Source organism: Kogia breviceps, chromosome 11 (genome assembly GCF_026419965.1).
Source record: "Kogia breviceps isolate mKogBre1 chromosome 11, mKogBre1 haplotype 1, whole genome shotgun sequence".
NCBI classification, from domain to species: Eukaryota; Metazoa; Chordata; class Mammalia; order Artiodactyla; family Physeteridae; genus Kogia; species Kogia breviceps.
Window position 1 is genome coordinate 608,064 of NC_081320.1, and position 1,146,708 is coordinate 1,754,771.

The following is a 1,146,708-nucleotide window of genomic DNA, read 5'->3' on the forward strand; positions in this document are numbered from 1 at the left end:
TCCAAGGTCATGAAGATTTACTCTCATGTTTTCTTCTACGAGTTTTATAATTTTGGTTCTTGCAACTAGGCCTTTGGTCCATTTTGCATTGATTTTGTATATGGGGTGGGGGGAGGTAAGGGTCCAACTTCATTCTTCTGCATGTGGGTATCCAGTTGTTCCAGAACGTGTGCTAACTGTGTGGGAGAAAATACCTGCAAACGATGCGACCAACAAGGGTTTGATTCTAAAATATACAAACAGCTCATACAACTCAAAAAAAGGAAAAAAAAATCAAAAAGTAGGCAGAAGGTGTAAATAGACATTTCTCCAAAGAAGACATACAGATGGCCAATAGGCACATGAAAAAATGCTCCACATCACTAATTATTAGAGAATACAAATCAAAACTACAGTGAGGTATCACCTCATAGTGGTCAGAATGGCCATCATTAAAATGTGTGCAAATAAATGCTGGAAGGGGTGTGGAGAAAAGGGAACCCTCCTACACTGTCGGTGGGAATGTAAATTGATGCAGCCACTATGGAAAACAGTATGGAGGTTCCTCAAAAACTAAAAATAGAGCTACCATATGATCCAGCAATCCCGCTCCTGGGCACATATACAGACAAAACTATAATTCAAAGAGATACGTGCACCCCAGCATTCACAGCAGCACTATTCACAATAGCCAAGACATGGAGGAAACCTGAATGTCCCTCAACAGATGAGTGGATGTAGAAGATGTGGTACATATATGCAATGGAATATTACTCAGCCATAAAACAGAATGAAATAATGCCATTTGCAGCTACATGGATGGACCTAGAGATGATCATACAAAGTGAAGTAAGTCAGACAGAGAACGACAAATACCATATGATCTCTCTTATATGTGGATGATAAAATGAGACCCAAATGAACCTATCTACAGAACAAAAACCGACTCACAAATATAGAAAACAGACTTGTGGTTGTCAAGGGGAAGACAGGGGAGAGGGATGGATCGGGAGTTTAGGATTAGTAGATGCAAATTACTATATAGAGGATGGATAGACAAGGTCTTACTGTACAGCACAGGGAACTGTATTCAATAGCCTGTAATAAACCATAATGGAAAAGAATATGAAAAATATGTATATATGTATGTATATACGAATCACTTTGCTGTACAGCAGAAATTAACACGACATGGTAGGTCAACTATACTTCAGTATCAATTAGTTTGAAGGCACTTTTATAAATTAGGTCTTATTTCTCTTGTCCTTTCATCCTGGGACAGATGTATAACAGAAACTAACCTGGATTACTCCGCGATGAACTCATATCACACAGAATTTTAACTGTTGAACGAACCATGAATACCAGTTACACCATGGGATGTCCTGATCCAATATGTAGTTTGTAAACCTTGTAGCAAGACTGCAGAATCCACTAAATTTGGAATTCAAACTGAAATGAAGCCACCTGTCCCATGACTGCTCCACAACTAGTTATACAACATCCATTGGAAACCATATACAATCAAATGAATGTAGATAGAAACAACTATAGCCTTCCTTTTTTTTCTTTTAGATGAAGATGGTACTTAAGGCGATGTCTTGGGCCATTTCAGGGTGTTACTCAATTTCCTGGGTATCTCCCATGCACACAGGAGGTACACGTGGTAGTTAACTTGTTTGTGCAACTATATGAAGGTAGTTAATACCACAACACTATATACGTAAAGTGAATTAAATGCTAAAGTCATGTTTTGTATTTTTAATGACAATGGAAAAAAAAGTGTAGTGCTGATATTTGTTACAAAAATGAACATTAAAAACCTTCTTAGTGAAAAAAGCCATACAGAAAAGACCACCTAGATCCCATACTCATCTTGTCTGCTTCAAATCCATCAAGGTTGTCCAAATGAGGGGGAAACTCAGTAATGGTTCCAGAAAAAGAAAACTGGATCAGGATGGAAAAAGACATTTTCACACAGTTGGGACAGCAGGTGAAAGTTGAAGTGGGGCTGAGTATTAAATTATACTGTGGACATCAGGATTTCTTCATTTAGGGAGTATATGCTGGTTCCTTGGGCGAAACACACTGAGCATTTTGTGTGAAGTGGCGAATGTGAGTACTTTTTGCCATGATTGCAACTTTTCTGTACATTTTAAATTACTGGAAAGTAAATTACTGTTCTAGACAACCATGTCAGTATCGTGCCAGAAAATCAGAAAAGACAGATATCAAATTTTGTTATAGAGGCCAAGACTTACCCAGATCAAGTTCAACCAAGGTTGTGATACTTATTTCCCTTGTAGGAGTCCGCATGGTATAAAGAGGCACCGTGGGAAGAGTATATTAGTAGCTACCATGTCTTGGGGTCCTGTGGATTACCTGGGGTGCAGTAGAAACTGTGAGATTTTAGTATTGCAATTTTTCACATTACTTCAAAAAATATGTTAAAAATAATTTCAGTAAAGTTGCAAACTATGCAATCAATATACAAAAATCAGTTTTGTTTCTATACACTAATAATGAACCACCAGCAAGAAAAATTAAGAAAACAATCCCATTTACAATTCCATCAAAAAGTACGAACTATTTAGCAATAAATTTAACCAAGGACATGAAAGACCTATACACAGAAAACTATGAAGCATTGATAAAGGAACTGAAGACACAATAGAAAACAATATTCCATGCTCATGCATCAGAAAAAATACTATTATTAAAATGTTTATTCTACCTAAAGCCATCAACAAACAGTGCCAGGAAAACTAGACACCAGACTCCAAAGAACGACACTGGTCACCATCTACACTGCACGTAAAACTAACTAAAAGCGCACAGTATTCCACGAAAACCCTTTCTCTCCCGAGTCCCCTGAAGACGCACCCCACCCCCCCAGCAGTCAGCTGCACAGGAAGATTCTCCACACTTGCTCATTTTTTCCTCTTGCGGAGTCTCCTCACCAGTGGTTCCCGAGAAAACCCAGCTCCTGTCAGTGTGGACAATGCCTCATGGTCCAGAAACCTAAGCCCCGACAGGAGACAAAGCTCCTGTCTGCTTGTCACGGAGCAAAGTCTGTGGGCAGGGTGCACCTGTGCCCCCAGGGGCAGACAGGCGGGTCCGGCGCCCCCTGTGGGACGTCAGAGAAGTGCCGGGAGCGCCGCACTCACAAACCCACAGGCCTCATCCGGAAGGCTGTTCTGCTGTATATACTAAGTTTGGAAATCCAAACTGAAACGCAGCCAAGTATCTCACTGTATCTTCTCAAAAGATGGCTAAGGAGCAATTGATTACAAACCATATGTAATGAAATGAATGTAGACGCAAACTTGACAACTTCAAACAAAATTCACTCAAAATTGCCCATAGACAAATTTAAATGACCAAACTATAAAAATCCTAGAAAAAAAGATAATCTACATGACTTTGAGTCTGGTGACCTTATTCAGAAAAACGGAAGACAAACCACAAACTGCAAGAAACTATTTCCCAAACACATATCTGATAAAGGATCTGTACTCCAGTTATGCCAACAACGCCATTAAAATTTGGTAAAGATTGAAACACACACCTGGCTCAAGAAGATAAACAGGCAGTAAAGCATACAAGAATATACTCAGGATGCTGGTGGAATGCATGTACAACCAACTTCAGAGACAGTTTGGCAGTTTTTTCCAAATCTAAACAGTCTCACCTTAGGATCCAAGAAGTGTACCTCTTGTATTTAGACAACTGCTTTGAAAAACTGTGTTCAAACCAAAACTAGCATCAAGTAATGCACAGCAGCTCTATTCATAATGGGTAAAAACGTAAAGATGTCAGGATGGCCTTCCGTAGATGAATTCATAAGCAAATTAGGGCACATCCACGTCAAGGGGAGCAGAACACACCACCCCAAAATGGGCCCATTTGACAAAAGGACTATTGGGACTGATTAAGAAACAGCAGAATCGTTCAAAACCAAGTAGAAAATGCCCTTTTAGGAGGGAAATGTACATTTATTAAGGATATCTCCATTTGTAAGGGTATGTCCCTCTCTGGACCAGGATTTGGTCTAACTATCAAGAAAAGCTTGTTGGTACTTCCCTGCTGGTCCAATGGTTAAGACTCCATGCTCCCAATGCAGGGGACCAGGGTTTAATCGCTGGCCAGGGAACTAGATCCCACATGCTGCAATTAAGAGCCCGCATGTCACAACTAAAGATTCACAGGCCACAACTAAGACCCGGTGCAGCCAAATAAATAAAAGTTAAAAAAAAAACTTGTCAATGAAATAGGCCTGGATGTAAATCTGTGTAACAACCATACCCTTGTTTACTGGGCTTTGACCAATAACATCCCTTAAATGGCTTCCTCCATTCCCTAACATCTTTCTTTCGTTCTCAGCAGAAGATAGCATTTAAGCTAATGGCTTGGGCCATTTCGGGGAATGACTCAGTTTTCCTGGGTATCTTTCAAGTATACAGGAGGTATGCACGGTATATATTAAACTTCCGATTGTTTTCTCCAGTTCGTCTTTTTCATTACAAGAGAGATCTCAATAAAGAACATAGAAGTGTAGAGGGAAAATTATTTTTCCTCTCATATACGTGCAATGCAATAGTATTCAGAGATATAAAGGAGTGGACCATCAACCCGTGCAAAAAAAAAAAAAAAATAGATGCATCTAACACTTACATTGCTAAGTGAAAGAATCCAGTCTGAAGTGCTACACACTGTACGACCTCATCTATGTGACATTCTAGAAAAGGCAAAACTGACAACGGTAAACAGTTTACGGAATATGTGGTTGAAACAGTCCATATGATACTTTAGTGGTGAATAATTGTCACTATGCATTTGTCTACACCCACAGAGTTTTTACAACCCAACAAGTAATTTACAATCTATTCAAACTTAGCTACTTAGGATATGAGAGTGTCAAAGACTGGAATGCAGAATGTAACAAAGAATCTAACTGATTCAGAAATGTATGAAAAAACTCACTGTTGGTAGCGGGACAGATGGGCTGACCTGAGTTAACTTTGGAAATGTACACACTCTGTAGGCCAAAGACAAAATGTGCCATACATACACAGGGGACTCTATGTTATTTCCCATGAGGGGTAGTAGCTAACGGTACTGAAACTATAATATCAGTAATCGAATGGAACAAGCGCTTAATTGAATAAATGACAAATGGTGGAAGCCAGGTTTCTTACCACTGCAGTGGGATGTTACAGTCAAACAAAGGGAGAAGGTTACAGTAGCCATGTCATAACAGATCAAGTTGGAAATATCAGTATAAACTATCTTTAGCCTACACATAGTTCCACATGGAAATCTTTATGTGTATAGACATAGCCTGGGATACATGCGTATATTTCTATGTACTGTCAGCTGAGCACATTTAGCTCCCACATGTAAGTTTTTAAAACCACTCTCTAATAAAAAGAACAAGGGCTCTTTGAAGAAAGGGCTGATGCTAGGACTGAGACGGTAAATATAAGAAACAGGATAACCTTAAAATATCAGAAAGTAAAGAGGTACCAAAAATTTTAAAAACCCACAAAAGAAAAATTATGTAAAACGAAAACAGGAGGAAATGGAAAAAGCTCTCAACAGCCAAAGCAAGAATTAACTAAGCAGTCTAAAACTGTAATGCTGGATTATAACCAAAAGTTTACAATAATTATTCACAGGTCCAAACTGGTAAAAATAAATTACATCGTTTTTGATGAATGGTGTTAAACAGAAATCTCCTATGCAGAAAGCCTCTCAACATATATATAGCCACTCAGCTGTCCATCAAGGATGTGAAGCTAACCCCTCTCTCCTCAAGCATGGGTTCTGCATTATGACTTCCTCCTAAATAAGACACACAGGATGGACACGGGGAAAAAATTAACCTCACTGTGGGAAAACTTGACAAACACTACTTCAGCTGGGTAACCAAAGTTAAGAATATAAGTGAGAAGCTTCCTTAAGAGCCTGTCCTCTTGATATACAGTGAAGAGGAGTCACTTCACCTCTGTGATCTGCTTTCTCAAAGCCAAGTCTAACCACGACAAAATCACCAAGCAAATCCCAGTGCAGGGCAGTCTACAAAATACCTGCCAAGTCCTCCTCCACACTGTCAAGGTCATGGAAACCAGGAGAGTCTGAGCAACTGTCAGAGCCCAGAAGACACTAAACAGACATGATGACCCCATGTCCTATGAGACCCTGGAACAAGGAAAGGTGTAACAAAGGGAACATGAATGGGAACTTCCGTTAATAGTAAAGTATCAATATTGGTTCATTATTTGTCATGATTCTGTAGAAAATTAGACAGGAAAAATTAAACATCAAGTAAGAAAAACCTACTGTAACAAACTGGAAATCTACAGGAAATGGGGCATTTCTTTGTAAAAAAACCACATTACCAAAATGAACCCTAAATTAAGGAAAATACAAAAAGACCAATGAATCACCGAGGAACCTCTCCCCCATACTGGTTATCCTATCACTGTTCCAGGGTCTCCCTCTCCCGGGACAGGGAAGGAGCAGGCACAGAGCTGCTTGGCAGCTTCCCTAGTATATGACCCCACCCGGGGTCTTCACCTCCCCCAGCCACGCCTACCCAGTGAGGACACCTGAGGAAGGACCAGGGGTTATTGATTCAGATGTATCAACCAGGACTTCTTCTCTCCCCAGCCACTGGACACACTTACGGAAGTAAAATAAATGAGTATTTATCGTCAGGGTAGAAATGCATTAATACTTGCAAGTGGCAAGTTGAAGGATGGGACTGGATCTGGCAGGTCCCGTGGCTCACACTGTCTCAGTGTGACCTTGCTTCTCTCCACACCTTTGTCCTGCTCAGTGCCTTTGGGGGACCCCATTCACAGGCACAGGCTCTCGCACTGCCCTTGGGCCAACAGCTGTTCTAGGCTGGCAACCACTCACCATCCTTTTTCCGAGAAAGAGTTTCTCCTTTTCCTGGATTCCAAGAAAGTCATGGTTTTAAATGCCTTTGATCTGGCTTGGGTGGCATTCTCACCCTTGACCCATCACCAGGAGATGGAAAATGGGACTGGCTAGATGTGGGCTGTAAACCCATCTTCGAGCTGGTGCAACACGCGCTCATCCTTCTGGAACTGTCTGGACTGGAAGCAGGTGAGATGTAATTCCCAAAGGAAAACTGAGGCACTTGGGCCTGAGAACAGACGCTGGCTTGGAGAAAGCAGCAGATTCTAAGTCAATGACAGCCCACTGCACAGCACAGAATCTGACACAAAAGGAAGAAAGGGGTTCACCTAGGGTCAGGGCTGCAGCTACTCATCCAGTGCTCTTCCTGTCCTCCCAAGACGGCAAGAAGTTCTTTCACTTGCTGAAAAGTCAGGATCATTGGTGGTGGTAAACGCAAGTCTCTTTCCTTGGGCGTCAGATCCTCACATCTCAGCCCATGTGCCCTCAGAAGACACACAGACTTCATCCCTGCCCCTGAGAGGTGGGAACCCTTGAGCTATGCTATCTCCCTGGCCATATTAACTACCCATCCCTGAAAAACAATACTGTTCCTTTTCCAGTTTCTTCTCTCTCCTTTACGAAGAGGAAGAAACCAAATGCTAAGGTGGTAAGGAAACTCGCGTGCCATGAAGTAACGGGAGGCTCAAGAATTCTTCCATGCCATGGAACCCATAATTGGCAGGCTTTCCAGAGGCCACATGGATGTATATGGCTCTCCAAGACAATGCAGTCTCAGTGTGAACCTCCCATTTGGAAGTGCAGTTGCTCCCATATCTTTGATTCCTAATGAATATGCATGTCAAAAGTTTCTAACGACTGAAAGGACAAAGGACTGCAGGGCCACGGTCTGCTGTATGGGTGTTGTGTCAGGGACACACTCCAATGTTTAGAGGATTATTACTTCTCTTGGCAGCCTATGAGGCTGTGAGGGGGAGGCCTTTTTCTCAACCACATGCACCTTGGTAGTTGCAACTTCTCATAGGAAGGTCTACACTGCCCAGGTAGCTCTTGAATCGCCCGGCATCATGGTCAGCTCCGTAACTGTCCATGAGGGCCTGACTATGCCCAGGCTGGACTGAACCAGAGGACCACAGATGCCCGCCTGGCGAGTCAGAAGTCAAGGGCTGTCCTGCCTGAGACTTGATCATCTCTCATGCCCACTCAGATGGGACAAAGGATGCCTCCAGTTCCAGGAGGGCCCCACCGGCCCTTAAGAAGGCAGCATCCGGGGGCTGGCAGGTCACTGCACCCGGTCCTGTATAAATCCACACATGTCCACTGAGCGCCCTCCTGTCTGGGCTGCGCTGGGCCCTGGGGCTCCCCAGGCAGAGTAGGGTCAGCATCACCCTTCCCAGGTAGGAGGGCCGAAGGAAACCATGCCTGACTTCTGACATGCTCCTCAATCCTTGACAGAGGTCGAGGTGGATAAGAAACAGTCCGAGACAAGAACAGACATTTCATTCTTCTCTCAGAGCGCAGGACTGGGGGGAGGGAGGCCAGAAAAACAGTTATTGACCTCAGCTCCCTGACTCCTGTCTGACCCTGGGCAAGTCCTATCCATTCTGGAGGCTTCAGAGAGGAGGAGTGGGGTGGGCAATGAGGGCCGATTGTGCTTAAACCTAACTCTAACCTTTACCCTAAGAACCCTAACCTCTAACCGTAACCCCCTAACAACCCTAGCCCCAGGCCCCTAGACCCTCACCCCTGACCCCTAAACTCTAATCCCTGACCCTTTAACCACAGCCCTCTACCATGACTCTCCAACAATGACCCATAACCCTAAACCGTGACCCCTGAACCCTCACACAGACTCAACCCCAGGCCTAAAGCCTGGCGTAGTGGGTACCGAGGGATGACTGTATGAACTCTCACAGAAACCAAGGAATTCAATCTTCCTGACCATGAATTTAGCAACGTTTTTTTAGATTTGACAGTAAAGAAAGAAAAAATAGATAAATTGGATTTCCTCAAACTTACAAACCTTTGTGCATCAAAAGAGGCTATCCAGAAATTAAAAGACAGCCCACAGAATGGAAGACAATATTGACACATTATATATCTGATAAGACTCTCTACCTAGAATATACCCAGGACTTTTACAACTCATCAACAAAAAGACAAACAGTAACTTTTTTTTTTTTTTTTTTTTTTTTTTTTTGCGGTACGCGGGCCTCTCACCGCTGTGGCCTCTCCCGTCGCGGAGCACAGGCTCCGGACGCGCAGGCTCAGTGGTCACGGCTCACGGGCCCAGCCGGTCCGCGGCACGTGGGATCCTCCCGGACCGGGGCACGAACCCGCGTCCCCTGGATCGGCAGGCGGACTCTCAACCACTGCACCACCAGGGAAGCCCGAACAATAACATTTTTGAAACAGACAAATGGCTTGCACGGACTGCTCTCCAGGCAAGACATACAAATGGTCAACAAGGACACGAGAAGCTGTCAAGCATCAGTAGTCATGATGGAAATGCAAATTAAAACCCCAGTGTGGTGCCCCTTCACACACACTAGAATAAAAATAATTTTTAATATAAATTTTTAAATATGTAAATAAAAACAACAAATGCTGGCAACAATGTAGAGAAATTGGAACCCTTAAAAGTTACTTGTGGAGATGCACAATGGTGCAGTCTATGTGTTCAAAACTTTAGCATTTACTCAAAAATATAAAATATAATTACCATGTGGTTCAACAACTCCACTCCTAGACATATACCCCCAAAAACTGGAAAATAGGCGTTCAAACAAAAACTTGTACACCCATCATTCATAGCAGCACTGTTCCCAATAGCCCAAGGTAGAAAAGATTTCAATGTCCATCAGCAGGTAAACGGATAAGCAAAATAAGGTAGATCCATAAGCTGCATTACTCTGTCATATAAAGGAATAAAGTAAAATTCTACAGCCGCTGTGGAAAACTGTATGGTGGCTCCTCAGAAACGTGGAAAACGTATGATCCCTTGATTCCGCTCCAGGGTGTACACCCAAAATATTAGAAAGCGAGGACTGGAACAGACATTTGTACCCCGTATTCATAGCAACATTATTCACAACAGCCAAAAGGTGGAAGCGGCACAGCACATCCTTCAGCAGATGAATGGACAAGTACAGTGCAGTATATACACAACGGAATACGATTCAACCTTGAAAACTAAGGTAATTCTCACACATGCTACAACGTGCATGAACCTTGAAGTCGTTATGCCAAGTGAAACCAGCCAGACACAGACAGGACGCACGTTGTATGATTCCACTAGTATGAGGTATCCAGATAAGTCAACTTCAAAGACAAAGTAGAATAAGGTTGCCAGGGGTTGAGGTGAGTTAGGGTTTAATGGCTCTGGTTTCACATGGGGAAAATAAAGCTCTGGAGATGGAGGGTGAGGATATCTTTACAACAATGTGAATGTAATTAATGCCACAGAACTGGATACTTAAAAATGGTTTCAATGGGGCTTCCCTCGCGGCACAGCGGTTAAGAATCCGCCTTTCAAGGCAGGGGACACGGGTTCAAGTGCTGGTCCTGGAACATCCTGCATGCCGCAGAGCAACTAAGCCCGTGAGCCATAGCTACTGAGCCTTCGTGCCACAACTACTGAAACCCATGCACCTAGAGCCTGTGCTCCACAACAAGAGAAGCCACTGCAATGAGAAGCCTGCACACGTCAACAAAGAGTAGCCCCTGCTCGCCACAACTAGAGAAAGGCTGCGTGCAGCAACAAAGACCCGACACAGCCAAAAAATAAAATAAAATAAGTTTTTAAAAATGGTTTAAATGGTAAACTGGAGTATTTTGTGAAAGTGGAAAACTTTATACTGCTATTTAAAGTTTTTTTATACACTTGAAATTTACTAGAAAACAAAGTACTTATCAAAACCACCATGTCATACCACGCCGGAAACACAGACATCAAACTCTGTTATAGAGGCCAAGCTCTACCCAGATCCAGTTCACCCGCAGTGGTGATGCTAATCAGCCCTGTAGCAGTCCACATACTACAAGAGGCACCGTGGGAAGGTTACATTGGGAGCCACTATGTCTTGGGTGCTGAGGAAGACCCGGATGTAGCTGAAACCGTGGGATTGCTGAATTCTAGTTTTCCACATTCAACCGCCAAAAAACTGTTACAACTAAAACATGAATTCAGTAAAGCTGCAGGATACAAAAAAAGAAAAATCAACGCACAAAGATCATTTGCGATTCTATACGCTGATAAGGAACCATCAGAAAAAGAATTTTTAAAAAATCTCACTTACAACTGCATCCAAAAAGATAACGAGGAGTAGATTGAACCAAGGACGTGAAGGACCTGCACACTGAAAATGGAAGACACTGATAAAGGAAACTGAACAGACAAAAATAAATGGAAAGGTACCCCGTGCTCATGAGTAAACAGAATACTGTGAAGATACGCATTCTAAGGTGGGACTTCCCTGGCCGCCCAGGGGTCGGGACCCTGCACTCCCGCTGCAGGGGCCGCGGGTTCCATCCCTGGTTGGGGAACTAAGATCCCGCATCCTGCATGCCACATGGTGTGGCCCCCAATTTTTTTAAATTAAAAAATATGCATCCTAGCCAAATTAATGTACACATTCAATGCAATCCCTACCCAAAGTCCAATGACATTTTCCATAGAAACAGAACAAACAATCTTAAGTTGTGTGTGGAGCCACGAAGGACCCAGAAGAGCCAGAGCGACCCTGAGGCAGGAGAACGAGCTGGAGGCATCTCGCTCCCAGACTTCACACTTCGTTACGAAGCTACAGTCCCAGCGAAGTGTGGCATTGGCACAGAAACAGGCACACGGGCCAGAGGAACAGAGCAGAGAGCCCAGGAGTCAACCTACAGCTATGCGATCAGTTAATTCACAAGAAAGAAGCCCAGAACGTACGCCGGGGAAAGGACAGGCCCCTCAATAAACGGTGCTGGGAAAACCAGACGCCACTCGCCAAAGAACAACACTGAACTCTGTCTACACTCCACACAAAAGGGGCCAAACACCCAGTTTTCCACATCAAGCCCTTCCTCTCCTGGGTCCTCTGAAGACAGACACCCGCAGCGGTCAGCCCTGCACAGGAACCTTCTCCCCACTTTTCCTCACCTTCTCCCTCAGCGGCATCACCTCCTAGCAGGTCCTGAGGAGATCAGGCTCATGTCAGCCTGAACTGGACCCCCCAGTGTCCCAGAGCTGAAGCCTCGGCGGGTCCTGAGGAGAGCCGGTTTCCGTTAGTGTGGACTTGGCCCCGGTTTGTACCGAAGCCCGGCCATCAGCGTGGACTCAGCCCCGCGTGTTCCTGAAGCCAAAGCCCCAGCAGGTCCCGAGGAGACAGGGCTCCTCCCAGCATGAACATGAACAGCGTGATCTGAACAGACATCCTGCCAAACAAGTTACAGAGAGTAAAAGTCATACAGAAAAAAGCTCAACATCATATACCATTAGGGAACTACAAATTAAAATCATGAGACACCATAGCACACCAATTGGGACTGCTAAGCTCCAAAAATATGACAACACCAATTGCTAGAGGGTGAGGAACAGAAGGAACTCTCCCTATAGCTGTGGGGATGCCTGTGCAGCCACTTTGTAAGACAATTTGGCAGTTTTTTCCAAAGCTAAACAAGTCTCACGTTGGGATCCAACAATCATACTTCCAGTATGTAGGCAACTGCTTTGAAAATCTATGTCCAAATGCAAACAAGGATGCAGTTATGCACAGCAGCACTTCCATAATGGCTAAAAACTTGAAATCAGGATATCCTTCAAAAGATGAATGCATAAGCAAATTGGGGTACATCCATGTCAAGGCGAGTAGAATATGCCACCCCAAAATATGTCTCTCTGGCATAAGGGTTATTGGTCTGCTTTAAAAAAATAGGGCTTCCCTGGTGGCTCAGTGGATAAGAGTCCACCTGCCGATTCAGGGGACACAGGTTCGAGGCCCGGTCCGGGAAGATCCCACATGCCGCAGAGCAACTAAGCCTGTGCGCCACAACTACTGAGCCTGTGCTCTAGAGCCCGCGAGCCACAACTACTGAGCCCGTGTGCCACAACTACTGAAGCCTGCATGCCTAGAGCCTGTGCTCCGTGACAAGAAAAGCCACCACAATGAGAAGCCCCTGCTCGCCAACACCCAGAGAAAAGACTGCACGCAGCAACGAAGACCCAATGAAGCCAAAAATAAAATAATTTATTTTTTAAAAAATCTCAGAAAACTGAGATTGCCGTTTTATGAAGGGCATTTACAATAGAGAAATCTCCATTTATAAGGGTATGTCCCTCTTTGCACCAAACATAGAAGGATAATTAAATCTTAAGTAACTCTTTTCAATGGGGAAGTCCTGACTTAAATGTGCACACAGCCATACCCTTGTTTACTGTGCTTTGCATGATAACCTTCCATAACTGGCCTTCCCCCCTTCCCCAGCATCTTTTCTGTTTTTAGCTGAAGACGGTATTGAAGGGGATGGTTTGGGGAGTGACTCAGTTTTCCGTGGTATCCCCCCTCTATTCAGAAGGTATACATGTTATTAAACTTCTGCTTTTCTCCTGGTAATCTGTCTTTTATTACAGGGGCGGGGGGGGGCCTCAACCAAGAACCTAGAAAAGTAGAGGGAAAATTGTTTTTCCTCCCATACACATGCAGTGGAATACTACTCAGCAGAAAGGAATGCACCATCCACCTATGGAAAGACATGGATAAACCTTCAGCGTGTACTGCTAAGTGAAAACTCCAGCCTGAGCAGGCTGCACACAGTATGACCCCATTGATGACATCCCGGGAAAGGCAAAGCTACATAGATGATAAGCAGATCATGGGGTGGGGGGTTTGAAGTAGTCCATGTGATACTCTAGGATGGATACCTGTCACTATGCATTTGTCTAAGCCCATAGATGTGTGTAGCCCAAGGGGCCAATCATAATCTACTCAAATTTAGTTATTTAGGGTGTAGGATGTTGCACGATGGAATACGTCATGTGACAGAATCTAACTGTATTAGAAATATATGGAAACAACTCACTGTAGGGGATGGGGTAAAAGCTGCTGACTTAAGTTACCTTTGGAAATGAATGGAATCTGTAGGCTAAAGGCAAAATGGCCCGTATATATACAGTGGGCTTTGTTTTATGAAGTTCTTTCCAGGGTGTAGTAGCTAACAATTCTGAAACCTCTGCACATGTAATGTGGAAAGGAGCAATGCATAGATAAATGGCAGATGGTGGGAGCCAGGCTCCTTGCTGTGGGAGTGCGAAGTTACAGGTACCCAAGGGGAGAGCCTCTGCCCTCGTAATCCTGGATCTGGGCTTCCTGGGAGGATGCTGACTGGCCGGGGGGAACACACAGATCTTCACGCCGGGAAGACCCTGCAGACATAGGAACTTCGCACCCCATCTTTCCATCCACACCTGCTGGAAACACTCAGCACTCCGTAATCAGTCAACTGCAGCGTTTAAGACATTCTCACCCCTAAGCAGATAAAGGAGCGTGAGGGTCTTGCTTACCCCTAAGCTGTCCCAGAATCTAGGCCCTGGGTGGAGACAGTTTGGGGATTCCTGGGACACTGAATCCAGGCTCTGGGGGTGGAGCCAAGTTGGGGGCTCCTGGGCCTCTGAATCCAGGCCCTGCGGGTGGAGCCAGGTTGGGGGTTCCTGGGCCTCTGACCAGCAGGTGAGAGGAAGGAGGAAGACCAGTCCTGAGGACAGAGGTGCCCTGAAGTCTGTGAGCCCAGGAGCCCCGATGGGACTCATTCCCAGGGAGGACATGGGCGGGGCCTGCAGTGGTTCTGTGTTCCCCCTGGGCCCTTTGATGAAGCCATGGCAGCACTGGGCCCAGACGTCTCCTGGCGGCGTCTCAAACTCTGACACAGTGGTTTTACAAAGGAACAAGAGAATGGAGCTGAGCCCCTGACGGCCACTCCTTTCTGGCTCTGAGTTGCTTCCAACAAGACCGCAGTCACCTGCATTAGTCTGCTGTGACCCATCTGCCCCCACTTTGCCTTTCCTCTCCCTCCCTGCCATGATTCTAGTGACATTTCCAGCCCGGACCCCTCTCCCAGGCCAGACGCCTCCGTCCAGTCACTGCACACCCATCTCACCTTGGGGGCTTAGCAGGGTTTCAGAGGACTGGGATCCTGCAGCTCCCCACACCCAGGAGCAGCCCCACCTTCCCAGGTTGCTGAGCCCAGGCACCAGGTGTAACCGAGCAGGACCCTGTGGGGCCTTCCCAGGACAGACCCCTCCCCCACACCCTCTGCTGTAGCTCCTCTCTGAAGTACCCGGATAACAGTGCCCGATGCATGCTTCCTCCACCACCAAGTGGAAGAAATTAACTACTTGATGATCAGGAACAGGTAACCCCGGAGCTCCTGGTGCTTAAGAATTTATAACGTTAACCGCCCGTTACCTCACCATCAATCAGAGAATTGTGCACCAGCTGATCACATACCCTGCGACCCCCCTCCTTCACTTGGCCTTGAAAATTGCTTTGCTGAAATCCTTCAGGGAGCTCGGGGTTTTAGAGCACAGGCCACCTGGCCTTCTTGTATCGGCACTTTGACAATTCAGGCTGCACCTTCCTCCACCACCCCCGGTGTCAGTAGACTGGCTCTGCTGCCCTCGGGCGAGCGGACCCACGTTCGGTTCGGTAACACTGGGGCCTCCCAGGCTCCCACTCGCCTTGGGCCCCAGTGACCGTCAGCTCCTCCTCCACCGTCTTGTTGCAGCAAAAGCAGAAACGAAGTTTCCCTGCCCTGAGAACAAGGGGACAGCGAAAAGACTAGAGAAGAAGCGTAACCTGGCCTGAAAGAGCTCATCACTCCTTGTTTCACTTTGTCATTCATTTGTAGTAACTAGATTTGTACTCTACAAAGCTAACCTCACTCCGACACTATGGGATTTACCTTCGGCACCCATCACCCGTCACCGTGTGTGTTACAGCCCCTGCTTCTCACTCCCTAACCTTATTATGTAACGCACTTAGATTCTATACGCTCCTCATAACAAATCACCCCCTAGTTTTTCATTTCAGAAACAAGGTCACTGGCCAATAAACCAGAGGCAAACGGACGCAATTACCAGACTGCCGGACCCCAATTACCGGGCGGCCTGACACCAGCTGTGACTGATTTGAAATAATGCAAAGGAAAAGAGGAATGCAACACCTTCACTATTTTGATCCTATACTATATCCCGGATTGCGAGAGCCCCACATATAAAAACCTTCCCTGATTCTCAAGGAGGAGTGCCCAGGTCTAGCCGGCTGTGTCTTCCCTGCTGCCTCACAGAAAAATAAAGCCATCTGTCTCTTCCTCCAAAACCCCTGTCTCCGTATTTCTGTTCGGCCTCGGTGCACTGGGAAGCCGATATTTCGACAACAGCCTGTGGCCAGTTCCCACACTAATTCCCCTCTACGCCCACAGCCCTGGCCCAAGCCCGGTCTTGTGCCTGGTTCCTCCATCAGACCTGACAAACCTCCCTGCCCCGCGGTGCGTCTCACATCCCACCCCAACGTGCTCTTTCTGAAGCATAAACGAGACTGTGACTCTCTCCCTCCTGTAATCCCCCAAAGTTTCCCCACTTTCGCTAGGGTATCTGCCAAGGCCCTGAGAGTCCCCGGCAGCCCCACTAGGCTGCTGACTCCTGGGTTCCCAGACACTGAGCACCTCAGCAGGCCAGGTGACACGGCAGGAAACCCCAGAACTGCTCACCTCAGGAGGGGGCTGGCACTGCCACTGCCTGATCAAAGAGAGCAGAGAAGGGTTCCCCAGCTGGGACACAAACTCTGCACGAGTGGCCTCTCCTTGAGCCATTAGCTCACCTCGTATGACTTGAGGGAAGGAAGGACCGAGGCACACTTGCTTCCTAAGGAGGATGCTATAGGCTCAGTCATGTCTCCCCAAATCCACAGGCTGAATCCCTAACCCCCAGGACGCCAGGACGTGGCTGTATTTGGAGATGGGATTTTTAAAGAGATGATCAAGGTTAAAATGACGTCACTAGGGTGGATCCTAATGCAATAGGGTTGATGTCCTACAAGAAGAGATTGGGACACAGATAGGCACAGGGGGAGACCACGTGAGGACCTGGGGAGAAGATAGCTATGTAAACACCAACTAGAGAGACCTCAGAAGAAGCCATCCTGCAACACCTTGATGTCAGATGTCTGGTCTCCAGGACTGGGGGAGGATGAACTCCTGCTGTTTTAAACCACCCAGCTTGTGGTCGTTTGTTACAGAAGCCACAGAACAGTCACACAGACCCTCCTCTGTAGGGTCCTGGAAGTGCGGGTCTCATTAAAGGCCAAAAGAGGTTACATTGCAGAACCCTTAGAGTCCGCACTGGGCCCCAGAAATTCTAAAGCAGTGGCTGGACACCAGAACGTTGAGGGGTCAGTCGGAAGCCCATCCCTAAGGGTGCCGGCTGCACACGGCCTCCCCAGGTTTTTATGCCTGTACAAGTTGGGGATAAGTATTTCCATCCTGATGCAGGACCTCTGATATCACCGTTCACGCTGCCAATTAAGAACCCACTAGTTACACAGAGGAAAACCCTAGCAGAACACTTGCTCCAGTGGGAAACAATTCTGAAGTCGGTCAGAGGTGGGGAATCGTCTCCCAGGCAGCCAGCAGCCCCCCCACAAGGTGCGTCCTCATTGCAAAGCTGGGGGACTGGGCCGAGGCATCCCTGAGTAAACGTGAGCTGACCCCTGGGCCAGCTGCTGCTGAACTGTTCCCGCCCTTCCCAGCTAAAACACCTGAATGTGTGCAAGGACTTGAAAGCCTAGAGGAAGGGCCGTGGAGCCACACCAGCCACAGCACGCAGGCCGACTTGGGGCCTGCAGGCCAGCCAGCATGGTCCTGGCCCCGGGCGCTCTTCTGGAAGCTTTCCATCTCCCTGCCCAATGTACCCCTCCTGTCCCGGCCCCCACTGCTTTTTTTCCTTCCTCACCTCTGCCCGGGGAGAAATTCCAGCGGCAGGTATGGGTGACACATCCTCTTCTTTAGCAGGTGGCAGCCCGGCAACTCCTGCAGAAAGCCCAGCAGAGCCCCACTCGCACCGGGCCACGCACAGAGCCGTGGGCCCTACTCCCTCCCAGCAGCCCAGCCCCGAGACTGCCGATGGGGCAGAGAATATGGCGTCAGGCACAGCTGCAGGGGCTCTGGCTGCCTGGAGCGGGGTTCATATTGACCTCAGCCCAGGCACACCTGGGGAGGGCTGGCCGGCCGGGTCAGGCTGCCCAGGTCCGCCAATCCTCGCCCCTCAGGGGCTCACAGTTCCAGAAAATGGGCCTTGCTGCACCGGCCAGGTCCAAGAACAGGTATAGGTCCTGAGGGTCAGGATAGAGAAGGGGCTGCAGCCCTGGCTTGTTTTCTAATCATTTTATCTGGCCCATGAGTGGGAGACAACTTCAAGAAGACCCTCTCCTAATGAGAGGAACCAAGGAATCAGGGAGAGGAGGGGTCGTGGGTAAAACAGAGGCCTGGTGCCCCAGCTGCACTGGAAGCCTCTGGAAGACCCGGGGGAAGGAGGCCACACAGAGTGAAGCCCAGGGTCACAGACCTGTCCCGGAGCTGCTGTTTGTTAGTTCAGGTCCTGCTCTGAGGTGCTTTGTGTCAGCTCTGACCAACAGGTGAGCTGGGGGTGCTCTGAAAGAAGGGCTACGTGCACAGTTCCTATGTACCCAGCCTTGCTGGGGTACCTGCCCAGCTGAGCTCCATACCATGGGAGGGGCCTGAGCATGAGAGCCCCGTGGGCTGCTGGGTACCAGCTCAGCTGAGCCTCATATCCTGGGAGGGGCCTGACCACGAGTGCCCCGTGGGCTGCTGGGTACCTGCTCAGCTGAGCTCCATACCTTGGGAGGGGCCTGATCACGAGACCCTGTGGGCTGGGAGGGGTGTGTGTGTATGAGCGTCCTCTCTGTGCAGCCGGCACAGAGTTGCTTAGCAACTTCCCTGTGGGCAGTGCTGGGATGGAATGAGGACCAGGAGATGCCACGGACCCCCTGAATCCCTGTCCATCCCGAGTGATGAGGTGAGTAGGCGGGTGCTGGCCACTGGGCTGCGTGAGGGAGGCCCCACGGGTATCTCTTGTGTCTTCCACCTGACACCACGGAGGCCTCCCCAGGACAAAGCAGAGGGCCTGCCTGGGGCAGGTGGGAACTCCTGGTGACCCTGCAGGGGACATGAGAGGGACGGACCAGGCAGGAGGGGGTGGGAGCCCAGGCAGAGCCATGGGGCTCGGGGCCGAGGGGTCCTTTCTGGGTCTGAGCTGGCGGTGGACGTGCAGGTGGTACGTGTGATCCAGGAAAGCTGCCCTGGTGACGTGAGGCTGCACGTGCTTCAGTGACAAGCCTGCCGGGTGATCCCAGAACAGGACAGTGAGACGGATCCTGTTAGAAGAAGGTGAGTGAGTCCCCCCAGGAGGAGGCTGTGTGAGCTGGCCCCGGGAGGGGGTGAAGGGAACGGGCGTGGAACCTGCGGGGAGTGGGCAGTCCCCCGGGGCGGGCGGCGGGTGCAAACCCCACTCCGTGGTCCCAAAGCTGTGCTTCCGGCTGGATTACTTGGCTTCTCGGAGCCTCAGCTTCCTGGTCTGCTCGTGGGGTGATGGCAGCACGGACTGACTAGTAATTGGCTCAGAACAGGGTAGGAAGGGGTCTAGTGGAAATTCCACGGAACACCGTCAGCATGGGAATCGCGGGCCCTGCTTCCCGCAGGTCTGTCTTCAGGGCCAGGCGAGCAAATCCGAGCAGACTTGCAGCAGAGCCGGGGGAGGGGCTCCGTTTGGTGGGTCCCCCTGTTTCCTGAATCTCGGAAGGAGCAGCTCCAGCGGGCAGTGGCAGCTTCATCCCACACCTGGAAGCATCCAGACCTCAAGGCCCAGCAGCCCCCGAGCCCTGTGTTTGGGCCCCCGGGAGGCAGGCGGGACAGGCCGGCGTCCTCCTTGCCCTCTTCCTGCCCAGAACATTCGAGGTCCAGGCTGTCACTGGGGAGAAGCAGGGATGGGGGTGTCCCATGTGGGAAGAGCACACGGAGCAGAGTGTGTAACGTGGGTCGGTGGGGCGTGGGCTCTGGGAGGGGCAGACGGGGAGCCTGAGGGAGCAGGGCGGGGCCGGGGGGGCCCGGGGGGCGGGGAGCCTGAGGGAGCAGGGCGGGGCCGGGGGTGCTGGGGGGCGGGGGGCCTGAGGGAGCAGGGCGGGGCCGGGGGGGTCCTCGGGGGCGGGGAGCCTGAGGGAGCAGGGCGGGGCCGGGGGTCCTGGGGGGCGGGGGGCCTGAGGGAGCAGGGTGGGGCCGGGGGGGCGGGGGGCCTGGGGGAGCAGGGTGGGGCCGGGGGTCCTGGGGGGCGGGGCCTGAGGGAGCAGGGCGGGGCCGGGGGGCCTGGCAGACGGGGGGCCGGGGGTCCTCGGGGGCGGGGGGCGGGCTGTGCCTGTGCCGGGCCTCAGACTCCGCGGGGCTTCCCTCCCCTCGTCACTGGGAGGAGGGGCCGAGCAGCGTGGATGGACGGACCCCTCGCGTCCCCAGGCCCTGGCAGCCTCGGCCCCTCAGGCTCTGGGCCGGGGAGCCTGAGGAGCGCAGGTGCAGCTGTGCCCACAGGGAGGCCTGCAGGGGCCGAGAGGAAGCGCCGGGTGGTCTCGCCTGTGCGGAAGCTTCCGAGCCGGCGTCCGGGGGGAGCTCTCACCTCGCACGTGGGTTTCGAGTCTACAGCTCAGATCTCCTTCCAGCCGCTTGCTTTGTTTTCTAGACACAAAGTCCTAATATCTCCTGTGTCTCCTGCCCGTGAAAAGGCACGTCTCACCTGGCACCGGGTGCTGCCTCTGGTTCCTCCAGACTGGACACCCAGCAGCCAGTGTCACCGCGTCGTGACTGTCAGGGGGTGTCGGGCGTGGGGGGACGAGAGCACAGGGTCCAGGCCCACGAGGGGCCGTGCCGTCCGCGGAGCCGGTGCTGTGGCTGTACGTGTTCCCTCCCCGACCCCGCGGGCAGAGAGCACCGCCCCCTTCCAGACTGTTACCAAGTGAAGTCACGTGGCCCCTGCTCGGCCCGGCCTGGCGAGGCGCTCTGCCTCGGCGGGGAAGCTTCCCTTTTTCCACGGGGGTGCAAGTAGGCAAATAACAAGACCAAAGCTGAGACCAGCACAGCACAGGCTCTGTTCAGTGGCCAGAGAATGGAGAAGCAGGAACTAAGTTCACAGATCACCTTCTCGCCCTCCTGGAGAGAGTGCTTTAATTTTAAAGAGTAAAGACAAAGGGAGGAGGAGTGAGGCTAATGACGGGGTGAAGAGGCCTTCCGGGGAAGGGGCGGGGCTTTTTCCAAGGGGGTGGGGCACCACCTCCTTTTACCCGTTTCTGGTCGTTCATGTCCAGTCACGGCCACCGGTGGGTGTGTCACTGAATATGCTGATATAGTAAATTCAACACGTGATGAGACTCGGGGTCTGTTGCAGGTCACATTCGTTGCCATCTTGGTCCCAGCTGGTTCCATCTGTTTGTTTGTAGCTTCCTTTCTTATCTCTGGACCCCTTAACTTAAATACTTAGGTGAACTCCTGCTGAAGGTGGGGGGTGGAGGACAGCCCCGTGAAAGGTGGGAGCACGGGTTCTGAGCAGGGCCTGCAGCAGCTCTGACAACAGAGGCGGAGCCTGAGACGGGCGATCAGTCTGACGCCCGCACTGGGGCCTGTGTTCGGCTTGCGGAGGTGATCATCTGGGGCCTGTGTCAGGGAAGGTTCTCGGTGTTTACGCAGAAGATGTGAACGTGGGCCCAGATGCAGAGCTGCCTGCGGACGCTGCTACAGAAACCCCTGATTCTTCCCTGAGAAAAGCGGTGTGGCGGGGGCATTCAGGCAACAGGGCAAACTGCTTGCTCTGGATGTTCCTGTGGGGAAGTGGGTGCATAGCAACAGGGGCTCAGGCTGCATAACCCCAGAAGCCCTCCCAGGGCAGCTCCAGAACCGCTTCTGGAATGGCAAGGAGAAGTGGGTCTTCCACATACTAGACGTGGAGGAGAGGGCTAGGGTCTGCAGGGCCGCCCTCACCTTCAGGGACCGGCTGGGAGGCTCACAGGACTCGGCACATGCTCGTGGCTTGTGAGCTCGCAGCTGAGACGGGTCACAGCACGCAGTAGCGATGCAGGGAGGGAGGGCCCCTGCTCCGGTCACCTCCTGACCCTCCATGCCCCCTCCTTCCCTCGAGGGGCTCTAGGGTGTCTCTTCCCCCAGCCACAAAGGGCAGAACCACGACAGTTACCCGCACCCCCGTGTCCCCAGGGAAGCTCATCAGAGGCTTGGCACCCGGCTGGGGGCTGGTCACGTGGTGTTCTCTGCCCTCACCCTCCAAAATGCCGGTGCCCAGAAGGGGAGCCGGGGTTCAGCATGAACCACATGATTTGTGCATACAGCACAGGCGCAGGGCGCTGCCCCTAACGGGAGGTGGGAGGGCTTAGATCAGGGCAGGGACCTGCTCACCAGCTGCATTAGCTTCCCGAGGCAGCTGTGACAAACGACCACAAACGGAGGCTCAGAGCAACAGAAACCCGTCCTCTCTCAGTCCTGGAGACCAGACGTCTGAGATCAAGGTGTCCCAGGCCCGCGCTCCCTCCGGAGGCTCCAGGGGAGGGTCCTGCCTGCCTCTCCCAGCTTCTGGGGGCTCCAGGCGTCCCTGGGCTTGTGGCCGCCTCCCTCCCGTCTCTACCTCCATCTTCACATGGTGCCTCCTGTGTGTCTGTGTCTCTCCTCTGGTCTCTTAGAAGGACACTGTCACTGATTTAGGGCCACCCTGATCCAGGATGACCTCATCTTCAGATCCGTAACTAATTATACCTGCAAAGACCCTACTTCCAAATACGGTTCCATTCTCAGATTCTGGGGGGCACGACGTGGACATAACTTCTGGGGGCCCCCATTCAACCCACTGTAGCACCCAGTTCCCAGACGCCAGCCGACCTTCCTCAGGACAGCATCAGGCTGGTGCTGTTCTGTGTTTCTGCACGGAGTTGTCTCTTGTTTCTTGTGGTGACACTGAGGTTGGGTGGGGGGCGCTTCTGGCCGACCTCCCGGTCACTCCAGGGACCACGCTGACGTGTCCTTCCCGGGAGGGTGCGAGCACGGCCAGGGCTCCCTGGGAATGCTCCACACCGACCGCTCGGTGGTCAGACACCTGCATGGGCTGGACCGGGCCCCGGACCTCTGCACCTTCTACCACATCCACAGCCTGGTGGGCTCTGTGCAGGCCTCGGACCAGGAGGTGCGAACCGGCAGGATCGGTGGGAGCCCTCCTGCCTGCCACGTGGCCTCCAGCCCACCACACACCCTCCAGCCCTGCCATGGACACGTCCATCGCATTAGCCCCCAAGAGGGCATCTGGGAGGGGTGAGAACTTGACCGTGAAGAAGACAGGGCAGGCCCTAACTGCAGCAGGCGAAGGCAAGGATTGGGGGTGCTTGGCTACTTGTCCCCAAACACCCAGAATGTGGGCTCTGACTTGAGGGGTCCACCTCCACCTGGGCTCACCGGGGGCGGTCCCTGCCGGGAGAGTGTGTCCTTGGGTGATTTTCCAACTCTCCCCACATCAGCCTCACCCCCTGGGCCCCCCTGGCCCTGTTAATAATCTTTAAATAGTGTCTCTCACCCATCAGGCCTGCGTGGGAGATGTTAGTATTGTGTGGGAGTCAGCGCCCAGCGCCCATGGGTCCTGGGTGTCTTGGGAGGGGCGGGAGCCTCGCTCTCACGTTCCTGCCCCAGGGCACCTGGGGTCGGGGCAGCTGACCCAGGCTCTGTTCTGGCAGAAGCTCCTTCTCTGTGAGCAAGTCTTCCCCCGCCCCCATTATCCTCACTGGAGGCTCGGGAGGCCACAGCATCGGGGCACCTCCAGCACCAGGACCCCACCCTAGGGAACTTCTCGAGAGCAGGGACCAGGCCTGGGGGCGGAGGGGAGGAGGGGGCCGGCCTCTTTGGGATCCCCGGGGCTAGATGCCTCCTACGCAGGAGGGCCTTGGACTCAGCTTAACTACCACCCGGGTCTCCTACCCCTCCCTGGTAGGGGGGCCTTTCAGATTCCAGGGCCCCAAGATCCTCCCCACCGACCTCTGACCCCGACTGCAGAGCTGGGGATCCAGAGACCCCCTCCCCGGCTTCTTTTTCTTGGAGGCTCCCAGAACTCCCCGAAGCTGTTATACCCCGGGTTTATTATGGTGAAGGATGCAAGTTAAAATCAGCGAGGACGGAGGCGCCGAGCAGGGGCCAGCCTCCTCGGCCGTGGCCGCCCAGGGAAGCCCACCTGAGTCCTGAAGTGCAGGGTTCGTTGGGGTCTGTCTCGTCCATGTGGGGACCGCCGTGTGCCTGACCTCGTCCTCCGGCCCCCGGGGGCGACTCAGGAAGCCCCACCGTGTATCACGCCGTCGGCACAGGCCGGCCTGGAGCGAGGCCCGCGGAGAACGGACACTCCCGTCGGACTCAAGGTGACCTCTGGAGCCAGGACAGAGGCCCGGCCTCTCTGTGGGCAGGTGAACCCACACCGCACGGGCCCTGGCGCGGTGCCCGTTCCGTGGGGTCAGCTGGGTGCACGCGGGTCACCAGTGTCTCTGTGTCTCAGCCTGTGACCGCTGACCACACTGTCCTGCTCTGCTCACGAGAGCGAGGCCAATGGAGGGACAGCGGGGGTGGGAACAAAGCCGGGTCGGGGTCAGGCTGGGTGAGAAAGGGCCAAGGAGCGAGAACAATGCTGCCCCTGCCTGGTGAGCCGAGCGCTGACGTCCGCCCTGTGGGCAGCCCCTCTCCCCAGGTCCCGAGGCAAGGCTGCCTTTCCTGCACGCTGGGCAGGGTCATGCCTGTGTATACAGCAGGACGCACAGCCGTGCACGCAGCAGGCCCGATGCCCGCCCTTGGCGTGTACCTGGGGGCTTGGCGAGGGTGGACCGTCCCGACAGGACCTGGGCCGAGCCCGGGGAGGATGGAGGGGTGAAATGTTTGGAGCTTCCAGAGGGAACATTCACCTGTCCCCATGGGAGGGCTGAGGACACTGAACAAAGGTGGGCAGGCGGGGAGCCCAGGGAGGGTCCTGGCTCATCCATGCGGCAGGACCAGGGGTGTGGAGCTGGGGGGTTGGGGGCGGTGGGGAGGAGAGGCTGGTAGCCAGACAGTGAAGGGACGGACCATCCGAGGCAGCGGGGACGGTGGAGACCGAGCCTGGCGGGAGGGCGGAGGGACCAGCAGGCGGCGCTGCAGGCGCGGGATCTGGGCTGCTCCCCGCAGGGCGGCGCCGGAGCCCGCACCGCTGGAAGCCACGCGGTGCCCGGCCAGACACCCAGAGGATGGGGGGCCGGAGGGGCGGGAAGGGATTGGAAGAGGCAGCCCATCTCCACATCTGCTGGTGCTCGGGTTCCCCCTCCAGCCTCCTTCCTTAGAGTCTCCCCACCTGGGGAAGTCAGCACCTTCAGCAGCCGGATGCGTGTCTTGGAATTTGTCCAGGGGATGGAGGGGAAGGGGGGGAAGGAATGAGACAAAATCCCTACATGTTTGGACAGCACATGCCACTCTAAATTCCAATCAGGAAGAGGAATTTCCCTAAGGCTCAGGCCGCCCCAGTAACCAGAATGGGGCTTGAAGCAATATGAAGGAAAAACCCTTACACCTTTTTGGGCCAAGCGGACATGCGGGAAATGCAAATCAACACTACAAAGGGGTATCGCTTCCCACCAGTCAGAATAGCTATCCTTACAAAGTGCAAACACAAGAAATGCAGAAGAAGGCATGGAGAAAAGGGAACCCTGCTAAGCTGATGGTGGCAGTGTAAATTGCTAACAGCCACCCCGGAGAAGTGTATGGTGTTTCCTAAAAATCCTAGAGCTACAGTACATACGGCACTTCCACTCGTGGGCGTTTACATTGGGAAACCATAAATGGAAAGGACATGAGCACCCCAACGTTTAGTGCAGCCCAGTTTGCAAGAACCTCAGCTTGGGGGCAACCGAAATGTCCTTGGAAGGAAAAAAAAATGATAAAGTTATTATGTACAGTGGAATATTACTCAGCCATGAAATGAATGAAATAAGGCCAGTTGCAGCCACTCGCATGGAACAATATAGGATCATACTGAGTGACATAAATCAGACAGAGAAAAAGACTTATCATATTATGTCACTTATAAGTGGATTCTAAACATGGGTACAAAGGAACTAACACACAAAACAGTCACAGATTTAGAAAACACACTTATGGCTACTAAAGGGGAAAGGTGGGGTCGGGGGAGGCATAAACCAGGAGGTTGCAATTAGCATAGATACCCTTCCACAGGCAAAATAGGTAATCGACAGCGACCTACTGTATAGGACATAGAAGTCGACTCAACACACTGTACTAACCAGAATAGAATCGGTAAGATTGGTAAGAATCTGGAAAAGCGTATATCGATGTCACTCTGTAAGTGAATCAAGGGGATATAAACTGGAAGGAGACACAGCATTGCGAATCAGTTATACTCCACTATTTAAAAAAAAAAAAAACATAATTAAAAAAGACAGGAGGGAGTATGAGAGAGAGAAAGAAATTCTTAGTAAATTCTTCAAGGGCAGTGACCGAACCTAGTGTCACATCTTGCAGACGCATAGCTGTCTAGGCCCCTAACAATGGACACTCATGGGCCTGAGTGACAGGTGAGGATATGCCAGCAAATGCAGCCTCACTGCAGCTGTACTGCCCCGTCATCACTCCATGAGCCCTAAGTCTCCAGGCACAAGGAGACTACCTACAGCTAAAACATGCCTGGGACACCCAGAGGGCGGTGAACCATCTGGGTTGGAAGAGTTTGGAAAAGTCACCTCATCTCCACATCTCCTGGGGGTGGGGTTTCCCCCTCCATCCTCTTTCCATAGAGTCTCCACAACTTGGGAAGGAGGCTCCCTCAACAGCCGGTTTGCACATCTTGTAATAATCCCGGGTGATAAAAGGGAAGCAGGGGGCGGGGAAGGAATGAGACACAAGCTCCAGGTGACTGGACAGGCACATTCCACTCTAATTGCCAATCGGGAAGAGGTTTTTCCAGAAAGTTCAGGATGCCCCTGACACCAGAATTGGGCGTGAAGCAACCCTGCTGTTTTGTGGTTGGTAACAACAGTGTGAAAATCTGAAAATCAGTGCTCAGGGTCACTGCAATTCACAAAGCCTGCAGCGATGTAAATGACACCTAATGTCGAAAAATGGCTCGGGGTACATAAGACAAGGACTTGAAAACGAGGCCGAATTGCTGGAACATGATTTCAAGAGGTAGATTGGACTTTGCCATTCCAGCACATGAAATGCTGCTCAACATCGCCAATGATTCAGTTGCCAAAAAGGGCTTAAGGAGTTTTCCTTAAAGCCGTATGAACTTTCTGGGCAACCAGACAAGAGGGAAAAGCAAATCAACACTACAAAGAGCTATCACTTCACAACACTCAAAATGGCCATCCTCACAGAGTGTAAAAACAAGAAATGCAAGACAGGGAGTGGAGAAAAGGGAGCCCTGCTACCCTGAGGGTGGGAATGTAAATTGCTAACAGCCACGCTGGAGAAAGGTATAGAGTTTCCTAAAAAAATCCACAAAATAGAGCTACAGAGCACACGGCATTCCACTCCTGGGCGTATATCGTGCAAAAACCATAAATCTCCAGGACACAGGCACCCCAACTTTTAGTGAAGCCCTGTTTACAAGAGCCTCGACTTGGAAGCAACCTTAATGTCCTTGGAAGGTAACAATGGATAAAGAAGATGTGCTACTTACGTACAGTGGAAAAATTCTCAGCCATGAAATGAATGAAATAAGGCCAGTTGCAGCAACTCGTGTGGACCTAGATAGGATCATACTAAATGACATAAGTCAGACAGAGAAAGAGTCTTATCATATGGTATTACTGATAGGTGGAATCTAAAAATGGATACCAATGAACTTACAAAACAGAAACAGAGTCACAGATTTAGAAAACAAATTTATGACTACCAAAGTGGAAAGGTGGAATGGGGCTAGGCATAAACAAGGAGGTTGAAGTTAGCATGCGTATCCTTCCATAGAGAAAATAGATCATCGATAAGGACCTACTTGTATACCACAGAGATCTCGACTCAGTACACTGTAATCCTCGGAAAAGAATATACCAGAAACAAACACACAGATACAGAAAACAAAATTGCGGTTGTCAAGAAGGGAGTGAGGGAAACATTGTGAATTTTGGAATAGCAGATGCACACTATTATGCATAGGATGGATAAACCCAAGGTCTTACTGTATAGCAGAGGGAACTATATTCAATAGCCTGTGGTAAGCTAAAATGGAAAAGAATAAATAAATAAATAAATAAATAAATATATATATATATATATATATAAACTGAATCACTTTGGTTCACAGCAGAAATTAACATAACATTGTATATATGCTGGAGAGGGTGTGGAAAAGAGGGACCCTCCTGTACTGTTGGTGGGGATGTAAAGTGATGCAGCCACTATGGAAAACAGTATAGAGATTCCTCAAAAACTAAAAATAGAACTACCATTTGACCCAGCAATCCCACTACTGGGCATATACCCTGAGAAAACCATAATTCAAAAAGAGTCATGTACCACAATGTTCACTGCAGCTCTATTTACAATAGCCAGGACATGGAAGCAACCTAAGGGTCCATCAACCGTTGAACGGATGAAGAAGATGTGGCACATATATACAATGGAATATTACTCAGTGATATAAAGGAATGAAATTGAGTCATTTGTAGTGAGGTGGACGGACCTAGAGTCTGTCATACAGGGTGAGGTAAGTCAGAAAGAGAAAAACAAATACCGTACACTAATGCATGTATATGGAATCTGAAAAGTGGTACTGATGAACCTAGTGACAGGGCAGGAATAAAGACACAGATGTAGAGAACGGACTTGAGGACACAGGGGGCAGAAGGGGAGGCTGGGACGTAGTGAGAGAGTGGCACGGACATATATACACGACCAAATGTAAAATAGCTAGTGAGAAGCAGCCGCATAGCACAGGGAGATCAGCTCGGTGCTTTGTGAACACCTAGAGGGGTGGAATAGGGAGGGTGGGAGGGAGATGCAAGAGGGAGGAGATATGGGGATATATGTATGCGTATAGCTGATTCACTTTTTTGTAGAGCAGAAACTAACACAACGTTATAAAGCAATTATACTCCAAAAAAGATGTATAAAAAATAATACAACATTGTAAATCATCTATACTTGAAAATATTTTTTAAATGCAGAAAAAATTTTTAAATCTAAGTTTTTTGTGTGTAGGTACCACAGGTTCAATATATAAATTATGTCAAATTGATTACATTGTTTTTCAAAGTAAAGTATTTTTGATATTTTACATCAGCTTCATAATATAAATGCAGAAAAATGATATTATTTTTTTCTTAAAGTTCAGAAATAGCCATTTTGCTCATTCGGTATATTATAAACCACTGACTTTATTAAAAAGGGATTCGTGACCTCTTCCCTCTAAAGAAATATTTCTCCACTCTCGCAAGTTTACTAGAGTGTTCCACTAGGAACTGACTTCCCACCTTAGAGACATGAGATTTGCATCCTGAAGTCTCTTTCTTGCAAAAATGCCCAATTCGCATCCAAGCATTACAGAAAAGAAACGCTTTTTTACAGATCTCAAATTCCATGCAACTTTACTCATGACACCATGTATTTTTAAATTATCAACACTCACTTGAGGTCTTTAAAAGTCAACAACAACATAATTTTGTGTTCTCTTTCATTTATTCTGGTTCTAAGTTGTCATTTCTAAATGAAAGTATTTAAGTATGTTAATGTCACCTTATAACATCCTATTTCAAATGACTACCTTCTCTCCAAAGATGAAATATGAGGAACTCATAATTGGGCTCTCCAAAGACTTCCTCTCTGAATCTGTATTATCCTTCTGCTGAACTCCACACTGTTCATTATTCTCTAAGAATAGTCTTTTTCTTGTATGGCCATCACACATGCTCTTTCATTTCTTGTGCCTTTTTGCTACAATTTTATGCCTAGTTTATTTCTGGGAAAATGCATTATTTCAAATTGATAATTATAGACACAAAGACGTCTCTATAATTCCCTGATTGTTTCAAGAACTCCTTTTTTTTTAATACCTAGATTCTGAGGCTCTCCACAAAGCATTACTAAAATTACATCTACATAAGTATCTATATATTAATCACACAATAATGCACTTACAATTATATTATGATTTATTGCTAATTTTGGAGAATAAACGTAACTGTCTTATTTACCGTCCTCTTGTAAATCACTTTAATATTTGCACTTAGGACTTGAAAGAGAAGATAAATAAACTGAAGAATATGCAAATACAATTTATATATTTCTCATAAAATTAGGTGATTATCTAACCTTTATCCAAAAAAAAAAAAAAAGAAGAGCCCAGATACTCTGCAGGCATGATACTTGAGAAAGGAGGGTCTTACAGCAGGAAAACATGCAGTAATCCATGTGGCAGAGTTTACCTGTGACCAGCTGGGATTAGTGACCTGTGCATTCCTTACATGCAACATATCAGGAGTGGAAAAGGGAATTTTTCAGTTGTGGCAATCAGTATCATGAAATATTGTAGCAGGTCACGCTCATACGTTCAACACAGGTACAATCAAAATTATACTCAATTCTAGTAAATCTAAGTCTGTATCTGTTACTTTGTCGTTAACTGTGAAATGTCAGATCTGACTTACAGAAAAAAAGTTGTTTTGTTTGTTTTAATTATGGTCTTGGTAAGACATAGCCCAGCACTGCTAATGTGACTTAGTGATTCTCTCATCAGGAAACACAGTTTCTACTTCCTTGTTTATTCTCCACATCCTGTAGTAAGTAAAGTTTCAATGAAAGATAAATCTACAGGGCGAAAAGAAAAGAAAACTGACACGTGTTGATAAGATCATTTCTGACAGGTTTGACCACCTGTCAGTGTTTCTGGGGACGGACACAAGCCGGAGTGTGTGACGTTTTCACTGACGTCATTCCCCTTGGTCCTCAATTTGAAAGTGGATAAAAATGGTTTCTATGTTTTCTTCTTTAAGAAATTAATCTCTCCTGATTACAACATTTCAAGGTCTCTCCCTGTGCGAATTTAGTGAAGGTAAAAGAGAAACAAGAAAGAAGCAAACTACGCAGGGAGCAATATATAAGATTCCTTTCCTTAATGTATTTATCTGATATACCCAAATATTGAGAAATAGAGATTCATTTCAGAATGGTCAAGAAAAGAGGAGGAGGAACCTCTATGCCAACAGTATATATAAAACGGAATCAATATTGCATAAGCTCCAGCCTAAGTTGAGCTACGAGGTACTAACTCTTCTCATAAAGAAGAAAGAGTTCTCCATCACTTGAAGCACACTGAGGCCTCAGACAGCTGGACACTGAGGGTGTAGTCTCCTCACGCAAATACTGTACCTGCGTCACAGAGCAATGAAATAGTCCCAAAGAATTATTAAGGATGAGGTGGGGAATCGAAAGAAGAAAGATGAATCCATACTCTCCCCTAGCATCTGTTCTGCTGGATATTACCACCACCGGAGCCCAATATGACCTTCCCACTTTTCTCTGGGCCTCCCTACTTTCCACCTCCATCCTCTCAGTATATCTTACCTACACTTGGAAACGACTCTAGTTTTTCCACTGGTCTTTATCAACAAGTAATCCAAATAGCAACTGTGTATATAACTCCTTAGAGACCTCAGGTCTGACTCATTAATACATGACCTTCGAAGTCCAAGGTTTTCCTAATTCCCTTTATTTTTTTCCTAATTTCCATGTACTTACACTCTCAGGACTTCCACTGTTCTCGGGTTCGTGTTCCCTGCAAAATCTGTCAACCTAGACATAGACTTAAGTACCACCCTTTAATTATCTCCTAGGTTATCCAGTTTTTAAAAAAGCCTCAGCAAGCCTTATGGACTTTATTAAAGACTCTTTAAGATAACCCATGGGGGATAGTAGTACACCCACACGTATCTATTTAATACACCCTCAGAGTAATATGTTTTTTATGAAGTCTCTTCTGGCCAATGAAACCCTCAGCTCTTCTTCTTCAACATAGGCAGTGTCTCACCCTTCCCATCACCCTCTGCTCTATCCCAGGCCCACTCCCTTTCCTCATAGTACATTCTTTCCCAATTGTTTTATGTTGGTAAATCAAATAACATAAAACATAACATGTTTATTATAAAGTGCACTGTTCAGTGATATTAAATACATTCACATTATTGGGCAACCAACATCGCCATTTATCTTTCTTTTTCTAAGTTTTAAAACTGTAAGTCTATATCCTTTAAACCTAACTTTCCTTTTCGTTCCATAACCACCTGAAAAGCATCATTACCCTCTCAATTTCTGTGGTTTTGACTACACTAAGTGCCCCATATAACTGAAATAAGTAGTTGTATTGTTATGACTCGCTAAAAGCCACAAAAAGGGCATTTGTGGTAGCTAGATTTTCTCAAGATTCATCCATGTTGTAGTACATTCCTAAGTCTTTTCATTCTTAAGACTGAATAGTATTCTATTCTATGGGTATAGCACACTTTGCTTATCCAGGAACTGGCGGATGAACACTTAGGTTCCTTTCATATTTTAGCTATTGTGATTATTACTGCTATAAACATTGGAGTACAAATATTTCTTTAAGACCCCGATTTCAACTCCTTTGGGTATACCTCATAGTAAAATTACTGGATCATGTAGTAATTCTATTTTTCAATATCTGAAAAATTACCACACTGTTTTGCAAAGCAGCTGTATCATTCTATATTCCCACTGACATAGAACAATGGTTTCATTTTCCTTCACATCCTCACCAATATTTGTTTTCTGCGTGTGTGTGTGTGTGTGTGTTTGTGTGTGTATGCACGCACACAAGTATACAAACAAGTATTTAGTGATATGGAGCATCTTTTCAAGTGCTTAGTCATTTGTACATTTTTTTTGAAGAACCATCTATTCAAGTCTTTATCCATTTTTGAATCAGGGTGTTTGCTTTTTGTTGAGTTGTAGGAGTTCTCCGTATATTCCGAAGAGAAATCTCTTGTCAGATAGATGGCTTTCAAATATTTTCTCCCATCTTGTGGGTTGCCATTTTATTCTGTTTACGTTTCTTTGATACACATTTGTTTAAAGAAATTATGTACTGCAAATTGTTTATTTTTTCTTAGCTGTGGCTTTGTTGCTCCTTTGTTTCATATTGAGGGAAACACTGCCAAATCCAATGTCATGAAGCTCTTGTCGTTTGTCTTCTTCTAATACTTTTTATCTTATTAGGTCTTATCTTCAGTTTCTTGATAATTTTCAATAGTTTTTTGTATATAATGTTAGCTAAGGGTCCATCTTCCTTCTTTTGCATGTTGACAACAAGACTTCTCAGCACCATTTGTTGAAAAGACTACCTTTTCTACTTTGAAGAGTTTTGGCAACTTGTCAAAAATCATTTGGCCATATATCAGGGTTTATTTCTGGGTGTTCTATTCTGTTCTACTGATCTTGAATAAGGGAGAAAATAGTATAATTTTTATATAGATAGTATAATCTATCCAGGTTGGTGAAGAGCATAAAGAAAGACCAGGACTGAGAACTAGGAGGGCAATATAAAACAGCCGGGAGTAAAAGGCAGTGTGAGAGAAGATCTTGTACTTGCAAGTTCATGGAAATGTGATCATGCTAAAACCAGTAAACGCCTGACTTTGAACAATACGGTAAATGTGCTGGCAAGAAACGTGACATTTCGTTTTCCCAAGATATACGCCCATGTGTGGAAGTGCCCTATGCTCCGTGGCTCTGTTTTTTTAGATGTTTTAGGAAACACCATACACTTCCCCAGAGCGGCTGTCGGCAATTTACCTGTCAAACACATTACCAGAATTGGAATTGCTTGTATATACACTTTGCTAAATTTTAGAGACAGTGCTAGAACAGAATTACATTGCATTTCAAATCCCACAATATTCTCACACCATGAAAACCCTTCCCTTTTAAAATATATTTGTGTGTGGTTTATCTCTATGCCCATACTATATTTCCCAGAGGTGGGTAAATGTTATGATTTTTAGTGACCTGGAAGATAAAATAGTGGAAATAACTACAGCAGAGCAGAATAAAGAAAAAAGAATGAAAATGAAAAGAACTGAGGACAGTCTCAGAGACCTCTGGGACAACATTAAACGCACCAACATTCGAATTATAGGGGTCCCTATAATATGGCTGCTGAAGGAGAAAGGTGGGGTGGGGTGATGCATAAACCAGGAGTTTGCAATTAGCATAGATACGGTTCCATAAACAAAATAGGTAATCGACAGGACCTAGTGTATAGCTCAAAGGGCTGGACTCAGCCAACTCTTGTCACCGGAAAAGAATATATAAGACTGGAAAGAACTGATTGATGTCTCTCTTTAAGTGAATCAAGTGGATAGATTTAGAGCAGGAAGAAGCACAGTACTGAAAATCAGCTCTACCCCATTATAAAATTAAATAAAAAGAACCAAAAAAGACAGTGAGAGGGAGAGAATTTCTTACAAAATGTGTTCAAGGGCTGTGATGCAACCCGAACTGACCACATCCGGACACACAGCTGGATGGGACCTAAGGCTCTAACCTCGTGGGTCTGAGAGGCTTGCTGAGGATGGGACAGCAAATGCAGCACTTTTACAGTAACACTGCCTGGCCCCCAGTCCATGGCTCCCATATCTCCCGGTGCAGGGGACCCTTCCTACAGCTAAAACACGAATGGGACATCCAGAGGATGGTACACAGTCTGTTCGGGAAGAGTTCGGAAAAGTCACCTCATCTCCACTTCTCCTGGTATTCGGGTCCCCTAGCTCCTTTCCTTAGAGTCTCCCCACTTTGGGAAGGCAGCACACTCAACAGCCGGTTTTGCACAGCTTGGAATTTTCCGGGTGAAGAAGCGGAATGGGCGGATAAAATGAGACACACGCCCTCGATGTTTGGACAGGCATATGCCACTCTAGTTTCCTAAACTGGAAGAGGAATTTCCCGATCCTTCAGGTGCCCCAGTAACGGGAATGGGTCTGCAGAAATCCTGCCCCTTTGTGGCTGCTTCCCTAAACAACAAGTTGAAAACTGGCGCTCAGGGGCACTGCAATTCACAAACATGCAGGGTTGTAACCGACACCTCTAATGGAGTCATTGCTGGAGCCAAGTATCCGTAAAGGCCTTGTAAGCAAGGCAGACTTGCAGGAAAGGGATTTCAAGAGGTAGTTTGGGGCTTCCCTGGTGGCGCAGTGGTTGAGAATCCGCCTAACGATGCAGGGGACACGGGTTCGTGCCCCGGTCCGGGAAGATCCCACGTGCCGCGGAGCGGCTGGGCCCGTGAGCCATGGCCGCTGAGCCTGCGCGTCCGGAGCCTGTGCTCCGCAACGGGAGAGGCCACAACAGTGAGAGGCCCGCGTATCGCAAAAAAAAAAAAAAAAAAAAAAAAAAAAAGAGGTAGTTTGCACCCGCCGTTAAAGCACACGCAGAGCTGCTGAACATCGCCCACGATGCAGTTTGCCAAAGAGGCCGTAGGCGTTATTCCTTAATATATTCAGGAAAAACCCTTACTCCATTTTTGGCCAACAAAACAGGCGGGCAATGTAAATTAATACTACAAAGAGGTATCACTTCGCACCAGTCAGAATGGCCAACCTCACAAAGTGTAAAACCTGAACTGCAGGACGGGGCGTGGAGAAAGGGGAGCCCTGACAAGCTGATGGTGGGAATGTAAATTGCTAACAGCCACTCTGGAGAAGTGGGTGGCGATTCCTTAAAAATCTAAAAAGCAGAGCTTCAGAGCATATGGCGCTTCCACTCCTGGGCCTGTATCTTGGAAAAAACGTAAATCGACAGGACCCAGGCACTCCAAAATTTATGCAGCCCTGTTTACAAGAGTCTCTACTTGGAAGCTACGTAAACGTCCTTGGAAGGAAGACTGGATAAAGAAATCATGGTAGATATGTACAATGGAATATCACTCAGCCATGAAACGAATGAAATAAGGCCATTTGCAGCCACTCGGAGGGACCTAGATGCATTCATACTAAGTGTCATAAATCAGACAATGATAAATACCATACGATATTACTTATCTGTGGAATCTAAACATTGATACAAAGGTGCTATCTTACAACACAGAAACAGAGTCCCAGGCTTAGAACACAAACTTATGGTTACCAAACTGGAAAGGTGTGTTGGAGGCATAAATCTTGAGGTTGGAGTTAGTATATACATATTTACAGAGAGAAAACTTGTCATCAAACTGGATCTGCTGTAGAGCACTTGGAACTCTTCTCAACACCCTTTAGTAACCTCAATGGGAAAATAATTCCAAAGAGAATATACAGTCATCTCTGTGTAAATGAATCATGTTGGTGTATATCAGAAACGAACACAACATGGTAAATCAACTAGACCCCATTACAAATTTAAAATTAAATTATAGAAAAGAAAAATGATCACTAAATTCGTTTAGTCGCAGTGAACGTGCTAGTGTCACATCCTTGGACACAGACACAATTTGATCCCAAGGCTGCACTGCTGTGGGCCTGAGGGCCTCGGGAGGATACGCCAGCTAATTCACCCCCCTTGAACATGTAATACCTGGTCCCCTCTGCGTGGGTTCACAATCTCCAGATCTAAGTGTGCCCTCATACTACTAAACCAACCCCCTGACACCCAAAGGATGGTGGGCTCTCTGGGCTGCATGACATTTGGAAAATCACCTGGTCTCAACATACCCTGGTGTTTGGGTTCCGACCTCCCGACTCCTTCGTTAGGGTCATCAGACTCTACACGACAGCCCCCTCAACAGGTGACTCTGCAGGGGTTTATGCTTGTTCGGGGGCTGAAGGGTAAGGGGGAAGGAGGAATGGGATGGAAGCCCTTACGTGTTTGGTCAGACACATCCCCCTCTAAGTTAAAACCCAGGAACAGGACTTTCCCTACAGCTAAGGTTGTGTCAGTAACCAGAGAGGGACAGGAGAAATCCTGCCGCCTTCTCTTTCCCATAACAACAATGCTGAAACTGGACCTTATAGGCACTTCATATTCACAATGCCTGGGAAGCTGTAAGTGACAACAGACCTCAAAAAATGTCTTGGGATAGGTAATCGAAATAGACTTCAAAACAAGGCAACCTTTCAATAACCCTTTTTCAAGGGGTAAATTTTACTCTCACTCTTCAAAAAAAAAGCACATATGAAGATGCTCAGCATTGCTTTATATTAGACAAATGCAAATCAGATGTACAAAGAAGTATCACCTGGAACCACTCAGAATAGCCATCCTCACAATGTCTACAAACAAGAAATGCTTCAGAGGGTGTGGAAAAAAGAGAAACCTACTACTTTTTATTGTTCTTTTTTAATCTGCTTTGGGTCCCCGTTGCTGCACGTGGCGTTTCTGTAGCTGCAGCAAGCGGGGGCTACTCATCGTTGTGGTACGCAGCCTTCTCTTTGTGGTGGCTTCTCTTGTTGTGGAGCACAGGCTCTAGGCACACAGGCTTCAGTAGTTGTGGCTTGTGGGCTCTAGAGTGCAGACTCAGTAGTTGTGGCGCACGGGCTTAGTTGCTCTGCAACGTGTGGGATCTTCCTGGGCCAGGGCTAGAACCTGTGTCCCCTGCACTAGCAGGCGGATTCCTAACCACTGCACTACCAATACTACGCTATTGGTGGCAATGCCAATTGGTAACAGCCACTATGGAGCACAGAATGGAGGTTACCAGAGTAAGGGGAGGTGGGAGGGATAAATTGGAAATTGGGATTGACATATACACACCACTATATATAAAAGAGATAACAGGGCTTCCCTGGTGGCGCAGTGGTTGAGAATCCGCCTGCCGATGCAGGGGACACGGGTTCGTGCCCCGGTCTGGGAAGATCCCACATGCCGCGGAGCGGCTGGGCCCGTGAGCCATGGCCGCTAGGCCTGCGCGTCCGGAGCCTGTGCTCCACAACAGGAGAGGCCACAACAGTGAGGCCCACATACCACACACACAAAAAAAAAAAAAAAAAAAAAGAGATAACAAATAAGGGCCTACTGTATAGCACAGGGATCTCTGCTCGATAATCTGTAATGACCTGTATGGGAAAGGAATCCAAAAAGGATTGGATATATGTATAACCGCTTCACTCTGCTGTGCAGCAGAAAGTAACACAACATTGTAAATCAACTATACGCCAAAAAAATTGAAATTGAAATGAATTGAAATGAAATAAAATAAAATAGAGCTACCAGATGATCCAGCAAGTTCACTCCTGTGCGCATATCTGGAGGAAAGCATAAATCGAAAAGACGCATCTTCCCCAACGTTCACTGAAACACTCTTTACAATAGCGAAGACCTGGAAGCAACCAAAATGTCCATCAACATACGAATATAGGTAAAGAATATGTGATACATATATATAATGGAATATGACTCAGCCATAAAATAGAAGAAAATAATGCCAATTGCAGTAACACGGATGGACCTAGAGATGATTGTACTAAGTGAAGTCAGTCAGACAGAGTAAGACAAATATTGTATGATATCACTTCTAGATGGAACCTAAAAATTGATACAAATGAACTAACTTACAAAACAGAGGCAGACTCACAGACTTGGAAAACAAACTTATGGTTACCAAAGGGGAAAGATGGGGGGTAGGGATAAATCAGGAACTTGGGGTAAACATACGAATACTACTATGTATAATATAGATAAGCAACAAGGACCTACTGTATAGCACAGGCAACTCTACTCAATATTCTGGGAATACCTGTATCAGAAAAGAATCTGAAAAAGAATGAATATATGCATATGTGTAACTGAATCACTTTCCGTGCAGCTGAAATGAACACAACATTGTAAGTCAACTATCCTCCAATAAAAGTTAAATTACAAAATAAAGAAAATCACCTATATTTCAAAAGAAAAAAAAGAATTCCCATATATTTTTATGGCTTGATAGCTTACTTTCTTAGTGCTTAATATTATCCCACTCCCAGAATATATTAATACTATATCATTTCATTCACCTATTGGAGGACACCTTAGTAGGTGACCTCACCTCCCCAGCCCCAGCACCTGGGGTCACACGTCCCCTTGGTCAGGACACCATGGCTCTGCTGGTGGCTCCTCTAATGAGGAAACAAGCTGGGTTCCTGGGACCTGCTGGGATGGGAAAAAGTGTAAGGTGGGTCTCCTGTCCCCACACTTGTCCCAGAGAAGTCCTCCTCTTTTCACTTTGGTTCTGTGTGATTTTACCTTTTTTAAAGCTTTCATGCTAGAGTTGAACACATTACTTGGTTCTGGCAGGCGCAGTCTCACTTTCTTGTCTCACTTACTTGTTGAGAAAACTCACAGGACAGCAGGGCTGAAAGCCGAAGGGCAGCTCTGGACGCTGCCGACTAGGGACGGCAGACAGGAAGGAGAGCTCAGCAGCAGCCTCAGCTGTTACCCATCGGCCTTTTGCCCGATCTGCGTGCCCTGCAATCAATTCACCAGCTAAACCTGCCTCCCTTCGCACCATGCACGTGCTGGTAAATTGGAATAATCAGCAGGTAGCCCTCCTGAGGATTCTCCAGGAGCCCCAGGGAAGGTGAACCTTGCAGGGATTAAAACTAAGGCCCCGACCATAGCACTGCCCTTGGGAGGACCAGGTCACCACAGTCAGAAGAGAGGGTGTTACCTAGACAAGCCCACCTCGGCTCCAGACCCAGACATCTAAGCACTGACTTTCAAATGCAGGCACGGAGCTTCCCAGTACTGAGGCCAGGCCGGCTCTCTTCCCAGCTCTCCATACTCCTAGCGTACACGGAACATGGTCAGGTCTAAATCTTCTTATTATAGACAACACATGGTCAGCTCTAAACATAAACAGTAGTCAGCACATGGAGAGGTCTAAATTTACCATGTAGACAGGACTTGATCATGTTTCAACTAGCTTAGGGCTGATCTCATAGGAGGTACAGGTCACACACATGGGTCTCTCATCTTTGGACACCCACATCAGGAAACTGAACAAAATCCTTGTCATTAAACATTTCAACAGGCAAAACAAAAATGTTACCAATTTCTCTGGCCACGTGATGGTCCGGATCCAGGCGTGAGCCCGGAGCTTCTTGCAGTGCAGCCCACTCTCCTCCGAGGACAGACAGGAAGTGGCCTGATTCCAGCCTCCCAGGCTTCCAGCTGGAGGCGGCCGCACTGGAAGCCCGGCCAGGACAGTCCTGCACGGTCCGGGCCGGGAGAGCCTGTCTGTCCATTCCGCTGGCCGACTCCGGGCGGGGTGCTCAGGGCCGCTGAGGGCCCCGCTCTCAGGCCCTGCTTCCCTGCAGCGTGTGCGTGCGTGCGTGTGCGTGCGTGCGTACGTGCGCTTGTAGGTGGGGCGGTGGCTGACGGCTCCCATGGCTCCCGGTCAGGTGACCTCATGCCCTGGGGCTGACACCCAGCACGAGCACCGCGCTGTCTTCGAGGGGAGGCACGGGGCGAGGTAGGGGCACAGAAGCCGTTGGAGAGGAGAAGCCACCGCGGAGCTCCTTGCACACTGGCTCGCCCCACCCGGGGACCGGCCTGCCTATCGTGGGCCCCATGTCAGCCCCCAGCCCCCCACCCCCGAGGGCAGGGTGCCTGCCCTTTCAACAGCACAGTCTCACATGAAGGAGACCCAGGGGGGACTGTCACCCCCCGACTCCTGATGCTGAGTTTGGGGAGAATGAACCCCCTTGACTGGGCAATGGGACCCTGTGAGGAATGGCGGCCCCATCCAAGTCGGGGCCTGCCTGAGAGATGGGAACACAGGAGCCACGTGCAGGGACTGGAGGCCAGGCCAACAGGAGGGGCACCCCCAGCCCTGGCCAGGCTCTCCAACTGTGACATTGTAGCTTATAGGGGACCCGGGGCAGCTGACTGAATGTAATGGAGGTCTAAACTGGACCCTGAATGGGGCTGAAAGAAGGTGTGAAGGATGTTACTGAGACAGTGACAGTCATTGGAAGACAGACTCTGTGTCAGGACATCCTGCTCCATCCATTTAAATCCCCGAGATCTGTGACCTTTACTTGGCTACGCAGGATTGTTTAGAGCAGGTGCGTGCGGACATATCTGGGGCACAATTCAGTCTGCAACCAACTTGCAAGTGGTTCCAGAAAACACACAGGTGTGCGCACAGGTAGACACAGCACACACACAAACATATGCACGCGCACAGCACAAATATATTCACACACTAGCCTATGAACACACACGCACGCGTGTACCCACGCACACACTAACGTGTGCCGGTGCACATACCTATGCACATGCACAGCACATGTACGCATACAGGCACATGCACACACGTAGCGCACACACAGGGAATAAAGTGAATCCGTAAAGCATTAATTCCTGAACACAGGTGAAGCTGACATGTATTTTCCCTTTTTCTTAGCTTTGATGTTTTTCACAATAAAAAGTTTAAGAAAAGAGTTAATGGCAGATGACTTTAGATTCAAAGGACTTTCTGACGTTATTCCACAATTATTATGAAATGAGAAATGAATGTAGATATTACACGTGTCCACTAATGGATGAATGGAGAAGAAAAACACGGTCCTTCGATACAAGGGAATGTTGTTCAGCCTAAAAAGAAAGGCAATTCTGACACAGCCTTCAGCAGGGATGAGCCTCGAGGGCATTATGCTCAGTGACGTAAGCTAGACACAAAACAACACGCAGTGCTGGCTCCATTCACACGAGGCCCCTAGAGCAGTCAGAAACATAGAGACAGAAAGTAGCATGTTGAGTGCCAGGGGCTGAGGGAGGGAGCATGGGGAGTGCGTGTTTAATGGGGACTGTTTCAATGTTGCAAGATGAGAAAGTTCTGGAGGACGATGGCGGTAAGGTTTGCACAACAGCACCAATTACTTCTTGACCCTGAAATGGCATTTAAAAATGGTTAAGATACTAAATTTTATGTTATGTGTATTGAACCACAATTTTAAAAACTTTTTAAAAACGAACAGGAAATAGTGTATGAATACTACTAGATGCACAACTTCACTAACCACCGAGGGATTAAAACCATAAGAAAAATACTGTGCATACACCTACCAGAATGCAGACATGAAAGACATAGTATCAATTATCAGCAGGCTGTGGGGCAATGGAAAGCCTGGCACGCAGCGGGCCGATGCAACCGCTTCTGAAACAATCGGGCCTCAAAGAGCGAAGTCCGCGCACGCACGCAGACCCGCAGGGCTCCTCCCAGCTGAACACAAACCTACCGGCACTGCACCAGGACACACGGACATGGACTCCGCAGCCACAGGAGCCAAACCGGAAAGAACATGAAGGCCATCACAAGCGGATGCAGAAATGAACCATGCACGCTCCTATGAAGGAATATTCCACAGCAATGGAGTACATTTTGTTTAAAGTTCGTAAAACTATAAAAATTATTTTTAAAAATACTGTATTCACAAGATGAAAGAATGTCATGGACACAATGCTGCGCCATCAAGAGCAACAAAGCAGCCTGCACGGTACACGCACGTACAGAGTCTGGAACTGGGCAAAGCTGGGCTGCGTCATTTAGGGATGCGTGCTTGGGCGTACACTCTGAGGACAAGATCACTGTCACAAAATCATCGGGAGAACAGCGCCCTCACGGAGAGGAGGAGGCTGTGAGGAGGGAAGGGCACTCCTGGGTGTCCACTCGTCACGTTCTGTTTCCTGATCTTTATGATTATTCTTTATGTGTATATAAAGTAATTCCTTTTTTAATTAATTTATTTTATTTTATTTGTTTTTGGCTGCGTTGGGTCTTTTGTTGCTGTGCGCGGGTTTTCTCTAGTTGTGGTGAGCGGGCTTCTCACTGCGGTGGCTTCTCTTGTTGTGGAGCACGGGCTCTAAGTGAGCGGCTCAGTAATTGCGGCATGTGGGTTTCAGTAGTTGTGGCACTTGGGCTCAGTAGTTGTGGCACGCGGGCTCTAGAGCGCAGGCTCAGTAGTTGTGGTGCACGGGCTTAGTTGCTCCACGGCATGTGGGATCTTCCGGGACCAGGGCTCGAACCCGTGTCCCCTGCATTGGCAGGTGGATTCTAAACCACTGCGCCACCACGGAAGTCCCTAAAGTAATTCTTAATATATAATTTAAGCTTATCACTTTTGTTTATTAAAAAGGGGGTCTCCCCAACAAAGTAGGAGGCCTGCTTCTCCCAGGGAAGAAAAGGAACAGTTTCTACCAGTGAAACCTCGATACCATGGCTGCTTCAACCATCAAGGCTGACAGCAACTCCCGTGAGAGGGGCACCGGGGCCCCGAAGCTCAGGAGGCGGCTCTGGAGCCTCAGTCCTGGGTCACTGCCTCTGAGGAGTCCACGGCACCTGGTCAGAGTCCTCAGTCATTCTGTGCACGACGCTTTTGCCTCGGTCGCTCTGGCACAGCTCGGCCGGCATCATCGCTGGGAGAGAAAGAAGAAACGTGCAGAAAAGGGAACCGGGCTTCAAGCTGACCCACCTCCTTCTACGGACACGATGCCACAGTCCCTAACAGAGGACGGCAAGGTCACGGAATCCAGCCTCTCTGCCTGAGGCCTGGCCACACTAGCGTCCCACGCTTCTGATGCCACAGGGAGAATTTTGCGAGGTGCCCTCAGACCACCGGGTTGGACACATGGGGCTTTCAGACACGCAGTTCCTGTCCTACCCTGCACCTCTGGTGTCACATTTGGGAGGTGGGCCTGGAAGCCTCCAGGTTTTCACTTTGGGTAACAGCTTTATTGACATTGAATTTCTTCACCGCACAGTCAGTTAACCCATCTTAAGCATTAAGCTCCGTGGTGTTTTGCATATTCACAGGGCTGTGCAGCCACCAGCACAATGCGTTTGACAACATTTCCATCATCTCCCCAGAAGCCCACTCTCTACAGGTCACCCCTCATTTCCCCCCGCGCCGGCACCCCCAGCCCACTGTCTGTCTCTGTGGGCTCGCCTGTTCGGGATGTCTTGCGTAAGTGGAATCCACGGATTGTCCTTTCATGTCTGGCTTCTTCTCTGAGCTTCATGTTCTCAGCGTTTTCAAGGTTCATCCATGTTGTGCCCTGTGTCAGTGCTTCACTCCGTTTCATGGCTAATATCCTCCCCCCACTTTTAACTCTGTAATTAATTGTGACTCCCTGCCCACACTGCACAGGGCGGATGAGAAATTCACCTTCCATCATTCTTGGGGTGAAACCTGCCCTTTTAACCAACACCCAGGGGTCCCGTGCAGGGGCTGAAAGGCTGCACAGTCAGCCTGTGTGCCAGAGCCCAGGAGGAAGGTTGAGATGGGCCTGCATGTCTAGGGGACCAGCCCTGCAGTCTCATGTGACACCAACTCACTGGTCAGTGTCCTGTGAGAGGCGGCCCCAGCATGCCATATGGGGAGCACAGAGCGGTCAGGGGCCACAGCACTGGCTTCAGTTCAGGCCCACCCATGGCAACTGTCTACTTGGAAAGTGCTGAGGCGCCAGGGGAGGGTCCTTCCTGCCTCTTCCATCTTCTGGGGGCCCCAGGAGTCCCTGGACTTGGGGCTGCAGCCCTCCCTTCTCTGCCTTTGTATTCACGTGGCTTCCCCTCTGTGTCTGTGTGTCCCCTTGTCTCGTAAAGACAGTCACAGAGGATTAGAGCTGTCCTAATGCCCTTGTCTTAACTACTTACGGGATGAGAGCCTACTTGCAAATGGGGTCACCGTCCTGAGCCCCTGGGGTCAGGATGTGGATGTCACTTTCCACTGGGGGGGTACACAATCCCCCTTCACTCTGAGACAACACATCCCATAGAACAGGGGTCCTTATAAGAAGAGGAGATCAGGACACAGAGACACCAGGCACACGTCCAGGACCGTGAGAGGTGACCAAGACTCTCCTCAAACATACCTCACACAGACCTTGTCCTATGCCTCGATTTTGGCCTTGACCTTGGCCCCGTCATTGCTGGGCCTGCACAGCCCAGTCTTCGCCAGAATCCTGCTGAATCAGTGTAGAAACGAGGGCACCGGTACACACCAGCCCAGAATGTGCCTCTTTGGTGTGTGGATCACTTGGAGCTAAAGGCCACCGAGAACCAGGAGATGCAGGGAAAGCCCTAGAACAGGGCACTGGTTTTCCTCCCGAAAAGGAAATTCACATTTACAGAGGAGATGCCCATTGAACAAACCCCACTAAACACCCTTGCTCACCACGGTTTCCTGGCTGCCTTCCCGTAATCTACTCCCCTCAAAGGAAGCCCAAACCCCTTTCCTTTGTCCCGTCCAAGAAGGGTGAGGATTGCGAGCTCTAGTCCCTCTTGGGGTGACCGTCACCGGGTACCCCGTGCGTATGTGCGACGTCGTGAAGGCTTCTGTGAACTAACATTATCCTAATGAACTTGTGTGTGTCTTTCTCTTGTGGGTCTGTCCTTGGCCTCACCCTGGATACCTGGTCATCCTGGAAACCTGATTGGCTCATCCTCCACCTCCCCCAGGTGATGTCTGACCAGAAGGACCCTGGTAGGTCAGTCGAGCCAGAAGCCCCACTGCCCCCCGAGTCTACTCTTAGCAAGTGCCCATCACAGCCCCTTCCTTCTGCTCCTTGGCTGTAAACCCCTTGCCCACGCCGAATGCAGGAAGGAGCCTGGCTCTAGACAGAGGCTCCTTTTCCCCCATTGCAGGAGCTCCCGAATAAAATCTGGTTTGGGTGCTTTCAACACCGTCTGGCTCCGGTTCTCTCTGAGACGGGACCCAGCAGGAAGAGAAGATGGCTGTCTACACATCAAGGAGGGAGGCTGCAGGAGAAAGCAAGCGTGCGGACACCTTGAACTCGGCGCTTCAGCCTCCAGAGCCCAGGAGACAATAAACGTCTGTGCCTCAACTACCCAGGCTGTGGGGTTTGTTGCTGCAGCCCCAGGAAACACAGACACCATCCTCTAGTTACCCCGGCGTCCAGGCCTCGGCTTCTCACCTGTGAGGTGGGATAGATAATAGTGCCCACCTCACAGGGTCGCGAGCTAAAGCGCTCAGCACTGGGACCCACGATAACCGTCCAGCGTGCCGGCCATCACCCCGACATGCTGGACCCTCTCCTCCGGTGGGGAAGTGTTCCCTCGAGTCTGGAGACGGCCCATCCACCGGTATGACCTCCAGCTGTTAGAAACTCTTTGTATACAGTTGAGGGGGTTCAGAATTTGACACCCCAAATATGCCATTTTGGCATAAGGGTTACTTTGAGTCGAGGTGATTGAGATGCAGCAAAAACAAAAAGTCTACCCTCCTCCATCTGCCTGATCCCTTTGTGAGGATGTCCCTTCTCCTCTCCTGTACCAGGAAGAGGAGAAAGAATCTTATCATCTGAGAAGGTACCAGCTTCAGTCCGCATAACAAATCTCACTAAATCAGCTCTGTCTTCCATTATTTTCCCCATTTACTTACCTTCCCACAACTTCCGGTCCTTGGAAACGGAAACCTGTTTTCCTTTGTCTTGTGACTTCCCTGGAAACTTATCACCCTTTGTTAACATGCACACAAGTCCTTAAGTCTAAGCATCTCTTTGCATCTCCACTTCTTTTCTGTGAAGGGCTCTGTACACAGACACGATCAAACTTCTGCTCCTGTTAATCTTTTGTCCATCAATTTAATTTGCAGAGCCCTGGTACAGGATGTAAGAGGGTAGAGGGAAAGCTTTTCGTGCCCTACACAGCATCGTGGACACCAGCAGCCAACCCCCCTCTGCTCTTGTTCTGCCTCAGCAGCAACAGAGCCCAACCCTCTCCCCACCTATGAGACACTCGACCGGAACCCCTGATTCCATCTTCTCTCACAGCCTGTTCCAAGGCTCTCTCAGCTCATGCCCTGTCTCATAAGTGGCCCCCCAGGCATGAGCGGGGGACCCCAGGCCACCTGGGGCCATGTGACATTCAGGCAGCACGTGCCCAGGTGGCTGGAGCTGGCCTCTGCCACACAGCACGCACGGGAGTGATCCCACCCCGGTGCCATCCGCCTACGGTGGCCCCCACATCCCTCACGCAGGCTTCTGAGATGCTGGTGGACCAGGGCCAGGGCTCAGATCCCAAACTTCCACACTCGGGAGTCTGTGCTGTGGGAAGGCTGCAGCCTGGGGGCACCAAGTGGGAGGGTGGTCGGCCCCGAAGTAGAGACACACGCCTCTGCAACGGGGCACAAGCTTTCCTTCTGCAAAGGAAGTTCACATTGATAAAGGACACGCCCACTCGTAGGCTCTCTCCTTCTCCCCATCCCTGGAAGAGGAGGCTGCTGAATGACGCTCATCCATAAAAAAGGCACCGACTTCAATCTGCACCACAAACCCCACGAAACGCCGTTGTTCACACTGCTATCTGGACCGACGTCCCATAACTTACTCCCCCCAGACCCCGTTTCCTTTCTATGATGGCATTTACATCTCCCATTCTCACCACCTCCCTGAGTAACATTTCTTTATAGACTCCCTTCATCTACGTCATGTAAATTTTTCTTCTCTTGTTAGTCTGCCTTTTCTTAGTTTAACTTCTGGGTTCCAGGCACTGAACCTGGAAGGGGAGAGGGCACTGGAGCGGGCTGCCACCCATCGTGAAAGCCATCTTGGAATCTTCAGGAACGGCACGAGCCATTGTTCACCACAGCTGGTGTTAGAATCTAACTTACAAACTTACACTGGATCATCCATATGGAGAAGAAAGGCAGCGGGGACTTCCCTGGTGACGCAGTGGTTAAGACTCCAAGCTCCCAAGGCAGGGGGGCCGGGTTCGATCCCTGGTCGGGGAACTAGATCCCACATGCATGCTGCAACTAAGTGTTCACAGGCCACGACCAAGGAACCTGCGAGCCACAACTGACGAGCCCCCTGGCCACAACTAAGGAGCCCACGTGCCGCAACTAAGACCCGCTTCAACCAAATAAATAAAGAATAATAAATTTTAAAAAATAAAGAAGGCAGCAAGTTCTCACAACCCACCACTATTACTGTGGCCCTGACTGGCTATCATACTGCGTTTCCCACCGTCTCTGCTCGCTCTCACCCCCTCCCACCCACAGTGTGTGTGGTGGAAACGCTCTCTGGGCCGCTTCCCGATTCCTTCCTCAGGGACATCACACTGGAAACTTGAAACTGGCCGGCGCAGGAATGTCTACACCATAGAAACGGCAAATGCCACAGCCCAGCCTTGCTTGATTACCCCGTTGGTCGTCTAGCCTTAAAGAGTGATGGGGAAAGCGTGACTCGTGCAGACCAGATGTTGCAGAGGGAGGAGTGAGATTCCACACACTGGGAGTTCGTGGTCTTACTCGTTAATCACCAGCAAATATCAAACAACTTCAGAACCGCTCTCGTGTGCCGACTAGGGGGCTGTGGATGTCTGGGGAACAGGAGTCGGGCAAACAGCCACAAAAGCATCCCGTGAGGGCCTGGGCCTCTCTGGAATTTACACTGGAGTGCTGGCTGGTAGTATTTTTTATGAATTGTGTGCCACACATCCTGTGTATCAGTTTAGCTAATAAATGTATATGCCCACCCAGGCACCTTTTGCAGGAAGCCCACTGATAATAGAGAATTGTGTGTTATCTGTTATCACATGATCTCAGCATATTATCATCTTTGCTGTCTGTGTACCACTGTCTTTCACATCAGCTTGTAGCACAGACTGTGCATGCGTGCTGGTTCTTTCCCTGGAGAGCGGGGTCCTGACCTCTGGCCAACATGTCCCTGCCCATGACCCCATCACCGCCCCCGGCAGAACTTGGACTCTGAAACATCAGCTGGACTCACACCCAAAACCTCGGTGTCCAGGGGTCTGGACTTTCCAGACTTTCACCTCAACTCCACAACTTGCCAAATTGGCTAAACACGGCCACTTTGCACACTCAGATGTCAGCGAGGGCGGTGGGCGGAGCTCCTAGGAGACGGAGGAGGAACACGGCGTGTCCGACCAGCAGGTTCACGGTTAAGGCCATGGTGAAGCCGGGCAGCCTCACGTGAGAACCAGACAAGGATGCTGTTCCTCCAGGACGTCTGCGTCCGGGCATGACCACCACAGGAGAAAGGGTCACCCCAACAGACCTCAGTCTCACTCATGCTTGAGTGAAAGAAGGAAGGAAGGGAGGGAGGGAGGGAGGGAGGGAGGAAGGAAGGAAGGAAGGAAGGAAGGAAGGAAGGAAAGGGTGGGAACCAAGCAGGGCGTCCACAGGGACCCCAGCCCCTCCCCCAGAGAAATTCTAGAGTTGTTCCCAATAGGGACACCTGCACTGTGGGCCCTGGACCCACACCCCTTGACCTCAAACACTAGATTGTTGAGTGAATGAACAAACATCATCCCCAAAGAGCCCCTACGTTTTAAGATCAGCCCTGTAGCTTAGAAGCACACAGACGTTTCTGTAGAGCTTCACAATTGAACAGCCATGTTAGGCTGGGGAGGTCCTTTCAAGATAACACAGTCACACCCTCCCCCCAGTGGAAATTACCAGCAGTCACAAGCAGTTGGCATCCTAAGAAGACGGAGCTATGACACACCCAGCCCTAACCGCCACATGAGTGGAACATTAACCCAAGGGTGGCCAGAAGGGACCGTAAAAGAAGCCTAGTTTCTCGCTCCCAGGGCAGACCCCCTGTGACTCTCCGCTGCTCCCTCGCAGTGCACTCAATAAATCTTGCCTTCTACCCTCACTTCTGGCTCTGTAAATTCTTTTATGACGTGCGTTGCCGGCCCCATCGTCACACTCCTTGGCACTCTTCAGTGCATTCCTCTCATCTGTCTTCTAGAAGCTTCCTAGCCTGGACAACATTTTCTAGGCATTTCTTCCTCAGCCCCAGGAAAGCTCCTGGGACTTTATTTTAAAGTCAGATGCATATATGAGATCAAAAACTGGCAACAAAAATTCAAAGAGCAGTGGAAGAATTGAGTGGTTTCCTTCACAGCTTACAGTGGCCCTTCTTGGGACTCTGTGCGGCTGTTGCATCTGAGGAGTCCGGGGAGAAAGGCCAGGGTGTGTCAGCTTGTCCTCTTGGGGCCCACAGCTTTACTGGCCTCAGGGAGGTTGGATGGAGCGCGTCCTCCCGAGCTAAGCTCAGCTGCAGATGGGAGCCGGCGGAGTGCAGCTCGGCTCCCGGGCACCCCCAGCCTGCCGGTCTCCAGAATGGATTAACCCCGCAAAGCGGCAGCTCCTCCGATATTCAAGGAGCTTGTGAGCTGGTGGGGGAGGCATTCCTTGAAGCCTGACCTGCCTGTCTTACGGCCGATTTTAACAGACACGCTTCCGGCGTTCAGGGAACTTACAGTGTAACAGGCGAGGTGAGACACTCACCCAACAAGCCAATAAACTACCTAATTACAAATTGTGAACGCCTGCAGATTTGGAGGTGAAGAACAGGTCCTTCATCTACGAATGGGAATAACCTGCTTTAAAGTGGGAGGTCAGGGAAGGCCTCTCCAGTGGCCTCAGACGCCTGATGAGAGATGGCAGCAGGGAAGGTTCAAGCAGGCAAAACGTGTGAGAAAAGTATTCGGGCAGAGGAAAGGGTGTGAATCAGGGCGAGGAGGCCACGCAGTTTCCTGGGAAGAGGAACTGGCGAGGTGTTTCCGTGCCTTGGAATCTATGACCCTACTATCAGAGCATCTGCGCTCCTGGGAAGTCTCTTTTAACATTTTTTAAAATTTCCCCTTAGCTCCCATTTTTAGTGTAACAGAATGCCGTGTTAATTCTTTAATATCTTTTAAGAACAATCTGATCCTTGCAATTATTTACGTAGCTAAGGTATGAGGCAAGTGACGGCATGAAATGGGGGGCAGAGATTAGTGGACCCACCTTGGGGGCACCTGCAAACGGACCCCCCTCACCCCCCCATGATTCTCATAGGTATCCAGTCTCTGTCCTTTTTCTGTGGCTAAAACCACTGGAAAAGACCTATTTTAACCATCTCCTACTTCCTCCCTCACCATTCTAGCATAATAAATTAAATCTCCCCTTTCTTCAATGATACTTTTTCAATGTAGCTTTAGCGTATAGGAAGAATTGGCCTTAGAGAAACTGGGTTCAAATCTTGACTTTACCATTTATGCTGAGTGATGTGGGACAAATAACCTCTCTGAGGTTCAAGTCCCCCATCTGTAAAATAAGTACAGTAGCAGCTGTTTTATAAGGTCATTGCTAGGATTGAATTAGATAATGTGTACAAATGGCCTGGCGTATATTAGGTGCTCAATAAATGTTGAACAAAGGAAACGAGTCAGTGATGTAGTCCAGATACAGCCAGATGTCATAACGAACCCTGCCAGGCCTCCTAAGAACACAGGAAGGCAGGATTATTAATTCACCAAGACTAAGGAAGCCTGCCAGGAGAAGCTGGATATTCTCAAGTTCTGTTGCTAGGTGTTCTGAGCTGTCATCATCTTGTGAACAAAGACCTTTTACTTAGTGCCAAGGGCTGAGTGTTTTTCTGACTGGCCCCGGGTTTTTCTACCTCACATGCTGGATTTTATCGGCCACAGCCTCAGAGGCACAGGTTAGGAGAGCCTGAGCCCTCAGTCAGTGTACCTGGGACTCCTAAGCAGAAGGTTCAATCTGAGATGAGCTTTGAGTCCACTTCAGGAATTCCCAACCATACAGGAATCTACCCAATACCCCATATCTGACTGCATCCGGGAGGTTCCCCAGAATACATTTTCTGAGCTAGAATACATTCTCATGATCTAATAGTAAAAATTCATAGTTTTAGTAAACAGATAGACAAAAGCAGAATACCCACACCAAAGAATACTATTTGACAATAAAAAGTAACACACTACTGATACATGTTAGCATATGAATGACCCTCAAAAACATTATACTAAGTGAAAGAGCCAGACAAAAAGACCGCATCTTTTACAATCCCATTTATATGAAATGTCCAGATGAGGAAAATTTATAGAGACGGAAAATAGGTTAGTGGTTGCCTGAGGCTGGCGGTATGAAGGGGGAGTGACCATAAGTGGATATGAGTTTTATTTGGGGGAGGATGGACACGTTTTCAGATGAGACTGTGGTGACGGTTGCACAATTCTGTGAATCTACTAAGAATTCATTGAATTAAGATAAGTGAATTCATGGTATATAGGTTACACCTCCATAAAACCATTGATAAAAATTAGTTTAAAAAGTGAATAGTTCGGGCTTCCCTGGTGGCGCAATGGTTGGGAGTCTGCCTGCCGATGCAGGGGACACGGGTTCGTGCCCCGGTCCGGGAGGATCCCACGTGCCGCGGAGCGGCTGGGCCCGTGAGCCGTGGCCACTGCGCCTGCGCGTCCGGAGCCTGTGCTCCGCGACGGGAGAGGCCACAGCGGTGAGAGGCCCGCGTACGGCAAACAAACAAACAAACAAAAAAAACAACCACAGAAAAAAAGTGAATAGTTCTCACTTTGGGCCTCAGCTTAGGGACAGTAATTTCCAGAGGAGAAGTGGCCTGCGCCCCATTACCTTGCCAAAATCTTGGCTCCCCGTCCACCGACGCCGAACAGAAATGCGGAGACAGAGTTTGGAGGAAATAGAAAGAGTAGCTTTGTTCCCTTTGCCGGGCAAGAGGAGACACAGTTCCGTAGCTAGCTAGCGCCTCAAGGACTGCGCCCCCATCCCCGGGGAATAGGGAAAGGTCACACAGCCCCGGGGTCTGGGGTAGGTGATAAGGCTCAGAATAATTAACCTTGCATTTCTTTTCTTCTGCAAATTCATGGCCAAAGCTGGCGTCAGGCAGCTCAGCAGCCGGGTCTGGTGTCCCTGAAGTTATGGGCCGGGCCCTCCTTTCGGAAATGGAGCACGTGGGAGAAGAATGCCCGGGGCAAACGGTAATTCACACGGAGTCAGAGCCATCGGCTTGGTGAAGGACACGTCTAGCTCTACGTGTTTGCTAGGGGGTAACAGCTAAAGGATAACCAAGATGGCTTAACTCTTTCAGGCCTGTTTATGCTGTTTCCCACCCTGCTCACTGTTTCCTTATTTTCCTTGTTTACCAGAAAAGTCTCATGTCTCTTTTTGCTGCAACAAATTCTCTGCAGCCTTCACCTGGGTGCCCCAATTCAACTCACCTCTCAGGTCCAAAAGGAACCTCACAGTGGGTTCCAGACATGAATGTTCTGAAGTCCTGAACGCCAGGCAGCTGCAGGAGGTGACGTCTCATTTGACAGGCCAAGCAAGGGGCAGCCTCTGGCTGGGTTTGTCACATTATTGACAGCGACAGGCTGGCTGATACACACGTTATGAACTGACGTCCCAGCCCCCAAACACTAGAGTATTTCTTTCTAACAACAGGTGAGCTAAAGAGAAGAAAATGATCTTCAAAAGTGCTCAGAATGTACCAGAAATGTGTCAGCTGTCAGCGAGGGTGACAGGAACCGTTGGACGTCTCAGTCCCCAGCGAGAGAACTTTCCTGAATCAGCCCATTTTAGAGCTTCCTCCCCCCATCTCCAACCCTCACCACCACTGTAAACTCCAAGTCCGGTGAAGTATTTCTTGTTCCTTTAATGGGCTTTGCTCTTTCTCACCTCTGGGATGCAATTTAAACTCTCTGGAAAACTCCTCCGCGCCCCCAACCCTTGTTCACTGGGCTGAGTCCGACTCACCTCCGGATTGCTTGTCAGAAATCACTTCGTCCAGAGCTCTTCCTGGACTCCATACAACCAGCTCGAATCCCGCCAGATGTGCTCTCGTGACCCCACTGCTGGCTTCAAGGGTCACACACCACATTTGACGGTACTTGCCCGTTTGCCCGCCTCTCTCTCTCCCTCTAGATTTCAGTTCTCTGGGGGCAGGAGCTTGTCCTGTTTACCACTGTATCTCTGGTTACAGTGCCTGGAACACAGTAGAATCTGCAGCGGATGTTTGTTGAATGGATTCACGTTCCTCCCGTTCACATCGCACCAAGAGCTGAAATGGAAAGCAAAGAGAGAGTAGTCGATGGTCCCTGCCGCTACCAATAACCCAGGAGACTGAGGCAGGAAGACAGACACACAGAGAAAGCAAAGATTGTAGGGTTTACTGTGAGAGTGACACAGAGTGTAAGTGCAACTGAAGCTTTGAGAGAAGGGAGATGGCGCTTGATGGATTGTTTGGAGGAGACCAGATGAAGACCTTGAGTCTCTACATTTTCTATTCATGACTTCTACAGCTGAAGACAAATGGCATTTTGTGAACCTTCGGGCAAGGCAGTGACCTATTTAGCCTCGATCTTTTCCAAGACTGGGAGCTATCATATGAAGAGAGGCTGGGCAGCCTGCCCTACGACCTTAGTGCAGTGAATTCAAAGCTTGTAATCGCCATTGATTATTATTATTATTGTATCAGTTCATATCTGGTCACAGGGAGTGCAGACAGATACAGAATTTCAATTTCTGGATACTGCATGAAATTTTACTGCAGCAAGGAGGTAACAAATGGTTCCTCCAAAAGGCAGTTTCGTAGATTGCTCTAGTTGAAAAAGACATAGTAATGGTGTTTTCCTTCAAAGAAGGAAAGACATTTTCATTCAACTCAAGTCTTATACGTTGATACTATACAGAGTGAAACTACTCAAAGATTCTAAGAATCATGCATTCTTTTTTTTAAACATCTTTATTGGAGTATAATTGCTTTACAATGGTGTGTTAGTTTCTGCTTTATAACAAAGTGGATCAGTTATACATATACACATGTCCCCATATCTCTTCCCTCTTGCGTCTCCCTCCCTCCCACCCTCCCTATCCCACCCCTCTAGGTGGTCACAAAGCACAGAGCTGATCTCCCTGTGCTATGCGCTGCTTCCCACCAGCTATCTAGTCTACGTTTGATAGTGTATATATGTCCATGCCACTCTCTCACTTTGTCACAGCCTACCCTTCCCCCTCCCCATGTCCTCAAGTCCATGCTCTACATCTGTGTCTTTATTCCTGTCCTGCCCCTAGGTTCTTCAGAACCACATTTTTTTCAGATTCTATACATATGTGTTAACATACAGTATTTGTTTTTCTCTTTCTGACTTACTTCATTCTGTATGACAGACTCTAGGTCCATCCACGTCACTACAAAAAATTCAATTTCGTTTCTTTTTATGGCTGAGTAATATTCCATTGTATACATGTACTACATCTTCTTTATCCATTCCTCTGTCAATGGGCATTTAGGTTGCTTCCATGTCCTGGCTATCGTAAATAGAGCTGCAATGAACATTGTGGTACATGACTCTTTTTGAATTGTGGTTTTCTCAGGGTATATGCCCAGTAGTGGGATTGCTGGGTCACGTGGTAGTTCTATTTGTAGTTTTTGAAGGAACCTCCATACTGTTCTCCACAGTGGCTGTATCAGTTTACATTCCCACCAACAGTGCAAGAGGGTTCCCTTTTCTCCACACCCTCTCCAGCATTTATTGTTTCTAGATTTTTTGATGATGGCCATTCTGACCGGTAGAATCATGCATTCTTACCTCTACGATAAAGGCAGTTTTTAAAAGCCTTTTTAACAAACATTAAATTTCAACAAACAGTAAACATTTTAACAAACATTCTAAATGTTAACCTGGCATTTTTATTTAAAAAAAATCAAAATTCCTGAAAGTAGTGGTTATTAAAATACTGCATAGCAAAGATGTAAGTTTCTCGTGTGTGAGAAGCAGCTTTGCTTCTGCTCTCTTTGCTTTGTATGATCAGCAGGCAATAGAACTACTTCTGTCCACGTGTTTGCATAACCTACCCCCAAATAAATATTATGCATGTTTATGTAACATGCACTGCTGCAGTTTCCCCGATTCTTCTGTAAAGAAAGGGTCCAGAAAAAAATTAAGGCTCCAAATAAAATCGTTCAGGTAGAAAAGTGAATTGCTACAAAGAGGCCAGGAAGAGCTGAGAATGTGACTTGCAGACACAAAAGTGGAGATGCTTGCAGATGAGAAATGGACTATTTCCTGCCATGGCAGTAAACAAAGGATGTCAGGGTCATCAGCGATTGCAGCCGCCTCAGACTGTGAGCTGGTGAGCCCTGAGGGGACTCAGGAAGGAAACAAAGAACACCTGCCACCTGGCAGCGACCACACGGCAGCCACTCCCCACCGTGAGCCCCGAGGAAACTCAGGATTCGAAGAAAACACCGGATACTGGCCCCACACGGCTGAGGTGCATATCAAAGGAATGCTTTCAGTGAGCCCAGACTCTTGCAACTTGCCATACAGAGAAAGGTACTAAACTCCTTCCCTTGTGATATCTGGTTTTCCTTTAATTAACAATAATCTTTTGACGTTCAGACTACCTGCCCTTTTATTGCAAAACTTCTGTATAACCCAGGTCCCCCGCTTCGCCTCCTTGGAGCAGTTTCTCAGAGCTCCCTGAAACGCTGTCTCCTGGGCTGCAGTCCTCATTTTGCCCCAAATATAACTTAAGTCACAGCTCTCACGTCGTGCATTCTTTTTCCAACACAGACTAGGAAGCGTTTCTGGAGAAAGGATCTGAGGGAGCACGGTAAGGAGGCTTACGAATGTTCACGGAGGCCGTTCTGAACATAAAGGGCAATTTAAAAAAAAGAAACACAGGGGGTGTGTGTCGTGGAGTGGGCGAGGGAGAAAGCCTGCAGTCAGAGGATGGCTTATGCGGAGCAGTGCACGAGCCGCGGGTAAGAGGCTGGAGGGTCAGAAACGCACGCGGATGCCACACGTGTCAGGTCTGCGTGAAGCTGGGAAGGCTGGCCGCGAAAAGGCAGCGGATAGGAACGTAGCAAACAAGGGCAGGACTGTCGGAGCGGGCGAGGTGTGTGTGTGTGTGGCTGGAGAGGAAGGGGCGGAGGCAGGCGAACGGGGCCGATGAGGGAGGGAACACGTCCCGATACTGACGATGCGCAGTGATTTCGTAAGATCGATGCTGCATGTTCTTTAGAGAAAGTTCCAGAAGGGCAATCAACTCATTTTTCATGCTGAAGAAAACCACAAAGTTCACAAATGAGAAACATAAGGATTCATTTTTAATGCCGTCGATAGGTTGCATGGGACTGAGGGAGTTACTAAAGGCCCACATCAAACCGTATCAAGGGGAAAGAGAATTTCATACTGATGAATAGGGAAAGTATGGTTCCATATGTAGGGCCTTAACTATACTTACACCCCTACTTCCCTATCGATACTTTTGAGCTTTAAGCTTTTTCGGCTGGCAATAAGATACTGGAATGTCCCCCTCTGGGCAGAAACCGTTCCGAGCAAACAGGTATGGCGGGGGATGAGACCTCGAGCAAACAAGTAGGGCGGGTGATAAGAATGATTAAGCCAGAGTTTAAAGGTCGCCCTAGCCAACCATAACTCATGTGACTCAACCCCCCACCACAAAAACACGAAAATGTAAAGTAGGCATCCGACAGCTAACCAATCAAGGAACTAGAGCCAAGTCCCCACTCCGGTCCGGAACAAAACAAACCAATGAGAAAAAAACCCTTGATATATCCACACTTTGCATAATGAAAAATGAAAGCTATAAAATGTATGTGATTCCGCTTGGGGGGGTTCCTCTTCGGCCTCCTGCGTGAGGACCAAGGAACCCCGGTGCACCGGCTCCTAATAAACCTCTTGCGTGTTGCAGCGACTCTCGACTCTTGGCGGTTCTTGGGCGAGCTGGGATCCCTCGGAGACCGTTCAGGTCTAACACATATACCATACGATAATTTTGGAGTATGTAAAATGTATTCATTGGACCGACCCTGTTAAAATTATAATCGTTTTGCATATCCGTACAGTACACATCTAGGATTATAGAATACAGCATAAGAATATTAAAAATACTTTGCTGAATGCATTCTTCTAATAAGGGATAGTGTCAAGTAGCACTCTTCATAGCCTTGACTCAAGGATCATATACAAACATGAGTGAATAAGCACAGAGGTAAATATTAGCTGCTTCCACCCCTTTATTTCCTTCTGGAGGTGTAAAATACTGAATGTGTTTACATTTTTCTACTAAGGAAATTAGTTTCAGAGCCTAAGGGATTGAAAAAAAATATTGACTTAAACAAAACTATTCCTTTCTGGAAAACATATGTTGTAATTTATAAAAGGAAGATCTTTTTTTAAAATGTTGGGGCTTCATAGTATGCTGATAATTTTGACAAAATTCATGAGAACTGTCCAAATGAGACAGACTTTAAAATTATAGAGAGCATCGTGAATTCCTGAAGCACTTTTTGGGAGGGAGCTAAATGTTTTAAAACACTTTGGTTGGCGGCTTCCCTGGTGGCGCAGTGGTTAAGAATCTGCCTACCAATGCGGGGGACACGGGTTCAAGCCCTGGTCCGGGAAGATTCCCACGTGCCGTGGATCAACTAAGCCCGTGCGCCACAATGACTGAGCCTGCGCTCTAGAGCCCGCGAGCCACAGCTACTGAGCCCGCGAGCCACAACTACTGAAGCCGATGCTCCTAGAGCCCATGCTCCGCAACAAGAGAAGCCACTGCAGTGAGAAGCCTGCATGCCACAACGAAGAGTAGCCCCCGCTCGACACAACTAGAGAAAGCCCGCGTGCAGCAACGAAGACCCAACGCAGCCAAAAATAAATTAATTAATTAAAACTGGATTTCTATTTTAAAAAATCTTTGGTTGGCTCTTTTCACAGCAGACCCTGAGGTGAACTCCTGGTTACTGACCTTGTTCAAGGTCCCTGAATAAATCAGTTTCAGTCCTAAGACTAGACTTCTAACGCCACAGTCCTTCTGTGTAACCTGTCTCCTGAGCTGAGTTGCCATGAAGAGATTCGTTAAATACTTTGGGTTTTCAAATCTGGTTTAAAAATTCAATGTGATTAAACCATGAAAACAGATAACACATGTGCAATTTATGTACCTTACAGCATTGTTTATTGCTGAGTAAAAATCTAGACACCCTCAGATCCAGAAAAATCCAGCTTTAGAAATGCTTTTTTTGACCAAGAAACTGCTGAAAACTTTGGTTTTCAATTAGTTACGAACATTGAAATTAGAAGCTTTGTGTAGCTGGTTTTCTGGCTTCTTTTTTAAATGAAAAAAAAATCTGATCTAAAGTACAGTATAGTAAATAAAGACAACAATATTTTATTATAATCATCAAATTTGCTAAGAGACTAGAACTTAATTACTCCGACCACTAAAAAGAAAAGACAGGTAACATGATAGAGGTGCTAATTATTGCTACAATGACAAAGTACATTGTACTATGTACATACTACAATATAAAATGTATCAAATTGACATGGTGTACATGTTAAATTTACACGTTATATGTCAAGTGTATTTCGATAAAAATTTTCTTACAGAGCTGAGGACATTGGCCTATAGTCTTAAATGATAAAAATCCCCTGGAGCTGAGACGGCGTAGTTCACACGGCTTCTTCATTCATTACCTGAAGAGCCTGGCCCTGCAGGCATGTGGATTGGAGAACCTTGCTGTGGCGGGCTCCCTTCACGTCACGTTTCAAGGCCATTTTCCTGAGCTGCCAGGCAGAGCCTTTACAAGGGAGGGTCCTTCCATGGCATCTTCCTTATCATCTTGTCTCTCTCCAATCTCTCTCTCTGCTCCCTAACATCAGCCTCCTGGTTTCATTCCAAAATATTAGCCTTTCCCTGAATGTAAAGTACACTCTTCTCTACCTAAAATACTCACTGTGCCCTAGACACAAGGTGTGCATGTGGATATTCATGATTTTACAGATACTACTGATTTACCTCGCCCAAAGGGCCTTCTCCATAGTATCCCTATTCTCCAGGGCAACTATCTACATACTTTCTTGTCAGTTCTAGTATCACTTCTTTTTTTTTTTTAAATTGAAGTATAGTTTATTTACAGTGTTTCAGGTATACAGCAAAGTGATTCAGTAATATATGTAAGTATGTATGTGTATATATATTCTTATTCAGATTCTTTACTGTTACAGATTACTACAAGATATTGAGTACAGTTCCCTGTGCTATACAGTAGGTCCTTGTTGTTTATTTTATATATTAGTGTGTATCTGTTAATCCTAAATTCCTAATATATCCTCCCCCTTTCCCCTTTGGTAACCATAAGTTTGTTTTCTATGTCTGTGAGTCTGTTTCTGTTTTGAAAAAAAGTTCATTTGTATCATATTTTAGATTCCACACATGAGCAATATCATATGCTATTTGTCTTTCTCTCTCTGACTTACTTTACTTAGTCTGATTATCTCTAGGTCCATCCATGTTGCTGCAAAGGGCATTATTTCGTTCTTTTTTTTATGGCTGAGTAACATTCCAATGTCACTTCTTAAGGGGAGAGTTCTCAAACCAAGCCACTTCCATCCTCTCCAGTGTTCCTCACTTCCGTCACTGGGATCTTCATAGCAACTTGCCTAATGGTAGTCTGGCTATTTATCTACCCAGCCCACCCCTCGCCCCGTCCCCCTCACACACTCTTCTCTGCACTGTGTCATTTGCATCTGTGACCTCAGGATCTGGCTTTCTTCCCTACCTTCTTCCACTCCAGATTTCTTCTGATAGGAAACCCCCTCCCCTGCAAGATCGAGGCAAGCACCACCGCTAGCCTAGCACTTTGGCCCAGCCAGCTTGACGTACTGAGAAAGTGGGACTGGACATTTCCCTGATTCATTTTAGAGGATAACATAGGCAGAACACTCTATGACATAAATCACAGCAAAATCCTTTTTGATCCACCTCCTGGAGTAATGGATAAAAAGAGAAATAGGAACTTCCCCGGTGGCACAGTGGTTAGGAGTCCGCCTGCCAGTACAGGGGACCGAGGTTCCATCCCTGGTCGGGGAAGATCGCACACGCCGCGGAGCAGCTGAGCCCGTGCACCACAACTACTGAGCCTGCGCTCTAGAGCCCGTGCACCACAATGGCTGAGCCCACGTGCCACAACTACTGAAGCCCGCGTGCCTCGAGCCTGTTCTCCACAAGAGAAGCCACCGCAATGAGAAGCCCAATGCACTGCAACGAAGAGTAGCCCCCGCTCGCTGCAACTAGAGAAAGCCCGTGCGCAGCAACGAAGACCCAACGCAGCCAAAAATCAATTAATTAATTTTAAAAAACCATATTCTGAGGAAGAGTAACTGGTAAAATGTCTGCCGTGGGGCAGTGAGACTGTCACAAGCAGCCACGCACTGCCCTCTGGTGGTCACATGAGAAATGGCAAGAGTGCTCAGGGTTCCCTGGTTCTAGGGCAAAAGAAGCCACATCTAAGCTCAGACATCTTCACAGGACTGCAGGTAGATACTTCCCAACTGCAGTATATCAGGGAGCATTTATGGAGCCCCTGAGTCAGGCACTGGGCTCCAGGACAGAAAGTCAGTGCCTCCCAGGACCCACAGGGGGTGGGGTGGGGAACACCTGGGCTGCATCACAGCTCTGTGTGTCTGGTTGACAGAAAACAGAATATCAAACCAAAGCATATTTATGCAACACTTCCAATTATGTTAACACTAAAACATTTTTTAAAATTTGAAAACTATCACTCAACATACCTATATTTCATCTAAATTAATGGGATCACCCTATATTCTTAGTTACCTTTTCACTTTATATTAGTACTTATCCATGTCTTTAAAAGGTTTTGAAAACGGTGCTCCTTAATATCTTATACATAAATTACATGTTTCAATTTCACCATAGAAATATAGTGCCCCCCCAAATTTTAATTTTAACCTAACGCTTGGCTTTTAGATTTGTTTTAATGAGAATTTCTCTGAAAAGCTAAAACTATTATGAAAAGTAAGTTATCTGCTGTCCTTGTTCTTTTCCCCTGTTATGTCTTATCATTTTTTTCATTAAACTGTAATTTTTCACTGAGATAACATTTTAAATTTGGATTTTAAGAATGTCAAGAAGGACCCTGATGTACATAGATGCAAAAAATCATCCACAAATATTAGCAAACCAAATTCAAGAATACATTAAAAGAATCACACACCATGATCGAGTGGAATTTAGTCCAGGGATGCAGGAAATTATCCTGCATATTAAATTATAATATATGCAAATCAATCAGTGATACACTACATTAATAAAATGAAGGATAAAAATCATATGATTATCTCCTTAGATGCAGAAAAATCTTTTGACAAAATGCAACATCTATGTATGACATCAACTCTCAATAAAGTTGTTATACGTGGAATATACCAAATACACATGGTCATTTAAGACAAGCCCACAGCTAACATCATACTCAGTGGTGAAAAGCTGAAAGTTTTTTCTGAACGATCAGGAATAAGACAAGGATACCTACTCTCACCACTTTTATTCAACATAGTATTATAAGTCCTACACAGAGGAATTAGGCAAGAAAAGGAAATAAAAGGCATCCAAATTGAGAACAGAAGGAGTAAAACTGTCAATATTTGCATATGACATGATATCATATGAAACCATAAAAACTCCAGCAAAAAAAAAAAACTATTAGAACTAATAAACAAATTTAGCAAAGTTGCAGGATAAGAACTCAGTATACAAAAATCTGTTGCATGTCCCTACATTAATAATAAACCATCAGAAAGAGAAATAAAACAATCCCATTTACAACTGCATCAAAAGAATAAAATACTTTGAAATAAATTTAACCGAGGAGGTGAAAGACCTGTGCACTGAGATATGGAGTCTGAGAGCACAGAGCCTGGGCTCACATCCCAGCTCACTCACTCACCTGCTGAGTGAGCCTGGGCAAATCACATAATGGCTCTGAGCCTCATCTTTCTCAACTGGAAAATGGGCATGAAACCAGTGTCTCCTCACAGGGCTGTGAGGCTCCAAGGAAAGGCTTATCCAGACCAGGGGGTGTGAGGGCCTCCAGCAGCCTCTCCTGGTATGAAACTGTCCTGGAACTGGGCCCTCCTGACCCTGTGGGCAGGGGTCAAGGGTGGAGCCTGGGAGCCAGATGGGGCTGGAAGAGGAGCAGGGCAGAAAAGCCAGGGGGCTGGACCAAGTGCTCGCTACTGGTTGTGGGTCAGGGAGGGGAGGCCACTTCCTTTCCAGACCTCAGAGTGGGGCCTGGGCCGAGGGCCAGGGTGGGTGCATGATCAGAAGCCGTTAACTCCAAACTCCCACAGCAGGGATGGAGACTTCCTGGCGAGAATATCTCTCTGGTCCAGGCTCAAGTGTGATGGGGTGCTGCTCCCAGAGTTCTCCATCTCCCTACAAGGCAAGGAGCTGGCAGGAGTGAGAGGGGGGAGTCTATTAAACAACACAGTTGCCTTATTGTCAGAACGACACAAGGAGGGGTGAGGCAGGGGGTGAGAAGCAGGGAGCACCTCTCAGGCCTTTAGGAGAGATGTATCAGAAACGTCTCCATGCCAGCTCAGCAGGGCCCACAGTAGGGACATGAATGGAAAAGCAGGCATTGGCGTCTGATCTCTCCACTGCCTGCCCCAGAGACCCAGGTCCCAATCCACCAGCCCTACTGTGCACAGTCAGACACCAAGAGGAAGAAACACAGAACCTGCCTGAGGAAGTCCCAGCCGGACCCCATGTTGGGGTCGCTCAGCATGGTCACAGGGTCCTTATGGACTCAGCCCCTCCCCCATGCTCACAACCCCTGTCCTCACAAAAACATCCATGGGTCACTACACAGGGCTTTCCGGGGCACTTATGCATACTAGAAATTGCAACAGTAAAAACAGGGGAGAAGACACAGACCGGAGGCATGACTTGGGGTGCTCTACAAATTACCAAAGACCTGAGGTCCTTAATACTTAGGATTTGTAAAAAGGCTTCTTAACGTGTAAATGGAGAAAGGAGGCCCATTTAGCAAATGGTGCCGGGATAATTTGGTATCCGTATGAGAAAATAAGTTTGATCCCTACTTCACAAAACACCACCAAGCCAAAAACAGACACATTAAGAACCTACATTTGAAAGGGAAAACTTTACAACTTTCAGAACAATTTTTGATGACGGAATATATCCTTTTTCTTAAATTGAGGTATAGTTGATTTACCATGTTGTGTTAGTTTCAGGTGTACGGCAAAGCGATTCAGTTATTCAGTGATTCAGTATCCGAGGTGCTTCCTCAGACTAAACTCACTCCCTTTGCGAGGCCCCTGGGCAATGCCCAGTACCCAGAACAGCTAACAGTCCTGAGAACCCATAGCAGCGCTTGGTGGCACTCAGTGGACGTTTGTTGACTGAATAAATGACTGTAATCAGACACTAAAAACCAATCCTGTCTTCAGAGAGGAGGGCTTGCTTCTTTCTGGTGTGGGTGGGTGAAACGGCGCTTGGGAAGGGAAGAGGTGCGTCCTGAACTCTTTTGTAAATGGAGGGCAGCAGGGTGTGGGAAGAGGATGTGAGCAATCACATCCCAGGAAACCGAGCACAGAGGACGCAGCACTGGACCCTCACCCCTGCTCTCTGTGTATCACACTGTCTGCCATCCGGGACACAGGGTGACCTGCTCACAAGTTTCCCAGAGAGGATGGTCACATGACCTCGACCTGGCCAATCAGCATGTTCCATCCTCCCTAGCCACTGTGATTGGCTCAAGGCTGGACGAGTGACCAATCAGGGCCCGGGGTGGGGCCTTGTGCTGGAATCCTGGAAGAGAAGCTCTATTTCTGTTGGGAGTGGAGGGGACATGACGTCAACCTGTGGCGGTTGGTGTGATGACACCAGTAAGCAGAGCCGAGAGGTCGTGTCGACTAAAAAACTATTCACATCCTAGAAGTTGAGAGTTCTAACTTATTCGGTGGGAATTTTTAGGACTTCAATCCTGGGAGGCAGCATCTCAACTAACCATGAGAGAACTGCTCCAGGAAAGCGAGAGGGGGACCCAGGTTATATAGAAGTTTTGCAGCAAGGGGCACGTAGTCTGAACATCAAAAGATTATTGTTAGTTAAAGAAAACCAGGTATCTCAAGTGAAGGAATTTAGCACCTTTCTATGTATGGGAAGATTGGGACTTGGACCACATGCCGGGACAAGAACCCAGCCAAAGCCCAGATTGGGACTTGGAGCCACGTTGTTTTAACTGGGATCACACACCTGGTCTCAGGACTTAATGAAGCTGAGGTTCTTGATGTCTCATCACAGAAAGAATTCAGTGAGAGCCAAAGTGATAGGTAAGAAGTGGATTTATTTAGAGAGAAACACACTCCACAGACAGTGTGGGCCACCTCAGAAGGCGAGAGTAGCCCCAGGGTACGGGGTTGTCAGTTTTTATAGGAGTGGGCAATTTCATAGGCTAATAAATGGGAGTATTCCAGCTATTTTGGGAAAGGGGTGGGGATTTCCAGGAATTGGGCCACTGCCCACTTTTTGGCCTTTATGGTAGGTCTCAGAACTCTCATGGCACCTATGGGTTGGTCACTTAGTGTGCTGATGTGTTACAATGAGCGTATACTGAGGCTCAAGGTCTAGTGAAGGTCATCTGCCATCTTGACCTATTTGGTTCTTATCAGTTTATGTCGTGTCCTTGGGCTACGTCATTCTTTTAAAAGTTGTGCCCTGCTCCCTTCCCTCCTGTTTCACTTTCAGTTTTCAATTAATGCTAACAAGTTCATCAAACCATGGAACTGTGTCCACTTTTGCTTTCTTTCTATGCTTTGGAGATTTTTTTTTAAAAAACAAATAAACATGATTACTGATTTAAAACTTAAGTCTATCGAGTCACTGAGTTTGTATATCACGTGTTCATACATTCAGTGCACATGTGTTGAGGATCTGGAATGTCCCAGCCACCGTTCCAGTGAAGGGGGCCCAGGCCCACTCAGGAGGGGCTTGTGGCCTTACTGGTGGGGAGAGATGGTCACCAGATTTACTGACAACGTGCTACGTGACATCACAGAGGAAACGGCAAGGTGTCCTGGAGGCACAGAGGGAGAGGGAGGACCTACACACCAGTTTGCCCGGGAGATAAGCTTACGTCCGCTGTGCTGGGGGAATTATTAAAAGCAGCCCCTCTCACTGGACTGGGTGATCAATGCCACAGTCACCCAAGGAGGGGGCACAAGGCAGCCTGGGTCAGGGGCCAGGTCACGGAAGGCTTCCAAAGACAGGGACGTTTCAGCAGAGTCTTGAACGAACAGATCTGTGCTAGGCTGCTCAGACTGCGATACAAAACACGCAGACTGAATGACTCAGACGACAGAAATCTATTTTCTCACAGCCCTAGAGGTTAGAAATCCAAGATCCAGGTGACGACGGGTTGCTTTCTCCTGAGGCCTCTCTCCTTGGCTTGCAGGCAGCCACCTTCTGGTTGTGGCCTCACGCGGTCACCCCTCTGGGTGCGTCTCTGCCCTAATCCCCTCTCCTTACAAGGACACCAGTCACATGGGATTAGGAGCCATCCTAATGACTTCATTTGAACTAACCAACGGCCCCATCTCCAAACACAGTCACATTCTGAGGTGCTGAGGGTTAGGACTTCAACACACGAGTTTGCCAGGACACGACTCAGCCCATTCCAAGGTCTTAGCCAGAAACTAAGTTGGGGGGTGGTGCAGGCAGAGGAAACGGTGTCTGCTAAAGATGACCTTAAACAAATGTGTCTGAGTTTATTTCTGGAGTGTCTGGGGCTGACTCGGCTCCCGCCGAGCCCGTCCCGGGTGGGTGAGCGCCCAGAAGAGACCCCTGTGCGCCTGGGGCTGCCTGAGGGGGAGGGAGCTCAGAGCTGGGCTGGGAGCCCCGACCGGAGAGCTCCTGGGAAGCTGTGTGTCACCATCCCAGGTCAACCAGCCAAGGCTGGTCTAGTTCCAGATCGAGTCAGGTCCAGGTGCTTTGGCTCACCCCAGGCTCCCCAGCTGGTCAGGAACACAAGCCCTTCGTAAAGTCCCAAGGTCGCTTTGTAACCCCTCCAGGACCTGCCCACTGAGCTCTCCTGTCCAAACGAGGACACAGAACGGGCACTGGGACACACAGACAGGACACGGTCCCCATCCCAGGAACCTCAATCAAAATGAAAGAATCAACCAAGGAACTCAGCCCTGGGGGAGCAAATTTCTGGGGGCTGGGACTCCATGTCTCAGAAAAGTTTACTTTTCTCCTTAGAGATTTTTGGTTCCGTTTTGTTGGGTTTTCAAATACAGACTTACCTAAAATTATAGTCCTGTCCTTTCCGAGAAGTGAATTTCACCGAACTGCATTTTTCGTCCTCACCTGGTAAGGAAGGAAGAAGCTGGTGGGTGGTCCGGACAAGCCCGCTCCCCTCTGCCGGCACACCTGCTCCCAAGGCCCTCCGTGCACTTCACTCGCTCTGAACAATAAACAGGTCTCTAATCCTTTTGTGGCTGCACACAACTGAGCTTATTTCCACCATGATGAAATCGTCCCCCTGGAAACTGAGCAGTGAGTCAGGTCTTTCCTGAAAACACTTCTATTGTGGAGAGAAATGAATGCCCCCTGCAGGTTTCCAAAAGGTAAACCAAGACACCTCAACAGGTGTGCAGGGGGGTAGGCAGCTGGGCCCTGGGACTGGTTCTTTCTCTGAGGACAGCACAGGTCTGTAACAGTATCAGCCGCAGTGCACACTCCCACAACCACTGCCGAAACCTGCGACCCAGAACGTGTCTATAAAGCCCTCGCCTTTTTAGCATTACTCCAAGGCTGAATAAATCCCAGTGAGCAATGGTTTGGGTGCAGAAGCGTTTCTGTGCCACTCTTGCTGTTGACATCCCTGTCCCCGGCGAACCATTTTCCAGCAGCGGCCAGCATGCTCTCTGCCAAGGTGAATCACAGCCCTGACTGTGAACAGGGGATGCAAGCGCCCCCAAAGGGGCCGTTTTGATTTAGAACAAAAGCCAAACTCGGGCTTCCCTGGTGGCGCAGTGGTTGGGAGTCCACCTGCCGATGCAGGGGACGCGGGTTCGTGCCCCGGTCTGGGAAGATCCCACATGCCGCGGGGCGGTTGGGCCCGTGAGCCGTGGCCGCTGAGCCTGCGCGTCCGGAGCCTGTGCTCCGCAACGGGAGAGGCCACAACAGTGAGAGGCCTGCGCACCGCAAAAAAAAAAAAAAAAAAAAAAAAGCCAAACTCGCTTCCAGGCCCAAAGCGGCGTGACCTGACCCCACCTACCTTGCTGACCTTGCGTCACTGGGAGGCTCGGGCTCCTATTGGTTCCAGGAGCCGGTCCAGCCCTGGGTCTTAGGACCCGTAGCCCTTTCCGCCCGGAATTCCGCTGCCGAGGCTTCAAGCCAGGCTGGCTCCTTCTGGTCTAATCCGCTCCCTTAGGGAGCGTGTCCACGACTGTCGGTGCGTCAGCCAGCATCCCATGGCGTCCGTCACTAACTCTCCTTATCCTCATCATAGCATGGCTCCTGCTCTCACCTCGTGGGCTAGTTTGCGATGATCTGCACCAGATGGGAAGAGTCATCCCACAACACCAGGCAGAGCCTAGCACAGGGGAGCTGCTCAGAAACTTTTTTGGACGATGGATGGATGCATGCATGCATGCATTCGTAGATGGGTGACGCAGGGATGGATAAATAAGGACCGTCTATCGACCTATAGAGTTCAGACAAAAAACTCCACAGCGATCGAGTGCTCAACTATCCAAGTGCCTATACCCTGTATTTCACTCCACTGGACTCACAGACCCACTCACCATTTTCAACTGTGGTCCAGACATGAAGAGCCGTCCAGCCTTCTTCGGTCACTTCCTCCTTAGGAATCCACCATCCTTCCCATTGGCTAGTCCAGTTAGAAATCCTAAGGCGTGTGAACATGGGTGAAAGAAGCAATACAACTATTAAAAGTTTTATCTGTGATTCACAATTAAACACACATTCAGAAAGCCATGATTTCAGTTCTGGGTGTGCACCTAAGAGTTGATGAATATTAAATGTCACTGAAAGTCCAAAACATGAAACTTCCAGAAATTGTCCTTCCTTGTAAAGAGAAATATACTATTTCTTCCATCTCACTCCTTTCCTCTAGAACAAACAGAAACAAACAGATGTCATAAATTGGGATCAAATATATAGTACTTTAAATTTAACATTTTACAGCTTACAGCAAGTATCCTTAGAAGACACTTGGTTTAAAATTTTTTATTTTTTATTTTTATAGGTTTTTTTTTTTTGGCTGTGTTGGGTCTTTGCTGCTGTGCGCAGGCTTTCTCTAGTTGCGGCGAGCGGGGCTACTCTTTTTTGTGGTGCGCAGGCTTCTCATTGCGGTGGCTTCTCCTGTTGCAGTGCACAGGCTCTAGGCACGCGGGCTTCAGTAGTTGTGGCATGCGGGCTCAGTAGTTGTGGCTCGCAGGCTCCAGAGCACAGGCTCAGTAGTCGTGGCGCACGGGTTTAGTTGCTCCGCGGCACGTGGGATCTTCCCGGACCGGGGCACGAACCCGCGTCCCCTGCATCGGCAGGCGGACTCCCAACCACTGAGCCACCAGGGAAGCCCAATCGTTATATTTTAATGCAGCATATTCGATACTGTCTATGCCTTCAGTCCACCAAATCTAGCTGGGTATATACTGAAAACTGAGCAAGATAAAAATAAAAATATTGCCAGAAACACAAAATAACAAAAGATGCTAATGCATACTGTCATCCAAACAATAGCTTCTATTCATAAATATACTGAAGGAAAATTAGGAATGCATTTGGACTCTTAGAAAACGTTATTCATGAGTAAGTCAGGTTTTTCCATGTGAGTGTGGGCGTCCTCAAGGTCGCTGGAGCACAGAGGCACAGAGAGATAGCAAGCACGGAAACAGAATTACACAATACTGTTCGCTACTTTGTTCCCTGAAATCATCACTGTTCCAGCACTTTAAAATTATGAAAAAACTTCCTAATTCCTTCCTAGTGGAGATGAGTGTTTGTTTTATATTTGGGGGAGCAAGGTGAAGAATCAGCTTTAAATAAAACAGCCTTGTTCTTTCTAGTTTATGCAGTTGAAATTGTCAGAAGAAAGAAATGAAAACTTCCAGGCTTCGATATGTCCAAATGTCAAAATCTTTCCTCTCAAGTCCTCGTCCTCACTACTCACTATCTACTTTTATAAGTTGGGAATTTTCCATAAAAACAAAGTTAATTTTTTTAAATTGGTGCTTAAATACATTGAAATTTAGCAATGTGGCTTATTCCACTGAGCAGCCATGTGGAAAACATCTAAAAAAGATACCTTTTATCAAAATTACTTTCAGGTGAATCAAAAATTTGAATATGTAAAATAAAATAATAAAACTATTAGAAGTAAATTTAGGAGAATGTATTTCTTTTTGGAGATAAGAATGCTTTTCTGAGCAACACACAAAAGCCAAATTCCAAAAAGATTCATGAACATGACTAATAAAAAAATCTTTTTTTCTGCACAGAAAAAAATTACCACACAAAGTCAAAATATCAACTGGGAAAAATATTTCAACACATGACAATGAGCTCATTTTTTCAATATATAAAGACCTCTTACAAATCAGTTATAAAAGACCATTAAACCAATAGAAAAATTGACAAAGAACTTATTAGAGGCAGTTCATGGAAAAGAAACACAAATGGTTTATGATATATGAAAAGACAGTCAACCTCATTCATAAATAAATGAAAAATAAAATGTCAACACAATATGATTTTTCATTTATTGGAAGGCAGCTATTAAAATTTGTCATTAAGAAATATTTAAGTGAAAAAAATCAAGATGTAGAACAATCCATATAGTATGCCTCTACCTGTGTAAAAATAACTACGTGTCTATATACGTATATCTATATATACACATATATGCATATATGCTTAAATATGCATAGAACATTCTAGAATAACATTGTATAAACTGGTTACAGTAGTTGCTTCTATGGTGGGGGCCTGGAAGTCTCAAGTGAGGAGTAAACATAACTTTCCATCCTGTGTTCTTTTATGATGTTTAAATTTCTTTTCTTTAAGTAAATTTATTTATTTTATTTATTTATTTTTGGCTGTGTTGGGTCTTCGTTGTTATGCACAGGCTTTCTCCAGTTGCAGTGAGCAGGGGCTATTCTTCATAGCGGTGCATGGGTTTCTCATTGTGGTGGCTTCTCTTGTTGCAGAGCACGGGCTCTAGGTGCGCGGGCTCTAGTAGTTGTGGCACGGGGGCTCAGTAGCTGTGGCTCATGGGCTCCGTAGCTGTGGCTCGTGGGCTCTAGAGCGCAGGCTCAGTAGTTGTGGCGCACAGGTTTAGTTGCTCTGCAGCATGTGGGATCTTCCTGGACCAGGGCTCGAACCCGTGTCCCCTGCATTGGCAGGCGGATTCTTAACCACTGCGCCACCAGGGAAGGCCCGATGTTTAAATTTCTAAACCTATGTCTGCATTACCTTTTCATTGAAAAATAACTAGTTGATAAAATAAACTAAATTATTTTGTTCAACAGAAGTAAAATAAAATAAAGGTTGTGTGGGTACTGATATCAGACAAGCTATAAGAAAAAAGCAACAATAGAGATAAAGATGGCTTTTCATAATAATAAAAGGAAAAATCACCCAGAAGGTAAAACTCTTCTGAACTAGTGTGCACTTGTTAACAAAGTACAAAGAGTGAAAAATTGAGAGAATTACGAGAAGAAATTGGCAAATTTTATTATCGTAGTGGCTTTTCCAATAAATGTTGAATCAGAAAAAATATAATTAAGCTATCGAAGACTTTAGCAACAAATAACAAACATCAGTAGAGAAATGAATGAATGAACAGAGTTCATTATATAATGAATCAGTGATTAGAATAAAGGGCTGTTTCTGGGGACACTCCTTACACAAGCATAATACCCCCAAACACAGTCAGAATTCCCAGCTGTCCCAAAAGCTCTTTTTTTACTGAGATCTAATCAGGTGCCAAAGCATTTGGCTGTGTGTCATATAGAACAGTCTGCCAGCCTTTTTTTTTTTTTTTTTTTTGGTTTTCGGGACATTTTGAAGAGTTCAGGCCAATTACCCTGTAGAATGTCTCACATTCTGGACTAAATATATGATCATTTCCTCATATTTAGATTCAGGTTAAATAATTTCAGCGAGAATACTATGGAAAATATTAACCACACTGATAAAACTTTAAAAATGTAACATTAAGTGAAAAAGCAAAAGGATGTATGCAATATTTTTAGGTAAAAAGTTTTAACTCACAAAAGCAGTATTTATCATTTACTATAAATACAGATACAGAAATTAGAACACTACCTAACACCGTACACAAAAATAAACTCCAGATGGATTAAAGACTTAAATGTAAGACCCAGACACTATAAAACTTTTAGAGGAAAACATAGGAAAAACACTCTTTGACAGCAAGATCTTTTTTGACACACCTCTTAGAGTTAACAAATAAAAACAAAAATAAACAAATGGAACTTAATTAAACCTAAAAGCTTTTGTACAGCAAAGGAAACCATAAACAAGACAAAAAGACAACCCTCAGAATGGTAGAAAATATTTGCAAATGAAACAACAGACAAAGGATTAATCTCCAAAATAAACAAACAGCTCATGGAGCTCAATATCAAAAAACCAAACAATCCAGTTAAAAAATGGGCAGAAGACCTAAATAGACATTTCTCCAAAGAAGATATACAGATGGCCAAGAGACACATGAAAAGATGCTCAACATCACTAATTATTAGAGAAATGCAAATCAAAACTACAGTGGGGTATCACCTCACGTCGGTCAGAATGGCCATTATCAAAAAAGCTAGAAACAATAAATGCTGGAGAGGGTGTGGAGAAAAGGGAACCCTCCTGCACTGTTGGTGGGAATGTAAACTGACACTACCACTATGGAAAACACTATGGAGGTTCTTTAAAAAACTAAAAATAGAACTAACATATGACCCAGCAATCCCACTACTGGGCATATACCCTGAGAAAACCATAATTCAAAAATAGTCATGTACCACAATGTTCATTGCAGCTCTATTTACAATAGCCAGGACATGGAAGCAACCTAAATGTCCATCATCGGATGAATGGATAAAGACGTGGCACATATACACAATGGAATATTACTCAGCCATAAAAAGAAATGAAATTAAGTTTATTTGTAGTGAGGTGGACAGACCTAGAGTCTGTCATACAGACTGAAGTAAGTCAGAAAGAGAAAAACAAATACCGTATGCTAACACATATATATGGAATCTAAAAAAATAAAAGGTTCTGATGAACCTAGTTGCAGGGCAGGAATAAAGATATAGACATAGAGAAGGGACTTGAGGACATGGGGTGGGAGGGGGAAGCTGGGGTGAAGTGAGAGTAGCATCGACATACATACACTACCGAATGTAAAATAGTTGGCTGGTGGGAAGCAGGCGCATAGCACAGGGAGATCAGCTCGGTGCTTTGTGACCACCTAGAGGGGTGGGATAGGCAGGGTGGGAGGGAGGGAGACGCAAGAGGAAGGGGATATGGGGATATATGTATACGTATAGCTGATTCACTTTGTTGTGCAACAGAAACTAACACGGTATTGTGAAGCAGTTATACTCCAATAAAGATCTACTAAAAAAAAAAGTAAATAAATACAGATATAATTAAAATTACTAAAACTACTAAAATTACTAAAAATGAGGCTGACACACACCCAGTGAGGGATTATGATTATCTCTGGGGAAAGATGGAGGAAGGCAAGACGGAGTTTTAGCTCTGTCTTTCCCTGCAAGAGTTAAGTCATTCATTTGTCGTCAAGGAGAAAAACAGATGTGGTCTGTTTCAGGGAGCGCAGCACAGAGTATGTGAAGAACTGGTCCTTTAAGCGTGGAAAGCATGCACCTATCACCTAGTCATCCTCTTTGCCCCGGTCCACACTTCTCTGTGGTGCTTTGTGAACGGAACTAGGGAGAGCAGAACGAGGCCACAGGTTCACAAGAATGTGGCCTCTAGAAGCTGGAAAAGGCAAGGAAGCAGATTCTCCCCGGCCGATCGCACAGAGGCTTTGCTTTACTGCCGTGCCCTGCACAGAGCTGGCTCTGGCCCAGCCGCCTGCTGCCCGGCTGTGCCCTGAGGTGTCAGGATCCCGGAGCCACCAGAACAAATCACCACAGGCTCGGTGGCTTCAAACAGCAGAAATTCCCTGACGTTCAGTTCTCGAGCTCCAAGTCCTCAAATCCAGACCTCACGGGCTGCTTTCCCCTGGAGCCTCTCGGGGAGAATCTGCTTCGTCGCCTTTTCCAGCTTCTAGAGGCCACATTCTTGTGAACCCGTGGCCTCGTTCTTCACCTTCAAGCCCAGCGGCACAGCACAGCGTCTTCAAACCTCTGTGTGTCTATGACACATCCTCTGCTCTCACCCTCATGTCCCCTTTCCTGACTCTGACCCTCCTGCCTCCGTCTCACAAGGACCTGTGATCACACCCGCCTACCTGAGTAACCCAGGGTCCGTTCCCCATCTCAAGACCCTTAACCTATTCACATCCACAAAGTCCCTTTGCCGCGTAAGGTGACAGGGCCACGGCTTCCAGGGATTCGGATGTGGACGTCTTTGGGGGCCATCTTTCTACCTACAACCCCATTCCTTCCAGTGCCGTAGTTGGCAGAGAAAATTAGTGGAATGAAGTTAGTAGCTTCCTGTTGAGAGGTCAAGGTGCAATGTGTCTGTCCGAGCACACACGTGGGTGCCCGGCCCCGCAGGGCAGCATCGGAGGTGTTGGCCTGGGCTGCAGGGGTTAACAGGGGTCTCCTGAGGGAGGGCCTAGAGCCATATTTCTGGTCTCAGGGGCTCTCCCTAGTTCCCTTCACAAAGCACCACAGGTGACTAGGTGATAGGTGCATGCTTTCCACACTTAAAGGACGAGTTCTTCACATACTCTGTGCTGCGCTCCCTGCAACAGACCACATCTGTTTTCCTCCTGGACGACAAATGAATGACTTAACTCTTTCCCTGCAAGAACACGGTGTGCGAAGTGTGACGAGGGGTGTAACAGGATGGCGCTCTGGGTGTTAAAGACACGGCCGAAGCTCAGTGAAGTCAGGTTTTAGAGCGTCGTGAAGAAGGAGTGTGCGCTGGCTGCCCGAGGTCAGGGGCACAGATACACAAGGCCATGCAAAGGGCCACGCCTTGCCAGGAGGGAGAGGTATGTCCTGCGGCTGTCACACAGGGAGCGTGTGGGAGGAGGAGTGATGGCTGATGAAAAGGGCCGGATGCTCCGTGCCTTGAGGCGCCTTCAGAAGAGTTGACGGCAAATGCCCCTTTTCAACATTTCAAACTTCTACCCGACCCTGGAACAATTTCTCAAAGAACTCAGGTAGAACGTCCCTCCCACGTTAGGAGGAAGAGGTGGCATGACAGGCGTGGCAGGCGACACCTGGCAGAGGGGGCTCCGTCCGGCTGTCCGTCGCCCCTCCCACCCCGGGGAGCCGTCAACCCCCGAAACAGAAGCCGGCTGTTCTACCTGTGCGGTGGGTGTGCCAGACAGCGGCAGAGAACGAAGGGGAGGGCCTCGCTTCCTTAGGGTTTGGGGGGGGCCTGGGGAGGGTCGTGTGAACGGAAGTTCACTGGCGAACAGGAGCTGGAAGCTGCGGGGTTTCTTGTGGGCTGCCGGCGGCGTGAGCGCCGCGGAGCTGGGCAGGCACCTCCCTTTTCCTCAATGCAGGAGAGAAATCCCACGCGAGAAACGTACTCCCTCGAGTACCAGAGGACACGTAACATCATCATCGTTTCCTCCCGCTGGCCGGGCAGGCGCAGGACAGGTAGGTGCGCGACAGCCCCTGCTTCCGGGTGTCCCACTCCACTTAAATGAGGTTTGCTTTGTTTACTTTGAGTCATTCATTAAGACGTACGCTTCCATGACCGTATTAAAGCCATCCTAGCAGAGAGTGATGACCCATTAATTTTGTTCTTCAATGAGATCACAGATACCGGAGGAAAATACACGTAGCGGGCCCGGGTACGCCTGAAACACACTCTGTAACTCTGCAGCATCCATTTTACCTGCATATTCTGGGTGGAAAAATATTTTACACCAAACATTAATAGCTGTACCACAAGAAGGGGTAAAAACTTGTTTAATTTTTAACAGGCTTTATTGTCTACAGCTGTTTTAGGGTCACAGCAACATTGAGAGGAAGGTACAGGGATTTCCCATGTGCCCCCTGCCCCCCACCCTGACAGCCTCCTGCATTATCAACATCTCCCCCCCGATGGGACATTTCCTACACTCGATGGACCCACAGTGACACATCACCATCACTCAAGGTCTGTGGTTATACACTGCGTGGCTCTGGACAAATGTATAACGACGTGTATCCACCACGATAGCGTCATACAGAGCAGACTCACCGCCCTAAAAATCCCTCGTGTCCCACCTGCTCGCCGCTCCCTCCCCCCAGCCCCTCACAACCACTGGCCTTTTTACTGTATTCACAGCTTTCCTTTTCCAGAATGTCACAGAGTTGGAATCACACCGTCTGTAGCCTTTTCAGACTGGCGGCTTTCACTTAGTCATATGCTTTTAAAGTTCCTCCATAGCTTTTCGGGGCTTAACGGCTCATGTCTTCTTCGCTCTGAGTAATATTCCATTGTAACTCATTTAATTTCTTTTTAAAATAAATCTATTTATTTTATTTTTGGGTGCATTGGGTCTTCGTTGCCGCGCGCGGGGTTTTCTCTGGTTGTGGTGAGCGGGGTCTACTCTTCGTTGTGGTGCACGGGCTTCTCACCGCGGTGGCTTCTCTTGTTGCGGAATATGGGCTCTAGGCACGCGGGCTCAGGAGTTGTGGCATGTGGGCTCAGTAGTTGTGGCGCACGGGCTTAGTTGCTCCTTGGCCTGTGGGATCTTCCCGGACCAGGGCTCGAACCGTGTCCCCGGTATTGGCAGGCGGATTCTTAACCACTGCACCACCAGGGAAGCCCAATAACTCATTTAACTTTAAAGACGTAAGAAAGTTGTCCAGAACTTTCTCTTTTGTCTCAGGCCGCTCTGGGCACCGCTCCAGTGGCTCCTTCACCTCCCTCCCGCCCCTTCCTCAGCTCTGCCCTCAGGGACCTTCACCCCTGGACAGTTTCACTCACTGTTAGTGTGGACGGATCGCCATGTTACAGGTGGAGAGAGGTTCCTAAAAAAGGGGTTGTTGGGCTTCCCTGGTGGCGCAGTGGTTGAGAGTCCGCCTGCCGATGCGGGGGACGCGGGTTCGTGCCCTGGTCCGGGAAGATCCCACGTGCCGCGGAGCGGCTGGGCCCGTGAGCCGTGGCCGCTGAGCCTGCGCGTCCGGAGCCTGCGCTCCGCAATGGGAGAGGCCGCGACAGTGAGAGGCCCGCGTACTGCAAAAAAAAAGGGGGGGGTTGTCACTCTCGTTTTATTAACCCCAGAAACAAAAGGGACGCAGAAGCCCAAAGAAGAAGACAGGTGACCTGAACCTGCTGGTGGGACCCAAGCGGGGTGAGAGGAGGGTGGGGCTGGAGCGGGGGTGGTCTCGTTATCAAGTGGGGCTTAATTCAGCCTCGCGGAGGCCTGCCGACACAACGACCGTGGAGAGGCTTCAGTGCAGCAGCCCGGGTCTCACGCAAGGCCCCCTGCGGGCGTGCAGCCCCGGGTCCACGTCCCGCCCCAATTCTCCAGCTGCGGAGGGAACCCCGACTGGCCTGGCACGTGGTCATTGGTCCCTTGGCAGATGATGCTGTCTCAGTTTCTTGAAATCTTAAATTTAGTATAGAAACATAATCAAGTAAATCCAAGCACAGCATTCCTGCTTTTAAGTTTAAGAACGACCTTGGCATATTTAGTAAGTTCGTCTCGCATGGAAGAAGCTTCGGCGTGTTGGGTTATCTAGCAGATGACCCTCTCGCAGCTAGAAGTCAATGTGTTAGGAAGCGATTTATTACTTCGACTTGGGTTAGGTTGAAAATTCAGACAATTTTACTTAGTTTGTAAATGTTTAAGGGAATTTAAGAATCGCCATATTAAGCTTAATTCACTAGATTTGTGAAACGTAATTGAAGTAATTAGGACTTTTTTCTTTTGGTTATTGTTAGACAACTGAGGAGCTGAAAAAATAAAGTAGAACATATTAAATGAAATGCAATCTAAAGTACACAGGGGAACTTTACTAACTAGGCTGCTGCAGCCCTTTAGGTGGAAAACATTTACCCTGTTCTACTCCCTGCGCCCGTGCGGGTAGAGGGCGGGTGCAGCCTGAATGCTGAGTCGGGGCCCCTCCTCTGCTGAAGGAGGGGCGGCCTGGATCTGGAAGGCTGGTCCCCCCAGTGGACAACTGCTCATCTAATTCGACTTTAGGTTTGCGCTAGCCGAGACCCCCGTCCTCGGGGGCCCGTGCCCCGGTGCCCCGCTTGGCCGTCTGCCTCCGTCACTCAGGCTTCAGACGGGCCACCCTGATGAGCCAACCTGGGGGCGATGTCGAAAGCTCAGCTTCTCTGTGCACCGGCTCCAAGTTAAGCCTCGGAGACACGGTTTTGGGTGAAGGGGAAAAGGAGAGCTTTATTACTTGGCCAGGCGAAGGGGGACACGGCGGGCTCCTGCCTTGGAAAACTACGTGTCCCGACCCAGGAGGATCTGATGGGGAGCTTTATGACTACTTCCCGAGATGGGGTTGCTGAGAAGACTGGGGTGTGTGCAGGGTCTCAGGGGGTCGGTCTCCTAATCTTGATGAGCTTCTCTGGTCCCTTTAATCTCGCCTCAGGTGGTCTCTCGGCTGCTCTTCCCTGGATTAGCAGCTGTTCGAAGCTGCCCTTTGGACCTCAGGGAAGGTCATGGAGGCTGGAGTCTTGGCTACAAAAAAAACGGGGGACAAGAAGGTCTCCATGCCCGGGAGCCCCACAGGGCCCCGCTCGGTTTCAGGGGCGCCGCCGCTCGCCTGCCTCCCAGCTGCGCTTCCCTCCGGGCGTTTACCTCCCCCAGATCATGTTTATTTCTTCGGCATCTTTACACCCCCGAAACGAAGCTATTTAAAATGCTCAGGCTCCCACAGTTTTTACTTCTCTTCTCCTTAAACGTAATAATGAATTCCCAATGCATCTCTCCTAACTTTCTCAGAGAATCTTGGAAAAAAAAAAAAAAAAAGGAATGACTGTTCAAAGCTTTAGAAATGACCCAAGCACCCCTTTCTTTTAAGCACCTGCAAACAGGTCCACATAGAAAGATGTCCTTGGAGGAAATGAAAGACCCCCTCCCTGGAGGAGAAATACCTGCAACCAGAAACCAGAGAAGTGGATGGACTCCTCCTGACCCGGATAATAAGAGACAACGGTGAGAAATCCGGAATTGCCAAGCCAAGCTCGATGACCTGCTCGTTGTGACCTACGCAAAGGCAGGTAGTTTGGAGAAAGCGGTGGTGGGGAAGCCAGCTTCAGCAGAGCCGGGATACCTGGAGGGGCCCCCGATTTTAAAATCGCAGGTTTTCACCACGGCCAGATCCTGGAACAATGGAAACCAGCCTCACTTATGAGTTCCAAACCCCCAGGACCCAAGAGCCTCCTTTTTATTCTGGCCCCTGAGAGAGAAAGAGATGGCCAGAATCCCACATGATCAAAGGACTGGATCAATTACAAAATGACTTGAAAGCACAGAGTCTGAGAAACAGCGCAGAGGTTCCTCGGGGAAGCCTAGCCGCTGCCTGTGTTCCTCCCCTGGGCTCTCCTGGAAGCGGAGACAGAGCTGGAACTGAGTGGGAAAGTGTGCATAGCGTCGGGTCCAAACCTGCACGAGGACTGTGGGAAGGGGGGGAACATTTACCAGAATCCTATGAAGTGGAGAGGAGCTTATGGGGAAGTCAGGGTGGGAAGAGGCGGAGAAGCCAGGCTCGTGCAGGGTGGAGAAGGGACCCCAGAGCCCAGAGGGCTGGATGGAAAGGGGGACCGAGGGAGGTAACCAGTAACCAGTCTGGGGAAGTCTCTCGGTGGCCACTGGACTTGACAAGAGAAACCCTGGATGTTCAGAACCAGGAAGGTTCCAGAAGAGCCCCTTCTCCACAGTTCCTGATCACGCTGGCGTGTGTTCTGTCCTCTCTGGCTCAGGACACCCTCCTTAGCCTCCCTCTGCTCCCATCACACAGCACTGCCGCCCAGGCTTGGTCAGTAAACCAGGGTAGGGACCTCCTGCTTACTCCTGCTGGAAGCTTTCAGTTTCTCAAGAATCACTTCTCCTGCTCAGATCTGAATTTAACTTGGTACTGCACCTCATCGGAAATTTGTTCTCAGTTCACCTTGGAGATTATGCAGCCAACCCCTAGACCCTCCCAGCACTCTCCCTGCAGCCCCGTGGCCCGCTTCTCCCAAGACCTCTCAAACCCACCGTGAGCCCCGCTTACGCTTCCCAACGTGGGAGATACGTCGGCCTCATCCTAGCTCCCAAGGTTTTCCTCCCTGGGATGCTCTGGTTTCTTAATGCAGGTGGACACTCTCGTCGTGCCCTGACCCTTCCTTGCCAAGAGACCACCTCGGCTGAGCCCACCTACCCCTTCCACAGGGAGCTGCCCCTCCTCCTCGGAACTCCCGTGGCCCTTTGCACATCCCTTATGGCTGTCACTGGAGACCGTTCACCTTTCCTATTTGTGTATTGTCTCACCTATCAGTGAGCACCAGGCTTGGCTAAGAGTCAGAGGCACCAAATGCCTTTGGTGTGAAGAGGAAAATGGACATGTGGGGGGCAGGGAGCACAGTCTAGCTCTTTGCCCACCCACGTGTCTATTTACACCCCTCTTCTGTATCAGTTAGGATTCAGTTTGGCTATATGTGTCAGAAAACTCAAAAGAAAAAGCAGTCTGGAGGTTAAAAGTCCAGGTGAAATGAAATGGCGGCTGCACTGATGCTCAGAAGCCCTGGGTCCTTCAAACTTCCTGCTCCACCATCTTCAGGCTTAGCTTTTGGTTTTATGGTCCAGTGTGACTGCTGGAGCTCCAGCCATCACATGCACATTCCAAAAAGCAGCAAGGAGGTAGGAAGGGAGGAATAAGGTCATGTTCCTTCCCTTCAAAGACAGCTTCCCAAAATGTAATGACATGGCCACCTTTAGCAGCAAGAAAGACTGAAAATTGCAACCTGTGAGCCTTGAGCTATAAGTCCAGCTAAAAACCGAGGCTCTGTTACCTTGAGAAAGAAGAGAAGAATGGGTATTAACCAGGCAAGAAGCAGTCTCTGTCGTATCTTATCTCCTCCAAAACGACTGGAAGCTTGTTGGGGCAGGGACAGCGCCTACTTCATCTTTGTATTTCTGCACCTTCCTTTGAGTCAATATTCTTTTACTCAGGCTACATTTATTAGGTACAAAACCCTATGTGAGGTATGAGGTATGAGGGACAAAGGAGCAAAGGGACAGCCCCTGCTTCGGCAGAGCTCACGGTCTCACAAGAAAGCAGGTGTGTGTGAAGACCCGGACAGTGAGGAGAGGGGACAGGGGCTCAGAGCAGAGGCCCGTCCTCCCTGGGTGTCACTCAGAGGAGGTGATAAGCAAGCTGATTCCGCTCAACACAAGCAAAGGTGAATTTTACTGAATATGTGAATATCAAGGAAATAGAATGAAGCTGTACAGTGCGTGGGTGGAATTGAGGATAACTAACACTTCCGGCCGCGACCTGGACCCAGAAGATCGTGGACATGATCCAGAATGGCAGGGACGTGCAGAAGAGCCAACGGGCCAGGACCTTCCACCGGCATCCTTCCACTGAGGGGGCCCGCCCCCCCGCCGCTCCACTCACGCACGCGCCCGTGGGGACCCGCGGGCTGTAACCTGTGCTGGACTCGTGTGCACGTGAAGGAGAGTTATCTCCACGGTCAGCCCTCTGGAAAATACTCCCAAAGCGAGCCGGGAAGGAGTTTGAGGACGGTTCGGGTCAACACACTCCCTCCAGCTGGGAAAAGAGACCCCTCAACCCGTCTCCTGAAATACATGATTGGGTGGCTTCAGACAGCGCAGTGGAGGTGGGGTGAGGCCAGCTGGCCTCCAGCGAGTGGGAACCTCATTCCGGTGTCACCGTGCTACATCTCCTGGAGGAATGTCTTCTGCTGTATTTTAATCTACAACCGGTCTGCCAGAGAATCAAGCTAAACTATATATGGTACCATTATTATCAACAAAGGGTGTGCTTCACGTCGGAGATACTAAGAAACAACGGCAGGCAGGTAGGCAGCACCCTTGAAGCGTTTGCAACCAATTAGGAATAAAGGGCATGTTCTTACAGAGTAAATAGTAGCAAAGTGTAGCTTTGCAATAGGACACAAGCTGGTGGTGAAAGGGCACAGACTTTGGAATCAAACAGTCCAGCTGCAGTTCTGGTTTGGATTCTTATCTGGGTGACCTTGAGCAAGTTACTAAACCTCTCAAAACCTAATCTTGCTTCACTTGTAAAATACTACCTGCTGAAAACCCATGAGTGACTGGGCCAATTCTTCTAGCACCACTGGTTGAAAAACTTGTCTTTTCTCCCATCGAATTCCCACGGTCCCTTCACCAAACTCGAATAACCAGACGCGCATGGGCGCATTCTGGGCTTTCTTTCCTGCTCTTCACTGTGTGTCCCTCTTTGTGCCAACACCACACTCGTTGACAACCGTAGCTTTTTGTGGTCTGACTGGCGACACTGGGCCGGCCCCAGCCCAGGAGGTACTTCACGGAGACGTGACGTCGGGAGGCAGCGACGGGCTTCAGCATCACTCGGCACCACTGAAGGTAGAAGAAGCTGAGCTCCCGGTCAGAACCCACGCCCGTGGGGCCGGGGCCGAGGCCCTCCTAGCGGGGCCGGCGGCATCTGACACCCAGTCACCCGTGGAGCAGGGGCCCACCTGGCTGGCTCTGTCCCAGCACCGTTCCTGGGACGGGGCAGCCCCGGGTGTCTGCTAGCAAGCCTGCGAGCCGGGCTGTCAACTGGAAGAGCCAAAGGAGAGCGTGTGCGCCGGGCAGGCTGGGGGCCTCCTCTGGGGACAGCAGTCTGATTCTGGCCAAGGCCGAGCGTCCTTGCTCTGGAGCAGGGGGTCATCACCTCTTGTCTCAGGTGGGGCGGGCACCTGACCTGAGTCTCCAACAGTGACCCCTTTATTCCGGGGCTCCTTTGTGACTGACGTCCACCAGGTGGAGGCCTCGTTTCCTCTCCCTGGGGTCCACAGTCCCGCCAGGGGATCCTGGAGCTGTAATTTCAATCTCCTGCAACGTGTTTGATGCATTTGATTGCATTAATGAGGTTTCACAACCTGAATCGTGAGGCGGAGCCAGGGGCCTCAGCGTTTCAGCTGGTGCTGTGCCACCGTGTGGGCCAAGAAACCTGTGTAATCACGAGCGCTGAGGGCTTGGGGGTCCCCTTGGGCTCTCTGCCGCACGGGGGTCACTCTGCACAGCCCTCCCTCGCTCGAGGCGCCAGCACACGGAGGACGGCCAGGCGGTTGGAAACCCTGCATGGTGGCGTGACACTCCCCTGGCGAAGATGTCAGAGGGGCGGGGTCTCTGCAAGTGCTAACAGGGAGCCTTGGAGAAGCCTGGCGGTTGGTGTGAGGGCTGGAGAGCTGAGGGCTGGGGATTCCGCAGTACTGGGGCCAGGGGTTAAATTTCTGTCCATGTGGGACCATTTGTTGTTTCAAACGCTTGAGGAGCATTTCTTTGAGTGGCCTGTCATTTGGGTCCCCTCTGTGAGCCCCCCGCCTGGGGCCGGGAGGTTGCGTGGAAACCCCATGTGACTCCGTGCTCTGGACCCATGACCGCACACTTTAGAGGTGAAATGAGTACCTTGATCTGACTTTGTGGAGCAGAGACTGGCAGCGCTCCCATAAATCAATTTGCCATAGGGAACAGTGTCCAGAGCTCTGGGGGAACAATGGGGGCAGGGATCTGCCATCACCTTGGCTGTGTGCCCCGTCGGTGGGTGCTGTCCGCCCCACCCTGCCAGGGCCGTGGCATCGCTGGCGGAAGAGTGGCCCAGGGCCGTCTGGTACCCTGGGAGGGGCTCACGGGGGCCTCATAACAGGCCTGTGGTCTGGATAAGGAGTCCGCAGCGTCGTCACGACGTGTCTCTGGTGTCTGTTGGCCAAGACATGGGTGGCCTCGGAACAGGCCTGTGGTCTGGATAGGAGTCCGCAGCGTCCTCACGACGTGTCCCCGGTGTTTGCTGGCGCGTGCCGAGACACGGGCGGCCACAGTGGACGCCCCCCAGGGAGGCTCTCCCTGCACCACGAAGTTACCCTTTCGCCACTGTCCAGACCAGACTGCCAAGCCATCGGCTACCTCCCAGGGTCAGGAAAAGATGCGTGCCCTTGGGGGTCTCACTTGTGTGGCCTGTTGTACAGCCAAGGGCCGACCTGGGCGACCAGGGGTGCAGCAGCAGGGTGGCTCGGCCCGGCTGTCCAGCGGGCTGCCGTCGGTGAAGAACACAAGGGGTTCCCCAAACTGCTCGAGGGGCCGGCACGGGGGGGGGCACCAGCTGCAGCTCGATGTCGCTGGGCGAGGGGCTGAGCTCGGGGAAGCCTCAGCCTCCCGTGATCCACAAAGTCCCTGAGGACCGCGAAGGTGCCGTTTCCGACTGCACAGTGAGGCCTCAGCGGCCGCGCCGCGCCTCTGCGGGTCGGCTCCCTGACCCCGGCGGGGTGGGGGCTTGCGTGCGGAACCGTGTGGGCTATAGACACCTCTGTCTCTAAAAGGGCCCGGTAGGCTGCCAAAATCCGGCGTTCTGGGGAGGCGCTCTTGGTCCAGAACCCACGGTCAGCCAGGTGGCGCTGTGCTTAGTGCAGAGACCCCTGGGCTAAGGCACGGTTAGGCGTCCCAGTGCTTCTGAGCAGAGGGACTAAGGGCCGGGCCCTTAGCTGGACTCTCCCCAGTGGAAAGAAGCTGATCTGCGTGTAACCGCACAAACAGGCTTCAGTAGGATGGACAAGTGTGTTGCGTGTTGTCTCCCAGAGGTGAAGAGACCTAGCGTGTGCTGTGCCACGGTGGCAGGTGGCCCACTGGCGGGGTGGAGGAATCTCACAGGCCCCCAGCAGACCACACCCAGCCCGGAAACTCCACAGACGTGCTGCTCCTTGAATCTCAGCAGGGAGCGGCCCATCCTCTCTGCTGCAGAGCTTGTGTGACTGGGTGCAAGTCTTCCTAAGGGCATCCACAGAGGCCTCTGGAGCGGAACGGAACAGAAGGCCGTCTATGTGACGCCGGGGCGGCAGTGGCCTGGTTGGGTGAGTTCAGATCTCATCTGCACAGGTTGTGTGCAGTGGTGGAGACCTTCAGGTAACCCACGGCAGGCCAGTGAAGCGGACTGGGTGCCCTCAAGAGTGAGAGCCAGGGCTTCCCTGGTGGCGCAGTGGTTGAGAGTCCGCCTGCCGATGCAGGGGACACGGGTTCGTGCCCCGGCCCGGGAGGATCCCACGTGCCGCGGAGCGGCTGGGCCCGTGAGCCGTGGCCGCTGAGCCTGTGCATCCGGAGCCTGCGCTCCGCAAAGGGAGAGGCCACCACAGTGAGAGGCCCGTGTACCACAAAAAAAAAAAAAAAAAAAAAAAAAAAAAAAAAAAAAAAAAAAAACAGTGAGAGCCAATCGGCTTCTGTGATTGGGACCGAGTGTGTAAAACGTGAGGTGGCCGCATCTGGGGCATCAAAGCCAGAGCCCGAGCTTCTGGGTATCATCTGCTTGCTCCATAGTATGGGGACTGGGAGCCTTCAGGGCGGGAGCCTCTGCATTTCAGTACTGAGAGTCAACTGTGCATCTCCACGTGTCGGCGGCCAGGTTCAGCGCTGGCGCCGTTGGGCTATTTATTGCGGGGTGACACGGTGGCCTAACGACCCAGAGGAAAGCGCGTCTCTAATGACGGGATGAAGGGCCGCTGTCCCTGCTTCAGCCGGTGCTGTGGCGCATTTACTGTCCACACTGGAGAAGGCAGCTGGAGGCCCCCGTTTGGCAGCTCCCACGAGAAAGGCCAGGAATTGGGGTTATTTCACCAGGCGTGTCTCTGGGCGAGGGCACCTCCACCTATAACACAAAAAGAGAAGGCGCGGGGGCCACCTCCACTGCGGGCTGTTCCAGCTTGGCTGAGTCAGTTACCTCCCCCAAGGTGCAAAGCTGAGGCAGAGTAAGACGTGAAGGGGGTTTATTTAGGCAAAACCCATGAAGAGGGAGGTGGAGCGAGACAAAGGAGGGTGGGGCGCCCCAGGACCACGTTCGGTGTCTGGAAATCGGTCCACCTCATGGACAAGCTTCCGGGAACAGTCACACCTTTGCATTCCATTTTTAACTTTTTTGACTTATTTTGACACTTCCAAATTCAGATCCTATAAATGCAGAGTGCATTGAATGTACTACTGTTTCTTATGGATGTCAGCTTCATCAGTGAGTCTGGAAATCAATGAAATACAGGATATACACCAAATATCAACTTAGAGGTTTGCAGTGAAAAGTGTAGCCATCCAGCAGAGTCAAATGCTTATCTCAGCTGGACCGTACATCTCCCCTGTGGGCAGGTTACTTTGGAGACCCAGCTGCAGACCCTTCCACTTTCTGGGCTGAGCCTTTTCCAGGGAGACCACATGGTCAAGCCCGTTTGGCCAAGCCTCTCTCTGCTGCGTGCAGGGCTCAGACATGCAGCGCAAGTGGCTGCTTTTGAGTTTCTTTGCTCTGCTTTCCACGGCGCTCCATCACTTCATCGTGTCCATCTCCCATCTCCAAACAAGACGCCATCAAACCGAACAGGTTTCCACGTATCAACGGCTATCCCCTCCCTGATTTGTTGCCCTGAGATTACCCCCAAGGTCACCATAGCTTTGAAAACTTCTTGGTTTATTCCCACAGACCGATACCTTAATTTTGCTGCTCAAGAACCAACAAGTGACTTCCTAATTACAGTGCAGGTGCAAGGTCAGAAGACGCATTAGCACTTGCTTTGTCATCAGATTAACAGCTTCTTTTTGTGAAACTGGGCCTTCTAAAATATGTACAAATCTTGAAGACAGCACCCCCTTTATCTGCGAGAGCTGTCAATCATCTGAGAGTAGGAGGTGATGTGACGGAGCTTAGTCCGAGCTTTTCCTGTTATGATAGAGCGGTGAGCTAAGTGGTGTTGCCCAAAGACATCCACACCGCAGCCACCAAAACCCCTGCAAATGCACCTCGCATGGTAGAGTGGGCTTTTCAGGTGTGATTCGGTAGAGGATCTCGAGATGGGAGACGATCTGGGTCCCCTGGGTGGCCCTCAGCATCAACGCAAGGGTCCTGATGAGAGGGAGGCACGAAGGTCAAAGGAGGAAGGAGGAGAGGAGACACCTGACACAGAGACTGGAGTGATTCCAGGGCAGAGTCCGGGCTGAGGAGCACAGGTGGCCTCAGGTTCCAGGAACCACAAGGAAGTACGTCCTCCCTCGAGCCACCAGCAAGAGCCGGTCCTGCGACCAGCTTGAATTCGGCCCAGGGAGACCTGGCCTCCAGACCGTAGGAGAGTCAATCTCTTGTTGTGCTAAACCTCTACACTTGTGGTAATTTGCACAGCAGCAATAAGAGGCTCACACAGATGGATCCGCGGACTCAGAAGATGTAAGCGTGTGGCCTTCGCTCTTACACGGACATCTGACCCCAGATCAGAGGCCTTTTCAACAGACTCCCCGTCCAGACCGGCCTTCCCCTGTTCCAGCTGCTCAGGCTTTGATTTGCAAAAAAAAAAAAAAAAAAAACAGCAACACGAGCACTGAGATATCTGTTTACTTCATCATAAGCCCCTGCTGCTGGGCGTCCTTTCTGGCTTCCTGAGCACGTTCGAAACACTGGAGAGGAGGCCAGCAGGAGGAAAGGGGCAGAGAGCAGAGTCGCGGCCGGGCTGGGCTCATGGGAGGAGCCGTGGGGGAAACGAAGCTGAGGCCGCGGGACCTGAGCTGATTCGCTCAGAGGAAAACACCACCCGGGTGACTGGCCTGGACTCGCGCACGGTTCTAACGAGTACGCGCGACACGGGGAACAGGCACCCTGGCGACGGTGCACACAGCCCGGGGCGCCGCTGGGCGGAAGCGGAGGCGGTGCACACAGCCTGGGGGGCCGCTGGGCGGAAGCGGAGGCGGTGCACACAGCCTGGGGGGCCGCTGGGCGGAAGCGGAGGCAAGCAGCAGGCCGGCAGCCGACCCGGCTCTGCCACTGCCAGGAGGGGACAGGTCACCGGCGGCTCCGAAGGCGGACTTAGCGCTGTCCGTGATCTTATCACAGATAGTAATCAGATAAGGCAGAGGCTCCCCACCCTACAACCTGGTTAGAGTTCCTGCTCAGTGAAGGCCAGGGGACCTCCCTCTCACACCCTGAAAAATGCCCCGTGGCCTCTTGGACCTCCAGGAGCATCAGAGTGAGGGGGGCTGCAGCACTTGTCGTGCAAACCGGGACATTTGAGAGAGAAGGGCGTGTTGTCACTAGGACCGCAGCTGTACATTGGAACCGTGCCGGGCGAACTGGAAGAAACAGTCACAGAAAATGCAAGTCGAGTCACTCAGATGGGACGGTCTAAGATTCTTCTCATCACACAGTAACTTTTCTGTCTTGTTTTCTCAGTGTCTCAATCCCCTTCCTGGCTGGTTTGAGATCATCCATGTGGCCAGAAATGCCAAGGACTCTCTGGTGTCCTACTACCATTTCTCAAGGATGTCTAGGATGACGCCGGACCCCGGTCCCTGGGAGGAATATGTGGAGACATTCAAAGGGGAAAGGTGAGTAAGAGGAAACTGTGGCTCTCGCCTCCCTGTTCCCTCAGCCACGGACATCAGAGAGGCCGGGCTTTCGCTGACCAACCGTGTTGCTCAAGGTCCTGGGAGGACGCAGGTGGCACTCAGACGGGGTCGCTGGCGAGGGTTTAGCTAAGACACTACGTAGGAAGCTGTGGGCAGTGTACCGAGCCCGACAGGCGATGGCACGGGACTCCGGGCTGTGGCCAGTGGGGAGGAGGGAAGGGTCCCGAGCAGGCAGACTGGAAGGAGACAGCCAGCCACAGGGAGCCTGCAGGGAAATCAACACCCTCGTCGCCCTCCTGCCCCCCAGGTGGGACCCTGAGGACGGAGGAGCCCGGGGACACTGACCCCAGGGTCAACCTCGCAGCAGAAGGAGATGGAGGGTGGCTTTGGGGGGCCAGCAGGGGAAACCATGCACCTCGGTTCCTTGCATTCACCATCACAGTGGGGAAAGGGGCCCAAACATCTGGTCACTGTGATTCTTCAGAATGAATTCAAAGCTTCTTTTCACAATCAGCCTGTTAGGGGACACTGTGGTCTCTCCCATTGCAGAGCACAGGCTCCGGACGCGCAGGCGCAGCGGCCACGGCTCACGGGCCCAGCCGCTCAGCGGCACGTGGGATCCTCCCGGACCGGGGCACGAACCCGCGTCCCCTGCATCGGCAGGCGGACTCCCAACCACTGCGCCCCCAGGGAAGCCCAAGGGAACAATATTTATTGCAAAATGCTGGTCTGGGTACCATGCAGCGATGCAAGAGGAATACAGACCCTGCACCCCTGCCCTGGGGACAGTCTCTCTTGGAGGAGCAAGTTAAAGGGGTGGAAACATAAGCCGGGGAATCATCTCTCTAAATATTAAAAAATCCCTGTCTCTGCAAATAAGAACTCTGGTTGTCTTTACTAAACGTCCTCTTTCATTTGAGACACCCATGCTCGCCTCATGAGCTTCAGGTTGATGCGACGGCCCATCTCTCTCCTTCCCCTCAGTGCTGTGGGGCTCCGGCTACGAGCACGTGAAGGGATGGGACACGAAGGCCCGGCACCGCATCCTCTACCTCTTCTACGAGGACATGAAGGAGGTGAGGGGCGTGCGGCCACCGTCACTTCCCACCACGTCCTCCAGGGGAGCCAGCCAGTCGGGCCTGACCACACAAGGGCCCCCTCTCTCCCTGACACCCTTTCCGACTCAGCTTTACCCTCAAACGCTGCAACTACTTTTGAAAAAATCTTGTAACTTTCCTTCCGTTCACAATTTCCAGACGATCCTTCCACTCAGGAACTATCACATGCCTTTACAACCTGATTAATCCTGGCACATACGAACCATGTTTCTTCACGTACGAAACATGTGTCAGCTCTGTTTGTGTCTCGGGAAATCACGGTGACGATTTATGAGATCCCGTTGTAAAGCGCCCGGCCTCCTCACCCAAGACCCCCATCTCACACTGAAGTGCAGTCCACACAGCCGCTGGCAGGACTGGTCCCAGGTAGGGACCGAGGGCTGCTCTCTGCGTTCTTGCTTATTCAGGCATCACCCGGTCACTCTTGTGAGCCAGGATCAGTGCCCTAGAATTACAAAGCTACCTCCTGGGCCAGCACTGAGAGGTCCTCTGGAATCTAGTCAGATGCCATAGGTCCTCCTTCGGCATCTCTGTGATCAGAAAGAACCAGGCCACAGGACTCTCGTTTCTGGGTCAGCGTGGGATCCCTTGTTCACCCTCTTACTGACCTTCTGTTAAACTCTCGGCAGGCCCTGTGCCATCTCGACAGTCACTTTCCCTCCTCTGCGCCTCTGTGATCTCCTCCAAGGGATGGACCCGCCCCTTCCCACGGAAGCCCGTGCCCTCCCTGCGTGCCTGCGTCAGCACGCTTCCTGGGCGGGCGTCGCGGGGCCGTGTTCATGTTTCTCTCCCCCCTTGCACGGTGGTCAGCCTCCTCGGGGCTGGGACGGCCCTCACCTCCGTGTCCTGCGGCCCCGGGACCGTCCGGCGTCGTCTCCCTTGAGGAAGACACCTGGACCATATTTGAGCTGATCCTTTAACTCATCCCTCCCCAAACACAGTCTGTCCAAACAGAATGTCATCCCCTAATGGAAAACTCCCAATTATCTGCTTTGTGTGACTGTTCTACGTACAGGATCCAAAGCGGGAAATTCTGAAGATGCTGAAGTTCCCGGAGAAAGACGTATCAGAGGAAGTTCTGAATAAACTCATCTATGACACCTCCTTCGACGTAATGAAGCAAAACCCGATGGCCACCTACACCACCCCGCCCACCAGCACCACGGACCAACGCATCTCCCCCTTCATGAGGAGGGGTGCGTGAGGCCCACACTCTCAGAGGCCAGGCGGAACTCTGGACCCATTTCCGTTTCTGGGTAACGTTTCGTGCTCCTGTGCCTGTTCTGTGGGTGACACTGGCGGCCGGACTGCCGGGAGGCGCAGACTCCGCTCCCCGCCCTGCGCCGGCCCCAAAGGTGCGGGCTCACCCCCCAGCCCCCGCCACGCCGGACGCACTGAGGTTTTGCCTCGCTGCAGGGACGCGGGGGGCAGGGCTGGAAGAAGTACTCCAGCGTGCCTCGGAGCGAGGACTTCGACCAGGACGACAGGGGGAAGATGGCTGGGAGCTCGCTGGCCTCCCGCACATCCGTCTGGGCGGCGGGGAGCCTGGCAGAGCCCCTCACGAGACTTTAGACGCTTCAGTCTCATGATCAGGACACTGAAAACCATGACTCCCTTCCCCCCTCCTGAGCTTTGCACACTGTCTGTAGATCCCATGCCACGTGATACACAAAATGCGATCACACCCTGGGTAGAAAGAAGTTTAAAATTAAGTCACACGGTCGTTCATAGAAGCCCGACCACATGCGATGCTGGAACAAAATAAGCACACGACTTAACTCCCTAACTAGTGCACAGCGCCTGGCCTCCCAGGGTCAATGCTCGTGAAAAGAGAGAAAAGAGTCAGGTCAGACCCTTGACACAAGAGGTACGTAAGACACAAAGAGATGAGGAGGGGGCCCCGGGGAGAACGTGAGAGGCACCGGGTCTTATCCCCCAGCGTCCAGAATGAGGAAGACTCGGGGCTGCGAGGCTGCGAGGGTGGAACAGGGGACGGGGTCTGACGGAGATGGGGATGGTCTGAGGCCCAGAGACCAAAGCGTGAGGAGCGCGGGGTAAAAGCAGGCCTGGGGCTTCCCCGGTGGCGCAGTGGTTGAGAATCCGCCTGCCGATGCAGGGGACGCGGGTTCGTGCCCCGGTCCGAGAAGATCCCACGTGCCGCGGAGCGGCTGGGCCCGTGAGCCATGGCCGCTGCGCCTGCGCGTCCGGAGCCTGTGCTCCGCAACGGGAGAGGCCGCAACAGTGAGAGGCCCGCATACCGCAAAAAAAAAAAAAGCAGGCCTGAAAGCCAGGGAGATTTCACACTCCAGGTAGACTTCTTAGAGAGAGAGGAAAGAAGCCTCGAATTAGCCCAGGAGAAATGAATGAGAGGAAGTCACCCAGCACCACGTGCACGTAAAGGACAAGGCGACCGTCGGGTCTCTGGGAGGAATCAATCCCACGTTATGCTTCGTAAACAGATGCTCTCAGCAGGACTGTCAGGACGGCCAATTTGTTTAGCTGCACGTGTAATGTTCTGATTCTCTGCTGCTGTTAAAACCTGCCTGAGAAAGTGCCCACCCTCAGTCACACAATTCGTGCAAAGGTCGGTGCTTTATTTTCAAAGAAAGTCAGAAGGTTCCTTCTGTGGGAGTGGCGCTTTCCTGTGGCACCAGATTGTCTGGTACTGAAAACCACCTCCTCCTCCCAGGATCTACGTACGCCCTGTTTGCAGTCCTTGGTCGTTTACCTTCTAAGGCAGGCGTGCAAATCATTAACCACAGGACAGATAATCCCGTGTGCTGAGCTGCACTGAGGAAAGGGAGGGGACGCTGAGCCCTCGAGATTAAACAGCAAATACATTTCCATCACTGAACACCCACACCTAGTATCTGCAGTTCACCTTCGGGGAGCTCCTAAAAATTCAGACGGCGAGCACATAACAGCTCCCGTCCTGTGCACAGTGTGGCCTGGGCATCGGCAAAGCTTGTCTTTCTTCTTTTATAAATTGTAAAATTCTTCTTGATTTCATTGTAAAAGTAAATTCCACTCATATTCTCAATAAATCGCAGGCACAGAAAATATGGATTTCTCTCTTACAAAGCTCTGCTCTGTCCTTTTAAAAAATACTTGCGGGCCTCCCTGGTGGCGCAGTGGTTGAGAATCCCCCTACCGATGCAGGGGACGCGGGTTCGTGCCCCGGTCCGGGAGGATCCCACATGCCGCGGAGCGGCTGGGCCCGTGAGCCGTGGCCGCTGGGCCTGCGCGTCCGGAGCCTGTGCTCCGCAACGGGAGAGGCCACAACAGTGAGAGGCCCCCGTACCGCAAAAAAAAAAAAAAAAAACACAACAACAACCAAATAACTTGCAGTACTGTGAGGAAGAATTAATGGATTAATTCTCTTTTAAAAAAATTTATTTATTTATGGCTGTGTTGGGTTTTCACTGCTGTGCGCGGGCTTTTCTCTAATTGTGGCGAGCAGAGACTACTTCTCGTTGCGGTGTGAGGGCTTCTCACTGCAGTGGCTTCTCTTGTTGCAGAGCACAGGCTCTAGGCGTGCGGGCTCAGTCATTGTGGCGCACGGGCTTAGTTGCTCCGCAGCACGTGGAATCCTCCCGGACCAGGAATCGAACCCGTGTCCCCTGCATTGGCAGGCGGATTCTTAACCACTGTGCCACCAGGAAAGTCCCAGTGGATTAATTCTTAAACCTTTCTAGGCGTCTTCTCTCCCTCCCTCTCTTTTTGCTCCGTGGAGTTACAGCTTCACTGGAGGAATCTGGTGACCAGCTTTCTCCTCCCAAGAGGTTTACTTTTAGTTGGAAAACCCACCATCTCCTCCTCATCGTCCGCATCCTCCCTTCTCTCTCCCTTCGTGGGTTGTTGATCTAGGGTCACGGGGGTTGTAAAACCATGGCCCACGGCCAAACCCAGCGTCTGGTACGGCTGGAAGATGAGAAGGCTGTTGTACTTTCAAAAGGTTGTTACAGAGACGACAGCACGAATGTGACGCACAGAGCCTGACTCCCCCACCACCTGGTCTTGTACAGAAGGGCCTTGCTGAGCCCTGGTCCAGGAGAAGCCCAGCCAGGTCCATCCTGTGGGCAGAGCCCCTGAGGCCCCATCAACCCAGCAAGGCCTGTGCTCCCCATTACCCGACTCCTGCTCCAGGCGGGGGACAGAAAACTAGCACAACCCCTCCCAGCACCCTCCACCGTCCAGGTCGCAGGGAGATGGAAGTTGGTGGAACGTCAGGTCACCCCCCGGCTTCCAGCCCAGCCAGAAGCTGCCACCAGCCTCCGGCTGCTCTCGGGAGACCTGAGGCCCCGTCTGGGGTTGGTTCCCAGAAGCAGAACCTGACCTGAGGACCACGTGCTCCCAAGAGAGACTCATGGCTCGGGGTGGGGGGGGGGGAGCAGGTTGGAGGGGCAGGAGGGGGTGGGCACTTAGCCCAGCCCAGCCCTGCCTGATCCTCGGGGGCTCTGGGGAGGGCCCGTCCTCGAGGCATTGGTCCTCCCTGGGGGGAGAGGTCAGCTCCCAGGCTCTCGTGCCCTCAGAGCATTGGGCAAAGCCGCCCAGCACCCAGGGCACCCTGCCTCCGAAGGGAGCTGCCCAGGCCTGTCAGAAGGAAGCACAGATCTGGGACGCGGCAGCCTGGGGGCATCTGGGCAGAGCACCCGCGGGTCCCTGCACTTCCAGAGCGCCGGTGGGGAACAGCCCCCTTGTGAGTCCCATGCGGAAAGCTCCCTACAAGGAACCCCGAGCTCTGTGCGCCTGAGAGAGAGCCTCACCCTGCAGCGGGAGGCTGGGTGGTCAGGAGGGTAGCGGGTGGGACGGGGCAGCAGCCGCTGCCCGTCGGGTGGATTTGCCAGCCCGGCGCAGTGGGCTCTGCTCTGACCCTTGCCCCTTACCCCACCCCGTCCTGCTGCCTGGCACGTGGCCTCTCAGGTGGGACCACCCAGTACCTGCTCTCTGCAGGGCAGAGGGGAGAGGGCCCAGCCGGTGGGGCCCCGTGAGAGCACGTCCCCCGCTCAGGGCACGAGTCCTGCTGTGCTCAGGGGAGCGCAGACTCGGGGTCAGGTCTGAACCGAGGGACGGAGACAGGGCAGCTACAGAAGATGGAGCAGTCGGCCTGGGGAGGGCCCGGCGTGATCAGGGGGAGGCCCACAGGCTTGGGAGACGGCCGGGGGTGGGAGGGATGAGAAGGGAGCAAACACCTGAACCCCAGGGTAGGAGACGGCGAAACTCCCCACAGAGCAGCTTCACTCAAACTAAAGGACGAAATACTGCTTTATTTTCTGAATGTATTAAATAGATTCTAGTTTCTGAAAGAAAGCTGAACATATGAGAACACTTATACTTTTCCACCTGACATTGAATTTTATCATGAAACCTTTCACTGCGATAGAGGGACAGATGGCAGGGTGTGTGGGGGGGATGTGTCACTGAGGTTCCAGCGTATTGGGTCGCGTGGGTGTATCTTAACGCCTCCACACCACGAGAATTCACACTGAGGCTTGCCTGGCCCGTCAACCCGCAGCAGGATGTTTTGATTTGCAAAGACCCTCCTTAACAGCCTTGGGGCGTTCAGGCTGGTGTGCAGTTATGTCCATGTTGATCTAAAGTGGAAAAAAGATACTTCGAAATCGTGAAGCAATCCGAACACGAACCTTCACACTGGAAGCCTGTCGATTTACGACGAAAGCCCCTGGATGTCCGCGTTGTTTCTGGAAATTGTTGTAAGTGTCGGCCGTCAGCAAGGCTGGGGGGGTCTCGGGTGCCCAGGATCTGACTCTGCTTCTCGTGCAAACTGTGAGAGCGGGTTACAGCTCTGCTGACTAGTCCAAGGGCGTTTTGCGGGGCTTTTTCCCCCACTGGTGAATTCCACCCAACTGTTTTTTTAACTTTTTATTTTATATTATAGTTGATTAATACATTTCTTATTGAGAGACTGGGCTTCATCGTCAGAAGGAGACTGAAGAGCACAGGCCGCCAACCTGCCTCAGCCTCTTCCGAGCTGGAGCCTGTGGGCCTGGAATTCAACAGCAACGTACACTCCCCTCTCTCCAAAGCTGCAGATGGCGCCTCTGTGTGATCCGCTCCCACACCCCAGCCTTCTCCAGGACTGTGGTGTTCGCAGCTTGCGGGGAGGTGTTCTCACGTGGGGTACCTCCGGCCCCTCGGTCTTGGAGATGGTAGGGCCTGAGTCCGCCCCCTCCTGGTCCCACCCCATCCCCACGCACCATCTACTTACTGCCCGGTTTCCACCTGCTGTTCCTGGAGGTACGACTTTCCCGCGCACTCTTCTCCTCGATCTCCCATAGCTTAAATACCCTGACGTTATGAGGCAAAGTATACATAAAAGGATGGAAAGCCGATGCACCGTATGTCAGATGAAAAGTGGATACAACGGGGAAGGAAATAGAGATATTTGTGTATAAACACACACTTACGACAAAGCAAGAAGGAAATCGTCATGATGATTGCAACCCTTGTCTCCGCAACTGGTCACGGTGGGTCTCTCGATCCACCTTCTCCCCCCACCCGCTCCGTCTCCCCTCCGCCCTCAGCACGCAGCTCGGCTGCCGCGCTTCTGGCCCGGTGGTGACTGAGGCCTCCATCCCTGAAGGGTCTGGGCCGTCAGCCGTCCTGCCTGGCTGGGGCTCTTGTCGGTTCCCGCTGACCTTGAGCACAGGGTGTGGTGACACCGAGATGCCCCACGGGGGTCTCCGGGATCCAGACTCGCTGGTCCTCACCTCCCGTGTGGAAGAAGACACAGCCCGATTTCCCCTGGAGGTCAGGACAGGACCTCCCTCCTCTGCCTGTTGATTCTGAGGCGCAAGGGGCCCGGCGTGGCCGGTAAGTCTTAACTTCCAGTTCAATGGAGGCATTTTTGAGTCTTCTGGAGAAAGCGTCCCTCCCTTTGGACTAACCCCTCTGGCGGTTCTGGCAGCAGCACTGCACACAGAGAAGGCAGATCGCACCAGTCCGTGTCTCTTCCACTGCGGACAGGACAGCGGTGGGCGTGGTCCAGTGTACTCTGCCTGCCGTCCAGGGACGCTGGGAGCCACCAGCCAGTCACAGGGTACCCATCAGGCTGACAAAGATGTTAGGACGTGCCGCACACACGGTCACTCAGATCTTTGCTTCCTACAAGTGTTCGTTGGACATACGCAGCGGTGATATTTTGCACATCTCTACCGGTTTATTGACGGCGCATGCCATGGTCTCAAGTGCTCTCTTCACTTCTGGAGATAGAGCCACTAGTGTCTTTACATCTAATCAGATTAGAGAAGCAACTCCAGAAACCCCCAAAACTAATTCAGAAAATTCATCCTCAAGACTCTGTTCCTCTGGAACGGCTCTTGGCGCCAGGGTCTGTATTAGCAGAGGCTCTGCAGAGAGACAGATCCTGTGCGCGTACAGCGGGACCGGCTCACTCTGCCACAGAGGCTGAGGAGCCCCACCGGCGCACAGCTCATGGCCGGCTTTGCCGCTCTCGGGCAGCACGATTCTTCTTCCTGGGGCGCGCCGGTCTTTTGTCCCAGTCGGGCGCTCAGCTGGCTGGGCGAGGCCCGCCCTGCTGGCGGAGGGTCTGCTTCAGTCTGTCTCCCAGCTCCAACGCTAGTCTCACCCAGAAACGCCTCACAGGAGCACCTAGAATATCACTTGGCCAAATGTCTGGGCGCCCCACAGCCCAGTTAACATGACGTCAACCAGCCATCCCAAGCACGCAGGCTTCGACACTGAGGTCCTGTGTTCTTACCAGCTCACCTCTGGCATCCCCATGTAGGCACACGCTGGGTCCGGGGAAGTCCACCTCTGCTGGCCCTCTAGCTTCTGCTTCAGGGGCACATACCCCTCACCTGGGCTCTTACGTCCTGTGCCCACACCCTGCCAGATTTCCAACCAAAGAATACTGTGGTGTACCTATGCTAGGTACGAAGACTGGTTTATAACAAAGAAGAAGGGGGAGGAGGAGGAGGAGGGAAGGAAGAAAGGAAGGGAGGGAGGAGGGGGGAGGGGGGGAGGGAGGGAGAGGGAGGGAGGGAGAGAGAGGGAGGGAGGGAGAGAAGGAGGGAGGGAGGAAGGGAGTCTCTAACTTGGGAGAGGGGCCTGTATCAGGAACAGCTCTGTGAGTCATACATGAGTGAAGTTTCCAGTAGTGGGGAAGATGGCCAAAAAAAGAAAGAAAAAAAAAAAACCAACAAAAGTGAACAAAATGAGAATAACCGTAGGTCCCAGGCAGACTCCCCAAAAAACCAACATTTAACTAAAGGTTTTAAATTTTAGTGATTCCCAAACCCTAGTGACCGTCCGAAGGAAGCTGTGTCTCCGATCCTGACAAAGGGCACATCTACACAAAGTTTTTCACACTATTTCACGGAGGCCCGTCCTCTTGCGGTTCATCAGCTGAAGACCGCCCGGCTTAAGGAAGGAGCTGCAGAACAGGGCAGGACGCTCTGACAAAGGCTGGCCAGAGAGATTGCAGGAGCCTGCAAACAAGTGCTTTTGCAGGACGGGGGCTGAGTGTGGCCAGCGGGGAGACGGGCGAGCCCGCTGAGGGCCAGCACGCCGGGCCCCCGCACACCCGGTCGAGGAGGCTTAACTTAATCCGGAGAGCAAGGTGCAGACGTTGAAAAGTTTTATACGGGCAGCAACCCGATCACATTTACAAGATTATACTGGCGGCTGGTTGGCGGGCGGAGGAGAGCAGGTGGCTCCGTGGCCTTGGGGACCTGGTAGCTGTGAACACAGATGCTGTGCACGCCGAGTGCCCAAACGCTTCTATCTTTTACACTGTTTCTTCCGTTTCTTCCCACCACTCCGGATAGTCTACGTGGCAAGGAATGCCAAGGACACCATGGTGTCCTGCTATCATTTTCAAAGGATGAACAGAAGACCCCCCAACCCAAGGACCCGGGACGAGTACTGTGATACATTCCTGGCCGGCACAGGTAAGCCAGCTAGAAGGAACCAGTCTTCACCCGTGTCTGCAGAGGATAAGGTTTCCCCATAAAATTCTCCGTCTGTCGGAAGCACAATTCACCGCAGAAGGAGCTCGGACTGTCTGGGGGGGCGCTAGAGGCAACGCCCCTGAGAGGTGCAGTGCGGCCCTGGTCACTGTCACCGGTGGCCAGTGGATCTGCTTCCAATGACGACGCAGCCACAGGATGAAGCCAACACAGTATTGTAGGGAAATCAGCTATATGCCGAGAAGGTTCCAATCCTAAGCCCATGATGCTAAATGTTTTACATGCATTAACATGCTTAATCTCTGTAGCGTCCACTGGGGGTGGGAGGAGGGGTGCAGTGTTCTTAATCAGCCACCTTTCCATCAGAGAGACTGTCAGATGCTTTCTTCCTAAGACTGCCCTCTGTAAACGGGGCACAGGAAAGGCAGATTTGGGGGGAAGGCCGTTGATGGGTGTCTGCTCTAATTTTTGGATAACCCGTACTGAGCGGTCACTACGTGCCGGGCACCTGCTGTCACGCCGTGCCCTTGGCACCCACAGGCTACCTTTCAGATGCCTCGGCTCACCCAGTCATGCAATTATTTCTCCCATCTTAAAACACAGAACTAACCACTGCCCTGCTGACCCTCCCCACCCCAAGCGACTGCTCCCTTTCTTCATTCCACTGACTGCAAATGCCTTGGAAGCCTGAACCCCTGCACGTCACACCCCAGCTTCTCTCCCCCACCCAGCCTTCCACACCAGCACACCCAGCCCCAGGCCACACGGCCTCCGCGTGTCAGCCCACCGCAGTCCTGCCCGACGCGGCCGCCATCTCCCTGGGGCGCTCTCCCCGCGGCCCCCGGGACGCCGCCCCCTCCCGACATCTCTCCCACCCCCCGCGCTCCAGGGGCACAGACCCTGCATCTCAGGGTCCACGCGTCCAAACCCGAGCTCCCATCTCTCCTCCCAAAGCTGCTCCCCCTGCAGCCTCCACGTCTTGCTAATTGTGTCCTGCAAGACGCTCAGGCCTGAACTCCTGAGCCTGTCCTGAGCCTCTTCCTCCTCACATGCACCAACAGCCCGGCAGCGGATCCGCCAACCCCACCTTCAGAAGACCCCCAGGACCCTCCCCTCCTCCTTCCTCCCGTCCCCCCCATCACAGCCTCCCCGGTCAGTGAACAGCCTGGCCTGTCCCTCAACGGCCGTCCTGGTCAACCCACAGGCTCTTCCCAACACAGAAACCAGGGGCATTCCGTGAAAAGGGAAATCAGACAACCTCACTCCTCTGCTTGAAGCCCACGGCCGCACCCCATCCCCCTCAGAGGGAAAGCCAGAGCCCCTGCTGGAACCTTACGGCCCCAGGACCGGGCTCCTGACCCTGTTTCCCTCCCCATCCCCGGCCCCCTCCCCATTCATTTTCTCCTATGCACGCGTCATGATCTAGTGGCCTGCACGTCCACACTTCCTTCAGCTATCTCCCCTACAAGATGCACGCCCAGGGCATGAATTTCTGTCACGTCTGCTGCTCCAGCCCAGTACCTGGAACAGTGCTGAGGACAGAGCAGGCTTGTGGAATAAATTAATCCATTCCAATATTGCCTTATGAGGTAGGTACTGTTATTGACCCTCTTTCCCCTGAAAGGGGAAAAGGATAAAAAAAAAAAGGATAAAAAAAAAAAACAAACCAAGGCTCAGAGAGGTTAAGTAACTGGCCCAGGGTCACACAGCTGGGTCAGAGCTGGGATCCAAACCCAGCAGGCTCTAGAGCCTCAGAGACTAATGTTGGTAGCTTCCAAAACAAAGAAAAGTCCTGTGGAAAATGGATGTAAGAGGCGTGAAAAGTAAGTTCTGCTCAGAGCAGCACTGCCCACAGCTGCATCTGTATTCCGAGGACACAACTCACCTTCCCACCCTCACCTTCTCACGGCCCAAACACGTTGTATCCTCCTTTCAGTGTGCTGGGGGTCCTGCTACGACCACGTGAAAGCCTGGTGGAGGAAGAAAGACAGCCACCCCATTCTCTCTACCTTTTCTACGAAGAAGTGTTGAAAGTAAGAAGGAAATATATTTGAATATTGACTTCACAGTATTTTTTCTCAGAGTTACAGGGTGCAGGATAGAAACGAAGGAAAGTGACGTGTAAAGGTTTATCCGTACAAAGTATTTCGCAAGCTAGCCCCACTTCTCCGACCACCTTGCCTGCAGCTGCTAAACTCCCAACATGGCACCGGTTCCGCCTTGCGGGTGGGACCTGGCGGGAGGCACCTGCTTCTACCCGCAGCTTCCTCCGCCTCCCCCAGAAGCTCCTGTTTCAGCCAGAAGGCTCTCACTCCCAGCTCTCCTTGCAGGATCACTATGTCCCCCATTATTTGCTCTCACTTCCGAGGAAAAGAATTAGGACTCTTAACAGGAAAGAACTAGTGAAGAACAGAGCTGTTTTGGTTTGCTTTCTTAAAATATTCAGGTTTTATCATTTTAAATAAAAGTTGCCCATTAGCAGCACCTTTTGCACGTGTAACCCTGGTTCAAAGTCTGTTTCGTATGTCTTATATGTAAAATAAATCAGTATAGCCAGTATAGCCCCGGCTGCCCCGTGGTCACTAACAGCTCTGCCCCTCTCCGTCCTTTTACTTGGTTGGGTCAAACCCCTCCCTATGTCACCCTTGCTCTCTGCACCTTTCCTAGGTGTCAGCGTAGCCCCTGCGGCCCCAGCCGTGAGCCTGTTTGAGAGCCGCAGGGTCAGGCCGCTGGGGCCCGGAAGGACCTGTGAACACAGTCGGGGTGGCCAGGGGGAGGGGAGCCCTGCAGGGGCCTGGAGACCCCCCACCAGGGCAGCTCAACCCTAACCGGGAGCCCTCTTCCCCAGAGTGCCCGGGGCCCTCACGAGCTCCCTCTGTCAACAGGCGTTCCCATCGGGACAGACCGGAGTCCGGTCACCAGACACGGAAGCAGAGGCCATGTGGCTCCACGTGCACTCGGAGGAAACCCGTCAGGTTTATTTTGAGAGACGCTCTCTCTCCTCCCAAAGAGCATCTTACCCACTCCTGCATGACACAGTAAAATACCGTGTCCCAAAGGAGAGACTTCTCAGCATGGCCCCTTGGCATCAGCTCTAGAACAAAGGAAAGGCAATTATTTTCATATAATTGCACTTTAAACTGCCATGTGTAGTGATCTGACATTCATAAATCTATACATAATAAGCATAACTTGTTAGAATTACTTTTAAACATAAACTAACAGGCTGTTAAAATACTGGTTTCAAATGTTTTACCCATTATTCCCAGGCTGAGTTCTCTAAGGTCCGACTGTGGTTATATTTTTTCTTTGGACAGAAAAAAAATCTGCTAACTCTCTTCCACTCTCCCCCACAGGATCCAAAACGTGAAATTAGAAAGATGACGGAATTCCTGGGGAAGAACTCGAAAGAAGAGGCTTTAGACAAAACTGTCTACAACACTTTGTTTGCCATCATGAAAAACCACCCCATGACCAACTACACAAATGACATGAAAATGAATCACCAGCTGTCTCTGTTCATGAGAAAAGGTGATGTCTACCTGCTCCTCTCTGTCCCTTGATAACAGACAAATTTTCTGACCTATAAGTGGCTTTCTACCCTTCAGGCTCAGTGAGTCACTACCTACAGTGTTTTCTGAAGTGAGTTCTTCGCAGCCTTATTCAGAGAGATGCCATGTCTCGTGCTCAGAGAAGGGTGGAAATCCACACTCTGTACCTGCCCTTTTGAAGCATGTGAGCATAAATAAGGTTCGGAGAAGGAACCTGTTTAATTCTGCTTAACTCAGAGCTTCGAACAGGTACTTGACCCAAACTCTTTCTCAAGTGAAGCCTCTAATCTCCAGGAAGCTCAAGTTCTTCCCAGCACATTCTGGAGGACAGTACAAAGGTCACTGGCCTTGAGGCTTGGAAGGGTGGTCCCTGAGTTAAATCACTTCCCCGAGAATGACCGCGGGGGCACAGTGGGTCTCAGAGCCCGGCCAGAGCCAGGACCTTCAGCCACCTGATGCTACCATACTCCCAACCCGTTCAAGGAGACACACTTCGTGAGGTTGTCATTATTTTAGAGGAATGAAACCCCCCAAAATCCTAGTACATTTTGTTTGATAAGATAAGCAAAAACTTAAGGCTCACAGGAGAAATTTTCTCTCTAATTGGCCCAATAAGGAACCTGATTTCTTTTTTTTCCATTGGAAAAAAAGGTATTGTCTATTTGTCCAGAGACACATATATTTATAGGCACAGCAAGATACTATACATGCTGGAGGGTTTTTTTAGGTTTGGGGATTTTTTTCCCCCAGCTTCATTTAGGGATGATTGACAAGTAAGACGTCGATATAAGGTACACAACGTGATGTTCTGACTGAGAAATGAGCACCACAGTCAAGCTAATAACACAACACATCCATCACATAGTTACTCTTGTTGGTGGGGGAGTGAAAACACAATTGAATTTTACTCTCTTCGCTAATTTCAAGTATCGATATATAATACATTCTCAGTTATAATCATCATGCTGTACGTTAGGTCTCCAGAATTTATTCCTCTCATAAATGAAAGTCTGTACCTTTGATCAACATCTCCCCTTTCACCCCACCCCCTGGTAACCACCATTCTACTGTTATTATGAGTTCAATTTTTTTTAGATTCCACATATAAGTGAGATTGTGTAGCATTTGTCTTTCTATATCTGGCTTATTTCCCTGAGCATAATGCCTTCCAGTTTCATCCACGTTGTCACAAACGTCAGGGTTTCCTTCTTTGTTAAGGCTGAATAATATTCCACTGTACAGGCAAATGTGTCTTCGAGACAGTAATTTTGTTTCCTTTGGATATAACCTAGAAGTGAGATTGCTGGATCATGTGGTAGCTCTATTTTTAATTTTCTGAGGACCCTCCATACTGTTCTCCACAGTGGCTGCACCAATTTACTTTCCCACCAACAGCGCACAGGGTTCCCTTTTCTTTACATCCTCGTGAACAATTCCTCCTTTAACTTTCTGATCATAGCCATCCTAACAGGTGTGAGGTGATAGCTCATCATGGTTTCGATTTGCGTTTCACTGATGATTAGTGATGTTGAGCATCTTTTCATACACCTGTTGGCCATCTGTCTCCTTAGAAAATGTCTCTTCAGGTCCTTTGCCCATTTTTTAATCTGGTTACTTGTTTTTGCTATTGAGTTGTATGATTTGTATGAGTTCCTTATAAATATTTGGTTTCAAATATTTTCCCCCATTCTATAGATTGACTTCTCATTTTCTCGATTGTTTCCACTGTTTTGCAGAAGCTTTTTACTTTGATGTAGTCCCACTTGTTTTCTTGACTTTTGTTGTCTGTGTTTTTGGTGTCATATCAAAATAATCATTGCCAAGACCAATGCCAAGGTGCTTTTCCCCTATGTTTTCTTGTAAGAGTTTTACAGTTTCAGGTCTTATGTTTAAGCCTTTCCGGGTTGATTTTTGCATATGGTATAAGATGATTTTATTCTTTTTCATGTGGATATCCAGTTTTCCTGGCACCATTTACTGAAGAGACTATCCAATCCCCATTGTGTATTCCTGGCCTCCTTGTTGAAAATTAGTTGATCATATATATTTGGTTTACTTCTGGGCTCTTTAGTGTATTCCATTGGTCTGTGTGTCTGTTTTTATGCCAGAACCATACTGTTTTGATTACTATAGCTTTGTAACATTTATTCTGTGAAAAATGCCATTGGAATTTTGATAGGGGTTGCACTGAATCTATGGATCGCTTTGGGTAGTATGGACATTTTAGCAATATTCACTCTTCCAATCTGTGAACACAGGGTATCTTTCCATTCATTTGTTTCTTCTTCAATTTCTTTAATGATTATCTTATAGTTTTCAGTGTACAGATCTTTTACCTGCTTGGTTAAATTTATTTCTAAGTATTTTATTCTTTTTGATGCTATTACAAATAAAATATCTTCTTAGTTTATTTTTCAGATAGTTCATTGTTAGTATATAGAAATGCAACTGATTTTTATATGTTTATTTTGTATCCTGTAACTTTACTGAATTTGTTTAGCAGCTTTTTTATGGAGTCTTTATGAGTTTTCCACATATATGATCATGTCATCTGCAAACAGAGATAATTTTACATTTTCCTCTTCATTTTAGATGCCTTTTATTTCTTTTCCTTGCCTAATTGCTCTGTCTAGAACTATGTTGAACAGAGGTGGCAAATGTGAGCAACCTTGTCTTGTTCCTGATCTTAGAGGTTAATTGTTTTCTTGCTCTTTTGTAGTTCCTTTGTGCCTTTCTTCCTCTCCTGCTGTCTTCCTTTATGATTTGGTGATTTTTTTGTAGTGTTATGCTTTGATTCCTTTCCCTTTATCTTTTGTACATAAGGATAGCTTTGCCAAGTAACGTGTTCTTGGTTGACAGTTTTTTTTTCTTTTAGCACTTTGAATATCTATCTCATCTCACTCTCTCCTGGCCTGCAAGGTTTGTGTGGAGAAATCTATTGATAGCCTTATGAGGGTTCCCTGCTATGTGATAAGCCTCTTTTGTCTCGTTGCTTTCAAATGTCTCTGTCTTTGATTTCTGACAGCGTGATTCCAGTGTGTCTCAGTGAGGAACCTCTTTTGGTTGAAACTTCATGTCCTTGGATGCCCATATCTGTCCCCAGATTTGAGAAGTTTTAGCCATTATACCTTTAAATAAGTTTTCTGCCCCTTTCTATCCTGGTATTTCTTTTTGTGTGTGTGTGTGTGTGTGTGTGTGTGTGTGTGTGTGTGTGGTACGCGGGCCTCTCACTGTTGTGGCCTCTCCCGTTGCAGAGCACAGGCTCCAGAAGAGCAGGCTCAGCGGCCATGGCTCACGGGCCCAGCCGCTTGGAGGCATGTGGGATCTTCCCGGACCGGGGCATGAACCCGTGTCCCCTGCATTGGCAGGCGGACTCTCAACCAATGTGCCACCAGGGAAGCCCCTGGTATTTCTAAGATATGTATATTGGTTCTCTTGAAGGTGTCTCATAAATCCCATAGGCTTTCTTTATTCTCTAACAGTTAGAGGAACAAAAAGAAAAAGAATGAAAAAGAATAAAGAAAGTCTATGGGAGCAGTTACAGACCCAGAGTTCAGAGTGCAGGCACATGCCAAGTGGTCGTGGGGCATGGGCGTGGAGAGTGGGCGTGTATGGAACAGCTGGGGACTGGGGTCCAGAGCCTGCAAGGGTTGGGGTGAGTGGAGGTCACGGTCCCAGGGCAGCACGACCGCGTCTCCTTCTTGGAGAGGAGGGCACACTGCAGCATCTTCCTCTCTAGAGGGTCTGTGGTGGCTGTTGGCTACCTCAGTGGGCAAGCTGCTGGGATGCCCTGCAGGGCAGGCCACTGGGGTCCACGCTGACAGATCCTATGAAGGCTGCAGAGCCCACGCAGGGCAACTGAGGTCCTCAGGGACGAGGGCTGCTGGGACGCCCTGCAGAGCAGGCCCTGGGGACAGTGGCTCCGCTGTGTGTGTGACACTGGTAGCCCCCTCCTCGGAGCCCAGCCACCTCCAGACAGCTCCGCTGTGTCAGTCCCCCCAGCAATCCTCTCTGTGTGGTTATCCTCCTGTTTGGGCTCCACTGTGTTGCTTTAGGTCCTTAATTAGACTCTTGAAGCCCTTCCCAGGACTATTTTTGTTCGTGGATGGCTGGGATTTTTTTGGTGGGGGATGAAGGCTCATATCTCCTACTCCACCATTTTGCTGATGTCACTTGGTCATCTAATGTTCTTGTAAGCTAACTGATAAATTACATAACCATATAATTTATTACCCCTAGAAAACTAAGCAGATTTACACTTCACACATGAAAATAATATGACACAGAGCTCAAAGAGCCTACGTGAAGCAGACAGCATGGAGCAATCAGAACAGAAACAGCTATCTGTGGGGCCTCTGGCCATTTTTAGTTGTTGAAGCTGAAAAAAATTGAATACTCTATTGCATAAGCATAAAATAAAGCTAACGAACCCTACCATTCCTTCATATTCTATTGCTTTAATTCAATTATACATTAACACAATGATAATTCAGGCTGGAAAGGAGGATTCTCAGCCGTGTTCAACTAGGAATGTGGCCTGAACTAGAGATACAAACGGAGGACAGAGGATGCTCTGAGGATGCAGCCCTCCAGAGACCTCTAAGGAGAGGAGGAGAAAACCGGGTCCAGTTAGTAGAAAGTGAAATGAACTGAGGGTTCAGGAAGTCCTGGAGGATCAGAGGGCTGCAGGGCGTGACGCCAAGAATTAGATAAACCACATCTAGATCTCCTCCCACTCAAGTGTCTCAGAAAAAGGCTATTCACAAATGCCTCACCTGTGAAGTGCGGTGATCACCCCTGTAGCCTCACATCTCACTCAATATCAGGAGGACACCCAGCCAGTGTCTGTGTCAGGAATTTAAGTACCGAGGGGAAAGGGATTATCTACACGCGTTAAAGTTTGTGAAAATATCCCTGAATGTGCTATCCATCACTCTTTCTAGAAGTCATTGGAGATTGGAAAAATCAGTTCACTGAAGCTCAGACCAAGAAGTTTAATGAAAATTATGAGAAAAACATGGCTGATACTTCTCTGTCCTTCTGCATGGATCTTTAAAGAGCAGCCTCTGTGAAGCAGAAGAGAAACCCGTTTCCAAAAACCACGAACGGCTCGTGTGACTTGATGTCAGGGTTTTTAAACCACGACCTGGACGTTTCAGCCTGATCTGCCTTTTGGGTGAACCCAGTGTGACTTCAGTTATCCAGCATTAAGATGCTTCATTTTCCTTCTCTCTCTGCAGAATTTCAGTCTTTAGGTGAATTTCAATATGTCGACATGTAATATATAATATCACACACATTTTCATTTCTGTTCCTCCTATATATCCTCTTTGTACCTTCTGTTATAATTTTCTTTGAATTAAAACATTTATTTCAATCTTATTCATCAAAAATTCCCACTCCATTCATTTGATAACAGACTTGTACTGAGTGCCTTATTCATGCTGGGGAGTGGAGGGCATTGAAAGATGATAAAAATAGGGTTACTTCCCCCAAGAAAAGTGCAGCCTGGTAGGGACCACAGCAAGCTGTACCATCAAAGAAACTGTGATACACACTAAAATAAACTGAAAGGTGCAGCAGGGGTGTGGAGCAGGGAAACAAAGCACGTGGGAGGAGCCCCAGGAACACTGGGGAGAGTGGGTGTCTGGTGACCGGCCGCGTCCTGGCCAGGAAGCACTCCCGCCGTGGCCAACACAGTCAGCATCCCTGCCTCCCCAGCACCAAAGTCCAAGGCTGTCCTATTTGTGCAGGCAGACCTTGTTTCACTGTGCTCCACAAACACTGCAGTTTTTACAAACTGAAAGCTCGTGACAACCGTGGGTCAAGCGAGTCTATCGGCGCCATTTTTACTCACGGCATTTGCTCACTTTGTGTCTCTGCGTCACACTTTGGTAATTCTCGCGATATTTCAAACTTTTCCATTATTACATTTTTAGGGTGATTTGTGATCAGCGACCTTTGATGTTACTACCACGACTCACTGAAGGCTCAGATGATGGTTAGCATTTTTTAGCAATAAAGCATCTTAATTAAGATGTACATTGCTTTTTAGACATCCTGCTATTGCACACTTAACAGACTACAGTATGGTGTAAACATAACTTTTATGTGCACTGGGAAACCAAAAAACTCGTGTGACTCACTCTATCACGATATTCACTCTATTACGTGATCTGGACCCAAACGCACAGTATCTCTGAGGTTTGCCTGTAATTTACTTGTAAAACCTCAGGGACCCGTATTTCAGAGGTTTCCTGAGACCCGGAAAGTGGAGACATTCCACTGGGTCTTGAGAGATTTCTGGGTCTCATTCGAAGGTGGACTCTCATATACTGAAGACTACACGTGAAAGGTGCAATTATAAGAATAAAATTCACAAAGACCTCTGAGACCTAAGAGCAAAGGGATTTTTTTCAACAAAACTTCAAAAGTACAAAACGAAAGGCAAAAATACTTAATGAATTTGAGACATCAAAATTTTTAATTTCCGTTCAAGAAAGAGCACCATAAAAAAGGCTAATAAAAAGAAAACTGAATGACGAAAGTTATTTGCAATGTCTAAAACCACAGAGGACCAATTTCAGAATATACAAGAAACTCTCAAATTGGTAAGAAAAAGATAAAACCCAAATAGAAAAATGGGCAAAGGGGACCTTGAGGAAGGCAATTTTCAGAAGAGAAAATACAAAAAACGACCAAATATTGGAAGAGACGCTCAACACCATTAGTAAATAGGAATAACTGCAGAGGAAAACCATGGGCTGTCATTTCCTATCTATGACAGAAGCAAAGGTTGGAAAGCCAGATAATGTCCTGCTGGTGACGGTGCGCAGGAGAGCAACCTGGCAACGCGTCAAAACGAGTAAACCAACACTCTTCGAGCCAGAAATTCCAGCTGTAGGTACAGAGCCCAAGTAAATGGGAGCACGTATAGGGGATGCTCACAGCCCTGTCCCTCCGGCCGTCCCTGTGCTGAGAGTTGAAGGCTGCCTGGGCGCCCACTGCCGGGCGGGGAGGGCAAAGCGGTAAAATGCGGTGGACGCACGTCTTGCTATCAGAAGGCACTTAACTAGAAGCAACAGATTTACACACAGCAGCATGAAGACATCTTTGAAATGCTGTACTTAGAGGAAAAAATTGAGGAAGCAAATGAGATGTATAACCCAATATAGTTTATATGAATTAAACACACACACACACACACACACACAACCCAAAAATATTCGTGTTGCAAGAACACATACAAACCGAAAGATACACGGTAAATGTCCTGGGTTCTGTGGAGGAGGGAATTGGGAACAAGAACGGCCTCGTGTGGACCAGTGATGGTGGCGCCCCGTGAACCGTGACCTGCACCCTCCCCGCCCTCCGGGTGCATCACCACACCTCGCCACACCCCAGCGTTCCTGGCCAGAGACTTCTTAGAGAAGGTGCACGACGGCAATCACGACATCAGCAGGCGTGGACAGAGAGACGCTCGCCAGGCCGTCTGAATCCCTACGTGTCCATCAGCCTCCCTGCTGATCAGCGGAGGATGAGGACAAGCAACGAGAAGCTTCCCTCGCCTGGACCCCCCCCACCCCGTCCAGGACATCTGCCACGGACACTGCGGCTGAGAGCGGTGCCCAGCGCACTCAGCCGTCCCCGTGGGATGCCACGCGCCGCTGCCCCAGGAGCCCTGCCAGCACAAGCTCCTGTGGGGCCCACGGGGGACCAGGGCACTGCAGCACACAGGTAAGGTGTTATTACCCGGTCTCGGCCACATCGCCCCTGGGTTTGGACCTCATTTACTGCTCCCTCAACTCCCTACGTGTTCTCTCTGGTCACCAAATGTGACTCAGGAGATAATGAGAGATGCCTGGGGACTGAACAGCCCCCAAACGCCCCATTAGTTTCTGCCTCACCTCGTTGCTATGAGACCAGCAACAGGAGACATGCACACGGGTAAACATCCCAACAGAGCCCAGTCCGTACACATGGCGACTCGCCATTTAGAGAGAGAAGTATTGAAAGGAGAGAGGGAACAAGAGAAAAACTGGCGGGCAGGAAAGAGGGAAGATTGAAGTCCTCGCTCGGCATGAGTCAGAAAAGTGAGACATTTCAAATTCACTGTGTCCAGTGCTTGTTGATAAAATTGTGATACAAGTTAAGTACTTGTCGTGTACTTGTACACGTGCAGGCAAACCTGGGGGATGGTGCGGGTTCGGTTCCAGACCACGGCAGTTAAGAAAATATCACAATAAAGTCACACAGGGCTTCCCTGGTGGCGCAGTGGTTGAGAGTCCGCCTGCCGATGCGGGGGACACGGGTTCGTGCCCCGGTCCGGGAGGATCCCGCGTGCCGCGGAGCGGCTGGGCCCGTGGGCCGTGGCCGCTGGGCCTGCGCGTCCGGAGCCTGTGCTCCGCAACGGGAGAGGCCACAGCAGTGAGAGGCCCGCGTACCAAAAAAAAAAAAAAAAAAAAAAGTCACACAATTTTTTTCAATTTCCCAGCGCATATAAAAGATATGTTTACACTACAGTGTAGCCTATTAAGTATGCAATAGCTCTATGTCTAAAAAAACAATGTACATATCTTAATTGAAAAATACTTTATTGCCGGGGACTTCCCTGGTGGTCCAGGGGTAAAGAATCCGCCTTCCAATGCAGGGGACGCGGGTTCAATCCCTGGTCGGGGAACTAAGATCCCACGTGCCGCGAGACAACTAAGCCCGCGTGCCACAACTACAGAGAAGCCCACGCGCCACAACAAAGAACCCGCACGCCACAACTAAGACCTGACTCAGCCAAAAATAACACTAAGTAAAATAAGTATTTTATTGCTAAAAATTGCTCACCAGTATCTGAGCGTTAGGCGAGTCTAAAATTTTTGCTGGTGGAGGGTCTCGCCTCCCCGCTGCTGGCTGTTGAACGACCGGGGTGGTTGGAGGTTGCGGAAGGCTGGGGTGGCTGCAGCAATTTCTTAAAATAAGACGGCAGTGAAGTTTGCCACATTTATCGACTCTTCCTTTCGTGAACCATTTCTCTGCAGCAGCAGTGCTGTTTGATAGCGGTTTTCCCACAGGAGAACTTCTTTCAAAGTTGGAGTCGATCCTCTCAAACCCCTGCCGCGGCCTCATCAGCTAAGTTTACGGAATATTCTAAATCCTTGGCTGTCATTTCAACGGTCTTCACAGCATCTGCACCAGGAGTAGCTTCCAACTCAGGAAACCACTTTCTCTGTTCATCGGTAAGAAGCAACCCCTCACGCGTTAGTTTTCTCATGCGACGGCAGCAATTCAGTCCCATCTGCGGGCTCCACTTCTAACTCTAGTCCTCTTGCTGTTTCCACCACATCTGCAGTTTCTTCCTTCACTGAGGCCTTGAACCCCTCCAAGTCGTCCATGAGGGCTGGAATCAAATTCTCCCAAACTCCCGTTAACGTTGATATTTTGACCTCTTCCCACGAATCACAAATGTTCTTAACGGCACCTGGGACGATGAACCCTCTCCAGAAGGTTTTCAATGGGCTTTGCCCGGATCCATCAGAGGAATCACTGTCTCTGGCAGCTGTAGCCTTAGGAGGCGGATTTCTCACATAATGAGACTTGAAAGCCGAAATTCCTCCTTGATCCTCGGGCTGCAGGACGGATGCTGTGTCCGCAGCCTGAAGACAACGTTCATCTCATTGTGCATCCCCGTCAGAGCTCTGCGGTGACCAGGGGCACTGTCAACGAGCAGTCATGTTTTGAAAGGAACCTTCTCTTTCTGAGCAGAGGTTCTCAACAGCGGGCTTAAAATATCCAGTAAAGCCTGTTGTAAGCAGATGTGTTGTCATACAGACTTTCTTGTTGCATTCACGGAGCGCAGGCAGAGTAGATTTAGCGTAATTCTCAAGGGCCCTAGGATGTCCGGAATGGTAAGTGAGCACTGGCTTCAACTTAAGGTCACCGGCTGCATTAGCCCCGAACAAGAAGGTCAGCCTGTCCTTTGAAGCTCTGACTTCTTTAGCTGTGCAAGTCCTAGATGGCGTCTTCCAATAGGAGGCTGTTTCATCTGCATTGAAAATCTGTTGTTCAGTGTAGCTTCATGAATTCTCTTAGCTGGATCTTCTGGATAACTTGCTGCAGCTTCTACACCAGCACCTGCTGCTTCCTCATATACTTTCATGTGACGGAGGCGGCTTCTTTCCTGAAACCTCATGAACCGACCTCGCTGGCTTCAGACTTTTCTCCTGCAGCTTCCTCACCTCTCTCAGCCTTCACAGAACTGAAGAGAGTCAGGGCCTCGCTCTGCACTAGACTTTGGCTTAAGGGAGTGTTGTGGCTGCTTTCAGCTTCTATCCAGACACCGAGACTTTCTGCAGTCAGCAAGAAGGCTATTTGGCATTTTTATCATTCCTGTGTTCACTGAAGTAGCACTTTTAATTTCCTTGAAGAACTTTTCCTTTGCACTCACAGCTCGGCTGACTCAGCTTTCGACATGCCTTCCTCAGGAAGCTTAATTTTTTCTAGCTTTTGATTTAAAGTGAGAGACGTGGGAGTCTTCCTTTCACTTGAACACTTAGAGCCATTGTGGGGTTATTAACTGGCCTAATTTCAATATTGCTGCGTGTCGGGGAACAGGGAGGGGCCTGAGGAGAGAGAGAGATGGGGGAACAGCGGTTGGTGGACTTTGAGCGCACACAGCATTATTGATTAAGCTCACCGTCTTATATGGGTGCAGTTAATGGTCCCCCCAAACCTTTACAAGCGTAACATCTGTTATGGTAACCTGTGATCACCATAACAAATATAATAATAATGAAAAAGATTGAAATACTGCGAGAATTACCAAAACCTGACGCAGAGAAGTGAGCAAACGCTGTCGGGAAACTGGAGCTGATAGACTTGCTCGTTGCAGAGCTGCCACAAACCTTCAATCTGTAAAAAAATGTAGTATCTGCAAAGTGCAATAAAGCGAAGCACAATAAAAGGATGTGTGCCTGTATTTACGCATTCAACAGTTGGTTAAGTCCACAGGTGCAGAAACCCTGGATACAGAGGGCCGATTGTACTGTGCCGTTTTACATAAGGCACCTGAGCATCCGTGGATTTTGGTATCTGCAGGGGTCCTGGAACCAATCCCCACGATACCGAGGGATTCTGTTCTTGTAACTAGTGGGAAAACTGAAAATAGCAGAACAAACTTCATTGATTCTGTTGCTTAGTTCTGATTTAAAAAATTAAGGAAATAATATCTTTAGCATGAGATTAATATTTTCATTAGCAAGAGTAGTGAAATTAGCAACTTATTTTAGCATTCCTTTCCTTGCAAGAGCACAGAAGGCTTTCCTAGGCTGGTCTACAAGTTTAAAGTCTGTCTAGATGTTTCACACTCACATTCAGTATTGTATTTTCAGTCAATAAAGCTCCGTGTGGTTTGAGACCTGAGCCAATAACGATCAGCCAGAGAGTTCTTGCTAACGGTCCACGATTCCGAACTTTGGGGACCGAGGGAAGGGTGAGCTCCAAGGCGGTCTTTGGCTTTGGCATATTCCTCATGCTGTACGTGGCCTGGCTTCATCAATGACAAAATACTCACACACCTTCGCAGGGATCAGCATGCTGCTGCTTTGACCGTAGTGTGGGTGGAACAGCTGTTTATAATATCGGATAGTGTGTGGGACTTCAACTAACTCCTTCCACCTTTGAAGAGTTTTTGCGGCCACGTTTTGCAAAGGCTTTCGTTTTGTTCCCAGCGGCGCCTCTGCTGATACACAAGCTACACAGCCCCTCCTCAAATAAATCATTCCCTCTGAGCAGACACTCCCAAGAGCTGGGTGTTCACACGTCAATCCCGAGCTTCACTTCAAAGACGCCTCGCTGTCTGCACCAGGGCACTGGGTGCCACAGCAGGGCCAGGGCTCTAGGACTTGGCTGGTCTTGCTGGGGGCAGTGGACACTCAGCCCCACGCCTGACCTCCCATCAGCAGATGTGCTCTGCAGGGGGCACAGATGCTTGGGAATCGCGTGCCCCACACCCCTCCTCTGCAGACCGTGGACCCTGTGGGGGGAGCGTGTGGGCTCGCTTCTCCACGGACTCTCTGAAGTCAGGCCCTTTCTTCACCCTCTGAGCCTCCGCATCCCAACCCGTCAACGCAGGACGCGACCCCGTCCATCCAAGGACTTCTGCACACGCTGCCTGTGACACCTGCCGCCGCGTGGCAAGTTCCTCGAAGCTGCCCCTTCTGTACGGTTTCTAACTCGGGCTCCTTGCTGCCTCTCAGGTCTCCCAAGACTTGGCCTTGCCTTCTCTGCCTCCCACGCCCCCCCCACCCTCCAGCCCCCTGCGCGCACCCCCTCTCCCCTGCTCTTGCACACACTGGCACTGCGAACCCTCTGCCCTCTCTTACCCACTTGGCCACCCCTGCATCCTTCAAGCCTTGCTCTCAATGTCCTGTCTCTCCTGGAAGAGCGGTCCTGACTGCAGGCTGACTTCAGGCTCCTCTCCAATGCTCTGGAACACTCTGTCCACACCCGCATTCAAGCAACTACCATCCCACCTTCTAACTGCTTGCTTACACATCTGTCTCTGCGCCGGACTGACCCACCCCCGCCCCCGAGAGCAGAGGCTGGATCTTTCCTCCGTGGCGACTGCACGACCCCACCCGCAGAAGGCCCTCAGCACACGGGGGTCCCCTCTCCCCTCCTCATCTCTGGGGTCTCTGCCTGGACAGGCGGAGTCTCTGTCGCCCTTGGTCTCCGTCCTTCCGCAGCGCTGACCACTGCCTCGTCTTGAGCATCTGGTGTCCGAAAGCAGCTAAGCCCTAGCCCAGGAGACACATGAAAGTCTGCAGAGACTCAGCTGGGAAGTCAGGAAACACAGACCAGTAAATGTCCCAGATCCATATATCCCCCTGGCCTGCTATGCTTTGTGAACCTTCTGTTTCCCTACAGCAATAAGCATCGGATCAGGAAAAGAGAAAACACCTGTGTGCTTGTTATCAGGTGAGTGAGGAGGGGGAAAGAAGGAGGACACTCCCTCCCCAAGGCTGCTCGTAGGGTAGAGGCGGAGCGACAGCTTCACAGAGAAAGGAAACTGTCTGTGCCCCCCGGAGCACTGACCCGGCCAGAGCAGCTGCCTCCCTGTGGTCCCCAAACTTCTCCAGAGAGAGGGCCCCTCCCCTTCAGAGACGTGGCCTCCCCGACAGGTCAGTTCCTGTGCTCTCCCTTCAATGACGCTGGGAGCTCCAGGGCTCCTCTTTGGATGCCAAAACACTTCTCTCCTTCTTCATTTGAGAAGAAAGCTGGGTTTGGGGAATATGCTTGATAGGGATACGAGGAAGTCAGCATCTCACAAAACAGCGGTGTCTTGGGGTCCCATGTACCCCCACCTCTCCACGCCCCCCAACCCCCCAAAACTGGGGAGGAGAGGTCAGGGTCTCATCCCAGACACTCGTCTCAGGCCAGCTGCTGTTAACTCATGGCTCTGATCACACTGAAGATTTTATATGTCATTTCCTCACCCACAGTCACCCTCAAAGCGGTACCATCGCCACAAAACAAGCTGACAGACGTCCAGCCCCGAGCAGCAAGCTGCAAGGCCGCAAATAACTGGGAAGTGCAGACAACACACATCTCCCCACGAGCCGGTGGGGAGCCGCGAGGCTGCTCAGCTCCCGAGAGTCCAAAGGGCCCTCCGGTTCCCTGTGTTTCGAATCCCACTCGTTAAGCCTCCAGAGCTTTGCTGTTTTGAAGTTAGACTGAGCTGGCAACCTCCCGCCCACATAGTTTCCAGATAAAATACAGAACAACAGATGATTTTTGTAAGTATAAATATGTCCCAAGTATTGCATGGGACAGGCTCATTCGAAAAATTCATTCGTCGTTTACCTGAAATTCAAATATAACTGGATGTTCTGTATTCTGACCGGCTTTTTATTCTTCTGAGAATGTAAAGATTCTTGGGGTTTTGTTTTAAGGGATGATCTGAGATCGAAGGTTTCATGCATCCTTACTTCACTTCACTAAGAGTTCAGAACCAACCCAATCTCTGCAGTTGATTGAAGCGGCACGTACTAATACACTTCCTCTGACTTTGGTTTTCTCCCTCCTCAGCTACTAGAACCAAGCCCTGCAGCAGTGTGGCCACAGGGCCACCTAATCGGAAGGTGGGATGGGCTGTGGATGACCCCAGACGTGCCCTGAGCCCACACAGTCTGGATGTGGTTCCGGTCTCACTGACCGTGGTCCTGTTCCTCCTCCTTCCTCCTGATTTGGTCTCAAGGATCGGATAACAATTGAGGAATTTATAAAAAGCCCAATAAGCGAAAGACTGATTCAAGGAATAAAGACAAATTCAGTTCAATTTTATTCAGTACGAGCTTAGCTCACTTCCCAATAGTTGTCTTTTAAAACAGTTTGCTGAACCAAAATATGTTTTAGACCTGCTCCTTCTGTAAAAACTAACAAACAAGAACCTGTTTAAGAAAAATGACCTGCATTCTGACTTTTCCTAAGAAAAGCAGGTTAGAAAGCCCCTTTGTAATTTTTTCAAAGGGATCACATATGAGGCCTAGACAAGCCCCTGGTTTGCACCTGGGACATCCAGAGAGGGCAGGAGGGGGTCTCCTCCCCTCACCCGGAGGAAAACAGTGGAAAAGAGGAACCAGGAAGACTTAGGAGAGAAAGGGCAGTGACTTTACCTCTGGTGCCTACCGTGTGCCAACACCGCAGAATGTCTTACATGCCTCAATTTTTACATTAATCCCGTGAGGCTAAAACGGCTCAGAAGGGATTGAGTGGCTAGAAAGTCTACACGGGGCAGCTTCAATCCAACCCCAGAGATTCGGAATTCCAAAGCAATGCTTAGCCGATGTAGACTTAGCACCACGTGAATTTTATAATAACTAAGTACAACACTTTATTTAATTTTCCTGAACTTGTGAGAAAGTATTGCTATTATTGGGGAAAAAATATTAAATGAGAATAGGAACCATCCGTGCAGTCATGAAAATTTTTCAGGTTATCTGACATCTTCAACTAACCCCAGGTCTATCTCAACCTCAGCCAGTCCTCTTCAGGGCCGGGGGCCATTCTCTGCCTCCCAGCCCTCCGTCCCCAGCACACAATGGACTAAACAAAACTGCCAAGGTGTTGCTAAGCTCCCCAGCTCTCTACTAGGCTGGCACACAGAACTGTAAAGCCCATAGAAAGAGATTTCTCTGAAGAGCCACAGGTCCCTCTTCTCAGTCTTTTAAAATGCATATGAGGGCCAGGAGTTCCACCCGGCAGTCTTGGTCCCAAGCGTCCATCCGTCTCCAGGCCGACAGGGAGGCTGAGGGGCAGGGAGGGCCCAGGCACCCCCCTGAGGTCACACGGGAAGAGGGGCCCATAGTCACGGCTCATTATTCACAGAGAAGGTTGCTGAGCGGTCAACACACTTTCATTCGCACAACAACTCCGTAGGCAGAGGCTGTCATGACCCCCATGTTCAGAGGGGAGTCGGGGGGTCGGGGCACAGGGGGGTCAGCACCCCGTCCACAGCCCTCGGCTGCCGGGAGCTGGTGCAGGGGTCGGAGCGGGCGTCCGGTGTCTGCCTTCCGTCTCAGACCCCCAGCCTCGGCCAACAGCTCGCCTAACCCCGGCACGGTGGTGGCTCCCAGACCTCACTCCCTCGGTTCTGCAGCTCGTTTCCTCTTCCCTCACGCAGAGGACAGAGGCGCCAGCCACAGGGCCGGCTGTGGTGAGGACAAAGGCAGGGCCCCGTTTCCGTGCTGCGGCGGACAGGGAAGGACACGGGCCGGGTGTGGACGGCGGCTCCCAGGGACAGGACAGGGCAACCGGCAAGGAAAGGGGAGGCACCCGGGTTCAGGGACAGGCTCTCCAGAGAGGGGATGTTTAGGGAGGACGTTAAAGAAGATCTGAAGGTTCAGACGCAGGCGAGCCAGAGCCAGAGGGCGAAGCCGGGGAATGAACGACAGCCACGGCGGCGGGAGCCTGCGCCTGTGGGGCGCACGGGGACACGGAAGGGGGGACACGCGGGGCATCAGGGCTGCAGAGCACGCAGCGTGCACGCCCCGGGCTCCCGGGTACCACAGGGGCGCCACGGGGAGGCCCTCGTGGGGCGCTGTGAAGGTCTCGGTGGGAAGCGCTCTAAGCAAGAAGGGAGACCCCTGCCAGCAGGAACAGCATCTGGGGCCGCTGGGGTCAGGAGAAGCGTCTCAGGGTGGTTCTCTGTCGACTCGCTTCCATGCTGACACTGACCACCGGGCGTTAGCGCAGACCCCACAGGTCAAGGGCAAAGTCTTTCCCAAGACACCTCCCCCCAGATGCACCCACGAATCGTGGGGACCATCTGTGCTTCTGACCAACCAGCTGTAAGTATGGAGGGTCCCCGTGACCCCCAGAGCGTCCGTAATGGTGCTTTCAGGACTCACTGAAAGCGCTACACCTACAATTACAGTTTCATCATAGAGGATTCAGATCACGACAGCCAAACGGAAGAGGTCTGGGGGCAAGGTCTGGGGGCAGAGAGGGGGCGGAGCGGCCGCACCCTACCCCCTGCCCTGGCTGCGCTCACCGGCCAGGAAGCTGCACAGAGTCTCGGGGTCCGGGGTTCGTGGGGTCTCACGTCACTGGCCACACGGCTGACCCCCCTCTCCAAGCCCCTCTCCTCTCCCTGGAGGGGGGGATGGGACGGAAAGGCCCAACCCTGTGATCACGTGCTTGATCTTCTGCCGTGGCGGCCCCTCCCCCGGAGCTGTCTATGGGCCCAGCATGTGTCACCTCGTTGGCACAAACTCAGGTGTGGTCTCAAGGGACTCACAGTGAACAACCAAAGGCTCCAATCACTCAGGGACTTACAAGGGCTTCTGCAACTCGGCCATTGGGAACCGGAGACAAAGACCAGACGTGTTCTCGATTATATCACAAGGAGAAACAGGAAACCCGGGCGGGTCTGGTCTTGTTTTCGAGGTGGTCAGCCAAGAAGGGTTGTGGTGGAAATAGGAGGGAAAAAAAACCTCTGCTGGAGCCGGGAATGATTCCAAGGAAAGGCACAAGGAGGATAAATAAGCACCGAGGCTTTTAGGAAAACAGGGGGCTTACAGGGGATGCGGCACGAGCCCGGGAGGTGAACTCCAGGAAGGAAGAAGCCAGAGGGTGTGTGTTCTGTAGCTCCCGAGTTTTTGCATCCACTTGGCTTCAAATAAGACAAACAAGTTTTATTAACTGTGAAGAGACACCGACTGATACGGACACTGAACAGCCTACCACGGGAAGGGAACCTTCCCTATTAGAGCCTCGTTTACTTTACTCTTAAAAATAACAACGCTGACCCCTTCGGCCATCTGTGCTGGGAGATTCGATCTAGGCTGTCATTGTTAGCAGCACAGAAACTTCCCTCCAGCCTTTCGGGGTAGGCATTCTGCGTTGCAACCTGTAATAATCCCGCAGGCAGATTCCCTGCAACTTCTTAATTAGCTTAGAATTCCCAGAAGAAACAATTAACGGAGATCTGTGAGTTACTCTGTGAACACAGAGGAGAGCTGCAGGTGAGGTGGCACTGACTCTCGCTAACAGTACAGAAGAGCAGGGCTGCCTGCACACAACCCGGAATGGCAGCCAGGAGCCAAGGGCTCGGCGGCTACGTCAGAGCCCCGCCGGGGCTGTTTAGGACTTTGCGCTGTGTGCAAAGTTCTAAACAAGAGTCCCGGCTTCCCGGATGGGCTGGCTCCCCACTCGACTGCCCGCCCAAGGCAGGACCTGAGGTCTGAGCTCTGCCCTGTCTGTACGATGCCAAGGACGCAGCTCTGAGCTGACTGAGAGTAACACTTTCCTGGAGCAGAAATCTGATATCCAACACTCTTGGCCTTGAACAAAATGGAGGAATTAAAATTTGACGGCACGGAGCGCCTGGCTGTGGACTACGTGGAGGGGATCCTGCAGCCCACGCCCACCTGTGACACCTGGGACCAGATCTGGAACTTCCAAGCCAGGCCTGACGATCTGCTCATTTCCACCTACCCGAAAGCAGGTAGGCGGGAGGGGTGGGGGGAGACGCAGAGGAGGGTTAGGAAGAGAAGCGGGGAAGATGCATCAATAATGAAATAAAGAAACCGACTGGGATTTGAGTGGAAAGCTGTTTACTGGGCAGAGTGATACCGCCAAGACAGATCACAGGTAGTAACTGAAACCACACAAAAAATATTACAATGACCTACACATCTTAAGAATTTAATTCTTTCTGTGATGTACCTGTTTTTTTACTTCCCAGAAAGAGAGTGAATCAAACAGCCCAAAACAAAGGGGCCAGGCTGGCTGCCTTACTTGTTCCCAGCACAGGCCCATATAGCCGAGCCAGACAGGGCACCCCTGCCTGATCTAGGGAAGAGGAGGGGCTTGGGCTCTGCAGCGCTGAGCTTGTAAGTCTCCCAGCTCAGGGCCCCAGAAATACTCTCTTAATTTCCACCCTCCCTGGTGGTAGGTTGTACACCTACTTTCTTATTTCAAGAGTCAGTTTAACAAAGTCACTGAAGAAACAAGACAAACTTGAGCTCAGCCACTGCATCATAAAAATGCGGGGGTGAGCAGAGAGAAAGAGTTCTCTGCAGTTATTTGTGTATATCTACAGTTAGACCAAAACTACAGTATTCAACTCATACCCCGACTGCACTGACATCTGCTCTTTGCAAAGTCAAGCTCCATGTCAATAACTTCTGCTACACGTTCACACACGCACACGCGCACGCGCACACGCACTCGCACAGACACGCTCCACCCCCTTTGCCTTTATCTGTAACAATCTGACAAAAGGCTCTACAGGCAGACGGGGCCTTAGACTCACCCATCCGTCGGCTTCATATCAGCCCTGATTTTCTGATCTTACTCCTCATGAGCCTGTTCAGCATTAAAGTTTTCTAAATGTGAATTTCTGAAAGGGCCCACTGGTGGGGATCACATCTCACTGCCTTAATTTCACCCACAACTCTTAATTTATTACCATAATCTCAGTACAACGCCTAATCATTCATCTTTTCTCCACCTGCCAAATGTGAGCATTAAGATTTGGTTCATTAAGGGTTTTCATGGGTTAGGGGCGAGCAGGACTGTACAATCCAAATAACACACTCAAAAAGTGAAGCACTTGCCAGCTAAGGTAATATTTAGTCAATCACTCAAAATGTGTGCACTAATAAAGGCTATATTGATCAGAGGGAGGAAGAAACAAGCTCAGATCATGGAATGGTTTTTACACCTAAATTTGCAGCAGAATAATAAATGCTCTGTGGCTGAGCTGAGATAAACACACTGTAGAACCGCTGACTGCTAGGGGACGATCTGACCCTGAACCTCCAGTCGCACTGGAGTCTGCCCCAGCGTTAGCCCGCGGCTGTCAGTTCAGAATAAACACACAAAACGAGTACACTTGAACTTCCTTTGAGTCAACAGCTAAAGAAATATTGGTCCTGGATCCTGTAATGAAAGAGCTGGTGCCAGAAACTATTAGAAGCCAACTCATCGAGGATATAAACTGCAGCTGCTCTCTTGTTTTCTAAGCTGTGCCCCCTGGTAGACCTAGAAGTGCTGAATCGGGAGTATGGGAAAGGGTCTCACAACCAGAGTTGATCAGCCCAGACCCAGGACTCAGAGCTCAGTCTCCCAGCCTCCTCCCGCCACGGGCTCCGCCAGGTGTCTGGTCCGCGGTCTCCGGCCAAGGCCGAAGGTCAGGTGGCACACCACACTGGGCAGGATGGGGCAGCCCGCAGGCGCCGACCGGAGCTGCGAGACAGAGGCCCTTCTCGGGGGCAGCGGGGGCAGTGAGGGCGCAGCCTCTGGGTCGAGGTTCCAGGCGGCAAAATGCGGAGTGGCCTCTGCACATCTTCTATCAGTCAGACCTCTACCTCCTTCCCTCAAATCCCAGAATGTAAATCAGATTTCAGGACATTTAGAATCTCAGCGGCAAAGGAGCCTAGAGAATGCACTTTTTAGCCTTTGGGGTAAAATAAAGGAAAGCGTGAAAATGGAGACTAAGCCCTAATCATTCATTCATTCGGCCAACATATAACAAGAGCCTCCTCCTGCGTAGCAACCTCATGCTATGCACTTGGGAAACAGTCTGAAGACCACAGCGTGGTGACTCTCCACATCACAGACTGGTGAGAAAGATTCTCCTTCTGCCTTTCTAAGGAACTATACAGCTAACTCAATAGCATAACAATCCTAATTAATGGTTGTGCAGAATAAAAAAAGAACTATATATTTATGAATCTAATGTCCACTCCAAATTGGAGTCTTTGTCTAAAAATCCGTATCACACCATATTGTGATAACACAAGATATAAACAAAGGAGGATGGTTTCTGAATTCCATTATAAAGCTGGCTTTAAAGTTCACACAGCTGCTCTAACCAGTGTTTGGCCGCATTCTAAGAACTGCAGTAGATAAAGCCTGTGCTTCCTCATCTTCCTGGCGAATAAGGAACAACCTGGACGCAGGAGATCGTGGACTTGATCCAAAACGAGGGTGATATTGACAGAAGCCAGCGGGCACCTACTCACAAGCGATTCCCCTTCATCGAGTGGAAAATCCCAGGCCTGGAATCTGGTGAGTACACGGCACAGCCGGCCCGGGCCCCGGGCTTAGACACCCACCAGGGATCTTTACTATCCAGTAGCCCTCTCAGAATTCTAGGCATTCAAACAACCATCGATGGACTCCGCGACTATCTTTCTCACCGTCTGGCCATCACTCTAACTCCAGACATTTTCTAATCAAGTTACTGTTTATGCAAAAGTAAGTTAAGTTTTGATTCTCCAATTAGAAATTAACTTCACTCCACAAGGATGAGCCTAGGTAAGATAATTTTATGGTGGAAGGGTTTGAATTTTTGAGGTTCTTCTTTATTTGGTTTATTGTTATGGTTAAAAACTGCTCTAGAGAGGAGCCTATCGTAGAGTCTGAGACGTGCGGCTCAGGAGGAGGTACCCTGACAGGCCCAACCAGACCGCGGAAAGCGCGAGAAAGGCAAGTCGGGCCTGCACGCCTCTTCGGCCCAGGGCCCAGAAGGGTGATGTGGCTGGGGTTTCGCCAGCCTCGCTAGGTCTGCCATTTTCAATTTTCAGAGTCTGTCTGTACATATAAGCAGCAAGACTGTAATCTTGCTGCTTATATGCACCTGTGCTTACATCCGATCCTTGGCACCCAGCCTCCCGGACAGGAATAAAAGTGGGTTGTTGGGTATATTTTGGAAGTGTGCCAGAACTGGTGAATGGAAGCGTCCTTAGGTTGCGGTGTGCTGTATGGTGATGGCCTTCAGCATCCTCTTCATACAGTAGCTTAGAAAAATGCCAGAATTCACTTGCAATCAGATTTTAACATGAAAAAAAAAGGACTTATCTGCAGAAAATAATGGAAAGAATGGTTAACCCTCTTATCTCTGAACATTGAATGAGATAAATTTTCAGCTGCTGTTCTCTATTTTTGTTATTGGACCAATGTTCTATATAAATAATTAGGATGTAACCATTTAATACTCAGAGTTTAAATATGTCTGTCATAATCAACCCCAGTAATGTCACTACAATATTACATTCTGCATATGTCATTCTATTGTGTCAGATACCAGTTTTTAGTGAGGTATCTTTAAGGCACATAGGAGAAAACAAAATCGGCAAATTAGTTAAGTTCCCTTCATCGTGATTTGGAAACGATAAATCTATAGAATGAGACTTTTTGGACTAGCTTTTTTATTTTTTTATTTTTTTTAAACATCTTTATTGGAGTATAACTGTTTTACAATAGTGTGTTAGTTTCTGCTTTACAACAAAGTGAATCAGTTATACATATACATATGTTCCCATATCTCTTCCCTCTTGCATCACCCTCCCTCCCACCCTCCCTATCCCACCCCTCTAGGTGGTCACAAAGCACAGAGGTGATCTCCCTGTGCTATGCGGCAGCTTCCCACTAGCTATCTAATTTACATTTGGTATGGACTAGCTTTTTTATTGAACAAAAAGGTTCAATTCGTGTTGGTAAGGACTGCATTCATATTTAATAATGCTTGCTTCTCCTCTGGCCACATCATTTTGAGCATTAACCAGAATACCTCTACTGTTAGCGAACTGTAGTTTATTACAGGTATTTAAACTATTTAAAACAAGCCTATGCAGTTCTTAAGGAGGAAGATAAATGAGAAGTGACTTAAGAGTGCTATTGAGGAAATGTTCCTATTTAACATAAAAGAATTCAGAATACCTGACTGCTGTTATCGTCTCTGAAACCTCTGGTTAAGTATAGATAAATGTCTTAAGCATTAACAAAAAAAACTGCTCTAGCCCAAAAAACCCATTCGTGGGCTACAAGTATTCTCTCAGATGGGATCCACAGAGAGTGACAGGCTCCCTGGAACTGTTCCTAACATAGTCATAAGAAAGCAGCAAGATTCTGAAGCAAATAGAGAAAAATAATGGGAAGTCACTGAAAATTAATTTTACAGGCTTGGAACAAGCTAATGCGATGCCCTCACCACGTTTCCTGAAGACGCACCTTCCCATCCACTTGCTGCCACCATCATTCCTGGAGAAAAACTGTAAGGTAAAGGGCCAAAGGAATTCAGAGTTGACCCCTTAGAAGGACCTCAGACTGGTCCTCCATCAATTTCCTCTTAAAACACTTCGCTTGTCAAAAAAAAAAAAAAAACAACAACAAAACCGAGTCCACCTTGTCACATCATCAATATGCAAATTGATATGAATGCTTTCCACCTCCCACAAAAGCCAAATCACAGCAATGCGGAATCGGAGAAATTCATCTGTATGGAATATACGCGCCCTAACATAACTGTTGGTCTAATCCTGGTTTTGCTTCTTCCCTCCCTCCCTCTGCTCCCAGATAATCTACGTAGCAAGAAACCCCAAGGACAGCATGGTGTCTTATTACCACTTCCAGAGGATGAATAAGGGGCTTCCTGCCCCAGGAACCTGGGAAGAGTACTTCGAGAGTTTTCTGGCTGGGAACGGTGAGGGAACGCAGCTTGGTTCCCATCCTTTCTCAAAATCCTCAAATACGCTACAGAGAAGTTATCATTTCCTTAGAACAGCAGGGGCTCTGCCTTCTCTGCGGTGACGGAATCACCAGTGTGACCTTCTCCCTCTCTTCGGGATTCTCCTCCCAGGGGGGTGCTTGTCAGCTGGGTTTCTGCGACTCACTGCCCTGTTTCTGACCCCGTCCTGCAGTGTGCTGGGGCTCCTGGTACGACCACGTGAAGGGATGGTGGGACGCCAAGGACCAGCACCGCATCCTCTACCTCTTCTACGAGGACATGAAGAGGGTAAGGAGCAGGGCCACCTAACGTGTTTCCCTCTGACCGTAAAATACTTCAGTCATAATGTGCGGACCCCATCAGGGACTCACAGATTGAAACAGGGCACAGACGACACTACTTGTCACCCGCTGCGGCTGTCCCCGCATCAGAGCACACCTGGGACGTCATGAGTTTCTGTATCACACAGTCTCACCTGAGCTTCCTGGAGCGCTGGGCTCTGGGACGCCTTTTCCTTATAGGCAGAGGATGGCAAAATGAGGGATGCCTTTTTTTCTCCTTGTATGTAGATTTTAAAATTCCGTTTAGAAGGGAAAAAAAATCTAGCATATTTTGGGGGTTTTTTATTAGTACTTGAGGAACGTCATAGTTTCAAGAAACAGTTTAAGAAATTATGGTGCAGTGGGAAACACTAATGGTTTAGAGTCAAAATTCCTGCACCCCAGCTCCGGCTTTACTGCCTGCTGGCAACGATTCCTTGTGAAGATGCTTAGCACCTAGGAATTTCGCTTCCTTACATGCAGAAAGGAGATAGTAATATGCACTCCAAGAGCTGTTATAACGACTAATTGAGGGGGTGTCAGGAGAGTACATTGTAAATGGTCATCTACCCAGTCCTTTCTGTGACTCCACGGAATACAGGGATCTATACAGAATTACAGTCTCTGCTCTCGAATTTCCAACTGAAAGCCTGGTTCTCAAAAGGCACGTCACAGACAGCTGCATGGCCTCTCAGAGCCCATGCCAGGCCTGCTAAGTCAGACGTGCAGTTTTAAAAGACTCCTCGGGGACTCCTGTGCACATTAGTTTAGCTGCATTTCTCTTAGGTTCCATCACTACTGGGCTTTATCCAGCTGTGTCTACAAAATATCTGAAGAGTGAAAAACACAGCATCATTTTTCTATGTTTTTTATTGAGATACAACTGACATGTAACATTATATTTGTTTCAGGTGTACAGGATAATGATTTGACATTTGTATGTACTGAGAAATTATCTCCATAATCAGTCAACATCTGTCACCACACATAGTGACAAAAATTTTCTTTCCTGTGGTGGGAAGTTTTGAGGACGATTCTCGGTACGGTGTTATTGTACCGTATGATACGACATTATTAATTATTCAGTACAGCGTGGCTAGTTATAGTCACCGCGATGCACACCACACCCTAGGACTTATTTATCTTACAAGTGGAATTTTGAACATTTTGACCCCCTTCACCCACTTCACCTCCCACCTCTGGCAGCCACTGATCTGTTCTGTATGGTTTTTTTAAACAGGTAAGTTTCTAGGATTACATTTCTAGGATTCTCAGAACCATGGTTCAAGGGCTAGCAGGACAACCCATACAGGTATCAGGACAAAATTCTCTCCCTTGTGTTTACGTGGTACAAAAGTAGGGAGACACCACAGAGAGCACCGAAAAACTAAACAACAGGAGGGCATACAAAAGGAGGCTCTGGTCACATATACACATACATGCACTGCTGCAGTTCAGAGAGCTGCCTCATCACAGGGGTCCAGATATAGACACTCAACTAAGGAATATTACGGCAGGGGTTATAAGGAAGGGTTTGCTCTTTTATGACTGGATGTGACAAACAGGGGCCATGATGTCAGATGCTACTAAGCTAAGATCAGGGAAAGTCCACGTGGGTGACGCTTGCCCACATATCGCCACAGCAGTGTCAAAGGAGGATGTGTCCCTGGGAACGGTGGATAGATCCCTGGGGTAGACCCTGACGCATTATGAATGCCAGGAAGAGACTTTACCGAAATAGGCAGTCTAACCTCAGGGTCCCCAGCGCCCTCTCACGTGTTTCTGCGATCACGCTCTGGACTGTCACCTGCCTGTGGTCACTCGGAGCGCACAGTTCTCAGCACTCTTGCTGATTCCTCGCCTGTGTGAGGCCAACTAAATTCAGCACTTCTGACATCCCAGCTTCAAAGCAGGAGCCCATTTTTTTTTTTTTTTTTTTTGCGGTACGCGGGCCTCTCACTGTTGTGGCCTCTCCCGTTGCGGGGCACAGGCTCCGGACGCGCAGGCTCAGCGGCCATGGCTCACGGGCCCAGCCGCTCCGCGGCACGTGGGATCTTCCCGTACCGGGGCACGAACCCGTATCCCCTGCATCGGCAGGCGGATTCTCAACCACTGCGCCACCAGGGAAGCCCAGGAGCCCATTTTAAAGCAGGAGACGCGGCGGCGCGGATAAACGCTCCCACCGGCCACGCGCCACTCCTCCCGGACACAGGGGCCTTCCCACACCACGGCGCCCCCGGGCTGCGTCCCTCTGAGCAGGAACAGTGGCGACAGTGGGGCTGAAACCTGCTCAGAGACGCCGAAGCCCCCGGACCGGCTGGGCACTGCGGCCACTGCCACGGGGCCTCCTGCGTGCAAAGACGTCCCTCCCAACCTCGTGCCCCCCTCACCGGCACCACTGGGAAGGCCTGGGGCCACTTCTGTCCACAGGAGAAGCAGGAGACGGGCCGCTGTGGCCGGGTCCCCAACGCTGCTGCAACACCTGCTCTCAGCATCAGTCCAGTGGCTGTCCCTGTGAGGCATTTAGCCGGACGGGCTAGAGCAGGACAGTTGGGCCTAACTCTAGACACATCTCTCCGTCGCACGCGCCCCACGCACGGCATGTCACTGTGTGGTGAGTGTCTCACCGACACGCTCAGTTGACGCTTCCATGTTAGAACAAGAAGAGCGTAATGATTCCAACCGATACGGTCGCCACATCAAAATGAGTCATTTCCGAAAAGCTGAGCATTCGTGAGACACGATTTTTAAAAGTTTTAATTCATGACATGTTACTGATTACTAGCATTAATTCATTCTAACAGTCTTTTGAAACTATTACTTATTGATATAAATTATCTTGTATATCAAGTCTTTTCTTTTGACTCTGATCATAGAACCCAAAGCATGAAATTCAGAAGCTGGCAGAATTTATTGGAAAGAGCCTAGATGATAAAGTTCTGGATAAAATTGTCCATTACAGTTCATTTGACGTCATGAAGAAGAACCCAATGGCAAACTACACGTCGGTTCCAGCTGAATGCATGAACCACTCTATTTCTCCATTCATGAGAAAAGGTTTTTATGTTTCCTTTTCACCATAATCTTAGAGGAGCTGTCCAATATTTCAGAGTCTTTGGGGAGTTTCTTTTCTATAGATAAGAAAAGTAAGATCAATAATAAATGGTTCTGGGAAAAAGAATTATTTAAGAAACCACAGATGAAATGAAATCAGTGTTCAGCCACAACTGGAGAGTGAGGTTTGGTGTGTAAGTCCAACCCTTTCTCCTCACCTTCCTTCCGGAGTTCTGGCTGATAAGGTGAAAATATACAGAATTACGTCAGATGGAGCAAAGAATGCACTCTACAGAGGGCTCTAAGCTATCAGAGAGGTCCATTCACTCCAAAATACTTACTGACTGGAGTGGCTACTGTGTGCCAGGCACCGTTCTGGGCAACGTTCAGAGCAGTGAACAAAACACACGAAAATTCAGGATAATAGTTGCTAGTAAGCACTATGGGGAAAAAGCAGTCTGGGAACGCTAACAGGGATTGCACTTGGAGAACTGGAGGGGAATCTTCTTTTTCTTCCCTCCTTTCGCAAAACCGCACGTTGAGTCCTCAGAAGCAGGCCCTGCCTGGTGTGCCTGCAGGACGCCAGCCACAGGCACAAGCACGGAGCATGCTGTGACGGGCAGGAGGGAAAGGCAAGAGAGCCCCTCAGACCTGCTGTTCACGCGGCCGTGTCACCTCCCGACCCCAAAGCCAGACAGGTGATTCCTCCCCCTTCCAGGAGGAGACACTGCCAGGCCAGCCAGAGAAATGTCTACCCGACTCTGTCCCTCCCTGACGGGGAGTAGAAATCCTCACACCGAAGCGGGAGAACAGAGAAATCCAAATCCGCCCACGGTACTGACACCCACCACCCCACGTCTGTTTCAGGGGCCGTGGGAGACTGGAAGAGTCACTTCACTGTGGCCCAGAACGAGAGATTTGATGCAGATCACAAGAAGAGGATGGCTGACACCACCCTAACCTCCCACTTCCGATTCTTGTAAGGAAGACAAAGAGCCCGAGCCCACCAGTGTGAAAGCCGGCTACCCCGACCACGTGACACTGCACGCGGGCGGTCAGACCAGTGCCCCTCGTGTTTGCTGTTGTTCACTCTAAAAAGAGCGACAGGGCTAACAGAGGTCAGGGCGAGGTGGAGGGTGGGCAGGGTGGCAGCATGAAAACCACGGCCTAGTTGCTAATTAGCATCACATGTCAGTCTTCCACAGGTCGCGCGCTTGTTAACGTACTAAAAATGCTTCGGTCATCACACAAAAACACACTAAAATTTACAGATTAAGTTCAAGCCAATGTTTAAATGCAGCACTAAAATGTGTAAACAGTTACTTCTAGCAATTTCTTGGTAGCCAAGTAACCATCAGGTCACTCTGCGTCTAAGTCACTCCAGTGCATCCACCCCAGCCTCTCACCACAGCCTCTACATTTAACGGGACTCGCCCCCCCCAGCCCAGCGGCGCTGCAATCCGTCCCGGCCTCCCATCTCAACCTCCCTCCCTCCAGCGCCTCTGCTATCCTGCTCTGATCCATCAGCAACATCCGTCAGTTTTACTTTCAGGAAGTCTCATCTCTACAGCCATCCCCCTGGTTCAGAAGCCTCTCCCTCTGGCCTATAAGCTACCTAACTCATTTCTCTGTTCATCATACATCTGCCAAGCTTGTTTTCCCACAACAAGACTCACTGTATTTCTCTTTAGCTCAGAACCCTTCAATGATTCTGAATGTTCGCTGCCTAGAAGATAAATCCCAAGCTTTTTAGCCATCAATTCAAAGGCAGCTACAACCGTATGACATGGTTGACTGACCTTCCAAACCACCTTCCAGCTGGATTTCATCCTGCCAACCACCCTCCTTGCCTCAGCGACCAGTCCCTGCGCTGGGCCCCAGCGCATCTCACAGGTTCCCAGCCAATGAGTTTCACTTTCACCCCACCGCCTCCTGACACTTCCTTTCCTTCCTTCCTACCCATCCAAAACATAGACAAGTCCAAGAACCAGCACAGGTCTCCCATCTTCCTACAGATACTGCAACCTGAAGGGACCAGCTGCTCTTCTGAAGTCCTTTACACTTAGCGTGATTCTCCTGTGATTAAGATTAAAGTATATCATGCTATTTCTTGGATGTCTATATTGTCTCTTTTGTGCATATTTAAATTTTCATTTGTTTATTTTTTCTCCAAGATAGGGACATTGCTAGATACTTCATTGCACAGCAAATGGCAAACAATATGCTCAAAAATAAGTAACTGAAATACTATATCAGTTAAGGAAATCTAAAAAGCCAACTTTTTATATTCTAAGTAGTCCCCGGAACAGCTATCATCTATAGCTGTGCTGTGTTAGCTACTAGCTGCATGTGGCTATTTAAATTATTTAAAATTTGGAAAGATCCATGCACCCCAATGTTCACAGCAGCACATTTACAATAGCCAAGACATGTCCATTGATAGATGAATGGATAAATGAGAGGTGGTACATATACACAATGGAATATTACTCAGGCATAAAAAATGCAACCTTGTCATCTGTGACAACATGGATGCACCTAGAGGATTTTTACACTAAGTGAAATAATCAAAGACAAATACCATATCATCACACTTACATGTGGAATCTAAAAAACAAAACAAACAAACAAAACAAGAGAAACTGACTCACAGGTACAGAATGTAATGTACAGCATGGGGAATATAGTCAATAGCACTGCAATAATTTTATATGCTAACAGATGGTTACTAGACTCATTGTGGTGATCAATCATTAATGAATATAAATGTGAAATCACTATGTTGAACACTTGAATACTAATATAATATTGTATGTCAACTACAATTTAAAAATAAAATAGGGTTTCCCTGGTGGCGCAGTGGTTAAGAATCCGCCTGCCAATGCAGGGGACACGGGTTCGAGCCCTGGTCCAGGAAGATCCCACATGCCACAACTACTGAGCCCGTGAGACAGAACTACTGAAGCCCACGTGCCTTGAGCCCATGCTCTGCAGCAAGAGAAGCCACCACAATGAGAAGCCCACGCACCGCAAGGAAGAGCAGCCCCCGCTCACCGCAACTAGAGAGAGCCCGCGCACAGCAACAAAGACCCAACACAGCCAAAAATAAATAATAAATAAATAAATTTATTTTTAAAAAAATAATAAAATTATTAAAAAAGAAGAAAAAAATCTGGGTATTTTCAAGTCTACAGCCATGGGCTTACATAAATAATTTGTCTATATTGCTTTTAAAATAAATAATTACATTGTTAAATGTTTAGACTATTACACTGAAATACTGTCTAAATGAAAGTAATAAACTGTCATTCACAAATATTTTTAAACTTATAAATAAGTTTAAAAGTCAAATATGTAGAGGCAGAGAGCAGAGCTGTGGCTACCAGGGGCTGGAGGGGGGGGAAAACTCGGACATACTGGTGAAAGGGCACGAAGTTGCGGTTATGTAGGATAAGTCTAGAAATCTGGTGCACAGCATGACAACGATAGCTAACATGACTGAATACTGGAGATTGCTACGAGAGTACATTTCAGATACTCTCATCACACACGCAAAAATTGTCAGTGTATGTGGAGATGTGTGAATTACCTGACTGTAGTAATCACTCTGCTATGTTTATGCATATCAAATCACGTACACCTTAAAGATATACAATTACTGTTAGAAAATACAATAAATTTTTAAAAATGAAAACAAAACAGATCCTGTTATGTAACATTGCTTTATTTTCTACATAACTTGTATATCTATTAAATTAATGGTTTCCCTGCTTATGGTGTGTCTCTACTACTAGTTCAGCAGGGAGACTTTTTCTGTCTTAATTACCGTTGTACGTCCCCTGCCCAGTGCCTAGCAGAATGGTTGGTGCACAGAAGATGCTCTGTTAATGTGTGTAGACTGAATGAACCACTACACAGCAGTAGCCTCCATGTTTTCCTGTTCTAGCCCAACCCAATTAACCACCAGCTGCAGGATGTCCTCCTCAGTCTCTGAGCCAACAGGAAGTGCCAGGCTGACCTCCTTCACCCTTCTATTGGCCAGTGGAGTTCGGAGACAACCTAGCACACCACTGCTTTGGATCTGCAGTCTTAGCCCGGAAGAGCCACCCTGCCTAACGACCATGGTGCCTGGAACCTTCTCTTGTGCTTGAATTACCCATGCTTAGTTTCTTTGCCGGTTATCTGGAAATAGGCAGAAAGGGACCAAACTTTACCTAACAGACCCTTGCCCGGATCATGTGCCTCCTCTGTGTCTGGGTCTTCAGATGATGTTAAAAAACACCACATTCAAAAGTAGCAGGAGAGCTTCATGAGGCCACTGTTCTCCTGACACATTAGAGGTGAATCCATCTAAACACACCAGTCCCCTTATTTTGAACCCTACTCAAATTCAATCCTATAATAATAGATAATCTGAAATGATCAGACCTAAAACTCAACATGCAGTTGTTAAAGAAATGAGACTATAGGTGTGATTTCTTATAAATCCTTGAGAAGGAAAGACGATGAGGGTATGGGCAACGGTCTCGCCCCCTCCAAGATGGGTGTGATCCGTATGCATCCACGTGGACATGCTCAGGAACACAAGAGCGAGGGGCTCAAGTTTCTACCACGCGGTAAAGACACCCAAGTCACCATCCTCCCCGGGCCCGGGTAGGGCAGGAGCGTCCACGTTCTCCTGGCGGGGTCTGGACAGGGTTCACCAGGAGAAAGCAAGCCAAAGGGACCCTACGGGAGGGGCACTTCCGGTTGATACAATGCCCTACTGTCCCGACGTCTGAATGTTATGTGGGAACTGACACGTCACGCGTCTGTGCTTCTCCGTCCCGAGTGCCAGAGGGGATCGTCCCTGTAAGAAAGAGCCTCCTGTAAAAAGGGGGAGTGGGACAAACCCCTTTGCCATTTGCTACCTGTGTGTGTGTGTGTGTGTGTGTGTGTGTGTAGGGCCGGGGGATATCGTACCAATGCGTCGTCTTACATCCAGAGCACCCCGACAGAGATGATGGCTCTCAGCCGGCAGGTTAGAAGCCCCCATTTCAATGGCCCTGAAGGGGACTCACCACCCGCTCCTAACAGGCAGCCTCCCCAGTGAAAGTCAGGGGCCTGGCAACACGCAGAGCTCCTGGAACTAGGGCTCCAGACCGCTTGCTCTCTGCCCTACCCCCACCATCACCACCACAGAGGCCAAAAGCCTCACTTGGGGTACTGGGGACATCCTTCACGGTCCTTTACGCTGGCCGGGCCCATAAACGGGTACCTCCTGAGTGTCGTGCAGAACGACGTGCTCCACCTGAACGTGTCCAACAAGCTGTGGCACGCTAGCTACTCTGGCGGCTCTGCACCCCCAGTAAGCAGTTTGAGCCAGAAGTCTCTGTGACTGATGCCCGCTGACAGAGCCTCTGGGGAAGGGAGGAGCCCCAGCTGCCAGTGACCCTGGGGGTTCGCACTCGGTGTCTCCCGGGATGGTTGCCCGCTGCGTCCCCCCCGAAGAGCAGCCATCAGCTTCTCGGGAGCCCCTGTCAAAACTGGGTGATTGATCCAGGTAGGCCTTGTGAACCTCCAGCCTGATACTCCCATTTCGGGGTGGCTCGACTCACAAAACCTTGCCTGTCAAGTGCAAATGGTGGATTCAAGAGCGGTAGGCATCTGGGCCCTACCTGAGAAAGCAGCAGCTACCTCTCCAGGGAAAGCTTTGCCCACCGCCGAGCCAGGCGAGTCATTGCACTGGCTCACTGGAGCCCTCAATTCACAGATGGCCCTAAATGCTGAGCCTGCTTTGACTAAGCGAAAGCTCACTGATTTCCACTGGACTGCAGTGCCAGCCCTGCAACACCAAAAGCAGACACGGCCCCTGCACCCGGAGGCCAGAACCCAGGCCCCTCTCAGGGCTCTGGCCAATGCCTGCCTTGATTAACCGTGCTCTGTGCTTACTGACCCCTGGGCTTTGCCAGTGGCCTAGCTACCAGGTCTGCCATTATGAAAACTAGAGTAGCGTTAAAGACGCCCCCCTTGGGGCCGTGAACTGTGGAAACAAATGACAACTGCTGACTGCACTTTCCGGGGCCCTCACGTGGATGTCCACAAAAAGGACCCTTCTCTGATGGGACACGCTGGAACGAAACTGCTAGCTGAGCATGCGCTGCCCTGGGTGCTACCATCCTCCTGCCCGGATCCACCATCACATCAGACGTGACAATGCAGCCACCGTCACAGAAAAGGCACAAAGTGAAGGGCTCCACCTCTGCAGAGGCTGCCACTGGGTTCTGGACTGGTGACTCCTGCCCGGAGCTGCTCTGGTCGCTCCTGGCAGCCTGACCTCTGACCCCTCCCAGGCGTTTTATTGGTGGAGCCTCATCACCGATGACACTTTTTCAGGTTTTGGTGCTGCTGTTTCAGTCCAGTCAGCCAACTGCAGTCACACTGTTGCAGCCCATGAAACTAGAATTTGTCGTGTGTTTGGTTGTGTGGAGTTTGCAACCTGAACATAGCAGGCCTTTTACCAAAAAAGCAGCTCGATAATGGCTGACCGGGGGGTTTTCAATGGAGCTCCCGTGCTCCCTGCCTTCCGCAGGCATTTGATATTGTTAAGCATTGAAATGGCCTCTGTAAAAATCAACTCGAAAAGGGTTTGACTGCTTCCCTCACATCCTGGTCTGCACACCTTACCAAGGCAGGTGGTCACTAAATGTGGCTATCCCCAGAAAGATGCCCTCTGCCACTTGCTGGGTAATGATCAGGATGAACAGTTGGCAGTTCCTTACAAAGTGAAACATATACTTACCATAGAACTCAGCAGTTTCCCCTCCTGGGTCTGTACCCTAGAGAAATGAAAACTTATGTCCACACAAAACTCTGTACGTGAATGTTTACAGTGGCTCTATTCATAATTACCCCCAAACTCGAAACGAACCCAAATGTCCTGCAGTTGGTGAATGGATAAATAATGGCACATCTGTACAATGAATATCAGTTAGCGATGAAAGGGAACAAATTATTGACAAATGAGACAACCTGAATGAATCTCAAAGGCATTTCTCTGAGGAAAAGAAACCCGTCTCAAAAGGTTTGTTTTCATTTATATGACATTCATGAATGACAAAGTGACGGCGATGAAGGATAGATGATGGTTGTCAGCGATTAGGGAGGGGAGGCGTGTCGGCCACGATGGAGCAGGATGAGGGTAATGAAACTATTCTGTGGACTGATTATGCAAGAGTCTGCACATGTATTAAAATTCAAAGAACTGTATGCCCAAAGAAAAGATAATATTACTGTATGTTAATTGAAAAAATAAAATAAAAGGTGGGGAGGACTTCAAGAATGCCAAATTTCTTACTCTTTTTTTTTTTTTTTTTTTTTTTTTTGCGGTAAGCGGGCCTCTCACTGTTGTGGCCTCTCCCATTGCGGAGCACAGGCTCCGGACACGCAGGCTCAGCGGCCACGGCTCACGGGCCCAGCCGCTCCGCGGCACGTGGGATCTTCCCGGACCGGGGCACGAACCCGTGTCCCCTGCGTCGGCAGGCGGACTCTCAACCACTGCGCCACCAGGGTAGCCCTCTTACTCCTTTTTTTAAGTGAGATATAATTGACATATAACATTAGTTTCAGGTGCACAATATAATGATTTGATATTTGTATGTATTGTGAAATGATCATCACAATAAGTCTAGTAAATATCCATCATTTTTCTCTTGTGATGAGAACTTTTAAGATCGACTCTCTTAGCAACTTTCAAGTATACAGTAGGGTATTATTAACTGTAGTCACCATGCTGCGCACAACATCCCCCAGACTTATTTGCTTCATAAATCAGAGTTTGTACTTTTTGACCCCCTTCATCCATCTTGCCCACTCCCACACCCTGCCTCTGCCACACCAATCTCTTCTCTGTATCTATGAGTTCAGTTGTTTGGGGGGTTTTTTGGTTTTGTTTTATAAAATGTCAAAAATGTCCAAAGTTTGATCAAAATGTCCATTTTATAAAAGACAAAGAAAGGCTGTGGAAATGTTCCAGATCAAAGAAGCCTAACGAGATGTGACAATTAAATGCAAAACCTGATTCTAGCCTGGATCCCATACTGGAAGGGGAAAAAATAATGCTATAACGTCCTTGATGTTAATAGATACAACAAAATCCCTGTAGTCTTAGTTTTAAGTTTCCTCAAAACCCAGAAGAAAATGCCCAGTGATCCTAGGTTCTGTCCTGCTGATTGGTTTCTGTATCAATTAATTCCTAGATTCAATTAAGTCTGCATGCAGGGCAATGCATGAATATATATACAAGGCAAAGGACTAGATGGAGAGGTGGCAACAGAAAGTCCTCTTTTTCTCCGAAAGGTGCTCAAAGTCTCGAGTTTCACCAACACGACCTGCCAACGCATTTAGTCCACTCTTCCTTAACGGTATTCACTGCCACGTAAACATTGAGAACTTTGGTGGCTTTTGGGAATTACTCGTGATTTTTCTAAAAAGCTGTCTGAGGCTATTTTTCTAGTCCCGAAGAAAGTCACTCATTTTACAACCCCGCCCAGTGTCCAGATTTACGGGCATTTTCCGAAGCCCGCTCACTGCAGGGGGTTCCTTTCCCCAAGCTGGCGAACTTCATCCCACGACCGGCGTCAGGGCGTTACAAGTGACAAGTGACGGCCAGTGCCAGGTTGGTGGCTCACGGAGCGGAGGGGAGGCACCGGCTGCGGCGGCACGTCTTCGCCCCGACTCCTGCGCCGCGCGTCCCCACAGGGTCCCCAGGCCGCCTCCCTCCCCCGGCCAGCGTCTCCACACTCGGGCCTGTTTCCTCAGTCCCGCTCAAAGAAAGAGCTACCGACCACGAAAGGCAGGTGTTAGCACAGGTCCCCAACCCGCCCGTCCACCCGGAGTGGGGCTGGGCGCCGGGACTACTCACCATCCAGGAGGAGGGCCGGCGTCCAGGCTGCCAGGCGGGACAGCACTCCTGCTCTGCGGTCACCCACTCGCCTCAGGAACAGCTGCGCCTCGTCCCCTCGGCCACCTGCAGCCGCAGGGCACAGCCATGCGCCCGTTCCGAGGCTAGGGGCGTCTGGGGGAACTGAGGGGGGCTGAGGGGACAGCTGAGGGCACAGCAGAAGGACAGGAGATAGGACAGGTGAGGGACAGCTGAGCCACAGGTGAGGGACCGGAGAGGGAACAGGAGACGGGACAGCAGACTAGGGCGGCCGCCTGAGCGCGCATGGCCCGACAGAGCCCGACCCTCCCAGGAGGAGCCGGGGCCCCCACTGCCCCAGTGGCGCGCCGGGTCCCGCCCACGAGCCCGCCCCTCCACGCCCCTCCCCCTCGCGGGCCGGCCCGGGGGCGAGGCGGAGCGCGCCGGGAGCCACCTCCCGAGGCGGAAGCGGAAGCGCCGCCGGGGCGCGGCCTTGGAGACGCGGGGGCGGGGCCGGCGGAGAAGCGCGACCTTTGACCCGTGGCGGGGCTCCGTGGGAGTCGGCGGGCGGAAGTGCGGGCTGCGGGTGGCCATGGAGGTAACGCGGGGGCCCGGGGGCCGAGGGACCACCGCCCCTCCCCTCCTGCCCTTCCCGCCCGCCGGGGTCCGCACAGCCGCATGTGACCAGCTGGCTTTCGTTGTGTTTTGCAGGAGCCTGTTCACGACGGGGTGGCCTCGCCGGCCCCTCCTGGGACCGGGAAATCCAAGGTGAAGAGACGCTGGAGCGGCGGGGTCCTGCCGGGAGGGGAGGGGGCTCACTGGGGCACAGCTTTCCTCCGGGCTCTCGGTCTGAGCTGTCACGGTCGCGCGTTTAGTCCCTCATCTCGGAGATCCCTGGTGTGAAGCCTGAGTTCGTCTCCTTGCCGCCCCGCTCAGCGCTGCTGAGAGTTTCCGCAGTTTCCCAGTGTTAGATGAAGCCGTCTGGTTTGTGAGGTCCGAGCGGTGGGCGGGCGTCGCGGGCTCGGCTCTGCCTGCGCCTCCGCTGATGTGAGCGATGTGAGCACAGGTCACCGCTGGGGCCCTGAACGGGCGCCCAGGAGATGGGGACTTGCCGCCGAGGTTTATTGTTTCAAGCTGACTTTGAGACACTGGTCCAAACACTCGACTGCATTGAAGCTTCACGGTAACCGAGAGATAAATAATGTGCTTATGCCAGCTTTACGCCTAAGAAAACTGAGCCCGCAGGGGTTAAGGAACTTTCCCTGATTTTTAGGTAAAGCCTAAACGCACCCTGATTCATCTCATTGCTGTAATTAGGCTTACGTGTTTTCATGTGACCAGAGGCTCCTTTCAGCCTTGAATAGGACGAAGCAATTTTACAGATCTCAGGAACTTTACGTAGAATTAGTCCCAGCTCCCTAATTTTTCAATTAAAGAAATCAAAATCTAGCAAGTGTCTTAACCTGTAACAAGGATATCTGTAACGTAAGAGGATAGGTGCGATTTTCTCTACATTTCATAATCGTTGCCGAGCTAATAATTATTGAGTGAAAACTTGCATTTGCTAATCTTAAAAAATGTGGTGTTTGGTTGACATAAAGATCTATTCAGTAGGATGGTTTTTATTTTTAGGCAGACTTTACGTTTCTTTTTTTGTGGTATAGTAGAAACATGAATTCTCTCAAATTGGTAACATCACTGCCTCTTCCAGCTGGAAACATTGCCCAAGGAAGATCTTATCAAGTTTGCTAAGAAGCAGATGATGCTAATACAGAAAGCTAAATCAAGATGCACAGGTATTGGGTTGAAAATATTAATCTTGACCGCAATCTTGTTTAATCATGGTTACACCTGTTCGTTTTGTAATAGTACATTGGCTTGTTTTGTTTATCAGTGAATCCAATAATATTAGCATAGTGGAATCTGTTATTACTTAACATTCTAAACTTTGCTTCTCATATTTTTTATTATCTCATATCCCTAAACTGCAGTTACCTTTGAATTAATAAAATCAGGGAGGAGGATTTTAAAGAACAGTTTGTTAAAGTTCAGCACTTTTTTTTTTTCCTCATGTGGATCGTATATTCTTCTGAGTAAAGCATTTGTTTCTAGAGTTGCTAGTTGAAATGTTAGAGACATGAAGTTCTCAGCCCAAGGAAGTAAGAAGAGACCCCAAGTAAAGTAGTAAAAGATTTCTATTCCTGGAATTTTGAAGTATATTTATTTACTGAAGTTGGTTGATTGCCTATACAGTTTCCATTTCTTTATATTCCAAAAAGACAAAGATATTAGTATCCTTTTTTAACATGTGTAGGTGAGCTCTTGAATTTTCAGTAACTTAACTGCCCAGCCTAAAAGCCAAGACTTATTTACTACTAGAAAAGGTCAAACTGTTTCCGGAAGTTGGATCGGCTTATGATAAGAGAGTAATTTATTTGGAAAGATGTTGTAGGCTCCAGACCTAGACATGAGTTGATGAAATAGATTAACATGTATGTTTAATATGAGGTTAGTTGTTGCTTTAAGATTATACAGTAAGAAGTTATTTACAGCTGAAATAATGTCTGGGATTTGCTTCAAAAATATCAGGATGCATAAGACAAGAGGGGAAGGAGGAAGTGAATACAGGTTGGGGTGAAACAAGGTTGATGATGTAGTAATTATTAAACCAAGATGATGGAGCATAGAGATTAATCGTACTATTCTCTCTGGGTTTTTTAAATTCGTTTGGAGTTTTCCATAATGAAAAGGAAAATAAAAGGTAATACTGGCTGAACTTAGTGCTTTCTCAAAATATCTGCTGCTTCTTAAATGTATTTTAATTTGTAGTGATTTTTTTTAAGAATGTACTCACTTGAGCCAGTAATTCTTTTCTTCATTTCTAAACTAGTGTCTTTTTATTTTTTTAATTGTTTAGAATTGGAGAAAGAAATTGAAGAATTGAGATCGAAACCTGTTGCTGGAGGAACTGATTATATTATTAAGGTAATGAAACAGTTGTGAGTATTGCTTTAATTTTTGTCTCTTTACTTGGAGGAGATGCCTGATGATAAATCGGATTTCCTTGAGGGCTGTCAGCCTGCTTGAGCACTATCGGGCTTCCGTGCCTTTTGTCCCACTTCCTCTCTGCCCTTGGTCACACTCTTCACCTTTCCGGTTGACTGTAAAAAGAGAGGTGAATGACCTCCGCGTCCCTTTCTGTTCTGAAGCGGTATTACTTTCTGTCCTTTTCATCCTTTACACACTCTGTAATTATGGTTATTGCTTCAGTCTCAGGCCTGCTCTTCCCTCTCCGCATCAGAAAACCCAGCCACGCTCAGGACTTTGATGATTCTCTCCCTTCCCGTGGTTCTTTGTCAAACACGTCATGTCTTACTTGCTAACCATACTTACCTTGATAACCCGTAACTGGGCTCTCTTTCTCTTTTACTTCTACATATTCTCCTCAGATGGTAGAATGTTGGTTTTGTATTGTTATTCCCTGTTTAAGACCCTGAGTTGCTCATTCTTATTTATGTGCCCTTAATGTAATTAAATGCTTTTCCTTCCCCCACTTGGCCTACCTTCTTTAAAGTTTCTTTGCTTCTCAAAGCTCTGCAGAAATATTTTTCTGTGCTTTTGCATATTTATAATTTGAGTCATAGTATCTATCTATTCTTTGATTATATGTTATCTTAGTCCCCCAACTTGTGAGCCATGCACAACTGAGGGACTCCCAGGAAGCTACTACCAGGAGTCTTTAAATCGCTGTGCATACCTTGCACTACCATTTTGTTCTTCATTTGGCTAGAACAGTGTATGAATCCTGAATGGTGTGCACAAATACCATTTGGATTCATAATGCGCTGATGGGTTTAAGCATTACTGAATTCGTAATGGTTTTATTTGGTCACTGTGTATTTCCCTAATTAGTGATAGCAAAAGTACAACTCCATGTAGATAAAGAGCACTGACTGTGGAGCCAGACCGCGTGATTCAGATCTTCAGACCCCTTCTGTGCTACACACCAGCTGTGTGACCACAGCTAAGTTTCTTAACTTCCTTCTCTTCCTTCATCTGTAGACTAGGGATAATAATAAGGCCTACTTTCATAGAGTTGTATTATGAGTTAGTACATACCCTACGTAGAGCTGGATCTGTCACATAAGTACTCAATGGTTTTATTATTACCATATATTATTTGGGGGATATTTTCTACACACATGTATACATACATACATCCATGCACACCCACACTAAAAAGGAGGTTTTAGTATTTGAAAAGAGCACTGCAGAGATTCTGTTCTAATTTTGTATCAGTTAACTCTTAGCCCTTAAAATACTTTTCATGCTGTTGCATTTCAGAATATTCAAATATCTGTCCCTTATTTCCTCCTTATCAATGTATTCTCTCCTTCTGTCAAAACTACTCCTAAAAATTTAAGGGTAGAAAATTTCTCTCAGTTAGCTAACTTTACCTTTCAGGTTATTAATTTAATATTAAAGCGTGTTATCCTGACACTCAAATCTCAGAAAGTAAAGGTTGGTAAAATTAAATGAGAATGAAACCTTTAGTGATTGGCGGAGCTGTGCATCAGTTATTCAGTTGCTGTAAGTAAGTTTTCTGTTTTAGGAAAATCATATACTGCAATGTGATATGTCCTCTGCACCTCTGGAAAAGGGAAAAAACTTTCTTGCTATGTTTTATCTCTTCACTGGGAAAAGTCTACTGGAAAAACATGGCTTTGAATACAGAATTTTCTGTCCTTCATAAAAATGTATGGCTTTTTACAAGTTTTAGTTGTTAAAATTTCTGATAGTCATCTTCTAGTGCATTGAAATATGTCTAAAGTTTTATTGCAAACCTAGCATATTTGACTTTTAAAGAAGAGGAATAAAAACCCATATTTTCCATGTCAAACTTTGAGGTGTATGGTATTACAGTGAACTTATGTGCTGCTTCCAAATGCAAGAAGAAGGTAAAAGTTGCATGTCAAGATGTGGAATTTCTAGTACGTATCACTTATTGTTTTCTCTTTGCTGGAATCAAATTTGTATTCCTAGGAAATAACTGTCCATTTGTGCCTCTAGTCTTTAAGGATATTTATAGCTGTTTTCAGATAATGTCCTCTATATATCTCCTAAAATTATTAATGTTTTCAGGCTTCCCCTGATAATTTACCAAACAGAAGTTTACATTGCAATACTATGTAATGTGAAAAAACTAATTTTAAAACTAAAATTGTTTTAACAAAAGTAATATATGCTCATGATTTAGAAATAGTACTAACAACTAAATAACTTATAATTCTAAATAGCTTATGGAAATTATCTCTGTATTACTGAATAATATGCTTATACTACTTTTCCTTGATTTATCCCTTGGTGAGACACTTAGCTATTAACTTCCTGTTACAACAGATGAAAATTTAGCTATCTTTCACAATGACTTCTACTTTCTAACTGGTCAAACAGATCAAATAATCGTTTACATTTTTTTCTGGACACCTGCCTCCTAAAGCCTCCTGTTCTGTGCTAATTTGGTCTCGTTGTTCTCCATGTCTGCTGTGGTTTTCCTGGAGTCAGCCTTTTGCCATGATTCAGTGAATTATACTGCTTTCATATGTTGGCCCCCCACCCCGTTTGCTGGGTCACAGGTCATTCACTTTCTTGGTTAACCTCATTTTGGTAGAGCATGTCCTTCTCCAGCTTCCTAAGAGCAGATGCATAGGAGGAAAATTTTTGTGTCATCGTGTATTTAAAAGTGGCTTTATTCTACTCTCATGTTTGAATAATAGATAGAACTCTACATATTTTCTACATCTACTTTGTTTTTGTATTTTTGAACAACAGAGTTTTTATTATTTCACAAAAGAAGTTCAGAGGCAGTTCTGGAGTGATAGTTGACTAAGGTTTGTTTAGGATTTTATCTCGGTTTTATTGTTTAAGATTAACTTTATCTAAATTCACAGTGAAATGGGTCTGTGGTTTTCCTATCTGTAGAGTCCTTGCCTAATGTTACCAAGTTATGCCAGTTGTGTAGAATAACTTCAGAATTCTTCTTGCTTTTTGTTTTGTCTGAATAAATTCATATGTAATTGGGATAATCTGTTCTTTGAAAGCTTAATAGAACTCACGTATAAAACTATCTATTCCTCCTGTTTTCTTTGGTGGACAATTTTAAACCACTAGTTTGATTTTTAAGTAGTAATAGTATTGATGATGCTTTTAAATTTTTTTTCTTGAGTTACATTTTTCTAGGAATTTTTATCCATACTATTTTACTTTCCAGTATAATTGGCAGATTAATAATTAATCATAATATTCTTCTTAACTGTATAATCTGTAATTTATATATAGATAGGTTCCCCTTTTATTCATAATATTGTTTGTGACTTCTGTCTTCTCTTGATCAGTCTTACAAGAAGTCTATTTTGTTAGCTTTTTTTTTTTTTTTTTTTCCCAAAGAACTGACTCTTGGCTGTTCTATTTTCCACTTCATTAACTTCCTTTCCTGCTTCATTTCTGCAGGAGGTAAACTTTCTCTGGGGGAGTGGGGGACACTGTTGATTTCTTGCCCATTATTCTAAGCACTCCTGATTGAGATTGTCAGTCAATCCGATTTTTGAATCTGACTCTCCAGTTCCTGAGCATTTAGTTTTCTAATTAGTGTTTGCCAGCTTCTCTTGTGTTTCCCTGCACGAGCTCTTAGGTTACAGCTTTCTTCTTCTTTCTAATTCACATCTTCCACGTCCTCCACTTTCAGTTTTCCAAAGATACATTGAAATTTCTCATACCCTTGGAAAAGGTGAGGAGGTAATTATGCATGAAGTCAATCCACCATTTTTAACCTCAGGCAAACAAATCATCTTGTTCCAAAACAGGCATTGACCATACGTCTGGATGCTATTCTTTTGGAAAAAGCAGAGACTGAGCAACAGTGTGTTTCTTTGAAGAAGGAAAATATTAAAATGAAGCAAGAGTTTGAGGTAAAGCGACATTTTAAATTTTTTTGCTTTTTATTAAATTATAGTTATGCATTTTAGAGCCAAGACCTTAAGCATCTGATCTGATTTTAACTGTAATATTTACAGACAAGGAGACAGATTGATATTTAAAAAGAAAAATAACTGAAATCACCCAACTACATAGAGATAGAGCTAACATTTACTTGTTCCATTGTTTAATCTTCATTTTAGTTGTAATATTCTTTAGTAAAAATGGAAAAAAATACCTATTTTATGAAAAGTTACCTATTTAAATAAGTTGATTGTCACACATACTCTAAATTTTATCTAAAAGAGAGAGAGAGGGAGGGAGGGAGAGAGAGAGAAAGAATAAAGAAAGAAAGAAAAGAAAGGAAGGAAGGAAAGAAAAGAAAAAAAGAAAGAAAAGAAAGGAAAGAAAAGAAAGTTGTCTGTTGAGTTCTAGGATATTCATTTTGGGTCTGTGCTAATTTTCTCCCAAAAGCTGTATTACTTTATTCAGGAGATATTCATTAAAGCCTATGACTTAATACAACTTACATAATTTATTACCATTTAAAGGAAAATTAAATTCAGAGATTTCCTAGCTTTTAGTTATTGCTTTGAGTAACCTATTTAGTACTGCTTAAGGTAGTCAGAGCTTCTAAGCGGAATTCTTGGAATCTCAGTATCATATTTCTTTATGTACATTTCTGCTCATTTCTTCTTTTATGAGCCTATGTCTAATATTTTTCCTGAGGGCAGGGGGTTTGTTTTGTCTTAAATTTTTGTGTGCTTACTTTTATAGGATTCTGTAACTAAGTTGGAAGATGTGCACAGGGAGTTTGAACAATCACAAAGAAACTATGTGAAAGAAATGGAAAATTTGAAAAATGAATTAATGGCAGTACATTCCAAATACAATAACGATAAAGCTGGTTGGCAAAAGGAACTGGAAGAAGCAGCAAAAAAACAATTAGAGCTTTCAAAACAAATCAAATTTCAGAGTGATTCTGAAGATAATGTTAAAAAACTACAGGAAGAGATTCAGAAAATTAAGCCAGCCTTTGAGGAGCAGATTTTATGTCTGCAAAAGCAGTTAGAAGTTGCCACAAATGAAAAGGAGCGAGAAATTACTCATCTCCAAGGAGTCACTGAGGCTAATTCTCAGCAGTACCGAAAAGAAATTAATAGTTTGCAAGAAGAACTTTTACAGTTGAAATCTACACACCAAGAAGAGGTGAAAGAATTGAAGTGCCAAATTGAAGCAGCTGCTAAAGAACACGAAGCAGAAGTAAATCATTTAAACCAGCTAAAGGAGAACTTAGTCAGACAGTGTGAGGCAAGTGAGAAGAACCTTCAGGAGAAATGTGAATTAGATAACGCAAACCAGGAAAATCAGATGTGTTCTTTGCTCTTACAGGAAGATACTCTTATAGAACACGCAGTTAATGAAAAAGTCAAACACTTAGAAGATACCCTAAAAGAACTGAAGTCTCAACATAGCATCTTAAAAGACGAGTTAACTTACATGAATAATCTTAAATTAAAACTTGAAATTGACGCCCAGCATACAAAGGATGAGTATTTTCACGAACGGGAAGATTTAGAGTTTAAAATTAATGAATTATTACTAGCTAAAGAAGAACAGGGGTGTGTAATTGAAAAATTAAAATCTGAGCTAGAAGATTCAAATAAACAATTTTGCTGTACCATAGAACAACAGAACAAAGAAGTACAGATTCTTAAGGAACAACATCAAAAAGAAATATCAGAACTAAATGAGGCATTATTGTCAGGTTCAGAAAAAGAAAAATTAACATTGATGTTTGAAATACAGGGTCTTAAGGAACAGTGTGAAAACCTACAACAAGAAAAGCAAGAAGCAATTTTAAATTATGAGAGTTTACGAGAGATTATGGAAATTTTACAAACAGAGTTGGGGGAATCTGCTGGAAAAATAAGTCAAGAATTTGAATCAATGAAGCAACAGCAAGCATCTGATGTTAATGAACTTCAGCAGAAGCTCAGAACCGCATTTAATGAAAAAGATGCTCTTCTTGAAACCGTGAATCGTCTCCAGAGGGAAAATGAAAAGTTATTAACACAGCAACAAATTGCGCCAGAACTTGAAAATACCATAAAGAACCTTCAAGAAAAGAATGAAGTGTATTTAGTTAGTCTCAGTCAGAGAGATACCATGTTACAAGAATTTGAAGCAAAGATAAGTTCTCTTACTGAGGAAAAATATGATCTCATAAGTAAAATTAAAAGTTCTCATGAAGAGGTGGAGACTGTCTATCACAAACATGAAAGGGGAGAAAGGTTTAGTGTAGGACCCAGGGAGAAAGTGGAGCAGACTACCCAGTACAACAGTGAGCTAGAACAAAAGGTAAATGAATTAACAGCACAACTAGAAGAAACCTTGAAAGAAAAGGATCAAAATGACAAAAAACTGGAAAAGCTTATGGCTCAGTTGAAAACTCTCTCTGAAGACCAGGAAGCAGTGTCATCTGAAGTGAAGTCTCTTCATGAGGAAAATGGTAGACTGAGTTCAGAAAAGAACCAGTTGAGCAGGGATTTGGAAGCTCTCCTGTCTCAAAAAGAAGGAGATTTTATGCTGAAGGAGCAGATTTCTGAATTAGAAAAGAAACTTCAGTTAACAGTTGAAGAAAGAGATCATTTAAATAAACTGTTGGAAAATGAGCAAGTTCAGAAGTTATTTGTCAGAGCTCAGTTGTGTGGTTTCCTTGAACAAATGGAGTCAAAAGTTTCAGAAAAAAGTGAAGAACAAGATGTTGTAAGTGTCCTACAAGCTGTAGGTGAATCCTTAGCTAAAATAAATGAAGAAAAACACAACTTGGTCTTCCAATATGGTAAAAGGGTAGCAGAGTTAGAAAAAGAGATTAAGTTCCTCCAAGAAGAGAATGTGATTCAATGTGAGGAACTTAGGTCTTTACTAAGAGACCATGAGCTAGAGAAAGCTCTCTTAAGGAAAGAGTTAGAAGAAACCCTCTTGGAAAAAGAGGCCCTGCAGTCTGATCTTCTAGAAATGAAGAATGCTAATGAACAAACAAGGCTTGAAAATCAGAATCTCCTAATTCAAGTTGAAGAATTATCTCAAAAATTATGTAGCAAAAATGAAAACCATAATGAAAAAGAAAAATATTTTATAAAGGAACTTGAAAACCTAAGGCCATTACTAGAACAAAAAGAATCAGAATTGCAAGATGTGAGAGCAGAGTTGATATCATTAAAGGTACTATTAATTTGCATTTTATTGATTTTAAAATAAATTCTTAGTTTTAGTCATAGACTCTAGAAAATATATATATTATTGCACTTTGAAGTCAGAAGTAAATTTTTAGAATTTAAGATCACGTATATTTCTGAAAGTACATTAAACATTTTCACATCACATTTTATCACATTGATCACTGTTTGGTTTTAGATCATTTTAGAATTTTGTTTTTATATAAGATTAGATGATTAGGGGGTTAAATGTTAAAATTGTATAATTAGTTACCAGCAAAGCTACAAATAAACATGGAAAAATTTGAATTTCATCCTTGTGTGGTATGCATATTAACTTAAAGAGCACTGTTGAGCAAAAATGTAGGCTAAAGTGGTATTTAATTTTAGCCAAAAATTTAGGGTTTTTTCCTCAAATCATGACAGGATAAACTATAATCATTGTTTAATTTTTTCCTTATTGCATTATATATTTGATATCTGTTGGGTGGGTTCATCTTGGCGTTGGATATTGCTGTTTTTTATAGTAAAAAACATGACCTATACTATATTTATAGTAAAAAACATCATGCTACATGCATGATAAGGTCAGAATTACCTGGTCTATCAAGGGAAGAAAAAGACTGTTCACCAAATTGCTTTTTGTATGAATTCTCTTTGATAATGATCTTTTTCATGCTTAACATGACGGCCAGTACATTGTGGGGAATGCAGTGATTGTCTTTGTTTTTCCTATAAAATCTAGGATTCTTTAGAGAAATCACCTTCTGTAGAAAGTGATCAACCTTCAGTAAAAGAGTTTGAAGAAAAAATAGGTAAGTATGGTTTTTGCATATGTTGTCACAGTTAATTACATAGGTTCTTCTTAGTGTTAGAATAGATTGGGAGGTATTGTCACCAATTAATGAGTTGTTAAAAACATGATGAATAGCTCTCTCTTCCTGATGCCACCATTCTTGCCCTGCTGCCATCTGCTTGCCTTCCCTTTCAAAACTCTCACTTTCTATTGTTTAATCCAAAGGAGTAATGTGATTCCATTTATAAATGGTTCCATGATTGGTTTTGGATTTTTCGTGCATTTAGCAACCTTATTTGAATGCCCAGCTACCTAGGCACTGGGAATGGAAGGGGGTTAAGATACACACCATGCAGACCATGTCTTCAAAGAACTCACTGCAAGAAGGGGCTGTTACTGCTGTACTTTGGGGTGTGGACAAGGTACGCTGGTGACAGTACAGGAAGACATGATTAACTGCTCGTTTTGAGTTAGGAAGAACATCACAGAATAGGCTGTACTTGTGTGTTGAAGAATGAGAAATTTGACACGAGAAGAAAGGTACTGCAGCAGGAGGGAACAGCAGGTGCTTGTACGTTAACATCCACGACGTCTAGGAGCCTCCTAGGAAATTCTGGAGGGGCAGGAGTCTGAGCATGAAGGGCTGGCGTGTTGTGCCGAAGAGCTGGGACTTCCCCATACCCATTTATTCCTCAGAGTAACATTAGGAGGTAGCTCCTTTATTCCCATTTTAAGATGAAGAAAGAAACTTCAAAAAGTGTTGTATGATGTACCCATAATTCCTCAGTTTAATGCCCAGTGGGATTGGTTGGGGAGAGGGGACAGGTGGTTGAAAGAATTTGGAATGACCCTCAGTTTTCTGTAATGGATGACTGGGGCAGGTCGGGTTAGGGGAGAGCATGAGTTCACTTTTAGACAAATGAAACTTAATTACCACTCCAACTGGAGATGTCGAGTAGACTACTAACTGTGCAATTCTGGAGTTATGGGGAGAGGATTAGACCAGATAAAACCCCATGCTTAACGCAGTGGGCATTAAAAGCCATGAGGTTGAGATCCCAAGGAAGTGAGCATGGGAAAAAAAAAGACGAGGACCAGAGACAGTTCTCTGTCAAAAGTCAGAAAGATAGAAACAACCAAGGAGAATGAGAAGGAATAGCGGGTGAGGTAGAGCCCAGAGCATAAGATATCTTTGAAGCTAAGACAGATGAAATACAGGTGGAGGAAGTGCTTGAGGAGGGAAGGAGGGTCACACTGGCACTCAGAGCTAACCCGAGCTAAGCAGCATCCGGCTCATTGGCGACCTCATAACACTTGCCACGACGTACTGAAGCCAGAGCCTGGTTGAAGTAGGTTCAAGGGGGAAATGGGGGAAGAGAAATGTGAGGGCAGGTATAGACCACGCCTAGAAGGAGTTTTGCTATAAAAGAAAGAAGACATGGGACAGTGTCCAGAGGGGAGGTGTGCTCTTTTGCCTTTCTTTGTGTGATGTTTCACCTGTCCTATCATGACCCTCTCCTCCCCTCTTTAGCTGCTTGCACTCTTTGTTCCTGACCTTCATCTCTTGGTGACATTTTTCTTACTGCATGTTTGTAAACTGTTGGGAAAAAATCTGTTAGAGAGGGGAGAATTGCTACACTGATGCCTGAGCAGGTGAGCGTGTGCGGGGTGACGTGCAGCAGTGGAACACTTAGCCGGTGCTGCACGCACAGACAGCGCACCTGTCACAGCCAGAGGAGGGCAGCATAAGTGAACACAGGTGCTGTGAACACCGGATGAAGAAGCAGGGACAGAAATGCAGATCATAGCTGAAGTTAAGCAGAGATACCAAGAAGTAAGATCTGGAACACTGGCGTTTAGGTTGGGGAGATGGCTAGAGGGGTTACGCGAGAGATCCAGATTGGACATGTAAGCAGATTGCAAGTTCAGTTGTAAAAATCAGACCCACCAACCAAGAGGCATGTGCCTATGGATCATAAATGTTTAAGTGCATCTAATGTCTCCTCTGCTTGATCCTGATCTGCACATCACCACCTAAAAGCCTAGTTAGTATAGCGTTTCCAGGAAATTTTCTACTCTTAAAGGGGTCCTGACAGCCTCTCCAGTTTATAGACACTTGTGAAATGGCGAAAAACAGTAGGCTGGGACTTCCCTGGTGGTCCAGTGGTTAAGACTCCACACTTCCACTGATCAGGGAGCTACGATCCCATATGCCACATGGCATGGCCAAAAAAAAAAAAAAAGTAGGCTGTTTTGGAAGATTGAAGAAAATGAAAATTCTTTACATTGTTTGCCTCATTTAGAAAGTAAGTAATTAAGCTTTTACTTTAAAAAATAGATACTAATATTTTGCTTTTACCTTATTAATTTTAATCTCAAATTGCAGATTTTGTGTTCCAGATTAAAGATCCATTTCTAGGGCTAAAGTAAGTAAATAATGGGTGTATTTTCGCTATTTTCCTTTGAGTCTATAGATAATTGTTTCATTGTATGTTTTTAGCATATCTGGAAGAAGAATGCAAAGACAAAGAGGAGAAAATAGAGAAGTTAAAACTAGTTGCTTTGAAGGCAAAGAAAGAACTAGGTTCCAGCAGAAAAGAGGTAAGGTGACTTAAAAAGGCAACGTTTAAGGAACTTACATGTTAGAAAATCCAGTTTGTCTCTACATAAAGAACTATTGTATATTTAAAATAGGCTCAGACGCTACGGGAAGAACTTGAATCTGTTCGCTCAGAAAGGGATCAGGTGTCTACTTCCATGAGAGATCTCATTCAAGGAGCAGAAAGCTATAAGGTAAAAATAGTTATTTTAATAACAAGTTATATTTGTAACTTCTAAGTTAAGGAATGCACTAGAAATGTAAAACTCTTATCCATAATATAATCACCTTGTATTTTTTAGTAAATCTTTTTTTCTATTTTTTTGTGTAATGTATCATCCTAGTATCAGATTTTAAGTGGCTAAGCTTTAAATATGCCTTTAAGCTATTGTTTTTTAAAACTAAATTTCTGTTTTGGGATTTCCTAATAAAATCAGTAACAAAAAAGATGGCTATTGTTACTGTTATTATTTAATAGTCTTCTGGCCAGGTGAATAAATGTGAAAGTTAGACATGTCTAACACCAAAGTGAAAACATTACTTGAAGGCAATATTGCTTATCTACCTAAATAACATGAGAATCTATTATAAAAAATATAAGAATTAAAAGTAAGAGAGTACCATTATTTTTCTTTATGCATTCAGATATTTATACAGCCAGGCTAAGTACTGATTACTGGGGAGATGGTGGTCAGCCAAGTAGACGGAGTTCCTGTCTGTTTGGGACTTAAATTCCAGTGGCAGACAAAAATCCGAGAAAATACTGTGTGGAAAAGTAAAGGCGGGTAGGGAGAGGAGAGTGGCCAGTAGTCAAGTGGGAGTTGATGAGAAGAAGAAAATACCACAGTAGTCCAAAAACATGAAATTTCAGGAAGAACTTTAATGAGACTACGGGAAAAGAGAAAATTGACATCTTGCTCTACCAGACACTAAAATTTATTATAAAACTACATAATGTGATACAGTTCTGATGCAAAAATAAGGCAGATTAATTGACCAGAAGACAGAGACTTCCGGGGACTACGCTGACAGTCCAGCGGTGAAGACTTCGCGTTCCAGTGCAGGGAGTGCGGGTTCGATCCCTGGTCGGGGAGCTAAGATCCCACATGCCTCGCGGCCAAACAACCAAAACAGAAGCAATATTGCAACAGATTCAGTAAAGACTTTAAAAATGGTCCACATCAAAAAAATCTTTAAAAAAAAAAAAAGAAGAAGAAGAAGACAGAGACTTCTGTATAAAAACAAGCACTTACAGGCCCCAGGCACTCTTCTAAGTGCTTTGCGTGTCTTATCACACCTGATATGTGTGTGATAAGTATGTTTTTAACATTGCTGATTCACCAGTAAGGAGTCAGAGGCACAGAGGTCACAGAGCAAGTAACTAGTAGAGCTGGGGTTGGATTCAAGCAGTCTGGTTCCAGATCTGTTCTTTTACCAACTAAACTACGCAACCCCAGTAAGATTTGAAAACAGAGAAGACAGTGCAGAGGAATCAGAAAACTACTTCAGGAAAATTTGGTTAGATTTTTACTTCATGCCACACACCAAAATAAATTCTGCGGTTTTGTCAAAAATGAAAGCGAATTTTTTTTAACCTAGAATAAAATACTTGATCGAATATTTGAGCTCTGGATACGGAATACTTTTCTCAACTTAAAAGCAGTTAAAGAAGTTACAAGGGAAAAGACAAATTGAACTAGATAAAATATAAAATTGACATATGAAAATATGACAAGGGGTTAGTATCCTTAATTTATAAAGATATCTCATAAGTCCATTTTTTAAAAAACACTTCTTTGAAATTCATATATGGGGTTGTCTTTTATGAGCTATTAGGAGCTTGCTTCTTTACATTTTCAGATCCCATATGATTTATTATCTCCTGCAAAGGTAGACCAGGTATACCAATTTATTTGTTTAAAATATGTATGTCGAAGGACTGGGAGAAGAAGAATAGAACGTCCAAGAACTGTGGAACAGCTGCACAAAGTATAGCATATGCATAATGAATGCCATAGGAGAAGAGAAAGAGCAACAGAAATATTTGACACAATAATGACCGAGAATTTACCCAAACTAAGGTCAGACGCCAAGTTACAGATCCAGTAAGCTCAGAGAACACCACACATGGTACATACCAAAACAGTTACACCAAGGCAAGTCATTTTCAAACTACGGAAAATCAAAGATAAAGTCCTGAAAGAAGCCATAGGGGAAAAGAGTACCTTATTTATAGAAGAGCAAATATACGAATTACATCCAGCTTCTCAGAAACCACACAAAAAAGAAGCATGTGGGATGAGTTAAAGTGTTGAGAGAAAAAACCCACCCACCTAGAATTCTGTGCCCTGTAAAATTATCCTTCAGAAGTCAAGGAGCAATAGAGTTTCTCAGATAAAAATTGAGGGACTTTGTTGCTAGTAAACATGCCTTTCAAGAAATGTTGAAAGTTCTTTAGAGAGAAGGAAAATGATACAGGCCAGACCCAGAAGAGGCAACACAGCATTTTTTGTTTTTTGTTTTGGCCGTGCCTCGCATGTGGCATCTTAGTTCCCCGACCAGGGATCAAACCTAGGCCTTCTGCAGCGGAAACATGGAGTCCTAACCACTGGACCGCTAAGGAAGCCCCCAACACAATATGGAAGAAAAACAAAACAAAGTGGGAGGGTTAACCTGCCCGACTTCAAGACTCACTGCAAAGCTACAGCAGCCAAGACAGTGTGGGGTGATATTGTAAAAGAATAAATAAACAGAACAGGGGGACAGAATAAAGCCTAGAAGCAGACCACAAATAGAGTCAAGTCATCTTTGACAATGGAGCAAAGATAATCTTCAACAGATGGCGCTGGCACAACTGGACATCCACGTGCAAAAAAAATGAATCTGTCCACACACCTTACACCTTCGCAACAATTAACTCAAAGTGGATCACAGACATATGTGTAAAACACAAAACTATAAGACTCCTAGAAGATAACATAGGAAAAGCATAGGCCATCTATACCCTCGGTGACCTTGGGGAAGACTCCAAAGGCACAATCCGTGAAGGAACTGATAAAGCTGTGCTTCTTTGAAGGCCACTTTCAAGGAAAACTCAGAGCCATTTTGCTAGTTATGTTGTACAGGGATTCATTTTTGTGCGGGAGAGCAGTCAGTAGCCCAGGAACAAGGCGCAGACAGGATTGATAAGAAGCGGGGAGAGGCAACAAACTGCAGGCAATCTGGAAACCGTGCCTCTCATATATTTTGGAGGATAACCCCACAGGCTGGTGTATAGCACCAAGGTCAGTGCCAGGATTCTGTCCTTGAGTAGGGGCCAGCTAGGAATATCAAGGAAAAAAACGCAGTTGGTTTTAGCGTCTTCGGAAATTGATGAACGTTTTGCGGCAAAGGGTGAGACTGTATAAAACGTCTCCCTGTGTTCTTTGATTGGCACCTCTGCCTCACCTCAGGCCAGGCCCGAAACGATTCCCTCAGCAGAATTCTTTAGGTAGAGTTAACGGGACCAGGTTAAACTTCTCCTCCCTCCTTAAATGTTCTATACATTCCAGAAGTTTATTTTTGATATCTAGGATACATAACTGGGAGGTGCTATATTGTATACATTTTAAATCCTCTTCCCTTTAATCGATTTCCCCACCTGTTCTAAAAGTTGCCTGGATTATGCTAGTATTATATAACGCCATTGGGTATTCTATCAAATGTTGAACCTAGGTAAATATTTCAGGCTTCCAGAATGAACTCATAAATCTTGCATTAAGATGGCTCAGTAAGAATACAGTATGGCTGGTTGAATGTATGATGATACCCTAAAGTTAAATCCTTTTGTCTTTTGTTGAAGAATCTTGTATTGGAATATGATAAGCAGTCAGAGCAGTTGGATCTGGAGAAAGAACGGGCTAAAAATTTTGAGCACCAAGTAGAAGACCTTACAAGACAATTAAGGAATCTGGCTTTTCAGGTAACCTTAAATTGAGCAAATGCATACATGGAAATTGTAATAAGTATATTTTAATTCTAATATTTGTTGCACAAAAAATTAAAATTAATACATAGTCAGAAACTTTATTTTCTTTTTCCCACTGTTGGGAGAAGAATATGACAGAAAACTAGCCACCGTCCCATCTTACTTATTGCTGTAATCTCAGTTCTTCTGGGTTTTTTGTTTTTGTTTTCATTTTTTCATTTTCGCCTTTTCTGCTGTTAGTACTCCTGGTCTCTTGTAATGTTTGCCAAATTAATATCAACAGTGATAGTGTTTCAAACTTACTCTTGATTTTACATTTTCATTCTGTGGAATCGATTTTGAAATCTTCACTTTTTTATGCTATGCCAATATTCTCATTAATGTTGCGTTTTATTCTTCCTCTCCTGTGTGTATTTTCTGCCTGTTTACAGTAATGAATCATTTGTCATTCTAGTGTGAAAAAGTAAACTCAGATAATGAAGACCTCCTGGCCCGTATTGAGACACTGCAGTCTAATACCCGGTTATTAGAAGTGCAGATTTTGGAAGTCCACAAAGCCAAGGCCATGGCAGACAAAGAGTTGGAAGCTGAAAAACTTCAGAAAGAGCAGAAAATAAAGGTAAAAACAGTTCTGTGGGATTAATTCATTTATACAGTGATACTTTTATCCAAGTATTTAAGTGAATGAAAGACTTGCTAATGAGTAGCATTTGTTAATATAGCAAAGTTTATTAAATCCTTAATGCATGCCAACTGTGAATTTGGGAATCCAAGTTATGATTTTGGGCTGTATTTTTTTTTTAAGTATGGAACTTTCTGTACTTTATATGTCAGATTTATTTTATAGCCCCTTACACATACTTTTTTTAATGCTGGTTGGCTTAGGGGTGGTGATATTTTTATTTTTAATTTTAGGAGCATGCCAGTTCTGTAAACGAACTTGAAGAGCTTCAGCTACAACTGCAAAAGGAAAAGAAACAGCTGCAGAAAACCATGCAAGAATTAGAGCTGGTTAGAAAGGTAAAATGAAACACCAGACTCAAAACCGATACCAGTATTCACATTCTTAAACTATTCTGTAAATATAGCAAAGAAATATTTGAAAAACAAGGTTATTTGTGGTGCTGAAATACTGCTTTATAGATTATTTGCCTCCAAATACTGAAAATTTAACTTTACTTCTCTGAGTGCCTGTCTCTCCAGAAGAATCTAGGCTCACAAATTATTAGACTTCAGTTTGCTATTTTATTTTTCATACCTGATTGTTATATGACAAATGAAGATTTAATTAGTGTCAAAAGCTGAAGTTTGTATTATGCTTAGAACTTTGGCTAATTTTTCTCTACTTTTTCAAAGATGAGGGCAAAAATAAAGGTACTATAAGGTAGAGTTGCTTAAATATGAATATTTATAAATAAGAGCCCCACAAGAGCAGACAGACCGATTGTAGTTAATGAAAACTATAATGAAATACAATGACACTGAAAAGTCAAATTATTACAAAAATACTTTATGAAATTACAAACTAGAATGTATCCAACTTGAAGTTTCTGCATTAATGTATAAACTTTCTCTATAGAACCAGTGTGTTCCTGTGGCATCCTTTTAGAAATTCTGGAACAAAATTAACTCATCTAGTGTTATGTGGATCTCTTATTATATTTGTGCAGGATGCCCAACAGACCACACTGATGAACATGGAAATTGCTGATTACGAACGTTTGGTGAAAGAATTAAATCAGAAGTTAGCTAATAAGAGCAGCAAGATAGAAGATTTGGAACAAGAAATAAAAATCCAAAAACAGAAGCAAGAAACCCTGCAGGAAGAAATGAGTGAGTCAAATAGAACCCACTTTAGCTCACGGTCACTGCCCCCAGCAGAAGTCGGGGTCGGTGGGGGGGGGGGGATGCTAGTTGTTGGTTTCACCAGCCCTTGGCGGCCAGGTCATCCACACAGCAGGGACCCTTCCCGAGGACCAGAGAGGGGGCTGTGAAACCACTTCCTGTACCCTTGTGTGCAGTCCAGGTGGGTGCTTAATGCATTCATTCCCGTAAACGTTTCTCAGGTGGTCCTGGGCCACCATTTGCTGACTGTCAGCAGAGTGGGATAATGCAGTAGCGGCGAAATCTTTCTTTTTCAGGTGATCATATTCCATTTTATCGGTTAAATAATTTCTAATGTAAGCATCTAGAGCTCTAAGTATCCCTTTAGGCACTCCTTCAGCTACAGCTAACAAATTGGTATGTTGTATTTTTATTTTAATTCAGCTGGAAATACTTTTTAATTTCCTTTGAATCTCTTCTTTGGCCCATGGGTTTTTTGTTTTGTTTTTGTTTTGTTTTTGGCTGCATTGGGTCTTTGTTACTGCGCGCGGGCTTCCTCTAGTTGCGGCGAGCGGGGGCTACTCTTCGTTGCGATGCGTGGGCTTATCATTGCAGTGGCTCCTCTTGTGGAGCGCGGGCTGTAGGCGCGTGGGCTTCAGTAGTTGTGGCACGCGGGCTCAGTAATTGTGGCTCGCGGGCTCGGTCGCTCCACAACCTGTGGGATCTTCCCAGACCAGAGCTCGAACCCGTGTCCCCTGTATTGGCAGGCAGATTCTTAACCACTGCGCCACCAGGGAAGTCCTGGCCCGTGGATCTTTTAATTCCTAAGCAATTAAAGGAATGTTCAGATATCTTTCTGTGAATGGTTTCTGTAAGTCCTCACTGTGCACGTACCACGTCTTCCAGCTGCGTTCGTGTGCAAACTGGGTAGCAGGGCTCCAGGTCACACACGTTGCAAACATTTGGTTTTGCGAGTTAGTCAACTAACTGAAAAAGAGTCTTGAACCTGGGAAAAACGAAAAAGAGCTGCTTATTCAAGAAGCCACCCACTGTCACTGGTGAATCAGTACAGGAATGAGAGGTCCAGGCAGCGGGTGCCAAAAGCTCAGAGGGAGGAGCTTCTGTAGACAAGCGATTGAAAGTTGGGGCTTGCGTTGGGCCTTGAGGTTTGAAGAGAAGAAGCAGGTTGGGAAAGGGTGGTCCTTTCTGCAGCGTAGTTACGAGCAAAAGCGAAAAGAAATAACATAATTTTGGAAGTCTTAACTAGTTGGAGGAAAAGGCTTGCCCTGTTGGGGAGAAGTGGAATGTGATTAGGAAGCTCTTCATCCAGCTCAGAAAGGCCCTGAATGCCAGAATGTACTTGGGCCCTTTTGAAGGAGAGCGGGACAGGTCAGTGAGCACAGGGCGGAGTCTTGGAAATGCTGCCAGCCTCGGGCAGCACAGGCCCTGGAAGGCTGAGCTGGGGAGCTGGGGACCCCCCCAGGGAGGAGGGTGCAGACACATGAGGACAGGGTCCACGCAAAACCCTCAGCCAGCTCACTCCGCCTGGGGCGCGAGCAACACACGTCTCCTTGATCCCAGGCCCTTCTCAGCCTGACCTTCGTTCCTCCCTCGGTGCAGAGGCCCTTCCTTCTTCCTGAAGCGTGACTCATGCTTTTCCACCACTGTGTCTGCTGCTGTGCCCTCCCCCTCCTACCCCTGTGCTCACCTTCTGGAATCCTTACTAATCGTAACTGTTTGCTGTTCCAGGAAGTCTTCCTTGTCCCAAGCAGATACAACCTGGATGTAACCTTTAGCCAACGTGGGTCTGCATGGCCTTTTGTATTTCTGTTTTAATAGTTATATTTTGCTTTATGTTATCATACTATCCCAGACGGTAACCCCTAATTTCATTCTGTGTTCTCCGAGCTCGTGGTTCCTGGAGCACTTAAAGGCTTTGTATGTAATTTGTGCCTTGTACAATCTTTTCAGGACTGGGTAAATAGTTGCCAGGAAATAACTGATGATAACATATCATAAAGGCAAGTTAAGGTATTTTCTTACAGGACACCTGCTCTTGTTTACTGAATGATACAGTCATTGCATGTGGATTTAACTTCATGGAGCTTGTCATTGCTGGTGGGGCCTTCTAGCATTGGTCACATGGCCACGTTCGTGGCCTAGACTCAGCATCAGGCACACTTGTTCTATAAAGGATCAGGTGGTAAATCTCGGGCCCCAAGGTCTCTGTCGGACGTTGTTTATTTGCTTCACAATGGCTGTGGCCAAGTTGGCCTGCTGGTATGGTTGGTACTGTGATCTGAACAGTGAATCCACTTATTCCCATTTGATGCTGATTTCTTCTTTACCTCTGTTAGCATAAAAGTTTTTTGTTTTAATCATGTTTCAGTCTGTTCCTTAATGAACTATCTTTGTCCTACAAAACAATTAGTATGACAAACACAGATCAGGTCTGTGCCTCTAAAGTGGTTGGAAACACACAGCACCTCTTTTGAGGTATTTCTTACAAGTAAAGACTTTATGTCTTAGATACGCAGTAAGTATATGCCTTTATTTTAGAGATACATGCTAAAATACATACAGACAAATGGATTTCAAGCATGGGGGGCCCAGGGGGCATAGGAGTGAGTGAGAGCGTGGGGTCTGGTGTCGCAGGCGTTTGCTACAAAGGGCCAGACAACACGCATTTTCAGCTTTGCGGGCCCGGTGGTCTCTCGCTGTGCTAAAGCAGCTGTAAACAGTATGTGAACAAACTGGTGGCAGCAACAGTGGCCTGTGGGCCTGATGCCTGACCTGGTGGAGTGAGAGTGGCCGTGTGTCGGTGACCGTTAAAGGCGGTGATGGGTCCAGTGGGGTTTAGTGTGTGGCTGTCACCAGTGTCTTATATGTTTGCAGTGGTCCAGAATAACAATCTAAGACAGGTTCCTTTCAGAGATAGGCTCATTCAGAGAAAAGACGTGTCATATGTTCACTTAAATTCATTCATAAAAGTGTTTCTCCTGAAACGATCTCTCCCACTAGCTTCGCTGCAGGCTTCAGTACAACAGTATGAGGAAAAAAACACCAAAATCAAGCAGTTGCTTGTGAAAACCAAAAAAGAACTGGCAGATTCAAAGCAAGCGGTATGTGAATTTCTCAGTTTCATATTTCAGTCCTTATTCATAAGAGTATTTATGAATAACTTCACTATTTAATTTAAACGAGTTTCTTGTTCTGTAGGAAACTGATCACTTAATACTTCAAGGGTCTTTAAAGGGCGAGCTGGAGGCAAGCCAGCAGCAAGTAGAAGTGTATAAAGTAAGATTCTTTTTACTCTTTAAGACTTTTAAAATTTGCATGTGGAAGTAAGGTACCACTTGGGGATTTTTCTAAATATATATGTATATATTACACACATGTGCGTGCACACACACACACACACACACACACACACACACACACGTTTTCCCCCTGAATATCCATCATCAACATTTTGAGGAAGGAGAAGCAGTGAGCCGAGTGTGGCTTATAACTGGGTTTACCATTGAGCGTAAGCTTGGTTCTTTTCATGTATTTGAAAACCCATAATACATTAAGAATATGGCAGCAGAAAATAAACATGGCCCCAAACCTACATCTGAACTTTCTAAATGATAGTACAGTTACAGGAATCTGTTTATTAAAAGGTTTATATATTCATGTTACATTACATCTATTACGGTTATTTATTGTTTATATTTTTTATATCCATTATTTTTATATATAATATCTTTAGGTATTTAATTAAACGTTGAACTGTAACGTGTGGTCTGGAATTTTTTTCATGACTGATTATTTGATTGATTTTGATTCAAGGAAAACCAAGTTAATTTATTGTGAAAATGTTCTACTCATATTGGCTCCAGTCTTTCAATAATCATAAGTTAAAAATACAACTATTAAAAAAAAATCCTACTATTTAATTACATCCCTTAAACATAGTCCTCTCTCAAAACCCAAGTTGGTGTTTAACGAAAGTCGGTTTAACCAGCAAAGATCTGATTTACCAGAGCCTGACCGAAAGCCTCTGCCCCCAGATTCAGCTGGCGGAAATGACGTCGGAGAAGCACAAAGCTCACCAGCACCTGAAGGCATCCGCGGACCAGCAGCAGCGCATGCTGGGTGCCTACCAGCAGAGGGTGGCGGCCCTGCAGGAGGAGTGCCGCACGGCCAGGGTGCGTCCTGCCTAGGGTGGGCGGCTCCCACCCAGCTTGGCCCCATCAACCCCAACCCCAGCCCAGCCCTGACTCTCACTTGCATAACTTCTCTTGGCTAAAGGGAAAGACATGGGTACATACTCTTTCCATGTTAACCTTGTTTTGCAATTTCTGTGTGGAAGAAAGGTATTTTTTTTCTCTTTTTTTTAAGTGTTTTTTTTTTTAGTTTTTTCATTAGGAAGGTTACAGTTCTCTCTGAGAGCTAAGTGATTATAAAATCATATTCTGTTAGAACAGCCACTTTCTTCAACGTACAGAACAGACCCCTGCAGTGGTGTTTTTTTTTTTGCGGTATGCGGGCCTCTCACTGTTGTGGCCTCTCCCGTTGCGGAGCACAGGCTCCGGACGCGCAGGCCCAGCGGCCATGGCTCACGGGCTTAGTTGCTCCGCGGCATGTGGGATTTTCCCGGACCAGGGCACGAACCCGTGTCTCCTGCATCGGCAGGCGGATTCTCAACCACTGCGCCACCAGGGAAGCCCCCCTGCAGTGGTTTTGTTACAGGTGCAGCTCTGTCTAAGCCACCTTGGCAAAGGGGCCTTGGAAGGTCACAGGTCACTTCAAGAAAGTCCAAGACCTAGAATTTAACTTTTCCCACTCTCTTTTGAAAACTGAAGTTCAAGTAGCTTAATTTCTTTGAATTAATTTTTCTTATATTTATCATAAGTGAAAATTGTTCTAAAGTTCCAAAGGCAAATAGTGCCATTATAAAATTTATGGACAGTAAATTAATCTACATGGGACAAAATCAGGTAGAAATGAACCTCTTGTCAGACAAAATTATGTCGTTCAAAGGCTTTAAAAAAGTGTAAGGCCAACAGAAGTACACTTTTTAGGGAAAGGTAACTGGGGGCTAAAAAGTATCAGCCATTTTGCTTATTTTTAAAGAAGGGTTTTCATCTTAATTCATTAGTCTCTGAGAGAAAATAGGAGGATCACACAACCTAGAAAATGCAGTAAATTTCTCTCTCTCTGAACTGTTACAGGCAGAACAAGCTGCTGTCACCTCTGAATTTGAGAGCTACAAAGTCCGAGTTCACAACGTTCTAAAACAACAGAAAAATAAGTCTGTGTCTCAGACTGAGACCAACGGAGCCAAACAAGAAAGGTAAAGTCTGAGCTACAGGGAACGCCTAATGGGGGTGGGAGATCCTGCTCTGATTGCTTTTGACTGTGGAGGTTTATACGTAGTCACCAGTGAGGACAGAGCCGGCTTCACCGCACTGTTTACGCAGAGAGACGTGTGCAGGAGCCATGGAGCCAGGCGGCGTCCGGACACCCGGGCCACAGTCCAACCCTGTCCGTCGCTTCCGGTCACAGTGTAAGGACAGACGTCACCATTACATCAGGACCAGTTTTTCCACTTTAGAAAATATAGTAGGAGAATAAAAATGCTTCCTTGATGTACTTATTCACCATTAGTTAGGCTAAGCATAAGTTGATTAAAAACATTTTACTTATTTCAAAAAGTTTTAAGTTAAGAACTAAATTTTCATCTAGAATTAAATTTTTCTTCTTAAATTTACGATGATCTCAATTACATAGTGTTTCAGTAGTATGTTAATGCTCCTTAAAAACTAGCATACTGGGCTTCCCTCGTGGCGCAGTGGTTGAGAGTCCTCCTGCTGATGCAGGGGACGCGGGTTCGTGCCCCGGTCCGGGAAGATCCCACGTGCCGCGGAGCGGCTAGGCCCGTGAGCCGTGGCCGCTGGGCCTCCGGAGCCTGTGCTCCGCGACGGGAGAGGCCACAACAGTGAGAGGCCCACGTACTGCAAAACAAACAAACAAACAAACAAAAAACCTAGCATACAGGGGCTTCCCTGGTGGCGCAGTGGTTGAGAGTCCGCCTGCCGATGCAGGGGACACGGGTTCGTGCCCCGGTCCGAGAGGATTCCATGTGCCCTGGAGCGGCTGGGCCCGTGAGCCATGGCCGCTGAGCCTGCGCGTCCGGAGCATGTGCTCTGCAGCAGGAGAGGCCACAACAGTGAGAGGCCCGCGTACCGCAAAAAAAAAAAAAAACAACTAGCATACAGATCACTTTTGTGAGTTATTCAAAAATACACTAGGAATGAGAGATAGGTAGGGCATTCTACAGCATGTATGTTTTGTTTTTGTACATAGAGACCCACTGTTCAGAGCAATTTTATATCTGGCTCTTACTGTTCTCAGTAGGACTAAATATCCTGCAGTATCTGTGTGTTTATACTTGTCTTACTTTTTACGTGTTTAATAAACAAGGGAAACTGTAGGCTGAAAAGTGACTGTTTGGATGCCAGTTAACGGTCCTCCTCCATTTGAATGTGAAATTTGTAAATTCAGAGATTTTTGTAAACGTGTAGTGTCTGAGGTCTGATTATAGCGTCTTTTATTTCACATTTAATCCTATTCTCTGAATTCTTGTGATTATTATATTTCCTTTAGAATCATCCATAATTGCAGAGTACGACATTGAAAGGTTACATGTTTAAAGTAAAATTTATTTGAAATCACAAAATCAGTTTTACATCTTTCAAAAGTTTTTTTAACTATTTCTGTTTCAGAGATCATCTGGAAATGCTGGTCGACCAACTAAAGATCAAATTACAAGACACCCAAAATAACTTACAGATCAACGTCTCTGAACTGCAGACCTTGCAGTCTGAACACAACGCCCTGCTAGAAAGGCACAACAGGATGCTGCAGGAGACCGTGTCCAAGGAGACTGGGCTCCGAGAGAAGTAAGGCTGGTGGCGCCAGCAGGCCCGTGGGTGCCGGGCAGCAGAGCATGTGTTTGCCGGAGCTGCCGGCCTGGTGCTCCTGGGGAGGGTTCAGGCTGGTGGTTGGAAAGAGGTGTTTCCACAGGCTTGGTGACTTGCTGCTTCCGCCTTAGAGCTCCCCCTTTTGATCGTTTCTCTACTTCGCTTTTCTGAGAGTAGTTTTATCTGCTCACCCAGTGTTCTGTCTCCTGTGGCCTTCACGGCCGGATGCTTCTTTGCAGCCGGGTGTCAGAAGGCAAGCACTTTTCTTTCTCTGTAGAGGAAAACATTCCGAAAGCTGCTGACCGAGCTCCCTGTGCAGCTGCATCCTCGGCCTGTCACATCGCCACACTTGTGTTAATCACTGCTCCCCGGAGTCGCTGGGGTGTCGGCAGAATAGACGGATGATTGTGAACCAGAAGCTTTGAGCTCCTGGGATACAGCAGTTGGGTTCACGGAGCATCTTCTGTCCCGGGTGTGGGGATGCTCTGCAGAGCTCAGGTGTGCTCGTCTTACGAGTAGAAGGCACTTGGTTGGCTTGGCTTTTGACCTTTCCACAGCGTGACTTCTCTGTGCTAATCATGTGGCTCACGGTTCCAGGAAGACCCGCCAGTCTTCTGACTACCCGGCACCAGGTTTTCCATGAGATTAGCTTACACCGTGATGGTCACTTGCTATTTACATCAGAAGCTTCCAGCACTTACTCTTCACTCTAGAAGGGTGGTTGTGACTGTAGTGCCAGCACGACTGAAGTGCAGTTATTTCATGCTCCACGTGTAGCCCTGTGCTCTGATAAACTCTGGAGGAGGTTTCTCTGAACACCCGGTGTACTTCCTCAGCTCAGGCCCCTCGTCTGAACTGGGTGATGGCTGGGGTGGTTTTGAGCTCGAGACCCAGGCTGTAGTACAGGCGCAGAGTCTATTGGAAGCGCAGCACATGTGGGGGGGGGCACACGGAGAAGCAGTTTATTTACGACAGAAGCGAAGCAGAGCCGTACACCCCGAGAAGGGCGTGGGCGTCCTTGCTGATGAGGAGTGCGCCAAAGGGGCGATTTAAATCGCTCACATCGGGGCCAGCTTCCAGGGCTGCCAGGTCCTCTGGCCGAGCGTCCTGCTTCATTTCCCACATCTGATCTGACCAAGGGCCCTGCCCAATGTGCATGTGCATCTTTTAGCCAAGATGGATTTCAGTGTGAGGGTCTCTGGGAGATGGACAGCACGTATTATGGGATAGCGCCCCCTCCCTTTTGACCCTCCCGAGAAACTCTTCTACACGTGCAGTCAGGGAGGTCTCCTTCACCTCAAGAATGGTAGATGCAGTCGTCGTACCTTTTTACCCCAGCAGCCTAGTTTCTCTCTGCTCTGCCATTAACCTTTTCGTTGAAATGTCAGGGGTACACAAGCTCCAGTTTGCTTGGACCAGGGGCCCGTCTGTGTCCCGCCTCAGTTCCCCAGGTGCACTTGTGGTCCGCGTCTCAGGGCGAGGCAGCGCCTGGGGTGGGAGCTCTCACGCGGTGCGGCCCTCTCCCCAGGCTGTGCGCCGTGCAGTCGGAGAACTCCGCGATCAAGTCTGAGCACGCACAGACCGTGAGCCAGCTCTCGGCCCAGCACGAGGCCCTGCGTGGCAGCTTCCGAGACCAGGTGCTGCAGCTGCAGGAGGAGCACCGGCGGACGGTGGAGACGCTGCGGCAGCAGCTGGCCAGGCTGGAGGCCCAGCTCTTCCAGCTCCGGAGCGAGCCGTCCACAAGAAGTATGTATGTATGCTCGGGACACCGCCGTCTCTGCCCTGTCCTGTGTGCCTGCGCTCCCCACGGTCCCGAGGAAGTCGGTGACTTACCGGGTGGCGACCAGCGTCAGTGCTCAGTGAATATTGGACCCGCTTACTGAGGGGAGACTTGGGCACTGAGCCCTCCTGTAGTACTCATAGCAGCCTCTGCACCCCTCAGGGTACCAGCCTTCCCGCGGTTGGGTTTTCCTCCGACTCACGGACGCACTGTCGGTCTCAAGACCGGTGTCCAAATTCTAGTGTCCACTGCATTCGTTTAGTGTCCTTCACGGCCAGTCTTCAAATACGTCTGTCCTTCAATCAGAAATTCTAGGAAGAGCTGAACTTGTAGGATCATTTGGCCAAACACAGCTTCTTCCCTTTCAAGTTTGTAATTAGTGGAGTTTGAGTTTAACCACACACACGACTTCCATTCTGCTTCCTGGAAGAGATGGGAACCCGTCAGCCAAGTCGAGGCCACACTTCAGTATTAACTATCAGCTTTATGCTTGTTACTGATTCCTTGTCACCAGGGTATTGGCAGCTGTGGTCACTCCTCAAGATCGAAACCTATGCCAGGAGTCATCAGAGGAAAGTAACCAGCCAGGGAGACGCTGGAATCAGGAATTAGCAGTAGCATAAGCAGTTAGCAAACTTTCAGGAAGGTGCTTCAGCAAAGGCAGCCGAAGGGCTAATGTTTGAAAAAGGGAGCGGGAGAGGGAACTTCATGGAAAGGAGAATAAAGGAAACTTGAAGTGGAAAGATCTGGCCAGAATTCTGGCCCCTAACGCAGCTCTGAGATCCTGGACCAAGCCATTTAATTTCTCTGACCATGCGGTTTCTTGGGATTAATAAAGTAACGTGCTCGGAAGTGTCTTATAGATCTTCCGGTTCTAGTCAGTGCTGCTTATCAGCGAGCAGGGGGGCCCGGCCCGGCACTGTGATGAGTCAGCCTGCCCTGGATTCGGGGCTCTTCTCTGCTGGACGCCACAAAAGGGGCGTGCAGTGGCAGGAAGCAGCAGGGTTGGGGTGTGAGGCCAGCGGTCAGCGAGAGCATCCTCGGAGCCAATCTCGGCGACAGTGTGTCGTCCCAGAGTTTGCAGTGCCGTAAACACCCAGTCCTCAGAATCTGGTTGAAGGGGTTTTGCCCTTGTTTAGCAGCTGGCCAGGCCTCTGCATTGTGTCAGCTAATGGTTTATCTTAACTCTGGTAGCAAGTACCACTTTTGCTGAATTTAGTGGTTAAAAGTTCGATAAGTAAGCTGTTCGGGCTGTTGCAGAAGTTCTCTCTTTCTACACCATTTGCTTGTCTCCTGGTTTCTCAGGTTCCCCACCGTGTCATTTGTTACCCCTAGAATCATTTTAACTTTACTGGATATCTCTGTTGATGCTGAATCCATAATTTTGGACAATCTCTTACTCTTTAAAAAAAAACATGTAACAGGCCCAGCTTCTTCCCAGCCACCTCCGAGGAGCCTTCGAGAAAGGAGAAGCACAGACCTCCCGCTTCTGGATGTGCCGGCCACGACCCGGGAGGAGGGGGAGGGGATGGAGACCACGGACGGCGAGTCCGCGTCTTCTGCCGGCGTCCACGCACAGTCCTTAGAGCAGCTGCTCCGTCCTCCCGAAGCCAGGCTCGGTACGCTTCCTGCTTCGTTGCACCTTTCGTTAATTCCGCTGTCCTGTCCAGCTTACATTACTCTGATTGATAAATGCGTTTTTGAGCTACTCTAATAAAATTTTTTTTCAGTATTCCACCCTTTTTCAAATGGAAAACTTCCCTGCAGAATGGAAACCAAAAAAAAAAAAATTTTTTTTTTAAACAAAATAAAAAGTTCAGCCCAAAGCTTGAGCCAGAAATAGGTGGTTGGAAGTTCTGTAGCGGTGTTAGAAATAGGATGAATTTCTCTCACCCTTCTAAGAAACGGATAGTTTCCGTTTGTTCCTCTTGATGAAGTGGTCATGCTAAACTCGCCTTATTAACTGCAGTAAAGTTGTGGACTGTTCTCTTCTTACCCATAATGCACACTAACGTTCCTGGTTCAGATGCCTGTTGGTCGTCTCGGGGTCTCCAGGATGTGGAGTGAGGACCAGTCGTGGCCTCAGTCCTAGACTGTGATTGGTCCTTGTCCCCCAGGAAGACTTAGTCCTGATGCGCTGTGGCCACAGCTCCATAATCAGACTTGGCTTTGCCGTTTTTGCCAGAAATACTTGTTGACTTTGAGCCTCTTCCCTCATGTATTAGGTTTGAGTAATAATACCGCTCCTTCCCTGGTAGAAAATCCTGTGAGAGACCACGATTTAAGTGATCAGTAACTGCTGGTACTTCCTCCTTTATGAGTAAAGTGACACCGGTTCTCGGGACATTAACAGATGTAGGAGGATGAAATCAGTAAGTTGGTGCCTACACGCTGGCCTGACTGCTTCCAGAACGAGCCCGTTGAGCCTGTGTCCAGGCGGGTGGCCCGCTCCACGGCAGAGTCCATCTTACCTGTGTCACGTGCAGCCTTTTAACTGGGCCGTGGGGGATGGAGAACAGAGCAAAGTGTCAATACTTAGGTATTTTCTTATTTAGAATCTTCACCTGTGACCCCTCATTTTGGAAATTAATTGTTGGGGCAATTCCTTGCAGAGCCTCCTTCCTGGCACGCTGAATTCACCAAAGAAGAATTGGTTCAGAAGCTCAGTTCCACCACAAAAAGTGCCGACCACTTAAACGGGCTGCTTCGGGAAACAGAAGCCACCAACGCCATCCTCATGGAGCAGATTAAGGTGAGGGCGGGATGCCACCTCCAGGAAGCCCTCCACACATATACTCGTGCGTCCATCACACCTTGATCCCTTACAAGGTTACGTTTCTGAAATGGAGAAATATTCTTGGCTTTTATATCTTTTATATAAAGACTATTTTAATTCCTACTTTTTCTAAGAAGCCAGAATAAATTTAGAGATTAGACAGCTGTTCACAAGTCCTTGTTCCACATTTGCTTGAGGAAAACTTGAACGGATGTGAGTCCCTGAATTCCAGACATGGACCGTAGAGCACTTCCAATTAGTGGCAGAGTGGCATGGGAGGTTTTCCTGTTTAAAGTCGACTCTGTAAGCCTGTAGGAACCAGGCAGTTGAGGATTACGCAGCTATTTGCACCCGAGCTCTCTGTAATACAGTCATGTTGTTTGTTGACCTCTTCTCACAAGCCAGGCCCTGCACTTTACATTATGTTACCGTATTTAATCCTAATCATCTCTGGGTGAGAACGAGCTGACCAGGGTGGAGAAAGTTCAAACTTGTGTCTGTCTGAAAAGCGCCTGCTTCTGCCCTGGACCTGCTTCTCCGAATAGATGGTCCTACCTCAGTGTAGGGCCCGAGGCTGTCCTCGTCAAGTTATGTTTTTAATGCTGGGTTAATTTGGTTATTTGCAGTAAATTATATATATCATGACATCCCACCTCTAACTATTTTAGTATTCATCTCTATAAAATATGTAAAATAACATTTTCCCACATTGTCAAAGCTGTATCACAGCTAAAAAAATCACTAAGTAGCCCAGAACCTGAGTGACTATTCAGATGTTATGCTTCCACAGGCTGACATTGTCCCATGATTTCTTAGACCTTAATGTTACTTTTTAAAATAACCCTATGTTTGAGGACAGAGTTGGCCAATTTTCATGGACTAACCTGAAACGATAAGATGTAACCATGTATTTTTATTTGTTTCAACCCAGAAATCTTCCTCCAATATTCACCATCCTGCGTCTTTTTCACAGCATCCTGTGCCCTCTTTTCCGTTAGTTTCTGATTGATACTCATTGTGAGTCGTCTCTCTGTTCTGCACTCAACTTTCGTTTGGTCAGGTGCTGTTCGTCTCGTAGCGGCTCTGGCTGTGGACACCCTGCCTGCCAGCCTGCTGGGCGGGGGCGGGAGTGGGGATGGCGGTAGGTGTGGCCCACAGTCTGTCATCCCGGAGCCCTGGGCCCCGGCCCCCTCCTGCCGAGCGCGGAGGGGGCGCCGACCCGCGTTACCCCCCCGCCGCGGTCCCCGGTCTCGGCCCCGCTTCCCACCGTGCGCGGTGCTCCCTCTGCAGCCGGGCCCCTGGGCCCCGTCTCCCACGGCGCCTGCGTCCCGACTCCTAGGAGCCTCTTGATGTTTCTCTTCTCCTCTTCTCCCGGCCCGGTCGCTCCTTCGTTGCCATTTTGGGGGCATTTCGGGGAAGAGCAGAAGGCCGCGTGCGTCCAGGTTGCCGCGTTAACCCGTCTGCGCTCCTTTCTCTGACCCCAGCTTCTGAAGAGTGAAATAAGGCGGCTGGAGAGGAACCAGGCGCGAGAGCAGTCGGCCGCCAACCTGGAATACCTGAAGAACGTGCTGCTGCAGTTCATCCTCCTGAAGCCGGGAAGCGAGCGGGCCCGGCTGCTGCCCGTCGTGGACACGATGCTGCAGCTCAGCCCCGAGGAGAAGGCCAGGCTGGCCGCGGCCGCCCAAGGTGCGCGCGCCTGGGACGCGGACCGGAGCTTTGGCCACGCTCTGCCGTGTGTGTCCCCGTGAGCAGGGCTGAAGAGCTGGCTCTTGAGCGTTTGAGGGCAGCTGTGGCGTGCTTGCGCCATTTTCACACGGCAGGCAGCAGGGCAGTGTCCGGTCTGATCTTCCCGTCCTTGGAAATGGGACTTGTGATCCTGGCGTTGAATTCTGCGCACGAACACAGTTCCCTTTCGTGGCGCGCTTTTATCGTGCGGTAGACGTCCTCACCCTGCCCACCCCCCGGGAGCCGCTCCCCACAGGGCCGTGGGAGAGGAGTGTCCCCAGTGGGGCTGCCGCGGCCCGGGACCGTGCGTGGAGCGTACATTCCTACCTGCGTCTCAGCCCTTCCACTAGAAAGCGCTCCTTACACACGAAGTGCGTTGCGGAGAACTTGCAGCGGGGCGGATTGGTTGCTGAGAAGGCCGTCGTGGGCCTAACCGTTTACTGCTTCGAAGGCAGTGAGGCAGCGAGTCTCCTTTCCCTGGTTGCTCTCAAGAGTCTTCTCTCTCCTTCTCTGGGGCAGTTTCACTTTTGTGTGAACAAGGGAAAACTTCCAGCCTCTGTGTGAGGAAAGACAACAGAAAGCGCCACCCTGGTCCCTACACGAGCAGCGTGCGGGGGGCACCGCTGGGCGGGGCGGGTTGGCGCTCTGCCGGCCGAGCACGTGTTAACACGTCTGCTCCCTGCGTGTCAGGTCCCAGCAGGTCCACAGACTGCGTGTGTCTTTCCTACTTGACGTATGACTTGGGATAAGTCGGCTTTGCTCCCCAAGGAAGCGAGTCACACGGCATTTTTCTGTGCCGACTCAGGACCTCGGCCCCCTGCCTGACAGGACTGAGCCTCGCTTCTGTGCATGTGTGCTCCAGCTGGCCACGGCTCGCAGGGCTGTGTGGTGTTGCTCCGTATGCATTCGGGGGTCGTCTGAGGCAGACAGGAAATGCTGCCAGGGTAAGGACAGACGGGTTTGGAGCCTGGAAATGCGGTGTGAGAAGATTGACACTTTTGTTTTGCTCCCCACAGGTGAGGAGGAGAATGCTTCCCGCTCCTCCGGCTGGGCGTCCTATCTGCACAGCTGGTCTGGACTTCGATAGACCGACGGGAGAGGCATTATTTATTAACCAAATAGAATCCATTCGGCAAAAAAGGTTCACGTATATGGCTGTCGTTCTTTTGTCCAGAAGCGTGTATACATAAGTCACGTCTCCGTGTGTGTGTTCATACGTGTGTCTGATGGGTTTAAAAGGCTCGGCCCGTGGTGAACTCCAGCAGGTGGAGTGTGGGAGGGGCCGTGGCCCAGGGACCCTGCCCCTCCCCGCCGCCGCCAGACCCAGGGGCCACGCGGCCACCCCACTCCCCCCTCCGGGCCCTCAGGCCACCTGCGTCGGGGCCGCACTGTGAATTCTGAAGTTAAACTAGGTTTAACTGGGATTTAGGCTTTTAAAATAATGTTTGAAGACCGTTTATCGCAAGGTCAGACTTGCAGATAGATTGTTATTAGTGACAAATGATGAGAGAAAATTTGTGAGTTAGGGTGTGAAGGAAAAAGCTTTATCAGTAACGCTGACTCTTTATGACGGGGATGTAAAGTGAACGTGCTGCCGTTTGTTAGGAGAGTAAGTTAAAGTGTGATGCATTTCGTTCTTTCCGTTCAAGTGAGCCGTTCTGTGTTCTCTGAAGTGTGTTACCTCCGAACCTGTGCTGGGGTCAGGCCAGGAGCCCCGGTCGCCGCGCTCCCTCGGGGGGCGGCCCCGGGGCCCTGCCCACGCCTCTGCTGTGCTCCAGCTGCTGCCGCGCGGGGACTCTGGCGGGACCCGGCCGCCTCCCCGGACGACCGTGCCCCGGGGCGCCGGCTGGCGGCTCCGCGTGCTCCCGGCCCCAGCGGGCAGGTTGCTGCGCGCTGCACGGGGCCCTGGGAGATCGCACAGCCCCCGAGAGGGGCTCCAGATGCGGGTCACCTGCCTGGGCGCCTCTCACTATTCCATGGAGCCCATCAAACGCGTGCCCTTAAATCAGAAACGTGAGAATGCTCGCGGCAGTGTTTCTTTGTGGAACAAATCGCCTCACAGTGTGCTCTGGGAGGCTCTCTCGGCTTCCAGTTCACACTCCGATCTTCAGTCTCAGCTGGTGAACTGACTTTGTACTTTGTTGACTGGGAACTTCGGTTTCCAATTTAATTTAACTGAAATTTGCTGCTGACGTGTTGAGTTTGTTCTTTAAACAAAAATCTCAATGTCTGTCTTTCCTCCTGTTTTAGAAGAACAGACCTACTAGTGAATGTATTAATGAAATGCATCTATTTCAGAGCTGACTTTAAAAGTTTAAATTTCGTTTTTTCCTTTATAAGCTGTGAATATGAGTAAGCCAGCGGTATGCGCTATAACTGTCACAGTATTTAAATAAACTTCACTGTCTCTGCAAGTCCAGGCCTCTTTGAAGTCTATAAAAACTTGTTTTGAGATATAGTCTCTACCTATGGGCATAACAAAAATGCATTTTTGCACGATAAAAAGTGTATTACTGGGGCTTCCCTGGTGGCGCAGTGGTTGAGAATCCGCCTGCCGATGCAGGGGACGCGGGTTCGTGCCCCGGTCCGGGAGGATCCCACGTGCCGCGGAGCGGCTGGGCCCGTGAGCCATGGCCGCTGAGCCTGCGCGTCCGGAGCCTGTGCTCCGCAACGGGAGAGGCCACAACAGTGAGGCCCGCATACCACAAAAAAAAAAAAAAAAAAAAGTGTATTACTTTGATTACAAAAGGTATCCTTCCCTGGTTTCAGCAGTGAGAGGAAATGTAATGATGATTTTAATACTTCTATTAAACGTGTTGCGTCGTTATGCCTGCTCATCTTCTGTTAGCCGAGGTTTCCTGGGCATTTTGAGTTGCTTTATGCAATGAATCTTCGGTTCTTTCTCTGCTGTCTTTACCGGTTGGGACCTTGGACCCTGGGTGCTTGGAGGGATGCCGGTCGCCCTTTGGGTCCGTGGTGCCTGGCGCATCTGACACGCACCTTCCGGCTGAAACTCAGGCCACCTTGGCCTTCCCGTGGGCACCTCTCAAGTTCCGGCCTCTGTGGTGTGAGGGTTTCTTGTACAGCGCACTCTGCTTACGCTGCAAACAGCGTAAGTGGGGAATTCCGTTCCTTCAGGCAGCAGTGGACTGCTCACTAGCGGCGCCGCGTCCCTCGCCCCACGTTAGCCAGTGCTGAGTCCCAGGGCTCCCGTGAAGGTACAGCAACGTCGCTGTTTGGCAAACAGAGCACACAGAAGTGCTCACGTGTGATTAAACAGGAACGTGGTGGTGGCACTTGGTGCGAGACTGTTGTGTTTTGATTTGGTGTCTGAAAATCGGCTGTGGCTTCGGCATAAGCCCAGGAGGACAACCTGTTACAACTTTGTGGTGTCTTTGGGCTGGTTTTCACCGGTGAGTGTTAAAAAGCGTTTGGTTGCTTATGCATTTGGCTGTATAGAGAAGGGAAGTGTTTTTCACCTGCATTCAAAATGTTGAGTACATGGGAAAAGAATCAAGTTCTGACATTCAGGTTGTTACTGTTGAAAACAATAGAAAGGCTCCTGTGAGTCGAACGCTGCATGTGGTGAGAAAGGTGATTTCAGGTTCCGGAAAGCAGGTGGCCACCGGGTTCCCTTGGAGGATGGGCCCACTCCCAGCCACCTCTCCGGAGTCCGCCCCCACCCCGCCTCTCTGAGCACGGTCACCGCCCCTTCCCCCCACACACCGTGCAGGTGCAGGGAGGCCCAGCCATAGGCGCCTGGACCAGGCGCAGGGCCCTACCCGAGCCAGACCACCTAGATCCTCTCAGGGTGAGGACTGGGGACCGAGAGTCAAGTCAGCATGTCTGTGCACCCGGAATCGAGACGTGTAAACGCAGGGGCTCCGGATGCCCGGAAGGAGCGGGGAAAGCCCACCAAAGCCCAGCGCGAAGAAGGCTAAGCTGATGCGCGGAGATCGCGGAAACCTCGGGCAAGAGTTCCGGGGCCTTCGATTAACAATATGGAATGAGCTCGTGATGTTAACGTTCAAACAGAAAAAAAAAAAAACATTGAACAAAACAAAGCAGACGTTCTAATCTAGGAAGCTCACAATTTAATGGTCTCTGGTCTCTGAAAATAAAAGAAATCGAAATTTTCAAAGAAATATTGCAAGAAAGCTTTGTGCAACTAAAAGACAAGTTCAAAATAAAGGGCTGATCAAAGATCCAGTAGAGACAGTCCCGGCTTCCGACGGGTCGACTTAAGATTTTTTGACTTTTTGATGGTGCGACAGTGATACCTGTTCAGTAGAAACCGTACTTGGAATTACGAACTTGGCTCTTTTCCCCCAGGCTGGCGATACGTGGTCCGGCCCCTGCCGTGCTGCTGGGCAGTGGAGCCGTGGCTCCAAGTCACCCCGCGACCAGAGGGGTGAGAAGTCGGTGCACTGACGGCCATTCTGCTCTCACTTTCCGTAGAGAATCCAACAAGTTTCGTGAGGCAGGAAACACTCTCTTATAAAACAGGCCTCGTGTTAGATGGTTTTGCCCAACTGCGGGCTGTCGTAAGTGTTCTGAGCGTGTTTAAGGTGGGCTGGGCTGCGACGCTTGTGGGGTCAGGTGTACTAAACGCATCTTCCACTTTCAGTGGGTTTAGTGGAACATAGCCCCATGGTAAGTGGAGGAAGATCTGTACATGAATGAAACAGGAATATCGATGTAAATTTTTAGGAGAGAAAGAGGCTCCTAAAAGGTTTCCAAACAGGAACAAACAAGTCACGTACGCAGGACACAGGAGGGAAAGGGGAGCTGCATCAGGCCTCCCGACAGCAGCACTGCACACCTTAAGGCACTGGAGAAATTCCTTCAAAATTCTGAGGAAACATGATTTCCAGCCTGGAATTCTGTAAACACAAGCTGTCAGTTAAATGGAAAGAGAAAGACATTTTCACATCCTTAAGAACTGGAAAAAAAAAAAAAAACTTCCCACGTCCTTTCTAAGGAACCTTTGAGAGAACCTGCTCCAGAGGGAGAAGAACACATAAAACAGCAGCCGCCGAGCAGAGACTTGACATGGGAGAGCGCTGAGCTGGGTCCCCGGATGGCGGCTGGGCAGCGGCCAAGAGGCAGAGGACGAATAAACAAGGTTCCAAACGCAGGTTCTCCTGGGAAAAAAAAAAAAAAAAAGTGGAACTAATAGATGATTTGATGTAGCTAATGTGTAAAATTTTATTGAAAGATGTTGGAACTAATAAGGACCTATCGTATAGCGCAGGGAACTCTTACCCAATACTCTGTAATGGCCTGTATGGGAAAAGAATCTAAAAAAGAGTAGATATATGTGTATGTATAACTGAGTCACTTTGCTGTACAGCAGAAACTAACGCAACATTGTAAATCAACTATATTCCAATTAAAAAAAATACAGTTTTACTGAAAAAAAAAGATGTTGGAAATGGAAGCGTGAACACTGACAACATATTTGATATTAAGGAAATATTTTTAGCTTCTTTAGTTTTGATGATGTTTATGTTTAGAAAGAATTCTTTTAAAAACATGCTGAAATGTTTCTTGAAGTCACATTTGATCTAAATTAATCTGGGAGGAGGGAAAAGTGGATGAAAGTGTAAATGAAAGAGGATCAACAATAAATTCATGGTTTTCTCATGACAAACATGTTCATTTTATGCATTCTTTTCCCACACACCCGAAGCATACAGTTTTCTCTTTTTTACATAATTTGTACATTGTGTTTTTTAAAAATATTGAGAGATGATTTACCTACCACAAAACTCACTGTGTAGCGTGTACAGCTGAACGGCTTCAGTGTGGTCACAGGATTGTGAAACCATCGCGAATTTTCATCATTCCAGAAAGAAACTCCCTACCCGTTTGTTGTCAGCCTCTCCCCCACTAACCCATGCCAGCCTTGGCAGCCACTGATCTGCCTTCTGTCTGCAGATTTGCCTGTTTGTATAATTCCTGTTACATTGCAACTAACGCATTCCTAATTTCCCAATAAAAGTAATAACCTCATGAGATTAAATGAAATGATGCAGTCAGAGGCTAACTCAGCGCAGTGTCTGGGACATAGGACACACACGGTAACTGTTTTTTGTTTCCCACTTTCAATGTATAATTACAAACTAGTTTCAGCACACTCTTGTCACTGTCACTACCAAGAAGATTAACATTAATGTTACCCAGTGAAACCATTGTTTGTGGCTATAAATCTTTTCTGAGGAATGTACTAAATTCTAAATGCAAAAATTCAATATTTTTAAAATTAATATCAGTGACATTTAGGTCATTTCTGTTACTGCTTTCCTAATTAGCAGAAGCAATTTAAAATGTAGTTTATCCAAGATACTGCGATTTCTGCTAACTGTGTTTCTTGTGTCTTTTTTGGTAACTTAGAAGAAGGCAGGTGTTTGGGTTTTGTTTGGCTTTTGATATCTTGAAATGTTATGCTGTTTCTTAACTTGTTGCTGGCTAGATACGGGGTACGCTTTCCTAGGGGGCGCCCTTGAGAACTGGCCGTGCCCTCTAGCTCCTTTTCTCACCCCAGTAGATTACCAGAAGGCCACCCTCCCTGGAGAACACTTCCGTTTCAACTTCAGCCTTTACTCTTAGTAACTTCCCCGAGGAAATGGATCTGTGCGTGAAGCCTGCTCTGCCTGGCTTCAGAGTATCTACGTTATCCCGTGATGTATTTTCCAGTTGCTTTGTCTGAGCATAGGTAGAAATGTGACTCACTGCAGGGGGTGGGAGGGGTAGTGGTGCATTAAGTCTAGTGGCGCAAAGATGGAAGAAAACCGAAGACACCACAGACTTTCAGTGAAAGGGATTCGTTTTAAAATTAAGAAAATTTGTAAACATGAAAATCAGTAAACGGACCTTATGCCCATACTGTACCAGGTTCTCAAAGGAGTCACCCTTTGCTAAGAGCACTGCTTGTTATTCACAATTGGTTTCTTTTGATATCTTGTTTGCACACAAAAGCATGATTTTTATTACTTATAACCAAAGTAGAGGCTAGAATTCAGACCTGTTCTGAGCAATGTAACAGATAGTTTATATTATTTATTTTAGTGCAGTTTAAATTATAAGATACAGTTCCCAAAGAGTGAAATACCATTTTTCACGAAGTATGGATCTGTGGTGTCTAGAACAACGTATCAGTATACCTCTTACACTAAGCGTAATTAGGAACTCTCTACATTTTATGGTATAGAGTGATCTCATTGTAAGCTGAAAACTCATTTTAACGACTGGACGTTGTCCAATGTTTAATTCTTATGATTCATTCTGAGTGTCTGACTGAGATCACTCTCTCTGGCCTTGGGCGTTTCTCCTGGGACCGATAAAGTATGCAGCTAACTGAATTTCATGACTGCACTGTTTCTGCTTCCTTTCCTGGAAAAGGAGGAATCATTCAGATCAGCTTTCAAAGTGCCTTATATATGACGACTTTGAAATATTTTAGAATGAATTCCTTTGTTCTAGGACTTCTGTGTCTAGTACAGTAGCCACTATTCACATGTGGATATTGAAAGACTGAAATGTAGTTACTCCAGACTGAGATATACTGTAAGTATAAAATACACATGAGATTTTAAAGGCATACGAAAAGTAACTTGGTTCCTTGAGAAAAGTAGTAAAATAGACACAACTCTGGCAGGACTGACCAAGAGAAGCAGCGAGATGACGCAAATAACTTTATTAATAAACAGGGGACACATAATAGATAAAGTAGAATTTTTAAAGATATGAGAATAATATAAATATGTTAACAATTCTGAAACTTTAGAAATGAAATATAAACCAATTTCTTTAAAATGTAAATTTACTCTGTATTACTATGTACGATGATTGTGTAGAATTTAAAAGCTTGAATAACCCTATAACTACAATAGACATTGAAATGGTGTTTAAAATCTTCTCAGGAAGAAAACACAAAGTCCAAGTGGACTTGCAGGCATGTCCCACCAAACTTTCAAGTAACAGTTGACCCAGTTTCATATAGCTGTATTCAGACAATAAATAGGAAATATTCTCCAACTTACTCTATAAGACCAGCATAAACCCTGATACCACCGATAAGATATCATTGGAAAGGAACATTGCAAGCCATTTCATAGTGAATATAGCTACAAAAATTCCAAACAAAATTTGATTGTGTATAAAAGAGGATGATACCTCAGGACTAAGTTGGGTGGGCCCTCAACATGCAAGGGGGTGTTCATATCAGAAAATACGTAAGTACACCTTATTACATTTACAGACGGAAAGAGCAAAGGCATCTGATCAAATTTGACATACACTGATATAAATTCTTAATGAATTAAAAATAGGAAAGAGTATCAATGAAAAATGAAGAGCAAACGTCATCCTAACCGGACACTGTTAGAATCATTCACTTTAAAATAAGGAAAAATAACGTGGCACTCACTAGGATTACTTCTACTTTCCCCCTAGGGTTAAAACCAATTAGGACTCTCTTTTTTCATGTGCCTGTTCTTGCTTGCAAAACTGATCGTTTCATTCCCTTTACTCGGTGGTTCTCAAGGTGTGCTCCCCAGACGGCAGCCACAGCATCTCCAGGGAGCTGGTTAGAAATGCAAGTCTCAGCCCCACCCAGACCCCCTGCAACAGAACCACAGGCCAGAGGCCCAGCAGGCAGGGTTTAACATGCACGCTGTGTGGTTCTGGTCCACACTCAAGTTTGGGAACCACCGGTCCGTGGGACTTAGCAACAAGGATCCACTGAAGCCTGCAGAGAGCTGAGGTCAGATTAGAGAAGAAACTGGTGTGAGGACAGTGAGAGGAAACAAGTTATATATATATATATTTTGTTTTTCAATTCTTTTCTATTATAGGTTATTACAAGATATTGACTATAGTTCCCTGTGCTATACGGTAAATCCTTGCTGTTCATCTACTTTATATACGGTAGCATGTATCTGTTAATCCCAGTGGTACTGGTAGTTTTAAAAAACTTCTCAGGTAATTCCAACAGCCAAGCTCGAGATCCATTGATCTATAAATAAATGGAATATACAGTGCAGCTGTTAAAAAGAATGAACGAGAGATATCCGTACTGAAGTAGAAGACTGTCCAGGATATGTATTTTTTAAATATTAAGATGCAAAATAGGATATATAGTGCCATTTAAGAAAACATACACACTTGCTAAACGTATAGCAAACATCTGGGAAAAGACACTAAAACTGTTATCAATTCCTATCTCTGCAACATGAGATCACAGGTATTACAATATGCTGTTTCTTGATAAGTTACATGTTTATGTAATGTTCGAATTCCTGAATAGTAAACAGTATTGACAATTGTTACGCTTCTATGTAACTGGTATTGTTCTCAGTGCTTCTGTTGTGTCTTTTTTTTCCCCTACTGGTTCCCCAGTGCCTAGAACAGTGCCTGGCACCAATATTTGTTGAAAGGTGAATCTTACTTAATCCTCTAACCCTGTTATTATTTCCTTTTTGAGGAGGAGGAGTCTAAGCAGGGAGAAGGTAAACCACTCAGCAGGTGGCTGGGAGGGTTTGAACCCGAATGTGCCTGAGCCCACACCCTTCCCTCCAACCAGGACACATCACGTATGAGCAGAGCTTTTCTGCTATGGAGCCAGAAAAGAGATCAGTATATATCACCTGAGGATGCAGGAAAAAGCTATCTAACTAACTCACCATTTCTGGACAGATAAATGCTGTTTTCCCTGTCCTCCTATTATGTACTTGTCTACTGGAGATTCAAGGAGGATGAAAAGAAGAAAAGCCACATTAAATAAGTGTTTATTGTGAATACAACCTCTAAACTATTTCCAATCATATGCCTTTTGTGTGTAAATGTGTATCAACATACATATAACACATACACTTACAAATACCAAATTTCATTTTTAAAAGCTGAGTAATGAGAGTCAAAACAAAAATGAATGAAGCGGTCTTGGACACATTGTGGTTTCATTCTGAGAGACTCCAGGGAAATATGAACAATAAGAAATACACTTTAACATTTAAAACCAAGAGACAATATTTTTTTCCGTCTTTGTGACAGACATTGGTCAACCACGGAAGCAGCTCACCCAGGTAACCATCCACAGACAGGATAACTACGGTGAAATGCACTACTGCTTGAAAACCACCAGTTAGAGACCCAGAGGTAGCCAGTTTTTAGCCAAGTGTCCTGAAGTGAGAGCAAGATCAATAGATCACAAACTACAGCATGTTGGAAGCAAGCTACCATGAAGAGAAACCTGCTTTATAAAATATAACCACCACAACAATTAAGCAAAGCAATTGATATGAAATTAATCTCTTACCTTTGGGAACATTTGGAATATAAATGCAAAACAACCCCAACTCTTTATTCGAAAAGAAGTGGGAGATGAAATTTGTTGGGAGATGAGATATCAAGACAAGTCTCTAAATATTTTGATTTTTTTCTTTAAAAATTAATACATATTCTTTTCTAGAAAACAAAGAAATGTAGGAAAACATCACATAGATTGTTCTCCAGACAAATCAGAACTACTGTTGATATTTAAGCATTTTTAACCAGTTGTAAATCACACACTGTATATAAAATTTTTAACTTATCCCATACAATTAACCACACTGCATATTTTCTCAAATTACTACTGTCTTATAACTTGAATTTTTAATGAATTTATAATACTCTATTAAGGAAATATATTTTGTGTGCATGTTCTCCCCTCTTTCTAATCCCTAGACCCTCTACAGATTCAACTTCTGTTACTAGTTTCTTGCATATCTTATATTTCCAGATATTTCTGAATATACAAGTGGTGAGAGAGAGAGAGAGTGTGTGTGTGTGTGTGTGTGTGTGTGTGTGTGTGTGCGCGCGCGTGCGCACCTGTGGGTGGTATCTCCCTTTTCTCTTCCCTCAGACGGCAGCATACTAAACAAACTTTTCTCCCTTTCATTAGTTCCTTACTTAAAATATATTGCAGAGGTCATTCTTTGTTTCTACAAATCATCTGCCTTATTTTTAAAAAACTGTTGTAAAATATACATAACATAAAATTGACCTTAAACATTTTTAAGTGTGCAGTTCAGTAGCGTCAAGTATATTCACATTGTTGTACAACCAACCTCCAGAGCTTTTTCATCTTTTTTAAAAAAAATTATTTACTTGTTTTTGGCTGCGTTGGGTCTTCGTTGCTGCGCGCGGGCTTTCTCTAGTTGCGGCGAGCGAGGGCTACTCTTGGTTGCGGTGCGCAGGCTTCTCATTGCGGTGTCTTCTCTTCGTTGTGGAGCACGGGCTCTAGGGTTGCAGGCTTCAGTAGTTGCAGCGTGTGGGCTCAGTAGTTGTGGTGCACGGGCTTTGTTGCTCCACGGCAGGCGGGATCTTCCAGGACCAGGGCTCTAACCCGTGTCCCCTGCGTTGGCAGGTAGATCCTTAACCACTGCGCAACCAGGGAAGTCCCAGAGCTTTTTCATCTTGCAAAACTGAAAGTGTACCTGTTAATCAAAACTCCTTACCTCCACCTCCCCCAGCCTCTGGCCGCCACCATCTACTTTCTCTCTCTCTGAGTGTGACTCCTCTGGGGACCTCACATAAGTGGAATCAGACAGTATTTGTCCTTTTTTGTCTGACTTATTTCACTCAGCACAATGTCCTCAAGTTTCATCCGTGTTGTAGCGTACGTCAGAATTTCCTTCCTTTTTAAGGCTGAATAATATTCCATTGTACGGATGGATCACATTTTGTTTACCCATTTCTCCATCCATGGACCTGTTTCCACCTTTGGCATTTGTGAATAATGCTGGTAATGAACTTGGGTGTACAAATATCTCCTCTAGCCCCTGCTTTCAACTCTTTTGGATGAATACCCAGAAGCGGGATTGCTGGATCATATGGCAACTCTCTTTTTAGTTTTCTGAGGACCCTCCGTACTGTTCTCCACACTGGCTGAACCAGTGTACATTCCCACCTGCAGTGCACCAGGGCCCCAGTTTCTCAACCAACACAACACCATGCGTGTGAGGTCGGTTCGATTTTCATTTCCCTGATGATGTCGAGCATCCTTTCATGTACTTGTTGGCTAGTCTTATGTTTTTAACATCTGTGTAGTATTATGTGTAGAAACCGTGATTTATTTAATTAACGTCCTGGTTAAACAAACCACCTCCTCAGTTACTCTTAAAAACAAACTGCATTGGCCCTGCCTGTACAAGCGTGTGGCCAGTTTTGCTCCGCTGCCGCACGCCGCCCACCCCCACTGCAGTCCTCCGTAAGGGGCAGCCTCCACCCCTCGGGGCTCACCGGGTTCCCCGGAACGCTCCGCGACAACCGTCCGTAAACGGGGTCGTCAGCGCTGCTGCAGCTCCGGGAGCGGCCCCACAGCGCGCACCGGGTCAGAGCGGAGCTGACTTCACATCAGCACCGACACCGCCCACCTTCCCCGCCCGCGGGATTCAGGTGCGGGGACAGCGGAGCAGGACGGAGGGCGACCCGGCCCCGCACCCCGACCGGGCCGGGCCTTCAGGCCCCGGGACTGAGTCCGCCTCCGCTAGGGCGGGGCCTCGGTGCGCGGGGCGGGGCGGCCTGAAGGCGAGGGCAGAGCCAAGGCGGGGCGGGGCCGACATGGGGCGATCCAGGGGGCGAGGCCTATCTGGAGGCGGGGTCGACCTCCGAGCGGATGGTTTCGGGGACCGGGGCTGGAGGCTGGGCAGTTCCGGGAGCTGGGACGACGCGGGCAGGGCCTGGCTGGAGGCGGGGCCGACATCCGGGCGGGCGGTTCCGGGGTGGGGGTGGGGCCCGATGGGCGGGGCCGAGCATGGGTGGGCGTGGCCTCCGCCCCCGCCCCCGCCCCTTCCTGCCAGTCCGCGCAGCGAGGAGGAGCGTTGGGAGCGGCGGGAGCGGCGCGAGTACGCGGTGCGGGTTCGCGTGGCCGCCGGAGATGCTGGGCGTGGCGGCAGGAATGACCAACAGGTAAGGCCGCGGCGGCCGTGAACCCGCAGCCGGAGCCGGAGCCACGTCGGCGGCGCTGCCGGCCCCTCCCCGTGCGCTGGCGGACGGGCCTGCAGAGCCGGCGGCCCGAGTGGACCGCGTCCCGGCCCGGCTCTCCCCCCACCCGGCGCTCTCAGCCCGGCTCGGGTTGTGAGAGGCGTACGTGAGGGCGGTACGTGAGGGCGGGGACGTCTCAGGTCTCGAGATTTACCGAATTAGAAACGGAACTGAGACTTTACGGGACATTGACTCATTCATTAAACGTAAAATAAGTCTCTGATCTCAACATACATAGCGCATGTTTTATGAAAATAGCATTTTCCTAAACAAAAAATTAGTGCGAAGAGAGCCCTGCTCTGACATTTTGCGTATCTCCTAAATGTCTGCATTTTCCTGCCTGCTCTGCTTTCAGTCCATTGCGGTGCGTTTTGGTTGAAGTCTGAAGAAAATCTGCGCCTAACCAGACGTGTGGTTGGAAAAAGGAGCAGTAGTACTTTAATAGCTTTTCACGTAGTTGCGGTGTTTTTCGTTGTTACTCCAAAACTAGGCAAGCTTAATGTTTCTTAAAGATTAGTTTGATGTGGCGTCTGAAGCCTCACAAGGAGGGTTTCACTCTCCATGACATTAAAATTCACCGTCTGCCCTGCAGTTGGAAGGGGCTTGTGCCCCGTCGTAACATCACCCTCATTTGGAACATGTTGATTCACTGAGTTAGGCAGCGCTTCCAAATGTTGACACATCTCTTTATACAGCACCACTAAATAACATTTCTTAATATCACCGCTGAACTCCTTAGAAACTCTCTAAATTTGAGAAGCTGTCAAGCTCCAGGTGGTGGATGCAAGTTTTCTAACATGCTAATTTTCAGTTGAAAACTTGATTTTTATTATTGATAGGAAACTCTTGTCAATTGTTCTCTTCAAAGTAACAGACTCACTTTGTTTAGTGTCAAGAAACGTCTGCCAAGTGCAAGTCTAAAAACCATAGTTTGTTATTCTTTCTGGTAAAACTGGTAGACCATGAAAAAAAGCATCTAATTCAGCAGGCACTGGGTCACGCTCGCGCTTTCCCTGCAGACAATCCTCTTACTGTGAGATGCAGCGCCAGTGCTTTGTTCATCACAAGAAACAGAATACAAGGTCAGAGTTCGAGATTTAATAACAGTGATTTGTATTGCTTCATCAAGGACATTTTTTTTGTTTTTAAAAAAATTTATTGAAAATTCAATCAATACAAAATTTAAAATATATATAAGATATAAAGAATGACAATACAGTGGATACAGTATGAATTAAGAGTATAACCAAAAAAAAGAAAAAGAGTGTCACCATTTCCTTTTAAGAGCCTTAATCATCTGCTGATCCCATCGCATTCCCATCCTGAATTTTCCCTTGGCCAATCCCTTACTTTTTTGTGTGGTACTAAGCACATTCATAATGTCGTGTGGCCATCGCTGGCACCTGCCCGTCTCCAGAACTCTTCTTTCTTGCAAAACTGAAACTCTGTCCATTAAACAACTTCCCATTCCCCTCTCCCTCCAGCCCCCGGTCACCCCTGTTGTATTTTCTGTCTCTGATTTAGACTATTCCAGGTTCCCCGTATAAGTAGAATCATCCGGTCTTTGTCCCTTTGTGTCTGGCGTATTTCACTCCATATAGTGTCCTCAGGGTTCATCCACGTTGTAGCCTGTGTCAGGATATCCTTTCTTTTTAAGGCTGAATAATATTCCATTGTATGTTTATACCGTTCATTTGTTTATTCGTTCATCCTTCAGTGGACGTTTGGGTTGTTTCCACCTTTTGGCCATTGTGAATAACGCTGCTCTGAACATGGGTGTACGTTTTCGAATGGAAACTTTTCTTGAGAGAATGGTAGATTCACATGCAATTGTCAGAAATAGTATAGAAAGATCCAGTGTATCCTTTATCGAGTTCCCCCATTGATAACATTTTGCAAAATTGTAGTGCACAGGCTCAGCCACAATACTGATGGTCATAGAATCCATTAATCTTATTCAGATTTCCCCAGTTTTACCTGTAGTCGTGTGTGTTGTGTAATTTTATCACGAGTGTGGGTGTGTGTATCCACCGAGGTCCAGATAGAGGACAGTTAGTGCCCTCACACCCCAAGGGTCCCTCCTATTCCATTTTCCTCTGTGTTCTCCTCTGCCTGCTCTTTAAACCACGCATCCATTCAGCATCTCTAAAATTTTGTTATTTCAGAAATTCTGTATGAGTGGAATCATACCGTCGTAACCTTTTGGGATTTCGCCTTTTGAACAAGTCAGGTGAATTCCCCGGGGACTCGCCCGGCTGTTGGGCGCGTTGTAGTTTCTCCTTGTATGGCTTAGTGGTCCTCCTCAGGGTGGCTGGATATAGGACAGCTGAACTGTCAAATGAGGGTCCAATGAAGGACATTTGGACTGTTTCCGGTTTGGGCTATTAATAATAAGGACATGTGGACGTTGGTGGGCAGGTTTTCGGTGTCACCATAAGCGTCCCTTTCTCTGGAATAATCGTCCAAGAGGGCAGTGGCCGGGTGCGTGGTGATTCCATGTTTAGCTTTCTCAGGAGCACAGACTTTCCCAGATTGGCTGGGACAGCACCGCTTTCGTCAGGGACACCGAGGAGGGAAAGGGGTGTTCTTTCCCTGCAGGTGCCTGGGGCTGAGGCGCTGGGCCCCTTCACCGCTGCCCCTGCCTTGCTTGGTGCTGGGGGCTGGCATTGGGCCCACGGCTGCCTTTGCACCATCGGGGAAAGTGCCAGCACCACGCGGAGGGCTCGGCATCTTCCGGGAGCTTCCTAGCATTGTTATGAAGACAGTTTTCGTCCCCAGCCTTCTTGAAAGGGTCTGGGGACCCTCCAGGGTTTTGAGACCACCCTTCGAGAACCACTGTTAATATAGCCTGAAATCCTGAGGGAAATGTGGATATTTGGAATATTTAAAAAGGAACATCCGCAAAGAGTTTTCTTAGGAATGTGTGTCAAATGCTTGTTGTAGTGAGTGCTTTCTAGTTGGAGGGAGTTTCAGTGGGACTTGAAGAACCACTAGGGGAAAAGCAACTTTTGCCCTGAAGGATTTTTCCGGGCATGATGCCAGTTGTTATGAAGAGGGACGGTGTCCTGGCAGTGAGGGTCTTCGTGGGTCTTCAGTGCTCTGTGCCTGTGTGAGGAAACTGAGCACTTAGTTAAAGGAAACGAATGCAAACTTGGTAGTAGGAAAGATGCCTCAGTTCTGGTTGCCGGGTGCCCTGCAGGCCTAGGACTGTCAGGACCGCTGTCTTGACTCCTCATCGTCCCCCCTTTCCTTTGGGGTGACCCTGAACCACTCCTGGACGCTGTTTCTGCTGCTGGATGTGGGTGCAGTGCATGGCCTTCCCTTTCCTCCCCGAGGGAGCCTTCCTGCCCTCCTCAGGGTCCGGGGGCCTGCAGTGGGGAAGGCAGATCCAGGCTGGTGATGGAAGCACAGAGCTTTACCCCAGGAGCCTCTGTTTTCAGTAATCTTGTGTCTGTTCCTCAGAAGATCACGTAAATAAACCTCGGCATAGGTCACGTTCTCAACTAGGGCTGCACTTAAATAGAAGGAAAAGCATCTCAAACTGCTGGTCGATTTTACATTTCTCGTTAATTGTGCTTTAAGCTGTGGCTTCCTGCCTACAGAAATGTCACCTACATTACACTCTGGCCCGGGGCCAGGTTGTCTTCCAAAAACTTTAATTTTAAAATACTTGAGAAGCGAGAGCTGGGGTGCCCATTGCCACGTTCTGTGGACGCTGCAGCAGCTGTGGTCTTACCCCTCGGGCGACGACCGCTCACCCCTCGTTTCATCTCATCAGGCGTTTGCACGCAGGAGCTCACAGGAGGGGGGGGTCACGTTCCCGCGTCCTTTTCACGTCGGAGCATACTTTTTGCCTTGATGAGTCTACAGTGACATTCTGTGTGCGGGTTGGAAGGTGCAGACACAGCCGGCTGTGGCCAGTGCATCCTGTGGGAGGGGAGGGGAGCGGAGGGTGGAGGGTGAGCTTGGGCTGGGACACGCAGGAGCGACGTAGCTCACCTGAAGTCACGTAGGGCCCCATGCGGCAGTAAGAAAGAATTCAGAAAGATCCAGTGTATCCTTTACCCCATTTCCCCATTGATAACATTTTGCAAAACTGTGGTGCGCGATCCAAGCCACAGTATCGACGGTCATGCAGTCCCTCGATCTCACTCGGATTTCCCCGGTTTTACCTGCGGTCCTGACCCTGGGACATCCCCGTAGGCCGCAGACGCCCAGGTGAGACCTTGTCTGATGTATCTGAGCCCCATAAACATGGTAATTCTGGAAACGTCTGGATGAAGTATTAGATGTTGCCCCAGAGCTAGTGTATCACAAAGCTCCCGGATGTCAGTCTCTTTGAAGTGGATTCCTTTTGTGAAGCGCGTCCTTGGGGACTTGGGGCTCTGAGGCCCTCCTGCTGGTGATGGTGGTTCTTGGTCCCCGGAGGCCTGGGTCTCGCCTCCACCCCGTGCGCTGTCCCCACGGGGCCAGCCCGAGAGGCCTTCCTGTTGGTGGGCTCCTCTGCTGGAGCATCTGTCAGGGGACAAGCCCGACCATCCGCTTAGACAGACCGTGAAGTATTTCTCACGGGAGGGTGGTAGTCCTCGTGTCGTGTTTCGTGTGTCTGTTTCAACTCCTGAGGCCGGGCGCGTCGCCGTGCGGCACAGGGCCCGCCTGGGGGGGCGTGTGGGCACAGCTGGTGGTGGCACTGGGCTGTGGGTGGGTCCTTCTCCTTCTCGACGTGGTGGATGCGGCATGTGGATGCGGCGTGTGGGTCTCAGGTGCCAGGTGGGTGTGGCTGCGGAGACTCCCAGGCGGATGGGACGCGGTCCCAGCTCATGAGAATCTTTCAGTTTGTTGTCGTTCATGTCGCTTCCAGATTCTCCTAAAGCATCACGTTGGTCGTGTCCCGCCTCTTTTCAGAATGTTGAGAAGACTCCCGATTGCCTGTCAAGTAAGGGCCAACCTCCCCATGCCTGGAGTTCAGGCTGTTTGTCACCTTCCCGCCGGTCACAGGCCCCTTAGTTCTGAAAACATCCAGTGCTCCTCTCCCATCGCGGGGCCTCTGTCCACGCGGCTCTCTTGGGCTGGAAAGCCTTCCTCTCCTGTGTCTCGTCTGCAGTCGGGGCAGGATTGCCTCTGGCCCCCGGGTACTGAGTTCCTGCAGCTTGGACTGAGGTTGTGTGCTGGGGGCTCAGGGCTCAGAGCTTGTGTCTTTCCTCCCGAAGCACTTTGGCTTCTTTTCAGGTAGTTATCCACTTCTGTTTTATGTTACAGTTACTCGTATCGATATCTAATCTTTTCTGCCAAATTGTAGGCTCTGGAAGTAAAGGAACCTCTTCATCATGTTTGTTAGACGTCCAAGGAAAAACAAACGGGAGTTAAACGAGCTTTATTTCTCCTTTTATTCCTTCATTCATTAGTGAATTGAAGAGCCCAGAGCCAGCTCTTCTGAGTGCCTGTGACAGTGCTTGAATAAAGTTGCAGAACTTGGGGTAAGACGAGATGGCCTTCACATGTGGTTTAACTTAACTCTGCAGACAGAGACCCGGCATCCGTGGGCCACTGGGAAGAAGTTCAAATGATGTCACCCCTGTTTAGATGATTTCGTTTCATGGCTAGGCTGCTCTTTTGGAAACTCTCTTAGTAATAACCATCTTTCATTAATGACCTGTGATGACATGAGTACTTTAAAGGAGGTAAACATCTGTTTCACAAATCTGACACGGCTGCACTTTGAGGCAGGGTTTTTATGCCCATTTTACAGATGAGGAAACAGCACGGGAGGTTGGGAAGTCCCCACGTCACAGAGACAGGGTGAGGGGAGCCGAGGTTGACGCTGAGCTGAGCCCCTTCCCCGTGTCCCCTCCCGTTCGGGCGAGGCTGTGGCTCCCGCTGCTCCTTGCTTTCAGGGCGTCCTCTTCGTGTGGTTAATAGTTGCTCTGCGAGCACGGCAGCCGCGAGGGAGCTGCATCGTCTCACTGCTGGACGGTCCTTTCTGAACTTGGAGGGTCCCGGCTCTCACTCTGGAGGCCCAGCAGAGAACGTATCAGGTGAGATCACGTTCTTCACTTAAATTTGGTGTGTGTGTGTGTGTGTGTGTGTGTGTGTTTTCATTTTGAGCTCCTGGCTGTGCCGCACACGTGGTGACCTTGACAAATCTGGGGACCGATGTTCCAGTTCAGTGCAAGTCTGTCCGGTGCCGTCGGCCGTGGGGTGTGTAGTTACGATGCAGTGTGGAGCTCGTTGTCTGTCTTGTATGGGGGTTATTTGTGTCCAGGTACCAGAGGAGAAGTTTTAAAAGTCTTTGTGAAATTAAAGGAGGAACTGATCATTTGTCACCAGTTATTGTAGCTTTGCTGTCATTTATGTAAGACATGGGCCCCAGGCAGTGTCTCTTGAGCCCCTCAGGAGGTAGGGACATGCCAGCCTTCAACCAGGAGCCCGGTTTACTTGGCACGTCGTGGGGGAGAGTCAGGAACCGGGTAGAGCGGCTCCCGAAACGTGGGCTGCAGACCTCCCCGCGCAGGGGTCGTGCCAGTGCAGGTTGGCCAGCCTTATGCCCTGCTTCTGGGGAAGAATGGCATGAAGACTGTACTTTTAAACTTGTTTTTTTTGTTTTTTTTTTTTTTTTTTGCAGTATGCGGGCCTCTCACTGTTGTGGCCTCTCCCGTTGCGGAGCACAGGCTCCAGACACGCAGGCCTAGCGGCCATGTCTCACGGGCTTAGTTGCTCCGCGGCATGTGGGATCTTCCCGGACCAGGGCACGAACCCGTGTCTCCTGCATCGGCAGGCGGATTCTCAACCACTGCGCCACCAGGGAAGCCCTGTTTTATTTTTAATTAAAAAAAATTTTTTTAATTGTTTGGCTGCGTTATGCAGCATGAGGGATCTTAGTTCCCGGACCAGGGATTGAACCACTGTCTCCTACAGTGGAAGTGTGGAGTCTTAACCACTGGATCGCCAGGGAAGCCCCTAAACTTCTTTTAATGGAGAGTTCAGACATAAACACAGAAAGTAGAATAATGGGTCCCCATGTCCTACCTTAGCTTTAGTCCTCACTGCCTGGCGTGACCTCACCTGTGACCGAGGCCCAGTCCTGTCCCTCTCCTCTGCCCTGTGTCGTATCCTAGCGATTTTATTTATTTTATTTTATTTTTTGGCCTCGTAGCATGTGGGATCTTAGTTCCCCGACCTGGGATCAAACCCGCGCCTCCAGCAGTGGAAGCAACGATTCTTAACCACTGGACCACCAGGGAAGTCCCTAGAGATTTTAATAGGTATCCTAAGATGGTAAGGACTCTTCCAGAAAAGATTTGTTTTTTGGCTCTCCCGTTGCGGAGCACAGGCTCCGGACACGCAGGCCCGGCGGCCACGGCTCACGGTCCCAGCCGCTCCGCGGCACGTGGGATCTTCCCGGACCGGGGCACGAACCCGTGTCCCCTGCATCGGCAGGCGGACTCTCAACCACTGCGCCACCAGGGAAGCCCCTAAACTTACCTTATTTTGTGGTACGTGGGCCTCTCCCTGCTGTGGCCTCTCCCGTTGCGGAGTACAGGCTCTGGACGCGCAGGGTCAGCGGCCCCGGCTCACGGTCCCAGCCGCTCCGCGGCACGTGGGATTTTCCCGGACCGGGGCACGAACCCGCGTCCCCTGCATCGGCAGGCGGATTCTCAACCATTGCGCCACCAGGGAAGCCCTTAGAAAAGATTTTTAAACATAACTACAACATCATTATCCCACCTGAAAAAGATCAGTACTATTTCCTGTATATCATCAACTACCCAGTTTAGTGTTCAATTTTCGTTTTATCTCAGACATTCACTTTATAGTTTTTTTCTGAATTGGGATCTAAATAAGGTTCATACCTTTTGAGAGTTCGATAAGTCTTTCAGTTTCTTTTAACATATAGGTACCCCTTCCATCTTTCTTTTTCCCCCTTCCTGTTCTTGTGATTTTTGTTGCTGAAGAAACGGGTTCCTTGTCTTGAAGAATTTCCTACAGTCTGGATTTGGCAGGGCACATCCTCTGGGCATAGTTTAACTTCTTTGTTCCTTATAAAATGTATAAATTGATTGTTGGATCTAAAGAAGCAGTTCTCAAACTTCTTGGTCTCAGGGCCACTTTCCACTCTTAAAAATTATTGAGGACCCTGAAGAGCTTCTTGCTATTTGCCGTATTTGAAATTTAATCAACCTTTTGTATGTTAACATAAATATTTTGTGATTATTTTCCAAAGAAACAAAATAGTGAAGAGTGGAGTGGCTTTAAAATACTTTAGACGTATAGAGAAGAATGGCTTTAAAAATACTTTTTGGGCAGATCTCCTCAGTGTCTTAATGGAAGACAGATGGCTTTCGTTCTTTTGTCATACTTCATGTCACGTAGCTTCTGGAAGACTTCACAGTGACCCGGGAGAGGAGAGTGAGAGAGGCAGTTGCCGTCTTAGTGTTGCTGTGAACGTGGCCTCGACCCGCACGTCTTCTTGGAAGCTGCGGCCCAGAAGCCGGGCGGGGCCCCCACACCCGTGACTGCGTGAGGGAAGGCGGTGGGTCCTCCCGTCAGGAGGCGGTGATGTTGGCAGCTGTGGACGATCAGGTCCCTCGATCAGACCTTTTCTCTAAAGGGCCACTGTATCGGAGCGGCTGGGCCCGTGAGCCGTGGCCGCTGGGCCTGCGCGTCCGGAGCCTGTGCTCCGCAACGGGAGAGGCCACAACAGTGAGAGGCCCGCATACCGCAAAAAAAAAAAAAAAAAAAAAGGGCCACTGTGGTAGACACTGTCACCTCGGCTCAGCTGTGCTGTTGCACCGTGAAAGCCGCTGTAGACAGCATGTAAGTAAATGGGTACAACTGCATTCCAATGACCTTTTAACTACAGACACTGAAATTTGAATTTCATGGAATTTTCACACGTCGCAAAGTATTAACCTTTAGATTTTTCCCCAGCATTCAAACTGTTAAGAGCCTGGGAAGTATGGATCAGATGGACATTTTCCTATTCCTCCCACTAAGCACAATAAACGCTGGACATTATGTATAAAACAAGCGTGGGCTTCCCTGGTGGCGCAGTGGTTGAGAGTCCGCCTGCCGATGCAGGGGACACGGGTTCGTGCCCCGGTCCGGGAAGATCCCACGTGCCGCGGAGCGGCTGGGCCCGTGAGCCATGGCCGCTGCGCCTGCGCGTCCGGAGCCTGTGCTCCGCAATGGGAGGGGCCACAACAGTGAGAAGCCCGCGTACCACAAAAAATAAAAAAAATAAAAATAAATAAAAAAATAAAAAAACAAGCGTAAGACTCTGAAATGTGGGGAATTCCCTGGCAGTCCAGTGGTTAAGACTCGGTGCTTTCAATGCCGTGGGCCTGGGTTTGATCCCTGGTCGGGGAACTAAGATCCCACAAGCTGCATGACGCGGCCAAAAAAAAAAAGTTCTGAAATGTGGAGAGAAGAAGGCAAGGGACCATGGGGCCTGATGAACAGTGGGGTGATGAGTTGTCTGGGTTTTCTTTTTACCTTCTTATCCCCGTCTTATCCCAGACTCTGGCCGTCTAGAAATGCCAGCAGGTACAGACCAAAAACATGTCAACAGCGAAGACTGTTCTCTGTGGGACCAGGAGAGACAGTCTAACAAGAAAAATGATTAGACGGTAAATGCTCGACTTCAACCAAACACCCAGAAGCAGCTGTGGTCTCACCCGCGCTCACGGCCGAGAAAGTGGACTGGGGAGCAGAGCAAAGCCTTGGGGACCTGTGGGACCTCGGAATTCTGAAAGCAGAGGAGGAAGAGCGTGGGGTAGAAAAGGCCCGGAGGAAATAATGGCTAAAGATTTCCCCAAATTGGCAAGAAACGTAAACCTACAGATTCAAGAGGCTGCAGGCACCACAAATAGGATAAACCCAAGAGAGTTCAGGCCAAGACATATCATAATTAAGCTTCTAAAAACTAAAGACATTTAAAAAAAAATACCTTGAAAGGGACTTCCCTGGTGGTCCAGTGGCTAAGAGTCTGTGCTCCCAATGCAGGGGACCTGAGTTCAATCCCTGGTCAGGGAACTAGATTAGATCCCACATGCCGAAACTAAGAGTTCGCATGCCACAGCTAAAGATCTCACATGCCGCAACTAAGACCCGGTGTAGCCAAATAAATAAAGAGATAAATATTAAAGCAACAACAACAGTAACCAACCTTGAAAGCAGCCAGAGCAAATTGACACTCTTCGTTTATGGGAAGGAACTGGAAAGACAGCGTTTTCATCAGAGACGTTGGAGGTTAGAGGGAAGCAGCACAGGGTTTTTGGTGTTGGACTCTCACGGCTCCAGAAGCGGGGGACTGAGGGTCTTTATAAGGACCCTGCAGATCTCAGCTTCCTCTAAGCTTCTGGTAGAAACACAGGCTGGCTTCTCCAGATGCAGACCGTCTGGCTGAGAACTGCAGTTGTTTGGATTTGAAATTTTGCATGGAAAAGGTGGAAAGGTATGAAGCCCCTCGGTGCCTCTGGAGCAGAGCTCAGGGCTGGTCTTGGAGCCTGTGTCTGAGCTTGTCTGGGCTGTGTGTGTGCTAGCCTCGCATCACGGGGAAATGTTGACCGTTGGCGATGACTTGGGCCTTGGTAACGATTGTCCTGAACCTCGTCTGTGTGTGCAGAGCTTTGGGGTTCATGAAACCTTTTGTCTCGTCCCCCAGTCCCTACCTTTCTAGCCACATTTGTGATTCATGCGCCCCTTCCTTCCCCCAGTTCCCCAGGAGAAATGTGTTCTGAGAACTGTTTGAAATTAGGACACACCTTTTTCTTTTGTGTCTTCAGGTTTTTACGTATCCTGTTTCCTAACGCTGGGTGCCTTGTGAGGTGTTCCCAGTCCTCTGGGTTCGTTTCTGGAGTGATCTTTTCCATGCCGCCTTGGCAGTCCAGCCCTGTTGCTCCCCAGCCCCCCTGCCGGCCCCGTGCACCATGACCCCAGTGGTATAAAACCTGCCACGTCACTTGTGAGGGGTGATTCCCCAGAGCTCCACCCTCCACCCCCCACCCCACTCCCTTCAGAGGTGGTTTTTCTCCGTTCAGCCTGTGTCCCAGGATCTAGCGACAATGCCTGGCGCCTCTTAGATGCTCATTAAGTAGGTGAATGACTAATAAGAATAAATACGGGGGGCTTCCCTGGTGGCGCAGTGGTTGAGGGTCCGCCTGCCGATGCAGGGGACGCGGGTTCATGCCCCGGTCCGGGAGGATCCCACGTACCGCAGAGCGGCTGGGCCCGTGAGCCGTGGCCGCTGCGCCTGCGCGTCCGGAGCCTGTGCTCCGCAACGGGAGAGGCCGCAGCAGTGAGAGACGCCCGCGTACCGCAAAAAAAAAAAAAGAATAAATACGAACATCCTTGCTCTCGCATGAAGAATCGGAGATTTGGGAATTTGAAAGATGCGCTCAGGGTAGGAAGCTGACCCAGGAAGGAGCTGGAGCTTGAATTCTGGTGACTTGATTCCAGGGGTGTTGGTTTCTCCAGCTGGAGCACCGGCCCACTGGCGCTCCCGTACCCCCGCCGGCTCCGTGTTGCCGGGATGAAAAGAGCTGTGTGACCAGATGTCGCCATGGGAAAGAGCCTGTGCTCAGATCCTAGCTTCGCGCGCACCCGCGGGGGGTGGCCCGGCTCGCCCCTGCCTCGGGTGCGGAGTGAAGGGAACGGCGCCGGTCTCGTGTGCTGGTCACGGAGTCAGACCAGTTTCCACGTGTGAAGCATCCAGAACGAACGGGGCCCCGCGCATCGCGCACCCTCCGTGCCGGTCGTCAGGAAAGAGGGAGGAGCGGAGGTTTCCTGAGTGTTCCGGGTGAACACGTGAGAACTCTGAGCTCACAGGCCTGGGGCCGTGTTTGGCGGGCTCCCCACCTACGTGGTCAACTCCTTAGGGTTCGGCTGATGTTATGATGCTGCAGTTGAAGGCACTTCCTGTCTTAGCTGCCTCACTTCTGAGGAGAGAAGCCTCCTCTTCCTCCGTGACTACCTGGTAAGCCGGTGGAACCAGGTGACAGATGGTGCCCGCTGTCAGGTGACTCGGTCCGGGCCCCTCTCCGTGTCTGCTGCCGCCCCACACTCACCCCCCGAGCCGCGTGCTGGACGGGACCCCTGCGCTCGGACAAGCACGTGGTGGTGGTGCCTGTGCTGGTCGTGTTCCCGTCCCACGAGGGCTCGGCTGGGGCCGAGACCCGCGCTCTGAGCCGTGCGCCCTCGGTGGGGGTGGGGCTCCTGCGGGAGCTCATGAGCCCCCGAGCCTGGCCAGGAGGTTGACGCCGGCCAGGTCCCGGTCCGGGCAGTGGCCCTGCAGACGGGGCTTCTGTGGGACTTGCTGGCATCCTGCTTTCTCCGCTGGAGGACAGCTGGGGAGGGGCGGGATGTGGTGACGTCAGTCGAGGATGTCTCTCTCGAATCCTTGGAACGTGACGGGGAGATCACCAGCTGCGACCTCGAGTGCCTGGACGCCCTCAAGGGCAGTCGTGCTGTCAGTCCTGGGCTCACAGAGGCAGATGCAGAAACATAAAAACAACCCCTGCTAATCAGTAATGAGCACATAATTAAAGAAGGGACCTCTGGTGTCTGGCTTATGCCTTCCTTCCAGCTTGGATTTATTCTTCAGAGGTTTGAATATAAGTTTAAAATTGAGCCTGACTCCTCAGGCTTGAGCTGAATGCCTCTTTCTGATATTCTAATGGGAAATTTTACAACAAAATAAATATTCATTCACTACTTTCAAATTTTCTCATTCGGAGAGTGTGTGGTAAAATGGTGTCCAAAACATCACAGTTTAAGGTCATTGCCCACATTAGAATACCCCAATTCCCTTGGGTCCTAACGGATTGCTGTCAGGACTGTTCTTTCTGTGGAGCACAGTGTGGATTTTGTCGCCGTGAGACACACGTCAGGGATTAGAGTGTAGTCTTCATTAGAATCTGGAGGTGAGGTAATCCATCCACGAAGCGAGCAGCCTTTGTTTTTGGAGTGTGGGTAGTGGTGTTTTTGTAAAAGCCAGGGATCCTTTGTGAATGTGGCTGAGACTAGTTTTCTGTTTTCAAAAATGAGTCTAAGGGGCTTCCGTGGTGGCGCAGTGGTTAGGAGTCCACCTGCCAATGCAGGGGACACGGGTTTGAGCCCTGGTCTGAGAAGATCATGCCGCGGAGCAGCTAAACCCGTGCTCCACAACTACTGAGTCTGCACTCTAGAGCCTGTGAGCCACAACACTGAGCCTACGTGCCACAACTACTGAAGCCTGTGTGCCTAGAGCCCGTGCTCCATAACAAGAGAAGCCACTGCAATGAAAAGGCCGCGCACCGCAACGAAGAGCAGCCCCCGCTCACCGCAACCAGAGAAAGCCCACGTGCAGCAACAAAGACCCAATGCAGCCAAAAATAAGTAAATTAAAAAAAAAAAAAAAGAGTCTTAAGATAGTAGGAGCTTCAGCTCCGACTGGAATCTGGAAAGTTCTGGTAGCACTTAGCCGGTTTCGGGTGATTGAATATATTTATGTTATTGAGGATGATGATGAAAAAAAATGTTTAAAAATTTTTAAAAGATATATGTATAGGACACTAGGTTATCTGTTTTATAAGACAGACCAGAATTACAATGATGTAACTTTGAAGTGGGTGCCAGGCTAATGTCTGAGTTAATTTAATGGTGGTTCTGGACTTAATGTCCTTTTTTTTTTTAAATGCTGGCTTACTCGCATCAGGAAATGAGAGCACTTTTTGTCTCTTGGGCATTTGCCAGATTTGCACAAAGCAGGAGGCATCCGCAGATGTCTGTTTAAGGCAGTTTCTTCATGCTTTTAACAGAACGTGTTAGCATGGGTACTTACGCACCGTTGTATGCAAGCTGTGTGATTTTCGCTTCCTTGTGTCAGACCTGGGCTTTCCAGCCTTTGTCAGGTGCTTTCCCCTCTCTAGTGTTACTGGTGATGGCAAAGGACGTCAGTGAGGTTTAGAAAGCGGCGCTTAATTTTATTATATAGCTGTGTCTGCTGGATTTGGCAAAAGACAAAAGAGTCCCAGCGATTCCTCAAAATTTTAGAGGTCTGTTTTTTCCCACAAAGGTCATTTGAGGACCGTGAGACCAGACTTAAAAAGAAGCGTTCTCCCAGCTTGAGCCCTTTTGATTTTTAAAATAAAGAAACACCCACATCTCTTTCTGATAATACATTTGGTCATTTAGATGCTTTCTATGAAGGAAGTTGTGGTGATAGTTTCTGGAACGTGAAGGCTGCAGCAGACAGATTAAGCGGGTGATGAGAAAGCCAAGGATATAGGGCTTGGGAACTTTTTAGAAATGAAGCTTTGTTTTGCGAAGCCTTGGTTAATCGTGCCTCCCAGGAGGAAGCATTGCTAGAGATTAGCTAAACAAATGGGATGAAAGTCAAAATTTGAGGTTGGATTTGTTAGATAAAGTTTGATTAAAGGGCTTCAGTTGTAAGAATGCAACCTTGTCCCACAAAAAGCTGCTGATGCTTTTCGGGATACCTGTGTGCCCCACGCCCAAGTGACAGTGCAGAGCACGCACGAGGCACTCAGTAAGTGCTTGTCAGAGGAGTCAATAATGGTGTCATATGTTTTATTGGGTATGTATGGGGTTTGGCTTAGTGAGGTAGAGCTCTGTAAACGTTGCCCTGTGATAACACGTGAGTAAATGCTAATGAAGACGCCTTCAGTCAGCATTAAAATAGATTTGAAGGCTTATTTCAACTCCCTGTGATTTAAGTAATTCTGTGCAGTATTTCAGTGTTTCTTCTCTCCCTCGGGATTAGTGCAGGAACAGTTCTCGGACATGGGAAGATGCTGTTCTGCACCAGTGAGGCTCCCGGGTGAATGGGTGAAATCTTCTGGATCAAACGTGAACATTTTTTCTTGTGAACTTCTTCAGTTTTCCATATTAATATATAGCGTCAATGCCATTAATCAAAATTCCAGGTGGGAGTCTTCTGGTAAAATTGATAGAATTATCCTAACGTTTGTTTCTTTGGAGGAATAAAGGGGCAAGAATAACAGAAAGCCGGTTACTGCAGGGAAAGATGTGGTGGGGGAGGGGCATGAGCTGTGGTGGCTGTTTGCACATCATAGCTCATCACACAAGCTCTGCGATGACGAGTTTTTCAGGGGGAAAGAGGCCAGTTCTTCAGTTAGTGTCCCACAAGTGGTGAGATCATCTGTTAGCAGTTAGAGGGGGAAAACCAGTTTATAGCTTTATAGCCTTATATTACATCAGAAGAAATTCCAGATGGATAATATTTAATAGTTACTTATAAAATTCAGCCAGATAAAATGCTAAAATAAAATAGAAATGTTTATTTACTTTTTCAGAATGAGAAGTGCTTTTTAATTTTTTTAAATTAATTTGTTTTTGGCTGCGTTGGGTCTTCGTTGCTGCGCGTGGGCTTTTCTCTAATTGAGGAGAGCGGGGGCTACTCTTCGTTGCGGTGCGCGGGCTTCTCATTGCGGTGGCTTCTCTTGTTGTGGAGCACGGGCTCTAGGTGTGCGGGCTTCAGTAGTTGTGGCATGCGGGCTCTAGAGCGCAGGCTCAGTAGTTGTGGCGCGTGGGCTTAGTTGCTCTGTGGCATGTGGGATCTTCCCGGACCAGGGCTGAAACCCATGTCTCCTGCATCAGCAGGCGGATTCTTAACCACTGTTGTCACCAGGGAAGCTCCAGCAGGCGGATTCTAACCAGGGAAGTCCTAGAATGAGAAGTACTTTTTAAATTCAGAAGTTTTAGGAACAAATTACAAAAGGAAAGACATTTGAATGAGAATAAATTAAATTTCTGAAAATTAAAAACAAAAAACAGACTGGGAAAAACACTTGCGATAAGAGCAACATAGAAAATATCAGTATTATGCGTTGATGAGAATATGGAAACCCTAGTACATGTGTAGGGGAAAGAACATGAACAGAGATACTATAACAAAATAGAAACAAAGGAGGAAATATAATTAATGTACAAAAGTACAAAAAGTGTTCCAGTGTGATTAGTGATTCATCAAAGAAATAAAATAGACATTATCAGTTGCCTACAATATTAGCAGATCTTATTAAAAACATAATTATCTTACATCGCTGGTATGAGGGTATATTTGTAAAATTTGTTAGGAAAATAATTTGGCAGTATGTATCGAGTCTGAAATGATTGATAACTTGTAATCCAGAATATCCACTTCTGTAAATCAAACCCAAGAAAGTAATTGTAAATGTGAAGAGAATTTGATGTGAAAAGATTTTGGCAGCATTATCTATACTACAGTTTGTCCTACATTTTAATTCAATTCTGACACTATCCACCTGGAGTGTAAAATTAACCGTTTTTGAGAGCACCGTTCAGTGGTATTAAATACATTCATTATGTGCAACTGTCCCTACCATCCATCTCCAGAACTTTCATCTTGTAAAACTGAACCTCTGTCCCCACTAAACATCAGCTCCCCGTCCCCTCCCCCAGCCCCTGCCCCACCATCTACTTTCTGTCTCAGTGGACATCACACAGGATCTGTCCCTTTGTGTCCGGCTTACGTCACTCGGCACGGTGTCCTCCAGGTTCATCCGTGTTGTAGCCTGTGTCCGAATTTCTTTCCTTCTTAAGGCTCAGTAATAGTTGTATGTGCGGACCCGCCAGTACAAGGATGACTAGAAGTGGCTTCCGTGGCTTGTTTCTGATCTTTTGGAGAAAGCGCTCATCTTTTGACCATTAAGTAGATCTCTTTTATTTATTTATTTGCGGTACGCGGGCCTCTCACCGCTGTGGCCCCTCCCGTTGCGGAGCACAGGCTCCAGACGCGCAGGCTCAGCGGCCGCGGCTCACGGGCCCAGCCGCTCCGCGGCACGTGGGATCCTCCCGGACCGCGGCACGAACCCGCGTCCCCCGCATCGGCAGGCGGACTTTCAACCGCTGCGCCACCAGGGAAGCCCGTATATCTCTTTTATATTCCTAGTTTTTGGAGTGTTTTCTATCATGAAAGGCTGCTGAAATCCTTTTTCTACGCCCCTTGAGAGAATCGGGGATTTTGGTTTTTGTCCTTTAGGCTGTAAATATGGTCTATTACATTGATTGATTTTTGGATATTAAACCAAACTTGCATTCCTAGGGTAAATTCCACTTGATCATGGTGTAAAATCCTTTTTAGATGTTTGCAATGTTTTATTTTTTAGGTTTCCTTAGGTTTTCTTTTTTTGTTTGTTTTTGGGGGGTTTTTTGAGGATTTTTGAGTCTGTGTTCATAATCGCTGTGTTCTATAGTTTTCTTATTTTGTGTCTGGTTTTTGGTGTCAAGGTAGCACTGGCCTCATGCGGTGAGCTGGGATGTGATCAACGCCCGTTATGTCCACTGACCATGAATTCACAGCTCCTGGCGCGTTCTTCTTGCTCTGGTTCTTGGGAAGGGTGCGTCTCTGGTCTCAGGGGAAGCCGGGTATCTTTTTCTGTGTCTTGCTTCTCTCTCTGGTCGTTTTCCTTTGCGCGCTTGAGGAGGACAGTTCTGTTTCTAGAGTGCGTGAGTCCCTCGTGGCGGGACTTGCGCCTTGTTTACAGCCGTGTCAGACGTGCAGCGTGGACCCTTCCAGTCTGGGGCTTTCCTTTGGGGAAGTACCGTTCGTTGATGTCTGAAGTGCCCTCTTTGTTGGCCATAAAACACAGAAGGAGTCGCTCCATGTTTGCAAAGGAGCACAGAGAACGTGCTGATGGACCCCATCCCCTTGTCAGGTGAAGGGCTCTGGGTCGCCTCTGAAGCTGAGTGACCCGTCCTGCTGTGCGGGACGTGCGTGGTTCTCCGTAGTAAGTCTGTCTGTCCACTGGGCTTTTTCGGTTACAGACAACAGAAAGCAGCTCTGGCTAACCTAAGTCAAGAAAGGGGGTTAATGGAAAGGCTGTGAAATTGTAGATAAGAGGAAAACTGATTATTCATGCCTCGGAAAGAACCGGGGTATTAGTCACCCTGTCTTCAGATTGCCTTTCTTGGGATGAGTCCTTTCCGGCTTTTTTACCCGCTGTGTCATTGGCCTCGGGATCCCGGTGTCGGGAGCAGCGGTTGGCCTGGCCTCCGTGGGCGGGTGTCCCCCGGGGGGAGCAGGGCTTCCTCACTCGGTCTCACAGAAGGAGAACCGAGGCGTCAGCACGAGAAACAGGGGGTGGATCAGGGAAAACAAATGTTTTCTGCCTGGTCGTGGTCCATCCTTTTAGAAACAAAGGTGATTCAGGTGCTGTTAATCTGAGCACCAGGTGCCCAGTGGGTTCTGCAGACACAGCCGAGACGTATTCCTTTTGAAGGATTTCCTGTATGTTAAAGAGAGAGACCCAGAGAGACAGGAGAGCAAAGTCTACAGCCTGGGACCGAGTAGAGGTGCAGCAGGATGCCAGAGCAGGTGGGGGGTCCTTCAGCAGCCTGAACCTTGGGAGGGACTAGTTCATGGATTCGAAGGAACAGTTCTCACTAAGAAATGTTTCCAAGCCACAGACTCCAGGGGCTGCTGGGTTGATATGGTGTTGATGTCTTTGCTCCAGGTGGCCCTGGTATCTGCGTTAGGGCTGGAGTTTATTGTTGATTTGTCACTGTTGAGTGTTTTGGGCAGCCAAGAGAGAGCTGCGTGGTGAGCTCCCAAGCCCCCCGGCAGCCAGCCTGACAGATACAGGACGAGGCTGTCAGATGCTGGCGGGGGGCGGGGGGGGGGCGGCTGCCTCAGCATCACCTGTGACCTAACCCCGCCCTGACCCACTGAATGAGATCCTTGGGGGATTCATGGGCCTGTAAAAGTCTGAGACACTGCAGAGTGGGTATTGTTGCTGGCCTAGCAGCATCCATTCCCTGTGTATTTCTTCGTAACAGAATGCAGGGGTTTTCTTTGTTTTTTCAGTGCCCTTTGTAATACCGGTAGTAATGAATCTTCAGCTGATGAAACAGTAGTGCTCAGCCCCCCGGCGGCCATCCTGCGGCCATGGAGAGATCGGCCTTGAGACGCATCTGGCACAAAGCTGTCAGAACAGAGGATGGACCTGGATTTGTGAGCTGCTGATCTGTCCTGGGCCCGGGTCTCTCCCAACGCTGATCTCCCAATTATGTGTGATAAATTTCTCATAGTTTACACCAGTTTGACTTTGGGTGTTTTTTGTTCCTTGCAGCTGAAAGCATCCTCATGTATCCAGACGTGGGAATGGGTGCTGGTCACACAGGTGTTGTACGTGCCGATCCTCTGTAAAACGCCTACTTTTTCAGGTGGTTACAGGTTTTGCTCTTCGTCTCTTATGACTAATGCTTTGACCCCCGGGCGATCATTAAGCTGCTCTGTTGAAGGTTGGTGGGGGGGGGGGGAGTAAGAAGAACGAGAAGGCTGTCCTGAGAAGGGGCAGGTGCTGGGCTGCAGAGCCCGCCGGCTGGCGAGCTGATCCGTGCTTTGCCCTGATTTGGTGTTTGGACCTCAGTTTTTCACTTGTAAAATGAAAAGAATAATAACGAAATGGTGGAGGTGAAACGCTTTGAAAACTGGACTCCTTTTTTTCCCCAGTTTATTTCTCATTTCTAATTGCTTTTGGTTTTTCCTTATGGTGCTAAAACATACATAATGTAAAATTTACCATTTAACCATTTTTAAGTGTACAGTTCAGAACTGTTAAGTTCGTCAGATTTTTTCAGCAGAAACCTTACAGGCCAGAAGGGAGTGGCTTGACATATTTGAAGTGATGAAAGGAAAGACCTTCCAACCAAGAATTCTTTACTCAGCTCAGTTATCATTTGGATTTGTGGGAGAGATAAAGAGTTTTCCAGACGCAAGAGCTGAAGGAGTTCATCAGCACTACACTGACCTTGTAGGAAACGTTAAAGGGACTTCTTTTTTTTTTTTTTTCTTTTGCGGTACGCGGGCCTCTCACTGTTGTGGCCCCTCCCGTTGTGGAGCACAGGCTCCGGACGTGCAGGCGCAGCGGCCACGGCTCCACGGGCCCAGCTGCTCTGCGGCACGTGGGATCTTCCCGGACCGGGGCACGAACCCGTGTCCCCTGCAACGGCAGGCGGATTCTCAACCACTGCGCCACCAGGGAAGCCCAAAGGGACTTCTTTAAGCTGAGAAGAAAGGGCACCAACAACCTAAGTGTCCATTGACAGATGAATGGATAAAGAAGTTGTGGTGTGTATGCAGTGGAATATTACTCAGCCATAAAAAAGAATGAAATAATGTCATTTGCAGCAACAAGGATGGATCTAGATGGTGGCATGACCTTGTAGGAAATGTTAAAGGGCTTCTTTAGGAAGTAGGAAAGACCTTGTAGGAAATGTTGAAGGGACTTCTTTAAGGTGAGAAGAAAGGTTACCAACAACCTAAGTCTCTATCGACGGATGAATGGTTAAAGAAGATGTGGTGTGTATGCAGTGGAATATTACTCAGCCATAAAAAAAGAATGAAATAATGTCATTTGCAGCAACAAGGATCGATCTAGAGCGTGTCATGCTAAGTGAAATAAGTCACACAGAAAGACAAATGATCTCACTTATGTGGAATCTAAAAAAAACCAAAAAACAAATCATCAAATAAAACGATACTCACGGATACAGAGAACAGATGGGTGGTTGCCAGAAGTGGGGAGCGGGGGTGGGCAAAATGGGTGAAGGGGGTCAAAAGATACAGACTTGCACTCGGGAAATACGTGAGTCCGGGGGATGTCGTGCACAGCATGGTGACTGTAGTTAAGAATGGTGTTCTGTGTATTTGAACGCTGCTGAGAGAGTCGATCCTGAAAGTCCTCATCACAAGAAGGAAAATTTTGTGACTTTGTATGGTGATGGATGGTAACTAGATTTATTGTGGGGATCAATTCTCGGTGTAGACAAATGTCAAACAGTTATGTTGTAAACCTGAATCTAAAACAATGTTACGTGTCAACTATACGACAGCTAAAGAGACCCCCAAACGTGTGCAGCCATCACCACTATTTCCAGAACTTTTTTATCAGCCCAAACAAACCCTGTCCCTGTTAAACGCTAACTCCTGTGCCCCTGCCTCTGGCCGCTGGGAGCTCTGTCCTACTTTCTGTCTGTACGGATCTGATGACTCTGGGGAACTCGTGTAAGTGGAGTCCCACAGGGTCTGTCTTTTCGTGTCTGGCTTATGTCACTGAGCACGATGTCCTCCAGGCTCCTCACGTCATAGCAGGTGTCAGGATTTCCTTCCTTTTGTAGCTGAACTACATTCCATTGTATGTATGGATCACCTTTTGTTTATCCGTTTACCTGTTTTGGACACGTGGGTTGCTTCCACTTTTTGGCTTTTGTGAGTAATGCTGCTGTGGACAGGGGTGTGCAAATGTCTGTTTGAGCCTCTGCTTTGAATTCTTTTGACTACATACTTAGGAGTGGAATTGCTTGATCATATGGTAATTCTGTGTTTAATTTTTTGAGGAATTGCCAAAGTGTTAAAAACTTGAGTCTTTTAAAAAATGAGTTGTTGGGACCTCCCTGGTGGCGCAGTGGTTAAGAATCCACCTGCCAGTGCAGGGGACACATGTTCGAGCCCTGGTCCGGGAAGATCCCACAGGCCGCGGAGCAACTAAGCCCATGCGCCACAACTACTGAGCCCACGTGCCACAGCTACTGAAGCCCATGCCGCCCCTAGAGCCCATGCTCCACAACAAGAGAAGCCACAGCAATGAGAAGCCCACGCACCGCAACAAAGACCCAAGGCAGCCAAAAATATAATATAAATAAATAAATTTATTTTTTAAAAATGAGTTATTTATATTTAGAAAGAGATTACAAGGTGAACCTATGCCTTTCTTCTTGGGACCATATTTTCTTCGTTGATTGTAAGGACTTAACAGTTTTAACACGGGACTCATGAACTGACCTTTTTATAATACGCTGGACATACTGTCAGATTCATATATATTACTCTCTTTAATCAAAATTAGAGAATAGGCAGTTTCTGTAAGTTAAAGTTTCAAAGTTTGAAGTGTAAAATGCTCCATGGGATTTTTGATGTCAAGGTACCGAACTTTGTGTATGTGTTTGAGAAAGAATTGATTTATTTCTTCCAGTAAACACGGCATCTTTATGACGCACGAAAAACAAGGGGCTGAATGTCTAATGAAATAAAGACATAAAATACAAGATCTTACTGCTCTGTTACCACTTTCCAGCAAAGAGAGATGACCTTGGACCATTAGATGTTAACACTTTCCAGCAAAGTGGGGTGTTAGACACCTAAGACATTGCGGGTTCAGGAGCAGGAGGAAGGTCCTTGTGGCGCTCTTGCTGCAGCACCCCTGATGCCTACGGGCAGGTAATCACAGATGTATAATAAGTGTGTACCCTTCCCGTCCTGGGATTGTAGGCTCCGTTCTAACAGCGCAGCAGAGCCTGCTCATGTTTTTATAATGCTCAGTGCCTCTGTTGTTCTGGCATTTCTCTCTTTTTTTTTTAAACGTGACTTAGTCAAATTGGCTTCGTCTGCAGAATGTATTGGAGGCACACAGCCTTTGACGTCAGCTGTGAGAAAACTCTTAGCACGTTGAAAGGTCGGAAAGCAGTACTGCAGCGGCCCCGCCAGGGTGCGTGACGCAGCACTTGGGTCCCGCCCTCCGGGGTGGTTGAGCTCACGCCTCCTCCTAGAAGCTGTTCTGTGTGGATTGACGTCCACACCCGTGCAGAGCAGCCTCGGCTCAGAGCCTGCAGATGACACCTGTGCAGAGGTTGTGCAGGTGGAGACTTGTGACACTCTCGTCTGGACAACGTGGGCATTGATCCTGAGAGTTTCTAAATGTCCTTAGCAGTGTTAAAGTGTCTGGAAATGACCACAGTGTGTTCTCCTCAGGTAGCTCGCTGCATGGCGTCGAAGAAGCTTCTTTTGGTTTCTTAGTCTGTAAATATAAGTTGATTTTAATTGGCTGCGTTTGAGTAAGAAAATAAAGCTTTCTAACTGTCATCTTATCATCGACTATTAGTGACTTCCCAAACCGTTACTTTTATTTTGCGACACAGTATTGGCTTGTATTCCATTAGAAATGACTGCGGAATTATGAAGGGCTGTGGTGACACTCTAACCTCTGAAGAGGTATCCCAGTCTGCACACTTAAAACAATTTTGTCTTGACCTTTTAAAACAGCCTATTACCCTCCACCCTCAAATACAACCTCTGTAGAGTGGAACTTACTCTGTGGCACTGTTGGTGGGCGATCTGGAGTCCCCGTCAGCACTCGCTTGTGAGCTGTGTGTGTTACGACGTTCTCAGTGAGTTGGTCAACATTTAAACAAACAGGCAAACGTTTATAACTGGTTTGGCACTAAATCAGCCTTGAGAGCCATCATCTGCAGGTCGTTTATTCTGCACACCTTTATCCCAGGGCCCGCCGTAGGCGCTGGGGATCCCGCAGTGAGTGATGGAGCCCCTCCCTCCCCTCCCCCAGCGCCGTGGGGTTCCCACCTGGACGGCTCTGGCCTCTTCACTCCCTGCCCCAGCAGGAGGTGGCCGTTCGGGTTCACGGTGGGCCCCAGGGAATAAATCAGGGGGTCTGATGAGGTCGCAGCCACCTTGCACCTGGCTTGTGGGAGCTGACTCCTGACCGCCCCCTCCCTCCTCCTGGCTCCCCGCCCGTCTGCGCAGACAGCAGCCAGAGCGATCTCGGTAAACCCTGAGCGCCTTCCTGTCCTCTGGCTCAGAGGCCTCCCCAGGTGTCCCCTGGCCGTAGAGCAGCCCTGGCCTTCGCAGCGGCGGACCAGCCAGGCCCCCGCCCAGAAGCTTTCATCAGCCGCCACTCTGTCCACGGCTGGCTGCAGGGCCCACTCCATCGCCCGTTGCCTCCCTGTCGATGGCTGTGACCTCCTGTCCCTGACCCCTGACCGCCTTCCCAGGAGGAGGCGCGGGTGACAGTGCGTGCGTGCGTCCGTCCGTCCATCCGCGTCCGTCCGAGGGCCCGCTGTTGCCCGGTCTCAGGAAGGGATGGGCTGTTGAGCTCTCTCCAGCCTGATCTGTCTATGCCCAGGGCTGCTCCACACTGGACTGACCTCTGAAATTCTCCTTCCAGCTCAGCCTGGCTGTTAACCAGCTCTTTTCCACCTTGGTTGGGGGAAGAAGTAAGAAAGTACGTTGATTTAACCATGGGAATCCCCTGGCGGTCCAGTGGTTTGGATTCAGGGCTCACCCCGCTCCCGAATTCAGCCCCGGGTTGGGGAGCTGAGCTGAAAGCCGCGCGGCGCAGCCATAAAAACAAAATCAACTGCATCCTGAGGTGGAGTTAAAACTGCCTTGAATGACAGCTGAGTCCGGAAATGAGTGTCTGCAGGGGGCCTGACCTTGTTTCAAGGTAGGCCTGAGGTTAGATGGCCTTTCAACCAGTGTTTGGAAACGTAGATTGTAAATGGAAAAGGTGTCTTCCTTAATCCTCTCTGATCATTTAACTGACCTTTGGGACACTGTCCTTATGGCCTGTTTCCTACGTTAGGCCCCCTGCGTTTCCACGCTGTCACTTTTATTCTCTCACGGCCAGCTCCCTCTCGTCTCTGTGAAGGAAAGTGAGCGTTTCAGGCTTTGCGGGGCTCTGTCACTTACTCTGGGGCCGGGGCAGGTCAGGCCCCAAAGCAAGTGCTTCACTTTGCTCTTCGGCAAAGTGGGGATCACAGTCCTGCCGACTTCCCTTCCTGTGAGGGTTGGATGTGGATTCCTGGCGAATCTCAGTGAGCCTTTCCTTCGCGGGTGGAGGCTGCCTTGATGCTGTGATGCAGGGTGCAGTCCCGGAGGCGGGGTCACCGTCCCGCTGCGCACGGCTTCTGTGCCCGCCGTTCTTCTCTAAGCTTCAGATCAGCGTCTTAGGATATATATTATTTATACCCTCATTGATAGAGATGAGGAGGCTGGCACTCAGACAGCAGCTTGCCCCGGGCCACCCAGTGAGTGGCGGGGCTGACGGGGCTCAAACGTGGGTCTATAAGGCTCTGACTCGTGCTGTTTCAAATATGTCGTGGGTTTTAAAAAATTGCGATAAAAACATGTAAAATTTACCATCGTAACCTCTTTTGTGTGTGTGTGTGTGTGTGTGTGTGTGTGTGTGTGTGTGTGTGAGATACGTGGGCCTCTCACTGCCGTGGCCTCTCCCGTTGCGGAGCGCAGGCTCCGGACGCGCAGGCTCAGCGGCCACGGCTCACGGGCCCAGCCGCTCCGCGGCACGTGGGATCTTCCCGGACCGGGGCACGAACCCACGTCCCCTGCATCGGCAGGCGGACGCTCAACCGCCGCACCACCAGGGAAGCCCCCCGTCACCATTTTTAAGTGCACAGTTCAGTAGTGTTTTACAACAACGTAAAAGCATATTTACGCTGCTGTGAATCAGATGTCCAGTTGCACGTTTTCATCCCGTGGAACTGAAACTGTGCCCATTAAAGAGCGTCTCTCGTTTCCCTCACCCCCCGGTCCCTGGCTGTCCCGCTTCTGCTTTCTCTGTCTGCGGACCTCACTACTTTAGCGCTGCTTTACCTCACGTAGGCAAAATCATACAGTGTTTGTCCTTTGTTGACGGACTTACTTCACGGAGCGTAGTGTCCTCAGGATTCATCCATCTTGAAGCATGTGTCAGAGTTTCCTTCCTTTTTAAGGCTGCACGGTGTTCCCTGAAGGGATAGGCGACATTTTATTTATCCATCATCTGTCCATAGATGTTTGTGCTGCTTTCACCTCTTGGCTATTGTGAATAATGCTTCTGTGAACATGGGATGTCAAATATCCCTTTGAGACCCTGCTTTCAGTTCTCCTGGATACACACCTAGAAGTGGGATTGCTGGACCACTTGGTAGTTCTGTTTTTGTTTGTTTGGGTTTTTTTAGAAGATGTTGGGGGTAGGAGTTTATTAATTACTTTATTCATTTATTTTTGCTGTGTTGGGTCTTCGTTTCTGTGCGAGGGCTTTTCTCTAGTTGTGGCAAGCGGGAGCCACTCTTTATCGTGGTGCGCGGGCCTCTCGCTATCGCGGCCTCTCCTGTTGCGGAGCACAGGCTCCAGACACACAGGCTCAGTAGTTGTGGCTCACGGGCCTAGTTGCTCCGCGGCATGTGGGATCTTCCCGGACCAGGGCTCGAACCCGTGTCCCCTGCATTAGCAGGCAGATTCTCAACCACTGCGGCACCAGGGAAGCTCTGGTAGTTCTGTTTTTTAATTTTTTGAGGAACTGCAGTACACTTTTCCACAGCAGTTGCACATTTTACTATCCCACCAACAGCGCCACAAGGCTGCCAGCTTCTGTACATCCCCACCAACGCTTGTTATTTTCTGTTTTGTTTTGTTTTGTTTTGTAATAGTCATCCTAGTGGCTGTGAAGGGGGTATCTCATTATGGTTCTGATTTGCATTTCCCTGATGATTAGTGATGTTGAACTTCTTTTCATGTGTCTGTTGGCCATTTGTATGTCTTTTTTTGGAGAAGTGTCTATTCTAAGTCCTTTGCCTAGTTTTTAATTGGAGTATGTAATTTTTGTTGTTGTTAAGTTGTAGCTCTTTATATATTCTGATTAGCCCCTTATCACGTATATGATTTGCAAATATATTCTCCCGTTCCATAGGTTGACTTTTAAACCCTGTTGATTGTATCCTTTGATGCACAGAAGTTTTTAAGTTTGATATAGTTAAATTTGTCTATTTTTGCTTTTCTTGCCTGTGCTTTTGGTGTCATATTTGAGGAATCCCTGTCCAATCCAGCGTCATGCAGCTTTTCTCCTATGTTTTCTTCTAGGAGTTCTATAGTTTTGGGTTTTACTTTTAGGTCTTTAATTCACTTTGAGTTAATATTTGTATATAGTTCCAGATAAGGGTCTGACTTCCTCCTTTTGCATATGGAGATCCAGTTTTCCCAGCATTATGTGTTGGAGAGATTCTTTTCCCATCGTGCTGTTTTTTAAGGGTAGGAGAGAGAGAGTGATAAGGGGGGAGATAGTTATTTGGGGAAAAAGTAAAGCTCAAATATTTTTTAGCTAGATTACTGCTGCCTTCATGGAGAAAGGAATGTGTAAATCTTTGCCTGTGTGACATCTTTACAGGAATTATGGAGAAGTTGCTTCCTCAACTTAGAGTTCAACTGTTGTTTATATTTGTTTGTTTGTGTGGAGAAAAGTAAGTCAAGACATGACAGAAATACTATATTCTCTCTGGCTCTGAAGAGTTCCACTTTCCAGAAACCCAGGGTTTCTGGAAAGCCAGAAGTGCTGGCAGATTGGCGGAGGGGGGCAGGAGACCTTTTTAATGGCAAAGTAATGAGGCCCTGCACTCGCAGGAGAGAAGCAGAGCCCATGCCTCCACCAGGCTGTGTCCCTGTTCTGCACCGGCCTGGCCTGGAGTGTGAGCCGCGGCGTCTCAGGGTGGTGACCGTCCTGGAGGGCCTGGGCACAGACCCTGAGGAAAGGGGACCCACTGAGGTACCCAGCCGTGTGGCCCCGGCGGGGGGCGGGGCACAGAGCCACTCCTCCCGCAGCTGAAGCGCTGGCCTCAGGCTACCCAGAGACATGGGCTCCAGCAGCACTGGTCCACAGGGACTCTGCACTGCTAACTGGGGGACAGGTATATCTCTCTCATTTGTGTGATATATATAAATATATCTATGGTTTTTTACTAGTGTGCTAACATTTCTCAAAGTTGCTAAACATTTCAAATGTCTGATTCTCTTGGTAAAATCCCTGGGCTATAAATAGGGTTATGGAAACCGTATTCGTATTTTTACCCCTTTCGTTTCTGCAGTAAGCGTTAAGTGTATGTGTGTATTATTTATTGTGAGGGATTTAAATGTTAGGCACCCTTCCCTCAGGTTGCAGTGCGACACAGAAGACAAGATGTTTATAAGTAACAGTAATAACAATAATAAGACAAAAGGTGTCTTGTTAGATAGTCTTTGGAGGTTATCTGCAGGAAGAGAGAGGTCTTTTAAGGCTGGGGTGAAATATTACGTAGTTTATGGTTCTAGGTCCTCGTGTGTGGAAGTAGCAGGACTTCTGTGGGTCCCATTGGGGCGGATGGTAACTGAGAAGTGTTTTGAGCCACGTTTTGTCCCTGTTCCACTATCTGGATGTTCTCTTGGAGCTGTTTGCAAACGGTGTGGATACCCCCGAAAATAGACACGGACGGATGTCGTCGCTCATCCCCACACGATCGACTCCAGGTGGGCAGTACCGTCCCATGGAAACGCTGTGAAACCTTCCTCTGGGGTGGCATTCAGGAGGGGCCAGAGCAGCCTCACGTGATGTTCCGTACACGCTCACCAGCCGGTGGTAAAAGAGACTGATAACTGTTTTGGACAGTGAACCTCAAACATTTCACCTGCTCTTTCTTGCAAGGCTCTTGCTCTTTAGTTTTTGCGCATTTAGCACGTAATCCTGTATGATAAGGAGGTACACACGGAGAGGCATGGGCTCAAGTCCTCATTTGGGGGAGCTGTGCCGGGGGTGGAGGGGCAGGCAGCCCAGAGACAGCTCTGCAAGTGGCCGACGGGGAAGGTCTCCCGCGGAGTCGCGTGTCCTTCGGGAGCTCGGCCAGATCCGACCAACAGCCTGCCTGTCGGTTAAGGACCACCGGCCCTTACCTGTTAGAAAAGGTGGCTAAAGGGTGAAGTTCTCCTGGACAGTGTGAATTTAGTGCAGCGGTTGCAAAACTGTGATGAGACACAGACCCACGAGCAGTGAGTGCGCTGCAGCTCACGTCTGCGCGCTGGCGGTGCTGCGCGTGGCCCGTCACAGCTGCTGGGGACGGAGGACTTGAGGAACCGCAGCCTGTTCATCCTGACCTGACTTCGTATCCGCCTTCCGTGCCTTACGTCTCTCCTTCGCCTTCCAGGAATTTCCCTGTGCTGGGGCGTAACTGGCGGACGTAAGCTGCGTTCGGAGCTGCACGTGGTCGGTTTTTCCTCATGACGTCATCTCTGCCAACAGGGTGGTTCCGCGCAGCCCATCAGCCCCAAGGCCCCTCGTGCTCCTCTGTCATCCTCTCCCCCCGGGCCTCTGATTCCTTTGCCGCTGCAGTCGTAGGAGAATCTGAGAAACATTGTCTTAGGGAATTCTCTTATGTGCACCCCGAGGCAGCTCCTGGCCGAGCCTACGTCTCCGCCCGCCCCGCCTCCATCCTCTGTTGGCCTAGAACCCGGCCCGATCTGCAGTCCCGCACAGGCAGTGCGAGCGAGCTTTGCTGGGTCTCGGCGGCTTCCTGGGCCCCGGCAGGTGTGCTTGACCAGTGCTCCCCAGACTGTAGTGAAGAGTGAGGCTTTTCTTTAAAAAAAAAAAAAAAAAATTCCGGTCCATTGTTGACCGATGCTTCTGTAAAAGACAATAAAAATGGGTTACTAGGAAAATGAAGTGAAAAAAAATCATTTGAGTACAAATCTCAATTTTTTTCTTTTTAGATTTGGAAGATGTAAAATTTCTCTGTCAAACTAGTAACTTTACACCTGTTCTCAACTTCTGCGCTGATCTCATTGTAGGTTGAAAAGAAAATCTCACAGTCCCAGCTACACTGAGTAGTACTGTGATAGGCAGCTCTGCTTTTCCTGTTTGTTTCACCGGGTAGAGTGATCTTTTAACCATATGCTTTTAGAGCTTCCCGCTTGCAGTGTTCAGCAGCTGTTGGCCAATTATCTTGACTTGGGAACTGAAAGGAAACTAACAATAGTTGAGTACTTACTGTGTGCCGGTCAGTGTGCAAAACATTTTTATTTTTATGATGTTAGCTATGGGATTGTCATGTATAGCCTTTATTATGTTGAGGTATGTTCCCTCCGTACCCACTTTGTTGAGAGTTTTTTTTTTTTTTCATGAATAGATGCTGAATTTTCTCAAAGGCTTTCCCTGCATCTATTGAGATGGTCATATGATTTTTATTCTTCATTTTGTTAATGTGCTGTATCCCATTGATTGATTTCCTGATATTGAACCACCCTTACATCTCTGAAATAAAATTCTGCTTGATCACTGTGTATGATTCTCAGCAGAGGGGTGAATTAATTCACTTGAATTCGCATATTCAGTTAAATATGTCTGAAACCTCACTATGGGCCAGATATGTCCCAGTCTCTGGGGATACAGCAGGAAGTAAAGCAGATGAAGCCCCCATACTCAGGGGGCTTATGTCTTTGTTGTGGGGAGAGATCATAACCAAACAAATGAGACGCATTAGATGGTGATAAGTGATGGGTAGAGACGTAAGTTAGAGGAAGGTCTGGGGTGGGAGGTCAGGGAAGGTTTCACCGCCGTGACCTCTGAGCAAAGATACGAAGGGGCAGAGGAGAGGACCCCCCCCCCCAATCCCCATCATCAAAGCCAGCAGTGATGGTGAGGCTCCCGGAGGTTTTTGAGGAGCTCAGTGAAGTTAAAGACCTTTCTCCCAGGTAGTAGATGGCTGATCTGGGTTTGAACTCAAATTTGGTTTTTGTTTTTTTTTATCATGCTTTAAAGTCTTTATTCAGTCTCCATGCTCCTGGTTTAAAAGACGCCTGAATCCAGATACAGTGGAGATCCATTTGGGAGTACAGTTTACGTGTGTCAAGGAATTAGGTTGAAAGTCTGCTCTCTTGGCGGACTGTGCTTTTCATTAGGTCTGGATATTTTCCAAGGCTTTGAATATTTTTTTCCTAAGGGTAGAAAATACGTGAATTTTGTGGTTGGATTTCCATTTTTAAGTGGATGAAATTTCTCTAGGGGCCATAGAAAGCTAGGTAACATCAGGGAAAGACCTTTCACAGGAGAACAGATGATTAAACCTCTGGAAACCTTTCGGTGTTGCATGAGCACTTGGCAGTGAAGGGCTGTGTAAGGCGCTCCCTGCTCACCACGACCCGTACTTAGCAGATGCCTCTCCTCTGCGTTGACAGGCGCCCTGGCTGGGGGCTCTTTTCCCTCTGGCGCCTCCCCCAGTGCCCAGGACCCCCCTTCCGCACAGACCCTGTACCCGTGGTCCAGGCTGCTGAACCTTGGACTCCCCTCTGCTTGTCACTCGGCCCCAGATTGGGTTCGGGGGGGTCCTCACTCGTGAACGCCGGGTGTAACTTTCTCACATGAAATTGAACGCCACGTGACATTCCCATGGCGGGTATTCCCATACCTGTCTTACAGACTAGGAGTGTGACGTCATTTGTCTGAGGTGATCATCCCTGGATTGCTGCTATGCCGTCTCCCTTTTCAGCTACAGTTTGGACTTGAGCAAGCTTTTGTGGGTTGGTCATGGTTTTATTAATGAAATTTATTATATGGCTCCTGTGGAAATTGCAAAATTGTAAACAGTTGGCTTCAAAGTTTTGATGCTTGAGTTGGGGACTACTTGAGTATCATTCAGTTTTTACAGCCTTGCTAATTTTGCTTAAAGACTTTATCTTTTAGTGTAGTTTTAGGGTCACAGCACAGTTGTGGGGCAGGTGCCGAGATTTCCCATATACCCCCTGCCCCCCCGCCCAGCCTCCCCCGCTATCATCATCCTCCCCCAGATGGTGCATTTGTTATAATTGACGAACCTACATTGATAGATCATAGTCCCTAGTTTACGTTAGGGTTCGCTCTTGGTGTTGTACATTCTGTGGGTTTTGAGAAATGTGTAATGCCACGCGTCCACCGTCATGGTCTCATGCAGAATGTTTTTATTGCCCCCAGATCCTCTGTGCTTTGCGTCGTCCTCATCCCTCCCCCACCCCCCCATGCCTCCCTTTTTCTTTTGATGTTGAAATGTAATATTTCGGGTAAGTGTGCTTCCACCTTTGGCGGGGGGTGCTCGTATTACTTTGGGAGTTTATGTACTAGCTGCTGTCGGTAACTTTTCCTTGTTAACAGGCCCTAACACCCTTGGAGTTATCAGTCACGTGGAGTGACTTCTCACGCTACTTTTTTTTTTTTTTTTTTTTTTTTTGCGGTACGCGGGCCTCTCACTGCTGTGGCCTCTCCCGTTGCGGAGCACAGGCTCCGGACGCGCAGGCTCAGCGGCCACGGCTCACGGGCCCAGCCGCTCCGCGGCACGTGGGATCTTCCCGGACCGGGGCACGAACCCGCGTCCCCTGCATCGGCAGGCGGACTCTCAACCACTGCGCCACCAGGGAAGCCCAGAATTGTATGTTTTGATCTGAGGTGACTGTCCAGAAGTCAGTCTGAGTCACCAGGGTTGTTTAGTCTTTCCTGAGAGTCGGGGGGCTCCTTGGATAATGTGGGATACAACATTCCTGAGTCTGTAGCCAAACCCAGCCCCAAAGAGGTGCCAACAGGACAGGAGAAATTGCAGGGTAACACTGACAGGACACCTGCCTCAAGGGACGGAGGGACTGAACCAACCGAGGCCAGCGTGATGTTTGTCTGCACTCGGTGGGGGAGGGGCAGGCAGAGCAGGGGGCTTGGGGCAGAGGGGACGCCTGCGACAGAGGGTCCCTCAGGTACTCAGTCAGCGCTGTTGCCGTTAGGTAGCTTGATGGCCTCAGAAATCCTCCGGGTCAGTGGTTCTTAGTGGGGCTAGAGCTGTTCCCTAAGGAGCCACTGGGAACTTGTGGGCATTTTTTGTTACCTTGATGGTTTGGGGCACGTAGATATGGAGTTGGCTAGGGCCGGGGTTGCTGGATGGGGCCGGGGATGCTGGATGGGGCCGGGGATGCTGGATGTGACCGGGGATGCTGGATGGGGCCAAGGATGCATTATGTGATCAAGGATGCTGGATGTCACAAAGTTTGCATCCACAGAACTGTGGTTCAAGTTAAAACAAAAAGGGGAAAAACGGGGCTTCCCTGGTGGCGCAGTGGTTGAGAGTCTGCCTGCCGATGCAGGGGACGCGGGTTCGTGCCCCGGTCCGGGAGGATCCCACGTGCCGCGGAGCGGCTGGGCCCGTGAGCCGTGGCCGCTGCGCCTGCGCGTCCGGAGCCTGTGCTCCGCAACGGGAGAGGCCACAACAGTGAGAGGCCCGCGCACCGCAAAAAAAAAAAAAAAAAAAAAAAAAAAAGGGGGAAAAACTTTTTTCTAATTCTCTGAGCATAGCACATACTTTTATCTTAGATATGGTCACAGAGTACTTTTACACAGTTTTAATTAACACTAGGAATGCCCTGAGATTTGTAAATTGAGTGAAGCACAAAGTTTGCTTGGGATTTTACTTTAATCTTTACTCTCATAAGTGGTATTAATTTCTTTTTTAACTTATCTAGAAGCTCAAAGCCTTTAAGACATTGATTACAATCTATTGGAAAGGTTTTTGTTTTGGTTTGGTTGTTTTTGTTTGTTTTTAAATGAGATATGGCTAGTAAGCTAATAGTTTTTCCAGTGAAACAGAGCCGAGACCTCGGGGAAAGCTTACATATAGGGATGAATGTGACAGATTTGGGGGGTTATAAATGTGTTTCATAGTCAGATTAAGAAGAGTATTTAAAGATGTAGAGATTCAGTAGCACTTGATAGATTGAGTAAAACAAGTTGGGTGAAATTACTCCAGAGTTTTTAAAAGGCAGAGAGGGAAAGACATGCAAGGACATGGAACGTGTTATAAACCAGATCCATGTGCACTCGGGGAACCCTGTGGAAGGCATGTCACCTGACTGCTTTCTGTCTGTGTGAGGCCTGCGGAAGAAAACAGAGGCTTGGCCGCCGACGGCCGGAGAAGACGCGTCCCGTCACCAGGCGCCTAGCCTGATGTAGGGGTGACACGGAGCAGACGCTCCACCTGCTGGGCCTCGGCTGGGCCTCCCTGGTCGCTGTCCGCCTGGGCGTGTACCAGGCACCGCTGTGCGCCGCGGCCCCTGTCCAGCGCCAGGGTGACAGCCCCGTCCCCACTCTGAGAGGCGGCCTGTTCTTGAGAACCAGGCTTCCACGTGGCGGCTGTGCTCTGACCTCCGCGGCTGTCTTCTGACGCTTCTCCCTGGGGGCCGTAAGGAGTCTGGAACCTCCGCCTGCACCACCGTCCTCATCCGAGAGGTGCAAACCGCCACCCCTCCTACAGGCTCGGTTTCGTTGACCTTTGCCAAGTGCCCAGTGTGTGCCAGTCATGGGCCCGGGGCCTGGACGGGCGGGAGTCCCGCTCCCTGGAACGCAGGAAAGGAAGCTGTGCAGCAGCAGCGTGAGGGTCGGGGTCCTGCGAACCCGGTGCCCCCTCTGTGTGCAGGCATGTCGGTGAGGGCACCTGGCGAGGGTCTTCCGGGCCGAGAGGCCAGTGTGCGCAGCAGCTCCCCGCACTGTGTGTCTGTGCGTGTGCGTGTGGGTCCGTGTGCGCGTGTGAGCGCACTGCGGGTGTACGTGTGCATGTGCGCGTGTGAGCACACTGTGTGTACGTGTGCGCGTGCGCGTGTGAGCGCACTGTGGGTGTACGTGTGCGCGTGCGCGTGTGAGCGCACTGTGGGTGTGCGTGTGCGCGTGCGCGTGTGAGCACACTGTGGGTGTGCGTGTGCGCGTGCGCGTGTGAACGCACTGTGGGTGTACGTGTGCGCGTGTGCGTGTGAGCGCACTGTGTGTGCGCGCGCATGTGCAGCTGCCGGGCTGCATTGCCTGAGTGGAGGGAGTGTCCAGAGAAGAGGATGGGGACCGGGTGGGCCAGGGGCTGCAGGTGAGCTTCTGCGCTGAGCGGAGCCGGTTGGTTAGGGACCCGCTTCCTGGGGCAGTCCTTGCTGGCCGGGTCTCTGGGGGTTGATAGCAGGCACCGGCCGGGCACCCGGGAACCGCAGGCCAGGCGGGCAGCAGGGGGGAGAGAAGAAACGGGAAAACTGCTCAGGAGCCAGACTGAGCAGAAGTGTGGGTTCTGAGGACAGGAAGGCACGGGTGGCTGGGAGCTCACCGGCCAGTGGCTGGAGCGCATGGCCGGGCCACAGGAGGCTCACCTGGAGGGTGCAGGCGCCGGCGCGGGCAGTTTCATTTAACCCTCCGGGCTGTGAGTTGCTGGTGAGGATGTCCCGTAGAAGCAGCCCGCAGACAGTTTGGTGCCTGACGGTGAATTTGGGGGGGTGTGGTTGGCGTTGCTGGCACAGAGGAGGTGGTGGAGCCGTGAGGTTGGGGGACACGGGGAGACTGTGGAGCCAGGATGGGGGCTTCTCCCTCCTAAAGGCGGGAGCGGAAGGGGTCCTGCGGGAGACAGTGACGGGTGACCCTGATGCGGGCGGGGCCGTCTGGAGGCCCAGGGAATTGAGTTGGGACTTGCAGGAGAGCCTTGTTTATAGTCAAACATGAGGGAAGGATTGAGAACGGCCTCCTGGTTTTGTCTTTTAAAAGGTGACTGGGACCTTAATAAGAGGTGTTTCCCTGCGGCAGAGAGTTGGAGAACGACTGGGCTGCCCTGAGAGAACCATCTGGAAAGGAGGAGGGGCTCCAGGTGGCCGTCTGGACACCCTGCCCACACACCCTGTGGGTGTCCTTCGCGGTGCCCGTGATCAGTCAGGAATGGGGCCAAGATGTCAGCCTTCCCCTCTTGGGTGTTAACTGCAGTGGCATACGCTACATTCTTAGGGAGAATTCCACATCCCGTGCCTGCAGCTCCTGAGACTTCCGCTCTGTTCTCCTTCTCCTGAGAGAGATCGTGGCTGCTTCCCAGGGTTTGCGTCTGGGGCAGGAATTGGGGGTGAGGGCCTGTTTCTCCCCACAGACCGGCCTGCACTGCCCACTTCCTGAAAGGGAGTAAAAATCAAGGCCAGAGGAAGATTCTCTCTCTTTTTTTTTTTTTTTTTTTAAGATTTATTTATTTATTTAATATTTTGTTTTTGGCCGCGTTGGGTCTTCGTTGCCGCGCACGGGCTTTCTCTAGTCGCGGCGAGCGGGGGCTGCTCTTCGTTGCAGTGCGCGGGCTTCTCATTGCGGTGGCTTCTCTTGTTGCGGAACATGGGCTCTAGGCGCATGAGCTTCAGTAGTTGTGGCACACGGGCTCAGTAGTTGTGGTGCACGGGCTTAGCTGCTCCGCGGCATGTGGGATCTTCCAGGACCAGGGCTCGAACCCGTGTCCCCTGCATTGGCAGGTGGATTCTTAACCACTGTGCCACCAGGGAGCCCCCAGAGGAAGATTCTGGCTGGAAGTTTACTGTGCATGTATCGTGTGAGAAATCCCCACCAGTCCTGAGGGTCAGGGTGAAGCTCAGGGCTGAGCCCCGAAATCTCAGAACTTTCTCTGCCCTGGCTTGCCTCCTAGGCGCCAGATCCCCTGAGGTCAGATGCCCTGCGAGGGGCCAGCCATGCCGGAGGACAGGCAGAGGCCATGGGTTGTTTTCTTGTTTTCAAAGATTAGCCTCAGGGCCTGTAACCCAGGAACCTGCTCTGTAGTAAAGGAGGCGGTTAAGGACCGGCCTTGTGTTCTCAGTGAATCCGGGTGGGGAAGCCGTGTTCTTGCAGAAAGGTTGACCTAGTGGCTCCCGAGTTCTTCCTGCATCTCCAGCAAAGACCCTTTTATTCTTCTGTGGAAACTTGGCACGAGGCGGCCCTGGCTGTGACTCAGCCAAGACAGAAGGAGCTGTTTCCACCGCTTGGCCTGACGGAGGGTGGCCGCCGGGCTCTGCGTTGGGCCACGTCACCGGGAAGATGAATGAAGACTCGCTGCTTGACCTGATGTGCCAGAGAAGGCTTCAGAGATGCTCAGTCAGTTCAGACGTGAAGGTGTCGTCAAGACCCAAAGGGGTTCAGCTCCTTGCGTGCTGATCAGTTATTATTTATTTTCCTCAGTATTTTCCTGCATATTACAAGTGCTTTCAGTAAGTTTGTGGATGAACTTCTTGACTTAGTAAAGTATGTAAAACAAGCCAACAGGATGTGAGTTGTGACACTGGCGGTGTTGTCTTGCTTCAGGGCTGCGGGGTTAGCGTGTGACACTGTCACGTGGCTCGACTGCGTGCGGGAAGAACCCGCGATGTGGCTTCATCAGCTTAAATATAGTTCAGGGCAACAGACACAGAGTTGAGATGAGGAAGTTCTGTGCAGTGTAGGAAACAGGAGCTTTAAAGATAACTCGCTGTGCTGGCAACCCAGCTTCCGGAGCCCTGATAAATGAATGGAGTAAGGGCAGACGCACAGAGAAGGGTCCCCCATTCCTGAGTCCGGAGGCAGCAGGTAAGGACCCCTTTGCAGAGGTGGTGTGGCCATGCCTGTGCAGGGGAGAAGATAGGCAGTGGCCTCCAGGGAAGTGGAGGCGATGGCCCAGAGCAGCCAGTCACAGGCTACTGTTGTGTTTCTGGGTTTGTTTCCCTCCTGACCTGTCCTTCTCAGTCACTTGAAAGCAAACCTCGAAGACATTGGTCTAAACTTGCAAGTACAGAAGCAGAATGGTCTCCTACGAGCCTTTGGACACGCTAATGTCTGCGTCTTGCTGCAAAGGGCAACGACGTGGTCGTTACTTCCCGTGGGGGTGTATCGTCGAATGTGTGTAAAAGCAACTGTGTATACTTTATGGGTTTCACAGCAAGGGTGGGTGAGAAAGGGAGGTTGTACTCTATGTCTGCAGAGAAAATATTAACAACCTTGATAACGCTCAGTGCCATAGAGTTTATGGTCCTGCAGAGACTTTTTCTATAAAAGACCTCAGGGATGCTTTTTGGCGTTTTATTACATGAAATGTTTTTAGCTTAACTTCTATCTCGGGTCTTAAAACACACCAGCAAACGTGTACTGTTTAACACTGTGGTTAGTGAACTTTGGTCTTATCGTGGTGAGAAAAAAGCGGCATAACTAGCGGGGGAGCTGTCTTACTCATTAACCGGTAACTGTTTAAGAACTGGGAGGGCATTTTAGAGGAAACTTAGTGCGCCAAGTCTGCGTTTGTAAAACGTTTACTAAGAGGAGATTGTTCACCCCCAAAGGATCTCATGCCTTACACATGATTTGCCCTATGAAGTGAATTTCCTTAGAGAGGTAAATGTATTTATGAAAACGTTTATTTTACAGCTAATCTTCAGGAACATGACAACCTTGAGAGGAACAGGCCCGTGGCACAGGACGGGGTGATTGGGGTGCTGGCTAAGGGGGTTTCTTTTATGTATATATACATGTGTTTATGTTATGCATATCTGTATACATATATAATACAAGCGTACATAATCATGAAACATGGAATAGTTATAGGGATCAGGGGAAGAGAATTATCTTTTTCAGGGACAAGAAAGAACAAGTTAAAAGGAGGGTGATCACTGATCACTTCCATTTGACCTTTCAGTTAATAAAAAGGGTGCATACCTTAGTCTGAGGCCAGACGCACTGTGCATGGCTTATAGGAGAAAAACTGTGTTCTGGATGAAAACACACACACACTTGGTGTAAAAACGCAGCAGAGAACAGACACAGTCAGACCGCCGTGAGTGTGGTCGCGTTGGGGGTGAGAGGGGAGCTCTAGTCCTCGGGGGTGGCGCTGGGTGGTGGGTGATGGGCTGTGGAGAATGAGTGTGTTTCACACTCACGGGCAGTGGGAAGGCGGCCCTTCAAGGGGGCTTGGCGGGACAGCAGGAGGAAGGTTGGCAGGTCAGGTTGGCTTCTCTGTTCAGAACCCTCCATTGCCTCCCTGTCCCAGAGTGACGGCAGGTTCACGAGGGCATGTTTGCTCTGTGCCCTGTCCTGGACCCCCTCTGCCCTGGGCCCCCTCTGCCCTGGGCCCCCTCTGCCCTGGGCCCCCTCTGCCCTGGACCCCCTCTGCCCCGGGCCCCCTCTGCCCTGGACCCCCTCTGCCCCAGGCCCCCTCTGCCCTGGACCCCCTCTGCCCCGGGCCCCCTCTGCCCTGGACCCCCTCTGCCCCGGGCCCCCTCTGCCCTGGACCCCCTCTGCCCCGGGCCCCCTCTGCCCTGGGTCCCCTCTGCTCTGGGCCCCCTCTGCCCTGGGCCCCCTCTGCCCTGGACCCCCTCTGCCCCGGGCCCCCTCTGCCCTGGGTCCCCTCTGCCCTGGGCCCCCTCTGTCCTGGACCCCCCTCTGCCCTGGGTCCCCTCTGCCCTGGGCCCCCTCTGTCCTGGACCCCCCTCTTCCCTGGGCCCCCTCTGCCCTGAGGCAGACTGGGAGGTGGTGGCATGTGAAGCGTGGTATCACCGATTCAGTCAACCAGGTGACAGTGACTCATCTTCTCCACGCTGAGCGCTGTGCTAGGTCCTGGGGACACTAAGATGACCGAGAAGTGGTGCAGCTGGCGGGACCAGGTGTGTGGACCTCCTGAAGTGAGGGCTCTGTGATGGGGTGGGACCCGGGTCTCCTCGGGGTTGGGGGGAGGAGAAGGAGTCTTAAGTTTCACTAACAACTTCTTGATGTCAGCAGCTCCGAGAGGCTTCCCTAAGAAAAGTTAGAGCCTTTATGGGAACTTTAGGAAAGTGTTTTCAGTTGTGTTTTTTAAAGCAGAGGCCTTGCAGCGTTTTCTAATTAGGCCTTGCCCCCAAGTCCTTGGCAGCATACTGACGGGCTCGCTCGCTGGCTGCCCGAGGGAAGGTGACACAGGAGCCGGGTTCCTCTCACCGCCTCTGCCTGGAGGACAGATTTTAGCTGCGACCTTAGTGTGTCACTTCCAGGAAGAGTTAATCTGTTTACACGGTGGAGGTGTCAGTGGTCTACAGAGTGATGGAGTGGGTGACATGATGGGACATATGGGAAAGTATTGTATGTACCAAATGTTGCTACAAATATCTGATGCTGTCGTTGGGGGGAATTGGGCCCTTTAACGCTCCTAGTGAGGGACTTCCCTGGTTGTGCAGTGGTTAAGAATCCACCGGCCGGGCTCCCCTGGTGGCGCAGTGGTTGAGAGTCCGACTGCCGATGCAGTGAACACGGGTTTGTGCCCTGGTCCGGGAGGATCCCACATGGCTGGGCCCGTGAGCCATGGCCGCTGAGCCTGTGCGTCCGGAGCCTGTGCTCCGCAACGGGAGAGGGTAGAGCAGTGAGAGGCCCTCATACCAGAAAAAAAAAAAAAAAAGAATCCACTTGCCGATGCAGGGGACACAGGCTCAAGCCCTGGTCCAGGAAGATCCCACATGCTGTGGAGCAGCTAAGCCCGTGTGCCGCAACTACTGAGCCTGCACTCTAGAGCCCACGAGCCACAACTACTGAGCCCACATGCCATAACTACTGAAGCCTGCACACCTAGAGCCCGTGCTCCACAACAAGAGCAGCCACCGCAATGAGAAGCCCGCGCACCACATCGAAGAGGAGCCCCCGCTTCACCACAACTAGAGAAAGCCCGCACGCAGCAGTGAAGACCCAATGCAGCCATAAATAAAATAAATTTATTTTTTAAAAAAAAACAAAACACTCCTGGTGAGAGTTTGGGATAGGGTATGTAGAACATGAAAAATCGAAAAATAAATTTACCAAATCTTCTTGGTGGGGTGAGAAGAGGCAAGGATGCCCTTAGCAGTATATTGATAGGGCTTAAAAACTGTGCTAAGAGGAAGTTCCTGTGTTGCTGGAGAGAAGTTCATTTGCAGCCTCGGAAGGTGATTGGGCACCGAGTCCTCTGGGTTCAGCTGTTTGTGCTCTTTCTTGTTGCTGATGTGACAGTTCAGGGCTGCTAAGGAGAGTCTGCCTTCCTCACTGGTTCGTCCACTGAGACTGTTTATCCTTGAAACAGTGTGGTGTAGCTGAAAGAGTGTGGGCTTTACAGCTGCCAGACTTAGGTCAGATCTCACTTCTGCCCCTTGTATGATTTTGAACAAGTTATTTAATATCTGAGTTGCAGATTCCTTATCTGTGAATGGCAATGACCCCTAATCTGTGAGGAGTGAGGCGTCCTTGAGAGGATGTATGTAAAAGGATTCTAGGTGACATCTAGGTGGGTGGTTGACAAGTGTTCCCTCCCCACCCCCATTTTTTTTTAATCGTGGTAAAATACCTCTGACATAAAACTCGCCATTTTAACCATTTCTAAGTGTAAAATTTAGTGGCATTACCTATAGTCACGATGTTGTGCCACCATCACCGCTGTCCATTTACAGAACTTTCCGTCACCGCAGACAGCTGCTGTGCACCGCGAAGCCTCCGCTGCCCCTTCCCTGCTCGCTGCCCCGATGGCCTCTCGCCCACTTCCTGTCGCTGTGAACTTGCCTTGCGTGTGTATCTTACGTGTGTGGAATCACACAACATATGACCTTGATGTCCAGCTCCTCCCACACACCAGAGTGGTTTTGAGGTTCATCCCCGTGTGGCACGTGTCTGGGCTTCTTTCCTTTTTTGGACAGATGTTACTCCATCGTATGGCTGGACTACATCTTGGTATCCATCATCTGCTGAAGAACACGTGGGTAGTTTCCGCCTACTGGCTGTTGTGAGTAGCGCTGCTGTGAACATGATTGTACAGGTATCCGAGTCCCTGCTTTCAGTTCTGTGGGGCCGGTACCCGGAGGTGGAATTGCCGAGGCGTATGGTAATTCCTTTTTTAAAAAATAAATTTATTTATTTATTTTTGGCTGCGTTGGGTCTCCATTGCTTCATGTGGGCTTTCTCTAGCTGCGGCGAGCGGAGGCTACTCTTGGTTGCGGTGCACGGGCTTCTCGCTGCGGTGGCTTCTCTTGTTGTGAAGCACGGGCCTTAGAGTGCGTGGGCTTCAGGAGCTGTGGCACATGGGCTCAGTCATCGTGGCGCATGGGCTTAGTTGCTCCGCAGCACGTGGGATCTTCCCGGACCAGGGCTCGAACCCGTGTCCCCTGCGTTGGCTGGCGGATTCTTAACCACTGCGCCACCAGGGAAGCCCCAGCGTATGGTAACTCTGTGTTTAACTTTTTGAGGGACCACCACACTGTTTCTCCCGCTTTGGTTTTTCTTTTACTCTGCACCATTTGAGCGTGTCTCCTTAAAGACCTGGAGCTCCTGGACCTCAGGGTTGGAAGGAACCACGTTCTATTTAGCACCTGACAATCTCTCCTCTTCAGAGCCTCCACAGCCCGACCACCGCTGCAGAGACCTTCTCTTTCTTCCTTTTGCCTTTTCCTTCTTCTCCCCGCTCTTCCCTTCCGCTTCCTCTCTGTGCTCTGCCCCTCCTCCACCTTCTCTAAAGGGGCGTGGCTGGGGGGCAGTCCTGCAGTTCCTCCTGCCTCGACCTGGCATTGCTGTCCTTTTGGGAGGGATCCACACACAACGAGCTTCCTTAAGCCAGACCTTCAGAAGGGTTGGCGCTCGTAATAAGTGATGGTGGATGTTTGGGGAAAGTTGGGTGCAGAATAAGAAAATGGCATCATCAAAGCAGGGAATTCAGTCCTCAGGGCTGCCAGCCAGCCCAGCACGGTGCTAGCAGCAGCTGCAAGGAAATCATAAAAGTGGCTCTTCCACAAACCAGCCAGAAACAAAGTCCAGACTGCCAAGTCAGGATATCTTAGTCAGGGTGCTTTTCATTCCTTGTCATCCTGATTGGCCTGGCCAGTAATTGAAAGTCAGTGTTGAGTCTGACTTTATTTATTTCTCAGGCCACTGTAAAGGTCTTCATTTGTGGTGCATCTGATCAGACCCTGTGGTAAATAAAGGACGTATCCATGCGTCTTAGGAGGCTGCAGGCGTGGGCAGGAAATATCTACAGTTATGGCAGAGCTACACTTACATGTGGGCGGTAGCAGCGAGTTATTTATAACGGTCCTAAGGAGAACATGAGCCGCCGCCAGAATTTTGGAGTTAATTGTACAGATTTGTGAATTCAGGGACCAGCGCGGGGAGGTGGGAGAAGCTGACGGAGGATCATCGGAGCCGACAGTGCAGCTGTGGGAGGGGAGGGGTTCGCACGGAAAGCTTTGCACGTGCCCTGCCCTGTGAGGCTGAATTCCATGGACGTGGTTGGAGTGGAGAGGAAGGAAAAAAGAGACTCGGGACCCAGGCTCTCTGACTAGCCCCGGGGTGACTGAATCAGCCACTGAGCGTGTCCACAGGATTTGTAAGACCTTAAAAGAAGGGGCAGCACCCTGACTGAGAACGCACTTCCCGGTGCTGACCGTGGAAATGCTCTCCTTCGGTTCTAGCCCTCGGCAACCCCCGAGGGAGCTTCATGTGCGCGGGTTGCGGCCGGAGTCAAACGTAGCCCAGCTGATGAGGGTAGGGGTCCCAGCCCAGGCTGCCCTCCCAGCCCCACCCCCGGCTGCACGGTTACAGTGAAAGGAATCAAAGGCTCCTGTTACCCTGAGTTTGGACGGGGTCACCTGAGTTTTCAGTGCCTTGGCCTCAGGATGATTTCTGGGCCAATTTGTTGATTCCGTAAACGGGGCCTGTGACCTTATCTAGAACGGCCTGTCCAATAACATGTCACATGAGCCACGGCCACTGTGTAGTTTAAGGTTTCCTAGCAGCCACGTGCAGCAAGGAACAGGTGAAATTAACTTGAATAATATATCAGGTTTAACTCAAAATGCCAAACTACTATCCTGTCCCAACTATATACATCCTGTGGTCACATTAACAATTACTGAGACGCTTTACACTTCGGGGAGCTAAATCTTTGGGATCCCGAGTGTATTTTACACTCATAGCCTGCCTCGATTTGGACTCGCCTCACCTGAGTTGCTGTGTGTGGCTGGTAGCTACCAAGCTGCACAGCGCAGACCTCAGGAGAAGTTACTGAGACTCATCAAACACAGAGGCTCTGTGTGAAGCCCTTGGGAGGGATTCTGGGCGGGCAGGAAGCAGCTTCGCCTGAGATCCAAAGGCCCCATTTACGGACGGCAGAGCGTCAGCGCACGTGTGAGCGCGTTCCGGACCGAGGGGCCGTTCGTGGAGAGCAGCGAAGTCTTGCGGCCTCAGTCTCCACTGCCAGCGGTGACCACAGGGAAACTGTGAGGCCTTGACTGCCAGACGCTGAACCACACTTGGGCAGGATGACTTGAAACCACAGCCTTTAATGTATATACGGACGCTGTGGCTGAAGAAGCTTCTCCTCCAAATGCCTAATGCCTTACTCAGATGAGGAGGCGCAGCGTCTGCCTGCGGAAACAGCCATGAGCAGGCGTCCTTATATGGCAGTTTCCGCAGCCCTCAGCTCCACCGGGGGCAAGGTCAGCCACGGTGCACGCTTCTCCTCCAGCAAAGCAGAAATTATTTTTAAATGTTCTTGGAATTTCCCCTTCCTCCTTTTTCTTCCCGTGGTTCTGCCTGCTTTGTCCTCTTTGCCCCACTTAACTTCTGTCTTCCAGTCTTTTCCCCTCTATACCCACTTAATCGGGTTGGTTGCTGTTGTTGAGTTGTGTGAGTTTTTTATAGATTCTAGAGATGAACTCCTTGTCAGATACTTGATTTTCAAGTATTTTCTCCCATTCTGTAGGTGGCCTTTTCACTCGGTTGATTGTGTCCTTGGATGCACAGAAGGTTTGTAATGATGGTGTAGTTCCCGTTGTCCGTTTTTACTTTTGTTGCCTGTGCTTTTGCTGTCATATCCGATAAATCATAACCAAAGCTACTGTCATGAAGTTTTTCTCCTCTGTTTTCTTCTAAGAGTTTTATTTGGGCTATTTGGAGTTAATTTCTGTTCATGGTATGAGATTAAGAGTCCAGCGTCAGTCTTTTGCATGTGGATATACATTCCTCCCAACACCATTTGTTGAAAAGACTGCACTCTCCCCATTGAGTGGCCTTGGCGCCCTTGTTGAAAATCATTTGACCATGTTTGTGAGGGTTTATTCCCAGGCCCTCCGTTCTTTTCCATTGGTCTGTGTGTCTGTGCTTATGTCAGCGCCGCACTGTTCAGATTACTGGAACTTTGTAGTAAGTTTTGAAATCAGGAAGTGTGAGACCTCCAACTTCATCTTTTTCAAAATTGTTTTGGCTTTTTGGGGTTCCTTGAAGTTCCTATGAATTTTAGGATGGATTTTTCTATTCCTGCAAGAGACATCACTCTGTTAGGGTTTAGAGCCTCATTTTTTTCCCATTCATAAATGAGTTGTTGAGGATACTCTGTGATAAGAAAAAAGGGCAAAAAAAAATTATTATTCAATGTTAGTCTTCAATATATACCTCAAATATAGCTTTAAAAATAATTATTTATGTTGGCAATTCTTTGCAAAGATGAGGATTTTCAATACAACTTACTTTCCCTCTTTTCGTAAAATACGTTTTAACGATGTGCAGCCTTTAAGGGATAGGGATTGTACATCATTAAGCATCCGCTCTAGCCAGGACACCAAAAATAATTTGTTCTAATTCAAGTTGACAGCCCAGTGGCCAGAGCAGAGTCCCCTCACTTTAGGTATTTTTGCTCGTTTGCGGGGGCAGTTAATCTTCCTGAACCTCAATTCCGAAGTCCAGAAAATGATCCTTAAACTCAGCCTTTTTAATCCACCCCACAGGGTCATATTCCAGAATGCGGGTTCACAGTCGAAACTTCCTGGAGCGGCTGAGGGGCTGTTTGCTGAGGCAGGAGGCCTCCCCCTGCCCCGCCATCACGCCGGCTTTGTCGGCCCCTTCTCTCAGCCTTGAGACGCCACAGCGATAGGCTGGCCACACCAGTTGGAGAGGCGCGCGCGGTCGTCTCGGCCGCACAGGTGGGAAGATGAGGGTTTTATGTTAGATGAGGTGGTTGCGTCGGTGGTAGCGCCCCCTGGAGGTGACGGCGCGCGTGATGACGGCGTTGTGCAGACGGGGCGGGGACGCGGCGGACCCTTTAGGAAGCTTAACTTAGTGTCAGATGATTGCATCACATGTGGGTGGGTTCGGCCTCCTGTCCTGTATCCCTGGCGGGGGTGGTGCACACAGCGAGGGCGCGAGGGCGTGGAGAAAAGAGGCCGGAGGTGCTTGGAGCAGTTGGATGGGTTGTTACAGTGTCAGTTGGACTTGCTGGTCCAGACCGCTCCGAGGCGCTGAGGCTTACAGACCTTCACAGAAAAATGCACAGAACCACAACACACGATTGTAATGGCGACTGCATTTCTGAGGGTGTTTTAGAAGCCTTGTGTTAAATAGGACAGTTAAAATTTTGTGAATTCTTGGTAACTGAATACGCTGCAAATTCACCAGCACAGAGCGGTCTGGTACCTCCCGGCAGGTGCCTGTGTATGTGTGTGTTTGCCCGTGTGAGAGACGGGGACACACACAGGCTCTGTCTTTCCACTTCCACAACCAGAAGAACTTCTTTGCGCACATTTCCTTTTTCTTCCTTTTCCATAGTGCAAACAGAAATGCTGTTCTTTTAAAGCCTTCTCCTACATATTCTACACGTTAAATTAATTCATTAATTAAATTTTAACCTTTAAGTTAATTTAATTAATTAATTAAATTCTAAGCTCTTTCTTAGACGTCCTGTTTATGGTGATAACTGCCAGCTGTGGGCACCTGCCCCGCGTGAGGCTGTGCAGGTCACCTCTGACCACTGCCTCGGCCCTGCAGGGCACGCATGTTAGGATCAGGACCTGATGTGTAAGAAGCTGGCTCAAGACCCTCCAACTCGTCAATTTTCCAGTATATCAGATTCACAATGAACCAAAATAAATATGTACTTTCACCAAATTTATTAGTTTGCAAGTGGAGTTTTTCACCAGGTGGGTCTTAGATGTGATCTGAGGGGCAAAGAAAGTTTTGTGCTAAAAACTACCTCCCACTGTGGGAGGTATTTCCATGTTGTTGGTCAGGATAATGAAGGTAGCTGTCAAGTAAAAATGTTCCGGGGAAGAATTACAGTCTCAGTCCTGAACGTTGTAGTTTAAAGTAGTTTGCCAGCTTTTTTTTTTTTTTTCTTATCACAGCTTTAATAGAATTGAAGGAAACTTAGGGCTTCTTATAAGCTGGGAGAAAGGAAAAATTGATTAGTACTATACTTAGAAGGAGCGATTGAAGATGGAGCAGCTGGGCGGTGAACCTCTCGGTGCAGGTCAGTGATGATAAAACACCCAGTTTGGAACTTGGCGTGGGATGGAGTCCCGATTGTTGGACGCTAGCAATCCGGGGAGAGGAAGGCGTGTCTGCCCCCTGAGCACGGCAGCCCCTGTTCTTCCCCGACTCTCTGGGCAGGTGGTCCCGTGGGGAGTGAGGCCCCGGCCAGGCAGGTGTGCGCGGGTCACACCCCGTCCTGACGCTGTCGTGTGTGCAGGTGCAGTGGAAGCTGGGAGTCTGTTTTCCTCTATTGCAGTTCTGCCCTCGTCCTTGTGAAGCCTGTGATGGTGGTTCTTTGGGGCGTTCGCTTTGGGAAAGTGGGGTCGGAAATTTTCCTTGAGGAGTTAACATCTTATAAAGAAAAATCTGTGTTCTTACGGCTCTCCAGTAAATGGTGCTTTGAGTGAGTTTGCCAGATATGGTTCAGTCCGCAGGCGAAATCTAGCCCACAGCCCGTGAGCAAAGAATGGTTTTGATGTTCTTAAATGGTTGAAAAAATGAAAAGAAGGTGTGAAAATTACACGAACCTCAAACATCAGTCTTGGGACGCAGCCTAGCATTTGTCTGCTGCCGTCCGGGGCCACCTCTGAGCCACGGGATCAGGTGAAAAGTCATGACAGAGGCCGTGTGGCCCTCGGAGCCTGAAATAGTCTCGCTCTGACCTTTATAGAAACAGTCTGCTGACCCTGCCGCAGTCGCGAAGACGCTGTTTAACGCTGTCAGGTTGTAAACATCACTGCATTCAGATTCTCGCAAGTTAAATCCAGACTAGGTAGTGACATACTTTAAGTACATCGACACAAGTCTTCACTTGGTCGCCATCCTCGCGAGTGGATCTCTTGCAAGCAGCATGAACTAGCTTTCTTCCTTCCTGTCCTGGAAGAAAACTGGCGACTCCTCAGAGCCTCCTGCCCTCTGCTCCGTGGAGCCAGCCAAGGACCAGGGGGCCGGGGGCTGGGGTGTCTGTGGAGCTGCGGGGCCGGCCCGAATCCCGCCCGCAAGTGGCAATCAGACGTGTGAACGTTCACTCTACCGGGTAAGAACAGTTCGCCTGGGGGGAGGTTTGTGTTTGGTTTTGTTTGGGAGGATGGTGAATTTACATCGTTCCTTCTTAATGGATCCCGTTGAGTCTCCACGGGGCGCTGAGTCCTTCTCCCGCTTGAGGCGCTGAGACCACCCCCCGCCCCCGCACCTCCCCGCCCCGGCCTCGCCAGCCCCGGGCGCAGCTGAGCCGGCGGCGGGTGCAGAGGTGCAGGCGGGGATGTCCGCCATCGTTCCTAGAGGCCGTGGCTGCAGCGGGGCCGGGCTGCGGGGCAGGCGCCCCTGCGGTGCTGCCTGCGCCTGGGGAGGATCTGGGGAAGATCCGGGACTGGCCGGCCGGCGGGCAGGGGGCTCTCTTTGCTGTTATGAGCTCAGTGCCTTGTTGACCCCGGAAAGTCTAAGTACCTCTTCTGCTGAAGTTAACCCGAGGCGGCCTCTGCTGCCTGCGCCCCAGAAAAAACCTGCGCGTGTTGGGCTGAAAGTGCCCATTCAAAATGTCAAGCGTTTTGTATGGAACGTTTTTTTTTTGTTTGAAACTTTTATTTATTCCTCTTGATACCCTACGTTGTCCTCCTCTCCCTCTTTATCCCCACAGTTATCTGCTGTGTGCCTGCCCCCCCCGTCAAGCGCGTGGTTAAATGTCGGCAGAGGAGCGTTCCGTGCCGGGCTGTAGTGACGCCTGGCTCAGGGGCGCCGGAGGGGCGGTCCCGACCTCGGTCCCCGGGTTCTCTGCGCCAGTGGCAGCTCGGGGACAGCAGTGAGGGGCCCAAGAGCAATGTAGGGAGGAAAGAGGCCGGACTGTGAAATCAGTACAGCACAGAGACCTGTAGTCACCCTGAGGGGTGGAGTGACTGAATGTAGAAAGAAACAGAAGGAAGCAGGTGAGGCCTGAGCACCGGGTCCTCCCGCAGCAAGTCTGGTAGCTCGAGTGACGCCCCGGGACGCCCACCGGACAAACCTTCCGGCGGGGGTCTGACTTCTCACCCGGTCTACACCCGGGAGGGGGCGGGCTGGCCGTGCAGGCTGAGTGTGTCACTTGGCCTGCTGGTTACAGCCTGGATCCCTGGTTTTCACGTCCGCTCTACACGTGTTAATCACAACTGCTGAGACGCATCCACTTTGGATAAGCTGACAAAACGGGGTTGCCGGCCTTCAGAATCTGAAGGTGACGCTTTTAAGCTTTTGAAAACTCACCAAGGAGAGCCTCCTTGTGGGGAGCTGCTCACCTTCCCAGCGCCCAGGCGCCTGGCCCCGCGAGTCGCGCACCTCTTTGGGGTGAACTCCAGTTACGGGCGTGTGTGCGTTAGCGAGAAACAGTATCACAATGTTGCGAGACACTTAGAAAAAAATCGAGCAACACTCTTGTGTTTCTGCGAAGTTGCCGAACGCCAGCCACCCGGCAGGCTTTTCCGTGGACCCGCTGTGTGCGCTGGCTCCGAGCATCGCGGTGTGGCGGGCGCCGCGGGGAGGGGGGGACTTGTCTGCCGGAGCCCCTCCGGGAGCTCTGCGGGTCCCCACAGAGTGGCACCGTGTGGGGATCTGGATCTGCTAGCGGCCCGGCGGGCCAGGGGTGTCTGGCAGCTCATCCCGGGAGGGAGACGCACAGCGTGTGGACTCTGGGAGGGGGAAGTGGCTGGAAATGAGGCCGCAGGTAAGGAGGTGGTGGAAGGCTTATGTCTCCTGCGACACCAGGGTCTCTGGACTTCGCCCCCTGGAAAATAGACATCGTCTTCCGAACTGAAACGTAATATGCTCAGATTTGCGTTGAAAAAAAAGAATACAGCTTTGACAGCGGTGAGGAAAAGGAGAAGCAGCATCGATGATGATGTGATACTTGTTTTTCATCGACTCCCGGTGTGCTTATCGCTCCATTAATCCACGTCCTTTTCACGGTAGCTCCGTGGCGTGGGTGTCACCATCCCCTTAGGAAGAAAAACTCTCCAGTAGCCCCTGCCCAGGCTGGGATCCGAGTTCAAGGCTGACCGACCGCGCCTGGCCCAGCACGGAAGGGGGGGCCTGGGGACCGGGGGGCAGCGGGGTGTGCGCTGGCGGCGTGGGGGGCCTGGGAGGGCATGCGTATGAAGGGAGGGGCGACGTGACCTTTCGCACAGTGGCTGGGCTGGTGAGAAGGAGGCTACTGAGGGCGACTGGAGGTTTGGGGGCAGCGGAGTGCAAGGGGCAGCTTGAGAGGATGAGGGGTCGGGCGAGCGCCGCTGTACGCCCTCCCCCCAGGGGTGAGCGGACCGCAGTTAAGCCAGTTGTCTGCTCCCTCCACCAAGTAAGCGCACGTGTGCAGATGATCTCACACGAGGACGTGTTTCTACATGTCTAGTTAAGACCACCGTGTATAAGCTTTCGGTTTGCTTGTCTCCAACCTCGGTGTTGGTGCTGACCTCAGGTAATGTTTGCTATTAGAAGTACTACGTTCTGCACGTCAGCGTCCGTACTGCGGACAGGTTTCTTTTTACCGTGTTCTCCCTGCTTCTTTACTTCTGGGTTTGGAGTAGAGGTCTTCATTCACCTACCAGGTAGTTGTGTCTGGAAGCCGGCCCGTCTCACCTGGTTTTGCTGGTCTTATGACTCATTTAACCCTCTTATCTCTGATGTACCCTACATGCATCCTTTTTTTCCTACAGTTTATGTCCAATAACTTTCTCATTATCTTTGGGCTTCATAGCATAATGTTTCAAAAAACTTTTTCTTTTTCCAGCTTTATTGAGATGTAATTGACGTATAACGTTGTATAATTTTAAGGTGTGTAATGTGATGATTTGAGACATGTATATAGTTTTGCAAGATGTTTACCACAGTAAGGTTAACTAACCCACCCATTACCTCACATAATTACCATTTTGTCGTGGTGGTGAGAACATAAAAACTGTTCTCATGACTTCCGAGTATACAGTATTGTTAATTGTTGCCACCATGCTGGACATCACATCCCCAAAACGTATTCCTCTCGTAACTGGAACTCCGTGCCCTTTGGCCAGCATCTCCCCATTTCTGTCCCACCACTCCCCAGCCCCTGGCACCTCCCTTCTACTCTGTTTCTATGGGTTCAATGCTTTTAGATTGCACGTGTAAGAGAGATCGTATAGTATTTGTCTCTCTCTGATTTATTGCACTTAGTGTAATTCCCTAAAGACCATCCATGTTGTTGCAAGTGGCAGGATGTCCTTCATTTTTATGGCTAACACTCCTGTGTGTGTGTGTGTGGGGGGGGGGGTTTCTTTATCGGTTCATCCAACGATGGACACTTGGGTGGTTTCCATGTCTTGGTCATTGTGGATAATGCTGCAGTGAACAAGGGGACACAGGTATTTCTTTGAGGTCGTGATTTCATTTCCTTCAGATATATTGACCCGGAAGTGGAATTGCTGGGTCACATGGCAGTTCTATTTTTAGTTTGTTGAGGACCCTCCATACTCTTTTCCATCATGGCTGCACCAATTGATGTTCCCACCAACGGAGCAGGAGGGTTCCCTTTTTTTCCACATCCTTGCCAACATTTGTTATTTCTGTTTTTTTAAAAAAAAATATTTAGTTGCAGCAGGCAGGCTCATTAGTTGTGGCATGCGAACTCTTAGCTACGGCATGCATGTGGGATCTAGTTCCCTGACCAGGGATCGAACCCGGGCCCCCTGCATTGGGAGCATGGAGTCTTAACTACTTTGCCACCAGGGAAGTCCCTTCTTGTCTTTTTGATAATAGCATTTCTGATAGGTGTGAGGTGATAGCTCATTGTGGTTTGATTTGCATTTCCCTGATGATTAGTGATGTTGAGCATTTTTTGTGTACCTGTTGGTCTTCTGTATGTCTTTGGAAAAATGTCTGTTCAAGGACTTCCCTGGCGGTTCAGTGGTTAAGACTCCGCACTTCCCATGCAAGGGGCGTGGGTTCGATCCCTGGTCGGGGAACTAAGATCCCACATGCTGCACGGCCAAAAAGAAAGAGAGAAAGAAAAATGGCTTGTTCAGGTCTGGTGCCCATTTTTTTTTTTTTTTTTTTTTTTTGCTGCACCCCACATCTTGTGGGATCTTAGTTCCCCGACCAGGGATCAAACCCAGGTCCACGGAAGTGAAAGCACCGAGTCCTAACCACTGGACTGCCAGGGAATTACCTCATGCCCATTTTCATTTATTTATTTGTTTGTTTATTTATTTATGTACTTATTTATTTATTTTTGGCTGTGTTGGGTCTTCGTTGCTGCATGCCGGCTTTCTCTGGTTGCAGCGGGGGTATGACAACAATTAACAATACTGTTGACAGACACTGGGGAGGCTGTCAGACCAGGAGAGACGGCAGACCGGGAGCTGGGGACGTGGGCCCCCGTCAGGCTACTCTTCATTGCAGTGTGCAGGCTTCTCATTGCGGTGGCTTCTCTTGTTGCGGAGCATGGGCTCTAGGCACGTGGGCTTCAGTAGTTGTGGCCCGTGGGCTCAGTAGTTGTGGCACGCGGGCTCTAGAGCGCAGGCTCAGTAGTTGTGGTGCACGGGCTTAGCTGCTCCGCGGCATGTGGGATCTTCCCGGACCAGGGCTCGAACCTGTGTCCTCTGCACTGGCAGGCGGATTCCAAACCACTGCACCACCAGGGAAGCCCTCATGCCCATTTTTAAATCATATTCTTTTTTTTTTTTTTTTTTGGTGTTGAGCTGTATGCATTCTTTATACATTTTGAATATTAACCCCTTATCTGATATGTGATTTGCAAATATCTTCTCCCATTCTGTAGGTTGCCTTTTAATTTTTTTATTGTTTCTTTTGCTGGACAGAAACTTTTCAGTTTGATATAGTCCCACCTGTTGATTTTTGCTTTTGTTGCTTGTGCTTTTGGTGTCATATACAAAAAAATCGTTGCCAAGACAGATGTCAAGTTGCTTTTCCTTTATGTTTTCTTCTAGGAGTTTATAATTGCAGGTCTTACATTTTGAGTTAATTTTTGTGCATGGTGTAGGATGGGGTCCAGTTTCATTCTTTTCCACCTAGCGTGATGCTTTCTGTCTTCTGTGTTATTAAGCATCATTAAGAAGTGATAAAGGGCTTCCCTGGTGGCGCAGTGGTTGAGAATCCGCCTGCCAATGCAGGGGACACGGGTTCGAGCCCTGGTCTGGGAAGATCCCACATGCCACGGAGCGGCTGAGGCCACAACAGTGAGAGGCCCGCGTACCGCAAAAAAAAAAAAAAAAAAAAAAAAAGAAGTGATAAGAAAGGCTTTTAGTGTTGGTTACGTATCGAGTGGTGGACACTCAGGCTCTCGCAGTGGGTTACATTCCTGTGACGTTGCACCTGAGAATTAACAATGCCCTTTTTTAGACTTTCATTTCCTGAAAATCGTGTGCATGTAATACCCTGAGAAGCCACATGGTGGCAGAAGTGGTGCTTTGAAACGTGTGGGTTTATAAACCTGCTCTAAGAGAACATCTGATATGCATCTTCATACTTTTTTTTTTAATGAAGGTGTAGAACTTAATAGAAAGAGCCTCCAAATACCCATCACCTACCTTAAATAAAACATTACAAGTACAGTTGAACTCTTGGTACACTTCCCGTTCTGATGATTTTCCCTCCCGCTTTTCCTCTGGGAGGGAACCGCTCTCCTGTTCGTCCTTTCATTACACACTGTGTATTCTTAGGTTGTTTATTTTGTTTTAGGTTTTAAATAGCGTGTGCTCGTTGTGGTACTGTGCAAGCTGTGCTTTTTCACTCTCTCGGTTCTTAGGTAGGTTTTATCCATGTGGACTTGTGCAGCTTTCGTGAATTATTTTTCTTCTATAGCTGTGTGGTATTCCAGGAAGGGGTCACGACTTGTTACACGCACTTTCCTGTTGACACGCCGGGGAGGCTGTCAGACCAGGAGGGACGGCAGACTGGCAGCTGGGGACGTGGGCCCCCGTCAGGTCCCCTGTTGCCATCCAACAGCACACTTGGTCTCAAGAACAGCCCTTTTCATTAGAATCTTTGCCTCTTTCCCGGAACGCTCCGCCTGAGTCATGACGCGTACCCTGACTGGAGACAGCCTCCAAGGAGTCCAGGAATTCGGCGACGTCAAGGCTCAAGTCTGACGCAGCCCACCGGCTTCTGCCCCGGAGCTATAGGAGGAAGCCCGTGTCAGTGACCTCGGCCTCCTTCCCAGCCCTCAGCGGCCCGTCCACCGCGTGGACCCAGGCGCAGCTGGGCTCCTGGCTCATTTCTGGGAGCGAAAGTGGGCAGGCGGCGGGGGGGACCACGGTTTAGTCTGTCTGCAGCCTGCGTTTAGTCTGGGGCTGTCCCCAGGGCCTCTGTGCCCGCAGTGGGAGAGGACACCTCCCCTGCCCCCTGGAGTTCTTGCTGCTGAACTAATAGTAACACTGATGCAAGACAGATGAACCGGAGAAGAAGAAACAAGTTTCAATTCCTGCGCACAGAGGTCTCGCAGAAATGGGACCCAAGATGTGGCCAAAGCAGGTGGCTTTTTTAGACAAAGAAACAGTAAATTTGCGAGGAGTTCACAGGACTAAGAAACATAGGCTTTGGATGCTCAGTTAGTGAAGGATCTGAACTGAACGGTTTGGCCCGGGGGTTAGTCACCAAAAGAGGCCGTGGGTTCGTTTGTACGGGCTGCCCTGTCTCTGGCCATTACGGTGTCCTTCTCCCTCCTTCACGTGGAGACTTATCTCCTGCTTCAGGGAGACGGGGGGGGGGTCAGGGTGTCCCTCTCACGTCGGCCGTTTCTTAGGCAGCTTTATTTCAGAATAATCCATGTGCTGTTGAGGGGCATTTGGGGGCAGCTCACCCTGGACCCCAGCACCGTCCTCTGCTCCTGTGCGTCCCCGAAGCTTCCTGGGCTGGGCTTGTCCGCGGTCAGACCTGGCTGTGGATCCGCAGCCTCCCTCGTTGGCTGTGTTGCCTGTCAGGACCTCGAGCTGCTTGGAGACTCAGTCGCCTCAAATGCACAGTGGGGACAATAAGGATCCGCGGCTGGTAGGACGGAGGCGCACGTTAGATGGGAGCCTGTGAGCTCCTCAGCTGTGGGCGGTACTTACGTCAGCTCCGCGTACGGCACGGCACGGCGTGGGCATTTTTGCGCCCCAGCCCTGTCTTTTGTAAGTACTCCTTGAAAACGGTCTTCTTAGATTCAGTCAGTTTACAGTGCTGGCTTTCCGCGGGCAGGACCGAGGCGGCACGAGTGCAGCCCGGGCTCCGCGTCCGGTCTGCCTCCGGTTCGTCTCCCTGACAGCCTCTCCCGCCCACTCGCCACCCTCCCACCCCGTCTCCGCCCTGACAGCTCCATCTCCCCCCTCCCCAGGCCTGGGAGAGGGCTCTTTGGACCGGAGAGACACCCCTGACTGGCTCGCTCGCCTCCCCCCCCAGCCCCTCCCCGCAGCCTCCGGGCCTTTGCACGGGCTGAGCTGCTTTCTCCCCAGGCCTCCCCTCCCTCCGGCTCTGGGGCTCAGACCCGAGGTCTCTGTCTCGGGAGACTTCCCTGCGCCCCTGCCGTCCTCACGGCAGCCTTGTCTCCTGCGGCTTGACACGTTTCAGCTGCATATTTAGTTTGTGGGCTAGATGGTTGGCAGGCTGTCCCCCTAGACGGAAAGCTTCAAGGTGAGACTTTACACAGAACCCGGGGATGCGTTGATGCCCTGGTGAGGTGGTTTGGAGGTGGAAGTCGACAGGAGTAACTGTGGCCCTGAAACCAGGCTGGGGCCGCGCAGGTGCCGCGGTCACGCTCGCGACACCCTGGAATTCCGGGGAGAAGAGCCGCGGCCTCAGAATCTCAGAACTGCTGCCGGTGACTCTGCCGTCCGGGGATTCCTGCTCCGGGACCTTCGCCTGCTGGTTTTGTCACAGGAGTGTTTAGTGTAGAGACGTGCTCAGCAGGTCCCCGCCTGCTGTGGGGTGCACAGGTGGAATGAGTGGAAACTGTGTGTGTAGCAACTTGAGACAGAAGGTGATAGCAAAACGCGTTTTAAGTCAAATTGTGTGACAATCTGGATTTTCAGCAAAGCTCTCTTTTGTGAACACATGACCACTAGAATTCCTTCCGAGAATTAAAAATCATCCTATTGACAGAAGTGCAGCTTGATGTGCAGTCTTCTGAAACCGTGTTGACCGTGTCACATGGGGTGGCACTTGCCCGTGGATGGCGGCCGGGGCCCCGCCGGCCCTGCCCGTCTCTCCCCGCGGCCTCGGCGTCTCCGCGGCTCGTGTGTCACGCGGGTGGTCAGGGTCCCTTCCTGGGGTTTTATGTGCAGCTCGGCTCTTGGCTGTGGAGCAGGTGGCCGGGCAGCGGGCCAGGGCAGGGGTCGGGGTCGGGGGCATGGCCGGCCGGCCGGCCGAGCGTGTGAAGCCAGCCTCAGGCCCCATCTGGGTCCGGGGTGGGAGCCTGACCTGCGGGGAGGGGTGGGCGTGCCAGGAGCCTGCCAGCCTCCGGCCCTCCCCTGCCGTGGGCCCTTGCTGAGATTTTAATCTGCAGAAAAGACCGTTCAGATCATCGGATTCGACCTGTCTGTTTCCGAAGGGAAAGATGGAGGCCTTCGGGAGTGATGGGACTCGTGTGCCTGCCTGCCCGCCGGCCGCAGCCAGGACTCTGCCCACGCGGACCCACCAGCCGGGTGACGCCGGGCTCCCTCCGCACGCTCACGCCAGCTTGTCCCCCACCTCGGCCCCGTAGAAAGGTTGGCGGGTGGGAGGGCGACCCGGAGTTTTGTTTTACATCCTTTTGAAGGACGCAGGAAAGCTTGCTTGTTGCGGCGCGGCTCTGGGAGTGTCCTGTGACTGTCTCGCAGGAGGCGGCGAGTGACCCGTGTAGATCCTCCGTGTCTCTGACGGCTGACCTGTCGGGTCTCAGACTTCGGCCAAGGCTCCCCCGCCTGCTCGGCGAGAGGAGGGTCCAGGGGACGTTCAGAGGGGCTCGCAGACGGGCCAGGGACCGTGTCTTTGGTGATTTTTTCTGACTCTTCTGGACGGTGGATTCTGCCCTCTCACACTCCGCTCTGGTCGACTGGAACTTGAACCTGCTCCTGAGAATCGCCGAGGTCCGAGCCCTCGTGTGACCCCCGGGACACGCCTGGGAGCCCTTGTGGAGGGCGCGGGGCTGGAAGTGAGAGTTCTGGAGACGGGAGCGAGGAAGGAGGGAGGACGGTGCTTTATCAGTGAAACCTTACTTCCGCTGTAGGGGATTATTCATAGGATAAAATTTAAACTAAAAAGGATTCCTTTCCATTAAGCTCAGAGTGGTTGCAAAACAAAATTCTTCTCTTACCGCATGTGTACAGGGGAATTAATGGCCTGGAAACTTAAAGCGGCTCGACCGTCTGCAGGCCTGAGGCCCCTGATCTGGAAGGTCTGCTTGACGGGCCAGCAGGCAGCCGGGCCCCGCAGCCAGGGTGCAGCCCTCAGTTCCGCCGAGAAGGAGCCGTCAGCGCAGGAACGCTGGGGACGGGTCTTAGGGGCTTGATGCCTAATTAGGTTTCTTTACCCCCCAGAGCCTGAAGGGTGTCCCGGGACCCCGTACGCTGAGAAGTGGACTAAGTCAGGCAGAGGGCGGTTCTTTCGTTCTGATCCCCTGTGGAAAGTGTCCACACCGGTGGAAGGTGTTGCTCAACTCGACAAACGTGCAGCATCTGAGTTTTGGCAGTCCCACAGGAAAGTCCGGCTTTCCAAAACTGTGGAATGGATGTGCCTCTTAAGAATCTCATTTAGGAAAAGCCGAGTGTTAAATGCACAAACAACACAAAACAAAACCAGTTTCAAAGCTCTGGAGCATTCGTCTGAAACGCAGCAGCATCATAAAGGGGCGAGGCTCTCAAAATCAATTGGTCGAACAACGAAACCAGAGAACTTACTGAGCCAACGCGCACTCTACCACGTACCTGGCCTCGTAAGACGCAGCGATACGGTAGCTACACGGCTGCGCTGGGAGGGCTGTTATCTGGGGGGTGGTGGGGGGATGGAGACCCTGGTGATAGTGAGTGAAGGGTCTCCAAAGGCCTCCTGTGAGAGGGACCCCTGCGCTGAGTCCAGAGGCAGGACTCAGGGCCAGGTCGCCCCATCTGTCCCGCGACCACGCTCAGCACGGGTCCGAACAGCCGTCAGGTCCCCGCGGGGTCTTGCAGGACCCGCGAGTGACCGGCTTACGTTTGGAAAGAAGTCCTGGAAATTTGGAGGATAGAGAAGAGGCGGGTGAGGCCAGAGGCAGAGAGATGACTGGGAGGTGGAGAGAAACGGCGGTGGGGGGTGTGGGTACAACAGGGGCTCTTCTGAACCGGCGTCTGGCCCGCAGTTGAGGTCAGGGTCCCGCCCCGGGGTGGGGGCGTCTGTGCAGCTCGGAAGGTGAGTCCACCAGCCAGTGCCCTGAGATGGGAGCAGTGCTGTGCTCGCGTGCATTTCTGAGACTCGCTGACCTCCCTCGGCTTCACGGAGGGTCCGTGACCGCCTCCCCCCCCCCCACTTCGAAAGGCGGAGGACGGGGTCAGAGGTCAGCCTGCGGAGCGAGGCCCGGCGTGATGCTCCCTGGGCCTTCCTGTTTAGTCACTTCAGCCAAGAGCACAAACCTGTTGCAGAAGACAGTACCTGCTGAGCAGATGTCGCCTTGCGCTGGGTGTCGGAGCTCAGGTCCCAGGAGAGCCCGGCGGTCGGGGGGAGCAGTGGGCAGACAGGTTCACAGAGCCGCCACCCCGCGGAGGGAGCGGGCCGGGCTGCCCCCTCGACTCGTTCTGTGAACCTGTGTTCGTTGACAGCTGCTGGGCTCTAAGGGCGGCAGCACCGCCCTTCAGAGACCCTTTACGCCACTAAATGGACATCCCTGTATGGACACCCACGTGGGCCTCCCTCAAATGCTAAGACAGTCGTTTGAAATTCAGAGCTCATTTAAAATAGGCCTGGGCTTCCCTGGTGGCGCAGTGGTTGAGAATCCGCCTGCCGATGCAGGAGACACGGGTTCGTGCCCTGGTCCGGGAGGATCCCACATGCCGCGGAGCAACTAAGCCCGTGAGCCATGGCCGCCAGGCCTGTGCGTCCGGAGCCTGTGCTCCGCAACGGGAGAGGCCACAACAGTGAGAGGCCCGCATACCGCAAAAAAAAAAAAAAAAAAGACTTAAAATAAAATAGGCCTGATCTACAATCCAGGCTCAACTGATAACTTTCTACGGGAGGGCGTAAAAGGAGGGAACCACGGGACTGGGATGGGATGGGGCCTCTCCTGGCGTCACGTCACCTGCCGTATCCCAGGGCCGTGCCCTCTGTCCCTCTCTCCCCCCACGCAGATGCACAGAAACCTTTGTTCGGGGGTGTCATCTGGCTGCAGCCTGAGCCATTGTGTGATAGGGGGTTGTTCCCTCCCAGAAACGGGCGCCCCTCCCTGGCTGCGTGTGGCGCGGAGGGAAGGGTACCACTGTCTCCCGCTGTCTGTGTTGTCAGTGAAATGGCAGTGGTTAAAGACCTTTGCCCAAAGCCCCGGGATTTAATTTTGTGCAGTTGTGACAAGCATGGATCTACTGAAGTTTGGATGTGTCAGCATAGCCATTTTAAAAGTCCGCAGGCAAGAATTGTTTCAGTTTGTTCTACGTAACTTTTCTTCCCCCTGTTCACATCCTTTTAACTTTAGACTCATCAAATACAGGATTCGTCCTACACAGTAGTGTTTCCTGTCTTGTCAACTTTACAAGTTTCCAAGCCTCTTGCCTTGTCAGCGGGCTACATTAATCTTTTGCAAGTTCTCTTCAAAACTCAAGCTCTCGTATGTACGTTTGCCTACAGAAACAAGTCCTTTTCAACGTTGAGGCTGCTGTGTTTGCAGCGGCTGCACTTCGTTTGTGTTTTACTCCTCAGGCATCTGTTCTGTTTTGATGCCTACAGTTTTAAAAAAAAAATGATTGGTGCTGTTTCTCGGCGTTTTTCACCTGTCATGACAAAAATGTAAGAATTGAGTGCTTTAAGGAATCCTAACTGTATATGTTTCTATTACCGTAAACTTCAAACTTCCGTGTTTTATGTCTCAGTAGGATGGTAGAGCTTTGTACAAAAGGTATATACGTAAACCTTCTAAACGTTTCCTGTTTACTCTTGAATGTGCAGGGCATTCCAAGTCCGGCGCGAACGGAGCAGTGGTTCCAGAGGAGCTGTCTTACGCTGCTCTGCGCGTCCCCCAGGCGCCCGACGTTACCAGTTTTCTGTGGCTCCTTCCAGAGAGAGGAAGAGATACATTTGTCCCTCGATTTTTTTTGGTAGTGTTTCGTCACTAATTACATCTAGTGTGGTAACAAAATTACTAATTTTCCCCCTGCATTTTCTTTCAAAACGTATGTTACACTTCGATGGTGACTGTAAAAAGTGGTGTTTCCACTGGGCGTGGGCGAGTGGGGACCAGGGCTGCAGGCCTAAAGGAGCTGGGGCCGCAGTCCCGGGTGAAGGGGTGAGACGCAGAGCCCCCTTCCTTGGCGTCCTGAATATTTGAACTTATAATAACGATCCTTCTAGAGAGGGGAATGTATTAACTCTTTAACTCTTGGTGTGAAAAGAACTTTCAGACCCATCTCTCTGCGCTCTCGTCCTGGAGGGGATTCTGGGAGAAAGATGCTGACACGCAGAGCAGCTGCCGGCACCGCAGAGCCAAAGCTGCGGGCTGAGAGCAGGCCCGCGCTCGCGCCCGACGGGGACCCTTGCTGAGAGGGGCTGAGTCAGACCGGCCTGTTGGCCCGGGGACGCGACGTGCCCCCGCGATCTGTCCCCCACGCTGCAGACACCCACCCGCCGCCCACACCCCAGGAGCCAGACCCTCCCTCCTGACGCGGTGGCCGCCGAGGTCAGCCGCGCAGGGACAGCCGTAGGCGGACAGTGTGCGCGTGGCCCGAGCGGGGAGCCGTCCCGGTGGGCGGCTTGGGGTGCGGAGAACCGCGGGGTGGGGGGGATGGCAGAAGAAGCCACCTCCCTTTCAGTTATGAATTTTTGAGTCACACTTAATGGGGGAGAGAAAGGACACGTCCTTCCTTCCTGAAGAGGACTCAGAGCCCCGCGGAGCGCGCGGAGCCGGCCAGCCGCGCTTTTCCCCTTGAAGGAAAATGCCCCGGCGAGCTCGGCATGACCAGGCACTTCTGGAAACCGACGGCTGCGCGTGAGGTGCTGCTGGATTTCCTGGCACGGAGGACAGGGCAGGACCCGTGTTGAGTCACGACCTTTCTGGAGCGTTTTAGCCCAGCTCTGGTGCAGAACGATGCCGGCGCGATCGCCCAGGGCAGCCGGGCTCCGCTCGGCGGCAGCACGTGAGCGCCGCGCCCTCCCAGGTGCCGGCGCCGAGCTGCGGCCGCCCGCGGGAGGGTGTGTACCCGGCAAGCAGGAAGCGCGGCCGCCGGCGCCCCGGACCGCTCCCCGGGCCAGGTGTGCGCGGCGCCGTCCCCAGCCCTGGCGGCCGCCCGCCCTCCGGCGCCGGCTCCGAGGGTCTCGGGCCGGGAGCATGACGGCTTTACGGCTCAAAGAGCTCTCGCAGTCGGGGCTCTACCGCCGGAGGAGGGACCGGCCGGACAGCCTGCGGCTCCCGGGGCCGCAGGAGCAGGCGCTCAGGTGGGTGGTGCCCGCGGGGAGGGGGGGGGCCGGCAGCCTGAGCCCCGGCCCGGCCGGAGGGTGAGCGGCGGGGGGCGACGCGCCGAGCCCCCGGGCCCGCTCCGCAGCGCGGCGGCCTCGCTACGCCCCCGGGGCCGAGGATCGCGGAGGGAGGGTCAGACCTGCCCGCCGCTCTCGGAAGCACATCGCCTGGGCTTCTTGGGGCGCGTTTCAGAGCGGTTTTTCTCTGCGTTTTGACCGTGAGGGTCGCGGGTGGTGCCTTGGGTGGGCGTCAGGGTGCTGTGCTTCGGTGTTCGCATGGATTTCACGAAGCAGGGCAGGGCGACTTTTGAACGTAACCTGGGAGGGAGGGAGACCTTTCTAACTGAAAAGGTTAGGGGTTTTCTGTTTCCACCGTTACTTGGCCTAAAACAACACGGCGTTAGTTTTTCTTACCACTATTGAATTTTTGTTAGGTTACAGGTTCTGAACGGCCCCTGCGCATCAAGCTGTTGCTTAGACTGCTGTGTTTGCTGCGAGGGGTGGGGGCTGCAGGGACCCTTCTCCCCGCACGCGTGCTGGGGGGCACGTCAGTGCCTTTGTGGACACTTGAGCCACGCGTTTGAACGTTCCACTCAGGTGGTGGGAGGGATATATACACTATATAATAGTTATATCCTCTCTCTATGTATCTTTCGCTTATAAATTCGCTTTTGGGGTTTATTTTAAATTCTTGATTTAAACCTAACAGGAAAAAAAATGACAAGGCAGCTCTTTAAACTTATATTAAATTTGTCTACAAATTTACCACAGGAACTGTACTTCGGGAGGGCTATGTTTCTTTGAACCTTTTTGACTCTGGCTGGAACGGATACTTACACTGTTAGAATTTATTCCCTACCGCGTGGGGTGTCTCTTAGCTACAATTCGTGTATTAACTTCGAAGTGACTGGATTGAACAGAACTTTGAAGCTTCAGAGTCTGACTTGTAACCGTTAAGTGTGAGGTTAGTGACAGTACCGCGCCCCTCTTGCTTGACCAGATGGGCACGGGTGCACGTGACCCCTGACGTGGCCTCCGGTCTGCTGTTGGTCCAAGAGTGAAGACTTGCCAAAAGTAGTTTTAATTTCAGGTTCGGGGTCCTCGGGAATTTACTTTAAAAGAAACAAGATACGTAAAATGACATTCAAGACCAGCCAACTGTCACTTATTTTCAGACGGTGGCGGAAGTACCCATGGACCGGATGACCTGTTATGGCTGAGGGGGTGGTTATCTATATAGTCATAATGGCCTTTGAAACAACTAGGTACCTTTGTTTTGTCTCGAGTTTACATTACAGAGGGAAGAACCGTTTTTAGGGGGTGTGGGGAGCCATTTCCCCACTGTCTCTGCTGTTTCGCCCCCTGGCGGCGAGAAGGGGCTCACGTCTCTGTCCGCGGGCTCAGAGAAGTGACCGGTTACTTACGTTAGGACTTCGAGCTCAGCCAGGAAAAGAGCCTTTTACCGATTTAGAGAGGCAGGGTTTTCGCCTAGTTTTATACGAAGCCTGTTTTTAGTATGAAATCGGGTTCCTCGGGTAATAGGAGCTGGAGGGGTGACTTTGAGGTTAGACACGCCCAGTTCAGGCCTGTGGGCCAGGCAGAGAACCGTGATGGGCTCAGGTGGCTCCTCTTTAAAAGGAGGGTGAAAATCACTGCTGCTCTTGAGTGTCGTTCATTATCTCATAAAACCCTCGCCACCAGCTCGACGGCGGGCATTGTCATCCGCTGAAGGGTACCTCGTGCATTACTCGCTTGGCTGCGCGCCACGTCGAGGCGGGGCTGCGTTAGACTCGGCCGCCCTGGAGGGTCACCTGCAGGTGTTCCTCCCAGGAGCTGTCTCTGGCCTGAGCACCTGTGACATTGCGCACCTCGAAGTAGCACCAACCCACTCCCACTCTGAACCCCTCGCTCACACACCGTTTTCTCAGCACGTTTATGGATTCCGGCGGAAAAACCGTCAGAGACTAACAGGGCTGTGCTCACTGCCAGAAAACTTGTTTAAGTTTAAATTGAAGACTCTGCTCTCAAACAGAACACAAGTGTTTAAAGAGCACATAAGAGTCAGTGAAGGACTTCCCTGGTGGCGCAGTGGTTAAGAATCCGCCTGCCAATGCAAGGGACACGGGTTCGAGCCCTGGTCCGGGAAGATCCCACATGCCGCGGAGCAACTAAGCCCGTGTGCCACAGCTACTGAGCCTGTGTTCTAGAGCCCGCGTGCCACAGCTACTGAGCCCGCGAGCCACAACTACTGAAGCCCACGCGCCTAGAGCCCGTGCTCCGCAGCAAGAGAAGCCACCGCAGTGAGAAGCCCGCGCACCACAACCAAGAGTAACCCCCGCTCGCCACAACTAGAGAAAGCCTGCGTGCAGCCACGAAGACCCAACGCAGCCAAAAAAAAAAAAAAAAAAATTTAAAAAGTTGGTGAAGCTGCTTCCGGCTTCAAACTCCAAACTGTTTAGAACAGAACGCTGCCTGTATCGATTTTTATTTTAAAGTATCCAGTACAGCCTGAAACGTGCTCTCCTTGCTTTGTGCAGCAGACTGTCAGCCTCCACACCTGAGGGCTGAGTCACGGCAGGCGGTTCATCTCGTTTAGACTTTGTCACAACAGGAAAACTTGTGTGACGGGAGCCTCTTAGTTCTAGAACGTGTCCTTAAGTGTGGCTGGAACCTGACGTGCCTGAGAGACCCCTGGACGTCACCTTCCTCCACGGAGGTGGACCTGAGGACTCTGCATGCAGGTAGCATTGGTGCCACCTCCTCATTCGGGGACAGGACTTCTGACCTCCTGCTCTGCCCGTGGGTTCATTCAGTGAAGCTCTTCTCCCACCCCTTGGGCTCAGAAGCTGTTCCTCATACCTTCCCGGGCATGGACCCTTCTTCCTGAAGTGGCTGATGTCTGAAAATACCATCCAGGATATACCCGTGTGTGTGTGTGTGTGTGTGTGTGTGTGTGTGTGTGTGTGTGTGTACGCATGTGTGTATTTACTCCTTAGCTATTTATTCTCCCTCTTAAATTGTGCTGCACCCAAGCACAGTGTTTTTTTTTTTTTGAGGAAACCTGAATGAAAAACACACCTGTGCGATCCACAGCCCCTCCCCCCGCCCCGTTAAAAATTCTCAGCGTCACCTTGGCTCTGCCTCAGACACATGGGGTCTATAACTAACTGGGGACATCTCAGAGTCAAGTCTTGGCCAGCCGGCTCAGAAAGGAAGTTTAATGCAGGACCAGGGGCTGGCGAATGATGACCTTTGGGCCTGATCTTCCTGTTTCTCTGTGGCCCACGACCTCAGGATGGATTTTATATTTTTCAAATGGTTGAAAAAAAAGAAAAAAGTATTTCGTGACATAGGAAAATTACATGAAACTCAGTGTCCACAAATAAAGTTTTATTGACACACAGCAGACGTATCTGTACACGTGTTCTCTGGTGGGTTCTTGCCGTGGTGCCCGAGCTGAGCTGTGGCCACAAAGACGGGTCTGGCTTCTGGCTCTTTGCAGTCGCCCCCTGGTCTCGAGCTCAGATCAAGGACCCTTGGGTCCTCCCCTCTTGTTCCTTTAGTTTTGCCCTGTCCTCCCCTCCGCCTGCCTGAAACAGGTGCATCAGAAGAGGCGGCTGAGCTTTGTGCCCCTCTGTGAAGTCCACAGGGGAGGACTCGCTTGTGCTGCGCTTTCCTGCGCTTTTCCTGGTGGAGCCGGGTCACCAGGACCAGAAAGGGGGTGCGGAGAGAGGTAACCTTTACTTTATGGTGGTTAAGTAAGGCTTTGGATCTCCTGTCCTTCTAGATCTGCGATGGCGTCATTTTCCAGCAGCAGGATACCTTTGCTTGGTTAAGAGTAGGAAACACGGATCAGGCCCCCACTGCTGACTGAGCCCTTGCTGGGGGCCAGGCGCTGTGGTGAGAACTTCCGTGGTTCTGTTCTTAACTCAGTCCCGAAAGGGGGAGAAGGACCCAGGCCGTGACGGGGCCCAGCTCCCGGCCTTGGTTCAGCGTCCTGTCGGGTGGGAACTGGGCCGTGCCGGTGCCCGGGGCGGGCTGGGGGAGCATTTCCTTCAAACCTGTCTGCTGTTTGCTGACCATCTGGGTGACCCATCTTTTGACTGAAAAACCAGCCTTTGTATTTTAGATTTAGAAACATAATCTATTAGACACAGGGATAAAACTGCAGCTTGGCCGTTTTGTCTGTCCTCATTTAACGGTTCAGCAAGAGCACATTTAATCTTCCCAAGAGAGAGCTCAACTGATAACAAGTGTTTCTTCTCTTTGGTCCAGGGAGGTGTCAGCTGGCCAGTGTTGGTTTTTGAAAGGTAGCAGTGCCTTCTCGTATGTGTTTAAGGGTGTGATGCACGCACGCACGCACACACGCACACACGCACGCACGCACGCACACGCGTCCGCCCGCGCTGGAGTACTATTCAGCCGCGAGAAGGAAGGAAATCCTGCCAGTCCTGGCAGCAAGGATGGGCTCTGACAGTGCCAAGTGAATAAGGCGGACAGGGAAAGACAGACAGCGTGTTCTCTGTCTTATAAGCAGAATCTAAAACCAGAGTGGAATGGGGGTGCAGGGGCAGGGAGTGGAGGCCTGGGAGGGGCGGTTGAAGGCACAGACTTGCAGCGCGAGGATGATCGAGCTCTGGAGGGAGGCCTGCCACGCGGCACCGTGACGGCAGTCAGCAGGGCTGTGCCACGTGGCGTGACCGAGGTGTCCCTGATGCTCCGGGGTGATTATACAGCAACACTAAGCATGTCACAACCAGCAGCCGTGCAGCTCCGACTCGCACGTTACGTGTCCGGTATTATCTCACTTTAAAAACTGTGTAACACGCCAGTGTTCCTGTTGGAATAACAGGCTTTACAGGCACCCCTTCCTCACCCTTCTCCCCACCACCACTAACCTGAGTCCAAGCCGCGGGCCCCGCCGTCCACCCCGGGGCCTGGTAGCCGGCCCTGCCCAGGGTCTGCTCCACCCTGAAGGAATGAAAGCACACTGGCTTCGAGGTGCCTCTTTTATTCCAGGTTAAACCCCTTTGACTCGGAGAGAGTAAGTTAGACTGATGTCCAGCTCTCTGATGTCCCACACAGAGGGACGTATCTGCCAAAGGATGGACCGTGACCTTCCGGTTTTCCTTCTTCAGTGGTTTTGGGAGGCTTATTTTCTGAAGGGAAATGTTTTCCTCTCGGTCACCTAAAGTATTTCCATATAGCTGAGAGGGTATATGCTGAAAGTAAAAATAGCATTAACGCTTAAAGTTAGTGTGTGTTAAAGGGACGGTTGAAGGTTCTGTTCTGTGTCTCTGATGCTCAGAGACCCTTGGGAGAGAACCTCCGCCTCGGCAGAGTCAATTTGTAAATTTGCTGTCACTCACATAAAGTTTTCTAAGTGATTTACTATGACAATTAAATGCCAAGCTTTTAATCATTATAAATTGCTTTTCTGTTGGTTAAAAGAAACACAAAACTTGATGTATCAGTTAGAAATCACTTATAAAACCAAAAAAAATTACAATTGGCTAAAACGTATGCTTTATATTACTTTGGAGAGATGCTGTTAAAATGAAACAGTGCTATTTATTTTATATGTATTTACATATCTTGGAAACACAGCCACTTAATTGTGTATCTGTGCGACCCAGTGGCCATTCTGTGATTAAAACAGACTTTAGACAAATATTCTCTTACATAAAATCTACTTTTAGAAACAGTCATTAAATAAGTTAATATGAATTATGAATTAATATGAAACAGTGGTTGCATTAGCTTCTTAGAGCTGCTGTAACAAGTGCCACACCCTGGGAGGCTTCAGGCGGCAGAGATGTCTGGTCTCTCAGTTCTGGAGATGCGTGGCAGCTCTCCTCGTGCCTCTGATGTCAGCTGCAGGGCTGTGTGTCCAGTTTGTGGGGCGTCACCCCACCCTGGCCTCTCTCATCACGTGGCTCTGTCTCCACGTGGCGTCTTCCTCTGTGTGTGTGTCTCCTCTTAGAAGGACACCAGTCACATGGGAGTTGGGCCCACCTGCTCCAGTGTGACCTCAGCTTGTGCCTTAATTACATCTGCAGAGACTCCACTTCCAATAAGGTTATGTTCACAGGTACCAGGGTTAGGACTTCAACACGTCTTTTGCAGTAGGAGCCCTAATAATGGTGTCTGCATGATACACTGCAGCTTTCTTATTTTAAAAAAAAACAATTTTTTTAAAAATTTACTTATTTATTTTATTTTTTGGCTGCATTGGGTCTTGGTTGCTGCGCGCAGGCTTTCTCTAGTTGCGGCGAGCGGGGGCTGTTCTTCGTTGCGGTGCACGGGCTTCTCATTGCGGTGGCTTCTCTTGTTGCAGAGCCTGGGCTCTAGGCGTGCGGGCTTCAGTAGTTGCAGCTTGCGGGCTCAGTAGTTGTGGCACGTGGACTCAGTAGTTGTGGCACGTGGGCTCAGTAGTTGTGGCTCGAGGGCTCTAGAGCGCAGGCTCAGTAGTCGTGGCGCACGGGCTTAGTTGCTCCGCGGCCTGTGGGATCCTCCCGGACCAGGGCTCGAAGCCGTGTCCCCTGCATTGGCAGGCGGATTCTTAACCACTGCGCCACCAGGGAAGCCCCTCAACACGTCTTTTTAGGGGACACAATCCCACCCACAGCAGTGGTTTTTTCGAAGGTTAAAGATCATTCCAGTGTGCAGTTTTTTAGAAACAGTTTTATTGAGGTGAAACGAATGGGCCGGCCTCAGCAGATGCACAGTTTAATGTGCAGCTTGGTCAGTGTTGACACCAAGTCAAGGTCACGCGCGTCCTCCTTTTCCTCAAGTCCCTGCCTGCATTGGTAGCCCTCCCACGTCCCTAGGCAGCTGGTCCCTCTGGATGCTCTTGCATTTTCTGGAGTTGTGTATAAATAGAACCATTGGGTCACGGTACCCTTTGTTTTCTTTAGGCTCCTTTAACTCAGCATCGTTATTTTAAGACCCGCCCGTGGTGCAGGAGTCAGTGTCATTCATTTTACTGCCGAGTCACCTTCCGCTTATGGATTTACCGCGTTTGTTGGTTGCCGGCTGAGTGGTGCCCAGCTCTGGGCCGTTTCAGATGAAGCTGTGTGAACATTCGCATAACAAGTCCTGTGTTTTCATCTCTCTTGGGTGGAGCGGTGGGGTTGTTTGGTGGGCACACACTTAATACCTGGAGAAATGGCTAAACGGTTTTCCAAAGAGGCCGTACCATTTTGTGTTCCCACCAGCAGCGTTTGAGGTTCCATTTTCTCCACATCCCCGGCCACGCTTGGCAGGGTTGATGTTTTCCAGTTTCAGCCCTCCGGGGGAGCGTACTGCTGTCTCCTTGGGGTTTTATTTGCATTTCCCTAATGACTCACGAAGCTGAGTGTCATTTCTTGTGCTTATCTGCAATTCCTGTATCTGCTTTGGCACATTTACCATGCTGGTTTTTGCCCAACTTTCACTGGGTTATTTCTTATAGTACTTAGTTGAAACAGTGCTTCATGTGTTCTAGATACAAGCCCTTCCTCAGCTGCATATTTTGCAAGTATCTCCTCCCAGTCTGCGGTTTGTCTTCTCATTTTTATAAATATCTGTTGACAAGCAAAAGTTTTTTTTTTTAAATTGTGATAGTTTATTGATCTCTTTCTCTACATAAAGTTTGTGCTTTTTGTGTCCTATTTAAGAAATCTTTCCCAAACCCACAGTGAATAAGATATCAATAAATATGTTCCATATAAATGTAAAATCATTAATTATTTCTTTACACCAGCTTGGCCTCTCTTGCCCTTTACTGCTTTTCTGGCTGTGCTGAGTCCTCACAGGGATACTGTGCAGTTCACAAGAAAGGAAAAGGGCCCTGGAGACCCATGGTTGGTAATTCAGGAGTTGAGCCGGGGCTTTTCCCCGTGTGTCTCATGCTCTTAACTACACACTTAAGCCTCACTTAGGTTTAAGGGTAAGGTTTCTTACCTGGAAGGGCTGAATACACTTGATCGTATCTTAAAAGTTAACAATTTACCAAGGGTGACCTCCTGTGATGCCCGTTGAAACAAAAATGGAATTTTTCTGCCTCGTAGATAATCCATACATGTTTGCCAGATAAACTATCTAGGTTAAGAAAGCTAAAACTGTTATAATTTTGTGTCATAATGAATATATTACTTAAAATTAAAATTAAGCATTATAAGAATGTCCAGCCTTTTCTCTTACCTGAAACGTTTGTCCTCCTGCCCCGGCATCAGGATGTGGGGGAACGGACAGCGTAGGAATTGACCAGGCGTCAGCGCACCGAGGGTGTTTGCGTATATCTGAGCGTGCGTGCCGCTAACTTTAGTCCTCAGTTCTAACAGACAGACAAAACTGGGACAAAACAGAAATTCTGCAGCGGTTTGGAAATGTTTGTTTCTTTCTTTGTTTGCCGCACCTTGCAGCATGCGGGATCTCAGTTTAGTTCCCCATCCGAGGATGGGACCCGAGCCCTCGGCAGTGAAGGCACAGAGTGCTAACCATTGGACCGCCGGGAGTGACGAGGGCTCCGCGCTTTCACTGCCCAGAGCCCGGGTTCCATCCCTGGTCGGGGAACAAGAAAGAAAAGAAAAAAAAAAAAAAAAAAAAAAAAAAGCCCTTCTGGAAAATTTCAGTAACATTTCCAGGTGCAAGGAAATACGTTCTTTGTTTCGTGGTAAAAGCTAATGTCAGTCATCTTGGCAGTATTGGAGATAAACTGATGTTATGGGTATTTTAAACAATGAGCTTTTATAAAAGTATAGCCAATTTAAAAGGTCAAAAATTGACCCGGATATGGAATCATTCTTTGTGTGGCAGTCAACAAATGCCTTTAAAAATGGATTCAACCGGAAATATCAGCTATTCAACACAAATTGCAGCTTTGGCTCTTCTTGATTTAATGTCGTGCTTTATATTTAAAGGCTATATTGTCAGGTTATGGGTTTTCTGCATTAGGCGATTGTGGTTCAGTCTGCATTTGCTAAGGTCCTGCGCGTGCCAGGGATGTGAGGCTGGCTCATTATCTGCTAACATAGAAGTTCTTGTGTGTGGACAACAGACAACCGAGAGATACTTAAAGACCCTGCTTTGCGGGAGGGAGGCCCATAGCACCGCAGGAGCACGTGCGTTAATCCTCTCTTGTGAGAAACAGAGTACTCAGCACTTGGCAGCAGTGCAGTTGACAGACTTTCTGCAAAGGGCCAGATATACACGTTTCAGGCTTTTGTAGGCCTTCTGTCAGTGTCACAACTGCTCGGCCTGCGGCTGTAGCGTGAACGCCGGCCGTGGGACATGTGAGTGAACGCGTTGCTAAACTTAATAAAAGCAGCCGGGGAGCCAGATCTGACCTGTGGGCACGGATTTGCTGACGGCGGGCCTGTGATCGCCTCGCTGGTTATCTCCCGGTTGCTGTGGGTCAGGAACCCGGGTTCAGCTCAGGCCAGTGCCTCTGGCTGAGGGTCTCTGAGTCAGGGCCGTCTCTTCTCGAGGCTGGAATGGGGTGAGTGGCCCCAGAGCGTTTTGTAGCCTAATTCCAGAAAGGACTGCCGGCCACCTCTACTGAATCGTCTAGCCCTTCAGCGAGTCCAGCCCACACCGGGGAGGGAGCCGTTACACACAGGTGCGAACACTGTCAAAGACCCAATACTCGTGACACCTGGTCGAGAACAGGAAGGGCCATCAGGATGGATGTAGGGGCCCCTGCAGTGGGGCAGAGAGGTGGGGCTCAACTCCGAATCCACCCAGGAAGACTGGCGATTTACAGCGAAGGAGCAGGCAGGGGTCAGCGGATGGAAAGTCACTGAGAGGGGAGATCCGGCTGGAGGGATTCCTGCTGAAGACACAGGCCAGGACAGCAGACATCGCCTGGGGGAGGGGTGGAGGCCGAGGAACCGGTCAGATACAGAGGGCCATCTGGTCTGCAGGTAGGGGATTCTGGCCAAGCTGACAGAGCAGCATTCCTGTGAAACCGGACACGCAGAAGTCAGGGCCTCATCAGAAAGCTCAGCAGGGAGTCCTCGTGGGTGCCTGGAGGTGGCCTCCCCAGGGCTGCCGCAGGGGGTCCCAGAGGAGAGGCCGTGGGTGCAGTGCAGGGAGGAGAGACCCACGTGCCCACTGGCTCTGCTGTGCAGTCGGTCGGGGCTCCTCCTGGCCCAGCAGCATCGGTGCCTCCGTCTCTGTCGTCGTCACGGTGCCTCAGCCTCCCGGGAGCGCCATTTCCTTCCACCCTGCTCTTCTCGTCCCCGACTTCTGGTTCCATTTGTTACTTTACAGCCGGGCTTAGGTAAACGCTTGCTGAATGAAAGCGAAGGAGATCCAGGAAAGAAGCGGACATCTGCAGACAGGATGCCGCAAAGTCGCGGCCGTTCTCCCGCGGCCGTCGTTGACCCCTCCTTCGCCCGGTTGGTGCAGGGGCACTGGGGTGGGGACAGCGGGCGCTGGGGCTCACGGCCGCCCCGCCCACACGCCCTCATGCTCCCGGGAGCCCCTGTCACCGTCCCCGCCAGGTGGGTGGGCGTCCCGGCTCTGCTGAAGTGCGAGGGGTGCGGAGACCAGGTTTTCCGTCACGGTGGCTTTTTGCTAATAGACACTCAGCACACGGTCGCTGAGTTGCAGGAATAAATGAAGGTCCTGGTACCTTGCTGTCGGCTTCGTGGTTCCTCGTGTCCCCCGGACAGCAGCACGGCCCTGCGGGGCCCATCACACGTCCTGATGCAGAGCCACCCTGTCGAGTAGCTTCCCCGCTGTGACAGCAGCCTCGATCCACTAGGCCGTCCAGACCTCTGGCCCCAACACCCTCCCGCCTGGCCCGTCTGCCAGCCTCCGCGGGCCGTTTAATGCCCTACACACCTCATGGCCACCTTCCCGGGCCAGTTATCCCCTGGACCGATTCCCAGTTCACGTAACTCCTAGGCTCTGATTGCTGGGTGAACAAGTGATATAAGACAGATTTCTGTCCTACAGCCCCACCTTCTTCTTGGTTACCGCTGGGCAGTCCTCTTCTTTTATTGATTTTTCCATCACCCTCGTTATTATGACTATTTGAAACCTCCCCCGTCTTTGGTTTCCTTCACCGCACCTGCTCTCCTGAAACCGCCGAAGCTCAGTGGCGTAAGATTTCTCTCTCTGTCCGCCTCGTCTTTGTGCCGGTAAACTTCCCGCGGGGACACGTTCAGGTCCGCAGGGATGTCACGCAGCCAGTGCGCGGTTCCTCCCTTGTGTCGGTGTAACCGCTTCCCGCGCCCCGTGGGCCTTGCCCGGCCCCTCAGGGGCCCTCCTCCCCGAGCCTCTGTGACCTGGCCCCTGCCCTCGGTGATAGACGGTCCCACAAGCGCCGTGACTTTGGTCTCTTCTCGGCCGAGCCCTCGCAGCCCAGAGTTTGACCCCCCGTCACTGGCCCACGTCACCTCATCAGTCTTGGTTCTGGTCGGCGACGGTGACAGCAGCAGGCTCTGGCTGGCCGAGGCAGGAAGGAATTTTATGGAAAGAGTTCGGGTTGCTCACGGAATTGACAGAAATGGGCATAAGGAAGAGCCGGGCTCAGTGGGGGCGGGAGGCTGGGAGACCCCCCGGCAGGCGCCCTGGCCGAGGTCCCGGAGCTGGACCGAAGCGTCCTGGCTGGAGCGCGGTGCTGCCGCCTAAACTGCTTCTGTCCCTAAAGATGCCTCGTCGGCGGCGAGGTGCTGGAGCCAGGGTCTTGGGGCTGCAGGACCAGGAGGGAGCCCCAGGGGCTCAGGGGCCATGGTTCTGGACAGTCTGCTCCCGGATGGGCGGGGCCCGACCTCAGGGCGCAGGATGAGGGGAAGGGCGGTCAGGCTGCAGCAAAGCCCGTGGCCTCGTCCTCAGCTGTGAGGACGTCAGGGGAACGCGGGCGGTCCAGAGAAACTGCGTCAGGCTCAAGGGGAGCCTCCAGAGCTGTGCGTGAGCCCGGCTGCAGCCTCGGGGCTCAGGACCAGTGCTCACGCTTCCAAGTCCATGGGGAACCTCAGACCGGGGAGGGGAGGTAACCTGGCTCGTGCAGGTCTCCGTGAGTAAGCGGCTCACCTCGGCACCGTCTACACCTGCTCAGCGAGTGTACACACTGCCTCTGGGTGAGGGAACGCGGACGTTGGCCCCCGAGCCTTCGCGCTTTCGTCTTCCGGCCTGTGCCCAGGAGGTGGCCGCACAGGTGATACCCGGTCCCCGCCCCACTCCGTGCTGAAGGTGCTCAGCCATCTGGCTGGCTCGGTGTTTTCACCACGATGGCAGCGTACGGTGTGGATTTTGTCCTTGTGAGCTGTTCTTGTGTTTCTATCCCTTCACTTTTGCCAGCATCTCACCCTTAGTAATTGATTTGGTGGGTTTTTAAAATTTATCCTTTGAATACAGAATTCCTCTCTGTATCTGAAAGGAGAAAACCGTCCCTTGAAATAGTCCTGGTCATGCGTCTCCATGGCTTAGAGCGTTCTCATCTGTGGAGTGCTCGGAATAGAACGGAGGCCACTTGGGGCGCAGCCTCGCAGACTCATCCCTGGAGGCTTAGCCTCTCTTACTGGTGGCGCTCATTCCACGTGGTTCTATTCATTTGTTTGCACTAGTCTCAGAATTCATCTCTTGATGGACTTTCTTAGTAGACTGAGCTCTTTGAAAACTCGATTAGTTTGTTCTTTCTATTTTCCCAGCTTAGTCATGTGACCTGGGCCAGGCTAGTTCTGATGGCATTTTTGCTCTCCTTTTTGCCATGACAAGAGGTTGTTTTGGTTTGCGCTTTGCTGTGCTTGCTGTGGACCCGGGACGGGGCAGGTGCACGTGGCCTCCTGCACGGAAACCGCTCCCCGCGCTCCCATCAGCTCCATTTACGAGAGAATTGGAGCCCCGCAGTCAGGAAGGCTTAAGGTTGCCTTTGTATCATTTAAGTAATTAAATGTGAAAGACGCAGCACAGGCGCTGCCCTGAGCTCCGGAGCTTCCCCTGCACAGACCTTTCCTTCCACCCCTTCCTGGGAGGTTTGCGGCTGAGGCGGGAGGGAGGGGGCAGGACAGACACGCCCGGGATGGGAGAGGAGGGCACGGGAGGGGCAGAGAGACCCCTCCTGGGGACACGGGTGGGAGCTGACCTGGACTCCCGGCGATCTTATCACGTGACCCGCCACCCTGCCCAGTTTCACGCGTAGGTGTGGTTGTTTCCAGCTGCTGAGCGAGCCCCATGCCTGTTACTGGATCCGGGCCCTGGGCTCTGAGCACGGCCTCGTGCCTTGATCTGGGTCCAGTCAGGAGGGGAAACCCACACAGTGATTAGAAGGAGGAAGGTCCACTGCAACGATGAAGTTCCTGACTCTAACGGGCTTGGGAAGAGGGGCTGCAGGGGGCGGGGGCCGCTGGGCGTGGGGCTGGGGGCCCAGGGCCGGGAAGGAGGGGCGGGATCTGAGCCCACAGAGGGAGCCGGGAGCCGGCGGGGCTGTCCGCCTGGCCCGGCGCCCGGCCCGGCCCGGAGCAGAGACCCGAGGGATGCTGTGGAGGAGCCAGCGGGCCTGCCTGAGGTCGGGTCGGGTCGGGCGTGACCGCCGCTCCTGCAGACACGCAGAGCCCCTGCCCCCGAGAAAAGCCAGGGGACTGGCCGAGAGCTTTCTCCCTCAGCCTGCGGAACGGCCTTCAGAAACGCAGTTCAGCCAGTGCGGGGAGGGGTGCTGGGCGGGCCAGAAGAGGGGGGCACGCGGGACACACGTGGGCCCACGGAGAGACGCCGGCCGGTGCCGGACACCGCTGTTCGGGCCCCTCACGTCTTCCGAGGGTCCCGTGGGGGCATCTAAGGCTCGGCAGCTGAAACGGGCCCGGCGTTGCTGGGCACACCTCGTGAAATTTGAAGTGAATGAAAGAAAAGAAAACTTTTTAAAGTTACCAAAAAAACACGGATTTTTCAGTTCCCCCGCTTTATCTCGTCCGATACTTTTCCAATGTTGCTTAATGTGTTAAAACATGCATGAAAACATGTTCTTTGTTTAAAAGAAAAGCAGTGAGACAGGTAGATTAAAATTTGAAAGGGCTGTTTTCACTTGAATGAAATGTTTCTTTCTGTCCTTTGTCCTGAAGTTCTCACGGTTTTTTTTCCCTTGAGGAGGGCAGACCTCACGATTAGCTCCGTCACCATCACGAGATATAACTGGGCTGGCTTCCTCTCCCCAAGGTCTGCTGAAGGTCAGCTTTCAGGGAGCCGTCCCGGCTGAGTCAGAACTAAAATAAGGACCTAACGGAGAGCCAGAAAGCAAGTGGCGCCGGTGGCCACCATGGCCATGGAAGGGCTCGTGGACACACTGCAGGGATTTCCTCGTAACCCGGACTTTATCTGAAGTCCACACTCTTGCTAAAAATGCTGCCCTTTTGTATTTGAAATAGGAGACCCTCTCAAGTTGGTCTCTGTTGGTCAGGACACAACAGCTCCCTTAAAAAGGATGTTTCGGGGTGAGACGGTGTGTTTGTGGGTCACAGTGTGAGTGCCAGGGAGAAGTGACCTGAGAGCGGAGGGCTGCTCCAGGGGCGTTTTCCCACGGAGGCGGCTAGACACGCAGAGCAAACGGCCCGGCCTGTAAGAGGAATTCTGAGCATGTCCTTCAAGCTCACTGAACCCTGCTTGTGTGCGTGACCTTGGGGACCCAGGGGGAGGGAACCCGGGAGCCCAGTGCGGGGGCTGGGGGCGGTTTCTCTACTGAGGGGAGGGGATGGAACCAGGCCGAGGTGGTGAGTGAGACCCTTGGATGGAGTCATGCAGCCCCGGGGGAGGGCGGCAGTCTGCCCACCAGCTGGCCCATCTGTCCCCGGAGACCTCACACAGGGCTGGTCCAGCTGTTGGGGGATGGGGGAGCGTGATGGGGCCGGCGTCGGAGTGTGTTCTGCGGCGCCGGTACCTCTGCGGGGTGGAGCGGGGTTAGATCTTCCCAAATCCCAGGGCTCCCGGGCCCGCCTGTCAGCACCGGCGGTGGAACGTCAGAGGAGCCTCACAGGAGGATCTGAGCGCCAGGCGGGCCTCAGAGGGCTGGAAGCTCCGGGAGAGCTCGGGAGAAAGGGCCTGGGGTGTCCCTGTCGTCTTGGATGGTGTCCTCAGTGCTGGGAGTATTTGACCGTCACCAGTAAAGGCGATCGTAAACAGCCACGTGGCAACGGCCCTCTCGAGTGTGTGTGGATTTTCACAAGAAAAGGGATCGGGTATTATCAGGCTGCCTCCACACACGGAGGTCTGGAGACGTCCCTCTGGCTTACACACGAGTTAACTCAAATTTTACGCCTGTTTGTGGCCTGTCAGGCATACGCCGTACACCTGCTTTAATTATTAAAGAAAAGTGCACACTGACCAGAAGTAAAGCCCTTCTTCGTATAAAGATGTAAAGACCCCCCCCCCCCCCAGACCTCTGGGTGCGGCAGCAATATAGTGAGTCTTCTCCGCCTTCTGTACACTTTCCGGAACAAGCTGCACCGCGTTTGGGCCGACGGGGCCGGGGAGCCTAGCTCACCCCACAGAGCCGTGCGGCCTGGCCCTCCTGTCCTGGCGCCCCATGTCCCGGCAGGCGGGGCTGCCCGCTGCACACATCATTCGCCAGTTCTCTGCTATTAAAGATTTTGCCTTTGGCTCCTGTTAATGGAGATAATCAATAAACAATCTAGAATAGGAATAGGAAGGAGTTTGGGGCGTTTTTCTGAGCCAGACTGAGGACTCTAGCCCGGAAGACAGCCTCTCAGGTAACCTGAGGAACTGCCCTGGAGAAGCAGGGTTGCAGCACAGTTTGATATTTCATCAGAACAGAGAACATCAAACAAGCCAGGGATGCATTCCTTCAAGGTTGAAAAACAACAGAGCAGCACACACATACGCAGTGAGTCAGCGTGGCCTCGGCACCTGGGGAGGGAGGCTTATCATCCAAGGAGGACCAGCCCTGGCATCCCGGGAGGGGAGGCATTTCATCTTTATATTAACAAGGACATTCTTTACTTCTGGCCACTGTGCACTTCTCTTTAATAACGAGCGCAGACGTACGGCGTATGCTCCATAGGCCCCGCACGGGCATCAAGTTTGAGGTAACTGTATAAGCCAGAGGGACTTCCCCAGACCTCCGTGTGTGAAGACGCCTTCCACGCTTCCCCGTCTCCCCGCGGCCCGGGCTGGGCCTGCACAGCGGGTGAAGGTGTGCAGCCCCCGCATTTGCACTTGGTTGGAGGAGGTGTACAGCTGAGTCTCTTCACTCTGGCCTGTCGCGGGGGGGTGATTTCCTTCTCTGCAGCCAGGAGCTGGGAACAGTTTAGCGGACGGGGCAGACGTCATGGTAGCAGCAGTGCCCTGTCCCTCCCGCCCGTCGGAGGGAACGGGGCATTTGTGCAGGACGGGGATGTGAGGAGGACCCTTCCAGCACCGGTTTCTTTACTGCATGTCAACGATTGTTTTAATAGGAGAGGAAGATCAGAGCAGGTTTTCCACTTGAGTGAAATAGAGCAACAGTGAGAACAGCTGGCTTGCCATCCGCACGCTCCGAGCGCGCCCGGTTCCTGTGGATGGAGGTCAGAGAAGCTCCTGCCAGGCGCTGGGGTCCCATCCACACAGCACCTCTGCGTGTGTGACAGGGGCGGCATTAACAGCACGTTTCCTATGCCAGGGCCCGCGTTTTGCAGGCAGTCGGTCAACATGTCCACCTAGATGAGGACCTGCTGTAGAGCACAGGAAACTCTACTCAGCACCTGGTAATGACCTCTATGGGAAAAGAATCTAAAAAACAGTGGACCTGTGTATATGTATAACTGATTCACTTTGCTGCACCCCTGAAACTAACACAACACTGTAAATCAGCGATGCTCCAATAAAAATTTTTTTAAAAACGTAGATAAAATATTTGGTAGAGATGCATGTAATTCAGTTGTTGCTATTTGAGGGGAGTTGAATTTAAAAGGTACCAATTATTAAAAAGTTGTGTTTTTGTTTGTTTTTTGCGGTACGCGGGCCTTTCACTGTTGTGGCCTCTCCCGTTGCGGAGCACAGGCTCCGGACGCGCAGGCTCCGCGGCCACGGCTCACGGGCCCAGCCGCTCCGTGGCATGTGGGATCCTCCCGGACTGGGGCAGGAACCCGCGTCCCCTGCATCGGCAGGCGGATTCTCAGCCACTGAGCCACCAGGGAAGCCCCAAAGTTGCGTTGTTTTTTGTTTTTTTTTTTTCTGTGGTATGCGGGCCTCTCACTGTTGTGGCCTCTCCCGTTGCGGAGCACAGGCTCCGGACGCGCAGGCTCTGCGGCCACAGCTCACGGGCCCAGCCACTCCGTGGCATGTGGGATCTTCCCAGACCGGGGCACGAACCCATGTCCCCCGCATCGGCAGGCGGGCTCTCAACCACTGCGCCACCAGGGAAGCCCCAAAGTTGCGTTTTTGACTCTGCCTACCGTGCTCAGGCTTACACGCAGTGCTTGAGCTGGTGGAAATAGCTGCCCTTTCTTGGTCTGTGGCTTCTGAGCAGGTTATTTGCCTTGGGCAGGGTGTTTCCTCAGGGGCGGAATTTGTCCTGGCCGAAATCATGGCATTAGCTGGGTTGATGGACTTGAAGCCTTCTATGCAGGACACGGGAGTGGTCAGCTCAACAGCAGATGTGCTGCGCGTGGTTTGGCATCTAACACACAGTCAGGCACGCTCAGCCAGGGTCCCAGATCCTGCCTGCTCTGGTCCGAATGTTTGCGCACCCGCTCAATTCATGTACAGAAGTCCTAACCCACGATGTGGTGTTGAGAGGGGGTGAGGTCGGGGGGCGGGTGAAGGTCTCGTGAACGGGGCGCACAGAGCCCCTGCCCCTGCACTGTGTGTGGGCTCAGCGAGGAGGTGCCGGCCAGGACCCAGGGGAACGGGAGAGTCCTCACCCCACACGGCCGGGCGCGCTGGTGCCTTGGTCTCGGGCTTCCAGCCACCGGGACCGTGAGACAGGACTTTCTGTTGTGTGTAAGCCGCCTGGTCGGTGGTGTTTGGTTACAGTGGCCCTAAAGGACTGAGCCACTGCCCAGCGTACAGCAAGTCTCTCCACTCTGGATGGACATCTGGGGTCCAGGCCTGTCCTGGGGGATCCCCCCGAGATCCAGGTCAGCCTTGGTGAGGAGGAGGCCTGAGCCGGTGATGGAAACTCTCAGGAAGAACCTTTGGGAAGCCAGGACCCAGGAAACCACCTTACAGGCCCACTGTTCAGAAAAAAATGGCTTCGGGATATTTTATAAAACAGCTTCCCACCTGCTTCAAGGGCTGTTTTGCTGCGCTGTATGGCCCGTAGTGATTTCAGTCAAGGGAGTTCAGATAAATGTTTTTCTCGTGGTTACAATCACAGTCTAAAAGGATCGTTTGCATTTCTAAGAGTGACATTACTAAGTGCCAAAAATGGGTTAAAAGTGCCAAAAATGGGTTAAAAGTAACAAAATGCCTGGCTATGAAAATAGAGCGATGGTGTTTATTTGGCCTCAGATGACCCCTTGCCCTCTTGGAGAAATTACACGCGCCTTTGAGCTCCACTCCGCATGGCTGGGTGGGGACGTGAGGGACCAGCCGACGGTCCTGTGCAACCCTTTGGGCGTGTGGTGCCCTGACCAGTGGGTGCCACGTAGTCACGGGTCTGCCCTCGGCTCCGGGGCCCGGGGAGAAACGCACGTGCGTGCGTCCCCCGCGCAGCTCCCGCCACACGGGGACGCGCCTGTGTGCTGAGCGGGCGCCTCCTGTGTACCGGTTAGGTCCGTAGAATCGTGAGCACGTCGCAGAAGTTCCGTGTGTTCAGATGTGACACGTGTGATGTAAGGAAGTTACCTGAGCAGTTACTTTTTAAGAAGCTGAGACCCCAGCGGAAGGGCTGCTGAGGCCGGGCGCCCCCCCGCCCCCCGGGACGCCCTGGGGGCCGAGGCGACCCTCCGTCCACTCCTCCCCGTCCTCGCCGCTCGCTCCTGTGCTGTTGGAGCATCGGGGAACGCGCGGAAGGCGCAGGGACTCCCCTCTGCCCTGAGAGCTTCTCTGCGAGAACCCGCTCCTGGGTGGGACGAGGCCGGTAGGGGGAGGTGTGTGATGAAGGGCCCGCGGCTCCTCCGTCTCCTCGCTTCAAACCTCCGCCTGCCCCTCCGCCCAGCTCCCAGTTAGGCTACACCTCGGTGCTTAAACAAAGGAAAGCAGCACAGAATGAGATGCGGCAGCGGCGGAAGCGGACGGAGGCTCGTGTACCACCCCCCACCCCCCCGTGTCTGCGGCGGTGCGCTCGTGCGCAGAGGGCACCCGGGGCTCGGACTCCGGCGGCAGGTCGGTCTCTCTGGGGCGGCTCTGCGCCCTCGTCAGCAAGGTTCCAGCTGGAAGGAGAGGAGGGTCTCCTCCTGCTTCGCCTTCACACGGTGCTCCCGAAACGGCGGAGCTTCAAGAGCGGAGGGACTCGACTCCGTTTCCAGCACAGTCTGAGAAGAAGGGCCTCGTGGAGGGTGTGGAACAGTTAGTAGCTGGTGGGGAGGAGGGTCGGGACGTGTCTCCTGTCCAGGCACAGCCGCTGGCGGCTCTGTCCGTGGAGAGGTTGGCGAGCCTGGCTGCATTCAGGGCGCCGGGGAAACAAAACACACAACACACCGGATCTGTCCTAAGCGCAACCTCAGCTCTCAGCCTCGGGGATCAAGAATCAAGTCATTCTTTAGTGAGCGCTTTAGTTCATCGAAGGCACAGTTGAGATTCGTGGGACGAACACAAAGTAAATAGTGTAAGACACCTTACTGTGCTTTCTATACATCTCTGTAGCGTTTGAATTTTTTCCCCAGATAACATGTATCACTCGTTTTCCCTTCTGTCGGTACGATTGTCTGGTGGAGTGACATTTCTGACTTCTTTTTTGTGCTTATCTGCGTATATGTGAACTTAATACATATACATAATAAAATTGGGACTGCATACCTATTAGAACAGCTAAAATAAAGGATAATGGACGTGGAGGAGTTGAATGTGGAGGATGTGGAGGAGTTGAATCTCTCATGCTTAGCTGATGGGCATGTACAGTGGTACAACCACTCTAGAAAACAGCTGGGCGGTTTCTTAAAAAACTAAACGTACCCTTCTCATACAACTCAGCAGTCTCGCCCTGGAACCTTTATCCCAGAGACATGAGACCTTATATTCACCCAGGAACTCACCCACAGCTGGATTCACAACAGCCCCAAACCAGGAGCTGCTGAAGTGTCCCCCAGTGGGTGCTGTGTGCATACCGCAGAACACGACTCAGCAGCGAAGAGAACAGACAATCCATGTACGTGATAACTGGGTGGGTCTCACAGGCATTTGCTGAGTGGAAAAGGCGCCGTCTCAGACGGTCACAGGCTGCGTGATTCCCTCCACGCGGCTGTCTTAGTCAGCTCGGGCTGCTGTAACAAAAAGGCCATAGCTGCATGGCTGAAGGAAGGGTTTGTTTCTCAAGGTTCTGGGGCCTGGGAAACTCAAGATCAAGGCTCCAGCAGATCCTGTCTGCTGAGGGCCCACGTCCTGGCCGGTGGGCGGCTCTCCCTAGCCGACTTCTCGCCTGGGTGTCTCCGACCCCATCCTGGGGGATTAACGCCCCTCCCTCATGACCTCATTCGACCCTGGTGACACCCCACAGGGCCACCTCCGGACCCCGATGCCTTGGGATTAGACTGTCAGTATAAATTCTGGGGATACAGACATTCAGTCCACAGCAAAAACATTGTCTAAATTACAGTTGTGTAGATGGAAAACAGACGAGGGTGTTGCTGGAGGGTGCGCGTGACCAGCAGAGGGGACGTGAGAGAGGTCTTGGCGGGGGTGCAAAAGCTCCAGGTCTGGATGGGGGTGGCAGTTACACGAATCTACAAGGTGTGACAAGGTGACACAGACCTGTACACGCATCGCGCTGGCGTCAGAGTCCTGGTCTTGATTGTACGTAAGATGTAGTCATGGGAAGCTGTATGAAGGGTACAAAGGTCTGCTCTGTACAATCTTTGTAACTTCCTGTGACTATAATTATGTCAAAATAAAAAGTTTAAAGTGTGATTGCAGGTCCTTCACATTATCTTTAATTCCTTGCTGGATGAGAGACTTCATTGCGTCGCGTGTTCAGGAACCATCAGCTTCTCCGCAGTCCTGCTTTCCTGTCTAGTAGAGATGGGACTAGTCGTTATGGAGGGAATAAGATAATTGGTTATGTTTTTAGATGTGCCAACAGCAGCTGATTTTCATGGTTTTCCAGACCAGGTAGATGGATGATTCGCCCCTTTCACTCACCAACAAGTACCTGTCACGCATCTTTGTGTCTGTGGGTGTCAGTGTGTCTGCGTGTCAGTGTGTGTCATTGTGTGTCTGAGTGTGTGTGTGTCAGTGTGTGTGTCTGTGTGTCTCTCCACACCAGCTGTCTCCTTCCCTCTCTATTCCACATGGCCACTGTAAACAATTTTTGAGCCAGGAGGCTGTTTCTTTCCTGTTTGAAGCTGGCGAGCCTCTTGTTCCATCCCCTGCAGGCTCTGGGCCGGGGCCATTCTGACCTGTACCCTGAGATCCTTAGGGTTCAGAGTGGGAGAGCATGTCTCATGTACTGCCTCTAGCCCCACTTTGTATGCACTGCCCGGCCTTTCTAGATAAGCTGTTTTGCTCCCCGGTAATTATGTGTAACCGTTTTCCCACAGACAGTTAGCATCTCGCCTCTGGGATCAGACCACCTGGGTTTAAATCTCGACTCCACCACCTACTTCCTGGTCATCCTGCCTCTTTGTGCCCCGGTTTCCCCACCTGTACCTCCTGGGAACGCGGCAGTGAGCAGCTAGGAACGCTGTTTACGGTTCTGGCCGTCATGCTGCGGACGTCGCAGGCGCGTTTGGTCTGTCTGCTGATGATCGCGTGGCCCTTCTGTCTCTCCTGTGACCTGCTCCGTCACTCAGTGTGCCCTCCACCTGCCCCCTAGGTTTTCTTTCTTTCTTTTCGATTGATTAAAACACTAAAATTTTTCTTAAAACCCACTAGATATAATTCCAGCATCTTGTATAATAACCATGTACGTTTAAAATTTTTATTTAATTTTTTTTTTAATTTTTTAAAAAATTATTTTATTTTCTTGACGTTTTAAAACTGAAGCATGGTTGTACAATATTGTGTAAGTTACAGGTGTACAGTACAGTGAGTCACCATTTTTAAAGGTTATACTCCACCTATAGTTATTAGAAGGTGTTGGCTGTATTCCCTGTGCTGTGCGGTATAGCCCTGTGTAGCTTATTTGTTTTATACGTAGGAGTCGGTGTCTCTTAAGGCCCCGCCCCTGCCTCCCCCTCCCCGTTCCCTCTCCCCACTGGGAACCACTAGTCTGTTCTCCGCATCTGTGAGTCTGCTTCCGTTCTGTTGTGTTCACTGGTCTGTTGTACTTGTTAGATTCCCACCTCTTCCCCTTGGTCTGGCGGGAGGCACAGGGGTGCCAGGAGGTCAGTTTGCAGAGATCGGGCCCCTGTCACTGCCCCAGGGCACCGCGTCCTCGTCGCTGCTGACCCTGGTGCCCTGGAGCCAACAGCGGTGTGGAAGGGGCACGGCGAGCCCGCCGCGCATCCTTTATCCGCGACAAAGACCCAGAAGGACTGGCCGCCTTGGTTACAGGCTCAGCTGGGGCCAAACGGAAGGAGTTGTAACTGGCTGGACGCCGGCTCTTCCCCCGCCGAGCCTGGGACTGAGCTGCCGCTGCGCCAGAGTCACGGAGCAGGGTTCACGCCTGCACCCCCTGCACAGCTGTTCCGCCCCCCGCGGCGGCCGGGCTGCCGCACAGCTGGGCCCGTGTGTGCGGGGAAGGTTCCCGGCGCTTCCAGACCCTCGGCGAATCCACACCGTCTCGGGCACAGCTGCCTTGCCCCGAGCTCTTACTGTGAAGGGGCCCGTGCGACCCTGGAACCGCTGACGTGTGGGAGCGGGGAGGTGGGTCTCGCGTCTCCGTCCGAGCCCTCCGGCCCCCCGTTCCGCCCCGCGATGGCGCTCCCGGGCCCGCGCCCCGCTGCCATCCCGGAGGGCGAGGAGGTCCCCCCGGCGGCCTGCGACGGGGAACGCCGGGCGCCCTGCGGCCAGGATGAGAGGGCCGTGTCCCGGCTCCAGCGCAGGCACAGCGACGTCAGGGTCTACAAGGAGTTTTGTGACTTCTACGTCAAATTGTGAGTGCCCCTCCCGGCCCTCTCCTGGGGCTGAGTTCCCTGCCTTGGGCTTCGCCATCACCCCACCTTCAGTGGGGCCTCCCGGGGTGGAGGGGGCGTCCAGGACGACGTGCAGAAAAGGAGAAGGAGAGCGCCGCCGTCATGGCTGCCCGCGCGGCCCTGAGGTCTCCCTGCTGGGAGCTGGGAGCGCCTGGGACCTCCAGGGAGTCATTAGCCAGGAAAGGAGCCTGATTCTCTGTTTCCCCCCCATCCCTTCCCTGCGCTTTTGCAACAGATGTTGCTTCTCTTTACAGCTCCTGAGGACCCCTGTTTAAGACTAATTGGGCAATTATAATTACACTGTAACCAAAATACTGGGTAAACTGTCAAGACGCTTTTAGGGTTTACGTTTCTGCACTTTAATGCTCGAGGTTTTGATAAACGAGGCACTTGAACGAGGGAAAGCTCGAGGATGGCAGGTTTTCTGTGTGCAGCTGATGTGTGGAAGCAGGTCGGCCAAAGCAATTCTGACCGGGCAGTTACGAAGGCGTTTCTGTTTTCCGACGTGGAAATCCTTTTCTGAAAAATTAGCCTATTAATTATAACTAACCAAGTGACAGCTCTATCTATCATCCCTGACTTTTAATAAGTAGCTTCTATCGTCTGTGTTAATGGTGACAGTCACCGTGGAAAGAATGTGTCAGTTTCCCACCCAAGGGTGTTGCCATGGGGACACTGTGTCTGCAGGGTCGCGGGTGTTTGGACCTCTCTGTATCTTCCACTCGGTTTTGCTGTAAACCTAAAACTGCTCTAAAAACAGCCCATTTAAAAAAAACAAAAAACACAGTGCCAGAGGGTCAGAGACAGTAGACGGAGGGAAATAATGTAAACAGTTGAGTAGGTGGGTGAGACTATTGGTTGGTGGTTTGTTTTCCTGGAAGTTTCCTCTAATGTTCTGTTTCTTTTCTTTTCCTGCTTGTTATGAAAATGAGTACTTCTTCAAAATTACATATTACTTTATCTCTAAAACTACTTTATTTTTCCTGTGTGTGGGGAAAACTTGTTTGTATAATGCGTCTGTTTTCTATTTGAGTATTTGAACTTGAATGTAAACGGTCTATAGTGTAATGGGTACAAATAGGTCAATGATAAACATTTTGATCTTGGGACCCGTTTACATTCTTAAAACAATATTGAGGTCTCCAAGTAGCTTTTGTTTTATCAGCATTTACTGTATTAGAAAATTTTAAGTATTTATTTGTTCATTTAAAATAATAATAAGCTCATCACACGTTAATAATATTAATACATATTAAGTTTTTATGAAAAATGTTTCCAAAATGAGAAAACTTGGGGGGAAGAGTGGCACTGTATTACATTTTTGCAAATCTCATTAATGTCTGTCTTGATAAAACTGTTTCACCTGCGTTCACCCTTCTGCAATATGTTGTTTCACATGAAGTTTATAAAGAAAATGTGGCCTCCCACAGAGATGTGGGAAAAGGGAGGAAATTTCCACCCCAAGAGGGTCACTGATCTAGGAAATCATGAGTCAGGATGTCCCAGGCTTTCTTCTTTTGTAGCTCTCCTGGGGTTCTACTAAAGTGATTGAGAATTTGGTGACTCTTTTGAGAAAGTTTTAAAGTAATAGTAATGCTTCCTATTTGAGTAGCATCTTCTGGTTTCCAAAGTGGTTTTATATCCTTTTTCTTATTTCGTCCTCAAAATGGTCCTAGGCCCATGGGGGCAGCTGTGGGCTCAGCACACCTCATCGAGGGATGCCTGTGGATGCTGGGCCCCCTTTGGAGAAGGGGGGCAACAAGCCTTTCCAGAGCTTTGATAAAAGTACCACCGTTCTCTGGCTTATGGCAAAGCCAGGTGACGAAGGGAGTTGATGGGTTTTTTCTCCCTGATCCACAGTAATTTTGCAGTGATAAAGTAGAAGTTTCAATGTAGTATGAGACCCAGGTCAGGTTTGCCACAAGCAGCGAGGCTGCCTCCCTTCCGTCCTTTTCTGGTGGCGTTTTAATTGAGTTTTGCTTGGTGTGGGGTTGTGAACATGGCACTTCTGGTGGAGTGTGAACACCACAGGGCAGGATACTGCTGGGTGAGAGCTTTGGGGGAAGAGGGCGGGATTGTCTTCCGCTGGGGTGGGGGGGGTGAAGCATGCGCCGTGCCATCCTTGCTAAGGAAGCAGCGAGACGTAGGCTGTGATGGGACGGGGCAGCCCGTCTGCCTGCGGGATGGACCCCCACCCACCTGCCGCTTGGGGCGCCGGGAAGGTTCGGAGGACGTCGGCGATGACTTCCCCAGGTGGGCTGACTGGGTGTCTGGGTGGACAGAAGCTGCGCCTGGGCCGGCCACAGAGCAGAGCGTGTGCTCTGAGTGGGGTCTGGATATCTGGAAACACACTTGCAAACCATGAAGCTGGCTGGGCCGGTGCCTGCTCTGCCTGGGGACCTTCCCAGCTGGAGGCCACTCGTTTATGTGAGATTCAGAGTAAGCAGTGGTCTGGTCACGGGCTTGATTGGATGCTTTTCCTCCAGGCTGCACAGGGTTGGGTGGGACGTGGGCCTTTACTGGAAGCACCCGCGTGTGCTGGGGTCCAGGGGGAGCCCGGCCCAGACCCACCAGCCGGGGTCTCGCAGTGGTTCCTCTCACGTGCTCTCGAGCCTGTGACGTGACGCCATCATCTGGTTGCGACTCGTGGGCCCCCGGGACCTGGATTCTGGGCCTGTGTCTCCCGTGAGCTGGACAGCTTTGCAAGGTTGGGCTCGTTCGTCTCTGAACCTGCACTTCACCATCTGTAAAGTGATCTTCAGAGTGGAAAATTCTGTGCTTCTCAGATACATTTTGTAATATTCGTGTTCAACATTTGTCTTCGCAATCGGATCCCTCACGGCGGGTGCGAGGGGGCCTGCGTCTGGCCGGGCCTGCAGCGCGTCCGGACCCCCGTGAGGGGGACCTAACGAGGCCGCTTGTCAGGCTGTCGGCTCAGCCCTTGAGGCGGCTCTCGGTGCCCCCTGCATCCCTGGCGCCTCCTGGAAGGCGGTGTGGGCGCACTCTCGGGCATTGGGCAGGGGATGCAGGAATGTCGGCGAACCAGAGGGTCTGCGCCCCGGACGCTGGGTGGGGTCGAGACCTTGGGTCGCGAGTGGGAGACGGGCTTTATGGACAAGATACGGTTGTTGTGGCCTCAGACTGAGCCCCCGGGAAGGGCCGCCGTCCGTGACCTGTGTCCCTTGTGTGTTGCAGCAACATGGCCAACGCCCTGGCCAACGCCAGCTGTGAGCGCTGCCGGGGAGGCTTCGCGCCCGCCGAGAAGATCGTCAATAGCAACGGCGAGCTGTACCACGAGCAGTGCTTCGTGTGCGCGCAGTGCTTCCAGCAGTTCCCCGAGGGCCTCTTCTACGAGGTGGGTGCCGGCGGGCAGCGGCCACAGGCGGTGCACGAGGGTCCCTGGGGCCCGCCCGCCGCAGGCTCGGCCCGCTTCCTCTTGCCCCACGACTCCCAGCACCTGTGTCCTAAAGGGGCTCTTGTCTGGGGGGGAAGGGGGCACGCCCTCCGTGTCCAGCTCTTCTCTGCGTCTCCTCTTCTTCCCCAGCACTTGTTCTCGCCGACCCTGTGGTGTCACCACGTGGCCCGCGCTCGCTGGTGTTCATTCTGAGCAGTCCCGGAAGCCTCTTCTCTCGTCTGCTTTGGGGGGGGCCGGTCTAGGGATGACCCCGAGCTGTGAGCGAGGACGACAGTGTGTGTGTGTCTGTGCGCGTGCGCGCGCGCCATCAGCCCCTTACGCATCTGCGTGTGTCTCTACGTGATGATGCGTAAACGCAGAGTTACGTGATACCCAGAGGAGGCCGCTGTTTGATCTCTCCTCCTCTTCTCCCAAGCAGATTTTAAACTTCTTCTGTTTTACAGGCCCTTCCTGAGGGACGGTGGTTTTAAAGGTCATTAGTAAGTCGGTTGTTGGCCAACTCGACAGCATTTTCCCATAGAAACGGTGCCCCTGGGAGGGAAGCTTCCGGCCGGCCCGCGGCGCAGCTCGTCGGGACACAACTCAGGGGGCGCCGTGTTATTCACGCCAACGCAGTTTTCCAGCGCCTGCTGTGTCCCAGAAACACACGTTCCCTGTGACAGAAACCCGTGCAACTGGAACGAGAATCTTTCCATGAAGGGCGACGGCTTTCGGGCTGGGAACGGCAGGGGACAGTTTGGGGGGCTGAGCAGAAGAGGGGACCCAGTGACCCACAGCCGGAGGGCGGGGCTGCCCTGGGTGCCCAGGAGGGTGAAGGGAGAGGGAGGGGGGGGGCGGGGGCTGAGGTCTCACGAGGCTCTCTGGCCCCTAAGCCGGAGCAGGGCGGTCAGACCCGGAGCACATTTACGGGGCCCCAGGGAGCCTGCCCCCGAGCAGACATTGGTCTCCACACCCTGGGAAGCCTTTTCTTCCTTGAGGCCCAGAGGGGCTGAAATGCCCTTGCTGACAGCAGATTGGTGACATAAATGGGGTTAGAACCTAGTGTGGTCCTCTAATATCCCTGACATAGTCTTTTCAAATCTAAGATCTTTTTATTGAAATGAGTAATTATGACAAAGGGCTTAGGAGAGAGATTCCAGGGGAGCAAGGGAGAAGCAAGGCAGGCTCTGTTTTCCAAACATTTTTCCTATTTCCATGGCCCGCTGTTCCCTCTCTGTCGCTTTCTCTTGCCCACGCTGTGCGTCTGCCGGCCACATGGTGCAGCAGGACCGGGCGATGAGCCTGAAGCAGGCGGCTTAGCCGGCCCCGGACACGCTCCAAGCAGGGTCCCCGTCCTCGCGCTGCTGGCCCTCTGTGCCGGATGGTGCTTTGCTGTGGGGCGTCCCGTGTGTCGTAGGGTGTTAGAAAAGTCCCTAGTCTCTCCCCTTACAAACCCAGTTGTGACGACCGGAAGTACCTACACGCGTTGCCGCCTATCCCCTGGGGAGCGCAGCCACCCTCGGCCGCGACCTGCTGCACTAACACCTCTTCCCGTAGGTAATGAACTTCCCGGTGCTGGCAGCAGGTTGGTTCCAAATGGCTTGTTCCCCAGGCCATGTACGCAGAGCCCTGCACAGAACAAGACCTCCTTGTGGTCCGTCTCTAAGAAGCTGACTGCAGTCAGAGTGGATTCTTGTGCCATAAAATGTCCTTAGAAAGTATTTCTAGAAAGAACTCACTTAAGAAAGACCCTAAAGAAAGCATACACCTCCTTGTGTAAATTGGCGCAGGGAGATAAGTACAGGCGGACCTCTGAGAGTGTGGGTTTGGGTGCAGACCACCCAACGAAGCGAGTATTGCAGTAAAGCGAGTCGCACGAACTCTTTGGTTTCCCAGAACATAGAAAAGTTATATTTACACTATATGTAGTCTGTTAAGTTGCAGTAGCATAATGGCTAAAAAACAACCGACACACCTTAATTAAAAATAATGCTGTTGGAAAAATGGCGCCGACAGGCTCGCGGGAAGCAGGGCTGCCGCCGACCTTCAGCGTGTAGAAAACACGCTGTCTGCGAAGTGCACGAAGATGAGACGGGCTTGTGCGCACCCCTGGGCAGCTCATCGCTCAGCTGCGACGGAGACGTCGTCCTCGCTTACCAGGAGCCGAGACACGCGTTCTGTGTAGTGACTAGAACCGGCTCCCCAAACTGAAATTCAGTTTTCTTTTTTCAGAGATTCTACTTCTACGTTTTAATTTTAAATAACTTTTAATTACTAATGATTGTGAAAGTTATCCATCTTTTTAAAAAATATATACATTTATTTATTTATTTATTTTTGGCTGCGTCGGGTCTTCGTTGCTGCACGCGGGCTTTCTCTAGGCGCGGCGAGCGGGGGCTGCTCTTCGTTGCGGTGCGCGGGCTTCTCACTGCGGCGGCTGCTCTTGTTGCGGAGCACGGGCTCTAGGCGTGCAGTACTTGTGGCTCGCGGGCTCTAGAGCGCAGGCTCAGTAGTTGTGGCGCACGGGCTTAGTTGCTCCGCGGCATGTGGGATCTTCCCAGACCTGGGATTGAACCCTTGCCCCCTGCATCGGCAGGCGGACTCTCAACCACTGCGCCACCAGGGAAGCCCCCGAAAGTTATCCATCCTTTAAACGTTATTCATATCGGAAGACAGTGATCAAGTAAGAATAAAACACTGCGTGTGATTCGTGAGAGGGAAGCCTGTCTTCGTGGGCTGTCAGTGTGTTGCCCGTCGTTCTCCAACAACGTCACAGGCCGTTGATTAAATGCCATTTCCGGGGGAAACACCCATTTGGCCCCCAGGGCCTGACACTGTGTGTGGCCATGACACCACTTCCTAAATCTCATTTTGTGACATCAGGGATTTCCTCCAAAAGGATTATCTTAATTTTTCCCCAAAGGAAATGGTTTGTGAAATAAAGTGGAACCAGCAGTTCCAGAGTGACGTGATTCCAGAAGTTACCGACAGGATGGAGCTGGGGAGGGCAGGCAGCCTGCCCAGCTCGGCTCAGGACACCTCACCTTTCTCTCTCCTTAGTGTGAATTCCCCCAATGTGACCCCCGCCCCCCCCCATCACAAATGCATAACAGGAAAGACCAATTTGTGGTGAGTGATTTAGTGGGAAGACTTTGCAAAGAGGTTACTTCTCCCATTTCCTCTAATACGGAAGGCATCGTGATTCCTCAGGAAGTTGGACCCTGGGAGCAAGGCTGGAGGGCAGGAAACCTGGGAAGACTTCTCGAATCTGTATGTGGCTGGAAGTGAGACCATCAGCACGGTTTCAAATTCCGAGCTTTCTTTAAAGCGGCACGATTCTTCTTTTCCCCCAAAGAGAGTCTTCACGGAACTCCAAACCAAACTTAGAACCATTAAAAGCAGGGCTGTTCTTGGGCAGGGTCCCCTTCTCATCCTGGCGGGTCCCAGGCTTCTTTGGCATTTTGTTAAACGCTGCGAATTTGGAGCATTAATTTTTCTTACTCTACAGGCTTGTTCTGTGATAAACCAGTTCTGGGTTGTACCTAGAAAGACGGTATTCATGGAAGTTTGATTCTTCCAACGTGATGCGTTCTGACTTTTCTTCATTTCACACCCTAGAGTTTTACTTTGGATCAGCATCCGGCCTTTCTCCTGCACTCAGAAATCGAGCCATAGTATGTCTGATCATTTCTCCATGCTTAGAAAAGAGGCAGCTCGTTCTAGCAAAAGAAGCTCTCCCTTTGCAGAAGTCTTCATTTGGGGGAGCACACCGCGGGCATGCAGGGGGGTTGCCATAGGGATGGCTTCAAGGGCCCATTTCCGGACCCTCAGATTCTGGTCTCAGGGACTGTTCATCCTAAAATCGATTTGCCTGATGATATTTTTGTATTTATGAGAGCACTTAGTCCTCGCCCTTGACAAAAGGAAGGGATGTGAAATCCTACTCTGACGAATTGCTCTAGGACCCCAATCAGAAGAGATTTTGGGGGGGTCCCTAAACCCACAGGGCTACCCACCTTTCCCGGCCTTATGTATTCTCTTGCTAAGGATGCAGCCCAGCCGAGGAACCGTATTGGGTGTCCTGCATGCAGAGAGATGGCAGGTTTGGGACGGGAGTCATCAGGACAACTGTCTGTTAGGACTTTGCCCTAATCTCGTCCCCTAATTTCAAAAGGACTCATCGTTTTAAGGCAGAGAGAGGCATGGAGAGAGGCTGCGGAAGGGCGGGCGTGGTGGGAGCCAAGCAGAGCAAGTGTGACGCTCACCGGGCCCCGAGCGGGTCGTGGTCCAGCCGGGCTGCGTCCACGGCAGGGTCCTTATTAAGTCCCACCGTGTCCTGCCCACCTGAATCACAGCTTTAAAGACTTATTCCAACCACAACCGGCCCTAAGCTTTTCAGTCTTCTACTAACAAATAGAGCATACATGCCAACTGCTGCCCTCCTTATGCTTTGTTTTTTTAAGCAATATGTGTCTTTCTCTTTTCATTAAATGCAGAGTCATTGAAGATCATTTCTTTCATTTTTCTCCTTACACTTGATTTTAGTGGGTCTCAAAAGTCTGTGACAGATCTTTGGTCGAGTTATTTCCATCGAAAATACTGATTTTAAACACTGATGGGGCTTCTTCCCTGGTGGCGCAGTGGTTGAGAGTCCGCCTGCCGATGCAGGGGACACGGGTTCGTGCCCCGGTCCGGGAAGATCCCACGTGCCGCAGAGCGGCTGGGCCCGTGAGCCACGGCCGCTGAGCCTGCGCGTCCGGAGCCTGCGCTCCGCAACGGGAGGGTCCACAGTGGTGAGAGGCCCGCGTACCAAAAAAAAAAAAAAAAACTGATGAATTAAAACTGCCACTCGAGCGCGCACACAAGCCACAAAACACTCTACTTCTGAAGGCTTTCTGACTCCTTCTTACCGTGACCCAGCCTTTCACTAGTAAACTTAAGGGGCAAATCTGAGACAGTTTGAGTCTCCTTCCTCCACTGAACAAGTCGGGGTGGCAGGTTAAAAGTTGATCATTTCTTAGTACAGTTATTTCTGCATTTTTATATTATGTTTCTTTAAAAAATTACTGCTAAAAGCTCAATATCAGATTTCTATGAATGTACACAATATACACTCAGTAAAGGAACATATCTCACTTATAAATAACTTCTGCTTTGGGCTACACGTTACAATGCATTGTGATGGAATATTGAGTAATAGTGTATTGAGTTAATATCTTCTGTTTGTAACTTTAAAAACTAGACTCATTAAATGTATCAGAGCTCATTCATTTGAGTTTAAAAATGAAGTAAGACTTCTTCTGGCACAAGATAAATCTGCTTTGCCCAGAATGCCAGTGAAGCTGTAGGGGATCTGGTCAATAAATTGAGTGAGCTAAATGTGCAGCTAATTTCCATAATTGAGGAGATTGAGTTGACAACTGGAACATCATTAGCCATTGATTTTGATAATCAAACAATATGTGATTTTGACAAATAACTTGTAAGGAGCTCAGAGATTCGAAGGGACGCATTATATAATTCCCGTGCCTTCATTACGTGAAAAGGGTACAAGCAACCCCCCAAATAGAAAATAAATCTAGAATTAATGCTGAACCCTGAGCCTTCCAGGGTCAGTCATCTTCATCCACGGAAGCATGAAATAATGGCGAGGCTAAAAAGGCCCTATTCATCTCAGTAGGGTTTGCGTCGCATGTAAATAATTAAATAGTGAATAAAATGTAACATTCGTAACATACCTATGTTTTCATCATTTGTATACCAGTAATCATTGTAACGATAACTTAATCCAGAAGAAAAAGAATGTTAACCTTTAGGGCCTTATGGATTTGGAAAGTAAAACAAATTTTAAAGTTTCACAATACATTTTAATTGCAGAGAAATATGGTAGGATGATCTGTTAAAGACCTTAGTGGAAAAAGTATTGTTGTAGCATAAAACTGTTGGGGGGAAATGAAAGGAAAACAGTTCAAGGAGACAAATGCAGGATACATTTTCCACCTGTAGGAAAAGAATATTTTTTAAAACGGGTTTTGGCCCCATTTAAAAATGTTTACATTTTTAAAAAACATGCTAGCCTATTTACTGTTCATAAGTACGTATTTTCAACATGGGGGGAGGTTTGTGCGTCTGTGCACATTTTCCGGGGGGGGGGGTCTGTGGCTCTTGTCCGATCCCTCCAGGTGGAGCCAGTGTGGAGGAGCTCACCCTTCTCTGGGGGCAGAGGATCAGTTCTGGCCTCAGCGGGCCTCTCCTGGGCCCACACTAGGTGCCGGGAAGGTACCAAAGCGTGTCTGCCTTTGCGTATCTCAGGAGGATTGCAGATTCTGGGCAGAGCTCCAGTCCAGAAACCTCTTTCCTACAGTCTCCGCAGAAAACCTGCATTCATCCCGGGATTGTTTCCTGTTTACAAGTCGGTGGTACTTTCTGTTTCAGTTTGAAGGAAGGAAGTACTGCGAACATGACTTTCAGATGCTCTTTGCGCCTTGCTGTCACCAGTGTGGTAAGTTTCAGTGCAGAACGCGCGGTGAACAGTAAGTGTCCGTGAGAACGACTGCGTAGCACGCGCCCGTAGGAAGGCGGGCGTGCAGGCGCGGCGCGGCGTCAGCCCTGTTGCCGTCAGTGATGTTAGTGCCGCTTCTCGGGGCCTGTGGGGTGAAGGTAAGCCCGGGACCCACCGGACTGCCGTTCGATGCCCCGTAGCATTCCTTTCTTCCCTGTCAGTGCAGCCGGGCGGCCCCCGCGGGGACCTTGAGACGCGCAGGGGTGGCCTGCGTGTCACCCAGCAGGAGGCACTGGGGACACCGAGTAGCACGCTGACGAGGTTGAATGAAGGAAGAAATTAAGGCTGTGGTACAAGAAAACGTGCGGTGGGTTTCTGTTTTCTGTGTCCGTGACCAGAAAAAACCGAAAGGACCCTCGGGAGAGGGAGAGCCCAGCACCTCCTCTGGCAAAGCAGACTCAGACATGTGATAGACAGCCTGAGAGTGTGGCGGCTACAGAACCCCAAACAAGGACTCAGAGGAGACGGAAGCACATTCCTAACTAGCGCGCTTCGTGCGGGAGCCGCACCCGCGGGGAAAGGGGCAGGGGTTTTGCCGGCGGCCGAGGGCGGGGAGGCCGCGCTGCAGCCCGTGCGCTCCTCTCCGCAGGGGAATTCATCATCGGCCGAGTGATCAAAGCCATGAACAACAGCTGGCACCCCGAGTGTTTCCGCTGTGACCTCTGCCAGGGGGTCCTGGCAGACATCGGCTTTGTCAAGAGCGCCGGGAGGTAGGAGCGGGGCCCCCTGTCACCTGTCGGGCGCGGGTGGGCCGCGTGGCACGGAGTCTGCGGGAGGCGCCACCGCGGGGAGTTGCTTTCTCAGCCATCCGTCGGGTCCTCCGGGAGGGATAAATGACTTTCCGTGCGAAAAGTCGGGGCTTGGTTCTGCTCTTTTAAGCCCAGCGGTGATGTTTAAAGAAATGGTTTCTTTAATTTCTTTTCATAGATATGGGAATCTTATTTTTTAACTTATTAGGAAGAACCTCAGATTTTAAATTTAAGTTTCTAAGGCAGTTTTGGCTCTCTCTGTTTAGACATCTGTGTCGCCCCTGCCATAACCGAGAGAAAGCCCGAGGCCTTGGGAAATACATCTGCCAGAAGTGTCATGCCATCATTGATGAGCAGCCTCTGATATTCAAGAACGACCCCTACCATCCAGACCACTTCAACTGTGCCAACTGCGGGTATTGCAGTGTCTCCCTTTTCGTTGTACAGAGGGAGGGGACCAGTGATCACACTGCTCTGTAGTCTTTCGGTTACTCTGGTACCCAGATCGGTTTCCTTCAGCTTTTAACCCGGAAAACGTTACACCTGTAGAAGAGTCACGGGAATAACACGTAGAGAACCGCCCTACCCTTCCTTCAGTCTCACCGGGCAGCGTGTTGCCACATTTGAGTGTGTGCGTGTGCCCATGAGAGTACACACGCACCTTTAAGTAGTCAGCTCGTACTAAAATATCCCTAATGACCCCCACGGCTGTTTTGCACCACCACGTTCCTCCACTACAGGACCCCCCCCACAAACAGAAAACTTAAAAAGGTCTTATCTTCGTATGTGCCTAACAGGGTGTGACAATTAAGAGTGTTATCTTAAATTATATTTGTTACTTTGGCTATATTTACACCTAAAGGGATTTTATTTTATTCCTCAAAAGATCGTGATAAATTGTTAGGCTATGAGCTTCGGAATCTGCCATCTAATGTAAGAACTTCGTGGAAAAGACGCTTTTCCAGCGTGACCACCCGTGCTAGGTTACGGTGGGGAGCGGAGAGCTGGGGTGAAGGCTGACACACAGCTTCTTTGGGGAGTTCCGTTTCTACCCTATCCCGTTCTCTTGGCTGTCCTCCCTCGGTTCATGTTTCATGAGCACGTCTAAAGAATCTTGCAAAACCGATGAAATTCATCTTGCTTTGGGGCCGTCTCTGTTTATTGACTCAGGAGACTGAAGATAGTAGTGGACTGAAGCATTTGCAGGAGGGACGGCCTGAGCGTCCCGTTTGTGGAGTTTCTGTTAACCTACAGCTCTTCTTAGCAGCTTGCTAGTGAGTGTCAGTAACTGGAACTCGTCTCCAAACTCCTCGGTTATTTGGGGAAGGTCATATTGGCAGGTCTGTCCTCACGACTGGGACCCTCCTCCCCAGCTCTGTAAGGAAGACGAGGAGGGGCTCTAAAGCGACAGCAGAGGGGGGACGGTGACCGCGGCCGGCGTCGGGGGGTGTGGCCGGCTTACCAACACTGCACGATGTGGATGTTTGGATCCGGATCTGAAGCCTGTTCGAGCCTCTTGATCAGGCTACTGGGACCACCTCCAAGGGGGAGAAGAGCAGCTACAGGGCTTGTTGCGGGTTCTCTCCGGACACCTTCGCACAGGCACGTGGGCCGCCCCGGCTGCCTGCCTTCTTTGCGGGGGTGCTGCTCAGCTGGTCCCTTTCTCGTGGGCAGGAAGGAGCTGACCGCCGACGCCCGGGAGCTGAAGGGGGAGCTGTACTGCCTGCCGTGCCACGACAAGATGGGGGTCCCCATCTGTGGCGCCTGCCGCCGGCCCATCGAAGGGCGCGTGGTGAACGCCATGGGCAAGCAGTGGCACGTGGAGGTGAGTTCCCCGCGGAGGGGTGACCGGGCCCCCTCGCACGCCTGGGGCTCGGGGGCGCCGGCGAGGCTGGGAGCCGCTGAGGGGCACGTGTGGAGCCCGTGGAAGCCTAAGAACATAGCCTCTGCGCGGCTCTGTGACCTCCGAGTGACGAGGCAAGCAATGCTCTTGGTCCCTAGATCCTTGAGGCAGGAGGTGTCCTGGTCCAGCCCAGAGGTGTGTCCCCACGTTCACCTCTGTCCTCACTCCGTGCTGCCGAGTCTAGGCCTCCGGGTGCCTGGAAGAAGGCTGCAGGCACTACAGGGTCACCTGTGGCCCAGATGACATAAGCAGCCCAGGCTGTCCGTCCGTCGTGGATCTCCTCTGAGCTACTGCAGCTTTGGGGTTTTGCTTCACGGTGTAAGTAAAACACGGCAATCCAAGTACGACCTAACGCAATTTCTTTCAGCATTTTGTTTGTGCCAAGTGTGAGAAACCGTTCCTCGGACACCGCCATTACGAGAGGAAGGGGCTGGCGTACTGTGAAACCCACTACAACCAGGTAGCGACGGGGCTCGTGGCATGCTACGCACACGTGTGTGAGCTCGAGCTTCTCAGTGCTTAGGCACACGGGGAGCTCGGGGAAAATGCACGCTGGGCGACAGCGATTGCTTGTTAACGTTTCATTTGAAAAATCATTTCAGGCTCGCAGAAAGGTTGTAAAATAAATAAAAAAGACAAGGAAAATACCTGCCTGTTTTACTCAGGTTTACTACCTGCTTCAGCATGTGTGTGTCCTGCTCTCTCTGTGAAGACGACACTTAAGGGAACGCACATTTCCTTGTGTACAAGCTTACGTACACATGTAAACACACGCGTGTCTCTTCTGAAGCATTTGATGATGACTTCCCCGTGGTCCTTTACCCCCGATACTTCCGTGTACATTTCCCAGGAATACGGGAATCTCTTAGGTAACCAGGGTTCTCTGTATTGATTACTTCAGTCTGTCCGGTCCAGTTCTGTCACGTGACCCAACAAAGTCCTTCTGGCCTTTTTTCCAGAACCAGACCCAGTGTAGGGTTTTTATGCTCCTTTAGCTTCCTGAAATCCAGAACATCTCCAAGCCTTTGTTTGTTTTTGATCATGATGAAGAGTACATTCTTTTCATCGTAGGAAGTAAAAACTAGTCAGTGAACTTTTACTGATTCTCTCTCTAGTAGTGGCAAATTCTGGGTTTAGGTAGCCAGCTATTTGTTTTTAAGTGGTACAAAGAACTGAAATTATTTATATTAAGTGTTTGGTGTTCTGATGCTTAGTGGTAACACATCTTTACTTTTTTTTTTTTTTTCATTTTCAGCTATTTGGTGATGTTTGTTTCCACTGCAACCGTGTTATAGAAGGTGACGGTAAGTACCTGCAGGGATTTTAACCTGTAGGGCACCGTTTTGACAGGAAAACCCTTGGGTCATGGGAAGATTGAAAATGGTGGTTGGGAATGTGATCGTTATCAGTTACTTTTGCTCTTCCTTTGCATATTTCCCAAGTGTTCTCTAGCTGGGAGATGCTAACTCCTAAGAGGTGGGCTTGTTGCTTGTTTATGGTGATACTTGAGGCCAGTGCCCTCAGGTCGTTACCGTAGGAGCCGCTGACCCCGAGGCCTCTTCTCCTTCCGGTGCCTCCTTGTGGAAGCTGCAGGGCGTGTTTCTTGGGAGCACTTAGGAGGGGTCCCCTGCACCCTGGCGGTTCTCTCTAGGTGTTTCCAGGGCCCGCCCCCTCGTCCCTGATCGACACGGGGACGGGAAGGGAGCAGCTGTGTTTGCCAACGGGCGCCGCCAGTTCTGCCAGAAGCTTCCTGGCAGAGTTGCAAACATTCCTGCTTCAGCCTCTGAGCAGAGAGCCTGTCTCGGCAAACTGCCCGTGGGCCCTTCACTAAGGGGTGGGTTCAGGAAAGTGACCTCTAGTGCCTTCGGGAGTAAATCTTATTCCCCCCGCCCACGCCCACGGGAGGCAGCTGCCAGGGGAGGGAAGCTCTTGCCTTAGTGTTGGCTTGGAAGACAGGCTCCTGCAGGCCGGCGAGTTAGTGTCCGGGCTTCGTTTTAATTACCGGCTGTGCTAGGAAAGCGGGGCTGCGCCGTCCCAGCTCGGCAGTTGGGGCGGGGCTGGGGGCTGTCGGCGGGAAGACCTGGTACCTGCCGTTCGGATGCCTCACGGGAGAGGAAAACATTAACCCCCGACACGGGTTGAAAAGGCAACAGTGATCTTCCCTAAGGGGCAGCCTGCAGAGCTGGGGTTGTGTGTTGCAACAACGGGATGAGACGAATGAATGAATAACGTGGACGGATGCTGTGACCGTCGGTTAACGGCACTGAGATTTTTAGTGCCGTGCGTGGCTCTTTGGTGAGCAAAGCCCTTGAGGAGGGCGCCCGCCCCGGGAAGGGTGGGCGCGGCGATGACGGTGGCCCTCCTGTCCCCTAGTGGTCTCCGCCCTCAACAAGGCCTGGTGCGTGCACTGCTTCGCCTGCTCCACCTGCAGCGCCAAGTTAACGCTCAAGTAAGTCGGCCCTCGGCTCCCGCGAGCCCCGCGGCGAACACTTGGGGGAAACTGTTACAAACGTTCGCAGAGTTTAAAAAGAATGATCTGATGCCTTGTTTCTTCTTTCTGTTCAGGCCTTCTAAGAGCAAAGGTTCTTCCTTTAATTGTTCCCTGTTTTCTCCTGTTCCTTCTCTGTCCTGCGCAAAGGGATAAGTTTGTTGAAATTGATCTAAAACCAGTCTGCAAACACTGTTACGAGAAAATGCCAGAAGAATTTAAGAGGCGACTTGCCAAACGGGAGAGAGAAGCAAAGGATAAGGACAAGCAGAAAAAGAAAAAGCCAGTCTGTTTGTAAACTTTTCTATCCCTCTGTCATCATTGTCACTGCTTTCTCCTTTGGTTAGTCCTTTAGAATATGTTTTCATTCTGTTTTTGTCTCTTGCTTTTTTCGTTACTTTCGGGCATGTATCGGGAGCCACGAGAGATTGAAGCAGAAGCATTTGTCCCATGTAGAGCTGGTCCTTTTGCCTAATTATTAAAGTTACCCACCTTGAGAAGGGTTCACACTTAACACTGGCTTGTACTTCACTTTTGTCTCTGAACCTGTAGACTCTCTCAGCTCGTTTTTTTAATCACAATATGGTATAGGTTTCTTTTGTCTTTTTCCAATGGATTCAAAGGGAAGAATTCTAATCTCCTAATAGATACTGGAAAAGTTTCAAAGTCTTGCAGCTTTTAAAATCCTGGTTTTGGGTTTCTTTGCCAAAAATAGTATAATTTGATCAATTCCAGCGTTGCATGTTCTAAGTTCTATATTAAACTGAATCCTCTCAGCATGTTTCCTGTCTGAGCAGAGACCCTCTAAGGTACATAATAAGATACGGCATCTCTGGGGTGTGTGTGTGTGTGTGTGTGTGTGTGTGTGTGTGTGTGTGTGTGTGTGTGTGTGTGTGTGTGTGTGTGTGTGTGTGTGTGTGTGTGTATCTCTGGTGTGTGTGTGTATCTGTGGTGTGTGTGTGTGTGTGTATCTCTGGTGTGTGTGTGTGTGTGTGTGCGTGCTTTCCTTCACTGCCCACATGCTGCTGGTTATGAACTCATTTTCTTGATGTTTTCAAACTCAATCGTGTTCCTGATTTTTATGGGAAATATTTCAATCTTTGAAATTCCCTTGAATCGCTAGCCTGATCGATCGCCCCAGTTCCTTCACAGTACCCTTGTGTTCTGAGCTCTAAAAGTGTTTTTATTGTTTAAAATTAAAGAGGAATTAAAATTCAGATATAAGATTAAAACAACGTAAGGTTTGTTTAGCGGTATCTCTGGGAGCAGGGATAATTTATTTCTTTAATCAAAAACATGGCGGTTTTAATAGCTTTTGTTCTAAGAAGACTTTGGGAGACCTTTTAACTCAATGGTACTATTTAAATCAAGTTGCCAGTTGAAATGTAACATCATTTGAATAACTGTCAGCATTAGGATCTCTGAAAACCAGAAAATAATTCCCATGCGGTGCTTTAAAATAAAAGGTTTTTCACTTTAAACGTGTGGTCAGGAATTAACTTTGTCATTAATGTTGTTCTTTAAAATTATATCAGCACATATAATAATTTCTCACAGCTGACGGTGTATCACTGGACCTGTCCCACAAATGCTTCCTAAACGTAACTTCGCAGAAAATGAGCAAGTTGTAAAATTCTGCATTTGCTCCATTCACAATTAAGGACCCATGATTTCAACGGTGATAAGCCCTCATAACTGGCAGCTGGAGGTGTATCACCCATAGCTAGGAGGCTGTCTCATCACCAGTCCACAACTGTTTTACAAGTGAACTGACCAGTGTGTATTGCCCTGGCTTTTTAAAAAGACTTGAGTTCTCCGTATATACGCCATTCACAGATGTGACCACAGACCACAGGTCACAGATGTGACCACCTGGTCCACTTGTGCTCTTGAAGAGTGATTTAAAGCTTTCTGTCAGACAGCCAACCAAAATAACCTATATATTATGTTGGATTGTCCTTAAGATGCTTCTTGTTGTTGTGGGGATGGGAGGCCAGGAAAGATGAAACGTCACAGCTACATGATATAAAATACTAAGTAAGATGACTTTGCCTTCGATAAGGAGAGGATCGTTCAAATTACAGAAATACAGTTCTTTGCTTTGAAAAGTGCTCTCATGGTACTTTAAAATGTGACTGACTTTAATTATCTGAATTTTATTTACATTATCTTCCCTGTATACTTAGCACAGACTAAAACGTATCGATAATATCCATTCTGTATTACACAGATAGACGTACAAGATCAATTTACAAGGGCAACTTCCTTCAAATGATATTGTGAATTTTTTATGTTTACCATAATGATTAGAATTGAGATTAGAATTATAGTTTTTTGCTAATACGAATATAGATGTAATATGCATAGTGTCTTCATTTACTTCAGTAAAATTACTGCACATTATTTGTCTGTCTATATACAAATGTTGACTACATTTCCACTAATTTCTTTGTATTATTATTATTGTTATCTTTAGGAATAAGTTTGTGGAGTTTGACATGAAGCCAGTCTGTAAGAAGTGCTACGAGAAATTTCCATTGGAGCTGAAAAAAAGACTTAAGAAGCTAGCTGAGACCTTAGGAAGGAAATAACTTCATTTTATTTTTTCTCTTCTATGCAAAGATAAGAGATTACAACATTGCTTGGCCTGACACACCCTTTCTTAAAGCTGTATCGCAAAATAGTTGAGAGTGAAGAGGACCTGTTGAATGGTTTTCTTCATCTCCTTTTTCTCATTAAAAAAAGTTTGTGTAATCATATTTAAAACATGGATGAGATCAAAATTTGCCTTTGTTAGTAACCCTTATCAATTTGAAATGTCAACTATACTTAATAGCAAAAGAAACATGGTTAAGTGTTAAATTTTAATTGAGGTCCAAAAAGTTAAATGTAACTTTTAAAAATGAAAGTAAGGAGTCAGCTTTTACATGACTCAGATAAAAAATATAAACACTATTTTACTTTGTATTCAAAAGCAAATTAATTGCAACTGCAGTTTGGGAGGATATAAGAAAGAAAAACCACCAACCAAGAAAAACAGAGCTTACAGAATCTTAGTACATGTATCAAACTAGTGGCTCTAAACTGAATATACACATTAGTAAGATAAGAAGCAAGTATATTCAGAACTGCTTGGTTTGGGGATCTTGGTTGTTATGGTTAAATGCCATAATTACTATGCTTAGTTTTATATTTTGTTCTCCTTGTGAACTTCTTCGTACAATTACTTAACATAGCAGTTATAGTTAGCTGATAGAATTCCTTTTAAAATTTTGTGCAAAAAAATTTATACTAGGTATTTGAAAATACAGTATACTTTACAATATTGGGGAAATGAAGTATTTTTTAATGTATTACAGTAATTATGCTTCTAAGGTTAAGGTCAAAGCTGTAGTCGTAGAATAGGACACGAAGTTAAATGTTATGTAGTTTGGAATGTGTCACTTTCGAAAAAAGTGAATGTATACCTATTGCTCATATTGCCTTTATCACCAGCTAATAGCTATGCTTTATACATAAACGAACTTGCCTTGCCTTAGAAAAATACATACATTAATCAGGAATTCTAGCTGTTTCACACCTTACAAACTAAAAACAAGTGCACTGACTGAGATTTGTAAACTCAAATTCATTCACCACAGCTATGATCATATGTCAAACTTTTTTTCACTTTTTGGGGAAACACATTGAAATTAATTTCTGTGATCTTACTAGAAGAGAATGATGTTGATGTGTGTTTCAAATTTTTCATTACAAATCTCATAATTAGATTTTATTTACTATAAGTAGGAGGCATAAATGACACTTTTAAATTGGAAGAGGAATGTTTAAGTATCAATTTTAGGTCAAAAGTAGTGAATTATTTTACTTTGTAAAAAGTTTTCTCCTGAAGTTTCTGGACCAGTCTTTCCTGATAAACTTGTATGCAAAGCAAATTTTGTGAACATTTTTTTAAATGTTGCTGCTGCTATGTTATCATGTAAAAGAAAGTTGCCAAGATGGACTTAGGGGAAAATTATTGGTTTTTCCAAAACTTGCTGAAATATTGTTTTACCATTAAAAAAAAAAAAATCTCAGGATGCTACCAGTCTGCCATGAAAATATTTGTATGCATGTATTTTTTAAACATTTGTGCATGCACTTTACAGAGTAAACTGTATTTCAGTTTTCAGTTAATTTATAACCAATTGCTTTATTTTGTAGTGTTCTTTTAGAGTTCAAAGAATTATCAGTGATTGAAGATAATCAATATATAGTTTAAGACTGTGCTTAGAAGTCTGAAACTGTCTTTGCATTTGACAGCAAGAATCAGAATCCCTTCAGCGTGCCTTTGTCAGCTAATACATGACCAGCAACGAAAACCTTCGAAGTATTTATTAAATACTGTACTGCGGATACAGGCAGAATAGCGCAGGGTCTTCAGGCTGGGGTCTTGATGCTAAATTCCTAACTGCTCTCACTCCAGAGATTCGGTGCAGAAGGCGCCCCTTTGCCTGTGTCTCTAATCACTGGGAAGAGGCGTGGGCTGAACTGCTGCTCGGGTCACGTCTCTCCTGTAGCCACAGGGCCCACTGCTCACCCCTCTCAGAAAGTACGAGTTCGTATTTCCTGCAGGTCTGCCTCATTAAGCCTCCAAGGCTGTCGGGTGTTTTATCCAGACGCACACCTTCTCCGCTGTCGGGGAAACGGAGCCCTCACTTGCGGGGGGAGGAAGGGCTGAACAGTTGTCCGTGGACGAGAGGACGGACTTGCCTACTTCATGGTGTTTCGCACGGCTTCCTCTGGCCGGAGAGAAACTCCGGCTCGTGAGCAAATCTTGGCTTAACATCCTACAAGGCGGTTTGCAATAATTCACTGTTTACCACTTCTAGATGGTCTTTTTCTTATCAAGCCTAAGATAATTGGGAAAACGTTTGGGTACAAGTCAAACGTTCTTTGGATCATGTTCAAAGCCTTATTAACATTGTAACTGATGGTAGATCATTTTGCCTCATTTATTTGCCAAAATAGCAATTTCTGAATTAAGGGAATTTTGAGGTCAGCTTACAGCATTGTTATTGTATTTCATTTTAGATTGTAAGCTCGGCGGCAGGGACACTGTGTCAATAATTGTGTTTTTACATGGCAACCAGTGCAGTATACTCTTGGTGCTTAATAAATGCTCATAATTGTTAAAAATAACTGTTGTGTTTTGCTTAACTTGAATGAATGGCTTTGAGACATGGAACCCTGAGAATGTAGGACTAGTGCTTAAGAAAGCTGTTTTGGATTTTTTTTTTTTTTTTTTTTTTTTTTTTTTTTTGCGGTACGCGGGCCTCTCAATGTTGTGGCCTCTCCGGTTGCGGAGCACAGGCTCCGGACGCGCAGGCTCAGCGGCCACGGCTCACGGGCCCAGCCGCTCCGCTGGGGCTCCGCTCGAGCCCTGGTCCCGGAGGATCCCACGTGCCGCGGAGCAACTAAGCCCGTGCGCCACAACGACTGAGCCTGCGCGTCCGGAGCCTGTGCTCCGCAACAAGAGAAGCCGCGATAGCGAGAGGCCCGCGCACCGCGATGCAGGGTGGCCCCCGCTCGCCACAACTAGAGAAAAGCCCTCGCGCAGAAACGAAGACCCAACAGGGCCCAAGTAAATAAATTAATTAATCAACTCCTACCCCCAACACCTTCTTTTAAAAAATTTAAAAAATAAAATAAAAGCAAATGGGCTGGTGGCTGTGCGTACACGGCGAGTCTTAGAACCACGTAGGCTGGCGGTGGAGCCTTCCCACCGCTCACTGTGACCTGAATTCTGACCCGCTTCGGTTCTATATCTTCACGCCCTTCAGCTGCCCTGCGCTCCTGGGGCTCCATCGTTCCCGGCTCCTCCTCCCCCTCCTCAAATGTCCGACCTGAGTCCTGCACGCCTTGTCCTCGCCTGCGCAGGTGCAGGCCTTGGCTTCCTCCTGCCCGAGAGAGACGGGCGATTACAGCACGGCATGGGAGGAGGCATAAGGTTTTGCAAGATCACACGGGGCCGCGCCGCGCGCCGCAGGTGGCGGGCGAGGGTCTCCTGGCGCTGGATCTTGAAAAGAGAAGAAATACCCACTAGCCCGGCCTGGGAGCAGGGGCCCTGGCCCTCTTCCAGCTCCCATTTCCTCCATTTTCCCACTACCCTTAGTGGCATCACCATCTCTCCAGGCTTCCAGGCTAAGGTCGAGCTGCCGTCTGTTCTCCCCTCCCCCACCCCTCCCATCCCCACAGCCGAAGGGCTCCAAAGTCCAGCCCTTCAGCTGCACAAGGTCCCAGAGCCCTTCTTCCTCCCAGCTGGCGCCCTGGCTGGCTCCACGCCGTCCTCGCTGGGCTCTGACCTCCAAGCTGCCATCACTCGACTCCCCTTCTTTACCAGCCTCATCAGGCTCACCGAACAAGCAGGTCCCAACCTATCGCTGAGTCTGTTTTCTCCCAATGGCCACGCTCAGCACGCACGACTATCTTTCCCAGACCTTCACCTGCCCTCCTGAGATACGTGCACCCTCCTCACTTTTGAGCCTCACATCGAATTCACCCCATTTTTTAAACCTTTCCTGCCTTCCTCAAGCAAAACCAGTCACTCTCCTTTGCTCCCCAAATCCTCTGATTCGTTCTGGGTACTCTGGGAATAATTATCTATATTGGAAGCCCTAGAGCCACCATTTAAAAACAACTATACAGAGAGATATATTCAAAAACAATAGATAAATCAAAACAGAATGAGAATATTATTATACGAAATACTCAGATAACCAAAAAGAAGGCAGAAAAGAGTAAACAGAGGAATTAAAAATGGAATAGGGCTTCCCTGGTGGCGCAGTGGTTGAGGGTCCGCCTGCCGATGCAGGAGACGCGGGTTCGTGCCCCGGTCCGGGAGGATCCCACGTGCCGCGGAGCAACTAAGCCCGTGAGCCATGGCCGCTGCGCCTGCGCGTCCGGAGCCTGTGCTCCGCAACGGGAGAGGCCACAACAGTGAGAGGCCCGCGTACCACAAAAAAAAAAAAAAAAAAAAAAAAAAGTGCACATGGTAGATTCACCAAGGTAGACTGTATCTTGGGTCATAAAACAAAGCTTATCCATTTAAAAATAGCAACTAAAATCATGTAAAGTTAGTCCTCTGATCTTAATGCAAGTAGATCAGGAGTGGATAAGACAAACATAACAAGAGAATCTCTAAACACTTGGAGGTTAAACAACAGACTTCTAAATAATCAATGGATCAAAGAGAGAAAGTCAAGGGAAATTAGAAAATGTCCACATCCCTCATGAACTTAAATGCAATATCCTGAAGAAAAATTAGCAAATTGAATTGAGTCGTATATAAAAGGTTAATACAAACTCATTCATAAAAAGTCATGAAATTCTGAAAAATGCTGTACCATAGATGAAACTCGAAAACATAACGCTAAGTCAAATAAGCCAGGCACAAAAGGACAAATAATGTATGATTCACGTTATATGAGGTTCCTAGAGTAGGCAAATTCGTTAGAGACATAGAGTAGAGGGTACCAGGGGATGGGGATGGGGAGACGGGGAGTTACTGTTTAATGGGTACAGCGTTTCTGTTTGGAATGATTAAAAAACTTTAGGAGACGGATAGTGGTGATGGCTGTACAACACTGTGAATGTATTTAATGCCACTAAATTATACACTAAAAAATCGTTAAAATGTTCAATTTAATGTTATGTGTATTTTGCCACGATAAAGAAACAAGCCACGGAGCAACTAAGCCTGTGCACCACAACTACTGAGCCTGTGATCTAGAGCCCGCGAGCCACAACTACTGAGCCCGTGCGCCACAACTACGGAAGCCCGCACGCCTAGAGCCCGTGCTTCACAACAAGAGAAGCCACCGCAATGAGAAGCCAACGCACTGCAACAAAGAGTAGACCCCACTCGCCGCAACTAGAGAAAGCCTGTGTGCAGCAACGAAGACCCAAGGCAGCCAAAACATAAAATAAATAACTTAAAAAAAGAAGTACTATCAAAAAATAAAAAATTATAAAATAGATAACCAACAAGGAACGACTGTATAGCACAGGAAATACTGCTCAATATTCTGTAATAACCTAAATGGGAAAAGAATTTGAAAAAGATTAGATACATGTATATGTATAATTGAATCACTTTGCTGTACACCTGAAACTAACACAGTGCTGTTAATCAACTACACTCCAATATAAAATAAAATTTTTTTAAAACCCCAAAAACATACAATCTAACTTGTGGACTGTGTTGATAGCTAATTTTTATTGAAGAAAGCTTTCCTACTTAACTCTACCAAATGAAATGCCAAAAGAAATGTTATAGGCTCTTGGCTATGCTGTATTTTTAAATAGTTATACTGTTTCAAAATATGGTATACCAATTGTTAAAACAAATTTTGCATTTTCTATATTTTACTTCTCTCTCAAAATACACCTGTGCTTCCCTTTTAAAAAATACATTATGAAAAATATCATACTTAAAAGTCCTACCCAGAATGTGAAGCTTAATTGACTGATGCTGCTCACTATAGAAAGAATAAGATGTTTTATCTCTCTCTACCTTTTTTTTTTTTTTTTTTTTTTGCGGTTACGTGGGTCTCTCACTGTTGCGGCCTCTCCCGTTGCGGAGCACAGGCTCCGGACGCACAGGCTCAGCGGCCACGGCTCACGGGCCCAGCCGCCCCGCGGCATGTGGATCTTCCCGGACCGGGGCACGAACCCGCGTCCCCTGCATCGGCAGGCGGACTCTCAACCACTGCGCCACCAGGGAAGCCCTCTCTCTACCTTTCTTTCTTTTAATTAATTTATTTATTTTTGGCTGCGTTGGGTCTTCGTTGCTGCACGTGGACTTTCTCTAGTTGCAGCGAGCAGGGGCTACTCTTCATTGCGGTGCGCGGGCTTCTCACTGCGGTGGCTTCTCTTGTTGTGGAGCACGGGATCTAGGCGTGCAGGCTTCAGTAGTTGTGGCTTGCGGGCTCTAGAGCACAGGCTCAGTAGTTGTGGTGCATGGGCTTAGCTGATCCGCGGCATGTGGGATCCTCCCGGACCAGGGACCAAACCTGCATCCCCTGCATTGGCAGGCGGACTCTTAACCACTGCGCCACCAGGGAAGTCCCTCTCTATCTTTAAAAAAAAAAGAAACAAGCAAAATACAACACCACCGTGTGGGGTATATCCTGGGAATTCAGGAAGGCCTAACATTCCAAAATCCAATGTAATCATATTAACAACTTAAAAAATTACATGATCGCATCAACTAATACAGAAAAAGCATTTGACATATTTCAATGTCCATTCATGATAAAAACTGTCAGCAAACCAGGAATAAAAGGAAATTTCCTTAACTTGATAAAGGCATCTACAAAAACCCTATAGCTAACATTGTACGTATTGGTGAAAGTCTTTCTCCTTAAGATTGGAAACAAGGAAAAATGTCCTCTCTCACCTGTCTCATTCAAAACTGTACTAAAATTCCTAGACCATGATGTAAGGCGAGAGAAAGAAATAAAAGGCATACAGATTGGATAACACGATTGTCTATGTGTAAAATCCCAAGTAACCTACAAAAAACTTTTAAAACTCCCTGAATTAATAGATGAGTTTTAACCATGTCACAGGATACAAGGTCAACAGACAAAAATCAATTGTATTTCTCTATATGCGCAATGTACAACTGTAAGCTGATATCTAAAAAATAACATTTACATCAGCTCTATGAAAAATGAAATAGCTATAACCTAACAGAACATGTCGGGATGTGTATACTTAAAACCACAAAACACTGAAGAAACTGAAGATCTTGAATAACTGGTCCCTGCAGTGGACTGGAAGACATGGTAGAGATGGTGATTCTCTCTGCCCTAATCTACAGATTAAACACGTCCACAATCACGTTCCTGCAGAATATTTTATAGATACAGAAAATGTGATTGTAGAATGGATGTGGAAAGGCAAAGGAACTAGAGTATAACAATTCTGACAAAGAAGTGTAAAGTTGGAAGAGTCACACTACTCGATTTAAGACACATATAAAGCTGCAGCAATCAAGACAGTGAGGTAACTGTAAAAAGTTAGATGCGTAAATCAATGAAACAAAAGGGAGAGCCCAGATACAGATGCTAACATGGTCATTTGATTTCTATAAAGGGGCCATAGCAGCTTAATGGAAAAGGATACTGCTATAGCAATTAGACACCCGTAGGCAAAAAGGCTCTTGACAGAAACCTTCCATTTAGTGAAAAAATTAACTCAAAGAGGGTCATATATCTAAATATAAAGTGTAAGACAGAAGAAAACCTTCGTGACCAGGGGTCATAAGTCCTTAGATGTGACAGCAAAAGCATGATTCAGAAAACAAAATAACTGATAAGCTGCACTTTATCAAAATCAAAAAATGTCTGCCTTGTGGAAGACACTTGAGAGAATGAAATAAACTGTAGAAGAAAATGTTTCCCAGTTACATGTCTGACAGAGGACTTGCAGTCAGAATACCTGAAGTCCACTCAAAACTCAACAGTGAGACAACTGTTGGTGAAAATTCAGTTAACAAGCAAGGTAAGAAGAAAAAAAAGGAATTTTATTCGAGCCAAACTGAGGATTATAACCTGGGAAGCCGACTCTCAGAAGCTCTGAGAACTGTTTCACCTGTTAGATGTCAAAGGCACAGTCATAAACAGTTTTCAAGACAAAGGATTGCAAATCGAAATGACTTACTGATATTTTGCATAAAGTTCACCAAGGATACATAGCTCAGGTGAGCAAGTCACCATGACCCCCTGCAGAGCTGGGAAAGAGCACGATTCTTTGAAGAAGTCACATTGCTAGCTGAGAAGAAAACAAAAAGGAAAGCTCTTTACCTCCAAGCAGGCACTCCCATCTCTGAGGAGGTCTGGTTAATGTGTAGTGCAGATGCACACTGCTCATTAGGGAGGGAGGGGGAAAGCCCAGGGGACACAGAGAGAGAACTTGATGTTTAAATTTTCTGGTCCTGCCTTAAAATGTAGATTTTCTTTCATCACAACAAACAACCTGATTAAAATACGGGCAACAAGTAAAACACAGAGGTTACCGAACAAGATATATGGATGGCAAATATGCCTATGAAAAAATGTCCAGCGATGTTACCTGTGAGGGGCTAAAACAGAACCATGACAAATTCTGCTCCACACTTTTTAGAACGGCTTAAATTTTAAAATGCTGACAATACCAGCTGATGACAAGGACGCCGGGCCACCAGATCTGACTTCTGATGGGAATGCAAAACTGAGATGGTCAGTCTACCAGCCTGGCGGTTTCTTATAAAGCTGTACATAACACCCACTATAGGATCTAACTCTCCCACTCCTGAGTCTCGTTTTTTGTTTTAAATCCACTGGAAGTTTTATTTCTTTAGGATTTTATCCCAACCAGTCGTTTAAAAACCAAGTAACACAGACCTGGGGGGTAGGGACTGGGGACTGCACCTCCCTCCTCCTCACCATGGACGGCAGGGGGAAAGAGGGAGGGGACAGGACAGGTGCCTACAGCAAGACAGCAGCCGCAGTAACGGGGGCAGCCACCCCCCCGAGCCAGTTCCCTCCTCTCCTAGGCCCTGGCTAGAGCCCCTATGGCTTGGGGTGGGCGGTGGGTAGAAACCACCCCAGGCCCTCCCCCATCCCTCCTCAGATAGCCTCCTTGGGGCTCAACCCATTTCTTCCGGCAGGAGACTGAGGCACACAGAGAGGAGGGCGTGGGAGAGGAGGAAGCTGGAAAGGCAGGGAGGTGGCAGGAATGAGGTGAGAGGCGTGGGCGAGACTCTGGCTTGGAGGCCTGAGTCTTTCTTTAGAGGACTTATTAGCAAAGTTTCCCTTAAAGGGCCAGAGAGTAAATATTTTAGGCTTATAGGACATAGGTCTCAGTCACAACCAACTATTCAACTCTGTCACAGCACAAAACAGCCATAAGACACCACGTAAACAAATGGGCATCGTCGCGTTGCAGAAAAATTTTATTTGCAAAAACAGGCAGCCAGAGACTTCCCTAGTGGCACAGCAGTTGAGAATCCACCTGCCAATGCAGGGGACATGGGTGGGTTCGAGCCTTGATCCGGGAAGATCCCACATGCCGCAGAGCAACTAAGCCCGTGCGCCACAACTACTGAGCCTGCGCTCTAGAGCCCGCGAGCCACAGCTACTGAGCCTGCATGCCACAACTACTGAAGCCCACGCACCTAGAGCCCGTGCTCCACAACAAGAGAAGCCACCGCGATGAGAAGCCCGCGCACCGCAACAAAGAGTAGCCCCCACGCACCGCAATGAGAGAAGGCCAGCACGCAGCAACGAAGACCCAACGCAGCCAATAACAAATAAATAAATAAATTTATTTAAAAAAAAAAACACAACAGGCAGCCAGTCCACACACAGGCCATAGTTTGCAAACCCTTGCCCTAGAGAAATGAAAACTTGTGTTCATTGAATAAAAAACTGGTAAAAAAATGTTTACAGCAGCTCTTTTCACGACCATGAGAAACTGGCAACAACCCAAGTGCCCTACAGCTGGGCAACGGGTAACCCTGTGGTCCGTTCACCTGTGGAATATTACTCAGCAGTGAAAAAGAATGAACTATTGAGGACGCAAAAACTTGGATGAATTTCAAAGGCATTATGCTGAGGGAACAAAGCCAGTATGAAAACACACTGTGTGATTCCATCCGTAAGACATTCTCGAGAAGACAAAACTATAGTGTGGAGAGTGACCAGTGCTAGGAGGGCGTGGTTCTAAAGCAGTTGTGTGAATCAGTTTGGGGGACGATGGAGCTGTTCTGTATCCCGACTGTGGTAGTGATTACATGAATCTATGCGTGCCTTAAAATTCATGAAACTATACACCTCCCAAATGGGCAATTTTTCTATGTGATTATTTACCAAAAATACCAACATCAGTTTTCCCTATTAAAAAGACAGCAGTCATCACTTTGTGCGTTCATTTCTTCACCACCTAATCCCTCAACCGTTTGCACGCTGCTTTTTGCCTGCACCATTTCTTTCAAAAATCACCTTATAGGAAACAAGTCTTACAGAGTTTTCCTCAGTCATCATTCCTGATCTTTTTGCAGCATTTTACACTGTTTATTATTCTCTCCTTAAAGCTCTGTGTTTGAGCTTCTGGGACGCTGTAGTTTTGGGGTTTTCTGTCAGCCACACTGACTGCTACAGGCAGTATCTATTTTCCAACACAACTTGTTCCTTTCTAAGTTCGACGTCAATAAAATTATGAGAGCTTTGCCGTCCAACACACGTGGCACTTGAGCACTTGAAATGTAGCTGGGGCTCCTGAGGAACTGGGTTTTTAATTTAATTTTAATTAATTTAAAATTAAAAACTTGCTATTCAATTCAATTATTGATAACTTCTAAGTATGTTTGGAACAACTTGGGTATATGAATCTATTTTTTCAACCCTAAATTTTATGAAATCTAAACACAGATTCAATTTCCATAGACCAGATTTTGAACGCTTGGTACAGAAAAAAGACTGTAAGATAGCTTATTAACAATTTGCTCATATTAATTGCATGTTGAAATTATAATGTTTTAAATATACTGGGGGTTGAATAAAAGGCTATTCAAATTAATTTCTCCTGTTCCTTCTTACTTTTTAAAGTGTGGCTTCTAGAAAATTTTAAAATCCATGTTGGGTCATATTTTATTTATATTAGACAGTACTGACTTAGGGACTTCAATTTCCAGAGACACAGACATACAAACACACATGTGTGTGCATATACATACATCTATATGTATACACATATAGATGTACACATACAAATGCATATACATACGTGTGCGTATACACATTTCTTAATTTATGATTTGTGCAAGCTCTGCCTCCATGATCCCAGGCAGGGTTGTGCTATCACGTGATAGTTCTAAATCCTTCCTCAGCTCATGGGTGAAAGATCCATTCCTGCACCTGTAAGGCAGTTTAGGTTGTACAGACATTGAGAGTAGCATGTACAAAAGCCTCTGTTTTTACAGATGTGATGAAAGCATACGTTTTAAAATGAAAACTTAATTATGTCCAAGAACAAAAGATAGCATCGGTGGCAACGTGCAGTACTGTTGGTTCCTCCTGTTTCTGAGGTTCTTTATGAACATTTTAACCTCGTCGTGTCTACTAAGTTCAAAAGTCATGAGAATATTCACAGTGCTACCTACAAGTAGTTTAGGATTACTGTAGAGTCATACAAAATAAGAGCGCCGAGAAAATGATGGGATGAACTGACAGTATGAGTGATTCTGAAGAAAGAAAGAATCATGGGATTACATGAAAGACAGGATGTCTGCCCGGGAGGATCATCAGCAATAGAGGACAGGGGGACTTGAGGAGGTGAAAAAACTCTTGATTTTGATCAGCATCAATGCTGGAGGCCTGTCAGTTCAATTAATTCAGAATCTGAGGACTCAGATTAATCAGGTAAAACTGTGGCTGATGAAAGACATCATAAGTCAGATATTTCTACGGATTCAACTCTCATTTGAATTAAATTTGCAATGCATCAACATGAGTGATGCAGCCATTAGAGTGGACTCCATCCCACTGGAAAGGTGGTCCTCGTAGAGAACATTACAGTTAGCTGTGTGATTTGGGGGAAGGATAATGACTTGTAAGAACAAGTTGGGATGGATCTGGTCCATGCTGGGAAAAGAGGTGGGCTAGGATGGACATCTTCCTGGAGAAGAATGTCTATTTTTTTTTTTTTTTTTTTTTTTTTTGCGTCACGTGGGCCTCTCACTGTTGTGGCCTCTCCCGCAGCGGAGCACAGGCTCCGGACGCGCAGGCTCAACGGCCATGGCTCACGGGCCCAGCCGCTCCACAGCATGTGGGATCTTCCCAGACCGGGGCACGAACCCGTGTCCCCTGCATCGGCAGGCGGACCCTCAACCACTGCGCCACCAGGGAAGCCCAAGAATGTCTATTTTTAAAGCCCAGCAGGACAGACTCATCCTCCCATTTGGTGAAAACTGAAGTTTCAAAGCTTAATAAATGTATTTAAGAAAAGTCTCTTGAGTGCCTCAAGGCTTTCTCTTTGGCTTACTCCCTTTCCGTATATTCTAGTAAAACAGATTAAAGGTAGTAATTTTACCAGGTGTGCTTGGCAAAGTTGCTTTCCCGTCCACTCCTTTGGTTTCCTTATCTGTCGACTTGAGCATAATAACAAACATTACCTTCACGAAGTTGTTGGAAGCATCAAATGAGTCAATCCAGGTGAAGCTGTTGGGCTGCACCCTGCAGACCGAAAAGCCCTGTGCTTGCCCAGCTCCAAGACGGAAGAGCCCAGAGTCAGCAACAGAGACATCGAAGGTTTAATGGACGGGGGAGCTTACACGTCTGAAGCAAGAGCCTGGAGCAACACCCCACTGTGTGCGGTGGACCGAGGGCAGGACAGGGTGACGTCTTCACTTCCTCGGGGGAAAGAGAGATTACCAGTTATAGGGGAACTGACGTCAGGTGGGCTCATTAGTTACCAGGGAAACCAGTAGAGGGGCAGGCCCCTCACCACTCCCTTGATAAGCTATCATTAGCTGGGACCTGGGGCAAGTACTGGGTGGGCCAAAGGTTCTTTTGTTTTTTTCCATAAGGCGCCTCCAGCAGCACTTAGTGGTCTTCAACTTCATTCGAAACAATTTTGTTAGACTGTATGTGACAGCTGTCAAATCAGCGTGCATTAAAAAAAACTTATCAAAATTTGTGAATTTTTGTGTAGCCATTTTAATATTGAAGATGGAAGGAAAAAAGCAACATTTTCGGCATATTATGCTCTATTATTTCAAGAAAGGTAAAAACACAACCGAATTGCCAAAAAAGGATTTGTGCAGTATATGGACAAGGTGCTGTGACTGATCAAACGTGTCAAAAGTGGTTTGTGAAGTTTCGTACTGGAGATCTCTCGCTGGACGATGCTCCACGGTCAGGGAGACCGGTTGAAGTTGATGGCGATCAAATCGAAACAATAATTAAGAACCATCAATGTTATACCACGCGGGAGACGGCCGACAGACTCAAAATATCCAAATCAAGCGCTGAAAATCATTTGCACCTGATTGGTTACGTTCATCGCTTTGATGTTTGGGTTCCACGTAAGTAAAGCGAAAAAAAACCTTGACCATATTTTCACACGTGATTCTCTACTGAAACATAATTAAAACGTTCCATTTTTAAAACCGATTGCGGGCGATGAAAAGTGGATACTGTACAACAATGTGGAACGGAAGAAATAGTGGGGCAGCAAAATGAACCATGACCAACCACACCAAAGACCAGTTTTCACTCAAAGAAGGTGGTGTTGTGTCTATAGTGGTATTGGAAGGGAGTCCTCTATTATGAGCTTCTTCCGGAAAACCAAACAATTAATTCCAACAAGTACTGCTCCCAACTAGACCAAATGAAAACAGCACTCGACGAAAAGCATCCGGAATTAGTCAACAGAAAACGCATAATCTTCCATCAGGATAACGCAAGACTGCGTGTTTCTCTGATGACCAGGCAAAAACAAACAAACAAACAAACAAAAAACAACTGTTACAGCTTGGCTGGGAAGTTCTGATTCATCTGCCGTATTCACCAGACATTGCGCCTGGAGATTTCCATTGATTTCGGTCTTTAGAAAATTCTCTTAATGGAAAAAAATTCAGTTCCCCGAAAGACTGTAAAAGGCACCTGGCACAGTTCTTTGCTCAAAAAGATAAAAAGTTTTGGTAAGATGGGATTACGAAGTTGCCCGAAAAATGGCATAAGGTAGTGGAATAAAAGGGTAAATACGTTGTTCAATGTAGCTCTTGGCGAAAACGAAAAATGTATCTTTTATTTTTACTTAAAAAACGGAAGGTACTTTCTGGCCCACCCAATACTAAGAAGATCAACTACGCAAGGCAGGCTCTTCCAAACCAGCCACCCTTATTCACATCCAATACGATTGAAATAAAACAGAACCAGAATGTTCTGTTTTATTTTCCCTCTTTATAAAGGCAATAATTGCTCATTGTGGAAAATTTGGAAAAATTGAAAAATCAAAAAGGATAGGCTCAAAGAGGCCAGGTTAGTTCCATGTGTTGGATAAAACTGTATTAAGTCTATAAAAAAAGGATCAAAATGATCCATAACCATAAATCCTGAACTCCCTGTATACACGGATGTGATCTTTTAAATCCTAAAACCTACTGAAAACATTTTATGAAACTTGTTTTAAGCTAGGACCTAAAAATTCAAATTCCAAAACCGAGCGCTTTGACGCACACGACTGGCGCCGAAGAGTGACGTCGGCACCGAGTACACCCCCGTCCGCCTCCAGCTCCTGCGGGGCGAGCTATTCACGGACGCAGCTACTCGCGGCCCGCTCAGTCGTTATGCACTTTCTGCCGCGTCACACAGCCCGCCAGTTTCTCATTTCCGCGCCGCGCAAGCGCAGTCACCTCCGCGCGCCGGCGCCCGCGGGCCTGCGCGGCGCACAGGGCTGACGCGACACGCACGCACGCACACTCGCAGGCGCGTCGGCCTCTCGCCGGCGACGGCGCTGCGTCACGGATCTCTGGGCGCCGCGCTCCAGAGAGTACGGCCGCTGCGGCCTAGGCGCTGGTGTCCCGCGTTCGAACCCTGGTCGGCGACGCGATGAGGCGCAACAAGGCCGACGTGGAGCGGTATATCGCGTCGGTGCAGGGCTCTGCCCCGTCTCCCCGGGAGGTGAGCGGGCCGGGACGCGCGGCCTCCGGGCGGGCCCGCGGGCGGCGGCGCCATGGTTCGCGCTGAGGCGCGGCCGGTGGCCGGGGGGCGGGGAGGCGGCGGGGCGGGCGGCGGGCGTTGGTGCTTTCTCTTCCTTCTCTTCCTTTTTTTTTCTTCTCCACTTCCTCTCCTCTTCGTCCCCGGCGGCCAGGGAGGCGGCCCCGCTGCGCGCACGGTCCGGGCTCCGCGCCGAGGCCCAGCCGCCCCGCCGTCCCTCACAGCTGCTTTTACCGGCATTTTGTTTTTCAGCGGAGCCCTGTGGGGGATCTGAACTTCCTCCCGGGCCTTGTGTCTGGGGCAGACTTTGTGGCCTTCCGGCGGCGCCTCTCTGGGTACTTTTCCTCCTTGGAGGCAGATAGCGAGCTGGGTGCACCGTGGATCCGACAGTCGCTGGTCGGATCCCTGGTCGCTGTCCGGGGTCGAATCTCAGCTCTGCCATGCACACGCTGTGGGGTTTGAGGTCAGTGTAGTTTACTTCATTAGTAAGGTGGAGTTAGGGTTTTGACAGGAGTTTTTGGAGGGTTCTTGTTAAACATTGAGGGCAGTGCTCGGCGCGTTTGGTGAGCCCTCAGATGTGGCTGTTAAAGGGACGGTCGTTCAAGGTGTTCTGGGCAGGGGCCTATGCGAATAAAGATGCGTGAGGAAGTTAAAAACCGAAAACCGAGTGACAGTCGTGAATATAATGGCACCGTAATTGCGTTTTTAACCCCATACTGGGTGTATGTTGTGTTAACTGCCGACGACCCTGTGGATATTGAGGCCTGGAGAGATGAAAGATACTTGTCTGGGGGAGACAGGTGGTTCGGCAGGATCTGGGCAGTGGGTGTGGTTTAGCTCCTTTTAGGACCAGTGGAGTGGCGGACAGCCCATCCCTCCGGAGGAGGGGACCAGGTGCCCACACACAGATTGTAATTCCCAGCTGCTGGCGCACTCATGGATACAAATGTGGTACCAGAGCCTAAACCAGAACCTCACTGAACGTTTCTGTACCCCTGAAACCGGTATAACTTTTTTTTCTAAAGCAGGTTGAGAGCTTTTGTGAATTCTAAGTGGGGACCCTGGCTCTCAAAAGAGTAAACTGTCTAGACAGGAGTTAGAATGTTCTTTGAACTAAGGAACTTTTCCATCAAATAAATAAGGGTGGGGACAAAACTTTAAGGATTGGTTATTACTGTCACCTCTTTTACATTTATAGAGAGTATTTTAAGCAGATGTTTTTCTTCAGACAAGGCGAAATCATTGATTTTAGAACCTAGGGCCGTCAGTGGAATAGTGATTAGCAAGTGCATAACTTTGGAACATGTGACAGTAATTCTGTAAACTTGGGTCTCAGTGAAATGACAAAACAGGGTGCTGTGGACAGGTTGGGAGGGAGATGGTGGAGTGAGCAGAGACAGCAGCTGTGAAGAGTAGGAAGAGATTAGTATCTACTTGGTACCCAGTTTGGCAGAGACTGGCTATATGTGAACAGACCGGGCTTTCTAGGATGTCCAAGTTCTAGGTTCCGTGATGGGCTATAGTCTCCTATCTTCCCAGGCTTCCACTGTGTTTTCATTTGTTCACCTCATCTTTTGTTCTGCCATTTTCTGCTGCTTTACATCTGTTTTTGTTCTTGTTGAAAATGTCACTTATGTTTCTTCAATTTTTTTTTCCAGATGGCTTCTATTTAGTTTTCCTAGTTTTCTGTCTAGTTGGCTTTTTATTCCACACCCCTGATTTCCTGCTTCTTAGAGGCAACTTGACAGCTGTTAGGTGTTTGTTCTACCGTTAACATCTGTACTTCATACTTGTGAATAACATACATATGTACAGTTGACCCTTGAACAACACGGGTTTGAACAGCACAGGTCCACTTATATGTGGGTTTATTTGCAATAAATATGTACTAGAGTACTATGCGATCCACGGTTGGTTGAATCTGAGGATGTGGAAACTTGGATATGGAGGAACCGACTGTGTATACAGAGGGCCGACTGTACGTATATGTGGATTTTGAACTGGGCAGAGGGTCAGTGCCTCTAACCCTTGCTTTGTTCAAAGGTCAACTGTACTTTTATTTCTTTATGTCCTTTTCCTCATTTTAGACACTTTCTACTGGCTTTCACCTTTCCTCCAGACCTGTCCAAGATGTATTTACTTTTCCCCTCCTTTTTTCAGTTCTGTTCTTGTAAATTTTAGTTAAATGAATGTCTAGTGTTTATATAATTACGGTAAGGTAAATATTTTTGCTTTCATGTCACCTTTATTGTGTAGTTTTATTTTTCCTAGAGTAAATAATAATTTCTCTATTTTTTTGGTTGGTTTAGTTTCCTATGATGTATTGGTGTTTTTTAAAATTAATTAATTAATTTATGTTTGGCTGAATTGGGTCTTTGTTGCTGCGTGTGGGCTTTCTCTAGTTGCAGCGAGCGGGGGCTACTCTTCGTTGCGGTATGTGGGCTTCTCATTGCGGTGGCTTCTCTTGTTGAGGAGAGTGGGCTCTAGGCACGCGGGCTTCAGTAGTTGTGGCTCGCGGGCTCTAGAGTGCAGGCTCAGTAGTTGCGGTGCATGGGCCTATTTGCTCCACGGTATGTAGGATCTTCCCGGACCAGGGCTCAAACCTGTGTCCCCTGCGTTGGCAGGTGGATTCTTATCCACTGCACCACCAGGGAAGCTTGGGTATTGGATTTTGTCACATGCTTTTTTTTCCTTTTGGTGGCATTTGAGATGATCTTGTGGTTTATTTCTTTTGCACTTTCAATGTGATGGATATACTTGTGTTATGCTTTTGGCAGGTGTACTGGACCCAGCTCTGCCTCCCCCAGGTGTAGAGGGGAGGGAGGTGAGTGGCACTGAGGGCTTTCCACTCACTCTACTTTTCATATCCGTTTATGTGCCAGTCGTGAGACATGCTTAACGTGGTCCTCCTTGTCAGCTGATCCTCTCAAACTCATTGCCCCTTAGCTGTTGTTTGACTAGGTTAGTGAGAAGCTTGGTCGTTAATTCGTACATCTCTATTTAGATGATAAGGCATTTGACTACCTTAAGAGACTCACAGTTACTCTGCCATTTATTTACCTTCATTGAATTTCTTTACTCTGATATTGAATGTACTGGGCAGAAATCACATCACATCAATACCTACAGTTGCCTTTGTTTAAATTAAGCAGTGAGACTCCTCAGGGCTGCTCCAGTTGGAAAGATGCATTCTGGTTTTAGTCACAGGCTAGACCGTAGTATGCAAGGGGCAGATGAAGTAAAGTTGTAGAGCTGGGCAGGTGCCATGTCATGCTAGTCTTTGGTGAGAAATATGGGTATTTTCAAAATGTAATGAAAGCCATAAAAGGATTTAAAATTTTAAAGACTCAGTGTGGTTTGTCTTATGTTTTGGCGAATTAATTTTGGGAGGGAAACAGGAAGGAATTAGTCGTTTTGGTAGTCCCAGAGAGATCATAGCAGACTTGTACTTTGGTAGTAGCAGTAGAGATGTAGAAAAATGGATGGATTGAGGTAACACAGAAGGTAGAACTGACAGGTCTTAATATTTTACACGCAAGTTTAGAGCTCAGGAGAGCTGAGAGCCAGAGATACACATTTGAGAGTCAGCGTAGTTATGGGTGAGATGAATTATGTATCCCAGATGAGATGCTCTGAGAGGGAAGAGGACTTAGGACCGACTCCTGGGGCTCTGCCAGTTGGACAGGCACAGCGTTAGGGTGCCTGTGCTTCGTGGGCTGAATCTGATTGTAGCCTTGTGAAAATCAGGTCACTGTACATAATTGGTGAATTACTGTAAAATAGCACTCTCTCCTGCGTCTGTGCTTGTCACCCTTCCTGAACTGCAGGCTTTGTGCATGAAGACAGAGACTTAATTTCCTGCCCATCCCCCAGTGCCCAGAATGGTGCCTGGTGAATAGCAGGCACAGTGAACAAATCTAACACCTGTATTTTTAGGAATAAAATCAATAAATGAAAACATTGCTTTGTAGACTGCTTTTTCACTTAGTATGTTGATTTTTGTTTTTCTGTGTCCTTATATAGCTTTCAAAAATAAGATGCTTGATGGCTGTGTACTTTTATCACATGTGTGTAACATCATCGGGTGTGTCCCAGCAGGCTGGACTTCGGAGCTTATAGAAATAAAAGAGCCAGGTTGTGGACTTGGATTATTACCAGAAGAATTCAGTTTTTGTTTCTGCTTCTTTGGCTCCTTGAGTGTAGAATAATCATTTGTGAAGTGGTCAGTAACTGGACCAGGGAATCCCCAGTGCCTTAATGGGTCTGAAGTACTTTGATACTCTCCCCATAAAGGCTTACACATGGCAGGACAAGTGAAGTGTCTCGTGTACCTCTCCTCCCCTAGAAAAGTGGGCTTCTGTCTGTTTACTTATCTGTAAAGTGAGAGAGGGGCACCACACGGTCTCTAAGGTTTCTTGCTGATATAAATTCTTAATTTCCGATATCATTTTGTCTTGATGTTCTTAAATTTATTTTTTTGTTTCATGAAAATTAGAAATCATGGACTCAGGACTTTTAGAACATGTGCATTTCCACAGGCAATTTTTAAAAATCTTTTAAGTGAACAAAAATCAAATATATTAATATTAACCTTGCTAGGACAGATTTTAGCTCTTGTGAAAAATATGCAGAATTCAAAATATGATAAATAAACGAATTCTTAATTTTTTTTAGAAGTCAATGAAAGGATTCTATTTTGCAAAGCTGTATTACGAAGCTAAAGAATATGATCTTGCTAAAAAGTAAGTACCAAACTGTAAACATGCCTTAATTTTCTAAAACTGGTGCTTTAACCTCATGTTCTTCTTTGAAATGGATGAATACATGTTCTTTAGCAGTTCTTCCTAAGTATGTCCTGGAAATAAGGGATTCATCACTCAGATTGGTGATAAGAACTAGTCTGGATTCCATATGCAGGTTGAGTCTAGAATGATACTTTCTGCATGCCTGCTGCTTGTTGACACCTAGGGCAAGAAATCGTCTGGCATTAAACTTTCTCTAAAGATTGTCCTGGGTTAGAATAAAAGAGAACCATGCCTATATCTTAATTTCTTCCTGGTTAGTTATCTGCTACTTTTATCAGCTGGAAAAAAAATGGCAGTGAATACAAAATTAAGCTAATTCCTGTGCAGGAGAATAGCTTGTGAGAAAGATCTTTAATTGACTGGATAGGTGATCCTGTGAGGCTTTGTCTCACCATAGAGCCAAGAAGCTTGGTGGTCTGATGTCCTGATTTATAGTGACTTAAAGCTGGAAATTCTGAAGGAGGCAGGCATTAAAGGCATTGATGGGAAGATGAAAATTCTGATAAGGAAAGTGTTAGCGCCTTTATTTAACTAGAAGCATTGGGGCTGTTAACCCTGTTCCTTATTAATATGACACTTTTCCCTCCAGTGTTGATCTTGGGTCTAATATCTCCTGTGATAACATTCACTGGACCTAGATAGAATATGCTTATTTTTAGTTGTCACTTGAGTTAAGGAATGGAAGTCAAAGATTTATTGTAATAACTTTCTAATGTCTGCAAAACTTAGTGCTATTACCAAAGTGTAATAATAGAAAAAAAGTAATTTATGTGTTCATTTCCTACGAATGGATAGCACTAGAAAAAAAACTTTGGTAAATGTGCCATTTAATGGTAAAATGAGTACGTTGTCAACTTTGTACATGTGTTTGTGTTTAAGTATTATCTCTTTCTGTGGATGCTTTTCAGTTATCTGCGTATTCTACTTTAAGTAAATAGTGGTAGTCAACAATTAGAATAACAATATAAATTAGTTTAGTGGTTGCTTGGCTTAACATATTCTCTCAGCAGTTAAATGCAGTTCTAAATGTGATAATTTAAAGATTGTTTTTATATTATTATTATTTTTTTAAACAGATATATATCTACATACATTAACGTGCAAGAAAGGGATCCCAAAGCTCACAGATTTCTCGGCCTTCTTTATGAAGTGGAGGAAAACATACAGAAAGCGGTTGAATGTTATAAGGTAAACTATATAAGATTAAAACATAGCCTTCGCACAGCCAAACACACATAATGCCCAGGTTAATTTATGTAATAAATAATTCAAATATGTTTTATGGATGTCTTGAAAACAAGCACTGGTATCGTACGTACTATTAAGTGAAACAGCTTGAAACAGATTTTAAAGTACTTAGCCCAAAGAATGCTGTATTTTATCACTAAGAGATTAGCGATTGTCAAAGAAGATTAACACCTATAAATTTCAAGTTTACCATGATCAGAAATGCTGTTCTTATGTGTGTGGTTCCCCCCCCTCCCTTTTCTTTTTTGCGTTTACCAAATAAAAAGATAATTTTTTAAAATTCATCTTCAGAAAACTTGCAGACACTTTAACAGCCTTGAAATAACATGTTGTCATTTAGAAATAGAGTTTTAATAGAGTCACTTGATAAATTTTTAATTTTTGTGTATGAGTGTGTATGAACTTTAGGAATCCTACTAATTTCTTAATTCTTTTTTGATATCAGCGTTCAGTGGAATTAAACCCAACACAAAAAGATCTTGTGTTGAAGATTGCAGAATTGCTCTGTAAGAATGATGTTAGTGATGGAAGAGCTAAATACTGGGTTGAAAGAGCAGCTAAACTTTTTCCAGGAAGTCCTGCAATTTATAAACTAAAGGTAAAAAATTAAGCAAAAGAAAGCATATAATAAAAGCAGTTGGGAAAACTTAAGACACAACTATTTCTAATATTTGGGGTTTAAACGATTTCAGTAGTAACCTTTAAACCAGTGTGTGTGGGGATGGGGAGTGTGGGAAATGGGTGAAGGGGGTCACAGAGGTACAAACCTTCAGTTATAAGATAAATAAGTTCTGGGGATGTGAAGTACAGCTTGTGATGACTATAGGGAACCATACTGCACTGCGCATTTGAAAGTTGCTGAGAGTGGATCTTAAAAGTTTTCATCACAAGAAAAAGTAATTTGTAGCCGGGTGAGGTGATGGATGTTAACTTATTGTGGAAGCCAGTTCACAGTACGTATGTTATCACAATATGCTTTTTCATTAGGTGCGAGTTTGCTTCACACATGGCATCTCATTTACCCTTTGGAATGATTCATATATTAGGGATTTTACGGTTTGTTAGCTAGATGGTGGAGCTAAGATTAAACTGACTTCTATCTGATATGAAACTTTTGCTTCATTGGGTGAAAATTACCCATAGGGTGACAGTTTAGACTTATAAAGTTTTTAAAGAACTGTTATCTAAATTTGGAAAGGACTGTGTTATGAGATAGTGAGGTTTTCAAGCAAAAGTTAAAAGACAGTTTCTCTAGCATGTTATAGGTAATTTGTAAAAATGATAGAAACTTGTTGCTAATATATTAACTCATTCTGTTTGTTATTCTTTACTGAGTAAAATATAGTTTACTAAGTGACTCTTCTGGAGAAAGTCTTTCCAAATATACTAGGCAAACAGAATTTTAAGTGTATGTTGGGTCGTAACCAATATATTGGGTGGCTTGTAGGATCTTAGTTCCCCGACCAGGGATCGAACCCCGGGCCCCGGCAGTGAGAGTACTGAGTCCTAACCACTGGACCGCCAGGGAAGTTCCAGTGTACATTGTTTTTAACAGGACCCCCTCCATCCTGACTTAGACGTGTTTCCGATAGAATTTTTTAAACTTTTTAATTTTGAAGTAATTATAGATTTTTCTCAGAAAGTTGCAAAGATTGTACAGAGAGGTCCTGTTTACTTCATCCAGCTCTCCCCAGTGGTTACCTCTTAACGTAACTATAATACAATATCACACCAGGATTTTGGCATTGGTGCAGTGTGTGTTCAGTTCATCTCATTACGTGTGTAGATTTGTGTAACCAGCACTGCAGTCAAGAGACAGAACTGCCCCATCACCACAGGGCGTCTTTTTCATGCTCGCGCTTCTGTGGTCACATCCACCTCTCCTTCCCGTTGTCCTTAACTTCTGCCAACTGTGAATTTGTTCTCTGTGTTTATAATTTTGTAATTTAAAAATGTTGTATAAATAGAATCAGGCATCGGGTGACCTTTTGAGGTTGGCTTTTTTCATTCTGTACAATGCCCTTGAGACCCATTCACGTTGTGTGTATCAGTCAGTAGTTGGTTCCTTCCTTTTATTACTGAGTAGTATTTCATCATATGGGTGTGTTCCACAGTTTACTTTTGAGGGAAATTTCGGTTGTTTCCAATTTTTAGCTATTACAAATCTGGTATGAGCAGTTGTACACAGATTTTTAAATCAAAAGTGTTTTAAAAACTGCTAGAGATAAATACTAGTAACATTAAGTTTTTCTCCCTGTGATAAGCACCTGGATTTTAAATATTAATCTAAAATGTTAGGTTTCAGTGTGTAGATTTCTTTACCTTATTATCTTTGTTTTATGCCTCAAACATAATTTCCTTATTGGCCATGACAATCCATTCCATTGTGACATTATGGACTATGTATAAATGGGAGGGGATTATTTTTCTTGCAGTATAACCGAAATTAAATGTTTTTAAATATCCTGATTTTCTTTAATGGCTCTTTAAAGACAGTGTTGTCTAAAACTAAATCTTATGTCAGATTCCCCCTCCCCATCTTTTGGAATAGAAATCCATGAGATTTGTAGCCATTTGGGAAAGTAATTCAATTTCTCCTAAAATTTGAGGCTTATTTACAGTAAATAGTTTTTTGGCATTCCTTTAATGAACAAAACTACTCAATATTATTAATGAGAAGGCTTTTTCCCTTGGGTGTGGGAGCAGAATTTTTTTTTTCAATATTTATTTACTTATTTGTTTGCACCGGGTCTTAGTTGCGGCTCATGGGCTCCTTAGTTGTGGCTGGCAGGCTCCTTTAGTTGCGGCCTGCCGGTTCCTTAGTTGTGTCATGCGAACTCTTAGTTGCAGCATGCATGTGGGATCTAGTTCCCTGACCAGGGATCAAACCTGGGCCCCCTGCATTGGGAGCGCGGAGTCTTAACTACTGTGCCACCAGGGACGTCCCGAGAGTAGAATTTTTGAAAACCATCCATAATGGTGTTGATCTTTTACTTATTTGTTTTTAAACATATAATTGAAGTCTAGGGCTTTTTTGCAGTTATAGACACACCAAGTGTAAGTTATGGAACTGATCCAGGAGGAGGGAGAAAGGGCACTAATGGCGAACATGGTCTGCGAGGTGGTGGGGTGGGGTGGTGAGTGCAGGAAGGTAGAGTGGAGCTTAGAGGTGATGGCTTCCATTTTCTCCACGGGGGATGAGGTGTGATCATAAGCTGAAAGTGAGGGTTGGAGGAAAGAGGAGTATGAAGTGAACTCTTCAGGGAATGGAGAAAGTGAGTTTATTAGACGTAAAATAGGACTTTATTTTTTCTAGGCATTACCAGTTTGGCAGTTTGAGATTATGAAAGTAAATCAGTTAGCTTGCTTGTGATTTCCCAAATTCCCGAATGCCCGACACTCACTTGTTCATCTGTTAGTGTACGGGCGCAGAGGAAGCAGGCGGCGGGGTCTCCAGGAAAGGTAGAGGGAGTTAATTGAAGGCATCTGTAAGTAAAGAGTAATTGTGGATATTGGGACTGTGGCATTTCAGCTTGACATGGAAGGAAAGTGTATGTGTGTATTTCATGGAAAATTAAAACTTGGTGATGTCAGTGTACTGAAAGCTTTTCATGTGGTAGAGGCAAAGAGATGTGGTGGTGAGGGTATGTGAGCCCCAGTGAGGTGGGAAAACGAGAGGGTGTGGTGGTCTGAGTGCTTTGATCAAAATACAGGTTTTGCCAAATGGATGGCTGAGGCTGGAGTGTGGAGCAGTGGAGATGAGGTCGTTAAAGAGCAGAATGCCCGGGCTGTTGTGTGTCTTGTGCACTTCTCAGTTGCCACTGACGGTGGCAGTTGTTAGGGATAAAGGAAGACGGTTCTATTCCAGTTGCTGATGAGGGGGACTGGCAGGAGTAGCCGGATAGCAAGTCCTTTAGAAAACAGAGTTAGGAGCAGGGCTGTGGTGGGGTGGGGACATGGTCTGGTGGTGACGCTGGCAGACCCCCACCTCCTCTACTTGTGTGCAGGCTAGCAGAGAAGTGATGGCAGCTGTCTTGGAATGGGACTCCATTCAGAAAGGCCAGAAGATGAAGACTTCGAGAAGCTAGCAGAGCAGTAGGAGCTCCACAGTGGGAGCACAGGGGGCAGGGATGAGTCAGCCTTAGGGAGATACAGAGCACATTGAGGGCGAGGACCCTGGTGCAAGGGCTCCTGGGAGGCTAGGCTTCTGGTGGTGACTGGAGTGCGCAGGGACGCGGGCCGGTCGTCCCGGCACGCTCTGAGGTCCCGGGCAGCCACTGCTGCTGTGTCATCCCAGGTGTTTCTCCCCACGTACATTTCTTGAGGTTTAGCTTTTGGGCTGGAAGTGACTCTGAGGGGCTAATGAGGTATGTAGAGTGGGAATTTACTAAAGCCAGACACAGTGGGGTGATGCTCATAGGAGCCATGATGTGTTTAAAGTTGCACAGATGTTTCTCTAATGAACGGTTCTTTAAAAATAGGAACAGCTTTTAGATTGTAAAGGTGAAGATGGATGGAATAAACTTTTCGACTTGATTCAGTCAGAACTTTATGCAAGACCTGATGATATCCACATGAACATCCGACTAGTAGAGCTGTATCGCTCAAACAATAGACTAAAGGATGCTGTGGCCCACTGCCACCAGGCAGAGAGAATTATAGCCTTGCGTTCAAGTTTAGAGTGGAATTCCTGTGTTGTACAGACCCTTAAGGTAGGTAAAAACTATTGGGTCTCACACTTCTTGATGGACAGTTACCATATATCCCTTTGTATTTAAGCGCTGCCTTCCAAGACCTAAATTTCTTTCATTTATGTATAGCAGCTGTGAAATGAGATTTTTACTAGCATGATTTCAATTTATAATGGGTGGATTGGAGAAATAAATATGAGAAATATGCTTTTATATTTTTTGGTGTTTTTATAGGCTGATTTAAAATCGACATGGTTTTACAGCATAGGAATGGGCAAAGGAATTTGTAGGCATAAAACACTCAAGTTTTGTAACACATGATAAAGTTTTGTAACTTGGAGTTCTTTTTGCAAAATAGGAATATCTGGAATCTTCACAGTGTTTGGAGTCTGATAAAAGTAACTGGCGAGCAACCAATCAGGACTTACTTCTAGCCTATGCTAACCTTATGCTTCTCACGCTGTCCACGAGAGATGTGCACGAGAGCAGGGAATTATTGGAGAGGTATGTTGACCTACGGAAAGACTACTTCGGTGTCAACTACAGATTTTGTTTGTGGTAATTCCGTTCGTTGGTCTAAATATCTTAATGGCGTTATTTTTTTCTGTAATATGTCCAGAGGTAATAGTTAACATAATGAACTACTTAGAAGGAATCTTCTTTTGTGGGGATATTGTAATTGGTTTTGCATGACTTTGATTTCTGGAGAACTGTATTACTGCTTAGGTTTTATTAAGTTATAGTTAAATATTTAGTTTTGGCATACTTAGTAAAGAGTTGATCCTGGAAATGAGTGTTTTAACTGCTGTTCCATATTTTGTTTCAAAAAAAAGGATACAATCTTGATTGAAAATCAGAGAATAAACTTCATTTGTCACATATTCTAGTATAAGCTGTTAACGTGACTGGTATTGCAGAAAACAATGTTTTAGCTTAGAAACAAGGTAACTAAAATAGAATACATGATTTTTCTGTTTTCCACGTTTTAATTTTGAGGACCAATATCTCCAATTGATTAAAATAAATTCCACTGAACAGAAACATCACTTGGATTTGTGTGTTAGTTTAGAGCAGGGGTTGACTAGAGCTTGTGGGCTAAACAAGGCTTACAGCCTGATTGTATGAATAAAGTTCTCCTGGACACAGCCATGCTCATTGTTGTGTGTTATCTATGGCTGCTGACACACTGCAGTGGTAGAGCTGAGCACTTGTGACAGAGGTGGTGTGCCTGCAAAGCCACATTAGTACGTGGCCCTTTGTAAGAAAAGTTTGACATTCCCTGGTTTAGACTCTCCATTTGTCTGAAAAGTAATTCTTTTCACTGAAGTGTAGAGGTAGTTTTCTTGAGGAAGTACTTAGTGTCTTAACATGAGTAGGGTAAGGGAGTATCCAAAAAAAACTAAATTGAACTTGTAGATCATTTTAGAAAATACTTAGGTTTTTTTGTTTTTTTTTCATTTTGGTGTGGTGATATACTTAAAAACTTGGTTACATGAGGAAATAAAGGAGAAAGAGACAATTTTTTAGTAGTACTAAAAAATAATTTTAACTTCATGGATCCCTAGGAGGGGTGTTAAGACCCTCTAGGGCAGCGGTCGCCAACCCTTTTGGCGCCAGGGACTGGTTTCGCAGAAGACAATTTTTTCCAGGGACTGGGGGTGGGGCGGGGGCGGGGAGGGTGGGGTTGGGGGTGGTTCAGGCAGTGATGCGAGCGATAGGGAGCCGCAGGTGCAGCTTCGCTCCCCTCCTGCCATGCGGCCGGTTCCTAACAGGCTGCAGGCTGGTGTCGGCCCGAGGCCTGGGTTTGGGGACCCCTGCTCTAGGGGTTCCAGGAACTCACATGCTAGAAGAAATACCTGTTGTTCAGATTTCTTATAATCTACTTTAAGATCATCCTTCACATTTCTGTTGTGTTTGCTTTTGATTTCCTTACAAAATGAAGATTCTGAGAACCATTAGGATTCAAAAGCATTAATTAATACACAGATTACAAATAATAGTGACAAATATAATTTATTTAACTCTGTAGTTATGTGTATAGTAAGAAGAGCAGTTACGGTATTGATAATGCTGCACATATTTTAGTTATTTATTTATAATTTGAAAATGGCATGTTTAATTCGAGAAATTTCAACTTTGAATTAAATAACAAAACCATATAATGGAGAAGATGTTTTGGAATAAGACATTCTAGAGGTTAAGCTTGAAGTATAGGAAGTGTGTGGAATAACAGTAAGCGCTAGATGATTTATAATTCATAAAACAATATGGATTATTAAGAGTTAGAATGTGGAAGATGAAGCTTGAAATTAATTTATTTTGAATTAAATAATGAAACTGATTATTTACAATGCAGTAGTTTAATGCATGTTTAATACTTTAATATTACAGTTTTGATAGTGCTCTTCAGTCTGTGAAATCTTGTGTGGGTGGAAATGATGAACTCTCAGCTACTTTTTTCGAAGTGAGAGGACATTTCTACATGCATGCTGGTTCTCTGCTTTTGAAGATGGGTCAGCATAGTGACGTGCAGTGGCGAGCGCTCTCTGAGCTGGCTGCGTTGTGCTATCTCATAGCCTTTCAGGTAATCCACTCCCAGTTTTGCATGCAGTTGACATTTCAGTGAGACTTTGTTGTATTTCACATGGAGGTGTGTCCTGGTCCGTAATGAAACTGTGGGTAAATATGTAAAATTAAATAGTTACTTTGATGCGTGAAGAATAACAAGATTTATACAGTACCAGTGAGGCTGGTGAAACAGGTACATTGATGCATTGCTGGTGGCAGTTGGCATTGCTATGGCTTTTTGGAAGATCAATTGGAAGAATTTGATCTTTTTACGCTGCCATTTCTGGGAACCTATAGTATGGAAATAGTCTCAAGTATGGATAAAACTTGATTCAAAAAGATACACATAACTTGGATGAAAAACTAAGTAAGTAAATTTTGGGGTATGGTTGCGTAAGCTATGATAGAAGAATGTGTTTACCACATGTATTTCAACATGTTAATTGAAAACATACGTTTGTAATATGTATACAACATTAATAGTATATTTAATGTATAGCAATATACTTATCTTTGGAAACATGAAACTTCTTTATACATAGAACGTGACATGAAGAAAATACGCCAAAATATTAACCATTATTTTTAGATGATGAGATGCTGGCTCTTATCCCTTCCCTAATTTCATTTTTGTAGTTTTAATGTTTTCTTTAGTGAGCTTCTAGTAATTCTGAAGTGAAAAGAAATGAGCAGTCTTCCAAAAAATGAATTAAACCCAGCTTGTAAAAATTGTTAGCTTTGGAGAATAATCTTTTGCCTGAGAGAAAGAAAAAGGGGTTCACTATAGAATTACTTTTAGAGAATGTTCCTCCTTCTAGTTCATATTACCTAGATCTTTTTAAAACCTGTTGATTTGTGGTCCACAGTGCTACGGTGTGCTCAGTGGAAGCATTTTGGTTCATAAGGAATATATTTTAGTGAAAATTAGTGAAGTTAATGCAGTTTGCTAATTTATATAAGCACTAAAAGGTACTTACGATTAATATTTTTTTAGAATCCTCAAGTAGCTGACAGTTTTCTTATTTTTAATGGAAACTAAAATGTATTAAATTTTTTTAAAAATGTGTATTTTTAAGTTAACACACAACCATTCTAAACATTGGCCTTTTTAAAATTGAAGCATAGTTGATGTACAGTATTGAATAAGTTACAGGTATATAATATAGTGAGTCACCATTTTTAAAGGTTATACTCCATTTATAGTTATTGTAAAGTATTGGCTGTATTCCCTGTGTTGTACAGTATATCCTTGTAGCTTATTTTATACACAATAGTTTGCACCTCTTAACCCCCCACCAATACCTTGCCCCTCCCTCCTTCCCTCTCCCCACTGGTAACCACTAGTTTGTTCTATATATCTGTGAGTTTGTTTCTTTTTTCTTGTATTCATTAGCTTATTGTATTAAACTTTGACCTTTTTAAATAGTAAAAACTAAATCTCCCTCTTAACTGATTGCACGAGGCTAACTTTTTTACTGGTAGGGTTTTCAGACCCTTGCTCAGGGGACTGCTGTAGTGCTAGTGAGTCCAGGTAGTCCCCATTTATGATTGTCCGACTTACAGGTTTTCAGCTTTACAGTGGTGTGAAAGTGCTGCGCATTCAGTAGAAACTGTACTTTGAATGTTGATCTTTTCCTGGGCTGGCGATACGTGGTACATACTTTCCTGTGATGCTGGCCAGTGGCAGCAGGCTGCACCCCCCGTCTGTCACACAACCGTGAGGACTTACAGCTGTCTGTACCCAGACAACAACAGTCCTGCTTTTCATTTTTAGTACAGTATTCAGTCAATCACGTGAGATATTCAACACTTTATAATAAATGGGCTTTTTGCGTTAGATGAGTTTGCCCGACTGTAGGCTGATGTAAGTGCTCTGAGCACGTTGAAGGTAGGTCAGGTGTATTAAGTGCATCTCAACTTAGGATGTTTTCAACTTACAGGTTTATTGGGGCATAACCCCATCTTAAGTTGAGGAAGATCTGGGTGTCTGTGTTTCAGTTAGACTTTAAGCAAATTCTCTCTTGAAACCTTTTTTTGGCCACACTGTGCAGCTTGTGGGATCTTGGTTCCCTGACCTGGGGCCCTCGGCAGTGAACGCGCCGAGTCCTAACCACTGGACTGCCAGGGAATTCCCTCTTTTGGAACCTTTTAATTAAGGTGAGGAAGTGTTGATTTGAGATAATGTGACTGAGTACATTCATAACTGATTTACTGGTCCCAAATGATAGTGGTTGAGTAGTTCTGGAGAAGGTGCCAGTTTTATGAATTGAGGTCAGTTTGAAAGCAAAAAGAATTATGTCACATTCTGTTCCTTATTTTCTGTGGTCTTCAACATCTATCTACAGATAACTAAGTTTGGCTTCCTGCTTAAAAAACTTCTGGGTAAAAGCATAGGTCAAACTAATGTTTCTAAAATTCAAAATCAGATGTTTTTAGGTTCATAAGTAATATTTATTTTGAAAAATTATCTCTGGAAAGGTGGTTATATTCACATGGTTTCATATTGTAGTGGCATGTAAGAATCGAATATACAGTGAAAACTCCTTCCTGTGTCTGTTCCTTAGTCATTTACTTCTCTTCCCTGGAGGAACTAATGTCATTAGTTTATGAGTTCTTCAAGAAATGTTTTATGCACACACACTCGTCTTAGAAAATACAGAAAGAGGAAATTCTGTACATTCTATTTATTTTGCTTTATTTCCATGAATATATCTTGGTGATATTTCCATATCAGCCCAGAAAACATAGCATGAGTACAGCACCCTCATTTGTTCTGACATTTGCATGTTATTTCATTCTATGGATGCACCATAGATTGGGTTTCTTTAAACCAGTGCCCTAAAACCAAGATACCAGGTTTTACTTTTTTGCTATGCTACTTCAAAGTAATTCTGCAACGACTAATTTATGCCATTTCACATGTGAAAATTTGCGAGTGGAATAAATTCTTGAGAGAAGAATGGCAGGATCAAAGTGTATCTATGCATTTATAAGTTGTAGAGCTATTGCCAAATTTCTAGCCTCACAGAGGTTGTACCAAATTATACTCCCACTACCAATTTAAGAAAGTCATTAGAGTTTTAACAGCAGTTACACCTACCATCCATATAGTTAAGTTTTAGGATATCTCCAGTAAGTGTTCATTGTCTGGAACTGAACATTTTCAGCGATGGACATTTGCTGCTTTTCAAGATAGCCTGTTGCGTTTTTGGATAATTTGGTTCTTGGTGCTTCCATGTATGGAGTAAAAATATTTCTCAAGCTGCTATCCATTGGTGGTGTTTTTTTCTTTTGGTGCTATTAAAAAGTCTAGCCCTTCTTTTACAAGATAATTTTCCTAATATCTGAAGGCAGCTGTCGTCTTTTCACCATTCTGTTTATTCATAATTGTTTCAGCTCTTCTTCATAGGATATGGCTTGGAGCCCTTTTACTCTCTTGGTTGTCCCAGTTATACCAGTGGTATCTCAGATTATTCTCTGGAAATGTGCTGTCCACAGTGTGGCATTTCCAAGTATGGGCCCACTCGTGCCAGGTCATGGAGAGCTGTCATCTCTTCCGCCGCTCTCAGTTCTGTTTATGCAGGGTAGAAAAGGTCTCTAACCAAGTACTCCTGTTTCCCCAACTGTAACGTGAATGTGCTTTTAGTAGAAAGTAATTTCTCAGAAGTGTTCTTCATAGGCATCTTTAATAGATTATCTAAATTCCTTGGTTCCGAGTGTTTTGCAGTTAGATTTCCAACTCTGTTTAACATTGGCTAACTGTTTATTCTTTATCAAAAAAGTACAGTGTAATAGAAAGGAACATCTTACTATTAAAAATGCATCACTAAATTAAGATTTTTGATTCTAAAATCAGGTTCCAAGACCAAAGATTAAATTTATAAAAGGAGAAGCTGGACAAAATCTACTGGAAATGATGGCCTGTGATCGTCTGAGCCAATCAGGTAATAGTCATGTTTAACTGATTTTATTTTAAAAAGAAAAGAAAATTTCTGTTTGAACACATCTTATGATACTATCTTCTCTCTGTCCAGGAGATAATTTGTCATAATCATTTGTTTCTCTTTGCCATACTGGATTAGGGAGCGAGATACAGAAAGAGTGATAAGAAATTATATATTCTTTAAAGGGAACAAATACTGTTTGCTCCCGGGTAGAGAAACTCCTTACCCTCCGCCCCCCGCTTAATCTAGCTGCTAGAGCCTCCATCCAGATTATTTTTTTTCCTGTAAAAAAAAAGTTTTAAAAATTATTTTTTGCTTTCTCTAGTTGTGACAGGCGGGGGCTACTCTTCGTTGTGGTGCGTGGGCTTCTCATTGTGGTGGCTTCTCTTGTTGCAGAGCACGGGCTCTAGGCGCGTGGGCTTCAGGAGTTGCAGCACACAGTCTCGGTAGTTGTGGCATGTGGGCCCTAGAGCACGTGGGCTTCAGTAGTTGTGGCGTGAGGCCTTAGTAGTTGTGTCACACTGGCTTAGTTGCTCCGCGGCATGTGGGATCTTCCCAGACCTGGGATTAAACCCTTGTCCCCTGCGTTGGCAGGCGGATTCTCAACCACTGTGCCACCAGGGAAGTCCCTCCATCCAAAATATTTTAAAGCACTTTCTGAACTAAGAATAAGTTACTCACCAGTTGCTTATAAGACATTACTATGGGGGATATAAAGATGAAAAAGTTCTGGATCTCTCTCTTAAGGAACTGACATCATAGTAACAGAGATAGAAGGTATATATTCACATTCTGTTAGGCTCTTGGAATTTTTATATTTATTCCCAGTTTTGACTATTTGGGGTGGATCCTAAAGGTCTGTTACAGACTATCTGGCTTTGTTAAGGCAGAAACTTGCAGGTGTTCATGCAGGCAGTGAATCAAGCAGTGAACTGAAGACTCCATGGGGAAATGTTTCTATAAGAAGCAGTTTTCATATAAAGTTGAAAGGACTTTGTTAAGCATTAAGAAGTGGTCGTAAATCAGAGTAGCTATAAGCAGTTGTCTGTGGGTAGACTGTTGATCAAGGCCCCTCTGTCCCACAGCTTACTTTTTTGTGAGAGACAGACTTTGAGTCCTTGAAGAAGTGACCTTCTGTTTTTTCCTTAGGTGTCCCTTCTACCTTTGCACAGTTTGTAAAATGAACTTGTTTTACTGTCTTTGATCTGGGCCTTACTGGGTTTGTCTTTGCAAATTTTCAGAGAGATAATGGTCTGGTGGTAACCAAACCTGACTGACCAGCAGAATTGCTCCATGTTTTTTTTTTTTAAATGGCTTGATTATGTAAAATTCACATATGATATTATTCACCCATTTAAAATGTACAGTTTAGTGGTTTTTTAGAATGTTCATGGAGTTGTGCAATCATCACCACAATTTTAGGATATTTTCATCACCTCATACCCATTAGCAGTCACTCCCCATTTCCCTCCAGACCCCCCCCTCGTCCTAGGCAACCACTAATTTTCTGTCTCTCTATATCTCTCTGTTCTGGACAGTTCATATAAATTGAATCATACAAAGTGTGGTGTTTGGGTGACTGTCTCCTTTCACTTAGCATAGTGTTTTCAAGGTGCATCCATGTTGTAATGTGACCTAGAACTTCATCCAAGGAGCGTTTTTGAAATAGATTCTTCACCCCAAATCTGTGGAATCAGAATCTCTGCGAGTGAGGCCTGGAAATAAAAGAAATTTTTTAAGCTTTTTAAAGGATGATTCTGACTAGCCAGGTTTAGAAGTCAGGTTTATCAGGTCAGAAAATTTGAGCTTGGTCCTGTCCTCCTGTGGCCACTTGAATCCCACACATTTCCATCTAAAATGGAAATCCTTTTGGTATTTTTTGCAGACATTTTTTTCTTTCCTTTTATTCTAGCACGTAGATACAGATACTGTTACACGTGTATTCTGTTCGTTTTTCGCATCAGCACCCTTTTGGGTCCAGCTGTGGTTGTTGGGCTGGAGGGCTGGGTCTGAGATAGTCATGTTATTTCCCCTTAGGGTGTGTGAATGAAACTGTTGAGAGAGATGAATAAAAACAATCTGTATTTTTTAAATGATGGAAATAATTTGTTTTTCAGGGCATATGCTGCTAAACCTAAGTCGTGACAAGCAAGACTTTTTAAAAGAGGTTGTAGAATCCTTTGCCAATGAAAGTGGGCAGTCTGCTTTATATGATGCTCTCTTTTCTAGTCAGTCACCTAAGGATAGATCTTTCCTTGGTAGCGATGATATTGGAAACCTTGATGTACAAGCACCAGATCCTGAGGATTTGGCTCGATATGATGTTGGTAAGTTATATCTTTCTGAGGAGACATTTTGCATTTTAATCCTTTTATACTGGGAGACGGATAATAGCAGCATTATACTAGGAGACAGATAATAGCAACAAGGGGAATAAATTGCCCATAATCTCATTACCCAGAAATAATGACTTAATATTTTCCTGTATTCCTTGCAGGGTTTTTGAAGGGTTGGGGTCGTATGAGGGATTGAGGTAGCCATAGTGGTGGCATATGTTTTTCTTGTAAATAGTTGTTTATAACTGCACACATGATTAGTCTCATGAATTCTTTCTCATCCTGTCTCTCTGAATACCATTTTTAGTGGCAATATGATCTTTTTAGTGAAGTAGCCATAATTTGTTTGCCACTTTTTATTGTTGGGTATCGAAGATGTTTGCAGTTTTTTCACTTATATTAAAATACTGATGAAAACTTTAAAGTGCCTCCATTTCAATTTTTTCCGTAGAGATTCCTAGAAACAGAATTACTGGGATAAAGTTGATGAACCTGTTTAAGTCTCTTGCAGATTGCCATATTACAAGAAAACTTGTACCTCTTTATGCTTTCTGAAGCCCATAACTTTTTTGGTATTGAATTTCTTGTAGAGGAAAAGATCTATTTATTATCCTAATGGACTGATGTAGTGGTATCCCATTGTTTTAATATTTCTTTACTGAAAGGAAAATCTATTGTTTCAAGATTTCTTACTGGGTGGCTATTCTTTATTTTACCTCTATCAGTAGATTTTGTTTTATTGAGTTCTAGCGAGGCTCTTTTTTCTTCTTAGATGGACTTCAAAAGAATGTTTTCCATCATAACTGTCTTTATTAGAGTTCCTAGATGGAGTTTGAATACTTTTAATAAGAACATAAGACTTTGCTTATCATAGATTTCTCCTGTGCTCTGATAGAGAAAAGCAGTTATAAAGTTAAGGTACATTTAACATGAGTCAGTTGTTTATGTTGGCAAAACTGATGGGACGCAAGATTTCCAAAACCTCAAGCCAACATTTTTTTTTTTTTTTGTATTTCAGGTGCCATTCGAGCACATAATGGTAGTCTTCAGCACCTCACCTGGCTTGGCTTACAGTGGAATTCATTGCCTGCCTTACCTGCAATTAGAAAATGGCTAAAACAGCTTTTTCATCACTTGCCCCAGGAAACCTCAAGACTTGAAACAAATGCACCTGAATCAATATGTATTTTAGATCTTGAAGTAAGCAGAGATTTTAACCACTTAAATATTATGAGTATTGTTTGATTTTTTTTTCTACTTAAATGGATTTTTCTTTAAATAAAACAGGTATTTCTACTTGGAGTAATATATACCAGCCACTTACAATTAAAGGAGAAGTGTAATTCTCACTACAGCTTCTATCAGCCTCTGTGTTTGCCACTTCCTGTGTGTAAACAGCTTTTCACAGAAAGACAGAAATCTTGGTGGGATGCAGTTGGTAACCTAATCCACAGAAAAGCAATGTAAGTGGTCAAAACTACTCCTTTGACCTTTTGCCTAGGGACTTTAATTCTCATGTGAAGTTTTCATTTTTAATTATCATGTGATGATTAACATACGTGTAAGTGTTAAACTGCATGCATGTTTATAAATCAATTTTTTTAAATAAAACTTTTTTAGACCTGGAACCTCAGCAAAATTGCGACTTCTAGTTCAGCATGATATAAACACTCTAAGGGGCCAGGAAAAACACGGCCTTCAGCCTGCTCTACTTGTGCACTGGGCAAAGTGCCTCCAGAAAACGGTGAGTTCACTGAAGTGGAAGCAGTTTTTAAGAACATTACTGTCATTTTTTAAAATCACAGACTTTACGTTGAAAGCCTTTCAGTTTTAAGAAGAGTAGCAGCTTATTCATATTATGTCGGGTGAAATGTATTTTCTTAATCTTGCCACACAGTAGTTAGTTTAGTAAATATGTAAGTGCTTAGAAGAGTGCCTGGCACAGTAAATGTTACATACGTATTAGCCATTGTTGTTACTACTTACAATTACCTTATGATAAATATTGTCCAGCCTGAAGATTCTTTTACGTGTTTGGTGGCACAAGGCTCCGTAGGTAAGGGCATTATAGATCTCTTGCTAAGTAGTTGAGGTCTGTTCTGTGGCAAGATTAGATTAGTTTAGACCTTTGACCAAACTGTGGCACCTATAAGAGTGGCAGATGTCGGCTATCTAAAAATAGCAACTTCAAAAAAATCAAGTGGACTGCCTGATTAGTTAGTGTCATTGAAAGTGTGTAAAAGTTGGTTCTAGAATGATCACTGGTATTAAAGTGGTTAGTTATTCCAGTATTTGGAAAGGTGAGCATATGACTTTTGAGATTCTGTTTTGCCTTGATTTGAAATTTTAACCAGTTGTTCAGACCATCTATAAATGAATTTTTGGATTTGATCGTTTGTGTCTCTTCTAACTTTGTATTTTCTAGGGCAGTGGTCTTAATTCTTTTTATGATCAACGAGAATACATAGGCAGAAGTGTTCATTACTGGAAGAAGGTTTTGCCATTGTTGAAGATACTCAAAAAGAAGAGCAGTATCCCTGAACCTATTGACCCTCTGTTTAAACATTTTCATAGTGCAGACATTCAGGTAATGGAGGATCCCTTTGTGAACTAACTGGAAATGTCGATTTCCAGTTTATAAACAAAGAAATGGAAGTATAAACTGCTTAAATCTGTTGCTTGGCTATTTCATGGAAATCTTGTTTTCTAAGTCCACTAGCTGTCACAAATACAGTATGGCAGAAGAGTACTGAGATGCTAATCTCATTAGATCGTATCAAATCTTTGGGAAAACATTTGGGTTTGATATTCTGGGTAGAGGCAATTTGACTAAAAGTTATCCAATACGTTTAGGCATCTGAAATGGGTGAATATGAAGAGGAAGCACACATAACATGTGCTATATTGGATGCAGTTAATGGAAATATAGACGATGCTGTGGCTGCTTTTGAATCTATTAATAATGTCATTTCTTATTGGAATCTTGCACTGGTAAGTAGTGTGGTACTTGAATTAAAAGGTTTTTGTTTTAAAACATAATTGTTTCATAAAAGCACTCTGTGTATAGATTTTTCACAGAAAAGCAGAAGACATTGAAAATGATGCGCTTTCTTCTGAAGAACAAGAAGAATGCAAAAATTACCTGAGAAAGACCAGAGATTACCTGATAAAGATTTTAGATGACAGTGATTCAGATCTCTCAGTGGTTAAGAAAGTAAGTTGCAGGTTGTTTATACTTTCTTACTATTTTGATAAGTACTTTTGCCTTGGTTTTATATTTTGGTAATTTCAAAAATGCTTAGTGGTGCCTTATTAATGCGCAAAAGGGAGGGTGTTTAAATATTTAATTAGTATTGCTTTGCCTTAGGTTTGGGGGGGTGGGGTGTGTGTTTTTTTTAAACTTGGGCATTTAAGTTTATACTCTTTTTTTTTTTTTTTTTAAACATCTTTATTTGAGTATAACTGTTTTTACAATAGTGTGTTAGTTTCTCCTTTACAACAAAGAGAATCAGTTTATACATATACATATGTTCCCATATCTCTTCCCTCTTGCAAGTTTATACTCTTACAAGAAATGCTTGTTAGGGAATTAGAAAAGGTTCCAAGGCACGCATTTATTTTTGTTATCTTGGCAATGAAATCAACCAGTATTGCCACCTAAGGACTAGTTCTGCATGGACTTTGCAGTTAAGCACATCACTGAAATCAAAAGTGGTGGCTGACTACTTGAGAGTGTTTCTCTCATCTTGACCATCTGATGTGACTACCTTTTCCCAGCTGTCAGCAGTTTGAGGCTGTTACGATGGTATTAACCTTAACTACATTCAACCTTCCACCTGTTTTGTTGATTAGCTTGTGTTGCTGCTCTTGGATTAGGATTTATGTTTGGTGCATTCCAACATCTGTGTTTCTCCTCATATTCAAAATCAGTTAGTAAATGTCAGTAACTTATTTTGTTCATGTGGAAAAGCTTCCCCAGTTAACATTGCTCTGCCATTACTGTGGCTAACAGGAGGGATAGAAACAGCACGGACTTGAGGGTTGGAAGCCTTTGATTACACAGCAGTTTCATGTTTGTTGTTACATGAAGTATAATGTGCTTGTTACATAAAAGTGAAAAATGTAAATTAGTAAGAAAAAATCTGTGTTTATTTTAGAGAGAGTTCTTACTTTGGTAATTTTGCAGGCTAAAGCCATTGATTCATGCCTTTTGTTTTTAGTTGCCTGTGCCCCTGGACTCTGTAAAAGAGATGCTTAATTTAGTCATGCAGGAGCTCGATGACTTCAGTGAAGGAGGGCCTCTTTATAGAAATGGTTCTTTGCGAAATGCAGATTCAGAAATAAAACATTCTACACCGTCTCCCACCAAATACTCTCTGTCACCAAATAAAAGTTATAAGGTAAGTGGGGAAGAAATGAGTCACTCCACTGTGGAATATGTTTCTGTTCTAAATGTTTTAAGTACTTTTTTGTTGTTATTTTTTCAGTATTCTCCCAAAACACCACCTCCATGGGCAGAAGATCAAAATTCTTTATTGAAAATGATCTGCCAACAAGTAGAGGCCATTAAGGTAAATCACTTGATTTCTCTAAACTGTGCCTCTCTTATTCTAGATTCCTTCCTTGCCCACTTTCTCACTTATTTCTAAAACTGTTCAAAATGTTCCTTTGCCATGTGACTGTAGAATCATACTGTGTTTTACGTGCTTTCGTCTTGACATTTAGCATATTTTTGAAACTACTTAAGTGTCTGCGTCCTCCACTAGATATGAACCTTTCAAAGGTAGCGACTCCTATATCCGAAACATAACCTTGTTTCTGGCATAGAGGAGGTTCCCAGGTGATTGAATTGAACTAGTGAAATATACTCTGTATACCTTGGTCTGTGAGTTTGTCTCAGACTGACTGGTTGTGTATGTGAAATTTATAGCTAAGACTTCACAAGTGGTCTAAACTTCAAAAAGTCTCTTTATCTTTTTAATATTTCATATGAATTTGACTTAATTATGTAAAGAAATAGTTATGTGAACATGATTTTATTTTAACTTTATGGAAGTGACCTTAACTATAACACTCAAAGGAGCTTTACTTCTTTGAAATTGGAAGTACAGGTAAGTTGTTTCACACTCATTGACAAGAACTAAATCATTCATACTTCTGAAGTTACAGCAAGGAAGTATTGGTATGTGTATGACTATTGCACTGGTGTCAGCAATTTGTGAGACAATACTATTTGTGTTTTTTGCACTTTTGAATTTGCACAGTTTTTTTGTTTTAATTTTTAAACTTATTTTTGGCTGTGTTGGGTCTTCGTTGCTGCGCTTGGGCTTTCTCTAGTTGTGGTGAGCAGGGGCTACTCTTCGTTGTGGTGCGCGGGCTTCTCATTGCAGTGGCTTCTTTTATTGCGGAGCATAGGTTCTAGATGTGTCGGCTTCAGTAGTTGCAGCACTCGGTCTCAGTAGTTGCAGCACACAGGCCCCGGAGCACACGGGCTTCAGTAGTTAAGGTTCATGGGCTCGATAGTTGCAGCGCGCGGGCTCTAGGGCGCATGGGCTTCAATAATTGTGGCTCAGGGGCTCTAGAGCACAGGCTCAGTAGTTGTGGCACACGGGCCTAGCCGCTCCACGGCATGTGGCATCTCCCCGGACCAGGGATCAAACCCATGTCCTCCACATCGGCAGGTGGATTCTTAACCACTGTGTCACCAGGGAAGTCCCTGCACAAAGATTTTGTATGTTAATTTTCTATAATCATGGCCTGTTATGATATTACATACTTACCTTGTAGGTTTCTGGTACCCAACATTGTATTCTTGGAAGCACTAGTAGTGGAGGACTAGTCCATGTGCCTAGAAAGCTGAGTTCTAGTACTAACTGCCATTGATGAATGATCTTGGGTCAGGGAGTTCCTTATCTTTCTGTCTGTTTGGCTTCTCATCTGTAAAGTGAGTGAGAATTGTTGAAACTGGTTTTCATCATATGTTCTAGTTGTTTGAATTTTTTAAATTATGTTTATAGCTTTAATCGCATATTTAAATCTATGGTCCAGATACCAGTAGTGACCAGTAAAGTTTTCCAGTTGATTCCATCAGTTGCTTATTTTTGGATGTGTAGCATCTGGACTAGACACAGTAGGTGAAAAAAATTCAAGTTATTTTTCACCTCAGGAGTTACGGTTGGGCTTCCCTGGTGGCGCACTGGTTGTGAGTCTGCCTGCCGATGCGGGGGACGTGGGTTCGTGCCCCGGTCTGGGAGGATCCCACATGCCACAGGGCGGATAAACCCGTGAGCCATGGCCGCTGGGCCTGTGCGTCCGGAGCCTGTGCTCCGCAAAGGGAGAGGCCACGATGATGGGAGGCCCGCATATCACACACACACAAAAAAAAAATTAAAAAAAAAAAAGAGTTACGGTTTTCAGGAAATTTCTTTTCCTAAAACACTTTTGTTTTTTTGGCCGCACTGTGCAGTTTGTGGGATCTTGGTTCTCCGACCAGGGATTAAACCCCAGGGCCACGGCAGTGAAAGCACTGAGTCTTAACCACTGGACTGCCAGAGAATTCGCTCTAAAACACTTCTAGAAGAAGAGAGCAGACATTCTGGATTTGTCTCTGACCTCATTTGTTAATTTTACTATTCCTGAAAAGGCCTGCTTTGTAGGTTCTGGGGTTGGGGAGGGCGTTGTCATTTGGTTGTCTACAAAATGATGGATCTGATTGCTGACCACTAGTTGTCATTGGAACACACTATGTCTGCCGGTTTGGAACTTGGTAAGAATTAAGAGCTAAGAGCGTAAGTAAATTGTCTGGAATGTATCATTGTATACAGTGTATATACATAATATATACAGAATACTATAGCTAATATATTCCGAGCAAATGTTAGTAGTTTTCCCTTTCCCAGTAGAGCTTTTGCGCTTTACCTTGAGAGGTTGGCAGTGTTTGGCACCGCGTATGCGGCTGAGTGGGAAGCTAGTCTGGGAGGGAATGTGGGGTGTGGAGCAGTCCAGGTGGACTGAAGAGCAGCAGAGCAGCCGCAGTGAGGCGCTGGAAGGGCGTTCGGGGCGATGCTGCTGGGCACCGGCAGTGTCGAAGAAAGACGTTCATTTGGGAGGCACTTGTGTTTCTGAGCAGGTAAGTGTCTTGGCTAGAGCTGAACTTCAGAAAGATTAAGCCAGTGCAGAATGGAAAGGGAGATGAGACCATTGTTTAGGTTAGAGCTGACTCTAGAATGAATGAATTAGGTAATGGTACTAAGGAGTGAAAGAATGGGAGCAAATAACAAGCTTTGACAAATTAAGAATCATGTTTTCTATCAGCACCTGGTACTCAGATCCTACTGGAGTATAGAATCTCTTAAAAGGCATCATCAAGTATTAAGTTTGCTCTAGCTCTGTATCTGCCGTGATATAATTGCTTAAAATTGTTTCCTCTTCCAACAGAAAGAAATGCAGGAGTTGAAACTAAATAGCGGTAACTCAGGGTCCCCTCATCGTTGGCCTACAGAGAATTATGGACCAGATTCAGTGCCTGATGGATATCAGGGGTCACAGAATTTTCATGGGGCCCCACTAACAGGTGAGTTGGCAACTGGATACTCCCAGGTATTAGTGAAGTCTGTACTTTCTCCTCCTTTGAACAGGTAACTTGTGAAATCACCTTGTCTGTATACATTTATTTATATACATGTCTGTCTATGTCTGCCTATATGTTACTTAAGCTGTATTCGGTATTACCAAGATTTCTATACCTCTAAGCAGAAACAAAACAAGCTTTATCTGATCCTGTTTATATAAAGGCTAGAGGCTTAAAGAACCTTTTAATGCACATCTCAGAGGAGCTGAGACTGAGTTGGAACTATGCCTTATGACTGAAAAAATGTTAACTGACAGCGTTATTGATTGAGAGATGCCTAATTAAGAACTTAAACGTCTTGGGAATTATTTTGATGACATACTGAGAGGTATGACCCTCATGGGAAACCTTTTATTTTGAAATACTATGGTCATATATAGAAGGAAAGAGTGTGGAGCTAAGAGCATACTGGATTTTTAGGTTGTGCTCTCTCACCTCTCTGAGCCAGGTTGTTTGAAACCTGGAACGAATACTTTGCATCACATGATTATTGTGAGCATTTGTGCGTGTGGGGTGTGCGTTCGGCATTTACTTAGAATATGCATTAAACACCTAATGAACCAAAGGGTACGGACTGTGTCTCCTGTGGTTGTCTGTGTGCCAAGGTGCTTGTGTATGTAATTTTCTTTAATGACAGTGACCCAGAGTGGTGGATATCATTATGAATCCACATTTTTTAGATGAGGAAATGGGTTTGGAAGGGTTAGGTAACTTACCCATTATTGTACAGATAGTTATTGGTAGAGCCAGGGTTCAAACTCTGGTGCTATAACTTTAACGCCACTTGTCCCCAGGCAGCCAGAGTGATGGGGAAAATAGGTTTCTTTCACGAGACAGATTCCTGAAATGTTTGGTAATAAGATTAATTGGTTTTAATTCAAAACAAGATTCAGAATGGTGTGGCCTAGTTTCAAACATTCGTGTGATGGTCCATAGGGCCATACTTAAGGCAGACTCACGGTCCTCTCGTAACTGTGTCCTCCAAGTGCACGCAAAGTAATAGAAAAATCTTTGTGAAGTCAGACTCACTAAGTGTCGTATGTAAGTCATAGATAAATATATGAGAAGTCAGGGTTTAAACATTGTTTACCTAAACCCTGTGCACTGTGTAGAGCCTTGACTACAGAAGATAGGCAAGCTGACTGGCTTTCTCCTGGGCTCTCCGAGTGCTCTGTGGAGTCATCATTTGGCACCTGTGGGTCACAAGTTCTGTTTTCTTCTTTGTACAGGCATAACAGGTCTTCTGGTTGTTACACACACATATAAGTATAACGTTCACATTGTCTCATTTTATTCTTGCAGTTACTCTATGAAATGGGTAGAAGCAGCACATCCTCATTTTACCAGTGAGAAAAATGGAGACCCCAAGTGGCTACTTGACAAAGTCACAGGCAGTTTTGTGGCCCTGAGAGGAGAGCTCAGGTCTCCTGATTCCCATTCCTGTGTTCACAGACTGTTTTTCTTAATGAAAGTGCAGATGTGCCAAGATGGTCCTTGTCTTTTTAAAAGAAGATGATTAAAAAACAATTAATAAGCTTATAATAAAGAAGTAGTCAGAAGAACTGACCAGTGTAAAGAAAACTAAACACTAACCATATCACACAGAGTTCTGCTAACATTTTGGAACATTTCCTTCTGGTCCTCTCTGTATATTAGAGAACTTTATCACATTGTATGGAGATGAGTAGCCTGTTTTTAAATATTTAAGTTCTGAGCAGTTTACTACTCAACATTTTTTTGACAGTACTGTTAATGAATACAAGGTATCCATCATGTGGAAGCTCTGCAGATTTTATTCCCTTATTTTTAAATTTACAGTTGTTGCTATTGTAAATAATGCTGTGAACACAGTCGTAGGATTTTAGGGTTTTGTAAAATTTCTTGTGTTGGGAAATTGCTTTCCTGAGAAGCTGTGCTGGTTTTATACTCTCACCACCAGTATCTGGTAGTGCCTGTCTCTTTGCACTCTTGCCAAGTATTTGCTATTACCAGTTTATAAAAACCTTGCCTAGGGCTTCCCTGGTGGCGCAGTGGTTGAGAGTCCGCCTGCCGATGCAGGGGATGGGGGTTTGTGCCCCGGTCCGGGAAGATCCCACATGCCGCGGAGCGGCTGGGCCCATGAGCCGTGGCCTCTGAGCCTGCGCGTCCGGAGCCTGTGCTCCGCAACGGGAGAGGCCACAACAGTGAGAGGCCCGCGTACCACAAAAAAAAACCCAAACAAACAAACAAACAAAAACTTGCCTATTTTTAAAAACAGAAATAATACCAGCTTTTAAGTTTTTGTTTTTTCAGTACTGGGCATGCTTAACACTTTAAAATCCTTTATATTTCATGAGTTATCTGTTCATTGGGTGCCTTTTTTCTATAGGATGTTTTTAGTACTTTTTTTCACTATCCCTGATAAAGTCACCAGTTAAGTTTCAGACTTTATGATTCTTGGCTTATATCCATCATCTTGTTCTGTGTTCTTTGCCTGTTTTCTCCCCAGAATATGTCATGGTAGCCGTCATCAGGCAGCCCGTTAGTTTTCCACACTCGGGCTTGGGCCTCTGCAGTGGCTCTGTTTCTCTGGTAACTGCACAGAGGACAGACAGCCTGGCTCGCCTTTACTGGGTCTTTTTCAGGGCTTTCCACAATCAGCTGCCCAGCACCTCTTGGGTCACAATTTCTGCTTCCTCTTCTGTGTAAAGGTATAAATGATCTTTAAGTTGTTTTGTTTTCTGGTAAAACTTTCTTAAAACAGATCAAGCAAATGATTTTTGGTTGTTTTTACCATGAACATGAGTGTCTTCTAGTTGCTGGTTTCCTGATAACACACACACAAAACAGATGGAGCAGAAAGTTTGGACACCAGCATGAGTGTCAGTCATGCCGTGCCCTTTTTATTAAGCCAGGGAACACGTTTTGTGTTACTTGTGAGATCCTTTGCATGAATTTGTTGGGTGATTTTTGACCTGAACGTTCTCAGCTTGAGTTTAAAAAATGCCGCCTTGTCATTCTGCAGATTTTCAAGGCTCACTTCAAAAATGTGGCCCTGAGGCCATCATGTGCGTTTTGGTTCCTTAAGCCCTTCCTGTGGCTAGTGTATCCCCTGTGTTTCTGACGCGGCACGACTGTGCCTTCCCGCAGTGCCCCTCTTTCTCAGGGAGCGGCCCCACCGCTCGCCTTGGCTCCCTGTGGTGCTTGTTGTGGGGGCTGCTCTTGCCGAGCACCCCACTGCTGCCCTCGCTCCTGTGTCACACCTAGCAGTGACTCCTAGTTTGTCATTGGATAATCTTTATGGTGATGTGTTTTGATGTCTAGAAGTTTAAAAAAAATATCTATGTAGTTAAATCTCTTTTTGATTTCTACTGCTTTTGTATTTATAGTTCTTGCCTAGATAGTCCTAACTGCAGCATAGACTTTTTTTAACAGTGTTTTCTTTCTTTTTTTTTCTTTTCTTTTCTTTTTTTTTTTTTAGTTGCAACTACTGGCCATTCAATGTATTATAGTCAGTCACCAGCATATAATTCCCAGTATCTACTCAGACCAGCAGCTAATGTTACTCCCACAAAGGTAACAAAGGAATAATTTATACATTTATAAGTATCTCCTTTTTAATTGTCCAGGCTTCCTACAGAGAAATTCAAGAAGTAGTTCAGCATTAAAACTTAAAAGTCCCACCAGATAACAGATATTTTGAATTTCTCTCCAGATTTAGAAGTATGTTTCTCAGTTAGTTAATTTCTATGTTACAATAAGTGTGAACATCTAGAATATTTTTAAATTGGGGTGGTGGTGGGTCCTTCGTCATTCGGTCGTGACAGAAGCAGGACTGTGATGTCCTCACTGGAGCGCTGTGTGTAACTTGCAGGCCTGGGGCGCTGTGACCAAGTGTCCACAGAGACTGGCATCCAGCAGAGCCGGGCAAAGACACCGGGCTTGGGTGCCTCTAGGCCCTGGCTTTTCAGTTCTTAACTTCTCTATGCATTAGTTGCCTCATATGTAAAATGAGGATAATAATGCCTTAACTCATAGCGTGTTCGAGGATATTAAGATGAGATAATATATGTACAGTGCTTAGAACTGTGCCCAGTTGGCACGTTAACAAATGTTAGTCCTCATTGTCATCATCATCATTGTTAACATCATTGGACACCTTGTTTAGGAGTGAGGAAGGTATTTATTCTATGGATCTATTGTAGGAGAATTAGGTTTTTAAGGTGCTGTCATTAGTTAAGGCAATTTTCATTATATGCCAAGGACTAGAGCTGTAAGTATCTTTGTAGTAACGTAGAAGTGTCTTCTCTTAAGGATGCACTGTATGCCCTAGTGATTATTTACCCTGTACTCATGCTTGAGGTTTATGAGAATTGGATTGTATCTGGTTAAGCTATAGTTTTATAGACAACGTACAAAAATGTGCGCTTTATTTTATTTTTTCTAGGGACCAGTTTATGGCATGAATAGGCTTCCACCTCAGCAGCATATCTACGCCTACTCACAGCAGATGCACACACCACCAGTGCAGAGTTCGTCTGCTTGTATGTTCTCTCAAGAGATGTATGGTCCCCCATTGCGTTTTGAGTCTCCTGCAACAGGAATTCTATCACCTAGGGGTGATGATTACTTTAATTACAATGTTCAACAGACAAGCACAAATCCACCTTTGCCAGAACCAGGTTATTTTACAAAACCACCAGTTGCAGCTCATGCCTCAAGATCTGCAGAATCTAAGGTTATGGAATTTGGAAAAACCAATTTTGTCCAGCCCGTGCCAGGTGAAGGCATGGGGCCATCTTTGGCAGCACCTGTGCGTACATCACAGCCAACTCCTTTTAAATTTAATTCAAATTTCAAATCAAATGATGGCGACTTCACGTTTTCCTCACCGCAGGTTGTGGCACAGCCCCCTTCTACAACTTACGCTAATAGTGAAAGCCTTTTAGGTCTCCTGACTTCAGACAAACCTTTGCAAGGAGATAGCTACAGTGGACCAAAAGCTGCTCAGACCATTGGACCTCGAAATACATTCAATTTTGGAAGCAAAAATGTGCCTGGAATTTCATTTACTGAAAACATGGGCCCAAATCAGCAAAAGAATTCTGGTTTTCGACGCAGTGATGATATGTTTACTTTCCACGGTCCGGGGAAATCAGTGTTTGGAACGCCTGCCGCAGAGCCGGCCAACAAGAGTCATGACACTGATGGGGGTAGTGCGCACGGGGACGAGGACGACGACGGCCCTCACTTTGAGCCGGTGGTGCCTCTTCCCGATAAGATTGAAGTGAGAACTGGTGAGGAGGATGAGGAAGAGTTCTTCTGCAATCGTGCCAAGTTGTATCGCTTTGATGCAGGATCAAGAGAATGGAAGGAGCGTGGAATTGGCAACGTAAAGATACTAAGGCACAAAACCTCCGGTAAAATCCGCCTACTGATGAGACGCGAGCAAGTGTTGAAAATCTGTGCGAATCACTACATCAGCCCAGACATGGCCCTGGCACCCAACGCTGGCTCAGACAGGTCCTTTGTGTGGTACGCCCTGGACTACGCAGATGAGTCGCCCAAACCAGAACAGCTTGCTATTAGATTCAAGACACCCGAGGAGGCGGCACTTTTCAAGTGCAAGTTTGAAGAGGCCCAGAGCCTGTTAAAAGCCTCAGGAACAAACAGAGCCACAACCTCCAGTCAGTCTACGAGAACTGTAAAAGAACCCACGGGTCATGACAATAAGGATATTGGCAAATCTGCTGCCGGAAACATGAACTTTGAATTTCAGGTTGCAAAGAAAGAAGGGTCTTGGTGGCATTGTAACAGCTGCTCATTAAAGAATGCCGCAACTGCTGAGAAATGTGTATCCTGCCAAAATCTAAACCCAAGCAGTAAAGATCTCCTTGGCTCACCATTAGTTGAAACTGTTTCCACTCCTAAACCTGGCTCAGAAAGTACTCCAGATAGATTTGCGTTGATGACTCCAAAGAAAGAAGGTCACTGGGATTGCAGTATTTGTTTAGTAAGAAATGAACCCACTGTATCTAGGTGCATTGCGTGTCAGAGTACAAAGTCTGCTAACAGAAGTGGGTCTTCATTTGTTCAGCAGCCTTCTTTTAAATTTGGCCAGGGAGATCTTCCTAAGCCTGCCAGCAGTGATTTCAGATCTGTGTTTTCAGTGAAGGAAGGACAGTGGGACTGCAGCGTTTGCTTGGTACAAAATGAAGGAAGTTCTGCAAAGTGTGTGGCTTGTCAGAATCCAAGAAAACAGAGTTTTCCTGCTTCTGCTGTCCCGGCACCTGCCTCTTTTAAGTTTGGTGCCTCAGACACAAGCAAGGCTCCAAAGAGTGGATTTGAAGGGATGTTCACCAAGAAGGAAGGACAGTGGGACTGCAGTCTGTGCTTAGTGCGAAATGAGGCAAGTGCAGCCGTGTGTGTGGCTTGTCAGAGTCCACCCGCCTCTGCTGCTCCAGCGCCTGCGTCTTCAGAGACAAGCAAGGCTCCAAGCGGTGGGCTTGAAGGGGTGTTCACCAAGAAGGAAGGACAGTGGGACTGCAGCGTTTGCTTGGTACAAAATGAAGGAAGTTCTACAAAGTGTGTGGCTTGTGATGTCTCTCAACCAGCCCATAAACCTGTTGCAGAAGAACCTTCAGCTTTCACTTTGGGCTCAGCAACTAAGGCAAATGACTCTTCTGGAAGTCAGGGGGGAACAGGATTTAAAAGTAACTTTTCAGAAAAAGCCTTTAAGTTTGGCAGTGCAGAACAAGGATTTAAATTTGGGCGTGTGGATCAAGAAAATACACCTTCATTTACATTTCAGAGTTCTTCTAATACAGACTCTACATCAACAAAAGAAGGATTTAGTTTTTCTATCCCTGTGTCTGCTGACGGGGGCTTTAAATTTGGCATTCAGGAGCCGGGAAGTCAGGGGAGGAAGAGTGAAAAGCCCTTTGGAAATGACGCTGGTTGTCAGGCTCAGGATGCTGGTGGTCAGAAAGACGGGAGTGCTGTGGTTCTTGGTCAAACCGGCAGCACTTTTACCTTTGCAGATCTTGCAAAATCAAATTCAGGAGAAGGGTTTCAGTTTGGCAAAAAAGACCCCAATTTCAAGGGCTTTTCGGGTGCTGGAGAGAAGTTATTCTCATCGCAAAGTAGTAAAGTGGCTGATAAAGCCGACACTTGTGCTGACCTTGAGAAAGATGATGACGCCTATAAGACTGAGGACAGTGACGATATCCATTTTGAACCAGTCGTCCAGATGCCTGAGAAAGTGGAGCTTGTCACAGGAGAAGAAGATGAGAAAGTTCTTTACTCACAGCGGGTAAAATTGTTTAGGTTTGATGCTGAGATAAGTCAGTGGAAAGAAAGGGGTTTGGGGAACTTAAAAATTCTCAAAAATGAAGTTAATGGCAAACTGAGGATGCTGATGCGGAGAGAGCAGGTGCTGAAGGTGTGTGCCAACCACTGGATCACCACCACCATGCACCTGAAGCCCCTCTCCGGGTCGGACAGGGCCTGGATGTGGTTGGCTAGTGATTTTTCTGATGGCGATGCCAAACTAGAGCAGCTGGCAGCAAAATTCAAAACACCCGAGCTGGCTGAAGAATTCAAACAGAAATTTGAGGAATGCCAGCGACTTCTGTTAGATATTCCACTGCAGACTCCCCATAAGCTTGTGGATACTGGCAGAGCTGCCAAGTTAATCCAGAGGGCGGAAGAGATGAAGAGCGGACTAAAAGATTTCAAGACGTTTTTGACGAACGATCAAACAAAAGTCACTGACGAAGAGAGTAAGAGTTCAGGAGCAGGAGCTGCCAGTGCTGCAGACGCGAGTGGCATGCCAAATCCTGAGACCACTGGGCCCACCCTAGAGTGGGACAGCTACGACCTAAGGGAAGACGCTCTGGACGACAGTGTGAGTAGCAGCTCAGTGCACGCCTCCCCACTGGCCAGCAGCCCCGTGAGGAAAAATCTCTTCCGCTTCGGTGAGTCAACCACCGGGTTTAACTTCAGTTTTAAATCTGCTTTGAGCCCGTCTAAGTCTCCTGCCAAGTTGAATCAGAGTGGGGCCTCAGTGGGCACAGATGAAGACTCTGACGTCACTCAGGAGGAGGAGAGAGATGGACAGCACTTCGAACCTGTCGTACCTTTGCCTGATCTAGTCGAGGTGTCCAGTGGTGAGGAAAATGAACAAGTTGTTTTTAGTCACAGAGCCAAACTTTATAGGTATGATAAAGATGCTGGGCAGTGGAAAGAAAGAGGCATTGGGGACATAAAGATTTTACAGAATTATGATAATAAGCACGTTCGCATAGTGATGAGAAGGGACCAGGTATTAAAGCTTTGTGCCAACCACAGAATAACTCCAGACATGACTTTGCAAAATATGAAAGGGACAGAAAGAGTTTGGGTGTGGACCGCATGTGATTTTGCAGACGGAGAGAGAAAAGTAGAGCATTTAGCTGTCCGTTTTAAACTACAGGATGTTGCAGACTCGTTTAAGAAAATATTTGATGAAGCAAAAATAGCCCAAGAAAAAGATTTTTTGATAACACCTCATGTTTCTCGTTCGACCACTCCCAGAGAGTCACCATGCGGCAAAGTCGCCGTAGCTGTGCTAGAGGAAACCACCAGAGAACGGACGGATTCGGCGCAGGGTGATGATGCGGCAGGTGCAACCTCAGAAGTTGGCGGGGTGTCTGGCACACCTGAAACAACAACAAAAGCAGTGGTTTCACCTCCAAAGTTTGTATTTGGTTCTGAGTCTGTTAAAAGCATTTTTAGCAGTGAAAAGTCAAAACCCTTTGCATTTGGCAACAGTTCAGCTACCGGGTCTTTGTTTGGATTTAGTTTTAATGCACCTCTGAAAAATAACAGTAGTGAGGCCAGTTCAGCAGCCCAGAGTGGATCTGAAAAAAGAGCGGAGCCTGGTGGTCACCAAGAGTCGCAGAGCTCTGATCTCACACCGTCTTCCAACAGCAAAGTCAAAAACCCCTCTCCTGCTTTTCCAAAGGAGCAGTCCTCAACCAGTCACACGTTTAAAACACCAGAAAAGGGTAAGCACTTAGCCTTTAGATTAAGCAGAATTTGTCTCTTTCCTTCCTCCCTCCCTCCCTCCCTCCCTCCCTTTCTTTTTTTCTCTCTCACCCGCCCTCCCTCTCTCCCTCCCTCATATTTTTTTTTTTTAACGTTTATCTTGGTGTAGACTCTTTGTAGCGGGCTAATGTTTTAGTAAAAGTCGGCTCATAAACACAGTGTTCTGTGAACAGCCAGAATACACTTGTGTGGATTTTTTCCTCCCTAAAGCAGTCTACTGGTGAGTGTTAAGATGTTCAAACAGCAGCAGAGAGTTTGTGTGTAAGTTATTGAGGAGATGTTGGTTCCTGGGAGATGCACCTGTCCGAGCAGAGCACAAGGACTCAGCGAGCACTGGGTCCAGCTTAGGGCCTTGAGCGTGAATCACGAGCAGGTTCGTGCGTCAGGTTATCGTCCTTATGTTCTTGTCACTCAGAGAGCATGGTACTGAGATGTTCACACTTTATGTAAGGCAGTCTTCCACCACTTGTTAAATGAGCAGAGAATGAAGCCCTTGGGACAAACGGGTACGTGAGACGGCCACATTGGTGTAAATGGATGGACTCTGGCTTTTATATTTTAAAATTATATTCATTTTGATTCTCAAATGTTCAAAAATGAAATACTCTTTATTTTCTAGGATTTAATTTTAGCCTTTTAAAATCTAATCCAATGGCATTTTGGAGCAGCACTCCTCCCTGCCAGCCTGAGAACAAAGGTACAGAGCTGGCCCTGGCACTGTGAGAGGACATCCGTGTTTCAGCAGCTGCTAGTCCTCAGCAGAGTAACTGGCTGCGTGCAGTTCAGGGCTTAACACTGCAGCATGCGTGTGACAGAAAGCCGACGCGACCCCTTAATGCTGCTCTCGTGTACTTGGATGTCGTGTTTTCTCACATGTTGTGTGTACGACGTTGTTTTGAGGTAGATCCGTGAGGTCTTTCCCTTTCTCTGTTTTGCACATCAGATGCCGTTTCAACTGTGATTCATGAAGACCTGTATGTTGCCTAACCTTTATCGTTTGCCGGTGTCCAGACGTGATGGCAGCAGCGTGTGTACCACAGGGAACCGAGTGTTTCTTTTAGCACATGGAAGATGCTCTGTCTGAAAGTAGGCCCCACATATAAGAGCTACCATTATATCCTGGTGTGTTCCCGGTGTAGTACAGACCACTTGTGGGAGAAAGCGTTGGTGCTGTAATGGAGTACTTGGCAGCTGGCTCTGTTAGAGGCAGTCAGGAGCAGGTTGTGGAGATGAAAACTCACTGTTAGGGTTTAATAATATATCTTGAGCAACACAACTGTGTTACCAGTTGTCAGACAACTACAATGATCACATAACAACCTGTGAGTTCTGGGACCCTCAGTTTTAAAGTACACCAGTCATACTACTGGCTACAGCATCTCTTAGCCTTTATTCTTAAGGATGCATTCTTTGAAAAATTATGTGAATAGTGTGGACTTTTTTCTGTAAAGGGTACATACTTGTACACAGACTCTGTGGGCCCTAGGTGAAGAGTCCCTGGTCTGAGAGCAAATTTACCAAAATACTGCTGCAGGACAAAGAGTCCTGTTCTGTTTCAAGTCTGAGAATGTCATGGTTTCAAAGGACCGTAGAGATGAAGACTTGAGGCTGTCTGATAAACAAGAAACTCTATCTCACAGTTCTTTTTGTGGTCCTTGGCTAGGAATTAATGCTACGTTTTTGTAAAAGAGGAGGGTGAAAGGCAAGTTCAATATTGCAAAAGGGCTGTTCTCTGGATCAGCATCATCCAATAGTAATAAAGCTGTGTGTAATTAAAAAACTTCTAGTCACATTTAAAACTAAAAAGAGAAACAGGTGAAATTAATTGTATTAATCTATTCAGCTTAACACATTATGTCCAGAATACCATTTCAACTTCTAATCAGTATAAAAAATAATGAGATATTTTCCCCCTTGTTCTTGGTGGGGGTTTTTTAATTTGTTTTTTGTGTTTACCAATCTTCAAAACCCAGTGTGTATTTTTACACTTGCAGCACATCTCGGTTTGGACTGGTTGCACTGCAGGTGCTTCACAGCCAAGTGTGGTCAGGCGGCTATATTGGACAGCGCCAGTTGGTACAGAGCATGCTTCATGGTTTGCTTACTCTTATCGGTTCCTTTAGCCAGAAGTCCTTTATAGACCAGAGCATATTGTACGAAGAGTTCCTTTTCTCTCCATCTTTTGCCTTTTTGTTGTTTTTGGGTTTTCAGCTAATAGAATTTTCTTAGGTTCCTATGGGAACCCAGAGGATAACAGGTTTAATTTAATTTTATTTATTATCCTGCTTGGAAATACAGAAAGTTGGTTGTAATTGTAATCACCCGCCATCCTTGGCAATTGTTAACTTTCCTTGTAGGTTCTCATCGAGGTTGGCTTTGCTTTAGTTTTGCATTTATACTAATCTTTGCTTATGATTTCTTTAATGTTTCAGCTATCGCAAATGTATGGATATTTTGCTAAACCATTTAGTATTTCAAGTATGATTGTGGCCGCACTTTTTAAATACCTTTTTAATTTATAGCCGATCAGTAAGTAAAAGCAGGATTTTTTTTTTTTTTTTTTTTGGTTATTAAGTAGATTCTGTGTCCACTAAGGGTTTTTGATAGAACGTTACCTCGGGCTTCTAATTCTAATTCATGGTTATTATGAGCTGTGTCCAAATCAAAGTATGTGTGTTTTTATTAGCATGCTGTTTTAACCTAAAGATTAAGTTCCATGATTTTTATTTTCAGTTAGAATATTGACGTTAATTAATTGCTTAACAGTTTGTCTTTATTAATTTTTTTGATTTGTCTTACAGTGGAAGAGAAGAAAAAGCCTGAAGATCTTCCCTCGGATGACGATGTTCTCATTGTGTATGAGCTAACCCCGACCCCTGAGCAAAAAGCTCTTGCAAGCAAACTTCAGCTTCCTCCCACTTTCTTCTGTTATAAGAGCAGGCCAGGCTACGTCAGCGAAGAGGAGGAGGACGGTCAGTCTCTTGTTGCTTGAGAGCGTTCTGCTCATGCTCATCGTAGTGAATGGGGTGACCAAATTGGCTTCAGCCTGCTTCCTAGAGCCCACGCCTGCCGCCTTGCAGGTCGTTGTTGATCCTAAGTGTATGTGTGAGCGGTCAGTGGGTGTCACGACGGAAAGGGCTGCATTCATTTATTAGCATTCCCTGGGTGGCTGCCGTGAACAGGGCAGGCATTTTGAGGGGACAGAAAGCAATTCTGATTTCCCTGGGGTCTCAGAGGGGTGGGCGAACTGTGAGGCAGAGACAGGATCTGAGTGGGGAAAGCTCTGTGGGCCCTGTCCAAGCGTTCAAGCAGGGGAGTTAACGTGCTGAGAATAATTTCAGCAGGACAGTTGGGCAGTGGTGTGGAGGACTGGCGTGTGGGAAGTGGAGATGGGAAGGGAAGCTAAAATGCCAGAGCAGCTCAGACAAGGCATTCGGGGTGTAGAATAGGCAAAGTTGGTTGCTATTTGGTGTGGGTAGTAAGGGAAAGTGTGAAGTTGGAGATAATTTTCCTAGATTCCTGGCTGGAAAATCTCCTGAAATTTACTGGAAGTTCTTTTATTTAATAAACCAAATTGTACTTTAAGATGAAGATTTCGACACAGCTGTCAAGAAGCTTAATGGAAAACTATATTTGGATGATTCAGAAAAATATAGACCGTTAGAAGAAAATCTAACAGGTATGTAACAGTAAAATTACTAGTTACAATGTTTTTTAAAAATCTCTTGTTTGAAAGGAATCTCGCAATCTGGTCACCTCTGTAATTACCAATTTTGCCTTGGTGATTTAAAATATTTAAAAAGAACGTGAAGTGAAAAACATTGTGCACCTGGTGGTGCTTATTCTCCTTTAGAATCCAAGGTCTTGTTATTTGGGTCTGGAATCTGTAGATGACACTGAGGGCCATTGTTTGTGGAGTAGGTGGACTTCATCTACTTTCGTCTTAACTTTCTTTTCCTTGTGTTGTATGGGATTTTCAGGTAATGAGAAAGAATGTATTATTGTTTGGGAAAAGAAACCAACAGTTGAAGAAAAGGCAAAAGCAGATACGTTAAAGCTTCCACCTACATTTTTCTGTGGCATCTGCAGTGACACCGATGAGGACAGTGGAAGTGGGGAAGGCTTTCACTCGGAGCTGCACAGAGTTCAGGAGGCTCCAGTAAGACCGTCTCTGTGTGTTCCTTCTGGCCCCGTTGCCTCTGTTCTCGCGATAAGCTAGAGGGTCCTTACCGCGTGGTGATAACAATGGGGTGCGTCTGGCAAGCGGTCGGGCAGCTCGGGCAGCTCTGGCCGGAGGAGGAGGACTCGTGTCTGCCCGGAGGACTGGAGGCCCCCCTGTGACCGGTGTGTGTGTGCTGGGCTTGGGGAGTCAGGGCGGCAGCATGGCGGTGCAGATGTCCCTAAGAAGGTCTACGCCCTGCAAAGAACGGTGTTCAGCAGTTCATTTTCTGTGCAAGTTAATTGACTGTGGAGTGGGCAGAGTGGATAGGAAATAGCAGCATTTGAAACCTGGTTCCCCCGACCTATATGCCTTGCTTTGCCAATAACTTCGTGATTTGGTTACTTTCTTAGCTCAGGTGTAGTAATTTTAGTAGCTGTCAACACCTTGGTGTCTTAATTTGTATTCCACAGAAACTTAGAAGACAAGGTCCCTGTCTTGTAATTGTTTACAATCTAATTTTGACATATTCAGAATGGTTCCTTGCCTTTCAAGAAATATTGTTTTTTAAAAATTGTTGGAAAGATGGTTAAAATGAAACAGTCCTGGAGTTAGTTATGAATGCAGTGGTTTATTTAAAGGATACATGGGTACAGAGAGACGTAGCCCAACACACGGCCTGAGTCTCTAGGAGACTTACTACCCTTCACCGTCTGTCTGACTCCGAGGAGTCTAGCTGGCCTGCTTTTTTAGCTGTCCACCTAGGGTGTGCCGCCTGCTCCACAGGCTTCAGCTTATTCATCGGTGTGCGTATAGCTGGTGGCCATCAGCTGATGTAAGGGCATTACTTCCTTGTTTATAACCAAATAGATTTGTGGAAGCCCTATCTGAAGTTTTCATCAGCGGCCTTGCTATACTAAATCTGAAGTATATTTTAAATCCCTCAGCAGTTTCCCTGGACTCAGTGGAAGTACACAATATGCGATTTTTCTTAATCATCATCTCTAGTTGCTGCTGCTGGAGGCTTTATTTATTTATTTAAAAATTTATTTATTAAAAAAAATTTTGGGGGGCCGCATTGGGTCTTCGTTGCTGCACACGGGCTTTCTCTAGTTGCGGCGAGCGGGGGCTTACTCTTCATTGTGGTGCGCGGGCTTCTCATTGTGGAGCCTGGGCTCTGGGCGCGCGGGCTCCATAGTTGTGGCGCACGGGCTTAGTTGCTCCGCGGCATGTGGGATCTTCTCGGACTGGGGCTCGAACCCGTGTCCCCTGCATTGGCAGGCAGATTCTTAACCACTGCACCACCAGGGAAGTCCCATGTCTTGAGATTTTTAATCCTTCTGCTTTCATCCACTTTTCAGAGGCTTCTTCTGGTCACTTTATTCAGTCCAATTCAGCTGTAGGTGCTGGGAGAGGTAGGATGGAAGGTGGAATGGGAGAGAGAAAAGTGTGCTTACTCCATTTTGTCCAGAACTCGAAGTCCTCAGTTTCTTTTAAAATAGGATATATGACCTTTTGTGTCAATCAGTACTTAATGGCATAGTTATCTGTTACTTCCTCTTTGCAGAAATCCCAGAAGGAGGACATAACTAGCATGGCCGACAGTGTGTGTACAGATGGCAGTAAAGTGACTGTACCATTTTTGTGTAAATCAGAAGAACCAGAGTTTACTACCAAATCTATTAGTTCACCACCTTTTTCTTCTGAAACTGTCGATAAACCTGTGGATTTATCTACTAGAAAGGAAAATGATGCGGATTCTACAAGCCAAGGTACAATTTGATATATGTTTATAAAAACCTTCTAGGCATGCATTACTACATAAGGTACACCTGTGATTTTGAGAGGATAGACGTGTAAATGCAGATCCAGAAACTCCCTTTCTTAAAACAAAATTTGAGATGATTAAAGGGGCATGAAATATTTTGCTTTTATGAGCTTATTTTTTACAATTGAGAATACAAAAAATCTTTAGATATTTCCTGAAATCCTGCCTTTGAATGAATGTTTTAGATTATATTAGATTGTGTAAAGCAGAAACTGTATAGCTCTCTATCTGACTTAGTATAGATCTACATCTCATTTTTAAAAAATGATTTTGGGTATGCTTTTGGTATATTGTTCATTGAGAATAGTACCTGAAAACTTAATAACAGTGAAGAAGCTCAGAACTTGGATGTCTTTTATAAGTTTTCTTCAGAGAGACAACCAGATTATAAATGTTCCACACCTCATCCCACCCCATCCCTCTCAGTAGTACAGCAGGTCCTACCCCCATTCTCTTTGGGTCCTGAGTAAAGCTTTGATGTTCAACATGTATTAAATGGAATACTAAATTGCTCTTTTCCTTTTGCCAGTGGAAAGCAAAACAGTTTCATTTGGATTTGGAAGTAGCACAGGGCTGTCATTTGCAGACTTGGCTTCCAGTAATTCTGGGGATTTTGCTTTTGGGTCCAAAGGTAAGATCAGGAGGAGCGGTATTTTTTTTTTTTTTTTTTTAAACATCTTTATTGGAGTATAACTGTTTTACAATAGTGTGTTAGTTTTTCCTTTACAACAAAGTGAATCAGTTATACATATGTTCCAGGAGGAGCGGTTTTAATGATTATATTACAGAAATAGGCACATCTGGAGGAGCAAGCCCTTTGTTACTCACCTGGCCATTTGTTTCCCCAGCCCTACCCTCCAGCTGTCTAGTGTTGTAATAAAGGAAGGGCTTCTGTTTTATTGTTATTTTTGCTATTATTAATATAAACATAAGAATTTTCAGGCTTCCCTGGTGGCGCAGTGGTTGGGAGTCTGCCTGCCGATGCAGGGGACGCGGGTTCGTGCCCCGGTCCGGGAAGATCCCACGTGCCGCAGAGCGGCTGGGCCCGTGAGCCGTGGCCGCTGAGCCTGCGCGTCCGGAGCCTGTGCTCCGCAACGGGAGAGGCCACAGCAGTGAGAGGCCCGCGTGCCGCAAAAAAAAAAACCAAAGAATTTTTTCTTAATTCATTGTAACTCATGGTGCTAGTCTTCTGCATCCTGAAATGCAGAACCATCACTCCAGTTTTGGAATAACCTCGGGATTAGCACATTGTTCTTTTAGTTATACTTTTGATTTACTAATATTTCAAGATCTGTGCATCAGTAGTTTTTAAGGAGATGATTTTGCAGTTTTTTATTTTTGCTATATCCTTTATTGTGCTTTTTAATATAAGGGTTGTACTCATTTATAACTGGTGAGCTTTCCCATCTTTTCCAGTGATTTTTTTCTATTTTTGGTCCATTTGGGTATCATTTGTAGAAAATAATCCTTTTCCTTGATTGTTTCAAAAGCTTGACACAATTAGCATATTTTCTCATTCTTAAGATAGCTTTCATGTATCTGATTATAGCACCACCTACATTGAACAAGATGCTTGATTTGTCGAATAAATTTTATTGAAGATACATACTTACATGATTAATCTAATTCAGAATAGTGTTCTTCCCTCTCACATATTTTTGCTTGTTTCACTAACACTGGGTTTAGCCAATCAGCAAAAAACAAACAAACAAACAAAAAACAGTTCCTATCATTTATGGAAACACATATAAAATTTTTAGAAATTACCTTCAGATGCTACATTATGTTGGAATTCATAGCTTCACTGATGTCAGGTTGCTTTATTTTTAATTTATTAATAAGTAGTCTGAAGTCACAGGGTTATAGGTCAACAAATACAACAGTATAGTGAGTATAATTATCCACAAAAAGCCAAATAAAAATTGATGTGTTAGGTTGCTTGATACTTGGTATACCTTTTGCAAAGTACTCCATCGGTACTGTACAGAAAAGTGTGAGGTAGGCAAGATCCATGCCACGTGGGAGGCCCGTCCTGAGTATTGTTTGCTGATGTTCAGCTCCTTTTTCCGTGAGATTATTTACCAAGCTCTTTTTTAAACTACACTTCTTGTTTTGTTCTTAGATCTGACAGGAATTTGTGCTTTGTCTTTTCAAAGAAGTAGCTTTTGGTTTTATCAGTTCTTTTGTTTATGTTTTTTATTTATCTTCAGGTTTTGTCATTACTTTCCTTTAAATTATCATTAGTTTTCTTGCATGTTGAATGCCTGCTTTATTTAATTTAGATTGTGCTAGTAAGCACAGAATAGCATTTTGAAACTAAATGCCCCAGAATCAATTTCATAGCTTTTCATGGGGAATTTTCACACTACTGTAAGTTTTAAAAAATATTTTAGAATTTCATCTTGCCTTGTTTGATTAAGAGCTTGTGGGATTTAATTTTTTTTTTTTTTAAGGTAATCAATTTCACCAGAATGGTTTTTTGTTTTTTAAACTTATTTCTGGCATTGTGTGGACCTTTTTGATCTTAAACTTTTTGTTTTGGTTGGTTTTAAGCTACGAGGAGTCTTTTTTTTTTTTTTAATCCTTTCCTCCTTTTCTGTTACGTGTTATTTCTGTGGTGATTACTTTTTCTTTATCTGTTCATTTTATTTTTGTTTCACGTTTTCTTTTGTTCCTTTTTTTTCCGTCTTCTACTGAAAGTCCTCTTCACAGGCAGGTCTGTCAGTCACTCCCTGTCTTTTGTGTAATATTTCATATGGAAACTAAGAGAGCACGAGGAACACCTGTTTATCTGCTGCTCCCCTTTGTCTGTGATTTGACATTTTATCTCATTTCCTTGAGATTTTGTAATGTTTTCATTAAACCTGGACACAGAGTGGAAGCTTCCTAGGTACTATTATCTAGAACACAGTTGTTGATATTATTGACGTGTACATCTTTATACTCTTACTGTATAAGTTCTTTCTCCTGTCCCTTTAGAACAGTGGTTTTCAACTCTTGGCTTCATATTAGAATTTCTTGGGAGCTTTTTAAAGTAAAAAGAAACACCTTACAGTTATGTTGGGCTCTCTGGGCCTGTGGCCCAGGCATTGGTATTTTACAGAAGCTGTTCGTGTGATTAATATGCACCCAGTGTTAAGAACCATTGCTTCAGAGGAATTTTGAGACTTTCTGCCATACCTCTCAGGGTATTGGGGTAATTTAAACTTTTTTTCTGCTTGGGAGTTCCTGAGCCAGTTATTTTTGAGCCCTTTGCCTGTGTATCATGTAGATCTGTGGTAACTGTTCTGAGGAAGCCCCCCACACAACCTGAGATTGTGCTCTTCTTGTTTCAGAGCATTCTTTTGCTGTATCTTAAGAATTTTTTTCTTTTTTCCTGTTTTTTTCTACCCCATTAAACCTCGCTTTGGAGTTACTGCTTTAGACACTCATTTTGTTCTTTCTTCAGGTTGCTGAGTTTTTAACTGATCTGTGACATTTTTGCCTTCTCCTGAGTTTTTGCATCAGATGTAGGATTAGAGAGCAGTGATTTGTCAGCAAGCGATGAAGAGTTGAGAGGTTTCTTTCCTCTAAGATAGTGGGGAATGTATTAGCAGGCTGGGTCCTCACATTCGAGATGCAGATGAAGAAGCTTTTAGTTTTCACCTTCTCCCTGTGAGGGAGAGTAAAAGTCTTTGTTTCTCTGCGTGGGAGTGGGGAGCCTTTTCACCCCTTAACTTAAGCCTAGAATTGCTTGAGGACAGTGGGGGTCAGCTTCTCCCAAGGCTGCCATTGCCACCTGGCCAAGAAGTTTAAGCTCCAGCTCTAGTTACCTTAGGAGGAAGTTGAGGTAGAGAAGTTATAAACGTGTTTAGTCTGCTTCGGCTAATATGGAAGTAGCAGATTTGGCTTCTTTGAGAACATTTTTAGGTTCAAAAGTTATATTTTCCATGTGATAGAATGTTTTATGAAATGAACTACCTTTGGAGCTGAGCTGGGTTTTCAGCGTTTCAAAGAACCTGCTTTTTAAATTAAGAACCTGCTTCATTACTGAAAGTTCTTGTGTAGTTTAGTATCATGAAGACCTAAGGCTCAGACAATCCTAGACCCTATCTGTATATCCAGGCAAAAATGTTACTAAAAGTCCTGTGTACTCACCACATGAGTTTAACATGCCAGAAGAGTACAAGTTTAAACATTTTTATTAGAAGTATGTTACATCATTGGAAATTAGATTCATTCATAAAGTAATCTAACTGGGATTAAGAGCTCTTTAAAATAGATACCACTGTTTAAGTATCCTAATTTATTCATCAGATAAAAATTTCCAGTGGGCAAATACTGGAGCAGCTGTGTTCGGAGCACAGTCAACCAGTAAAGTTGGCGAAGATGAAGATGGTAGTGATGAAGAGGTAGTTCATAATGAAGATATCCATTTTGAACCAATAGTGTCGTTACCAGAGGTAAATATTAAAGAGTGAAAACCTTACTAATAACTTCACATTTTAAGTTTAAAACTTGACCTGGGCTTGATTTGTAGGGCTGGCCTTATTTGCATTTCTTTCAGAACATTGACCGTTTCAAATGGAAACTCTTTATTAGAAGTTCGGCCTTTAAGTTCAAATAGTCTTTTTTTAAAAATTTACATACAAATGTTATTTGATAAATTCTATATGAAATCCTTGGGAAGAACTTAATTTTTTCGTGTTTGTTTTCAGTAACATAATTCTAGGGGCAAAAAAAAAAAAAAAACCAACCAACATCTAATCTCTTATTTGCCACAGTCCTTCCAATAAAAAGTAAATTGTACTTTTTCTGGATAAGAATGTTGTTTCAGGCAAATTACTTTTATCAGTTTCAACCTCAATCAGTAGATAATATTTCTTTAAGAACAAGCATTTTTTTGAAACCTCTCCTGTAAAAAGAATGTATTTAGTTTCCAAAATGAGGAAAAATGTTACATAAGAGGAAAATGTGTAATGACAAATTTTTCCTGCCTCATCCAAATCAGATGTCTTTGTAACCCTAGGATGTTAACTGTTTTCAATTCTGTTCATGCCAGTGTCTTAAGGAATTTGGATCTTGGAATTTGTTATGGAATATTTTATAAGCAGCAGCTTATAGATAATTTCATCTCCTGTCACAGGTAGAAGTAAAATCTGGAGAAGAAGATGAAGAAATTTTATTTAAAGAGAGAGCCAAACTTTACAGGTGGGATCGAGAGGCCAGTCAGTGGAAGGAGCGTGGGGTTGGAGACATGAAGATCCTCTGGCACACGATGAAGAATTACTACCGGGTCCTGATGAGAAGAGACCAGGTGCTCAAAGTGTGTGCCAACCACATCATCACCAAAACAATGGAACTGAAACCCTTGAATGTTTCCAACAATGCTTTAGTTTGGACTGCCTCAGATTATGCTGGTGAGCTCTACACTCAAATGCTACTTTCCGGTTTGGGGATTTTTCTAAAATTGATAACAAATACAAAAAACAATTTATAACAGTTATTATAACACAAAGGTCACTGTGTTGTTTGTTGTTTAATAGATGGAGAAGCCAAAGTGGAACAGCTTGCAGTGAGATTTAAAACTAAAGAAATGGCTGATTGTTTTAAGAAAAAATTTGAAGAATGTCAACAGAATTTATTGAAACCCCAGGAAGAACAGGTATCACCGGGAGCAAAGGAGACAAATCCTGTGGTGTTTTTTGATGTTTGCGCAGATGATGAGCCTCTGGGACGTATAACCATGGAATTATTTTCAAACATTGTTCCTCAAACTGCCGAGAACTTCAGAGCACTGTGCACTGGAGAGAAGGGCTTTGGTTTCAAGAACTCCATTTTTCACAGGGTGATTCCAGATTTTGTTTGCCAAGTAAGTCTTAACTGTACATCACAATGGGTGTCTAGAAAAGTGCAGCACACCATCTTGGGAAATTTGGGTGTTTCTCCTTATAATTTTCTTTAGACTTCTTTAGCATTTCCACACACCCAGCTTCTGTCGCCACAAGAACTTTCAGCCTAAAACGGTTCATATTTTTAATGCCTTGAACCTGCTAGAAATCAAGGGTGGGAAAAGATCTTTTCATTTTTTTGTCTTCTTTCACAAGTGGGTATTTCTTAGTTTTCAGACTACAATCTCAAAGGAGCTGGGTGTTTAGGACCTACCCTTTAGTGGTTAGTTCTGTATGTATTTTAACATTTTATTTGGGATTCCTGTTAATTGAAATCTTTTTTCAGGGGGGAGATATCACCAAACACGATGGAACAGGAGGACGGTCCATTTATGGAGATAAATTTGAAGATGAAAATTTTGATGTGAAACATACCAGTCCTGGCTTACTATCCATGGCCAATCGAGGCCAGGATACCAATAATTCTCAATTTTTCATAACACTGAAAAAAGCAGAGCATTTGGACTTTAAGCATGTAGTATTTGGGTTTGTTAAAGATGGCATGGATACTGTGAAAAAGATTGAATCATTTGGTTCTCCTAAAGGGTCTGTTAGTCGAAGAATTATTATCACAGAATGTGGGCAGATATAAAATCATTGTTTTTCATAGTAGATTTTACCTGTATAAACAGTTGAATTGAAGCCTAGCTGTTACGACAACATGGTATGTTCAGCTTTTGAAAATGGACATTTCCAATGTATAAATATAAAATTGCAGCTTATAGCTGTTGTCACTTTTTAATGTGTTATAATTGACCTTGCATGGTGTGAAATAAAAGTTTAAACACTGGTGTATTTCAGGTGTACTTGTGTTTATGTACTCCTGACATATTTGTATTAAAATGGAGTAATACTAATCTTGTTAAAAGCAATAGACCTTCTCAAACTATTGAAGGAATATGATATATGCAATTTTAGTTTATTCTAAGATATTAGACTTCCTGCATGGATATACTTACTGTTTGGATAAAGGGACCATGACTTGGATAGTTTTTATTTCAGATTTGGAATATATTTGGTAATTTTCACTATTGGTGTGCTCATTTATGAATAAAGATTCACTTGTGAGTGGGTAGAGCCAGAGGGTAGAGACTTAACCAAAGTGCTCTTCTATAAATTCTTGCACCTCCTGTATAGCTAACAGAGTACCTTCTTTCCTTAAAATGTTATGTAGCTTCCTGTGCTCTTCCCAAGGTATTAAATTAATTTTTACATTTTAAGTAAGTTGAGTATTTAGACTTTTTAAAAAACCTGTCATCTGTTTCTGCTACCTCAAACTGCATTTGGTTCTGATAGAACTTGAATTTTTCCTTGCAGTTATTGTGATAAAGTATTATGAGTATTTTTAAAAGGTCTATACCATGTTCTTTGGTTAAAGATTTGGTTTATACTAGATTGTTGCAGTACCTTTTTCTGGTGAATTTTGTAGCAAAAATAAAGTGACAATTGTTAACAGCCATGACATTTAAAATATTCATTACTTGTGCATCTAGTTGTTTTTTCATTCTGGAACCAGAGTAAGGAGATAATTAAAAATCCGTAAACTTAAACTGCCACCTAATTTCCAGAGCTCCCAAGGAGAGGACTGTTTTCCAGTTGGGTATACACTGAAAACTTACTTGGAAATGGCTAGCGTCAAAAGTTCGACAGAAAAAGGGGTACGTTCTCATCAGCCTGCCCCTGTGGCACCACAGAGCACCCTGGGAGAGCACATTTTGCGTAATCCAACCACTGGGTGCCTTCTGCCCTCCGGGGTTCTTTCCAGCGGAGCCGCCTCATTTTGGGTAGTGAGGCAGTGGTGCTGTCGTGCCCTTTGGGGTTTGGAAACAGGCTGTCCTGGGACAGCACCTGCTGGCCGCCCGTAGTGCGGGGGTCACGTGGGGTCCGTGTGCCGGGAGCGGTGGACTGCCCCAACCCACCGAGTGTGTGGGGGTGTGTGTGGATGCCGGTGGGTGGTGGATGCATGTGGGTCCCCGCGCGCGGCTGCCTGGCGGAGACACTGGTGCCTGTCACGTTTCGGGGCGGCTCCCGAGGGATTCCAGGCTGCGGGAGGCACCCGGAGGCGCCCTAAGGCATCACAACTGTGGACTCACAAGCTTGGTAACGAATGCTTTGGCCGGAACCGACTTCTCCAGATACAGTGTCTCACAGCTGCTTCCGATAGGTTCGAGCGCTTATGAGACGGGCCCGCGCGGACTGCCCCTCGGCGCGACCCTCTGGAAGGAAAGGAAGATACGAGAGCCCCGCGCTCCTGCCCGCAACGCGCCCCCACCGCCCTGGAGCACGGACCTGCGCCAGCGGCCACGCTTTTGCCGGTGAGACGTCGGCGGCGCAGCGCGCCGTGCGTCACGGCGCAAATCCGCTGCGCCCGCCCCGCCCGGCCGCGCGCCGTTGCCAGGGAGACGACGGCGGCCACCGCCATGGAGCCGAGGGTGGTGAAGCCGCCCGGGCAGGACCTGATGGTGGAGCGCCTCAAAAGCCGCTATGGCGTGGGGGGCGGCTGCCCCGCCGAGGTGAGGTCCTGCCCTGCCTGTCGGCCCATGCCAAGTCCGCAGGTCGCCGGATCTGCGGGTCGGAGCGTGGGCGCGAGGCAGGGTCCCTGGCGGCGGCGGCGGCGTGCGTGCACTTGTGAGGAGGGTGCTCTCCGCAGGCACCGGGAGCGGGGGCGGCCGTGCGCGTCAGCTCGCAGATGCGTGGCAGGCGTTCCGGGCTGTGACTTGCGTGCGGATCGGAACCGCCTCGGTCCCGCCCCAGAGCGGCGAGTCCGAGCCGGTTTCACGCCAAAAGGTGCGGGCGCGTGGCCCGGTGGATGCGCGGTGGCCGCCTCTGTGCGCGGACCCGGAGTGCGTGTCGGGGCGGCAGGGAGGGGGCGCTGCGCCGGGGCGGGGGCGGGGACCCTGGATCAGGCCGGTTGTGCGGGGCGGGGGCGCCGGGCGGCCCGGCTCGCCCCGGTCACCGCTCCGTCGCTCTCTTTCAGCCCGGGCGCCAGCGGCCGGACGTGGCGGAGCGGCGGCGGCGGCCTCCCTGCACCCCAGGTAGGGCGGCGGGCCGGGTGTCCGCGCCGTTGGGGAGGCGCTCGCCCTTTTTTTTCACCGCAGCAGATGTAGTTTATTACGCAGCGTTTAATGCTTGAAGTGCATAAAGGGGAGAATTAAAGTGTTGAACGTTTGGGTACTGGCGGGATGTCGTGACGAGGTGGAAGGAGGGCGGATTCTGAACGTTCCGGGAGTTCGCCTACCGCCTGCGGTCTTTAGGTTCCGACCCATAGAACAGGATTAGAGGCACTTGCTCTGCTTGCTTCCCCATGTCGTTGCCGGCGTCACGTGCGGGGGGGCGGGGATGAACGTCAGTGCTGTTTGAAGAGCAGACTTGATGCCTGTTTTCTGGAAGTCTGCATTAGGGAGACACACAGACAGGAAATCGGTACGTAGCTTTGTTCTCCTACGTTTCGAAGTCGAGAATGAGGTCGTTGATGTTTGACCTTAGTGAGCAGCCTCTGCAGTCTTCTTTCCTGTTCACAGAGGACTTCGGTTTCTGCTCACGTGGAGATGAAGCTGGTCCGTCGCTGAGATGTTACTCTGATGAGAGGAGGCGCGGCCCCGCACCCCACCGTGGTGCCCTCAAGCGCGGGACCGTCAGTTGGCAAGGTACCCCGAGCCCTGCTCGGGCCTCCCCTGGGCATCTCGGGAAACTAAGGAGGGTCAGGGGCTGCCTGTATGTTTGCTTTACTCTGAGAGGAGCCTGCTGAGTGGTTGGAGAAACTGAGTGATTGTTACTGAGAATTTGATAAAAGCACAAACTTAGCATCGTGTTTGCTGGCCTAATGCAAAGTGACTTACACTGTGTGATAGATGGCTCTTCATCCAGGACCCAAATGAAGACCTTGCTCCCCGCCCCCCCCCCTTTTTTATTAAATAAGGAATTAGGGTGAAAACGAGTATAAGTTTGTTAGGCGGCGGTATTAAGTCAGCCTGTGTCGTGTGTCTCCTGGTGTGGTGAGCACTGCGTTCCAGGCAGCAGGGAGAGAGATGGAAGAAGTCAGCCCAGGGAGTTGGTATCGATGCCTACAGCGTATGTATGATGTGGTGCTGGGCTGTGAGGGGTCAGCAGTTTTGTAGAAGTGATTTTACTCTGGGTAAAACCACTGTAAAAACAATGTAAGCTAAGGTGAAATAAAGTTCAAAGTTGAATACTATTAATGCCAAAAATATGTGGCAGAAGGAAGTGCTTAGGTATCGAGAGGGAGCAGACATTTTGAAATAACGTTAAACCGTAAAGATGTGTACGTATACAGAATGAAACTAAGGCGTAATTGTGGAGAGAAAAAAAAGGAAAATGTGCCTGAAGTATCTGTGAGTGTGATTGATATTTTGGAGCTTGAATTGTTTCATTCTCTGATTAAATGAATTAATCCATGTAAAGGACTTAGAACAGTGTTCAGTACGTAGAGCAGCACTTAGATGCACCGCTGTTTATCATCATTACTGTTCTTGCTGTTTCCTTTGGCGCTCACAAAGTTATCTAGTTGATCTGGAGTCGAGATTTGGACATGGGGGACATCCCTGGTGGCGCAGTGGTTAAGAATCCGCCTGCCAATGCAAGGGACACGGGTTCGAGCCCTGGTCCGGGAAGATCCCATATGCCGTGGAGCAACTAAGCCCGTGTGCCACAACTACTAAGCCAGCGCTCTAGAGCCCGAGAGCCACAGCTACTGAGCCCACGTGCCACAACTACTGAAGCCCGCTCACCTAGAGCCCATGCTCCACAACAAGAGAAGCCACTGTAATGGGAAGCCCATGCACCGCAACAAAGAGTAGCCCCGGCTCGCCGAAACTAGAGAAAGCCTGTGCACAGCAACGAAGGCTCAGTGCAGCCAAAAATAAATAAATAAATAATTAAAAAAAAAAAAAAAGATTTGGACATGGGGTTGATCGAATGTAGAAGAAGGAAAGAGAAAATTGCTGGAAGCTAATTATGAATTCATGGAAATTATTGTCATTTATTTAACTGATAGTTTTATCATCTTTAAGGTAAGCGGTCTGGGTGTAATTTCAAGTTACAAGTTGAAGCTTGTGGACTGTGAATGTTTCTGACATTGGACAGTTTTTCCACAGTCCCTAGTTGTGACCTAGTGTGGAGTCGTAGAGCTGGCCAGCACAGGCTGCAGGTGTCTGTTGAGTTCTTGAGATGGGGCTAGTCTGAATTGAGATGTGCTGTGAGTATAAAATACACAGCTGATTTTAAAGATGGATGAAAGAATGTAAAATGTCTTATTTTAAAATACTGATTGTATGTTAAAATGACAGTGTCTTAGATATACTGGGTTGGATATAGTATATTATTAAAATTTCACGTTTTTTTATGTTTTCAATGTGGCTGTTAGAATTTTGTTTTTTCTTCTTGCGGCACCAAGAGGCTGTGGGATCTTAGTTCCCCGACTGGGGATTGAACCCCGGGCCGTGGGCAGTGAGAGCACCGAGTCTTAACCACTGGACTGCCAGGGAATTCCCCCAAATTTTAAATTATCTTTTGTGACTTAGAGTATATTCCCTTTGAACAGCACTGGTCTGGAAATGTCAACGTTCAGATGATCTTTTTGGAGAGAACACCTGGGATTCTAGTTCTGCTTCACCCCTTGCTGGTTATGTCACCTGTCAGTTAATTGAACTTTAGGCTTCCGTTTTCTCACCTTAAACACTAGTTCTCTTAGTTACAATTCGAGAAAGCAGTGCCTGTCAGACCTGCCTCACAGCAGTATCCGGATCAGAAGGAGTGCGGAGCGTCTGCAGGGTGTGCAGTTTGCAGTTGAGCCTGTTTGAATGTGTAGAAGGATCTTTGTAGTGAGTTTTCAGCGTCAGTGATTGGTACTTTACAATTTTTCCTTTTGCTTTTTTAAACATGTTTACTTGTTACGTTTTTCTCAGTTGTTACGCTGTTAATATTTGAAAAGCAGTCTCACCTGCTTTAAATGCTATAGAAATCTTCCAGAATGCTGTGATAGAATTTTTTTTAAAGCCTAGATGATGAACTGGATTCTTTTCAAGATTTAAAACAACGGGAAACAGAAGAAGAGTTCATTGGGAATGATCATAGGGTTAGTACCTCTGAAATAAACAAGCAGTCTTTTAAAGGGATAAACAAAGGTAAGAGAAATACTCATTTTAGAACAGTCATTTAAACAGTAACTCTGTCAAGTAGGGCACATAAAGCTTACCCCATAGTAATAACCCTGCTTCTCAGGGGTCTGTATTTCTGTGTCCTGGACTTTTGTAAGCCATGAGCTGGTTACTGTGCTTGTCATTAAGCTAAAGGAGAAGAAAAAATAAACTTCATGATTTTCCAGTAGAATTTTTACACTCTCAGAGTTTATCAAAAGCGCTTAATAATCCACTGAATATTTTTATAATTTCTTCAGTTCTTTCTCATGTCAGTATTTGTTAGGAAGTGAGTAAAATTATGGTAGTAGGTGGCTATTCCTTAAAACATTTTAGGAAAATAGTCCAGATCACTTGGGGTCTGGCTTCCTCTGGCCCTGAGCCAGTAGTTGCTCTCTGTGAACCTGGCTGCCTCTCCTAGTTTTGCCAGGATTTCAGGAAAAGAGGCACCTGGGGTGGTGCCCTCCCCTCTTGGCTGTAGGACCCAGCTGCCCCCAGGAGCCTCTGCGTCTCCCACACACACAGGACACTCGCTGCTCTGTCCTCTTCGTGATTCGTCTCAGTGTGCGAGGAGCACGAAGAAGACTTCTGCCAGCTTGTGTTTCCTGCTGTACGGTGGATTTTCCCACGGGTGACCATTGAACAAATGCTGAGTGTGTGTAAAGGCTGACAGAACTAAGGCGTCCTCAGGCCGGTGCTGGGGGGACGGGAGCCCGGAGAGGGTGTCTGCCCTTGAAGGGCATCAGCTGAGTGAGGGAAAGGAGACGTTTTCCTTTTTAAACATTCCTTCTTTTTGTCTTGGCTCCGCAGTCTGTCCAAGACGGGGAGTACTGTGGGAGAGCCCTTGTTAAAGCCGGGGCCACTGCCCCAGCTGGAGACCAACGCAAGGGAAAAGCACTGTGCTCGGGTCGGCAGAGCACGAGTTCTGATGGCTCAGTGCTGGCGAGAAGCGAAGCAGGAGGACCTCGCCCTCCGCTGCTGTCAGGGAGTTGATTAGCTTTGGGCACCGTGCAGTTGACTCTGCACGCGTACCCTGCAGCCCTGCAGTGTTGCTGCTAATCGTGCGTCCTAGCGGAGCGCTCACCGTGGGCGCCAGGTGCCAGGTGCAAGGCCGCCTGGCCCCTGTGCAGGCAGCAGCACTCAGGTGTCCGTGCGCAGAAAACACAGCACAGGTGAAGCAGTGGAGGGGGGTGAACCCGTCGCCGTCGTGAACACGGGAACGTGTTATTCACGGGGGGAGGTTATAGAGGTTATGTAATTTATGACTATTTGACTACAGATGTTATCTAAAGTTTAAAGACGGGCAAGACACATACTTTTTTAAACATAAGTAGTAAAAATTTAAAAAGTGGAGCAGTGATGCTCGCTGTGTTTGGGTCAGCGGTTAATTTGGTGTAAGGGAGAGAAGGGAATGTGCTCCGGGGTTTCTGAGGTAACTCCGTTTCTTGGCCTAGGCCGTTAATCCATAAGTGCTTTCGCGCGCTCATTTTTGAAGTAATCCCAGATTTACAGAGAAGTTGCAAAGAGACCACAAAGAATTTCTGTGTGGCCTTCATCCAAATTTTCTAAATATTAACCGTTTGCTATATCATTCTTTCTCTCTGCATATAGTCCTTGAAACTTTTGAACAATACTATGAGGATATTTAAAACTATAAGTTTTTCATTTAAGTTTAATTTTCTTAGCAGCTGCCGGAGCAACTAATTTGGCCTCAGACTCAAGGAACTGGACTGACTGTTGCAGTAACGCCAGTGACTCTCCTTGGCAACGTGTCAGCCCCCCCGCGCCCAGAGCCCCAAACACGCAGGGCGTGCTTCCGCGCCACGTCAACCAGATCTACGATGAGCTTCTCCAGATACACCAGAAACTGCAGGTGAGCTCTCAGGCTGAACCGAGGGTCCCGAAATGTTGATGTCGTTAGCGCCGGGCGTTGAGGAAACACGGACACAGGTGTTTGGTCGTAATTGTGTTAGTTAAGTATTTATTTCCAGCCCATCCTTACTGAAGAAATAAAACAGAATTTGCTGGTAAAGTATGCTTTTTGAAGTAGGTGTTCTAGATTCATTGTTTTAAATACCTATATGTGAAAAGTTCTCCCGTCAGCTCTCACCAGAATTCATTTCAGAACAGTGGCCTTTATCTTCTTTGTCTCTAAAGGATGTAATTCATGTCTTTCTCAAGCATCCACTATGTGGGGGTACAGGAGGAAGCAGAAATATATGTAATAACAGTTTCTGTGTGAAATTCTTCTAGTTGGAAATATGTTATATTTTTATACACGTGAAATAAACATTTTTTTAAAAGCCAGTATCATTTTGTCCAAATAATTCAGATTATAATTACTGTAGCATTTCAGAAGATTATTTTGGCCAAAAATCTCTGGGGGAAAGCTCGGGGAGAGACTTAGTGTGGTAACTTGACAGAGAGGCAGAGGGTCAGGAGGGGAGGAGCAGGGCAGGCGTTCTCGGTACAGGAGTTGGAGGGAGACCCTGTGGAAGGAGGCTTTATCAGGTTGTGGGTCACCAGCCTGTCGGAGAGAAGGTGCTGACAGCTCAGGCCAAGGAGCCCCAGGGTGAAGCCAGTGTGTTAGGAAGATGCCTTCGACCGTACTTTACAGGGTAAAAAAGAGTAAGGGTTCTAAGGACATAGCTATCATGTGTAGCAAACACAATAAAGATATAAATATTTAATTTAAAAAATGAAGTACAGTGGGTTAATCTGGTTTAATTAATCTGCAGTTTAATCTGATTTTAAAAACTACTTTGTGGTCTTTTATCGTGTTGTCATTAAATATACATTTTTGTTATGCTGTGTGATATCATTCATTCAACAAATATTTGAACACCTGTTAATATGCTTTTTGATGCTAAGTGCTGAGTATATAGAAGTAAATAGAGTATATGGTCTTTGCCATGCATAGCTTATTAGAAGTGATGCATAAGTGCCCATGTACTTACAGTTGTACAAATTTTAGTGAATAATATAATATGAACACCTGATTGGAGTTGACTGAGAGACCAGGCAAGGTATTTCTAAGAAAATAACCTTGAAGTCAGACGCTGAAGGTTGGGTAGCGTTTAGCCCAGTGAAAAAGGTCCGTAGTAGACAGACGTTCTGGTGTGAGAAGCCCCTGAGGCCTGGTGACACTCATTCAAGGGAAATGTAGCAGGTGACTCTGCAGAGCTGCTTAAATAAATGGACTGGAGGGGACGGGTGTGGAAGTTGATAGCCTAGATAGGGTATTCTACTGCGGTGGTCCCGGTGAGGGATACTGGTGACTCGGACTGGGATGGCGGCAGAGAAACAGAAGTGAGTAGATTGGAGATTTACTTTGGACTTGGGGTAATGTGTTGGATGCGGTGCAGAGAGAATAAGGTGTTGAGGATGATTCCCGCGTTTCTGCTTTGTCCTACTTGGAGGAAGAATGGATTTAGGGAGAAAGATCGAGATTTTCATCTGGAATGGATCAGGTTCGAGCGTTAAATGGAGATCCAGGTCTCAAGCGGTCCGTAGGTGAGGGCTGGGGCGGGTGCCGTGTGAAGAGGTAGGAGCAGTGCGCTGGGCGGGGGTGAGGGCCCTGGGGGTGGAGAGGAGCCGGGGGGACTCTAAGCATAGTTAAGAGGTGGGATCACAAGGTCTTGGAGATTGTTTCAATTTGGGAGATGTGCAGTAGGCTTGTAGCTCAGGGAGAAACGCAGGTCAGTTTTTTGGGTATTGGAAATGGGCTGCTTTTTGCTGAGATAGGGAACAAAACTAGAGAAGGAGAGGATTAATTAATTTCATTTTTTAAAAAAAATTCTAACTTTCTGTGCAGGAAATAATTTCTTCATTTTCTTTATTTTACTAGGTAACGCTGTATTTTGGTTCTTTTATTTGTTTTCTTTTCTAATGTTGTATTTTTTGGCTGCACCACGTGACATGCAGGATCTTATTATTCCTGACCTGGGATCAAACCCGTGCCCCCTGCAGTGGAAACACAGAGTCTTAACCACTGGACCACCAGGGAAGTCCCTGTATTTTATTTTATTTTATTATTATTATTATTTTTTTCCGTACGCGGGCCTCTCACTGCTGTGGCCTCTCCCATTGCGGAGCACAGGCTCTGGACGCGCAGGCTCAGCGGCCACGGCTCACGGGCCCAGCCGCTCCGCGGCACGTGGGATCCTCCCAGACGGGGCACGAACCCGCGTCCCCTGCATCGGCAGGCGGACTCTCAACCACTGCGCCATCAGGGAAGCCCAAGTCCCTGTATTTTAGTTTTTAAAAGTTTTATTTATAAAATACAACATGTAGAAAAACATCAGCAGTGTGCCTGTTGCCCGTATTTTAAGTATATTAACATTTTATTAATATTTCTATTTGATGTTTTTAAAGAAGTAAAGCGTTTCAATTACAGATGAAGCACCCGTCTCCCATCCCATTTCCTCCCTTCCCAGGGTAAAGCCCTTCCCTAAAGCCAGTGTGGATCATTTCTGTTATGGTATTTTTTTGGTTTTTTTTTTGTTTGTTTTTTGTTTTTTTGTGGTACGCGGGCCTCTCACTGTTGTGGCCCCTCCCGTCGCGGAGCACAGGCTCCGGACGCGCAGGCTCAGCGGCCACGGCTCACGGGCCCAGCCGCTCCGCGGCACGTGGGATCTTCCCGGACCGGGGCACGAACCCGCGTCCCCTGCATCGGCAGGCGGATTCTCAACCACTGTGCCACCGGGGAAGCCTTCTATTATACTTTATATGTTTTATTTTGTTTCTATTATGTTTATGTTATTATGCTTTAACTAAACCCTTTATGTATTCGTATGTATGCATTGTTTTTGAGTGTTTTAGAATTTTATGTAATGACACATTTTGGGTATCTTTTCACAACTTCCCTCGCTTCATTATTATTACATGTTTGAGATTCACGTATGTGGCAAATGGAGATCTAGTTCATTCATTGTAATTGCCATTTTGTATTCCAGCCTGTGAATGAACCACCGGGACTTTATCTCTTTCTGTGTAGATGCACAACGAGATGGAGCGTGCCCAGCAGGCAGCTCTGTTCGCTGCCTAACCCGTGGGGAAGGGCACCACGCGGCCCTCCAGGGGTTCCTGTCGGCAGCATCCTGGTGCTCTCTTTTCCCCGTGATCTGATGGGTGTCTCAGTGATGTTGTAGTTTGTATTTTCTGCCTTTGCGTGTGGACTCCTTTAACGTGATCCTCTCTGAGTTCAGACACTAATGATAAAACCGTATTTTTCAGCCAACCAGGATAGTAATCTACAGTGCAAACCTAAAGACCTTGAGACTACGCGAGGTAACAAACCTGTGTCCAGGAGTTCAGTTTCAATTCTCCAGGATTCTGTGGTTCCTTGTTAATCAGACAGCATGAGCACCATATTAGAATTTTCTGGCTTTCATCGTCTGCTAAGATGACAAGGTTCCAGCAGGTTTCTGCCAGTGGTTGACTGATTATGGGGCCTCTGCCAGTGGTTGTAGTAGAACCCGTCCCTCTGAGGGCTTCGTCCGCCTGCCTCAGGAACCGCTGGGACTGAGGCCTTGCTGGGTGTTCAGAGGGGAGGCTGGTCCTGTGCAGAAAGCGTCCGCGTCCACAGCTGGTGGTCAGGGGAGAGCCTGAACGTGGCCCATCCCAGGAAAGGGAGGGGGGAGGTGTACCTTCACAGGGCCTGCCAAGCACAGCAGGAAGCAGCAGGTCAGGGGCTGATGAGAGCCCGCTTCCAGGTTGATAGACAGCATCCTCTTGCTGTGTCGTCACATGGTGGAAGGGCCTCTTTAAGTTTTTTTTTTAAGTGTGCAATTCATTTGTTTTTAGTATACTCAAAGAGTTACACTGGCCGTCACCCCAGCCAATTTTAGAATATTTTCATTATCCCGGTAAGAAACTCCCTTACCCATTGCGTATCTCTCCTCCTGTCTCCCCGTGCTCGCCTCCGCCTTAGGTCACCACTGATCTACTTTCCGTCTCGATGGGTTTGCCTGTTTTGGATTTTCCATATAAATATGTAGCAAGTATGTTTCATGTGAGCATGAGGTCACTGGCTTCTTTCACTTAGCATGGTATGTTCAAGGTTTATCCATGTTGCAGCATGTACAGTACTTTGTTCCTTTTTCTTGTTGAATAATATTCCATTATAAGGCTGTTCTGCGTTTTCTTTATCCATTCATCAGTTGGTGGACATTCGGGTTGTTTCCACTTTTTTGGCTCTTAGGACTAATGCGGCTGTGAACGCTCGTGTTTAAGGTTTGTGTGGACATACGCCTTCATCTCTCCTGGGTGTGGAATTGCCGGGTTGTACGGTAGCCCCGCGTGTTTCACTTTTTGAGGACCCGTCAAACCGCTTTCCAGAACGGCTGCACCCTTTTACATCCCCCCAGTGCTGCACAGGGGCTTCGGTTTCTCTCTGTCTTTTTGATCCTGGCCATCCTAGTGGGTGTGAAGTGCTGTCTCGTGGTTCTGATTTGCACTCCCCTGATGGCTAATTGATTTCAGTTTTGGACGGGAGTGTTTTGTGCCACCTGAAAGCGCACAGGTGGAGATGTTAATAGGCAGTTTGGACTTGAGTCTGGAGCTTGGGAGAAAGAGCTGAGCACCGCAGTTTGGAAGCAGTGAGTTGCGTACGCAGTGCTTTCAGCCCCTGGGTGGATGGAAGCAAGCAGAGAAAGTATGGAGGAGGAAGGCCGCTTAATCCCCAGTCTTGGGGAGCCGCGGTGGAGGGAGCAGAGCCCGCGGGCGGCGGGGAGAGGGGACCCGGAGCAGGTGGTGTCAGGGAGGCGAGGAAGGCAGGGACCAGAGTGTGATGCGTGAGACCAGGGCTGGAGCGGGGCCTGCGGGTTCAGTGATCGGGCAGCTGGTTCAGTAGGGGACGTGGGTTGAGGCCAGATCAAAGTATCGGTAGGTCGTCGAGGAGTGACTGGGATGTCAAGAGGGCTCAGCAAACGTAGACAACACTTTAAAGAAGTTTGTGAGGAGGGGAGGCCGGTGGGCGGCATCCAGAGAGATTTGAGTTCTGGTGGGACAGGAGTGTTAGAAATAGTAGAGCCCCGAGTGGCAGCAGTGTCCCCAGGCCGGCCTCCCTTTGTAAGGCTGCGTCCTCGTCCTCGCGCTGCCTTCCCTTCCCCGTGAAGGCAGAGACCAGGCTGCCTGCACAGGGGCGGGAGGAGGTGATGGATTCAGGGGGGAGGGGGGAGGAGGTCTGCATAGGCACGTGGGGAGTGCGGGGAGGTGGGAGAGGATTTCTGGGCCGGCAGGGGAGCGCCTCTTCAGGTGTGAGGCTTCCTTCTCCAGGGGAGCTCAGCTGGTGGGGTCGGGGCAGCGAAGGTGGCTGGGGGGCAGCCCAGGCGATGGGAAGGGGAGGGGGGGAGGGCACCCCGGCAGGCGCGGGGAGCTCCGCGGTGCTCACCTTGCTTGCACCCCAGATTCTCTCGAGTCCTCACGGTGGAATCTCACTGGTGGATCCTGCACAGCACAGGGTCACCTGCACGCCGGTCTGGCTGTTGCCACGTCTGCGCTCACTTGGTCCCGTGCATCCGAAACGCCGTTCGATGGAGCCGCCATCTCGGTGAATGAGACTCTCACTTGTACCGCTGGTGCGTGTGCTTCTGAAAAACACTAAACTCTGCCCTTTCCATACAGTGTGAAACAGCAGCTCAACAGGCATTTGCTGAGGAGCTTCAAAAGCGAGAACGTTTTCTGGCTGAGAGAGAAGAGCTGCTTTTCAGACATGAAAGTGCCTTGAATAAAATGAAAGGTGTCAAAGAAGAGGTTCTTACAAGGTTCCAGATCTTGAAGGAGGTAAGCGCATAGCGCTGACTTGAGCGTGCAGGGCCCTTCTCCTCCTGTTTGGGCTCCCTGCTCATTCGCATTTGCACATTTGCTCAGCCTCCCGGCCCTCACGTTATCTCCTGGACCAGTTGAAGGTGGATTTTGCAAAAATCAAGACCCAGCACCCTAAGTCCTTCTTCCACGCTATGCATCGCCTCTGAATGAGGGTGTTGTCCACACCACTCCTGAGCCGGAAGTGAGTGCTAATTATGTAATTTAACTTAAAATACATACACAGTCCACGCTCACTTTCCCAGTGGGTCCCCGAATTGTCTTTTATTGCTTTTTGTTTTGTTCTCTGATCAAGAAACTAGACAAAATGCAGGCAAATCTCATTGGTTTCTCTGGATCTAGAGCAATCCACGTCACCATTTTTGCTTTTTCTGAGGCTTTTCTTTGAAGACTTTTGACCTGTAGTCTTAAAGAGTGTGTCTTATTCTGTATTTGCCTGATTGTTTCCTAATGTTTATATTCAGATTAAATATTTTTAATCGAGACTGTCAGGTAGGTGGTACGGTATTGTTCTTTGTTTCATATCGAGAGATGGGCTACTAAACGTGTAACTTATATAGAGGAGAATTAACTGTTTGTTTTGAAAGCGCGTGCGGTCTCGCGATGGGTGCCGTGATCAAGAAGAAGAGCAGTCCCGGCCCCCAGAGTTCCCACGTGCTCCTCGTAGCTATCCGTCCCCCCACCTCCCCGCACCCCCCAGCAAGCACCCTCCCCCCACCACTTTGCTGTCACCCCGCAGGTTTCTGAGGCTGTTCCTCTCTCCAGTCCTTTTCTTGTGCGTCCTTCAGATTTGATCACGGGGTCACAGCTGCTGCTTTCATTTCCATGTTGCAATTGAGCTCGTCTCGAGAATTTTTTTATTTCTGGCATTTTAAAGTTCTAAATTTTCCAGTTATTTTCAATTTTTCTCATGAGAATTTCTGTCTTTCCATTTGCATTCATCGGCATTTGGAATTCAGTTAAAAATCCCCCTCTAGATCACCTAAGGGTTGGCATTTTTCTTGAAACCTAATCACATTTTTCTGGTTCTTTGTATGTGCAGTGAGTTTGGGATTGTCTTCGGGGCCTTTTGGATATTATTAATTTTGTATAGATTCTGGATCCTTTCAGAACACTCTGGAGAATGTGGGTTGTATGTATTTATTTCTTAAGCAGTGAGCCCAGTGGGTTGAGGCTGAGTGTCTTCTCACTGTGGGGGCTGTGCCCCCCTCGCTCGGTTTCCAGAGCCTGTGCTGTTGCGCTGGAGCCTGTCATGCAGGCACCGCTGGGGGTTCTCAGCCTTTGCTCTAATGCTCTGGGTCTTTAAAGTGCCTACGTGCAGTGGGGCTGTTTTTAAACTGAACTCCTGTCTCTGCCCCTTTGCTCTGCTGCTTTCGCCGGCTCAGGGCTGATCCAGATTTGAGCACATTGCTTGGCTCGTGGGGTCCCCTCTTCCTGGTTTCCCGCCCTGAAAAGCAGTTTCTCTCCTATTAGCAGTGTCCGGGGCCTGCTCTGGGGCAAGACTGCAAGGGAGAAACGAAACCCAGGAAACTTCAGCCCCTTGATGGTTTCTTCTCCAGGTTTTTCCTCCTTTCAACTATTCCCTGCTTTTGTTTCCCTTTGACATTCCTTAGGTAGTTGCGTTTTGTGTATGGTCTTTAGTTGTAATCGGTAAGAGAAGCAGAGTGCAGTGGGCTTATCCCTCTGGAAATGGAACCCATGTCATAACATTTTTAATCTCTTCTGGAGGTGGAAGATTTGTACAGTGAGAAAGTTAATCAAATTTTTAAAATACATGTAGTATTTGTGACCATATCCTAAGTTATTTAAGGAGTCATTTAATGTAATAATAAGGTTGCATAAAGCTAATTTTTTCCACAAGCTTGAATTTTTAAACAGGGCAAAAGAATGAATCCTTGGATTCTCAGCACTCCCCATCCCAGTTTTAGCCTTGATGTTTTTCTCTTTGGGTGTGTCTGTTTGCTATTTGTAATAAGTATAAAGCTAACTGCTTTATTTTAATGGAACCTCGATGATGACTTGAAAGAAGGAAATTAACTCAGTTTCTTGATTTCCTGTGGAAACTTGCTCATTTTAATACATTACACATAAATTTGAGAGTAAGAGGTGAAAGAAACTATATAAGTATTCACAATTTAAATCTAAAAGTGCTCTCATTTAAATGGAATTAGAGGGAAAATTGATTTTAATCATTTATAAAACTGGTTAAGGAAAGTCGAATAGTTTGGGGCTCAGGAAATTTTATTATGTATTTAAGTTTTTTGAGATGTACAATTTTAGCTAATTTATGAGAACAAGAAATTAGTTTGTTCTGTCTGTGGAATATTTCTTCTACTCCACAAGGGTAATTTAAACCTTAAATTTTAATTCACAAAGCTATGAATGATTAACTAGTCTCTTGGACAGGATCAGAAATGCTTCATTGTTTTATCATTCCGTGATGTCAAATAGAAATTATTTCAGTGTGTTTCTGTTGTGGATTTTTCTGAGCAGAAGCAGAAAGTAGCCTTATTGCTAATTAATTTGTGTGACATGTTTTAATAGGTATTTAACGTATGCTTTCCATGCTTTGTTATTAGTTTGGTTGATTATACAGTTTTTATAAATCATTTGCAGTATTAGTCGTTTTGCTTAAATACACTGATTAAAGTCTGTGTGATTCAAGGAGTTTTAATTTTTAATTAATATATATTCAGTGGTATTAGTGACATAGAATCTGTATTTTTTCCCTCCTAGCAACATGATGCAGAAGTGGAGCACTTAACTGAAGTTCTTAAGGAAAGAAATAAAGAAAGCAGGAGGCTAAGGTCTTCTTTTGATGCATTGAAAGAACTGAATGATAGCTTAAAAAAACAGGTAAGACCTGTTTTATCTATATTAGATTTTAAGACATTCTTAGAACCATGTAGATTAACAAGCTGTAAGTCAAAATCTTAGAACATATTCTGGCTAGGGAAAACCTTAATTATCTTTATTTGTTAGCTTTATTATAAAATACTTCCAAATATAAATAAAGTAGTTTTTTTTTGCGGTACGCGGGCCTCTCACCGTTGCGGCCTCTCCCGCTGCAGAGCACAGGCTCCAGACGTGCAGGCCCAGCGACTGTGGCTCACGGGCCCAGCCGCTCCGCGGCACGTGGGATCCTCCCGGACCGGGGCTCGAACCCGCGTCCCCTGCGTCGGCAGGCGGACTCCCAACCACCGCGCCACCAGGGAAGCCCTAAATGAAGTATTCTTAAGCTCTTGGTTTCTCATCATCTGTTCTGACGACCAGCTGAGATGTTTAACAACTTGAAATTTTTTAAACTGTTAAGATCAATGACTAGATTAAAAACAAACGAAAGAAAACCTGCTAATCTGGGTACTTGAGGCGCTGATTTGTAGCTTTGTGCTGTTCTTGCACCTGTGGTTACACAGCACTCTTTATTTTTGGAGTGTCTGTGCTGTGCTGATCCCGTGCCGGGGAGTGTGAGCTCACGCCCACCGTGTCACATTGCACGGCTGTTACGTATGTAAGTGCTGTGGTTTAGCTCTCTGCTTAATAATACTCAAGTTGCACCAAATTCTTACGAGTTTTGTTTTTTTTTTTTTCACTTCCCTTTGCCCGTTTTTGCCCGCAAGGTGTGAAAGTGAAGGGCTCTGTGGAAGAGGGACAGGAGAGTAATTGTGTGTGTTCGTGGGGAGGGACGCGTAGATGAGCAGAAGCGGCCAAAGCTTGTCACTTTCGTGGTTAAGGCCTTGGGCTGGGGAACTTCGTGGATTCCAGCGTGTTGGTGAGCTCGTACTCTGAGAGAGAACCGGGCTCCTGGAATCCCTTGGCTGGCTGTGTGCTCTTCACTACTTGTTACAACCTTTCCCCTTGGCGGTGATAACTAGGTCCCCCATCTCTCACTTGACCTGATGCTCTGGCTTCTCTGAATCAGGTCTAACCTCCCACAGTTAGCATGTGACCTTGACTCACTGTTGTCTAGAAGCCTCCTTATCCTGGAGAGACTGCTTTTTCCCATCACAGTCTCAGGCGAGCACTCTTTTTCGAGAAGGGTTTCTTTAACTGCTAGTATAGGTGCATTGTTGCCCATACCTGTCTCTTAGGTGGATATAATCCTTGATAATCTTGCGTGTGTTGGATGAGTGTATGGTGACGGGAAGTGTGCATTATTACGAGTATGAACCTATTGATAGGAGTGGAGAAAGGTTGGAAAATTCACAAGAGAGGCATGTGGGACATAATGAAGAATCTTAACACGGGAGTTCCAAAAGTAGTTAATAAGGCAGAAATGTAATATGTGAAGAGGTGATATCCAAAGCTGGTGAAAGATGCCAACCTATCGATTCTAAGAAATTCTGTTAACCCTAAGCAGGGTAAATATTGAGGAAAACCATATAGGCACGCTATTTTAAGACACGAAGACTTTAGATAAAGATAAAATCAGAGAAAAATAAGACACCTTACCTTCAAAGAAGGAGCAGTCAGACTAACGGCTAACTTTTAAGGAGGAAACATCGTGTACCTTATTTACATAAACAGACAAAGAGAAATGCTCCCTTTCTTGTTGTATGAGGCCAGCATAACCTTGAAACTGAACCTGTCAAGAACATTACAAGAAGAAAAAAATGCAAGCCAGCCTCCCATGAGTACAGATGCAGAAATTTTTAATATCAGCAAATTGAATCCAGAGGTACTCAACAAGTGTAATACAACTCAGTGTACTTAGTCCAGGAATACAGGGTCGTTTATCATTTGAAAATTAACACATCATCTGATAAAAGGAGAAAAATCATATAATTCCTTGATTTAAAATTCAGCACCAACTCAAAGATAATAACTAGTAATAGAAGAGAACTTAATTCTCGTAGATTATCTACAAAAAAAAGAAAACCAACTTCTGAATCACACGTAATGTAAGTTATTGAAATCTTTTCCCTTGCGATCAGAGCAAGATAAAGGTGCTCTCACTGTTACTGTTTTGTTGGACTTTGTGCTGGAGTCCTGGTCAGCGCAGTGAGGAGAGGAAAGTCAGGGTACGGAAGGAAGAAATGAGAATTATCCTCCGATGACATGATTATGCACAGATGTAGTAAGTCTCCGAGTGAGCATACAGATAAGTTATTAAAATTAAACAAATTTAGGAGAATCTTTGGGTATAAATTCAGTATATAAAACGTCAAGTGTATTCCTGTATATCAACAATAATCAAGTAGTGAATGTTTATTGAAAGATACTATGGGTAGTAGCATCAAAAAGCATTGGCTATCCAGGAATAAATCTAAAGAAAGATTATACATGTATAAAACATGCATACTGAAGAATGCAAAATGTTACTAAAAGCAACTGAAGAGGACCAAAATAAGTTAAAGGCTGTGTTATGTTCAGGGATGAGAAGACTCAATATGGTAAAGATGTCAGTTTTCCTAAATTAACAGATAGATTTACTCCAATCCCAGTAATTCGTTACGGTGATATTTAATGATTTGTACACTTTTCTGTACATACATTATAGTTCAATAAAAAGTTCAACTAAAAGATGTTTCCTATTAAAATGTATATGTGTAAGATGTTAGGAGACTTGCTCTTTTTTCATAGAATGAAGTAAACTTTCTTAGAAACTCTTAATGTTTTAGGACCAAATGGCGGTTTTAGCTGTGATCTTTAATCATGGATGCTACCTCTGTCTGTTACGTTATGTTGCTTGCTAACACAGACTAGATAAGATAGTACACTGGGAAGACTTTAGTAGGAAATTGGCTTGAGGTTTCTAATGAAATATCTAATGTTTTCCTACTTTAGTTAAATGAAGTAAGTGAAGAAAACAGGAAGTTGGAGGTGCAGGCTAAAAGAGTTCAAGCTCGTTTAGATAATTTACAGGTAAGGTACCTGCTCTTCTCTTGAGACACAAGTGAAATTTAAAATGGCTGCCTTTGGACTTCCTCACTTTTAATATAATTTTTTTAATTCACGATATGTACTGTCCCAGAGGAAGTATGAGTTTATGACAATACAGAGATTGAGAGGAAATCCCCACGCCGCTCACGAAGCAAAGAGTTTAAAACAGGAAAAAGTACCAGTTTCAAAACCTCATAAGGTATGATATGATTTCTCCATTGGAAAGCCAGGACATTTTTCTCTTCCTTATTTTTCCTTTCCCTTTAGCAGACATTCTTCTTGGTGTGAAAGGATCCACTGTGATAATTTCTTTGTAGAAAAGTATCGCTGTACTATTTCAGATACGCTTTTGTTTGCAAAAACAAAACAAAACATTTAGCTGCTAAGCCTATTCATGTGTATGCTTTTTGGGGACATGTGTTTTCATTCCTCTTGGAAATACAGCCAAGACTGGAGTTTCTGGGTCATAAGGTAGAGCTATGTTTAACTTTTGGGGCAACTGCCAGTTTTCCAAAGTCGTTGTACCATTCATACTCCTGCTAGCAATGTGTGTATGACAACTTCGCTAAAAAGTTTGCTGTCAAGTTTTATGGCACCAAAAAACATTTGGTGTTTTCAGTCTTTTTCATTTGGACGTTTCTAGTGGGTGGGTAGTGATACCTCACTGGTTTTGATAAGTGCTCTAGTTTTTCATAAAGTGAGCGGGGGTGTGTGTGTGTGGCCCTGTTTAAGGACGGCAATGGGAACCCCAGCAGCAGAGCCCCAGCAACTGCTGTGGGACGGGCACCGTCTGGCCTGGGACGGGCCGGCGCGGTGCGGCAGGACCGGATCGAGCAGGAGCCTCCGCGCTCCCAGTCCTGTGCAGGGGTCCACGCACAGGACCTCCTCGACGGAAGGCCCGGGCCCTTGTCCATCTGCAGGGCCAGGCCTGAGGGAGCTGCTTGTGCTGAGCTCCAGGGTCCCCCGCTTGGCGGTGCTGCGGGGTATCAGCAGGGAGGTGCCGCGGCTCTGGGCCGTGCTGCTGAGAGCGCAGAGGACCCGGCCTGCGTTCCCTCCGGCACCGGCAGTGGGAGGTCAGCTCGGGGTGGGCTGTCACATGGGGCGGGGAGGGAGCCAAGCCCACAGCATCGCTGGCCCGGCCTCCGCGTCTCATCCAGGAGGAGCACGGCGGCCACAGCGAGGGCGGCGGCACCAACCGCATGGCTCTCCCGGGGGCTGCAGGCCCGGGGCCCCATTCTGACCTGCAGGGACCCCTCCTGGGCTCCATGTTGCGCTCCCAGTGGGGCTGCCCCAGCCTGGGGCCGCCCCGCCTGCCCTCACCCCTACGAGGCCCCGGCTGTGTGCAGAGGGTTTAGTGGTTGGAAAAGGTCGTATTTAACTCCCCCCCACCACCTTTTTCCTGTAATGGATGTTGGCTGTGAAAAAAACAATTTTTTAAAAATTAATTAATTTATTTTATTTTTGGCTGCGTTGGGTCTTTGTTGCTGCGCGCAGGCTTTCGCTAGTTGTGGCGAGCGGAGGCTACTCTTCGTTGTGGAGCGCAGGCTTCTCACTGAGGTGGCTTCTCTTGTTGCGGAGCACGGGCTCTAGGTGCACAGGCTTCAGTAGTTGTGGCACATGGGCTCAGTAGTTGTGGCTGGCAGGCTCTAGAGCACAGGCTCAGTAGTTGTGGCGCACGGGCTTAGTTGCTCTGCGGCATGTGGGATCTTCCCAGACCAGGGCTCGAACCCGTGTCCCCTGTGTTAGCAGGCAGATTCCCAACCACTGCGCCACCAGGGAAGTCCCATGAAAAAAGTTTTTTATTTAAAAAAAAAAAAGTTGATTGGAAAAAGTAGAGATTTATACTCAGGTTAGCCAAGATGATTGCAGTTTTCATCAAAAGTTCCTATCTGAAGAAAATTGAGAATGTTAAAAGTGACTCTTGGTCAGAATAGTATAACTTTGTTTTCATTCATCTGATTCTGTTTTTGTGGATTGCTGTCTGCTTAATTTTGCCTTTTTATTAATTTGCTTTTGTATTTCTCTGTCTAAAATTAAATCTAGCATAGTTGCTGTAAGGAACATGTGTGATAAATGTTGAATTAAATTGACTAAAAGTGATTTGAAGGAACACGGAAATCAGTTTATTAGTTGAATTTATAATTTTTTTTAACGGCAGTTTGTTCTTATTTTCCTCCCATTTTGGTAGACTCTCAGAGAGCAGGGTTTCCAGGAAAAATTTTTCATACCCTATTTATAGAATGTTATGGTGTAAAGGAAAACAACTTTTTTGGGAAAAAGAAGATATGAAGTTTCATGGTGGAAATTGTTCAGCTTTTGAGACCTTTAAATTTGTTAAAATCTATTAGTTATGGTGGTTCATGCTCAGGTTAAGGCCAGTTTTACTCTTCTCCATTATCAAACTTGGGTAAAGAATTTTAATGAAAATTCTCTCTTTTGGTTATAAGGTGCAGTTCTTTCAATTTCCTTGTTATGGTGGATTTCTCCCCTTCTGTCAGCCAGCATTTAACATGTTTCTAATATTAATTAGAGATATTTGATTTGGAATTTCTTTCATTTGGAGAAGCTTTGTCATCCAATACATGTTTTAGTGCTTTAGATAAATTATGCCATAATCACTTACCAAATTTAAAACTTGGCTTTGAAGTTTTAGGAGGCTGTGAATTGAAAGAAGTGCTTGATTTAGTTTCTTTGCATATAGGTACCACTTAATGGACAAGTTTATGAACTTTTAACTGTCTTGATGGACTGGATTTCGGATCATCACCTCAGCAAATTGAAACATGAGGAATCTGGAATGGATGGTGAAAAGGCACTACCCACATTTGCTTCTCAGAGAAATGATATTCAGGAGAAGTGTGTGAAGGTTTGTTTTTAATTTGAAATATATGACTCAGTAGACACGAAGATTGAAAAATGGTACATTTTATAAGAGAAAAAATATTGAAAGTATATTTGATAGAAAGTTGATTGTACCGATAGTTCTAAAAAGATTCATTTCAGACTTAATTCAAATTAATTCATACTTATATTTTTTGTAACATCATGGGAATTTCTTTTTAAAGGCAGACCAGAAATTGAAAACCTACTCCAAAAATGGCAAAATAATTGTGTATTAGCGTTAGGCAGATAATCAGTCATAGGAACAATTCCTGATACACATAATTTTAGGATTCAAATCCCACTAAAATAATTTTGTTTTCTGTTTTTTTTTAAATTCTTTTTCTTTCTTTCTTTCTTTCTTTTTTATTTATTTATTTATTTATTTATTTATTTATTTATTTATTTATTTATGGCTGTGTTGGGTCTTCATTTCCATGTGAGGGCTTTTCTCTAGTTGCGGTCACTAAAATAATTTTATTTTGCCTTTTGTCATGAAGGGTTAAATAGTATTTTCAAGGGGCTTCTCATTAACAAAGAGAAATGACCAGTTTCTTAAATTACAGACATTAATTGGGATATTGATACTCAGGACTTCCAGTCAGTATAAACTGTCATTAGAGATTGACGGTTGCCTTCTACAAGAAATACATTAAAACTCTGAAGAGTGGATATCTGAAGTTGTTTGTTTGGTTTAACAAATTATTAAATACAGGCCAGGGTTTCATTTGAGGAAATTATTTCCGGTTTTCATCCTTAGCTAAAAAGTTTCTTCTAAATGCTCTTTGTGCTAGGCAGGATAATGGCCCTGGAGATGTTCATAACCTAAGCCCTGGAACTTGTCACCGTGTCACATTTACATGGCAGAAGTAAATTAAGGTTACTAATCAGCTGACCCTCAAGTAGAGACTAATCAGGATGATCTGGGTGGGTCCAGCAGTCACATGAGCACTTCAGGCCAGATAAAAGAGGCAGAAGAGTAGGTGAGACACTCAGTGTATCCTCACATCCTCAGTGGCTTTGAAGATGAGGAAGAGGGTCATTTAAGGAATGCAAGCTGCTTGCAAGGAATGCAGACTGCTTCTAGAAGCTAGGAGTTAGCTTCTGATGACAGCCAGCAAGGAAATGAGGACCTCCATCCTACAACAGTAACCCAAAGGAGCAAAACAGGGATCCTTCCCAGCCTCCAGGGAGGAACTCAGCTCTGCCCACACCTTGATTTTACCTGGTTGAGACTCAGTCACACTTCTGACCTACAGAATTGTGAGATGATAGATTTGTGTTCTCTAAACCAGTAAGATTGTGGTAATTTGTTATGGCAGGAATGGGAAACAAATACATCTTCGTTTAGAATTTGTCTCCTTTAGCATCTGCATCAACTATTCTGTCTATATCTAACCACACTTTAGAAGTAGCTGCTAATTCGGAAGGCCTCCAGTATTAAAGTTTTGTATAGAAATATCATTTGTTAGAGCTAGATGCAATAGGGCAGTCCTGGGATTTTAAGGCTAACAATCAATAATTGTAGCAAATGGAATATGTTCATGCAATATTCTCTCAGGTTAATGGCATAAGAGGAGAATGTTGAGCGCATATTTGGCGTGGGATTCTCGTCATCCTCCTTAAGTGAGGCTCGCTATTTATTAACTTAGTCTGGATGTATAGTTTTTGTTGAGCCTAGATCTTTAACTAAAATATTTTTAATATATGGTCCCTGGTATATTAATAAAGGTAAAATAATGTTAAAACTTATTAATAGCCTTTTAACAGAGTAAGAGAAGGATAAATAGTACCAAACTAAGGAATTACTTAGCTGAATATACTTGTGGCCAACAGAAGCAACTATTCAGATCTTTTTAGGAGTATGTACAATTTGTGATTTTAAAATAATGAAGCCTTTTTTCTGACAGCATGTATTGAATTACTTTGATGACACCTATATTTATTTTAAGAATGCTAGTATAGCTGTGAAAATACTTCTGCAGAATAATGGCTCTACCAGTTGCCTCTGGGAACTTCTGAGACACTTTGTTGTATATTTTATCACAGTCATGACCCATTATCATTTGCAGATCGATTTAATATTTTAAAACACAAAAAGCCATTGGGGACTAAGTATGGTACATTTAAGAAGATGATCAAACTGAGTATGGTATGCCTTAGTAAGACTGCTTTTCTTGTGGGACTCAGAAATAGGTAGGTGGAATATTTTCAAAGAAATTGCAAAAGGAGTAATTCAGTACAACCTGGAGTGTAATCTGCAGCTTCAAGGTGTAGTTAAAGCACACACACAAGCCCAGAGAAGACACATCCCTAGAAAAGTTTTGAGAGGTCCCAGAACAACAAGCTGACTGGTGGGCTGGTTGGTGAAGGTCTTCCCCTCCATGAAGCCACTCGTTAAGACTGGGAGGGGTTATGGTTTTTTCCAGATGCCAAAATTAAAACAGAACAAAGTCACAAGGCATTCAAGGAAAAAGGGATGTATGGCTCTATCAAAGGAATGAAACAGAGCTCCAGAAACCGACTATAAGGAAACACAGCTCTCTGAACTTCAGACAAAAAAAAAAAAAAACTTTAAAACTCTCTTAAAGATGTTCTGTGAGCTAAAAGAGAACACAAATAGACAACTAAGCAAACTTAGGAAAATGAAGTGTGAGCAAACTGAAAATATCAAAAAATAGAAATTATAAGAAGGAACCAAATGAATTTGGGAGCTGAAGAATATAATAATTTGAACTGAAAAAATTCATTAGAGAGGCTCAGCAGCAGACTTGATCAGGCAGAAGAAAGAATCAGCAAAGATGAAGACAGGTTATTTGAAGTCATTAGTCAGAGGAGCAAAAAAAGAGAGAATGGGGAAAACTGAAGAAAACCTGATGGACTTGCAGAACCCCAGCAGGTGGGCTAAGTGGATCAACATATACACTGTGGGAGACCCAGAAAGAGAAGAGAGAGAAAGAGGCAGAGGATTTTTTGAAGATTATTTGAATAAAAAATGGCCCCAAACTTCCCAAGTCTGAGGAAATAAATGGATATGCAATTTAAGAAGCTTAACAAACTCCAACTAGGATAAACCCCAAAAAACCCACTCTGGGACACATTATAATTAAACTGTGGAAAGTCAGAGACAGACTCTTGTAATCAGCAAGAGAAAGGTAACTTTTCATATTCAAGTGAGCTTTTGTAAAAATACAGCACACCTGGGAGATACTGTGGTTTTGGTTCCAGACCATTGCAATAAAGCGATTCAGATGAATTTTTTGGTTTCCCAGTGCATATAGAAGTTATGTTTACACTGTAATGTAGTCTATTAAGTGTGCAGTAGCTTTATGTCTAGAAAAAATTGTACATGCCTTTCAAAATGCTTGCAAGTTATAATCTTTTTGCTGGTGGAGGGTTTGAAATATTGTGAAAATTCCAAAATGTGACACAGAGGAAGTGAACAAATGCTGCTGGAAAGATGGTGCCAGTAGACGTGCTCAATGCAGGATTGTCACAAACCTTCAATTTATAAAAACTGCAATATCTGCAAAGTGCAATATAGCGAAGCACAATAAAATGAGATATGGCTCGATCAGTGGATTTCTTAGGAGAAACTTCGCAGGCCTGAAGGCAGAGAGAGGTATATACAAGGTACTGAAAGAAAAAAACCCCACCAACCAAGAATACAATTATCTGGCAAAATTGTCCTTCAGAAATGACGGAGGAATTAAGACTTTTCAGACAAACAGAAGTTCAGGGAGTTCATTAGTAATAGACTTGCCCTGTAAGAAATGCTAAAGAGAGTCCTTCCATTTGAAATTAAAGCACACTAAACAGCCACATGAAGCTATATTATAGAGTTTACAGTAAAGGGAGATACATGGACAAATATAGTAACTTGTAAGTTTGGTCCACTTTTAATTCTTGCATGGAGTTTAAAAGACAAAAGTATTTTAAAAACCCTGTAAATCTATGTTAATGGATTATGCATTATATAAAGATGTAATCTGTCACATCAATAATATAAGTGGGGTGGAGGAGCTGTAGAAAAGTAGTGTTTTGGTGTATAACTGAAGTTTAGTTTTTATCACTTAAAAAAAATTGTTTTAACTTTACACAAAAGGAAATGAGAAGCAAATGAGAGCAAATCACTACAAAAAAAATCAGTGAAACATAAAGGAAGGAAGGCAGTACAAGAAGAAATGAACAAAAAGCCGTAAGGCAAACAACACGGTTAACAAAATGGCAACAGCAAGTCATTCCCTCCTAGTAATCGCTTTAAATGTAAACAGATTAAACTCCCAGGTCAAAAGGCATAATAAGACTGGCTGAATAGATGGAAAAAACCCAGCATTGAACTGTTTGCTGTCTATAAGAGGCTCAGTGTAGATCTAAGGACACATACAGGCTGAAAGTGAAAAGTGTAGAAAAAGATAATCTATGCAAACAGTAACCAAAAGAGAGCAGGGTGGTTCAGACAAAATAGACAAACCTTAAATCAAAAACTTACAAGAGACAAGGATATTTTAGTATGATGAAAGAATCAATTCACCAAGAAAGTATAACAATGATATTTATGCCTAAAACATTAGTGTTCCTGAGTATATAAAGCAAACATTGACAGACTTAGAGGGAGAAATAAATAGCAGCACATGGGGTTGGTATTAGGTGACTTCAGTACCCCATAATGGATAGGACATCTGACAGAAGATCATAAATGAAACAGAGGACTTGAATAACATTGTAGACTAGTTAGACCTAACAGACATATACAGAACATTTCACCCAGCAGTGGCAGAATATACATTTTTCTCAAGGGCACATGGAATGTTCTTTGGGATAGACTATACATTAGGCCACAAAGCAACTCTTAGCAAATTTAAAAAGACTGACCGTATATATCTTTTCTGATCCCAGCGGGATGAAACTAGAAATCAGTAGCAGAAGGAAAATGGGAAAATCCACAAATACGTGAAAGACAACATACTTTTGAAGAACCAGGAGGTCAAAGAACAAATTGAAAAGGGAAATTAGAAAATGCCTGAGACATGAAAATAAAAACATGTACCAAAACTTAAGGGATGTAGCCAAAGCAGTGAATGCTAAGAGGGAAATGTGTAGCTATTGCTTACATTAGAAAGAAGAAAGCAACCTAATATCATACCCCAGGAAGTAGAAGAAGAATAAGCTAAACCCAGTGTTAGCAGGGGGAAGGAAATAATAAACATTAAAGGTAAATAAAACAGACCATAGGAAAACAATAGAAAAAAATTAATGAAACTAAGAGTTGGTTCTTTAAAGTTTTAAAAAATGTACAAACCTCCAGCTAAATTAAGGAAAAAAAGAGAGAAGACTCAAAGACACAACTAAAATCAGAAATGAAGGAGTTGGGAGTTCCCTGGTGGTCCAGGGTTTAGGACTCTGCACTTCCACTGCAGGGGGCCTGGGTTTGATCCCTTGTCGGGGAACCAAGAGCCCAAAATCTGCACAGCGTGGCCAAAAAAAAAAAAAAGAGAAGAAGAAACGAAAGAAGCATTACAACAGATGCCACAGAAATGAGAAGGATTATAAGAGAATATTATGAAAAATTGTATGCCCACAAAGTAGATAACCTAGAAAAAAAGATAAATTCTTAGAAACACACAACCTACCAAGGCTGAATCATGAAGAAATAGAAAATTTCAACAGACTTACAGGTATTAAGGAGATTGAATCAGTAGTCGAAAAGCTTGCCAGCAAACAAAAGCCTGGGACCAAATGGCTTCACTGGCGTATTTTACCAAACATTTAAAGAAGTTCCCACCCCAGTCGTCCTCAGACTCTTGCAGAAAGTTGAAGGGCACTTCCAAACTCATTCCGTACGGCCGTCATTACCCTGATACCACAGCCAGACACAGATACAAGAAAATAGAATTGCAGGCCAGTACTTCTCATGAAGATTTATGTAAAAATCCTCAATGAAGCACTATCAAACCAAATTCAGCAGCACATTGAAAAGATTATACATCATGATCAAGTGGGATTTATTCCTGGAATGCAAGGATGTTTCAACATACAGAAAAAGTCATTGTAATTCACCCCATTAACAGAATGAAGAACAAAAACCACATGTTCAGCAGTTGACAAGATTCAGCACCTTCTCATGATAAAAACACTCAACAAACCAGGAATAGGAGACGTAGAAATACAGGATAAAGAAATGAATATAGAAGAGATAGAACTAGAAAGAGTAGAGGGAGAAGTATTTTAGCATTTTAGTACTCCTTCTGAGAGCCCCTGTCTTTTAACTGGCATATTTAGAACATTGGCATGAAAGTGATTACTGACGTGGAGCTGGGCTAGTGTATGTACATCACATGAGAGTGATTACTGATGTGGAGCTGGGCTAGTGTGTGTACCCTACGTGTGACTGTTTTCTATTCATTGTCCTTGTTACTTGTTTCTCTTTGTTCTCCACTCTGTCTGCCTTTTCTGGCTTTAATTTTGTTCACCATTTTTTCTCCCCTTTTAGTACATAATTATACTTCATTTTTTCCCTTTTTTTAGCAGTTGCTCTTGAGTTTGCGACACGTGTTTACAACTAACCCAAGTCCACTATCAAATAACCCTTTACTGTAACTTCGGGGGTAGTGCAGGCACTTCGTAACACCTTGTCATACCCGTCTCGGGGGAGTCGGGCCTGGGAGCCCCGGGTACGCCGGAACCTGCCGGTGCACAGGCTCCTTCTACAAAATGGCCCTGTGTAGCTTCAAGTTTCAGATCCTTGGATTCAGCCAATCACAGATGGAAGCTTGACCCCTGCACGTGAAACCGACGAATACCGAGGGCCAACTGTGTATTCATGGATAAAAGTCCATGCGTTAAGCGGACCTGCACAGGTCAAGGGTCAGCTGTGTTCCCAATTCCCGCACTTTCTTGTCATTCACTTCACCGAGCCGTAAGGCAGATAATCACTGGACACCTCATTGCCCTTATTATTTTGAACAAACTGTTGTCTCTTAGATCAATTTAGACTAAGAAAAATAAAAGATTTTATTTTACTTTCATTTATTTCTTCTCTGATGCTCTTTATGTAGATCCCAGTTTCTGACCTGTATAGTTTTACTTTGCTCTGAAGAACTTTTTTCAACATCCTTTGTGTGTGTGTGTGTGTGTGTGTGTGTGTGTGTGTATTTTTTGGTGGCGCTGTACGGCTTGCGGGATCTTAGTTCCCCAACCAGGGGTTGAACCCGGGCCACGGCAGTGGGAGCCTGGAATCCTAACCCGTAGGCCACCAGGAAACTTCTCAGCGTTCTTGAATGACGGGTTTAATGGTGAGAAATTCCCTGAATTATTGTTTGGTGAAAAAGTCTTTATTTCTCCTTTTGAAGGATAACTTTACTGAATACAGAATTCTGCGTTGGTGGTTTTTCTTCCATTACTTGGAATGTTTCACTCCATTCTCCTCTTCCTTGTATGCTTTCTGAGGAGTCGTCCAGTGTAGTGCTTATTCTTGCTCCTCTGTATGGTCAGGTATTTTCCCAAGATTTTTCTTTCTCTTTGATTTTCTGAAATTTGAATATGCTATTCCTAGGTGTAGGGCTTTTTGGCTTGTATCCTGCTTGGTTAAACACTTTCCTTTGTTAAGGAGAACAGAGAGCTCTGGCATGTCTCAAATTGCCTACTTTCCATCCTTTGCTCACCTGGCAGTGCCTTGATAAAAGCAGATATTGAGACCAGAACAGCAGACAGACAGAAAGAACTTCACTGTAGAGAAAATTCTAACTAATTAAAAAGTGAAGTTGGAGTCAAACCATTTTTTTAAACTTTTATGCTTCAAAGTATACTGTCGTGAGAGTCAAAGGCAACCCAGTGAATGGAAAAAATATTTTTCAAATCAGATCTGATAAGGGACTTCCATCTTGAGTATTTGAACAAAAAGACCTTACAGCTTAGGAATTAAAGACAGCGTAGTTGAAAATCCTCCCTGCATCTGAGTAGACGGTTCTCTGACACTCACCCAAACGGTCGATAAGGACGTCAGACGATGCTCAGCAACGTTAGTAATTTGGGGAATGCAAATCAGAGCCACTCTTTTTTGTCACTTCACACCCCCTGGGCTGGCTAAAGCCACCAAGCCAGGTCATCGTAAGCATCGACCAAGATGTGAAGAAATCGGAGCTGTCACGCGCTGCTGGTGAAAATGTGAAAAGCTTTAGGAGGAACTTTGGAAAGTAGCCTGGCAGTTCCTGAGAACATTAAACGTGGATTTACCGAACGAGTCAGCAGTTCCACTCTGGGTTGTGTACTCGAGAGAAGTGCAGGCATGTGCGCACGTAGATTCATATGTGAGTGTGCGTGGCAACATGGCACACGGTAGCCGCCACGCGGAGGCGGCCCAGATGCCCGTCAGCTGGCAGGCGGCTCCGTAAGACGGCGCGTGCGGACCGTGGAGTAGTATTGGGTGGTGAGAGGGGGTGACGTGTCCACGCACGCTACAGCGTGAGTGGATTCTGAAGATACTGTACGTGAAAGAAGCGAGTCACAGAACACCACACACTGTGTGATTCCACTTATATGAAAATCCTGGAAGCGTGTAAATCAGTTGTAGAGAAAGTAGCCGAGTGGCTGTGAGGACTGGATGCTGAGGTGCCTGCTAATGGTTATGTGGGGGAGGATGTTGGAAATGTTCTCAAACGGATTCTCATCACGGTTTCACAGCTCGCTGAGTATACTAAAAATCACTGAATTGTACACTCTACGTGGGTGACTCGTATGGTGTGTGAACTATATCTCACTAAAACGATTACCAGAAAATTCACCACCACCACCATGGAAGACAGGAAAGACACCAGGCCGACACGAGGTGCTCTTGGTCTTGGCGTTCCCTGGGTCCTTAGACCTGGGACACTCCCCTTCCTCCCCCCTCCCCTCCCCTCCCCCCCTCCCCTCCCCTCCCCTCCCCTCCCCTCCATCCCCCTCCCCTCCCCCTTCCCCTCCCCTCACCTCCCTCCCCCCTCCCCCCTCCCCTCCCCTCCCCTCCCCTCCCCTCCCTCCCCTCCCCTCCCCTCCCCTCCCCTCCCCTCCCCTCCCCTTCCTCTCCCTTCCCCTTTCCAGCTTCATGCCGGTAACCTAGTGAACTTACTGAATATCTCACACTTCTAATCTTCCTGCGTGCTTCCTTGTGTTATGTACCTCGTTTGTGACAGAAGCACTTTATACATAGTTCTGTGTACTTTATCTTGTATGCCTGTGTGTGGTCCCAGTTGAAAGATTTCTCTCTGCAACGAAACATTTTCCTTCCTTACCAGTTTTAAATACTGTAATTTAAGGGCGGGAATTAAGAATACAAAATGTTCCTGTGGTTATGACCTTAACAGAGTAGGTGGTTATCAAATTCTGTTCACCCACAAAAGTACTCAGTTTCGGGTGTCTGTAAGTTTTCAGTTTCGCTTGAATTTTCATTCTAGAAAATCACTAAGACTAGGAGGAAATTAATGAAGAGCTGTCAGGAGAAAGTAGCATCAGGCTTATGCTTTGAAAGGGTCGTGTCTTCCGTGACGCGGCAAGAGGGTCGAGGAGATGCAAGAGTGGGTCTGGAGGACGGTTAGGAAACGCAGGTGGTTCCGGGGAAGGACAGCGTGGCCGTGAGCTGGAAGTGGGCCGTCTAGACAATGTTTCGGGGGAAGATTGACGAGACTTGGTGATGGATCCCGTATAAAAGGTGGGCTCTCAGGGTTGGCGCCCAGGCTCCTGACTTTGCACCGGGATGAACGTTGGTTGCGTTCACCGCGAGTAGGAAATAGCACACGAGATCTGGGTTTGAGCCTCCGCTGTTGGTAAGTTAGTTTTAGACGAGTTGAGTCGCAGACACCGAGTGTGTGTGCGGGTGCGGGTGCGGGTGTGGGTGTAGCTGTGGCTCCGGGGGCCGGGGCTCTGCGGAGAGGCCCGAGCGGGGCTTGCGGATGTGGGGGTTGTGAGTCCGGACTGGCTGGCGCTGAGTCAAAGAACTCCTGTATCTACTGGTCAGGTGAATGAGGACCAGCCAGCAGGGGAGAATGGTAGTGGCCCGGGAAGTAGAGGAGAGCTGGGTGTCGCGGGAGAACTTGGTGGCACAGAAGCTGGGGGGGGGAGGGGTGTTTCCAGAGGAGGGCGTAGGTCATATATGTCCTTCCAGACTCAGAGGTTTATTTTTATACCTTATTTACCACATCTGGGGTCCAATTACATATGGTTTTATATCCTAGCTTTTATTATTTTTACTTAATTTTTATCGTTAATATTTTTCTGTTCATAATCTTTAGTCTGCTGAGTAGCTAGCTATCTACTTGACCTGGCCTTTGCTAGGCAATTAGGTTACTTCCATGTTTTAGAAACAATGTAATAATAAATGTCTGTGTACATGTGCTTTGGAAAGGGTTTATTTTAGCTGATATTCTTAGGCTAGTATAACAGAAGTGGGGTTACTTCATCAGAGGTTTAGAATGTATCACTATGGTCTTATTAATCTTTCAGCAAAATGACATACTGTTGAAGCAGTGTTCATAAATACCTTTTGTAAAGATTTGCATTATTTTTATAAGTTGACGTTAATTAAGATACTTATGAAAGACAGACATATAAAGAGGAAAGTTAATATCACTCCAGTTACTGAAATCTCACTGTTAATATTTTTTAAAAACATCTTTTATCTTTTTTTCAATATAAATTCATACAGACATATTTTACGTAAGTGGAATCTTATTACACTTTTTGTAACCTGCTCTTATAACCTCAGAATATGCCATGGCAATAAATACAGATGCCGTTATCATTGTCAGTGGTTATATATGCACCATACGTTTACTTAACCATTTAAGATTCGGAGTGCGTCTTTTTACGTTAGTCTTAAAATCCTGGATGTGCCATTGCTGCATCAAGGGAATACATATTTAATGTTTCAAATACATATTTCCTTATTGTATTACATATGGTTTTAAAGTGAAGATTTTTTGTTAGAGAACTCTTTTTTCTTTTGGAAAAGGAGAATTTTTGGAAAGTTGTGATCATTGATTTCAGACATCTAAACATAGTGTGTGTTTGTATCTTCCATCATTTTACCTTTAGCTTTTGCCCGTGATGACAGAGCAGCTACAGTGGATGCCCTTTGTGAATGCCAAGCTTCACGAGCCTTTTGTAAAGTTCGTATATTGGTCTCTAAGGCAGCTTGACGCTGGGACACAGGTAATTGGTGAATGGGAGTCTGTCTGCAAGTAACACTCGGTTCCTCCTGATCTCACTCTTCCACGGCTCTCCCCACACGTCCTGCTCTGTTGCGGGACTTTCCCTCGCCTGCCTTGCTTTGCGCACCACTTTCTCTTCTTTCCCCTTTTACTATATCCTGCTTCTCAGTATGCTGTAGATCGGATTCAGGGTGTGACATTGTTTTTGAGTTTGAGAATTGTGTAACGAGGAGTTTCGCTGTGTTAGGTTATTGTTGAAACCAGCTGCCCCCGCCACCTCAATGTTTATTTTATAGTTTTTCATATTGTTCTGAAGGTAACAGAAATTGTTTTTGTGTGTATATGCCAGTAAACACACACTAGCTAAATGGAACAGTGATTATTAGGACAACCTAATCAAAGAGGGGAAATTATTCCAGCGTCTTGTACAGCGAAGGGTAGGTGTTACCAGCTCACGTAAGGGTCATTTAATCCAAATATGACGTGCATATATAACCAATTGTGCTATTAAAAAATGTTACTTCCCCAGTTAGTATTGATAGATGCTGTCACAGCTTTCATTTGTTTACAAATGGAGGAAAAGAAATCAGTGCTCGGGTAGCTCACTCTTGGTCCCGTGGAGCTCAGGAAGCGCACGGCTAAACTGCTAAGTGCAGGACTGGTGCTTAAGTCGTGGGATGGGTGAGGTTTCGGGAAAATGGCTTTCCGGGGGATTTCCTAAACATTCTGCCTTCATGGTGCCGGTGAGCGTGCGTGTGCGCGCACATACATACACACGGCTGGTCTCAACTGTGTGTCTCAGCAGGTCTGTTAACGTCACTGTTGACTTTGCTGTTCCTGTCATGGTTTCTGAGAAAGCTTGGCCGAATCCTTGCTTTCAGCCGCAAAAGGCTAGACTCACAGAATTGAGTGAAACTTTGTTTTATCTTCCTTCCAGAAGAGTCTTCTCATTTTTCTTCAGATAATTTGTACTCTGTTCTTGTCTTCAGATCTCCACGCAGCACCGCGCTGTGTGCACTGCCAGCCTGCACCCACTTTCTAGTGAAAAGCAGCATTCTTGCCCCTCTCCCACTCGTTTGCTCAACATTTACTGATGGGTTTGTAACATTTCAGTTTTTTTTTTTTTTTGCTGTACGCGGGCCTCTCAATGTTGTGGCCTCTCCCGTTGCGGAGCACAGACTCCGGACGCGCAGGCTCAGGGGCCATGGCTCACGGGCCCAGCCGCTCCGCAGCATGTGGGATCTTCCCAGACCAGGGCACGAACCCGTATCCCCTGCATCGGCAGGCGGACTCTCAACCACTGCGCCACCAGGGAAGCCCCAACATTTCAGTTTTAACAATTGTCTAACTGCGAGTCCTTTTTTTAAAATTAAGCTTTTTATTTTGAGATAGTTGTAGATGCACCTGTAGTCATAAGAAATAATAGAGCGATCACTTGTTTCCATTCCCCCAAAGGTGACACACTCCAAAACTAGTGCAGTGCCACAACCATGATAGCGGCATGGCTATAGTCAAGGTAACAGAACAGTGTCATCACCGTGAAGGTTTAATATATAGACTTTATTTTTTAGAGCGAATTTAGGTTCACGGCGAAACGGAGCACGGAGAGTCCCCGCAAACCCCTGCCCCACACGTGCACGGCCTCCCCGCCACCAGCGTCCCGCCAGACGGGACCTGTGTCCCAGTCGATGGACCTGCGCGTGCACGCCACCGTCGCCCGCAGCGTGAGGTTCGCGTCAGGGTCACTCGCGGTGTTGTGCGTTCTCGGGCTTTTGACAGATGTATCGGGGCATGTAGCTGTCACTGTAGTGTCACACAGAATAACTGGGTACAAAAAGTCGTGTGCCCTAAAAATCCTCTGTGTCGTGCCCCCAGCCCCTGACCCCTGGAAACCACCAGTCCATTTACTGTCTGCAGAGGTTTGCCTTCTCCAGAACGTCATAGAGCTGGAATCATACAGTGTGTTCCCTTTTCAGATTGGCTCCTCTCACCTAGTCATACGTGTTTAAGGTTCCTCCCTGTCTTTTCATGGTTTGATAACCCTTTTCTTTTTGGCCCTGAATAATATTCCATCGCCTGGATAGACCACAGTTTATCTGTCCGTCACCTACTGACAGATATGTTGGTTGCTTCCAAGTTTTGGCAATTAAGAATAAAGTTGCTGTCGCATCCATGTGCAGGTTTTTGCGTGGACGTAAGTTTTCAGCTCCTTTGGGTAAATATCAAGGAGCGTGACTATTGGATAGTATGGTAAGGATATACTTCTTTTTTTTTTAAGAAACTACAAACCCTCTTCCCAGGCGGCCGTGCGAGTCTGCATTCCCACCAGCAGCGGTGAGGGTTCCTGCTGCTTCACGCCCTCTCCGGCGTTCGGTGTTGCTTGTGCTCTGGGTTCTGGCCCTTCTCAGAGTGTGCAGCGCCGTCTCATGGTGCGTTTCATTGGCATCTCCCGGTGACGTACGACGTGGAGCGTCTTACGTCTGCCTCGCGTCTGTATATCTTCTTTGGTGAGGTGTCCGGCTCCCTTGTGCACTTGTTAACTGGGCTGTGTATTCTTTTACTGCTGGGTTTTCAGAATTCTCTGTATATTTGGATAACCGTCTTGTATCCGATGTGTCCTTTGCAGGTATTTTCTCCTAGGGTGTACCTCCTAGCCTAGGTATTTCTCTGTGGCTTGTCTTATTCTCTTGACAGTGCCTTTCACAGAGCAAGAGTCGTTAACTTTAATGAAGTCCAGCTGATCAGTTACTTCCCACGGATCGTGCCTTTGGCGTTGTATCTAAAAAGTGGTCACCGTCCCCAAAGGTGCTGTTACACTCTTGGGAGAATTGACCCGCTCATCACTATGTGACGCCCCTCCTTTCCCTGATAACTTGCCCTGCTCCGAAGCCTGTTGTGTCTGAAACTAAGATTTCAAACCTGTTCCAGCTTTCTTGTGATGACTGTCAGCATGGTGTATCTTCCTTTATCCATTTATTGAATACTTTTAATTTGTGTGGGTCTTTAGATTTAAGGTGGATTTCCTGTAGACAGTGTACAGGGATCTTCTATTACAGTCTCTTGTAATTGGTGTGTTTTGACTGTTGTTATTTAGAGTGATTATTGATGCTGTTTGGTTAATATTGACCCTAGTTGTCAGTTTTCTATTTGTTGACATTGTTCTCTGTTCTTCTACTCTTTTCCTTTCTTTTGTGGCTCTAACTGGACATATGATAGTCCACTTTCCATCCTTTTAAGCATGTTAATTGTACTACTTTTTTAAACTTTTTTTAGTGGTTGAGTACCTTATTAGAACGAAATATTCCTTATTCTTTCCTTCTGTGTTTTATTCCTTTGTATCATTGCTGTCATGCAGTATCCCTATACATAAGCACACACACGTGTGTATATATGTTATACACACATGCACATATAAACACACACATGCATACATAATCGAATACATTGTTGCTGTTATTTTCAACAAACTGTTATCTGTTAGACCAATTAAGAATAAGAAAAATAAGTGTTTTTATTTTACTTGCACTTCTTCCTTCCCTAATGCTCTTACTTTATGTACATCCAAGTTTCCCAAGATATATAATTTCCTTCTCTCTAAAGAATTTTTGTTAGTATTTCTTGCAAGACAGGTCTACTGGTAACAGATTCCTTCAATTTTTGTTGATCTGAGAAAATCTTTATTTCCGCTTCATTTCTGGTGGATCATTTTGCGGTATACAGAATTCTAAGTTGGCGGGTTTTTCCCAAAACACTTTAAATATTTCCTTCTGCTCTCTTCGTGCTTATGTGGGTTTTGAAGAGAACCTAGATGTAATTCTTATCTTTGCTCTGCTATAGGTGAGCTGTTTTTTTCCTCTGGCTTCTATTAGGATTCTTTTCATTAGCTTTTCTTTTCTTTCTTTTTTCCAGCTGCACCAGTGTGGGATCTTACTTCCCCCACCAGGGATTGAACCTGTGCCCCCTGCGGTGGAAGTGCAGAGTCTTAACCCCACTGCACCACCAGGGAAGTCCCTAGCTTTTATTTTCTGTAGTTTATGATAGGGGTTGGTGTAGTGTTTTGTTTTGTTTCCTTTTTTCTTTTGATACTTATCCTACTTGGTGTTCTCTGAGCTTCCTGGTTCTGTGTTTTTGTTTCTGACATTCATTTGAGGGAGATTCTCCGTCATCATGGCTTCAAGTATTTCTTCTGTTTCTTTTTCTCTTTTCCTTCTGGTATTCCCATTACCCGCATGTCACACCTTTTTTAATTGTCCCATAATTTTTGTATATTCTGTTCCATTTTTTCAGTCTTTTGTTTTTTCCTCTTTGCTTTTTTTTCTTTTGGCAGGGGTGGCTGCGTTGGGTCTTCGTTGCTGCGTGTGGGCTTTCTCTAGTTGCGGTGAGCGGCGTTTACTCTCTGTTGCGGTGCGAGTGCTTCTCACGTTGTGGAGCACAGGCTCTGGGTGCGTGGGCTTCTGTGGTTGTGGCGCGTGGGCTCAGTAGTTGTGGGCTCGTGGGCTCTAGAGCGCAGGCTCGGTAGTTGTGGCGCACGGGCTTAGTTGCTCCGCGGCCGGTGGGATCTTCCCGGACCAGGGCTCGAACCCGTGTCTTCTTAACCGCTGTGCCACTGGGGAAGTCCCTCTCTTTGCTCTTTAGTTTCTGAAGTTTCTGTAGAAGGTATTATCAAGCTCAGAGGTTGTTTCTGGGGCCACGTAGATCCCACTGATGAGCCCAGCAAAGCTGTTCTCCATTCGCAGTGGTTGTCGTCTCTAATGCTCCATTTGGCTCTTTCTCAGAATTTCCTCTCTGCCTGTTTTACCCGTCTGTTCTTTCATGTTGTCCCCTTTTTCCACTAGAGCTCTTGGCATGTCAGCCATAGTTGTTTTACAGTCCCAGTCTGATTGTTCTAACGTTCCTGCCGTATTTGCGTCTGATTCTGTCGCTGCTCTGGCTTTCCACACTGTGTTCTGCCTTTTGGTGTGCCTTGTCGTTCATTCTTTCTTGCTACCAGGACATGCCACGCTGTGCGCCAAAGGTGCTGCAAATAGGCCTTTCGTGCTGTGGCGGCAGACGTGGGGAGGGGAGTGCTCTGTGGCTGTGTGATCAAGTCTCATCTTCCAGGGAGCGCGTGTCCCTGGCCCGTGAACTCCACAGGCGCTTCTCGCGTCTTCCGCCCCTGAGGTGGGGCAGGAGTGTAGAGTTCACTGGAGTTGGGTGTCATTTCCCTTCCCCCGGTCTGATTAGACTCCGATAAAACTCCGGTAGGTTAGGCTCTGGTAAAGTCGTTTTTCTTGAGGGCAGATCTGACGCTGGACAGTGTTACCGTTTTTGCTTCAGCTGTCAAACATGACCTCAGGATGAGCAGGGAAGTCTGTCCGTTCACCCATGTTTGAGCTCACCATGCCCTTCCTTGCTGATGTTCCAAGGCTCCTTCCGTCTCTCCTGTTTGGAGAACTTCCCTTAGGCAGTCTGATGACAAACTGTCTTACTTTTCTTTTCTTCTTTTTTTTTTTAATTTAATTTTTATTTTATGTTGGCGTATAGTTGATTAACAGTGTTGTGTTATTGTCACGTGTACAGCATAGTGATTCAGTTCTACATATACATGTATCTATTCCTTTTAAAATTCTTTTCCCATTTAGGTTATTACAGAATATTGAGCAGAGCTCCCTGTGCTATATAGTCGGTCCTTATTGCTTATTTATTTTATATGTAGTAGTATGTATATGCTAATCCCAAACTCTCAATTTATTCCCCCAACCTTTCCCCTTTGGTGACCATAAGTTTGTTTTCTAAGTCAGTGAGTCTGTTTCTGTTTTGTAAATAAGTTCATTTGTATCTTTTTTTTTTAGATTCCACATATAAGCCATATCATATGATATTTGGTTTTCTTTGTCTGACTTACTTCACTTAGTGTGATAATCTCCAGGTCCACCCATGTTGCTACACATGGCATTATTTCATCCCTTTTTATGGCTGAACAGTATTCCACTGTACACATATTTACCACATCTTCTTTATCCATTCTTCTGTCAGTGGACATTTAGGTTGTTTCCATGACCTGGCTACTGTAAATAGTGCTGCAGTGAACACTGGGGTGCATGTGTCTTTTTGAATTGTGGTTTTCTCAGGGTATATGCCCAGTAGTGGGATTGCTGGGTCGTATGGTAGCTCTATTTTTGGTTTTTTAAGGAACCTCCATACTGTTCTGCACAGTGGCTGTATCAATTTACATTCCCACCAACAGTGCAAGAGGGTTCCCTTTTCTCCACGCCCTCTCCAGCATTTGTTGTTTGTAGATTTTTTGATGATGGCCACTCTGACTGGCGTGAGGTGATACTTCATTGTAGTTTTGATTTGCATTTCTCCAATAATTAACGGTGTTGGGCATCTTTTCATGTGCTTCTTGGCCATCTGTATGTCTTCTTTGGAGAAATGTCTATTTAGATCTTCTGTCCGTTTTTTGATTGGTTGGTTGTTTTTTTGCTATCGAGTTGCTGAGCTGTTTGTATATTTTGGAGGTTAATCCCTCCTCGGTTGCTTCGTTTGCAAATATTTTCTCCCATTCTGAGGGCTGTCTTTTCATTTTGTTTACGGTTTCCTTTGCTGTGCAGAAGCTTTTCCTTCATCTTAGAATGCTCTGATTTCCCCATCATTTCTAAAGCGTATTTTCACTGGATATCAGATTTGGGGGTGACAGTTCTTTCCTTGCAGTGTTTGAAAACTGTTGTGCCAGTTCCCTTCGGTCAGTTTCTGTGGTTTCTGTTAAGAAGCCTGCAGCCATTTGAATTGCTTTCCCACGTACGTCCGTCTCTCTGACTCTGCTTCCGGCTTTGCTCTCTCTCTTGTTTTCATGAGTCTGGCTGTGCTGTGTCTCGTTGATCCCTGGGCCTGTCCGCCCCGGGGCTTGCGCAGCTCCCTCAGCCTCTGCAGACGGTCCCCAGCCGCCGGCCCTTCGGCCCTTCCTTTGCCCCGCTTGGCTTTCTGCTCCTTTCCGGGCTCGGGTTGCCGTCGCTGTCACAGCTTGTGTGACCCTCCCTCAGTTTCTTGAGTCTCTTATTTTTTTCCCTCAGTTTTTTTTTTTTTCTTCTTTCTGCTCAGATTGGGTTATTTCTGTTGTTGTTGTTTCCACCTAACCGATCCTTCTTCCCTCTGTCCTCTCTGTCCTGCTGTTCAGTGAGGGTTTTGTTTTGGTCGTTGTGTTTTCAGTTATGAAATTTCTGTGTGGTTCTTTACATTTTCTTTGGTAAGACGTTCTTTTTCTTTGACGAGATTTTCTGGTTTTTTCTCCATCTGTTTCAAAAAGGTCTGCCATTCCTCATTTCGTCACAGCCCCTCCAGCGTGCTTGTCGTGTTGGTGTGGGCAGGTATTGGTTTTCCTTTTTCATTCAGTGTGAGGTCCTCCTGTCGTGATCAGCGATCCTCTGTTGGAAACCGGACATTCCGGCGCCGTGTCGTGAGACTCCGGATGTTAGTAAGCGTTTTGTCCCGCCTGGCTGCCTCCGCTCTGCACACAAGGGGCCTCCTCAGTCAAAGCCCTGGTTCCCCGCCAGCCTGTGTGGCCATGAGAGGCGGCGGGGGGGTGGGGGGTGTCAGGGCCCCTCCCTTCCCGGGGTGGGGCTGGGGGCGCCTCACTGCCCCCACGTGGCCTCCGCTGAGCTGCTGTTCCGCCTGGCGGGGGTGGGAGTCCCCGCCTTCCTGGTGACCTTGCCGGCTTCAGGGGGCTGGGCCACAGGCTGTTCTGTGGTGTTTGGCCGGAGCGCGGTTTTGTCGGCACGTTTGTTGTCTCACAGGCCTGCCCTTTCCCGCCCCGTGGCCAGAGGTCAGCGCTTGGCGTTCGGGCGGGCATTCTCTGTCCTTTGGTGGCTGCTTCTTCGGCTCCAGATCTGGGATGTCTGAAGCCGTGTCGGGCGTTCGGGGCCCCAGCCAGCCTGCTTTCTCCTGTCCGCCTTTCAGTCATCTGGCGTTTGTTTTCTGTACAGTGTCCGGGGGGCTTAGTTGTCTTCAGAGCAGGGGGACTCGGGGGAGGTAATACCTACTCAGTCTTGTGGCCAGAAAGCTTATTTTCTATTAAAAAAAATTTGCTAACCTGGGGGGTGGGGGTCAAAGTTGTTTTGACATGTTTTTTGCTGTATAGTAGAGAAGGCAACCTGTCCTACAAAACATGGTTGAAGTCCTGGGACGAGCGACCCCCGTAGGCAGGTCCTGGGCCACACTGAGCGCAGGTGCGTGAGACATCACGTTGTTCTTCAGCAGAGACTTTGGTTTCTCTTCTATTTCCACTTAGAGGGAAGTGGTATCAACACAAGTTTAAGAAAACAAACAGCTAATTTTTAAACATAAGCAAAATTCCCTTAATCCTGTCTTTCTAATGCATTATTCTGAGTAGGATTTTGAAATATTTTCTTCTATTACCTTTTTACACTGAGGCTGTAAAGCACAAATGTATTATCTCTTCCAAGTGATGTCAGAAGCTTATTGATAATATATGTGAATTAGATGGCACTGCTTGTGCGACTCACCACCAAATCATTTGGCCTCTGACACTCACAAAATCTCAGTATATCTCTCTCTGATTTTATGTGCAGAAATTCTAGAGCTGATGCTTTTTATCCACATTGCAAGATCAGTGCTGATTTGGGTACAGATGGGTCAGAAATCCCCAGAGGATGGGGGAAGCCGTTACAAAAGTCAGGGATACGGGTTTGGAGAATGGGTTTATAACAAAGGGAATTGTAAGTTATTTCTGAGTGTGGCTTCAGCACTCCCATCTGCAGCAGTTTGAATGCTTCTTACCGTATTTGTGGAAACCCGTCAGAGCCTGTGTTGTTTTAGAGGTCGTTAATATGCCATCATTTCTGTTCTGCTCATTTTCTCGTTTGAGTCCATTCGCCCTGAGAATTGTCCCTAATGCTGACCCAGCATTTTCTTCTTCTGCAATGGATGAAATGTGTCGCAGTCATGGTGACACGTGCTGTCTGACTGGGCTGTGAAGCAGCGAGAGGCGCTAGATGACCCCGTGTGGGCCGGCACTGGGATGCTGGGCTCTTCACCCGCCGTGGTGGAGGTGGGCAGCGCAGACCCCACGGGCCCCCCCGTTCCTTCGGCTGCTCTGTGCCAGAGGTCTCTCGCGATCTGCTCTTAAATGCTGTGAAATGGAATCTCGTCACAGTGCTGCTCCTAGTTTAATTCTTTGGAAATTACTGTTTCTGACTTCTTAGTTGTACCCATTTCTTTTAGAGAAATATGTGGTATAAATAATTTTTTAAAGCTGATTATAAAATTACTGCCTTCCAGTCTTGCATATTTCCAGCTCCATTTGATCTGTTTTTTAGTTAGCAAAAGGTTGGCTTATTTTTAGTTCATGCATTGGATTGTAGTGTTTAAAATACATATTTTCTGAACATGAGTAAGTGTACTAAGATAGTACATGTTTTTAACAGCATTCGACTATGACGTCAACGTTGAGGAGATTGGGTGAAGACATATTCAAAGGAGTAGTGACTAAGGGCCTTCAGGATAATTCTTTGGAGCATGCTGTGGAGAGTAAACCAAAGGCAGCTGCTTTCTTTAAGAGCGCCAGTTTACCACTGAGATTTTTATCAACTTTAATTGTTCTCAAAACAGTCACACGAGGTAAGCTTTCAGATGTGCTTGTGGTATCATTTCTTGTCAGTAACCAGAGGAGAATCCTCTGTAGTGGAGCAGTTCTTACATAGTTAAATTTAGCTTACATTTTCAGAATGAGCTTTTAAGTTGTTTTATACTGGTGACCCATTGTTAAAAACTACTTTAATTGCTGAATTTGAGAAAAATGAGTGGTGGGTTGGCTTTGTTGCCCCTCCCGGAGGCCCTTGTTGATGCTCTCAGATCACGTGCCCATAGCAACCTTTGCTGCCACTGCCCTCGCATTTCCCGCGTGGCATTGAGATTGCTATTGGTAGTTTACTGCTTCCCGCTAGAGCAGGGCTTGGCGGACTAGAGCCTATGGGCCAAATGTGGCCCATCACCTGTTTTGTCAATAAAGTTTTATTTGAACGCAGTTATGTTCATTTGTTTCCTCTTGTCTCTGTTTTTGCCGTGTAACGACAGAGCTGAGTAGCTGGCAACAGAGACAGCCTGCCCTCCAGAACCTATAAAGTTATTATGTGGCCCTTCACAGAAAAAGTTTCTCGGCCCCCGCACTCGTGTGTAAGTTTACTGCCTTGTTGCCCACTGTACACCCCGCACCCAGCCTGGTGCTTGATGTATATGAGGGAACGGGGAAATGAATGCATTAAAAATGTTTCCTTCAGGGACTTCCCTGGTGGTCCAGTGGTTAGGACTCCGCGCTTCCACTGCAGGGGGCACAGGTTCGATCCCTGGTCGGGGAACTAAGGTCCTGCGTGCCGCACGGCCAAAAAAAAAAAAAAAGTTTCCCTCAGAGTTGGCCGTTTTTAATACAGTTTTGATATACAGCTGTAAGTAGTTATCTTTCTTGGATTATTAAATATGAGAATTTGTGTTAAGGTGAGTGATACCAATGTAGTCAAACAATAAACAGACCATCTTTCTATCTTCCCTGTTAAATTATATAACTCAGTCTGGTTGGTTGTTTTTTTCAGTGCACAGTGGTGGTAAATTATTTTGACTACTTTCTCTGAAGTATATTCTCTTGATTGTAAGGAATTTAAGGGAAAAACCAAACTGTGACTCTGTCTTAGTTATTTTCTTCCCTATGGTTATGGTTCCCAGAGTTGTAACAGATGGGGTGGTAACTGTCTGAAAGGTTGTTTGTGAGAAGGGGTATTAGCCCAAGCCAGAGTTCACCACATGTCAACATACATGATAGCGTCATGTGATACTAAGCGATACTCATTACCGCTGGAACGAATGGAAAGGAGAAAGAAGCAGGAAGGGATTCGGTGCTTCCCGTCCCGCATCTGTGCAACACAGTATTGGACGTGCTGACCACCTGCAGTGACCTTAAGCAGGTGGGGATGAGCATTGGAAAGGGTAGAGAAAACTGGTAACTCGCGGGTACTCTGTGTAAGTCAGACAGAGAAACCGGCTGAGCGATGAGCGTGCCGTGGTCTGAATGTGTGTCCCCCGCAGAGTTCACGTGAGGAGACCCGAATCCCCAGGGGGTGGTGTCAGGAGATGGGCCGAGGGAGGCGCTCAGGTCGTGAGGGTGGTGCCCACATGAACGAGACCCCACAGAGCTTCCTCGGGCCTCCGCCACGCGAGGACACAGCAAGAAGACCGTGAAGGGGGAGGAGGGCCCTCGCCAGACACCAAACTGGCCAGCACCCCGACCTCAGACTCTCAGAGCCGCGAGCAGGACGCTTCTGTCCTTTCCCAGCCGTCCAGCCTCTGGCATTTTGTTACAGCAGCCCGAGTGGACTAAGGCCTAATCTGGGTTTCAGAAAATGGGCTCCAGAGGAAATTCACAAAAATCTGTTGGTTTTGACTACTATCGTGACTAGGGTGTAACCACCGTGACCATCAGTGATGAGCAGCTGTCATGTGTGAAAAAAAAGAGATCTTGTTCACGTAAGCAGAACAGAATAATGTAAAACATGTGGCTATTAATCTAACATGGTGTCTGTAAAACCTCATCTGTTGTGAAATATAACAGGAGCTAAGTAAAGGTTTGGTAAATAATGGGTGAATGAACAGGTTGATAAAGATTATCGCCGAAGTTAAAGGGCAGAAATAAAGGACTTTTATTCTTCTGACCCAGGAAGACCAAGAGTATTGAAATCTATAAGACACCCCAGGTGGCTGCATCTAATGATACCAATTAAAATTCCAGGGGCTTCCCTGGTGGCGCAGTGGTTGAGAGTCCGCCCGCCGATGCAGGGGACGCGGGTTCGTGCCCCGGTCCGGGAGGATCCCACGTGCCGCGGAGCGGCTGGGCCCGTGAGCCGTGGCCGCTGCGCCTGCGCGTCCGGAGCCTGTGCTCCGCAACGGGAGAGGCCACAGCAGTGAGAGGCCCGCGTACTGGGGAAAAAAAAAAAAAAAATTCCAATATAGTTTGTGTAAGTTCAGAGAGTAGTAGATAAGTTTATTTGAAAAAATATTTTCAGTGAGTGTGATAATTTAAAGGAAACAAGTGAAATAGCAGCACTGGGGCAGAGGCTTGCCTTAGCAGATTTTAAAACAATTGTGATGTGTGATAATAAAAAGTGAGTAATATTGATATAAAACATTATAATAGGAAAGTAGTCCAGAATTGACACACAGCTGGCACTTCATGTGGACTTACTGAATTAATGAATTTGCTTCCTGGTCCAAGTCAGTTTTTTAAGAACATAGAATCATAAGCCAGTCCCTGTGGAGCTTGTCCCCTGGTCCCCTGTCAGCCTTCATTTGTCAGGTGCCCCAGAGAGGTCCTGAGGGCTGGAAGGGGCTGTTGGGTCTCAGCCAGAAAGCCAAGGAAGAGCCAGGAGAGCAGGAGGGCATCTAGGAAGCGCCCGTTAGGGGCGGTGGTGCAAGTGTGGGGAAAGGGGGTTGAGGCCCGCTGTCCCGCCACGCACTGCAGCAAGTTCCGGGAGAAGTAACAAAGTAAACATAAGAAAAGCTCTTAAATTGAACAGTAGACTTGGTGAGAGGACATTTCCTACTTAGAAAATAAAAGTGTCTGTTACGAGATCGGCAAATTTAGTAGAAACAGTGGAGAATAGATGTGTTGGATGATACACATATTAATGCTTAATAACCCAGACGTGTGTGGGTTCCGTTGACTGGAGAGTGCGCGGAGATCGTTCCTGAGCATCGGCGCGGGTGCTGACGCTCGGTGTGGATTTGACGCTGTCATGTCAAAGCCCTTTGTGTGTTGTGTGAACATGGCTCCCCCACTTGACTGGTTATCAGGTCACAGAGCCTCGACCTTTGTGCCAGGGCCACACGGCAGCGTTTGACAGTGTGGTTCAGCTCGGCTCTGGCCGTTTCTAAAGCCCACCTCTTGACCCTCCAGTGTGACTTCCCGAGACCATCAAAGAGGTGGTAATGGCGAACGCCTACACAGCGCCTGCTGTCCTGGGCTCAGCGCTGCATACTGGCTGCTCTGACCCGGCCAGCAGGGTGGCGAGCGGTCAGCGTTCTCTCACCTCCGTCCTGCCGGTGATACGTGGAGGCTAAGCCTGCGCCCTCCGTCACTGCTGCGCGGTTCTCTGACACTCGCTGTGCGCTGCGACCTCAGACCCATCGCACGGAGCTGAGTGATCGGGGGATGTGCCACCGGAGGGGACACATACAGCTGTGGTTGCACTGTAATTTATGATCACTTTTGAAGTGCATTCTGCTTTCAGGAGCCACCAAGATGTATCATAACGTTTAATAAGACTTACCGCAAGGAAACAGTTCAAAAGGGAAGGAAGCCCCAGGCTGCTGGCGTGCTGGCTGCGATGGTGGAGAAAGTGGGTGGGCTCTCGCGCCGTTGCGTCTTTTTCTAGCCACACTCGGTGGTTTCAGGGTTTCTCCCCACAGGAACCTGAGGAGGGACGTGGGGTTGTCATTTTTACAAAAGGACAGACCGTAAGGGAGCCAGATCTTTCTCGAGGACAGAGAAATGTCATGCGTCATCAAGAACGATAATGCGTAGGTGTGGGAATCGGCGTGAAACATTTTAATAGGACTCTCCGTGCAGGCACACTCGCTTGATCCGTGTAAAGATACGGGGATTAGAAGAAGTGCTTACCTGATGGGATTAGCTGTCCTAGGGACGGCCTTCTCCTGTTGGGCTTACTGTGTGCGCCAGGGCTTGTTCTGGAGTCCTGCCCCGCCCACTCTCAGCCCGCGGCCTACGACCTACGACCTATGCAGGTTTGTGTGCTTGTGATTATGCTGTCACCCCTCAGGCTCGGCGGGGTGCGGGGTGACTGCCGTGCTCAGGGGCGGGAGGGCTTGGCCTGGGGAGGTAGCAGCGCGGCCGGCACCGGAGAGCTGAGCTCTGCAGCCCCGGCTCGGCCCCGTCGGTGGTGTGCAGCACCGGCCCCTCCCTTGTCTGTGTTTCCGCCACGAGGACGTTCTGTTCTGAAGCTTGAATGGGAAGGTCGGGCAGAGCTTGGCGTCCAGCAGGCCCGCTCGACCGCTCGTGTCCTGGCCTTCACTACTACTTGCTCTTACTGAACCGCTCGGGGTTGGTTTCAGCTGAGACAGAATCGATCCGTTGGACGCCGTTAGGTTTCTGTCGCTGCTCATATGGACCATGTAACTCAACACTCGGTTCTTTGGGCTCAGCTCCGCTGGGAGGCCGGGCTGGGCTGGGCTCCTCCCCCATGCGGCCCCTCTCCTGCGCCTGTCTACACCGCACCAGGGGCTGCCCGGCTGGAGCGAGGGAGCCCCAGGCTGTCTCTGCCGCCTTCCGCGGTCCCGGTCCCGGGTGGGCCCGGCCACAGAGGTGGAGTCACTGCTGAGACTCGATCCGATCCTCTCGAGCCAGCCGTCGCCCACCGATGGCCTCTGATCGGGACTAAAGGTGGTCTCGTTGAATGTCGGGACGTTTCTTAAACACTCGGTAGTGCAGCGTGTGTATAGAAAGAAACCAGGTTTGGCACAGTTGGTAACTACACTTTTTTAGAATACTCTTTTAGAGGTTAAATTGGTTTTTAGGAAATCTTCATTATTAGGGAAATTAAAGTAAGGAGGTAATTTTTACTTTCCCCCGAAAGATTAGACCACTTAAAAAAAATAACCAAATACCATCTTTCTCTCCCCTCCAAATTAATAAAGCGCTACTTTTTAAGTTTGCAAACCTGCTGTATCGCGCAGCCTTCGGCCTGTTTAATCTGAGGCCAGGCCGAATGAGAAGGGAGAGGACTTTGTGTCACAGATGCAGCAGGGCGGCACCGATAGCGGTGCTTGTCCCCGGGAGGGGCCATCTGCGCTCTCCTGCCTCAGCAGGGCAGCTCCGGAGAGCAGCCACAGCTCTGCCGACCTAGATACGCGGTTGCTTTGCAGTGCTCTGTGAAGCTCAGAAGTTAAGTGCAGTAGTGTGCTTTGGGCTAGATGCTACTAGAAGTAAAGATGAAGTGTGTTATAAATTGATGCAGAGGCACAGATCTTAAGTTCTAAAAATTCTTTCACACGTGTTTTAATTTCACACAGGTAATTCCCACCTTCTCACTCTTTTTTTAAAGATAAATTTATTTATTTATTTATTTATTTATTTTTGGCTGTGTTGGGTCTTCGTTGCTGCACGCGGGCTTTCTCTAGCTGCAGTGAGCGGGGGCCACTTTTCGTTGCGGTGCGCAGGCTTCTCATTGTGGTGGCTTCTCGTTGCGGAGCACGGGCTCTAGGTGCGTGGGCTTCAGTAGTTGCGGCATGGGCTCAGGAGTTGTGGCTCTGGAGCACAGGCTCAGTAGTTGTGGCACACGGGCTTAGCTGCCCTGCGGCATGTGGGATCTTCCCGGACCGGGGCTCGAACGCGTGTCCCCTGCATTGGCAGGCGGATTCCTAACCACTGCGCCACCAGGGAAGTCCCAGCAGCTTCTCATTCTTAGTAATTAGGGTTCTAATTATTTCTTTAGTTTACGTAGCATGGACAGCAAAGAAGAGACAAAACCTGAGGCCGGAGGACAGGAATTTTAGTGGTGGTCCTATCGTATTTTCAGTGTGTTTCAGAACACCTCTGAGCCTTCTTTAAACAGAACTTTCAGCAGAAACATTAACTCACCAGTGCGTGAACAGCACAAGCAGTTTCTGTTGCTTCGAATAGTGTGTGGAAAGAGCTTTAGAAAACTGGAATGTTCTTGCACGTTTGAGAGCACGGTGTGAACTGTTGTAGCCACCGAAGCCTCTTAACTCGTGTGCGTCGGTCCCGTCGGTGCTCCCCGGTCCCCCGAGGAACATCTTGGGGAACGCTCCCGGGCTCCTGACCGCAGGTGCCGTCCCCGCGCCGGCCGCGGTCGGACCTCCAGCCGTTCGTCACGGTGGAGGCATCACAAGAGACCCCGGGCAGGTCGGTCTCCTGAGGCTCTTTGAGGGGCTCCGGCTGGGTCTGGATCAGAAGGCAGAAACGCTCGTTTAAAACCCTCTGAGCACGTTTGTGTACACTTACATTTTGAAACAGGTGAAACGGGTGACCTGCCACAGGCAGCAGCAGCAAGAAAACGTAATCTCAGGAGCCTCGTCCAGATCACGGTCCTGACGCCGTAGATAGAGATCTGTGGACGCAGGTGGTAGAGTCACAGTCCGATATACGGGAGCTAACGTTACTTGTGGTATTTACTATTAAACGTCCGTTGTTTTCTTCCTTGACGAAAAAAAGGGATGGTGTTTATTGTGGCTTCAGCGTTACGGTAGGGAAATTCGGAACGACATTGGCCCCGTCTTAGTGTAGTGTCTCTGCCCGCTTGCCCTCAGCCTGTCGCCTCCGCTCGTGCAGTTTTTCCTTTCCTCTTGGGTCCGTGGAAGCGGCGCCGTTCCCCTCCCGCCGTCCGCGTCTGCTACCGGCCGGGCCACTGACGCGGCCGCTGTCTGGCGCCCTGTCTTTCAGCCGATTACCTGGCGCAGGCGTTTGACTCTCTGTGTGTGGACCTGAAGGCGGATGAAGGGAAGAGCCTCTTCTTGCAGCACCAGGCGGTCCCGGTGGTGCTGAGCCACCTGAAGGTCTCCGGCAGAGGACACCTGTGCAGCGCCATCGACAGCCTGCTGCAGATGACGGTGGAGTCCAGTGAGTGCTGCGCCTGTTCTGAAAGTGCGGCTCCGCGCCTCGGGCCCTGGGCCTCTTTCAGCCTCAGTGCTGCGCGGCAGAGTCTGTAGTCCGCACTTCCACGAACCCGGCGGTTTCCGGGGGCCCCGGTTGTGTGGGTTCGCTCTGCAGCGTCGCTCCCGTCCTCGAGCCTCTCCCTGCACTCTGTGTCCCGTGTCGTCCCCGAGGCTGGGAGGGAGCGGGGCCCGCAGACACGTCCCCGCCGGCGGGGGGCGGGGGGCGGGGACCCAGTTCCCTCCGGGGTCGGTGCTGCCGGTGTGACGCGCTCTTCGGGCTTGCGGTGGTGGCTCCTCCCGTGGCCCGGGTACGAGCCCCGGTGCTCTGATGCGCTTTGGCTGCCTTGTTGTTTGGACCCCAGGTAAGCTCTCGACTTGTGAGAAGCAGCCATTTAGCTTCGGTCATTCTTTTTCACGTGGAGCTGCCCCTCCCCTGTGTTGCATTTCTGAAAACGCCTTTCAGGAAGTGGGGAGACTCCACAGACGGGAAGCCCGAGCTCAGCCTGGGCGTGAGCGCGCGAGGGCGGGTGCCCGGTGGCCGGCCTCGGGCAGAGGGTTTGTAGGCAAGACACAGAAGCAAAGCGAAGCACCTACACGTTTGTCTCTCACGTAATGTTTGCCTCATTTGGCTGTTCGGATCGTCGTTCTTGAGTTCGGTTTCTCCGATTCTGGTTGGGTTCTGCTCTGTCTGGTGGGCTGTGACCTGGCGGGACTGGAGCCACCTAGTCTGGTGGCCGCCTCGTTTCCTGACTGTCGTGACAGTATTTGGGGAAAGTGTGCCGGGTTCCCGGCGCTGGGTGGGAAGTTCAAGAAGACTGGTCGGTGGTGCGGAGGTGGAGGAGCCCCGTCCGCCCTGGGCTCCTGCTGCCGCAGGGTCCCTTCCCTGCCCCGCTGCCCCCCGGCGTCAGGGGTGCCCTTAGCTGCGCAGGCGGAGTTCTTTGCAAGCTGCTGTGACGCGTTTCCTTGGGTGTACACTGAGGTCAGCGCGGTGATTTACCTGAACCTACGTTTTGTGAGCACACTGTTATTTTTAGATGGAGGGCTTCTGATGATCTGTTTTGGGTGTGAATGTAAATCATACAATAAGTGAGCAATGTGCTTTTAGAAAACTACTCTGCCGTTTCTTTTTTTTTTCTTCCTGTCGGGTGAAAGCTGTTACTTATCTAGGTTTAGCTGTGTAGGAACATGAGTCTTACTTTATTTTAAAGAATACTTTCCTTTTCTTGTCAGAGGTAGTTTAAATAGAACATCGAAGTTTGTGTTTGTATTGTTAGTTTACTCTCCTGTGCCCCAGAAACCACCTTGTCCAAGGTCACACACCTGGATGGCAACAATGTATTTGAGTACACTTTGCACACCTTGTTTATTTCAAGTATGATTTAGTTTTATTATAAAAGTAATAGAAATTTGGAAACGGGCAAAAAACCAAAAAGTCTTAGTATCCAAAAATATGTATATTTGCAAGCACACCCTGCTCTATTGTGCTTCTTTTTCCAAGTACTCTTTTTTTAAAAAAAAAAAACATACTGAAGGTTTGTGGCAACCCTGCCTTAAGCAAGCCTGTTGGCACCATTTTTCCCCCAGCGTTTGCTCACTTCCTGTCTCTGTGTCACATTTTGGTACTTCTCACAGTGTTTCAAACTTTTTCATTATTATTATATTTGTTATGGTGATCTGTGAGCAGTGGTCTTTGATGTTACTCTTGTAATGGTTTGCGGGGGCCATGAACTGCACCCTTAGAAGACGGTGAACTTAATAATGTGTGTGTTCTGACTGCTCCGCCGGCCGCTGTTTCCTGACACACAACAGTATTGAAGTTAGGCCAATTAATACCCTACAATGGCTCTAAGTGTTCAAGTGAAAGGAAGACTCACACTTCTGTCACTTTAAATCAAAAGCTAGAAATGATGCAGCTTACTGAGAAAGGCATGTGGAAAGCCAAGAGAGGCCTAAAGGCAGGCTTCTTGCAACAAACACACAGCCGAGCTATGAGTGCAAAGGGAAAGTTCTTGAAGGAAATTAAAAGTGCTCCTCCAGCGAACGCACAGATGATAAGAAAGCAAAATAGCCTTCTTGCTGACTGCAGAAAGTCTCGGTGTCTGGATAGAAGATCAAACCAGCCACAACATTCCCTTAAGCCAAAGTCTAATCCAGAGCAAGGCCCTGACTCTCTTCAGTTCTGTGAAGGCTGAGAGAGGTGAGGAAGCTGCAGGAGAAAAGTCTGAAGCCAGCGAGGTCGGTTCATGAGGTTTAAGGAAAGAAGCCATCTCCATAAGATAAAGGGTGCAAGGTGAAGCAGCAAGTGCTGGTGTAGAAGCTGCAGCAAGTTATCCAGAAGATCCAGCTAAGAGAATTCATGAAGGTGATTTGAAAAAATAGGGCTGAAAGCTTACCAATTTGAGGAAAGACATGGTTTTACAAGTCTAAGAAGCTAACCAAATTCCAAAGCTCAGTGAAGTTCAGGATAAACCCAGAGAGACCCACCGGAGACACATGATATTAAACTGTCAAAAGTCAAAGACAGCACTTCCCTGGTGGTGCAGTGGTTAGGAATCCGCCTGCCAGTGCAGGGGACACGGGTTCGAGCCCTGGTCCGGGAAGATCCCACATGCCGCCGAGCAACTAAGCCCACGCACCTAGAGCCCGTGCTCCGCAACAAGAGAAGCCGCCACAATGAGAAGCCTACGCAGCACAACGAAGAGTAGTCCCCGCTTGCCGCAACTAGAGAAAAGCCTGCGCACAGCAGCAAAGACCCAACGCAGCCAAAAATAAATCAAATAAATTTAAAAAAAAAAAGTCAAATATGGAGAATCTTGAAGGCAGCAAGAGAAAGTGTGGTCTGCACACAATGGAATAATATTCAGCCTTAAAAAGGAAGGAAATTCTGGCACCTGCTACACCTTGGATGAGCCTTGAGGACATTGTGCTCGGTGCAATAAGCCAGATACAGAAGGATAAATCCTGTATGATTCCACTCGTGTGAGAGCCCTAGAATCATCAGATGTATAGAGACAGGAAGTAGGGTGGTGGGAGCAGAGGCTGGAGGGGTGGCTGGTGTTTCACGGGGACAGAGTCAGCTGGGGGGGAAGAAGAGCTCGGCGGCGGGGGGATCGGGGGGGATGTTTGCCCCGTGGCGTGAATGCACTTCACACTAACAAAGACTGCACTTTTATAAATGGTTAAAATGGTAAATTTTATGTTATGCATGTTTAAACACAATTTGAAAATTAAATATAAATGAACTTTTAGTACTAAAAAAAAAAAAATTCAAGCAAGGAAGAACTGTAGAGAGCGTTGTGTTTTTTTCCAGAACAATCCCCAGAAACCTTGTCATTTGGAAATACCCATCATCAGCGTTCGGTGGATGTGATTGCAGACACCGTCCTGTGCGTGTGTCCTTGGAGGAGGGGGGCGGCAGGTGGAGACGCTGTAACACGGGGGGCTCGTTACACACGGTATTTAGTGAGAGGTGCTTAATCTAGCAGGAAAAATGAAGCGGAGTCGAGTCAAAAATGATCACACGTTCCTTCTGTTAAGAAATAAGGTGAAAGACATCGAGTCTATTTTTACCTTTTTTGTTGTAAAATATATACAACATGAAATCTCCCATTTTTACCATTTTGAAGTGTGCCCTGTTGGTTGCGCGCTCGGTTTAGGCGGTGCTGACGCCCAGCCGTGGAGGGCGGGGCACTGCGCCACGCCCTTTCCTTCTCCCCACCTCCACTTCCGGGCCGTTTAGTTTGTGTCTTTCCTGTGACTGCAGAATCTGCCCGTTTGCTTCATGCTAGTTTCTTCTTACTTTGCTTTATGCCAGTTTTACATTTAATCACATTCAGGGCTCAGGATTAGGCCTTTGACTGCAACCTCTGCATTTCTGTTCTTAATTCTCAATGATCTCTTTTTTAAAAATTAATTTATTTTATTTATTTACTTTTGGCTGCGTTGGGTCTTCGTTGCTGCACGTGTGCGTTCTCTAGTTGCGGCGGGCGGGAGCTACTCTTCGTTGTGGTGCGCGGGCTTCTCACTGCGGTGGCTTCTCCTGTTGCGGAGCACGGGCTCCAGGCGCGTGGGCTTCAGTACTTGTGGCACGTGGGCTCAGTAGTTGTGGCTCACGGGCTCTAGAGCACAGGCTCAGTAGCTGTGGCGCACAGGCTTAGTTGCTCCGCGGCATGCGGGATCTTCCCGGACCAGGGCTTGAGCCCGTGTCCCCTGCACTGGCAGGCGGATTCTTAGCCAGTGTGCCACCAGGGAAGTCCCTGCACGATCTCTTAATCTTGCTCCCTCGCCTGTGTGCACCGCCCAGTTTAGGAGGTGCTGTGGAGGCTGCTTCGTGTTGTGTTGGAAGCGCGGCTGGGGCGCCTGCACTCAGGAGGTCCCGTCTGAGCGCTCATGCTGGTCGCACGCGGTGCTTTGCGGCTGTCTCAAGAGGCCAGAGGGCAGCCCGGCCTCCCCAGCAGTGGTGCCCTGCTGCTCTCCTGGGTGGTTGATAGCTGCTTCCTCCCTCAAGCCCAGGGTGTAGCCCTTGGATGTTGTCTGCGTCACTCTTGCACTCTTTGGATCTGCAGGTCCAGTTCCGTGTCCACTTAGCATTTCACACATAACATAATATGTAATATTTTTCTTTTATTAACTTTATATCGTTAGGAACACCAGTTGTCCTCATGGGTCTTTTTTGATGGTTTTGCATATCTTGGCTTCTTTCGGGTCCTTTCATTTTGGTTTTCATTCTCTGTGATGATCGGATTGTTATGATAGTAATCTAATTTTCAGCTCTGTCCTTTCGGTTTCTTGATGTTTTAATTTATTACTTTTTTAATGGTGGTGTTTTGATTCTCTCTCTCTCTTAAATCCTGTTGTTTATCATCTTTTCTTTCTTATTTTATTGACTAGCCTTGTTCTTATTAGGTTGACTGAGACCTCAGAACACTTGTGGAAAACTGTTCTGTTCTTTGTGTTTTCTTTTAGCTTTGACTCTGCCTTGTGTGTGCTATATCCCTTAACGATTGGTTGGTTGGTTGATTGCTATAACATGCTCACCGAGTTGACGTGCTGCCTCTCTCTCTCTTTTTAAATCTATTTTGTACATATTAGTGTGTATATGTCAATCCCAGTCTCCCATTCGTCCCCCCCCCGCCCCCCGCTTGGTGTCCGTACGTTTGTTCCCTACGTCTGTGTCTCCGTTTCAGCCTCGCAGACCGGTTCGTCTGTCTCTGATGACTCTGGCTCCCTGTCCTCGTGGACGGGGCAGACCTTCTACACTAGGCCTACCATTCGTCCCAGTCCAGGTTTTCTCTCCCTTCCGCGCCACAGTTTGAAAGCCCTTTTCCCTAACGTATCCATTCTTTCCTGTAGCCGGTGGCTCTGGTGGTGACATGCTCTTTGCCACATTCTCAGGGCTGTGTTCTCACTTCTCAGATTCTGCTACAATATCTCATTTGGGTTCATATAACATCGTTAGTGGGAGGTGTGGGTGTCCTGTTCCCATAGAGAAATTCTCTTGGCTTCAGCTCGTTCCCGGTACAGTTCGCTCTGGGACTTTGTGTTCAGTGGATTCCCTGTCAGAAGAGAGAAGAGGCGGCAGTGGCTCCCCTGCGGGTTTGGGGTGGTGGTTGGTGAGAATTCCCGAGGTTGTGTCCCCTCCCCCGTGTCTTGCGGAAGAGGGGTGTCGAGGTGAGCTCAGGCCCTGCTCTGGAACTTCGCGCTTCTGTCCTGGGCCGCCTGTGACGAGGACTTCTCCCCTTGCTGTGTCTGTGTGTGGGTTTGGTTTTTGTAAATGAGGTGTTTTGGTTTTTGTTTCATTTGTTTTACAGTTTTTGATCCATGTGACTAGGTGTTGGGGAGAGAAATTCTCTCAAGCACTTTTACCTTCCCATTTTAATCAGTGGAGACATCAGTGAAGTGTAGAAGAGGAATCACCTGGCCTTTTGGGCCTTCGGTTCTGGTTCTTCTTTTCCTCTCTCGTACTGGCCACGTGTATTCAAATTGAAATTCTTCTAAGCTTAAAGAATATATAATTGATTTAAACACTGTAGTACTGAAAAAAATGTTGACTACCATGTTTCACGCTTATAGGTAAACCTAACCTAATGCATATGTGAATCTTAGCATTTCCTTTCTCTTGTTTGATGTCTGTCTCACAGGGCAGAAGAGAGATTGGAAATCAAACCAGTGAACCTCTTTTGCTTCTAAAAGACCTTTATAAGCTTTACTTTTAAAATATGTGGGTATATTAAACTCTTTGGATGGTCTTGGCCTTTTTCCATTACAGAGGTCATACAAGGAAGTTCACTTTTATTTGGAAGTGCTTACTTGTAAATATCTGTTTTATTCATGCCAGGACCTGATATACACATAAAGTAAAGCAAAATAAAGGGGGATGTACTCTCTTACACTTCAGCAATTTACAAACAACTATTATAACTTTCTTAGGTGTTTGGGGGGCTTTTAAATGGACAGCATTGATAGTGTGGCCTGTAGCAGTGCTGAGAACCCCCCGAGGTGGCTCCGGCAGTGACTGGGGACCGTCCCTCTCCCCGGGCCTCCCTCGTCAGCCGTGCAGTGGTCAGCCTTCCGGTCGAGAGTGACTTGCACCACGGGTCTCAGGATCTGAACCGAGGAACGTGTACAATTGCTTAACGAAGCTGCTTGAACTCTCGGTGCATTTTTAATCTATTTGCAGATTATGTGCACCATACTCGTAACCTAAAGTTCATTCTTCAGAAAGAGTCTGTGTGGCTGAGATCGAAACACATGTAGACAACACTGAGTGGGCTCCTGTGTGGGGGGGTGCGTTTCCCCTCCTGCTTCTCACTGCGGGGCCTCTCGGGCACAGGGCCCACCGACCTTGTCTCCAGGCACCAGCTTTCACTTCCTCTTACCAAAACATTCCTCGACTGTTACTTTGGGTTTTGCCAATTTCACTACTTAATAGTTTATTTTACTCAGTATACCATCAAAATACCGACATAGAGTCTTTCCGGCTGTGCTTATGTGCTCAAAAAGAATGATGAGTGCAAATTTCTCTTATTCTTATGTCCTTTAGTCACTGATTTGTGCTTGAAATAAAGTTCTGTCTCCATTGTGGGAGCCCCTGAGTTTTACAAGAGAATTTAACTATTTTAAAGGCCATAGTTTAATGTTATCTTTAATGTTATTGATTTTTGTTTCTGTCCAAACTTCCCTAATTACAAATCTAAGTGATTTACACCTTGGAAAGCATTTTTACACATTGTTTTGTTCAGTGGAGCTTTCAGTTTTCACGGTTACAGACTTTACAGGGACTCTTTTTCACACCTTTGTATACGTCTCTGTCAGAGTCAAGGATGTACACACTTAAGTCTTTTCATACGAATTTGGCAAATTCCAGTTATTTCATTACATCAATACTGAGTTGAATATTTTTACTGCTTTTGTTCTTTTGTGAGTTGCTTGCTTGTACCCTTTGCTCATTTCTAAAAATATTAGGTCCATCTTTTTCTTAGTGATTTATAAGAGCTCTTTTTATAGTAAAGTATCAATTCTTCTGGCAAATATATTACGAGGAGATTTCTGCCCCAACGCCTGCCCCACCAAGTTTGGCGTTTCCCTTTTGTTTAGTTTTTTAGAGCTTTCGCCTTTTAATTTGTTCTAATTTCTTTTACATAGACATTTAAGTTTTTTACTTTATAGAATTTTTCAATCCTTTCTTTTATGAATCTTTCCCACTTTTGCTTTTATGCTTTAAAAAGTTTTTTCCTATTCAGTGATTATGTAAGTTGTCATTAGCACGTAAATGAAATTCTTAAATTTAGGGTTTTAAAAAAATTACTACCCCAACAGAATATCTTACTGCTAAGTATTTAAAACAGCCTCCTCAGGGCTTCCCTGGTGGCGCAATGGTTGGGAGTCCGCCTGCCGACGCAGGGAACACGGGTTCGTGCCCCGGTCCGGGAAGATCCCACGTGCCGCGGAGCGGCTGGGCCCGTGAGCCGTGGCCGCTGAGCCTGCGCGTCCGGAGCCTGTGCTCCGCGGCGGGAGAGGCCGCAACAGTGAGAGGCCCGCGTACCGCAAAAAAACAAACCAACCAACCAACCAAACAAACAAACAAAAATCAGCCTCCTCGTACAGACTTTCTTCTAGATTCTGCTTAATGGAAGTTTGACACCAGGGGAAATGGTCTTACCTTCGGTTTGCGTCGTTCAACAAGAGCCAGTAGTATTTTAATTCTTCACATGATGGCACTTTTCCCCGTAGTTGAAGAGGGGAAAGCATGAAAGCCCGGTCCGGCGTGGTAAGCCCCGTGCGCAGGCGCGCCGGCCCCTCACCGCGGACCTGCCTGTCCCGCAGGGTTCCTGCAGCCCTTCCTGGAGGCGTGCAGCTGCTCCCTCTTCTTCCGGACCTGCTCGGTGCTGCTCCGGGGCCCGAAGCTTGACCTCCACGTCCTAGAGAGGCTCAGCATCATCCTACAGAAACTGTCCAAAATCAAGTAAGAGTTTCCTATTTCTAACATTGTTTATTAGAACGTATCTTTCTGTGATCATGTAGACGTTTCTGAATCCTGTAGTGGCTCAACGGCGATGACTGAATCAAAGTTCCCAATAAATGTGTAGAATATTAACATCGATCCAAGATCACACGCTTAGTGACAGAGTGGGCCCTCGAACAGCTTCCTGCACACTGGTATTCTGTGATGCAACAGGTGAAAATAAGGGAGAGCATAAAAGAATATATTTTGTAGATCCTTATTATTGACTGCAGTGAGTTTAGGGAGGAGAATGAATCAGGCAGAAAAGATTTTAAATGATGCTGGTAACAAACTCTGATGGGCATGCTACTGCCACCAGTTTGGTTTTATTGCAAGAATTGAGGGCTTTCTTTTCATATTTCTTCTTTCGCCAGCGCACACATTGATATAACCAGTTTTTAAATTATAAAAAATGGACATAGACTTTAAGCTGTGTTTTCGTGGAATCTTGTATACGCTAGTGTTTCTCTTGAGGCACCTCTGAGCACCTTCTGTCCGTTGCGTTTTTATGACAGTGCAGCCGCGCTGGGCTGGTTCAGCTCCTCTGCCCGGCCCGCCCCCGCCCCCTCGAGGGCCTGTGACCTCCACGGCAGCGCCTCGGTGTCTCGCCAGGCCTCAGCGCGCAGGGTGGGTGAATACAGCGCATCCTGAAATTCCTTGCGGCTGTGTGACCGCAGGTCTGTCTGTTCTGTTTGGTGTCACACACCGTACCACACCGTAGGGAATTATTAATTGTCAAATTGTGACCTCATACGCAACTCGCCAAATTATCAGTTTAGCTCTGGTATCAGCTACACGTGTCCGTTCATCGTCTTCCTTTCCCTGCGGGCTGACTGGCTGTGATTGTCTTGATTTGTGATCAGTAAATCCTCGAGGAGGCCTGTGGCCGTTCCCCCCGTGTGGTGGCGCAGGGCTGCAGTGGCGTCACTCAGGCTTAATGCCTCTCAGCTCGTAATCCCTGCGCCTTGTTGAAGTGTTCCCCGGTGCAGCTGTGTCCTCGGGCCAGCGTGCGCTACGGCTGGCAACGCGTTTTGTAGTTTGTGTTCATTTCAGACGTAGATGAAGAACTAGAAAGAAGCTGGAGTGAGGAGTTTGGGGGAGTAGCTGATGCCCAAGCAAGTCTTAGGATAAATCGGTAAACCTTCTGTGTCGGGTGGCGCTCCCGGGGGTTCCGGGAGAGGCAAACAGATAGACGTACCCCGGAAACAGGAAATGCGCTACCAGGTGTCACTCTCACTGATGGAAAGTGAAGTCGCTGACTGGTTACTATGCGGAGGACGGTTGCAAAGGTATTTTAGAGCCAAGTCAAGAGGCCAAGTAATATTCTGCTGCATTAGGAAGCCCAGCTTACTTAAAATTAGGTGGCCACGTATTTCACTCTTCCCGGCTGTGAGGGAAAAGGCCGCTCTAGTAGTGAATAGGGTGCAGGTTTCAGGGTGATAAAGCAGTCTCTTTTCTCCTTGAATACTTTTCCACTTTCGGCCTACTTCATACAAGCTGTCTTGTTTGTCTTGGCATGTTCATCCTTTAGTTACCCATTTCCTCCATTATTTTTAAAAACAGGTGCCATTTCCCCACATTTACACATAACGTATCTCTCGCTGTTCACACACAAGTGTGTGGGATTAAATTAATGTGCTCATTCTCTTACAGGAGTAATAAGAAGCTCTTTGAACTCTTTGCAGTTCATCTGATGCTTCAAGAAATACAAAGGACGACACATCCAGAGCATGCATTTCTCTGTATTAACCTGAATTCGACTCTGTTCAATTTGGGTTTAACAAAATGCAACTCCCTGGCCGCCGGTACAAACCCTTAGGCTGGCTCATTATTATTTATAGGTATTACCTATGTGTTGCTACTTGTAAGATTGTAAAAATCACCAGAGTAACTACCAAGTAAAGTTACGAGTAGCATCACTTATCACGAAAAATGGAAAAATTTTTTAACCTTTAAAATGGAACCTGTGGAATGTGGATTTTTTTCCATTCAGCTAAGGTGGTACTAACGTACACGATGGAATTTTCAGGGTTAATGACCCTGGGGGTTACGTTTTGTAAAAATGTTTTAGGAAGATTCTTTGGAATAAATTGGCGTTCATGTGGGAACAAGGTTAGCGTGTGTCATCGTTCTGTTTTCTTAATGTGTTAAAAGTCCCCCTTCTAGAAGTGTATGTGCACACACTTTAGGTGCCATATAGAGCACCCAGCTGCACCCAGAGAGCTCTCTTGCCATGAAAGGTGAGTGACTTAGCCAGAGGTCTGGGTAGAGCTCGGGGCGTAGGACAGGAAACTGATACACAGAAGAAATCACCCTGAAGACTCACAGAGATTATCCCCTATCAGCATTTAATCTCATTTTCAGAATCTGGAAGAAAGTCTCAGGAAACTTGGGCCCCTTCAAAAGAGTATAAGAAACTGTGCTGTTTGTGAAGCAGAAACAGAAATCCATAAAGAAAGAGCTGGCTAATGTGATGGTGAGGCTTACAGGCACTTAAAAATGCAGAAGCGACAGTGACCGTGAGAAACAAACCCATCGTCAGTTCAGCGCTTCAGGAGGTGGGGCCGGTGCTGGGGAGCAGGGGAGGTGCCGGGCGAGGGCGGCGGGCGCCCAGCGTCGGGGCCGGCGCTTCCTTCCGGAGGGGCCACAGGGCACAGGCCAAGCCGGAGCCGAGCGGGGGCTGAAGGCCTGTGAGCACGCGCCGGGGATGGCGGGCCGCTGCCTGCGGGAGCAGAAAAGCCAGGCAGCTCCTGCGATGCCAGAGGCCGCCCGGGAGGACTCACACCTGGTGAACGTGCCTGTCGTCGGTGTTTTCAGATTTGCAGGTGTTCAGAAGTTACCCACTTACGCACTATTCCTGAGAAAAGAAACTGCACGGATTATTCTCACCAACTTAAAATTGAGTCTATTAACTCAACCTCGTACCGAAAGACTGTAGTGGGCTCTGAAACCACTGAAACGTAAACAGGTTTAAAGATTTGTTGTAATTTGTGTATAAAGTGGAGTGAAATGTTAAATTCTCAAAAGGGTAAATAATGGGGAAAGCAATAGTTAAGAGTATTTGGATGAGGCTCTATTAATCAAAAACAGAATTAACGGGGGCCCTGGCATCTAGGTGGAGAGGGGGCTAGAAAGGAGCGCTTTTCTACATTTTCACCGCTCCATTTCAGTATGGACTTTGACAGAAAAATGAAGGATAAAGAATGCTTTTGGAAAATGTCAGAGTAACCACTACTAAAAGCAGAAGAGATTGCTTTTAACTGAAAACTAAAATACGTATACAGACATGGCAAAACATAGAAAGCCAGGAACGTGTGTGAAGAATAAAAATATATATTTAGGGAGTTTTTTAAAATTCTGAATAAATTTATGAATAAATTCTGTATTGCCCTATGTTGATAAATTTGAAAATCTGGATGGAATGGACTGTTTTCTAGAAAAAGACAAACTCTCAGAATTGCCTCCAGAAATCAGCAATGGAAAATCATTAAAGTCTTATAAAAAGCGTGAAAAGTAATTTTTAAAATGACATTGATTCCAGATGTTTTGCAGGTGAATTGTTTTTAACATTTCAAAGAGGAAATATTTAAAGCTATTTAAACTGGCCCAGAATGTAGGACAAAACATTCATTTTATACAGATAGCGTGAACCCAGTACCAAAAATTGTCAAAGGAAGTAAGAAGGAATAAAAGGTTCAAAAATATGAACAAATCAACACCAACCGTATGTTACAGGAACATTAATCCATGACCAACTAGGTTATTAGCATGCATTCTAGAAATACCAGGTTGGCTTTCTGGTAAAAAATATATATATAGTTTCCTGTATTTGCTGAGCAAAGGTAGAAAGCCATACACACTCAATAAATGCCTAAAGATATTACAATTCAACTTAGATTCCTGATAAAACTTACTACAGTATGTTTAAAGGGCCATGAAATCGGCAAAGTTACTGTGCAACACTGGACACATGCCTGTTGAAGTCCTGTGACACACGGTGGATGTTTAAGGAAGCGTAATTTTGGGGAAGGGGGTGCCACCTGGGGAGCTTACGGAACCTCGGCAGCATGCCCGGTGGCAAGATAAACGTACGACTGCAGAGCTTCTAAATACTCGAGCAGTCGCCAATTAGGAATTCCTGTTTCACTTCAGTGTTAGCAGTGAAGTTAATAGTTTACGTGATAAACTTCTATAAAACAGGAATCAGACGAAACAAGGAAGGTTCAGAACCTAACGAGCAGCTGTCCACGCTTGTCTGCCGGGCATCGGGGAGGATTTGATGGTGACGGACTCCGTGTTCCGGGTGGGAGGCCGCATCTGCCCGAGCTGCTCTACGTTTCAACTAAAGCTAATCCCAGTCAGAAATTCCAGAAGAATTCCTTTTAGCGCTTGAGAAAACCATCGTAACTCATCTGGAAAAGTTAACAGGCAGGATTAGAGAAAAGTTTTTGGTGCTCGTCAACACTGAGCTGAGCTCTTACCTGTGTTACCTGATCCTCGTCAGAGCGTCGCCCTGGGTCTTGTCACTGTTGCCCTCGCGCAGGCTGGAAGAGACCCGGGCTGGGGAGAGCTGCCGCGAGGGGGCCCGCGGTGCTGGCTTTCGCCCGGTTCCGGGTGGGGCTCACGACCCCTCTCCCGGCCCCCACGCCTGCTGGAGTGAGAAGCAGTCAGGCGGGCAGCCTGATGCCAGCGGGTGGTGCAGCTGAGAGTGTCGGGGACACTGCCCCCCGCCCCGCGCCCCGAGCTGGTGGCAAAGTAGAGGATCCCCGGGAGCCAGAAGTGAGGGCGACGCAGAAGAATCGGGTGGGTAATGGAGGCCTGGGGCCCAGGGGACCTGAGCCAGGAAGGCAGAGACGAGGGGCCATCACGGGGGTGGCTTGAACCGTGATCCCTGCAGAGTTGGGACCCCTGAAGGCAGCACGTGTGATGAAATTGGGGAAACCCTGGTCTGTGGAGGGCGAGTGAGGGGCGCCTGCCTGAGCCGTGGAGATGCTGAGGTACGTACGCTATGAGTCCTGTCGCCTAGGTTTAAAGAAACGAGGTGATTACAGATGCAGTGAAGAAACAAGGGACTAACATTGACTGCAAAGTTGTATAGGAAGAAATGAAAGAACACCGAAGCCCAGCAGACGCTTACCCGCGGCCCGAGAGAGAAGACAGTTTGCTTGAAAGGGCTGGCCGCCCGCCTGGGGGTTCTCATCCACAGCCTTCCCAAGACAGGGGCAAGAGGAGGACGTTTCAGAGAAACCAAATATTCACTACCAGTAAATCCCACTTAAACCTCTGAAGGGTGTACTTTAGGAAGAAGCAGAATGCTTTCAGAAGGTCGAAGAAGCAAGAGGAAGTAGCGAAGAAAGTGGTACATACGCGAGTAAAACTCAACTCTTTGAACAGCCATATTTAATAAGGCTAAAAAGAACTGAAACCTGTGAGGGTGCAGGTCTAAGGGCTCTCCGGGTACAGGGAGCACAGTCTGGGATGCAGAAAGAAAACTCCTTTTCCCATGTTTCATGCTTTGCTGCTGTTTGAAGGTCTTTTCGTACACGTGTGCAGTTTAAAAGTGTACATACACGTAGGCACACAGGCGCACGTAGTGGACGTGTGTCGCAGCCGCTGGCCTCATTCCCCACGGCCCCACAGCTGACGCTCTTAGCCCCGTTTTCCGGCAGTGAGCCGTCATTCGTCTACCGCAGTGACTCTCAACCTTGGGCGCACATTACGGTCGCCTGGGTGGGCTTTAAAGCGTCCTGCCCCGCCCCCGACGTCTGAGCTCACCGCCCTGGGGTGTCCTGGGGGGCGTGGAAGCGCCTCCGGTCCTTCTGAGTGTGACCTCGTCCCCACCGGGGCTCTGGGCGAGGGGCTCGTCCAGGTGTAAAGCTGGTGTGCGTGGAGGCCCCGCCCAGGTTCTTGGCCGTAGATTCGGCAGGTGGGCTGGGAAGTGCGGGCCCAGGCGGAGCGAGCCTGAGCGGCGGCATCTCTGAGCCGCAGGTTCCGCGTGTGGAAGCGGCGCCGCCGTGGTCGCTTCCGGGCGCGGAGGGCTGCGTCAGGCACCGTGCCTGCGCGTGGCGCCCTCACAAACGTTTCGTTTGCGTGAGGAGACTGCAGAGTCAGGGTGATCCCGCGCGGCGCTGTTGGGAAGATTACGCGGGCGGGAGAGCCCCGGGCGGCAGGAAACAAGGCCACGCTGGTGGCTGTCCCCGCCCCCTGTGCTGGCCGTGCTCGGGGGCCCCGCGACCGCGGGACACCAGGGTGCCGGCCGAGACAGGGCTGGCCGCCTTCCCGTGGCGGCAGCGAGGTGCAGGTTGTGTCTCGTGCCAGCGGAGGTTTTCAGGGTTGGGAGTTCTCCCGAAGCTCTGCTGCTCTCTCTGGCCTTTACCCGTTCTGACTGCCGCCCCGCCGTGGACCTTCCGCTGTGCCATCGCCAAGTCCCCGAGCCCCTTTCCTCCTCGTGTGGTCCCCCGGCCCTTGTGGTGTCCACGGGCCTCCTCTCCCTGTCCTGCCTGTCTCCTCGACGCTCCCCGCTGCCCGGGCTTCTGCTCCGGCCCCTCTGACGGGGGGGTGGCCCTTGCCAAGGAGGGTGCACGCCCTTGGAGGGGACAGGACCGGCTGGGACCCCCGCCCGGCCTCTGGCGGGGCTGCTCATCTCACACAGGCGACGGCCAGGAGCAGGGGGACCAGACCCGACCCCCCCCCCGCCTCCCCCTCCCCCCAGAGGACTTGTTGTAAAATAAGTGACGTGAACAGGGTTAGACGCGAATATAGCTGAGTCAGACTTCACTGGCCAAGGGCCACTGCTCCGGCCGGGGTGTGCTCTCAGGTTTTCCTCCCCAAAAGCATTTGCTCAGTCGTGTGACTTGTACTTTTACAAACATTATAAACCAGAGACTGGTTTTAATTTAGGAACAACCACCATCAGACCTGTCCCTGGGGGCTGGGCAGTGAACTCAGCGTTAACCCCCTGGTGTGGTCTCTGCCCGGTTCCCGGCGACAGCAGGTGTGGCGAGGGAGTCTGCCAGGCAGGAGGCCTGTCCACTAACTTGCTCTCCCTGCGTCTGCCAGACACTGTACTTACCGGGAGAACTCTGGTTCTGAGAGTTTGTGTCCGCCTTTCACTCGGGGATCCACGCTGTGCTCACATCCATGCAAGGCCTGGCATCTCCTCCAGCTCCGTTTCATTTTTGCTCACTTGAACTTTATTTTCCCTGATTCAGAATCACAGACGAACCTCTTATTTGCAGAACAGAAACTGAGGCCTGGGAGGGGACAAAAATGGGCCCCGTTGGCACGAGCAGACCAGGTCCCCAGACCCCGAGCCCAGGTGCTCCGTGGCTGCAGGCCTCACGTTCCGCGACGGGCTCGGGAGGTGCCACGAGGAAACCTGGGGCCGTGTGGCTGGCCTCTCAGGAAGTCGTGATTTCCTTTTCCAAGCAGAGCCGACCACTTGTTTCTGTTTGAAGCCAGTGGCCTGTGTCCCTGAGCACTGCTGCCCACAGAGGGTGCCATCTGGGCGCGGATGAGAGCACAGAGCGGCGCAGGGACCCCTGGCCCCCAGGCTGGACTCGCGCAGTGGCAGGGTCGGCTGTGGCGGCCCTTGACCGGACGCCCTGCAGACCAGTGCGTGGGGCAGGTGGCAGGGGCGTCCGTGTGACCGGAAGGGCCGCAGGGAGACGGTGACCCCAGGGCCACGTGGGTGATTCAGACCCACGCTGAGCCTGGAGCAGGAGGGCGTGGCGCGGGGCCTGCCTCTTGCAGCTTTCCCAGCCTTGGAGCTGCGTTCCTCGTGGGGCCTCATCCCCCAGAGGGAGCGCTCCCTGCCTCGGGTTGTGTGCCGTCTTCCAGGAGAACGTCTCTCTCTCCCGGGCTGCGAACTCCCCGCAGCCAGGGACCAGAGGCTTCACGTCTGTCCTCCGGCACTGCTGGTGCACACGGGGGGCGCCGACCGTGTCCGCGGAGGAGGGGGTGGCGGGTTGGCCGCACGGGTGCGCACAGACTCGCCGGGGGTGGCGAGGCCGCGCATGTCCACGTGGATTTCTGTCTGGTGAGACCGGGAGGCGGGCCTGTTTCCTCCCGTTCCTCGGACCAGCGAGGCGGCCCTGGTGCCCAGGAGGCAGCCCAGCCACGGGGTCCGCGGGCCCCGCTCAGGACGCGGCGGGCAGCGGGGCGGCGGGCGGCGGCACGGCCGCCCACTCCAGGATGTCTGCGCACAGGGACTCCACGGCGTCCAGCCGCTCGATCTGCACCAGCTTGGTGAGCAGCTCCGGGATGCTGTAGCCGGCCGTGCTGATGCGGTCAAAGAGCTGCAGGCCGTCCGTCATGCCCCCGATCTCGTCCCGCTTGAGCCCGAAGCTCTCGGCCAGGTGGCGCCACGTCTTCACCACGGCCTTCTCCGAGTTGTATGTGGCGCTGAGCATCCGGCTGGTCTTCTCCAGGCAGTCGAACGGCAGCTCCGTGGGGCTGAGGCCTGCGCGACAAAGGGCCTCGGTCACAGATCGGCAGGAGCGCGACACCTTCGCAAAGGCTTTCTAAACTCTCTTTTTTTAAAGTATAAAGTAAGACACAAATGCAGAAAACCACACAGAATATCTGCTTAAGGCAAACAACTTCCGGGACACTGCCAGCCACACGTGAAGCCCCTCCGTTCCCCGGGTCCAAGCAGCCCTCTAGGACGCCCTCTAGGACACCGTGAGCCATCACCAACGCCTTTGATATGGGCCACTCCTAGGTGCCCCTGCCGGTATCAGGCCCCTTCATGGGGACCACGGTCACCTTCATGAAAGGTGCTCCAAGGACAGCCTGGCGTGGGTGTCATCTGAGCCAAGTCACTGCCAAGTCAGTGGCCTAGCGTTCCTCAGACCCCGCTGTACATCAGACTCGGCCAGGGGCACTTAAAAAAGAACTCTCTCCACTTCTGGAAGACGCAGTAGACATGCTCTTCCCTCTTCCTCCTGGTAGCAGAGCTGAAGACCCGGGACACACCCACAAGCACAGACAAAACGCCCGTCGAAAGCCTGCCCTCAGCAAGAAGAAAACACTCGGACGGTAACTGCCCTCTTAGAGCCAGACACCCAGAACAGCCCTGGCTCCACTCCCTCCGAGGCCAGCAAAGCTGAGTGGGAGCCTGGGCGTCCACCCCCAGGAGGTCGTAGCACCAGGTGTGTCGGGAGGGCCAGGTGGGGACAGGGGCTGCCTCCTCATCAGCTGGTAACAAGCCTCCCCGCCCCCATGGTGTTGGTGGAGACCACTCGGAGGGACAGATGCCCACCCGCACCCCCATGGGTGTCAGCAAAGGCCGAGTGGGGACCCGCGCATCCACGGCCACCTGGCAGTGACAAGGGGCGCCCCTCCCCCGCCCAGGTGTGTCAGAGGAAGCCAGCTGCACAGAAGCTTCAAGTAAGACCCTGGATCTCAGGACATCACATAAAACTGTTCAGGTTTCCATAGAAACTCACTCATGACCAAGAACCAGGAAGATCTCAAATGAGTGAAAAAAGACCATCAGTAAATGCGGACACTGAGATAACAAGAGATGTTGAGATATCTGACAAAGATTTTAGAGAAGCTGCGATAAAGGTGCTTTAACAAGTAATTACGAACATACACTTGAAGCAGATAAGAAAATATAGAAAGGTTAACAAAAGATAGAAAGTATAAAGAACCAAGTGGAAATGTTAGAACTGAAAGATGTAATAATCAAGATTAAAGGCTCAGTAGATATGGCAGAATAAAGAGGAAAGAATTCGTGAGCTGGATAGCGGAATAGAAATTACCTACCTGAACAAGAGAGAGAAACTGAAAGACCCAAGAGCCAAACCCAGCCAGACAGCCGGAGAGGGTCCCCGGGAAGTAAGTGCCCCCTGGCCCTCCGCTTACCTTCCACGACGCCACACACATTGGCATACACGTCCAGTATTTTCTTCCTTCGACTCTGAATCTACGAAAAAAGGTATTAAGTTTCAGAAAGCAGGAAAACGGCAGCAAAGGACCTAATCCTCCACCTCAGTGTTGGCGGGCAGCCGCCTTCCCCGATTTCCCATCAGAAACGCTGAACCACGTGCTGTCAGGAACGGCTGTCAGATTCGCAGAAGGAAGCCTCTCCCCTGGGTCACCCGGCTCCGGCGCCCTCATTGCTCACAGGGCCTTCTTGGGCTCCACTGGACATTCAGACTCAAAGACGACCAGAGGCCACGTCTGGCCTCGGTCTGCATGGCAGGACGGACCTGAAGGCCCCAGGCTGCGGGCGGGTTCCTGCAGGCGCGGAGCCGTGGGGCGCTCTCCTCTCCAGAGCGGGCGGCTCGGGGTACACACGTGGCCCTCGGAGCCACCATCTCTTGGGACGACCCCGCAGGCCCCCTCCAAGCGTCGCTGAGCTGGGCAGCCAGGGCGTGTCCTCGTCGGGAGTGACCCCGAGGCTGCACCTCGGCCCCCGGCCTGGCCGTTCTCGGGGCGGCAGGCACGTGTGCACGCGCGCGTGTCTTGTCTGGGTGGGTACATTCCAGTATGTTTACAAAGGATGTTGCATTTAAACTTTCTCCTCTTGGTTTGCTATTTTTCCTTTTCTTCTATAAAGCTGCATAATAAGGGAACTAACTTTTCTGTCCTTAATGCCTCCTTTTGAACCCGTCTCCTGGCGGGGCTCGTGGGAGGAACCCCTGGACTCAGCAGCGCCCGTTCAGCGGAAGGTGGTGCGTTTGGGGGCCGGGCCTGGGCCTCACCCCGGCCGCCTTGGTGGCGGTGGCCGACTTCTCCCCGGCCAGGTGGACCAGCGACAGCAGGCACAGCTCCGGGGGGCCCTGCCCGTCCGGGGCCAGCTCCTCGTCGCTGTCCAGGCTCCGGTTCAGCAGCTGCACCTCCTCCGACGAGGCGTCGTTCTCACTACGGAGACACGGTTAGGGTTAAGGGCGCCCGGGCTGGCTGGCCTCACGCGCTGCCCCAGCAGTGGGGGCTGTGGGCGCCGACAGCTGTCCCCGCTTTACCCAGCGGCTCTGGTCACGGCACTCGAGGTGGGGAGACACCGCTCTGGGGCCTCCCCACCTCCCGGCCGTCCACACCCGAGTCTCCACCGAGCAGACGGGGTCCCGGCCCGGCGCCGCACCCCGCAGACGCCTGGAGTTACCGGAAACAAAGCTGAAAGCCTGCGCCCGGGGACCCCCTCCGACGGGGGCGGGGCGGGGGGCTTCGGGGCCCCCACGGGGGTAGGGGGGCTCACGTCACCCCCTGCCCCCGCCCAGGCCGGGGCCCTAGTCACGCTCTCGAAATCACGCGGACGAAGAACAGCATTCTTCCTCATAGGCACCCTGCTCGCCTCCTGTGGTTTGGCTGAAGATCGATTTAACACACCATCGTAAAGCAATTATACTCCAATAAAGATGTTTTAAAAAATTTTAAAAATAATATAAAAACAAAGAGCCCTGTGTCCTGGCAAGCGGGTCACAGACGCAAAGCCCCGCCGCAGCGCCACCTGGAGGCGCAGGATGCGGACCCGGCGCGGCCGGCAGGCGGGGGCGGGGGGGGGGGGGGCGGCGCGTGCGGCCTAGCGCCCTTCCGGGTCGCGCCCCCAAGGGCCGCCTTCGCCCGCGCTGGGGGCTTCCCGCCGCGCCGGGGGCTGCCGTGTCCCGCTCACCTCTTGGCCGACTTCGCCGGAGCTGCCGTCAGCTTCTCGAATTCGTCCTGCTCGGAGAACATCACCACGCTGTCTGTGGGGACGGGAGCGGGTCGGGGAGGCGTCAGCGTCCGGCCTCCCCGGAGGGGCCGCGCGCCGGGCCCTCAGCCCACGCCCTCCCGGACGCCCGGCCCAGGGGCTGCCCCCGACCTGGGGCCTCCTTCTTCTCCTCCTCCTCGCTCACGGGGCCTTCCGGGCTCTTCACGGGGGCGCTGGGGCAGCAGGCTGCGGGGACAGAGGGCGTGGGCGGCCGGCTCGCGTCGGGGGGAGCGATGGGGGCGCGGGCGTGGGGCACGGGGGCGGCACCTGGGGCGGGAGGCCTGGCCTTCAGGATGTAGAACATGATGATGAGGACGAGGGCGACGGCCATGGTGAAGATGGTGGACATAGCGATGACCAGGGCCGTGGCCAGGTGTCCTTGGCCAGCGAGCTCTGCTGCGGTCGGGAGAGAAGGCTGTGACTCGGGGCTCGGGCCCCCCTGCGAGGCCGCGGCCCCGGTGAGCAGTGGCCCTGCCGCCGACCCTCCAGGGACCCTCGGGATCCAAAACGCTGGCTTCGTCTGAGAACCGAGCGCTAAAAGTCCGCTCCGGCCGTCACGTCGGGACCGCCCGTCCAGCCCCCTTGCCGGCCAGCGGCGGCGGATGCCTAGGTTGCCCCCGGCTGTTTGCTCTCTGTTCTACTTCCTTGGGGGCCTGGCAGGTGGGTGTGGAGAGAAGGGGGCCCACGAGCTAAACTGTCCTGAAGACAGTTCAATCCAAGGTTTTTCACAGCAAGAGCCTCCAAGGGCCGAGACTTGATCCCCGGTGTGGCTCCAGCTTCTCTTGCAGCCTCGGGCTCCGTGTGCCCAGGGTCCAGGCAGAGGTGTGCCCGGGCTGCCACGCACCTCCTCTGCTCGTCTCCCCAAAAGGGGGAGACCTGTCCTAATTCTCTGAGGGAACCAAGCAGGACCCGCTCTCCCGAAGCAGCATCCAGGTACCCAGGCCCCCGGCCCCCGGAGGGAAGCCGGCCCCTCTTTGTTAAAAGGCACTAGAGCCGGTAGCCAGGCGCTGCCCCTTCGGGTGGGGTGCGTCTGCGTGGTCCTCGTCTTTTCCTTTCCTCTGTGCTGGTGCCACCTCCGTCCTGGAGGAAGTGGGGTCCAGAACTTCAGCTAAGTTCCTGCCTTGGTGCTCTGTGTGAATGCAGGGGTCAGGCTGGTGGGCTGCACGCCCTGGGATTCTGAGACCTGGGCCCTGAACGTGCTTCCAAAGCGGGCAGCACGGGAACAGTGCCCAGTCTTGCTCCGAGAGACACCGAGGCCAGGGTCCTGCAGCCCCCCAGCCTTGAGGGCTTGGGGGTGAAGCACAGTTACTGGAAACAAGTATTAAAGTGTCAGGTGGGCAGGTTCACTTGAAAGCCAGCAAGGCGCGCCTGAGTCAGGCCCGAAGCCCAGGGGGCTGGCCTCCGCTCCGGCTCCCTGCCGCGCGCGCCCGGATCACCAGCATGGTCCAAAGGGCCCCGGCACCCGTGGGGGGCTCGGCTCCCCTCCTTGCCGAGAAAGTTGCTGACTTCCCGCAGCCGGAGCCCGAGCACGGCTGGCACGTGAAGGGAGTGATCCGAGGTGGGGAAGGTCCCGTCCTGATGACCCTCCTGTCCCCCCTCACTCTCAGCCACCCCTTGGGGCCGGCACCCTCGCCGCCTTACCTTTGTGGGCGAGCTGGGACGGGGACAGGGTGCTACTGTCGGGCGTGCGCGGGAAGCTGGCAGGGACTCCCGAGACGGCTCCCACACCTGTGGGGATGGCGGTGACCGTGGGTCCCTCGAAAGGACCCGGATGCCCCAGCCGTGGAGACGGAGCACAGGCCGCGGGCTGAGCGCCCCCGGCCCCAGGGATGCAGAATTCTCGTGAGGAAGGGGCTGGGCCGGGGGGCCCCTTCACCTCTTAGAGCTCATGACAACCCTACAGAGTGCCCTGACCTCGCCGGCGTTGTTGCTCCTTACGTGGGACACACGGGTTCACAGCTGCTCAGTCCGGGGGATTCAGACTCGGTCTCCACGAGCACCCGTGGGGAGGAGAGAAGCAGGTGTGTGTGGTGTGTGTTTGGGGGGAAACACCTGAGGGATTCCTTCCATCGCATCGAACAGGGACGTACTTGTAATACTTTTTCTAGTTGTAAAACAAATACATGCTCATGATTAAACATCTGGAAAATATCAGAAGCCAAGAAAGAAGGGAAAGGATCACCCATAGCCTCACGGTCTAAAGTTGACATTTTGATGTATTTCCCTCTAGAATTTTCCTCTGATAACGTTTTCAAAATAGTTGTGGTCAAACGGTTTAAGAACAGAGATGAGGTTTCCTTCTCTCAAAACTGTGATTCACAAACTTGGCTCCTTCGTAAACAGTGTCGCAGAGTCTGATTCTGGGGTCGGTTGAGTCAGCAGGGGTTTGTCCTGTTAAATCGCCCGGATGGTAGACCTTCCTTAGGTCAGACTTGAGCTTTGTGGTTCGTAAAGAGGATCATGTTTTAATAAGTTTCCTCCTGTCTGGCTTCTGTCTCTCCGGGTCCGGGGTCATTCGCGCCTCGGGTTTGCCTGAGTGAGGACAGGTGCGCGGGACCCCGTGTCCACAGCCGGCCGGCCTGGCCCTGCAGGACCTGGGCAGCTCTGGAGGCGGGCGGGTGGAGAGGGCGGAGGCTGGGAGGGACCGGCAGTGGGGGGCTGGCCCCGAGTGACCGCGTTTCTGTTTGTTAGAAACTGAACTGTGCCTGGAGACCCTTGCGCGGGGGAGGGGGAGGGCACGCGGTCCCCGCAGCCCGGCCGGGCCGCTGTCCCCCTGGGCGGCCTCCTTTCGTCTGTAAAACACCGCCAGCTGCTCAGATGTCCCAGGACCAGAGGCATCTCCGCTGGAGGTTTCGGCTCCTGCAGCCCAGGGCCTTCACCCCTCTGAGCTCCCGGCCTTTGCCCTTTGCCCTTTGCCCTCTGCCCACGGCGGGGCAGCCCCTTCCCCATGCCAGGCCCGCGCCCGCGGTCCCCGCCACTGCCGACTGCTGGCCCTCGGGTGAGTCCCAGCTCTCCCGCTGAGAGGGGTGCGGGCGGCCGCGGTGGGTCTTCACGTCCTCTCCCGGGGGGGCTCCTGAGTGCGTCCAGGGCCTAGAGGGACGTCCCTCGGCCTTTCCCCCACCCACCAACGTCCGACACACCTCGTGACTGAAGCGAGCTTTAAAAGGCATTGATTTCACCATCTCTCCTGGGGCGGGGTGGGGGGCAGCGTCAAGCACCACCCGATTTCCTTTCAAAAGCAAATGGGTTGCTGGGAACCAGGCCATCTGTCTGCTTCAGGGGCTTGAGGCAGCTGAAGCCATGTCTCGGGAAGACAAATCCCCACGGGCTCTGCGTGTGGGCGTTTGTCGCCTCCGTCTGTTCCTGTCCCTCTTCGCTGGGCTTGCCCATGCGGCTGGTGACAGGCTCGGGGACACAGGCGCGCCCAGGCCTGTGGTCTAGAGAGAGACAGCCAGAGTTGCTGGCGGCTGGACTTACGAAATGCCTCTGCAACGCCTCCCCCCGACGGGAGGGGCCGGCACACAGTGACCACATCCCCTGCCCCGCGGGTGCCCCAGCTGGGCCTCTGCCCTGATTCACGACACCCCCAGGGGCCTCCAGCTGGTGTCACCTGCACAGCCCTGGGACCCTCGCTGATCTCCACTGGATCAGACCGACTGTCCTGGGCCCACCGAGGGGTGGGGAGGCTGCGTGGCCGGTGGTCATCTCTGTGGGCGGGCGCCCTCGGGACAGCGCTGCCAGGACCTTGCACAGCTGAGTCGCCGGGTTCCCGTCCCAGGCTCTGCCCTGGTCCCACGAGGACTGACTTGGCACCAGCACCAGTATTTGGTGTCGAGAGGTTTCTGTCCATCCAGCACGTGCCTCCTGGGCCGTCTCCTGAGGTGAGAATGTTCCTCGGGGTTGGGTGGTCGGCAGGTCCGTCCCTCCATCCACAAGGGAGCAAAGAGGAGGCGTTTTGTAACCGGGGTGAGGCGAGGCAGGAGACCCCAGAGGAGAGCAGGTGGGTCTGGGTCTGGGTCTGGGTCTGCTCGGCCCTCTGTTGCGTGGGGGTCGTCCTCTGGGGACTCAGAGCACCAAGCACGTGGCTTAATGTGGCCGCACCTCCACGCCAGGGTTGGGGGGCGTGGGCGACCGGCGTTTCTGGGGCCCTTGGTCTGTTAATCCACAAGCTGTGGATATGCCGGTTTGTATCAGAGGACATGGGGTCCTCCATGTACGGCACAGTTTGGACTTTTAGGGACAATTTATGGATTCGTACAGCTTCACGGGGTGGCCCCGGTGCAGAGGCTGGGGCAGCGGCAGAGCATCAGGGCCTGGCTGCTCTTGGGGGACGCAGCTTGGACCCCACGGAAGCTGCAATAGGAGCAGGCGACAGGTGTGCGCCCTGCTGGCTGAGAAGCTCTGCCTCGAGAAACAGCTGGAATCCCGCCAAGGCTTCACCTTCGAGTGGCAGCACTGCTGGGCAGAGAGCTGGCCCTGGACCGGACTCCTCAGGCACCTTTGTCCCCACAGTGCTGGACGGGGATCGGGGTGTCCCCCTGACGGACGAGGAAACTGGGGCACAAAGTCAAGGACCTTCCCAGGAGTGGAAGCTCATCGCGAGGCCCCGCCCTGCACGGCTCCGCCCTGCAGAGAGGCCTCTTTCTTCAGGGGGGGGGCACTGCGCGCCGGGAGGGGGCACACCCAGGGCTCGGCCTGCAGGACGGCTTCCCGCAGCCTGGCCTGGCCGGGCTGCTCCAGCACTGAGGCGTGGGGCCTGTGTCACACGCCGCCCTGGGGTCCGTGCCACGCTCTTTGACGTGGTCTGTAGGGTCCACCGTCCAGCAACCTGGGGTGTCAAGGGGCTGGCTTCACGGGGGTCCAGCCCAGGTGATCACATCCAACCAAAGGCTGGGGGCAAAGGGGCTCTGGGCCCCCGACCGGTGGGACCGAGGCATCCAGCCGGCGACTCCGGGGACCTGACCAACTCCTGGCTTTCCCGGGATGGGGCTGCTGGCAGCCCTGTGAGTTGGTCACAACCAGTCTTTCTGGCCCTGTCTGCTGACCCCTGAGCAGGAGCGCCAGATAAAAGGTCAGCGCAGAGGAAGGTGCAGACCCCAGAAGTGGAGCCCACCCTGGAGACCCCCTACGCAGCAGGCTCCACTCCCCACGTAAGCCCACAAAGCCTCTCTTGGCTGCATCTCCCCATTTCCCAGAGGGACAAAGAGGTCAGGTGACTTTCAAGGTTGCACAGCAGGACTCCGGGTCCCCTGACTCTCAGCTCCCCTTGCTTGCTGGCCTCCTTCAGGGCTGGATCCTGCAAACCCACTGGGGGCCCGGCCGGGGCTGCTCTTGAGATAAGCAGTTAATTACGGGCTGGGGGCCGGGGGTTACGTGCTCATTGTCCAAGTCTGCTGGATTCGGGGACTCTGCTGTCTTTCCCCATGTGATGGGCCTCATGGTGGAGGAGAGGAGGGGCTGCTTCCCGGGCTGAGAGCTCTCCGGCTTTGGGGTGGCTAGTGGGATCCCCCCCCGGACGAGGACACAGGCCCTGTGAGCTTTCAGATGACGGCCCATGGGGAAGAGCTGCATGGATCCCAGGTTCCACAGCAAAGAGCGTTTTCTCAGTAGGTGGGTGAGTGTCTGCCGTCTTCCCAGATAGGACTTCATCCCAAAGCCCCCTGGGATTGACCTGTTTAGATTCCGCAGCAGAAGCCACAGAAGTGGCAGCCCAGGGCTCTGGACCTCCTCTAATTTGTGAATTAATTAGCATCTGGCTGGGTGGGAAAGCTCAGCTTTAAAGACATGCAAACCGTCCTTGCCAGGCTCACCTACTTAAGGACTTTGGAAGGGAGAGAACGCCCTCCCACAGCCCAAGGCATCTCCTCCAGCCCATCCGAGGGCAGGAGCCCTGCCACTCTCTCCTCTTGCCCTCTTCCCCCCTTCCTCCTGGTGCTTTCCGGAGGCAGGCCCTTGTTCTAGTCTCCCTGGCAAGATATTGTGAGAAAGTGGGGTGGGCAGGGCCTTATGGAGAACCAGGAGGGCAGGGCCCCAGTGCAGACCCTCAAGCTGTCTGGAATGGGAGCCGGGGCCGCAGCCCAGGACCAGACTCCCACTTCTCTCCCAGCTGTCCCGTCGTCCATCCGTCCACGTGTCCCACCTCGTTCGTGTCTCTCCCGACCACAGACCGGAGAGGCCACACACCGCCTTCTCTGAAGCACGGATTCCTGGCCCTTCCTCATAAATGGACGCCCAAGAACGTCAAACCAAAGTTAGAGCAGGAAAGCAGCAGCCCGAGGTGAGATTCTAAACTTGATTCTAAACTTGTGTTTGCGGCACATGCTTTGTGATCACTCCTCATATTCCCCTGGCCTCATCTGGTTTATAAAACACAATTGCTGAGCCCTTTGCAGCACTCAGCAAAACACCTTGGCATTGTGGGTGTTTGCAAAGATCGCGAGAGATGGATGGTCCACGTTACGGAGGAGAAAACTGAGGCTCACAGAGGCCCAGCGACTGGTGCTGACCTGCGTCTGACTCGTGGTTCCGCCACTGCAACCCTGCCCCGCCCCACGGACCTGCAGCCTGCGGCCCGGCACGCAGATCATCTCTGCGCCCTCACGGTCACGAGCCAGGGTGGGAAGCTCCCGCCTAACGCCGGGTATCGGAACTGAGCCAGGACCACTGCCGGAGCGCAGACACTCACACTCCTTGGTGTTGGGGGGCGCCAGCAGGCAGGAGTAGCAGACCATGCCGTAGATGTTCCGAGGCCTGTTCTCCAACATGTAGTAGCTGCGGGGGGAGGGGGGAGGGGAGAGAAGACAAAGCAGACAGGTGAGCAGGCGTGAGCACGGCGCGTGCTGACCACTCGGCATGGCCGCCACCAAAGCCGGACACGGGGGAGGGCGGGCACGCCCCTCGGAGGAGGAGTGTCCCTGCAGCACGGGCACAGCCCGCAGCCTGGCGGCGTTACGGGCAGGGGTGTCTAGGAGCCCCTGGGACTCTGGGACCTCCTGGACCGCACGGACGCTTGCTGACCGAGACCGAGCGGGGCTGGCCGGAGGGCGTGGCAGCAGCAGAGACCGCGGCCACGTCTAGAGCGGTCAGGGCAGACGGCCTGAAACACAGCCAGGTCACGACCGAGAGTCCCCCGCTTCCTCCTCAGATGAGGACGCCTGGTGAGCCCACGCTGCAGCCGCACCCACTTAAGGAAAACATCAAGGCCTTCAGGTACGGCTGTCCACAGGCCTTCATGCCCAGCGATGCCCCACTGATGTCGGCGTGCCAGCCGGGACCCTGCAGCCCGCGGGGCCCTCCACGAGGGCCGAGTTCCCTGCAGACCGCACCCGGGGCCCGCTCAGGCCCCCCTCACCCCATACCCCCACCGCAGGCTTCAGCCCCTCTCTGGGCCCTTTTCCCATAAACACAGGCGGAGCCATTCGCCACATGGTGAGAAGTGAGCTGCTGCCAGTGTCTTCCCTATTACAGTTCAAGCGATGGAAACTCCTCCCCACCACTGGATCTGCCCGTGGTGGTTTTTCAATCTCTTTTTTACTAGCCGAGCCCACCCTGGCCCGTGATGGCAGCGGTGAGGCCGGAGGGGTCTGGACTCCAGCCTCTGAGGGCTGGACGGTTACCAGCACCGTGATGATGATCGTAACCGCCCGCCCTTCCTTAGGGCCTTTCAGCCCCAGGTCCCCGTGCATCCTGTAAACGTGAATTAACCGATCGCAAAACACCCCCCAGAGGAGCCGCATCAGGTGGGCTCACAGTTAAGCTCTCAGACGCACGTCTGCCGCCTCCAGAGCCACCTGCTGGGCATCTGCTCCGGGCCAGCGGGCCAGGGCCCCCGGGTGGCCCCTCCCCTCCAGCCCAGCCGTCCTGGCCCCCCGGTGCCCTGTACTGGGTGTTGTGGGGGAGGCGCGGGCAGGGATGGGTGGGGCCGGGGCTCCAGCACAGAAGCTGATGGGGCCCCAGGGTGTCTCATGGGCCTTCCTCCCCTCCAGGCCCGGCCACTGGCCCTGGGCGTGGGCTCTGCCTAGGTGAGACCCTCCCCCACCCGGGCCCTCCTCTGTCTTCCTGGCACACAGGCCCCTGCTGGGGAGGCTCTCTGAGCTGTGCCCCTGCCTGATGAGGCTTCTGGGCCAAGCGGTGTGATGAGCTGAAGGCCCAGCGAGAAGCAGGTTCTCAGGGTTTCTAGCATGTTCCTCCAGGAGCTGTCAGGGGCCTCCTCCTAACGGCCTGCATTCAACCCCTCGCTGGTCTTTAGCACCTGCCGTGCACCGAAATTTTCAGAAACGTTAGGTTTTTCTCCTCGGGGCTCACTCGGCCTGTCCTGGGTGGGATGGGGACGAAGATGTGGCTCCGCTGCTTCATTTCCCTCCACCCGAAGTTGGCTGTTCCCTTGGGGCCCCGTGGCCCTTTTTTTTTTTTTTAAATTTATTTATGTTTGGCTGCTTTGGGTCTTCATTGCTGTACGTGGGCTTTCTTTAGTTGCGGCAAGCGGGGGCTACTCTTCGTTTTGGTGCGCAGGCTTCTCTTGTTGCAGAGCACGGGCTCTAGGTACGCGGGCTCAGTAGTTGTGGCACAGTTGTGGCTTAGTTGCTCCGCGGCATGTGGGATCCTCCTCCTGGACCAGGGATCGAACCCGTGTTCCCTGCATTGGCCGGCGGATTCTTAACCACGGCGCCACCGGGGAAGTCCCGGCCCTTTGTCTTTATGTAAAGGTCAGATTGCCTACACTTTGGTCTACACTGTGACTTTCCCTTAGGTCTTTTTTCTTTTTGCTCCTGCTCTTCAAGGGTCGATTAAGGTGAGGGGCCCAAGACAAGACTCAGTTCATATGGGGCCTCTGGAATCTTCCTCCGAGTCGACAGGGTGTAGCTTCTCCCCAAGGACTTCCTCCGCACGGGGCTCCTAGGCTAGCAGACGCTCCCTTGCCCTCCCCCCGTGCTGGCGGGCAGAAGCCACCGTGAACTTCACCCCGTCCTCCCTCCGTCCTAGGCCCGCGGGAGGTTGTGGTGGGGGAGGCAGTGAAATCCAGCCTCTCTGCGTGCTTTGTTCCCCGGCCTCCTGCACAGCCTTTCTCACAGGCAAGCCCGTGGACGGCTCCTTGTGCAGCCGGGACGTGGCCACCCGCCGACACACAGCGCCTGCCAAACCGCAGGCAGGGACACGGCCACGCACATCCCGGGATGCACTCGCAGGGCTGAGCTGGGTCGGAGCGGCCCGGGCGAGCCTCACCCACGCCTTCCTGCCCTACGAAGTGGAGTCGTGGGAGGAGCCCATCCAGACCACGAACGTGCAGGTGACTCCCAGGTCGGACCTGCGCTCCACACCTGCCCCCATCCACGTGTTAGCTGTCCTGGTCTGGTCACTATGGCCGCCTCGAATTCCACACACCCCTCCTCCATCCCCCCTCCACCTCCCGCACCCACGTCCCAGCAAGAGGCGTCACCGCCCTCACGGCTGGCTGGGCGGGCATCCCACACGACCCGGTCCGCAGCTCCGTCGCCAGGATCCTCCAGCCGCTCTGAAGGTTTCCCCTGCCTCTGCTGCCCCCCGGCTCCCACGACTCCCCTGCCCTGGTCCCGGCTCTGTCTCTTCCCCAGGCGGCCCGGTTCCTCGTTCCCGACGCAGCGGCACCAAGTGAAGACTTGCCTCATCAGCACCGTCTTCCCTCCACCCTGCCCCCTGCCCAACCCACAGCCTTGCCCGCGCCGTCCGCTTGGCCACGGGGACCCCACACAGCCCCACGGCCCCTTGTACTTTGTCTTGAGCATCTGCCTCAGACGGCCCTGTCCTCTTCTTGGCCCCCGTCCCCCGCCACTAAGGAGGGTCCTTCCTGGACCCCTAGACGACTGGTCATACCTGCCCCACTGGGCTGCAGCCACCGATTTTCCACTGCAAAGAGAGGAACGAGGCTCTCCTCTTTGTCTCACTGCTACCCACCTGGTGGGCTCTCGAGTCAGAGGTTTGCGAAAGTAAGTGCAGGGGCTGCTACGCTAGGTGGTGACTGTCAGATCTGACTCTCACACCCGGAAGCTCTCAAAGTAAGTTGAGGTTTTGCAAAGAGCATTATTCTCTTCCCAAGGTGAGCGAGGCCAGGTGTGCAAGCTTTTCCTCGGCACAGCTGTAGTGAATCCTCGAAACTGCGTTTCTCTCGTGACTTCTGTGTCTGCACCAATAAAAACCAGTCAAGGCAAAGACCTAGGAAGTGCGTGTTATGAGGGACTGATTCCAGCCACCTAAGGTCAAGGTCCTACTGAAGTTCTCTTGTTCAGGCAGTGTCTGCACGAAGTCCTCAGCAATGCTTGTGTCACTGGTGGGAAAACCTCAGTTCTGCTTCTTCCAATATGTTCGTTTTGGGGGGCACACGGCAACACAACAACCTCCACAACTAAATTAAAGGCTGGCAGCTGTAGAACTTTTATTCTCAACAGACTTTCTAAAAGAACAGCCTAATATCCTCCGTGGGTGGAGCTACCTGTTTTTTTGCATATTGAGAAATAATGTTCCCCTGCTTTCTTTACCCGTTTGGCAAATATGTTTGGATCGTACTGTGTGTCAGGGATGGGGATGTGGGCTTATCAGGCAGATACATGGCCATGCAGGTCTGCAGCTCAGGAGGCGGGTCTGAGCCGAAGGCCAAAAGCTGCAGAGACTCGGGGTGGGGATGGTCACCGGCAGGGGGATGGCAGAGGAAATGGATGCTTCCCAGCATAAATTTGAACTAAGGTTAATTTCTGCAAACTTAAAACATCTCCCTCATCTTAAAGAGTTTTTCACTTTCAATCTGTCTCTAACTTGGAGGGTCTTTGTGCACTTCCCTTTTTTTTATAGACTAACGTCCACTGCTCTTGCTTACAGATAGTCTTCTTATTTTCTATCTCCTCTTAATTCAATACAGTGATTCCAGGTGGGAGGGGTGGGTGGACAAGCCGGCTGCGAAATACGGTGCATTGTTCACACTGCTGCCGCTATGACCACCGCCATCATCACCGTGTCTGTCAACACCACCTGCATCACCACCATGACCACCGCCATCACCTCCATCATCACTTCTGTCACCTTCGTCACCACCATGACCACCGCCATCATCACCGTGTCCGTCAACACCACCTGCATCACCACCACCATGACCTCTACCGCTGTCGCCGCCGCCAGTGGCCTTCGCCACTGCTCTCAGCCTCTACGTGCAGCCCTTGTGAGCACAGGTAGTCACTGGGTGTCAGGGCTGTACTTTCCTTCTCCCAAGGGGAACTTGCTACTGTCTTGTCTGTAAGAAGGAAGACTCTTTCTGTCTTTTAGGCTAACTGTACTTTCACTTTGCTTTTGGGGGAAGACTTTTGACACATAAGAGAATTGTGGTGGAATTACGGGCACCATATGTCTCAAGTATTTCTATTAGTAGCTTTTTACGCTAAGTTTTTTCCAGAATACTAAAAACACCAAAAGTAAGACATTGGTATGGAATCTGGGTTTTCTCTCCGCCAGAGCATTCCACATGTGTTGTCTCCTTGAAAGTACTCAACAGATCTCCCTGATCGGAGTGCTCAGAGGTGCTATGACGACGGTGTCCGCTTAGGGACACACACGCGGAGCCTGGGTGGGCGGCCCATCCCGGGGAAGGTGGAGGGAGGGACCCCGACCGCTGACCCCAGGCCTGGCTGCCAGCCGCGGGACCCGGGGCGGCAGAGGAGGTGGGGCGGGGCGGGGCGGCCCTGAGCTCACCCGGGCAGGCAGGGCCCGCACTCGGCGTCGTGCTCCGTGTCCCCCGGCGTCAGCACCGTGGCCCGGAAGAAGCCCTCGCAATCCTTGTGGCGCCGGCAGATCTGGTGGCCGCCCCTGGAGAACTTCTCCGCGGGGCAGGGGACGCAGCCGTAGTCCTCGTCTCTGGTGCCGTAGCCGCAGGACTGGCCGGGGACGGGGACACAGGTGAGTCGGCGGCCCCTCCGAGCCCTCCTGCCCCGCGGCGCCCGGCCCCATGCTGCCGCTCCCGCCAGGTCCCCGAGAAACTCAAGCGGCCAAGCCGGTGGAGCTGCAGGCCTGGGCGCCCGACCCTCGGGGCTGCGCGAGGACCCCAAATACCGCAGTGCGCCGGGGCTCCCGGAGCTGAGATCATCGCGCGGAGCTCGTCCGGGGAGGAGAGGCCGCGTCCAGGCCGCCAGCCACGCGGGGCAGGACGCCGCGGCCTCCGGCCACCCCCCAGGCAGGCGCTCCTTATCCTCGGGCGGGCGCGGCGCGGGGTCTTACCAGGTAGGGCTCCTCCCCCGGCCCGCACGGGGGACACTCGTGGCACACACCGGCCGTCTGGTTGTAGAACTCGTTCTCGCCACACGTGGCGTCCTCCGCTCCGGCCCAGCATGCCAGGGACGCCTGCCTCGAGGAAGGGGCTCCTTTGGCCTCCATGCGCCCTGGGAGACGCCCCCCGACTCGGGGTCTGCGTCCGGAGGTTGTGGCGGAAGGACCTGGTGGGGCCCTGCGGCCCCCGGTGCCGATTTGGCGCCTTCGGTAATGACCAGGCAGCCGCCGCCCTGCTGTCGAGGCCCCATCCCAAACGCTCCACCCCAGGAGCTTCCCCGACTCCTCTCCCCACGGCCCTCGACTCCTGGGGAGCCCGGGGGCTTGGCTTCCCCAGCTCCGGGGCTGCAGGAGCTCCGAGCAGGGGCCACTTCGGCCCGGGGCCAGTCTGGGCTTTGCTGGCGCCGTGGACAGCGCAGCAAAGGGGGTGTGTGACCGCCCGTGTCACTGCCACACAAACAGGCCGAGAAGGACACGGCTGGTGAAGGGCACGGCCGGGCGGGAGCTCCCATGGGAACCTACCCAGGTGGCCTGGCCACTTACCACCAGGACGGGCAGCCAGGCCATCGGTGCGCTGCCTCTCCTATGGGCCATTCTCTCCCGAGGGGTCACCTGAAAGACACACTTCTGTGCGGGGGCTGCAGGCGGGGGCTGCTCCGGGACCCCGGCCCCGCCCAGCCCCACCTTCACTGCCCCCGGGTCTGAGGGCCTCCCGGCAGGCGCAGCAGAAATGAATACGCCCTCAAAGAAAAGGCAGGTTTTAAGCTGAGCCCCAGGCCCCTTGGATGGCCTCCACCCATGGCCCCCTGTAGCATCGCGCCCTCCCAGGGAAAGAGCTCCAGAGATGAAGGACCAGAGCCCACTGAGGGCCGATGCAAAAGCCCAGGGTGATGGCCACTGTCATCCTGCTCGGAGGGTCCGAGGAAGCAGGTCCTAATCCTCCAGCCGCAGGGGAGCCCTGAGAGAGAGGTCAGAACCCGGACCACCCATCGCTCCCGTTTCCTGCCGCCCCTGCCTGATGGGAGCTTCCTCCGTGGCACCCGTTGGAGCCATTCAGAGCACACTTGGGTCCAACCCTGTAGCTTCAGTGTTGAGACAGCTGAGGCCCAGAGAGGTCAGGGGCTGGCCCAAGGCCACACAGCTGCCACACGGACGGGGTGACTGCAGCCCGCTTCACCAACCAAACCAGCGCCCTGCTGTTTTTGTCACATCTCCTTTTTCAGGATCAGGGGCCTGTGTTTCCGATGCACAGCGATTTTACCTGGGAGCCTGGTGCACGGAGCGATGCTGGGCTCACCTGGGCTCCTCGTTCCCCAGCAGCCCCATTCGGACCACTGCTGTCTCGCCTGGACACGGGGTTTGAATTCGTGACAAAAGAACACACCCCGTTCTGACGCTGGCCTGTGGGAGGAGCTTCCAGGATCAACCACGGACTCAGACCGGAGGTCAGCTCGTCTCGGGAAGCCCCCAAGGTCACCCCCACCCCTAGTCCCCTTGGTGACCACCGTTGGTCACGGAAACCCACAATCCCCACCCACACAGACACAGTAGGTGCCCCGAGCCATAGCCCTGACGCGGGGACCCACTCTTGCTCCGAGGACTTCGTGTGTACAGATCAGGTTCCTCACGGCCCCGGGAGAAAAGCTGCCACGAGATCGCTGTTGGAGAAAGTTGGGGGTCGGGGAAGGGCGGGGGCAGCCGGCCTTGTGAGACGGGCCTTCTTTTCCAAACCGCCAGGACTCTGCTCAGTGAGACTTTTGGAGAAAATGCACTTCTGGGAGAAGCACCCAACACACACACACACGTGGCCAGCGGCCGGTGCAGGGCCTGTCCCAGAAGCTCTGAGTCCACCCGCCTCTTACCCTGGCGGGCCATCCGAGCGGCCCCATCGGCCTCCTGACCCCATGCTTCCCACGCGATGGGGGTCGCTGAGGTCCAGGCAGGGCCGTGGGAGTCAGTGCTCGTTCAACACTCTCACAAACGCCATCCCGTGGGCCACTGGCCCAGGGGGTGCAGGGCAGGCTCGGCCTCCCCAGAGGCGGCTCCGGCTGGTTTGTAAAGCTCCCCACACACGCAGAAGCAGTTCGGCAGCAACAGCCTCTGGCTTTTCAACAAAGACTTCTTGGCAGGGAGGGAAGAGGGAGGGGTGACCACAGATTGAGGGAGATTATGGGGAGCGACCCCTTTCCACGAATTAGGGGTGGACCTGTGAGCTGTGTGACCAGGAGGAGAGGCAGGACAGTTTGGGGAGGGTGCCCCGCCGACCCCAGGGAGAGACACGGGGACGCGGGCAGGACCCTGGGGCTGAGATCTTTCCGGATCGCTCCCCTGTTGGCCTCTCACCCCAGTAACATCAGGTGGCTCTGAGGAGGGGTTGGTTTTCCAAAATCTACTGAAGAGACACAAAAAGTGCCTTCCCCACGTGCCCGCACACGGTCCTGTGCTCATAACTACGTTTACGGTTGAAAACACCAAGTGGACGCGGCTAGATTAAAGCACCAGCCACCTGGTGGTGAACTCCTGGATGTTTTCCTTCCGGCAAAGAGCAAGCTGGGGCCGGTAGGGAGGCGAGGGGACCGGGTCTGCTCCCGCCAGGTGGGGAGGGAAGGTGCGAACAAAGGCCGGAACTTAGGAACCGGCCCCTGGGTTGGGACGGTGGGTTTCCCTTGCCGACAGCCCGGGGCCCTTTCAAGAACAAGGCCCAGGGTTTCTAACATAACTGACTTCTAAATATAGCTGCACCTGGGAGGGCTTCCCTGTAAACCCAAGAAGGGAAGGGCTCGGCCACAGCTCAGGGCTGTCCAGGGTCCTGGATGAGCAAACCCTCGAACGGACACAGAAAGCGAAGCAGAGCCTGTGGCTTTGGCTGCATTTCCATCATCAACCCCAGCTGCCCAAGAAGGAACGGGGTCAGGAAGGGAGGCAAGGGCAGTGCCCGGTCAGGAGTGCAGCCCCCAGGTCTGAGCCGTCATGGAGGGTGGCCCTGCTTCAGCAGCGCCTGGGAGCCGAGTGGCTCCCCGTCGTGACCCCGGTTGTTCTCACTTTGGGGGTCCCCAACCCCGTGCAGGGCAGCGCCCTGCCCCCCACCTGTTACCGGCTCTGAGCCCAGTAACCATGGCACGGGTGGGGAAACAGTTGGGGGCACGGAAACACCTCCTCGCATCAGCCAGTGGACTCGGCCGTGGGGATGGTCCAGTTCAGGGTCAGCAAAGTGCCCCGTGAACCCAGCCGCCACGCGGTCCGGCTCCAAGAGGCCACAGAAGGTCAAACGCATCAGGCCTGAGCCCTTGGTTGGGGCCTTCCCAGGAGAAGTTGACAAAGAATCTGGTGATTTGAGTTGAAAGTTTAAAATGAGAATCCCCTATTTTCATTTGTAAGTTTCAATTGAAATAAGACTCAGAAAATAGGGCTTCCCTGGTGGCGCAGTGGTTGAGCATCCGCCTGCTGATGCAGGAGACACGGGTTCGTGCCCTGGTCCGGGAAGATCCCACATGCCGCGGAGCAACTAAGCCCGTGAGCCATGGCCGCTAGGCCTGCGCGTCCGGAGCCTGTGCTCCGCAACGGGAGAGGCCACAACAGTGAGAGGCCCGCATACCGCAAAAAAAATAATAATAATAATAAGACTCAGAAAATATTCTTGCACACATAGAATAAATATAATGCATGCAACGTGCATTAATCTTTGACCACTTGTGACTTTTCTTTTGAAGGATCACTGCTAACACAGATAAGCATGCCGAGCTATTTTGAATCCTATCCGGGACATTTGTTCTTCTGCAGCAGAATCCAGGAAGGCGGGAAAGAGCGAGGAAACTGGTATTTTGGACATTTCTGTTCACATCTTCTTTCTATGTTACTCAACCTTTCCTGTTTGCTTTTATTTTCCTACATATAGACCAGTGACGATGGCAATTTTTTCTGAAGTGCTGTGCACAGCCGTGGCCTCAGAAGATTCCCTAAACACCAGCAGTATTATTGTCTATCAGCCCCCATTTGGGCTTCTCAGAAGCTACTTCCTATTCAGCAGGAGCTTGTGCATTTGCTCTGCAATGGAAGTGGGGCTGGACCCCGAAGAGGGGGCTTGTGAAAATAATGTGGGCAAGATTTATTTATCCAGAAAGTTCAGAGGGAGGGCAGTTATCCTTGTCCAAACCTCCTGCTGTAAGATCTGTGCTCACAGATTCATTTCTACTTCATTTAATGCCTCACAGCTGAAAGGACCTTGTAGAAGTGATGGGCCTGGTGAAGCTTCAAAAAAAAGTCCCTATTTTATTGCCTTATCAAAATCGAGGGAAAGCATTTCCAGGGTGAAACCAGGAAGGCTGTTTTAACTAAAATGCATCACTTTAAATTACAAAAGGGAAGTTTTTCTAGGACTCTTACATAAACATATAAGCATGAAATTCTGTTGAAGCATAATAGCAGCTGCTCTCCAGCACTTAAGTATGCAGGCCATCCATCCACACCCATACATCCGACCATCCATCCATCCACGCAAGATGTACTGAACACCTACTCCAGACCAGGCTGAACCACAAGTTGACACAATCCCTGCCAGGTCATGTCCCACAGTTTGGTGGGACCGTGAGATAAACACTGAGAAGGGGAATGAGCAGCGGGTGCCAGGGGAGCTCGTGGGGCGTCGTGTGGGGGGCGGTCAGGAAGGCTGCCCTGGGCCCAGAGAAGGGAGCATGGCCGGCCCTCAGCCGGGGATCGCCCTGGAAGGGCAGAGGGCTAGGAGGAGGGACCGCAGGCTGGGACCGGGGAGGGCACGCTCGCTCCAGGTCGCTGCTCCGTCCTCTCATCTTAGCAGCAGACGGTGAGTCATCGCCTACACTGCGTCCCATGAAGTCAAGCATCGCTCCCGCTTTCTGCCCGGGGACCCTGTGCAGGTCTCCTCAGGCTCATCCATCTCCTCTCTGCTCAGAGGTGTTGGGAAGCCGACCCTCCCAGCCCACCCTGCCACCCCGCCACCCCCAGTCCAGCTCTTCCTGTACCTGGAGCCCTGGAAGACGGAGCTGGCAGGGCCCTGAGGCTTGGAGCCCAGGTGGAGCTTGGCCACAGCGGTTCTGCTCAACAGCACAACGAAAACAGAGACGTGACAGGCGATCCGGTAAGACACACCCCGGAATCCCAACCACCTCAGGCAAATAAGAGACATTAACTTGACGGTGGAGATACCCTTTAAGTAAAGGAAGTTGAAGGGAATACTCCACTGGCAGTGAGATCCATAGGTTCTGAATCGGTACCAAGCAGCGATGAAGCAAGAAGGACCTGGAAACCACTGCTATTATTATTTGCCCCCGAGAGGCCCTCCGCTGGCTCCCGCTCCGGGATGTGACTGTGGGTAATTAGACGGCTCCCGCATGGGTGGCAGAGGCCATGGGGGCCTCCAGATGGTGGCCTGAAAGGGAAGGGGGGGAGGCGAGGGGGGCTGAGACAGCCCCCTGCCCCCCAAGTCTGCTCCTGCCCTGGAGCCCCGCTTTGAGGCCTGGAGCCCAGAGGGGGAAGAGGGGCTCTGGGTGCGGGGGCGGGCGGGGCTGTGCCCTTGGGCTCTCTGCCGCCCACGAGGCCTCCCAAGGCTTGAGGAGACGGGTCGGGGCCACCGTTCACCACGTGGCGGCCCTGCGTGCAGACGGGCTAGAAACTCTCAAGAGTCTCGAATCCCCTCAGACCCGACGGCTTGTCGTTCTGGTTCACGGCACAGACTCTTGTGTTCTTATCGCCGAGACTGCACTTTAAAAAAGCACCCAGCTTCACTGGGGTGCAGTTAACTCACAATGAAACCCACTCATTTCCATCATGCAGGTGGTGAGCTGGACGGTCTACACCGGGTGGCCACCCCCAACCATACCGGCACCTCCCGCCTACAGGAAGCCTTGCTGTGCCCCTTCGTCACCCTGCCCCGCGGACGTGCTGGTCACCGCGGACACGTCTGCCGGTTCCAGCTCCACAGGAAACCCACGGCGCCTCCCCGCACCAGCCGTAGCACGGGGAAGGGAGGAAGATGACAGCGGCTGCCAGAGCGCCGTCCAGGGGCTGCCTCCCCAGAGCTCACCGGGGACAGACCGTGCGCGTATTGAGAACGGCGGCCTGCTGGGCCATGCAAAGCATCCTCCTCGACAAAAGCCTTCATCCTGAGACGTCTTGGGCTCACGCAGACTCGGCGCCCCGGAGAAGCTCCCAGTGTGGCTGGCAGGGAAGCAGTCCAGACCGTGGGATCCCAGCTAGCGAGGGGGCCGCGGGGCGGTCTCTCCCCTCAGAGGTTCTGCGGGTGGGGAGGCCGCAGCCCCCGCCTGCCCTCAGCTGGCGGAAACCACGGGGGCGACGAGGAGCCTCAGCAGGCTTCCTCAGGCGCCTGAGTGTCGGGAGCGGAGCCCTCAGGCGTTGCTGCGGGCAGACACCCGGCTCGCGACTTCATGGAAGGTGAGTGGGGGACGACCAAGCTCCGGCCGCGGCCTCGCGTGTGCACGCGCTTCAGTTACTCCCGCGAGACTAGGAGGTGGGCGTTCACTGGGCCCCTTTTGATTGGCTGAGCCCGTGGAGGCTCAGAGAGGTTGCGCAGCTTGCCTGAGGCCCCAACATACGAGGTGGCGGAGCCTGGGCGCCAACGCGGACCCCCAACCCGGACCTGCTCCTGTTTCTGGCAAGCGTCCTGGGGACACAGGGAGCGGCTGGGTGGGGCCGGAGCAGGGAGGGTCAGAGGGCCACGTCGGCTCAACGTGGACTTGGTCTCATCTACCTTCTGCGGCCCCGCGAGAGCTGGACTACTCTTCACAGGAGCCGGGGGTGGCACAGCTGCTGACCCCCAGCCTCCCTTGGCGGCTCTGTTGCTGTGAGGCCCCCCCCCAGCCCTTTGAAGATTCTGGGAGCTGTTTGGTTCCAGTGCATCCTGTTTTCTCCTCTCCCCTTTGGACGGGGCGTCAGCTGCCCAGATGCCTGAAACCCAGGCACACGGGGCAGTGAGGGTGCTCCCCAAGACCCCCCTGAGGACAGAGGGGCGAGAGGACCCCAGCAGCGGAGGGGCAGGGGTTTGTGTGTCTGTTTGCTCCGAGCATCCCTTCTCAGTGCCGCTGACGTGGAAACTCGGGCGTGGCCAGGCTGGAGGGAGGAGGTGGGTGGTACCAGGGGTAAGTAAGCACCAGGCGCCCGGACTTGGAGTCCTAGCAGGAAGCCAGGGTCTTGTAAATTCGGATCCTTCCTGTCAAGCTCAGGGGCTTGTTCTACTGGTTTGAGAGGAGCTGTTTTTCGTGCTCTCTTCACGTTTATGCAGGGACGGACTAGTGAGGAGGTGACCCAGTGAAGGCCCCCGGGGGTCGGCCAGGAGCGCCCTGAGGCCGTAGGGACAGAGGGGGGTCACAGCCTCACGGGCCACAGGCTGGTCCAAGCCCCCTGTTCCCGCCCGGCTCATTCGCTGTGGTGTTAAACTATATGCGTTGGTGTGAGAGAGTCGTTTACAAGCTCACCACGTTCGTGTCCCAGCCTGTCCTTTCTCTAAGGCAAGGAGCCGGGGTCACTGCGGGCATCCTGAGGGTCCTTTTAGAGACACTGGAGGGGGTGGCATCGCTGAGCTGAGACAGGCAGCCACCCGTCTGGATGTGAGGATCTGCCGCGCGCACCCCAATTCTGAGCGGAACTGGTCGTGCGGCTTCCTTGGCTGATGGTGCAGGAGCCCGAGTCCACGCTGGGCTGTCTGTCTGCCTGCCTGCCTGGTGCTGGTGTCTGATCACCGCCCAGCGCCTCCTTCCTTGGAGGCTGCACAGTCTGTGCTCCCAGCACGTCCAGGGCGAGCAGGACAGGGTGGACGCTGTGTCCACCGCAGCTGCACACAGAGCAGCCCGGCCGAGACCTGAGGCCTGGCCTGAGCATCATCCCCTTACCTCTAAGTTGGGGGCACAGGGGGGTCCCTGCCTGCCCGCTCCTCAGGACGTTGCACAAGATGGATTTATGTGGGAGGGTTTTGCACGTGGGGCTCAGTGTGGACTGAGGTTACTCGGGGGCACACGGGCAGTTACTGTCCAGCCACATGGAGCAAACGCACCTCTGCTCTGAAGGAGCATATTTTCTTTGAGAAAAGTTTGAACAGTCTAACCTTGACCACAAGAATCATGGCCATGGGGCTCACACTGCTGCTTTTCTTTCTTTCTTTCTTTTTTTTTTGGCCGTGCCACACGGCATGCAGGATCTTAGTTCCCCGACCAGGGATCGAACCCGCGCCCCCTGCAGTGGAAGCGCGGAGTCCTAACCACTGGACCGCCAGGGAATTCCCCACACTGCTGTCTTCAACCTGAAGTGGCTGTTATTTTGCTGTGGGAGAGGTGGCGGCTCTTTCAAAGCAAACTCTCCCTGTGGGGGAAGGACTGGGGCCCTCAGTGAAGAGGTGCTATACCCACTGCAGGTGCCGGGCCAGACGCTGCACCGGAAGGGAGGTCCTGCTGGTCCCCCGCACACACGCGGTAACGGGGGCTCCCAGAACCAGCCCCTGTTGGAAAGTGATCTGCAAACACTTCCTCCCATTCAGTAGGCCGCCTTCTCGTTTTGTTGGTGGTTCCCTTCGCTGTGCTGAAGACTTTTCAGTTTGATATTGTCCCACTTGTTTATTTCTGCTGTAGTTGCCATTGCCTTTGTGTCAGACTCAGAAAAATAATCACCCATTACAATATCAAGGAGCTCACGACCCATGTTTTCCTCTAGGAGTTTTATGGTTTCAGGCCTTACATTCAAGTCTTCAGTCCATTTTGAGTTAGTTTTTTGTGTGTGGTAAGACAGTGGTCCAGTTTCATTCTTTTTCATGTGTCTGTCCAGTTTTCCCAGCACCATCTATTGAAGAGACTGTCCTTTCCCCACTGTATATTCTTTCCTCTTTTATCGTAAATTAATTGGCCATATGATTGTCCTTTGGTATCCTCGAGGATTCGTTCCAGGACCCCCTGAAGGTACCAAAATCCACAGAGGCTCAAATCCCTTATATACAATGACATAATATTTGCATAGAACCTATGTACAGCCTCCTGTATACTTTTTTTTTCTTTTTTGTGGTACGCGGGCCTCTCACTGTCGTGGCCTCTCCCGTTGTGGAGCACAGGCTCCGGATGCGCAGGCTCAGCGGCCATGGCTCACGGGCCCAGCCACTCTGTGGCATGTGGGATCTTCCCGGACCGGGGCACGAACCCGTGTCCCCTGCATCGGCAGGCGGATTCTCAATCACTGCGCCACCAGGGAAGCCCCTCCTGTATACTTTAAATCATCTCTAGAATACTTGTAATACGTAATACAACATAAATGCTATGTAAATAGTTGCCAGCACAAGGAAAATTCCAAGTTTTGCTTTTTGGAACTTGCTGGAATTTGGGGTGGTGGTGGTGGATATTTTTGATCTGTGGTTGGTTAAGTCTCCTATGCAGAACCTGTGTATTTGGAGGGCCGACTATATGTGTGGGATTATTTCTGGGCTCTCTGTTCTGTTCTATCGAGCTATTTGTCTGTTTTCATGCCAATACCACACTATTTTGATGACTGTAGCTTTGTAGTATAGTCTTAGGTCAAGAAGTGTGATGCCTCCAGCTTTGTTCTTCTTTCTTAAGATCACTTTCGCTGTTCAGAATCTTTCATGGTTCCATACACATTGTAAGATTTTTTTGTTCTATTTCTGTGAAAAATGCCATTGGAATTTTGATAGGGATTGCACTGAATCTGCAGATTGCTTTGGGTAGTTTGAACATTTTTACAATATTAATTCTTCCAATCCATGAGCACAGTATATCGTTCTACTTTTTTGTGTCATCTTCAATTTCTTTCAATGTCGTACAGTTTTCTGTTTACAGGTCTCTCACTTTCTTGGTTAAATTTATTCCTAGGTATTTTATTCTTTTTGATACACTTGTAAATAGTATTGTTTTCTTAATTTCTCTTTCTAGTAGTTCACTCTTCGTGTATTAAAAAAAAGATTTTTTTTGTCTATTGATCTTTTTAAAAAAAATTTATTTTAAATTTATTTATTTGGGGGTGCATTGGGTCTTTGTTGCTGGGTGCAGGCTTTCTCTAGTTGCGGCGAGCGGGGTCTACTCTTCGTTGTGGTGCGCAGGCTTCTCATTGCGGTGGCTTCTCTTGTTGCAGAGCACGGGCTCTAGGCGCCCAGGCTTCAGTAGTTGTGGCACACGGGCTCAGTAGTTGTGGCTCGCGGGCTCTAGAGCGCAGGCTCAGCAGTTGTGGCGCACGGGCCTAGTTGCTCCGTGGCATGTGGGATCTTCCCGGACCGGGGCTCAAACCTGCGTCCCCTGCATTGGCAGGCAGACTCCCAACCACTGAGCCACCAGGGAAGCCCTCTTTTGATCTTCTATGCTACAACTTTACTGAATTCATCTATTAGTTCTAACAGTTTTGACTTGGGGTCTTAGGGTTTTCTATATATAAAATTATGTCACCCACAAATAGCGACAGTTCTACTTATTTTCCAGTTTGGATTCCTTTTATCTTCTCTGTTTGCTGTGGCTATAGGACTTCCAACACTCTGCTGAACAAAAGTGGTGAGAGTGAGCATCCTTGTCTTCTTCCTCATCTTAAGGGAAAGTTTTCAGTTTTTTTGCCATTGGGTTGATGTTACCTGCCAGCCCTGGCACTAATGTAAATGCAGTTAAGGTCACTGAACTATACACTTAAAAAGGGTTAAAATGGTAAATATTTTTGTTATGTGCTTTTTATCACAATAAAAATTGCCATAGATTCCATAGGAACATAGGCTAATTTAACTTTTTTTTTTTTTTTTTTTTTTTTTTGTGGTATGCGGGCCTCTCACTGCTGTGGCCTCTCCCGTTGCGGAGCACAGGCTCCGGACGCGCAGGCCCAGCGGCCATGGCTCACGGGCTTAGTCGCTCCGCGGCACGTGGGATCCTCCCGGACCGGGGCACGAACCCACGTTCCCTGCATCGGCAGGCGGACTCTCAACCACTGCGCCACCAGGGAAGCCCATAATTTAACTTTTTTGATAAGTAGTCATTCTATTCCTTAAACCTGAGTTGACTTGCACCTAAGGCTGGGAGGAATGCGATGTGAATGTGTATGTATTGAAGATATCAAGGGAGGGTTGTCATATGTCCAGGGTCTCAGACCACAACTGCCGTCACAGCCTGAGGGAGGGGCCACGCCATGGGTGCCACGGGGCCCAGGCCGCATGGTGGAAACAATGCAAGAAAGGCCGACAGAAACTCATCACTGGAGGTGTGCCGAGGACTTCACACATGCGCACACACACACGTGCACACACGCAGGTACACACGCACACGCATGCACACACACACTTGTACAGGCATGCTCACACATTCACACGTATATGCACGCACTTCGAACATCAACTTAATGTTAGTAATGACTGTTTCTGGGTGGCAAAAGTAGAATTGTTTTTGTTGCTTTGTTTTTCATACTTTTATACTGCTTGGTTTTTTTTTCCTACGGGCATACGCTATCTTGAAAAAATAATTATTCTAAAGCATACTCGAAAGCAATGGCATTGATATTCACACACACGTGAAATATTTGATGGTTTTGCTTTTCAGCTACTGGCAGAGCAAGGCTACCGTGAGGCCAGTTTTCGCAGCCTACAGAGTGTCGTGTTGGTAGAGGCCTGTGTCCCGCCCGTCGGAACGTCGCCTGGTGCACCCAGTCCCCTCCGTGACCGGCACCCCCCGCTGCCGTGGCTCCTCAGAACCAGCCTCAGAACCAGTGCGTGAGTTGCGATTTACTTCACCATGAAAACGTTTTTTCCTAACAATCGTGATGAGATCCCTACTCTTGCCCATAAACAATAATCATTTGAGGTTGGAGGACTGCTTCGGGGCTGCGGGCAATGATCTTGCCAACTGGAGAGCCCATGTAAGCGACGTCCACTCCCGCCAGCCCTGAAGGCCACACGGGAAACAGACGTTCTCATTTCTTCCCGAGCTCCGAGTGCCTCAGCTGAAACAAGACGTCCTAAGTCTTGTCTGTTCTTTCCAACATCTGGGTTGTCTCCGGGTCTGTTTCTATCGACTGCTTTTTCCTGGATTCTTGGGTCACATTTTCCATCTTCTTCATATGTCTGGGAATGTTTTATTTCATGCTGTGATGATGTGCTGTAGAGAACGTACTTTATAAAATCCTTCACTTACGGCAGCCCGGGTAGCACAGGAGGCGTTTCTATGGCATAAATTCTTGTCCTGGACCATTTGCTCTTCAGAACAAGGACCCTGTTCCAGATCCAGTAGGAGGATGGGGGTGCCCTCGGCAGACGGTTCTGATAAGGCCTGCGATGTATGCGCTGCAATTTCCCCATCTTAATGTTTTATCATTTGAATGGTTCATTAATTAACAGAATTTCACAGATGTTCTGAAGCCGACTTGCCCTCTTCCAGGCTTGGAGACCCTGCTGCCTTTGGGTCGGTGCGGCCCCTGCTGCATCCATGCGGCCACCAGCCCTGAAACTATGCTTGGAAAAACACTCCACACCAACTCCTCTTGGAAAGATTGTGAAACGCACCCCTGCCCTTCCATCGCACTCAACACCTCTTCCGCGCAGACCTGCATCTCCTCTGGTGTTTTACCAGCCTCAGAATTCTCTACCTGCTAACCTGTCCCCTGTCCCTCAGTGACTTCATTTAGCCAAGGGTCACTGGGAAGGTGATTATGTATTTAATCTCTCGTTTGCTAACAATAGTCGTCAAACGAGGGCTCTAAATCAAACCCCTGCCATGGGCTCGATGATTCTACCAGGGTCCGTGGCTGCCACGTTCGTCACCACCTTCTGCCTGAAGCGCCCAGACTCCAGCCTCGGATCTACAGCCCCACACCTGGATGCACTTCAGCTGAGTGAGGAAAAAGCTGCTCTTGCCTCCAGCTGCATTTAAAGCATAATTGACGGGGCATAAAAAACTGTTTGACGCCCCAGCTGCCTCTCTCACCAGGCCCCCCAGGGAACCTGTGGAGGGAAGACACCTGAGGACCTTCGCTTTCTGATGGATCTGAGTTATTCCGAAGGGAAGGATGCTGGGTTTCCTTGTGCTCCTCTAATGGGTGCAGCTGTGGCTCGGCTGCATCTGCACTGAGCTAAGTATTATGTCTTTGTAACATTTTTGATCTTCATTAATTATAGCTCAGGAAAGCTGACAAAGGCAACCTGTCTCTTTAATGTAAACAAGATTAATTGCACGGTTCCTGCAGAAAATGAACTACCAGCAGTTTAACAAAAAATGTTTGTCTTTAAGTAGGCTTTGGATTAAAAAAAAAAAAAAATTAAAACTGTTACAGGAAGCGCTGAAGCTGCCACATTAGCATGCCCGCGAGCCTCACCCTCATTATCAAGCTAAAGGCACCCCCGCCTGCACTTTCATCCTCCTCCAGGCCGGGGCTGAGGACAGGAAGGGGGGAGAAGGCCCCAGCACACAGCAGCGCCTCCGAGGTCTGGAATGCAGCCCGGCTGTTTGAAGACCAGGTTTACACCCGACACCTTTCCCGCGTGCTCGTCGTCCAGACTCGCCTGCTCTCGCATCAGCCACAGGCCGACGGGCTGGGTGCTTCATCTTGTAACGATCGCATAATCCAAAATAAACACCTGGGAATCGCTATCACTTTCATTAATAACCGTGAAATATTCCTTCCTTCAGCAGGCACAAGACCGAAACAGGCCAGTGCACTCCATAGGCCGAGGCTTGTGGCGGCAGGGGGCCGAGGGGCAGCTGGCGGGCATCTCACAGCCACTCTGTGGCTCCAGGACCGCGGCTGGGCGGTGGCGGAGCTGAGCCGGGCACTTGCCTCTCCGCCCGTCACCCTCCAGTTAAGGGGCCCCTGGAGTCCAGCACGGGCCTGCGGGCTGCCCTCTGCTGGACGCCCCCCCCCCCCCCGGCCCCCCGCCGCCACGGGGTAAAGCCCCGGAGCAAGGCTTTGGACCGGGATGCTGAGAGCTTAAGGCGCGTCAGAAAGACCGGCTTCTGGGGAGCGGGTCCTGCAGGCTCCCGGACGAGAGAAGGCGGTGGGTTTGGGGCGGGACGAAGGCGCCGGTCGTGAGCATCTGGGAGCTGCGGTGCTAATGAGACAGAGCCTCCCCCGCCGGCACGTCCCCAGGAAGCGGCCTCCGTGGCTGGAGAGCAGACACTGAGCTCAGGGACCAGGGAGGGAAGCAGTGGAGTCGGCGCCCAGCCCCGGGGCTGCCGGGGGTTCCCGGCTGAGGACGAGCTGGAATCAGGCCTGACGGAGTGTGTGCCGGTCGGGGGTGACGGGGGCAGAGCAGCAGCCGCAGCGAGGCCAGCGAGGGCATCTGCGGGCCGAGTCTGCTCCGGGGTCGGGGCGCCCACGTGGCTGGTGGGAGCGGAGACGGCCTGGGGCTGCACCCTGGGGTAGGCGCCGAGCTCTCCCAGGGAGGAAGGGGCTGGGGAGGAGAGGGACTTTCTGCGTTTGGTGACACAGGGGCCACAGCAGCGGCCCCTGGAGGCAAGTCTGGGAAGTGGACACCAGACGGCCCGTGGCAGAGGGGAAAGAGTCCAGGAAGGAGCCGGAAGAGGGGTCCCCCTGTGGCCCGTGAGGGGGCCTCCTGACGCTGCGTCCCTCCGCACCTCGCTTTTCTGGGATGAAACGACTCAAGTTGTAAGCTTTCCTGGGACCCTGGTTCCAAGGAAGTCGCCGGGCCGAGGGGCCCCTGCGAACGTGGCCCTGGAAGCGGAGGGAGTGGCCGGGCCACCGGGCTGTCTTGACGGCCGGGCCAGGCTCTCCCCCACCGTGTCCTGCGTGGTCACGCAGAGCCTGGCACAGACAGTGCAGGGAAACAAGGACGACGCACCCTCTGAGATGCGGGCTTTCCCGCAGGTCTTCACCCCGGGGCTCGGGCCCCTCGTAAAACACCGGCACGCGCGCACCTAAGCGAAATAAGAGACTTACGCACGGTCGGCAGCTGAGGCCTGCACTTCTCTCTGCCACGTGGAGCCGCACACACTGCGTCCCGGTCCTGGGCAGGGTGCGAGTCGTGACCCACGAGTGAAGTGATTCCACGAGGCCCTCAGGGAGGGGCTGGCAGCTGAGGACACACTGCCCCGGGGGCGGACGGGGGCGGGCACGGAACTCTCACCAGCAACCGGGGAGGAAGGCAGCTCTGGGGAGGGGCTCCTGACCACTCGTGAGCAGGCCGGGCTCCGAGGGGCAGGCGGTTTCTCCGGCGGTAACCGACAGCCCTGTGTGTGTTCGACGGTCGCCACAGTCTAACTCTGGTTTTAGGACCTGATCTGAACAAAAGCAGGCGATCGGAACCTCAGAATGTTTAATGAGGGCGGGTTGAGGTCATAGGCGCTGTGGATGGTGGTCAAACATTATCCTCCCAAACGGTGCAGAACAGAAGTTCTCAAGACAAGACCATCAAGGATAGATATTTTCGGGAACTTTTGGGGGGGGGGGGCCCGAGGTGCCAGATGGGGGACTCACTTACACCTCCACTGGCCCCCCCAGGAAAGGCGGATGGGGACTTCGTCACCCGGCCTTGGTCTCCAACATTTGTTCCATTTTTTTCTTAATTTCCTGACTATAAAAACTTCGTAGAAAGTTTTCAAATATGTGGAAGTATGAAGAAGAAACTTAAAAGTCACTTAGAGTCCTACTCTTCGAGACATTATTGAGATTTTGATATATTTCCTTCCATTTTATATACATATAGAATTGAGAGTCATGTTGTATACACGTATACAGCCGTGCGTTGTATCCTTTTCGCCTAATAATTTAACCGGCATCTCTGTCTGTCACAGCACGGTCAGCAGGAGCACGGCTGCGGACGTGGATCCCACCTCACAGGTCCAGGAGCAGGTAAGCCAACCCCTGGCTGGACATTTCGTGTTCATCCCAGTGAATTCCACTATTGTCATCAATGTGACGACACCATATATAAATCACACAGTGTGAGGGACTCTGATTCTTCCTTAGAAAACACTCCTGGCGGCAGAACTGTTGGGTCCAAGACCGAGAGATGCAGGGGGGTGTGGCGTGGGGCAAAGTCTGCAGAGCAGCCACCACTGCCAGGCCCGGGATGCAAAAACAAAGCCCCGCCCAGCCCTTCCCTCCTCACCGCCGGGGAAGGAGCCACATGGCCCGGAGTCCAAGCTTACACCCAGGCCGCCCTCACCTGGAATCTTTGCAAGGAGCAGAGTGGACCCAGGGAGCAACAAGCCACGGTCTTGGGGGACAAACATCAGATTTGCACGTCCCAGGTGGAACTGCCTTTCTGATTACAGCGATTCTGAGAAGCACAGGCGCACCAAGTGACTGTTACTGGCGGAGGGGTTATAATTGTTCCTCTCCCGAAGCCCTGTGGTCAGAATGAACTCGGTTCTCGTGCAGGGGCCCTGGGCCGCTCAGGCTTAGGTTGCAGGGAGGTGCACGGCGGGGGTGGCTCTTAACCTCTCTGGGCTGAGCGTGAGGCCACTGCCTTGCGCGAGTGGTCCTTGTGCTGCCGAAGGACAGGGGCGGGAGCCGCGTGTCGTGTGTCCGGGCCTTCGCTTACGTTTCCGAGTTGATGTTTGTAAGGAGGAGCCCTGCTGTGTACCGGGAAACCAGGGATGGGGTGGGGGGAACGCGGCCAGAAGCTGGGTCCTTCCTCCACCCCCCCGCCCTGCTCTCCCTGCGTCCAGCAGTTTGGTAAAGCCCTGGAGAGATGTTCTCCCCGTGCAGACTCTGTCCGCAAAGCGCAGAGGGGAAATCCACGGAGACACCAGGTGGGAACGTGAACTTGCCAGGGGCCGCGGGGGCCGTGTTCAGACCACCCCTGCCTCTCCTCCGGGCTTCCTGAGGCCACCAGCGCCCTGCCCGCCGCGAGCCACTAACTCCCGAACCCTAACCCAAGCTACTGCCCGTGAAAATCTTATGAAACAGGTGGGTTCACTGTGTGCATCTTACTGATCAACTGGGGATTAAGGAGGTCAGGTCACTGTCTACGTTCACACAACCAGGAAGGGGTGAAGGAAGTCAAACCAGGGTTTCCCACCCAAGGCCGACACCCGGCCCACAAGCCCACCACCCTGCCCCCCGGCCGGCATGATGTCTCTCTCTCTCTCTCTCTCTCTCTCTCTCTCTCTCTCTCTCTCTCTCTCTCTCTCTCACACACACACACACACACACACACACACGTCAAGGCCATGTACCACCACCTTGTCCAAGAGACGGAGCAGATACACTGAATTCAAATTCCAAGCTCCTCGGTCTGTAATGGTTATAATGAAGACCTACCAACACCCCTGCCATTGATCTAGGATAAGGAAGGCGCCTCACAGGGACGCCCGGGGGCGGGGGGCGCCGCCACGTGCTAGCTCCTGCAGTGATTTCGGCAGCAACAAACCATCAAAGGGAACCAAACGCTGTGGCTCTGCTGGCGGTCAAGGTCGCCGGTCACTCACAGGCCCACGTCCAGCCCAGAAGGGGCTCCGGGCCCTCGCAGCCCTGACTCAGATCGCTGGGGCCCACACACAGAGACGCTTCAGAGTTTGGGAAACGCCATCAGGTAGTTTTACGCTGAGTCCTTGTTTGAAATTCGGGCAAATGTAAGGTGCAAAGAGATCTTCGCGAAGTCCAGGTTTAGTCAAGGGGACGTTTGTAGGAGCTATGAGAAAAAATTCAGTGTGCTTTTAAAGGTCATTCACAATCTGCTCCTCGGGTGGCCAGGGCAGACAGTCTTAACTTTTAAAAGATTTGCATGGTAGGAACTATAAGGGGGAAACATTCAAAAAAATTAACTCTTTCATTTTGAGGTAACTGTAGATTCACATGCCGTTGTGAGAAATAACGGAGAGACCCATGTCCACTTGACCCCAATGGTCTCATCTCACAACTTCGTAGTCGGGTGTCTCCCAGAGTTGTGGTACAGAACAGCTACGGGAGAACTTTCTAGAGACTCTCTATAACACTCCGTCAAACGCAAGAGTGAGCTGCCATTTCAGCAGAAGGGTGAACCTGGCCTCTCCGGGTGTTCTGACCAGTGCAGGGCAATTCCCAGGCCACGGGTCTCACGGGGGTGCCTAGCCCCGACCTGCCGCCTGCAAATGGGGGGCCCTTCACCCTGTCAGTTCTACCTGAAAAGACGTGGACGGGAGGCAGAAGCAAGGATGCCCGCGCTTCTCTCTGGACTCTCTGTGGGCCGGGCTCCCGCCCCGGCCGGTCCTACACTCACCTCCCCACTGCTTTCTGAGCCCGGCCTCATCCGGGGCGACGGCCACTGTCCACACAGCCGCTAAGCCCTTGAGTATAGCTGGTGTGACTGGGGATCTGTGTCTTGAATGTTGATTAGCTTTAATCACTGTAAATATACAGCCCTTTGTGGCTAGTGGAGACCCCACCGGGCAGGATAGAGACAGCCCTTCAATCTCTCACCTCTCAGATGTTCTAAGTATGTAGGCTTGTCTAGGTGGCCATCTACCTCCATGTTGGATGGACAGTGAGGCTGAGTCCCGAGGAAACTGAGGCTCCGAGTGGTCCAGGACTTTTCTGCAGGCCTTCAGTGAGTCTGTGCCCCAGCTGGAGGCACGTCCGGGTCACGTGACTTCCAGGCCCGGGTCACATGACCAACCCACCAGCATTTCTCTGATCCTTCCCTTAAATGGAGTACGAAACCCAAAATATGGGAAATAAAAGTTCATATTCTAAACAGCAAGGCAGACACTTTTGGGAAAAAAACCCCATGGTAACCAGTGATGGAAACGAGGAACATTTTTTGACAACTAAACGAGGATCATATTTTGACAATGAAGAGACCCCTGTTCAAAGAACCAAGTTTCTATGAGCAAAAGGAACAGCAAACAGCAAACCAATTCTACGAAGAAAAAAGCACTGAAGTAAATCCAGACGAGAGCTCACAAAACACTGGCTTCGACGCCATTTGTTAGGTGAACCCACTGCCCATGCAGAAGCGTCCCCGCCCTGGTGGGGGGAAGTTTCTCCCGGGAGACCCAGTCCTTCCCCATCGAAGCCCCCAAGCTGCAGTCAACCCTACACACCACGCAGCTTCGCAAAAACACACTTAGAGTAGGGGTACTTCATTCATTCTAATTAAATCCTACAAAGTTCGGCTTAGCATTTAAAAAGTATTTTTTTAACAATTGGAGGCTTTTTGTCCTCGGTTATGCAACCTGCTTATTTTACACTGACTTCCTAAAGCCTTGCTCTTTATTTCATATCCCCCAGAGAGTTCAGATTTGTGTCTGGGGGTGTGGTTTTCCCTGAGTCCACAAGGTCATGGTTACGTCCTTCCGTAACCACAAACGTCCCAGAGAGACTGCAAACAAGAACCACCCTAGGGGGCTGCAGCCCTGCGGACCGTCGCCCCGACCTCCGCAGCCCTCAGAGGGACTTGGGTTTTCCTCCTACCTTGGGGCGTCTGTGTTCCCTTTCATCCTCCGCTCAGGCACTGCTGCCGAGGGCAGTCTCTGCCCTTCCTGGGGTTTCGGCTCCCAGGGCTTGCTGGCACGTGAAGAGAGCCAGGCCTGGGGTTTTATCACATCACAGATGAAATTCAATATTGGGCCTTTCATGTCTCACAGCCCACCTCCCTGGCCCCTCCCCTCACTGGCCCTCCCCCAACCTGTATCTTCCGTACCCGCTTACCACCCACCCCCAGGCAAAGGTATATTTCCTGAAAACTGGAAAAACCAGGTACTACCAGCCTCAGATCAGTGCTAATTAAATTAGGCTATAAAATTCAGGCCCAGGTCCCTTATCTGTGAGTGACACGTCCCCGTCTGCAGCTGGGACCCGACATGCACAACAAATGTATCATCACCCAAGCCCTGGATGGACGGCGGTCGGGCGGTCAGGCCAGTAGCATGTCTGGGGGCTCTGATCGGGCTGACTTTGAAGAATCCTCTCCTCCTGCTCCGTTCTGCACCCACTTCCATCTCATGTGTGAAATGTCAAGAACTCAACGATGTATCCACGTCGCACTCTATTAGCTGCTCAAGTGCCGTCTTTGTTGTCTCTGTTGTCAACATGTCTTGTTGGCTGAGCTTTACAACAAGCTTCCAGGCGGCAGGGCGAACAGGGCGTTGGAGGCCCGTCCCCGCTGGGCCCCTGGGCTGACACCCTGTGGGGCGCAGGGAGTCCACTGCCTGGCGTCTCACCAGGTCCCCGCGGGGCCAGAGCCTTGACCTCGGGACAGCGGAGTTCAGCTCTGCCGTCTCTGGTTCAGTCCCACAGAGGGACCCCGTCTCTCCAGGAGGCCTGGCTGCGGCGCTTTGTTGTAAGGCCTCAGCTCGCCGGGCTCTGCCTGTGGGCAGGTGCTGGGTGGTCCACCCTCCCCCCGAACTGCGTGTGGGGTTGCAAGCAGGAGCCTGGGGGAGGCCGGTCCCCTGGAAAAGGGCCCTGATCCCGGGCAGGACAGCAGCTCCCCAACGGGATCGGGCCACAGAGGGGACACCGGGCAGGGCCCCTTCGCCGGGGCTGAGCGGACACTAACCGATCCTGTACATCTGCGATCAAGTCAGCTGCGGCTTCATGTTTCACAGAGAAAACCAGGAGAAAAAATTAAGAATATCAAAGACAGAATTTCCTTTCGCTCAGCGCTTCGGGCTGTCTGAGGCCGCAATGAACGTGCCGGGGACAAGGGCTCGAGGGTCTGCAGGAGGGGAGGGCAGGAGGGCTGCCTGCTGCTCTCTGGTCTTCACAGTTAGTGTTTACAGGTTCCTTGCTCATCTTTTCATCCTTTTTTCTTATCCAGGAGGCTTATAACCGTCCCGTGTGCAGCAAGTGACTTCCTCATCTTTCTGCCAAACAAGCTGGTTACAAAAGTTGAACCGGATTAGGCGCTGAGGCTGCAGGTGAAAGTGTCTGCAGAAGAACTTGTGAGTTTGATCCTTTAATTGCCTCCACTTTACTTCGGACCAATTTCTTTCCCCCTTTCCCTCAAAGCTTCCGAGGACACAATCACTGGGTAAAACGAGACTGTGGATTTCTCTTTCTCTTTTCCCTCCACGCTGCGAGGCTTGCAGGATCTTAGCTCCCCTGCCAGGGACTGAACCCGGGCCACAGCAGTGAAAGCGCTGAGTCCTAACCACCACTGGACCACCAGGGGATTCCCTGTGGATCTCTGTTTGCTTGAGGGTTTCATATGCGGATTTTTTAGAAGGAAAGTAAGAGCCCTCGGGATAAAATTCTCCCCAAGGAACAATGTGGGCACAGCAGCAACGTCCCAGAGGCAAAGGACGGACACCCTGCGGATGAGCCCGAGGAGACCCCTCAGGGCCCCGCCCCAGCCCAGTGCTCCGCACGTGTGCGGGACGGCGGGATGGCGGGACACAGAGCGGGCTGCGCTCACTCCCACGTGGGGACGGACACCGGGGAGGTGTGAGAACGCGGGCCTGAGCCCAGCGCGGGGCTGTCCCGGGTCTGGGTGCAGAGGCCCCAGCCCGGCCCCGGTTATCGTGCCGAGCGCCCCCCGGGGACCGTCTCACCTGGTTCTCGGGGACCAGCGTAGGGGCGGAGCTGCGGTCGGTCTCGGTCACACGTGGGGAGCCGGGTCGTAGTAACTAAACTGCGGTGGGTCGGGGACTTGACCCCGTCTGGGTTCCTCAGGTGTGGGTGACCCTGCAGCGTGATGTTCTGGGTGATTATCTATTATTCAGTGCTTTTTAAAGAGCACTGAACCCGAGATGCAGGAGAGCCTGAAGTGCCCGAACAGCTCCTACGCCAGCCGTGGGGGGGCGGGGTTGGCCTCCCCCTCGGCCGCTGTTTGGGCCACACCGCCTCCAGGTGGGCCTCTGGGCCAGCAGCTTCCTACGGGTTAGGGCCTGAGCCTGTCCTCTGCTCGGCACGTGTCCGCAGACCAGCACCCCAGCACCCCGGCACCCCCTGTCAGCAGGGCGGAGCTCCCTCACCCCCGACCCCGGCTCCGCCGCTCAACCAGAATCTGCCGTTTGATTAGGTCCGCAGGTGACTCAGATACACACAGACACCTGGGGCGGATGGAGTCTCGCTCGGGGGCATGTCCCCGACAGTAAAGAGACTAATACGTATGTGACGTCCCGCTATACCTATCATGCTATTACGTACATTACACACATTCACACACGTGGAGAGGAAAAAGCAGGATGTCAAAATGGAAAAGCGGTATTTATTTCCTAATGGTGCGAAAATCGTTTCGGTTGTTTAAACTTTGAAAACTGGGGTTGTGGCATCTCGTGTTTGCGGTGGGGAGGTTTCTTCTCCTCGGCCATGGCCTGGAGGATCAGTGAGGGGACAGGGCCCCACAGAGCCCCTGTGCTTGTTGGGGGTTGAAGCCGAAGGGCCAGTAAGACCCCTCCCGTCCCAGCCTGAGCCTTGCTGCCCCCAGGCGGGATTCTGGGAGTAGGCATCGCTGGTCTAGCCGCCGCCACCTCCTGGCCCAAGGCCGCCTTGTCCTCTGGCTGCTGTGCGCACCCTCGACACCCGGACTCAGAAAACTACCCAACCTGGGAAATGAGGGCCCTGGAAGGACCGCACGGCCCCCCGGGGGCCCGAGGGGAGGGGCCCCAGGCTTTGCTGCACCAAAGGGAAGCCCAGGCCTCTGAAGGGCGGATTTTGGCCTCGTAGGAAAGATAACCCAAAAGATGATAAGTTCATGGCTCTGCTGGACCTTAGCTGTTTTATTATCCTAACATCCTTGAAAAACTGCCTCTGAGTATCCAGTTCCTCGGAAGCTCCTGGAAGCAGCTTTGCTGCCTTGCAGGTCCTCATTCACGAGCTGAAGAAATCACTGTTTACACTCAGTTTACAGAAGCCGTGGTTTCAGCCCCCGACAGCTGGACCCCACGTGCCCAGTAAAGGGCGGCATCCGCTTCGTCTCGGAGAAACGAGCCCGCGGGACCCAGCCCCCTCCCTTGGAGTTGCTGGGTCAAAGACGACGCCAGCGTGAAGTTTCCCCTCCTCTGCTTTGCACCTCTCTCTGCCGCGGTCCCAACGCCACCCCACCTTTTTAGATACACAGTCAGATCCTGTTTCTCCAAGACCTCGTTTGAAATGACCCACTTGCCCCCGTCCTATTTTTGCTGTATTTCTTTGTACGGCTCGCGGGTGTGACGGCTGAAGAGGCGGCCGCCCAGCCCTCCCGGCTGGGGTGCGCGCCAGCCTCGCAGCAACTGCCCTTCCCGGCCCGCCGGGCCCAGGAGCAGCCCAGCCAAAGGGGATGTGGGCTTGGTTCAGAAACAGGGCGTCTGGCCCACGGGCCAAGTGTTGCCAAACCAGAGTCTGAACGAGGTGGTGGACTTTCCCTGCTCTGCCACCGTAGCTGTGGCTGTGGCCGCACCAGAGTGAGAACTTGGCTAAACTGAAAACAGAGAGCGCCGCCGCCGGGCTGACTTGCCAACGATCAGCAGGCAGTGGCGCAGAACCGAGACGCCGAGACCCGGAGGGCGGCCTCGGCACGGCGGGGTCCTCCGTCTCTGTGCCTCTTCCTGCATCTGTGCTCCACCCGCCCCACCTGGCTATTCTCCCCTCGCCCTTCTTGAATTTTCTTCTAGAACTTTCTGCAGAGACGTGCCCAGACCACGGCAGCCTGCACCCCAAATCTAAAGTATTTCCTACGAGGGTGCTTCACCAGGTGTTTAAAATGCACCTCCCTGCCTTTAGCGCAAATAGGCCGCCTGATGCCGGAGGGTCCTCCAGGCTGGCCGGGGCTCAGCCTCCAGGGTTTTCGGGGCCTGAGCCCCAGCAGTGAGTAGGCGCTGGCCGGCCCAGCGTGCAACCAGTGGCTCCTGGACCCACCTGCCCAGGGAGGAAGGTGAGGGTGCACTTCTGGAGGGCCTGTCGGGAGTCGCGGCCACACACGTAAGTAGCGCTGTTCACGGCCCCGCACCGACCCCGAACACTGGGGAGCGTCCTCCTGGGAGCCACGAGCTTGACTGCCCTTAATGTTCGTGGTGAGACAGCGGCCGTCCGACTGTCCTGCAGGGAAGGACCCCGGGCCCTCGATCCCACCCAATCTGCTCCCACAGAGGCCGGCGGCCCCAGAGTTTTAGGTGACGCCAGGGGGCAGGCGTGCAAAGCCACAGGACAGCCACCCTCTTCCTGAGCTGCAAGGTGACAAGCAACGACCGGGAGCCAGCAGGTAATAAGGAGGAGTTACAGCGACACGCACGGCGCACACAACACCCGCCACGCGTGTGCCGAGTCAGGCGGCGCCCACGCCGGCAGCTGTTACCCCCGTTTACGGAGGAGGAAACCGAGGGACGGGCCTGGACGCAGGAGGCCTGGTTCCAGGTCTGTTCCGACTTCCAGACCCTCCCGCTGGACACGGTCCAGGACCCGATGCTGGGAGACGGCTCAGGAGCAGAGGACGGAACTGAGTCTAAACAAGGGGTTTCTAGTAAAACAAACTTCTTGCCGTAGAACGGTTTTAGATCTCTGGGAAAGTTGCAAATACAGCGCAGAGTTGGGACGTCCTAACAGCTAGAGTCCCCTTTTGTTAAGATCTTACATGAGTAGGATACGCCTTCTCGACGGCTGAGCCTATAGGGGTGCATCGTGGTTATTACTAACGTCCATACTTGATCAGATTTCCTTGGCTTCTCCCTGACGTCCCCTTTCCGTGCCAGGAGCCCACCCCGGACGCCCATCTCACTACACCGAGAGGTCTCGGCTCTGCCCGGGATGAGCCGTTTCTCCGGGAGCTCCCGTTCCTTTATCCGGGGACGGCGTCAGGACCCGGGCCTGGGCCTGGTCAGGGGGAGGCTGTGCAAGGGGCCGGCGTGCCCGTTGCTGCCCCGGGGACGGAGCTCGTGCTGCGGGGGCAGCTGTGCCTCGACGGGAAGTGGGCGCCGTCGCTCGCGGGGCTGCCCTGGCGTTTGCCAGGTGGACAGACGCGGCCTGGACTCTGGCCCGGAGCTCTGCCCGGAGCCTCCCTGAGAGGCCCGGTGGCCTTTCGCCTCTGGCTCTTGAAGGACTTGCCCTTTCTAATCATTCTTGCGATAGGAAAATGAGTCCAGGTGTTAGGACGGGCTCGGTGCTTTCTCCACTTTGAGACACACACTGCCTTTTCACGGGAAGAGTACACCGTTCACGTGAGGAGCCCAAGCCGAGAGCGGCAGGGCCTTCGGTGTCTGCGAAGCGCCAGGAGGGCTTTCCCGGCCCGGGTGAGCTCCCGCCGAGAGGGAAACCGTCTTCTCTCGCTCAGTCTCACACTCACGCAAACGCATCACTTTCTTAGCGCTTGTTAGATGCAAGGCAGCAGAAGACATCACACGTCGATGAACCCAGGAGTGAATTCTTATACCGACAAGGTTTATGGCGTCTTCGGACCCACAGTCTCAAGGAGCCTGTTTTCAACAGACAAGCTCCGACAAGCGTCGTCTCATAGCTCGGGCTGCGGTGCACAGTCCCCTCTCCCGGGGACGGGCGTCTCTCTCTTCGTAGGGTCTGCCCGGGCAGGAGGGCGGCTGTGCGGGTCATGACCTCACCTCCAGGGGAAGCCCGCTGCGATCTGTCTGCTCTGAGAAGAGCCGAGCGTCTTCCAAAAACAGGTTACTGGTCTTTGAAGTACAAACGGTTCCAGGCAGAGTTTAGGAGGAGTGTTTTAAGGGCTCACGTGGCACTCAGGCCCAGAACACCCCTTAAATCTCTGTGGTTCCCAATAATCACCTTCATACCAGGTGGCTAGGTCTCTCCTAAGTCTAATTAAATACAGCAAGCTCATTTTTTAAAAAGTCACAAAAAGATTAAACTTGGCAGGTTCTGGTGTCTCTGCACATCCGCATGTTTGTGATATTTTCTTAAAGATTCAGAGTTTCACAGTATATTTGTGACGAGCAGGGCTGCAAGGGACCCTCATGTTTAGGAAACACACAGACCCTCCCGCTGGAGGCTGAAGCTGATAGCTTTAGAGAAGGTGCCTTGTCTGTTTGTTTTTAGCAGTGATTTTTTATAAATCATTAATTTTGACCATTAAAATATTAAACTAACTTGTTAGAATGAGAGACACAGTGAAGCTCAGTCACAGGAAATGGGTTTTGAAGAAGTAGGTACTCCAAGCAGACAGTCCCGATGCTGGAGCGTTTCAGTGTGTAGTTGGTCTTGAAGTAAAGCCAGAGAAAAGGCAGAAAAAAGCCATTCGAAAGCAGGGGGGCATGGCTGAATTTGTTAGCACAGCTGCAAACTTGGTTAAATTAAACCCAACAGGAGAATAATCCACACACAGAGCTGAAGGAAGCAGGTCATGTAAATGCAAATGAACGCAATTTGAAAGCTTTCCAAAAGGAAACCATTAACCCTCAGGAGTTCTTGCAGGGGGAGGGGTGTGTGAGGAGCAGACGTTACATCTCCAAGGGGGCTCGGGCTCTGCTACTTCCCGCAGCCGGGAAGTGCCAACTCCAAAATGCTCAGTGATGAAGAAAAACGAGATTCCCCTGAAACTCCTAGGTGCCGAGCCATCCAGGGATACGAAGGCTCCTGTCCGCACCCCCAAAGCATTTCTTCATCCTCCTCCCTGAGTATCAAACTCATGCCCAGGACGGACCTCTCTGGCTGTCGGCTAAGGTGCCATCCAGCCTGGGGTGCTGAGAGCCAGACTTGCCGGCCGAGTTCGGCAAACCTCTGCCCTCTTTGCTAGCCCACAGGAGGCTGCCCTGGGCCCTCATCCCCCCCACCTCCCCAGACGGGTCCCAGCCTCACCCTGAGCTGTTTGCTTTTGCACTTCACACACAGGCACCCGACTTACCTACGGCATCCCAGGAACAGAGACCGTAAGACACCCCTCCCACCAGAATTCTGAGGCCAGGGTTGCACAGTTCAGACAAGCTGTTTGTCCGTCCAAAATGCCGTGAGTGAGGGGAACCAGGGGAGGGGAGCCTGGGCGGGGAGATGTCGGCGGCAGGGCTGCCGGGGTCAGATCAGTTACCAGCAGGAGCGGACAACCAGGGGACCCGAGGGTCTCAGGCGGTGACGGCCGGCGCGAGGGCTCTGTGGGGAGAAGTCCCGCTCTTGCCCCGACGGCGACTGGTGGAGTTTCCTCACTCTGACCCCGCTTCCCGACGGCGGACAGGTGGCGGGCGTGGGCACAGGGCGCCTGCGACACGGGCCCCGGTGCTGGGGGGTCCGAGGGGTGGGCCTGCGGAGCCACCCGCTGCCCCTCGGCCTCCACCTGCCACCCGGCCCGCCCGTCGCCTGGTTGTTCTTTAACTTCAGCTCGTTCCGTCCCCTCCCCGCCGCGCTTCACCGGTTCCAGACAGACCTGGGGGCTCAGGAGAGTCACGTCCGAAACCTCCCGGGTGGCCCTGAGGACCCAGGAGGAAGCCCCCTCTCTGGGGTGGCAGGGTGCCCACGCCTGCCCCTGCCGCGACCCACGGATCGCCCGCCCGGTGCCCAGTCTGGGCCCTCGCACGGGCGGGGGCACTTACACGACGTTGCGTGAGCAAGGCCTCACGCCGCACTTTTGGGGTCGGAGCTGCTGTTTGTACAGAGTGCGGCCGGGGAGGGGTTCTGTGACAGGGGCCTGAGGGGTGAAGGCGGCACAGGCGTCCCGGGAGAGCCCGGGGCGGGAGGAGGAGCGCCGTCGGGGGCGGGGTGGGGGTGGGGTGGCTGGGTGGACGGGCTTAGCCTGCCGGGCTCGCGGCGCCTGCCCTGTCACTGCAGGGGCCCAGTGGCTTTCTGGAGCCTGGACAGATTGACAGGCTCTTCCGGGGAAAGACAGACATCTCAGATGGACATGGGTAACCGAAGCCACAGTTATGATTGAGAAGCGGAGGTCCGGCCGCGGTGGTAACTTCCGCCCACGAGGGCACGCCGAGCGGGGACGGGGCTAACGGAGCCCCCGCCCCGTTCTCGGTCCTTTGCTGGCCTCGTCGCACTGGAATGCGCTCAGTGACCCCAGCAGCGAGCAGTACCGTCCTGTCTCAGGGAGCCGGGGGTCGGTACAGCGGCGACCGTCCAGGGCACCAGCCCCAGCACGTGGAGCAGGACGGGGACCCCCACCCAGCGGACGCTCGGGCTGTGCTCCCACCGCCTCCCTCTCCGCCCCGCCAGCATCACTCCCCAAGCCGTGCCCACTCGGGTCCAGCCCCCGCGGGACACGTCCAGCGCAAGCCCCGAGGAGAGGAGAGGCTTCTGGAGTTGAGTACATCTGGCTGGCCTTGGGTGTCCCGCTATCCTGGCGCTGCCGCTGGGAACAGGGAGGCCGCCTGGCCCCAAACCACACGCGCTCGGGCTCTGGGGCCCGGCCGGCAGGAGCGGCCGCCAAGGAACCTGGAACTCAGTGTCATCTGGGGCTTTAGAAAGCCCTCCAAATCTCCCCACCCCTGAAATGGCTATGATATAAAGTGAAACTGCGATCTAATCTGCAGCAGCCATCCCCGCCCCCCATCCCAGACCTGACCTCTGGAGGAGCCCGGGGAGGACGCCAGGGTCAAGTGGCCCGCGTGGGGCTGCTGCCACGTAGCAGAAAAAGCTCCCGGGGCCTCACTCACCCCTGAGCCTCCACCGCGCGTCTGCGAGGACTGATGGTGACCCATTTCACGGATTGTTAAGCAGGGTGAATGAAAGGAAAACACTGGAAGGCAATCCGTGTCCACAAAGGCTGGTTTATGTAAACATTTATCGGGCACCTACTGTGCGCCAGGCACCTGCTCCCGACCAGAGGGAGCCCCCCGTCCTCAGAGAGGGCACAGACAAAGCGCAGGGCGGGTGGTGGGCACCGCTGTCCAGTCCCCAGAGGACTCTGTCCTCTTGTTTGTGTGACCGTGAGGCTGTTTGTCCTGCTTCTTCCTTTCCATTCTATGGGCCATGAGAACCGAGGTCAGGCCTTCTATTTCTTTTAGATCCTCTTACAAAACCTTGAGCAAGATTCAGAGCACTAAGAAAGCCTCCAGTGAAGCCCTGAGGAGTGTTCTTGAGGTCAACAGGAAGGACAGCCCCAGAGGCACCGACCAGGCCACTGCTGAGAACCAGAAGGCAGGTAGAAAGACGCTCGGCCTGACGGACGCCTGCATCTCCAGAGGCCCCACTTTTGTTTAATTGATGCCACAGGAGGCAAACAGGCCTTGTTCCTTAGGGAACAAGGACGCACATCTGTCGATGTCTCGATTCTGTTGATTCTGTAAGCAAAAGGAGAGGCCAACATTCTACTGTTCTGACTTTTGCAATCTTCACAAAATAAATATTTGCCTTCAAAACAACAACTGGGAAAGCCATCAGGGTAATATTCTCAAGCACTGTCACCCCACGCCCCTGCCAGGCAAAGAAGTCAGGACCGAGAGCTGCGTGTGGTCTGTCTGGACGATGATTTTCATGTGGAAACCTCAGGCTGCAAACCAACAGGCAGCAATTTGGGGGAAGGTTTGTTTTCTTGGTGTTGAGAGTTGACTCAAAACTGAGTGTCGCCAGTCTTTGGGACATCCCTGCCTTGGTTTCCTCCGGCCGTAAAACGGGGAGCAAAATAACTTAAATGAGAGATAACAGGGCATCAAGGCATTTGCTCGGACCTCGGGGGTCGCGGGGACAGGACTGGCCCTGCTGGAGGCCCCCGGGTAGATTAGATGCCTGCTGTGTATTCACACAGGCCCCTCTCCCCAAATCCCTCCAAGGATGAGCTAAACTTTAAGAGAGGTTCTGCCGAACTCAAGTGACACTGATCGGACATTTTATCTCCCATAAAGGAACCATCAGAGAAAACCACACTGCAAATGTGCCATTTACAGACGCCGCCCCCGCACCCAGCTGCCGCTGCCCGCCCTGGGCTGCACTTCTTGGAGATGCTGGCTTTCTGCAGAGGATGGGGCATCTAAGTAGCCCCAAAGTGTACACTCTGATTGATTTTCTTCATTACGGGCAGGAAGTTTTATGAACAGCCGTCTTGAGCCATTATTAAGAACTGAATCTCAAAGAAAATGGATTTTGAGAGTCCTGAAGTGCATTTAAGAAAGCGTGTCTCAATATTTTTAAAACTTAGGGCTTTTTCTGGGCCAGATGTGTTGTCCGTTAGGCAAGAACACGGGCCTCAATCAAACCATTAAACCACAAAACGCTGCCTACAGTTGGCAGCTCTGACTTGCCAGCTGGGTGCTGAACCGATCCCTAACTCGGTTCCCTAACAGCTCACCCGGAAGAGGAGGTTTCTGAACTGAACCGTCAGGGCAGAGCTCTGTCCACCCGACGCCACCTCTCGCCCAGTGCTGGGAAGCACGTCTCCATCTCTGCAGGTGAGACTGGGCAGTGGAGCTGAAAGGGCCGCTGGGCTGACCGCGGGAGCACCCAGTAGGGCTGCAAAGGGGTGGAGGGCCACGTCTGACTCCACAAGAACCTTAAGTGTTTCCTTTCCAGTTTGAGCCTTTTAAAAATGTAAGCATGTTTCAAGTGGGAGTCTTTAAAAGTTTTCCCAGAAAGGGTCCCCCTCTGTCATGGTTCGTTGCAGAGACAGCAGATGTCCAGTGGAAAGCCCAGCTGCTCCTACGGCCCGGTGGCCGGCCCCAGCCGCCATCCTGCCCCTCCAGCCCCACCAGTGCTCTCAGAAAGAAGCTTCTACAGACGGACTCAAGCAAGACGGAAATACACCTCCTGCTCTTGCTGTGGGCACTGATGGTCCCAGGATGACACGGGCAGCCCTGAGTCCCTGTTTTGTTCACCTCCCTACTGTCCTCACTGAAAGCCAGACTCCTCGCCGTGGCCTCGGCCCTGCTCACTCCAAGCCTGGTCTCCTCTCTCGCCCCCTCCTGTGCACCCCACCTTCCTTCTGCTGTAGCCACACTGCCCTCCAGCTGGGGTGGGGCGTCTCGGGTCCACCCTCCCCCCAGGGCTTTCCTTGGCCACCTCTCGGAGCCCACTTCTCCGGAGGCCCCTCACTCCCACCCGGGCACTTCTCCGCTCGCCCCCATATTTCCTCCTGGCACTGGGTTTACTGAAGCGCCATTCATGTCTCTGGACTGTGGCTCCTCTGTCCTCACCAGAAGGCAAGTGCCCCGAAGTAGGGACATTTCCCCACAGCCTGCGGGTCCCCGGGCGGCGCCTACCGTGGAGCAGATACTCAGAAAACACTTGGATGAAGGAGTGAACAGTGAACGTACGTTAACCCCACCCTGAAATCCTACCTTCTCCTCTCTCCTGGGCACGAAGTGTAAGAACTATGGAACTGGAACTATGGCAGCGTGGACATTTGAGTAGAAAACATTTAGCCCGATAGCTGTCAAACGGCGGCCTCTCGCTTTGCATTTGTGATCTGGATTCGCGTGTCTGTCTTCACATCCCGAGAAAGTGCTCTATGCCAGGATTAAGGTGCCGTGGGCAGAACTCTCTCCCTGTTATTTTCAGGAGACGAGTGTCTTATTTCAGTGTTTGGGCTCACCTTTTAGCTGCTGCATCCAGCCTCTGAAAGGTGTCGACCCTGAGAGATCTGGAAGCACCGCAGCTGAGCGGGGCTTCCGAGTACGGGGCCCTCACGGCCACGGTGAAGGCAGCGGGGCGGGGGCTGCTGAGTCCGTGGGGAGAGGGGCTCGCCAGCAGGGCGCCTCCCTGCCAAGGGAGGGGCCCGGCCGGACTCACCGCCCTAGAGCGTCCGGGGGGCACGGCCGCCTTCTCACTGCCAGCGCATCTCCCCGTGGAAGGCTGGTCTCCACCGCCCCACTGGACACACCAAGAGACCCATCTGCCAGAGGCCTGGCCCCGATGGGATCTGCCTCCTACTGGCCGTTCCTGGGCCCCTTGACCCCATGCTGTGATTGGAATGGCTGGCGACCTTTCCCTGACACGATGGACCCCCCCTACCACCCGGACACGTGTGCACCGAGCACCCTCCGTGCTCGAGGGGGGCACCAGAGCCGCCTTGGAGGGTGGGCGAGGCCCGCCCTGCTCCCGAGACCCTGACCACGCTTCTCCTGAGCTCCGACCATGTGCGGCGCCCACCCTGGATGACGCCTGGTGCCCCTGGGACAGACAGGGGAGAGGAGAACGCAGGGCAGCCTCACCGTCTGTGTGGACGGAGGCCGGACCTGAACCCCAAGGCCCCGCGAAAATCTCTCTTCGTGGCTCAAGTCCATCAGACTGAACGGCCTACAATCACCCACAGTCACCCATCTGCTCTGTAGACGAACAGCAGTACCGCCCTTCCACCCCGCTCTCCTCTGCCACCAAACCTCCGTCGGGGAGACTCCCAGAGACGCACGTGGCGTCTAGGCTGACGCGACCCGGACCTGAGGTCTACCTGTCGTACCTGGCGGGGGGGGGGGGGTCCTTGGCGCTTTCCCTGCCCATCCCCGCAGGGGCAGCCACTGAGGGTCTGGCGTCAGCCCCCCTTCCTGCCCTCGAGGGGCAGAGCCTGCTCGGGTCGCCCGGCGCTCCACCCTCGTCAGCCACGGCTGGCTTCACCTCACCGCCGGTGCTGTGGCCACGGGCCAGTCCCTTCCCTGTTCCAGGGCCCGATCCCCTTATTTGAAAAGCAGGGAAGACAGCACGAACGCGTAAAGTGCCATAGTGATGAGGGCAGAGGCTAAGTGCCCGGGGGTCAGACGTCGTCCCTTGCTTCATTCCGGGGGAGATAATCTGAGATTGAATAAAAGTCCCACCCGTGCACGTGGGTTCACTGTGGACGGCAACCTCGGCCGTGACGGGGAGACTCTCTGAGGGCGGAGGCTCGACCTTCGTTTCCTAGTTGATCTAACGTGCTGAGCGAGCTTAATGCAAGTTATTTGATGGTGTTCTGGGTGGGTGGAATTACCTAGGCAGAGCCGAGAACAGCATCAAAGCAAGAGCAGGCCGGTGTCCGCGGGGATAATTGAGGAAACCGGGGCCAGGGGGAAAGCTGCAGGGAGGCGTGCAGGCAGCACCCCGGGGCGGGGGGACCTGTTCATCACCGGGCTGGCTTCCAAAGCGCCATCCTGCTTACAGCTTCTGTGTTTGAATTTCAGGTTCACCTGAGTCTTTGAAGTTGGGTTCCTGGGCATTTCCTTGAGAATGAACTTCCTTTTTCTGGAAGCCACGAAAGTCAGTAAGAAGACTCGGGCGACCGGGCTTTCATCTGTGGTCCTTCGGGACCTCAGAAACTTTGATGGGAGGGTGCGCCCCAGCTAAAAGAGTCAGCGGGGTTTGCACCCCGTGACGCGAGGGACAGGCCAGGTCTGAGCGCGGTGGGGCTGCACGAGGCGCGGGACACAGTGACACCCAAGGAGGAGGGCGAGCCCCCCACGTCTGAGCTTCGCAAACACGAATACACTGCAACATGAGAGCCCTGTTTACTTTCAGAAACTGGATAGTAGCCAGAGAGTGAAAGTCAAACATTTCGGGGAAATTTTATCGACTTTTTCCTCCCGAAGACCTGTGCTTCCAGGATTACCCTCCAAACGTGCTGTCAGAGAATTCTCCTTTGTCATAGCCTGGCTCACTTGGCGAGGTGGGGGGAGGTTAGGCACAGAGAGACCCCAGCTGACCAAGCCCAGGCAGGCCCCCCCCCCTCCTCCAGTGACAAGGGACACGGGGCAGCCGCCGGGACTAATGCTCATTCCCCAGCTTTGCTGAGTTGCTCTCTTTATGGTGGGCCCTGTTGAGACGTAACTTGGAAGGTTTTAAGGCTTAGAAATCTCAGCGCATTGAATTGGGTGGGAAATATTTCTGTTATTTGAATTGATCCCTTTTCTCCTTTAGCTCGTGATGGATTTTTACCTCTTAAATATTTTGAAGTCGCTCAGTCTCACTCTCGGTTGGAGAGTGTCTCGCTGTGCAACTTCAGACTTCAGAACCTCAGGGCAGGAGGGGCGGGGCTTCCTCAGTCCCTCCCACCCGTTTGTCAGCCGTCACCTCCTATCCAGAGTCCCTCCAACTCCATCCAGCTCCCCTGATGGACGGGCGGGGCTCCCGCTCTGCTGGAGTATCAACTCACTCCACCCCTTATGGCTTTAACGTCCCTCTTGGACCCTCGCCGCCGTCCCCGCTCCCCTGACACCTCCAGCCTCCACGGAGCAGGTGCATTTACCGCGGGAACATGGGGAATCAGCCGCCCTGGTGCCGGAGCCCAAGCTGTCAGGGCATCGAGTGCAAACTCCTGGCCGAAGTGAGAGCTGAAGCAACCAGACGTGCATCCACACCCGCTCACTCTCTGTCCCCCGCACCCCGAAAACACGGCGGCCATAACCTCGGCCTCAGTCTCGAAGGGAAAGTGGCTCAGGGGCCCCGGGGTGGGACCCAAGCCGCTGCTTGCCTCCCCAGGAAGCAAACGTCCAGGCTCCTGGAGACCCTGTCGTCTCAGTAGCCGGGATCCCAAGCCCGCTGAGCACACAGAGTATGGCTCCTCCGCCAGATGCACAGCCAAGAGCAAAATGGGGTTTCTGCTGTCTTCCTGAAAACAGAGAACCATCTCAGGTCTTAGAACCAGTAGCGCAGACGTACGGTAACCGGGAAAGCTTGTTCAAACGCAACCCAAAAATGACACGCATTTCAAAAATGCACCCGGGCTGTCTCTCGGCAGTGACATCTCTGTCTCCTCCACAGCCCAAGAGCTCAGGAAACCAAGAGGGAAGGACAAGGCTTACCTGGACCCCACTGGGAGATCCGTTTCCAATCCCAGCAGAAGATGGTCCGGGAAGAAAGCCAGGCTCCGTCCTGTCAGGGCCACCGGGTTCCCAGGTGGCCACCGGCCGTGGCCCGGGAGAAGGTATGGAGTGGCTGGGGGCCGGCAGAGCTGCCCGGGCTCTGCCCTGCGCGCTGTCAGCCCATTTCCCTCTGTCCCCGGGCTCCCGGGACTCTTCCCCGGCCGTTCGCCCACCTCCTGGAGCCTTCCGTACGCAGACTCACCTGCACCATCTAGAGGCCTCTCCCTGCACTGGACGCAGGGCCCGGAAAGGGGCCGGTGGACGGAGGGTCCTCCCCACCTCCTCTGGTGCCTGGCTCTGACTTTGCTGCCCCAAGACACCCGTGGAATCTGTAAAATCATCGACTCCCTTCTTTGGAGGGGGGCGGGGTCTTGCTTCTCTCAGGACAACCTGAGCCTTTGAGCACGGGAACACCAGAAAAGCTAAACTAGCATTAAAACCGCATTCGTCAAAGTGTGTGCACCCAAGGGCCCCCACCGAGCTGGCCACCTCCACCCAGGAGGTTCACTGCCCCTGCCCGGTCCCGCCCTCCTCTCCCCACAGCTGCTGCAGGCAGAGTCACCAGCACTGCGCTCCTGTCCCCCGCACCCCCATACACCCCCGTGCAACTGCTGACCATCATACACGCGCCAAATCACTCCAATTGACACACACCCCATATAACCGCAGATAAGCACGCACACCCCGTGAAGCTCCAGACCAGTCGACGCCCCGTGCAACGAGGGATGAGGGAGGCGTTTGAAGCAGACATGTTGAAAAGACCTGCCTTTCAGGGTTGGTCAACGCTTCCCAAAGCCCTGTGATCCTTAAGAGGGAGGCAGTGTCTCCCGCCCTCCCACCCCCAGCCCACTCGCACACGGGGGTGACCCCTCCAGGCTCAGCTTCCAGCCCCTCCTTTTCCCCCTGCTCTCCTCAGCCCAGATACATGCATCTTACTTCATACGTGAGAAAGGAAACGGCTTAGAGGGAAGCGGAAACGTGTGGACCGGGTGAGGGTCCTGAGTGCAGCATCTCCTCCTTTCTGAGGAATAGCAGGACCCAGTTCATCCGACTTATTTGCCAACATAACGATTATCCAGACAGACAAGCTTTAAGTGAGAACTTTACCCTGAATGTTGAAATTTGTTCCTTTTACACATCCCATGCCGAGCCCAAACTGAAGGTCTGTGATAAATTACAATTACTAAAATTTTAAATGTAGGAAGGAGCCTAGGAAAACGAACGGGAACTACATATTCTGGGCTAATCTAGAATTTCTGCTGCGTATAATTTTGACTTTTTGGCGTGCTCGTTTTGTTATGTGTGTTTGAGGATGAAGATTAGCTTCCGTGTAACTTGTTTTTTTCCTACTGGAAATTAAATGGTGACTTAAAATTTACCAAAAAGAGATGACACTGTTACTGCAGAGAGGTAAAAAGGAGACATATTAGAATGGGCACAGAATATGGATGCCGCGGTAGAAGCCAAAGAGGTTCTTTGCTCTCTTTGAAAAATCTAAAACATTATGCCACCATGTCCAATGCAAATGAAGGCACAAAGTAATCTCATTGATTAAGAGAAAGAAAGAAACAAGCGAGATTATTGCTTATCTTCATCAGTTAACGCTTTGGAGATGGGAAGACACGTGATTTCTGTTTTTCTGTCTTTCCTGAAAGACCGAGGCAGCAACAGCAAAAGGTTAAAAAATAGCATTAAAAAAAGAAAAAAAGAGCATAAATCAAGACTGCAGAGCACGGTTGGGGGAATGGGTCTCGGGGTCTGTGCAGAACGGAGATGTGCTGGGCACTGACACCCGAGCCCTGGCCTGCCTGTCCTGCCCCCGCCACCTACCTGACCGTCGGGTGTTCACAGGTGCCCGGCTGGGGCCCGGCGGAGGGGCTGAGGGCAACCCCACCTCTGCACGTGATCGTACCTGGGGCCACTGCGTCGTCGGCGGGACTCCCGTGCCCGTAGGAAACGCGGCCAGGTCGGGAGGGACGCCCTCCCAGAAGACTGGATGCTTTCTGGCGAGTGCAGCTGCCCACATCCCGGCCATCGGTGCTCAGCCTCCGTGTCCTCACACCAGGCTCCCGCTGGGTGAGCAGGGAGAGACTCCGCATACACGCTCATGCCATCAAAATGGCACCTCCCGTGTTGACGTGCTCTCATGTCACGTACTCAGTCAGCAAACGCCTACGGAGAACCCCCAGGAAGCGGGCACGACGAGAGGTGCTGGGTACCACCAGGAGGAATCGGCCCGGAGGAGTTGACACTCAGGAGAGGCAGGGCCATCGAGGTACCAAGGAACCGCAGTCTACTTTCTGGAGGCGATAAGCAGGCTGGGGTGGAGGACACCTGGGCTGTGCGGGTGGGATTGTTACCGTTGGCTGGTGACACTTTCCTGCTGTCTAATTACTGTCTGAAAAGGGGGCATCGGACCAAACACGCCAAACCGGGAAGCTCCTTTCCTGGAGCTGACCCGCGACGTTACCTGCCTTTATCTATTGTAACAGCTCCCCAGCAAGTGTCCTTCTGGTTACCTACAGACAGAGTTTATCCCCAAGTTCCTTCCAGGAACAGACGCTGCACAAATTAGACTTGCTGCTCGAATTATGAGTGTTGGGTAAAATGTTCTCACGCCCACGCGGCTGCGCGGCGATAAGTTATTCAGAGTAAAGTGACCAAAGCTACGTCTGTGGTGTGGAGTTGGCAGCTCGGAGTCTGTGTAGAAATGGAGCGGACCAGACAGCTGGCTTCTCAGGCCCGTTCCCTGGAGCTGCTAGCGGTCAGGGCGCCAGACCCGTGTCCTCCCGAGAGCCCGGCCGCCCGTGCTTGTCATGGCTCCGTGGACGGAAGAGGCAGGAAAACAAACATTCGCCATTTAAACGTTCACCGTGTCTTCCTAAAAGCGCAGATCCCGACGAGGGCCCCGGCTTGCAAACAGATGCCTGAAATATCAGAGTGGAGTTAGGTGATCTGAAGCGGACAGGCCGGCTGCCGAGACGGGGAAGAGAGCCCGGGAGGTGGCCTCTGGCCGATACAGGGCGTTGGATGGTTCTGAGAGGGAAGGACGCAGTCTTGCCGGGCCAGGGAGAGAGGTGTTCGGGTGGGGCAGGGCCGTGCCGCAGCCCCACGGGGAGAGGACCCCGGCGTGCCTGGGACGTGGGGAGAAGCGGGGAGCTGACCCGACAGGGCTGAGCCGGGCTCGGAGGGAGCGGGCACCGTGCGCCAGGGGAGGGGTCGGATCTTATACCAAGTTTATCCTGATTAAAGATGACGGGCTTCTTTCAGGAGAAGAACAGCCTCTGTCCTGGCAAGGCGAGAAGCAGAGAGACCGAGTCCGGGGGCACCTGCGCATGCTGGGCCTGGGGCTCCTGCCGGCTGGAGGCAGGAGGGGAGATGCTAAGTGAGCAGCCAGCCTGCCTGCGGTGTGACCCCACCTCCCGCCCCCTCCCCAGCCCAGCACAGAAGAGAGGGGCTGCTCCAGGTCAAAGGCAGAGTGAACGAGGTGGGCTTCACCTGATTTTATCCCCAACAATGAGGTTCTGGGTTTCTTTGACTGAACTTGGCCACGCCAACACATGCTGCTAATAAAGAAGTAAACGTCTGGCTTCTCTTTCCTCCCTGTTTGCCCAGGATTTGTACCCCGGACACTGCTTCTTGCATAGGAACCCTCTCCAGGCAGGGGACGCAGACCTGGCTGGAGAGGAGCCTCCGATCAGGGCTCATGATGTCAGCGGTTAATTGAAATGTAATTGAAATTGATCCTCCTGTGAATGACCTTGGGAGCTTAAATTGCACAAATGTTCAAAATGCTAAATCTTTTTCATGATCTGTAATATTGTCATTCAGCTCTGTAGCACAGATCGGTGTGCTTTTTTAATAAAGGAAACCACGGGAGTCTTATAAAACCTATTTGCACTGCATCAGAAAAATTAACAGAGGGGGGGAACACTGAACTTGGAAATGAGGGATATTGATGTCTTCGTTTAAACATCAACATTAGACAAATTCATATTTCTACCATTATTCATGGCTTTGGGGAAAGGGGGTTAGTGGTCCAAGAAATAATCACTCTGTAATCAGTGGAAACTCTCAGCATATGGGGAATATGAGCCCATAGTATAAACAGGTAAAATTGTCAGCTCACTGTGTCGTATTTAACAAAGTTTATTAATGGGATTTTATTTATGAGAACATTTTCTTTTTTTCAGCCACGCGCCACGCGGGATCTTAGTTCCGCGACCAGGGATGGAACCCGTGCCCCCTGCAGTGGAAGCGCGGAGCCTTAACCGCCAGACTGCCAGGGAGGTCCCTGTGAGAACGTTTTGAAGTTTACCTGAAAGCAGAAGAGTCATCAGTTTACGAGGCTCACGCGTTCTTGGGGGCGTTTAATTCCACAGCCCTCCCTCTTCACCTGTCAGGGACATGCCCTCAGAGTCCTCGGAACCTGTGGGCAGCAAACCCCGCGTGGGTTCATGTTGATGGGCCCCCACCTGGCTGGCCCAGCTGTGGCCCCGTCCCCGTCTCAGCTCTCCTCCAGGTGAGGCACCCTCGCAGCTCCGTGTGGCCCCACCTTCAGTCTGACCTCCTGGACGCTTTTCGAATCTCCTCCCTCCATCCCACTGACGTCCCTAATCCAGGTCACCTTCCTGTTCCAGGTGACTTCCCTGCTCGCTCAAGCTTGGAAAGCTCCGTCATGGTCCAACCTGAGGGCATCCTCTTTGGGACAGAGTTGGAGGCCAGGGGGTGGCTTCCGCCCCGGGGGAAGATGCAGGGGGCCATGTGGAGAGGGTGGGATGGAGGGTCTCTCCCGGCCCTCCTGTCTCCGCTCTCGGTTCCATCTCTCACCTCCTTGGAGAGCATCTCTCACCTCTGATTTCTGTCCTCACTTCCTCCTTGAGTTCCTTTGTTCCCCCCAGTAATTTCCATCTGCAGGGCCTACCACAGCTTTGGATCTGAAACATCTGAAACCAGACTCAGCATCTTGAGTGAGTAAGTAAGACTTACTGGTGGTGGAAAGACAGCCCCCACTAGTAACTGACATTTCCCTGGGGTGGGAATGAGTAGAAACGTGCTGTCTTAGGAAATGGAGATGAGCTCTCTTACTAATGCAAAAGGTTAGAAGCCCTGCAGGCTCAGAAAATCGGGAGACTAAGACAGAAACGCCCACCTGTGAGCAGCCTGGGTGACTGAGGGCGGGCTTGGGGTCAGGGGCACCTCTCTCCTTCCCCCTCCCTCCTTTCCTTCTCCCTGCCCCCCTCCAGCCAGCATCACAGGGCGCACCGCTCCCCCTGCACCGGGCTGACTGCTGTTTCTTTGTTTACACACTGATTTTATAAAGAGCCCACTTCTGTGAAATGGTGAAGCATGCAGGGAATGGGTGACAGGAGACTATTTCACAGGCCCCATAAAGAAGTGCCAGGAGTTGAGAATTAATATTTCCCACCCTCTCCATTCCCTCGGAGACCCTTCCTCAGGGCCCTTCCCACGTGGGGTCCTGTGTCCCAGTCCTCTGTGAGCTCGTGCGTGTCCTGCTGGAGAGGAAGCCCGTGAGGAAGGATGCTCCCGGCGTCCCACACGGAGCGTCACGCGTGTGTGAGCTCACACATGTGGAGTGAATGAATGAACGGGTGAGCACCTAAGGTGGGCGTGAGGCATTCACACAGATGATGGAGACCACAGTCTAATCAACCTCCGGATTGCACCTGCCAAAACAAATGCAATATTTTAACAGAAGCACCGTGGCCCTTTGCTGTAATGCTTGCCGGGCACGGGGCGCTGGGGGGGCCCTGGGGGCTCAGCGCTCCCACCCACGTCTGACTGTGATGCCAGTGAATGGCTGAGCAGCTGCTGAGAAGCGAACAAGAGAAAACCTCCACGTACAACGACCTCTCTTATATCCGACACTATTTACATTTTATACACTTAGGTAAAAAGACAGGCTGATACATTTCAGTGGGGGATTTTTGTTACATGAGAGCTTAAAAGTAATTACACTTATTTTTTTCTTGTAAGAACAGTCTAGGCATGTCGAAAATGATTTGGGCAACAGAGAATAACCTAAAACGGTCATAATTTCACCACCGAAGGTCACCAGTTAACGTCTTGATGTTAATTATTTCGACCTTGTTCTCAGCACTTTTTGGTTCCATAACTGCAATCACGCTGTAAGTGCAACTTTGTGTCCTGTCCTCTTTATTTGCATTTTGAGTATTTCACTTTGCATAATCCTCCGGAAACATAATTTTAACGGCTACTTATTTTTCTATCACTGGATAGAACATTTAACAATTTTTCTCAGTTTGGACGTTGGCAATGGATACCTCCACTCAAAAATTTTAATGTATGCATTTACATGGTTACAGAGAAGACTGGTTCTTACGAAGGTAGCAATCCCCTGCCCTCTTCCTTTAGATCCTTTGAGACAAACACTTTCCTCTCTGACTATTTTGGAATTCACCTAGGAGTCACTTACATCGCTATGTCTTGGACTTCCAGTTTGGGGCGCTAGCGCCGGCTTCCTGCTGGGAAGCCGAACGTTTATTTACCACGTCCACGGGCTCTCCGACACACCTCATCCCGCAACACACGTGCTTCCCTTCCCTGCATCCTCCCCAGCGCGGCTGCTCCTAACTTGGGCGAGATTACCTTCAGCGTCTACATTACGTTACGCTGTGCGTGTAAACTCTGTTCACTGCGGGGGCATGTGGCAGGCTACGATGCCTTCTCCCTCCCTGCACGTCTTTTTGCTTCGCTGGGATTCGGAGAAGCCAGAGGAGGAGACCAAGCAGCAGCCTAGCTGCCCCAGGGGAGCCGCACACGGCTGACGACGGCTGACCTTTACATAGAAAGACAGAGGCCCTGGAACAGCTACAACAACCATGAAAAGAAGAATAAAGTGGGAAGAGTCCATCTCTCTTACTGTCTATCTCCAGGGACCAAGGGAGTGTGGTCTCAGCACAGGGACAGATGCAGAGCGGCAACAGGGCAGAGCCCAGAAAATAGACCCTCACAAACGTGCCCAACGGAAACCGAACATCCACGGGCAAAAAGAAACCTTGATCCAAGACTCAGACCTTATACAAAAATAGCTCAAAGTGGATCACAGGCTTAGACGTAAAGGACAGATTTATGAACTGGACCTCATCATGGTAAAAAACTTGAGCTCCTTGGAAGACCCTGTGAAGAGGATCAAAAGCTACAGACTAGGGCAATTGTTTACAAACCACACTTCTGACAAAGGACTAGGATTTTTTTTTTTTTTTTTTTTTTTGCGGCACACGGGCCTCTCACTGTTGTGGCCTCTCCCGTCGCGGAGCACAGGCTCCGGACGCACAGGCTCAGCGGCCATGGCTTACGGGCCCAGCCGCTCCGCGGCATGTGGGATCCTCCCGGACCAGGGCACGAACCCGCGTCCCCCGCATCGGCAGGCGGGCTCTCAACCACTGCGCCACCAGGGAAGCCCAGGACTAGGATTTAGACTAAAGAAATCTTAAAACTTGAGTCAACAAACAATCCAACTAGAAAATAAGCAAGAACCATGAGCAGACATTGCAAAGAAGAGGACATACAGACGGCAAATAAACACACGAAAAGATGTTCAACATCAACCAGCCGTTAGGGAAATGCAAATCAAAACCTCAGTGAGATATCATTGCACACCTATCACAATGGCTGAGATACAAACAGTGACAGCACCAAATGCTGAAACTGGATCACGCACACGTTGCTGGTGGGAATGGAAAAGCATACAGCCACTCTGGAAGGCAGTTTAGCAGTTTAGCAGCATAATATGAAAGTAAGTACGCAGGTAGTACAGGACCCAGCAACTGCACTCTTGGGCATTTATCCCAGAAAAGTGAAGATTCACATTCGCATCAAAACCTGTGTGTGCATTGCATAGCAGCTTTACTCGTAATAGTCAAACACTGGAAACAGCAGATACCCTTTAATGGGTGAGCAGTTAAGAAAAGAGTGGTGCCTCCAATAGCACAGAAAACTTACTATTCAGGACAAAAAGGAGTAAGCTATTGATACACAACGATGTAGGTGCAGCTCTAGGGAATTGTGTCGAATATAATAGCCAACCCCCAAATATTGTATACTGTACAACTCTATTTATATAACATTTTTCAAAAGACAAAATCTTAGACTCCCTCTATTTATATTGATATCCGCTAACTTTTATAGTAAACACATCCTTGCTTTTCTTCTTTACCGTCTAACTAAGCATTTCTAAGCATCAGAGATTTTTTAAAAATTTGATACTGTTGGAATCATACAAGATATATCATGTTAGTCTCTCACACTCAGTATCAGTATAAGACACATCTAAGATGTTCACGTACCTACAGCTCTTTCATTCTCATTTGCTGTGTAATATTCCACTGAACACTGCACCACAGTTTATGTCTCCTTTCTTCTCTTGATGGACAGCTGGGTTGCTTGGCAACTCTGAGAAATGTTGCGTGAATGTTTCTGTGCGTGTCTTCCGTGAACACGTGCATATGTCTCTTTGGGGTAAATACCAAGGAGCAGAGTTACTGGCTTTCAGGTTAAGACCACCTTCAACTGTTTTCTCCAGTGACTGTACTAACTTCCATATCAACTAGAAACATGTGAAAGCTCCTATTTCTTCACATTTTAACAGTTGATATGGTTTATTTCTTTTAATTTTAGCCATTCTGGTACATGTATAGTGGTGTCTCATTGCAGTTTTAATTTGCATTTTTCTATTATTAAGGATGTTGAGTGTGATGGTTAATTTTATGTTTTTTGGTCGAGCACCAGTCTAGATGTGGCTGTGAAGCTGTTTTTCGGATGCAATGAACATTTAAATCAGTGACTTTGTGTAAAGCAGAATGTTCTCCATATCTGCTGGGCCTCATCCAATCAGTTGAATGCCTTAAGGATAAAAACTGAGGTTTCCGAAGAAGAGGGACTTTTGTCTCCAGATGCCTTCGGACTCAAGACTGCCACACCAGCTCTCCTCCGGGCTCCAGCCTTGCAGCCTTCCTTGCAGACTTCGGGCTTGCCGCGTCCCACAGCTCTGTGAGCCAGTTCCTTAAAATATGTATCTCTCGATCTATCTACCTTCCTATCATCTATCAACCTATCATCTATCTATCTATCTATCTATCTGTCATCTCCCCTATTGGTCCTGTTTCCCTGCAGAAGCCTGACTAATATATTGAGCATTTTTTCATATGTTTATTGGCCATTTAGAGTTCCTTGTTTCATAAGTGCCTAATCCAGTCATTTCCCTCTTTATTTTTCCCAGTTGGCATATTTGTCTTTTTTCTTAATAATTTGTAGGCATTTAAAAATATATTCGGTGACTGAGCCCTATGCAGTAATATGCATTACAAATATCTTCTCTTATAGCTTTGTCTTTTCACTCTCCTAGTGGTGTAATTTCGTGAATGGAAATCCATAATTTTAATGTGGTCTTTAATTGTCAGTCTTTTCCCTAATTTAGTGCCTTTTGTATCCCCAACCCAGTTTTCCCTAACCCAAAAACATGACGTGATTTTCTATGCTATTTTATAGTCTCCCTATTTCTTCTTTCCCTGTAACCTGGTAGATCATAGTACACCTGGAGTCAGTTTCTGCCTATGGCATGAAGTAGAGGTCAAGTTTCATTCCCCCCACACGGCTATCTAATTGTGCCAGGACAATTTACTGAAAAGACTGCTCTTAGCCCCCTTATTCTATATCTTTGTCATGAATCAAGTGTCTGTATACGTTTGATGTGTTTCTGGGGTCTCAATTCTGTTCCACTGGTTTCATTTTGCTATCCTGGAGCTAGTATCACACTGTCCTAATTACTCTCAGCTCCCCCATGTCTTTTTTTTTTTTTTTTTTTTTTTTTTTTTTTGCGGTACGCGGGCCTCTCACTGCTGCGGCCTCTCCCGCCGTGGAGCACAGGCTCCGGACGCGCAGGCGCAGCGGCCGTGGCTCACGGGCCCAGCCGCTCCGCGGCACGTGGGATCCTCCCGGACCGGGGCACGAACCCGCGTCCCCTGCATCGGCAGGCGGACTCTCAATCGCTGCGCCACCAGGGAAGTCCCCCCCCCCCCCATGTCTTGATGTCCAGTGGAGTAAACTCTCCCACCCTGTGGACTTTTCTAAAGAGTGTCCTGGCTGTTCTTGACTATTTGTATTTTTATATAAAGTTTGGAATCAGCTTGACCCCTTCATTGGTCAAGCTCCTGATCCAGGACTCCCTTAATCCACCTTCAGGATTGAGATGTTTCTGAGCCTCCCATATGACTTGAGCTGTGTCGTAGGCAGAGTGAAAGCTAGTTAGCTTCCAATTCTCTTTTACGGCTGGCTCTACACCGAAACTCGTGGGGTTTAACGGGCCCCAACCCTTGGAAATGTCTCGGCATTGGCCCCCCTGCACCCACAGGGCTGCCAATAACACCATCAACCTCTCATCCGCCTCCTTCGTTTCAGCCACTGAGACGAGGGCAAGGGCGGCTGTAAAGGCTGTGCTCACTGGTCCCGAGTTTAGTAGTCTGCCGGATGTTAGCCTTACAACTCTTGCCAATGCCCTCAGGAAGATTTAAAGAATACTTTATTTCGCTTTCAGAGATGTCCCAGGAGGGAAAATTGATCCTAATTGTCTACCCTACCATAAATGGAAATCCTAATGACCATTTTCAGAGTCAGTAAATTTGTATTACTTTTCGAATTCATGATTACGCTACTAACAAAAGGTCACATACTATCAATACTGTGAGTTTCATGAACTTTAGAAATGAATCTTATTGCATCGTTTGCATGTAATAATTACAGACATATATGAAAAATAGTTGTTTATATGTATGCAAGTGCTTGAGACACATACAGAATCAGGAACTACTCATAATAACTGCCCTAAATTCTTTGGTCCACATACTAAATAAACATAACTGAGTAAAGGAATTCACTTTACTAGATAATTCAGCCGACACTCACGAAGCACCTCTGCTCGGCCAGGCCCCGGGATAGGAAGGCAGCCCCTACATCCAGCCATGTCCGATGTTCAGCCGCACGGGCTCCTGGACGAGGGGGTGGGTGGGGACTCCAGTCCAGTCCCTGCACAGCTGGCCACCCTCAGGAGTGGCGTTTTCTCCACCCGGACGAGACACCTTTGTGCAACATGTGTGAGGACTAACTGTGGCCCTAGCTGGGAACTGCCACTGCAGAGGTAAATAAGGTGGAGTTTGTCCCCGGAATCTGCAGGAGGCCTGGAAACACCTACCCAGAGGCAGGTGGAGCGTCAGGCTTCCTGAATTAACAAATAGCCAGGAATGACTTCTAATTAGCCATTTGTACGCCACTTTCGTTTTCCAAATGACTTTATGAAACCCATGCACTTAAGGGGCTATTTCTTGAAATTTTATTTACATTGTTCATGTGCCTAACTTTTATTTTTTCAGCATAGTTAATACAAGAGTAAACTTCACTACAGTTTACCTTTGAATTGCAGCAAAATCCCATGTTTGCATAAGAGCACGTTAGTAGAAACAACGATTTCGTGACGTGAACGGATTTCATAAGCACCCATGGCACAGTTATCCAGATGTCACCTGGCCAGGTGTTGGAAGAGAGACATTAGAAGATGAAAGGAATGAGCCCTTGATCCAGGTGGAGGGCTCAGGGTGTAGACTGAGCACCACACTGAAGTGGTGGGGTTTCGTCCCACGCTGGGGCTCTTTTAGAGTAATTGGAAGGACGGGAGCGGCCCGGAGCTGGGTCCCCCCTGCCAGGAGGCCACGTGGCCCTGGGGTCCTGTGGTGGTGTGGCCCAACCAGGGCTGGGGGCAGGCTGGGGTGGGGGTGGGGCAGGCTTCAGGGGCAGAATGTCCACACAGCTTGTTGCCTGAGCAGCAGGAGAATGCTGAAGAGGAGGGATCGGAAGAGGCCCCTCCTTCAGCCTCGCTCCGGTAAGGAAACTTGGGACGGTGCTTAAAGGAACTTTATATAATAGAAAAACAGACTTATTTCATCTCCCAGTAAGTTACTAAGGGGGGAGAAACCATGGGGTTATCTCTCACCACAGTTTAATTAGAACAGAATTTTAAAAATAAAATTAATAAGATGAATTGCCAATTTTAATGGAAAAAACAGTATTCATGGAATTGTCCTTATCTGACTCGTTCTGTTCAAATAAAATTTTACAGCATCCCCAAACCATAAGGTGGTGGAACCTAAACAAACGCGGGTTAGACTGTTGAGTTCCCTTCCCTCTGAAGTCCTGCTTTGAAGTGTCTGTGTGGGGTGAGGTCGGGGGGGGGGGGTGGGGGTGGGAGGGGGGGAGGGGGCTGGAGGAAAGAAGGGGCTCTGACTCCTGTCTGTTCAGCTCACGATTGGGCGTTCCGAGTGCAGTTAAGGCTGTCTGCGTCTGCGGAGCAAGCCTGTGCTGTTTGGATGGGAAGCACCCCAGCGTACTTCCGTCACACGAAAGGGTGGTTTCTTTTGTGCGAACCAGTAACTCTACCGAAGTCTTCATCTGAGCAGGACCCAGTGTGTTAGCAATGAGTGAACAGGGGGTTGGCGCCCTCTGAGTTTTGTCCCAAATGTCTGGCTCTGTGAGCTGTGAGGGCAGGAACGGGAAGACACCCTGCGGGAACCTCTGACGCGCGTGGGGGTCTCGAGCAGGGATGCCTGAGAGGCGGGGGGGTGGGTGGGGGGGGCCGGGAGCGGGTGTTGATAAACAGCCTGGAAGTGTGAGAGGTTAGCAGGGCGGAGACGGCGCGGCAGGCCCCAGGGGCAGGCGGCAGGTGATGTTCAAAGAACGCAGTTAAAACAGAAAGGGTGCCAGCACTGCGCTTCATGCCCAACGGGAACGGGGTTTGAAAGCACGGAATCAATTACTTTTCATTGTTCCCCTTCACCGTGAGGGCGGAGCCAAGAGGACGTCCACGCCCTGGAGGAAGGGCCTTCACGTCCAAGTTTGGGGGCTGAACGGAGACTTGTCCCACCGGCAGAGGTGACTGGACTTGGGCCAGGGTGTGGGACGTGGATGTGAGGGCCGAGGTCCGGGTGGGTAGGACGTACCTCTCAACAAGCAGCTGGACGCTGGGGGGGGACACCCTCCCTGACGCGTGACCCCTCATGGGGTCAGGCTGACTGCTTGAAAACAGTGTGTGCGGGTGTGTTTGTGTTTACTTTTATTTTTTTTTTTTTGCGGTACGCGGGCCTCTCACTGTCGTGGCCTCTCCCGTTGCTGAGCACAGGCTCCAGACACGCAGGCGCAGCGGCCACGGCTCACGGGCCCAGCCGCTCCGCGGCACGTGGGATCCTCCCGGACCGGGGCACGAACCCGCGTCCCCTGCATCGGCAGGCGGACTCTCAACCACTGCGCCACCAGGGAAGCCCGCAAAGTAAGTTTTTAAATCCCTTAATTCACAGTGACTTTGGAAATCATGAATGTTCTGCTAAGGATACAAGTCCTATTATGTGTGTGGGGGGATACAAGGGGGGACACTGAAAAGTGGTTAATCCATATTCTCAACATGTGGGTGCCCAACGCCCCCTGCACCGCACCCCACAGGTTAAAGTTCCGGGAACTTGGCCCCGCCTCCCTCTGGTTGATTCAAACGAGGCGGGGAGGGGAGGGGAGGGGGGCGGAGACAGGAGCGCTCACAGCGCAGACGCATTGCCACCTGTCCCGAGCCGGACGTGCCCTCGTCAGGGCCCCGGGAGCCCAGCCCACGCTCACTCCACAGGAGGAAGGGCCAGCAGGGGCCTGACGCCCCGCCTCAGAGGACGGAGCAGAGCCCCTCACGCAGGCCTTTTGGGCAAAGAGGTGATGCGGAAGGATGGGTCCCAGTCCCAGTCCTTCCTCCGCGGCCCTGAGCCCCAGTCCGCCTCGGCAACGGCACCAAACACGTGTCCGGGGCCTTAAACCAGACCCGCCGGAGGCGGCCACCCTGCCAGGGCCTCGGGCGGCCCTCGTCCGCGCCCAGAGCGGGGCGCCATCTTGACGCACAGCTGGTGAGTCTTCCTGAGTGTTCGCGCCCAAGGTAATGGCGCCCCGGTCAACACAGAGCACCCCGCCCGCTGCCCCTCAGCCCCGCTCAGCTGGCGGCTCGGGCCCGCGTACGGAGGGGCCCCGCGGCTGGAGGAGGGGGGCCCTGGCCCTGGGCAGCGCCCCGCCCTTAGAGGCACGGCCCTCTCAGGAGACCAGCTCGGCCGAGCGGCTCCGCGGCCCGCAGCCGCGGCTCCGCGGCCCGCAGCCACGTCTCCATGGGGCTGGGGGGCTGCGGGCGAGTGCTGGCGGCCTCTCGCGCTCGTGGGCCTCAGGGCGACCACCTGTGTGGGCAGAGCCCCCCCAGCGCACGCCCACGCTGCTCCATGCATCTGCCGGGTGTGCAGCCCCCCGCCCCGCGCCGACCCAAGAGGGCCTTCCGCACCCCGGGGCTGCCACAGACGCCCTCGCCGCGCCTGCGGGACCTGTAGCTTTTCCGGCTGCCCTTGTACATCCCCGGGGGCCGGGGGTGCAGGGCGCGGGGAGAGCGAGCCACCCAGTCGCCGGCTTTGACCCTGCCTCCAATCACAGGCTGGGCCTCGGGCGCTTCCCGGGCCCCCCAGCAGCTGCCCTCTACCTGGGTCTTCCTTTCCCTGCTTGGGTGCCCTTGTGACGCCAGAACGCGGAACCCACACAGCTTCCCCTCCAGGAGCACCTGCTGCCTGCCCCTCCTCGTGTGCAGGGCGGGCTCCCTGGCCATCTTGCCCAGCAGGGAGGCGGAGACCTGGCTGGGGAACAAAGAGCTCGAATGTTCCTTCCGGCACCTGAGTACACACACCACACACGGGGCATATGTGCCCCACACATGCACTACAAACCTCTGGCTTGCTGTCTTGAATGAAGACGATTTTCTTTCTTATGACAAATCACATCTAGTTAGTGGCTTGACTTAGGCAGGCTGGCTGAAAGGGGTAACTGCAAGTAGCTGAGAAACTGGAAAACTGTTAGTGCCTTTAACAAATGGAATTTTTTTTCCTCATCAAATACTAAGGTAAGGCTTCGTTTCAGGGGTTCAGTGATAACCGTTAACGGCGATTCTTTTGGTCTCGTACTCATGCCTGTTGCTGCATGGCTACAGAACAGCTGCCCCAGCTCCAGCCATCACATCCATTCAAGGTGGTTGTGTTGGTTTCTGGCTGTGCCCCTCTGGGCTCCTTAAGAGAAGAGAAACATGTGTTCTAAGTGCCAAGCGTTGTGCTTACAAGCATTATCCATTTAATCCTATGGTAATTCTATAAAGTAGGTGTAATTGTTATTCCGATTTTAGACACAAAGAAACAGAAGCTGAAAGAGAATAAGGGCTGGTAAGTGACAGAGTATGGACAGGGCCCCAGTCCTCTCTATGCAGCCTTTTCCTTCAGCACATGGCAGAGCTAAGTTTGCTCCAATGGAAACACAGAGCAAGTGTTTCAGAAGCTCTTTAAAAAGTGGAAGCCCCTTCTGGCTGGAGCAAGGAGTGGGGGAGCTGGTGAGTTAGGGTCGGGCATGACCGGCGCCCCCGGGGGAGGGAGGATGGGTGTTCCACCTGCACCTCCTCCTCCTTCCTCTGCCCAGGACAGTGACTGAATGGCCCTCGAGGCTCCAGCCGAAAGGCGTCTCCCCACCCTGGTGATGTCTCGCTGCTGGGGAAGAGCCCGCCAGTTAACCTCACGGCCCAGAGTCCATGCCGCCGAGGCCTGGAGACGGGAGCTCTTTACACCACAGGCAGACAGGGAGGGACGGCCGGGGCTGGCGACTCAGCACTGGCTCAGTTTTCTACACGTGGAAAGAGAAATCTTGGAAGCTATGATCTCTGGAGTGAGTCAGTTTTCAGCAAAATTCTGGAGTAGACTTTTAAACAGATTTAAGTTGAGGTAAAATAAACCAATTTTCTTTCCTGAGCACAGCTGTCTGGGGTGTAAGACATCCATGGGGTGCATTTGATGGATGAATGTACCCACGGAACCAGGGGTACTCCCATGGAAGCTCCGTATTGATCCAGTTCTGTTTAACACTTTTTTTTTTTTTTTTGTGGTACGTGGGCCTCTCACTGTTGTGGCCTCTCCCGTTGCGGAGTGCAGGCTCCGGACGCGCAGGCTCAGTGGCCATGGCTCACGGGCCCAGCCGCTCCACAGCACGTGGGATCCTCCCGGACCGGGGCACAAACCCGTGTCCCCTGCATTGGCAGGCAGACTCTCAACCACTGCACCACCAGGGAAACCCCTGTTTAACACTTTTTAATCAATAATTTCAGGGAAGACGTAGACAGGGTGCCTTATAAACGACAGAGAACGCAAATCTGGGAGGGATAGTTTATGAGCTGGATACAAAGTAAAATTTCAAAACATGTGAAAGACAGGTGTCTGGGGGCTTAAATAAATAAAACGGAACCTGATAGGATTCATGTAACATCTATAACTTAGATTCAAAGACTGAGCTGAGATGCCTGGGCTCGGGGGTCCTGGTCCATCGCGGGGCCGAATGCAGAGGGCGGAGTCGACCACAGACCACGGGAGCAAAGGCGGTTCCCTGATGTCCGACTCAACGCTGTCGCAGAGTTGGGTGGCGTCCTGGTCGGAGCCTGTCCTCTGTCCCGAGAGCTCTGGGAAGTGTCTGGTCCCCCGGCTCCTGGACCGACAGGCTCCTCACACACTAAGTCACCCTTTCTGGATGGAACATTCAATTGCTTGCTGCAGACCTTTGACTATTTTCCAGAGTTCCAACAAGGTTGATCCTGAGTGTTTGCTCATTTTTTTCATGTTGCTGGAGGGATGGTGTGAGCCCGTGTCGCTCCCCGGCCAGCCCACAGCGCTGTGTCACTGCGGCCCCAGGTGTCAGAGACCGGCTGGGCGTGAGTGAGCCGGTGAAGGTCAGATACTGGTGGTCCTTGACCTGGAAAGGGGAGGCCTGCTCGGGATGTGGTGGCTGTCTAAAAACCGTGGTTGTCCGATACTGAGTGGTTCTAAAGAGAAGCACAAGGAACCGCTGAGAAGTGGCAGAGGCCCGGGACCTTGTGCCCAAGGGAAGTGTCTACTCGCCCTCTGGGGAGGTGTCTGAGCAGCTGCCTGACGTCCGTTGGGAAGGTTGCCCAGGGATCCTGCAGGCAGAGCAAAGGTGAGGCAGCCAAGGGTCCCCATCCTGAGATGCCATCATTCTTGTCCTCCAGTCTAGGCTTCTGTCATCACTGCCTCGGATCCTTCTTTATAAAGTCCCCTCCTCTGCATCCAGCGTGGAGGCGGCTGAGTCGCTAAAACTAAATCTGATCTCATCTCTTTCCTGCTGAAGAAATGCACTTGGTTCCTCCTGCCCACAGATCCATCCCAGCTCCTCAGGGAGGAGGCCCGGGTTCTGTGTGCCCTGCCCCTGTCCCCCTCCCCACCACCTGTGATGCCATGGTGGGAGCCTGGCCTGGGGGCTGTGGCCAGGACCCCAAGATGCACAAGGAGGTGACTTTGGGGCTGAGCCTTAAAGGAAGGAGAGTCAGCAGGTGACAAGGGGAGCCCGGCTCTTCTGTCTGGAATCCAGTGTCGACCTCAGGACCTTGGCAACGTCTGGGGACGCTGGGTCATTCTAACTGGGAGTGGGTGATGCTGGCGTCTGGCGGGTGAGGGCAGAGACAGGTGCGCTCGTGGAGAATGGAAGCACCACGAGGGCAGGTTGCTCCCTGTGTGCTCACTGTTGTGTCTCCAGAGCCCAGAGCAGGATTCCATACAAGAGGCGCCCCGTGAATGTTGAATGAGCAGAGTCTTGTACATACTCAGCACTTGGTAAATATTTGGTATTATTATTCTTTCTGACAGATTTGTGTAGTTTCTGAGCCTAAGGCTTTCCGAATGACCGCTGCCCGTCTCCTGGGCAGTGCGGCCAAGTGGGCAGGTGGTGGACCTGGAGCCCAGGAGCCCATCTGGGCCCACCTCAGCAATAGGAGCTCTGTGTCTCTGGGCAATTCCCTTCACCTCTCTGGGATTTCATTTCCTCATCCACTGGGTGGAATAAAATTTGTTTTTCTTTTTATCTGTCAAACTGTTGGAATGAGCAGGTACGATCATGTGTCAAAGTGCTTTCAGCATAGAATACCTTTAAATTATTGCCTTTACATGGTGCCTTCTGCAAGATAGAAAAGCTTGCTGATGTTACCACGGCCGACTGTGGGGGCCCCTTACCGCAACTCAGAGGGTTTCCTTTCGGCCCACGAGCCACCCCCCAGGCCCTCCCCACACAGGTGCTTGAGAGGGGGACCTGACGGCCCTTAAGACACATCATACAGTTCACGTATCTCACTCATCAGCTTTTGCGTTTAAAAATCAGGCAGTACACTCAAGATAGTACCAATAAATTTTCTGTCTTGAGTGATTTTTCTCAGACAGACATCAAGGGAAAACAAAGAAAAACCCAATAAAACATTATAAAAATACAAGGTGGGGACTGTGAGTCCAGGACCTGGACCTCCAGCTGTTCCTAAGGCTGCCTGGAGCCGAGGACCCCAGGCGTTTGATTTGGGCGTGCGTCTTTCGGAGAGATCGCATTTTTTCTGAACGAAACATCAAAGGACGCAGCTGAGGTGCCAGCACACAATGATCTGCCAACACGTGCCCAGGAGAGTGGCTCCCCCCTCGCCATGCTCGTGACAGCGGCCCGAGGGCTGTGATGGGACCTGCAACATCAAAGCGGGGGCAACATGCTTGTGCCAGAGCCGGGGTCACAGCCTCACCCTCTGCTCAGTGGGGATTAAACCTGAAAGAGCCTTGGAAACTTGGTGAATGTAAATAGTATCCACCTGGCAACACTGTTCACACCTTTACTTCTGCTTCTGGGAGTCCTGTTCTTTCCTTGAGTCATCGCTTCATTCATTCATCCAACAATTATTTATTAGATCCATACTGCTGCTGAGCAGTGTTCTAAGCCCCCAGCATCTTGTGGAAAACCAGACAAGGGACTGATAAGTGAGTAAGCAGTGTAACTTCAGAATGTCATAGTGTTAGTATTGTTAAATGTCCATACTGCCTAAAGCAATCTACAGATTCAACACAATCCCTATCAAAATTCCAATGGCGTATTTCACAGAAATAGGCCAAGCAACCCTAAAATTTGTATGGAATCACAAAAGACCCCACATAGCCAAAGCAATCTTGAGAAAGAAAAACAAATCTGGAGGCATCATACACCATGATTTCAAACTATACTACAAAGCTATTGTAATCAAACCAATATAGTATTGCAATAACAACAGACAAATAGATTAAAGGAACAGAATAGAGAGCCTGGAAATAAACCCATACATATATGGTCACTTAATCTATGACAAAGGAGGCAAGAATATACAATGGGGAAAGGACAGCCTCATCAATAAATGGTGTTGGAAAACTAGACGGCTATATGCAAAGTAATGAAACTGGACCACTATCATACACCATACACAAAATTAACTCAAAATTGATTGAAGATATGAACATAAAGACATGAAACCATAAGACACCTAGAAGAAAACACAGGCAGTAAGCTCCTTGACATCAGTCTTGGTGATGATTTTTTGGATTTGACATCAAATGACCAGGCAACAAAAACAAAAATACACATCCACCTAAAATGCTTCTGCACAGCAAAGGAAACTACCAACAGAGTGAAAAGGCAACCTACCTAATTGGAGAAAAAATATATATAAATGGGCAGAGGATCTGGACAGGCATTTTTCCAAAGAAGACATGCAGCCAACAGGCACTTGAAATGATGTTCAACATCACAGGGCCTAATCGTCAGGGAAGTGCGAATCCAAACCACAATGATATATCACCTCACACCTGTCAGGATAGCTGTCATCAAAAAGACAAGAAATAACAAGTGTTGGTGAGGATGTGGAGAAGAGGGAACCTTCGTGCACTGTTGGTGGGAATGCAAATTAGTTCAGCCGTGAAGGAAACCAGTATGGAAGCTCCTCAGAAAATTAAAAGTAGAACTACTGTATGATCCAGCATTACTACTTCTGGGTATTTATCGGAAAAAAACAAAAAAATACTAACTCAAAAAGATAGTTGTACCTCCATGATCATTGCAGCACTATTCACAATAGCCAAGATGTGGAAGCAACCTAAGTGTCTGCCGAGGGATGAATGGATAAAGAAACTGTGGTAGATATACATAAAATCGAGTGTTATTCAGCCATGGAAAGACGGAAGTCTCGCCATTTGTGACAACTTGGATGGCCCTAGAGGATGTTATGCTCAGAGAAATAAGTCAGGGCCCTGGTGCAGTAGACAGCTCAGCCTCACAGTGAAAGCACTGGCACACTCGTGATTTTGAGCCACGTTGAGGTTTACCTTTTTTTGTGCTGATCTTATGCTCTGGGCTCTCTTAGCACCAGTGCAAACTGATTGCAAAGCAGATCTCTGTGGACCTTCTGGGGGCAGGTTCCTGGTACAGCTCCTGGGAAGGCACTTTGCTCCCCAGGTAAGCTCCAACGGTGGCTTTTTCTGTTGCCTCTCAAAGATCCTCCTTCTCTCCCTTCTGGGGAAAAACCTGCAGTGAAAGGATCACAAAGAGAAAACAAACTAGCCAGGTGCCAGCATGTCTTTGTTTCTTGGGAGTTCTACCTTTAGGTTGATGTCAACCAAACTCATACATGAAAAACATCCAGCAAGTCTCTGCTTTGGTGAGAAGGGGAAATTTGGAGACTGAAGAACTAAGATTTTCAAATGAGGAAGGCACCTGCAAAGACAAGGCTGCTCACTGCGTTTGCTGAAAGCTGCTGTGGCTCTTTCAGGAGAACAAGAGGCGCGCGTTCCCGCTGTGGGCGAGGACGCCATCAGTCCGAAAAGCCGGATGGAGCAGACTTCCGCATCCCTCAAATTCCTCATGTTTCTACAGGTTGGCCAGAGACCAAGCTGAGGCTGGCCGTGACACTGCCGTCCCTGGAGGATCCTAAGAGGCGTGCGGCCTCTCATCTGTGCCTCCTGCACGGGGGGTGAGGCGGTGGGGTGATGCAGACTTTGTCAGCATCTTGCCGGGGAGGTTTAAGATGAGAATGAGCTGCAGGCTGTAGAACTGTGAAGACAAACCCAAGAGGCTTTCCTAAGGCCCGGGGACAGGAGGGGGGCCCGCGGCTTGTCCTCAGAAGAGGACAGTGTGACCCAGAAGGACTCTGCTCATATTTTGCTTGGTTTCTGCATCCCGGAGCGAGGTCTACAAGTGATGGAGGAGGAGAGGACCCGGATAAGAGGGACTCGGGGCCCAGGGCAGCAGAGACGGTGGCCCAGGGCCGGGCACCCCTCCGGGCCGTGGCAATCCCAGCCTAGCGTCGGAGGGAGCGCGTGGTGGTGGCGCCTGGACCAGAGCTGGATGTCCTTGTGCTCACCTGGGGGCATAAACAGTCCCTGGGGTCTCGTTAAATGGCCAGTCAGGTAAAGACATGGAAAGAATAGGAGAATCTGCAAAGCTGAGGCGAGAAAATGTCCCAAATAGTAACAAGGGGAAATGGCAGGTTCAGGGAATTTCCCGATGTTTCCCACCAGGCAGAAGCTCTGTCTTCCTCGAAACCGGGACGGCATCTTCCTTAATGAGGTGGTCCTGTGGGCGCACCTGAGCCTCAGAGAACCGGGCAAAGTGTGTGTTGGGGAGACGGGGCATCTGCAGCCCGGAGAACCTTGCTGGCTCAGGGGGTTCCGGTCCAGCCGGCAGGAGCTGAGCCACTGTCCGGGTCGAGGGCTGAGCTGCTCTGCTTCGGGCTTCACGCCTCTGGGGCTGGGCTGGGGGGGCATTATTTTTAGTTCGGTAAACGCGCATAACATACTATTTATTAGACGCCGCCGCTCAGTGCGCAGTCCCGGGGCAGTGAGTGCCTCCCCACTCGTCCCCGGAGCTTGGTCGTTACCCCAGCTGCAACTCTGTCCCTGTCGGACACCGACTCCCGCCCCCCCCCGCCAGCGCCCTCCCTCCGCCGCCCTCCTCGCTCGCCCGGTCTGCAGGCCCCGTGGTCACTCCTGCCCGCTGGCCTCGCGGCGGGGGGCGCAGCAGCTCTGCAGTCCCGACGGGGCTCAGCTGTGGGCACGCGCTGCATCGCTGGGCAGCGGCGTGGTCTTCTCCATGGTCTGTCTCGGCTGTGGGTCGGGGCCCGGCGCGTACTCCTGCCCTCCGCTAGGGGAGGGGGCTGTTTTCTGCGCCCTGGTCGCAGATGCTTTGGGGTTCCCAGCACTGATCCCCTCCACCTCCAAGCTTTGTTCTGCAGGGCCTGGGGCGTGGGGAGGGGGCGGGATGGGGAACTTCTGTGGGCGCCGCACCGTCATCACGGGGGTCCCCCGAGGCCCCTTGCAGCCCTGTGACCACCCCGCCATGCGGGTGGAGAAGAGCCCGCAGGCGGGTCTCAATCCTCCACGTCCGAGGCCCGGGCAGCCCCCTAGCCTTCAGAGATGCGGTGAGAGTGTAGCCGAGTGTCCTCACCAGTGTCGGGGCGCCTACCCACCTAAGCAAGCCCTAAGTCCGCATCTCCTGAGACCCTGGGGGGCCGGCCGCCTGGCGGGCTCGGGAAAAGGGTGAAGCTGTCGGGCGCGGGGTGATCTCTGTTGCTGCTGCTGTAGAAGCGGGAGCTTCCCTGGTCCCGGCTCCCAAATCCACTGGGAGCAGGAGTCTGTCCTTCTCACGCGGACTTGGCCCCCTTTTGGGTTTGAATTCCCGCCTTTCTCTCCTTAGTCGCACTTACTTTGTGTCTCTTCCGGTTTGTCATTCTAGTATCTAGAGCATCCTGGGCTATAACCTACTGTCTTCCTGGGGTCACACAGGGTTTCCGAGACACCAGGTCCTTCCCGGCAGTAGCTATCAGGCAGGGCAGGTACTAACCACTTTGGTTTTCAGTTTTATTTCTTGAATCTGAGCGTGTTTATTATATTGTATGCAGATTTTCCAGGAATTTATAAGAGGAAAATTTTAAGAAAAATTGATGATTGTACTGCAGAGCCTGGAAATCCCAGAAAATGGTGTTCAGTCTGTCAAGTTTGAGCTTAGAAAGTTTACATCCTGTGCATTCTTTCTTAGGAATTCTTGAGGATGGACTCTAACCAAATGAGGGAATAAACCACGGGTGACGAAAGCAAAGAGGGGCTCTACCCCAGGAGGCGTTAAGAAGCCAAGCCAAGGATGACGGCAGAGGACCCAGCGTGAGATGGGGAGGCCTCCAGGGGAAAGGACGGACTCAAAAGAGTGAGTTTTATTTTACAGTGTTTGAAAAAGAATTGAAGTTATAATAAAGGTAAATAATGCAAGGAAAGGGAGACAATAAGGAATTTCAGGAAAAAGAAAGAAACACAAAAAGAGCTTAAACAGAAACTTTCAGTTCAAAGAAAATGGAAAAGGCAAGGCTGTGCCTTCGGCTTCCAAGCCCGGGGCTGGGGGCCCGGGGGGCCAGGGCTGGAGTCAGTCAGTGACGTTTTCCAGCTGAGACGCGTGAGGACTAAACCCTCGCGGTCATTTGGGACGGCCGCTGAGAAGTCGGGGTGAGGTGTGAGTGGACTCTGGGAGTGGGGAGACGGGCAGAGGCAAGAAGGGGGCACTGGGGAGGCGGCTGCCACCCCGAGCTCGGCCCATTTCCTGGACGGTGTCACTGATGCAAAGGTTAAAGGCCCAACCCCATGCTGGGATATTCATCCATAGTGTTTACGTAGGTACTGTGCGGAAGGCAGTGTTAAAAGGATAAGAATGAAGACACAGGAGCAGAGATGGTTAACAGAGGAGGAGGGCGGAGAGATTTGTTGCTAAAACAGGGCCCAGATGACAGGAGAAAGGACGGCTCCGGCTCCGGCTCCGGCTCCGCGGGGGCAGAGGCGGGTCCTGAAGACTCGGGGAGCGGGGAGGGGCGGGGCCTGGTAACCAGGTGGCAGCAGATGCAGGGTTCTGTACCCAAAAGGTGACTAACGGGGTGCCTTCAGAGACTGGGTGCCTGAGCCGCCCACCTAGGGGCCCTGCAGCCCTCCACCTGGACCCTCAGGCTGACCAGGGAGAAGCCTGCTCAGCTTCTAAGCATTGCAAAGTCTACGGTGTGTGTAGAGCAGCAAAAAAATGTACGCAGTGTACAAGTGTGTATATTTCTAAAAGAGTCCCCCTTTAAAAAAAAACAAGAAGAAACAAGAAAAACATCATACTAATAGAATACAAAGGCATCTCAGAATGTCTTATAAAGCTATAAACCCTGCCAAGTTCCCCTAAACTTTTAATACCAAAATACTCTGATAATTTAATGAGGAGAGAAGAGCTCTTGAAAACTGTTCTCCCCTGACAACTCTTGGGTTGTTAGGAATAATAATCTTTAAGATCTGGAGGTGTTATCTTAAAAGCCCCTCGCCTGTGACAATGTACCTGGTTGAGGCTGGTGGGAGGGCCAGCAGGACCGAGGGCCCCCGAGTTGCGTAGGAGCCTTAGTTTCGGGAGGCCTGGTAAGTAAGTGATGCAGGCTGCTAAGCTCTGCGAGAGATCACGTATTCCAGCAAGGTACTTGGTGAACTGCTGTGTCTGAGAAAAGGAGCCCGGGAAGCAGGCTGAAGGGCCAGGGGGCCAACTGCAAGGCAATGAAGGTCCCGTAAAATCCACAGGAAGGAGCAGTCGTGGTGCAGGAAACGGTCTTGGAAAGAGCCCTGCAGGGCGTCACCCGGCTAAAGGGAGAAGGAGGCTGACCTTTACTGAGCACCGTGCCCGTTCCCGCTGGAGGGCTGAATGGCTCGGTGCCGCCCCAGAATGACAGCCTCCGTGATGGGCGCTGCCGGCGCTCCACCTTCCAGGTCCTGCTCAGAGTGAGCGGGCGCGCTCATGACCCCAGCTCGCCTGTGAGGGACCAGCCCGCGTGCCAGGGCGCCGCTGAGCATGAGTCCAGACACGCACCTGCCTTTGTCTCTGGTTTCCTCGCGTGCACCGTTACCATGAAAGGAACTCACGCGGCGGCCCTGGGAATTCACAGCCACCCCCTTGGGGAGCAGCTCTCCGGTGTGTCAGCTCAGCTCCACAATTACCGCGTCTCCAGGAGACATCGTCCCAGCGTCTTGTTTTCTCTCTGCATGACTTCTGTTCACAGCCGTGTTTTCTGGGGGCTGCAGAGGCTCATAGAGGCAGAAGGACACAGAAACCCCTCAGGGAAGAGGGCGAAGGAAGGACGGCAGACAGACCCACACCCCCAGGGGTCACACCAGCCCCAGCCCCTGTGCCTGACGCAGGTGGGCACGGTGGAGCCCCGGCCTTCCCGCCTGGCGCTGCGGGTGTCTCACGGGGCGTCTCCAGCTGTGACGTCCGTGGTCCCTGGACGCATCACGTCTCTGCCACGAGGTCGTGTTCTCCTGGAGCGGTCCATGTTACCTCTGTCCTCACCTCTGCTCACAGACCACCTATAAGGCTCTGACGTCTGCATGCATTAGGCTTATAAAGCTGTGACCCAGGGGTCTGTCTCAGGAAGACGATGGAAGAAACAGCCCAGCAGCAAAAAGAAATTTCACTGAGTCTGTTTACAGACAGAAATAGACCTACAAAAAAAAAAAAAAGAAAAAGAAATAGACCCACAGACGTAGGAAACAAACTTATGGTTACCAAAGGGGAAGTGGGGGGAGAAATTAGGAGTTTGGGATTAACATATACACAGTATTATATATAAAATAGATAAACAACAAGGACCTGCTGCATAGCACAGGGAACTCTACTCAATAGTTTGTAATAACCTATATAGGAGACGACTCTAAAAAGAAATATATATATATATATATATATATACACATATAACTGAATTACTTTGCTGTACATCTGAAACTAACACAACATCGTAAATCAACTATACTTCAATTTAAAAAATGAATTAACTAAAAAAAAAGAGTTACAACCGAAAAAAAAAAGAAAAATGTCACTGTGCCTTTAGTTCTGTCAATAGGGTATTTAATCCACAGCAAACACAGTGGTTCTTTAACAATCCCCTCCCCTCCCATCAGTTTATACTTAGCCGAACACATGGTTTATCACTTAAGCCAGGAGGGAGCACAGGTCACAACCCTTGCGTTGGTCGGGGCTCCACTGGGAGTGACACAGAGGGAACCAGGCACCCGTAACTGTGGGCCAAGGCTGTGGCCTGAGGTGGGCGGGGCTGGCCCTCCGGAGGAAGGCTGAAGGTCACGTGAGTGAGAGCGAGGACTGGGGGGCACCTGTCTGTCACCTGCAGCCTCGGCTCGGGGCCGCACGCAGGGGAAGCCGTGCCCTCCGCCGAGCTCTGCCTGCCCTGGCCGCGACCCGGTGCCAGGCTGCTCTCCCACAATCGCGGCTGTGCCGTGGTTCCTCTCTCGCCGGCTTCACAGCATCGGAGAGAAAGCCTCTGCCCCAAACCTTGCACGTGTTCGTCTCGTGCCCACCTTCCCCTGGACACGTGCTGGAAAAGGGACTCCGGAAGTGGAGGCCCCGTTGGCCAAGCCAACACCCAGGTCCAGAGTCTGGCAGACCCGGAGTGTGGGGGCCCGATGGGCCCATCACAGCTCCCGGCCCTTGTCTGAGCCGGTGCCCACCTGCCTCTGGTCCTTCCCCCTCCTTCCTCTCTCCTCTGCATCACGTAGCCCAAAGAACTGGCCCCCAAAATCTTGTCTGCGAGGGTACAGAAGGCAGAGCCAGGCTTCTCTGTGGGGGAAGAGGGCCAGGCTGGGGAGGGGCAGGGGCAGGTCCCGGCCCTTATACTGGGGCCCTTGCCGCCCTGTTCTCACCACACACTGTAACGCACGTGCAATATATGTTTATCCAGCGCCTACTCTGTGCCAGAGGCGAGGGTCCTGTCTCATTGGCAGTGAGTCCTTAGCACGTGCCCAGCGGGCAGTGTATCTGCTGGACAGATGGACAGCGGATGAACGAACGGACACAGTGGGAAGCAGGGCGCTTTCTGGGGAACCCGGCTGTGGGACGTTCCCTGCAGGGCATGCGCCTCACGACCCTCACACAGAACTCAGACGCAGAGAGGCCTGAGGAGGGGCCACCATGTGGGGGCTCCAACTCTGAGGATCTGCTTTAATTCAGCACCTTGTGGCTTAAAACGGCTTTTGTGTTTAATTCCAGGTGACCCAAGTAAGTGCAGGTGCGCGATCGCTACGTACAGGCAGACGGGAAGCCCAGGCGCGCGATGGGTTCCTGTGACCTGTCACGGATTGCTTTGCAAGTTTAATTACATTGCTTCCTTCAAAGCCAGCTCACGGCTGACTAGTAAAAATATGTTTTCTATTTACTAGATGTGGATACTTAACCATCCCGTTATACTTCACAGGCAAAATAAGACTTCATAAATATGCGTGCAAATTATGCTCAACTTGTATCAATAGATTAGAGATTCAGTTTGGCTAATCCCGATGCAATTAGGTGAATTTAAAAGGATGTCGAGAAAAACCTAGGGGCAGGACAGGAATAAAGACGCAGACGTAGAGAATGGACTTGAGGACACAGGGAGGGGGAAGGGTAAGCTGGGACGAAGTGAGAGAGTGGCATGGACATATATACACGACCAAATGTGAAATAGAGAGCTAGCGGGAAGCAGCCGCATGGCACAGGGAGATCAGCTCGGTGCTCTGTGACCACCTAGAGGGGTGGGATAGGGAGGGTGGCAGGGAGACGCAAGAGGGAGGGGATATGGGGATATATGTATATGAATAGCTGATTCACTTTGTTATATGGCAGAAACTAACACACCATTGTAAAGCAATTATACCCCAATAATGATGTTTAAAAAAAAAAAAGGATGTCGAAACCATTTTCTTTTCCTGAAGACAGTAGTCTTGGAATGACTCTTAGATTTTTTCAGTGGTCTTTCTGTTCTCATCATCATAAAAAGAACTTCTGATCTTAAATTCTGCCAGCCCATATATGGGGAGTTGAGTACAGGAGTCCCATAGCCCTTCTTCCCCGGCACTGTGACACTTATTCTTTAGCAAAGAGAATCTCTCTTCTCAGTGACCGAGGGTCCCAGGAGGGTCCTTTCACTAGTTCCCTCTTCTATGTCTCAGTCTCGTGTGTGACAACGGGTAGGAGGGTGGAGAGGGGTGCAGGAATCTGGTACACACGGGCACTTCTGCACAGCAGGCCTAAGGTGGGTTGTAAGTGTCTGTCCTCTTGGGGTGCCTGGACGCAGGACCCACTGCTTCTTCCTGGAAGTAGCACCAGCTCCGAGTGGGTGACTCCCGGGGCAGTGGACCCAGAACGCTGGAAATTACAACAGGCCCGACTGACCCTGAAGCACTGCCATGGCTGGAACGTGGTAGAGTCCCTGGGTGTCCATATCCTAGCCCTGCAGTCACTCGCTCGTGGCACCTAGAGATGCTTGGGTACTCGAGGGCGCCCTCCCAAGCCTTGCTCAGAGCTACGACCCACAAAAATCACTCTCGGGACTGAGGGATACCCTTCCCACTCCTGCATTGGCAACGCTTAAAACTTACATTTTGAGAATCATGGGCTCAGAGCCACGGGCACGTTCAGGATAAACGCCTCGTAGTGGCCAGTGCAGAGTTCACTCCACCTGTGACCTGATGGTCAGTGCCAGATGGCCGGGCGCTAGAAGGTCAGGCCTGGGACTGTCCTGGGAGGAGGCTGTCCGTGCCTTCCAGCACCAGGTGAGATCACGTACAGTTCACACGGGAGGATGGGGGCAGAGGTGACCTGTGTCACTCAGGCACCGTCCCCTGGCCGGAAGGGGCTCCCCGGCCCTGAGCAGGCCGGACGTCACCGCGGAGGGTGTGGTCCCACATCATGACCCCCACCACCTGGGATGCCACACCGGACACGAGTCAGAAGTGGACCTTCGCCGTGTCCGCGCACAGACTGTGGCGTTTGTTTATTACAGAGCCACGGTTACCCTAACAAATGCACAGGCAGTGGCTCCCTTACTGCTTGAATATTTTCATGCTGAGAAACTTCCTGCTTTCCGGGGGGTCCACTCCGTTTGTGAGTTAATAGACCGCTGTTGCTCACTGTGACCGAAGTCTCCGCTCCCTCTACCTGCCACGTGGTGACCCAGCTCGGCTCCGTACACGGATCCAAGTCCCATTTTCTACACACCGATCTGCCCTTTCCAAGGTTTATGTTTTCTGATAGCTGAGATGCAGCTTTGTTGTGGGAATTTAACAGCCGGGAATGATACGTCCCACCCATTACACCGCTGAATATTTGCAGATGAGGATGTGACCAGAGCAGGCTCTGACGGACCCAAAGGGAAAGCTCGCCGTCAGGACAGGAAATGCAGGGCTCAGGGCTGGCTCTGACCCCGCCACGTTCACTCTGGGCCCTTCACCTTCTCCAGCAGCTCAGCGCCCGTCTCTAGAAGGAGTCTGCAAACCCACTGTATTGGGAGATGGTGGTCTCCCAGGAAAGCGGATATTTTCAATCACAAGTTCTGAACCTTCCCCCCGCATCAAGAGGGGTCCTGCATTTCCGCAGCTCTTCACCCCGACACGCTGCTGTGCCCACCGCTGGGTGAGTGGGAGCAGAGGGTGCCGGCGCGGCTTCTGAGGGGCGACACCTCCCACCACGCGCTCCCGGGGACCCGGCCACAGGGAGGGGCCACCAGCTCCGGCCACCACGGGCCTCACTGCAGGCCAGGCACGTGGGCTTCGTGGCCGAGCCGGGGGCGGCGGGGAGAGCCGCTGTCCCCGCTGAGCCCAAGAGACAGATGTGTGAGCAAAATAAATAGTGCCCTGGTTGCAAGCCACTGGGTTTGCGGGTGGTGTTTCATGTGGCAGAAGACACCGGACCACTCGCTGTGACACCCCAGGGCAGCCTACGGCCTGGTGAGTCCACACCAGGCCCAGCAGGTGGTTTCCTAGCAAATAACAGACCGGAAAAATCGGGGCTTAAAGGAGTCATAGTCCCGCGGGCAGGGTCCACGTTCATCCCCAGCGCCTGGGGAAGAGGAAATAGGTACCAATTAAGGGAAGCGGGAGGGGCTGATGATGAAGCCGACGGAGGTCGGACCCAGCGGAGTCCACACAGGGCCCGCGGCCTGCGGGCTGCAAGAGGCTGGCGGGGTGCACAGCCCGATACGGAGTCTGTGGGTCCACCTGAGTCCCCTCCGCTGCCTTCGTGGGGCTTTTCGGGGAAGCCTCTTCCCAGGCACACGGAGGCTGGGACCCGGCTTTCCAAGGAGGCTCCCCGATCCCTCTTCTGGGGCCCCGTGAGCGAGCGGTGTGTCCTGTCCGCTGAGGCGCACGCAGGCTTTCAACACGCATTTTACCCGGAAGGTCTGCGTGTTTCTCCACAGCTCAGAGTCGGAACGCCTGGCATATTCAAGATTCCAACATTTCCTCCGAAGGAGGTGAACATTATCTTACCCGAGAAAAGGCTCTGTTATCCTTCCTCATGAGATTGATGATTCTTCATTAGCTCTATATCTTTCACAAGTATTTCACATTTTCCTAGAAAACGCATCAGCATTATTTATAATTGACAACCTCCCCTTTGATGATTTAAGATGTCCTCCTACCAAAGACGTGAGTCCAGATATTAAATATTATTCAATGTCAATTACGCTGTGATGATTCTGGAAGCTTTTCTTTACATTCAATTTTCATTCATTTTGCTCGTGACTATAATTTAAACAAGGGATTTTCTTTATTGGGTTAAACGTGTCCCAGTGCTTTAGCCGATAGCTGTGCAGAGCACACAGCTTCGAGCACCTTCTGAGATCTGGGGCCAAACTAAAATAAAGTGTGTTGTGTCTCCAGACTGGAGGAGAATCTATTATAATTCTTTTTTTAAAAAAAAATTATTTATTTATTTATTTTGGGCTGTGTTGGGGCTTTGTTGCTGCGCGCGGGCTCTCTCTAGTTGCGGCAGGCAGGGGCCACTCTTCGTTGCGGTGCGCGGGACTCTCACTGTCGCGGCCTCTCTTGTTGCGGAGCACAGGCTCCGGACGCGCAGGCTCAGGAGTTGTGGCACACGGGCTTAGTTGCTCCACGACATGTGGGATCTTCCCGGACCAGGGCTCGAACCTGTGTCCCCTGCATTGGCAGGCGGATTCTTAACCACTGCGCCACCAGGGAAGGCCCTATTATAATTCTTTTGAAGACTGTGAACAAAAACTTAGGCAATGTCAGGATTATTTTTAATACCTGAAAGCGTTTGCAATATTTCTGTCACAGCGCTATGGAAACTGCAGTGGGCAACAGGGAGACGCCTCGCCCGAGTGCAAGGGTCCTTCCTGCAGAACTGAGGCAATGCTGACTTATTTCTTTAACTGGATGGCCCGCTCCATCAGTTTGAGCAAATTCACATTCAGGTAATCACTCAAGCCCCCACCTGATCGGACCGAGGGAAGCCCAGAGACTGGTCTTGGACTCCACTCCGAGTTGCCCGCGAATCCCCACCCCAAGGGGCAGGCTCTGTTTCCAAGGCCCCGCATCCCACAGGGGCAGTTGCCCTGGGAGGACCCAGCCTGCCAGGGGTCTGGGCTCACCCTCTTTTATACCTGGGCAGCAGCGACGGCCGTCAGACATTCCAGGGCCAGTCCCCGCCCGCAGGCCACCTTCAGCCAGCGGGGCTGCCCAGGGGCTCCTCCTGGAATCACCCTCACTCTCCATCAGTTTGAGCAGCCGGGTCCCGTGTCCTCCGAACTGTCTCCTCTTTGGACAGATGCTCTCTATTCCTTCATCCTAAATTCACGGACAAGGCCTCTGGATCCTTTTCCATCCTGTCATTAATATCTAGTCCCCAGAATTGGAAACAATCCTGCCGATGGGGTCCGAGAGCCCGGGGTGCGGTGAGCTGATTCCTGCCCCTTCACATCCCCTCACGCGTCCTAAGATCCCCTCACCCCCCCAGGCAGCCGCGCTGACACTCATGTTGGCTCATGTGCTGTGGGCGCCTGAGTTCCCAAGGTCCCCTCGTACGAACGGCTGTTAAGCCAGGCTTCTCCATCGTGGACGGATGCAACCGGCTAACTGGACACGTGCAAGTTTAACTGAGTGATAGAAGCCTGTGCTTGTAATGCTTCCACTATTCAGATCACACCCTTAAGTTCCTTTATGCTGCACCTCACCTCCTTTGGCTGCTTCAACCAGAAACTGCCGTCTGGGGGCCAGTGGGGCCACACTCACTTTGTTTGGCTAATAGGGTGTTTTTCTGAGAACTGAACGGGATGCTGACCGTCGAACACAGGAGAACCCACCTAAAAAGCGGTCCCCCAACTTCTCTGGAAAAGCAGAAAGATGGGGCGGGGCTGGGCAGCCACGTCCGCCTTTGCGAGGCCCAGCACAGCCCCCCAGGCCCTGCCACGCAGCCCTCCCGGCCCCCTCTGGTGCCCCCTGGCCTGCAGCCCGCCTGTGCTACGGGAGTGGGTCAAGGCAGGGGCCCAAGGTGAGATTCGGTGGCCCCGTGTTTGCCCTGTGTGGCCCTGGTTGTGTGTAACAAGGGGGGCCGAGTGCAGGACCGGTTCCTTCCGCCCAGCACACCACGGGTCCTGGAACCCTTTCCTCTCCTTCTGGGTGACCCCTGAGGTGCTGCCAGGCTTCAGATGATGCCCCCCTGCGGCCAGCACACATTGGTCCAGAAAGCGACCACCTGGGCCAAGCTGGGTGGCAGGGGTTTAAAACTTCCAGCCCACGATGGTGTCAGATGAGTGTCTTTTGTCAGTGGCTGAAGCTACGAACAAAATGATTCTGGAGTTTGACCGTGTTTCCTGTCATGTGGGTTGGGAGGTAGAGGCAGCTGGTACTGGAGAGAGCAGGAAGGAGAGAGAGGGAAGGAGACCACCCACCCCGGGGGCCCATCTGCAGTGACCTGGCCCAGCTCTTAGCCTGGGGTCCTGATTCCCGTGCTCTCTTTGGTTCCTTTTAGAACCTTGCTAGAGCTGGTTTCTGCTGCTTGAAACCCAAAGCAGCCAGGGCACGTCACCCTAGACGGCCCCTGCTCTCTGCTACCCCTCCCAGCTTCCCCGAGTCCCGTGTCCATGCCCCCTGCTTTTGGATCAAGCATTCTGAGTCCTTTGTTATTCTGAGTGCGGGTCAAAGGGTGGAAGGAGGGCCATGTGTGGCCCCTCCAGGGAGGCCTGGCCCAAGGTCTGGGTCCCCGGGCAGCACGGGAGAGATGCCTCCATCTCTCACTGGCAGTGCTGATGTGAGTAATCACGCACAAGCCACACTAGGAGAACCCGGAAAGTAGGTGGGGCAAGTCTCCTGCGGCCGTCAGAGGTCAGGAGCAAAGTTTCAGTGAACTGGCAGCCTCACTTCATGGACCAAGGGTGTGACTCAGTATACCCGGAACGGAGACGCTAAGATGTGCATTTAAGTGTCCATCAACAGAGGATGGATAAGGAAGATGTGGCACATATATACAATGGAATATTACTCAGCCATAAAAAGAAATGAAACTGAGTTATTTGTAATGAGGTGGATAGACCTGGAATCTGTCATACAGAGTGAAGTAAGTCAGAAGGATAAAAACAAATACCGTATGCTAACACATATATATGGAATCTAAAAAAAAAATGTCATGAAGAGATTAGTGGTAGGATGGGAATAAAACACAGACCTACTAGAGCATGGACTTGAGGATATGGGGAGGGGGAAGGGTAAGCTGTGACGATGCGAGAGAGTGGCAGGGACATATACACACTACCAAATGTAAATTAGATAGCTAGTGGGAAGCTGCCGCATAGCACAGGGAGTTCACCTCTGTGCTTTGTGACCACCTAGAGGGGTGGGATAGGGAGGGTGGGAGGGAGGGTGACAAAAGAGGGAAGAGTTATGGGAACATATGTATATGTATAACTGATTCACTTTGTTGTAAAGCAGAAAGTAACACACTATTGTAAAACAGTTATACTCAAATAAAGATGTTAAAAAAAAAATCCCCCAAGAACAGGGTTTGGAGAGTTTCTGGGTGGGTGAACACGTAGAGGTGCTGGGAAGATGGCATGCCTGAAGATATGTGCCCCTTCCCATACTTTACCCTGTGTATCTCTTCCTCTGGGCTGTTCCTGAGGTGTATCCTTTATAATAAAGTGGTAATCTAGTAAATAAATAAATAAAAAAAACCAAATCACCACTAGGCGAGGATTTGGAGGCTGTTTTTCATTAATTCCACAAATGTTTATTGAACACCTACTACGTGCCAGGCATTGCCCTAGGCGCTGGGGATTACAGGGTAAAAATATGTGGCTTGTAGGGAGCTGGTATCACAGTGGACTGTGATCTTTTCCATGCATTCGGTTCTGGAGACACAAACATTAACAAAATCCAGCCACAGTGATTTCATAACTATGAGCCTCACCTTCCTCACATGCAAAATGAGGTTAAAATAATTACCCGACAGGGCTGTTTAGAGGATTAAATAAAAAGATGCACGTTCGTGGCATTGAAACCTCAACGAGTATTACTTTCTCCCTGGAAAATCAAAAAAGCTACACTTAAGCTTCATAAACCGCAAGACAGCCTGACCGACCGGGAGAAGGGCCCTCGCGCCCTTCTGCTGCAGCCCCCGTTCGGAGATGTGCACGGTCCAGCGTCCTGCCCTGGACCAGGCTGCGCCGACCCCGGACTGGGCGCAGAGCGGCCACGAGGGGGCAGCGCTCGGCAGGGAATCTGTGCCACCGGCCGCGGCCCCGCGGCCCCCGGGCCTCCGTGCGCTCTTGCGTCGCTCTGACGCGCCCGAAGGCAGGCGCCGGGAAGGAGACCGCGTCTCCCCTCGCCTGCGCCTCCCGAGGAGGGGGTCGAGCGCGTCCCCAGGGGCGCCCTGCGCGAGGCTGGGGTCCGGCGGGCAGCGGCGCAGTCTTGGGCGCGCGTCGCCGGGAGGACCCCAGCGCCCTCCCCTCCGCTCCGCCCGGCGCCCCTCGCCCACCCCGGCTCCGGAGCTGTCACTTCCGCGCGCCGCCGGGTAGGGGACCGGGCCGTCGTCGAGGAGGATGCCCGGGTGTTGGCTGCGTCCCCAAGCTCCTGGCCGGCGCTGCCCAGGGAGGCGGTCCGCATAGCGCCGCCCAAACTTTCCTTCGCGGCGGCGTCAGGCGGAAACATCCCGCTCCAAGGCTCGCGGAGAGCGAAGGGAGGCTCGGGCGCCAGAGGGGACAGGCCCGGGCCTGCGCGGGAGAGCGACCCGGAGTTCCTGGGGGCCCTGGAGGCGCCCTAAGGGCAGGACTGGTGGCTGCGTGCGCCCAGGCGGAGGCAGCTCCGGGGCGCAGCTGCCCCTTCCCCGTGCCCCGCAGTGACCGTGTGACCCCCCGCGCGCTCCCCGCGCACGTGCTCGCGGCCGAGGACGAGGAGGGGTCCCGCTGCGCCCGCTGGGCAGCCGCTCGCGGGCAGGCCAAGGGCGCACAGAGGCGGTGCGGGGGAGCGCGCACGCTGCGCCCCCGCCTCCACGGCATCGGACTGGCCGCTGCGAGCGCAGAGCCGCCGGGTGTTGTGCCCGCCCGGCAGCGCTTCTGGACCCCGTGCGGGGCGGACTCGCGGAGGGACAGGTGTAGCCCGCATTCGGGGGCGCCTCGCGCCGAAGAACTGGGTGGGCTCGGCGGCCCGGAGGGGGCTCGCGGGGCTCGGGGCTCCGGTCCCTGCCACGCAGGCCGGTTGGCACCACTTGGCGCTGCCAGCCGCAGGGAAGGAAGTCGCGGCGCAGCCCGGTTCCCCAGCGGCTGTTCGGGCGCGACACTGGCGCCCACTGCCCGCGGCGGCCTCCGCAACGGCCCCGGGACCTAGAGGTGCGCGCCGCCGCCGGCGCCGCCCCCATGCTGCTCGGAGCGCCCAGGCTGTGCGCGTCCAGGGCGGCCGCCGCTGCGCAGAGCGAGGGCGACGGCGACAGGCTGGGCGGGGACATGGACGAGTCGTCGCTCCTGGACCTGCTGGAGTGCTCCGTGTGCCTGGAGCGCCTGGACACGACGGCCAAGGTGCTGCCCTGCCAGCACACCTTCTGCCGCCGCTGCCTGGAGAGCATCGTGTGCTCGCGCCACGAGCTGCGCTGCCCCGAGTGCCGCATCCTCGTGGGCTGCGGCGTGGACGAGCTGCCCGCCAACATCCTGCTGGTGCGCCTGCTGGACGGCATCCGCCAGCGGCCCCGCGCCGGCGCCAGCCCGGGCAGCAGCCCGCCCGCGCGTCCTGGTCCGGGCCCCGGCCCCGGTTCGGGGGCGGCCTCGGCGCTCGCGGGTCCTGGGGGCAGCGCCTCTGGCTCCCCGGTTTTCCTCCCCGCGGCGACCAGCGCCAACGCCGGCCTGCGCGAGCTGGCAACCAGCAGGAGCGCGCCCCCAGCAAAGGTGGGTATGCGCTTCGCCGAGGTGTGAGTGTGTTGGTTGGGGGAGGGCGGCGAGGAAGGGCAGGGGACCAGGGGTGCTCCGCGATGGGCTTCTTTCTCGACTTGCTTCCCTCCAGGGACTCGGTGAGTGTAACCCTCCAAGTCCCACTTGGCAACTCTTGGACATCACGTGCTCCCCTCCCGCCCCCCCCCCCTTTGAACTTTTCCTTGGCACCTGCTGTCCGCCCATCCTCTCCCCTGGAATCCCTTTGCACCTGCACTTGCTCTGTGGTGGCCTGTGCGGGTGTGGCCCTCCCTGAGGCGGGTAGCGCTCCTGCCCCCCTTCTCCCCTTCAGTCCCTCGCAGGACTGGGCCTCTTTCCCCACCTTTTAACTTGGCTGGGCCCTCCATCTCCCAAGACACGGCCTTCTTCTCCTGAACCCCCGGAACAGCCCTCTCCACACCCTCGCCCGCCTGGACTGAAGTTAGCACCTAGTGTTTTCCCCGGTTCTGGCTGCTGGGAAGATGGTGAGCCTCCTGCCTGGTGTCTGGCCAGGGAGGACCTGGCAGAGGCAAGCGAGTGCCTGGGTTGCAAGAACGCAAAGTACAAGCTCCTTTAGCAGGAGGGGAGAAATTAACCTGGAGCCCAGGAATCTTTGGCTCAGCTCTTCTGGACCTGGCCTGTCAGGCAGCCCTGGTCCTCCCCTGGGTTCTCAGGCCCATTGCCTTCCCACTGGGTTGCTATTTGAGGGGTGTGTGTGTGTGTGTGTGTGCGCGCGTGTACGGGCGCGGACGCAGCTACATTGTACAGCGTGGACTGCTTCTGTTTCAAAGACCTTATCTTGAGGGTTCCGGTGGTTTGGTTTCAAGAGCTACTTACAAGTGTGTCATTTCACACCCTTGGCCACCTCGGCACTGTTGCTGGAGGGAGATAGCCCATGGGATGCCGGTTTAAGTGAGAAACAAGGAACTACTCATGTTTTGAATTTTCTTTAAATGCAGAAAAGCTTGAAAAGACTGTTGATTTATTGCAAATATCATTCATTTTAGAAAGCACAACCGTATCCCTCTACTTTTGACCTTTTAAAGATCTGGTGGTGTATAAACCATTTAAATAATCCTTCCCAGATGTGCAGTGCTGTGGTGAGGAGAAAGTACTCCATCTGAAGGGCTCAGCACTGCAGTGTCTCTGAGGTTAGGAACTTAAGCCTTTGAGAGTTCCGCTTTGGAGTTAAAAGTCAGACTTTGCCAAACTGGGCTTTTCCTATAGATGAGGGAAATGGAGAATCAGGGAGAATGCCCATTCTCAAGTCAGGAATAGTCAAGGAATATTTATGAATGGGATCACTGCTGAAGGGGAGTTGATGTTAATTTATTGGGTTCTAATTGTGATTAAATCCAGTTACAAGTGTTCTTATTACAGATTTTCTAACTTTTCTTTCCTGCCTTGCTGTTATTATCTAAAGTGTTATAATTAAAGGTCTTTATGTGCAAAATAACCAGGTTACTTCCTCCTGATCGGAGAGCTAAATGATTTTTTGGAATGATGCTTCTAGTTGGGGACGTTTTGTGAATCGTGTTTGATAGGAGGGCGGGGGGTAACAACTGGCCTTGAGGCAGCTCCTGGGCTCCGTGGCGTTTGTGGCATTTAAAGACGTCTGTGAAGGGGCTGAACTTACAACTTTTATTCATAACACTTAGTACCAGGGAATTCATTTTTTGTCGCCCGGATTTTGGGATGATTGGTTGACTTTCTCTCTGGACACATACATACAGCTAACAGACTATGTCCAGGGCTGTCTGAGCCTAGCGGACTCTGGAACACATTTCCTTTTTTTCTTTTTTCCTGTGTTATCTCAGTGTGGCCCTCGGTCCTTTCCTCCAGGTCCCACTCGCCGGGGGGACTAAGCTTGGGTCCTAGGAAGAGTCTGAATTAAATCCGATATTACATTTGATCATTTTCAGAGAGGAAAGAAAAAGTAGTGGCCCTGTGGACTGTAGTATCATCTAGCCTTTAATCTACTGATTTTCAGTAGTCATTGGGAGTCTTCTTGGGCAACCAGACGTCCTGCATAGAGGGCTGCACTGTAAGCAGCTCTAGGAGTGTGGCGGGCAAAGCTTTCAACTGAACATCACTTCCAAATAGGCTCTGGTACTTGACTGTCCACTGGATTAAGGCCCGGGCCCGGGTGTTGCCGCGTGCTGTTTAATAGACGGGCACTCGTTATCAACGGGTACCATATATGCCTTAGTAGTAGGTGACTGTAAATATAAGACAGTCCCGTTTCCCAGTGAGAAGCTGCTGCAACCTTCCTTTGGGACGTGTGGACGTTTTAGGTGGGTAGATTAGCAGATATCCACTTAAATGTTTGTTAATTTAGTGACAGGTAACTGCTGGGAATGTACTCACTCCGTCTGGTTCCTGAAGCACTTTCCACACCGTTCACTCACATCTTTCACCAGCATCGCCTGGACCCTCCAGCCTGGTGGGCGGAGCTCTGCTTTCACCTGGGCCTCTGAGACGAGGCATCAGGAATCAGTTACTTGTGCCGCCCTGGAACTTTTACACCTGTTACGATGCCCAAGGCTAACAAATGCTTGCCATCCTGTGCTGGCGCTCAGAGCCTCCATAGCCCTTTGAATGCGCTGCCCTCGCAATTGCTGAGTTTCTTGGATTAATCTGTGTTTTGTTCTGTTGTACAGTTTTGCAAGGTGACCCCTTAAACACCCTAACCACATTGATGGAGGTTTTCAGTGCAACTTGTCTTTCCGAGAGGGTTTTGAGGTTCTCAACTGAGTAATTCAGAGAGTACTTTTTAATGCGTCTGAATAAGGCTCTAATATATCAGACAGTACCAATTTTTTTGTAATTATTTTGGTGGGAATCCCTTGCCTCATATTTGGCGTACACAGCTTTTGCTACGTACCTGCGCTGGGCCGGGCACCATCCTGGGTGAGCCAGGCGGGCGTGGCCCCTCATGGAGCTGGCGTTAGGGGCCGAAGCCGCTGTGCTCTCAGGAGGTTCCTGTGGGCACGGGGCAGGTGTCGGCCAGAATTCTGTGAAGGTTGAAGGGAGGACGTTATCACAATCAAAGAACTCTACAAGGCTTGGGTCAGGCTCCTGCTGCCGGGAAACAGTGTTAGAACCTGATTAGTTTGCCTGCAAGTACTTGGGGATGTTTCAGTTGGAAACCCGTGTATCTCTCGGCCAGTGTGACTGGGACCCAGTAACGAGAGAGTGAAGAGTGAATCACACAAATGGTGTCTATTAGATATTTCATCTTATAAACACACACGTATAATAATTCACCATTTTTTGGATGCAGGATCTGGACCGTTCTTTGCGTTCTAACCTTTTAGCCACAACCTATGATTTCCTATTTGTTTCTTTCAAGTGGACTGAGAACTAAGAGACTTCCCAAAAATTCTGAGTGGAGCACCTCCCAGATTTTACATAATCCTCCCTCAATGTGTTCTGGGTTTTGTTCCTGCTGATGTGACAGTTTTAAAGCTGTCTCTCTTTGGTGAGTCTCTCCTAAGCAGTCGCCTTGGTTTTCCAAGGAGTGACTTCTTGTGCACTTAGATTTCTTTGGTTTGCATACTATTTAATTAGAGTTTATGTTTATATGTAAGTCTGTAAGCACACTTGCATCAACATGCTTGGGAATCAGGCTCCCTGGGCAGGAGTGACGGCCGGGGCAGTGGCTGGCCAGGCGGCAGCCCTCTGTAGGGTGGACGCCCTGGCCGTCCGGTGCAGGGTTAGGGTTAGGACATGACTGCGTCGTGGGGTGGGCGGCTGTGGCTTGGTCTGGGGTGTAACGGGGACTCCAGAGGAGAGGCCTGGAGGCCTCACGGAAGCCAGGCAGCTCCCGGGACGGCAGACAGTGGTGACCGTGGTCACTGTGACGCCGGGGCAGACGCCGGCCTTTGTGACAGATGAGTCACGGGAAGTCCTTCGGGACGTGTTTTCAGAAGGGCGGCGGCGTGCGCGACTGCTGATGGAGCGTCGGCTGCGTGCAGGGCGGGCCGGGCGGTGTAAGTGTGTCTCCTCGCGTCCCGACCGCGGCTCAGAGAGGCAGCTGGTTAGCACGTGGGAAGCTGAGCTCCGAGACCCCATCGCTCAGGGGCACTGGCGTTGGGGTGACCTCGAAAGCCGAACTCCGGATGCACCGGCTAACCGGCTTCCTGGTTAGACGCCTCTCCCTACCACGAACCTGGTTAATTAGAGACCCTGGTCCCAAACCACGCGGCCCGGGCCCTGAGGTCCACTCTGCACGCGGCTGCAGCTGCTTTTGGCTCGGCTGCTGTGGGCGGACCGGTGCGGAGTGCGGTGGAGGGGGTCCCCGGAGAGTGTGGTGGCTTTGGGTGCAGGTCACTGGCAGCCATAGGTCTGGAGCCCGGGGTGCCTGGGGTTTGTCTGGGGCTCCGTTCTGTCCTCAGGGGTGCGTCCTCACCCGTCCTTCTGCTCTGCCACCCTCCTGGTGTCACCCCAGCCCCACCCAGGGGTCTCAAGGGGCCTTGGGCATCTCATCCGAGTGACATTCCTAGGGGCCAAGTGGTCTCTCTCCAAGTTGGGGAGCAGACCTGACTTGGCCATCCTCACTCGCTTCCCCCCGGCCGGAGCCCGGACCAGCCCATCTCTGGGGGGGTTGGGGACCCAGGACCACCTCCCCGTGAGGCTGCGGCCCCTCCCCACCCGCATCCCAAACGAGGTGACGGAGGGAACCCTGGGCTCCTCAGGGTCCTGTGAGGATGGAGGGTGGGGGACTTGGTGGGCAGCCAGGACTGGCACGGGGTGAGGCGGGCGTTAATCGCTTGGCAGATGGTTTAGCTTTTCTGGGCCTTCTTATCAGTGAGTGAGGGCACCCGTCTGCTTTACTGGGCGACAGAGGCAATGCGGGTGCGGGCTTAACGCACCCTGTGGGCCGTCGGCTCGGTGCCACCACTCACATGCATCTCGAAACCTCGAATCACCACTGAGGTGCGCTCCGCGGGCCCACCTCGCTGCTAGTGGGGTCAGTATACGGTGTCCTAAATGACGGGTGTGTGTGTGTGTGTGTGTGTGTGTGTGTGTGTGTGTGTGAGATGCATGTTGTGCCTCTAGGTTCAAAGTCTGCCGAGTTCCCACGACTGGATTCTCGAGTGTTGATGAGCATCTAGCCAAGGGCTTGAATCTGTGTCACGGTTATGTTGCTTCCGGGTTTTATCTTTGTTATCGAGGTGGCATGCTTGATCCTTATAAGTGTCTTTCAGGTGAACAAAAGTCCCAAGGGTCACCTGTTTTCAGGAAGGCAGCCGGGAACATAACCCCGCTCGCTCGGTGTGACGCGCTGGTCGGGGCTCCGCTGAGGGGGAGGCTTAGTAGCTCGTCCGCAGGGCGGGTGGCGCGTCTATACCTCCCCCGTCCGCAGGACGGACTCACAGTGTTGCTCCTTCACCCAGCGCGTGAGGCTCGCCAGAGCAGGACGAGATTGCGTCTCAATTATACAGCTGTTTCGAGGGTGCATTTCAGTCCAATCTGTATTTAATCTTTATTTTCGCAGTTCACGTGCTCTTTTTCACGGTGCGCTTTTGAAATAAAACATCAAGGGTTCAGCTAGGGAGAAATGCTCTTTATGGCGCTTGAAGAGACAAAGGTCGCTTTTCGTCAGATTTGCCTTCCTTGGTAGATCTTCGGATTTGAAGAATTTGATGCATGTGTGATGTCTGTCCTGTTGGAGTCCTAATTCACCTTGAAAGACGAGGGTGTCAGAGGTGTCAGCTGTGGAGAACGGTTTAAGAACTGTGACGTGTCTCCCTTGTCTCCCTCTGAGCAAAGTTGGAATAAAAGAGTGTGTGAAGCCGCAGCTCGATGCGGATTCTGCTCACAGGCTGCGTCTTTGAGCTGGACTCTGGCCGCGTTGGCGTGTGGATGATGAGTGACACCCGTTCTCTCGCCTGCCGGGTGCTTGTCGTGGGAATGAGCCCACGGTGCTTATCTGCAAACAGAAGACACTAGGATCTTGGCTCTTGTACTTCTGGGATATGTGTGCGCTGCTCCCGTGAATTTATGTGAGTTTCAGTGAATGAGAGAACTCGCTGCAGGAATTCAGGTCAACAGAAGCAGTGAGCGACATCTAGAAACACGCCGACACCAGAAGCGGGTGTGAGCTGTTGTGGAGCCGAGGGGCTAGGGACAGGAGGGTGGCTTTGGGGCGGTGCCGAGCCGGGCGGGAGCATTGGGGGCACAGGGGGCCGTCACACAGCCGTGCAGATGGGCCGGTGATGCATGTCTCTCTACTTCACTGAATACGTATCTGAGGACCTACTATGTACCAGGCACTACAGCCAGCACCCAGGTTCTCGGGGTAAGAATTATTTTGGCCTAGGAAGTGGCACAGTTTGCCTGCCAGCTCGCCAGCAAATGCAGCACGAAATGCATCTGAAACAGCGGAGACGGCGGTCATTTCTCCTACACACAAAGCTGAAGCACCACCACCTTGTCCCTACACGTGTTCCGGACATTTCTACAAAAGACGTAAATATTTACGGTTCGTGGATAAACCGTTGGATTCCTTAACTCTTTATAATCATCCTCCCAATTCTACGTGACCTAAAAATTGCACCTGTTTCCCCTCCCCAAGCCCGTCTGAAGGTAACGAAAGCCAGTGTGTTTGTGCAGCATGAGGTGTCAGGACCGGAGGGGCACGTGGCCTGTGCCCTGTTTACACCACCCGGAAACAGACCACCGGTGAGCACAGAGGTGGCGCCTCGCTGGTGGAGCGTGACCTGGCCTGGCGACAGAGAAGGGAAGGTCACACAGGGCGCCGGCGCTCCCAGCGGGGTCGCCACGGTGGCCACAGACATCCCTGACGGCACCTGGCCATGGGCTTTATGTTAACCTATGTTCCCTTTAATCATCTCTTCTACTGATGCCAAGTGGTCCACTAAAAAAATTATGGCAGTTACGTGAGGTTTGATTTGAAACAGATTTAAATAAAAAGTAAGTCAGATTTAAAGTAAATGTTGTGAGGACGAGACCTGGAAGACTAGTTTGGATAAAAACTGCCTGGAGTCCTAGAACGACCAGAGTTCATTTTCCCTGAGCAGCTTGACTTCTGCCTTTTCAACCCCAGGCTTGCTCTGTGCCTGAGGTGCCGGGGCCTGGGCTGCATTCGTGCTGAGGGTTTGTACCACGGGGAGGTTGGGTGAGGCGAGTGTGGAAGCAGGCAACGCTTTATGCTTGGAAGCCAACGTTTGGTTTTTCAACTCAAATAGCACGTGTGAAAACTTGGGATTTGTTTGAGGCTGGAAATATAAATGGGCAAGAAGTTTAAAAAGTGACATGTGTCCACCTGCAGCCAGGGGCCCACCGGGCCTGGAGTCATGTTCGTGTCCAGGGGCCTGTCAGGTGCCAGGCCAGGATCTGGACACAGCAGAAAAGGGGCACAGGGTTCTGAACTCAGAGACGGGTGTGGGGCACAGGACATGGTCAGGCAGGCTCTCCCGGCACCCTTTGTCCCTGGAGCTGAGGGCTGTGGGTGACACGGGTGGGGCGGGGAGACAGGTGAGCCTGCGCCTCTGGGCTGGTCCCGTGCTCGCGGCAGGGCTGTCCGATGAGCCGAGTGGAAGGGCCTGCCCTGGTATTGACATCTTCTGGGGCTTGGGGTCGTCTTTGATTTTCGCCCTTCAGCTGTGTCTGCGTCACCAAGTTTTATCATGACTCCCGGGAGGGACAGTTAACGTCTTCCTTTCTGCCCCTGCAACATCGGCCGGGTCCCTGCCGGCCAAACTCCCCAGCGGGTGCTGCTGCCCCCGGCCCGCTGTGCCCCCAGCCGGGTGGCCGCCCTGAGATGCCGTTTGGGTCACAGGTGCCCTCCGCTCTTCCCTTTGGGCAGGTTCTAGGTCCCTGCCCTGCCCCACCTGGGCCCCAGCTGCATGGCCAGTAACCGTCCCGCTCTTCATTCCCGCTGGGCGTTTGCCCTTGGCTTTCGTCAGACCACCACTTTCTCCAGCGTCGAGCGCAGGTCTGTCCACGCCTCCTTCCTGTGTCCCTGGGATGCTGCAAAGGAGCATCCACACGTGGTCTGTCCTGCTTCTTACACCCCCGCCCCGGCTGCCCTGTCCTTATTGTCTGTCCCCCATTTACCTCCCGGCACGCACGGGCCCTATGCACTCCCGGAGCCAGTTTCCTACATTCCCATTGGATGTCTGTGCTCCAGAACCTATTCCCTGATTGCCTTCGGGGTCTTGGGTCTTTTCACCCATGCACATTGCGAGCTCGTCAGGGTCAGGCCCGTGCCATTCCTTGGGTCTGCGCCCTGCACGGGAGCGGCCCTCGGCAGCTGGGGCAGGCGATGGTTATCGGTGCACGTGGGCTGCCTGGGGCCAGGCTGATGCCCCCTCCACACATCCCCGAGGTGCGCCTGGGCCCGTGCTGGGCGCGGTGTGACCTCTGCGCTGCGGACTCCTCGTCTGCAACGTGCTCACCAAGCAGAGCGTGGGCGCCTGGGCACCTCAAGGCTCTGGCCTGACGGCTTCCTGTCTAGAAGGAGCCGGGAGAACCCCAGCTGTGCACGAGCACCTCGGAACCTCTGCTGGCGGGGCTGGCGGGGCTGGCGGGGCTGGTGTTACTCTTGAGCCTTGAGTTTCCATTGTATTAAGTATTGGAATGGATGACCCCCAACAAAGTCCGGCTGGGAGCCTGGGGAGGGACCTGGGGGCAAGGGCTGGGGGACCCGCAGAGCCTGCATCTGGATATTTGTTTGCGATCCTTTCTCCCCAAGCTTGGGACGTCCCTCATGTCTCATTCTTTTTTTTTTTTTCCGGTACGCAGGCCTCTCACTGCTGTGGCCTCTCCCGTTGCGGAGCACAGGCTCCGGACGCGCAGGCGCAGCGGCCACGGCTCACGGGCCCAGCCGCTCCGCGGCACGTGGGATCCTCCCGGACCGGGGCACGAACCCGGGTCCCCTGCATCGGCAGGCGGACTCTCAATCACTGCGCCACCAGGGAAGCCCCCTCATGTCTCATTCTGCCTCACCCGCTGGAGCCACACACTCCGGGGTGTTCGGGATAAAGTAACGCACCTCCCCCCTTCACTCACTCTGTTCCGAGTGTCCCCAGCCGGGGAGGGGACCGGAGGAAGCCTCACCCACCCAGGGGAGTCGCTGGCTGTGGCGGGAGGGCTGGGCTCTCCCTTCTTTCTGGTTTCCCCCCTTGGTAACCCTGGAGTGAGTCAGAGAGTGGGTCTTCGTTTTGTCCAAAAGAGAGAGGTGTTGGCTGTACCTCCTTAGAAGGAGAAAGAAATGGCCGAAATGCCTGTTTCTTGGAATCACAGCTGTCAGTGCCACCGGGAGGCTTGTTAGCAGGACGTGAGCGCAGAGGGCCGCTGCTGGGGCCCTCGGGGAGCAGGTGCACGGACAGCACGCTGCAGGCAGGACTGGGTCCATGCGCCGCAGGCAGCCCGGGATGAGCTGTGATGCTCGCGCAGCAGAAACGCCCTGTGTGTATTTGTTATTTCCCATCTGCTGCTCGGTCAACACACCTGATTCGCGTTGAGTGAAAATCTTGCTGCCCTAAATGGAATTCTAAACATAGACCCATAAAGGGGCCAGAGAAAGATGTCACGTCAATTATTCAAGAGGGCGTACGTACGACGTCTCACACTGTCACGATTCCCAATTCTTTCAAAAGTGATTTATTCTTAATTGTCCACCGAGTGGCCTTTCTAGTTATATTTTTCTGATTCTAGGTCTTAGGGCACTTGGTTTAGTAACTTGAGTTTCCCTTATAAGCATGAGAGGTTAATCATCAGCTGTTTTAGGTAAATTGTCCAGAATTAGAGCCTGACTTGTTCATTCTCACTCAGTAGTGAATACATTTCAACATATGTAAATGGATTTGTGTACATATATATATACATACACATATACTAATATATAGAAATCATACATATACATGTATCATTTTATAAGTTACACATTTACAGTCATTAATTTGGTTGGCAGTTCACCCCTTTGAATGAAAGTTTGGGGACTAGCTGACCTCTGCCGACTTTAGTTTGCTTGAAATGTGTCGTGTGCTGAGAAAGCCCATCCAGCTGGACTGCTGTGTCTTGTGGTGACAGGAAAGGCCTGTCCGTGCCTGCGGCCTGTCTATCCCCGCGGGTCCCTCTGGCTCTACCGCCAGCTGCCGCAGGACTCGGGCAGCGCTGGCCTTCTGGGTGCTGCCCTGGCAGAGAGCAGGGCATGAAGGACCTGGACGTGTGGCCACCCGGGTGGAGGCCCGAGTGTCGCCAGCTGCCACTGTGCTACGTGGGGCCGGTAGAAAGCTGGCATCGTGCGATCGTGTCTTCTGGACAAATTGGTGAGATGCTGGGGCTCGAGGTGTGTGTGCTGCTGTCTGCAGGTATAGGTGGACACTTGTGAGAAATGGAACGAGGTTTGCATAACTGGCTCTGGGGACCGTGGTTGCCGACAGGGCCGTTGTGATGAATGATGGACCCCATTAGATCACAGTCAGATGCTCGATGATGTATAATTAAAGATGGCATTAGTCAGGCAGAAACCACAGCATTTAAAAATGGGAAAGGGGGCTTCCCTGGTGGCGCAGTGGTTGAGGGTCCGCCTGCTGAGGCAGGGGACGCGGGTTCGTGCCCCGGTCCGGGAGGATCCCACATGCCGCAGAGCGGCTGGGCCCGTGAGCCATGGCCGCTGAGCCTGCGCGTCCGGAGCCTGTTCTCTGCAAGGGGTGAGGCCACAGCATTGAGAGGCCTGCGTACCGCAAAAAAAAAAAAAAAAAAAAAAAAAAAAAACGGGAAAGGGATAATTTCTAAGGCTGACACACACGTCCAGGACTTAGGAGACAGGACGCAACGGGGGTGTATTCGAAAGTGAAGCTCCTGCGCTGGTTACAGCTGGTGTCCTCTTACGTCTCAGATATTTGCAGTGTCAGAGACCACGGTGGTTTAAACATTTATTTTAGGGGAATTGACAGGTTGTGGAACGGTTCTGATTGGTGACTCTACCAAAACAAAGCAGTCCTGGTTTCGTTCTTCGTGGAGCGGGCTGAGATCCCGTCTGCACTGTCCAGCTCCAGCTCCGAGGCCATTCCTTCCTCTCTCCCTTCTGTTTATTCATCCGCGGGGGCTCTGGGCTCCGGGGGTGGGGGGGGCGGGCAGCGGGCCCAGCGGCCTGGCTGAGCGCTGCCCTGGCCGTCACCCACTTGACCATTCTGAAGTCTCCATCGGACGTTGGGAGCACTGTCCATCCCACTGGTCCTTGGCTCCTGGAGTCTTTTTTTTTTTTTTTTTTTTTTTTTTTTTTTTTTTGCGGTACGCGGGCCTCTCACTGTTGTGGCCTCTCCCGTTGCGGAGCACAGGCTCTGGACGCGCAGGCTCAGCGGCCATGGTTCACGGGCCCAGCCGCTCCGCGGCACGTGGGATCCTCCCGGACCGGGGCACGAACCCGCGTCCCCTGCATCGGCAGGCGGGCTCTCAACCACTGCGCCACCAGGGAGGCCCTGGACTCGGTTTAATCAGAGTCCAGCGTCTGGTGGAGAGCCTCAGTCGTTAATTAATCATGCTGCTGTTTACATTCACGTTGACAGTCCTCTGCATTTGTAACCCCCTCAGCTCAGGGGTTCCCGCAGCGCCTCACCGACCACGGGTGCGGGGCTCCCTCCCTAAGGGACAGGCAGAGACAGGAGCGCGGGTCGCTGTCCCAAGTGCCCGCCCTGTGCCCCCTGCCTGCGTTCCGGGGGAGGAGGGCTGCTCATCCCCTCCGGGCGTCCACGCGGCTCTGTGACCTTGAAGAGGCTGACGTCCAGTCTCTGACCCCCTGGAGCTTAGTCTGCGGGCCTTATGGGGATGCGGCCAAGAGAGCGAGTGAAGTGCCAGCTGAACAAGCTCAGCTTCAGTGGAGACTTTTGTGACGTGTGTATTTTATCCTCTAATTGGATTAATTTAGGATAAAAAAAGGCAGTGAGCTTTCTTTGCAATCTATAGAGGACGTCTTTACCTGTGGAAGAAATAGTCCTTGAAAGCGTGGCAGCCATGGTCAGTTGTTAGCCCGGTGCTCCTGGACTTGGGCTGCACGTTGAAGTCCCCCAAATGCTGCAGCGTGGCCCATCCCAGAGGTCCTGACGTGCCCGGTCCCGGTGCATCCTCAGGTGGTGTGGATGCCGGCCTTGGGCAGTACCGGCCCGAACCACAGGCCGGTTTGGAGGGATCGGGGAGATGTCTCTTGGAAGCCCTTCCCAGCTTGCAGACAATTGCAGAGGCCTGCGGAGCCCTGCCACCTGGGAGCCGGCCGGGTCGAGAGGGAACACAGACGTGGAGGCCTGGAGTTCCGAGGTGCTTGGAGTGGACGTGGTCTTGGAAGGAGGGTCAGCGACCAGCTGGACAGCGGGCCTGGAGACAAGAGGGTCTTTTGTAGCCGTTTAATTTAGGAGCCTGACACTGTTCTGCTCATTTGTTCGCTTAAAAATAACTCCTTTAGGAAAGAGTTTCGTACAAAAGCAATAAATTCAGCTCATTAATTCACTCAGTCCTTGTGACAGCCCAGTGACCTGGGCACCGTGAGGGCACTGACTTTGCAGGACCAGAGGAGTGGAGGAGCCAGCACAGCTGGGGGTGCAGCAGGGCCTGTACCCAGGCTGACTCTGGGCTCTACTTGGGTGGGACGGCAAGGTGTGAGCTGGGGGTAAAGTCCTTCTCCCGTCACCTCCGAGGTCCCATCGTTTCCTCCTCACCAGGCTGCCCGGCTCGGGGAGAAACCAGGATACGCCCCTGCTGTCGCTTGCTACATTATCAAAGAGGCTGGCTGGTGGGAGAATTTCCTGGCGGAACGTAAGGAGAATATGTGGAGGGAGAGCTGGGCGGCGTGGAGAGCGGGGAGGGAGGCATGCTGTCACCCAGGGCTGGAGCCAGAGGTAACCGCTCACCACAGAGGCCCGTGCGACACGGGTGACCGCCCGGAGTCTGGGGAGACCGGCCGTGCGTTCTTTCTACGTTTGAAGGGTTCTCCAGTCACACGGTGAAACGAGCATTATGGAAATGTGGTCCGTGACCCCGGGTCTCCGGCAGTGTCTTCCTGTCCAGTTTTCTTATGTAGCAGCCTCTGCCGTCCATCTGAGGCTTCCCACCCTGGACTGAGCGTTAAAATCGGGCCCAGATTTCCCCAGGGCTCCACAATTTGTGGTCATGGAAACGGACGGAATACAGAATTTTTCCCGTGGACATCTGCACTTACATGTCTCAGAAACATTTGCAAAGAGCTAACGGATTAACCCTGTGTTCAAATGAAGTCTTCTGATAGCTCGGATTCTGAATTTTATCCTCCAGGCAGCACTGTCTGTAGGAGTAGAATGTGGGCCAACTGTGAAATTTAAAATTTTCTAGTGGCCACATTACAAAAGTTAAAAAGCAACAGATGAAATTGGTTTAATAATGTGTCTTATTTAACCCACTCCATCCAAAATGTGAGCCCATGAGCATCACTCAGTACAAAACGTTAACGGGTGCTTTGCCTTCTTCGTCCAGGCTCAGCGCGGAGCCTGCTGCGTGTGTCACACGCCGACACACCTCAGCCCGGTTCCAAGGGCCGCCAGCGGCTGCGGAGCCGGCTGGGGGCGGCAGCGTTGGCGGTGGAGCTCCAGACGCCGCGGTCAGGGGCTGAAGTCTCGCGCGATCTGTGCCCATGTGATGTGCTTTCGGAGGGTCTGGGGCGACGCCAGGACGGCCTCGGAGCCGCCGCAGTGACGGGATGTGCGGACAGCACAGGCTCTGGGTACCTCAGTGTGGTGACCGCCGGGGGCTTCAGAAAGGCGTGCTGAGGACCCCGCTGAACCCCGAGAGCGCAGGTTTCCCGCCCGGCCAATGACGTAGGTCACTTCCCCGCCAGGCCTCCTCGTCTGCAGGCGGTTCTCGGGGTCCTGACGGGCACGGAGTCCTCCCCCGCTCCCCGGATGGAGTGAAATCCAGCTGTTGGTAGGAGTAGGCCCAGAGTCCCAGAGGTAAGTGCTTACAAAACTGTCGCCTTCCCCGGGTGTCCGTTTTCTGCGGCGGCAGGCGTACCGTGGCGGAGGGGTGCTTCCGTTCTCCGTCACCTGCAGTGCCTTCGTGGTGGGGGCCGATGCCGGGGTGGGAGACTCTGAGCTCATCTCAGGGACGACCAGGCAGTGTGGCCTCGGGGCAGCGTCCGGGCACAGCCGGGTTAGGGGAGCGTTTGAAAGTTCACTGCATGGAAATAGGACTGTTACCTTTTCTGATCCGCTCGGCATGTTATCAGATTTATATTCCAGGCTGTGGGGACTATCATTCTCTTTAGATGGCATTATTTAACAAAGAGTTAGCATTTCAGTGGAAATTCAGTTACTGGTTCCGGCTGGAGTGGGCCTGGGCGGGGCCAGGGTGTCCCCTGGTGTCCTCTCCAGCGGTACAGCGGCTCCGCACCCCACTGACTATTTTAAATGATTGTAGACTTTTGAAGTTGTGTCTTTGCTTTGAGGACACATCTTTTGTTACTTACAGTTTATTTCAAGCAGAGTGGCTGGTCTGTGATTCAATCCTGAATGATACCGTTGAGCTTTGCTGTGGCTTCTGTGTAACGGTGCACGGGCCACTGTGTGTAAATTGTGTAAATGATGCAGCACCCCCCACCCCCCCACCAAACTGCAAGGCTTTATCTTAACTGTTTGGTTTGGCGTCTTTTTTTTCGCTGCCTTCACTGCACTGAGGATGAGGTGTGCTTGGTCACTGGGGGGGCTGGGGGGTCACTCATGTCAGTTCCTGAGCTGTCATGTGAGTCAGGGACGCCCTGGGGGCCCCTAAGCTGCTCTGTGGGCCTGTTGTGCTCCTGCATGAAATGCCCCATGTTGGTGAAAGCAGGGATCTCCCCTCTTTGCTGTCACTTTAGGGAATGCTGGCAGTGAGCCGTCCTAGCGGCTAATTTTCGGTTACCTTTGCAGATGGAACCAGCGGTGGAAATGGCTGGCTGGGCTTGGCACCGGTCTCTGCGGCTGTAGGTGGGAGGGTCAGACCTGTCTCATCAAGGCCGGGGTGCATTTCGTGTCTCCCAGTTGTTGGTGGCTCCCCGGCCTCTGGGATCTGACGTGGCCAGTGCTCCATCCTACGTTCGGGTCTTGCAGGGGAGCAAGTGCCCCGAGGCATCTGTGTCAGGACCTTCGGATGATTCAGGGTAGAGTCACTGAGTGTGAGACCTAAGGCGTGAATCTTACATTTTCAGGAAAGTGGTGCGGGGACTTCCCTGGCGGTCCAGTGGTTGGGACTTCGCCTTCTAGTGCAGGGGGTGCAGGTTCAGTCCTTGGTCTGGGAGCTAAAATCCCACATGCCTCCGGGCCAAAAAACCGAAACATAAAACGCAAGCAATATTGTAACAAATTCAATAAAGACTTTAAAAATGGTCCACATCAAAAAAAAAAAAAAAAAAAAAGAAAGAAAGAAAAGTGGTGTGAAGGGTTGTTTGTAACTTCCCTGATGATGGGGTCAAACCAGTGGCTCCTGATTTATTGATAACGGCTGCATGTTTTTTTCAGTTTGAATACTGCCGCATTTGAAGACTTCCGAACAAAGGTTGGCAAAGGCCGATTTCTCCCTGAGATCACACAGGGACTGCGCATTCCTTCGGCTTGGCGCCTGCCGGGAAGGATTGGCAGCACTGACGTGAGAGGCTGCCAGCGTCTCTTTGGTGGACGTGGGGCTTCGAGTCACGGTGCCCAGCACGTTCTTATCAGCTGAAATGAGAGCCCTGAATGGATCCCCCAGGTTGTTGTCGCTGTGATGGTGACCGAGGACCTTCACGTGTGTCACGCTGACCCACTTTGTGCCCTGGGCCCCTGTGCTGTGCCGCCCACAGACCCTGTTTCCGAGAGTCCCGGGCCTGGGCAGGCTGCTGAGTTGGGCTTGGGTGGCTGCGGCCTTGGAAATCTGGCTCGTTCAGGCTCCGAGTCCCACTCCCGTCCCATCATTCGACGCAGCTTCTCTTCCCAGCAGTCGCTGCTCCGTCGGGGTGGACGGGCTCCCCGTGGGTGTGTGTGTTCAGAGAGAGGGTTGTGTCTCGTGCACCTGATGGGGAAGGTGGGCAGGAGGTGGGTGGGGAGGCTGCTGCGGCCACTTGGGGTGACGGGGGATGCAGCCCCTCCAAGGCTGGTGTTGGGCCTCTGGTGTCACTCCTGGGACTGGGGACCTCTGCCCTCAAACCCCCTCAGCTGTAGATTCCCCTCATCACACTGTTGGAATAAAGAGGCAAAATCCTGTCCAGCTTTCCTGGTTAAGTCTATAACTGACTGATAAGCCTGTCGAAGCTGCGCAGGTAGGTCCAGACCACCTGGGTGGGCTTTGCAGGTGAGAGTTGACGATGTAGATCCCCCAGCAAGGACGGGCGTCTTTCGCTCCGGCCATGGCCCCGTCAGTCCAGGAGCAAGGGCCTTTCTTGGCCTATTTTGACATCCAGGACTACCTGGTGAGCAGCCGTCAATGCGGCTGGCCTTCCTCTTGGCCCGAGAAGGAGTTTCCACCTTCCTGGGGCAGCTGCGTGGTGTCAGGATGCACAGTGAGAATGGTCTTTGCACACAAATGACTATGCACCCTGATGCACCCCCTGCTGCATCTCCAGGGCTCCCCTCCCCCAGCTTCCTCACCTCCTGGAGGGGACAGAAGAGTTTGGGTGACCCTCCCTGGGCTTCTCAACTCCTCTGGGCTGAAGAGTCCTGGGAGGGGTCAGCCCGTTTCCACCGAGCAGCCTTGCCAGGAATTACCTAATGACCTGAGCTGTGGCTTCACTGTGGTTAGGGTCCACCTTTGGATGATGCTGTGTGTCTCTGATAGTTCAGCACGGCCAGGATGTATCTGTGTGACCAGGAGGAGAAGAGCTGCTTTTGCTACGTTCATAGCACCTCCCGGTGGATTCCAGGATCTCAGGACGGCTCCCCTGCCCTGTGCTGTGAGGGTGCCCTTGATGACGGTGTGATGGAGGTGATGGTGGTGATGGAGGTCAGGGAGGTCATGACGATAATGGAGGTCATGGAGGTCATGACAGTAATGGAGGTGTTGGAGGTGGAGGTGATGAAGTGGGACTCAGGGTCAGTCCCCAGGGAGACTTCTGAGCCGGCGGAGACATGAAGTTGTCCTCTCAGTTCAGAGGGCGCAATGGGCTCGGGGACCTAGAGGCCCGCAGGTGAACAGGACGGCTTCCCAAGCCCAGGAGCCTGGCCAAGCCTGGGCCCGGGTGGGACTGCAGCCCGGGTGGATTCGAGCAAGGGGAGGGCGGGGACCGGGAGTTCGTGGAGGCCCTGCTTGCTTTTCGACTTTTCTTTTCCGAGTAATTTACAGAGTGTAAACAGCTCACCGGGTTTTTGTTGGTTGCAAGTGTCTGTCTGGTTGACTGTCCTTACATTTCTTTGTCATATCTGTGTCTTCTCTGCGGTCTGCTTAGAATTCAGGGTTTTTGTCATGGTCGGACAAAATGACGGGCTTTGCTGTCAGTTACTGTGCAGGGCGGAGGAAAGGAGCTGTGTGTTGCCCTCCTGTGCTCCAAGCCTTTGCTCCTTTTTTCTGTCCTCTCAGAAGGGTGCTGGGGTCTGGGCTCACGGCAGCGCCAGGACCCTCAGGGCCGAAGTGGGACAGTAAGTTCATCTGGATGCAGGACAGATATGCCGTTTCCTCCTTACCGTCTGTTGTCTGGCAGACGTTTCCAGACAACATCTGGAAACACTGTCTGGGCCTCTGGGACTTTGGTCCTGGTGATGCCTTCCGGAGGCCCTGCCCCTGCCCTGTGCCCCAGATGGCCCTTCAGGTCCTAACCCACTCCAGATTGAGAGGAAGAGGCTGGACGGCTTGCTCCTGGCTGAGTCTCTTTCATAGATTGAAGACTTTCTATTTGTGTTTTATGTGGATTTGTTTGTGAAAATCTCCTTTTGTGTTCCCATAAAATACATGAATGTGCAGAGAACTGAATCGTAGCTGCTTCCTTTGGTTTTGGTAAAACCCGTTCCTTTTCCGGTGGCTTTGAGCCAACTTTCCCGTTTCCCAGTCACGGGCATTTCCATTGAAGTGACCCTGCGGCAAAGGGTGTGGAGAGCGGTTGCCTCCGTTGGAACCTTCTGCACCAGATGCGCTGAGGAGCTGGCTGTTCGCGTCACGTGCGGGTCCCCGGGCCCTGGGTCTTGAGTCACGAGTGCCTGTCTGCAGGAAAGGCCACCGTCCCCAGTGCCGGGCATGCACGTTCCTGAAGACACCTCTGCAGCTTCCCTAGGCTTTAAGCAAGCAGCCGAGGGGTCAGTAGCCTCTGCTCACCGCGTGCTGACCCTAACTGCCCTTCCTGCCTGCCCTGCGGTGGGCTCCCTTCCCCCGAGGCTGCGTTTGTAACTTAAAATCATGAAAAACATTCTTGCAATATCAACCCCTATTCTCCTCCGTGGATGAGAGATACACCCTTTAGTTGTGTGATTTCCCCTCCCCACCTCCCCCGCTGTGTCACGTGAATGTCTGTCAGCTGCCGAGCTGGAGGGCAGGGTCTTTGTGTCTGGTGGGCTCTCCCTCTCCCCCTTGCACTTGGGATGAGATGGCAGGTCGCCCAGGGAGCTCCAGCTGCACCACGCGTGGGTTGCACACGTGACCCCTGCGTTCCATAGGCCCAGTACCTAACTGCAGCTGGTGTCTTTTAGAGGATCGGATGGCCGTGGCTGAGGCCAGGGTTTCTTTTCCAAGTGAACATGTGAGTTCAGAGCTGTTGCCTGCTGTGGATCTCAGTGTGGATGCGTGTATCACATGTAACGTGTGTGTCTACACAGACACTGGCCCTGTGGGGTCATCTCTGGTCATCACTGGCCCTGTGGGGTCATCCCTTCTCTGGGACTCAAGGGGAATTTTAACTTTTTTCTCCGTGTTTTTTGTTCTATTTAAGTTTCCACAGTGAGCATAGATTATTTTTTTATTCAGATTTTTTTAAATTGCCATCTTTTAGAGTTTTAGAATCTGTTTTTCTTCAGGGAAATCGAATGAAGACTGCGCCACAGGTTTCAGGATGACAGAATTGCAGAGTTGGAAAGAGTCTTAAAGATCCAGACTTGAGGTGAGAGGAGGCAGAGCCCACGCTCAGGTTTTCTCCTTTTCATTCCGGCCCGTGGGCCCTTCCAACCTCCAGCCAGGCCATCCCTGACCTAGGTGTCCATTGCGTGTCTGTTTCAGGTAAAGATGGGTTATTCTGTTTTGAGATAATTTGGACAAATGCCAGAGTTCTTCATTTCCTTTACTGTTAAGGCTGTATTCACAGAAAATGTTTAAGACCAGGGCTCTGCGAACCGCAGCCCACGGGCCATACCCACTCTGCTGGCGAGCAGCCCGGCCAGACTTGACCCAGCACGGTGGCCTTTCTTCTGTGTCTCCCAGCCTTGGGAAGTCCCGTGGTGTGGCAACGGGGCCCACGTCCAGAGGGGCCGACGCCTGGACTGGGAAATGCATATGTATGTGGTAGGGACCAGGAAGATGAAGCGGTAATAAACGCGGTTTATTTGGAAGACAGGACTTTTCCTGATGGTGGTGTCATGAATTGAGGTGGGAGGTTTTAATGGCCTTTCAGAGGACAAAGCGGGAACCTGACCGTTGTGTAGAATGAGTCCCTGGGGCAGCCCAGGCAGACCGTGAGGGCAGGGCCCAGAGGGTGCTGGGACCAGCGCAAGCACTAGCATCCTCCCTCCCCGTGTATTTTGGGTTCTCTTTTGGGCTTGTTCAAGCTGATGTCATCTGATGGGGAGATTCTGTCCAGTTGTCTCAAAGGGGGGACTGTTTCTACCTCCTTCCGAAATACACATTGTGCATATGTTTGGGTCTGACAATAAAAGCCCACACTCGAGGTGTTTTGAGAGGCCCCCAGGAAGGGCACCCCCTGCTGGTGGCCCTGGTCCTGGTCAATTGTGTGGAAGCCCCAGACCTGTTCACACCTCAGCCTGGGATCCGAATCCCAGTTCCAGAGTCAGGGCTGAGGCCAGTTTGGTGCCTGGATGGTGGGACTTTCCCACCATGTCCCTGGTGCTCGGTTTTTTTTTTAATCATTTCCCCCTTTTGTGACCTGATCTTTGTGTGGCTCTGTCTCAGTGGCCGCCTCCCTGAGGGGCCTGTACATCATCCTGTGTCACAGAATCAGAAGAGGTTCTCTTACTGAGACATGTGTGCTGGTGAGGTAGAGCAGCCCGGAAGTAAACACAGAGCACTTGACCATTGTCTGTTTAACAGCTTAATGAGCCAGCTGGTGCCTGCACGTTCGTTTGAGCAAACAAGGTGCACTCATAGCTCCCCTTAATGAGGCCAGTCCCGTGATCGCTCAGAGAGCAGCAGATCGGAAATAGTAGGATATTGCTTTGGCTTAAGAGTGAGCTCTGAGCAGAAAATTTATTCTTAAGGGTCTCCAGAATCAGTAAAAGGAAAATGGTTGCCTCCACTAGGGGATTTTTCTAGGTGGGTGAACTTAAAATGGAAGTGAGTAGTTCTGAATAGTGTGATCTTTATAGAAGATAATTCATTTTCCACTAGCTTTAAGCTGTCATGCCAGCAGATTAGTTTTTAACATGCATTTTAATTATTTATGGGATAAGTGCTGATTTATTTTTCCCGAGAGTTCTTTCAACATTTTATGGTAATACTTCACTTATCAGGATCACTTATATTGAAGCACATGAGAGAGCAAGCAGGTGTCCCCATGATCCTCTCTGTTTATATGCACGAGAGACCCTCTATCTCTGCCTGGGACCCTTCTTCTCCTGCTTTTGGATGACATACTGGGAAAATTCGCCTAGTCAACCTGCATTCCTGGCTCCCAGCTCTTTGCTCGGCACAGTGCTAAGTGCTGAGTATTCAAAGGGTAATGACCAGTATGCAACCTAGTGGGGGAAAACCCATCTGTACCATAACTGTTTTGTAAAGCTTGAGTTAAATGACGTTCATAAAACATTTGCAAGTGCAGAGGAGGAAGCCAGTTAGTTGAGAAGTCATTTCAGAGAGGGCTGGATGGAGGGGCCTTGAAAGAGGACGGGTGAACAGCCATAAGACAGATTCTCCAGTAGAAAGGATGCCACCTGCAAGGCATGCTGTGCTCTGGAGACCAACGCAGTCACGATTTGTGGGTCAAAAGGCATAAGGGGTGTGGAGGCAGGAAGGCAGGCCGTTACGGAGGCAGAAGCCGGGCTCAGCCCTGAGCCTCATTTCACAGGAGCAGGGCCGTCGTTGGGCGGCTCTCGGCAGAGGTGATGCCTGTTTAGGGGAGAAAGAGGCCGGTGTCTGGAGGTGGGGATGGAGTCGTCAGGGTGAGGCTGGTGGAAGATCGCAGGGGAGGCTCTGGGTTCTAGCTGAGATGTGGAAGAAGGAAGAGAAGATGAGTGAGGGCCAGGCTGAGGGGCAGAGGAGAGAGCCCTTCCCGGGGTCTGGGCCGGCAGGCCTCTCCCAGCTTTGTCACCCACTGGCCGTGAGACCTGGGCGCGGTCACTTTCCAGTGTTCCCAAGTTTGAGACAATAAGCTCCGTCTGCTGGGAGCGGGGACCTGTCTGTCAGTGGGACACAGCCAGCCCCGCAGTTGGGATGAGGGCACTGTTGTCTCATCTGGGAACACAGGAGCGGTGGCCCCTCGGCACGGTTGTTAAGCAGGAAGATTAATGCCGCCTGGGGCTGGCGCACAGAAGGGGCCAGGTGAGTGGATTTTGTTCACGTCTATGAAGGTGCTTGTGGTGGGACCGAGGAATGTCACCGTCCAGGCGGGAATAATTGGACATGAGGTAGTTTGGGGCAGGGGTTTCTCACCTTGGGACCATGGCTCCTTAGAGGGTCCAGGGACGGACTTGGGAGCCCCGAGACCCCGGGGACCGTACGGGATCGCTCGTGGAGCTTCTGTTTCCCTGGGGACTGTGGCCGTCAGATTCTCACGGGGGGGCGCGACCCCAGCAGGCTAGAATCAGCGATAAAGAGCACACACAGGCTTCCTGAGGTGTGTGGGGTGGGCCTGGGAGGAGGGAGGCCCGGGTGTCCCTACCACGCTGAGGTCCTGCTCTCGTGAAGGAATCTGAAAACTCTCCGAACGACTCAGGGTAGGAATGCTCAGAGGAAAATGATAGGAGTCGCTTCCACTTGGCCCTCGGGTAGATCCTAGATGTGAGGAGTAGTAAAGCCTATTGGACAAGGCAATTCTTTTGCTTTATTTTGGCTGACTGCCTGATGGCATGCGGGTCACAAGCAGGTAGGCCTGTTTGTTTAACCCGTCCTTCTCCTTTGAGGTAGGGCTTCCTTCCTAAACTGGAGGTTTCTAGGGAGCAGGAGCCTCATTTGATTGTTTTTTCTATCTTCCAAAGCATCTCACAAAGTCTGGAAGCCAGCAGACCTAACAACCCAAATATTTTCTTCTAGTTACTCAAGCACGTTTCTATGTTAAGGTAAAAGCAAAACAAACAAGCACACATACTAAAACCCAAATGCTTTCCCTTCCTACATACGAACCCCATCTGCCCCGTTACACTAACCGCAGGCCAGGTGAGGTTCCCTCCTGTGCCAAGCAAAACACCCTCCCGTGCATTTCCCCTTTGCGAAGTCCTGCTCTGTAACCTCTGTAGGATCCCAGGACCACGTTTTTATCCTCGCTGCCACTGTGGTTTTTAGAGCTCTTTTACGATGTTCTCTCTTGCAGTACGAAGGGCCTTTCCCGGGCCTGACGAATGCTGAGGAAGCTGGAGGCCGTGGTGGCCTTCTGTCCTGCGTCCTGCTCCGTGGCAGGTGTCTGGGCCAGCTGAGCCGTGGGCCCCCCTGGCGTCTCCTGTAGCAGGTGATCTAGAGACACTGTATTTGGATGGTTTCCATTCTCTAGGCATGGAAGTTGGCCTTCCATATCTGTGGGATCTCACTGAAAATATTTGAAAAAGAAAACAATTACAGGAATTTCCAAAACGCAGAACTTGAATTGGCTGCACCAGCAACTGTGTGCACAGTACTCACACTGTATTGGTGGGTATTATAAGTCATCTAGAGATGATGTGAAGTCTGCGGAGGATGTGCGTAGGTAACATGCCCCATTTTATACAAAGGGCTTGAGCTTTTGTGGATTGTGGTACCCTCGTGGGTCCTGGAACCAATTCCCATGGGTACTCAGGGACGACTGTTGTGTCGGCTTTGGACCCCAGATCTCTGAAGTCAGATGCGGTGTTTTTCAGCATCAAGCCCTGGTCACGTGAGGCAGTTGATGGCTCGGCCCTCCCTCCCGCCTGGAATTCACTCGGTTAAAAATCTTGTGCTGCTCACTGAGATCTAGTTAACATTTTTGATTGGCGTGTTGTGTAGTTCTGGAAGTTGCTTATTAGATTTCACAGGTGTCTCTGGCAGCACAAAATGTTTAATGAGCAAAAATAATTGTGTTACAGTGAAATGAATATGGACATAGTCACTGAATTAATAAATAAGTTAAAGGATGACTTCATGGAAACTCCTGAGAACTCTGGGCTTCTCAGCATAAGATCTGGAACTTGCCTGTGTGTGTGTGTGTGTGTGTGGAGGTTTTGAAGGAAAGCAATGACGTGCTTTTTCTTTTAGGCTGAAGATAGTGTGTGTGTGTGGTGGGAGGGAGGTTAACCAGAACGAGCGTCTGTAAGGAAACTGGGTTTGTGTCCTCTGAGGCTGGGGGAGCGCGCCGGAGCCCAGGGTAGCAGTGGGAGGGCTGGGCTGTGGGCGTCGTGACCAGGGATGTGAGCGGCTCGCCGCAGCTTTGGGGAAACTCAGGTTCTAGTCCCCTTCCCTGGCGCTGCGCGTGAAGCCGGAGAGTGAGAGGATGACGTACGAAGGGTGGCCCTGAGGCTCGCGGCCCCTGGGGCTGCGGCTAAAGCCCTCCCGCAGCAGGTGAGCACAGGCATCCTGCGTCCGTGACCCCCCTGAGTCCCGGCCCCTGAGCTGGAGGTCCCCGGGTGCTGACCCGCCAGCCCAGGGCCGTCTTGGGTAGGCCACACTCTTTCCTACCCTCGAAGAGTCCCTCCTGGGAGGGAAGTCGAGGGGCCGAAGAAATCACTGAAGAAGGATCCAGGGCTATGAAGCAAACCAGAGGCTGGCTTGTTCTGGTTTTTTAAAGGCTCCTTTGGTTGCAAGAGAGAGACCCGGCCGGACCCCTCGGGTGGGGGGAGTTTGTTGGCGGTTCCCCCTCGTGGGGACCCAGGTGAACACTGGGCCCAGGAGGCCAGGAGCCCCTGGAGAGCCTGGCCGAGGGTGTGTGCCACCTGCCAGCTTCCCTCTCCAGCTGTCCTCCCGCTGACCTTGGCCTAGCTCTGCCTGCCCCCCTGCCCCCCTCCCCCACCCCGGTTTGCTCAGTCGCTGCCCCTCCTGCCTCCCGCTCAGGCCACCTTTCCTGGCTCAGCAGGCGGTGTCCTGAGTCCAGGTCCCAACAGGGACCAACATAATGGCCTGGAAAACTCTTTGGTTTTGATACGTGCAGATAACCCCCCAAAACAAAACCCAAACCGCTGCAACCACTCCCAGCGCCCCCCCGCACACACACGCTGTTTGGTCCTTACAGCAGCTCCGTCAGGTCAGGAATCGTTTTTCCACATTACAGATGCAGTGGTAGGACCCAGAGAGGTCAGGTTGCCTGTCCATGGTCACACGGCTCATACGACCCAGGCCATCAGTGCCTTGCCCCCAGGGCCTGCGCTCTCTGGGGCATCATCCTGGGGGGTGGCTCTCGAGTGGCCCTGCTCCTGACTCGCCGGCTGGGGGCGCGCCCCTCAGCACTGCAGGCCTCCGCTTTCTCGTCTGTAACCAGACATGCAGCAGTTGTGAGTGGGGTTAACGGCATGGTGCATGTGGAGCCCGTGCTGTGCCGGGGACCTGATGTCTCCGCAGGGGTGCTGTTGCGTGTCCCACCTGGGGCACTGCTGGGCCAACTGTGCGCAGATCCGTGTCCCCCTCCAGGGTGGCCTCTCCCTGAGGAGTTCTGGGGGGCTTGTTGGCCAACCGTTATCAACGGCCTTTCTCTCCCGTCTTCCGATGAGCAGGTTCCGATCCTGGCTATCAAAATGACAAGTGATGGGGTGGACACAGAAGGTGTGGCCAGTGCTGCCGTGGCCATTTCGGGGGGCAGGGGTGGGGGGCGCTGGTCTCCCACCATCCTGCCACCCCTGCCACCGCCCAGGCTCTGCTCGGGGTCACTCAGCCTTCTAAGTGACCGTGTCCCACCCAGCCGCCCACTCAGGGGGGCCCCCTCCCTCCGCCTGAAGCAGTCCCTCCACCTAGTTCTCCCTCCAGGCTGGGTGGGGCTGTTGGTCAGGTTCGAGGGGGGCCCTAGGGCCCCTTCTAGAACACATTTGCCCACTGAGGCAGCCAAGCATCCAGCGGGACACCCGGCCAAGGTCCATGTTTGCGCCCAGGCAGGTCCTGGGAGATGGTGGCCTCGTCAGCCACGGAGAGTGTTTGCATTTCCCTTTACTTCCAGGTGCCCCTGGCAGCCTTACACCCAGGTCGTAGCTGTGATTAAAACACAGGACCGCCGGGTCAGTGTCAGTGTCCCATCCCCTTTGTCTGGGTGTGAGCCGCGCCTGTAGGATAATCGCACATCACCGGGGTGGATTATACGCCCTGGCGGACGCTGCGTTGCGTCCGGACTGTCGTCCCGATTGCTCCTGGGGATTTGAAGGGCAGTTGCTTTCCTGGGTGTTGACCAGAATCCTGTAGCACGAGGTGTTGCCAGGTAAACGGTTCTTTGTGGCACGAGGTGAGTAAACTCCCATGTAAGACAGGTTCAGTGTGTGTGCGTTTTGTTAAGCAGGGAAAAGGTGGATTCTTAGAGCTTCAGCAAAGAGTGAAGGCAGTTATGTTAGTTCTTTGTCAACTTGTTTGAAATCCTCATCTGAAAAGGCCAGTTGCTTTACTGGGACAGGGCACCGTACTGAGCTGTGCAGACGCCGAGGCCGGGCAGCCGGGTCTCTCGGTGTTGGGGTGGGTCCCTGCTGTGGACAGGACAGCCCGGGACAGCGCTCAGACCCCCAGGTTGGGGAGACAGGGCCCTGCCCCTGTGCACACCCACTGATGCTTTCTCATTATGCTGGACCTTCTGTTATCTTGGGTTGGGTTTCTAAAACCTTCTTGAAATTCCAGTGATTGCCCGATTTAAAACGTTCGTCATCCTGATTTAACTTGTTCAGGGTTTTGTTCTAGAGGGTGAAAGACAACCATAGACTCTTTATTTTATTTTTTTATTATTCTTTTTTTAACATCTTTATTGGAGTATAATTGCTTTACAATGGTGTGTTAGTTTCTTCTTTATAACAAAGTGAATCAGTTATACATATACACATGTTCCCATATCTCTTCCCTCTTGTGTCTCCCTCCGTCCCACCCTCCCTATCCCAGCCCTCTAGGTGGTCACAGAGCACCGAGCTGATCTCCCTGTGCTATGCGGCTGCTTCCCACTAGCTATCTATTCTATGTTTGGTAGTGTATGTATGTCCATGCCACTCTCTCACTTTGTCACAGCCTACCCTTCCCCTTCCCCATAGCCTCAAGTCCATGCTCTAGTAGGTCTGCATTTCATTCCCGTCTTACCCCTAGGTTCTTCATAACCTTTTTTTTTTCTTAGATTCCATATATATGTGTTAGCATACAGTATTTGTTTTTCTCTTTCTGACTTACTTCACTCTGTATGACAGACTCTAGGTCCATCCACCTCACTACAAATAACTCAATTTCATTTCTTTTTATGGCTGAGTAATATTCCATTGTATCTATGTGCCACATCTTCTTTATCCATTCATCTGTTGATGGACACTTAGGTTGCTTCCATCTCCTGGCTATTGTAAATAGAGCTGCAATGAACATTTTGGTACATGACTCTTTTTGAATTATGGTTTTCTCAGGGTATATGCCCAGTAGTGGGATTGCTGGGTTGTATGGTAGTTCTGTTTGTAGTTTTTTAAGGAACTTCCATACTGCTCTCCATAGTGGCTGTATCAATTTACATTCCCACGAGCAGTGTAAGAGTGTTCCCTTTTCTCCACACCCTCTCCAGCATTTATTGTTTCTAGATTTTTTGATGATGGCCATTCTGACTGGTGTGAGATGATATCTCATTGTAGTTTTGATTTGCATTTCTCTAATGATTAATGATGTTGAGTGTTCTTTCATGTGTTTGTTGGCAATCTGTATATCTTCTTTGGAGAAATGTGTGTTTAGGTCTTCTGCCCATTTTTGGATTGGGTTGTTTGTTTTTTTGATATTGAGCTGCATGAGCTGCTTGTAAATTTTGGAGATTAATCCTTTGTCGGTTGCTTCATTTGCAAATATTTTCTCCCATTTTAAGTTTCATTAGGTCCCACTTGTTTATTTTTGTTTTTATTCCATTTCTCTAGGAGGTGGGTCAAAAAGAATCTTGCTGTGATTTATGTCATAGAGTGTTCTGCCTATGTTTTCCTCTAAGGGTTTGATAGTTTCTGGCCTTACATTTAGGTCTTTAATCCATTTTGAGCTTATTTTTGTGTACGGTGTTAGAGAGTGTTCTAATCTCATACTTTTACGTGTACCTGTCCAGTTTACCCAGCACCACTTATTGAAGAGGCTGTCTTTTCTCCACTTTTCTCCACTTTTCTTGCCTCCTTTATCAAAGATAAGGTGACCATATGTGCATGGGTTTATCTCTGGGCTTTCTATCCCGTTCCATTGATCTATATTTCTGTTTTTGTGCCAGTACCATACTGTCTTGATTACTGTAGCTTTGTAGTATAGTCTGAAGTCAGGGAGCCTGATTCCTCCAGCTCCATTTTTCTTTCTCAAGATTGCTTTGGCTATTCGGGGTCTTTTGTGTTTCCATACAAATTGTGAAATTTTTTTGTTCTGGTTCTGTGAAAAATGCCAGTGGTAGTTTGATAGGGATTGCATTGAATCTGTAGATTGCTTTGGGTAGTAGAGTTATTTTCACAGTGTTGATTCTTCCAATCCAAGAACATGGTATATCTCTCCATCTATTTGTATCATCTTTAATTTCTTTCATCAGTGTCTTACAATTTTCTGCATACAGGTCTTTTGTCTCCTTAGGTAGGTTTATTCCTAGATACTTTATTCTTTTTGTTGCAGTGGTAAATGGGAGTGTTTTCTTAATTTCACTTTCAGATTGTTCATCATTCTTGTATAGGAATGCCAGAGATTTCTGTGCATTAATTTTGTATCCTGCTACTTTACCAAATTCATCGATTAGCTCTAGTAGTTTTCTGGTAGCATCTTTAGGATTCTCTATGTATAGTATCATGTCATCTGCAAACAGTGACAGCTTTACTTCTTCTTTTCCGATTTGGGTTTCATTTATTTCTTTTTCTTCTCTGACTGCTGTGGCTAAAACTTCCAAAACTATGTTGAATAAGAGTGGTGAGAGTGGGCAGCCTTGTCTTGTTCCTGATCTTAATGGAAGTGGTTTCAGTTTTTCACCATTGAGGACGATGTTGGCTGTGGGTTTGTCATATATGGCCTTTATTATGTTGAGGAAAGTTCCAGAGACCTCTGGAACAACATTAAACTAACCAACATTCGAATTATAGGGGTTCCAGAAGAAGAAGAGAAAAAGAAAGGGACTAAGAAAATATTTGAAGAGAGTATAGTTGAAAACGTCCCTAATATGGGAAAGGAAATAGTTAATCAAGGCCAGGAAGCACAGAGAATCCCATACAGGATAAATCCAAGGAGAAACACGCCAAGACACATATTAATCAAACTGTCAAAAATTAAATACAAAGAAAACATATTAAAAGCAGCAAGGGAAAAACAACAAATAACACACACGGGAATCCCCATAAGGTTAACAGCTGATCTTTCAGCAGAAACTCTACAAGCCAGAAGGGAGTGGCAGGACATATTTAAAGTGATGAAGGAGAAAAACCTACAACCAAGATTACTCTACCCAGCAAGGATCTCATTCAGATTTGATGGAGAAATTAAAACCTTTACAGACAAGCAACCATAGACTTAAAAAAAACAACCTGTAGAAAAGCTCAGGCTGTGCTTGAGGCCACCCACGTAAACGTGTGTGCATACGTGCCCATTGCGGTGGCATGGGCCCCCCCCCCACTCTGTTCCCCTTCCTTGGGTGGAGGCCACACCCCGCGCAGGTGGAGGTGTGCTCCCTGCAGGGCCCGGGCTGATGAGCAGGAAGACGACAGAGGAGAGCCCTGGGCCCAGGAAGGCGTCCCTGCTGCCAGCGTCATGGTCCCACTTTCCACCTCCCGGCTTTCGCTCTTGCTTCTGTAAGATCTGGAAGCAGAAAAGAACAACCGTCTGGTCTGGAGCGTGCCTGTCTCTGTCCTCTCTCTCCCTCAGCTCCAAGGGGCCTCTGTCCTCCCGGGACCGAGACACATGGGCCACACGCGTGCACGTCAGGGCTAGACGGCATGTGACATGTGGTGTCCAGGGAGCCGGCCACCTGGAGGGGAGTCAGATGGCTTTGCTTCGTAAGGGGGGGAATCCATTCTGGTCCCGGCTGCCTGGGGGACGATTAATCACAAAGCGCTTCATTCGGCTTCAGAATTTCACGGGCACATCGTGCGGTGCTGCTATGGGCGTGGCTTTTGAGACTTTCTGAGAGGCACCGTTGCAAAAGCAAAACGTTACAATTTGGTTATTTATTGCCATTTGTGAATACAATAGAAACGTGCCTACTTTCCAGGCTGCTCCTTTAAGTGCCATTGAAAGGGAGAAAGTGTTTAGCTTTTCTGGGCATTTAGAGCAGCTGGCATTAATTCTAGCACTTTCTGTTTTTAATAAGAGAATCCGAAAATACGTTTGAAGTGCTCTTTTCAGTCTGAAGACTAGAGGCTTCTTCTTCGGAAAGAGGCAGGCCCCCCCCCCCACCCCAGCGCGTCCGGCTTCCCTGGGGCCTGGCCTGAGTGGGGACGTGGGCAGGGACCCCGAGCTCCAGCCGAAACCCGAGGCTCCAGGAGCCTGTGATCTCGCTGAGGGTTGAGTTTCTTCTGGACGGAAAACTGCGAACGTGCCCCCCAGTGAGGGCGAGGCCGAGGCCTCGGGTGTCCTGAGGGTAACTGGCGTGGGGCCTGACTCTGGGGGAGCCCTGGCTGCAGCCTCTGCGTCCAACTGCTAAGCTCCATGCACCTCACTGCCCGACCGGCAGGGGTTATGTGCTGGACCCTCCACGACTTCCTGTGTCAGCCTCCTGGGGAAAAATGACCATCACAACCGGAGTGGAGTTTCTCCACAGAGAGTTTTATTCAGTGAGATGAAAAAGCCTCCTTGTGATTTACATCAGTGTTCTCCATTTTAAATACTCTGCCAGCAAATGACTTCCTAGTGAATTACAAATATATATCCTGGGAATATATCAATTTGATGTCCTATTAAACAATCAAAGTTGAAATTAAAAGCCCAGAAAACGGTTTTTGTGTTTGCATCACTCTTGGCTGCTTGTCCGCAGCGTCCAGCAGGTCTGATCATCTCTTGTGAGCCCCGAGAGGCCCGCACCCCGCAGGGCACGTCCAGGTCCTCCAGCCGCTGGTGGAACAGACTGCGGTCTCAGGTGCACCCCTGGTTGGCGTCAGGCAGAGGTCACGCCCTGCACGCAGTTGCAGGAGGCTGGAAGCGGCCGGGGTTGTGGGTCTTGAACCATCTGTCCACAGGTTGTGATGAAGGACTCAGAAGGAGGGAAGCTTCTCAGGGCTTTCTGACTCTGTTGTTGCTTTAAATCCTCCTGTAATTGGGTGGTTTTGTGTATGTGAGGTTTAACAAAACCTGCCACGAAGCTCTTTCCCCCGGTTGCAATCAGAGCAGCGTCTTATTTTTATAGGTTGCCGCTGATGGGTCGTAAACTTCCAAAACGTTGATTCCTCTCCCGTGGAATTTCACGACACCGATGAGCAGATAGTTGATGGGAACGGCAAGTTACCAGCCTCCCCTTGCACCTAATTATGTTGTGTGACTGGTGCACGTTTGTCTTATTGTTTTATTTCCACAGCCCGTGCGCCCTTAAAGTCACCTGCAAAGTGTTTTAAAAAATTCATTGTGTCTGGTGTCTCTTCCTTTTTCAGCCAAATGGCCTGATGCCCCCGGGATGGGATGACCCGTCGGTGTGACTCACAAGACTGAGGCTCAAATTGATCATTTTTAGAGAGTCATCAACTGCGGGGGAGGGAGCTCCGATTAATTTAAATAATCGCTTTCATGCAGGGGTCAGCAAATCTCTTCTGCAAAAACCAGCTGAGGAGTACTTCAAGCTTTGCGAGAATGAAGGAGAGTGGCCGTGGACAATACGCAGATGCAATTGGGGAGAAATGGGGAAGATGGCAGGTGTAGGGGCGCCGTGTGCGGGGCCTGGCGGGGGGGCAAGGACGATGGCCCTTGAGGGGCAGGTGGGAGGGTGTGCCCTTAGGGACGTGGTGGGGGGCAGGGTTCCTGGCCGACAGGGCAGTAGGGCCGGTTGTGAGACGAAGGGGGCGTTTGCTGATTCAGGGAGGGTCCACGAGGACTCGAGCGGCCTCGGGGTCTCTGGTCAGGTCTCGGTTTTCTTGACTGTTGCGTCCCTACCGTGAATCCTGTTTAGATGAAAGTAGGGTCAACTACGAATCCGTGAGTTTGGGGTAGCCCCCGCCTGCAGCATTGAGCTGTATCTGGTCATTCTCAGCAGTCTAGCAGTGGGGAGACCCCCCCCCCAGGTGCCCTCTGGGTCTCCTCTGGGTGGGGCACTGACCCTGTGTCATGTCGCTGGACGTGCAGGCCTTTCCCACATTGTTACATGAAGAAACTGAGGAAATTGTAATTTTCCTCAGTAATTGAGGAAAAGGCCGTCCAGAAGGTGGAGGCGATGCTGCAGGTATAATGAGCCCTTCTCACCACCTGAAGTTGGAGGATGCCCATGCCTGGGCCTGCGTCACAGGGTCACCAGGCATGTGGGTGAAGTGGTGGCCGGGCCGGGGCTTCTCGGTGGTTAGAAAAGAGCAACCTTTGGGTTATTCAGGCCAGGCTTGTGGAAACCTTCATGTCCGCATTTTCAGCAGAAGACCCTCTGCTTAATGGAAACGGGTGACAGTGGTGCTTTTCTGGTTGATGAAGGGGGCCCAGCTCCTCCGACCCGGCTGCCCGTTTGGAGGAAATGGCTTGAAAACCGTTGACCTCGTTTTCCTTGCTCTCGTTTCCCAAAGGCGGAAACGGTGACGGAGGTGAGAACGGGCTGGTTGACGGTCACCCCGAGCTGGTTCCCTGGGGGCCGTTTGCAGACGGCACTGACTTGCTTGGTGCACAGGCCACTTCGCTTCTGCCCGGTTGTGTCTGTACCCAAAAGGGGGCCCGTCACTGGCACCCAGCCTCATGGCGGTGTCTGGGGAAATCGTGGCTTACCAAAAAGTGATTTGAGATGCTTGGATACAAAGAACAGGAGAAGGAGTTTTACAAAACCACTTTTCTTGAGCAGGCATCATTTTCAAAATGTAGAGTGTTTATGGCATTTAATACTGTGGGAAAAAGACTTTCATTATTAGGATTTAATTTTCATTAGCCTGGTGCACATCGTGCTGGTTTGGATGAAGTCACTTGTGTGCAGATGTGGTAGTTTCTGCAGCTGCCAATGTGGTCCTCAAGTCGGGTTTTATCTTGAAATGGCAGGGAACAGTGGGATGGGAGGACACCGTCGCTCAATGTGAAGGGGTCAGTTCACGTGTGTGCTCCAGCTGTGGAGCGGTATTTCTACCCTGAACTGTAGTTTCCAAGGCCTGACTTTAAAGTCTGGAAACGTGTTTCCATCCCTGGGGCTCCGGGGCGGTGCCCCTGGTGGAGGTCCGGCCGGGGACCCTGAGCTCTGGCTTTGACGGACGCGAGCGGACACTGGAGACACTCCGGGTCACCGTGTGGGTCCTGAGCACGCACTCGTGTGTTCTGGTCCTATACGTTTTTAATTTAGGACATTCTCCCAAGAGATGCCACCTCAGCCGCAGCAGCCGTGTTAAAGTAAGGGCAATCCAGACAAAAGGAGCGCGGTGATGGCGGCTCCCGTGACCCGGAGCCGAGCAGCCCGGGGAGCTGTGACGCAGGTCTGTGGACGACTGAAATGTCAGTGTGGAGGGAAATCACTTAGCCTGGCTCAGAGGGGAGTAAGCAGAGATTATAGATCGGAACTGCAAAGAAAAATGTCTTAATAGTCCTAACAGTTGGATTTTGGGTCCCAAAGGACGTGCCAGAAGCCTCGCTGTAAGAGAACTGGAATCAGATTAAACCGTTTGTGCTCCCCAGGAAGAGAAGCTGGCGGAGTGAAATGCACATCCCTGGTCATCCCTCCTGTGTGTACGTGTTTCACTCGGAACAGTTTTACTGAGACAGAATTCACATACCACAGAATTCACACAGAGGACACAGTTCAGGGGCTTTCCGTCCATTCAGAGAAGAGTGTGACCATCACACAGTCACTATTAGGAAGTTTCCACCCCCCCAAATGACCCTCTATCACCCGCTCCCTCCCGTCCCCAGCCCTGAGCCACCACCGGTCCACTTCCTGTCTCTGGATGTCCCTTTTCTGGGTTTTCACGTGAATGGGACAGTATAGTATGTGATCTTCGGAGACTGGCTCCTTTCTCTCAGATAAGGTTTTCCAGACTCATCCCTTGTGTCAGGAGGCAGCACTCCACTCCTTTTAGCAACTGAATAATATTCCTATGTGAGGATAATGTTTACCCATCACCCTCCGGTGGACATTTGGAATGTTTCCACCTCTCCATTTGCTTGTAACGGTTGTACAGAAAAGGTAAGTATGCACCATCCATTTTGAGACCCAGATCATTCTTTTTCTCACGTGAGAACTTTCTGGCAATTAAAGGGAACATAGTAGGTCAAATTAAGGGTGTCCCAAGGCCTCTGGCCGGTGAGTGGTGATGGCCGGGTAGAGTCCAGGTACCACCAGAGGAGAGGAGGTCGTAAACGAGCTCTGAAGGCTACAGAGCAGCGTCTTCGGCCTGTGTGCACGTGGAGTGCAGGGTCTCCATGTCAGGATGTTCTGGGAAAAGCCCCAAGGGCTCTGGGTTCATGGACAGGACTGTGGCCTCCGCACCTGCACCAGCGCACCCAGGAAGCCTGAGCTCCCACGTCGGGCCAGCTCCCACCCGTGGTGGAGACCCTGGCCCCTCAGCCGCAGGAAGCCTTCCTAAGCTCAGGCTGGGACCCCTGTGCCGCATGCAGGCTCCGCCAGGGGCAGCCGCTCCGTGCCCTGGTGGCCCATCCTGGTGTAGGCTCGTCTCCCTGCCGCTGGCTGATGGCCAGGCAGGGCGCCTGGCGGCCTCCAGCACCCAGGCGGGTGGTCAGGGAGGCGTGGAGACGGAGGGCTTCCCCAGCCCGTCCAGGCGACCTGGCCTGCAGGCAAGTGTCTGCTGCTTATTCCGAGTGTCCAGCCACGGGGCGTCCCCACCCCCTCCCATCGAACCAGCTGTTTTACTTGGGACCCCACGTTCTCTGGAGACCTGCTTAACTCAGTCCCCGTTTGCACCTAACCTGGCATATGTGGTGGATTTCTCTCTCGTTGGAGCTATTTTTGGGTCCTTTTCTGGAAAGATGCCTCTTTCCCCACAGGCAGGCTCTGACTGTGCCAGATGGCCCTGCTATCGCGTTTTATTTTTCTGAGCACTTGCTATTTTTGGTTTTTTAGTTACTCATTTGACTCAGAGTTCTGATAAGGTGTTTAAAATAGCCTTTGGACCTGCTGTGAGCTGTTGGGCTTCTAAAGTTTCTCTGCTTTTTGTCACCTCTTGACTTTGGGAGAGAGTAAGTCAGGCCACTGGACGGTTTCTCTGTCCCTCCTCTGGGTGCTGACTTGCCCTGTTGCCAGCACCCGTCCCACAGTAAAGAGGGTGGCGACGTGTCCATCTGTGGGCCTTCCGGAAGCTTCTGGGGACCTGTGTTTGCTGATGTGTAGACACGCTCTTTTCAAAAGCGGGAATCCCTGTGTGTTAGCAGTGGATACTAGGTGTCTTCAGGCCGTGTGGTTCAAAGCCTCTCAGAGGCTGAGAGGGGTTGGGTCTCGCTCAAGGTCATGAGCTGGTCCGTCAGGGTGGAGCTGGCTCCCTGGAATCCCTGTGCACCTTTGATGTGTGTCAGGTGGTCATTCCCTGCACCCACCACAGGCCACCTCCAGCAGCAGGTGGCAGAGGCTGCCCTTGGTCTGTGGGTGCTGTCCCTTGCCGCCCCAGCTCACGCCGGGCCACCCTCCCCCTCAGCCCTGGCAGTTTGGCCGTGGCCAGGGTCTTGCCCTGGTGTTCATGGTCATTTAATCCCTGGTGTGCAGCCTTCAGCCTGCCTGGATTCCTGTTGCTTAGACCGCCTGATGGGAAGGCCGCGACTTTTCCCTTGGATGAGGGCAGCCCGGGTCACAGGACTGGACTTGGAGGATGCTTGGAGGACCAGCCTCACAGCTATGGGACTGTTGCTGTGCCGTGATCGCGGGCTCACCTGAACCTGCCGCTGGGCCTGGGCAGGGACCGGAATGGACCCTGGGTGGCTTGTGCTAGGTGTGCGGGAGTGTCCCCAGCAGGACTGCCCCTACCCTGCCAGACCCCCTTGTGTCAGGGCTCAGCGGGGTGACCTCACCTCTGCCCACAGTCTGACTCCTGACTCTTGGCGTATGACCCTGGGGGGGGTCCTGCACAGGGGTGCGCGGAGCCGGGGAGCACGGCAGCCGCTGTCCAGCAGGGCTTCTGTGGTCCTGTCACAAGTGCTCTGCAGGAGCGCATTAGCCACCACCTTGAGCAGGGGGACCTGCTGTCTCCCTTTCTTGTGGACAAGTCCATGGGCACAAGGAGGATGTGCAGGGGTCATTGTGTGCCTCCCGCCCCCTCTGGGGGTCCCAGCGTCCGCCGCGCACTTTGCAAGGGAGGGTCCAGACCAACGCGCATTTCCATCTTGCCTCTGCCACCTGCAAGCTCCGTGTCCTCAGGCGTCATCTCTGGGACCCTGTGTCTTGTCCTCAGTAATGGGGAGGACCAGGCCCTCCTGCTCCCAGGAGCAAATGAGGTCCTGTTTGTGGACGTGACTCGGCACCCAGATGGCCGTGAGCCCAGGTGCCAGAGCGGCAGGTCCTCCAGGGACCCCCAAGCTGGGATTTCACACCCTTAATGATCTGTCTTGGATTTGTGCTCTTCAGGGACAGTGGGCCTGCTGGGACGTGGTGCCTGGGCTCCCACGTGGTCCTGCCACCCGGCTGGGCCCCCGCCCCCAGAGCACCAGGGCGGTGGACGTCTTCGAGGCCGTGATGACCCCGCCTGGACCTCCTACTCAGAGGCCGGCGTGAAATACCATAAAAAACGCTGTGCTGGGCCGGGGAAGCGGGTGAGGGGAGACTGCGGGAGAAGGGAGAACAGCCTCTTTCCTGCCCTTTGCACAAAGGCCCCGCTGGGTTTCCCCTAAGTCCCGCGGACCGTCGATGGGCCTGGGTTGGCAGCCTCAGCTCGGAATCTGGGAGGTGGGAGAGGTGAGCGTGTCGTGGAGATGGACCTGTGAGCAGGGACACGTCCATTGTGGCAGCTGCCCAGTGGGTGGACTCAGCAGCCGCCATGGCTTTGGGGGCACTCAGGCCGTGTGCGGTCAGCTCCCCGCAGGACTGTGAGCCCTAAGCAGCCCCTCAGAGGTCCCTCCCGGATGCAGGGGATGGTCCCTTCCGGGACCGTGAGCAACGTGCGACTGTCAGGTAAAACTCACCCGTGATCTCACCCCGTGAGGCCACAGCTGCAGTATCGTGTATGTGGTGGCGAAGTTTATGGCCCCGAAGAATAAATTCTCGACAGTGAGAGACAGGGGTTGAACACCCAGGTGACAATTAGTCTAAACTAAGACTCAGAGCTGGCGGAGAGGGGCACGACGGGCTGCCTCACAGTTCAGGGCCCCTCGTGTGGCCCCCGGGCCTTTGTCAACATCTGGGGACAGCTCGGTGGTCACAGCGCAGGGGCTGCGTCTGGCGTCTGTGGCTGGGACCGGGGTGCTCGGCCAGAGCCCGTCCCCGAGGTTCTGGGAGGGAGGAGAGGACCGGCATCGTCTCTGAGGAGGCCATGGGCAGCTGCCTGGAGCGGGAGGTGGCGGATGAGACATACCGTCTCCACGCTCTCTCTAGGCGGCCCTGGGGGTACGGCCTGTGCCAGTTTACAGGAGGACGGAATAAAACCCGAACTCCAAACCCTGCTCTGCAGAGGTGACGCCAGGGAGGTTCCGGTGTTGCAGGAGGGCTGCCGCAGTTTGGGTTCTTTGCTCACAGACTCCCACAGGCCCCACAGCCTCCTCGGCCCCCGTGGGCTGTGGCACCGAGCCCCCCGTTCCCTCAGACCCTGCTCATCCTTCTCACCCTTCCTGGCTTTTCCTGGCTCTGCTCTGGCCCCGTGTCCCGGCTGGTCAGGGGCCCCAAGCCCCCGCTCTGGCCTGTGTGTGCAGCCCGGACCCCTGCCCTGCAGATGCCGTCGCCGGGCACCCTTATGCCCAGAGACACCGACAGCTTCCCTAGTGAACCTGTTATGGGGGCTCCCCCCAGCAAAGTGGGGGCCCTGGGCTTCTCTGGTCCGGAGCATGGCAGGGCCCGGCCTGTATCCCTGGCCCTTGTCCGTCAGGGAGCGCGTGGAAGGGCGGGTGAAGAAAGCAGGGGCGGCCGTCTACCCAGCAGACGCCCCACTGTCAGATATTGGCTTCCTGGGTGGACGGTGCAGACCACGCTGCAGCTGAGGAGCCCTTGCTGGCTCTGCTCTGAAGTGCCGGGCCCTCTCATAGCGTCAGCTGGGGCCCCGTGATCCTTGCACCACTGGGGACGGGGTCTGGCTCCTCGGCCTCTTCTGTTCAGAAGTGAGGCTCCCGCCGCGTGGCTGGCGTGGCTGTGGCCGCCTCCCGTGCTTGCCGTGGCCGTTCCTCTTCCCTGTGGTGCAGCTGCGCCCGAGGCCCGCGGTCGCCATCTGTGCCCGTGAGTGGGGCAGGTCCACCGTCTCGGTTCCCGCGCTCCCGGACGCCTGCAGTTTCTGTCTCGCAAGGCTCCCCCTCTCGCTCCCCGCTCCCTCCTCCTCGAGTGCGGTTCTTTGATCAACTGTACGGCGGGGCTGAGCCTGCAGACCCTCCCGCGGCACCCTGTGGCCCTCAAACGCGCCGATGGTGATGCGCAGAGACGCTCTGAATGTGAGAATGGGAATATTCTGCGTTCAAGAAAACGTCAGAAGACCGTTCACAAAAGGCCAGAATTTCCACCTCACCCCAACCTGCCGTGGGCATTTTCAAACAAGGAGAGAAGATGAAAGAAAAATCTGGTGAAGGCCTGTGTCTTCATCACTTGTATTCAGATTCAATTAATTTTGCCACGATTACTTTCCCTCTTCAGCCTGTCCGTCTGTCTGTCCCCCTTGGCTGAACCATGAAATGAAACTTTAATTTTGCAGACGTCCTGTTTCCTCTGCCCCAGATGAGCCAGCGTCTCTGGGGGACAAGGGAGTATAACACCGCCAGCCCACTAAGAACCAGCAAAAACCTCCTGGCGTTGTCAGTATTGGAACAGTGGCGAACATCTGGCCCAGGAAGTGGGGATTTCCCCACTTGTCCCCTAAAAATCTTCATGTGGGTTTTGTTAAAACGCAGTTTATCCGTTGCTTTTCCTTATTATGCGACTCTGGTCTCTCTGATCCAGACCAGGGCTTCTCAGCAGCACTGCTGCTTCTCAGCTGTGCAGGTAAACGCCTGGCCTCCACCCCTGCGACGTCAGGCCGCCTGCACCGTCCTCGAGAGACCACAGGGGTGAGCCACCCTGTGTGGGACCCCGCTCTGGGGCATGTCGCCAGCTCTGCTCTCTGAGGCCTCGACCCTCTGATGACACCAGGCCCCTTGTTCTGTAAAAGCCCCGTTCTGAGTTTGAGGTGGGGGCCAAACCAAAGGCTTTCTCACGTCCCAGGTAAATAATTGTGGAAGGTTAACTTTTAATATAATGTAGATCTTTTTAAAAAATAATTAATTAATTTTTCATTTTTGGCTGCGTTGGGTCTTTGTTGCTGCACACAGGCTTTCTCTAGTTGCGGCGAGCGGGGGCTACTCTTGGTTGCAGTGCGCAGGCTTCTCATTGCAGTGGCTTCTCTTGTTGCGGAGCACAGGCTCTAGGTGCACGGGCTTCAGTAGTTGTGGCACTTGGGCTCAGTAGTTGTGGCACATGGGCTCAGTAATTGTGGCTCTCAGGCTCTAGAGTGCAGGCTCAGTAGTTGTGGCACACGGGCTTAGTTGCTCTGCGGCATGTGGAATCTTCCCGGACCAGGGCTCAAACCCGTGGCCCCTGCAATGGCAGGTGGATTCTTAACCATTGCGCCACCAGGGAAGCCCCTGGAAGCTTAACTTTTAAAGTACAGCAATGTATGTGACTATTTATGCTCACAGTGAAAATAGCTTTTGGGCACATTTCCTCACTCACGGGGGTGGGGGGTGGCTGCTGAGGGCCCCGGGTCAGGGTCAGCTCCCTTTGGGCTCGGCAGGGCTGGTGTCTCCTGGACGGGCCAGGTGGGGTCCTCTCTGTGACTTCCCAGCACCCACCTGGGGAGGTGACACCTGTGTGAACAGCACTCCCGGACCTCAGCTGATGTTCCTCCTCTCCTCCTGTTTTCCATGGAAACCAGCTGCAGGCTTTGGGTTATGTGTTTACTTAGAAGAAAAAGTAGGTGTGTGTTTCCCTCAGCTTAGTGCAGTACTGAGATGATCGCGTTCACTTTCTAAAAAGTGTTTGGAGGCCTGGCGGCAGTTGGGACCCTCAGGGCGTCACCTGGACTCTGAGGTTGCTTGAGCCTCAGGTGCTCTGTGACCGAAAGTGGGAGGAGAGAGGGCTGGCCTCCCTGCTGCAGTCCCCCTCGGCATCAGCTGCTATTCCGCGGGCTCGGTGGGGCGTTGTAACCACGGTCCTGACCCAGACGCTTTGCGTTCACTGCGTCTGCCGACCCCACTTTAGCCCCGAGCTTGCCATTGGGGAGGGAGGTCATCTATGTTTGGTTGTGTGTGAGCCCCTGGAGCCGGGGCAGAACCATCCTGGATCGTTAGGAGGGGAGGGTGGAGGGCTGAGCGCGCTGAGGAGGGAGCGAGGTGCCGGATGTGGAGGTCTGAGCGTCCTATCTTACAATTACACCATCATCCAGTGTAAACGGAGAGGTCTGTTTACAGCGGCTTACTTTGACACGCTACAGTTATTACGTCTGGGTCGTTCTGGGGGATGGTAATCATTAGAGTAAGCCGTGTATCTGTTTAAATAAAGAATTTGTCTCTAATTTATGCCAATTTAAAGATGTCTCCTGTGTTCTCTTGTCTCTGGGGGAGGGGAGGTAGGTTGCTATGGAGATGGCATAAGAAAAAGTGACAGCACGAAGGCTCAGCTTCGATTTGGAAAATATTTGTGATGCAGGTGATTATATATGTAATAATGTCGTGCAGCAGACATCTGCCTTGCAAACGGGCATCGTGGCATTTTACAGTGAAACAGTGTTTCCATGAGGAGCAAGACGCAGTTTGTGTGTTGTTAGGATGTTGTCTTCGTGAACGATAAAGGTGTGATTGTTCCGGGGGGTCGGGGTGGGAGGGGAACAGCTGCCGCAGGAGGTGGTGTGTCGCCCGTAGAATTTAGAAATAAAGCAGGTCTTGTAAGACTCAACTGAGGCTGAATTTCATATGTGATTTTGTCAGTGGCTAAAGTTGGCTTTACTCTGGTTAATCACTGATTTTGCTTCGTTTTCTTTCTGTCTCTTTTTAATTAAACAATGTCTCACGTTTATGGGGACCCATTTAACAACGGACACATGCTGTTTCCGTCTGTCCTCATGTCTCCGGCGTTTTGGTAACTTTGCTCTGGTTTGGAATTCTGTCTTTTGCTCGTGTGCAGTGGAGAATACTCCCCAAACCCAGCCCCAGTTTTGGAATTCTGATGCAATTTAAGAGAAGAGGGAGCTTCAGTGTGGACCAGTTCAGCCCCACAGCTCAGTGAAAGTTTACTGAACGCCTGTGCCGGGCACTCAAGGCCGTCTCCGTGGGGCTCACACTCCACGTCCAAGGTCCCAGGGACACGAGGTCACTGCCCGGGGCCGGGGTGGGGCGTGCCCGCCGACACAGCCAGCTCCAAGCCTGGGTTTTGTTTACGTCTTTATTACTGATGCTGGAAGTACTGTAAAGAGCGATTTAATGGAATTCACAGGTGGCGCCACATCAGGAGGAAATACGGCGGGAAGTAGCGAGGCCTGGCCACCCTGCTCGGGGTCAGGGACAGGCGTTAGGAGAGCGGAGGCAGAGGCGGGCGAGCTGCGGGCACGGCAGCAGGGACAGCGTTAAAGGGACAGAGTGGACTCTGTCATGGCCCCTTCTGTGCCTCTGCCTGAAGCCTGAACCGGGGCCCTTGGATTCAAGACGTAACTCGCCGACGCTTGCTCTGGGCATCGGCTGGCTCCAGATTCCAGGCGAGGGGCTGAACCCTGCAGGTACATGGGAGGGTTCCACGTGCGGTGAGCGGGCTGCTTGCAGTGGCCGTGGTGATGCCGGAATCATGCCCAGCAGCCGGCTGGTCAGGGTCCCAGGCCTCCTGGAGGAGGGGCCGGAGGACCCGTGTTCCTGTGTGTCTCTTCCTCTGAGGAGCGGCCAGCCTGCCTCTGCTGAGGACCTCGCCAGAGGACCCGTCCCCGCCAGCTCCCGGGTCCCCGCCGGCTCCCGGGTCCCCGCCGGCTGGGAGGTGGGTTCTTGCCTGTGATGCTGGGTCCCCTGTGTGTCCCCCTGCGTACCTCTCATGGGAGACATGGCACAGTTGTTTCGAGGATGCAGGGTGAGCTGGAACTCGCCCCGTGTGCACCTTCTTCTGAAACGGGATGTTAGAGGCCCCGGGGCGCGTGTGGGGTGGGGTCCACTCAGAGCTGCGGATGTGTTCTTGGCTCTCTTCCTCGCCAGGGCCAGGAGGTCACAGGGCGTCCAAGCCAGTGACTGCGTGCCCCTTTCCCAGGGCTTGCTAATGTCCCCACCTCTGGCTTCACGATCCTCCGTGGTCGTGGGGAGAGATGCCAACCGGTTAATCCCAGGCCAAGTGTGTCAGCAACTTCCCACATGGCCACTTCAGGCCCGAATGTGGAGGAAAGGTGGTTATGGGAACCCAGCCGGCATGCCGTTTGCCGGCCCCATCACCCCCTTGGATCCGGGGCTGGAAGCCGTGCTCTGCGTGAAGGTGGTCAGGCCCACGCAGCAGAGGAGGAAGCTGGGCCCCAGGAGAGCAGATGTCCTGAGCACAGCCTCACACCCAGTGCAGCTGGGCCGTGGAGAGGAGAAAGGGCAGACGTGAGCCCTGAAGCCTGGCGGCTGCCCCAGCCTCAGCCGCAGACTCCCTGGGCCCCTGCTCCTTCGGGCGTCCCCCCCTGTGGCGACGGCGGGCAGAGCTGTGCGGTCACGCGCCTACCTGATCCTCGGCTAGAGCTCGATATAAGTTGAGGTTGTGGTGAAACACACGTAACGTAAATTTTGCCATTTGAACCATCGCTGAGTGTCGGGTTCAGCGGCATTAAGCACGTGCGCGTCCTTGTGCAGCCAGCACCACCGTCAGCTGCAGAACCTTCTCATCCTTCCAAGTGGAAGCTCTGGCCCCGGTAAACACTCGCTCCCTACCCCCTCCCTCGGCCGCCGGGCCCCACCGTCTCCTTGCCGTCTCTGTGGCGTTGATTCCTCTGCGGATGTCACATGAGTGGAATCGCACAGGGTCTGTCTTTTCGTGTCCGGCTTATGTCACTGAGCACAGTGTCCTCCAGGCTCATCCGTGTTGTAGCAGGTGTCAGGATTTCCTTCCTTTTCAAGACTGAAAAATATTCCGTGGTGTGGACGGACCACATTTCATGTATCCATCATCCGTGGCTGGGTTGCTTTTGCAAACGTTTTTGTAGCCTATTCTGGGAGCAGTCACTCAGTACAATTCTGGCTTTCCTTGAAGCTTTGAGCACGTTTTATTCCTTTTTTAGTGTACGGCATGTCCTCGGAGAACCGGGTGGCCCCGCCTGTAGATGCAGAGCTGGGGCTGCGGGTACCACACGGAGAGCTAGGTGGCAGCCGCGGCTCCCATGAGAATGTTACCTGCTTGTCCGGGGTCACCGCCCGTCCTCCAGGCCCGGCTGCACCCAGGTGTCCCTGGCCTCGTCATTAGTCTGCTCTGCCAGTTCCTTTGTCCAGCTGAAGGTTGGTGGCCAGGAGAGAGAAATGGGCTTCTTTCCATCACACTGGGAGAGGAAGTCACCTTAGCCTTCCCCAAACCCTGAGCATCTTCAGAATGTCCACCTCAGGGCAGTTTACTCTGACCTCCCACATTGTGCATGGTCGGTGGACAGAACCAGTGAACAGAACGAGAGCAGGGGCCTAAAGGGGAGTGAAATGGACCAACAGCGGGAGGAGGCCGGTGTTCCAGGCCTTGTGGGGAGCAGGGCTGTATTTTAACACCAGACCACCACGGCAGAGCAGTTGACACAGATGGCTGCCCTGCTGTGTGCAGTTAATGCCAGCCTGGCCGGTGGTGGGGCAGGCGGGTCCCTTTTACCGGCCCGGCCATGGGGCTGGGCCTCAATGCTTGTGCCTCTGGGCGGTGGGTTGGATCCAGCAGGGCTGGTGTGTCACGCCCGATGGTCTGGGCAGCAAATGCAGAGGTGGCTTTAAGAGAAAAGCCTCTGCTTTTGGAAGAGAACCGGGACGTTCAGCAAATAGGCCCCAAACCTCTCGACCTGGGTTGCCTCTCTGTGGAGCCGGGACCCCTGTCGTTCCCACTCCCACCCCTGGGGTCTGGGCAGGGCCTCCCCAGAACCTGTGTTTCTGACAAGGGCCAGGGACCCTTCCGTGTGTGTTGGCGCCATCATGTGTGTTGTCCCTCCTCCTGAACGGGGACCACTGGTCTAGACCCGTCCCTCCTTTACGGATGGAGGAGCTAAGACCAGGGTGGCAGGGCCTCCCTGGGGTGCAGGGTGAGCCCCAGAGCTGGACAAGGGCCAGGCCCTGACTCCAGGCCAGGACTCCTCTCTTGACCCGTGGCGAGCAGGATACAGAGTGCCAGCCTGGCCCCGTGCCAAGCACCGAGGAGGTGACCGGGCCTCAGGGAGGGCTCGACTCACCGTGGACATCCGTCCAGGTCTCGGTCCCCACTCGCCACCTGCGACGGTATTGTTGCATCAGAGTTCTCAGAGCTGTCGCGTGTGCCCAGTTTGCCCTTGGGACACTTCCGTTGGTGCCAGTGGGCTGGGAGGCAGCCCCACTGCGGGTGCAGGAAGACAGAGGTCGGAAGCTGGTTACAGGGAGCCGGGCCGCTCAGAGCTGACCCCACACCTGCGCCTCTTCTAACCCCTCATCGCCCGGCCTCACCTGGGCTCTTCCGCCGCCATCTTGGTCTCCCAGCCTTTCTCACTGCCCCTGTTGCCCCATCCCTGGTCATGCTTCTCAGCATGTGACATGCACGACAGGGTGGGGACGGGTGACAGCGGGACGGGTGAGGGATGATGGCGCCGTCATTCTTTTGGGTGGGGTGGGGCCATGGGCTGACCTCTTCAGACCCCCGTGAGCTTCACCCTGTTTACTCCACCAGAACCAGGTGGAGCGCTGCCTTCTCTCTGGCGTCTAAGCTCATGGACTGCCATCTCTTCCTTTCTTTTCTGATTTTACGCCCTTCATGGGGACTGACCCTTCCTTCTTGGCTGGGGTGCTATTTGAGGCTCAAGTCCTCATGTAACTGACCTGGATTTGGATGGTTTCTAACTTCCTGTCAGCCAGTGTCCACTTGATAGTCTGTGAGGAGTCCCACCCCTCATCTCAAGTCTCACCTACAGCAGGGGTGGGGCTCCGTCGCCTGGAGAATCAGAGGGTCTTGGGCTTTCTCAAGCACATCCAGCAATCTCTACCAGACTTTTGTTTTGATCAGTATTTGGTTTCAGTTCAGTATATTTTCCAAAGCATTTTGTATAAGTACGTAGTTTCCACCTCTTCATTTTACCAAGTAGAACGTTAAAAAAAATTTTCACCATAATTTGTTTATTTATTTAGTTTTGGCTGCGTTGGGTCTTTGTTGCTTCACTCAGGCTTTCTCTAGTTGCAGTGAGCAGGGGCTACTCTTCATTGCAGTGACTTCTCTTGTTGCGGAGCACGGGCTCTAGGCTCCCGGGCTTCAGTAGTTGTGGCACACAGGCTTAGTTCCTCCACGGCATGTGGGATCTTCCTGGACCAGGGCTCGAACCCGGGTCCCCTGCATTGGCAGGCGGATTCTTAACCACTGCACCACCGGAGAAGTCCCTCACCATCATTTAATAACAAATATTTTAATATCATAAAGTAGAAAGTATAGCCATTTCTATTTAACAAAGTAATGGAAGTTCTAGCCAGAGAAATTAGGCAAGAGAAAGAAATGAGGCATCCAAGTCAGAAAGAAAGAAATAATTTATTTATGTTTGCAGATGACATGATCTTATGATAGTTAACCCTAAAGATACCACCAAGAAGTATTTAGAGCTAATAAATGAATTTAGCTAAGTTGAAGAATATAAGATCAACACTCAAAATTCAGTTGTATTTCTGTACATTTGCAATGAACAACCCAAGAAAGAAATTTAAAAAATAATCCTATTTACAACAGCATCAAAAAGAGTAAAATACGTAAGAATAGATTTAACCAAGGAAGTAAAAGACTTGCCCACTGAAAACTACAAAACATTTCTGAGAGAAATAGATGGAAAGTCATTGCTTGTTCATAGATTGGAAAACTTAGTATTTTTTAAGATGACAATACTTCCCAAAGTGATCTACAGATTCAACACAATCACTATCAAAATCCCAATGGTGTTTCTTTACAGAAATAGAAACGGCTGCCCTAAAATTCATGTGGACTCTCAAGGGATCCTGAATAGCAAAAAACAATCTTGAAAAGGAAGAACAAAGTTGGAAAACTCACTTATAGATTTCAAAACATATCACAAGCCTACAGAAGTGCAAACAGTATGTGTACTGGCCCAAGAAGAGACGATGGACCAGTGGATCGGAATGGAAAGTCCAGGAGTAAACTCATACATGTGTGGTTAATTGATCTTCAACAAGACCATTCAGTGAGGAAGGGACAGTCTTTTCAACAAATGGTGCTTGGGAAGCTGGACATCCACATGCAAAAGAAGGAAGCCAGACCCTTACCTCACACCATATACAAAAATTAGCTCACACTGGATCAAACACCTAAATGTAAGAGCTAAACTGAAACATAAGAGTTTTATAAAACACTAAGAAGAAAACACAGGTGAAAATCTTCACGATCTTGGATTAGGCAATAATTTTTTTTAAGTATGACTCCAAAAGCACAGGCAAAAAAAGAAGAAATAGATAAATTGGACTTTCTCAAAATTAAAAGTTTATATGTGCATCAAAGGAAGGTGTAAAGAGAGTAAAAGGACAGCCCACAGAATGGGAGGACTATTACAAATCATATATCATATATCTGATAAGGGAATAATATCCTGAGTATAAAGAAGACCTCCTATAGCTCAACAACAAAAAAACAAACAAGCCAATTAAAAAATGGGCAAAGAATTTAAGTAAACATCTCTCCAAAGAAGATATACAAATAGCCAATAAGCACATGAAAAGATGTTCAATATCGCTAATCATTAGGGAAATGCAAATTGAACTACAATCAGATAGTACCTCACACCCATTAGGATGGCTACTATCAAAAAAACAGAAAATAACAAATGTTGAGGATGTGGAGAAATTGGAACCCTTGTGTACTGTTGGTGGGAATGAAAAATGGTACAGTTGCTGTGGAAAACAGTGTAGAGGTTCCTCAAAAAATTAAACATTGAATGACCATATGATCCAGCCATTATTCCACTTTGGGGTATATATGCAGGGTCTGAAAGCAGGGACTTGAGGAGACATTTGCACACCCATGTTCACAGCAACATTATTTACAACAGCTAAAACGTGGAGCAGCCCAAGTGTCCATGGACAAATGGATAAGCTAAATGTGGTCCATCCATACAGTGGGATATTACTCAGCCTTAAAAAGGAACTGAATGTTGAGACATGATACAACATGGACGAACCTTGAGGGCATTATGCTGAGTGAAATAAACCAGTCACAAAAGGACAAATATTGTATGAGGCCCAGAGTCGTCAAATTCATACAGACAGAAGGTAGAATGGAACTTACTAGAGGTACGGGAAGGGGAGGGGGAGTTATCACTTAAGGGGCACAGAGTCGTTTGGAAGGATGGAAAGTTCTGAAACAGTGGTGATGCTTACACAACAGTGTGGATGTACTTAACGCCACTGAACCGTGACTGAAGATGGTTAAAATGGTCAGTTTTCTGTTATATGTATTTTGCCACAGTAAAAACATTACCTTAAGTAGAAAGCTCAGCTGTTTCCGACACAGGGCACTAAGCAACCGTATATACGTGAGTACTACATTATAAATAGAAGAAAGAGGCGTTAATTATTGACGGAGACAAATTTCAAGATAAAACCTTAAGTCAGCATGCGCAGCTGCTTTCTTGATGTGAGATTCTCGGCTTGCGGGTCCGTGGTGGTGGTTCGGGGTTAACCAAAGCCGGGTCGAGTCATGTGGCTGGAGAGGCGCGGACCCTCTGCCCTCCTCACATCCCACGTGGACCCGCCAGAGCTCGGGGAGAAACGGGACGGAAGGGGGCAGGAGGTGGTCGGGCCCCGGACCAGTGTCTGGCGGTGACCGTGAGGGGCTGCCCGTCTCACCGCCTGCCGGGGTCTGAGCAGGAGTCGGCTCTCGGCCGCTGTCCCCGCTGCGGCTCCCGCGTGGGGCCGGGTGCGCGCTATGTGTGAGCCGGCGTGCGCGGCCCGAGTGCGGCAGCGGCTCTGGCAGCCGGAGGAGAGGCGGCTTGGCCTCCGCTCCCGAAACCCCGGCGCCAGCTGGGCCCATCGCTGCAGCTGCCAGCATCCCAGTGTGTCTGTGAAACTGGATGATTTGCCTCGAGACTTTTCTGTCTGCTAAAACAGAAAACAAAACAAAGAGTATAGCGGATAATGCACATTTCCCACTTTTCAGCAGGAAGTTTATTTTCCTGCCACCACATGGCACCCACAAAGCCTCCTGAGTGTGTCCCTGGCCGGGTCGGCCAGCGTCCCCTGACGCTCCGTGTGCCGTCTCCGGGCTGAGCTCGGAACTTTCCCAGACCTGAGAGGCGTCAGACGCTGCGGAGCTGCTGGCTTTGACGGAATCCTGGAAGAGCTCGATTCCCAAGCTATTTCAGGTCAGCCTCCGGGTCAGCAGCCGGCCGGAAGCTGTCGGGCTTCTCTCCTCTCAGCCACCTGTAGTGGGATCTCCGGGGACAAGACGCGTGGCCACCCACTTGGCCGCCCACTTCAGAGGCCTCGTGGGCAGGACCCAGCGTGGCGGCCGCTTTGTGCTGCCCTCACCACCCGCCCGCCCCTACGACTGCCTTCCCTGTAACCGTGTGCACGTGTGGTCTCTCCGGGCACACGCGTATTAGTGCAAGAAGCAATATTAAAATGCCAGCCTGGCTCAGAAAGGGACAGAATTTCAGGGTGGGAACCGGCCCAGCCCCTCGTTTTACACAGAGGGAATCGAGGCCCAAGCCCCCTGAGCCCCAGACGGAGTGTGGCGTGGGGCAGGCATAGCTGTGGGGCCTGAGCTTTGCTGGGGTGGCTGCTCAGATGCGTCGAAGTCAGATTTTCACAGCAAACCAAGGCTGGCGCGGTGTTACCACGGGAGCCCTAGAACTTGTCGGAGGTGAGCTCTGTAGGTGTGGCTGTAGGTTTTCGATTGCCCCAGAGCCTGTTGCTTTTAAGCAGCAGTTTCTTCTGGTGTGAGGGGGGCGGGCAGCACATCAGTGCAGATGCAGGCGCCGGGCCAGCCCTGGCCCTGGGCCCCCGTGTGGCTCCTGAGCCGTGAGGTGTGGCTCATTTGACTTTAGGAACTGGATTTTAATCGATCGCAGTCGAAGCTGGCACAGTTAGGGAATTATAACACAGTCTTGTTTTGTTTTACCCTTAAAAAAATTTTTTTTAATCTAATATTGAAAACAGTTTTGTGGATTTGCAGGAAAGACTTGGTCTGGAAGAAGGTAGTGGCCAAGGCTGGACGTTCTTACCACCCTTCTGGTGGCGGGCGGGACTGGGGGTCGGCAGAGAAGCCGCTGGAGCCTCTGGCCTCAGTTTCCAGCGTGCGGAGGGAGGTGGTAAGGCTCCTTCTGGTCTGGGATTCTGCCCCGTCCCCTTAGTGGCTGCCAGGGTTTCAAAGAGCTGCATTTTAGTAGGAGAACAGCACTTGGAGGCCGGGCTGGGCGGGTGGTGGACAGCGCAGTGGAGGGACAGACCCGGAAGAGTGAGGACGGTTGCACACTGCAGGTTTCTGGGCTCCACCTAGGCCCCTGCCCAGGCAGGAAACCTGTATTTTAACAAGTTTCCCAGCAATTCTTATACAAACCACCCTCCCACTGGACCTTGAGAGCCACCTGCCTGGCTGTTGCCAGAGCTCAGGGTGTGGACAGAGGCTGGTCTCCCACGTGGATCACCCCAAGCCCCTCTCTAGGACCAGCCAGAGTGGCACCTCAGCTCCCTTTCTGCTTGAATTCAGAAAATCGGAGGTTGCTCCTCTTTCCTGTAAATATTCAGGCAGGGATGAGAGCAGTTGACCTCACGTCCGTGTTTATTGCTTGGCTTCAGGTTTGCTTCTGAAGAGACCCTGCCCTAACCTCCTGTGGTTGGAACCAGCACAGGGAATGTGGTTGTGACGTTAGAATGTCGTTTGTCATGAGAAGCAGGCCTGACCCTGGACCCTCGTGCCCTGCTGGTCTTGTCCTTTTCGACTCAGGCCAAACCCCTTTCTTATCTCTGGGTGGGGCGACGAGGGGGCGCTGTCGTCTGTCTCCCAGGTTACAACCCAGCTTCCAGGCCTGTTATCAACGTCCTCGGAGATGAACTCCTTTGTATCTTATTTGTTTATTTACAGCTGATGTCAGAGCAGGTAAGTGAGGATCACTACGCTTGTTTAGATGTGATCACCAGTTGACCCACATGTAGTTATGGAAACTGACACCAGGGACCCAGCCTCACGGGGGAGCTCGCAGCGGCTGAGCCTCCCGACGTTCTGAGATACCCAGCAAACCAGCTGCAGCCGCGGCCCCTGCCAGGCCCTCCTCGGTTCCACCTCTGGCTGTCCTTCCGGGGAGGGGCTCTCTCAGCCCCTCCTCACTTCTGTGTGAATCACTGCTCTTTCTTCATCTCCCCTCTTGCTTCTCTTCACTCGGAGGCTTAGTTCAGTCCTGGGTGCTGGTGGGGTTTCCCGTGTGAGGCGTGATGTGGGCTCCTGGGGACACGCAGACACGCATGGTGGGGTTTACGCACCAAGGAGTTTCCGTCCCAGCAAGAGAAATACTTGCCTGTAGAACCAGGGTCCTCACGGTTGCAAGAGACAGAAACCCTGACTTGAACCAGTGCACACGAGGAAGGAGAGAAAGGGGTGTTAGTTGCTCAGGTGTCGGGCCGTCCAGGGTCGATGGTGTCTCCTGGGGCCGGACTCACCACCCAGAGGTGCCCTCACGACCTAGATTCTTCCGGAGCTGGGTCTCCAGGTGACACTGGCGGCTCCAGGGTCACGCCCGTGGGAGGGGATGACGTGGGCCTCCGTCCTGTTGCTGGAAGGCTTTCCTGTCTTTTCTGCCCTGCAGAGCATGGGGTGCTTCTGGTGGTTGTGTGAGCCGGTCATGTGGCTGCAGCTTAGATTTTGGTCCTGGGGTCCCTCGGGAAGCCGAGAGGATGCTGCCCAGGCCTTGGGGTGAAGGTCGGGGAGGAGGGGGTGGCGGGTGAACGTGGGCGGGTGGTCCAGGCACCTCTTCTTACTCTCGGTACGTGAAAGGCGTCACAAGGCCAGCCAAGACCAAGTGCCGCGGAGGCGCTGGGACGTGGGCGGAGTCGCTAGGGGAAGCTGGGCTCTTTGTGGGCCTCCTGCCCTGACTGCTCCCTGGCCTCATCTGTACCTGTCTCCTGGGGAAGCCACTGCGTGGGGGTCCCCTGTGTGTGGAGGACCGCCCTCCCCTGGCTCCCGGCCTCCCCTCCTGTGCCCCGCCTGTCACATCGCCTGCTCTGCTGTCCATGTCGGGGTTCTGCAAGCCCGTGCAGGCCCAGCTCAACGGCCCTTCTTCTCGGAGCACCCCCGCCCCGGCCGGCGGGGCCGGACGGCCCCTCCCCTGAACGAGTGAGCCCGCAGCCCTGGCCTGTACCTGTGCCCTGGTCTCCTGGGACCTCTGCGGACGGTGGCCCAGCCCTGGCCCTGGAGCCTCCCATGCTGTGTCGGGGCCATCCTGGCGCAGGGGTGGGCGTGGGCGTCGCTGTGCGTCTGGCGTGGAACCTGGTTCTCTCGTGACGCATACAGACAGGCCCGTTAGATTTTCACGCTGCGGGTCGTGCACCTGCCGCGTCCGGCAGATGTTGTACCGATCGCCTGTTACTCCGCCAAAACTCTGTCCCGGCGATGTGCCTGCCGGCAGGTGTCACCCTGTGCGTGTCCGCCCCCTGGGGCTCCCCTTGTCTCATCAGTGAGCAGGCGCGGTAAGCTGCCTGGCAGAGGAGCCCCTGTTACCCTGAGGACGCGGGGGGCCAGCTCTGTCTCCGCCCTTCCCTTTTTCACTTCAGGAGGCCCGTGCCTGCGTCCCATATGCCCCACGCCCGCTTCCTCTTGCTGGCCCCTTCCCTCCGGTCGTGCCCTGGGTGCCTTATGATCAAGTAACCTCCACACTCTGTTCCAACTTCCTGAAAGGCCTCTTTCGGTCCCAGGACCCCACCCGGGCTGCACACCACGCCACGCAGAGCCGTCCTGTCTCCACAGGCTCCTCTGGGCCGTGACAGGCCTCAGACTCTCCTCGTCTTTGATGACCTGACAGTTTTGAAGGGTGCTGGTCAGGGGTTTTGTAGACCGTCCCGCATTTGGGGTCGTTGGCTGCTTTTCCCATAGTTGGGGGGTGGGCTTTGGGAGGAAGAGGACAGAGGTGACTGTCCTTCTCATCACATGAGATCAAGGGCACCTGCTAGCCTCCTTTTGTTTGTTTCCCTGGCTATGTATGTAGTTTTATTGTGGTAAAATATACACGTACACGTTTACCATTTTAACCGTTTCTAAGTGCGCAGCCCAGAGGCGTTAAGTACATTCACCTCGCTGTGCAACCTTCCCGCCCATCATCCCCGGAACTTTCTCGTCTTGTAAAACTGAAGCTCTGTCGCCACTAAACACTCCCTCCCCGTCCCTCCCCAGCCTCTGACCCCGCCATCCTACCTTCCATCTCTATGGATTGGACTGTTTGGGGGCTTTAATATGGGTTTTGTTGTGACTCAGGCATGGTGAGGCCGACAGATCAAGAGACGGCCGAGAACACAGCCTGTTGCTCACAGACCCCAGAGGAGGGGGCACAGCAAGGGGGGGGGTCACACGGGGAAGCACTAGGGCTGGGCGGGGGCGGGGGCGGTGCTGCGAGCCGGGGCCTCGTTGTAGTTCCAGGGAAGGAGCGGGCTCAGCATTGGCTCTGGGGTGCAAGGGCTGCCCCAGGTTGCCTGGTGCTGGCCCCGGCTCCTGAGGGCAGGGGTGGGTGGCCCAAGTGTGAGGCCCCATGGAGGCGGGGGCGTCTGGGGTGTGGATGGGGGCTGGTGGGTTTGCGTTTGGAAGGCCCTCTCATGGCCTCTCGTGTACTCACTCCAGACTGGGCAGCGCTGGGCAGGGCCGTCCCTGCAGGGTCAGCAAGGCCCCGGACGCCAGAGCATCAGATACAGAAGAAGACATGCCCATCTGTGCAGGACCCCTCACATGTGGAATCACACAGGATTTGGGCTCTGCTGGCCTCTGCGTTCATCCTTGTTGCAGCAGGTGTCAGGATTTTCCCTCCTTTCTAGGGCTGTCATGTTCCGTTTTATGTACATACCACACGTTTTGTTTATCCATTAACTCTATTTTTATTTATTTATTTAATTTTTGGCTGTGTTGGGTCTTCGTTGTGGTGCACGGGCTTCTCATTGCGGTGGCTTCTCTTGTTGAGGAGCCCGGGCTCTAGGCACGTGGGCTTCGGTAGTTGTGGCACGTGGGCTCAGTAGTTGTGTCTCGCGGGCTCTAGAGCGCAGGCTCAGTAGTTGTGGCTCACGGGCTTAGCTGTTCCGCAGCATGTGGGATCTTCCCGGACCAGGGCTTGAACCCGTGTCCCCTGCACTGGCAGGTGGATTCTTAACCACTGCGCCACCAGGGAAGCCCCATATTTATTTTTAAAGGAGACAGAAGATTCCACCTTCATTTCCAAATCTCCTGGGAATTCACTGGCCCGTCGGCCTCCCTTTGGGCCCGTCCCGTGTGGCTCAGGCAGGAGGGCAGGTCGCTCGTGTAGGAGACGGGCTGAGCGCGAGAGGCCCTGCACGGTCCCCAAGGCAGCGTTCCGAGGGGCAGGCTCCTGAGCGCAGGGGCCCTCGGCCACCTCCTGGGAGCAAGCGTGGAGGGCTCCAGGCACCGTCGCTGGAGCGGTTACTCCTTGTCTGCTTCCTGCTCCACCTGCTGCTGCTCTTTCTTTCACAGTGAGAGGAGTGGTGGGGGGAGGTGGAGGCCCCGCACCGCGGCGACGTTCTGGCGAGCTTGTGACGGCACAGAGAGCTCCTGGGAGAAGTCAGCCCCGTGCTGACCCCCGACCGCGGGGAGGCCAGGGCAGTGAGCAGCCCCACCACCCCCGCACCCCTGCATTGCGGCTTGTGGGCCTTTTCTCTTTTCGTGGCGACCGGGTCTCCGCCATTTCCAACGTGCAGCTCGAGTTCCTTTTGCTGAAACATCTACAGCAGTGAACATCAGCGTCGGTTCGTAGGTTTTGCTGGGGATTCTGCTGTTTCTTACTCAGTGATGGGCTGCCTCTCCCCCTCCCGGTGACCCGGCCCCTTCCCTCTACTCTGAGGCGACATGTGGCAGAGGATACGTACTAATTTCAACATTAGCCGAAGTAAGAATGTAATTAGTATTTTTAGTCTGCTTCCAAGTTAAATCTTACCGTGCATTCCGAAGGCAGCTGCCGAGTCCTGGGACGTGTTTATTGTGTTGTCACCCTGTCACTCATGAAACCGGGATGGGTATGCGCCATTTTTAAAGCCAGCCTCGTTGGGATGGAGTTTGCCCACATGAGGTGTGTGATTTGGTGGCTGTGGTCCCTCACCGCGGTCAGCTTTAGAGCACGGCTCCTTCTGTGGCCGAGTGCCATCCCACTGGATGAGTACACACATTTCGTCCACCCGGTCACTACATGATGGATACCTGAACTGTCCACTTTTTGACTGTTGTAAGTAACACTGCTGTGACTATTTGTCTGTACGTTTCTACGTGGGCTCTGTTTTCCTTTTCTTGGGCGAACACCTAGGATGGAATTGCTGGGTCATATGATGCCTCTTTTCTGTTTGGCCATCTGGGGGTCAGCCAGACTGTTTCTCCGAGTGGCTGCATCACCTCCCACCCCCCAGGACGCCAGGTCTTCCAGTTTCTCCACAGCCCCCAACGCGAGGTGTGGCGCTTGCCCTACAGGTATCAGTTCTCTAGCCTTGGAAACACTAGAGTTGCTAGAAGGGTCCATACAGGTTCAAGTTACAGCTTCACCACCTACTGCCTGGGTAGCCAGGTGACGTGCTCCATTTTCCTGGACCCTGGTTTGTGTCTGGAGGTAGGATGTCTGTGTCCACCTTGTGCGACGTTTGCGCAGATTGACAGGGACGTGACACGGCGTGGAGCTTCACGCCTCTTCACATGCAATAGCTGTGAGCCTCTCTGCTGGTCAGGAGTGATGCAGCTGTGGGCCCCCCTCTCCTTCCGCCCTGCCTTTCCCTCCCGTTGGGCGGGGGTGACCGACCAGCAGTGTGTTTTAGGGAAACGTGGAATCATCCTGGCTGAGCAGAGGTGGGTCACCTCGAGACGTTAGTGATGGAAACCAGGAGCTCCAGAGCTGGGCCTGGATTTCCCTGATGATGTTTGAAGGGTCACGTGAACACATCTGGGCCCTCATTTTACACCTGAACCTAAGTTAACTTCACGTTCATTTTAGGTTTTTATTGATTTTCGCTGTCGGTTTCCAGCTCTGCGAGTTTTGACACATAACTGCAGCTGAGTGGCCTGCCCCCACTCTGCTCCCATCAGGATGTAAAACTGCAAGTTCTGTCTGCTTCTTTGCTGTCCCCACACCTCAGCCCCTGGGGACCAGTGGCCAGTGTTCCTTCCTGTGGCTTGCGTTTTCCAGAACATTGGGTGAAGGGGTCTCCCTGGAGCCCAGAGTCAGCCCCTCACCCGGCCCAGCACAGGTGTGGCCAATCCACGTCGTGCGGTCTCTTCCCGTTGCAGCCTGAGGTCCCGTTGTGGACATGCAGCACGCTGAGTCCACTTGACACCCGAGGGAACCGAGCGTTTGCAGAGTGGAGCAGTTATTCATGAAGTCACCGCAGCACTCACATAACGGATTTTATGTGCACGTAGCTTCCCGTCTCACTTGGGTAAATATTTTGGAGAAGGAGTGCAGGGTCGTAGGGAGAATATGCGCCGACAGTCCTTGTTGGTGCCCCTTCCGTTTATCTGAAACACGCCTGCCCCGGCTCCCGGGGGACACACCTCGCCCGGCCTTAGTTGGCCAGAACGCGCCGCAGGGCCACACCTGCCTTCCTGGGGACCCGCCCGGGACGTGTGCCCGGGGAGGAGGGGCATCCCCGCGTGGCCCCATCACCCCTTGAGTCCGGAGGGGCTCTGCCCGTGTCCTGTGTCTGAGCTGCGTTTTTGCCACTCGTCCGCGGCTCACCGCCCTTGGGCGCGTGTCTGGAAGCCTCCCTGATGCCTTGGGTCTCAATTTCTCCTCTTCGGAGGCAGCACTTTAAGCCAGAGCACAGAGTGACGTGGTTCAGAGTGGGTGGGTCCCTCGGAGGTGCTGTCGCCTGTGATCTCCTGTGAGAATCTCCTGTGTCGCCTGTGATTTTGTAAAGGACGAGCTTTCTTCAGGTTGGAAGCGCACAGCGCACGTCAGGCTGTAAGTGAAAAACCAGTGGTTCTGGGACAGGTGCAGCTGGGGAACCAGGAACACGACTGTGGTTCCCGCAGCCCCTGACCCCGCCCCCGTGACCTCTAAGGGCCCTTGAGGGTCCAGTCTGAGACCCTGATCATCTCTGACCCTCCTCTGCGGCTGAGCCGGGCGAGTGTGTACCATTCCCATCGGGCTCCTGGGGGTGACAGGTGTAGGGGACACTGGGCCGCCTGGTCACCTGGAGCCGCGGGAACAGGTGCGAGGCCCCCAGCTGGGTGTGGGGGCACCGTGGCCCGGGGCCCGAGGCTGTGGCTTGTTGGCTTTTGCTGTTTTGGTGTCAGCAGAGGGAGGTGCACGTCTGCACCACAGCGACAGCAGCCCTGCAGTCCCAGCATCCCCGAGGGAAGGGGGCTTTGCTGGTGACGCGTTTGACTCTTCCCGTGCGGCCCCTCCCTATCCTGTTCACCTGCACATTCAGCCTGCACCCGAGGGTCCCCCGCCCCTCTGCTCGTCCTGGCTGCCCTCCGGAGCCCGCAGAGCTAGACTGCGTGGAGAAGGGTCCTGGAGGCTGCGGCCCGTGGCTGGAGGGCTGTGGGGCTCAGTGTGACCTGCGTTAACCCCACCTAAGCCATAAACCTCTCCAAGATTAGCGGCTTGTTCTGGGGACAGTTTTTGAGCTGTAATGACTCTGCCAGAGAGAAAGACATCTCCTTCTGGGAGTGACAGCCACTCGCGGTGACAGCCTCGGACCTTCCCTTAACAACCGGCCTCCCCTGGGCAGTCACGGGGCGAAGCCCCAGGAGGTGCCCACATCCCCCAGTGCAGCCCCCGCCATCCTCTGAGGTTCCTCCCCGTCCAGAGGACAGGACCGCCGCTCACAGCGTCAGTGCGACCTGTCCCTCTCCGGGCACGGGACCCTGGGCTGCTTCTCTTCGGGAGGAGACGGGAGACCCGCGGGGCGTGTTGGGGGTGAACGCTGTGCTCCCCTGGCCGTCCCTCTGCCAGGTCTGGTTGAAGACGGCCAGGACCGGGGCTCTGCCCTGTGAGAAGCAGCGCCCGCACTGCCCACGCCAGCTCCGGGAGAGACTCCTGGGGAGATGGAAGGAAACCTCAGAGGTTCGGGGTGGGGACGGGCCTCCTGGCCGCCCGCCTGCCCCTCATATCGTTTCACGACGTCCTGACGCCCGTGGGGCTGTTTCCCGTTTGCGGCTGGAATGTGACGCGGACGGACTCGTCAGCCTGGGGAGCAGCCCAGTCAGCGGGCCTCCCGCCCGGGGTCAGAACCGCAGCCGCTTGGCGGATCCTAAAAGCCCTCAGAGCCCTGTGCTTTCGTCCCAGGTGACCCGGCCGGACTGGAGTGCAGGTGGGGTGGGTGGGGAGAAGCAGCCCCCAGACACGTGTCAGGCGGCCCAAGGGGGAGACCCAAGGGCCCAGACCACAGGGAGACCAAGGGAGTCGGCACCCGGTACAAGTGCCCAACCTGGGCAGGGAGACAGGACGGCCAGGTTGACCACACACAACGTTAGAAGCAAGTTAAAAATCTCATTAATCTACAAGACGAGATCCACACTGGGAAAGAGATTTACGGAGCATATTTTGATAGTGGATGTTCTTAATATATGGAGAATTCGTTAAAAGCGGTTGTTTAAAACAACCAGAAACCTGATCATGTAAAACAGCAAAGAACATAAGTAAGTAATTCATGATAGAGGAAATGACAGTAGTTAATGTTGGAAAACATTTGATCTTGGTAATCTGAAAACGTGGAGAAACGTGTGGTCTAAGAAATTAAAGAGGCGCACGTTGGAAAAAACAATAAAATGCTGTTTCTCAGCTGTCAAGTTGACGGGAGAGTGAGGGAGAGCAGAGTCTGGAGGAGGCTGTGGTCGCGGTCGGCAGCCGCGGCCCCTGGGACCCGAGTGATGGACTGAGCGCTCGGAGCGCCGTGTCCTGGGCCCCGTGGTCACCCTGGGGATCCGCCGCCGGCAAATAAGCCTCGAAACAAACACACGCAAAAACCAAACACCGTGTACACAAAGGTTTCGTCTAGTATCGTGAAAAATAGCCAGCAGTGGAGAACAGCTTCCATATTATTAATTAATACCGTAGGGATCACTATAAACTCTCATGTACGCAGTGAGTTCAGTGTTATGCATCCAATTTAAATTGATTTTTACTAAGACTAATTCAGTAGAAAAGTGTTGGCTCTTAAAAAGAAACAGGAGGGCTTCCCTGGTGGCGCAGTGGTTGAGGGTCCGCCTGCTGATGCAGGGGACGCGGGTTCGTGCCCCGGTCCGGGAAGATCCCACGTGCTGCGGAGCGGCTGGGCCCGTGAGCCGTGGCCACTGAGCCTGCGCGTCCGGAGCCTGTGCTCCGCAACGGGAGAGGCCACAACAGTGAGAGGCCCGCGTACCGGAAAAAAAAAAAAAAAAAAAAAAATAGAAACAGGATACCAGATGGTACCTACACGGATATCATCATATTTTTAAAAATCTTATAAAACTCTGCAAGGAGAAAAGTCCCAAAGACGACTGACAGGTAGATTATGGTGCCTTAAAGCAGATATTTCATTTCTATGTGTTACGGTTGTGTTATGTATTCTGTTGATAATGATGAAATAAAACCGAGCCCTTAAGCCTGTGACTGACAGCTCTGCAGCAGAGCTTCCAGACCTGACTTAATAGTGGTGATTGCCTGGGTTCCCCTGGAGCATCCTGTGGTGGCTGCAGAAAAGCTCTTAGTGCCACTGTTGCTTCTCCCTCTCAAGGCAGCGCCCCCAGGTAGACAGCGCCCCCAGGTAGGTAACCTGCAAGCGGTGGTTTCACGGGAGGACAGAGACTGTCAGGTGGGAGTGCCTCCCCCGCTCCCTCTGCCTATGAGCCGCTCACACTTCCCCCGTGTCCCCCTCACTCAGATCCCCGAGGTTTTCTCTCCTCTCTGAGGCCAGATCCTACCCTGGACTCTGGGGGCACTGCCTTTATGGGAACTGCTCCCTCTCTGGCCTGCTCTCCCACAGGGACTTCTCTCCCCATCTCCAGCCTCACCACATCCCCCAAACCCACCCCTCACCTTCCTTTGACCCAAAGGACTCTATTTTTTTTTTGGCGTTACACGGGCCTCTCACTGTCGCGGCCTCTCCCGTTGCGGACCACAGGCTCCGGACGCGCAGGCTCAGCGGCCACGGCTCACGGGCCCAGCCGCTCCGCGGCACGTGGGATCCTCCCGGACCGGGGCACGAACCCGCGTCCCCCGCATCGGCAGGCGGACTCTCAACCACTGCGCCACCGGGGAAGCCCCAAAGGACTCTATTGAGCATCAGAAGAAGAATTACTAAAATAAATGTTTAAACTAAGCGACCTTAGTCACAAACTTAAGAATGAGAGGCCTCATTGTCTAATAAATTAATCAAAATCAGATAACAGTCAATGATGAGGAAGAGAATGCGGCCAGTTTGTCTTTCCCCAAAAGTCAAAAAGCAACTTGTCTACATCTGGAAAAGATGCACATCAGCTTTGATCTGGCAATTCCAGCCTGAGAATCTGGTGGGGAAAAGAAAAAAAGGACAAAGATTCATTTGCAAAGAAGTTCATCCCAATAATGAGGCCATTATAAAGGGTGGAAGGATGTTGGAACATTTAAAGTGAAAAAAAGATACAAAATTCTTTGTGTGGTGGGATCCTCCCTGTGTTCAATGCCTTATGTGTATATGTATTGGGGGGAAAGACTGGAAGGAATATTTTCGGAGCATCTTTTTTGTTTATATATATATATATATTTTAAAGTATTTATTTATTTATTTGGCAACATTGGGTCTTAGTTGCGGCACGTGGGATCTCTTCTTTAGTTGCAGCACGCGGGATCTTTTAGTTGTGGCATGCGAACTTCTTAGTTGCGGCATGCAGACTCTTAGTTGCAGCATGCATGTGGGATCTAGTTCCCCGACAAAGAATCGAACGTGGGCCCCCTGCATTGGGAGCGCGGAGTCTTAACCACTGGACCTCCAGGGAAGTCCCTGTTTATATATTTTTTTAATTGAAGAAATAGTTTGTTTAAGGATTCCCTCCATCTGGTTAATTAACACGTCCATCTTCTCACATTGTAATCTGTTTTTCCTGCTGCGAACATGGAAGTTCTGCCCTCTCAGCAAATGTCAATTGCACAACACAGAGTTAGTTGTCACCGGGTTTCGTATCAGATCCTCAGAATTGAGGGTACTTGAGGGTGGGTAACTGTAGGTAAGTTATTTTTTATTCTTTTGGTCCGAGGCTTCCCGGAATGCTGATGGAAACAATAGTTTCCTTGCACTGAAAATTTAGCAAACCTTCCTTAGCCGTGCTTCTCTTTTCCTTGTACTATGTGAAGGATGTACTATTTACAGACCGAAAAACAATGGATTCTCATCTGAGCTGGAGATGAGGTGTAAGGGGAACGTGAAACATTTCAGAGGCGCACACGAGCCACGAGAAGGCTCACGCAAAAGCTTTCTCCAGAAGATGTGCACTTGGTGATTTTAGGACCAGCTCGGCGGAGCGGCATGCTGCTGGCTTGCCATGATACGTAAACCTCGGGCAGTATTAAGAAAATAAATACTATGGTGAGTCTTTAGGCAAAACCATCAGTACTGGTTTTCACCCGTGAAGGCATTCTGTCTTCCTGATGCGTTGGAAATACCCCCAGACAAATGCCAAGTGTGAGACTGAAAATGGAATTTACAGGGCCCTACGCTGTGTGGAACTATGTTTTTAAGATGAGAGCCGTTCTACCTAATACCTGTTTCAGGGATGAGCTGGCAGAATGAGGGAAACCCAAGAGTGCGGTTAGTAAGAAAGGTGTTATGAGAATCTCTGTCGGGCAGTTACCGCGAGGGGACCTGGGAATGTCCTTGGTGGCAGCCCCGAGGGTCTCAGCCTCCGGAAACTGGGTCAGAGACACACAGAGCCTCCGGCCTCAGGCCCTTGAAGCAGGCAGCGGCCCTGGACACCCTCGTAGGGACCGCGGGCAGAAGCCACACGCTTTCCACGCCGTAGCCTGCGCCCCTGGCGGCAGCGGCTCGGCTCGTGCAGTGTGGGCAGCACGTCATACTCGAGAGGAGGCTCGAGCGCGTGGGTGTGGGGTCGGCCGCCTGCCGGCACTGCCGCCTCCAAGGAGGGGGAGCGTCATTCTCGCCGAGCTGCCGCCTGATGGCGACCTCCGGAAGTGCCCCCGGAAGTGCCCCCGGATGTGACCCCGGCTGTGTCCGCCCTGTCTCTCTGGGAAGACATCTGCCGCTCTCAGCAGAGGTGGGGTCTGGCTTCGTCCGCCCCGAGCTCCGGTCACCTGGCTGGGCCGTGTGCTCCGGTTCCTTCCCGCAGGGGCCCTGCCTCCCTGAGGTCAGTGTGTTGCTGCGCGAGCAGCACTGACCACTGACCACTCTGCTGTGGTCAGAGTGAGGCCCCTGCATGCGGTCACCCCCTTCCGTCCCAGGCTCACGCCCGTCCCTTGCCCTCCGCGGGAGCTGGACCCCCTCTTGGTGCTCAGACGGAGTTTTTATTTCCTTGTGGCGATGTTAGTCTGGATCCTCAGACCCTCAGAGTCTGGAAAACTGACTTGGACGTTAGTTCCTCCTTTGCAAATGGCTTAATTCTCCTTTCCAAGGTCCACTGGAAATTGAAAGCCAATTAATTTTTGTTTTCTTGGACAAGCTGCACCTCTTAATCAACTTGTTATAGGAAACTGGGCTTTGAGGGAGACAAGTCTAAGGCTCTTTATAAAATATCTTCATGGTTTTCCATGTTTGCGTTTCACCCCTTGAACCGAGCCCAGATTCACCAAGATTTTCCTTTGAAGTTGGCCAGTGTACTAACCAATTCAGGAAGTTCATCGTAAATCATTTTTGCTGTGATTCCTTAACCTTCAGATTTTCCAGTTAGAGTTGCCTCAGGGGCCTCTCAGGTCTTTTATGGACTTTGTAAACTTCCCGAGGCCGAAGTCGCTTGGACCTAGAATGTGGGGCCCTGACCCAATCGTGGCATTATTCCCAGACTTGGGAATTCCTTTGAGGGAAGGAAACCACGTGCCCCTGTAACAAATGAAAGGCGCTGATTCACAAAGTGGCTCATTCGCAAAAAGCCAAGTGTGAGCGAGTTCTGAAATCAGGACACCTGGGCTTATGTCTGCTTTACACCCTGGGCTGCGATGATGTTGCTTGGGACTCTGTGATGTCACCTGGGAATGATGACGTCACCCAGGATGTGACGATGTCGTCGGGGACTGTGATGATGTCACCCGGGACTGGTTTCTGCTGGGGTCGTGTGAAGACCCCCACCGTACCTCCTCTGGGTGGGGTACGGTGGTGCCCAAACCTGCCCCGCCATCGCACCCTTTCCCCAGTTCCTGGCCCCCTGGTAGAAGAGCAGCACCGGGGCCTGCGGACTGTCTTGACTGCTGATGTGGATAAGTGGGAGCGTCTCTCTGTGGCTCATCGAGGACACGGGAGTCATTTCTGAGGCGCGGTGGCATCTTGAGCTGCCCCGGAGTCTCTGAGAGCCCCCTTCTCGGGGGCTCCCCTGGCCCTGAAGAGCCTCTCCCCAGCCTGTGTGAGCCCAGGAGGCTGAGCTGTCGGGACCACGTCCTGGCTTGTGCTCGGACGTGTCCAGTGTCTGCCTGTGCCACCTTCTCCCACGGGGCCCCTGCTGGTGCTTCTGGCCAGGATGCTGTGCTCACCCACCGCGGCTGGTCGCGGGGCCGCTCTGCCCTGACGCGGCTCCTGACCTGCGCATGCGCCCGGGGGCCCTTCTCTCACCGGGGTGTGTCCATCTCTCTGCTTCCCGCACCTGCCTGACAGACGCTCCAAACCAGGGCAGGCAGCCCCATCGCGAGCAGCCCTGTGCCCCTGGCTACGGTGCGCCATCGTGACCTTGCTCCTTTCAATACCAGCCCGTCCGTCTCCGGCCCCTGAGGTCTCTGGTTTGCCCAAAAGATGAGGCTCCAAGAGGGGCTCGGGGGGCCCAGACACCCCTCTTGTGCAACCCGGGGAAGGCAGAGGAACCTGAATCCCGGACTCATGAGAAAAGGACGTTAACAATCAGGGCGGCCTTCGTCACAGTAACTGCTTTTGCAGAGTCCGGGTGGAGTCCTGGGGTGGGGGAGGGCCTGGAGGCCAGAGGCCACCCGAGCTCCTAACGTGTTGGGGCCACGAGCACGCAGCGTGGCGGCGGCGGCCCTCAGCCCAGCCCAGGAAGGAGGGTTTTAAAGTGGACACGCCAGCTCTGCAAGTGGGATGAAGCCAGGGCGTGTGTTACTAGCACTCAGGGGCCTCCCAGAGCAGAATGTCGTTTGGCTAAAGACTCCTCTGTGCAGGGCGGTCCTGCGTTTGCTGACAGCTCACTGGGAGTTTTGCAAGGAAGGTGCCGTCCCCGGAGCACACGTCCTTTCGCTCTCTGCCGCTGTTCTCTTCCTTGCCCGCCAGGCGAGGGCCAGGAGGTGGCCGGCCCAGAGCCTCGCCTGTGGTGGAGGACACGGCGGGGCAGCTGGTGGCCAGGGAGCTGCCCCGCACTCGGCAGCTTCCGGGACTCTTTATGTGCACGTGCGGGAAGGCAGATGGCGGTGCTGTCTGCAGAGCGCACACCCGTGTGACCAGATTGACAGACTTGTCGTGGGCTTGTCAGGGACATAAAGAAATCGTCTTGGCTGCAGATGAAGCTGGCATTGTGTTGTCACTAACATTCGTTTGTCAACTGTTCTTGGAATAGGTGTTAGATTATAACCGAGGAGCTGCCATTATGAAGACAGACTGGGATTTGCCAAGCTGTCGAATGAAAAGAAATCATTACCTATCCCTCTCCGGTCCTTCGTCTGTCCCCCGGGAACAAAGGCCCCTCTCTGCTGCCCACGACTTGGGGTGCGGCTCCACATGGCGTGGCAGTGATGCTGCGTCACCACCCACTGGCTGGAGAGGAGGCTTCTCATTATTTACTCCCGACTGGAGCAGATTTCAGACCCTTTGCTTCTACACAAAGGAGCCTTAAAAACCACCATTTCAGGGGGTTACTCACCTAAGAGCTGTGTGTACCGTTCTGTAGAGCGGTTGTCATTTGTATTCGAGTTCCCATTTCTGGATGACCTGTGTCGCGTCAGCTGAGCCTTGGGCGTGGTGGAAATCAGTGCAGAGCTCGGTAACCACGGTGACCCCGGGGCAGCGCTGGGATGCGCCCGGCACACACGTCTCTGTGTTTGGTTTTGAGGCACACGGGAAGCTCTACGGGTTTCCATCCCCGTGGCTTCATGCGACAACACGGAAGATGAGGAATTGTGGGTGCTTGACTCCGGAAACACGTGCTGGGGGGGGACGTGCAGTCGGGGAATGAGGGTTTGGGGTTTTTAGCCCAAGACTGGGTGACAGTGAGATCTTCAAAGGGGGAGCCCTGGGAAACCAGTTAGCGCCCGCAGACCCCAGTTTGCTCCTCTGGCATGTGGTGTGTTGAGCTGGGTGACCGCTGAGCTGCCCTCCAGTTCCGCCCACAGGCCCGGGATCCCAGGCCTTGGGCTTTACGACCTGGATCCGGCTTCTCGTCTTGAGGTGCTGACAGCACGCCGGAGGGCTTGTTAAAGTACAGATTCTGACTCAGATCCACGGATGGAGACGCCATGGCAGCCAGGTCCTTCCTTCCTCTGCAGATTGTTGGAGAGCCTTGCGTCCCTCTTTCCCTTTGGCAGCCAAGAGAAACAGTGACGGCAAAGCGAGAACTTCTGTTTCCAGAAACCGGATGCATGGCACCAGCCACTCAATCAACGTTTATTACGTTGCCTGTTGGGAGAAATGGGTGTATCCAGGCCTACAACACTGAGGTTTCCCCCGGGCAGGCGCACGCACAGGAGCACACGCACACCCCAGGTCCCCGGCGGCGTCCCCGAGGCCCTGGCCTCCTGACCTCGCCCTCCAGCACAGCCTCCGTTTCCGCAGCGTCTCCTGCACGAGCCCCTCGTGGCCCATCGCTTTTTGGGTCGGCTCAGCCCTGACCCTTCCTTGCAGCCGCCTGGCTCCTCGTCCCTGAGGCCCACCCCTGGGGGCTGAGGACGCAGATGCTGCCCAACTGTGCCCACTGCGGCTGCTCACGTGCCCTCTGGGCCCTCGGGTCCTGCAAACCCAGCGCTCCCGAGCCTCCAGCAAACTGCTCGAAACGTCTTTTTCTCCTGGTTTAGGGCTTAAATATTATCTTCCTTCTTTCTGTGTGTATTTTCTACCTCTCGGCCAGGTGGTGAACTTGCTGAGAATGGGGGCCCTGTGTGTGGCTCCTTACCTTGTTGCTGTTTCCCGTTTCCTGGGGAGCCCCGCGGGGTGCTGGGAGCACAGTGCTGGGTGACGACCTGACACCGTCTTGTGGGTCACCTAGTGCCTGTGGAGCCCGCGGTTCCCCAGCCTCAGAGGTGGCCAGGACGGCCCTGAACGGGTCAAATGGAACCTTGTTTGAGACTCTCGCTCTCCTGAGTCTGGGGTAGAAGGAGGCTCCGTTTAACCTGATTCCTTTGAACATGCTGTCAAGATGGTGTGAAGAGTCGCCAGAAAAGCAGCCGCAGAAGGCTGCCAGGAGAAAGAAGAAACTGAGGAACGTCTGCTTTGCCTTTAATGCTCGAGGGGGAGGGAAACTGATTTGCTTTTCAGTGCTCTACGTGCAGCTGCCTCCGCCGGCTGTGGTTGGACGAGGCCCACGTGCCCAAAGGCGAGTGGAGGATGCGTTCGCTCGGGGACGGGACGGGGCGGGCCTCACCGCCGTGGGCGTCGGGGGAGCTCTGGTCCAGGGGGCCTGGGGGCCCCTCCTGTCCTGTGATGCTCCTGGGGGGCCACTGCTGAGCCCAGGCGGCCCCTGCCGGGTGGGGAGATGCCCCTGGCTCCGAGCGGCTGCCCCTCCGGTGTGTCCACAGGCTCCGGAGCTGACACCCACTCGGCAAGGTCACCTGTTTCGAGTGACTCTTGCATCTCAGCTCCGCCAAGGAGCTGCCGGAAGCTGAGCCGTATTTGATGTCCTTTCGGTCCGAAAATAATATGTATTTTTAAATGTTTCCGTCTAATTAGAAACATTATTTATGCTCATGACAGAAATTGTGGGATGTGTAAATGTATAAAAATGCTGTCTGAAGAAGTAGAACTTGCCCTTTCCCTAATGCAGAGAAAACCTCGTTAATACTTTGCTGCTCTGCACACGAGTTTGTTTCCAAACATAATCGGGATCGTGTTTGTATACTAGTCTTTTCACTTAATCCTCTATTTAGACCATTTTCACTTCATTAGAATGTTTTTAAAACGGGACATTCAATGGCTGTGAAATAGATCATCAGCGGTATTTCCCTGCTTCATGTAACAAGTCTCCTGTTAGACACTCGGGCTTGTTCCCATTTTTCTCTGTTTTAAATATTTTATCCCATTGTTTCCAGTTGTATTTTTCCTCATTTCTATTTGGGACTTTTTTCTTTTCCCTTCTGCTACTTTTCTACCCACGTGCTCTGTGCGGACAGGACCTGTCTTGCTGAGGGCGCGATGGGGCGCCCGCCTGCCTGGCTGGGCCGGGACCGCAGGGCGCTTTGTGCGGGGGTGCGGCTCAGCCCCACGGTGACGGCCTCACTGTGATCCAGGGGGGGCAGGTGGGGACAAGGCTGGGGACCGCGCTCCCAGAGGCAGCGCCCGCCCTGCCGCGCCCATGGTCTGTGCGGCCTCCTGGTTGGCCCGGCGGGGATGGAGCGGAAAAGCCTCCTTTTAGAAACGTCCAGCACCGCAGCTCTGGCTTGCAGGTTCTCACAGCTGACTGGAGTCTGCTCCCTCCTGCCAGTTTGCATTGCAGCCTGCATGCGGGCCCGGGTCGTGTCCACCCACGGGCGGCCAGAGGCCACCGCAGCCGGTGCAGGGGCCCCGGCCCTGCATCTCCTCCCGGTCTGGGCACTCGAGAGTGTCACCGGCTCAGGCGGAGGACAGAGGGCCCGGGGGCTCGCTCCCCTAACCCACTCGGCTGCCGGCACACGTGGCGGGTGTCGGCTCGGCCCACTGACCAGCAGAGGACAGAGGGCAGGGAGGCCGTGCCAGCCCGGGAGCCCCTCCCTCCTCAGCCCGGTTTCCCAGGCTCGGTCGTCCTGGGGCCGTGTCCTTTCAGGGTGGGAGTGCGTTTTGCCAGAGAGTAGGTGTCCTGTCTTAGCGTCCCTGCTGGGCCATCGCCCTCGTGGAGTCACCGCACAGAATTCCTGGGGCTAGAACGCTGCCTGCCCAGCTCTGGGCGGGGCGCGGGGCTGTGTTTTCAGACCAGGCTCCCGCCGCTCCACACCGCACGCCTGTGCTGCTCTGTGTCCTCGGAGCTGCTGGGGTCGTGGCCTTTCTTGTCCTGCCCTTTTCCGCCTGGAGAGTGACTGTGGACTCTTCCTTCGACGCACCCGGCGGGGGCTGTTGGTGGTGTGTGGTTGCTCCATCCCCCCCACCAGGAGACAAGGTGGCTCCAGCCAGCAGCCTTCCTTCTGTCTTTCAAAGGAGGCGCCCGCGTGCCAGGTACAGTCCCTTGGAGCCTTTGGGGTGCATCTGTGCAGACAGGTGCTCCGCAGAAAGAGCTGTAGTCAGAGCACCCTTGATTCCTCTGCGTGACCCGCAAACGTCTGAGCATCCACTGTGTGGTCCGGGGCTCAGCTGGGGAGAACGCAGCTGCAGGGGCGGGGCCGTGCCAGGTCTGCGGCCTCACCCGCCGCGGGCAGCACGGCTCGGGGAGGTCCACCTGGAGGAGGCGCTGGCTCACCCAGCCTCAGCCGAACCCTGGCCCAGAGCCTGAAGGTGGGGTGGCCAGAAGAGGGACCTAATGGGTGAGAAGGAGGACTCCGCAGGGGGGAGGGGAGGAGCCGCTCCGTCGATGGTCATACGACACTCCTGCTGCAGCGCAGAGCCTTGTGGCCTGGAGCTGCCCGGGGTCTAACCACCTGCCACGTCCACGTCAGCCGCTGCCTGGACGCCCACTCTGTGCCAGGTGCCGAGCCCTGAATATGTGGCTGAGAGGGACAAGTCGGGCTCTGCCCCCAGGGAGCTCCTGGTCCGGGCGGGAGACACAGCCGGGACGCTGAGCTGTCGCGGGCACACGTCCACCGACGGTGACAAGGGTCCTTGGGGGCAGAGCCTCAGGTGGGTCAGGACGCGGCTCCTCTAGGAGCCCAGTCCCCGGGAGGGGCTGCTGTTGGTTCACGCTGGCGGCATTCCTGTGAGCGCTGTACATCGTGGGGGACGCTGCTTTCTGCCTCCCTTCTCTGGGAGCCCTTTGCGGAAACTGTTGAAAGGAAGCCCATGAAAGCAGGGAAGGTGGAGAGGAGAGACTCTGCCTCCTGGTGAGCAGAGCTGCCCGGCCCCTGGAGAGGAGCCTGCCCTCACCTGGCCCTCCGGCCTCCAGAGCTGACCCACGGCCATGTGCCAGGACAGAGAGGGACCGTCCCAAGCTGCTCCTTAGGGGAGGACCCAAGGGTCGGAGCGGGGGACAGTGGTGCTGGGCTGGGAGCCCCTGGGTGCTCGGGGTGGGGGGGACACGGGAAGCCCAGGCTTTAGGATACCTGCACTTGGTGAATCTGAAATCGGTCCTGCCTGGAATATTCTCACGACCAGGGGGATAAGAAATACAAAAGAATCCTCCAGCAAGGCTTTTCTCTGCGCACTCTGCTCTGCTGTCAGCCCCCGATGGAGGACGTGGCCGCGGTCCGGGCTAATTTTTTATTGATTAAAACGCTTACAAAACCCAGCATGTACAGCCAGGCTGAACATTCCGGTGAAAGCCTGCCATGGAAATTCAGCGCTGTGGGCGACAAGCGGGCTGTGCAGAGCCTCTCAGAGAGGGGCTGCTCGGAGCCGGCGGGGCCCTGGCTCGCTCCGGTGCCTTTTCTTCTGCAGTTGAGCCGGAGCGCCGTGGCCCTCAGTGTGGCCAGTCAGCGAATGCGGGAGGGAGGGAAGCTCGCCTCGGGGGTGGGTGGGGGGAGGACGAGGGAGCAGGGCCGTGGGCACAGGGGCAGGTGTCCACCGTGTGGGAGTCAGCCCCCCCCGAGGCCTCCTCAGGGAAGGACGTGGGTGCAGCCCGGTGTCCTGTGTCCGTCTCCACGTGGACAGCTCAGGCCACCTGGTCCACGTGAGTCAGGAGCTACTCCTCCGTCATCCGGCCCCCCCCTCCGCCTGCAGGGAGCACCGCAGTCCAGGGGCGAGAGCGGACGCCCGTGGGGAGGCCCCCGGCTCAACCTCGTGCGTGATGCTGTCCCCTCCGGGCCCGCTGCCCTGCCACCACCTTCCAAGAGCCCTGGCTCTGCCCTCATCCCTTGGGGATGCTTGCGGCCTGCTCGCCCCGTGCCACCTGAGAATGCAGCGATGCTGTGTGTGGGGTGCCCGGCTCCCCGAGTTCTCAGTGACCGACAGCTGCTGCCTCAGTCCTTGTGAGATGCCGGCGAGTCTGCTCTAGGCCCTGCGTTTGTCTGAAGGCCGCAGACAACCGGCCGGTCAGGATGTGTGTGCGCACACAGCCTCCCAGCTCTCCCAGCCAGGGCCTGGGGCCGGCCGCCCGGGGAGGGGCTACCACGCGGGGAGGGCTGGATGCTGCTGTGCCCAGGGCCTGCTCAGCACGTCCTGTGCAGGATGTAACCGTGGAGGAGGGGGTGATTCAGCGGAGGGCTTGATTGAGCTGTGTTTGCAAGTGATCCTTGCACATCCTGGGCCCTCCTTCCGGGACACCGTCTGTCCAGGGCGGCCCCCAAAGAGCTGCCGAGCATTTGGGGGCGAACGCGTTGCCCCTTCCAGCTGCTGGCCTCCTGTCCCTGTTCTGAGTCTGTATCCAGGTCCTGCCCACGTTCCGTGAACGCAGAGCGGCACCCGGGAGAGCGCGGTCCTGAGAGAAGAGCCGCGTCCCGTCCGTGGGGATGAGCTCCGCCGGGGTTCAGGGCAGGGCCGTGCTCCCCCAGCTCAGGCTACACTGTCCGGCCCCAGGATCTCTGTGGAGACCCGCGGCCTACTGACACTGAACACGAGGGTCCGCTGCTTTTCAGTGAAACGTTCCTCGGACTGAGACGTGGCAGCCGGGGGCTTGGTTCTCTCCCGAGCGTCCAGGCTGAGCCCCTCGTGCCACACACGGGACGGGATGGGGCTCCCGTGCCGTCGCCAGGCCGTCACCATGTCCCCGTCCCGTGGCTCCGAGTCTCCTCCCTCCTAACCCGGGGTGAGTGGTGCCGGCCCAGGCTTGAAGGACCTGTTACTGCGAGTTCTCACGCCCTCAGAACGGCCGTCGTCTTGTTGGTTCAAGCTCTTGATAGCAGCTCTGCCCGGTGCAGTTCAAAGCCGTTCAGGTTGGAATTTAAAATAATTAAAATTAGATAAAATTCCGTTTCTCGGTTGCACTGGCTGCCTTTCCAGTGCGTGAGAACTGGTGCCACGGTCCCGGAGAGCACGGACTCGGCCTGTCCCCGTCAGCACTGGACAGCTCTGTCCACCCCTGCCCTGGACCATCTTGCTGTTTTCAAGCAGGCCCTGTAGGGTCTAGGGTCTGGCCAGCCAGTGGTCAGCTGTCCCCTCCCTGTGCCGTCAGCCCTGGCTGGTGCCATCGGGGGCCTTCGGTGGGACCGGTTCTCAGAGACCAAGGGCTGCCAGGAGGCGACGGGGAGACCCCGGCCAGGCCGCCGAGGGCCAGGTGGCCTCAGTCCCGCCTGCAAGTCAGCAGCGACCGGGAGAAGGAGCCTCAGGGTGTCCGTCAGCTGACTCACCCCGACGCCTGGGACCCTGCGCGCTCCCCAGGCCTTGGGTGCTTCTCTTCTGGACGTTGCCCGGGTCGCCGCAGTGGAGCTGCGCCGTCGACACTCGTGATGTCCGGGGCCGGGGGGAGCCCCCTTTCTCGGGGAGGAGCTGCAGGCGGGCTTAGCCCGGGAGCCGTGGCGTTTTCTTCACCTCTTCTGCAGCCGGTTTTAACCGCCGACGGGTTCTGTCTCTGAAGCCCGGGGATTTACGTGGAGGTGGGAGCGTGCTGCTGTGAAATCTCACAAGCGGGCGAGGCGCCCTCCCTGCTCTCCGCCCGCTCCGGAGCGCTGCCCCCACGCCTGCGTCTCCCCTCCGTTTGGGCACCAGGCAGGAGAACACTCGTGAGCCCGTGAATATCTTCATTCCGTAAGGAGCACAGAAATACAGATTTCACTTTGTAACCCACAGAGCCGAGGCTTCCTGCCCTGAAACACGAAGAAAGCGAGGCAGGGTTCTGTGTGCCAGGCCGCGTGTGTTCTCCTGGCTCCGCCCGACATGAGCGGTCAGAGGCGGGGCCCCGGGGCGCACGCGGGACCGGACTCACCAGGACCCCCGAAGGAGAGGGGGCTGGGCCTGGACTGCGCTGGAGCGGGCGGGGTGGGGGAGAGGGTGTCTGCCGGGAGTGACGGGAAGCCAAGCGGGGAGGGAGGAGGGTCTGGTCCTCAGAAAGCAGGCGCCAGCAGCGGTGGCGGGACCAGGGCTCGGGCGGCAGAGGCCGCGTGTGGTCCCGAGTGTGTCCCTCACGCAGGCCGGGGCCGCGGGGGCTCTGGGGTGTGCGCTGGGCAGCAGGCACCACGATCAGGGCACCCAGGTCCTCGCAGTGCGTCTGCAGCTTGTAAACCGGAGACTTTGGTTGTGTGTTTGTCGACTCTCTGTGTGACCAGCCCAGAGTCTTTATTTCTCTCTTCTACTGACTTGAGATAGAAAAGTGTCCGCGCCTGGCGTCCTGTTCACCGGTAACATTCATCTTTAGTTCCCATTGCTGAGAGATGCCCGTTTGGAAATCGAATATACAGGAGGACCTTGTCACAGACTGAACTTTCCTTTAGCAAGCTGCCCTCGTCCTCAAATCCAGTGTAACAGATGCCGTCCAGGACCTGCTGTGGCAGCTGCAGCGGTGCCCGGCCGGGATAGGGGCCGATGCTGCTTCTTCACCCAGTGCCCCCTGTTCTGTGTGGCACATGGAACAGGTGCTTTTTCACTTTGGTTCGGGCTCCTGCTGAAAGTCGTGGGTGGTTGAGGGGTGGCTTGGGACCCGATGAGAGACGCGTCTCTGGAAACTCCCTTCTGACCGGCGGACCCGAGTGGCGTTTGTGTTTTTCTTCTCTGGCTTCACTTTGGAAACAGCTCTAACTTCAGGTGATGAGCACGTCGCGTTGCGGTGAATCCTCCGTCATTCGGTGACCTTGTCCCGTTCTTTACACGTAGCTCTGGTGTTATGTTCTCATTCTCTGCCCGCAGTTACACGAGCTTCCATCACCCTAGAGAGAACGCACACCCACTGAGCTGTCACTCTGCATGGCCCTCCCCTGCCCCTGGTACCCACTGGCTACTCTCTGTCTCTGAATTCGGCCTCTCTGGGGACCTCGCATAAGTGGAATCACACAGGACCTGTCCTTTAGCATCTGGCTTCTCTCACTCAGCATAATGTTTGCAACTTTCATCCGTGTTGTAGGCTGTGTCCGCACTTCCTTCTTTTTTAAGGCTAATGCTCCCTGTGTTTATATGCGTTTCGTGTATCCATCAGCCATCGATGGACACCTGGGCTGCTCCCGCCTCTGGGCTGTTGTGAATGGTGCTGCACCGAGCTTCCTGTGTGGGCATTTGCTCGAATACCTGTTTTTGGTTCTTTGGGGTGTATTCCCAGAAGTGAATTGCTAGGTGGTGTGGTAATTCTGTGTGTACCTTATTGAGGAGCCGCCAACAGCTCTTGGGTTTTGTTTCCACCTGCACTAAGGTGGGAGCAGGAGAGACGGTGACAGGGAGGCCGGTCCGTAGGGCTGAGAAGGGATGGGGGATGGGGGACTCGGCTCAAGCCTGCCCGGGACGTACGTGCGTCCTTGTTCGTTGTCTCCTCCAAGGAGCCAAGCAGGACCTGGAATTAGGCGGGGAACCTCGTCTGCACCAGCATCCTTGACCCTGGCCTGATGTGCGGACCCACCCTCCTCGGGGCAGGGCCAGGCCTTCCCCTAAACATCTCGAGGGCGGGGCCGCACCTGTGTTTGTGGTTGATACAGGTGATCACGTCCCGCCAGGGGTGCAGCCACGGCGGACTGTCAGGCCTCAGGGCGTGTCCGTGAGGCGCTGGTCCTCACGTTTGGGAGCTTGCCGTGTGCCGAGTGCCCTGTACCCTCTGTGAGTGGTGCTCCGGGGGGGCCTCGAGATAACCTGGAAGAGCAGTGTCTCCATCACCACCTTCTGCAGAAGAGGAGACTGCGGCCCAGAGAGGCTCCTGGTTTAGCCCAAGGCCACAGAGCTGTGAGTGGACGACCCGGGCGTGGCCGGCGTGGACCTGCCTCTCAAGCTTACCGTGCACAGGAGGGTGAGAAGGAAATATTCTGGAGTTTGCTGGACAGGGCGATCAGTTCTTCTGGCTCGGAGAAGGGACAGCTTGCCCCAGGCAATGGCGTTTGCCTTAAGCCCTGAACGGTGCTGGCGGTCTACCACAGAGACCGAGGGGCCGCTGCCCTGGCGCCGGTGGCAGCAGGAGCCGAGGAGGGGGGCCGGCCTTCCCGGCGCTTGTGGACCCGAGCAGGACGGGCTCGGCGGAGCAGAGGGCTCCAAGGAGGGCAGCCCCAGGGGACGAGGGGTCCTAGAGGACGTCTGTGTGAGAGCTGAGGTCTGAGTGTTGTCTTGTGGGGCGTGGGAGGGACGGGTGGGGTTTGGGGGGAGCGGAGAGGAAGGGGACCAGAAGGAGGCCCGGGACCCTCCTCTCTGAGGTGGCGGGAGAGGGACGAGGCTGCGGGGAAGACGCCGTGAGCAGCTGGGCCCGTGTGGGTATCTGGGGCAGAGGCGGCCAGCCCGGGCCGTCACCTGAAGGTGGGCGGGGACAGAGGTGCCCTGGACACGGAGCTGGGGACCAGGAGGTCAGCGGGCCGTCTGTGTCATGCAGTCTGTTCAAGAAAGCTAGGCTTGGAATACAGTTTAGAAGAATGTAGTTTTTCCTGAAATGGTTAAGTTGATAAATCCTCAGTTACCATCTGGAGGCTCAGGATGGCAGTAATGAAATTAGGGTGTAGCCAGGAGTGGCCCCCCCCCCAGCGGCCTGTCCCTAGGCCTTGCCTCCCGGCAGGAATGGCGTCCTCTGCTGTAGGAATAAAACTGTTAACTTGGTCACTGTCACCATCCCAGCGCCCGAGGAAGACCGGCTGCATCCTAATTTGCACGCGTCTGTCACCCTGCGTCACCCTTACGGTTGGGTATGAGTTTGTAAATTTCTTTAGACGCACAATGCAAACTTGCTCCTTCATGAATCACTGAGTGAGTCTTTTTAAAGCGAATACGCTTCACCAGCCAGTTTCTTACTCTGTAAATTCCTAAGCCATTTTGGCTTTGTTTAGCATGGGCTTTCACTGTGCCGGCTGGAGCTTTTGTCAGCGGGCTGGGGACCTGGACCAGCAGCAAGCGTGCTCGGCAGGCCGGTCCCTGAGCCGAGCCGGCAAGGCAGGACGCTCCCGGGGCCGCCCTGTGACCGTTCGTCTTTGTGAAGCCCTGGGCCGCAGCCCCGCCGGCGCCCGTCCCAGCCCACGCGTGCAGTGGGGCAGCACCGGCCACGTGCAGAGAGCGGCTGCCGGGCTGGGCGGTGACAGCACCGCGTGGCCTCTGCAGAAGGCTCCCGCGGATACGGTGCCTGGGCCGAGTGAGGACAGGCCGCAGCTTTTGCTGTGTGGCTGGTCAGTGGTTGTGTCTCACAGTGTGCTCTTCGGGGCCTCCTTGTCAAGCGCGAGCCCCACTGTGTTTCCGAGCGCGGCCGGCGTCGCCGCGACGAGCAGGGCCGCCCAGGGGGAACGTCCAGCCCCCGTCCTGGGCCTGCCGTCAGGTCTCGCCCGTCCCTGGGGCCCTCTCTTCATCCCTGCCTGGCTCTTGTGGGACAGGAAGGCCTGTCCTTCTTCTGCGCTCATCGTGCTGGAGAACGGGGAGCTTTTGAGATGCGTTTGAAGGTTTGGGCCAGAGATTAGATTTCATGCGAATGTATCAGAGTTTTTCCGTCCAGATTGCAAAGGTTTCTGGTATTTGGGGACTTGGAGCTTTCAAAGGAGAGTGAGGCCGGGCGGCTAAGGCGAGCCTGCGCCGGCTCCCTGACCCTGAGGGCCTGCCGGGGTCGTGCGGGCTCCCTCCCAGCGGCCGGGCTTCTCTCGGCTCTGCAGGGCCTGTACGCGGGGAGGGTGACGGACTCACCCCGTCCTGGCTGACGCTGGGAGATGGCCGCAAGCTGCGGGGGGCTCGGTGCGCTGGGGTCCCTCCGGACGCTGGCCCCCTGCCCAGCACAGGTGAGTCAGCAGGTAGGCACGTCACTGTGCTCGTCGCTGCCCAGGTGGCCTTTACGCAGTCTGTGACGTGAAGAGAGCTTGTCACGCATCATAGGAATTCCGTCTGCTTTTTAAAAAGATAGACTTTACTTTTCGACAGCAGAGTTGAGAGGAAGGTACAGAGAGTCCCCATACGCCCCCTGCCCCACCTGCACTATCGACCTACCCCGCCCCCGGCGGGACATCTCTTACCAGTGACGAACCTACCTCCGCATCACCCAGAGTCCATAGCCTACAATACGGTCCACTCCGGTGTTGTAGGATCTGTGGGTTTTGACAGACGCACAAGGACCCTTGTCTACTGTCAGTGTGTCTTACGGGATGGTTTCCTGCCCTGGAAACGCCCTGTGCGCCCCCGTGCATCCTCCCCCCCCCAGCTCCCGGCCGCCACCGGTCTTTACCATCTCCACGGCTTTGCCCTTTTCCAGAATGGCACGCAGTTGGAACAGCGCAGTCGGTAGCCTTTTCAGACTGGCTTCTTTCGCTTAATAACATGCATTAAGTCCCCCCGTGTGTATTCGGGGCTCGGGGGCTCACTTGTTTCAGGCACCGAGCGTCACCCTGCTGTCCGGATGCTGCCCCGCTGCTCACCCGTCCCCCGCTGAGCGCGCCTCCGCGCTTGGCGCGTCGGCATAAGGCTGCTGTAAACATCCGTGTGCACGTTTCTCTGCGGACTTCGTTTGCCTCCTCCGTTTTCATGGCGTTGGGTTCGTGAGGTCACAGCTGCACCGCCTGCCTGGACCAACTTTCTTGGCACGGTGGGCTCCTGGCGGTGGTTCTCGGTCAGGGCTGACAGAGGTCCCGTGGAGGGTCTGGCCCACGGTCACCTTGCTTCCCTGTGGCTGCCCCCCAGCCCTGGGAGTTAATTCGGGGGGAGAAAGGGCAGACGGAGGAGACCCAGGGCCGCCCCAGTCCTGGGCGGTGCCCCCCGCCCTCCAGGCCCCGCCCCGGCTCACTGGGCCAGAGGGCGCTGTGGCACGTGGCCCAGTCTCAGTGGGGACTGAGTTCTGCCAGGTTTCCCGCTCTGCTCCGACGCCCCTTGCAAGGTGTGGGCTTTCTGTGAATTGCTGTCCCTGGGAAGAGAGAGCTGACCCGTGTTTAAATGACGTGATGTTAGCTCCCTTTATTTTTAGATCACGGTATTAAAATAAGCGGGGTGCCTGCCTTTTGAGAGAAATGTTTCACTGGTTGTAACTCTGCTTGTGCCTTCGTGGTGGCCTGGCGCTGGCCGGGGCTGAGCCCTAGGACTTGAGGAGCCCCATCTGTCTGGGGCTTAGATTCTCGAGCGCCGCAGAGCTGCATCCAGCTCAGAGGAGAGATGAACCCGGGCAGCTCGGCGCCTCCGCTGCCGAAGCTGTGGCGAAAACGGGAGGGAGGCCCGCATTGGAGGGGCGCAGACCCCTCGCCGTGAGGTCGCCCCATCCTCACTCTCCTTCTGCTTCACTAAACCGTGAGGAGGCTGGATTTCAGATGCTAAAAAGGCCCCCAAAGCGGAAAACCCACTCCAGTGATACTGAGAGGGAGAGTGGAAATCCTTGCGTGATCTCACTTGAAGCGAAAGCTAAGCGTTTGGCGGATGCCGAGGCTGAGGTTGTGCAGCAACACGGCCCCTGGGAGACGGAAGCGCTGAGCCCCTTCCCCAGCGCCTGCGCACGCTCGCGTGGAGGGAGATGAGGGGGACCGTGTGAGCGGCGAACCGGGGCGGCTCCCGAACACGCATCTGTCCAAGCCATTATGTCCTAGTGCCTCTGACCTCTGTATGTTGGGATCTGTGGGATAAAGGCTGTCGTGTGGCGTGTACAGCTTCAAACTCAGGCTGAGGAGGACCGATTCTGGCGGGAGCCACGTGCGTGCCGACCCTTGGCTGGTGAGCTTGGGGCCCCCTTGATGGCAGAAGGGGTCCGTTGGCCTTGCATTTGGGAGTCAGGACTCTTCCCTGACCGCAGCGACGGGTGTGTCACCCTGGAGGCCCCAGCACGAGCAGCTTCCCCTTTAAATCTTCCGGGAGTTCCTGCTTTGAGCCTGGCTGGGGGCCGGGTCCCTGGGGTGGGCGTGGGCTGTGTGCTAGCTTGGATTTCAGTTGGCCTCCCCTCCTGGGCAGCCAGAAGGAGGGGAAAGCAGCCCCTGGCTGATGGCTCGGAGCTCCAGGCAGTCGGATCGCCCGACACAACCTCTCCTCCCGACAGAAGTAAGTAGCGCAGCCCCAGCGTGGCTTCTTTAAAATGAGCAGTTTTGCACCATCCGAATGACCGTGGCCGAGGTTTACAATGTCCGAGGCCTCCAGCCCCAAGGACCAGCCTCTGACGTGGTCTTGCATCAGTCCGACAGCTCTGCCCTGGGCCCCACCTGTGCCCGGAGGTCGAGCGGTTTCTGCTGCGCCCCCGGCTGCACCCCCGGCTCCACCCGGCAAACCTCTGCCCGTCTTCCCAAGTCTGGATTGTCCCCGCTTGCGAGGCCCCCTCGAGCCCTCCACCTCTGCCCGTCTGCCCCCTTGGAACCTCCGACTCGGGCCTGGCTTCACTAAGACAGCACGTGCTGCCTCGCATGGGGTTTGGCGAGGGTGGGAAGGACGTGAGCCCCGGGGCATGTTTGGGGTGAGGGTGACTGTCGTCCTGACGTCATGGGTCCTGCCCGGCCTGCCCGCATGGCTGTCTCTGGGGAGGGTGGAGGGGGGTACCAAGAGGAGAGGTCCTTCCCCCTCCCTGGAGAGCAAGGCCCAGGCTCTGGCGCTTTCCTCGGCCCCCGGAGGGCCAGGGCTCTCCCCTGCTGAGAACAGCCCGGCCTGCTCTCCCTCCTCGGCCGAGTCACAGCTTCCCGGCGTTTCCTAATCGAAGGCCCGTTTCCGTGGTAAAGAGGAGGTTCTTCTCCTGTGGGATCCACGCCTGCCGTCCAGGGGCAGCGAGGTCCCTCCCAACCTGATCTGAACGTCCCCGCCCTCTCCTCCGAGGCCACCAGGACTGGTGTGGATTCTCGCTCTTCTTAATGTAGCGCTCGGAACGTCATCGATGTAAAATCCCCGTGAAATGTCCACCCAGAGGCAGATGCTTCAGGTGGGTGAGCTGCGTCCTGCCTGCAAACGAACTGTTTCTGGAGGAAAATCAAGCTCCGGGGCTGGGGCTCTGCCGGGCTTGTGTGACCAGTGGCCGTGGGCTGTGGGGTCAGACCCTGACTCGGATCTCTAGCCTGCTCCATCGTCTGTGTGGCCCCGCACAACTTCCTTAACCTTTCTGAGCCACAAACCTGTAAAATGAGGATGGTGTTGCATCTTGCAGGGTCTTAACCAGGACCAGACGTGTGTACAGCACCAAAGGTTATTCCCAGGCGCTCAGAACGAGGCAGTGGGTGACGACCAGCTACAGTGAGGGGAGGAGTGCTCACTCCCGGCGAGCGTTCATCACGGAAACGTGGTCGTGGAGGCGGGCCAGGAACACGTCCGTCAAGGACTCTGCTGCCCTGTGCAGCCTCTGAGGTTATGCGGGCAGTGGAGGAGCAAGCCTCACATCCCCCGAGTCACTTTTAATTAGGCTCCTCTCATCAAAACGCCGTTCCTTCACTCTCTTGCCACTTAATTGAGTAAATTGGTGGAGCCAGTGTGGCATGCAAATTGCCTCTCCCTCTAGAACATTCTTCACTGCCAAAGCCGCCGTGGGTTAGAAGCATTTGAAGTGGAAATGAGTTGAGTCAGGGCAGATAGTTGTTGAATCTTGATTATCTGCTTATAGTATTTTAAAAATTAGATTATGCTTTGTTTCCACTTAGCAAAGGAAGGAAAGCGTGTTGGAGGCGTTTTAACTAGAATAGAAATTTGACAAACACTCTGCAGTGACTGGATGGATTACAGGAGGTGAGACCAATCAGTAGAGGATGAAATTTTGCCAACTTAGGAGTCCTGTCTGGATAAACCCTCTTGTGGCAGCAGAGACCTGGTAAATATGAATGAACGTGTGGCAGTGTCGGCCCGGTCCCTGCCGTGCAGCTCGAGGAAAGGCAGATTTCCGGAGGGGAGAAGGGCGAGGGTCTACTTCTGACTTCCCGGACGAACGTGCAAGATGGGGAAGGAGGGGCTCGTCCGCATCTGACACCAGAGACCAGCAAGGAAAACAACAAAATTCTGACCAAACTTCAGTGGGTTCCCACTGCTCACCCAGCCTGGCGTGGCCAGGACTTGAGGCCTCTGTGACATAGAGCTGGGATCACTTCCTGCAGGTCTGAGCTCAGAAGATCATCAGTCCTAATCATTCGGAACCGAGGCAAATACCACATTTCAAGGAGTGGACGGTTTTTAAAAAAATCACCTTGACAGCGGGAAGGCGCAGCGAGGAAAGAGGAGGGGAGGGGGAGAAGGAAAGGACAGCACAGCGTGGGGGACAGATGAATACCTGGCATGGCTTCTAACAGCCTGGAACCCCCAGGCAAGTAAGCCCGCCGAGCCCGAGGGCAGCCAGGCCTGCGAAGCGCTTCCTGGAGCCGCCTGGTAGGAAAGCGGGGCCGGAGCCCAGGGCACTGGGCTAGGAGGCACCGTGCCCCCCGCCTTGTCAGCCTTCAGCGAGCTTGGATTTCTAAATAAGGCTGTGAATAATCTCACAGCTGGGGCCTGTGCCGTACAATAGCGTGTGCTGATTTTTGAGAGCTACTGCAAGGATGGATTTGCTGAATGAATAAATCTGCGGTAACCTCCAGTCAGATGTGAAAGGACAGTCCAGCGCAGAAATAACCTTTGAAGAGGTGCATCAGCCGAGCACAAAGGGTTCCTGGGAGAGTGATTTCCGGTTCATTAAGGACTGGACCAGCAGCTGGATTTCGGTGTTTCAGCAGATAAGAATTCAAATGAGGACCCTCTCCGCCTCGGCTGTCAGGCTCCTGGGGTCTGCGTGCTCACCGCGTTAGGATCTGGGCAGACAGCTTTATTGCCATCAATTAAAATTCCATGCTCAGACCTTGTAATGTTAAGAAGAGGCCAAGAGGTGGCTTTTCCCTGGCTAGATTGGGATTTAATGAGAAGGCAGACATCATTAAAAAAAAAAGCGAAGTGTGGGCTGCGGGCACGGCTGTCAGAGCCACAGAGGGATTTCTTGTCCTGTGTCTGTGTCTGTATCGTCCTGCCCCCGAGGCGGTGTCGTTGAAACGTTACAGCCGGGACGGGAGGGAACGTGTAGCTGTTTTGCTGCTTCGGCGCTGCCAGCCGTGCTGGGCTCCCAGCACGCGCTCCGGGAGGGGCCTAGGCTTCCCTGGAGGATGCCTTGGAACGGAAGGCGGGGCCTGTGTTTCTGAAGGGGAAGGAGGGCCAGAGGGCCATCAGGAGCCTCCGGCTCAGCCGGTCCTGGTCTGCAGGTCGTCAGGTGTTCAGTCAGGGCCGACCCAGGTGCAGGTTACCTGTAAGGCAGGTGACACAGGGGAGGGTGCCCTGAAGAAGAGGCTGGGAGACTCCAGCTGTGGGCTCTGTGTGCGCTTCACGAATGGGGGCGTGGGAGAAAACAAAAGCCACACAGGCACACACATGGGCACACGTAGGACGTGTCATGCCAAGGAGACTTCAGTGAGACGTAAAATAATCAGCACCCCAAGTGCATCCTCTGCTGGGAATCTGTGGCCCCTCACCCCCCAGGAAGAATATACGTGGTGGTAGCGGGGGTAAACTTAAAGCCCCCGGCATAGCAGCATCCAGTGTGACCCGGCCCCGCATGTGGCTCTGCCCCAGGGCCAGGGCCCTGGACGCCCGTGGGGTTTGCGTGCGGGTCTGGCCGGGAGCTACCCAGCAGCAGCCAGAGGGAGCGGGGGGCTCGAGGATGCCTGCACCCGCCCTCCTGCAGCGGCAAAGTCCGGAGGAGAGGTGGGCCCAGAGCCGCTGGCCTGGACCGCAGACCTGGTTTACAGATGTCAACGGCTGTCGTCAGGGTAGGTCTCCAAAGCGCCCAGAGGGCTAACCTTTCCGTTTTTACGTTTATATGTTATCTTTTAAAGTGGTTTTTAGTGTAGTCACGAAGTCGAGCAACCAGCACCACCAATGCCACTAACCGCAGTGCATTTTCGCCACGCCAGAAAGAAACCCCACGCCCAGGAGCAGTCCCTCCCTCTGCCGCCTGTCCCCCAGCCCCTGGGACGCTCAGCCGCCTTCTGTCTCTGTGGATTTGCCCATCCTTAACATTTCATGTAAATGGAACCAGACAGTCTGTGGCCTTTTGTGCCTGACTTCTTTCACTCGCCCTAATATTTTCCAAGCTCATCGTGCTTTCACACGTGTCAGCACCCCCTTCTCTTCGGGGCCGAGTAATACCGTGTCACGTGGAGACGCTCACCAGTTCATGCCGACGCTTGTCAGCCGGTGGGCGTTTGGGCTGCTCTCGTTTGACAGTTGTGGCGAGTCCTGCTGTGCGCGTTCCTGCCCAAGTCGTGTGTGGACGGACGTCCGCATCGATCTAGGAGAGGGATTGCTGGGTTGCGTGGTAACTGTTGAGTCTTTTGAGGAACTGCCGGTCGGTTGCTCAAAGTGGCCAAACCGTTTTTCATTCCCACCCGCAAGGTACGAGGGTTCCAGTTTCTCCACCTTTGTGCCAGTGGTCACTGTGGTCTCTTTACGGTTATAGCCCGCCTTGTGGGTGTGAAGTGGTTTCGGTATATCTTTTAGATTTTAAAATAATAATGAAGGGAGACTTCCCTGGTGGCGCGGTGGTTAAGAATCTGCCTGCCAATGCAGGGGACACGGGTTCGAGCCCTGGTCCGGGAAGATGCACCACAAGTACTGAGCCTGCGCTCTAGAGCCCACGAGCCCACACACCGCGACGAAGAGTAGCCCCCGCTCGCCACAACTAGTGAAAAGCCCGCGCGCAGCAGCAAAGACCCAGCGCAGCCAAAAATAAATAAATAAAATACGTTTATTTTAAAAAGTAAGTTAAAATAAAGTAATGATGAAGGTTAAAGCCACCACGTACCTTGGAAGGAAAACCACGTTGATGATCTGTGAACTAGTATGTAAAGTGCCAGCAAGTTCTTTAAAGGTCATATTTTAAGAAGGCAAAGCTGACCCTTGATTCTGAGCGACCTGCTCGAAGCTGTGGATGCGTTCTGGTGGTTAAGGAGATGCTGAGGACAGGATGGGTGTCCAGAAACCCGAGTCTACTTCTAATTCCACGGCGTGGTTCTTCCCCACCGTGCAGTGAGTTTGAACTCCACGTGGTTCTGTGAGCACGTGTGTTGACACGTCTTCTCCTGGAAGCAGCAGGAGAGATGTCGCCTCCCCAGATCCTCTCTGTCCCCATTTCTAAGTAACGTAACGGTTAATACAGGAAGGTGCAATGACTGAACCTGGCAAGGAAAGCCTGTCCCGGTACAGGCCTTGGCTTGCATTGAGAGACGTTTTAACCGGTGTGTGTGGTTTGATTTTGTTTTTCCCGGAGGCTGACAGAGGGTGTGATGACTCTCGCTGGGCCCTGGAGGTCAGTGCAGGGGCTGCTGGCCACACTTCCTCGCTGGGCTCGGAAGCAGTGCTTGGTTGGTCTAGTTTTCCGTACAGATCAGCGCCTCACTCCATCCCTCCAGGGTACTGCCAAAGTCGGGGGGTCGGTCTGCACGGAGCAAGCCAAGAAATCATAGCATCTCTGGTTTGGGGTGGATCTCAGGGGCCCCCTACCCTGTTCACTTCCTGGGACTCCCCGCCCCCAGCCCCCAGCGGCTCAGCCTCCTTTACAGCAGCCCCCAGAGCGCCGTTTTCTGTCTGCTTGGGTCCCAGACACCTGTGGAACTCGCCACCTCCCGGCAGCCCATTCCCTCCTCAGCTCGCTCACTCGGCTGGAAGGTTCTCTCCTATGCGGACCCCCAGTCTGCAGCCTGGGAACGCCCGCCTGTAGCGCACGCGTGTCCCAGTGCCCACACGGTGGCGCTGTAACGAGAACAATTAAAAGCAGCCGCTACCCCACCCCCTGACCTAGTGTGCAGGCCAGGCAGCCCCCTTGCTCCTCCCACAGCCCCAGGCCTGCAGCCGCGTGTCGGGCCCGCGGTTCCCGCGGCCTCCCCTCCTGATCCCACCATGAACCTCCTGGGCCTTCATTCCAAACCGCTCCTGGCGAAAAGCTCTGAGGCTTGAAACGTGTGCGGTGCTCAGGTTAGCGAGGCAAGTCTTCATCTTCTAGCAGCATTTTTGTGGTGGGACACGTGGTACACGAGAGCCTGTTCACGTGCGCACACTTTACAGACCAACCGGAGGCCCCGCCGTCCTTCCTTCGTTTCCTTCGGGTGCAGCCGCTCAAGGACTTGGATGCGTGTCTCTACCGGGTCTGGCTGGTCGACTGGACGTTCTGTACTCAGAATCGCTGCGCATTTCTCCGTGACCTGCTCCTGCTCAGCGAGGACTCGCCGTGTCCTCACGTCAGGCGTCCAGCGTTTCCAGCGGAGAGCGTCTGTGATCGACGTGTCACACGTCGTCCTCCTGACAGCCCTTGGGCATTCGATGTCCCCGAGGCAGGGTGTTCTTGCTTGTGAGCCCCTGGGCCGAGCTCCTGGGCCTGCCTGCGGGGCCGTGGGCACCACTTTCTCTCCCACCGGCCGTGGAGACAGACGCTTGTTTTTATACCCTTGCCAACACCCGCTATTGTCAGACTTTTCAATGTTTGCCAGCTTGGTGGGTTGAAATGGCATCTTGCGTGCCTTAATTTGCAAATGTCTGATGACCAGTGACCAGTGCTGCCGAGAACCCTTCATGCACTTACGCACCATTCGTGTTTGTCTTTTATTCAATGCCTGTTGGAATTACCTGTCTTTTCTTTGAAGAAAGGTAGACAGTATTCATCTAGTGTTTACTGCCACTGTTCTCAGCAGTTTTGGATACATTAACTGTTTTAATCCTTCCCAGTGAAGTAGTTTCTATTATGGTGGTGCCTGCCTCATAGGTGAGGCAGCTCAGGGGCAGGTGGAACGTCTCACCCGACGCCAGCAGGTGAGAGCAGGGCAGGGGCAGCTCCTGGCACTCTAACCACTGACTCATTTATATATTCTGGGGGCTAATACTTGCTTCTGAAATGGTGTTGTAAATGTCTTCTCCCACCTTGTGGATTGTCTTTTTCCTTTCTTTCTAGGGTCCTGTGATGAGAAATTTTCTTAGTTTTAGTTTTGTTGAACACATTTTATGGTCAGTGTTTTGTGTCTTATTTAAAAAGTCTTTTCCTACCTTGGATCCTTAGATTAGTTACTAAAACTTTCATAGTTTTGCTTTTCACATTTAAGACTATAATTCGGCTGGAAATAATTTCGTGTATGGTACGAGGTAGAAGACCATCTTCTTCCCATGTGGATGACCCGATCTTGCCAACACCCTTTATGAAAGGCCTGGCCTTTCACGCTCGTGATCACCTCTCTCGCGTGTGGTGCTGTTTCTGGGCCGGCTCAGTCCCCTCCGTCTGTCTATTCCTGATTGCATTATGTTTCAGCAATTACTATAACTTCTTTAAAGCCTTGATGTCTAGCAGGACAAGGAACTTGGCTGTTCCATATGAATTTTGAATCAATTTGTCAAAATCCTGCTGAGATTTCCATCGGAAATGCATTTGAACCATGCACCAATTTGAGAGAAAATTACAGCTTTTCTGTAATGTGAATCTTCTGAATCTTCCTACTCAAAAACATAGTATTTCTTTCCATTTATTTAGGTGATCTCTAACATCTTTCAATAAACTTTCATAGTATTCTCCATAAAGGGAATGCACATTTTTTGGTTAAATTTATCCTAGTACCATTTATAATAATAGCAACAAAAATATAAAGTATTTTTAAAACTTATGTACTCTGCTTGTTGACTGTGTATAGAAAAACGATTGACTTTTGTATATTAGTGGTTGTATCCAATAACCTTTCCAAACTCTTACTAATTCCAGTAATTTCTGGCTGGTATTTTTGGGTTTTTACCTAGACAATCATGTCATCTACAAATGAGCATAGTTTGGTTTCTTCCTTTCCATCACTTCTTGTCTGTCTGACAGCATCTCTGGTGCAGTGCTAGATAGGACGGATAGAAAAGCATCCTGGGCTGGTTCCTGGGCTTAAAGATAATGTGCTCAAGTTCCCCCATGAAGGACTATAGTAGTTGTTGGGGCTTTGGTGATATTCTTTGTCAGGTTAAGGAAATTCTCTTCTGTCTCAGCTTACTAAGAGGTTATTCTAAAATCATAAGTCAGATTTGAATTTTATCAAATGATTTTTCTTTAACTTTTGAGATGACATTGTTTTTCCCTTTCAGTCTTCAGTGTGAGAAGTGCGTAATCGTCCTACATTAAACCAACCTTATATTCCTGGAGTCCCCAGGTTAGACGCGACGTCCTGTTTACAGACCTCGGTGGAGTCAGTTGGCGAGTCCTGAGTTGAGGTGCTTGGCCCTCGGGGCAGCCAGCACGCTTCTCATCTTTGCTTCCGTGAGGGGGGCTCTTGGTGGACTCCCCTCCGAGCGTCACAGCCTACCCGCTGCCAACCTCAGGACGGTTCCGCAGAAACCTCGTGGTGAAAACCACCATGGTGCTTGCCTCTCAGGGCCCCTCTGTTGGCCACTGGCTTAAGCCCTCCGTTTCCTGAAATCTGAGCAAGGTGTTTCTTCTTCCGTAATTACGGATACTTGCAAGTACAGTGACGATCTCGGACAGTCTGGTACAATGGCCCCAGCGTGGCCAGTGTTACCAGCATTTGCCAGTCTCGTTTCATATCTCCCTCCACACTTTTTTTTTGGGGGGGGGATCTTTTAAAGCAAATTACCAAATTCTGTTACTTTACCCCTAAACAGTTCAGTGTGTATCCGTGACAGATGAAGTCTTTAAAAAAAGTAACCACAGTTCCATTATCACATCTTTCAAAATGAATAATAACTTCCTGATACCAGTCCATATGCAATTTCCCTGATAGTGTCTGAATGTCTTCTCATGGTTGTTTTGTCTGAAATAAGGCCCACACGTGGCACAGGTTATGTCTCTCCCATTTCTTGTCACCTCTAAAGCTCCCCACTGCCTCTTCACGCCACTGATTTGTGGAAGAGACCTGGTCATCTGCCCTGGAGAGTCCCCCATTCTTTTTTTTTTTTTTGCAGTACGCGGGCCTCTCACTGTTGCAGCCTCTCCCGTTGCGGAGCGCAGGCTCCGGACACGCAGGCGCAGCGGCCACGGCTCACGGGCCCAGCCGCTCCGCGGCACGTGGGATCCTCCCGGACCGGGGCACGAACCCGCGTCCCCTGCATCGGCAGGCGGACTCTCAACCACTGCGCCGCCAGGGAAGCCCCGAGAGTCCCCCATTCTTGACGTTGCTGGTTGCATCCTGTGTTGTCGTTTGTCGTGGTCCATCATCCCCTGAATTTCTTGTAAACTGTTTGATTAGAACAGTTTGTTTACCTACCTGTTTGTGTCAGTTTTTTCCAAGAACGCTTTGAGGTGGTGCTGTGAGCCTCCAGTCCCAGCGATGCATGTCAAAGACGGAGTGCTCTTTCATCTGCACTGTCGTTGTTTCAGTGAGGGGGCTTGTCCGGGCTGCCTCTGCCGCGGTGCTAACGGGAAGGAAGTCCAGAAATGGGGTTTGGGAACGGGACGTTTCTCCACATTAGGCTCCCAACTGCCCACCGTCATGCGGCCTGGCAGCACGGCTCCCCTCGCCCCCAAATCTCTGTGCATGTGAGCCGGAGACACTAACGTCCTTGGGGGGCAGGAATGAGACCACGCCTCAATGGGCACCTCTGTGTGCCAGGCTCCTCTCCTTCCCAAGGCTGTTCCTCTCCCTCCGGGTTCTCTGCTCTCAGTGGCGTCTCTGTGCACCTGTTTGCTACTTCACCCCCACCCGGTGCTCGCCAGTGTCCCCAGTTTCTAGGCCGAGTCACTGGCAGACCCCCAGCAAGCTTAGTGGATCCATGTGGAGACTTCTGAGGAAAGAGTAGTAACTCTTGGGGAAAAGGCTTTTGCACGGAGGCCAGGCCCCCATGAGGCCCAAACAGCCGGGTTGATCAGCAGGCGGGCTCTTCACTAAGACTTTTCCAGTGGATGAAGTTCACTGGGAGCTTTGCCTTGAGAGGAGAAGCAAATGACCCCAGAGGTCAAGGCTAGGACCAGTGCCGCCCCCGCCCCACCGCCCTGCCTTCCTGGGGCTTCTCCCCAGATGGTGGTGGGTCCCCACGAGTCTGGGGGACAGCTCCCACCAGCTGCAGTTTCAGGGAAGCTTCGGCAGAGAGGCTCACAGCCTCCCGGGCTGCATGAGGGCAGCGCTCAGCCTGCTTTACAGCCAAGATGCGAGAAAGCAGAGGAAGGGGAAACCAACCGCAGGCGCCTCCGCCTCAGCGCTCCCGCTCTCCCATCTTCGGGCGGTGTTGCGGGGTCCGGAGCTCAGCAGACAGAGGAGCGGGCTATGTGGAAGTGAATGGCGTCCAGGAGTCTCTCTGGGGAACCTGCAGCCTTGGGTCCAGTGGGTTCTCGATTACCAGTCACTGAACCAGGCCTTGAGAAGGGGATGCCTTAAGGTTCTTGGCCCTTAAGAAGTGTTTAAGCTCGTCCAGAGGAAGCAATGGTTAAAAGATTTTCAAAGCGAGTACGTGATGAGCTGCATGTGGCCTGTACCAACTGTCTCCTCCCACTCTGGGCTGTGGAGTTTCCCTGATGGAAAGTGCCAGAAAGCATCCTCTGCCCAGCTTCTGTCACATTGGAATGTGTGTGGTCAGCCTGCCCAGCTCGGTGTGGGTTTGATTTCAAATGTTATTGTAAAACTAAGGAGAAATGTCAGACTCCTCCTTGTGCCTTGTCTCTCTCTGTCTCTTTCCTTACTCTTGTCGTTCATTTTCTCATCTTGGCGTATCTCAGAAGTATCAAGACTTTCATCCTGTAGATTTTTCAAGTCCTGTAAGCTCTGTGTGTGTTATCATATAAATAACTGTTCCATCTTCATCACAGAATTTGTGAGAGGGCGCCTGTGTCCGCCTCGCCTCTGTCACACGCTCGGTTCCTCACGCGGTACCTGCACAGAGGAATAGCCAGGAAGTGGGTGGGTGATGGATGGAACGAGGTGGATATGTCAGATCTGCACACAGACGCACAACAGATGCTGCCGCCCCAACCCCATCAAGAGCTCTGTGTGTGCGTGTGTGTGTGTGGCCAGGCTCCGTGTCGGGGCCGGGAACCCTCTGGAAGGGTCTTTGAGTTCCTCACCACCAGTCACTAGCACCTTGGGCAGTATTTATCACGGGAGCCCCGATAAGTGCGCCGAGTACAGGTGGTGCCGAGGGTCAGCTCGTGGCCCAAGCCCACGCGGAAAGCCGGGGATTTGGAATCTCCACGGTGTCTGTGGTGGACTTTGGACCAGAACCTGCAAAGGACTCCTCAGCTTTTCTCTTGAGCACAGGAAGCTGCTCTTTCCAAGACGACAGAAGATAAACCAAAAGGCCATGCTGTACGCCTAGAGCTCCGCCGCCCTAAGCATCGGGAAGCACGACGCTGAGATCTCTCCACACTGAGCACGCAGCCTCCTCCCGCCCCCCGGGGGGCTGGGCCGAATTTGCCATCACGGGAGCCCGAATTTGTCATCAGTCACAGCCACCCAGCCGCTCCTGCCTCCTCCTCCCCTTTTCTCTCTGCCCTTTTGCTTCATAAAGAAACAGACTTGAGGGACGTCCCTGGTGGTCCAGTGGGTAAGACTCCACGCTCCCAACGCAGGGGGCCCGGGTTCCATCCCTGGTCAGGGACCTAAAGCCTGCATACCACAGCTAAGAAGTCCGCATGCTGCAACTAAAGATCCTGCGTGTCGTAACTAAGACCCGGCATGGCCTAAATAAATAAATACATTTTTAAAAATTCCGTGGTTTTCAAAAAAGAAAGAAAAGAAGAAAGGAAACCGACTTGAGTGTGAAAAGAGGACTTCTCAAAGGCGGGGCCTCACCAGGCCTGCCGCCCGTCCACCCCGCCTGGAGTGTGTCCCCAGAAGCTGCAGGCTTCACACCCCTCCAAGGTCTCCCCCAGCCCCTCCAAGGTCTCTCCCTCCGCCTTAAATGGTGAGGCCCGTGCTCGCTGGCTCTCCGACCCTCTTGCTGGCACGCTGGGTCCGCAGGGCTCGCTGTCTTCAGTGGGCCGCAGGTACCAAAGGCTTACTTTGTGTGTCTCTCTCCCCTTCTGAAATGTGTGCTCCCACAGGGCAGAGACGTTTCCTATTTGGTTTCCGACGTGTAAGCAGTTCCTAGACCTGCGTCTGGTACATGTTAGGCAACCAGTGTACGCTCAGCAGGTGAACGAATATGAACAACAGTTCTTAAGAGTCTTTTGTTAAGACTCTGGGAGGGACTGTGGCTCCCCGGCCCTCCCTGCGGCTTCGTGGTGATCTGGGCCCGGGGAAGGACTGGGGCTGAGCCCGTCCACACTGAGCTGCAGGTGCCTGTGGGGCGGCAGCGGGTCCAGGATGGTGACTTTCCTTCCAGCTGCCGTGAGAAGATGGTGTGATGTCTGCCCACCCTCCAAGCGCTCCGGTCTGGCCTGTGTTTTGGCCGAGGCTGACTGTAAACAGCAGCAGCAGAGGCTCTTTACCAAGAGGGCTGCGGCCCGGAGCCCCCTCGGCCTGTCTGCGTCCTGCCCGCTCTGGCCCCCATGGCCTCTCTGGGCTCGGGGTGGGGACAGCCAGTTACCTGCCGTGTCCCCCGTGCTGCGCTTTCCGTCTCGCAGGAGCGCACACCCTACAGCGCCCAGTCCGGTCTTGCGGCAGGTGTCGTGAAGGCCGAGCCGGCTCCCCTGCACCCGCAGCTCAGCTCGGACGAGGGGCAGCTCCTCCAGCAGGAGCAGCACAAAGCCCCTGGACGGCACCGCTGAGCCCTGCCCGGCCCCGAGACTGTGTGGGAGCCGGGCAGAGCCGGCCTGCCAGCAGCCAGCCCCGCACGCGGGGCCCCAGGCTCCCCCCCGCCCCACCCCCACCCCGCTCGGCCCCTGCAGGATGGAGGCAGGTGCCTCCACTGGTGCTGGGCTGCCTTTCTCAGCTCTCCCTGCAGTGCTCAGCGGGCTGGGCCGCCCACAGTGCGCAGGACCTGCTTTAATCTGTCCAGCAGGCGGTGGGAGCGTCCGCCTCTCCCCTCAGCGGGCCTCACAGCCTCCCGGGGCCAGCAGGCACTGGCTCAGTGCCTGTGTGGGTGGCGAGGAATACCACGCTCTTGAACTTACCTGGTATGTCAATCGTGTCCTCATGAACGTTTGGAAGCATTTCCTGCCACGCATAATAAATGATCGGAAACCGCTGTGTTCCTTTGAGCTATTCTCATGGGCGAAGGAACGCTGCAGCCAGGCCTTGGCATGGCAGCCAGCAGAAGGCAAGTGCAGCCTTGCTCACCTGCCCCATCGGCGTGGGAGTGCTGCATGGCAGTGGGCCCTGGGCCGCGAGTGTAGCTGAGCCTGGCTGGCTGGAGCGGCCACCTCCCCTGCGTCTGCTTCCTGGCAGGTGCGCCACAGGAATGGGCACTGGTGCCCAGGGTCTACCCACGTTCACTCTAAAGTCACAAGGGAGCGTGAAGGAGGAGAAGGGACTTCCCGTGGGCACGACAGCACGTAGCCGGCTGGCTCTCTAGCACTCAGGATATGTTTGGAGTAAAGCTGCACCAGGAAGTTTCCCCCTTTACGTCTTGTAACTGATGCCGCCACGTAATACCAAAAGATGATATGTTGGGGAGTTCCCTGATGGTCCAGTGGTTAAGACGCCACGCTTCCACTGCAGGGGGCACGGGGTCCGATCCCCGGTCAGGGAACTAAGATCCCACATGCCACGCGGCGTGGCCAAAAAAAAAGAAAAATAAATTGTCCTCATCAGATGTATCGGCTAAGGTCTTTGTTTCCACAGAGCTCGCCTGTGTATACGTTGTGTGTCGTGTGATACGGACAAGTTTGGAGGACACGTCACATCTCGCTCTCTGACACCAACATGGAACCACGCATCGGACTTGCTGCTTCTAGGCACTCGTGCGAGCGACAGAGGGGTGTCCCCTCGTTTAGGCTCACAAGATCCCTGGGAGAGAGGCGCTTTAAGATGCCCATTTTGCACATGAGGAGATGGAGGCACAGGTGGCCGGGGTGTGGCAGAGCCAGGCCCCTAAACACGTTCATGCACAGCCACCCCCAAACTCTTCCAGGGCCTGCGATCTGCTCTAACGTGTGTCTCCCTTCTGGCCCTCAGAGCTGGATTCCTAAGGAAACTTATTTTGTTTTGAACCTGGATATTTACAAATACCTTATTTTTCCCTTACCTTCCTGAATTACTGTTTTTTTTGGTAGCACTGAAACAATGATGTTTTTAAAAGTATTTAAAGATAATGTGGTGGTTAGTGTGGGCTGAAATAAGGGCCTAAAAGGAACCTTCCTGAAAAAAGAGCAGATGCTGATGGGAAGCCTTTGCTTTCCTTCCTGACACCCAGGCCTTCTTCCAAGGTGGTTGGAGATCCTAGTGCAAGGCCCCTCTTACCCCATAAAGCAGGTTCTGGTGAGTGGACTTCCCACAGGAGGCCGGGTGGAATGTGTGGGGCATATGACTGGCTGAGCATCCCTGGATCAAGGCCAGAGCAGTCCTGGGGCTGGCGGGGGGAGCCCCTCCTCCCCCGCGGGGAGCACCTGGGCATGCACACCACCAAACAGACCCCTCCAGGGACTCCGTCACACTCTCCTCTGGTAACCACCGTCCAGAGTGTGACTGGGACCTTCTCCCAGTCGGCCTGCAGTTTGCGCATGTCTTCCCAGAAAGTGGAAAAATGAGCACTTCTTCTCTAAACTGGGTAAATGCAAACACAGGTCTGGACCCTCCCGGCCTAATGGGCAACGATCCACCTTTCCTTCTCCTCCCACACTAAACAGAGAAGGATCAGGGTTCTGTTGGCCACCCCCCCTCCAGCGTGGGTGGTGGTGAAGAGCTAAGAGCTGGCCCCTCTGACCAGCCCCCTGACATCCTCGAGCTGTCTTGCCTCTTAACTTTTCTCACTTAAAAAGTGGTAGTTGGGGCTTCCCTGGTGGCGCAGTGGTTGAGAATCCGCCTGCCGATGCAGGAGACACGGGTTCGTGCCCTGGTCCGGGAAGATCCCACATGCCGCGGAGCAACTAAGCCCGTGAGCCATGGCCGCTGAGCCTGTGCGTCCGGAGCAAAAAGTGGTAGTTATGACTCCTACTTCAGAGGGTTCCTGTGAGCAGTAATCGGGTTACCTGGCACGCGTGGCTCGGGGTAGCAGCTAGATAAGCGGTCGCATTGTTCTCAGGAGCAGCGTGAGTGGCGGGTGTGCGCTGGGCTCGGGAGGCAGACCGCCTAGCGCCCTCACCACCTCGGGGACCCGGGCGAGTTACTGAACTGCACTGTGCCTCAGCTTCCTGCCTGCAGAGAGCATCAGTAGCGAAGGCCAGCCTCATAGGGCTGCTGTGAGGATCCTGTGGGTTGTAAGGGGTGCAGCCCAGGTGCTCAGGAGAAAGCGGCCGGTCCTGACAACGAAGGGGTGACCAGTGACTGTGAGTCAGGATAAAGGGGGTCCCTTGGAAGCAAAGCAGGGGAGAGAGGGTGTCACACAAGGGTTAGACTTTTCTGATCTGACTCCCATCCGATGCGAGACAGAGCGGGCCGTGTGCAAGTGCCAGGCCGGGACGTCCTCACTGCATCCATCTGACCTGTGTTTCTGGTGGAGAGGTGGGCTCCTTATTGGCCATCTTCTAAACTTCGAAGCGTCTGTCTTTTCTAGGACCACATCCAGGCTCCTGGAACACTTGTTTGCCTTAGCATTCTCTACGAATCTTAGAGGCTTCTCCATTAAGACACAAAAAGCTCCTTACATACCACCAGTTTTAGCCTCTTGGTGTTCCTGGGAAACGCGGGAGGATGGATTTGATGACCTCTGGTGGGTGAGTCAGGCCCGACCGAGAGCCTGCTCCGCACGTGGCTGGGCGCCCTGCTGCCCGGGGAGGAGGGGAGCCTCGGGCTCTGAAGCTGGCCGCTGCTCCCCTTGACCTACCTCACGTTTCCCTGCTTGTCAGAAGAACTGTGATTTTCGTTGTGAACCGGGCGTCACAGAGCACCCCTCTCCCTGCGGGTGGGTGGGAAGCAAAGCCCAGCACCAGCCCAGGGTCTGCCGCCGGGACCTGTGGGGCACGTGAGGCCACCGGGGTGGGGACGGGCGGACAGTGGGGCAGGGCGGCCCCCAGGGACCTGCGACGACGGTGCGTGGGGAGCAGGGGCTCCTGGGCAGGGAACCTGGCCGTCGGCCCTCGCTCCCGCGCGGGAACCTAACACAAACCAAACGCAGGGCCGGCTTGGAGGTCTCCTGGGTCGGGTCATCCCGCGTGGGGGGCGGGGTCCGCGAGGCTGGAGCGAACCCAGCCCGCCCGGCCCGTCTCCGCCTCGCCACCCGCGTGGGCGGCCTGCCTTGCTTGGCTCCTGGATCTGCGTGTCCCCTCCGCGCTCCTCCGTGTGGAGGCTCCGAGAGGCCCTCGTGGGGAGCAGCTGAGTGCGGACCGCCCGGGCCGCCGGGATCTGAGGCCGCCCCTCGCCCCGCCCCAGAGACTGCGGCACGACGGCGCCGGAGAGGCTTCTCCCGCTGCGTCTCCCCCAGCGCGCACATCGACCGGAAACGCGGAGGCTGCGGCGGACACAGACCGGAAAGCGGCCACCGCCACCAGGACAGACCGGAAGCGGGGAGCTTGCCGTCGACACAGAGCGTGTGAAGCCGTGTCGGCCAGAACGGGGCAGGCGTTCTCTGGTCCTGTGGCAACTTTGAAAAGCCGGTGCCCAGGGACGCAGCAGTGTTGTCGGGAGCTGCCGGCACTTTGACGCCCGCGGGCCTCAGTGGACTTGGGTTCGGGCCGGGCCCTAAGGGCGCGCACCGAGACGTGGCCCTTTTCATGTCACGGAATGCAGGCGACCTTGTCCCCGCCAGCAGTGTCCCCGGGGACCCTCGTCAGTGTGAGCCCGAGCCCGGCCACGTGCCCGCTCTCCGGCACAGTTCGCTTCACTCCCAGCATTTCCACGAATGTGGGCCGTAAACAGCCCCCAGAATACCAGGAACATGGGTGAATCTGCCGCCACGAGAGTGGAGCAGAAACTTGAGAAGACAGCCTTTGCCCGAGTCTGGGAACAGGGGAAAAAAAAAAAAAAGAAGGTGAAGAAAAAAAAAGAAAGGTACGTCTGCTCTTTAAGCGATCCTAATCTCGCTGAGACATGAAACTCAACTAAAAGCAGCTTCTCGCCTCGTGGTCACATCACAGGGCAGCCCTTGGTGGGTCCTCAGCTCGCCTGCGTGGGGACACCTTGTGCACTTGTCTCAGTCGCATGTTTCCGTGACCTTCTGGGTGGGGGATGTTTTACTCCCTGCAGCACAGATCCTGGTGCGGGATCTGGTGCAGCGTGCTGTTCCATAAATTCTCAGAGAAGCGAGCGTCCAGGAAGGAAGAAACCATCAGAACGAAAGGGTCAAAGAAAGAGCCAGGATCCAAGGGTCGCTTTTAATAAGAAAAAGGGAAGAAGGAACTTGAAATTTAACCAACAATAAAAGTCAAACCCAGGGACCTCCCAGCTGGAGTGTGATATAGTGACAGCTTCATTACAGGTGAAATTTGTAAACTGGGAGACAAACAGAGACGTTCTGCTTAAATATATTATTATTATTAACACATGCCTTTTCAGGTAATTGTAAATCTGAGAGTGGCCATGTTAGAAGGAAAGTATGTGTGTGACAACCTCCACGGCGATGTCAGAGTAAACGCTTTGGCTTGAAAACCTCTTATGAGCATAGAAATCGTAAATCGCACCTCACATCCCTCGGATTAGTCAGGATACAGGCCAAGCTGCTGATGAGAAGATCCCAAAACATGGCGGCTCAATCAGGATAAAGTTTCCTTTTTTCACGTGACATCCAGGCTCTGCTCCACAGCATCATCTGAGGACCCGGGGCCTTCCCTCCTTTGCTTGGAGTGTAATCTTGGCGGAAAAAGCTGCCCCCGCCCGCCCCCACCATGCTGTTCAAGCCACAGGAGCGGAGGGACGGGAATCGGCATTTCCTTCTAGGTGGCATTACAGGGGACTTCCCTGGCGGTCCAGCGGTGGGGACTTCGCCTTCCAACGCGAGGGGTTCGGGTTCGACCCCCGGTGGGGGAGCTAAGCTCCCACGTGCCTCACAGCCAGAAAACCAAAACATAAAAAAAGGAGATAAAGACTTAAAAAAAAATGTCATTACCAAACCCAACGCGGGCTAGAATTGGCACAAGTCCCTCTCGCTTGCCTCCATTGACTGGAATTTTGACGTGTGGCCGAGCCTCCTTGCGAGCAGGGCTGGGAGGTGAGGCTCTTAGCTGGTGAGCTTGGCCCCGGTTGAAACTTGGAATGTTCTCCCCCGACAGGAGGATCAGGTGGACCTGGGGGGCAACTGGCCGTCTCTGCTGCCTTCTCAGACCCCGCGACGCGTGGTTGGTTGGGGCTGGGCGCTCTCCCCCTGGGGCCCGCTCATGCTCCAGGGACCTCACCGGGCTGTGTCTCCCCAGGAGGCCAGGCCCTGGGTCTCCATCTCCAAGCCTTCGTTCAGCCTGGCTCCTCTTTGAAAGATCACTGGGATTTCTGGTCACCGGGGCCCGGCCGGTGTTAACAACAGGATTTGGAGCTGCATGGATCCTGGGCCTCCCATCCTGGGAAAAGTCCCTCCAGCCCGAGGCCCTCAGCCAGGCCCTAGTCTGGGGATTGGCTCGGCAGCCCACAGGTTATCCATTCGGTAGGTGTTCCGAGCGTGTGTTTTGTACCGGGCCAGGGTCAGGGGTGCAACAGCAAACGAAAGCAGGTGGTGTCTGTCCTGGGGGCAGATAGTCCCGGGGCCTCCACTGGTAACTCGTGCCGCCTGGGGAGCAGCGTGGGAGGAGAAGCGGTGCGTCCTCCGGGGCTAAAGGCTGAGGGGGTTCCTTGTCCACACTCTTCACCCCAACTTGCTGGGGGGTTGGGCAGTGAGGCCCGGTCCCGGGGAGCCCCCTCGGGAGCCTCGTGGGCGGCCTGGTGCAAGCCGGGCATCTGTAAAGCCCGCCTCCGCGTCGATCCCAGCGGAAGACAGAGCTGGGGCCGCTGTGCTCGGCGTGAGGTCCCGTAGCTCCTCCGCGTCCGGGTCGTGAGCCGTGAGATTGACGGTATCTGTCTTAATTACCACGAACACCCCGCGGGGCGGCTGTGTTAATTATCCTCTAGGCAGCCCAGTTGCATTTTCCTTTCATTTCCCTTTTATTGTATTTTGTTTCCTGAATGTCTCAAGCGTACGGAGGGGGGCTCCACGGCAGCGTTCGACCCGGCGGTTCCTCCGGGGGGAGTGCGCGGTGCAACCTTGGAGGGCCCGGCTGCAGAGACCCCGTGGGCGTCCTCGGCCCGGGCCAGGGGCCGCTCTCAGGGGTGGGTCCTCTGGCTGCTGCCGTGACGTCTGTGGAGTCTCCCCCTGGCAGAGCGTCCTCTTGCCCCGGGCCCTCATCGTGGACTAATGTGCTCACGTCGTCATCAAGGTCTCTGAAGATGAGAGGCCGGAGGTGCCGAGAGCCGCCGCCGTGAGCGGGGCCGGGCTGAGAGGTCGGTCCAGGGGCAGCTGCCCCTCTAGCGGCGTGTCTTACTCTTCACTCCCAGGAGCGCAGCCCGAGTGTTGAAGAGGCTTCCGCCCTCTCCGTTTGCTCCGGCAGAGGCTGGTCTGGGCGGCCTGGGGCGGGGGTGAGGGAGGGGTGTCTCCCCGCCGCCCGTCCTGCTCCCGCCTTCTCGCCCCCTCGCCGCCTCCTGGTCCGCGGGCCGGAGCGGTGAGGTTGCCTGCGGGACCCGGCGCCGCGCTCTGACCTCGGGGTCCGGGCGGCTGCCCGGGACTGCGGCAGAGGCCCGCTCCTGCCCCTGCCCGGGAGGTGACTGGCGCCTCTTCTCCGCTCACCCCGCGCTCGGTCGCCTTTTCTCAGATCCAAAGGCACGCGGCTGCCAGCGGTTGCCGGGACACACCTGTCCTTGGCCGCTCTCTCACCCCGTCTCCTCAGCGTGTCTCAGGCGCGCCCGGGGCGGCCGGGCCAGCGCTGCGGCCCGTTCTTGAGGCCCTGGTTTAGCGGGGGCACCACGGTGGGCGGAGGGTGCCCTGCAGACCCCAGGAGGTGGGAGAGCGCGGGGCCCCGGGCCGAGGCGGGAGAGGGGAGGGCCGGGCGGTGGGGGGCAGCCGGGCGCGCGGCTCAGGGAAAGGCGGGCACGGGGGCAGCAGAGGCGCGCCCTCGGCGGCGGGGGTGGGGAGCCTGCAGTTGGGTTGACCCGAGTCACCTCGTGGGAGGGAAGTTGGAAGCGCAGAACTTGGAGGTCACAGCCAGCCTAGAGGCTGGTAGAGGCCGGCCCGGGAGGCCGGGGCCCGCACGCGGACCGGCTCGGGGGGCCGTGCCTGCTCTGCAGAATCGGCGGAGGACAAAGCCCCCCTGAAGGTCCGGAGTGCGGGCCACATGGGCCGGAGCCGGGGCGGCACCTCGGTGCCTCTCTGCTGACCCTCCATGCGTGCCCGCGGCCTGTGTCGGGGCTGGTGGGGTGGTGGGCGGGCCCGAGTGGAAATTCGGTGTCCCCTGCACGGACGGCGTGGAGGGGCGTGGAGGGGCGTGGGAGGGGGGGTCCGGCCCTTCTGCTCTCATTTATCCCCCGGTGGGGAGGATTCCCAGCTGGCCTCCATTTGTGGCTGTGAGAGAGCGGCTCTTGAGCATGGCCCTTGTTGGGGGGGATGTGAAAGGATGGGGGTGTGCGCTCGCCGAGCCCACGTGCCAGGGCGGCAGGAGGTCCCCCGACCCCTCTCACCTTGATGGGTGTCCCAGCTTCTCCAGGGTCACCGGTGAAACACGCCCATTGCGAAAGTAAAGGCTTCCAGTTGTGATGGACTGAAAGTTCACGTAGGACGAGGAAGCTCCTTTCTTTTGGGAAATTTAATCTCGGGCGGGGCGGGGCTCGGACGGACACTCAGTCAGGAGCTCTGGGTGGGCCCGTTCTGAGCACCCACCTCCCAGTATGACAACCAGAATGTCTCCAGGTGTTGTCAGAGGAGGGTCGGCGGGGGCGGGGGGCGAGTGTCCTGATGGAGCGCCGCCGGCAGGGCTCGCTGCCCTCGGGCCTGGAGTCGCGTGGCTCCCTTTCTCTCCTGGCCATCGCTCTCCCTGAGCTCGCCCGTCGTGCCCCCAGCACAGAGCTGGCTGTGGCTTTTCCCGCTTGATTCACCCAGGAAAGCCCTCTGTTGCTGCTGTGGCCCTGGCTGGTGGTGGCCGAGTGTCCCGCTGCTGCACGCCCTCTCTCCACCGCCGTCCCGGGAGTCGCGGAGGCATGGGCGCAGAGACCCGCCTGCACGCCGTCGCGTCTCCTCGGAGAGCCTCTTGTGTGCAGTGGCTTCGGGCTTCGGGCCTCTGTGTAGGTGGATTCAAGCACCTGCCCTGGCCAGGCAGCCCTTGGGGGAGGAAACACAGCCTCTGTTGGGGAGCCGTTGGGTGTGGACACAGGGACCAGGTAAGGCTTCATGTGCTTTTCCTGGCGGGCGGCTTACCTTTGGCAAGGCTGCTCAGCTGAGTGGAACTTGGCTGCTGCAGAGAAGGGGGAGAGAAACCCGGACCCCTTGTCGCTGAAGAGCAGGGAGCCCACGGCTCTGCTTGTGGCCGGATGGCAGGTCGGACAGGTGGGTGGGTTGGCTGACCTTTTGACAGGAGGGTGGGAGCATCCCGTGACCTGAAGGAGATCCTGTCTCAGGCTCTTGCAATTGTACTTGTGGACGAGGCTGCCGTGGCCTCAGGAAGCTGGGAGCCGTGGTGGGCAGGGGGCAGGGGTCCGTGACGGCCAGAAGCCCTCGTTAGAGCTCCCAGCCCTGGGGGTCCCTTGTGGACCTCGAGACCGGGCCCCTGGCTGTGAGGCAGTGACATGGGACGTGCAGCACGGTCCTGCAAGTCTGTCTCCTCAGCTCGAAAAGCCCCCGGATGCATGCTCTGAGTTGCCGTGGAGGTTCAGGGAAGGGTCGCTGTGGGATGGTAGGTGTTGGAAAACTGGCAGATAGAAATAGCACACAGGGTATGACAGGTCAGCACAGAGTAGTGAGTAAAACTTTCTGGAGCCAGAGCCTGGGCGGGGGGATTCCGTCTCCTTCCGGCGAGGGGTCCTGTCTCTCTCTGCGCCTCAAATGAAGGTCTCCCAGCGCCCTCCTCAGCGTCCTTCCAGTGCGGAGCGTGGCAGCCCGCGTGGAGGCCTGGGGCCTGTCGCGGGACCCTCTGCAGACCCCCTGTCCCGCAGGGCCTGGCCCCGTGTTCCTGGAGGAGTGGGGGGCTGCTCCCTTGAGGTATCTCCCCAACCTGGGCTCTCAGACTTGGGGGCCCCGCAGGCCAGGTGCCAGGCGGGCCGGGTGGGCAGCTGCTGAGTAACCGCTGTGTTCTGCTTCCAGAGCCTTCCCCAGCCGTCCCCCAGCAAAGCCCTGCACAGCTGCGAGGGGAAGGAGCCCGGGGACCTCAGGCTCAGCGAGGGGGACGTCATGGTCTTGCGACACCGGGTGGACGAGCGCTGGTACCACGGCCTCCTGCCCACCAGCCACGTCCAGGGCGTGCGGCCCCTGCCCCAGGCCCCGCCCCAGGGCAAAGCACTCTATGATTTCGAGATGAAGGACAGAGACCAGGACAAGGACTGTCTGACCTTCGGCAAGGTAAGGTGGGTTCCAGCGCGCCGTCCTCTCACCGCAGCCCCCGCAGGGAGCCTGGGCATAGCGCTTGGCCGGTGTGAATCCCGCGCCTCCCCGCGGGGAAAGCGGTGGTTTCTCCTTCCTGAGGGTCTGCCGGGTGGAAGGAGAGGGCGCCCAGCCCGACAGGCACCTGCAGGTGACGGGAGCAGGACCCTCGTTACCTGAGTCACCGTGTGTCCAGGGCTCACGGGCCCCGGGAGGGGGCTCACTGGGGAGACTGTGGCAGAGACCCCCGTCGGGTCCTGGGAGAGGGAGCCGGGCCCATAGGCCAGCCCGCCGCGCCCTCTTGGAGAGCACAGGAGGTGGATGCGTGTGCTTGGGCCCCTTGTGGTGGCCAGTGGGGCCACGGGACCTGCTTAGTGACAAACCAGTAGTGTTTCCTGTGCGCTCGTCTGGGGGTGCGGCTGAGATGTGGGGGGGCCTGGTTTCTGGCCTGCCGGCCTCGGGGGTGCAATGTGGAGAGGACAGAGGTGGCGGCCTCAGGCCTCGTGAATGTCTTCTTCCGGGCTTCCTCACCTCCTCCCACTCCAGGGCTGGGAGGGCAGGGGTGCCTGGAACTCCGGAACACCTGCTTCTCCCCGATGGCACTAGCGAGTTACGTCATCGATTGATTAATTACCTTCATGACTGCCCGCCAGGGTCCCCCGGGAGAGGTGGGAGCCTGTCTTCCCGATGTTGAAGCTGTTGTAGGAAGGGGGACCCCTTTCAGGGCCCGAGAGTGGGCTCCTGTCTAACGCTCGGGAATGCACTGTCTGAGGAGACACACGTGCTGCCGCAGCAGGAGACTTCGTGGGGAAGGGGCGCCCGGGAGGAGAGCAGCAGGGGAGGGACTGCTCAGCCACGCGGCTCGCAGTCTCGGGTTCCATGGTGATCGGGTCTGTTCCCGGGTTGTCTTTGGCCGGTCGTCTTTCTCGGCCTGTATTTGGTCTGACTCAGGGCCCTTCCTGGTGGCACACACATCTCTCAGCCAAGATGGATTCCAGCGTGAGAGTTTCTGGGAGGTTGACAGAGCTTATTCTGGGCTGGCGGCCCCTCCCTCCTTCGATCCCTCCCAGATCCTTCCAGCCGGAGGTAGCTTGTTAGGCCCGAGTTCCCAGCAGGATCTCCTGTTGTGAGAGAACTCACGCAAGGGGTGGTTACTGTGCCTGGCCAGCGCAGTGGCTTCCGTCGGTGGCTCCGTAGCAGAGCACAGCGCTAAGAGGCTGCGTCGCTTGCCCGAGGCTGGCACGGGCCTGGCCCTCCTCCGTCCTCGCGTCCTGTGTCTCTGTCAGTCTCTTTCCACGCGCGGTTGTCAACACAGACCTGGGTTCCAGCTCAGATCCTGACCTTGGAGTGCACGTCCAGCTCGCTGTGATTCTCTCCTCTGCTCAGAGCAGAGCTTGGCTGTGGTGCTGAGCTGTCCCCAGGGCTCCATTGTGAGCACAATTGGCCTGTTCTGTGCAGGCTGTTGCAGCTGCTATTTATGTCCTGTTCCATTGTTCAGCCTGACGATGAATGATCTGTTTTCATTCAAGGTTTCAACTCTTCCCTTCTTCCTTCCATCGAGGTGTTCTGGTGCTAATTCCAGTTGTCATCTGGCCCTGCAGGTTCCCTGGACGCAGGGTCAGGCCTCCCCCTCCCTCGCCCCCTCTCCTCCTGAGGCTGGAACGCAGGCCGCAGAGTGTGAGGCCAGGCGGACAGAGCCCCTCGTGCCCGCCCCTCTGCGCAGCCCACCCTGGGAGAGACCCTGGGCCCTGGTGCTCTGTGCTGTCACTCAAGATCAAGAGCAGGGACCCAGCCACCCCTCAGGGTCGATCGAGGCCTTGTGAGGAGACAGGCCCGTTAGGGGCTGACAGGGACAGACACAGGGCCCTGCTCACAGCCTTGGTGGCGGGAGGCTCGCCCAGCGGACACACGCAGAGCCGGAGCAGCCAGCGTCTCCCGGTGAAGGCCTCCCGCTCCGTGTGCGAGCCTCTGCTGGGACTCTCAACTCCAGGGCGAAGACCAGGGCCCACTGGACAGGGGACAGAGGGGCACCTGCCTGCTCAGCCCACTGGGAGCTGTGCTGAGTCCGGGGAGCCTGACGTCGGGTGGGAGAGGCAGGAACGGCAAGTCCAGGGGACGGTTCCTGAGCGCGCCGGGCTGTGCGAGTCACCCAGGAGGTGTGCGGGGTATCGGATCGGGAGGCGGTCAGTGTCTGGTATTTCAAAAGAAACATTAAAGCCGCCCTCGTGGGAAGCGTGAGAACTCGGGATGGCTCCCTGAGACTCGTCCTGTGGTGGGCACTGCCGCCACTTTGCGTCATGGGGCGGGGATGGGGGGGTCCCGGTGCCCTGGGCTGTGCGGGCAGCGCTGTTGAGGTGGGTGGTCCTCAGGGCTCCCCGGGACCTGACCTTTGAGCCCATTTTGGGGAGCGGAGCTGTGGGAGCTGCCGGGCCACGCGTCTCTCGGGCTGCTCTTCCAGGGCTTGCTTTCTCTCGGTCCGTGGATTAAGCTGGAGGCCCCTGGGGGTGATTCCCGGTGAAGACCGTGCTGTGACGCCCCTGCGTGTTCCCCCCTGTGTTCACGCAAGCGTTTCGCCGGCGCCCGCTCCACCCCGCCGCCTGAGGTTAGGGCGCAGCCCCCTCGCTCAAGCACCTGTTCTTTCTCATCTCTCCCCTGGAGACGCCTCCAGCCCCCGCATCGCCGCCGCCCCGCATGGCAGCCTGAGGGATTCCCTCCACCTGCCTGGAATGCTGGTTCTAACAGCCCCCGTTTCGTCACCTGAAGTGGCCACGTGGTCCGGGCCAGCTTGGTTTTGCCTCCAGGGAATGTTTTGTTGTTTGGATATGTTCCCTTCTGGACTCAGCAAGGAAAGCAGGGACTCTAAAGTCCACGGATGGTGCCTTTCAAAAACTTCACTGTGATGGGATTGATGGGGTTTAAAAAGGCTTGAAGCATGTGCATCAAAGCAAGATTTTTACCTTGGTGTCAGCTTTTGAACAGTCCTGATAAAATTGCATTAATCAAAGTCATTCTAAAACCAAAGTCTTTGTGTCACTGAAGAGGAGAATGAATAATTACTTCTTCCAAAGCAGCTATAAAAAGCACAGTTTAGCAGTCCCACTCCAAGAAGCGGGGCACGTGCGGATAACAAGACAAAAGGCGACAGTGCAGCGTCCCTGCTCTGTCGGCCGGCGGCTCCCAGCCGTCCCCCGAGGCCTGTGTGCGCAGTGCCTTCCACGTGACGGGGAGGGGCTGGGGTCAGGGGCTGCTGGGTGCAGGGACCTTGCACTTGGGATCCCCTGTGTGGCCTCAGCCCTGTGGCCTTAGGAGCGCACGTGTGTCTCATCTCAGAGCCATCTGCACCTGCCCTGCAGCGGAGACTGGAGACCCGCCGTCACCACGCCGGCCCCTCGGAGAGGCCACAGGGCCCGCGGGCACGCGACAGCTCGCTCCCTGCCCGTCCTCATCTCACACCCGCCCACCCGCCCAGCCCTGCGCGGCCGGAGGGGTGCTTTGAGTTGGCAAAGCCCTTTCAAAGCACCACCGGCTGTCCTGACTTGGGCAGACTTACCTCCTGCCGGCGTCGCCACAAGACCCTTCCACGTGATCCTCTTACGCCGCTGAGTGTTTACTCGTCGGTGCCCAGTGTGGGGACTCGAGTGTCCTTTGTGAACGAACCAGCGTTAATCCCAAACTATGTTCTTCTGACTGGGGGACAGACGTAGGTGTATAGAAATCAAATGTATTTGAGGTTTGGACTCCAGAGTGAGACAGGGGTTCGGATGGTGACACTCACTTTCATATGGTGACTTGGGGGCATTAACTTCACCTCTGAGGCTCTTTTCTGATGATACAATGGAGTTGACGGGATTCAGTGAACAAAGGCATTTAGGGAACCAGCCTCAAAATAGGCACGCGACCAGTTCTGGCGTCCACCCTCGCTGCCTTCCTGCTTCTGTCAGATGCGCGTCACTTCCTGTGGCGGCCCAAGACGCTCGTGGCGGGGGAAATGGGCGTCCTCCACAAACCCCCGCTGCCTGGAGCTGAGACTCTGCGGACGGGTCGCCTGTGCATGTATCGTCCCGGTGGCTGTGTCTTGGAGAGGGTTGCCCGGCGGTGTGGAACCCCTCAGCCCTCCTGTCAAGGCCGCCGTGCCCGTCGTGGGCAGCCCAGAGCCGCTGCATGTCCTCTGTCCTGCGGGGCGGTTGGGGGGCTCTCCGGGCTAGAAGGCCCGGGGGCCTAGTGACCAAAGCGAGTGAGCCTGGGGGAGCAGGCGGGGCTGCATTCTGCTCGGGCTGGGCGGCTCCCGGACCCGCCCTCCAGCTGGGCAGCAGCCTGCGGGCTCCTCCACGGACGCGGCTTTCCTAAGGGGACCGACCCCCCAGAGGCTCAGCAGGTTGGGCTCTGAAGACTGTCCCTCCTCTGGGCATCAGGCGGGGTTGGAGGAGCCCTCCCAGCCCCCAGCAGCGTCTGGAGCTACGCTGCGGTGCACAGGGCAGGAAAGAGGGGACAGCCCAGCAGCCGGTCCCTTCACAGCCTCCCCTGGGAGCCCGGAGCCATCGGGGGGAGTCTGGTGCTTGTCTGCAGCAGAAGGTGCAGGGAGTTTGTGAGCTCTTTCCTTTGGGATTTTCCCTTTTCTCTGGGACCAGAGTGACCGGTGCTGTGTCTGCAGCTGACGGTGAGGGACTGTCGGGGAAGGGGCAGCGCGAGGTGGCCGCGGCCATGGCCCGGCTGAGTGGGCGTCAGCACTGAGCGGACAGGCCGCGCGGCCACGTTTCTGAAGGGCCGTCCTGGTGTCTGCTCCTCTTGGAAGCCACTTGGTTGCAGCTAAGAGGAGCGCAGGGACAGGGAGGCCCCCGGGAGGGCGGCCGGCCGGCCCGTGTCCAGGTCCCGTGCGTGTGGCCTGCCCCGCAGCGCGTTTAGGGAGCCGTCAGGCCCCAGAGGCTGCTTCACTCGGAGCTGCTGCGGGGATTCTCTGGGTATTTCGGGCCGGGCCTTTGGAGTGTGAGACGCACCCTTGACGTGGTGCTGAGGACAGTGCACTCCGCCAGCCGCGCGTTGGTGTCTGGGGGCTTCTCGGGGGACAGAGGCTCCAGCCTCCTGGCAGGTCAGGGAGGGAAAGCCTCAGGTCTGGGCTTCCTAACAACCCCATCTGTTTGCAGCTCGGCTTTCCCCCCCGGTAGGAATCACCCGTGAACACCAGGGAGTTCGGTGAGTTCATCGGAAATGCAGTTAAGGCCCCTTTAGGTGGTGCCCGACTCCTTTGCAAGTGCGTTGCCCACTGAGCCTGGGCGGGAAGGCGGCCCACTCCTCCCAGAGCCACTCTGTGTTCAGGGTCGCGCGGGACCACCCCAGGGCCACCCACTTCCAAGGGAGCTCTGCCGCTGGGCCCTGGCCTTCGGCGTCCCTCAGAGCTTGGAAACGGGGGGGATGGGGAGGCAGCACAGGGAAGGCACCCGACCCGCGAGAGGAGCGCTTGCGGAGGAGCCCATAGGTGAAGTCGTCGTGCATCTGAAAGTGAAGTGATGCGGGAGCGGCTTTGGTCCAGAAAATCCTTGATGCTGCCAGACTGGCCCAGACCTTGTCTGCCCCGCCGCCACCCCTCAGGGCGTTGCGGTGTCCGGAAGGGGCCCTTTGCTCCTCCACACCGGGCAGCGCTGGGGACCCTGGGCGCAGGCCAGCCCGCCCACTGTCGGTCCATAGTCTCGCTGGCCCTCAGCCAGGCCCCGTCGCGCTCCACGTCTCTGGCCGCTTCCCTCCTGAAACAGGAGAGTTGAGCGCGAGGCAGAGGCGGCACGGCACGTCTGGCAGATCGTGCAACGTCAGCTCCGCGGTCTGGCCTGGAAGAGTGTGCGGGCCTGGACGGCGAGCGCCCAGCGCAGAGCTCCCCGCCCGTCCGTCCGCTCAGCTGGCGTCGCGCCAGGCCGCCCCTCTTGGGCGTGACACGCGGGTGCCGTGCGGCTCGGGCCCGCCCTGTCGCATGCAGTTAGGGTTTGGGGGGGTGGTGTTTCTCAGCATTCCCAAGAGGCCGCAGAGCAGGTGCCTCCCCTGTCCTTGTCCTTGTGAAAGCACCGGCCCTGGGGTTGTGAAATATGACCGCCAACCTGAGGCCTGACGGCGATCCAGGCGTCGCTCTCCCGGTCGTGTGTGGATGGCGGGAGCAGGTGCTGACTGCAGGACCGCGGCATTTGGTGCTGGCGACCCTGCGGTGCTGCCGGGCGCTCAGCGCTCCTCACCGAGGTTGTGTCCCTGGCAAGAGCTGGGTTAGCTGCAGAGCAGAGGGGAGGGAACCCGTCCTCCGCGACCTCGGGAAGTTAGCCACTTGCCGGCGTTCTGGGTGCGGCTGCCCCGCGCACAGCCCGGCCTCCCCCGCAAACGGCGCGAGATGAAGAGGGGCGGCTGGTCCTGCCGCGTCCTCGGGTCCCGGCCCAGATTTGCGTCTGCTCATGTCCCGGCCTCGCCGGAGCAGTTTGACGTGACTGGATTCAGGACCCAAGTGCTGCACGGTGCTGGGCTTTTGCTGCACTTGCCTTGTGAGTGGGTGCTGGGCTCTCCGTGGTGAGGGATGCTTTCCTCCTGGTGCCAGGCACCTAGGCGATGCCTGAGGGATGCTGCTGAGCTGGGGGAGGCGTAGCTTGGTCCCCCGTGGCCCTCGGGTGATGACAATCTCCCTGGCCTAAGAGGCGGGGCTCCTTTGGCGGCAGCTGTCCCTCAGTTGGGGCTGTGTCTGCTTCTCAGTCACCGGAACCTCCTAGGTGGCCCGCAGTGAGCCCGGGTCTTCAGTGCAGTGATGAAGGCGCGGCCCCTCCTGGCCTCCTCACCCGCGGGCTTGGCGCCCGCTTCTCTGGTTTTCTGTGATTCACACTCGTCACCCCGTGTTGGCTTCCTCAGGATGTGACGTCCCTTCAGAGGTGCATCGGGCCACAGGCAGGACTCAGGGCTTGTCCACACCGGAAATACTGCGACCTTAAAATAAGCTTTTTATCTAAGTATAGTGTAATGTACCGACAAGCGTGTTAATGAAAATTATGCAGCTTGGTGGTTGGAAAGAATATGTCCTATAATCACTGCCCAGTGGGGAAGTGACGGGGCGCCAGCACCCTGGTGCCCAGCTTCCCTCCGTGTCTTCTAACGCCATAGATGAGCGTGTCTGTTCTCGAACTTCCGATAAACGGATCGTGCAGAACCTACTCACGTGTCCAACTTTGTTTCCTCTCGACGTTACGTGTGTGAACTGCACCTGCATTTTGTGAGTGCTATACTCTGTTCACGTGCATCAGTCTGGGGTACTTGTTACCTGTTCTTTTTAAATAGACTTCGTTTGTAGAGCAGTTTTGGCTTCATGCCTGAATTGAGCAGAAGGTACAAGCGTTCCCGACACCCGCGGCCCCGCACACGCACAGCCGCCCTGTTATCCACATCCCCCCGGGTGGGCCATTTGTTACAGCTGATGAACCCACGCTGACACTTCGCAGTCCCCAAAGCACATAGTTTACCTTACTGTTCACCCTTGGGGTTACATATCCTATGGGTCTGGGCAAATGTGTGATGACACGTACGCACGTGTGTAGTATACAGAGCAGTTTCACCGCCCTAAGATCCTTTGTGCTTCACCTGTTCCGCCCTCCCTCCCCCCCGTCCCTGGCAATCCCTGCCCTTTTTATTGTCTCCAGAGTTTTGCCTTTTCCAGAATGTCATAGAGTTGGAATCGCACAATCTGTATAGCCTTTCAGACTGGCTCCTTTCACTTAGTCATATGCATTTAAGGTTCCTCCCTGGCTTTTCATGGCTTGACAGCCCATTTCTTTTTAGCACCGAGTAATATTCCATTGTCTGGATGGACCAGAGTTTATCTATCCGTTAACCTACTAAAGGACATCTTGTTGCTTCCAAGTTTAGTTGCTGTGAACATCCAGGTGCCGGTTTTTTGTGTGGATGTAAGTTTTTAACTCCATCGGGTAAGTGCCCAGCAGTGTGACTGCTGGATCGTGTGGTAAGAGTACGTTTAGTTGTGTAAGGAACCACCGAACGCTCTTCCAAAGTGGCGGTGCTGTTTTGCATTCCCACCAGCAGTGGTGAGGGCTCCTGCTGCTTCACCTCCTCTCCAGCGTTTGGTGTTGTCGTTGTTCTGGACTTTGACTGTTCTGATAGAAGGTAACGTGTTATCTCGTTGTTTCAAGTTGCATCTCCCTGATGACATAGGATGTGGAGCATCAGTTTATGTGCTTATTGCCATCTGTGTGTCTTCTTCAGTGAGGTGTATGTTAAGGTATTTGGCCCATTTTTAAATTGAATTGTTTGTTTTCTTATTGTTGAGTTTTACGAGGTCTTTGTATATTTTGCATAATAGTCCTTTATCAGATATGCCTTTTGCAAATATTTTCACAAGTCTGTGGCCTCTCCTTTTATTCTCTTGACAGTGTCTTTCACAGAGCAGAAATGTTTAGTTGTAATGGAGTCCAGCTTATCAATTCTTTCTTTCGTGGACAGTCTTTGCTGTTGTATGCAAAGTCATCACCAAACCCAAGGTCATCTAGGTTTTCTCCTACGCTATCTTCTAAGAGTTGTATAGTTTTGCACTTTACATTTAGATCTATGCTTCACGTTGACTTACTTCTTGTGAAGGTGTAAGGTGTGTGTCTAGATTCCTTTTTTTTAACATGTGGATGTCCAGTTGTTCTGGCACCATTTGTTGAAGAGACTGTCTTTGCTCCACTGTAGTGCTTTTGCTCCTTCATCAAAGATCAGTTGGCTGCATTTACGTGGGTCTGTTTCTGGGCTCTCTATTATGTTCCACTGATCTGGGGTTTTTTTGTTGTTTTTTTTGTTTTGTTGTTGTTTTGTGTTTTTGTTTTTTTTTCGCGGTACGCGGGCCTCTCACTGCTGTGGCCCCTCCCGTTGCGGAGCACAGGCTCCGGACGCGCAGGCTCAGCGGCCATGGCTCACGGGCCCAGCCGCTCCGCGGCATGTGGGATCTTCCCGGACCGGGGCCTGAACCTGTGTCCCCCGCATCGGCAGGCGGACTCTCAACCACTGCGCCCCCAGGGAAGCCTCCTCACTGATCTGTTTTTATATCCTATCACCAATCCCACCCTGTCTTCAGTACTGTAGCTTTGTAGTAAGTCTTGAAGTCGGATAGTGTCAGTCTTTATTCTTTTCTGTCAATGTTGAGTTGGCTATTCTGGGTCTTTTGCGTCTCCATATAAAGTTTAGAATCAGGCTGTCAACATCCACAAAAAAGCTTGCTGAGATTTTTATCGGGATTGCATTGAATCTAGAAGTTGAGAAGAACATCGTGACAATATCAGGTCTTTCTACCCATGTACGTGGGACATCTCTCTACTGGGTTCGTCTTTGATTTTCTTCACTAGAGTTTTGTAATATTCCTCTTGTAGCTCTTGTACTTATTTTGTTAGGTGTATACCTAAGTGTTTCATTTTTTTACATGCTAATGTAAACAGTATTATATTTTTTAATGTCAAATTCCACTTGTTCATTGCTAGTATGTAGAAAAATATTTAACATGCATATATTAATCTTATATTCTGAAACCTTGCTATAATTACTCATTGGTTGTAGTTTTTTGTTGATTCTTTCAAATTTTCTACGTAGACAATCATGTAATCTGCAAACAAAGACAGTTTTGTTTCTTTCTTCCCAATCTGTATACCTTTTGTTTCCCTTGGTTGTTTTAATTGCATTAGCTAGGACTTTGACTATGCTGTTGAAAGGCTGTGGTTAGAAGGGACATCCTTGCCTTGTTCCTGATCTTAGGAAAAGCTTCACATTTCTCACCATTAAGTATGATGTTAGCTGAAGGGTTTTGTGAACGTTCTTTTCAAGTGGAGGAAGCTTCACTCTATTTCTAGCTTACTGAGAAGTGTTTTTTTTTTTAAATCATGAATTGTTTGATTTTGTCAAATGCTTTTGCTGCTTCTATTAATGTGAGGCTGTGATTTTTCTTCTTTAGCCTGTTGATGGTGATGGATTACCGTAATTGATTTTTGAATGTTAAACCAGCCTTGCATATCTGGGATAAATCCTAGTTGGTCATGCTGTATAGTTCTTTTTATACTTTGTTGGATTCAACTTGCTAATATTTTATTGAGGATTTTTGCAACTATGTTCTTGAGAGACATTTTAGTTTTCTTTGCCTACTGTGTCTTTGTCTAGTTTGTATTAGTATAATTCTGGCCTCACAGAATGAGATAGAAAATAGCCCTCTTGCTTCTGTCTTCTGAAAGAAATTGTTAGAGAATTTGGCATAATTTCTTCCTTAAATGCTGGTAGAATTCAGAACCCATCTGGGTCTGGTGCTTTCTGTTTTTGGAAGCTTATTGATTCAATTTCTTTATAACAGATACAGGCCTACTCAGATTGTCTATTTCTTCTTGTGTGAGTTTTGGCAGATTGCGTCTTTAAAGAAATTGGTCCATTTTGTTATTAAATTTGTGGGCACAGAATTGTTCATAATGTTTCTTTATTATCCTTTTAATGCCCATGAGATCTGTGGTAATGTCCCCTCTTTCGTTACTAATATTAGTAATATGTGTTGCCTCTCTTTTTTTCTTGGTTATCCTGGTTAGAAGCTAATTGAATTTATTGATCTTTTGAAATAAGCGGCTCTTTGTTGATTTTTTTTCTATTAATTTCATGTTTTCAACTTCATTGATTTCTGCTCTAATTTTTATTTCTTCTTTTCTTCAGCTTACTTTGGATTTAACTTGCTCTTCTCTTTTAGTTTCCTATGGTGGAAGCTTGGTTTATCGATTTTAGACCTTTCTTTCCTGATATATGCATTCAGTGTTATAAATTTACCTTTAAGCACTACTTTCACTGCAGCCCATAAATTTTGACAAATTGTATTTTTATTTTCATTTGTTTTAAAATATTTTAAGATTTCTCTTGATGTTTGTTCTTTGAACCAAATGTTGTTAGAATTGTGTTAATTCCAAGTATTTTGGAATTTTCCAATTGTCTTTCTGATATTGATTTCTAGTTTAAGTCCATTGTGGTCTGAGAGCAGACATTGTACAGTTTCTGTTCTTTTAGCATTGTTAAGGTGTGTTTTATGGCCCCAAATGTGATGTATCTTGATGAATGTTTCATGTGACCTCAAAGAAAATATGTATTTTGCCATTGCTGGATGAAGTAGTCTATAGATGTCAATTATATCCAGTTGATTGATGGTGGTGTTGAGTTCAGCTTGGTCCTTAACTGATTTTCTGCCAGCTGGGTCATCCATTTCTGATCGTGGGGCATTGAAGTCTCCAGTCTGTAACAGTGGATTCATCTGTTTCTCCTTGTAGCGCTATCAGTTTTTGCTTCACGTGTTTTGACACTGTGTTGTTAGGTGCATGCATGTTAAGGATTGTTATCTTCCTGGAGAATTGACAACCTTTATCATTATGTAATGCCCCTTTTTATCTCTGATAACTTTCCTTGCTTTTGTAGTTTGCTTTTCCTGAAATTAGTATAGCTACTCCAGCTTTCTTTTGATTAGTGTTAGCATGGTATATCTTTCCATATGTATATATCTTTTTTTTTTTTTTTTTTTTTTTTTTTTTTTGCGGTACGCGGGCCTCTCACTGTTGTGGCCTCTCCCGTTGCGGAGCACAGGCTCCGGACGCGCAGGCTCTGCGGCCACGGCCCACGGGCCCAGCCGCTCCGCGGCATATGGGATCCTCCCGGACCGGGGCACGAACCCGCGTCCCCTGCATCGGCAGGCGGACTCGCAACCACTGCGCCACCAGGGAAGCCCATATGTATATATCTTTATATTTAAAATGGGTTTCTGGTACATAACATATAGTAGGGTCTTGTTTTTTTGATCTACCCTGACAATCTCTGTCTTTCAGTTTGTACATTTAGACTATTGCTATTCAAAGTGATTATTGATATTGTTGAATTAATATTTACCACATTTGTTGTCTTTGATTTTTGTTCCTGTTTTTGTTTTCCGTGCTTTTTTTGCCTTTTGCAGTTTTAACTAAGCAATTTAAATGATTTCATTTTCTCTCCTGTCTTCGCATATCAGTTGTACCTTTAAAACAATTTTTTTTTGTGGTTGCCCTACAGATTGCAATATGCATTTACAACTAATCCAGGTCCACATTCAGATAAAACTGTACTGTTTCACAGGTAGTGCAAGTACCTTATAATCACAAAATAATCCTAATTCCTTCCTCCTGTCCTTTTTGTCATTGCTGTTATTCATTTAACTTATATATAAACATACATAAGTATATATATATATATATATATACACACACACTATATATATATGATATACATATATATGGTATGTATATAAGCATATGTAATTAGATACATTGTTGCTATTATTATTTTGAACAAACTGTTTTTTAAATTTTTCCTTTACTTATTCCTTCTCCAATGTTCTTTCTTTACATAGAATCAAGGTTTTGACCCATGTAACTTTTCTTCTCTCTAAAGAACTTCTTTTAACATTTCTTGCAAGGCAGGTCTACTGGCAACAAATTCCCTCAATTTTTGTTTGTCTCAGAAAGTCTTTATTTCTTTCTCACTATTGAAGGGTTATTTTTCAGGGTAGAGAATTCTCCGTCATTATTGTGTCAAATGTTTCTTTTGTTCCTTTTTTCCTTTCTTCTCCTTCCTATATTCCTGTTACATGTATATTACACCTCCTGTAGTTATCCTGCAGTTTTTGGATATTCTGTTCTGTTTGGGGATTTTGTTTATTTTCTTTTTCAGTCTTTGTTCTCTTTGCTTTGCGGTTTTGGAAGTTTCTGTTGAGACATCCTTAAACTCAGAGATTCTTTCTTCAGCTGTTAAATCTACTAATAAGCTTATAAAAGGCATTCTTTATTTCTGTTACAGTGTTTTGATCTCCAGCGTTTCTTTTTGGTTCTTTCTTGGACTTAACGATCTCTCAGTTTGCATTGCCTACCTGTTCTTGCATGCTCTCTGCTTAATGTATTAGAGCCCTTAGCATAGTTGTTTTAAATTCCCTGTTCGATAATTCCAACATTCCTGCCATATCTGAGTCTGGTTCTGATGCTTGCTCTGTCTCTTCAAACTGTTTTTTGCCTTTTAGGATGTCTAGTAATTTTTTTTTTTTTTCCTTTTTGCTATTTGGACATAAAATGTACCAGGTAAAAGGCACTGCTGTAAAGAGGCCTTTAGTGACGTGATAGTGAGGTGTGGGGGAGGGGAAGTGTTCTGCAGCCTCTGATCCTGTTATTAGAGCCCCGTCGTGTAAGGAGTTGTACCTACAGGCTGTGAGCTCTACCTGTGCGTCTCCACTTTCCCCTCCTCCTTAGGTAGGACAGGGTGGCTGGAGTGGGCTGCAGTTGGTTATGGTATTGGTTGATGTACCATAATTTATCTAACCTACCCTCTCTGGCTGTGCAGTTACCTCTAGTTTTTCTCTAGTTGAAGAAACACGGTAATGAACGTACTTGGAGCTGAATCTTCTTGCATGTCTGTGATCTCGTTGAAAGAGTCTCTAGAAGTGTCTTTGTCAGATTAGTGGATATGCAGCCTCTTGTGTTTGATAGGACCTGCCAAACCGCCGCCATAAATGTGTATCCCCACCAGAAACGATAAAGTGCTTGTAGCCGTCACGCTGGCCACGCTGAACAGGCTTATGTTCAGCCCTGCTAATCTGATAAGACACCAAAGAAGGGAGAAGGAATTGTCCTGTCTCAAATTGTACTTTTTTGAATATTAGTCAGGTATCACATTTTAAAATGTATTTAACAGCAGTTTGCTTTTCTTCCTTTTTGTGAGTTGCCTGCTTTTTGCCCTTGGCCTGTTTTTCTTTTAAAGTATGTGTCTCTCTTTCCTGCTGTGTCTCTTATGTCCTTACGTAGCAAGGATATTAGGTCTTTGTCTCCAGTTTGTCCTGCAAGTATTTTTCTAGAGTAGCTCCTTTTTTGCTTTGTTCTTGCTGTTCTTACCGTAGAGGATTTCATTTTTCTGTAACCAAATCTTTGTTATTTACTTAAGACCATTCCCCACCTCAAGATTAAACATCTATTCACATTTTCTTCTTGGTTATTCAAGGTTTTTTTCCTAACATTTAAATCTTTAATACTTAGGGAATTAATTTCGGCATATACAGTGAATTAGAGAATTAACTTTGTTTTTTTAATGATTAGCCAATTTTAATCACATTTTCTAACTGGTTGTTGCTGGTAGATGGGAAACCCAATGATTTTCATGTATGTATTTTAACATTATCAACCTTTCTCAAATTCTTACTTATTCTAATTTTTAACTAGTACTCTATTTTTCTAGGTAGAAAATCATATGATTTTTTTCCTAATATTTATACTTCCTTTTTTTCCCTTTTATTTCTATGGCTCTAATAACTAGACCAGTCTCAAATAACCGTGTAGATATTATGGTATTTTATTTTTTACCAAAATTAATCTGGTATTTTTTCTTTTTAATTTTACAAAATTAAATGTCTTTTTTTGTTTTATTTTGCTCTTGCAAAAGCTCTGGCTTGTAGGAAGCCTTCAGTTACCTTTTCCTTTGCACCGTTGGCGAGGTCTGGGGGCCGCCCTTTGGCTGAGTCGGAGTGGAGTTTACTATGGGTACAGGGCTCTCCCGGTCATGAACTTTATGTGAGATAAGCAAGGTGCCCTCTCTGCTCATCCCTTCTCAAGCCAGTCGGTCACTTTGGCCCTAATGCTTATCAGGAGAGCCCGCCGCCTTGATGGCCGAGCACTGACTACAAGGAAACCCTTGTCGGTGTCACCTTGCTGTGGAGAACCAGCCACCCTGAAACGTGGGAAAGCCTGAGATTCCGAATCTCAGTGTCTGTTGCGTTTGCTGGACTGTATCAGTTGGGAAAAGAAATATTTTGAAGTCACACTGGCCTTGTTATTTGGTACTTGTTTAAGCTGGGAAACTGGGGTGAGGACCTGGAGAAGGAGGGGTGCGGTTGCCCCTGCGCTGTCCCCTAAACCCCTAGGAGAGGGGAGGTTTGGAAGGCAGCATGGGGACCTGGCAGTACAGACTCCCGGCCTTGCCTTTCCCGCCCCCATGTCCTCTGGGACGCAGGTCCAGCGCCCATCACCTCGTCCCACCTCGCCCCAGATAAACTCCCCCAACTGTGCGGCCCCTCCGTGCACGGGGAAGCAGCTTCTCCGGTAATGTCGGGAAGTCCATTGGCCTGGAACGTCCCTCTGACCCCAGGGGACCACACGCCACGTCACTGCTTCACACGAAGGGGTCGAAGGCCCCTTGGTAAGGCAGGTGGTGCTCTCAGACCCAGCCGGGCCCACAAGGCCGCTCTGGCTGTCGGCTCCTGAGCGCACCGCAGCGCCGGGCAGGCCTCTGGAGTCCACGCAGGTCCTGGGGGCCAAAGGCCGGCTGTTTTCATGAGGAGGGCGGTTGGGCAGACAGCCCGTGGACAGGTGCACTGCACCCCGTGTGGCACCGGCCTGGCCCCCCGACGCTTGCCGCTGCCCGGTCGGCCCCTCGCTCCTCGTCCTCTCCCCCGCCCTGTCATCTGTCCCCGCGGCTCGTGGCACCTGCGGGGGCGCCGGGCGTGTCCTCCCTCACCGCCCGCCTGGGTCCCTGCTTCACGCCCCTCCTTCCTCCTGCCTCTGTCCTCGCTACTGCCTGGCACGACAGGGGTTTTTAACGGGTCATTCCGAGCTTCCGCGACTCTAAATAAATGGACTTGGGCTGGGTCATCTTTTGTGCTTTGGTGGAGGCAGGAACATAGAAAGTTTTATACTCAGTTGAATTTATATTTGTTGAAAACCATCTTATTTATGAGCAAATATTAGGAACATGAATTGTAAAGTGCTCACTAGATTGTAAATTGCCACACACTTCCACTGGAGGCTCTTTGCCGCTAAACACAATACAGGAGAGGAAGCGAGATCCTGGGTGAAGATGCGGGGAGGGACGGTTTTCACGTCCGGTCTCACAATGAGTCATCGCTTAGAGTCTTTCCTTAGCTTCAATGACACTAACCGATCTCTTGGTTCTGTTTTTGTATCCGTTTTTGTGTGTGTACCTGTGCTTGCCAACACGGGATAATTCCAGGATGAAGTCCTGACTGTAATCAGAAGAGTGGATGATAACTGGGCGGAGGGAATGCTGGGAGACAAAGTCGGGATCTTCCCCCTGCTGTACGTGGAGGTAAGGCCGCGGCCCCAGCCTCACCCCTCCTGCACAGGGAGGTGAGGCTCCGCTCCCAGGCTCACCCCTCCTTCACCTGGAGGTGAGGCCCCGCTCCCAGACTCACCCCTCCTGTACAGGGAAGTGAGGCCACGCCCCCACGCTCACCCCTCCTACACAGGGAGGCGAGGCCGCGCCCCCACGCTCACCCCTCCCGCACAGGGAGGTGAGGCCACGCCCCCACGCTCACCCCTCCTGCACAGGGAGGCGAGGCCGCGCCCCCAGCTCACCCCTCCCGCACAGGGAGGTGAGGCCGCGCCCCCACGCTCACCCCTCCCGCACAGGGAGGCGAGGCCGCGCCCCCACGCTCACCCCTCCCGCACAGGGAGGCGAGGCCGCGCTCCCACGCTCACCCCTCCCGCACAGGGAGGCGAGGCCGCGCCCCCACGCTCACCCCTCCTGCACAGGGAGGTGAGGCCACGCCCCCACGCTCACCCCTCCCGCACAGGGAGGTGAGGCCACGCCCCCACGCTCACCCCTCCCGCACAGGGAGGCGAGGCCGCGTCCCCACGCTCACCCCTCCTACACAGGGAGGCGAGGCCGCGCCCCCACGCTCACCCCTCCCGCACAGGGAGGCGAGGCCGCGCCCCCACGCTCACCCCTCCTGCATGTGGAGGTGAGGCCCGGCTCCCAGACCCACGCCCTCTCTTGCCCTTTGTTGTTTGCTTCACCAGACCAGAGGTGACATCTCCTCAGGGGAAGGTTACCCCACAGTAATTGGAGTTCAGATGGGGACAACATGTCGGTTTTATTCAACCCTGAGGCTGTGAGAAGTGTCTCCGCCTCTTGGGAGTGGTCCGTCCCACCCCATCGTCTTGCCACGTGGGCAATGAGGCAGGGCTCCCGTGCGGACCCTCCCTAGACCTTCCCTAGTTCTCACGGGAAACCCGGGCCTGGCCCCATTTCTCGGAGACCCTCCAGGTTCCGCTGGGCTTGCCCCCAGAACCCCGGGGAGAAGAGCTCACCACAGGAAGCAGCTTCCCCGGGGACACTGCCAACAACTGAAGGGAACGTTGAGGCTCCCCGGACTTGGGGTTTGGGGCGGCTCATCAGCTCCAACCCTGGAGTGGGGTGTGCTCGAGCTCGAGCTCGTTTGAGGCCGGTTGGCTTCCTGCCTCTTTTCTGTGACCGAGAGGCTCTGGGTTTCCAGTGAATAAGTAATGGGCGGTGGCCAAGCAGGAGCTTCAGAACCTCTGACCTTTCAGCCCCTGGTCGCCATGGGCTGTGTGTGTGTTTGCTGTCTGTCAGCACACGTCCGCGTGCGCACGTCCCCAGGCTGACCCCACACTGCGCCTGTGCGCACGGCATCACCCCCGGGAGTCGTTTCAGCCAGTGCTCACGGGGCGTGGGCCCCAGACCCTCCCGGGGAGTCCTTGTCCGGCCTCTCGCACCCCACGTGTTCAGGGCCACCCCCTGCTCCGCAGGGGCCCAGAGCCGGGTGCCATCCCAGGCCGATGGCTCTCAACTGGGCCTGCTCCCACCTCCCAGCGTCCTTGCTCGGAGCCTCTGCTCCCCCAGCCCCGGGCGGGCCACACGCGGTGCAGGGGACATGGCCAGCTTTGCCCCTGCTGAGCCCTGTGGGCCAGTGGATTCCGGTACCTGCCACATGAAGGCCGCTGGCTGGGGTGGGTGGCCTAGGCTCTCTGCGCTTATTAGCCTCTGCTTTTCCAGCCCCATCTCCGGCCCTTTCCTCCCCTTCCCCTGCATGTCTTGAACCCGCGGTTCTTACATGTGCTCTGAAGCAACTCCCCGGGTGACTCTCAGACCCTCCCAGCGGGAAGTCCGCATACACGCTCCCCTCTCTGGTACACTTGCGAGCGGCACACGCGTACACACACGTGCCCACACACTCTGCTCTGTCCCCCACCCCCGGCGAGGACCACAGTCCACAGCACCTCCAGCCTCACTTGTGCATTTGCTTCAACTCTGGGAGGTGGTCTGCTCCATCTGCTGCTTCAGACCCAAGAACTCGACGCATGAAACCACCACAGTGCTGTCCAGACGTGGAGACTCTGTCCCCCCGACATCTTTGGCCAGTGGAACCTCTTCCAAGGCAGACGCTCATGGAGCCACTCGCAGAAAGATCCCATGGGCCTGTGCCAATGCCCCCGAAACGGAGTCAGCTCAGACAAGTCGCGGAGCTGGGACACCTGCCCAAGGGGGCCAGAGAAGGAGAAAGGACGGACGTTTAAAAGCATGGATGCAGCTCTCGGACACATTTTCTAAAGAAACCTGATGGAAAAGAGAGTGCCCTGAAGACTTGCCCTTTTAGGAAGTTCGGGAGCAGCAGACCTCCGCCCTCACCCCCGGCTGATGGAAGGCGATCCCCTGGGGGAGACCGAGCAGAAGAAGCCAGAGGGAGGCCCCCGGGCGGTGGAGAGGCTTCGAGGCTTGATCTGGGAGGTGCTGGTGCGGTGGTGCAGCTGTGAAGTGGGGTAGCTAACATTTTTGCACTTCTCTTTAAAATGCAGTTTAAGAAGCTAAGAAAAAAATTTGTAGGGAACTTGAGGCAGGTAATGGTGCCCCTGCGGGAGGCCGAGCCCGGCGCACCAGCACCCCTGCTCTGGAAGGGACTCGGGCATCATCCCAGAGGCCGAGGGTGTGGGCTCGGGGCCGGGAACCGGTCAGCAGGGCCTCCCGAGGCTCTCGGGGCTCACTCAGCCAACTGCGAGTCCGTGCCCTTGGGGCTCAGTGACTGGACCCTGGAGACGGTCCTTCAGAGCAAGGGCGGAGGGGCTCCCGTGTGCCCAGCGCCCTCCCAGGCACCCTGCTCTCGGCACAGCCTCCTGCCCCCCCAGGTCCCCTGAACCGGGGGCTGGGCTCTCCTCCAGGGGCCGAGGCGGAGCAGGGCCCTCGCTCCTGTCCCGCACCTCCCCAGGCACAGCGCCGGCCCGGCACCATTGCCCCAGGGGCCCTGGCAATAGCCAGGCGTTATACCCTGGGGACCTCAGCAGGCACCGAAGAAGGAGGCCCCGGCCAGGTGTTTCCCGAGGCTGATTCGCTGTTTCTGTACCCACTGCCTTTTGAAGTGTTGAGCTGACGTTCACCGTCACGCGGCCTTGAGGGCATTCCGCACGGGTGATAGAGTTCAGACCATCTTCCTCTGGGTGACAAGCAGGCATCTGAGGCCACAGGGTGGATCTGGGGTCTTAGCAGGTTGGGGCCTGGGCCGGGAGGGAGCGGGGCCTGTGTCGGGCAACAGCAGTTTGGGGCGGCCGTCATCCGCCTGGGTGTTGCCCTGTCTTAAATCACGTCCTCACAGGACCGAGTAGCAGGGAGCCCTGCAGCTGTGGTTTGAAGGGCGGGGGGGGGGGGGCGGGGAGGCTGCTAGGGCCCCGCGTGCAGTGCAGCCGTGACACCTCTCCGAGGAGGACCTTTCGGAGTGACCTTTGCTCTGGGGACGCGGCACCCGCTCCCATCCCAGGCAGGCTCTTTCCTGGGGCTCGCTGAGTGGGCTGGGGGACAAGCGGTTAAACCTCTCGGAGCTGGCCCGGCCTCGTGCTGTTTTCTGAGCGGGTGTCCAGTCTCCAGAAGCGTCCATATGTCTGACGCACCGTAGAAACCCTCCTCTCCCCCACACTCTCCTCAGCTGCCGGCTGCATCCACGGCAGGGCCTGGGCCGCGGGTTCTGGGAGGGGGCACTCGTCCCTCGGCACGTCCCCTGGCCCAGACCCTTCCTCGCTGCCTTTGCAGCTCCTCCTGTTGCGTCCCGGAACCCACCTCCTGTTCTTCACCCCCCTTGGTTCCAAGGACAGGCGCCGTCCAGCAGCCATCTCTGCAGTGGGCCCGCCGGCTCGCTGGGTGTCGCTCAGGACAGAGCAGGGTGGGCCGGGTCACTCCTGCCCTCGGAGGACAGACCCCACGTGTGGCAGGGCCTCCCTTCCGTGCTCTGGGCCTTGAGGGCCTGGGGTCAGGCGCCAGCCCCCAGGGCCCCGTGCGTGGAGCTTCACTGCTTGTCACACAAACAGGAGGATGCCCTGTTCCCCAAACACCCACGACGCCATGCGAAAGAGGGCAGATGAGGAACGGAAGCACCCAGCTGCCTGGGAAACCTCTGAGTGGGCGTCAGCCAGATCGGAGGCGCAGGCGCAGGACGGGGACACTGGGCCGGAGCCTTTGGCACGTGGGCGTGATCTGCCTCCCAGGGGTAGACGGGACAGCTGCAGGAATGGGTGCAGGTTGGGGGTCCTCAGACCCTGTCCTGGTGTCTCTTTAGAATAATTCCTGCCCAGACACCCGTGTGTCCTTACTGTAATGGAAGCTCTGTTTCTCTCATCCGCCCTGCACCGCCTCCTTTCCTCAGCCCGGGCTCCGTTGCCTCGAGCCGCCATGTCCCTGTCCCTGTCCCTGCGCCGAGACCCCGGCTACCCAGGCCTCCCCACTCCCCTCCAGGCTCGGGGCCTCTGTGCCGGGAGCCCTGCACTCCTGCTCACCTAATGAGCCACGCTGAGCCCCCTTCCTGTCCTTTCTTGGCCTCTTCGCTGGCTCCCGCTCAGACCCTGGTCCCCGCGTTCGGTCTTAATGTCCCTCATGCTTGGCAAAGCGACCGCACGTGGCAGGTGCTTCATAAATGACTGCGAGAGTGGCAGCAGCCCGACAAGTGGCTGGGGGCCAGTTTTCGGATTTGCAGAACGCAGGGATCGTGCAGAGCCAGGGCTCTGGGGACTTGGAGGTACAGGCTGAGGCAGGAGAGCTGTCAGACTAGCTGACTCTAAAGAGGAAAACTCATGGCCTTCAGAGGGGCGAACCCAGGCGGGCTGCCTGGAGGCAGAGGGAGGATACGATCCCAGATCTCTTTCATCAGACTCTCCTGGCGCCCGCCCTGTGCCTCCCCCGGGCTCTGCCCTCCGCGGCTCGCGCGGTGAGCTTGGTGGGGGCTCTCCTTCTGAGGACACTTTGTTTCTCTTCCCAGCCTCACTGTGGCCAGAGCCGCCATGCCTTCTGGGGGAGACCCCTGGGTTGACCCCTCGGGGGAAGGGCTTCCTCCAGTCCCTGCCATGCTTGCTCAGGGCCCCCGGGTGTGGGGATCATCATGTGTCTGCCTGTCTGTCCACAGGTCCCGAGCACGCCTCCATCCCGGCTTGCCCGGAGTGGGTGCACGTTCGAGCCTCGCTGGCTGGGCGAGCCCGCCCCCTGCCCACAAGGACGGGTGGGTGATGGCTGGTGGAGGGAGGCTCAGAGGGCCGAGCCCGGGAAGCCATCAGCTCTCCTGCCGGCTGGGGCCTTCTGGGTGGGAATTCTCCCCCTCTTTGTATGTCCGGTGTCACCCGTATCGAACTTGGATGTGTCAGTGTGTTTCCTCGTTTTGTGCTCTGGGCTCCTGGAGGCCAGCTGACTTGGCTGCCTGTGTCCTTGTGACCAGTTACTGTAATGGGCACCTGGAGAGACGAGGCTGCCCTGGCCTCAGCACGAGGGCCAGTGCCTCCTGGCAGCTTCCCGGGGGACCCCTGCCCTGTACTGAGAAGAGCTGACCCCAGGGAGCCACATCTGGGGATGGGAGCATCTGGAAAAAGAGATGCGGAGGTGGGGGAAGCTCTGAGGAGGGATGAGGAGCCTCGTGGTGACCCCGGCTGACCCTGGAGTCCTAGGGCCGAAACGCAGTGGAGGCTGCTCTGATGGGCCGGGCCCATCAGGCGGGCGGCCTGTGCGTCCCTGGGCACTGAGGACCCGAGTGGGGCTCGCCTCCTCCACAGGTGTGGGTGCAGGGGAGGGAGGGAGGGGCTGATCCTAAGCTGCCCTTGGGGAGGAGCTGGGCTGGCAGGGGAGGGTCTTGGAGGGGGGCCCGCCCTTGGAGGGAGGAGGAGACGGGGATTCTGGAGGTGTGCGGTGTCGAAGGTCTGTGCCCAGCTGTCCTCATCTCAGCCTCTTGGCAGAAGGTTATTTGTGGAGAACAACAGGGTTTAAGACTGCGTAGGAGGTGATTCGGAGGACTTACCGGGGAGGGGTGGGGGGGGCGGCGTTGAGGCCTGCAAGGGGCAGGAGCCAAGGGAGGAAGCGGGCGCTGGGCAGGGTGGTGGTCGGCCGGTTGTGGACCTGCCAGAGGCCTGGTGCGCCACATGGCTCCGTGGCCGGAGCGGTTGCGGTGGTGGGTGAGGGCAGCGTGCAGGGAGGAGCCCAGAGCAGGGGCTGCAGGCAGTGATGGGACAGAGCCCGGGGCCGGCGGTGGGAGGGGCTGGAGGGTGGGGGCGGGGCGTCACGGAGCCTTGCTGCCGGGATCCTGTCTCCTTCCCCGCCAGGGCCAGCCCCCCCCCCCGCCCCTCCCCACTTGCTGGATGGATGCGTCCTGGTGGCATCTGCTGAGAGCCTGTGTCCTAAGCCTGGAGCCCCGCACTCACCTGGAGGGCTTGTTCTCTGGTCCCGCTCCCTCCCCTCTACTGCCTCACAGGGCAGGGCCTCCCACAGCCCAGCCCTGCGGCACCTACAGGGAGATAGGGGAGGATGGGCCAGCCCCAGAAAGCGAGGCAGCTTCATCCCAGGGCCAGGGCACATCCAGAGAGTTCTGGCCTCGGGGAACCAGATCCAGGCCTCTGTCTGTTGGTGGGTCCCACGACCTCGGCTAATCGTGTGATGTGCGAGGGCAAACTGCTGCAATGATGCTATTTACAGATGCTGTGAGATGATGGAGGCAAGAACTGAAACCTGATTTAGCCGAATGGGTGTAATGCCCAAAATGGTACGGTTGCTAGCGGCAGCTGCTTCCCGTTTGAGAGGCCTTGTCTTCAGTGCGGAAATCAGGGCGGACGTCGTCTAAGCCTCAGCTAATTGCCACGTTGAACTTGGCCCTTCTTTACGAAGAGAGCATATTATTCTGAGCCTCCCTCTCTAAATACCGTATCGAAGCTGCCAGCTCCTCTGGGAACACGCAGCTCTGAAGTTGTCTCTGTTGTTTTAAAGGCCCACAGCCTGGAGCTGCCCCTCGTGCATTGGGTTTGCCCAGCCCACCCCACCCCCCAGTAACTGCTGGTTATTTCTTCACCGGTGTCTTGATTTTTCACCTCAGGCCCTGGGGCAGGCAGAGCGTTTCCAGGGAGGAGGCTGGGGAGGGCCTGTGGCTTCTAGTGGAAGGTCCGCATCCAAGCTCAGGGGAGAGGTAGACGGACGCGGGAGGCCCGAGCCCCGTCTCGGCCTCGGCGCCTCCACAGACCCTACGTTCTAGTTGGGATGCGGGCGGACAGACCAGCGGTGTCCCTGGTCGAGGGGGTGCAGCTCCTGGACGGGAAACCCCACGTGTCGTGCCCAGCATGGGCGGTGGGAGAGGGGAGTGGGGTTCTGACTTGCTGCTCGCGCTGGGGGATGCGGGCCCGGGGATTGGAAAGGTGCTGCTCCCGGCCTGACTGGGCCTGCAGGCTGCCTGAGCTGCGTTGAGCTGTGAGATGCGTCAGCACCGAGTTTCCTCCTCTGCAGGTACGGACGGTGCCGCGTCCAGAAGCACACCAGGGGGACCCCGGGAGGTACCGGGCACGGCCCCGAGCGGTGGTCCAGCGCCACACGCCCAGAGGGTGATGGTTGGCGGCCACCGGCATGTGCGTGCAGCACTTCTCAGGGGGCCGAGGCCTCTGAGGAGGTGGGAGGCCCTCAGCGCGGCCGAGGGGCCGGCTGGCCGTTCCCCACGCTCTCAGCAGCCCCGCAGGCGGGGGCCACAGCCGCAAGCAGAGGGGCTGTCTGGGATGAAGGCCCTCTCGTGGCTACGTCTGCTTCCTTTCCTTTCCCCGTCATCCTGTACTGCCTGCAAACAAGCAGCTCTGCCGACTTCTCTGAAGCGGTCCTGGCGCCGACACGGGGACGGGTGGTGTGGCCGTCGGGCTGGTAGAGCTTAGGGAGGGTGTGCGGCCAGGCGGGCTCTCCAGAGGGACACACGGAGACGGGCCCCTCGGGAAGCCACGCAGACCCCCGGGCCCGGGCCTGACGGGGCGGCGATACCAGTTCACCTGGGCACGGTTCACAACCAGCGACTCGCAGCCACGTGTGGTCGTTTCGCTGCAAAGCTCGACGTGGATTCACGTGGCTGCAGCTGTTGCCACCTCTCTCCCGTCCCGTGGCCTCTCTCGCGGCCAGCGGGTGGTCAGGCCTGGCCCCGGAACCGGTGGAAGCCTCCGCGTTCTTCCCCGTGGAGGGCTGGCTTCGCGCAGGCTGCCCCATCCCCACCTGCGGAAGGAGGCGGGAACGGCCTCGGGGCGGGGGGCAGCAGGTGGGACGCTCACGGCGAGCGGACGGGCGGGTGCACGGGGCCTCTGCGCGCGGACGGCTGCGCTGGGCGGCCGGGGCACGTCTCTGGAAGGTGGAGGGCGTCTCTCGACGTGCGCGCTGCCCTGCCTCGGCCGCGGGGTGCTCGCGATGTTGCCCGAGTTGTGCTCCTCTACGGATTCTGTGTTCTGGGCTGCTTCTGGTGCTGCTCCGCTGGCCGGCTGGCCGCTTCTGTGCACGTGCATACGGTTGGCGTATAGGCTGCATTTTCCTGCTTCTTTGCTGCCTGGTATCTTTAATTGGATGCCGGTGTTGTGAAGTTCGGCTTCTCCAGTGCTGGGTGTTTTTGTATTCCTACAAATAATTTACAGGCCTCGTTCTGGGGTGTAAGTTACACAGACGCCGTACGATGCTCTTGTGCCTGCGTCTTACGCTTTGCTAGGCAGGCCTAGGGCGCCTCTGACGCGGGGCTGGTCGTCCCCATCCCCACGTGCGAAGCTGCGTTCTCTACTCCACGCCCTGTGGTTTATCCGGTTCTTCGCTGCTGAGCTATCGGATGTCCCGTGTCTGAAAACTTCCATAAATTTGGTTTTAGCGTTTCAGGTGAGAGGGTAAAAATGGTCCTTGTTATTCCTTCTTGTTAACCTGCAGCGGTTTAGGATTTTGAAGTAAGGGTGACACACCATTACGTTGTACACTGTAAACTAGTACAAGGTTATATGTCAGTTATACCTCAGTAAAACGGGGGGGGGGGCGACAAATAAGGATAAAATTAGGATGCAAGAGGTACTGTTGACAGCACGGGAAAGCAGTAGGCCAGCCGTGGCTCTCCCAGGCCGAGTCTCCCCAGCCCAGGGCCCAGAGTGAACACTCAGCTTTCATCAGAGACGTGAGGACTGCGTGGAAGCCTTTGAGGCCCTCATCCTCTGTGCAGAAGGGTTACAACCAAGTCCAAACACCATCCTGCGACCAGTGCTCCGGGCGGGCCAGTGGGGGCGGCGTGGGCTGGCGGCTCCTCCGCTTCTTCCGAGCAGGTGGGACCCCCGCTTCCTCGCCCAGATCCTAACTCTCAGGACACCCTGATTCTGCCACATCAGAGGTGACCCGACAAAACCCCAGGAAGGAAACAGGAGAGATGCCGGCTCAGGTTCCTGCCGCAGAAAGTGGGGGGAGATGTGATCTTGCCTGAAGCTCCGTTTTGTTTCTCCGCTTGCACGACCTGTTTCTCACGAGCTTCTACGTCAGTGGGCATCTGGGGGCAGGGACCTCCTGCCGGACCTGAATATGAGTCCTGCCCGCGTTTCTGTGTCCGGGTGCTGAGTGTGCCTTCGTGAAGACTTAATGCGCTTCACCCAACAGACGACGCCTAGTCCCCAGAGGGCAGGCTCAGCAAGGGAGGCGCCGGAGGGGAGGAGCGGTGGGGCTCCCGGGGGGCAGGACTTCAGTGTTCTTTGGGTGGCCCCGCCGGGATCCGGGTCTGCGCTCCAGGGCATGATCTGGGTGCTGAGGCGTGGTCATAGGGACTTCCCTCCACGGAGATAGGTTAGGAGTATAGGGACCAGCTCTCCCTGATCACTCTCTCCTTTCATGTTATCTGAACAGTTTGTGAAGTTAACGTCTTGTCACGTACTGTACAGAGTGACATGTAATGTCTCGGTTTTCCTGTCATTGTCTCTGTCTTCATAACTACATAAGTAGCTGCTTTGAGGCCAGACTAGTAACAGTTCTCTTCCCTTCTGGGTCCTGGCATAGTGGCTGCACATAGTAGGCAGTTAGTGCGTTTGTGTAGTGTTGTTGAGTTGTGGGCCAGTGTTTCACCGAAGTGGTCAAAGTGTAAGGGCTCAGCCGTCAGCCGTTTCTGACGTCTTGGCTGGGACACCTTCAGCCTGTCTTCTTGGAAGCACATGGTGGGACTTCGCAAGGCCTTGTGAAACCGGCCCCTGCAGCTTCCCCAGGAGCTTCTGTGTGGTAGCCCTGCCCCCAGCCTGGACGCCCAGCTGCAGGTGGGCCCAGAAAAAAGCAGAGATGACTTCCATCTTCAGTAGACAAGCAGGGATGACAGTGTCTCAGCCTGCGGCTGAAGTGCGGGCGATGTCGGGAGGGGCCGGGCCTGGCTGCCCGCTGAGCCCAGGCCTCTCCTGGGGCCTCGGTTCACCCAGCCGCGGGAGCCGCAGCCAGCCGTGCTGTGTCTGACCGTTTCTGCCCAGGCTCCAGCTGCTTTCTTTCCTTCCCATCACGTGTCGCTCACATGGGCAGTAATAACCCTGAAAACCAAGTACGTACGTGCAGGATGGGGTTTCTTTCAGCCAACTTGAGCTCCCTCCACTGGACGCTTTTTGACTCAGAATCTCTCTGTCCTCACCCGCCGTCCACTCATCCTCATCCTGCTCGGGGACCCAGGATCTCCAGGCCTCCCCGTCCCCGCAGGCTGCCTGGGCCTCCGCACCCGCCTGCCCTCCCCTCGGCCGTGGCTTCGGCAGGTGCCTTCACTCAGCTTCCCTCCTGGGTATCCACGTCCCTACCTTCCCTACCGAGTCATCCAGGCCCGCGACTCGGAAACTTCCGTGGGCGTCACAGTGCCCTGGAAAGCTCCGGGCCCAGCCCCGAGTCTGACGCAGCGGGTCTGGGTGGACCCGTGTCTAAGAAATAAGTTGGGGGAGAAGCTTGATTTGCAGATTCCACTTGGCCCCAAGGCTGGGCCTTGACCATCGATATGGGGGGCCGCCCACCCAGGCGGAAACCTGCTTACCAGGCCACCTGCCCCTTGGGTGGGCCTCCTCGGTGAAGGTGGAAGCACACTTAGCCGTGGTAAGGTGACAGCAGAGTATGCCTTGGCTGAGGCTCAGGCCTGTGTTCAGTGCGGAAGGAACAGCGAGTCTGATTGCGCGGCTGGAAGGGGTCACGGGGCCTCCGGGTGCCTCCCTTCCAGAGCAGAGCGCGTCTGTGGGGAGACGGCCCTGCGGTGCCAGCCAGCACCTCCCCAGCACTTCTAAGACTTGACCACGAATCTCTTCCCAGAGTAGCCGTCTGGGCCTCTGTCGCGGCGTCTCTCCCATTGCCTTTGCTTAGCTCTTCTGTTTGGAAGGGGGCTGTGAGTGGCTGGTGACCCGGACCCTCCTGAGACCAGCGTGTGCTCGGGGCGCCGCCTCCTGCAGCCGCCTCGACCCCGCCAGTTACTGCACAGGGAGGAAGCGCAGCTGGCTCTGGCCTCACCTTCTGCCCGGCCTCCTCAGAGAAACTCAGAGCTGTCCTCCGTGGCTTTCATTTCTTCCACATCCTCGAAGCGAGGGCAGTTCGGAGTTATGGTGTGAAGCCGTCGAGGACTCCGCGGTCTCCCTGGGCGGCCGTTGCTGTGCCTGTGTGTCTGTTGGCACGTCTGAGCCCTGGACTGAGAGAGCAGGTTTCCGGCCTGTCTGAGCTGTGCCTCGCAGGCCAGCGGGGGCCACCGTCCACCCCTCCGTCGCTCAGCCCTTCAGTCAGTCTCCCATTGAGCGCCGCCGTGCGCCGGGCCCTGCGGAGAATCGCCTTGAAACCCACGTTCTCGCTGGACGAGAGAAGGGTGAAGAGAAGATGGAGTCTAGAAGGCAGTGTATCCTCTGTGCAGACGAGCTTGAAGAGGGCAGGGAGGCCGGGGCGGGGACTGTAAGAGCTCTGCTGCTCAGAGAAGCCCCCGGGGGCGGAGTGAGGGGCCCAGGATGCCCCGAGCTGCCTGGGGCTGAGGGACCGCGGGCCGAGTGGGGGGGGAGGCTGGGGGCAGGGGCCGCGGGAGGCCGGCCTGGTTACTCTCAGGACTCCGAGTTTGCTGCACACACCGCGAGTGGGTGAGTCCACATCCCCTCCCTGCTCAGGGCACGGCCTTTGGGCCTGTGTCCTCTGACCACCCCCCGGCCGTGTCCTTCATTTCTAACCCCGCCTTTACTGGGGGTTGATAGCGTAAAACAAATGTGGAGAGAACCGTCTAGAGGAAAAGTTTTCAACTGTGCTGGGTCTTGGGCCCTTGAGAGCAGCCCTGTCATCTGTCACCATCTCCCAGCCTCCCCTCCACCGGTCTCACCTCCCCGGGGTCCCCCCGGGGTCCGTTGTCACACGTGGACCAGACCGTCTCCACGAAGGTGACTTGGGCCTCGCTCCTGCCCACAGCCCCCGGGGGGCTCCTGCCTGCAGCCCACAGGCCGCTCCTGGGCACAGAGGCGGCTAGAGGCCCAGCCCCGCCCTCCTGCCAGCCTTGGCTCCCCGTCTGCGCCGCGGGGCGATGGCCTCCCCCTCCTCGGGCCTGGGTGCCGGGCGTGGAGCGGCGCCGCTGCTGTGCGGGCCGCGTGGGGACCTCGTTTCCTGTGACGGCGTGTCCGGCCCCACGTTGCGGGCAGTAGGCGCCCCGAGTCTCCTTGCAAAATTGTATCCTACTGCGAGGGTGTTGTCTTTGAGGCTGTGGTGTGGAGCAGGAAGAACCTCGGTCCTTTAAAAAAGTTTGCAACAGTTTCTCGTTTCATTCCGAGTGAAGGAACACTGTCGTTTGGAGAGTGAGGATCTGTGAACTGTGCAGGGCGGGGCCTCCTCGGGAATAATTGGGCTTCAAGCCCTGCTGGAGGCCAAGGCAAAGGAGGCGGCGTGCGCGCGTGGGCCAGGCCAGAGCAGCCAGCCCGGGCTCTCGGGGCTGCACCGGTCGCCTGCGGTCACCGGGCAGGGGGTGCAGATTCAGATCGGAAGGCTGGGCCGTGACGCCCAGCTCCCCACGCGGGAACCGATGGCTGAGGCTCGGCTCGAGACCGGGTACAGAGAAATGATCCCCGGGGGTTAATTCACGCTTCTGTAAACCTCTGTATTTAAAGGGGGATGGGGGCTTCCCTGGTGGCGCAGTGGTTTAGAGTCCGCCTGCCGATGCAGGGGACGTGGGTTCGTGCCCCGGTCCGGGAGGATCCCACGTGCCGCGGAGCGGCTGGGCCCGTGAGCCGTGGCCGCTGCGCCTGTGCGTCCGGAGCCTGTGCTCCGCAGCGGGAGAGGCCACAGCGGTGAGAGGCCCGCGTACCGCAAAAAAAAAAAAAAAAAGTGGGGGGATGAATGTGTGTTTGAAATCTGCTCCTGTTAGCACTTCTTTTTTTTTTTTTTTTTTTTTTTTTGCGGTACGCGGGCCTCTCACCGCTGTGGCCTCTCCCGCTGCGGAGCACAGGCTCCGGACGCACAGGCGCAGCGGCCACGGCTCACGGGCCCAGCCGCTCCGCGGCACGTGGGATCCTCCCGGACCGGGGCACGAACCCGCGTCCCCTGCACCGGCAGGCGGACTCCCAACCACTGCGCCACCAGGGAAGCCCAGCACTTCTTAATGCTAAGTTTGCAGCACTGTTCCTATGTTAATATGTTCTTAAATATGTAAGTTTGGGGGAGAGTTTATTGAGTTGTCCTTGAGGTTTTAGCTACAGAAGTCTTCTTCTTCTCGTGGGATCTTAGTTCCCCAACCAGGGATCAAACCCGGGCCTTGCAGTGGAAGCGCAGAGTCGTAACCAGCGGACCGCCAGGGAAGTCCCCCAGAGAGGTCTTCATACCGTGTTCTCAGATCCAGCTGAGAAAAAGATGAACGTCTAGGAGATGGAAATTGAAGTGCTAACTTTATTACCAACAAATCTCAGTGGAGGAACGTGGGTCAGATCAGAGGCAGTGGAGCTCGCTAGCGCCTCGCCCTCAGGCGTGGACCCGGGCCTCCCGCCCGAGGGCTCGGCCCCCTTGTCTAGAACTACCGCCCTGTGCCAGCTGGGAGCAGGGAGGGGAGCCCAGGCCTGAGCTCCTGCTGCTTAAGAAGAAGACGGACCCACAGGGGCGTCCTGCCCCAGCCCCGAGCAGTCACAGGCCAGCATTCTAGGGGGGTGTGGGGGGTGGACAGGGTTGCCAGACCCGCCCGGGCCCACCTCCTTCAGCCTTCCTCCCACTTCGGCTGGCAGGTTCTTGTCCCCTCTGAGCTCTCAGACACCCTTGTGGCCCCCGCGGGGGTGTGGTGCCAGGGGTGAGCCCTCTGAGGACCGTGGGCCCCCCCCTAGCTGGCCTCCTGACCAAGCCACCGACGGGGAGGAAACCTTTGTCAGATCCGCCATGAACCCTCGGCTCCCAAAGCCACTGCGTCTAAACTGGGGAGCAGCGAGGTCTTTTCCGGCAGCTCAGGCTTCGTACGGAGCGGAAAAAACATGGCACTGCCGTGCCCCGGAGGTCTCACCATACGTCGGACGCTGTCCCAGCCTCATCTGCTTGTTTTGTTTTTAATGACTTCCCGACACACCTGGCTATTGTTCAAAACAGGGAAATTCAGAAAAGTGTGAAGAAGAAAATCAAAGTCACCCATGATCCTACCAGTAAACGTGAATAAAATACACGTGTAGGAGAAGAATGAATAGAAACGTTGTGAGCGTGCTGTTGTTTCCTTTATTCTTTTCCATGTGTAAATTGACATATATTGTGAACAAATTTGGGATGGCGCTCCATCAGTATTTCTGTTGCTTTCTTCATTCAATTGTGAGAATTTTCCGGTGACGTTGTTGGAAAATTGACAGAAGTCAGGGGGTCCTCCCGCTGGGGTCCTCCATGCCCTCCCCCCGCACAGAGGAGAGCCGGGCCCTGGCCCCGCTGACACCGGCCCCCGTTCCCAACCACGCGTCTCTGCAGCCCCTCTGCCTGCTGTTCCTCGGGACGCCGGGGCCCCCGCCTCCTTCCCCTCCCCGGGTGTCAGCAGGCCCCTCCTTCCTCAGTAAGGACTTCCGTGGCCTCCTGAAGGCAAAGGGGCCCTGTGGGACTGGTCACCTTGATCAGAAGTGCCCTGCAAGCGCCCAGGCGGCCCCGCGTCCCTGGGGACCTCGCCCCCCTCGGCTCCCTAGAGCGTGCGCAACAAGTGGTGCCCCGTGCCCCCCTCTTTTGCTGGAAAACAGCCTTTGTCTCCTTTAAGTTCACCTTCAGGGACCTTGGAACTTCCAGTCCGGGGCCCTCGGCTTTCAGATGCACCCTGCGGAGGGGCTCAGGATGAAGAGCCCAGGAGGAGGGGGCGCCTCGGAGCAGGGCCGCGTTGGCAGGACAGCTGGGCCGCAGGCAGGCGGACGGTGGTCCACCCCCCCATGGGGAGCACCTGGCGGCTGGCAGAGGTGGGCTTTGTCCGGCCCGGGGTGATGGGGGCTGAGGTGAATGCCATTTGCCCCTCCCCGCTTCCATTTTTAGACATCATCTCTCCCCAAGTCCTTGCCTCTAATCAGCCCTTTCCTGCGAGATGAGACAGTTGTGTGCAGCTCTGGCGTTGGCTCGCACTGGCCTTGGTCGATGGATGTTTCTCGTTTAACCTCAGGAACTGGAGCACGGTTCACCTGTTCACTTGGGCAGCAGAACTGCAGCCTCGTTCGTCACCTCGGGCGCCTGGGGACAGAGCAGGCTCAAGTGGGAACACAGGGGGCGGTGGGGGCTTGGCGGGGAGGCAAGTGGCCGCGCTGGTGGTGGGGCGGCGGCCAGGGGCGGTCGTCCTGTGATTCCGCCAGACCCTCGGGGCCCCCGGCCTTGCTGCGCCGCACCGTGTGAAATGTTAACTCGGAGGATGGGAACCGCCTCCCGCGTGGGTGCCTGGCCCACAGCAGGTGCAGGACCCACCGTCCAGTGGGTGGGGACGGCCTTGCACGTGGTGTTAACAGACGTCTCGCGTTCACCGTCCTGCCAAACGCAGGCTGGGACTGCTAGCAGGCCTGCGCGGTCACCGGCACACGCTCGTAACAAAAGGAAGGGAACAGAACCTCCCCGCCTGAACCTCCGTCACTGTAGCTGGCCTCCCAGTGTGAGAATTCGCATGACCTAATTTTCGCGCCGAAAGAAGGTCTGATTTTTAAAGACGTATTTGAATCTCCAGAATGAACCTACCCCCCCCCGACAACCGCCAAAGCCACAGGTACACCTCACGGGGTACGTTGTCTTTACCCTGAAGATGCCGCAGGGCTGGACAAGCCACCCCCATGCCGTGCGTGAGCGGAGCCGCGGTGCGTCTGGCGAGACGGAGCAGAGAGGCGTGAGCCGTGGTCCCGCCTCCTGGGACCCGCTCGTCTGGCGTAAGGGTCACACGAGCCCGTGGGGCACAGCGGCTCCCCGTCCCACGTGCTTGGCCGGCGGTCACCAGCAGGCCACCTGCGCTTGACCAGCCCGGCCAGCTGTCGAGAGCCTTGGTGCCGGGGGCTCCCTCTGTGCCCCAGATACGGCCTTTGGGAGGGGGGCGGGGGGCTGGGGCTCCATTCTCACCACCCCCCAGACGGTTTAGTTGGTGAAAAGCAGAGTGTTTTACACCCAAGAAGCACTGATCGAAATGCCCATCAGCCGCCTGCCTGCCCCGCTCGGCGAAGGGGGCTCCCGCAGTGTCTCCTCACAGGAGCTTCGGGCAGGTGAAGACCATCCCCGCCGGCTGCTGAGTCTGTGAAGCTCTGAGGAAGAACAGCCGCCTGCCGGCGTGACGACCTGTGCTGCCCTCAGCCCCCGGGTGGGAGGAGTGGATGAAAGGAGGCACCCGCAGAGCCGCCGTCCAGGGTCACGTGGATGCTCCACGGGGCGGGGGCTCCCACTGAGAAGCCGGCTCTCCTGAGAGCGGCAGGGTCTCTGGGGGCCGTGGAAATGCAGAGATGTGGGCACCACCCCAGGCCTGCTGAGCCAGGGTCTGCGTCTTGAAAGGCCCCCGGGTGGCGGCACACACTGAAGTGCAGCTGGATCAGACCAGAGCGGGTGGCGGGGCTCGGGGACACGTGCTGTCCTCCAGCCCGAGTCCCGGGAAGGGAGGACACCCGTCGCTCCCCAGGGCGCATCACGGCCCGCTGCCCCTGTGCGGACGCGTGGGGACCACAGCCCCCCGCCAGGCCGGGCGGAGCGGTCGGCGCGTGCGCCTGTTTCCCGTCGTTTCCCTTGAAAACCGCTGGGCACGTCCCACCGATTGCTCTTTTCCCTGATGTCTTCCCCTGTGCCTGACTTTCCAGTCTCACTCCCGTTTTCAAGGTTCCATTCAGTCTAGAGCCCTCTGGACAGAACCAGTGGTCTGGTGACCTGCCCGCCCAGGTCTGGACGTGCGCACACCGCCAGTCCGTGCCTGGATTTCCTGATTCTGAAACTGCGGTTTCTGATACTGACGCAGCGGGGTCCCCGGGGACCGAGTGAGGGACTCCAGGGCCGCTGCGTTGGGGACGAATGGGATTATTTGAGCCCAGGGGCGGCGTCGGTGCCCGTATTTCTGTACAGAAATCTGCCACATGCGAGCAGGTCTAGACCGGGTTCTGGTGCCCATAAGCAAAGGCATCACGCCTGGCACTTTCTGCTGCTGCTTTTCTGTTGGCCCTGCAGGCGGGCGCAGAACATGGGGTGAAGGAGGCTGGCCCTCAGGGCTCAGAGGGCCCCCGAAGGCTGCGAGGGAGGGGGTTGGGCACCGGCTTGCTCTCCAAGCGGCGCTGCTGATGGGGCAAATGAGTAAAGCCTTAAAGCACCGTGAGACCGCTGAGCCTGATGGGAGGCAGCGTTTCAGGGCTACTCATGGACTTAGATCACACGGTTTGCGGCCTGGAGCGAGTTTTACAGACCCCGGTGAAGGACAGGAGCTTGTAGTGGAAATGCTGAGCCGTCTGAAGGCGGCGGCACGCCCAGCACCTGTGATCGGCTTGGCCCGTGGACACGGAGCGTCCCTCCCTCTCGTTGCGCAAATCCAGCGCTGCTGCTTTTGTTTGGTTTTAAGTCATCGAGATGCTGCCAGCCGCAGACCCCGGTCGGTGTGCGAGGGGGGACCTGCAGGGCCGAGGGGCCCTTCCTGGCCTGGCCCACGGCTCCAGGCTCATGGGAGGACGTGGCACGGCACCTGCACCAGGCGCCCCGCAGAACCACAGCCGGCACCACGTGGCCTTTGCAGGGACCTCGTGCCCTTGAAGTTTCCCCTGGCGCACACACTTCCTCTCCTGCTCCCGTCAGGATCCGGTGTGGCCTTCCAGCGCCGCCCCCGCCCCGCAAAGGCTTCAAACCCTTCTTCCCACTGGCACCTGGGATGGTGACCCAGCGCCAGCACTGAGCTCGCACCCCGGTCCCTGCTCATGCTTCCCTTGGACCCCACTGTCCCCACCTGGTCCACAGGTGTGTCTTGTTCCAGGAGGGCCCTTGTTGTGGCCCCTCCCCGGACCTTGCGGGCAGGGCTCTGCCGGCAGCCTGAGGCCTCTCCACCGGGAGTCCGGTCAGCCTAGGGTGGCCGCGTGCCGGGGAAGCTGTGTCCTGCTGGTGCACGAGGTGGGCAGCACGTGGGAACCGCTCCCACCCTGGGCACCCCCTCTGGGTGTTTCCCAGGCAGCCCCGCTCGGCCAGAGTGGGGAGGAGGGAGCAGCCCCTGGAAAACACAGCTTTTCAGTAGAGCGTCCAGATGCCACCCTGGCCTTCGCTGTGTTTTCTCTGCACCGTTCATACTGGACGTGCCGCTGGAAGAGCCTGGCAGCTGGAACACTCTGGTGGCTTTGAGGCGCGAGCAGAAGGCTGGATGTGGGGTGCAGCTACTGCCCACTGACGCCTGCCTCCCCCTCTCTCCTCAGCTCAACGACGCCGCCAAGCAGCTGATGGAGACGGACAGGCCGGGCCCGGCCTCCGCATCCAGCTGCCTCGCCTTCGTGCCCTCTGACCCCGGCGCGGGGGCCAGCGCGGTCCCGGGCCCCACTGCAGGCAGCACGGGGGCGGTCAGCGCCTTCCAGCGGCGTGTGGACGGTAAGAAGAATGCCAAGAAGCGACACTCCTTCACGGCCCTCAGCGTGACGCACAAGTCCGCACAGGCCGCCAGCCACAGGCGCTCCATGGAGATCAGCGCCCCCGTGCTGATCAGCTCCAGCGACCCGCGGGCCGCGGCCAGGATCGGGGACCCCGTGCACCTGTCCTGCAGTGCTCCCACCCAGGTAACGCCGCTGCGGCTGGGGCTTCCTCCTCGGCTCCGCGTGCTCCCCGTCCCCCGGTCCCCGGGTGGGTGTGAGGGAGGCCAGGCCACGGTGCCTTTTGGGGTCCCCGCCTCGGGGCCCCCGAAGCCCTGGTGGGAGGTGTGTCTTGGTCTCAAGCAGCATTCAGACAGCCCAGGGGGATGTGAGGTGCTTCTCAAGGTCCCGTCCCAGCCCGCCTCAGCCCTCTGACTCGCGAGAAAGTCTGGGTTAGCGCAGCTGTGTCTTCGGCATCTCGTGACACTGGTTGACGTGCTCCCTGTGGACAGAACCAGAAGTGACCACGTGTGTACAGGGCCCTCCTCTGTGGGACGGGGCACTGGTTCCGTCCACCAGGGAAGCGAAGGGGGCACCTCGCTCTCAGCCAGCCAAACCAGGCAGCCCTGGAGCCAGGCTGTCGCCGAGTCCACTCTGGTCCTGCTTGCCGCACGACGGGCCAGTCGACCGAGAGACGAAGTGTCGGAGCCAGGAATGAGGTGACCGGGCCCCGGGACCCAGTTTCCCGCAGTTACACTTGAAGTGAAAGTTGTGACCAGGCTCGGGACTTCAGTGAGTGTCGTCAGCAAGGGTGAGAGGTCAAGGGAAGCCGTTTGCAGCCTGGCTGTGGCCCCATTTAATTCAGCCGTCGGGAGACAGGAGGGGTGGTGCTGAGCGCCCGTGAGTTGAGGGCCAGCCACCAGGGCTGCGAATGGCAGGTGCCAGCGTAGGTCCGTGGTCGTGGGGGGGGACCCAGAGGCCAACCCCGTCCCCTCTGCCCCCGCCCCCGGCGCCACCTTCTGGGTCTGCATCCTCAGACGGCAGCTGCCTGCCTCTGGCTGCCCCTCGGGCCCTGCGGTAACGTTGACCTTCCCCTGGGTGTTCCTGGAGGTGCCCTTGCCTCCCAGGAGCTCTGAGCACCCTAGCGTGGCCCGAGAAGCCCTTCAGACTTCGGCCACCACCCTGCCGTCTTGTCCAGCATCTCCACGGGTCTCCCCTGTGCCGTCCGCACCAACCCTGCACCTGTGGCCCGTGCTGGCCCGGCTCCCCCCTCCCCCCGTGGCTGTTCCTGCTCCTCCCCGGCCCTCGTCCCCCCTCCCCTTCGCGGCCCACACACGTGGAGGCGGCACGGACACGCGCCCACGCACGTGAAGGGGCTGCGTCCGCTCGCGCCCGCCCACCTCATCCCTGGCCCGCAGGGCTTTCCCCCGCATCCGTCGTGGACTGTGTGGCCTTTGTCACTTGTACTCGTGGCCTCCTCCCCGAGCCCTGGACTCGGAGGTCCCGGGCAGGGACGGGCTGTCGTCCACCCCGTGTTCTGTGTCCCGTCTCCTGACCCCCACCTGGCCGTCTCTCCTCGGGTGGCCCTGGGACCCGAGTCGGCCGCGCTGCATCCTGAATGGTCTGAGCGTGAAACACGGTGGCCCCAGGGATGCCACTTGATGCCCCCCCGTGATGGCTCCCACGGGCTCAGGGCCCACACCCCGCCGTCTGCCGAGAGGGCGCAGCTGTGAGGTGGCCAGCTCGCCCCCCACGCCGCGTGTCCGCCACGGGCAGCGGGGCCCCCAGGGGAGCGAGGTCGCCTGGGCCTCCGCTGCCCGCCCTGCTCACACTCGAGCCTGGTGAATTATTCCTCCCCGCCGTTCGGAGAAGTCCGGGCTCGGCCGAGGTCCTCGTGGACAGGGGAGCGCCCGGCCACCTTGCTGCCGGGGAGGGCGGGTTCCCGGGAGGGGGCGGGGAAAGGCTGTTTAGGCCGTCTCCACTACGCAGAGTCCAGATGTTCGCTTGCTGAGGTCGGGGGTCGAAGCGGGAGATGATTGCCCACAGCTCAGAGCGGCCTGGCATCAGGTGACCCAGGTCGCGCCCCCACCGCCCCGCCGCACTGCCTGGGAAGCCCCGGGGGCTGCGAGGAGCTCCTGGGCCGGGCAGCGTGGCCGGTTATGCCCCGGAACAGGCAGCCCCAGTCCTCCAGCCCTGCTTCCCGCGCGCGCTGTGCGTCCGCCACAGGCGGGGGCGCTGCGCCCTCACCCCGACACCCGCAGCTGTGTGGGCCGAGCCCGCCTGCCACCTGTTCGGTAGATAGAAGCCTTGCTGGGGCAGAGCCACACGTGCTGACTTGCGTGTTGTCTGCCCAGCTGTTCTCAGGCCACAGCAGCGGGGCTGGTGGTTGTGAAGAGACCACGTGACCCGGGGACGCTAAAATTCAGACCACCCGGCCTTGTGCAGGGACGATGGCCCAGCCCCGGGCGGCAGTGTCCCCTCCGCCGTGGCCGGGGTGGGATGTGGCCGCCGGTGCACTGGCCCCTACGGGCTTCTGCGTGGAGATGTTCAGTGGCCAAAGCGAGTCCCCCAGCCTGGCTCCGGTCAGCGGGGATGAGGTGGGAAGTGGGGTCCAGGGCACCCAGGGGAGCCCAGGAGTTTGGGAGCAGCCCACAGCGCCGTTTCCCTGGAGGCTCCGTGTTGTCTGTGAGCTCTGACTGCTCAACGCAGAGGCCGGCGACCTCGGAGAGCAAAGGTGACCCACGCAAGCCGAAGCCGGCGTCTCTGTGCCCTCTGTCCGTGGACGGCCGTGGGTGGGGCCTCGTCCAGCCAACGGCAGGCTGTCACCAGATTAGGTGTTTCTCAGCTTCAGAGAGACCACGGCTTACAGGCCAGCTTCAAATAAGCCAGCAGAAGCCCTTGAGATCAGAAAGATGTGCTTTAAAATCAGGGAAAAGGGGAGTGTTTGAAATTCAGCGGCGAGAACATCAAAAGGGAGCATTTCTCTAGTGCCTGAGGAGTGAATTGGAAGAGTCCTCCTGGAAGCTTCGGGGTGTCTTTCAACGCATCCGCCTGTGTGTGGGGTGGCCTGCAGCCCCTCTCGCCACCTCCCCTCGTGTCGGCCCGGGACAGGCTCTAAGCGGGGAGTGTGGGCGCCGACGTGCCGGGCTCCCCGCCCTCTGCCCACCTCCGGGCTCCTGCGCGCGCTGCCCGTGGGGAGCCTGGGCTTGAGTTTAACATTTTCACAAGGTGACAAAGGAAATTCTGTGCCTTGTCTGGAGCAAAAAAAAAAAAAAAAAAAGTACCCAGCGAGCACGAGATGACTGAAGTGTCTCATCCTTGAGGACGTTGCACAAGAAGAGCTTTCTCTGCGGACGTGGGCAGCGCTGTCCCGACGCGCTGGCTGCAGGGATGAGAACGCTGGCGGCCCGGCCCGGGCTTCTCGTCCACCGCGTCAGCTGCCGACCGTGTCTGTTCCGCTGCGGCGTTAAGGGCAGGGACCGCTGGGCCCCGGGCCATCGCCGGCGGCTGGGCGACGGGCCGCTGGGCCTGGTGAGCTGCCGGTCCCTCTGTCCTCCGTCCCGTTTGGTGAGCTCTTGGCTAAAGGAGCAGCCCGGGCAGATGCAGGAGGGCTCTTGGCGGACCCCAGCCCCTGGGACCAGCCGGCCCACCAGGCAACGAGGACACCGCTCAGGGCAGGGAGCGCGTGGAACAGCACGGGGAGAGGCTGCGGCGCCGGGAGGTGGGCCTGCGGTGGCAGGAGGCGAGGCCTCCCCTGGGGCCCCACGTCTCCTTCCGGCCCCGCTGCAGAGGCTCGTGGCTTGTGGCTCGTGGCTGAGGACGCTGAGGACACTCAGGACCCTCCCCACCTCCCTGCTCCTCCCATGCCCGTCGTGTGGACTGTGGTATGGGCGCAGCTGCACACCGAGGCCCTGCAGCCGTGACCCGACCACGGCCACCACTGGCCGGCGGCCCGGGAGCTTGGCCGAGACAGAAGCCGTGCTCGGACCCTCAGTGCCCTCAGGATCCCTCCACACGGGGGCTTGCGGACACGTGGATGGACGACAGACATGCTGAATGGGGCTGTGGGTGCTTGAGTCCCACCCCTCCGTAGGAGGCACCTTCTGTTTGAAGGCAGGCGACAGGTGGTTGGGATGTGAAAGTCATGCATTTCCTGCAAAGCCAAGGCCGATGCCTTCGTCCGTGGACACACGTGGAAGTGGGGGGGGGGTCTACAGTAGCTACTGGCACCTTCCTGTGGCCAAAGACCACCAAGCGGGCGGACTCGTGTGTGGGGAAGCAGAGCGAGGAGACCGCCTGTGACTCTTCTTGGTGGAAAAAGGCTCCACCTGTTGGTTCAAAGTGGAACTTCGCGACGCCCGATGGGTGAGCAGTGGCCTGTAACTGCCTTCCCCCAGCCCCCAACCCGTTAGCGCTTTGAGACTTTCACTGCTGAGCAGGTGTGTGGGTGCTGCTCTCCCATAGCTCCCCTCATGATGACTCGGGGAGGCCTGTCCCGCTTTGGGGACAGCTGTGGCCGTTCGGTCCCCGCTGCTGGCCCCGTGGGACGAGGGCAGAGGCTGGAGGCTTGTCCTCTCACTGCAGACGACACGTCAGGCGGGTCGCCAGCTTCTCAGCGTGCTGGCCTGCTGCCGCGCGGTCTCTGTCGCAGCTGCCGTGTGGGCAGGGGCGGCTGGCTGCCAAGGAAACCTTATTTACGGAAGCAGGGCCAGCACGGCCAGATGTGACCTCGGAGGAGTCCGTCCGCCGCCGAGCAGACCTGGACTCAGAAGCTCGGGGCTGAATCGATAGTTTGTGGGCCGGTCGGGCCGCCTGAGGTGAGCTTGGCCTCCTGGTTGCCTCAGGTGGCCAGCCAGCTTCCTGGGGCTGATGGAGAGAACCGGGGACGTTCTCTCGGCACAGAGCCACCGGCTCCGTCTCCAGGACAGACCGTCTCTCCTCCAGGTTCCTTGGCCTCCGACCTCGACCTCGAGCTGCCCGCCCAGGCCCCGCCCACCGTCCTCCCCGCCCAAACCCCTGGCCCTGCAGGCTGTTGGGTGTTCTTTCTGGAACCAGGCAAAGAATCAGGCTGTAAACGTTGTGTTCTGAGGTTTTCTTCGGGAAGCACACTGCCAGGAGCCTGATGTTCCTCCTGTGTGGTGGAGCCGGTAGCATGTACGGGGTCAAACACGCCCAGTTCACGGCTCCCTAGGCTGACGGCAGTGTTCTCTGGGCACAGACTGAAAATTAAAGTGAGGTGTTTGTCCCTAGGGTCTTGGTCTGTGCCAAGGAAAGCAACTTGGAGCCCCCTTTTAGCGGGGGTGCAGCTTGCCAACCCGCAGACCCTTCTCCCTTTTTTTGTTTTTTTTTTTTTGTTTTTTTTTTTTTGCGTTACGTGGGCCTCTCACTGTTGTGGCCTCTCCCGTCGCGGAGCACAGGCTCCGGACGCGCAGGCCCAGCGGCCACGGCTCACGGGCCCAGCCGCTCCGCGGCACGTGGGATCCTCCCGGACCGGGGCACAAACCCGTGTCCCCTGCATCGGCAGGCGGACTCTCAACCACTGCGCCACCAGGGAAGCCCCCCTTCTCCCTTTTTTTAATCCCGGTGGGAAAGAAAAGGCCTGGTTCGCAGCTACTGCTCAGGGGCCCCGGCAAATGCAGCACTGGAGCCTCTGGCATCTGGTAACAGGCTGACGGTTTAGAATCAGGGTCCGGGGCGCTCCACGTACACCCCTGTCAAGTGCCCGTGGGCTGTTGCTGAACGAGGCTTAAGGGATCGCCGGAGTCACCCACCCCGCGGGCTCAGGGGCCCCACGGACTGAGCCGCTGGCACCCGCACGCTGTTGGTGGCTCCCCCGGCTTGGGCTGTGCTCGACTCTGGGCTGAGCCCCGGCACACATCCGTTGCGAGTCAGCTGAGCGGAGCTCCACCTCACCGCGGTGGGCCTCCTTCCCGCGTCGGGGCCACGCGCGCGCGGGGGGCGGGGCCACGTGCGCGCGGGGCGGGGCCAGGCCCGGGGGGAGGGGCGGGGTGCCGCCCGCGTGCGGGAGGAGTCTGTCCCTGGGCTGCGGTCCCAGTTATTTCTGCCCAGAAGCAGCTGGAGCCCTCACCTCCCTTCCTTCCTCCCTGCCTGATTGCCTCTCTCCTGCCAAGCCTTCACTAATCTCCTAAGGCCCAGAGCCATTTCAAAGTCATTAAAAAGCAGAGCGGAATCAGCCTCGGGGCCCTCAGCCAGGAGGAAACAGGCCCCAGTCCTGGCGGGAAGCCTGTTCCACGTGGTTGCAGCCAAGGGTGTGGGGCACGAGACAAGCTGGCACCGCACCCAGTGACCTCAGGCAGACCTCCCGCCCCACTCCGTGTGTCCGAGGAGCCGTGCGTTAGGGTGTGGCCGTGCCTCCGGTCAGCGCCGAACTCCCAGCGCTGGACTGCTGCAGCTTGGAGCCCCCCCGTGACGCCTGGTGCTTGCGAGCCCTGAATCCTGAGAGGAGGCCCCCTGTGCCACGATACCCCTGAGGGCCAGCCCACAGCCGCCTCCCGGGCTCCTGGAGGGACCGCCACCTCAGCAGCCGCGTCCCGTTCTGCTGGGTCTGTGTCCTCGGCTGTTCGCAGCTCAGCCGCCGGCGGGGGACACTCCCCCACCTTCCGTCGACAGGAACAGAGATGAGGACGGGACTCGGAGGAGGATGGCTGGGGCCCTGCCCGACCAGGGAGTCACAGCCTGGGCTCCCCCCACCGGGCACTGTGTCCCAAAGGGCCTGCGTCTGGGCTCCGCACCGCGCGGGGGGTGGGGGTGGGGGAGTCAGAGCCCCGGGCTCAGTGGGCGGAGTTTTAGATGGTCTCCATCTCGACCTTGACCTTGGGAAAAAGAGTTGTCGCGGGTGTGGCCTCTCATGCCCCCGATCCAGCTCTAGTGGAGGGCCTGCCGTGAAATTCCACTTACTTGCTTTGTGGCCTGGGTGTGTCAGGTTTCAGCTGAGGGCCAGGCTCCTGGTGGAGCTGCTCCCCGTGGCTCCTGTCGGGCAGCCTCGTTGCCCCAGCGCTGGGGGAGCGCCACAGGCCTGCTGCCCCCAACACCTGTCGCGGGGAGTTGACGGGTGGGGGTCTGGAGGCCCACAGCCACGGCCAGCCTCTCCCTCAGCCCTGGAGGCAGGCACCAGCCTCCTCTGCACATGTCGCCTCCTGTTGAACTACGGCCCGAGTGGCCGGCAGGCAGCAGGGTGCAGAGACCCCCACCGGGCCACCTTCCAGGCACAGTGGGACTCAGCAGCCCCCAACGGGTCATGGGGCTTCCCTTGTGGTGCCTTTGGCTGGTTGGCTGTTTCAGGAGAGCTTATTTGGACAGGAGGCCCTTTGACAAGAGCAGGGTCACGGGTCTGGCTCCGTCCAAGCCAGTCGTGTGGGCCCTGCTGCCCGGCTAAGGCCCTTCGGCCCCGCTGTGGCCCGCGGTGCCCAGGTCTGGTCAGCAGAACAGCCGATCGTCAGGGTCCCCTCACCGTCCTCTCCCGTCCCCTCCTGGCCCCCCACAGAGGCGGCATGTGTAGAACCCAGTAAACATGGGGTCACCTCAGCCAGAGCTTGATCTTGAAACAGATCTCAGATAATTGAACTCTGTCGTTCTGTGTATCTTACTTTGAAAACATAGTGGAAAACCACTGCTGATAGTAAAGCGATGGAAAATTTGAACATACAGATTTTTTAAAATATTAATTCAAATTCCAACTCCCTAAGTAAAAAGCATTATCATTTGTATGTAAGTGTCCCCGCGTAAATGCACCCATCGCTTTACAGAAACAGGCTAAACCTAGGTGTCCCGTTCCCTCACGCCATCCCGTTCGTTCTCTGTGCGCCACCAGCCCTCCACAGCCACCTGGGCAGGTCCTTCTCCCCGGTCGTGTGGGGCCCTGTTGGTCTGCACACGGAGTCTCGGGTCGGCCCTCTCCTCCATCCGCCCTCTCTTGAGGCCGAGTCTTCACCTCCTGTGGCTGCAGAAAGAGGGACGCCAGCATTTCCTTAGGGCTTGCTCAGAGCTGTAAATTACCGTGTCTAACATTCCAGCTACCGTAGAAGCTGCGGGCCGCGATGGCCCCATTTCCTCATCCCTCCAGGGCCTCTGTCTCCACTGCGTGATTTCCAAAGTCTCGGGAACCAGGGATTCATATTTTGTGTGGTGTTCAGTTGTTCCGGGTGGAGGGTAAATGCAGTCCCTGTCACTCGACCGTGGTCAGGGCGGAAGTCCACGGCTCGGTGGCATCGCCAGTCCAGGGTCGCATGCTGAGAGCTGAGGGCGTATCAACCCGGTGCTGAACCCCGAACGTACGCGTCCAGGTCACGCCCCACTCTGAGCGCCTGGTCGGCTTCCCCTGCTGCCTCATCCTCGGGCTGTCCCAGCACATCAGACTCACCGTGCCCAGCTCCCAGCTCGTGACCTCGCCCGGGTCTTGTGCTCCACCCCTCCTCGCGGCACCTGTGTTTGGCCAGTCGCAAAGGCCGGAAACGCGCTCGCGCTCCTCCTTCGCGCCCTTCGGCCCCTGAATCCACTAGTCGTGTTGGTAGAGGGGGAATAACGGCCCAACCGTGTCCACGTCCTAATCCCCAGAACCTGCGAATACGTTGTCTCCCTTGGCGAGAGACGGGGAACTAGAGACGGAAGACGGTCCTGGATCCCCTGGGTCAGAGTCAGAGAGAGGCCAGAGGACCGACCGCCTGCCCTGCTGGCTGCGAGGCCTGTGAAATGGTGACTCTGCGCTGCTTAGGGCCCTGGGCTGGCGGTCACTCGCGGGCGCCTCCCCGGGAAGCCCCTGGGGACGGGGTGGGGGGAACGGACACGGCCCCCAGCGTGGCCTGCCGGGTTCACGCCCAGCCCGGGGCGCTGGCTGCTGGGTGAGTGTGAGCCACGCACCTCCTGCCTTGGGCCTGGGTTCCCTCACTTTGTGAAGTGGTGACAGAAAGCAGCAGAAAAGCCTGCCTACGGGCTTTTCTGCGGAGTAAACGTGTTATTCCCGGCGAGGTGCTCGGAGCAGAGCCTGGTCCCCGGTGAGCCCTGGGTGGGGGGCGGCCGCTTTTATCCTGCTCGGACCCTCCTTACCCCCGGCCTCCCGTGCATCCAGACCCCCTCTCTCCCTCTCGTCACCCTGACCGCCGATCCACGACTGACCGTCCTCGGCGGAGACGTGGGCTGGTGCCCTCCCTAGCAGGTGTGTCTTTGGCCTCCAGGTGCCGCCCAGGATCCATAGCTGGCTCCGGGGGGCTCCCGGGGCTCCCCCTGGCCCTGGTCCTCCAGCCTCTGCTTCCAACCTGCAAAGCTTGCTTTCTCCTCCCTCTCCCTTCACTGGGTGCCCAAGGAGCCCCTCTGGCCACACCCCGCCTCGGCCCCCGTCGTGTGCTCTGTGGCCCTGCTCTCGCTGGGACCCCGTGTCTCCAACGAACTGCCTGACGCCTGTCCTCCCCACCCCAAGGAAACCCCCGAGATCACAGGCTGTGTCTGCGCCCCCAGCCGGGCCTGGGCCCAGGTGGTCGGCGGATGCCGCCTGCCCGCTCCTTGTCTGCGAGCAGGGAGGGCCCCTCGCTTGCTCGAGGGGAGCCGTGGGCCTGGGTGCTGTCTCCCTGGCCGCGGGGCTGTCCCCTCCTGGGGGCAGGCGTGCCCAGCGAGCAGGAGACCCGGAGTCCCTGGGCAGAAAGGGACGTCCCCGCCTTCCTAGCTGCACAGCATCCGCACGGCAGCCGCAGGGACGGCTCCGAGGAGGAGCTGGGTCCCTCTCGCAAGTGCAGAAGCTCGGGGGGGAGGCGCCCGGACGTCAGTGACCTGGGGATGCGGGGGCGTCGCGTGGGGGCGTCACACGTCCTCAGTCTGCCGGAAGCTCCGAGTCCTGACGCGGAGAAGCAGTTCTGCCGTCCGCCTGAGGGGCTGCTGACGGGCTCCGGTTCCGCAGCCACCGTGGTCCCCGGGGGAGGGGGTTGGGAGGCCGCCTCGGAGGCCAGACTCGAGGTTGGAGCTGGTCAGCGACGGGCAAGAATGACCCTCCACGCTCAGCAGGAGGGCTCTGAGGCGGCCGGTCCTGTGTGGCTTGTCCTGCCGCCGCACGCCTGTTCCAGGTGCTTCTCTGTGGTGTGTGCGTCGGTGCTCTTTGTGCCCTGAGGACCCACATGTGGTGACAGGTCGCCTACCCCACCTGCCCGGGGCCAAGGCGTCGGCAGCCCCTGAGGGCTCTGCCCAAGGCTGCCTGGCTCCCTCTTCATCTGGGTCCCCGTTCTTCCGGGGTCCCTGTCCCACCCTTGTGGGAGGCCTCCAGGAGGGGAGGACAGCCCAGCTCCCTCAGCTTTGAGATACCTCTGGGTGTCCCCATGTGGGCTAGTTTCCTGGGGCTGCTGGCTCAGAGTAGCAGGCAGTGCCTGCTCGGCGTCCTGGAGGCCAGAGGTCCGAAGTCAAGCTGTCGGTGGATTGGCTCCTTACGGGGCTGACGGAGACCCCACCCAGGCCCCGCCTCCTTGGCTTGCAGACGCGTCGCCCTAGTGTCTACTCGCCACCTTCTCGCCTCTGGTGTCTCTGTCCTTCTTTTCTGTCTCGTGGGATGATCTCATCTCAGGATCCTTGCCTGATATCACCCCTGCAAAGACCCCAGTTCCAAATAAGGTCACCTTCACAGGCACCAGGGCGATGGCTTGTGCACGTCTTTGGGGGTCAGAGTTCAACTCGCCGCGCCTCCCAGTACTCTGAGCAGAAAGATGGGGTGCCGCCCGGGGAGGGCAGGGGCGGCACGGGCCAGCGTGCGGTGAGGGGACTCGGGGGACGACGCCCCTGGCGGGCGGGGCCTGCGGGGTTCCCTAAGGACAGCCCAGCTCACCGTGCGCCTGACACTTGGCGGAGACCCCGTGCAAGGGGGCCGTCCCTCCGTCGCCTCGCAGGGTAGACCCTTGAAGCCTTGCGCGCCTCGGGCCAGGCGGGAGAGGCGGTGCTTTACATCCTGGCACCCTCCGGCTGCCCCTCTGTGCGCTGCCAAAGGACCGATTGTCTTTAGCTTTCGGGGACACGGTTTCTAAATGAGCTGACGTGTCGTAGCGTGAAAGGTTTTGTCTGGATTTTCTCGGCCAAACACAGGAGGAATGAATCCGAGTCCTGAGCGTGAAGGCCGGCCACCCCACTGCCTCTTTCCGTGACGGACACGGCACCATGCTGTCTGAGCCAGACGCGGGCCGAGCGGTTTCCCGAGCTGCTGCGGGAGGGGCGGGGGTCGCTGGCTGCCAGGCCCCCTCGGGGCTGGAGGACGGCTGCGGAACCGGGCCCGTGGAGGCCCAGAGTCGGGCAGCCGAGGGGGCCAGACGCCCGGATCCCAGCCCGGCTGCTCCCTGCCCCTGGAGCCTGTGTCCGCTCAACTGTCTCCTCTTGTCTGTTTGCAGGACGCCCCGGCCGGATGCACCCCAACGGCTGAACAGCAGGGCACGGCTCCCAAGGTCCAGCTGCCCCTCAACGTGTGAGCTGCCGTTTATGTTTCTGGGGTCCCAGCCTTCAGCGCCTCCCCCCACCACCCTGCTAGTGTGTCCACATGGGGTTTTCTAGTGTGTCACCTGCTTGGTTCTGTGCGGCTCACAGGACTGCTGGTGGGGCCGCCTGGCCAGCAGGCTGGTGGGTTCAACATCACTGCCCCCCTGGCATCCGGTACAAGCGTGGGGGGGGGGTCCAGATATTTGATGACACTTTCACTGGCCACCCAAGAAAGGGCCCCAGAGGCCCCTGAGGAGGTGGGCGTGGGCCCTGCGGGGCAGAGGGCGGCCAGAGCAGCGGGCGTCACCACCTGCCCAGATGCGGCTCTGCGTTTTAACAGCCCGCTGCCATCCAGGGCACAGCAGCTACATGTCATCCCCAAAGCGAGCCAGATGAACCGTTGCTGGGAAGTGAGATGCTTGTCTGTTTAGAGAATCTGCTCTCGTTAAACGACAGCTCCTAAAAGATGTGCCGTTTAAAATCGCCGTTTAAAGAGTGTTACGAAGAATCACATTGCTGGCTGCTCTGTTATTTGGCAATGAGTTCTGTTATTTGAATGACCGTTTAAGGTGGAGAATATGAATTTGGAAACAATGTGGCAAGGTAGGAAGTTCCCAAGGTCCAGTACGGCCAGAGGGACACTTAGAAGCTGTGTAGTAGCAGAACAAAATGGATTTCAAGCGAACGATGCCTTTTGAAAAGGCAGTTTGCCAGTCTTCAGAAGGATTCCTAGAAGGTGGTTACATCCGCTGGTACAGGTTCACCTTCCTCGAGGCCAGGCCAAACGCTTACCTCTGTCGGGCGGCCGACAGGAATCCCGGAACATGCTGCTGTGACTGGGTGATTGCCGAAGGCACCTAAGCCAAGGACATTGGGACCTACCTGTCTTTGCATAGCTTCCTGCGGGGACGTAGGTTAGTAAGTGCTGTCTCGATGTCTTTAGGCAGAAATTCAGGCCTCACCAACACTGAACAGAAGGCACCGTCTTCCAACTAGGTCTCCGGGTGAGTTCCAGCGGCCTCCACTCAAACTTGGGGACGGGGCACCCGGGGAAGGGCGGGCAGTGGTCTTGCTCGTGAGAACTGGGTGCAGGACTCTTTACCCGAGGAAGCAGGCCTGGTCCATGGGCGACGGTGAGGCCTTGCTGCAGTTCCCCAGGTACAAGGCAGGACAGGAGAGTTTGTGAAGCGTGAGGCCCGGGGGTTTCATCTTGGCGTCCGCAGCAAGACCCCCGGCACGCAGGCTCTCAGTAACTCTTACTTGTTCCGAGAGAGCCCGATCCTCCCCTCCCGGGCGCCGAGGGTCCCGGCGGCAGCGCAGACCCCCTGCTCGTGTACACCAGGTCAGCCACCCGAGGAGGCCGCTCTGCCTTGGAGACCCAGTTCCAGGAATATCACTCCCCGAGAGACATCGGCACATCCTGGAGGCCTGAGCCACATACAGACCTTCCACATCACCGAGGCATTTTAAGTTTGGCGCAGAGTCTGGAGGGACTTCTTTCTCCCCCTGCCCCAGCTCTGCCCTGGGGCACGAGGGGGTCAGTGTGGGGTCCGCAGCCCCCTGCCAACTTCCTCTACCTCACTCCCGGAGCATGGCTGTCCCTGTTTGGGTGGAGAGTTTCATTTGGGTAACAGAAGGGAGTCAGATATATCTTTCCAAGGGTGGTAGGCCACGGTGGTCATCAGACGGACGGTGGCCAGCACGAGCATAGCGGACTACTGCACGGGAGCGCGTGCGTTCTGTGGCTGTGCGGTTTGAAATCAGAGACATCGTATCTCCAGCTTTGTTCCTCTTTCTCAGGACTGCTTTGGCTACTCGATGTCTCTTGTGATTCCATACAAATTTTAGAATTTGTTCTAGTTCTATGCAAAACGCCATTGAAATTTTGATAGGAATTGCATTGAATCTGTAGATTGCCTTGGAGAGTGTGCACATTTTAACAATACTAATTCTCCTAATCCATGAGCACAAAATATCTTTCCATTTTTTGTGTCTTCTTCAGTTTCTTTCATCCATGTCTTATAGGCTTCACTGCTTTCACCTCCTTGGTTAAATTTATTCCTAGATATTTTATTCTTTTTGATGCACTTGTAAATGGGATTGTTTTCTTCATTTTTCTTTTGGATAGTTTGTTGCTAGATTTCTGTATATTAATTTCATATGCTGCAACTTTATGAAATTCATTGATGAGTTCTAGCAGTTTTTTGGTGGTATGGTCAGGATTTTCTATGTATAATATCATGTCATCTGCAAACAGTGGCAGTTTTACTTCTTCCTTTCTGATGTGGATTCTTTTTCTTTTTCTTGTCTGATTGCTGTGACTAGAACTTCCAGAATTATTATTATTTTTTTAGAACTGGGGTATAGTTACTTTACCATGTTGTGTTAGTTTCTGCTGTACAATGAAGTGATTCAGCTTTACGTATACATATATCCCCTCCCACTTGGACCTCCCTGCCACCCCCCCGGCCCCGCCATTCCCCCCCCCGTCTAGGTCACCACAGAGCACCAAGCTGAGCTCCCTGCGCCGTACGGCAGGTTCCCACCAGCTCTCTGTTTTACACATGGCAGCTCACGTATGTCAGTCCCAATCTCCCAGTTCGTCCCACAACGCCTCCCTGTGTCCACACATCCCTTCTCTGTGTCTTCCAGTATTACGTTGAATCAAAGTGGCAAGAGTGGACATCCTTGTCTTGTTACTGATCTTACAGGAATTGCTTTCAGCTTTTCACTGTTGAGTATGGTGTTAGATGTGGGCTTATCATATATGGCTCTTATTATGTTGAGATATGTTCCCTCTGTATCCACTTTGTTGATAGTTTTTATCATAAGGGGATGTTGAGTTTTGTCAAACGTTTTTTCAGTATCTATTGAGATGATCGTGTGGTTTTTATTCTTCAGTTTGTTAACATGGTGTATCACATTGGTTGATTTGCAGATGTTAAACCATCCTTGCATGCCTGGGGTAAATCTGCTTGGTCACAGTGTATGATCCTTTTAATGTATCAATATTTTTGAATTCGATTTGCTAATATTTTGTTGAAGATTTTTGCATCTATGTTTGTCAAGGATATTGGCCTGTAATTTTTTTTTTTGTGGTGTCCTTATCTGGATTCGGTATCAGGGTAATGTTGACCTTGTAGAATGAGTTTGGTTACCCTCCTCTTTAATTTTTTGGAAGAGTTTGAAAAGGATAGGTATTAAATCTTCTTTGAATATTTTATGGAATTCATCAGTGAAGCCCTCTGGTCCTGGACTTTTGTTTCTTGGGAGAATTTTGATTACTAATTTATTTTCCTTACTAGTAATCAGTCTATTCAGATTTTCTATTTCTTGGTGATTCAGTCTTGGAAGATTATGTGTTTTTAGAATTTTTTCCATTTCTTCCAGGTTGTTGTTGGTGTATAATTGTTCTCAGCAGTCTCTTATGATCCTTTCTATTTCTTTGGTGTCACTTGTAACTTCTTTTTTCATTTCTGATTTTATTGGTTTGGGCCAGTTCTCTTTTTTTCTTGATAAGCCTAGTTAAAAGTTTGAGAATTTTGTTTATCTTTTCAAAGAACCAGCTCTCTTAGTTTCATTGATCATTTCTATTGTTTTTTTTTTAGTCTCTATTTCATTTATTTCTGCTCTGATATTTATTATTTCCTTCCTTCTACTAACATTGGTCTTTGTTTTTTCCTCTTTTTTCTAGTTCCTTTAAGTATAAGGTTGGATTATTTATTTGAGATTTTTCTTGCTTCCTGAGGTAGGCTCATATCACTGTAAACTTCCCTCTTAGAACTGCTTTTGCAGTGATCCATAGATTTTGGATCATTGTGGTTCTACTTTCATGTGTTTCTAGGTATTTTTAAATTTCTCCTTTGATTTTTTTCAGTGGTCCATTCATGTTGTTTAATTTCCATGTTTTTGTGGTTTTCCCCAATTTTTCTTTGGATTGATTTCTGGTTTCACACAATTGTGGTCAGAAAAGATGCTTGATGTGATTTCCACCTTCTTAAATTTATTGAGACCTGTTTTGTAAACTGGTGTGATTAATCCTGGAGAACGTTCCATGTGTGCTTGAGAAGAATGTGTTTTCTGCTGCTTTTGGATGGAATATTCTGTTTGTATCCGTTAAGTCCACTCTTCTCCTGAGTTTGGTGAGCATCGTTTCGACCATTACTTTTAACCCTTTATCAGGTAGATTGCTTATCTCCATTTTGTTTAGTTCTTTTTCCGAGGTTTTATCTTGTTCCTTCAATTGGAACATATTCTTCTGCCTTCTTGTTTTGCCGAATTCTCTCTGTGTTTGCTTCTGTGTATTAGGTAAATCAGCTCCTTCAGCTCCCAGGCTTGAAGGAGTGGCCTTATTAGGAGATGTCCTGTGGGCCCAGAGGTGCAATCCTGCCTGGCCACCAGAGTCAGGCACTCGAGGGTCCCCTGTGTGGGCTGTGTGCAGCCTCCCGTTGTGGGGGTGCTGCAGCTACTGCTGAGGCATGCTGGTGGGTGGGGCTGGCCTCCGAACAGCCGTGGGCCCAGCCGCAGCAGCTACTGGGCACTGGTGGGCAGGGCTATTGCTCGGCGGGCTGTGAGGCCTAACCAAAGTGCAGGGTGGGCGGGGCTCCATCAGGGCACGCCCACTAGCACGAACAGGTTAGACGGAGCATTCCAAAACTGCGCCCACCAGCCGGCATTGGCAGGGTAGCCTGAGATCACGGATATGGCTCCCGCCAGAGACTCAGTCCCCAGGGAGCATCCCACCTGGCTCCCGCCTCTCTGGCAGTTGCCTCAGCGTCAGTAAGTGGGCTGTGAACTGTCCAGTCTCTTAGTCTTGCACCAGTTTTTAGGTTGAGTGAGTCTGCACGCTCAACTGCACTGAGAGCGGGTCTTCCATTCCCTGTGCTTCTGTAGCCTTCCTGGCTGTTCTCTGTTGGTTTTCAAAGCCGGGTGTTTTGGGGGCTGGTCTGTCTGAGCAGGATCCAGGGTTGGGGGCTGCGTGTGGAGCTTGAATCCCTCACTCCTCGGGGAAGAGACCCGTCCCCTGTGGTCCCTCCTGACTGGATTGCGGTCGCTGGGGAGGGCTCTTCCTGGGCAAGTCCGTCTCTCTGCTTCCCCTGCCCGTCTCCACGCTGTCCTTCTCCCCTTCGCGGTGGAGGCTCTGTTCAGCCAGGTTCCAGGTCCCTTTCCGAGGAAGTCGTCCCGCGTGTGGTTGTGGACTTGCCGTGTCCGTCGGAAGAGGCGAGCTCGGGAACTTCCTGTGCTGAACCCTCTCCTCAGCTGGTCCTGCTGACGGAGAGTCAGCGAGCGGCACGTGTCGCGCTGACCTGAGCCCGTGCGGCCCTGGCAGCTAGAAGATCAGGAGCCGACTCTTCCCAGGACGAGTGGAAAAGAACCTCACTTATTTCAGAAGAAATGAGCAAGCCGTCATACGGAGGCGGGAGGGTGTGAAGTTAATGACGGCGTTAAAGTTCTTTAATCACTGCTTGATTAGAGTCGGTAGACAATTAACAGCAAGCGAAGATCTTCTATAGGAAAGCGCACGTAATACGCTGAGTGACGGCTGTTGCCAGCTGGCTGCTGTTCCCACGATGCCAGCCTCGGCGGTCACGGCTGCCACGGCCGGCCGAGGGCGCGGGAAGGGGCCTGACGTTCCCCCGCCTCACACGGGGCTGCGTCTGCCTGGAGGAGGGGTCGCCTCTTCGATGGGCACGAGAGCCTCCTGCCGGCCCCCAGGCCGTGGGGAGGGGGCGCTGGGCTCCAGACGCTCCCACTCCTGCCTGAAATCAGAACGTTCAGTACCAACCGTGTGTGTGAGCGCGCAGAGGCGAGCCCCGGGTCTGTTCTGCCTGTGACGCGGGACCCCCTGCGTCCTCCGTGGAGGCCTGTGCTGAGCTCAGGGCCTCTGGAAGGAGTGGAAAGGGAGGGTGGCGCGCCAGGAACCACGCGGCTGCTGCCCGGTTCTCCCGTTTCACGCAGGCCCGGCTGGGGCCCCAGTTTCCATGAGGATCGAGGATCGTCCTCCGGCTTTCCCGGGATGGCAGCACGCAGTTCTGGTGGGCACGGCTGAAGGCATGGGCTGGGAAGGGGTGCAAAGGACGCACCCTACCCTGTGGCCGCACTCGGACCTGGACGGAGTGACCCGGCGCCCGGCAGGGACCTCAGAGCTGCAGGCGTCGGGTTGGGAGCCGGCTGGTCCCGCCGGGGCATTTTCTTGAGTCACAACAGGGCAAACAGATGCCACGTTCCCCGGGCAGCGCCGCCCCAGCGCGAGCTGCACACAGACGTGCAGGCCCCTAGTGCAGGAGAACGCCCGTGGGGTGGGGGCAGAGGTGTTCCAGGTGAAGTCAGGTTTGTTGACATTCCACCCCCCCAGCCACGCACACCGAGAGGCTGAACTTGAAATATTGAGACCAGAGGAGGGATTACTCCTCAGAGAACAAATTTAAAATAAAGATGAAGACAGCAAGGGCATTAGTGCCCTGGTGCCACTCAGCACAGGCCCCCCGCATGGAGCCCCTGCTTCCCAGCCTCCTGCAGTGCCCACCCCCGCCGCCAGGTCCCTGGGGCCACGGGACCACCTGCCTCCAGCTCGCTGCTTGGTAAACACAGATTCTCCATCTTTTTGAGACTCAGTGTGCTCAGCTGTGAAATGGGCGCGTAGCCCAGCCTCGGAGCTCACGTGGGGCTTGGGCGAGACCGTGACTAATGCCGGCTTCCTGCCCCGCACCCTCGCCCTGCCTCGGCCCGTGGCACCCGAGGTGGGGCGGGGCTCCGCACGCGGCCCCGTGGGCGCAGCTGCCCGTCAACAGCTCCCCGTCAGCAAGGGAGGGCAGAGTTCTGACTCCGATGACTTGGAGGAGGAGGGCGCCTCGTTCCCCCGGGGCTGAAGGCATCCTTGGAAGGAAGCCCCTTTCCCCCGGGTGGTTCGCGCCCAAGGGGCGCCAGAACCAGTACGCGTCCAATAAATAAATAGCTGAAACTGGGAAGGAAAGCTCGCGTCCCCCTGTTAGACTCCGGGCGTCCCACGTGAGCAGGCGGGACGCAGAATCCATCCCGTCTGCCTGCAGACTCGCTCAGGATGCGCCTCAGCAGAGCCCGTGGTCCTGGAGGCCGGCGCTCCGGCCCCTGCGGGGCCCACGGTTGGTCCAGGCCGGGCGAGTCGGCTGGTGGTTGCAGCCAGGTTCGCCTCGGTTGCCCGTTTTCTGCCTTTATGACTCCATCAGGAACCGTGGTGTGTTCCTCTGAAGTACCAGTGGGATTTTGAAAGAAGCCTCTTCTGATTTAAAGGCTTAATCCAGATGACTTGAGGCCCGCGGTCTGAAGCATGCTCATTCTTGTGTGATGGGAAGATGCTGAGAAGTCAACACAGACCTTGTTCCCTAATGGCTCGGGGATCCCAGAATGCCGAGAGAGACCATCACCCCGTCCCCGGAAACGTTACTCCGTCGTCCGACGGCCGCCCCCCAGATCACAGACACACACACGGCTCATTGGCTCTTTGCCGGGGGCGCTGACACTCACTTGCTTTGAAAACCTGAGTTGACTCCGCCGTGGAGGTGGGTGCTGGCGGACGCTGCGCCGGGGGTGGGGGGCCCGCCCTGGGCGGCCGAGACCCCCGAGCCTCACGCTCACCACCCGGGGTCTGTCCTCTCCCGGCAGGGACGGCGCCCCCTCCCGCAGGAGCCCCCGTGTCCACAGCTCCACGCTCCACGACAGGTGGCCCCTGAGGTCACCCAGTCCCAGGGGCTGGAAGGGTGGGTGGGGGCCAAGAAAGAGGCCACCTGCTGGGCCCTGGTGGAGGGACCCTGACCCCCCCGGGGCTGCACGCCGGTGGGTATCCGTGTTAAGAGAGGCCCTTTCAGCTTCTCTGTGGGCCCCTCGTCCCTCCAGCCCTCCACCTCCCTCTGGACCTATAGCTCCCTGTGGACCGACACCTGTGTCATCCATCCTCTGCTTCCGTTCGCTTCTTCCCTTTCTTTTCTGGAGAGCAGCCCCTCTGCCTTTCCTTCCGTCCTCCCGGGAGCACCTCCCAGGACACCCCCTCCTCCTTCTGGTCCCAGCTGTGCGCTCGGACCCCAAATGAGGAAACTCAGAGCCCGCTTCCCCCACTTACCCTCAGAGCCCAGCTTGTCCAGCAGAACTCGGGGCTGGATGAAACCGTTCCCAGTGCACACACACGTACAGACAACACACACGAGTACACACATGCACACACGTGCAAATACATACATGAACACATGCACATACTTGCTCACGTGGATACACACACGCACACATACGCATGGACACCCGTCCACACACACACACCCCTTTTCCTCCAACAGCCTTGATCTTGGTGTCAAAACCAGAGTCCCTATTTTATTCCTTCCATAAATGTTGATTGCGCATCTGCTTGGTGCGGACACTGTTCTAGACCCCGGGGTGGAACGTGAACAGAATACGAAAGTCTCTACCCCGAGGGGAGCACGCTGTGGGGGAGGGCAGATGAGAGGGGAGAGCCCCAGGTGGAGGGGGCAGGTGCAAAGGCCCTGAGGCAGGAGTGTGCCTGTGTGTTCCGGGAGCACCTCAGTTTGCTGGGTCCCCTCAGCTGGACAGGCACACGCACCCTCTTCTGGGTGGATCCCTGGGTTCCCTCAGCAGCAGATGGACGCAGCCGCAGGGCAGCAGGTAGCCACCCGCCAGGATCCCAGCTGAGGACAAAAGATCTGCCCCAGAGGGCAAGCTGCCAGGACTCCTCATGGGAGAGGGGAACCTGCACTCTCCACACACACCCTCCCCGAGATCGCCCGCCCTGCAGTCCCGTGGAACAGGAGCCTGGGGAAAGGGGCCTCAGTCAGCAGGACTTCAGCCCACAGACCAGGGGTTCGAGGGAGGTCGCCCAAGCCATGACTCTTGCCCACGTGTCCCCCAGCTTGGCGTCCCCCGGCCACTGTGGGTCACTGGCAGCAGGGTCAGAAAGGCTGCTCTCACGCCGCCGAGGGGGCAGCACGAGGCAGGCGAGTGAGATCTGTGTGTCACTCTGTTCCCTTGAGAGCAGGGCTCATCCTTATCGGCTCAGAGCCCCCAGGACCAGCCCAGCGGCCCTCCCCCCGTCCTCTCTCCCATCCCGCTCCGCAGTGAGGCCGTCTGGGTGTGACACAGTTCTCATGGGACTCTGGCTTGTAGAGATTCCTCTTCGCCCCCCAAGAGGCCCCCAAGCAGCACACACGTGTAGGCAGAAGGGTGACCCCGGCTCTTTGTTGCTCGCCTGCTGTCACGTGGCTGGCGTGACTCCTCACCCCAGACAAGGAGGTCCTCCCGGTGGGGCCTCCCTCATTCACCCTCCCCGAGGCCTTCCTCCTGTCAGATTTGTCTCTAAGGCCCAGTCCAGCCTCTCACACCGGGGGAGCAGGGTAGTGGTGGTGAGGCCAGGCCTTCGCCTGGCAGGGCAGGGGCACCCGAGTGGCGTGGGTTTTGTTTAGTTTATCTCATTTTACTGAATTTTACAGCCGGGACGTCTGTGCTCTGCGGGGCTCTCCGCCTGTTCTAGCCTTTTCCTCCCAAGGCCCCGCTGAGCCAGGAGGCCTCCCTACTTCGCCTGACCCCACTGAGTTGTGTCCCATCTCTGTGTCACCTGCTAAGAAGGGCCTCCAGGGTCGGGAGGGTGCTCTGGGGGTCGGTGAGCTCCTGTGTCCAGGAGCCCGCCTGGGAGAGGCAGTGTTCCCACCAGGCATGTCCTGGTCGGCGGCCCAGGAGACGACACTTCCTAAAAATGCAGCTTGGGGCTTCCCTGTCGGTCCAGTGGTCAAGACTCCGTGCTTCTGTTGCAGGGGGCGCGGGTTTGATCCCTGGTTGGGGACCTACGATCCCACATGTTGCGTGGTGCGGCCACAACAAATGTCTTTAAATGCATCTGGTTCCCTGTTGGAGTGAAAGCCCCGCCACTTTTCCTGCCCAGATTGCGTGAGCAGCGTATTTGCCTGAAACCACTCTCTCATTAGGTCAAATTCACCCGGCCCACAAAGCCCCAAGGTAGCAGAGCACTTACAGCTGGTGCCTGAGGGCGCAGCTTCTAAGCCCTAGGCCAGGGTTCACACCGCTAAATTGGTCCAAAAGGCTTAAAAGAAAAGCAGAATTGCAATTAGCCACACAGATCTAAGGAGTCCCTAACTGGTCTGCCTTTTCTTTAAAAGGGCCCCTGAGTCTCTTCCAGCTTAGATGGACGGCTAAGCAGGCAGGTGAGATGAAATGAGGAAAACCCAGCCCGGGGCTGCGTCGCTCACCCCCGTTTTCGCGAAGGCTTTCTCTTGCCCGAGCGTCAGGCATGACGCAGAGAGAAGAGAGTGACGCGGGGCCCAGAGAGCTGGCGCCGCCGTCCGCTCTGGCAGGTCCTCCGGGGCCTCGGGCGAGTCGTGTGGCCTCCGTACGCTCCGCCGACCGGCTCAGCGCAGGGCATGGGGGCCGTGGCTGCTGGGTCACCGGGGCAGCTCGGTCCCTTCCCTGCCCGCCCCTCCTGGTAGCTGCTCCCAGCGGCGCCCCCTCACCGGCCTGCCTCTCCTGCCGCAGGTACCTGGCGCTCTACGCCTACAAGCCCCAGAAGAGCGACGAGCTGGAGCTGCGCAAGGGCGACACGTACCGCGTGCTGGAGAAGTGTCGGGACGGCTGGTTCAAGGGCACAGCGCTGCGGACGGGGCTCTCGGGCGTGTTCCCGGGGAACTACGTGACGCCCGTCTCCAGGTGAGGCGCGGCAGCTCCACGCGGGGGCGTGCATTCCAGGGTGGGACCCCCGTGGGCGCGCGGGCACGTGCGAACGCGTGTGCGCGTGCGCACGTGCGAGTACAGCGGGGGGTGGGGTGGGGGTGGGGGTGGTGGTGTGTGTGTGTGCGAGAAGCACGTGCCATTCACGCACGTGAAGGCAAGAGTACATATTCCCAGAAGTTAACCATTATTATTGCGCAGAGCATTATGGGTGATTAATTTCTTTTCTTCCTTGGGATTGCCTGGGTTTTACAAATTTACTGATAATTTTTATAACCTAGGAAAAGCAAGTTCTAAAATTGGCTAGAGATGACTCAGGGTTGTCTGATGTTTCCATGGAGGGGAGCGTCCACTGCAGGGTGGAACCCTGGATTACCCAGCCCTGGTTCCCAGCCCGGGACACGCAGGTCCGCTGGAGACTCGCCCCCGGGGCCTCTGCTCTCTTTGGAACAAGACTTCCAGGAGGACAACTGACCAATCAATGGCCGAACCTGCACTGACGCCGGACCGACTCGCGCCTTCGAAGCAGCAGGGAGGGGAGCCACGCCACCCACGGTCCCTCCTGGAAAGGCCCGCCATTTGTGAGCCCCTTGGCCCCGTGGCCCTGGACGAGGAGGCCCTTCTGCCCACAGCTGCTCCTCAGGGGCTCTGCTTCCCTGGGGCCCTGCCACATGGCAGTGCCTGCCCTCCCCCACACGTGGCTCCGGGATTTCACGACTGAGGTCCTGAGGGGACAGAAGGGACATTTTCCCAGCTCTCAGACAAATGGAAGGCATTTGATCCCTGAAACCGGACCCCAGGAGCTTCCCAGCCCAGACCCACACATGCTCAGAGCTGGTGCACGGCTCACGCCAGCACGTGCAGGACAGACCGTCAGAGCCCGTCTCAGGGTCCTGTGCTCCTTTGTGTTCCTGGGCTGTCGACACCAGCTTCATCTGGAAAGTACGGGGTGAAACCGCGAGTTCGCCAGCATCCCTCAGCGGCGCAGGGCTTGTCTGCACCCTTTCCTGGAGGCCCCAGAGCCAGGAAGCTGTGTCCAGAGGGAGACGGGTCCCGCTTCCTGCCGCCTGCCGCCTGCCAGATGCGTCCAAGCCCATTCCTTCTGCATGTGTCGGGGACACACAGCTGTTTGTTAGCCTAAATCAAGGCAGAGGCTCTGGAACAAAATATCCGATTAGCATCATTTCTCTGTCTCTTAGGGCTCTCTTGCTGTTTCTCAAATATTCTCATCGAGAGGTCGTGCCATCGTAAAGGGGCTCCGCCGCCAGCCTGGACTCTGGGCACCGCACGCCTGCAGGCGTTCTTGGTGGTGCTCCGGGATTTGTCCCTGGACCACGTGGCCTCCGTCTCTCAGGGCCCTCCGTGGCCCGTGCGGCGCGGTTGCATCTGTGCCCTCCCCTGACTTCACTCTGTTTATTTCCTCAGGGTTCCCGTAGGCGGGGCTGGGCCGCCCCGGAATAACGCGGTCGGAGGGTCTCCGCCGGCCAAGGGCGTGGCCGCAGCCCTTCACCCAGGCAGCGGGAGTCTGAGGCCGGCCCCGCCCCTCACCATGGCCCAGGCTCCGGCCCCGCACCAGGCAGTGTCGCCCGCTCTGAGCAGTTGTCTGCGGCGCTCAGTCCAGCCGGCGGCCAGCCAAGCCCGGAGCGCCGGCACCCCCGGTAGGTCGCAGCCTCCCGCGGGCCTCGTTCTGCTGGAAAGTTTGAGGAGGGTGGTCTCAGGGTCAGAAGTCACGAGCATCCCTTTGGCTCAGGTCTCGAGCAGTCCATGGAGGGGCCCGTCGTAATCGTGACCTCCTGCTCATCTTGGGGGATGTGTCGACTTAATCCCGTCAGCCTGTTCTGGCAGCTGGAACGGGTTCGAGCGTTCACAGGTGTTTATACACTTCATGTAGCCAGAGGGCTGGGTGGACCAGTGAGGTTACCTCGGCGCCTCTGGGCACCCTCGTCAGCCGCTGTGGGTCACCTACATCCAAGTGCCAGGTGCCAAGGGGGTCTCCCGATGAGGCAGCACCCCCAGGACAGAGCTGGTAAAGAGACAGACCCAGAGGGCCCCTTCCTGAGATGCTTTGAGGCTGGCGGGAGTGATGGCCATTGACTCTTCCCCTTCATGCAGCTTCAGCAACAGCCAGGCCGACCGGAATTCGAGAGAATCCAGGTCGCTCCCAGTGTAGTGTGAGATGACGGAAGTGAGGGGTGGATCGTGAAGGCACGAAGAGCGGTGAGCACGTCTTGCTTGGAAGCTTGGCAGTGAGCTAGGAGGAGCTGCTAAGCGTGGCTCACGCGATGCTCCTGGGAGCCGGGCCAGTAACTTTCCGACACGTAGAACCAGTAACATTGTCACCGCGTGGTGACAAGGGACCCAGAACAGGAGAACGTGCCGCTGGATTTCACTTAGATGACCCAGAATTCCTTTTCCCACCCCAACCTTATTCTCAGAAATCATCTCTCTTCTTCTCAAAGTAAGGCTTAAAGGACAAAAAGTGGAAATTCTTTAGAGCAGTAAAGTACACTGTTTTCTAGACCCCGGCCAGCCAGAGACGGCCCGCGAGGAGTCCCCAGAAAGCATCTCCTCGGTGTGAGAAGCTCAGACAACGCCCAGCACAGCGGGCCACGGTCCCCCCGCCCCCGGCCGCGGCCGAGGGACACGAGCGGGGCGGGTGTCCGGGGAAGCATTGCTCAGCGCTGGCGGGAAGCGCAGCGTTTCAGGGCCGGCCCTGCTCTCAGCCCCGGACTGGCCCTCGGGGCGGCGGGGGGCGCTTGTGACAGGCTGGTGCGGGCTCGGTGGGTCCCGGGTGGAGCTGCCTGTAGCGCCCGGGCAGGGGGAAGGGAGCAAAGGCGCAGGAGCGGGAGAAGCGCGTCCTTGTCCTCCAGCTGCAGCGGTGCAGCGAGGGCAGCGGGCAGGGCGGGTTGAAGGCCCGAGGGGTAGCGGGGGGCCTGCGCTGGGGCCCCTCGTGCCGGGATGGTGTGCGAGGACGTGCCCCCGGCGGCTGTGGCGCCTGCTCAGCGCAGCCGCCGGTACCGTCCTGTCAGAGGACAGCCCTGGAGCGCGCAGGGCCCGGGGTCAACAAGGCGAATGTGATTCATTACCAGCGGTCAGGGCCGAACTCTGGTCCAGGCCGTGGGGACCCCCAGGGCTTCTGAACAAGAGGGTGACGCTTTACCAGACGTCCCCGGGCGCAGCGGGAGGAAGGGTTGGCTTGGGGACTGGCGAGAGGTGCTGCTGTGCAGGTGAGCAGTGACAGTGGCCTGGCCCCGGGGATGGCGTTGCGGGAGTGGGACAAAATAGTGAGCTATTAGGGGGGCACAGGGGCCGCCTGGGAGAGCTGGGAGGGGCAGGGCTGCAAGTGCGGTTTGCTGGGGTCTGGACTGGCTGCCCTGGAGAAGAGCGAAGCCATCCCCTGACCTAGAGGCGACCAGAGGGTTTATGGGGGAAGGTGTGGCCTGTGGCTTTGAGGGGTGTAGTGGGCGCCAGTCCACTGTGGCCCTGGCTGACCTGGACCAGCCTCCAGACGTGGGGCTCCTGTCTGTGTGTGAAGCCCCCCCCGCCACGGTAGGGGGCAGTGCTGCCCGTTCACGCCTGGCGGGTGAGGTGCCGTCACCGGCCTGGACTCTGGACAGACATCCTCAATGTGACTCCCTTTCAGAGGACAAAACTGGAGGGGCTCCTGGATCCCTTTTGGGGGTGAAGGTGGTAGTGAAACACCCGGCTTTTCAGGGGGCCAGGGTGGACTTCCTGCGCCCAGGGCCCGGTCGTAGTGGGTGCAGGGCCGACTTCTGGCGCCTGGTGCTCAGCCCCGTGCTGGGCGGTGTCCCAAACAGCAGCAGTGGAATCCGTACCAAGGAAGCCTCATGGGTGGGCCGGGCACTGCCCTGGTGTCGAGCCTCCAAGACTGACTCTGCCATCCCACGGACCCTGTAAATGCCTGTCGTCCTTCACGTATGGGTTTTTGTTGTTGCTGTTTTGCTTAAATGAATGAAAAGTAAGGTCTGTTCTTGCAACTGGCCTCCAGGGCCCTGGGGAAGAACCAGTTGTCTCTGTCCGAAAAGAGTCTGCAGGAGTACTCTCCGTGCCAGAGCTCTCGCCCCAGCCGTTACCTTCCAGCTGGCCCTGGCTTAGAGCAGCTGATGGTGTTTATTTCAGCCTCTGGCTTCTATGGAGCCACTGAGCGCCGCGTGATCCAGTGAGCCCGGGAGCCCCCTGACTGCTGCTCCTGACTGGTGGACGTGCACCGGGACGCTGGTCTCCTAGGCCCTGGGGGCACCCGAGCAGGTTCTGGGCAGCCCGAGTCCCAAGCCAGGTCCCTTCTGCTTGTGAACCTCTCATCCACTCACCCAGCCTGCCTCAGGCATTTCCCTGTGCCTGGTGACCCCGAGAGGTCGGGGTGTGCCTCCAACACGGCCGCCCTGGCTCTGCACCGGGTGCCCTGCGGTGGCCTTAACGTGCCCTGCCGTAACAGCACCCTCCCCGGTTAAAAGCAGAACGTGACCTGCCCGTCTCATTAATGGAGCCGAATGAGAGCAGGAGGAAAGAGCTTGGCACGGCCAGGCCAGAACAACACTGCGTCTCTGTCCTCCATCACCATGGTAACCACCACGGGTGACAGGCGTGCTCTTCCATCTGTTCCATTTTACGTGTGGGGAGGAGGAGGCGCTGGATGGTTTACCGGCTTCCGCGGCGCGTTCCAGCCCAGGGCCTGTCCCCGTGCTTGTGCTGCCACAGCCAGGCCACGGAGGCTCCCCCCATCATTTCAGTAATGAAACGCCACGGAGTCCCCACGGCACTTTCCACCTCACTCTGCACCTAGAGGGCGAGAACACACTGCTGACAGCACGGGCGGCGGACCGCTCACTGCAGCGACTGCCCGTTTCCGCAAACCCCAGCCCAGGCACCTGAGCCGCCCTCGTGGGTGTTCTCCGCCCGAGCCAAAGTCAGGCCGTTGAACAAAGGCCCCATTGCACTGGCCATGGCACAGGGGGGCAAGCGCCCTGTACGGCCGCTCACTCATCAGCAAGACGCACTGGAAGAGAGGTGGGTGCCGGGGGCCTCTGCCGGGCTCCAGGCCTACAGAGAAGAACTAGAAACCCGTTTCTACCCCTACTCAGAGAGGAGGACGAGGAGACACACGCTTACAGTGGAATTTGAAAAGCACCGCGGTGGAGGCCTGGCGGGTACTAAGGTGCACGGGGTGGGAGGGGCGCCTCACTCAGACCAGGGAGGAAAGTGGGAGCAGCTGCAGAGGGGCCCGTGAAGCGTCTTCGAAAAGTGATGCTGCCTTGCTTCCTAAAGGGCCGATAGGAAGCGTGGGGGCCGACAAAGCAGAAAGGGAGTCCAGCAGGGGGACCAGCGGGTGGAGCGGTGAGAGGAGAGAGACCGTGGTTTCTACGTGGGGTGACGTTACCTAATTTGATGGGACTGAGGCGGAGGTAGGAAGGGGAGGCTGGGTGTTGGTGAGGGTTCTCTGCAGAGGCAAAGCTCACTTTAGGTCTTAAAGCGGTGGAGCGGAGCGTGCCGGGGTGGAGTGAGGTGAAGCGCGGGAGGGGCTTGGAGCCTGCTGAGGGCTGGGGCCTGAGGACCCAGACGGCCCCGTGCGGGAGGGAGCAGAGCAGGACGGCTCTCTTCCGCTGTGCCAGGGAGCCTCCGTTTTTATCCTGAGGGCAGCAGGGCGCCTGAAGGGTTTTACGTAATAGATGTAATCAGATTTTTGCATCCAAGGGATAAAGCTAGATTTCTGCTTATGGCTGAGATAGAGTAATGAGGGCAGGATTTACCCTCCCACCAGAAACAACTGAGAAAACAGACAAATATATAAAACAGTGGTTTGTGAGACACTAGACACTAGGCAACTAAGGACAGCGATTCCATGAGAGATGCGAACAAAGAGGAGGACCCCAGCTCTCTGCCTGGAGAGGAGGCCAGGCGCTGGCACGGGGAGGGCAGCAAGGTGAGCCCAGCAGGTACCCTGGAGGGGGTGGTGCGGAGAGGAGGGTCTGGGTGACCGAGCCCCAGTGATCGGCACAGAGAGGAAAGCCCAGCGGGTACAGAGCATCCCTGGACCAGGACGCTGAGAATAGGCAGGTGTGTGTGAGGAAGGCGTGGAGCCAGGAGCACGGTGACAGAAGGGGTCCCCACTCTCAGTGTCCGCAGATACGCAGCTGGAAGGTGCCTGTTCCCGCCGGCCGGCTCCCTGGGCACCGGGCCGTCCGTGCAGAGGGGCCTCGCCGGGTAGCGGCAGCACCGCTTTCGTCGCACCCGTGTCTGATGGCAGTAGAGAAGCCCTGGGCGTGGGGACGAGCAGGAAAACATGCCCCACGGTGACGAGGCCGGCCGACCAGTCAGTCCCAGCTGACCCGGAACTGACGCAGATGTTTGAATTAGCGGACAGAGATAGTAAAACAGACGTTATAGTTGCATTCGGTGTGCTCAGAAAGGGAAGTAGCAACGTGGAAGATATTTTAAAGACCAAGATCAAACTCTAAGAAATAACTGTGCTGTGTGAGATCAAGAATACACTCGATGGCATTAACGGCAGGTTAGACACGGCTGAGAAAACATTAGTGAACTTGAAGATATAGCGATAGAGACTGTGAAAAATGAAACAGAGGTAAAAGAGAATTTTTTTTAATTAAAAGAGCATCAGGGAGCAATGGGGCAACTTCAAGTGTGGCCAAGTATATTTTTAACTGGAGTCGCCGAACTAAAGGAGAAAAGGGCGGGGCAGGAAAATTATTCGAAGCAATAATGACCAAAATTGTTCTAAATTTGATGAAAACTATAAACTCACAGATCAGTGACAGTTGGCGAATCCCAAGCACAAGGAACATGGAGAAAAGTACACCAAGGCAAACTGTCGTCCAGTCGTTCACCACCTGTGATGAAGAAAACCTTAAAAGTAGCAAGAGAAAAAAATACATGTGAAGTAGGAAAAAATAAGGATGAAGGTAGATTTCTTGTCAGGAATACTGCAAGTGAGAAGACAGTAGGAAACTAAATAAATCATGAAAGAAATGAATCTGTCAAGTTAGGATTCTATACGCAGTAAAAGTGTCTTTCATAAATGAAAGTGGGACTTCCCTGGTGGTCCAGTGGTTAAGAATCTTCCTTCCAATACAGGGGACACGGGTTTGATCCCTGGTTGGGGAACTAAGATCCCACATGCCGAGGGGCAGCTAAGCCTGTGTGCCACAACTAGAGAAGCCTGCGTGCCGTAACAAAGATCCAGCGCAGCCAAAAGAAAAAAAAACAACTCTCATAAATGAAAGCAAAATAAAGAATCATTCAGACACAGTAAAGCTAAAAGATTTCATCACCAGTGGACCCACACTATGAAAAATGTTGAACAGCGTTCTTTAGGAAGAAGGGAAATGACAGCAGTTGCAAATGGGAATCTATACAAAGGGATGAGGAGCCCTAGACATGGTAACTGCACGGAGCAATGCATACGATGTTTTCCTTACTACTTAAAAGTCTTTAAAGTAAAACTGACCGCTTAAACAAAAGTAGAACTAGTGCAGTTTGGGATTAAAAGTGTATATAAAAGTAAAGTGTGTGATGGCAGATGCACAGCGGGTGGGAGGGGAGGCCCAGAGCCCCGTGCGCGTTGTCTGGAGTCTTGAGTCTATGTGTGTGCTCTGTGAGGACGTGTAGGTAGGTAACCATAAACCAGAGACGCAGGCGACCGCTAAACGTCAAAGAAGAGTTTCAGCAAGCGGGCTAACAGAGGCGACAAAATAGAATCACAGACCCTTCCATTAATCCAAAAGAAGGTGTAAAAAGAGGGGAACGGGGGCTTCCCTGGTGGCGCAGTGGTTGAGAATCCGCCTGCCGATGCAGGGGTCACGGGTTCGTGCCCTGGTCCGGGAAGATCCCACGTGCCGCGGAGCAACTAAGCCCGTGAGCCATGGCCGCTAGGCCTTCGCGTCCGGAGCCTGTGCTCCGCAACGGGAGAGGCCACAGCAGTGAGAGGCCCGCATACCACAAAAAAAAAAAAAAAAAAGAGGGGAACGGGAGCAAAGTACATGGGTCAGATAGAAAACTTGTAGTAAAATGTAGGCTTATACCTAATCATATAAATAATCACATTAAATACAAATCATCTGAATAGCCTCAAGTAGAATTCATAGAGATTGTTACGAAAAAAATAAATAAAAAGGCAAGACCCAACCATATGCTGTGAACAGAAAACAGATTTTGATACTTTAAATATAAAACCATAAATCAGTTAAAATTAGAAGGACACACAGTTGATCCCATTATTCGCAGGCTCTGTGGTTTTATGGTGTTCTGTAAGGTTTCCGCGAGCACTGAATTAGTGAATACTGAGCTGCTGCCCCTGAGTGAGACGTGTGCATCTCACACAGACTACAATCTTAAATACTAAAAACAACCCATCAGGGTAGATTCTGTTTTCTTTCTTTTACAAAAGAGAAAATGAGGTTCAGAAGTATTAAGTGGCTTGCCTGAGGCTGCCTGCCTAACAGGTGACGGAGTCAGGATCCATATTGATTCAGAATTGATAAACCTCTAGACAGATGGATCAAGAATAAAGAGAGGGCTTCCCTGGTGGCGCAGCGGTTGGGAGTCCGCCTGCCAATGCAGGGGACACGGGTTCGAGCCCTGGTCTGGGAAGATCCCACATGCCACGGGGCAACTAGGCCCGTGAGCCACAACTACTGAGCCTGCGCGTCTGGAGCCTGTGCTCCGCAACAAGAGAGGCCACGACAGCGAGAGGCCCGTGTACCACGATGAAGAGTGGCCCCCGCTCGCCGCAACTAGAGAGAGCCCTCGCACAGCAACGAAGACCCAACACAGCCAAAAATAAATAAATTTATTTTAAAAAAAGAATAAAGAGAGATACACAAATTATCGATACCATGGATAATAAAACTGACATCACTTCAGATTCTACAGAATGATAAGGGATTATTATTTTTAAAAACTTTATGCCAATAAACTTAACAAATTAGACAAAATGGATATATTTCTTAAAAGACACAACTTAAGGTGAACTAAAAAACCTGGATAGACCTCTATTTATTAAGGAAGTTGAATTAGTTTAAAACCTTTCACAAAGGAAACTCCAGGCCTAAGTGGCTTCATTGATGAATTATACCTATTGGTTAAGGAAGGAATTATAACAATTTTACGGAAACTCTTCCAGAAAATTGAAAAGAGAGAATGCTTCCTAACTCTTTCTATGAAGCTAGCAGTACCCTCATAACAAAACCAGGCAAAGGCATTAAAAAGTAAAACTACAGACCAATATCACTCAAAACATAGGTGTAAAAATTCTCAGCAAAATTTTAGCAAGTCAAATTACAGCGATAAGTTAAAAGGATAATACATCATGATCAAGTAGAGTTTATCCCAGGAACTTCAGGTTTGATTAATGTTTGACAGTCAATACAATCCAGTGTATTAACAAACTCAAAAATGAACATAATATGATTTCAGTAGATGTGGAAAAAAATTGTGACAAAATCCAACATAAATTAGACAGAGTAGGATTCAGAACAAAGACATGCATCAAATGACTCAAGTTTTTTTGCTGCGCTGTGCACATCTGCACATTAAAACTCTCAGAAAATGAGAAAAGAGAAGTGAACTTCTCAGCCTGGTAAAGGGTATCTGTGAAAACCCACAGCTAACCTCAGACTTAATGGTGAGAAACTAAAAGCTGGGACTTCCCTGGTGGCACAGTGATTAAGAATCCACCTGCCAATGCAGGGGACACCGGTTTGAGCCCTGGTCTGGGAAGATCCCACATGCTGCCACAGAGCAACTAAGCCCGTGCACCACAACTGCTGAAGCCCGCGCACCTAGAACCTGCACTCTGCAACAAGAGAAGCCACCACTCGCCGCAACAAGGACCCAACACAGCCAAAAATAAATAAAATTAATCAAAAAAAAAAAAAAAAAAACGGAAAGCTTTCCCCAGGATCAGGGTCAAGGTAGGAATATCCATTCTTACCAGTTCTATTCAACATTGTGCTGTTAAGCTCTAGCCAGAGCAGTTAGTCAAGGCAGAGGAAGAAGAGGTGTGGAGATGGGAAAGGAAAGTAAGACCATCTGTGTTTGCAGATGACGTGATCTTGTACATAGAGAACCTTAAGGAATCCACAGTCACAGACACTCAGACACAGACAAAGATTTTTTTAGAGACAATGAATTAGTTTCAGCAAGGTTACAGGATACAAGATGAATATACAAAAGTCAGTTTTGTTTCTCTACACCAGCAATGAATAATTGGAAATGGACATTTAAAAAATGCTACCAATTTTAATAGCATCAAAAATATAAATTACTTAGGAGTAAATCTGACAAAAGATGAGTAAGACCAGCACGATCAACAACACTCCAAAATATTGCAAATTAAAGAAAGAAGTCTTACATAAGTAGAGAGGTATGCTTTATTCAGGAGTAAGAAGTGAGAAAACAGTATTGTTATGGTGTTTATTTGCCAAAAACTGACCTATACCTTCAATGGAATACCAGTCAAGATCTCACCCAACTTTTTGGTAAAAATTGACAATCTGGTTCCCAGATTCATACAGGCATGCAGAGGACCTAGAATAGTCAAAACACCCTTGAAAGGAAAACGTTGGAAAGCTAACACTGATTTCAAGACATAATAAAAAGCCACAGTAATCAGTGTGATATTGGTGTGAAGACAAATGGCTAGATCAATAGGTACTTTTTATGAAAACAGAAAAGTGTCCATTAAGTTTGGTGACAGGGGAGTCGTAATTGATCTCGTCCAGATACATCTGATGGAATGATGGGGTGAGAAACCGTATTTCAGGACACGGAAGTGAGTCGAGGACTCCTGGAAGCCTGGAAGAGTGATTCATGTGGAAATCCCACCCCCCTCTGCTCTGAACACAGAGAGGTTGGTTGGTTTTTGATACTCTGGATGTAAACAAGTGGAACACAAGAGAGTTGATACGCTGGCCTCCTGGGTTCCGGGGTGAAGCAGGTGGTGGTGGCTGGCCCTCCCCTCCTGCAGGAGAACACGGACAGGCAGCCCCTGGAGGGCGTCAGGGGTCCAAGCCAGGTGCACTGGTCTAAGGGCTGAGCCCCCCCCGCCGGGCATGGTCAGCATTGAGCCCCTGCCTGGGATGAGGGAGGGAATGGAGCCCCACCTGGACTTGGAGGTGAGTCTGGCTCTGGCCTGAGGGCTAGATCTGCACCTTTCCCGCAGGACCAGACTCTAGCCACCCGATTACACCTGGTTCTGAGGGGAGGTCCCAGAGGCCAGGCAGAAGCAGCAACAAAACTGCAGGAGGGGTTAAAAGAGAGGAAACAGGGCAGTGAGACACTCACGCTCAAGGCAAGCCCGCACTCAGTTTGTGGGAAAGTTCTGCATCACAGAAGCCAGCAGCCTGAAGAACGGGCAGGAGAACCAAAGAGGGCTTTGAAATCGGCACATTTCAGCTCCTCCAAAAGGAAAAAGAAGGAATAATGTCCATCCCACCCAAAGGAAGAACAAAGAGTATTATGAAGAAGAAAAGTAAAACAGCAGGTAGATGGATGTGAATCAGAAACCACTGGATAGGACAGAAGCAACCTGAAACTTTGGAAAGGAAACATACCTTTAAATACAAAACCTCTGTGGGTGACACACGCTCTGGACTGGACACAGCTGAGATGGACTTGGCCACACTGGAAGCCCCGCAGAGGAGCTTGTCCAGAGGTGGAACAGAGGTGAAACAAGAAGAAAGTACACACGGCGTGGACGCCGAGCTCCAGGGGACTTCTAACACGACTTTCAGAAGCAGAGAGCAGAGGCCAGGAGAGAGAATCCTCGAGGATGATCACGGCGGGGTCCCCCACATGGAAGACGGGCCCTCGTGTGAGTCGGGATCACAGCCACAAACGCAAACCCGAACCCGCCGTAAACGTCAAGCCCAGAGGACAAGCAGACACCAAACACAAGCCCATCAGAGAGTTGAGTGAAAAGGAAGGAAGGGCCATGGGGACACTGTTCCGAGCACCTAGGGGTCAAGGCAGCAGGAAAGGAGGTGCCGGTAGAGAGGAGGGGCTATGGGAGGAGGGCCTCGGGCTGGCTGCTCAGTTATAGGAGGGACGGAGTCGAGGACAGGAGAGACGGGCTGCGGGAGGTGTCAGTGAGGGTGAAGGGTCGCCCCGTGGAACCCTGCGCCCTGGAGGCTGAGGGGCTGGGTCTGGACAGAGGTTGCCCCGACGCTGGGGGGGTCTCCAGCATCCGTTCCATCCGTGAAGTGGGAAGTGATAGCCTGAGAGTAGGGAAAGGACAGAGTGGACGATAAGGGAGCTCATTTACTCACTCACCTGCTCTCTTTAAAGCAGCACCGGACCTTGGTCCTGGGAGGCAGAGCGGACCCGTTCCGGGTAGCAGGATCTGGGGGCGGGGCTCCAGAGCTACTGAAAACAGCCCACGTCTGCTTTGACGTCGCTGCCCAGCAGGCCCAGCAGGGCGACGGGTCGGCAGCGTGTGTCTGGGTCCCTCCGGGCACGTGGGGTTGAGGGTGAATCGTACCGAAGGCCCGTGGATTCCGACCCTGCCGCCGGTCTGTGTTGTGAGCCATGCCTCTCTCTCATGGAGTGTTGTTTTCTTCTCCAGCCGTTCAGCTCTGGGAAATCCGTAGAGATGTGTTAGCCAGGGTTCTCCTTTGTCAAAGACTCGTTCATTCCGAACGAATTTTATTAAGCACCTACTACATGCCAGGCACTGTTCCAGCTGTTTGGAGAACGTTAGTGAATTGGGCACGGAAGTCCCACCCGTGGAGCTTGCGCGGGAGTGGGGAGACGGGCGGTGAGCCGTCGGTCCGTGGATCCTCACACGGCCGCCCCCGCCCGGCCAGCTGGGGCAGCGGCCGTGGCGGCCGAGGGCTGGGCCTCTCCACTCCCGGGTGGAGGCCGACCGGGGCCGCGCTGTCCGCAGAGGTCCTCTCCCGCGCAGCGGAGCCTGGCAGCCCAGGGCCTCCCCGGGCCTCTTCCGGGCTCCTGCACGGCCTTCAGGTCTACAAAGGGCCGGACAGGGTGGTTCTGAAACCCTCCCGAGCGTACCGGTTCCTTACAGCAGAGAACACCAGTTCAAAGATGGGAGAAACTGGGCAGGGCCTCGTCTGCGGCTCCTGGGGCGGTGGGGCGGCCAGCTGCCCAGAGGCCTCCTTGCCCCGCCTGCGGCCGCTGCCGGGGCCGGAGACTCAGCAGAGGTGCGGGCGGGAGGGCGGGCCGTGGCCCCGCGCTGCCGGCTGCAGACTCACCTCCCCTGCTCTCTCCGCCCCTCTCTCCCAGCTGCCCACCCGGCCCAGGTGCAGGGCCGGCCCACCGCCGCGGTGTCGCCCCTGCGTGCCCAGAGCCTGCCCGCCGTCGGCTCCCCGCAGCACGGCCCCCGGCCAGCCATCCCGCTCACGTCGGCAGCCTCGGCCGTCACGCCTCCCAACGCCAGCGCCGTCCACCTCCACGGGGAGGCCGGAGCGGGCCCCGCCGGCGGCCGGTCGGCACCCAGCCCCGCCAGCGCAGGAGGGAGACCAGACGAGAGGAGGAGCGAAAGGGTAAGTGGCCCACCCTGGGCGGCCCGGGCCTGGCCGGTCGTTGTCCCTCTTGGGCATCAGACGCCAATCCCGTTTTGTAAGTTGAGGCTCGCGTGCGGGCACCAGGCGCGTGACACAGAGGGAGGCCAGGCCAGCAAAGCGGTGGCGCGCCGGTGGCCGCAGGTTCAGGGAGGGCTGACCGGAGCCCAGCTGGTTTTCTCACGCGTGAGAAAACGTGCTCCCTCAAGATGCTTTGTTCCTCCTGCTGCAAAGTCATCGTAAACGACTCCCTTTGCTGGGATTTAGACGCCTTCTGCCAAGCGCCAGGATCTCTAAGAGCAAATCCACGGGTCTGCTCACGTGCTACGTGAGCGGGGCCTTCTCCCTCAACGTGCCGTCCTCGCACACAACCCGCTCGGCCACGGGGCAGCAGCCGGGGGAGGAGGCCAGCCTCCTGGTGGGTGTGGACGGCATTTCAGCTCTTCTTTAACAGTGAAGGAAGTCGGGCTGATTTCAGAAAGAAACCCGAGTCCAGGGAGCTTGCCTCAGTTGCCCCCAGCTAGACGTCCGGTGAGCCACCGCGAGAGTCCAGGTTTCTAAGCCCGTGCTGTCCGATGAAACCGTAATTCAAGCCACGTATGTAACTTCCAGTCTTCCAATAAGTCACATTTTTGAGAGTTAAAACCATTTAAAAATAAGATAAAACATGAAGTTCGTTTTAATGGTATAATCTATTGGACCCAATATCCAGAAACACTGTCATTTCAACACGTGATCGGTATAAAAAATTGTTGAGGAGCTGTTTGACCTTTTCCACATTCAAAGCGAATGAGAGGTGTCGGGTGGTCAGGCCTCCGCGCTGCCCGGTCCGTGCTGGGGGCTGGGCTGGGTGTCCGGCAGGGGCCACTCCCTTTATTGGCCTTGCTCTCGAAGCGGCTTGTTCTCACCCCCTCTTGGCTTTGCCACGGTCTGTGGATGTTTTCAAACCTTTCGCTGTAAAGCCAGCCTTTGATCAGAGTGTGCGCCTCGACCTAGACGGCAGCCTCTCCTCTCCCTTGGGGACGGTACCCAATCCAGATGGCTCAGGCTGTCTGCCTGGGGTGGGACCCCAGAGGCACACCCACCCCTCACCACCCCGTGCTCTCGGGGCCCAGGCACCTCGCAGAGGTGCTCAGGCCTCCTCACCGCGTGTCCGCTGGTCCAGAGGGATGCTCTCCCCACGCTCCCTGGAGAGGGAGAGGCCTCCGTCTCGGCCGTGACGGCTGCCTCCTGCTGAGACCGACAGGTGTCTGGGCGTGAAGGGACTCCTTGCTCTGTGTTTTGCGTCCACGTCTGCTTGAAGATCACCCGTCGTGCTCCACTCCTTCCGCCTCGCTGCCTGGGCGGGAGACGTAGCCGGGTCGCCCCACGGGGGCGGGTGGTCCCACCCTCTCACTTGGACGACCTTCCTGGAGGATATGCCCCCTGGGACCTCTGACTCGGAAAGGGAAGAGCCGTGGTAGCTCCGTGACTGATGCTGCTTCTTGGCCGCAAGTCCCCCCCTTCTAGTTTGTGAAAGAGACGGGGCTGCTGCCTGAGCGGGGTCGGGTGTTTGGGGGCCTTGTGGGGAGTGGTACCCCTCCACCCTCCTCCGCGGTCGCTGGCTCCGCTTTTAGGGGCACTTGGCTTCGCTGGAGGCCCACGCCCTGCCAGCAGCTCCCGCCTAACGAGCGACGGCCGCGTCCCCTCAGCTCAGGTGGCTCCGGGTCGGCCAGGCAGCAGCCCGTGCCAGCCGAGCTGGGGGTGTGGGGTTCCCGCTGCGCTCTCGGCAGAGGTGACGCGGATCTGGTGGCAGGAAGTGGGCAGGTGTCCGCAGGTGCAGCCGTGACCAGCAGCGACAAAGCCAGGAGACAAGCACGTCGCCTGTGTGGCTTGCTTTTCTCACCTCTCAGAGGCGGCGAGAAGCAGCACTGGTCTGAAAAAGCACCTGTGGGTGTTTTCCCTCCTGCACCCCCAGTTGAGTTTTTCCCAATTTAGAGTGAAGTGCAAAGCGCCGCAGCTGCCGTTTCTGGCGGCAGGGCTGGCGGTGGCCGTCGGAGGGGAGCCGGGGCGAGCTGGGCGCCAGGGGCCTGCCCGCGGGGCCCTGGGCTGACCCTGCCCCCGAGACCAGAGCCGCAGGTCTCACCCACGGAGAGCGCGGCGGGCCGCTTCCCGTCTGTCCCTGGGTGAGCCCATCGTAGATGCACACGTGTTTAGTTACGGCAAAAGGCTTTTTTAAGGTGATTGGCAGTATTGTCCAGGCTGTTTCTGTTACTGAATTTTCCTCAGGGAAAGGCAGCGAGCTCCACCTGCCCTGTCCGCAGAGACCCGAACCTCAGCGCCCGCGTTCCCAGTGCCGAGCTCCGCTGAGATTCCACCCGGCCCTCCGAGTGCGGCGGCCCTGCATGTGCAGGTGCTGCTGGGGGTCCCTGGCAGGCGGGCATCGCTAGCCACGCCCCTGGGGGTCCGGCCCGTCAGCCCTGCTCCAGGCGGGCCCTGCACGTGGGCTCGGCTCGGCCCCGGGGGGTGGGGGTCAGAGAGACTCACGTGCCGGCAGGAGGGCCCTGAGCCGGCGTGTGCACCCCCAGCCGCTCTCCCGGCGCTCTTCCAGCCCCGCCCCCCCATTGCCTGGTCGCACCCGCTCCCTGCAGGGCCTGCCCTGCAGCCAGGCCGCCGGCAAAGAGCAGCTCCACGGGCTGCAGTGAGCCCGTGGCCACGGCCCCACAGCCCACAGGGATGAGGACGGGGAATGCAGGGCGGAGTGTGGAGCCGGGGCGGCGGGGGGCGGGGGGCCTGGGTGGGCTGGTTCTTATCCAGCACCGTAGACTCTCCCAGAACCTGGGTCCCTGGGCCCGACCAGGCATCTGTTCTGCTTGGGGGTGGGTCTGCCTGGGGTGGCCCTGGATGGGAGGGGCCGGTGCTTCCGAGGAGACCTGGAAGTACATGTACTTCGAAGCTGCCAGTCTGAAGCAGACCCTTGGGGCAGCCATCGAGTGCGGGGTCCCCCAGCCCCCAGGGGTGGGAAGATTAGAGGCCCCAGGGTGTGGGGAAGGCCCCGGGAGTGGAGACAGGGAGGAAAGTGCAGCAGGTGCGAGTCATATCTTCCCGTTGAAGGACTTGGATCTAGTGCTTCTGAAGGAGGGATCCTACTTTTGGAGTCATCTTCGTGGCACCCAGAAATCGCAGAGCAGGAACCAAATCTTGGAAGCCTTTTTTTTTTTTTTTTTTTTTTTTTTTTTTTTTTGCGGTATGCGGGCCTCTCACTGTTGTGGCCTGTCCCGTTGCGGAGCACAGGCTCCGGACGCGCAGGCGCAGCGGCCACGGCTCACGGGCTTAGTTGCTCCGCGGCATGTGGGATCTTCCCGGACCAGGGCACGAACCCGTGTCTCCTGCATCGGCAGGCGGATTCTCAACCACTGCGCCACCAGGGAAGCCCATTGGAAGTCTTTTTGTAAGAAGGTGCTCTGTAGGATTTCGGTTAACCCTTTTGCACTTAGAAAATCTATTTTGTGCTTGAAACAACTACCAGATTTCACCTCTCATGTCCCTCAGCGGCTGTTTCCTGGCTCTGAGGTTTTGTGAGCACATTAGCACCAGGTGGCAGGGGTCCTTATCCCTCGGGGTGACTCCAGGGAAAGTCATCAGAAAGGGGAGTCCTGGGCCCCCGGGGAGGGGGAAGCAGCTCGCGCTCGCCCTGCAGCCGAGAGCATCTGGCACTAGAGCCCTCCTGGCCGGCCGGCCGGACGTCACTCCCCACTCGCTTGTCTGTGTGTCACACGGCAGGCGCCGGGCCGACGGCGAGGGGGCAGGCGGAGTCCAGGACAGGGACGTGGACTGGGAGACAGGCCTGAGGACGGGGAGCAGGGGCCCCTTGGGACTGGGAGGCCTCCTGGGAGCTGTAGCCCGAGCAAAGGCCAGAGGAGGTGGCCCGAAGGTGGGGAGCCCACGAGCCACTGGGGGGCGGCAGGCGGCTCAGGTCAGCGCGGCTGCCCGGCGGGGGCGTGGCGGGGCCAGGCCTGACCGAGGACCCTCACCGCACCCTCCGGCCCTGCGTCCTCACCTTCCCGCTGACCTCCTGCCGGAGCCCGACTCCGGCGGTGCTCTCCGCGGCACCAGCGTGCCGAGGGGCTTCCTTGCGGCCCCGAGTTTGAAACAACCCATCAAGCGCTAGGAAACCAGCTTGGTGGCTTTGGACCAGCGCGCTTTTAGACAGAGTCGGACACGCAGCAGGAGGTCAGCAGGTCCAGCACGCAGGAGGGGTCTGCGTATTTGGGGGTGTCTGTTGTTTTGCGCTCAGTCCTGATTTAAAACTTCTTTCAGATAGTCTCGGGGCTCTGATTGCAGATCCTGGAGGGTGCTGAGCGCATAGAAGGCCTGGTGACATTTGGTGACTGACGGGTGTCAGAAAAACTGCCGCCGGGAGAGTTTCACTCGTGCGACTTGTGGGAAAGTCTTTACTTTCTGCTGGTGGACGAGCGAGCTTCCGTTTTGCAAAGTAATAGCATGTTGGAACGGGAAAGAGCCTCTAAAGATGCTTGCGTTAAAATGTTCGTTTTTGGTGAGTCTCCTGAGGCTCAGAGGTGCTGGCGCTTGTCTGGGGTCACAGAGCATTGGCGGTGGAGCCAGCCTAACTCCGGTCTCGGTGCCGTCTGGGATCCAGGGCGCTGACTTTGGTGGCCTCCCCACCCCCATGAGGCCGTGGCCTCCGGTGTTCTTGGCTCGTCCAGGAGTTGCGGGGTGAGAAGTCCAGGGTAACTGCTGGCAGGAGGCCCTGAGGTCAGCCCGGGAAAGGGGAACGTGAGCCGGGGTGTCTGCCTTCTGGTTCCGCGCGAGTCGCGTGCAGCTGTAGGGGGCCCGCAATAGTGAACCGCTGAACCGAACCCACTCACAAGGTGTGGCCTTTGTGGCTAAGCCTGCGGGGGACGGGTTTGGGCTGACAGCCAGGACAGTAGCAGGCGGGCCTGCCTGCCGTCGGGACCTCGTGGAAATGGGTGTGCAGGGGAACGGTCCTTCGTTAAACACACCCCCCCCGATTAAAAGTGTGTGTATGTACGATAGGAGGGTTACAGTGATACATTTAGTGAAAACTCAGGAATGTACAGTCTGAAGAAATCTTGAAGATGAAGCTCTGAGAACAACCAGGCAGCTTTTGCTAAAGCGAAGAACCCCTGGTTTCCCCCACTGAGCCTCACTGCACTAAGCAAGCCGTTGCCTGTGCTGTTTCTGTCATGTGGACTGGGAGGGGGCTGCCTTCGCTCTGTCACCAGTGTATCAGTCGCTGCCAGCGTGTTTCCAGCCTCGAGACAGGCGGTGCCTTCCCGCGTCGTCACCAGCGGGGGTGGGGAGGTGTCCTGCAGACCTTAAACCCCGGGGGAGTGGGCTGGGTCTGACGGCACCAGGACTGGAGTCACTGCAGGCCCCGTCCTCACGCTGATCTCCTGGGGGAGGACGGGCCCAAACATGGGGAGCCCCGCGATCAGTGCTGCGCCTCAGGTGTGGCTGCAGTGGAATCAGATTATGCATGAAGCTCCGCTGAGCCCACGGCCCAGGTGGCACGTTCTCAGGGGCTTTGGGGACCCCGTCCCCTTCGTGAATGAGTCGCTGAGAAGTCTGGCGCTCACCCGGGCAGCTGTGATCGATGGAAGCCTGCGTCCTCCCGGGGACACGCGTGCTCGGCAGCCGGCACCGGCGCCGGGGTTGGCGCCCTGGCAGGGCGGAGGGCCCTTTGCTGGATGCCCTGGGCCGCTGGAGCCCCGGCGACTTCAGGCCTTCCCCTCGACTCCCTGTGGCTGAACTGCCCTCTGTGGGGGGAGGAGAGCTGGCGTGTGGTGGATGAGTCATCTTCAGGCAGAAAAGGAGCCCATCCTGAAAGCACCGATCCCAGCTGTCAAAACAGCGACCTCAGAGGTTTTACAGGCAAATTATTTGGGGAGGGGATATGCCACTGGAGCGTTCCTCCCTGTGACAAGGGCACAGGCCCTGAGTGGGACAGGACGGGGCCTCCTGGGTCAGCAGAGAGCTCAGAGGCAGCCTGGGACCTTCTCCTTTGCTCTCTCGCAGGAAGGCCTGGCCACCCCCAGTCCTCCTTTTACTGCCCCTGGCCCTTGTCCCGGGCTGAGACGCAATCCAGCTACTTCCGTGTCTCAGCTTGGTGCGGTGCTGGTGAGCCTTTCAGGGCACAGATGTGCACATGAGGGTCCAAGGTCAGGCAGCTAGTAACCACTGGGAGTAAAGCCAGGCCCTGTTGGCCAGTGAGGGCCCACACCCTCTCCTCTGCCCCGCTGGGCAGCTTCTCCCGCTGGGTGCCCAGGTGTTCGGGGTACAGCGGGGGGTGGGGGAGGAAGCAGGAGCCGCAACTACTACATAGCAAGTGAAACGTGCATTTGGAAAAAGGAGGCACAGAGGGGTGAGTGAGTACGGAGGCGGGGCTGGGGTGAGGCGGCCCGCCGTGAGGGCTCGGGCGGGAGCCTCTGCCACGCTTTCCCCGTCAGCAAGGTGGCACGATGGCGTCTCCCACCCTGGGGTTTGGAGGGAGGAAGGGAGTTGATCTCATACGTGCTTAGCATAGGTATTTGGACACAACTGTTAGAGATCATTCTTAGGAATTTGATAGTTCATTGAAGGCCAGATCCCATAAGAATTGTGGGATAGATACAGATGTACAATTTTGTATCCCCAAGGCTTCTAAGGAAAAATTAAAAGGGGATTTGGTTTTTGCAGTTTCAGAAAAAGGACACTTAATGTTGCCAAATCGAGACACGTGGGCTACTCGAGATGAAGCCAGGTTAGTTGGCGTGCTGTTTGTGAAATGCTACATGTTCATCTCCTCACCGGAGGCTCCATTTCCTTTGTCCACCAAGAAACACGGGTAGAAAGGGCTTTTTGTAAGTTGTAAGTTTCACACCTGACATTTAGCACGAAGGATGGATGATGCCTAAGAAGACTATTCCAGTCAGAAGTTGGGTTTCTGCTGCAAAACAGTAAACCAAAATTCATTTTAAAAATAGCAATAGACTCTAGAAATGGAAAAGAATTTGTGAATCACCTGTATGTAGCTCTCCCCAGAGAGCAGAAGTTACTGTAAGTAATCAGGATTGGGGCGGATTTCACACCTGGACACCCAGGGCAGCCACGAGAGCTCGCTGGTGGGGTGTAAGGTGGACGCCCGGTGTGTCCGAGTGGCCACGGGTGATCCCACCTCAGGTTGGATCCTCTTGTGCGGAATTCCACCGCTGGTGCCGCCTTCCGTGATCACCGTGTCCTCATAAAGACGTGGGAGATTTTTTTCCAGTCTCTCATGCAGATGGAGTCAGCTCTAGAGCGCAGGCTCAGTAGTTGTGGCGCACGGGCTTAGTTGCTCCGCGGCATGTGGGATCTTCCCGGACCAGGGCTCGAACCCGTGTCCCCTGCATTGGCAGGCGGATTCCTAACCACTGCGCCACCAGGGAGGCCCCAGTCTTTATATGACGTGGACGTTCTTTACTTCTGCTCAGTGCACCCTTTTCCTTAATAATTAAAGCCGGAGTGAGGTGTGTGTTTGACAGGTCACACACACGCTGTTTAGTGAGCACAGAATTCAAGTTAACTCACGTAGAGGCCGCAGCAACACTGAGGTGCGGGAGAACGTCTCCCGTCGGGTTGTAACGATCCTGCTCCGGGGCTCGGCTTCGGCTGAGCGGAGGGGGGCCTGCGCGCTGTGCCGGCCGGGCCGGGGCCACCTGCGGGCCGCTCGCCGGCCAGCAGCTCAGTCGGCTGTGGGTCAGACACTCGTGCGGCCCCTCCGTGGTCTCTGCTCGAGAGTGAGCTGGCGGCGTCTTCGAGACCCGGGTGCGGGTGGGGCCATGGCGGGCCCCCGCGCACGGCAGGGACGTGGGTCCTACAGGGGGGGCCGCGTGAGGCAGACGAGGGAGGAGAGACGGCACCGTGGCCGCGTCTGGAAGCTTCGCTTCGCCGCGTCACCCAGGGTGACATGTGCCCTCCCTCCTTCCTTGAGTTCTTGTGTGTCACAGCTTCCTCCTGTTCGGGGCTCTCAGACTGAGAGCAGAGGACGCCCTGCTGTCTCCGTTGTCCCCAAGGAGCCTGGCCTCCGGCTCCCGCTGACGTCACGGCAGCGGCCTGGGTGCAGGTGGTCCGCGGCCCCGCCCACACCTTCCACCGGTCACACCTGCACTGCCCTTCACCTCCTCTGTTCTCAGTCGAACTAGGCCATCAGCCTCTTAACACCGGGGAGGGGCATGGCCTCCTTTGAGAAGCTCCTCATGCCCAGCCTGGCAAATCCAGGGGCTTCACAGAGCCCAGAAGCCAGCTCGGTTCAGACCCCTGAGGTCCTTCACGGCCCAGCACGGGACACACCCGGGGAGGGACCGACCTTCAGACCATCCTGCTTCCTGCTCCGGGTTTGCTGACGGCGGCGCTGGGGAGGGTCCGCTCCACCACGTGTGTCATCAGAGCCCGCGGGAAGCGCGGCTTCAAACTCACTACCTGCGAGGACCGCTGCTGTAGAAGAAACAGATCCTGGCACAGTTCCTTTGGCTGAGGAGTGGTACTTTCCTCCCCAAACGGTAAGACGTAGCTGTGGAGGGAGACTCACGTACCGCTGGACGCACTGGCTGTTGCAGAAAGAAGGCTCCAGACGGCTGTGTGGTAACCGTGGTGATGGAGAGGGTGCCGGCGACAGCAGGCGAATGTCTAACCTGTCTTATTTCATCCGGTCCCCAGACAGCTCTCTCGGGCAGGTGCCGTTGTTACCCCCACTCCACAGGTGAGGAGACTGAGGCCCAGGAGACGCAAGCACGCGTTCAAGGGCAGCCGGCTGGGAGGCAGGAGAAGAGCCAGGCGGTGAGGCCCCCGCCCTCCAGCATCGGGTCCTGGCCTGGGCTCTGGCCCCTGTGGAAGGTGCACGGCCCCAGGCCTCCCGCCTTCGCTGAGCACCGGCCACGGCGCCCGCCCTGTGGTGGCCTTTGTGATGCCACCCAGGGCGCCTGGTCCTGCCCCGGGCCCGGTGACGGCATCACGGGGCCACGCGGCAGAGGCCGGACCACCAGGCTCTGATCCCGCGTTCAGGGCCCTCTCGGGGTGCTGGCCGGGCTGGGCTGGGCCCCAGGGTGCGGGCTGCTCAGCCCTGCCCCCGGGAGGCCAGGACGGCCTGTGGGACACCTGGGAGTCGGGGATGCCCGCGCTTGCGCCTCTGATGGACCGAGGGTCACGAGAGAGGTGACCTGGCTGCCCGCCCAGAGCGGCTGAACTAGATCTCCAGGTGGCACCCGGGGTCCACGGCTCAGGTTTCCTGCCATGGAGGCTGGGGACGAGTGCAGGTCCCAGCACGACCCTCCCTGAACGTGGGGCGGCCTCTGGGCCAGACGGGGGTGTGCGGGGTGCTGTTGCTCGTTAGTCAGAGGGTGACGTGTGCGGTTACCGCCAGCGTCTGGTGGACAGCGGGCGCGGGAGCCCAGGGCTGGCAGGAGAGCATTCTGCGGAGAAGGTGGAGCTCGGTCCGAGGAGCTCCGGCCTGAGCTGAGGGCGAGTTGGGGCCAGGTCGGCCTTGGACGTGTGGCTGTGCTCAGGGGGCGCTGGCTGGGGACCGGGTGGGCTCAGCAAACACTGAGTGAGGCCCAGGGGCATGGGCCAGAGTAGGGCCTGGAGGGTGAAGGGCGAGCAAAGCCTCCTCCTCACCATGCACCAGCGGCCACGGGATCAGGCGGTGAGGTGGCCGCAGAGAGTCTGGGATTCTGCATCCGGAGACCAGGGTCCATCCCCGTCGTCTCTCTGGACTTGAATTTCCTCTCTCTCATTGAGGTATCTGTGGCCCTTTCAGACTGGATGTGTGTGTCCCCCCAGAATTCATAAGTTGAAGCCCCAGTGCGGGCGTGGGGGCCTTGGGGGGTAATTAGGGTTAGATGGGTGATGAGGAAAGGCCACGTGACCACCTGATAGACGGCACCGTCTGCAAGCCGGGAGGGTCCTCACCAAGGACCCATCCATGCTGGCACCCCCAGCCTCCAGAACGGCGAGAAAAGACAGGTTTGTGGATTAAGCCGCGTAGGCTGTGGTACTTGGTCATGGACACCTGAGACAACCGAGACAGATTTTGGTTCCGCGAGTGTGGCAGGGGCTTCTGTTACAAAGCCTGAAAATGCAGAAGCAGCTTTGGAACAGGCGACGGAGAGAGGCTGGGAGGCTTGACGTTTGGCCTTAAAGGCGGTCCTGGCGAGGGTCCTTCTCCAGTGATGGTGAACAGACTCTGGTAGGCGCCTGGATGCTAAAGGATGTCCAGGTGGAAGGAGGAACGTGCTACTGTTAATGGCAAGGAAGGCAGCCCTGGTTAGGAAGTGGCGAAGAGGGCGGCCTCGCTGTGGCCTCGGGTCTCGTAGAGGGTCGACGTTGGATAGTTAGCTGAGGAGATTTCGGAGCGGCTTTGAAGGAGCGGCTTGGTTCCTCCCGGTGGCTGGCATTGAAATGCAAGAGCAAAGAGACGCGTTGACTGTTAACCAGAAAGGACCGGAGCTCGGACATTTGGAAAACCCTTAGCCTCGCCGCATGGCACCAAATGAGAAGGCGCGCTCTGAAGAGGTGCCAGGCCTGTGGCCACACCACCATTGGGTAAGGAGACCACGGGTGCGACTCGTGGACTTAGCCAGCCGCCGCTGCCGAGCCAGGAGTAGAGGTGGGATTAAAGCAGCAAGGCCTCTGCCGGCCTGCACTTCGGGGGTCAGAGGAAGCAGGCTGGAGGGAAGGACGGCTCTGGAGCTCCTTGGATTCTGCAGGACCAGACCACAGGGCCGTCTGGCTGCAAACGTGCACTCGCCTTCCGCGAAAGGGATGGAGGGCCCCGAAGGCTGTTCAGAGGTGGCCTCTGACCAAAGCCGGGGAGGTGGGGGGGCCTGGAAGAGAGGCGCTGACCAAAGAGGGCTGTTCTCCAACTTGGGACCCAGTGGAACTGCCTGGCTAAGTTTTGGACTTGCTTGGACCTGTCACCCCCTCCTCTTCCCATTTCTCCTTTTGGGAATGGGAATGTCTATTTTCTGCCTTCCTCAAAACCTTTGCATTCGGGAAGCATGTAATTAGTTTGGTGTCACAGGCTCACAGCTGGAGAGGAAATTTGCCTCAGGATGACTCACAGCTCGAGCTCACCCACATCTGATTTAGATGATATTTAGATGAGACTTTGGACTTTGTAGACTTTTCTAAGTTAAAATTAAAATACCATATTATATCATATTAGGTATATACCACATAGTGAATTGATATTTTTACACATTATGAAATGTTCACCCCGAGAAGACCAGTTTTCATCCGTCACCATACAAGGTTGTTGCAGTGCTATTGACTACGTCCCCTGTGTGTACATCACATACCTGTGACTTGTTTATTTTATAGCTGGAAATTTGAACCTCTTAATCCCCCTTTACCTATTTCTCTCCTCCCCCAACCCCCTCCCCCCTGGCAACGAACAGTTTGTCCCCTGTATCTATGACTCTGTTTCTGTTTTGGATTATTTCTTCATTTGTCTTGTTTTTTAGATTCCACATACACATGGACTCATACAGTATTTGTCTTTCTCTGTCCGACTTATTTCACTTAGCATAATACCCTCCAGGTCCATCTGTGTTGTCGAAAATGGCAAGATTTCCTTCTTTTATGGCTGAGTGTATATATACATACACATTGTTGTCCACTGTATATATGTACCACATCTTCTTTATCCATTCATCTGTCAGTGGGCACTTAGGTTGTTTCCATGTCTTCACTGTTGAAATAGTGCTGCAGTGAACAAGGGGTACATATATTTTTCTCCAATTAGTGTTTTTGTTTTCTTCAGATAAGTACCCAGAAGTGGAATTGCTAGATCATATGGTAGTTCTATTTTTAATTATTTGATGAACCTCCATACTGTTTCCACAGTGGCTGCACCAATTTACATTCCCACAAACAGCGCACAAGGGTTCCCTTTCCTCCACACCCTCACCAGCACTTGTTATTTCTTTTCTTTTGGATAATAGCCATTCTGACAGGTGTGAGGTGATATCTCATTGTGGTTTGGATTTGCATTTCCCTGATGATTAGTGATGTTGAGCATCTTTTCATACGTCTGTTGGCCATTTGTATGTCTGCTTCGAAGAAATGTCTATTCAGGTCCTTTGCCCATTTTTTTATTGGGTTGTTTGGGGTTTTTAGAGGAGTTGTATGAGTTCTTCATATTTTGGACATCAACCTCTTATTGAATGTATGATTTGCAAATATCTTCTCTCATTCAGTAGGTTGCTTTTTCATTTTGTTGGTGGTTTCCCTTGCTATGCAAAAGCTTTTTAGTTTGATGTAGTTCTGTTTCTTTATTTTTGCTTTTGTTTCCCTTGCCTGATGTGACAGATCCAAAACAGTCTTGCTAAGACTGATGTCAAAGAGCACACACCTATGCTTTTAGGAGTCTTATAGTTTCAGGTCCTACATTTAAGTCTTTAATCCATTTTGAGTTTATTTTTGTATATGATGTAAGAAGGAGGTCCACTTTCAATTCTTTTTCATGTAGCTGTCCAGTTTTCCCAGCACCATTTATTGAAGAGACTGTCTTTTCCCCACTGTATATTCTTGCCTTCTTTGTCATATATTTATTGACCATATAAGTGTGGGTTTATTTCTGAGCTCTCTAGTCTGTCCCACTGATCTACGGAGCTGTTTTTGTGCCAGTAACATACTGCTTTGACTACTGTCACTTTGTAGTATAGCCTGAAATCAGAGACTGTGATACCTCCAGCTTTGTTCTTCTTTCTCAAGATTGTTTCAGCTATTCAGGGCCTTTTATGTTTCCATATGAATTTTGGGATTTGTTCTAGTTCTGTGGAAAATGCCATAAGAATTTTGATAGGGATTGCATTTAATCTGTAGACTGATTTGGGTAGTATGGACATTTTAATGACCTTAGTTCTTCCATGAACATGGATGTCTTTCCGTTTATCATCTGCCGTCACTTTCCTCAATGTCTTACGGTTTTCAGGGTACGGTTTTCAGGTACGGTTTTCACCTCTTTGGTTAAATCTATTCCTGGATATTTTATTCCTTTGATGCAATTATACCTGGGATTGTTTTCTTTATTTGTCTCTCTGATAGTTCATTATCAGCAACAGATTTCTGTATATTGATTTTGTATCCTGCTGCTTTGCTGAATACACTTATTAGTTCTAAGCGGTTCTTGGAGGAGTCTTTGGGATTTTCTATATATAGTATCGTGTCATCTGCAAATAGTGACAGTTTTACCTCTTCCTTTCCAGTTTAGATGCCTTTTATTTACTTTTCTTACCTAATTGCTGTAGTTAGAACTTCCAGTACTATGTTGAAGAACAGTGGTGAGAGTGGGCATCCTTGTCTTGTTCCTGATCTTAGAGGAAAAGCTTTCAGCTTGTCACCATTGAGTATGATTTAGCTGTGGGTTTGTCATATATGGCCTTAATTACGTTGAGGTATGTTCCTCTATATCTACTTTGTTGAGACTTTTTATCATGAATGTATGTTGAATTTTGTCAAATGCTTTTTCTGCTTTTATTGAGATGATCATGTGATTTTTTTTTTTTTTTTTTTCTGGTATGCGGGCCTCTCACTGTTGTGGCCTCTCCCGCTGCGGAGCACAGGCTCCGGACGCACAGGCCTAGCGGCCATGGCTCACGGGCTTAGTTGCTCCGCGGCATGTGGGATCTTCCCGGACCAGGGCACGAACCCGTGTCTCCTGCATCGGCAGGCGGACTCTCAACCACTGCGCCACCAGGGAAGCCCGATCATGTGATTTTTATCCTTTGTTTTGTTAATGTGATGTATCACATTGTTGGATATACATATGTTAAACCATCCTAGCATTCCTGGAATGAATCCCACTTGACATGGTGTATGATCCTTACAATGTATTGTTGGATTCAGTTTGCTAATATTTTGTTGAGGATTTTGGCATCTATATTCATCAAGGCTATTGGCCTATAGTTTTCTTTGTGTGTGTGTGTGTGTGTGGTGCCTTTGACTGGTTTTGGTATCAGGAAAATGCTGGCCTCATAAAATGAACTTGGGAGTTTCCTTCCTCCTTAGTTTTTTGGAATAATTTGAGAAGGATGAGTATAAGTCTTCTCTAAATCTTGAGTAAAATTCACCTGTGAAGCCATCTAGACCTGGACCTTTGTTTGGGGGACGTTTTTTGATCACTGATTCAATTTTGTTACTGGTATTTTGGTTTGTTTAGATTTTTCTATTCATGATTCAGCCTTGGAAGACTGTATGTTTCCATTCCCTCTAGGTTGTCGAATTTGTTGGCGTGTAATTGTTCACAGTAACAATTTGTTACTCCTTTGTATTTCTGTGGTGTTAGTTGTCATTTCTTCACCTAATCACCATAGGATAATGAGGAGATGACAGTGAGGACATGGCACTCAAAGACCATGTTACAGGTTTACTTCGTTTTAATGAAATGAATTGACTCCTTGAAAAATTGAACGTCACGTTTTATAAATCAAATTCTATTCTCTTTGACCTCCTTTAATTTCAGAGACAATTTTCCATAATTTTAATTGACTTTTAACTGGCAACTGTTCTTAATTCAAGCCTTAACTTTTTTTTTCCTTTGGCCAAGTTTTTACATTAACATTTTATGAAACAAGGCCTCTGGGGACAGACACTATCATTTTATTATTTGTAAAATGTTTTACAGTTTTCCTATAATGAATGAACGTCTGTTTTTTAAATATTAGATTTCCATATGACTCTTTTAAAAGTAGGACGTGACTTTATTTCAGGGTGTGTGAGTGTGTGCCGGTGTGCTTGTTCCCCTAATGTCGCCTGTAATCCCTTCTCTAATGCAATGACATCGTTTGTATGGGAGGCAGAGTGCAGACCCAGGTGTGTGTGCAGCGTGCGAGCCGGAGCTTCTCATGCCTGCAGGCCTGGCGTGGCTGCCGTGCCTGGTGAGCTCCTACTCAAACGATGGCCCTTGTCACCCAGAGTGCAGATGGGGAGGGCAGCCTCGCCTGGGAGCCAGCTAGGCAGCCAGACACACGGGTCAGAATCTCCACCCCCGTGCACCCCAGCACTTCATAGCATGACTTTAAGCCCATGCCTGTGCCCTGGGCTGGGGCACTTAGTAGGTGGGGGACACAGTCTCCTTCTTGATCACCTTCCCATGAAGCTGGGCGCTTCCCTGTGTCTCACCTGTCTGCCGTCTTCCGGAACCACTTACCTGGTTGCACGGGTGACCATCGGCTTCTAATTGATCACTTCCTTGGTTCCAGATCAGAACCATTTCAGACCTGCTGAATCAGAATCCTCGAGGGCAGAGCCCCACATCCACATTTTATTGAACTCCCTGGTTGGTTCTTTGTACCAGTTGGAGCCGAGAGCCCTGTGTTGGTCCCTGGGCTCTCCCAAGGCCAGGCAAGGGTTAACAGGAAGTGAAGCTGATTTTATTCATTTAACAAAAATGTCTTGGCAGGGAATTCCCTGGCGGTCCAGTGGTTAGGACCCCACGCTTCCCTGCCGACGGGCCCGGGTTTAATCCCTGGTCGGGGAGCCAAGATCCCATTAGCTGCGTGGCCCTGCCACAAACAAACAAGCAAAGATGTATTGGGAGCGAAAGATTTTGCAAACTTGTTTTTTTTTTTTTTTTGCAAACATTTAAAAAGATCCAGACACACCATAAAAACAGCAACAGAATCATATTTTTGTGAGGACTTTAAACCAGCTCTTGCACTGATCTTAAACACTCGGTGAGCCAAACGCAAAGCCGGGACTGCACCGGGGCTGCCCTGGGCTCCCGGCGTCCAGCGCGCAGCCCGCCGGGGTGAGCTCTGTCAGGGGAGGGGCAGGCAGGGTGGGGGGCGGTCAGCTGCACAGGGAGCCGGGGCGTCGCAGGGGAAGGGCCGACCCAGCTGGGTGGCCGTGGCCGTCATTCGTCTGGGGGAAGAGGAGCGAGGGCCCCTTTCTCTGGAGACGTGCCCTCCGCCCCCGCAGGCGGTGGGGGGGCCAGGGGGCATTGTGTTCCCACAGTTCAGATGTTTGGGGTCCCCCAGCAAGGCTGAAACGACTGAGCCTCGGTCATTCGGAGGGTCACTGGGGTGGAAAGTGACCTGTGCTCAGGGGAGGGGAATTTAAGCCAGGTGCCGTGGGGGCGTGGGGGCGCTGTGAGGAAAGCGGTGGCCCCGAAAAGCAACAGGGCGCGATTCCTCACGCCGCCTGGGCTGCGAAGGCCCGGCGAAGCCCCAGCAAACCCACGCTCCTTTAGCATAAGCTTTGGCAGCCCTCTGCCGCCGCCCGCGAGCGGCCCGTCGGCGGGTTCTCGGCTGCGCCCGCAGACCAGGGCGGCCCAGAGGGGCTGGAGCGGCCCCCGAGCCCGCGCTCCGCTCCGCGGGGTGTGTGGACGCGGACGTCTGGGGAGGAGGGACACCCGCAGGGCCCCCTGCTGGCGAGCCCGTGCCCTCCATCGCGTGCGCTCGGCGGGCGCGTATCCGGTGCCCGCTGCGTTCTCGGCCCGGGCTGGACACGGGGGCGCCGGGACGTCAGAGCCACGTCCCCTGCCCGCATGGTGTTCTGGGGGGGCCCTGGGACGAGGCGGCTCTGGTGATGGCCCCCCCTGTCGTGGACGGCACCGCAGGGCCACTGGCAGCCCTGGGGACCCATCATGTGGCTGTTCGTTTTATTCACCTGTGTGCTTACTTACACACGCGTGCACACATACATACACACATCATACATACACATACACGCATACGTATACACGTGTGCACACGTACATGTACCTGCACACATATATACACCTGCACGCACTACACGCACACACCCTTGCACATACACACATACATACACGCATATACGTACACATATATACACACATACATACACATGCATACACACATACAGTTAAATCACTTTTAAGAGTTTTGGACTTAAGGATCGCATTTGACCATTTGATACCCTGGGGCTTTTTTGCCTGAGACCCGGCAACATTTGGGTGTCTGGCTGCAGCGTGGCTCCCCTTCCAGAGGCCCCGAGGGCCAGGCACCACCGGCCCACCGGAGCCAGTGCCTCTCCTGCTGGTCTCAAGTTAGGAGACCGTCATCCTGGGAGCCGCTTCCTCCACACGGTGGCCACAGGAGCCGCGCTACTTGGAGGACGGGGACACCTCTGAGCCATCTGCATGGCTCCCCCTGGTGGCCAAATGACCGAAGCGCTCCGAAGCGTGCCCCACGCACATCTGTCTTGGATGGTGGAAGAGGGCTGCCCCGTGCCACGCTCCCCGCACACTTGCTCCCCTCCAGGCCAGGGCTCGCCCGTGCCAGCCGCGGACAGCATGCAGGACATCAGCTTCCATCCTTCCTATCAGGACCAGTGCTGGGAGTAGAGAAAGCGTCAGATTTGTTCATACTAACGTGTTATTGACTTATCCCTACTAAGTGCACTTTAAGGGGACTTCAGCACCACTAACTGTCCCCAGCTTGGGTGGGCACGGGAGTCCCTGTCCAGCCACCATAGGGTCCGGCGGGCCCCGTGACCAGAGCAGGCTCTGTGGTGGCCCCCACCGACTCAGGAGCTCATTGTCAGGCTCCGTGTGCTGCCTGTGTCACACCACACCCCATGCCGGCTAATCCGCATCCAACGTCGGAAAAGGAAGTCCCAGGAGAGTCATGGAACTGTCTAGATTCTAAGACGAGCACACTGCTCTGGAAGCACCTCTGCGTGTACACACTCCTCCTCCACACCCCTCACTCACACGCGCGCACGCGTGCACTTCGGTTCCCCGTGTGGTACAGACCACACAGTGCTGCCGGGGCCTCCAGCTGAGGCCGTGTCTGTACACATGGGTTCTGTGAGCCTGGGGCAGGGGGGCGGCTAACGTGGAATAACCAGCCCCCCACCCCACCCCCAGGTGAAGTGTCCAGGCTGGAACGCGGTCCCGCGATGGCAGGGCAGCTGTCGGATCGGCACGTCCAGGCCCGGGTCTGTGCTGGCACCTGTGCCACGTCTGGGGAAGGAAAGAGTCGGGAAGGCTTTCCGTCTCCGCCGTTCTCCTCCTCCGAGAATCTTTACGGGCCCGTGTTTAGAGTTTCCTGACAGGGTCCTACCCCCTCGCTGACAGCAAGGGCCTCCAGGAGAACTAACCCGCTTGGCCTCCATTCTGTGTGTTTCTCTAGAAAGACAAGAAGCCCGGGCTGCTGAAGCTGCTGGCCGGCGCATCCACCAGGAAGAAGTCGCGCTCCCCGCCGTCCACCTCTCCCACCCACGACCCCCAGGCAGCGGCGGACGCCTCACTCCAGGGCGCGGTGGGGCCCGAAGTGTCCTCACTGTCCGTCCACGGCAGGGCCGGGTCCTGCCCCGTTGAGGGCGAGATGCAGGGGGCCTTGGGGTTGGAGCCGCTGCACAGGAAGGCGGGCTCCTTGGATCTGAGCTTCCCGTCGCCCGCCCGGCAGGCCCCTCTCTCCATGGCCGCCATCCGCCCCGAGCCCAAGCTGCTGCCCAGAGAGAGGTAAGGATGGGCCTGCGTCCTCACGGGCCTGGGTCTGGTGGTCTGTGAGGTCTGGAGCCACGTTGGGGAACAGGGACGACACAGGTTTCTGGGGTTTCAACCTGCCAGGCGGCCCCCACTATCCCATCAGCTCAGATAGAACGGCAGCGCATTTCACATTCTGAGTCCATCTGGGTCCTGAGTTTGTATTTACAAGGGATCCATCTGGAAATCTGGTGGAACTGATGGTTTCCTGAGCCCGAAGAGCGAGCAATGGAGTGAGGGGCCTGCATCCCCTGCCCCCAAGGAACCCACAGTGTGACCCCGGGCTGAGCCCCCCTAGGCCTGAGCGAGCCCCGCCCTGGGGAAGCTCTTCTTCCGGGCTCGGCCCACTCTGACCCCTGGCCCCAGGCTGCCTTCAGTGTTTTCTGCCAAAGACGACAATTCCTTAGAGTTCAGCATAGAGTTTTCTAGGTCAGGAAACTGAGTCCCCCGAGGCCTCGGGTGGAGGGGGCCAGAGGCTGGTGTCCTGCTTGTGGGCCAGCCCGTTTGAGTCATCGGTCCTTAGAGAGCCTCAAAGGGGGCTGAGGGCGCTCAGGGGAGGAAATGCTTTCCTTTCTAAGTGTCCCTCCTCCTGGGAGAGCTGCCCAAACGGTAAAAAGGGGAGCATCTCCTGAGCGCGCGGTCCTGGCATTTCTGGCAGGTCCTTCCCCCGCTCGGCCACACTGACCGATGCCAGCCCGTCCGTGTGGCCTGAGATGCATCACACACGTCACACGCACACCCACCATGTACACCGCACGCACGCACACACACACACACACACACACACACACACCCCAAGTGCACACCACCCACCCCCTCCTCTCTCCCTCCACTTCCCTCCCCACGGGAGCCTCCGCCTCCAGGCAGCTCTCCCACGTCAAAACCGTCTTTCTGCCTCGGGACCAACCCAGCTGCCTGAGATTTCTGAATGGGGGTCCCAGCCCCTCCTCCTGGTCCCAAAGTTGGGGGCTCTGGGGAATGACAGGTCCCTAAACGTGTCGAAGCTGCTCTCGTGTCTCCTTTGGGTTTCTGCCTTCCCGGATCCTCAACTTCTAGACTCCACAAAGGGCTTCAGGACCCTGTCGTAAAGAAATCATGGGCGTCTAGGATTAGCTGGGAAGTTCAGGGAATCCCTCCCATTAGCTGACTATCCTCATTGGAGGTGTTGTGCCCGGGGCCCTGGGCGCCCTCCGGCCCCCAGCACCCTGCACAGCTCCCCGGCGACCCCTACTGCCCAGCGCGGCCCTCACCCCGCACAGCCCTCAGGACTCGCAGGTACCGGCCCCCAGCAGCTTGGAGCTGAGGGCGTGACAATGGCAACGTCACCTTCAGGCCGGGGCAGCTCCTGAAACACCCGGACGCGGGCTGGTGGGTCACACTGACCTCGCAGCTGTGACCAGAGTCCTGCATGGAGGGCGCACCCTCACTCACACCCCAGCCCCTGTTGGGGGTCCCGCCACGGGGGGCTGTGCGTGAAGGGCAGGCCGGGCTCAGTCCACGCCCCCAACATGCATCACAGTCTTGCAGCAAGAGAGACACCTGCCACTCAGCAGCCATTTCACCCAGACGAGTGTGTGCTTTCTGAGTCCCGGCCCCTACCTACAACATGGGGATGCTGGTGCCTGGTGGCTATTAGGGCCACACGACACCTAGATTAATAGCTGGAAGAGGATGAATGTGTAGCGAACGCCAAGGGCAGAAACAACCGTAACAGCGCACGAGATGACGTGTGAGGCGACGCTGTGCGACGTGACGTACACGACAGTGAGGCCGCGGTGTCCACACCTCCGCACTGATTGACCGGCCTCCCCACCTGTTCACACGCCCGGTCTGCGTGTCCTCACCTCTCGCCGGCCTCTCAGCTGTTCGGCTCTGTTGGGATTTAGAAGTTTCTTGCTTTGATCTGCTGTGGGTCAGGGAGGCTCCCAAAGACGTCTCTGCCCTAATCCCCAAACCGAGGATAAGGTGGCAGATGGACCGAGCGGCTGACCCTATGGCGGAGAGGTTGTGCAGGCCCCGCGGCGGCCCGTGCGACCTCACGAGTCCTCGCAGGTGGGCGAGGAGCTCGGCCCGCCGTCCTGGCTTCGAGATGGAGGGAGAGGCCTCCACCAGAACGCCGCAGCCGCTGGGGGCTGGAGGAGGGGAGGGGACACAAGCTGCCCCGGAGCCTCCATCCCCTGACTTTGCCCCGTGAGGCTGTGTCGGACACCGGACTTCCGGAACCCGCAGACGAGACGTGTACGTCGTCGGGCGCTGTTCGTGGGAATCCGTCAGAGCCGCCACGGGGACCCAAGGCGTGTGTAGACCTTAGAGTTTGGTGTCCAGGGTGTGTTCTTATCACTTTCAAGGTCCTGGAGGGACACCACTGTGATGACCGCAGCCCCCGACCCCGGGCCACTCGCCCTCACGGGGACCGACACGGGGGCTCCGACGGGCTCCGACGGGCCCCTCCGGTGACTCGGGGGACGTGCCCAAGCCCCCGGGCAAAGCGGCTGCGTCTGCGGCGGTCGGAGTCCCTTCGAGTTCTGCACCTCTGACTCCTGAGTCCGATGTCTGCGGGGTGGCTGTGGTGACGCAGCCGCTCCGGACAGTCTGACGTGTGACGCCGGGGTCATGCACTGCTCGCTTGGCCCTTTCGGGCCACTGAGCATCAGTCTCTGTCAGCGTCTTGGAAGGATCTGGACGGAAAACGGAATGCTGGTCTTGTAGACGTTCAGCCCACAGCATCCATCCGGGCTCATTAAATCACGGGATTGCTCAGAAGCACCGAATTAATTTTTTTCTAGCAAATTACACTTTTAAAGTTGCTTGTTTCACATCTGGCAGTTGAGGCAAAAGCTACAACTCATGTCGGGAGCGTGAGGACCGATCTCGACGCGTTCTTCCCTGGGGGGGTTGAGGGAAGGGGGCGGGTGTTGGAGGAGGAGGACGGGCGGGAAGCCGGGGGGCACGGGGCTGGCAGGCGTGCAGCCTGGGCGCCGGGGGGTGGGAGCTGCGGCCTGTGTGTGCTGGCTGATCTCACGGGCGTTGCTGAGTCCCAGCTATCTGCAGGGACGCGGGGCTGGGAGGGCAGGAGCCGTTGTCCCCTTCCTTGCCTCGTCCACACCCTGAAAGGGACCGCGGTGGTAAGTGGCCCGGCCTGCACGCCGCAGGCACCTGGGAGGCCGGGCCGGCCTCGCGACCCGCTTCCTCTCTGTCCCCTGCTCCCACCGCCTGGGGCGGGCGGGGCCCGTGAGCTCGTAGGGCCGGCCCGGCCCCCAGGCCCCCGCGCCATCCCCAGCTGGACGGGCCGGCCCCCCGCCGCGCGCAGGTGGCTGGAGGGGGATGAAGTGGGCCTCGTTCGGCACCTCGGTCCTCGGGCGTCCGCGGGCAGATCCCGGGAGCCCCCGGTCCCCGTCCCCCAGAATCCCGTCAGGCTGCTCCAGGGTCCCCGCCTGTGGCCTCACTTCGAGAGGCGCTGACCTGGGACCTTCTGCTCTGTGGCATCCCGGTTTCTCCGGGTCCAGGAAGTAGCAGGTCAGAGGCTCTGCAGACGGAACCCCTTGAGGACCCTGGGGACCCCCAGCTGCCAGGCGGCGACGGCCTCCGTCAGCGGCCGTCGGTCTGGCTCTGGCTGGCAGGGAAGGCCGGCCAGGGGACAGGGTCAGGCCAGGTGCTGCCCCGGAGGAGGGACAGCAGAGCCTGGGGTTCGGAGAGCGTGGGGAGGTGGCCGAGGGCAGGGGGAGCGCGGTCTGTGTCTCTGGCCCAGGGAGGCCGCTGGGCCTTGGGGGGCTCGGGGGGCTCGGAGGCCCCGGGCCCTGAGGGCGGGGCTGGGGGCAGGAGCCGGGGTCAGCGGTGCTCCTGCGACCCAGCCGCCCGAGGACGTGGGGCGCGGTGCGGCGCTGAGGTCGTCGGGTGAGGAGGGGGAGGCGGGCGGCGCCCCGGGGACGGCAGGGACGGGCAGGCCGGCGTCCGTGGCGGGAAGGGCCGGTGCGCTTGCGGGGCGGGCGATGGGAACAGAGCCGCTTCCCAACTTGCCTCGGGTCCGAGCGCCGTGGTTCCAGCGGAGCGGGGCCGTGTGCGTGGCGGGCTGGAGGCGGACGGGGAGGGGTGAGCCGGCGCCGGCAGGTCCGCGGGGAGCCTCTGCGGGGCCCCCCCTCCCCTCCCCCCCCCTCCCCCCGCACCCAGCCCGCGGGGTCCGTGGTGCCTACGAGCTGGGGATCTGCGCACGGAGCCCCCAGCTCACCTGACCAGTCCTGCCCCCCGTAAGGGTGGGGGCTCGGGGACGGCGGGACACGTGAGCCCTGTGGGGTCCCCGGCCGGAGGGGGCTACGGGCAGCTCTGCCGGCCCGCGGCCTGCCCTCGCCCTCGGGCGTTTTAGAGCAAGGCTGGTCCTCAGAGCCGCCTCCTCCCCTGAGGCTCTGTGGGCAGGTGTGGGGTGCAGGCCTTTTTCTCGGGTCCAGGGAGCTGCCGAGGCCCAGGGGTCTGTGCCCGGTCGGAGCTCAGGCGCCCGGCAGGAGGCGGCACAGCGGAGACTCACGTCTCCAGGTGGATCTTATGGCACGTCGGGCTGAGCACAGGGACGGAGCCCCGGAGCCCCGGAGGTGGTGGGCGGCTCACCCCTGGGTATCTGTTTCCCCAGGTATCGCGTGGTGGTCTCATACCCGCCCCAGAGCGAGGCGGAGATCGAGCTGAAGGAAGGGGACGTGGTCTTCGTGCACAAGAAGCGAGAGGACGGCTGGTACAAGGGGACCCTGCAGAGGAATGGCCGCACCGGCCTCTTCCCCGGCAGCTTCGTGGAGAGCTTCTGAGGCCGTGCCTGCCGCCCCCAGGGACGGAGGTGCAGGGACCCCAGGGGAGCGGCCGCCTGAGGCCCTGGGTCCTTCTGGGCACCTGGCGGGGACGCCCGCACGCGCAGGACCCGGGGGCGAGGAGGTCACGGCTTCCACCCGCCCCGTGTCCTCTGACGCGGAGCACACGCCGCCAGGGTGCTCCTCTGCCGTCTGCTGGCGCGGCCGGCGGGGGGCGGGGCCCCCGTGCCTTTGGAGAGCGTCCCTTGGGTGGCTCCGGGTTTCACGTGGGTCCTCGGGCACCTCCACCTGGACCCTCAGCATGGTGCCCTGGCCCGGGGTCGCCAACTGCCCCATCGGGGCAAGGCCAGCACGTGGCTCCCGCGGGGCGAGGTGGCAGCAGTGCCCCGTGCTTTGCCACCGCTGTCCTCTCTCCCTCATGCTTCTTTCTTACATCTTTTTACTGCCAAGCTGTTAGACTTTATAAATGTCTAACAGGTCGTTCACTGCCTATTTTTCATACATCTGGTGCTGCCTTTTTGTAAAACTAGTCGGGACTTGGTTGAGCTTGAAACAAAAAATCTCTGGGAGACACCAAAGGGGCAGACCTTTTACAGGCACCATGTGAACCTGGAGAGCCAGGTGTTCACAGCCTCGGTGCTCGTGGGGCCAGAGGGGCCTGGGCATCGGAGGGAGTTAGGAAAAGCCCGTGTCTTTCCACCCTTCCAGAGCCCCTGCCGCATCTGGAGATGTTCTGACATGAGGTGGCAGTAAAGGAACAGGAGGGTGGACCCCAGGTCAGGAGGCAGGACTTCCCTTCTGCGCCGTAGAGGGGACCCCACAGCCGGCACTTCCACTGTCCAAACGTGCGGTTTTTACCACCGTTCAGATCGACTGCCTTGTGACGGTTTCTCCTGTTTTTCTTTAAATAAATAACTGCTCTGTTCTCAGTGCACACCTTGGTCTCCAGACCAGAGCCACGAGGATAACGAGGGCTTTGAGGCGTCATGCAGACTTGCAGGTCCAGGGAGCTGGGCGGGGAGGGGCAGCTCTGATCCTGGGACCTTCCCCGTCGGGGGTCCACGAAGGGCACCCACGAGTCCACCTTCCCCCAAGCCCCGACGGGAGGAGCCCGTGAGAGAGACACCTTAGGAATACGTTCCTCTCAGTTCTGAAACCCTCTCTCTCTTTACAAAGCCACTCAGGGTTAAATCAGGCTGAACACACTAGCCTTTGGGACGTCTCTGCAACAAAATCCAGAAGCCCACTCCCTGGCCTGCCATGAGGCCGTGGCAGGAACGCTGTTTTCAGAGTTCCTGTGTTGGGGTGTGACCTGGCTCCTTGTTGCTGCCAGGTGGCTCCACGCTGCTGGGTCGCCCCTCGAGAAAAACGCTCTTCCTCTCTCCAAGACATGATAGATTGACAGAGTTGAGAAATTTGTTCTGAATCAAAGAAAAAAAAAAATCTGGTTTAAACGCAGGGAGTCCCGTGCACTGAGTTATGACAGCCAGAAGGTGCGCGTTTGTCACCGGTTGCCAAATTAGTTGCTTTCTGTGCACAGAAATCCTGTGCGTGCCTACAATTATGTCATCACCAGAAACACGCGTGGATTAACATGCTGAGTGAGACGTGTGTTCTCCAGTGAAACCAGAGCTGACTTCGTCCACAGATGATAGGAAAGTCTTCTTTCTAAACGTAGGCAGTTACCAAGCAGCAGCACAGACCTCTCCCCGGCACCGTCCACGTTAAGATGAGAGGCTGGCGCCTGCTGGAGGGGGCACATGCAGCCCTGCAGGTGACTTAGCGAACTTGTCGCCAGCCTCTCCCGTGCAGAATCAGGGATGGGCGCTGGGGGGCCACCAGCGTCAGGGCCTCCTCACCGGCCAGGCTGCAGGGAGCATGGACACGCATGCCCACCCCCATGCTTTGGGCTGTTTTCAAAGCCTTGACCAGAAAATCAGCCCTCATGACCAGTGAACCACGGACAGAGCAGGAGCCGAAGCAGACCCTTCTGCCGGGCCGTCCTGCCCGGAAGGGCACCCTCGTCCTGGCCACTAAGACGAACCAGCCCTTTGCCCGACACCTTCCAATTCCCCAGGTCCAGGTCTCACGCAACGTGGGCGTGACGTGGCCTTTGGGGCCAAGGCGACATGCTCTGAGGAGCAGGGTAGAGTCCTCAGCCACATGCACTGACACCAGGACACGGAGGCGACAGGGACATCGGGCCATCAGAGGGCCACGGGAACAGAGTCAGGAGATGGCGGCCTCACAGTGAATGCTGGGCTCTGCTGGGAAATTGTTGGCACTTTGCACACTCACACACATGCACCCCTTGCTTCTGTTAGACACAGACGTCAGTGTGTGATTCTGGAGGGACGGACTGATGACCAACCATGATGCCTGTGTTTCCGAGTCTTTAAATAAAACTGAACGTGGAGAGGCCTGGTCTCTGGATGGGGGAGCAGTCAGGTGGGGCCGGGCTGCGCAGGAGCAGAGTCCGCAGGCGTCCGCCACGTCCCCTCTGCCAGCCTGTGGGCGCACAGCCCTGCCACCCCCAGGAGCTTCCGGGTGGGCCACCCGGGTTCTGTGTCAGGGTGGCGGGCCGCCAGACAGCCACTCCCGGCACTGGCTGGGCAGGAAGACTTGAGCCTGGCCAGCGGGGCTTGGGCGCTTTCTAGGACCCCTGCAGGCTCCTGCTTGCCTGGAAAAGCAGAGTGACTTTCTGCGGGTGATGCCCCTTCCTTGCTTGCGGGAAGCCTTCATGTCCGTACTCATGCAAGTCCCGTTGGCCAGGACCGCCTGGAATCGGCCTCCCAGACCAGCACACTCAGTATCCTGCTTGTGTGTCTGGCCTCAGGTGCCTGGGCCACGGGGGCCTGTCCTCTGGAACACGGGGTGCGGGGTTCCTGGAACCCACCCACAGAGGGAGGCCCGGCAGAGGGCCGCACGTGACCCAAGACCTGTCAGGGTGTTTCCTGGAGGAGAGCCCGCTGCCCTCCTGGCCGGGCCTCCCCCCGAGCCTTTGACCGTCTCATCACTGGAGCTGGAGGGAAGCTTAGCCAGGAGCTACTTCCCTCTTTTACGTGAACGAACGGAGTGAACTAGCGTTAGACTGGTGACACCGCCTGCAGGGTAGGGAGGGGAGGACAGCCCGTGCTGCAGTGATGAAGCCTTCACGTGCTCCCCAGCAAGATGGGCCAGAGACACTTCGCCAGGTGGGCCATTAGATGAAGCGCCCAGATCTCATGCTCAGTGCACCCCCAAGACCCTGCCCAAAGCTGGGCACTGAGCCAGGCCCTCCGTGGAAATAGTGCGTCGGGCCTGAGGGCGGGGGGAGGCGGCGCCGTCACGACCCGCAGGCCTCCTGGCAAGTCTGACCAGAGGGACGGACGCGGCAACGCCCTGCCCCCGGGCCTGGAGCCACGTCCGAGTCCAGGCTGGTCAGGGCAGCTGGCCGCTCACCTGTGAAGCACAGACAATCCCGTTGTCCGCAGGGAACTGGCAGCCCCGTGGCTCTTGGGAGGAGTCATGGCTCTGCCCCGACACTGACGAGGTGGCACATGTCGGCCCTGGGGAAACTCGGGTCTCCTTTCCCCGGGGAGCCGCTCCACAGCCGGCCCTTCATTGGCAAGGACAGGTTGGTGACACCGTGGGGTGTGCAGTGGCGGTGTTCTGGCCCCGCCCCCGTGGCCTCACCCTGCCCCATCCCTCCCCCTAAGCCCACAGCAGAGCGAGGGCTGTTCCAGGGACCATAACAGACGCGCCTTTTCAGGCTCTGCGTCCACAGCCCCCAGTCCTCCTGGGAAGCCTGGAGCCAGACCTCCAGTCACAGGACTCAGCCTGGAAGGGGCAGGGGAGGGTGTGTGGTTCAGAAAAGGGATTCTCGGTAAGGAAGGGGAGAGGAGGCCCGTGAGGAGCCCCTGCACCAGGCAGGGCAGAGGTAACAGGGAGGCAAAGCAGGAGGGGGGCCGGGAGGGCGGCAGGGAGGGGCTGTGTGCAAAGCGCCCTGCAGATTGAGAACCACGGCCCGCGTCCCACTCCCGGAACCTGAGAACCTGTCAGGTTACATGACAAAGAGGGGCTGAGGTTGCTAACCGGCCGACCCTGAGTTAGGGAGACAGACCCTCCTGTTCCCCTGGGTGGGCCCAGAGTGCCCACAGGTCCTTGCAAGGACATCAGGGAGGCCGGAGAGCCGAGAGCCGCGAAGGGGAGGTGCCCAGGGCCTGCTCTGAAGCTGAAGGAACCAAAGGCTGACGCTTCTCTGACCCGGGTCGGGTCCTGAATGACCCCCCGGGACCCCTCAGGGCCTTAGGCCGTTTCGGGAGGGCTAGTGGGTCTGTTTGCACAGGGACGGAAGGAGGGCCAGCGGGGCATAGGGAGAGGGGGCTCCTGATGGGGAGCGTCCGGAACTGCTGAGGAAGAGGCTCCAGGCGGACTGGGAGGCCCCCACAGAGGAGGTGAGCGCCGGCACCGGGCTGCGGCAGAGGGGCCACCGAGGGGTCGGCTCAGCGAGCCCGGGCAGGACACCTGCCCCGCGAGGAGGGGGTGCGCACGGCAGTGGCAGTAGCTGAACACGGGCCAAGGAAACGGCGTGCGTGCGGGTCCCCTGGAGGGGAGCATCCGGGGGGCGCGGAAGGCGGGCAGGGGCGCGCGGACGGCGACAGGCTCTGTCACCTGCCCCCCGCGCTCGCCTGGGGCCCAACCTGAGGGGGGGGGGGCAGGTTCCTTCCCAGGGACCCCGCCCCCTGGATGAAACCTCTGCCTCAGACTAGGCTGGGAAACAGTCCTCCCCGCTGGGTTGTTCCTGGAATGACTGTCCCGTTCCAGGGCCCTCAGGGCCTCAACTTTTGGGCACAAAACTGCCCTTTTCTCTAAATAAGCAGCTCTTGCCCTGACGGTTCCAAGAAAGAAACACAACGGCCCCCATAAAAGCAGACGTGCAGCCGCCCTCGTAATCAGAGGAACGGGGTCCACGCGACACCGAGACCCGCAGACGGGACGCTGCTCTGCCCGCCAAGCCGCTGGGACGCAGGTGACGCCCCGGAAGGGGACCTGGCACACGTGCGCCCCAGGAGGTGCCACGTGCACGCGGGGCCCTCGCACGGCACGTCAGCGCACAGAGCCCACGCACAGGGAAGTTCACGCACGGCACGTCGGCGCACGGCACGTCAGCGCACGGCACGTCAGCGCACGGCACGTTGGCGCACGGGTTCCGCCCCCAGATCCGGGAGACGGGTTTGTTGCGGCTCCACGCCAGTGGTTGAAGGAGCAGGTGAGGAGCGCGCGTGTTCTTGTGAGAAGGGGACGTGGAGGAGTGAGTGTGTAAAGGGGACGGGTCCAGGAATATGCTTCGTGTGTGCGCGGGAGCGGCACCTGGGCGGTGGGCGGGGCGTCTCCGGAGGTCCCTCAGCGCTGCCTCACGGGAACGTAGCTTTTCACGTCTAAGTCAGATGACCTGTTTGGAGTGAGAGGCAGAAGCTGAGCAGCCGCTGCCTCTGGCGCGGCTGAGAAGGACCCGGGGGCGCCGCGGGGGAGCAGCCTGTGAGCTGGGGGCGGGGCGGGGCTGGAAGAGTGAGGGAGAACCCGGAGCCTCCCGCGGCCGTGGTTCCCACCCCAGGCCTGGCCGGGCTTTCGAGGACTGGCTGGGGCGCGTCCCGGGACGTCGGTGCTCCCGGGCTTTGCTTTGCGTCGGAAGCTGCGGTCCTGAGTGGTTTCCGACGCGGCGGCCTCCCACCCTCCGGACTGGATCGTATTTGGCGGTGGCCCTCGGAGGGTCCAGGGCGCTCTCCCTTCTCGGCCCCCGTGGTCTGAGCGTTGACTTACAACGGGGAGAGGGGCAGGCTCCGCAGCACCGCCGAGTTATTAGCACCGTGGCACGTTCATGCGCGCCGCTGACTCAGCCCTTTAATGCGCCTCTTAAATATGCATCAGAGCCCTGATAAACGTGAGTCATCCTGGGAATGACTTCGCAGCTGTTCGCCTGCCGCATCGCTGATGCATGTTTTTTGGGTGAACTCATCAAAGGACCTAGATTTTAATCAAAGGCTTCGGAATCTTCTGTTGGGGCCAAGTCAAATCCCTGTGAATCCGAAGGGAGGTCTCTGGTGGCTCACCACAGGGCTCTGCCAGTAGAGCACACAGTAATTTAGGTAAAGGCGTCAGGGCGTGAATATCACATCTGTTAATTACTCAGAGCCTGGTGGGAGAGGTGGATAGACAGACAGCGGAACCAAGGTCACAGTTTCCTCAAGGGAAGAGATTCGTGCACGATCGGAATAATTGTAGAACCTTATATACAGAAACCTGCGGTTTATTGTATTTGACCGACCAGCGCGACCAGGGTTCCTCCAAAAGGAGGATGTGACATAAGTAAATGCAAAACTGCCGAGGTGGGTGCGCGGAGAGTCCTGTGAGGCGGCTCGCGTGTCGTAGGGCACGTGCAGCTGTGGCGCTTGGGGAAGGATTAGTGGTGACACAGCCGCCCCCAGGGATCAGTCCTCGGAGGGGACTCCCAGGATAAAGGGGCAGGACTGGCACGGCAGGCGGGCTTCTCCTCAATTATAGACTAGGTCACTTTCCAGGCCTTGGAATTAAATGTTTATTAGTACAAACGGTCAAGTTGCATTGGCCAAGTAAAATTGTTAAAAAAGTGCTTTAGATTTTATATTTTCAAAACGCTAGAACTCTTTGTTCAAATGAAATCTTCTGTAGAAGACTAACACGTAAAGCCGATGAAAGCAGGGCTCTTTTTCTTGAAACGGGGCGGGGGCCGGGAAACCCAGTTGCGTGGGTGCCCCCCACAGTCCACGGCCCTTTGTGCGTCTCCCAGGCAAGTGGGAGCTTCTGTGCTCTGTTCCTGTAACAGCTGACAAGCCGTCGGGGGTCGGGGGCCTGCTGTTCTAATGGACTCCTGGAGGGTCTCGTCAGGGTGGTTAGACTTGGAAACGTGATCCAGAATTGAGGTTGCAAAGTTAGGTTAAACAGCTGGGCAACCCCACTCAGCCCTGTACGTCGTACTCAGCAGAGGCCGTGCTCCCGGGACGCCTCAGCATTTGGTTTTGGGCCCAGTGTCTTAGCGCTGCCCGTTTCTCGTCTTTCTCGGTGCCAGGCATGAGGCCAATGTCAGGGGCTTCCCTGTGCAGCCACTTCACAGCCTCGAGGTGGTGGAGACAGGCGTGGCCGCTGTCCCCGGGTGGAGGGGAGTTCGCGCCTGCATCCCACTGGGACGGCTGCCTTTCTCTCCCCGGATGGGGGACACTGACAGCCGCCACTTCCCCCGCCCTCCCGCAAAATGCATTTCCCAGACTGCCCTGCAGCCAGGCCATGAGTGAGGACCCCCCCCTTCTTCCCAGCTTTCCGAAAGCTGGGGCGTGGATATGTCAAAGGCATCTCCAGCCACGAAGACAGGAGCAAAGTCTGTGGACAGCAGAGAAGGAGGAGGAGGAGGGGCTCTGACCAGCCAAGCCACAGTGGATGGCCTGCCCACGGGAGAGAGAAGTAAACGTTTGTCTGTTTAAGCCGCCATCACTGGGAGACTCTTCTTCCTCTTACACCTGTGGTTTTTTTTTTACCATCTCCACTGGGTTGCCTTCTAACCTGACATTCTAGAATGGTCGTCTCTCTGTGGATCACAGTTGGAACAGACATTGCTGAGTGACCAAAAGCCAGTTCTGACTTCTGCTTATGGACGTAATGGAAAAACAGTATTGGATTTACCCTTCTGCCTTACACAACTAGGAAACCAGACGAAACACAGGACATTGGAACACAGGCAACGCAGAACAGTGATTCTCGGGAAGAAGGAGCCCTTTAGTGAGTGTGGGCTGCCATCACAGCCTGGGGGCTTAAACAGCAAGTTTAATTTCCCACAGCTCCACAGGCTGAAAGTCTGAGATCAAGGTGTCAGCAGGGCTGGTTCCTCCCGAGGCCTGTCTCCTTGGGTCCTCACGTGGCTCCCTCTGTGCATCTGTGTCCTGACCTCCTCCTCTTATAAGGACAGCAGTCCTGTTGGATTCGAGCCTGCGCATGTGACCTCATCGGCCTTACCTACCTCTTTAACGGCTGGACACAAACCCATGTTTCAGCTGCATCACACAAAATTTTTTGTCTGTTTTTGTGTCTATTAAGTTAAAAATACTTTGTAAATTTGCCTTTTTTGGGGAGGCCTGTAGGGTTTTTTTTTTAAGAAGTGTGTTATTTAATTTCTGAATATTTAGGAATTTCCCAGGTATCTTTCCATTGTTGATTGCTAGTTTAATTCCATTGTGGTCAGAGAACATACTTTATATAATTGCAGCCCTCTTAAATTTATTGAGGCTGGTTTTATGGTCCAAAATATGCTCTTTGTTGGTGAATGATCTGTGTACACTTGAAAAGAACGTGTGTCCTGCTGCTGTGGGTTGGCTGTGATCTCTAAATGTCAATTAGATCAAATTGATTGATAGTGTTGCTTAAGCCTTCTATATCTTTATAGATTTTCTTCGGACTTGTTCTGTCAGTTACAGAGAGAACATTGTTGAAGTTTCCATTTACAAAGGTGGATTTGTCCTTTTAACGTCGGTGGCGTCTGCAAGTCTCTTTAGTTCTCTCAGTTTTTTGCGTCATGTATTTTGACTCGGTTATTCGGTGCAAACACATGTAAGATGGCTAGGTTCTCGTGGTGAATTGGCCCCTTTATCATTTAGAAATGACTCCTTTTCTCCCTGGTGCAGTTCCTTGTTCTGAATTGACTTTGTCTTAGTTATGCTGCCACTTTAGCTTTTGTCTCATTCCTAGTCTCATGAGATATGTTTTTTCTATCCTTTTAGTCTGTTTTCATCTTTAAAGTAGTGTTTTAGTAAAGTAGCGTTTCAGATAGCTGTATCTTACTTTTAAAATCCAACCTGCCAGTCTCCGCCTGTTAACATTGGAGTGTTCTAACCATTCACAGTAATGTGATTGGGTTTAAATCTACAATTTTGCTATTTTTGTTGTTTCATCCTTTCATTATTTCTTTTTTCTCCCTCTTTTCCTGACTCCTTTGGATTAATTTAGTATTTTTTATGTTTCTATTTTATTTCCCTTTTTGACTCAAGAGGCATACTTTGTTTTAAAATTTTGTGATTGATCTAGAGTTTGAAGTATGTGTATTTAGTTGTCATTGATAGTTACCACAATATTAAAGATATACATTATGCCTCTTCACGTATTTTGTGAGCATTTATTATTCGAACACACTGATTGTACCCTCCTCAGCCTTTGTGCCACTGTTTTCATACATTTTACTTCTATCTTTGCGCCAAAAATCTTGTCTCTTTGTGCACCAATGCTGAACAGAAATACAGAGACAGAGTTTTGGAGGAAGGGAAAGAATAGCTTTATTCTTTGCCAGGAAAATAGAGAACACAGCTGTCTAGGGCCTCAAGAACTGTGCTCCCTTTCCAGAGGGTAGTGAGGAGTTTCATAGTAATGGTTCAAAGAGGGCGTGATCAGCTCGTGGACTTTCTTCTGATTGGCTGGCAGTGAGGTAATTGGGAGTCGACATCATCAACCTTCTGGTTCCAACCAGTCTGGGGCCTACGTGCTTGTGGGCAGCAGATGGTTAACTTCTACCACCCAGTGGGTTTCAGTGTCTGCAAAACAGCTCAAGGATATTGTTGTGTGTGTATCCCTTGAGGGGGACCAGGACCCTGCCCCAAGACTGCACTATTGTTTCCTGACTGCTCCTCCCTGGTCTCTGCATCCTCTCCCTTCCCTGATTAGCAACTGTTTGAACCTGCTGGTTGAAACTAAGGGAAGGTCCTGGAGGCCAAATGAAGCCTATTTCCTGTAAGCCAGAAATGGGGGACACAGAAAAGCTTTTGTGCCCAGGAACCAACAGGGCCCTGCTCCGTATCATCTGTTACAGAGGCCCACAATTTATTTTGATTTTGCTTTAAACAGTTGATTATCTTAAAGCAATTTAAAAGAAATTTTTTTATTGGAGTATAGTTGATTTACAGTGTTGTGTTAGTTTCAAGCGTACAGCAAAGTGATTCAGTTATACATACAATTATATCTATTTTTTTCAGATTCTTCATATATTACAAAATATTGAGTATAGTTCTCTGTGCTATACAGTAGGTCCTTTCAGGTTATCTGTTTTATATATAGTAGTATAATGTTAAAGCAATTTTTAAAAATAAATTTATTTATTTATTTTTGGCTGCATTGGGTCTGTTGCTGCATGCAGGCTTTCTCTAATTGTGGCAAGCCAGGGCTACTCTTCGTTGCGGTGCACGTGCTCCTCTTGTTGCGGAGCTCGGGCTCTACGCTCGCAGGCTCAGTAGTTGTGGCACATGGGCTTAGTTGCTCTGCGACAGGTGCGATCTTCCAGGACCAGGGCTCAAACCTGTGTCCCCTGCATTGGCAGATGGATTCTTAACCACTGCGCCACCAGGGAAATCCCAAGGCAATTTTTAAACTAGAGAAAAACAGTCTTTTATGTTATGTTTACTGTTTCCAGTTACTTTGTGTAGATTTGAATTTCCTTTAGGTTTCATTTTTCTTCTGCCTGAAGCACTTCCTGTAACATTTCATGTAAATCCAAGTGTGCTAGCAGTGGAGGTTTTCAGCTGTTGTTTGTCTTAATGTCTATTTTGCCCATATTTTTGAAAGATATTTTCACTGGCATGGAATTCTAGGTTGACTTTTTTTCATTCACCATTTGAAAAGGTATTGTCTCTTGGTTTACATTGTTCTTGATAAGATGTGTTTGTTCATTGTTAACCTAGTTTCTCTTGTAATCGGGAAGAACCTTTGTATTCTGTTACTAGTTAATCACTAAAGGGATAGTGCCTATAAGCTTAAATTCTACATAACGGCCCATCTCAGGGACCCCTGCCTCTCAGGTAATGAGCATTCAGCTAAAATATCTGTGTTTAGCTTCTAGGAAACCTCCTGAGCAGGCCCACCTGTGAATGACCGCAGGAGGGAGAAATTAACACCTCCCCTCCGGAGGCTGACGGGAAACAGGAAGTGCTTGGCTTTAGTCCTGCCCCTTTTAATATAAAAGGAGCCTGAATCTAATTCAGCAAGACGGTTCTTTGGGCCACGAGCCCGCCATCTTGGTCTGCTGGCTTTCTGGATAAGGCCGCTATTCTTTGCCCCAGCAACTCGCCTCTCAATTTATTGGCCTGTTGTGTGGTGAACAGGACGAGCTTGGACTCAGTAACACCGCCATTCAGACTCTCTGGAGTCTGCAAGATGTTTCCTTCTATAAGCATCTCTTTTTAAAGCTAGTATTTTTCCCACGTGGGGTAACACCTTAAACGCTGAGATTAACGACTCAGCAGGGAAATGGGGAATAAAGAAGGTAAATAAGGAATCGGACGGCCCCGGCGAGCACTCAAGGCGTTGCTGCGGAGGCTGGCCGCCCTCTCCTTCTGTCGTCTTGCCCGGGCCTGCCAAGCGGCTTCCTGATGCCGGAGGTCAGTGCCCCAGCAGCTGCAAACACGCTTTCTGGGCACCAACCTGTGCTGACCTGCGAGGCGCTCAGCGCCAAGTGTTGTGGACGAGCGGCTTCCCTCTCGCTTGGAATGACTCAGGGACGCCAGGGCTCCCCCAGCCGGGCTGGCCTCACAGGGAGGCAGGGCAGCCTCGGACTCCGGCCGCTCTCCTCTGGGCCTCACCCTCCTCCCGGTCTGCTTGGGCAGCAGCACCGCCTGCCTGCTCCCCAGAGTTCACGCGGGAGCCTGAGGGGCGTCGGAGGGCTCCAGGAGCCTCAGAAGCTGCCGGAGTGGGCGGCCCCAGGAGGAGCAGCTGGACGTGGCCCTGCCCTTGACCGTCACGGAGCAGGTGTTTCTGTCTCGTGTCAGGCCATCTGGGTGCAGTTCTGCCTGAGCAGGGCCAGTGCCCTAGTTCTGGGTTTCATCTCACAACCCCTTCCAGTCCCACACTGAGTAGCCTTTGTCAGCAGTAAAGGGACACTCATCCTCCAGCAGCTGCATTTTCAGTTTGTTTCTCCAGAACTTCGGGGGAGGAAGCTGACCCTCGGGGCAGCCGTCATGAACCTGGAGAAAGGGCACCAAGGACGGTACCGACCAAGTGAGCCAGGGCGAGGCTTTGTGGGACCAGGTGCTCCGCCTTCCCCCCAGGCTCCCGGGTCACCACTCCTGACCTGGAACCACCTCTGTTGGGACCTGAGGCCTCCGTGCCAGGGCTAGTGCCCTGGGGTGGTTTACTTGTGCGGTTGTCTCCTCCCAGGGGCCTGGGCAGGAGAACTGGAGGTTTGGGGCCACGCGGCTTTGACCTCGTGGCGGGTGACCACGGCTTGCGGTGGCTCTGTCCACACAAGCGATGTTTTCCACAGAGGCAGGAATTTAAGCAAAGGCTGCTCCGTCACTGAGGCACAGGCCACGTGCAGGCACCTGAGAGTGGGTGGGCCTTGTGGAGGACCTTGACCTCAAACCACAGTTAGACAGGCCTGGGGGCAGCAGAGCCTGAGCACAAGCCAGTTAACGAAAGGGCAGTGGTTGAGGCCAGAGGGGGCAGGCGGGGCGGAGCCCAGGCCACCCCTTCGGGAGCTGAGATTCTCTGCTGGGTGAGACACTCGAGCCTGCCCGGTGGCCAACCCCCTCCTGTCATCGGTGGGCATATGTGCCCCAACTCTGTGGACCCCTGGTCCCAGTGCTCTCTGGCCACAGCTGCGTGTGGACTCGCTGCAAACACAGCCGCGTCACCTGTGAGGACTGAGGCCCAGCCCATCGTTATTTTTTGCCTCCCGAGGGGGCTGCCAGCTCCGGTGACGTGTCTGATGGAAGGGGACGATCGTGCCAGCCCTCCTCGCCCCCACCTTTAAAGGCGCTTGCAGTGTTTCATCGTAAGCGTGATGCCTGCGCTGCTTACTGTTTGCAGATACCCTTTATCGAGTTAAGGAAGTTTCCTTCTATTCGATGTCCTAAGAGTCTTTTTGTTTTGTTTTCTTAAATCTCAAAGATGCTAAATTTTATCAATATTTTCTGATTCTACAGGGATGACCATATGATTTTTCTTTTAACGTTCATGCTGTGAGTTACACTAGTTAATTTTCTAATGTTAAAACATCATTGCCTTCCTGGATATGAGGAACTATCTTTTAAAATATATGTCCCTGGATTCAGTTTGTTAGTAATTTGTTTAGGGTTTTTGCATGTTTGTTTATGTATGAGATCAGACTACAATTGTCCTTTCTCAGAATGTCTTTATTAGGCTTTGAAATGAAAGCCATGTTGGCCTTGTAAAATGAGTTTGGGATGTTTCTTTTATCCAATTTTATGGAATGCATTTGTTTCCTATTGCTGCTGAAACAAATTACTACAAATGTAGTGGCTTTAAACTGTACAAATTTATTTATCTTACAATGTTGGTAGTCAGAACAGGACTAAAATCTAAGTGTCAGGCACAGCCATGCGCCTCTGGAGCCTCCAGGGGAGAATCCCTGTCTGCCGTTTCCAGCCCCTGGAAGCGCCCACGGTCCAAGGCTTATGGCCTCTTCCGCATGGCAACCAGCAGTGCTGCCCCTCCGACCCTGCTTCGCCGGCCACACATCCCTCCAGCGGGCCCCCCAAGACCACCCAGGACCACCTCCCGGTCTCAGGCCCTCTGCAGCCTGCTGCCAGGTGAGGAAGCACACTCGCAGGCCCAGGACCGAGGGCGTGGGCATCTCTGGGGTGGGGGCAGCGTCCCACCTACCACGGGAGAGCTGGTCAAATGCCTTTCCTCTTGAGACACCTGAGAGGATTCATGGCCCAAACTGTAGGGGGATTTTAATGATAAATTGTCTTTTATTAAGAAATTTTGTATTTTTTATATCAGTAAATTGACTTTTTAAATTATTTTCTGTTGATTCTTCTGTATTTTCTAATTTATCAATGACACTTTAATGGCCCAGGATCTGTAGTGATACTCCCTTTTCATTCCCCGCTCTTGCCTTTTAACTTTCAGCCTTTAGGAAAAAAGACCGGCTTACTGAGGCATAGTGGAGAGAGGAAGAGGTTGCGGACGTGGCCACTTGCACGTGCTTTACGGACGTCGGTAGCCACGCAGCCGCCTCACGCCGTGGCTCTGGGGACCTGCGCCAGCCGCCAGATGCCCTCCTGCCTCGGAGGCCAGGCCGCCCCCCAGCACGGCTCTCTTCTTCCCTAACGCTGCCTTTTGCTGAAAACGTAGCTACACATCAGCTTTTGGCTCAGTGTACACGATGTACCTTTTCCTATCAGGACGGAAAGCTTTAGCTCACTCTTGTAAAGTGACGCAGCTGATTTTTAAAAACTTCGATCTAGAAAAATTAGATCATGTGATTACTGATTTAATTGGGTCTAAATCTACCATATTATTAAATGCTTTTTAGCTGTCACACCTGTTTTATTTCCTCTATGTCTTTGCTTCCTTTTGGATCATCATTTATGAGACCAGTTTTCCTTCTACTGGCTTGAAAGGCACGTGTGTTCCCACGCGTGCATGGTCCTTCCTGAGTCTCAGGTTACCTGCCTGACGGACTTTTATCCTCTTCCCAGTTAATGCAAAAGAACCTCCCCACTGCATGCGTCCCACTCTCCCAACTTAACATGCCCCTGCAGTCTTGAATTTTTGTTCCCTCTATACTTCTAGCTCCACACGACATTCTCATGGTTTTATACAACGTATTCCTTTGTGTGTCAGTATTTTTGACGCGTGACCTAGTTACCCTCCTGCATATGCAGCAGGAGGACCCCCGGCCTGGAATTGAGTCCAGGTCCGCCTGCCCCTGGCCTGGCTCCTCCCCCCAACACACCTCTCCTTCTGCCCTGGGAGCTTCTGGCCTGTGGCTGACTTCTGCCTGCTCGCCGGGTTAGGGGTTATAGGCTTATGAACCCCGTCTGTTCCCTGCCTCCGTGTTCCCGGTCCTCTCTGTTCACTGATGTCTCCGCCCCCCTCCTCCGCCCCGGGGCGCACAGGCTTCGTGGCGAGCCTGCTGTCCCGTGTCCGGGTGGCCCTCCTGCCCTCCTGCTTCTGAAGCTGCTTCAGTCCTTCCAGGCCCAGGCCCAGCCACGCCCTTGCTCCCCTGTGCTCCACGGCCGGGGCGGGAGCAGGAGCCCTTCCCAGGCCGCTGCACAGGGGCCTCGTCAGTTTGTGCTCCCGTGTCCTGGCCAGACGGGAAAACGGGGCCTAAAATGAGTTCATCTTCAAAATGGGGATAGTAATCATCCCTGTAGTGCTTGGAAGCTGAAATCATAGTCTGTATGAAGGAGCTTAAAACTTCAGAGTCGTCGGTCTGTACAAAGACTAATGGTTGGCGGTGAAAGGCAATTCTGTTTCACATGCTTTATGGAAAAAAAATAAAACACGTCTAGCTTTCTTTTGTTCCCAGGAAATTTATTAACTTAAGCATCAGTGGATAACACCTCACTCTGTGACGCTGGAGAGTTAGTAAGCTTTATAAGGAGAAGCTGAGCGTTATCCAGGCAGACCTCACTGTATTTGCATGTCCTGTCCTATTGGCGCCATTTTTCCAACAGCATTTGCTCACTTGGTGTCTCTGTGTTATGTTTTGGCAATTCTCACAGTATTTCAAACTTCCTTATCATGATATTTGGTACGGTGATCCGTGATCGGTGATCTTAATGTTACTACCACGGCTTGCTGCTTGCTGAAGGCCTGGGATGGTTAGCATTTTTTTAGCAGTTAATTATTAACTAGGGTATGTGCACTGTTCTTTAGACATAAGCTATTGCACATCTGACAGACTAAAGCACAGTGTAAACATAACTTCTCTGTGCGCCAGGAAACTGACTTTATTTCGATAGTCGCTTCACTGGGTGGTCTGGACCTGAGCCCGCACTATCTCCGAGGTCTGCCTGTACTGTAATTGTTTAAAAACATTTTTGTTCTTTGCAGTGCAACTCTTCTCAAATAAAATCTAATGTGGAATCCCAGATACACGAAGTGAGTTCAGGATTCACACTGTGGGCGTGCACGTGCGGCGAGGCTCCCTCACAGCAGAGTCACTAGCAGCCCAAGGTGACGGCTCTTCTGTTCAGCTCCGGGTCTGAGGTAGGTTTCCGTGACCTTTTCAACCAGCAATTGAATAACTGTTTTAACATGCCAGCAACCCCTCTGGCATTTAAAAGTAACTTTATGAAAGTTCAGGATAGCTGTTTATACACAGCTTGATATAAGAGGCTACGAACAGCCACCCCTCGCAGCATATCACCGAGCTCGCGCGGCGCTTCTGGGCTAAGGCTCAGCGCTGCAGCACTGGCCGGGCTTGGGAGGCCAGGCTACCTGCCCTCAGGGACTCACCGACTCTCCTGCTCCCACCTTCCAGAGGCTGGACATTACTGATCCTGAGAAGACAGTGCAGAGCTTTTTCTGTGATGCTTGTAACTTACTTTACTAAACTGCAAAAATGGAATTTAAAGTGTTGGTCCAGATAAGCCGTGCTACAAAATGAAAGGTTTTATTTGCAACTTACGCAAATTCATGAAAAAAATACACTGCTCAGAATCTGACATGGGCTAAGTAAAACATTCTGTTATCTGAAAAATACTGGTAATATACCTGTGTCTTAAAATAATTCGAACATATAATTAAATTCCCATAGTTCTGGTAAGATGTTTAAGATCACGGTTTGCAAAAAGAAGAGTTACAGTAATTTAAACGCAGTTTAGTGAATATGTAGATACATTTTATTTGTCAAGTGTAAATATCAGTTTCATTTAAAATATTCCAGTACAAAAAATGAAAACTTACGACTGTTAAAAAAAGTTAGAAGCCATTAAATCGTTCTGCAAATACTGAGGCACTGAATTCAAATATCCTTTACAATACAAATTATCTAAATTTTTATCTTTAATATTCAGATGTTCATAGTAACTTTTTAAAGAAATATTTTTAATAAGATGATTTAACTTTTATTATTTTCCCTGGAAGACAGTGTGAAACAAGTATGTAATACAGACTCATGCAAACAGTGTGAAGACACCCAGTTCCAAAGGTACTTATCACCAGAAAAGGGCTTATTTACCTGAGTGTTTCTGCTCTAAACATGTTGTTTCATCACAACCACCCACGGACCACAGCACTGAAGCACATGTTATGTAATTTGATGCAAAAGCTTAGGACCATGTTACCAATTGGATAATTGTCTGAAAAATTCTAACGTTCTACAGAACTATTGAGCTTGGAGTTTCAGGTACATAATACATTTTAAAACATATTCCCAAAAGTTTACCTTCAGTATGTACACAAAAGGTTCATCTTGGAATATGTATGCAGTCAGAGCCACAATATAAACGAGTCCTGTACTTTCAAAGGCACCGACACAGCAAAGTGATAGCAAGCACTGGGCAGCAGGAGAAATGATCTCAGTTCATCACAAACCAACAACTTAAACTTCTAACAGTGAATGAGTAACATCATCCAATCTGGCTTATGTACTGACCTCACACTTTATAACTGTGGCCATTTGTCAGATATAGAATAAGTGATACAGCGTAAGTGATGATACAGCAAATAAAAACAGCAAGAAAATCAAAGCATACTTCTAACAGTTTAGTAACTTTGTTTCTGATGATCTTCTGTGATCTGGAACCTTTGTTTTACATAAAACTGGAGCTGGAAAGAGAAAAAAACCTTTTGATTGGTACAACAGAAAACCATATAGGAATAAAAATCACTTGTTTTACAAAGCTTTTACAGAAAGAGCAGAGGTACATCGAGGATATGATAGGATATCTAGCCGTGGGACTCTGGAAAAGAAAAGAAAAAACAAACCCCAAAATTTCTTGAGGGGAAATTTTTCTGAGCTCTCAAACTATGGGCTTGGCCCTGATTTTGCAAACAACAGCCCATACCTTACTTCCACAAGGTGATTGTAAATGGTTTTTCACGTATGGAGTAAAGTCAGGGGAGTCCAAATCTAGTAACACTGGACTAAGTCGAGATGATAAGGTAAAAGACCCCTTAGCTTTATAATTCGAGGCAGGCACACTGAGAAGAAGTTATAAATTATATTTATACACTTGGTCCTATGGATCCGAGGGTTCCACATCTGAGGATTCAACTGACTGAGGATCGAAAATACAATATTTGGGAAAAAATAACAGAAAGTTCCACAAAACAAAACTTGAATTTGCCACTTGCTGGCAACTATATACACCTAGCATTTACATTCTATTTACATCGTATTAGGTGTTATAAGTAATCTATAAGTAAATGATTTAAAGTGTACAGGAAAACGTGCATAGGTTCTTTGCAAAAGCTGTGCCATTGTGTGTGAGGGACTTGAGCATCTGTGGACTTTGGTGTCCTCGGGGCAACCTGGAACCAGTCCCCCCACAGATAACGAGGGTGGTTTATCTTTTGAAATTCAGTGTATTCCTTTTTTCTAGGCTCTGGGGGTGGATACATCAGTGGACAAAACAGAGATCCACTCCCTGGAAGAGCTTATGTGAAAAGATCATACATGAGAATTCCTTCTTCCCCAAACCATAAAACCCAGAGGCCAGTTAAATCCACGCCAAACCGTGTGGATTGACTTCTCCATAGTTCAGAAATGGAAAGCTGTCATCCTGGGCAATGTTATGCTCTCCTGCCGTTTTGAAGGTGACTTGCAATATCCTGAAAATGTCAGTCTGAAGTGTGATGCGGTCATAAACCTGAGGGCCGCCCTTTGGGGCGGGAGGACCCGAGCTCCCCACGCCGAGGGGCCGGGTGCTCACCGGGGCGAGCAAGCAGGCGAAGTGATGAGGACACTTAAGAGGGAGAAATGCAGTGGAGAAAAGAAAGGAGGAAGGAAACCTTACTTTCTAGGACTTCGGATACGTTGTCTTTAACACATACCCCAGACCTACAAGCCTTGGGACCATCCTCCACCTGCTACCAAGGTCGCCCCGATGCACGGGGGCCCTCTCTACCTTCCTCTGCATCTTTACGTCCACCGCTCGTTTCACAAGCTCTGACATCAAAGCACAGGAGTTCCAAACGATAGCCTGGTTCCCTTATGAAAATAAACATTCTCATAAAATCATTATCAGAATTTGTTTTTAAAAAGTAAACCTAAGAATTAATTTTTTAAATCAACTATTATGTCTGTGATTCCCCAATATACAGCCTCTGTCAGGCATGAAATGTGACATAACTAACGGGGGGAGGGCTGGTCAGCAGTTACTAGACATGCCCTGGAGCAGCCAGTGTCCCCAGGTCGCTGACCCTTACGTGTTGTAGCAAATTTTTATTTCGTTGGTTCATTCACTTCAGACTTTCACTCAAGGATGCCCAGAGCACGGAACACGTGCCAGGTGCCCTTCTAGCTGCCGGGGAATCAATCAGCACAGCAAGAGGGACGAGCTCTCTGCTCTCAAGGAACTGACGTTTTAGCTGCAGGAGCAGACGGGAGTAAGGAGACAGGGTGAAGCGCCCCGAAGGTCAGGTCGGGGCAGTGACACAGGCGGGGGGTGGGGGGAGCTTACTTCTTGCGGTCCTTGTCCTTCCTCATGTTACCACCTGGGGTCATAAAGGGCTGGTTCTGGTATATCTCGGAGGTAGCTTTCTTCTTAGAGAAGGCGATTATTTCTTCTTCCAGAAGTCTTCTCTTCTCCTCAAGCCTCAGCCTCTCCTCTTGGTGTACTCTCTTAAGGTGCTCAAACTTGGCCTGGAGCTGTGAAGTGAAGTGCGGTTCCTACTGAGGACGTGCCCGTGCCCCGGCACCTCCCCACCGCGGCCCTGCTCCCGCGGCCTGCACAGCGACGTGTGCGATTGCTCTAACTTTAACGCTGAATGAGCTCCCATGCAAAAAACGCATGAACAAAACATAAAAACAGCCTCATGCACAAACGTCAGTTTTTTAAACGTTTGACCTCTTAGAGTTTTTCTTTTGTTCTACACTTTCCCCACAAAGCCTCTTCAAATAAAGTTTCAAAAATCCATTCCTAATAAAAGTGAGGGACAAATTACAGAAGCAAGTTATCAAAAAGAGGGGAAAAAGCCCTATTTTCCAAATAAACTTACGACGTGGTAGTGAAATAGCTGTTGACTATACTGGTGAGCCTGTTCGGAAAGCAAGTGTCAATTTAAATCGAGAGCCTTAAAATCTGTTACGTTTTTCCCACGGCCACTCACCTTCTTGGAATCTAAGCCAAAAAGTCCTGAGTTTAGATAAAAGTTTTATACATAAAAATACAGTTGACCCTTGAACCTTGCAGGGTTGAAGACGCCAAACCCCGCTGGGTGAAGACTCGAGTGTGTCACAGCTCCGTGAGCACAGACGGCGCAGTCCTGTGGACTCGGTGAGTGAAAAACACGCGCGTATGAATGGGCCCGTGCAGCTCAAACCCAGGTGGTTCAAGGGGCAGCTGCACTTGCTGGGTTTGCACTGTAATTGGGAAAATACACCTGCGTCTCTAAGAGAGAGAACATTTTAAAATTCCCTGATGCCAAATACACTCAGTGCAGTCACTAAAATGAGTTTTGCCAAAGTTTAATAACAGTACAACATGAGAATTCCCTGGTTTGATTGTTGTTTATCTGAAAAAAGATCTAGAGACTTCAGCAGGTTCCTTACGAATCAGCTGTGTGCCAAGGACACAAGCACAACATCTAGAATCTACATCAAAAAAATAACTTTGTTTTTGATTCTCTGGTCTGGTTAGATAAACTTTCAATTAGTATTTTCAGTTCTGGGCAGCAACCTAACATTTATACAAAAAGCAGGACTTGGTTTCCAGAAAAGATGGCTTATCATCCCTGAGGAAATCATCAGAGGCTGAGGGCAGAGAGCAGAGAGCTATGCTGCTTCCTAATAAAAATCAGATGCTCCAGATACGGAGCGGGCTGGCGAGTGAGCCGGCAACCCTGGCAGCGGAGTTTACAGAATAGGGTTGAAACAGATGAAGTAAGGCCCGAAGATTCTCTTATTCCTATGTCGTTTCCAGAGGGATCAGTTCCTTAGTATTTGCTTATGTAAGTGGTTCCTTGTAAAGGAAGGAAACATGTTCTTTATAAAAAGAAAAAAATAAATCGGTGGTATAAATACACAGACTGGCAGCTCTCTGAGCACACGTGCACCCTGTGGATTTGGGAGAGGAGCAGGGCAGCTGGCGGACGACGCCTGGAAAGGGAGGCCACAGGGCAGATTGACTTTATGTGAACAGATACATCTCTGACACACTTTAGCGGAGGGGGCACACTTTATACCCTGAAATATCCTGAAAGGTTATGGAGTACTTCATGTATCATTTATGAGGTTGACTAAAAACTCCAGGAAAACTATGAAGAGAAAAACATGTTAGAAAGGGGGCAGGGGAATGTGACTTATTCACATTCTCTGGAGTTCACGGCTTTCGTCAGGACAGTCTGCTCCACCCGCAGGAAGCGCTCACTCACGGCTCCAACATGCACTACAGGCCTTGAACCCAGACACATTTTCAAGTTCTTCTGTGCTGTTAAAACTACTCGCGGATGCTCTGAAGCCCCTGTGGCCAATGTGGTATGCTGCCGTCTCTTGTAAACCTGCTTCTGAGGACACTATATCTGCTGTTGTTCAGTGATCCTCTTTAAAGTATCCATTTTAAGAAGTGAACACCAGAGACAACGTTCCTCTCTTGCCAAACTAGTGAGTGTCTTTGACCTCACCTCTGAACTTGGCGGGAGACCTGGACGTGTCACTGACAAGCACCCAGCGCTGCGGCTCAGCTGCACCGAGTGCAAACCTCGCTGCTAGTCCTGGACTCCCCACGTCCAGGTTCTAGTGTAGCTGTACTTGTTTACTGAAAATTATCTAGAATGCTTTCAGAAACAGGAGAGGCATAAATACTAAGTAACAATTAACCAAGAAACAGACTTGCATATAAAATTCCGAAGTAGTAACATTTTAATGTTAGTCATGCACTTCACCTGAGGGATTAATATAAAGTGCGCTTTTTCTTGTGGTGGGAAGGGCTGTGCGTCCCGGATGATGTGAACAAAAGACGCACAAAAGAAACCATTTAAACAGTGTCCTGACATGATATCTGTCCTGTGCATCTCCCAACTCTAGTTACCTGACGTTCACTGCAATTTCAGCTAACTCTGTACTATACATGAAAATCGGCCAAATTCACACAAAAGGTGAATTAAGAGGTATTTGTTTACAACCATATTGCCAAGGATATTTTAATAACAAGGCCATCTAATACAGACTTAAATAATGTTTTGGGTTACCTGCCAGTATCTTATAGAATGTAATTAGCTTTGACTGTCCCGCTTTGCGCAGTAGACACCTGGTTTACATCCACCTATTGTCCAGTGTAACTACTGAAAAGCTTCCTTTCCCTCTAAAACTGCACTTACACTGACGGTAAATTATACGGCCCTCCTTGGTCCTTTAACTGATGGCTTTTTTTTTTTTTTTTTTTTTTTAATTTTTGGCTGTGTTGGGTCTTTGTTGCTTTGTGCAGGCTTTCTCTAGTTGCGGTGAGCGGGGGCTACTCTTCATTGTGGTGCACAGGCTTCTCATTGTGGTGGCTTCTGTTGTTGTGGAGCACGGGCTCTAGGCCTGCGGGCTTCAGTAGTGTGGCTTGTGGGCTCTACAGCGCAGGCTCAGTAATTGTGGCTCACGGGTTCTAGAGCGCAGGCTCAGTAGTTGTGGCACACATACTTAGCTGCTTCACGGCATGTGGGATCTTCCCGGACCAGGGCTTGAACCTGTGTTCCCTGCATCAGCAGGTGGATTCTTAACCACTGAGCCACCAGGGAAGTCCTAACTGATGGCTCTTGAGTTAATCATCACTCATGCGAGTGAAGATGACCCCCAGACGCCCTGCACCAGACCTGACTCTAACGTACCAGCCTTGCAGGATGAAACTGGTCATGAGGGAACTTACTAATATTATTGTAATATTAATGAAACAGGCCAGTAATCTGCTTCTAAATCTATATAATTAAAAGTTTAGGGCTTCCCTGGTGGTGCAGTGGTTGAGAGTACGCCTGCCGATGCAGGGGACGCGGGTTCGTGCCCCGGTCCGGGAGGATCCCACGTGCCGCGGAGCGGCTGGGCCCGTGAGCCGTGGCCGCTGAGCCTGCGCGTCCGGAGCCTGTGCTCCGCAACGGGAGAGGCCACAGCAGTGAGACGCCCGTGTCCGCAAAAAAAAAAAAGAAAAAAAGTTTAGAACTCTTGTGACAACTTGGTTTAAACTAACTTCATTAGTTTTAATATAATGTTCTTAACATGAAACAGCTTGAATCACAAAAATAAACATCTATGAAGCAACTACTGACAAATAATACTTCTTTATTTCTTTCAACCATTTGGTCACCCTGAATTTTCAATTTCCTTTTAAACAATATGCATTTAAGCAAAATATTCTTATGTGGGGTTTTAAAAATTAAAATTCAACTATAAACCACTTCTACATCTTCTCTCCTCACTGGAGAAACTGAGAACCACGATGTATGAGCGAGAAACTCGTACAAGAGAAGCATCTACTAATCAAAAGAATAATCAGCACCCTATTTCCTACTCATCACAACTCCTTCCTCAATATTTGTATTTAAAAATAACTCCAGGGACTTCCCTGGTGGTCCAGTGGTTAAAAATCCACCTTCCAATGCAGAGGACGCAGGTTCTATCCCTGGTCAGGGAACTAAGAACCCACATTGCGCGGGGCAACTAAGCCTGCATGCCGCAACTACAGAGCTCGTGTGCCACAACTAGAGAGGAGCCCGTGCGCCACAACTAGAGAGGAGCCCGTGCATGCGCCACAAGGAAGAACCTGTGCACCGCAACGAAAGACCCTATGTGCCGCAGCTAAGACCCGACACAGCCAATAAATAAATATTTTAAAATAAATAAATAAAAATAACTCCAAACTAGGGACTGTTTTCAAATAAGAGACTGAACAACACAGAACACCCAAATGCAATATGAGACCCAAGATTGAATTCTGGTTCAAAAACAAAAAATCACCAAACAGAAAGCAACAATAAAAGATAATCTTGGGACGAGTGGGGAAATTTGACTCTGCACTGTGGATTAGGAGAGTCTGTGGCATTGCTATTCCTGTTCTTAGGTGTAGTACTGGTACTGTGGTTATGGAGGAAGATGCACCTGAGCTTCAGAGATGCATGAAGCGCCTGCGATAAAGTGTTGTGATCTCTACAACCAGCTTTCAGACGACCAGGGAAACACACACACTAAAGATGGCAAAATGTCCATTGTAAATCTAGGTGTGGGGAGGGACAGCAGGTACCCCGTACTTTCACTTTCCCATTGTTTGAACTTTTTCAAAATAAAGTTCAAAATTCAAATTATAAACAAGCTATATTATTTATTTTACAAAACCACTTACTACAGGCTTTATTGATATAGCAAGTACTATAAGGATACTTAAAATAATAAATTTGTAGCATTAAATTACTTTACAAATCATTCTTCAGGAACTCTTACATCAGCAAGTTCATTTGTATTAACATTTCTGTCTTCTCTTAGAGATTCCTTTTTGCAGCTCATCCTTTTTAACCCTCATCTTTTTTTTTTTTTTTTTTTTTTTTGCCGTACGCGGGCCTCTCACTGCCGTGGCCTCTTCCACTGCGGCGGAGCACAGGCTCCGGACGCGCAGGCTCAGCGGGCAGGGCTCACAGGCCCAGCCGCTCCGCGGCACGTGGGATCCTCCCAGACCGGGGCTCGAACCCGTGTCCCCTGCATCGGCAGGCGGACTCTCAACCACTGAGCCACCAGGGAAGCCCTGACCCTCATCTTAAATGTGGCCATTTATTTAAAAGAAGCCATTGCAGTAAAAGTCTACAGAAAATACGTTAACTCAAGTAAAACTAAAATTGATCCTTGGAGAACCAGATGCAAACGAAACTCACTGCAGACGGTTTTGCACCCAGGCTGCCCAGACCACCCACCTCCAGGAAGCCTGACTTCAAACTCAAAGGCTAGTTAACAGCTTTCAGAGTCACCTACTTCATTCAAACAGCAATCCCAAGGACTCAAAACTCTCAGAAAAGGCTTTATCAAGGCACAGTGAAAACACTTCTGGCTCCTGGTTAAGGTATTTAAAACGCTTCTTAGTAACCTAGTCCTTTACAAGTCCTCGATAAACCACTTCTAATGGAAGACACCTTTTTCAAAAAGGCAAAAATTTTTGTTTCCAGCTTGTGCTTTTTTTGGGAAGTCTGCATCCAAAGAGTATGTGTTAAAATACAATAGCTACTTTTTAAGGAACAACTAGTTTTCAAAACCACCTCTGAATTCTTGAGATAATTATCCTCAGGTTAACAGGACACCCCAAATAAGTGCACATCCCAGCAAACCAGCGCACTTGCCTCTCTCTCAGCTTCTTTCAACACGGCTTCTTTCTCCTTCACACGCTGCACAAACAGCTGCTTCATTTCTTCCTCCTTCCTCTGACGTTCACCATAAAACTCGTGTCTTTTGGCCTCGTAGGTCTCCTGAAGACTGAAAAATTATTTGTGGTACTCTCACGTTAGCCAGATTACATCACAAACCTGCGAACGCTCGGACGTCCGGGTGAGGCCCCGTGACCGTCACAGCACGTGTGGCTCCAGGGAGCGCAGTCTATTTGCGGTCCCCGCCGGGCCAGCGCTCCCAGAGGTGCTCATCTCACCCCAGACGGCTTCCTCCTTCCACCTCGGTGGCTTCCTCCCCTCCCCTCCCCCCATTGCCATGTCCGATCACCAGGCTCTGGGAGCTCAGCCTGAGACCCCGACATCACTTCAGTCCCGTCTTGTTTTGATTTCTACAGACACCGTGTTCAGCCCAACTTGACCTTCGTGCTTTTCTGCCTTCGCTACTGGAATAATCTCCCAGCTGAGCTCTAGGCTTTTCGTTCCTCTTTCTTTCATTTTGTTCTTCCTGCCACTCCTAAGATTTTTCCACCAAAAACAGAGATCTTCTTATCTTTTTCCTCTGCATTAGTCATATTATCTGCAGGATAGCAGCACTTCAGGAACTTCACAATCTGGCCCAACAGACCCAATCCCCCTAAGGTTTCAGCTGTACCAACCTAACCATTGTTCCTAAGACGCGCCACACGTTTCATGCTCCAGCCACTGCCCACTTCCCAGCCCGCCTGCTACCCCCACTAGTCCTGTCCCCCGCTTCTCCAGTCTCCCCAGCTGGAATCCACTGTTCCCTCCCAAGCACTTCCATGGCTCTTTGTTTATACGTCTTCCTGGCATTTACACCCCACCTGCCTCTCTCTCCTAACAGCTCAGCATCTCTGTAACCCAGCTATCCAGTAGAGCCCTCCAGATGTTTCGGTTTCTTCATAAATGTTCATCTAATGACAAACTGCAGGGAAGTAGACCCAGTTTAACCAAACAGAGCAGGGACTGTCCTGGAACTCCACGGCCGGTGCCTGCCTTGTCTTACTTGTGGCATTTCAGAAGAACCACAGACCTATATCCGGCAATGCAGGGCCCTTCCATTTCAGCTCACTTGGAGAATATCCCCAAGGTTTCACAGGGAACACAGATTCACTTTCCAGCTGTGTCACAGTTAGAAATTTCTATTACTTATAAAAATATAGCTAAATAGATTTAAAATGTGATGAAATTCAGGAATTTTACTAATCTTATAACTGGAGAAACCTTTCATGGCTAGAATTGTATACATTTGAGGAAAAACAGAGGAAGAAATGTTACCCCGTAGCACTTGGAGCTGAGCATGAGTGCGTGGTACCCAGAGCGTGTACTCCAAGGAGGAACGATCCTACACATTGTCTTTAAGAGCAAAGTTCATAGATGTACAGAATGCCCTGGGTAACCACGTAAATGCCTCTCATCTCCAGGCATTTTACTCTTTATAAGGTTTTTTGTTTTTCTGCGTTTGTTTTGGTCTTATTGTAAAGGCGCCTCTAAATCGATCAGGCCACCTTCGCCCACATTTCACTGGTCCTACGCTGGACTGATAGCCTTTAGTGGCAAACTTAGTTTAAATAATGTATTTAAATCACATCAAATCCAAGTTTTAAAAAGTTCTCACTAATTTACTTACACAAGCACTTGAGTTGTTCAGGAGGAAAATCAAGCCACCTGGCAAAGAGAGGAGACGGAACACTTGGGGAACGGCTGCCACCAGCAGGGGCCGGTCTGCACTCGCCAGGCCCCGCGGTGCCAGGAAGAACAGGCGCTAACACTGTCCTTCAGCCAAGAAGACGACACTCGGAGAGGCAGCCACCTGCACAGAGGGGCAGAGTTAGCAAGTACAGAGCCGGGGCTGGAACTCGGTCAGACGTGCTCCAGAGCCTGTACTCCTAACCGGCATAAACCCTGCCTACGGCAATGCCTCCGCACCAGGCGAGGAGGAGACGCGGCCCCCGCGTGTCCCGCCGCCAGCACACAGACGCCCACGGGGACGGCTAAACTTACAGAGCCAGCTGCGAGCAAGGAGACCACACTGTCTTTCAAAAGGTGGTGATGGAGCTCTGGGAGGGCCTGCAAGGAGTGGCTGTGAAACGAATGCGACCACTGCTGCCTGCCATGGACGTGAGAATGAGAAAGCACTCTCCTGCTGCCGCGCTATTTAACGCAGCGCCCTGCCCGAGATGCAAACGCCACTGACTGAAGGCAGAGCTGAAGACGCCGGAGAAGGAAAGTGCATCCCGCTTGCCCGTGCCCATCGGGAAAACCGCCGCGTCCCCTCACTCAGGACCTCCCTGAGCTCCAGGTGCAGCTCTCACAGGCCTGAGGAGCGTCCACCACAGACCCAGTGCAGAAAGACACAAAGTTTATGACGCAAAAAATTATGCCAGACACTTAACAAACTCTAAAATACCACACAAATCTCCCTTCCAGACTCTTAGGGCCCAGAGCACTTCAGTGATGGTAAACGAGACTGGTTTTGTTCATCTAAAATAACTTGGGGATTTGAGGTTTATAAAAGCATGTTTCGGGCTTCCCTGGTGGCGCACTGGTTGAGAGTCCGCCTGCCGATGCAGGGGACGTGGGTTCGTGCCCCGGTCCGGGAAGATCCCACGTGCCGCGGAGCGGCTGGGCCCGTGAGCCGTGGCCGCTGAGCCTGCGCGTCCGGAGCCCGTGCTCCGTGACGGGAGAGGCCACAACAGTGAGAGGCCCGCGTACCGCAAACAAAAAAAGAAGAGAAAAGCATGTTTCATGTAGTTTAAATAATTAAACATCAGTTAATTAAGACTACAGGGGTACACATAATGCCAGCCCCCTGGACCTCATGACAAGCACGAGATCGGTGTGGGTACGCGGGGACACAAACCATGACTGAGCACATCCATTCAAGTGAAACAGAGATGGGGGCACTGCGGGGCTGCAGAGAGAAGGGCCGGGCCATAAAGAGCAGAGCGCAGCCTAACAGGCCCACGTAACTGACTGTCGTTATCGATAGATACAACACCGAGGGACAGATTTTACGTGCCAGCCAAATTACAGTGACCGCTGTCGTACACATCCCAAATTAAATGGGGAGATCCCTAAGAAAACAGAATATAAGTTCTTAAAACCACACTGGTGAAACCTTCCTAGACCTCAGGCTATAAAAAACTGCAGGAATTTTATCAAATAATTTATTCACAAATGAGAAAGCACCAAAAGGAGAGAGATTTTGCTGCGCCTGACCCAAGGAATCCCATCTCAGCAGGACTGCCGGCCTGGGAAGAGCAGAGGAGCGCCAGCCCCTGGCCAAGCGGCGGGGCCGCCCTCACACTGAGCCCGAGCCCCGTCCTCCTCGCTTGTGCTCTGCAAGCCACCGGCAGCCACCGCTCCTGCCCGCTCTGTAACCTGGCCTCCGCTGAAGAGCCTCCTTTCCCAGTTTTCCATTCTTCACCTGTGCAGTGGGTAGACGCTCCCCAAACTGAAGAAATGCTGAAACACGGCTGCTCTGAGTGCCCGCCCACCAGCTCTCTCTCCTCTTGTGTTATTATGCTGGTTACCTTTGTAGAGCTGCTTCCCACGGGATGCATTCTGGTGGGACAGGCAGTCAGGCTCACGCCCACCCAGCCAGACCACGGGCACATGTCCTAAGCTGGGCCCGCTGGACATCCCACTTCCTGGAAGGAAGGCTGGAAGTGGTTTGTTCATGAATGAAACGGGTTTTCTCCCTTCAAATCTGCAAGCCCTGGCCTGTGCTGTCCTCTTTGACTCGGGTGGCGTGCTCCTCGTTATGTCGAAGAACGGTCAAGGGAGCAGCTGGACTGTGTCGCTGCCGTACCTGCACAGCAAAGCCCTCTCGCCTTCAGCACGGCCACCTCTCCCTTTCTTCCTGAGACCCTCTTCCCTTGGCTTCCGGGACATGACCCTGCTGGTTTCCTCCGTCCTCTACCCTAGGCTTCTCAACCGCTTCTGTCCGCTGCTGCTGCTGACACACATTCAACGGACTCAAGGCTGTTTCCAAGGCACCTTTCTTTCCAAATGTACTTCTCTCTCCAGGCATCTCACCCATACGCAGTATTCAATTAACCACCTCTTAGTGCCTGTGACTCTGAAGTTCATCCCTTGGGCCCAGCCCTCTCCTCTGAGCTCCAGATAAACAGCCAAAGTGCCTATGTGACACTGTCACTTGGATGTTTCAGAAGACACTCTAAGTCCCCAGGTCCCAACTGAGCTAACGATCTCCATCCTGCCCCACAGAACAGCCAGGGGTCCTCCAGAGACACTCCCTCGTGAAGGGTACAGCTGCCTGCCGAGCTGAAGAAACCACTGATCCAGGCCAGCAGAAGTCTTCTTTTGGCATCTTCTGCTCCTTTACCTCATTATATCTGAACAGTCACTAAGTTCTTTCACTTTTATCTTCTAGACGTCTCTCAGACGCATCCAGTTCTGTCCTTGCTGCTGGCACTGAGCTCCTCAGCACCTCGGCACACCCTCTGACCCCGCCCTCACACTGCAGCCAAGGGTGGTCTGTTAAATCAAATACGGTGTCCGTATCCTGCTTCAAGCTCGCGCCTTTCCCTGAGGACAGAGACCAAATCCCCAGCAGGCCGCCTTGCTCCTCCAGTCTTCCTGCAGAGACTTAAAGATGCCTTTCTCTCTCTGCCTTCCAGGTCTCTGCATATGTCTCCTCTGTTCTCCCCAGGTAGCAAAAGCTCAGAACAATAATTGCCTCGAGGAAGTCTTCCCTAATTTTCCAGATTAAATCCAGATGCCCTCCCCGCATGGTACACCACCTCTCCTTTCGTCCACACCTCACAACCGTAGTGCACTGTGCAGTTAGTTGTTTGGTTTTGGCCTCCCTCCCCGTGACAGCCAGGACTACACAGTCTCATTCAGTCCTGCCTCACCAGCACTCAGCCGAGAGCACTGCAAACACGAGATGCGGTGTTGTTCACTGTTGACTCCAAAGTATCATCTCAGCCTTCCCTTCTCCCCAAGCTCCAGATTCATTTATGAAATGACCTACTCTGAGTCTTCACCCGAATATTTAATAATCAAATGTAACATGTCCCAAACTTCTCAGTTACTCACCAGGAAATCTACCCCTTCCCCAGTCTTGCTCATAACAATAAACATCACTAGCGTTCACCCAGTTTCTCAGGTGGGAAACAGTAACTGGAGCCACCGCCCTGGATTCCTCTTTCCTTTACATCCGTATCCAGACCATCAAAGAGTCCTGTTGACGTCACCTTCCAGTGCCACGTGGTGAGCCTGCTTCTCACCACCTGCACCACTGCCACGCCAGCACAGGCCTCTGTCTGCTCGTACTTGGATGCCCACGGCGGCCTCCTGTCCGGGCCTCCTCACGCCCCAGGCCCTGTTCACCACACAGGGCACGAGCATCTTCCTCTCTGCACCCACGGTGCACACGTGGCCAGCGGCCAGCAGGAGGTGTCTGCTGAAGGGCTGAGTGGGAACTTTCAGGCACCTGGGATTCCCTGGCTCCGTACCCAGAAACTGTGAACCTGCGTTTCTGCGTCCTGCACAGTGACTGATGACTGAGTCCCTCTCCTCCAGCACGCAAGGCTGCCCTGCCCTGCGTCACTCAGGAGCCGCCTCTCCTTCAGGCACGTGGGGACCCCTCACCACCCACACACTTGAAAGAGCGAGAAGTGAAGCCTGGGAAACACGAAGGGAAGCCAATGCTAGATGCTTTCTCTTCAGCAGAGAAAATCATCGCTTTACCGGAGCTGGCCCATAACTGGAAGCACAGCATGCCCAAAATTGATGAGGAGGGTGAAGACCATAGAATTCTTTATTTATTACGCTACCAGAGCTAAAACACTCATTAATCTGTAGGATGGAAAAACTTTAAAGTTGAGCCTCATCTATTATTAAACCTTCCTGAAGGTCACGTGCAGTGGCAGCTGGACCCAGCGCTCCCCCCTCCTGTGGTGTTTGGTGCAGACGCGGACCCCAGGGAACGGCCGGAACATCCGTAATGAAACGCAGAAGAACCCTTGGTCCCGTAACAGATTTAGAACAGCGTTGGTCCTGAACAAAATCGTTTGGGAATGTGACATCAAAACAAATCTGATTTAGTCTGTTGAGGATTAGAGTTCCACCTTTACATATCTTAATGAAAAAAAACAAACAAAGAAACAAACACCTCGGGAAGGTAGCGGCATATAAAATTACCAAGCAAGTTTATAACAACGCTTCACGCTCTAACCACTGAGCGAGTTACGATTCCTGTAACTTTATGGTAATATTTTCAGTCTAATCTCTGACTCCCGACAAGAACTTTCATGCTTCCTTTACATGATATTTTCCTAAGTTGAGTCATTCCAGAACTTTCATCAGGATAAAAACAACAGCTTTGTAGTTTACTTAATATGATTCATAGTCCAGGTTTTTAAAATAATAATCAATACACTTTCACCTTCTTCACATACATGCAAAAATAAAGCCAAATAATGAGAGATTTTTCCTTTGGTCACTCACTTCACCAGATGCTGCAATCCTGGGCTTCTGCCCTATGTCCTCCCTTCTACTCGAACTCCCTGAGTCGCATAAGGACAGAGACCCCCGGGAGCAGCGTGGAAAGCAGTCATCAATCGTAGCAGGTGGCTCTGCCTCGTGATGTGGGCGAGTCTCCGTCATCCTGGGCGGACGGAGAGGCCCACCCCACCTGCCTCGCTGGCTGCTCACCTGAGCGGCTTGTTCTCTGGGCCCGTGTCCGTGAGGCCCGTCGCCTCCAGCTTGCGGCGCCGGTACAGCTCGTAGTGCCTCGTGTGCGTCTCGTCTCGCAGATCCTCCATGTTCGTACAAATGAGCATCTCCCGGAGCTTGACAAAGTCGCAGTGGTTTTCATTTTCCACTAGCCGGAAAACGGAAAACAGCAACACCGATTTTTAATCCTGACATGTAATTAGTATTTGTTGAACTGACGAGTAAATGAAAACACATTTGAAATACCCCAAGCAGCGAAATGATCAGTCTGATGAACAGCTACGGTTGTTTGATACAAGCAACCAAGGCAGCAATTCTTGTATTACACACACCGACTTATAGGCGATATGAACAGAGGTTTGCTTAAATTTAGTAGCCACGGATAAACAGGAAATAGGAAAGAAATACATTCTGTTCTGTACCATATGCTCCAGTCTTTTCACTAATATTTTGTTAGCAGCTTATAAACCAATCCTCAGGACATTTCACATACAGCCTGAAAAGAGTATGTAGTATTTTTTCACTAAAACTTGAAGGTGGTAAATTCTGCACACTCAAGAACACCATCTGTGCCTGCTCCAAACATCAAATGCTTGTCACACAATATGCCGCATTTGTGATCCTGAGTCACATATGTTACTGTGACCAATAGTTTTAAGTACAATTATTACCTTTATATTTTCTATACATTAAAAATGTTAAGTTTTGTCAATATTTTCCACTAATTACAAAATTTGTCAATTTAAACAAAGCAGCACCGGGAATCCAGTACCAGCAGGGGTAATCGATTTCCCGTTAGTTGGCATCATGAGTGAATGAGCCAGACAGTGCTAATAACTTACTCATTATACAGTTAGATAAATGCTAAAAATTTTCAGTTGGCTGACTGGTTTGTTTGAGAAATAGTTGACAATACTTTGATGAGTAAAAATATATAAATTTACAAAGTGGTTTATTGTGTCCCAGGATTATCTAGTACTTAGTTTACATACTATGTTTAAACAATACTATTTACACTCAAATTTTGCTCAGAGTACCCGACCAGTGTGCTTCCCGCCTCCTGAACGTCCTGGTGCACCTGGGCAGGTAACGTGATCTAAGACAGGAAGTAGGGAGGCTGTGCCTGGCCTCTGCAGACGTGGCTAAAACAGAACAGAGCCAACCCTTCTGACAGCCAATCATAACCCCAAATCAGCATCACCTCCTAGAACGCATTAAATGCAACTTTCAGGCTCTCAGGCAGCGCACGTATCCTCATTTATCTCCTTTACCTTGTACGATGCCCCAAGGGTACTGGCGAGCTTTGACCATCTTATTTCCAACTTTCACCTCATCCATGCTTCCTACCACAGCAAACGGCAGGTGTCCCTGGAAAGGAGCCAGGACGTCAATCACATCTCATACCAGTAAAAACAGAGAAGAGAAAATTTACTAAAAACTAATGTGTTAGAGCCGAATGATCTGCTGTGCCTCCGCTTTTAAAGCGCGCCCCGTGAACGTGTGTTCACAGCCGTTCGCGTGTATGCCAGCTGTTCTACAGAGCCACCTTCAGGCCCTAGAGAGGGGATTACTTACTGAGCATGCCCCGCACGCGTTCCTGGTTTGCTGCAAGAGTACAAAAACAATTCTAGCACAGGTATCATTTCCCTCATTATTATCTTGGTCCTAAAAGTCAAAGATAACGTTGAGGAAGTCACACACACACACACACACACCCCATATAACCGAAGTGTGTGTGTGTGTGTGTGTGTGTGTGTGTGTGTGTGTGTGTGTATATATATATATAATATAGTGTATATCTACATATATAATACTAACTTTTAAGTCCCAAACTAATGCTAAATACAAATGTTATAGAAATTTAGAGGAGGGGGAGGTCTCTTTGGGCAGGAAGACACAACCCAAACTGCACATGGATCAAGCAGAATGGGAAGAACTAGCATAGTAAGGAGAAAATTTTGAACAAAGATACAATAGCTGGATTTAATGGCAGTGAGTAGACCATCCTGTCTGAAGCTGAGGATTAATTTAGGGGAAAAGTCTAATGTAAACAGTATTATGTTTGATATTTAATAATTGACAATATTTAGTCTCTTAATTGCACACCCTCTGAAAACTGATTCTAGGTGGGCACAGAAAACAAAATTAGATGTAAAGACAATTTAACACACAGGAATTAATATCACTTCCTTTACATTAGTCAGCTTTCTATATAAGTATCTTAATACGAACAAAGTATGAAAAAATGAGAAAAGCAAAAGGGGAGAAATGGAACAAACAGGTACTGAATGTCACTGTGTCAGGCGGTGAACAAAACTGTTTCCTCACAACAGCCCTTAAGACAGGTATTATTAACCCAATTTCATAGATAAGTTAACAGTCTCAGGGAGGTTAATAATTCCCACAAGAACACATGGTAAAGTCTGACTGCAAAACTCATGATCCACTTTGTTGTAAAGGAGAAACTAACACACTATTGTAAAACAGTTATACTCAAATAAAGATGTTAAAAAAAAAAAAACTCATGATCCGTCAAAATATAACCAAGTATTTAAGAAACTTGGTAGCCTCAAGTAACACAAAGAACTTAGTCATCCTCAATCATATTAAGTTATGTATAATTAAAATATACTAAATATATTCTATATTAAAATATAAAAAAGTTATGTGAATATTTCATATGTACCTGTGACCCTGTAAGGGAGAAAGAGCTTCAGTACCAGATTAGAAAGCTCTCCTTAAAGATTTTAAGATCCTAAAGCATTCTGAGGGAGGCCGTAACATCTTCTCATGTTCTTAAAGACAGGATAGAAAGGAATCTTTCTAAGGCAATTAAATATGGTTCCACAAAAGATGGATCCCAGTCTCACAGATGTATCACTTCATTTAGGTGAAAAGTAGGGAGGAAAGACAAATGCTCAAAAATATATCCTCATTATACTTTTCCAACTCTAGAAAATAAAACATTTCCCTATACTGGACTCTAAAAATTCACCTTGTTTTGGAAGACAGAAGTGAAAATACATTAGTAGCAGTGTTACTTATAAATCACTTTTTTAATATGTAAAACAAATAATATTCAGTTAAGAGCTTACATTCATTGAAGCATTGATTTTAGCAATGGTTTCATCGTCTGTTGGGAACTGGTATATCTGAACTCCATTGCTGACCAATTCACTCATGAGCTTGATCTTAAACTTCTGTAATTCAGTTTTAGAAATTGCATCTGCTTTGGCAATCACTGGTATAATGTTCACCTATTAAGAATAAAGAGAAACAAAATCTCATGACTGAGGATTTTTTAATCCTGAAGTTTTTGCATTCAAAACCACTCAGTCCCTGACAAATGTCCCTGACCTAGATCAGAGGACAAGCAAACTACAGTCCACTCACTGCCTCTTTACATAAATAAAGAGTTACTGGAACACAGCTAGGCCCATTCATTACACATTACATATTTCCTATGGCCACTTTCATTCTATAATAACAGAAGTGAGTAGTTGTATCAGAGGCCCATGACCTGCAAAGCCTTAAGTACTTACTACCTGGCCCTTCACAGGAAAAGCTTGCCAACTCCTGACGTAGAAACATTGGCTTCATTTTTACCAGATACTCATATACAACCACTCCTACAAATGCTGGCCTTACAATAACTGCTTTTAAAAAGCAGAGCTCTGGCACTTCCCTGGTGACAACAGTGGTTAAGAATCCGCCTGCCAATGCAGGGGACACGGGTTCGAGCCCTGGTCCGGGAAGATCCCACATGCTGCGGAGCAACTAAGCCCGTGCACCACAACTACTGAGCCTGCGCTCTAGAGCCCGCGAGCCACAGCTATTGAAGCCCACGTGCCTAGATCTCATGCTCCACAACAAGAGAAGCCACAGCAGTGAGAAGCCCGCGCACCGCAACGAAGAGTGGCCCCCGCTCGCCGCAACTAGAGAAAGCCCGCGTGCAGCAATGAAGACCCAGCGCAGCCACCCACCCATCCATCCATCCATCCATACATACATACATAAATTAAGCACAGCTCTTATAAAGTTCATCTTTCATCTGAATTCAGGTTTAGAAATCTCACATTTTCTTCTCTCAGTCTCTGACAATTTCATCATACACAAAATAAATACAATGTAAGCGTGAGCTAAAATCAGCTGCATAATTCATTTAAGAGTCTTTTACTTCCTAATACCCTAAGCACTAAGTAATCAGGTGACTGACCCCAGCAGGCCTCTGGGACAGGCCAGGGGCCTCCTTCTGCCTCTCATTTGAGCTGGCCCCTCCCAGTGACTTCATCTGACCTGCACCCCACCGTCAGACTCTAACCCCGATGATGAAAGAAGGCGATTTTACGAATACCAACTAAAAACGTTCACGACTCAAAGGAAGAACTTTCTCAGCATTTTTTAAAAAATTATTTTATTTCTGGCTGCGTTGGGTCTTCATTGCTGCACACGGGCTCTCTAGTTGCGCCGAGTAGGGGCTGCTCTTCATTGCAGTGCATGGGCTTCTCATTGTGGTGGCTTCTCTTGTTGTGGAGCACGGGCTCTAGGCGCATGGGCTTCAGGAGTTGTGGCGCATGGGCTTCAGGAGTTGTGGCGCATGGGCTTCAGTAGTTGTGGCTCGTGGGCTCTAGAACGCAGGCTCCGTAGTTGTGGCGTACGGGCTTAGTTGCTCCACGGCACGTGGGATCTTCCCGTATCAGGGATCGAACGCGTGTCCCCTGCATTGGCAGGCGGATTCTTAACCACTGTGCCACCAGGGAAGTCCCCCTTTCTCAGCATTATTTATAAGTCCTATCACTGGCCTGGGAGGAAGAGATGTGGGGTCCTGAAGACCGACTGACCTGCGACGCTAGTTCTGTATGATTAATGTCCCCACCAAAGAGTGATATGTCCACAAATTCAGGGGTTTGTAGGTTTTCTGGGTTATTAGTTTATTTTTAGTGAAAGACTTCAGGCTAAGTAGTCGTGTGTCAAGAGAGTGAGCTATCAATGTAATTTTCAGAATGAAAGTGAAAACTAAATATCATAATTCCTTTTCTATTCTTAAATGTATCTTCTTCTCCAATTTTACACTGATTTACTGTGTACATTTGGATTTATTGGTCTCATATACGTTCCAAAGGAGGTAAAGATTTTTCCAACTATCCATGAAATAAACTTTTCAGCAATTGTGGGTAAACAGCTTTGAAGATAAATTAGTCAAAGTATATACAAATTTGATGCCAAGTTCTTGATTTTGGTATCATATAATATTGATACATAGATATTCAATAAATTATGCCAAGTTAGTAACTTCTAATTGATTCCACTATTAATAGCAGAAGCAGGCCCGTGTACATACCTGACGTTAAGCTTTTTGATTGTAGCATATGCGCCTGAAACTGACCTTTGCTGAGGCATCTATGTCAAAGACATCCATTCGAATAAACCCACTGCAGCTGCGGACATAGCTACTGGCCACCATCAGGTAAGGAACCGGGCGGCCTGCCTGGAGGACCCCCTTTCAGAAAGCCTAGATGGCTGAGCCTGGAGCAACCTGCCTCCCCCTCCCCAGCCCCAATTCCCACGCTAGTGCTTTAGAGTCACCACCAAAGGGGGAACCTGTGAAACCCCAGGTGCCTCACCCTCAGACCCTGATAGAGGCTGAGCCCAGGTTCATGATCCCTCCCTCCCTCCCTCCCCACTCCCACCCCACCGTGTGGCCGTGAGTGTGCTGTGCGTCCTCAGGACCCGTAGGAACAACCCTTGCTCCTCGAGTCCCCTGATGCTGTTGCTGATGTGCATCTTGGGACCCTAAGAACCAAGAGGGCCGGCCAGGCCACAACAGTGGCCCTGGCAGAGGGGGACGTGTCACCACCCGCACAGGAGGTAACTCTCCATGTGGAGGGAGCCGCGGAGCCCTGTAGTAAGAACAGGACACACTGTCGATTTAGTCCACCCTCACACCTGCCTTCGAGGTAGATACTCTCCTGGTTCTGGTTTGAGAGGCAGGGAGACGGACGCTCGGAGGGTAGAAACCTGCCAGGAACAAGGGGCGATGAGGTGGCAGAGCGAGTACTGCAGGCACCTCTGCTGCCACCAGACAAGCGCAGCCTGAGACAGAGCTGTGCGCTCTTGCGTTTGCGTCCCTTGAATAAGACGGGATTCCTGTATCAGACTCAACTATGAAAACAACCGGCTAGATGGTTAGAACATCCGATCAGGTGAACAGACTCTCACATGAGCTTCCTCCAGGCCCGTCACAGCCTGGGGGCTGCGGTGCTGGTCAGAAGCCAGCCCGTCTCTGCACCGACGCTGCACCCGCTGGCCCGCGTGCCTTCCACACCGACTTCCGTACAGAAAGCAGCAGTGGCCAGATGCCCTTGCTTTCCCAGTCCTAGCTCACGAAATGCTCAGCCAGGTAATGGGGCTGCATTCCTCACACCATTAGAGGTCACAGGAGAACCCTGGAGACTTTTTTAGTATAAGACAGTAGTCTTTAACTATCTTTTAAACAAATAAAAAAAATCAAAGTGAGTTAATTTGTGGATACTATTTTTTACAGCTCCCTGAATTTATACATAGTTCACTGGCTCAGAAATTCAAAAACAGGTTTTCTGGATATGGTTGAAATACAAATGTAATTTACTGTAATATGTGGTGAGACTCTAGACCTTGATCTTCATTATTAGTGAGCTGCTTCTCACTTAATAGTGTCACACAGTAAAGTTGGTGTCAAATAAATTCTACAGTTAAATGAAAGTGAATACCCATATTCTGGCATGCAATTTAATCACTAAAAAAGGACTAAAATTTTATGTTAATGCTTTTTCTTTGCATCTCATCTCCCAAACTGAATTTCTCTGGAAAATATCCTAAAGTTGAAAATGATCAAATGTTTTTAAAATGCACAGAATAAGAGTTATGACATGTGTACATATCATAAAGATATTTTAATAGTTCCAAGTAAGTGAACTTGGAACTATTAAAATGAACTGAAGCACGATGATTGGTCCTTTTCCAAACCCACCTTGCTGTCCAGGCTCTTCATGGTCAAGAGATCCAGCGTCTTCAGAGAGTGGCCTGTCGGGGAGATGAAGTAGAGGCACACGTGGATGCGAGAGTCGTGGTAGTTAAAGAGGGAGCGTTTGATTTTCAGCTCTTCTTGGAGATAGGCCTCAAACTGGGCGTCGATGTAGTCAACAATTGGTTGGTAGCTGAAAAAACAAATATTTAATACAGTATATTCATGATACCTTAATAAGGTATATGCATAAATCTAAAGTTTGAGATCTGTATTTTCACCAGTGAACAGTTGCCATCTACGCTAAACAGATAACTTAAGTATTAAAACAACGTGCAAACGTGCAGGTACAAAGGCAGTACTTTGAAACCTGTGCTTTAAACCATTTTATACAAACAACACTGAACGTACACTAATTCCCTCTCCCACACATTCACACGCTGGAGCCATTCTGGCACGGCTTCCCACACTTGCCAGGCTGCTGAAGGAGGGTAGGCGTCTAATTGCAACCAAACTGGACGTGGCATATTATTCTGCTGAGAGAAGGCATGAGTATCCACAACGTAAAAGATACTTAAGTCAAATTCCGTGACTCCCTGCTTCTGGAATCGGACTGTGAGGCGTGGAAAGCATTAACGCAGTAAGGAGGAAGGGCACACCCACATGGAAGCGCCTCACTGGTGACGCAGGCATGACTTTCTCGTTGACTTCCAAGTAAGGGAGAGCCCGTCGCAGCCGACACGCGAGCCCTTGCCTGGACCCCCCTCCCGCCTGGCGCGCCTGCCGCCACAGCTGTTCCAGGCCGTTCAGCCTTCAGGGTGCAGCTCACAGCACGATGCACTGCAGACAATAGTTTGTGAACGGTCCACTTCATTTGGGCATGCTAAGTCACCGCCTGTGAACCTCAGCTTTCTATGCATAACTATTCTCATCAGGCAAATCGGGGCTTCCAAGTGAAAAAAGCAGCAAACAGATCCTCTATCAAATTCCCAGGACACCTTTACACTTACCCCCGTAGCCCCCAAACGGAGCAGTAACTGTGCAGCTGAGGTACTAATAAATGTGCATTCAACGGAAAGCCTGGCCCTGCCCGTCCTCGAGGATCATCACCTCCTTCTTCCAAACTCATAGAACCCCTGTTGTCCCCAGGCAGACAGAGATGGGACCTTACGCTTCTGCGCTCTCCGCACAACAACACGACAGCACACCTTCACCACATCAGAGGTACTATCGGGAACACCATCCTTGGGAAACGGGTCTAAATGCGACCCAACGTGATGCCATCCCCAAAATAATAAAACAGAAAAACTTAATCTGTAAGTACATATTTAACATACAATTTCCAAAGAAGCTTCTATTAATGACTTAAGATAGATCAATTATAAATACCCATAAACACTCCTCTGTCTGAATGCTTTGCATAATGCCTGTCATAAATGAAAACCATAAACATTTTTTGTTAAATAAATAATAATAACATTAGACATTCTTCCACAGTATTTTCCTCTAGGCTTCCGTTTCCAGTACCTTGCAGGTTCAATCTTCAATGAAATGAAAGACACTGGCTTAAAATACAAAAACCACCTCCTTTTTCAAAGTACTCGTAAAGGGTAAGGAAGTAACCACATCAAAACTGAAGAGAGTAGAAACAGGGAGGTGAGCAGAGGACCAGCGCGGGCTTGGTAAATGGGCCAAATCCAGCCATGTTCCTTTGTTATTCATAGTCTGAGGCTGCTTTTTCGCTACAAGCACAGTAGTTTGGACAGAGGCCGTAGGTTCTGCAAAGCTTGAGATATTTACTTCTCTGGCCTTTACAGAAAATGTGTACCAGCCCCTGCACTAAAAGCATCAGTGCTAGTTTCAACCTGAGGCCAGTTTGTCAATGTGGTTCTTCGGCTTTGCTCCCAAAGGATTTGTGGGACAAGAAGGAAGAAAGCAAAGTCCAGGTCCACACAGGAGATTGCCTCCCCACTCTGGGCTGAGGTCCTCAGATCTACACCTTCAGTGCAGGGATGAGCTAGAAGTAAACCCGCAGTTCCTCTCCTCTCCCCAAGGATCTGAGGGAAGGTTGCCCTAGCACTAAATGAAGCTAGGAAAATAAACGGAGAGGGAGAACCAGCCTCAAGAACTTGTGGCCACAGGGTCAGCCCTCGCACGAATCCACGGCCCGGGTTCACACATGGCCTATGATTCTGAGAGCCTCAAGCCACGAAACTAGGATCCTGAGTATTAACACCCAGAGGGACCTAATGTAAGCAAATCCAAATCTGTTCTGAGTATCTCTGCAAATAACTTTTCAAAGACCATGAGAACTCTAATTAAAAAAAGAACCAAGCGTATAGGGGAGAAAAGGCACAATGAATAAGAACCAAAGGAAAAAACAAACATCAGTACAATAACTGCAAAATTGCAATGTACTGGAATTATATGATATAGTTACAAAATAGAGACAAAAGAAATAGAAATAAAGGCGAACTTGAATATACGTGCTGGGAATAGTAAAGTAACAAAAAGTGATCCTACAAATATGAATGTGAACCACACAGAATGTACAGATTTGAAAACTATAATAACCAGAATGAAAAACTCATGGATTAGTTTAAAAGCATATTGGACATAGCTAAAGAGAGAATCAGTATACTGGAGGATAAATCCAAAATAATTATCCAGAAAACAATAGAGAGAAGAAAAAAAAGAAGATAAAACTATGGAAGAGAGATTAATAAACACAGAAGATATAACGAGAAGGTCTAACATACATTTTAACACCGTTTCAGAAGGGGCAGAAACAGCATCTGAAGAGATGATGTCTCAGAATTTTTAAAAGAACTGATGATACTGTTCAGACTCAAGATGTCAAACAAATCACAATCAGGATAAATTATAAATAAATAAAACCCTAGATATATCATGGTAAAACTGGAGAACAACAAAAACAAAGATCTTAAAAGCATTGGAGGGGGCTTCCCTGGTGGCACAGTGATTGAGAGTCCGCCTGCCGATGCAGGGGACACGGGTTCATGCCCCGGTCCGGGAAGATCCCACATGCCGCGGAGCGGCTAGGCCAGTGAGCCATGGCCACTGAGCCTGCGCGTCCGGAGCCTGTGCTCCACAATGGGAGAGACCACGACAGTGAGAGGGCCCGTGTACCGCAAAAAAAAAAAAAAAAAAAAGCATTGGAGGAAAATAAGGAGGATACTCTTAAGGGGAAGACAGACTGACAGCTGCCTTCTCAGCAGTAAAAACAGAAGCCAGGAGACAGTGGAATGGTATCTTCAATGGGAGGAAAGAAAACAAATGCCCACCCAGAATTGTATACCCAAATAAAATTTCAAGTATGAGAGTAAAACAGAAAATTTTGGTTAAGAGGGTAGTAAATACTGGCCATATAAAATGATAATAATGTCTTGTGTGGTTAGGAAAAAGAGAGAAAACATGACAGGGTAAGTTGGCAGGGTGGGGGGGAGGTTAACAGTTTAACTGTTCAAAATTCTATTTTACTGTCTATTTGTATCATTGAGGACAAGTACAAATATTATTTAACTTTAAACCTTGATTAGGTTAGAGATTATGTTTGTAATTTCTAGGGTAACAACTACAAGAATAGAAATCAAGCAAGAAAGGGAAAAGAAACGTGGAACTCGCGACAAACAGAAAACTCAAAATAAGATGGTAAATTTAAACCTAAAATATCAGTAAATATATTACCTGTGAATGGACTAAGCACACAATTAAAAAATAAATATTGTCACAGTGGATTTTAAAAAAGAAAACCATATGCTTGATCAGAAGCACATCTAAAGCACAAGAGTACCCAAAGGCTGGAGTGAAGGAACAGAAGAACACGCCTCCACAAGAAAGTGACGTCTGACAACACAGAAGCCTCACAAGAGGAAAAGGTTGCTACATAATGATAAAAGTGTCTATTCTTCAGGATAAAATAAAAGAAAAAAATAAAAGTTAATTGAAATTGGAAATATCAGTACTACATATCAAAATTTGTGGGATGCAGCCACACTTAGAGGGTAAGTATAGGTAAAGCCATACTTAGAGGGTAATTTATAATCTTAAATACATAAGGCTGAGAATCAGTGAGAAATCAGAGCAAATTAGATCAAAATCCAAAGAAAAGTAATTACAGATATAAGAACAGAAATTAATAAAATAGGAAAAACAATAAGTATAAAATTGATAGGATCGACAAAGCCAAAATTTGAAAAGACCAACTAAACTTACCACACTTTGTCGAGGCTGACTAAGGAGAAGAGAAACAAGCAGAAATAACCAGTACCAGGAAAGGAGGTGTAGATGTCATTACAGATGATGAAGACAATGAAAATATATTAGAAGAATATTATCAACATCTTTAAGTAAGTATATTTGGGAATTTGGATGAAACAGATTCCTGGAAAATTGTAACTTTTCAAAACTGTCTCAAAAAACAACTCCAAATTGTCCTATAATCATTAAAGAAAATTAATAACTCAAAATCTTCTCAGAAAACTCCAGGCCCAGATGGTTTTACTGGCAAGTTCCACCAATCATTCCAGGGAAGAATAACTCTAATCTTAAACAAATTTTTCCAAAAACACAGAGTGAAAAACTCCCCAAACTCATTTTAGAAGGCTAACATAACCTTTATTTAAAAAAAAAAAAAAAAAAGGATAGTATAAGATACTGGTTGAAAACGTCACTTATAGATATAACATGCAAAAATACTAAAAGGAAAAAAAAATCAGGTACAGCACAATATAAAAAGAATACCAAATGGTATCCAAGACTGTGAGGTTAATTTACCAATAAAAAGTCAGTTACTGTAATTCATCTTATTAAAGATTAAAGGAGAGAAATTACAATCTTTTCCACAGAATGCAAAAAAAAATCTGATAATAATATGTATTCATGATTTTAAAAAAACAACTCCTACTAATAATATAAAGTAACTTCCTTATTCTAACTGAAAAAAAGAAAGCAGCATAATTCGGGGCAAAAAGGAAGCTGTCCCTTTGGAATCAGGGCAAGGCAAAGATGCCCACTATCTGCACTGACTCCAGTGGAGCACTGCCAGCCCCAGTGCAGTCCGGTATTAAAACGTGAGAAAGGAAACAAAGACCCCTGTCTTCAGCCATGCTGGAGGAGCAGCAACTGGACCCACACCCCACCCCCGCCCCCGCCCCCGCCCCCGCCCGGACAAAATATATGGAAAGGGGGTTTCAGACACAGGACAACGGGCAGTAAAAACGCTGATCACTGGGAGGGAGATGAATGAGGGGAGTCTACAGCCTCCCAGCCCACTGCCGGCAGACAAGTTTCTGGGGCCCAGCACAAAAGAGGGCACAAAGCCTGGCAGACCCACTGAGGATGGAGGAGAGACAGGCACTCGGGGAGGCCAAAGCACCGAGACTTCGCCAGAGGGCACCAGGGAGAAGGCACAGCACCCGCCCCAGGAGAAGGCACTGCCCCGGGGGAGCCCCTGGGGAAGAAGTGGCCTGCAGGGCACATGAGGGGACTCAAAGCTGTGGACATTTCCTATAACTGTCGTGGCGGTGGGTAGGAACTACACATTTGTCAAAAGTAACTAAATTGTACACTTAAGCAAACAATGCATTGTATTATTCTATGTAAATTATACAGCAGTAGGGCTTCCTTGGTGGTGCAATGGTTAAGAATCCACCTGCCAACACAGGGGACATGGGTTCAATCCCTGATCTGGGAAGATCCCACATGCCGCGGAGCAACTAAGCCCGTGCGCCGCAACTACTGAGCCTGCGCTCTAGAGCCCGTGAGCCACGACTACTGAGCCTGTGCTCTAGAGCCCACGAGCCACAACCACTGAGTCTGCACTCTAGAGCCCATGTTCCGCAACAAGAGAAGCTACCGCAATGAGAAGCCTGCTCAGCGCAACGAAGAGTAGCCCCCGCTCGCCGCAGCTAGAGAGAGCCCGCGCGCAGCAACGAAGACCCAACACAGCCAAAAATAAAAAACAAAGAAATTAAAAAAAAATTATACAGCAATAAAACTTATTTAAAAAGAAGAAACAAAGGAATTAGGAGGAATATGCCATTATTTGCAGATTATACTATTACATACATAGAAAACCTAAACAAATTTAGAGGCGAGTTATTGGAATTAATCAGAGAATTCACAGAAGTGGCTATATGCAAGATCAATTATATTTCCAGACACCAAATAGAAAATGAAATATTTGTAAAAGATACCATTTACAAGATCATCGAAACTACCAAATGTCTAAGAATAAATGTAAGTGATTTCTATACAGAAAAGGCCTTTGCCTCCCCCACCGACCTGCTTCCTCCAGAAAGCTCACAAAACTGTTTCCTGAAATCTAAAGCAGAACACACAAGTGTTCTGAACAGGCTAACACATAAAGACAGTCAATGATGCAACCTATTTTCCCTCTAAAGCAAACTTTTAGGACCTGGGAAACTACCTCTAATAATGAAAATATATAAATTTCAAAAAGGAGAAAGAACAAAAAGTCATTGCTTTGCCCCAGTCTATTTCCTCCTTTTATAGTTTAAATTTCATATAGAATCTATAATCAATCTTTATAATACCATAGGAGGGGCTTCCCTGCTGGTCCAATGGTAAAGTCCGCCTGCCAATGTAGAGGACGCAGGTTCGATCCCTGGTTGGGAACTAAGATCCCACAGGCCGCAGAGCAACTAAGCCTGCGCACCACACTACCGAGCCCACGCTCCACCACTACTGAGCCCGTGCACTTCAACGAGAGAGCCCGCGTGCTGCAAACTACAGAGCCCATGTGCTCTGGAGCCCATGCACCACAACTAGAGAGAGAAACCTCGCACACCACAACAAAGAGCCTGCGTACCGCAACTAAGACCCGTCACAGCACCCCCCGCAAATAATAAAAATAAATACATAAATAAATAAAATTTTTTAAAAAGAATAATTATAATACCGTAGAAATAATGACAAAAATAGTGACCTAATATAAAATACAAATAAAAATTTCATTATCAAACCTTTCCTGCAATACTTAATAATCTACCTGGCTAATTTAGTTAGAATTTCACAAAACAATTCATGCACCATGGATTTGGCGATTATATATTTGCCATATATGCCTTTTTTTTTGTTTTTTTCTCAACAAGACAAGTCTTGCCTGAAAATTAGTTAAAAATCACTTAATATACATCAAATTGTCATATCAGGAAATAACTAAAACTATTTTTGCTGAAACACACATTTTAAAAATGTGATTCAAATTACTCTAAAGAAATTAGACAACTGGATAGAAAAATGTCAATTTGTTAACAATAATAAAATATTGCTTAATTATTTAAAAAATTTAAGTCTGTGAGGAAAGGCATGGGTTTCCATAGTTGCAAATCAAATCACAAGCACATAGGGCAAGAAGGCAGATATCCTGAAATAAGAAAAACCTATTTTATTACAAGAGGAAAGCATGTACCTCTCTTCTTTGTTTATTTGGTCACCAAATCCCACTGTATTCACGATGGTCAATTTCAATCGAACGTTACTTTCCTGGAGTTCATACGTCTGTGCTTTAAGTCTAACATGTGGGTAAAAATGGGAGGATTCATGGTCTTCAAAATTCGTATTAAATAATGTGTCAATCAGCGTTGATTTTCCAATTCCAGTCTCCCCTGAAAGAAATGCAGGTACATCTTCACAGGTGCACAGGATGGATGAAGAAAAACAGAATAGTAAACTCTTACAATGGTTTCACGGATCCCAAATATTTCAAATACTTCAAAGGCTGCATTGTCCCTGAAATAAATACATTCTAAGGCTGGTCCACTGAGTCACCAGCAGAGCATAAAAATGAATCACGTGTGCTAAGTTACTCAGAACTCTGAAGAAAGCACTGAAATGTTTAAAGAACAAACAAAAAGTTTAAAGCAGTACAGCTAAGAAAACCAAAACTGATAGAATTTAAATAACTGAAAAACAATCTGTAATCATGATCTTAAGTTGCTAGCACGGGCACCATGCTGCTCGTGACAAGAAGGAAGTGAGCACAGAACAGGAAGGAAGGATCTGGGGCGCTTGGCACTTACCCACACAGAGGATATTAAAGCAGAAGCCTTGCTGAATCGATCTGTTGACCAGCTGATCAGGCAGACTCTCAAAACCAACATGGCCAGACATGGCTAAAGAACGAGTAGTTTCTTTTTTTTGCTGAAAGGAAACAAAAACAACGGCAACAATTTTTTAAAGTTTTACTAAAACAGGATATAGGCACATTAGAGATAAACATAATTTATCAGAAAAAAAATTAAAGACTTTTTGATCATTATACCTCCCCCAAGATACAACTGGTTAAGTTTGTGAGAAACCTGTGTCCAGACCCTCAAAACACATATTTCTTATTATCTTCCTATGATGAGAGTCCAGCACTACTTACGACATAAAAATATTTGATTTCCCAAAACAGGAAAATACTCAAGTAAACTACAGCATAATCATTCACAAAATGAAGTGTGTAAAAGTCATGAAAGATGTTTTTGATAAATGTTTAAGAACTTAAATTCTCACATTAAAATGTCAAGTGAAAGAGGTACAGTATGAAATTACAGATACAGTTCCAGTCCCCAGTAACGGCAGAGTAACTTATGTCACACCGACCTCCAGTCAGTTCCTTCAGTGGCTGAGACACACACACCTGCTAGCTTTTCCTGAGGGCAGACCCCGGTCACTGCCGCACAGGCAGACAGAGTGCAAGATGGAGGTGAGAGTCTCACTGGGGTCAAAAGCCAGTGGAGACAAGGGCAGGCAGGTCAGCTGAAAACTCAAAGGGAAAATCCCAGAAAGGAGGGAGTCCAGCCTTTGCACACACACCCTCAAATCTTTGGCTGAGTGCTGAACTGCACACGTATAGGGGACATGGGAAAGGGAAGGAGCTAAACGGAGTTTCCTAGAGGGCCAGCCTGGGGAGCTTGAATTTAAAGTCTGTAAGTTACAGGGGCCCAGTAAACACACAGAACCCTAGATGGGCCTCATTTTAGGAGTGAGGATCACATCCCAGGAATCAGAAATCCTCTCTAGTGCTGAAGGCACAACTGAAATAGACCTGCCGTAAGACAGACCAGTGTGAGCAGCCAGTGACTTAACTGCGTGCTAGATCAAAGGCCAGCACTCCTCAGAAGACGACAGAGGCCAGACCTCTACGGTGTATCATCCACAGCATCTACTATACAATCAAAGCACCACATAGGAAGAAGCAAAAAAGTGATTCATAGTCAAGGAAAGAAACAGTCAAAAAAACGAGATCCACAAACGAGCCAGATGTTGAACTAGCTGATAAGAACTTGAACAGAACTCTGACAAATATGTTGAAGAAGAAAAACGTGCTCTTTTTCTACAGGAAAAAGAGATGCATATAGTGGGTGACGTGACAGGGAACTACAAGAGAAATGTGAAAGCGCTTGACAACAGCGAAAGGTAACAAATGCAATTCCTAGAATGGAAAAATGCAACATCAGAAATTAAAAAGTTATTGAATAGCATTAACAGCAGATCAAACAATGGAAGGAAGCTTTGTTCAATATCATTATCCATGCTAAATATCTTTATTTATCCAAGCTAAAAATCTCTCATAGAAAAGATAAAACTATAACAGAGCCTCAAAACACTGGCACAATATCAAATGGTCTAACATACCTATAATCCGAATGCCGGGTGGGAGCCAGAAGAGGGAGGAAGGAAATGTCTAAGTAAGAGTGAATGAAAACGTTCTAATTGTTTCGGCGTGAACTCAGAGATCCAAGAATTCCAGCAAACCACAAACGAAAAAATCCAAAGGATCCCACAGCCAGGCACATCAGAGCAAACCATCTAAATGGAAGGATGAAGAAAGCTTTACAAACAACCAGGGGTGGGGAGGCATATTACAGACAAGTAAAACATAAGGCGCGCACCAAAAGACGACAGAACAGCACCAGGAAGCGCCAAAGAAGAAGTGACAGCCCAGAGTCCTGTGTCCAATGAAAACACCCCTCACAGGTGAAGGCAAATGAAGACAGCTACATTTGCTAAATGCACAAATAACATTTACGAAATGTCACGACCAGAAATGCTACATGACAAGAAATGTTAAAAGTTCTCCAAGAGAAAGGAAAATAACAACAGATGGAAACTCAGATCTACAAAAAGGATGAAGTCTGTCAGAAAGGTAAAAATATGGGTAAACGTAAGAGACTTTTTTGCTTGTTTTAATTTCTTGAAAATATAGATTGACTGTTTAAAGCAATAACAACAGTGTATTACAGGATTTATGATACATGGAGAAGCAGGATGCTTGACTGTGACAGCACAAAAGATGGGAAGGGGAATGGAGTTACACTGTCATAAGGTTTCTACACTATACAGGAAGTGGTGCAACACTGAAGGCAGTGAGTGATAAGTTAAAGCCCACACCAACTACTGTTTAAAAAAATAAAAGACCAAAGAGGGTTAGCTAGTAAGCAATCATAAAAATACTCCATTAATCCAAAAGGAGGCAGGAAAAGAAAAAAAAAAAAAAAGAAAGAACAAATGGGACAAGTGGAAAACACATGGCCACAAATGCATGGACACCAAGGGGGAGGTGGTGGTTGGATGAACTGGGACGTGGGAGTGACATGTACACACTAATATGTATCAAATGGATAACTACTAAGAACCTTCTGTATAAAAAAATAATATAAAATTCAAAAAAAAACGTAAAGAAAAAGAAGAAAACACGTGGCCAGTCGGTAGACTTAAACCAGCTGCGTCTATAATTAAACAGAAGTGGTCTAAGCGAGCTGTCCGACAGGACCTTCCACGACAATATGCTGAGCTGCCAACAGGAGCCACCAGCCACGCGCAGACACTGATACAAGCAACCGAGGAAGGAACTTCTAAATTTTATTTAATTTTAACTAATTTAAATTTAAATAGCCACGTGTGGCTAGTGGCCACCATACTAGACAGCGTAGGTCTAAACTTCTCAATTAAAAGGAAATTGTCAGACTGGATAAAAGAGCAAGACCCAAATATATGCTGTCAGTACAGTAACCGACACGCTGATGGTAAAATTCATATGGGAAGGCAGAAGACTTAGAACAGCTAGAATGATTGTACAAAAGAACAAGCTGAAGGACTTACAGTACCTAATCTGAGGCTACAATCACCAAGGAGTGTGGTATTGGGACAATCTATTATTTACCTATTTGTCTACTTAATCAAAATTGAAAATGTAGAGTCATCAAGGAATATGCAAGTCACAGACTGGGAGAAAATAGTTTATATATGACAAAGCACTTGTATTCAGAATACATAAAGAATTTTGTAAGATTCAATAACAAGACAACCCACTTTTTACAAAAAGGGTAAAACACTTGGACACGTCACAAAAAAGGTAACAAAATAGCCAAGGAGCAAGTGAAAGAGTGCTCCACATTCTTAACAGTTAGCAGGAAACTGTGACGCACAACTACAATAAGATACCCCTGAACAGCCACTAAAGTGGCAAAAATTTAAAAGGCCGATAACATCAAGTGTTGGAGATGATGAACAAAAATGGGAACTCTAGTAAGTTCGCTGCTGCAAATGCAAAACGGCACAGCCGCTCTGGAAGGCAGGCAGTGGTTTCTTACCAAGTTAAATACACGTAACTGCACAGCCCCAAAACCCCGCTTGCCATCACGCAAGATAAAGAGCACCGACGCACGGAAGGATGGATGCACGGCCGGTCAGAGCAGCTTTCCTCCAAACAGCCAGACGCGGCAAGAAACAGGCAAAGGCCCGACAACTGGCAAATGGATAAGCAAGTTGTCGCGAATCCACGCGGCGGAACCCTGAACGACCGACACGTTCCACACGTGGAGAAATCGCAAATGCTGAGTATCTCAACAGTGATTTATTCACTGTGATTTGAGTTTCAAAAAGAAAACATCTTTCCATATATTCTCATATACGTATGAATATGGCTGAAGATGTCTCGAAGGGTAGTGACGGACTATCGGGAGGGGACCTGGAGGTGTAGGTGAGGAAGACGAGCTTGTCACTGTATATGGTGGGCGAGCTCCCACGAGGACCCCAAGACTGCCGGCACCGGGGGTACCCACACCTTCTGGTTATTCAAACACTAATCTAGGCGCTGCGGTGAAGGGGTTTTACAGATGTCATTAAGGTCCCAAATCAGTTAACCTTAGGGAGATTATCCACGGTGGACCCTTAAAAGGGACAGAGGACTTCCGAGTGGACGGGTTTTGAAGCGTGAAGGGGCCTTGCCCTTCCAGCTCCCCTTGCTGTATGGGGCGCAAGGACCTCAGAATGACCTCCAGAGGCTGGCAGCAACCGGCCAGCACAGAACGGAACTCTGCCGGCAACCTGGAAGAGGCGGGGGCGGGGGCGGGGGTGCGGTCCCAGCTGGGAACCAGGAGCCGACCTCCGGCACGTGAGGCCGGGGTGGAGAAGCCAGGGGAGCCAGCCTGGCTCTCCCGACCCGCAGGCTGGGCGCTCAGCAGCAGCTGCTGTTTTAAGCAGCTCAGTCCGTGCCATTTGTTACGGAGCAACAGAAAACTAGTCCACGAACGAGTTGTGCCCTTCGAGTCCCTGTTACCAGCTAAGCCTGTTATCTCTGTGATTCAAAAGGAAGAGAGAATGAAGAAACACAACACTTCGCTTCCCAGCTGGCTGTGAGCGCGTTCAAGAGAATTACAACAGTACTTGTTAGAGTTTCTATCGGAAGCACGAAAGTTGAACTAAGTGGCCTGTAGAATCCCTCCTGGTTCTAAAGCATGTGATTTTAATGTCCTGGAAATAAAAGAAGCTTTTCAAAAATGTGGGAGTGGTCAGCATCATTTAATGAAGAAGAGGGGCTGGAGACAATGAGGACTAAGCAGTGAGCGCTCGGTGCATCGATCTAGACAATTACAGTAGTTTCCGCAGAGCAGTGTGTCAGAAGGCAGATTAAGAGTAATTCAGAGTCTGCGAGGTGATAAAATAAAGGTGGAACAAACTACAGTTACCAATGAGAGAAGAGAGGTAAAATGATGGCAGCTCCGTGGCCAGATGACCAGGTGTCAGAACTGGGGGGACCCCGGCACATGTGGGGAGGCAGAGGCTGCTGGAGCACGGAGCTAAAGGAGAGCGATCTCGTGACCCCTGCTCACGGTTACAGTTTTCTCTTTGAAAATACTGACAACTCACCTCGTTCACCAAATTAAATTTACTCCCTCTTTCTCAATCTAAGCTTCATACAAATTACCCGGATGCACCCCTCCCGTGCAGGCACTCAGAAGGCCCTCAGAAGCACGAAGGTCAGACCTGGCACTCGGGAAGGCTCTGACAGGGCCGTCCCGTGGCACCCACGCTGGCAGCACCAGGGTCTGCGAGGACGCCCGCTACAGCAGCGCCAGGCTCCCCTGCCTGCCGTGCCAGAGCTGGAACCTGCGTCTGCCTAACGTCAGGCAGGGTACAGACGCCGCGGACAGTCGACAGTGCTGCAGTTCGTCACTGATTTTTAACTTGGATCAACATAACAGTGAACTCATATTCAAGGTAAGTACCAACAAAAGTCTATCGGGTCTCTCCGTAGTTATCCTGAAACCACAGAGGCATCCAGAGTACAAGGTGGGTCTACTTAAAAGATATACTCACTTTCTCTTCATTGTCAAATACTTGTGGGGACATATGAGCTGTTTTTGTTGCCATGTGAGACTGAAAGAGCTGAAAAAGAAAACACAGATATTACTCCAAAAAAACCTATATCTAAGTAATGTACTTACATTAAAAAGGAATTCCAATATTGTCATTATCACCAAGCTTTGACTTGTAATCTATACAAGTGACTCATGTTTAAAACTGTGGTTTTCTTGCTGGAAGGATATCTGCACAGGTAAGTAATATGTGATAGTCAACACATGATACACATTATTGCACTTACACCCACACACACAGAAATGTAAAAATTGTCACGTGTAGCACCCCTAGCACATGCCAGCTCACAGAGCACGTGCTCTTGTTTGATCCTCAGGACGGATCTGAGCTACACACATGACCACTCCACAGCCTGCACGAGAAAATTAGGGTTCTGCAAGGTTAAGTAACTCACCCTAAACTATACGAGCCAGTAAGCTGTAGGCACAGGTCTACGCTGACTGCGAAGCTGGTGTTCGTTCTACTGTACCAAGTGTAGACCAAGTACGCAGTCACCTGTGTGCAGGGAGCGGGGAAGACAGTACCAGAGAAGCTGTGGGGAGGTGATTGCCGAGCAACCGCCGCAGGGGCGCTGCCGCCCTACTCTGGAGGGCAGCGCGAGGCACGGAGGAAACGTGGCCTTTTAAAAAGCAGCAGGAACATGGATGTAGTTTAAAAAAAGACGCAAACGGTGCCCACGAGAACACAGAGCAGAATAGGCACGTTCTCTTCCTCCCCTGATGGCCTGCAACCTCGGCAGTGCTCTCCCCACAGGCCGCCTCCTGGGGGTAGAGGACGGGCGTGGTGGGAACGTGCAGCCTCTCTGGCTCACAGACGTGGCACATAACCCATGCTCTGCAGCGAGTGTTGCCTTTCCACTGAATCTATGGTGGGGGGCCTTCCCTGGTGGCGCAGTGGTTAAGAATCCGCCAGCCAATGCAGGGGACACGGGTTCGAGCCCTGGTCCGGGAAGATCCCACGTGCTGCGGAGCAACTAGGCCCATGAGCCACAACTACTGAGCCTGTGCTCTAGAGCCCACGAGCCACAACTACTGAGCCCACGGGCCTAGAGCCCGTGCTCTGCAGCAAGAGAAGCCATCACAATGAGAAGCCTGCGCGCCGCAACTAGAGAAAGCCTGCATGCAGCAATGAAGACCCAACGCAGCCAAAAGTAAATAAATCTGTGACTCTATTTAGTAAATAAATAAATAAATAATGAACACTCCCTCTTAAAAAAAAAAAAAACCCTCTGGTGCAGACTGTTTCCGCAGAACATGAAATGCCTCACTCCATCTACAGGACAGCGCCCTGTTCTGTAAACTACACAACACGCAGATGCACTGTCTTTTAACTACAGTGAGCTACGCTGCAGTGAACAGCTTTGCCCACACATGGGACGGGGGACTGGACCCTGCAGCAACGGAGGGGCGTGTCTGGCGCCTCGAGCCGCCCCTCCCCCACCCTGGGCTGTGAACGCAATGCCACACAGACACACGGGGCACGTTGGGACTGCGTTCTACACAACGCTAACGACCCCCTTCCTCTGGTACTTTCTGGCTAATGTACGCTTTTGAAGACTGGCCCTGGGACTTAACAGGACACGTAGCGAGTCCAAACCCCGAGCAGCCAACTGGGTGCACTGCGGGGACAGGTGGCTCTGGCCAGTGGGAAGAGGCCCCATGTAAGAGCACGGCCGAGGCTCGGGATGAACACACAAGCACCCAGAACTGGCCTAGTGCGGTTTTAACTGTACACACACCTCCCTGACTCCCCCAGCCCCTGTCACAGAGCGTCGTCACACGTCACACGAGCCAGCGGGCACAGCCCCGCCCTGAGCCAGCACAGAAGAGCGAGAGCACCGGGAAAAGAGCGCAGTGGTCACAGCCACGCGCACAAAGAGGAAAGCCAGTGACGCTGCGCTGGGCCAAGGGACGGCCAAGCATCAGGCGAGGCGGCATAAGGTGGGAAGACCCCCGAGCCCCGTCACGGAGGCCGGATTTCTTATCTGGATAAAGTGAACCGCGAGGGAAAGTCTGCTGTAAACACAACGCTCATCGTCTCTAGCTGCGAAGTTACGAGAGGCGAGAAGCCGAGCAAGGGCAGACGAGTTGCGGGCTGAGGCCTGGAGCGTGCGCCTGGGCTGGGCCCTGCTGTCGGGAGCCAGGCGCCCCCGAAGCTCCGGCTCGGGGCCCCGCGCAGGCCCGGAGGGAAAGCGAGCAGAGCCTTCGCGCGGCCATCCGAGGCCGTCGGGATGGGAGCGGGTGCCGCCACGTCTGGCTGAACACCAACTACAGAACTCTAATGAAAATTAGTCTTTAAAAAACTACACTAAGTAGTTTTGGGGTTTTAATATAATGGAGAGCATATCGAAATTTTTGTGAAATGCTGCTTAGGAAGCCGTTTCATTGATGTGTAAAATTTGCTTAGAAAAAATGAGATAGGGTTTGTACTCCTTTATGATTAAACTTTAAACTTTGACTAATAAAACCAAGGTTACACTTCTGTCATTTATGTAAGTTCATATCAAATATCCACTTTTGTTTATTCATTTCCTGTGTTTCTGAACACCTGCCAAAAAGCTTACTTAAAATCTCTGTGGATAAATATTTTGATCGGGAAGCAAAAATGAGTCACATAAAAGTATTATAAATAGTTGTTTTTAGTATTTTCCACTGGGACTACCTGACTAGTCAAATTTCCAAAACACATTTTAGAATGAAAACAGTTTTAATAAATTAACAAGACGTTATTGAAGGTAAAATAACAAAGGGACAAGAGTTGACCCAGTCCCTCTAGTGGCAAACACTAAATAAAAAAAAAAATCTGGAAGTGGAATTCCAGTCTGCTCCACCCCTGACTAGCTTCTTAGCAAGTCCTATGCTGGGAACTGGGTCTCAGGAGGAGAAGACATGGCCCTTGATCTTAAGAACTTAGAGGAAACACAAGCTCATCACAGACAGTCAAACCTCATTCCAAGGCCCTAGGGAAACTAACAAAATCACCATCTACATTTGACCACAGTCAGCAGCTTTTATTTTAAATACAAGCATACGTCATACATACACAAACACACATGTATTTAAATCTCTACACCTACATCCTAGAGAGAAAAACTTTATACAGTACTTTTAACTCCTGGCAAAGTCTAACACATTTTTTAAAAGTTGTTGTATATAACGAATCACAGAAAAAACGCCAGAACATTTTGGGGAAGCTCAGGTTCTCCACCTTCTTCAAAATATCATTTTGGGGAGTATGGGCAGCACAACAGAGGCTGCACGCCCTCTGTCCTGGGGCCCCTTGGAGACAGGTGGCGGGTGACCTCTCTCCCACCAGTCAGTTTCGGGGAAAGTTCGGTGATTCCTTCACCACGGGATCTAGATTTCCTGCCGACTCTTCCGATTCTCCTGGCAACAGTCCTGTAATGCCTCATCCCCTCTCTAGGCACAACAGTGAGCTTTGGAGGAACAGAATTATGACTTGGGTTACAATAGCTTCATTTTAACTTCACTTTCCCACAGTTTTTATCTTTGTAAAGCTAATCCAAGAAATAGAACCACAGTTTTGAAATTGTCCTCTGGTACTGCTTGGAGTTCTTTAGGCCAAAAAAAAAAAAAAAAAAAGTAAGAAGAGCAGAGAGGTCAAAATAGTTATCTGGGCCTATTTTATGGGTTTCAAGAGACCCGCATTCTTTGGCTTAAAACAATACTTTGAAAGATTCCACAGATGCATTATTTAAAATCATTTTATTAAATCTTCAGCTTCAGTAAACTTTCAAAATAAAGTTAATAGGGCTTCCCTGGTGGTGCAGTGGTTGAGAGTCTGCCTGCCGATGCAGGGGACATGGATGGGTTCGTGCCCAGGTCCGGGAAGATCCCACATGCCGCGGAGCGGCTGGGCCCGTGAGCCGTGGCCGCTGAGCCTGCGCGTCCGGAGCCTGTGCTCCGCAGCGGGAGAGGCCACAGCAGTGAGAGGCCCGCGTACCGCAAAAAATAATAATAATAATAAATAAATTTAATATACTCCTCTAAAATTTTCCTGAAAACAAGTAGTAAAATTACCTTATTCAAATTATACAGAAGTTGATTCTCGAAGTGGATACTAATTACAACCAGGGAAAAAAAGAAACAATCCAATTGAATCAGTAGGACTGGGCACTGTCGCGAGAAGCAACATGCTGGCCTTCTGTCCCTCCAAGACAGTCTTGGTCGAGGGCAGCTTAGGGTAGGCCACGTTCCATCAAAATATCACTTCAATTTTACCACCATCTCCAATGAACATAAAAGTTAAAGGGTAACTGCAAGTCTCATATGCAGCCTCAAAAGATCATCAAGATGGGAAAATTCTTGATAGTAATTCATATGAAAAAGAGTCAGGGATTTTAAGCTCGAAAAAAACCCTTACAGTAATGTCTATGTAGCTGCTTCACATACAAATGCAATCTTATTTTGAAATTACTTTCCCCCACTTAATTAGAAAATGAGTATTTTATTTTTATTACAGGAAAAAAACACCCTTTCTAATTGTGTCACTTTAATAACACTACCATGAACACTCCTCCGTGGCAGCCAAACGGTGTGCCCTGCAGATGTCCCTCCGACAAGAACTGCCCTCTGGCTACACAGGATGCAATGAGCTGATGGCCTCCAGCAGCAGGGCCTGCAGGACTGGACCCACACCACGCCTTCCCAGGCAGCCCTAGCCGAGGCCTGAGCGCAGTGCGGTGTCAGGACCTGGGTTCTTCTGTCCCGCGCAGGCTGCCCTGGCAGGCACTGGGCTGGTCCAGACTCTGCCGGATCCGCATGGCCTCTGAGGGTCTCTGTGTGGATTCTGCTTCCTCCAGGGCGTTACCCTCCCCCGCCCCATGGCGCCCCCACCCCAATCTCTAACACTCCTGGCTCTTCCTTGAGGACCCCCCACACACCTGTACAACCATCCATCACTGATAAGTTTTCTCACAAGAAATCCCTAGACCGTAATTATGGGTCAGGTATAAACATATTGCCAAACTACTTACATTTCCAAAATCAGTATAAAAATAAAGTATCATTTCATTATATAGTCATCAATACAGGTGTTAACAATTTTCAAGTGTCAATCTGTTGGGCAAAAACTGAAATCTGAATTTGATTTCTGGTATTCTGAACATTGTTTTTCAGGTTACTGGCCTAAAAAGTCCATAGTATATTTTCATTCATCCCCAGTTCACGCTTTCCCTTTGCCTATTAGGGTATTCCTGTTTTGTTTCTTATTAACGAGAGCTGTTGGATGTAACTCCATGCTTGTCATGTGTATTACCAATGTCTTTTCTGGACTAGTCACTGATCTTCTCGGTTTCCATAGAGCTCAATCGATCAATCTTTTCTATTATGGGTTCTTCCTTAAATGTAAAGCTTAGAAAATCTTTCCACACTCCCAAGTTTTTTTAAAAACATGAATCTAAATTTCTTCCGAGTTCTCTTATGGCTTCATGTCTTATACAGAAGTTTTTAAGCCTTCTAAAAATTACTTTCTAGTTCTGTATGAGGTACTTTTCCCCATCGTTGTTGGCCTGTTGCAGCATCAGGGGACAGCAAAGCATATTCAAACATCTATAGTCTGTCTCATGGAGATGAATCTCCCAAGGGAAAATGCAGGACCCATGAATGAACTAGAGAGGCTGACCTGACACAACAGAGAGATACTTCTGAAGGTCTCAAGGTGTCTAACAAGATGGGCTGGGCTGCCCGGGAAGGATTCAGCTGCTGACCCGAGCAAACTGTGGCGCCAGTTCCTGCTCTGATCTTCTAAGATCGCTTTCAACTCAGAATGTATGACCTGTGAGCAAGCAATGAGGAAAAGTATGTGATGTGATGGAGAGTGAAGGATGAGTCATGGGAAACCGCCAAGTACAGACAAGGTGGATTAAGGAAAGACACAACACAACCACACCTAGTTGATATGGAAAGCCTGGCTTATTTATTTATTTATTTATTCATTTATTTATTTATGGTATGCGGGCCTCTCACTGTTGTGGCCTCTCCCGTTGCGGAGCACAGGCTCAGGGGCCCAGCCGCTCCGCGGCATGTGGGATCTTCCCCAGAACAGCGCACGAACCCGTGTCCCCTGCATCTGCGGGCGGATTCTCAACCACTGCGCCACCAGGGAAGCCCAGAAGGGCTTATTTAAATGAAAAGTAGATGGTTTGCATTCCAGGGAGAGGAAGTAGGTCCCAGGCAGGCTAGGTGAGAAGCCAATCAAAGTTGAGAAGTCAATTACTTAGGTCAGGGGAAGGCAGAAGAACTCATTTAAAGGACTTAAAATTGACAAGGGACATTTGGGGAAGAAAGAATACTGAGGAATAAGTGGGAAGTCTATCAATATACATTGCTTTTTGTTTATTCCACAAATATACACAGTATTTACTAAAAGACCTACATTTTCAGGACTCCAGGCATTGAGGCTCAAAGGTGAATAAGTCATATCTTTGCGGTTTGAATCTGAGCACAGGTAGGAGACATGCATACAACTATGGACAGGGCACAGGAGTGGATCATGGTGAAATGACCCCCGCACGGTTAGGGATGGCACTGCCAAGAAAAGGCTCGAGCTGAGCCTTGAGGGAGAAACAGGAATTTTCCTAGCAAAGGAGAAAAGGACGTAAAGGAGTCAATGTGTGCAAAAGCATGAGTGCACCCCTGGCGTGGCTGGAAGCTGCAGTACTAAGGCGGCTTCAGTTTCAGAAGGCAGCATTCACATACATGTGAATGTATGTATGTAGTAACTTTATTAATGTATGTATGTAGTAACTTTATTAAAAACTGGAAACAGCGCAGATGTCCTTCAACTGGAAAATGGATGAACAAACTAAACTGTGGCCCATCCACACAATAGAATAGCACTTTGCAGTAGAGGGACATGAGCAAGGTGATGGATGAATCTCACAGGCACTGCTCTTAGCTCAAGAAGCCGGCTTAAAGGCTATGAGAACCCCATATGCACGACGCTCCCCGGCAAGCAGAGCAATAGGGGCAGCAAAGTGACAGAGACTCGGAGGAGGGCTGCAAGAAGCACCAGGAACGTGGGGTGGAGGGTGCTGGAACAGTCTCTCTTTTTCATTGTGGTTGTGGCTACATGACTGCATGTATTCATCAGAACTCATGAAACTTTGTACTAAAAAAGTAAATTTCACTGTGCATAAATTATAGCTTAATAAAAAAGTTAATTCTTAAAGATACAACAGAATTTTTAAAGTAAAAATAAGTAATCAATACATGGGAAAGCAGTAGCTAACAAAAACAATATCTGAAGACAAACTAAATGATTCAGATGATACATGTATGCTTATTTGTAAGAAGCAATAAAAAAGAAAATGTTCAACAAAATATGCAAATATGCAATGAGAATAAAATAGTCTCTCCAATTGTTCAAATTACAATTAAGTATTAGGTTCTTTTGGCTCTCAGAGTCATGTGGAAACTGTAAATTATAATTCTTTTCCACACAACAGAATCTCTGTTACTATATGACAAGCAGCCTATCTTTTCCCAAAACAGAGAGCCCCTAGAAATTGTCTCAATGACGGAGGTCACAAGAGAGAAGGGTTAACATGACATCAGTGTAAATGTATGGCTTAAGAAGGCTGCTGGGGCTTCCCTGGTGGTGCAGTGGTTGAGAATCCGCCTGCCAGTGCAGGGGACACAGGTTCGAGCCCCGGTCCGGGAGGATCCCACATGCCACAGAGCAACTAAGCCCGTGTGCCACAACTACTGAGCCTGCACTCTAGAGCCCGCGAGACCACAACTACTGAGCCTGCATGCCACAACTACTGAAGCCCGCGTGCCTGGAGCCCGTGCTCCGCAAAAAGAGAAGCCACTGCAATGAGAAGGCTGTGCGTCGCAACGAAGAGTAGCCCCCGGGCTTCCCTGGTGGCACAGTGGTTGAGGGCCCGCCTGCCAATGCAGGGGACATGGGTTCGTGTCCTGGTCTGAGAAGATCCCACATGCCGCGGAGCGGCTGGGCCTGTGAGCCATGGCCGCTGAGCCTGCGCGTCGGGAGCCTGTGCTCTGCAACTGGAGAGGCCACAGCAGTGAGAGGCCCGCATACCGGAAAAAAAAAAAAAAAAGAGTAGTCCCCGCTCACCGCAACTAGAGAAAGCCCGCGCGCAGCAACGAAGACCCAATGCAACCAAAAATAAATAAATAAAAAATAAAAATAAATTTTAAAAAGAGGGCTGCTGGAGCTAACTGCTTATGGTGGAAAGAGATACAAAGGTCGGGAGCCCTAAGCAACTGCCAGAGCCGTGTGCCAGGGCCCGGGCCAAAGCGGCACCAGCACAACAGGAGCAAAACAAGAGACAGTCTGTTAACAAATTTTGAGAGAGTTAACCCTCAACCCCCAAAACGGAGATAACAGTACTCGGCTCATGGAGTCGGGAGGAGAAATGTGATCATGCAAGTCGAGCACTTGCCCCCGTGAATGCACGTTGGCACGGGGCGCACTCAGTTACCCCAGTGGTGTCCCATACAAAAATATACCTTGAATACTTTAGTGTTTGCAAAGATCTTTAGAGATTACCAGACCACTAAAAAAGTAAAGACTCATCTAAAGAAGTTGAAAAAAATGGTTAAAGTTTCCTTTAGTTTCTAAAAAAATACATTAAAATTTAAAGATATTTTTTTCATGATTGGCAAATACAATTGAAAGGCATCTCGTGATATTTTAAGATTGAGTATATAGGCTGAGTCTGAGATGAAGAATCTTCTTCCTGCCTAAAATATTACTTCTCTGCTAATCCATGGCCATCTCTTGCTTTAATAGTAAGCTCAATATTGAGTTTTGGCAAAAAGGCCTCACTCTTTATATAAATTTAAAGCTAGTACAAATCACCATCTCACATATAGGTTGTACTTTCCAAAAGTTCATTTTAGTAAGCTTTTTGGATCTAGAATACAGTTTCCATAGAAACAACATTACAGTTAAGGTCCTGAATAGGTTCACAAATGCCTTATTTAACCCATAATGTACAGATGATTTATAGTCTTAGACTAAGTTTTCAAATCCAGCAGCAGACAAAGTACACCTGTTGCCCTATGCCTAGAAAAACTAACTCTAGATCATGCATTCTCAATGGGGGTATCCCCCCACCACAAAGGTGGTAGAAATTGGTTCTTGGGGGACCAAAAAAAAAAAAAATCAGTGGTTTGTGGACCTCCAAAGCTCAATCAACCCTATCTGAAAAAATTCTTTAGTACTGAATTCCTCTCATTAGGGAAAACTTAATTAATTGGATCAATTAATTTAATAAGACTAATTAAATGTTATTAATTAACTAAATTTGATTTAAATTTCATTTTTCTCCAGAAAGGGCAATAATGAAAAATGATAATTACTGCTCTGGACAAAGACTGAAACAGGCCACGTTTGCATGCAGCATTTCCCACCTTCCTCCGCAGCCCTCTCCACGCTGCCCTGCGCTCCGGTCTCTTCACTCAGGTTGGTCCTCAATCAACTGCCCACCTGTTTTCACTGCGAATCAAACTCCTTTCTCCATTCCCGAGAACTCACCAGGGTTTAGGAAAGTGACCTCTGACTAACCTCCCCTAAGCTAGTTATACTTACACAAGAGGAGACTTGGTGGGGACAACTCAAAGCCTTTGTTTCTGAAGCCCTGCGTCACTGCCCGCAGACTGAGCATAGTAGCTACCAGTCTGCCAATGCGGACAATTTCCCACTTACATATACCGGACGGCCCCAGTTAACAACTCATCTTAAAACAAAGCTCCTTTATAACAAGGACATCTTTTAATGTTTGAAAATCATTCAAGCAATCCTGGCTTAATTAATAACGCAAAGTAACAGCCCAGTTAAGAGTATACACTCAACTAAGCGAAACTATCACTGTGTACAACTAACATTTGTCCATGAAAAAACGAGTACAGAGCACTCGCAAAACATTTATGGTATCCACCAACATACTCTCTACCTAGCATTTCATTACTTATGGCCTCTTCCTACACATATCAATCACACTGTCTAAGGAGAACAAAAGCGCTCCTCACTGTCTCCATAAACATGGTCTGAATAGAGGGCAGGATAACCTTGATCCGGTGCTTCAGAGGAGAGTGAAAGGAGACCAGAGAAGATGTCCCACAGTTCTTGCACCTCATCTTTGGTAAGCCCTGTGGCTGTGTGACGCTAGGCTGCCTGAAACTGGCTTGGAGGGGCCGGAGACCCCATCACACCTGGCGGGAACCGGCAGGGCCAGCCCATCCTCCTGGTCCCTCCCCCCACACACATCTCAAACAGAAACTGCCTCTTGTCCTTTCCCCCAACCTTAACTCCTTCTTATGCCTCACGATGCATATTTTATTTTTTCAGCATATGTCATAATTTTAATACTTACTTCAGTTGTTTTACTCAGGTCTGACATCCCAGAAAACAACCCTATTCCTCCTGTATAATTTCTACTCTGCTAATAAGCATTTCTGAAACACATCCTTTGAGAACTAAATGATCACCATGCAACCTCTACTAAACTGCCGTATGCTTACATTTCCATCTATTGGTTGCCTCAGGCCTAGACGTCAGAGTATTTAGGATTGTTTCAACAGGAAAAGGTTCCGGATGCCCTTAAATGGAACACGGCTGCGACGGTGTATCTTTATCCCTCTCCCCTAACAGAGGGCCCACAGCCTCAGCCCTCCATGTTCATATGGCACAGCTGCCACTTCCGCTTACTTGCATCTCCAAGCAGCTTCCCTTGTAACACAAAGAGAGTGGAGTGAAATTCTGACACCTAGGTTCATTTTCCTCCGCTTCATTTCTCCCAAAGGCTGCATTTCAAACACCTTTCACATGCTCTGTTTGACTCCGCCTTCCTTTTGTAATCTCAATACCCGGTTCAGTTTGTAAAATCTGCCCCAACAATTTAGTTATTCCATAATTTACATTTTTCTAGTGTCAGAAAAAGCAGAGTGAAAGAAATCTGAAAATTCTAGAATGTAGTCAATCATGGCTCCTGAGAGAATATGGTCACCATGTTTCTCAAAACAGATGCTCCAAACACATGGTCTAAAAGTATCCTGTCCTTGGAAAGACACCTGGCAGTGCTCCAGAAAGCCCAGGGCTCAGAGCGTCCCTAAGCTGGTAGAAGTCTAACCACACACCTTCATTTGCCTCTGACAGGGAAAGCCTGCAGATAGCCAAAAGGGAGCCTGTACATCCCTGTGGCATTATTTAAATTAACCAAAACAAATGAGGAAAAAGAGGACACCAAAACACATTTTTGGACAACTTTAAGATCAGCACATAAAAGTTCACCTTTACAATGACCAGTTCTGGAAAGAATCACATAGTGTAAGGAACCTTGAGTTCTAGTGCATCTAAAATGCTTCAGCTAGATCCTCAATGAAGAAATCTCTGGACTTTTTGAGAAATACAAAGAAAGTAGTTAATTTCAAATAAGTGTAACTGCCAAATACAAAATTTCAAAGACAGGAAGAACTCAAGCAAAATATGCATATTTACTAAAAGTAATAATTAAAAATTGTAAGCATACTAAATCATGATTGGTTTTAAAGGTATTTAAAATGGTAGTTTTTAATCTTGTGGTTTCGTTATTGAGACTGTGAGCTGCTTATTTCTGTGATCTTCAAATCAGTGGTAGACACAAATTGTAAAAGGTGTTAATAAAGAAAATTTTAAAATAAAGCATCATCTGAATCAAACTTCCTCCCAGATATGATCAAAAGAAAGTGTAAAAATTATTCTCATTGAAAAAGTCTTGAGAATCAGGTATTTTGTACTAGGAATACTTAAAATCTTAAGCAGAGAAAATTAATTTAGTATGGTTAAAAATAACGGGCCAGGGACTTCTCTGGTGGCACAGTGGTTAAGAATCCACTTGTCAATTCAGGGGACACGGGTTTGAGCCCTGGTCCGGGAAGATCCCACATGCCATGCAGCAACTAAGCCCGTGAGCCAGAACTACTGAGCCTGTGCTCTAGAGCCTGCGAGCCACAACTACTGAGCCCGCACACCTACAGCCCGTGCTCCGCAAGAGAAGTCACCTCAATGAGAAGCCTGCGCACCACAACAAAGAGTAGCCCCTGCTCGCTGCAACTAGAGAAAGCCCGCGTGCAGCAACAGAGGCCCAACACAGCCAAAAACAAATAGTTGGATAGATAGATAGATAAAATAAAAAATAAAATAAAGGGCTAATAAATATTCTTGAGAAGAGTAAGTCTATTCTGTAGTAAACTATAAAAATTTAAAACACCCTCTTCCTCCTTTCCCACACACCCAAATAAATAAATAAATAATCAGTACAAACAGTTACAGTCTGGAACTGTGTTAGGATCAACATCAGCCTGGAAATACCTCAAAGGCTGGGAGGAAGGTGGAGCCTCGTTAGAACATAAATGCAGACTAACAGCTCCTGGCTGCCCTTAAGAATTTATAACTGATGTGTGTAACATTCAACAAGAATATAAAATGATTCAAAGTGAACATACTTCCCATATAAAAAACATTCAACACCAGTCCTCAAAGACGTAAAATCATGGCTACGGAGGATACAAAGAATATTACAGGTTGCTTTTCCTGAAGACAGATCATTTAATTGAGGGGGTGGGGGGGAAATGCAAGGTTCACTAAAATTTAATTGATGTGAAAAATTAAGTAACAATAGAAAACATAAGTTAGGAGGTATTGCAAGGAAGCACATGACTAGTGGCAAACAAGCAGTATGACAGACTGCCACAGGCTAAAGTGCTCTGGGAAAGCTTCAGAGAAGATGGGACAGGAACTCGGTCTTTCATTGTCTTACGATGATTACAGGACCTGGACCAGTGGAAAGGGATGTCTCTCCAGATCAGAAACATTGAGGCGGTAATTAACTCCAGGACATAAAAGAGAAGAATTAAAAGTCACAACTTCAAGGTAGAAAGTAAAACAAACGAGGGAAACTTCTAAGATACAAAAATTATCCTCACTGAATGATAACTGAAAAAGAAACATGAGTTCAAAAGTATAGCATCTGAAACAGGAAATGACAGAGGCAGACCTGGATTGGACACCATTTAAAAGCTTTGGTAAGGATAGTCTGAAGAAGTGGAAAATTACGAGTGTGTTTCTCAAGAGACAGGAAAAGGTAGTCAACGTCATTGCAAGATCCATTATCAGAGTCAGCAATAAATAACTATACAGTCAAGATCTCTTGAATCATAAAACTTATGCAATTACTAATGGGGGACATGTGGAGACAGTGGCCGGCACAATATGGCCAGAAGCAGACCTCATCATCACTAGCTGTGATTCCTTGAGCATGCACTAAACCTCCCTGAGTCTTTTTAATACAACCTTTGAAGGTCAGTTTCCATTTACAGTTATTACAAAATACTGGCTATACTCCCTGTGTTGTGCAACATATCTTTGAGTCTTAATGTCCTCTAATATGAAAAAAAAAGTTCTGAAAATCTGAAGAGTTTCCAGTGAGATTTAACACAGAGCTCTTTAAAAACTAAAGGTAGAATGAAAATGAAAATACAACATACTAAAATCTGTGGAACACAGCTAAAGCCCTGCTGAGAGGGAAATTCATTAACACCATGTGCCTATATTAGAAAGGAGGAAAAGTCTCAAATCAGTGATCTAAAGTCTCCCCTCAAGAACTTAGAAAAAGAAGAGCAAAATAAACCAAAAGCAAGCAAAGGAAATAAAGATAAGATCAGTAATCAGTTTATTAAAAATACAAAAATAATAGAGAAAAACCAATGAAACAAATAGTTCTTTGAAAAGATGAATGAAATTGACAAACTTCTAGCAAGACGGACAAATAAAGGCAGAAGATGCAAATTACCAATATCACGAATGAAACAGGGACTATCACTACAGACTGAAGAAATCAAAAGGATAAGATAATATTATGAACAACTCTATACACAGAGATTTGACAACTTGGAAGGAATGGATCACAAAACCACACACCACCACAACTCACCCAATGTGAAATAACATGAATAGCCAGATAACTATTAAGGAATTTAAATTTGTAAGTTTAAAAGTCCCTCTCCATAAACTAATATGTAGACTTAATGTAACAGCTATCAAAATCCCAGCAAAATTCTTTGTAGGTAGACAAGACTATTCTAAAATTTATAATGAAAGGCAAAGAAACTAGAATAGCCAAAAATTTTTTTGAAATATAAGAATAAAGTGAGAAGAATCAGTCGACTCTATTTCAAGACTTATTTATGTAGCTACAGGAATCAAGACTGCATGCTCACAGAGACCCCAGAAAGAGATCCACACAAACACGCTCAACTGATTTTTGACAAAAGTGCAAAAGCAATTCAAGAGAGGAAAGATAGCCTTTTCAACAAATGCTGGAGCATCCATAAGCCAAAAATGACCCTTGACCTAAGTCTTGTATCTTATACAAAAATTAACTCAAAATGGGTCACAGGTTTAGATGTAAAACAAACTATAAAACTGTTAAGAAAAAAATAAGAGAAAACCTTTGGTATTTTGAGTTAGGCAATGGATTCTTAGACTTGACACAAAGGTACAATCCACATGACGAAAAACTGATAAAAGGGATGTTATCAAAACTTTTAAAAATGTTTGCTCTGCAAAAGATTCTTCAAGAGGATGAAAAAAACCCACAAAGAATGAGAAAAAACATTTGCAAACCACATAGCAAGGACTGGTGTCTAGAATATATATTTTGAACACCTCTAAAATCAGCAGTAAAAAAAAAAATCCAATTAGAAAATGGGCAAAAGAACTAAAGAGGCACTTCACTGAAGAGAATATACAGATGGCAAACAAGCACATGAAAAGATGTTTAACATCACTAGCCATTAGAAAAATGCAAGTTAAAACCCCAATATATCATTACATACCTATCAGAAGGTCTAAATAAAAAACCAGGAGCACCACGCGCTGGGGAGGACGTGGCGAAACTGACCTTGCATACATTGCTGACGGGAATGAAAACCGCTGCAGAAACTCTGGGAAACAGTTTGGCAGTTTCTTATGAAATTAAACATGCAACTGTCATGTGAATCCCAGAGAACTGACGACTTACATCTTCCTCATGTTACATTACTAAAGCAGCTTTATTCATAACAGTCCAACACTGGCAACAACCTAGGTGTCCTTCAAACAAAGTGTGGTATATCCACCCCCTGGAATACTACTCAGCAATTAAAAGGGACAAACGAATGATACTTGCGACACCTGAATGAACCTCCAGAGGACGCTGCTGAATGAAAAGTATCCAATCCCCAAAGGTTACACACTGGGCGATCCCATTATATAACAGTCTCGAAATGACAAACTCATAGAAATAAATCACAGACTGCAGTAGTTGCTAGGGGCTAAGGAGGAGGTGGAGTGGAAAGGAAGCGGCTGTGGCTACAAAAGGGCAGCGAAGGGCCCTGGGGCGAAGAAGAGCTCTGTCCTCACACAGCAGAGTCAGTGTCCTGTGTGTGCTCTTCACTGTGGTTGGCAGCGTGTTATTATTATTATTATTATTATTTTTTTTTTTTTTGCGGTACGCGGGCCTCTCACTGCTGTGGCCTCTCCCGTTGCGGAGCACAGGCTCCGGACGCGCAGGCTCAGCGGCCATGGCTCATGGGCCCAGCGGCTCTGCGGCATGTGGGATCTTCCTGGACCAGGGCGCGAACCCGTGTCCCCTGCATTGGCAGGCGGACTCTCAACCACTGCGCCACCAGGGAAGCCCGGCAGCGTGTTATTATTAAGGAAGACAGGGTAAAGGGTGCTGGGGAATTCTGTTAACTTCTCAGAGTTGCACAAGAATTTACAATTATCTCAAAAAGTTTAATTAAAGGTAAACTTATTGCAAAATAAGCACAGCAACTGACAAGAAATCCACCATCAATTAAATGATTAAACTCTCTCCAGCCCAAGTTTAATTCTGAAGACTGAACTTCACTCTGAACCAGAGTTTAAAACACATTTTCCTCACCCACACGTGCACACAATCACAGCAACGGTAACAGGGCAGTCCAGACAGGAAAGCCGAGACCTCCCTAACGACAGGACACACAGGAAAGAGACCTGGGCTGAATCAGGACAAAATCCCTCCTCCACGCTCTATCAGACAAACTGGCTGTGTGACTTGGGAACATCACCCAACCTCTCAGGTCCCCACAAGCTAAACTTTTAATCTGGGAGACTGCTTAGACCAGCACTTTTCAAACATTTTGGTCTCAAGCCCCCGAAGAGCTTTTGTTTACAAGGATTACGACCACTGATATTTATAGTATCAGAAATTAAAACAAAATTTTCAAAAAGCAAGTGGTCCTTCCACAACGTATAGCGTCTGGAAAACTCCAAAGCACTCACAAGAGAATGAGAGTGAAAAGGGCAAGGAACAGCTTGGGATGGCCCAGGACACAACTGTGACCATCCCACGGCTTACTCTGAAATGAAATCAGTGCATAAAAGGGACTTGAAAGATACAGAACACCGAACAAATCAGCCACATCAGTTCTTTTAACGGAAAAGGGCGCCAAGGCGGGAGAAAAAGGCTCCAATCCCAAGGAGGTCGATACTGGGTAAAATGGGGGGCTTCTGAAAGACCAGGGAGGCCGAGTCCAGTGGGCCAGCCCGCCACCCGCCCGCTCTCGCGCGTTCGGGACCGTTACAGAAACCGCCCCCGCTTCAGACTCAACTTCAGGGAAGATGGGAAGCCCCGCGAAGCCTCGGCCGCCGGGAGGGGCCGTGGCAGGAGGGCGGGGGTCCCGGGGAGCGGGGGCGGGGGATCGGGGACTCACCAGGTGCCGCGCCACCTCGGAAGACATGGGCCGGGCGGAGCTGGGCGGGCGGAGGGCCAGCTAGGCGGCTGCAGCCGGCCGAGTGGCGCGTCGGGCGGCGGAGGGGCGCTGGGGGCGGGACGGGACGGGACGGGGTGGGGCGGGCGGGAGAAAGGGAGGTGCGGCCGAGAGGGGTCCGGCGGCCTCAGTGACGTGGAGGGCCGGGCGAGATGGCGCGGGGCGGGCTCCGGTCGGGAAGGGAGGGGAGATGAGGGGAGGGGTCCCGCGGCCTCAGTGACGTGAGGGGCCGGGCGGGATAGCGCGGGGAGCAGGGGTCCAAGAGGGAGGGAAGGGAGATGAGAGGAGGGGTCCAGCGGCCTCAGTGAGCTGGGGGGCGGAGCGGGCTGCGCGTCTCCACCGCGCCCAGATGCCGCGCGCGCGAAGCGGGCCTGTCTCAGGAGTGCCCGGACCTTTTAGAGAACGACCGGTTAGTGCCGGGGAAGGAATGGAGCACACTTGGGACGCGAGGAGAAAGACGCGCGGAAAAGCGGCCGCGGCTTTTCCGATCGCCGGGGCGGTGCTGGAGCACAGATTGCGGCCGGAGCGGGCGCCGGAAGTGGGCGGGGTCGGGGCGTGTCCCCTGGCAGGAGCGGCCATTGCGGACCGCTCACGGGCCGGAAGTGGGTGGAGCCGGGGCGTGTTCTCCGGGGAGAGCGCATATAGCGGCCTGCGCGGGGACTGAAAGGGGGCGGGGCGGAAAGGGGCGGGGGGCCAGCGGGAGCTGTAAGGCGGCCAGCGCGAAGGCCGGAAGTGGGCGTGTCCGTCCGGCGGGGGCGTGTCCGCGGGTGCGGCCGGGGGGCGGTGGAGGCTAGTCAGGCCGCTGCTGCGCGCGAGGAGCTTGAGGAGGGGCTGGCCGCGTCGTTCCGGAGCCGGCCAGGTGCGCGGCCGCGGATGGAGGGTCCAGTGGAGTGCGGGGCCCGGGACCAGGCCGAGCTAGAGCAGCCCGTCGGCGGCGCCCTGGGCGGGACGCACGACCAGCGCGCCCGCGGCCGCTTCAGGGAGCCGGGGCACTCGGCGGCAGACCCCGCCGACCCCTCCGACCCCGCGGACGGCGCCCCGAGCGCGCCCCCGGGGAGGCGGCCCCGCGGCGGCCCCGCGGAAGAGGGCGCGCGGCCCGAGGTGCCTGGCGATGCCCCGCGGCCCGGCCGCCCCGCGCCCCGGGAGGCGGCGGGCGGCTCCCCGCAGCTGCGGCGCGGCCCCGGGGGCGCGGACGGCTCGGCGGCAGAGGAGGAGGGCGCGGGCGCGCTGACGCTGGACCCGCTGGAGCACGCGTGGATGCTGTCGGCCGCCGACGGCCGCTGGGACAGCCTAGAGGGGCTGCTGGCCTGCGAGCCCGGCCTGCTGGCCAAGCGCGACTTCATCACCGGCTTCACCTGCCTGCACTGGGCGGCCAAGCACGGCCGGCAGGAGCTGCTGGCCCTGCTGGTGCGCTTCGCGGGCCAGCACCGGCTGCCGGTGAACATCAACGCGCGCACAAGCGGCGGCTACACCGCGCTGCACCTGGCGGCCATGCACGGGCACGTGGAGGTGGTGAAGCTACTGGTCGGGGCCTACGACGCGGACGTGGACGTGCGCGACTACAGCGGCAAGAAGCCCTCGCAGTACCTGAGCCCGAGCACCGCAGAGGAGATCCGGACCCTAGTGGGCGCCCTGGACGAGGACGAAGCCGAGAGCGCGGCGGGCAGCGGGGGAGGGCGCTGGAGGCTCTCGAGGGTGCTGCCCTCGACCCTCATCTCCGGCAGGCTCTCGCACGCTCTGGAGGACGGCGGGGACCACCACCACCACCACCATCACCATCACCATCACCTGGCCGAGGGATTGGCTGCGGGCAAAGCGAAGGAGCCGGGTCGCAAAGCCTCGGGCAGCTCTAGTGGGCGGATGAAACCCAGACTCAACAAAATCCGCTTCCGAACCCAGATCATCCACACCACACCCTCTTTCAGAGACCCGGAGCAGCCCCTGGAGGAGGGGGAGGACGAAGAGGAGGACCGGTCTTTTAAAGGCCACTCATCCTCATTCAAATTGAGACCCAAGTCCAATGTATTCGGGTAAAAATGATTTCTTTTAGAACGTTCTAAGACTTGTTTGTCGTCTTAGGAATAGGGTACTAGGTGTACACAAGGAAGTGAGACCAGAAAAGACTGAAGCTAAATGCTGCATTCTGCGGAGTAAGGAGCATTGCACATTCGTATCTGTTTTTAATAGTGGCGACCCTTCCAAGAGCAACAGGAAATGCAAATTGTAATGAAGCTGGTAGTGTTTGTAAGTGTGAACAAACCGACGTACTACCCTGTGTTTTTACTAATTGCATTTGTTTTTTAAGATGCTACTGAAGGTCAGGTCAGAGTTGAAATGCACAAATACTAATTAGAGAATAATGTGAATACACTTGTGAATCTCCTGGTACCCTACTTGTAAGTAGTGTTCACCTCTTTTCAAAAGCAATTTCAGGGTTTCTCTGGTGTCGCAGTGGTTGAGAGCCCGCCTGCCGATGCAGGGGTCGCGGGTTCGTGCCCGCCTCCGGGAAGATCCCACGTGCCGCGGAGCGGCTGGGCCCGTGAGCCATGGCCGCTGAGCCTGCGCGTCCAGAGCCTGTGCCCCGCAATGGGAGAGGCCACCGCGGTGAGAGGCCCACGTACGGCATTTAAAAAAAAAAAAAAAAAAGCAATTTCAGCTTTGGTCGCTGAACTAAAGAAGTACGCAACATTCACTTTTGAGTTAATCTGTTGTGTGGTTTCCTCTTAATTCTAATACCACTGCACTTAGTATTAAGGTACATTATTAATAACTACACAAATTTTTATTTAAAGAAAACCCTTTTAACAACCTATGGTACTTTTAAGTAAATATTACCTCTGGTTCTGATTCTCACTAACTTGTTTTGCTTTTCCAAAAGTCTGAGTTTGTCGGAGTTTTTATTCTGGGGGTCATTTAACCGTTGGTTCTACTTGGCATGACGCTACTTGACAGTGCTTAGAGTTGAATTGTCTACAGAAACTGTTTCTGGTTTAGATTATTAACAAAAATTGACATAAATGTTAGTGAACTGATGCTTCTGTGAAGTAATTATTAAATCAACTTAATGATTTTCACATAAGGTACACTTTTTATTTTACTAATGAAATACATTCATAGTCTCAATACTTTGTAGCAATGTTTTGTAAATGTTTAAAATACTCAACCTTTTCAATTTTCCAGTGTTTCCTTGAATCTATTAGAGACATGGAGTGAAGTTATTGGAAAGCTGGCTGGTAAATCTACCCAGTTAAAAATAGCACTTTATAAAAGGGAAAAGAAAGTAGATGGGACTATTTCTATATTTAAATGCTGCTGGCTATTGAATCCCTTCACATATAAGTGAAAAAATTTCGGTCATTAAAATTAAAGACTTGTTTAACTGTGGTTCTTAATTATATTTCGTTCAAATATGTTAGGGTGAATGTCTTTATAATTATTGTTCAATTTAACTCACAGGCATATTAAATTCACTTGTAACAAGATTCAAAACGACTTGTGGGAGACTAATTCCAAAACATTCTTCTCCCTTGGTCTTTTTGGTCTCATAGTTGCTGAAATATAAGTATTGCAGCCTATAATGATGACAGAATGAGTTAACAGATTGCAGAGTGAATGAACCAATACATGAATTGCACAGAACTGCAGTGTTTAGAGAGTTCTTAGATCTTCAATTTCCAAAGTTGTAGAAATTTGTAACAAGTTGGTCACACCTCTCTAGACAGCAATTGATTTTGTTTAAAGACTAACGAAAAACATTCACATAAAATATATAAACCATTGTCCATTTGTGTGCCTTTACTTTTGTTTTAGCATTATGGAAGTAGGATATGTACATCTGAGAAGCACTTTTATCCATACATGTGGGTGAAAATCTAATTTTGTATAAATCAAAATTAGGTTCCGTGAAGGTGAAAAGCAGTCATTTGTTCCCGATCATACACACGTTGCCTGTATCTACTGCGGGATAAGTTGTAATTTCTCACTGAGTCTTTCGGTTTCTAGGGCGTGTGAAGCCAACGTGAACCATAAAAACACTGCGGAACCACCTCCACGTTCCACTGAACAGTCAGTGTTAATCTCTCAAATGTGTATGTTAGTGCCTAATTGCACAGAATCTATAACTTGCTATATCTTTAGGGATTGAGTCAATACTTAACTTGCTTTTCACATTAAAGAATTCAACTTTTCTGATAAAGTATACTTTAAAATTTCAAAAATCATTCCTGGGGGAACTTCTAGCATTCCTTGTCGTGATGTATTTGTGTGCAGTAAGTGGAGCATTTTCAGCTACTTAACTCTGTTCCTCTTATTTTTTTCAATTTCCAGATTGAGATGATAAAAAGCAAGTGATTTGTGTAATTTGATGTTTGTGGAGTTGTGCCTACCATTAATGGAAATATGCACGTCAGTCACTCAGAGGTCATTGATGTGAAACTGTGGTTAGAAATTCCAGGTGTGTTTCTTACAGGTGCATTGGACACTAGTGAATTTGTCACAGCTCTCTTCACTTTTATGGTGTATAAAGTGCAGCTAGCTTATGAAACTTGAAAATATGGCACTAGTCTATTCATGCCTGAAATCTTGGAGTCCAGGATGCCTTGTCTCTTACTTTTCAAATAGGTGAAACTTCGGGAGTTTAGAATGTAAAATTTGTAAAGTTTGTTTTGTCAGAATAAAACGTTCACTCTAGATTTTTCCTCTGAATTGTCTAAATCGCTATAGTCCTTTATATTTTTACCTGTCTGGGGTTTTACATTTCGCACAATGCTTTTTGAAATTTGCATCTATTTGATCCTTTTTCTATCCCTTAAGTCACTGGCCATATATCCTTAATTCACAGATAGGGGAATGAAGGTTGATGCTGTTCAGGGTCACAAAGTCAATGGCAGTCAGAGCTCAAGATTTGGTGCTTTTCCACAACATTATCTGTTCTGCACTTTGAATTGCCAAATTTTGGCAAAGGTGCTGCAGTAGGGCACCAGCGGTGGAGGAATCATCTTGGAGAGAGGGTAGTACCTCTACCACTACCTTAAAAAAAAAAAAAAATGCAAATGAAAGGACCGACAAGGGATTAATCTCCAAAATATGCAAACAACTCATAGAGCTCAATATCAAAAAAAAAAAAAAAACCAATCAAAACATAGGTGGAAGATCTAAATAGACATTTCTCCAAAGAAGACATACAGCTGGCCAAAAAGCATATGAAAAGAAGCTCAACATCACGAATTATTAGAGAAATGCAAATCAAAACTACAATGAAGTATCACCTCACACCAGGAAGAATGGCCATCATCAAAAAAATCTACAAACAAATAAATGCTGGAGAGGGTGTGGAGAAAAGGGAACCCTCTTACACTGTCGGTGGGAAGGTAAATTGGTGCAGCCACTATGGAGAACAGTATGGAGGTTCCTTAGAAAACTAATAATAGAATTACCACATGACCCAGCAATCCCACTCCTGGGCATATATCTGGAGAAAAGTGTAATTTGAAAAGATACATGCACCCCAATGTTCATTGCAGCACAATTTACAATAGCCAGGACATGGAGGCAACCAAAATGTCCATCAACAGAGGAATGGTTAAAGAAGATGTACATATATACAATGGAATATTACTCAGCCATAAAAAAGAATGAAATAGTGCCAGTTGCAGCAACATAGATGGACCTAGAGATTGCCAAACTGAGTGAAGTAAGTCAGACAGAAAGACAAATATCATATGGTATCCCTTGTATGTGGAATCTAAAAAGAGGGGTACAAATGAACTTATTTACAAGGCAGAAATAGAGTCACAGATGTAGAAAACAAACATAGTTACCAAGGGGGAAAGGGGTTGGGGATACATTGGGAGATTGGGGTTGACATATACACACTACTAAACATAAAATAGATAACTAATAAGAGCCTACTGTATAGCACAGGGAACTCTATTCAGTACTCTGAAATGACCTATATGGGAAAAGAATCTAAAAAAGCATGGATGTATATATGAGTGTAACTGAGTCACTTTGCTGTAAAGCAGAAACTAACACAACATTGTAAATCAACTATACTCCAATAAAAATTAATTTAAAATAATTTTTAAAACCCATGGCTCAAGCACACACCAGCTACCATAAACCCTCCCTTCCCAGACTGGAGCTTAAGGAAGATGGGAATGCCTTTTTCCATTTTCTTTAATATCCGTCAAGCATTGGACATTACTGAATTTATTTCCTCATCCAGGTTGCCTTTGATCTTTGTTTTAACCAAGTTCAGCAGGTAGCAGAGGGACTTGTGAATCTTTGCTGTAACTGTCCGCCATTGGTCCCTCTCAGGAAGATCCTGCTATGATTGCTGCTGGGGCTTTTTGTTGTTGCTGTTAATTTATGACAGCTTATAAAACAAGATAAGTCTAGTTTCCCTTTCTAGAATGACTTCTTTCCTTAGAAGTACGTATCTTAAAAGGATTCATTGAGGAGTCCCCATGAAGATATCTTTGTAATTCTTCCAAGTGAAAGTATTTTTTGGTTTGCATAGTATTATTTAGAGTTTCTTGTAAATTAATCCTAAAAGTACTTGGGAATTTGCTGCAAACCAGTGTTCCTTCCATGATGAGTCAAATAGTTACTATTTGAGGGCTGGAAGGTGACCCTTCGTGAACCTGTTTTTCAAGCTACAGCAGCAGAGGTGTTTGCAACACTATCAGATTTTGTTTTTCTGAGGAATACTGCTTTCATGGTACCAGACTTTTTTCTCCTCAGTCTTCTCTCCAGATGTCAGTTTTGTCTCAGGAAGTGACTTCCCGATTCAGCTAATAAAGTGTCTGCTCTTCCATATTGATCGGGGAATGAATGACGAGTGTCCCCACAGGCACAATGCCTGGCATGTCGAAGATGCACAATAAGTGTTTTGTTTTAATGGAAAACACTGTGCAAATCGTTCATAATGTTGCATCACATGGATAATTTCAACAATATGCATTCATTCCAACTGAATAAAGGTAAGAAGTTTTCCTGCAATGTGGCTCTACTGCCAGCCAAGCCCTGCATCTGCAGCCCAGCCCAAGGAACAATCTATTCCAATCCTGGAGGTAAAATCGGCTTTATTAGGATCTTCCTTTGTAAGCAATTTAAGAGATTTTCAACAGTCAATTTGATTATAAGAAGTTTTACCTTACAAGTTTATTCAAGTACATAATCCCTAGGAGAATCTGCTTTAACTGGCTTTAAATACTCTAAGTGTTATCGTGCATACAAATGACTACTTATTCTGTGAAACCATAAAGAGCAAGAGAATAGAGAGATGAAGTTTATTTCAGCTTAGAGAACTTTCTAATAATCATTTTAAACAGGCCATGGACTGTGGCATAAGGTAGAACACTCGGCCTTTGGAAATATTTGGTCAGGGGTTACATGAGGACCAGAAAAGCTAAAACAGATCATTTTAAAGCACCCCTGTGACTGATGTGGTATTGAGAAACATTGCTCTAGGCCTTCCACTCTGACCAAAGTTTCAGCCCAAATTTGGCTGACTTAGAATGAAGTTTAATAGTAAAGTAGGATTGTAAAAGTTTTTCTTTTTTTTTTAAACCAAACTTTACGCTACTCTGATCAAAGAACCTGGAAGTGCCTGTTAGAATATTCTTTTGGGTCTCTAAGAAACTTTGAGCTAAATGCTCTAGAAAGATAATTGAGAATCCTTGAGATTTGTCCAGAAGTTTCCAATATTAATGAATGTAATCTTCAAGTTTTGTCTTCATCCATTCGGGCTGCTGAAACAGAATCCCATAGACTAGGTGGCTTGCAAACAACAGTTACAAGCTGAGTTTGTTTTTCACAGTTACGGAAGCCGGGAGCGCAAGATCAAGGCCCCGGCAAATTTGGTGTCCAGTGAGGGCCTGCTTCCGAGTTCACAGATGGCCGGCTGCTCCCTGTGTCCTCCCACTGTCGTGTCACAGGGTCTCTGGTAAGGACACTAATCCCGTCATTAGATGAAGCCCTCCAAAGGCCCCACTTCCTCACACCATCAGCTTGGGGTTTGGGTTTCAGCACTAATTCTGGGGGACACAGACCTTCAGTCCGTGACGAGCTTGCATGCACCAGGCAGTTACTTGGTTGCAGTCAGCAGTTCCACACCCTGCTGCAGGCTGAGTCAGCAGCGAGGGGGGGGGGGGGGGGGAAGCTGGCCAAGGGTGTTCTTGGGCTGCAAACACCGTCAGTTCTCCCAGGAGGCAGGCTGTGTACGCCAGGCAAGGTTTTAAGCACTTTATAAAAAGTAAGCTGTTTAATTCTCCCACCTCCCCCGGCCCCAACTCTAGGATCTACGTTTCGTTGATGAGGAGTCCACGGCAGAAGCTGGCTGCTTGCCCAACTTCACAAAGCGAGTTGGCAGCAGAGCCTGGCCTTGAACTCAGGCAGCTGGGCGCCTGGCCGCGCGGGACCACGAGCTGTGCCACTTCTCTGGGAGCACAGAAGGCAGGGCTACCACCCTGTGATGCAGAGAATGCACTGTCCCCGTGGAAGAAGAGACCAGACAAACCGCAGACAAGCACTAATGGGCGAGACAGATTGGACTTGCACACTTAATATTGTTTCCGCACAGGAGAAGAATAGAACTGGACTTTTGGGTGTTTGGTCCTTTCCATCTCACCTAGGGTAAAATTCATCTGCGGTGGGAAAGAACATCTCTCTAGCTCCCAGTGGTGGAGTTGCTAAAATGTGCAGGGTTTGGTTACATTTGTCTCCTTCCTCTCCCCCAACCTCCACCGACTTGTCTGAGCACTTGAGCTCTAGTGGAAGGGCCCATCCTGCATAATCCTGGGATTATAGGTGGACCTGGAGGAGAACCACTAACACAGCAACCACTTTCCTTACCGTAAATTTCTAAATTTGTAACCCACTAATTCCAAATTTTGGAATCTCATTTTGGAATTGGCAGATGCTTGCCTTTGCTCTACTACAAAGGGTGATGGTTGAAGATGGCTGAATGTCTTTAAGAACATAATTTTTTTTTAGAAGGTAATTTTCTCTTTTTTAAAAAATAGATTTATTTAATTAAGTTTTTTGGCTGCCTTGGGTCTTTGTTGCTGCACGCTGGCGGCGAGCTGGGGCTACTGTTCCTTGCTGTGCGCGGGCTTCTTATTGCGGTGGCTTCTCATGTTGCAGAGCACGGGTTCTGGAGCGCAGGCTTCAATAGTTGTGGCTCGAGGGCTCTAGAGCACAGGCTCAGTAGTTGTGGCGCATGGGCTTAGTTGCTCCGCGGCCTGTGGGATCTTCCCGGACCAGGGCTCGAACCGGTGCCCCCTGTGTTGGCAGGCGGATTCTTAACCACTGCGCCACCAGGGAAGTCCCAAGGACAGAATCTTTAAGGATATTTGCTCATTGCTTGCAAACTACTATTAAGAAATGAGTTACTCGCTACAACTTTGATACCCAATTAACTATGTATGAACTTCAAATGAATAAAAATGCCTCGCTTTATTTACTATTTTTATATTTTTAAAAATGTATGCTCATGGACAGTTAGAAGAAGAAAGGGCGAAAAGTAAGATTACTCATTTCTCCGCCATTTGCATCCCCGCGTAACTCCAGCTAACGATTCCTTCTATACTTTTGGGTATTGGACTTTTCTTTAATTCAGGCTGGCTCTCTCCTTGATTTAAAATGATATACCCAGTTTTTGCTGGGTTATACGGCATGCCGACGTTGAAGAAGTGAGAGAAAGCTGGTATTGGGCTTCCCGCCCCAGGGCGCCCTTGCAGCGAGAGGCGTGCGCACGCCCGCCCCAGGGCTTCCGCCGCCGCCGCCCGCGCGCCGGCTTCCGGTCTCCTGCCTCACTTCCGGCTCCTCGCCGCCCACAGCACGCTCTGTCCCGGCCCGGCGCCCTTCTCCGAGATGCGCAGGCAGCGGGGTCGTTTCCTGCTTCCGTTCCCAGCCCTGACCAGTTGACGGTTTGCCGCTGTCCCGGGGCCCTGGTTTTCTGGCCCCTGTCTGTTCCCGAGAGCAGATACCTTCGTCTCGCGCAGCCATCCTGAACGTGCTTCCTCTCAGGAGCTGTTTAAAGACTGAGGAATGAACGGCTCTTCTGCCCGCCTGGCCCTCCCGCCGTCTAGACTTTGCCCACAACTTTCGGATCTCCAAGAAGGGGATGCACCTGGAGCTGCTTTTCCTCAGGCCCGTGCCGAGGGGCGCTGGTGGAGAGCTGCTCGGAGGTGAGTCTGGGCTCTGTGTGAGGCCATGTTGTCCATTTAAAAGCCATCCCACCCGAGTTATATCTTCCCCAAGGCCTTGCCCAGTGCCTGTTCCTGGGAAAGTGCCTTCCAGGAGAGGTAACGCGTTCAACCTTAATCGCCACTAGAAAACCGTGCATTCCTTGATCAAAAAGCTGGAAAACCACCTTCAGAACAAATTTAGCGTCCTGAAAAGACTCCACAGCAAGATTGGTAAGGTTGGGGTGGGGAGAGGAAAGGAGAAGGGAGAGAGGACCCAGGAGAGCCCGAGGTGGGGCGCGCGGGATGGCGATCTTCTCCTGCGCCACCTTTGTGCCCGTTTAAGTCTACGGAAATATGATGGTCGCCCGTCTGTGCACCCTCAGGGCTCGGCGTCCCCTGTCAGCCTGCAGGCCCCGGGAGGGAGGCTCTGCATCCCCTGCTCTGGCAGCTGTTTGCATCAGAGTGTTCACAGGAGACCACGGGGCCTGGCTATGGTCCGAGGCGCAGCTGAAAACGACGCCATGGTTCAGCCCATAGTACAAAACTGTTTTGCGGGAACCTCCCCTGGGGATGTTCCTGGAGGTCAGCTCCTCCTTCCTCGCTGGCGGGGATACTAGACTCTGCACCGGGTGACCCTTCTGCTCGCGGCGGGTTCCACGCACTTCCCGCCGTCCCTTGCTTGAGCACAGGCATCTGTCTATTCAGGTGTGGGCTGTGTTGAAATTAAGCCCTTAACTAACTGGGGAGCAGGTGAACAGAATAGAGGCGTATTTAAGCGAAATGATGCTGGGGGCGACGGGGGCTTTAAAGCACCACCATGCGCCTTTCATTCGAGGCTAATTCTGCCACTAGTGCAGGATATTGAAAAGGGAATTCGTGACACTAGTGGAAAGTCGGGCAGGCTAGACCTTGAGGTCATTTTAATTAGAAACTTGTGTGATATGGATGCTTATTCTCCTCCAGAAACCTAGCTGCAGGTCACGCCCAGTGTTCGCAAGCCCCAGGACCTATGTTTTTTTTGTTTTTTTTTTTGTGGTACGCGGGCCTCCCACCGCTGCGGCCTCTCCCGCCGCGGAGCACAGGCTCCGGACGCGCAGGCCCAGCGGCCATGGCTCACGGGCCCAGCCGCTCCGTGGCACGTGGGATCCTCCCGGACCGGGACACGAACCCGTATCCCCCGCATCAGCAGGCAGACTCTCAACCCCTGCGCCACCAGGGAAGCCCGCAGGACCTACGTTGAAGCAGACATTTGTCAGCCTAGTTTGAGTTTGCTAAATAGAAATGAATTGCACTTGTAACATCTTATAATTCAGATTTTTCATCAATTCATGGTGATCTCACCCCCAGTTAGTATTGCTTTTAGTATTTTAAAATACTTAGATATAATTGACTCATGAAAAACCTAGATTACTTTCTCCTTGAAAACAACCACCGTTTCTTTACAACTGGGAAATTGATTTGCCATTTAAACTTAGGCAGCTATGTATTTTGAGTTTCAGTAGTTCATCTATAAATTGGAGGTGATAAATCCTGTATGTACAGCCCATCACACTGAGTGGTTTTGAGATTCAGATGATATATCGTGAGGATGGTTTAAAATACTAAATAAAGTACTGACCGCATAACAAGTGGAATTAAAGCGGGAGTTCTTTTTCCCTCTTTTCTCACCAAATCAGGCTGTTTTCTTCCTCTTCTAAAATCATAAAAAGGCATAGGGTGATGTGTACCAAATTTAATCTGGTCTTTACCTCTGGGGAAAAGGAGAACGAAGTGGAGAAACTTAACTGTATCGATGGAGTTTTGTTTCTTTAAAAAAATCTGAATCAAACATAGCAAGATGTTTAAATATGCTAAAGCTGGGTGATGGGCAGACATTTACTGTGTTTCCCTATATGTTTGGAATATTGCACAAGGGAAAAAAGAACAAGACAGGCATTCTTTGGTCTTCTGTGTCTCCCTCCCTCACTGGGCTGCTTATCTGAACTCATTCATGATAAAAATGTAAGTGGTAAAGCCCAACTGTCCCGGAGACCCGGCGAGCTTGCCCGGAAGAGGCCACGGCGGGAGCGCCGGCGGGCAGAAGGGGAGTGGGCTGGTCTGCAGGCGGCCACACGCTCCACTGCAGCCCCGTCCAAGCCTCACGTCTCTGCCCCGCACAGCTAGCTACGCCTGTCACACCCGCAAACCTGGGAATTCTGCTTAGACTGGCTTCCAGACTGCTGCTCGCAGGTTAGGAAGATCAAAGCGAGGTGTGCGCCACAGTGCTGTGTCACCCGCAGGCAGGCTGGCCGTGGGGAGCCTCCGGGAGCAGAGGCTTGGTGCGGTCCTCAGCCTCGGCATGCTAGAGCCGCGTGGAGGCACCCAGCCCTGGCGTGCACGCGGCTGGGGCAGTGCGGGCCTGGCTCCACAGCCGAGGCAAAACCCCAGACTTCTGTACGGAAGTGAGGAGAATGCACACGGAGAGCACCCAGTTCTCTGTATACACTGATGACTTTTCAATAAACTCATCCCAGCGGCTGTGTAACGGGTCACCCAGAATGAGACACAAGGCGATACCAGCCCTAGGAAACCCTCTCACACCCCTTCCAGGCACCGCCCTCCTCACAAGGGCGACCCTCTCCTGGCTCGTGACTCTGATGCCAAAGATTTGTACTCCTTGTGTCTGACTTTTTTGCTCAACAGTATTTGTAAGATTCGTCCGTGTTCTCGCTTATGGTGGTCACTGTCTATCCTCCTTGCTGTGTGGTTGCGTGACTGTACAGTTCCTCTCTTCTGCTGTTGACGTCGATGCGCGCTTTTGCTTGGGGCCTCGTGAGCTGAGCTGCTGTTCGCGGGCGGCTGGGTGATGCGGAGCGCTGGTCCTGGGGCGGCGGCGGCGGCGGGGCCTGGCTTCCGGCTTCTCCATCTTCCGGGCGGTGAAGGCGGGGCGGCCCCGTGGTCCTCTGTTTGGTGGTTTTCTGGGAGGGTCCTCAAAGCACCGCCTGCGGTCGCCCCCTGTCACTCTCGAGGCCCGGGGGACGGCAGGGGTCCCGTCTCCTGGTTTCTGTCACAGGCAGCTAATCACTAACGATTAAAAAAGGGTGTTTCGGGGCTCCCCTGGTGGTGCACTGGTTGAGGGTCCGCCTGCCGATGCGGGGGACACGGGTTCGTGCCCCGGTCCGGGAAGATCCCACGTGCCGCGGAGCGGCTGGGCCCGTGAGCCGTGGCCACTGCGCCTGCGCGTCCGGAGCCTGTGCTCCGCAACGGGAGAGGCTGCAGCAGTGAGAGGCCCGCGTACCGCAAAAGAAAAAAAAAAAAAAAAAAAGAAGGGTGTTTCCTGTTTTCCCGAATGTGGCCACATCAGTTTATACGTGTACGCTTCCCTCACTTATGTCCACATTCGTATTCTCATAATTTCTGCTAAACTCAGCCTTTTCCCCCAAAGCTGTCTGCCTTTTTTTAATGTGCTCCTTATTTTATTGTTTTAAGTTACATGGAATAGAGTTTCTTTTCTTCTTCATTGAGGTATAGTCGATTTACAGCGTCGTGCGATCGCTGCCGCACAGCCAAGCCTGTCTGCTTGCTTTATACCTTTTTCTGTTTCACACGTTTCACCAACATGGCGACGTGCTACCTTTGCACAACGGTACAGCTCAGGTGGTACGTTCAGTCTACTTTTAAACAGTAGATATTTTTAAACCTTAAAAAATTTAAGTGAGATCATTATTCCTTTCCCTCTAGAGGAATCTCATGTTCTTGGCAAGCAAGTTGGCAGTTATGTGTCCTACTAAATATAAATCCTACTGAGTAGCCACTAGCGAATATAAACATTACGTTCCCTAAAGTAGTTTTTGAAAAATAAATTATATTGATTTTTTTATTTTACTGGGCCTTATTTCCACAAGCTTGAAAAATGATAAATCTCTACCTTAATATAAAAATTAGCTTTATAAATATTTACTAAATAGAGAATTTATTTTAAAATCCCAATCCCACTTGGTACTAATTTGAGTTTAAGTATGAAAATATTTGTATAAGTGTGTATATGTATATATATATATATATATTTTTTTTTTTGCTGATATTTATTCATTAAAAGTCACTCTGAGCTCATACAAGGAGAGCAGCCGTGTGCTTCCCCCATTGAGGAAACAATGATCCAGGGTCCCAGGCTCTGCCCTTAAGAGACCCAGTCAGAAGTGAAACAGAACATGCCCCCAAATAGCTGCAGTGCAGGAACAAATAAGAAAAACATCTATGTGACTTATTCAGACAAGGTGATGCTGAGGTTTAGAATGTTGACTGAAAAAATTACACAGCCTAAAAGTTGAGAGTTCTGTTTTATTTGGCAGATATTCTTAGGACCTCAGACCCGGGAGGCAGCATCTCAAGTAACCCTGAGAGAACTGCTCCAGGGAGGTGAGGGGAGAGCCAGGTTATATAAAAGTTCTGCAAGAAAGGGCAGGTAGCCCGAACTTCAAAAGATTATTGTTAACTAAAGAAAACCAGATACCTCAATGAGTTTAGTGCTTTTCTCTGTATGGGAAGTTGCAAGAGTCTGGGCTCACTGAAAGCATTCCTTTGATATGCACCTCGGCCATCTGGGGCCAGTATCCCCTGTTTTCACATCCCAAGTGAGTTTCCGTTTGTCAAGGCTCACCAGAGTGTCTGCAGTCCGATGGCTGCTAGGTGGCAGGTGTTCTTTGTTTCCTTCCTGAGTCCCCTCAGGGCTCGCCAGCTCGTGGTTGGAGGGCTGCAGTTGCTGATGACTGCGACATCCTTTCTTTACTGAGACGGCGGGCAATATTTTATTTCTCAAGAAGATGAGATCATTTCCATCTGGAGGATCAGGGAAGACTTGTGGGGTAACAGCTAAAGATGTATAAGGATGGACAGTTTCCAAGATTAAACACTTGACATACATATTTTGAAAATACCCTGCGAGCCCTGGTTCTCTGAAGATTGTGTGAGCTGTGGCCTCGTGGTCACCATCGGATTGCAGGTACCATCTCTTCCAGTTCTGGCTGTCCACATGCGATGTTAATGCAAGTTCACGTGCCCGATGTACACTTGACGCCAGACAAACTGAAACGTCAGAGTCTGGAGCAGAGAAGGGTTTATTGCAAGGCCATACAAGGAGACGAGGTGGCTCTTGCCCTGAAAAGCCTCGAGCTCCCTGAGGGGTGTCAGCAGAGCCTTTTTATTGATTGATTGATTGATTGATTGCCGTACGCGGGCCTCTCACTGCCGTGGCCTCTCCCGTTGCGGAGCACAGGCTCCGGACGCGCAGGCGCAGCGGCCACGGCTCACGGGCCCAGCCGCTCCGCGGCACGTGGGATCCTCCCGGACCAGGGCACGAACCCGTGTCCCCTGCATCGGCAGGCGGACTCTCAACCACTGCGCCACCAGGGAAGCCCAACAGAGCCTTTTTAAAGGCCGGGCTGCCCCGACCGTGGGGCCCACGCTGACCCCTGGGCTGGGACTGGGTGTGGGCAGCAGCCAGGTGGGAGGAAACAGGTGTCACGTTATCTCTTCAGTACGTGCCGTCCAAGGTGAAGCACACAGGTACCGTTTTGGATTTCTTTCCATTCCAGTTCCTTTCGGCTCCAAAATCTTAATAAGTTGCCATAAACTTACTGTCATTCCTTTGTATCGTGCCGGCTTGGGAGAACTGCGTCAGGCAGGGTCCTGGCAGAGTCAGAAGGCACATTCAGCTAAATTTTTGGGAAAGACTTTCCAATGAAGTAATGATTTTTAAAAGAGTAGACAGGAGGAAGGGAACGAGCAGGGAAGGCTGAGGCTCCCAGGGAAGCTGTCCCCACCCTTGGGCCTGTGGAAGAGCTGCCCCCCGGGACTGCCCCCCAGAAGGACATGTCACTGCTGTCCAGCCCTCATCTCCCTCCTGCAGCGACTCTTGGGGGCGGGTGGAGGTGAAGACAAGGCTAAAAAGGAAACTTGGCTAGAGAATGAATCTGGGGGCAAACGGATGATATCTAACAGCACAGAAAATGGGTGTCGGACTCAACCTAAGAGACAGCTAGCTTCCTAGACTCCCACCGACTGGCTGATTTCCAGAGTCAGCGGACGTGTGCTTCTCCTGTAGCTGAGAGTTGATTCTATTTAATTCTCTTAAAAATGTAGTTTGTGCAGCAGCTGATACCATATGAACGCCATTGTGGAAATACGGATTAACTGGTGGTTTTGATTGCAGTTGGTCACTTTTTCCGGGGAGCTTTTGATGAACTGGCTACATTGTATGTTGCATGTTCCCTGTTGCGTTTCCCCTGTGATACTGTGATTTCGTTTTTCTACCTGCCTATTTTCCTACTACAATGGTAAGCTTTTTCAGGGCGTGGATTTTCTCATGTTCCGTTCTGAATAGTCAGCACAAAAATGTGAGCAAGTAACAAGAGACTGTAAGTTGAATAAGCTTACTTGAAAAATAATTTAAATGTTCATAAATAAAATGTATAATAATTGAAATTTAAACAAAAAATAAACTTAAGGGACAGCCTTACACCAGGAGAGGAAATCAACTGGAAGACACATTTAAAGAATTTTTCTAGAATATAGCTCAGAGAGACAGATTTTATTTTAGTGTAAAAAAGAAGTTAAGACACAGAAAGGATAGGATGACATCAAAGATACCTGCATGTTGGGCTTCCCTGGTGGCGCAGTGGTTGAGAGTCCACCTGCCGATGCGGGGGACACGGGTTCGTGCCCCGGTCCGGGAAGATCCCACATGCCGCGGAGCGGCTGGGCCCGTGAGCCGTGGCCGCTGGGCCTGCGCGTCCGGAGCCTGTGCTCCGCAACGGGAGAGGCCACAACATTGAGAGGCCCGCGTACCGCAAAAAAAATTTTAAAAAAAATAAATAAAAGATACATACATTTAGGATTTCAGTAGGAGAGAATAGAGAGAAAGAAGAAGCAATATTTAAAGAAATAATGGCTGGGAATTTTCCCCAGCTGATGGAAAAACAGCAGTCATTGACCAGGAAGTCCAACAAACCACAAAAACCCAGGCCTAGAGACATACTTAAACTGACGAACATGAAGCAAAGAGAAGACATTAAAACAAACCAGAGAGAAAAGACAGATCATCTCTGGAAAATGGACAGTTAGGCTGAGAGCTGATGTCTTGATAGCACAGTAAGTGCCAGAAGGTGGGGTATGATGGCTATAATATAAGTTATTTGCAAATGACATAAAGTTACAACAACAGATGAGTATCCATGAAGAAATTAAAAACTTGTGTCCATGAAAAATTAATCAGTCGATCTAAGAAAGAAATGGAAACTTTTATTTATTTTATAATCTGGGAAGAACATCTCAGAAAGCTCTGAGAATTCTTCCACCCATTAGAGAAGTCAAGGCACAGTCAAGTGTTTTGAGACAGAGGGCTGTACATCAAATGACATTATTTTTTTATTTTTATTTTATTTCACTTGGCTGCCCCGTGCGGCTTGCAGGATCTTCCCGACCAGGGATCGAACCCAGGCCCCTGCAGTGAAAACGTGGAGTCCTAACCACTGGATCTCCAGGGAATTCCTTCCAATGACATATCATTGACAGTTTACATAATCCAGATCTAAGCCCAGTCGTGGTGGGCCATGTGAGCGCTTACAAGATCAAGAAGGAATGTTATCTTTTAAGGAGTTGTCTTGTTGATGCTGGGAGAATGTTACTCTTTATGGTTGAGCAGGTATTTCTGCTGGTGGGCAGCTTTGGTGGACGCCTAATGCAGATACACGATGCACAGTGAGGGGAGAGAGGAGGCCAAAGGGCAGAGAGTAGTTTTTTATGTTTGAATTTTTCTTGTCTTGCCGTAAAATCTGAATTTTATTTCACACTGGTAAACAGTCATGATCATCTCTTTCTCATTAAATATTGCATTGCTGATACGTTTACTTATTTTGTCATCTGCCAGCGCCCACTTGCACATAGGCTATGGCAAGAGCCTAAATGCTATTACCAGTTTATGGAGAATCCTGAAACTGATGATGTTTTATCCTAAGTTTTTCTAAAATTGCAAAAAGAACAGTTTTTGACTGTGATCTAGTTCTTTAGCCCACTTTACACAACTTGTGTTTAGCAGAAGCGAGATAACTATTTGACCTATCGTATTTTAAAGATTTGTTTTTTGAAGTGGGCCATTTTTAAAGTCTTTATTGAGTTTATTACAGTACTGCTTCTGTTTTATGCCTTGATCTCTTGGTCCCGAGGCATGTGGGATCCCAGCTCCTGGACCAGGGATCGAACCCTCATCCCCTGCACTGGAAGGCAAAGTCTCATCCACTGGACCACCAGGGAAGTCCCTCAAATTTTAATCGTTTATTTTTCAGTGATCCGACCTTGTCAAGTGGTGGGTGAGGGCGTTTTACCCACTGCTCACCAGTGGAGCCACACAGCACATCCTGAGAGGGAGCTGCACCTGGACTGGACTTTCTGACCCTGTCTGAGCTGAGGAAGAAACGGACATGGGGGGAGACAGTGGAAACCAAAAGGAAAGACGGGTGGTTCTCGTTCCCATGGTGGGTGCCAACTGGAGGTCATGCCCTTCACTGCTGCTAAGCCATAAACATGGATGAGACCCAGTCTCTACTCTCCCAGCGACTGGAAATTGATACGTAAAGAATCGTACTACAGTTATTACGAATCCGATGATAGTTTAGAATTCTTACGGTTTCTTATTTCACTGAGAAGGGCATACCAAGATACAGTTTTCCTGTTAACAATTATTATACGTCACCTCCTGATATGATGCACTAGAAAAACACATGGCTTCTATGAAATCTCTGCCAAAGGTGCATGACCTGAACCGAGTCATTAGGAAACAGCTGACCAACCCAAATGGAGGGACTTTCTATAGTGAACTGAAATGTAGTCTTCAAAACCGTGAAGCCTGTGAAAGACGAAGACTGAGAGCTGTTCCAGATTAAAGGAGACTCAAGAAATACGACAGCGTGTGCAGCACAGGAGCCAGGCTTTTCTTTTGCTAAAAGGACCTTATTGATGCCGAAAGCTCAGTTTCTGTGTGCACCGGTGCTGGATCAAATCTCGGAGAGAGTTTTGTGTGAAATAGAAAAGGAGAGCTTTATTACTTTGCCAGGCAAAGGGGGACACAGCGGGCTCCTGCCTTGAAAAACTACGTGTCCCCCTCCTTGGAGAAGATAGTGAGAAGTTTTATAGTAAAGGTTCAAAGAGGGCGTGGTCAGCTCATGGACACGCTTCTGATTGGCTGGTGGTGAGGTCATCGGGAGTCGGTAGCAACCTTCTGGTTCCAACTGGTCTGGGGTCTCCGTGCTTGTGAGCAGCAGACAGTGAACTTCTCCCACCTGGAGGGGGTTTCAGTATCTGCAAAATAGCTCAAAGATATTGTTGTGTCTATCTGTTGATGGGGAAACAGGACCCTGCCCCAAGGCTGCTCTTGACTGTTTCTCCCTGGTCTCACATCCCTTCCCTCGCCTAATTAACAACTGCTTGACTCTGCCCATTGGAACTCAGGGAAGGTCACGTGGAGGGGGGTGGGGGGGCGCTGGAAGAAGTCTTTCCTGTAATCAAAGAATTGGGGGTGTGGGGGCTTCCCTGGTGGCGCAGTGGTTAGGAATCCGCCTGCCAATGCGGGGGACACGGGTTCAAGCCCAGGTCCGGGAAGATCCCACATGCCGCGAAGCAACTAAGCCCATGCACCACAACAACTGAGCCTGCGCTCTAGAGCCCTTGAGCCACAACTGCTGAGCCCGCGTGCTGCAACTATGAAGCCCGCGTGCCTAGAGCCCATGCTCTGCAATGAGAAGCCACCGCAATGAGAGGCCCCCGCTCACCGCAACTAGAGAAAGCCCGTGCGCAGCAATGAAGACCCAACACAGCCAAAAACAGAAAAAACAAAAAAACCTGCTATTTAAAAAAAAAGCAAAGCAAAGAAATGGGGGACACAGAAAGGCTTTGTGCCCAGGAGCCCCAGAGGGCCCTGCTCAGTATCATTATTAAGCTAAATTGGCCAAATCTGAATAAGGCCTGTAGAGTATAATGGTATTGTGTGATGATAATTTCCTGGTTTGGGTCTTTGTTCTGTGGTTATGTAAGACACTGTCCTTGCTTCTGGGAAATACACACTAACTATCTGCACTTAAGGACATCATGTCTGCAACTTACTCTCATATGATTCAGGGAAAAAAGCAAGAGACAGAGAAAGTCAGGGCAGGTGTGGCAAAATGTTAACATTTGAAGAATCAGGACAAAAGATGTATGGAACTTCTTTGTGCTCTTATTTCAACTTACAGTTTTTTGAAAAAGGTAACAGAATAAAACTATTATTCAATAAAACTATTATTCAAACTAAGCTAAAGCATTTCAAGTGTTGGCAGCGCTCCCTAGAAGCAGGTTAAGTCCATTTAAAGGAGAAGACACTGGGTTGCTCTCTGACAACTTGAGATTTAATATTCCCTGGAACTTCCTTTTTTATGTCCCATAAATGCAAACTCAAGTTCCACATTCCCCACCAGGTACGCAAGTCATGTGTTTGGACTGAGCGTTTTGTTACTGTTTTTCCTGAACCTGCTTTTGAAGGCGCCTGGGGAGTGGGGACCAAGCTGCCTGCCACAGGTGACGGTGCCAGGGCTGGGCCTTCTGTGGGGTCTCCTCCACTGACTCGTTTAAAAATCAGTCCACTTAGACTTCGCTTTCACAAATACGTTCATCTAGTCAATTCCCGAGTCCCCACGTACTGTATAGTAGGTTTGCACAGTAATAAAAACATCTTTTAATGGAATCTCAGCAACGGGGTTTCCTTTGTTTAATTCTCATTTAGAGTCTTTAAAAATTTTTTTACTTTCATTTTTAATTGAAATATATTTGACATATAACATTGTATAAATTTAAGGTGTACAACTTGTTACTTTGATACATTTATACATTGTAGCGATAATTGGCATCTCTATCACATTGCATAATTATCTTTTCTTTTTAGTAGTAGTATTTCAGGATCCCTTTCCCAAAAGCAGGTAAACTCGAGCCAGGGTGGAGCTGATAACTCACTGCGGTCCACAGCAGGGCTTTTTGTGTGTGTGTGTGTGTGTGGTACGCGGGCCTCTCACTGCTGTGGCCTCTCCCGTTGCGGAGCACAGGCTCCGGACGCGCAGGCGCAGCGGCCACGGCTCACGGGCCCAGCCGCTCCGCGGCACGTGGGATCCTCCCAGACCGGGGCACGAACCTGTATTGCCTGCATCAGCAGGTGGACCCTCAACCACTGCGCCACCAGGGAAGCCCAGCAGGGCTTTTTAGTAGTAGTTGAACTTAACAATCATTTAGTTCTTAGCAAGTCTGATGGTTATAGTACACTATTGCTGTCTGTTAGATTCCTTTAATGGCTCATTTATGAGGGCTTGGTCTCAGCTACTAGGACCGGTTCTCCTAAAAAGCACTAAACTGTTAAAAACTACTAAAACTGTTAAGAAACAGATCAAATGCCTAGGGTGTTGCATTGTTGAGATGATGTTCTTGTAAGATGCCCTGTTTCTTCTGCCATCCCTCTGCGATGGTGTTTCCTGCTGTAAATATAGAGGCTGGAGACTTTTTCCACCTCCAGTGGTACTCCGGTCATGTTCCAAACAGAGCCTGGACCCAGAAGGTGACGCTGCTGGCCAAACCCCTTTCCAGCAGACACGGAGCAATCTAGCACAGCACCCCTGGGTTTTCTCTCCAATATTCTTGGAAAGAGGAGCTTGTTGCCCAAGGCTTAGGATGCTTCCGTTGTCACATCGACTATTCATGTCAAAGTGGTTTCATCTGCAGCATCTCTCCCTTTAGGGATTCATTCAGATTTTTTCAAGTGCATTTGTTCTCTACCTTCTGGATTCAAAGAGTGTTTGTACTCAGTGATGGATTTAAGCATTTGGCCAAATCTGCTTAAAGAAAAGACCAGACATTTCTCCGGAGTCTTCTGCAGCCTTCAGTGAAACAGTGATCTGACTTCAGAAACTCTGTGAGGGAATCAGTTGTAATCTAGAGGCTCTGACCTGCCTTTTACAAAAGGTCATTCATATTTTCTAACAGTGCAAGGTTAAGAGGGAAAGAGAACCCAAGGAACTTCCTGCTCTTTTTGTTGTTGTTGTTGTTGGGGGTATGTGTGTGCCAAATCCAGCCTGATGGCTGAGCTTTTTTAAAATATAAATTTATTTACTTATTTATTCATTTGTGGCTGTGTTGGGTCTTCGTTGTTGTGCACGGGCTTTTCTCTAGTCGCGGCGAGCGGGGGCTACTCTTCGTTGCGGTGCGCGGGCTTCTCATTGCGGTGGCTTCTCTTGTTGCAGAGCACGGGCTCTAGGCACGTGGGCTCAGTAGTTGTGGCCCGCGGGCTCTAGAGCGAAGGCTCAGTAGTCGTGGCACACGGGCTTAGTTGCTCCGCGGCATGTGGGATCTTCCCGGACCAGGGCTCGAACCCATGACACCTGCATTGGCAGGTGGATTCTTAACCACTGCGCCACCAGGGAAGCCCCTATTTATTTTTTAAAATTAATTTTTATTGGAGTGCGGTTGCTTTACAATGTCGTGTCAGCCTCCACTGCACAACAAAATGCATCAGGCATACAGATATCCCCTCCCTTTTGGACTTCCCTCCCATTTAGGTCACCACAGTGCATTGGGTGAGTTCCCTGTGCTAACAGCATGTTCCCATCTGTTGTCCATTTTATACATAGTATCAGTGAGGAACTTCCTGCTCTTAAAGGGCTGGGAATTTTCTTTTTTCCTGCCCTCTATTTTTTTCTGAAAGGGTGCATTAAGCATAATGGAGGGTTCACAGGAATACTTAGAAATTATATGATTCCTTGTGTTTTCAAAGCCCAGATCTCCTGTGATGTTTAATCTTTCCTCACAACAGCTCTGAGCAGGAAGCATGTATTACAGGATCCCTTTCCCCAAAGCAGGTAAACTGCAGCCAGGGCGGAGCTGATGACTCACTGCGTACACGCAGGCCTTGTGTCCGCAGTCTCTTCCCACCCCCAGCTCCGGCTGCGGGCTGCTCCCGTGAGTGGGTCACACTCGGCCCTTTCTACATGGGGCTTCAGATGCCTGCTCTCTGTTTCCATCTTGTATGACTGCAGTTTACTGAACAGTTATTCCAAGTCCTCAAGCCTAGAGACAGAAGCATCTGTTTTTCTAAATCATGCCCAGGTGTGGTGGGAAGGACTGACTCGGACGGCAGACCCGCCCGTCCACACCCGCCTGGATCCTGCTTCCAAAGCAACGTGACAGTCTTATGACACTTAGAGGAGGTTACTTTTATATGGGGTTTACCAAAGGCTAGAAATTGAGGCTAAATCTTCCAGACTTACCTTAAAAATAAGATGGGGAAGAAAGGAAATACTCGGGACGCCTAAGAAGTATTTAATATATAACTGGAAGTAATGGCTTCCAAACTTGAGTTCGGCTGGGTATACACCCAAGAGAATTGAAGGTAGGGACTTGCACAGGTATTTGTGTGCTGCGCGCCAGTGTTTATAGCAGTGCTGTTCACACTAGTCAGAAAGTGGAAGCAACCCAAGTGACATCAGTGGGTGAATGGATAAACATGATGTGGGCTGTACGTACAGTGGAATATTATTCGGCCTAAAAGGGAGTGAAGTTCTGACAGAGGCTGCAACATGGATTCATCTCGAAGACATCATGCTAAGTGACATAAGCCAGACACAAGGGGACAAATACTGTATGATTCCACTCATGTGAGAGCCCTAAAGGAGCCAGAGTCACAGAGACAGAAAGGATGGTGGGGGCCAGGGTCTGGGGGAGGGGCGACTGGTGAGCTGGAGTTTAACAGAGACAGAGTTTCAGTTTTGCAGGATGAAAAAGTTCTGGAGAGGGAAGGCGGTGATAGTTGCTCAACAATGGAATGTACTTAATGCCGCTGAATCGTTCACCGAAAAATGGTTAAAATGGTAAATTTTATATATATATATATAATATAATATATTACATATATCACACTAAAAAAATATGGATTGGGGAACAAAGGGACAGCAGTCATGTAAATGGCAGGGTCAGGCTTTCCGTTTCTCAAATAACCTTTCTTTCTTTTCCTTTCGCTATTTGCAATACATTTTTTTTTTTTTTTTTTTGCGGTACGCGGGCCTCTCACCGCTGTGGCCTCTCCCGTTGCGGAGCACAGGCTCCGGACGCGCAGGCGCAGCGGCCACGGCTCACGGGCCCAGCCGCCCCGCGGCATTGTGGGATTTTCCCGGACCGGGGCACGAACCCGTGTCCCCGGCATCGGCAGGCGGACTCCCAACCACTGCGCCACCAGGGAAGTCCTGCAACACATTTTAAAAAGGAATTCAGATTAATAAAGGGAACTGAGTATTGGCCACTTAGTGAGTGATTCAGGGTATTTCAGCCAAAATGTTCAGCAGTATTTCAGCGGCTCTTTGGCAGCTGAACATTTGGGGCAGTCAGGAGTGCTCTGTCGTAAGCAGGAAATAAAAGCCCCTTGTGTTTGAACCAGATGGCACTTCAGTTAGAGTCTGGGGGAGATCTGCTGCAGTTACCTGCTAAGGTCATAAGACACCATCTTCCCACGCTGAGCCCCAAGTGTCCCGAAGGCTGTCATCAGGTACTTGTTCTTTCTTCTGGGCAGACTGCCTCACTTCTAGCTTTGCTTGTTTCCTCACTTTGCTTTCAGACATCATCATCTTGTTTTTTTTTTTTCCAAAGCTCTACCGCTAGCGTCTAATTGAGTGGTTACAGCCACTTAACGAAACCACGTTTACTAATCACCTGTGGGGGACCATAGTGCTAAGTCTTCAGTGTGTACCAGTGAGTACAAGACGAGGCTTTTGGGCTCAGGGGCTTACAACCCAGGTACGGAGGACAGTCACAGGCCCACCGGAAGGTAACTAACAGTATCGGTGCTGAAGGTGAGATATATGTTTACGGGTGGGTTGTGTTGAGAAGGGAAATCACAAAACGGGAGGCATTGAAGGAGACAGAGCCAGGTATAATATGCCCGGAGGGAGGATGGAAGGGTCGGTCTTAGCAGCAGGACAGTAGGATGTATGTGCTCCAAGTCTGCAACCTGCATCTCATCCGGGGAGACAAAATGAGCAAAAAGTGTTCACTACCCAGAAGCAGAAGATAAGGTAGGAAATGGGAACTGTTGTCTAAAGAGAGTGGATCCTGAGAACTAAGACATCAGCTTGTAGGAAATGGTTGGCTCTGGGTGGTTTTTATGTTGTTGTTAACTTTGCATTATGGAAAATGTTAAAAATAAGGGAAAGTGTGTGAACCCCAGTGTCCCCACAAACCAAGTTCCACAGGTATCAACGTTTTGGTGAAACTGTCTTTCCTCCATCTCCCTACCCACGTGCCCCATCTCATGTTATTGTGAAGCAAACCCAGACATCAAAAAAAGTGTTCATAGGCATTGTTGAAACGTCTAAAATTGCATCTGGTAATTTTGTAATATAAATTTGCCAGTTTTCTACAGATAGTAAAAATAAAAGAACTTACTGTGCCGCCAGGTTACACGTCACCAGGGTGTGTGAATGTGAAGGACATGGGCGTGTGTAATTTGGAAATTCCTGGTCCTCTGAAATGTTAGGATTTTTAAATTCTTACTAAAACTCGGGATCGAAAAGATGCGTTTGTGTGCACGTGCACACACACACAATCACAATCACTGTTACACCTGAAATACCGGCCAGAATTCCTTAATATCATCAAGTGCTCAGTGCTCAAATTTCTCCAATTTTCTCATATTTCGAAATAGTGTGGTTGTTTTAAAAATTAGGTTCATGCATTTGAATCAGTCATTATGTCTCTTAAATCTCTTTTAACTGATAGGTTCCCCCCAGTTACCCATCAACATCTTTTAATTTTTTTTTTTTGATGTTGAAGAAACTGGGCCATTTTTGCTGTCGAGCTCCCACAGTCTAGATTTTGTGAACTGCATCCCCATGGTGTCGTTTAACATGATCTTCTGTCCCCTTAGTTCCTGAAAATTGGTGTCCTATCTAAGGCTGAGTCACACGCGGGCTCCATTATGGCAAGAACACTTTTAACAGCAGACCCACAAGAGCTGTTGTTTGTACGGAGCGGGTGTGGAAGACCAGTGCCTGCCGGGTCCGTTATTTCATCAGAGGGTCAACACGTTGACCTTCTAATTGAGTCCTTCCTTCTTCAATTGTTAGCTGGTCCACTCCTGTAAAAGGAAACTTCTTCTCATCAATTATGTGGTTACCCTGAGGTATAGTTCATGTAGGAAAAGAAGGGTACATGCCTGGGGTTTCCCTTTATTTGCAGGTTTTCCAAACAACAAAATGGTTTCCTAGCACCTTCTAGAGGCGGCCCGTGATCTGTACAAAGAAATCATGATGAGTTCTGAGCTTTAACACATTTACTGGGCTTCTTCCCTCTGCAGTTATGCTCTAATTTTCATATTATACGCTAACTCGAGAGGGTTTTTCTGACCTTTGATTGGCTCTCGTATTGGCTGATAACACCTTTGACACAACTCTTCTTTTTCCCAGTATGACAATATCTTCCACGTTCCTTGGTACACTGTCTCCCGCATACCTGGAATCGGACATTTCTCTAAGGCGGCCTAGGTTTTTAGTGAGAAATGCTGTAAGGACCTCTGAGGTGCTCACTGCTATTGGGCTTATCATTGTTTCTAGGTCTTTCAGAGGACAGGGCTACAGAATTCTTTTTTTTTTTTAATTAATTAATTTATTTTTGGCTGCGTTGGGTCTTCGTTGTGATGCACGGGCTTCTCATTGCGGTGGCTTCTCTTGTTGAGGAGCACGTGCTCTAGGCGCGCGGGCTTCAGTAGTTGCGGCACACGGGCTCGGTAGTTGTGGCTCGCGGGCTTTAGAGCGCAGGCCCAGTAGTTGTGGCGCACGGGCTTAGTTGCTCCGCGGCATGTGGAATCTTCCTGGACCAGGGCTCGAACCTGTGTCCCCTGCATTGGCAGGTGAATTCTTAACCACAGTTCCACCAGGGAAGTCCCAGAATTCATTTTTAGAAATAAAATATATTACTAGCTGTAAGACTTCGATCCATATGATTTACTTCTCTGAGCCTCTCTGTTTTCTCATCAGCAAAGTAAAGATGAGTGATCCCTGCCATCTCATAGGCTTGTTACAGGAATTTAACAAGGTAGCACATGCTGCGATTAACTCAGATGTCCCTCTGCGCAGCTTGGAATGCAAGTCACAGGCTGTAGTTTGATTTTAGACCAGTTGGGCATAAGCTCTTACGAGCTCTTGGGAGGTGATAGCCTTGAAGTGCAGTCTGTCTCCTTCCTTTCCTTCCTGCCCCTCCCTCTTAGTGCACACAGGATACCCCTCATGATAGGGGTCCTTAGGGGAGTCCCATCTACCTGTCTTCTTTGGGGTGCAGCCTGCAGTGGGTGGATGGGGGCTGGTGGTCAGGAAGACGTGAAGGCTGAGAGCACCTGCCCTGCCATGGCCCCTCCTAAACGCAGAGCTACCACCTCCCCATCCCCAACTTCTCGCTGACCAGTGCTGTCCTGACAGATTTTTCGTAAACTCTCAGAACTCAAAAGGTCGTTTCATCATTTCCCTAAAATATGCGAGGGATGCCGGGTCCACTCTTGTGAGACCTGGATTTTTCGGTCCTTGCGAAGCAGCTGGCATTTTCTCTTTAAAGTAGAAAGTAAAAGCCAGTGTGATGCCCGGTACAGCCCCCTTCCAGCAGAGGCCCGGCTCCAGGAGGCCAGCACAGAGCCAGGGGCTGCTTCCAGGGGGGTGACATGATCCCAGCAGGGAGACAGGTGGCCTGCGGTTTTCAGACGCCTCATCTCCAGGTCTCAACCCCATCCCTTATCTTCAACCCATCCCACCTACTGTGTAGGCTCTGGGCTTTAATTCCCAAATAGAATTCCCATAGAATCTGTAAAATTAGAGCACCATTTCATTAATTTTGATTTGGAGTTCTGAATTTTAGACTATTAAAAATTAAGTAAGACACTTCAACCCACAGATCAACTATAGCTTCACTAAAACTGGGGCAGTAGACACGGTACCCCTGGATGAGGCACTAGGAGGCTTTCAGCACCACTGATGTATAGTCTGCTGGAAAAAATGGAACCGAATCTCATCAAGCCTGTAATACCAACTGCCCCTTATAGGAAATGGCAGGGACAGTGAAACAATTTAAATGACAACATGAGGATGTCATCAATCAATCCAGAATGTGGAAAACTCCAGAGGACAAGCGACCAGGTCCTCCCAAAATTAATGGTGTAAAAAGGGAAGGGAAGGATGGTTACAAAAGAGATTTAAGGGACAGATTAGCCAAATATACTATGTGGAATTTGTTTGAATCCTGATTCCACCAGAGCAATTGTAAGAATAGGTTCTTAAGACAATATGTACAATATGAAAAAAACTTAATTTTGTGATATATGATAATAGTATAGTGGGTATGTTTCTTAAAAACTTTTTATCAGTTACAGAGGCATACTACAGTATTTATAGGAAAAAAGGCATGATATAAGAATTGCTTTAAAATATTGTGAAACAAAACAAAGTACCAGTGTTTGTGGGGAAAAAATATAAAAATAACATGTGCAAGATGTTGATTTTTTGAAGCTGGGTGGTAGGTTTAAGGAGGTTTATTATATTATTCTCTCTGCTTTTTATATGTTTAAAACTTTCTATAATAAAAAAGTTTTTTAAAGCATAAAAAACAGTAAAAAATCAAAAAGTGAGAGAGGGAGAGGAGGGGAGGCTTTCACAATATGGTCTAGGTGGAGACAGAGGTGCCTTGTACTCTGGTTCTATCCAGCCAGATGGTGAGAAGTGATCAATTCGGGGTATATTTGAGGGGAGTAGAGAGCTGTTTTCTAGTGGTATTAGGAAAGGGGTGAGAATGAAGAATGTCAGCTGCCGTATCAGTAAACAAAGGATGTTGTGGTCATCAAGCCGCCAGCCGCTGCAGCCGCCTTGACTGTGCACCCCGAGGAGACTCAGGATGAAGAGCAGGATATGGGCCCCAGATCGTTCAGGTGCACATCAGAGGAACGATTTCAGTGAGCCCAGACTCTTGCACCTTCCCATACAGAGAAAAGCACTACATTCATTAACAGTAATCTTTCGATGTTCTGACGACCTGGTTTTTGTTGCAAAAACTCCCATGTATCCAGGCTCCGTTCCCCCACCCCGAGCCTCGCCACCACTGCCTTTTACCTCTACAGAGAAGTCCCTCAGAGCCCTCTGAGAGGCTGCATCCCAGGCTTCAGTCCTCGGAAGTCGGCCAAATAAAACTTAATTCACAACTTTTAGGTTGTGCATTTGTTTCGGTCGACTGGGGGACTTGATTACGATTCCTCAGTTTTTGGCTGCGGCGGCCAGAAGGTTGGCCATGAACTTGTTGAAGAAAACTGGGGGATGGAAGAGGTAGGCAGGGCTCCGAAGTTCGGTGGTGGCCAGCCTGAGTCTGAGATGGGATTAGAAATCTCGGTCCTCAGGCCGACATCCAGCCCTGGAGCTCAGGGGAGAGACACGCTGAGGACTCATCAGCCAGGAGATGGCATTAAAACTAGGGGATTGAATAAGTTCACTAGGAGAGAGTATGGTTAAAGAAAAGTCGTTTGTGTTAGAGCTAGAATTTTCCAGAATCTCTAAGATGAATACTAAGAAATGTGAGGCAAAAAGGAAAATCAGGCTTCTGCAGTAACACATTCAGACCTCGGGCGCTTTGTGTTGGCTGGTGTCTCTACACCCATAGGCATCCGGAACTCTTGCTGGGAAGTCTCAGCCGTCCTGCCTGGATGCAGCCTGGAGTGGAATGTAAGCTTGCGGCCAACACTCCACTTTCCAAAGAAGCAACGCTGTCATCTAAACCTGGACCTTGTTTCCAGGCTGCTTCCCCGGCTGCTTGTCAATATTTGATTTTCAGGTCACAGGACCCCGTATTGACAACCCCCAAAGCCTGTCACTTAAAACAAACAGAAGAGGAAATCAACAGAAACCGCTCTGATCCAGCTGTCGACTTGGGAAACCTTTCCTTGATGCTTTGCTCCTGCTGGGCCCCACCCACCCCTAGGGAGAGCGATGCATTGCCAACTAAGCAGCTTTTGTTTGTTTCCCCGACCGTGTGGCCCCAAGGGACAATGCCACAGTCACAAGCCGCTGGGACTCCAAATGCCAGTGCAAATGCCAGCAGCGAGGTTACTGTTCAGTCTGTTGGCAGAGTCCTCCCTGGTGCGGTGCCTGCACGGGCTGTGAATTTAATTCCCTGACCGCTGTGTCTCGAGCCTTGACTGCCGGGAGTGTAGGGTCAACGTTCCGAGGTAAAGAACTTTAGAGGCGGATTGGAGGAAGGAGGTGGGGCTCACGTTGCAAATCCTCACCGGTTAGGTCGGTAATTTCAGCTCCCGCTCCTAGAGCGGCGGGGAGTCTGTGAATTGGCCGAGGGGGCAGTCAGCCAAGGTCGGTGGGTGATGCCTCAAACCCACCCTTTTAGCCAGAGATTTCCTTCTCGGTGTAAAGGCATTATTAGTAAGTGAGACCGTGCCTTATTAAAATAAATCCAGGTCCCCCCAAGTTTCTATGTGAAAGGAGACCCTCTGGGTGAGGATGGTGGGGAGGTGAGGACACAGCGAGGGCTGGTCACGTAGACAGAGACAGAAGACACGGGATGTGCAGACTTGGGACAAGTTCTAGGTGCTGGGAATTCCCCCCCGAGGCCGCCTTGAGTTTCGTGATCTACATGCCTGTCCTTATCCTCAAGACCTTTTTTCCCCCTTCAGCTGGTGTAAGTGCATTTCTTTTTTTTTTTCTCTTTTTGGCCGTACCACGTGGCACGCGGGATCTCAGTGCCCCGAGCAGGGATCAAACCCGTGTCCCCTGCAGTGGAAGCTGGACCGCCAGGGAAGTCCCGATTTCTATTACATAGAGTCACAAAGTCCTCGATGCAGATTTGGTGAGTCAGTTAGGACAGTGGGTGTCACCTCACATTTCTGAGGCCACAGGTGCTCCTTGTGCTGGCAGGGCTGGGGAGGAGAGGAGACCCCAGTCTCAGAAGAGGCCCCAGGTGTGTGGGGAGCCCTGCGGGACCCGCCAGGGACAGCCAGCAGGTTCAAACCTCCAGTCTGTGCAGCAAACGCAACCATTCTGTTTCATGACTTTGGTGGGAACCCCTACACCACAGTGCGGGGCTTCCCCGTGTTCAGCGCGGTTGTGCGTCACCTGGGAGCCTTGTTGAGTGCGGATTCAGTAGGTGTGTGGTGGGGTAGACACCCCTAACTCCTAACCAGCGCCCAGGTGACCTAAGAGTACAGTAACCTGGCCAGGTCACCTTGGCCTGGACCTGCCTCTACCCTAACTGGAGCCAACAGGCTTCTGCTGCTTCACTTAGAACCATGCTGGTTAACTGCTGCTTTCACCCCACAAACAAGAAGGTAAGACACAGTGCTTACCGAAACATGAAAATCTTACAGCTTTTGTTGAGGACTAGAAAATAAACACCTGACTCTCTAAGCATTCAAAAAAGCGGGGGGGGGATGGGGATGGGAATTCCCTGGCGGTCCAGTGGTTAGCGCTTTCACTGCCTTGGTCCTGGGTTTCGACCCCGGTAGGGGAACTAAGATCTGCAAGCTGCAGTGCGGCACAGCCAAAAGGAAAGGAGGCGGGGGAGGGAAGCTTCTTTCAAGCTGGGAACAGAAAGCTTGGAGATGGCGTGGAAAGGAGTAATTTACCTGTCTCCCTGCCTCAGCAGAAGAGTCCTGATGACCAAGGGTTCCTGAAAATGGTGCTTGAAATGCATCACAGGGGTTCAGTGTTTAAAGGTATTGTGAATTTTATACTTACCTAAAATAATTTTCTTTTTTTTTTTTTTTTTTTTGGTAAAGCATCTGACTAATTCCTCATTTATCTGTTCTAAAATTCCAAGTTTTTTTGTTTTTTTTTTTCCTTTTTAAATAAGGGGTTTAACTGTTTATTCATTGTATAAATGACTGTCTAATACCACTACTGAGCAATTTTGTGATTGTAGTTCAACATGGCAATTTGTTGTCTAAATCTTTTTTTAAAAAAAATATTTATTTATTTATTTATTTTTGGCTGCGCTGTGTCTTCGTTTCTGCGCGAGGGCTTTCTCTAGTTGCGGAGAGCGGGGGCCACTCTTCATCGCGGTGCGCGGGCCTCTCACTGTCGCGGGCTCTCTTGTTGCGGAGCACAGGCTCCAGACGCGCAGGCTCAGTAGTTGTGGCTCACGGGCCTAGTTGCTCCGCGGCATGTGCGATCCTCCCAGACCAGGGCTCGAACCCGTGTCCCCTGCCTTGGCAGGCGGATTCTCAACCACTGCGCCACCAGGGAAGCCCCTCCAAGTTTTTTTTATGTTCCATTTTCTAAGAGCTGAACTCCAGAACACAGATTTCCTTTATGGAAATTCCCCCCCTCATGTGTTTACTTGGGCAGAGGTGAACTTGGGGACCCATGACAGCCCATGGGGGCTGTGACCCCGCCCTCACAGCATGTCACACTGATGTGATGACATGACATGCAGCCGTTTGTTGCAAAACAGTTGTGTCCTTTTCTTAGGGCAAAAGGCTGCAATGATCCTGAAGCTTCCCGGCACAGTCTCGGTTCTGGATGTTCCCTGAAGGGCACTGCCGTGTGTGGCTTTGATTTTTCAATTGATTCGCAAACATTTGTGCTTGTTTGGATTTTGTGGGAAGCAAAAGTCAGGGAGATGATGGAAGTTCATTATACATTCTAGTGGTGTGACAGCACAAATGGTAGCAACCAGGCTCAGGAAACGGCCTAAACTGCACGGATTGACAGTGGGAATTTGATCTGGGGAGTTTGGAGCAATGTCTGAGGAAGCCCGCAGAACACAGTGGAAGGCAGGCTGTCCCAGACATTAGCAGTTTCAGGAAAGGCAGAAAGGACATTGAGAGCAGGTGAATCCAGGTGTCCAAGAGCAAGGACCACCGTGTGAGCTGGAGCCACCGGGGCTGCCTGGTGGGGCTGTGGCCCTGGGGGAGGAGCTGCCCAGCCAGAGCTGCAGCACAGATGAGACACAGCCAGAGGAGCAGCAGGGAGGGGGAGGGGAGGGGGAGGGGAGGGGCCCTGCCTCCCTCCTCCTCCTGCCAGTCTCCCTCCAGTACCTCCCACTGTCCAGTCCTACGTGGAATCAGACGGCAAATAGCTGGCACTCATTTGTGGCTCAGCATCTGTTCTCTTGTATCCGCCTCTATTCACCTCCTGTTTGATGACGTCATGGGTCCAACCACCAGGAATAGCTCTCCTTGATGTACCCTCTCCCGCCAAGTGGAGAGACACAGATCCCAGCAATCTCTGGATCCATCTCAAAGTCCAGGATCGCTGGTGATGCACAGCCCCCTCTGTCAGATCCACATGTGGCTTCAAACGTGGTCTATGAACTGCACGGGTTAAGTACCACCCATTTTCCTTATCTAAAATAATAAGCAAGAGGTAAAGCAGAAATATAGGTGCGCGTGTATGTGTGGTTTTAACACTTACTGACGTGTTATATCTTATCTTTATTTATTCATTATATTTTACTCTTTAAAACGACTACAGTTCTCATTTCTGTAACTGTCATTGGGTTGATATGGGCACTTTTTTGCCTTTCACCCCCCATTCCAAGTTCCCTTTGCCATCGTATGGTTGACATTCTCTAGCTGGTGGGGTGACAGAAACGTTTGCTTCTGAGTAGTTCGACGCGTCTGTGGTCCTGCCTGTAGTTTTCCCTTAGATTTTACTTTGGGACATGGAAGTATTAAGAAGGACCCACTAAACCCCGGACGCCCCAGCTGGTCCGCTCTTCTCCCCACGATCTAGGGCCAACCCCGTCCCCAGGGAAAGCGAGCTCAGCATGTCCCCTTCTCTATCTGCCTGGTGGGTCAGTGGCGTGAGGAGCCCCAAGTAGCCAGGTCTCAGCGTGGGTCAGTGGCACCTTGTTGCAGCCTCTGACGAAGACGCCCCCCCTTGACAACCAAGAACTCTCGGCCTCCAGGTCCAGTTTTCAAGGCTGGAAATGTTTACCAGGTGATGGTGAGAAGGTCCCTATCATCTCTACCCCGACCCCTGGACCTGTGAACCCTGCTGTGGAAGAAACAGCACATATACCCTCCTGGGCGCAAACCATTTGGGGGCAGCACCCAGCCTTGCTTCCCAGCTGGTTCCTCAACCAACCATTTCTAGCATTGGGCTCAGGCAGGTCCAGGAGGTTAGGGTCCCATAGCAGCTCCTCCTGCTGCATCGCCCTCCCTCCCTCACCCCAAACGCAAGCCCTTGTGGAAGCTCCTTATGTCCATATGAGAGGACATAAAAGCTTGGGTCTGGTTTACAGACGCTTCTGCACAGCCTCCTGGACCCGCACGGAAGGGACTGCGGCCGCACTCAGACCCTCTCCAGGGCCTCCCTGGAGGACAGCGTGGAGAGAGGTCTTCCCAGTGGACGGAACCGTGAGCGCCTCTCCCAGCTGGAGAGAGGGCCGGAGGTAAGGGTCTGCACTGGTTCTTAGATGGCGGCTCACGGCCTGGCGGCTCGGTTGCGGACTCTGACAGGAGCTGGGGATTGGGCAGAGCACGGTGACGTCTGTGTCCCCTGTGAGCGCTTCCAACGGCACCCACTACAGAGGAGGCTTTCGGAAGCCGGGTGAACAAGGTGACGTGAACGTGTGGCTGTTGGCTCCCCGCGCCCCCACTTGCTCAGTGGCCCCTGTACAGAGTGGTCCTGGAGACAGGGCTGAAGGCTGTGCATGCGGACAGCCCCTCCCCAGGGCTGGGCTGGCCCTGCTGCTGAGCACCCAGCCTGCTGGTGGCCGAGCCCACCCTTCTTCCCCGAAAGGGCGCTGCCTCCACGAGCCGGTGGTGGCAGGCCCGCTACGTGGCCGTAGGTCGGTTGCATTAGACCCCATTCCTCCATGGGGAGGGTGGCGTTTTGTCCTCACTGCCACAGACCACTGTGCTGGCTGTGGACTTGCCTTCCCTGCCTGCCGTGCTTCTGCTAACCCCACTCTCGTTGGATTCAAAGAATGTTCTGTTTACCATCGTGGTGTCCTGCAGCGCCGTGCTCTGACCACGGGGCTCTCATGCATCAAAAGAAGTAAGTCATTTTCCCCTGATGACGGTTCCCGCTGTGCGTGCACGGCCGTGTGGCTCCCGCAGCACCCACTTCGTGACGGCATCTTGAGTGGCTGCTGATCTCGTGTCCCCTGGTCAACTTTTCAGTCTCTAGACAAGCCCAAGGGGAAACCTCCAGCTGTTTCTCAAAAGCATTGGATTACAGTTCTTGGTGGAATAAAATCGATTTGCTCTGGGTGGTAGAAACGGGGGTGTTTTGGCTTTCCAGAGGTTCACGTTGACATATTTCAGTGCTGACTCAGCCCTCAAAAGTCTGGTTGTTTCCTCTCCTGGATGTACAGTCACCTGGTAACTGACCTGAGGTCCCTTTGGGGAGGGCTCTGAGGAAGAATCATAGATTGTTATATTTCTGACAGTGCTGAGGATTCCTTCCTTCCTAAGAGGACCTGGCCTCCTCTTCGTCAGGGTTTGGGGCTCCTGTGAGCTGACAAAGGTCTGGGAGTCGAAAGAGAAATAACTTCCTTTTTTGGTCGCTCAGTCCTGCTTCTGCTGACCTAGAACTTTTCTGCTTGTGTGGATGAAGTAATTACCTTAGTAGGGCGCCCTTCCATTTCAGAGGTGACTGTGATCTCTGTAGTTCAGGCAGTCTTCTCCCCGTTTGCACATCACAGTAATTGCACCCATTTGTCTGCTGGACCCATTGCTGCAGGACCCTGCCATTCCTGCTGATTAGAAAGCCCACTTCAGTGCAGAGGCTCCCGCTGTCATTAGCACAGGGCTTTTCAAGGCTGCCGGTCCTCTACTTACTAAAGCATTTCTCAGAGCCTTAGTAAAGGGGAGTCTGCAGGTCCTCCTGGGAGACAGTCGGGTGGTGAGGAGGTGGGCTGCACAAAATAATTTCTTTTCAACTTCCTCATATTCCTGAATCTTTGGATTCCTTCCCTGACATTCTCCCAGGGAAGTTCTGGCCTCTCTTGTTAAATGTAGACTACCGTCGGGCCCACGTTTCAGTCAACCAACCAACCAGACTGTTAGAGGCAGCACACAAAGTCCAGGATCTCGAATAACAGTCCCCATCATCCAGTGCAACATTGCTTTCCATCTCACGTGACTCTGGACAGAAACCTAGCAAAATCTTGATTTGTTTTGGTTTATAAGTTACCTGGGAACAGACCTAGGATGCACGGGTCCGACTGTAACTATGGGTTTGGAAGTGATGAGCAGAAGTGAAAGTAAGCCTTCAAGAGAATAGGCGTTTCCTTAAAAGACACTTACCTCAGGTGAGTGGCTTCAGGTGCTGTGGAAGGAAGTCTCGGTGGATTTGGGGTACACAGTTGTCAGACTCTTACAAACCCACCCAGACGTCCTCATCTCAATCTCAAGGTCCTGCGTGCCGTACTAACAATTTCCAACCCTTGACGTAGGAGAATTTACAAGGCTGAAGGCTGAACTGTCTTGGGATTCAGAAGCTTGCACAACTAGATTTTGGGTCTAGTCCTCAGCCTGTGATATAAAAATAAGAAATTCTGTTACGGCCTCCATGGGACCTCTGTTTCTTTGACCAGGCCTTGACTTGAGCCAAGAGTTTAAGAGTTAGCTTTTTTCTCTTCCTGAGCCCTGTAGTGCAACATGAAGAAACCAGTCCTTCTTCACTTCTACCCTAACCATCATTGCTACCGCCATTACTACCATCATCAACGTTACTACCACCATCACTACCCTATCATTGCTACCGCCATTACTACCCTAACCATTACTACTGCCATCACCACCATAACTACCACCATCACTACCCTAATTACCATTGCTACTGCCATTGCTACCCTAACCACCATTACTACTGCCATCACCACCATTACTACCACCATTACTACCCTCACCACCATTACTACCACCATCACTACCCTAACTATCATTGCTACCGCCATTACTACCCTAACCATTACTACTGCCATCACCACCATAACTACCACCATCACTGCCCTAATTACCATTGCTACTGCCATTGCTACCCTAACCACTATTACTACTGCCATCACCACCATTACTACCACCACTACCCTAACCACCATTACTACCGCCATTACTACCATCACCACCATTACTACTGCCATCACCACCATTACTACCGCCATTACTACCCTCACCACCATTACTACCACCACTACCCTCACCACCATTACTACCACCATTACTACCATCACCACCATTACTACCACCATCACTACCCTAACGACCATTGCTACTGCCGTTACTACCCTAACCACCATGATTACTACCATCACCACCATTACTACCATCACCACCATTACTACCACCATCACTACCCTAACTATCATTGCTACCGCCATTACTACCCTAACCATTACTACTGCCATCACCACCATAACTACCACCATCACTACCCTAATTACCATTGCTACTGCCATTGCTACCCTAACCACCATTACTACTGCCATCACCACCATTACTACCCTCACCACCATTACTACCACCATCACTACCCTATCATTGCTACTGCCATTACTACCCTAACCATTACTACTGCCATCACCACCATAACTACCACCATCACTACCCTAATTACCATTGCTACTGCCATTGCTACCCTAACCACTATTACTACTGCCATCACTACCATTACTACCGCCATTACTACCCTCACCACCATTACTACCACCACTACCCTAACCACCATTACTACCACCATTACTGCCATCACCACCATTATTACCGCCATTACTACCCTCACCACCATTACTACCACCATTACTACCATCACCACCATTACTACCACCATCACTACCCTAACGACCATTGCTACTGCCGTTACTACCCTAACCACCATGATTACTACCATCACCACCATTACTACCGCCATTACTACCAACACCACCATAACTACCACCACTACCCTAACCACCATTACTACCATCACCACCATTACTACCACCACTACCCTAACCAGCATTACTACCACCATTACTACCCTAACCACCATTACTACTGCCATCACCACCATTACTACCGCCATTACTACCCTCACCACCATTACTACCACCATCACTACCCTAACTACCATTGCTACTGCCATTACTACCCTAACCACCATTACTACCATCACCACCATTACTACCACCACTACCCTAACCATCACTGCTACCACCATTACTACTACCACCCTCGTGACAACCGTAACTATCAAGTATATTAGCTACTTCATGTCCCAAAGTCTTGCTTTCCACTGGCCTTTTACCTTGAGTCAGCACAGAAGACATTTAAGCTCAAATAGGTGAGCGATCACAGAATTCCTGAATCTCAGAATTCCTGGGACCGCTTCCGGGTCAGCCGGGAGCCCAGCTGAGCCCGAGCAGATACGTCTGTGGCGTGGTGATGGGCCGCAGCGTCTGTCCTTGATGCTGAACTAGCTGTACGACCTCTCCGGGAGGCTCTGGCTCGTACCCTGGAGCTGTGTCATTGCTGTACCAGGCACTCCTCCGAGTGGCCGGGGGCCGTACGCCCCGCCTCCCATTGCTTCCAGCCACAGTTCTTTGGAACTGGGAGGCCACCGGAGCAGCAGCTTATGAATGGCTGGCAGTGAAGGGCTCTGCCCAGATAGAGTCGAGGCTCTCACTTGAGAGTTAGGATGAGGCCGGCCCTGCAGCTCCTAGGATCGGGAACGTTTGGGGTGCTGAAGAAGGAGAGGATGAGAAGGATGAGAAGAGTAGAGGTGGAGGCTGGGGAGGCTATCAGGAGACGGGGCTTCACCGGCGCCGCCGTCCCACCCCACCTCCCGCCCCGCATGCATGGGTTCCCTGAGGGGCCCCTGTAGCCTTAATTTAAATCAAAAGCAAGCAAGCAAAAGCAAAGCCAGCAAAACAAAACCCTACCTTTCACTTGAACTGTTTGCATGGTCTTGGCCTGGGGAAAAAAGAACACCTCTGGTGGCACAGTGGTTGGGAATCTGCCTGCCAATGCAGGGGACACGGGTTCGAGCCCTGGTCTGGGAAGATCCCACGTGCCGCGCAGCAGCTAGGCCCGTGTGCCACAACTACTGAACTTGCGCTCTAGAGCCTGTGCACCACAACTACTGAGCCTGCGCTCTAGAGCCCGTGGGCCACAACTACTGAGCCGTGTGCCACAACTACTGAAGCCTGCGCGCCTAGAGCCCGTGCTCCGCAACAAGAGAAGCCACCGCAATGAGAAGCCCGTGCACCGCCACGAAGAGTAACCCTCCCTTGCCGCAACTAGAGAAAGCCCGCGCGCAGCAACGAAGACCCAATGCAGCCAAAAATAAATAAATAAAATCAATAAATTTAAAAATATATATTGAGCGATGACATCAGCGATAGCCCAAGAAGGCAATTAGATAAAATCAAATAAGCTCATGTAACAGCCACACGGTGGCCTTGGCTCCGTTTCAGAAGCGGGTGGTGATGAGTGCTGGAGTCCTGTCCTCTGACGTATCCTCGGGCAGCTGTGAGTGCGGTCAGAGGCTTGCCGCTGGCTGGCTGGACGGAGGGAGGGGCTGGGAGAGGGATGCGGGCGGCCTGGCGTGGTGGGAGCTCTACCGCAAGGGGGGCAGAGGGGCTGGGACACCTGAATGACGGCTCCGCCTGTCCTCGGTACCCAGGAGGAGGACAGGAAGTCAGTCGGGGGGCACTGATACCCTGGGTGGATTAGTTGGACGGGGCACGTGGGGCTGGGGTCCCGACCATGGCCCAGTTATGAGAATGGGGGCCCGGGAGGGGGCTGAGTCTCCGGCACAAGCAGGTGGACAGGTGGCTGAACTGGGGTGCCAGGTGTGGGCATGGGGGGGGGCAGCAGGGGCTTAGCTCTTGTCTCGGGTCAGGGCTGGTCCCAGGAAATGAAAGGCGGGAAGGGCTGAGCCTCAGTGGGGAAGCAAGCTGTGCCCGGACCCAGGGGGCCAAGCGTGGGGTCCGGTTGGCCAGGCTGCCGAGGGCCCGAGCAGCAGAACGGTGGTTCTGGTTCTGCCCCAGACGCCGCTGAACCAGGCTCTCAGAGCCCATCTCCTCTTCTGCAAGAACAGCAGTACCAGCAGCCCCACCTGCTGACATCCGGGCCAAGACCTCCTCTCCTTCCCCGACCCCTTGCCGGCCGCCGGCCCCGGGTGCAGAGAAGACGGGAAACCGCGTCCATCCTCCCCTCCCGGACCCTACCTGAATCCCCTCACCTGTTCCTTCAGCTGCACCTTTGGCCTCTTCCTTGGCGCTCGGCGCACCAGGTAGGGCTCATTAGGCTCCTCGGGGCTGGCCTATCTTATAAACCCTAAATACATGGGTTTGTAAAAGCTGGGGAGCGGCCTGAGCGCAGCAGGTCAACAGCCCCCGTCACGCCGCGCAGGCAGAGCGGCTTTGTTCCACGCGGGCGTGCAGGGCCCGGGCTCGGGAGGCTCTGCCGCCGCCAGCATGCGGCCTCGCACTTGTGCTGTCCGCGCCCTGGTCGGGGGACGGGAGCGAGGGAGCGCGGGGAGCGAAGGCGGCCCACGCTTCCCCTTCTCCTCCCCTCGTCGTGCCGGTCACGGGCCGCCCTGCCTGCAGGGAAGGCTGGGCGTGCAGGCGGGTGGTGAGCCCCGGGGGGCGGGGGGCGGGCGTGTGGGCCGTGGGCAGCGCCCATCTCCCTGCCTTCCCACTCTCTTCCGTGTACATCCCTCGGCCGCCCCCCAGGATGAGGGCTACCTCTGACCAAGGTCAAGCTCGCTAATGTCCCCGGTAAATCGTGTCCCTTCTGCTACCTTCCTTCCTCTCCGACGCCCGCTACAAGGTCAGGTGGGGTGGTGGCCATGAAAACCACAGCTCGTGTCTTCTCCTCGGGAGCAGGACTGGCTGAGGCCCCGGCAGCCGAAGACCCCTCCTGGGCCTGGCTCTGTGTTTGCACGGAGCCCGCACTTCCCACCGGTGGCTGAGCGGCCTGGCTGCTCCTCCTGCGGCGTGAGGACGCCCCATCCTCCCGGCGGAAGCTTCTCAGACCTGTCCTTCCTTTTCTCTCTGTACCGGGGTCACCTCTGCTTTGTCCAAGGCTCTCCCACCTTTGCCTTTCGCAGGCGTTTCCCGCAGTAAATGTCTCGAGTGTTCAGTCTGTTCTGGCGGCCTGTACTTTTCAGAGTTGCCCTCTTTCACGCCCGCTGCCACCGCCCGATTCAGGTGCGCCTCCTTCTCCACGAACCACTGCAGAAGCTCCCGATGGCCTCCCGGCCTCCAGTCTCTTCTTTTCAAACGAGCGTCCAGACTGCCTCAGAGCCCGTTTCCAATGCAGGTATTAACACATCACTCTTCTGGCCAAAGGCCTTCAGTGGTTCCCACCTGCCACCTAGGGAATCCACCGAAATTTCTTAGAACTTGGTTCAAAATCCTTCACAGTCTCCGCGGCCCCTCCTCCCACTGTCCCTTCTGCACCAGGAACACTTCCTTCCCTTGAACCTGTACTGTCCCCCTTGGTCTGGGCTCCTCCCTCTACCTGAAACGGCTTCCACCTTTCCCAGTCTATCAAAATCCAATTCATTGATGAGAACCCAGCTCAAAACTCTTCCTGATCCTCAAAGACCTATCTTTTCCCCTTTTCTGGGATCTCACAGCACTTTACACAGACCCCTTACCTTGTGTCTCTTTACTTAGGTGCATGTCTATCTCCTCCTATTGTGGAGAGACCTGAAGGCAGGGTGGTGTTTCATTCATTCATTCATTCAGCATCTACTGTGCCCCAGTTCTTGTCCTGGGAGTTGGGGATAAATCAACAAGACAGATAAAAGCATCCCTTTCCCTGTGGAGTTTTGTTCTAGTTTAGACCCAGTGTTGAGTGGCGCTCTTGCATATGGACAAAGTGCCTCACCGGTAAATACTGAAAGGACATCGTTATTTAAAAGAGCCTACTGAGCAAAGACGTCGGTAATGGCGGTGCTGAGACACATCTCTCTTGGGAGAAAAAAAATGGAATTACGGCTCAAAATGTCTGCAGAAATTGCATAACTACGCCAACAAAAGTGAAATGAGCCACAAAAATAGGCCAAGAACGCTTGAGACAAAAGTTGGAACGGTTGATGGAACACCCAGAATGAAGGGAACAGCCTTTGTGAGGACGCTGCTGAGTCCACATGGCTGTCCAGGAACCAGTGCCACTTGTCTTTGGGGACGAGGCTCTGTGACCCTGGCACACCTCCTCAGGGTCACTGGGCCGCAGCCGACCTGAGCGCGGTCGTGGGCCCAGACACGCTGACTCCGAGCGCTGCCGGCAGCACGAGGCAAACGAGTCCCCGAAGACGAGCCTTCATTCTCTTCTGCTCGGGCACCTCCTGTGAGCTGGCCATCCTGTCCTGGTGCTGGGCGGGCCTCCTTACGTGTATTCCTCTTCTGATACAGCTTGGTTTTTACCCATCCTTCGTGTTGGGCAAGATCTCTGCCTGTAGCAAGATGCCATCATTGTATTTCTGTAGAAACGATGTGTGCATTGAGAAATTCAAGCAATAGTGCAAAATTTAAAACCACCCTGCATCCCCCACCCAGGAAGCACCTTTATGAATATTTAGTGAATATTCTTACAGAAATCTCTCAGTGAATGCTTAAATGGAGGTAAAATTAAGTATACCAAAATGAGATACCACAATCCCACTTGTCATTTTAAATTTTATTTTAAAACTTTGTTTTTAAGTATGGCATACATACAGAAAAGGGAAAGAAAAAAATCAAGACTATAAATGCAGCGGATTATCGCAAAATGAATACATCTGTGTAACTCCCGCTTAGGTCAAGAAATAGAATCAGCATTCACAAAGCTCCACTCCTGCTTCCCCCGTAAGAGTCCTCCTAATCGCTGTTCCCTCCTTCCCCCCCCCAAGTACCACTGTCCTGACTTCTAACATCATAGCTTAGTTTTGCCTTTTCTTTTTAACTTTTTTTTTTTTTTTGGGGGCCACACCTCACGGCATGCGGGATCTTAGTTTCCTGTTCAGGAATCGAACCCGTGCCCCCTGCAGTGGAAACACAGAGTCCTAACCACTGGACCACCAGGGAAGTTCCTCTTTTTAACTTTTTATAAAAGAAATCATTGGTTCGGCATTACTTTGTTTCTGGCTTCTTTGGCTCAAAATTATGCTTGTGGGGGACTTCCCTGGTGGCGCAGTGGTTAAGAATCCGCCTGCCAATGCAGGGGACACGGGTTCAAGCCCTGGTCCGGGAAGATCCCACATGCTGTGGAGCAGCTAAGCCCATGCGCCACAACTACTGAGCCCATGAGCCGCAACTACTGAACCCTGCACGCCTAGAGCCCGTGCTCCACAACGAAGAGTAGCCCCCACTCACTGCAACTACAGAAAGCCCGTGTGCAGCAATGAAGACCCAACGAGCCAAAAATAAATTAATTAATTTTAAAAAATTATGCTTATGAGATTCATCAACATCAATGTATGTCTCTGTAGCTGGTTTTCATGGCTGTCTAGTATTCCGTTATAGTCCACAAATCATTCAGCTGTCCGTGGACATTTGTGTATTTCAGTTTGGGACTGTTACAAATAATGGTGCTCTAGATATTCTGGTCCATGTTTCGGCCTGTGCATACACACTTTTTTAAAAAAAAAAATATTTATTTATTTATTTATTTTTGGGTGCATCGGGTCTCAGTTGCCACACACGGGGTCTTCGTTGTGGCTCGCGGGCTCCTCTCTAGTTGTGGCGTGCAGGCTTAGTTTCCCCATACATAGCATCTGGGATCGTAGTTCCCCGACCAGGGATCGAACCCACGTCCCCTGCATTGGAAGGCGGATTCTCAACTGCTGGACTGCCGGGGAAGCCCCGTGTGTGCACACTGGTGTGAGATATTCCCAGGAGCGGAGTTGTCGGGTCACGGAGCACGCACGCTCCACTTGAGTCAGAAAGGCCACTTTTCCAAGGCGGTGGCATCCGTTCACCTTTACAGACAGTGCACGGGGGTTCTAGGACCCCCAGCCTTGTTTGCCCTCGACGTGGCTTGGTGTCCTTTCTTCATTTTAGCTATTCTGGGAGGAAAGTAGTAGCTCGTGTGGTTTTAATTTGCGTTTTGCTGAAGGCTGATGAGGTTGAGTGCCTCTCCGTGCGTTTATTGCCTGTTCGGGGTGTCTGTTTTGTGAAGTGCCTGTCCGAGTCTTCTGCCCAGTTTTTCTGCTGGGCTGTCGGCCTGCTTCTCATTAACGTGTTAGGATTATGTTGCAGATACTGCCTCACGCTCTGTGTGAGGTACCTTTCACTCTCTTAACGCTGCTCCATGACGGTAAGCGCAACAACCATCCTCTTTTAATTAATTAATTAATTAATTAATTAGGCTGCACCAGGTCTTAGTTGCGGCATGCAGGATCTAGTTCTCTGACCCGGGATCGAACCCGGGCCCTCTGCATTGGGAGCACAGAATCTTAACCCCTGGACCGCCAGGGAAGTCCCCAAACATCCTCTCTTAAACATTAAATATTGAGTCACCGTACTTGAATTTAACAGAAGAATAACTGAAATAAAATGGAAGGAATTGCTGAATTTCAGATAGATGTTTCCTCACCATAAAAAATACTAGTTTCTAAAATAAAGCTGCTAAAATTAAGAAAAGGGTTTATGGAAAGCATTAATAGGCAGCGGTTATTTTTCTTTGTTTGTTTGCTTTGGCTGCGCTACGCGGCATGAGGGATCCTAGGTCCCCGACCAGGGATGGAACCTCCGCCCCCTGCACTGGAAGCTCGAAGTCTTAACCACTGGACTGCCAGGGGAAGTCCCAGCATTTATTTTAAAATAACTTTGTTATAACTTTGGATAGTATCTACTAATGCCTTGATTTGAGAAGGAGATTAACTTCTCACATTTCCTTTCCTCCTCTCTCCCAACCTCCTGAGTTTGCCAGCTTTATGCTGTCGAGGTTTACGTTTTATTCTGAAACCACACTTTACACCGTGGAACAGTCTTCACTCTTTGTTTACGTGGAGTCATCCTCTTTGCCAGTCTTTTTACCGTGGCCCCTCCCTCCCTTAATGTTTTTTTCTTCTTCTTTTTTTTTCTTTTTTTTGCGGTAGGCGGGCCTCTCACTGCTGTGGCCTCTCCCGTTGCGGAGCACAGGCTCCGGACGCGCAGGCTCAGCGGCCACGGCTCACGGGCCCAGCCGCTCCGCGGCACGTGGGATCCTCCCGGACCGGGGCACGAACCCGTGTCCCCTGCATCGGCAGGCGGACTCTCCACCACTGCGCCACCAGGGCAGACCAATTTTCTAGTTTGATTCGTCTCTTGGTTGTTTACACTTCCTTTTCAGTGACATTTTTAAGTGCCCTCAGGTGCCGATTTCCTCTGACGCTGGAGAAACGTCTGCCTCCTTCAAACTCGAAGGACGAGGTGGCGAAGCCGTGACCCAAGTACGTCCTGCAGCGTCTGCCCACCAGCGCAGGGCGCAGCCTGCCTGCCTCTGCGAGGGCTTTGAAGGCTGTGTAGGAAACCGGTCCTGCGGGTCGCTGGCCCTCGGGCACCCCTCAGGCTCCAGGCAGCAGCCCTTCCGCGTCACTGGGAGCGGACTGCCTGGTTCCCGTGGGAACGCAGGCACCTGGGCGGGGCAGGGGGACCGCAGGGGCCGAGGAGGAAGATTACGGCTGCTTCTCCTTGCACAGACATTTACAAACGAGGCGGTTCCTCCACGGAACAACCGTCAGAGTCCTGCCTCTTGTGCGGAGTGCCCTGGAGGACCCCCCGGCAGGCTGGAGGGACCACGCCGGATGGCGCTGCGCCTCCCTTCCAGCCCTGGTCCCCCCTCCGCCTTCCTCCTCCCACCGGGAGGCCCTGGGCGCTCGGGTGAAAGCGGGGCAGGCTCTAACGCAGCATCTCAAGGCGCTTTGCGGGACGCCCTTCCCCAGCGCCACCCCTTTGGTGGGTGCGCTCTGCCCTGCCCTCCCTGCCCTGCCCTCCCTGCCCAGCTCGGTGAGTCACTGCTGCGTGCGGTTAGCTGTGGTTCTCACAGCGAGGCAGCGGATCCGGATCCGCAGGCGGGCGCGCGCAGGCACAGCCGACACACCCTGCCTGGACTCCGGGCCCTGCAACATCGTCGCAACAGGACACACTTTCTACCTATTCGGCACAGCCGGGGAGGAAGCACCGGTTTTGCCCTAAGCCCTGAAAGTACCTTTGTCAGAGCAGAAGCCAGAGAACTGACGTGACATGAGAGGCTCAGGAAATTCCAGCTAAAGGACAGGTCGTGAGCCTTCCTATGGGAAGAGAAGGAAGCATTTTTCCTCCTAAAGTAAGGAAGCCAGCCAGCTTTTACCAGCACGAGCACGTGCACACTGCCTCATGCTCCTCGGTGTTCGTCCTTTCTCTGCAGGGCGGCTCGCTCTCCTGTGAGCCCTGGACTCACCACCCGCCGTGGGGGCTGCCCTCTGGGCACCTGGGGACTCGCGCTTCCGGAGACGCAGCCTCGTTTCTTTGGCCTCTGTCTCTCTCATCTTCTCGGTGAGATCTGAATCCGAGCGGAGGGGCAGTTGTCTTTCAGAAGCTAAGATGCCGTCTCTGAGTTTCTCTGCCTCTGCTCTGCTCCTCACTAAATGGCGCCCCATCCCTTTATGGCACAGTCTCCGTTCTCCGAGGCAAACACCCCGATTTGCAGGCGGCCTTTGCGCACGCCCTTCTTCCTCATCGGCACCCGCGCTCCTCCCTCGGGAGCTCTCCCGGGCGGCAGCCCCCCTGGGCACCTTCCCTGTCCTCCCTCACCTGCGCTGCAGGATGGCCCACGGGACGGCAGGCCCTCACCACCCCAACACCTGGATGGAGCGCTCAGGTCCCGTCACCCGGCTTTCACACGGCACCCGGGCCCCGCCCGAGGTTGCTCTGACTCGGTCGTCTCAAGGTCAAGCCTAGCCGCTTTCCAGCCTTGGCGCCGTCTGCTCTTTCTCTCCGTGATGCGGCCCCTCTTTCACCTCTGCCCTGATGTCAGTGTGTAGGAGTCAAGGCCTGTCCTCTCCGATCGCTCCTCCAGGGTAACAGCGAACCGAATTCCGCCAGGAGCAGCAGAAAGTTTCCTGACCCACTTCCTGGGTCACAGGAAGTGCTTTTAAAAGCAAAGCACTTAAATCCACATGGCTCTTGAGCTGGGCCTCAGCCAGGATTTTCGCAGCTGAGCTCCCTGTCCTCCCTCCCGTTTCTTCTCCTCTTTTCCAGGAACTCCCTTCCACCCCTGGACTCTAACCCAGGCAGCCTCCCTGCCCTCGTGCGCCAAATCCTGACCCAGAAGTTTTACCAAGTCATTTTCCCAGATAAAGTCAGTTTCCTCCCAATGGAAAGCCCTGGTGTCAGCTGTGTAGCTGAAGCAGCTTTTATTTCCTTAGCAGAGCAACTGCTACTCTATCGTATAACCATCCATTTCTGTGTCTCTCTCTGAAACCAGGCCGGACTCTGCTCTTTCGATCCATGCATCCCCAGAACCTGGCAGGGGGACTCGTAAGCACCCAGTAAGTCCAGCTGCTGAGAGACAGAGAATGGCTGACCGGAGGACAGCCCTCAGGGCATGCACCCCGGGGTGCACGCCTGTGGCTGGGGATGAGGGGCTTTGGGGGTGACGTGCGGCGTTGCCTAGCAACATTTCCTCACTCTCCTGTCACTCAGAACGTACAGACCAAACGATTCTTAGGGCAAGACTAGCTCTTTGGTCTCCCTGAAAAATAGGTACGATCTTTCCTGTTGTCTCCGCTCAAAATCCATAATTCTTCAAGGACCCCAAGGGTGAAAAGTATTGAGGATCTCAGATATTCACACCCAAGAATCTACTTCATCGGAGGGTTAACTGTGTCGGAGGATATCGGGAGGCCACCCAGGGGCCCACAGCCCATCTTCCGCTACCTGAGGGACAGATCCCGTCCGCGGTGGCGGGTGTGCTTCCGGCCTGGAGTTGAACTGAGTGCTCACGTGCTCTGGCCTGGACCGGGACGGAAATGCCTTCTGGATGGGCTTACGCAGCCCAGGAAGGAAACATCCAGAACCTTCCTGCGAACTTAAGTTCCTTGAAGATTTGCATCGAAAATGTTGCACAAGAGTCAGATAGTAGTAAGGAGTGACCAGATTTCCCTGGTGCCGGAGACACAGTGAACACTTGGGTTTTCCTTCTCCTCTTTCTTTTGGGCTCCCGAGGAAGCCTGGACGCAGGCTGCAGAGTGGGGCCCAAGGGGCTCTGTGGGCTTGTGGGTGCAGGGAAGACCCCGCCGCCCCGTAGCTCTGGAGCTGCAACCCACCGAGAGCGGGACCCCCAGGTGGACCCAGCGCACAGTCGGAGCACAGCCTGCGAATAAACCTGGAACCTTCCACCACGCAGCTCTCAGCCAGCAGCTGCTGAGGGCCCCCTTTGCTGACCCGGGAGTGACAAAGGCAGAGGTCCTCCCACACTCGGTCTGGTCGGCTCACAGCCTCTGCGGCCGGTCTGTTCTGGAAACTGGCTCATCGCCCCAAGGGAAGTACAAGGGTAGGTTCCGTGACACAGCACTTTCATCAACGAATCAACACATAACCTTGTTTTGTGTGCTTCTGTGTAATTCACACTTTTTTAAAAATTAATTAATTTTTGGCTGCGTTGGGTCTCCGTTGCTGCACGCGGCTTTCTCTAGCGGTGAGCGGAGGCTGCTCTTTGTTGCGGTGCGCGGGCTTCTCATTGCGGTGGCTTCTCTTGTTGCGGAGCACAGGCTCTAGGTGTGTCTGCTTCAGTAGTCGTGGCACGCGGCCTTCAGTAGTTGTGGCTCGCGGGTTCTAGAGCGCAGGCTCAGTAGTTGTGGTGCACGGGCTTAGTTGCTCGGTGGCATGTGGGAATCTTCCTGGGCTCGAACCCGTGTCCCCTGCATTGGCAGGTGGATTCTTAACCACGGCGCCACCAGTGACAGCCCCGTAGCTCGGGCCTGAGCGAGACGTCCCACACATGCATCTTCTCCCCGCAGCGCCTCCCAGCCTTCCTGCCCTTAGAAGCCCCAGACAGCATCCTTGGGGCCGTTTCCAACAGCATGAAATGTGAAAAACATGTGGAAACTAAATAGGCCACAGAAAGGGCACTTGCTGACAGTGTGACATGAAACGGAAAGCAGAGCCCTGTTTGTTTGACCTCTGCTGGGAACGTGCAGACAGGTGACAGATTTCTCTCCACTCTGAGCGTGTGGAGAGATACCCACGAACGCACAGTGAGCGTTGATTTTGGGTTACAAATTGGTTCTGGAGAGCAGGTGAATTCACAAATACAGAAGCTGTGAACAACAGGATCGACTGTGTATGTATGTACGGATGTATGTGGCTTATCTATCAAAGTGGGACATCTGCACACACATGGGTACATGTGACAACCGTATGCATAAGTTTGTCTGTCTTTAAAAAGTAAAGCTTACACTCCGTGTACCACCCACCTCGCGATGAGGAGGCCCGGCCCTAAAGGTGGCCTCCATCAGCTGATTGGAGCAAACTTCTGCTTACCTGGTTTTCCGAGAGAAATTTCCAAATCTCACCGTCCCACACCATCTCAATAAGACTAACCCTGCTTGTATCCTGACTTAGTGAAACAATCAGGTGTCACTAAGTCCTAGAGCCCAGGAATGTGAAGGCGGATTTTACAGTTTTTGAAGTTCAGAGTTTGAGAATCACCTGTGAAGGTTCCCAGACAGTGGGAGACGTCAGCCTGGAAACTTTGTCTGACCCCGGGGGCAAGAGGCAAGCCACAGCCCTTCCTCCCCGCCCCCAACTTGTGAGCTGAGGAAACCAGTCTGAATCTGGCTCCAGGAGAGAAGAATGTCGTAGGACTGGGAAGACAGCCACAGCTCCATTTGGAGCTGGGTGACCTGTGTCACACACAGGTGCTAACATTCACTTCCCTAAGAAACTGGGCCCGTTGTCTGGCTTGGGCATAGTCTAAGAAGACATGGGCCTTTAAAAGACACACTATGAAAATGCTTTTTCATTCATCAACTTTTACTACACTTGACCTACCAAAGTGACAGTTATTTAAAACCTGTTTTAAAGAGTTCTCCAGACGTTTATTTTAAAGTGTAATGTAAAAAACTGTATAAAGAACTAGATTTTATAATGGATTTGTGAATAAAATAATACCCAAGGTGTTAGCACTGAATAAATACATTTTTGATAGTTATATACACAAATATGGAGCTCTGTGAACTTCAATTAGCAGCTCTCTTCTTTTTTCTGTTTTTCACTGGCTTTTTACTTGGTGCTTTTACTTGTGTTGCACTGGTGGTCTGTGTTCTGTGGACAAAGTAAATTAACAAGTTTTAGCAGTATTAGTACTGGGAGCTGACTTTTGCCAGCTGTGACAGAAGAGTACTGTAACCTTGAAAGGTATCCAGACGGTTTTACAGACCTAATTCTATAAACCTCAGGCTGAAGAAACCCAGAGAGCAAGCTTCTAAAACGTCTTGAGTATATGTATACGTTTGAAACAAGTGCCCTCAGCTCCAAACCATCATGATGTCAACGCGGCATAAGCGAGGCGGCACGTTCTTCACCCTTCAGTACGTTCACCAAAAGTCAAGTGCAAGAGCAGCGTCAGTAATGACCAAACTGGGAGCAACCTGGCATCTGTTGACAGTGGAGCGGCCCGAGTGCTGGGACATCGCGCACCCTCGGCTCGGGAAAGAGACACCCCGTGGGGCTCCATTTGCGCGGCACGGGGGAGGGGGACAGCCAAGCCTGTGATGTTACAGGCCAGGTGGGGTCCCTTCGAGGGGCGCTGAGGACAGGGAAGGAGAGGCAGGAGGGTCTCCGGGCTTCTGGGCGCGTTTGATTCTGTGCTGCTTGTCCATGTGTCTGTACCTCGTGAAAACTTGCTTTAGCTGTGTGCTTACTTACGCACTTTACACAATTTGTATTACATTTTTTAAAAATGTATTTTATTTATTTTTGGCTGCGTTGGGTCTTCGTTGCGTGTGGGATTTCTCTAGTTGCGGCGAGCGGGGGCTACTCATCGTTGCGGTGCGCGGGCTTCTCATTGCGGTAGCTTCTCCTGTTGCAGATCGTAGGCCCCAGGCACGTGGGCTCAGTAGTTGTGGCTCCCGGGCTCTAGAGCGCAGGCTCAGTAGTTGTGGCGCACGGGGTTTGTTGCTCCGCGGTGTGTGGGATCTTCCCGGACCAGGACTCGAACCCGCATCCCCTGCATTGGCAGGTAGATTCTCAACCACTGCGCCACCAGGGAAGCTCCTGTATTACAGCTTATAAAAGTTTACTCAGAAAAGAAAGGCAGGGCTTCCCTGGTGGCGCAGTGGTTGAGAGTCCGCCTGCCGATGCAGGGAACACGGGTTCGTGCCCCGGTCCGGGAGGATCCCACGTGCCGCGGAGCGGCTGGGCCCGTGAGCCATGGCCGCTGGGCCTGCACGTCCGGAGCCTGTGCTCCGCGACGGGAGAGGCCACAGCAGTGAGAGGCCTGCGTACAACCAAAAAAAAAAAAAAAAAAAAAAAAAAAAAGAAAGGCAGGGCTGTGAAGAAGTGTGTGGCTGGAAGCAGGGATCGATGTCAAAGATGGAGAAAAATCAAATGGCATTAAAGAGAGGAAGGGAGGAAGTCGAGAACTGTTCACCGTGATGATTTTGAAAGATGACACACAGAAGCTCTGGAACCCATAGAGGCTGACCTGGAGAGTGACAGCCGGGGTGCGGGGCCCTGGCGCCCCCGATTGGCCGCCGTCCTCCGTCGTGTGCTCGGGGAGGCTCGCACGGCTGTGGTCTGCTTCCCAGGGACGCGTCTTCATTCGTTTGGCCGTCAGAGGCTCACGCAGCTCCTCCTCCTCACTCCCAGCAGCCACCTCAAGCCCAGTGGAGACAGGACATCCCTGGGGGACGATCTCTTCTGTTCTCTGAGCAGAGATGGCCTTTCTTCCCAGTGCTTCCCAGACCTGCGTGTCCTGGGTCTTGGTATCACCAAGGTACTTGCCAAAAACATGCTCCGAAGGCCGTTTCCTGGAGACTCTGATTTGGTTGGTCTGGGGTGGGATCCAGGACCCCAGGCTCTTCTTCCAATCAGACAAGTTTAGGACACAGTGCTCTGGTGCAAAGGACATTCTTTGGAGAAGAATAAGCACGTTACTGTAAATGGTGAGATGACGTTCTGAACATCGTCCGATTTATTGTAAGGATTTTACCATTTCCTGTAGGGGAAGAGGAGAAGGGGCGTCCCGGCAATGCAAGCGGCAGTAAGGTTGCTACATAAAAGTACAGGCTGCCCAGTTAACCTTGAACTTCAGATGAACGATGAATAATATTTCAGTGCATGAGATGTTCTTCGACCGTTTATCTGAAATTCAGACTTAGCGGGATGCCCGGTATCGTCACTCGCCAGATCTGACCACCATCCAGGAGGGGATCGAGGACCCTGAGGGTGTTCGCTGGGGCCACTGCAGGGGGGCAGCCGGCAGGCAGGCTGGGTGGGGTCAGAGGGCCAGTCAGAGGCTCGGGTGATGACGGGAACATTGACTGTTACGTAAGCACTTCGCGTTATACAGTGGATTTACCGCTTCCCCTAACCTATGATGTCAGGTTTATCCTTATCCCACTTTTACGATGGGAAACGGGGCAGAGAGCTGTCACTTGGCCCCAATGGCGGCAGCGAGGAATCCAGGCAGTGTGATCCGTGCCCTTGGACCAGCTGCCAGCCTGGACGCCACCAGGGAGAGGCCAGGGTTCTCCGAAATGGGGCTCTTCACCGTGGCTGGTCCCTGCCCCGGCCCCGTCCGCCCTGGGTTCGGCTAATACTGACTGTGTACCTGCCGTGTGCTGGCCCAGGGCTCACGGTGGTGGGACGGGGGTGGGGGTGGGGGTGGTGCTGGTTCTAGAACTTGGTCAGGGATTCTGAGCCCTGAATTCCCCTCCCTCCGTGGAAGGTGAGGGCCCACCGGTCTGGCTCCTCTCTCCCCGGATCTTTCTCAAACCTCCGGCTGCCTTGCCCCGGGCTGGCCACCCTCCCGTCGGTTCCCACCGTGTCTCGTCCGTCCGTGTGTGCTCCTGCCCCGGACCCGAGAGCTCAGAGCAGCGCTTGGTCAGGGAAGCGAGAGGCGTCGGCCAGCCCCCCTCCCCGGGCGGTCTGAGGACTGAGGAGGGTCCCTGGAACCACTGAAGAGCTCCCAGTGGGCTCAGTTTGTCGCGGGGGCATGTCTGGGAGGACTTGGTGGCCAACAGGAGACGCGAGCCATCCTCCTGGCGGTGGGTGGTCTCCCTTCACCCTCCCTCCCCCCAGCCCCACCCAGGCGGCGAATGAAGGCGCAGCGTTGAAACATGCCTCTCACAGGATCGTAATGAAGGAAACGCAAGTCACAGCCGTGGGACTGTTTTTCACACGCCAGACTGAGGAGCATGCGGACGTGAGGGCCGGCGGTGCCCGTAGCGATCGGAGAGACAGGTGCTCTCACGCCCCGGAGGGGGCGACGTGGGACACGTTTTTGGAGGGCATTTTGGTAACATCTGTGAACAGTAGAAGTACACACACCCTTGGACCCAGGTCTCTTGGAGGATGTCACCATACGGCATAACCCCAGATACCTGCCTGAGGATATTTACTGCAGCACTAGGTGTAACAGTAAGAAAAGCCAGAAACGATGAACCTCAATGTCTGTCAATGTGGAAATGATTAAATAGTCTGTAGTTCCTTTGCAAAAATCAAATTCCACTTAACTATTCAAAGGAGTGAGCTAGAAAGCTCCCCAAGACACCCTTCGTCTTTTCTGCATCTGCCGTTGAGGAATTCGTCCCAGGTCACCTTAATCACCACGTTCTGGTCACGGTGCTGGGGAGGAAGCAGTTAATCCCAAGAGCCTCACAAGCAGACACCCGGACAGTCAGGGAAGGTTTAGAGGAACGTGAAAACTGCGTGGGAACTGAGAGAAGCGAGGCGGTGGGTGGAGGTGGGTGAAGGGACTGCAAGATCCGTCTTGAATGGGAGAAACTCGAATATGGAAAAGCCAAAGGGCAGAATTCAGCTGCGGTGTGCCATCAAGTTAAAGACAGTAGCCACAGAGGCGTGTATGCACACATATCTGTAGAGTGTAACAGGGCGTGTGTGGTTTGATCCCATTCGTGTAAAAGTTGAGAGGCTAGTCATGACGGTATACACATAAACATTTTCCGGAAGGACACGTAAGAAATTATTAATATTGGTAACCGTTGTTAACTATTAATAGTGGCAACAATTATTGTCTTTGGGCAGAGCTGGTGGGGTGGAAGAGAGGTGTGATTTTTCTTTTTCTTTTATGCTTCTGCACTCTCTTCTTCCTCCCGCAAACAAAGTTCTAATTTTCAGGGTGATTGATGTCATCTTAGTAGGAAGAGGAAAGCAATTCCAGTGAAAGGGATCCAAGGAACCCAGGCTAAGAAGTAAAGTGTAAATAACTCTCAGTCACCCCAGTAAACTGTGCCGAATCCCAAAGCGGGGTGTGTGTGTGGGGGGGAATTTTGGGAATGTGGCCCATCCGTCCCCTTCCCGGGGGCTGGTGTCACTGTGACTTGCGCCCAGATGAGCATCCAAATAATCCGGGGTCAGCTGCAGGGTGGGGTCCCCTGGGGACCTTCAAAACCACTGATGAGCTGTTACCACACCTGACCAGGCCAGCCCAGGGGGTGGGGCCCAGGTGGCACGGTTTTGAACACGACTCAACCCAGCTGCGCATGTGAGAACCACTCAGGGAGTGAGAAATGTTAACATCTGTATCAGTCTGCTCCGGAGGCCGTAACAAGACACCACAGATTGGGTGGCTTAAAAACAGAAATTTATTTTCTCATGATTCTGGAGGCTGGAAGTCCAAGATCAAGGTGTGGGCCGGCTTGCTTCCTTCCGGGGCCCCTCTCCCCGGTCTGTAGACGTCCCTCCTCTCCCTGCGTCTTCAAAGGGTCCTCCCTCTGTGTGTCTGTGTCCTAATCTCCTCCTCGTACAAGGACCCCAGTTTTACTGGATCACATTCGGCCCTAAAAACCTCACTTAACTTGGTTTACCTCTTTAAAGGCTCCATCTCCAAATACAGTCACATCTTGAGGTCCTGGGGGTCAGCTTTGACATACGAATTTTCAGGGGACACAATTCAGCCCCATAACACTGTCCAGACTGCATTTTAGGCCGGTTAAGTCAGAATCTCTGGAGGTGGACATGAGTGTGTTTTCAGCCACAGATGATTCTGATGTGCAGCTGAGGCTGAGGTACGCTGACCCACAGGGTGACAGGGTGACAGGCGCAGGAGGGGGGCTCAAGGGACCAGCCGCACTTGGTAACCGGCAGCTGTGTCCCCAGCGAGAGCCTGGATGGTGCTGCTTAGCGTGGCCGCCGGAATCGAGGGGCTATAGCTGTCCTCCCACCAACTGCGTCTTTAAATCCATTTTTTCATCTCCTCCCTGTTTGGAATTCAGTCTCTGAGGAGCTCAGTGAAGCTTGCTTTTAATCAGCGTTACCAGATCGAATTCCCTGAGGCCAGAGTGATCAAAATATAAGTGAGTTTCAGATAAGCTAATGACATCACTGAAAAGAGCCAGGGCACGTGACAAGTCCAGAGAGTTGACTTCCAGAAGGGAGGTGGGGAGGCCCTACCCCAGGCAGCGTGCCCAGCCCCGTGGACCTGTCCCTGTGAGGATGGAGTGCCAGGGATCGGGGCAGAGGCGGACGAGGTGAGACGGACCCCCCCAGCGCAGAGGTGATGATGCCATCGCCTCAGGGAGCTAAACCAGCCCCAGAACTGCTCCACCTTTGAACTTGTTGTTAGAGGACGCAAGACATTTCTTAGTGTTGAAACTGTTGACCTGGGATCTTCTGTTTCTTGCAGTCCAGAGCGTCCTAACCTGACACAGCTAATTACTGCCAGGCAGTGGTTCTCAGTTACAGCGGCTGAAAATTACACCCACTTGGTAGCCGAGGAGAAAACAGAACAAAACAAAAATCCCACTGATTTCTGAGTTCCACTTCCAGAGATCCCGATTTAACTGGTCTGGAGGGAAGTCAAGGCACTGGGAATTTGGAAGGTGCGTCGGGGCGGAGACCCACTACGCTAACGTCGGGAAATTTATACGAATGGGGATCCAGAAGCTGCCTCGGGACCTTTCAAGCCAGAAGCTGAGCAAAGATGGGGTCAGACGGAAGGTGGGCCTGTGCCTCTTGTCGGGGGCTGCTGTCAGGGCCGAGCAGGAGCAGCTTATGCCCACGCGGTGGGCCGTCCACAGGGAGCTGCCCCAGAGCTGCCCAGGGCAGGTGTGGACCCGGGATCTGGATAAAAATGACCTCATTTCCTCATCAGTCGGAAGAGCCAGTGTGTGTGCTCCGCGTGTGCACGTGTGTGATACACGTGTGCATGTGCGTGCGTGCGTGCGTGATACGCATGTGCGTTGTGTGCACGTGTGCGTGCGTGCATGTGCCGGTGATGGGGAGATGGGGTTTGCACTGTATTTGGAACTGGGGAAGCACCGGCTTTCGGGAAGAAAAACCAGAGGGGACTGAAGGCCCGACCGTGGTGTGAGCCTGCACCAAGCCTGACCCCAGGTGGCTGGTGTGGGGTTGTGTGTGCGTGGAGGGGCACTGAGGTCTCCCCCCACTCGGGAGTGAGGTGGGCTCCGCTCCCAACTCTGAGACCATGGGATGGCTGTGTGCCGCCTGCAGACACGGCAGGGGTGGGGACACACGATGGGACCTTGGGGACAGGAAAAGCCAGCATCCCAGAAACAGCTCTGGGCGGGGGACTCCCGTCCCGGTGTGGTGGGAGTGGAATTTTCACTGTCCGTCTAGACGGTGTGGCCATTGCTGACAGTGGGACGTCGGCCTGTAGGTCCGAGGCGGGCCGTCATCTGGAGGACCTGGCCGTCTCATTTCCTCATTTCCAGACCGCCTCTAAGGGTTGTGACCAGGACAGAGCACCCTTTCCTTTACTTTCCTAGTTAAATAAGAAGCAAACAGTGCTTTCTCTTTCAATATCCCTTTGAGCGTTGCCCGCGGGACGGCCTGGGGGAGGATGGCCAAGCCTGACTTTTGGATGGTGATGATCGGGAAGGGGAGACTAAGTCACTCGGTGTTGGAAAAGTCCCGAGTGGGGGTAAAACGTGGAATAACGTCGTCCCCGCCCCCAGAGAGCTTATAACTCGTTAGGGAGAGCGGACCGAGGTGGAGAAGGGTACCAGGAGTGCTGAGAGGTCCGGCTGTGTGGCCCGCAGCACAAAACGCCCGGGCTGGGGGGGCTGCAGGTGGAAGCGCCTTCCTGAGCAGGCCGGACGGGGTGGGCGACGGGCGCAGGGGCTGGGCCCGGGGAGGGGCGGGGGCGGGGGCGGGCGACCTGCAGGGCCACGGGGTGCGGAGGACTCGGGGGCCCAGAGCCGGGGCCCCGGCGAAGCTCAGACGCCAGCTCACGCGCCCGAGGCCAGGCAGCCCCTCCCTCCTCCGTGTCGGGACTGGGAGCGGCCCAGCCTCAGCTGCAGGGTCAGCGTCGCTTCCGGAACGTTGGCCGGTGACTGGTCACCTCTGTGTCCTGTCGGGCTGTCGGCCTCGAGCCCCGCACTCGGTGGCCGTCCTGCCAACGTGCCGGCAGATTGAGCAGTGAGCGCACGGCTGGCGAGGCAGAGTCAGCTGGCCGGCGTCCGGCTGAGCTGGCCGGGCCACCCCCAGAGCCCTCCGCAGGGCCCTCTGGCTCCTGTCCGCGTCCTGACCCCTGGGGGGCCCTTCCCCTCTGAGTAGAGACCACTTCGTGTCCGCTGTGTCTCTTCGGGGTAAGCGCCAGGCCCGCGGGGTTAAATTCAGTAACCTTTCACTTCCCCCAACTCTATTCGAGACAAGACTATACACATTGTTTTGAATAGGTAAATATATACATGAACAAAATTGTGAAGTTACAGTTTAGGGGAGAACGAGAAAAGCAAGTTTCCCTCTCTCCTCGGCGTTTCCTTCCATCCAGTTCCCTCGGGCGACCACTTCTAGGCTTCTTGGGAAGCCTCCGAGAAGCGCGCCGTGTCTACGGGCTTCTGTGAACACGTGTTTTTCTCGCCAAGGGCGTCGCGCTCAGCACGTTGCTTTCGTCACCCACCAGACACCCTGCGGCTTCTCTGTGTGAGCGCACCGAGTCCTGCTGCTTTCTTTTTAACAGCCGTGCAGAGGCACGTGATTTATGCCACCAGTTGACCCCTGGTGAGCTTGTAGGGCAGATGAGGACACACTGAATAGCTCCTAAGACGTAGTTGTGAACTTGCACCCGTGAAGGATAATCACTGAAGAGAAGCCCTGGGTCTCAGGCTGTGTCTCTTTCAGATCCGGGCAGTCAGCGCTGCGTCGCCTTTGTTACGTGTAGTTTGCAGAAGCCGGGCAGGGTTTGTGGTCTTACCAGGCCCTCATAGCGCTCTGCTCGGGCTGTGAGGGTGGGAGCCCTGAAAGCCCCTGTGGCTCGACAGGCTGGCCAGCCGGCAGGACGCCCCTCCCCCACCCCCGAGATCAGCAGTCCCAGGGGCCCGTCAGGCTGGGGGCCTGGGCGCTGGGTTCTGGTCTGTTTGCGAGAAGGGTCACCTCAGGGTCACAGAACAGGAGGAAGCGGTTCCCAGGGCCAGGAAGGGACGGGGAGGGAGGGAGGGGGATGGGAGAGGAGTGACGGGTGCTGGCCAGCGGCGGTGGGGGGAGGACTCGGGAGAGCAGATCAAGTCTGGGGCGGGGGAAAGCCTGAACCATGGGGGGAGTTTGGCGTTTTAAAATTCCTGAAGGAATATCACAGAAGAGTAATTTTTTACAGGGATTCATGGCTAATTTTGTGAATTTTGGAATTTCCCTGTCTCCCAGCCTCTGGCCTCCACATCTCAATACTTTAATTTTTTAGATGGTTTCACCGGTTTTGCTCACCCCGTGGTAACCGGGTGTGTGTCTCAGGGCTTTTGCAGTGTTAAGGGCAGCCTGTGAGAAGGGTTCCAGGGGCCCTGGATTTTTGCTAGAGCAAGTCGAGGCCCTGAATCAGTGACCTCTGGACGGTTGTGAGGAGGCTGAATGGCTTTTTAGGAGAAATGGCAGCATCAAGCTCAAATCTTACTAAGCAAACCAGTTTCAGTGCTTAAATGTAAACACACCCATATGTGATGTAGATAAGCCTGCTTCCTTTCTAACCATAAACCTGCTGGTTTGAACAGGAAAGAGCTTGTACCTGGGCTGCGCCTGGGTAAATAAAATTGCTCACAGGATCCTCAGTGTTTTGCAGCAGACAGCTACCCTTTATTTATTTTATTTTATTTTTTTTAAACATCTTTATTGGAGTTTAATTGCTTTACAATGGTGTGTTAGTTTCTGCTTTATAACAAAGTGAATCAGTTATACATATACATATGTCCCCATATCTCTTCCCTCTTGCGTCTCCCTCCCTCCCACCCTCCCTATCCCACCCCTCTAGGTGGTCACAAAGCACTGAGCTGATCTCCCTGTGCTGTGTGGCTGCTTCCCACTAGCTCTCTATTTCACATTTGGTAGTGTATATATGTCCATGCCACTCTCTCACTTCGTCCCAGCTTACCCTTCCCCCTCCCTACATCCTCAAGTCCATTCTCTAGTAGGTCTGTGTCTCCATTCCCATCTTACCCCTAAGTTCTTCATGACTTTTTTTTTCCCTTAGATGCCATATACATGTGTTAGCATACGGTATTTGTTTTTCTCTTTCTGACTTCACTCTGTATGACAGACTCTAGGTCCATCCACCTCACGACAAATAGCTCAATTTCGTTTCTTTTTGTGGTGGAGTAATATTCCATTGTATATATGTGACACATCTTCTTTATCCATTCATCTGTTGATGGACACTTAGGTTGCTTCCATCTCCTGGCTATTGTAAATAGAGCTGCAATGAACATTTTGGTACATGACTCTTTTTGAATTACGGTTTTCTCAGGGCATATGCCCAGTAGTGGGATTGCTGGGTCGTATGGTAGTTCTATTTGTAGTTGTTAAAGGAACCTCCATACTGTTCTCCATAGTGGCTGTATCCATTTACATTCCCACCAGCAGTGCAAGAGGGTTCCCTTTTCTCCACACCCTCTCCAGCATTTATTGTTTCTAGATTTTTTGAGGAAACCATAAACAAGACCAAAAGACAGCCCTCAGAATGGGAGAAAATATTTGCAAATGAAGCAACTGACAAAGGATTAATCTCCAAAATTTACAGGCAGCTCATGCAGCTCAATAACGAAAAACCAAACAACCCAATCCAAAAATGGGCAGAAGACCTAATAGACATTTCTCCAGAGAAGATATACAGATTGCCAACAAACACATGAAAGGATGCTCAACAGCATTAATCATTAGAGAAATGCAAATCAAAACTACAAAGAGCAGGGCTTCCCTGGTGGCGCAGTGGTTGAGAATCCGCCTGCCGATGCAGGGGACACGGGTTGGTGCCCTGGTCCGGGAAGATCCCACATGCCGCGGAGCAACTAAGCCCGTGAGCCATGGCCGCTAGGCCTGTGCGTCCGGATCCTGTGCTCCGCAACGGGAGAGGCCACAGCAGTGAGAGGCCCGCATACCGCAAAAAAAAAAAAAAAAAAAAAAAAAAAAAACTACATAGAGCTATCATCTCACACCAGTCAGAACAGCTACCCTTCAGAAGCAGCCTCCCCTCCTGCCCAAGGACATGCAGCCTGTGTGCCTGGCCCCCGTTAGGCTCAGCACATGTGCTTTAAGTTACTTGTTCGGCTGTTTGTTTACACTGGTTTGGACTCCAGAATGCTTATTTTACAGGGATCAGAATCCAGAATTATCATTGTTTACTTTGCTGCTTACATTGCCCCGGCAGGGGTTCCTTCAGGTCGACTACCCCTCCTCACCTTTGCTTTCAGCAGCACAAGCTCTTTAGGGTCATCTGGTCGTTTCCTTGACCCATCCCTGGAATCAGCCCCATCTCCAAGAAGCCCTGGTTCCGTGTCGCGGAGGATGGTGTCTCTGTCTAAATGTCTCTAACATTTCTTTTCAAATCCATTTAGGACAAAACTACGGGTTAGAACGTAAATGTAAGCTGTTCGTCTTTATCTTGCAGTGCTAGCACTGGGGTCCGCAGGCCCGGAGGAGGGGAAGGGTCAGCAGGAAATCACTAGTGGAGAGATTTTGAAGTAGCTGTAGCATATTTTCAAACCTGCTTTTCATTAGCAGTGACAAGATCCAGCCACACCCTGGACTTGGCCGCATTGCCTCTTCCCTCTCCTGCACTCGGGTCCGGTAAACTCTAAAATTCCTTCCTTCTGAAAGCCCTCTCTTTCCCCCCTCCCCACATCTCTTCTCCATTTCTAAAAGTATGTCCTTGTACTTGTACAGAGAAATTTGATCCATATGGGCTGGATCATCTACACTTAACTCATAAAAACTACTCTTTTTTAAGAGTTATTCCTCCGCCAAGTGTCTGTGAACAATAATAAAATGTTTTCCCAAGAAAAAGTGCCAGCTGAACTCCCAAACTTCACCCTCTCTCCCTGACCTAAAATTTCATTCAATTTAACCAGCATGTATAAAGTGTCCTCATCTGTATTGGGTACGTATTGGGGTATAAACATCAAGGCCATCTGGTTCCCCGTGTCCAGGAGTCATTAGGCTAATGAGGGAGAGAAACGTGCCGATGATAAGACTCTTACGGAGCTGAGGGAGGTCCTGGCACAGGTGACGGAACCTCAGTGGCACCTGAGGCTGGCAACGAGCTAAGGGTGAAGCAGCGAGCGGGCGACGGAGCCCCTCCGAAGCCCGGCTGCCTGGCGTCCGCCTGCGGCGCCGTGCGGGAGCTGTGCCACCCCGCCTGGCTTTCCTTCCTTCACCCACTTTCCTCCTTCCTGCCCACGCGGTGACCCGCGGGTTCTCACCAGTGCCTTTGCGACTGTCCCTCCCCAGCTCAGCCTTGGCTTCGCTCTTTGCCTGATTGCCTGACTGTCGAACCAGAGCGGGGGGAGGGGGGGACCCTCCCCAGGGCAGACGGCATCCGGTTCTGCAAGTTTTACAATGTTCTGAGCCGCCAGCTGTGTCCTGCCGAGCGGAGGCCTGGGGTCTGAGCATTACAGCAGCTCTGCCAGAAGCCCAGCAGATGTGTTTAAAGAAAAACAGACCTACTGTCCAGCAGCAGAACAAGCCACAGTCAGCTCTCGATGACGGGGAGAGAAATTTCCCTGAAATAACACCTGACAACGGTGGTTTCAGCCTAAATGCGGGAATCTGGGGGAGAGCCACCCGGGGGCGTGGTCCTGTGATCAGTCACTGCCGGGGGCATAAATTAGCTGAGCGGCTCCTGCAGGAGCGCGCCAGGCGGGGGCCGGTTTCCAGGCTCTGCTCTGAGCTGGACCAAAGCGGGAATGCTCAGTTGACCTAACACTCGGCAGGGTTACTGAGCCTTAGGCTTGGGAGCAGTTCAGGTCTGGAGCAATCCTCGTGGAGCACTTTGCAAGTTCTGCCAGCCCCGGAAGTGGGACTCGTGGCTTCCTCAGTGATCTCGGGTCCCAGCCTGTGGCTACTCCTGTGCTTCCCCTGCCCCTTGGTCAGGGGGCGGGTGGAGATGGGGGCCAGAGCAGCCCCAAGGAAGATCTGTACCGTGAAACTGAGCCCTGGTGGGTGTCCTGGGGAACACAGCCTTATTTCTGGAACGGAGTCCCCCTAAAACCGAGTTCCCCTACTGCGTTTATGATTAATCTCTCTGTCCATGACTTTATTCCCTTTCTTGTCCCCTCTGACCTCAATCCTGTGCTCACTGGACACTGATCAACCAAGGTCAGGTGACTAAGGTTGCTGGCGCTGATAAGATCGTAGGTAACAATGGTACTAATGAAAGCTGCTGGGACTTCCCTGGTGGTCTGGTGGCTGAGGCTCTGCACTCCCAGCGCAAGGGGCCCGGCTCGACCCCTGATCGGGGAACTAGCTCCCATATGCCACAACTACGAGTCTGCATGCTGCAACTAAAGACCCCACGTGCTGTAATGAAGATCCCGCACGAGTGCTGCAACTAAGACCCAGCACGGCCAAAAAAAAAAAAAAAAAAAAAACCTGCTGCTGTCGATATATCACCGTTAACATACACACTCAGGTTGTTTCTCCAGGGCAAGATGAGCTAACAGACCCCTGGACCATTAGCCACCGGAGACCTCTTGACCCCTGAGACCGTGCTTACGTAATGTCACAGAGATGTCACGAGGTGATGGGCCAGCCCAGGCTCTTTGCTCTTCCCCTTTAAAACGCCCCCAACTCAAAGACCAGGCTGGAGTGGGACCGAGGCTTGTCTCCCGCTCCCGTGGTTGGTGTCCTGTTAATAAATCCTTGCTGCAAACTCCGGTCATCACAGTTTGCCTTTCTGCACTGCAGGCACAGGAGCCCTTGCTTACTGACAAATCCACCCCCAACCTCAAGCATCCCGGAGAGTTTGTGATCAGTTCTCAATTTCCGCCTCTCAAGCCCGAATCCACCTGCTGAAGGCTTACTGCCCAGGGAAAGTGGCCTTTGTCTTCTGGATCAGGTGCTGGTCAAATGTGGCCACAGAAGAAAGCCAGCACGATGGCAGGTGTTGTACAGCCCCACCTCTGTTTGCATCCGGAACAGGCAGATCCACAGGGATGGAGAGAGAGTCTGGGTGTCTGAGGCAGGGGGTTCCAGTGAAGGGGCGTGCGGTGTCTTCCTGGGGGTGGGTGCACAAGGGCATAGACCAAGACCCACTGAACCGCACACTTCAGAAGGGTGAACTTGATGGCACGTGAATGACATCTCAGTAAATATAAAGGTGGCAGCAGAACCGAGGGACACACAGTAGAAGCCGAGCACCTCATGCTGCTGTCCTTGTGGGAAAGTCCCTGAGTTTTGCTCTTGCTTTTGGCTCAGCTGGAGGCTACTGGCCGCGTGGGAGAAAAGCCTGCAGCTCAGGAGGGACTGGGTCCCCCTCTCCCTGCACTGCCTCTTTGCCCTTTCTTCTTCCCTGAGTCAGAACCTGGGTTTCTTGGATGCTGTGAAGCGGCTGCCCGAGTTACCTCATCTCCAGAGCTGCAGCACAGGGGCTCTGTCTGTCCTTCAAGGCTCTTTAACTGCAGTCGTTCATTGGGGTTTGGGCCAACTGCGTGCGACCCGCCGCTCTGGGCACTGGGGGTCGCCAGATCTTCCCACGGTAGTCAAGAGGACAGAAACGCCGTACATTTCAGAAAGTAAATCATGGGGCATCTGAGGAGGAGTTAAGTGCTAGAAAAGAGAAAAGCAGAGCAGGGTAGGGGGTTGGGAGCACAGGGTAGGGGTGCAAGTTTAAACCACTGGGTGGGCAGAGCAGACCCACTGAGAAGGTGTCCTCTGAGTAAAGAGCACGGGGAGGCCCGAGAGAGCCCTGCAGGGAGCCGGGGAGGAGCTGCCCTGCCCAGGCTTGGCCCCCAGGCGGGAGCTTGCCAGGCGGCTGAGGCGCAGCCAGTAGGCAAGGAGGCCAGGAAGCCAGCGGAGGGCGCCGCTCAGGGAGGCACCACGGGTATTAACCGTGTCTTCCTTATTCTGTGTTTTTGTTGCTCGGACATCTCGGGGCCTTGCTGATCTGGAGGGACTGCTCCTCCCAGGTCAGCTAATCCCCAGAGACAGTAAATGTGCCAACCACCCAATTCAGAGCCCACTCCCAGCCCCTCCTCCACAGACTCTCACCATCCAGGCCACTGCTGCCCTGCCCTGCTCACCCCAAGGCCAGGAGCCAGAGAACTAGGGGCAGCTTATTCAGTTATTCAAACGACCCAGTGCCCACACCGTTACCAGCCTTGCCTGCACCTTCCTGTGGAAACCGCAGTAAAGGCTCTGGGCCACATTTTCCCATAGACGGAGCCTCTGGACTGGCCCTGGGGCTTCCCCACATGGCCCTGTGTGGTGAGCCTCCTGACTCTAGGGAGCTGCCAATATAAAATCTCCCTTCACGGGGCCCGCCTGGGGGCGCAGTGGTTGGGAGTCCGCCTGCCAATGCAGGGGACACGGGTTCGAGCCCTGGTCCGGGAGGATCCCAAGTGCCGCGGAGCCACTAAACCCGTGCGCCACAACTACTGAGCCTGCGCTCTAGAGCCCGCGAGCCACAACTACTGAGCCCACGAGCCACAACTACTGAGCCCACGTGCCTCGAGCCCGTGCTCCGCAACAAGAGAAGCCGCCGCAATGAGAAGCCCGTGCACCGCAACCAAGAGTAGCCCCCGCTTGCCGCCACTAGAGAAAGCCTGTGTGCAGCAAAGAAGACCCAACGCAGCCAAAAATAAAATTAATTAAAAAAAAAAAATCTTCCTTCATGACAGTGATTCCCATGTCTATGTGTCTTACCATGCCTGATGAAAGCAAATCCTGGGTCCCCTTAGAAGACGGGGTCTTTGGCTGCTGCCCTGAGAAAGCTGCGACCCCGGGGTGGTTCAGAGCAGGGGAGGCTGCTGCCTTTCCCCCTCCTCCTCAATCCACAAGTTAGTGTGCAGCTCACCACCAAGAAACATGTATGTTCTCAGTGGGTGTTCTGGTCATGATTCAAAACGAAAAATTGGTGTTTTCCTTCAAGAAGTTCCACGTGGTTTTCAGGCTTCAATCTTTTCACGACTCGTAATTACCAGGACTATCTCCAAGAGGCAGAAAAGAATGCAGAGATGCTAATTGTCGGCTCTGTATTTATTTATTCATTTATTTATTTATTCTTGGCTGCGTTGGGTCTTCGTTGCTGCGCGCGGGGCCTACTCTTCGTTGCGGTGCGCGGGCTTCTCGTTGCTTTGGCTTCTCTTGTTGTGGGGCACAGACTCAGTAGTTGTGGCTCATGGGCTGTAGAGCGCAGGCTCAGAAGTTGTGGCTCACGGGCCCAGCCGCTCCGCGGCACGTGGGATCTTCCCGGACCAGGGATCGAACCCGTGTCCCCTGCATCGGCAGGCGGACTCTCAACCACTGCACCGTCAGGGAAGCTTCCAGCTGTATGTTTTGGAAAGCCCATCATCCAGTCCTGAGATTTCAAGTAAGGAATTTTGACTGGACTGAGGGACAGAAATGGGGAAGTGGTGACCGTAGGAGGAGGCGAAGTTCTGATCGATTTGCGAGAATTGCCAGGACTCGCCCTGAAGTACTTCCGAGGCCAGGCGCTGTGTGGAGTGTACTGAAATAGCGCTGTGTGCAAATTGCTACGATTCCTTGAACGTGCTGGTGAAGAAAGGACTGCGAAGATGCTTACCGCTATGTCACGGATGAAGTCTTGCAATCCAAGCCCAGGAGTCTTACCCACGGACTCTCCATGTGCCAGTGACAGACGGGGACCGCCCAGGAGACTCCCACCCTCCCGCCAGCATCCTTCCTCTTAGTCTAAACGCCCCCCCCGCACCCCCCCCCGCCAAATAGAGACGGCCTTCCGCCTCCTTTCTTCGGAAGGAATAGTGTGCAGATTTGTTTATTATAGCAGTGAATGGCTTTCTGACCCTTGCGTGAAGGTGCTGTTGAAAGAAAAGATAAATCACAGTCTTATTTAAGGTATCCTCAGCAGTCACTTCACTGCATACAAGTGCCCCTGTGGGTCCTGCCTGTGCCTGTGGAGAGCCTCTGAATTCAGTGACAGTAAAGTTAAAGTCATGGAGCTCATTATTATTGTATAGTTCATAACAAAAAATAATAACTTGTGAAGGTCTGCAAAATAACATAACTCCTCATATCTTTCTCATTGATATATAATTAACATATGACATTGTATTCGTTTCAGGTGTATAGCATAATGATTCGATATTTGCACATATTGCAAAATGATCACTGCAGTGAGCCTAGCCTGCGTTGAGTCTGTTTTCTTTCTGTCACTCAGATTGGGTAAATTCTTCTGAAGTGTCCTCAACTTCCCTGATTCTACCTTCTCATCTCCCCTGTACAACTGAGTCCATCCAGTGAGTTTTAGAATTTTACCTATTATGTTTTTTCAGTTCTGTAATTTCCACTTGGTTCTTTTAAAAAATATGTAACTTCAATTTCTTTGCTGAGATTTTCTGGTTTTTTTTCATCTGAGAGAATTCCTAATTGCTTTTTGCAGCATTTTTTTTTTTTTTTAATGATAGCTGCTTTAAAGCCCCTGTTAGGCGATTTTTTTTTTTTTAATTGTGGTACACGGACCTCTCACTGTTGTGGCCTCTCCCTTTGCGGAGCGCAGGCTGTGGATGCACAGGCTCAGTGGCCACGGCTCACGGGCCCAGCCGCTCCGCGGCACGTGGGATCTTCCCGGACCGGGGCATGAACCCGTGTCCCCTGCATCGGCAGGCGGATTCTCAACCACTGCGCCACCAGGGAAGCCCTAGGCGATTTTAACAGTAGATTCATCTTGTTATTGAGGTCTGTTGACTTTTCTCACTCAAGTTGTCATTTTCCCACTTCTTGGTATGATGGATGGTTATTTTTTACTGTATTCTGCATATTTGGGGCATTATATTATGAGACTCTGGATCCTACTTGATTTTCTTATTTGTAGCCAGCAGTTCCCCTGTTGAGATGTAGCATGAGGGCTGGATGGGTGTGTAGTTTCAGCTTCCCGTGGGTCCTGCTGACACCATCTCAGTAAAAGTACAGCCAACAAGCGCCAGACCCCACTAACGCTGTGTTGGTGAGGAAACTGGAACGACCTATGCCTCTTCCAGGTGAGAGACGGAGAGGAGATAGATCAGTGGTTTTCGCTTCGGCTGTCAAGTCTTTGCTCAGCCCTGCTGACACTACCTCGGAAGGGGATAGGCACGCCACCTGTGTCTGCTGGGTGACGATGGAAGCTCGGCGCTGCTGGCACCACCTGCAGGAGAGCAGAGCATTGCTGCTGCTCCCAAAGGGCGGGGCTTGGTGGTGGGGAGTGAAAGACCAGCTTCCTACTCAGTCTTGCTGAAGCTGCAGCTGGCAGGGACGTTTTCCGTTGAATTTTGGCTGGAGTACGGTGGGTATAGCCCAAGGTTCTTTTCTGTTGATAAGCTATCTTTTGCTCAGACTTTGGTTAGGGATAACAGGCTTTGCTTGAAGGTTTTCTTTTTTCAGTGACTGTTGTTAGGTCTAGGTTGGAGGCTTCTATAGTTTCTTGTCCAGTGTGTGGGGGGCGCATAAGGAAACCCAGGGGACTCCCCCACATGTCACCCTTAAAGTGCTGAGGTCCCCGGGCAGGCCGGCTCTACTCTCCACCGTTCAGAGTCTTCCTATGCTTTTTGGCTCTGTCAAGTCCAGTGTTTCTTAGTTACAAAAACAGAGGACCTGGAAGGAATGGAGCTACTCCACCATATCCAGAACTCGACAACGAACTTCTTTTTAATTTATTACTTTTAACTTAATTGTTAAAAATTATGAGTCTTGCCAACCTAAAAGCTACTGCCATAGCAGGTGCTACTCAGCCTTTCTTCTGTGTTTGGAAGATAATTTGCAAAAATGAAAAGTATTACAGTGATAGCGTAGTGAGGATGTGAATAAATTTAATCAATTTTATTGATATATAATTTATATCCAACCGATGTCACCCAGGTAAAGTGTATGACTTGGTGACTTTTTTTTTTTTTTTTTTTGCGGTACGCGGGCCTCTCACTGTTGTGGCCTCTCCCGTTGCGGAGCACAGGCTCCGGACGCGCAGGCGCAGCGGCCACGGCTCACGGGCCCAGTCGCTCCGCGGCACGTGGGATCCTCCCGGACCGGGGCACGAACCCGCGTCCCCTGCACCGGCAGGCGGACCCTCAACCACTGCGCCACCAGGGGAGCCCTCCTAACTCATTTTATTTTCTAACGATATTGCTGACATATAGGAAAGTTGTTGATTTTTTTTGCACAGGCTCCGGACGCGCAGGCGCAGCGGCCACGGCTCACGGGCCCAGCCGCTCCGCGGCACGTGGGATCCTCCCGGACCGGGGCACGAACCCGCGTCCCCTGCATCGGCAGGCGGACTCGCAGCCACTGTGCCACCAGGGAAGCCCTAGGCCAGTTCAGTTGGCTAGGCAGACCTGCTGGCAGCAAACTCATGACCAGAAGTTAGTATAGTGCTCGAAGCTTTAGCATAGCTAGCAAGAGCTGTAGGTCTTTCAGAGCATTTCCAGACACCCCTGCCTGGGCAGACACCTGGAATGGCCTACCGTGCAGTATTTCAAAGGGGCTCAACTTAAGCTGCTTCTGGGAGCCACTCTGATCTGTAGCAGGGCAACTGGCAAGGCCTTATCCCAAGTTAACTTAGTTTCTTGATGTATTTTAGTGATGCTCCATTTCCATGTTCGATTCATTTTCTCAGTTTTTCCTGTTGATTGTGGTCTCCAGGATGAATGTAGCTTCCAGTCAATTCGCGGTGCTTTAGACACTTGTTGGGTTCTGCTAGAGACAAAAGCGGGCCTGTTATCACTCTGAAGGGTGTTAGGTAGTCCGAAGGGGGGGATAATTTCCTTAAGGAGGTCTTTAACCACTTAGGAGGCATTTTCCGTCGGGGGCGGGGGGATATGCTTCCACCCATCCTGAAAATGTGTCCACTCACACTAGCAGGTACCCGAAGTTTCCTGCAACTCGAGGCATTTGAGTAAATTCTATTTGCCAGCGCTCCGTGGGGCAGGTCCCTTTGGGCTGAGTCCCCATCTGGGGAGGCCTGACAGCAGTTTTGGGGTGATTTTTAGCACAAATCGTGCAATTCCGTGTGACTCGCTGGCTAGTCTTTTGTAGGTGAGGTCCCATGGTATACGTCTGAATCCACGGCAGGATGGCACCTCTCCCGTAACGGGTACTGTCATGAACGTGTTTCAGCACAGTGTCCAGGAGGGCGTCCGGAGTCAAAACTGCTGCTTGTGTGTTTCATTTCCAGCCAGGCGAGTTATGGTCAAGAGTGAAGCCCCACTCTTTGGCCCTCTCCTTGTCCTTTTCTGAATACATTGGCTGATATTTTGACAAGTCGATCTGCAGAAGTGACCCACTCGTGGCTTGTTAACTCCTTTCCTTTGCTGCTCTCTTTGCAGCTTGGTCAGATGATTGACTGCCCTTTATTATAGGAGTCTCACCCTTCTGGTGGCCTGGGCAGTGCATTAGGGCCGCTTGTGAGGGCTTATGGACTGCCCCTAAGAGTGACAGGATTTCAGAAGCATGTTTTACGTGTTTATTGCTTGAAGTGAGCAGCCCCCTTTCTTTCCAGATCGCCCCGTGAGCATGCACCACAGAGAATGCATAGTGAGAGTCTGTGTGAGTATTTACTCACTTCCATTCAGCGAGGAGCAGGCTCTTGTCAGAGCCGTGATTTCTGCCTTCTGAGTCAAGCTCCCTGGGGGCAGGGCTTTTGCCCCAACAATCCTTTCAAGGGCTACCACTGCATACCCAGTTCATCACCTCCCTTGGTCCACGAAACTGCTTCCATCAATGAGCAATTCCATATCTGGCCTGGCCAAGGGTTGCTCTGTTGAACGCAGTCTGCTAGAGCACACTAGCTCGGAGGCGTGCAGGCACTCATGCTCTGGGGATGGTGCAGCATCAATCGGGAGCGGTGTGGCTGGATCTAGGGCGGAAGTGACTTGGAGTCTTACGTTGGGGTTGTCCAGGAGAATGGCCTGATACTCTCTCGTCCTCCCAGAAGTCAGCCAATAGCCCCTTTTCTGCTCCAGCAAAGAAAGGACATGGTGAGGAACATACACTGTGGAGGGTTTGCCCCAGGGGAAACTTCTCAGCTTCCTGAAGGACGTCACAGGTAGCCACTGCAGCTTGAAGGCAAGGGGCCTCCCCTTAATCGTCTGTTCTAGGTGTGTTTTTTTTTAACATCTTTATTGCAGTATAATTGCTTTACAGTGTTGTGTTAGTTTCTGCTGTATAACAAAGTGACTCAGGTGTACGTATACATATATCCCCATATCGCCTCCCTCTTGCGTCTCCCTCCCACCCTCCCTAGCCCACCCCTCTAGGTGGTCACAGAGCACCGAGCTGATCTCCCTGTGCTATGCGGCTGCTTCCCACTAGCTGTCTATTTTACGTTTGGTAGTGTATGTATGTCCATGCCACTCTCTCACTTCGTCCCAGCTTACCCTTCCCCCTCCCTGTGTCCTCAAGTCCATGCTCTGTGTCTACGTTTTTATTCCTGTCCTGCCCCTAGGTTCTTCAGAACCTTTTTTTTTTTTTTGATTCCATATGTATGTGTTAACATACGGTATTTGTTTTTCTCTTTCTGACTTACTTTACTCTGTATGACAGACTCTAGGTCCATCCACCTCACTAATAACTCAGTTTCGTCCCTTTTTATGGCTGAGTAATATTCCATTGCATATATGTGCCACATCTTCTTTATCCATTCGTCTGTCAATGGGCATTTAGGTTGCTTCCATGTCCTGGCTATTGTAAATAGAGGTGCAGTGAACATTGTGGTACATGACTCTTTTTGAATTATGGTTTTCTCAGGGTATATGCCCAGTAGTGGGATTGCTGGGTCATATGGTAGTTGTATTTTTAGTTTTTGAAGGAACCTCCATACTGTTCTCCAGAGTGGCTGTATCAATTTACATTCCCACCAACAGTGCAAGAGTGTTCCCTTTTCACCACACCCTCTCCAGCATTTGCTGTTTGTAGATTTTTTGATCTTGGCCATTGTGATTGGTGTGAGGCGATACCTCATTGTAGTTTTGATTTGCATTTCTCTAATGATTAGTGATGTTGAGCATCCTTTCATGTGTTTGTTGATAATCTGTATATCTTCTTTGGAGAAATGTCTATTTAGGTCTTCTGCCCATTTTTGGATTGGGTTGTTTGTTTTTTTTTTGATATTGAGCTGCATGGGCTGCTTGTAAATTTTGGAGATTAATCCTTTGTCAGTTGCTTCATTTGCAAATATTTTCTCCCATTCTGAGGGTTGTCTTTTTGTCTTATTTATTGTTTCCTGTGCAAAAGCCTTTAAGTTTCACTAGGTCCCATTTATTTATTTTTGTTTTTATTTCCATTTCTTTAGGAGGTGGGTCAAAAAGGATCTTGCTGTGATTTATGTCATAGAGTGTTCTGCTTAGGTTTTTCTCTAAGAGTTTTATAGTGTCTGGCCTTACATTTAGGTCTTTAATCCATTTTGAGTTTATTTTTGTGGATGGTGTTAGGGAGTGTTCTAATTTCATTCTTTTACATGTAGCTGTGCAGTTTTCCCAGCACCACTTGTTGAAGAGGCTGTCTTTTCTCCATTGTATAGTCTTGCCTCCTTTATCAAACGTAAGGTGACCATATGTGCGTGGGTTTATCTCTGGGCTTTCTGTCCTGTTCCATTGATCTTTTTTTCTATTTTTGTGCCAGTACCATGCTGTCGTGATTACTGTAACTTTGTAGTATAGTCTGAACTCAGGGAGCCTGATTCCTCCAGCTCCGTTTTTATTTCTCAAGATTGCTTTGGCTATTAGGGGTCTTCTGTGTTTCCATACAAATTGTGAAATTTTTTTGTTCTAGTTCTGTGAAAAATGCCATTGGTAGTTTGATAGGGATTGCATTGAATCTGTAGACTGCTTTGGGTGGTATAGTCATTTTCACAATGTTGATTCTTCCAGTCCTAGGACTTGGTATATCTCTCCATCTCTTTGAATCATCTTTAATTTCTTTCATCAGTGTCTTATAGTTTTCTGCATACAGGTCTTTTGTCTCCCTAGGTAGGTTTATTCCTAGGTATTTTATTCTTTTTGTTACAATGGTAAATGGGAGTGTTTCCTTAGTTTCTGTTTCAGATTTTTCATCATTAGTGTATAGGAATGCAAGAGATTTCTGTGCATTAATTCTGTATCCTGCAACATTACCAAATTCATTGATTAGCTCTAGTAGTTTTCTGGTGACATCTTTAGGATTCTCTATAGTATCATGTCATCTGCAAACAGTGAGAGCTTAACTTCTTCTCTTCTGATTTGGATTCCTTTTATTTCTTTTTCTTCTCTGATTGCTGTGGCTAAAACTTCCAAAACTATGTTGAATAATAGCAGTGAGAGTGGACAATCTTGTCTTGCTCCTGATCTTAGAGGAAATGGTTTCCGTTTTTCACCATTGAAAATGATGTTGGCTGTGAGTTTGTCATATATGGCCTTTACTATGTTGAGATAGATAGATAATAGATATCTAGATAGATAGATATATATAATAGATATATTTACTACATTGATTGATTTGTGTATATTGAAGAATCCTTGCATCCCTGGGATAAACCCCACTTGATCATGGTGTATGATCCTTTTAATGTGCTGTTGGATTCTGTTTGCTAGTATTTTGTTGAGGATTTTTGCATCTATGTTCATCAGTGATATTGACCTGTAGTTTTCTTTCTTTGTGACATCTTTGTCTGGTTTTGGTATCAGGGTGAGGGTGGCCTCATAGAATGAGTTTGGGAGTGTTCCTCCCTCTGCTATATTTTGGAAGAGTGTGAGAAGGATAGCTGTTAGCTCTTCTCTAAATGTTTGATAGAAGTTGCCTGTGAAGTCATCTGGTCCTGGGCTTTTGTTTGTTGGAAGATTTTTAATCACGGTCTCAATTTCAGTGCTTGTGATTGGTCTGTTTATATTTTCTATTTCTTCCTGGTTCAGTCTCAGGAGGTTGTGCTTTTCTAAGAATTTATCCATTTCTTCCAGGTTGTCCATTTTATCAGCATATAGTTGCTTGTAGTAATCTCACATGATCCTTTGTGTTTCTGCAGTGTCCGTTGTTACTTCACCCTTTTCATTTCTAAATCTGTTGATTTGAGTCTTCTCCCTTTTTTTCTTGATGAGTCTGGCTAATGGTTTATCAATTTTGTTTATCTTCTCAAAGAACCAGCTTTTAGTTTTATTGATCTTTGCTATCGTTTCCTTCATTTCTTTTTCATTTATTTCTGATCTGATCTTATGATTCCTTCTGCTAACTTTGGGATTTTTTTGTTCTTCTTTCTCTAATTGCTTTAGGTATAAGGTTAGGTTGTTTATTTGAGATGTTTCTTGTTTCTTGAGGTAGGATTTTATTGCTGTAAACTTCCTTCTTAGAACTGCTTTTGCTGTATCACATAGGTTTTGGGTCATCGTGTTTTCAATGTCATTTGTTTCTGGGTATTTTTTGATTTCCTCTTTGATTTCTTCAGTGATCTCTTGGTTATTTAGTTGTGTATTGTTTAGCCTGCATGCTAAACAATACACTACTTGTATTTTTTACAGACTTTTTCCTGTATCGATATCTAGTCGCACAGCGTTGTGTTCAGAAAATATACTTGATACTATTTCAATTTTCTTAAGTTTGCCAAGGCTTGATTTGTGACCCAAGATATGATCTATCCTGGAGACTGTTCCATGAGCTCTTGAGAAAAGAGTGTATTCTGTTGTTTTTGGATGGAATGTCCTATAAATGTCAATTAAGTCCATCTTGTTTAATGTATCATTTAAAGCTTGTGTTTCCTAATTTATTTTCATTTTGGATGATCTGACCATTGGTGAAAGTGGGGTGTTAAAGTCTCTTACTATGATTGTGTTACTGTTGATTTCCCCTTTTATGGTTGTTAGCATTTGCCTTATGTATTGACGCGCTCCTATGTTGGGTGCCTAAATGTGTACAATTGTTATATCTCCTTCTTGGATTGATCCCTTGATAATTATGTAGTGTCCTTCTTTGTCTCTTGTAATAGTCTTTATTTTAAAGTCTATTTTGTCTGATATGAGAATTGCTACTCCAGCTTTCTCTTGATTTCCATTTGCATGGAGTATCTTTTTCCATCCCCTCACTTTCAGTCTGTATGTGTCCCTAGGCCTGAAGTGGGTCTCTTGTAGACAGCATATATATATCTTGTTTTTGTATCCATTTAGCCAGTCTGTGTCTTTTGGCTGGAGCATTTAATTCATTTACATTTAAGGTAATTATCGATATGTATGTTCCTATTACCATTTTCTCAGTTGTTTTGGGTTTGTTATTGTAGGTCTTTTCCTTCTCTTGTGTTTCCTGCCTAGAGAAGTTCCTTTAGCATTTGTTGTAAAGCTGGTTTAGTGATGCTGAATTCTCTTAGCTTTTGCTTGTCTGTAAAGTTTTTAATTTCTCCATTGAATCTGAATGAGATCCTGGCTGGGTAAAGTAATCTTGGCTATAGGTTTTTCTCCTTCATCACTTGAAATATGTCCTGCCACTCCCTTCTGGCTTGCAGAGTTTCTGCTGAAAGATCAGCTTATGGGGATTCCCTTGTATGTTATTTGTTGTTTTTCCCTTGCTGCTTTTAATATTTTTTCTTTGTATTTAACTTTTGATAGTTTTTTTTTTGTTTTTTTTTTTTTTTTTTTTTTTGTGGTATGCGGGCCTCTCACTGTTGTGGCCTCTCCCGTTGCGGAGCACAGGCTCCGGACACGCAGGCTCAGCGGCCATGGCTCACGGGCCCAGCCACTCCGCGGCATGTGGGATCTTCCCGGACCGGGGCACGAACCCGTATCCCCTGCATCAGCAGGCGGATTCTCAACCACTGCGCCACCAGTGAAGCCCACTTTTGATAGTTTGATTAATATGTGTCTTGGCGTGTTTCTCCTTGGATTTATCCTGGATGGGACTCGGTGCTTCCTGGACTTGATTGACTATTTCCTTTCCCATATTAGGGAAATTTTCAACTATAATCTCTTCAAATATTTTCTCAGTCCCTTTCTTTTTCTCTTCTTCTTCTGGGACCCCTATAATTTGAATGTTGGTGCATTTAATGTTGTCCCAGAGGTCTCTGAGACTCTGGGAGTCCTCAATTCTTTTCATTCTTTTTTCTTTATTCTGCTCTGTGGTAGTCATTTCCACTATTTAATCTTCCAGGTCACTTATCTGTTCTTCTGCCTCAGTTATTCTGCTATTGATTCCTTCTAGAGAATTTTAAATTTCATTTATTGTGTTGTTCATCATTGTTTGCTCTTTAGTTCTTCTAGGTCCTTGCTAAGCATTTCTTGTATTTTCTCCATTCTAGTTCCAAGATTTGGGATCATCTTTACTATCATTACTCTGAATTCTTTTTCAGGTAGACTGCCTGTTTCCTCTACATTTGTTTGGTCTGGTGGGTTTTTACTTTGCTCCTTCATCTGCTCTGTGTTTCTCTGTCTTCTCATTTTGCTTAACTTACTGAGTTTGGGGTCTCCTTTTCACAGGCTGCAGGTTTGTAGTTCCCGTTGTTTTTGGTGTCTGCCTCCATTGGCTAAGGTTGGTTCAGTGGGTTGTGTAGGCTTCCTGGTGGAGGGGACTGGTGCCTGTGTTCTGGTGGATGAGGCTAGATCTTGTCTTTCTGGTGGGCAGGAGCACATCCGGTGGTGTATTTTGGGGTGTCTGTGAGCTTATTATGATTTTAGGCAGCCTGTCTGCTAATGGGTGGAGTTGTGTTCCTGTCTTGCTAGTTGTTTGGCATAGGGTGTCCCGCACTGGAACTTGCTGGTTGTTGAGTGGAGCTGGGTCTTAGTGTTGAGATAGAGATTTCTGGGAGAGCTTTCACCATTTGATAGTACGTGGAGCCAGGAGGTCTCTGGTGGACCAATGTCCTGAACTCAGCTCTCCCACCTCAGAGGCTCAGGCCTGACACCCGGCCGGAGCACCATGACCCTGTCAGCCACACAGCTCAGAAGAAAAGGGAGAGAAAAAGAAATAAATAAAATAAAATAAAAGTTATTAAAATAAAAAAATTATTAAAAGTTAAAAAAATTAAAAAGAAAAAAAAAAAGAGGAGAGCAACCAAACCAAAAAACAAATCCACTAGTGAGAACAAGTGCTAAAAACTTTACCAAAAAACAAAAAACAGGGCTTCCCTGGTGGCGCAGTGGTTGGGAGTCCGCCTGCCGATGCAGGGGACACGGGTTCGTGCCCCGGTCCGGGAGGATCCCACGTGCCGCGAAGCGGCTGGGCCCGTGAGCCGTGGCCACTGAGCCTGCACGTCCGGAGCCTGTGCTCCGCAAAGGGAGAGGCCGCAGCAGTGAGAGGCCCGCGTACCACAAAAAAAAAAACAACAAAAAACCCCCCAAAATACGGACAGACAAAACCCTAGGACAAATGGTAAAAGCAAAGCTATACAGAAAAAAATCACACAAAGAAGCATACACATACACACAAAAAGAAAAAAAATATATATTTTTTTTTTAAAAAAAGGAAGAGAGCAACCAAATCAGTAAACAAATCTGCCAATGATAATAAACTCTAAATACTAAACTAAGATAAACATAAAACCAGAAACAAGTTAGATGCAGAAAGCAACCCCCAAGTCTACAGTTATTCCCAAAGTCCACCCCCTCAATTTTGGGATGATTCGTTGTGTATTCAGGTTTTCCACAGATGCAGGTACATCAAGTTGATTGTGGGGATTTAATCCGCTGCTCCTGAAGCTGCTGGGAGAGATTTCCCTTTCTCTTCTTTGTTCGCAGATATCCTGGGGTTCAGCTTTGGATTTGGACCCACCTCTGCGCGTAGGTCGCCTGAGGGCGTCTGTTCCCCGCTCAGAGAGGACGCGGTTAAAGGAGCAGCTGGTTCGGGGGCTCTGGCTCACTCAGGCCGGGGGGGTGGGGGGGGGTGGGCACGCATGCGTGGTGAGCCTGCGGTGGCGGAGGCCGGCGTGACGTTGCACGAGCCTGAGGCGCGCCGCGCGTTCTCCCGAGGAAGCTGTCCCTGGATCCCGGGACCCCGGCAGTGGCGGCTGCACAGGCTCCCGGGAGGGCCGGTGTGGAGAGTGACCTGTGCTCGCACACAGGCTACTTGGTGGCGGCAGCAGCGGCCTTAGCGTCTCATGCCCGTCTTTGGGGTCCGCGCTGGTAGCCGCGGCTCGCGTCCGTCTCTGGAAAGCGTTTAGGCGGTCCTCTGAGTCCCCTCTCCTCGCGCACCAGGAAACAATGGTCTCTTGCCTCTTCGGCAGCTGCAGACTTTTTCCCGGACTCCCTCCCGGCCAGTGGTGGCGCACTAGCCCCTTCAGGCTGTGTTCACGCCGCCAACCCAGTCCTCTTCCTGGGATCTGACCAAAGCGGGAACCTCAGCTCCCAGCGCCCCCCACCCGCCGGCGGGTGAGCAGACGAGCCTCTCGGGCTGGTGAGTGCCGATCGGCACCGATCCTCCGTGCGGGAATCTCTCCGCTTTGCCCTCCGCACCCTGTGGCTGCGCTCTCCTCCGCGGCTCCGGAGCTTCCCCCTCCGCCACCCGCAGTCTCCGCCCGCGAAGGGGCTTCTAGTGTGTGGGAACCTTTCCTCCCTCTCGGCTCCCTCCCACTGGTGCAGGTCCCGTCCCTATTCTCTTGTCTCTGTTTATTCTTTTTTCTTTTGCCCTCCCCAGGTACGTGGGGAGTTTCTTGCCTTTTGGGAGGTCTGAGGTCTTCTGCCAGCGTTCGGTGGGTGTTCTGTAGGAGCAGTTCCACGTGTAGATGTATTTCTGATGTATCTGTGGGGAGGAAGGCGATCTCCGCATCTTACTCTTCCGCCATCTTGAAGGTCCCTCCCCCTTTCCTTTTGTTTAATCATAAGTTTGTCTTCTAAGTCTGTGAGTGTCTTCTCTGTGGAAATATGTTCACTGGTTCCAATTTTTACATAACACCTAGAAATGATATCATAGTATATTTGTGTTTCTCTTCCTGACTGACTTCACATAGTATGATTATCTCTAGGCTCATCTATGGTGCTGCAAAGGGCAACGCTTCATTCTCTTTTCAGGCTAATATTCCAGTGTGTACATGTGCCACTTATTCTTTGTCCATTCATGTGTCAATGGACATTTGGGTTCTTTCCAAGTTTTGGCTGTTGTACATACTGCTGCAGTGCAGGTTTGGGTGCCTCTGACTTTTTGATTCTGGTATCCTCAAGTTATAGTGGGTCTGGCAGATCATATGGTAGCTCAATTTTTACCTTTTTACCTTTTAAAGGCACCTCCATTCTGTGGTCGTTAGTGGTCATTACCCGTTTACATATCTCCAGCCAGCATATGATGGTACACATTTCTCCACAACCACTTCAGCATTTATTTTCTGTAGACTTTTTGCTGATGGCCAAGCTGCCTGGTGGGACGTGATACCTCTCTGTTGTTTGGATTTGAATGTCTCTGTTTGTGATGTTGACCATTTTTCCATGTCCTTTTTTTTTATTAATAAAAAAGAGTGAGTAAAGTTTAACTGGTGATATTTTCTTCCTGAAAATTTGCCCTCTTTTGAAATTTTTGTCGATTTCAGACCATAGGACATATTTTGTGGGAAGGTGTCATTTACAGCCCTGCAGTCTTTGTGAATTATTGGTGACCATTAGCACTAGTTTTAAAGCTGCTGTTGCAGGAAACGGCCACAAAGTGGCAGGATTTATATGTGCCCAACTCCGGTTAGCAGGGCAACAGAGCCTGCCTGGAAGTCCTGTTCCTATGGTGTCAATTAGAGGGGAATGTGCCAGGACAAACCCCCAAAGCTTATGTCTCATTATTTCTCGTTTGTTCTTTTAATTTAATTTGTATTTTCTATCGGAGTAAATTTGATTACAATGTTGTGTTGGTTCTAGGCGTACAGAACCTGGTTCATTTATATATACACATGTATCTATTCATCCTCGGATCTTGTTCCCTTGTAGGTTATTACAGGGTGTTGAGTACACTTTGTTTGGTACACGGTGGTCTTTGGCGATTATATATTTTCTATGTATTAGTATATGTATGTTAATTCCAGTATCCTAATTTATCCATTCCTCACACCTTTACTTTTGGTTAACCATAAGTTTTTCTTCTAAGTCTGTGAGTGTCTTTCTCTGTGATAATTTGTTCATTGGTATCAATTTTAGATAACACCTATAAATGATGTCATAGGATATTTTTCTTTCTGACTTACTTCACATAGTATGATTATCTATAGGCTCATCTATGGCTCTGCAAAGTGCAGTTTTTCGTTCTTTTTTCTGGCTAGTATTCTACAATGTACCATTTTTCCACTCTGCACATGTACCCTCTTTCTTTGTCCATTCATGTGTCAATGGACGTTTTGGTTGCTTGCATGTCTTGGTTATTGCATATCTTGCTGTGGTGGACGCTTATGTGCCTGTGTCTATTTGACTCTGGTCTTCTCAGTTTCTTGACCCCATAGTAGGTCGGCCAGATTAAATGTAGCTCAATTTGTACCTTTTAACGGCACCTCCATTCTTTTCTCATTAGTGGCTGTTACGAGTCTACATCCCTCCAACAGCATAGAGGGTACTCATTTCTCCAAAACCACTTTAGTATTTATTGTTTGTAGACTTTATGCTGATGGCCACTCTGACGGATGTGAGGTGTATTTTTTCTAGTTTAGATTTGCATGTCTCCGACTATGCGTGTTGTTGAACAATTTTCCATGTCTTTTTATTTTTCTTTAAGAAAATACAGTGAGAAAAATTTACCTCTTGAAATTATCATCTTGAAAGTTTGCCGTGTTTTGAAATGTTTGTAAATTCCCGATGCCAGGACATTTTTTGAGGGCAGGTGTCAATTACAGCCCTGCAATCTTTGTGAATGTTGAGTTACTATTAGCACTGGGTTTAAAGCTGCTGTTGCAGGAAACGGCCACAAGGCGGCAGCATTTCTCCACTGCCAAACTGGTTACTAGGGCAACGGAGCCCTCCTGGAAGTCGAGTTCCTAGGTTGTCAATTAAAGTGGAATGTGCCAGGACAAACCCCAAAAGCTTATGTCTCATTACTTCTCGCTTTTTTTCTTATGAATTTATTTATTTATTTATTTTTGGCTGCGTTGGGTCTTTGTTGCTGGGCGCGGGCTTTTCTCTAGTTGCTGTGAGCGGAGGCTGCTCTTCGTTGTGGTGCACGGCTTCTCATTGTGGTGGCTTCTCTTGTTGCGGAGCACGGGCTCTAGGTGTGCGGGCTTCAGTAGTTGTGGCTCTTGGGCTCTAGAGCGCAGGCTCAGTCGCTGTGGCTCACGGGCGTAGTTGCTCCACGGCATGTGGGATCTTCCCGGATCAGGGCTCGAACGCGTGTCCCCTGCATTGGCAGGCAGATTCTCAACCACTGCGCCGCCAGGGAAGTCCCTCACTTGTTTTTTTAATTTATTTTTAATTTTCTATCAGACTGAATTTAGTTACATTGTTGTGTTTGTTCTAGGCGTACAGAATCTGGTTCTTTTATACATGCACACATATATCTATTCATCCTGGGATCGTGTTCCCATGTAAGTTATTACAGGGTGTTGAGTACACTTTCTTTGGTACATGGTGGCTTTTGGCGATTATATATTTTATATGTATTAGTATATGTATGTTAACCTCAGTATCCTAATCTAGCCATCCCTCACACCTTTACTTTTGGTTAACCATAAGTTTGTCTTGTAAGTCTGTGAGTGTCTTTCTCTGTGGAAAATTGTTCATTGGTATCAATTTTTAGATAACACCTAAAAATGATGTCATAGGATATTTGTCTTTCTCTTTCTGACTTATTTCACATGGTATGATTATCTCTAGGCTCATCAGTGGTGCTGCAAAGGCCATTGTTTCATCCTTTTTTGTGGCTAATATTCCATTGTGTGCGTGTACATTTCCTCTTTGTCCATTCACGTGTCCATGGACATTTTGGTTGCTTCCGTGTCTTGGGTATTGTATATCTTGCTGCACTGGATGTTTGGGTGCCTGTGTTGTTTTGATTCTGGTCTTCTCAGTTGATAGGCCCAGTAGCATGTCTTCCAGATCATACGGTCGCTCAATTTTTATATTTTAAATACTCCTCCATTCTGTTCTCATTAGTGGCTGTTACCAGTCTACATCCCTCCAACAGCATAAAGTGTACGCATTGCTGCAAAACCACTTCTGTATTTATTGTTTGTAGGCATTTTGCTGATGTCCACTCTGACTATGAGAGGTGATATCTTTTTCTAGTTTAGATTTGCATATCTCTAATTGTGCATGGTGTTGAGCGATTTTCCATGTCCTCTTTTCTTTCTTTAAAAAATACAGTGAGAAAAATTTACCTCTTGAAATTATCTTCTTGAAATTTTGCCGTGTTTTGAAAATTTTTGTCAGTTCCCCACCCCGGGACCTTTTCTGAGGGCAGGTGTCATTTACAGCCCTGCAGTCCTTGTGCATATTAAGTGACCATTCGCACTGGATTTAACGCTGCTGTTGCGGGAATCGGCCACAAGGAGGCATGATTTCTGCATTCCCAGCTGGTTATCAGGGCAACAGAGCCCTTCTGGAAGTTGTGTTCCTAAGTTGTCATTTGGGGTGGAATGTGCCAGGACAAAGCCCCCAAAGCTTATGTCTCATTATTTCTTGTTTGTTTGTATTTAATTTAATTTTAATTTTCTATCAGTAAATTTGATTACAACATTGTGTTTGTTCTAGGTATGCACAACCATGTTCCGTTACACGTATACATATATCGATTCATCTTTAGAGCCCGTTCCCATGTAGGTTATGACACAGTGTTGAGTAGACCTTCCTTGGTACACGGTGGTCTTTGGTGATTACATATTTTCCATGTATTAGTATGTGTATACACACAAATATACATGTATGTATACATGTATAATACATCATATACATGTATGTATATATGTGTGTGTATATGTATGTTATGTACCCTAATTTATCCATTCCTCCCACTTTTCCTTCTGGTTCACCATAAGTTTGTCTTCTAAGTCTGTGAGTGTCGTCCTCTGTGGAAATTTGTTCATTGGTATCAATTTCTAGATAACACTTGTAAATGATATCAGAGGATGTTTGTCTTTCTCTTATGACTTACTTCACTTAGTATGATTATTTCTAGGCTCATCTCTGGTGCTCCAGAGGCAATGTTCCATTTTTTTGCTGGCTGATACCCCACTGGGTATATGTGCCACTTATCCTTTGGCCGTCCATGTTGTCGACGGACATTTTGGTGGCTTTCAAGTCTTGTCTGTTGTAAATGTTACTGCAGTGCACATTTGGGTGCCTCTGCCTTTTCGATTCTGGTCTTCTCAGGTTATAGGCCCAGTAGTGGGTCTGGCGGATCATATGGTATCTCAGTTTTTACCTTTTAAAGGCACCTCCATTCTGTTCTCATTAGTGGCTGTTACCAGTTTACATATCTCGGACAGCACAGGACGGTACGCATGTCTCCACAACCTCTCCAGCATTTATTGTTTTTAGACTTTTTGCTGATGGTCATTCTTCCTGGTGTGAGGTGATACCTCTTTTATTTTTGGATTTGCATGTCTCTAATGATTCGTGATGTTGACCATTTTTTTCTGTCCTTTTTTCTTTTAATATTTATTTGGCTGTGCTGGGTCTTAGGTGAGGCATGTGGGATCTTTAGTTGTGGCATGTGAACTCTTAGTTGTGGCACGTGGGATCTAGTTCCCTGACCAGGGATCAAACCTGGGCCCCCTGCATTGGGAGTGTGGAGTCTTAGCCACTGGACCACCAGGGAAGTTCCTTTGTCCTTTTCTTTTTCTTTTAAAAAAAAGTGTGAGTAAAGGTGCTGAAGATGCATAGATATGTCTATATATATCACTGAAAATGATCCTGTATACCTACAACATACACAACATTGTGTATCAATGTTACTCAAATAAAAATTAATCTAATTTAAAAAATGGTAATGAGACACAAGATTTGGGTGTTTGTTCTGGCACATTCCTTTCTAATTTACAAACCCCAAACAGGAATTCCCCTAAGGCTCTGGTTCCCCGGTAAGCAGAGTTGGGCCCGAGGAAATTCTGCCGCCTTATGGACTTTTCCCACAAAAGCAACCTCAATACGATTGCTTATGGCACTTAATATTCACAAGGACTGCTGAGCTCTAAATGATACCTGCCATCAAAAAGTGTCCATGGATAGTGTTCAAAAATAATTGGAAACAGGGAAGACTTTCAAGAAGGCAATTTGAACAGGTAAATTCTACTCACACTGTTTATGAAGGAAAACAGCCCGTAGAAACATGCTGAACCTAGCAACGAGCAGAGACATCCAAGTCAAACACTACCACGAGGGATCACCTTACACCGGTCTGAAAGGCCATCATCAAAAATCGACAGTGAGTTCATGGTGAAGAGGGCATGGAGTAAAGGAAACCTGCACCGACGCCGAACAGAAATACGGAGACAGGGGTTTTGGAGGAAGAGAGAGATGGCTTCATTCTTCTTCCAGGCAGAAGGAAGACACAGCCGGCTAGCTCCTCAAGAACTGTGCCCCACCGCCTTGAGAATCAGGGAAGATTTTATATGTGGGGCTTGCAGTCCGGGGTATAAGATAAGGATCGAAGTAGTGAAGGTCTTGCATTCTTCTTTTTTTGTTGTTTTTGCTGTACGCAGGCCTCTCACTGTTGTGGCCTCTCCCGTTGCGGAGCGCAGGCTCCGGAAGCGCAGGCTCAGTGGCCATGGTTCACGGGCCCAGCCTCCCTCTCCGCGGCATGTGGGATCTTCCCGGACCGGGGCACGAACCCGTGTCCCCTGCATCGGCAGGCGGATTCTCAACCACTGTGCCACCAGGGAAGCCCCATAAAAATGATTTTTTGTCTCATTTAAAATATATTTTTTCTAAAATCCAGAAACGTGTCAGGCTAAAATATTATAATTTCAAATATGGTAAAATGTAAGACCCTTCAAATTTCTTTCCAGTTTTGTTGAGGATGGGATGCCATCCGAGATATGACTTCATTAAACACAGTGGGTAAGATTGGGGAATGTGAAAATGATCCCCGGAAAAATCTGGACATTTTCTAGTTCTCAAGTGTTGGTTAAGATGGTAGAAAGGGCCCGTCGTTGTCCTATATGTGAATGCAGATCACTTGTGAGAGGGGGGGATAAAACAAGCAGCCCAAATATCCTGTATGTTTGTTGTACTACTGGTAGAAAGAGGAAGGGTCAACGTGTCACCATGGTTGATATAGAAAATGAGCTGCTTGAGACTATACAGAAATGTACCTGCTTGTATTTTCCGTGCAGTTACCCTCTCTTTTGGTGTGCCCTGATACCTCCCTCAACTTACGTACCAACTCCAGCAGCGTTAAGCAGAAATCCAAAGAAATCTATTCTTTGGAATTATGAGGAAGGGAAGTCGACAATTTTATAGCACGCTCTATACAAGAATACACGTCACCATCCTTATCTATGTCATGCCATGCGTGGAGGGTCAGTAGGTTCAGGGGATTCCGGAAGCACCAAGGTCTGTGGGGTTAATCACAGCTGCATTCATGGGCAGTAAAAGAGAAGGGCCCTATCTTGGTCACTTTCTCAATGCTAGTAGCTACAAAAAGAAGAGGACAGGGCTTCCCTGGTGGCGCAGTGGTTGAGAGTCCGCCTGCCGATGCAGGGGACACGGGTTCATGCCCCGGTCTGGGAAGATTCCACATGCCGCGGAGCGGATGGGCCCATGAGCCATGGCCGCTGAGCCTGCGTGTCCGGAGCCTATGCTCCGCAACGGGAGAGGCCACAACAGTGAGAGGCCCGCGTACCACAAAAAAAAAAAAGAAGAGGACAGCAGACATCTTAGGGAGAAGAGCCAACATTAAATGAAATGTCCTAATTATTCTAGGCAGCCTCTCATGATAGCCTCCCATAGCTCCTAGAATCCCTACCTACTTGCACAAGGGATAGTGTAATATTCCTGGAGCATGTGACTGCAGACTAACATTATTGTTGTTGAAAAAAATAGAAATAGGTTCAAGTGATAGGGTTTGCAAAGGGTTCACAGTGCGAGGGAAACTACTGTACCAATGTGGACAGAACCCTTCGGATGGATTCATCGTGTTTTGTTTTTATTTTTGCTGCTTCAGAATCTGTAGCAGGGATCGGTGTGTTCCATGATGCGTTCCCGCTTGTTAAGTTTCAGATGGAAAACCCCATTAGGAACAAGTGCACGTAAGGAAGATGAGTGAGTCAAACTCCTCTGCCCTCTGTCAGCAGTGGGTGCAAAGGGATCTAGACCAAGTGCTTTCATCCTTTGATGTGCAAAGTGTTCACTATATGAATGATGTTTTGTTTGTTTGCAGGTCAGGAGCCTTGGTCTCAATATCCCTGTTTAAAAAGTGTTATCACATGTCTGCCAGAAAGAATTGCTGATGATACTGGAAAGAATTGAGAGTTATCCTTAACAATTAAGGGTTTTGCAGCAACATAGATGGACCTAGAGATTGTTATACTGAGTGAAGCAAGTCAGACACAGAAAGACAGATATCCTATGATATTGCTTATATGAGGAATCTAAAACAGAAAAAAAGGTACAAATGAACTTATTTACACAACAGAAATAGAGTCATGGATATAGAAAACAAACTTATGGTTACCAGGGGATACGTGGGGAAGGGATACATTGGGAGATTGGGACTGACATATACACACTACTACATATCAAATAGATAAGTGTTGATATGGATCTGCTTTGCAGCACAGGGAACTCTACTCAGTGATCTGTACTGGCATATGTGAGACAAGAATCTTAAAAAAAAAAAACAAGGGTTTTGGGCTTATATAATAAATATAAATGTGCAGACCTTTAACATGAAAGGAAAACTCAGTTAACTCTGTGGTCCCTGTTATGGTGTAAACATTTTGTACCTCTAATTTTAAAACTTTGAAACCCAGCTCCCATGTTGATGGTATTAGGAGGTGGGGCTTTTGGGAGGTGATTAGGTCATGAAGCCAGAGACCTCAAACATGGGATTAGTGCCCTAATAAATGTAGCACACAGAAGATCTTATGCCCATTACATGATTTCATTGCCGAGCGAGAAGACCCACATTATGAACCAGAAATTGGTCCCTCGCCAAACACTAAGTCCGCTGGCAACTTGTTCTTTTTTTTAAAAAAAATTAATTTTTTGGCTGCGTTGGGTCTTTGTTGTGTTGTGCGGTCTTCTCATTGGGTGGCTTCTTGTTGCGGAGCAAGGGCTCTAGGCCTGTGGGTTTCAGTAGTTGTGGCACATGGGCTCGATAGTTGTGGCCTGTGGACTCTAGGGCACAGGCTCAGTATTTGTGGTGCATGGGCTGAGTTGTTCCATGGCATGTGGGATCTTCCCGGACCAGGTCTTGAACCTGTGTCCCCTTTATTGGTAGGCAGATTCTTAACCACTGCGCCACCAGGGAAGCCCCTGGTAACTTGTTCTTGAACTTTTCAGCCTCAGCAGTTATGAGAAAAAAAAAATATTCTGTTGTTTATAAAATGCCAAGTCTCTTGTATTTTGTTTTAGCAGTCAAAGAGCTGGCTGAGGAGAAATATCTGTGAGCTTGAAGCCGTAGCAAGAGAAACCTTTAAATCTCAAAAGAAAAGAGAAGATGGGCAGGAAAGAAATCAACAGAACAGAGTAATCAATAATTGTGGAACAATGAAAAATGCTGTGACCTATACATAATGGGTATAGCAGGAGGAGAATAAAGATAACAAAGAACAGAAAATATTTTCTTTAAATGACTGAGAGTCTCCCCCAGATGAATGTCTGACACTAAATCCACAACATCCAAACTTAGAGGAACATATGAATAGTAAAGAAAACTGACCAATATCTCTCAGGAACATCAATGCAAAAATCCTCAACAAAACATTAACAAATCGAATCCAACAATATCTTGAGAGAATTTTATATCATGAATGAGAGGGAATAATCCCAGGTATGCAAGGCTGGTTCAACATTCTAACATCAAATAATTATATCAACACCCTAAAGACAATCATTAGCATATCAGTAGATTCAGAGGACGTTTGAAAAAATCTAACACCCATTCTTCATAAAAACTCTCAGTTAAAGAAATAGACTGGAGCTTTCTCAAGTTGATACCAAAGATCTACAGGAAATTTTATCTTACATCATGATGAATGGTCCAAAACATGAAGCTTTTCCTCTAAGTTCAGGTAAAAGCAAGGATGTCCCCTTTCATGACTCCTTTTCCATATTCTATTCCAAGTCCTTGCTAATGCAATAAGGCACGAAAATAAATAAAACAAATACAGATTGGATAGAAAAAAATGAAAGCAGCCTAAATAAAATGTGGACCAATGTACTTTATGGACACCTCACCAAAGAAAATAGACACTATGCATATAAGAATACAGAAGAATAATCCAGATTACATGCTGCCATGAAAAAGAAAATTAAAAATACAATTACATACCACTGTGTAACACTTAGAATGGCTAAAATGTGAACAATGACAAGAACAAATTCTGTAGGGGATGTGGAACAATAGGAAATGTCACTTGTTATTGGTGGAAATGAAAAATTATACAGAAACTTTGGTAGTCTGATTGACACTTGCTATAATATTGAACATTCCCTTACTGTACAATCTGGCAAGTGTTCTCATGGATATTTACTGAATGTAGTTTAAAACATACTTCAGACAAAAACCTGCATATAAATATTTATAGCACCTAATTCAATATTGCTGAAATGTGAATGAAACTAAGGTGTCCTCCAATAGGTGAATGAAATGATATAGTATTAATATATTCTGGGAGTGGGATAATATTAAGCACTAAGAAAGTAAGCTATCAAGCCATAAAAATATATGGGAATTCTTTTTTTTCTTTTGAAATATAGGTGATTTTCTTTATTTTGTAATTTAACTTTTATTGGAGGATAGTTGACTTACAATGTTGTGTTCATTTCAGCTGCACGGAAAGTGATTCAGTTACGCATATGCATATATTCATTCTTTTTCAGATTCTTTTCTGATACAGGTATTCCCAGAATATTGAGTAGAGTTCCCTGTGCTATACAGTAGGTCCTTGTTGCTTATCTATATTATATATAGTAGTATTCGTATGTTTACCCCAAGTTCCTGATTTACCCCTACCCCCCCACCTTTCCCCTTTGGTAACCATAAGTTTGTTTTCCAAGTCTGTGAGTCTGCCTCTGTTTTGTAAGTTAGTTCATTTGTATCAATTTTTAGTTTCCACCTAGAAGTGATATCATACAATATTTGTCTTACTCTGTCTGACTGACTTCACTTAGTACAATCATCTCTAGGTCCATCCATGTTACTGCAATTGGCATTATTTTCTTCTATTTTATGGCTGAGTCATATTCCATTATATATATGTATCACATATACTTTGCCTATATTCGTATGTTGATGGACATTTTGGTTGCTTCCAGGTCTTCGCTATTGTAAAGAGTGTTTCAGTGAACGTTGGGGAAGATGCGTCTTTTCAATTTATGCTTTCCTCCAGATACGCGCACAGGAGTGAACTTCCTGGATCATCTGGTAGCTCTATTTTATTTTATTTCATTTCATTTCAATTTCAATTTTTTTGGTGTATAGTCGATTTACAATGTTGTGTTACTTTCTGCTGCACAGCAGAGTGAAGTGGTTATACATATATCCAATCCTTTTTGGATTCCTTTCCCATACAGGTCATTACAGATTATCGAGCAGAGATCCCTGTGCTATACAGTAGGCCCTTATTTGTTATCTCTTTTATATATAGTGGTGTGTATATGTCAATCCCAATTTCCAATTTATCCCTCCCGCCTCCCCTTACTCTGGTAACCTCCATTCTGTGCTCCGTAGTGGCTGTTACCAATTGGCATTGCCAGCAATAGCGTAGTATTGGTGGTGCAGTGGTTAAGAATCCGCCTGCCAGTGCAGGGGACACAGGTTCTAGCCCTGGCCCAGGAAGATCCCACACGTTGCAGAGCAACTAAGCCCGTGCGCCACAACTACTGAGTCTGTGCACTAGAGCCCACGAGCCACAACTACTGAGCTCACGTGCCACAACTACTGAAGCCTGTGTGCCTAGAGCCTGTGCTCCACAACAAGAGAAGCCACCGCAAAGAGAAGGCCGCGTACCACAACGATGAGTAGCCCCCGCTTGCTGCAACTATAGAAACTCCGCGTGCAGCAACGGGGACCCAAAGCAGATTAAAAAAGAATAAAAAGTAGTAGGTTTCTCTTTTTTCCACACCCTCTGAAGCATTTCTTGTTTGTAGACATTGTGAGGATGGCTATTCTGAGTGGTTCCAGGTGATACTTCTTTGTACATCTGATTTGCATTTGTCTAACATAAAGCAATGGTGAGCATCTTCATATGTGCTTTTTTTTTGAACAGTGTAAGTAAAATTTACCCTTTGAAAAAGGGTTATTGAAAGGTTGCCTTGTTTTGAAGTCTATTTCGATTACATACCCCAAGACATTTTTTGAGGGCTGTTGTCATTTACAGCTCCCCAGGCATTGTGAATATGAAGTGCCTATAAGGTCCAGGTTTAGAATTGTTGTTATGGGAAAGAGAAGGCGGCAGGATTTCTCCTGTCCCTCTCTGGTTACTGACACAACCTTAGCTGTAGGGAAAGTCCTGTTCCTGGGTTTTAACTTAAAGTGGGATGTGTCTGACCAAACACGTAAGGGCTTCCGTCCCATTCCTCCTTCCCCCTTCCCCTTCAGCCCCCGAACAAGCATAAACGCCTGCAGAGTCACCTGTTGAGGGGGCTGTCGTGTAGAGTGGGGTGACCCTAACGAAGGAGTCAGAAGGTCGGAACCCAAACACCAGGGTGTGTTGAGACCAGGTGATTTTCCAAATGTCATGCAGCCCAGAGAGCCCACCATCCTTTGGGTGTCAGAGGGTTGGTTTAGTAGTATGAGGGCACACTTCGATCTGGAGATTGTGATCCCATGCAGAGGGGACCAAGTACTACATGTTCAAGGGGGGTGAATTAGCTGGCGTATCCTCCCGAGGCCCTCAGGCCCACAGCAGTGCAGCCTTGGGACCAAACTGGGTCTGTGTCCAAGGATGTGACACTAGCACATCCACCACGACTAAACGAATTTAGTGATCATTTTTCTTTTCTATAATTTAATTTTAAATTTGTAATGGGGTATAGTTGATTTACCATGTTGTGTTCGTTTCTGATGTACACCAACATGATTCATTTACACAGAGATGACTGTATATTCTCTTTGGAATTATTTTCCCATTGAGGTTACTAAAGGGTGTTGAGAAGAGTTCCAAGTGCTCTACAGCAGGTCCAGTTTGATGACAAGTTTTCTCTCTGTAAATATGTATATACTAACTCCAACCTCATGATTTGTGCCTCCAACACACCTTTCCAGTTTGGTAACCATAAGTTTGTGTTCTAAGCCTGGGACTCTGTTTCTGTGTTGTAAGATAGTACCTTTGTATCAATGTTTAGATTCCACAGATAAGTAATACCGTATGATATTTATCATTGTCTGATTTATGACACTTAGTATGAATGCATCTAGGTCCCTCCGAGTGGCTGCAAATGGCCTTATTTCATTCATTTCATGGCTGAGTGATATTCCATTGTACATATCTACCATAATTTCTTTATCCAGTCTTCCTTCCAAGGACGTTTACGTAGCTTCCAAGTAGAGGCTCTTGTAAACAGGGCTGCATAAATTTTGGAGTGCCTGGGTCCTGTCAATTTACGTTTTTTCCAAGATACAGGCCCAGGAGTGGAAGCGCCATATGCTCTGAAGCTCTGCTTTTTAGATTTTTAAGGAATCGCCACCCACTTCTCCAGAGTGGCTGTTAGCAATTTACATTCCCACCATCAGCTTGTCAGGGCTCCCCTTTCTCCACGCCCTGTCCTGCATTTCAGGTTTTACACTTTGTGTGGTTGGCCATTCTGACTGGTGCGAAGTGATACCTCTTTGTAGTATTAATTTACATTGCCCGCCTGTTTTGTTGGCCAAAAATGGAGTAAGGGTTTTTCCTGAATATATTAAGGAATAACGCCTACGGCCTCTTTGGCAAACTGCATCGTGGGCGATGTTCAGCAGCTCTGCGTGTGCTTTAATGGCGGGTGCAAACTACCTCTTGACATCCCTTTCCTGCAAGTCTGCCTTGCTTACAAGGCCTTTACGGATACTTGGCTCCAGCAATGACTCCATTAGAGGTGTCGGTTACAACCCTGCATGTTTGTGAATTGCAGTGCCCCTGAGCGCCAGTTTTCAACTTGTTGTTTAGGGAAGCAGCCACAAAGGGGCAGGATTTCTGCAGACCCATTCCCGTTACTGGGGCACCTGAAGGATCGGGAAATTCCTCTTCCAGTTTAGGAAACTAGAGTGGCATATGCCTGTCCAAACATCGAGGGCGTGTGTCTCATTTCATCCGCCCATTCCGCTTCTTCACCCGGAAAATTCCAAGCTGTGCAAAACCGGCTGTTGAGTGTGCTGCCTTCCCAAAGTGGGGGACTCTAAGGAAAGGAGCTAGGGGACCCGAATACCAGGAGAAGTGGAGATGAGGTGACTTTTCCGAACTCTTCCCGAACAGACGGTGTACCATCCTCTGGATGTCCCATTCATGTTTCAGCTGTAGGAAGGGTCCCCTGCACCTGGAGATATGGGAGCCATGGACTGGGGGCCAGGCAGTGTTACTGTAAAAGTGCTGCATTTGCTGTCCCATCCTCAGCAAGCCTCTCAGGCCCACGAGGGTAGAGCCTTAGGTCCCATCCAGCTGTGTGTCCGGATGTGGTCAGTCCGGGTTGCATCACAGCCCTTGAACAAATTTTGTAAGAATTTCACTCTCTCTTACTGTCTTTTTTTTTTTTTTGTTCTTGTTATTTAATTTTATAATGGGGTATAGCTGATTTTCAATACTGTGTTTCTTGCTGCTCTACATCTATCCACTTAATTCACTTAAAGAGAGACATCAATAAATTCTTTTACAGATTCTTTCCAGTCTTATATATTCTTTTCCGGTGACAAGAGTCGGCTGAGTCCAGCTCTGAGCTATACACTAGGTCCTGTCGATTACCTGTTTTGTTTATGGAACCGTATCTATGCTAATTCCAATCTCCTGGTTTATGCATCACCCCACCCCACCTTTCTCCTTTAGAAGCCATATGTGTGTTTTCTAAATGTGTAACTCTGTTACTGTTTTGTAATTGAGTTCATGTGTAGCCATTTTTAGATACCATCTATAAGTGATACCTTATGATAAGTCTCTTTATATGTCTGACTTACGTCACTTAGAATGATCGTACCTCAGTCTCCACGAGTTGCTGCAACTGGCCTTATTTCATTGATTTAACTGCTCAGGAATATTCCACTGTACATAAATATCACATCTTCTTGATCCATTTTTTTCCTTCCAAGGACATGTAAGTTGAACCCAACTCAAGGCATTTCTAAACAGAGCAGAACTAAAAGTAGGGGTGCCTGTGTCCTGTCGAGTTTTGGTTTCCCCAAGGTATATGCCCAAGAGTGCCTTATGCTCTGTAGCTCTGATTTTTAGATGTTTCAGGAAACACCATACACTTCTCCAGAGTGGCTGCCGGCAATTTACATCCCCCCCCCCATCAGCGTAACAAGGCTCCCTTTTCTCCATGGCCTGTGCTGCATTTCTGGTTTTTACACTTTTCCAGGATGGCCCTTTTGAATGCGAAGTTGGCCCTTTTGAATGCGAAGTGAGACTTCTTTGTAGTGCTGATTTGCATTTTGTGCTTGTTTGGTTGGCCAAAAAGGGCATATGTGTTTTTCCTGAATATATTTATTTTTATAATGGGGTTTAGCTGATTTTCACTGCTGTGTTTATGCCGCTTTGCACCCACTTGATTCACTTACAGAGAGATATCAATAAATACTTTTTAAGATTCTTACTAGTCAGATATATTCTTCTGCGGAGAATAGGGTGTGTTGAGTCCAGTTCATTGAGCAATGAGTAAGTCTTCACTATTATATATTTGGTTTATGGAACGGTATCTGTGCTCATTTCAAACTCTTGTTTTATGCATCACCCCACCTCACCTTTCCCCTTAAACAGCCATAAGTGTGTTTTCTAAATGTGTGACTCTGTTCTGTTTTGTAATTCAGTTCATGTGTAGCGTAATGTTTACATTCCCTCTATAAGTGATGTGTTGTGATAAGTTTCTTTTTCTGTGTGACTTATTTCACTTAGAATCATCGTACCTAAATCCAGTCATTATGCTGCTACTAGCCTTATGACATCGATTTCATGGTTGAGTGATATTCCATTGTATCTAAGTACCACAACTTCTGTATCCATTTTTCTCTTTCCTGGGATATATACAGTGTACCGAAGTCGAGGTGCTTGTAAACAGAGCTGCCCTAGAATTTGGGGTCCCTGTGTCTGGTTGATTTTTTCATTTTCCCAAGGTCAACGCCCATGTGTGGAAGTGCCCTATGCTCTGTGCTTCTGTGTTTTACATGGTTTGGGAAAGAGGATACACTTGTGAAGAGTGGCTGTTGGCCATTGACATCCCGCCCATCAGCGTAACACGGCTCCCTTGTCTCCGTGGCCTGTCCTGCCTTTCTGGTTTTTAGACTTTGTGAGGGTTGCCCTTCGGACTGATGCGAAGTTGTAGCTCTTTGTAGTGTTGGTTTGCACCTCACGCCTGCCTGGTTGGCCAAAAAGGGCGTATCCGTTTCTCCTGAAGGCCCTTTTTGGCCAACAGCATCGTTGAAGAAGTTCTGCCCCTTTCCATGTGCTTTCGAGGCGAGACCTTTCTGCCTCTTGAAATCCCGTTCCTGCAATTCTGCCTTGCTTTCAAGTCCTTTTTCGTGACTTTCCTCAAGGCATTTTTCCACGGTAGGTATCTTTTACAATCCTGCAGGATTGTGAATTGCAGTGCCCCTGAGCTCCACTTTCCAACTTGTTTCTTTGGGCACTGGCCGCCGAACAGCAGGATTGCTTCAAGCCCTACTCTGGTTCCGAGGGCAAGCGGAGCCTTTGGTCAATTCCTCTTCCTCGTTGGAAATTAGAGTGGCATGTGCCTTTCCAAACACCTAGGCGTCATGTCTCATTTCCCCCCCTGTTCCAGTTCATCTTCCGGACAAATTCCAAACTGTGCGCAAGAGGGTGTTGAAGGTGCTGAGTTCCCCAAGTGGGGCGATTGCTGGGAAAGAGGCTGGAGGGGGGAACCCGAGCACCAGGAGATGAGGTGGTTTTTCCAGGCTCTTCCCGATCCGATGCTGTACCATCCCCTGTGTGTCCCATGCATGTTTTGGCTGTTCGAAGGGTGGCCTGCATGTGGAGATTTGGGACCCATGGAATCAGGACCGGGCAGTATCCCTCTAAAGTGGCTGCATTGCTGCCTCATGCTCACCAAGCCTCTCAGCCCCACGAGTGTCCAGCCTTGGGTCCCGTCCAGCTGTGGGTGTAGATGTGGTCAATCCAGGTTGCATCGCAGCGCTTGAATGAAGTCTGTAAGAATTTATCTCTCACTCAGTGTCCTTCTTTTTGTAATCTATATTTATAATGGGGTGTAGCCGATTTTCAGTGCTGTTTGTTGCTGCTGTACATCCATTTGATTCAGTTACAGAGAGACATCGATACATTCTTCTTCAGATTCTGACCAGTCGTATATAATCTTTTCCAGTGTGTAGAGTACGCTGAGGCCAGTCCTTTGAGGTTTACAGTAAGCCACATTGATTGCCAGGTTGGTGTGTGGAACGGAATCTGTGCTCATTTCAAACTCCTGGTTTATTAAAGCCTCATCTCAACCGACCTTTGCATTCTGGCAGCAGTCATAAGTGTGTTTTCTAAATGTGTGATTCTGTGTCTGTTTTGACATTTAGTTCGTGTGTAGCAATTCTGATATTCCAGATATAACTGATATCTGAGGATAAGTCTCTCTTTTTTGTCTGACTTATGTCACTTAGAATGAGTACCTAAGTCCACACTAGTTGCTGGAACTGGCCTTATTTCATTGATTTCATGGCTGAGTAATATTTCATTGTACATAAGTATCACATCTTCTTTATCCATGTTTTCCTTCCAAGGAAATTTCTGTTGTATTCAAGTCGAGGTTCTTGTAAACAGACCAGCACTAAACGCTGTGGTGCCTGTGTCCTGTCGAGTTTTGGTTTTCCCAAGATACACGCCCATGAGTGGAAGTGCCCTATGCTCTGTATCTTTGTTTCTTAGATTTTTTTTTTTTTTCTTTTTTGCGTTATGCGGGCCTCTCACTGTTGTGGCCTCTCCCATCGCGGAGCGCAGGCTCCGGACGCGCAGGCTCAGCGGCCACGGCTCATGGGCCCAGCCGCTCCGCGGCACGTGGGATCTTCCCGGACCGGGGCACGAACCCGTGTCCCCTGCATCGGCAGGCGGATTCTCAACCACTGCGCCACCAGGGAAGCCCCTTAGATTTTTTTAGGAAACAGAATACACTTCTGCTGAGTGCCATTGGCAATTTACCTTTCCACAATCGACGTAAGATACGCTCCCTTGTCTCCATGCCCTATCCTTCATTTCTGGTTTTTACACTTTGTGAGGATGGCCCTCGGGCTGATGTGAAGTGATACCTCTTTGTAGTGTTGATTTGCACTGTGCACCTGCTTGGTTTGCCAAAAGGGGCATTTGCGTTTTTCCTGAATATATTCAGAAAAAAACGCATACGCCCTTTTTGGCCAACGGCATCGCTGAAGAAGTTCTGTCCCTTTCCATGTGCTTTCAAGGCGAGACCAGTCTACCTCTTGAAATCCCATTCCTGCAATTCTGCCTTGCTTTCAAGTCCTCTTCTGTGACTTCCCTCAAGGCATTTTTCCACATTAGGTATCATTTTCGATCCTGCACGATTGTGAAGTGCAGTGCCCCTGAGCTCCGCTTTTCAACTTGTTTCTTTGGGCACTGGCCGCCGAACAGCAGGACTGCTTCAATGCCTCTTCTGGTCCCAAGGCTAGCGGAGCCTTTGGTCACTTCCTCGTTCTCACTGGAAATGAAAGCGGCATGTGCCTCTCCAAACACCGAGGCGTTCTCTCTCATCTTCCCCACCTTCCAGTTCATCCTGCGGACAAATTCCAAAGTGTGCGAAACAGGATGTTGATGGTGCTGAGTTCCCCAAGTGGGGAGATTGTTAGGAAAGAGGCTGGAGGGGGGAACCCGAGCACCAGGAGATGAGGAGATGAGGTGCCTTTTCCAAACTCTTCCCGATACGACGGTGTACCATCGTCAGGGTGTCCCATGCATGTTTTAGCTGTACGAAGGGTTCCCTGCACTTGGAGATTTTGGATCCATGGAATGGGGACCAGGAAGTATTGCTCTGAAGGGGCTGCATTTGCTCACCCAACTTCACCAATCCTCTCGGCCCCAAGAATGTCCAGCCTTATGTCTCATCCAGCTGTGGGTCTAGATGTGGTCAATCCAGGTTACATCACAGCCCCTGAACGAATTTTGTAACATCTTCTTTCTGTGTCTTTTGGTTTTTTCAAATTTATTTGGGGTCAAGGTGATTTTCCATGCTGTCTTTCTGGCTGCTGCACTTCTACTTGTTTCACTTGCAGAGACACATCCATGGATTCTTTTAAGATTCTTACCAGTCATATATATGCTTTTCTGGTGACGATAGAGGGTGCTGAGTTCAGCTCTTGAGCTATAGAGTAGCTCTTGTCGATTACCTATTTGGTCTTTGGAAGGTATCTGTGTTAATTTCAACCCTCTGGTTTATGTCTCACCCCAGCCCACCTTTCCCCTTTAGCAGCCATAATGTGTTTTCTAAATGTGTGACCCTGTTTCTGTTTTGTAATTGAGTTCATGTGTAACCATTTTTAGATTCCACCTATAAATGATATCTTATGCTAAGTGTCTTTTTGTGTCTGACTTTTGTCACTTAGAACGATCGTATCTAAGTCCACCCGAGTTGCTGCAACTGGCCTTATTTCATTGATTTCATGGCTGAGTACTGTTCCATTGTACACAAGTGCCATATCTTCTTTATTCATTTTTTCGTTCCAAGGACATTTATATTGTTTCCAAGTCAAAGATCCTGCAAAAGTGCTGCGCTAATAGTTGAAGTTCCTGTGTCCTATGGATTTATGGTTATCCCGAGATATACATCCAGGAGTGGAAGTGCCGTATGCTCTGTAACTCTATTGTTTTTTAATTAATTAAGTAAGTAATTTTGCCTGTGTTGGGTCTTCATTATTTCGTGTGGGGTTTCTCTAGTTGCAGAAAGTTGGGGCTACTCTTCGTTGAAGTGTGCGGGCTTCTCATTGCAGTGGCTTCTCTTCTTGCGGAGCACTGGCTTTAGGTGTCGGGCTTCAGTAGTTGTGACATACGGGCTCCGTTAGTTGTGGCTCATGGGCTCTAGAGCACAGGCTCAGTAGTTGTGGCGCACGGGCTTAGTTGCTCCGTGGCATATGTCATCTTTCTGGACTAGGGCTCGACCCCGTGTCCTCTGCCTTGGCAGTTGGATTCTTAATGTCCGCGCCACCAGGGAAGTCCGTATAGCTCTATTTTTCAGAATTTTTAGGAAACATCATACCCTTCGCCAGCGTGGCTGTTAGCAATTGACATTCCCACCATCAGCGTAGCAGGTTTCCCTTTTCCCCACGTCCTCTCCTCCATTTCTTGTTTTTACACTTTGTGAGGTTGGCCATTCTGACTGGGCAAAGCGATACATCTTTGTAGTGTTGATTTGTATTTCCCGCATGTTTGGTTGGCACAGGGGCGTATGGGTTTCAACCTGTGCGCCCTGTTTGGCCAACTGCATCATAGGCAATGTTGAGCAGCTTTCATGTGCTTTAACAGCGAGTCCAATCTGCCTCTTGCAATCCGGTTCCTGCAATTCTGCCTTGTTTTCAAGTCCTTTTCAGTTACTGACCCCGAGACGTCCCCCCCCCCGCCACAGTTGTCATTTACAACCCTGCAGGCCTTGCGGATCGCGGTGCCCCTGAGCGAGTGTCTTCAACTTGTTTCTGGAACGGGCCACCAAGTGGCGGGATTGCTTCAAGCCCCATTCTGGTTACAGGGGCGGCCTGAGCCTTTGGGGAATTCCTCTTCCTGACTGGAAATTAGAGTGGCCTGTGCTGTCCAAGCACGGAGAGCTCGTCTCTCATTCCTTTCCCCCCTTCCCCTTCATCCTCCGACAAATTCCAAGGCTTGCACGACCGGCTGTTGAGTGTGCGGACTCCCCAAGTGGGGAGAGTCTAAGGAAGGAGGCTGGAGCGGGGACCCCTCCCTCAGGACATGTGGAGATGGGGTGACTTCTCCAAACTCTTCCCGCCCCTCCGGCCCCCTATCCTTTGGGTTTCTGTCCCGACGCCGCGTGGCTTCCAGCGGTGCGGGGCTCGGGGTGGGGGGGGGGGCGCCCTGCGGGGAGCAGCCCTGATCCCGCCCCTGCAGCGCCGCCTGCTGGTGTCTCCGTCCTGCGTCGGGCACGGTCTCCACCTTCCCCGCTGCCTGGGGTGCTCTGTCTCCACAGGGTCCTGCGATCAGCCCCTCCGCCCCACCGCCATCATGCCCAGCTCCACACCCCTCGTCAGCCCCAGGGATGACCCAGGCCTGGGCTCCCCGCCTGCCTACCTCCGGTCGGTGTCCTCAGGCCCCCTGTGCAGACAGGTGAGGACCCCCTGCAGAGGCTCCCGAACGCTTCTCCCCTCCATCCTCCCCGGGCTCGGCCCAGGTCCTGTCGGGATGGTCCACCCTCGCCAAGCCCCCAGGTACACGCCAAGGGCGGGCATCAGACCTGCTGCGTGCACGGCTGTGCGTCCCGCTGTATACACAGGCATGACCCTGCCCAGCGTGCAGGAAAGGCAGCCTTGCCTCGGGACGTGGGGAGGGGGGCTGCCCACAGGGCGGACGTGGGCGCTCGGCTCACCAGGCAAGGGCAGCATTGTTCTCGCTCCTTGGCCCTTTCTCACCCAGCCTGACCCCGACCCGGCTTTGTTCCCACCCCGCTGTCCCTCCATTGGCCTCGCTCTCGTGAGCAGAGCAGGACAGTGTGGTCAGCGGTCACAGGCTGAGACACAGAGACACTGGCTGATCCGCGTGCACCCAGCTGACCCCACGGAACGGGCACCGCGCCAGGGCCCGTGCGGTGTGGGTTCACCTGCCCACAGAGAGGCCGGGCCTCTGTCCTGGCTCCAGAGGTCACCTTGAGTCCGACGGGAGTGTCCGTGCTCCGCGGGCCTCGCTCCAGGCCTGTCTGTGCCGACAGCGTGATACACGGTGGGGCTTCCTGAGTCGCCCCCGGGGGCCGGAGGCCAAGGTCAGGCACACGGGGGTCCCCACATGGACGAGACAGGCCCCAACAAACCCTGCACTTCAGGACTCAGGTGGGCTTCCCTGGGCGGCCACGGCCGAGGAGGCTGGCCCCTGCTCGGCGCCTCCGTCCTCGCTGATTTTAACTTGCATCCCTCACCATAATAAACCCCGGGTATAACAGCTTCGGGGAGTTCTGGGAGCCTCCAAGAAAAAGAAACCGGGGAGGGGGTCTCTGGGTCCCCGACTCTGCAGTCGGGGTCAGAGGTCGGTGGGGAGGATCTTGGGGTCCTGGAATCTGAAAGGTCCCCCTACCAGGGAGGGGTAGGAGACCCGGGTGGTAGTTAAGCTGAGTCCAAGGCCCTCCTGCGTAGGAGGCATCTAGCCCCGGGGATCCCGAAGAGGCCGGCCCCCTCCTCTCCTCCGCCCCCAGGCCTGGTCCCTGCTCTCGAGAAGTTCCCTAGGGTGGGGTCCTGGTGCTGGAGGTGCCCCGATGCTGTGGCCTCCCGAGCCTCCAGTGAGGATAAGGGGAGCGGGGGAAGACTTGCTCACAGAGAGAGAGCTTCTGCCAGAACAGAGCCTGGGTCTGCTGCCCCGACCCCAGGTGCCCTGGGGCAGGAACGTGAGAGCGAGGCTCCCGCCCCTCCCAAGACACCCAGGACCCATGGGCGCTGGGCGCTGACTCCCACACAATACTAACATCTCCCACGCAGGCCTGATGGGTGAGAGACACTATTTAAAGACTATTATTGGGCCAGAGGGGCCCAGGGGGTGAAGCTGGGGGTGGGGAGAGTTGGAAAATCACCCAAGGACGTGCTCTCGCTGCAGCGACCCCCCAGGTGAGCCCAGATGGAGGTGGACCCATCAAGACAGAGCCCACATTCTGGGTCTTTGGGGGACAAGTAGCCAAGCACCCCCAATCCTTGCCTTCGCCTGCTGCAGTTAGGGCCTGCCCTGTCTTCTTCATGGTCAAGTTTCACCCCTCCCAGATGCCCTCTTGGGGGCTGATGCGATGGGCGTGTCCATGGCAGGGCTGGAGGGTCTGTGGTGGGCTGGAGGCCACGAGGCAGGCAGGAGGGCTCCCACCGATCCTGCCGGTTCGCACCTCCTGGTCAGAGGCCCGCACAGAGCCCACCAGGCAGTGGATGTGGTAGAAGGTGCAGAGGTCCGGGGCCCGGTCCAGCCCATGCAGGTGTCTGACCACAGAGCGGTCGGTGTGGAGCATTCCCAGGGAGCCCTGGCCGTGCTTGTACCCTCCCGGGAAGGACACGTCAGCGTGGTCCCTGGAGTGACCGGGAGGTCGGCCAGAAGCGCCCCCCACCCAACCTCAGTGTCACCACAAGAAACAAGAGACAACTCAGTGCAGAAACACAGAACAGCACCAGCCTGATGCTGTTCTGAGGAAGGTCGGCTGGCGTCTGGGAACTGGGTGCTACAGTGGGTTGAATGGGGGCCCCCAGAAGTTATGTCCACGTCATGCCCCCCAGAATCTGAGAATGGAACCGTATTTGGAAGTAGGGTCTTTGCATGTATAATTAGTTACGGATCTGAAGATGAGGTCATCCTGGATCAGGGTGGCCCTAAATCAGTGACAGTGTCCTTCTAAGAGACCAGAGGAGAGACACAGACACACAGGAGGCACCATGTGAAGATGGAGGTAGAGACGGGAGGGAGGCGGCCACAAGCCCAGGGACGCCTGGAGCCCCCAGAAGCTGGGAGAGGCAGGCAGGACCCTCCCCTGGAGCCTCCGGAGGGAGCGCGGCCCTGGGACACCTTGATCTCAGACGTGTGGTCTCCAGGACTGAGAGAGGACGGGTTTCTGTTGCTCTGAGCCTGTTTCTGGTCGTTTGTCACAGCTGCCCCGGGAAGCTAATGCAGCTGTTGAGCAGGTCCCTGCCCTGATCTAAGCCCTCCCACCTCCCGTTAGGGGCAGCCCCCTGCGCCTGTGCTGTGTGCACAAACCATGTGGTTCATACTGAACCCCGGATCCCCTCTTGGGCAGCGGCATTTTGGAGGGTGAGGGCGGAGAACACCACGTGACCAGCCCCCAGCCGGGTGCCAAGCCTCTGATGAGCTTCCCTGGGGACACGGGGGTGCGGGTAACTGTCGTGGTTCTGCCCTTTGTGGCTGGGGGAAGAGACACCCTAGAGCCCCTCGAGGGAAGGAGGGGGCATGGAGGGTCAGGAGGTGACCGGAGCAGGGGCCCTCCCTCCCTGCATCGCTACCGCGTGCTGTGACCCGTCTCAGCTGTGAGCTCACAAGCCACGAGCATGTGCCGAGTCCTGTGAGCCTCCCAGCCGGTCCCTGAAGGTGAGGGCGGCCCTGCAGACCCTAGCCCTCTCCTCCACGTCTAGTGGGTGGGAGACCCATTTCTCCTTGCCATTCCAGAAGCGGTTCTGAGCTGTCCTGGGAGGACTTCTGGGGTTATGCAGGCTGAGCCCCTGTTGCTATGCACCCACTTTCCCACAGGAAAATCCAGAGCAAGCAGTTTGCCCTGTTGCCTGAATGCCCCCCCGTTTTCTCAGGAAAGAATCAGGGGTTTCTGTAGCAGCGTCCGCAGGCAGCTCTGCATCTGGGCCCACGTTCACATCTGTGTACGCACCGAGAACCTTCCCTGACACGGGCCCCGGCTGACCACCTCCGCAAGCCGACCACAGGCCCCAGTGAGGGCGTCAGACTGACCGCCCGGCTCAGGCTCCGCCTCTGTTGTCAGAGCTGCTGCAGGTCCTGCTCAGAACGCGTGCACCCACCTTTCACAGGGCTGTCCTCCACCCCCCACCTTCAGCAGGAGTTTACCTAAGTATTTAAGTTAAGGGGTGCAGAGATAAGAAAGGAAGCTACAAACAGACAGATGGGACCAGCTGGGACCAAGATGGCAACGAATGTGACCTGCAACAGACCCTGAGTCTCTTCACGTGTTGAATTTACTATATCAGCATATTCAGTGACTGGACATGAACGACCAGAAACGGGTAAAAGGAGGTGGTGCCCCACCCCCTTGGAAAAAGCCCCGCCCCTTCCCCGGAAGGCCTCTTCACCCCATCATTAGCCTCACTCCTCCTCCCTTTGTCTTTACTCTTTAAAACTAAAGCACTCTCTCCAGGAGGGCGAGAAGGTGATCTGTGAGCTTAGTTCCCGCTTCTCCATTCTCTGGCCACTGAACAGAGCCTGTGCTGTGCTGGTCTCAGCTTTGGTTTTGTTATTTGCCTACTTGCACCCCCGTGGAAAAAGGGAAGCTTCCCCGCCGAGGCAGAGCGCCTCGCCAGGCCGGGGCCGAGCAGGGGCCACGTGACTTCACTTGGTAGCAGTCTGGAAGGGGGCGGTGCTCTCTGCCCGCGGGGTCGGGGAGGGAACACGTACAGCCACAGCAGCGGCTCCGCGGACGGCACGGCCCCTCGTGGGCCTGGACCCTGTGCTCTCGTCCCCCCACGCCCGACACCCCCTGACAGTCACGACGCGGTGACACTGGCTGCTGGGTGTCCAGTCTGGAGGAACCAGAGGCAGCACCCGGTGCCAGGTGAGACGTGCCTTTTCACGGGAAGGAGACACAGGAGATGTTAGGACTTTGTGTCTAGAAAACAAAGCAAGCGGCTGGAAGGAGATCTGAGCTGTAGACTCGAAACCCACGTGCGAGGTGAGCACCCTCCCCACAGGCCCCCCGGCCCCGCCCTGCTCCCTCAGGCTCCCCGCCCCCCGGGCCCCCCCGGCCCCGCCCTGCTCCCTCAGGCTCCCCGCCCCCCGGGCCCCCCCGGCCCCGCCCTGCTCCCTCAGGCCCCCCGTCTGCCCCTCCCAGAGCCCGCGCCCCACCGACCCACGTTACACACTCTGCTCCGTGTCCTCTTCCCACATGGGACACCCCGATCCCCGCTTCTCCCCAGTGACGGCCTGGACCTCGAATGTTCTGGGCAGAAAGAGGGCAAGGAGGATGCCGGCCTGTCCCGTCTGCCTCCCGGGGGCCCAGACACAGGGCTCGGCGGCTGCTGGGCCTTGAGGTCTGGATGCTTCCAGGTGTGGGATGAAGCTGCCACTGCCCGCTGGAGCTGCTCCTTCCGAGATTCAGGACACAGGGGGACCCACCAAACGGAGCCCATCCCCCGGCTCTGCTGCAAGTCTGCTCGGATTTGCTCCCCTGATACTGAAGACAGACCTGCGGGAAACAGGGCCCGCGATTCCCATGCTGACGGTGTTCTGTGGAATTTCCACTAGACCCCTTCCTACCCTGTTCTGAGCCAATTACTAGTCAGTCCGTGCTGCCATCACCCCACGAGCAGACCAGGAAGCTGAGGCTCCGAGAAGCCAAGTAATCCAGCCGGAAGCACAGCTGTGGGACCGCGGAGTGGGGTCTGCACCCGCCGCCCGCCCAGGGGGACTGCCCACTCCCCGCAGCTTCCACGCCTGTTCCCTTCACCCCCTCCCGGGGCCAGCTCACAGGGCCTCCTCCTGGGGGGACACACTCACCTTCTTCTAACAGGATCCGTCTCACTGTCCTGTTCTGGGATCACCCGGCAGGCTTGTCACTGAAGCACGTTCAGCCTCATGTCACCAGGGCAGCTTTCCTGGATCACACGCACCACCTGCACGTCCACCGCCAGCTCAGACCCAGAAAGGACCCCTCGGCCCCATGGCTCTGCCTGGGCTCCCTCCCCCTCCTGCCGGTCCGTCCCTCTCATGTCCCCTGCAGGGTCACCAGGAGCTCCCACCTGCCCCAGGCAGGCCCTCTGCTCTGTCCTGGGGAGGCCTCCGTGGTGTCAGGTGGAAGATACAAGAGATACCCGTGGGGCCTCCCTCACTCAGCCCAGTGGCCAGCACCCGCCTACTCACCTCATCACTTGGGATGGACAGGGGTTCAGAGGGTCCGTGGCATCTCCTGGTCCTCATTCCATCCCAGCACTGCCCACAGGGAAGGTGCCAAGCAACTCTGTGCCGGCTGCACAGAGAGGACGCTCATACACACACACCCCTCCCAGCCCACAGGGTCTCGTGGTCAGGCCCCTTCCAGGGTATGGAGCTCAGCTGAGCAGGTACCCAGCAGCCCACGGGGCTCTCCTGGTCAAGCCAATCGCAAGGCATGGAGCTCAGCTGAGCTGGTACCCAGCAGCCCCCAGGGCTCTCGTGGTCTGGCCCCTCCCAGGGTATGGAGCTCAGCTGGGCAGGTACCCAGCAGCCCACGGGGCTCTCGTGGTCAGGCCCCTCCCAGGGTATGGAGCTCACCTGGGCAGCTACCCAGCAGCCCACGGGGCTCTCGTGGTCAGGCCCCTCCCAGGATATGGAGCTCACCTGGGCAGGTACCCAGCAGCCCATGGGGCTCTTGTGGTCAGGCCCCTCCCAGGATACGGAGCCCCCCTGGGCAGGTACCCCGGCAGGGCTGGGCACACAGGAACCGTGCACGTAGCCCTCACTGCAGAGCACCCCCAGCTCACCTGTCGGTCAGAGCTGACACAGAGCACCTCAGAGCAGGACCTGAACTAACAAACAGCAGCTCCGACAGGTCTGTAACCCTAGGCTTCACTCTGTTCGGCCTCCCTCCGCCTGGTCTTCCAGAGGCTTCCATTGCAGCTGGGGCGCCAGGCTTCTGTCTCCACCCACCGCCCCTCCTCTCCCTGACTCCTGGGTTCCTCTCATTTGGAATTAGGAGAGGGTCTTCTTGAAGTTGTCTCCCACTCATGGACTAGACAAAATGATTAGAAAACAAGCCAGAGCTGCAGCCCTTGTCTATTCTGACCCTCAGGACGCCACACCTCTTCCTTGGACCTGGCCGGTGCAGCAAGGCCCATTTCCTGCAACTGTGAGCCATTGAGGGGCGAGGATTGGCTGACCTGGGCAGCCTGACCCGGCCGGCCAGCCCTCCCCAGGTGTGCCTGGGCTGAGGTCAATATAAACCCCGCTCCAGGCAGCAAGAGCCCCTGCAGCTGTGCCTGACGCCATATTCTCTGCCCCATCGGCAGTCTCGGGGCTGGGCTGGTGGGAGGGAGTAGGGCCCACGGCTCTGTGTGTGGCCCGGTGCGAGTGGGGCTCTGCTGGGCTTTCTGCAGGAGTTGCCGGGCTGCCATCTGCTAAAGAAGAGGATGTGTCACCCATACCTGCCGCTGGAATTTCTCCCCGGGCAGAGGTGAGGACGGAGAAAAGCGGTGGGCGCCGGGACAGGAGGGGTACATTGGGCAGGGAGATGGAAAGCTTCCAGAAGAGCGCCCGGGGCCAGGACCATGCTGGCTGGCCTGCAGGCCCCAAGTCGGCCTCCGTGTTGGTGTGGCTCCATGGCCCTTCCTCTAGGCTTTCAAGTCCTTGCACACATTCAGGTGTTTTAGCTGGGAAGGGTGGGAACAGTTCAGCAGCAGCTGGCCTGGGGGTCAGCTCATGTTTACTCAGGGACGCCTTGACATGGTCCCCCAGCTTTGCAATGAGGACGTTCCTTGCGGGGGGGCTGCTGGCTGCATGAGAGATGATTCCCCACCTCTGACCAACTTCAGAATTGTTTCCCACTGGAGCAAGGGTTTTCCTGATAGGGTTTTCCTCTGTGTAACTAGTGGGTTCTTAATTGGCAGCGTGAACGGTGATATCAGAGGTCCTGAATCAGGATGGAAATACTTATCCCCAACTTGTACAGGCATAAAAACCTGGGGAGGCCGTGTGCAGCCGGCACCCTTAGGGATGGGCTTCCGACTGACCCCTCAACGTTCTGGTGTCCAGCCACTGCTTTCGAATTTCTGGGGCCCAGTGCTGACTCTAAGGGTTCTGTAACCCAGGCTCTGTTGGTCTTTAATGAGACCCGCACTTCCAGGGTCCCACAGAGCAGGGTCCGTGTGACTGTTCTGTGGCTTCTGTAACAAATGACCACAAGCTGGGTGGTTTAAAACAACAGGAATTCATCCTCCCCCAGTCCTGGAGAGCAGACATCTGAGATCAAGGTGTTCCAGGATGGACGTCCCTCCAGAGGCTCCAGGATAGGGCTCTTCCTGCCTTTTCCAGCTTTGGGGGGCTCCAGGCATCCCCAGGCTTGCGGCTGCAGCCCTCCTGTCTCTGCCTTCACGTGGCTTCTCCTCTATGTTTGTGTTTCTCCTCTTTTGTCTCATAAGGACTCTCTCAATTGGGTTGGGGGCCACGCTAACCCCAGACGGCCTCACCTCGAGACCCTTAACTACATATACAAAGACGCTTTTCCCAGATATGGTCCGGTTCCTGTGTTCTGGGGGGAACATATTTTGGGACCAGCATTCAACCCATGACCTGTGTATAAAATAACCCTAATTTTAGGAGATTACCAAGGTCCCGTATAGATAGCAGCCAGCAGCCATGTGGGTGGGGATCTGGGGAGAATGAGGACCCTGGAATCACCTGGAAAGGATGAAGTCCTGGCTGCATTAGGTGAGCTCTTCCACCACGGGGCCCGTGGAAACAGCCACTCCACTCTGTCCGTGGAAAGGGACCCAGTGCCGAGTCCAGAAATGGTGATATTGCAAAGCTGGCTCTTCTGGGATGTCATCATCAGTAGCATCGTGTAACCAGTAACTACGGGCTTGGAGGAGTCACCCTGTGGCACGTGATGACAGCACTGTCACTTTAGGCTCATCAAGCTTAGAATAGGAATGTTTGAAGGAGAAGAGTTTGGGAGATTGCGAAGCTTGGTTGTTAAGGAAACTGAGCAGGGCTGTCAAGGTTGTCAAGGAAACTTCTCCCTTAAACTGAAGGCAGGGCGGGGAGAGCTGAAATCCAGGGATCTTTTAAAGGGGCTGCTCTGAAACACCATCACCTGAGAGGTGGTCTCAGCGTGAGCTGGTGTTTGAGAAACGTGTGATGAGATGAAGCCTGACTTTCTGTGACAGCTGGGGAGGGGTTTGTAAAGCAACTTAGCGTTTAAGGCCAAGTTTGTTGCTGGAACATAGTGTCTCCCAAGACTGGGCTGAAGCTCAAGATGTCTCTGTCCCCTTCCTGTGAGAGTCCAGGGCAGGTGGGTGTCAGTTCCCAGGCTCTGCCCCCACTTTGTTTCTCCTCCCTGCTTCCAGGTGAGTGTTTCAACCAGCGGGGTGGGGTGACCACAGGGACATCGTGCCCTCCGTCCTAGGATGCAGGCTGGCCAAGGCCCTCACCACCTCCACCCCTTCCCCTTGGTAACACGAGACACTGTGCCCCAGCTGTAAGGGGTGGGAAGGCTGGGATGTGCAGGGTAGCTGTGCACAGGAAAAAGGGAAATGGGTTCTGATGGGCAGCTGTGCGGCTCTGTTGTGAGGGTCGCCCAGACACTAGCGCACAGATTCTGGGTTCTGTGAAGCTTCGATGCTCTGTGGTTCTGGAAATCCTATAGGAGATGGTCCACAGCAGGTGAAGCTAATGCTCGCAGTGGAGGTGGTGAAGCCAAAGGTCTGCAGTTCAGACTAAAGGTGCCGATGTACATGCAGGACAAAACCATCTCAGGTGAATGGACTTGAGGCACGTTTAACATGAATGCAGTCGTGTTAATGCCTAGCATCTTCTATCTTGTGCCTCCTCAGGGACCCCCTCCTCAGTGCCTGGGGCTCCTGTAACTCACGTACAAGGGGATGGAGAGCGGGGTCTGTCCAGTCTGAGCCCTGAGTTACCCTGTGGGTCTGCTCGGGACCACCGTAACAAATACCACAGACTGCGCAGCTTGAATAACAGGCCTATCTCCCAGTCCTGGATGCTGTCGGAGATCAAGGTGTCTGCACGCTGGCTTCTCCTGAGGCCTCGCTCCTTGGTGCTTAGACAGCCACCTTCTCCCCAGGTCCTCACATGGTCTCCCCCTGTGCCTATCTGTGTCCTAATCTCTTCTTGTAGGACATCAATCCTATTGGATTAGGATCCACCCTAGTGACGTCATTTTTACTTTGATCATCTCTTTAAAAATCCCATCTCCAAATACAGACACATCCTGGGGTCCTGGGGGTTAGGCATTCAGCATGTGGATTTGGGGAGACATGACTGAGCCTATAGCATCCTCCTTAGGAAGCAAGTGTGCCTCGGTCCTTCCTTCCCTCAAGTCATACGAGGTGAGCTAATGGCTCAAGGAGAGGCCACTCGTGCAGAGTTTGTGTCCCAGCTGGGGAACCCTTCTCTGCTCTCTTTGATCAGGCAGTGGCAGTGCCAGCCCCCTCCGGAGGTGAGCAGTTCTGGGGTTTCCTGCCGTGTCACCTGGCCTGCTGAGGTGCTCAGTGTCTGGGAACCCAGGAGTCAGCAGCCTAGTGGGGCTGCCGGGGACTCTCAGGGCCTTGGCAGGTACCCTAGCAAAAGTGGGGAAACTTTGGGGGATTACAGGAGGGAGAGAGTCACAGTCTCGTTTATGCTTCAGAAAGACCACGTTGGGGTGGGATGTGAGACGCACCGTGGGGCAGGGAGGTTTGTCAGGTCTGATGGAGGAACCAGGCACAAGATCGGGCTTGGGCCACGGCTGTGGGCGTAGAGGGGAATTAGCGTGGGAACTGGCCACAGACCGTTGTCAAAGTATCGGTTTCCCTGTGCACCGAGGCCGAACAGAAATACGGAGACAGGGGTTTTGGAGGAAGAGACAGATGGCTTTATTTTTCTGCCAGGCAGCAGGGAAGACACAGCTGGCTAGCACCTCAAGAACTGGGCACCCCTCTTTGAGAATCAGGGAAGATTTTATTTTTATTTTTATTATTTTTTTTTATATTTATATCTCACTTCATTTTTATTTATTTTATTTTATTTTATTTTATTTTTTTTTTTAACATCTTTATTGGAGTATAATTGTTTTACAATAGTGTGTTAGTTTTCCCTCTACAACAAACTAAATCAGTTATACATACACACATGCTCCCACATCTCCTCCCTCTTGCATCACCCTCTCTCCCACCCTCCCTATCCCACCCCCCCAGGCGGTCACAAAGCACAGAGGTGATCTCCCTGTGCTATGCAGCAGCTTCCCACCAGCTATCTAATTTACATTTGATAGTGTATATATGTCCCTGCCACTCCCCCACTTCGTCACAGCCCACCCCTCCCCCTCCCCATATCCTCAAGTCCATGCTCGAGTAAGTCTGTGTTTTATTCCCGTCCTACCACTAACCTCTTCATGACATTTTTTTCCCTTAGAGTCCATATATATGTGTTAGCATACGGTATTTGTTTTTCTCCTTCTGACTTACTTCACTCTGTATGACAGACTCCAGGTCCATCCACCTCATTATAAATAACTCAGTTTCATTTCTTTTTATGGCTGAGTAATATTCCATTGTATATATGTGCCACATCTTCTTTATCCATTCATCTGTTGATGGACACTTAGGTTGCTTCCATCTCCTGGCTATTGTAAATAGAGCTGCAATGAACATTTTGGTACATGAGTCTTTCTGAATTATAGTTTTCTCAGGGTATATTCCCAGTAGTGGGATTGCTGGGTCGTATGGTAGTTCTATTTGTAGTTTTTTAAGGAACCTCCATACTGTTCTCCATAGCGGCTCTATCAATTTACATTCCCACCAGCAGTGCAAGAGGGTTCCCTTTTCTCCACACCCTCTCCAGCATTTATTGTTTCTAGAGTTTTTGATGATGGCCAATCTGGCCGGTGTGAGATGATATCTCATTGTAGTTTTGATTTGCACTTCTCTAATGATTAATGAGGTTGAGCATTCTTTCATGTGTTTGTTAGCAATCTGTATATCTTCTTTGGAGAAATGTCTATTTAGTTCTTCTGCCCATTTTTGGATTGGGTTGTTTGTTTTTTTGTTATTGAGCTGCATGAGTTGCTTATAAATTTTGGAAATTAATCCTTTGTCAGTTGCTTCATTTGCAAATATTTTCTCCCATTCTGAGGGTTGTCTTTTGGTCTTGTTTATGGTATCCTTTGCTGTGCAAAAGCTTTTAAGTTTCATTAGGTCCCATTTGTTTATTTGTGTTTTTATTTCCATTTCTCTAGGAGATGGGTCAAAAAGGATCTTGCTGTGATTTATGTCGTATAGTGTTCTGCCTATGTTTTCCTCTAAGAGTTTGATAGTGTCTGGCCTTACATTTAGGTCTTTAACCCATTTTGAGTTTATTTTTGTGTGTGGTGTTAGGGAGTGTTCTAATTTCATACTTCTACAGGTAGCTGTCCAGTTTTCCCAGCACCACTTATTGAAGAGGCTGTCTTTTCTCCACTGTATATCCTTCCCTCCTTTGTCAAAGATAAGGTGACCATATGTGTGTGGGTTTATCTCTGGGCTCTCTATCCTGTTCCATTGATCTATATTTCTGTTTTTGTGCCAGTACCATATTGTCTTGATTACTGTAGCCTTGTAGTAGAGTCTGAAGTCAGGGAGCCTAATTCCTCCAGCTCCATTTCTCGTTCTCAAGATTGCTTTGGCTATTCGGGGTCTTTTGTGTTTCCATACAAATTGTGAAATTCTTTTTTCTAGTTCTGTAAAAAATGCCAGTGGTAATTTGATAGGGATTGCATTGAATCGGTAGATTGCTTTGGGTAGTATAGTCATTTTCACAATGTTGATTCTTCCAATCCAAGAACATGGTATATTTCTCCACCTATTTGTATCATCTTTAATTTCTTTCATCAGTGTCTTATAGTTTTCTGCATACAAGTCTTTTGTCTCCTTAGGTAGGTTTATTCCTAGATATTTTATTCTTTTTGTTGCAATGGTAAATGGGAGCGTTTTCTTAATTTCACTCTCAGATTTTTCATCATTAGTGTATAAGAATGCCAGAGATTTCTGTGCATTAATTTTGTATCCTGCAACTTTACCAAATTCATTGATTAGTTCTAGTAGTTTTCTGGTAGCATCCTTAGGATTCTCTATGTATAGTATCATGTCATCTGCAAACAGTGACAGCTTTACTTCTTCTTTTCCTATTTGGATTCCTTTTATTTCTTTTTCTTCTCTGATTGCTGTGGCTAGAACTTCCAAAACTATGTTGAATAAGAGTGGTGAGAGTGGGCAACCTTGTCTTGTTCCTGATCTTAGTGGAAATGGTTTCAGTTTTTCACCATTGAGAACGATGCTAGCTGTGGGTTTGTCATATATGGCCTTTATTATGTTGAGGAAAGTTCCCTCTATGCCCACTTTCTGCAAGGTTTTTATCATAAATGAGTGTTGAATTTTGTCAAAAGCTTTCTCTGCATCTATTGAGATGATCATATGGTTTTTCTCCTTCAGTTTGTTGATATGGTGTATCACATTGATTGATTTGCGTATATTGAAGAATCCTTGCATTCCTGGGATAAACCCCACTTGATCATGGTGTATGATCCTTTTAATGTGCTGTTGGATTCTGTTTGCTAATATTTTGTTGAGGATTTTTGCATCTATGTTCATCAGTGATATTGGCCTGTAGTTTTCTTTCTTTGTGACGTCTTTGTCTGGTTTTGGTATCAGGGTGATGTTGGCCTCATAGAATGAGTTTGGGAGTGTTCCTCCCTCTGCTATCTGTTGGAAGAGTTTGAGAAGGATAGGTGTTAGCTCTTCTCTAAATGTTTGATAGAATTCGCCTGTGAAGCCATCTGGTCCTGGACTTTTGTTTGCTGGAAGATTTTTAATCACAGTTTCAATTTCAGTGCTTGTGATTGGTCTGTTCATGTTTTCTATTTCTTCCTGGTTCAGTCTCGGCAGGTTGTGCATTTCTAAGAATGTGTCCATTTCTTCCAGGTTGTCCATTTTATTGGCATACAGTTGCTTGTAGTAATCTCTAATAATCTTTTGTATTTCTGCAGTGTCAGTTGTTATATCTCCTTTTTCATTTCTAATTCTATTGATTTGAGTCTTCTCCCTTTTATTCTTGATGAGTCTGACTAATGGTTTATCAATTTTATTTATCTTCTCAAAGAACCAGCTTTTAGTTTTATTGATCTTTGCTATTGTTTCCTTCACTTCTTTTTCATTTATTTCTGATCTGATCTTTATGATTTCTTTCCTTCTGCTAAATTTGGGGTTTTTTTGTTCTTCTTTCTCTAATTGCTTTAAGTGCAAAGTTAGGTTGTTTATTCGAGATGTTTCCTGTTTCTTAAGGTATGATTGTATTGCTATAAACTTGCCTCTTAGAACTGCTTTTGCTGTATCCCATAGGTTTTGGGTCGTCGTGTCTCCATTGTCATTTGTTTCTAAGTATTTTTTGATTTCCTCTTTGATTTCTTCAGTGATCACTTCGTTATTAAGTAGTGTATTGTTTAGCCTCCCTGTGCTTGTATTTTTTACAGATCTTTTCCTGTAATTGATATCTAGTCTCATAGCGTTGTGGTCAGAAAAGATACTTGATACGATTTCAATTTTCTTAAATTTGCCAAGGCTAGATTTGTGACCCAAGATATGATCAATCCTGGAGAATGTTCCATGGGCACTTGAGAAAAATGTGTATTCTGTTGTTTTTGGATGGAATGTCCTATAAATATCAATTAAGTCCATCTTGTGTAATGTATCATTTAAAGCTTGTGTTTCCTTATTTATTTTCATTTTGGATGATCTGTCCATTGGTGAAAGTGGGGTGTTAAAGTCCCCCATTATAATTGTGTTGCTGTCGATTTCCCCTTTTAAGGCTGTTAGTATTTGCCTTATGTATTGAGGTGCTCCTATGTTGGGTGCATAAATATTTACAATTGTTATATCTTCTTCATGGATCGATCCCTTGATCATTATGTAGTGTCCTTCTTTGTCTCTTGTAATAGTCTTTATTTTAAAGTCTATTTTGTCTGATATGAGAATTGCTACTCCAGCTTTCTTCTGATTTCCATTTGCATGGAATATCTTTTTCCATCCCCTTACTTTCAGTCTGTATGTGTCCCTAGGTCTGAAGTGGGTCTCTTGTAGACAGCATATATATGGGTCTTGTTTTTGTATCCATTCAGCCAGTCTGTGTCTTTTGGTGGGAGCATTTAATCCATTTACATTTAACTTAATTATCGATATGTATGTTCCTATTACCATTTACTTGTTTTGGGTTGTTCTTGTAGGTCTTTTCCTTCTCTTGTGTTTCTTGCCTAGAGAAGTTCCTTTAGGATTTGTTGTAGAGCTGGTTTGGTGGTGCTGAACTCTCTCAGTTTTTGCTTGTCTGTAAAGGTTTTAATTTCTCCATCAAATCTGAATGAGATCCTTGCTGGGTAGAGTAATCTTGGTTGTAGGTTTTTTTCCTTCATCACTTTAAATATGTCCTGCCACTCCCTTCTGGCTTGTAGAGTTTCTGCTGAAAGATCAGATGTTAATCTTATGGGGATTCCCTTGTGTGTTATTTGTTGTTTTTCCCTTGCTGCTTTTAATATGTTTTCTTTGTATTTAATTTTTGACAGTTTGATTATTATGTGTCGTGGCGTGTTTCTCTTTGGGTTTATCCTGTATGGAACTCTCTGTGCTTCCTGGACTTGGTTGACTATTTCCTTTCCTATATTAGGGAAGTTTTCAACTATAATCTCTTCAAATATTTTCTCAGTCCCTTTCTTTTTCTCTTCTTCTTCTGGGACCCCTATAATTCGAATGTTGGTGCGTTTAATGTTGTCCCAGAGGTCTCTGAGACTGTCCTCAGTTCTTTTCATTCTTTTTTCTTTCTTCTGCTCTGCAGTAGTTATTTCCACTATTTTATCTTCCAGGTCACTTATCCGTCCTTCTGCTTCAGTTATTCTGCTATTGATCCCATCTAGAGTATTTTTAATTTCATTTATTGTGTTGCTCATCGTTGCTTGCTTCCTCTTTATTTCTTCTAGGTCCCTGTTAACTGTTTCTTGCAAATTGTCTATTCTATTTCCAAGATTTTGCATCATCTTCACCATCATTATTCTAAATTCTCTTTCAGGTAGATTGGCTATTACCTCTTCATCTGTTAGGTCTGGTGTGTTTTTATCTTGCTCCTTCATCTGTTGTGTGTTTTTCTGTCTTCTCATTTCGCTTATCTTACTGTGTTTGAGGTCTCCATTTTGCACGCTGCAGGTTCGTAGTTCCTGTTGTTTTTGGTGGCTGTCCCCAGTGGCTAAGGTTGGTTCAGTGGGTTGAGTAGATTCCCTGGTTGGGGGGACTAGTGCCTCTGTTCTGGTGGATGAGGCTGGATCTTGTCCTTCTGGTGGGCAGGTCCTCATCTGGTGGTGTGTTTGGGGATGTTGGTAACCTTATTATGATTTTAGGCAGTCTCTCTGCTAATGGATGGGGCTGTAGACCTGTCTTGCTCTTTGTTGGGGATAGGGTGTCCAGCACTGTTCTTTGCTGGTCCTTGAGTGAAGCTGGGTCTTGGTGTTGAGATGGAGGTCTCTGGGAGATTTTCGCCGTCTGATATTACGTGGAGCTCGGAGGTCTCTTGTGGACTAGTGTCTTGAGGTTGGTTCTCCCACCTCAGGGACACCGCCCTGGTGCCTGGCTGGGGCGCCAAGAACCTTTAATCCACACGGCTCAAAATAAAAGGTAGAATAAATAGAGAGGAAAGAAAAGGAAGGAAGGAGGGAGGGAGGGAAGGAAGGAAGAAAGGAAGGAAGAAATGAAGGAAGGAAGCAAGAAAGCAAGGACGGAAGGTGCAGAGGAAGAAAGGGAGGAAGGAAGAGAGGAAGGGAGGCAAGAAGGGGGAAGGAAGGAAGAAAGGAGGGAAGGAGGGAAGAAAGGAAGAAAGAAAGGGAGAAGACAGAGTAGTATAAAGTATAGTTATTAAAATAAAAAATAATTATTAAGAAGAAAAATTTCCTTTTAAAAAACAAAAACAAAACAAACAAACAAACAAACAAACAAACAAAAAACAGAAAAATGGGTCGGTCTAACCCTAGGACAAATGGTGCTAGCAAAGCTATACAGACAAAATCTCATACAGCAGCACACACATACACACCCACAAAAAGAAAAAAAAGGGGAAAATAATAGTATATCTTGCTCCCAAAGTCCACCTCCTCAACTTGGGATGATTCGTTGTCTATTCAGGTTTTCAACAGATGCAGGGCACTTCAAGTTGATTGTGGAGCTTTAATCCGCCGCTTCTGAGGCTGCTGGGAGAGACCTCCCCCTCTCCTCTCTGTTCGCACAGCTCCTGGGGTTCAGCTTTGGACTTGGTCCCGCCTCTACGTGTAGGTTGTCCGAGGGCGACTGCCCTTCGCTCAGACAGGACGATGTTAAAGGAGCAGTTGATTCGGGGGCTCCAGCTCACTCAGGCTGGGGGGAGGGAGTGGCACGGGGGCGGGGCGAGTCCGCGACGTCAGAGGCCGACGTGACGCTGCACAGGCCCAAGGCGCGCCGTGCGTTCTCCCGGGGAAGCTGTCCCTGGATCCCGGGACCCCGGCAGTGGCGGGCTGCACGGGCTCCCGGGAGGGCCGGTGTGGAGAGTGACCTGTGCTCACACACAGGCCTCTTGGTGGTGGCAGCGGCAACCTTAGCGTCCGACACCCGTCTCTACTGTCCGTGCCGACAGCCGCGGCTCGCGCCCGTTTCTGGAGCTCCTCTACGCGGTGCTCTTAATCCCCTCACCTCACACCCGAGGAAGCAAAGAGGCAAGAAAAAGTCTCTTGTCTCTTCGGCAGCTCCGCGCCCGGTTCTAGGGCTCCTTTAAGCGGCGCACTTAATCCCCTCTCCTCGCGCCCAGGCAGCAAAGAGGGAGGAAAAGGTCTCTTGCCTCTTCGGCAGCTCCAGACTTCTCCCGAACTCCCTCCCGGCCAGCCGTGGCGCACTAGCCCCCTTCAAGCTGTCTTCACTCTGCCAACTCCAGCCCTTTCCCCGGGATCCGACTGAAGCCCGAGCCTCAGCTCCCGGCCCCGCCCGCCCCGGCGGTCGAGCAGACAAGCCTCTCGGGCTGGTGAGCGCCGGTCGGCACCGATCCTCTGCGGGAATCTCTCCGCTTTGCCCTCCGCACCCCTGTGGCTGAGCTCCCCTCCGCGGCTCCGGAGCTTCCCCCTCCGGCGCCCGCAGTCTCCGCCCGCGAAGGGGCCTCTAGTGTGTGGGAGTCTTTCCTCCTTCTCGGCTCCCTCCCACTGGCGTAGGTCCCGTCCCTATTCTTTTGTCCCTGTTTATTCTTTTTTCTTTTGCCCTACCCAGATATGTGGGGAGTTTCTTGCCTTTTTGGAGGTCCGAGGTCCTCTGCCAGCGTTCGGTGGGTGCTCTACAGGAGAAGCTCCACGTGTAGATGTATTTCTGATCTCTCTGTGAGGAGGAAGGAGATCTCCGCGTCTTACTCTTCCGCCATCTTTAAGCCGTCTAGGGAAGATTTTATATGTGGGGCTTCCGCAGTCCAGGGTAGAGGATAGGAACAAAGTAGTGAAGGTCTTGCATTCCTCCTTTCCTTTGCATTATTTCAAAACAGTCATCGCTGGCATCAGGTCGCCTGGTAATTGGGGTCCAGCAGACTGGTAATTGCGTCCGTTTGCCTCTGGTTTATTGGCCAGTGACCTTGTTTCTGAAATGAAAAACTAGGGGGTGATTTGTTATGAGGAGCGTCTAGAATCTAAGTGCGTTACATAATAAGGTTAGGGAGTGAGAAGCAGGGGCTGTAACACACACAGTGAGGGGTGATGGGTGCCGAAGGTAAATTCCATAGTGTCGGAGTGAGGTTAGCTTTGTAGAGTACAAATCTAGTTACTACAAATGAATGACAAAGTGAAACAAGGAGTGATGAGCTCTTTCAGGCCAGGTTACGTTTCTTCTCTAGTCTTTTCGCTGTCTCCTTGTTCTCAGGGCAGGGAAACTTCGTTTCTGTTTTTGCTGCAACAAGACAGTGGAGGAGGAGCTGACGGTCACTGGGGCCCAAGGCGAGTGGGAGCCTGGGAGGCCCCAGTGTTACCGAACCGAACGTGGGTCCGCTCGCCCGAGGGCAGCAGAGCCAGTCTACTGACACCGGGGGTGGTGGAGGAAGGTGCAGCCTGAATTGTCAAAGTGCCGATACAAGGAGGCCAGGTGGCCTGTGTTCTAAAACCCCGAGCTCCCTGAAGGATTTCAGCAAAGCAATTTTCAAGGCCAAGTGAAGGAGGGGGGGGTCGCAGGGTATGTGATCAGCTGGTGCACGATTCTCTGATTGATGGTGAGGTAACGGGCGGTTAACGTTATAAATTCTTAAGCACCAGGAGCTCCGGGGTTACCTGTTCCTGATCATCAAGTAGTTAATTTCTTCCACTTGGTGGTGGAGGAAGCATGCATCGGGCACTGTTATCCAGGTACTTCAGAGGGGAGCTACAGCAGAGGGTGTGGGGGAGGGGTCTGTCCTGGGAAGGCCCCACAGGGTCCTGCTCGGTTACACCTGGTGCCTGGGCTCAGCAACCTGGGAAGGTGGGGCTGCTCCTGGGTGTGGGGAGCTGCAGGATCCCAGTCCTCTGAAACCCTGCTAAGCCCCCAAGGTGAGATGGGTCTGCAGTGACTGGACGGAGGCGTCTGGCCTGGGAGAGGGGTCCGGGCTGGAAATGTCACTGGAATCATGGCAGGGAGGGAGAGGAAAGGCAAAGTGGGGGCAGATGGGTCACAGCAGACTAATGCAGGTGACTGCGGTCTTGTTGGAAGCGACTCAGAGCCAGAAAGGAGTGGCCGTCAGGGGCCCAGCTCCATTCTCTTGTTCCTTTGTAAAACCACTGTGTCAGAGTTTGAGACGCCGCCAGGAGACGTCTGGGCCCAGTGCTGCCATGGCTTCATCAAAGGGCCCAGGGGGAACACAGAACCACTGCAGGCCCCGCCCATGTCCTCACTGGGAATGAGTCCCATCGGGGCTCCTGGGCTCACAGACTTCAGGGCACCTCTGTCCTCAGGACTGGTCTTCCTCCTTCCTCTCACCTGCTGGTCAGAGGCCCAGGAACCCCCAACCTGGCTCCACCCCCAGGGCCTGGATTCAGAGGCCCAGGAGCCCCCAACCTAGCTCTACCCCCAGGGCCTGGATTCAGAGGCCCAGGAACCCCCAACCTGGCTCCACCCCCAGGGCCTGGATTCAGTGTCCCAGGAATCCCCAAACTGTCTCCACCCAGGGCCTAGATTCTGGGACAGCTTAGGGGTAAGCAAGACCCTCACGCTCCTTTATCTGCTTAGGGGTGAGAATGTCTTAAACGCTGCAGTTGACTGATTACGGAGTGCTGAGTGTTTCTAGCAGGTGTGGATGGAAAGATGGGGTGCGAAGTTCCTATGTCTGCAGGGTCTTCCCGGCGTGAAGATCTGTGTGTTCCCCCTGGCCAGTCGGCATCCTCCCAGGAAGCCCAGATCCAGGATTACGAGGGCAGAGGCTCTCCCCTTGCGTACCTGTAACTTCGCACTCCCACAGCAAGGAGCCTGGCTCCCACCATCTGCCATTTATCTATGCATTGCTCCTTTCCACATTACATGTGCAGAGGTTTCAGAATTGTTAGCTACTACACCCTGGAAAGAACTTCATAAAACAAAGCCCACTGTATATATACGGGCCATTTTGCCTTTAGCCTACAGATTCCATTCATTTCCAAAGGTAACTTAAGTCAGCAGCTTTTACCCCATCCCCTACAGTGAGTTGTTTCCATATATTTCTAATACCGTTAGATTCTGTCACATGACGTATTCCATCGTGCAACATCCTACACCCTAAATAACTAAATTTGAGTAGATTATGATTGGCCCCTTGGGCTACACACATCTATGGGCTTAGACAAATGCATAGTGACAGGTATCCATCCTAGAGTATCACATGGACTACTTCAAACCCCCCACCCCATGATCTGCTTATCATCTATGTAGCTTTGCCTTTCCCGGGATGTCATCAATGGGGTCATACTGTGTGCAGCCTGCTCAGGCTGGAGTTTTCACTTAGCAGTACACGCTGAAGGTTTATCCATGTCTTTCCATAGGTGGATGGTGCATTCCTTTCTGCTGAGTAGTATTCCACTGCGTGTGTATGGGAGGAAAAACAATTTTCCCTCTACTTTTCTAGGTTCTTGGTTGAGGCCCCCCCCGCCCCTGTAATAAAACACAGATTACCGGGAGAAAAGCAGAAGTTTAATAACATGTATACCTTCTGAATAGAGGGGGGATACCACGGAAAACTGAGTCACTCCCCAAACCATCCCCTTCAATACCGTCTTCAGCTAAAAACAGAAAAGATGCTGGGGAAGGGGGGAAGGCCAGTTATGGAAGGTTATCATGCAAAGCACAGTAAACAAGGGTATGGCTGTGTGCACATTTAAGTCAGGACTTCCCCATTGAAAAGAGTTACTTAAGATTTAATTATCCTTCTATGTTTGGTGCAAAGAGGGACATACCCTTATAAATGGAGATTTCTCTATTGTAAATGCCCTTCATAAAACGGCAATCTCAGTTTTCTGAGATTTTTTTAAAAATAAATTTATTATTTTATTTTTGGCTTCATTGGGTCTTCGTTGCTGCGTGCAGGCTTTTCTCTGGGTGTTGGCGAGCAGGGGCTTCTCATTGTGGTGGCTTTTCTTGTCACGGAGCACAGGCTCTAGGCGTGCAGGCTTCAGTAGTTGTGGCACACGGGCTCAGTAGTTGTGGCTCGCGGGCTCTAGAGCACAGGCTCAGTAGTTGTGGCGCACAGGGTTAGTTGCTCTGCGGCATGTGGGATCTTCCTGGACCGGGCCTCGAACCTGTGTCCCCTGAATCGGCAGGTGGACTCTTACTCACTGAGCCACCAGGGAAGCCCTATTCTTTTTAAAGCAGACCAATAACCCTTATGCCAGAGAGACATATTTTGAGGTGGCATATTCCACCCGCCGTGATGTGGATGTACCCCAATTTGCTTATGCATTCATCTTTCGAAGGATATTCTGATTTCAAGTTTTTAGCCATTATGGAAGTGCTGCTGTGCATAATTGCATCCTTGTTTGCATTTGGACATAGATTTTCAAAGCAGTTGCCTAAATACTGGAAGTATGATTGTTGGATCCCAACGTGAGACTTGTTTAGCTTTGGAAAAAACTGCCAAATTGTCTTACAAAGTGGCTGCACAGGCATCCCCCCAGCTATGAGGGAGAGTTCCTTTTGTTCCTCACCCTCTAGCAATTGGTATTGTCATATTTTTGGAGCTTAGCAGTCCCAATTGGTGTGCTATGGTGTCTCATGATTTTAATTTGTAGTTCCCTAATGGTATATGATGTTGAGCTTTTTTCTGTATGACTTTTATTATCTGTATCTTTTTTCACCAGATGTCTGTTCAGATCATGCTGTTCTTGTTCATGCTGGGAGGAGCCCTGTCTCCTCGGGACCTGCTGGGGCTTTGGCTTCAGGAACACGCGGGGCTGAGTCCACGCTGATGGCCGGGCTTCGGTACAAACCGGGGCCAAGTCCACACTAACGGAAGCCGGCTCTCCTCAGGACCCGCCGGGGCTTCAGCTCTGGGACACTGGAGGGTCCAGTTCATGCTCAGAGGAGCCTGGTCTCCTCGGGACCTGCCGGGAGGTGCTGCCGCTGAGGGAGAAGGTAAGGAAAAGTGGGGGGAAGGTTCCTGTGCGTGGCTGACCGCTGTGCGTGTCTGTCTCCAGAGGACCCAGGAGAGGAAGGGCTTGATGTGGAAAACTGGGTTTTTGGCCCATTTTGTGTGGGGTGTAGACAGTTGAATGTTGTTCTTTGGCGTGTAGTGTCTGGTTTTCCCAGCACCGTTTATTGAGGGGCCTGTCCTTTCCCTGGTGTATGTTCTTGGCTCCTTTCTTGTGAATTAACTGATCACATACCTGTAGGTTGATTCCTGGGCTCTCTGCTCTATTCCTCTGGTCTGTGTGCCTGTTTTTCTGCCAATGCCACAATTTTGGGGGACTAGCTTCATAATGAAGTGTGAAGTCAGGGAGCGAGATGCCTCCACGCATTCCCCTGCCTCAGGGTCGCTTTGGTTCTTCTGGGTCCTTTGTGGTTCCACACACAACCTAAGATGGTTCGTCCTGTTTCTATGGAAAATGTCATTGGACTTTTGGTAAGGATTGCGTTGAATGTGTACATTAACAGGATCTTAGCTGGAGAAACTGTCAGGGCATGACTTAAGAGCAGCATCAGGGCCTTTGTTGGGTCAACATTATGGTCTCAGTGAAAGATATGATCAGAACCTGAGTTACTAAGAACATCAAGGCTTCATTTAGGAAAAGCTTCAGGGCCTGAGTTAGGCACAGCCTCAGGACTTCACTTAAGGACGGCAACAGGGTTTTCTTTTGGAAAGTATCAGGACCGTGGATGAAATGAGTCAGGATATTAGCTCAGGACAGTGTCCTTTTTTTAGTTATTGATTGCAGCAGGGACCATTAGGGACAGATTCCGGGCGTTCGTGAGAGATAGTGTGAAGGCCTTTGTTAGGTTTCGTCAGGGCTTAGTTTGGGAGAGTATTAGGGTTTCATTTAGGATAAGATGCAGGACATTAACTTGGGACAGAATCAGGTTCCGGGCCAGGGATAGCATCAGGAAATGACCCAGGAAAAGCGTGAAGACTTTCATTATTGAGAGCCTCAGGGCCTTACTTAGGACCAGTGTCAGGGCCTAAATCAGGACCACTGCCAGGGCTTCCGATACAGACAGCGTCAGAGCATAACGAAGGTACAGCCAAAGGGCCTAAGTGAGGCTTATCTTGAGGGCCTGAGTTAGGGACACTGTCAGGGCATGACTTAGGAGCAGCAGAAGGGCCTCTGTAGGATCAGCGTCAGGTTCTTCATTAAAGACATTATCAGGGCCTCTGTTAGGGCGAGCCTCAGGGCCTCATTTTCGGACAGCATCAAGGCTTACTTTGGGTCAGTTTCAGGACCTTGGTAAGACCTGGGTCAGGATATTAACTCAGGGTAGTATCAGGATTCTAGATATTGGCGGCAGTAGGGCCTTAGTTAGAGTCAGTGTCAGGGTCTGAGTTAGGAGTAGCATTATAGCCTTTGTTAGATATAGTGTCAGGGACTGAACCAGGAATATTGTCAGGGTCTTTGCTAGGGATAGTGTCAGGGCCTGAGTTAGGATGAGCCTCCAGGCCTCAGTTTGGGCCACGTTCACAGCCTCGAGACTAATTTCAGGACGTTATTTAGGGACAGCATCAGGGATTTAGTTAGCATAACAGGAGGCATTCCTACAAGCACCCTGAAAGCCAACACACGCAGATGCAGAAGTAAACCAGTCAGGCTGGTATAAAGGAATATTCCACAGAAGTTGAGTACATTTCGTTTAAGGTCAGTAAGAGTTTAAACATTATTTTTTTAAGGAAACTATATTCAGAAGATGAAAGAATTTCATCCTAAAGAATGTCTTTAGATAAATTTGACATTAGCAAAAGACAAGGTTACATTCAGGTCTAGGGCTAGTGGCAGGTAATGACCTAGGTTTGGAATCAAGCCCTTAGTTACTTAGAGAATCAGGGCCTAATTTAGGACCTGTGCCAGGGCTTCGGGTAGGGACAGCGTCAGAGCCTGATATAGGGAGAAGGTGAGGGCCTGAGTGAGGCCCCTAGATGCAGACACTGTCAGGGCATCTCTTAGGAGCAGCCTCAGGGCGTTTGTGGAGTCAGCATTCGGGTCATAGTGAAAGACATGAGCAGGGCCTGAGTGAGTCAGAGAATCGAGGCCTCAGTTAGGGAAAGCTTGAGGGCCTGAGTTAGGCACAGCCTCTCGTCTTCAGTTAAGGACAGCGACATGCCTTTCTTTGGGACTGTGTCAGGTGGGTGGATGGAAATGTGTAAGGATATTAGCTCAGGATAGTGTCTGGATTTTCATTATTGACTGCAGCACGGCCCATGTTAGGGACAGATTCTGGGCCTTAGTGAGAGATAGGGTGAAAGTCTTAGTTAGGATCAGTGAGCGACTTAGTTAGGGAGAGTATTAGGGTTTCAATTAGGATAAGATGCAGGACATTAGCTTGGGACAGAGTCATGATCCGAGCCAGGGATAGTGTCAGCAAATGACCTAGATTTGGTGTCAAGACCTTAGTTACTTAGAGAATCAGGGTCTAAATGAGGACCTGGGTCAGTGTTTTGGGTAGGGACAGCGTCAGACCTGACTTATGGACAACGTCTAGGCCTGAGTGCGGCCTAGTGTCAGCCCCCTAGCTGCAGACACTGTCAGGGCATGACTTAGGAGCAGCATCAGGGCCTTGGTTGGGTCAGCGAAAGGTCATAGTGAAAGACATGAGCAGGGCTTGAGTGAGTCACAGAATCAAGGCCTCGGTTAAGGAAAGCTTCAGGGCCTGAGTTAGGCACAGCCTCAGGTCTTCACTTAAGGACGCCGACAGGGCTTTCTTTGGGACAGAGTCAGGATGGCACATAGAAATGTGTCAGGAAATTATCTCAGGACAGTATCCGGATTTTAGTTATTGATTGCAACAGGTCCCATGTTAGGGACAGATTCCGGGCTTTAGTGAGAGCGAGTGTGAAGGACTTAGTTAGGGTTAGTCAGGGCTTAGTTAGGGAGAGTATTAGGGTTTCATTTAGGATAAGATGCAGGACATTAACTTGGGACAGAGTCAGGTTCCGGGCCAGGGAAAGCATCAGGAAATGACCCAGGAAAAGCGTGAAGACCTTCGTTATTGAGAGCATCAGGGCCTTACTTAGGACCAGCGTCAGGGCCTAAATCAGGACCACTGCCAGTGCTTCATATACAGACAGCGTCAGAGCATAAGGAAGGTACAGCCGAAGGGCCTAAGTGAGGCTTATCTTGAGGGCCTGAGTTAGAGACACTGTCAGGGCATGACTTAGGAGCAGCAGAAGGGCCTTTGTGGGATCAGCGTGAGGGTCTTCATTAAAGACATTATCAGGGCCTCTGTTAGGGAGAGCCTCGGGGCCTCATTTTCGGACAGCATCAAGGCTTACTTTGGGTCAGTTTCAGGACCTTGGTAAGACCTGGGTCAGGATATTAACTCAGGATAGTATAAGGACTTTAGATATTGGCGGCCGTAGGGCCTTAGTTAGAGTCAGTGTCAGGGCCTGAGTTAGGAATATTATTATGGCCTTTGTTAGGTATAGTGTCAGGGACTGAGCTAGGAGTAGTGTCAGGGTCCGAGTTACGTGTAGTGTGTGGGTCTTGGTTACGGACAGTGTCAGGGCCTGGGTTAGCACGAGTCTCCAGGCCGTAGTTAGGGACAGGTTCACAGCATCGGGAGTAATTTCAGCGCCTTATTTATGTTCAGCATCAGGGATGATTTAGTTAGCATAAGAGGAGCCATTCCTGCAAGAACCCTGAAGGCCAACACACAAGAATGTAAAAGTGAACCATGCACGCTGCTATGAAGGAATATTCCACAGCAGTTGAGTACACTTTGTTTAAGGTTAACAAGAGTTTAAAAATTATTTTTTTAAGAAACCAATATTCATATGATGAAAGAATTTCGTCGTAAAGAATCTCTTTCCCTACACTTGACATTAGCTAAAGTCAAGATTAGATCAAGGTCTAGGGGTAGTGTCAGTTAATGACCTAGATTTGGTGTCAAGACCTTAGTTGCTTAGAGAATCAAGGCCTAAAATTTAGGACCTGCGCCAAGATTTTCGGTAGGGACAGCGTCAGACCTGACTTATGGAGAACGTCAGGGCCTGAGTGAGGCCTAGCGTCAGCCCCGTAGCTGCAGACACAGTCAGGGCATGACTTAGGAGCAGCATAAACACCTTGGTTGGGTCAGCGAAAGGTCATAGTGAAAGACATGAGCAGGCCTTGAGTGAGTCACAGAATCAAGGCCTCACTTAGGGAAAGCTTCAGGGCCTGAGTTAGGCACAGTGTCAGATCTTCACTTAAGGACACCGACAGGTTTGGGCCAGTGTCAGGATCGTGCATAGAAATGTGTCAGGAAATTATCTCAGGACAGTGTCGGGATTTTAGTTATTGATTGCAACAGGTCCCATGTTAGGGACAGATTCCGGGCTTTAGTGAGAGATAGTGTCAAGGCCTTTGTTCGGATTAGTCAGGGCTTAGTTAGGGATACTATTAGGGTTTCATTTAGGATAAGATGCAGGACATTAGCTTGGGACAGAGTCAGGTTCCGGGCCAGGGATAGCGTCACGAAATGACCCAGGAAAAGCGTGCAGACCTTCGTTATTGAGAGCCTCAGGGCCTTACTTAGGACCAGCGTGAGGGCCTAAATCAGGACCACTGCCAGGGCTTCCTATACAGACAGCGTCAGAGCATAACGAAGGTACAGCCAAAGGGCCTAAGTGAGGCTTATCTTTAGGGCCTGAGTTAGGGACACTGTCAGGGCATGACTTAGGAGCAGCAGAAGGGCCTCTGTGGGATCAGCGTAAGGGTCTTCATTAAAGACATTATCAGGGCCTCTGTTAGGGAGAGCCTCAGGGCCTCATTTATGGACAGCATCAAGGCTTACTTTGGGTCAGTTTCAGGACCTTGGTAAGACCTGGGTCAGGATATTAACTCAGGATAGTATCAGGATTTTAGATATTGGTGGCAGCTGGGCTTTAGTTAGAAACAGTGTCAGGGCCTGAGTTAGGACTAGCATTATAGCCTTTGTTAGGTATAGTGTCAGGGACTGAGCTAGGAGTTGTGTCAGGGCCTTTGCTAGGGACAGTGTCAGGGCCTGAGCTAGGATGAGCCTCCAGGCCTCAGTTTGGGACAGGTTCACAGCCTTGGGAGGAGTTTCCTGAAGTTATTTAGGGACAATATCAGGGATTTAGCATAATAAGAGTTAGTTAGTTAGCATAAGAGGAGGCATTCCTACAAGCACCCTGAAAGCCAACACATGCAAGTATTCCACAGAAGTTGGGTACATTTTGTTTAAGTTCAGTAAGAGTTTAAACATTATTTTTTTCAGAAAACTATATTCAGAAGATGAAAGAATTTCATCCTAAAGAATCTCTTTAGCTAAATTTGACATTAGCAAAAGACAAGTTTACGTTCAGGTCTAGGGCTAGTGTCAGGTAATGACCTAGGTTTGGAATCAAGCCCTTAGTTACTTAGAGAATCAGGGCCTAATTTAGGATCTGTGCCAGGGCTTCGGGTAGGGACAGTGTCAGAGCCTGATATAGGGAGAAGGTGAGGGCCTGAGTGAGGCCTAGTGTTGTTAGACCTGAACGGTCTCTGAGGGATCCCAGCTCGCCCAAGAACCGCCAAGAGACCCGGAGTCGCTGCAACACGCAAGAGGTTTATTAGGAGCCGGTGCACCGGGGTTCCTTGGTCCTCACGCAGGAGGCCGAAGAGGAACCCCCCCAAGCGGAATCACATACATTTTATAGCTTTCATTTTTCATTATGCAAAGTGTGGATATATCAAGGGTTTTTTTCTCATTGGTTTGTTTGTTCCTGGACCGGAGTGGGGACTTGGCTCTACTTCCTTGATTGGTTGGCTGTCGGATGCCTACTTTACATTTACCGGAGTGGGGTCTTGGCTCTAGTTCCTTGATTGGTTAGCTGTCGGATGCCTACTTTACATTTTCGTGTTTTTGTGGTGGGGGGTTGAGTCACATGAGTTATGGTTGGCTAGGGCGACCTTTAAACTCTGGCTTAATCATTCTTATCACCCGCCATACTGGTTTGCTCGAGGTTTCATCCCCCGCCATACCTGTTTGCTCGGAACGGTTTCTGCCCGGGAGGGGGGACATTCCAGTATCTTATTGCCAGCCGAAAAAGCTTAAAGCTCAAAAGTATCGATAGGGAAGTAGGGGTGTAAGTATAGTTAAGGCCTTACATTCCCCCCTTTTCTTTTTGCAATTAATTTCAATCATGGAATTTCAGCCTCTCTCTGCAAGCTTTGATATTGTTGTCTTAGCATTAACACTTGTACTGCGCTGACACGTTGCCTGATAAAGGCTATCAAGCGATTTAAAATGCATGGTCCAAAAGTTAAGAGCAGCAACAAAATAATGAGGGGTCCTAACAAGGTGGAAATTAAAGTAGTAAGCCAGGGTGATTTGTCAAACCATGATTGGAACTATCCTTTTTGATTTTCCCTTTCTTGTTTCCTTTTGTCCAGGCGCTCCCTAAGCCTGTCCATAGTTTCGGTGATAGCCCCAGAATGATCAATATAAAAACAGCACTCTTCTTTTAGTGCGGCACATAGTCCACCTTCCTTAAGGAACAGCAGGTCTAGTCCCCTCCTGTTCTGCATTACTACCTCTGAGAGCGAGGTGAGTGATTCTTTTAACTGAGTTATGGAACTTTCTAACGCTCGGAGATCGACATCTACAGCCTGTCCTAAGTTAGCATAGTAGTGAGGTTGTTGGATGAGGGCTGTTGCACCTGTTCCTACCCCGACTGCCGTTCCTAGTCCTAGGAGTACAGCCAGGGTGAGGGTTACGGGCTCTCTCCTAAGTCTCCTTTTGCCTTCATATTCGTCTAGAAAAGATGAATCTGAATGATAGATGAGTCTGGGGACCAGCTGGACTAACACACAAAAGTCGGCCGAAGCATTGAGGACCTCTAGAGAAATGCAAGGGGTCAATCCTGTGTTACATGCCCACCATCCATCCTGAGGAGGGAGGAGATATCCTGAGCCCTGTGGGAGGCTTGAATTGGTACAGAGATGTCGATGGGACGGGGGGGCGTTCCTACACATGTACCGTTTCCTGATACTGAAGACAAGGTCAATTTATTATTTCCTTCTTGTTTCCATCGACATTGATCTGAAGAGTTGACATTACTAAAATTAGAACTATATCCTATAGCATCATAATAAGGGGGAGGAGCAGCATAGCAAAGCCAGCATGATTTGGTAGCCTCTGGATTTGTGGCATTTAGGACCCCAAAAGCCGCCTGGACCAATGAGAGCATTCGGTCTCGGGGGGCTCTGGGTTTGATTGTTATTTCTTTTAGTCCAGAAGTCTGGTTTCTTATCCCTGGTAGTATTGTGGGTGGGGCCAAGGGTAGCAGAGGGTGCCCAATCTCAGGATTGGGGCCCATAGGGACGGGAGTAGGGGTCTCGATCTTTAATTTGATGGTCATTAGGAGCCCATCATCATATTCTGCTTTGTAAAACCTTATACCCCATGAATGGCCACCTATCCAATTTTTGTTTTTCTTCCCAGGTTCACTAAAAGAAATTTTAAGGGGATGGCACCACGTTGAACATTCGGGCACATTGTCGTGATGGGTGTAGTTGGCCATTACCTTGATAAAATCCCAGCTAGAGGTGGGTTTCCAGTAGGTGTCCCCAGTGGTTTCACATCCCCAGCTCTTGCAATAGAAATGTTCTCTTCCCCCGCACTGATAATTCAAAGACCGGTGACGATGGAACCCAGGGCATACATAAAAGGAGAGGGCCCTGAGCATGCTTCTCCGATCCTTGGTCGAACAACCTCCCCCCCCCAGGGACTAATCCCCAGTCCCCGGGCGCTGTCCCCGGCCGCTGATTCGGGGCAGTTTGTTGATTGTGATATCCCCCTACATCCCAGTTAGGGGGGGCTCCCAGGGCCAACTTACAAACATCGGGGAAGAGGTCTGGCCACCAGGTCCAAGGGGCAGCAGTATGGCTAACAGACCATATTACATCTCCAGTTTGGGAAATTACCTGCCAGGTTAAACGCTGGGGCAGGTGAGGACTAAAGTTACTCACAGCCAGTAGGGGTAATAAAGTCAGAGTTATGAGTCTGGTGAGCGCAGGAGCTTGAGCTTGAGCAGGTTGCTGGTCTTCTGGGCCCGCCATTCCGATGATGATGCAGACGCTGGCGCAGCTTTTACGTGTGAGGCGTGAATCCAAGCAGCGATGCCGTCTACCTTTACAGCCGTGGGGGTGGTGAGCAGGACGATGTATGGTCCTTTCCACCGAGGCTCTAGTGTCTGGGTTCGGTGTCGACGGACGTACACGAAATCTCCGACTTGGAAAGGATGAGCCTCTGCTGGTGTTCCGGGTCGGTAAGCCTCTGCCAGCTGGGACCACACCTCCTTTTGGACCAACTGGAGTCCCAATAGCCTAGCATATAAGTCAGTGTTATTCTGGCAGTCAGGACTTATTCCTTCCCCGAGCGTGAGAAGGGGAGGTGGGGCCCCGTATAGAATTTCAAATGGAGTGAGATGATAGCGGGAGGGGGTATTTCTAGCCCGAAACAGGGCTAAGGGAAGGAGCACCGTCCAATCTGTACCGCCAGTCTCTATGGACAATTTAGTTAGGGTCTCTTTTAGAGTTCTATTCATTCTTTCTACCTGTCCTGAACTCTGGGGTCTATAGGCACAATGTAATTTCCAATCAGTCCCCAGGTATTTGGCCACACCCTGACTTACCTGGGCGACGAAGGCGGGACCATTATCGGATCCTATTACCTTTGGTGCCCCGAACCGCGGGAAAATTTCTTCTAAGATCTTCTTGGTCACCATAGTAGCTGTCTCCTTTTTCGTTGGGAAAGCTTCTATCCATCCTGAGAAGGTATCTATGAAAACTTCTTCTAGGAAACTGCTTCCATCGGTAAACCAGGTAAAGTTGGCAACGGGGAGAGGCTGATCCATCAAGTCTGGCCTGCTACCGTGGGCTGCAGCCAATACTTCCTGACAATCATGGATGATGGTGGTGGTGCCTTCTAGGTCGGGGTCAGGCAGCAAGGTGGCCGGGTTAAGTCCTGTGGCTGATGTAAACTTAATACGGTCTGAATTTAACAGCAGGGTTTGGTAATGAGTCATTCTGGCATTTGTTAGCCACCTGTCGGGTGGCTGACGAATCACACTTTCTAATGCATGGGGGGCTGTTATCGTTAAGTTCTGTCCCAAAGTCAATTTGTCAGCATCTTTGACCAAAGCGGCCACAGCGGCGATTATTTTTAAGCAGGCGGGCCATCCTGTTGCCACAGGATCCAATTTCTTTGATAGGTACGCAACCGGGCGATTCCAGGGGCCCAGTTTCTGAGTTAGTACTCCCTTTGCGATACCTTTATTCTCGGCCATGTACAGATGGAAAGGCTTAGTTACATCTGGTAGCCCCAAAGCCGGGGCTGATAGCAGGGCTCGTTTAATTTGGTCAAAAGCCCGTTGTTCTTTATCACCCCAAGCGAAAGGGATGCCGTTCTTGGTCAGGGGATACAAAGGGGCTGCTAATTCAGCAAACCCCGGAATCCATAGCCTACAGAATCCGGCCGTCCCCAAAAATGCCCTAACCTGTTTAGGACTCTTGGGGGCCGGTATGTGGGCAACGGTGTTTTTCCTGCTTTCCGAGAGCCATCTCTGTCCTTCTTTTAGCAAGTACCCCAGGTAACTGACCTGTCGTTGACATATTTGTGCTTTCTTTGCTGAAGCCCGATATCCCAGTGTCTCAAGTTCCGTTAATAGCCTTTCAGTCCCCCTGACGCAGTCTTCTTGGGTCTCTGCCGATAAAAGAAGATCATCAACATATTGAAGGAGAGTTACCTGTGGGTTGGACTCTCTATAGGATGCCAAATCCTGGTGTAGGGCCTCGTCGAAAATGGTGGGGGAGTTCTTGAATCCTTGGGGTAGGCGAGTCCAGGTCAGCTGGCCTGACATCCCCGACGCTGGATCCTTCCATTCGAATGCAAAGTAAGGCTGGCTGAGAGAGGAGAGTCTCAGGCAGAAGAAAGCATCTTTAAGATCCAAAACAGTGTACCAAGTGTGCTGAGGTGGAAGAGTACTTAAGAGATTGTAGGGGTTGGGCACCGTGGGGTGGAGGTCCACTACTTGCTTATTCACCTCACATAGGTCTTGTACCGGCCGGTAATCATTAGTTCCTGGCTTTTTAACTGGTAAAAGAGGGGTATTCCATGCAGATTGGCACCTTACCAGGATCCCTAATTCCAGCAACCTTTGTATGTGAGGACGAATGCCATCCCGAGCTTCTTTGCTCATAGGGTACTGGCGGACTGTCACCGGGGTGGCGGTTGCTTTGAGTTCTACCACCACGGGGGGGCGATATTTTGCCATTCCCATACCGGCAGTTTCTGCCCAAGCCTGTGGAAACCTGGTCACCCAATCTTGCATATCAACTTGTGGAGGCGAGGGCACTTCATATAACCTATGTTCATCTTCCAGCTTCATAGTCAAAATTTGGAGTAATCTCCCTTTGTTGTCAGTTATGGTGGGTCCTTCTGGTTGGAAGTGGATCTGGGCCCCCACCTTAGAGAGTATGTCTCTGCCTAGCAGAGGGTATGGGCACTCAGGTATGACCAAGAATGAGTGGGTTACTTGTCCCATCCCAAGGTCTACTGTCCTTCGTGTGGTCCATGAGTACTGCTTATTTCCTGTAGCCCCCTGGACCCATGACCTTTTAGTTGAGAGGGGGCCTTTTGGGTGGAGGAGGACTGAGTGCTGAGCGCCGGTGTCTACCAAGAACTGGACGGGTTCCCCCTCCACTTTGAGAGTTACCCTGGGCTCGGGGAGAGGGTCCGAGCCCTGACTTCCCTAATCTTCCTCTTCCAGGGGTAAAATTTTGTCTCTGGTTGGTTTTCCCCCATTCTTCTTTTTAGGGCATTCTCTTACCCAGTGACCTTTTTCTTTACAGTAAGCACATTGATCCTTGTCTAATGGTCGCCTTCCTGTCCGCCCTTCCTGTCTATTCCTGTCTCTTAATATTTCCTCCTCTGACTACAGTGGCCAGTATCTTACTCAAATTCCTCTCTTGCCGCTTGTCCCGCCTTAATTCACGGGCCTCTTGCTCCTTCTGCTTCCTTTCTTCCCTTTCCTCTTCTGTTTCCCTCTTATTACATACTTTATCTGCCTCTTTTACTAAGTCCTGAATTGAGAAACCTTGTAGGCCATCCAGCCTTTGTAACTTCTTTCTAATGTCAGGGGCCGCCTGGTCAATAAAGGCCATTGCTATGGTGGCCTTATGTTCCTCAGAAGTTGGATCATAAGGAGTGAACCGTCTAAAAGCCTCCATTAAGCATTCTAGGAACACGGTTGGCGACTCCTGGGGCCCCTGAGTTACCTCTCTTACCTTGGCCAAATTCGTGGGGCGCCTGGCTGCTCCATGGAGACCTGCCACCAGAGCCTGGCGATACATCTTCAGGTGCTCCTACCTTCTGGGGTATTGAAGTCCCAAATCGGCCTGACGAGTGGAAAACCGGCATCAATCTTGTTAGGCAACTGGGTAGGTTGCCCATTGGCGCCTAACACATTCTTTCTAGCCTCCAAGAGAACCCGTTGCCTTTCCTCAGTTGTGAGGAGAGTCTGGAGGAGCTGTTGACAATCGTCCCAGGTGGGTTGGTGGGAGAAGACAAGAGACTCTATTAAAGCAGTGAGAGCCTGTGGATTTTCAGAGAAAGTAGGGTTATGCATCTCCCAGTTATAAAGATCTGCAGAGGAAAAGGGCCAGTATTGGAGGGGCCTATTCCCGTGGTTATCGGGGGGGCCATATTCTCTAAGGGGTAGAGCGGTAGAATCCGGGGAAATAGCCCTCCGGCTTCTGGTGCCCGCCGAGGGACCCCCCCCCCCCCCGCCACAACAGGTGGCCCTATTGGTGCGGAGGGTTGTGGAGCTGGGGAATCGGGAGGCGGTATGGGGTCTAGGGCTGGAGGGTAAGGTGGTGGTGGGGGATCGAGGAGAAGCAGATCGGACTGCAAGTCTGGATATATCGCCTTCCGTGGGTCCGGGGCTGGGCCTCGATCAGAAGGACTTGGGCCCCCCACGAGCGGCGCCGGGGAGGTGGAGCATGAGCGCACGTGTTAGAGCGCGGCGACGGGTCTGGTTCCCTCGGCCCCGGGATTCGGCGAGCCCTGCTGCCGGGGGGCTGTAACACTCGGGGAGGGGTGGGCCCGCCGCCGCCGACGCCGCCGAGACGACGACGACCGCGACGACGACGACGACGACCGCGACGACCGCGACGACGCCCGCGACGACAACGACGGGGCCCCCCCGAGCCACCTTCCCCACCGGCCTTCCCAGCCGTCCCGGAGCCGGTCGCGGCGCACCGCCGCGGTGGAAATGCGCCCGGCGGCGGCCGGTCGCCGGCCGGGGGGCGGTCCCCCGCCGGCCCCACCCCCGGCCCCGCCCGCCTACCCCCGCGACCCTCCCGCCCCCACCCGCCCGCGGAGACGCGGGGGAGGGAGGGCGGGGGGAGGGGTTGGGAGGAACGGGGAGCGGGAAAGATCCGCCGGGCCACCGGCACGGCCGGACCCGCCGCCGGGTTGAATCCTCCGGGCGGACTGCGCGGACCCCACCCGTTTACCTCTTAACGGTTTCACGCCCTCTTGAACTCTCTCTTCAAAGTTCTTTTCAACTTTCCCTTACGGTACTTGTTGACTATCGGTCTCGTGCCAGTATTTAGCCTTAGATGGAGTTTACCACCCGCTTTGGGCTGCATTCCCAAGCAACCCGACTCCGGGAAGACCCGGGCCCGGCGCGCCGGGGGCCGCTACCGGCCTCACACCGTCCACGGGCTGGGCCCTAGACTTAACTTCGGTCCAGTGACTTAGAGTGAGAGAGAGAGGCGTCGTCATAGTTTGTCCCATTATCGTCCGTCAGGAGAAAGATAGAGCACAGGAGAACAATAAAATTTCAGAAGACACACATTAATATTGCCGCCGCGAGCTCGTTTTAAAACTGCAACCAACTCAGATTCAGATGGCAGTTTGTATATCCTGCCAGGACCGGTGAAGGGGAGACAAAATTTGTCTCTCCTTCCAGATGGACCACCAGGGCGTCCCCCAGGGTCCGTGGACACCAGCTATTGGCACGTCTGCCTAGCCAGGAGTCCAATACAGATTTCACAGCAAGCCGGTTCACACGGCTTCTTTCTGATGGCGGCTTACAGAGGACAGAAGACGAACAGACAGACAATTAGGCCTACCTGATACCTCCAACTCCCGAGGTTCCTGCGACCCGGGGCGAGTGGGGATCCCGGACGAGCCCCCAATCTGTTAGACCTGAACGGTCTCTGAGGGATCCCAGCTCGCCCAAGAACCGCCAAGAGACCCGGAGTCGCTGCAACACGCAAGAGGTTTATTAGGAGCCGGTGCACCGGGGTTCCTTGGTCCTCACGCAGGAGGCCGAAGAGGAACCCCCCCCAAGCGGAATCACATACATTTTATAGCTTTCATTTTTCATTATGCAAAGTGTGGATATATCAAGGGTTTTTTTCTCATTGGTTTGTTTGTTCCTGGACCGGAGTGGGGACTTGGCTCTACTTCCTTGATTGGTTGGCTGTCGGATGCCTACTTTACATTTACCGGAGTGGGGTCTTGGCTCTAGTTCCTTGATTGGTTAGCTGTCGGATGCCTACTTTACATTTTCGTGTTTTTGTGGTGGGGGGTTGAGTCACATGAGTTATGGTTGGCTAGGGCGACCTTTAAACTCTGGCTTAATCATTCTTATCACCCGCCATACTGGTTTGCTCGAGGTTTCATCCCCCGCCATACCTGTTTGCTCGGAACGGTTTCTGCCCGGGAGGGGGGACATTCCAGTATCTTATTGCCAGCCGAAAAAGCTTAAAGCTCAAAAGTATCGATAGGGAAGTAGGGGTGTAAGTATAGTTAAGGCCCTACAGTGTCAGGCCCCTAGATGCAGACACTGTCAGGGCATGACTTAGGAGCAGCATTCAGGGCGTTTGTGGAGTCAGCATTTGGGTCATAGTGAAAGACATGAGCAGGGCTTGAGTGAGTCACAGAATCAAGGCCTCAGTTAAGGAAAGCTTGAGAGCCTGAGTTAGGCACAGCCTCACGTCTTCAGTTAAGGACAGCGACAGGGCTCTCTTTGGGACAGTGTCAGAACCTTGGATAGAAATGTGTCAGGATATTAGCTCAGGATAGTGTCCGGATTTTAGTTATTGATTGCAGCAGGACCCATGTTAGGGACAGATTCCAGGCCTTAGTGAGAGATAGTGTCAAGACCTTAGTTACTGAGAGCATCAGGGCCTTCTTTAGAAGCAATGTTAGGGCTTCATGTAAAAATCGCATCCTGGACTGGCTTGGGGTGAGCGACAGGGCCTGAGTGAGGCCTAGCGTCATTCCTGTAGGTGGGGACACTGTCAGGGCGTGACACAGGAGCAGCATCAGTGCCGTTGTTGGATCAGCATTATGGTCTTCGTTAAAGACATGAGCAGGCCTTCTGTTAGGGACAGCGTCACGGCTTACTTAGCGATATTTTCAGGACCTTAGTAAGAGATGGGATAGTAAATTAGCTGAGGATAGTGTGAGGACTTTAGATATTGATGGCATCAGGGCCTTAGTTAGGGACAGTGTCAGGCCGTGAGTTAGGCCTAACATCCAGGCCTTAGTTAGGGACAGTGTCACGGCGTGGGGACTCAATTCAGATCCTGACATGGGCACAGCATAAGGGCTTCAGTTAGCATAAGAGGCAGGACATTAGCTAGGGAGAGGGTTAGGGTAAAGTCTAGGGATTGTGTCAGCAAATGACCTCGGGATAGTGTCAAGACCTTAGTTACTGAGAACCTCAGGGCCTTATTTAGGACCAGCATCAGGGCCGGACTTAGGGCAAGCAACAGGGCCTGAGTGAGGCCCAGCTTCAGGCCCCTAGCTGGAGACAGTGTCAGGGCATGACGTAGGAACAGCATCAGGGCCTTTGTTGGGTCAGCATTCGGGTCATAGTGAAAGACATGAACAGGGCCTGTGTTAGTCACAGAATCAAGGCCTCAGTTAGGAAAAGCTTCAGGGCCTGAGTTAGGCACAGCCTCAGGTCTTCACTTAAGGACGGCAACAGGGTTTTCTTTTGGAAAGTCTCAGGACCGTGGATGGAAATGAGTCAGGATATTAGCTCAGGACAGTGTCCTTTTTAAAGTTATTGATTGCAGCAGGGACCATTAGGGACAGATTCCAGGCCTTAGTGAGAGATAGTGTGAAGGCCTTTGTTAGGTTTAGTCAGGGCTTAGTTAGGGATAGTATTAGGGATTCATTTAGGATAAGATGCAGGACATTAACTTGGGACAGAGTCAGGTTCCGGGCCAGGGATAGCGTCACGAAATGACCAAGGAAACACTTGAAGACCTTAGTTATTGAGAGCATCAGGGCCTTACTTAGAACCAACGTCAGGGCCTAAATCAGGACCACTGGCAGGGCTTCCTATACAGACAGCATCAGAGCATAAGGAAGGTACAGCCAAAGGGCCTAAGTGAGGCTTATCTTGAGGGCCTGAGTTAGGGACACTGTCAGGGCATGACTTAGGAGCAGCAGAAGGGCCTTTGTGGGATCAGCGTGAGGGTCTTCATTAAAGACATTATCAGGGCCTCTGTTAGGGAGAGCCTCGGGGCCTCATTTTCGGACAGCATCAAGGCTTACTTTGGGTCAGTTTCAGGACCTTGGTAAGACCTGGGTCAGGATATTAACTCAGGATAGTAACAGGACTTTAGATAGTGGTGGCAGCTGGGCCTTAGTTAGAGACAGTGTCAGGGCCTGAGTTAGGAATATCATTATGGCCTTTGTTAGGTATAGTGTTAGGGACTGAGTAGGAGTTGTGTCAGGGCCTTTGCTAGGGACAGTGTCAGGGCCTGAGTTAGGAATATTATTATGGCCTTTGTTAGGTATAGTGCCAGGGACAGAGCTAGGAGTAGTGTCAGGGTCAGAGTTACGTGTAATGTCAGGGTCTTGGTTAGGGACAGTGTCAGGGCCTGGGTTAGCACAAGTCTCCAGGCCGTAGTTAGGGACAGGTTCACAGCATCGGGAGTAATTTCAGCGCCTTATTTATGTTCAGCATCAGGGATGATTTAGTTAGCATAAGAGGAGCCATTCCTGCAAGAACCCTGAAGGCCAACACACAAGAATGTAAAAGTGAACCATGCACGCTGCTATGAAGGAATATTCCACAGCAGTTGAGTACACTTTGTTTAAGGTTAACAAGAGTTTAAAAATTATTGTTTTAAGAAACCAATATTCATATGATGAAAGAATTTCGTCGTAAAGAATCTCTTTCCCTAAACTTGACATTAGCTAAAGTCAAGATTAGATCAAGGTCTAGGGGTAGTGTCCGTTAATGACCTAGATTTGGTGTCAAGACCTTAGTTACTTAGAGAATGAAGGCCTAATTGAGGACCTGGGTCAGTGTTTTGGGTAGGGACAGCGTCAGACCTGACTTATGGAGAACGTCAGGGCCTGAGTGAGGCCTAGCGTCAGCCCCCTAGCTGCAGACACAGTCAGGGCATGACTTAGGAGCAGCATCAGGGCCTTGGTTGGGTCAGCGAAAGGTCATAGTGAAAGACATGAGCAGGCCTTGAGTGAGTCACAGAATCAAGGCCTCGGTTAAGGAAAGCTTCAGGGCCTGAGTTAGGCACAGCCTCAGGTCTTCACTTAAGGACGCCGACAGGGCTTTCTTTGGGACAGAGTCAGGATGGCGCATAGAAATGTGTCAGGAAATTATCTCAGGACAGTGTCCGGATTTTAGTTATTGATTGCAACAGGTCCCATGTTAGGGATAGATTCCGGGCCTTAGTGAGAGCGAGTGTGAAGGACTTAGTTAGGGTTAGTCAGGGCTTAGTTAGGGAGACTATTAGGGTTTCATTTAGGATAAGATGCAGGACATTAGCTTGGGACAGAGTCAGGTTCCGGGCCAGGGATAGCATCAGGGCCTTACTTAGGACCAGCGTCAGGGCCTAAATCAGGACCACTACCAGGGCTTCCTATACAGACAGCGTCAGAGCATAAGGAAGGTACAGCCAAAGGGCCTAAGTGAGGCTTATCTTTAGGGCCTGAGTTAGGGACACTGTCAGGACATGACTTAGGAGCAGCAGAAGGGCCTCTGTGGGATCAGCGTCAGGTTCTTCATTAAAGACATTATCAGGGCCTCTGTTAGGGAGAGCCTCAGGGCCTCATTTATGGACAGCATCAAGGCTTACTTCGGGTCAGTTTCAGGACCTTGGTAAGACCTGGGTCAGGATATTAACTCAGGATAGTATCAGGATTTTACATATTGGTGGCAGCTGGGCTTTAGTTAGAAACTGTGTCAGGGCCTGAGTTAGGACTAGCATTATAGCCTTCGTTAGGTATAGTGTCAGGGACTGAGCTAGGAGTTGTGTCAGGGCCTTTGCTAGGGACAGTGTCAGGGCCTGAGCTAGGATGAGCCTCCAGGCCTCAGTTTGGGACAGGTTTACAGCCTTGGGAGGAGTTTCCTGAAGTTATTTAGGGACAACATCAGGGATTTAGCATAATAAGAGTTAGTTAGTTAGCATAACAGGAGGCATTCCTACAAGCACCCTGAAAGCCAACACAGGCAAATGCAGAAGTAAACCAGGCAGGCTGGTATAAAGGAATATTCCACAGAAGTTGAGTACATTTTGTTTAAGTTCAGTAAGAGTTTAAACATTATTTTTTTCAGAAAACTATATTCAGAAGATGAAAGAATTTCATCCTAAAGAATCTCTTTAGCTAAATTTGACATTAGCAAAAGAGAAGTTTATGTTCAGGTCTAGGGCTAGTGGCAGGTAATGACCTAGGTTTGGAATCAAGCCCTTAGTTACTTAGAGAATCAGGGCCTAATTTAGGACCTGTGCCAGGGCTTCGGGTAGGGACAGCGTCAGAGCCTGGTATAGGGAGAAGGTGAGGGCCTGAGTGAGGCCTAGCGTCAGGCCCCTAGATGCAGACACTGTCAGGGCATGACTTAGGAGCAGCATCAGGGCCTTTGTGGAGTCAGCATTCGGGTCATAGTGAAAGACATGAGCAGGGCTTGAGTGAGTCACAGAATCAAGGCCTCGGTTAAGGAATGCTTCAGGGCCTGAGTTAGGCACAGCCTCACGTCTTCAGTTAAGGAGAGCGACAGGGCTCTCTTTGGGACAGTGTCAGAACCTTGGATAGAAATGTGTCAGGATATTAGCTCAGGATAGTGTCCGGATTTTAGTTATTGATTGCAGCAGGACCCATGTTAGGGACAGATTCCAGGCCTTAGTGAGAGATAGTGTCAAGACCTTAGTTACTGAGAGCATCAGGGCCTTCTTTAGAAGCAATGTTAGGGCTTCATGTAAAAATCGCATCCTGGACTGGCTTGGGGTGAGCGACAGGGCCTGAGTGAGGCCTAGCGTCATTCCTGTAGGTGGGGACACTGTCAGGGCGTGACACAGGAGCAGCATCAGTGCCGTTGTTGGATCAGCATTATGGTCTTCGTTAAAGACATGAGCAGGCCTTCTGTTAGGGACAGCGTCACGGCTTACTTAGCGACATTTTCAGGACCTTAGTAAGAGATGGGATAGTAAATTAGCTGAGGATAGTGTGAGGACTTTAGATATTGATGGCATCAGGGCCTTAGTTAGGGAGTGTCACGCCCTGACTTAGGGCTAACATCCAGGCCTTAGTTAGGGACAGTGTCAGGCCCTGACTTAGGGCTAACATCCAGGCCTTAGTTAGGGACAGTGTCACGGCGTGGGGACTCAATTCAGGTCCTGACGTCGGCACAGCATAAGGGCTTCAGTTAGCATAAGAGGCAGGACATTAGCTAGGGAGAGGGTTAGGGTAAAGTCTAGGGATTGTGTCAGCAAATGACCTCAGGATAGTGTCAAGACCTTAGTTACTGAGAACCTCAGGGCCTTATTTAGGACCAGCATCAGGGCCGGACTTAGGGCAAGCAACAGGGCCTGAGTGAGGCCCAGCTTCAGGCTCCTAGCTGGAGACACTGTCAGGGCATGACTTAGGAGCAGCATCAGGGCGTTTGTGGAGTCAGCATTCGGGTCATAGTGAAAGACATGAGCAGGGACTGTGTTAGTCACAGAATCAAGGCCTCAGTTAGGGAAAGCTTCAGGGCCTGAGTTAGGCACAGCCTCAGGTCTTCACTTAAGGATGGCAACAGGGCTTTCTTTTGGAAAGTATCAGGACAATGGATAGAAATGAGTCAGGATATTAGCTCAGGACAGTGTCCGGAGTTTAGTTATTGATTGCAGCAGGGACCATTAGGGACAGATTCCAGGCCTTACTGAGAGATAGTGTGAAGGCCTTTGTTAGGTTTAGTCAGGGCTTAGTTAGGGAGAGTATTAGGGTTTCAATTAGGATAAGATGCAGAACATTAGCTTGGGACAGAGTCATGATCCGAGCCAGGGATAGTGTCAGCAAATGACCTGGGTTGGTGTCAAGACCTTAGTTACTTAGAGAATCAGGGCCTAATTTAGGACCTATGTCAGGGCTTCGGGTAGGGACAGCGTCAGAGCCTGACTTAGGGAGAACGTCTAGGCCTGAGTGCGGCCTAGTGTCAGCCCCCTAGTTGGAGACACAGTCAGGGCATGACGGAGGGGCAGCATCAGGGCCTTTGTGAGTTTAGCATTCGGGTCAGATTGAAAGACATGAGCAGGTCCTGAGTGAGTCACAAAATCCAGGCCTCAGTTAGGGAAAGCTTCGGGGCCTGAGTTAGGCACAGCCTCAGGTATTCACTTAAGGACAGTAACGGCATTCTCTGGGACAGTGTCAGGATCGTGGATAGAAGTGCGTCACAACATGAGCTCAGGATAGTGTCTGGATTTTAGTTATTGATTGCAGCAGGTCCTTAGTGAGGGCCTTAGTGAGATGTCGTGTCAAGGCCTTAGGCAGGATTAGTCAGGGCCTTAGTTACGGAGAGTGTTAGGGTTTCATTTAGGATAAGATGCAGGACATGAGCTTGGGACAGAGTCAGGTTCCGGGCCAGGGATAGTGTCAGGAAACGACCAAGGGAAAGCGTTAAAACCTTAGTTATTGAGAGCATTGGGGCCTCACTTAGGACCAACGTCAGGCCCTAAATCACGACCACTGCCAGGGATTCATATACGGACAGCATCAGAGCCTAACTAAGGTACAGCCCAAGTGCCTAAGTGAGGCCTATCTTTAGGGCCTGAGTTAGGGACACTGTCAGGGCATGACTTAGGAGCAGCAGAAGGGCCTCTGTGGGATCAGCGTGAGGGTCTTCATTAAAGACATTATCAGGGCCTCTGTTAGGGAGAGCCTCAGGGCCTCATTTATGGACAGCATCAAGGATTAATTTGGCCCAGCTTCAGGACCTTGGTAAGACCTGGGTCAGGATATTAGCTCAGGATAGTATCAGGACTTTAGATATTGGCTGCAGTAGGGCCTTAGTTAGAGTTAGTGTCAGGGCCTGAGTTAGGAATATCATTATGGCCTTTGTTAGGTATAGTGTCAGGGACTGAGCTAGGAGTAGTGTCAGGGTCCGAGTTACGTGTAATGTCAGGGCCTGAGTTAGCACGAGTCTCCAGGCCTTAGTTAGGGACAGGTTCTGAGCATCGGGAGTAATTTCAGCGCCTTATTTATGTTCAGCATCAGGGATGATTTAGTTAGCATAAGACGGGCCATTCCTGCAAGAACCCTGAAGGCCAACACACAAGAATGTAAAAGTGAACCATGCACGCTGCTATGAAGGAATATTCCACAGCAGTTGAGTGCACTTTGTTTAAGGTTAACAAGAGTTTAAAAATTATTTTTTTAAGAAACCAATATTCATATGATGAAAGAATTTCGTCGTAAAGAATCTCTTTCCCTAAACTTGACATTAGTAAGGTCAAGGTTAGGTTAAGGTCTAGGGCTATTGTCAGTTAATGATCTAGATTTGGTGTCAAGACCTTAGTTACTTAGAGAATCAAGGCCTAATTTAGGACCTGCGTCAGGATTTTGCGTAGGGACAGCGTCAGACCTGACTTAGGGAGAACGTCAGGGCCTGAGTGAGGCCTAGCATCAGCCCCCAGCTGCAGGCACTGTCAGGGCATGACTTAGGAGCAGCATCAGGGCCTTGGTTGGGTCAGCGAAAGGTCATAGTGAAAGACATGAGCAGGGCTTGAGTGAGTCACAGAATCAAGGCCTCCGTTATGGAAAGTTTCAGGGCCTGAGTTTGGCACAGCCTCAGGTCTTTACTTAAGGACTGCAACAGAGCTTTCTTTTGCAAAGTATCAGGACTGTGGATAGTAATGATTCAAGATATTAGCTCAGGACAGTGTCCGGATTTTAGTTATTGATTGCAACAGGTCCCATGTTAGGGTCAGATTCCGGGCCTTAGTGAGAGATAGTGTCAAGGCCTTTGTTCGGATTAGTCTGGGCTTTTGTCACGGAGAGTATTAGGGTTTCAGTTAGGAAAAGATGCAGGACATTAGCTTGGGACAGAGTTAGGTCCGTTCCAGGCATAGTGCCAGGAAATTATTGAGAGCATCAGGACCTTAGTTAGGCCCAGTGACAGGGCCCTAAATCCAGACGTCTTCCAGCGTTTCGTATACAGATAGCGTCAGAGCCTATCTAAAGTACAGCCAAAGGGCCTAAGTGAGGCCTGTCTTTAGGGCCTGAGTTAGTGCCACTGTCAGGACATGTCTTAGGAGCAGCATAAGGGCCTCTGTGGGATCAGCGTGAGGGTCTTCTTTGAAGACATTATCAGGGCCTCTGTTAGGGAGAGCCTCATGCCCCCATTTATGGACAGCATCAAGGCTTACTTTGGGTCAGTTTCAGGAGCTTGGTAAGACCTGGGTCAGGATAGTAGCTCAGGATAATGTCAGGACTTTAGATATTGTTGGCCTCTGGGCCTTAGTTAGAGACAGCGTCAGGGACTGAGTTAGGGAGAATTTCAGGGCCTTAGTTATGCTAGAGACTCCAAGCCCTTCCCTGAGTTCTAAAGGGCTGATTCGAACAGTTGCTAATCATGGAAAGGAGGGACTGCACAGACCAAAGAAGAACAGAATAGAATGAACAGTGCAGCCTTGCGCCAAGATTCTGGTTTTGCCTCAAGGGATACAGTTAAGAGCATCTTTGGGCTCTTTAGCAACCTAAACCCCCCCACAAAATAGAAGATTTTAGTCTTCATTCCAGAGAAGGTCCTCAAGAGACCATCTGAGGTCAGGTTATATTTAGTTAAGGCCCTGTACACACAGTAATCCTTAGGACACCTGTCTCCTTAAACCATTGCTGTAAAACTCCTCACCAGATCCTCCTGCATTGGGACACACGGGTTTTTTTTAAAAATTATTATTTATTTATTTATTTTTATTTTATTTATTTTTTTCATCTTTATTTGAGTATAACTGTTTTACAATAGTGTGTTAGTTTCTCTTTTACAACAGAGTGAATCAGTTATACATATACATATGTTCCCATAACTCTTCCCTCTTTTGTCACCCTCCCTCCCACCCTCCCTATCCCACCCCTCTAGGTGGTCACTAAGTACAGAGGTGAACTCCCTGTGCTATGCTGTAGCTTCCCACTAGCCATGTAATTTACATTTGGTAGTGTGTACATGTCCCTGCCACTCTCTCACATCGTCACAGCTTACCCTTCCCCCTCCCCATATCCTCAAGTCCATGCTCTAGTAGGTCTGTGATTTATTCCCATCCTACCACTAATCTCTTCATGACATTTTTTTTTTTTTTTAGATTCCATATATATGTGTTAGCATACGGTATTTGTTTTTGTCCTTCTGACTTACTTCACTCTGTATGACAGACTCCAGGTCTATCCACCTCATTACAAATAACTCAGTTTCATTTCTTTTTATGGCTGAGTAATATTCCATTGTATATATGTGCCACATCTTCCTTATCCATTCATCTGTTGATGGACACTTAGGTTGCTTCCATGTCCTGGCTATCGTAAATAGAGCTGCAATAAACATTTTGGTACATGATTCTTTTTGAATTATGGTTTTCTCAGGGTATATGCCCAGTAGTGGGATTGCTGGGTCATATGGTAGTTCTATTTGTAGTTTTTTAAGGAACCTCCATACTGTTCTCCATAGTGGCTGTATCATTTTACATTCCCACCAACAGTGCAAGAGTGTTCCCTTTTCTCCACACCCTCTCCAGCATTTATTGTTTCTAGAGTTTTTGATGATGGCCAATCTGGCCGGTGTGAGATGATATCTCATTGTAGTTTTGATTTGCATTTCTCTAATGATTAATGATGTTGAGCATTCTTTCATGTGTTTGTTGGCTATCTGTATATCTTCTTTGGAGAAATGTCTATTTAGTTCTTCTGCCCATTTTTGGATTGGGCTGTTTGTTTTTTTGTTATTGAGCTGCATGAGTTGCTTATAAATTTTGGATATTAATCCTTTGTCAGTTGCTTCATTTGCAAATATTTTCTCCCATTCTGAGGGTTGTCTTTTGGTCTTGTTTATGGTATCCTTTGCTGTGCAAAAGCTTTTAAGTTTCATTAGATCCCATTTGTTTATTTTTGTTTTTATTTCCATTTCTCTAGGAGGTGGGTCAAAAAGGATCTTGCTGTGATTGATGTCATAGAGTGTTCTGCCTATGTTTTCCTCTAAGAGTTTGATAGTGTCTGGCCTTACATTTAGGTCTTTAACCCATTTTGAGTTTATTTTTGTGTATGGTGTTAGGGAGTGTTCTAATTTCATACTTCTACAGGTAGCTGTCCAGTTTTCCCAGCACCACTTATTGAAGAGGCTGTCTTTTCTCCAATGTATATTCTTGCCTCCTTTATCAAAGATAAGGTGACCATATGTGTGTGGGTTTATCTCTGGGCTTTCTATCCTGTTCCATTGATCTATATTTCTGTTTTTGTGCCAGTACCATACTGTCTTGATTACTGTGGCCTTGTAGTATAGTCTGAAGTCAGGGAGCCTGATTCCTCCAGCTCCATTTTTCGTTCTCAAGATTGCTTTGGCTATTTGGGGTCTTTTGTGTTTCCATACAAATTGTGAAATTCTTTTTTCTAGTTCTGTAAAAAATCCCAGTGGCAATTTGATAGGGATTGCATTGAATCTGTATATTGTTTTGGGTAATACAGTCATTTTCACTATGTTGATTCTTCCAATCCAAGAACATGGTATATTTCTCCACCTATTTGTATCATCTTTAATTTCTTTCATCAGTGTCTTATAGTTTTCTGCATACAAGTCTTTTGTCTCCTTAGGTAGGTTTATTCCTAGATATTTTATTCTTTTTGTTGCAGTGGTAAATGGGAGTGTTTTCTTAATTTCATTCTCAGATTTTTCATCATTAGTGTATAAGAATGCCAGAGATTTCTGTGCATTAACTTTGTATCCTGCTACTTTACCAAATTCATTGATTAGTTCTAGTAGTTTTCTGGTAGCATCCTTAGTATTCTCTATGTATAGTATCATGTCATCTACAAACAGTGACAGCTTTACTTCTTCTTTTCCTATTTGGATTCCTTTTATTTCTTTATTTTCTCTAATTGCTGTGGCTAGAACTTCCAAAACTAGGTTGAATAAGAGTGGTGAGAGTGGGCAACCTTGTCTTGTTCCTGATCTTAGTGGAAATGGTTTCAGTTTTTCACCATTGAGAACAATGCTGGCTGTGGGTTTGTCATATATGGCCTTTATTATATTGAGGAAAGTTCCCTCTATGCCTACTTTCTGCAGGGTTTTTTATCATAAATTGGTGTTGAATTTTGTCAAAAGCTTTCTCTGCATCTATTGAGATGATCATATGGTTTTTCTCCTTCAGTTTGTTGATATGGTGTATCACGTTGATTGATTTGCGTATATTGAAGAATCCTTGCATTCCTGGAATAAACCCCACTTGATCAAGTTGTATGATCCTTTTAATGTGCTGTTGGATTCTGTTTGCTAGTATTTTGTTGAGGATTTTTGCATCTATGTTCATCAGTGATATTGGCCTATAGTTTTCTTTCTTTGTGACGTCTTTGTCTGGTTTTGGTATCAGGGTGATGGTGGCCTCGTAGAATGAGTTTGGGAGTGTTCCTACCTCTGCTATCTTTTGGAAGAGTTTGAGAAGGATAGGTGTTAGCTCTTCTCTAAATGTTTGATAGAATTCGCCTGTGAAGCCATCTGGTCCTGGGCTTTTGTTTGTTGGAAGATTTTTAATCACAGTTTCAATTTCAGTGCTTGTGATTGGTCTATTCATGTTTTCTATTTCTTCCTGGTTCAGTCTTGGCAGGTTGTGCATTTCTAAGAATTTGTCCATTTCTTCCAGGTTGTCCATTTTATTGCCATAGAGTTGCTTGTAGTAATCTCTAATAATCTTTTGTATTTCTGCAGAGTCAGTTGTTACATCTCCTTTTTCATTTCTCATTCTATTGATTTGAGTCTTCTCCCTTTTTTTCTTGATGAGTCTGGCTAATGGTTTATCAATTTTATTTATCTTCTCAAAGAACCAGCTTTTACTTTTATTGATCTTTGCTATTGTTTCCTTCATTTCTTTTTCATTAATTTCTGATCTGATCTTTATGATTTCTTTCCTTCTGCTAAATTTGGGGGTTTTTTGTTCTTCCTTCTCTAATTGCTTTAGGTGCAAAGTTAAGTTGTTTATTCGAGATGCTTCCTGTTTCTTAAGGTATGATTGTATTGCTATAAACTTCCCTCTTTGAACTGCTTTTGCTGTATCCCATAGGTTTTGGGTCGTCGTGTCTCCATTGTCATTTGTTTCTAAGTACTTTTTGATTTCCTCTTTGATTTCTTCAGTGATCACTTCGTTATTAAGTAGTGTATTGTTTAGCCTCCATGTGCTTGTATTTTTTACAGATCTTTTCCTGTAATTGATATCTAGTCTCATAGCGTTGTGGTCAGAAAAGATACTTGATACAATTTCAATTTTCTTAAATTTGCCAAGGCTAGATTTGCGACCCAAGATATGATCTATCCTGGAGAATGTTCCATGGGCACTTGAGAAAAATGTGTATTCTGTTGTTTTTGGATGGAATGTCCTGTAAATATCAAGTAAATCCATCTTGTATAATGTATCATTTAAAGCTTGTGTTTATTTATTTTCATTTTGGATGATCTGTCCATTGGTGACAGGGGGGTGTTAAAGTCCCCTACTATGATTGTGTTACTGTCGATTTCCCCTTTTATGGCTGTTAGTATTTGCCTTATGTATTGAGGTGCGCCTATGTTGGGTGCATAAATATTTACAATTGTTATATCTTCTTCATGGATCGATCCCTTGATCATTATATAGTGTCCTTCTTTGTCTCTTGTAATAGTTTTTATTTTAAAGTCTATTTTGTCTGATATGAGAATTGCTACTCCAGCTTTCTTCTGATTTCCATTTGCATGGAATATCTTTTTCCATCCCCTCACTTTCAGCCTGTAAGTGTCCCTAGGTCTGAAGTGGGTCTCTTGTAGACAGCATATATATGGGTCCTGTTTTTGTATCCATTCAGCCAGTCTGTGTCTTTTGGTGGGAGCATTTAATCCATTTACATTTAAGGTAATTATTGATATGTGTGTTCCTATTACCATTTACTTAATTGTTTCAGGTTGTTCTTGTAGGTCTTTTCCTTCTCTTATGTTTCTTGCTTAGAGAAGTTCCTTTAGCGTTTGTTGTAAAGGTGGTTTGGTGGTGCTGCACTCTCTCAGCTTTTGCTTGTCTGTAAAGGTTTTAATTTCTCCATCAAATCTGAATGAGATCCTTGCTGGGTAGAGTAGTCTTGGTTGTAGGTTTTTTTCCTTCATCACTTTAAATATGTCCTGCCACTCCCTTCTGGCTTGTAGAGTTTCTGCTGAAAGATCAGATGTTAGCCTTATGGGGATTCCCTTGTGTGTTATTTGTTGTTTTTCCCTTGCTGCTTTTAATATGTTTTCTTTGTATTTAATTTTTGACAGTTTGATTATTATGTGTCTCGGCGTGTTTATCCTTGGGTTTATCCTGTATGGGACTCTCTGTGCTTCCTGGACTTGGTTGACTATCTCCTTTGCTATATTAGGGAAGTTTTCAACTATAATCTCTTCAAATATTTTCTCAGTCCCTTTCTTTTTCTCTTCTTCTTCTGGGACCCCTATGATTCGAATGTTGGTGCGTTTAATGTTGTCCCAGAGATCTCTGAGACTGTCCTCAGTTCTTTTCATTCTTTTTTCTTCCTTCTGCCTCAGTTATTCTGCTACTGATCCCGTCTAGAGTATTTTTCATTTCATTTATTGTGTTGCTCATCGTTACTTGCTTCCTCTTTATTTCTTCTAGGTCCTTGTTAACTGATTCTTGCAATTTGTCTATTCTATTTCCAAGATTTTGCATCATCTTCACCATCATTATTCTAAATTCTCTTTCAGGTAGATTGGCTATTACCTCTTCATCTGTTAGGTCTGGTGTGTTTTTATCTTGTTCCTTCATCTGCTGTGTGTTTTTCTGTCTTCTCATTTTGCTTATCTTACTGTGTTTGGGGTCTCCCTTTTGCAGGCTGCAGGTTCGAATTTCTATCTATTTTTGGTGGCTGTCCCCAGTGGCTGAGGTTGGTTCAGTGGGTTGAGCAGGTTTCCTGGTTGGGGGGACCAGTTCCCCTGTTCTGGTGGATAAGGCTGGATCCCGTCTCCCTGGTGGGTAGGTCCACGTCTGGGGGCGTGTATGGGGATGTCGGTAGCCTTACTGTGATTCTAGGCAGCCTCTCTGCTAATGGATGGGGCTGTAGACCTGTCTCGCTCTTTGTTGGGTATAGGGTGTCCAGCACTGTTCGTTGCTGGTCCTTGAGTGAATCTGGGTCTTGGTGTTGAGATGGAGATCTCTGGGAGATTTTCGCCGTTTGATATTACGTGGAGCTGAGAGGTCTCTTGTGGACCAGTGTCCTGAGGTTAGTTCTCCCACCTCAGAGACACAGCCTTGACACCTGGCTGGAGTGCCAAGAGCCTTTAATCCACACGGCTCAAAACAAAAGGGAGAAAAAAGTAGAAAGTCAAGAAAGGAAGGAAGAAAGGAGGAAGGGAGGGAAGGAAGGGAGGAAGGAAGGAGGGAATAAAGGAAGGGAGGGAGGGACGAAGAAAGGAAGGGAGGAAGGAAGGAGGGAATAAAGGAAGGATGGGAGGGAGGAAGAAAGGAAGGGAGGAAGGAAGGAGGGAATAAAGGAAGGAAGGGAGGGAGGAAGAAAGGAAGGGAGGAAGGAGGGAATAAAGGAAGGAAGGGAGGGAGGAAGAAAGGAAGGAGGGAATAAAGAAAGGAAGGAGGGAATAAAGAAAGGAAGGGAGGGAGGAAGAAAGGAAGGGAGGAAGGAAGGAGGGAATAAAGGGAGGAAGAAAGGAAGGAGGGAAATAGGAAAAGGAGGGAAGAAAGGAAGAAAGAAAGGGGAGAAGACAAAATAAAGTAGGGTAAAATACAGTTATTAAAATAACAAAATAATTATTAAGAAGAAAAATTTCTATTAAAGAAAAAAAAAAAAAGGTCGGTCTAACCCCAGGACAAATGGTGAAAACAAAGCTACACAGACAAACTCTCACACAGCAGCACCCACATACACACTCACAAAAAGAAAACAGGGGAAAATAATAGTATATCTTGCTCCCAAAGTCCACTTCCTCAACCTAGGATATTTCGCTGTCTATTCAGGTTTTCCACAGATGCAGGGCACTTCAAGCTGACTGTGGAGCTTTAACCCGCTGTTTCTGAGGCTGCTGGGAGAGACCTCCCCCTCTCTTTGTTCGCACAGCTCCTGGGGCTCAGCCCTGGACCTGGCCCCGCCTCTGCGCGCAGGTCGTCCGAGGGCGTCTGCCCTTCGCTCAGAGAGGGCGGGGTCAAAGGAGCAGCGTTAACGGAGCAGCTGATTCGTGGTCTCTGGCTCACTCAGGCGGTGCGGGGGGGGCACGGATGTGGGGCGAGTCCGCGGCGGCAGAGGCCGGCGTGACGCTGCACCGGCCTGAGGCGCGCCGCGCGTTCTCCCGGGGAAGCTGTCCCTGGATCCCGGGACCCCGGCGCTGGCGGGCTGCACAGGCTCCCGGGAGGGGCGGTGTGGAGAGTGACCTGTGCTCGCACACAGGCCTCTTGGTGGCGGCAGCAGCAACCGTAGCGCCCCACACCCGTCTCTGTTGTCCGCGCCGACAGCCGCAGCTCACGCCCGTTTCTGGGGCTCCTTTATGTGGTGCCCTTAATTCCCTTTCCTCGCGCCCCAGGAAGCGAAGAGGCAAGAAAAAGTCTCTTCGGCAGCTCCGCGCCCGTTTCTGGAGCTCCTTTAAGGGGCGCGCTTAAACCCCTCTCCTCGCGCAGCAGGAGGTAAAGAGGGAAGAAGAGGTCTCTTTCCTCTTTGGCAGCTCCAGACTTCTCCCGGACTCCCTCCCGGCCCGCCGTGGTGCGCTAACCCCTTCAGGCTGTTTTCACTCTGCCAACTCCAGACCTTTCCCTGGGATCCGCCCGAGGCTCAGTTCCCAGCCCCGCCCGCCGCGGCGGCTGAGCAGACAAGCCTCTCGGGCTGGTGAGCGCCGGTCGGCACCGATCCTCTGCGGAATCTCTCCGCTTTGCTCTCCGCACCCTGTTGGCTGCGGTCTCCTCCGCGGCTCCGGAGCTTCCCCCTCCGCCACCCGCAGTCTCCGCCCGCGAAGGGGCTTCTAGTGTGCGGGAACCTTTCCTCCCTCTCGGCTCCCTCCCACTGGTGCAGGTCCCGTCCCTATTCTTTTGTCTCTGTTTATTCTTTTTTCTTTTGCCCTAACAAGGTACGTGGGGGGGTTTCTTGCCTGAGGTCTGAGGTCTGAGGTCTTCTGCCAGCGTTCGGTGGGTGTTCTATAGGAGAAGTTCCACGTGTAGATGTATTTCTGACGTCTCTGTGAGGAGGAAGAGTGATCCCCGCGTCTTACTCTTCCGCCATCTTCTTGCTCCTTCGGGACACACGGTTTTTGAGGGTCGGAGTTTTCTGTGTCCCCCTTTGGCTGCCAAAGGAGTAAAGCTATTCTTTTCTACTTCCTGCAAACCTCTCTCTGAGATTTGATTTGGCACTGGTGCACGGAGGTTGAGTTTTCGACATCAAATTTAGTACCCAATGTGGGGCTGACTTGGGGATCCCCCTGTGGGTCCCCTGACTTGATCGGACACTGAGATTTTCTCCACACTAGTCTCTTTCGAGAGAGTGTAAGGTTGGAGAATTCCTTTAGAGGCCAAACCACCTGGGACCCTTGCCTGGAAAGGCCAAGCCCCAGTCATCCCAGCAGTTAGAACTCTAGGGCAGGAGTAGATGGTGGAAGAGGAACCACCCTAGCAGCTGCCGAGGCCGTCTTTGCCTTGAGGACGTTCCTCTGTTCCTCCTGCCTGGACTGCCCTGAATGTCCTACTCCAAGGGATTATTTTGGGGAACCAGAAAAATAGCATTTGGGATGTTGCAGCACCTCAGCCAGTGTGTGGTAACTCCCCTGGCAAGCAGTCTGAGGTCCTTTTAGCCCTGTACATTTGGGGGAACCTTGGTTCCCATTTGGGTGACTTTTCATTCCAGGAAATCTCATTTGGAAGGTGAACCACTTGGACAGAGGTCACAGGCTCAGTTGAGACTTGGAAGCTGATTTGAGTCTTGTGCTGTTTGGTTGTTGGTTTCTCTTTGGTTTCTGGTTCCTTTGGTGTGAGGCTTCCATTGGTGTTTAGGATTTTGTTGTGTTCTTAGTCCGTGGTGTGAGTGTTCCATGGTTCAAACGTAAGAAGTGCTTCTTCTTCAGTTCCATCTGAGAGCCAATGGGCAAAATCCTGGCAGACTGGTCAACCTATAGTTGTAAACCTAAGAGTAAGAAAAGAATGAAATTCTATTGTAATTTTGTCTGGCCAATGTATGGATACATTCTTGAAAAATGAGGAAAGGTGGTCTTTGAATGATAGCCTAAATGACTATACTACCCTTCAGCTAGAGTTATTTTGTCACAGGAGGAGAAAGACAAAAGAAATTCCATACGTTCAAGCATTTATGAAACTACGTAATAAAGGAGGTGAGCGGCTAGGTAACAGGCTGATGGTACAAAGAGAAAAGAAAGTCACTTTGTACTAGAGCTCGTTGTGTCTGAATGCAGAAAAAAATAAGGGACAACATAAGATGGATACAGAAGGTGGTGAACATTTGTGAAAAGGGAACATGGAGGGAAGAGTTGTGCCTGACCACGATATTCTAAGATGGATTTTGTTGGAAGTGGGTTAGGGCAAGCCTGCATTTTGTTTCTCCCTCCAAAGTTTTCTTAGAATGCTGCTTTTGATTGTGAACAGCTGGTGAGTTCCTTTGCCTGTGTCTGTGATCTGTATTTTTGTTTGAAATCTCTTTACTTTGGTTCAGTGAATAAGTGTTTTTTGGCCAATTCTAACCGTTCTTTTGATCTCCAGCTAACTTTGGGATGCTTTAGAAGGCCCTTGAGCTATCTCAGAGAGAAATGTTTGATTAGTATATTAAATTACATGGAATTCCTAAAAATCTAGTATGTCCTGGTAAAATTGGAAGTCCTTCCCCTCCAGCTACTTAGGACTTGGAGCAATTGGATAAATGACACCTCTGTATTGAAGTGTGTATTTATGAAAGTTACTGTGTTGGCTTCATTTTGCCCCGATGTTTAAGAGGAAAGGAAAATTACATAGTGAAGTTATCAGAATGTAATGACTCATGATGTATCACTGTTTGCTTTAGGTCTACTGCTAAAAGCACATGTACAATGCTTGTGTGACAATTATAAAATGTATGGCCTATAGAAAGCGTTTTGTCATTAACATACCTCTGAGCATGTTCACGATACCTGATCAGTATTCCCCCAAAGTGGATTAACTAGGCAAATAACAAGGAGGCCTAGCACTGAGGGACATGATCTACACCAGGGCCAAACAGCTGAATCATTCTGGCACTGAGGGATTGACATTTTGATCATCAGTGCTTTCTATTGAAAGACTTGGAATCAAAAGGGAAAAAAACTTCACGTATTGAGGTGTGAGGAAATCTCTCTGGCTTATACATGGTTTCACTTAAATTATACTGACCAGAGTGGCCTGTTTTGTGGCCTTTTAGATACGAATTGTACATCTGCTTTGGCATTGAGGAAGGGAATGCATTTTACAGTCAAAAAGGAGTAGTAACTATGGTTCAGACATCCAAGATAAACCTAAGTGACCTTTGTAGATGTGATTTAGATGCATTCCTGAATTCTTCTTCTGTTTTCTTTTTAAGTTTTTTTTGGATGTGGACCATTTTTTAAGTCTATTGAATTTGTTACAATATTGTTTCTGTTTCTTGTTTTGGTTTTTAGGCCACGAGGCATGTGAGATCTTAGCTCCCTGCCCAGGGCTCAAACCGGCACCCTCTGTGTTAGAAGGCGAAGTCTTAACCATTGAGCCACCAGGTAAGTCCCCGCATAACTGTATTGTTGAAATTGAATTTCTGAGCTACATCAGACTCAGGATGCCACTAGCCATTCTGAAAACAATGTCTGCTGGTAGCTGCAACCGTACGTTTTCGAGGACTCCTATCTTAACTATTAAATTTCAAACAGTGACTTTAGATCAGATACTAATAGAAAGATGAGACATATGTGTAGTGTTCAGTAGCTCCTGTTATGGATATGTCAATACTACATCAGAAGTTAAAACCTACTTAGGTAGAATTAGACAACTGGCTACGAAGTCTCTCTGAAGTGCCAGCTCCAGACCAGGTTTCAGGCTTATTCTGCTGAATTCCTAAGGGGATGCACACTTTGGGATGGCATCAGGACTTTAGTAAGGACAGTGTCAGGAGCATGGTAAGAGATGGATCAAGATATTAGCTCAGGATAGTGTCAGCACGTTAGTTATTGGCGGCAGCAAGGCTGATGTTAGGGACAGCTTTAGGGCCTTAGTTAGGGACAGCATCAGAACCTGAGATAGACCAAATATCAAGGCCTAGGCTAAGACTAGGGTCAGGGCCTTTGTTAGGGACAATGACAAGGCCAGGGTTAGGCCTAGCATGAGGATGTGAGTTAGGGACAACCTCAGGGCCTCACTTCGGGACAGTGTCAGGGCTTACTTAGGGAAAGGGTCAGTTAGGGTTAGGGTTAGGGCACAGGTTAGGATTAGGGTAAAGATTAGGCTATGGCTACCGGTTAGGGTTTTAAGGGTTAGGGCACGGTTTAGGATTAGGGTACGGCTTAGGTTTAAGCATTTGGGTTAGGGTTAGGGCACAGGTTAGGATTAGGGTAAAGATTGGGGTATGGATACGTGTTAGTGTACGAGTTAGGATTAGCGTACAGGTTAGAGTTAAGTTTAGGGTTAGGGCACGGGTTAGGATTAGGGTATAGTTTAAGGTATGTCTATGGGTTAGAGTTAGTGTATGGGTTAGGTTTAGGGTATGCTTTAGGGTTGGGGTATTTATGAAACCTCTCCCACTCTCCCGATATCACTTAGCAGGTAAAGTAATACTATTTCGGCTCCAGGAATGGAGAAGAATATAGACGCTAGGATAAGACAAGTAACACACACATTATAAATAAATCTCATTAGGATTTTGTTTGTAACCTGTACATTAAAACACTAGTGCTTAGGAAATCTATTGGAGGCAGAAGCAGTAAAGGGTAGTTTTATGGGAATAACATCACAGATTTTCTGTAGAATACACAGATTTTGACTGGTTAGCAAGTCAAGGAGGCATGCTTTTGTTCTGAAGATATAAACCCTCCTCTAAATTGAGCTCTTATTGGAAGTTAGACATTTTCTCTTGCTGTTGTATTGTTTTGTATTTGCATGATTATTCTGCTTGCATCTCCCTTGTTAAACCGTTGATTTGGGAAAGAGTGCCATTACTGAAAGGAGGTAACAGAATTTTTCTCAAAAACAGAAGGAAATGGTTCTCACCTAACTATTAAGAAATAATCTCTATACTGGTGTACTGACAGAATTATGATTCAGGGATAATAATCCTATGTTGTAACAAGGGAAATTTAAAAAGATTAAGGGAAAAGATAATATTTTACCACTTGCCATCCTTTCCCACTCCCTGAAATGACCAGTATAATGTGGAGAATTCTCATTTCATCTGTAAGGAATGCATGAATTTGGATATGGGGGTTAACAGATAAGTACTGATACATATGAAAGACATAATCAAAAAACACCTAAGGAATACAGAGAGAGGTCTACTCAACACTCTGTAATAACCTACACGGGTAAGGATCCAAAGATGAATAGATCGATACATACATATAATGAACCAGATGCTGTACACCTAGAACACACACCACATTTTTATCCAATTGGCTGTGATACTAGATAACAATTAAATTTTAAAAAACACAAGTAAGGAGATATAATCTCTTGAGGTTTGCCCTGGCACACTGCACTCTCATTTGCAGCCTACTAACACAATTTCCAGGAAGCCTCTGTTGCAGGAAAACCCAGAGTTGGAAATGGAGAAATGCTGCTGCCTTGTGGCCGTTTCCCGCAAGAGCGGCTTTAAACGGATAGCTATGGGTCACTTAACATTCACAAGGACTCGGGCCTCTAAAAGACACCTGCCCTCAAAAAAAAAATGTCCTGAGCTCGGCAGTGGTGAAAAAAAATGTGTCAAAGAGATAGTATGAAGAGGTAAGTTTTACTCACTCTTTATCAAAAAAAGCAAAATGGAGAAAAGCTCAACCTCAGGAATGATCAGACTCCTCTAAGCTACAAAAAGCTTTCAGCTCACCCAAGTTAACTACCGTCAGCCAAAAGACTACAAACAATAAATGCTGAAGGGGTTTTAGAGAACTCTGTTCCCTCTGTCTGCGGAGGACATGTCTAGTTGTAACAGCCAATAATGAGAACAGAAAGGAGCTGCGTTTTCAATTAAAAATTGAGCCACCCTTCCATCCAGAACACCCACAGCCGAGCCTCTCACCTGAGAAGACAGGCTGCAAGAGCTGCACTCCACGAGTTTTCACAGTAGCCAAGACACCGAAGCAACCCAAATGTCCATCAACAGATGAATGGATAAGAAGAGCTGGTCCGTGGACACAGTGGACTATTAGCCATGGAAAACAAGGAAACACTGCTCTTTGAGGCACCCGAGATGAGCCTAGAGATCATCACAGAACATCAGTTAAGTCGGAAAGCAAAAGGCATACCGTATGACATCACCTATAGGCGTTATCTAACAGCTGACACAAATGAACATATTTCCACAAAGAAAGACACTCACACACTTAGAAAACCAACTAAGCTTATGGAAAATGAAAGGTGGGGGGAATGGATAAATTAAGATTAGTGTCACCATATGTGTACAAATACGTATTAAATATATATATCAAACAGACCGACCATATAGCAAGGGAGGTCACCAGAACACTCTGCAATAATTTACATGGGAAGAGGATCTGTACAAGAATATATATATATATATATATAAAACGTACAAATGAACCAGATTCTGTACATATAGGACCAACAGTATTCTAATCATTACCCCGATTTAAACAAATTAAAAGAGCGAAGAAGAAGTAATGTGACATACACTTCTGGGGTTTTTTCCTGGCACATTCCATTCTAATTGACAACCTGGGAACAGGACTTCCAGAAGGCTCTGCTGCCCTAGTAACCAGATGTGGGAATGTAGCAATGCTGACGCCTTGTGGCCGTTTCCCACAGCAGCAGCTTTAAAGTCAGTGCTAATGGTCACTCAATATTCACACCCATTGCAGGCTTGTAAATGACACCTGCCCTCCAAAACAAAATCCTGGGGTCGAAAATCGACCAAAAAAGTCTAAAGAGGGTAACCTTCAAGAAGACAATTTCGAGAGGTTTATTGTACTCACGGTTTTTTTTTCTGTTTTTGTTTAACAGAATGAAAAAAGGCGTGGAAAAATGCTGAACCTTAGGAATTATTAGACACGAAAATACACGTTACAAAAACCTATCATCGGGGGAGCGAGAAGATGGCGGAAGAGTGAGACGTGGGGATCACTCTTCCTCCTCACAGAGACATCAGAAATACATCTACACGTGGAACTGCTCCTACAGAACACCCACCGAACGCTGGCAGAAGACCTCAGACCTCCCCAAAGGCAAGAAACTCCCCACGTACCTGGGTAGGGCAAAAGAAAAAAGAAAAAACAGAGACAAAGAATAGGGACGGGACCTGCCCCTCGCGGGGGGGGGAGCCGTGAAGGAGGAAAGGTTTTCACACACTAGGAGCCCCTTCGCGGGCGGAGACTGCGGAGGGGGAAGCTCCGGAGCCTCGGAGGAGAGCGCAGCCAACAGGGTGCGGAGGGCAAAGCGGAGAGATTCCCGCACGGAGGATCGGTGCCGATCAGCACTCACCAGCCCGAGAGGCTCGTCTGCTCACCCGCCGCGGCGGGCGGGGCTGGGAACTGAGCCTCGGGCGGATCCCAGGGAAAGGTCTGGGGTTGGCGGCGTGAAAACAGCGTCTGGAGCTGCCGAAGAGGCAAGAGACCTTTTCTTCCCTCTTTACCTCCTGCTGCGCGAGGAGAGGGGTTTAAGCGCGCCGCTTAAAGGAGCTCCAGAAATGGGCGCGGAGCTGCCGAAGAGACAAGAGACTTTTTCTTGCCTCTTCGCTTCCTGGGGCGCGAGGAAAGGGAATTAAGGGCACCACATAAAGGAGCCCCAGAAACGGGCGCGAGCTGCGGCTGTCGGCGCGGACAACAGAGACGGGTGTGGGGCGCTACGGTTGCTGCTGCCGCCACCAAGAGGCCTGTGTGCGAGCACAGGTCACTCTCCACACCGCCCCTCCCGGGAGCCCGTGCAGCCCGTCACTGCCGGGGTCCCGGGATACTGGGACAGCTTCCCCGGGAGAACGCGCGGCGCACCTTGGGCCGGTGCAGCGTCACGCCGGCCTCTGCCGCCGCGGACTCGCCCCACATCCGTGCCCCCCCCACCTACCGCCTGAGTGAGCCAGAGACCACGAATCAGCTGCTCCATTAACGCTGCTCCTTTGACCCCGCCCTCTCTGAGCGAAGCGCAGACGCCCTCGGACGACCTGCGCGCAGAGGCGGGGCCAGGTCCAGGGCTGAGCCCCAGGAGCTGTGCGAACAAAGAGAGGGGGTGGTCCCTCCCAGCAGCCTCAGAAACAGCGGGTTAAAGCTCCACAGTCAGCTTGAAGTGCCCTGCATCTCTGGAAAACCTGAATAGACAGCGAAATATCTCAGGTTGAGGAAGCGGACTTTGGGAGCAAGATATACTATTATTTTCCCCTTTTTTCTTTTTGTGAGTGTGTATGTGGGTGCTGCTGTGTGAGATTTTGTCTGTGTAGCTTTGTTTTCACCATTTGTCCTGGGGTTAGACCGACCATTTTTTTTTTTTTGGTCTTTTTTTTTCTTTAATAGAAATTTTTCTTCTTAATAATTATTTTGTTATTTTAATAACTGTATTTTACCCTACTTTATTTTGTCTTCTCCCCTTTCTTTCTTCCTTTCTTCCCTCCTTTCTTTCCTATTTCCCTCCTTCCTTCCCTCCTTCCTTTCTTCCTCCCTCCCTTCCTTTCTTTATTCCCTCCTTCCTTCCTCCCTCCCTTCCTTCCTTTATTCCCTCCTTCCTTCCTCCCTCCCTCCTTCCTCCCTCCCTTCCTTTCTTTATTCCCTCCTTCCTTCCTCCCTTCCTTTCTTCCTTCCTTTCTTGACTTTCTCCCTTTTGTTTTGAGCCGTGTGGATTAAAGGCTCTTGGCACTCCAGCCAGGTGTCAAGGCTGTGTCTCTGAGGTGGGAGAACTAACCTCAGGACACTGGTCCACAAGACACCTCCCAGCTCCACGTAATATCAAACGGCAAAAATCTCCCAGAGATCTCCATCTCAACACCAAGACCCAGATTCACTCAAGGACCAGCAACGAACAGTGCTGGACACCCTATACCCAACAAAGAGCGAGACAGGTCTACAGCCCCATCCATTAGCAGAGAGGCTGCCTAGAATCACAGTAAGGCTACCGACATCCCCATACACGCCCCCAGACGTGGACCTACCCACCAGGGAGACGGGATCCAGCCTCATCCACCAGAACAGGGGCACTGGTCCCCCCAACCAGGAAACCTGCTCAACCCACTGAACCAACCTCAGCCACTGGGGACAGCCACCAAAAATAGATAGAAATACGAACCTGCAGCATGCAAAAGGGAGACCCCAAACACAGTAAGATAAGCAAAATGAAAAGACAGAAAAACACACAGCAGATGAAGGAACAAGATAAAAACACACCAGACCTAACAGATGAAGAGGTAATAGCCAATCTACCTGAAAGAGAATTTAGAATAATGATGGTGAAGATGATGCAAAATCTTGGAAATAGAATAGACAAATTGCAAGAAACAGTTAACAAGGACCTAGAAGAAATAAAGAGGAAGCAAGTAACGATGAGCAACACAATAAATGAAATGAAAAATACTCTAGACGGGATCAGTAGCAGAATAACTGAGGCAGAAGGACGGATAAGTGACCTGGAAGATAAAATAGTGGAAATAACTACTGCAGAGCAGAAGAAAGAAAAGAGAATGAAAAGAACTGAGGACAGTCTCAGAGATCTCTGGGACAACATTAAACGCACCAACATTCGAATCATAGGGGTCCCAGAAGAAGAAGAGAAAAAGAAAGGGACTGAGAAAATATTTGAAGAGATTATAGTTGAAAACTTCCCTAATATAGGAAAGGAAATAGTCAACCAAGTCCAGGAAGCACAGAGAGTCCCATACAGGATAAACCCAAGGATAAACATGCCGAGACACATAATAATCAAAGTGTCAAAAATTAAATACAAAGAAAACATATTAAAAGCAGCAAGGGAAAAACAACAAATAACACACAAGGGAATCCCCATAAGGCTAACATCTGATCTTTCAGCAGAAACTCTACAAGCCAGAAGGGAGTGGCAGGACATATTTAAAGTGATGAAGGAAAAAAACCTACAACCAAGATTACTCTACCCAGCAAGGATCTCATTCAGATTTGATGGAGAAATTAAAACCTTTACAGACAAGCAAAAGCTGAGAGAGTACAGCACCACCAAACCACCTTTACAACAAACGCTAAAGGAACTTCTCTAAGCAAGAAACATAAGAGAAGGAAAAGACCTACAAGAACAACCTGAAACAATTAAGTAAATGGTAATAGGAACACACATATCAATAATTACCTTAAATGTAAATGGATTAAATGCTCCCACCAAAAGACACAGACTGGCTGAATGGATACAAAAACAGGACCCATATATATGCTGTCTACAAGAGACCCACTTCAGACCTAGGGACACTTACAGGCTGAAAGTGAGGGGATGGAAAAAGATATTCCATGCAAATGGAAATCAGAAGAAAGCTGGAGTAGCAATTCTCATATCAGACAAAATAGACTTTAAAATAAAAACTATTACAAGAGACAAAGAAGGACACTATATAATGATCAAGGGATCGATCCATGAAGAAGATATAACAATTGTAAATATTTATGCACCCAACATAGGTGCACCTCAATACATAAGGCAAATACTAACAGCCATAAAAGGGGAAATCGACAGTAACACAATCATAGTAGGGGACTTTAACACCCCCCTGTCACCAATGGACAGATCATCCAAAATGAAAATAAATAAGGAAACACAAGCTTTAAATGATACATTATACAAGATGGATTTACTTGATATTTATAGGACATTCCATCCAAAAACAACAGAATACACATTTTTCTCAAGTGCCCATGGAACATTCTCCAGGATAGATCATATCTTGGGTCACAAATCTAGCCTTGGCAAATTTAAGAAAATTGAAATCGTATCAAGTATCTTTTCTGACCACAACGCTATGAGACTAGATATCAATTACAGGAAAAGATCTGTAAAAAATACAAACACATGGAGGCTAAACAATACACTACTTAATAACGAAGTGATCACTGAAGAAATCAAAGAGGAAATCAAAAAGTACTTAGAAACAAATGACAATGGAGACACGACGACCCAAAACCTATGGGATACAGCAAAAGCAGTTCTAAGAGGCAAGTTTATAGCAATACAATCATACCTTAAGAAACAGGAAGCATCTCGAATAAACAACTTAACTTTGCACCTAAAGCAATTAGAGAAGGAAGAACAAAAAAAACCCAAATTTAGCAGAAGGAAAGAAATCATAAAGATCAGATCAGAAATTAATGAAAAAGAAATGAAGGAAACAATAGCAAAGATCAATAAAAGTAAAAGCTGGTTCTTTGAGAAGATAAATAAAATTGATAAACCATTAGCCAGACTCATCAAGAAAAAAAGGGAGAAGACTCAAATCAATAGAATGAGAAATGAAAAAGGAGATGTAACAACTGACTCTGCAGAAATACAAAAGATTATTAGAGATTACTACAAGCAACTCTATGGCAATAAAATGGACAACCTGGAAGAAATGGACAAATTCTTAGAAATGCACAACCTGCCAAGACTGAACCAGGAAGAAATAGAAAACATGAACAGACCAATCACAAGCACTGAAATTGAAACTGTGATTAAAAATCTTCCAACAAACAAAAGCCCAGGACCAGATGGCTTCACAGGCGAATTCTATCAAACATTTAGAGAAGAGCTAACACCTATCCTTCTCAAACTCTTCCAAAAGATAGCAGAGGTAGGAACACTCCCAAACTCATTCTACGAGGCCACCATCACCCTGATACCAAAACCAGACAAAGACGTCACAAAGAAAGAAAACTATAGGCCAATATCACTGATGAACATAGATGCAAAAATCCTCAGCAAAATACTAGCAAACAGAATCCAACAACACATTAAAAGGATCATACACCATGATCAAGTGGGGTTTATTCCAGGAATGCAAGGATTCTTCAATATACGCAAATCAATCAACGTGATACACCATATCAACAAACTGAAGGAGAAAAACCATATGATCATCTCAATACATGCAGAGAAAGCTTTTGACAAAATTCAACACCCATTTTTGATAAAAACCCTGCAGAAAGTAGGCATAGAGGGAACTTTCCTCAATATAATAAAGGCCATATATGACAAACCCACAGCCAGCATTGTTCTCAATGGTGAAAAACTGAAACCATTTCCACTAAGATCAGGAACAAGGCAAGGTTGCCCACTCTCACCACTCTTATTCAACCTAGTTTTGGAAGTTCTAGCCACAGCAATTAGAGAAAATAAAGAAATAAAAGGAATCCAAATAGGAAAAGAAGCAGTAAAGCTGTCACTGTTTGCAGATGACATGATACTATACATAGAGAATACTAAGGATGCTACCAGAAAACTACTAGAACTAATCAATGAATTTGGTAAAGTAGCAGGATACAAAGTTAATGTACAGAAATCTCTGGCATTCTTATACACTAATGATGAAAAATCTGAGAATGAAATTAAGAAAACACTCCCATTTACCATTGCAACAAAAAGAATAAAATATCTAGGAATAAACCTACCTAAGGAGACAAAAGACTTGTATGCAGAAAACTATAAGACACAGATGAAAGAAATTAAAGATGATACAAATAGGTGGAGAAATATACCATGTTCTTGGATTGGAAGAATCAACATAGTGAAAATGACTGTATTACCCAAAGCAATATACAGATTCAATGCAATCCCTATGAAATTACCACTGGCATTTTTTACAGAACTAGAAAAAAGAATTTCACAATTTGTATGGAAACACAAAAGACCCCGAATAGCCAAAGCAATCTTGAGAACGAAAAATGGAGCTGGAGGAATCAGGCTCCCTGACTTCAGACTATACTACAAGGCCACAGTAATCAAGACAGTATGGTACTGGCACAAAAACAGAAATATAGATCAATGGAACAGGATAGAAAGCCCAGAGATAAACCCACACACATATGGTCACCTTATCTTTGATAAAGGAGGCAAGAATATACATTGGAGAAAAGACAGCCTCTTCAATAAGTGGTGCTGGGAAAACTGGACAGCTACCTGTAGAAGTATGAAATTAGAACACTCCCTAACACCATACACAAAAATAAACTCAAAATGGGTTAAAGACCTAAATGTAAGGCCAGACACTATCAAACTCTTAGAGGAAAACATAGGCAGAACACTCTATGACATCAATCACAGCAAGATCCTTTTTGACCCATCTCCTAGAGAAATGGAAATAAAAACAAAAATAAACAAATGGGATCTAATGAAACTTAAAAGCTTTTGCACAGCAAAGGATACCATAAAGAAGACCAAAAGACAACCCTCAGAATGGGAGAAAATATTTGCAAATGAAGCCACTGACAAAGGATTAATATCCAAAATTTATAAGCAACTCATGCAGCTCAATAACAAAAAAACAAACAGCCCAATCCAAAAATGGGCAGAAGAACTAAATAGACATTTCTCCAAAGAAGATATACAGATAGCCAACAAACACATGAAAGAATGCTCAACATCATTAATCATTAGAGAAATGCAAATCAAAAATACAATGAGATATCATCTCACACCGGCCAGATTGGCCATCATCAAAAACTCTAGAAACAATAAATGCTGGAGAGGGTGTGGAGAAAAGGGAGCACTCTTGCACTGTTGGTGGGAATGTAAAATGATACAGCCACTATGGAGAACAGTATGGAGGTTCCTTAAAAAACTACAAATAGAACTACCATATGACCCAGCAATCCCACTACTGGGCATATACCCTGAGAAAACCATAATTCAAAAAGAGTCATGTACCAAAATGTTTATTGCAGCTCTATTTACGATAGCCAGGACATGGAAGCAACCTAAGTGTCCATCAACAGATGAATGGATAAGGAAGATGTGGCACATATATACAATGGAATATTACTCAGCCATAAAAAGAAATGAAACTGAGTTATTTGTAATGAGGTGGATAGACCTGGAATCTGTCATACAGAGTGAAGTAAGTCAGAAGGATAAAAACAAATACCGTATGCTAACACATATATATGGAATCTAAAAAAAAAAAAAATGTCATGAAGAGATTAGTGGTAGGATGGGAATAAAACACAGACCTACTAGAGCATGGACTTGAGGATATGGGGAGGGGGAAGGGTAAGCTGTGACGATGTGAGAGAGTGGCAGGGACATGTACACACTACCAAATGTAAATTAGATAGCTAGTGGGAAGCTACAGCATAGCACAGGGAGTTCACCTCTGTACTTAGTGACCACCTAGAGGGGTGGGATAGGGAGGGTCGGAGGGGGGGTGACAAAAGAGGGAAGAGTTATGGGAACATGTGTATGTGTATAACTGATTCACTTTGTTGTAAAAGAGAAACTAACACACTATTGTAAAACAGTTATACTCAAATAAAGATGTTAAAAAAAACAAAAAACCAAAAAAACCTATCATGTCACACCACTCAGAATGGCCATCAGCAAAACTTCTGCAAACAAGAAATGCTGACGGGGTGGTGAAGAAATGCGTACCCTCGGTTCTAAGTGGGACGTGGTAAGAGCCCCTAAAGAAAACACAGTGGAGTTGCCTGGAAAGGGTCAACATTGAGCGACCGTTCAATCAAGCACAGCCACTGCTGGGTCTATCACCTGAGAGGATGAGAATCAAAAAGACACGGGCTGGCAATCCTGCAATCCAGCAATGTTTACCATAGCCAACACTTAGAAGCAATGAAAATGCCCAGCCACAGAGGAATGCAGAAAGGAGCAGTGGTCCATGGACACAATGGAAGAGTACTCCAGTGAAAAGTAGAAATTCCATTTTAAAAACAGATATAAGTAAGGAGACATCAGCTTTGGGGGGTTTCTCCAGACACATCCCACCGTCATTGATAACCGAGGAACACCACTGGCAGGAAGGTCTGCTTCACAAGTTACCACAGTGGGAAACGCAGAAATGCTGCAGCCCTGTGGCCGTTACCTGCAACGGCAGCTTGAAAACCCGTGCTAATGGTCACTTCGTGTGCACAAGTCCTGGAGGGCTGTCAATGAAACCTGCCCTCAAAATGTCTTGAGGGAGGTAGTGGCCAAAATATTTCAAAAGGTGGCACATACTTCAAGAAAAGAATGTGATGAGGTAAGCTACACACACAGTTTGAAGGAAAAAAGGACATCCCTGAAAGCTCAATTTCAAGGCTTTATGAGATGCATGCAAATCCAACCACAGAGGTATCGGCTCACACCAGTCAGAAGAACCATCAGCAACAAAACTACCAACAATTCATGCTGAAGGGGTTGTGGAGAAGTGCATACCCTCTAGGTTAAGTGGGACTTTGCCGCCAGCCGCGGCGGGTCCTCAAAGTGTAGCAACAACCGACGAGAGGGGGTAGGGAACTGAACGCACCAAGGTATGGGATCAGAAGGGCACAAGCAACTGACGCTTGCAAGGCAAGTTTAATAACAAAGCATAGCCGTATATATACCCCTAAAGCAGGGAATTTGCTTCGTCACGCCTTATCGGCACCAGCTGGTTGGTTGGCTGCTCGGCTTCTCCCTCAAAGGCACCAATTTCCCCTCCAGGGTTGCTTTTCCTAGCTTTAGGGAACAACCAGGGACTCCCGGTAACTGAGCAGGTCCCTGGAGCGATTTGGCCAAAGACCATCTCCTTTTGTATGTTCATACCATAAAGTCCAGGATGCATACCAAGGAGAGTACAGTCGGGCCCTGAGGCTTAGGAGGGTCTTAGTGGCGCCTTCCTCAGAGGGCAATGCTCGCCACAGGACTTCACCTGGTAAGAGGCACTAATGGGAACAGAGTGGAGGTGCCTTTACAAGGTAAACACTGAGTTACGATATGATCCAGCAGGCCCACTCCTGGGCCTATAACCTAAGAAGGAAGACAGAAGTGGAAAGACACAGGCAGGCAAATCTGCATTGCAGGAGTATTACAATAGCCAGGACATGGAAGCAAGCAGAAAGTCCATAAACAGATGAGTGGACAAAGAAGAACAGGGACCTGTACAGATGGAATGTTAGCCAAGGAACAAAAGGAAACAATGCCATCAACAGCACCATCGGTGAGGCTAGAGTTCATCACGCACCTTGCAGTAAGTCACAGAGCGAAAGATACATAGCCTACGATATCACTTATAGGTGTTCCCTAAAAATTGATATCACTGAAGATATTTCCACAGAGAAAGGCAATCACAGATGCAATAAACAGATTTATGGTTCACCCATGGACAGGTGTGAGAATTGTGTACGTTAGGAAATTGGGTTTAAGAGAGAGATACAAACACAGGTGAAATACAAAATCACCAGAGGTCTTCGGAATACCAAGAGAAGAGTACTCAACATTGTGTCATAAGCTACATGGGAAAAGGATCCAAAGAAGAATACATATATGTATATGTGTAAAAGAACCACATCTTGCACTCCTAGAAAAAGCAGAACAGTGTAATCAAAATTGCTCTGTTAAATAAATTAGAAAAGGAACAAGAAGTAATGAGACATAAACCTCAGGGACTTTTTCCTGACACGTTCCATTCTAATTTACAACCTAGGAACACGACTTCCAGAAACGCTCTGCTGCCCAAGTAACCAGATTTCGTAATGGAGAAATGCTGCCGCCTTGTGGCTGTTTCCCACAACAGCAGCTTTAAACCCAGCGCTAATGGTCACGTCATATTCAAAATAATGGTAGGCCTGTCAATGACACCTCCGTCAAAAAAAAATCCTGGAGTCATAAATCGACCAGAAAATTCAAAAGACGTCAACATTACAGGAAGACCATTTCAACAGGCATATTTCACGCACACTTTGTCTGTGTTTTTTTTTTTAAAGAGGCTTGGAAAACTGCTCAACATCAGGAATAAAGCCATGCAAATCCAATCTACAGAAACGTTCACCTCCCAGCCGTCGGAATGATACTCAGCATAAAGTTTACAAAGAATAGATGCTGAAGGGGATTCAGAGAACTGTGTACCCTCTAGCTGCTGGGGGGATGTAAACTGGTAACAGCCAGTAGTGAGAACACAGTGGATGTGCATTTAAACGTAAAAATTGAGGTACTATGTGATCTTGCAGGCCATTGACTGCGCCTGTCACCCGAGGGAGCAGAATCAAAAAGACACAGGCTGGTAATCCTGCACTGCAGGAACATTTACCATAACCACGATTTGGAAGAAACCCAAATGTCCATCAACAGAACAACGCACAAAGAAGAAGACGTCCATGTGCACAATGGAATATTAGCCACGGAAAAGAACGGAACAGTACCATTTGCACCACCACAGAAGGACCTAAAGTACATCACCTAACTTGAAATAAGAAAGAAACTGAAAGACAGATATCCTATAACATCACTTGTACGTGTTACCTAAAAAGTGATACCCAAGAACTTATTTCCAAGAGAAGGACACACATGGAATAAGAAAACAAAATTATGTTTAACCAAAGGGAAAGGGGTAAGGAATGAATGAATTAGGATACGGGGGTTAAAAGACACGTACTAATACATATGAAATATATAATCACAAAATACCTATGGAATACCAAGAGAGGTCTACACAAGACTCTGTAAAAACCTACACGGGAAAGGATGTAAAGATGAATAGATAGATACATATACATAATAAACTGGTTTCTGTACACCCGGAACAAGCACATTTTTATCTAATTTGCTGTGATAATAAATAAAAATTAAATTTAAAGAACACACAAGAAGTCAGGATAGAAGCTCTTGGGGGTTTGCCCTGGCACGCTGCACTCTAATTTGCAGCCTACGAACACAATTTCCAGGAAGGCTCTGTTGCCCAGAAACACAGAGTTCGAAATGTAGAAATGCTGCCGCCTTGTGGCCGTTTCCCGCAAGAGCGGCTTTAAACGCATAGCTATGGGTCACTTCACATTCACAAGGACTCGGGGCTGTAAAGGACACCTGCCCTCAAAAAATATCTTGAGGTCGGGAATGGCCAAAAAAATTCAAAACAGGCAAATTTTTGAAGAAGATCGTATGAAGAGGTAAGTTTTACTCACTTGTTTTCAAAAAAGGAAAATGGATAAAAGCTCAACATCCGGAATTATTAGGCTCATGCAAACCTCATCTACAAAATGGTTTCAACTCCCACCAGTTGACTGAGCATCAGCAAAACGTCTACAAACAATAAATGCGGAAGCGGTTTTAAAAACTGTGGACCCTCTAGCTGCTGATGAGATGTAAAGCGGTAACAGACAATAATGAGAACAGAAAGGAGCTGCGCGTACAAGTAAAAATTGAGCTACCAGTCGATCCAACAGGCCCACCGCTGGGTCTCTCACATGGGAAGACCAGAATCGAGAAAACACAGGCTGCAACAACTGCACTGCAGCCATATTCGCACTAGAGAAGACACGGAAGCAACCAAAATGTCCATCAACAGATGAATGGATAAAGAAGAAGGGGTCCACGCACACAGTGGAATATTAGCCATGGAAACCAATGAAACACTGCTCTTTCAGGTCCCATCGATGAGCCTAGAGAAAGTCACGGAACATGAGATAACTTGGAAAGCAAAAGACATATATCCTAGGATATCACTTATAGGTGTTATCTAACAACGGACACAAATGAACACATTTCCACAGAGAAAGACACTCACAGACCTAGAAAACAAACTGTATATCTAAAGGGAAAGGTGGTGGGAATGAATAAATTAAGACTAGGGTTACCCTACATATACAAATACATATTAAATACATATAATAAAAAGACTGACCATATAGCAAGGGGGGTCTCTGGAACATTCTGTAATAATTTACATGGGAAGAGGATGTGTACATGAATAGATATGTGTGATGTAGAGATGAGGGAGATTGTGTACACCTAGGACAAACTGTATTCTAATCATTACCCCGATTAAAACAATTAAAGCAACGCACAAGAAGTATTGAGACATAAACTTCAGGGGCTTTTTCCGGGCACATTCCATTCTAATTTACAACCTAGGAACACGACTTCCAGAAACGCTCTCCTGCCCTAGTAAGCAGATTTGGTGAGGAGAAATGCTGCCGCCTTGTGGCCGTTTCCCAGAACAGCAGTTTAAACCCACTGCTAATGGTCCTTAAACATTAACAATCATTGCAGGCCTACAACTGACACCTGCCCTCAAAAAAAGTCCTGGGGACGAAAATCCACCAGAAATTTCTCAAAGAGGGCAAGCTTTCAACAAGAGACTTTCAAGAGGTATATTTTACTCGCAGTTTTTTTTTTTTAACAGAAAAGACAAAGGCCTGGAAAAATGATAAATTTTAGGAATGTTTAAAGACAGGCAAACCCAAATTACAAAAACCTATCAGCCCACACCAGTCACAATGGCCATTAGCAAAAATGCTGCAAACAATAAATGCTGAAGGGATTGTGGAGAAATGCGTACCCTCAGTTTTAAGGGGGACAAGGTAAGAGCCAGTAATGAAAACACAATGGAAGTGCTTTGCAAAGGCAAACACTGAGCTACCACTGAATCAAGCACACCCACTGCTGGGCCTATCACATGAGAAAATGAGAATCAAAAAGTCACAGGCTGGCAAACCTGCACTCCAGCAATATTTACCACGGCCAACACTTGGAAGCAATGAAAATGTCCACTCAACAGCGGAATGCACAAAGATGAAGTGGTCCATGTACAGAACAGAATATTACTCCAATAAAATACAAAAATTAAATGTAAAACACAAACATAAGTAAGGAGACGTCAGCTTTTGTGGGGTTATCTGGGCACATTCCTCTCGAATTTATCTCTGAGGAACACCAGTGTCGGGCAGGTCTGTTTCCCTAGGTACCAGAGTGGGGAACGTAGAAAGGCTGCTGCTCTCTGGCCTTTACCTGCAACAGCAGCTATAAAATCTGCACTGATGGTCACTTCATATGCACAAGGACTGCAGGGCTGTAAATGAAACCTGCCCTCACAATGTCTTGAGGGAGGTAGTGGCCAAAAAATTTCAAACTGTGTCAGATACTTTAAGAAAACCATTTGAAGAAGTAGGCTGTAAGTACAGTGTGGGAAGAAAAGGACATGCCTTGGCTCAATTTCAACAGATTACGAGAGGCATGCATATCCAACCACACAGAGGTATCAGCTCACACCAGTCAGAATAACCATCAGCAAGAAAACTACAAACACGGAACGCGGAAGGTGTTGGGGAGAAATGCACACCCTCAACTTTCAGTGGGGCGTAACCTGGAAAGAGCCACTAAGAGGAACAGGATGGAGGTGCCTTCAAAAGGTAAACATTGAGCTACCATAGGATCCAGCGGGCCTATTACTGGGCCTATAACCTAAGACGAGAGACTTGGAAAGACACAGGCAGGCAAGTGTGCACTGCAGCAGTTTTACAACAGCCAAGACACGGAGGTCACCAAAAAGTCCTCCAACAGATGGGTGCTCAGTGAAGAACTGCTACACGTATAGATGGAATATGAGGTAGCGAAAACATGAAACAATGCCGTTTGCAGCACCATAGATGAGTGTCGAGGTAATCACGCAGCTTGTAGAAAGTGAGAAAGCAAAAGACACATCTCATATCACTTATAGGCGTTACCTCAAAATTGATACCAATGAAGTTACTTCCACAGGGAAAGGCAAGCACAGATTCATTAAATAAACGTGTGCTTCACCAGATACAAAGCTGTGAGGATTGGATTCATTACGATATTGGGCTTAACAGAGATACACACACACATGTGAAATCCGTCATCACCAAAAACCTATGGCATGCCAAGAGAAGAGTACTCAACACTGTGTCCTAAGCTACGTGGGAAAAGGATCCAGAGAAGAATACATATATGAATATGTGTAAAAGAACCACATCTTGCACTCCTAGAAAAAGCAGAACAGTGTAATCAAAATTGCTCTGTTAAATAAATTTAAAAAACCAACAAGAAGTAATGAGACATAAACCTCAGGGGCTTTTTCCTGACACGTTCCATTCTAATTTACAACCTAGGAACTCGACTTCCAGAAACGCTCTGCTGCCCAAGTAACCAGATTTCGTAATGGAGAAATGCTGCCGCCTTGTGGCTGTTTCCCACAACAGCAGCTTTAAACCCAGCGCTAATGGTCACGTCATATTCAAAATAATGGTAGGCCTGTCAATGACATCTCCGTCAAAAAAAAAATCCTGGAGTCATAAATCGAACAGAAAATTCAAAAGACGTCAACATTACAGGAAGACCATTTCAACAGGCATATTTCACGCACACTTTGTCTGTTTTTTTTTTTTAAAGAGGCTTGGAAAACTGCTCAACATCAGGAATAAAGCCATGCAAATCCAATCTACAGAAACGTTCACCTCCCAGCCGTCGGAATGATACTCAGCATAAAGTTTACAAAGAATAGATGCTGAAGGGGATTCAGAGAACTGTGTACCCTCTAGCTGCTGGGGGGATGTAAACTGGTAACAGCCAGTAGTGAGAACACAGTGGATGTGCATTTAAACGTAAAAATTGAGGTACTATGTGATCTTGCAGGCCATTGACTGGGCCTGTCACCCAAGGGAGCAGAATCAAAAAGACACAGGCTGGTAATCCTGCACTGCAGGAACATTTACCATAACCACGATTTGGAAGAAATCAAAATGTCCATCAACAGAACAACGCACAAAGAAGAAGACGTCCATGTGCACAATGGAATATGAGCCACGGAAAAGAACGGAACAGTACCATTTGCACCACCACAGAAGGACCTAAAGTACATCACCCAACTTGAAGTAAGAAAGAAACTGAAAGACAGATATCCTATGACATCACTTGTACGTGTTACCTAAAAATTGATACCCAAGAACTTATTTCCAAGAGAAGGACACACACGGAATAAGAAAACAAAATTATGTTTAACCAAAGGGAAAGGGGTAAGGAATGAATGAATTAGGATATGAGGGTTAACAGACACGTACTAATACATATGAAATATATAATCACACAATACCTATGGAATACCAAGAGAGGTCTACACAAGACTCTGTAAAAACCTACACGGGAAAGGATGTAAAGATGGATAGATAGATACATATACATAATAAACTGGTTTTTGTACACCCAGAACAAGCACATTTTTATCTAATTTGCTGTGATAATAAATAAAAATTAAATTTAAAGAACACACAGGAAGTAAGGATAGAAGCTCTTGGGGGTTTGCCCTGGCACGCTGCACTCTAATTTGCAGCCTAGTAACACAATTTCTAGGAAGGCTCTGTTGCCCAGAAACACAGAGTTCGAAATGTAGAAATGCTGCCGCCTTGTGGCCGTTTCCCGCAAGAGCGGCTTTAAACGCATAGCTATGGGTCACTTCACATTCACAAGGACTCGGGGCTGTAAAGGACACCTGCCCTCAATAAATATCTTGAGGTAGGGAATGGAAAAAAAAAATTCAAAACAGGCAAATTTTTGAAGAAGATCGTATGAAGAGGTAAGTTTTACTCACTTGTTTTCAAAAAAGGAAAATGGATAAAAGCTCCACATCAGGAATTATTAGGCTCATGCAAACCTCATCTACAAAATGGTTTCAACTCCCACCAGTTGACTGAGCATCAGCAAAAAGTCTACAAACAATAAATGCGGAAGCGGTTTTAAAAAACTGTGGACCCTCCAGCTGCTGATGAGATGTAAAGCGGTAACAGACAATAATGAGAACAGAACGGAGCTGCGCGTACAAGTAAAAATTGAGCTACCAGTCGATCTAACAGGCCCACCGCTGGGTCTCTCACACGGGAAGACCAGAATCGAGAAAACACAGGCTGCAACAACTGCACTGCAGCCATATTCACACTAGAGAAGACACGGAAGCAACCAAAATGTCCATCAACAGATGAATGGATAAAGAAGAAGGGGTCCACGCACACAGTGGAATATTAGCCATGGAAACCAATGAAACACTGCTCTTTCAGGTCCCTTAGATGAGCCTAGAGAAAGTCACGGAACATGAGGTAACTTGGAAAGCAAAAGACATATATCCTAGGATATCACTTATAGGTGTTATCTAACAACTGACACAAATGAACATATTTCCACAGAGAAAGACACTCACAGACCTAGAAAACAAACTGTATATCTAAAGGGAAAGGTGGTGGGAATGAATAAATTCAGATTAGGGTTACCCTACATATACAAATACATATTAAATACATATAATAAAAAGACTGACCATATAGCAAGGGAGGTCTCTGGAACATTCTGTAATAATTTACATGGGAAGAGGATGTGTACATGAATCGATATGTGTGATGTAGAGATGAAGGAGACTGTGTACACCTAGGAGAAACTGTATTCTAATCATTACCCCGATTAAAACAAGGAACAAGACGTACTGAGACATAAACTTCAGGGGCTTTTTCCTGGCACATTCCATTCTAATTTACAACCTAGGAACACGACTTCCAGAAACGCTCTCCTGCCCTAGTAAGCAGATTTGGTAAGGAGAAATGCTGCCGCCTTGTGGCCGTTTCCCACAACAGCAGTTTAAACCCACCGCTAATGGTCCTTAAACATTACCAATCATTGCAGGCCTACAACTGACACCTGCCCTCAAAAAAAGGCCTGGGGACGAAAATCCACCAGAAATTTCTCAAAGAGGGCAAGCTTTCAACAAGAGACTTTCAAGAGGTATATTTTACTCGCAGTTTTTTTTTAAACAGAAAAGACAAAGGCCTGGAAAAATGATAAATTTTAGGAATGTTTAAAGACAGGCAAACCCAAATTACAAAAACCTATCAGCCCACACCAGTCACAATGGCCATTAGCAAAAATGCTGCAAACAATAAATGCTGAAGGGATTGTGGAGAAATGCGTACCCTCAGTTTTAAGGGGGACACGGTAAGAGCCAGTAATGAAAACACAATGGAAGTGCTTTGCAAAGGTTAAACACTGAGCTACCACTGAATCAAGCACACCCACTGCTGGGCCTATGCTGCCCAAGTAACCAGATTTCGTAATGGAGAAATGCTGCCGCCTTGTGGCTGTTTCCCACAACAGCAGCTTTAAACCCAGCGCTAATGGTCACGTCATATTCAAAATAATGGTAGGCCTGTAAATGACACCTCCGTCAAAAAAAAAAAAATCCTGGAGTCATAAATCGACCAGAAAATTCAAAAGACATCAACATTACAGGAAGACCATTTCAACAGGCATATTTCACGCACACTTTGTCTGTATTTTTTTTTTTTTTAAAGAGGCTTGGAAAACTGCTCAACATCAGGAATAAAGCCATGCAAATCCAATCTACAGAAACGTTCACCTCCCAGCCGTCGGAATGATACTCAGCATAAAGTTTACAAAGAATAGATGCTGAAGGGGATTCAGAGAACTGTGTACCCTCTAGCTGCTGGGGGGATGTAAACTGGTAACAGCCAGTAGTGAGAACACAGTGGATGTGCATTTAAACGTAAAAATTGAGGTACTATGTGATCTTGCAGGCCATTGACTGGGCCTGTCACCCGAGGGAGCAGAATCAAAAAGACACAGGCTGGTAATCCTGCACTGCAGGAACATTTATCATAACCACGATTTGGAAGAAACCCAAATGTCCATCAACAGAACAACGCACAAAGAAGAAGACGTCCATGTGCACAATGGAATATTAGCCACGGAAAAGAATGGAACAGTGCCATTTGCACCACCACAGAAGGACCTAAATTACATGACCCAACTTGAAGTAAGAAAGAAACTGAAAGACAGATATCCTATGACATCACTTGTACGTGTTACCTAAAAATTGATACCCAAGAACTTATTTCCAAGAGAAGGACACACATGGAATAAGAAAACAAAATTATGTTTAACCAAAGGGAAAGGGGTAAGGAATGAATGAATTAGGATACGGGGGTTAAGAGACACGTACTAATACATAGGAAATATATAATCACAAAATACCTATGGAATACCAAGAGAGGTCTACACAAGACTCTGTAAAAACCTGCACGGGAAAGGATGTAAAGATGAATAGATAGATACATATACATAATAAACTGGTTTCTGTACACCCAGAACAAGCACATTTTTATCTAATTTGCTGTGATAATAAATAAACATTAAATTTAAAGAACACACAAGAAGTCAGGATAGAAGCTCTTGGGGGTTTGCCCTGGCACGCTGCACTCTAATTTGCAGCCTACTAACACAATTTCTAGGAAGGCTCTGTTGCCCAGAAACACAGAGTTCGAAATGTAGAAATGCTGCCGCCTTGTGGCCTTTTCCCGCAAGAGCGGCTTCAAACGCATAGCTATGGGTCACTTAACATTCATAAGGACTCAGGGCTGTAAAGGACACCAGCCCTCAAAAAATATCTTGAGGTCGGGAATGGCCAAAAAAATTCAAAACAGGCAAAGTTTTGAAGAAGATCGTATGAAGAGGTTAGTTTTACTCACTTGTTTTCCAAAAAGGAAAATGGATAAAAGCTCCACATCGGGAATTATTAGGCTCATGCAAACCTCATCTACAAAATGGTTTCAACTCCCACCAGTTGACTGAGCATCAGCAAAAAGTCTACAAACAATAAATGCGGAAGCGGTTTTAACAAACTGTGTACCCTCCAGCTGCTGATGAGATGTAAAGCGGTAACAGACAATAATGAGAACAGAAAGGAGCTGCGCGTACAAGTAAAAATTGAGCTACCAGTCGATCCAACAGGCCCACCCCTGGGTCTCTCACACGGGAAGACCAGAATCGAGAAAACACAGGCTGCAACAACTGCACTGCAGCCATATTCACACTAGAGAAGACACGGAAGCAACCAAAATGTCCATCAACAGATGAATGGAAAAAGAAGAAGTGGTCCACGCACACAGTGGAATATTAGCCATGGAAACCAATGAAACACTGCTCTTTCAGGTCCCATAGATGAGCCTAGAGAAAGTCACGGAACATGAGGTAACTTGGAAAGCAAAAGACATATATCCTAGGATATCACTTATAGGTGTTATCTAACAACTGACACAAGTGAACATATTTCCACAGAGAAAGACACTCACAGACCTAGAAAACAAACTGTATATCTAAAGGGAAAGGTGGTGGGAATGAATAAATTAAGATTAGGGTTACCCTACATATACAAATACATATTAAATACATTTAATAGAAAGACTGACCATATAGCAAGGGGGGTCTCTGGAACATTCTGTAATAATTTACATGGGAAGAGGATGTGTACATGAATAGATATGTGTGATGTACAGATGAAGGAGATTGTGTACACCTAGGACAAACTGTATTCTAATCATTACCCCGATTAAAACAATTAAAACAACGAACAAGAAGTATTGAGACATAAACTTCAGGGGCTTTTTCCTGGCACATTCCATTCTAATTTACAACCTAGGAACACGACTTCCAGAAACGCTCTCCTGCCCTAGGAAGCAGATTTGGTGAGGAGAAATGCTGCCGCCTTGTGGCCGTTTCCCACAACAGCAGTTTAAACCCACTGCCAATGGTCCTTAAACATTAACAATCATTGCAGGGTTACAACTGACACCTGCCCTCAAAAAAAGGCCTGGGGACGAAAATCCACCAGAAATTTCTCAAAGAGGGCAAGCTTTCAACAAGAGACTTTCAAGAGGTATATTTTACTCGCAGTTTTTTTTTTTAACAGAAAAGAAAAAGGCCTGGAAAAATGATAAATTTTAGGAATGTTTAAAGACAGGCAAACCCAAATTACAAAAACCTATCAGCCCACACCAGTCACAATGGCCATTAGCAAAAATGCTGCAAACAATAAATGCTGAAGGGATTGTGGAGAAATGCGTACCCTCAGTTTTAAGGGGGACACGGTAAGAGCCAGTAATGAAAACACAATGGAAGTGCTTTGCAAAGGTAAACACTGAGCTACCCCTGAATCAAGCACACCCACTGCTGGGCCTATCACATGAGAAAATGAGAATCAGAAAGTCACAGGCTGGCAAACCTGCACTCCAGCAATATTTACCGTGGCCAACACTTGGAAGCAATGAAAATGTCCACTCAACAGCAGAATGCACAAAGATGAAGTGGTCCATGTACAGGACGGAATATTACTCCAATAAAATATAAAAATTAAATGTAAAACACAAACATAAGTAAGAAGACGTCAGTTTTGTGGGGTTATCTGGGCACATTCCTCTCGAATTTCTCTCTGAGGAACACCAGTGGCAGGAAGGTCTGTTTCCCTAGGTACCAGAGTGGGGAACGTAGAAAGGCTGCTGCTCTCTGGCCTTTACCTGCAACAGCAGCTATAAAATCTCTGCTGATGGTCACTTCATATGCACAAGGACTGCAGGGCTGTAAATGAAACCTGCCCTCACAATGTCTTGAGGGAGGTAGTGGCCAAAAAATTTCAAACTGTGTCAGATACTTTAAGAAAACCATTTGAAGAAGTAGGCTGTACGTACAGTGTGGAAAAAAAAGGACATGCCTTGGCTCAATTTCAACAGATTATGAGAGGCTTGCATATCCAACCACACAGAGGTATCAGCTCACCCCAGTCAGAATAACCGTCAGCAAGAAAACTACAAACACGGAACGCGGAAGGTGTTGGGGAGAAATGCACACCCTCAACTTTCAGTGGGGCGTAACCTGCAAAGAGCCACTAATAGGAACAGGATGGAGGTGCCTTCAAAAGGTAAACATTGAGCTACCATAGGATCCAGCGGGCCTATTACTGGGCCTATAACCTAAGAAGAGAGACTTGGAAAGACACAGGCAGGCAAGTGTGCACTGCAGCAGTTTTACAACAGCCAAGACACGGAGGTAACCAAAAAGTCCTCCAACAGATGGGTGCTCAGTGAAGAACTGCTCCATGTAGAGATGGAATAGGAGGTAGCGAAAACATGAAACAATGCCGTTTGCAGCACCATAGATGAGTGTCGAGGTAATCACGCAACTTGTAGTAAGTGAGAAAGCAAAAGACACATCTCATATCACTTATAGGCGTTACCTCAAAATTGATACCAATGAAGATACTTCGACAGAGAAAGGCAAACACAGATTCATTAAATAAACGTGTGCTTCACCAGATACAAAGCTGTGAGGATTGGATTCATTACGATATTGGGCTTAACAGAGATACACACACATGTGAAATCCGTCATCACCAAAAACCTCTGGCATGCCAAGAGAAGAGTACTCAACATTGTGTCATAAGCTACGTGGGAAACGGATCCAGAGAAGAATCCATATATGTATATGTGTAAAAGAACCACATCTTGCACTCCTAGAAAAAGCAGAACAGTGTAATCAAAATTGCTCTGTGAAATAAATTTAAAAAACGAACAAGAAGTAATGAGACATAAACCTCAGGGTCTTTTTCCTGACACGTTCCATTCTAATTTACAACCTAGGAACACGACTTCCAGAAACGCTCTGCTGCCCAAGTAACCAGATTTCGTCATGGAGAAATGCTGCCGCCTTGTGGCTGTTTCCCACAACAGCAGCTTTCAACCCAGCGCTAATGGTCACGTCATATTCAAAATAATGGTAGGCCTGTAAATGACACCTCCGTCATAAAAAAAATCCTGGAGTCATAAATCGACCAGAAAATTCAAAAGACGTCAGCATTACAGGAAGACCATTTCAACAGGCATATTTCACGCACACTTTGTCTGTTTTTTTTTTTTAAAGAGGCTTGGAAAACTGCTCAACATCAGGAATAAAGCCATGCAAATCCAATCTACAGAAACGTACACCTCCCAGCCGTCGGAATGATACTCAGCATAAAGTTTACAAAGAATAGATGCTGAAGGGGATTCAGAGAACTGTGTACCCTCTAGCTGCTGGGGGGAAGGAAACTGGTAACAGCCAGTAGTGAGAACACAGTGGATGTGCATTTAAACGTAAAAATTGAGGTACTATGTGATCTTGCAGGCCATTGACTGGACCTGTCACCCGAGGGAGCAGAATCCAAAAGACACAGGCTGGTAATCCTGCACTGCAGGAACATTTACCATAACCACGATTTGGAAGAAATCAAAACGTCCATCAACAGAACAACGCACAAAGAAGAAGACGTCCATGTACACAATGGAATATGAGCCATGGAAAAGCATGAAACAGTACCATTTGCACCACCACAGAAGGACCTAAAGTACATCATCCAACTTGAAGTAAGAAAGAAACTGAAAGACAGATATCCTATGACATCACTTGTACGTGTGACCTAAAAATTGATACCCAAGAACTTATTTCCAAGAGAAGGACACACATGGAATAAGAAAAGAAAATTATGTTTAACCAAAGGGAAGGGGTAAGGAATGAATGAATTAGGATATGGGGGTTAACAGACACGTACTAATACATATGAAATATATAATCACAAAATACCTATGGAATACCAAGAGAGGTCTACACAAGACTCTGTGAAAACCTACACGGGAAAGGATGTAAAGATGAATAGATAGATACATATACATAATAAACTGGTTTCTGTACACCCAGAACAAGCACATTTTTATCTAATTTGCTGTGATAATAAATAAACATTAAATTTAAAGAACACACAAGAAGTAAGGATAGAAGCTCTTGGGGGTTTGCCCTGGCACGCTGCACTCTAATTTGCAGCCTACGAACACAATTTCTAGGAAGGCTCTGTTGCCCAGAAACACAGAGTTCGAAATGTAGAAATGCTGCCGCCTTGTGGCCGTTTCCCGCAACAGCGGCTTTAAACGCATAGCTATGGATCACTTCACATTCACAAGGACTCGGGGCTGTAAAGGACACCTGCCCTCAAAAAATATCTTGAGGTCGGGAATGGCCAAAAAAATTCAAAACAGGCAAATTTTGGAAGAAGATCGTATGAAGAGGTAAGTTTTACTCACTTGTTTTCAAAAAAGGAAAATGGATAAAAGCTCAACATCCGGAATTATTAGGCTCATGCAAACCTCATCTACAAAATGGTTTCAACTCCCACCAGTTGACTGACCATCAGCAAAAGGTCTACAAACAATAAATGCGGAAGCGGTTTTAAAAAACTGTGGACCCTCTAGCTGCTGATGAGATGTAAAGCGGTAACAGACAATAATGAGAACAGAAAGGAGCTGCGCGTACAAGTAAAAATTGAGCTACCAGTCGATCCAACAGGCCCACCGCTGGGTCTCTCACACGGGAAGACCAGAATCGAGAAAACACAGGCTGCAACAACTGCACTGCAGCCATATTCACACTAGAGAAGACACGGAAGCAACCAAAATGTCCATCAACAGATGAATGGATAAAGAAGAAGTGGTCCACGCACACAGTGGAATATTAGCCATGGAAACCAATGAAACACTGCTCTTTCAGGTCCCATAGAGGAGCCTAGAGAAAGTCACGGAACGTGAGGTAACTTGGAAAGCAAAAGCCATATATCCTAGGATATCACTTATAGGTGTTATCTAACAACTGACACAAATGAACATATTTCCACAGAGAAAGACACTCACAGACCTAGAAAACAAACTGTATATCGAAAGGGAAAGGTGGTGGGAATGAATAAATGAAGACTAGGGTTACCCTACATATACAAATACATATTAAATACATATAATAAGACTGACCATATAGCAAGGGGGGTCTCTGGAACATTCTGTAAGAATTTACATGGGAAGAGGATGTGTACATGAATCGATATGTGTGATGTACAGATGAAGGAGACTGTGTACACCTAGGACAAACTGTATTCTAATCATTACCCCGATTAAAACATTTAAAACAACGAACAAGAAGTATTGAGACATAAACTTCAGGGGCTGTTTCCTGGCACATTCCATTCTAATTTACAAGCTAGGAACACGACTTCCAGAAACGCTCTCCTGCCCTAGTAAGCAGATTTGGGAAGGAGAAATGCTGCCGCCTTGTGGCCGTTTCCCACAACAGCAGTTTAAACCCACTGCTAATGGTCCTTAAACATTAACAATCATTGCAGGCCTACAACTGACACCTGCCCTCAAAGTCCTGGGGACGAAAATCCACCAGAAATTTCTCAAAGGGGGCAAGCTTTCAACAAGAGACTTTCAAGAGGTATATTTTACTCACTATTTTTTTTTTTAACAGAAAAGACAAAGGTCTGGAAAAATGATACATTTTAGGAATGTTTAAAGACAGGCAAACCCAAATTAGAAAAACCTATCAGCCCACACCAGTCACAATGGCCATTAGCAAAAATGCTGCAAACAATAAATGCTGAAGGGATTGTGGAGAAATGCGTACCCCAGTTTTAAGGGGGACAAGGTAAGAGCCAGTAATGAAAACACAATGGAAGTGCTTTGCAAAGGTAAACACTGAGCTACCCCTGAATCAAGCACACCCACTGCTGGGCCTATCACATGAGAAAATGAGAATCAGAAAGTCACAGGCTGGCAAACCTGCACTCCAGCAATATTTACCATGGCCAACACTTGGAAGCAATGAAAATGTCCACTCAACAGCGGAATGCACAAAGATGAAGTGGTCCATGTATAGAACGGAATATTACTCCAATAAAATATAAAAATTAAATATAAAAAACAAACATAAGTAAGGAGACGTCAGCTTTTGTGGGGTTATCTGGGCACCTTCCTCTCGAATTTATCTCTGAGGAACACCAGTGGCAGGCAGGTCTGTTTCCCTAGGTACCAGAGTGGGGAACGTAGAAAGGCTGCTGCTCTCTGGCCTTTACCTGCAACAGCAGCTATAAAATCTGCGCTGATGGTCACTTCATATGCACAAGTACTGCAGGGCTGTAAATGAAACCTGCCCTCACAATGTCTTGAGGGAGGTAGTGGCCAAAGAATTTCAAACTGTGTCAGATACTTTAAGAAAACCATTTGAAGAAGTAGGCTGTAGGTACAGTGTGGGCAAAAAAGGACATGCCTTGGCTCAATTTCAATAGATTATGAGAGGCATGCATATCCAACCACACAGAGGTATCAGCTCACCCCAGTCAGAATAACCATCAACAAGAAAACTACAAACATGGAACGCTGAAGGTGTTGGGGGGAAATGCATCCCCTCAACTTTCAGTGGGGCGTAACCTGGAAAGAGCCACTAATAGGAACAGGATGGAGGTGCCTTCAAAAGGTAAACATTGAGCTACCATAGGATCCAGCGGGCCTATTACTGGGCCTATAAGCTAAGAAGAGAGACTTGGAAAGACACAGGCAGGCAAGTGTGCACTGCAGCAGTTTTACAACAGCCAAGACACGGAGGTCACCAAAAAGTCCTCCAACAGATGGGTGCTCAGTGAAGAACTGCTCCATGTAGAGATGGAATATGAGGTAGCGAAAACATGAAACAATGCCGTTTGCAGCACCATAGATGAGTGTCGAGGTAATCACGCAGCTTGTAGAAAGTGAGAAAGCAAAAGACACATCTCATATCACTTATAGGCGTTACCTAAAAATTGATACCAATGAAGATACTTTCACAGAGAAAGGCAATCACAGATTCATTAAATAAACGTGTGCTTCACCAGATACAAAGCTGTGAGGATTGGATTTATTATGATATTGGGCTTAACAGAGATACAGACACACATGTGAAATCCGTCATCACCAAAACCCTATGGCATGCCAAGAGAAGAGTACTCAACATTGTGTCATAAGCTATGTGGGAAAAGGATCCAGAGAAGAATACATATATGTATATGTGTAAAAGAACCACATCTTGCACTCCTAGAAAAAGCAGAACAGTGTAATCAAAATTGCTCTGTGAAATAAATTTTAAAAAGGAACAAGGAGTAATGAGACATAAACCTCAGGGGCTTTTTCCTGACACGTTCCATTCTAATTTACAACCTAGGAACACGACTTCCAGAAACGCTCTGCTGCCCAAGTAACCAGATTTCGTAATGGAGAAATGCTGCCGCCTTGTGGCTGTTTCCCACAACAGCAGCTTTCAACCCAGCGCTAATGGTCACGTCATATTCAAAATAATGGTAGGCCTGTAAATGACACCTCCGTCAAAAAAAAAATCCTGGAGTCATAAATCGACCAGAAAATTCAAAAGACGTCAACATTACAGGAAGACCATTTCAACAGGCATCTTTCACGCACACTTTGTCTGTTTTTTTTTGTTTTAAAGAGGCTGGGATAACTGCTCAACATCAGGAATAAAGCCATGCAAATCCAATCTACAGAAACGTTCAGCTCACAGCCGTCGGAATGATACTCAGCATAAAGTTTACAAAGAATAGATGCTGAAGGGGATTCAGAGAACTGTGTACCCTCTAGCTGCTGGGGGGATGGAAACTGGTAACAGCCAGTAGTGAGAACACAGTGGATATGCATTTAAACGTAAAAATTGAGGTACTATGTGATCTTGCAGGCCATTGACTGCGCCTGTCACCCGAGGGAGCAGAATCCAAAAGACACAGGCTGGTAATCCTGCACTGCAGGAACATTTACCATAACCACGGTTTGGAAGAAATGAAAATGTCCATCAACAGAACAACGCACAAAGAAGAAGACGTCCATGTGCACGATGGAATATTAGCCACGGAAAAGAACGGAACAGTACCATTTGCACCACCACAGAAGGACCTAAAGTACATCAGCCAACTTGAAGTAAGAAAGAAACTGAAAGACAGATATCCTATGACATCACTTGTACGTGTGACCTAAAAATTGATACCCAAGAACTTATGTCCAAGAGAAGGACGCACATGGAATAAGAAAACAAAATTATGTTTAACCAAAGGGAAAGGGGTAAGGAATGAATGAATTAGGATAAGGGGTTAAGAGACATGTACTAATACATATGAAATATATAATCACACAATACCTATGGAATACCAAGAGAGGTCTACACAAGACTCTGTAAAAACCTACACGGGAAAGGATGTAAAGATGAATAGATAGATACATATACATAATAAACTGGTTTCTGTACACCCGGAACAAGCACATTTTTATCTAATTTGCTGTGATAATAAATAAAACTTAAATTTAAAGAACACACAAGAAGTAAGGATAGAAGCTCTTGGGGGTTTGCCCTGGCACGCTGCACTCTAATTTGCAGCCTACTAACACAATTTCTAGGAAGGCTCTGTTGCCCAGAAACACAGAGTTCGAAATGTAGAAATGCTGCCGCCTTGTGGCCGTTTCCCGCAAGAGCGGCTTTAAACGCACAGCTATGGGTCACTTCACATTCACAAGGACTCGGGGCTGTAAAGGACACCTGCCCTCAAAAAATATCTTGAGGTAGGGAATGGCCAAAAAAATTCAAAACAGGCAAATTTTTGAAGAAGATCGTATGAAGAGGTCAGTTTTACTCACTTGTTTTCAAAAAAGGAAAATGGATAAAAGCTCAACATCAGGAATTATTAGGCGCATGCAAACCTCATCTACAAAATGGTTTCAACTCCCACCAGGTGACTGAGCATCAGCAAAAAGTCCACAAACAATAAATGCGGAAGCGGTTTTAAAAAACTGTGTACCCTCGAGCTGCTGATGAGATGTAAAGCGGTAACAGACAATAATGAGAACAGAAAGGAGCTGCACGTACAAGTAAAAATTGAGCTACCAGTCGATCCAACAGGCCCACCGCTGGGTCTCTCACACGGGAAGACCAGAATCGAGAAAACACAGGCTGCAACAACTGCACTGCAGCCATATTCACACTAGAGAAGACACGGAAGCAACCAAAATGTCCATCAACAGATGAATGGATAAAGAAGAAGTGGTCCACGCACACAGTGGAATATTAGCCATGGAAACCAATGAAACACTGCTCTTTCAGGTCCCATCGATGAGCCTAGAGAAAGCCACGGAACATGAGGTAACTTGGAAAGCAAAAGACATATATCCTAGGATATCACTTATAGGTGTTATCTAACAACTGACACAAATGAACATATTTCCACAGAGAAAGACACTCACAGACCTAGAAAACAAACTGTATATCTAAAGGGAAAGGCGGTGGGAATGAATAAATTAAGATTAGGGTTACCATACATATACAAATACATATTAAATACATATAATAAAAAGGCTGACCATATAGCAAGGGGGGTCTCTGGAACATTCTGTAATAATTTACATGGGAAGAGGATGTGTACATGAATCGATATGTGTCATGTACAGATGAAGGAGATTGTGTACACCTAGGACAAACTGTATTCTAATCATTACCCCGATTAAAACAATTAAAACAACGCACAAGAAGTATTGAGACATAAACTTCAGGGGCTTTTTCCTGGCACATTCCATTCTAATTTACAACCTAGGAACACGACTTCCAGAAACGCTCTCCTGCCCCAGTAAGCAGATTTGGGAAGGAGAAATGCTGCCGCCTTGTGGCCGTTTCCCAGAACAGCAGTTTAAACCCACTGCTAATGGTCCTTAAACATTAACGATCATTGCAGGCCTACAAACGACACCTGCCCTCAAAAAAAGTCCTGGGGACGAAAATCCACCAGAAATTTCTCAAAGAGGGCAAGCTTGCAACAAGAGACTTTCAAGAGGTATACTTTACTCGCAGTTTTTTTTTTAACAGAAAAGACAAAGGCCTGGAAAAATGATATATTTTAGGAATGTTTAAAGACAGCAAACCCCAATTACAAAAACCTATCAGCCCAAACCAGTCACAATGGCCATTAGCAAAAATGCTGCAAACAATAAATGCTGAAGGGATTGTGGAGAAATGCGTACCCTCAGTTTTAAGGGGGACAAGGTAAGAGCCAGTAATGAAAACACAATGGAAGTGCTTTGCAAAGGTAAGCACTGAGCTACCACTGAATCAAGCACACCCACTGCTGGGCCTATCACATGAGAAAATGAGAATCAAAAAGTCACAGGCTGGCAAACCTGCACTCCAGCAATATTTACCATGGCCAACACTTGGAAGCAATGAAAATGTCCACTCAACAGCGGAATGCACAAACATGAAGTGGTCCATGTACAGGACGGAATATTACTCCAATAAAATATAAAAATTAAAGGTAAAAAACAAACTTAAGTAAGGAGACGTCAGCTTTTGTGGGGTTATCTGGGCACATTCCTCTCGAATTTATCTCTGAGGAACACCAGTGGCGGGCAGGTCTGTTTCCCTAGGTACCAGAGTGGGGAACGTAGAAAGGCTGCTGCTCTCTGGCCTTTACCTGCAACAGCAGCTATAAAATCTGCGCTGATGGTCACTTCATATGCACAAGTACTGCAGGGCTGTAAATGAAACCTGCCCTCACAATGTCTTGAGGGAGCTGGTGGCCAAAATATTTCTACCTGTGTCAGATACTTTAAGAAAACCATTTGAAGAAGTAGGCTGTAAGTACAGTGTGGGCAAAAAAGGACATGCCTTGGCTCAATGTCAACAGATTATGAGAGGCATGCATATCCAACCACACAGAGGTATCAGCTCACACCAGTCAGAAAAACCATCAGCAAGAAAACTACAAACACGGAACGCGGAAGGTGTTGGGGAGAAATGCATACCCTCAACTTTCAGTGGGGCGTAACCTGCAAAGAGCCACTAATAGGAACAGGATGGAGGTGCCTTCAAAAGGTAAACATTGAGCTACCATAGGATCCAGCGGGCCTATTACTGGGCCTATAACCTAAGAAGAGAGACTTGGAAAGACACAGGCAGGCAAGTGTTCACTGCAGCAGTTTTACAACAGCCAAGACACGGAGGTAACCAAAAAGTCCTCCAACAGATGGGTGCTCAGTGAAGAACTGCTACACGTAGAGATGGAATATGAGGTAGCGAAAACATGAAACAATGCCGTTTGCAGCACATAGATGAGTGTCGAGGTAATCACGCAACTTGTAGTAAGTGAGAAAGCAAAAGACACATATCATATCACTTATAGGCGTTTCCTCAAAATTGATACCAATGAAGTTACTTCCACAGAGAAAGGCAATCACAGATTCATTAAATAAACGTGTGCTTCACCAGATACAAAGCTGTGAGGATTGGATTCATTACGATATTGGGCTTAACAGAGATACACACACACATGTGAAATCCGTCGTCACCAAAAACCTCTGGCATGCCAAGAGAAGAGTACTCAACATTGTGTCATAAGCTACGTGGGAAAAGGATCCAGAGGAGAATACATATATGTATATGTGTAAAAGAACCACATCTTGCAGTCCTAGAAAAAACAGAACAGTGTAATCAAAATTGCTCTGTTAAATAAATTTAAAAAACGAACAAGGAGTAATGAGACATAAACCTCAGGGGCTTTTTCCTGACACGTTCCATTCTAATTTACAACCTAGGAACACGACTTCCAGAAACGCTCTGCTGCCCAAGTAACCAGATTTCGTAATGGAGAAATGCTGCCGCCTTGTGGCTGTTTCCCACAACAGCAGCTTTAAACCCAGCGCTAATGGTCACGTCATATTCAAAATAATGGTAGGCCTGTAAATGACACCTCCGTCAAAATAAAAAAAATCCTGGAGTCATAAATCGACCAGAAAATTCAAAAGACGTCAACATTACAGGAAGACCATTTCAACAGGCATATTTCACGCACACTTTGTCTGTTTTTTTTTTTTTAAGAGGCTTGGAAAACTGCTCAACATCAGGAATAAAGCCATGCAAATCCAATCTACAGAAACGTTCAGCTCACAGCCGTCGGAATGATACTCAGCATAAAGTTTACAAAGAATAGATGCTGAAGGGGATTCAGAGAACTGTGTACCCTCTAGCTGCTGGGGGGATGTAAACTGGTAACAGCCAGTAGTGAGAACACAGTGGATGTGCATTTAAACGTAAAAATTGAGGTACTATGTGATCTTGCAGGCCATTGACTGGGCCTGTCACCCGAGGGAGCAGAATCAAAAAGACACAGGCTGGTAATCCTGCACTGCAGGAACATTTACCATAACCACGATTTGGAAGAAATCAAAATGTCCATCAACAGAACAACGCACAAAGAAGAAGACGTCCATGTGCACAATGGAATATTAGCCATGGAAAAGAACGGAACAGTACCATTTGCACCACCACAGAAGGACCTAAAGTACATCACCCAACTTGAAGTAAGAAAGAAACTGAAAGACAGATATCCTATGACATCACTTGTACGTGTTACCTAAAAATTGATACCCAAGAACTTATTTCCAAGAGAAGGACACACATGGAATAAGAAAACAAAATTATGTTTAACCAAAGGGAAAGGGGTAAGGAATGAATGAATTAGGATACGGGGGTTAAGAGACACGTACTAATACATGTGAAATATATAATCACAAAATACCTATGGAATACCAAGAGAGGTTTACACAAGGCTCTGTAAAAACCTACACGGGAAAGGATGTAAAGATGAATAGATAGATACATATACATAATAAACTGGTTTCTGTACACCCGGAACAAGCACATTTTTATCTAATTTGCTGTGAGAATAAATAAAAATTAAATTTAAAGAACACACAAGAAGTAAGGATAGAAGCTCTTGGGGGTTTGCCCTGGCACACTGCACTCTAATTTGCAGCCTACTAACACAATTTCTAGGAAGGCTCTGTTGCCCAGAAACACAGAGTTCGAAATGTAGAAATGCTGCCGCCTTGTGGCCTTTTCCCGCAAGAGCGGCTTTAAACGCATAGCTATGGGTCACTTCACATTCACAAGGACTCAGGGAGGTAAAGGACACGTGCCCTCAAAAAATGTCCTAGGGAATGGCCAAAGAATCCAAAACAGGCAAAATTTTCAAGACGATAATATGAAGAGGTAACTTTTACTCACTCTCTATTTTTAAAAAAGGAAAAGGTATAAAAGCTCAACATCAGGAAGTATTAGACTCATGAAAATCTAATCTACAGAATGGTTTCAACACACACCAGTCGACTGACCAGCAGCAAAAAGTCTACAAACAATAAATGCTGAAGGGGTGTTAGAGAACTGTGTACCCTCTAGCTGCTGGTGAGATGTAAAGTGGTAACAGCCAATAATGAGAACAGAAAGGAGCTGCGTTTCAAAGTAAAACTTGAGCTAACACTCGATGCAGCAGGCCCACCGCTGGGCCTCTCACCTGAGAAGACCAGAATCGAGAAGACACAGGCTGCAACAACTGCACTGCAGCCATATTCACACTAGAGAAGACACGGAAGCAACCAAAATGTCCATCAACAGATGAATGGATAAAGAAGTGGTGCATGTACACAGTGGAATATTAGCCATGGAAACCAATGAAACACTGCTCTTTGAGGCACCATACATGAGCCTAGAGATAATCACAGAACATGAGGTAAGTCAGAAAGCAAAAGACATATATCCTATGATATCACTTATACACGTTAACTAAAAACTGACAGAAATGGACATATTTCCACAGAGGAAGACACACACTGACTTAAAAAACAAAGTATGTGTATCTAAACGGAAAGGTGGTGGGAATGGATAAATTAAGATTAGTTTTACCATACCTACACAAATACAGATTAAGCACATATATCAAAAACACCGAGCACATAGCAAGGGAGGTCTACGGAACACTCTGCAATCTTTTATACGGGAAAAGAATCTGTACATGAATAGATATATATGATGTACAAATGAACCAGGCTGTGTACAACTAGGACAAACTGTATTCTAATCATTACCCCGGTTAAAACATTTTAAACAACGAAAACAAGTAATGAGACATAAAATTCGGAGGCTTTTTCCAGGCACATTCCATTCTAATTTACAACCTAGGAACAGGACTTCCAGAAAGGCTCTGCTGCCCTAGTAAGCAGATTTGGCAATGGAGAAATGCTGCCGCCTTGTGGCCGTTTCCCGCAACAGCAGCATTAAACCCAGTGCAAATGGTCACTAAATATTCAGAATCATTGCAGGCATGTAAATGACACCTGCTCTCAAAAAAAATCCTTGGGGTGAAACACCGACCACAAATTTCAAAAGAGAGCAACCTTCCAAGAAGACAATTTCAAGAGGTATATTGTACTCACACTTTTTTCCTTTTTTTTTTTTTCTAAAGAAAAATGTGTGGAAAAATGATGAATATTAGGTATTATTAAAGACATGCAAATTCAAATTACAAAAACCTATCAGCTCACAGCAGTCAGAATGGTCATGAGCAAACATTCTGCAAACCGTAAATTCTGAAGCAGTTGTGGAGAAATGCATACCCTCGGTGCTAACTGGGACGTGTTAAGAGCCACTAATTAAAACACAGTGGAGGTGCTTTGAAAAGGTAAACATTGAGCTACCAGTCAATGAAGCATACCCACTGCTGGGCCTATCACCTGAGAAAATAAGAATCGAAAGTCACAGGCTGGCAATCCTGCACTCCAGCAATAATTTCCATCGACAATACTTGGAAGCAATGAAAATATCCATCAACAGAGGAATGCACAAAGAAGAAGTGGTCCATGTACACAATGGAATATTACTCCAGTAGAAAATATAAGTTTAAAAAACAAACATAAGTAAGGAGACATAAGCTTTTGGGGGTTTATGAGGACACATTCCACTCTAATTTATAACTGCAGAAAACCACTGGCAGGAAGGTCCATTTCCCTAGATACCAGAGTGGGGAACGCAGAAATGCTGCCACCCTCTGGCCAATACCTGCAACAGCAGCTTTGAAATAGGTGCCAGTGGTCACTTCATATGCACAACTACTGCAGGGCTGTAAATGAAACCTGCCTTCAAAATGTCTTGATGCAGGTAAAGGTCAAAAAATTTCAAACTGTGGCACAGAATTCAAGACAACAATCTGAAGAATTAAGCTGCACTCAGACTGAAAAATAAAAGGACATGCCTGAAAGCTCAATTTCAAGGGATTATGAGACCCATGCAAATTCATCCACAGAGAGGTATGAGCTCACACCACTCAGAGTAACCATCAGCAAAAACACTACAAATGATCAATGCTGAAGGGGTTGTGGAGAAATGCATACCCTCAATTTGAAATGGGACGTAATGTGGTAAGACCACTAATGGTCACAGTATGGAAGTTCCTTGGAAAGGTAAACATTGAGCTATTATATGATCCAGCAGGCCCAGTCCAGGGCTCGTGACCCAAGATGACAGAACTGGAAAGATATAGGAAGGCAAATCTGTACTGCAGCAGTATTACAATAGCCAAGACATGGAAGTAACCAAAAAGTCCACAAAGCGATGAGTGGACAAAGAAGAACTGGTAAATGTAGAGATGGAACATTAATTAGCCAAGGAAAAAATGGCACAATGCCATTTGCAGCACCATAGATGAGTCTAGAAGTAATCATGCAAGTGGTAGAAAGTGAGAAAGCGAAAGACGCATATAATATCACTTATAGTTGTTAGCTAAAAACTGATACCAATGAAGATATTTCCACAGAGATGTGCAATCACAGATTCATTAAACAAACTTACGCTTCACCAAATGGAAAGGTGTGAGGATTGGATACGTTAGGATATTGGGGTTAACATAGATATAGAAACACATGTGAAATATATAATCACCAAAGCCCTACACAATACCAAGAGAATACTAGTCAACATTGTGTCATAACCTCCATGGGAAAATGATCCGAAGAAGTGTAGATATATGTATATGTGTAAAAGAACCACATCTTGAACACCTAGAAAAAACAAAACATTTTAATCTAATTTGCTCTGATAAAAAATAAAAATTAAATTTTAAAAAAAAGAAGCAGTGAGCCATAAACTTAAGGGGCTTTTTGTTGGCACACTGCATTCTAATTTACAACCAGAACTCGACTTCTATTAATGCTCTGTTATCACTAATAAAGCCGTTTTATAAGCAATGTTGAAGGTAACTTAAAAGAAGACTCACTAATTATTGATAGTAACCAGAAAACAAACAAAAGTAAAAATCTCACTGCAAAAAGTATACGTAGAGTAAGGGTAGTAGATCAAACACTTATTAAACTTCTGTAAAGAATAAAAGACAAGGACTTCCCTGGTGGCACAGTGGTTGGGAGTCCGCCTGCCGATGCAGGGGACGCGGGTTCATGCCCCGGTCCGGGAAGATCCCACATGCTGCAGAGCAGCTGGGCCCGTGAGCCATGGCCGCTGAGCCTGTGCGTCCGGAGCCTGTGCTCTGCAACGGGAGAGGCCACAGCAGTAAGAGGCCCACGTAACACCAAAAAAACCCCCCCAAAACCAAAACAAAACAAACAAAAAAAAGAATAAAAGACAACAGTAGTATGTTTTTTTAAAAAGAGAGGGCCCAAATAAATCAGAAATGAAAGAGGTGATGTTACATCACAGAAATACAAAGTATCCCAAGATACACACAGGGTAAGTCAGGGCTCAGACTGGACAGAGCCCACTCTCCATTCCCTTGTACATGACTTACAGGAGCATCAGGAACTGTGGAGGGGGTCCCTGATGGGAGGTAGAAGACAGGATATGTTAGGCATTAACATGACTGCATTCATCTTCAACATGCCTGAACTACATTCACACAAGATGAATCTGTCCTGTATGTACATCCACACCTCTAGTTGGAATTGCAGATCTTTGGCTTCACCACTTCTACTGACAGCATTAGCTTCACCTGCTGTGGACCGTCTCCTATAGGACTTCTAGAACCACAAAGCTTTGAAGCTTCAGAGGACCCAGAGTCTGTGTGACTCCACTCAGAGTCTCAATGGCACTCAGAGACTCAGAGTCACAACAGAGACTCCACTCTTGAAGGGCACAGAGAAAATAGTGTGCACATCAGGATCTAGGGGAAGGAGCAGTGACCCTGTAGGAGAATGACCAGACCTACCTGCTAGTTTTAGAGGGTCTTCTGCAGAGGTGGGGAGTGGCGGTGGCTCACCATAGGGACAACAGCACTGGCAGCAGAAGTTCTGGGAAATACTCCTTGGCATGAGCCCTTACAGAGTCCCCCATTAGCTGCACCAAGAGCAAGGTAGGCTCCAGTGCTGGGTCGCCTCAGGCCAAACAACCAACTGGGAGGGAACCCAGGCCCATGCATCAGCACACAAACGGATTAAACTTTTTAATTAAAGTTTTATTTAATCCGAAGACAAGCGGATTAAAGCTCTGCCCACAAGAGCATCACCCAGCTCTACCCACCACCAGTCCCTCCCATCAGGAAGCTTGCACAAGCCTCTAAGATAGACTCATCCACCAAAGAGAAGACAGCAAAAGCAAGAAGAACTACAATTCTGCAGCCTGTGGAAGGAAAACCACATTCACAGAAAGACAAAATGAAAAGGCAGAGGACTTTATACCAGATCAAGGAACAAGATAAAACCCCAGAAAAACAATGAAATGAGGTGGAGATAGGCAACCTTCCAGAAAAAGAATTCGGAATAATGACTGTGAAGATGATCCAAGACCTTGGAAACGGAATGGAGGCAAAGATCGAGAAGATGCAAGAAATGCTTAACAAAGACCTAGAAGAATTAAGGAACAAACACCTAGAAAAATTAAAGTACAAACAGAGATGAACAATACAATAACTAAAATGAAAAATACACTAGAAGGAATCAGTAGCAGAATAACTGTGGCAGAAGAATGGATAAGTGACCTGGAAGACAGAAAGGTGGAAATCACTGCCATGGAACAGAATAAAGAAAAAATGAAAATAAATGAAGACACCCTAAGAGACCTCTGGGACAACATTAAACACAACAACATTCTCATTATAGTGGTCCCAGAAGGAGAAGAGAGAGAGAAAGGATCCGAGAAAATACTTGAAGAGATTATAGTCAAAAACTTCCCTAACATGGGAAAAGAAATAGCCGCCCAAGTCAAGGAACTGCAGAGAGTCCCAGGCAGGTTAAACCAAAGGAGAAGAATGCCGAGACACATAGTAATCAAATTGACAAAAATTAAAGACAAAGAAAAATTATTGAGAGCAACAAGGGAAAAATGACAAATAAAATACAAGGGAACTTCCATAAGGTTAACAGCTGATTTCTCAGCAGAAAATCTAGAAGCCAGAGGGAGTAGCATGATAAATTAAAAGTGATGAAAGGGAAGAACCTACAACCAAGAGTACTCCACTCAGCAAGGATCTCATTCAGATTTGACTGAGAAATCAAAAGATTTACAGACAAGCAAAAGCTAAGAGAATTCAGCAGCATGAAACCAGCTCTACAACAAATACTAAAGGAACTTCTCTAAGTTGGAAACACAAGAGAAGAAAAGGACCTACCAAGCAAACCCATGACAATTAAGAAAATAGTAATAGGAACATATATATCAATAATTACCTTAAACATGAATGGATTAAATGCTACAACCAAAAGACACAGGTTTGCTGAACGGATACAAAACCAAGACCCATATATATGCTGTCTACAAGAGACCCATTTCAGACCTAGGGACACATAGAGACTGAAAGTGAGGGGATGGAAAAATATATTCCATGCAAATGAAAATCAAAAGAAAGCTGGAGTAGCAATACTCATATCAGATAAAATAGACTTTAAAATAAAGAATGTTACAAGAGACAAGGAAGGACACTACATAATGATCAAGGGATCAATCCAAGAAGATATAACACTTATATATGTGCCCAACATAGGAGCACCTCAATATATAAGGCAACTGCTAACAGCTATAAAAGAAGAAATCGACAGTAACACAATAATAGTGGGGGACTTTAACACCTCACTTACACCAGTGGAGATCATCCAGACAGAAAATTAATAAGGAAACACAAGCTTTAAATGACACAATAGACCAGAAAGATTTGATATTTATAGGACATTCCATCCAAAAACAGCAGATTACACATTCTTCTCAACTGCACACAGAACATCCTCCAGGATAGATCACATCTTGGGTCACAAATAAAGCCTCAGTAAATTTAAGAAAACTGAAATCATATCAAGCAGCTGTTCTGACCACAATGCTATGAGATTAGAAATCAATGACTGGGAAAAAAAACGTAAAAAACACAAACACATGGAGGCTAAGCCATACGTTACTAAATAACCAAGAGGTCGCTGAAGAAATAAAAGAGGAAATAAAAAACTACCTAGAGACAAATGACAACAAAAACACAATGATCCAAAACCTATGGGATGCAGCTAAAGCAGTTCTAACAGGGAAGTTTACAGCAATACAAGCCTACCTCAAGAAACAAGAAAAATCTCAAATAAACAATCTAACCTTACACCTAAAGGAACTAGAGAAAGAAGAACAAATCCCAAAGTTAGTAGCAGGAAAGAAATCATAAAGATCAGAGCAGAAATAAATGAAATAGAAACAAAGAAAACAAGAGCAAAGATCAATAAAACTAAATCTGGTTCTTTGAGAAGATAAACAAAAATGATAAACCTTTAGCTAGACTCAAGAAAAAGAGGGAGAGGACTCAAATCAATAAAATTAGAAATGAAAAAGGAGAAGTTACAACAGACACCACAGAAATACAAAGCATCATAAGAGGCTACTACAAGCAACTCTAGGCCAATAAAATGGACAACCTGGAAGAAATGGACAAATTCTTAGAAAGGGATAACCTTCAAAGACTGAACCAGGAAGAAATAGAAAATATGAACAAACCTATCACAAGCAATGAAATTGAAACTGTGATTGAAAATCTTCCAACAGGGCTTCCCTGGTGGTGCAGTGGTTGAGAATCCGCCTGCTGATGCAGGGGACGCGGGTTCGTGCCCCGATCCGGGAAGATCCCACATGCCGCGGAGCGGCTGGGCCTGTGAGCCATGGCTGCTGAGCCTGCGCGTCCAGAGTCTGTGCTCCGCAACGGGAGAGGCCACAACAGTGAGAGGCCCGCGTACCACAAAAAAAAATAATAATCTTCCAACAAACAAAAGCGCAGAACCAGATGGCATCACAGGTGAATTCTATGCAACATTTAGAGACAAGCTAACATCCAACCTTCTCAAACTCTCCAAAAGAGTTGCAGGGGGGGGGCTTTCCTGGTGGCGCAGTGGTTGAGAGTCTGCCTGCCGATGCAAGGGACATGGGTTCGTGCCCCAGTCTGGGAAGATCCCACATGCTGCGGAGCAGCTGGGCCCGTGAGCCATGGCCGCTGAGCCTGCGCGTCCAGAGCCTGAGCTCCGCAACGGGGGAGGCCACAACAGTGAGAGGCCTGCGTACAGGAAAAAAAATAAGTTGCAGGGGAAGGAACACTCCCAAACTCATTCTATGAGGCCACCATCACCCTGATACCAAAACCAGACAAAGATACTACAAGGAAAGAAAATTATAGACCAATATCACTGATGAATATAGATGTAAAATTCCTCAACAAAATACTAGCAAACAAAATCGAACAGCACATTAAAAGGATCATACACCATGATCACATGGGGTTTATCCCAGGAATGCCAGGATGCTTCAATATACACAAATCAATCAATGTGATACACCGTATTAACAATTGTAGAATAAAAACCATATGATCATCTCAATAAATGCAGGAAAAGATTTTGAGAAACTTCATCACCCATTTATGATAAAAACTCTGCAGAGTGTAGGCATAGAGGGAAACTACCTCAACAGAATAAAGGCCATATATGATAAACCCACAGCAAACATCATTCTCAATGGTGAAAAACTGAAAGCATTTCCTCTAAGATCAGGAACAAGATGAGGATGTCCACTCTCACCACTATTATTCAACATAGTTTTGGAAGTCCTAGCCACAGCAATCAGAGAGGACAAAGAATAAAAGGAATAAAAACTGGAAAAGAAAAAGTAAAGTTGTCACTGTTTGCAGATGACATGATACCATAGAGAATCCTAAAGATGCCACCAGAAAACTACTAGAGCTAATCAATGAATTTGGTAAAGTTGCAGGATACAAAATTAATGCACAGAAATCTATTGCATTCCTATACACTAACAATGAAAGATCAGACAGAGAAATTAAGGAAACAATCCCATTACCACTGCAACAAAAAGAATAAAATACCTAGAAATAAACCTACCTAAGGAAGTAAAAGACCTGTACTCAGAAAATTATAAGACACTGATGAAAGAAATCAAAGATGATATAAACAGATGGAGACATATACCATGTTCTTAGATTAGAAGAATCAATATTGTGAAAATGACTATACCACCCAAAGCAATCTACAGATTCAATGCAATCCCTATCAAGTTACTGGTGGTATTTTCTACAAAACTAGAACAAAAAATCTTGAAATTTGTAGGGAAACACAAAAGACCCCAGATAGCTGAAGCAGTCTTGAGGGGAAAAAAAAAAAAAAGAGCTGGAGGAATGAGACTTCCAGACTTCAGACTATAGTACAAAGCTACAGTAATCAAGACAATATGGTACTGACACAAAAACAGAAATATAAATCAATACAACAGGATAGAAAGCACAGAGATAAACCCACATACCTATGGTTAACTAATCTATGACAAAGGACGCAAGAATATACAACGGAGAAATCACAGCCTCTTCAATAAGTGGTGCTGGGAAAACTGGACAGCTATAGGTAAAAGAATGAAATTAGAACACTCCCTAACACCATACACAAAAATAAACTTAAAATGGATTAGAGACCTAAATGTAAGACCAGACAGTATAAAACTCTTAGAAGAAAACATAAGCAGAACACTTTATGACATAAATCACAGCAAGATCCATTTTGACCCACCTCCTAGAGAAATGGAAATAAAAACAAAAATTAAAAAATGGGAGCTAATGAAACTTAAAATCTTTGCACAGCAAAGGAAAACATAAAAAAGATGAAAAGACAACCACCAGAATGGGAGAAAATATTTTCAAATGAAGCAAATGGCAAAGGATTAATCTCCAAAAAGCAGCTCATTGTAGCTCAATATCACAAAAACAAACAACACAATCGAAAAATGGGCAGAAGACCTAAATAGACATTTCTCCAAAGAAGATATACAGATTGCCAACAAACACATGAAAGCATGCTGAACATCACTAATCATTAGAGAAATGCAAACCAAAACTACAGTGACGTATCACCTCACACCTGTCAGAATGGCCATCATCAAAAAATCTACAAACAATAAATGCTGGAGAGACATTTATTGGAGAAAAGGGAACCCTCTTGCACTGTTGGTGGGAATTTAAACTGATACAGCCACTAAGGAGAATGGGTTGGTGGTTCCTTAAAAACTAAAAATAGAACTACCATACGACCCAGCAATCCCACTACTAGGCATTTACCCTGAGAAAACCATAATTCAAAAAGTGTCATGTACCACAATGTTCACTGTAGCTCTATTTACAATAGCCAGGACACGGAAGCAAGCTAAGTGTCCACCGACAGATAAATGGATAAAGAATATGTGGCACATATATACAATGGAATATTACTCAGCCATAAAAAGAAACAAAATTGAGTTATTTGTAGTGAGGTGAATGGATCTAGAGTCTGTCCTACAGAGTGAAGTAAGTCATAAAGAGAAAAACAAATACTGTATGCTAACACATATATATAGAATCTAAAAAAAGAGTTTATGAAGAACCTAGGGGCAGGAAAGGATTAAGGACACAGACATAGAGAAAGGACTTGAGGACAATGGGAGGGGGAAGGTAAGCTGGGACAAAGTGAGAGAGTGGCATGGACATATACACACTACCAAATGTAAAACTGATAGCTAGTGGGAAGCAGCCGCATAGCACAGGGAGATCAGCTCGGTGCTTTGTGACCACCTAGAGGGGTGGGCTAGGGAGGGTGGGAGGGAGACGCAAGAGGGAGGGGATATGGTGTTATATGTGTATATGTATAGCTGTTTCACTTTTTTATACAGCAGAAACTAACACAATTGTAAAGCAATTATACTCCAATAAAGATGTAAAAGGAAAAAAATAAGCCCAGAGATAAACCTACACACCTATGGTCCACTAATCTATGACAAAGGAGACAAGGATATACAATGGAGAAAAGACAGTCTCTTCAATAAGTGGTGCTGGGAAAAATGGACAGCTACATGTAAAAGAATGAATTTAAACACTCCCTAACACCATACACAAAACATAAACTCAAAATGGATTAGAGACCAAAATGTGAGACTGGACACTATAAAACTCTTCGAGGAAAACATAGGAAGAATACTTCTTGACATAAATCACAGCAAGATGTTTTTTGATCCACCTCCTAGAGTAATGGAATAAAAAACAAAAATAAACAAATGGGACCAAATGAAACCTAAAAGCTTTTGCAAACCAAAGGAAACTACAAATAAGACTAAAAGACAACCCTCAGAATGGGAGAAAATATTTGCAAACGAATTAACAGACAAAGGATTAATCTCCAATATATATAAACAGCTCATGGAGCTCAACAGTAAAAAAAACAACCCAAACTAAAAATGGGCAGATGACCTAAATAGACACTTGTCCCAAGAAGACATACAGATGGCCAAGAAGCGCATGAAAAGCTGCTCTACATCACTAATTATTAGAGAAATATAAACCAGAACTACAATGAGGTTATCACCTCACACCAGTTAGAATGGGCATCATCAAAAAATCTGCAAACAACAAATTCTGGAGAGGGTGTGGAGAAAAGGGAACCCTCTTGCACTATTTGTGGGGATGTAAATTGATACAGCCACTATGGATAACAGTATGGAGGTTCCTTAAAAAACTAAAAATAGAATTACCATATGACCCAGCAATCCCACTACTGGACATATACCCAGAGAAAACCATAATTCAAAAGACACATGCACCACAATGTTCATTGCAGCACTAATTACAATAGCCAGGTCATGGAAGCAGCCTAAATGCCCATCAACAGATGAATGGATAAAGAAGATGTGGTACATATATACAATGGAATATTACTCAGCCATAAAAAGAAATGAAATTGGGTCATCTGTAGAGACGTGGAGAGATCTAGAGACTGTCATACAGAGTGAAGTAATCAGAAAGAGAAAAACAAATATCGTATATTAACGCATATGAGTGGAACCTAGAAAAACGGTACAGATGAACCAGTTTGCAGGGCAGAAATAGAGACACAATGTACAGAACAAATGTATGGACACCAAGGGGGAAAGCCGTGGGGGGTGGTGGTGGTGCTGGGATGAATTGGGAGACTGGGAGTGACAAATAGGCACTTATATGTATAAAATAAATAACCATTAAGAACCTGCTGTATAAAAAATAAAGTAAAATTAAATTAAAAAAATAAATTTTTTAAAAAAGAAAAGAAAGTTATTTCCTTCCCATAGACATATTTATATGAATGAATTATTTCCATGCTTATATCTATAAATACAAAAAGAGGAATAAAACCTACCTTGGGGCTTCCCTGGTGGCGCAGTGGTTGAGAATCCGCCTGCCGATGCAGGAGACACGGGTTCGTGCCCTGGTCCGGGAAGATCCCACATGCCGCGGAGCAACTAAGCCCGTGAGCCATGGCCGCTGCGCCTGCGCGTCCGGAGCCTGTGCTCTGCAACGGGAGAGGCCACAACAGTGAGAGGCCCGCGTACCGCAAAAAAAAAAAAAAAAAAACCTACCTTGAACCAAAAAAGAAAAAAAGGAAAAAAAAACAGAACCCACCGGTCATACAGAGGAAAACCCTACCAGGGCACTTGCTCCAGTGGTAAACAATTCTGAAGTCGGTCAGAGGTGGGGAATCATCTCCCAGGCAGCCAGCAGCCCCCCCGCAAGGCGCGTCCTCATTGCAAAGCTGGGGGACCGGGCTGAGGCGTCCCTGAGTAAACGTGAGCTGACCCCCAGGCCAGCTGCTGCTGAACCGTTCCCACCCTTCCCAGCTAAAACACCTGAATGTGTGCAAGGACTTGAAAGCCTAGAGGAAGGGCCACGGAGCCACACCAGCCACAGCACGCAGGCCGACTTGGGGCCTGCAGGCCAGCCAGCATGGTCCTGGCCCCGGGCGCTCTTCTGGAAGCTTTCCATGTCCCTGCCCGACGTACCCCTCCTGTCCCGGCCCCCACTGCTTTTTTCCGTCCTCACCTCTGCCCGGGGAGAAATTGCAGCAGCAGCTATGGGTGACACATCCTCTTCTTTAGCAGGTGGCAGCCCGGCAACTCCTGCAGAAAGCCCAGCAGAGCCCCACTCGCACCGGGCCACGCACAGAGCCGTGGGCCCTACTCCCTCCCAGCAGCCCAGCCCCGAGACTGCCGATGGGGCAGAGAATATGGCGTCAGGCACAGCTGCAGGGGCTCTTGCTGCCTGGAGCGGGGTTTATATTGACCTCAGCCCAGGCACACCTGGGGAGGACTGGCCGGCCGGGTCAGGCTGCCCAGGTCAGCCAATCCTCGCCCCTCAATGGCTCACAGTTGCAGGAAATGGGCCTTGCTGCACCGGCCAGGTCCAAGGAAGAGGTGTGGCGTCCTGAGGGTCAGAATAGACAAGGGCTGCAGCTCTGGCTTGTTTTCTAATCATTTTGTCTAGTCCATGAGTGGGAGACAACTTCAAGAAGACCCTCTCCTAATTCCTAATGAGAGGAACCCAGGAGTCAGGGAGAGGAGGGGCGGTGGGTGGAGACAGAAGCCTGGCGCCCCAGCTGCAATGGAAGCCTCTGGAAGACCAGGCGGAGGGAGGCCGAACAGAGTGAAGCCTAGGGTTACAGACCTGTCGGAGCTGCTGTTTGTTAGTTCAGGTCCTGCTCTGAGGTGCTCTGTGTCAGCTCTGACCGACAGGTGAGCTGGGGGTGCTCTGCAGTGAGGGCTATGTGCACGGTTCCTGTGTGCCCAGCCCTGCCGGGGTACCTGCCCAGGGGGGCTCCGTATCCTGGGAGGGGCCTGACCACAAGAGCCCCATGGGCTGCTGGGTACCTGCCCAGGTGAGCTCCATATCCTGGGAGGGGCCTGACCACGAGAGCCCCGTGGGCTGCTGGGTACCTGCCCAGGTGAGCTCCATATCCTGGGAGGGGCCTGACCACAAGAGCCCCGTGGGCTGCTGGGTAGCTGCACAGGTGAGCTCCATATCCTGGGAGGGGCCTGACCACGAGAGCCCCGTGGGCTGCTGGGTACCTGCCCAGGTGAGCTGTATATCCTGCGAGGGGCTTGACCACAAGAGCCCCGTGGGCTACTGGGGAACTGGTAAAGATGTCGGGACAGTCAGTGAAGCCACTGAGGATATGCATCCAATAGTTCCTAATTCCTACACCCTGCTGGTCATTGTACCATCCCCCAGGACATAGTATTCTGTATGAGACGTACATGATGCTTTCTTCTGTATTCCATTAGTCCCAGAGGTCACAGAAATTTTGGCTTGTGACTGGCAGGACTCAACATACAAGGAAGACAGTACTGCTGGGCCGTCCTCCCCCAAGGGTTCAAAACTTCCCGCACCACCTTTGGGGAAACTTAACTAAAACCTCAAAGATCTACCTCTGGAGAAGGGAACCCTCCTTCAATATGCAGACGACATTCTGATCCCCAGCCCTACTAAGGAGGCCTCTGAACTACCTAGCCAATAAAGGATAGAAGGGGTCCAAGACAAAGGCTCAAATATCACAGACTAAGGTGACCTGCCTGGGCTTCATTCTCACAGAAGGTCAGAGAAGCCCATCCCAGGAAAGGGAAGAAGTCATTTGCAGCCTTACCCCTTCTAAACCTAGAAGACAGCTTAAGGGTTCCTAGGGAGGTCGGGGTTTGCTGCATCTGGATCCCTAACTACAGTCTAATAGCTGGGCCTCTATAGGAAACATTGAAAGGAAAAGATGATGATCTGTTCGCAGAGAATCCAGAAGCGGTCTTTCAAGAATGGAAAGAGCAGTTAATTCAGACCCTTGCCCTGGACCTCCCTAATTTAGCTAAACCCTTTGACCTTTACATTCTGGGTAGAAAGTGAATCGCCCTTGGAGTATTAGTGCAAAAACTGGGACCTCTTGAAATGGAACAATGCAAGAATGCCCTCCAGGTAGGAGAAAGTACGGTCACCAAGGGCTTGGCCCGCCGCCCCATCCAGCCAAGATACTGGGGGTATCTAAAAACCTGGAATCCGCAGCCCGCAAGGCCAACTCCCTCCTAAGGGGAAAGGACCGCACGCGGTGATCCTAACCACCCACCATGCCCTGAAGTTGCAGGCATCGCTCCGTGGGCACACTGACCTCGAGTGAGGAAGCCCTCCAACTCCAACCTCCAGAGGGACAACTGGGGGCAACGGGTCCCCATGATGACCCGTGTGACCATCACTTGACGTGGATCTTCTCTCAGAAAACAACAAGAGCGTGCCCCAAAAGAGCAGACTACTGCTTGCAGGACTTACTGCACCCAGAGCGGAGCTCATAAGCTTGGCGGGGGAACCCTAAATAACGCTGTCACCATAGAAACGCCTACAGACACCGCGGTGACGGCGGCGGCCGATGAGACCGGCTGCACTCCTGGCTACTTGAAAAGGCCGTTGACTCAGTGGCCGTCATGGGTCTGGATCACCACCGGCCCTGGACTGTGTGGGAGTTGAGCAGGCAGGGTTCTGACACCTGGTGCTCTTTGTACGTTAATTCAGGGGCCTAATTGAAGAAAGCGCAGACTACTGGTCAGAGCATCTAGGCTGGCAGAAACCGTCTGCCTAAGGTGGCCGAACAAATGTGGGCGGGGTAAAACCGGCCCCCCCAGCGTCTCTGCGCATCTCTTTCCTGCACCCTTAAAGGTCATTAGAATCTATAACACTTCAAATGCTGGGGCTCAGGCGGACGAGCAGTGAGGGAAGAGCCCTGGGGACAGTCAACCTCACCTGGAGGCTGCTGGGGAGAAGTTCTGCCCCTCCCCCCGGGTATGAGGCCTCCCGACTCAGCACGAAGCAGTTACAGAAGCGGGGTCTGCACCCTCAGCGCCCCAACAATGAGGAATGGGACAAAAGGCAGAGGAGGGGTTTGTCACCGGCAGAGCCCATGAAAAAATCCTGGGAGAGGGGCTTCCCTGGTGGCGCAGTGGTTGAGAATTCGCCTGCCGATGCAGGGGTCACGGGTTCGTGCCCTGGTCCGGGAAGATCCCACATGCCGCGGAGCAACTAAGCCCGTGAGCCATGGCCGCTGGGCCTGCGCGTCCGGAGCCTGTGCTCTGCAACGGGAGAGGCCACAGCAGTGAGAGGCCCGCATACAGCAAAAAAAAAAAAAAAAAAATCCTGGGAGATAAAAATAGAATCCGGGCAATAAAGTAAAGTCTAACGTTTATTCCTTTGCGCTTTGTCTAATTTCACTTGCTCCTAGGTTTCCACATGCAGAGGTCCCACACCCGGCACTTCAGAACCTATTTCCTGGTGCAAAATGGCTGGGCCGACACCTCGGCTCGCGGGGCCCCATGCAGACTCCGCGACATGGAGCCTGAGCTCCAGCCAACCCGGCCCTCGAGACTCCGCCCCTTCCGTCCCGCTGACGCTGCCGGGATCCCCACACAGCAGCCCCTCCCACAGCCCTCGGGGGAGCGCACGCTCTCACCTCTCCCCGTTCTCTGATCAGAATCTAAAGTTTCCTTTGCTTCTGAACCAAACTCAGTCTCGTTCTCTTGGCTCCAATGACACGGGGCAGGGGACCCTTGTTGGGGCCCACTCTGCAGGATCAGTGACAGAAATTGAGAACATTGTAACTTCAATGAACAGATGTGTGAGCCAAACTGTAATTAACCTAGAGCCGTGTATAAGGCTCGGGTAAAATAAGATGTTTCCAACACTTCCATTTGATATTTCCATCACGTTAGTATAGGCAAGTTCAGTGAAGGGGATTGTCTTATTTGTCAGGTCAACATTGGAGAAATGAAGTGATTTCTTTCCAAGGATGTACATCGAATAATCTTGGCTGAAGCTTCAATAGAGTTTTGAATGCTTTTCCATTGCAAATGATACCTCTCTTTCAGCTCCCCCATTTCTGAGAAGCATAAAATCTTATAATTTATTATTACCAAAGGGGAAAGGTGCAGGGAGGAATAAATGAACAGTTTGGGATTAACACGTACACACTGCTATGTATAAATAGATCATCAACACAGAACTACTGTACAGCACAGGGAACTACACTCAATATTTTGTAATAACCTAGAAGAGGAAATAAACGAATAGAAAACGAATAGATATTTTTATTGACATCATCTATCAATGACAGATACAATGTACCCTAAGGGAGGCCGATGGTCAGCGCTTCTGACCCTGAAGACTTTAATCATCTTAAGTTCGGACTCTGCCTACTGCCCAAGGCCCTTAATGAACATACGTGTAGCCATAGCGTAAAATTCCCCAGTTTAGGGTTCAGGGAGACACTGATTTGGAAACATCCCTGGTGTTCTCTTACCATGCACGGGACCCTTCCTACAGCTAAAACATGACTCTGACACCCAGAAGGTGGTACACCATTTGATCGGGAAGAGTTTGGAAAAGGCATCTCATCTCCTCATCTCCAGGGAGTCGGGTTCACCCCTCCAGCGTCTTTCCTAACGATCTCCCCACTTGGGGATGTCAGCACCTTCAACCTCCTGTTGCGCACAGTTTGGAATTTGTCCAGAGGATGAAGCGGAAGGAGGAGAAACAATGAGAGAAAAGTCCTAGGTGTTCGGACAGGCACATGTCACTCTCATTTCCAATCAGGAAGACGAAATGACCAAAGGCTAAGATTGCCCATGGAAAAAGAATACGGCTTGAGGAAATCCCACTGTTTTGTGGCCAGTTCCCAAAAACACAAGTTGAAAAATGGAACTCAGGGGCACTAAAATTCACGAAACTGCAGAGTTGAAAATATCTATCGTTGAAAAATGTCTTGAGGTAGGTCACCAAAAAGGACTTGTAAGCAAGGGAGAATGGCAGGAAAGGGATTTGAAGAGGTAGAAAGGACTCGCCATGAAAGCACAAAAAAGGGGCTGAACATCGCCAACGGTGCAGTTAGCCAAAAAGGGCGTATGCTTTTTTCCTGAATATATTCAAGAAAAGGGCATACACCCTTTTTAGCCAACCAAACAGGTGGGCATTGCAAATCAATACTACAAAAAGTATCACACTTCGCATCAGTCAGAAGAGCCATCCTCATAAAGTGTAAACACCAGAAATGCAGGACAGGGTGAGGAGCGAAGGGAGCCCTGTGAGGCTGATAGTGGAAATGTAAATTGCCAACGGGCACACTGAAGAAGTGTACTGTGTTTACTAAAACATCTAAACAGATGAGCTACAGAGCATAGGGCACTTGCACTCATGGGCGAATATCTTGGGATAAACAAAAATCGACAGGATACAGGCACCCCAACGTTTACCGCCTCTCTGTTTAAAAGAGCCTCGACTTGGATAAAACCTAAATGTTCCTGGAAGGAAAAAAATGGATAAAGAGACGTGGTACTTATGTGGAATGGGATATTACTCAGCCAGGAAATCAATGAAATAAGGCCAGTTGCATCAACTCAGGAGGAGTTATGTAAGATCATTCTAGGTAACATAAGTCAGAAAGAAAAAGACACATATCGTAAGATATAACTTAAAGGTAGAATCAACAATGGCTACACATGAAACAAATTACAAAACAGAAACATAGTCAAATATGTAGAAAACACACATAAGGCTGCCAAAGGGGAAAGGTGGGGAGGGGTGAGGCATTATCTAGGAGGTGGAAATTAGCAAAGATACCGTTCCAAATACCAAACAGATAATCGACAAAGCCTACACAGTACCTCAAAGAACTGCACTTAGCACACTCAAGTCACCGGAAAAGAATATATACGACTGGTAAGAACCTGAAAAAGAATTTACTGATGTCTCTCTGTACGTGAATCAAGTGGATGTACAGCACCAAGAAACAGAGCATTGAAAATCGGCTCTAACCAATATAATAATAAATTAAAAAAAGAAAAAGACAGTGAGTGAGAGAGAAATTCTTACAACTTTTGCTCAGAGGCTGTGATGCAACATGGATTGACCACATCTAGACCCACAGCTGGAAGAGACATAAGGCTGGAAACTGTTCAGGCTAAGCGGATTAGTGAGGTTGGGTGAGCAAATGCAGACACTGTAAAGTAATACTGCCTGGTACCCATTCCTTGGGTCCCAACTCTCCAGGTTCAAGGGAATCTTCCTACAGCTAAAAGATGCATGGGAAGCCCAGAGGATGATACACCGTGTGATCATGAAAGGTTTCGACAGCGCACCTCATTTTTCATCTCCTGGTGCTCGGGTTCACCATTCCAGCCGCTTTACTAACAATCTCCCCACTTGGAGAATCAGCACTTTTAACCTCCTGTTTGGAACAGTTTGCAATTTGTGCACAGGATGAACCGGAAGAGTGGTAACCAATGAGAGACCAGCTTTAGGTGTTTGGACAGGCACATGTCACTCTAATTTCCCATCAGGAAGAAGAATTCACCAAAGGCTCAGCCTGTCGTCCCGGAACCAGAATAGGGCCTGAAGCCATCCTGCGGTTTTGCTGCAAGCTCAAAAAACAGCGAGTTTCGAAAAATGGAGTTCAGGGGCACGTCAGTCAATTCACAAACCTACAGAGTTATAAATGACAACGTTCGTCCCAAAATACACTGAGGTAAGGCAACGAAGAGGATTTGAAAGCAAGGCAGAATTGCAGGAAACATTTCAGGAGGTAGATTGGAGTCGCCTTGAAAGCACATGAAAATCGGCAGAACTTCGACAATGATGCAGTTGGCCAAAAAGAGCATATGCGTTTTTTCCTGAATATATTCAGGAAAAAACGCATACGCTCTTTTTGGCCAACCAAGCAAGCTGGGAGAGCAAATCAGCACTACAAGGAAGTCTCACTTCCCACAGGTCAAAGGGACCGTCCGAAAAAATTGTAAAAACCAGAAATGCAGGAGAGGCCATGGAGAACAGGGAGCCTTGTTACGCTGATGGGCGGGATGTAAATGCCGACAGCCACTTTGGAAAAGTGTATGGTGTTTCCTAAAACGTCTAAAAAACAGAGCTACAGAGCATAGGGCACTTCCACTCATGGGCGTATATCTTGGGAAGACTAAAAATCAACAAGACACAGGCACCCCAATGTTTAGGGCTGCTCTGTTTACAAGCACCTCGACTTCAGTACACCTTAAATATCCCAGGAAATAGAAAAATGGATACAGAAGTTGTGGTACTTAGGTACAATGGAATATCACTCAGCCATGAAATCGATGTCATAAGGCTGGTAGCAGCATAATGGGTGGATTTAAGTACGATGATTCTAAGTGAAATAAGTCACACAGAAAAAGATACTTATGGTAAGATATCACTTATACAGGGAACGTAAATATCGCTACACATGAACTGAATTACAAAACAGAACAGAGTCACACATTTAGAAAAAACACTTATGCCTGCTTCAGGGGAAAGGTTAGGTGGGGTGATGCATAGCAAAAGAGTTTGAAATGAGCACAGATACCGTTCTATAAACCAAATGTGTAATAGACAAGACCTACTCCTTGCTCAATGAACGGGACTCAACACCCCCTATTCACCTCAGAAGAATATATCTGACTAGTAAGAATCTTAAAACCTATGTATTGGTATCTCTCTATAAGTGAATCAAGTGGGTGCAAAGCGGCATACACAGCAGTGAAAATCAGCTAAACCCCATTATAAAAATAAATATATTCAGGAAAAGCGCATACGCCCTTTTTGGCCAAACAAGCGCAAAATGCAAATCAGCACCACAAAGAAGTCTCACTTTGCATTCATCAAAAGGGCCATCCTGGAAAAGTTTAAAACCAGAAATGCAGCACAGGCCATGGAGAACAGGGAGCCTTGTTATGCTGATGGGGGGATGTAAATAGACAATGGCCACTATGGAGAAGTGTATGGTGTTTCCTAAAACATCTGAAAGACAGAGCTACAGAGCATAGGGCACTTCCACTCACGGATGTATATCTTGGGAAAACCAAAAATCGACAGGACACAGGCACCCCTACGCTTAAGTGCTCCTCTGTTTAGAATGCCTCGACTTGGGTACAACTTACATGTCCTTGGAAGGAAAAAATGGTTAAAGAAGATGTGGTACTTAATGTACAATGGAATATTCCTGAGCAGTTAAATCAATGAAATAAGGCCAGTTGCAGCAACTCGTGGAGACTGAGGTACGATCATTCTAAGTGACGTAAGTCAAACATAAAAAAGGACTTATCATAAGGTATCACTTATAGATGGTATCTAAAAATGCCTACACATGAACTCAATTACAAAACAGTAACAGAATCACACATTTAGAAAACACACTATGGCTGCTAAAGGAGAAAGGTGGGGTGGGGTGATGCATAAACCAGGAGGTTGGAATTAGCATAGATACGGTTCCATAAACAAAACAGGTAATCGACAAGACCTAGTGTATAGCTCAAAGAACTGGACTCAGCATACTCTTGTAAGACTGGAAATAATCTGTAAAAGAATTTATTGATGTCTCTCTTTAAGTGAATCAAGTGGATAGATGTAGAGCAGGAAGAAACTCAGTATTGAAAATCAGCTATACCATATTATAAATATAAATTACAAGAACAACAACAACAAAAAAAGACAGTGAGAGAGAGAGAATTTCTTACAAAAATTGTTCAAGGGCTGTGATGCAACCCGGACTGACCACATGTAGACACACAGCTGGATGGGACCTAAGGCTCTACACTCGTGGGTCTGAGAGGCTTGGTGAAGATGGGACAGCAAAGGCAGCACTTTTCGAGTCATACTGCCTGGCCCCCATTCCATGGGTCCCATATCTCCAGGTGCAGGGGACCCTTCCTACAGCTAAAAAATCAAAAAAACAGAGCTTCAGAGCATATGGCGCTTCCACTCCTGGGCCTGTATCTTGGAAAAAACGTAAATTGACAGGACCCAGGCACTCCAAAATTTATGCAGCCCTGTTTACAACAGCCTCTACTTGGAAGCTACCTAAACATCCTTGGAAGGAAGACTGGATAAAGAAATTATGGTAGATATGTACAATGGAATATCACTCAGCCATGAAATGAATGAAATAAGGCCATTTGCAGCCACTCGGAGGGACCTAGATACATTCATACTAAGTGTCATAAATCAGACAATGATAAATACCATACGATATTACTTATCTGTGGAATCTAAACATTGATACAAAGGTACTATCTTACAACACAGAAACAGAGTCCCAGACTTAGAACACAAGCTTATGGTTACCAAACTGGAAAGGTGTGTTGGAGGCATAAATCTTGAGGTTGGAGTTAGTATATACATATTTACGGAGAGAAAACTTGTCATCAAACTGGACCTGCTGTAGAGCACTTGGAACTCTTCTCAACACCCTTTAGTAACCTCAATGGGAAAATAATTCCAAAGAGAATATACAGTCATCTCTGTGTAAATGAATCATGTTGGTGTATATCAGAAACGAACACAACATGGTAAATCAACTATACCCCATTATAAATTTAAAATTAAATTATAGAAAAGAAAAATGATCACTAAATTCGTTTAGTCGCGGTGAACGTGCTAGTGTCACATGCCTGGACACAGACCCAGTTTGGTCCCAAGGCTGCACTGCTGTGGGCCTGAGGACCTCGGGAGGATACGCCAGCTAATTCACCCCCCTTGAACATGTAGTACCTGGTCCCCTCTGCATGGGGTCACAATCTCCAGATCGAAGTGTGCCCTCATACTACTAAACCAACCCCCTGACACCCAAAGGATGGTGGGCTCTCTGGGCTGCATGACATTTGGAAAATCACCTGGTCTCAACATACCCTGGTGTTTGGGTTCCGACCTCCCGACTCCTTCGTTAGGGTCACCCCACTCTACACGACAGCCCCCTCAACAGGTGACTCCGCAGGGGTTGATGCTTGTTGCTGTGTTATTTAGTGCATACTTATTCATCATTACCAGATCTTTATGTGGAAGGTGCCTTTAAATATTACAAAATGTCCTTCTTTGACTCATTTGCCTTGAATTCTACTTTGTTTTGTATCAGGATTGCAGCCGCTGGCTTCTTATTGCTTCTTTGCCCAGGATGTATTTGTTCAAGTCTTTACTTTTAGCGTTCTTGAATCACTGCATTATAAGTGTGCTTTGTATGTAGTAGAGAGTTGTATTTTGTTTTATGGGCCAATTTGAAAATCTTTTTCTTTTTATGGGCACATTAGTCCTAGTCACGATTATTGATATGATTACTATACTGGCCCCAATTTTGTGTTATTATTTTATGCAGTAATTAATTTGCCTGCTACTTTATTTATTTATTTATATTCTCTCTAGCTGTGGTGGGCTGGCTCTAGAGCGTGCGGGCTCAGTAGTTGTGGCGCGCGGGCTTAGTTGCCCCACGACATGCGGGATCTTAGTTCCCTGACCAGGGCTCGAACCTGTGTCCCCTGCATTGGAAGGTGGATTCTTAACCACTGGATCACCAGGGAAGTCCCCCTATTATTTTATATTTACTGTGTCTATTTCTCTATTGGGTGTGGTTGCTTTAAGTTTTTTCTTTTGATATTTAAGAAGGTATAAATACTTATTTTAGTGGCTGCCTCTGGATTAGTGCTTTTTATAGTTCCCTTAATGCCGCCCTTACAACCTGGCTTTTTAACTTAACTCTTCACCATCTGTCAGCCTCAGTGGTACCCGTTCACCCCCACTGACCACAGTCACTGATCTTATCCTGCTTTCTCCCTTTTCTCTTCTGTCCCGCCTTGTTTTCAGTGGCACTTTCCTCCTTCACTGGAACAAAATTTCATATTATACTTGAATTCATGACCCTGCCCTTTGATTGTTCTTAGCTCTTCAATTAAAAATATGAAATGTTCATTTTTGCAAAGTCCCAAGGAGCCATCCTTCAGCTGGATAAAAAGCCATCTTCTGGTAGATTTGTCTGAAAGTACGTACTCCCTGAATTCTGGCAGGTGAAAAACTGCTTTTCTATAACTTTACTACCTTCAGGGAAGTTTGGCTGGATAAATATCCTTAGTTTTCATCCTCAAGTTTCTTGGAAATTATACTCCCCCGTTGCCTTTCTTTGTATATTATTTTGAGAACTCTCAGTCTGACTCCTGTGCCTTTATAAATTCTTTCTTTCTTTTTTCTTTCTTCTTCTGTCCTCCCTTCCTTTCCCCGTCTTTCTTACTGTATCTTTCTTTTTTTTGTCTTGAGACACAAAATATTTTTGTCTTTATCTTTAAAGTTTAATACCTTTACTAGAATATATGTTGGGTTACTTCTCTTTCATTTCTGGGATTTTTTTGATTTATAGTTTTAAATATTAGTTCTGTTCAATTATTTTGGTTTTTCTCCTCAAGGACAACTATTATATATACATGCAGCCTTGTTCGATTGTCTTCCATGACTGTCCACTTTCCATCTGGTACTTTAATTTCCTTTTTAGCTCATATTTTTTCTCTTTTTTTAAAAAAATTTCTTAATGCCTCTATTACGTTTTTATTTGAGTATGTCTTTATTGGGTCCCTGGCAATTTAATCTTAATTTTATAAGAAATCTGAAATTCCCGACGTCTGTCATCTTTTATCTGATTCCTTTCCATGTTTCTTCTACTTTCCCTGCTATTATCTTAGTCTTCTCCTGAATTTCAGTTATTGGATTTGTAGCAAGTCTATTTATATCCTTTTTCTACTGGCCTTTTAATTTCAGCTTCTTTCTTCACTCTAAGGTTTTTATTTTCTTTTTACCTTATTCTTTTGTTTGATCATCTAGATTTGGAATTCTTCGAGTTTTATTGAGTTTGTATTCTTAAGTTCGTCTATAGCTTAAAGCGTTTGTAGGTTTTATCCCCTCCCCTGGGTAATGTTTTCTTCCAGAATGAGTTCTTCTTAGTTCCTCACTCTTCTCTTGTTATTTTTCTCCCTTCCTTCCTTCCTCCATTACCTTTCTTTCAGTTGTTTACCTACTTGCCAGGCTTTGTCTTATCATCTTGTTCATTTTATAACTGGCCGCTCTCTCTAGACCTTTACCTTTCAATGATATAGTTTAGGCACATACCTCCTGGGGTGGTTTAGTCTTTCTTTCTGAGTTTGCTAGATGTTGTCCATTGATACTTAGAACCATCTCAAATCTTCTAAACTCGAACTGGTGTCCCAAATGGCTAGAAACCTGAAAATGATATTTTCCACATTCCTTTGACATTTCTGGCCTACATTTCACCAGGGAGAGTCACCTGACTGCTATTTGGAAGCTGAAAAAGAAAGGGAGGCCATTGCTGCCCTTTGGCGGCTGCCGGTGGACCCACAGGTGGGTGGGGCGTGAGGTTTGCAGTGATGTTCCAGTGGGTTCCTGCGAATCAGCCTCTCTGACGTGGCAAGTAGCAAAAATAGTGGTTTCCATTTTCCTGACTGAACACTGACTGATACACTGAGCCTCATTTTGAGGGCCAATGTAGTTTTTTCCCCACTTTCACGAAGCCTGTGATGTGAGACTACGTATGGTGATGTTGGGTAACATTAAATGTATCATCTTTGCTGTGACTGGGCTCTCTCTTCAGAGGAGCCACCAACTCTTCGAAGCTTGAGCTCAGTCCCTTTACTGTGCACAGCTTCTGTGAACATCAGTTATGCTAATTTTGATTTCAGAGATAAAACTGTGTGGTAACTCCCAGGACTACTGTGTATGATGACAATGTTAAAATGTCCAAGAGGACAGATTCATAATTTGCTATGAATAAAAAGAGGGTCCTGTGCGGGTCTTCTCTGCGTCGTCATTTATTTGTTTATTTTTATTTATTTATTTAGGCTGCACTGGGTCTTAGTTGAGGCACACGGGGTTGTGGAGTTCTTGGCTGTGTTATGCGTGTGGGATCCAGTTTCCCGACCAGGGATGGAACCCGGGCCCCCTGCATTGGGAGCGTGGAGTCTTACCCACTGGACCACCAGGGACGTCCCTGTGTTATCACTCAATTCTGAACATTTGACTGAGAATTGGATCAAATTTGGAAAATCCTCAGCCCTTCTGGCTGCCTCTCCCCTTGATGCCTGGAAAAATAGGGCAGGTTCAAAGTCAGTGGGAACACCAAGCTTACCTGGGATTTCTAAGTCAATTTCCGGGCTGACTTAAATCACGAAATGGAATGAATGTGGCTCATTCGGTCCCCAGATGTTGCCACGATGACAGGGAAGCTGGTCAACGGCATTGCAGGAGGGGTTCACTCTAGCTGGCACCCGAACTCAAGAAGAAGCGATGGGGCTTAATCTCACGCAGCGTGCACTTCGCCTTGGAGAGGTGTCCGACACAGTCCACACGTCATTCCAGCCTCACACGGCTTGGTGTTACCCTGGATCTTTCGTGCCCTCATCGGTGTGGGACACGGGGACCAGCCGCGGATGACAGGGTGGGAGCCACGTTACGTTTCCCACCATTTTTTCATTGTTCCCAAACAGCTGTGACAACTCACAGCTCCCCAAATTCAGGTGCCTCCCTGCAGAAAAAAGAAAATGCACACAGCAAACAAGACGGACACAACATTCCATACTTTTCTTAACTCCATTTTCAAGTATTACCATGAGCAGATCAGCTCTGGCCTGATGTTAACCTTTCCCCAGAACTAGATCGGTTACTCCAGGAAGACTAGCCCAGGTTTCAATGTTACGGCGGTCAGGACCCAGCAAAATTAGGCTGGAATACAGGATGCACGCTGCCCTCTGTGTCTTTTTTTTTTTTTTTTGCGGTACGCGGGCCTCTCACCACTGCGGCCTCTCCCATTGCGGAGCACAGGCTCCGGACGCGCAGGCGCAGCGGCCACGGCTCACGGGCCCAGCCGCTCCGCGGCACGTGGGATCCTTCCGGACCGGGGCACGAACCCGCGTCCCTTGCATTGGCAGGCGGACTCCCAACCACTGCGCCACCAGGGAAGCCCCCCTCTGTGTCTTGTAGTTATGGTCCTGGGGCTGTGGAGAGTCTAGGATGCTCCCGAGAAGAGCCGGAGCAGCACCATTTTGGGACAAGTTTTCCTTGCGTTCCATAGTTCTAAGCATGGGCTGCTACCCACAGTCAGGTGAGTCTAGGCTTTCCCACACGCCAGGGACAGTAGTTTGAACTGGCTTTGTTTCCAAATTAGATGAAGTCCATTTGCAATAGACAGAGCTAGGATTTTGCTTTGTTTCGTCTCTGGCCCCTCCTCAAAAAGAGCGAGATGACAAAATACTCTGCCTGACCTTTGCATACCACGTGCATCTGGTGGGTCAATCAGAAGAAACGCTCTTGAGCCCTTTCTCTGCGGGTCTTTGTTCCACGCCTGACCGGGCTCCTTACCCAGCCTTCATCAGTGTTGATGAGCCCAGGGTGGAAAGGCACTTCTCTCTTTGCTCCTGATGGAATCTCAGCTCGGGCGTCTCACTTTTAATCACTGCTAATAGCTATTTTGGCACATATTCAGAGCAGGCTCAGCTAGGGGCAGAGGAAATGTTTTGCATTCACTGGATGATGTTACGTTTCCAGCCATGCACTGTTGCTTCAGGACAGAAAGGATGTTGCCCAGAAAGACAGCTTGACTCGCTCAGAGCCTGCGAGCGGGCGGCTCCCGGGATGCTAAGAGGGCGAGTTCCCCGGTTCTCTGCACTGGACTCTGTGCTCGGGGGCCTTTCCTCCAGGCAGTGGAAGTGTGATGATTACAGAGGCTGGAAAAGGGCAAAACCCCTAACAGTACGGCTTGGGGACCCCTTTCAGACGCTTCCATGCTGGGTCCCCAGAGGTTTCCCCACAGTCCATTCAGGAGTTTATCTTGCTGGTGGATATTGAAAAGACAGAATGTATGCAGGTCGGGTTTGCAGCTTCCTGCGTACCCCCGATTTGAGGGGCTTTCCTCCTCCCAGGGCCCAACACTGACTGAAATGGACACATCTGGGCGCGACGGGGACCTGGGGTCAGGCTGGTCCTGGCTGGTTTGAAGGCATAGAGCACGAAAGGCATCCTTAGGTAACCCCAAAGACAGGTGGTCTGCGTAGAATCACTGGAAATTAATGGCCGGAAAGGTAGACCTTGGGGGTTTGGCTTTAAATCTTGGACCCGCTAGTTGTGTATATTTTGGCCAACGGATCAGCATTCCTGAGACTCAATTTCATCAGTTAGTGTAATGGGGGAGATGCTATCAATCTGATGGGGTTACTTTGAGGACTTAACGTGATCGTGTGTGTGCGCGCGCGGGCGCCCGCAAAGCACAGTGCCTGGCTTTAATTATTCAATAAATAACAGCTAATATTATTTATCAGGTTGGGACACTTTGTACAGTATTCCAGCTTCCTCCAGGGCTCCTTCAGTTTCCCAGTAAATTTTTATCTTCCTTCTGACAAAACCCCTGATGAAAGCTGTCTCAGTCTGCTTGGGCTGGATAACAGAATACCATAGTCTGGACGGCTCAAACAACAGAACTTTATCTTCTCACTCTTCTGGAGGCTGAAAAGTCCGGGGTGGAGGTTCCAACAGAGCTCGTCTCCTGGTGAGGATGCTCTTCCGGGCTCGTTGCTGTGTTCTCTCGCGGTGAAGAGAGATTTCTCTCTTCCTCTTTTTACCGGGCCACAGTGCTAGTGGGTTAGAGCTTCGCCCTTATGACCTAATTTAACCTGAATTAACTCCTAGAGATCCTGTCTCCAAGGAAGAGTCATACTGGGGGTTTGGGTTTCAAACATGTGCATTTTGAGGAGACACAATTCAGCCCATAGCAAAAGCCAAGCTCTCCTGGGAAAGGATATCCTTGACGAGGCAGTGGGTTGTCCCCAGTTCACAGAGACCTTGGGTTCTGGCTTCTGGCGTGTCCCTTCCTAGTTATTATTTGAGTCTTTGTCTTCTGATCGGGGGAGAAAATCGAGCGTTAGGACCTCGAGCTCTTCATATAAAATCACGTTTATATGCCTAACAGCAGAACTTGAATTAGCTTCTGTAATCAGATTCTCTCTGGGGCATGGGGAAATGGAATAGTAGAGGAGACCTGGGTGCTGGGGCCTCTCCAACACTTCCTGAAGACAGAGGGATAGAAAACCAGGGTGAGGGCTTCTGCAGCCCTGTTCCCTAATGCGCGATGTGGCCCCCGGTCGGTCGAATGGAACTTTGTGCACAAAACCCCCATAGGAAACTGGCACTCAGTCAGTGTTTGTGGGATGCATGAATGAACACCTTTACAGATCTGCTTAGTGGAAATACAAACACCCGCTTCTACTCTTCCTAAATCACAGGCAGTCTGGCTTGAAATGGTGCTCCTGGCTGACTCGCATGTGAAAAGAAAAGGTGGCCCACGTATATAGTGTCTTATTGTGAAATCTTTGCTTGGCTTTATTATAATAGCTGTAAATGAGATGAAAAGTCTGAATCAAGACGAACATGATTGTAAGTTGGCAGGAATGATATGGTAAAGTACCATCTTGTCCTTCAAATCTTTATCTCCAATAGTGTTGGAGATGTTACGGAGAAACCTGAACGAACTTTTTGGCCACCCCAATAAAATAAACTGTATCCGATACAAGGTCCTCTAATCATGAGATAGTTTTGCCCTCAGACAATCTACTGAAAGTGATCTTACGTATGTGAGACCCGATGCCTGTCCGTGGTTAATGAGCTCACGGACTTGACTTCATAAGGAAGAGCCGTATTTACTGTGTCTGTATCGTTTTGAATGATGCTTCTGATACTAGATGCGACCGGCAGCCCGTGTGACTGAATTGCTTGCAGGTTCCAGACCACTGAAGCGAAGCTCTTTTAACAAGATGATCTGTCTCCCATCAGTTTTTGTTTTGGCAGTTACGGACAGTGGTAATGTCGAGTCTAGCATCGAAATGTTCTGTTTTGATCCCAAACGAATCCTCATAGCTGTTAACCGTGAGAAATGAGATGTATAAAAAGGCAGCGCTTCAATCAAAATTTCCAAAGTGTGCAGCCTAGCTAGGACCCGCTGAGTGTGGGTGGTGTATGTGGTCAAGACATTTGCATTAAGTAGTAGCTTGGGACCTAGGTGATGAGTCAAAGCTGGAAAATAGTTTTTCTGGTTTTTTTTCTTTTTTTCTGAGGGGGCAGGGGATGGAATGATAAATGCCTCACAATGTTTTTCTTCTAGAATATTAGGTTATATTTCATACTGTGGAAACTATTCCAGCGGATTGCAACTCCTGGAGAAAAATTGATCATTCTGACTAAATGTGCAGAGCTTGTCATATTTAGCAAGAGGTAAATATTTTTAAATCTCTAAATGGATTTGTTGGCAGCCAAAGGCTCTCTTAATCTAACTTAGCCCATACACTGGCTTAGTTAGGGTCAATTTATCACAAAAGTGTTCTGCTCCAGGACCCAGACCAAGAGCTTTGGGGAAATTGAAGAAGAAAAGCAAAATAGTGCTAAAACTCGTGAGACGCTGTGCTCCAGATTAGCACCAGCATTCCCCGAATTCCAGGCTGGGACAAAGAGCTTCCCAGCAAGGGGATGTGGCTTCCGGCAGGCTGCCCCAAAGAGCATTCTGTCACGGCCGCCACCAAGGGTCCGTGTACGTATCCTGGAGGGACGGCTCTTACTCAGCTCTACAGGTGTGTGTGGAGGACTCAGGGTGCACCCAGCACTTTCTCGTTCTCTGGCTGCCTGTGGCAGCCAGAAGCAGTGCTTACACGACGCCAACCTGGACAATTCACCAGGCATTTAGAAAACCACCATCATATTCGTGGGTGACGGCACACTCCCATTTTCCTCTGAAAGAAAAAAAAATTGGATCTTTCTTGCATTGGGTCACCAGAAGGTGGCTCGGGGGACAACAGAATTATTTTCATTAACTTGATTTTTAACTGATTCAACTTTTGTTGTAAGTCTTCACCAAAAATAAAAGCCATACATATTACCCATTATTACATTTGCTATAAAAATGTTTCTGTGCACTCCCACACCAGAAACTTCTTTCAGAATTTTGGTTTTCTTGGGAAATCTGTGTTTCTCACTTTCTGTGAAGGAGAAATGTATAACTGCTTCCATTCAGGCTCAGGCTAACAGGAAGCACAGCAGGAAAGTGAGAAGTCATTTAACTCCTCAAATTCTTCTCTTCTTTGAGCCTGACTTTCTAGCAATGTTTATATTTTAATACAGTTTAATAATATTTTTCCACAGTGGATATTTTTGGCAAACCCACTGTAGATTCTAATGACTAGTTTTGACCACACTGTATATGCATGTGGATGTTTTGATTGTGAATTATCTCTGAAACTTTTTGAAAGTAAGTGGAACGCAAATATATAAATACACAAAATAAAACAAAATATTGGAAGTGAGCAGTGTCAAGCTGGCCAAGACACCTGCAAGGGGTAGGATAAGAGCACAAGCAGAGGGCCATGTGCCTAAATATTTAAAGTTATAAATCAAGCTAATGAATATATAGATGTATATGCAGACATGTGCGTATGTAGACACTTGTATAATCTTCTATCTTTACAAATCACAGCTTCAAAGCAAAAATATAAGTATATATAACTAAAAGTCTGCAGAATATCAAAGAGAACTGAATTTAGCTATTACGATTGTATTGGGTTGGCCAAAAAATTTTCCATAACATCTTATGGAAAAACCCGAACGAAATTTTTGGCCAACCCAATACATGCCTGGGTGTTCTGTTCATGGGTCAGCAGTGCTTAGATGGATAATAAAATAAAAAAGAAAGTCAGGTGTTGGGCATAAACCGTACAGTTTGTACTAATAGTTTGGGCTCAGCGAACCCCTCTTACCAGTTAACCATGGGAACTCTCCCCAAGCTTCCCGATTGCTGATTGTCTTTGATGGACTAGAACAGGGGTAACTTCCTCTGGGCAGTGGCAGCCTCATGCTAGGGCACCCATTTCAGCATGTGGGCGCAAGCTGGCTTTCGATTTCACTCCCCCCAGCCCCCAAGCCTCTGAGGAGGCCTGGAGAGGTACTAACCTGATCACGAAGGTGACCCCTGGGGAGGTTCCTGGAATTTGAGGGAGGTCAGTTAAGGAGTACCTTTGCTTTAATTCTGCTATTTCTATATTTTTATGAACTATTTCTGTAGTTTAGATAAAGTGAAATAAAACTACTGTGATTTTCCCAAGGGCTATGGGAATCTATGCAGGACAGGCTTAAAAGTGGCTTGTAATCCCCAGGCTTTGTTTTTACTATGACCACTGTTGCCATCCCTCCAGAAATTCTCCTGTTGCTCCTCTCCCTTCTCTCCGTGTCTCAGATGCTGGGCTTTCTCTCCCACAGTTGAGGTCTCCCTGCTTCAGGAAAGCCATTCTCCGTTGTCCCCTCCCTTTGTTTGCTGTTACTCAGAAGGTCTGAGGTGGTGGGATCGCGAACTCAGCAGAGTCCAGCATCCTGGCTCTGGTCTCACGGGTTTGTACCTAGAAAAGCCTGCAGATTAATTAGCTGGTATTGATTCACATTGTCTCCTGTCTCTGAGATGCTCCTAGAACTCAGGTGGTGCTAGGGGTTGTCTTTTTTCTTTAACAGAATTAAACTAAATGAGTTCTATGAGCCTGGAAAAATCCAAGACCCTCTCAAAGCATTTGACCACTCATGACCCAGCAGGCTCTGGGTAAGTGGAGAGGAGAGCCCATTGTCCGTACAACTTGTACAGCAACAGGGCATATAGGTCTCAGATTGTTGTAATCTGATTCCTTTATGTCAGCAAAGACACATGTCCACCAAAGCCGGGTGTGCAATGAGAAGTGGAAAAGATTTTCTTGTGGCTAAAGCTCAGTATTCCCAGATAAATTTCACTAAACAAAAGTCCTTTGTGTCATTCCTTTAAGAACACAGAAATCAAACCGTCCTTGATTGATGTGGGTCGTGTCTGGGTAAGGCATAGCAAAATCCTCGTCCATCACGCAAACGTTGTCTGGAGCAGGCTGGCCACTAGATTTATCACTCACACTCAGAGGAGACGACCGTTTCCTATAATACGCTCCTTTCAGAATGAGATCTATACCCCGTTTTCCATCTACGCGCCCAGCAGCTACCGCCAAGCATGGTGGTTTCCCTGCGGCCAGGGCCAGAGGAGGGCAAATTGCACACCTTCCGATTCCTCTGGTCATGCTAGTATTTCATTTGTTAAAAATATATTTGCAAAGTGAAAAACTAACACCCCTGGTGCCATGAGAGCAAGATGCCTTCGTTGTGAGGACCAACCTACACCCCCAAGTGACTCTGCAGACAGGAGCCTGCGATGCATAATTTGGATCCGTCTCTATTCAATACTCCTCCACTCTGTCCCGTAATGTAATTAACATTGCAGGTCTCAGGGCTCTTTTTAAGAGAATTAGAAGCCATGAGTCATTTGGACATCATTGGAACAAGCTCCCCTAATGCAGAATGACTCAATCACGGAGATTGCTATCTGGCAGCATTCCGAGATAGCAAGATCCGAAAGCCAGTACTTAATCTGATTTAGGGCCTCTTAAAATATTCTTCAAACTTGACTAGACATTATTCTGGTAAAACAGATTGAGAGTTATTTTAGGAACCAGCCATGGTCTGAACTGTCTTAGCTGTGTTATTGATTCCTTTTAAGTAATGTCATTTAATTTGGAAACCTATGGACAAACAAGCTAATGAAGAAATAGGACTATCCTGAGGAGAATGAGGCTGAATGTGTAGCACAAAGATCCTATAAAAACAGGCGTCCTTGAATAGATGTTCGGTTGTTCTGCTTGGTGGTCTTTTGCGGTACGCGGGCCTCTCACTGTTGTGGCCTCTCCCGTTGCGGAGCACAGGCTCCGGACGCGCAGGCGCAGCGGCCACGGCTCACGGGCCCAGCCGCTCCGCGGCACGTGGGATCCTCCCGGACCGGGGCGCGAACCCGTGTCCCCCGCATCGGCAGGCGGACCCTCAACCGCTGCGCCACCGGGGAAGCCTGAGAAGAATTTTAAGGGGAGGGGTAGGTGGCAGTCTTTTGTAAATGTCTTTGTCACATGTACTAGGAGAACCGGGGAGCCTGGTTCCCGAGAGGCCCCGTGGGCCGGAGAGAGGAGTCCCGCCGTCCTGAGAAGCAGCCGTTGCGGCCGGGAGCTGTGACCTCCTCTGCAGAACATTTGAACAACTTCTGGGTGGGTGACGGGAGCGATGGCATCCCCGAGGAGCTCACAGCTCTGCAGCTGGAGCAACAGCCCTGCGGCGTGGCTGCCTCTCTCCCTCCTCACTAGTCCCCTCATCTTTCCACCCCTCCACCTGCCCACCACCACTCCTCAGGCCTCTCCACCTGAGTGTAATTTAAAGAGCTTTGCAAGCCATCTCCTCTTTTCCCTTTGGTGCTTAGGAGTCTCTTCGGAATAACAGGTATTCCTAATTCAGGGCCAGCACAAGCCCTTGTGGCCTCTACCCTACATCAGAGCCAGACAGACGCAGATGCCAGACACAAACGCTACTTCAGTGTGCGCTTGGTGAGACCACGTCATCAGAAAAGGATAACATGACTGCAGGCGTGAGCTCAGCCTGGGGCTGGTTGGGGCATATTCTCCTTCTGGGAGCCTTCGTAACAGTCCAAACCCAGAAGAGATTTCGAATAAAATATGATTTTCAACCTGGTGGAGAATAACAGGATTTGACTGCTCCCCTGTTGCCCCTGGGCTCTGCAACTATTATGTGGCTGCCTCAGCTCCTGGCAACAGATGCTTTTCTGAATGATTTGAAGCAACCTAGTTACTGCTTTTTCTTCCATGAAAATAATTGTCGGTGGGATGTATAATGGCTGTAAGATTATATCCAAAGGAAAGGTTGTGACTCCGAGATTGGCATGAAATAGCAATCGCCATAAATGATGTCTTAAGAAGTTGTGGATTTATTTTCCTGCAGATGTCCTTAATCCAGAAGATTTCGAGCTGGGAAACAGAAACCCTCGTTGGTAGTACCGGAGATTTGTTTGCAAATAGAATAATTTCCCAAACATTTACCCAGCAATTAATTTTTAACATGTCACTACTTCTGATAGCTGTTGGTCTCCGAGGGCAAAGAAACTGACGAAAATGTTGAATCGGGAACTATTTTCATGGGAATGTTTTAATGAAATAGTTCAAGGTCTAAAGGATGGAAACAGATGGGACTGAAAGCCTGTCCCAGGCAGAAGGCAGGGCGTAGAAATGACCATGTCTTCGGGTCATTCGCATGTGGAACTGGCCACGCTCTGCACAGAATAACAGTGGTGGTCGAGGACTATGTTTACACAACTTGCTTTTTACCCCAAGTCTGTCCCGCACCCTATTAGTTCCAGGTTGCATTTGTCAAGTGCTGGCTTGTTCCCGGCACAGATCTGTGAAGGGATGAAACAGAGTTACTGTAGGTAAGGAAGCTTTGTTCTCTTCTCTGGCGCTTATTATTAGAAGCCAAGCTAACATCGCTCTAAGACGTCGTCCCTCTGTTTGGGAATTGTATCTCTAGCCAAGAAGTGGTAATTACCCAGTTTCAGTAAAACCTAATGGTGTATTTGAGCTCGGCACAGTGGTGCATCAAATTCAATTTACACATCAGAGACCCAGAAAGTAAAACACTGAGCATACACATAAATCCTACCTTGCTCATTATGAAAAGTAAAGTTAGCAGCACCGTTTCCTTACAGTCTACTGTAGTGCTTTAGATTATATTTATGTAATCTAAAACTTCATTTATTGGATAGCTTGCCAAATGCTATTCACTTTATGCCTGCACTAATATTAAACTCCTGCATTGAGAATCATGAGAGATATAGCTGAAGTTTAGGAATTAGGGAAGCTTAAGAAAGATGGATGGCTCGTGGGAAGCAGCCGCATAGCACAGGGAGATCAGCTCGGTGCTTTGTGACCGCCTAGAGGAGTGGGATAGAGAGGGTGGGAGGGAGACGCAAGAGGGAGGGGATACGGGGATATACCTATGCATATAGCTGATTCACTTTGTTGTACAGCAGAAACTAACACACCATTGTAAAGCATTTGTACCCCAATAAAGATGTGGGAAAAAAAATTGTAGTAAAGTGACAACCATTTTCTATAACACAGGCTTCTGTGACTGAGGCTATGTTGCTGTTCCCCATATGTATTTAAAAATGAAAACAGAAGTTTGCCTCATAAGTTCTTAGTCACCTTAAGGAAAGAAACCCCTTACCAAACTCTTATTACCTTTATTTTATGCATAGCACTAATTATATTTGACCTAATTCTGTTTATTTGTTTATGGTGTATGTCTTCCCAATGGAATTGAAGCTCCATGAGGGAAGAGCTCTTGTCTATCTTTGGCATTTCAATATCCTTCCAATGTCATTTGGCTGTTACCCCTATTGCCTATAACACTGTGTAGCAAACCACCCCCAGACTCAATGGCTTAAGCTCTAGCCATTTATTCTCACAGATCTGTGGGTCGGGTAGGATGTCTTGTCTTCGGGCTGTGGTGTTAGGGGTAATCTTGCCTGCAGTGCAATTCTGCATGTCCAGCTCTCACTCCACGTTTCTCTCATCCTCCTTCTGGGATGTGTCTGTGTGTTTGTGTGTTTGTTTTGAGCAATGCAGGTATGACAGGGCAAGCAGAACACACAGGCCTCTTAAGACCTACGTTGAGAACAGATGGCTTGACCTCCACCCTTAGCCAAATCAAGTCCCATGGACAAATAAAGTCAAGGAGTGGGAGGTAGAGTGTGCCCACGATGAGGCCATGGCAAGGGTGTGGGTGACAGGAAGGAGAAGATCGCATAAACTCTCTCAATTCTGTACTCCTCTCTGTATCATAGCTTTGCAGTGTGACTTCGAATGTTCTCTCACCCAGAGGTGGAGCGTGTTTATCTAGTGTTTGAACCTAGGCTGGCTTTGTAACTTGCGTTGGCAAAATGAACGTGTCAGAATGCAGTGTGCCGGTTTCAAGCCTAGACCTCAGTGGGCTTTGAGGGCTTTACTCTCCCTTGGAACCCTGCTACTGCTATATCCGTGGTCCTGAGCCAACCTGCTGCACAACGAAAGACCCATGGCTCTGTCACTGATGCCCCAGGCGGGCATCGGCCAGACCTGTGAGTGAGGCTATCCCAGACCTGCCAGTTCCCAGACCACCCACCGGCTGTCCACGAATGCACCATCAGCGAAGCCTGGTGCCAATCGGTAGATGACCATAAACCCATGCACGACAATTACTTCTCCCTGTTTTAAGCCAATAGGTTTGGGGAATTTTCTTTTACACAGAAATAGCACAGTCCCTATTGAATAAACAAGGCAGCTCTCCGAGTTGCATATTATAGAAGTCGTGAAAGATGAACGTGTACACAAACACACAGAGTATCGCATATGATATCAGGGAGGTCTTCGACCACCTGGGCCTGCCTGTGGACTCCAGTGAATTCCTGTGGCCTCGAGCAAGCTATCTGAGGGCCTGGATGACTTCTGTAAGACTTGACTCGACGATCTGGGATCAACGTACGGACTTTACCGTTTAGATATTCCTGGATTCTTTCCGTAAGTAAACACTGATAAGAACTTCACTTATTTCTTCCCTTCTGGTGTGTCCCGCCCTGTCTGACACATCATAGAGTGTCTCTATCCAAAGCCTCCCTGTGATAAGCGGTACAGATGCCCACAAGCTCCCCTATATTCTGTGGCTTTCCTGAGACACAAGAAATCCCTGGCAAGAAAAAGAAGACATATGTTTCTCTAAACCACAGAGAATGACAGTTCTCAGGACAAGTCCAGATAGCTTTCTCAGGTTGTTGGTTGGTTGATCACATTTGTTCTACATTAAGGAATAAAAGGATGTTTATAACCTCAAAACATTAGCAGATGAGTGAGTAGAACTTTTCATCTACAGGGCCCTTTTTTTCTCTCTTTCTCTCTTTTCTGCCCACAGAGAAAAGAAATGGTCTGTATCTAACATTTTGAAGTTGTGCTCCTTTTGTTACAAGAATCTTTACTGTAACATTTGAGAAATTTCTTCCTTTTCAAGTGAAATCTCAATAGGTATTTTTAAAAGCTTGATAATGTGAATTCAAGCCAGTGCAAATATGTTTTGGTTTTATTGAATTGTATCTGATGTGGTCAGAAGCCCAGTACATAAATCTTCAACTGAAGGATGCAGAAGTCCTAATTTTATCATGGTTCTACAAAGATGGCAGAGGAGAAATTTCAAGGCGCACTGGATAGGTAGCCGACAGAGAAACCGCAAATCCTTTGGTTATCTCCCTTGACTTTTCAATCCCACTGATTGGAAGCATTTACCAAGAGCGCATGTCAATCTGTGGGATCTGGGATTTTTTTCCCCTTCTGTTTTTATTAGGCAGAGTCCATTTTGATACATATTTTTCAGAATTTCATTTTTTTCTATCCCATTTCAAAAACATCATGGTGGCCTTGCATGCTCCTTTTTAAAGGACTGATACACTGATATACCTTCTGTATCTAAATATTTGATATTGTGTAACAAATATTTTAGGGACTATACTAAAAAAGAGTATTATGAAGATAGGGTTCATCATCTAATATTAAATTATTAATTTGTCCTATAAGAAAACAGCTTTCTAAGGTAAGTTTTCTCTGTTGAATTTAAGCGTTGCTCAAATGTGTTATTTATTTTTTTTTCTGGACTTACAAGAAATGAAAAATACCCTATTATTTTTACATATCTATACCTATCTGTGCTTATAACGTGATTGATTTAAAATGCATAAGCAAGTTATATGAATGGCTGGTGTGAGTGCTGATGAAAGACACGGTTCTGAAGCATCGCAGCACATTTTCTTGTGAAATGTTAGATGAGTTTTATTTCTACTGCGTCTCACGCGTTGCAGCTGAAAACAAATGGAGAAACATCAGGGTACCACAGAGAAGCTCATCAAGGCCACTTAGGAGACTTGAGACTAGACAGTCCAGGCAGACAAGAAACAGACTTACTGCATGACAGACGTAATACTATTCTAAGGTGAAACCTACAAATATCCCCATATATGACACCCTCTTGACCCCTCTATCTGACATTAGGTAGCTGTGTGGCCAGGATGCTTCTGTTTAAGTCTCCATTTGAAAAAAGTCTGTAAAATGCTAAGTAAGGGGGTTTATTAGCTGGCCATCAGGATTCTTACCAATTCTAAACATTTTGTGTATTTTTTCTCATCTGGGTCTGCTTAGGAACCAGGTTTATCTAAAGCATAAAAATATCCGAGTGGAGATCCACTTCCACTACAGCAGCGTGAAGAGCTTCATGGTCTGGCTCCCCAGTAAAATAAGCATAACTGCCAAAAGTTATGTTTAAGAAAACAATCATTTAAATCTCTGGAAATTGTTCCAAGAGCACACAGCAAACGAAGACGCTTTTGTTTAAGAAAATAGATGAAAACTTGGTAAAAACAATGAGAATCTGGCATCTGACCCATGACCCACTTTTGCTCTCCGTCCTCATCTCGCAGCGTGATGGAATTCCACCCTAGGTGTGTACAGCCAAGCACATGGGGGCTTCTCACGCCCCAGCTCCCAGCTGAGGCCATGCGATCTCCCTAGGAGGGGAAGGCCACCTGAATGCCTCGTCGCACGAGCCCTGCCCACCAGCTGTGTGTTGCAGAGCCTAAATTCTAGACAAGTGCTTCTCAGAGGTCAGGGCACCTGTTTTCCACCTAGCGCCTGCTTATAGAACAGTCACCCTTCCTCAGGTGTGGCAAACCAAGAATACTACTGCTCTGACACCCTTGACCTAGTTTTCTTGTAGGGTGGAGTCTCTCTGGCTAAAGACAAAGGAGAAGAATCTTGAATATTATTCAACCATAAAAAGGAATGAGGCATTGATACACACTGCCATGTGGCGAACTTCGGAAACACTGGGCCATTGGAAAGAAGCCAGCCACAATAAGGCCACATCGTATACGCGTCGGTTATGTGACACGCACAAAGTCACCAGCTAGAGACAACACAGACGGATGGTTGCCGGGGGAGGGAAGGAAGGAGAGGAGAGTAACTGCTCCAAGGGGGTGGGCTTTATCTTGGGGTGAGGAAAACATTTGGAACAACATAGAGGTGGCGGTGTCACAATGCTATAAGTGCACAAAGCGCCCCTGAATTGTTCCCGTTAAAATGTATAGTTTTGTGTTACATGCGTTTCACCTCAACTTAAAAAATAAAGGAACTGCCATCCAGAAAGAGGTACATGGATATTTGGAAAAAGAAGACATATTCTAGAACTTAAGTTTTTTTTTTAAATCGTAAGAATTTTTTCATCCTACAGAGTGGAAAATAGAGCAATGATTTGCTAAACTAGTATTTCTGTTTGTGAGAGCTAAACATTGTCATTTGGGTGTCAGAAATCTCATTTCTAAGTACTGTTTCTTTCTGCTTGTAAATAATTGATTAGCTTCAGTATCCCTACCTGAAAAATGGGGATAATACAATCATACCCGCTCTGCGTACTTCCCTGAGTATTTTCAAAGGTCAGACGAGATGGGTAGTGGGGGAGATTGCTCTGTGACGTACGGTTTGACCGCAGGATGTCACCAGTCCTGCCGTGTGGTTCAGTTCCAGGGATTATCCTCTACTGAGGCTACTGTTAATGCACACCTGCTCTTGTGCACTGCAGCCAGCACGACCATTGTTGAGTTGTATATGATGCTTCACTTGAACGTAGCTATAGATTTAGTAACAAGTAAAACTCATTTACTCTATTTTCATTTAGAAAATTTGAGGGCACTTTGGAAAAATAATTTTTTAAGAAGACAAATGTGAAGAGGTTTTCAGGCCAACATTCCCTGCCCCCCTCCATCCTGGGAGCTTATCCTAAAGGATTCAAAGCTGTTTTAGGACATAGTTTGGTGGCTTCTGCCTCGGCTTCTTTTATTTTTTTTAAATTATTTTTTATAAAATTATTTATTTTATTTATTTGTTTTTGGCTGCGCTGGGTCTTCGTTGCTGCACGGGGGCTTTCTCTAGTTGCGGCGAACGGGGGCTACTCTTCGTTGCGGTGCGCGGGCTTCTCATTGCAGTGGCTTCTCATTGGGGAGCACGGGCTCTAGGTGCACGGGCTTCAGTAGTTGCAGCACACGGGCTCAGTAGTTGTGGCACGCGGGCTCAGGAGTTGTGGTGCACGGGCTTAGTTGCTCCGCGGCACGTGGGATCTTCCCGGGTTCAGGGATCGGACCCGTGTCCCCTGCATTGGCAGGTGGATTCTTAACCACTGTGCCACCAGGGAAGCCCGGCTTCTTTTTTATGGTTTCTACTGCTTCTGCCACTAACAGGATGAAGTATTCAGTAGATGTATTTCCTAGAATTACTCGTCTTGATCTGTTTAATGCTCTTTCTCCTTTTTAAGAATGAATCTAGGAGAGAAACAACGGGCTCTTTGACCCCAGCTGGAAATTTGATCTTGCCGGTGATGGGGTTAAATTTCATGGGTGGGTTCAAGTTGTATTTTACCTTTTTGAAAAGCTCATGCCTCCCAGTTCTTCATTCCCGGAGCTGCTGTAGGGTCAGCTGGAGTTGGTGTAAGGCCCTCTGCTTAGCTGAATACCTGGTCCCTCTCAGCCTGTGTGTGGAGGTCCACAGGAAGATCATACTAAGCCTGCCAAGCCAGGGTTATTTATTGACAGCTTAGCAGTAGTGGTTTGTTGCTCAGAACAGCTTCCCCAGGAAGGTCTAATCTACACCAACAACTCCTCAGTTTAAGCAGTTCTGCATTTGCTATGTATCGTGTCTTGTTGATTGCATACAGGGTCTGCTGGCTTAGGTTACTTTAAAAATCTATTTGATTTCATTATAGAATTAATACATGTTCATTATGGAAAATAAGAAAATACACATGAACTAATAAGACAATAAGACGCTCTGCCATTCGGAAGTAATCAGCAGCACGTTGGTGTACACACATACATATGCACACACTTACACTTATAGACAAATTGGCACCATACCTGCGGTGTTTTGGGACATTCTTTTTAAATCCAAAATGCATAATTGGCAACTTTCCACTCAAATGTTTCTAGGCTATCTTTTTTTAAAATTTATTTTTTATTGAAGCATAGTTGACATACAGTGTTGTGCTGATTTCGGCTGTACGGCAAAGTGACTCAGTTATACACGTGTATACATTCTTTTTCATATTCTTTTCCATTATGAATGGAAAAGAATATGGTTTGTCCCAGGATATTGAATACAGTTCCCTGTGCTCTACAGTAGGATTTTGTTGTTTATCCAGCCTATGTATGTATAAATAGTTGGCACCTGCCCACCCCAAACTCCCAGTCCTTCCCTCCCCGACCCCCACCCCCTTGGCAACCGCAAGTCTGTCCTCTGTGTCTGTCAGTCTTTCCAGGGTATCATTTTTAATGACTATGCAACATTCTGTTTTATGGATGTGAACAGTTACTCCACCAATCCCCTATTTTTATCTAGTTTGGTTATTTTCTTGGACAACTTTTGAAAATGCAAACATTTATTTCATTCCAGGAATGATTTTATGATCAAAACACGCTTTTTAAAGAATTAGTTGCCGTGGATGACTTTAGTAGCTCTCTTCATTAAAAAATGGTGACACTTTACTTAAAGGCTTTTAAACTCCCTCTCAGAAGGCAGCTCGTATATACCTCATTGTCCCTAACACATTCCCGTTCTTTCTTTCCTGAGATTCATTTTTTGGCATAATCACCCCAAACTTGGTAAGTATGTCTTGCTTCTTGTACCCATTCTGGGAAAATACCTCCTGAGCCTCCTGGTACGAATTGGCTTGTAGAAGATTTAAAGACGTCTACTCAGTGGGCTCATGGTTGAGAAACTGCATTTTATGGACTCAGGTGTTTTGGGAAAATTCATATTGCAAAGTCCTTTTCCCAAGGATAATGAATGTGAATGGTTGCACCCACAATTTGTGAAGGGAATGGTTTGATCACTTCCCTTTTATTACAAAGATGCTCAAACCAATTCCCAGGAAAGGTGATTGGTGTTTTTCTACTAGGACTTTCCTTGGAGGCATTAAAGCTTTATCTGTTCAGAAGCGCACCGTCAGGTTAGCCTCCAAGCATATGGGTAAAAAGAGCTGAAGAAGAAGTTGGGAAGCCAACTTGGCTTTGGACACAGTGACAGAAGATCCATAGCAGGTCAAGGGCTCACACACTCAGGAGAATGTCAGACTGACGGTCGTCAAGGCAATCAAGCCCGTGATGTATTAAAAGACTATTTCAAGGTCACAAATACTAATTGTAACTAATTTTACCTAAATCAGAATCAGGGTTTTTATCTTCTGATTTCCAGTTGTTTTTTTTTTTTTTTTTTTCCTCCCATAAAATCCAATTGTAGCCGACCATGCAATTCATATCACGGTAAAAGGTTGTTACATTTTCCAATTGCCTAGAAAGCCAAGGGAAGTTTCCTGAGGAAGTAAAGAATAATGGCCTTGGGCACTTATGTAATTGAGCGTGGACTCCAGAGCCATTAAGCTTTCAAATTCCAGAACCATCACTAGATAGTTTTGTGACCTTTGTGTCCTAGCAGCTTCTCCGTATCTCTGTTTCTCCTGCTCAGTAAAATGGAAAAAGTAATAACAACGACAACAGTCAGAAAAGCAATGCTTACCTCATAGGGTTGTGAGGACTCGATGACTTCAAGCCCTGAAAAATGCGTGGTCCTTTACGCCAGTGCCTGTCACATGTGTCTGTTTGCCAAGATGGCCGAGGTTGAATGGCCTGGGCTCTTACGGCCACGTGGGCTGGTAACCCTGCTCCTCAGCTGACTGATTGCGTGATCTGGGGTAACTCACCGATTTCTCGAAGCATCAAGTTTCTGCACCTGCAGGACAAGCACAATACTATTATCTGTATCACAGAGTTAATAGGAGGGTTAAATGATATGCTCCATGTAAAGTGTTTACAAAGGTGTCTGTCAGAGAGTCATTTCTCACTAATTATTTCCCACCCAGCCTTTGATCACTTCTTATTGATTTTTAGCCTTAAGTTTTACCATCTGGCTGCTTATGGAATGACAGTTGAAGGCCATGCGTATTCGCCATAAGAAAAGAAGTTGAAATTAGGCCATATGGTTGGCAGATGATATTGGCTTTCTCTCCAGATCACCTGCAAGCACTACGTGTAGAGAGCTGTTTTCTTTTTGAGGATAACGGTGCCTGTGATACTTTATGTTCATAGCCTTGCCAAGGCACTTCTACGTGTAGAGAAAACTTCACAATGAATGAGTAGGTCCACGGTGGTTCTAGTTTTAACAAATACTGGTATCCTGTCAGATGAATTCTGTAGCACTAGAACAACGATGGTCTTCTTCTTGTTATAACCAAATGGGGCTGAAGCAATCAATCACTTTAATTTGGCACGGCTCCTATGCTCATGGCTTTCAGAGACGAAGCGTCATTTTTCCTCAGGATTTGAAGGACAAGAGCTACAAACGGACAGGTTTTCTCCTCTGATTCTCAAGTTGCCCACTAGGACCTGTGGGGTAGTGGATAGCTTCTGTGCCCTCCCTTCTACCGAATCTGAAACGTTCAAACATCAGAGGAGGAACAAGATGCTTTAAGCATTTCTGGTCACAAAGAATATGTCTGCTTGAAGCTCACTGTTGAGGCAGTTTTATCACCAGAATAATTAATGTCTTAGCTGGGCTACTCACTCTGTGTTGCTTCTGGCTGTGAATTTTGATTAGATGTTAAGAGGAGAGAATTTCATTAGCAGCTCAACAGAGATGTTGTTATTCAATTGCTAGGAAACCAAATAAGGTGCTTTGAGGCTGAATGTGTTTGTTTTTCCCCCCTTTTGACCCAGCTGGTTGGTTGCTGGTATAATGAAAATGATGTCATTTGATCTACTTTAGTAACAGACGAGGTTAGGCTGTGAAGGTTATAAGCTTACGTCACCAGATTTTCTTCTCAGCACTTTGCCTCTGACCCTGGAATCACTAATCACATCACTGGAAAAGACTCTTCCCTTGATTTATCATTGCATGATGACTACGTCCCTTTGTTCCAAAAGGGCTTGTTCTTTTTGTTTCCTTGAGCAAAAGGTCAAAAGAGGGTCCCAGTAATGGCTGACCAAGACTGAATTCCTGATCATCTTCCAGGTTATAACTTATTGCATTAAAACTATCAATTTTGAAAACTTTTCTCTCTCTATATATATATATTTTAAAATATATATAAATTTATTTATTTATTTATGGCCGTGTTGGGTCTTCATTACTGCGCGAGGGCTTTCTCTAGTTGTGGCGAGTGGGGGCCACGCTGCATCGCGGTGCGCGGGCCTTTCACTGTCGCGCCCTCTCTTGTCGCGGAGCACAGGCTCCAGACGTGCAGGCTCAGTAGTTGTGGCTCACGGGCCTAGTTGCTCCACGGCATGTGGGATCTTCCCAGACCAGGGCTCGAACCCGTGTCCCCTGCATTGGCAGGTGGATTCTTAACCACTGCGCCACCAGGGAAGCCCCAAAACTTTTCTATATTAAACCTTGCTTTATAACACTACTTCAGCACACACATAGAAAGTCCCGAGGGAGTGAGATTACTTATTGTAAGCCCACACTCCACAAAAGTATATGCTCTATAAAGAACTGGGGGTAATATATTGTCTAGCCTGGGTCTCTCTTCAGAGAAAGCTGTGTATAAAGATGGATTAGTGGGCTATACGTTCGTATCTGCAGGTATTTTATCTACATACATTTTGTTCATTGTCTAAATTTACTTGTGCATATAACAGTGTATTTAGGTTGAACTATCCTAGCTCAAAAATAGTTTTAAGAGTTTTTGTTTCTTAAGACTGTATGGTACTTCTGGTTTATGAGAGCCACATTTTGAGTTCAATTTTGTTTTTCTTGGAAGGTGATGGTAGACAAGAAATGTGACAGAGGATGACAGTTGATTTTTGTTACTATTCATTTCTAACTATAAAGAAAGTCAGAGCAATGCATCTACTTAGCCATGCCAATTAATCAGTGTACTTTATATGCCTGGCTCTAAAGTTCTGTGTCCAACTTGGTACATGAAAAGGCAAGATGAGTCTATCTATTCAGACTCAAGAGGAGCCTCAACTAATCTGGCGATCTAGAAGTTTCTATCAGCTTGATAAGAGAAAATACTGGAAGAAACAGATGGATCAAAAAGAACAGATGGAGAAAGCTGTAAGTAAATCATGATAATAGGTACGTTTTGTTACGTGCCTACTGTGTGCCTACATTTTATCAGGTACTATGCTAAGCACTTAACCTGCATTTTATCATCAGACCACACAGTAAACTTCCAGACAGGTTCAGCTTTTACACCAGCACAACTGGACCACATGGAGGGGGTAACTGGCTCGCTCCATTCTGAACGTGGTCTGTCATGCCACTTGTTTAGATCTTCAATATCTCCGAGATGTTCTTTAGTTCTTCACGTAGAGAAATTATAAAAATGCAGGGATTGGAAGGAGGTGCGAGCTGCCTATCTTAGACCAGTTCTTAAAGCGTTAGCTGCAAGTTACCTTCAGTTTAACACACACATCTGTGTCTCAGGGATCAGCTAGAGACTTAGTGTGAGCTCACACACAGAATTAAGGGTTCCCCTTCACCTCTGTTTCGAGGTTTTCCTTTTGCTCTTCAGTGGACCTGGCTGTCCTGCCTCTTTGTCCTGGTCCTTCTGGTCTGAAAAATGGTGAACTTTCTGTTGGGTTTGAGCTGCTTGACACCGACCCCGCTCCAACAGCGGCTGCCCTCAGGGTACCTCCACGCCGGTTACTTAGTCCAAGTTTTGACTCCCTTCCACAGTTTGTCTGCTTTTGCTCAATCTCCAGAGCTCTCAGGTCGCTGTGTTTTATGTTCTGCCCAGCGCCTATTGCTGTTTCTTGTTGGAGGATTGGCGGGTATGCTTTCTTCTCCAAGTAAGACATGGAACTCTTGAGCTTGGTTTTGAATTTCTTTTCTCCCGAGACTAAAGTATTCAGCATAACTTAATGCTACTCATGTCTAAGGATTTGTCAGGTCTCACTTGATGTGTGTGTGTGTGCATGTGTATATGTGCACGTATGTCTGGTGCATGTGTGTGCGTGTGTGTGCAGGTGTGTGTGCGTGCATGTGTGCATATGTGTGTGTGTGTGCGTGCATGCACTGTGTTCTGTTGTCTCCTTCCTACTCAGTTCCACCGTCGCCTTGGCAGCTTTGCTCTAGTCCAGGGCCAGGAATGGGGCAATGTGGATGGTTCTCTGCTGTAGAAGGTGCCCTGTCAGGACAGCAGCTGGGTCTGGGGGTGGGGAGGGAACAGGGGTTTGCAGGCCCCTCAAATGCTTTGTGTAGAATGTGAGCAGGTAGCACACTTTCAGTCTCTTACCGCTTCTTTCCTATAAGATTCCCTTTAATTCGTTGGTATAGCATTTATAGCCTGGATACCATAATGTCCTTCTTAAGAATATTCTAAATACAGCAAGCACAGGGACAAAGGGTTACTACTTTCTCTGTGGGGGAAACGCTGCTGATAGCTTGAGTGAGAAAAGATGATGGCGCTCCTGGTGGTTCCAAGGAATGAAATTCTCCTGTTGGAAACCCGCAGGGGCCAGGTTGATGTGAAGAATATCTCCCTTTCTCTGCCTCTCCTCATTCCCATTTGGCTTGTTGTCAATACAAAAAGCTTTGCCCCCTCTAATTATGTTGGCTAGATCAATAATTGAAATGAATTTGTTACTGCTTAAGTAATAAAGTTAATAACTGACTTAAATTATTCAGTATCGATTCTCAATTTCCTTGTGTTTGACCATTTCCATATGAATGCTTGTTTCAGGAGAGTTAATATGGGCCCATAGCCAATTCTGAAATATAGCTTTTCGTACACACAGGTGCACACGTGTGGACACACACGTGTGTATGCATGTATGTGCATGTGCATATGTATGTATATGTATGCTAAAACATATGCATGTTGGATATATTTACATTTATTTTTCTTTAATGTCTCCTCAAAGAAGGGTCTGATTATGAGAGAACAATCATCTGGCCTTCCCTGCCTTGAGATGCTCGTTGTATGTGAGTTTAGATGTTTCTGCACTTTTCTGAGCCAGAAGAATAATCACACTACATTCTTATGATGGAAACTCAGTGACATGTATGGGTGACATGAGAATGTTGCTTGTTTCTGTGCTGATCTGACCACGCACAAGGATTCCTTTCGTAAATGATGCAAAGAGGGTGTGCATAGACTTGTTGTATCAGAGGAGAGTAACCAGACAGGGGACAAAGCCCAGTGCTCTGTCTCCAGGATTGCCAGGAACACACCTGTAGTAGGAAGTTCAGTTACTAACTGCCACAGCAAGAGAGCACACAAACCAGGGGCATTTCAGCCAGAGGAAGGAAGGATGGGTGTACTGCAGGAACTGGGCTTGTGCTGGCTGGTTATGGGGAAGGCTCAATGAAACAAGTGTTGATTCTGGATTAGGTGATGCAGGAAGCAGATGCAATTGAAGGATTGGGGTATCTTTGCCCCCCCCTCTTGAATTTTTAAAAAAGTTTACTGAGATATAATTCACATAATGCACAATTCACCCATGGGAAGTACACAATTAAATGGCTTTTAGTATACTCACAGTGAGAGACTGAATATGCAAATAGACAATGGCCAGAAACCTAGAAAACCTATAAAAAATCAAGCCCAAATGGCCAGGACTTGATTCATAACTGACAGCTTCCCTGAATTTTGTCCTTGCTCCCAACCTAGGACCAAGCAGACAAAGCCAAAGATGCATGCCTAAGCAATCACACAGGACTCTTTCTTCCACTTAGCTTACCTACAGCTTCCTCACCCCAATAGCCTTCAGTCAGGGCACACCTGAACCCTTCCCTTTTTTCTGTTAAAAAGCTTTCTCACTCCTTTGACTACTTTTGAGTCTCTGCCAGATGGAAGTGACAGTGGCTGTCCCCTTTGCTGCATCAAGCTCTGAATGAGTAGACTTTGTCTGTTTTCATTCAGTTGGTCTTCATGAACTTCCCCAACAGATGTGAGCATCAATCGATTTTAGAAGTATCATTATCCCCCAAAGAAACCCTGTGCCCTTGGCTATCACCCCCAGACCCCAATCTCTCCCCAGGACCTTAGCAACCACTGATCTACTCTCTGTATCTATAAGTCTCCCAGTTCTGGACTTTCTTACCATTGGCATCATATAGTATGTGGTCTTTTGTGTCTGGTTTCTTCCACGTGTAATGTTTTCAAGGTTCATCCACATGGTAGCTTGTATCAGCACCTCACTCCTTTTTGTGGCTGAGTATGATTTTGTTGTGTGGATAAACCACGTTTTGTTTACCCATTTGTCCTTAAATAGACATTTGGGTGCACGGTACCTCTTGGCTGCACGGATACTGCTGTTGTAAAGATCGGGGTATCTTAATTTTTATTTGGGATCCAGGTTGAATGAAGTGAGGCTAGAGTAGTCACTGATAAAGAAGCAGTAGTCACTCAGGTTAGCAGGGAGAGAGGAGTGTCTGATTACTTGTGGTGCTAGAGCATCCTTGTCTTTGTTTTATGTTCAGACATGAATACAGAGAGGTCTCGTTTTTGTCTGTCTTCGTCGTGGTAACGGTGACCTGGTCTGTTTATTGTTGGATTGTTTGCGTTCATGGAACAGCTCCCGTCAGCTTCCAGGGAGGTTTTCTACTTTCTTTCTTGTCCTCAGAGGCAAGTGGTCTCACAAACATGATGTAAGGAATAGTTAAGGGGAATGTAGATGATATACTAGAAAGGATGCCAGTGAAAAATGAACACAGAACCTGCATTGTGACAAAGAAATGACACAGAGCCTGTTTGACTCTGAAGTATGTAACTAGAACCAATAAGATGGAGGCTGCAGGCGGCCGACTTCAGTTCAGTACCTGGAAGTTCTTTTGATCAGCTTACCTCCTGGAAACGGAGTTGGCTGGCTAGGAAGTGAATAAATTCCTTACCTCTAGGTGTGTTGAAGTAGAAACTGGCTTTCCACTTGCTGGTGATTTTGCAAAGGGATTTCGGGCAAATGGCAGACTCTGACCTCAAGTTCCCTTCAGAGGTTTTATTGAGATAATTTCTCTGACGTTACTTCTCAGGAGTGCCGCATGTGGCTCTGTCGTCCCTCATCGTGGATGAAAAGCAGCCTTTGTGATGTCTTGCTGGTCCAGACCATATGCATGTAAAGCCAAATGGAATAGAACCACCCCTCATTTCTGTGCATGAGTAGATAATAGTTTTCTCAATATTTTCTGATGTGTTACAAGGTATTAAAGAGAAACACGGTGACAGAGAACTAGAGAGAGGGTGAGTGAGCTCTGTCCGTCCCTACCTGCTTGAAAACAGTTATTTCCTAGAGCAGTTCTGTAAGACAGGCCACTTGGTTTGTCACTTCTAGTTCTGTCACCTCACCTCTACTACCTTTGGCAACCTGCAGACACCTGGGCATGGTGTCTTGTTTTTGTTTTTGTTCAAAGGTTCTTTCTAGACTCAGGTTAAACACAGGTAACTGTCAACTCATCTGTTCTTCTGTATGACTGAATGGATGGTTTGATCTACTTCACAGAGTTATCTAGGTAAGCCTGCAGTTTCCATAAAGATGTACTAGCAAGGCAAAAAGGATGAAAAAAAACAGGTAATAGAATGCCAGTGGCAGTTGTTTACTGATTCAGATCTTGTAACTTGGGTTCTCCTACAGCCACCCCTCCTCTGCCTTTTAACAAAAATTTTGTTTCTCCCTCAAATTGAGTTTTTGCTGTATATATATTTTAAGATATTGTTGCACTTCTTTTTATTGTTATTATTTTAATCTTTTTTTTTTCGCTGCACCACTCGGCACACGGGATCTTAGTTCCCTGACCAGGGCTTGAACCCGTGTCCCCTGCAGTGGAAGCACCGAATCTTAACCACTGGACCACCAGGGAAGCCCATACACTTCTTTATAGATAGTGATTTTTGAGGCACAGTGACAACGGGTGCCCAGGAAAACCTCGAGTGGCTTCCTATTATCTTCAGAGTAAGAAATTTTCCCCGGTCCAGCATTTTAGGTTCCCTGTAATCTAATCCCAACTTGGCTTCTTACACTAATAATGACGATGATGATAACAAAATCTACTGAGTATTTTCCATGTTCCAGGGACTATTGAAACCCTTTACAAAGATGATCTCATCTGAGCTCCACAACACACTTATAAATTAGGGAAGTTCTATGATATCTATTCTACAGGTGAGGCAATTGAGGCTTAGATACATTAAATAACAATTTGCTCAAGAGTAGAGTTATTAAGTGGTGGATTTATATACACATCCAGATATGGCTTTAAAGTGTATCTATTTATTTATTTATTTATTTGAATTCTGCCTTACTTACAACCTCTACCTTCTGGAGGTATTCTCCTCCAGTGCAAGACTGCTGTCCCCCCAAATACTGTAAGTTCCCTTCATAATCTGCCCATTTTCCCTTCTCCATTCCATTGGAAAGCTTCCCTTCCCGTTAATCCACTAGGAAGACATCAGGGCAGATGTCATCAATAGGAAGGAGTCTCAACAGTTGATTGGAACAATCTCTGAAACAATTCATGGAAACCCACATGGTTGAGACCATGTGCAGAACATGAACAGGAGTGACTGAGCACAGTAACGGCTAAGGGAGAGAGGGCTTCCCGACAGCAGGTGGGAACAGCTCTTTACCAGGAGCTCCCCGTGGGACAGATGACTTAGTGTTCACAGTGATCCCACACAGGAGGAAGACGTTCCCACCGACTGGTATTTACACCCTTGTGCAACCCTGTCCTTGAGTTTGGGTGGGAACCTTGACTTGCTTCGAACCAACAGAATATGGCAAAAGTAACAGGATGTCATTTCTGTGATTAAGGTACAAAGACTGTGACTTCTGTTTTGCTAGTTGACTCTGTCTATCGCCCTCATGGCTTGCATCTTTGGTGAGCAAACTGCCACACTGAAGAAGGCCATGTGTCGAGGAAGTGAGGGTGATCTCTGGTCAGAAGTCAGCTAGGAGTGGAGACCCTCAGCTAACCGCTCTTGGAGAGCTGGATTCTGCTAAGAGCCACATGCACTTGGAGACAGATCCTTCCCCAGTCAAGCCTCCAGATGAGACCTCTTAGTTGTGACCTTACAAGAGTCCATGTGTCAGATGCAGGTGTATCTTACTCCAGGTACTGTGGCTTTTTAAAACTACTCCATATTTCCTCCTATAGCTTATAACAGATTTCTACTGAACACCTTAAGGTATTTAAAGAAACTCTTTATGTGTGAACTCAGGATAACCATACATTCTGCTGCTCTGAAAGGCAGATGGGGTATATAAGGAGAAGGGCAGTATTTATTCCATAAGTATTTCCCTTCAACAAGTTAAATGTTACAATGGAGTTGAAGAAACAAAAGACCAGACTAGGATGGTTTTGGAATTCTTTCCTTTAAAACAATGATCATTATCTCTTAGTCTCAGGTCACTAGATTTAATCCCCCAAGAAGATGTTTGCCAAATACATCAGCACAGATGCTTTTTTTAAAAACCTTATATTTGGAGACAGCGTAATAAATATTTATGAATGTAGGTCATTTGACAGACATTGAGTTTGGTCTTTTGCCCTCCTTGTTTGCTGGTCTTCACTGATCTTTTTCTCTGACGCTTCACTTGATTGAGCCAAACCAGAAAACTATAAACAATGTTTTTAACACAATTTCATCATTTCGTCTTCACTGCCTTCCACAGGTTTTTTTGTCTTGCTGTGACCTTGAGTAGAAGGAAATATTTCCATTTATCAAGTAGGATGGGACAAAGGCATTTAATGATTACAGTCTCAGGGGAAAAAGTGCAATCTATGTCATATGATTGGAAAACAGATGCCTCAAAATATTTTCCTACCTTATGATTTCCTAGTAATTAAAATAAACATTAATATGTTGTAGTTCAATTATAAAAGTTCACTTTTGTACAGGTTTAATTCTGATGAATAGAAACATATTTTTATCATGAAACTTAATATTGAATTTAAATATCATTAATCTCAGAGGGTGCTGAAGTGTGCCCCCCTCTGCAGGCTTGATGCCTCCTATAAGTATGGAATTCTCATTAAATAATTTTCTTCCCTCCGCTCTGCATTTACTCCACCCCAAGGACAGTTGCTATTGAAGCTGTGAGGTCCTGAGGCAGATTCACAAAGGAACATTTTGTTTCTGCCCTGACAGTTGCATTTCCTTGGAATGAACTGTTGTGCAGGGCATTCCACTTTGAAGGACCCCAGCTTGCAGCAGGGGTTAACATCCGCTGGAGTATTTCATTAGATAGGATTGGAGAGTGAAGTCAGACGAGGCTAGTTGAACGTCCGAGGGGGAAAATGCAGACGATTCAGGGAAGCCATTTCCTTCCATCTCTGACCATCGTTCTTTCAGTCTTGTCAACTGGAGTGGGATAAATAAATCCTGAATATTAGCCAGCAAAGTGAAGTATCCGCCTGAAAGTATTAAAGTAGTGGTAAGTGCAACAAGATATTTCCCTGAGAACTTCCGCGGGGAGCTTTCCACAGGTGTATGAACATTATTACTCCAGTGTATTTTATACCTGAAAATACAAACATTTCACTATGATCATTCACTTTCTACTGCATTTTCTGAGTCCAATTTTGCTTGGCTCTCTCTCAGCCTTGCCTTTCACCACATTAGCAAACTGAAGACTCAGAAGCCAAGTCTCCTGGCATCTGGAGAACAGTGATGGATCACCGAACGCTTGTGACACTCACCTGGGGAAGGGTCCATGGTGTGTCTTATTTTCCAAGGAAACATTAACTTGCCAGTTGATCTATACTTTCCTTCGGGGAGGGAGGATTTGTTTGTTTGGTTAATGTCTGTAGATTCAGAGGACTCCATTTCTTACAGCTACATTTGTCACTCAGGAATTGAATTAACACTTTCATTTGGTTTGTTTGTCTTCAGTTATTAGGCTAAAACCCCCGTGCCTTCAGGACTCCCCTCTGAGTATCCCACTGTTACTTGAATGTTGATGAAGAGGTCATCACCTCTCATTGATTTCCGTTCTCCCTGGCTTCCTCCACATGAGAAAATAGCACAGATGGGAGCCTTCAACTCATTAGAGGCAGCACTTTAAGTGACCTCATCAATCTAGTCTATTTTTATGTTAGAGACACGATAAGAATTTCTACCCCAGAGAGCTTACCTTTATAGTTTTGCTACTGTGTGTGCACCCAGGTGAGAAGTTTCTGAGCTAGTGAGGCAGAACTGGGAAGTAGACGTGTCTTTGTGGGATGAATAGGAAGCTTTGAGGCACCACTAAGAATCGGAAAGCAGATTTATAACCTGCCTACAGTTATTTAAAAATACACACACAGCTCAGACAGATCGATATTCTTGAAATGCAACCTGGTCAGTGTTTTCTCTGCTAAAAAAGGAGGCTAGATGGATGGAGAACCCATTACTTCCAGATTTAATCACCTCAAGGCAATTAAAGCAATTTTGTGTTTTCGACTTTAGTGCTCCCCTGAACCGACAGCATCTGGACAATTTGAATTACTGTTTCAATTCTGTAAAATGCACAAAAATGGCGGCTTTGGGGACTAAGAGTGACTCTCTTCCCTACTGTTTTTCTGATTTCGCGACTTCGTGCTGGGGGAGGGGACTGCACAGTTGAAGCTGCGTGTGCTCCCAGGGAATGTGGTCCGGAGGACCCCGAGGGAAGGTCACCATGAGGAAGCTGGCACGATGGACGTTCAGGTGTTTGACGTACTCAGCGCTGTCCTTGGATTCTCTCTCCGACGTGATTCTAATCCCTGCTCGTGTTCGCTCGGAATCCACGGTAGGAAGGTAGTCCTGGGACGCAGCTAGACCTCCGTAGAGACCACGTGCCTGACACTGGACATCAGGTGGCGAGGTCACCCGCCGACGCTACTCACCTGTCATGAGGTTGGGTGAGCACAGCAGCAGTCCATCACGTGTTGGAAATGGCATGTGATCGATCATGCGTAAGCAGGCCCAGGGGCGCCAGCGCACTACAGGAATAGTCACGCAGTGGGGGCTCAGACCCCGGGTCACGGCTTCCACCCCACCTGTGTCTCCGTCAGCGCACACCCGTGGTCCCTTGGAAGAGTCCCTGCGACCAGCTGATAGAGGATGAACAATTCCACGTTTAGTTCCTGGATAAATTAGTTTGATAAATGGATGCGAACGAAACTGGATTGTTGGTACGTTCCATCCCACATTCTAGAGCAGCTCTGAGAGACCGTGGATGGGGTACCTCCTCGCCATGGGCAGAACGCGGAGCAATACACTTGACGTGGAGAGAGATCCGTCTGAGCTAAGGACTTAACGAGGCCTTCCGAGTACAGCTAATGACGTGACGTGTTGCTCTGGGGACCGGAAGAGACAGTATTAGAGGGGTGCAGATCAGGGAAACGGGGGAGAGGCCGGTGACTGAGTCCATGGGAGTGGTTCGAAGTGCGCACCTGTTCGTGTTTCCTGTCAATCAATACCTGCTGGAGAGCATCCACCTCAGAGGGGTGGTGGATGGGGGGTGATACAGACATTCAGTTCGTAACACCTTCTCTGAAGCACCATCCATGGGAGGCTCTGATGCCCTGTGCTACTAATGCCGATTTCGGCTCTCTGCTGAATTCGAGACTCGCTCCTCCGACACCTGGGGGTGTGTTTTCGGGATGGTACTCACTCTCGCACCTGAGTGTGCCTGTCCCTCCTGCCCAGACACCTGGCCATTGTCTTCTACCTCCCCTGGATGTCCAGGGCTCGCTCACTTTGTCTGAAGTCATTGCAAAGGTCAGCAGGTTCCCTACAGAGGGACGCTGTCCTTCTCTTACCTAGATACCCTGCAACTGGCCAGATCTCCCGTCTCTGTCCCATCCTAGTATTTAGTGACCAGCCCAGATCCTCTCTGCTACTTGCCCATGTTTTACAAAGATACGTGGTAATTCTCCCTTCGCTTTAAAGACCAGCATAAGAGCAACCCAAGAGAGTCACTCCTCATGAAGGCTTATAGTTTCTTTTCATCTAGAGGCAATTCCACTCTCTTTTTAGTTGTTTACTATGCCGGGCATTGTTTCTGTGAAGTATTTCCCTTATGCCTCAAATTGTAGTTATTTTTGTGTCGATCTTATTTCTTTTATTTTCTATAAATATTTACATTTAGTCCCATGACCCGTGTTGAGCAAATTTTCATGTTTGCCTTGAGTTAAGGGTGAATGTTATTTTTTACCCCACAAAGGTATCTAGTAGCTCCCCCCCCCCAGAGTTTGCTGAAAAGATTTTCCACATTGAATTTTAGTGGCATCTTCGTAGAAAGTCATTTAACCCTAATGAATTGTCAGTCACTTCAAGGTGGAGGTTGTGTTAGAATTATATTTGTGTTCTTTCCAGCATCTAGCCCAATATCTTAAATGTAGAGTGTGCTCAAGAAAATAGAGTGTGTGCCAGAAACACCTGTCAAAATCATGTACATCTGTGATGATTTCCCTTGGTGTTATAATCAGAACAGCCCATCTGATCGTTCTCTGTATCAGTGCTGCACTTTACTCAGATGGTCTATGATCTGTCTCTGGACACCTTGACCACACCCAGAGCCACTGGGTCTCATCCAGGAAGGTCTCCTTGACTGGAAGCATCCTCAGCCCTTCACAGGGAAAAGCTGGCAGAGATGAGTGGCCGTAGTCGTCTGATTTTTGGAAAGCTGCTGTGTCCTGCACTCCACCTTTGTTACTGTGTTTGAGAATATGATCCCCTGCGTCCATATACATTTTCATACTGAAGCAAATCCGTTTTCTCTCATGCTTTTGACCTGAGTCTTTCCAAAACACTACTATTCATTATTTTTTTCAGAATGAGTAATGACGACTTTAAGGTACCACTGTTGGTGTCTTTCTAACCATGATGAAATGGCTGTAACTAAACTCACTGCTCTCTGAATACTCGCGAGACTGCTTTCTCTCTCTAAATTTGAACCATTTTACTCTAGAGAGCTGCTGTAAGTAACAGTGGAGCAAAGTGATGGAGAACATACTTAAAACTTATTTCATTTGCCTTTTCTCAGTTTGTGAGCTGTGTAATGAGAGACTATAAAAGTCATTTCATCAGTGGTACTAATTAGACATAGTGAATTATCACGTATTTATAAGTCCAGTAAATGTGGTGAACTGGAGTTAATTAACTGAACAATGGAATTCTCAGCAGTGTCTGTAGTTTTCAGAGTGGAGGTTTTTAAGCCTTTCATTCGGTGTTTTTCTAGACACCATTACAATGGAATTTGAAAATAGAATTGTTTGCTGCTAATAGAATATAAGTATACTATAATTGGTTTCTCTTTATTAACTTTGTATTCTGTGTCCTGCTAAATTTACTACTAGTTTCTTTAAGTGTCTTATTGATTTCTGAAGATTTTCTATGTAAACAAACATGTAATCTACAGAGAGATACAGCATTATATCTTATTTCCCAATCTTGATGATTTTTTTTCTTGTCTTATTGTGCTGGCTTGGAGTTTAGTGCAATGCTGAATAAAAATGTGGACAGTGGCCATTCCTAACTTGTTCCCAATCATAAGGGGCAAATGTTCAATATTTCAACACTACATATGATGAGACTAAAGACTTTTTTTTTTTTTTTTTTTTGGTATATGCTCTTTAGCAGATTAAGTTCCCTTCTATTCCTGTTTTTCTGAGGGGAGGAAAATTCATATTTACGTGTGAATGGATGATTGAATTGGGTCACACTTTCTCTGTATGTAGATAATTGTATATTTTTCTCCTTTATTCCTGTTAATATGCTGGATTTATTAACATTTGAATACTCAATCTTGCATTCCAAGTATAAACCCAACTTCATCATATTTTGTCCTTTATAAATAGTTATGGATTTATTTTGCTATGTTTGTTAAGAAGTTTTATGATATGTTCATGAAGAGTATTAATCTCTAGTTTTATCCCTTTAAATTGTAACATTTGTTTGCATAAAATTTTTTTCCTATTCTTTTAATGTCTCTAGTAACTGTGATCTAATGATCACCGCTCTTCCATTTCTAATATTGGCAATTTGTGTTTTCTCCCTGTCTTATTTTCTTCATCAATCTAGCTAGGTTGTCAATTTTGTCAGTCTTTTCAGAGAATCAGATTTTGGCTCTGTTAATTTTCTTTGCTGTTTGATTTTTCTTTTTACTTGATTTTAGCTCTTATTCTTATTAGTTACTTTCTTCCAGAGGTACCTGAGGCTCTGGGTTTTTTTAAGTATCATTTTTTCCCCTCTCTCTTATTTAGATGGGATAGTTTTTATTGATCTATCATCATGTTTATCGATTTTCCTTCTGTTCTTCTACTAAACACATTCAGTGAACTTTTTTTAGCTATTGTAGTCTTACATTCTAAAACTCCCTCTGGCTCTTTTAAAAATGGTTTTATTTCCCTTTGAAAACATATACAATATATACGTGCTATAAACGCATATATACATGTATGTGTATGTGTGTGTACATAGCTATGTGTAGTTTTTACCTCATCAAGCATAGATATAATAGGTGCTTTAAAGTCTTTGTCTCATACACAGATGTAGAGAACGGACGTATGGATACCGGGGTTGGGGGAGGGCGGGAAGAGGGGGTGGGATAAACTGGGAGATTGGGATTGACATGTATACACTACTATGTATAAAACAAATAAATAACGAGAACCTACTGTAGAGTACGGGGAACCCTCCTCAATGCTCTGTGGTGACCTAAATGAGAAGGCAATCCAAAAACGAGGGGATACATGTATACGTAGAGCTGATTCACTTTGCTACATAGCAGAAACTAACACAACATTGTAAAGCAACAGTACTCCAATAGAAATTAATTTTAAAAGGTTAAAAATTCGAAAAAAAAAGTCTTTGTCTCATAATTACAACATCTGATTGATCTGGAGTTGGTATGTATTAGCTGGCTTTTCTTATGAAGCTGGTTTATAATTTTCCATTATAAAATTATATTCACATACCAAGTCCTTCCGGATTGTATTCTTGATGGTGTAAATATTATGCCATGGAAATTCTGTATTTTCTCACCGTTCTGAAGAATTTTGCCGTTTTGTTATGCAAGGGAACTAACTGAGGTGCAGACTGCACCTGGCACGGCTGTTCTGGGCTGCCCCTCAGCTCTCAGTTCAGTCTTCTTGCCTTAGCTGCAAATCACTTTCAGTTTTCCTCCACACGCACCGTTAGGGATCTTGGAGGTTTGGGCTGAGTTTAAAACATAGTTGGGCTTCCCTGGTGGCGCAGTGGTTGAGAGTCCGCCTGCCGATGCAGGGGACGCGGGTTCGTGCCCCGGTCCGGGAAGATCCCACGTGCCGCGGAGCGGCTGGGCCCGTGAGCCGTGGCCGCTGAGCCTGCGCGTCCGGAGCCTGTGCTCCGCAACGGGAGAGGCCACAACAGTGAGAGGCCCGCGTACCGCAAAAACAAACAAACAAACAAAAATTACACCAACTACTCCAATTTTGTTTAAATCTGGTCAGTAAACCAGAAGAGTCTACAATAAAAGAGGAAGTCTAGACAAGTAAGTTGTCCTCTATTATTCAAGTCGTTCTTAGAATTAATATAAAACACATTATCTGTTCCACTTGGGAGAAGAGGAAGTAATGAGTTCTTGGTATTATTCACTGAGTTATTAGGTATGTTACAGTTACTCTTATGGGAAATTTAAATGCCTATAATATGCTGAGCATTAGACATAACATATAGGAGACAATTTGATAGTACATTACGCACGCACTCTTCTCTCCACATCTTCTCTTATCAAAAGCCCTTATGAACTATTATCAGCGCTAAAATAAAGGGATTGCTTATTTGGACCACTTTTGAAACCGAAAAATTCATGAATTTTATCTTTGTGCCTCGGGATAAAAAGATATTAGAACTAGGAAGAACTTTCCAGATAATCTAATACTCCTTCTTTAATTTACAAATGAGAAGGTTGAAGCTTAGACAATTGATTAATGATTCAGTGAAGTCACGGAGCTGGGAACTTAAGCCCAAATTTCTAAAACCCATAAGAGGCCTTATTCAATTATAACGTGTTGCTGCCACGGCATCTCTCAATGAATTCAACGTGCACTTATAAGAAACTTATTTTCATTCCGTTAAAAGTAATGCTGGTGCTTCTGGCTCGCGCCCTGCTTCCGTGATGGATAGCAGATGTGCCTTCCCGCTGCAGAAGGCTGTGAAACCCCTGCGTTTAGGGGCCGGAGGAGATAGAGCATCACGCTGTGGTCCTGGGGGAAGGGACGCTCGTGAGATGAGCTTCACACGCGCCCCGGTTTTCTTGCTGGGGGTACATCCCAACTGTGCCACAGGGTAATGGAGCCCAGGTCCAGTGGCAGTGCTGTGGGTGGAAGAAACACAGAATAAAGTTCAGGGCCCCTCAGGCTGCTGGCATGTGAGGAACAGCATGTAAGAGAAGAAGGCACGCAGAGGAGGAGCCCTGTAGAGGAGTTCCCTGGAGTGTCTGGCCAAATACTGAGTTCTACAGACACAGGATGAAACTCCTGAAGGCCGTCAAAGAGCAGCTACTAGGGGCTGTCGGGGTCACGCAATGTTGCGAGATGCTGGTGATCTGAGAAGCCATCGTGGGTACCGCAGGCATCCGACTGAGACCCCAGCAAGGTCAGAACGCAGGGTGCACTAGCCCTAGAGTATGGGAGCTTAAACCTGCCTAACAAAGCCTAAAAATAAGCACAACGAAAATAAAGCTAATTGGCCAGTAGATGAATAAAACAAAGCTCAATATTCTTCTAAGGAAGTTAACATAAATCAGACTCTGCAGCATAACATTTACAATTTTCAGAAATCCGTAAAAAATGAAAACCCCAAGGGATGCTGCACTTGTAAGATAAGGGCTTGAACACAGCAGTGATGATTACGTTCAAGGACTCAAGGGGAAAGGGCACAAAAAGGTGGGGAGTCCATACAGAAATTAATTCTTTAGAAAAAGAACCAAGTGAACCTTGTGCGTCCGCCACACACAGTATCTGAATTGGACATTTTATCTGATAGGCTCAACAGCAGGTTCAGAGAAGAAAGTTTAGTGGGGTTTTAAGATAGGGTGATGGGAATGGAAATGCGGAGAGAAACATGACTGAAAAAGGTAACAGAGCCTCTGGGCGTGTGGTCTAATGCACATGTGATTGAAGTGCCAGAAAAGGAAGGGGGGCGGGATTGGGCTAGAACTATATATGTGAGGAAATAATGGCTGAAAATGTTCAGATTTCATGAAAAGTGTCAACCTACAGATTTAAAAACAGGACAAACACAAAGCAGACTGCATCATTTTGGATTGACGCAAACCAAAGAGAAAGAGAAAATCCTGAAAGCAGTCAGAGGAAAAGAAGAACAATGATTTTTAAAAAATCAGTGCTGAACGTTCATCAGAAATGAAGCAATCCAGAAGAAAGTAGAAAGATACCTTTAAAAAGCTGGACGAGAAAAGGAATTATGAACCTGGAATTCACTATCTGCTGAAAATAACGTTCAAAAATAAAGGCAAAAATAAGAACATTTCAGATAAACAAAAGCTGAGATCATTTGTCTTTGGGAGCCTGCACTACGAGAAATCTAAAAAGACGTTTGCGGGTGCGGAAGATGCCCCGGGGGCTGGAGGACCAGTTTCAGGCTCCCGGCTCCCAGTTCTGCGTGATATTACATTATTATTCTGGTTGTGTGGTCTCTTTCTACCCCACTGGTTTTGCAACATTAGGGCCCTAGTCCCTGCTGTGTGAGAGGCAACGATGAGATATTTATGAGGTGAGCTATCCTCACTAGACCCAGCAGTGAGGGACCTAATTTGTATTTGACCAGTGAATGTTTAAAATATGAAACTCAGTTAAGTGCAGGTGCTCTTACATGGGGAAACTTCTGGAGCAGAGGTGCCAGAGGAAGACGCCTGTCCGTTCTGTTGAAACCGGTCCACACCCGGGCAGCTGTGCAGGAGCAGGCAAGGAGCGGGGCGCTGGGTCTGCCCCGTTCAGGGTGGGGGGGGTGGTTTATGCGAAGCGGATGTTCTTGCAGAGCAGGACCGTTTCTTCCTTCAAGGATCTCAGTGGCCTGTCACATTCTGCTGGCCGTGGACCACTGGATCCCAGGCTACACCTCAAAGTGCTTCAGGGTTTACATGGATGCCCTCATTGCATCTTGGTAACGACGCTGCTGTGTCCTCACACGTGTAAATGCAGAGGGTTTAAGTGTCTGAGCCAAGGCCTAGGGCTTCATACGGGGATGGTGATCTGTGCTGCCATCGCGAACCCATCAAAAAGGGAAGCAGTTGGGGTCTTACTTGGTATTTACGGGGTAGGAGCCGGCAGGTAAAATTGTTTGGCTATTGGCAGAAACGGAGAAAGACCATCCGTGCTGGTTCATACTTTCTTTTTTGTCTCTGGGGACGGCAGCCTCACCAGTGACTCGGTACCGGCATCTGTCCCAGGTCAGCTTGGGAACCTGGCGTCAGGGTTCTAGGTTCTCCAGTGTGATGTCAGGAGACTAAGACTGATTTTCCAAACGAGCGACTGGCCTTCGTATCTCTAAAGATTTCTTCAGCTTCCGTCTTGTGACCCCTTGATACCCTCTTTCCTTCGGCTCCTGGCCTCAGACCCCTGGCTCGCCCGCTGGGCGCCAGGAAGAAGAACCAGGTCTCGCAGCTTCAGGGACTGTGCTGTTTTCACAATCCTACACTCCTCGTGCTGGAGTCTAATAATAACAATTGAGATCGAAGGATAATGATAATAATCGAGATTGAATCTAGGTTTGAAGCAAGCGCTGCCACATACCAGCTGTGTAAAGAGAGGCAAGTAACTTCTCTGTTTCCATTTTTTCATACTTAAAATTCTAAAGAAGGTTGTTGAGAGAATTAAATGAGAAATGTGAAAAATGGTGTGTACACATAGAAAAATGATAAAAGTTGGCCATGGTAGCTATTAATGCAACTGCTGATATTGCTGTGAGGGAGCCCATGGCTGGGCAGTAAACAGAAAGCTGATGGAAAGTGCCAAGTTCATCCTCCCTGACAGAGGTGGACAGAAATCAATTCATCATCAGCTTGAGAGAGAGAGAGAGAGAGAGAGCCCAACACGGCGTCTGGCACAGCCTGACCCTCCAGATCAAGTCGGCACACTTTTGCATCCGGCCCTGTGTGGAGGCTGACCTCAGTGCATTACGTCAACTCGGCTTCCTTGCTCAACGCAAACAAAAGTGGCGACCAGGGAGCACACGTACGGGGCACTCGCTGGGAAAACTCGGGTGGGATCCGTAGGTCCAGCGTGGGTTCCCTTCTAGAGCAGTGCACTGAGGTCTAGCGGGGTCGGCCGCGGTTAGGAAGGCCGCAGCTGTGGCATCAGAGCTGCGTGATTAGGGAAGCGCGGATCCCTCCAGCTGCGATTAGGGCTGAGCGAGGGTGTGTGGGGAGGGCCAGCTTTGGAGGCCAAGCCTGGAGGTTATTCAGGGTCCGTGGCCTTAAGAAGAGGGCCGTAGCTGGCTTCCATGGAGCTTTGGAGGAGGTTGGGTCTTTTTCTTGAAGATCAGCCTGCAGGGATCAATCTACCTCTTCCTCGTCAACTTCGGGTTGCATTTGGGCAATGAGGGGCAGCAGCAAGAGACTGGAGAGAGGACGGGTGGAGGGGAGGGGGTGCCCCTTCCACCCCCCCGCCGCCCCCATCCTGACTGCGGCCAGGCCACGCCCCTCCCCTGAAGCCCCAGCATCCTGCAGCATCCTGCAGCAAAGCCTGTCCCCGGGCAGCCCCTCTCCCTCACCCCTGTGAAGGGGCTTCACCTCCCTCTCCTTAGGCCTGACCGAGCCCACACTTCTGTGAGCTGTCCTGACATTGACCTTTCTAACGTCAGCCCCTCGAGGGGACCATCTGTTTCCTGCTGCAACCCTGCCTGGTGCAACACGGAAAGATGTGTAATTTGTTTAAGATCTGAATGTTGCTCATTTTAGTCATTTAGATCTATACGGGCGTCTCTAAAACATCACGTTTTCTCAATATGTTCAAACTTATGATCTAAAGAGGAGAATATAAGAAAGAATTTGAATGGCTGTTAGAAAGATAAATGATTAAAAATACTCTCCTTTCTTCCCTTCTGTTTTAACATCCTAAGAGGTATTTTTTAAAAAACCTAAGTGTTATTGAATTCCGTAGCTTTGCCGGGTAATCAAGACAAATGTGGAAAGAGGAAAGTTCCACTATTAGAGAAAAATCTCTCAAAGCTTTCATTCCAAAAATGACTCATTTTAGACGTCACAATTCTTTGTTTTGTACAACGCTCTAAGCAAGTACAAATAAAAATAGCCAAGGAAGAAGCTTATGGATAAGCTCTGGTCTTAGGGTTTTTTCCACGGGAAATAGATTTATTCTTCACAAGTCTATAAATTCAATTACCTCCTTGACTTCCTGTATTGATACAAATACCGTGGATCCAGCGAAGGCTTAGGCAGACATGTCTGGTAAACACTGCCCATTTTTCTTTCTCAATTAGATGAGCTGAAATTGCATTACAGACTACTGTGCTCCGAGAGCCCATACATATATCGAAAGCCACTGTCTGGAAAAACGTGAGTCTGTGCAGGCAGCTGCCCTTCTGACCCGCCTCGTGATGCCCTGGCATCTGCCAGAGAAGCCCCCTTTGTGCCCCTAGTCACTGTTAGCAGAGATCTGAAGAGACTGCCCTGGGTGTCTGTTTTCTATGGATTAAGAAGTGGTTTGGGGACTTCTTTGGTGGTCCAGTGCTTGAGACTTCACCGTCCAAGGCGGGGAGTGTGGGTTCAAATCCCTGGTCAGGGAGCTGGGATCCCACATGCCTTGCGGCCAAAAAACGAAAACATAAAACAGAGGCAGTATTGTACCAAATTCAATAAAGACTTTAAAAAAAAATGGTCCACATCAAAAAACATCTTTAAAAAAAGAAGTGGTTTATTTTTTATGCCCACTCACCCTTTAAGCGTTTGGAGTGTGAATCTGAATAATAAAAGCTTCCACTTGGTTCAACAGGCTTGGGGTAGCTGGGTTTGCAAGCTGCTTCTGGAGAAATCATTCGTTCACTGTCAGTACTTGTGACCTGTGTCTCCCCCCCTTCACGTGACTGCAAAGGAAAGCAGAAAAGACGAGGTCGGGACGTATAATCCACCCCTAAACACTGAGAGCATGCTGAACGTTGTACCCTGAGCCCTGCTGAGAAATAAGCGGTTCAGAAAGAAGCGAGGGCCACGTCTCCATCGGGAGGGGTTGGTATCCCGCGGGAGAGCGAAAGCTGAGAAAAATAATAAAATGCCACTAATCAAAATTTTGGCTTTTCCCAGCAGACATATGAAATAATTCTTAGTGAATTTATTATTTGAAATTTAATTACTTTTCCTCTGGTCAATTGGAGAATTTCGAGAATTCCTGGTATTGCTGGTGAGCCCCCAGGCAGCTCCCCACTCAGCCTTCCTGTGACGCGACCGTCACCTGACTCTACCTGGTGACAAGAGCTTGTCCTCCGTGGGGGTTTCCAACAGGATCTCATTGCAGCTCCTGAGGAGCCCCGTCCAAGGGAGTCTTTGAGAGGAGACAGGAGAACACAGCGCCTAAGAGCACAGGTTCTAGGGCCAGGCTCTAACCAAGCAGGACCCTCTGGGGCCTTCCCGGGACGGGCCCTCCCCATATCCTCTGCGTTAGCGCCTCTCTGAAGTACCTGGGTAACAGTAGATGATGCACATTCCTGAGCTGTTTTGCAGATGTGAACTGCCCCGCCCCCACCCCCCACCCCGCCCCCGCACTCACCCTCGCCCTCAAACGGAAGAACTACTTGATTATCATGAGCACACAGCCCCAGGCCAGACCTCCTGGAGCCTCAGGACCGATGCTGTGATCCCCGTGACATCACCCTGCTGCCTCACCATCGGCCAATCGGAGAATCGAGCACGAGCTGATCACGTGCCCTGCGACCCCCACCCCCCACCCCCCCCCCACCCCCAACTCCTGACCTTTAAAAAGTCTTTGCTGAAACCCTTCGGGGAGTTCAGGGCCTTTCAGGGCAAGAGCCACCTCGTCTCCTTGCGTGGCCCTGCAGTAAACCCTTCTCTGCTCCACACTCCGTCGTTTCAGCGCGTTTGGCCTCTTCTGTGCGCCCGGGAGCTCGGACTTGCGCGGATAAGGCATCCTGGGTGTGGGGCAACGCCCATCACGTGGTAATCGTGTGGGCCTCGGCAAGTTACTTCCCTCTTCTCAGATTCAGTTTCTTCACGTGGAAAATGTGAAGAGTAGCAGGTCCCGTGCCTTAGCGCGTGGAGCACTTACTGCGGCTCCAGCAAGTGGTCGCGGCACCTCAGCTGTGACTGTTTTTCCTAACACTTCTGGGGCTGCAGGACCCTGAAGCCTGGCCCAGGTCTCATCAGACCCCTGGTGAACCCGCGAGGGGCCGGAACGTCAGACGCCGCTTCTGAGTTCTTCGCTTTATTTGCAAGGAGACGTCTCAACAAAGCGTCAGGAACACTTAGGAATATATTTGTCCCTATATAATCAAGAAGAAAAAACACAGTGCAGTGAAACTGTTGTATCTTCTCCCAGATAGTTTGTCAGTGGAAAAAACAAGAGAGGCAGTAGTCTGGAGTGGGAAACTGGAAAGGAACATCCATGGGACCCGACAGGAGGGGCTCAGGCAGGAGCGGCGTGAGGGCGCTTCGTCCTGCCCCATAACAAGACTTCAGCGCTGAAAGGTCCACATCCCAGGAAAGCCTTAAGCAGCAGGCCAGCTGGGACTGTCGTTCACCCCGTGCGTCACAGCACTGCGGCCTCAGCCTCCTTTCTGGGAGCTCCTGTGGCTAGACTAGACTTTCTTAGTGGAGAGAGCAGGCGAGGTGCAGCTTCCCGGTGCGGGCAAGGGCAAGCCGTCCAGCCCGGCTTTTGTACTGGTGTCTGCTTTAAGCTGCATCTCACAAGCCTGCTCTCTGTTCTAACGAAACCAAGAATTGATTCTGTTTTCATTTCTGATTCACGCATTATTTTATGTAGACTATTATCCAGTCAAAACAAACTTATAAAATAGTTGCTGGATCAGGGCCCCCCCAATTTAACAGTTCATCTCTTTGTGGAGATCTAAATAGAGAGCAATTACCGGTGGGATTTTACTAGAACTCTGAGATCTGGTGTAATCTAAGCAAACTGACCAATGAATAAAGCCAGACTGCAAGTCATCGAATTAATATTATGCAGGCAAATCCCAGAGTTACCCTCTAGCTGAATTCACAAAGCATATTGCTGGGAAGAAAGACCGCACGCATGGGATCCTGAGGTACCTCAGACCTTCAGTGTGCTAGGGAAGCTTTCCACCCCTGAGCTGCGCGATTCCAGAAAGGTCTCCAACCTGACCCTAAAGCTGCAGGCACAGCCCCAGAGCCTCTTCTGCAGACCGATGTTAATAAAGCTGCCGGCGGCCTCTGTGGGAAGCCCCAGGGAAATCAACGGAAACAAGAAGAGCTGCATCTGTTTAGAGCATAATTTTACCTGCTTAATGGGCTCTGACAAACCCTGTGCTTTCATAAACCAACTGAACTACCCTTTTAATCCAATTTGCCTCGAAAAGTGTTAGATCACACAAGAAATTAGAACAAAACAATAAAAAATTCCCAAAGATGTTATGCTGAGAGCCCCGCTGGGAAACAGATCAGTCCTGCAAACTCGACCTCCTTTCCTTCGGGATTGCAGAGCTGCGGAGGGGCCGGCTGGGCAATAGATGGTCCTCAGCCTCAGACCAGCCTCGCTGCCGATGGAGAGGCTTTGCCAAGTTTCTGGAAAAACTACTTATGCAGCTCAGGAATTACATTTCCCCATTATAATCACATGCTCTAAATTCTGAGGCCACCTTAATTGAGAGCAAATGTGATCGGCGTGTCTGAGAGCGCTGTGGGTTTTGAGCCGGGAATGCAGCATCTGGAGACAGCTTCTGGGTGAAGCAGCTGAATCTACCACCCCCCTCACCCCCCAACCCCCCCGAGCCTGGTTTCCTGGATTCGCTGATGCCAGACCACCTAATGCAGATGTTGTCTCTGGAACCCTGCCCGTTGCCTGTCCTGTTTCTTACAGATTCAGGCTCACAGGTCTCATGGGGCAGATCCCCACATTTTCTGGGCCTGTGCTAGTCCTGGACCAGTGATGGATGGCCCTCCCCCTCCCCGACCTTGGCCCGTGCAGCCCTTGCTAACACGGCACTCGGAATGGCCTCTGATTCTGCAGCAGTGGAACCCTGCCTCCACCCTCCCAAGCTCCCCTGTGCCCTCCTGTCCTGAATCCAGCACAGCCCTGGTCATTCTCTCTCCTCCTTGTTGCCCGGGATGTGGCTGCCCCTGAGGCTGTCGAGTTAGACAACAAACAGAGAAAGGGGAACAGCAGGAGGCTGGAAGCCTAGGTCCTGACGTAGCTGAGACCAGACTCCGAGGATTTACACGGGCAACGGGTGTAAAAGGAATGAAATAGCAAGTACCCTTCGCAGCCTCTTCTCTGGTTGGCTGTGCTCGGAGTCTGCAAGAAACAACTCCTCCAGGCACTGACCACAGCTGGGGGGCTCGTCCAGATCCAGGAGAAGATACAGGCGTTGGGATCGTTAAGTCAGCCTGGGGTAGGGGGTTGGGGGCTAGGACGGCACCTGTTCTCACGTCCCGGTGGTTACGAAGGAGCCGGAGAAGACAAGAGAGAACCATGAAAAGCACGTGACATTTGGGGGGAGATCTGTGAACCGCTAAGCTGTGGTTCAGTTTGATTTTTGATAGGATTTTTTCATATCGCAAAAATGCATTCAGACAGAAAGAGCCGCCACGAAGCACAGACAGTTTGGTGTGACTCGGCCGAATCCTCGCCCTGTAGTCACCGCCCCCAGGACCTTCTTGCTTCTGACGTCAGCCCGCAGCTCCCCTTCAAGTCACGCTTGCACAGCATGGCTCCGCCGGCCCCACCCCCAAGTATGCGTTCATAAATCTCCTTTGCCCTTGGAACACATCTGCTGTGGTCGACGGCGGCTTCTTTCTCTGATGCTCCTCCCGGGCTCTCACGTCTCTCATCACACCTCCTCCTCTCCTTCTCTCCTTCTCCCTCTTACGCTGGCATCCCGCCTGGCTTAGGTTGCTCTGTAAGGGTCTGGACAGAGCGGCCCTGTCCTGGCACACAGAGAAGGGTCAGGTCAACAAGTAGAAGTACCGGAACTACTTGTTGGAGATCTTGTGTCCTCCTTACCTCATGCCCAGCCCAGTGATCCTACCCCAAATATTCTGCCCACATTGATGCCCAAAGCTCAGCTTCCCTGTGCACCAGTGCCAAGCTGAATCTCAGAGACAGAGTTTTGGGTGAAGTAGTAAAGAAGAGCTTTATTGCTTTGCCAGGCAAAGGGGGCCACAGCGGGCTCATGCCCTCAAAACTGTGTGTCCCAACCCGGAAGGGGTCGGAGGAGTCTTGTAGGAATGGTTCAAAGAGGGCGTGGTCAGCTCGCGGACACTCTTCTGATTGGCTGGTGGTGAGGTCATCGGGAGCCGGCATCATCAACCTTCTGGTTCCAACCGGTCTGGGGTCTCCGTGCTTGTGAGCAGCAGACAGTTAACTTCTCCCACCTGGAGGGGGTTTCAGTGTCTGCAAAACAGCTCAAAGATATTGTTGTGTGTGTATCCCTTGAGGGGAACCAGGACCCTGCCCCAAGGCTGCGCTATTGTTTCCCTTGGCTGTTTGTTTCTCCCTGGTCTTGCATCCCCTCCCTTCCCTATTTACCAACTGCTTGTATCTGCCCATTGGAACCCAGGGAAGGTCCTGGAGGCTGAATGAAGGCTATTTCCTGTAATCAAAGACATGGGGGACGCCGAAAGGTTTCTGTGCCCGGGAGCCCCACAGGGCCCTGCTTGGTATCAAAACCATCCTGTGTCCTAAGCACAAAGTTTCTAGCAGAGGTAGTGGGTGAGGAAGGGGTGCCTCAGGGCATCTTCACTCTTACAAGGCCGGAAGGATGCTTCCTTCCTGATACTCTTTTATTAACCTTGCTGGAAGCCATACACGTTGCCCCGAGGACTTAAGATGTGAGGATTTAAGTCTGAAAGTTTAGCGGACGATCTGCCTCAAGTCTGTGGGTGTTTCCAGGCATCAGGAGCCTCGGACATTTGGAGGCCTTTTCACAAAGTTGTGGGGTGAGACTGGGTGTAGACGCAGCTGAACCATAGTTCTGCTTAGGGCCGACCCACAGTGTGATTGGTGGAGACTTCCTGGGTGTTTCCTCACTTGGCGCTCCAGGAAGGATATTTTGACGGCTTAAAAGGCCGTAGAAAATTCCAGCCGGCAAGAATCCAGAGCTTCCCCACTGCCTGCCCTCGACCTTCTGTCCAGAGGGGGCCCAGCCGACCCCTCCGGCTCTCCTTCCTCACCCCACTCCCAGGCTTCTGGAGCACCCCAGGGGCCACTGGGCAGCTTCTTTCTGAAGTACCTGCCACCTGCTGTGTCCAAGGGGCAGGAAGACACAAGGGAGGGACAGCCCCCATCACCTGGCCCAGCCGCCTCCTGGGACATCCCTTCTCTTCAGTTTCAGGGCCGTCAGAGGGGGAGAATTGCCGAGAGCGGGCCTCAGTCTCCCTGGGACCGAACACAAGCCTCCCCCGCTTATGTGCCTTTATAGGATGTTTCACGGTGGGACCCACCCTGGCTCATCTAGAAACCTGATGTCCCCTCCTGGTGCCCTCGCCCACTTTGGACTAATCTCTGGTCGGACCGAGGCCTGACTTTTGGTTTTATTTATGGAGTTTCTTGGGATCACCCTGGTTCCCTCCCGCCAGCTGGGGGCCGCTGGCCCGACTTTGGCTTTTGCCACGTGTGTGAGGTATGGGGGCAGTTTGGCGGCCCCTCCTGACGCTTGGCCCGTGTGTGGCGTGCTGGGAACACTTAGCGTGTTGCCATGGCTGCGGGTGCACAGACTGGCCGGGTCCTGCCTCCCCTCTCAGCTCCGATGACCGTTTATCGCAGGAGGCTGGTCTACCCTGTGTGGGCCTGAGAGTCTATTTAAATAGCGTCTCAGGCTTTGGAGAAGTCATTTCCCACCCGTCTGTTTAAATTCTATTTGGATTCCCAAATTTATTGAGCAAACATGTAATTTTCATCAAGTCTGATTAAGTTGTTTTTTTTTTGAAATTTACTTTTGTCCAATTGAGGAACTTTTCTTCTATTCCTAGTTCGCTGAGTTTTATCATGAAAGATAATGAATGTTGTCAGATACTTTTTCTGTATCTATATGATCTGAGGTCATAAGAGGTTTTTTTCAACTCTATTCTGTTTGCGGCAAGACATACCTGGGCCCTAAGCTAGGCATTTACAACGGGCCTCCCGTTTACATTTCATGGGTCAGGAAAAAGTGGGCTTCAGGCCAGACACTTACAACTAGTCTCCTGTTTGCATTAGGAGATAGATGGGCTCCAGGTTAGACATTTAAAATCAGCCTCCTGTTTGCTCTCCGAAATGGAAGTAACAACAGAAACAGGGTAAGTAGCCAGGCTTTTGTCTCTTGAGGACACCCGTAAGATAACAGTCACGGTAGGGACAGAGAGGGACTAAACCCTGGTAAAAGATCAGGAGGTCACACATTTCCCATCCTTGGGGGCAAGGGAGACATTGCACATGCGCAGAAAGGCTCCTTGGGGGTCAAAAAGGAGGGGGCACCACCCCATCATAGGTGACGGCTAAGGCCGTCCCATAGGCCTCTGGGCTGTAACCCATCCTGGAAAAAAGTTGCACACGCATGCTGGGGAGGGTGCTAGGGCAGGGCAGGTGCGGAGAAAGAACCCAGATAATCGGCCAGAGGTAAGCAGAGACCCGGAAGCGCTGCCCTGTGCGAATGACGTAACCGCCGCGTTGCTGCGCTCCTCCTCGCTGCGGGGACGCCCACGCCCTCCGCTCCGGGCGCGCGTCTCTGCCTCGCTTCTGCCTTAACTAAACAGACTGCCTCTCGGGGTGCTCTCCCACTTGCTGTCGTGCTGTGTCTCTAATCATAAACTTGTACCTGTTTTTACAGTTCTGCCTCTTTCACGGGGGGCAGGAGCCGGGGGGTGTGGGGGTCAGGATTCCCGGGTTCCATCCGGGCTCCCAGGTTCAGTTCCTGGGCGGGGAACCAAGATCTCCCTTCACGCCACCGCTCCCTGCCGCCTCTCCGAGATCATGCTGACATGGTACACTTGGCCATGTGTACATTATCATGATTTTTTTTTTTTTTCGATGTACGGGCCTCTCACTGTTGTGGCCTCTCCCGTTGCGGGGCACGGGCTCCAGACGCGCAGGCTCAGCGGCCATGGCTCACGGGCCCAGCCGCTCCGCGGCACGTGGGATCCTCCCAGACCGGGGCACGAACCCGCGTCCCCTGCATCGGCAGGCGGACTCTCAACCACTGCGCCACCAGGGAAGCCCTATCATGATTATTTTTTGATGGATTTGATTTCCCGATGTTTTGTTGAATATTCTTATGTCTGTTTTTTTGTGAGGGATATTAACAATACATTTCTCTTTTTATAATGACCTTGTCTGGTTTTCGTATCACATTGGTAGTATTTTTCCCTGAAATGTTTGTTAAAACCTACCAGTGAAGCATTCTTTGGCCTGACGTTTTTCACCAGAATGTTGTTTACTCATTAGATTTCTTTAACAGATAGTGCTGTTAAGGTTTTCTATTTCTTTTTCTGTCAATTTTGATTAATTCTTTCAAAGAATTTATAAATCTTATCTAACTTTTTTTTTTTTTTTTTTTTTTTTTTTTGCGGTATGCGGGCCTCTCACTGCTGTGGCCTCTCCCGTTGCAGAGCACAGGCTCCGGACGCACAGGCGCAGCGGCCACGGCTCACGGGCTTAGTTGCTCCGCGGCATGTGGGATCTTCCCGGACCAGGGCACGAACCCGTGTCTCCTGCATCGGCAGGCGGATTCTCAACCACTGCGCCACCAGGGAAGCCCCTTATCTAACTTTTAACATTTATTTGCATAAAGTTTTCGTAATATTTGCTTGCTTTCCATTTAATATATATCGAACTTTTGTGATGTCTCCTTTTTTATTCTGATGGTAATAATTTGCTTCTCTTTTTCTTGGCCAGTTTTTCTAGAGGTTTATTAACTTTATTGATTTTTTTGAAAACCTGAAACAACCAACTTTAGATTTCATTTATTTTCTTTATTGTTTCTCTCTATTCTGTTTTCTTTATTTCCACTCGTTTTTAGTATTCCCTGTCTTTTGCTTGTTTGGGGCTTAATTTCTTTTCTTTCCCTAATTTATTAAGGTAGAATCACAGATTACTGATTTCAATTGTTCTTTTTTATTATATCCATTTAAAGCCATCAACTTATATTTAAACACTACTTTTTGCTGCATCCCACAAATGTTAATATGTTGTATACCCATTATCATTCAGTTAAAAATAGTTTCTGATTTACTTATAATTTTTTCTTTGACCCATGGATTACTTGAAGATCTGTTGCACCATTTCGAAAGGGGACTTTTCTGATACCTCTTTTTATTTTAATTCAGCCGAGGTCGGAGAACAGACTGTACTATTTTGATCTTTTGGGATTTACTCGTACCAGTTTAGTAACTATTGATACTTTTTAAAAGATTCCAGTTGATTCTTATTTACGGTAACAGTTGAGGACCACTGGGCTAGATGATCTTTGGGGGCCTGCCTAATCTAATAATCTATGACTCTTCGCTTTCTTTTGTTAGAGAGAAGTTCTTAAATAATGGGTTTTCTGCTGACTTACGTGTGGGTGGGCTCTGCTCCACGGGGAACTCGCCTTGGACACCTGTTTCCTGGGAGCCCGTGAGGCAGTGCAACGGCTGCCCCCAGGCCAGGCCCGGAGTCGTTTGTTCCAGGCTTATGGACAGGCTCCACTTATCTTGATTCATATCCTTTCTGTATGTGATGTACTCCAACAAGAGCCAGAAACCAGCTCTGCTAACAGCTTTTCTGCAGAGACGGGACTTGTGCTATTAATAAAAGAAGAGCACTTAATGAGTTTGATTCATTTAGGAGCTTTGCAGGGTGACAGATCATCTGCAGAACATATTAATTGGGTGTATTGAGTAGTCTGGGATGAATACCGATGTTATTAAGGCCCCTGTGTCAAAATGACTTCCACTGCCGAGTCATAAAGCTAAGGCATAGGAGGGAGATGTTATGAATATAGATTGAACCCATCTCAGGCATTGCAATGTGCGTTTCCTCCTTACTTTCATTATTTTGGAGTTAACTCTGCTGAAGCATCTATTTCAGCAGGAACGCCATGGGCAGCCCTGGTGTGGCCCTTCTTTGACACTGCTAGTCAGAGCCAGAGAATGTGGGGAGGGAGATCTCACTGGAGTTTCTGATTCTAGCCAGATGACTACTTAGGTCCTGTTCCACGGGAGGCTCTGTGATTCCTAAAATGACTTGCAAGTTACTTTCAAGGTGCCGATTTGCTTGTGCAAAATCTCAGTGGCCGGGCTCTTTGTCCTTTCCTTACTTTCCTGATTCACTGTCTAATGAACCCATTCTATCACAAGGCCTTAGGTGCCCGCAGGTACAGCCTGCAGAAGATGGAAAGGTGACGGGCAGCAGAGGTGCTGGTTGAAAGAAACAGTTTTCTTTTTCTTTTATTCTTCCAGGCACAGTTCAACATTTTCTTATATTTCCTTTCCTTTGTTCTGGACATACACCCTGAACAATTGATATTATGATACACACTTTTACAGATAAGGAAACCAAGGCTCAAAGAAATCAAACTGCCCGCAGTCATGCTGCAAGGGTTATCTGATGCTGAGGCCTGTATTTCCCCTTATGACTTTTAAAATCACACATAAGACTCTTGGGAACTTTTGATGTCTTAGTGGCCCTGGGGGACAGCTCATCTGAAGATTCTCCCCAGCCCCCTTTTAGACTTTCTGTCACCCTGAATTTTCAAATTCTAGTTCTGGGACTGCTTCCAGAGAAAATATTGTCTAAAGTTCCATTCTCTCTAGGTAATACTTGGCCTGTTACACAATAATTTCACTTGAGTTAAGATTTTAGTGGCTGCCTTTCCCACACACAATGACCCACAATGGCAGAGAAATTGCTCAGTGAATTCACAGAGATTGAGAGGTAATTAAGTTGGATACAGAAAAAAATAGGAATACACATAAATCATGAGAGGAAGACATATAATTTAATAATTATATTCTTAGAGAAATACAATGTTTTGAAATTGAGTTTCTAATAATGCTGGTTTAAATTTTATTTGGAGCTAATTTTAAATGGTTTGTTCTAGAAATATCTGTTGATTCAGGAATGGTAGAAATGAATGGGATGGTATTTCAGATAAAGAATGGTGCCTCTCTTTAGCCTTGACAAAATAAAACAACACAAACAGGCAAAAAATTTTATAGGCTGAAAATGGCTTAATAGGTTATATTCCTTGATAACATTTTCAGGTTAACAGGGAGATTCAGTATCTCCAAACAAAGTAGTTAACAATGTGAAAATCTCAGATGGCCAGGCACGACTTGCAAGGGGGATATATTTGGACAAATATAGGCTTGGGCACAAGATGCTTTGAAATGCCAGCATTAGAGGCAGGCTGACGAGGAGAGCAAATCAAGTCTGAATAGGACAAGCCTTGAGGAGTTCATGTCAAATCTAGCTCTCCCACCAAAGCCCCTGGGCACATGCCGACTCTATAGAGATATTCCCACACATGGGCGCCCCTTCAAGACAGGGATAGATAAATGTTTCACCTAATTTCATAGAGACAGAGAAAATTAAACAAAATGAGAACAGAGGAATATGTTTCAAATGAAAGAACAAGAAAAAAAATCTGAAAAAACAACGAATGAAATGGAGATAAATAAATCACCAGATAAAGAGTTTAAAGTATTAGTAATAAAAATGCTAATTTAACTTGGGAAAAGAATAGATAAACTCAGAATTTTCACAAGGGACTAAAAAATAAATAAAAATAAAAACCCAGTCAGAGCTGAAAAATACAACTGAAATGAAAAACACACTAGAAGGAATTAACATCAGACTGGGTGATATAGAAGAATGCTTAAGCAATCTGGAAGATAGAATAATGGAAATCATGAAAAAAGAAAGCAAAAAGAAAGACAAATTCTAAAAAATGAGAATAGTTTAAGGGATCTCTTAGACAACATCAAGTATACCAATATTTGCATCATAGGAATCCTAGAAGGAGAAAAGAGAGAGTACAGGATTGAAAATACATTTGATGAAATTATAAATGGAAACTTCCTGAAGGTGAAGAAACAGATTTCCAGGTGCATGAAGCAAAGAGACTCCCAAACAGGGTGAGCCCAGAGACTCGCACCAAGACATTTCATAATCAAAATGGCAAAAATTAAAGATAAAGAGAGAATTTTAAAGACAGAAGAGAAAAAAAGAGTTGCATACAAGGGAAGCCCCATGAGGTTGTCAGCTGACTTTCTGCAGAAACTCTGCAGGCAAAAGGGAGTGGCAGGATATATTTAAAGTGCTGAAAGGAAAAATCCTGCAACCTAGGATACACTACCAGCAAGTTTACCATTCAGAATTGAAGGAGAGGTAAAGAACTTCTCAGACAAGCAAAAACTAAAAGAATTCATCAATATTACACCAACCCCGCAAGAAGTGTTAAAGGGTCTTCTCCAAGTGGAAAAGAAAAGGCTATAGCAAGAAATAAGTATCTATAGGAAAGGAAAAATCCCACTAGTAAAGGCAAATATATAGTAAAGTCTGAGGATCAACTTAACTAAGGTGGTACAAAGATTTAAAGATGAAAAATTGTAAAATCAAGTGTAACTGCAGTAAGGGATATACATGAAGATGTATAATATGACATCAAAAACACAAAGTGTAGGGGAAGCGAGTAAAAAAATGTAGATATTCTAGAATGTGTTTGACCTTAAAGGACTAGCTACTTGAAACAAATAGATATAGTTACAGGTCAACATATATGAACCTCACAGTAACATCAAAAACCTACAATAGAAACACAAAAACAAGAAAGAAAGGAACACAAACATACCACTAAAAACATCATCAAATCGCAGGGGAAGAAACTAAAAGAAGAAAAAGGAACAGGGAATAATGACAAAAACAACTGGAAAACACATAATAAAATGGCAATAAGTACATACCAATAATCATTTTAAATATCAATGGACTAAATGTTTCAATCAAAAGATGTAAGGCGGTTGATTAGATTAAAAAACCAAAACAAGACCCATCTACATGATGCCTACAAGAGACTCACTTCAGAGTTAAAGACACACACAGATTGAAAATGAGGGGATGGAAAAAGATATCTTATGCAAACTGAAGTAAAAAATAATTGGGGTAGCAATATTCAAAACAGACAAAGTAGGCTTTAAAACAAAGTCTATAACAAAAGACGAAGGGGACATGGTATAATGATAAAGGGATCAATACGAGAAGAGGATATAACATCATATATGTGCCTAATATAGGAACACCTAAATATATAAAGCAGATATATAGGGAGAAATGAAAAATAATTCAATAATAGTAGGGGACTTTAACACATCACTTCCATCAATGGATAGATCATCCAGACAGAAAATCAATAAAGAAACAGTGGCCTTAAATGGTGCATTAGATCAGTTGCAATTAATAGATATCTACAGGACATTGCACCCCAAAACAGCAGAATACACATTCTTTTCAAGACACATGGCGTGTTCTCCAGGATAGATCACATGCCAGGCCACAGAACAAGTCTCAACAAATTTTAGAAGCTAGAAATTATATCCAGCATTTTTTTTTCTGACCACAATTGTATGAAACTAGAAATCAATTATAGGAAGAAAAGTGGGAAAATACAAACATGTGGAGACTAAACAACATGCTTTTAAAAAACCAATGGGTCAATGAAGAAATCAAAGAGGAAATAAGAAAATACCTCCAGACAAATGGAAATGGAAATACAACTTCCCCAAACCTATGGAATGCAGCAAAAGCGGTTCTAAGATGAAAGTTTATAGTGATACAGGCCTTCCTCTAGAAACAAGAAAAATCTCAAATAAACAACCTAACATACCATCTAAAGGAATTATAAACAGAAGAACAAACAAAGCCCAAAGTCAGCAGAAGGAAGGAAATAATAAAGATTACAGAGAAAATAAAATAGAGACCAAAAAAAAAAAAATAATAGAAAAGGTCAATGAACCCAAGAGCTGTTTTTTTTAAAAAAGGTAAAATCGATAAGGCTTTAGTCATGCTCATTAAGAAAAAAAGAGAGAGGACTCAAATGAATCAAATAAGAAATTAAAGAGGAGAAATTACAACTGATATCACAGAGATACAAAAAATCATAAGAGAATACTATGAACAGTTATATGTCAACAAATTAAACAACCTGGAACAAATGGATGAATTTGTAGAAACTAACAATCTTCCAAGACTGAATCTGGAAGAAATAGGTAATCTAAACAGATTACTAATTAATAGTGAAATTGAATTAGTAATCAAAAAATTCTCAGCAAACAAGAGTCCAGGACTGGATGGCTTCACATAGGAATTCTACCCAACATATAAAGAAGAGCTAATACCTATTCTTCTCAAACTATTTCAAAAAAATTTCCGGGGAATGAGCACTCCCAAAGTCATTCTATAAGGATATCATTACCCTTATACCAGAACTAGACAAAGTCACTACAAAGAAGAAATTTATAGGCCAACATTTGTGATGAATATCAATGCAAAATTCCTCAACAAAATATTAGCAAACTGGGCTTCCCCGGTGGCGCAGTGGTTGAGAGTCCGCCTGCCGATGCAGGAGACACGGGTTCGTGCCCCCGTCCAGGAAGATCCCATGTGCCGCAGAGCGGGTAGGCCCATGAGCCACGGCCACTGAGCCTACGCTTTCGGAGCCTGTGCTCCGCAATGGGAGAGGAGGCCACAACAGTGAGAGGCCTGCATACCGCAAAAAAAAAAAAAAAAAAAAAAATTAGCAAACCAAATTTAGCAATATGCTAAAAAAACTTAGCATACACCATGATCAAATGGGATTTATTCTAGGGATGCAAGAATGGTTCAACATCAGCAAGTCAATGTGATACACTACATTAACAAAAGGAAGGATAAAAATGACATGATCATTTCAATATATGCAGAAAAATTATTTTACAAAATTCAACTCTCATAAAAGTTTGTATAGAGGGAACATATCTCAACATAATAAAGTCCATTTAGGACAAACCAACAGCTAACTTTATGCACAATGGTGAAAAGCTAAACGTTTTTCCTTTAAAACCAGGAACAAATCAAGTATGCCAACTCTTGCCACTTCTATTTAACACAGTGTTGGAAGTCTTAGTCACAGCAATCACACAAGAAAAAGAAATAAAATGCATCCAGATTGGAAGGGAAGAAGCAATACTGTCATTATTTGCAGATTACATGATAGTATATATAGAAAACCCTAAAGTCTCCGCCCAAAAACGATTAGAACTAATAAATGAATTCAGAAAAGTTGCAGGATACAAGATTAATACACAGAAATCTATTGCTTTTCTTTAATAATAAACTATCAGAAAGAGAAAGCAAGAAAACAATCCCATTTAAAATTACATCAGAGGAATAAAATACCTAGGAATAAACTTAACTAAATAGGCGAAAGACCTATACTCTGAAAACCATAAAGGAAAACCATGAAGGAAACTGAAGATGATACAAAGAGAAATGTTCATGGATTGGAAGAATACTGTTAAAATACACATACCATCCATAGGAATCTACAGATTTAATGCAGTCTGTATCAAAATATGTGTGATATTTTTCACAGAGCTAGAACAAATTATGCTAAAGTTTATATGAAACCACAAAATACCCCAAATTACCAAAGCAATGGAGAAAAAAGGACAAAGCTACGGGTATCATGCTCCCTGACTTCAGACTATACTACTAGAAAGCTACAGTAATCAAAACAGCATGGTACTGGCACAAAAACAGACACTTAGATCAATGAAACAGAATAGAGAGCCCAGAAATATAGCCACACACATATGGTCAATTAATCTATGACAAAGCAGGCAAGAATGTACAATGGAGAAAAGGTAGTCTGTTCAATAAGCTGTGGCAGGAAAACTGGACGGCTACATATAACAGAATAAAATTAGAACATTTTCTCACACCATATACAAAAATAAAGTGGATTAAAGACCTAAATGTAAGACTGGAAACCATAAGACTCCTAGAAAAAAACATAGGCAGAACACTCTGACATAAATCATAGCAATACTTTTGGGGTGTGTATCCTAAGTAAAAGAAATAAAAGTGAAAATAAACAAATGAGACCTAATTAAACTTAAAAGCTTTCCACTGCAGAGGAAACCACTGACAAAACAAAAAGACAACCATGGAATGGGAGAAAATATTTGCAAATGATACAACTGATAAGGGCTTAATATTCAAAATACATCTCAGACAACGATATCGAAAAAATCTGATTGAAAATGGGCAGAAGACCTGAATAGACATTTTTCCAAAGAAGAAATACAGATGACCAACACCTCACACCTGTCAGAGTGGTTATTGTCAAAAAGACCACAAATATCAAATGTTGGTGAGGATGTAGAGAAAAGTGAACCCTAGTACACTGTTGGTAGGAATATAAATTGGTGAAGTCACTGTGTAAAACAGTATGGATAGTCCTCAAAAAACTAAAAATAGAACTACCATATGATCCGGCAATTCCACTCCTGAGTATATATCCAGAAAATATGAAAACACGAATCTGAAAAGATACACACACCCCGGTGTTCATAGCAGCATTTTTTACAATATCCAAGATATGTCAGCAACATAAGTGTCCATCAACAGATGACTGAACAAAGAAGAAATTATATATATATATATATATACACACAGAGAGAGAGAGAGAACAATATATAACAATATATATTGTATGTATACATACATACATACAGTGGAATATTAGTCATAAAAAAGAATGAAAAATTGCCATTTGCAATAACATGGATGGATCTGGAGGGTATTATGCTTAGTGAAATAAGTCAGACAGAGAAAGACAATACTGTGTTACCACTTATATGTGGAATCTAAAAAATAAACAAATGAATAAAACAAAACTGAAACAGACTCACAGATATAGAGAATAGACTAGCGGTTACCAGGCCGGGAGAGAGAGACGCGGGGGAGACACAAGATAGGGGTGGAGGATAAGAGGTACAAACTACTCTGTATAAAATATATAAGCAACAAGGATATATTGTACGCTACAGGGAAATACAGCCATTATTTTATAATAACTTTAAACGGAGTATAAGTATAAAAATATTGAATCAGTATGTTATCCACCTGAAACTAACATAATATTATAAATCAACTATACTTCAGTATAGAAAGAAGGAAAGGAAGGAAGGAAGAAAGAGGTAGCTTCTTGGACTTGCTCTGTCGTAAAGTTATGCATTTTTTTATTAAGTTCTGATTATTAAGGTATGTAATTGTTGTCCCACCTTAGATAGATGGCTGGCCCTTTCGTAACCAACAGGGGTGGATGATTAATTGTTAACTCTCTGAAACACGCAGTACTATTAGCAAAAGCCTTCCCCGCTCCTGGCTGCCTGCATTTATGACAGTCTCTTCTAGATAGGAGTAATCACAAGTAATATATGACCAATGCTAATTAAAGTTATGTTTGTAATTTAGGATGGGCACAGTGCATCCAAGCACAAGTAATTACCTCTATTAATTCCACTCAGTGGCATCCGCTAGGGTAGGGGAACTGGTCACAAGTAGCCCCCTGGGTCCCCTCCAGTCTGATTGCTTCTCTGTCACTATTCGCCCTTCTGTACTGGTCTGCTCTGGCGACCACGACAAAGTACCATAGGCTGGGTGGCTTAAACAACAGAAAGTGACCACAGTTCTGGAGGCTGGGAGGTCCAGGATCACGGTGTGGCAGGGTAGGTTTCATTCTGGGGCCACCCTCCTTGGAGTGTAAGTGGCCACCCTCTCCCTGGGTGCCCACAAGGCAGAGACAGGGAGAGAGCAAGCTCTTGGGAGTCTTTTCATATAAAGGCACTAATCCCATTGTGAGGGTCTCATCCTCATGTCCTGATCACCCTTACCCAAAGACCGTCACATCGTGGACGAGGGCTTCAGCATATGGCTTCTGGGGGCAGAGACATTCAGTCCACGGCACTAGCTGAGTGATCTGAATTATCACAGCATCAAAGGCTCATGCACTTGGACGAGGTGGGGAAAACAGCCAGCCTGAGTCAGTGTAAAGTCCAAGTTCTAGAAACTTTAAGGAATGCAGTTTAACATGTAATAACCAGCGTATGTCCATCAGGAAACACCAGCTGGAGTGAGGCAGGTCGCTGTGTATTCCATGACCTTGGAGTCACCCTGTCTTATGAAACAGGTGGGACGTTTTTCGTGCATCTCAACTATGTTATCGATCTGTTTCGTCACTCTGGTCATTCCTGGATACAACCATCACCTACTTCCTAACCATGGACTGAGAATAAGTATATTTCATCACTATCCTGTATTTCTGCTTTCTGAGTGTATTCCCTCTTCTGGGACATTTAACTTGCCCTCATGCTATAGACTATAAATATCAAATAACAAAATAAGAATGAGATAGTGGATGACAAAACATCCTGTGGTCCCTCCAGTTAGACGCATAAGGGCTTCTTGGTAGTTGGTCAGAGTATAATTCAAAATTTGACTTTGGCCCAGAAGCTCTTTTTAGTTTCAGTCTGGTTACTAAGGCTTAACGTGCTATGTCATGTGTTCTCACCAGGTGAGGACTTACTGTACATTTTTGGAACTTGTCCAAAATGCTACTTAGCCTTGAATTTAAATATGCCGTGGATAAAGGCAGCTTCAAAAGCTCTTAAGCGTTAGTGCTTAAGCACGAGGTCAGCTGTCATTCATTGGGCAAATCATACTCTAACTTGGTTGTTTGAGGGCACGTTTCTAGTAGCCCATCATATATGAATGTAATATGTGCAAAAAGTACCCATCTTCTCTTCTAGGAAACTCCACAGCTTGTTATTTGGAAAACATAAGCAGATATGTATGTTTTTGATCACGTGACATAAGGAGTCATGTTTCTAATATCGTGACTCTGACAGGAGAGGGAATCTGTTATTTATTGAGAACTGGCTATATCTGCTCATTGTTGTGCTGGGCTCCTTCACAAACGACTCTTCCAGTTTTTAGGGACAAGAAAATTGAGGTTTGGAAAAATGATTAAATTACCCCAAATCATAGCACAGGTAAGAGCAGACACAGATTTCAAACCCAGGTGTTTTTTTGTTTTCTGTTTTTTTGCGGTACGCGGGCCTCTCACTGTCGTGGCCTCTCTTGTTGCGGAGCAGAGGCTCCGGACGTGCAGGCTCAGCGGCCACGGCTCACGGGCCCAGCCGCTCCGCGGCACGTGGGATCTTCCCGGACCGGGGCGCGAACCCGCGTCCTGCATCGGCAGGCGGACTCTCAACCGCTGCGCCACCAGCGAAGCCCAACCCAAAGTGGGAGAGCTTTCCACTGCACAGTGGTTCTCAACCTGGCTGCATGTTGTAAATACCAGGGTGGGAGGAGTCTCTAGAAAGGTGACCAGCGCCAGTCTCCACCCTCAGCAATTTTGATTTGTTTGGCTTGGAGTGGGGCCTGGACACTGTCATTTTAACAGAACGCCTCCCATCCAGGTGGTTCTGCTGTGCAGCTGGTGGAGATCCACCGCCCTCTCCCACTGCTGCTTCAGAACGAATAGTATTATTTAACACCATAAGCGGGTGAAATTCTCAAAAGGAAATGATGTTTAGCAATTTGAAAATGGGCTGGCGGCAAACGATCAGAACGCTTCTATGCTTGTGTCCAGACCACCAGATACGCAACCGGAGCCCCAGGTAACCTCAGAACTGACCTGCTGTGTCGCAGGAGACAGAGAGCCAAGGTGGAGCCGCTCTGGCTTTAAACCTCCACGGAAGCAGGTCACGAGGAAGACACATGCTCAGGATCTGCATCGTGAAGGGGAAATTCTGTGTTTGGTTTCTGGACAAAACTGGAGCATACACATGGATTATAAAACAGGTTCATACAGTTATTCTGAAGATAAATGAAATAACAGGCATGAATGGATGTGTGAACTACGGGACACTCTACAATAATTATTAATTTCATAAAGCACAAAATATTAATGAAAGTAAGTTCATTTTTCCACCACATTCACTGATTTGTCTCAGTCCTGTTATTAATGTCACCTACAAATTGGCACTTGCCATGTACCTCTACAAGGATTAAATCCTGAGCCGCTGCAGCGGCTGACCTTCAACACCCCCTGAAAGGAGTTCAGGGTGGAGATCAGGAATGAGGCCCTCTGCGCTCCGGGAAAAACTGGCAGAAAAACAATTTTATGAGCCCAATTCTTGCATCTCCTTGTATCTAGAAAAGCACTAAGATCCTTCACGGTGACGTCGGTTCTTCGTGACAAGCAGTAACCTTCACGAGACTAGCAGCAGCCTTCTACAAAAAATATGTGCATGTATCCCCTCTTCACAAAATCACACATAGCCTGACCTTCCCCCTAGCTCTCTGGAGCAGTTCCTCAGAGCCATCTGAAATGCTGTCTCCCGGGCTACAGTCCTCATTTTGCCCCCAATAAAACTTAACTCACGGCTCCTACCTTGTGCATTGTTTTTCAGTCGACATTAACTATTGTTTTTTAGGAAAGGAACGCAGTGCTTGGAGAGCAGCATGTTTGAATCTTGGAGGGGGGAAACGAGGAGGAGGGAGATCGTGGTCCTGGGGGAAGCCGGCTCAGTCGGCTCTCGCCGCGTCCTCTAAACCTTCGAGCTCCAACTTAGAAGGAAGATATTGCAATGAATGACCTGAAAAATGCATCTTTTACCATTAACAATTTGTTATATTTCAGACAGGAAAGATAATTATTCTCATCAGCTCATGATCAAATCAACTGAGAAATGGAATATTTCCTGCCACATCAGTCGACAAAGGACGTCACAGTCATTGGAGATTGAAGCCACCTCTGATGGTGAGCTGGCGAGCCCTGAGGGGACTCAGGAAGGAAACAAAGAACACCTGCCACCTGGCAGCGACCACACGGCAGCCACTCCCCACGGTGAGCCCTGGGGAAACTCAGGACGTGAAAGCACAGGATGCAGGCCCCACACGGCTGAGGTGCACATCACAGGAATGATTTCAGTGAGCCTGTAGGGCCTCAACTATACTCACACCCCTACTTCCCTATCGATACCCAAAACCTTTTTGGGCTTTCAGGCTGGCGGGTGTAGATAAGATACTGGAATGTCCCTCTGGGCAGAAACCGTTCCGAGAAAAAGGCCTGGAAAACAGGACACGTCTGAGACATGCCCTAACCGCGAACAAACAAGTACGGCGGGGGCAAGAATGCCTAAGCCAATGAGTTTAAAGGTCGCCCCAGCCAATGAGTTTAAAGGTCGCCCCGTTTACCCAATCATTGTGAAACTCCAAATATACCCGCCCTATAAGTGAATAAACCTATAAAATGTGTGTGATTCCGCTTTTACGGGTTCCTCTTCGGCCTCCTGCGTGAGGACCAAGGAACCCCGGTGCACCGGCTCCTAATAAACCTCTTGCGTGTTGCAACGACTCTCGACTCCTGGCGGTTCTTGGGCGAGCTGGGATCCCTCGGAGACCGTTCAGGTCTAACAAGCCCAGACTCTTGCAACTTCCCATACAGAGAAAAGCACTACATTCCTTCACTTGAGATACCTGGTTTTCTTTAATTAACAATAATCTTTTGATGTTCTGACTACCTGCCCTTTGTTGCAAAACTTCTAAGTAACCTGGGTCCCCCCTTCGCTTCCTTGGAGCAGTTTTCTCAGGGTTACTTGAGATGTTGCTTCCCGGGCTTGAAGTGCTAAAAATTCCCACTGAGTAAAGCATAACTCTCAACTTTTAGGTTGTGCATTTAATCTTTCAGTCAATACAGCTAAGAAACCCAAGTATACCGGATTTTTGAAGCCAAAGAAAAAAGGAAAATATTAAAAGCAAAAATCTGGACAATAAGGCAAAATTAATGCTCATTTATTTGTATTAGCTAACTTTTTATCTCAGATATGAAGGCGGTAGTCCTAGATTTAAATATCTTTTAAATGAGCTATTCAGAAGCATAAAGAAATCCCATAACCTGGCTGAAGCAGTGAGTGTGAGGTATGACATCAGGGGTGAGACAAAGCAAGTTAAGGTCAAAACTGACCTGGAAGAAAGTCATCTTATTAAATGGAGTTGGTGGCACGCATCGACTTCCGCAGTAGGTCAAAATGTTTCCGTCTCCCAGTGCTAATTTTCCTCCGGGCACCCCTCTCGTACCGGCAATGTAATCCCGACAGTAAAGAATTGGCGATCAAACTATGGATTCCAGGCTGAATATGCTGATTTCATAGTACGTTTAGGAAGGGAGCAGCAGGGAAGATTTCTTTTCAAATTAGTTTTGTAAAATAACTCAGGTTATTTTAGACAATCCCCCATACCTTTTCCCGCAGGAACAGCCTTTGAAATTCCCTGAAATGTAACTCTATTCGTTGCCGCTTTCAGAGAAGCTGTGCATATGGTCTTCCCCTCGTGCAACAGACTCAAACCCTTTCATCACCACAGGGAAACTCAGGGGGAGTTTGCTTCTCCGATGGCTGGAATACATTTGAAAAAACAACGCACAAAAAGCTTCGCGTCTGCGCACCTGCGGGAGATGTTTGCATTTTAGGACGTTTTACAATCAGAGTCCGCAGCCCGGCTGTGTGTTTGCTGCGTCAGCTGGTCACCTCCCCGCCGCCCGGGGCTCCGCGTGGCCAGCTGCGGCCTGAACTCCCAGAGGCAGCCGGCTTCCAGGGCGCTGCAGTCACCACGGCCGAGTTTTATGCGCAGTCATCATCATCTTCCCTGATTTAGTCTGAAGTGAGCAGAAAGGGGAAAGAAAAGAATCCTCATGAAAGGTTTCCAAAATCTGGGGGCTGAGAATTATCCTCGCAAGCGTTATTGGGGGCGAAGGGGTCAGGAATCAAAACGACGAGCGTGCTTTGGCGGAGTGCAAGCCACGGTCAGCTTTCGCGCGCTGATCGCCGCGGGGGAAACAAGTTGAAAGCTTTGTTCCTGTGCGGGGGGCGCGGGGGGGGGGGGGAAAGGAAACAAGTGCAGGGTTGTAGACTCTCTTCTAAGTCGTGTTGAGCCAACGAAATTGTTTGAGGGAGCAACAGTTCTCCAATGGAAGCTGCAAGGACCAAATTTCCAAGGCATTGCCGACTAATACTTTTTGTAAAGTACAATAAAAAGGACTATTAGGAAAGAACAAACAAAAAGCCATAAAATAGAAGCCTACTGATCTCACGCTTGGATGTCAGGGTAGTTCGGATTGCTAGAAAAGCTTCTTAATGCCGCTCTCTGTTTTGTACTTTCCTCACCGTGGTCACTGCAGGGTGGCACGGGGGTTGGCCCTTGTTTTGAGGGGCACCGGCTTCACTTCTCCACAACTTCTTCTCTTCCTTTAAGGTCTCAGTTGAGATGTCCCCGCCCCAGAAGCCTTCCTCAGTGTCCCCAAGACTGGCCTGGTTCCTCTCCTGTGTGCTTGCCTGGCAGGCTGTGCTTTCCCTAAACCTACGGGGATTATGTTTTATTCACCTTCCTATTTCCACGGCTGTTGAGACCTGGTGCAGAGCTGATGCTCAGTAAATATCGTCCGGATGTATTTCTTTCAAGTCAAGAGAGAATTAAGGTGCATATTGTTCAATGCCATTATTACCTGAACTTGGGGTAGGATCATTCCTGGCATTAACTAGACTTATTGCCCTGTTGAGAAGAATGCTTCCTTGGCAAGAAAACAGAATGAATAAACAGCAGTATATTTAGACTCTGGGCAAGTCTTATTCATAGAACTTACTCATCAAGTGGATTTTATTCATGAGCTTCAGAAGAAAGATTGAAGGTTTAATCTGTATCCCTGCCTTAGAAGTAGATGTATATGTCTTGGGAAGCTTTTCCTGTCTTTAAAATGTATTGCATTAGAAGATTTGTCTTTGACAGATCGTGATTCTTTTGACTCACAGACTTGCTCAGAGTATAAATTGATGTGTGCAACAGTTTCCCCCAAGGGATGAGGAAACGCCTCACCAGAGGAATCGAGAAGATTTTCCCTTCCTTGTTTCCCTTAAGGATAAAGGGGAAATGTGAAAATATGGTTTCTATTTTATGAATGGAGCTTTTGCACTTCCTTGGGGAGAAGAAAGGCTCACCGTCCCCACCCCCCACCTAACAGAACAGGTCATTGTTTGGATAATCAAAGGAAAGAAAACACAGTTCCCTTGAAAGATGATCCAATTGTTTTTCTCCCCTTGGTGGGGGGTCAGTTATTCCATAGCAATTCTGACCAAATCAACATTAAAGAACCACCCATGTGCCCCGCCAAGGGCACACTGTCTCTGGGCTCTGCTCTGAGGGTGGAAGTAGCTGTCCTGTTCTCTCCAGGATGTCCTCACCAGGGACACGGACCCTCCATTGGCCCCACGAGCCTCTTGCAAAGCCACAGTCTTCCTTTGTTTGCAAAGGAGGGGAGAGCACCGAGGGGTCTTCATGACGCCGAGCACCTGGGGATAAAGCAGGAGTCTCCTGTGCCAGCGGGAAATTAGTCCAGTCTAACCACACAGACCCGGTGAGCTGGAGACCAGGGGGCGGAAACCCTGGACCGTGGACAGCATGAGCCGGGCATCTGCCCCTGAAGTGTGCACCCTGCATGACCTGGAGACCGAACACACAGCTTTTCTTCCCATAGGCGGAGCGATTTCTAAATGTGCAGAGATTGTTACGCTTAATAATTTAAACATTTGCAAAAGAATTATTGAATACATCTCAAAAATTTTCACCATTAAGGTTTTTTTTTTTTTCAATCAACTGATGATGAAAATGCCACTGCTGCGATCACGTGTGAGTCTGTGCAAAATGTGGAGATTACGAAGGGCCCCTGAGTGCCTGGGATTGGAAGCTGAGATGTGCACGGCCTGGCTTCTTCTCTGCAGCTGCACAGGTGCGTGCAGGGCAGGGAGGGAGGGGCGGTAAGGTCACAGAAGGATCCAGGCATCCCTGGGTCTCCCCACTGAGATGCCATCACCACACCTCCCTGATGCCCACGCCAGCTGTAACACCTACCATGGAGGAGAGTCCGCATGAGAGAAAAAGAAGGGAGAGCGGCCGAGAGCAGGATGGACCTTTTCCCACCGGTGCTTGGAGTGGCCCCCAGGGAGGAGCTCCAGCCTCCCCAACCATCCTGCCGGAATAAAAAGTATAAGGGGGAGAAGGACAAGGAGAGAAGGAGAGGAAGAAGAGGCCTCACCACTTCCGTTTTCAAGGTTAAGCCCGATTCAAAACTGACCCTCGCAGGCCACGCTTCCTCTTCCTGTGGCTGGATTCTTGCTAAGAGGTCGGGGAGGGTGACAGCACGGAGGGTCGGGGCTCCTGGGGCAGAGACCTGGCCAGTCTTGTTCAGCTCTCCTATCCCAAGAGCTGAACCCTGATCCTGACATAAGGGCGGCCCAGAGTTAATATTTGTGGCACGTTTGAATGAATGAATGCCCTCTTTCTCCTAAAGGCTGACAGAGACCTCTGACCACAGATTTATTTCCTTGAGTTTTGCCTAAATGGCTTTCATTCACCCTGACCTGACTCCTTCCATTCGCGGCACAAGTAAGGTTGTTCATTCGTGTTAAACACAAGAAAATGACAGAGCTACAGATCAGGATCTCTGGAGAGATTCTAAATGATTCTAAAGATTCTCAACACAATGGGAGTCTCTCTGCCCTGTATACAGAAGCAGATCCGTTGATACAGTTCCCAGGCTGCTAGCAGGCATCGAATCCCATGGCACACACACACACTTTTCCGTACAAGGGGTGTTTGCACAACAGTACCTGAAGGCAGAGGAAAAAGCACATTCATTGTGTGACGTGAAAGGTCCACTTCATATTCATCACTGCGTGTGTGTGCGTGCGTGTGTGCGTGTGCATGTGTGTGTGCGTGTGCGTGCGTGCGTGTGCGTGCGTGTGTGCAGGCCGTCCACCTCACAAAGGTCTTGGTGAACAGAGTCATCTTGGGCCCCAGTCATGGGTACTGTGTTCCTGCCCCATTTACAGGGGTCACGTCCCCTCTCCTTTCACTTATTTTTCTCTCTTTGCTTCTCATTTGCACGTTCCCTCTCTTCCTTGCATTCTAACTGTTCTTTCTCCTTTTTTCTATTCTATTTCCCTTTCTTTTTACTTTCAGGTCTGGTCTGGAATTCCCTGTTTGCCCCCCTCTTCTGTAAACCCACACAGAGCTCAGCCGGGAGGTGGCCTCTCCTGCTGTGCTTTGGTTTGAGCCTGTTTAAGACGCCCACTTCCCGTGACGGGACAGGGGTGTCCTCCCTGACGGTATGTCGAGATGGAGCTATTTGTTTATCATCGGTTCTTCCCACTGGCATTAGAAGCTACGCGGGGGCACTCCCTTGAGCTGCGCCTAATCCGTGTAGAAACTGAAGAGTATTTGTGGAATAAATGAATAGACGCCGAACGTGTGTGTAGGTAGACAGGGTACGTTTCACAACTTGATGTAAACAGATGCCTGCACTGGCGCCAACTGAAATGAGGACCCCAGGGGTTTGCAAAGAGCGGCTGAATCTCCTGAAAGCAAAAGCCTTACGTTCCTTTCCACTCTACACCCAGGGACTTGCTGGGATTTCTCCAAATCCGCAATGTGTGGTCGTGCCAAGCCCTGACTATTTATCTCTGTGATGAACACTTAACGCAAATGGCAAGTCATCCCGAGGGCGGCTGGCATCCATACCCACTGAGAGGGCCGGCGGTAGAGTGTGAAACGCTGATGTCAGAGGCCATTAACGCAAGTGAGAGCGAACGCTGTTCATCAAGGTCTGATGGGATGTCTCCAGGTGGGCCAACCACTGCCACCTGTTTACAGAAACATGCTGCTAATCAGCCAGTAAAAGCCTGCAGATATCTGTGTTTCTCCGTTAGATTCGTCTCAATTAGTAAAGCTAATGTGTGCAGAAATACTGAACATTTTATTTTAATGGAAAGCATCCTGCTGGGTGAGAAGTAGCGTTTCTATCTGGAGCCCCTTTCTTTAGCACGAGCTGTTGATTCCCTGTCTTGAAAGGTTAATGACATGTTTATGGCAATCAAAACACTGATGTCCACTTTTTTATAATTTTTTTGGCATTTCTTACAAGTCGTTAAAAACCTTGCAATCCGTTTCCTCAGTGATGAAGCTCCGTCAGGAAGGTAATGACCCAATTTGTGAGTTTGAATTGTATCGTGTCTTCTGTTGAAGCAACAGAAGGGAACTTGCTTCCTCATGGATGTTTTCTATAGTGTGAATAGTTTCCACACAAATAAAACAGAAAATACAACCAGGCAGCGGCGATGATGGCCTCGTGCTCCCTGCTCTCTCATTCCTGGACAGTTGGCTCTGTTTTATTATCGTGCCTGCAGCCTGATTTCCGCGGGGAGGCTCTGTGGAACGGAACGCCAGTCGAATTCCAGCTCCCTGTGAATCCCGACAGCCGATGCTAACACTTAGGTGTCATGGTATCGCTTCCTGTTTTTTATACTAGTTTTATAATCTGTAGAGTAGAAAATGAAAACAGCAACAGCAACACAACCAAATACCTTTCCTCTCAGTCTGCCTATTACATTTGGGATCAGCAGGGATCAAAGATAGTTAATATAGGCTGAAAGGTGATCGTCTGCCCCTGCAAATTTTGAAAGCGACTTGAAGCGGTTTGCACAGCATGGGCATTCATGCTCACCAAAAGCTTTCCTCTGGAGAGTGTGCGTCTGTAGACTGTCTTTAAAAAACACACCCTGCAAAAGAAACCCCCTTTTGAAGAGAGTCCTGTTTTTTGCTGCTCTGGAAGAGCAGCGTTCAAGATGTACCCCAGTGAAGCAGGGGGCTCCTTTCCCGAGCAGCTTGGCTTCTCTGCTCCGGGCTCCCTGGAGCTGAGATGCTGCTCTGGGCTCTGGGCTAATGCAGCCCGAGTTTTCTCCGTCCAGCTCTCACCCAGGGGTTTTGGCCTCCGTCCTGGGAAGTTACAGAGGAGGACAAATAAGTCCGTGTGACGGCGCTGCCATTTAAGTGTCTGTCCCCAGGCAGGTGATGAACTTATTAAGGGGTGGCTCTTTCAAAGGCCCCTCGGGGACAGCTCTCTGTCTCTCTGGCTTCTGTGCTCAGAATGTAGCAGTCAAACGGCCCCTGACCGGCCAGACTTCTGTGTCCTTTGTTTCTGCCTACACACCAGGTCTCCTGGGTGACGTCTTAGGCGTGGAGGCTGCCGCCGCGGCACCTACTCAGGCAGGTCCTTCTTCCTGGGACTGGCTGACTTCAGGGTGAGCAGAAGAAAATCAGATTCAAGAAATTGTAAAGCAATGCAGCTCGGTGAAATGCTTAGAAGTAGAGACATCGACCTTACCAACTCGAGTTAGAGTTTGGGGCTCTGTGGGGATTTTGGGTTAATATGGCGTCTCCTCCAGGGTCCCTGCTTAGTCCTGTGGTAGATTTCTAGCAGTCACAGTGGGTACATCGTTGTGAGAACCTCACGAAGCCATAAGCATATGTGTTTCAGCAGAAATATTGCTTCACATTTTTTGAAGTGAGTCAAGTGTCAAAAAAATACATCCAGTATCATCATAATGGCAAAACTGGCCACAGAAGCAGCTAAATCCCGAATATTCTCTCCTTTTAGATGAACGTTTCAGTTTTGCAGTAAATCACCCTTGTGGAAGAAAACGTCTTGTCGCCATCCACGTTTTCGTTTACTGTCAATAAGATGATAGTCTAAGACTTACAAATAACTATAGGCTTTATATTTATAGCTTTATCTTTTTGCATTACTTAGAAAATAAAATCCAACAGGTTCATTGTACATACTGAAGTATTCATATATTTATAGTTATGTATTTCTGTGGTTTCTAGCTGAGATTACAGTAGTAAAGGCTTTTGTGTATGATTCTTATAGCAAATTACATTTAACAAAAGAGTGGGATTTTAATATAGTAGAAAATTAATAGAGGACTAAAAATTAAGACTAGTCACAACTAAAGTGGCTGACGGAATTAAAAAGAAACTTGCAACTTCTATTTGTCAAATGGTAATTGACCATGTAATCTTTTTTTCTCATGATACTTATTTTAGTTTTTTCTTTTCTTTATTTTTTAAATTGAAATATGGTTGATTTACAATGTTGTGTTAGTTTCAGGTATACAACAAAGTGATTCAGTGATATATCTTTACCTATATCCATATATAATTCTTCAGATCATTTTCCATGATAGGTTATTACAAGGTATTGAATATACTTCCCTGTGCTAGACATTGGGTCCTTGTTATTTATCTATTTTATATTTGGTAGTGTGTATATCTGCTAATGCTAAAATCCTAACTATACTTCCCCACCTTTTTCCTTTGGTAACCCTAAGTTTGTTTTCTAAGTCTGTGAGTCTATTTCTGTTTTGTAAATGAGTTCATTTGTATCATTTTTTTTAGATTCCACATATAAGTGATATCATGTGATATTTGTCTTTGTCTGACTTACTTCACTGAGTATAATCATCTCTAGGTCCATCCATGTTGCTGCAAATGGCATTATTTCATTCTTTCTATGTCTGAGTAATCCTCCATTGTATAATGTACCACCGCTTTATCCATTCATCTGTCAGTGGACACTTAGGTTGCTTCCACGTCTTGGCTCTTGTAAGTAGTGCTACTATAAACGTTGGGGGTGCATGTATCTTTTCTAACAACGGTTTTGTTTTCAATCAAAACTGTGGGAAAGGAAGCTTAACTTTGCAGTTTGTTACAGAGATCAAGTTCAAGGGAAATGCAGATTTTGCCCAACAAGATGAATGTTTGTTGAACAGCAGGGAATTTCTAATATTTGAGTAGGCGGACTCAGGAGTCGGTGAGGATCCTTCACTGGTATCTTTCAGTGTGCTCTGAAGGACCACTTGGAAGGAGGGAGTGGGCAAGCGTTACTGAGGGGTCCAGAAGTTGTAAGTGAGTCTTTCAGGATTCCAGTGGATCTCTTTTCCTGGGGGAAACTTGGAAGAGGAAAGCAAATGGTACCAACTACAGCCCCACCACCGCACGTGGTTTCGGGGTCACAGCTAACGCTCATTGCCCTCCTTCTCTGCCAGCCATTCTAAATCCCCTTCATCCAAATCAAGATACACAACAGATCCATCACCACAGCGTACTCTTCCAGTTCCATAATTCTTCAGTTCACAGAAAACATTGAATTTGAGATATTGGAAAGCAAATAATTTGAGTAGTTCTAGGATGAGTAATGAAGTACGTCTGGACTGATATGGACTGGAGCTGTAGACTCCTGTAGTTGTTAAATTCCATGCCAGAGAGATGCCCTAAAGATCATCATTTATAGAAGGTGACTTGGGGCCAAGACAGGTCAATTAGCTCATTGAAGATCAAAGAGGAGCAAAACCAGGAGTGAAGGGCTGCGTCTCCTAACCCCTTGTTTCAGGAGGTGGTAAAGGCTAGAAAGCCAAGCCCTAATTCGTTTTCAACGAATGGTGAAAACTTGCTTTTACTTCAGACATCATTGTTTAAAACTCTCTAATTTGGGGGCTTCCCTGGTGGTGCAGTGGTTGAGAGTCCGCCTGCCGATGCAGGGGAGGTGGGTTCGTGCCCCGGCCCAGGAAGATCCCACATGCCAGGGAGCAGCTGGGCCCGTGCGCCACAGCTACTGACCCTGCGCTCTGGAGCCTGTGCTCCGCAACGGGAGAGGCCACAGCAGTGAGAGGCCCGCGTACCACAAAAAAAAAAAGTCTCTAATTTTTCTCGTAAATTAGAAGATAGAGTAAACTAAAGTGAATTTTAAAGGGGTTTTTTTAGCCATCTTTCTGAATAACTGTGATCTCAGAATTGTTTTGTAGATACTAGTTGTAAAAGGAATAGAAGACTGAATCAAATGTGCGTGAAGCAGACACACACACATAGATGTTTTTATTTTATACTATGTTTTAAAATCTCTAGTTCTTTCTGAAAAATGAAATGTGGGAAACATTTACCAAACGTAGCATCATTTAATAGAAATTTTACTCTAAAAGCTAAAGTATAGGAAAACAAAGTTGTAAAATGGAAGCCTATGTAGGTCAGACTTTTTCCGAAGGCTAAATTTCAACTTACTGTTGATTAGCAGAGAATAGAGGCTGCAGAGCCCATTGTATCTCTTCCAGCTCCGAGAACACAAACAAATGTGGTGGGACTGTGGGATTGCCTTGCGTGGATTCAACCCAGATTGTTCCCTGCACTTAAGTCATAGCTTATATTTGATGCCCTTGGCCATCTAGGCCTGGGACATTTTAACCTATATAGAGTAATACGGTTTGCAATACTTTCTTGACCTTGATGTCTTTAAATTTCACGTTAATTTTTATTGGTTTCCATCCGCACTCTTTCCCCCTCACACCCAGGCATACACATTTATGGACTTTGAAGTTCAGCTTTGGGTGGTATTTGAAGAACAAAATTTGCTTTTTCAATCTATAATTTTTATTACCTTGTAAAGAATTGTTTGAATCGTGATGCTTTTTAATGGAACGATCAGAAATATAGAGAGCAACTAAATTAAATAATTATTTAATTTAAATAATTATTTAATTTAATAATAAACAATCATCATAATAATTTAATTATTATTAATAATTTAATATATTAATAATTTGATTTAAATAATTAAATAATTTAAAAATGACTTTTCCACACACCTGCACACCTCCCGTAGACTTTCTACTCCTTATTCTCAGTACAAAGTACTGGTGGTATTGCCTGAAAATCCCAGTATGAATAGAGGTCAGCTTTCCATAGACTTCGCCGCTCCTAGTTCAGCCATATTCATACGTGATCCACAATTTGGTGCATTCAGAGCAGCACTAAAATTCTGTTAAATTAGGTCCTTGAAAAGCCCAATAGAGCAAATAGGATCTCTAGCTCAATATACTTTAAAACATGACTCTCCTTTCTTCATCCCTAACTTAGAATCCATGCTTAAAACTAGTTGAGGGGCTTCCCTGGTGGCGCAGTGGTTGGGAGTCCGCCTGCCGATGCAGGGGACGCGGGTTCGCGCCCCGGTCCGGGAGGATCCCACGTGCCGCGGAGCAGGTGGGCCCGTGAGCCATGGCCGCTGCGCCTGCGTGTCCGGAGCCTGTGCTCCGCAACGGGAGAGGCCGCAGCAGTGAGAGGCCCGCGTACCGCAAAAACAAACAAACAAACAAACAAAAAACTAGTTGAATATGACAAGATTCAAAGTCAGAATGGTTTCCCAAGTAGCTACATATGCTTTGTCACGATTTTCTCAGTTGGAGAGCTCTGTTTATTGTTCTGTATCTTTGCATTTTTAAGGTGTGTTCTACCATGTAGTCTCTTAGGTATCCTATAATTTCAGCCTAATGACAGGTAACTGTGCACCTCATTTGGGAAACTGCGGCCCCAGAGGTTCAGAGACTCGGCCTGATCGCACAGCTGTTGTGATCAGTCTAAGGCAGAGTTGCTATCAAAGCCACACGTGTCCTGCTCTGTGGTCTCCCTCCTGTCTGCTGACCCCAAGTTATGCTGTGGTCCCTACCCGGGTTTCCAAATTAGGGTGTCATCACAATTTAGAGATTTAAGAGACCTTAAAGATGATCTGAATCAGAAGCCTTAAAAGGACAAAACAGAGCCCGAAGGGATTTCAGTGATTCTCCCGGCTACATCCATTTTCAGGCCAGAAGCCAGGAGTCCGATTCTCGTGCTCTGGCTCACTTCAGCTGCGTTCACAGCACTCTTAGGGGGATATTTCCAATTACTCCTTTCATTAAAACCCACTACTCCATCATTAGGCCTTTAGTCCTAACTAGTTTTTAACTACTTCTAGATCAAAAATCACTAAACCAACAGAGTATTTTGGCTTCAAAGTACATAATGCAGTACTTCTTTTAAATAGGTAACCATAGTTTTCCAACTAGAAATCAACATAAAATTTCCATACACTCTTTGACTTTAGGGAATATGAGTAATATGAGATGACTGTTTTCACTATTTTGGAGTTTTTCTTTAGATGATTGTATAAAAAAGGGAGAAAGAATCATTTTTCACTACCCTGTAGCTCCCTGGATTTCTCTCACAGTATCTGTCTTAGGAGAATGCTGATGGTCAAATTAAACTCTCTTAATACAATGGTCAAAATGAAGAAGGCAGATATCAGGCTCCAATATCATATTCTAAATTCTCTTTTCTAGCTCTTAATAATTTCCCTTAGAGTATAGATTTGTGATAAAGCAAATATACATGCTCTCCAGAAATGCGTCCGTATGGCACAGCCCACGCTGATGTTATCTCAGTTGGTTAACAAGTTTCCTGCCAAAACTATTTTTCTTTTCTTCATTCATTCTTTAGGTTCCTCGAAGCCCCTACTCCCTTTATACATCTGTAGGCACAAATGCTTATGACTAAAGTGTAAGGGGCAAAGGTTCTTGTGAGAGTTTATATAATTATACTTTTAAAGACTCCTGAGGGAGTTAGATCAGAGACATGAAGTATATACTTGGAGCACAAAAAGAACCAGTTCACTGCCTAACGATTGGCTGCGTATCCCAAAGCAACAATGATCAGTTACTATGGTTTTTAAAAAGCAGATCTTCTTGATATTAACGGTATAGATATAATGTCTGTTGATATCTTTGATTTAAAGAGAGGCCTGGGTACAGTGATAGAACTTCTTTTCCAAGCAAAATAATTCACATTTTTTGGAGCTATGATATCATATATTGCCCCAAGATTTATGGGAGGTGCAGCATTTCCATTTAGCATTTTCATATGTTCCGGTAATGAGATGGTTTCCTTCAGTTCCGCTGCATTACTGTCTTGCAGCACCATTTATATTCCTTGTAAGAGAGGGCCCCAAAAAGCCAAACCTAGACAATAATATCCTGAATTGCACCAGCACAATTTAATACAGTACCATTACATTTAAAACATTTACACAGACAGTTGCAAATCTACTTATTTTAAACACAATTTATATAATACTTTGACAGACAAAAATATATGTTTAGAACTATTATATGTATCTGTCTGTTCAGTAGCAAACTTACAATAAATTACACATCATACCAGAGTAAATCTTCTTAAAGACTAAAAAGAAAGAGTCACATTTATGTTTGAAATGCAGTGCTAGTTCATTATTTCCAAATAAAAAAAGCTAATAACACAGCCATTACATTAGATTCACTTATTTCAAGCTTACAGAGTCATTTGATAGTCACATCACATTCATTACTTGTAAGTGTAGCAATGAAGTTGGATGTCAACATGGAGTGTTTGAAAGTTTGTTCCTAACACTTCAGCCCGGCTACAAGCTTGATATTTTGAAAAGCATGTGTGAAAAGAAACGCTAAAATGACACAAGAAACATGTTACACTTATTGTAAAAGTATGAAAGTAAAATACGTGTTTTATTCTAACGCTTTATCCACAGGTATTGCCTCCAAAGGTTAATACACCCAGTGTCTGGGATGTTGCTGTTTTATTTTCATTGAGAACGGGTTTTTGAACATTAGGCCCACTGAGGAAAGACGGAGGACTCCAAATCCACGCGCGTTACCCATGACGTCGAGACGGGGCAAATGATGAGCATAAGGCGTTGTCTACCACGTTTGACAGTTTTGTTCCTTCCTTAGAAACTGGGGGATTTGTGTGTAAATGATCCTAAATAAAGACCCTACGACTGTTGTTTCATTCCTTTCGATCCTCAACTTTTTTTTTTTGTCCTTTTAAAAGAATCATCTTGCTAATATTTAGCCATTTACTGGTGTATTTTACCCTCACCTAGTGTTTTTTTTTTTTTTTTGTATAACTAGTTTGAGAGTAGGAAAGAAAGAATAAGTTAAATAAACACAGAACATTATTTATTAGCTTACATTATTTAAGTTTTCTAGTTTTTAATATCTTGGACAAGGTAAATGCTTTTCCCCCTTTATCTTTCTACTATTATAAAATGAATGGAATGGAAGAAATTTTCACTATTAGTATTAATTCTTTTTCACTGGATTTAAATATGGTCATTTGGACAACTGTTGCCCAACGAAATTGTGAACTATAATATCGGTAGGGACCATACTTCCCTGTTTCACTCTACTGTAACGTGGGTGGTGTGTTTCTATGGAAGCATGTGCCTAAAGGAGTTGAAACAAAAACTTATGATGATGGAGTGGGTGAAACTAACCATTCAGGTGGGAGTGCTGGAAAGAGGCCCATATGAAGTATCGCGATCGCCGGGAGCTGCAGTGCATCAACGCAACTACCTTCACCTGGCAACGATTTCTACCTTTGCGGTTTTAAAAAAATGTGTTTCCTGCCCCCGTTTCTTCTCTCAACCCACGTCCGAGAAACTTGGGACTCCCACGCTTGCTGGTTCCCAAACTGTGCTCCTTTCCAAGCTCTGCATTCTGAGCAAAGAGATGGGTACAAAAAAATTCCCTTTTCATTTAGGTTACAGACGATGTTTTGTAAAGATTCTGAATGCAATGTCACATTCACCATCAAGCTTGGATAAAGCATTAAAAGTATGGGAATGACAACATATAAAATTATTTGATTTCACATTTTAAAAATTACCCTGTAAAGTTAATTCATGTTTAATAACAAAGGAGAGTATTATTTGATGCTGTTGGACCATTGCAATCAAAAAAAGGAATTCTAGCTTCCCAAACACGACTTTTATACTTCATGTCGAACACTGAATTTTCACTTTGTCTGTGAATCACAAAAAAAGAAGTATTTTTTGGAAAAAGTGCTTTAGTTTGAATAATTCAGGCTGACTTTCTTTGACTGGATCAAATGCTTAGATAATTTTTCTGCTGATCAGCTCACTCTGCTTTTGTAGACGCAGCTCCAGTTATTTCTATAATGTGACTGATGGGAAAGCATTTAAAATTCGAAAATGGATACAAACCATTACATATAAATATACACATATTTTTTTAACTCCAGAAATGGAGTAAAATAATATTTAATGACCAACCTCATGAAAGTTATGTAGACACCAAATGTTAAAATTAAGTCCTTCTTCCCTTTAGGACTTAATTTTACTTTCTCCTTTCTTCCGCATTTTAAAATTCACTATATACGATCTGTAGTGGTAATCTGTCCAGTACCTAAGGTTGGTTTTTGCAAAAAAGGGCCACGGAGTAGCTCTCTTGACACTAAATCATCCTCATGAACTAACATTCAAAATCGAGTGGTTTCGTTTTTCTAAGCTTACTCCCATCAGGATGTGTGGTTTGCCTCCTCACTAAGCTTAATTGGTGTGTAGCTATCGCACCTTACAAATGGCTCAGTTTCACTTCCAGTACGAATACGTAGCATAGCAGGTCAACAGATTACTTCTTTTCTCCTGAAGCAAAATTTTCTAAACTTCAGATGAAGGTAAAAGTTCCCTATTGTCCCCGTCACTTTCTACTTAGTGGCCTTCTTGATTTATTGCTGTAAGGTTGCCTGATAATCACAGCCTTTCTCGCCGTAGGTACTTTCCCCAGTGCATATGGTCGTTGTATGGTAGTTTTAGACACACCCAAAGGAGCCAGGGATCCTCTATCAGGACGGAATCTACTTTCCTATCATCTTGCATGTCAAGAAATGCCACTGCACAATATTTTCTCTGTGTGTGTCTGCTTTGCCTGCACTCGGCATACTACATACCACTACTAAAAGAAAACCAAATTGCATATTCAGCGAATGTTATAATTAAGAACATGAAAGAAGGAATTATTCATCACATCAGGGAAATCAGCTGCTTAATTCGCTGCACCGTTCACTGGAGTGTAGGGGATTTATTCTCACAGCTTCCGTGTGGGAGTTAAACTAGACTCACAGGGCGTTCGCTAACAAGGCCAGAATCAGGGCTCCCCCAGTCCCCTTGGCTTTCTCACATCTACTTCCTTTTTCCATAATCAAGGTGGACACTCTTTTTGGCTCTCCACTCTTTGAGTGGGGTTTTATTCATGTCTGAGTACTTAACAAAACTACTGAGAGTCGAAATCAGATGAGGATGAGATGTGTCCACGAGGGAGAGAGAGATGCTGCTTCAGGGTTACTTCCTTCTGGCTTGTCTTGGATGTGCAATTGCACTATTATACGGATTTTTGTCCTCCTGAACGTTATTTTTCAAATATATTTTATATGCCGCCAACCACCCTTCCGGGACTAGCCTGCTCTAGCGCCCCGTCTAGGAAAGCAGTGAGGGTGTGTTTATCGTAAATTATCTTCAGTCCCAGACCCGTCTGGACTGGAATCCATGCTGAGGAGGGCCTCCTGATTGGTGAAAGTCGAGGTGAGAGTTGTGCTCTGCCGCGGCTTCACAGGCGCAAGTTCATCTAGCTTAATATTTTCATTTCTGACCAGAATTGTCCTGTCCATGTTTTCTTCACTGTGCCTTGCAACGACAGCATCAAGTACATCTAATTTTGGTGGCAAGGTTCCACTTTCAAATAGGTATTTGGCTAAATAAGAGATGCAGATGTTGGATAAGAATGAGGTCACCATGGCAAGGGTTTTAAATGGGAATCTCTGATTATATATGCCACTTTTATCAATGTAATAACCAGGGTAAAAGATCAAGGGCTGCAGGTTCAGGTACGGCTCCCCGCCGGTCACTCTCAGGAAAAGGCCAGAAATGTAACCCGCCCCGGCCCCGTACGTGTTGGTGCCCTTGACGAAGAGCACGCAGAGCAGCTGCGGGAAGATGATGATGTATACGAGGTCGGAGCTCAGGTACCAGAGCCCGTACACCGTCTTCGTCAGCAAGGCCATGGTCATTGCGGACGCGCCGAACACGAACACCGTGGCGCGCATGACCCAGACGAGCTCCTTGTCGGAAGCCTACAAGAAATCGACACCGGGTCAGTTTTTCTCGGGACGGACGCGCCGGCTCCTCTAGGAGGAGAATGAGATGCTGCTCTAAAGAATCCCCCTGGCTCGGAAGGCTCAGTCTATGGGCAAAGCCAGCCGTTTAAGCCGCAGCATGTGAACGGAGTGCGCAACCTAGGCAACCGCCCTGTGCGCAACCTAGGCAACCGCCCTGGGCGACCTTGGGCGGGGCTTCGGTGACCGCCAGCAGGGGGCGGAGCCCTCTCGGCTCGCAGCCGCCGGGTGCCCGACAGGGAGGTGCGAGGTGCGCGCTGGGGCCTCGCAGGGGAGTGGCTAACGCGAGGGAGGCTTCCTTTCCTTTCCACGTTAAGGAACAGTTTTTCAAGTGGCAGTGAGAGGTTGTGGCCTGTCTGTCTGCCTCTCTTCCTGGAGGGCAACCGCCTTAAGAAACAAGGGGGAGCATTCTGTTAACTATGACCTAGAAACCCTAGAGAAAGGCAAGCCGGAGTCAAGGAAGAAGGTGGAGGGGGCTCTGGGCCCCTCAGCGAGCACGATCGAGCTGCCCTGCGCCCTCGCATTCAATAAGGAAAATCCAATTGGGAGGCTGTTTTCTGACACAGCACGACTTGGAGTTCAAGTGAAGAGCAGGACAGGTGTGAGACCAACACCCATGAAATAATTACTCATTACCTTCTGTCTCTGCCAGGGTTCCTGAATTTCTTTTTCTTTTTTTTGCGGTACGCGGGCCTCTCACTGTTGTGGCCTCTCCCGTTGCGGAGCACAGGCTCCGGACGCGCAGGCTCAGCGGCCACGGCTCACGGGCCCAGCCGCTCCGCGGCATGTGGGATCCTCCCGGACCGGGGCACGAACCCGCGTCCCCTGCATCGGCAGGCGGACTCCCAACCCCTGCGCCACCAGGGAAGCCTCCTGAATTTCCTATCGTAGTTAGTTAAACTCCAAGTTTTTCTAAGTTATTTTAGGTTTCATTGCTCGTTCGTTAGAAAGAGAAGACGTTTAAATTACTGCAAGATGACTGTGGCTCTCGGGAAATAGTTACATCGATTAGAGCGCCCTTCAGTGTTCGCGTGAATGACAACACGCATCGAAAACCTCATATACAGCATAAATAAAGCGCTGAATCAAAGTAAGGTCAGATTTTCACGCAGACTATTAACGCGTAAAGAGAAGCACGTACACAGCAAGCGCAAGGATGCGAACGAGAGCAATAACGTTGTGTTGACAGAACCGTTCTTACGTTTTGTCTGAAGGAGAGCTGGTAGATGTTGCGAGCAAACATCGAACTTGCCGACAAGATGGAAGAGTCTGCTGAGGACATGACAGCGGCGGAAACGGCTCCCAGGCCAAAGTAAGAAATGTACACAGGGCACAGGTGCTTCAGGACAATCGGCAAGATCATGTCGGCCTCCTGGTTGTCCTTGGGGTCGAGAGGCCCGTATCCAGTCTGGCTCCAGTCTGTGGACAGAAACAACAAACACGACCACCAAAGAGCCATCCGCTCTCCGTCCGTCCGTCAGTCCATCCGTCCGTCCGTCCGTCTGTCCATCCATCCATCCGTCCGTCCGTCCATCCGTCCATCCGGGGTCATCCTATTTACTAGGTAGCTTTCGAAATAAAATCGGAACCTACAAACTAGTCTATTGAGTGGGAAATCTAATTAGTCTAACAGGGCATGTTAGTTTAATTAGGTGGGAAGTCCACGTACGGGTCCAGTGAAATTGTCTCATATATTCCAGCCTCTAATGGGTTACAGTTAGTCTTAGGCACAGACCTGAACAGAATATGGTGGTGTGAAATATATATAATTAAATATATATTTCTCACGTTCAGTGTTACAGTGGTGTTACATCGTGCACACTCATAGAAAGTAAGTGTTCTTAAGCTGAAGCACAGAGCCTTCCTCCAAGCGTGCAGAGATGTGAGAGAACCCGTACTGGTTCACTCCTCGGGCACACACATCAAGTGGGTAAAGACGACAGTGGGGCTGTTCTCACCCGTCCTCTTCCTGGATCAAGTCTTGTTATTGGAGCTTCCTCAGCATTATTTTTCTCTCAATTCTTTCTTGCGTCGAATTCCACTTACTAGAAATACGCATGATGGACCAAGGACAGTCCCCTTTTATTGAATAAAAAGTGCAAGTATGGGGCTGAAATTTTCAGGCAGTTTTTAGACTCTGTAGTAAAAGGACTTGAATCATAACTTTATTTTTGCATATATATCTTCTTTACTGTTTAGTTTTACTAGCATGTGCTAAAGAATACAACAGAAGATTTAAATGTCCTTTAGTATATAGTTCCTTTTTTATTCGTTGAACTTTAATGTCATGATTTCAGGACCAAATATGACTGGTTTCCCTTGGAGCCTACCATTTTTCCTTCCTCCATTTTCTATTGCAATTGTTCAAAGCCATGCTTTGATGTGGCCAATTTTATAGCATTAACTGAGACGTTATGGTACCAGAAATAACAACCAAGAATTTGTATCTCATCCAAGAAAAGAATAGGCTTTACGATTTTTTTTTTAGTCTCTTTTCCAACAACACACACACACACTAATGGCCAGAGCTGTTTTCTGATTGTGACGTAAATGCCATCTTTTATTGTAGGGCACACAGTCACCTCTGTCAGCCACCTTTTTGAGTGTTCATCACATCGTGGATGAACAACTGGAAATAGAGCATGTACACTATGAACCACGGTGGTTCTTTTCAAAATTAAATTAAATAGGCCAACCTATAACATCGCCATTAATTGGAAGTCAAAGTAGCCACTGAGCATCGTCCTGGGTCATCTTTACAAAACACAGCAGAGCGAAAGGTAAACTTCCTTAATCTCTTTTAATTACCTCTACCTAGAGGGCAACTTTGATTTTCGGTTCATGTGATATACTTTCATAAAATGCTCTTGAAAGTTGTATATCACGGGAACGTAAGGGTCAGGAGTAATTAATAAGTGGAATCAAATTAAGGATGTGATTTTAAAAATGTTCTGGATAAAATGTAAAATAGATAGCTGGTGGAAAGCAGCTGCATAGCACAGGGAGATCAGTTCGGTGCTTTGTGACCACCTAGAGGGGTGGGATGGGGAGGGTGGGAGGGAGACGCAGGAGGGAGGGGATATGGGGATATATGTATACGTATAGCTGATTCACATGTTTAAAAACACAACACAAACAAACAAAGAAAAACAGAAAAACAGAAACAAAAACAAAATGTTCTGGATAGAGGCTAACTGGGAGATAAGTATCTCATAAAGGTCTTTTTTTTTTTTTCTTTTCTTTTCTTTTTTTTTTTAACCAATTTTGAGCAAGATATTCTCTAAGCGTCTTAGTGCCTTAGTTTATCTTTACCTACAAACTTACTGATTGATTTCTCCAAGAAAGGAAACCTTTAATTAACAAACTATTGAAAATGTAAACAGAAGCCTCAAGTTCAAAGTGATCCTTAGGTGCTCATGGTGACGGCAGGTCAACTTCTGAGTCAGTGGTTCTCAAATCTGACTCACCAAGGGGATGTTTATTATTTATTTCTTAGTTATTAATTTAATTAATTATTTTTGGCTGCATCAGGTCTTAGTTGCAGCACATGGAATCTTTCCTTGTGGCGCGTGGGCTTAGTTGCCCCGGGGCATGTGGGAATCTTAGTTCCCCAACCAGGGATGGAACCCACATCCCCTACATTGGAAGGTGGATTCTTAACCACTGGACCACCAGGAAGCCCCTACCAAGAGGACTTTTAAAAACACCAGTCTCTGGCTCTATCTTAGCTTCTTAAAATAAAATCCCCGTGGGGTAGGATAGAAATGAGTCCCTCCGCCTCTCCAGATGACGACAGTGTGCACCTCGGTTGAGAACCACTGCCGACAGGATCGGAAACACACAGCTGAGAAATATACCAACACTGGGGGGGGGGGGGCGGTGCTCAAAAGTGTCCTATTGGTGAGGTGTGCGATCAAACAATGTCTGAGCTGTAAGACAATTTGTTGACATCTTACAAAGGCAGATATATGAACATGATGAGAAACCATTAATTGTGTGGGGGGAAGAGGGAAAGTGGGGGAGGGAGGGCAGCTGAGTGGTAACTGGTGACTTGGAGGAAGGCTGGGTGAGTCAATTAGTGACGCTGCAAGAGATTTACCTGTTGATGCGCCAATGGCTCCAATGAGTATGGCTGGTAGAGCCATCACCATGCACCCAAAGGCTGCCAGGAAGGACAGCACTTGAGCGTAGGTGGCCGAGGACGAAGACAGGACCCTCTGGAAGTAGGCTTGCCATGGGATTCCACCCAGCATCTGCGTGGGAACCATGGGGACTCAAAATGAATAGGAGGCAAATAGCATCTATTAGGTATTTTTTAATGAGATATATTTTTAAAACAATCACATTCAAAATAGTCACATGTATGGTTCTGAAGGGTAGAAAAGGGTCCTACATGCCACTTGTCTCCATTGCTGTCACTAAGTCATTGTCATAGGTTCAGTTGTGCAGAATTTCTCAAGTGCTTTTCTCTCATAATTATGTAGCACAATATTTTCTTTTGCTTAATTTACCTGCTTTAAGCTGCATTATATACAACTACCCAGAAACCTCCAAGTTGTTCTTATCTGGAAGTTCTAACAACCACAAAGTTATCTCAGAAAATGAAGACTCTGAAACCATGAGGTTTAATTTGATTCAAAACACCCAATGAATATTTCTGGATTCCAGTCATGTGTCAGGTAATGTAATGGTTGTCAGAGCCCAAAGATGAGTGAAAAATGGTTCCTGCTCTTGAGATCACTGTCCACTGGGACATTCAATGCATTATGGTGTTTTCTAGACTGGGGTGTGCAGAGGTTCAAGACAATATAGAGCATCAAGAAGATACTAGAATTTCCCTTTATATTCATTTCTACCTCATACCTAAATGTTATATTGTTGTTTTATTAAATGATTTCCACAACGTGCTAGTACGGTACATATAAGCAGTTTATAATTCCTATCCCTCCCATGGGGGTGTGCTTAGCATTCTTATTGAGGATATACAAAAAAAAGTTTGGAGACACTGAACTTGCGTGTAATTTGTTGATGCTGTAAAGAGGTACATATGGGAACGATAATGAGAAACAATCAATCATCTGGGGGAAATCCTCGGGTAAGAGCATCGCTTACCAACAACAGAAAGCTATCGAGCCACGTGTAGACTTCAAACGGCTCAATGGTCCCCAGCCAGGGCTTCTGGTACTTGGTGTGCACGGCCGTGAACCCGATGTCAGCAACCGCAGAATGTGACAGTGCAAAAGGGACGCTGATCCACTGCAACCAGAGCGCGGGAGAGCGTTAGGCCGTGTGACCGTTGGGGACACGCAAGGTTTAGTTTATTACTTTTTCCTCGTAGGTGGCACAGCTCAGTGTTCCTCTTGTTCAGGGAAGGCCCTGGAAGCATGTTCTCTGTGGGACACCGTGAAGCACTGACTTAGGAGAGTTAGAGTAGCAGTGCTTCTGCGCTAAGGACGCCATTTCACATTAACTACAGAGCAGCCACCAGAGACCTTTGTGAAGCGAACGCTGAATCTGAGAACTTGACATATGTTTATATGTCACCTTTTTGTGTTTTCTTAGAATTAGATATCCATTCCTTAAAGTGACCGAGAAGATCTGATTGAAAATAATTTCTATGTCCCATGAGCAATTTCATGGATTAACCAAAACCAATATAAGGAAGGGTTAAGAGACAAATACAGATTAGCGTCAAGATTTAAATTTTAAGTCTGAGGGAAGTTATTCAAGGAAGTTCCCACGTGTGTTTCCATCAAATGGAGGCATGAAGGGGAGGAAGCCCTTGACCTTACTAAGACTTAACTGAGGGCACTTTTCTGTCAAAATCTCACAACGTGACTAGAGGTTTTTTCATCCAATTGATCCACAGAGAAATGAAAAATTGCCAATAGTGTATGACTTACTGTGTATTACTCCTGAGGGGAAAATAGCATTTCTGTTAATTTTTGCTGAGTTAGTATAAAATACCACATTATCTTTCACAAAAGGAGAAAGGAAGGAAAGAAGGGAGAGAGAAGGAAAGGAAGAAGGGAGGGAAGGAAGAAAGAAAGTCTGGGAACGGCCCCACTTACCAGTCCCACGAAAATGCAGAAGAGCTGAACGACATCTGTGTAGGCCACGGAGTAGAGCCCGCCCACCAGGGTGTACAGCGTGGCGATAAGGGCGGAGACGATGACGGACACGCGCACGTCGGCGCTAATGATCACGCTGATAGTGGCTCCTGGAAGGATTGGACGAGAAGAGCCCAGGTGAAGTCTCACATTCAAATTCTCCCATCTCAGTAAACTGAATATGCACATGCATATCTGCATTTATATATATATATATATATATATATATATATACACACACACACGTTTAAAAATCTTCTTTCTTTCTGAAATTAGTGCTTTGCTCACTTATTTATGTGGGGACACCTGAGATTCACGATTTGATTACAGATCCATGACATATACCACACTGAATACTACTATGAGATCTTGCAGTAATGCCACCAACTACCTGAAACTCTGACTTTGTTGAACATATACAGTATATTTACTGACATCCGTGAGAAAAATAAGCCTTTATAATAAGCATGACCGCCCATCTCCACATTTTACAATCAGCATTCATTTGCTCTTTTGTATTAACTCTGACCTCAGCCAGCTTTTATTAGATGACACATGGTATAAGGTACCAAGGTTTGAAAGAAACTTGAAGGAGAAAATAATAAAATTGGTAACTTGTTTCTTCCAACTTTTTCAACTTTGTGAAAGACTACTTTTATTTTATTTGGAACAAGACTGGAACATTCCAGTCTTGCCCCGAGGACACCTGTGCACTGAAGAGCCGTAGATTTTAGCATCATGTTTTAAAGTAATTTTCATCGTCAAAATTGTAAACCTGCCTTAGAAGTCAATCTATGCTCTTCTGACTTTCTGACTTTGTTTACTGTGTTTGTTGGTGTCTGTATTTCCAATCGAATGTTATGGTATGGACAGCTGGACCGCTGCAGTTCTTGGACTGCCAGTTCAGAATTCACTTGCTGCTCTACACACCCTTTCCCTGTTCTTCTCAAGAGTGGTATAGTTTATATTTCGTATTATTAAACGCAGCAATGATATTCCTGCCACGTTAACATACATGCAACAAATCTGTGATTTCTTTGAATCATTACTTGCAATCTTGCATTCTATTATCGCTTCCCAATGGCGTGCTAATAGCATAGGCAGCCCACCCGAGATGAAAACTCCATTATCTAAAGAGCAGTCTATTTTGATCTAAGATAACAATGCAAAATATTTTTCAAGAAATTTTTTCTCAGTGCTTCGGCTTTGGTGTCAAAATTGAATTACTTTCTTGCGTAAAAACCAGTTGAGAAAAGGAAATGCCTTGTAAGGAATTGAGAGAGGAAGAAAGAGGGAAAAGGGAAAGAGGTCAATTATTTACAAATGACTTTGGATAACTGACTGAATTATTGTTGTATGGATATTTCACAAGTTTTTTTTTTTTTTCCTCCTGAGATTATTTACTTCATGTTGAAACTTTAGTCGCAATTCTTTGTCATTCATCTTTGGTCTAGTTCTCTACTTTAAGAACAACGTTTTAGAGTCATACCCCATGAATTACGAATAGTCCAATTATTACCCGACCTCTTTTGAATACTGTTTAATTTCCCACCCTTTTGTGAAACTTCTATTAATCCTACACATCCAAAAGGTAGGGAGGCTGTATGTTATAGAGGAAAGATTACTAGACAGGGAGCCTAAAGATTTAGGGTGCTAGTAAATGCCGCCATTTGGCTGAAACTCAGTGGTTTTAAAGAAGTCACCTACTTTTGTCCCACTATTAATGTTGGGATGAATTTTTTCTCTAAATATTTTCTAAATCACTCCATCATCTGTAGTGAGTAAAATCGAAGTTATCCTTCCCGATCTGTTGTGAAATATTAATTTACTCATGCAGCCGTAAAACTAAATATACTGCAAATAAAGTTATAAAAATTATCTGAATTGAGCCGTTCAAAGTGTAAATATACATTGCTTTAAGAAGCTGTAAGGGTGTTGTCTGTTTATACCAAGAAGATAGTTTAAGATACTCCTAAGCTTTAGTGGTGAGCTATGCTCATTCATACATATTCACAGTGAGGTGGTAAAAGATCTTGTCCCAAGTTACTTCTAATAAACACTAACTTTGAATTATGTCCAGCTATTATTTTTGAAGAAAACAGAGGTGTTAATTTAAAATTCACACACACTCTTTTTACCAGAGCGTATACTTCAAGAACAGCAGTAATATTTTCATAAATGTTGTTTGATATGTGTGTGTGGAGAGAGACATTAATATATTTTACATATATGTTGACGTGCATACACAGATGTAGACATATATTTACAAAAATAACTAATTGCAGCAAAGCTGAGTTTAGCTATTAAATTTCCAAAATACTTTAGAAATAATAGATTATTCATTCTATTCTCCATTCGGGGCTCTGTTATGTAAATTGATCTTTGTTCAGTGAGAGTGAACATTTTGTATTCTGTCAGATAGTCAGCGCACTCCTCTTTTGATATCTCAGCAGGCAGTTTGCTCTTAAAGCCAACATTTTCTGGCGTTGAAACCAGTGACAAACTACCGTTGCTTCTTAGCTAATGAGAGCAAGGTGGGAAGGGAGCTGTGCTTTTTTTTTTTTTTTTTTTTTTTTTTTCAGTACACAGGCCTCTCACTGTTGTGGCCTCTCCCGTTGTGGAGCACAGGCTCCGGACGCGCAGACTCAGCGGCCATGGCTCACGGGCCCAGCTGCTCCGCGGCACGTGGGATCCTCCCGGACCGGGGCACGAACCCGCGTCCCCTGCATCGGCAGGCGGATTCTCAACCACTGCGCCACCGGGGAAGCTCGGAGCTGTGCTTTTATACAAAATTTCATTAGGATATGGCAGTGGTGGTTGTGGAGTATGATTACTTAGAGCCACGAAAGTGCAACATTTTCACGGAGTTATTGCAGCTTTTTAAAAACTATCAAGTTCTCTTCTTTTCTACAGCAAGTCATTCCTTCATTCGACAGTTGGAGAGCAGGAAAATAAGATAGGATTCTACAAGAGTCTAGAGAGACAGGAGTGAAGAGTGGTGTAAACTAATATCTGATATTACAGAGGCCAGATCCGATGATAATACTGAGACCAGAAGACTAGCTTGTAGTCTAATATGCAGCGGAGAAGGAAATTCATCTTATCTGACTTCTGTTTTGTCCACTTAAAGTCTGACTGCAGACATAAGCCCACGGGTTCCATTTATAAGAGGAGGCGGAGGGTAACCCGGCCTGCCCTGCGCGCCCCACGCGCACGCGGCTCACCGAGGAAGGACAAGGAACGCCCAGCTCTGCTGCTCCTCAGGGAGGAGCTCGACGCGCAGCAGGATGGGGGGTAGGTTTCTCTTGATGAGCAGGGAGGGCGCTGAGCCTCAAGGTCTCCCACTGAAACCTCTCATTTTCTGGGTCGCATCAGTGGGCTGAGAATCCAGGGACCAAAGACAGGCTATCCTCAGCACTGATGGATCCTGATAGTAAGTTAGACCCCAAAGAGTCTAAGCCCATTTTCCAAATCCCTGACTATGTCTACAACCCCGCAGTCTAGGATGTAATGGGATTACACTGAGAAAGGAAGGACTGTTGTTTTCCTTTTTCTCTTTTGAAGAACATGTAGCTATAGGTGATGCATTCATTCATTCATTTGTGATAGGACTGTAAGTGTTAATAAGACACGGGTCCTGCCTTCAAGAAATTGATAGTTCCTTTTGTGAGGTTGGAAATTGGGAAACAGATAAATAGGCACATAATCATGCAAAGTGATAAATCCGATGGAAACAGAATTCCTGGTGCCTCGGGAAGCCCATAGGAAAGGCAGCCAGCAGGTTCAAGATGGCTGCCCTGAGGCTGTGACATCTCTAGCAGATCTGGAGAAACTACCCAGTTGGCTAGAAAGGAAAGAGGGGCGTGGGTCCTAGGCAGAGGGCAGTGTGCTTGCAAAGTGACCGAACTGCCATTCTGGAGGAAGGGAGAAGGAAGAGCCCAAGTCGTAAGAAGCCTTCCTAGCCTGGTTCAAAGGTCTGGTTTTAAGCAGGAAAGGGACGTGATCAGATTCGATCTTATGGGAGAAAAGCAGGGAGGTGGTGGCATTAATCCAGGCGCTGGAGGTTGGGGGTGGCCTGGCCTGTGGCTGAAGAAAGTGAAGCTGTGTATCTGGTGCTCATTCAACCAGAGCTGCGCACAGAGCGACGTTCTCTGGTCCTTACCTAAGGCGGAGAAAATGGCCGCAGCCCAGAACATTTCCCCCATCAGCGCGGGAATGAACAGGAGCCCTCCCATGCGCTTTCCGTAGATCTGCTGAAAGGGGTCTAACATGGTCACGTATCCCTTGGAACGCATGGGTTTGGCAAAGAACAGACCACCTAAAAGAAATTAAAGCAAGCGTTAATGAGAAAATGAAAAATCCCGAATGCAATAGTCTTTGCCAACTTTTACTAGCTATAATTTCTGAAGGGAAGTGAATTTTTTAGAACACTTATACATGTTGAGGAACCTGTCTGCAAAAATCCAGTGAGTACAGGACCAAGAAATATTTAGCAACAAAGTGGAAATTTCTTAATACAATTGTCATTGCATGCATCCAAGGCCATACACGGCGTGGAAGAGGCATGTGGACTGAGAAACATGCACCAGCACTGCACTCCGTAAAATGTCTTCATGTATTTGTGTCACCCAGCAGGGCGTTCAGATATACGATTAAGCACAAGGTCCAACAAAAGTATTCTAAGTGCAAAAGAAATTTAGGAATTCTCTGTTATGTAATATTCTTGACCTTCTAGTAGTTTGATTTACAAAACGAAATGCAGGTACGATTCATTTTTAACGACATGTCCACACTGTTTTGGAAAGGAAAAAACACCATTGTGTTAACAAATTCACTGTTTTGATAGCAAAACAATCAAGGGAATTTTTTTAAACATATTCCATAATCAAGAGGTCCAATCACCTAAACATCAGTGTTACCACTTTCTGGCAACAGCTACTTAGAGATTTCTGGTAGCATTTCCCACAACAGTTATTCACATCGTTTGACTGATTTCACCTGTTATTTATACGCCTGATCTTTATGCTTTACTGACTGAGGCACGCAGGTGTAAACTTTTGCTTACCTAAAATCAGACTAAGGGAATATCCAATTGGTGCCTGAGCCCACGCTAGACCGTAATCTGGCACGTACACGGCTTCGGCTGTCCCGTTGATGTAACCTCCTCCGACCCAGGTAGCTGAAGCAGAATGAGAGGTGAGGGAAGACGTGGCATCCCTGGCATCCCTGAGACCTGCTCAGCCCCGCACGGCGGCCCCGAGCATCAAGTGGCAGGTGAGACAGCCACCGGAGACGCGGCTCGTCTGCAGCGTTGGAGAATATGCTCAAGGCACGTCGGATTGCAGAGCCTTGGCAGGGAACACTAAATGCAAGCTTTTTCATTTACGTGGCACAGGTAAAACATTTCCCGTGTACTGCGTCAAGCGATTCTATTATTTACATTACTTCACCTACTTTTTAATGTTTTTTGAAGTGATATGTAGAAGATTTCAGATTATATTTGTGGCTTACATTGTATTTCCATTGAACGGTGCTGCCCCGCCTATTTTCGAAATCCACTGTCGACAACATGTTCAAATGATATTATTAGATCATAAAGTCTGAGATCATATACGATATATAACACTCTATGACTACCTCTCAATCATACTATGACTGTTCCCCACCCTCCATAACATGGGGTCACGTGTCTTCGCTTCAAGGGCCTTTTGTTTGAATTGTATTGATCCTTCTCATTGATCGTGATTATTGTCTTCAAGGAGCGGGAGGGGTGCGTGTTCGTGCGTGTGCGTGCGTGGTTGTGTGTGTGTGTGTGTGTGTGTGCCTTTCACCAATAGACTCATCTGCGAGCATGCTGGGTGCATAGGATTTTGGCAAATCGATGCTGAATTATAATGAAGTTGTACTCACTCCCTTACACTGTTAAGGGAGTGGAGGGAGGTGGGTGCCAGGTGCCCTAAAGTGAGCTTAAATTACCTTTTCCTTTTCTGCCTTCCCAAGAACCCGACCTACACTTAGGGCCAGATCAGCCTTCAGGAGAATTTACGACATTGGCTGCACGCCCATTTGCAATTCTGTTCTGCTCCGGGTCTTTCACTGAGACGCTTGCTATTTCATAAAGAATAGTAAGAAATATGTCTTCTTCAGATGTTATTTAATAACATTTCTGTAGCACAATAGGTGAAGAAGGGCCATGGAACCAAAGGAAAAGACATTTTGATTAAACAAGTTTGAGCCAAGAATGCTCTATCATTTTCTCTGAGAAGACACCAGACTAGTTGCTTCTTGCTGAAAAGCCAAAGTTAATGGAACACTCAGGTCTCTGCAGTTTATATCCTTTGAAGAGTATAGTCAAAATATTTAAAATAATCCCTAGGTAGAATTTGCGTAAAATGATGAGGGACATAGGCTGGCATGAAGCTTATCAAATATGAGACTGAATTCTGGGCTGTATCATGCAGTGGGGAATAAAATTTGACTCTGAAAAATGCCCTGAAATTTCACGGTTAGAATGTAAGTAAAATACATGATATGTGTATGAAACTGCCAAAGACAAGTGTTTCTATTGTGTTTCTTGCCAAAATTTATCTGGCGTTTAATCCAAATCCAAAGCAAAGAAGAGAGAACGTTCAACGGTTAATCTTGTTTTTAAAAGTCAACGTGAAAAGACCTTCCTGCAAAGGAATGTTAAGTACGTTTAAACGGAGAGTTTATATACAAAATCCCCAAGTGGACAAATGCGTCTTAGCAGCCACCCTATCTTCACGGTAGCTTTCCCATGGTGTTGATAAATAACGAACGCTATGATGTGCTTTTCTCATCCTAAACCCCGCTGAAATTTTAAAGGCCCCACCCCCACCCCTCACTGGGCGAGTAACCAGGACCTGGCGCACCGGATTCTCACAGGCACAGCCCCTGAGACCTCACCTTCCGCCTGGCACCTGGGACCCTTGACTCCGCACCAGCAATGTTTTGCTGCACTAAGTAAATATCTGATGGTCTGACAAGCACTACACTTATTAGTGATCATTTTTCATTGTGTAGGTCTCCTCTCCATTTCCGGAAAGAAAACTGGTGCCTGAATGATTGCAAATGTTACCATATAGAAGTGCAGACGTGGTTATTGATTATGATTAAAGCCCCTCCATTTTTATCCATCTGGTCCTTTGCATGTTTGTATATTTCATGTCAGATTCATGAGTGAGAACAAGAGTTCTTTGAAATTATATACATTTGTATTTTCAATCTTTATTCTTTATCGAATAATACCATCAATGAATCTGACAAGGTTTAGATAACATGGTTCAGATTTTAATTGACTTATGATATTGATCAAGGCTCTTTTCAGTTCTGAGAGATTTAAAAAATGTCTCTAAAAGCTGAGCTCGAGCATGACACTTTATAAGAAATATAATTCAAATTTTTTCTATACATTTTAATAGCCTATGCGATTAAAAATCACTCTAAATGATAAAAGAACAAATTCTGAAACATTATCTTTATGGACATAATAAATGTACTATTAAATCAGAGTAATAGAACATTATCATAATTTACAATGAACAAAATACTTTGGTATACAACAGCTCATTTATTCTTTTCAACAGTTTGAGTGAAATCAAACACTTCTGTCCTTTTATTTTGCTTTTCTTCTTATTTTCTTTGTCATAGGAGAAATCTGAAGGAAATCTAATTACAATGCTTTAATGCAGTTCAGATACGGTATCATATGTGGATCTTTAGAGGAAAGAAGAAGTGTTTGTGCTCTAATGAAAACTGAAAATGGAGGTATGAAGGTGTGTATTCATCAGCAGTTGGATACTAAGAGAAAACACAAGAAAATCTACATGAACGTTTCAGTAAACATCTACAGGTGGTAGGTAAGTGGGTGATTTTGTTCTTCATGTTTCTGTATTTTTCTAACTTTGTATGTTGTGCATCACAGAAAATATTTTGCAAAACACATTTTTTTTCTGCATATGTGTGTATGTAGAAAAAATTAGAAACGGGGTAAAAAAGAGCTCTTTTCACCCTGGGTACCTTCACGAAGAAGTGGGGAGAGACCTGTGGAGGGCTGGGTGTGGTCACTGCAGGGGCCCTGGCATGGCTGCCAGAACCGGGTGTAGCCCGGCTCTGGTCCTTACTAACCACGGGGGTCTGGGTCCTGACGTAACCAGAGCCCTTCCATAGTGATGTCACGAAGATTGAACGAAACCACGTACAGCTGGCGAAGAGTTAAACAAACAAAATGTGAATATCTGAAAGGTAGAATCGACCATCCATCAGTTATTCTACAACATTATAGGTTTCAGATGGCCAAACAGGGATGCACTCTTCCCAGACTGCTTTGGAAAACTTTGTGATAAGCAGGGTGAATCAATTTTAACTAGCACTTCAGGAATGAAATTTGACATCATATTTTTCCACTGAGCACTCGGCTCATATTAATCCACTGAGAGTTCCTATTAGTATGGATTATATCGCTAACATTTAAGAACTTACTAAGAGTCTAAGATGAAATGTGTGTTGTTAGTGAATACGTATCAGGTGATATTACAGATATAATTTTAAATCGTTGGTTTTCAGTATTATTTTCAACAACCGAGAAGGACACAAAAGAAAAACAAGCCACCACTTAATCAGAACCACCTCTGGGCAAAGGAGGAAAGACTGCTCCTAGCACAGAGAGGCTTGAAAGGGCAGGAGCTGCAGCTGGTAACTGAGGGATTCCTCCTAGGACACACCCTGGCTTTTTTCGTCTCATATCAATGTTCCTGGGACTGTTTCTCTCAGAGCCGTGGATTCATGACATATGATCGTCTTCCTGTGAGTAAATTATTTGATTACATGGGGGAATAAGGTTTCAAAGCAGGACATCCATCAATTTGGAATTGGGCTGCCCCCATGTTGATTTATTCCGTTTTAACTAGTTAGTTAAAATCACTAGTTAGTGTTCACTGACTAGTTAGTATTCATTAAGACGACGCAAAGTCACAACTTCACGCCTGTCTTCGTGAACAGGAGGGGATGCTGCTTGTGTCACATTAATGAACAGAAACACGGCTTGTAAAAGGCGAAGGCACTTCTGCACCTTCCCCCGCCTCTGTGTTTCTACCGCTTCCAACCCGCTCAACAGCCCGGAGTTGTTTCACTGATATCCTGTCCAGTCATTGATTATAAGATCATTAGTTCCAGCGCTACTGAGTTGAAACCGTTTTAATTTCCTTCTAAATAACTGTAAAAAATTATTCTTTAAATATATAAGTAGTGAACCCAGAGAACCCCCCCCCCCCCGCAAGGACAAAGAACGAGACTTGCTTTGTGCCCGGAGCAGCTAGGGTGGGATGGCTGCAGGGGTAGGCGCGTGGGAACCCACCTGTCATGGTGAATCCGCCCACCAGCAGCCCGATGTCGCGACCACCTACAATGATGGCCTCGCCGCGCTCCCCTGGGCCGCCACTGTTCTTGGTTCTCCACGCAGCCCATATTCCGACCAGTAGTATGAGAAGGTAGAACACCACGATGGCTATCAGCCCTTCCACCTGGAAAGTGCTGGCTCCTGACATCCTGTGCCACTTAAAGAAGAAGTACATTGACATCGCACGTTCACCTGCGGTTGCCAGCAAGTGTCCTTTCCATCACCCTGTTTCTCTGCAACCACTGAGCCTTGTTTGGGGTTTTCAAGAAACAGAAAACATTGGAGATGCTGTTTAAGGAACAATCACTTTGTGTTAAATAAAGTCGTGCAAATGTAACATTAACCTTGTCTTGTGTTGTAACTCAGTAACCGTCGAGAAATCACTTACAAACAGTGTGTCTGTATTTGCTCTGTGGAGCTATGTACATATTCAGTCTAGAATTTCTCACTAGTGTGAGTGTATCATAAAAGATTACTCGGAGAATTGACCCGTATTCATTCATTCATTATCCTACCCCTCCTTTCAAACAACTTCAGGGAGTTGTTCCAGAAGTAATGTGACATGCAAATATCTGGTGGGGGGGAACCAACTTTAGGGAAATCCATTTCAAAACCACACGGCCTCCAGTTTTCAACAAGTGAAGTGCCCGAGGTTTAAGTTACTGCAGCCACTGAAGAGTTGCGTTGTTTAAAGGGTCCCCCTCCCGATCAACTGTCCCCATCCACTGTCCTCCGTTCCTGCGATCCGTCCTCCACCCCCTTAATGGCACATACAAGAAAACGATTTAAAATACAGAAATGCCTAAAACGTAACGGAGCATCAGAGGCACTAAAAACAGGACGCTTGGAAGAGACACATGCCAAGTTCTAACGCCTTTACTTTCTGGAATTCTCTTGTTCTCGCTTATCTTCCCCGCGTGACCTCGTCTATTCATGCTCCCCAATTTACACAAACAAGTTTCTGGGGGAAAACTCAGATATCTGCGCACGGAGGTGAGTGACAGACCTTGGGCGAAAGAACCAGCCCCCCCTGGGGTTCTGGGGAGGCGAAGGGAGCCCCGGCGGCGGGTGGGGAGGTGGGGTGGGTTTTGCCTTTGCAGCCAGAGCCGGGAGGGACGGCTGCCCTCCCGCTTCCCCGCTGCCCCTCCCGCGCCCCCGGTGTCCCTTCCGCGCCCCCGGTGTCCCTCCCGCGCCCCAGTGTCCCCCCGGCGCCCCCGGTGTCCCTCCTGCGCCCCGCTGCCCCCCCCGCGCTCCTGGTGTCCCCCCGGCGCCCCGGTGTCCCTCCCGCGCCCCGCTGCCCCCCCAGCGCCCCCGGTGTCCCTCCCGCGCCCCGCTGCCCCCCCCGCGCCCCCGGTGTCCCCCCGGCGCCCCCGGTGTCCCCCCGGCGCCCCGGTGTCCCTCCTGCGCCCCCGGTGTCCCCCCGCGTCTCCGGCGCCCCTACTGCGCCCCGACTTCACGGCCGCTCGCACACGCACCCGAGGACCCGGACTGCGGGACCCGCCCCGCCGGGCGTGCCCGCGGGAGGCCCAGAGCCGCGTCGGAGGTCTGGCCCCGACGCGCTCCTACCTGGAGAGGTCGCCGCGCACGCAAGCGCTCCGCGGGTCCGGGCTTCTCTCGGGAACCGTGGAGGCCGAGGCTGCACGGGACACGGGAGGGGCGGTCGGGGGCGCAGGGCGGCAGGGCCAGGAGGGTCAGGCTCCGGGGACTCCGCGCCCCGGGTCCCCCGGAACGCGGCGCGCGCGGAGCTGACAGGTGTGGGCGCGGCGAAGTGGCGATCGATCCAGTATTGGCCACAGACCCCTTTATAAGGGCGGCAGGCGGGCGATCGTCAGAGCCGGGGAGGCGGACGTCAGAGGAAAGTGCCCCGCGAGCCGGCGGGCGTGGGGCGCAGGGCACGCGCCGGAGCCACCAGGCCGGGCTGGGCTCTGGGCTCCCGGCCAGCGGCCCGGCGGGGTCCCGGCCTGACGAGGCGGGCGCGGCGCCGCCACTCCCGCTCCCCTCCTCCTGGAAGCAGGGCGTGATTCCCTAGGGTCATGTCCAATGCCTACTTCCCACGACTCTGGTTGGAAGCAGGGAATGGGGCGACGGGGAGGGTCTCAGGAAGTTGTTTTCAGGTGCAGCCGCTGGAGGTGCCGCAGAGAGGAGGGGTCGAGGGGTTTTGTTTCCCCAGACTTTTGCGGGAATGGTTTCTTGAGGGCCCTCTCACCGGTGCCCAGGGGCTGCCTCCCTCCCGGGCCCCTGGTGGAGGCTGATTCTGGCTTCCCTGCAAGGCGTTCTCTGGAGGAGATATTTTGGGAAGGTTTCGAGAGTCATTTTTAAATTCATACCCTTTCCTCTTAAAAATGGGATCAAAATGAAAGACTGTAGGAGTCGCGTCCAAAGCAGCAATGGAGGTAGCAGGTAAGCCAGACAAGGTTGCTTGCCCACCAAAGTACGCTATTCCAGTGCTGCAAAATCTTGCTATATACGTTTTAAATATCTATGTACACCTAGACATCTATATCTAACACCTACCTTATATATCCACGGGTATAGTTGCATATCTGTAGCTATATTTACATCTAGCTATATTTATGTATCTATACAGATAGATACAGATATCTGTGTGTATTTCTGTAAGTGTGTGAATATAGGGGATGGAGAGAGAGAGACAGAGACAGAGACAGAGAGAGAGACAGACAGACAGAGACAGACAGACAGACAGAGAGAGCACGCCATAGAGCCACAGCCCCTCTGGCTGCTCTCTCACTCGGTCCCATATATTCCACCAGCTGTGTCAGTGAATTAAACAGTGATATATGAAAATCTAGTAGAAGATCGAATAAATAAGAGTGTTTCCTAACTACTGTCCACTTCTCTCTGTGCAAGATTTCAGATCACCCCCCATTTTCTTACACTGGATTTGGAAATGAACTTTCACACTTATCTCGTTTTCTTTGTTCTCTGTATATACAATGACAGCATCCAACCACGTTGGCTGAGATAAAGCCTACGGAGGTCAAACAATTCAGATAGAGGAGAAGGGCCCGTGTGTGGTTATCTTGTCTGGTTTGTACGATTAGCTCACAGCTTTTCTGGAAAACCGTTGCATAGCCTGTCCACTGTAACTCCATTTTTACAGTTTTACATTTACATTAATTTAAGCAATTTTAAGAAACTGATTGAGGGAAGGCAGAGATGGAATTGCATATAATTACTCAAGTGCTTTTAGCAGAGCCTCATTCATTCACTCATTCATTCATTTTGTTTTTGACAGTTATAGCTCAGTTTCTGCTTCTGGACATTGGCCACAGGTTAACTTTGGTCTTTCCTACCGGAATGTACTTCAGGTGATGATGACAGAAAGCGTGTGACTGTAGCAGGCCCGGCATGGGCAATGGCAGTGTGTGAAGTAGTGTCCACTGCTAAGGTCAGGAGGTAGACTCAAATCCAGGGAGGGATGAAATAGGAGGCTGTCCTCAGAGAAATATCACCAGGGCTTTAAGGTATAAAGCGTCGGAATGCAGCCAGGATGTGGGCTCTCCGTGGGGCCCACCTAATCCACTTTAAGAAGCCGGACTTGCCAGAGTCCAGATTCAGTGCCAGATCTGGGAGGTACAATGACCTTGAAGGTGGCCAGCCAAATTCTGACCTGGCAGAGGAGCTGTCCTTTATGACAAAGAGCACCACTTGAAAATAACCACGGCTGACGTACTGAGTCTACTTCTGGGGAGACATTTGCTCATTTGCCGCGTCCGCTGAGCTCCTTCGCCTGATCTCAGGGTGACGCTGCCTGTGAATTTCTGCTCCAGGACGCGCGCTCCCTGACACCCATTCCTCCTTTGTCTTCAGTACGCATCACCTCTCTGTCCGTGCTCCAGAGAGTACGTGATCGCGCATGCAGTTAGAGAAATTCATGTCAGTGGAAGATCATTTGCAGCTTTGGTGGATAGAAAAGCAGGGATTGCCTTTCCAAATCATTCAGTTACTTAATAGACACTTCCCAGGTGTCTTTTATGTTCCAAGCACTGTCCTGAGTACAGAGAAAACATGCAGACTGTTATATAGCCTCCGCTCTTACGCATTTTCTCATTAGTGAAAGGAAAGAAGGAAGCAAGCAGAAGCTGTCCTCCAGTATATTCTTATAAACCCTGGAAAGACGTATCAGCTATACACGCGACTTCAGGGAAAATACAAACAAAAGGCCTTAAACAGAATAGGGTATTCTCCCTGGAGGAGGGGAGCATTCACTCCACAAATACGTGGTGAGCACCCACTATGCACCAGGAATTGAGATCGGTGGCAGGTATATAGTCAAGCGACTTGAAGGAAAAGAGCCCTGTCCTCAGCGGGCTTATAGGCTGCGGCCTTGCTACGCAAAGTGTGGTCCTCAAAGCAATGTCACCAGCACCACCTTTTCTTTTCTAATAACATTGGTAATTTGAGAAAGACGTCACTTGGCTTGTACATGCCGAAGCTGACTCAGATAAGAATGAAAATGCACAGTGAGATTTGGGGGCATCCATTTTCCTTAAGTCATTGTCCTTCATCGTGTCTTAGTTTCCTCATACGATTTCTGCGTGAACCTTTCACAGTGTGTAGCTGATTGCATTCAGCTTCGATTGCAATTTTGGCCTGTCATTTCCAAACCGGGGTGATGATCAGAATCACAGAGCTTTAAAAACTTCAGACCCTAGGGCCCCACCACAAGAATTCGGGTTCAGGAGATCTTGGGTAAGAGTTGAAATCTTTTTTCAATAGACTTTCTTTCCCTCTTTTTTCTTTTCTTCTCTCTTTTTGGCAGTAGTTTTCGTTTCACAGCAAAATTGAAGAAGATCTCTGCCCGACACAGGCACAGCCTCCACCGCCATCGGCGCCCCGCCGGCCGGCACACTTGTTACAGAGGACGAACCTACGCGGACGCGGCGTCACCCAGAGCCCATCCTTTACCTCAGGGTTCGCTCTCGCTGTTGTACAATCTGTGCGTTTGGACACATGTATAAGGACACGTGTCCACTGTGACTGTGTCGTGCAGAGTGGTTTCACTGTCCTAAAGACCCTCTGTGTCCCACTGATTTATCCCTGCTTCCCCACTAACCTGTGGCCACCAATGATCTTTTTGCTGTCTCCCTATTGCCTTGTCCAGAATGTACAGTGGTCTCCCCTTACCCGCGGTTTCATTTCCCATGCTTTCAGTAACCCCAATCTGAAACTACGAAATGGAAAATGCCAGAAACGAACCATTCATCAGTTTCAGACTGTGCGCTGTTCTGATGAGCGCGATGCAAGCTGCTTCATCCTGCTCTGGATGCGAGTCACCCCTGTGCCCAGCAGGGCCGCCCACTAACCCCTTAGGAGCCGTCTGGGTTATCAGGTTGACTGTCAAGGTATTGCAGGGCTTGGGCTCAAGTGACCCTTATTGTCCTCAATAGTGGCCTCAAAGCGTAAGAGTAGCGATGCTGGCAATTTGGATACCTCAGAGAGAAGCTGTAAAGTGCTTCCTTTCGGTGAGGTGAAAGTTCTCGACTTAATAAGGAAAGAAAAAAATAGTATGCTGAGGTTGCTGAGATCTATGGTAAGAATTAATCTTCTATCTATGAAACTGTGAAGAAAGAAGGAGCAATTTGCTCTGGTTTTGCTGTTGCACCTGCAACAGTTACAAACTGCAAGAGTTACAGCCACAGTGCATGACAAGTACTTAGTTAAGATGGAACAGGCATTGAATTTGTACAATAAGATAATTGAGAGACAGACAGAGAGAGGAACTGCTTTCATATAACTTTAATTACAGCATATTGTTATAATTATTCTATTTTATTATGTTGTTGTTAATCTCCCACTGTGCCCTAATTTATAAATTAAACTTTGTCACATGTATGTATGGGTAGGATAGAACATAGAATACTTAGGATTTTGTACTATCCTCAGTTTCAGGCATCCACTAGGGGTCTTGAACTTACCCCCTTCAGGTAAGGGGGGGCCACTGTAATTGGAATCAAAAAGTATGCAGACGTTTCCGATTGGCTTTGTTCCTTTAGTCATGTGCATTTAAGGCCCCTCCATGACTGTTCATGGCTTGATAGCTCATTTCTTTTCAGTGCTGAATGATATTGCATTGTGCAGATGTATCAGTTCATCTATCTATTCACCTACTAAAGGACATCCTCGTTTCTTGGTTGCTTTCAAGTTTGGGGCATCATGAATAAAACTGCTATAAAATCCATGTAGAAAATTCCGAGGATTCTACCAAAACACTCTAAGAACCAATAAATGAGTTCAGCAAGGTCACAGAATACAGGATAAATACTCAGAAATCAATTATATTTCTACATATGTACAATAAATGTGGGGAAACCAGACTTTAACAAGCAGTATCATTTACTATTATCCCAAACAACGTCAGTACTGAAGTATAACGTAACAAAACATGTACAGAATTTACATGCTGAAAATTACAAAATACCAATGGAAAAAATCAAAGACCTGATGGAGAGATGTGCCATGTTTATAGACTAGAAGACTCCACAGACTAAATATGTAAATTCTCCCCGAAGTTCTAGTGCACTTCTCTTCAAAATCACAGAAAAACTTTTAAAAATAAACTTATACAAGCTTATTCTAAAATTTATATGGAAAACACAAGCCTTAGAATATTTAAAACATTCTTTATAAAAATAAGGTGGGCTAAATTACTTTACTTGATATTAAGACTTAACTGTATAGCTACTGTGATCAAGAGTATGTGGTATTGCAGCTGGATAGACACGGATCAATGGCTCAGAATAGAGAACCCAGAAATAGACCCACACAAAAATGCTCTACTGATTTTTCTTTTCTTTTTTTCTTTTTTTTTTTGCGGTATGCGGGCCTCTCACTGTTGTGGCCTCTCCCGTTGCGGAGCACAGGCTCCGGACGCGCAGGCTCAGCGGCCACGGCTCACGGGCCCAGCCGCTCCGCGGCACGTGGGATCTTCCCGGACCGGGGCACGAACCCGCGTCCCCTGCATCGGCAGGCGGACTCGCAACCACTGCGCCACCAGGGAAGCCCTCAAATGATTTTTAATGAAGTTGCAGAAGCAATTCGATGGAGGAAGAATAGCCCTTTCAATGGATGCTGCTGAAACCACTGGCCAGCAATAGACAACAGAAACAAAGACAATAAACTCTATACAGTTTTTTCAATTTATCAGTAAATTTGAACACTCTTATAATAAAATGTTGGGGGAAAAGAACCCAACAGGTATCGCTTCCAATAATACTATTTGGTAAAGTTTTTAAGCCAATTGTATTTGAGACCAACTTATTCCTTGATATATTTGAGCAAGGTAGGAATCTTCCCATTTTTATTGAGAAAGAGCCACTTTTAATTTCTACACAATGCTTGATAGCACCCTGAGTTCTGTGCAGTGCTCTTGTTTCAGTCTTTAGAAGCAGAGTTAGCACTGCTACTCCACATCTTTATTTCTAGCTGGGATTTCAAATAAGCCACAGAAACAAAGATGGCTGTAGTACCAGCAAACGGCCGGAGGTCTACCAGATAACATTTCAAAATCTTCTCACTGATCCTAGTTTTGTGCTTCAGGGACCCTGGTTTATAGAACTGAATTGAAGACAAATGTGATATCTGGAATAAACATTTGGGGGACAATTATTTAATGTTTTAATTTTCTTTAAAAATCATAGCCCAGTACAAAAAGATTTATTAAGGTAATTGGCTGTAATATAAAGAAAAACATGTGAGTTAGCCAAAATTGTATGCTTGCATTTCATAACGTGTAAACACCTGACACTTTCTTTCATAGACCTTTACTAGTCTTTCCAGAAATTTAATTTTAATACGTTTCAATGCTACTTACTGTTAGCAAGTTATAATTCCATTCCATTTCTCCCCTTTATATTTGCTTGATTGTGTGATATAAAAGAGTGTGCTTTTTTCTTTTCCAGTTAAACTATTAAACAGTTAGAAAATAAAGACTTCTGTTATACGTAATAATAATATTGCTTTCTTTTTCTCTGGGTACAAGTGAAACTCTATGACTGTACTAGATGTTACTTTAAAGGTAGAAAGACTTTATTTTTCAAAACTAGAGTAACATTTTTCTTGCATCCTTTTGAGAACTTTCTCCATTAACTTTAAATTATGCTCTTTTGAGAAAATAGTTTTACATGTGCATTTGTATTGATTGCAAAAGCCTCTTGCAGAGAACATAGGAATGTGATACGTAATGGATGGGCTCCCTGAGGACATGCAGCCTGGACAGGTTTGTGACGGCAGTACTAACACAGGCATACCTCGTTTTACTGGGCTTTGCAGATATTCCGATTTTTTTAAAAAACAAATTAAATGTTTGTGGCAAGTCAGTATCAAACAGGTCTACTGGACCAGTTTTAGCACTTGCTCACTTCATGTCTCTAAGTCACATTTTGGTAATTCTTACGGTATTTCAAACTTTAAAATTATTATTACATGTGCTATGGAGGTCTGTGATCAGTGACCTTTGATGTTACTACCTCAACTTGCTGAAGGCTCAGACAATGGTTAGCATTTATTGTTTTAGCAATAAAGTATTTTTAATAAGGTGTCTATATTGTTTTTTAGATGCTTAGTTGGTTTTTTGCACACCTAATAGATTACAGTATGGAATCAACATAACTGTTTTTATGCCCTGGGAACCCCCCAAAATTGTGTGACTGGCTTTACTGCAATATTAGCTTTATTGAGATGGTCTGGACCCATCCCTGCGGTATCTCTGAGATGTGCCGGTACTGGATTTTGACGTTGATAGCTAACACATTTCTTATTGTTGTAAATATAATTAAAAGCGCAATAGAGACTCACTGTCTATATCCTAGGTGTCGTCAGTAAGGGTTTGGGAGATGGCAGGCAGCACTGCAGTCAGTAAGAGGTTGTAAATGTCAACAACATGGAGAGGAAGCAAGCTGTCATGTAGGAGAACACCAAACAAAAGATCTACAGTTTTACCATTATTCCAATACGCGAAAAATCAACGTCGTGTATTTTTTCAATGAATTTTTATTTTAGAATATTTTTAAATGACAGGAAACTTGTGAGTAGATAAAAGAGTTCCATCTATCCCACATTGCGCCCCCTATTGTTGATATTTTACATTAGTGTGGTACGGTTGTCACTCTGAACTAAAATACATTCTTGCTAACTAAAACCCCTGCTTTGTTCAGACACCAGTAGTCTCTACCCTTTCTGTCCAGGATACCATATGACATCGAGTCCCCGTGTTTCCTTAGATTCCTCTGGGCTGTGGCAGTGTCTCAGACTTTTTCCTGTTTTTGATGACCTCAAACATCTGAAAGGGTACTGATCAGGTAACTTATACAATGTGCTTCAGTTGCATTTGTTTGATGTTTTTCTCATGATCAGATTGTGATTACGGGTTTTGGGGAGGAAGATCACAGAGGTAAAGTACCATTCTTCTCGTATCGTATCAAGAGTACATGCGCTCAACCCACCGCTGACGTTGACCTTAGTTACTCGGTTGAGGTCGTGTTGTCACGTTACCTCCACTGCAAAGCTTCTCGCCCCTCCCCTCCCCTCCCCCTCTCCACACTACATTCTTTGGAAAATTTGCTATAGGAACCTACGTTTAAGGGGTGAGGGGAGGGGAGAGAAGCTTTCCCCTTTCTTCTGCATGGAAGATTTGTCTATTTGACCCTATATATTTATTTATTTATATTAGTATTATCTCAACTGAATTATTTATTTTGTTGCTTAAATTGTTCCAGCTTTAGAATTAGGAGTTTTACAGTTGTCTACTGTGCCCTTTTGATGTCTCCCGTTGTGTGTGTGTGTGTGTGTCTGTTAGCATTTCTTTACCTTCTACAACTACAAGATGTTCCAAACTCATTTTGTAAATCTCCCATCCCGGCTGTAGAATGGGCCCTTTTGCCAAAGAACTCTAGTTTGTTTTATGGACAAATGGTCGTGGGTGAGCTCATCGTTTCTGGAATATCATTTCTTCTAGCTCCTCTCAGATAAAAGAGTTTGGAAATATGTATGAATGCTAACCACTGTTTACGAACATATCTATAAATAGTCTACATAGGTCCATCTGTATGGGTACATCCATCTGTATGTGTTTTGAAACACCAGTTCATCCTGATGCCCCCCCAATCTAGCCCAGCTCCGGAGGGGTCATTTGAGCTTCTTCCCCTCACTTGTCTGCAGCCTCCAACTCCAACAGTGAGACACCTGATCTCCGCCATCTTCCATCACTTGCTTAGCTGTTCACTTCCAGTACACGTGTATAGAGGTTTCACAATTTCAGCATCGTATTTTAATGACAAAACAAAATTGTGTTAGCCCAGGAGATTCTTGAACTCTGTATATTTTTCTTTCGTAACATAAAGGATTCTGTACTAAGTACTCACAAGAAATATTTTATGTATTTAAGGAAATTGAAACCCAGTTAAGATGAATAATTAGGAATGGACTTTAGTTTGCCACCTGCTATTCACATGGATTATTATTAGTATCAGTACTAATATTATTAGTATTATTAGTATTACTTAGAAGTGAAGAGGAAAATAGAGAAGCCAATTCTTCATCCATCACTCTTGTTGCCAGAGAGAAATCATGCTCTCCTGTTAGGAGAAATTTGATACTGCAGTGAAGAGCCCAGCTTTAATCCAGCAGACATGAAGACCTACTCCTTAACCATGGAAGACAGTTTCTTTTTTAAAAAAAATTTTATTGAAATACTGCTGATTTACAATGTTTTATAAGCCAATTTCTTTTATTCCCAGTATCACCAAGCAGGCCTGATGTCACCTAAGATACATATGCTATCTTTTGCGGACTGTTATGTTTTAAAATTGTGGACTCCTAGATTTTTAGGGGATAAATATCATAAAAACTAGAAACTAAAGATAGGTCTCTTTGCTAGTTTGTTTCTAATAATTATCTTGCTATTTTAGAGACGAATAACTCTGTAAGCATTTAATTCAATTTTACAGTGAGTCTGTGAAGGACAGCGTAATGGGCCAATTGGTGCGGATTCTCTGATTCATCGCAGCGACACATTAATCGCTCCTTAGTCACAGTGAGAAGCGTCTGGACTCAGTGTCGTGTTCTGCACGTTGTAATTGATGAGTCTGATATTTCACTCTGTTCATGTTGAATGTAAACACATTCTGGAAGTAAGTGCTTCTGACATTACGGCTCAGCGAGGAAGAAAACAAAAAGGAACGTTATCTTTACCGCTATCCGACCCATGATTCAACAACTTAATAGATGTGGATGTTCAGAAGATATTTGATATAAAAATAAACGGAAATTAACACTGTAATTATTTATATTCCTGATTAACTCCTTAAAATAAATAAACAAGTAGATTTCCAAATTTTATGAAGGATAAACATTTTACCTATACTCTTAATGTAAAATAATTTTAGAGACACCCTGGATTATTAAAAGAAGATTTATTCTGTATGCAAAGATTTCACCTTTGGTCCAAATAATAGTAAAGCAATTTAACCTATAATTTCTATGTATTTCTTTATTCTGTATATATATTGTGTATATATATATAGTGTATATTTATTTATTGTGTATATATATATTGTGTATATATATTTATTTATTGTGTATATATATATTGTGTATATATATATATTTTTATTGTGTATAAATATATATATATAATTTTTTTTTTTTTTTCGGTACGCGGGCCTCTCACTGTTGTGGCCTCTCCCGCTGCGGAGCACAGGCTCCAGACGCGCAGGCTCAGCAGCCACGGCTCACGGGCCCAGCAGCTCCGCGGCACGTGGGATCCTCCCGGACCGGGGCGCGAACCCGCGTCCCCCGCATCGGCAGGCGGACTCTCAACCACTGCGCCACCAGGGAAGCTCTCAACTGCATTCTTGATTTCATTTCATTCTAATACAAAATATGAATGTAACCAACAAAAATAGGAGCTCCATCAAAAAAGTCTTCACCACAGTTGAAATATTGCAAGTGATAGAATTTCTAAAATAAATTTTTAGCTTCTACCACTTAAAAAAATGCTGTAGCATTAATTGTATCCTGACTTTGGTATCTAAATTTATGTATTGGAATGTTTTAGAAATGTGATGCATTTCTAGATGATGTAGAGTCATAAAGCCACTTTTTCTTTGAAAGTTTTTAGTCACGTACATTTTCCTGATATAGATAACTTCCAATCATCAGTCTCCAAGTGAGTATCTTGGAAATGACTGTCTTAATAATTTGTTCAGTTATTATCTAATGGGAGTTTCATATCAGAAATGCAGGGGAAGAATATTTTAATGTGTGGACACTAAATTTGTGAATTATCCATTTGGAATTTGAAATCAAAGAGACTCTATTTTCCCCTACACCCCTATCTTCGGGGTGGTAGGAATGTAATATAGTGTTATTCTCCGCATTGGCTGACCACAAAATGATGAAGATACGTGCAAAGCATCCAGCATCCCAGAGGATTATTTCAGAGCTGGCCCGAGTCTCTGTTAATGGGCATTATGCATTCCTCTTTGCTCTTATGACCAGGACCTTATCTCAATATTCAGGATATCTAAGAGCCCATCGAAAGTGCTTCTTCAATATCCTTTTCACTAATGATATTTATTAAAAATATGCATGACCTGGAGTCTGTCATACAGAGTGAAGTAAGTCAGAAGGAGAAAAACAAATACCGTATGCTAACACATATATATAGACTCTAAGGGAAAAAAATGTCATGAAGAGATTAGTGGTAGGACGGGAATAAAACACAGACTTACTCGAGCATGGACTTGAGGATATGGGGAGGGGGAAGGGTAAGCTGGGACGAAGTGAGAGAGTGGCAGGGACATATATACACTATCAAATGTAAATTAGATAGCTAGTGGGAAGCTGCTGCATAGCACAGGGAGATCACCTCTGTGCTTTGTGACCACCTAGAGGGGTGGGATAGGGAGGGTGGGAGAGAGGGTGATGCAAGAGGGAAGAGATATGGGAACATATGTATATGTATAACTGATTCAGTTTGTTGTAAAGGAAAAACTAACACACTATTGTAAAACAATTATACTCCAATAAAGATGTTTAAAAAAATAAATAAATAAAAATAAAAAATAAAAATATGCATGTGGGTGAGTTTATTCTCTTCTGTGCCTGCAAACTCCTGGAAGTACTTGTGCATGAAATATCTCTGTCATAACTGGAAATTGTCATTCGTCATAATGTCCTCTAAATATCCAACCACAGCATCAAATGCTGCATCAGAGGGCAAGAGGACAACATGAAGGGCCTTCATCACCTCTGCTGCGTCCACAGCCCAGGGGAGCTGACCCCTGGTCCTCTTCCCCTCCTACCTCGGCAGTGGACCGGTTACAGCCTCGCTTTGCTCTGCAGAGCCCCAACCTGCAGCGGGGAGGCCTCCCCCCCCTCCCAGGGCGCAGCCAGTGCAGGGTCAGTGCCTTGCACCAGGCTCTGGCCTCAGCTCCCCCATCTGCGGTCAGGCGCTGGCTGAGCTCCCACGCCAGGCCAGGCCTCTCTGCGCATTGCCGGGCTAATTCTTTTTAATCCCAATCCATCCATGTGTAACCTGGTACTTACAATTCAAGCTGTGTGGAGGGTAGCATTTGTGATTATCCTGAAAGTATGTCAGGGATGTGAAGCCAGGCATATAAGTCACGCTTGTTTCTTCTGAATATGGGGCCAACCCTTTTGCTGCCACAGCGTGAGGTGGGGGGCCTTCTCTAACAGCTGATAAAAGTGGGGTGATGTTCAAACACACAGCCCACTGATTCCGCTCTCTCATTTCCCCTCCCTCCCACCATTCCCTGAGGAGAGATGCCCACATGCTGAATTACTTGGTCAGTGAGTATAAACAATTTTTAATCTTTTAGTTCGTATTGTCAAGTTGCCTAGCAGAAAATAAAACAATCAATTTAAAGATCCACCACTAATGTTCAAGAGTATCCATTTTACTACATTTATCAATATTGACTATTACCAAGTTTGATGTCTATGTTAATAGAGCAATGGTATATCTTTTTATTTCATTTCTTTGATTAACGTTACAGCTGATTTTTAAACGAATTTATTATCCATTTGCAGTTCCTCCTTTATGGTCAGTCTTTCCATAACATTGTTCGTATTCTATTGATGCCTTTTTGTTTTCTTCTGATTTACCTTTAATATCTCTTTGTATATGAAGCGTATCAACCATTTTTTTACCTATCATATTTATGTCAAAATACTTTTCCCAGTATATTGTTGCATTGTAACATTTCTACTTTGGATTTCATCCATTGCATTTATGATTAGAATGTCTATTCTCATGAAACTGATGAAATAAAATTCAACTAATTTTTAGCCTAGATTGTTTTTTTCTATTATTTTTATTATTTAACTATTTAATCTGACAGAATGTATGAAAATACCTAATATCAGGCAAACATAAGAAATAATTTTACTTTCCAAATATCTGGCAATTTTTGGTATCAATATCTATTGGGTAATCCACTTCTTTCCTCATGGATTTTTGGTAATATGTATATGTATATATATGTATATCTATCAATATATAGATACCCTGTGTTAGCCTGTATCTTATTACCTAGAGATTGTTTCTGCCTCATCTGTACTGTTTTACTCACCTAAGTGTCCCTTGTTTTATTTACTGTCTAGTACAGCTAATATAATACCATTTTGTTATTTGCTTTTATTCCAAAAATTTCTTGACTATTTTACTTATTCTTTCAGATTAATCTTGAAACATTAAAGATCAACTTAAGACAAAAATTGTGGAGTTGGGTAAGGTTTTGCTGAACAGATTAACTAGAGAAATATTGAAATATCTATAATTTCTATTCTCTCTTTTTCACTAAATTTTTATCATTAAAAAAATACTTTTCTTCTTGTGGGGTCTTGCCTGGTTATTCCCAGTTTTTCTGATTTTCACTTATTATGAATAGAGTTTTATTTTATCTTCTAATGTGGTATTATGGCATTGCTGACATATAAAAAACTTTCTTTTTAACAGTAACATTTGAATCTAAAGTAGCCTTGCTTCAATAAGATTGTAAAGTCTTCTCCATATCATTTCAAAGGTGTCTTAAAAGGACAACAATATTTTAAATAATATAGTGGCCCCTACAAAGGGCTCTATTCTCTTTCCAGGTATCTACTATGACAAGATTAGAATAAGGGTGGACACTGGTCACAAGACACTCTTGACCAACTAATTGTCCATTTGTATTACTTACCCGATTGTAAAATAGAGGCCCTTTTTGTGCCACAAGTTGACTTTTAACCAACTGTGGTCTATCTTTCAGTCTTATTTCATCCTTTTCATAGTTTCTGTCTTATAAACTATTTGAAATATCCTTTGCAATCTTCTAAAATTTCCTGCCTATATATCTTTGTCCACACAATTATCCTACTTAAGACACCCTCTTCCTTCTATTTTCTTCTTATATCCAAATCCTAGCTATTTTTCAGGGATTAACTAAAATGCCAACTTATCCATGGAATCTTTTCTAATCCTTTTAACCAAAAATAACTCTCTTCCATGTTCTTAAACATTTTATCGTTTTATCTCTTAAACTTTCTGTCTCACTTCTCTGATTGTGTCAGGATGTTTTGGTTATGGGCAACAGACTCTGCTTTAACTTAGGTCAAAATAAAAAGATTTAAGGTAGGTCATAGAATCAGTGGAAAGGAAGGGTTGGACTGGATAGCTAGGGAATAAGAATAAAATGTGAGCATCTGCAGGGTCCTCCTTGGAGATACTCAAGGCCAATCGTTTTCTGAACTTGTGTCCATTCATTAAAATTTAAAACCTCTGGAGAGAGTGTGTGATTGAACTGGCTGAGAGCAAACCCCTCAGCTTGGGTGTCAAGGGCAGGCCTCATGGTGGGTACCTCAGCATGACTAGGAGTCCCACCAAAGCTATGGGAATGAGGAAAACAGGGTGTTTGGTTATCAAAATAAAGGGGAGGGAACGCTGGATTGTAGAAAACAGAAGATAGTCACTACACTTTTGTAGTTGATTACTTTTGACCTCTTATTATAGATATATTGGTAAGTCTTACCTTCAGCATTTTATTAATTTTGGGATCCTCTTCACACCCAGCACATCTCTCTCTCTCTCTCTCTCTCTCACACACACACACTTATATTTGTTCAATAAATATAAACATACATAGATAAGACTTATTTTAAGACAAAAACTAAAAGACAGAATGTCTTAAACAATGTACATAGTAAGCATTAAATGAGTTCCTCACCTTCATGTACATTCGTATTACTCCCTTCTTGGGGTATTTCCTTCTTCTTTTTAAAATCTTTACCTTTATCCTATTCATACTTTGTAGTTCCTGGGTGCTTTACTGTCTGTTCTCAAAACATTTCCTTCTGTAGAACTTACTCGGGGTTAAAGGAGGAGAGCAAAGTCCTTCCCTAGCGGACGCATCTCCCCCTCCTTTTCCTGATGTCTGTGATGAATGAGAAAAAATTGGGAGAAGAGATTTATAATTTTTCATTTAGACTGTGAATTTGGTTACTGGGGCCCTATGGACAACTTTTAGCTTATTCATTTGAAGATGTTCATTGCTCAGTGATTTAAAATTTTGCAAGCCTCTCCTGTTAGAAGCTGAGGCACTCAAGTGGAGGACAGAGTCCCTGTGTGAGTGAGCTTGCAGCCTGCGGGGAGCTCGGTGCCTGGGGCTGCTGTGTGTCGCTGTGATCGGGGCAGGCGCCAGGCACAGGGCAGGTACCTCTATTCCTACTGGGGATGTGAAGCAAAGACAGCGTCCTGGAGGTGGAAGATCGAGTCCTGAAGGTCACAGAGGAATCCGGGTACAGAAGGAGACAGAACATTTCAGGAAGAAGATGCAGAAGCAAACGCATGGTGCGCGCAGGGCATGACGTATTTCGGAAATTGCACGTATTCGAGTTTGGATTTGATTTGGTTAATTCATATAGAACTGAGTGTATGCCAGGCCTTGTTCTAAGAGTTTTATATCTTTTAATTCATTTAAGGTCCTTTAATTATGATTAGAATTAGGGTTGGCAAATTAACAACCTGCAAGCCACATCCAGATCATTATCCACGTTGGTAAACACAGTTTTATCACGAACACTCGTGCTCATTTATTTATGTACCATCTACAGCTGCTTTCATAGGCAGATGGGAATAGTGAGAACCTGCCAGAGAGATCGCATAGCCCACGAGGCCTCAGATATTTGCTATTGGGCCCTTTATTTTAAACGTTTGCCAGCCCCTAGCGTAACTTGAGAGGGGACACATAGGCTAGAGAGAAGGGGAGAGGTCACAGAGGATGTCTGCTTAAGGAAGGAGATTCATCTACAACATAGGAGGAGCGTAACTGTACCCAAAACAGGCGTGATTAGCAGCGGCCCTTAAAGACTGCTCTGGGGGAGCAGCTAAGGTACCTGTCAGACTGCAGCAATATCTCGTGGTCTGTGGTCTACCCAGTTTTGCATTAAGTGGGCAACTTCATGAAAGCTGTGTGTTTGCACCTGCTGCTGAGGCTTTGGTTGTCTCCTGAGCTGCAGCAAAACATTTCCGTATTCACAGTCTAATAGTGTAATAGACAAAATAATGCCTGGATTGCAGATGAGAATCATTTTAGTAAAAAGACAGATCTTAAGTATGTTTTTCAGCAACAGTGATATTAAATATCTCATGCAAAGACCCTATTCATACATAGAACCTCATACATAGGTCCTTACATACATAAGAGCTCATTCACAGGTCCATACTAATTCCTTGATAAATTATGTGACTTCTTTGAACCCCATTTCCTTCAGCTTGCATCAAATAATGGTTTGAGGATTCAATGAGGTAATAAATGTATAGCCCTTAGTATAGAGCTTGGTACATAATGGGAGCTCAGTAAATAAAGTTTATTATTATAGAAACCACGGAGCTTTAGAGACCTCTCTATATATCTCTTTAAAGCTGTTTTCTTGCAACTCAGTTTTTGGGAAGAAGAGCTTACAGTTGGAAGTCAACAAAATTGACATCTCCCAAAAGCTCAACTGAGTAAACAGCTGGAAGGTTGATAACACAATAAAAGCACAAACTGATAATGATTATTGGATTGTGTGTGTGTGAGTGTGTGTGTGCGTGGTACACGGGCCTCTCACTATTGTGGCCTCTCCCATTGCGGAGCACAGGCTCCGGACGCGCAGGCGCAGCGGCCACGGCTCACGGGCCCAGCCGCTCCGCGGCACGTGGGATCCTCCCGGACCGGGGCACGAACCCGCGTCCCCTGCATCGGCAGGCGGACTCTCAACCACTGCGCCACCAGGGAAGCCCTGGATTTTGTTTTTTTTTAATTAACCTGCGCACAAGGCAGAAATCATCTTTTCTGAGAAGAGGCCTGATTTCAATGAAGTCTGGAAATATTATCAGAGGAAATTGATATAGTGTTTTGGTTTTCAGTTTTCCAGACTCAGCAAAAATGGAGAAGAATGCGAGTGTGTGTGGTAACTGTGAGGCTGAGAAAGATGAGAAATTATGGAATTCATAATAATTGATCATAATTCATAATTCATAATAATTCATGAAACACTCCCCCTAAGCCTCAGCTGTTTCCTCTTGTCCCAACTGGGAAAGCAAACCCACCCTCGATCTGAGTTCTGGATCCGCCCAGAAAGCAGCTCAGTTTCCAGGTCTCCGCGTTTACGTACTTCCTGCCCATCAGTCAGGTGTTGTTAGAACGGCAGGGATTAGCCCTGGAGACCACAGCGTTAGAATCAGAGGAAGGGATGTTAAAGTTTCCACTCTTGATAATTAACAATCTAGAATATTAAACTGACAGAGAGGGGTAAAGAAGGAGGAAAGCGAGAAAAAGCCGGGCATGCAGTCACGGGCTCCTGGCACCCACAGGTCCTGACCCAAATGTTTTCGATAGGGACAGAGTAAAGGGACAAAGGAGGTGATTAAATCGTTAATCCCACTAGGGGATTGTAAGGAAAGAAAAATGCATGGGAGACCCCTGTACGTTAATGATCACTCAAGAAAGCAGGTTTGCTTAACCACAAAACCAACCAGGCTGGCTTGGCAGCAAAACCACGCAACAGAAGCATGAAACATGCCCCCAGACGATAAAACAATGGTGGCCTGAGACCCACACCCTGCCCGGTGAGCTCAGTAAGTTAATGACCCCTAGGACATGCTCCTCTGGGCACATTAAAAACAAAAGTCTAAGGCAAGGGTACCATTATACTGAACCTGAGATGATTTACCATTTTTAGTATATGTTACCACCTTTTTGCTCATTTCCATTGCGCCATGACAATCCCGGCTTGACCATGGAGGGACAAGAAAACTCCCCTTCCCAGCCTGGAGGAGGAGCTGATGGCGGAAGCGTGACGTCTACTCAAGAATGAGGAAGAAAGTCATCTTCACCCCTTCCCTGCTTTTCCTTTGATTGTAAAACCGTAGCTGGCTAAGTTCTTGGGGGTACGACACCTTCTCACCTGCCCCTTGTAAGTCTCACAAGCATCCTATTCTAATAAATCACTTCTTATCTGTCACCGCCTCTCACTGAATTCTTTCTGTGCTGAGACATAAAGAACCGGAGCTCCTTGGAGCCCCCGAAACACCACCTAGCAGTTTCACTTCAGCAGAAGACTTTTGCATTTAACAGTCGGGGGTAGTCTTGGGAAAGGTTTCTCTCCTTGTTGAAACAAGCTCCTGGAGAATCCCAAGAGATCCACAGATTACACGCCCCTTAGGCATGGAGTCCAGGAAATGGCCATGTCATGTCTTTTTAACTGAGAAATATGAACTCAAAGGTTGATTCCTTGGAGTTTTCCTACAGATTTGTTTCCCCCTTGAACAGTAAGTACCTGGTGGGATCTCTTTCCGTGAGTTCAAGAGCAGTCTGCACTGGTGTTGTTCCCAGGTCTCTGAGCTGAAGTTCATGCAAGGGTCCCTGTCGTCTCTCTACAGGACAAGCTGCCTGTACCTGCTGGTTATAAACGTGGATGTTCTGCAGGAAACAGTATGGCAAGTCTCAGGATAGCTCTGCAGCTCCTTTGTGGTGCCGTCTGTTCTTTCAACTTCCTCTGACGACCGAGGATGAGAGCAGTGGAGTTCTCGGGTGACGGGCAGGGTCTTTCAATGCTCTCTCATTACTTCCTCCGTCGAATTTGCCACTATACAAACAGGAGAATAATCCCCACGTGAGAAACACCAAGTCTAGACAAGACGGTTGACTTTTGACAGAGAGAAGCATCTAGCCATTCAGGAAATAGACAGTAGTAAGGACATACTGAACGAAGAATATCCATTCGAATGAAGCAACTGTATAAAATCCATCCGCAAATGTTCAAATAAACCTGAAAGCTCTAGTCTTTTCCTATATCCCGCCTTTTCAGTTTTGACAGGATTATGAGTTAGGCTGGTGAAAGGTGCCAGAAACTACCTCAGCAGTTCTGAATAAAATTGCTCTTTCAATGTTGGCTTCATATTGTAGCCATTTTTCCTGCTCTGCTGTAGTGACAAAATCGAACAATCCTGGCTAATGAATTATGTTATCCATCATTATCAGAATGGAAGAGACTAGAATTCTTGCTTGAGGAATAACAAACAATTAACTGTTTACAATTAATTGTAAAGATGTAATCAATGGTTATTCTTATAAATGGTGAGACCATCAAAAAATTTATAAATGATGAGAACATCAAAAAATTTCCAAGGTCTTTTGGTTTATATCCTGAATTTTATGATATTGTTCCAGATGGATAAGCATACTGAAATTTATAAATAATTATCAACTTGTACCAGTCCTGTGCTTGAACAAGAATGTTTCTTTAAACCCGAGAAGTATGAAATCATTGAAAGTATTTATTTTAATACATGTTATAACACACATGATGACGAATGAATTTCTCTCTTGATCTTTCAGGATTTTTTTTTCCTTTTATCTTAATTTTGGTAAACAAAGTGTTTACCAATACTTTAATATCTTGTGCGTATGTGTAACAAATGGAATTTTTTCTGTAACTGAGCTTTATTTCTACTTTAAGCCCCCAGTCGGCTGCAGTGACAATAATTGTATCAGCGGAGGCCGGCCCCCTTCCTCAGGACTGTGTCTGGTTAGGGAATTTGTGAAGTGCCAGGGCTGAGGAAAAGCGGGAGAGGTCAGGTCCTCGCATCCCTGGTCCCCACACAGATTCTGAGATGCTCTTTGGCCACCCTGGGGTTTGGTTTTCAGCCTTTTGGTCTTGGAGCTGACAGGCCTGGCCCCTCTAATCACGGTGACAGCCTGGCTTGAGGGTCAGGATACCTGTAGCTTCCTTGCTTCGATGAGACAGGAGTCTCTGCGAGGTGGCCCTTCTGCCTGGACACGTTTGAAACATCACCTTAGAACTTGTTAGAAACACAAATTCTAGGTGCATCCCCCCCCCCCCCACCCCGCACCGCGAGTAACCTCCGAAGTCAGAAACTTTGACTATAAGAGTCAGCAGACAGCAGATTCTCCGGACTTCCACTCTCCAGGGCTCCGCCCAGGATGGAGCAGGGCCAGGCCTTACAGAAGAGCTTCTCCTCCCCCTGCAGCGGGAAGGAGATTAGAGCCTTATTCTACTCCCTCCTCTCTCTCTTCTTTAAGACTGTCAATAGACTTTATTTTTTAGAGCAGATTAGCTCTGTAGAAAAACTACCCCTCTTCCCATAATTCAGTTTTCCCTACTATTATCTTCCTTTATTGTGGTATATTTGTTAGAACCAATAAGCCAGCATGTATGTGCTATTATTAACGGAAGTCCATAATTCACGTGGGCGCTCACTCTTTCTGTTGTACGGTCCTGTGGGTTTTGTCATGTATCCTTCTACACAGTATCGGACAGAACACAAAACTCAATTTTAAGTAAATTAACATTTGCGGACCACGGGGTTCTCCTAGGGAAAATGAGTAAGTCAAGTCCTTATTCCTCATTCAATGCCTTGAGAAGCAAAAAACAGTATAGGAAATAAGGTAGTTTATGGGTTTAGAATAGTTTAGCCCCAAGAGAGACATGGTGAAAACACTCTGCATTTATAAAGTTCAAACTGACTAATTAAAAGTAGGCTGGAAGCAAATGACATGATTGAACTGACTAACCTAGACTAGAAATCAAGCAAAGTAATAGCCTTGGGTTCTCCAACTCGATTGAAGACTAAATTCTCAGCTGACTTAGCCTGCGAAGAAATCAGACCCTTTAAAAAAGCAAGCAGTTTGATGTTAATCCTGAAACATCATTTGCAAGAATTAAATAATGTTTGTCAAGTCAGGCTAGGTGTTCCTTGGAATAGCTACAAACTACCTTCCCCCCCCCTTAGCGTGTCCTGCATGATACACAGCCTGTCTTCGTATCTAGAAGGATACACGCATATGTTCTGTGACCTTACAAGCACCTCTGATTGCTTTTCAGGAGGATAAATGATCTCTATTATGTAATCAGGTGGATTCTGATTTTTCTGGCCACTTGTTCAAATTGTTTTGTTTGCAGGGGGAGAAGAAAAATGGTATCAGGGCGCCCTCTGCTGGTGAGCCCACATAAGAAATAAAAAACGAGTCAAGATTTTGGAAAAGATAAAATGACATCTTGGGGGGCTCTACACCCTCCCCACCCAGTCCTGTTAAAGCATTACAGGGTCGAGACTCAGAGACATGAGGGCTTTCGCTTTGGGTCTGAAGGGTAGAACACAGAACTGGGTGGGAGAACGCAGCTCTTAAATACAGTGACGTTGATAGCTGGGTGGTTTTTCCAGCTTTATTGAGCTATAACAGACAATATTATAATGTGTTTAAAGTACACAACGTGATTATTTAGTATACTTATACACTGTGAATGGATTTCCACCAGCAAGTTATTACCATATATCTATCACCTCATATACTTACTTTTTAATTTATTGGTGAGAACATGTAAGTTCTACTCTCAGCAAGTTTCAGTTATACAATATGGTGTTATCAACTATAGTCACCGTGTTATACGTTAGCTCCTCAGACCTTATTCATCTTATAACTGAAAGTTTGTGCCCTTTCACTAGCCTCTTCCTATTTCCCTCACCCCCAAGCCCCTGGCAACCGCCATTTTACTCTGCTTCTATGAGTTCAACTTTTTTTTTTTTTTTTTTTTTTTAAGATTCCACATGGAAGTGATACTGTACAGTATCAGACATTTTCTGTCTGGCGTATTTCACTCGGCATAACGTCCTCCAGTTGCATCCCCGTTACCACAAAGGTTGACAGGATTTTTTTTTTCCTTTTTAAGGCCGAATAGTGTTCCATTGTATGTATATATCACATTTTCCTTATCCATTCATCTGTCGGTGGACACTTAGGTTGTTTACATACCTTGGATATTGTGAGTAATGCTGAAATGAACATGGTAATACAGATATCTCTTTGAGATAATGATTTCATTTCCTTTGCATATAAATCCAGAAGTGGGGTTGCTGGATCATACGGTAGCTCTATTTTTAATTTCTTGAGGAACCACCATCGTGCTTTCCCTAGAGGCTGTGCAGCTTTTATCCCCACCAACAGTGCACAAGCGTTCTCTTTCTGCACATTCTCGACGGCATTTATCTCTTCCCTCTCTGACAAAAGACATTCTAACAGGTAGGAGGAGGTGACGTCTCATGTGGTTTTGACTTGCATTTCCGTGATGATTCGTGATGTTGAGCACGTTTTCCTCTTTGGAAAAAGGTCTATTCGGGTCCTTTGCCCATTTTTTAAATTGGATTGTTGGATTTTTTGCTATTGGGTAGTACGGGTTCCTTATTTTTTGGATATTAACCCCTTATCAAATATGTGGTTTGCAAATATTTTCTCCATTCCACAGATTACTTTTTCATTTGTTGATTGCTTCTTTTGCTGTGCAGAAGCTTTCTCTTTTGATGTAGTTCCACATGTTGATTTTTGCCTTTGCTTTGCCTGTCAGATGCAAAACTTCACTGCCACTCGTTGAGTTTAACTGGCACCTAGTTCAGCTTCCTCTCCTCCTGTGGCTTTGTTTTCATAGGTTCCCTTGGGTTCTGAGGAGCTTGGCAGAAAGGAGGGGACATGATTATGTAGCTGGTCATTTAGATGGTGTGGACGACAGCCCACCTCTGTTCTGACATATCCACCTGGGTCCTTGAAACACGTGTTATCTGTGTGTGAACTGCCTAGTTCTTGCCTCATGCAGCTTCTAGAGTCCTGATATCCTGGATCAGAGATGTTCTACCAGCACGGACGGACTTGGTAAAATTTCTAATTTCTTCTACATTACTCTTAAAGATCTGATTATTTGTATTCGGAAACAGTCTCCACCAACATAGAATCAGTGCCCAAACCGAAGCAAATATGAGCTTAAATTGCGAGATACTTGGACCTTTCGTATGCAAAGGCTGGGCGCTCCTTGTTTGCACTTTTCCCCCAACTTCCAAGTTTTAACAGAAGGAGTGGCTTGTGTGCCTTCTGTTTTGTTGCTGTTGATTCACTAGAGGGGGGTAGAGGAAAAGGTTTCAAAGAAGCTGAGCCAGAAATCACACAGAAAACCCAGTACCCGCTTAGGTCAGCGTTGCGCTGCTCTCGAAAGAGGGAAGAGATATGGGGACATGTGTACACGTCTAACTGATTCACTTTGTTGTAGAGCAGAAACTGACACACCATCCTAAAGCAATTAGACTCCAACGAAGATGTTAAAAAAAAAACAACTCGGATCTAAATGTCAGATCCAGTGGGGAAGCAAATTAAGGCATCGTGCCCTCACCCTGAGGATAAACTTCCGATGGATAATTCGGTCAGTGCATTCTTTGGCGAGGAGTTGATGACCGATTGGATTTGATGTCTTCTGTTTCTATGTCAATTAAAAGCATTCACAAATAACATACATATTTTTCTTCTGCTCTCTCTTCCCTTGATTTTCACTGGAAACAGCCTAATGAACTCATCTCCCCACTAGGCCTCCAAATTTCTCTTGCTTGTAGATTGCAGGATGGCATTTTAAAAGTTTTGACGTTGGTACTCGGCCATGAAGATCGTTAGGAATCAAAACATAAACACAACAGTTTCAGGTGCCACTCACTATGTCTAATGATACGGCAACCTGCCAGTTTACACGTCTCCTCTTCTCCCTTCTGGGGACTCCATTGTTTTAGAGGTCTTGCGCGTGCTGGGATCTTTCCGGATACACATGCGTTTTTACCCAGAGGGCTAACACTTTGCTGGCGACATTTTGGGTGCTGGGGCAAAACCACGGAGGAAGGTTCTCTGGGTCAAGTTTCTGAGACTGCTCCTGTGTGTCTAGTCGCTCTGTATCCAGACTCAGGTGGGGTTCATTATTTTAGCGCGTCTCGCTGTGGGATCACAGCAGTGAGTCGTTCTTGGTGAAACGATCTCTTCTTTTTCTTCCCAGCCCCAGGCACTGGCAAACCCTTACCAGCTTGGCCAAAACTGTCTGCTGAAGAAACCCAAATTGGCCCTTGGAGAGAGAAGTCACGTGGCCTTCTTGTACGCTCTCCCTGGGGTGGTGAGGCAAACAAACATCCCTGGGGTGACCTTTAAATAGCCTCCGACAGGTATGTTTGAAGACGACCGTTGGAAAGTGAGCGCAGTGCCTGCCCCCTGCCCCGCAGCTTTAAAAGGAGAAGGAAAGAATGGTGGCCTCTCCCTGGGGTGAGGGTCCCTGCCAGGAAGCTGAGTATTAAACACAAATTGCTGCCGCGGTGCCACCACCCTCCTCCTGTTAATTACAGAGCAACTGCACTTCATTTCATGAATGGAAGACTGTTCCTATTTCATTAAATATGTATGTTGCATAAAATACGGATTAGCACTGGGCTTTGCCGGTGATCGGTGCGTTGCAGACTTTCCAATCCGACCGAATTTATTCGTGTTGGTTTTGTGACCTAGAAAGCAAATGCATGCATTCCAAAGACTCGCTAAGATGCTTTAAATGATTCCATTGTAATAGGGAACAAATCCTTACATGTCATCGCTGAAAAAAGAGCAAGCCCATTACACGGCAGAAATGAGTTAGCCCGTAATTCAGGTAAGAGCCTGTGGCTCCATCACACAAGTACCCAGCATCGATTCGGTGTTGTCTTCTCCTCCTGGTTTGAATCCTGTTCTCTCAGGCACTGTGGCTTGTTGAACGTTGGATGGCTGGATATATGGTTACCTTTCCTAAACAAATGAGCTGGGGTTTGTTTAAAACACAAGTAAACTAATTGGTTCTGTGCAGAAATGATACCTAGAAGCATGAACATGTATGGCTTTCAGCCAGGAAAAAAAGGCATGCAAAGAGATAATAAATGATAATTCATATAATCATAAACTGTTGTTAAATCTAGCACCGTGAGTTAATTTTAAAAGCTAGTCAATGGAATCAGTATTTTCTTTTTTTGCTCTCATAGGAGAAAATGTGTTTCCTTTGCTAGAAGGTTTCTAGTTTTTTGTTTTTTTTTTTTTTTTTGTGGTACGCGGGCCTCTCACTGTCGTGGCCTCTCCCGTTGCGGAGCACAGGCTCCGGACGCGCAGGCCCAGCGGCCATGGCTCACGGGCCCAGCCGCTCCGCGGCATGTGGGATCTTCCCGGACCGGGGCACGAACCCATGACCCCTGCATCAGCAGGCGGATTCTCAACCACTGCGCCACCAGGGAAGCCCCTAGGTTTCTAGTTTTACTGGCTATGTCTAGGTTTATCAAAATGTAAAACATATTGGAAAGAGCCCACTTTCCCCACCTCTTGATAAACGAAAATGTAAAATGCTGCTGAAGATTAAAAACACCATCTGCTGTGTGGAATCGTACCAAATCAAAAGTCGTGCATCGTTTCTTGGGGCACCGACTGAAAGGAATCCTAGGGCATAATTTTTATGGCTTTTAGTAAACAAATGAATTTTTTATTCCTGAATAGCCTACAGAGAGAGTTCCCTTTCATGTAGGATACATATTCTCTACAGAGGTATGTAGCTTATTCATATTTAAAGACATCCTTCTCTTTATAACTTCCTTTAATGTTTATGTGTGTAATTAACATTTACATAAAGCTTTGCATTTACAAGACACTTTCAAAATACATGATCTATTTAATCTTCGTAATAACTTTAGAGGTAGGAGTCCTAGCCCTGTTTTACAGATGGGGGCGCAGTAACTTGGAGAGATGAAGTCTCTTCCCCAGACTCGCGCGGAGTAAGGGGCAACGGTGGGACACGAATCGCAAAGTCAAGTCCCTGGTTTCAAGTCTTATCCGCCCCAAGTGTCAGCTGACATTTAGACCCTTCCTGTCCGGAGCACCGCGTGGTGACCTTGGCGTTTGCCCTTCGACTCAGGTACTACTGGCAAATTTACAGGAAGCCCATGCATTCTTACTTTTTTCCTGCTTCTATATCTAGATAAAATTACCTACGTGCTATTGAGGTGAAATATAGAATTAGTACAATATTTCCATTTTGAAATCTTAACAAGCTAGGCCCACGCTTGGCCCACACTCAGCTCTGGCGGCTCTTAGTGCGTCTTAACATGCCTGTGCGCTCACTGGGCTCCTTCGCTACAAGATAAACTCCTTGGGGGACACTCTTTGTTGTCACACCCTTTCCCATGCTTAACCTAGGGGCTTCATATCGAGTTGAGGTTCAAAAAATGTTCCGCAATGATAATGCTTAAAAGGCGAAGGTAAACATCATCTTCCCTGGCTGCTAAATTCTGTTTCAGTGAGTCTAAAATTTTATAGCAAATATACAAGAAATTTGAAATTAATGGAACTATATCACGGAACATAGATTCCTTTTACTGTATCTCACATCTATTATACAATTTATATGCTGATGAAATTACAGCTGCAGACAGTTTGGAAGATCTGTTTTGCTTATCTTTTTCCCTGGGATCATTAGAATTTGCTCTGTCTGTGTTTACCTGAGGTTCTGCTAAGCAATGATTACGAACCAGCACACCTGCTGATGACATCAGAGCCCTAACCATCGTCTCCGGCATTTTGAGATCTGAGGGACATCAGTATCAGGTGCTTTCTGAAGCCCATGCTCGGGACACCTCAAGGCATGTTTTGAAAGTGAACTCTCTGGAGGTTACCTTTGCAAAGAGCTTGGATAGGAGACCTCAATTTAAAATGTATTCTGTGTCCAGGAAAACTGGAATCTACGTCTGAATAGTTACACGGCAGTAACTGATGATGTGAACACTTCATTGAAAACGTTTTCTGTAATTATTAACCTGAAAAGTGGCTGTCTTCTCCAGTATCTTTCATCAACTATTTCTTCCGTCTCCTAAACCTCTAATCTCTGTTTTTCTGCTATGAGTCTACAAATCTGTGGCCCGTTCTAAAAACTCTTCCCTCAGTCCTACTGCCCCCTCGAGCGAGTGATTCCACCATCTCTACACTCTGAACTTTCCGTAGGAATAACTCTTCTTTCTTGGTTACTTACTCCACAGCCAAATCCCTTCATCCTGACATGCTTGCCTCCCGCTAACGTGGAAAGAATTTTGATAAGGTAGCTAATGTCTTTGGATCACCCAATCTAATCAGGAGTTCGACTTTTTACCTTAAATTTCTATTAAGTTTTAATAATGACATTTTACATATTTCTATACACATAGAAAGTATAGGAAGTACACAAAACTAATAGAACACTTCCGCAAAAGTACTACGTCGATTTTGTCTTATGTTAATACTTTCTCAGATGTTCTTCAATAGGTCCCCTTTAAGAAATAAAATAGTTCAGTACATGTAAATACTCACCTCACCTCTCCAGTACTTCTGTGTCCACGTTCCTGCAGATTTGACCACGTGGACAATCGTTTCTTTATAACGTCTTCCTGCGGTCCCGCCTGGATGCTGCTCCTAACACCGCGTCTGTTAACTTTCATCGGTGCTCCGCCCTCTTCCTTCTCTACGTGCCCCGTACTTGTCGGAATTCCCACGTCTTGCATCTCGGTTCTGCCTTGTGTCCCCAAGTCTACGTTTCCAGCCGTGACTCTTTTTGAGCCCCGTGTCCCCGGGAGCACAAGACGTGGGTTCCCGGGTGTGCTGCGCACCCACCCCTGCTGGTCCTTCATGTGTCCGCAAGCTCCCTCCCACGACGCGGTAACCTCAGCGCCCTCCCAGCCCCATCCCTTCTCATCTGTTACGATCACCCCCAAATGGTGAGCATAACAGCAGCCTCGGGAACTTTCCCTAAATTCGGTCTCCTACCCATCGTGGCGAGCCCTGCGACGCTGCCCTTCCGTATCACGTTATCTCGGCTTGACCCCAGCCTCCGCCTTCTAAATGGCTCGCCTCCCTGGACGCTTATACTCCATGCCATCGATTAGCCTCCACACTGTCAGAGGCCGCTTCTAAAAAAGTGTCTGGTCGTGCACTGCCAATGCTTAAAAATGTCCACTGACCTCTGGCCCTACGAGGGAAAAGGCTTGGGTTTATTTTTGTGCCACGTGACGCCCTTGGCACCTACCTGCTCCTTGTCTGCCTCACTGCTTGCGGCCTGTGCGGCCCTGCCTTGCGCACCTGGTCTCTCACGTGCCGGGGGGGTGGGGGTGTGCTCTTCCCCACGTGCGACCAGAGCACCGGGTCCGGATGGCAGACGAGAGCGATGTGCGAAGCTGCCTCTTACCTTCCTTCTAAATACAGACGGGAACTAGGTCACAGCAATAGCAAAAATAATACAAAATAGAAGAAAATGCACAGCCGCGCTTAAAGGTAAGAAAGGGAAACCTCTAGGTGCCTGAGAAGGAGTGGACCGTCCATTAACCCCAAAGGACTGGAATTTGGACTACGTGTCCAGGTAGGGTTTCCACGTCCGTTCTACAGAGGCATTAGGGCTGCATTCCCTGTGCTCCATGTGAAGTAGAACCAGGGTCCTTGAATGAGGGAGCTGAAAAGAGGTGTTTATAAATGAATGGAAACGAAAATTAAATTGTGTTCACCACACCAGAGATGTCCCACACAGCACACCATCTTGCCTTGGACCATGGGCGTGGAAAGAATCCCTAGCAGCAAGGAAGCAAGGTACCCAAATGTGTTCTCTGCCTAAGTTTGGGATCCAATCTTGAATTTTTTCCATGGTGAGAAAATCATGAGCTAAGAAATCAACCATAAATACTTGATTTGTGAAACCGGTGCCACCCACGGTGCCTGGCGAGAGGAAAACCTGCCCTGGACTGATGGCTCCATCACCAGCCCCTAGCAAAACTCCTGCGGAAAATGAGTCACCCTGGGCCTAAGTTCGGAGTCCACAGTAACAGCAAAAATTAGACACAGAGAATTCACTAAGTTCAGAGTAACCTGGAAACAAGTTTCAAGAAGTGTGCTTCAGTTATTCAAAATGCACAGGGTAGGACTTGAATCCGCAAGGAAACTACGAAACGTTAGGAAAGAAATGTTGCAGCTAGATTTAGAAGGGAACTTAAATATGTGAGGACCCCCTTTCTGGCTCTGGGGGTGGGATGTCCCTTGAGAGAAGGGAGACAGACGGTAAGTATCCACACAGGCCTGGGGGAAAAAGTGGTCAGCCTAAACTAAAACTCTTAGTTTTAGAAGATCACATTATATGGAGATCAGAAGAATGGAATATAAAATAACATAATATTTTTATAATAATGGAATAATATATAAATAATATAAAAATCATGAGAAGGTGTGGGGAGGGAGGTGGTAGAGGTGAGCTGAGCTACTTAATCTATAGCACAGGCGTTAATTCAAATTTGACGTATCAGGAAACAGAAACACATTCCATGGCTGTATAGTGTTAATCAGCAGATGTGCTGAAGGCAGAATTTATTGAAATACTGGGGCTGTTTGAATGTCTTAACGATGTGAACACACTGTTTCTAAATTTAAAATAACACAATTTTAAAACCAAGCGTTAGCAAGAGTGGGATTGTGAATATAAATGGAACCATCTTTCTGGAGGGCATTTTGGCAAATATGTATCAAAAGCCATACAACATTTTAGATCGTCCTACCCAGTAATTCTGCTTTGAAGTATTTATCCTAAGGAAATAATTAGAGAGGCAAAGATAGATTTATATGCAAGAATATTAATTGAAGTTTTTTTTTATAAAGTACTGTTAAAATTGTAATATTTGAAGTACCAGAGTAGAAATCAGCCAAATGAAATATGAAACATCCAGACAAAGGAATACAAGGTTCTATTAAGTTTACTTTTTTTTTTTTTTTTTTTTTAATGTGGTACGCGGGCCTCTCACTATTGTGGCCTCTCCCGTTGCGGAGCACAGGCTCCGGATGCACAGGCTCAGCGACCACGGCTCACGGGCCCAGCTGCTCTGCGGCATGTGGGATCTTCCCGGACCGGGGCATGAACCCGTGTCCCCTGCATCGGCAGGCGGATTCTCAACCACTGAGCCACCAGGGAAGCCCACAAGGTTCTATTAAAATTGATACTGTTAAATACTATCCAGAGACACCTACAAAAATGAGCATAATATAATGATGCATATCCGGGGTGGGGCGTATTTCAAGAGTGTTCTCCCACTTATATTAAATATACACTATTATCAAAGGGGCACCTCTGCACCTCTTCACACCCAATTACTTTGTCCTAAGGACAGAATGAGCTTAACGATCAGATTATCTGATATAAATTTTGCTCAGGAAGAGTTAACAGAAAGACTACGTTTGTTCTCCCAAAGGCCTTCACAGAATAATGTTAAATAAAGAAAATGTACATTTTCCAAGAACGTATGGATTTTGATCATAAGTTTGTAAAAAAAAAAAAAGTCCGTTGGTTAAAAATAGAACAGATGAGGTTATGTGGAGGAAAAAAATAGGTTAAAAAATACTTCAAACTATTAATGGAATATGCTTCTGGGTATTGGAGCAGTGGGTACTGTTAGATTTCCTCTTAATTTGTGTTCCGAATTCTCCAAAGAAGGGAAAAAAATGTGTTTTTTTGTGAGCATCTGTTTTATTTCCCACAAAAAGGCATTTGCTCTGTCTGTTAACTGAACCTTCCTTTTCCCATGGAAAGGTTCCTGGTCCTCCACTCACAGACCGTGTGGCTTTAGCGAAGCATCTTAGCCAAGATCGAGGGGTGGAGCACGGGACCCTGGACGCTGCAGTCCCCTGACCACAGGGACTCGTGTGGGGAGAGCTACATGAGCCAGACGTAAGGAAGACCTAGAGATTTCTGCAAAGGACTCTTTCCTGCCTTGGATGTGAACTTGGGAGGATGTGAGATCTAGAGCTTCTATCTCAGAATCTGCAACAACCAGAGGAGAAACTGAGCCGACCCCAGAGGAGAGGGGAGCGTTGGCCTTTGCCCTGACATCCCCTCTGGACTTTGCGGTTACGTGAGCTGATGCTGCCTTTATGCCTGAGGAAACTGGGCTGTGGTCTTCAGTCATATGCAACCAAAATGACCCTGGTAAATTTTTATAGGATTTTTTATTTGTTTTTATTCATATCTTTGATGTGGAGTTTATCTTAGAAGTTGTGTTCCTGCGGTCATAAATCTCTGAAAAGCCTCATAAAAATTCATTTTGGAGAACGTTTTATTGTATTGGAGCTGTTTTCCTCCTTCAATTGTATAGACATCAAGGCGCTCATTCATTCTCATGAAATGCAATACTTCAGTTTGTGGTGAGTCTTTATACCTCTGCAATGTCCCCCCAAATATACCTTAACTGAGAAAACAAAGGTAACGTAAGGAAATTTTCTCTCTCAGTGAATCCAGGTCTTCTCTCTCTCACAGCAGTAAGAGAGTGATGCAATTTTCAATCAACTCAGGCAGAAAAATGGGTAAGGGCACTTTTGATCAGAAGTTTCTCTCCCCTTGATACTCTATGACAAGAATAATGAAATAAGCCAGGGAAACCTCTAGAAATCGCACGTCAAAAAGTGGCTGCCAGCATTAGTTTCAGGAAACAGGGAAGATCCGCTCCACTTCAGAGCTCTTCCCTTTGTTCGGCACTTGCTTGGGTGCAGGACAGACGCTGGCTGAGTCAGCGCAAGCCCGGCGACCGTGTCCTCTTAGTCCGGTCACGGTCAGCGTTGACACTGTGCACCAGTAAATGAGCCACATCTTAGCCTGAACTCCGAGCCCTCTGTCGGGTATAAGCGTGTGGGGTTAGCCAGTGAGAAAAGATATGGATGGACCAGTTCAAAGCATTACAGAGCTATTAACTCTGGTATTTATCTAGCTTTGACAATCCCAGAGGATAATGTCCCGATGTCTGTTGGTGTGCGTTTTACTTTTCACACTTTTAATCAAAGAGATTCTGGGCCTCCGGGAACTTTGTCTTCTGGCTCAACACCCCCAGAATTTTCTAATATTTCCCAGAAGAAGTCATGTGGCCCAGTTTCCAGCCTCCCTGTGCACTTGCCCCGGGCAGCTCAGGGCTTTTGAAATCACGGAGCGTTCCGGGCACAGGAGTGTACATGGGGGTGCCCAGGGATGTGTAGGAATTAGGCCCACTGGGTTCTTCTTGACTGGGCTGAGCTACAATCCGAATCTGATTTTGAAATGAAGTTAGTCCCTTCAGAACCCAGTGACCTTCCTTCCCATGTCTGAATCGTGCAGCTGGAGGGTTGGCTCCCTGGTGTGACGGGAAAGTAAGGACAGGCTTGTACTGATTCGCAGCGTGGTTCTACTTGATTTTTACTTCACGCCACATCAGTCCCGTTGCTGACGGACCTCTATTTCTCTCTGTCTCTCTGTTCAGTTTTAACTACACTGCGTATGATAATGCTAATTAACAAGCACCCATTTCAAAACAATCTGGGACATGACATTTGTGAATCAATAAAAATTAAGCCAAACGGGGAATTCCCTGGAATTCCCTCATCTTTCTCTGATGAGGGCCTGGGCTCGGTCCCTGGTCGGGGAACCAAGATCCCGCAAGCCTCGCAGCACGGCCAAAAAAATAAATAAAATAAAATGCACATCTTTATGTAAAAAAAAAAAAATTAAGCCAAACGGAACTCAGTGCCCAGAAAAATCAGGTACAAGCACTTGTAAACAACGGAAGGTATATATAAATATATATATATATATACACACACTATAAATTAAGAAAAATATAATATATAAATTCAGAAAAATATAAATTAATAAAAATATAAAACAGTTCAATTAATATGTGGAATATTGTGTAAATTTAAAATATTAAAACGTCCCTTGGCCATATGGAGTCTTGGGCCTCTATGACAATGTCAGGGACAGGGTGTGTAGACAGTCCCTAGTGTGGGTCTGGCTGTGGCCAGACCTCCAAGTTCAGCCTTGGAGGTCCTGATGGCGGGATAACAGTCGTGACGATCGTTCCTGTTGAATTTTCTCTTCACTCATCACATGCCAGGTCATCCTTTCATCCCTTTTGCTCCTGCCATGAGCCGTCCTGCGTGCTACAGCGGACTGCTTCCCTGTCCAGCGACCCTAAATGAATCCGCCAAACTTTTAGGGTAATGTCAACCTTTTTAAGGCTCTTTGCAAATATAAGTTACTTGGGAGTGTATTTTTCCCCAGCTGGTTAGGAGAGTAAAGATCTTAAATGTATCAGAGCATCAGGTCATTTGAACATGAATACTTAAAAGTGTAAAAGCCAGAGAAATGCTGATAACTTAGCCACCATGGTTAGTGCTGCTTGAACCAGCGTGTGAGGCGGCTCAGAGGTAGGAGGGCACTGATTGGAAGCTGCCTCCGCTTCACGACTTTCGCAGCAGAGCAAAGGGCAGGTAGACTCTTTGCTGGGCATAATGTAGGCTACTAATCTGCAAAGAAAATGCTATGAAAAATAATAGAAACAAATGAGAAATTTGCTTTAATTGAGAGCTAATGAGCTCAGGAGACTAGAAAACCTTTTCTAAATAGTAATTAAACAATGTAACTGGGCAGATTTTGCCTTTTTTGTAGGATTTGACTTAGAAATGAGGAGAGAGAGCCCAGTAAGACACCATCAAAATTTGCCTCGATCCCTACCACGAATGGGGGAATGCAAAGGGAAAACTCTTACACTGACACAGTGAGACCCTGCGTTCATGCTTGCCTTTCAAATCCCTGGCTTCTCCCACCAGGGACGGTCACTGTCATTCCTGGAGCGAGCATCTCAAAGCATCTTTAGTTGCAACAAGCAGTAAACATTTACAGAGTTGGGTACTTGTAAAAGGTACTTTATATTGCAGAAGCAGTACGACATAATTCAGAAATAATCATTGCAAGCAAGACACCTTGATTAACCAATAAAGAATAAATAATCCAATTTTAATTGAATATGTAGGATGTCTATGTACTGCCTTTCAACTGGTAACGGTCCAGCAGGAAGGACACACATGGGACAAAAAATTACAAGTGTGATGAGTCTTAACAAAATAGGAGGACAGCGTGGGTAAAAGAGCTTATAGCAGGGGGACATAACTCCCCAAGGGCACAGGGCAGGCTCTATTAAGGGAATAACCTTTAGGTAGAGACCTACAGGTGAGTAAATATTATGTGGTCAAAGACGTAAGGAGAGTAATCCAGGCCGAGAAAACAACACACGAAAGGCGTTTCGGAATGAGAGTGCATCTGAGGCATGGAAAATAAATACTCCTTCTGGCCACACATAGAGAATTCAGGAAAGTGTTGAGGAAAATGAGGTTGGAGAGGTTGGCCATGGATTTGGAATTTTAGCAGATTAACAGGTAACCCCTGAAGGATTTTAAGCAAGGTGAGAGTTAAACACAGTTAGGTTAGCTTTTTTTTTATTTTTTAAAAATAAATTAAAATTTATTTTAAAAATTTTATTGGAGTATAGTTGACTTACAATGTTGCGTTAGTTTCAGGTGTTCAGCAAAGTGAATGAGTTCTACATGTACATGTATCTCCTCTTTTTTAGATTCTTTTCCCCTATAGGTCATTAGAGAGTACTGAGTAGACTTCCCTGTGCTATGCAGTTGGTCCTTAATAGTTACCGATTTTACATACAGTAGTGAGTATATTGTCAATCTCAATCTCCCAATCTATCCCTCCCACCCCCTAATCCCCTGGTAACCTAAGTTTGTTTCCTACATCTGTGTAGCTTAGTTTTTAAAAAGAACCTACTTTTTAAATTTTTTTTAAAATTTATTTATTTATTTTTTTTTGCGGTATGCGGGCCTCTCACTGCTGTGGCCTCTCCCGTCGCGGAGCACAGGCTCCGGACGCACAGGCGCAGCGGCCACGGCTCACGGGCTTAGTCGCTCCGCGGCACGTGGGATCTTCCCGGACCGGGACACGAACCCGTGTCTCCTGCATCGGCAGGCGGACTCTCAACCACTGCGCCACCAGGGAAGCCCCAAAAACAACCTACTTTTATCCTAGCCGTGCAACTAGGAACCTCTCTGTACTTCAGTGGGTCCATCAGGGCAAAGAGGCTGGGCGTGCTGTTTGCAGACCCCTGCTGTTCTGAGTCAAGTGCAAATAAGGCAGACACGGAGGAACAAAATTGCTAACAGGGAGCGGGGAGGCGTGAATGTCTCGTCTTGACTAACGGGCCACTCGTGTGTGCACGTGCCTGTGTGTGCACGTGTGTGTGCGTTTTCTACTGGAGGTGGTGAAGGTTACTTATTATGCTGTTGCATCACTGAGTGAAAAGCGTCTGCTATTTTCTTCAATCAGCCCAGGCACAGGTGCCGTGTAATTGTTGAAATTATTTACATATTGGCTTTTAATGACACATTTAAAAATATTCATCCCACTTCCTGACTTAGGCAGACAACTTACTTTTGCAAGTGTGGGCCAGGGTCGCGGTTATTCCCAAGCTCCGTTTATTTAAAGCACACCACCCCGGTTTTTATGCTCCCTCCACAGGAGAGAAAAGAGAATCCTGGTTCTTTGAATACTGACTCCACAGAACACTAAAAGAAGATGAATGATAAAAAAAAAAAAAAAAAAAAAAAGCATAATAAGAGAGCCACTTCATTTTATCAACAAGGCAAGAAATAACATAAGCTGATTTTCAAGTTGTATGCCTTGTGCTATTTTGTCCTGAAAGTTCTTACATATATCAGTCCTTAGGGTAGGTTAAGGTTTTTATTATGATTATTTTTATTTATTTATTTTTGGCTGTGTTGGGTCTTCGTTGCTGTGTGCGGGCTTTCTCTACTTGTGGCAAGCAGGGGCTACTCTTCGTTGTGGTGCGCGGGTTTCTCACTGCGGTGGCTTCTCTTGTGGCGGAGCACGGGCTCTAGGTGTGTGGGCTCAGTAGCTGTGGCTCGCGGGCTCAGTAGTTGTGGCGCACGGGCTTAGTTGCTCTGCGGCACGTGGGATCTTCCCGGACCAGGGATCAAACCCGTGTCCCCTGCATTGGCAGCTGGATTCTTAACCACTGAGCCACCAGGGCAGCCCTATTATGATTATTTTTAAGGTCTCTTATCTAAAACCGAGCATGGATAGTGAAGTAGATGTTACGTTGGATGTGAACAGCATAAGATGAAGAAATTATGTTCCTTCCCAATTGTCATTGGCATCTGGTCACCTACATTTTCTCGTCAAAAAGTGGGTCGTGAGAAGGCATAGTGGCAGACTTCAGGCTGTAGAGACTTCCCGCTGGCCTGGAAGCAGCTATGATACCTGAGGACTTGGAGTGTGTAATTCAGGCTTAATTCCAAATTTAAATAAGTTTAGAGAAGAGTACAGATTGGTATTAGTAGTGGCTATTACCTTTCCAACTTTCAGAAAACGGTGGTGTTGATATTAAACTTTTAATCTTTGAGACTGGTTTGGCGAAGAAAATCCAAATGAAAATGCATTTAAGAATTTGATTTCAGGGCTTCCCTGGTGGCACAGCGGTTGAGAGTCTGCCTGCTGATGCAGGGGACGCGGGTTCAGGCCCCGGTCCGGGAGGATCCCACGTGCCGCGGAGCGGCTGGGCCCGTGAGCCATGGCCGCTGAGCCTGCGCGTCCGGAGCCTGTGCTTCGCAATGGGAGAGGCCACGTGAGAGGCCCCCGTACCGCAAAAACAAACAAACAAAAAAACAAAAAAAAAACCCACCAGAATTTGACTTTAAAAGTTATATATCTTCTCTATATGGAACAGCACTTATTCTATGTTATTTTTATAAAATACATCTTGTAATTATTTTAGTGAGCCTTCTGTCCTGAATCCTATTCACAGAGTTTGTTATCATAGAATAATAGGAATATCATATGATCATGTGAGTTATAGAATCATAGGAATATCATAGAATCACTGATTCGTTGCATCATATGGGGTTATATTTTGCTTATGCTACATTTGTTTTTTACATTATGCTAATAGCATATGTATTCTACCCACAGTTCAAATTAGGACCTTTAATTGGAATTTACTGTGTTTGTTTTATTTTATTTATTTTTATTTACTTTATAACATCTTTACTGGAGTATAATTGCTTTACAATGCTGTCTTAGTTTCTGCTGTATAACAAAGTGAATCAGCTATATGTTTACATATGTCCTCATATCTCTTCCCTCTTGCATCTCCCTCCCTCCCTCCCACCTTCCCTATCCCACCCCTCTAGGTGGTCACGAAGCACCGAGCTGATCTCCCTGTGCTATGCGGCTGCTTCCCACTAGCTCTCTATTTTACATTTGGTCGTGCGTATGTGTCCATGCCACTCTCTCACGTTGTCCCAGCTCACCCTTCCCCCTCCCCGTGTCCTCAAGTCTTTGCTCTACATCTGCATCTTTACTCCTGTCCTGCCCCTAGGTTATCGTGTTTGTTTTAAACGAAAAGAGGACCTGTTGAATTGAGGCTAGAGACGCAGGGTAGGGCTTGACCACAGGGAGTGATGGAGCCTGTGGCACTGTCACTGAGTGGCTCCTGCTGCCTGAGGTCAGACGGTGACAGGACTTCTGAGACTGAAGCTGAGAATGACCCAACCGACAGCACTCCAGGGAGAAGTGGAAATCAATAACCAGGAAGATGAGAAAACTAATATAGCAGCCTCTTCAGAGGCTGCTTGCATCGGGCAGGGCAGGATGGAGCGTTAGGGTATCAGAGGGGCTGGAGTGTCAGGGGCAGAGCTTGACTCTTCCTGCAGACACTGCAGGGCAAGTCTGCATACTTATCTCCACATGCAGAGGTAAGAACTGGCCCAGATTCCGGGCACAGGCAGCTGCAGAGTAAGAGCGGACACTTGTGGTCAGTGAGGGTGTGGGTAGCTTCGTGGATTGGGGTTGTGTGGATATTTAGAGAGACTTAAAGTAGTGTAGAATTTGTGGTCCTCGGTAGTGCCAGCTATTTTGCATCCGTTCTGGAGCTGTAGGGACCCCACGCCCACCCTCCAACATTGCCAACATCACCACGAACAAAGAGACTTAATCATTTGCACCAAGCTATTCAAAGGCTCCTTTGAACAAGCAGAGATCTAAGGACACTTTGAGTTTTGACCTTCCTTGTATCCAGAGGGTTGCTCCTTTGTGCTTTCTCCAAGAACAACTCATAAAAGAGACACTGCTCCTGGCCTTTGGCTGCTCTTGGCAATGAGAATCAGGAGAAGCATCTAAATTCCCTGGGATCTAAAAACTGGAAGGTTGTCAGAACAAGCTCCCAGGCAAGTAGGTGTCTACATAACTCAAAGTGTCACATTGTATAATGTAGGGGAATATAGCCCACACTGAACAGATTTGGGAGAATTCCCAGTGACACAAACTCTAAGAATCCCTGAAGATATCTTGGTAAGATAGTCACTAACAACATGCAGTGAAAGAGCACAAAAAGGAAAGAAAAGGGATAAATATCAAAGGATTATTTTAAGTCAAAACAAACAAACATTGCAAGATTCTCTCCTTGGACAGGTACAAAAATCATGTTTCCATGACGGCTTAAATGGAGTGTTTGAGACTTTAAGTGTTGATAAGTGTTGATAAAAGAGATTAGATATATTCAGCTCTAGCAGTTACCCGTTTGTGACACTGAAGTTAGATTTCCCAGCTGGCAAATATCTATTTTCAGAACATGAGAGCTAACAAAATGTGAGCATAAAATATTGGACTGAACCTTTGCAGATATCTGAGTAATTTCAGACTGAGGCCTAGAATGGACTTCACTGCAGCAAAGCAAGGTACAGCTTGGAGAGAAAATAGAATACCAGACATAACGTATTTAATCTCATGCAAAAGAACATAGGTTTTCACATTACTCCTGAATAGTCTCCTATGGATATGCATTACAAAGAAAAAGAAAACCTCTCATCCAGATAATTGTTTTAAAGCACAAAGTCAAGTTTTTTAAAAAAATGACATATGGTAAAGTGAATGTAGTGTTTCTAAGAGGAAAGTTCCTCCTAGTATTTCTCAGGAAATTCATGTTTTTTTCAGAATCCCACGTTCTGTGAAAAAAAAAAAATCAAGAAATTGAGGAACTGGGATAGAGTAGTATAGCTCTTCTATGAGAATTAAAAGTGAACCATCGGGCTTCCCTGGTGGCGCAGTGGTTGGTGGTCCGCCTGCCGATGCGGGGGACGCGGGTTCGTGCCCCGGTCCGGGAGGATCCCACGTGCCGCGGAGCGGCTGGGCCCGTGAGCCACGGCCGCCGGGCCTGCGCGTCCGGAGCCTGTGCTCCGCAACGGGAGAGGCCACAGCAGTGAGAGGCCCGTGTACCGCAAAAAAAAAAAAAAAAAAAAAAGTGAACCATCAACACAGGGGCTAATTAATTAGTTGGTCTAAAGAATCCACTGACACCAAGTCAGCAGCTGAGGTGGGGTTGAGGGTTGACACATGCAAAGCCCGGTCTGCCGCTGGTGGCAACTCGTGCTTACAAACAGAACAAGTAGTAATAAGTTTATATGCAGAGTATGTTTTATACTGTGAGTGATATTCCAAGAATTGAGTATGGAAAGCAAAATGAGTCCTTCGATTGGCGTTTTCAGCTCCTGAATCTGTGCTGCTAACTTTGCTAGGGGACCAGATGTTGTATTATTCAAATGCAAGCCAAGTTTGCTGGTATTTTCCAGTGCTAGACTATCTGGAAAGGCTTTTGTTCTTTAACAGAAGAAATGCAAAGAGAAGGTGGGACTGATGAGGAATGCTGCAATGTGACAACAGGAACTGATCTAAAATCTGAATTAGCAGCACAATGTCAATTCCAATGGCAAACCCAAATGAGGGCAAGTAGAGAAAAATATCTTCATCTTTAAAAAGAAATAAATAAAACAGAAGAAAAGCTTTTTTTTTCTTCTGGAACATTTGTCATGAAACAAGGTCAAAACTACAGAACAATTAGTGGGGTTTTTTTTTGTCTATTTAAAAAATAACTTTAAAATAGTGAATATTTGTGGTATTATCTTTTAATTTTAAATGATTTTTATTAACATTCGTTTTATGTTAATACTCTTTTCCTTTAATGTTTCATATTATCAAATGTCCAAATCAGATAGAGATTTTTTACATATTACTGAAATATATAATTTTGTCATATTATATATTTTATATATTATTTGTCATATCTTTTAAATTGAAAACCTCTAAAACTTTTACTTCCTTAGTTAAATTTACTCCTAGGTATTTTATTCTTTTTGATGCAATTGTAAATGGGATTGTTTCCTTCATTTCTCTTTTACCGTAGTTTGTTGTTAATGTAGAGAAATGCAAGATTTCTGGATATTAATTTTTCACCTTTGAGTGTAACGTTGGCTGTAGGTTTGTCATATGTGGCCTTTACAATGTTGAAGTATGTTCCCTCTATATAGTGTACCTCCTTTGATGAGAGTTTTGATCATAAGTAGATGTTGGGTTTTTTCAAATGCTTTTTGAGATGAGCATATAATATTTATCTTTCATTTTGTTAATGTGATGACATATATTGAGTGTTTTGCAGATACTGAACCATTCTTGAACCTGGGATAAATCCCACTTGATCATGGTATATGATTCTTTTAATGTATTGTTGATTTTCGTTTTTTTTTTTTTATTTTTGAATTTATGTTTATCGAGGATATTGACCTCTAATTTTCTTTTTCGTAGTGTCTTTATCTGGTTTTGGTATCAAGATAATACTGGCCTCATAGACTAAATCTGAATGATCATTCCTCTTCGATTTTTTGAAAGAATTTGAGGAGACCAGGTATTTAGCTCTTCTTTGAAGATTTGATAGAGTCACCTGTGAAGCTGTCTGGTCCTGGACTTTTTTTTTTTGCTGAGAGTTTTGTGATTCCTGATTCAATTTCACTACTAGTAATTGGTCTGTTCTGATTTTGTTTCTTCCTGATTCAGACTTGGGAGATTGTACATTTCTAGGAATTTATCCATTTCTTCTAGGTTGTCCAATTTATTGGTATATAATTGTTATCAGTGATCTCTTGTGATCCTTTGTATTTCTGTGGTGTTGCTTGTAACTTCTCCTCTTTCATTTCTGATTATATTTATTTGAGTGCTCTCTCTTTTTTTCTTAATGAATCTGGCTAAAGATTTATCAATTTTATTTATCTTTTTAAAGAACCAACTCAGTTTCATTGATCTTTTCTATTGCTTTTTAGATCTGTATTTCATTTATTTTTGCTCTTATCTTCATAATTTCCTACCTTCTACTAAGCTTGGGCTTTTTTTCTAGTTCCTTTAGGTGTAAGGTTAGATTGCTTATTTGAAAATTTTCTTGTTTCCTGAGGTAGGCTTGTATCAATATAAACTTCCTTCTTAGAACTGCTTTTGCTGAAGTCTGTAGATTGTGGAATGTTGTGTTTCCATTTTCACTTGTCTCAAGGTAGTTTTTGATTTTCCTTTTGATTTCTTCAGTGATCAATTGGTTATTTAGTAGCATATTGTTTAGACATCCTGTGTTTGTATTATCTTCAGTTTTCTTCTTGTAACTGACTTCTAGTTTCATACAGTTGTGGTTAGAAAAGATGGTTGATATGATTTCAATTTCTTACATTTACTGAGGCTTGTTTTGTTACCTAGCATGTACTCTATCCTGGAGAATGTTTCATGTGTTCATCCATTCTTTTCCTGAAGTGAGTAAGCACCTTTATGATTATTATCTTGAATTATTTATTGGGTAGATTGCTTATCTCCTTTTCATCTAGTTCTTTTTCTGAGGTTTGCTTGTTCCTCCATTTGGAACATATTCCCATGTGTCCTCATCTTGCCTAATTCTCTGCATTTATTTCTGTTTATTTGCTAGGTCTGTATGTCTCCCGATCTTGGAGAAGCGACCTTACGTAGGAGATGTTCTCTGGGGTCCAGCAGCATGCCTCCCTTTGGCCACCAGAGCCAGATGCTCCAGGGTGTTCCTACCGGGGCTGCATCCTCCCTTCTGTTGTGGTGGGGTCACTGCTGCAGGCACACTGGTGGGGGTGGCTCCTGGCTTGGCTGTCTCAGAAGCCCTCCCTCGTCTGGTTGCTATGGAAATGCTGGTGGGTGGGGCCAGCCCCTGTGTCAACACTGTAGATTGAGATCATGAAAATGGCTGCAGTGGGTGTCCATGACCTTGAGGGGGAGTCCCAGCTCCCTCTTGCCTCTCCAGGTGGTTCCCCAAGATCAGTAAGTGGGTCTGACACAGGCACCTTTCAAACTGCTGCCTCTGGGCTGGGACCAGAGTGTGTGAGATTTTGTGCACCACATTTAAGAGTGGAGTCTTCGTTTCCTACAGCCCCCCGGATCTCCTGCACATAAATTCTGCTAATTTCAAATCCTGACATTTTGGGGGTTCACCTTCCTGGTGCAGGGGAGCGTGATGTGGGGTTTAGACCCCTCGTTCCTTGGGGGAAAATCTGTGGTTGTGATATACCTCCTGCTTGTGAGTTGCCGTGCTGGGGGTGTGGGTCCTGACTCCACTGCATTTCCACTCCTCCTACCCACCTCGTTGTGGCTCCTTCTTTGTATCTTTAGTTGTGGAAAATGTTTTCTGCTAGTGCTCAGGTCGTTCTCAGAGATAGTTGCTCTGTACACGGTTGCAATTTTGGCGTGCCCATGGGAGGGGGTGAGCTCAGGTCTTCCTGCTCTGCCATCTGGATCCCAGCTCCAGTGCATGTCATTTAATTGTGGCACAGTTGTGTCCTGAGAGAACTTGGATGGTAGAAAATGTCCCTAATTGCCGCCAGCCGCGGCGGGTCCTCAAAGTGCAGCAACAATCGACGAGAGGGGGTAGGGAACTGAACGCACCAAGGTGTGGGATCAGAAGGGCACGAGCAACTGATGGTTGCAAGGCAAGTTTAATAACAAAGCGTAGCCGTATATATACCCCTAAAGCAGGGAATTTGCTGAGTCACGCCTTATCGGCATCAGCTGGTTGATTGGCTTCTCGGCTTCTCCCTCAAAGGCACCAATTTCCCCTCCAGGGTTGCTTTTCCTAGCTTTAGGGAACAAACAGGGACTCCCAGTAACTGAGCAGGTCCGTGGAGCGATTTAGCCAAAGGCCATCTCCTTTTGTATGTTCATACCATAAAGTCCAGGATGCATACCAAGGAGAGTACAATCGGGCCCTGAGGCTTATGAGGGTCTTAATGGCGCCTTCCTCAGAGGGCAATGCTCGCCACACCTAATAAAATGGGTGGATCTGGTTACGGAGGTCTCCAGGCAGAATGTTGGAAAGATCGGTTAAGTTCTCGTCGCGTGTGATATGTTAACTGCGTGAAAGAGACACACTAAGAGGAAAATTTTCAGCTTGCAAAGAGGATTTACAGGAAATACAGTGTCTCTAATACTTGCTGCATTGGAAAATGATGAAAACTGTTTTTCATCCCCAGTTTCTCTAGTCTGCAAATGATTCTCATTGTAAGAAGTGGTCTCTGGATAAGGATCAAGGCAAAGATGTGGCTGTAAGACCCTTATGTACAACAGTGGGTCTTGAATTTTACCATGCATCAAAATTGTCTGGAGGGCTGGTGAAAATACAGGGTCCCTCCTCTCTCTTGAGGATTCTGAATGAGTCGTTTTAAGGTGGGGTCCACACATCTCATTTCCAGCAAGTTCTAAGTGATGCTGCTGGTCAGGAGACCCTACTTTGTGAAGCATTTGTCCTACACAGATTTAGTCTGTGACAGTCAGGCCTGCTAAGCTAGACAAACGGCTTCTAAGAATCTTAGAGGTGCCATCCTCAATAGCCCCCAATAGGAGAGATTAGTCTTAAAAAGAATTATGGATGTGGTCTTTGGGGCATAGAGTCAACCCCAGTAAGATTCAAAAGAAACTCAGAAAAAATAAAGAGAAATGTATTGGTGAAAGTTCTAATTGCTTGAACTAAATGGACAGAAGCACTTACAAATGAAAAGGGGTCTCCAGAGGCTGGAATTTCTGTGGGCAGGAAGTGACTGAGGAAACTCTGCATATGCAAACATAGATTATTATTATTATTATTATTTTTTTTTAGGCAAGGAAGACATCTCAGAGGCTGAAGCCAAAGAACACAGGAGAACAGTGGATTAGGGAAGCCCTCTCAGGAAGCAGACCCGGGAATGTTCAAGGAGCACTCCCTGCCCCAGAGAAGTGGGCCCTGGGCGCCTGTCCGGGCTGCATTTCAGGACTTGCGCAGGCTAACGACAGCTCGGGGCCTCTTCCCTCCCCACTTTGAGGGGGCGTGTCTGCTCACGTTTTCCTTTCCCCGACTCCCCCTTGTGCTGTGTGGAGAGCTGACGGCTTGTCCTTTTGGTTCACAGTCTGGATCACTATGGGATGTATCCAAGGAGCTGCACCGGGGGGCTGCACCCACGCGTGAAGCTGATGCAGGACGGAGATCCCCACCTGCGCGGAATGCTGCGGTTGGGACGGGAATTATTGGGTCTCTGGGCTTATGTGAACGTTGTGCAGACAGACGTAACAGAAATGCTTTAGGACAGATGGCACACAGTCAGAGATCGCCACGTGTGGCCAGAACTTCCTCTGATCCTTACACACCACGTCCCATTCAAGAGAGAGTCTGTTTCTCCACCTCCCTGGATCTGAGCTGAGCCTGTGTCTTGCTGGGACCCAGAGAATGAGCAGAGGAGGTGCTGTGAGGCTTCCAAGCTGAAGCCTCCAGAGGTCACGTCCTTCTCGTTGTCTTCGTGGAACGTGGATGCCGCGAGCCAGGACTGAGCTGGCTGTGGAGGCGTCTCAGGGGAAGATCCAGGCAATTTAATTGCTGTTGAAGACTAGAAAAAAGGGTACCCATGTTATGCTGGTGCAGAACAAACTCTCTCCTGGTGTGATTAGACGATAGAGACTTAAATTGTACAACACTTTGGTACGTACTTCTACGGAACATGCCAAGTCTATGTGCACGCTTAATAAAAGGTACAGAAATTCCAAGGCCAGAGTAATTCCCATCGCACACAGTAGTCATAGTTTTCTTTGGAGAATTAGAGCCTAGATTTTAAAAGCCAACAGAGTTGCATCAAAAATAAAGTGGCCACGCCCCGAAGACAGATGGTGTGTTGCCAGTGGTACCAGGTAGGCATAGCGTCGGTACCCACATCTGACTGTACTTCCACTTTGGTGTAAGTGTAAACGAAGAAAAAAAGGAGTTGCCTTTTCCATTTTTCATTCACTTCTGCAAGTATCTGTTGACAACCTACTATGTGCAAAATGCTGTACTAGATGCTGTGGAAAAGGCAGTAAACCAAGCAAACAGAAGTGCCTTCTGAAAGGAACTTAGACTTGTGGTGGGGGAGAAAGACGATGCATAAAACAAGTGAAATAAGGGTATGTGGGAAAGCAGTGAGTGCAGAGGAGAAAATATAAACTAGAGCCGGCAGGTCGGACGTATCTTTGAGAGAGAGTGGCTGAAGCTTAGGTTGGTGCTGGGTTTACGGGGGCCTCCCCTGAAGCTGATTTTCACGTAACTACCTGAAAGGAAGGAATGGAGGGCCATGAGATGTTATTTTAATTGGAGTCGAGCTGATTTACAGTGTCGTGTTAGTTTCAGGTGTGCAGCAAAGTGATTCAGTGTGGGCAGTTTATACAATGGGAATCGAGGTTCTGGTAATTCTGGAGGCTAGAAGCCTAATATCGAAGTGTCAGCAGAGTTGGGTTGTTCTAGGGTCTCTCTTCTTGTCGTGCAGATGGCTGTCTTGTCCCTGTGTCTTCACATGGTCCTCCTCTATGCCTGTATACTTGTGACCTCATTGTAGCTAAATGACCTCTTTAAAGACCTCCTCTCTGCATTCTGGGGTACTAGGGGTTAGAACTTCAACACATGGGGTCTAGGAGAACACAATTCAGCCTGTGACATTAGCATATGTGCTATTTAAACACGAGACTGGATGAGACCATGCAGGATGGGTTTAGATAGAAGACAGAAAATGTGCCAGGATGAGGCTTGAAGCCCGACAATATGTGGAGGCTGCAGAGATGAGACAGAACCAGCAACGGAGACGGGCCTTGTTAAACCGATCCTTTACCAAAGATGTGAAGTGCTTCTTAGTTTGCCAACATGAAGAGATATTTCCCGAGACCCTCTGTCACTCCAGAAAAGCCTCCAAAACACCAGCCTCTTCTGGAATACACATATGGGTTAGGTTCCCCCGTTCGGAGACTTGGAATAGGAAACTGGGAAAATTGTCTAATGGGAACTCTTCGTTTGAAAATGAATTAAAACTCTGTGACTTCCAGCTGCGGCCATGAAATCGGGGCTTCAGTGCCTGAAACAGGAATGTCAGAAAAATCAGGTTGTGTCCAAATTTGATATTTATTTGAGTTGACACTGTCTGCCACCGGCGCTAATTCTGAGCCTTTCTGAGTGTTCATTGCTGCCTCTCCTTTCAGGCCTCAAATAGACGGTCCACCTGTGAAAGCAAGTGTTGATGGACCTAAAACTCAGCATGGCAACGCTCCCTTCTCATACCGGCCTTTATTTAGCCTCCTCTCCAGGAAATATCCATTTTTTTTCTTTCCTTTTCTTTTGGGGTCCGTCTTCTGGGAAGCAGCACTGTGCCACTGTTACTGCTTCTAAATTAGTTTCACCAGCGTCATCAGCTTTGAGATTAGATCTGCTCCTTGAACACCTGGTCTGACTTCAGAAATTATCTGCCATCTGGTCAAATACGGAGTCATTATAACAACTTGATGGCAGGAGAAAACACAGTTTGTTAAGAGACTTGATAGTCTTTTCAGAGTTAGGTAGCATTCAATTAAGCTCTGCCATTGACTTAAGAGATGTGCTCCCTTTACTGACGGTAAAGATGCTACTTTTCAGGACGTCCTGTAGGGCTTCCCTTGGTGTCAGCCTCCCAGACGTCGTGCTAGCGAGAGCTCGGCGGGGGGCAGGGCCGCCCCCTTCTCAGATTCACTGACGTCACACTTACTCAACAATCGCCATCACATATTAAGTCCGGAAGCAGTCCGTGGCTTCTGGCTGACAAACGCAGACCTGAGACCACACTCAGTCCACACTTTGCTGCTGGATCTTCAACTCACCCCACCGCGTGAGGACCTGGTCTTCTGAGGACGCCCCGGAAGGCAGGGTGCGTTCAAAGCCGGGTACATGTTGACATTGGAAGCCGTTCGGATTATTGGACAGGAGAGGCGTCCTCATGTGATGCTTAAGGGCACCCAGGCTGGAGCCACCCTTCCTGAGGGGACACTGTTCTGCCACTTGCTACGCTGAGTTCTCGACCAAGATGTTATTCACATCTGTCCTCTCGTCTGTAAAGCAGGGATGATAGCAGTAATTACCTGAGGGTTATGAGAAAGCACGCACACAGTAGCATCTATTGAGTTCTCAGAACAGTGCCTGGCCTGGAAGAAGTGCTGTGTCCGTGTTATTAAATAAATGTGACTATAGAAAACCATACTTACGAAAAACATAAGCAAATAGCCATTCTTGTTAAGAATTAGATGAGATTGTATAAGATGTGGATAGATAAGGCTCTCGGTCTGGGACAAAGGGAAAAAGACACGCATCTCACAGGTCCCTAGTCGCCTGAACTGCTGAGATAAAACTTTCCTTCAATGTTCGGATGGATTCCACTGCGTTTCCACCCATACACGACATGCACAGATTCAGGGCACTTAAGCTATGTTGAATTATCACTTGTATTGTCTACCCGGCTACCTCACTGTGCTCTTATTCTAGTTTTGGCTTTTCGCTGACGTGTTTCTTTCTTTTATTACTATTATTTTTAAATTTTATTTATTTATGTTTAAAATATTTATTTTATATTGCAGCACAGTTGATTAACAGCACTGTGTTAGTTTCGGGTGCACAGCAAAGTGATTCAGTTCTACATATACAAGTATCTGTTCTTTTGCAAATTCTTTTCCCATTTAGGTTATTATAGAGTATTGAGCAGAGTTCCCTGTGCTACACAGCAGGTCCTTGTTGGTTCTCCATTTTAGATATAGCAGTGGGTACATGTCAATCCCAGACTCCCCTTCTATCCTCTGCCACCCTTCCCTTCCTGGTGACCGTAAGTTGTTTCTCTCAGTCTGTGAGTAGGTTTCTGTTTTGTAAATGAGTTCATCTGTATCATTTTTGTAGATTCTGCAAATAAGTGATATTATATAATATGTGTTTTTCTCTGTCTGACTTACTTCACTTGGTATGATCATCTCTAGTTGCATCCACGTTGCTGCAAATGGCATTATTTCATCCTTTTTAATGGCTGAGTAATATTCCATTGTATACGTGCACCACATCTTCTTTATCCATTCCTCTGTCGATGGACATTTAGGTTGCTTCCTTGTCTTAGCTATTCGTAAAGAGTGCTGCAATGAACATTGGGGTGCATGTATCCTTTTGAACCATGTTTTTCTCCAGATATATGTCCACCAGCAGGATTGCTGGGTCACACGGCGGCTCGGGGAAGCTGGGACAGGAGATGTGGGGAGAAAACCTGATAAAGGCCAGGACCAGCAGAGGCCCCTGGTGAGGAGTGGGGGGCGGAGACGAAGTTAGGGGAGTGGTGGGTTCTGCCCTGCTCCCTGGGGGCTGACGCGCCCCTCCCCCTTCTCCCTCAGCACCTCTACCCCAAGGCTGTCATGCTAATGGATTCTTTCAAGATCGTTGGAAAATGCGAAATAGAGTCTGACATGGTCATGGAAAGCCGTGACTCCTGTCCCAGAAAGGTTTCCTCTCTCCCCTCGGTCCTTGGTTCCCCCAGTTACCGAACCATGTCCTTCCCGCCCCTCTCTCTGCATCACACGCACGTACCTGTTACCTTCTCGTGCAAAGAGGCTTAACTCTCTCCCCTCCAGCCCCAGGCAGGTTCTGGGCTTACTTTGCACTTTTAAAAATATAAGTCTTGTGCTAAATAAGGATTTGCCTGCTTGTAGCAATATAAAAAAACGGAGGTTTTGAAATTACAATTTTTTCATTCTTACACGTAGCCAGCACCAAACTGTCCTAATCCCACTCCTGCAAGCAGAATACAAGACTTCCCCATTATTTAGAATGGACATCCAGGGGACATGCTTTTTTGTTCGTTTACTCTCCTTTTGGATCTGTATCTAAAGCTGGCTGTGTAAGGTATGGGTTTACCTGTAGCTGATTAAACAAATCCTTATCTTCAAAGCTTCCCCCAGTGAGGCTCCGTAAGGATTAGACTCCTCCACAGGAGACAAAACTTCCAGCGGGAACCACCTCCTCCTTCCACCTTTCCACCTCAGAACAGCATCGGACCACAAGGCTTCCTTCTCCTCTCTCCCTTCTTTCCACGTTCATAGTCCTCGGCCTCCTCACAGACAGACAAGAACCACCGTGAGAGAAACGAGCGTTCTACTGGTGGCCTGGGAAACTAGGAGTCCCGATGTGCGCGAGCTGCTCAGAGCTCCGGGGGCTTCTCCTTTCCGACCTTACCTTCACGGAGGAAGAAACCATTTCCTGTGATGGGGCTGCATATGTGAAGGCAGTGTTTCTGGGGGAGGGGACGTAGCTGCCATGACGATGGCGTGGCCCAACCGCTCTGCTCGGCCTCTCAGTTTGCACGGGGAGCCTCCAGATGCCAGTTCCAGGGCCCCGGGGACGGCCCGGACCCAGGAGCAGCCCTGATCCAGACCATGGGCAACAGCCCCAGCGTCCCAGATGGCTGCTGTTGCGCCTTCCCTCACGCAGACCTCCCTCCTGCCGCCGCCCTCAGCTGCGCTCACACCATCAACATCATTTCTGCAGGACAGTTGTCTCTGTGCAGGGACTTTGCACCCCAGCACAGCTGTGAGCCCAGGGAGTCTGTCCCTGAGCTAAGGCTTTGGAGCCTCTTCTCCTAGAAGCCAGCAAGACGCCCAGCTCACTCTGCATGTCTCTGTGTCAGTGACCGATGTTTCATACTGGAGTCGAAGTGCCAGGAGCCCTGGTGAACACACAGTTATTTATGTGTTATGTGTAAACCAAAGGCTCATTATTTCAGGAAGCTGCAAGCTGGAAATTGTTTTCTTAAGTAACACGTGCTAACAAACCGCGTCCTCACGTGTGCCTCGTGGAGGGGGTTAACGGCCTTCAGGATGAGGTACCCCCATCCCAGACTTGCGTGGGTTTATCAAGAGCGTGGGTGAGGACTGTGTGGTCTGTATCTGGGAAATGATACAACGGACATTCGTATCATTTGATACAATGATACGACAGTGAGAAGGGAAATGGCTCTGAATGACTAACTCGGCCAGCCTGTGGCCCCCTTTCTTCACGAGGCGCGGTCTCAGTCGTGAACTTGGAACTATGCACTGGGACGTAAGGCAGCCTCCTGCCTGACTAAAGGGAATGACGTGCTGCCTATGACAGCGGCTGAAACAAGTGACCTGTAACTAACACACTCGACGAGAGTGTCCATGAGTCGGCACGCAGCTAGGTCTGGATACCACGTCCCTCTTCAGCTGTGTGGCTAGTCTGTGACCCAGCAGCGGGGTCTGACGGGCTGTGGCTGCATGGGGTGGGGCCCCGTGATGGAGCCGTGGTCCCAGTCCTGAGGCCTATGCAGATTTTCTGCTGAGCTGCAGCAAATGCATGGATCCAGTTCCGTTTTATGGCCCAGCTGGTGTGTAACGGAAGCCTCTCTGTTATCTTAAACTCACGTGGAGGCTGTTAGTACCAAGTGGATAGAGCCCTTGACTATAGATTTCTATATTTAAGGAAAACACATGCTGTATTTGCCGAATTTCCACATTAGCAAATGCTTTCCATGTGAGCTTTACGTTAATTATCATGGGACCAGTATTTCATTTTTTTTGATCTCCCTCCGTTTTGATAAGGCAAACTCAGGACTGGCGTGGGTGGTGAGGCCGGAGTGAATTCTTGGTGGTGAGGACGAAAGCAAACAGTTAATAAAGCACTGATGCTAGAAGAGAAATCATGACTTGATGATATAAACACAAATTTAGATGGATTGTTTAAAAAATTACCCAGCAGGCACGACTGCTGATGAAACTCCTGCATGGCCGTGTCCAGCTTCTTCATGAGACATAAACTCATTAGTGTTTCCTCCACAGAGCGTCAGGGAGTTATGATTTACGTTCATCCTTATCAGACTTCACAGAGGTTTCAGAATATTCACGGAAACAGAAGAATACGTTCCCGTAACTTCCCAGAGCAAACCTCGAATCAAACTCCTCGATGAAGGTGCACTAAACTTTTGATTGACTGTCTGACCGTCCTTGTGCAACGCAGGGGATCTGCTGACATCTGGCTCCTGGTGGGGATGGCGTCTGCAGCTTTCAGTTGCAGGATCTGTCGGGGAAGGTGCTGAGAACACCCCAAATTTAATATCTTTAGTGACAGACATGCTGTATCCCTGGTGTACACAGCTCATCGGGAAAGTGAAATCTCTGAACAAGTGTTGCATAAAAGTACCTTGTTACGGACAAAATGTGTCCCCCAACAAATCCGTATGTTGAAACCCTAACCTCCAGTGTGATGGTGTTTGGAGAGGTGAGGGGCTTTGGGAGGTGATGAGGGTGAGATGAGGTCCTGGGAGTGGTGCCCGTGATGGGATTAGTGCCCTTGTAAGAACAGACACCAGGGAGTTCATTCTCTCTCTCTCTCTCTCTCTCTCTCTCTCTCTCTCTCTCGCTCTCGCTCTCGCTCTCGCTCTCGCTCTCGCTCTCGCTCTCTCTCCCTCTCCCCCTCCCTCTCCCCCTCCCCCTCCCCCTCCCCCTCCCCCTCCCCCTCCCTCTCCCCCTCTCCCTCTCCCTCTCCCTCTCCCTCTCTCTCTCTCTGCCCCCCCCCCTGTCTCTCTCCTTTCACTACATGTGGCCACGGAGAGAAGACAACCATCTCCAAGCCATGAAAAGGCTCTCCCCAGGGACCAAGTCAACCGGCTCCTGGATCTTGGACTCCAGCCTCCAGAACTGTGAGAAATAAGTGTCTGCTGTTTGAGCCCCCAGGTCCGTGGAGTTTTCTGACAGCAGCCCAAGCAGACTGAGACAGCCATGCTTTGTGCAGAATATCATGGCCTGTGATGTCGTTTGTAATGAAAACCAAGTCTGTCTTCACAGGCAGCGTGCGGCCCTTTGGAAGTAGCACTAGCCAGATGGACAGAGCTCAGCCTTTGTCCTCATGGACTGACTTCAGGGTGCTGACCTTGAATCCCCATCTGTCCCTGTTCTGGCTGCTAGAATATCAATGGACAGATTCCCTGTGTGGGTTCACGTTCCACTGTGTTTGTGGTTTTTTTTCTTTTTTTTCCATTATGGACGCCTGCCCATCACAGAGAATATAATCAGTGACATAAAGCAACTTAAATATGAAGAGAATTAGCTTGTAGGTGGCAAAGGAAGCCTGAGGGTTTCCTTAAGGGTCTTGATATTATTAACTGAGACAGTGGACCAGTGGTTAAGGGTGAGGGTTTCAGAGCCACGTGGATTCAAGTCCTGGTTCTGCTATTTATAAGATGTGAAACTGATGATTTTCTTACCGCTCTGTGCTCTTGTTTCCTTATTTGGAAAGTGAGGACGGTAATAGTGCTTCCCTCTAAGGTGGTGGTGATCTTTGGCAGAGGTAAGATATATAAAGCACGACGCTTGGAACATAGTAAGTGCTCAATAAACATAAGCCTTTATTACCTCATTATATTTTATCTGTGTTTTATCATGGCCTGGTTGGGAAAATAATTGTGCTGGAGAAAGCGTGCTGCCATGGTGAGATATGGCCACTTGTAATTAGCTCTTGAATATGGCACCAACATTTGGAGGCCCACTTAGCACAGATCACAGATGGGCTGCACGTATATATAACAGTGCGTGAAATATAGCAGGAAGAATTTTCTTTTTCTTTTTTTTTTTTTTTACGCAGGCCTCTCACTGCTGTGGCCTCTCCCGTTGCGGAGCACAGGCTCCGGACGCGCAGGCGCAGCGGCCATGGCTCACGGGCCCAGCTGCTCCACGGCATGTGGGATCTTCCCGGAAAAGGGCATGAACCCGTGTCCCCTGCATCGGCAGGCGGACTCTCAACCACCACGCCACCAGGGAAGCCCAGCAGGAAGAATATTTGCTGGTGATAATGATGGCAATTAAAATTGCAGTGATGTACTAACCAGTGCAGTGTTTGTTAGAGCTGCCCAGACAGAGAAAAAAGACAGGGAGGAAGACTGATGCTTTGCAATAAACAGAGAAGAAATACTGAAAAAAAGAAAATTCAGTTTAAGTCTTGGCAGTGGACGCTTGCCAAGGGCGAATTCCCAAGGCTTGCCCTTTCCCCCGAAGCTGAATCCGGCCTGTGTACCCTGACACCGAATTAAACCTCAGAGACAGAGTTTTGGGTGAAGTAGAAGAGAATAGCTTTATTGCTTTGCCAGGCAAAGGGGGCCACAGCGGGCCAATGCCCTCAAGACTGTGTGTCCCAACCCGGAGGGGGTCGTGAGGAGTCTTACGGGAATGGTTCAAAGAGGGCGTGGTCAGCTCCTGGACACGCTTTTGATTGGCTGGTGGTGAGGTCATCGGGAGTCTGCATCATCAACCTTCTGGCTCCCACCGGTCTGGTATTTCCGTGCTTGTGAGCAGCAGACAGTTAACATCTCCCACCTGGAGGGGGTTTCAGTGTCTGCGAAACAGCTCAAAGATAATGTGTGCATCCCTTGAGGGGAACCAGGACCCTGCCCCAAGGCTGCACTATTGTTTCCTGACTGCTCCTCCCCGTCTCTGCATCCCCTCCCTTCCCTGATTAGCATCTGTTTGAACCTGTCAGTGCAACTCAGGGAAGGTCCTGGAGGCTGAATGAAGCCTATTTCCTGTAATTAAGAAATGGGGAATGCAGAAAAGCTTTCATGCCCAGGAGCCCCACAGGGTCCTGCTGGGTATCACCCCTCCCACCCAGCCCTCCAACAGCACCTACTTTGCTAATAACTTATGAAGAATTTTCACCACAGTAAAAAGATACCAGGAATTAGAAAATGTAACAATTATGAGTCAAAACCATTGCATAGAAAGAGGTAGGTTTCAGTCGTGAAGGTACCACTTACCACCTCTTAACTTTGGGCAACTTGGTCTGACACTTACCAGCTTATTGTGAACGTTTGACTTTGGTTTGTCTTGTGTACTAAAGGCTCTGGCTGGCCTTTGTCCTCTGTTCCTGGGCCTTGACATTTCCTTGACATTTCTTGAGTGACAGGAGCATCTTTGTTACTCATAATGGGCCTGAAGCTTTACGAGATGAGGAGCAGACTCAGGACAGGCCACGTGTGCTGGGAGGACCAGGTGAGTAGAGCGTTGTGGTGATAGCAGCCCAGCCTCAGGGGAAGGGAAGGGGTTCAATCAATCACGCTGCCGCAGTGAGCCCCAGGAACCACTGGGACTCGAAGCTCGCTAAGCTTCCTGGGTAACAGCCCTCTGCACGTTGGGACACATGGTTGTGTTGGGAGATGGCGTGTCCTGATTCCATGGGATGAGGACCCTCCGGACCACACTCTAAGCACCTCTTTTTCTGGATGGTCCTGGTCTATATCCTTCTCCCTCTAATAAAACCGTGATCACGAGGACTGCACTTTCCTGAGATCCATGCGCCAGGCTAGAGCCTTATTGAACATAAAGGGGTAAGGAGACCCCCGGATTTGTATCCCAGGTTGGCCTTGGGAACCCTGAGTTGTGGCTGGAGCCTGAAGTAGGGGGATCTCGTGGCGCCTGTGACCCCACCCTGTGCAGTGCTTAGTCTCAGAAGACATTTCAGCTGGGAGCTGCCTCACTCTAGAATCCAAGACACATGGCGGGAGTCCGATCATCCGTGTCGTCTAGCACAGTGGTTCTCAAAGTGTGGTTCCTGAGAAGCATGTCGGGATCCTCAGGAAGCTGGTAGAAACCAGACTCTTGGGCTCCATCCAGGCCTGCTGCTCAGAGGCTCTGCTTTGAGAAGCCCTGCTGGTGTCTCTGATCCACTCGTAACCATGAGGACAACGCTCCAGCAGTTAGAGGTAGAACTCGGGGTGGGTCTCCTGGTTTGAAATCCCGTCCCACCATAGATTTAGGTCTGTAACCCTGGGGAGGTTGCGTAACCTCTCTGGGCCTCGGTTTCTCATCTATAAAGGTGGAGATGGTGACAGAATTCCCCCACAGGGATGTCGAGAGGGATACACGAGTTACCACACATAAAGCATTTCACGCTGGACGCGGAACTTCGAGGGCTTTTCCAGATGTTTCTCGTCATCATGGATAAAACAAGAACACTGCTGCTCGTCCTGGGGTGGCGCCGAGAGCAGGTAAAGTAAATCACATAATTCTCGATGCAGATGACAATGATCCTTGATGATCGTTGTTTTTATTACCTACAGCTTCAACTCATTTAGGCATGGAGCAAATACCACAATTATTTTCCTGAAGAGCAAGTGGAAATTAGAATTAAGCTGCTTGGAATTTCCTCAGGACAGACTGTCCCATTCCTGACTCTTCACCAAGCCAAGGGCGTGTCCACAATATATTAGAAATTGGTGATTGTATTAGAAACGGCCCCCTCCCTGCGGGGGCTGACTTCAAGCTAATACTGAGGAGAAAACAGCAATTTGTGCCTCCTGAAAACTCAACTGGTTGTTCTAGATGGAGACTATCAAACTACTGGTGGTTGTTCAATGGTTTCATCACCACTGAACGATTTTCTTTGTGACATCTCAAGATTATTTTAGATTATTTTAGATGTGCTCTGCTTAATTTATTGATTTTTTTAAATAAAAAAAAAGATATTTCAGTTTAATTTTCTGCACGTAGAAATGCAATGTTTCTTAAAGACTATTCCAGAGTTGTATGTGCTTCGAAATCGACTGGGGAGCTTACAATGAAAATAATTACACAACAAAACCACAATTAAACCCTCAGTCATGGACGTTGAAATTTGAGAACCACTGTTTGCAGAAATAACAGAATAGTAGGAAACGAATCAAAATCAAAAAACCCCTAAAGCGTCAAGAGGAGTTTAAGAGACTTAGAGGGGTCACGATGAAGAAGACCTTAGATCAGAAGAGGGACAGGAAGGGACTTGAGGACCAGAGGGAGTCAGGAGGGAAGAGCATCTCAGACACCTGGACCCGTCCCTGCGGGGGTGGCACAGGCGGCCTTTTGTCGACCGGGTGATGGAACCACGTGCATTTCAGCTCTTGATTGAGCCATGGTGAGTGTTGTCTGTCCTGTAGCACAAACCCCAATCCCTCTAATTCTCTCTGGGTAGAGCAGGGCCCCGTAGGGCCAGAGCTCGCCACTCCTGAGGGAAATAGTAATCTTTCAATGGTGTGTTCTAAGAGCAACCACCTGCCGTGTGCCCTGCCTGCCACTTTTTTTTTTCCCCCCTTCGGTCACTTTAGAAAGAGCATACAAAGGAAACGTCTTGTTTCTGCACATCTCCTAAATGCCAGGCATGTCTCTGTAATCCGGGGACAACAGCTGCTCTTCCTCCCTTTCATGCCCCCAAAGCAAAGATAATCTGCTTCCTATTCCCATGGATCCAGCGATGAGACACTTTTTCTTCTTGGACAGGTGCAGTGAACAAAACATCCTTAGAGAGACACACACAATGAGAGACTTATCTGCGTGAAAGAGACTTAGTGATCTCTAAGTAAGTTATAGCTAAAAATAGGGAAACCAGATGACTCGATCCTCAAATTGTTCACAAAACTCCTGTTAGAGTTCCGCTACCATGAAATCTTTTTACTGATGCTGTGAAAATGGGACTTGCCAATGCTTGTCTAATTCCCTCCCCTGCTGTTCCTCTGGAGGAGTCGTCAGCAAGCTATGAAGTAGGAATATACACAGAAGAGGGAACTGTCCAAACAAGGCATAAGATGGATGATTGGTCCCCGGATAAATGGAGATTATTTCTGGGATAGCTTGCCATCAGAAAACACGGAGTCAGAATGCTACAGTATGGGCCAATTGTGTGTGTCTGTCTCTCTGAATGGTAGGACTACTGGATATAGCAAGTTGGCCCATTAGGTAATCTGAAACGTTCCTGCCACCAAGACGCCTAGAAATGCCGGATAAAAGTTAGCAAGTATGCTTTTAAGTGCAGAGGTGAATTTGTAAGAAAGTAAGAGAAATTGCCCAAGGCTGAAAGCAAGGAGAAAACTCCAACTAAAAGTGGTCGGTGGGTACTGAACCAAGTTGCCTTGGAGATTGCACCAATCTCAATAACCAGGAAGCGTGCATTTCATGGCCACAGAAAGTAAATCATGTACCTGATCAAGACGGGGGATTGGAACTGAGAATCCTGCATTTGGTCCAGGCCTTGAAAGGGAAAGCCTCTAGTGGAAGCAGTAAATACATATGAATTGCTCGTTGATGAGGGAGGAAGTGTGGAAGCTTATTTAACATGATTAGAGTTTGGTGTGAAAAAATCCATAATCTCCCTGAGAGTCTGTAAGCACTAGTGACCCACAGAAGTGGGTTTAAAGTTTGAATTTATATTAATTTATAATCCCAAATATCCCAAATGAAACATAACAGAGACCGGAAACATCGCTGAGGTGCCTACAAAGTCAAATGCATAATTTAATTGGAGTAATACCTTCTTAATGCAGGTGGCATACTATTCCTGCACACATAATCCTGCTGAAAATGCATTCACAAACTAAAATTACAAAGCATAGGAAGACGCAGAGAGAATGGGTAAGAATCAACACAAACAACAAACATCGAGACCCTGGGACTTCCCTGGTGATCTAGTTGTTAAGACTTTGCCTTCCAGTGCAGGTGACATGGGTTCGATTCCTGGTCGGGGAGCTAAGATCCCACATGCCTCAGGGCCAAAAATCCAAAACATAAAACAGAAGCAATATTGTACCAAATTTAATAAAGCCTTTAAAAAAATGGTCCACATCAAAAAAAAAAAAAAATCTTAAAAAAAAAAGACAGTGCCCCCAGAGTTTTGAAAGTCATATAGACAGAAACTATAAAATACATATGTTTAAAAATAACAAATATAAAATAAATAACAACATGAGAAATAAACAAGTTACTATCATCCAAGATGAGCCATAGCTGAGAAGAAAAGAAAGTTGAGGCCGGCAAATTGATTCTGAAATTCTCCCAGCGTACCTTGGTGTCTTTGACTAAGTCAATTCATCTATTTTTGGTCTAAACCAACGGATCCGTAAGACGTCCTCTTGATTTTCCCGCTAGGTAGAGACTAGGCTCCCTTCTTGTTAGTTTGAGAGATCAGCGATGCTTTGGCTCTTGGTACCCACCTCTGCTGGATAGATAATTGACCAAGAAGGCAGCTGTGACAGCGGGGGGGAATTTGGAGACAACTGGCTACATCCTTGTCTTTGATCATCCTCAGCCTGCAGACAAATGGCCCACCAGGCATTCTAGTGTGTATCCCAACAACAAAAGGACCCACACCAGCTTGCTAGTTTCTTATCCTCTCTTGTACAGATATTTCCACTTTCAGCACGTGCATTTCATTCGTACAGATCGGAGCTCTTTGCTAAATATAGGATTAAAAATTAGCACAATCATGGGGTTGAGATCTGTTTATCATAACGCATGATTTCGGTGCTGATTAGGGTCAGAGTGGGGGCCCGTAGTGGTGGCAGGCAGAGTCCAATGGCAAACTGATCACTTACCACACCCACAGCCACACGGATGATGCCTGCGGCTGCAGGTCCTTCCCTCCGGGCATTTACCTGAAGCAAGTTACCGGGAATCAAAGCAAATCCAAGTAACTTCCATATGGATGGAAATTAACCAGCAGTGACCCTGCAGACAGACACTTCTTTCAGGACATCTTATTGTACCGGTCATTCTGGGAAAAGGAAACAGGAAAATCACGTCCTTTCACCACCTGCCTGTAATTAAACCATTTAGTCCCGTGCTTGGGGACCAGCCACTATTAGCAGATTTCAAACGAAAGGCTGTGAAATCACATCTCAGATAGGAAGTTCGTGCTGGATGACAGGATACCTTTTTCTCGCCTGAGAAAATGACACTTCTCAGAGATGTGTAAAGACATGGATTGTCACAGAGAGCTACTTCCCGAGTAATTGCTGTCTGTAAGAGGTCAGCCTGAGCAACTTTGCACAGACTCAGCCGTGATGGAAGAAGATGGAGCGTAGAGGATTCAGATGAAATCGATGCAGTATTTTATGAAGTGTGTTTGTCTGGGGCTTTTCCACAGTGAATTGCTGATTTGCATTAGCTGAGTTCCAAATAAAAGTGTGTGATGAGAGGACATAGTGGATAAGGCGGGGGAAAATGTCATCTTCTTCCTTCGTATGGATGTCAGTGGACGCCCTTTGGAAGAGTGTTGCTATTTTTTTTAAGGTGCTGCATCTGTATGTGGAATCTAAAAAAAAAAAAAAACACGATACGAATGAAAATTACAAAACAGAAACACTCCAGATTTAGAGAATGAATTTATGGTTACCAGTGGGGGAAGGGTGGGGAGAGAGAGAGGGATAGATGGGGAGTCTGGGATTGACGTGTACACACTGCTATATTTAAAATAGATATAACCAGCAAGGACCTACTGTACAGCACAGGGAACTCTGCTCAATGCCCTGTAATGACCTATATGGGAAAAGAATTTGAAAAAGAATAGATACATGTATATGTAGACCTGAATCACTTTGCTGTACACCTGACACTAACACAACATAGTTAATCAACTCTACTCCAATATTAAAAAAATTAAAAGAAGCTGCATGACTTAAAAAAAAAATCCCAGTTATCTGTCCCTCTATTTTGGATTTTATGTAGGCTTCAGCCTGTCTTACAGTGACCCAGACAAGAAAGTAAGTCTCGAATAAATAATCCTTGCAATAAAGACATCAGCCCTTTCCTGCCTTTGGACTCGAGCTGAAACATCACTTCTAGAGTCTTGATCCTAAGGCCCTTCAGACTGCAAATTACACCAAGGGCTCTCCTGGGTCTAATCGTGTAATCGCATGAGCCAATTCCTTATAATAAATCTCTTTAGATATATATATATATCTCGCTGGTTCTGTTTCTCTGGAGAAGCCTGACTAACACCAGACTGACTTCTGCCATCTTGTTATTTGTTTCCTATTTGTCTTACATCTTTTTGTTCCTCAATTTCTTCATCACTGTCCTCCTTTGTGTTAAATCGATTTTTTTTTCTAGTGTGCCATTTTGATTCCCTTCTCATTTGCTTCCCTGTATATTTTAAATTTATTTTTTTGGCACCTATCCTGGAGATTATAATACACATTCTAAATTTCTAAGAATGTAGTCTGAATCCATAACCACTTAACTTTGGAAGCATACGCAACATGGCTTCTTGTTGAAGCATTTTTGTTAAGGTTGCTTTAAAATCCTTCTCATCCTCTGATTCATCTTGCATCAGCTGACCATCTTTTCTCATTCATGTAATTTCCTGGTTTTTGATAAGATGAGCGGATTCAATGCATTCGCATTCTTTGATTGTTGGCTTTTGAGAGTTCTTTATGTATTGTAGATACTAATCCTTGTCACACAAGTAATTTGAACACACTGGATGTTACATTAAGAGAATCCTGATCCTCTGTGATGCTCGTTTTCAGCTGGTGCCCCTCCCTGCTCAGGTGCAGTGGGCGTGTGTGTTCGGCTTCCTCTGGGTCTGGCCGACACCACCCTGAGAAATAGGGCTGCATGCCCCCTGCAGTGGGAGTGAGGACCCTTAACCACTGGACCACCAGGGAAGTCTCTAGAACAGTGCCTTTTGGATGGTAATGATAAATCTTTGATTAACACTTTAATTTCCTCTACTTTTATTCATCTATTTGGGTCCTTATTGCCTAAAGTTTTTCAAATTAACTTAATATTTAAAATTTATGGTTAAGTTGTACATAGACTTCTCTTGTTAATTCTTAAATCCCTATTATATGTGAAGCTGTGCCCCACTTCCTGATATTTTCTTTATTTATATCTTTTTATTTTTTATTTTCCTGATCACACTTGCCAAAGTGTTTCTACTTGATTAATTATTTTACTTGCTCTGTGATCTTGGGCAACTCACTTTAACTCCATATGCCTTGGTTGCCTCATTTTTAAGAAAGTTATAAAAATGACATTTATTTTGTAGGACTGTTAAAAGATTAATTCTGTTAATATATATAATGCTGAGAATAGTGCCTGGGAAAGCCCTGTATAAATGGTAACAATTGTTATTTATTTCAAACGATCAGCTATTTTTTTTTTTTTTTGTGGTACGCGGGCCTCTCACTGCTGTGGCCTCTCCCATTGCGGAGCACAGGCTCCGGATGCACAGGCTCAGCGGCCACGGCTCACGGGCCCAGCTGCTCCGCGGCACGTGGGATCTTCCCGGACCGGGGCACGAACCCACGTCCCCTGCATCGGCAGGTGGACCCCCAACCACTGCGCCAGCAGGGAAGCCCAAAGAATCAGCTTTTGCTTTGAATACCTATTTCTGCTTTTAAGAAAATTGCTATTTCTTTAAGTATCTACTCTTATTTTTTAAAATTATTTTTTCTACCCTATTTAAAGTTTTTTCTCCTAAATTTTTAAGTTTAAACTTTTGTTCAATTCTAATTCAACCTCCCTTATTTCCTAATAAATCAATATAAGGCTCGATATTACCTCTTTGCCAGGTAGCCAATGTTAACGCCTTGCGGTCATATTGGTTTTTAGGTCTAAAAAGTCCGTGCTGTCTGTATCATTTCCTCACATCGCCCTCATTCTTTCTCCTCTCTTCTTGCACAAGTCAGCCGAGAAGCCAGCCTGGCTGGTTCCATCTCCTCCAGGCATCTCACGTCTGCTCCTTCACTCCACCTTCCGTTCGCAGCGTTCCTACCCGCCCGCACGGTCTCTTTCTCTGGAGGATCCCACGGGCCTTTTAAAGCCTACCCTCCTCCAGTTTCTTCCCTTCCACCTCATCAGCCATGCAGCTGCCGTGGTGACCATTATAAAAATGAAAATTTGACCATATAATTCATCAGCTTCCCGTCGGTCACAGAAATGTGCTTATGCATCACACCCAAAGGTTTTCATTACCTACAGCTTATCCAACTTATTATTATTATCCTAATCTTCATCGTCCTCATTTGGCACTTTCCTCTATAAGTCCACTATATTTTGGTTGGGCTAACTTATTTGCTGGTCCTGGGAATAAATCATGTACTTTCACATCTATATATCTTTGCACATACTTCTTTATTTTTTCTGGCAAGTTCAAGTTATACCGTAAGTCTCAGGTCAAGGGCCAGCCTTCAGTGACGTTCCTGTGACCATTCCTTTCCTCATTTAGAGTTAGGTATCCCTCCATGCCCTCTGTTCATTAATTATAGCACATCATATTACGGTAGGATTTATTCTTCATATGTTTCTCTCCGTGTGGGTAGAGACTGGATGTGATTATTTTTGTAGCTCCGGCACCTAGTACAACAGCCAGGCACACAGCGGGTCCTCAATAAATGTTTGTTGAAAAATTATCAAAGAGGAACAAATGAGAGGGCCGTATGTTTTGTTTTTTTTTTTTCCTGTAAAAATTTCAGGTAATGCCAAATGTGAAATAGAGAGCTAGTGGGAAGCAGCGGCATACAGTAAACCCTTCTCTGCTCCACACTCCGACGTTTTGGTTTCTTTGGCCTCAGTATGCATCTGGCACGCAAACTTGCGCAAACAGTAATGCAACTTCTAGCCACTGCCTGGTACCTAGTAGGAGCTTAATATTATTTTAGAATCATATGGATAAATTAAAGATACAATCACTTAACTTGAATCAAAAAAGCGCTCTCAAAATTTTGTTGTTTATTTTCTGTAGGAATAAATGCGTCTTAAAAAAAAAAAGACCCCTCAGTAACGAGAGTCCTATTTCTTGTTCCCTGACTCCTCACATGTGTGACATTGCTGTGGTCAAGGCTGATGGTGGGGTGACAGGTCTGCTGCCAGACTGGAGGCTGGAAGGTCTCCCTCTCAACTGTTATAAAATGTCAGAATTGACACATCTCCAGAGGAAAATCTGAAGCAAATGTAAAAATCCTGTTTTTCAGTAGGGCTTAAAAAATGTGTGGACTCTTGCATTCATACGGTTTTATAACTTTGAGATCCAAAATGGTTCATCATAAAATGTGATTTAGAATATTACTTGTTTGGTCAGAATATTTCCCCTCAGTCTTCAAACTCTTACACAGGAGGATGAATCCATACCCTCTGGGGGTAAAAGAGAAGTAGCTCAAAGAGACCCTCTTCAAGTCAGAGGTTATTTGGCAGCCTCATTTTTCATCTTCAAAATTCAGTTGGATGTAGTATTCTTTTCCCTAAAATACCCCGCGTCTGTTTTAGTAGTAACGTTTTAAATGACTTGTCATCAAATAAAATTGGGATCTTAAAAATGTCAGGTTCCTCCTGTGGTACCCTCCGGGAAGATGCTTACCCCAGGGTAATAAGCAGAAAAGAGCATGGACAGCAGACTAGTGTAAGGACCGAGCTGTTTTGTGAAGTCCAGGAGATGAGACTCTGCGTGTCTACGAAGCTGACCTCTCGACCTCTGCCTGTGTCTGATGGCTTTGCCACGGGTGCTCAGAAGTGAAGGCCTGTCTTCAGAGTGTGCACAGACCCTCTCCATCTTGTCCTTCTGCCTTCCCACACACCCCCAGCTTGCAGACCATCTGCTGTGTAACCACCTGTCATCCTCTCGGGGTGAGGAGGAGAGAGGGCTGGATCTGGAGTCTGCGACGCCTCAGACCTTGTTCTGCCACCACCGCAGAGTAAAGCCTTGAGGGAACCACTTGCCTCCTCAGAGTCTACTTTTCTCTCTAGTAAAATTAGAGGATGGGTTGGGATGAACATATAAGAACCCCTTCCATGCCGAACTTTCTGTGATTTCCTCTCTCTGGCTAATGACACTGTAGCCTTAGACACTTCTGCAAACAAGCGCAAACAGCTGGGACTCTCATGTAGGCAGAGGGAAAAACTGAGCTTAATAAACATAAGGACAGAGAACTGACTTAGTGGGCATTTAGCAGATTTACAAACAGAATGGAAACTAATAATATAGATGCAGGAAAGAATACCCTCTCTGGAAGGCAAATCTGAAAACATGTTTTCTAGCAACACCATTTTTATTTCCACTTTGACATATAGAGTAATTTCAGATAGACGGCTTAAAAGGTATCCAGGACAAACTTGAAGGAAAAGGAATTCACCTGATCAGTGAACCAAAGTATTTTTCTAGGGACTATGGAAAATGCTAGTTGGAATATTTGGCAAAAGACGCCAGTGCAGGTGTTTGAAAAATGTGCATGTCACGTTCCTCTAAAGAGATCAGAGGAAGGGAGACGGGGAAATGGAGTGATAACATTCCAGAAGCCAATGTCTTCATATTCTCTCTCTGGGGCTTGGTGGTGTTTAGCTTGGTAGCATGATGTGATCTCAAATTATATCAAATTACTGTTAATTATTTATAAGAAAAATGATATAAAAATGAACATGGCTTTTCTTAATTTGCCACAGATTTGTGACTGAAGTCAAAAGGTGCCGAATACACCCCCCCACCCCCCGCATCCATCACATCTTCTATATGGGAGGTCTCGGGAAGGATGAGAAGAAAGGAAATAAATTCTCCCCTGCCTTCTTGTCCTCTGCTCTAGGTCTTACTGAATCTGTTTTCTTTCCAATTCCTATTCATACTTGAAACTGAGCAGGAACAGACAGGGTCTTCCCAGATACAAGCCTCTCTGGGTCCCCTGCTTCTTGTTTGTAGAAAAAGCTTCGTCTCCTAGACCTTGTCTGAGTTCCAAAGAGCAGACTCAAACAGTGAATAATTAAAGAAGTGAGAAGATGCAGAAACAAAGGAAAAGCAGTCAAGCAAGAAAATTAATAACCGCTTGAACAATAGCTCATCGATAAAACAGTCACGGTACTCCTAGATCCTCCTGAAGGGATACAGATAACAATTTGACACATATCCTTTGATTTTATAGAAACCAGGACTCCACCAGATAGAAACTGCTGACCGCAAGCACGAAGACCCCAGACTGCTTGGAACGAGAAGGTTGAGTATTGAGATTCCCCAAATATCTCCCAGTTACGTCACCACCAACCAATCATAAGAACGTTCACGAGCTGATCACACACCCTGCGACTCTCATACCTAACGTCGCCTTCAAAAATCCTTTGCCTGATAGCCACTGGGGGTTCGGGTCTTTTGAGCATTAGTTGCCCATTCTCCTTGCTGGGTGCCCTGCAAATAAACGCTGCACTTTCCTCCACCGCAACTGGCATCACTAGACTGGCTTTGCTGCCCGTCAGGTGAGCAGACCCAAGGTTTGTTCGGTACCAAACTTACCTTGAACTCACTGACCCTATTGTTCTGTAGATACTTTTGCAGCTGCTCTTCCCTAGAACTCCAGTCCACCTCGTCCTGCTGCTCCCACTTTCCTGTAGATCCATCTCATCTTTCAGGTCTCAGCTCACAGGTCTTGTCCTCAGAGGGACCCTTGGCAACCCAGTGAATGTAGCCCCTGTGCTGCTTTCCATCACACTTCAGAGGGCAGACTTGAATACACCTGGACCCTAATTTAGGGTTAAGAGTCTCCGAAAACTGTATATTAAGACTCTACCGTAAATGCATCTCTGTCTGGACTGACCCCTGACCTGGCCCTGATGCTTGCCTGTGGGACAGGTCTCTGCCCGGCCAGCCATCTGCACTGACCCCGCCCGTCTCTGACCTCTCCTAAGCCAGCCTGGCTCCCCTGGGCTCTCCCCACACCTGGCCATGCCTCAGTCTGGCTCCTGGGCCCTGACTACCTGGCATTCTGCACGCGCCTCCTTCACTTATGCTGAGCTCACCCGCTCAGAGGCCCAGCCACACCAGGAGGTACATGACTCAGGCTTCATCAGGCAAATTTGTTCTGATTCCCCAGGCAGTGGGTGTCATGATGACTTCTGAACTTGCTGTGAATAGGGTGACCTACTAGTCAGTTCCTTCTTTAATCATGATCATATTATAAGTGACCTCAGAACAGAACCAGAGCTGAGAAGTTGATGAAAACTCTTCCCCTGGCCCATGAGGATTTGGGTGGGGCAGAGTGGCTCCCTTCCTAGGTAGTGGGTTAAAAGGCTGTTCTGTTTTAGCCAGAAAGTGTTGCGGAATTATAAAACTTCCCGATGGTTAATTAATCATTGTTTCATGCACAGCTCTCAAAGCAGTGGAGCCCATAAGATTCCCTGGCTTCCTCTCAGTGAAAAACAGCCCGTGACATTTATTATGTGCATTAACAGTAATTTACCCTTGATTCATCAGCGCAGTCAGCTACAGTACTTTTCAATCATGCATAATACTTACTTTACTAGTTGGCTGGAATATTTTATTCATCCATTAGTCTCAGAGGCTCTGCAAACAGCTTGTAAATGTAGACAGGGCCCCAGATCCTGAAAGTGTAGTGCCCTTTTTATGGCTAATTTATGGCCCATGTTTATATTTGTGTCAAGACTCAGGATTTCTCACTGATCGAGGTTTGAGATATGCAGTCGTAAACTCTACTTTTGTATTGGTCCATCAGATGGAAGGTTCGTGTCCTGTTGTCCTCAGCTCTGCTCTTTATGGAGTTCTTATTCACAGCTGGCTGCTGGTGATCACATCTAAAAAGTATCAACACTAACCTTCCTGGAATCAGTCATTCAATTTAATATACTACAAGGAGACATCGTCTATGTTTAGCTTATTTGTTCATTGAATTCCTATTGAAAAAATAAAAGGGACATTTGTGGAGAAGTTGAAGACATCTTTAATGCCTTGGCGTCATTTATGCACAGAAATTCATTTTCTTCACAAATTCATGTCCTCATGCATATATTTTTATGGGCTTATCTGGTTTAACAACCAAATACCCAACGTTTAAAAAATCTATACTGAGAGCAGCATGTATACAATTACTGAGAAAATACTATATACACTTTTGTAGAGATGTTGGCTTTGGAACTTGTGCCAAAAAGAGTTTCATTTATTGTCACCATTTTATATTCTGAACATGCATATTTGTTCATTTCGTCTACTTTAGATTTTCTGTCTTATAGAGTTTGAAACTGCTCTGGGTCCCAACTAGTCACTCTAATGCATATTAAGTTCTATTTCAGTGCAATCTCATGTGGTAAAACCAAAACGCAAACCAAAATGGTTTATTTCAGTTTCTTTCAGTTCTGTTGCCTCTCCCCGATTGGTTCATGTGGACCCTCAATTGTTCTGTGCAGAATTCAAACCAAGATAGAGCCTTGAATCCAAGAAAATTTCAAGAGCGAGAGAGGATCAGTGATATAACCTGTGCTATCACAGAAGAATCAAGAAAGTCTTTCTTTTTTAAAAATCTTCTATGATCCCCTAAGTTCATTTGCAGTAGCATCACTCATTTGTTTTAGTAAAATGGCACTGGGCAGGGGAGGACTCTTACTTTTTTTTTTTTTTTGCTAAATAAACAATGTGAGGCATCCTGGAGATTAGCAGCATGCAATGTGCGTATAATATGTAGGGGAAATCACACATGCAGGGAAATTCCTCTAAGAGTGCAACATTCACATGAATATATGAATCTTAGAGGGTGTTTGCCAACAAATCTTTGTCTTTCTCTCTCTCTTTCTCCCCTTCTTTCCTTCCTTCCTTCCATGATGCATACCTGACAAGGGAAGCAATCGCTTCACAGAACTTTCTTTTGGGAAATGCCAACTTGCGTAAAAGTTTAAGAAAATCTTTTGCTCTTTTGGATGAGAATTTGACCACCGGTTAACTCCCTATCTAGTCCTCCCAGCAACCAGATGCAATTGGATCATGCATTACAAACAACATTTCTTGTGGTCCAAATGACCCCCGACTGGTAAATTGCACTTGGACTATAAATACCTTATGGGAAATCAGTGTTGGGCTTCCCTACTGCACATTCGTAACTGGGCACATTTCTTGCAGAGACCCTGGAGGTTATGCCTATGGAATCGTTACAAAAGCGTTGGCTCCTGTGCAGCTTGAGTCTTCGAGGCTGGAATGCCCTGTGCTCAGTCAATGTGAGGTGAGTCCCGCCTTCTGACCGGTGAGCCGTCACCTGGAGAGCCGGGGAGAGCAGATTCCAGAGGGTTCGGTGGACTGCTGTGCCGACTGCCCCACAGAGGAGGGTGCCTGGCGGGCTGGGCTTCCTGTCCCGTATCCCTCTGAATAGACAGCTTCCCTGTGTGGTCAGTCAGAGTCTTGGGAGTTAAACTAGGAAGGCACCGAGTGGGGCGTGGCACCAGGTCTAAGAACCTGAAAGTCTTCACCACTGTGAAAAAATGGGTTTCAACCCATATAGCAAAGGATTTTTCGAAGAAAATATTTTCCAAATCATTGTTGACAATTTTTTAGACTCTTTGTAGCGATGTGTCTGTGATCAGCATGTCTTTTTACAAAGATGGTAGGCAAGATTGTGCCCATGTCCTGGAGATATCATTGAACCTCCAGTGACCTTCTTTGTTTCGCTGCACTTTCTGTTCTTTTGGCTATATCCTGGATTCATAAAAATGGCTTATAATAGTGAACAGATTTGTTTTATTATGGTATGAAATATGCAGAGTCGGTTCTTTGACATATCCCGCAATTTTATGAGTAAATGCAACAGCTAAAGCATGAAAAATGAAAATTTACTCGGGATTTGTTAGAAAAGAGGCAATTTTAGCTCTTTGTTCATAACTTGGAAAATGGAAACTGTTTCTTAGTGAATCCAGATGGCGCATCACAGAACCTTCAGGAGACATGTCCCCTAGGTCATGGGTAGAAGCACCAGGAATTTTGAGGCCTGACCTTGAATGGCTACTATCTTATCTCTCCAGAAAATACAGTCTTAAACCCTCACCAACATTTGCTATTGCTTTTTGACAAAGTAGAGATGTAATTTTAAGTGGTTTAAGACAAAAAGCTATAAACAGGGATTTGGAAGAGACATAGAGACACGAGGCAAAAAGGATAAATCATGAAACAAGATACAAAATGTTTCATAAAAGAACAGTCTGGTTCAGTGAGATTGTTTCCTTTCCCCTAGATGCCTCACAGCCTTTTTGACGGGTTTATTTAAGAAGGAGTGGAGAAAATCATAATTCAAAAAGACATGTACCACAGTGTTCACTGCAGCACTATTTACAGTAGCCAGGACATGGAACCAACCTAAATGTCCATCGACAGATGAATGGATAAAGAAGATGTGGCCCATATATACAATGGAATATTACTCAGCCATAAAAATAAACGACATTGAGTTATTTGTAGTGAGGTGGATGAACCTAGAGTCTGTCATACAGATTGAAGTAAGTCAGAAAGAGAAAAACAAATACCGTTTGCTAACGCATATATATGGAATCTAAAAAAAAAAATGGTACTGATGAACCTAGTTGCAGGGCAGGAATAAAGAGGTAGACATAGAGAATGGACCTGAGGACACGGGATGGGGGAAGGGTAAGCTGGGGTGAAGTGAGAGTAGCATCGACATATATACACTATCAAATGTAAACTAGATAGCTAGTGGGAAGCAGCCGCATAGCACAGGGAGATCAGCTCGGTGCTTTGTGACCACCTAGAGGGGTGAGATAGGGAGGGTGGGAGGGAGACGCAAGAGGGAGGGGATGTGAGGACGTGTGTATGCATATGGCTGATTCACTCTGTTGTGCAACAGAAACTAACAGGGTATTATGCAGCAATTATACTTGAATAAAGCTCTATTAAAAAAATAAATAAATAAAGTAAAAAAATTTTTTAAAAGAATGAAATATTGCCATTTGCAGCCATATGGATGGACCTAGAGAATATCATACTAAGTGAAGTAAGTCAGATGGAGAAAAACTACTATTATGTGATATCACTTATATGTGGAATCTAAAAAAATAATGCAAATGAATTTATTTACGAAACAGAAACAGACTCACAGACATAGAAAACAAACTTATGGTTACCAAAGGGGAAAAAAGAAGGGAGGGATAAATTAGGAGTATGGGATTAAGAGATACACACTATTATATATAAAAAAAGATAAACAACAAGGATTTACTGTACAGCACAGGGAACTATATTCAATATCTTGTAATAACCTATAATGGAAAAGAATCTGAAAAAAAAAATAGCTGAATCACTGGGCTGTATACCTGAAACTAGCACAACATTGTAAATAAAGTATACTTCAAAAAAAAAAAAATAAGAAAGAGTTGAGTGTGTAAAAGTGGAGTACGGATGAAGAAGTTACCTGTAATAAGGTTCCATGACACCCTCAGTTTTACTATCAGGCACTTTATTGATATTTACTCTTTGTGCGTCTCCAAAATAATTTTTACTTAACATCCCCAGAACAAATGTCTGACAGCCACAGAGATGGATTTTGGATTCCTTGGATTTTGCTTCGTTTGTGATTTTCCTGTCTGTCCCCTAAATTATTAAAGCACACACATGCAACATCCCTAGCATTTTGGTCTGGCTTACTAAACTGACATGTTTCAGAGCTTGCTGGATGATAAGACCTTCTACGTGGCTCCGATGCAAGTATATTAATCGCATTGTTAACCCCAGACCTCAGGTCAGCTCAGGTTTCCTGCGTTTGTAAGTGAAACTGGAGCACGTGACTAACACAGCTTCCCAAAGAACAAGAACAAGAGCAAGACTATGGTAGTGATATATTATTAACTGCAGAATGACTTTGTACTTCTATTGATAGTTTTTCCAAAAAATATACAAAATATATTTTTATAAGAAAGGTTATTTTTTGGATACAATTTCAGGATATCCTGACTCTGCTCTGCATCAGGCATGCATCATGCTACAGAAGCATAATGTCGTCCCCAAGGGTTAACCCTCTTCTTTTTGCCTTAAGCAGTAATACTTCTTAAACAAAGAACCCAAACTCTGCAACAAGAGAAGACAGGAAGAAATAGGAATCCTTAGAATTCCAATATTAATCTGTCTTCTACATTCTTTGGAAAAGGCTCTAATTGAATATTTTTGTTACTGCTATTAACTATGCTGATACAGTTGTGTTGTCTCTCAATTCATTAGAATCTATATTCAGCGGTGTTTCTGAATCTGTGGAAGGAAAGATTTTTATTGCAAAGATGAAATAGTTATTATTTTAAAAAGCTGAAAAATAAGCCTATTTTGCTCTCAGTCTGCTTATTCTCCCCTTTTTAGAATATTAACTCATACGTTTCAAAGTCTTCAGAAATAAAGCAGGATGTACGATAACCTCCTTTGCCATAGTCCTAAACTTCCTGAAATGTAGTTTACCGGCAATAATGCCTACACGTGTTATAATTGCGACTATGTTTCATTGTTGCAAAAACACCAGCCTTAACTCTATTCAGTATTTTTCCTTTGACAGAATCATCAAGTTCTCTCCTCATTCTCCAGGATGCTAGCACTGCCCCATCCCATCCCATCCCGGGGGGACTCCCGGGGTGGCTTTCTGTCCTCTTCCTTCCCCTCCATAATTTTCCTTTCTCAATTTCCACACTCAGTGTATTATTGCACCCAGGGACAGCATAAATTATGGTTTCTCCCCAAGAGCTTTTACTTGTCCTTTCCTTGAGCCCTGAGTAAATGCCTTCATCACTTTTTCAGGATTCATGAACTGAAATATCAATCAGTCATCAAATATTTATTGAATTTTATTATGAGCTCAGCACCTTGCTGGAATTTTATAAGGATATAATAGTATTTCATCTTACCCCTTCTATTCACTTTATATCTCTGGGTGCGATTTCTTATTTTTGTTTGATATTATAAGTGCCTACATTTCACGGGTCGAGTGCTAAATACAGTGGAATAGACTTTCCCCTCAACCCTAAGTTTCATAGCTTCTAAGTCTTCCTGGTTTTCCTTTCTACGTTTGCAGTCACTGCTCTTACACCGTTCCCATTTTCTCTTGTGATTTCTGGCCACAAGTGAGGTTTCAGGTGCTCTCGTCTCCACCGGAATATGACTTTTGGTCTTCGGACATTAATCATCTTCTGTCTTGGGCTTCTAAAACGCTCCTTTTTTGACAAGACTGCTCTTTCAGAATTTTATTCCATGTCCAACTATGCTTTTCTAATTTTTCCTGTGATTCTACCGCTGTCGTACTTGGAATGGGATTGGAAGAATTAGGCAAGGAATAAAATGTGTGTGTGTGTGTGTGAGAGAGAGAGAGAGACAGAGAGAGACAGAGACAAAGAGAGAGAGAGGAGAGAGAGCGATACAGAGAGAGCAAAGGGAGGGAAGGAGGAGGGAGGGAACCAGACAACAGCATGAACTGATTTGATTTCTATTCACTGCTCTTTAGAGACTCAAAATGGGTGTATCTGTAGTTTAGTCAATATTTTTGCATTGATGTGTTATTTAATCCCACAGTTACTTACTGAGAACACGTTGTATGTTAGGAGCTGTATTAGGCCCCTCCCACCAGGAAGCACATGCAATCCTCGCACGTGTGGTAATAGGGACCCGCTGTAGGGGGTGGGGCAAAGGTAGGTAAAAATGTCACTAAGCTTTCCTACCATTTTTGTATTTTTCTTGTTTGCTGCAAACGGTGCTGTTTCCTAGCGTTCTGAAAAGTTGCTTTTGACAATTTTCTTTTTGTCTTTTGATGCTTCGTGGGGCTAAGAGCTCAGAGCTGCCACTTTGCTAATTTGCTGAATCACGTCTCTCCCATACATTGAAGAGAGCCATTGATGTTTGCAGGGCAAGTGTGCCATAAAAAGAGGATTTATTAAAATTGCATTTTGCGGTTATAAAAACTTCAAAGGAGTTTTTATGTGTGTGGAAATGTCAGGTAAATCAAAATAAACTGCAGCGTGACGCAGCCTAAGAGAGAGGGCTCTGCTGACACTGGTGGGAATAACAGAGAAGGATGCAGAGGAAACTGAACTCCAGAAGTGCAGTGTCTCCTGAAGAGACGCAGGGAGCCCTAGGACACAGCGAGGTAAGTCCTGCATTGCTCACGGTAACTACCATCGTTATCACACCCCTAAATACGCACCACCTCTCTTGTAGAGCCCTGTGTTAGGTGCCGGTGATAAAGAGCAGGAAAAGATAAAGAACACATCTGCACGGCTCAATCTTAACCGTACATTAGATTCATCCTGCTTGTATCTTTTTGATATTGAAATATAGACATTGTCCCTAGAAAATTAGATTATACAGGTCTAAACATTAAGGTGGGCGAAAGTGCTATAACGAGTAGGCCCCCAGTTTCGTGGCTTAATAAAGTTTATTTCATTCATATGGCAGCTCAGAGGTCTAGATCAGCGTGGGCGGGGGGTCACTCCACATGGAGATCCATGGATCCAGGCTCTTTATCACGTGGCTAATCCACCTTCTAGAGCAGTGCTGCTCAGAGAACTTTCTCCAGTGGTGGAAAGATGCTGTACCCACGTTCTCCAGTTATGGTGGCCACTCACCTTAGTGCTTGAACTATGGCTAGTGTGACAGAAGAGCCAAATTGTTCATTTGATTTAATCTTTCATTTTAATTTAGTTCATTTACATTTACATAGCCTCACGTGGCTAGTAGTTACTGTTTCGGACCGAAGCTTCTTTCATCACCTGCATGATCAAGGCTGGACGTCTATGTCCAGGTACTGGTCAGCCAAAGAGAAGATTGCTTAGATGAGGCACGGTGCGGGAAGGGACCGAGGTGACATGCGTCACTTCTGTTCACATTCCACTAACTGGCTGCACTCAACTGGTTGCCGAAGAAGTCAGGGAAGTATATTCCCAGTTGTTCATCATATCCTGACTGTAACTTCTGTGGAAGAAGAAGAGGACAGAGCCTGGTGAGTAACCAGCGGCTCTGTCACAGATGCTCTGGGGTAGGGCTCAAGGATGATGCATTTCTTCAAAAACTTCCAAAAGGATTCTAATGTTCCGTCATAGTTGGCAACTCATAGTCTACATGAATGTAGCTAAAGGTATCTTTTATTTAGCAGACCCGTTTCCATTAGACACACCCATATGGCAATGTTAATAGCATACCCAATGCTGCACAGCGAGTGAGTACTTTGTAAATGCTCTGTAACTTAGATGACATGAAGCTCATAGCTCATGTCAATCAGACACACACGAATCAGAGCTCTTACCCAGTGTCAAGCTGCACTAATAATATTAAGAACTCAAGTAAATGCAAAGCACAGATGAAGTATGGAGAGTCTGGGACTTTCAGAGCACCTTCTGTTACGGTTTTGTGTTTGCAGAGTTATATCCTGCTGTGACTCAGACTGACATATGAGGTCTCCAAGGGATGTGTGAATTCACGTCACTCACACATAATACACGTTTATGTTATGCTGAAGTCTTTTCAGACAGCTGCGTAGCTAGTTATATTCAGGCATATTCAGAGAGTTACATTTTAAAGGGCGCTATGTTTCCTAAACCCAGAGTTCCTTACCATGAGTGATCCTACACAGCCAGGTACATCCTGATGAAAGCACCCCATAGACGAGGACTCTCCAGCTAGCAAACACAGTTCTTTCATTTGTTGGAAGGTCTGTCATTAGCCTTGTCCCAGGAAATTTGATGAGGTCACCTTCTTTCCTCCCTGCTGGTGTTTCTCCCACATCAAAAGGAGAGAATGAATCACCAACACTTAGTTCCCCGTGCAGCTCAAGATTTCCCATGCTCTCATTCCGCAATTCATCAAAACGCGGATTGAGCCTTTCCCACATGTAGGGCTGAAGCCATGTGGTGGCTTGTGTTCAAAGCCCGGTGACTCCACACTTGCCATGAGAGTTTTACCTGTTAAATAGGATTAATTACACCTGCTTCATAAGGGGGTTACAAGGAATTGCCCT

The 1,146,708-nt window shown here is 49.3% G+C and overlaps 11 protein-coding genes, 1 long non-coding RNA gene and 2 pseudogenes across 79 annotated transcripts; 10 read left to right on the forward strand and 4 right to left on the reverse strand.

The window, feature by feature from the left end:
- Window positions 1-41,439: 41,439 nt before the first annotated feature.
- On the reverse strand, window positions 41,440-137,721 carry LOC131764944 (uncharacterized). Of its 5 annotated transcripts, none has more exons than XR_010835275.1 (6): window positions 137,351-137,721; window positions 68,480-68,583; window positions 67,951-68,225; window positions 66,974-67,037; window positions 53,565-53,868; window positions 42,397-43,410 (listed from the first exon to the last, which is right to left on the reverse strand). It is a non-coding gene; the product is annotated as an uncharacterized lncRNA (long non-coding RNA). The 5 variants fall into 5 exon arrangements; XR_010835273.1 differs by lacking the exon at window positions 67,951-68,225 and adding an exon at window positions 110,905-112,679; XR_010835274.1 differs by lacking the exon at window positions 67,951-68,225 and adding an exon at window positions 135,230-135,266.
- On the forward strand, window positions 88,193-107,122 carry LOC136792105 (sulfotransferase 1C1-like; annotated as a pseudogene).
- Window positions 119,128-130,558, forward strand: SULT1C4 (sulfotransferase family 1C member 4). Its single transcript, XM_059078247.2, has 7 exons — window positions 119,128-120,064; window positions 122,509-122,634; window positions 124,529-124,626; window positions 124,924-125,050; window positions 125,268-125,362; window positions 128,271-128,451; window positions 129,316-130,558. Exons 1-7 carry the CDS (start codon window positions 119,911-119,913, stop codon window positions 129,429-129,431), a joined length of 897 nt encoding a protein of 298 aa, XP_058934230.1. The 5' UTR covers window positions 119,128-119,910; the 3' UTR covers window positions 129,432-130,558.
- Window positions 122,816-123,365, forward strand: LOC131765437 (protein kish-A pseudogene; annotated as a pseudogene).
- A 96-nt stretch (window positions 137,722-137,817) lies between the features above and the next one.
- GCC2 (GRIP and coiled-coil domain containing 2) lies at window positions 137,818-172,395 on the forward strand. Of its 3 annotated transcripts, XM_059078238.2 has the most exons (23): window positions 137,818-137,945; window positions 138,059-138,115; window positions 139,059-139,143; window positions 140,265-140,332; window positions 144,211-144,315; window positions 145,100-147,550; window positions 148,289-148,358; window positions 150,840-150,940; window positions 151,034-151,132; window positions 154,780-154,899; window positions 155,360-155,524; window positions 155,821-155,925; window positions 156,576-156,738; window positions 159,751-159,851; window positions 159,949-160,026; window positions 160,785-160,922; window positions 161,949-162,070; window positions 163,503-163,679; window positions 165,229-165,446; window positions 166,905-167,099; window positions 168,093-168,232; window positions 169,741-169,942; window positions 170,998-172,395. In XM_059078238.2, exons 1-23 carry the CDS (start codon window positions 137,940-137,942, stop codon window positions 171,066-171,068), a joined length of 5,037 nt encoding a protein of 1,678 aa, XP_058934221.1. In that variant the 5' UTR covers window positions 137,818-137,939; the 3' UTR covers window positions 171,069-172,395. The 3 variants fall into 3 exon arrangements, with proteins under 3 accessions (XP_058934221.1, XP_066863057.1, XP_066863056.1); XM_067006956.1 differs by lacking the exons at window positions 169,741-169,942; window positions 170,998-172,395 and adding an exon at window positions 169,317-169,399; XM_067006955.1 differs by lacking the exons at window positions 169,741-169,942; window positions 170,998-172,395 and adding an exon at window positions 169,230-169,307.
- Window positions 172,396-182,752: 10,357 nt separating this feature from the next.
- On the forward strand, window positions 182,753-287,693 carry LIMS1 (LIM zinc finger domain containing 1). 21 transcript variants are annotated; one of them, XM_067006966.1, is made up of 12 exons: window positions 236,472-237,791; window positions 242,764-242,912; window positions 270,612-270,771; window positions 277,246-277,312; window positions 277,962-278,082; window positions 278,388-278,537; window positions 279,796-279,946; window positions 280,392-280,484; window positions 281,280-281,328; window positions 282,398-282,473; window positions 282,663-282,854; window positions 284,989-287,693. In XM_067006966.1, the coding sequence occupies exons 3-11, from the start codon at window positions 270,616-270,618 to the stop codon at window positions 282,808-282,810; spliced, it is 1,011 nt and encodes a 336-aa protein (XP_066863067.1). In that variant the 5' UTR covers window positions 236,472-237,791; window positions 242,764-242,912; window positions 270,612-270,615; the 3' UTR covers window positions 282,811-282,854; window positions 284,989-287,693. The 21 variants fall into 21 exon arrangements, 15 of the variants coding, with proteins under 15 accessions (XP_066863063.1, XP_066863068.1, XP_058934227.1 ...); XR_010835280.1 differs by lacking the exons at window positions 236,472-237,791; window positions 242,764-242,912 and adding an exon at window positions 182,823-182,938 and having other exon boundaries at window positions 282,590-282,854; XM_067006961.1 differs by lacking the exons at window positions 236,472-237,791; window positions 242,764-242,912 and adding an exon at window positions 182,823-182,938.
- A 12,339-nt stretch (window positions 287,694-300,032) lies between these two features.
- LOC131765129 (E3 SUMO-protein ligase RanBP2) lies at window positions 300,033-349,684 on the forward strand. 2 transcript variants are annotated; one of them, XM_059078576.2, is made up of 30 exons: window positions 300,033-300,223; window positions 304,934-305,001; window positions 306,141-306,252; window positions 306,758-306,910; window positions 310,794-311,024; window positions 311,362-311,507; window positions 313,395-313,587; window positions 317,428-317,515; window positions 319,633-319,842; window positions 320,870-321,051; window positions 321,139-321,314; window positions 321,472-321,595; window positions 322,277-322,438; window positions 322,705-322,842; window positions 322,919-323,065; window positions 324,072-324,251; window positions 324,339-324,422; window positions 327,289-327,424; window positions 330,942-331,036; window positions 331,908-336,507; window positions 337,167-337,244; window positions 339,349-339,519; window positions 340,134-340,226; window positions 340,528-340,706; window positions 342,274-342,478; window positions 343,064-343,165; window positions 346,831-346,976; window positions 347,660-347,933; window positions 348,060-348,385; window positions 348,751-349,684. In XM_059078576.2, exons 1-30 carry the CDS (start codon window positions 300,152-300,154, stop codon window positions 349,054-349,056), a joined length of 9,177 nt encoding a protein of 3,058 aa, XP_058934559.1. In that variant the 5' UTR covers window positions 300,033-300,151; the 3' UTR covers window positions 349,057-349,684. The 2 variants fall into 2 exon arrangements, with proteins under 2 accessions (XP_058934559.1, XP_058934561.1); XM_059078578.2 differs by lacking the exon at window positions 337,167-337,244.
- A 1,176-nt stretch (window positions 349,685-350,860) lies between these two features.
- On the forward strand, window positions 350,861-490,782 carry CCDC138 (coiled-coil domain containing 138). 36 transcript variants are annotated; one of them, XR_010835287.1, is made up of 25 exons: window positions 350,861-350,977; window positions 351,442-351,499; window positions 351,986-352,111; window positions 354,485-354,607; window positions 356,305-356,492; window positions 362,246-362,404; window positions 365,183-365,302; window positions 368,234-368,311; window positions 368,421-368,528; window positions 371,031-371,195; window positions 382,277-382,393; window positions 391,815-392,007; window positions 398,852-399,028; window positions 407,389-407,527; window positions 432,736-432,991; window positions 435,257-435,362; window positions 436,360-436,659; window positions 437,355-437,972; window positions 443,099-443,268; window positions 447,302-447,359; window positions 452,251-452,374; window positions 464,390-464,469; window positions 465,966-466,128; window positions 470,260-470,588; window positions 470,707-471,107. XR_010835287.1 is itself a non-coding variant. In XM_067006972.1 (15 exons), the coding sequence occupies exons 1-15, from the start codon at window positions 350,885-350,887 to the stop codon at window positions 432,938-432,940; spliced, it is 2,049 nt and encodes a 682-aa protein (XP_066863073.1). In that variant the 5' UTR covers window positions 350,861-350,884; the 3' UTR covers window positions 432,941-435,237. The 36 variants fall into 36 exon arrangements, 16 of the variants coding, with proteins under 16 accessions (XP_066863073.1, XP_066863075.1, XP_058934849.1 ...); XR_010835284.1 differs by having other exon boundaries at window positions 436,357-436,659; window positions 470,260-471,107; XR_010835283.1 differs by having other exon boundaries at window positions 470,260-471,107.
- EDAR (ectodysplasin A receptor) lies at window positions 415,495-468,091 on the reverse strand. Its single transcript, XM_059078618.2, has 12 exons — window positions 467,979-468,091; window positions 432,090-432,158; window positions 431,499-431,621; window positions 430,977-431,158; window positions 425,950-426,035; window positions 420,906-420,992; window positions 419,532-419,657; window positions 419,376-419,450; window positions 419,187-419,259; window positions 418,279-418,438; window positions 417,437-417,497; window positions 415,495-416,027 (listed from the first exon to the last, which is right to left on the reverse strand). The coding sequence occupies exons 2-12, from the start codon at window positions 432,138-432,140 to the stop codon at window positions 415,705-415,707; spliced, it is 1,347 nt and encodes a 448-aa protein (XP_058934601.2). The 5' UTR covers window positions 432,141-432,158; window positions 467,979-468,091; the 3' UTR covers window positions 415,495-415,704.
- A 9,874-nt stretch (window positions 490,783-500,656) lies between the features above and the next one.
- On the forward strand, window positions 500,657-698,623 carry SH3RF3 (SH3 domain containing ring finger 3). Of its 2 annotated transcripts, XM_067006988.1 has the most exons (10): window positions 500,657-502,250; window positions 601,878-602,132; window positions 618,183-618,278; window positions 637,052-637,405; window positions 648,571-648,644; window positions 659,183-659,353; window positions 660,800-661,032; window positions 672,650-672,909; window positions 691,062-691,393; window positions 696,039-698,623. In XM_067006988.1, exons 1-10 carry the CDS (start codon window positions 501,729-501,731, stop codon window positions 696,205-696,207), a joined length of 2,466 nt encoding a protein of 821 aa, XP_066863089.1. In that variant the 5' UTR covers window positions 500,657-501,728; the 3' UTR covers window positions 696,208-698,623. The 2 variants fall into 2 exon arrangements, with proteins under 2 accessions (XP_066863089.1, XP_066863090.1); XM_067006989.1 differs by lacking the exon at window positions 601,878-602,132.
- A 12,904-nt stretch (window positions 698,624-711,527) lies between these two features.
- Window positions 711,528-766,289, reverse strand: SEPTIN10 (septin 10). Of its 5 annotated transcripts, XM_067006991.1 has the most exons (13): window positions 765,703-766,257; window positions 749,334-749,434; window positions 748,880-748,948; window positions 743,311-743,431; window positions 742,701-742,896; window positions 735,251-735,437; window positions 731,337-731,498; window positions 729,817-729,846; window positions 729,513-729,609; window positions 728,221-728,389; window positions 721,471-721,603; window positions 715,635-715,822; window positions 712,830-713,778 (listed from the first exon to the last, which is right to left on the reverse strand). In XM_067006991.1, exons 3-13 carry the CDS (start codon window positions 748,931-748,933, stop codon window positions 713,763-713,765), a joined length of 1,353 nt encoding a protein of 450 aa, XP_066863092.1. In that variant the 5' UTR covers window positions 748,934-748,948; window positions 749,334-749,434; window positions 765,703-766,257; the 3' UTR covers window positions 712,830-713,762. The 5 variants fall into 5 exon arrangements, with proteins under 5 accessions (XP_058934424.1, XP_066863093.1, XP_066863094.1 ...); XM_067006992.1 differs by lacking the exon at window positions 729,817-729,846 and having other exon boundaries at window positions 712,598-713,778; window positions 765,703-766,289; XM_067006993.1 differs by lacking the exon at window positions 729,817-729,846 and having other exon boundaries at window positions 712,598-713,778; window positions 749,334-749,558; window positions 765,703-766,270.
- A 245-nt stretch (window positions 766,290-766,534) lies between these two features.
- Window positions 766,535-770,443, forward strand: SOWAHC (sosondowah ankyrin repeat domain family member C). Its single transcript, XM_059078451.2, has one exon. It carries the CDS (start codon window positions 766,633-766,635, stop codon window positions 767,791-767,793), a length of 1,161 nt encoding a protein of 386 aa, XP_058934434.1. The 5' UTR covers window positions 766,535-766,632; the 3' UTR covers window positions 767,794-770,443.
- A 32,189-nt stretch (window positions 770,444-802,632) lies between these two features.
- On the forward strand, window positions 802,633-803,538 carry LOC136792203 (uncharacterized). The gene has a single exon (XM_067008282.1). It carries the CDS (start codon window positions 802,633-802,635, stop codon window positions 803,536-803,538), a length of 906 nt encoding a protein of 301 aa, XP_066864383.1.
- A 251,002-nt stretch (window positions 803,539-1,054,540) lies between these two features.
- On the reverse strand, window positions 1,054,541-1,065,632 carry SLC5A7 (solute carrier family 5 member 7). The gene is made up of 6 exons (XM_059078967.2): window positions 1,065,485-1,065,632; window positions 1,061,284-1,061,432; window positions 1,060,325-1,060,468; window positions 1,059,312-1,059,465; window positions 1,056,414-1,056,631; window positions 1,054,541-1,055,170 (listed from the first exon to the last, which is right to left on the reverse strand). Exons 1-6 carry the CDS (start codon window positions 1,065,615-1,065,617, stop codon window positions 1,054,541-1,054,543), a joined length of 1,428 nt encoding a protein of 475 aa, XP_058934950.2. The 5' UTR covers window positions 1,065,618-1,065,632.
- Between the last annotated feature and the right edge of the window lie 81,076 nt (window positions 1,065,633-1,146,708).

Excerpts from the sequence above, each read along its gene's own strand:
- LOC136792203 (XM_067008282.1), top strand. The coding sequence starts at position 802,633 with ATGAAGAAACCAGTCCTTCTTCACTTCTACCCTAACCATCATTGCTAC.
- SOWAHC (XM_059078451.2), top strand. The coding sequence starts at position 766,633 with ATGGAGGGTCCAGTGGAGTGCGGGGCCCGGGACCAGGCCGAGCTAGAG.
- LOC131765129 (XM_059078576.2), top strand. The coding sequence starts at position 300,152 with ATGAGGCGCAACAAGGCCGACGTGGAGCGGTATATCGCGTCGGTGCAG. Across the intron at positions 313,588-317,427 it reads GCTATCTCATAGCCTTTCAG|GTTCCAAGACCAAAGATTAA; the intron begins GTAATCCACTCC and ends TTCTAAAATCAG. Across the intron at positions 323,066-324,071 it reads ATCTCTCAGTGGTTAAGAAA|TTGCCTGTGCCCCTGGACTC; the intron begins GTAAGTTGCAGG and ends TTTTGTTTTTAG.
- GCC2 (XM_059078238.2), top strand. Across the intron at positions 138,116-139,058 it reads CTGGGACCGGGAAATCCAAG|CTGGAAACATTGCCCAAGGA; the intron begins GTGAAGAGACGC and ends TGCCTCTTCCAG. Across the intron at positions 160,027-160,784 it reads AGCAAGTAGAAGTGTATAAA|ATTCAGCTGGCGGAAATGAC; the intron begins GTAAGATTCTTT and ends CTCTGCCCCCAG.
- EDAR (XM_059078618.2), bottom strand. The coding sequence starts at position 432,140 with ATGGCCCATAGGAGAGGCAGCGCACCGATGGCCTGGCTGCCCGTCCTG. Across the intron at positions 420,993-425,949 it reads GCCCCCCAACACCAAGGAGT|GTGTGGGAGCCGTCTCGGGA; the intron begins GTGAGTGTCTGC and ends CCATCCCCACAG. Across the intron at positions 419,658-420,905 it reads GTCCCAGCTCGCCCACAAAG|AGCTCGCTGGCCAAGGACAC; the intron begins GTAAGGCGGCGA and ends CGACCGCAGCAG.
- LIMS1 (XM_059078239.2), top strand. The coding sequence starts at position 267,199 with ATGGCGCTCCCGGGCCCGCGCCCCGCTGCCATCCCGGAGGGCGAGGAG. Across the intron at positions 277,313-277,961 it reads GCCTTGCTGTCACCAGTGTG|GGGAATTCATCATCGGCCGA; the intron begins GTAAGTTTCAGT and ends TCCTCTCCGCAG. Across the intron at positions 279,947-280,391 it reads GCAAGCAGTGGCACGTGGAG|CATTTTGTTTGTGCCAAGTG; the intron begins GTGAGTTCCCCG and ends AATTTCTTTCAG.
- SEPTIN10 (XM_067006990.1), bottom strand. The coding sequence starts at position 765,729 with ATGTCTTCCGAGGTGGCGCGGCACCTG. Across the intron at positions 728,390-729,512 it reads CCCTTGGGGCATCGTACAAG|TGGAAAATGAAAACCACTGC; the intron begins GTAAAGGAGATA and ends TTTTCCGGCTAG. Across the intron at positions 721,604-728,220 it reads CCAGAGAACAAGCCGCTCAG|TCTTCAGGAGACCTACGAGG; the intron begins GTGAGCAGCCAG and ends ATAATTTTTCAG.
- SULT1C4 (XM_059078247.2), top strand. The coding sequence starts at position 119,911 with ATGGAGGAATTAAAATTTGACGGCACGGAGCGCCTGGCTGTGGACTAC. Across the intron at positions 122,635-124,528 it reads AATCCCAGGCCTGGAATCTG|GCTTGGAACAAGCTAATGCG; the intron begins GTGAGTACACGG and ends TTAATTTTACAG. Across the intron at positions 124,627-124,923 it reads TCCTGGAGAAAAACTGTAAG|ATAATCTACGTAGCAAGAAA; the intron begins GTAAAGGGCCAA and ends CTCTGCTCCCAG.
- SH3RF3 (XM_067006988.1), top strand. The coding sequence starts at position 501,729 with ATGCTGCTCGGAGCGCCCAGGCTGTGCGCGTCCAGGGCGGCCGCCGCT. Across the intron at positions 648,645-659,182 it reads GTCCAGCTGCCCCTCAACGT|GTACCTGGCGCTCTACGCCT; the intron begins GTGAGCTGCCGT and ends CTCCTGCCGCAG. Across the intron at positions 672,910-691,061 it reads ACGAGAGGAGGAGCGAAAGG|AAAGACAAGAAGCCCGGGCT; the intron begins GTAAGTGGCCCA and ends GTGTTTCTCTAG.
- SLC5A7 (XM_059078967.2), bottom strand. The coding sequence starts at position 1,065,617 with ATGCGTTCCAAGGGATACGTGACCATGTTAGACCCCTTTCAGCAGATC. Across the intron at positions 1,061,433-1,065,484 it reads GGCCATTTTCTCCGCCTTAG|GAGCCACTATCAGCGTGATC; the intron begins GTAAGGACCAGA and ends CAATCCTTCCAG. Across the intron at positions 1,060,469-1,061,283 it reads TCTGCATTTTCGTGGGACTG|TGGATCAGCGTCCCTTTTGC; the intron begins GTAAGTGGGGCC and ends CTCTGGTTGCAG.
- CCDC138 (XM_067006972.1), top strand. The coding sequence starts at position 350,885 with ATGGAGCCGAGGGTGGTGAAGCCGCCCGGGCAGGACCTGATGGTGGAG. Across the intron at positions 354,608-356,304 it reads TTTTAAAGGGATAAACAAAG|CAGCTGCCGGAGCAACTAAT; the intron begins GTAAGAGAAATA and ends TAATTTTCTTAG. Across the intron at positions 356,493-362,245 it reads AGATACACCAGAAACTGCAG|TGTGAAACAGCAGCTCAACA; the intron begins GTGAGCTCTCAG and ends CTTTCCATACAG.